The sequence below is a fragment of the Crocodylus siamensis genome, chromosome 1 (assembly GCF_052110815.1).
Source record: "Crocodylus siamensis isolate JL-2025a chromosome 1, ASM5211081v1, whole genome shotgun sequence".
Classification (NCBI taxonomy): Eukaryota; Metazoa; Chordata; order Crocodylia; family Crocodylidae; genus Crocodylus; species Crocodylus siamensis.
The window spans coordinates 296807459-297907439 of NC_143395.1; the positions used below are offsets into that span (position 1 = coordinate 296807459).

Consider the following 1099981-nt stretch of genomic DNA (forward strand, 5'->3'; position numbering starts at 1 on the left):
TGCTGATGTTACTGTCTTTTACAAATGCAGAGAAAAAGCAATATGCTGATGTGGTAGAGGCAGCAACTGAACATTTTGGGGGGCAAAATAAATGTAATTTATGAATGAGCTAGAGTCAATCTCTGTAAACAGTAGCCTTTAGAACCTGTGACCAGCTTTATCACATCTTTGCATACATTGGCTGAATCTTGCCAATATGGGGAGATCAATGAAGAAGTAATTAGGGACCACTTAGTTGTGGGTCTTCACAGTGAAGAGCTGTCACCCAGACTACAGTTGGACTCTGATTTCACACTCTAAAAGGCTGTCACACATGTCTGCCATTCAGAATTAGTTAAGCAGCAACAAAGGGAAACCCAAAGTGATTCCAAGCCCTATCAGGCATCATCTAATATGGATGCAATGCACATTGTCAAGAAACTACTACCAAAATAATTAGAATTGACATGCATAATGAAGAAAGCGAGTGGTCCCACTGGCACCTATAGCAACAACCAGGTGGGAAAGGGGGCCAATGCTGTAGGTGTGGTAAAATCCTTGGGCAAGGTTTAAGTTAGTGTCTTGTTAAGGAAATCTATGTCGACATGTAAAAAGAAAGGTCGCTATGTTTTAGTTTGTTGTGTACCACAGGAGTCCATAAAATCACAGAACAGGACTCAGAGGTTTGTACTGTGTTACTGGAAGAATTTACAGAGTTTTCATTAGACCAAGAAGTCTGGATGGCAGAAATGGAGCTCAATGGAAATTCAGTTCCATTTAAAACTGACAGGAGCAGCAGTTTCAGGTATACCTGATACTTACTACAGCCAACATGAGAGATGGGATTCTCCTTCCCTCATTATAGGGATCAGGTGACACTACCCTCAAAATATGGGGTTCCTTCAAAAATGACACTGAAGCAGAGAAAATTATGCAAAAATGATACTGAAGCAAAGAACTATAGACTAGGAAGTGCATGTGATCTGTAATCATATGATACCTTTGTTTGGCTTACTGTGTTATACAGACACTACAGCTTGTCTGATGACTGGATAAAATAGCAGATCAGGAATCCTTAGAGAAGGACTCCAGAACCAAATACACAACCATCTTTGCAGGTCTTGGAAAAATGTCAGGAGAATATAAAATATGTCTAAAGCTGATGCAGTTCCATATACATTAACTACATCAAGACCAGTACCTTTGTTGCTAATGGACAAAGTGAAAAGAAGAACTAGCATGAGTGAAAGAAATGGGAGTAATCACTAAGACTGAAGAACATATTTCTTGATATTCTGGGATGGTGGTTGTACCAAAACCAGTGGTAAGATTAGGATATGTGTTGATCTCACACCACTGAAGAAATACATGTGCTGAGAGAGACATTCATCTTCCAGTAGAATAGACCTTGACTCAACTTGCAAGAGTCAAGGCTTTCACAAAATTGGATGCTAAGGCAGGATTCTAGCAGATTTCCTTAGTTGTTGAATCATTCAAGCTAACACATTTCATTACTCCATTTGGACAGTACCAGTTTAAATGGTTACCTTTCTGTAGCTCATCAGCTCCTGAATTCTTTCAACTTCAGATGTCATGGATACTGGATAGCATAGAAGGTGTTCTTTGTCATGCTGATGACATTTTGGTTTATGGGACCACTAGGCACAACATGATACAAGATTGGATGCAGCACTCAGAAAATTCCAAGACGCTGGAGTTACACTTAATTAAAAGGGCACTTCTGTTACTCCTCAAGTCATGTTTACGGGACATTGGATTACACAAGGAATCCAACCAGATCCAGCAAAAGTTGCAGCTATTAAGGGGTTATCAGAACCCAAGGATGTCCCAGAATTATGCAGATTTTTAGAAACAGCCACATTCCTGGAAAAGAGTTACAGACAGATGATACTCTTTCTAGGCCACCAGTACACACAGCACTGTCTCTGGAAGAACTGTGCTAAGAGTGAGATGTTGCAGTTTATGTGGACCTTATTGAGGAGGGGAAACCCATATCTGTTTCATTACAGATGAGGATCCAGGAAGCTCAAGAAGCTGATCCTTTCTGTCAAAATATAAAGAAGTACTGTTTAGAATGATGGTCTCAAATAAGATTCAATGGCTGTGAGCTGGCAAGGTACCAAAAATGAAACTCAGTTTCCATGTTGTCAGGGATCTATGCATGGCAGATGTTGGAAGCCGACTTACTGACATGGAAGCGTTCTGTTTACCTCATTATTATCAACTATTACTCCTGTTACCTGGAGGTGGAACAGTTACAGAACACCACAACTGAGAGACTTATAAGCAGGGATTCTGGTTTTTTCTGATCAAAAAAATCCCCAATTTTCAGATTTAAAAAAGTAACCCAAAATCCACAGTTTTTATAGTTTCATAGTTGATAGGTCAGAAGGGACCTGAGCAGATCGTGAAGTCTGACCCCCTGCCATGGCAGGAAAGAGTACTGGGGTCAAATGATTTCGGCTAGGTGATTACCTAGCCTCCTTTTGAAGACCCCCAGGATAGGAGCAAGCACCACTTCCCTTGGAAGTTGGTTCCAGATCCTAGCCGCCCTGATAGTGAAGTAGTGCCTCCTGATGTCTAGCCTGAACCAACTCTCAGTCAACTTGTGGTCTTTATTCCTAGTCACTCCTGGCAGTGCTTGGGGGAACAGGGTCTCTCCTGTTCCCTGCTGGTCCCCCTTGGTAAGTTTATAGATGACCACCAGATCCCCCCAATCAGCCTTCTCTTGTGGACGCTGAACAGGTTCAGGTCTCGTAGCCTCTCCTCATAGGGCCTGCCCTGCTGCCCCCTGATCATGCGGGTGGCCCTCCTCTGGACCCTCTCCATGCTGTCGACATCCCTCTTGAAGTGCGGCGCCCAGAACTGGACGCAGTACTCTAGCTGCGGCCTGACCAGTGCCGCATAGAGGGGGAGGATCACCTCCTTGGACCTCGTAACGGGCAGGACATAGGTTCCAACAGCAGAGGCAGATTATGCCTTCCACTGGTGGAATGTGGAGGAGCAGCAGCCTTACTTATGGTGGGAACTCTTGACATAGACCAGTCCATGGCTGAGTTGCTGCTGCCTTCACCTGTGAAACACTGAGATATATATATATATATAGTGATCATGGAAAACTGAATTTTGGGTTACTTTATATCTATATCTACTGAAGTGTTTCATATATATTAGTGGTGTTCCATTTTAATCATGGAAAAATGAGTATTTTGGGTTATTTTTTTAAATCTGAAAATTGGGGATTATTTTTTATCAGAGAAAACTAGTATCCCAGGTTATAATGGTGTTGAAGAGTATATAGGCGTGCCATAGCATACATTCAGTTTTAAGAATAGATAATCGTCCACAATTTTTTGGAGCTGCATTTAAGCAGTTTGTAGCCCAATATGACTTTCCACATTTGAGCGGGCAAGTTTACCCACCACTCTTCACCACACTGGAATTACAAGGACCTCTACCTCATCTTCTCTCCCTCTCGCTTGCCACATCTTTGATATCAAGTTATTCTTCGGAAGTATGGATGGTCTTTTGGGTGATGATCATACAGATGAGGTTGGTCTTCCACAGGGCTACACCACCTCTACACCCTGCCCTTTTCCACTCAGGTGATGAGTTATCTTTTCCTGCTGGCACTGGGCACAAGTTGCTGGTTCTCAGGTCTTCTCTAGCTTGGATCGGCTGTGGGCTTCACAAGAGGTTGATGGCCATATTCTCTACGTGGGCCTCTTCTGCTCAGGTGCTTAAGCTCAGCTTGCAGTATTCTTCTTTCTCTCCGGGCTCAGAGGATCCCTGGGAGATGGTTTGTCTTCCTGCCAGTCCCAAGGGTTGACACTCAGACACCTCACTGAGTCTCAGGTGTTGACTTGCTGATTTAATTTGAACTCAGGTGTGCAGGGGATCTGCCTTTCCCCTGCAATGTTTCCCTAGTTTGGGATTATGGATTTACACAACAAAAGAAAAACTTCTGAACCTGTTCTGGGCTCCAGTTCTACTATTGGCAGCTGCCATAAGCCTGTGGGCTCTTTGATTCAGTTCCTCCAGCAAATCACTCCTTTGCATGGGGTAGTCTAGGACCTTCTGAGTTTCACTGCCTCTGGTATGTCCTCCTGCCCTTTCTCCTGAAAGCTTAACACTTTTTCTCTGGGGTACTCTTCCTCTGGTTCCCTAGCTGATAGGTACACCTGTAAACCCCACCTGCTGTCTGGCTTCACTTACCTGGTCCGTTGGTAGCATTGGCTTCTTACTTAGGGCTGCAGTCTCCCTGGCATCCCATGAGGGTTCAGCTGGATGGATTCTGGCTGTGTCAGAGTCCTTCTTCCCATCTGACTGCAGCGTCTCCTCCTTTCCTTCACACCAAACGCTGAGCCTCTCTTGGCATTGTCTCTTTAAGCTGCCTAGGCTTCCCCAGGACCAATCAGTATGGGCTCTTGGGTCACCTGCTCCTGGGGCCAGGTATGTGGCCCCTGTTCCTTTCCCCAGAGCTCCTTTCAGCATGCTGGGGAAGTGCCACCTGCTTGGGACCCTGCTGGGTAAGTCTGTCTCCCCAGCTTCCCCAGCTGCGTGGTCTGTCTGCCCCCTGCTGGGCGAGTTCCACACCACCCAGCATCCTCCTTTAGCAGGCTGGCTGGCTGGGCTTTCCCGCACCTGGCCAGGTGAGTTTTGGGTGTGGGGCTTGCAGCTGGCAGGCCAGGATGACACTGCTTATTTGTGTTCCTCTGGGTGCATTTTTCCCCGGCATAGCTCCTCCTGTGGGGGACTAATGGGGCCACTTCCCAGCCCCAGCTACACTCCCTTCCCCTAGATTGACTACTGGTATGGCTTTTCTGTTGCTTTTATTGATCTTTTTCTGTTAAACAAGTTCCTCTCCCTGAGTCCCCTCTGCTGTTCTTGATTCTGGACCCTTATGACTTCGGGAGAAGAAGTCATCAGTCACATTCTTCATCTCCAGAAGGTGCTCTACTGTGATACAAAACGGTTGGAGGGCCAACGCCCACCACATTATTCAGTTGTTATCTGCCTTTGTGGCCTGTAGCCATTTGAGCGGAGTGTGGTCTGTAACCAAAGTAAATTTCTGTCCCAGTAAATAATATCTGAAAAGCCCCATGTTTCACTTTATGGTGAGGCACTCCCTCTTGATTATGGAGTATCTATTTTTTGCAGATCAGGGTTTTTGGCTGACATAAGCAATAGGCTGTTCTTCTCCCGCCACTCGTTGGGTGAGTACTGTCTCTAACACGATGCCCAAGGCATCTGTCTGTAAGAAAAAGGGTTCTTTAAAATTGGGAATGAAGAGTACAGAGTGTTGGCATAGGGCTTCCTTCACCCATTCAAACACCTGTTCAACAGCTGGGGTCCATTGGAGGGGACTTTTATTACCTTCTTTCATCAATTTGGTAAGGGGGGCTGTCATATCTGAGACACCTGGCACAAATTTCCTGTAACAGTTAGCTAGTCCCAAGAATGCCCATAGCTGTTTCTTGTTGCTCAGCCTTTGGTAACTTCAAATAGCTTCTACTTTATCAGCTGAGGGCCTTATCCAGTCTTGCCCCACTTTGAAGCATAGGTACTTTGCTTCCTGCTACCCAATGGAACACATTTTGGAGTGGGCTGTTAAGCCTGCGGCTTGGAGCTCTCCTAAGGTTGCCTTCAGGTGATGCAAGTGTTGGTCCCACTGCTCTAAAAAAACTATGATGTTGTCAATGTATGCAGCCACATATGCCTGGTGTGGGGCTAGGATTTGATCCATAAGCTTCTGGAATCAGGCTGCTGCCCCATGTAGCCCAAATAGCATGTGGGTAAATTGAAACAGCCCTCATGGAGTGCCAAATGCTGTTTTCACATTATTTTCCCTCACCGTGGGGATCTGCCAATACCCCTTTGTGAGATTGAGGGTTGATATAAAGTGAGATTGCCCTATCCTCTCCAGCATTTCTTCAATCTGGGGCATGGAGAAGGCATCAAAGGTGGACACTGTGTTAAGCTTTCTAAAGTTGATGTACAACCTAATACTGGTTTCAGTACAATGATCATGGGGCTTCTCCATGGGCTACAGGACTCTTTACTGATGCCCCTCCCCAGCATTTGTTCTAACTTTGCCTAGATGGGTTCATACAAGTGCCAGGTTAAGTGTCTCCAGTGTTTCTGGACCACACAACCAGGGAGTGTCACAATCTTATGTTCTATCTCCTGTGCTGTCCCTGGTTCCTCTGTGAATACATCCCTGAACTCCAGATCAGCCGTTGGACGTGGGCCCATTGTGGCCCTGAGAGTTTCTGTCCTATACTCATGTTCTGGTCCCCTCCTTTTGATGGCCTTTGATTCCCTTTGGGACCTAACTCCAAGTCTTCCAGGAATGGATTCATGAGCCACCCTTGTGATGCAACCCACTTCTTTAGAGGGTTAACATGGTAAATTTGCAGCTGGTTCTTTCTTCCTGGCTGTGCAACCTCATAATTCACTGGGCCTATCTTCCTGGTCATATTGAATGGCCCCTGCCATTGGGAGAGCAATTTACTCTCACTACTGGGGAGTAATACCAGTATCCAGTCTCTTACTTGGAATTCTCTCTCGTTTGCTTGTCATACCACCCTTTTTGGCGGGCCTGGCTTTCGCTCAACTGTCCCTTAGCAATCTGTTGTACCTGTTCTAACCATCCCCTCAGTTCCCTCATGTACTGTAGAATCTGGGTGTGGGCCTGTCCATCCCCTCACCAGGCTTCATACATAATATCCAAGAAGCCCTGTGGCCGGTGGCCATACATCAATTCCAAGGGAGAGCAACAGGTCAACACCTGGGGGGGGGCTTCCCTGATGGCAAATAGCAGGGGTTGAATGAGTAAATACCATTTCCTGGGGTCTCTCTGTATGCAAGCATCAGTCATTCCCTTTAGGGTTCCATTAAAATGTTTGACAAACCATCTGTCTGGGGGTGGTAGACAGAAGTGAGGAGATGTCTTATTTGTAATGTCTCATAGACTCTTTTCAAGACTCCATGCATGAAATTCATGTCCTGGTTGGTCTAAATGTCTCAGGGTATGCCCATTCTAGATATCCACTTTATTAACTCTTTGGCCACCTTTGGAGCTGTGGTTGATCTCATGGGAATGGTTTTGGGGTACCAGGGGGAGTAATCTACAAAGACCAAAATATATTGGTACCTGTGGAACTTTTTGGAAATGGACCCACAATGTCCAAGGTTACCCACTTCAAAGGGGTCTCAATTGGGGGCATGGAAATTAATGGGGCTCACAGGGGGAGAATATCAGAACCCTTCTGGCATTCGGGACAGCTCATGCAGAACTGTTCAACTTGCTTGTGGAATCTGGGCCAATATACTCACTGCATTAGTTGGGTGACTGTCTTATCCCTCTCCAGGTCCCTGCCCATAGGGAGGGAATGGGTCAGCTGTAACAGCTCCTGTTGATACTCCTGGGGAACCAAAACCTGGATCACTTCCCCACTCTTTATCCAGCCCCAGTCAACTCGATATAGGATCCCCAATATACCGTTCAACACCATTAGTTTGTGGATGGAGTCCAGCTGAGTTGCTAATGAGTCACCAACTCCATACAATTCTACCAACTACAATAGGTGACTTAGTTCCAAAACTTGTTGATGCATGGGAATTTCCTGAGAAAGACACACTAATAAAGGACTGTCAGAGATGGAATTATAATGTCACACATGCCTCAAGTGGTTTAGCAGGAAGTTTAAATTTTTTGCCATAGCTGGAAGCCTGGATTCCAGATGTAGGAGTACAAAGCACTGTCCAAACTAGAGCAGATACCCGTCATTCATATTGGTTGGAGCTGCCTAGAGGTCTTCTCCATAGGAATTGAGAGCATCTCCATCATATTCCACTTGTTTACTGCACAAGGGTTAAGACATGCATCCATATAGACAAGATTTGTGAATCTATCCTCTTTAAATGAAATGGCTTGTTGATATTTCTGTTTTAATTACTCTCTTTTTGTAGGAAAGTGAGTGGTAAAGACTCACAAGAGAGTGATGTTCTTGTACCCTCTCCTTTCAAGATGATTTTGCAATTCTGTGGAAATCTTTCAAGTTTCTCCTGAGAAAGGGGGATGTAGTAGTAAGGGTTAACTCCATTCCTGAGGGCTGACATGATGACATCAACATGAAGTTGTCAGCCATCTTTGCAGGTGTGTTAGTTATTGCAATAAAGTCCTTTTGAGAGCAAAATGTCTCCCTGCCTCTTACAGAGCCGTGAGCCAGCACATTGATCTCCACCCAGTGTGATGACTTACAGAGTGCATCTACACGTGCATTTTACTGCTCAACAGTAAAGCATCACAGTCTACACGTGTGCTGGTATTAGGGCACATTAAATTAATTAACTCCTTTAGAAGATAGTACTGTTGAGGACAGTACTATGTTACAGTGGAGTAATTAAGTGTGATGAAACACACATGTAAACAGTGACAGGCTGGCTGGGGCACAATGGTGATAAAGTGCGGAGGCTGCCTGCTGCCTAGCCACACAGCTCTGCAGGTTCTGCACCCTCATGCCCCAGCCAGAACCTCCACCGCTGGCCGCTGCCACCTGGAGCCCAGGGTTGACCCCTGAAGTCTGCTGCCAGCTCAGGACTGCTCCATCCTGGTTCAAACTGCTACTGTCCTGGGTGCACGTGTAGACACTGTACCTGGGAAGAGCTGACTCTGACTCAAATGTCTCCAGAGGTTATTGCATCTCATTAAGTGAACGTGTAAATGCACCCACAGCATAAAGTTTAATAACAGTAATACCTTGACTCGTACAACGTTTTTTATCTAGGCATCTGCACAAACAACATTCTCTTACATTGCAGAACAACAACATGAAGTAAATACCGGTAAATCTTGTAGCACATTTACATGTAAATAAGCCAGTGCAAAACAAGTGACTTGCACAGGTATTTCAGTGAGTCAACAACAGGGCCAGAAGAGAATTTCAGTCTATTTAACAGTCTTCTCTGCGCTGCTAGACCTCACAGTACAGGAGCCGTGAAGGATTTGCTGGTAATGTCTTTAAATCAAGACCAGGTATCTTTCCAGAAGATAAACTTTAGTTTTGGGTTCCTCAATATTTTCAAGTTGGCAAATGTTTATTCAAAATAAAAACATTTGCAGTTGGTTATATGAATTTAAAAGGTAAACAATAATAATCCTATATAATTTATGTGCATGTCAGTTTTCAGAGGCTGACATATTTAGGTTATGTGTGGAGTGGAGGAGCAAGATTTCTGTGTTTTAGACTGTGATATTTTCCAGTACCAGACAACCTCTTTCAGTTGTCTTTCCTGACCTCCCCTAACACAGGACTTCCAGCCTGCTGATTGAGAGGCACAGTGCTAGCGTCACACAAGTTATTGGGATTGATGTATGGGTAAATGGGTGAAATGTTATTGGCTGTATTATGCAGGAGGTCAAACTAGGTAATGTAATGGTACCATGTGTACTTAAAATCTATGAAACTGAGAATATAAATATTATGGGCTACAAGTGAGGCAGCATTGGATCTAGCTCCCTGTGTTATAATGGGAGTTTGAAACTGGATAGTGTTTGTGAAAGTAGGGGGTCTATAAGTTAAGCACAGTTCAGGTCTATGGATGAAAACGTGGTCCCATTGAAGTCAACAGGAGGTTTAGCACTGACATCAAAGGAACCAGGCTCATTTCACCATCATCTGAAAATCTAGTATTTATTGGGATGTCTCACGTATACCTGACTATGGCAATATTCAATTCGGGAGCTACTGAAGCAGGAGCATTTCTTTCAGTGATGCTGCTAAAGAGTCTGACTCTGCCCATAAAACTCCCAGAGACTGCTTTCTCCTGAAGTAGGTGTGGAGAGCAGTCTGCCATCTTGAGAAGGGAGACATCCTCAGAACTATTGAAGGAAGCACAGTCACTAGCAGCTGGATTTCTCTGAAAGGGGACTGCAGCATCTTTTATATATATATGTATGTGTATGTGTATATATATATACACACACACACACACACATATATGTATATATATGTATATATATATATACACATACACACATGTGTGTGTATATGTGTGTGTGTGTGTGTGTGTGTATACACACACAAATATATACACATATACATATACATATATGTAAAAACTGTGCTTTACTGTGCCTGGCTTCTTATAAGCAGGGACCTGGGGTAGAGTGTCTTACATTTGCAAGCTTGTCTGTATTTATCCTACCTACTTAGTTGGTCCAATAAAAGATATCCCTGCCTCTCACATTTCCTTGAAACTTGAGCTCCTGAGTCACATGCTTACAACAGACAATGAGATGCCATTTAAATAAGTTTGCCAAAAAGTAAAAGAAAGGAACTCAGTGGTACTATTTGTAAAAGCATATGGTTTTTAAGTCATGTGCACATGATTTTAAGTCATTCTTTAGGGTCTGACCCATGATTGTTAAACATGTGGAGTGAATTCCTGCAGTGACTCGTCAGCACAGTGTGTGAGCCAAAGAAGCTAGAAAGGGGTGAACTCATAAAAAGTCTCTGTACCTGCCTGTGGTTGTGCATCAGAAAAGCCTACTATGATTCACGAATGAACTCTAACATTTGGGAGAAGATCTATGGGATGGAACGCAAGCTGAGGAAAAGCTGGGAGAATTAGGTATGTTAAGTTTGGAGGAAAGAAGATTAAAGTGGGGGGAGGGGCATGATTGCAGTTTTCAAATATTTGAAAGGCTGACATAAAGAAGGAGAGAACAACTACCCTCCCTCACCATGGAGGATGGGACATGAAGCAACAGGACTAAACAGCAGCATAGCAGATTTTAGATTAACTCTCAGCAAAAAACTTCCTACCATTCTGAACAAGAGCAATGGGAAAAGCTGCCCAGGGAAGTTGTGGAATCTCATTCATTGGAGATTTTCAAGAAGAGGATGGATAAGAATTCATCCATAATGGATTAAGGGTAGTACACCAGTCAAAATGAGTGCATGCTGGGTATAATGCTATCATATCAAAATGGTAGCTGCTTATACCTATTTTGAAAGGACATAAGTGATTATATGTGGTTCAAGATGGTGAAAAATCAGGGCTAAAGTGTGCGGAGATTAATACTACAAGTTTTAGTACATATCTGGTGGGATCCGATTTTTACTTTTTTCATAGTAAGTGATGTTCTGCCATTATATTTGTACATTAACTCATATATGTCTTTGAGCACGCATTGTGCACTCAGAAGAAAAGGTGATCCTACTTGATTCTTCTTTTTCCATGCCACAGCACTTCCCTAGGTGGTGGAAATTCTCTCCAGTATTAGCAGGAACAATTAATACATGTACAGAAACACACACACACACTATTATTATTACTATTTTATGAGTTTCAGCTGTGGCTTCACAACATCCCCATGCAGAGAGATGCATTTCTCAGCTTAGTCATTTGGTACAAAACTTATATTATAAGTGACACAAGCCATTTATAGATTGAAAAAAATTACAATATACTTGCTATAGAAGCTGGGGTGGAATGCACCTAGGGGCTGGTCCAAGCTGTCCACATGTACCTCTCCAACTGGCCAATTCAAAATGTACCTATGACTTCCCTCAGGGATATGATCAACCCAGAACTCTTTCCTTGAAACCAAGGAGTTTTAAGGGGACATGTCAAACTGGATGGATGTAGCATAGGGGTATCAAACTCACCCTGGGCCCCAGGCCATACCTGGACTACAGGGGCTCCTCCTGGACTGGCTCTATGGAGCCACATTTGGTTGGCAGTGTGGGCTGAGGGCCAGGCAGCAGCAAAGGTCCCGGAGCATGTGGTTGCATGGAGCAATATTTGGGCAGTGTAGAGGCAAGGGCATGCAGTCGTACAGAGCTCTGCCCAGATAACAGCATGGAGGGAGAACTGTATGGTTGCATGGATCTGCATTTGGGGAGCAGCACAGAGTTGGAGTCAGGGGTATGCAGGGTCACAGACATGGACAGTAGCCCCCCAGCACCACACCACCGCCTGAACGCAGCTCCATGAAACTCTGCATGCTCAGCTCTGTGGTACTGCCCAGACAGAGCTCCATGCTTCTGCATGACCCCTGCTCTGCTCTGCACTACCTGAAACCCAGGGAATCCCCAACTGGCAACAGCATGGCACACTGGGTAAGGTGGATTAAGATTACTTGGGGTCCTGTCCCCCCCCCCCCCCCGGTGCCCTGCACTGCAGCTGTGGGCTCCATCCCCAACCAGCGTGGCAGGATGGTCCTGCGCTGCCCCTGCGCTGCCCTTCTGGCCAGGGCCTCCCCACCCTGTGCCCTGCTGGGCAGCTGTGGGAGCAGGGAGCCAGCACAAGAAAAAAAAGCAGCAGCAATTCCAAGTGACACCTGGCAGACAAAGGGGTGAACTACAAACAAGTCACAGCACCACCTGCTGGAGAAAAAGGCTCATTACACGTCTTTGAGCACCTTTGTGTTTTGCACACAATGAATCCATGGACGTGACACTTTAATTTGCAGTGTGCCAAACTAAATTACAACCAAGGAGTTTTAGCTTAATGCACCAGAAGGACTTCTAAAGCATCTGGAAAACCTGCTTGTGAAAATAGTCATGACATTGCGGCACAAGAAAGGGCAAAAAAACTTGACATGTACAAATGCCTTGTACCACCACATACCTTTGGCCCTGCACTGCCATATGCCCCTGGTGCTGCCAACAGCCTGATTTTTGAGCAGCCACCCAAATGCAGCTATTAGCTGGAACAAATTGCAAGCACTTCAGAAGACAAAGTTAGAATTCAGAATCATCTTGGAAATTGGAGACATGGTCTGATGCTAAAGGGATGCTATTCATTATGTGCAACAGTAGGAATAATAAACCACACAAGTACAAGATGGGGGATGCCTGAGCAGGCAGCATGCATGGCATCTGTTCATCAGCAAGTGATGGAGAGTGGACAGCAATTCCACAGAAAAGGATGTGGAGATAACAGTGGGCCATAGACTGAATGTGAATTAATCAGACCATTCTGCTACCAAAAAAGCAACCACCATACCGGGGTATAAACAGGGATACAATTTGTAAGACACATGAGGCTGAAGCAATCCTTCCATTCTTTTCCATACTAAGTCCATATTGAGTACCAACCTCAGGAAAGATGTGGACTAAGTGGGAGAGTCCAGAGGGAGCAACAGAAGTGATCCTGGGGTCTGCAAAGCATGACCTATAAGGAAAGAATCAGACTAGAGAAGACAAAGCTCATGAATGCCAGATTCATGGGCCAGGGCCTGAGAAAGGAAGGAAAAGGGAACATGACATTGTGATTACAGTGTACAAGTTGGGGAGGGGAATCCTGGGCTCTGGGTCCTGCTCCCAAGATGGTTTCTGCATTTTACATTAGACAATCATTAAATACAATGCATAGACATCCTGGGGAACAAGGATTAGAACAGGGGTGGGCAATTATTTCAGCTGGTGGGCCACTGAATGAGTTTTGGTGACCTTTTCCGGGCCTCATACACAGTGCACACAGCTGCATGGTGGGGCTGTTTCTGATGCAGCTGCAGCCACCAAAGTCCTGCTTGACCCCTGCCCTGCCTCCCGACATTCCTCCTCCTGCCTCTGCTGTTCTGCTCCAGGCAGCAGGTAGTGCAAGGAAGGGCAGCAACTGTGGGGACATGCCCAGTCAGGTGGGGTGGAGGGGAACTGCATCTGGCTGGCTCCAGCTCCAGCTCCCAGCTACCTTCCATCCATTTGGCCGCCTGCAAGTGGTGCTCATCATGCTGGGTGGGTGAAGTGGGTGGAAGGCAGCTGGGAGCTGAAGCCCTGAAAACTGGGGCAGCTTCCCCCCCAACTGGCTGGGCTTGTGCAAAGTACATGTCCCCATGGCCGCTGATGCTTTCCTACTCTACCTTCTGCTTGGAGCAGCACATCAGGGGAAGGACAAGGAGTCAGTGGATGCAGAGGTAGCTAAGTGGTACCCAAGCAGCTGCAGCCTCACTGTGAGCAACCTCACTGGGAACCTGTGCGTAGTGGCCAGGACTGGAGCCATGGTGGGCATGGGCAGGAGCACAACATGGGCTGCCCCAGGCAGGCCTTGGCTCCATGCAGAGCTAGGGTGCCCACCCATGGGCCAGATCCAAGCAACTGGCAAGCTGGATCCAGCCCATAGGTCATGTTTTGCCCACCCCTGGACTAGAACCTCCAGCTATGACTCCTAGAGGATTGCTATAAATATTAGACCAGTCATGCCTCTCTTTTTTCTCCGACTCTCTGGTTTCAATGAGTCTTCTTTTCATTCTTATATGGAAAAGACCTTCATTTCATAATAGTCCTACAGCACTGTGGCTAGGGTACTCCATTGGGAGATGTAGGTTGGAATGCCTTCAGACCAAGGCAGAACTAAACTGGAGTCTTTTACTTTGCTGGGTGAATGCTCTATCCAGCAGCCCATTACATAAAGCCCTTACTTGCAAAAGCTCCACCACCTTTCTCCTGTGCTTGTCCCTTGCTCTAAAAAAACCCCAGTGAACTTTGCTCACTCCTTTGAATAAGAGGTTGTAGTTATTAGCCATCAAGAGAGAATTCCAGGTTGTGGATTTCAAGTGGTTGTTTTGTTAGCACTTCAGTCATCCCAGAGAGGGGCAGGACACTGGATACACCCTAGTCCTCAGGCTTTCATGTGGGCTAATTTAGGTAGCTCCCTGCTCAGTGTGTTACCTGTTTTGAATCTTATTTTGAAGCACATAATTCTCCCCAGGCATTATACAGGAGCCTAGGCACCTAAAATTAGACTCTGGATTTCATACAATGGGAGGGGTGGGCGTAAGCAAGTAAAAATTACTCACTGTTGCACCAAACCCTTATGTGACTAATTGCTTTGTTGAACCAAATCTTTAATCTACTCAGTGATTCAGTTTCTCAGCTACAAAAGAGGCATAATACTTCTGTGCCTCAGAATGAAATGTTAATTATTGTAGGTGCTTAGAAACTATTGTTCTGGGTCGTGCAAGTATTTGGACAGATGAAGTCTAGTACAGCTCCCTCTAGTCCTGTGGTTTTCAACCTTTTTTCATTTAGGTATCCACCTAAAAAATGTTGAACTGAGGTGCAGACCCCTTTGTATTGTAAGTGGGGTATTCCCATACCTTTGATTGATCATAGTCATCTTTTGCAGACCCCTTAGACATAGTCTGTGGACTCCCAGGGGTCCATGGAGCACAGGTTGAAAACCACAGCTTTGATCTGAATAACTTGTTGCTGGTTCTTGTGTTAGCATAAATATTATATGTCATGTTTTACTTAAAGATGAAGTTCCTGGAGACAAGTGACAATCTGAACTTTTTTTTTCCAAGCAGGGTTTTATATTGCAGAAAAAATCTTGAAAGGATTTCAGTTCATCTTAAAATTAAGAACTTTCTCACTGTGAGGGTGGTTAAACATTGGAATAAGCTACTGGGAGAAGTTGCAGAAACTTCATCCATGGAATTTTTCAAAAGCTGGTTAGACAGGTTTGACTGGGATGGTTTACTAAGGGATGATCCTGTCTAGAGCAGAAGGCTAAACTAGATGAACTCACAAGGTCCCTTTCAGCCATACTTTCCTACGATCATGCCTCAACATAGAAGATATAGCTGTAACAATCAATATGGCTCAGGACTGAAAAATCCACAGTTCTTAAATCACCTTCTGCTTTAAATGAGAGATGCAAACTGACAATAGAATTAAAGGTCATATTATTATTTTGTAAAGACTGGCCATGTCTACACGAGATGCTGACTGCGAAGTTGCTGTTGCACAGTCATTTAGGACTTGTGTATGCAAGTCCTAAATGACTGCACAGTAACTGGCATTACTGTGCAGCAGTGTCCCTGAACGGTTTTTTGGTGATGCTGGCTGCACAGTAGCTCATTACTACTGTGCAGTCAGCAACTTGTGGACATGGCCAGTGCCAATATTTTGGAAACTACATATAAAAAATAGGTTTTTTTCTAGGGTAGGACACTAATGGGAACAATTAATAAGGATAGAAGGCATTTATTTTACTTGTATGTTTTACAAGAACCTTCCATTCATGCACATATAGCTCTAGAAAAAGTACAATTTTATTGCAAATGGAATAAATCATCATTATATAGATGACCTAAACCATTTCCAAGCAACTGTGAAACTTCAATAGCTGGCAATGATTTAGGATAGAGAGTCTTAACAGAAAATCTTGGCAATGATGCCACTTATTAGAGTGCATTTTGTGTGTGACACCTCAAAGCAAGAACTTTAGTGCCTGCCCCCATTTCGGGCAGCCAGAATTTAACATCCCTGAATACATATATCTTGGAAATAAGAACCAGGCAATATAAAAGAAAGCTTCTATTCTCGCTTACTCTATTTGGGTCACTCTTGGTTGCTTTAACCTTATTAGCTTAATATTGGTACTAGTTTCAGTAAAATGTCTGAGGGTAACACTAATGACTTTTAAAACTTATTCCCCAGTTAAAACTGGGCTAGGTTCCCATCTGAATGAGCATTTCATTGGCTCCCATGAGAACAAAAAAGAGAATCTTACAGAAGCAGGTAGGACCTGCCATGATAGGAGAACAGCTCTGGAGAGATATTTGGCTGCTTAAATATTTCTTTAGTCCAAGACCTATGAAGTCCTTAGTTCCCAAATCTAATTTTTTCTGCTATTCAAGTAAGGACTTCAACAATACAGATGGGAAGTGATAGTGCCTCTCTACTTGGCACTAGTTAGGCCTTATCTGGAATACTGTGTGCAGTTCTGGGCTCCACTTTTTAAAAAGGATGTGGAGAAGTTAGAGAGGCAACAAAGATGATCATGGTCTTGGAAGGCAAGTCATGAGGCAAGACTGAAGGAGCTACACATGTTCTGTTTGTGGAAAAGGCACTTAAGAGGGGATGTGATAGAAGTCTTCAAATACTTGAAGTGCTAAAGAAAAGAAAAGGAAAAGCATCTTTTCTCTGCTGCTGCAGAGAAGAAGACCCAGACCAATGGCTTGAAGTTACAGCAAAATAAACTTAGATTGGTATCTGGAAAAAACTTCTTCACTGTGAAAATAGTGAGGCAGTGGAGTAGACTGCCTAGGGAAGCTGTGGACTCTCAATCACTGGAGGTGTTCAAAAAGCAGTTGGACAGCCACTGTTCAGGGATGATCTAGGTGTAACTGTGCCTATGTTCTACCATGGGTATCTCCCATGCTTCTGGGCTTTGCTGGCTGTTTCTATCCCCTCTCGCCCTTTTTTCTGTTACATGTGCCAAGGTGTTTAACTCTCCCCAGAAGCACTGGTTGTTGGCTATAGCTAAAGCTGGGATTTTTAACTGGGATGTGTCAACTCTTCTGCTAGGAGCAAAGCTAGAGGTTCCTGGCTAGAGGGCCTTGCCTCTCTGCTCAGGGTCAAACTGATTCCCATATTTAGGGTTGGAAAGGAATTTTACCCCATGGTCATATTGGTATGGATTGTGGGGGGTTTTGCCTTCCAGCGTAGCAGGGTGGCATGGCCCTCTACCTAGGACCTCGAGCATATATTGACTACATTTTACAAAAGCAGGACATTGACTGACGTGGTTTTCCTGCTTTACCCGGGGGCACATTAGGGTGTTAAATCTATGTTGTGTCAAGGTTGAAGGTAGTCTTATGTAGAGTCTGGGATGGTTTGGATAGGAAGAATCATGCCTCAGGCAGGAGACTGGACTAGGCTCGTGGCTGCATTTTGCCCACCCATGGACTAGGTGATCTCTGGAGGTTTCTTCCAGCTGCGCTTCTCTATGACTCTATGGGACACTGACACACAGGAGAAAAAGCAGACACATTTGGCAGAGCTCTGTTGATCTAGATGGGAACAGATATAACATTTGAAGTGCTTCTCCCACCTTAGAAGTCCTTCAATGAACTGATGTACATGCCCTTTGAAGTGCTCCAAAAGTTACAGAAGTACTTCAAAATGGACCCTGACTGAGACAAATATTATTTAGACGTGCTTTAAAATGAAGTGCTTCAGGTCACGTGCTTGCTCAACAACAGTGGCACTCAACCTTTTTGGCACCCATGCCATAAATTAGCCCTGTACCCTCCCCAGGTGCCACTCTGATTCCCTGCATGATCTGTGCTCTTTCTGCTCCCTGCCCAATTTGCTGCTCTCCTGCCTGCCTCTTTCTCAATCTACCATGTACCACACAAGCTGCCCATACCACTTTCTGGAATGTGACATGGAACATGACCTGGGTCCTCCAGCATCCCACAATGCTCCTTCTCCTATTATTGTGCCTCTATTTTCTCCAGTGCCTTCTTGCCAGAACGAGGCGGCCTTGTATTCCCTCACTAGAAAGAGTATTCCCATACCCAATCCCTGTGTATCTATGTCCAGTCTCCCAACTCTGGCACATGAGGGCTGGGGCCTCTGGTTTCCCCAAGTCTGGCAGGCAGGGGGTGGTGTTCAGGACAGCAGAAGTGGATTGGATAGAAGAGTGCTCATTGACATCAGCTTTGCTTCCCTTTTTCTCCCCCCTCCCTTTAATGGGGAGAGTGGAGCCACAGTCTACTGCATTTCCTGCTCCTGGCAGTGGAGCAGCAGAGATGAAAGTTGTGCACCCTGGCTGAAGAGCTCAGTTTAGCATTTGCAATGCTCATTAACAGTTCACCAGTCTACTCAAAACAATGAGAGCTTAGAATATTGAGCTAGTGTTGTTGCATCCATGTGAAACTTTTTCTGAAATACTTGTTTCTTGTATTTATTTCAACAAAACCAGACTCAGGAACCAGACTTATTATTGCACACGTGCTCTGTGCACTGAGGATTTAGATTTTAACTTCCGGTAAATCTGTTTTTAACATTATTCATTCTAGCTGTAATATTATTATCTAGCACTTCCACAGGTCTGAAGTAGTTCTATCCACTGGGAAATAAACCCCAATTCTTACTAAAGCTAATAAAATGTGGTGGCCTTGCTTTACAAAAATCTAAAAACTTCAGATGTGTGACTTAATGACAGATCACTGAACAGACGCATAATGAGGGTGAACTAGTTTCAGAAGGAACAACATTCATCATTAGAATTTAAGTACTTTATTTCAATGTACATGAATTAAAATAACTTAGTTTTACAGAAAAGGAGAAATATATTGCTGGGCTGGCCCAGTGGGAAAATGCTCTCCGCTGTAAAGCAGTGAGATTGATGAGAGTTCCAGTCCTCAGTTTGCTTGTTGGACCAACAGGACTGGAAGTACTGAAGAGGCTCATTTCCCCAGGAGGACTTTAATTTCTCACAAAAATGAATAGTGAAATAAAACCACTCCTGAGTTGGACAGATACTGAGCTCAATGCTGAGCCTCAGAGAGGGTACAGATCCCTAGTAACTGAAGAGGAACAGTGCAATCAAGCGTACTGCATTGGAGTCTCAAATTAAAACCAAAAACATCATCTCTCCCAATATTTTTGTCTGGCAACGTCTCTTGTACAAACTTGTACAATACAAATTCACACATCCAAGACCACAGAATTATATTATATAATCCTGCAAAGAAGGCAGTTTTTGATAGGCTTGTTGCCACGTGCACTACCTGCTGTACCAGCTTTAACATGCAGCATACATAGTTGGTAAAAAGGCATTTCTTCTGATAACATCTATCAATTTTGACATAGGTTAAGACTGTTTTACAGCTCATAGTGCAATGCATTTAATTAGTCATTGTCACACTATGGCACTATAAGCTAAGATAAGCAATGATTTAAGATGTACTATGACTGTAGTAGTTACTTGTAGCTCTTGCCACTAAGTCTCTTACTGAAAAACGATCAATGGTATAAATACTAAGACGTAGCTTATGGAAATGTTTTGAAATAACTATTAAAACTTATAGTTAAATAGATTTTATAATAATTTCTCAGATGATATCTAGTTCAAAGGGCTCAGATTCACAACCTATAAATGACCTCCAGAAGAGGGGGAAAATATTGAAAATTTCTTCTGATGCAATTCCATTGTATAAAACAGTATAGAAAAATGAGCATTAGGTGAAAATGTAATGAAAACAATAGCCTTTATAAAAACATTCCTAGAAATGTACCAGGCTTAACAAAAAGATGATTTACAAAGATTGTTAGGCTTGGTTTCTAGTCATCATCAGAATCTGAGTCATATTTCTTCCCTCTGATGGTTTTTTTATCCAGTTTTGTGAAGCTGGTTCCAAATTTCTTTTGGGTCTGAAAAGGTGGATCCATCAAGTTTCCACTAGAAGAAAAAAATAAAAAAATTCTATTAAAAGCAAAAATATTTATTAGTAGACACTTACATAATGCTGGAGAAACAACAAGTCAGAGAAACCAGTTAAAAAAACAAAACAAAACAAAAAAACCCAACTATCTGGAATCAGCAGTGGCTGAAAAAATAGGCCCTCAATACCCTATTAGCTACAAAGAAGTTGTCATAAAAAAATTAGAACAGATCCAGATTGTACCAGCTTGCCTATGCAAGCCCCGCTAGAAATGCCTTTTTTCAAGGAATGGTCAAGAGAGCAGGGCAGACTTCAAAGTAGAGTAGAGCTTCCACATAGGCAGCTGTGGCCTCTGCTGGATTGTTTGGGATATGCAGGATTTATGGCTAATTTTGAAAATGTAGGTTCCTTTCCCTTCATTCTTCTTGTGGAGTTTACCATGAGAATCAAAAGTCAGCTCATTTAATATTTAGTAAATTCCATATACTGAAGCACTGTATCCACTGAATAAATACACCCATAAATTACTGTCTAGCATATCTGGTTCTTCCTCATTTGCTGGATCCTCTAGGTAGATTTGCTTTGCTCTTTCTGTGTTTGCCTGCTACAGATGTGGAAAAGATGAAAAGGGCATTTCTCCCCAAAAGGTTAATGGACATGCCAAGAGGAAAAATGAGTCTCATAAAAGGATCTAAAGAAAATCAGTGCCTCAGATTTGAAGTGCCTTAACTCAATTGCCAATATACTTCAAGGGTGGGGGAGGTGGGAGGCTTATGTCATGGGCAACCTCTAGGTGTAGCACTCAGCAGACTGGGAAAGGGACAGGTACAACAGTGGCAAGCAGGGCAGGAAACACAAAACAAAGCAGCAAAGTTGGTCAGGGAGCACAGGGAGGAAGCAGAAAGCAGAGCAGTAGACCAGGCAGGGAGTACAGGGCCGAGGCAGAGGAAAGCCAAGCAGCAGACTGAGCAGGGGAAGGGGATTGAAGGAGGGTGCAAAACTAATCCGAGCCATGCCTGCCAAAAATACCTGGCTCCTAGTGTACTATAGTCACCGCCTGAACTGCCCCTCTGCTTCGCTTCACTTCGACAGGATTCTTCCGCCACAGACGACCCCGCTCCACCCAAAGAGGACCCCTGCGATTGGACTTTATTGACTGAGACGCTTCCTCCAAGCCACTTCCTCCACCATTGCGGACCATTGTAACGGGTTTGTGTGTGTATCTATCTCCTTTCTCTCTCAGCATTGCGAACCCCCTCCCTCCCCTTCCCACATCCCCCCACCCCTGGGCTTAGTTGGCTAACATTGTATTGCCTGTAACCTAGTTACATTCCCCTCCTCTTCCCCCATCCCTCTATTGTTAGTCCCTCGCTCGGGCGCTTCGTATTTCCATATCAGCTTTGTTATCTTTTTTCTGGATTCCCAATCCTAAACATCTACTAATAAAAGTCAATCTGTTCTTCGCAATCTAGAAGAGATTTTCTTCTCTAAACATCCATAATTTGAAGATTAAATATGTCAAGTTGGATGCAGATAAATTTAAATACAGGAAACTGGTAGGTGGGACACGTGCCCCCCCAAGATTGGCCCCCAACTTGGCACTGCTCAAGACAGGGAAGTTTTTTGGCCGCATGAGCCCGCAGCATGTTGCAGGTGGGGGATGGGACTAAGCTGCAGCACAGAAGTATGGGAGTGAATATGGGGCTGTTCGCACACCCCTGGGCCTGCCCACAAATTGTGCCCCCCCAGACTCAGGAGGCACAAGTCATCCTTGAGTTTAAGGAAACAATTCTCCATGCTTTAATAATTTGGCTGTTTAAACAAGTCAAGACCATTAAAAATAAAAGAGCTACGCTAATGTGATGCAATGGTTGATGTTTTATCCACATAACCACCTCAACTCGGTCCTGGAGACCCAAGTATCTTCTTTTGATGATCACAAGACAACAATGTGACAATTCTCTGCAGATGCATCAAGCCAGGTGCACTCCCCTCACCTTGCTTCAATAAGGCTGTATTAAACCAAATTATGATTAGACTGCATCTTTCTACAACTTTGGGTTAACCTGCATTGTTCTGTATTAAACCATACAGTGTGTGAACAAATAATCAAGTTAACCGTAATACTGTCTAAAGATTTATGCACCCAACACATCTGGACAATCTTCTCCCCTTCAGTTACAGGAGAGGGAGACAAGTCAATATTCAAAAAACAAGGGCCTTCAGCTTCGACTTAGCAGCCACTGAGAGGAGCTGACTGTCCTAAGTTTTGTTTTAGCTACTCTACAGGTAATAAGACCCACATATGTACATTTTCAGTATGTTGCCAAGAGTTATTTTCCTTGATTTGTTTTTCTTGCCAAACTTTACAGCCATAATGAGATTACTAGATCACTTGATTCTTGCATAGATTTGACATCAATGTAAATTGAACTCTTATATACATTCATATTTTACCCTTTAACCCATCCTGCATTAAATTAAAAAAAAAAAAAATGTAGATTACCTGTAACTGATTATGCCTGAACACCCTAGTCTCCATTCTAAGGTCTCTGTGGTGAAGTCATCTGTATTACCAAGATCAGTAAAGCCAACAATAAAATCTTGTGTTTTTCCATCTTTTACTAGTGCTAGAGTGGGAATTACTTTGATGCTCAGTCTCTCGCACAGGAATGGAGATTTTTCGGCATTTAATTTTATGAATTTTGTCTCGATGTGTTTTTTTGCCAGTATTGCCAGATGTTTGTCTACTATTTTGCACCTGTAAAAAAACCAACAAAAAACTCAAAGCAATTCAAATATTGATGAGTTAATTCTCTCAGTACCAAATGTTAAAATAATATCTTAAGAATCAACATTACAGAACTAACATACTACTTTTAGAGAAAAAATATCAAAGCATAGTTTAAATAAGGGGTGCTTAATCTCTGGTTATTTGCAGGCCAAATGCAGCTTGTGGAGCCATTCCATCTCCCCACTGGGCAGGAAATTTGGCAGCAGGGGAGCAGTGGCCATTAATACTGCCATCCTTGCCCCACCAAATTCCCAAACCCAATCCCTGTGCAGTTGAAGCTGGGCCATGCCCCCTTCCCCCTCCTTGCCAGGCCAGTTTCAGAGTGAGACACACCCTTTCCACCCTATGAGGCCAAGGGATGCCCCCTTCCCCCTCACAGGACTGGATCACACCACCTTCCCCATGGGCCAAGGAAGGGCCCTCCTTCCACAGGGCCTACTTGGGGCCAGGCTGTACACCTTCCCCACCGTGGGTCAAGCCATGCTCCCTTTTCCAGGTGTCCAAGCAGTGGCCCTTTTTCCCCAACAGAGCTGGGCTGTGGTGGGGGCTACACCCCATTCTCGTCTGTGCGGCTCAATGGTATTGGCCCCAGTGCTGGATCAGGACTACCAGTGTGATCCTGCCTATGGACAGATGGGGCACTACCCATCAGGCCCACTAGGGAACAAGCTTAAGCACAACTGGTTTAAATATATCAGTTTAGTGTACTCAGCCACTGATGGCTAGAAAGTTATATTTAGTTTGCTATTGGAAACTGGCTGCAGATAAAGTAGATACTGCATTAGAACAATGGTTCAAGGAATGGCAAGGGTTCATTGGTTTCTAAAAGCCTGTCTGTGACAAAGTTTCCTTCAAGGCTCACTGTAACCAGAGCAGCATAAACACAGAGATAATGGAACCTGCCACATTAGCTAGGTCACAGTGACCAGCTACAGAGCCCTTGGGATTTCTAGTTTTGGTGGACGGACCAAATTAGGCAGCTAGGGCATGGCCAAATTAAGATGTGTCCATGTGATGGGTTTGGGAAACAAAGGAATATGCTAACAGAACAGAATGTGGACAGCATGACAACCACAGGGAGACCAATCAAGGATGCCTAGGAATAAAGAGTCATCAGAGCAAGAAAAGAACATAAAAAGAGAAATTTCAGAGCAGCAAAATCTTCCCCAAGGGTGAACCTGAAGCCTCCAGGGACAGAGAGCACACCACCAGCTGTCTCACCCACCCCACTAAGAGGGGTGGGCCTCAGCCCTCAACCTCCAGGCTGCTGACATGACATTCAAGAACCACAGGGTGAAGCTCATGTACTGGTCAGCTGTACCTTCCCTCTGAGAGCCCTAAAACTAATAGATATAGAATAAGGGGGGTTATTTTTTTTGCCTTGCCTGCATTATTCTTATCTGCTATCACTGTGTATCAATAAAATTTGCCTGTTATTGAATGGAGAAGTCGTGGTTGATTTGAGAGTCTGGGCCCACCTGAAACAAGGTATCTGGTTCATAATTCCAGTGCCAACAATTGGTGACTCCACCAGGACAAAGACCCTGTGACTCTGGGACTGGGACCAAAGTCCAGTGCCAACAATTGACCTCTAGGACTCAAGGACAGTAACCCGACTGATCAGGGAATTTGTTGGTACAAAGTGAGCCTCTTGAGGGGTCAACCATGACTTGTGGTAAGGTGAGGCTGTGGGACTATGGGTGGAGACCTGTGTGTGAGGTGAAACCATATGGTAGTTCCAGCTAGGGTTGTAAGCTAAGTAACCATGTCCAAGTCAGAGTTTTTTGTGCGGGAGATTGGTTTGCTGCACTGCCAACCAGGGGATGGTTGCTTGTCTGGGTCAGGTAGAGTAGTATACAGAAGTACAGATATGTTAGAGGCAGGAGCAGAAACTCTGAGGAAGACAGGGCTGCAACCTGATCTTGGAGAGTGCCTGAAGTCCATGGTTTGGATCAGGGTATGAAGTCGGCTTGGGTTAAGTACGGTATCCTCTTATTGCGGGTACAATAGGAAGCCAGGAGCAGAGAAAATTAACTTCACTGCTGGAGGACTGTGTGAATGAGCAGAGTACTTGGGACTGAGGCATTTGTAAGCATGGATGTGTTTGTGACAGGAGAAGAGCCTAAAGGAGAGGGCTGCTTTGCAGGGATTGTTAATGGCATGTAAGACATTGTTTACTGAACTAGCACAGATGCAGCAGAAAGCTCCAGACTGTCAGAAGAGTGTTATGCATTTGCTTTGGAGACTGTAGAACTGGAAGTTACTGGTATGGGTTATGGCAAGCCAGAATGTTAGCCAGGCAATACAGCATCAGGGAGCTCAGACACAGTTAAAAGGAAGAGCAGGAAGGATCCAGCCCCCACCCCTTAGATCAGGAATGGGGGATGTGAAATCTTGTGATGCTGTGTATCCTTGTGAATAGAAAGTGTCACTAAAATTGGATTTTTAGAGGTGGTTAATCATCCTAGTATGCTAGGAGGGGACATAGGGAAGATAAGTAATGTTATTGGATACCTGTGCATTCTTTTGGTTGCTTTGGTTCACTGTGCCAACGTGCACTTTGTGCATTGGATGATGGGGGTGAGGGATGTCTTTGTTCTCCCCCTCTCCAAGAATAGTGTGCATATTCTATGAAGGAAACTGTTAAAAGATTAAGGCAGGAAGGTGTTTACCACAGCCCAGAGTGCAGCTGTGTAAATAAAAAGTGTTTTTTTCTGAAAAGTTGACCTGTGGTTTTGAAGTTCTTTTTAGGCCTGGAAGGTTTCCTGAAAGATTGTATATGGTTTGTTGATGGATCTAGTTATTATGAGAAGGAGACCCTGAGAACAGGATTTGCTGGATAAATGTAAAACCAGGTTATAGAGCCAGTAGCTCTGCTGTCAGATACAAGTCAGACCTTTGCTGGATTAGTTTGCTGAGAAAGCAAGGCCAGATGAGCACAGATTGTGAAGCCTACAGTCCAGGAAGGATATGGTTAAAGCAGGTGTCAGAGTTATAAAAGGGTCTGTCAAGGGAAAGAAAGGCTGGAAGTTAAAGGGAAACCAAAAGGGTGAATGTTAAGACCCAGAAGAGAGTGTGGGGACTTCAGAGAACTGCTGGAGAAAGACCTGAGAGGTCTGACAGCCAAGTGGGGCAGAGTATAAGTGGGGCAGAGAGCCCAGAGGTCTGCAGCCCAGGTGAGACAAGTGTTAGCAAGGCCAGGTGTCCAGGTCTCACTGGCCCAAGAGCGGGGCCAGGACCCAGAGAGGGGTCAAAGTCCAAGGGACAAGACTGGAGACTGAAGGGGTCCAGGAGCCTGTAGTCCAAAGAGGTCTGGGAAAGCCCCGAGAGACCAAGACGTCTGGCATTGCAGAGGCAGTACCAGGGCCCTAGAGAGGTCAAAAGATTGAAAGAGACCACTGCTGAGACTGCCAGAGCTGGGGAAACATAGGATCTCAGGTGGCCTGAGGTGGGGCCAGGATCTTGGAATGTAGAGCCTTGTGTGGCCACAGCTCAAGTAAAAGGGCCAGGGAGCCCAGAAATGAGCTACTGTGCCCATGAGGGGTGAAGATGACCAGGGCAGGAGAGCCTAGAGATTGGTTCTGGGTAGGACCTGGAAACTGCACCCTCTTGAGACGGGTTGATGGGGTGAAGCTACTTGTGGTGAAGTAGTCTCTACAAAATGCCACATGTTGCCACCCAAGGGACAGGCGAGTATAGGGTGCTGTGCCTGAAAACCCTAGTTTCCACTGCCTTGTGGGTCACGCTTTGAAGGGAGAAGGCTAGGAAGAGCATACAGATACAGACACAGACAGCTGGGGCCTGTACTGCATCCACAAGCATCAAAAGTAGAAGATAAAATGATATACCATACTAAGGTAAAGATGGAGGTCTAGCTTTAGATGGCAAGGGCCAGGGCCCATTGTAAACAAAGCCAGCTGTGTCAAAAGTGATTCCATGCCTCTCAGTTAAAAAAATGAAAAGGTACCTGAACTAACCTAAAGGGGATTGAGCCCCTCTCTTTTTTTAGTCTTTGTGTTTTGGACCACCTCTGAAGCATCAAGAATCAGATGAGGTACTGATTGAGTGGAAAACTACCTGGAATGCTGAGTAAAAGTTATTTCTTAAAACCTAAGTTATCTGTTTCAAGGCTCTCCAGACATGTGCCTGCAGCATGGTACCATTCCAGAACACACCCCATCACAGTACAGCATGTAGGTGAAATGCTTTCACTTCCCACTCCTTCCCAACAATTTCATCATGGATTCTCAGGGGTCATGCTTGTAAAGGCATGGGCTTACTAATAAAGTTTACAAAGAAACATGCACTCCAACGCAGATTTCCTAAAAGGTTCCTGTTTCCTGTAGGCTTATCTCTGCCAGCCCCTCTGCCTGGGAGCTAGGAAGAGTTTCTATGAAGCATAGCTCATCCAGCCCTATGGCTAACTGACTTTTTGCCATTTACCAAGCAGGCTGAGGAAAATCTCTCAGAAAGCAAGGTTTGAAAGACCAGGGAATTTTGGTACCACCAAGCAGCAATTCCCTGGGGTTCCTGCTTGGGAGTTCCACTTCTCTCTCTCTCACATGTTTCTGTCTTCTCCCTTCCCCAAAAGGCCCAATTCAGTTGTGCAATCTGTTTGTCACAGGACTCTGCTCATTTTCTCTGCCTGGGGAGGTAAGGGATTGGACCCACCACCCCTTGAAAAAGCTAGTCACCTTGTGATAGTACCTTAATCTTGTGGTTGAGATACATGGAACAGAATACACCTTCCTGCAAACTGCTGGCTGCCAGAACTACGTAGTGAGCGTTTTCACTTGATATGCTTGTTTTCCAAATGCTTCAGTGGAATTTTGCTACAATACTTTAGGAGGAGCAGAATCAAGCTGAAGTCTTTTAAAAGGTAGCCTAGTCAGATGTGTACAGTGACTAACAAATCAACATCAACTTTCCACATACTACTTCTGCTACCAAATTCCTCCCCCCACCCCTGGCCAGATAACCATCCTATAGGGAGGTCAAAAGCCACTGATTCAAAAGCAATATTATATACATTCATTTACATAAGCCCTTTTCTTGGCTGCTCAACATTAAAAGAAATGTCTGAATGAGTATATTTTTGCAAATGCCTGTATAGTACAAAACATAGTCTGAGTCAACTTGAAATTGTTCAAATTCAGGTCAAATTATGTAAATAGCTTCAGATGAATAAGGAAAAAAAAATCAACACTGAAAAGAAACATTTTGAAAAATTAAAATCCTAGATTTGCAAGGGGATTTAGGCATAATTTATGAAGTCAGCAAGATGGAGGTTGAGCCCCCCCGACCATGTATAACACTACAGCCCACTGGTAAGGACACTCCCTTGGAATGCAAGAGACTCGGGTACAAATCCACACTTTGATTCAAAGCAGGAATTTGAACCATGGTGTCCATTACCCAAAAGAACAGCCTACCCACTGGATTACTGTGTATGCTGGTGTCAGTCTCTTTCATTCTCTCTCTCGCTGAGGCTGCTTCTTTTAAATACTAAGTACTCATAGTACCAGACACAATGGCTCTACATAGCCTAGTGAACCCTCATCCGAGAACAGGAAAACCTAGGTTTAGTCTTTGTTTCAATGTGAATAGCCTTAAGAATTGACACTGAGGGACATACCTCCTTCCAAAAACAGACTACAGGTCTAATACTTTGGGATATTCTCCAGGTGGGTGGGAGATAATGATTCAAATGCTTGCTCTAAATCGGACACAGGGAACATAAACCCAGATCTCCCACATCCCAAAAAACTTCCTAGTGGCAGATTCCAGATATAAAGAAAAATTCTCTCTTAAACTAGGTTTTGTGAATGGCGCCCAAGTACCCATGTAAACTTAGCCTTTTGCTTTTACATAAAAATGATTTCCCTGCCCCCCATTTTGTTTAAAACTCTGAAAAATACAAGTTCCAGATAGATCTGAAATGATTTTTTTCGCTTAAAGAACAACTTCTCTCAAAACTAAGTCTTGATGATACCATGAAGCAAAATGCTCCCCTTCAAATTCTTAGCCTATTTGAGATGAATTTACTAAATTAGACAACATGCCAAGATGCTGTTATGCATAGAGCATTTAGCATATGTACTTAGCTTTATGAGTTGGGTGACTAATTACAGGTCCCACTGAAACTATCAGAAAACAAAACCTGGAAAACTAGGGAACTTTGGTACTCCCAGATCCTGCAGTTTTTGAAACAGTGTATACTTATGGCTGCAAAACCTTTTCAACAGAAGTTATTTATAGTACCTGAAAGTTGTATCTCTATAGAAATGACAAACCACATTGTTACTCTCTTTGACTTCTTGGAAAAAGTCTCTCTCACTTGGAATCTCTCTGTATTCTCCATGTCCCTTTGAAAGCCATTCCTAATGATAAAAAAAGCAAAAAGTTAGTATTAAGTTTCTTGATACTTTATTTTGTGATTATTACTTTTAGAAAATCTGATACAACATAGAAAACAAACAAACGAGCATAGTTTATGTTAAGATATGATTATCCTCCAAAAGCTTAAACAGTTTTAAAATGGGAAGCAAAGAAAAGTTCACTAGGGGAAAAAGCCCTAGAGAGGTGATTATAGTTAGAGTGAGATGTTTCTTTTTCTACTTTGTTTAGTGGAAGAAAACCACTGATGCACACACATCACTGCAGTCTCCAATTTTTTATGGCCAGTAAACGAGGAAGAGATCTTGCTTTAGTGGGAGCTGCAATCCTTGTATAGAACTCTTTAGAATTTCATGCCTCCGCTTCCCTTAATAAAGAGATTAAACCCCTCCATTCAGCAGGAGGCATAAAACCAAAGGCAAAAAGTTTTCATGGTCAGTTTGGGAATCTCAAGGCTGTAATACAGGCTTCTGTCTTCAGAAATTCTCTGCACCTTGGAAAGGTTCCCCTCAAAGGATTACACCTAGAACCACAACAATTTACAGGGAAGCAGCACAGGTTGAAATGTATTCGCTTCAGCTTTAAGAATCATTGACAGTATATTTGTAGGATTTTTTTTAATCTGTAATATGCATTCGCAGTAAGAAAGCTGCCAGAATTAGCTTTACAGTTCACAGAATCACAGAAAAGTAGGGCTGGAAAGGACCTCAGGGTCATTTAGATCATATTGGCCAGCACCTAACCGATTGCCGACATGCAGCCTGGCAGCTTGCAGAGGAGTGTCCAGCCGGTAAGTCTGTGGGGTGGGGAAAATGGGGCGGTTAGGGGTACTGGGCAGATTGGGGTCCCCCACAATGAGGGAGGGAGTGGGGCAGGGGCAGGTGCACCCAGCTGGGGCGGGGCAGCTCTTGCTGCTGCACACATCCTAGGGGAGGTTTGGGGGGGACATGTGTCCCCCTGATCTGTGCGTGGGGCAAGGGCGGGCTATCTGCTGCAGGCTGGGGCCGGGGGCTGTGCCAGCCTCTTCCCAGCAGTGGGGGCTAGGCCAGGGCTATTCTTAGGGAGGGGAGCAATGCGGTCCTGGGAGGAGGGCTACAGGGTGGGCTACAGCCACCCCATAATTCACCATAGCCCCCCTTTCCAGCACTGTCACCTGCCCCAAGCACAGCTGCCTTTGGTTCCATCCCCTGTTCCACCCTGGCTGGGTAGCTCCTACCTCTGCCCCTGCTCCAGCCCCTCTCCCTCACCGTGGGGGTGTTGATCTGCCACTCCCATGTCCCTTCCCCTCACACACTTACTGGCCAGATGTTGCTTTCCAAGCTGCCTGGCTGTACACCTAGTTGTGTGCATGCTGTGGCTGTGCGCGCGCGCGCACCCACACACAACATTTATTGGCAACATAGATCACATCAGTTTTCCTTTTATTGGTGCCAATATGATATGGTGCCCCTACTATAGTCAAACTTGTACATAGTCAAACTTGTTGCACAACAAGGCATAACACCCTAACCGATCACAAGTAGAAGGACTACAGCAGCCAGTATCCTACTGCTGCAAGGGTTGTTAAAATATGTTAAGAGATCTTGGGGAAAAGGGCCACACCACTTGCTACAAAGGCAGGCAACCTGCTGCACCCCACCCCCCACACAGTACATACCAATCTGAGCATGGGATAAAATTCCTTGTTGACCCCAAACATGGCTACTGGTTTAACCCTGAGCAGAGGGGCAAGACCCTCTAACCAGGAACCTCTGGGTTTTAATCCCAGTAAAAGCACTGGCACACTCCAGTAAAAATCCCTAGCCTTGGCTGCAGCCAACACCCAATGCTTTTGAGGAAGACAAAAAACACCCCCTAACACATGCAGTAAAGGAGGGGGAAAAAATACTTCCTGGCCCCATGCAGCAACCAGCAAAACTCAAAAGAACTGGAAATATTTGTAGTATACTATCAACATAGTTATGCCTAGATCATCCTTGATCAATGCTTATTCAACCTCTTTTTGAGCACCTTCAACCATAGATTCCAAAACTTCCTTAGGGCAGAAGAGCCACTGAATCCAGCCTGCAGGGCTTTGCCTGTGCTTGCCCATACTGGAGCCAAAAAGTGATGTGCACCTGTACTTACACCACTGCCACTTCTCCCTGTCCTTTCAGCTCCAGTCCAAAACAGGCCAGATGGTTTGGGCAGTATATCAGCAGCAGAGGGTTTTCCCTGTGCCTATGCCAGGGCCAAGCAGCTGGGAGCTATGCCAGGACTAAGTACCTGTAAACTGCATCTGTTTTTTTACTGCTTCTTACTCCTCCCTCCCCCTGCACCCCAGTTGCAGTGCAGTGCAGCTTCCAGCTGCTGGGGAACTGGGCAGCTTCCATCTGTGGTCATGCTATAGCAGAGGGAGGGATAAACTGTGGCAGCATAGACACAATTTGCAGATACTTGGTGCTGGCACAGTTCCCCACTGGCCAGAAGCTATGCTTGTGCTGGAGCTGGGAAACAGGGCCCTGTGGGAAGTGGCAGGGACACAGGCATAGCTCCCAGCTACCTGGCTCCAGTGTGGGCATGTAGAAAACACCCTACCACTAATGTAATTCTGAAGACACCTGGCCCATATTGGGCCAGAGCCAAACTGTTCCTGATATCAAACCTAAACCTACTTTGCTGCAACTTTAAGCCATTGGTCTGCCTCCTGTTCTCTGCAGCAACACAGAAAAGGTGTTCTCCCTCTTCTTTATAGATTTCAGAAGAGATTGCTATCATCTCCTCTTAAGCACCTTTTCTGCAAGCTGAACATGCCTAGTTCCTTCAACCTCTCCTCATATGACTTGTTTTCCAAGCCCTTCTATCATTTGTGTCATCTGCCTTTGGACCCTAACTTCTCCATAACCTTTTTAAAATGAAAAAGTTCAAAGCTACACACAATACTCTAGATGACACCTAACCAGTCCTGAATAAAGAGGCACTATCACATCCTGTGTCTTGTACCTAATGCTCCTATTAATTCAGTCCCAAACTGCCTTTTGTACAGCTGTGTCATGCTTCACACATATATAGTTGCCTATGGCAATAATGTTAATTACATGAATAAAATGAGCTAAAGGTTACAAGCAACACTGCTTTTCCAAAATGAAATTTCAGTTGTTGAATTTTCAAAATTAATGTATTTCTTGCACCATTATAGTATTTTAATTCAGGAACTGTACAGGAAGACTCTTGAATTTTCTGGATGTTATTCATGCTTGAAGCATCTCATGCATTAAATTATTTTGACTTTCTAATAAAGATAGAGTAAGAAATAGCAATAAATAAATACATACATACATCAATACATTTAATTACATTCTCCTGAAAAGAGTCAGACAGACATATCACATTAAAGTCTATCATTATAAAACATGTGTTCAATTTCTACCTAAAATCAGATCCTATTAGAATTCTATTGCCTTCAGCATCTCAGTCAAACAATGACAAACATTCTTGTGCTTTCATATCTTAAAACCTGATACTAGCCTCTACAATCCTCCACAACTGGAATGCCCTCTTCCTACCTGATACCAGTAGCTATATTTCCTCAACACATTTTTAAGATGTGGCTACACCAATGACATTCCTATTCACTGCACAGATCTACTCCATGTAAGGGCTCCCAAGGCTCCTCTAGAAAATGTTTTTGCAAAAAGCCTTGCAAGAAGCATCAAGATCAGTGGACTGAAAGCAGTGAGGTAAGACCCTTTCCTGCAAAAGAAATGAACAGTCACATACAGCCCCAAATCTATTAGGTTATGAGAAGCCTTTCTGAAGTAGGACAGATCATCCCCTCTAAAGAGCTGAAAGGGACCATGCACATTCCTCCTGTGGAACAGGCTGGAGCACAGAGGTCTAGGGATGGCAGATGGCCTCCTACAATGCTTTGAAATCTTTACAGTTTGATGGGGTTCTGCAGACATATTTTGTATTCGTGGCTCATGTTTTCAGTCAATACTACTTAGTGAATAGTCCCAGTACCAGACTTTTTTCCTATCCTTATCTCATTCCAAAATATTCCTAAACACACCTGTATAATTTACAGAGAAACACAGTATTCTGAGTCAAGAGCAAACATTCATTTTGGTCAGATACCAACAGGGCAAATTTACAGCTCCTCAAGATTTTTAAAACTAGCAGCATCACTACAACAAGATCAGAAAAGATTACTGCTACACATGAGGTCAGAATTTAACAACGCTGGAGAAAAATATTACTTGTTTCTGCTGCTGGGCTTTCTTCAGAGCTTCAAGTCTCCTTTCTTTAAGACGTTCCAAATCTTCTTCATCTATTTGGTCCAATTTCTGGATCTCAGCATCCAGCTCTTCTTCCACTATCTTGGTAGTCTGAAGCATTTGATTCTCCAGAACTTTTTGAAACATTTCAACAGAAGGGTTGGTATCCATTTTTCAGAATAAACAATAAACTTCTTACAGCTATGAAAACACAAGTCATGAAATTAGAGTTAAATAACACATAATAATATACAAATAATTAGGGGTGCACCGATAGAGATTTTTGGGGCTGATACTTAAGAAGGAATATTGGTCAATACCGATTCAATTTCCGATACACCAACTGGAGGCAGCTAAGTCCAGTGTGGTGGAAGGGGAGTGGGGAAGGGGGAAGGAAGGGGCATGGGGACGCAAATCAACACCCCCCCCGCAGTGAGGGAGGGACCAGGGGCAGGCACTGCCTGGGGGAAGGCCTGGAGCTGCAGCTCACAGGGAGGGAGGTGGTTTCTGCTGCTGCTTGCATGTGCCCCTTGGGTCTGCATGGGTCAGGGCAGGCTGCAGCTAGGGGTGTGAAGGGCTCTTCTTGGCAGGGGCTGGATTTGTAATGGGTGCCAGTGGTGCTGGGAGGATGCTGCATCCACCCCAAATTTCACCACTGCTCTACTCCCAGCACTGCCAGCCTCCCAGCACAGCCACAGCTCAATGCCCTGCATCCACCCATGTGCTGGGAAGAGCCGGGCTTACACCAGGTGGCTGGTGGTGGCAGCGCTGGGAGCAGAGCAGCAGTGAAATCTGGGGTGGATGCAGCATCTTCCCAATGTTGCAGCGCCCACTCCAAGCCCAGCCCTGCAAAGCCCAGGCTGTAGCCTGCCCCACACCCATCCAGGGGGCACATGTACCCCCTGTGCCCTTCGGGAGTACAAACAGCAGCAGGTTCTCCCCTCCCCCACCCTCCTCCTCAGGCAGTGTCTGTCCCTGCCCCCTCCCTCACCGCAGAGGTGGGGTTGATTTGCCACCCGCCATGCCCCTTCCCTCCCTCCTCCCCTTCCATCACACTGAACTTACCAGCTGGAGGCAGCTCTCCACGCTGCCGGGCTGTGCTCCTCGCTGCCTGCGCTGCACTGTGGCCGCACACAGCACGGGCATTTATCGGCCAAATTCTCAGCTCCATCAGGCCAATATCTGATATAGCCAGTTTTCTTTATAGGGGTACTGATCTGACATTGGACCAATGTATCGGTGCACCTCGACAAATAATACTACCAAATAATAAGCCATTTGTTAAAATTTTTTTATCAGGCCCATTGCTTGGTACCCTACGCTCTACAGGACAGCAGTTCTGAACCATTTTAGACTCCAAACACCCTTTGTCAGACTCAAGACCTCCCCTCAGAAAGTGCCATGTCTTCATTTTAATTTTCTTTACTCAAAAAACAAGTTACCAGAGCAAGTGTTTTGCTGCAAAGAACTTGAAAAGACCACAGTAGGTCAGGATGTTTTTAACACCGTGAATACCCATAAGAAATCTCTGGGTTTGTCTTGTGAGTCATGTTTGCAAACCTAGCGTACTAAGAAGATCTCAAAACACCACAAGATGCCATGGCTCCCTGGTTGAGAATCACTGCTTTAGAGAAACAAACCAAAAATAATAGCCTTTACTATCGGATTAGGAACTTGTATGCAAAAAGTGATATCTTTCAGGATGATCTGCAACTCTGTAAACATGAGCGCTGCAAACAGGGGCAACAAAGAGTCCAGTCACAGCCGATTCTCTCACTCCCTGGCTCAGCTGTCAAAACAAGACATCTAGCTTAGTGGAGAAGGAACAGCTCCTTTGCAGGAGCTGTCAATGTGGAACAGGCTCTGTGTTTTCTTGGAAAGTCTCATCCAGCCTTCATGAAAGTAAAAAAAACCCAAAGTTTTCCAGCTTGAACCAGAAAAAGGAAGGAGAAGGAGCTCACTGCTCTGAGGAGACAGCAAGGCGCAATGTTTTTATCACAGGCAGGCAAGGCTCTTCAGGTAGATGTGAGGAGCTCACATCTAGCCAAGTAACCTTGCCTGCCTGTAATAAAAAAACTGTACCTCACCATCTCCAAAAGACCTTTCCTGCCAATGCTCTTAGACCAACATGGCTACAACCAACACCCCTTTTTGTTTTTATTCTGGGGCGACAGGCCCATGACAGGAACGAAGCCAAGCTCCAGGTGTGCACACCAGAGCCCCCATTTACATCCCTGCCAGCTCTGCCAGTGTGGTCTGTAGCTTCAGAAACACAGCCGGCCCTGGGCGCACCCATGCAGCACAGGCCTACGAATTAAAGGTGGCAGCTCAGGGTTGAAAGCTAAAGTCCAAGGAAGACAGGGCCTCCGCACATCTCCAAACCAGGGGTGTCAAAGCCAGCCGGGCACCTGCTCCCCGGGCTGGATGCGACCCACGCGAGGCGCGGCCTCATGGGGCGCATGCGTAGGGCTGGAGGCGGCTGGGGGAGGGGCACACCTGCCTCTCCCGACCTGGGCAGCGCGAGCGCGCTACTGCGCATGCAAAGCGAGACCGTTACACCCCCGCAGCCCGACCGCCCACCCGCAACACGGCGGCCACGCGCAGCCTGACGCCACAGGTGCCCCAAGAAGGAAAGGGAGCGGAGGCAGCGCCAGCACCCTTACGGCCTTTGCTCCCCGTGCCGCTCACCCTGTCCGCGTGTTGCCCCGAGCGTCCCACACCGGCCCCAATCCCGGCTCCGCACCTGCGTAGCTGAAGCGAGTAACAACACAGGGAGAGGGGTGGGGCTAGGTCCCAGTATCGGCCGCTCTCATTGGCTGTCGCGTGTAGTTACGTGATTTGCGCATGCGCCTCACGGCAAGGCCCCCCAGACAGCCGGGCAGCGCTACCCCCCCGCCCCGGTTGTCAGCTGAGACCGTCGTGACGTCACTGAGCCCTGACATGCATTGCACCTCCTCCCGCCTACATTTCCCAAGACCCTTTGCTCCCCCCTGACCCCTCGGCTTTTGGCGTGAGCTGCGGGCCGCCCGGTATGCCGGCATGCACTGCGGCCCGGGCTCTAGAGCGAGCGGTTTAGCAGTCCCGTGGTGGCAGATGCACGTTAATTATCCTGTTTGCACGATGATTTCAGCCCTTGCCCTATGTATAGTCAATAACAGGAAACGTGTTCAAAATGCACGGGGAGGTACGGGGTAGCTGTGTTGGTCTGAGACAAAAAGAAAAGCAAAAATCTAGAACTCTCGGTTCAGAAGTGCTACCTTTTCTTAGACCAACTGACTAATTGCAAAAAAAATATATCTTTTTCCTGGAAGCTTTCAGGCTCACGCGCCCATCATCAGGCTCAGGGAAAGTTCAAGATGGTAAAACATCCGCATATGTAGGAATTAAACTTCATTTTTGCACAAAGGAAGCAGAAGCTGGAAATCTGTCCCTCTGGCTCCATGAGAGTGTCTTTGTGAGGTTGCTCTTTGTCGTGCAGATTGAATGGGATTTTTTCCCTGGTGGTGTCAGATGGTGGGTGGGGAGGTATCAGAAAAAACCCTTGTTCAGCAATGAAGTTTATTGTCCAAAGTCGGCTAAAATTCGGCATCTTCCATGTTTCAGGGATGAATTTATCTCCAAGAAAATGGGATGGGACTGGGCCGGACTCCCTTTTTCCTGCGTAACGAGGTTGGGGCTGGGCCATGCCCTTTCTCCGTGCATGGCTGGATGGGAGCCAAGGTGCTCCCCACCCCACTGCATTTGGCCAGATGGGGCCCCATCGCACCTACCCCAGGCGATGGATCCGGACTACAGACTGGGTCCAGACCACAGAGGGTCTGGGCACTGCCCATCCAGCTTGCCAGGGGAAAGGTTGAGCGCCACTGTCTTGGAACACAGAAACTGCCATTTACTGGGTCCCACCATAGCTCCATCTTGTCCAGTCCCAGCTTGGTGAGAAGACGTGTGAAGATGTCTGGCTGTGGAATTGGTGGCAAGAGGCTGGGGTAAGGAGCTGCTAAGTGGCACCACAAAGTGCTGCGTGACAACATCCAGGGCATCACCAAACCTTGGATCCATCACCTGGCCTGCTGAGGTGGCATGAAGCACGTCTCAGGGCATACCTATGGGGGAATCTTGAAGGGTGCTGGAGGTTTTCATAGATTTCATAGACATTAGGGCTGGAAGGGACCTTGAAGATCATCAAGTCCAGCTCCCTGCCGCAGGGGCAGGAAGTTTTCTTGGAGAACATCATCTGTGATGCTGACACCTACACTGAGTAGACCAAGAGGAAGACCGTGACTGCCATGGACATAGTGTACATCCCGAAGCACTGGGGCTGCACCATGTATGGAGTTGGCTGCTAAGCCTCTTAGAAGAAAGCTAGAATTGCTGCTCAGCCCAAAGGCCGGTGTCACATAGTGGCAGAGTAGATGCTGAAAGGGGGAGTTGGGCGTGCCCAGGGTTTTTTCCATGGTTCCTCTCCCACTTGCAGCCTTCAGCATTTAAGGCGGGGTGGGCAAAATGGTGGATCTGGCTGGTTGCTGGACTCCATTTCCCAGCAGCTCCTGCCCACATGCTGTGGCCAGTTTCCATGGAGACCCTAGGAGCCCTGATAGTGTGGGGCTAGGGTTTCCACAATATGGCTGGCAGGGTGTACAGCTGGGCAGGGAGCCGCTCTGGGGCCAGGGCTGGGATCTCGCAGTGGTCCCAGCATGGTGCAACGGGGTTTGCGGGCAGCAGATTGCAGCTCAGCCCCAGCTCTGGACCACGTTATCACTGCCACAAGATCCTGGCCTGTGAGCAGCTTCCTGTGCCCCTGCCGCCGACACTGCCGCCTGCAGGCGGTTGCTATACCCCTGCCCCAGCCTCTGGGGGCACGCTGTGTTCATGGGGCAGGGGTTGCTGGGAAATGGAGTCTGCTGCAGGGCTGATCTGGCCCATAGGCCAGCCTTTGCCTGCCTCTGATTTAGGGTCTGGCAAGTTCTGATTCAGAGATTGTATCCTTAACTGTCATGCCCAATACCTCCTGATGCCCCTTTCTCTCCAAGAATTTTCCCAATTTCTTTTTCTTTTATTTTGTCTCAGGCCAAATTAGCCAAAGCCAAATCAGATCTGAATTCTGTTGACCGAGCAGAGCTTAATCATTCCAGTCCATGTGGTGCTACCAGTGACAAGTATCCTCCCCACCAGACTTCAGCCTGGGGCTTCAGGTATGCCCAAATCCGTGGCAGGCATCCTATGTGCAAGCCCCAAACCCAGAGGCCTTGGGGTTCAGATGCCCCCTAGCCTCACTTGCCCCTAGCCAAAAGGCTGTCAGAGCAAGCTAGAGGGAGAGCCTGCAAGCAATCCCCCATCACCATAAATTGTGTAGCCAGAGGGAGACTAGATGATGGTACGCCCTCAAATTGCCCAGTCTCTTTGACCTCAAGCAGCCGGTGTCTGGTACTGAAATACAGAACTATTTTTTCTGGTGGTGTTATGCAGCCAGCTTAAAAGTAATGGAAAGTCTGTCCCTGTCATCCAGGACTCTACTGTTTTCTAGTTTGCTGTCATAAAAAATGACTTATCTTCACCCTACTGCTGTATGTGTTTATGTGTGTGTGGGGGGGTGTGTGCATGTCCCTGTGTGTGTCTGTGTGGCATGCACCTACTGGTGTGGGGGAAGGGAGCATCCTCTTTTTCGAACCTGGACATACGGTACCCCTATGGCCAGCAGACAGAGAGGAAGAGAGCTTTTCCCCTATGGCTAACATGCTGAACCTTCCTGGGGCAGCTGGGCCAAGAACATTTTCCAGGTGGCTTTGGTGTTTTTCCTGCTTTTCTCCCCCGCGCTAAATGGAGCCCGTGTAGAGTCGGGCTCATGTCCTATTTTGTTAAGTATGCACGACACCAGCGCACACCCACTCTGGTCCGCGGCACCGTCGGGGCGGCCTTGCTGCTGTTCCCCCGCCGGCCGCAAGGGGCGCGGGAGGCTGCAGGGAATAGCCGAGGAGGTGTCCCTCCTGCGCCCGGGCCTCGCGCACTCGGCTAGCCGGGTCACGGGGTGACGGCGCCTGCGCAGTGGAGGCGTCGCACCATATGCGCTGGGCTGCGTGCGGATGTGGCCGGCCGGAGCCTGCTGAGGCGGACGCAGAGGGACGATCCCACAGCGCCCGCAGCCGCCGCCATGGGCAAGAAGCAGAAGGGCAAGAGCGAAGACAGGTAGCGCGAGGGGCAGCTGTATTCGCGGTGACGTCACCCTCTCGCGCACGGGGGATCCGCGGGGCAGAACCCGAAGCTGTGACGTAGCGTTCCGCGGGGAGGGGGTCTCAGCGTTCTGCCCCGGGGGGGCGGGGGCGGAGTTCTGTGCTGCAGGAGCGGGGCTCGGGCGGGGTCCTGGAGGCGGGCGAGGGGTGAGCGCCCAGCACGGGCATTTCCCGGGGGGGGGCTTGCGTGGAAGCAGGCTGAGAGCCGCTGGCCTGACACCTCTGCCTTGGATGCTGGAGAACAGAGCTGAGGAAACCCTGAGGGCTCATTGCAAAGTGTGTATTGCAATGAGGGAGGTGGGGAGGGTCCTTCTCTGAGTAAGGGGTGGGACTAGATGCCCACACTCCTCCGTTTCTGTGATTCAGTGTGGCTGTATGTGCTGGGAGAGAGCTTGAGGGCCTCAGGGAGGGGGAAGGGGTATGGGTAAATGATCAAATCCTTAAGGATGCGTTTACTGCAATCCCTCCATGTGAGGGGGTTCTCTGCCATACTACATGCAGCTGGGTCTTGAGATGACTGAAGAGTCCAATCACTGAGGCACTGACCTGTCTTCAGAAGTTGCAGGGCTTCCCGCAGGGGGGAGTAGGACATATGCCGAGATTCCTGTCTGGTTCCTTCTTCCCTTCCTTTTTCCTGTGTGTGGAGAGGTAGTCAGCTATGTTCAGCTGGAGTTGGGTACATGTCAGGGCCCAGTTGCACCTGACAGGCTGGTTCAGGGATGAATAAGCATTAGAACCTGATGAAGTAAGCAGCTGCTTATGCGAGCTTATGCCAGCATTTCTCAACCCGTGGGCCATGACCCAAAAGTGGGTTGTAAGAATATATGAAAGGATCTCAAATAAACTTTAAAATGCATTCTCCTTTAAAGGAGAGAGACCTGGGAAACCCTGGCTTTTCCCTTGCAGGCTGGCAGAGTTCCAGGCTGCCAGAGGCTGCTTGTGCCCTCCCTCCTGCCCCACACACTGACGGCTTGGGGGTGGGAGGCAGCAGGTCAGAAGTGAGGGGCACTGCATTGGGGCTGGCCACTGATGTTTACAGATGGGTCCTGGAACACAAAAAGTTGAGAACCACTGGCTTATGCATTGCTGAATTAGTCTATGTGATGCAACTCTGCCCTGCCAGACTTCCATCATTAAAATACTGATCTGAAGGTCATATCAACTTCCTCAGCATGTTGTTGTCTTTGAGGTACGTCTGTCAGCCTCATTTTGACCAAGCAGTGAACTTCATGAAAACTGTTAAATCTACCAGGAAGATCACTGAATGAGCCATTTGGCAAGAGCAGACATACTGGTTGAAATCCTTATAGTGCCTAATACTCCTTTAATCATACTCTCTGCAGTTAGTGCTGAAAGAAGCTGAACAAGTCGAAGGGACTCGAGTAAATACGCAAGTTCAGTCTGTTTTGTTTTGTGATGTCATTGACTGGACTGAAAATGTTTTGTTGTCCAAATGGATATCATGAATATTCTTCATGTTCAGGACCTCGTACTTTGGACATATCACTTGTTTCTGACTGAAAATGCCCATAGCTTGGTAATTATTTGAAAAAGCAACTTTTCTAGTGTGTTCTTATTCCCTTTTTATTTCTAGGCCTTTATTTCTGAATAGGTATATGCTGTAACCCAGACATGATGGAAAATGCTGAAGTTCTAAATTGTTCAGTCCTTGTTTTCCCAGCTGCTATGTAAGCTAATTTCCCCTTCTGGTGTAGCCCATCTCAGTTTGCTTGTAGTGCAGGTTTGCCAAGTTGACATAAAGATTTCTATTTTTCATATGTTGCTTCAGAGATTCTGTTGCTGTCTGCTTGACCTGCCTATTTTGCACCTTGCTAGGCAAGCTGGATATGGTGCTTAAAGGAAAAGGAGTGTGATGGGGTTTGAGGGAGAATTGCAGAGTGGGTGGGATGCACGCTGTTGTGGAAGTACTGCCTCCAGTATGTTAAACTGCACCACTGTCATGCCTTTCAAGCTCTGAAACCTTGGGTTTGACTGGTGTGGTGTGTGTGTGGGGAGAAAATATGCAATAGGTTTTCCTTGCTTTGTATCCCTGCTCCCCTTCTCCTTTTGCAGAGGACAGCTAGGTGTGGGTCTTGAGTAGTTGCAGGAGAGTTAATGAGAGCAAGAAAGGATGCATGTCTGAAAAGAGGGCCAAGTGAAAAGACTGGATCTGGATATGTTTGGAGGGGGCAGGAGAGAGGATGGGCAGTGATGTAGAGAATGAAGGCCTTGCAGAACAACTGTATACTTTAGGTGTGCACCGATAAGGATTTTTGGGTCATTTGTTAACCAGCCATATCAGCTGATACGGATCTGATTTCTGACATGCAGCCCGGAGGCTTGGAGAGCAGTGTCTGGCTGGTAAGTCATTTGGGGGGGAAGGGGTGTGTGAAGGGGGACTATTGGGGGGTAGATCAAGGCCTCCGTGGTGAGGGAGAGAGTGGGGCTGGGGCACGAGCAGGTGCTGCCCAGCTCAGGTGTAGCATGGTATGGAGCTGTGGGCAGCTCATCCAAGGGCTGCAGGGGGGTGGGGAGGAGGGCAGCTCCTGTCTCTGTGAACACGTTTGGGGAGGCATGTGCCCCTGGATCTGTGTGCAGGTTGAGCACGGGCTGCAGGCTCAGGCCAGGGGCTATGCCAACCTCTTCCCATCAGGGGGGCTGTACTTGGGGTGGGTGGCAGCGGTGCTGGGAGGGAAGGTTACAGGGGAAGGTTAACAGCCACCACAAAATTCACCATAGCCACCCTGTAACCCTCTCCCAGTGCTCCCACTTGCCCCAAGCACAGCCCTGGCCCAGCCCCCCACACTAAGAGGCTGGTGCAGCCCCCAGCCCGGCGCTTGCAGTGGGTAGGTAGCCTGCTCTCTCCATGCACAGATCTGGAGGGCACATGCCCCCCCATACCTCCCCCAGGGTCCACGCAGAAGTGGGAGCTGCTCCCCTGTGTGCCCCCCTGCCACAGTCTGCCTGCGGCTCCATCACAAGCCCCGCCTTGCCACAGCTGGGCAGAACCTGCCCCAGCCCCACTCCCTCCCTTACCATGGGGGGGCCTTTGATCTGCCCCTCCCTACCACACCCTTTTCCCTCACAAACTTACTGGGCAGATGCTGCTCTCCAGGCCGCTGGGCTGTATTCCTGGCTGTGTGCATGCCGCAGCTGCATGCACACACGGTGTATATCTGCAACGTTATCAGCCACATCAGCCAAAAAAAGCTGATTGCTGATAATATCAATTTTCCTTTTATTGGTGCTGATACAATATGGATCAATGTATTGGTGTACCTGTAGTATCCTTGCTGTCTGGATTTGCCTGTTCATTCCCTTTAGATCAGCTTCTGTATCTGTAAGAGTCTTTGGGTCACTAGAGAGAGAGGAGGCTTCCAGGAGTGAAGTCAGCAGCTTCAGATCCCCTTGACAGGTACTGGCCCTGAGATATTGGTCCCAAGATGGTGACCAGGGGATGCGGCTCCTGTCAAGGGGGAGGGCTACCGATGTGGCCCTTGACAGCCTGCTAAAACTGGGTAAGCAGCCCTCTGCCTGAAATAATTGCCTGCCCCTAACCTACAAGTATTCTAACCACCATCAGGTTCTTGACCCTGACACTGTTGTTCTTTCACAGGTTGTCTCTCTTGTCTGTAACACTCTTCTCATAGGCTCTCCTCTCCTGACATTGCTGTTTGGTGGCATCTTTCATATCCTGCAGTAACTGAGGGGCACAGATTGCAATGAGGAGGCACATGGCAAAACTGTGGGGCTTGAAAAAGGGCTGAAGACTTCTGTCCAGCACCTGCATGCTCTGTGACGTGTTGGAATGCAGATATTCTTTATTCTGTTGCTTCTCTTTCTAGCCTTGTAACTCAAACACTTGTGCCTTTTATGTTCATTTCCTTCCACCATAACCCTGTTGAATATGTCATGGTGGGTGTGTGTTCATGAGCAGAGGAGCATGCTGTGAAGTAGGTTTAATGGGAGGAATGTGAGTATGTCAGTAGGCAGAAAACACAAGTCCCTCTAGAGAGGGACAGCTGGGGAGGAGGAAGAATGACAGCATTGGAGCTGCACAAGAAACTATAGGAAAGAGAGTACAGTGCAACCCCTTGTTTTTAATAGTTCCAAGTGCAGAAATTTACTTTTTTCTCATTATAATGATGCAGCCAAATGACTAATCCTATTATGGTGAAACCTCTTTTCAGTGAACTTTGAAACTACTTGTCCAGTGAAGTTTTTCTTTGTGTGTGTGTGTTTTTTTTTTTTTTTTTTTTTTACAATGAAGTTGTACCATAATAACAAAACAGCATGCTATTAGTGTTGAGATAAATCCACTTCTACTGTATAACTGCCTAATTCTCTATATTAGTCATGTAAAAGCTTAACTCTGACTATTATTCCATGGAATAATAATTTGTTATAGATGTTTTCAGTCGAAATGTGTCTGTAAAGAGCAGTGATCCCCAACTAGTGTCTTGTGGTGCCCTGCAGTGCCTTGAGATCCTATCAGGGGTGTCATGCAATGTCAGCACTGTTAGGTATGCAAATGTGATATATGAAAGAAACCCAGAAATGTCAATTGGGCATTTATAGAGGTAAAAACATTCTGATCTGTTGTGGTTAGGGGTGCACCAATAAAGATTTTTTTGGGCTGATACTGGGCCAATTATTGACCAGCCATATTGGCTGATACCGAACCGAATGGCAATATGCAGCCCAGCAGCATGGAGAGCAGTGTCTGGCTAGTAAGTCTGTTGGGGGTCGAATATTGGGGTAGCTGTAGCTGCCCCCTCCCAGTGCTGCCACCGCTTGCCATGGCCTGAGCACAGTTGCTGGGCAGAGGCTGGAGCAGCCCCAGTCGCAAGCACGCAGCAGGCAGCCAGCTTTCATCCTATGCAGAGATTCGGGTGTAGGGGGAGGCAGAAGCCCCCCATGCCTCTGCTGGGGGTGTGTGCAGTGCCAGGAATGCCCCCACACCCCTCTGGACAAGCCACAAACTCTGTTTTTGTACCCTGACCCACCCCATGTGGGCAGCGGCTGTCCCAGCCTCAGTCCTTCCTTCACAGTGGGGGCCTCAGTCTGCCCCTCCCCCCCCCCCCCCCCCCCCCCCCCCGGACTTACTGGCTGGACACTGCTCTCCAAGCTGCTGAGCTGCATTCCTAGCTGCGTGTGTGCTGCGGCTGCTTGCATGCATGCGGCATTTAGTGACAACGTTATTGACGACATCAGCCAAAAAAAGCCAGTTGGTGGTGATGTAAATTTTTGCCAATTAATGTCGATTTTTGTTTTATCAGTTCTGGTATGATATGTACTGATATATCGGTGCACCTTTAGTTGTGGTCCTTCTGAGTTGAATCGAAAATGGTTGAGCTACTGGAACAGAGAATGTATTTATCCACATGGGTCAGGATTTTGAATAATGTGGAAAAACTGCGTGTGCTGTGGGCAAGGGAATTTGTGAAGGTGAACAGTAAATGTATTCAAGTGGCATATCGGTCTTAACTTTCTCAGATTTTAATGGTTGTGTTCTACGAGTTGTTTGCTTGCATAGTTAATTCATTAACTGACTTCCTCTTAAAATAACTAGAAATTGAAGGGTCTCTTATTTTCCCTGCGCTGGAGTACTGCAGAAGCCAGGGAGTTCTGATATAGAATTGAATTCCACCTGGCTGTGGCATAGAGGGTTTTGGCTATGGAACACACCTTGAAGGAGCTTTGCACTTCCTATAGGAGTTTCTTGAACAGAAATTTTTGTCTGTGGAGAGGAGTGGTTGTGAGAGAACAGATTTCCAAGCACTGTGCTTTGAATTTCGAACTCATTCTGTACCCATAGCATACTACTGTATACCTACTACCCCATACCATTTCTAAGTATACTGATATAGACCTTTACACTGCTCTGACGCTGAGCAGTATAATGTTGTGGAACTGTTTCTTGGCTAAATTCTAATCCCCTCTTTGTGTCGTTAGCCTGTGCTTTTTTTCTTAATGCTTAATCTTTAGTTGCATGTGTACTTACTCTTTAGATGCTCTTTGGCATTACCTAGGTATAATGGTGATCATTGGTATGGGGTGGTTTTGAAGGCGTAAATGCCAACAGCAAGACTGCATCTCAATTAAGACTTGTGCTGTGCTACTTGTATTATACCTTGCTTGTTTTTCTCAACCTTAAATTGCTAGTGTCATCTATTAATTTTTGTCCTGAAGCACTCTTCCTCTTGTGGGTGGTGTTTTGTTGTTGGGTTGTGTTTTTTTTGGGGGGGGGGTTAGGTTTTTTTGAGCCAAATAATTTTTTCAGTACAGCACAGGAAACTCTTGTGAATCCAATAATAAATAGAAGCCTACTATCACCTGTAGATTTTACTGCATGACTTCCTTCTAAGTATTTAGAAGAATATTTCTATTTTTGTGCTGCCATATAATGTACAGTAACTGCCCCAGTGTACTTCCTAATGTACTACTGCCTTGCACAGAGCTTCCTAGAACTGGAGTAGAGAGAAGCTGATGGCCCCTGGAAGTCCCATGGGTATGTTGCTTTACAAATCTAACGTGAGGCCTGCTGGGACAAAATACAAGTCAATGGCTCCATTAATAAACTTTTACGCTTGAGGGTTTTTGACATGTGTTGATGTAAACTTGTCAGTCTTTACTATGAATGAAAAATTATCTTTGTTAGATGATTTGGTGGGTCCATTGGGACAAGTCATGGTGCCATCTGCAGATTAGAAATTTGTTGGTCTTCTATCACGGATCCTTAAATATAGGCACTATATGGCTATTATGCAACCACAAAAGAAAATCAATTTCCAACTTAAAACTTGGCTGGCCTTGTGCACTGCTTAAATCAACTTTATAATGGTTTAGTTACTTTTTGCCCAAGTTGTAAAAACCAATATGTGGGAAGTCACAGGAAATGAAAACATTCTTTCTGTAGTGTTCAGGATATCTCTTTAAATACTGTCAATCAAACTGAAAAGGTTTGCGACAGATTACTTCCTTAATGTTAAGGTAGGCATTTTCAACATATAGTCAGACAACTCTGTCCATTGTAATTGTACTATCATTGGTTACCTTTTCTGTGGCTTCCTCTCACCACTCCCCCTGCTAGTTTCTTTAGGGAACTTACAAGCTCTCTTATAATTTTTACTGCCCAGATATTTACGCTTGCATTGCTTTTAAAGGGAAGAGATACCGGGATGGTCAAAGTCTTCCCATGTATGTGGCATTTATGTGTAATGATTGCATCGCTGTGAAATTTCATATTTCTGAAAGCTGTTTTAAAACTATAAAAATCACTGCTCGGTGTACTTCTACTTCAGGTGATGCTTGCGAAGGGCCTGAGGATACAGTCTATACTGTGCAGTGCAGCACTGCATTGAGGCATGCCAACCTCCAAACCAGAAGCAGTGTCATTGCATTAGAGGCGCGGTGCACATGTGCTGGTTTTCTCTTGTGTGTCCCTAACGCATTTGTTCTGCTTCTGATTCAGGAGCTGCAACATTCAAGGTAGATACTATGTGTTTGAGTCTTGTGCTTTATGGGCCTATCCTGACTTTCTTTCTAGTTGTCTGTGTGTAATCTTCCAGTGCTGCTGTTTATGGTTAGAACCTCTTGGAGCAAATATTAGTTTTAATTGGTATTTGCATATTCCTGCTACTTGGGTCATTTAGTGAAATGCTTGTTTGCTTACCAAATATAGAGTCTAGGCCACTGCTTCCCAAACTCTTCTTCAGCATGGCCCCTCACTCCCGACCTGCACCCACCCTGGCCCTGCTGGTGCCACTCACCTCCCACTTCCCCCAGGTGCCCCAGAGCCAGGGCACCCTGCCCCCAACCCCCCTGCAGTGTTTAAGCTCTGGCTGCTGCTGCTGGAGTGGAGTGTGGAGCCTAGTTCCTGCTGTCCCCTCCCCTGTGGGTAACACGGCTATAGCATAGCAGAGCCTGTGGAGGGGCGGTGGAGGATGCAGGCTGCTTGCTGCGGGCTTGGGGCTCCCTGCTCTGTTTCCCCCCACCAACTGAGGGCTCCACACCCCAGGAGGTGGGACCTGGTGCAGGACAGAGCACCGCATCACCAAGCTGAGGCTCCACCTGCCCGCCTGGCAGCAGCAGGGGCACAACTACATGCTGCCACACCTCACCTTGGCCATGACAGTGCTGTGCTTCCTCCTGCACTGGGTCCCATCTGCTGGGCTGCAGAGGTGGCTCCTGCCTGGAGCTGGTCCAGCTACATTGCAGCCCCGCACCCCGCTGTGGGCACAGAAATCTTGGAGGGCATGCAACCCTGACTGCTGATGTTGTGACCCCATTTGGGGTCACGACCCATAATTTGGGAACTGTGCCCCAGGCCCTGCACAGGCTGGTATGCAGCAGGCCCTGCTCACCTCTAGGGACACCTCTGGCCACATGTGACCCTGGGGACTTTAAGAATTTTTCTGAACATCTGGTAAATAAGACTTTTATTATCCCTTGTCTGTTTAGTATGTTTTCTCTGATCAAAATAAATACTCTTGCATTGAAGGGGGGAAGGGTGCCTTATACCACTTCAGTTGTTAGGTATTTGACTTCAAAATTCTACAGAACAAAATTTGCTCTTTAAATCCTAACAAGAACTACTTTTTGTTCCAATATGTTTTTGTTTTCTTCTTGTTTGAGATCCTACCCTTCTAGCCCAGGGGTGGGCAAAATGCGGCCTGGGGGCTGGATCTAGCTTGCGGGGCCGCTAAATTTTAGAAAATGAATATTAATCTGCCCTGGGCTGCCTATCATGCGGCCCTCGATAGCTTGCCAAAACTCAGTAAGCTGCCCTCTGCCCCAAATAACTGCCAGCCCCAGTTCTAGCTCCTCAGCTCATTCATGATCTTTTTGGGGAAAACATTTTTATGTCAAAATAAGAAGGAAAATGTCTGTCAGGTCACCTATGTGTGCAGATAAGGAAGGTAACACTCCAGTTCATGGGAGCTCCTTAGAATAGTGAAAATAACTCTTCCCCACCATTCCCTTTATTCTGTAGCTGAAGATATCTCCACAGCCTGTCTGAGGAGCAGGAGACTTTGATCAAGGATAGTGTTTTTTAAATGTCTCATGGTTTTCTAGAGCCAGTGGGTAAGCTTCCTTTAGTCCGATATACTTACATTTTAATAAGGAAAGTTAAGTGTCATTAAACTGATCACTTAGTTATTTTCTTGAAGAGAAACAGAAATATTGTTTAACTTAAAACACCTAAAAGTAATTTTAGGTGTATACATGTCTTGTTTTTATTTTATCGTTTTGGTAGTCTCTTTCTATTTCAAATACTTTTTTATGCTGTTTGGGCTTAAGACCCCCACAGTCAAATGATAAAACTTGCCTGCGGGAAAGACTGGTGGAATCACCTAGACTCGAAATGAAATCAGATGAACAAAACAAAACTTCCCCTTTTCCTAGTTTCCCTTTTTTACTTTCAATGCCCAACAACAGGTAACTAATTGAAGTGATTTTCTTAATACCATTTTTAAAACCATTCAGGCAGTACCTGTGTCACTCAAATGATGAAGTGGTGTTATTGCAGTTGCTTCCTCAAAATGAATTTCATGCACATTCGTTTTAGGAATGAATGTATACCATCCTGCTGCAGTGTGATGCAATTTTCTTGTTCTGTTGCTTTGTGTATGCCTCCTGGTTTAAAAAACTGGAAGGCTTCTTAAAATTTGTTGTCTTCCACTTACTGAGTTGACCAGTTAAAAGAACAGCCCCCCCCGCTTTTTTATTTAAGTGAGAAAGTCTTTAGAGTAAGAGCTCTACATTTGATTTTGTCATAGATAGCTTGTTATTTGAAACAGCTTTAAATCCAGACCTGCTTCAGTAGTTGTGCTGGGTTTTCTTTTTGTCTTTTTCTCTCCTGCTTTTGGTGAGTGGCTGTTTGTAGAAAATGCTTGTCATTTTTATTCACATACATGGATCTTAGTTAACCTTTGTTTTAGTTTTACTAGATGATAGTTTCTTGTTGACTCTGGGATTTAAAACGGACTTCAGGTCAAATGCTCCTGTTACTTTTGGTTCTGTTGCATGATGAATTTAATAGAATTCAGCTGCTGTAATAGAGAAGAATCTGGCTGTTCCTTAATATATAGGCAGCCCTTGGATTTGGGACACAATTGGTTCCTGAAAACTGCATCTTAAGTCAAAATGTTTTAACTCAGAACCAATTTTCTCATAAGAAACAACGTTATAAATGGGGGATTGGTTCCTGAACCAAGGCCTGATACCTTATTTTCACCAAAAATACCCCTGAATTTTGTACCCGATCAATTAAGATGAGTAACATAGCTACATTAATGTATTTATATTGTAAATAGCAATCACATTGATTTGGAAGGACTTCTTTGAGGTGACTTTGCTGGACTTTTTAAAGGGCTCTTGGTTGGATTTTTTGAAGGGTTGTTGGCTGGAGTCTTCTCAGGAGTCTTGCCTGCAGGTTTTTCTGGAGTCTTGTCTGCTTTCTTAAAGAAAGTGTCCAAGGAAGCTTGGACAGATGTTCTCCAGGGAGATGAGTGATGCAACAAACTTGTTCGCTGACATGGCATTGCATCGGATCAAGCATTGTAAGTTGAAACTGGGGTTGTAAAGTTGAAACAGGGTGTCAATTTATAAACGTTGTAAGTGTGAAACGTTGTAAGTCGAGGACTGCCTGTACAACTGATAGATCCCATGGCTCCACTCCCTTACCTTAATTCATATATAGTTTAATTGCCTTTTCTCTTCCTGCTTAACTTACTGTTAACTATCCAAGAGAATAATTTTGTTCATAATGTCCATCCATGTAAACCTAGCTTCAGCCTCTGAGTTTAGGGTATATGGTAACATTGGTAAAAAGGTGTGGTTGTTAAAGATATGAAATACGACTCCACAAACTACTGGTTCTAGTTGTGTATAGCTTTGGAAAAGAACTCAAGAAAAACTTTCTTTCCAGCAATGGTCTAGTTCATATATTTATCTCTTCTTAAAGGGGCAGTGGTGAAATGACTCCACGTATCATGTTGGCACATAAGGCTATCATGGGCTGAGTGGTTAGGCTGAAGGAGGGTGGTGGGCAAGGAAGGGAAGTTTGAACAGCTGAAGGTCAGTGAACAAGGGAAAAATCTACCAAAATGATATTCCTGTAGCAAAAGTATGGTCTCATATTTAAAATGGGGGACCAGGAGTCAGGTGTCTAATGTACTTCCTTGGTGCTTGTTATAGACTTGCCATGTAATGTTGGGCAGGTTGCTTACATTTCTGTGCAATAGGTTCCCGTTTATTAAATGCAGATTTTACCGCTTGCCATACCTACAACGTGAGTTTTGAGATGTAATGCCACAAAAATCCTTGCATTTAATGCAATTTATGTATGCTGAATAGTTGCTGGTACTTACATTTTGGTAGAATTTAAAAAGGGGAACATAGGTAACAGCATTCTTTTAACTTCTGGTTGGAGATCATATTTCACGCTCACTTCAAATTTCAACCATGATTTTGATGATGATAATGTAGGCTGGGAGAACTTTTTTTTTTGCTTTTACCTTTATTGCCTCTGAAGTATCAAGGCTTGAAAACTTCTTGTATTGAGGCTTGAAAACTTTTCTCGCCCTGGCAGGGATTTACCTTATCCAACACTGCAAAATTCTAGTCCTCTAGTTACGAAAACAAAACACACAACCCGCGGAGCAGAGAGAGGGGACACACTTTCTAGCCTTTGCAGAGAGACAGCATTCCAAGCATCAGCGAAGTGTAAAATTGCTCCTTTTGTCTGCAGGCAAATGCCAGGGAAATTTGGGAAAGGCTGACATCCACATTAGTGCACAAAAAATAAAACAGATTACATATAAATGATAAAACATCACTTCTTTGTCATATAACATGTAAATTGTGATTAACTCTGAGCCCATTAATAGCTTTAAATGGAATGTCAAAGTTTGAATTGTTGCAAAAGGTTGCATCAGAAAAGGAATTTGCCCCTAAACAAAACTTGCTTCATGTGGCTTAGAAAATGCACACACAAGTCAAATGATCTGTTTTGAATCTGTTTTCATTGGCTCCAAGTATAGAGAACTGAGTTGATGCTAGTAATCAAGTTTTAAATAACTTGTCCTTTGTCTCTCCTAAAAGGAGAGTTCTATTTTTTTTGTATGTCTAAGCAGTGGAATAGACTGCCTGAAAAAAGCCTGCTTATCCCTAGGAGGGATTTTCCACATTTCTGACTCAATAGCTTGCAACTGCTTGGAATCCTGTAAGTAGGAGACCTTCGAGATTAGTTCATCAACAGCTGGTTGAGGAGAGGTAGGTATTATTTCTTTGCTTACTCAATTCATTAGCTCTACTTGAAATGCTTCCCAGATAAGGACTAATACTGTGGTTCCTTTTCTGAACCTTTCTCGTAGCTTAGTTTGAGTGGGTCCTAGAAAAAGCTTTTTGTTAAGGTAGTGAAATGCTGAAAAAAGGCTATATAGGGAAGTTATGAAAGCTTCCTTACCTCAGGTTTTCAAGGGCAGGTTAGACCAACAATTATCACACTGATATGGAGATCCTGTCCCAATGCAGGAGACTAGACTAGAAGATGTCTTGTGGTCCTTTGCAGCCCCACATTGTTGTGGTTTGACTAAAAACACAAACCCTTCTATAATACAAACCTTTTAATGCTTTGACATCTGTTAGACTAGAACCTACAACTTTGAAATTTTACATTAATGGGAAGGGCTGCAGTTTTGGATAGGGACTTCAGAACATGGTGTTGAAAAGCACCCCAAGGAGACCGCTCCTGCTCCTGCTCCTGCTCCTGCATCAGGACTACTAATTTTAATCCAGTCAAATTTTTCCAAGCCTCCAGCGACTCCAAGCATTCAAGGAAAGGAAGAATCAGTAGGGTTCTCACCAGTGCCTCTGAACCAGTAGTAACACTGGGGAATATTTTGGGGTGTAATTCCCTGTTGTAAGCAGGTCTCATCGGAGTCCTGCTATCTTGGGGTCTATCTCTGTATTTACTAGAAGGAACGTCTAAATTTTTTTTTGTTCATTTTACCTTAATTTCCCAGCAAGTTGTCTGTGTCTGTGTGTGAAATATTAAAGGTGAATGATCTGGTAAAGAACTATTAATTCTTATTTTGGGGGGCTATTGTTTATTTAACAATATTTGTTGGAGCTTAAATTTTTGCACAGATACTTAGTAGACTAACTAACTTCCAGCTGTTATCATGAATGAATTGCAATAAGCAGGCAGATGCAACATTTCAGAGTATGCAATTCTGAAGCAGTTTTGACTTGGTTGCTTGTGGACGTGATGTATTGGAGAGAAAGCTAAGGGCTGGTAGCAAATCCTGCTGCTATTTCCAGATTATCTGATTGCTAGATGTGATGCAAGTAGCACGTTAGACATGAACATGCAGTGTTTTAAGTTGCAAGAAACAAACTGAAAAGCTGTTTCAGACTGAAACTAATGTCATGGTGTGAGGTGTCAAGGAAGTGTAGTCCCCCTTTAAGGTTCTGAGGTAATTGAATATGGAATATTTTATTTTTTTCCTATTGGATACTAGACTTGGAAGCATCGTCCTTAAATTTATCAATAGAAGTGAAGCATGCATAGTTTATATATTCTCAGCGGTATTGAGGTGAGACAGCTAAACTTGTTTAGGTAAAGGAAAAGCATTTAACACTCAAAAATAGAGGAATTATTTTAAGTGATTGAGAGTAAAACTCAAGGTAATAGAATTGAATTGTGAGCAGGGATCCTGGTTTTTCTGGAAAAAAAAAATCCCTAACTTTTGGTCTAAAAAACCCAACTCAAAACCCACATTTTTCCATGATTAAAATGAAACACCATCTCTATCTGTCTCTATATAGAGATGGCGTTTCATTTTAATCTCTCTATATAGAGGTATTGAGAGAGTGTTTCATTTTAATCATGGAAAAATGTGGGTTTTGAGTTGTTGGGGGTTTTTTACACTGAAAACTGGGACATTTTTTTAATTGGAGAAAACCAGGATCCCTGATTATGAGGAAATATTAGGTCTTGTGTGGAGAAGCTTTATGAGAATATAATTATATTACTTCCAGTCTGACAAATTCTAAGTGAAGGGGGAAATGTACAAATTAAGAAAAGGCTATTATTTAATAAGTAAAGACAAGTAACATCTCCAACTTTCCTATTCTTTCTCTGGGGTGCTAGGTTTAACAGTTGCAAACTGTAATAATACTAATGTCTGTTATGATGCATAATGATCCTGCTTATGATGGAATGGCATTGCTTAGTAGTGTTGAGCCCCAATTATATACAGTCAGGAAGACTTCAGTTTGTGGATCCAGATTCCAATAAATGGGACCTGTGCTATTGAATTAGAAGCCTGTATTTTTTTGGTTGTTAAATTGTTGCAAGGTGGCAAATGATACCAGATTTAAGCTTCAGTTCTGATGATCGGGGAAATTGTTTAACATCCGCATCTGACTTTCACCACTCATTTGGTGAGATTGATCTTGGATTTTATCAATTTGTTAGTTTATGTTCAGAAAGCTATACTCGAATTTTGTGTGGCTTCCCATCATTTTGGCTGTCACTAACAGTGCCTTCCTTTTTTTTGTTTCAGTGCCAAAGATGATATTGACATTGATGCTCTTGCTGCTGAAATAGAGGGTGCAGGTGCTGCAAAGGAGCAGGAACCTCATAAATCTAAAGGCAAAAAGAAAAAAGAAAAAAAGAAAGCAGAGTTTGAGTAAATATATATATATGTATTTTTTCTCTTGCATCATGTTGTTCTGTTATAAATAAACAAGTAATGACTTAAATTATGTAATTTTTTTCATATTTTTAGTGAAGATGATATCCGGAAGGAGTTAGAAGAACTGTCAATAGAAACACAAGGAGGCAAAGTTGACAAAGAACCTTCTACGGTAAAGGTGAAAGTGGAGGGGTGGCTGAGTGTTTAAATAGGATTTTTGGGAAGGAAACGGTTTTTGAGTAGTGGGATTTTGCTTATGAATTACTACAGCATGAAAACTATAGCAAAGTGCCTGAAGTGGGACTTACTGGTTAGTATTTAAAGAAAAATGCATTTAGTCACACTTTTTTTGCATTACATGAAAAGAAAGGCTTAGCTTTTATGCATGTGCAGAAATGCCTTATCAAAAATATTGTTGAAGAAATGTCTTTTTATTGTGAGCTGTCTTATTGTAAGCACACTTTTGCAGCATTTTAAACTCTACCTTTGGTAAGAGACCCTAGTTAGGATCTCTAAAGCTTAGGGTTGAAAATATTTCAATCTTCTGAATGAAAAATAAAACCTAGTTTAACTGTTTGCTTACCAGGCCGAGAATGACAATGAAGAAGTCAGCCTCTCAAAACAAGACAAAAAAAAGAGAGGGAAGGGTAAAAAAGCCAGCTTTGACAATGACTTCGACAGTGAAGATATGGAGGATAAAGATACGAAATCTAAAAAGACTCAGAAAACAAAAACAGAAGCACTGTCTTGCAGTGATGATGATGATTTTGAATCTTTGCTTAAGAAGGGCAAAGGAAAAATGCAAAAATCAAGTAAAAAGCAGGACCTTTCAGAAGAAGATGAAGCTAGTGATAAGAAAAGTAAAGAGCATGCGCAGGCAGCATCCACCGGTGAGAGTGGTGACGAATCAGATGAGTTCTCCCGAACTAAAAAGGGACAAAAGAAAAATCAGAAGCCAAAGCCCAGTCCTGCTGCTGAAAGTGGCGATGAGGAAGAAGAGCCTACATTCAGAGTAAAAACAATGGCTCAGAAGAAGGCAGAAAAAAAAGAGCGTGAAAAGAAAAAACGTGAGGAGGAAAAGGCCAAACAGAGAAAACAGAAGGAGAAGGAAGAAACAGAAGGTGGTAAAGAACAGACAAAACAAAAGGAAGTTCCAAAGAAAGGTGAAGAGGTTTCTTCTGACACTATGACAGCTCCTGCCACAGGGGAGGCTCCTACGACAGCAGAAGGTTGGTAACTTTAAAAGAGAAGATTAGAGCAATAGTTTTCAAACTTCCTGAAATCATGAAAGCCTTTCACACCAGCCCAGGGTTCTGCAGAACGCGGTTTGAAAACAACTAGATTAGAGTAGAAATGTGTGGTGTGGTGTTAAACTGACATAATTTCCTCAAAAAACTATCAGTTCAAACTGTTTGCAAGCAAGTCAGTAATAGAGGTTCTTGATAGCTGTATATCTTTCTTTTTTCAATATGTGGCTCACTGTGTTTGCTGTTTCCTGGCTTGTGGTTTGTCTAGGTGTATGGAGAAGAAATGCCAGATGGTAAATTCCCATTGCACTTGTTTATAGTTCTATAGTCCAAAGATCATTTTTTCACTTGATTGTTATTTTTAGTCATCTGTTAATGGACGCTCTAGATTTTGCCATTGTGATTGCGGATGTATTTCTTTTTTTTGTTAGGTGTATAAATAAGCATTTGTCAGAAATGCTACTCATGTTGGGGATTACACAGGTTTATAGATTTTCACTTTTAAAATTGTCTTTCTGGCATTGCTGAGTTATCTGACTTCTTTTTTCCTCATGTAGCAGATGACAATGAGGGGGACAAAAAGAAAAAAGACAAGAAGAAAAAGAAGGTTGAGAAAGAAGAGAAAGAGAAGAAAAAAGGTCCCAGTAAAGCTACAGTGAAAGCAATGCAAGAAGCCTTGGCTAAGATGAAAGAGGAGGAGGAAAGGGCAAAAAGAGAAGAGGAAGAGCGTTTAAGACGACTTGAGGAGCTAGAAGCTAAACGCAAAGAGGAGGTACTGCATGTTTCTGTATCATAAGGTTGGGCTGAGGCAGAGGATCCTGCTGCAGGGGTGTGCCCCTGCACAGTCAGATTGTGGGATTAGGCCTTAATATGCATCCAGCAAAAAATCTGAAGAAGGTAGTGGGAGTCCTCCTTTTGGCTGGTTTAATAAGAGGTAAACAGGTACAGAGATTTTTTTTTTCCCCCCTCTCCTCAGTATATTGGTTCTTTCTTTTTTTTTTCTAGGAACGATTGGAACAAGAAAGGAAAGAAAGGAAGAAACAAAAAGAGAAAGAGAGGAAAGAACGTTTGAAAAAGGAGGGAAAGCTTTTAACAAAAGCCCAGCGTGAGGCTAGAGCCAGAGCAGAGGCTACTCTTAAACTACTCCAAGCTCAGGGTAAGTAGTCTTGCTAAACATCAGAGTGTTTACTACTTGAAGCAAATTCTGCAGATTTTTTTTTTTTTATCCAGAGGCAACATTGGTTCAAGCAGGGGAGGAAACCCAGACATGAAACCACTCTATTTTTGTTGTTGAGGGAGGCAATATTCTCATTCATATTGTATTAAGAAGAGATGTCTAATATCTTCAAATGTGTTTACATTTATTTAATGTAAAAATAAAGTTGCAAAGGAGAACTTAGTGCTAAGTTACACTTCCTGCCTTTATAGTTTCATTGTTTCATAGTTGTTAGGGGCTGGAGGGGACCTTACAGATCATCAAGTCCAGCCCTGCTGTATGTGGGCAGGAAAGGCTACTGGGTTCAGATGATTCCAGCAAGATGATCTTGGTCTACATGTCAGTCATGACCAAAGGTAAACTCATAAGAAAGTGAGCTTTCCATGGGCATCCCAAACCTAAGGCCAGAAAAATAGATGACCTGTGCAGCTTACCTTGGAATTTCAGCATTTTGGGTCCATAGGCAGTAAGAGAGGGAGTGAATTCTAGAGGAAAGGGCTCTTTAAATTTAGAGAGTTAGCTTTGAATCTTTTATTGACCATGACTACATAGAAAAAAGAGAGCCCTAAATCTCCTCAAACTAGATTTGTTGACAGATCAATTGAAAGTGCACTCCAGAATAAAGGATCTTTAGCTACAGGCCCTGATCCAGATACAGGTTGTTGGGACCAAAGGTAAACTTGGGTCAGAAAAAAATAGTCTGTGCTTAAGCACTCAGATTTTAAAGTGGAAGGGGGCCTCCTTTCCCAGAAATTAAGATTCAGTTCAGGTACATACATGCTGATGATTTAAACTAGGCCACTCACTTGGGTCCTTAATGGACATTTAGCCTAACTTTGTGCAGGTTTGGAAAACTTATTCTTGGTGTAACCAGGCCTTTGTTACAGCCACCGTGGTTACTAATCAACTAGGTTAGTTCTGTTTGCAGTCCTTGAGGAGTTGTGCTTTCTGTTTTGCAGGTGTTGAAGTGCCATCCAAAGATTCGGTGCCAAAGAAGAGGCCAATTTATGAAGATAAGAAGAAAAAGAAACAACAGCAGCAACAGGAAAGCAAAGAAGGTGAGGGTGTCTTCTGCAAGTGTCATGTGTGAAAGTTAGGAGAGCATTTCATGAAGTAGGTAGTCAGCTTAGCACTTCCTTTTTATTATTTTTGTTACTTTTATTATTATTCTTGCCCAGTGACTCTTATTATAGCTTTGCTATCTTTGTATCTTGTTCACCTAAGCATCTTGGTGGTTTGTAAAGATACATTACACAGCAAAACAAGGCTTGCTTGCTTATGCATCATGGAGGCTGCTTCAGAGTTTTTGATGTAATTAAAAGAACTGAGTTCTAACTTGATAGAGCAGTGGTCAGCAACCTATGGCCATGGTCCATTTTGGCTCATGAAGAGACTGGATCCAGCCTGTGGCAGCTCATGTTGAAATCTGCAACATGTTTCAGCCACAGCAGCAGCAGAGAAAGCATCTCTGGGGTCCTTGCAACTATTGCGTTCAACTATTGTGTTCAGCAACTATTGCAACTATTCTCTCTCCTGTAGCAGAGGAGCTGTTTGCAGGGTCTTAGCCCTTATTTCTTTCTGCTTATTTCCCTTGCAGCATCTGCTGATAGTCAGGGATGCAGGGCTGCAACCTGTAGTAGGGAGCGTGGTCATAAATAGCACCAGTGGCAGAAAGGTTGCCGACCCCTGTGCTAGAGAGTTGTGAATAGAACTTTTAACTGATTAAATACTGACAATTAGGAAGCTAGGATGCTGTGGTTCAGTTCTCCTGTCCTCCTAGTGTTTAAGACCCAAGAAATTAAGATTTCTAAAGTGAAAAAGGAGATGTTTTTTTGAAAGAAGCACAAAATAGTGGAATGCTCTTATCAGTGACTCTATAAAGATCATTAGGGTGCAGCCTCAGGGGAAGAAGTTAGTATTTACCGGTAGCAAGGAAAAGATCTTCCCTTGAGGCTGCATCTTGCAAGACGTGCGTGTGGTGATTGGGTCCAAAATTGTGGACTTAGTGGGAGAATCTGTTCTTTGGACTTAGCCATCAACTACTCTGCATCCTGCTCTGAGAAGTATTTTCCCAAAATCAGTTGAAGTTGAGAATCTTGTTTTAACAGAAGTAACTGGCAGGAACTTTCATTTTCTGTAAAAATCCAGGAAGGGTGCTGATATTCTGAAAAAACTGGACCCTGTCGTGGCAGCTAGATAGAAATATCTAATGGATTCAACATGGTTGGGTGGTGACACTTCTGCCTTACAGCTCTATTATGCTGCTATTGTTTCACTGTTTTCAAAATAACAGTTATCAACTAAAACTTAAAATTGTTTATTTTATATGGCTGTTAAAAAAAAAAAAAAAAAAATCCTGTAGCTTAGTATTTTAAATCACAATGACAGGTAAGTGAGTCTGTACTTTGTGTGAGAGAGGTAGTGGTTTGATAGTTGGCAGTTGCTTTTTTTAGTTTAAATTATGTTAGTGCCTTTGATAGGGGAAGAAAAAAAATCTGGCAATTTTTGTGCTGCTCTATCTTATGCATTTCTGATGGATAAGAGCAAATGAGGGGCCCTATTTTTATTTTAAGCGATTCTGATTTCATTATTTTTAGAAAGAAGTGGTTTTGGAAAAAATGACTCTTTGTTTTAATTTAATGTGGAATTCTTGTAGTTTCTTCTGATGATGGTTAAATATGATCCTAGCTCAGCATGGTTTTTAAAGAGTTATGACAATGTATTTTCTTTTTTTGGTTTCTTGTCATCTCAGAAACTGTGGAGGTGACTTCTCCACCTGAAGAAGTTGCAGAACCAGACATACCAGTACAAGAAGAGACACCACCTCCTGAAGAACCAGGTTAGTAGTAATATCAATAATAAACCAAAGGAAAATCCCATACTTCATAATCATTTTAAAATATTGCACTAGATGTATCAGAAACTTCTTACCTCCACCATGAATGCTGAGAGTGTGTTTTTGATCCGTTTGTTGAGGAGAATTAGGTGGGCCTCATTCTGGAGCTGGCTGCTGATTACCAGACCAGGAGCCATAGGGCTGATGAGCGTATAGGACTGGAGGAGAGATTGTATCCTGAGTCACCATGTTCATTCCTCATCTCTTGCAGGAGACTGACATGTTATCCTGTTCATAGACTTACTAAGCACTGCCTTAAAGCAACTTGTGTTCTGTCCCAGATACTCCTGGTAGAAAGCTATTCCAGAAACTTTCCACAAGCCACTCTTCTTGGTGGTTGTTAGAATCTGATGCTGTGGTTAATGCCCCTAACCTCACATTAATTCGGTATTGATTTAGAAAGAACTTGTTTTAACAAGTGATGAGAGGTGTCTGTCTGTTTGTAACTCAGCATTATATAATAATATATGGATTAGTTTGGGAAACTAAACTGGTTGGGGTGAGAGTGTCTGGGCTTATTCCTTTGGTGCATGGGTGTTGGAAAGCTTTAAGCTGGGGTTTTTCTAATGGGTATTGGTTTTAAAAAAATGAAGTTTAACTGATCCTTTCTCTGCTGTTTACAATGGTCTGAGGAAACTGCATAATATTCGGAGTCTTGCAAAATGTCACTGTTGTCCTTGTAGATCTATCTAAGGATAGTAGATAATTTCTGTTATGGTTTTAATTAAAACTGCAAAACCTGAACAACTCCTTTTTATGCAAGATATTTACTATTAATTTTATTATTTCTCAGAAAGGAGGTTGTTTTAGTCTATGCATTTGTTTGGACCCAAGACTAGAGTTGACAGAGTTTCAGCTCTGAGGGAGCTCAGACAAGCATTTTTTTTTCTGTCCTAGACCTAGAATATATACCAAATGATTTTAAGCTGGAAAAAAAAGTCAGTTGTCACTTTCTCATGTGTGTATGTATATATATCTGAAAACTATCAGTTGTCTTAACCTGAGATTTCTTTCCTTTTTTATACAGTGTGGACTTTGTATTACTTACTCATGTGTGACATTTTTTCAGTTTTAGAAGAAGAAGAGGAAGTAGAAGACACAGGTTTGGATGACTGGGAAGCCATGGTCAGTGATGAAGACAGAGAAAAAGGTGGGTTTGTTTGTTTTTTAGACTGAATGAAGGTCTGATAATTTTGCATCAGGAACAGCTAAAAGATGCATTTAATGCAAGCTAACTTCTTATGGCTCTATGAGATTCAACTATCTTTAGAAAACTATATTTTTTGAGATACAAAGAGGGTAAAAAATTAAGTCTGGCACGTGGGTATAAGTGTGGGGGTAAAACAATTACAGAAATTGTTGAAAATTGTTTTTTTCATAAAGGGGTGCATGTGCATGCATTTGCCTCCTGTGTTTGGCATTTTGGAGTGGAGAGAGTAAGTCGTTATAAGAAAAACATCTCAACTGTTTACTCCTTAACAGAAGTCTGCTGCTGGCTATCTAGGTTCCACTATTTAGCAACAGGGTTTTTTTTAATTCAAGTTGCCAGCAACTAAAACCATTTTTAAACAAGTTTTCAAGTACACTTTACTCTTCACCGTGCAGGATATTAGTTTCTCACAAGGACAGATGCCTGGAGAACTTTGAACAGAGTTTTTTGTCAGTAGTGAATCTCCTCTGCAGATTTTACATTTTGTGTTCACCATCCCCCTTATCCACAAGTTCTGTATGGGAAAAGGACTCTGCCTCCAGGGGAAGGGACTTGAAACATACTCTTATAGCCTGAGGGCAATGGACATTGATTCACTTGAAAGTGTTTCAAAAGCTGGGGGAGGTACTGCTCTGCGGTATGCAGTAGCAGCTCTTAAACTCTGCTACCTGCACAGAATCTGTAGCAATGCATGCAAGCTAAACTGTCCTGACTTTTACCTTGGAAGAAGCACTGATAAAATTGGAGTGATTTTTTTTTTTTTTGCTATGTTTGTCAGTACCAGCTCATGAACACATAAGGGTTAGTGTAACAGTCCAGAACAGCAGTAGCTCCCCCCTTCACTTTTGAAAGTGATCCAAGTGAAGGTTTGCCCTTAGATGTCAAACACCAGTGTTCCTGGAATGCATTTGCTTCACTTGGCAGGTTTTAAACTCTCAACTTACAAGTTTATTTCAGTTCTTACTGCTGTTGACCTATTCTTTTCATTTGGGTAACCAGAGTTAGTCTGTGCAGCATTCTTAACATTGTAATCCCATCTTAATCATTGTTTATGGTTTGTTTTGGAGGATATGAACTTGGTAAGGTGCTTTTTACTTTAGATTTTTATTTCTTCACTTGCCAGAAAGCAAACCTGTCCACATAGAAGTCAAGGAATCTAATGATTTGCAAGAGGAGGATGAGGAGGAGGAGGAAGAGGAAGATGATGAGGAGGAGGAAGACAGTGAAGAATCTGAAGAGGGAGAAAGCGAGGGAAGTGATGATGAAGATGAAAAGACTTCAGATGAAAGAGAAACAGAGTCTCGAGCTATTGGGAAACAAGCTGCAGAGAAGAAGCGGGGTAAAGAAATAAGCTCTGATTCTGAATGTGATTCTGATGATGATCGATCGAAGGAAGAGAGGGCCTATGACAACGCTAAACGGAGAATTGAGGTACCCAGATACAGTTTTGTCATGAAAACCTCATTGTGTTGTGAAGAATGTGGTGGGTTTTGGTCAGTGGAAAAGCATCTCAAGTACACTTGTCTAAAAAAAGTATACCTCTTGTCACTGCCAATAGTGCACCTTTCATGGTTATCTTCGGTGAGCTTATTTGTGCTCTACAGATGTTACTTACCTAAAGGTTTTTCAGTGTTATGTTAGACAGAAGCTGTTCAGAAAAAAAGACCTAAATCCATAGGGCAAGGCTTGGATGATTTGAGTGCAGTGAGAATAGTTTCCTTCTACACTTTGCTTGAAGACAAATGATGGAAGGTAGGGCTGGAAGGAACATCAGGGGGGTCCCTGCTCAGATGCACTCCCTTGCTGAAGGCAGGATCCATCCCTATCAAACGTTCCAGACAAGTGTTCGTCTAACCTGCTGTTTTAAAACTTCCAAGCATAGAGATTCTTCATCATCGTTAGGTAGTTTGTTCCAATATTTAACCACCCACATAGTTAGAAAGGTCTTCCAAATACCCAAATTTGAATTTTCTTTGTTGCAATCTATAAGCCCCGCTCCTTTTCTTGGCCTCTATGGCCATAGGGAAGAGTCTCATCTTTTTCGTATCTGCTCTTCAGGTATTAGCAGACTAATCGAATCCCCCCTCTTCTTCTCCCTTTTACCCCCTCCAAATCTTCTCTTTTTCCAGACTCAGTAATTCCAGTTTTTCCAGCATTTCTAATAAGTCATGTTTCCTAGATCTGACTTTTTTTTTTATGCATTTCCCTGAGCTCTAATTGACATCTTTCTGGAAGTGTGGTTCCCCCAAACTAGAGGAATAGAAGTGTGTGTTGTATTGCCACTGCCTGCTTCATTTTCCATTGTAAATAGTTTTAAGGATTTCAATGAAGCTTTTTTTAGTCGTTCCTCCCCCTCCCCCCCCAAATCTGGCAGTTACCTATATTTTGTATTTAATTTCTTCTTCCTCCTCCATTTTATTTTAAATATTATAACTTGACCTTGTTGTTGGGATCAGTAGTTCCTCTACCAGTTTAAAGCCTGGAATGTATGCAAATAAGCAGTAAATTGTGGTCTCTGGCTTGAGGTGCTTCTTCACTAAGCAGATGTTTAGTGGGCAGATGTAATAACTTATCTTACTTGTAATTCTTACATAAAATTGTTATTTTTAAAACTGAGGTGGAAATGGTACAAAGCAGAAGTTGGCAAACTGCAGGCCAGATCTGGCCCATGGAGCCATTTGATCTGGCTGATGGAAATGAGACATCTGTGGTATTTGGCAGCAGGGGACTTTAGCAGTGGTTGCTTTCCCTATGCTGTCGTGGGGCAAAGTGACAGTAGCAGTGGCTGCGTCCTAGCACCTGCCTGTCTCTGACCCAGATTGGATAAGTCTGGCCTGCATCCTTTAAAAGGGTACTGACTGCTGTAGACCTATTAAGAAGCCAGCTAATTGAGATGGTGTGAATAGCTAATTGGAGTTGGGTATGCAAAGTGCAACCCTCCGATTTGGATTTTTGTATGCTTACAAAGGATTTATTGTTTTGCAAATCCATTAGTTCTTAGGACTTGAAATATCCTTGAGACAACTTAGCTCAACAATTTATTAAGCCCACTTGGAGAAGGTGTGAATGTTTTGTATCTTACAATTAGAAAAATGTTGCATTAAAAAAATAAATAAAAAGTGGGTTTGTAATAAGGGCTGTATGTTTCTTTCTCAAACTATAGAAAAAGATTGCAGAAACCTTGCCAGCTTGTCCTTATAAAGATGCTGAAAATGTTAACTAACTCTCCCCCTTTTTTTGTAATGTTTTCTGTAGCTTTGAACTTACCATATTTTATTCTTGTACTAGAAACGACGTGCTGAAAACAGCAAAAACGTAAACACTGAAAAGCTAAGAGCACCTGTTATCTGTGTACTTGGACATGTAGACACAGGAAAGACCAAAATTTTAGATAAGGTAAGATGAAGAACATGATGATCCTTGCACATCTTTATTTTCAGATATTTGGTAATGGTTGATTTGTGAGTGTATATGGATGAAACAATTATATCGCTTTAAAAGGGTTGAAGTAGACTTGCAACGTTAGCTGAGTCTGTAGTAACCATTTTGTCTGCTCTAGCCTGCAGTAAATGGAAGCTAAACTGCAATAATTTACTGCTTGTTTCATTCTGGGTAAATTTATTGTGAGTTAGCTTTACTTTCTGCAGGGTAGGAGTGGATGAACAGACAACAGTGACACATGATCAGGTGACATGCCATCTAGAAGAGGTAAGTCACTACAACCCCTTTTAAAAGTGATATAATTATTTCGTCTGTCCACAGGCTGTGAAAAATACAACCTGTCTGCTGCTGCTTATAGTCTTATAATGTTTAAACTTTTGCCATGCAGAATGAGTTAGTTGAAGTAATTTATATTTTTTAAAAGATGGCTTAAGCAACCTTCTGTATGTACATTTTATATTTTTTGTTCTTCATGTACATTCAACACTTCTGTTTTTGTTTTCTATAGCTTCGTCATACTCATGTACAGGACAGTGAAGCAGGTGGTATCACTCAGCAGATAGGGGCAACTAATGTTCCCCTTGAAGCCATTAATGAGCAAACAAAGATGGTGAAAAATGTAAGTAATAGCACTTCAAAGATTGTAAATTGCTTTTTAACCTGTAGGATCCCAGTTTGGTTACTTATTAGACAAAAGCAGAAAAGTGTCTTCAGTTACCTGGGTTGAATTTAAGTGGATTTTTGTTTTTAAATAAAACCCCCCCAAAGATTCTCATATTTCTGAATTGGATAAACAACGTTACACCATGATTTTCTTCTAGTGTCTCTTCAGAAAATCCTGTAACTGCCACCTGCCCCATTCTAGAAAGTACATTTTGTAAATGCAAACATCAGTTTGTTTTCATTTGTCAATTTTGTGCATTGACATTTGGTTAGAAATTGGGACTGCTTTAAACCTGAAGTAGCCTCTAAGTGTATTTAATAAAATAATTAAAGAACTATAAAATGACCCTATAGCTTTTGCCTAAATTATTTTCCTAATGGGATATAAGTGGTTAGTGCTTATAAATCCATAACAACAGAAAACCATTACTTGTAGTTTGAAAGCTGGTGTAGGATATAGTATCTAAAACTGGTTTTGGAGGTGTTGACAGTGAAAGTTACTTTCTAGTTCTCTCTGGGCACGTCCACAAGAGATGTTTATTGTGGAGTAGACTAATTAGCTGCACAGTAAACGTTGTATGTCTACATGTGCGGCCTTATTAAGTCACAGTAAATTAACTCCGCAGCAGGATAGTGCTTATAAATACAAGTACTACCCTCCTGTGCAGTTATTTACTGTGCAGCAGTGCATGTGTAGATGCTGACCTAGGTACAAATTGTGCCCGGTATTCCCAGCCTGCAGGGGGCCACACTCTGGCCTGTTGCTGAACCGTGTGGAGCTGCAGAAGCCTCATGGCCCTGCCAGCTCCTCCAACACAGCCACCCACTGCCTGGGTGTGACTTCCCTGGGTCCCTACCTACTTGGGAGTTGCCCTCTGGACCTTGGGCCATGCTGCCATTGCCAGCCAGAGCCTGGGCCTGGCATCCAGGCAGCTGTGGCCGGAGCCTGGAGCTTCTTCTGGCTGCTACAGGGAGGCAGAGCAGGACAGGAGCAGCCCTGGCCTAAATTGCTACTCCCCTTTTCATTTTGCTGCTCTCCCAGGCTCATGTATAGATGCTATTCCTGGGAGTAGCATACTAAAGAGCAAATTGCTCTGCAGTTTATTCATGTGCATTAATTGCACGTGTATACATGCGGTTTATTAATTAAGAATTCTGGTGTCATTTAACTGCTCAACCACCCTATTTGTTTTTTTTCTGATATAAAAAGCACTTCTCCAGTACATGTAGTCAGTATGGAGAGCAGCTGTGAGCTGTTACTGAAATCTCAAACAGCAAATTAAAACAGTTCTAATAATTTAGTATAATTAGTATAATACATGTCCCTTGACAGTTTAATTAAACTACTGGGACTTAATTTCTTGGGTGCAGGTAGTACAAGATAGTTGTGATGACAAGAAAAATTATTAAACTGATGGCTAATATGTGAAAATGTTAGTTTGACAGAGATACCGTAAGGATTCCTGGAATGCTGATAATTGATACTCCTGGACATGAGTCTTTCAGGTAACCTTCCCATTATAACAAAGAAATTTTCTTCATAACTGATCATATGACTATCAGTGTTTTATGTAAGTTCCTAGCCGAGTAAGAGGCTTTAGAGAAAATCTGCTTACTCTAGTACCTGTTACCATTAACAAAAAAAAAATAAAGAGGTGCACTGATGCATCGGTCCAATATCAGATCGGCACCAATATAAAGAAAATTGACTGTGTCGGAAATTGGCCTGATGTGGCCAATTAATTTGGTTTGTATATGCCTGTGCATGTGCACAGTCGCAGTGCAGTGCTGCACGCAGGCAGTGAGGAGCACAGCCTGGTAACTTGGAGAACTGCATTCAGCTTGTAAGTCTGGTGTGGTAGAAGCGGTGGGGAAAGGGTGTGGGAGGTAGATCAAGGACTCCCATGGTGAGGGAGGGAGTGGGGCTGAGGCAGGTGCCATCCAGCTGGGGCAGGGCAGGGCATAGGATGGAGCTGTGGCTCATCTAGGAAGCACGGGGATGGGGGGGTGTCCCTGGATCTGCGTGGAGCAGGGTGGGCTGCTGCTCGGGCTGGGGCTGTGCCAGGCTCTTCCTGGTGTGTGTGTGGGGGAGAGTGGGGGTTGGGTCAGGGCTGTGCTCGGGCTGGGCAGAGGCAGCAGCACTGAGAGGATGGTTTGGGGGGGCTACGGTGAAATTTGTGGCAGCTGCAGCCCCTCTCCCAGTGCTGCCACCCGCCCGGAACGTGGCCAAGCTCAGCCCCCACCAGGAAGAGTGTGGCGCAGCCCTAGCTACAGCCCATCCTGCTCTGCCCCACCTTGCACAGAGCCAGGGGCACATGCCCCCCCATGCACTTCTGGGGTGCATGCAGTGGTGGGAGCCGCCCCCATCCCTGCACCCCCCCCATATGAGCAACAGCTGTGTCGCGTGCCCCGCCCTGCCCCAGCTGGGCAGCGCCTGCTCCAGCCCCACTCCCTCCCTTGCAGCAGGAGCACTTATCTGCTGCCCCATGCCCATTCCTTTCCCCCCTCCCCTTCCACCACAACAGACTTACAGCTGTGTCCAGCTGGTGTTGAAAACTGGATCTGTATTGGCTGATATGCCCCCTTAAAAATTGGCTATCAATATCAGCCCCCAAAATCTCTATTGGTGCACACCTTAAAAAACAAAAAACAAATCAAAAATCATTTTGATACTTGTTAAGAGAATATGTGAGTGGATTTGTATGTTCTTCTGTTTTGTATATCTGGTAGACTCCTGATAGATTATGCATCTTTCCTGTATTTGGGTCAAGTTGAGTCACAAACATCTTAAAGAATGGTGTAAAAGTAATTGTTGTCTTTTAATAGTGAGTCTAGAAGGCTTAGATGAGAGAGAGCATCGTAGATCTGAGATATATTTTAAGTGCTATGGTAAAAAGTCTCTCTCTTACCATAGTTTCTCCATAGTTGGTGACCTGAATTGTAGCTTCCTAGGGTATGTGTACACAAACCTCATTACAAAGTAATATGCCCTGGATTTTACTCTATAGTGATGCAACCAGTTTTTCCAAGCTAGTTACTTGTAATAGGCAGTGTTACAGTATTTGGTTACTACCAGGCCAGAAAACTTTAAGCAAACAATGTTCTGTTTCAATTTTATCTTGGGTATGGACTTGGATCGGTCTTCATCAGGGTAATTTTACTTGGAACAGAATGACTCATTCTGCTGTGAGACATGATATACAGTCTGCTCTGTTTTTACGTCGGAGTAAACTTGTCCTCTTTACACTCTTAGAAAACCCAGAGTAGTCTGAAAGCTGTATGTAGTGAAAACAAACTTCCTTAGAAGGGTTCAGATTTGGTCTTTTAATGGCATGCTGTAAGCCATTACTGTTCAGTTTAATGCTTTTAAAATGTACATATTGACAAAGGCCTGTAATGAATCCCTAAACCAAAAATGAATTGAGTGGCTTAATGTGCCAGTTATAGGATGTCCAGTTATAGAACCCAAATTAATTTTAACTCAACGTTTTTATGGTACGCTTCCATTGCTAACAGGCTCTTTGTCTTCATAACCATACTTCCTCCTGCTCTAAAAGATAAAGAAAACACTAGACTCCACACATATTTCAGTAAAACACCCAACTTGGCTTACAGGCTCAGCCACAATAGTTCAGCATTGACATTGACATGTGCTTTTGTTATGCACCCATCATGCTAAAGGGTTGCTAAAGCTTAATCAACCCACAGTGAACATGGGATATGCCTCACACCATTCAACTTAACTAAAATATAACTTTATTAGCACATTGAGTGTATTAATAGTTTCTACATAAGGAGAGAGAAAAGCACTTAGTTCAATGGTCTCACCCAATCCCAGATATTACTCCACTTCACAGAAAAGGTGGGCAGTCAGTTCCTGAAAATAGAGGGTGGTAACTTCTGCTGGTAATAGCTGTTTTTCAGTCCAGATGTTGTTGGACAACAAAATACACCCAACTTCCTTGTTGCCCCTCTCTTATTCTTTTTCTTTATCTTTACTCTTCTGACTCTTCATTTCCAGGTATCATTGACTGGTTTCCCTGTGATAATCATACTGTTCATGTTTTTATCCTGGCAACATATTAATTTGTTTCAACAAACCTATCACATGTACACATCTTAATTTGGTCTTTTACCAGTGTCATAATTTGGGTGTCCCCCAGACTCCTAATTTGGTCTGTCCATCAAAACTAAAAATTCCAGGGGTTCTGCAGTTGGGCACTGTCCAGTTGGTCCCCTCTTATCACCTTTTATTAACATATCCAATCATTTCATCCCTCTGATTCAGTCGGTTAGTGTCAGGTTCAATTAATTTGAGCTGGTAAGAGGCCTACATTATACATGCCTATGTTAATCATGTTAAAACATAAGCTGCCTTTCTTGCATTGATAAGAAAGAAAAAAAGCAATGTGAGAGCAAACTCAAGGCTATGTCTGACCACGTGAATATCAAAAGCAGAAACAGAAGAAGTTAAAAAAATAAAAAGAAAGTTCAAACAATACTGTAATTCATCACTCAAGCTGGTGCAACTAAAGCTAAATGTGACAAGCTACCCTAACACTTTGCTGTCATCTCAGTAACCTAAAGACCAAGTTAGAAGATGCAAGTGTAAGTCATGTAATATAGTATATAGTTCTGAAGGTTTGATCGCAGCACTGTATCTCCTGCTGCTCTCTGTCTATAAGTTCTTTCTCAAAGCCATTCTTTTGTTAATTAAATACAATATGTTTTGAAAGTGATCCTTTACTGATGTTATGGGATTGGTATGCTGCTCACCAAAGCTGCCTAGTCCTGAGGAAGGGTAACCTTTTTAATAATCAAGAAATTGCCATTTTCCTCTCTTTTGTTGTTGAGCATACTTGAATTGACCCTAATATAAAAGATGTATCTCTGCATTGAGTGCCACATGAATGAGAGAGTCTCTCTTGTTGCTACAGCAATCTAAGAAATCGAGGAAGCTCACTTTGTGATATTGCTATTCTTGTGGTTGACATCATGCATGGTTTGGAGCCTCAGACAATTGAATCTATAAACTTGCTGAAATCGAAGAAGTGCCCCTTTATCGTAGCTCTCAACAAGGTAAGGAGACCTCTCAAAAATGTGTACAGAATACTGAATGTCAAATACTTAGTATGAGAGCCAAGAGTGGTCTTTTTTGTGATGTCTTTTTATTGGACCAACTTGTGTAGTTGGGTATTTAACCAACTTTTGAGCATAAAGCGCTCTTTAGGCCTGTGCCTCTTTCTTTCACAAAGCCTAAGGAAAGCTGGTTCAACATCTCTTCCCAAATATACAGTTGGTCCAGCAAAACATCAGAAAAACTCTGCCTCTTACATTTCCTGGACCATCATGGCGAGAACACTGTGACCGTACTAAATGCTTACCATGCTGTTTTGTTTGTAAATGTGAATTCTGTTTGTAAATGTAATCATCAGCCAGAGCAGTCATCCTCCTCTCAGAAGTGAAGCAGTGTTTTTTTTTTTTTTTTTTTTTAGTTCCTTTTCTGTTTAACTTTTTTTTAATAAACTAAACTAAGAAAAACTACATGGCTTTCATGGTCCTTGCAGAGCAGTTTAAGTACTCCATAATGATCTTGGTGTTCTTCATTCCATGCTAATGTAATGAATGGGCACACTAATGAAACCTGTTCTTTATGGTCAGTCTGCAGTTGTTCAGATGAACTTGTTGGGTACTACTTTGTTCCCTTAAATTAGGAGTACAAATTTGCTTCATCCTTAGAAGATCCACTTCAGTTAAAACTTGAGTCTCATTTTGTAAGATGGAAATATCATAATTGTGGATTGTTTAGTGAACACAAGTACATTTCTAAGGACTCTTTCTAGGTACTGTTGTATTGGTTGACAGTAGTGTAGAGAAGTTTATGTACTAGCTTTTGTCTCTGGTTGATTACCTGGTAAGTGTTTTCAGGAAAGGTGACAGGCATTTTGGTTTCTCATGAAAGAGAACCCCCCTCTCCTGCACACAGATGCACAGTACAAGTTGCAGTGAAGTATTTTCGTAGACAGAAAAACTAAGGTAGTAAAGAAACATGTTAAACATGTTGCATACATCTTGAAATGGCTTTTATAAACTGTATTAAGGAACCTATTTTTAGATAACTTTATCAGATTTTACATGACAGACTTGTAGCCTTATTTTGTAAAACAGATATTGGTGTGTAAGGTGCAAAAATTGCACTGCATACTCAAATTACAGTGATAGAGCTGAAAACCATTGCAAGCTTACTGAAAGTCACTTGTCATCTGCATATGATCGTCTAGATATTGCAAGATCTGATGCAATATGCAAGTGTTTAAAAATAGTAAGGATGAGTTACGGTGAAAAAATCATGTGTTTAACTGAGTTACTGAGATGCACACACCCATAATTAAGTCATAATTCAGCTTGTGAGCACTAGGGAAGGAAGTGTGTTAAGTTGGGTTTTGAATTAAATGAGAGTAGAGCCTTGGGCTAAAATGAACCTGTTTAAAAACTTGTAGTAGGGAGGTTTTTTGTAAAATTTATATACAGTGTTTGTGTTTTGAATGCACTTCCTCTATCAACAATTTTCAAGTTGCATCAGGTGCTATTGGTGTGATTTTTTTGCTGTGCTGCACAAAAAGCACCCCAAATTTGCCAATAACTTCTAGAATGCCTTAATAAGCACAGTTAAATCTCCTTTTAATTAAGCACATGCACTTAGAGCATTTGTTATAATGAAAGTGGGAAAGTGTATTCCAAAAGAAAGTAAGTGGGAACCTTAAAGGCCTTAAAGGCTCTTCCTATTTGCATGGGGATATTGATTTGATTACTTGGTGTTACATCAAATTTGCCTTTCAAGTACAAAAACTTTGTGCAGATAAACAAAAAGACTTGATTTTTTTTTCTGTTTTTTTTTAAAGCAAACTAATAGTAGTATTGTTCCTACACAGTATTCTCCAGCATTGTTTGCTTTATAGGTTGGAATCCTGGTTAGGTCTGTTTTGAAGATTTCTATTGTTTTTCACTGGCAAGTTACCATTAAAATGAATTATGTGATGCTTAATACTGAGGAATACCTGAGGTATTTCTTACAATTTTTGACAAATTTTGCCTCTTGCGTAAATAATGTGTGGCTCCTGTAGGTATAACCTCAAGAAAACACGTCTTTCCACTGAGATGGCATAACTGCTAATACTGTATTTTCAAGATTGATAGGTTATATGACTGGAAAAAAAGCCCTGATACTGATGTAGCAGTCACTTTGAAAAAGCAGAAAAAGAACACACGAGATGAATTTGAAGAACGTGCCAAAGCAATCATAGTGGAATTTGCAAAACAGGTAGGCCTTTGTTCTTTTAACAAGTAAAAAGCTGGATTCGCAAAGCAGGGAAGAGAGTCCTCATATTACGGAGAAATGTCTGTTGTATGCCTTCTGACACTTACCCAGTGTTAACTTTTTATTTAAAGTACCTATGCTTTCTACATTCACTTCCTTACTTTGATTAGAGACAGCTTTTTCTCTCCCTCTCCGCCCCCAGTTTCAACCCTGAGGTACTTTGATGCGTAGAGGTGGCTAATAGTTGCAGAGTCCATGGGGTTAAGAAAAAAAACCCAGATGTTTTTTACACCTGTTCTCTCCCTCATTCAAATTCCCTGAGAGATTCTTCTGTCTCTCTCCTCTCTTTCTCTCATGTCAGTGTGATAAATACTATCAGGTTATCTCCTGAAGACTCACTGGTGCTCTTAAAAGATACCTGTAAGTTAAAATGTAGAAATTTACTTTTATAGCATTTTCCTTGTACCTTGAAGCCTTTGTCACTCTCTCTTGTATGCTTTATGGCCTAAAAGTTGAAGCTGCATGTTTAAAATGTTAATAAAATGTGGGTTTTTTTTATACCGATTTTTTTTTTAAAGGGAAAATCTGATGGACAAGAGCTGACTGGGACCAAATGGCTCCATTACTTTTGCTCTGATCATGTTTTCTTCCTTGTTCTAGGGCTTGAATGCTGCCTTGTTTTATGAGAATAAGGATCCCCGCACTTTTGTTTCTCTGGTACCTACCTCTGCTCACACTGGAGATGGCATGGGCAGTCTGATAGTTCTTCTTGTTGAATTGACACAAACTATGCTAACCAAGCGACTGGCGCAATGTGAAGAGCTGAGGGCTCAGGTTATGGAGGTAATTCAGAACCATGCTCCAAATACTCGTCTAGCACTTTTTTTTTCGACCGGGGTGGTGAATTTCACTTTTTTTTTTCTCTCTCTCATTGTGTAGGTTAAAGCACTTCCAGGTATGGGTACTACCATAGATGTAATTTTGATTAATGGACGTCTGAAGGAAGGAGATACCATTATTGTCCCTGGAGTGGAAGGTCCTATAGTAACTCAGATTAGAGGTCTTCTGCTACCTCCCCCTATGAAAGAACTGCGAGTTAAGGTAGGAGAGCAGAATGTCACGGTGACCTTCAGTGAATTAAAAGGGGGAGGAGACAGACAGAAGTTGCAGGTTACAGTGCACCTGTGCTCAGTTTCTCTCAACTGTGATGGTGGTTCAAGGATTACTACACTGATGAGTATTAAAACATCCTTGCCAGTTATCAGGGTTCAAGCCTGCTGTGTTGACAATTCATTTTATTTCCTGGATGAGAACTTTGGGTGGGTGGAAGGGGATGGGATTTGGGTTAACATGAAACAAACACTGTAGAAAGTCTGAGTCATTCACTTGTAGGCAGACATTACTGAAGCAAAGACTTCTTTGTGATAATTGGTGCCAGATATCCTGAAGAGAGGTTCAAGAAACCCCAGAAGTTTGCAACCTGCTTCTTGCTTTGCACAGGGTTGGAAGTTAAGCTATTCTAACCTTATTATGGTTGTCTAGCAAGCCATTAATCTTGAATCTTGTCTTCTGGGTCCTAGAGAAAAATAAAGAGTTGTTTGGGTGGGGGGGGGTTTGTGATCATGCTTAAAATAGAGAGGGTGAGATTCTGCCCTGGGATTCTCTTGGGCTATAGAAGAAACATACTAACAAACAAAACAGTAGCCAAATGAAATCTTAACTGAGGTGGGTTTTTTTTTCTCTTCAGAACCAGTATGAAAAACACAAAGAGGTGGTTGCAGCCCAGGGGGTAAAGATCCTTGGGAAGGACTTGGAGAAAACGTTGGCTGGTTTGCCATTGCTTGTGGCTTACAAAGAGGATGAAATCCCTGTTCTCAAAGTAAGTTGCTGCTGCACTTGCATGACTTCAGTCAGGTCTGTCATTGGAGGTCAGGTAATACTGGCAACAGTGACTAATCTTGAACTCAGTGGAGTGCTTTTACTTCCTTGCTCTATTGAAGTGTTGAGAGTTTGGCACAAGTGGTCCAATAGAGATTCTTCTGGCTGTCCTGGGGGAGGGAGCCCCTCCTCATGACAATGATCATTGATGTGAGGTGTAGTGACAGAGCTTGGGGCTTTTCAGCTCTCAAAGTGGGCAAGTAGTTTTGGATCCTGCACTGACACATGCAGTGGAAGTTCATGCACAGAGAAAGTCTGTGGTTTGGGAAGCTCTAGTACAGGGATGGCGAACGTCTGGCCTGCGGGCTAGATGCAGTCGGCCAGGGACTCCATTTCCAAGCCACCCCTGCCCACGTGGCTTGTGCCAGTCTCCGTGGAGGCCCTGGCCTCAGTCACTCTGGCAGAGCAGGACAGGGGGCTGCTCTGAAGACAGGGCAGAGCCGTGATCTGTAGCCTGCACGCTCTGGGCAGGGGATTGTGGTTCTGCCCCTGCTGCAAGGAGCTGGGGCAGAGCCACTATCCCCTGGTTGTGTGCACCTACCTGGAGCATGTAGGCTACAGATCGTGGCTCTGCCCTGGCTCCAGAGCAAGCTGTCCCCCTCTTATCCTCCCCCCACAAGATAGCCCCCTGCGCTGCTCTGCTGTGTGCGCTGCCAGCGTGGCTGAGGCTGGGGTCTCCATGGAGACCAGAACAAGCCATGTGGGCAGGGGCAGCTTGGAAACAGAGTCCCAGGCTGACCGCATCCCTGGGGATTCCCCATCCCTGCTCTAGTAGCATGATAAGATTGCTAACATGTGCTTTTCTTTTTAAAGGATGAATTAATACATGAACTGAAGCAAACATTAAATGCTATCAAGTTAGAAGAGAAAGGAGTTTATGTCCAGGCCTCTACTTTGGGTTCTTTGGAAGCATTACTTGAATTTCTTAAAACGTCAGAAGTGCCAGTAAGTACTTCGTGTCCCATTTGACATTATTATTCTGTTTTGTCATGACTGCATAAGCTAACTGAAGAGAACAGGATTAGTCATTGATTGCTTTTTCCTCAACAGTATGCTGGAATTAATATAGGTCCTGTCCACAAAAAGGATGTAATGAAGGCATCAGTTATGTTGGAGCATGACCCCCAGTAAGTAATTGTTGTTCACATGGCAAGACAATGTATTGAAGCTACTAAAAAGGTTCCTTCCTTCCCAGCTGATTTACAGTCTACCACACAATATATTTCTCATGACTTCATTTTTTTTTTTAACTTGCAGATATGCTGTAATTCTGGCATTCGATGTGAGGATTGAACGGGATGCTCAAGAAATGGCTGATAGCTTAGGAGTTAGAATTTTTAGTGCAGAAATAATTTATCACTTATTTGATGCCTTTACAAAATACAGGCAAGACTACAAAAAACAGAAACAGGAAGAATTCAAGTAAGTGAGCACTGTCCTCTTGGATTCTTCTAAATTGATGTAGCATCTTCTTTACTGTTTTATTGCCTTATGAAATGAAAATCATGCAGTCAAATGCATGCTTTTGTTTCTGTGATGGAGCTGTAGGGTATGTGCTTTTTATTGGGGTCTTTGCAAAATGTTAGTCCTTTCAAGCTTTAGATTTAATAGGACTTGAGTTTCAAAATAATATTTAAAAAATTGATCTGATTATAATAGAATACGGATCCAGGTCTGCCCTGAGTCTGTGGGCTGCTTTCTGCTTTAAGCAACTAAAGTAAATTGTAACTACTTCTTGGAGGGCCAGCAGAGGGTGTTACTTGGGTTCTGTTCTTACACGTTTGCAGAAATTAAATTCGAATTCACAGGATTGATTTATGATTTGGCTATGCAAATATGGCACCATCAAAAGATTGCCAGAAAAGAACTGGGGCCAGCATTTAACCAGCAGAAGCCATAGTATTAGTGTTTTGTAAGCAAGAAAGAATACAGCTTGACTCTCAGCTCCCAAATTGAGTTTGCTAGTTGAAAAGATGGCTGCTTGATTTTCAAATAAAAATCGTTCTCACCAGTTAGGCAAAGGATCCTTGTAATGTTACTTGAGTTCTTTTTAAGGGTAGAATATCCCTGTAAGTACTTTACTTGTGTTTGGTCTTCATGTCATGCAAACTTTTTTCATTTGTAACCTGCTTTGAATAGTAACTCTGCTATTTTGGAGTACCTGGTATTGTGGTTAAGTCAGCCCAGAAAGGATCCGTGTTCCAGCAGTGTCTTATTCAGTGAATACTCTTCCAAAGTGATAAAGGTTTCTCAAGTTTGTGGGTATGTGCACATGCTAAATGTTTCAGCATATATTTCTAAATGGCTTTTCCTTGTCGTCTTAGGCATATAGCAGTATTTCCTTGTAAGATGAAAATACTCCCTCAGTTTATTTTCAATTCCCGTGACCCAATAGTGATGGGCGTACTTGTGGAAGCTGGCCAAGTGAAACAGGGGACTCCCATGTGCGTCCCTAGCAAAAATGTGAGTAATAGTTCATTTTTCTACATGAGTTTTGGTCTCATGAAGGAGGTGAGACTGTATACTGTGCCAGCTAAACCCAGTGTTTAAGCCTGCACTTTCAACAGCACAGAATCTCTGTGGGAGACTGAGGAGCTGCTCAACAGGGCTTCTTCCCTGATGATCTACCATCCTTGACGTACAGTTTGGGCAATGTGCTGGGTTTGTAACAGAGATGTGGGCTAAATGATGGATTTAGACAGCTTGCGTTATTAAGTTTCCTAATCCAACCTATTGCTTTCACAGTGCCTGCAGTGCGACACCAAGTTGTAAAGATTAAAAAATGAGTCCTTGGAAGCAAGTGGAAATAAACTCTCCTTGTTTTAAAATGTACCTTACTGTTTGAGCTCACTAAAGCAGCTGCTGTAAACAATAAAGAAGCCAACAGGCTGCATGAAATTTAATTTTATCATAACTTCTGTTGCATTGCAGTTTGTGGAAATTGGAATAGTTACAAGTATAGAAATAAATCATAAACCTGTGGATGTTGCAAAAAAAGGCCAAGAAGTCTGCGTTAAAATAGAACCTATTCCTGGTGAATCACCTAAAATGTATGGACGACACTTTGAAGCAACAGATATCCTTGTTAGTAAGGTAAGAAGCCCTAGAGACAAGCACCCTTTGTAAAAAGGCTGGTGGCCTCCTAGTAACATGGTTTCAAGTGCAACATGAAAGCCTGAAGAATTGTGTACTGGATAATAACTTTCAGCATCATTCCCTTATTCTAGTGATGACTCTTTTCTGTAGCCTAGTTTCTCACTAGCACAAAACTCTTGCGGGAACACTACTAAGAGCACCAGCTTTCATCACCAGTGGATTGAAATGCTACAGTCAGATATGTTGTGCATCATTCTTGTGTGTGACAGGGAAAATAGCAAATATGTTAAGAACGAAGGACTGTATCTCAGGTCACCCTCTTCCTTTAACATGGTGTATCGCTTGTTTGCCTTTGTCTGCTTAGCACTTGAAACAGAACTGAAATGTATCTAGATTTTGCAGTCCTGCAGCACCTAGTGCATTAGTGTGCGTCTGCTTTAGGATGTCTGGATAACAGTTAGGGTTGCCAACTCTGAATCTGTTCCAGGAGGTTTCATCATATGATGTAATGACATTAATTACGGTGCGTAGACTTCACATCAGGAAGGCAAATGCACATTACTATTACATTTTAAAAACCCACTGGACTACTGTATAAATCAGTCAGCATTTAATATTTACTTTAATGAATGCCCTATCATTTATCTCCTGGGTAACTCTCAGCAGTCTCCTGGAGACTTGTATCTAATTACCGGAGACTCGAGGGCAATACTGGAGGATTGGCAACTTTAATAATAGCTGATCTTTGCTTCTCTAAATCATAGGCACCTGGGCCAGGGAGCTTGTTGTGAGCTAAATCCCTTCCTAATGCGTGCAACCACAACAGTATAGATTCTTTCAAATTTTAAAAGTGATTTACAACAGGGTTGTGTTCTTGCTACCAAAGAGTAGAAATCTAATTAGTTTTAGGATGGAGCTTGGTAAATTTATTGTGGGGCTTGTAAGTTTGACTCTAGAGAGCTGGATCAACATGATCTTTCTGTCTTAACTTCTGTGCTGCACACTACAAAGTTGATCTGTAGCCGGAGGAGTTTTAGTATTGACAAAATAATGGAAGAGAAGGGAAACCAGATAGTTAAAGTAACTGTCTAGACAGGGCAGGCCAACAGCAAAACTGGAATGAGAACCCTGGTTTCCCAACATGCCTTATTCACTAGCCCATGTGGTAGGTAGAACAATGTCATTAGTACACGTTTCTAACATCTCTTTTGTTGTGTGTTGTAGATCAGTCGTCAGTCCATTGATGCTCTGAAGGACTGGTTTAGAGATGAAATGCAGAAATCTGATTGGCAGCTTATTGTAGAGCTGAAGAAAGTATTTGAAATCATCTAGAAAATTTTTAAACAATGGGCAGGCTGGAATAAAGTCACTATTCCTATTGTGAAAATCACCAACAGTCAAAGTATTGAAGATGCTGTTGGACTTATGTTTTGGGAGGAAAATAAGTTGATAAATGTTTTCCATGAGAAACCAAGAAACTTACACTGGTTTGACAGTGGTCAATTTACATGTTCCCACAGTTCCAATGTGCCTGTTCACCTTCCCTTATACTGGCTGCTGTTTTAAAGTTTGCCCTTCTTCCTCCCATGTTCTCCCCCCAAATAAAAATTTTTATTACAGAACTAAAACTCTTTCACTTTTATACTGATGAAACCAGTACTGCAGTATTGATTAACCACGCTTCTGCAGACTTTGATTCTTGGATGTTTTTGATGTAAGAAATACTTCTTTATTTATGCATACCTCTTCCTTTTTTTCCCCTCTCTCTCCCCTCAGCATTCTCTTATGCGTTGTGCCTATAGACATTTTTTAAAATAGAAAATTAGGTAATTAGATTTCTGTATTTGCTTTGTGTGAAACAATGTAAAGCATTAGCTGGCCACCTTTTATTGCTTGTACAGTTCATGAAAAATCAACTTTAACCTGTAATCATTACAATGCAGAGCCACAAATAAAGGAAATAGACACTCGCCCACTTGTTACAATTTTGCTTCAATGAATTAGGCATCACTTTTTATGGTCTGTTTATATAACACAAAAGTGCCACTGAAGCTTGTGTCTGCAGCACTGTCAGGTAAGGAGATAGAACTTGCACAGTTCCCTCATTAGATGGAAGCTACCATCCTCTTCTGTGCAACTTTACCCTTTGTTTCACCTCCCCCCTGCCCAGGAAAATCAGCAGTTTTAATACTTTGATGTTTAAAGCTTGAAAGTCTGTAGCTGGGTTTTAAGCAAGCTAGAATAACTTGCTGCTATTCAGAATTGTGATTGGGCACAGCAAGCATGCCATGTCCTTGATGGACAGACAAAGTTAGGGGACTTGATCTCCAGCCAGTGAGCCAAAACTTAACAGCTGACTTATCAGTGCAAAAGGCTGTGCTAATTGGAAACAATACATATGTGATTTTTTTTGTTTTGTTTCCTGTTGCTGTTAATTCCGTATTCTACCAGTCTGAGATCTGGCCTAGATAAACTTTTCCCCCCTTAGTTTGCTGTTGTGGAGTTCACGCTTTTTTCCCCTGTTTTCTTTTTCCCCCTGATTCGCCAGTGTTTCATCACAGGACTAGTGTAAGATGGAGGGATGATGTGACTGTAATTTTTAAATAACATTTTTCAAACAAGAAAATCCTATATTCCAGTTAAAGATGCACTTTTTTGGAAGAGGCCTCGTGTGACAGTGTTACCTTGAATTTGACTTTGACAAAGGTCAAAAAAAAATCTTGTGGCTATAGTATAGTTCAGTGTAACTTTTAATATTTGTATTACATTTTCTTCTGCTTGTGGAAGGATTCTGTTTGATATTTTAAAGCTTGAAGACTGTTCCAAAGTAGCACCACACTTCATTTTTCTTTAATGTCCACCTGTCATATTTTTAAAGCATCACACACACTCCTATAATTTAGGTATGGTCCATAAAACATTATTTTTGGCCTATTCTGACAAGGCAGTTAGCTTACTGTTCTGGGGTGAGCTGTTCTAAAACTGATGTGTTGGTTAAGCATACATCATGAAAAGCACCCTTGAGATTTCAAACTCCCTTTTGCAAAGGGCCACCACCTTCATTGTATTGGGACTGGTCACAAATTTAAAGCTGTTCATACCCTTAAATCCAGTAGTTCTCTCTCAGATAATAGTAGATCAAAGTATTAAAGGTCAAAGTAGAATGATCATTAGCCTCCTGCAGCAGCTTAGCTTTTCCTTCATCCCTTTTGATCAAGCAAAATGATTTGCTTCAAAAGTCAAATAGCCATACAGTAAAGGGGAACAGGTTGGGAAATTCATTTTCCAGGCTGTTTGCCTAGCTCTATGGAGAACCTGAAGACAGCTTCTATTTGTGGGTAATTTTTCTTTTCAAATAATGATAAAACACTTATTTTGAAGTCCACAGCTTGATCCAAAAATAGAACTTGTTAAAAAAGTGTCGAAGTTTGCCAAGTATTGCAGCTTTCAGCTATTTTTACTGTTGTGGTGCATGGAAAGAGACCAGCCATGGTCAATTATGACTGTAGAACTAAAGCCTGCAGCAAACAGATGCTATATAACATTTTGCTATTTGATTTGTTGTATGTTCTACATGACTTATTTCAAAAGTATCAGGTTAGATCTAGCTAAATTTTTACCTGGAATCTAATAAGCTTGCTTGCCAGTCTTAAACATATCCTGGCTGTTAGCGAGCAAGTGTCCTTATCCCATAAGAGTAAGATCCACAGCAGTGCTGATCTTAAACTAGACTAGTACACTGCTTGCCATGGCTAGGAGTACTGCATTTATTTCATGTAACAACAGCTTACATCCACTGTGGTAGCAAATCCTTTAAGATTTCTTATAGGTTAGCACTAGTTAGCCTCCTATGTGAATGACTGGAAGCGATTCTAAGGCTGAGCTAAGCTAGTGTATTTTCTACGCTGCTATATCAGTACAGGTTTTGGCTTGGACTCAGTGATCACTTCAGCTGTGGCAACTTAAGTAGATGAGAGACTTTGTCCTGGAATACAGTAATTTTGAGAAGAATTTTCCTAGACACACATACAAGAAAAATAAGTAGTTGGGAGATTGTCTGGCCTCTTGTAATCTTTAACACAAGTAAGAGTAGCAACTTTTCCATTAAAACCTCAATACTATATGCTTCTTATAGCATAGTTATATTTAAGGTTGAAAGCAACTTTTACAGAGAGAAAATTATTATTGCAGAAGTGGCAGCAACCAGCATCTACTTTTAATCCGCAGAAGTGGAGGGTGCTGGCAAAAAAATTCAAACCAGAACTATGACAAGTTAACACCACCAATACCCAGGAATGCAGGGGACTCTGTCACTAGATATCTTTAAGACTGGATGATGCTTTAGCTCTAACAGAAGGTATGGAACTGAGGCAGAATGGCTTGGCCCTAAAATCTAAGGGTTCAGGGAACTAGGGCCTGTATATGTGGACAACTGTTGGTTATAAAGAATAAAAGACAGACAGATTATGCCTAAATTGGATAGAGGGAGGACAAGAAAGAGCAGCATTAGCGCTTATTCAAACTAAGGAAAGGTTAAGAGCACACAGGCCCAACACAGTAGGAACCAAACATAATCTGAGGATCCTGTAATGGGGAGCTCTATTAGGGCTGCAATAGCTTAAATGCTGTAGAGCTGCATAAAAAGACTTAAAGCTGTAGCTTTAACAAAGGGTGAGCTATGTTCCAACTGAAGCATTCACAAAATGAAAATCAGTACAAAACTATACATACAGTTCTTTATTAAACAACTGTAAACACTTCACTGTAAAAATCCATAAAACTTTATAAACAAACATTTTGTAAATAGAGTCTATACTACAATAAAAGAATTTTAACACAATTATTTACATGCAATACTGACAAATTTGGCACTTTTTTAAAAGAAATGTACAAAAACACTTTTTCTGTTTAAAAAGAAATTTAAAATTATAAAAACTTAGGGCATTAACTATCATGCACTTTGCAAATACCTCACAAGCACTTATGGCACAGCTAGCAGAGAGCACCAGGCTCTCACCAAGCTCTTTACTACAAGTTCAGATAACTTTTAATGTGCTTCCATAAGTTTGTTGTAAAACCACCTGAACGTTGTCGAGAATGAAGTCAAATGCCATATTCCAAACTGATTCCACAGATGACTGCATTAACCTGTGGTGGGGGGAAAAGTAGTCATGTTTAGAGAGGATGCTTTAGGACAGAAGTTACTCACCAGGAAGGAGCTGGAGTTTTTAGATGCATTTACTGTCCACATACACTTCCTCACTGTGGACGTGTTTATGCCTGAGCCTTTGATCAAAGACTTTCCCTTAGCAGTACCTAGAGTACCCTGGCCCCTGCCTACCTCTTGCTCTTCAGTCTTCTCAACCCAGTCTCGTGTTTTATTTGACTAGAGGAGGGCAAGGATGTGAATGTGTATGTGGGCAAGCTGGAGAAGTCCACTTCTCTTTCTCTTTCAAATAAATATCACATACACATTCTCAATATGGATGCCACCAATGCAGTGCCTGGATATCTGGAGAGAGAGAGTCTTTGACTCCAGTGGGCAAACGGCCACTGGAGGACTGCCCCACCAAATTCAGCACCTGCCCAGTGTACTGGCTCCCCTCCTCCCGTTTCTCTCCATCCAACCTAGTTTGACTCTCACAGGAAGTACACACACCAAGATTTTGATATGTTCAGATGTAAGCTTTTTTGGTTGCTCTAGTAACACCAGATCTATGTGATCAGCATATAGTTGTGGTGAATATACTCCACCACCTCCAAGCTGGAATTCCCCTTTTTCATTTCCTTCCTTATTCATTCTCATTGGTATACTTAGCATTGCACTGTTATTAAATTGCCATGATTTAGTTAACCTTGCTCAGCAACAGTGCCAGTTGGTTTTCCTTCTTTATCCCAACCTTACCCTATCTTCCACCTGCTAGAGATGGCTTGTCTCTACCCCTGTCTACTGCTTGATTAGCTTACTTCCTATAATTTCTTGTCTACAGTGGATCCAACTCTTAATTGCCAAAACCTTGGAGGCTTCTGTGGACACAGTGCTTGGAAAGAGCATGCATCAGTGGCTGCTTTGTAGTTACCATTTATCCAGCATTATGTAGGGAAGTGGCTTCAGTTCTGGTGGCAAAAAAACCCATGCCAGTTGGAAGTAACTTCAAGGGTCTTCTATTCCTGCCCCATAATGGATGCAGGATGCACTATTCCTAAACCATCCCAGATAAATGCTTATCCATCCATTTCTTGAAAACCTCCAATGAAGGAGATTCCACAACTTTATTGGGCTGCCTGTTCTATGATATGAAACTATAATCAGAAGATAGTTATGCCCTGGCAACTTTCTTTTCTGGGCAATCAATAAATCACTGCACCTTTAAGTATCAGCTACAGAGATTTTTTTTTTTTTTTAAACAGGGATTGCTCCTCACCCTAGGCTAAGGGTCTGAGTGCAGTAAACCCTAAACGTGGGAGAAACAGGACTTTGGGAAGGACAGTGGGAAGCTGTCTTATTGACTCGGGTGAAATTAAGAGACTGCTCAGGCAGAAGCTCTGGGCAAGCCCTCAAAGTACATCTAGGTAGGTATCTAGGTAGAAGACTGTAAGGAGAATCTACCATTAGAGTTTGGTTCCCATCTCCATTTCTTACTGATACAATCCCTGGAAGAAAGTGTCAGATCAAACCATTTCTATGAAAGATGAAGTGCAGTGCAGTGCAGAGGGGCTGACACGGTGGCCCAAAAAGGAATGCAAGGTTCAAGCTCAGACGCTAATGCAAAACAGTCCTTCTCCCAATGTTGCTAGGCCTGAAGGAATCTGAGGACAGCTGCGTGAGAGCATGGGCTAAGAATGGATTGAGACAAATGCCAAATGCACCTTAAATTGAAGTCAAAGTCTGACCAGCAAGCTCGAGCTCCAGCAGATACTATACTTAATCCAAATGTGTGTGCCATTTATCACCCTGTCTGGATGTTGGATGGGTCTTGCACTCTTAAGTGCCACTTAAACTGCTCTCTCAGTCTTGAGTCAACAGATCCAGGATGAACAGCAAAGCCCAGGGTCCCTCAGAAACTTTACCATGGTACCAGGCATTTCAACAGAAGAGGCCAAAAGAATCACATTTGTTTGGGATGGCTTTAAGACCATTTGAATTTTGTTAGCTTCCATCAATACTGATGCAGAAAAAACAGAACGTGTGTAAGAGTAGCACCCAAGGAAGCCAAGTACTTCATAGTTACTCTCCATGCACTTATCAGCAAGTACACTAAAGGACAGAATACACCTGACAATTGTAGCTAGCTTATTAATTTGCAGTATCACCTTGAATGGCACATGTGCTGGGATCAGAGATCAGATCTAATCATACCACTGAATGTGTTCTAGGGGCTTAAGTTACAGCAGTTCATCATGAGCTTCACAGGCAGGACCAGCATGTACTGCTGCTACCCACTGATTAGAATCCCCTCCTATTCCAACCCTGCCTTGGCATTCTCCTTGTGCTTGGATCTGAAATGGCATCCTTGTAAGACAACTTGTAAATGTGATGCTCAGCTCTTTCACTGTGGAAAGCAAGTCACAGGCAATCTGGTACCATGAGAGCCCCTCTATGATGCTTTGGTTCTTTTACCCAATATAAAAAACCAGAAGGACAAGAAATTAATTTTGTTTTTTTTCTTTAAATAGGTAGTATCTATGCCAGTTTCGTTGTAAAACATAAAATGGTCATCCACTCTAACTTAATTGTATTATTAAACCTCTTATTTCAACCACCTAATGAAAAACATGATTTATTCAGTTATGCCTGTGCATTCAACACTTCTGTAAGTACCCATTTAATGATTTTACCCTGTGAAGTGGGTAATATACCAATTTACAGCAAAAGCCACAAGTACAACTTGGGCCTTCTGATTCTCAGGGAAAGTAACAATGAAGGAACCATTTTGATTATTATTTATCGTATTTACTTGAATCTAAGATGAACACCTCAATAATTAGGTTCTACACAGGCAAAGTTTACACATTGTTTATAATTTTTCATGTACAGAATCTAACTATTGGAGGGTTGCCATTAATTCATCCCCCCCACTGCTGCATGGGGACAGGCAGCAGGCAGATCAAGCAGCTTGTCACTTCCTTGTGCCTGCCCACCCACCCCCAGCTTCAAGCCCTGCTCCCTGGCCCCCTTCCCATTGCTCCATGCCAGCAGGCTCTGTCCCCGTTCTAGCCTGGGGCATGGAGCATGTCCCCAAGCCAGCCCCACAGCAACTATGAGGACTGTGCTGCTGCATCTACAGGCCTGGGCTGGGGTTATAGTCTGTGGCATGGAGCAAGGGTTGGGGAGGGGAGAGGAATAGAGTGGCAGGCAGGGGGCAGAGGCTACAAGACAGTGGAGGCAGGGGAAGAGATGGCAAGGTGCAGAGGCAGGTGAGGTGGGGGGAGGGGCAGGCAGGAGCTGTTATAGCTATTTCCACTTGCTCCACTTTGCAAAAAATAGGAACCATTCTTTTGAACTGTTCAATTTAATTTTTCTTCAGAAATCTTGCATTCATAAATGCAAGGCCTGCTAAATTTATAACCTTGCATCGTACAATTCCAGCACAATTAATGTTATACATATTGGTAAATAAGCTACCTTTTCATGTATTTTATGACCAAATCTAACTGTTCCAAATCCTTTTCCTCTATCAAATCAGTACAGTACTTCACAACTTGAAGAATGTCTTCCTCCATGGGATCTGAAAGAACAAACATATGGGGATTTTTATTCCAGTATATTTGGAATCAAAGAAATTCTGAGGTGGTTAATACTCCTGGGCAGGCTCTTGCAGCTTTTATATTCCCACATGAGCTAAAGTCAATGGAATCGTTGTTTATAAATCGACCTATACGATTCTGAGGGATCTGGGGAGCAGATTTCCTGTATTTTTCATGCACAGCTACTATTAAACACATATAAAAAGAACAGGGATTTAAAATGGATTAGGTGTTTTACAGTTACTTAGAAGTGTCATACAATGACAGAAACCATAAAGAACATGGCTCAGATATTAAGGCAATACATTGTTTTGATTTACATAAAATACAATCTAACTTCCTATGCAAACAATGATTTGTGCTTTTCTTATTTTACAAAGAATTCTAGAATACTTTAAGAAATCTTGCTATTCACCTTTGTGTAACAAGAATATATAAAACAAAAAAAGAGCTTTACTTCTAGTGTCTTTATCCCTGGTATGGGCAATATGTTAGAGTAAGAACAGTTACAACAACTAAGGTTTCATCCTGGCTTGAACCAGGGACTCGAAAGAGGTGGAAAAGAAAATGGATAGTTTTTGGAAATGTTACCTAGAGAGGCAACAAGGGGTTGGCAAAACCATATAAAAAAAAAATACAAAGAATCCAATTCCTTCAAACTGGGAGAAGGTAAGAGACCAAGATGACTGGAAAATGCTGAAAGAAAGTAGTGGCAGCAAGGCAAGTATGTAACATTCAGGAGAATGTTGTGATGTATACAGAATCCCCACAATTATAACATACAAAAACAAAATGTATGAAGTACGATTCACCTGAAATAGTTGTGATCCACTCTTTGAGCAAGGTCTTTACATCATTGAATTCAACAGCCCCAGCTAGATTGGGTGCCTGTGACCTAAATGAGACAGATGTTTTTGTCTTTAAATCTGATGGGCCTGGATTATCTAAAGTTGATGGAACAGGTTCCACCTGTTCAAAAAAATAAATCACAAATTGTATTTAGTTAAAAAGCAACAAAAACTGAATACTGATTGATTTTATGCAATTTTCAGCAAATGCTCTTTTAATTTCTGTAAAAAGTTTTCTAGTGGAACAATTACCTGAGGTTTACCAGTGACTGTACCTTCCTGTTTTAAGAAACCATCCATTAGCTTTTGTGGGCTTCCAGAAGTGGCTGCTGTGTTTTTTGCAGGGCTACCCAGGAGTTTGTTTTTCAAAGGGCTCTGAATCTTTTTCATAGGACTGACTGCATTTTTTTTCCTAGTTTTTTTCTTAGTTTTTACTGTCGCTTGCTTCAATTGTAGTAAAGAATTCTTTGATGCTGGCAGGGAAGAAAACGAATAAATCGGTGGTTATTAAATTTAGTATTTTTCTATGAATGGGTGAGAACCATGTCACTTTTGTAAAATGTACAAACCTATCATTAAAAGCACCTTAGGCTTAATCATGAAAAACATTTTAAATGCAACTTTTTGGAAGTGATTCATAGAAAGTTCAGGTACACAGATGTCACCCAACTATATGATCACAAGAATACGAGGCACTGGGGGGAAAAAAACCAGCCAGACTGTCCTGCCCTCTGCATTCATGGACAAAGAGGAGGATCCAAAACGATATCCACTCTGGCCCTCTGTGCACCACAGCCACAAGGCATCTGGTAAAAACATTACAATGGTACTAACAGGAAGTGAACTGGAGACACAAAGGTACCATCAACACTTTGATAATATCATGGAATTTTGTAAGGTAAAGTACGCTCAGATGATCTTAGGAAGTGGGTCGCATCCCACATTCCAAAAACAAATATCCAACAGTCTCTGCCTATCCAACCCAAGGGAAAATTCCTCACTGATCCCAAATTTGATGATCACTTGACCCTAAGCACACAAACAAAATGCACCAACTATCACTTGAGTAGTTTCTCAATGCTATTCAGAACGCCACTGCATCTCAGCCTAACTTCCATTTCCAGCCAAGGCCAACATCCAAGCTTAAAGGGAAGTGAAAAACAAGCAAACAAATAATCCAACCAACCAAAAAGAAGTCAAATACATTCAATGGGGGGAAAAATTTAGTGGCCACTGTGGGCCACCTGCAGAAGCCCTGAAGTCTGCAATTAACAGGACCCCTCTTATATGTAAGGTGGCTTTAATATCAAATATTCCAAAGTAACCTAAGCTCAGTGATCACCATCTCATCACCTGTACTAAGGCAAAGTATTTCACCATTGTAAAGTAGCATACAAACCTAGGAAACTGTATACTGATCCTATCACATCATCAGAATTTGACAACCTTTTGCATCCTCAAGCCAGAGCCTGCAAATCTGGCCCCCTGCCATGGCCACCAATCTCCACCTCCAACCCTGGAGAGCTCAAGTCACCTGCACTTACCCTCGTTGCAGATACCTGGCCCCTCTGTAGCGAGGGTAAGTGCAGGCATGAGAAAGCAGCAGAGAAGGGTGTAAAGGAGGGTGCTGCAGGCACGACGAGTGACATAAATATTTGGTGGCAACACACCAAAGAACTGAAAATTATCCCTGATGTGACACTTCATCAGCAGATATCAAAGGCTCTTTAAAAGGTGGTCAGTATCATTATCCCCATTTTAACTAAATGGAAACAGAGAAGTGAACCGACTTCCCAAGATCACCCTGCAGACTAGGAACAGATGACAGAAGAGAATCAATGCAAAGTCTTTTAATCCCAGTCCCATGCTCTATCCGCTAGGAGATGCTAATCCGAACACTCTTATGACGTAAAGATAAATACTGTTTACATACAAGACTCTGCAGAAATGTAAACTTTACTCAGACAAATCTCAAGGAACTAAACTGATAATGCACTTGACAAAGCTGTTTTTTACAAAACAATATCAGTGCAGAAATCTACAGGCTAGTGCAAACAAATGTTGAAATCCAGGCAAAGATACTGTGGAACAGTGTTAGCTTAAGAGTCACTTTAGCAATGGAGGATTGTCTCTCTCCTGCTCTCCTTCAGCAAGGTTCTAAGTTACTTTTTCCAGCCCCCTTAGGCTACTGCCAAATGTGAAAGCAGTTGTGCAACTGAGATCTGGAAATTTATGCCCTGATATTCTAGATGCGTCTGGCAGGCCATGCAATTCTGGGAACACTGCGTTAATCCCTCAGAATCCAATCGCATGACTGCCATCTGTCAGTGTGGGGAGGGAGCCCTGCATTAGGAGCCTAGGGTATGTAGAAGCTTCCCACTCCCCAGGTCCTATTTCCATAGGCACTCAGGAACTTAAAGGATGCATGCAGCTGGGTGTCCTAACTGCCCACCTGTCTTTTTTTAAAAGGTCCAGAGCATCATAAACCTGACACTGGAAAGCCTTTCCCTGATAACAGGCTTGTAGCACCCCCAACTTCTAAGTGGGCATGCAGCTGGGAACCCTGGCTGAACACTCACCTAATTTTTCAAGTTCTCTGGGCACAGTAAGCCTGACAGTGGGGAGAGACTCCCTAAATGCTAGGCTCAGGATGCCCCCCATGGTGCAGTTGGGGATGAGGCTGCTCCCTCATCCCTGACTGCACATGTCCAGAGCGTGCAGCTTAGGATGGGAGAAGCTCCCCACCCCCAGCTGTGCACAAGTTTAAGGAGGTGAATCTCAGGCCTGAGATCTGGGGCTGCCTCTGGGGATAGAGCAAGGGGCGGGTGGAATCTGGACACTGAGCCGTAGCTTGCTCTTGAGAACTGGGTAGGGAGTGGGTTTGTCCCAGACCCCAGGGCTGCCCGGTACCAAATCCATTTGCTCAGCTGAGTGTTGCAATCTGACACCAGACAGCCTCCTGGCTTAGTCCCAGAGCTGTCCCCAGCATTAGCTGAGTTGGCAGGATGGAGTGTTGCAAACCCTGGAGCTGCTGCATGCCCTGTGATGGCAGGACCCACCACCTTGAAGAGTCTTGCCCTACAGTCCACATAGCAAAACCTGCTAGGTCTCAGTAAGCCCACAATCAGGGCATTAGGCCTTGGGCATCCTCCAGCTTGGTTCCACAACAGGGACTGCCCACATTCTGCTGCTAGTCAGCTGATTGTCAGCACTGGGGTGACTGCCACATGTTCAATTTATGGCACCATAAAAAACAGCCACAAAAGATGCTCCACATATTCTGTGGAATATCTTGGGGCTGATTTTCCATGTTATGACCTATTAAAATTCAATGAATGTGCAGCATGCTGCTATTTATAGTGAGTGACACTATAATCATGTCATAAATGTATGTGTACCAGGGGCCTCTGAAAAACGAGTCAAATTTTTCCAACACACGGACTTTCAGCTTAGGCAATACAATCCTAAAAGGAAATAATTTGAACAAAAAGGCAAAGCTGGAGTCCAGTAGCACAGTTGGACATCTCAGATCTTAGGCAAATATGAACACTCCCATCCATACGTATAGAGAAACACTTAAATCCCCCTTGTAAAGTCAGAGCATCAGATACTCCAATGTAGATGAGCTACAATTAGTTACACTAAGAAAAAAAAAGGGTACTTTTCCAAGTCATCTTTATACTGATCTAATCTTTGGACCAAAATATGTAGCAGTGTTCTCACACTGCAGTGGCCTCCTAGAAGTATGAAAGTTATATTTTCTAGCTTTTTTAGGACTGTATCAAATCTTATCACAGTCCAAGACAAGTTTATTCTATAATTGTAATATACTCACCAAAGATGCCAGGTGGCTGCTGATAAATCATGTTTTCTGACTGCTTTTGCCTTTGATCATATGCATCTTTGAGTTCTGCCTGCAACTCAGAAGGCAGTGCAGCAAAAACCTCAGGATCCACCTGAAAAATGACAAAGCTTTTTCTGAAATTATTTCACTGGTGAGCAACATTATTTGATTACTTTTTATGATTTTTTTCTTAACTGAGAAAGATATATGCATTCTGTATTAAACATGAATTTTGAGATTAAAATACTATATGCTTTCTCTTTGTATTGCTGTATATTCCTTTGTCCACAAGTGAAAACCATATTTTTCCTTTAAATATGTATTATTTAGATTTTAAAACTAATTTTACAATTAAGTTTACTACTACAATATGACATAAAATTAAAAAAATAAAGTCAATATTAAAAAAGACATTCCAAAAAAACCCTTTTAAATAAATGCTAATTACATTTTCAACACAAACACTTGGGGTGTTAAGGACAAACTGTATCTTAAGACAGCTCTGCACTTATCCAGAAAGCAGCACCTAAGGCATTTTCTTTCCACCCTCAAAGACCAGGCACTGGCATCAGGTTCTTCCTGATCCTTGCTGCCTATAAATCACTTAGGCTGCTGTGCTCCCCAAATGAAACAACTTGTAAACAGTCCTGCACTTCCCTGAGTGCAGGGGCTTGCCAGGTATATTGTGCTGGAAGGGAGGTGGGAGAGTTCTTTTCTTCTCTCGTGTATAGAAGCATACCCAAATACCAAAACTGGCCTCCTACTACTGCACGAAAGACTTGGCTTCCAGACAAATCTTTCCTTCTACCTGCTCATCCTCAACTTGGACAAAGCACAAATTCACACACTGTGGCTACTTGCAGATGTGAACCCCCCTGCCAAAAACAAAAAAACCAACCTCCCCCCAAAAACTGCTTTCCCAGAAGCTGCAGCACATTAGTTCAACCCAGCTTTGCAGTATCTGTATAGATCAGGTATTTCAGCAGGGCTTTTTCGCACTTTTATCTAACAGCTGATTCAATCAGCTGTTAGATAAAAGCACCAAAAAAGCCCCACTAAAGCACCCAATCTATGCTGCAGAACTGGGTCAAACTAACATGTGTGTTTTGTTTTCTTCCCCTATGTCTGCAAGCAGCCTATGTGGTTAGTGTTAGACAGGAACACTATACGTTAGACTATTAAGATAAAGTTTTTTGCTAGTCAGCTGCACAAAACGTTTCTATTTCCCTGCTTCTAGTGGCTAAATGTTAATATATCAATCTTCTGCTCTTTTATGTTTCCACTACAGGTGTGGACAAGCTATTTATGCTCAAAATGAAATATCCATTTTCCTCCATTAAAAAAAAAAAAAACCACTCAGAAGGCAAGTGTTAACCACTAATGAATATGCACTTTTCAAACTCTGCCTCTAATTGCAAAGGTCAAATTTTTATGCATTTGGCACAGTATTTTTTTCAGTTTTGAAAACTCCACTTGCACAGCAAAAAAAAATCCAACAATAAAAAACAATTTCAACACAGGTTGCACAGTAAATAAAGTAGGTGTTAGAAGGAGCTCAGCATTTCATTGGCTATAGCCAAATATTTCCAATAAGGAACTGTCTTTTTAAAATTTGTCTTTGAATGTGCTCACAGTAGTTTTATTAAAAATATTTCAAAATTATGGAAGCTCTCAAGATAAAGTCTACCTTGATGTAAACAAAATAGAAATATAGATTCATTTTCCACTTAAATTTTCACCCAAAGCCCCAAATTACTTTACTAGTTCTATTAACCCAATGTGCTTTTGAGAAAAGTACAGATGTAGACAGATGCACAGAGAGGTATTAGTGGCAATGTATTAATGGAAGAAAAGCTAGAGTACACCCGATTCTTGGATCTGCTACTTCAAACTACTTGACTATGCCCATTTGCTTATTTTTACTTGTTAGAAGCAAATCTTGTGGTCTGTGGATACTAAGGACTACTGGCTCAGTAAATACAATAATACAATAGTTAGCCTGAGTATAGTGCCCTCAATACTGGAAGAATTAAATGGAAGAATTAATTTCCTGTTGCAGCTAATGAATTTTTAACTAATGTCTGGGTAACATCCACCCCCAACATACATGGGTACCTACACACAAGTGTGGAGGCTGCTCTGACAGGCTGGAATTCCAGTGCATTGAAGCATACTCAATTAATCAAGTCTGCTGGAGCATGGCAATTGCTGTGCTCCAGCAGCCACCTATATCTCATGTATCAGTGTCCCCACACTTAAAAATGGTTGTGGGGGCGCTTTATCTAAAGCTTGATGCATGAGCTTTAGTTCAAGTGCCCCGCCACTATTTTTAAGAGTGAGGATGCTGATACATGAGATGCGGCAGCTGATACACGAGATGCCAGCTCTTGGAGTCGCGCTAATTAAAGCGCCCCCCACCCCACGAGCACGTGTAAAAGTGCTCAATGATCCTTTTCCTCTGCATCAACACATCAGTTCCAGATCCTGGGACAAGGGGACAAATTAATAACCTTTGGGATAGCTTCCATCCTCTACCTTAAGGCATCGTGCTGAAAAGCACTTTTGTGTTCCCATACCAGGTACAAACAAGTAGTCTGAAAGAGATGATGACTTTGGAAAACTCCACATGCACAGAAACTGTTGCTGTGGTTCCCTTCCCTGTGCCAAATGCCTCAAGACTTTGCAGAGTTCTGGGGTATGCAAACGGTTGCCCTGCTTTTCTTCTCCCCAGGGACACAACATAACCTGACAGTTACAGCTACAGTTGTCAAAGAATCTATGTCCCTGTGTCACTAAAATACTGGCCTACAATAAAGTGAACCCTCCTGTAAAAAGCTAAGTTGATTTTTAGGCTGTTTTACACTGCTGGTAGTACAACACAAAAGAAAAAAAATATTTGTGTAATTGAAAATGAAGTATAAAGTCTCTGCAAACACACTAAAGAGTAGCAAAATAAAAAAGAAAGCTTTTCAAACCATGGAGTCAGAGACACTGGAAAAGATAAATCTTTACGTGTATTACTGTACTTTGGAACGACTACAAATCCAAAGACATAATACTGAACTAGTGAATTATGATGGTTTTGAATGAACAACAGATTGTAGTAATTTTGCCTGAGAAAAGGTGTCAACTACTTATTACTATGGGTGAGAAGGTTCATGCATATTGACTCCATACTGAAAGCCAGTTATATTAAAGTATACTCTACCTGAGAAAACGCAGGCAGGGCAATCACATTAATTCCCACATCATTGTCTGGTTCTTGGAGTTCTGGTATTTGTAGGAGAACTGCTCCAATTGGCTGGGGCAGAAGTCCAGTGTTGCACCCATTTATTGGCTCTTTCTTGTTATCACCATATATCTCTCCTTGTTGAATGGTGTATATTTGCTCTACTTGCTCTCGAAGATCAGGAGGCAGTGCCTCCAAGACAGACTTATCTAGCTACAAAAGAAAAATGTAAAAAGGTCACTAGATTTTCTGAGAAACATGTAAAGAGACAGTATTCATGTTGGGAACTGAAGTCTGAATAAAGAAATTCATACAAAATGTGGCATACTACTTTGCCTATACTAACTTACTTAGGAATCTAGAAATACTGTATGCTGTAAAAGCTAGAAGGAAGAAGAAAAAAAATACTTATACAGTTTACTTAATATTTAAATCTTGTTTTTTCCACGAGTTAAATATTTAGCATTGCAATTATAAAAATCTGTATTATTTAATTTCCCTCATAACAATCTGGTGATCATAAAAACAATGCTAATAAAATTTGGTCAGTGCATCAGACTATACCCCAAACCTACTCAGCCAAAAGAAGCATCAGGTTCAGGTGCTTCATTAAGGCATGTTAGGTAAAAGTGTTAATGAGCGCTAGGCAGCAGGTTCACAGGTGTTAATTACAGGATCACTGCTTGTTTAGATAATTGCTTGTTTAAGCAGCCTAGTTGCTTTGCTCTTATTGTTACAAGTTCCCGTATTCTTGGATAGTAGGAAGGTAGGAAGAGGGAGATCTTTCACTCTGTCAAAGCACAGAAAAATCTGAGGAGCGGATCACTATATTTGTTCACTACTAGGAAGATAAGGCCCTATACACAAACAAGAGTCCTGCTTTACTTCAGCATGATTGGAAAAAAATAGGGGTGAACAACAAGGTGGAAGACTAATACTAATGGAAATAAGGATTTTTAGGTACATCACTTGGAAGATGGCAAGATGGAACAGCATTTACAGATAAGAGGCAGACAAAGTGAAATGAAAAGTACCAAGTTCTTCAGAAAGAAAAAGTAATCCAATACTGCAGGGCTCTGCATCTCACAAAGCTGCAAGTGATGCTCTTCACATCAGAATAAAAATAGCTTTCACTTGGCAACTTAACTTTTCCTAATAGAGTCTCTCAATAACAAATTAGGGTGTTCTGCTCTACAATTGTGACTCTGAATGCCTATCCAGAAACCTACTATTAGATGTACGGTAGATGGTTTGGAATGAAAGGTTGCTCCTTCATCATGCAATAACAGATACAGTATTAGTGGAAATGCTGTTTTTGTATCAATGTTTTAATAATTATATCAGATCTAACTACTAGAATTCCCCCCCACTGGCAGAAACTATCATAGATTCATAGATGCTAGGGTTGGAAGGGACCTCAAAAGATCGAGTCCGACTCCCTGCCTAGGCAGGAAAGAGTGCTGGGGTCAGATGAGACTAAGTCCTTATTTAAGCTAACACAAAATATTTTCCCAATAATATCATAAGGGAAAGACCCTAGAAGCTTTAAAAGGATATGTCTATCCTGCAAATAAAAGCATAATTGTAGTCAGGTAATCATCTCCATCTAGCTTTAACCAACCACAGCTACTGTTAGCCCAGATATTGTTTCCCATGAGAGCCAGACAGAATCTGGTATGGGTATATCTATCTACACTATACAATCCTTCTTCATAAAAATATGTATTAGCTTAGACAGTCATACTTAGTAGCTCACTGACTACTGGGTTCACTGTGCATATCCTGACCTTTTGCGTTTAGTTATTAAGGCTAGAAAAGCATGCAGAATCAACTTCCACTTCATTTTCTCACTGCCCATGGCTTTGGATACGTCTATATTGCAACTAAAGGTATGATTAAAGCATGGAAAAATGTACACTCTCTGCTATCTGAATGAACTAAGTAAGCTGCATACTTGTGCGGCGATTAATCCTTGTTTAGCACTAGTCAGATGTCTGAGTCAACAGCTTGGGATTGATTATAAAGACAATAAGGAAAAGGTACAGAGAATATTTTAAAGTTCTATTTTTATGAAAAAACATAAATGGTAATTCACAAAAATGTTCCTACAGTTGTTCATTAGTAATTGTGTTATTTTCCATATAGCCTATCAACTGAAGCTCTATGTAAGAAATTGAAATATTTTGTTTGACAAGTGTGGCAATTATTGTGTTAACACAAAAACACGTCTTAAAACTGAGTTTTTCAGAGCTGATTTATTATTTTAAAAACTGTTTACATTCCTTTAAAGAGCTTCAGCATCCCTGGCATTAAGTAATATATTCAATGCTCTGATATCATCTCTTAAACATTATAAAAGGGGGAAAAATACTGAACAAATGATAGTTGCCTTTTGCTCCAGTATATTCTTTCCTTGTAAAATCTGTTTACCTTTTCTTCACCTTATAATATGATGAAGTTGAAGTTTTGTTTAAATTATCAGATTGCTATCATATGTTAAAAATCCAGGAAAACTTCACTCAACATACGTAGCAATATCACACTCCATGTGTATTATAACTCTAGATCTCTTCTCATGTAACACATATTACATGTAACATTTCTTGCTAAGAACTGTACACCTATGCACCAAAGTTGTAAACCTGGTGGCTCCGGGGCTCCCAACTAATGGCTGCTCTCCACATTGCTTCAGCTGCAGAAGCAGCTGGGATCTCCAGAAGTTGGATGGCCTTGCCATACACTCATTATAAAGATACATCAGATGTTTTGTACTTCACATTTTACCTGGGAAGGTGATGGAACCTCAATACTTAAATTAAGCCTTGACTTTACACTGATAGGAGAGTGTAAACCATTCCACTTGACTGCAGAGTCAGCCTTGCTAATAATGGGATTGAGACCAGATGTCACATGGCTAGTACGAGATGGCAGAAAAGTGCAAGTTCTTGATGCAGAGGATATTTCAAGATCCATAGCAGCTACAAATACTATAAAATATAGAAAAAAATGTAGAAAAATTATCCTGAGTCTAGAAACTCTTTTGCTTTCATACAGTAATGAATTTTAATAACATTTTGCTTTTCTTTCTATTGCAAAACATTTAGTCATTTATATTGCATATAGAGTCTGAGACAAATTTTCTATTCTTAATCATAATACTACTTTATTTTTTTTTCAAGATTTTGTAAAAGATACCAACAATCCTAGAAAGATCCTTACAGTTATTTTTTCCAGGTGAGATGCAGCAGCAAAATATACACTTAAATTATGTCTAAAAAAACCTAGTACTGAATTTCTACTAAAAAATGCTCAGACATGCAGAGTAAGAGAAGTCCAAATCAAGTTGAGAGGAATCCAAAGCTACTGCAAATATAAAATAAGCCTGACAAGATTATCTTACTGACCTTCTTTATGTTCTTCTTCTGAACATTTCTTAGCTTTCTGAACATGGAAAAGATCAAGAACTGAATGCGATCCACCAGGTAAGTGTCCAGATCGTACTGATGAGTTGGAGGAAACAGCTGAAGTGGTTTTATTGATGGGAACTAATTGCTGCACCTGAATTCCAACCTAAAAACAATGAAGATGATTGAGATTTCCAAGTAATTTCTTTAATTCTGATGTAATTTTTTTGTGTTTCTTCATCATTCCTCTTTCCCCAGAAACAAAACCTACTATGGGAGGAAAAAGAATACTTCTAAAAGAAATGATGAAATACATATAAACAAGTACTAAAAATAAGATCATCCCCCACCACAGTTCAAAAAATAATACTTTTTTAAAAGAGCTAGATTCTATTCCACCTAACAGGCACTCTAATCAGATGTATGCACTGAATGAGACTTCATTCCACCCAATTCAAGTCCCTGAGAGTCCACCAATTCACCTACTTTTGTAACACACTGTCATCTTTGTAAATGTTCTATTTCATTTTGTATAACTGCCGCATGGCATTTTTCACATTTATGTAACTTTGTAGTCTTATCTTTTGAGTCAACCCAAGCCAAAATGTTTGTTTAGTAATAGCTATAACCAAAATCCTCTTGGGCGTGCTTTGCGTGCACAAATTTTTTATTTTCCCACGCGTGCATGCGTACTTTCTTTCCTATCCTGTAAGTTTCACTTTTGCAGAAACACAACCTATATAAAAATCTGCCTAGCAACACTCATGTAAAAGAAACTATCCTATCCCTGCACGCTTAGCTTATATCATAGTTAGTGTCATAGAGGTGGTCCAACCAACATCAATAAAGAGGTGAAGAAGCAGGAAACGGCAGAGACCACAACTGGATAAACCCCAGGCTTGATCACCCTGTTGCCGGTCCTCAGCTTCCCGTCTGGGCGTATCCCAGCGAAAACCTGTCAAAGGCCTCGAAAACCCGACAACGAACATCAGCCTCTCAGCGTAGCTTAGACCGCATACCCACTTTGACTATACCTCCGCGTTTATACTTTATCTGCAACTTCACTCCAGCCGGTCTACCCTCTTATTCGTAAGAGGGTGAGGCCAGGTGAGTTGAATAAACCCTTTTACTATAAACTTTGAAAGCGTATAGCATTTCGCCTACTTGCGCCAGTAAGGCGAACCTCGAGGGCGGTCGACGAGCCACCTCTTATCCCGCCCCACAAGCCGCGGACTCGTACTCTCGCTCACTCCGTAAAGTCCGCGGCTCACCAAGCGGTGTCAGAGTCTCTAATCCGGCATTTCGCAACAATCTTAATTAACACTGAGTCATAAAAAAGCAGTTAAAGAGGAGCAGAACCCATTCCACCTTTTACACTAGATTTTCCATGGACTTGAGGGAAGAACAGAACTGCAGTTAAAGCACCCAAATCTACTTAACATGCTTAACAGGTGGAATAGAATTGGCTTAAAATGCAAGCCAAAAGGTTTATATCAACAATGTATATCATGCATCAGTTTTAATAAATTATATAAACCGCTTGTGCTCAAACAAATAGATAGTAACAATGAGGGACAGGAATCCTAATCAAGTAACCTAAGAGCTGTAAGATGCATCTCATAAGAACTGCTTTTTCTCAGCTCATTAATCTACATCATTTTAATTGCTTCAGTATCTGAATATCAGATAAATAAATGCAACTTGCACGGACTTACACAAGTCAATTTTTCTAGCTGTATCCACTTCCTGCCCTAAGAAACATCCCTTGACTTTTAATTTTGTTTAATACAGCAAAGCAAGAATAACTTATATAAGGGTTACAAGTGAGAATATTTTTCATTACGATTCTTTAGTATTTTACTGCATTTAACCCTTTATATCTTTTCCTTGGTTATTTGAACTGCTGTTGCCTTTACAAAATTCCAAAGGAAAAAAAAAATCAAGATCTTTATCTGTAGTTATCCAATTACATTCAGGGGAAAAGCAGCTTTTCCTAAAATTGCATCTGAGACAGTTGGATCAAACTGATGTATAAGTGGAACAAGACTGTATTATTAAAAATTATTTTGGCCAGTTAATGAGATACCTGGGTACTATATGCAGGGTGATTTATAACTTTCTTTAAATCTTGAAAAAGAAACCTCTAGGGGAATCTGAATTAGGGTTTGAAATGAAGGGAAATCTAATGGGTGAATTTTCTATCATGCAAAAGTTTATTAGAAATACACCACCAACAACTCAGTCTTTGCAACCCAATAAAGTTGCAGAGCCTATCCTAATGTAAAGTGGGAAAACATAATACAAAAACTTTGAAATCTCAGTTTTAACTTACCCCTCGCATATCTGATATGTTCAGTTTCATTGTGTGAAACATGTTGAGAGTTTCTTTCCCAATTACTTTTGCACTGTCTGTTGCATGGTCAAGAGTGACAGTCCTGCAAGTAATTTAGCATAATTTTTTAAAAACAAAGGATGCATTACAAACTATTAAAGAAAAGGAAACAACACTTTGTTAATCCTAGAAAGGATCCAAGCATGATATAAACTATTTAATAACATAAAGGAAAATAACATTTTAATCTATGAAACTAGAACAATAGTGGTTAATATTTAAGTAACTTAGGACTGAACATGCCCTTGCTAAAGTCAGTTTTTATGAGAGAGATTATTAACAATAAAGAACAATTCTGACTTCTAGATTAAGTCCATATAGGAGGACAAACAATCACAAATACTAGCATTAATTAGCTGTAAGAGTAACTACAAACATTAGATTAAATTACCCTTATTTTTATGAAGTAGCCACAGGTATACAAGCTGCATTTTTTTCAGTGGTGATTTTTCCATTTTCTTTAAATATGAAGAATGGACTGAGGGTATCAAGCTCTTTTCCCATTCCTCTTTTCAGAAACATCCACTACTTTCTGTATGTGACAACTTCCTAACTTTGAGGTGTATCACTCTACTTTTTCTCCCCTTTCCTCTTGGTGTGCTTTTCATGTATTGGTTTTCATGCTTCACTGTTCTTCCTTCCTATTTTGGACACCTTTGGTTCTATTCTTTGTTCCTCCCATACTCTGTATTTTTATCTTGGATGAATTCACATTCATATAGATGACCAGAGGACTATATTAAGAAACCTAGTCTATACGAAGTAGGCTAGGTCTGAGAACATCATTTTCCCTATTACATTGTGTAGTTAGCCATGTTAATCTGAAGTCAGGTAGAAAGCAGGGTAGAAGTGCACTTAATAGACTAAGCAAAGTAGGGATAATGTATCAAGGCAGCAAGGTATATATCTATATATACTTTGATTAAATGTCTCTGTCTCTCTCTCTCTATATATATGTATGTAGTGATAGAGACACACACACACATTAATCAAAGTATATATATAGCACAAGCTTTCACGAGCATCTGATGAAGTACAGATGTATCTGATTAGGTAAAAGTCAACCCTACAAAATGCTGAGAACCTTTAAAAAGGCCTTTTAAGATATCATAATGTTCAATTAATTGCACAATTAAATCACAACAACTGATTGGCAACTGGAAGTTGTTTGTTCTGTGCAAAGTTACCTGGCAATGTTGTCACAGATACCATGGCCTCCATATTTTGCAGGTTCTACAGGGGCTCCAGCTTTTCTGACCATGATTTTAAGAGTTAATCGTTTACCCTTCATACCAGCAGCTTCAAGTCTACGTTGGATTTCTTCTGAAAGACTCAGGAGAAAAGCTTCTGCTTCTTTAGGCTAAAAGGAAGCAAATTGTTTTCACTTTATAATTTATTTCTCGTATCACAGTAACAGACATCTAAAAAGGTCATTATTTAAAACATGGAATGTACTTGAAACTAAATTACGTGTAGTTTAACATGTAGCCAAGTGTATTCTATACAGATTTAAAAAATAAGTGATAGTTTGGCCAGTTGTCTACAACAAGCAAATTCATGGGTAAGAATACCTCTTTTTTAGCTTAAAAAAGTCTCAACAGTATGACCACAACAATGAAATGGACCTCCTGAATGGAGTCCAGTACCCTATTTGCAGGCAACCATATCATACTTTACTTTCCTAACTTTATTAAACTCCACCTACAGAACAGTTGATTTTTCTGCATCTTCTATTTCCACTGGAAAATTAGTTGACTACTTCACAGCCTTGACAATAAAACATCTTCTAATTTTTAGCCTAAATGTATTGTTCACCCATCTATGACCATTTGTTATTGTGCCAATATTAATCTTAAACTTGCAGAGCTCTCCTTTCCCAGTGTTTTCCTTGATGCATTTACAGAGAGCAATCATATCCTCTCTTAGCTTTTATTATACTACACTAAAATAGTCAAACTATTTTAATTTCCTCTTGCAAAATCAGTTTTCCACTGTCCTGATCATCCAAGTATCTCTTCTCCATTATATCTTCTAGTCTGAACTTGTAATTCTTGAACATACATTAAAACAACTGAACACAGCATTCTAGGCTTACCCAGTGCCTTGAATTCATTTTAGGATTTTTCTTTTTTTACTGGTGCTTCATATTGATGACTAACAGGATATAGACTAGTGGATCTCAACCTTGCTAATCTCAAGATACCTCTCTATCAACTGTTACCATTAGCAACTGTTTGATATATGAGAAAGAGGAGGGGCCCTTGCACCTGTCAGCCCAATAACCTAGTGCAATGGTTCTCAAACTTCTTAGACTCAAAACATGCATCAGAAAATGCCAGCTCTTAGTTTTCACTTATTTTTTGACTATAGAAAAATAATAAAGCAATTCTTCTGTAGCAAAGAGATCAGGTAGACAACAGGTCAGAGGGTTAATAATAGATTCCTATTTGAAATCTCTGGGTTTATTTTGTAGATCACGTTTGTACACCTCAAAGTGCTAATATTGTTTGGCAACCCTGAAAGGATGTCAAGGCACTGTGGTTGAGAACCACCGAAATAGACAGATTAACCCCCCTAACACAGAACAAAACAAAACAAAACAAAAACAAGGCCCCGGCAGATGTTATGTAAACTGTAACACACCAAACTTGGAACTTATCATGCAATAAAAAGGTAACCCAACCACAAAGATATTCCATATTTAAAAAAGCACTTAATGTGGGCTGTCTTTGTAGATGGTCTGTATCGCACATTAATTTGAACATGTGACATATATCAGCTTTCACAAATTAAGTTGACTAGCACGTGACAAGTGTTGCTGGCAGCATGGACAAGGGAAGAGGTAAGCAACTAAAAGTAGTGGAAGAAAAGGTTAGGGATTTCTTAGAGAAACTGGGCATTTTCAAGTTGGCAAGCCTAGACAGGATGTACCCTAGAGTACTGAAATAATCCTTACTGTTTAACAAAAAGTATTAGAAACCACACAGTATCTTAAAAAGAAAAACTAGTTAAATGTCTGTCAAGAGGGACAGTCCTGCGATAGTACTGCGTAACCAACCTGGTGAATCATTCCTGGAACAGAGACTGATGGACTGTCAAATTTTCATCTGGCTGCAACATGCAGTGATATTTAACACAAAGATAAAGTGAGAATACTCAGAGTACTCATGGGGAAAGAAGGGGACATTTTGCAGTGGGTGATAGCCCTGTAAAAAAATATTTTTAGATTTACCTGAGTAAATCTTATACCATAGTTTATTTCTGCTGAAACAGATTTTCTTTCCTTTTCTGTTCGAACAGGTCTATCATCCAAGCCACGACAGAATCTGTAGAGCATTTGTCCTGTTTTTGGACCAAATTCTTTCTGGAGTTTTGCCATTGAAACATACTGTAGATCTCCACAAGTTTTAATTCCCAAAGATGCCAACTTTGATTCCATTGTTCTACCAACTCCTAACAAAAAAAAAGTAATTTTGAATTTATGTGGACTTAACAGAACAAAGTGTTTATTTTTAAAGCACTATTTTTTTTTTTAAAAAGTGCTAAACTGCCTAGAATCTAATTAATTTTCTAAGGAAAAATTAATCACAAAGACAAAATCATATGTCAACCCAGGAACTTTTGCATCTTGGCATTTTGCTTAATCAATACTACATGCTTAATTTAGGGTGCTACCCTACAGTTAACTGCTGTGTGTGTCCCTATTCAGGGTGAAGTATCAAGACTAGCTTGCAGGATAATGCTTCTGTGCAGTGACCATCTTCTCCTTCTGCACTTTGCTTAGTGCTAATAGTTTACTCAGTATTAAAGAAAGCTGGTACCACATTTTAAGTCCCCAACAGTTTTGATACCTTAAACAAGGTGAAAATATAACATACAGAGTATGCTCACAGCTGTATACACGACTCAACCAATTCACTATAGCTGTTCAGAATGGTCGAAACTTATTTCACCAAGCAGTGCTAGCTCAAAGATAAGTGATTCTGGTATTTTAATAGCCTTACTAAGAATTTTAAGTATCCACCTCCACTGCATCAAATGAAGAAAGTTATATTATGACATACTTTTTTTAAATAGCAATTTTCATTAATTAGAATGAATTTGTATTTTTATTACCACTTAACTTCAGAAGATTTTAACTTTTAGAGTATCTCTTTCACAATTTTAACAGTACACCAATATGGAAACACACCCCTAAACCACCTCTTAGTAACAAGTTAATGATACCAAAAACTCTAAAGGACTTCTACGTTAAATCACATTTCATTATATACAATATTTTGGAAAACGTACAAAAATGAGGTGATGATGGGTAGACAAAAAAAGTTAGATGAGCTGAAAAATGTATTACATAAATCTTCCTCAAACTTCAGAAACTTAAGAGTGAAGCCAGAACTGTAGTACTACATTAAGTGGCAATTTATGTTTACCGGTATACATTTCAATACATTTTGATAATTTATATTAATTTGAAGTAGTTTATATTAGAACAGCCAGCATGAATCCTCAATTTGCTGCTCATCAACAGGGAGAACTGTTTGAGAATATGAAGGTAGAAGGTAACTTGGGTAGCACAGAATAATAAGAGTTCAAGGTCGTAAGGAAAGGAAGGAGAGCAGCAAAATAAAAGACACTAGACCTTAGAAAAGCAGACTTTAACAAGCTCAGGGAGCTGGTGGGCAGGATCCCCTGGGAGGCAAGTCTGAGGGAAAAAGGAGTCAGGTGTACTTTAAACAGTCCATAGTAAGGGTGTAGAAGCAAGTTACCTTGATGGAAAAAAGAACAGGAAGTGCAGCAGGAGGGTGGCCTGGTTAAGCAGCAAATTGAAACTCAAAAAAGAATCCAACAAAAAGGGTAGAGAACTGTATTACCATGGAAGAGTATACAAGTATATCGTATACTTGTAGGGAAGGGAGAAAATCAGGAAGGCCAAGGCATGATCTGAGATGCAACTACTAAGAACATAAAAAGGATTTGATAAGTATGTCAGAAGTAAAATGAAGAAAAGGAAAGTACAGCTCCCTTACTAAATGCAGAACACAATCTAGTTATTGGTGATGCATACAGAAGGCTGAAGTATTTAATACCTTTTTTACTTCAGCTTTCACAAATTAAGTTGACTAGCACGTGACAAGTGTTGTTGGCAGCATGGACAAAGGAAGAGGTAAGCAACTAAAAGTAGTGGAAGAAAAGGTTAGGGATTACTTAGAGAAACTGGACATTTTCAAGTTGGCAAGCCTAGACAGGATATACCCTAGAGTACTGAAATTATTTTAGAGTCACTGGGTCATGGAGAACTCATGAAGAATGGGTGAGGTCCTGGAATACTGGAAAAGGGCAAATGTAATATCCACCTTTAAGAAAAGGGAGAAAGAAGATGTAAGGAATTGCAGACCAGTCAGTCTGACCTTGATACTCGGAAAGATGCTGAGGTCATCAAGTAATCTATTTCTAGGCACCTTGAGCAAAATAAAAAGTGACCAGAAACAGCCAGCATGGATTCATCAAGAGCAAGATTGATCACCTGGATTAACTTTTACAGAAAGGTGACAGGTTTTGTAGATGGTTGGAAAACGGGTGGAACAGCAAGTTTTAGTAAGATTTTGACATCATCTCCTATGGCATTCTCACTACTAACCTAAAGAAATACAGACTAGACAAAAGTACCATAAGGTGGACACCCAACTCATCGAATCATTGTGCTCAATAAGACACCAAGTCTAGTTGGGTTCCTGCAGGTTCTATCCCGAGTCCCTTCAACTTTATTCTACAATTTTATATGCGTGTGTATGCACATGCACACACAAACACAAAATGTTATTATAATATCCTCCTCTTTCTTCCTTATATAAAACAACTGTATATTAGCTCCGTAACAGTCCTAAAACATCAGCACATACAGTCTGAGCAAGGTTGGCAGCTGTATTTTATAAATAATTTCAGGGGCTTGTCACTGTCATATATATGTGCATATGTACCAGCAGCATATACAAGGGCAATTATATAGTTACATGATAGAAATCACTTCAGTTTACAAATGTACAATGCAGTTGTCACAGTTCAGCTAGTTTTTCTTAGTCCCCCCGCCCCCCCGAGTGAGAAAGTTCATATGTATTCCCTTGTCATTTAATGTTCCAGTAAACTTAACTAAAAAACCTTTAGTAAAAAAATAATTCCCTAAAAAAAATGTACCAAATTTACCTGGTGCATCCCCAATGGCTAGATGCTTTATATAGATGTCCAACTGTAGTTTTCTTGCCACACTATTCTTTATTCACTGTTCTACTCTATTCTTTAATACCACAATTTTGCAGCAGCTCTTTTACTTTCCACCCCCATGACTACTACTACTTTTACCCTTTTGCATTTTTATCCACTCTCCATTTTTCTCTCACTGGCTGTTTCCTAACAAATAATAATCACCTATTTATCCCAGTTTCCTGTTGTTCAAATTTACTAGTCATCCCTTTGCCTGTTTTCCCCAATTAAAAAACCCCTCAACCTTGACACCAGTCATACTTCGAACAGCAACCTTTCTTTAGCAAGTCTAACTAACCAAACACTGCTAAGTGACAACTATCTGCAACTGTTTTATGCAGTGCATTCTTAACAATAACTTCTCTGTAATAAGCCAGCATACACTCTGCTTAAAAAGTTACATGCTAAACCACACAAGCGGCCTAAAATGCTAAACTGAGTTTGTCTCTGCATCCTTCAAATATGTAGCTGGCTAAATTTTTAGTAAAAAGGATGCTGCTTGTAAAGATAAAGCGTAAGAGGATACCAGCAGGAGCATTCCAGATAACAGAAGTATGGACACATAACTCCAAAGCTTATCTTTCTTTTACAGCTCAGAGAACTATGAATAATGGACAACTGCATTAATATCAAATTTTGGGAATGTAATTTGACCCACCATTGAAACAATGAGCACCAATCTGTACATATATCAATGCTTATCTGAAAAATCCCAAAGAAGAATAAATCTATCATTAAATGTACCTGGAAGACTGGTGACTAGTTGACCTCTGATAAAATCATCTACTTCTTCTGGTTTTAAGTAGTATTGTCCATCTGGTTTTGCTTTACGAGTTGCCATTCTGGCCAGCAGAATATTAGAACCTGTGAAAGAAAACAAATAATTAAGGGATAGCTGTGGTGATTTTCACTATCATAAGTAGCATTTTGCAATTCAGAAGATAAGGATGAAGCAAGCATTGACAAATGTAAACAAATTCTAATCTCATTCCCTGTTTTGTTCATTGCTTCTTCACTCCCTGTTTCTGATGTGTGAACTGGCAGGGTTTGGGGTGAGAGTTAGGCCTTTTCTAAAAATAACCTCTGCTCACCACACTTAAAAAACAAAACAAAACCCAACCCTGGTTTCCCTAGGAGTATATCAGTCTTCAATATTATTCTACATGCACAGAGAAGTAGATTAATTTCAAATAGCAGAAATTATTTTAAAAATGTAAAAATCATAATCATAAATATCATTAAAAATCATAACATCTCAGTATTATGTCATTCAAAAAACAAAAAGAGATGATGTACTTTATGCAAAGGAGGCTAAATTGTCAATTTTATTAAAAATGAAGTATTTGATTTAAATTATACTTGAGCCTTCTTATATGCCAAGAAGAAATTCCAGTAATTTAATCATAAAACCAGAATCCAGACACTAGGCACATATTCAGTATTCCCCCCCACTTTTTTCCTGCTTTTCTGCTTCATGCCTAGCTAAGCCGGGGCAGGAAAAATGTGGCCCGCCAAATGATTTTACCTAGCCCGCTGCTGCTTCTCTGAGAACTATATCCATGCCTCTCACCCTTCTCTCTTCCCCATGCCAGCCAGCTGCTGCAGCAGCAGCAGCAGCCACTCCCCTCCCTGGGCCACCTGCCCAGTCCCACCCTCTATGCCCCAGTGTAAGCTCCAAGGCAGCAGGTACTGAGCTCCTGGCCAGGCTCCTACCCAGAGAGGCTGGGTATGTGTTGCTCCAACCCTGTGCTTGTTAAGTTGAAGCTCAGATAAGGTTCTCCCTACTGGCAGGAGAGTGGGGTGCAGGGGGAAGAGGCCCAGAAGCTGCAGGTTATCCAGGCTTTGCTGGGCCGGGGCCTAAAAGGAGTAATGGCACTGGTCCTGCGTTATGTTCCCAGGTGCTGACCCAGCTTGCAACAGCTCACGTAAGTTCCTGAAATGGCCTTCTGGCCCAAATAATTTCCCACACCTGAGCTAACCTATAACTCCAAAATGATGTCCTGACACCATTACCACCAGAACTCCTTGCTTTAGAATAAAACAAAATTATGAAAGGTCTGATAAATCACATCATCTACAGTATAATGTGCCCATCTTTATCCCCCAGGGAAATACTATTTCATATTTCTGGACAACAACGGTGGCAATACACCATTTCATGGGCACTAATACAACTGAAACATTCTATTTATGAAACAAAACAAGGGTTCCCATGTTCAATATTTCTTCTGACTGATGGCTCATATTCTCCCTGACAATGCAGTCATTCCCATCCTTCTAGCTGAGGGGTTGGCAACCCCTGGCACACGTGCCAGCATGCCATGGCCAGCCCTGGCTCTAGGTAGCTGCTGCCAGTGATGGAACCCAGGCTGCTCCCAGCAGGGCTTCCAGTGTCCCAGCTGCCTGCTGGGAGCAGCCCAGGGTCCTGGCTGGTAGCAGCTACCCAGAGTTGGGCCAAGCTGGCTGCAGCCGGGAGGCTGCAAACAGCTGCACCGGACTCCGGAGCCCCGAAATCAGCTGTACTGGCACATGCACAAGCGCCTTGGAGCAGGCAGTGAGGGAGGGGGTTGAGGCAATGCAACCCTGGTCTCTCCCCTGCTTCCGGCACAGAGCTGGTAACTGGGCTCCAGAGCCTGGCACAGCTGTTTGTAGTCAGCCGGAGCTTTGAGTAGCTGCAGCAAGCAGCTGCACTGGGCTCCAGAGCTCCAGCATCAGCTCTGGGCTGGCGGCGACTGCACGCACACCTCAGGGCAGACAGCAGGGCAATGCAGCTGCAGCTGCCCAGAGCCCAGGCTGGCTACAAACAGCTGCGCTGGGCTCCAGAGCCCAGTCACCAGATGTGCTGGGAGCAGGGGAGAGACTGGGGTTGTATTGCCTCAGGCTCCTCCCCCACTGCCCACTCCAAGGCACATGTGCCACTACAGAGCTGATGCCAGGGCTCTGGAGCCCAGTGCAGCTGTTTGCAGCCTCCCAGCTGCAGTTGGCCCCAGCTCTGGGTAGCTGCTGCCAGCCGGGAGCTTGGGCTGCTCCCGGCAGGCAGCTGGGATGCTGCAAGCCCTGCTGGGAGCAACCTGGGCTCCAGCAGCTGCCCAGAGCCAGGGTTGCTGCTGACAGCCACAGAGCCCGGGCTGGGGGGCAGCAGGGCAAGGGACACAAGCAGGACATCCTGCCATGTACCCCCTGCCGTCATGTTGTTTTTCTGGCATGCTGGCATTCCGGCACCTTCAAGGTAGGCATTCTGGCGTTTTTCGGCACTCCAACCAAAAAATGCTGCCTACCCTGCTCTAGCTTACGTAACTATATGGCCAACCTTGCGAGTCAGTGACTTTTTTAATGCACCATCTGTTATAGCTTCCCAATAAAGTACTCAGTACTTCTCAGAATCATGACCAAGGTCTTGTCAATACATTTTTAATTGGTTTAGTTTGGCCAGTGGAAAGCCCTGAATTTAAACTATACCTATTTTACTGCCTGAAGTTGAACCAAAAAAGGCATGTAAGAAACAAGAGCGTCTAATCACGATAGTTTGCAGTGGTTTAACTATATCAGTTTATTCACATCTGAGGTTATTTTAGTACATGTAAACAAGGCTTAAATCCTCAGGAAAGGGCATACAAGGAAGTTACTGTGAGGTCAATGCTGTGTAGTAAATCCTCAATACCCTGGGCTCTCTACTGCCTCCTTACAGCAGCTTACCACTCAATGGAAGAGAGGAAAGAATAAGCCCACATGCAACTGCCATCAAGAAGCTGCTATACTCTAAACCCACAATACCCACTTACGTTTGGTAATTTGTTCATGCACTCTTACCCTTACTCAAAGTCACACAAAAATGTCTGGCAAAGCAAGGAACTGTATCCCAGGTTTCTCCCCTCATATATATGTTAGTGCCCTTACCATGGGACCACTTTTCTTCTTTTCTAATTATTTCATTCTGCTTCCTTATAACAAACCAGTGTGAATTTTACAAAGCCACTAATCACAAAATTTGTAAGTTTTCACTTGGAGTACCTGAATGTATTTATTTTTAGAACAAATATTTGATAGGAAGAATTTTGGTTTTCTATAAGTAATATAAAAACAAATCTGTATAAATAGCTACCCAAATATGAAAAGATATTTTTAAAGAAAGCATAAGCATTTTAAATAAGGTTATAAACAGTTCAAATGTCTCAAGGCAAAGTGTGACACGAACAGGAATCTGGGGAGTTATAGTTAAGTTAATAACAGTAATGTATCCCCTAAGAGATAACAAAAGAGGACTACCTCCAAAGACTTAGAACAATGGATTTCAACCTGAATCACAAGTGGATTTTAAGTGTCAGAGTATTTATTCCCAGATTACTCATTACTACAAAGCAATTATGAACAAAGAGAAAAGAGAGAAGGAAAAGTGCTAGGAGAGAGAAAAAGGAAGTGCCAAGATCTTTTTAAAGATATGAAACTATATACTATACCTCCCTTTCAAACATATAGCCTTTGCTTCTTGTCAATAACTATGTGATAGAAACTGCATGAACACTACCCTTTTTCATTTTTCAACTTACTCAAAGTGATATAGTAATACAATATAAAATGAATAAAAATATCCTAGAAATGAAATAATACCACATATTCTATAATACAGGAAAAGGTGGGAGCAAAACCCACAGGTAGGTTGCTTAAAGCTTTCCATTATGAAGGATTCTTGAAACTTTTAATATTAATGCAGTCCAATGGTAATAGTTCACTTATATCATAAAAGCTTATGTTGTAGCGGTCTTATATAGTTCTGATATACTCAAGGATGGCAAGTGACATTTGTAAGCAAATATCAAATGAAGTACTAACCCATCCCAACAGAGGCAGCACATTTAGTCTGGGCTTTGATTTCGGTGCGGATAGTATTTGCAAGTTCATCGGGAGTCAATCTGGTCTCTGTAAGGATTTCAGTGATATCTACTAGTGCTTCATCACAACTGACTGCTTCGATGTTATGAGTATAGCTATCAACACAAAGTAAAGGAGGTGAAACAGCAGCAACAGCTCACCATCTGTTAAAACAAATACGTAGCAAGTAAAGTCTTCCCTTTGTGGTAGCATCTCCCTGATTATTTATTCTCAACCTCACATAAGGTATATGTTTAAAAGTAATATGCCAAGTCACAGTAATGCTACCTTTTAGAACTAGCTTCAATACAGATCATGGTTTTTGAAGAATAGTTGGAGAAGAAAATTTAAATATATTTTCACTGAAAGAGAACTGCCCAGATTTTTGAAGTGCAGATTAATATAAAAAAATAAATTTTAATGGAAATTAGTCCAAAAATTCAGTTCTTGAAATGTTTTATTTAAACAATATTAGTATCTTGGAAGGGAAGCACCTTCTATACTTATTAACTAAAGCCAGATTCTTCTCCAATTGAAGTCAGTGAAAACTCTGACACTGACTTCTACAGGACTCATGTCAATTGTTTTGTAGGATTTGGCTTTAAGATATCGAGCCATGCAGCTCAGAATACAGTGACTGTCTTAGGTTATTTGGTCAACATAAAAAGTTGTACAGAAGATCTAAGATGGGAATGATTTTGAAGGGTAAAAAGGGGAAAACAGGCTTATGAAGATGAAAATACTGAATCAAATATAGACATCCAGGAAAATGGCAAATGTAAACATGCCTGATGATCTCTATGAAAATAATTATCTGAACAATCAATTTACTTTACCTTGCTAGCATTTCATACAATGTCCGTGCAACTTCTTTGTATGCATTAAAATCGTATGGAACTGCTTGAAGATTTGGACACAGCTTTTTTGCCTGGCCAAAAAACATTCCATTCTTTATACCAGCTTGTCTAAAAGCAAATTAAAAAAATAAAAATTCAATGAATTACATAGAACTTGCTTCTGCACAGATCCAAAATATAACATACTTGCAAGATAAATCATTAGAACTTTTCCATTCTGTGATCAGGTAAGCATTAATGTACATGAGTTAATTCCATCTGGTTACAGTTTAATTTATGAGAAAGTGACCTGCAAATATAATTGTAAGACTGTGCAAGTCAAACATGCATTTGGATGATAATATAGTTGATGTATACATTTTATACTCTGAATACCCAAGTAAGAGATGCAATTATTAGGAAGTCTTGAAAGTTCCCGGACAACACACATTATGTCCTGAACATTTACTACCGTTTAAACCAGTCTTTTAAAACCAAAAAAACAACTCATCTCCCGTTTCAAATGACAGCAAAACACATACCATATGCCTAACTATACAGTTTTGCTTGAGCACAAAGAAATGTTTATACTAGTATAATATAATGCAGATTATATTATTATAATGGCACAACTTCATAAAAATACATAGCAGAATATAAAATAAATTTAAGATGCAAAAGCAAAACTTAATGGAAAAAAAGGTTTTCTGAACAAGTTTTGAAGTAAGTAGTTAACTCAGGGATGTTATCTGCAGTAGAAATCATTATTCGTGCCTTTAAGACTTTATTTAAAACAAGCTACTGTTAGCACTTAGCTGTCCCTTTTAAATGTATTCAGGGGATCTAGTCCATACATTATGCAAGGATGTACTATTAGAGTTAGTGACTACGAGGATTAAAGGCCTTAAATTTTGCTTCACTGGATCCAGAATTTCCAGCAATACCAAGCACTTGTTTGGTATTCAGAGAAAAAAAAATTAACCTTATAAAAATCAACCACAGCACTGTAGAGCACTTAGAATTTTCTTTAGTGCTCTTGGTCCAACTGAAGTATTGATTAATTTGTTAATATTAAAAAAAAAACCACTCAAAAACCTAAAAGTAACCATTTCCCCCATTTTAGGTCAGCACTTAATGTTTAAGTTCTGAAACAGATTTATATTTTAGTAAATCAAATAGAGATTGATGAGAAAGGTAAGTAGATATTACATTACACTCATTCCCACCTACCTGGCTTCATAACTACAAGATGCAATTTCAGCCATTGACAAACCAGAGAGATCTGAGTCAGCTCCATTCATCTGTGCAGAATCTTGATGGCCCCAGGTTGAGTCCAGTTTATCAGGAACTCTATTTTCTGCTTGAAAAATAATAGTTTATATTGTTTCTATATTATTGTCTTAATGTTTTGAAAGAAGCATATGAACAAAATAAGCATAATAAATTATAATATGCTTTTACCATAGTTTCTAAACTAATGAGTAGGCTCTTCACAATAATTTGCATCCTTGTGATTATGTCAACCAAAAACAAGCAAGAAACACACTCACCCATACATGAACACACCATTAAGGGGTAAGATTTAGGGAGGATCTAAGGAGTGAATTATTGCACTATTGAGAAATAATCATACTTTTTCCACAATATTACCAATCATCCTTCAGAATTCTGTCAAATCATACTCTCGATGAGACAGATTTCAACTAGCTATCAAGGTGGTAAAAATGATTCAGAATCCTCAAGTGTTTTAGTTTTAAAGCTACAACCATGTCATATAAACAAAATTTTACTAATATTTCCGTCCTTCAAAAATACTACTACAGGAATATAGAGTTTCAACTTAAAACAGCCATTCTAAAATGTAACTTATTTTTAACCTCACATTTACAACTCTAATTTCTAGTAATTACTTAATTTAGACAACTAAAAGAAGGGTTTAAGCATCAGATAAAAGACCAAGAACACTTTCAAGTTTAGGATAAGTTAAAAAATAAGCTTACTAGAGATTAACATCCACAGCTAGCAACTTCACTAACACTTAATTGACAAAAGTTTCAATTACCAACCTCCAATGACTCCCCTATTACGGTTTGAAAGAACTTTTTTATAGTATATCACCACAAATTTATGCTGGGCCAAAATGAAACAACTACAAATATTCTAATCTCAAACTACTAGCAAAAGGATCATACAGCTCTTTAGTTAATTGTTTAAAACTCCTTTGAACAAACTAATGTGAAGCGATTTAAAGCATCATTGAAGCCAATTGAGTACCAGACACTTGTACAGAAAAGCTTGATACAGCATACTTGCATCAAGTAAAAACATTCTCTCCCCTACTCTGTTTGGGTTCTATCTGACATCACTATGAAATCCTTACATCTTTATATATACCCATGGGTTCTCAAATGTGTATCAGCCAGAAAAATTGGCTGGATGCAACCACCCCAATCAAGTAGTGAACTATCAAGAAAAGTTAGTTTAAAGGAAGGGTAAAACATACAAGTTAGGTTTAGTTTTCAGTATTGCAGTCTATTTTATACAATACAATAATGTAATAAAAATAAGTAATACTTCCATCTTGCCACACAACCTAGTAATGCTACATACTACCAACAAACTGAGAATTTGCATGTGAAAGAAAAGTATGGCGGTATGAGCATACAAAAGTAGTTATCAGGCCAAAGAATGTGTGTTGTAATGAGTAAGCAGGGGTAGAACCTGGCTTATGTGAACAGCTGTCCTTCTATGAAGCTTCTGCTAATTCATTTATCTTTTTATTTCCTAAGTATTAATACTGAGCATGTAAATATTGAGTCTGATTTGCTCAACAAGTTACCTAAGATACCTGAAGCTGCAAACCAGAGCAAAAATAAAATAAAATAAAAGCCCCAAATAAAGGTCAGAATGACAAGAATTGTGCCTTCCTGTGCCCTGGCCTGATATGCTGTTTTCATCTTGTCTATCTTCACTGGACTTGCCGACCTTTTCCACAGCGCAGCAGAGCAGATCCCCCCATGAGCTGATGAAGTCACTTCATGTGAAATTCAGGGCAATGCAGAAGAATACATTGTCCTCAATGGAAGGCAAGGTAGAGAACCTCTCATCAAAAGCTGGGAAACTAGACAGGCACATGGTGAATGTGGAGCAACGGATGGAGAAATCAGAGGCCAGGACCCAAGTCTGTGAAAAAGAAATCGCTGAGAATAAATCTGTGACTAATGATGGTTAAAAAACTGCTGCTCAAAGAATGAAAAAAATGGGAAATATTGGGGTTGAGGGACAAAAAAAGAATAAAAATCATCCACATCTTGGACATCGTTGTAGGGACAGAGACCCCAACCTAGGAATTTTGTGCATATACTAATCCATTAACTTGTGAATATGAATGTTAAAGAAGATACCTATGCAGAGAGGTAATTTCTACCACTCAGGAAGTGCATCTCCAATTTGGAGATACAGGTTGAGAATGATAGCAAAATTTAAAAATAAGTTATACAGTTTTGGATGAATCCAAAAAAAGAAAAAGGAAGCATTACATAAAAGATCCAAGATTCTATTGTTTCTAGTACTGAATTTGTTTAGCAATGTAGACTAAAACGCAGGAACCAGTATCACTGAAGAAGCAATATGCAAAAAAGAAAGTAGTTGAAGCAGTAGAATTCAGTATCTGGCAAAACTAGGTGATTCACAGGTATTTTTTTTCTCTAAATTTGGAACATTATTTCCAATGAAAGTAAGTCCCGGAAAAGTCAAGATCAGAAAACAGCTCAGAAAGCATGAAGCAACAATTCAAACAAATGAAGTGTTCAATGCTGGAGCAGGGGTATAAAAAATGTGGGGAGGTTAAAAGAACAGTGGGACCACAACTTTCTCATTTACACAAAAATGTGTGTAATGCAGTCAGGGATATGCAACAGCACACTATTTGGCTTTTTGTGCTTGTAAAACAGACATTTGTTTCATGTCGGTCTATGTGCCTGCTGAACCATATGTATGTGTGGCCCATAACAGTTTATGCTGTGAAGTGCTCCATGTATGTTTTTTAAGATTTGCAATGTTAGAATTGCCTAAACAAATTCCAATACCACCTTTTCATTTAGTAGTATAAAGTCATGGCCAACCATGTCTTTTTCTACCTGAAAAAGATGACAACCTATGTTTTTATGAGAAGCCAAGCAGAAAATAGTCGTCTCTCTTGATATTTGTTGATAAGTGTCATACATCAAGCCAAAATTAATAAGAGACTTAAAAATGTAATGAACCTTTAACTAGAGAGAGAGAGATGCTCAAGAGAGAATTAGGAAAATAAATCCTTTTGCCAAAACTATAGGTTGTACATTCAGATTGCGTATCAAGAAAGAAAGAGCTGCCTGCCTATAGACCAGCCAGTGAGGATGGATGCAAAGTTAAAGGACTGAGCATGTGGACTTTCAGAAAAATCTGTCACAATAGGGAGCACTGAGTTTGTAACACAGTGAACCTAATGCACAAATTCAACAATCTCTCTTGTTATTTTCAGTACTCTGAGAATACAATGGGTCTCTCACAGAATATGTTCTTCTCAGCAACACTACCTGGATTTTATCTAACCAGCTGACTCTCCAAAATATCTCTAAATTGTAATGTCGTAACAGCCTAAAAAATATTAGTGACTATTTGAAACTGCTCTATTAAATAGTGTTCACACACTATAGTACAAAAAACCTGAATTCCACATAAACAGTATCTGCCATTATATATTAGTCTTAGACACAGCACTATGAATGAAGTAGAACTTAAGTTTTGAATGTCCTGAAAGGACTGAAAGATTCCCAAAAAAGCAGGAAAGACAATAGATTCCGTAACTTTTACATTCTTCCCCCAGACTGCTAGACTACAGCAAAAGGACACAGGCATCTATTACTGTAGAGCTCTATTTTACACACTCTACATAGTTTATTAGGCTCTTACTGTTAACACCCCAGTAACAATGCAACTGTGGAAGAACTATTCTACCTCATACTCAAGAAAACTGCTGTGGTATAAACTAAAAGCAGAACTACTTTTTCCTCCTGTTACAAGTTAATAAATATGAAATAAGTTGCCCATATCAAGCAAGTTACTTTTTCACACTAAACACTTTTCAGGCAGTGTAACACAATTTTAATGACCGTTTTATAGTCATTCTTTTTGTTTACTCAAATATACTGCTATTTCAGAAAATAAAATCTTTCTGCTGTACTGCAGGAACATAAGAAATTCTCTATAAACAATAACAGATCCCCTGCTTCTGGGCAGACAAATCTCAATACTGAGGGGACAGAACTTGCTAAAGTCCTCAGGAAATTTCCAGCAATCAAAATTGTAAGGTAACTCACATTACCTACACAGACATATTGCTCAATTTATTTTTTTAAACCAATGACTCTCTCATTGGTAGCCTACTACTGTTTCTATACTTCTTTTAGACATGAGTAATTTTAGCAGCATTTACTTGTCATATTTTGTGCTGGTTCTTGGGTAATATATAGCTACTCAGGTGCATGATAGCACAAAAGGTCTTTATTTTATTTTTCAAACAAGAAATACACATTCATTGTAGCAATACACTTCATAATTTCATCTCCAATAAAGAGGTAGACAACACTGTTTAAAAAAATACACCCTACACCCACAACAACCCACAACAAAAAGTAACAGAATGATGGCTAACTATTGTAGGAGCAATTTACTCTATATATTACACTAACTGACAGAAACCATTGTCAAAAAATGGCCTTTCACCAGGAAGGAATATCAACTACCTTTTTGGTGGTAGTACTGCAGTTTTAAGAAATCAGATTTGTTATTTGTACCTGTTTTGCCATTCAGTATCTTGTTCTGGTAATATTGCCATTCCAGCTGTGGGTTTGCACCAGGACGCAGTGATGCCCTTCCTGCACCTCTGTTACTTGTAACAGCCACTGGTTTTCCTGTGGAAAAGTATTTAAACTAATTGAGAAATCGACAAGTGTTCAATTTTATTAAATTAGAGCACACCAAGGCAAACAGTGCTAAAGACTCAGTGTTTAATATTTTACATTCCTTTTAGGTTTATGCAATCTTCCACCATTAACGAAAAAGCAGCCAAGAAAGTGACATGCAAGAGTAACATTTTAATTTAATTTGTTAAATAACTGTAATCAAAAAGGAAAAACAAAATGCTGAGGAAACTGTTAAAAAAAATAAATGATCAGCTACAGTTGCTTAAATACATACAAGTTTGACAGCTTAACTAAAATTCTGATATTCCACCAATTTAAACCATTGCTCCTCATATATTTTATGGAAGTTGAGCATGTCTATTATTTAAGTACACTAAACAAGTGTAAGGCAATGAGAAACACACATAGGCAGAGCTGCATTAATTTTATTAATTTGATGTAATTTAGGATTTGATGCTGCAACAGTGCAAGTGAATGCTGAGACCAGACTAAACCTTTGATCAGTGTAATCACCTCTGACACTTTCCATTCTTGCTGTTAGACTGATTTTTAAAATGCTTCAGAATAAATAGTTCAGACACTTCCATTAACAAACACAGAGGACAGGCAGTTTTGAAAATGTTAAAAATCCAGTTTCTTTGGAAGACTCTCCATGCTTTGGAACAGATTAGAAATGTTGCATAGGACAAGCCACAGACATTCAAAAAGCCCAAGGTGGAATTGGTCAAAGTTACATAGTTTTCTGAAAGCAGCGCAATTTAGATTCATAGCAAACAGAACACACATTTTCCCTTTGGGTGGGGGCGCAAATCTTACCAGGTTCTGCCATTTTTAAACCAGTCTGTGTACACTGAATGTCTGTTCCATTAGAGGTATAGACTGGTTTTCTCTGCTGAGCTTCTGTTCTGTTACAGGTATAGATGGGTTTCTCATTATGTATACTGTTAAAGTGTAATGTCTGTACCTGGCTTAAGTGTTTGTGACGTACTAATTTATCCTTAAGAAAACAGACATAAAGACTTGAAAGCCTCAAAACTCACTACGTGCACTGCAAAACTTGCTGAATATCTATACCAAGCATACCAAGTAGCTCCACTGACCCTTTAACATGTCATCACAAGTACAGAGCTCTCTACATGCCACATGCACAGAGCACATTCCCCAATCTCACAGCATATCTTATGTTGTAAGCACAGATCAAGAGCTCACACAGTCCATGAGCACAGTATCACAATATATTTGACTGAAAGGAAGATGCACTGGACTAGAAAGTTGACGGTCTTTACAGTGAAGGGCAAGGATACGAGGCCTTGCTTTTAGGAGACATTCCCCCCCCTTTACAAATGGGTAAAAGAAACATAACTTTTGCTGCAGCCAAAAATAGACTGTACACTCTATGACAGTTCCAAGAGTAATATAACCACACTGTTTTTCCAGAGCAACTCAGCCCAAGCTATACAAGCTGTGGTGTCTGCAACCAATTAAATCACTCCTCACCTGCACAAAGATTAAACAATTCCCAAAATGCTTGTGTTTTCCAGCAAATGTTTATATAAGATACTGATAACTGTCTACTGTACCAGAATTAAGGTTGCTGATGAATACTAATAAAGGGCTAGTCACTACCAATGCTTCTAAGCTGTGCTTAGGTAAAGCCAAGACCTCACTTGGTTGTTTTGGAGTGAGCGAGACTATGCAGTCTTCAGCTTCTCACTTTACCAGGCTGCTGAGACTGGAGAGACACCATTTGATTCTATATTCTTACACTGGACTTAAACACTGGAAGTGAGATAGCAAGGAAAACTTGACTGCAGGACACTGAGAAATAAGAACTGGCGATATGAGAGTAATGCTCCTAACAGGCTAAGTTACTAGAAGCAGACACTTACAAAATTTTACTTGTTAGCTAGCATATTTTCATGTTTTGAACATGCGACTGGTGACATTAAAAGAAGAAAAAAGAAAAACAAAGTATACTGACCTTTGAGATCTGGCCTATTTCGGATACCCACGGATACAAAGAAGCAATCCATATCCACGTGCATTATACAGCTCTGTGGCTTGGCTGAATTCAAGACAGACACATTACCTAGTATGAAGACATATTAATAGAAAACTTGATCCCTAAAATTTACATATTTTACAGCATTCATATGAGTCAAAGACTGATAGTAAAATGTTTCCAACTCCAAAACAAGGAAAGCAACAAAAAGAAGTTCCTGTTACTACCTCTACCAAAAGTTCATTATTAGAATTGTTTGAAGGGAGAAGTGAAGAAGTGCAATACACTACAGAATATCAAATGCAATATAGAAGCACTGGAAACAACAGCCTGGTAAGTTTAAAGACAAAGTGACACATCTACTAAAGTGAAGTATTACACCTCTTATTACCCATTTTGTTTCCCAAATTAATATTTATTACCTTGGTATGATAAGTGTTTTCAGTACATAACAACATAAATTAACAACTACCATACTCAAATGCAGACTACCTCTATGATTTATAAATGTGTTATAAGTTTCCAGTTATAGAAACTAATTATTGGAGGTCTGCCTTGAATTTGTCCCCCTCCCACTGCTACAGCACAGAAAACAAGTTGGGGGGGGAGGGGGGGTTAGGTAGCACCCTTGCCCTTTGCCCTCCTCCCCTGCCCCCAGTTTCTTTATCCTGCCCTCATTACTATCAGACCCTGCTCTCCCTAAGCATATGGAAGTGAGAAGCAAATTTGAAAACAGTGACCTAGAAATAAACATACCTGTAATAACCTGCATTTGAGAAATTACTAGTTACCCATAGACTTAGTTCATCCAGAACTGCTGCAGTTTACCTCTTTTGAAACTGCTGCAAGTTTTAGCTTGGGTACTCCATAAACACACTTTTAAGCAGCACTTTTGTACGTACTTGTATATAGTACAAACTATGCATAACATTATAGTTTCACAGTTGGTAGGGTCAGAAGGGACCTAAGCAGGTCATCTAGTCCAACTCCCTGCCATGGGCAGGAAAGGATGCTGGGGCCAAGCCTCCTTTTGAAGACCCCAAGGTTAGGGGCAAGCACCACTTCCCTTGGAATTCAGTTCCATCTCCTAGCTGCCCTGACTGTAAAGTAGTGCCTCCTGATATCTACCCTGAATCTACTCTCAGTCAACTTATGGCCATTGTTCCTTGTTACCCCCAGTAGTGCTCGGGGAAACAGGGACTCTCCCAATGCCTGCTGGTCCCCCTTGGCAAGTTTATAGGCGGCCACCAGATCCCCTCTCAGCCTTATTTTGTGGAGGCTGAACAGGTTCAGGTATCTTAGCCTCTCCTCGTAGGGCCTGCCCTGCTGCCCCCTAATGATGTAAGTGGCCCTCCTCTGGACCCTCTCAATGCTGTCCACATCCCTCCTGAAGTGCGGTGCCCAGAACTGGACGTGGTACTCCAACTGTGGCCTGACTAATGTCACATACAGGAGGAGGATCACCTCCTTGGACCTGCTCGTGACGCATCTATGGATGCATGACAAAGTGCAGTTAGCTTTCCTGACTGCGTCCCCACATTGGCAGCCCATGTTCATCTTGGAATCAATAGTGATTCCAAGATCTTTCTCTGCCTCTGTGCTGACCAGAAGGGAGCTCCCCAGCCTGTAGTATGCTGCTGGTTCTTCCTCCCCAGATGCAATACCTTGCACTTGTTCGTACTGAAACCCATCCTATTCTCATCCACCCACCTTTGTAACCTGTCGAGATCTAGTTGTAGCCTGTCCCTCTCTTCTAGTGTGCTCACTTCTCCCCACATCTTAGTGTCATTAGTCCAAACCCAAAAGGCTCATGATTTTCCATATAGTTCACTGGGCTAGGCTCCACCAGTCAAAAGCATTTCAAGCCATGGTGACCTCATAGATCAGCACTATTCAGTACGTGGGTACTTCAGATGTGTGTACTCCCTCCCCTCCAACAACAACAACAAAAACACAGAACAATGTGATAATTAGCCACCCTGCTCATGACTGGAAACAGGTGTTCTTGTCACAAGTCCTGGGATCCTCCAAAAATGTATATACAGATGTGGTACAGGGCAACTTGGTCTGGCTCCACTTCAAGGAGTACAGGGCCACAACTACTCATATGCAACAGGCTGAGAGATAGATTCTGGGTAAGCTGTTTGGGGCCCCATTCAATGACATCTACCAGACATTTAAGGCCAGTCAAAAATCAGGACTCAGAAATGGGAAAGAAAGGCACAGCTCACTTGTGGGAGTGAAGAGGAAGCAAAAATGTATTCAATGTAGTAGCTCACCCTGACTTAAAAAGACTTGGCACTGAAGCGGACTGAGTGCAATGACCACTACCATAAACCTTATTCAGATGGGTTACACTAGCCTATTCTTGTGATAGGTTGCTATTAGTATGTTTGCCCCATAAAGTCTATGTGTTTCATAGACATGTTCAGTGTTGGCTGCATTTAAATCAACTTGATAGTTGGTTTCCATTACTGAGCGCATACTGCTTTTGGCAGCAGTTAAATGATATTTTTGTGAGGTTTCCTTGCATGTGAATGCCAGACAAGAGGCGTCACCCACTCCTTCCCACCCCCCTCAAGTTGACTAGGGGGAAAACCCCCATCTTATACTCAAGTAAATACAGTAGGTCTTAATATTCACTATGTTACAATTCAAACTATGTTGGAGTACTCTCTGGGTTTTGTGCACAAATCAGAAAATACAATTTTTTTTAACATCACTTTCAATTTTTTTCCTCAGTTCACACCACACACGTCAAGTGATTTGAAAACCTCTGGTCAGTTAGCATTTTATGGTCAATGACATTGCTATATTTTATGAAGCATCTACCACAGACAAGCAAAACAGCTTTAAAATGTAATATACAAGATGCAGTTTACCTATGCTTGAGGCAAAGATAAGCTGCACTAGATCAAGTTGTGATTTTTGATAAATATTACCAGAAGTTTGAACCAATATTATTTGCTGGTCACAACTGTAACTGGGGCAAATCACGTGTGTACAATGCCTAGAATTCCATAGCGAAAAAGTATGTCACATAAATGACTAAAACGCTTCATTTTTAATGCCCTATTTCAAGACAGTCAGTCATTCATTACCTGCAGTCTTTTTAAAGAAAATTATGTTTACCCTACTTGTACAAAAAAGGGATATATAAAAGGACACTGGCAACTTAAAGAAGCAAGACTCTCTAGGAATAGAAGGCAGACTCACAAAAAGTCAAACAGGTTGAATAGTGCTTAAGCTTCTAAGACAGGGCTGTCCAACTGGCAGCCTGCAGGACCTGGAAGTAGCTTCTCCAGCAGCTGTGCAGCAGGGAATAAACTGGGGCATCTACACACTAGTGACACAGCACATGTGCAAGGAGCAAGGGTGAAGAGTGGAGGCTGTCCCCACAGTGTGCAGACTATGCAAAGTGCAACCCCCAGCCACATCGAAGTTGGAGACCCCTGTTGCAGGAGATATTGTCAAGGACATAAAATATATAATTCACTACTATACTTAAATATTAAAATCCCACTCATTACACAAATATTTACACAAGTACTTTCAGTTTGGCAGTGCAATACTTCCAGAAACAATTACCGTTTAGTGCCAAGACATGGAGAATTATTGTACAAGACTCCTTCTAATGTGAAGAGATCCAAAAGTATTCTAGCTAACAGACTCATTTTGACCTTAGTACATTTCCATATACTGTGGAAAATTTTCACTTGGAACTAATACAGAGCAGTAAGACACTTTGTATTTGGCCCTTTAAAATCTCAAAAAAAAATCTTGCATGTACACAACTCAAAATCATTTTTCCCCTCAAAATTGCTTGGCGGTATCTAAAAAAATTAAAATTCTGCAGAAATAAATCTGTGTTGAAATGAGTGTCATATTAAGGGGCATTTAATTTTAATAATAAAAGCTGCAAAAAGCAGGTATTTGACTCCTCATAACCATGCTGCTATCCCATATTGCCTGGGAGCCTTCTTAACAATGAAAGCTTTGTGTTTAAGATTGATCAGATGCTTAATGTGAAAACAAGGGAACCCAGTTAAATAAACCATTTTAAACAAGTATCTACCTGTATCAGTTTTAAGTGTAGACCTGCCTGTTTTCAATTTTTTTAACTTTTCACTTCCTGGAAAGACACCATTGTTTTTTCTCTGCAGGTTGTTGACAAACTCTGTCAATTCACTCTTCCATGTGGATATGTGATGCAGTCTTGAACGAGAGTAAAAGTCAGAAATAAAATTGCAGTCTGAAGGTTTGGACACTGGTGATGAAGCTGCCTTGCTAGGAGTAGGTACTGAAGAAGTGCTTTTTGTGCTTGAAGGCCCCTGAACAGTGGAGTGGTGAGCACCATTTAATTTAGTATTACTGTGCAAAGATGAAGATGAGAATGAATTACTCATAGTCCTATGTGGATTCCATAAAAGATCTGTGTTTTTGTTGCTTTGCTGCAACTGCTGCATAGTGCAGTCTCTAAAGTCAGTGATGCCTTTTTCAGTCTTCCCCTCCTCCTGCAGGGGGCCTGGAGAGAACCTGCTTGCAACACTGTTGCCAGAGGGCACCAAGCAATCCTGTGTCTTTAAGGCACTGGTAGAATTGAGGGTGTGTCCGTTAAAAATGGCAGTGCTGTCTCTGTGATGCTGAACTCCATTGTGTGTCCTAACAGGAAAGACCTGTTCCAATTCCACAATTCCCAAATCCTTACTGTCTTCCTCCTCCTCTTCATTCCAGCTATCAATTCCATTGCCTTTGATGTCATTTTCAGTCTCACACTGTTTTATTAAATGGTTTCTAAAACAAGCAAGAAAATAGTATTTAATAATTTTACCTAAACAAAGATTTGAAGTCATTAGCAAGTCATTATAAATATCAATCTATACAGAAAACAAAAATTAAGCATTTTTAGTAGTCAGATGCAAACTTCTGATAGTTCTTTTAGGATAGGAGAAGTCAACCTTTTCTGAGGCACGCTACAAATCAGCCCCATATTCTGCCCAAGTGCCGTTTCAGGCGCCTTCCCTTGCCTGATCTGCTGCTCTTTGTTCTGCTTCCTACCCTATTTGCAGTGGTGTTGCCTGTCCCCCACCTGATCTGCCACATTTCCACATACACTGCCCATACCGCAAGTTGGTCATCCTTGTTTTAGCAGATGAAGATAATATCATCCAGTGGTTTGAACGATGATTTCAGAATGTCCTACTGATCTCCATTATCTCTACTCAACTTTCTACAGATTTGTTACAGAATAAATGTGGGTGGGAATTTAATCAAAAAATGACCTTTTTCAAACTCTTATTATAAAGGGAACTTCCCTAGATTTCCAATAAGATTCCCAACCTGACCCCCAATAGCACAGGCATTAAAATAATTCTGACTTTTTTTAATATAACAATTCCTTGATCTTCTTTTATTACTAAGTGTCAAAACTACTGGAAGGAAAAAACTTCATTTTTATTTTTAATTACATTTTCAGCCTGAAAAACAGAGATCTTAAAAAACTCTTACCAAAAAATATTTCTACTTTTTGCAAAAGGTCTTAGTATGGCATGTTGAATTTAAACTCCAAGGAAGCATGTCCCAGGTGGTTACATCAAATATATCCATGAATTTATTTTCACTGGTGTATATGAACAACAGAATCTACACCATAGTGATGTTTAAAAGAATGAGTATTGTAACACAAGCACATTAGCAATTTACTTTTACCTGGATATTGTGAAAACAAAAAACTACTACCTCAAGTAGTTTACACTAGATCCATATCAACAACACAAATGGCATTAACATTAAACATTAAGAGCTAAGTGGATTCTCAGTTTACAGGAAAATCTACCTACTCCCAAAGAAAGCAATTTAAACAAATGCACAAAAAATGGTTGGTTATAAATTACCTAGCTAACGTGCAAATAAAACCAACAAACCAATTAACTTTGATAACAGTTCACCTAAGATTACTGTAATTATAAACTATATAAAACAGAACAACAATATTTTGGAACAGCTATGAGATTATAAAGGTTTCTCCCACTGGTACCAATTTGAAGTCATCACATAGAGTAAGTTTTTAAATGGATACTGGTTATATTAGAAAGACTTATTTATGAAAGTCTAATTAATCTTCTCATCCCCATTACCACCAATACAATATACTGATCCAAGGTAGAGTTAAATAATCCCCTACAGTTGAACATAAGAGTAAAAGAAACGGTTAGCATGAGCATTCTGTAGGAATATTTGTTTTTTCTACCAGGTACAAACACAATCCTATGTGTAGACACTCCCTCGAGGGAAACAAATCATCTGGGTACACAGAGATGATCCTTTCAAATCAGACCAGTAGCTGAGCTCTTCCAAATAATCTCTCTCTGATCACAGCCAATTCCAGATGCTTCTGAGAAGGATGCAATAGGTACCCACCCCCCACCCCCACATGGAAGAGCATACCCAGAGGATGAAGTTGTTTCCAAACTCTCCTATCAATAATAGATGGAGTCTTCCAGCATTAGGGCTTATTGCCTTTTAATTATTATTAACTTGCATCCTTTCTTGAAACTTGGTAATTTCATAGCCCTAACCTAACATCCATATGCTGATTATGCATTGCAGCATTTTAATCTTAATTTTTAAAACTGGAGCAAGTGTTTCTTCATTTGTACAACAACTACCACAACAAATCTCTGTCAATATTTGCTATTTTTAAAACAAAATACCTAATTCAGTATCCATGATCAGATTCTCTTAAATCAAGTCCCACACCCAATTGCTTCCATACAGTACATGTTACACCTACTACGTCCTCTGGCACAGTTAAAAGCCTGGCCCAGGAGCTAAGCCACTTGATGGGCTATCCAGAGGGACATGGCCTCAATAACCAACTCTGATTTTAGACAAACTGTTTCCCACCTGTAAAATGTGAACACTTACCCTCCCTGGTTAAGTGCTTTGGGATAAACAGAAATGTTGTACACATAACAACGTAAGTGAATAATGTACATTACCAGATAGGAAATACTTACACCCTGTTGTTGAGCTCTTTAGCTATATTGCTAGGACCTGGCATGGCATCTTCAGGTTTGCATATGGTATTAAAGTTGAGACCTTTCTGAACACTTGACTGCTTGGTATAAAGCTGATATGGAACATGGGAGAGGAGACGTCCAGCTTTTATGCTAAACAGCAAAAAAAAACAAACAAAAACAAACAAATATTTTACTACTCAAAGTCTTCAGAAAAGCTACTTCTGAGATGAACAGTGTTTCATTTATAATAGGTTGCTGATACTTCTGTAATTATAGCTGGCTGTCTTGCTATACATGCTTCTAATTCTCCTTAGTTTTAGCACAACTGAAATATTTGGACAGTGAAATCTGAACCTACAAAGAATCAATGTATCGCACCTGAATGAGGAAATACATATTTTTTTAATGTAAGCAGTTTGATAAAATAAAAAATAAACTCAGGACAATAATAAATTGATAAATATGCTTCGTACTTTCTGAATTGTCAACAAGTCAACAATTACTATAAAAAGGAGTCCTGAAAGTGTGCACACAGGATGTGAATGCTTAAGTGTACCTGAACCACGATTAAACACACTTTTCACAGCTACAATACAGAAAGAAAGCAAAAAAGTTGCAATAAAAATCTGCTTAACTGCTTTAACTGCAACACACGAGCAGTTTTTTATATGCATACATAACTTCTAGTTCAGAAACTAAAATAGGCACCAGGAGGAGTTAATACATTGTAACTTATAGATGTGATACACACAAATTCAGTTAAAAATGTTGGACCTTAAACACGGCATAGTCACAACATAACAGATTATTAAAATCCCAGTTCAATTAAAAATGGTTTGTTTATATTAACTGGATTTAAATAAGCATCTCAAAATAAATAGGTATAAATATGCTGATAACATACAACACAGCTCAAAAAATATGGAAAAATATCATTTCTTTGAAGACTAGTATGGAAACAAATTAAAAAAAAACCTTTCAGACTCATATCCAGTTATAAAACCCCCAATTATGTCTGGATAGGGTAGGATGTTATTTTAAATCCCGATGACTAGAGCTATAGAACTACCTTAATGAGAGATGCTTACACATGATAGTTAGCTGTGTAAAACCTGTTAGCTTTCTCCAGTGCAAACTCTACATGAAATGGCAGTAATTTGATAACAGTTTTCAAGATCCTCCACAAATTCTACAAATGTAATACTCTGATGATAGATCCATTTAAATCAAAACACCTTACAGATGCCTTCCAGACAAAAATCAGGTAAAAACTAAGAAAAAAAAAGAGTTTCATTAGGATCTGGTTCACCTTGAAGAATATCCTCAACTTCTCCAATCCTAAGGACCCAATTATCCCCCACTATGAGGAAACCCAGTGGAGAGACTAAAAAGAGAAAAAAACTATCCAAACATTCTTATGTAGATTTGCCCCAACCCATTTAGTATGATGTCTGCTGTTCCTTGTCTCCACCCACCCTGCAGCTAAAACTGTACTTTCAGGCATTTGACAATCAGCAGTTTTCCTCAGGCAACTCAAGTCCTGTAGCATATCATCCAGAAAAGATATAGCAACAACATTTTCATCTTTCCTTCTGCATTTATGTTATTGATGGTGATGTGCTCCTGCCCAACCACAACCCTTTACCCTAAATGCATACAGATACCATACTGAACTCTAAAGTAGGTGTGGCTGTTGTTTTAGCAGCCAAGTCTGTTTTATAGTGAAACAAAGAATATTTATGTATAGTTTGGGGCACGGAATTAAATTCAAAGTTTTTAAAGAGGACATTTATAGTAGCGCAAGCGTGATGTTGGAGATATGATGGTCCAGAAATTATGCGAGGCAAGGTTTTCTTGGTATGACAGCCTTTACTGGACCAACTATGTAGCTGGGATAAAGTTAAAAAAGCTCTCAAATGTAAAAGATAACACTTTGTCTATACTATGCTTTTTTCTTAAGAACCGTTTTGTTTCTTCTACAGCTCAAACTTCTACTCTATAGAGGGAGGTGACAACAGAACAAAAGCCCCTATTGGCTGTCACACTGCAATTAAGGAAGCTAAGCAAGTAATTTAAACCAAACTTTTCACAGCTCATCTCTATGTTCCTCCTTTAATTAGAGGAAGATCATGTTACCCAATTATTTAAAATTAACTAGTTAGCATTTATTTAGAGAACTAGTAAGGCTTCTTGTGGGAATGCTATAATTACAACAGTTATAACAGGAAAGTTCTGACAACAACTCAATTAAACATTGAAATATTCATATACTCTAAATGACATTTCTTTATGAAGATTACAAATTACCCTAGAAAATTAAAATAACACAAGTAAAACTGTAAGCCTCTCAAGTATGGAAAGTAGTGATGCAGCAATAGGACATTTAGTCCTAAAATAATTTTCTCCTTATCACTATATAACCCACAATAGATAATGTCTATAAATTATTCTACCAGTTTCAGATTCAAACTTAATTGAGAACTTGTTTATACTGAGATTTCAGCCATTGGAGTAGTTGCATCGGTCAAAACCTTATGAATAAATTATATATTTCTACAATAGTTCATGCTAGTTTCAAACTATGTTCAGGTACAACTTCTTAAACTCCAAATGTAGACAGGACCTCAATGGCCACCTGGAGCAATGAACTTGGTTATATGCTTCATAAAACATATTTCATGTTATTATTTCTAAATTAACTTTGCACAATGTCATCAAAATCATATCAGCTTAGGGACGATGTCAACCTTTCCTTCAGTACTGTAGAGGAGAGAAGGGCAGTAGAAGAAGTAAAGACATTTCATTCACTTACAACAACAAACCCTCTGGGTCAAGAAGTGAACAGCATTAAGTGAGAATCCAAAACAGAGTTCTCTTCAACTTTTAGTTTCCCTTTGCTCTTATTAACAAACTTGAATAAAAAAATGCAATCAATTTTCAACATTATAACCAACTCTGATGCCATGATTCTTTTTATTGCCAGGGGGAAACAAAAAAAATCTCTTCACATTTAAAACATTTTAAACCTCCACCTTATACTACTTCTGATGATACATCTTCCAAACAAAAATTGTTTGTAAAATAAATTTGCACTATTCACCAAGTTCCACATCTTTGTGCCACAAACAACAAATTTCCTTTAAATACTGGTATATTTTCATGGATTCTGCTCATGTGCATTATTTTATGTTTTAAACTTTAAATTGTATCTGCTATGATGCCTTTCTTTATTCGCTGTAGCCCAGGTACCTTGTACTTGGACTGTTTCATATCTCCAAAGATTTTACTAATCTAAACAATTAAGTTATCAACCTTCAACTTGCTATCGACTTTCTTATCCAATTAAGAGCCTGATCTTCCAACAAACTGCATCCTCGATTCCCACTAGAATGCCTGGTTGCCTCAAAGGATCAAATCTTAATACACTATGTAACAGTTCTGGTCCAGTACCAATACCTATTTTCAAACTACTATTAGCTATTCTTTACTATAAAGACCATCTGTTCAAGTTCACCATTTTATAATGCTTAAATCATGACAAAACAGTTTCTTTACCACATGATTATTTTCCTTAACAGTTGAGGAGTCTTCTGAAAAGTCAAGTAAATTATGCTGTCAGCATTAGCATTTGCCATATGATTCTTCAAAGAAATGATATTTTTCCAACATATTCAATCTCCTCCAAAAGATGTATTGGTTTGACTGTACATCATATTTTATTTATACAAATATTTTACTCAGTGCTTAATTACAAATCAGAAGCCAAGTTTCTCCATGGAAATGAGGTGCATCACACCAGAACGACTATTGGAACTTCTTGACAATTTAAAAAAAAAAGTGTAGCATAATGGCAAGTATCTAGTCTTCAGAAATAGGTTGTTTCTTTGGTGGAGATGAAGAGATCCAATGTCCTCAGAATGCTGAGATTAAGTCTGGCTACAGATTAGTCTGGCCTGGCTCAGGCCTGTGGAGACCTCGATCCAAATGGCTACTGGTGGCCAACTGATTCTAAAGGCAGAAATCCAGAAGAACCCAGTATGCCCACTCTGGCATTCAGTGAATAAGGCACCTGTCCTACGTAAAAATGGTTTCTAATCATATAATTAGACTACATCGTAATGAATATGCTCAGAGAAAGGAATTAAGATTGCATTGCAAACTTGCTCTTAATATTTGCTAATTCTGAATTCTTAAAAGAACATCATTAAGTTTTCAGCTCAATTTGGATCCCCAGGGTTTAAAAACAAAACAAATTCCAACACAATGACATCAACAGGGCTGATAAGCATAACTGGAACCCTGAAATGCATTGCACAGATTTCTCCCAAGCTAGCTAAGACACTGCACATGGGATCTTATACAGGGAAATGTTAGACATCTTGCCTATAAATTAAATTAGAGTATCTTCAGCTTTCAACCACTGGTTCTTGTTAGTGTTTCTGCTAGATTAAAGAACCTGGGATTTTCTGCTTAGAAAACTACTTGCACAACTAAAAAACAGAAGCTCTTCACAACTCTTGCCAAAGACATTTTCTCCCATCTTCTAGTCATTTTTTGTGATTCTTTTCTGTATCCTCTCTACATTTTTCAATATCCTCCCCGAAGAGAGGACACTAAAACTGAAGAAGTTGATGAGACATCCCCTACATTTATCCAATGGACACAAAATATGCTGCTAATCAACTGCCTTCTATCACCCTGTCTTGAGTCCACAGTTTCAGTGAGGTAAAAAACACCCCAAATAAGATGATCACACTAGAGAACCTCTTGTACAGTCCAACTGGCTGCCTTTACTGTTTTTACAATGTACACAGAGTTGGAGCTTTTATCTTAACATCTATGAAAAGGTGGAAATGGGAAATGGAAACCATTCTACCACTATCCAAGGCACTGCCAACCCCTCCTTTTCACCCAAAAGGAGGAATCTCAGGAATACAGAGGATGGTTAGTTTGTTTTTTTTAATTTCCAAAGAAGTGTGTCTCTCATTTTCTGTAGATCCTATGCAGGGAGGACTCCCTCCACCTATGAACCTCAACAAGGTTTAATTGTTTTTTCAGTGTTACAACAAACCAAACCAGGCTTGTAGCCCAGTGAGACCAAAATAGATTGACCAGACAGCAGTTGGTTAAAAAAAAACTTCATAGGGTGGCAGGATAAGGAAGAGCGAGCTCCCCTCACCCATAAAAACCGGCAAAAGGGCTACAAAGCAGAAGGAACTGGTTTTCCACTCTCATTCCCATGGCCCTACTGCTTACAGATCCCAGAGAGTGCATCCAAGGGAGTAAAGATTTCCTTCATTGCTCTGTTTCCTGCAACAAAGTTCCACACAAAAGGGAGCAATAAAAGCATTCTTCACTGTCTAGAAATGCCTACACAGAGCCTGGAAATCAAATGTATCAACACCCCAGCAACTGGGAGATCCCTCTTGACAGCAAACTTCCTTCACATCTGATTGAGTCAGGGATGGAAAGAAAAGATTTATTTGCCCCCTGAAGATCCACTGCCTGGGGAAGTATAAGGAAGTGTTTCTGGGAAGGAAGACTGGATTTCTGTACTCCCATGAGGACCCCCTTATGAGGCTTGAAAGGCAAGAGGATATGGTAGTTAATGGGAGTTAAGCAAAGCTGCATCATTGTTCCAACCTTCTTCTCAATACTCCTTACTGCAATGCTACATCTGACCATGAACAAGCTTCCAGCAGGAATGGAGCTAAACTATGAAATGTATGGTAAGCTGTTTAATCTCAGCTGACTCAGAGCCAAAACCAAGATCACCCTGACCTCAATCATTGAGCTCTGGTATACTGATGATATTGTAGTCTGTGCTCACTTAGCAGTAGACCTTCAGGCAATTGTTGATGCTTTTACCAAGTCATACAAGAAAATGTGACTGACACTTAACATTCATAAGACTAAGGTCCTCCATCAACAAGCTCTTAATGAGCAGTCTCCAGCTCTGGTAATTCAGATTCAAGGTGAGAATCTGGAGAATGCTAAGTATTTCCCATACCTCAGAAACCATTTCTTACCCAGGACTGCTTCCCCCCACAGAAGGAGGAAGAGTCTGCTGCAAGGATTTCAGTACTTTGGACCCTTATGACAAGAGACAGAAAAGCAGAAGCAGCAGAAACAGCATGTCATGGTCTGAATCAAGAATCCAGGGTCACCCACTCCGCATGGAAACATGTGCCCAAGTTAGAGCAGAGTCTGTCAATCCCAGATTGGCCTCATCATCTTTGGAACCATTGATAAGACAATCATGGAAGACAATCATCCTCAACTGCAAGGGAACGCAGGATGTTGACATGTATGCTCCAATCAAGCAGAATGCTTTCACAACTGACGCTTTCCCTTGCTGAACAACAGATCTCTTCCAATCCTTAAAGGAGAGCAACATTCCTATAGATTTCAGGTCTGCAGAAAGGGAAGACCAACTGTGAGCATAGTACCTGAAGTGGCACAGAAGCAAAAGAAGCAAGTGCCAGACTGGATCAGACCAATGATTCTCAAGCAAGGATGGTGCCAGATCTTTTGAAGGTTCTTCTGAGGTGTGAGAAGATAAGTAAGGTGTAAGGGATAAGCAGGTAAGCACAGGCTCAGGCTTGTCCTTCCCTGACTGTCCAACCCCACTGCTTGACCCCTCTGCATATGGGAGGTAAGCACTGTAACACATAAATTATTTTTTTTCAATTGGGCACCACCCAGTTCACAAGAGTTGTGGAAAGGTGTCTCAAATCCAAAAAGACTGAGAACTACTGAACTAATTTACTACTGACCTCTATGCTTAATACCAGATACTTAAAGGAAGCTGTCAAAAACCCAGTAGCGGACAATCACAGAATAACTTACCAACTGGGTGAGTTTCTTCTTTACACCCAATAGTTACTGGCTAGCACTAAAGCAGAAAGGTTTAAAACCCTCGTCAGAAATACAGTATTCTACTTAACTACGATTGTCTCAAGAGACCCGAGACTCAAAGCCCTAAATTCCTGCTATGTCTGAGATATCTTGTGTGGTTTTTGGGCATGTAACCTTACAGAACTGAAATAGCATTATCTCCATTTTACAGACATGTATCTATTCCACAAGGTAACTTCAACATAAACATATGTAAAACTATACACTTGTTGCATCTGCAACACAAAGTAGTTTTTCTAGTAAGTTTCTCTGAAACCCACCGAGTGCCAGGTTAACAGTCTGTCTAAATTTACCTTTCGATGATCCATTCTGGTCGAACCACTTTTTCCCCTTTCAGTTCTTTTATTTTGGCATTTGGAAGATTGGTGGCAATGATGTGCGTTGTTTTGGATCTGGAATAGTACACATGATACTGGCCTCCGTGCAACATCATTAGCCTCCTTAATTCATCAGCTGAAGGATCTGTGAGATTAATCAAAAATAACTATATGCAATGTATTTCTGCATTTGTATGTTAAGTTCACTAACAACTGATGTTTAGAAATCCAACATCACAAATGAAAAAATGCAGAACCATTTTATTTTCAAAATCTATTAACTTAGGATAGCCAAATAATTTTTTCAAAACATGTCAACAAAACCACAGAAAATGTAGGCAAATTGTTATTTATGGAAGTGATTACTTTGAAATGTTTTTTTCCCCAATATTTTTGAATCTATGAAGGGATCATTTCACAAACGGGACTGCTCATTTAAAAGCACTGAGACACAACATGCCACAAGGTTAATTTTCTACACATCTTTTGTTTAGCGTATAGAAAATGACAAGCAAAATGCTGTGCACGGCCTTGGCTGAAAACGGTTTTAACTGCAGGAAGTAAGAGAAATTACTTGCCTATAAACTCTGAGGGAGAGGAAGGGAAGTAGAACAGAAGACTGCGGGAGACTGGGTATTCCTAACACCTGAGACATGTACAGCCATTCAAGTTAGTACAAGACAGAAGAGATTGTTGTCATTGAAAGGGAGAATTCTCTTGCAAAAGAACCAAATGCAACACTGCCCACAGCAATCATCATGCATTTCCCCTCACAATACACCAAGCTCCACCCTTGGGTGCATCTGCCTCCTACCCTGTGTTTCTGTCTGTGGCGATTCAGAAGAGTACATAGACTGAGGAGTATCCAGGGCTCTGGGAGGGTTCTCACCACTGGAGAAATGCGCCCCCACTCCATTCACCCCTCTAGGTCACCCTGTAGGAATGCACAGGATGGGAGACAGACGTACGCAGGGATGCAGACCTCCTAGACCCCAAGGGGAATGCTATCCTCTGCCATCCCACAAGTCAGTTGATTGGAAGATAGGGAAGTGGGGGAGCAATCTCTTATGGCAGGAACCTTTCTGATTTGATAGCTGATAGATATCAATTTAATACATCTGTTATTCTAAGTAGACAAAATAATTAACCCCGACATGATTAATATATCTAGTTTTGAGCTTTGTTAATTAAACTAGCTGAATTAAGTGCAAATATATTATCTCAGTGTGAATATTCTGGTAACTCAAGCTGTAAGAATAAACTGCAAAAATTTCTGTGGGGGAAAACTCCACTTGTATTCTGTGACCCAAGAATATAAAATTTCAATCAAAATGGTTATGCATCACTTGTGACTCATTGGAAAGATGACTTTGCATAGAAACTTACTTGAACTTCAAGCATAAATCTCAAAGCAACTTCACTCATACCACTATGGATTCTTATTCAGCTATACGGCTCATTTCCAAAAAACCCTGCTTACATCACTTAATATACATAGGCATTAAGTGTAAATAGTACATCAACTCTGCCATTTAAGAACAGAAAAACCCACCTGTAAAGCCATTGACATAGATGGCAACTCCACTAAAGATACTAGTTGAAGTTCCATCCTTTTGCTGTTGAATAACTGCATCTGAACAGAACTGGTCCTCTAGTTTCTTGACCTTTGCAGACATGTACCCTCCCTGTGATTGAAATAAATAGTTAAATATAAAATTGTTGATTTTGACTTTTTATGCCCAAGTTAATTTTTAAAACAGTAGAGTCATTTTCATATTTTCTTAAAAAATAGTGAGTATACATTTGGTATTCCTTCCTGAAATCTGTTTGGAGCCCTTGCAAAATTCACACACAGCTTTTTCCAATCATGATTAAAGCCTCCCATTTTTAACTCCTGCCAATAAAACATTAATACTGTCTCTTTTATATTCTTATTGTTCAAATGACTAATGCTGGTACAGCCAAATTAATAAAGTGAAACAAAGTGAATACCTACAATAATTGTGGGTCTATGTGTTCCAATGGCAAGGCAGACTCAACCCAATGACCTCCATGTATTCTCTTTTCCTACATACAGTTAAATAGTCCTATGGTACAGACTTGTATAATGAAGGTTCCTTAGGCCTTGTTTACATGGGAAGGAGAACTTTTGCCAGAAGATACTCTAATGTTAGATGGCAGCCTTGTTAGAGAAGACATCAAAGATTCAGCTCAACTTGAGTTTGTCAGCTTTGTTGGCAAGGCACAAAATATATTCTGGAAAGCAACAGCTATCAAAGAGACTGCAGGAGCCAGCAGAAGCCATCTTTTTCTTGGAGAAAGAAGGAGGGTATGCTACTGGCAGAGAAAGGCAATCGCAGAACAGCCATGCATGTGCACAGGCTCAGTTTCAGGTCTGCTGGTGAAACTACATAGGATAAACAAGGCCTTAGTTATAGGAACACAGGAAAGTAGACCTGGGAGGGACCTCAGAAGGTCACCTAGTTCTACCCCCTGCTCAAAGCAACATCATCCTGGATGACATCATTACAGGCAACTGGCTGTCCAACCTGCTCTTGAAAATTTCCAGGGATAGAAAGTCCACAGCTACTCTGGGTGGCCTGTTGCAATGCTTGACTACCTTAATAGTCAGAAAGCTCCTCCCAATCGCCAACCTAAATTTCCTCCCCTGCAGCTTGAGGCCACTGCTCCCAGTCATGTCCTCTATAGCCACAGACAAAAGCCTATTTCTATCCTCTCTATAAACTGCTCTTCAGGTATTTGAAGACTGTTATCAAATCCCCCCATAATCTTCTCTTCTCTAGACTATAAAACCAAAGTTCTTTAATCCTGTGCTCATAAGTCTAGCTTCCCAGGTCCTTAATAATTTTTAACCCTCTATATTGGTCTCTTTACAAACTGTCCATATCCTGCTGAAACATGGGACCCAAAACAGTACTCCAGGTGAGGCCTCACCAGTGCTGAACAAAGCAGAAGAACTGCTTTCTTTGATTTGTAAGTGACTCTTCTGTTCATATAACCCAGCATGCTATTGTTTTTGGGTTTGTTTGGGTTTTTTTGTAACAGGAGCACAATGTTGGCTCATATTCAGCTTACGGCCTACTGTAACCCCCAGGATCCTTCTCTGCAGCACTGCAGCCTACCTAATCATTCCCCAGTCTGTATTCATGCATGCAGTTATTGTGTCCCAAGTGCAGGACTCTGCACTTGTCCTTGTTGAATCTCATCTGATTGTGTAACCATTTTCTCAGTTTATCCTGGTCATTCTGGATTCCAAACTTGCTCCCACAGAGTCTGCAACTTCATCCAACTTGTTGTCATCCACAAATTTCTTTAGCATGCACTCATTCCTATCATCAATGATTAATTAAATGACTATGCCCATATCTAAAGAATTTATAAGTAAAATAATCTTAAAAAACACTCAAAAAGACCTAGAAAATCTTGCCAAGGTCAAAAATTCTACTTCTTGTTCTGAGGCAATGAGAGATATCAACCTCTAAAACTGTCAATGGTATAGGTCTAGATATTGCCCCTCCTAGGTGTCAGGAAGAAAGGGAGTGCAACAGACCAAACATTAATTCCTTTAGCACAGGCTTGATTCTGCAGGCTGGATCTGAATCACATGGCTTCTTGCAAGCTGGATGACCCACCTATGTCAGTGGAGCACAAGCTTGTCAGTGCAGCTCTGGACTCAGAGAGTGAACACCAACACTACCTTTTTCCCTGGCACTAATTTCAGTTATAAACAGAAACCAAAACCCAGAAATTTGTTGATGGGCAAGCGACAGCAATGTAAACCCCTGAGTTCTAACATTAAATGAACCCAGCAGCTCTGGCAGTCAAGCTAACAAGCCCCCGTAAGCCTCAGTTTAACCCCTAGTGAGGAGCTAGTGGGATAGTCCTGATTTCACTAGATTGTTTTGGGCTGATTTTAAACAGCGGATGTTTGAGGTTGCAGAAGACTTTAGACTTACAACGGGACTCAGGAAATGCAGATTAATAACGAAGCGCAATTACTTGGGTAACTTTGCAAGCACTTTTGAAAAATCGATTGTTCTTTAAATAAATTTTAGCCTGTGCCTCTCATAAGTTGAGAAGAATTATTAATTCATATAGTATACCCTCGCACTTACTATCCAACATTTCAACTAGGGATGTAAGTATCATTTTTAAAAATTATCCGTTTAACCTCCTCTAATTATATCAGTTAAATGATTAACTGCTAACACAGCAGCTCTAACACGGGGAAGAGAGGAGGTAGTGGCAAGCTCCCTTCCCCTCCCCCAGCACCTACAAACGAGCAGCCAATTTGTTAATTGAGGAGTTATTACCCCCCTCCCCCCACCTTTTCCTCTTTAACCTCATAGGCTATGGTACTAGTCCGCCTCACTCCTACTCCTTGCGTCTCCCTCCCTCTCTCCCGCTGCCCTGCCACACCACTTTCCTTTCCCGCTGGACAGCATCCTGTACCAAACATTAAATGATTTAAACATTTAACTTTTCACACCCCTAATTTCAATCTCCCCTTTTTTCCTTAAACTAATACATGCATATATCCTTTTTCCTGAAAATCTTGTGGTTTAAACATACCCATGTCCCCCAGCCATCATGATCGCCAGCTCGTTTCCTCCATCCACCCCGCCTCATACTGAAGGCTCTGCAAGAAGAAAAAGAAAAAATGTTTGATTGATGCGTTTTTAGTAAGATGACCAGAACCACTTCAATGATATTACACAGATAGAGTTTTGGCAATTTGCAAAAAAACAAAAAGAAGCAAAAAATTCCAACTTCAAAATGAAGTAAAATGTCAAACAACCACTTCATTAGTTGAGCTACTTCTTTCTGGAAATGAGTCCTCAGGGCCCCTACTACAGACTGCTCTAAATACGGTATTTACTACAAAAATAGCTTAATACTTTTCAGTATCTGTAATTATTTACTAGATTTTTATTAGTAATACACGGCTTAAACATGACAGCCACAACCATTGCATAATATTGTTAATAATCTGTATACTGCAGGATACAGGTTCATGTTTCCTGGCATCAGAACCTGGATTTGTTTCTAATCTTAAAGAGATCCTAATACTTGTCGGGACATTGTGATGTGTGCACTGCAGTACTTAAAAACAAATACACAATACAAAGACATAATTTTCTATTCAGTGGAGTCTCCTGTTTAAAATTATTTCATTTGTCTTGCCCCTAGGTTTGCTTAGAAAAAACAAATTACAAAACGGGTCAAACTATCTTTCTGAGAGCAGTCCCTTCCTGGATTCTGGGCTGCACATACCCCAATAACATGACCTAATGGTGAGAAAGGCATGGTATGAACAAGAGGGAATTGCTTAAGCAGGCCTGTTGGTCACTGCATTCAAGTGATGTATATTTGTTAAAACAGGATCAATTTTGATCTTGAAATATCGATTAATGGTCCACTAAATGGCTGTAAGGTATTATAAGAGTCAAGGCCCCTATACTCAGATGGTAAAGGCCGGGCCCTGCGTATACACAAGCCTCGGAAGATGAAATACCATAACAGGCACCCTACCTTTTATGTGCCAACATGAAATCTTTTATTCCTTTTGTCTCCACCTCCATGAAAATTCCCCACAGCTTTGGTTCACAGCTGAAGATAATATTTTTTCATCTTACTCTGCTTTTCATGAGAAAAGCCTCTATAAACTTCCCTCCCTTGGCTACCTGTGATGCTACCTAGATGACATAGCAGACTTCCACCATTCCATTTGTCAGGAAACTGTGTATGCCAGTCTGAATGAACACAGTCCTCTTCAGTAAATAAACTCCACAAGCCTCAGCTACTGGACTGTTTTCCAGCTTGTGTAGTTTGCTACCTAAATTTCCTCCACCCTGGATCCCCGATCGCAAACTTAAGTCCAGCCCTTATCCCTCATCCCCCAGTTGCTTCTGCCTGAACTCCTGCAAGTACACAAGGAAGGTACACTGCACTCCAAACTTGCTACTGTGGGAATAGCGGAAAAGCAAGGGACAGCCAACGTTACAGGGGAAGAGACTAAAACTGTCTGGCATCTGCCTCCATCAAAACAGTCATCTCGGGCATGTCAAAATACGCAGCCATAGAACTGTAGAGTCCACAAGTGTCTGGTTAGGATGAAAGGAATAGATCATACTTTGGAGATACCGTGTCAGGCTCTCTGTACCAACTTAAACACACTTTATATTTTAAATGTCTTTGCAACCATAAAAGGAAAGTTTTGCAAATGAGGTGCCTGGCTTTGAAGATCAAAGCTATGACAAAATACATAACTATGGAATCATACAATACACTGAATTCTGGCATGACAACAAAACTGGTAATTTTTTGTACTGACCATGAGTACTACAGGAGTCCAATGCAAAGCAAAAATATAAAGAGGTGATTGAAAATACTCATGATATAGACCAGGGCTGTAAAAGATCTAGCCCCCAGTGCTAGCCCCGAGTCTCAAGTTGACTTACATGCTAGACATGATGGGTGCTGGACGAGCCCAGGACACACCTGCTCTGGGACCTGCCTTGCACCTGGATGGGGCCAACCCCGGAAACCCTCTTTCCCTCCTGCCCCCTCCCCCCCAGTGCCGCCTGCTCCAGAACATGCACTATCCTGGACTGGCCAGAGTTGGTTCTGGCAGGGGGAGGGAGGTGCTCACGAGTCCTTCTCATGCTGGATCCAGCACTCACTTTGGTCAGTCTGGGACCTGCTCTGCATGTGGTGCCACTCTGGACTGACTGGAGCAGCTGCTGACTGCAGCTCATTTCCTGATCAGCCACAGTGGGCCCTAGATCTGAAATGCAGCAGAGGGAAAAGGAGAGGAGGGAAAGATCTGTGGACCTGACCCATGCCACAGTATCAGCCCCATTGCCATTCATCCAGCCCTTGGACCAGTCCCATGCAACACATTGCCATTCATCCAGCCCTTGGACCAGTCCCATGTGACCCATCTGAACTGTGGGGGTTTGACATTCCTGGCTTAGAGGAAAATATTTTCGTTGCAAGAGTGAAATGGCTATACTAAGGGACCTAGAGAACTAAGGAAGTCTTCAACTACCTGAACAAATCCTACTACAAACTCTGTACAGTGTTCCACAGGAGTCCTACATAGTATATCTGTCAGATCCCCAGCTCACTCTCAGGACTATAAGAGAGAAGGCTAGGATGGGCTGAGTGGTATCAGGCAAAATAAGAGAGACCTATTATTTAAAGAGGAGGCTGACCAGAAGGCTATACAAAAGTGGCACAAAGAAAAATGAACTGGCATGAAGAAACACAGCAATAAGATTAGTTTTGCCAGTCAGAAGATGGCGGACTGGTTTAGTTGATTTTTCATCCAAGCCAGAAAATTTCAATAGTATTGTTAAAACTTTGGAATTTACTGGGAATAATATGATTTGGTGCTCACACCAGAAGCTTTCTTAACCAGAAAGGTCTATTCTTCCTCACAGTGTCTTACAGCCTAGGACAGCAATTCTCAAACTAGGGGCTGCAACACAAATGGGGTTAACCCTGTGGATATTTAACCGTACAAATTAAATTAAAAGTGGGATCACAAGCTTGGAAAGAGTGGTAACCCACTGACTGAACACCTTTCAGAACCCTTATCAATTAAAGTTTCACATGACTTGTGAGGATAAATATTCATCCATTTTATTGGAAAGATAAACACAGCTCATATGATTTCTCTTTCAGAGAGCAACAGAACTAGAACTCCAGGTCCCCAACATAGTGGTTCTCAACCTTTTTAGACTCAAGGTAACTGTCATTAGACTCAAGGCTCCCCTCAGAAAATACCAGATTTTAGTTTTCATTCATTTTTGAAGTACTGAAAAATAATAGCACAATTCTTCTATTGCAGAGACCTCAGAAAGACCACAAGTGATCCGAACGCTTTTAATACTCTCATTACTATTTGAATAATTTCTTGTGAATCACGTGTGCACACCCAACACTGATAACTAGCATGGCATCCTGTAGCACCTGTGAAAGGATCTCAAGGCACCTGAGAATGCCATAGCACCCTGCTTGAGAATTGTTTAACAGGTCCAAGCCTCATCCACCTTTCCCCAGGACCTTTCTAAAATGTGCCAAATTAGGTACTTCTGTAACTGATACTACCATACTTTGGCTTTCTAGTGGCTAGACCACATACAGACCTGTAAGACACTGCTACTGTTTTGATGACATTTATTTTTTTAGCTAGCAGTACAAGCTCATTTTTTATAGCAGAGGCCATAAGTCCACAAACTGACAAGTTACATTCAGCCATGCAATTCACAAACTCCTGAAAACACATGCTTCCCAAACCAGAACTAAATCCAAGACATTAGAAATGCCTCACAGATACTTATCTAGTCCAGTAATAAAGTAGATGCTCCATCTCCCTGTACAGTTCACAGAAGATAACACTATACGTGACAACTCTCACCTCCAAAGCAGAAGAGCTATGTACTATGGATTCAAATCCTGCTGACAATAAAGGCCATGTAATAAATGCTGGAGTTTATGTTGTAAAACAAAGTATACAGAAGCAAACCTGGATGCTGCGTTAATATTTGTTTTAGCATTGCACAGAGTGTGTGCATTTTGGTTAACAAAAGCCATATCTTCATGAACAGAAGGGGATGACACTCAACTGTAGAGCTTATGACAGAGTAATATATGGAAAAACATGACTGCTGTCCTGAGCGGATGATACCATCTAAAGACAACAGAACTTGATTTAATTAATCTCTTTTGAATGGAAGCCTCATTCCTAAAGATGTAACACCGGCTTTTACTAAAATTTGGATGCCTCAGGGTGTTCCTACAATGAGCTAGAGGCTTGCACTTAAGTAACCAGTTTGAATCCAGACCAGCTAATTGAAAGTAAAAGATATTTTGTGATCTGCTTTAATTTGCAGATTTCTATTCCAGCTCCTACATAAAACCAACTATGATGCCTTGCACTATGCTGCAAATTACTGAGGTAAATACAGAGGTAAGGATTAGCTCCTACGGGTTTTCACATAGTCCAGTGGTGCCCAACTTTTTGAGCCCCCAAGCCATATGAGCAATGCCAGCTTGGTCCATGGGCCAGATCTAGTTTGTGAGCCCAATCCCTCCGCATGGGGTTTGGAAATTTGACAGCAGGTGAGGAGCAGGAGTGTTAATTGCCACTGCTCCCTCACCACCAAATTTCTGGACCAGCGGGCTGGGTGACATGGCCAAAAACGAGTCAGCAACATATGGATGTGTTTAGCAAAAGAAATAATAATAATAATAATAATAATAATAATAATAATAAATAAGACTAGTAATATCATGGAAAAAACCCAGGGGTTTTATTTAGTCCCCCATTTTTTTATTTTTATAATTTGAGAAATGTTAGTGTTGATAACACTGCTTTCATTGTTTTATGAAAAAACAAACTGTAATTTGATTACCTGATACTACTGTGAAGTAGCTTGATTAGATTTTACAAGGGAAATGATCTCTAACATGGTCAGTCATTTATAACTGCAAGCAGTTGTTGATAAAAGGCTATCTAGACCATTTTAATTTGCAAGTCAATCCTTGACTATGATATTTTAAACACTTTTGTGTAAAAATATCACAAAATTACTTTGTAAACACTCTTTAGGTGGTTTTTAGCAGTACAATCCACCCTGGTGCATGTCCATCCTCTTTTCTTTTTGTGAAAAAAAAGTTCAACAGCCTGAATCAGCTATAGACACGTAACAGTAACACCACCATAAGTGACAAGGAAGTAAGCTAAGAAATACAAGCACTTTAGATGTAAAGCACTTGGCAAAATTAAGGAAGAGCTGAATATCCACGACTTTGTGCAATAAACATGAAATGTTATGTAACATGCATAAAGCATGAGAGAATCCAAGTCCTTCAGAATTAATTCCCTATATCCAGATGGCTATCCTACTGTTCACATGAAATGCATCGGAGCAAAATACCAAAACAAAAAAACCTCTCCCATTCCCACCCCAAAAACATTAATACGCGGCTTCAAATGAACGTAAATGGATCACTGTATAACAGGGGTAGGCAACGTTTTTTTGGCTGGAGTGCCAAAAAACCCACAATGCCTACCTTGGAAGGTGCCGGAGTGCTGGCATGCCAGAAAAACAAAATGAAGGCAAGGGGGTACACGGCAGGATGCCTTGCTCATGCCCCCTGCCCCACACCCAAAGCTCCTGCCCCTCAGCTGTGCTTGTACCCCTGCTGCCCCTGCCTCCCAGGCCTGCTTCCCCTTGCCTCCCAGCCCAGGCTCCATGGCTATCAGCAGTTACCCAGAACCTGGACAAGCTGCAGCCAGGAGGCTGCAAACAGCTGCTACCTCCCCAGCCCCCTCCCACACCCAGCCTCTGGGGAAGCAGCAGATACTTTGGGCTCCATGGAGGCAGCAGATACCAGCGATGCTCCCTGCTGTGCCGCCCTCACACATGCTGCACTCCAGGCTCTCCTGCCCTCCCCTGGGCCCTCTCGAGTACAGCATGTGCACCCCAGAGTGGCAGCGCACAGGAGGACCACACAGGGAAGCTGCCTGCTGCTGCAAGCTCCACACTACCCAGGTCACACTTCCCCTGTGTGCATGGGAGCACCATCGGCAGTACACAGGGTTGACCACCTTGCTGCTGCCCCCACCTGAAGGGTAAGTGTGGCCAGGGCAGCAGGGAGCTTGGAGTGACAGACAGCTCTCTGCACCCCCACTGTGCCCTGCCACACCAGATTTCACACGTTGCTCTGCAGAGGCGGCGTCCAGGGCAGCACAGTGGGGAGCATTGCCAGTATCTGCTGTCTCCCCGGAGCCCGGGGCTTGATCTGGGGATGGGAGGCAGCAGCTGTTTGTAGCCTCCTGGCTGCAGCTGATAGCCGTGGAGTCCAGGTTGCTTGCAGCAGGCCTTCTATCCTCCCAGCCAGCTGCTGGGAGCAGCTCAGGCTCCATGGCTATCAGCAGCTACTACGAACCTGGGCCAGCTGCAGCTGGGAGGCTGCAAACAACTGCTGCTTCCCCGCCCCAGCCCTGGCTGTCTCCCAGCCCTGGGATCCGGGAAGATAGCAGGTGCCAGTACTGTGCCCATTGGGGCTGGGACCCACTTGCAGCAAGGGGCTGGGGCTATGGGGCCCACAGGCAACAGGGCTGGAACCTGGCCGTGGGCAGAATGGGGCTGCAGCTGGAGCTGGGGCCAGGGCCTGCTGGCAGCTCGGGGCTGGGGGTGCAGTTGGGCTGTTGCTAGCACCAGGATGGGGCTGGCGGCAGCTCTGGGCTGAGGCCAAGCAGGGCCAGAACCTGTTACAGTGATGGTGCTGGCTGGTGCTATGCCTGAGGAGGGCTGGGCCCCTCTGGTAGTGGCTGGGGCCTTCAGCAGCACTGGGATGGGGCTGGGTCCCACACAGGTCCATAGACCTGGCCCCATCCTGATGCTGCCAATGGCCCCGACCTGGCAGTGCCACTGTGCTGGGGCCCGTGGTGGTGGCAAGGGCTGCGGCCAGGCCTGCCGGCAGCTGGCACCACCGCTGCAGCTGGGACCTGGGCCCAGCAGGCCCCAGCTGGCTGCTGGGCTCTTCCCAGCGCTGCAGACAGCCGCAGCACTGGGCTGGGGCGAGAGGTGGAGGTGCTGGGCAGGGTCTGGTTTGGCGGCAACACATGGCTGGGGCTGGGCCCGCTAGCAGCGCCAGGATGGGGTCCCAGCCTCATCCTGGTGGTGCCAACTGCCCCAGCCCAGCAGTGGCAGTGGAGGTGTCGGCCAGGGCCGGGCCCACTGGTGGCATGCGGCCGGAGCCATCAGCAGTGTCAAGATGGGCTCGGGCCCCAACCTTATCCCAGCACTGCAGACGGCCCCAGCTCAGCAGTGGACCTGCCCACCAGCAGGACCAGGGTGGGGCTCCGGCCCTGGCCTCATCCTGGCGCTGCTGATCACCCCAGCCCAGCAGTGGCAGTGGCAGCACCGGTATGGGGTGGCGGTGGTGGTGCCAGCCAGGGCCGGGCCCGCGAAGCCCACTGGCAGCACCAGGCTGGGGCCAGGGCCTGCACAGTTCCATGGGTCTGGGTCCTGGCCTCATCCCAGTGCTGCTGATGGCCCTGGCCTGGTGGCAGGGCTGGTGCTGGCCAGGCCCACCAGCAGCACATGGCCAGGGCCATCTGTAGCGCTGGGATGGGTCCAGGGCCCCCGCAGGTCCGCGGCCTCAGCCCCATCTCAATGCTGCCGATGGCCTAGGGCCTGCCCTGCTGGCGGCACGTGGCCAGCAGCGCAAGGTTGGGGCTGGGGTCAGGGGCTCTTACCTGGCTGGGGTTGGCGGTGTTCCAGGGCTGGAGTTCAGCAGTGGAAGGGGTCAGCAGCAGCACAAGGCTGTTCCGAGGCAGGCATGTGCTGCTCAATCTGGGTATGTCTCTTCCTGTCCCTCGGGGCGGGAAGCAGCCTGCATGTCAATAAAAACCATGCTGCGTGCACAGGTTGCCGAACCCTGCTGTATAAGAGCCATCATCACCAAAAACAGTTTAAATCTCAGAAATTGAAACTCCTAGCAATATGAAGTCTACCATGGCCTTTATCAAAAGTATGTTACCTTCAAGGAATAAACACTTTATTTGCAAGAAACTGCAAAGTCTTACAATGTCCCAAATGAATACTGAGAACTACATTCATGACTTCATTTGCAGATGGATCCACAGAGAGGTCTACTGATGAACAAGTATCTGCATATATCAAAGTTGTTACTTTTACACTATGCACTTGCAACTCGAAACAGCTGATCATGACATAATTCCTAAAGATGCTTAATTAGCGTGAGCATAAATACAGAAGAGCTCAAGTTGACCTAAAGTTATCTGCTGCAGCACTAAATGAAGGCTACTCAAATCTTATAAAAACCATATTTAGACAAGATATTTATTTTGTTGTTGTGTGGGACATCTGAAGTACCAGCAGGCCAGACTCATTCTGAGACTAAATGCCTCCCTATCCTCTAGGTATGCCCAGTGATCACTGAAATTAGCTTACAAGTTTGTCACAACTGTAGATATTTAAAACACTTAATTTTCTTCTGTTCCAACAGCATTTCTGTATTCTTTGGTTTTTCTTCCTTCTTTTTGAGTTGAGTATCCCAAGTAGCTTGTCCCAGAAATTTCATTTACTACTTTCAGTTCAATTAATGCAGAGGTGAATTTAAAGTGTGTTAGCTTTTTTGAGGCTAGAATATGTAGATAGTTGTTTTGGGTTTTTTTGCTACAACACTACAGCAAACTTCAGGCTGTAATTCATTTAATTATTCCCCTGAGTATTTATATTCTTTTGGGACTCTGCCAGGACTACTCTCTCTATGCCCAACTTTGAGGTACCTGGTCAAAAGCAGAATTCACAAACCTGAGTGATGTACCTAAGTTAGTAACAGAGCAAGTGGGAAAGACTAGGGTCTAGGACTGGGATTCACAACTGCCACATTTTGAGCAGAACGATGCCTAAAACCATCCAATGAGAAATGCTGAAGCAAGGGATTTATCAAGTTCTCTCTCTCTCCCCTAAACCTAGACAACAGATAGGTTGCAGATAATGGGATTTGCATTGTGAAAACCCCTCTTGATTAGATATTTAGGTATCAAAGTCGTCTCTTTACATATAGGTAGTTAATTGTCTTTGCAAAGAGAGGAGTAGGAGGTGGTAGAATCAGCCATGATACACAGCCTCTATCCATTGTCCTAATGGTTATTACCCTGACCAGAAAATAGGAAACCTGGAATCTATGCTCTTGTCAAACACCTACACCTCTAATCACCAGACTAAAGGCTAGGCTGGGATGGGAGAAGGTGCCCAAGAATCCTAGGCTGTTAGGCATGGGGAAGAGGGGGAGGGTTAGATTACAGTCCTGGACTTGGGTAATTTAATATATTTTTCTTGGATCTAACTCTTCCAAAAACATTAGATCTCTAAGCTTACTTTGAAGTTTTAAGTTACCCCTCCAATTTTATAGCATCATCATCTTCTCCTAATAAGTGGAAATTATTTCTAGCCATCTTCACTTCTAGATCTGAATAAAGTGATGTGCAGAGGGGCAAAGTCCCCTGAGACTATATTGTGAGTCGTCTCTGTTTTGGATAACTTTACCCTAAGTTCTTTGGAGAAAGCAGGTTCCTAAAATATTACGGCTTTTAAATGAGACTTGGCCTGGAATGGGTTTAAGGTGTCATCTTTGAAAAGTATGTTTAAAACATGATCCAAAGCACAGCTTGGAATCTTTGTCTGTGCAGACAGCTTAACATAGAAAGGTCCGATATCATAAATGGCCATCCCACAGTTACAACACACAACTTGTAGCTGTCTTAGATGCCATTTTTGAATGCTGCTTCCAACTACGTACATTATTTCTTCTTATTCCTTCAAAATCATCACTTTCCTCAACATGTCCATATTTTTAAACAACTCCCGATTTGCCTTCTAAAGGCAAACAGTTCCTAGCAGACAAAAATTTATATTCCTAGTCAGTCTTTTAAAAATACATAGAAAAAGGGAGAAAAAACATTAAGCTAGTATGATTAAATCCTTTCCCCCTTCCTGTATGAAAGAAAAAGGGGCTCAGGAGTCTTCCTTGAAGCTGTACTTGGCAACCTTTTTCATGAGAAGGGGCCTGACAAACTTGTAGTGCTCAACAAGAGACCTAAACACCTTAAAAGGCTATAACCAAATATGCTTCTTCAAGGCAAAATTCATTCCTCATAGCCACCCAAGGAGGGAAAGTTGTGCAAGCATGTAAATCAATTTTAGAATCCATCTTATCCACCCTGAATAAGAATTTATGTACTCCCTAGACAAGCTCCCTTACCCAACCACACCACTAATACATGCTACAATAAAACTATATAAAAGAAGGAAAAAATAGGACAATTTGTAGGAAAAGAGAGAAAGGAGATTTGTTAGGGGGGCACTGATAAAGATTTTCTTGACTGATATCTATGGCTGATTATTAACCAGCCATATTGGCTGATACCAATTCAATAGCTGATTTACAGGAATGCAGCTGTGAGAAGGGATGGAGGAGGGATGTGAGGGGGCAAACTGAGGCCACCATGGTGAGGGAGGGAGCAGGGTAGGGGTGCCCAGTCAGGACAGCGTATGCAACCCTGGGAGCAGGATGGAGCTGTAGGTGGTTTGCCCAGGGGGCATGCGCCCCCACCAGATTAATGTGCGCAGCAAGGGCAGACTGCTGCAGACTTGGGACCAGGGGCTGCACTGGCCTCCTCCTGGCAGGGAAGGCTGGGCCGGTCTGTGCTCGGGTTCAGCAGGCAGTGGCTGTGCTGGGAGGTGTGACTATAGCCCACCCAGTAGCCACCCCTCCCAGCACCGCTGCTGCCTGCCTCAAGCACAGCCCCCCTGCTGGGAGGAAGCCAACACAGCCTACGGCCCCAAACCTGCAGCGGACAACTTGCTGCGCGCACACACGTGGCATTTATTGGTGACATTACTGATTACACTGGCCAAAAAAAGGCCGATTGCCAATAATGTTACTATCCCTTTTATCGGTGCCGATCTGATATGCCACTGATACACTGGTGCACCTCTAAGACTTATACATTGCTTTTTCTCTGAGATATAAAGAAAAGGTTTGAGGGTCACTGTGGACAGGCAGAACTGTTTATCTTTGCAATCCTACATTGAGCAGAGGTGGCAATTTTCACAAGCATGCTTTCCCTCTAAAGAGCAATCACTCATCAATTTTCACATAAACAAGAGTGGTTCTACCATATCCATTTGCATTAAATATTTGTTCATCTCTACCTGGACAAATTGCTGACCCGAGTCCCTCTCAAAAGCATGAAGCCACCTAGATGGCACATGGAGTCTTAGCTTGCATGGAGGTCCATGGATGAACAATTACAATAAAACTAAAAAAAATCTCACTTAACTCTTCCCAGGAGACTGCAAATATCAAGGTGAACAAGATATACCCAACAGTAGATTCTAGTCTGATTCTGTGTTCATATGGCACTGCTTTCAAGTTTTGGCATTCAACACAGTCTGCCTGTGTCTGTACAAGCATTCTGTCAATGTGCCTGATGCAGTACTTTTCCCTGAGTCATTATTTGCTGCCTTCCCAAGATTTGCTGTAATTTCTTTTCCTCTGTAAATCATGGAGCTGAAATGGCAGTGGCTGAATTCAGGCAACCAAGACACAGGACTACCTTGCAATATCTTCACACCTTCAGCTGTAACTGACCAAATTATCAGTTAATGGGAGCACTGGCGGAAGTGAAACGTGCGCACACACACACACACACACACAAAAGTGTGGTTAACTCTCCTTTACTATGTCAAAACTTTCTTTGTGAAAGCAGTCTGCTTTTGCGCAGACAGCCTCAGGATTGTGGCCTCTCAAGTACCAAATTAGACACTTAAAGATTCCAGCTGGCAAGTGAATTCCACAAACTCACCACATTTTAGCTTTATCAGAAGTACATACTGATTTAGTGACCCTCAACATGACTGCAGCCTGTTTCAGCCACCGTTACCTTAAAGAACACAGACATTTCATCAGTAAAAGATTTCAAACTAATACACCAAGCTTCTGGTACCCCTCAGATAGCTCTAAGAGCCACAATTTACAACTCCAAAGCAGTGATGCTCAATAAGCTGTCAAAACACAAGCCCATGAAGAATGGATATTTTTTCCTCACCTATGATTTTCCATTTCTTTTTCCTGAAGGCACCCAAAGAGGAAGACTTGATCTTTCTCCTCTACAATGACACACTATCCTGTATTTGAGGGGTCTATGCCATGCCTGTCACCCTGCATCACTATTGTAAGTTGTTTGCATCCTTCCTGATGACAGTAGTATTTTCACATATATTGCTTGTTTTTCAGAATGAAGCAGATAGTTATGAAGTAGAAGAGCAATGTAAAACTTGTCTCAAAAGAAAAGTACCACATGTGTATTACATTTATGCAGTCCCCCTGCCCCTCAAAACCATTTTTTTCTCTCTCTACCAAGTTTAAAAGTTACCCCATCACCTTCAAGGCCCTGAACAATTCCAGTGCTCTTCTTTTTCCCGTTCTCCCTTCGCTCTTCCAGTATTTCTTCTTTTTCTGCTCCCAGATGAATGTCCAAAAGTACTGCAGGAGCAATCTGAATTATATTCCCTTAATGACGAATTTCCAGCATTGGGAGTTTTAGTTCCACCTCAATATACATACTAAATAGCCCAAACTACTGGTATAGGCATGAGTTCTCAGAAAACACACCCCTCTGTATTTTGTTTTTTTAGCTGCAAATACCCAACACAAGAAAAAACTGATTAAAAGAAAAATAATTCTCCTTAGCAGACAAGTAATACTTAACAAAGACTAATGGTAACGGGTATGGCAGGATCAAATACTTCTTTGTTTCCAAGGCTACATGCATCTTTTTTTTTTTTTTTTTTTTTTTTTTTTTAAGAGCATGTCCTAAGCATGGCCTGTGGGCAGTTTGGCTGCCAACTGCAAGGAAGTTTTCATACTTGTTTAATGAACTAATTCTTTGTCCTCTACTTGCTGGAACAGGTAGTAGCAAGATAAACACTGGTGAGATACTGTACCAGGCAGGTAAGAGAGCCTGTAAATTAGCCTGAAAGTGTACCAAGCTTTCACTGATCAGCACCCTACCCAGAAAGAAGGGTCCATACTACTTCTGATTAGTTAAGATCAGGTAAGAAAGAGCGACTTACTGAACAACCCCTGGAAGACAACTGTCCTATACATGTGAAACAAAACAATTTACTACTAAGGTTCAAGCTTATTTTGGTGACTAACTTTCACAGCTCAAAGACAGACATAGGCAAATTAGTCAAGAACCTTCAATTATTCACACGCCAGGAACAAGACAGGAATCTGCAATGAGTCTCCCAACACCGTCCTCTCAACGACCTCCAGTTTGCTAAAGGTGGAATTATTCCCCAGCCAGGTAAGAGATTCACACCAGAGAAAGAAAGGAAGAGGGAAGACTGAAAACACAACGGGCCACATAACACAGCGCTGGGGACACGACGGCCAAGCGAGAACTCTGCAGAGATTTTGGAGGTGCCTGTTAACTACCTTCTGGACCCTTACCAGCCCCGTCGCGGAAACAGGGCTGCCTCTACTGCCATTGGAGTAGGGCCCCTGGTCTCCAAGTACCTGGCAAGAGAGTCCAACTGGGACCACCAACACCAGGGTGCCCATTCCTGCTAAATAAGCTGGGGCTCATGGCTCCCCACAGCAAACCACTTTCAGGCAAGCTCTCAAAAAATCGGGGGGGGGGGGAGATAAAAAAACAACTTGCCCCTCCAGAGTCTCCTACTACCTACCTGTGCCTCGGGCAGCCCAGGAGGCTGAAACCAAGGGGGGGGTCCAGCAGCAAGGGGGGGGCTGACAAATCCCCCAAACACCCCCCAATCCCAGGGTAACAAACCCCCGTGCGGGCTCTGGCTCTCCCAGCCCAGCCCAGGCCAGGCCATTGGCCGGGGCAGCTGCGGGAGGGGAGTCAGGAAGTGCGTCTACCTCCAAGGGGAGGGAGGCGGGGCGGGCCGCAGCCGCGCGGGGGGGGGCCCTTACATAACCCCGCGCGGCCCCACCCCAACAGCGCGGGGCGGCCCCGGGGGCAGGGGGCGGGGGTCGAGGCCCTAGCAGCGCCCCGCGCGTCAGTGGCGGTAGTTAGGGCTCGGGCCGCGAGACGGCGCCTCACCTTCCGCCGCGTCCCCCACGCTCATTCCCGGCCGCCGCCGCCTGCGCGCCCGGCCCGGGCCGTGCGGGAGCCTCACATCGCGCTGCGCGCGCTCGCCCGCCTCGCAGCCGCCGCCGCCCCTCCCCCACTCGGCGCCCCTGGCCCCACCCCCCGCCCTTCCTGCGACCGCGTCACGGGAGCGTCTGGCGCCGCCAACCGCCGCGCGGGCCTCGCACCGCCCCTCCCCCCCCCCGGGCGCCCCCTAGCGGCGCGCGTGCGGCTGCGTCACAACCGCCGCCGGGGGGGCGCTCCGGGCACGTGACGTCTGGAAGGGGAGGGGGGGGCCAAGTCCCCTGGCGGCAGGGGCGGGGGCACTGCACCAAGTACGAGACGGCGGCGGCGGCTCCTCCGCACGCTGCAGGGGCCGCGGCTCCCCCGCCTCCTCAGTGCGGCGACAGGAAAACAAACCGCCAGACCCACGTGCCCCCTGCCTGCTATTCGTATCCCGCACGTCTCTGACAGACCAGCCGGGGCGGGGCGTGCGAGCCCCCTCTCCCTCCTGCTCCGGCCGGGTGCGGGGCCCTGGACGCGGTGGGGTCCGCTGCAGAGACACCCCCCACCCTGATCCTGCGGGCGGCGGGGGCGCCTCGTCTTGCTGTACTAAAGCGCCAGACGCACCTTTGCTGCCTCAGGAGGGCGTGTCATGTCCATGGTTGGTCCGTAAAGAAGCCTTCAGGCTGAGGCGGGAACTTCGGTGTCCCTATGCCTGGTCTTCCGGGGTGAGGGGGAGGGCAGGGGCGACAGGCGCCTTTACAGACTGACTGACTACGAGAGATCAAGCCGAGTTATTTTCTTATTCATGTTTGGTTCTGTATTCTCGATGTACCTTTATATCTAGTGTTTTGCTTTTTCAGCTTTTACCGACTTTCACTGATAAATTACCTGATTTTTCTTATTCAAGTTACTTGGTTTTTACTGATTTACACCCGTTTTTCACCCACCCACGCACCCCGTGTCTCCTGGGACCTGTGCAGCAGTGGGAGCCACCTTCCTCCCCCCATGAACTACAGCAGTCCTGGCAGGGTGGACACAGGGGGGGCTGGGGGGCTCCATCTCCAGCCCGGTGGTGTGGCCAAAGATGGTCCTGCTCCAGGCCCCCTCCCCAGGGTACAGAGGGACAGCCAAGGCTGGCAGCCAGTGCTGGGGGAGGTGGCAGGTTCCCCTCCTCCCCACAGACTTTCCCACTCAGACCTCCCCCCGCAACTTTTTATTTTACCCGATTTGAACCAAATTTTTCTTCTTTTTATCCCAATTTCAACCCAGTTTTTATGTTTGGAAGATAAACCCCAACAAATTCCTGGAATTTTTTTTTTTAAATAAAAACTGAAAATGCAGAATGCTGTTTATATCTTAGTTAGTCTATCCAGGTTCATCTTGACCTTGCTTTCTGATCCCCTGAGGTAGTTCCCCCTATTAGGCTGAAGTCAGTCAGAAGGTAGGGTAAAGATCCCCCTGTATACACTAAGGGGAGTAGGGTATGTATATGTATATGTGTGTATAGCTTATTTATTTTCTTATTTATGTGTTTATCCTACCTACCTACCTAGCTACATACCTAATTTAGTCTAGAAAGATGCATCTTGACCTTGCAGGGTCAGGATGCACCTGTATAGACTAATTAAATAAGGTGTGTGCATGTGTGTCACACACAAGTTATTACTTTTCTTATTTATCCTATATATATGTTTATCCTATCCATATGTTTATCCTATCCACCTACCCACCTACCTTATTCAGTTAGTCTACTAAGATGCATCTCAACCTTGTCTTCTGATGCCCTGATGTAATTCTCCCTGTCTTATTTAGTCTATAATGATGCATCTTGCCTTCTGAGGCCCTGACGTACTTCCCCATTAGTCTGCAGTCAGTCAGAAGGCAGGGTCCAGATGCACCTGTGCAGACTAACTAAATAAGATATCTCTGATAAAGGTAATAAGTATATTATTTTGTTAATCTACAAAGGTGCATCTGGACCCTGCCTTCGGACACCCTGAGGTAGTTCCTCTTGCTAGTCTGAAGTCAGTCTGAAACCAGGGTTCAGATGCGCTTATACTTACTTAGTCTACAAAGGTGCATCGAGACCCTGCCTCCTACCATGATTGCACAGATTTGTGATGTACGAAGAGCACGTGTAGGTATCCAATACAGTTGATGCCATGTGATTTACCCTGGCTCTTATGGAGCAGTGAGGGCAGGGCAGTGCCAGTGGGCACTGAGCAAGTAGGGCCCTCAGGGAGCAGATAGGTCACGCTTGCTATGGAGAATTTGTGCAGTTTTTCCACAGGGTAATGTTAAGAAAAAGAAGGGAGATGTACTCTGAGTAAAGCCAATGCATGAGGCACTGAGTCAGCTTCTGTTGAAGACCATGTGCTATGTAATAAACCTATTCTGTGTCTGCAAAGCTGGGGCCTCATGACTGCAACTGGATCCTTGGGATCTCAGGGAATCTCCAAGACAAAGTACCAACTTACCCAAGTGTCCTAAGGTTTGCCTCTTTTTATCCTGTTGCAGGAATGGGATTGTAATTCTGTCTCTCATTCCATATTATACAAGGGTGGGGGGAATATATAACGAGAAATGACAGGAGGTTATATAGAGGTTCCTGCTTTCTAATGCTGTCAGAAAAGGTGGATGGAAAATGGTCTTATCCTAATGGTTCTCAGCCAAAGCGTGGGGGTTACCCTGGGATGGTATATTTTTTTGGAGGGTGCAACAGGAAGTGTGAGGTGATAAGCAGATAAAAGCAGGCTCCTTCCCTGTCTGCTCCTCACTCCCACTGCCCTGTTTCTCTGCAAGGAGCTGAAGCACTGTAATCAGTAGATTTGTTTTTGAATTGAGGTGCCGCTTCATAAAAGTTATGCAGGAGTGTCTTAAAGTGTAAGGAGGGGAGCCTTGAGTCTAAAAGGGTTGGGAAGTCCATTATCCTGTGAAAAGTTTCATGATTTCAAAAGATGTTGCTATTCTGGATCCAGGTGAAGCTAAATTCTTCACAAAAATAGGAACTTTCAAAATTTCCCCCCCATAAACTAATAACTCACTAATTCTGCTGGTAACCTGTGATGACAAAGACCAAAAGTTCATTTCCAGTCCCGCTGATTCAGTGGTATTGGCTAAATGTGACTAGGGTTGAGGAAGCACACAATCTTCTGAACTCAAAGTAGCATCTAGTTCACATTCACAGAAGCAGGAGGGTGGTGAGTATACAAACATTTCTGCTTTTCCAAGAAAAAAAAAAAGCACCCATTTGGATTACAATGAGATATGTCAAAAATTCTCATTCAGAATGGGAACAAGAGCTTTTCTGAGGAATTTGCCATGGACTAGAAATAGTAATCAGCTTTAACTACAGAGCTAGTGGATACAGAGGGAAAGATATCTGCCTGATTCTGACCAGGTTTCCATCCTGGACCTGAAAAAACTCTCCACAAGGTTTCATTGGAACCAATACATTGCTGCAAAAAGTGTGTTGTTTATAAATTGCACTTTCTGACTAAAAAAAAAAGTTATGTTGAAAATATGTTTATGCCCTACCCATCAATCTGAAGCAGTCTAACTTGAAAGGTTGTGTGCAGGGGCAGATCCAGGGTTTACCAAAGGTGGCACTCTGCTTCTCAATGTAGGAGGATGGGTGAGGCATGGTGAGGCCTTCGGGCTGGCAGGGGGCACCAGGGAGCCAGGCAAGAAATAAGTCCATTAAAAGAGTGGAGGCAGGGAGGGGAACCTGCCTGCTGCCACTGTCCCTGGCTGACTCAGGGTGGCAGTGGAGGGAGAGCCAGAGTTGCACCTGCCCCACTGCAGGCAGGGGCTGTGGGAAGCAGTTGTGCAGGGAACTTGGCTTACATGGGGACAGGAGCAGGAGCACACATTCCTCTTTCCAGTGCTTGCTCCCTGCCCACCCATTCCCCTGCAGCAGATGTTTGTGATACCATACCTACATCAGCTGGGAATGCCAGGAAAAGGTGGGGGAGGGAAGGGGGTTCCTTCTTCCAGTGTCTGCTCCCAGCCAGTGGGGACAGCTGTGGGGAGGGGATGGCAGGGAGCAGGTGAGGGCAATGGTTACATAAAAATATTTTTTAGGGAGAAAATTAGCCATTGTAACCAGTTTTCCCTCTCCATCTGTTTTGTTAGACTCTGGTGTCCCAGCAGACTCCCTGCCAACTCTTTTGAACTTCTGAGGTCTGCCATGCCAATGGAGTTGGCAGAAGCAGAAATCCACGCCTGTACACATGAATAATCCCTTTACATTCAATGAGTGATTATTTGTAAGGTCAAGGCCTTGTCCAAAACCCATAGACATCAACAAATTAACTCCCACTGATTTCATAGGGTTTCCAGTTGAGACCTTAGAACAGGGGTGGGAAAAATACAGCCTGCAGGCTCTATCCAGCCTGCCAATTGATCCTATCCAGCCCGCTGGCCTCCATCGGAGCCTAAGGAGGGAGGGCTGCACCCTGCACCACTCCACTCTGCCACAGCCAGGGCTGGGCTAGGCTGTGTAGCGCTGCATGTAGACTGATTTGCCCCCCTCCCATCTATCCAGCCCCCCCCCAACTTTCCTGTTGGTGATATGGCTGTGCAGTCCTGTTACCACAGCTGCCAGAAGCTGGGCCCACATAGGAGGGAGTGTGATGCAGCACATCACATGAGCTGCTGCTGCCATGGCACCAATAATTTATGCTGGCATGGGGGTCAGCTTTGGACTGGAACACCTGCCCCCAACTTTCCCAGCACAGCATGGTGGCAGCAGCTCATTGTAGCAGGCAGGCGAGCAAAACAGCTATTCAGTACACTGCATTGCACCATGTCCCATGTGGGCGTGGCTGCTGGCGGCCATGGTACCAGGACTGCTCATCACCAACAGGAAGCCAGGTGGAGGTGGGAATGAATGTGTGGGAAGGGGGAGTAGAAGAGTCCGTGAGTTGTGTCGCCCAGCCTGGCCACAGCTCTGGCAGAGCAGAGTGGCATGGGGCACAGCCCTCCCTCAGGCTCTCGGCAGCTGCTGGCAGGCTGGATGGGATCACTGGCCCTCCTCCTCAGCCCTCAACACCTTACCAAAACTCCTCAAGCCCAAATAATTGCCCATCCTTGTCTTAGAAGGTATGGTTCTGTGGACAGTGACTGTTTCCATATGTTTTCAGAATGTGACTATGATCCTGTTCATGGCCTTTGGTTGCTATATACAATATACACTATGCTTTCTGGGACAAACTCAGCTTTGAGTCACAGTAAGTAGGTAGGGTGAAATGTCACTGGATTGAGTTAAACTTAGCTGAACTGGCATGGTAAAGATTCCCCAGCATGGAAGAGTGCTGAGATAATAAACGACTACTACAGAAGTTCCCATGCCACCCTCCTTATCAAACCTTGTAGGAACTTGACCCAGTAGTGATTCCTAATGATGGCTTCTCTAGGCTGTCACCCACATAGCACAAAGGTAGAATAGCTGTTGGCTATGTAGGACTATGTCCCCAGTGAAGGATCTGACCTCGGGCATACTTCTAGACAGCTTCAGTGTATTCAATCTTCAGGGCTATTCATAGATTAAAGATGTATGCCCAGGTTAAGGATGCATGGATACTTTTTATGGCTGCCCACTACACTGTGAGAGGGGAGGGGAGCGGGAAAACAACACCTTTGGCTGCTCAATTGTTTGCTTTCTTTATGGGATGTAGAAGCCCCAGAGTAAGTGTTGTGGGTTGATTAGCTCCAGTAAGCCTAAAGCCTAGCAAAAAATGGCTCCTCTATCCTACCCAGTAACTTGGGGAAGTCTGAGCTGGGGGGCGGGGGATAAATGGCAAAACCTAAGAATCAACAAGTAGTTACAGCTCTCTGCTTCTCAGCTCCTGCTGGCAATCTGAATCTTGGTCTTATTTGTGCCAGCTGTTAACAGTTCTCTGTAGTCCATAAGTCAATCAAATGCAGCATGCTTGAGGAATTCCCCCTTCTTGTCCTCCTACTTCTCTCCACTCTTGACATTCCCCCTACTTTGGGAGCCAGTAGGAGGAAAGTGCAAGAGTTAGCTGTGCTGGCTTTATGCCAGCTAGGGAGCGTCTCACACCAGTCAGATCCCTATAACATGGGACTTGGAGGCATTTTTCACTCATGCAGCACAGAGGAGATAGAGCAAGACAAAGAACCTGCCCCTTAATGACATTGCTTGTGGCCCCTTTCTTAATATGCTCAGCCTCGTGGTTCAAAGGTGCACAACACTAATATAGTTGAAGTCACACACTTAGTGTATATCTATAAATAGGTATATATGTAAACAGTGTGACACCATCATATATGCACACCTCCTGTACAATAATTCTAAGTTCATGCAGCTGCAGGAATTCTTCCTGATTTCTTAAAGGAAACCCTTCATCATGGGGCCCGTTTAGCTCTAAAGTTGCATTTACTGAATCTAATTCCTATTCAGTCCTCAGGGGAGAAGATCATTGCACAGATGCTTATATCCCGCACTGCAACAACTCAGAACCCATGTATCTTGCTGGCAGCCCTGCAGATAAAGAACATGACTACAGCACAAACTAATCTGTAGCTGAATCCTCTTCACAGCAGCAGCATCCAATGAGGAGATGAACACGTTGCAAAGGGAGCCCTCACTGCACTAACTTGAAATCAATCTGGTCACATTTCTTATACAGACGGTGCTGCATTGCAGACATAGCCCATATTGTCTGCATACAATGATTCCAGACTTCTTATCCGCTGCCGTTGTGTGCTTGCTTCAATGCTATCATTCATTTTAGGACATTTGCAGTTCCTCCTCACAGCTCACTCCTGTGGCTCCGCTTTGAAATGGCTGTACTAGGGGATTAAAGTGTAAAGACAATCTGTGTTTAACAAGATGTAACTGCCTAAGAAAAATAAAGGATCACAAGGTTCTCCACAAAATTATATTGACTTTTACTGACATCTAGTGGGGGAAGAGCAAGACTGCAGGGATAGCCCACGTTAATGAATTCCTTCAAGTCTAGTGCTGTAAAAACAGTTTTTATTTATAGGAGTAAATCTCGAATAGAGGAGCTCTAGCCAAAGTTGATCTACTGCATCTGCATCTTTTGAAATTCCCTGAACATATTGCAGGGCTATTTTAAACAGTGCTAGTAGCTATACTGTGCTGTCCCATAGATATAGAACAATTAACATTACAGTGAATTAAGAAGTATAGAAGGCCCTAGGGGGTATGTGTGGGTGGGCGGGGATGGAGTACCACCACACACCATCCCACACTGCCATGCAGGCGCTGCCTGCCCAGCTGGACACGCAGGGTGGGGAAGACTGCACGCAGTGGCTGCTGCCGCTTAGCATTCAGCCACGTACCCAACCCCCACAACCCATGTCCAGCTGTGTACCAACCCTCCCCCACTCCTGCTTTGCATCCAGCTGCTGAGGGTACGTTGATCCAAAAAGGTTGAAAACCCCTGGTATATAGCAATGAAAAGAATCTGAGTAATTAATATATGAATACAGCCTATTAAAGCAAAGCCTTAAATATCAGCACATGAAAGCGACAGGATTATTGCTGAGGTTTTTCTTGACCTCAAACTACTGCTTAGGGACAAATAATTTAACCTGTTATTGAAAAGTCTGATTTGCAGTACTTAGTTATACCAGGAATTTACATTGTAGTTTCTATCCCACATGCATATTTCTCACAATGACAATTATTTTTCTCAAGTACCCCAACAATGAAGGTTCTAGAAGTGCTGAGAGACTTATTGTTTATTGGCCCTACTTAGGAAACTTCCTTCTGGTCTTAACAGTGAGATGTTAATGGTTGCTGAGTTTTCGGTTTTAGCTGTGTTGGTCTAAGGACACAGGCAAGCAAGGTTCTTTGGTTAGAAGTGATATCTTTTATTAGACCGAGTAGTTGGAAAAAAGTTCTTGGCAAGCTTTTGGGCGCAGTCATCCTTCGTCAGGTATAGGGACTCTCTGCTGGTCTGAGACTCCAAGGGATGTCTGATGAAGGGTGACTGTGCCCGAAAGCTTGCTACGAACTTTTTTCCAACTACTTGGTCTAATAAAAGACATCACATCTAACCAAAGAACCTTGCCTGAGATGTTAACAAGAATTCCTCTCCTTGGTTTTACTAACTGGCAAGATAAATGCCCCACTAAGGTGCTCAACATTCATTTTTGTATATGCATACTAATATACACTAATCAACTCTAGAACCAGGTTGCTCAGGTTAGCTAAAACCAACGTAAAAAAAAGCAGTTAAAGATAGGTGTAAGGGACTGGATTGCAGTCAGCTTGGTCTAACGGTTAGCCCACTGAGGGAAGACAGGGGCCAGGGGCTCAGTCTGGGTTTGGGAGCTGAGTTACCACATCTGGAGGGAAATCCAAGGGCAGAGTCCCAAAAAAGGCCAGGCCAGCAGCTAGGAATCAGAGCTTGTCAGCTAGACACTCAAGGCAGTTGTGGCTGCCTAGGCCATTAACCTATCCTGGGCTGTCTGGTGTGGGTCTCTAACAACAGGACAAGATGAGGAGAGGAGACAAAGTCGGAAAGGAAAAAGATCTGTTTAGAACAGGATGTCAAAAGAAGCAGCCTGTGAGCCAAATCAGCCTGTAGTGCCCTATGATCTGGCCTCTGATGTTGCCTGCAGCTCTTGGACTGGCCCCACATGTTGCATGCAGCATGCACTGGGCTGTGCTACATGCAGTCCACAGAGTTGATGTGGTGCATGCTGTCTGGAGCATGCAGGGCTGGACTGGGGCTGGGCCTGGTATGCAGGGCCCAGGCCAGGGCGCAGCACACAGGTCTGGGATGTGTATTGCATGTGGTGCCCACGTTAGACTACCCTATGTGCTGGAACTAGGACTGGTCTATATTGGGCCCACAGACAGCCCTGGGTGCTGCATGCAGAGTGTGGTGCCGGGGAGTCAGCATGAACATTGCACGCAGCACAGTGCATGGAGCAGTATGTGTACTACCTCCTTGGTATGGGGCTGGTCCATGGGACAGCTGGCCTGCAGACTGCCCCTCATCCAGAAAGCCCATAGACCTTTAATTGGGATATAATTACAATTTATTAAGAATCAAGTACTTGCTAGTGGAGCATCAACTCCATTTTAGTAGCCCGTGTAACAGGCACACTTACTAAATTATTCAAATATATTAATTAAACTTTAAAGCCATTTCCTTGGATCTGTACTTTCACCCTGTAGAATGGAGTTTAGCCTGCGCTGAAATTATGTCCCTGACTCCAGTAACTCCGTTTCTTCTTCATCAGGCTCCTTCAGGAAGCCTGAGTGAGCTTGGACCCCTGTTGGAGATTTACCCTCTTAGGAGCCCTGTAGCTAGCAGATATTGGTAGCAACACAGGACAGTTCAAAACAGCAAATTGGAATGCAGCATTTAGGGATACTGTAAAACAGAAAAGGAAAGCACAGATTTATGTCTCTCATTAACGTACCAGCTTTTCCTTACTTCATTTCTTGACCTGTGAACTGCCCACTTGTAGCAAGTCTTTGTTGTTCACTGTAAGGGAGAAGAGAAGGCGGCGGGCCCCAAGGAACCCCACCTAGACGCCCCCGAGAATACCCCACGCGCCCAGGCTCAAAGAGCATGGTGGGAACTTACCCTTTGCAGGGACACAGCAGGAGGGAGCATCGGAGAAGCCCGGAGCAGGATAAAAGGGGCACTGGAGCCGGCCCAGGAGGGGGCGGATCCGGAAGGAGCAGGCAGAGGAGTCGACACTGGCGGGAGCACTCTCCGGCGGATCCGAGCCGCTTGGAGGCGCGGCCGGACTTTCTGGGGTAAGCGGGGCCCCCCAGCGGGGCTCGGGACCGAGGGCATCGGGCCCAACAAAGCCGAAGAAGGCTAAAGGCCGCGGGGAGTGGCCAGGACCCTGTACGGGCCGGAGACGTAGGGGACGGCAATGGGGCGGACGCCAGGACACAGGAGTTGCCGGTATACGTGTTTGTTTTTTTTACTTTCCCCTCGGGTGATACGGGTGGAGCAGCCCGTTCCAGAGTAAAAAGGGGGAATTCCCCACCCTTCGGCAGACGGGGGAGCACCGGGGTCGGTGGTTGAGAATTGAAGCCGGCGGCACACCCCAGGTGCCCTCGGCCGTGGTTTTTTTTGTTGGCTGCACCTTATTTTCCTTTTTGCTATCCTGGAACATCATAAACGAATGACCGATCCGGTTGGACGGTTGCACCCGGTGGATCGGGCGAGGGTGTAGGGGTGGAGGAGCCCTCATCAACCTGGGACCCCAGAGTGAAGGAGTCTCATTTCTGGACTGTATGTGCCGGACCAACTGAATCTATCTGAATCATCATCAAAGTCGTGGTAGGTGAGACAGGCGCATATGAACATCCACCCAGCGGTAAGTCACTCCTTTAACCTCCAGTGGGTGGTCTTGAGACGGGGAGGTGGTACATACTACGGCTAAAGATTCATTCCTCTACATCCACCTGTTCAAAATTTACTCACACAGGGTACCGATACATGTGCTCCGATGCCTTCTGATTAGAACGCATTGGCGCAGACTCAGTTCCTTGAGTCCGCTTCTAATCAGAATGCTCCAATGTGCTGCAGTGTTTCATGTATTCAATGTCCCGCGTTTCAAAATGGCAGCGGGGGTGCTTTAACTAAAGCTTATTGAACTTGTCGAGCGGTTTGCTGTGCCAGGAATGGCCGGGGGGGGGGGGGCAGGGTGTGTGTGGGGGTGAGGGAATGGAGTCTCTTTGCCATGCAGACCTGGCCTGGCACCCACCAAGACCTATACCCACAAGTTTGGGGGGGGGGTGTTGTTCAGCCAAACAGAGGGTCCATTCTCGCCTTCTCTTCCCCCACCCCCAGCTGCTGTTGTGGGGGTGGGGCAAAGGAGAGGGGCCTGCTCGACTGGGCTCATCTAGACTTGACATTCTCCAGCAGCTTCCTGGGAGGTATGTGAGAGTGGCCCCAGCCTACTGGCTTCAGCCACAACAGGCAGACTCTAAGCCCTTTGCGCCCCCCACCTCAAACAGCACACATGTATTGGGTCCAGACCTAATTTAGAGCACTTTGAGTAAATCATTATACTTAGACTGCTTCTGCCTCGGGCTGTTTGAATGTTTGTACTTAGCCTCTATTTTCAGTTTCAGATCAGGGGACAGGTTGTGATCAGACAAACAATTTCCTCATCCCAAAGTTTCCCCTGGTCATCAGCTGTTAAAATGTAATGGTCCAGTTTTTCATATTCCAGTGTATCCCCAAGGTAGCTCTAGTCACACACTGACAGCTCTTTATAGTACATTCATATCAATTCCAACATGTCTACGTGCCCTGTGCCCAGGCAAGTCATTGATTTCTTTTCAGAGATGGAAATAAATAATTCCTTCATCTGCAATAGGTAACAAAGCAAAAGCAAAGGGGAGGAGGAGAAACTGAGACAGGTTTTCATCAGAGTAATTTCATCAAAGCAAGACAGAAATTTCCACATTCTCTATGCAGCAGTTGAGGGAAATTGGGATCAATGAGCTAGCAGGAGCAAAGAGCATGTCCCTGAGCTTATCAGATGGCCCTTCAACCATCATAAACAGGATGAAGTGCAGCCATGCATTATTCAGTTTTGTAATTCATCAACCCTTATTGTTATTGTTATTATTTAGATTTATATTCTGCCCTATCCAGACAGGCTCAGAGCAGTGTATAATAAATGGCAAACACCCTACAGATAAGAATCAACAGAATGTGTACTTTACTAATATTTTATTTATTCTCTCTCAGACATTGGCTGAATGGGTCACAGCTAGAGGAAATTTTCTCACCTGGGCTAGGGAAAGAAGTTACCTGTAAACCTGTTTAAGTGATCAGAAACTGGTTTAAACCTGTAACAGAATAGAAATTCAGTGCAGTTTCAAAGTGACTGAAACTCGTTTAAGATAAACCGGTTGAATGTAGTTATCAGACTAAACTGATTTAGATCAAATCAGTTTATGAATCTTCTGTCCCAGACCCCTTCCAAGTTAAATCAGAGTCCCCCAACATGCTTTTCAGCCCTGGGCTGGGCTGGGCTGTCTGTTCCGGAGAGCAGGGCTGGCTCCACCCGTCTGCTCCCTAGCTGGAGCAGTAAGGGCTGGCTCAGTGGCCTCACTGGCTGGCTCACTGCCCCCCACCTCATGGCAAACTCCTGCTAGGGCCTGAGGCCAGGGAGGGGGGTTAAAAGTCCCTTCCTCCAAGTACAGAGCTGCCCTGCCCTGCTTACTTAGTGCTGGCTGTGACTGTGGACTACAAATCCCAGAGGCACCTGGAAGCAGGAAGAAGAAATGATGAGCAACCCTGCAGAGTCCTGCTTATGTGATTCTGGACTCCAAATCCCAGAGACCTCGGGGTCAGTCTAGATGTAAGAACCTGTTCCGGCTCCTTGAGTGAGGATGGTTATTCATCTGTCACCAGAATGTTTGAGTGCTTCATTCAGTTGCATCAAACCCTCATGGACTTTATTTTCTTTTGTCACTGCCTCACCATCCTCTGGATCCCACTTTCCAGAAGGGGATCAGAAATCTGGTGACAGCATTTGCCGGAGTTCACTAAGCCTAAATATCCTCTTCTTTTCACATATAGAGGGTAAGGTGTAATTGAGACCTCACACTAAGCATAATATCTCAAGTTTTTCTATAGAAAAGCAGCAATAGGTATGATTTATCTGCCAATTAATGTTCAGTTAGCTGAACAACGGTGTGGCCACTGCATGCAACCAAGCAAGTAACAAGAACTTTAGATCAGCCTACAACTTTCAAGTGACCCCATCAGGGGACATCACTGGGATAAAATTTATGCAGGGGAAGTTATATTGCAAGAGGTCAAGTGCATAGTGTGGCATGTTTTCACATGCGAAGGTGCGTTGTGGGGCTTCCAGGAAGCAGAATGGGGAGAAACTCTGCTGAGGTTGTTTCAGAATGGTACAGTAATGAATGACATTACAGGACACTACCAGAGTCTACAGAGGCATTAGGCCTAGTGGTTAGAGCCAAGAGTGTTTCCCGTGTCTGTAACCAGGGAGCGAGCCAAAGTCAGACCCCTTCCAGTCGCCTGTGGCCAAAGGGGTTACCAGAAGCAAATGTCTGGAAGTGGGCTGAAATCAGACCAGGTTTCTGAAGTTCAGGGACTGGGTATACAGGCAGGAATGCAGGTGCAGGCACTACGGAAGTCATGTGGACAAAAGCTACTCACAGACTGAAGCCAGTTTGCTGCGCAGTATGGGCCAGGTATTACAAGAGCTCCTTAAAAGCAGCCCTAGAAGCAATCAGCAGGCTGAGACTCAGCTGGGCCTGCCTCAGGAGGTGAGGGTAGAGTATTTCTGAACTTGTTGCCTGGCTGCAATGCAGAGGCCTTACAGATACCACCCCAAGCCATGCAGTTGGGACCAGAATCAGTCAGCGTCTCTTGTGTGTCACACCATTATTATGTGGAGTCAGACACGGGTATGTCAGATCAAAACCTGGCTCTGTCTCACTTGTAAACAACACAGGTTTCCTATGTTCTGCTTTTTACAGGGAAATGGGGCAAAGGAAAAAAGCTAATTTCTTTTATGCAAATATTAGGAATACATGTTGTAGGATTGCTAATTTAAGGAAACACTATGATATAATTGAAGCGAGAGGGGCTTAGTTAATCTAAGATAACAACTGGGGGCACAGTTCTGGATACTTCACTCACTCCCCTACAATGGCTCAGCCATTATAAAAAGCCTGTAAAGTTGATTTAAGTGCCCAATGGAGGCATGGAAATTGAAGACATCGTCTTACCTTTGTAGCCCTTCGCAGTCCATGGCACAGAGCTGTCCTGTGGGGTAGAAGAAGGCACTCAGTGCTCCGGATGTTTTGAGGTTCAGAGCTCCCATTAAGTTAGAGTAGCCTCTTGAATTGCTCTGACTTCCTATGAGGATGAATTGGTTTCCAGACTAGCTCAAATTCCCAGGGGGATAGAAGTACAGGAATATAATATTTACAGCAAGAGTAAGCAGCAGTTAGGGGAGAGTAAGTGGTAATACAGGAACAGAGGATCAGCAGACAGAAATGGCATGAATATTATAACAGATACAACACACACTACTGGGAAATGAAAAGGAAAGAAGTTACAGGGATGTGTAGAGATACAAGACATAGATGTTGTATCTCTGGACTAGGTGAGACGGTAGATCAATATTTATATTTTTCACATATGTAGGCAAAAAGACCTATGCAGTAGTCAGCATGCATTCAAACTTCTTCTGTACAATAGCAATGGGATAGTGACACAAAGCAAACATACTTGTAAAGGGAATATAGGGCTGCTTTCTTATCTGATACTATAAACTGGAGGCTATTTCGCCATTTGAGGGAGAAGCAAAGTAAGAATATCTGTCTGTTGGCCATAGGAAGCTTGAAATTTCAGAGGTTCAGATCATGTTTTAAATGCTTGTTCAAAGCAGACTTTTACCTGTTGACGATTCTGCAAGGACAATGCAGGATGCTTATTAGATATATTAAATAGATATGATGAAAGATCACAGTTTACACAGGACTGCATGGCTAAATTAAATCATCATAGCCAGGGTGCTGGTCTTCATTTTTTATCTCTGTGTTCAAGCTGCTCAGAATTATGTTGTGTCCAGAGCATCCATCTTTCAGTGAAGATGTGGATCTATGAGGAGGTCTAAAGGAAGGTACTTTCTTTGTACTTCGTTTCATCTGTACATCTAGTGAAGCCCTCTAACTTAACAGAATATTTAATAGAACAGGACATGTAAGACTCAGAAATGATCTTCTGTATATGCCTTTCTCTCCTAGAGGGTAGGGAACTTGAAGCAGTGCAGTTTGGACCCATGATTCAGAAGTGGCTTCCGATTTTGGGTGCTCAAATTACATCAGCTTTTCAAGTGCTGAGCACCTAGCACTTTAACTGATATTAATGGGGTCAGTGAATACTCAGCATCTCTGAAAACGAAGCCTGAGGTATCTGAATTTGTACAATCAAATATAGCTGTGCCTGTGTTCAGATATATTTGAAGCCGATGGCCTTGATATTAAGTCTGAAGAGAGCAAGACGGACTCGTTTTGGCTCTGGATTCTCCTGTTGCAATAGGATCCTGCTGGCTATACTTAACACAATATATGGTTGTATGTTCCTTTTTTTCCTCTTTTAGATGGGATCTGTACAAGCTTTAAGAAGTTAGTCAAATACAATGCTGACCAAATGTCTGAGCTGTAGTAAGAGCTAACCCAGTATCCCAGGCCACGCTTAAGTGAATGTTATAATAAATCTTGGTGTAGCACAAGATGCAAACCACAGAGCTTATATTCTTCCCTGATTTGTCCCTTGTGTGGACATGTTAAAATGTAGCTGTCAAGCCCTACCATTTTGAACTTATAGGCCGTGTCCAGATGAGCTTGGTTGTGCAGTATGTGGTTCTACAGACTGGCACTGCAGACTTGTCACATACCGCACATTCAGGTGTTCTCCACATTGCAAGGGAGCAGCGCAGGGGGTTTTTTTTGACCCCTGGGTAGCCAAGGATCAAAAAAACCTACAGGGAAAAAAAAAGGCAGAATGGCATACATGGTGGCAGCATGCACTGCTCAAAGCTGGAGCCTGGCGGGCTGGAGCCACCCTCCACCACTGGCCAGGCTCTATGTGGATGGATTGCCGCTGCTGCAGCCTAGGAGGCCCAGGGCTGATGGGGCCAGCCTAGTGCTGGCCCGAGCCTCCCCTACCCCATCTAGGGCAACTTGCTGCATTCCAGAGCATGAATGGAACAGGCATTCCCCAGGGACAACTAGTGGCAGCACAAGGTACACTGATGCTAGTTGTCCCCAGGAAACCAAACATCTAAGTGCATCTGGATGCAGTAATAGAGTCTTTGTGCTTGTTTTGCACATAAATGAATATACAATATGCAAGGCAGTAGAGAAGTTTTTAGTATTTTTCTTATAGGAATGTATTCCAGTATGATTCTAATCACAGGCTGATATTGTCTGATATTTATGTTAGTGGTGGAAGATTAAAGTCAGATAGTCCAAGAGATTATTTGTTATGGATCACCCTACACAATGCTTTTCAGAGGTAGCACACTATGTTAGATATGCTGTTGCTAGGCAAAGAGTAAGAAGCAGCATAGAATGTGGTGCATACTGCAGTGAAGTAAAAGGTATGAACATACATCCCTTTACTAGCTCTAATCATACAAGTGTTCAGCTTGTACTGCTTTTTCATGTGCTGCTTATCTAGGGTGACCATAATAATTTGAGGAAAATCTGGGATCAAGTAAGAATATCTGGTCAGGGTGTGCACATGCGCACACACACACACATGCACACACACGCACGCGCACACACACACGCCCCTGACTTCATGGCTTCCAGGAGTGGGGCCAGGCAGGACAGCTTGACTCTCACACACATGTACACACAGCTCTAACCCCATGGCTCCCCGTGCCTACCCCACCCCAACCCAACTGCACAAGCAACTCTGCTCATAGCCCACTGGGGACTGGACTAGGGAGCAGCCTGTTGGCTGGGATCCCTGGAGAAAATTGAAGCAGAAGTCCGGGATTGGCGTGAACCTGCTTGCACAGGCCTGATTCCTGATTTAAGAGTTGCACATACAAGTGGGTTACTTTCAGTCCAGGACTTTCGCTTCAATTTGTCCAGTGGCTGGGACACTGAGACTGCCTCTGAAATTTGGGACTCTCCTGGTCAATGCAGGACATATGGTCACCCTACGGTTATCCCACAACTGAACACCCACAGATCTGACATTTCCATTGTCTGAGTTTATCCATGCAGAGGGGCTTTTTTTACCATTTGGGCTACAAAGATCTAAAGACAATGTTTACTTATAAAGCCAAGGTTTTTTTTAATGGCTTCATAGAAAACAGGAAATAATTGCAAGTTTTGTACTCCCTTAATTAGGTCTACTAGCTATCCCAAATGCTGTAGGAGAGAGACAGAGTAGACTATTCCAAAGGATAGAGTTTAGCATGTAGAGTTGATCAGTCTTGAGAAAGATGTACATGTTGCCCTCCCATTATAGCACAGCAGCTAGAAGCTCCAACAGGCTATCCACAATCCCTGGGATCCCTTGTTTAAGTCACTACCCTGCACCATCCCCCCCAGCTTAAAAACCATGATTTATCTCAAAGAGCATGAAACATGTATAAGCTGAATCTTTTCTACGGCTACTGAAAATAAACAGGGAAAGATTCAAATTCAGTGAGACCCACATTACGTGGTGTGAGAGAATCCTGTGGATTCCTATGTCTCAGACCCTGCCCTCAAAGGTATGTCAGCTGAGCTGCTCGTGTGAAATCTGTGCTGTTTGGCTGGTAATGCTGGATGCATAGAAAGTGATAAGGAACAATGCAAGCAGATTCAAAAGGGATTTGGATCATTTAGTTGATGAGCCAGCAGATGGCAAATGCTGCTCAGTGTAGAAAATGAAAAGTAATTAATTTTGGAACAAAGAGCAAATGTAGGGAATGTGTGCTACACACCGCATGTTCTGAGCAGAGAAAGAATTGGGGAGGTTATCATGGAAATCATAGAAACAATCACATCAGTCCACAGCTGCAATAAAAAAAGACAAACAAGATACTAGAGTGATGGACTAGTGAGTTATAATGCAGTGCAAAATTGGTAGTACTAGTCCTCTGAAAGACAATTTTTAGGCCCCTCTTGGCCCCCTCTTGGGGGGAGCGTGGAGGGGGGCACCATCTTTAGAAGGTTACATTTGGAGAAAGTATATTTGGAGAAGGGCAAGTAAAGTGGTTTCAGTTCTGATGAAATGTTAAGTGGGTTCTTCTTAGGGGTAAAAAAAAAAAAAAGAGAGAGACACACAAAGGTTTTCAGGTGATGGTAATCCTCAGGACCATCAACAGACATTGTCGGTTAACAGGAAAGGAGCGTTGCATATTGAACACAAGTAGGCTAATTCACAAACAGGGCAGGTAACATATGACTTGATGGGGTTATGTAAGGGATCAATATAGCCCAGAGAAAATAGAGCCAGAGACAATAGTGAAAGCAAACTTACACATGAAGTTGAATGATTTCAGCAGCAGGAGGACAATGAAAGGAATACGGAAAAATAGCAGTGGTTTGGGGAAAAAGAAGACACTTGTATTTCAGCTTCAGCAGGTTTTTGTTGTTGTTTGTGCTGGCTCTTAGTTGACCTAATTCTCTCTAAAGAGCCCTTGGCTTATGGGGTACAAAGGACAAAGCTTGGTCAGAGGGGAAGAAAACCAGAGGAAATTAAGTGGATACCCTTCAACCTTAAAAAGCTGGTTGAGGGTTGTGTCCTCCTTGAGTAGAGCAGCTACTGTCTCAGCTAAGTTAGAACAGAGAAGAAGGTTGATCACAAGGGGAGCACAAAGAGGCAGGCTACTGAGCTGCTGCTAATGAAAAAATCGCAGGAGAACAATGGGGATCCACTTGAGACTGGAGCCAGGAGGAGCAAGATGTATGAAGTGAGGAAAAACTATGGCAATTGGCCACCAGGAAGTGCTGTGCAATGGGGACAGAGAGCCTGGCTGGTAGCAGGGAGGGCTTTGGGAAAATACCCATCACCTGTCTTCAGGATTCAGGCAGGCGTAGAGGCAAGAGAAGTGTTTAGAGCAGTGATTCCCAAAGAGTGTGCTGTGGTACCCTAGTGTGTCGTGAGAGCAACGGAAGTGTGCCAAGAGATCCCCGTGCAAGGATGTAAATGATCTCCTATCTTGTCCTGCACCCTGCACCTGCCCAAGCTAATCCAGCAGCACCAGCTCTAGGGACCGCCACAACTGTTGCTGCCTTCTCCTGCCCTTCTCCATCCCACAGGCAGCCCCTGTGCTGGCTCCCTCCATGCTCCCAGAAGCACAGAAAGAGCCATCCTTTGCAGCTAGGCTCATCCCTTCCACTCATCCCATACTCCTGGGGCCAGCAGGACAGGCAGCAGAGGTGGTCACCAACATGTGAGACCCTGTAGGAACAGCCTCAGCAGTGGGGACTGCCTTTGCCCCAGGGGTGCAGGCCAGGGGGCAGGAGGGGGCAGACAGGGGAAGAGGAGGGCACACCAGCTATTTCAGTGATTCTCAACTATTTTAGCCCCAAGGCCCACCTCTGTATCATTTCTGAATATAGCTCTATCTCAGTCATTTTCAACTGGAGTTCAATTGGAATTCAGAAAAGTTATGGGGTTATTTTTTTGACTATACAACTCTGCACCAATTTCCTCTGGCAGGGGAATGGAATGTGTTTTATGTTATATACATAGCTCTGTGTGTGTGTATGTGTGTGTGCATGTATGCTTGCACATGTAACCTTTTCAGGTGTAAGAGTGAATCCACCATATGAGTAAAGAGTGTGTTGCCATCTGTAATCCAGAAAAAAGCGTGCTCAAAGCATCAAAAGTTTGGGAAACACTAATTTAGAGAAAGCTGCAGTCTCTCTTGCCCTTATTGGTGGGAGATCACCTCCCAAAGCTGAGCTGAGTGCACACTAGCAAGCTTTAGTGCTGCTGATCACCACCAGTGCAGCTCCAGGAGTTGTAGCTACCCTGGGTAAATGAAGAAACATGGGGATAAAAATGTCATGCAATATTATAGTACAGCTTCTGTCACTGATTGTGTAGGCAAGAAAATAAAATTGCCATACTAAATCAATCTGGTCCAGTATCCTGACTTCAGTGGAGATCAGCCGCTTCAGAGGAAGGTGCCAGAAAACCATGGTGGCTAGAGTAGGCTAATTCTCTTCAATTATTATCTAATCCTAATTCTTAATAGGTAGATATTGTTTTAAGATCTGCCACATGAGGCCTTATCTTTCTTCTAAAACACTCTTTAGCACTGACTGTTATCAATGTATATTCTTGTTGTCCATCATGTAACTAATCAGCTGCTTTCTGCAACCTGTGTAGTTCTTGGCTTTGGTGTCTTCGCGTGGCAATGAGTTCCAAGTTCTTCTTTACAGGTTGTGTGAAAAAGCATTTCCTTTCTTTGGTTTTGCATCTTCTGTCTTTTAATTACACTGAATGCCCCTTGTTCTTGAGTTATGTGGCAGGGAGAACAAGAGTGATCAACAGCCTTGTCTAGAGTATAGCATTCATTACTTGATATACTTTTATCATGTTGCTGCCTTTTCTGCCTCCTAAAATGAGGCAACCCCATTTTTTTAGTCTCTCTCCACAGCGATATTCCCATTCATTGGTCTCTCTTGTAAACCTTTTCTACACTTCCTCTGGGTGCACAGGATTGTTTTTGAGTTGGGGTGACCAGTTCTATATACAGCATTTCGGATGAGGCCAGACCATTGATCATTTAATGTTCTCTGTATTATTCACAATCTCATTAATTACTCAGCCAAACATCTTGTTAGCTTTTTTGACTGCAGCTACATTCTGAGCAGATGTCTTCATTGATCTGTTGACAGTGATGTTCAGGCTGTCAGTGCTGAGCTCATCATCTCATACCTTAATTACTGCAGCATCCGCTTCCCTGTCATCCCTGATGCCCACATTGCCTCACTCTTTTGCTACAGATCTTGCTACTAAGGAAGATGTCAATTATTATATCATCCCCTCCCTGAATCCCTCTGCTGTCTTTTTCTTCTGTACTACGTCAAGTACAATGGAGAGCCTGCACTACAGCCACTTGGCACACACCTCACCCTCCACTCTCCAGTGTTTAGCACCTCCTGCTCTCCTGCCCACAGCACCAAAAATGCTAGTTAAGCTTCTGCATGTACCTGCCACTCACCCTGGCTGGTGATACAGGAATGTAACATGAACAGAACCAATTTCTGGTCAGGATGTGCAAAAACAGTACAAATATATGTTGCAAAAATTATGTGAATAGGGGCCTCCCAGTTTGCAAAGCCTCCTTATTAATGTCCTCATGCAGATTATTCCTTTTAGAAAGACAGATATCCCAGGTGGGATTTGAGGATGGGCTACATAACTGGCACAGGGGCAGGGAACCCAGAAGTATGTGTACTGTGGCTCCAGCAAGTTTTCTCGTCCACAAGCCCTTTCTGTGTCATTATTGAGATTAGGTTTTGAGACTGCAGAAAATGTCTGCTGGCTATAAAGTTTCAAGTGAGTAATATTGTCATCTGGCAATAACCCCCCCCCCCAAACCCTTACCTTATTCTTGATGAATGTCCCTTTATGGAAGTAGAACAGGGAGAGTTAAAAAAATTGCCTGTGAATCTGAATGTTCATGTCATTGTTCATACCTTTAACATTACTGGATTTTGTACTGCAGTCTCCTTAAAGCTAAGTTGCTGAATTAAGGAGCACGGTAAAGTCAAGCCTGTCTAGGCCAGTGGTTGTCAACCTTTTTTCATTTGTGGACCTCCCTGGAAATTTCAAATGGAGGTGTGGACCCCTTTGAATTGTATTCACATACTTTTGATTGATCATAGTTATCTTTTACGGACCCCTTAGACATAGTCTGCGGACCCCTAGGGGTCTGTGGACCGCAGGTTGAAAATCATGGATCTATACCATGGCAGCAGGACACTGAAGTAGTCTGGTGGCACTGCACTGGGGCCCTCCCTCTGTGGCTGCTCTCAAGTCCAGCCCTCAACAGCAGATACAGTGGAATTAATCCCTTGGAGCAGCCTCAGCAGCAATACTGCTGGATTTGAAGCATGTCAGTGGGAGCAGATGGACAGGGTCTGGAATGGGGATTTGAAGCATGTCAGTGGGAGCAGATGGACAGGGTCTGGAATGGGGCTGGTGTACTAAACTAACTGGAAATAGGCTCACCACAGAAAAGGATTAGGAACTGCTGGACTAGCAGGTAGGCAGAGGCATAATGTGAGAAGAAAGCACCTGAGCAGCCCTCTCCCACCGTTCCCCCATGGGGCAGCATGCTGCAGTAGCAGCAAGCAGTGACACAGGCAATGTATCATGGCAGCAGAGGAGCTCACTGCTGCTGGGGGAACTTTCACCCATTATTTTGTTGCTGAAGCCCAGGTCAGGATGGCAAAAAATTGCTGATTTCAGAAGCAAAAAATGCAGTCAATTGTCCCCTAAGTAGCTGCAAATTGCACTGCTGCTCCACAAAACTGTGATTCCCAGAACACTTTGCACTGCATAACTCACATTGCTTACACCATTGCAATGTGCAGCTGGGAAGTGCAAGCCTAGTGTGGAATGGGAGGGTGAATCACCCTTCACTCAGCCTTCTAGCACCCTCCCCTTAGACAGCACTCAAGCCTTGTGCCCCATTTGCCTAGCCCACGGTACGCTACCACAGCTTGATCTCATAAATTACTTGGAATTAAAGTACCTAATGCCACACCTGTGATCGCCCTGAAAGAGAGAGAGAGCGAGAAGGAAGGAAAGAGAAACCCTCTGCTTAGATGCCACTTACCCTCAGACTAGAAACATCCCTGTTTGAATTTTCCAAGATAGCTACAGTTCTCCTTCGCATGGCCAGAAATGTTTTAATCTGCATGACTTGGCATCTGTCTTCTGCCCAAGGCCATTCAGGATCCAGGAACTAGCAACTTCTCTGCTTGGCCCAAGTCATTCACATTCAATGTTCATTGGCTAAAAGTAAAGAAACAATCTGGGAAATAGAGCCTGGAAATCAGGACTCCCATGTGCCAGTTGAACATCTTAATCACTAAACTACAGCACCTTGTTGTACTGGCTTTTTCAGGCCCTATGGATCTTGCATTATACAGTGGCACCTCCACTGTGGGACTCATGTCCAAATTCCGTTTGATTCAGAAATTCTGTATTGGATCTGAGAAAACATCCCTAGTGAAAATATCATTGATGCTGGGAAGGTCCTGTGAAAAGTTTCAGTGTCAATGGATCAGCATGTTCTGATGCCAGAAAGCAAGTGTATATTTGAAATAAAAAGCCTAACCAGCTCTTCTACTACTGTTATGCCATAACATTTATGTTCCTTTGTGTGCAGACTGTAAAATATAAAAAGGACATATTGATGAGTCACATAAGTGTAATATATAAAACATGTTGCTCATATGGCATGCATATGGTACATAAGAGCTTCTGTCTTCTAACAGATCCCTTACCTAGCAATTGCCTCTATGTACAGCCCCATGAGTAAGCTACCACTACCCTGATTTTCTTGCTTCTGGGACTAGCTCCTCCCTTCTATTTTTTTTGCTAGTTCTCTCTACCTTTCCTCATCATATATTTTTCCTGCTTGAACATTTTCTTACAAGAGGCTTCTAGCTGGCATGCAGCGTAATCTTCTCAGAAGCAAGCAACCTCAACCTCCGCGTAGCTACTTACCAGCCAGAAATGCACAAGTGGCAGCTACCACTTCCAAAATGGTCCCATTAAGTAGCAGCATCTGCTTGGTTCTCTTGAATTTGAAGGGCCAGGCATGCTGGGAACACATTTTCTATAAAGGGGTCATTTTACAATAGAAAAAGACAGCCAGGATCTGAGAAAACCCTGCACATTACTAGTGAAAAGGTTATGGTAATCTCCAGCTCCTGACTTCTGTAGGAGCCCCTTATGTCTTCAAAGCTAGGGATGATAGCTTTCTCCTCCTTACCAGCAAACTTTAAGTGGGGGTGGGGTTCATTAGTAGTAGCCCACGTTCTTCTAAATCTAAATGAAAGACAATTTTATAAGAACTTTAACTTAGTTATTTGTTTTCCCTCCTCTTTGCTCTAAAACAAAGCAAGAGTCAGTTCCCTTTATGTCTTTTCCTTAGGGAAATCACTTAAATTCACTCTCAAGTGCCTTGCTAGAGTGGCCCACTTGAAAATGCCTTTGTTGATGCTGGAATTTCACATGATTTTGTTAGAAATGGAATATTGTTAGAAATGCGCAGCTTGCATCTTGCACCTGATAAGAAAGAAATACTGCCCAAGGCTCCTTTCTCCCCCTCACCCGCCTTAGCCTTTCTCATGCTGATTGCAGAAGCTGGAATTCAATTGACTGTGGCCTTGGGGTATGAACTTTTGGCAAACTTGTAGTTTCTGGGCGTGCTTAATAAGCTGATGCATATTTACCTCTCCGCCCTGCATACTTAAGTAGCTAATTATACTATACATGCGATGTATGTAATGATGTAACTACATGTATGCTTGTATGAAACGGAAGTAGCTGTAAGAGTTCCGGTGTCTGCACACGTGCTCAGGAGAGAGAAGATAAATTCCGCTTGCAAACACAATTAGTTGGTCAGAAGCTGATTTGGGCATCAATGCCCCACTCTGACCTTGTTTGCAAACAAATCCATCCTTTTGTACCGGCTGATGTTTGTGTGTCTGTGATTTTTGCGGGCCTCCAAAGAAACGAACTGCTTTTGTGCAACAATCTGGCGAGCCAGCCAGGAGTTCTTTGGATCACCTCGGAACCCAGTGACAAGATCGTCTCTGCCGCCATGGGGAGTGCGCACTGAGCCGTCTTTTTGGGCTCGCCCAGGGGGCTTGAGACGTGAGTCGGGGTATCCGGGAGATTAAAGGCTGCCTGTGCAAAATTTTTGGTTTCTGAGGACGCCAGACACACATTCCGGCATTCTGATCGAGATCTCTAGGATACCTGAGTGAGTATATGAATTCCCTTGCCCAATTTGGTTTCTGGATCCGGGGGCAAAGATTTGTTCGATTTGGTTTTGTACCGGGGGATTTTTGGCCCAGTATTTGGTGTGCGTAATACATACTTTTGCAAATGGTCTGTGACTAGGATCTTTTGGTATTTGGTGTGCGTTGGGCGCACTTTTGTGGGCATTAATATGGGTGTGGGTAGCTCCCGTGTAGAAAACTCAGGTACTCCTTTGGGTTGTGTTTTACGGAACTTTAGCAAATTTGCAAAGCAGGCAGATTATGGGGTGAAGATGAAAAAAGGATGATTTAATTAAGTTTTGTCAACTCAAGTGGCCAACATTCGGGGTCCACTGGACCCTGAAAGGATCCTTTGTAGTAAAAGAAGTGATAGCTATCCATGAAATAGTTATGCAGAATGGACATTGGAATCAATTTCCTTATATAAATTGTTGGTTGGGAGTGGTTCAAAATCAGCCACCTTGGATTAAGAAATGCTTAGTAAAGTCTCATGTGATGGTTGTTAAAGGAAAGACTCAAGGAGGACCGCCTGTACTCCCTGAGTCTGATGGGGGGGGAGGGATCCTGAATTAGCCGAGTACCAGGCTCATTCTCCTGTCACCCTAACAAGTAGCGAGGATGAATCAGACACCTCCTCAGGATCCAGTCCCTCTGCACCACCGCTCCCTCCTTCAGGGAAACCACCACCGGCATACCAAAGCATACCTAATGATTCAGAGCATGTGTCTCAGCCAAGTGCCCCATCTGAATCAGGGAATAAGGGCTATTGTTGCGCAAGACTGTAGAATCACGGCCGGTGCTCAATTGCCCGATGCGAGAGGTTATCGGAGAGGGGGGCAATGCAATTTTGTCTACACCCCATTTAGTACTTCAGATTTATTTAACTGGAAGAATCAGAGCCCCTCTTTTCGTGAAGACCCTGAAAAGATGAGGGACTTGTTTTGATCCATTGGGCAAACCCATCGACCCACTTGGGCTGATGTCCAGATGATGCTCCAAACCCTCCTGACCCCGGAGGAGAGGAGATTAGTGTTGGGGACAGCAGAGCGCATTGCAGCAGCCAGGGTAGAAGCGGAGGGAGCTGCTGGTCGTACCTTGCGTGATACCGGCCCTGTTGAGGAATCAAGATGGGATAATCATACCACAGAAGGAAGAGAGCTGAGTGCACGGTATCTGGGGATTATAGTGGAAGCAATGGGGAAGGCAGTGCCTCGGGTTACTAATCTGTCTAAATTGTATGAAGTGAGACAGGGAAGAGAAGAGGATCCCTCAGCTTTCCTCGGGAGGCTGTACGAGGCGTTCCGCAGGTTTTCGGACCTAGATCCAGAAGCCCCAGATAATCAACGCATGGTAAATCTTATGTTTATTGGTCAATCCGCTGCTGATATTCGTAAGAAGCTACAGAAAACTGAGGGAGGTGCTGGGGAACCAATTTCAGAGCTGGTGGAAATTGCATATAAGGTATATGGAAATTGTGAGCAGGCACAGGAGCGCAAGGAGGATAAAAAGGCTCAGCGACAGATGGCAGCGCTGGCAGCTGCTATAACTGGAGGTAACCCTGGAAAGGCTGGGATACAGAAAGGGAAAGGAGAAAGAGTGGGAGCAGACGTTTGTGCTTACTGCAGGGAGAAAGGACACTGGAAGAGGGAATGCCCAAAGTTGAAGGAGCAGAGAGAGGGGGAACCAAGAGGTCACCTCATGCGGGCAGAGGAAAAGGGTGAGGACACAGAATGAAGGGGACGGGGATCTAAGACCACTACCCTTCGGGTTGGAGCCCGAGAAGATCCCATGGTAACCATTAGGGTTGGTGGCAAAAACTTTGAAGCCTTGGTGGATACTGGGGCTACATTTTCAATGATTCCAGAAAACCCCCCTGTGCAAGAGCTAGTGAGCAGCATGTTTTTGTGGAAGGGATTGAGGGAATGCAATCCCGACTCCCTGTTTGTAAGCCACTCCTCACCAAAGTGGGAGACCATTTGCTTGAGCACTCCTTTGTATATTCTCCAAGTTGCCCGGTTGCATTACTTGGGCGGGACCTGCTCACAAAACTGCAAGCTGAGATATTTTTCAGAGACGACCAGATGGTGGTCCAGTTACCTGTCAAGCAGAGCTCGAACTATCAGATGGCTCTCCGGGAGGGCCGACGCCCTGTAGTAAGTTCTGAAGATCACATGACTGGAGTAGACCCTTCGGTATGGGCTGATGGAACCCCTGCGCGAGCTAAGTCGGTCTCCTCGGTAAGGATCATACTCAAGGATGGGGAGGGGCCCGTTTGGGTAAAGCAGTATCCACTCAGCCGAGCGGCCAGAGTTGGACTCAAGCCGTTAATAGAGAAATACAAGAAGTACAGATGGCTAGTGGAAGGGTCCTCACCATATAATACCCCCATTCTTGGAGTGCCGAAGGCAGATGGGGTCTCATACAGACTGGTCCAAGACCTGCGAGCAGTAAATAAGAAGGTCTTTTCAGACCACTCTGTAGTCCCGAACCCACACACGATTTTGACACAAGTACCGGGGGAAGCTGAAATATTTTCAGTGCTAGATTTGAAAGATGCTTTCTTCTCCATTCCCCTTCACCGAGAGAGTCAAAAATTGTTTGCTTTTAAATGGGAGGACCCAGATACTTTCCATAAAGCCCAGCTCATGTGGACAGTTCTCCCACAAGGATTCATAGCAGCCCCCCATATGTTCGGACTTGCCCTTCAGAAGGACTTGGAGGAGTGGAAGGGATCACACCCCGCAGTGACTCTCCTCCAGTATGTGGATGACCTGCTAGTTGCAAGCCCAAATTTGCAACTCTGCGAGGAAGCCACCAGATCACTGTTAAACACTCTAGGGGAAAAAGGATATAAGATCTCTAGAGAGAAAGCCCAAATATGTCAGCCTCAAGTTACATTTTTGGGATATAAGCTCTCAAAAGGAGTCAGAGCCCTGAGTGCGGATCGCATACAGGCAATCCAAGGTCTAACCTCACCTAAGTCACCCAAGGAGCTGCGGGCATTCCTAGGGCTAACTGGGTTCTGTCGACTATGGATACCAGATTATGGTGGAAAGGCTAGACCACTGTATGACTCCCTAACTAAGGAGAGTCTCACTGAATGGAAATGGACTAAAGAAATGCAGCATGCCTTTGATTTGCTTAAGGCAGCATTAACCCAGCCCCTGCCCTGGCCATCCCTAATAATAAAAAGCCATATCGACTGTATGTTCATGAGAATCGAGGGGTTGCATCAGGGTGCTGACGCAGCCATCAGGCCCAACTTGGAGACCCGTGGGATATTACTCAAAGGTTCTAGATCCAGTTGCGCTCGGGTGGCCAGCCTGTCTTCGGGCTGTGGCAGCCACAGCAGTGGTTGTCGAAGAAGCCCAGAAGATAGTCATGGGTGCAGACATGGAAGTACACACCCCACATGGAGTTCCCCAGATTCTAGGGACTGAGGGAGGAAAGTTTCTCAACCCTTCCAGACAATCACGGTATGAGATATTTTTGCTCTCTAATCCAGGACTTACTTTCAAACATACTACAGCCTTGAACCCTGCAACCTTGCTGTCGGAACCAGGGAGACCAACGCATGACTGCCTTGAGGTCCTGAATCAAACCACACAGGTGCGACCTGATCTTGCTGAGGACCCAATTGAAAACCCAGATGCTGAATACTTCGTAGACGGTTCCAGCTCTGTCATCGATGGAAAAAGACGAACAGGATGTGCAGTGGTAACCTTGGATAAGGAAATCATTCCCCGGTATTCTCTGCCCAAATCCATCGAGTCGGATCAAGAACAACACTTTGTGGGAAAAGTAGTTCAAGAGGTTGCACAAGCCCTCAAGATCACTTGGAAACTACACACATCATGGAGACCACAGAGTTCAGGATAAGTGGAGTGCATGAATAGGACCTTAAAGACTCTACTCACCAAGATCTGTATTGAAGCACACCTTAAGTGGCCTCAAGCATTGCCGCTAGCTCTTACTTGCATTCGAAACACTCCCCGACGGGGCATTAAATTAATCCCATATGAAATTATGTTTGGCAAGCCTCCTCGAGTCTTACCCCCTGGGATGCGAGAAAATGTAACTTTTGAATTAGGTAATAGCGAGCTTCACATGTACGTTATTGCTTTGCAGTCTGTCTTGTCTTCTCTTCACAGATATGCAGCCTCCTTTCAACGTCTGCCTTTAGACGTCTCGGTACATGACTTCCGCCCAGGAGATTGGGTCTTGGTGCAGCGATGGAAAAAGGAACCTTTGACTGAGAGGTGGAGTGGCCCTTTCCAGGTACTTCTAACAACCCACACCGCTGTAAAGATTGCTGGCCATGACCGTTGGATACACCATACCCGTGTGAAACGACATCCACGAGTGTCAGAGGACATCAGCTCCCAGGACAAGCTCACTCCGGAAGCTGAGCCGTCCTCAGAACAAGAAGTCAGCAGGTGGAGCTGTGAACCTACTGGTGATCTCCAAGTGCGCCTGAGACGGCTTAATCAGAGTCCAGAAAATCAAATAAGGAAGTAACAAAGAAAAAGTTTAGGCTGTATTTGATCTCAAGAGAGGGAAGATATGGCGGGAGTCTTAATATGCCTCGTTGTTATCTATGTAGTAAAAGAGGCAGGATTGAGCAGCCCTAGCCGCCACCCAAATCCCCGTTTCCCCCAATTGCTTCCCCAGAAGCAAATTTGTATGTTGACATGATGGAAAGAATTGCAGGTATCTTCCATCTAACCAACTGCTGGGCCTGTGGGGGACTCCAAGAGGCCGGAGGCCAGTGGCCTTGGAGGGCTTTTCCTTTGGCCCCAAAGTGGCTAGTGAGTAGTAAGGCGGCTGTTAAGAGTACTAGTCAAGAATGGGATGAGAACCGCAGCTGGGATCTTTCTCAAGTGACATTAGGAGTGTATTGCATCAGTAAGTTTGACACAGGGTGGCTCCCAAAAGTGGAAGGAGGATGAATGGCCCCCTCAAAGGATTATTGAGTATTATGGACCGGCTACATGGGCTAATGATGGGAGCTGGGGATACCGGACACCAATATACATGTTAAATAGAATTATCAGGTTGCAGGCAGTCTTAGAAATAATTACTAACCAAACTGCCACTGCTCTCGAGTTACTGGCCAGACAGAGTTCTCAGATGAGAGAAGCCATATACCAAAATCGAATGGCCTTAGACTATTTACTCGCAGAGGATGGCGGAGTCTGTGGAAAGTTCAACCTTTCTAATTGTTGCCTCCAAATAGATGATAATGGGAAAGCAGTCTTAGAGATTGCCAAAGAGATTAGGAAAATAGCTCATGTACCAATACAAACGTGGAAAAACACATGGGATGAAGACTGGTGGTCTAATCTGTTTGGAGGAGCTTGGTGGAAAAAAGTAGGGCTTGTATTTCTGTGTGCTCTGACTGGATTGATTTTTATTCCTTGCCTTACTCCCTGTTTCATAAGATTGATAACCACCACAGTTGAAGGAATGCAAGTTGCAACAGTTCCCCTCAAAGGGCAGACTGTAGCAAAAGTCATGGTACTCAGAAGAATTCCTCGTAATTATCTTAATCTGTCTAAATAAAAATGGGGAGCAGAAAGCATCTTGAGGGGGGAATATTGTTAGAAATGGAATATTGTTAGAAATGCGCAGCTTGCATCTTGCACCTGATAAGAAAGAAATACTGCCCAAGGCTCCTTTCTCCCCCTCACCTGCCTTAGCCTTTCTCATGCTGATTGCAGAAGCTGGAATTCAATTGACTGTGGCCTTGGGGTATGAACTTTTGGCAAACTGTTGTAGTTTCTGGGCGTGCTTAATAAGCTGATGCATATTTATCTCTCCGCCCTGCATACTTAAGTAGCTAATTATACTATACATGCGATGTATGTAATGATGTAACTACATGTATGCTTGTATGAAACGGAAGTAGCTGTAAGAGTTCCGGTGTCTGCACACGTGCTCAGGAGAGAGAAGATAAATTCCGCTTGCAAACACAATTAGTTGGTCAGAAGCTGATTTGGGCATCAATGCCCCACTCTGACCTTGTTTGCAAACAAATCCATCCTTTTGTACCGGCTGATGTTTGTGTGTCTGTGATTTTTGCGGGCCTCCAAAGAAACGAACCGCTTTTGTGCAACAATTTAATTCCCAAATGAAATATGGGGAAGCATGTAAGGATTTGCCAGTCACATGAATGTTATAATGGTGACCAACCCCTCCCCAAATAAACATGAGGAGACAATTTTTCACTGAGAAAATGCTTAAGAAAGAGACAAATTACACAAAACAGAGACAGATGTTGATTTAATGGTTTATTGTCACATTAAAAAAGTAATCTTACTGATGAATTAATATTTGCTTTTTCATATAAAAGTGCTTATTCTTACAAATCCTTAAGGCTCATTCTGTTACATTACAGTAGGATTTTTCACCATCCCAGAAACTGTGCTACATGAGTTTTGTATGAACTGTAGAAACAGCAAAATCTCCAAACAGTAGAACAACTGGTCTATAATTTCATCACCTTTTTACATATGGTCTCATTTAACTGTGTAACAGAGTCTAAAGTAAAAGCAAACAAAGAATAATCTTTTTGTTTAACTTGAAATGGGGCTGATGCACTTTAAGTTTAATATTTTGCTCAACTGAAAGGAACAAAGACAATTGTTTTTCAAAGTTTTGCCCTTTTACAGCAAGGAAAAAGAAAGACAGAGAATACTAAAGATACAATATTTACTGTTTCTTACAAAGCAAAAAAAACAAGTGGCTATCAAGTACAAACACTGTCATTAACAGATGTTTAATATTTTTCAGGTCCCTACATTGTATGTCACTTAGTCAGAACTCTTATTGAAACCAATGTGAGTTTTGCCTGAGGAAGAGATGAGAACAGGGATCTCAAGAGGATCGTTTTAGATTAAATGGTTTATTATTTTTGTCTCAAAGAAAAAGAATGGAGTAGGTGAAAGTTACTAAAGCTCTTGTTCGCATTAATTGTGATTTCTAGCATATACTATAATACACAGATAAGATTATAAGATTTTTATTTTTAGTCATAATCAGAGATATATCATTTGGATGGACAGTGAATTTACTATTCCTACTTAAATTTAAAATACCTACTTAGTGTAAATACTGAATATTTTTTTTCCTTTACTGGGTCAAAATGCAGTAACAAATAGTCAAAAAATTAACCTAATGTCAGAGAAAAATAATTTCAAGTATTCTAGAATGAGGGAAAATGCCAAATGATCTAATAAATAAAGCACTTTAAGCTAGTAATGGATGCTACAATAATATATATACATATTTTACAACATAAATTACTGTACAGAATATTCCCATTTATTAAATTGCTCAAGTGTGTAAACAATATTGCCTGTTATATAGGGACATGTAGAAGAATTCTGCTTATGTTTTGAAAGTACTAAAATATGCTAAGTCCAGAATGCTCACTTAAAAGGTGAGCCGCTATTGCTTTGGCTGTCTGGGTGATGGCTCCAGTACTAAAATAGAACATACTCAGAGAGAAACATAAAACAATGTTTAATCATCTACGAACAGAGCTAAATTGATATTGATTTTTATACTATTACAGTTTACAGGAATCTGCTGACAGTTGTTGGCATAAATGATATGTGGAGTTTAAGCTCTGCATCTGGTTAGAAAGATAATCCCAGTCAGAAAACAGGAGATTGCTCAGCCAAGTCAGACAACTGCTAGTAAAAATTTATTGTATGGTAGACTTTAGTCAACATAATAATCAGACAGGAGAACGATTTCTAGGATTATTAGTGCTACTGATTGTGTAGGAATTCAGCATACAGTCAGTCTATCTAAAACTTCCTATTACTGTTGTCACTCAAGTATACTGTCCCCTGCCACCCTTTTGTTTGTCTCATCCACCTGCTATGTCTTCTTTTTTCAGACTGTAAGCTCCTTGGAGCAGGGACCATGATCCACCTTTTGTTCACATATGGTGTCTAGCACAATAGAATCCTAACTTGTATGAGGCTTGTAGGCACTACTGTGATACAGATATTAATAATAATAGAAGAAAATGAAGGAAGTTGATGTAAATGAAGTTTGTATATTTATAACAGCCGTATTTTGCTACAGTGGTTATAAGATGGCCTATTGTAGCCAATATGTAATAATGAGATTTCATTAAAAAGAGATGAATTTCCAATCTATTAAAATCTGAAGGTTATTTTCTAGCCTTGAGCTTTAGACAAAACTTCTACTGACTTGGAGTTTTGCAGGTGAGCCAAGGGCAATACATGGCCTGTTATTTATTTCTAGGCTGATGAACATGGATGAATTTGAAATTTTGTCTGTTCGTTGGTCGGAGTTTGCATCACAGAATGAGCCAACAACATACCTCTAAACTTACAGAAAAAAGATGCAACATACCTCTCAATTATATGGTACCAGCATTTACAAAATATAGCCCTGTGATAAAAATAGTCAAGCTTGTTTTTTCATGGTCCATAGAAAAGTTTCTTCTCCGCTTTAGGGAGAGGCAATTGTATGTTTAGATATTGCATGAAGAGCTAGTATATTCAAATATTTGCTACACTGTAAGACATATTTCCTTAATACCAGTTATTTTAGTGGAATGAAGATGCTTTCAACTTGGTGTAACCACTGACCTGATTGGTTTGTTGACCATGGGAACTGAGCTGGTCAGGACTAATGCAAGTCTAATACATGGGAAAGTGCTCTTGAGTGCATCAGGCATAAATGTATTTATCTTTATGCACTTTATCCTAATAATTCTTTTATCTGAGCCTTATTCTGCCACAGTAAGTTTCCTGGGATTTTTGTTGATTTCACTGGGTGTTCCACAGTCACAGAAGTACAGAATCGGTTACTTAGCATTGAAAGTGTGACTTTGGTCCCTCTAAAAAAATAAATCCCTGTACAGACATGATACCAGGAACTCCCAGTCATCTTTGTGCATGTTCATAGTATAGCAGTGCCCATCATTCCAAATCCGTGGCACAATGTGAATCAATACATGTGAGTAGGCCCTGGTAAGAGAGAGACTGCAGCTTAATATGTAATGGCACAGCTTCCAATTTTAAGGGTTTTCAGTCTCTTCCACAGTTCTGCATGCAAACTCCCTTCTAATTGCTCTTCTGCAATCCCGTATGTCACTGGGGAATGGCAGACAATCATGACTTCTGTATGTGGTAAGCAAAACTCTCCTTTCCCATTCAGGAAAGGGAAGACTTTTTTTGGTAGGGAGGAGGTGCTATTAGTTTCACAAGGGGGGTTAGAAAGGCAAACAAACCTGAGAGAATATAAGTAGCTGGTCCCTGGGAAGTACCTTCTTTTCCCTTATCCTCCTGTCTACCCCTGCAACCCAGTGATGGGGAACTGGGATAGTGAAGAAAATCTCTATAGTGGTTTTCAACATTTTTTTTTATTTGTGGACCACTAAAAAAAATTCAAATGGAGATGTGGATCCCTTTGGAAATTTTGAATGGAGGTGCAGACCCCTTTGAATTGTAAGTGTTGGTATTCACATACTTTTGATTGATCATAGTCATCTTTCGCAGACCTCTTAGACATAGTCTGTGGATACTCAGGGGTCTGTGGACCACAGGTTGAAAACCATTTCTCTAGAGCTAGGATGAGCTGGGAGATCTCATATACGCCCAGGGGAGAGGGGAAGAAAAAAGGTAGGACTCAATGGTTGAAAAAGTAACTGATGTATTTTACACAGATTTAATTTATGGATTTATGTATGTGTTTTCTGGGAGGAGGTGGAAGTCCCTGTGTCATCAGGCATTTCTTTATGCAAATTGAAGTTATATTTGTCACAAGATAGAAAAAGGCTTTCAATCTAGATAATGGGGGAAGAAAGCCCATATTAAAACAAATATTTCCAAAAATAGAGAAAAGATTGTACTAAAAAATTACAAGACAGCTTACATTGCATTTACACAAAGTAATCTCTCTTCTACATGAAGGGTTTTCTTTCAAATGGCTCCTGGTGTACAGAGACCACAGTCTTAAGTTCTGAGTAATACTGGCTGCATCTACATGCTCATTAATGCACTGTAATTACCGTGAATTAAGTTTAGTATCTGTAAGTACAGGTACCACCTAAATGTGAGGTAATTGGTGCTACTGCTCATTAGCCACAGCACATGCTTTTTTGGTGATGCTAATTCTACTTTGCATTAGTGCATTAGCACAGGTTTTGCCCCTGTGCTAGTGCGAGGTAGAATTAGTCTACTAAGCTTGAAGCGTCTTGTGTAGACATGCCCACTGACTTCTTCGCTGACTCAATTAGTATGCATTCCTCAAAAAAAGGCCTTTAGAGGCAAATTGTCAACACAGAGCCTGAGGCTATAACCATGTAATTTCTATTAATGTTAATGGGAGTTGAGAGTCTAACTCACTGAGCATTATGCAGAAAATGTAACCCCCAGTTCACTTACCCTGCTAATTAATTATAGCTGAATCATGAATGGAGGAAAATATTTTATTAGGATAATTATGTAATTTTTCTTGAGCTACATGAAGTGATTAGTCTTTTCTGTGAGGCACCTTTCTAAAAATATGTGTCAACTCATGAATCTGGATTTGGGAAAACAAATTATTTGGGCACTGATGACTCTGTTGATTGAAAATAAACTTAAAATAACATGTGAAAAAGTATTTCTTTCACAGAAATCAAAATGTCTCAGAGATTAAAATCCATCTGAGCTCTTTTTTATTGGTTAAGTTCAGGTTGGTTAATCATTTCCCCCCCAGTGTACATTTTTGTGACTCTTGGTATTTTCTGGTTTTAGTTAGGATCAAAGTATAAATATTTCAGGAAAGGCTATGCGTATGATATTTCTGAGCCAAATGAAAGTAAGTAATACTAATAATACTTAATCTTTTTATGGGGTGGTGGGAGGAGAATGTGAGACCTGCTTATCATGGTTATCTTATTTTGAGAGGTGCAGTGGGATTTAAATAATGCAGAGGTCCCAGCAGTGGCCCTCTACCCAAAGCTCAAGTTCATCAATACTGCTGAGCATTTTACAATAATCTTAAGAACTCCTATTGTACCTTTCATCCAAGGAGTGCAGTGTGTTTTACTGTTGATTCAGGGCTGTCCAATTGGCAGCATGCATGCTCCATTCAGCCTCAAGGGGTTAACTTGCTCTCCCAGCCATTCAGAATTTGGACAGCCTGTGGTTAATTCCCATAAAGCCCTATGAGATGGATCAGTATTGTTATCCACATTTTATTCAGTTTCCAACACAGGCCCAGACTGACTTTTAAGCCCATGCTCACCCCTACCCTGTGTTCATGTATTGAAGGAGACTGTGCCCTCAGACAAACGAAATGTCAACTTCTGGGCACTCTCTGCTTCCCCATGATCCCACAGGGACCCTTATAGGGGTGGCAAGGGGTGGCGGGGGCGGGGGAGGAGTTGCAAAGCTTGTGGGACTTGAACTCCACAGAACTGGAAGAAGGAAACTGGCTTTGTTTTACCTGCTGACTTTGTGGGAGAAAGCAATGCAAGCGAGTGAAACGTATACTTACTTTCTCTGCTTTCCCCTCTGGAACCCAGATGGAAATGTGGGCACATTCAAGGGCAAGGACGATCAGATAGGTCCAGGTGGCAGTGGGGAGGCAAAGGAAGAATTTCTGGCAAGATCTGAGATTCTCAACTGAACCCTGACTTCTTCCTGATAGAGTACGGGCTATGGGTGCCTTCTTGAGAGCATATTAAGTTGAAACTGAGTGTTTCCCATCTCAGGATGGTCTTCGTCTTAGGTGGGTGAAGGGGAACATAAGCTCCCAAATGACTTCCTAGTTGATCTTGAACAGAGCTTACAAAATGGTAATTAATAAACAGTGGCGAGGGAATCTTGGCCCTGTTGAAAGCACTAGGAGTTTGTCATAAATTTCAATAGGCCAGAATCTCATGCTGAAAAATACTGAGAGAGACACTGTTCTCACTAGTTTTTCTGACAGCTTTCTCAACTGAAATATTTGTATAACTGGACTACTTTCAAATAAACATACAGATGCTTTCCTGAATGAATTCATGAGCCTTATCAATTGTTATAAAGCTCGCCAGGCTTTGGTATATAACCAGTAAATCAAATAATGTAATAATTATGGATATAGTTTCATAGTTTGTAGGGTCGGACGGGACCTGAGCAGATCATCTAGTCCGACCCCCTGCCATGGCAGGAAAGAGTACTGGGGTCAAATGACCCCAGCAAGATGTTCATCTAACCTCCTCTTAAAAACCCCCAGGGTAGGAGCCTGCACCACTTCTCTTGGAAGTTGGTTCCAGACCCTAGCCGCCCTGACTGTGAAGTAGCATCTCCTGATATCTAACCTAAATCTACCCTCTGCCAGCTTGTGACCGTTATTCCTGGTCACTCCTGGCAGGTGCTCAGGGGAACAGTGACTTCCCCAATGTCTGCTGATCCCCCCTGACTAGTTTATAACAGGCCACAAGATCCCCCACACTCAGCCTTCTCTTTTGGAGGCTGAACAGATTCAGGTCCCACAGCCTGTCCTCATAGGGCCTGCCCTGCTGCCCCTTGATCATACGAGTGGCCCTCCTCTGGACCCTCTCCATGCTGTCGACATCCCTCTTGAAGTGTGGCGCCCAGAATTGGACACAATACTCCAGCTGCGGCCTGACCAGTGCCGCATAGAGGGGAAGGATCACCTCCTTGGACCTGCTCGAGATGCATCTGTGGATGCATGCCAAGGTGCGGTTGGCCTTCCTGACTGCCTCTCCACACTGCCGGCCCATGTTCATCTTGGAGTCAATGATGACCCCCAGATCCCTTTCCGCCTCAGTGCTGACAAGAGGGGAGTTCCCCAACCTGTAGGTATGGTGCAGGTTGTTCCTCCCCAGGTGCATCACCTTGCACTTGTCTGTGTTGAAACCCATCCTATTCTCATCCGCCCACCCTTGTAATCTGTCGAGGTCTGATTGTAGCCTGTTGCATCCTTCCAATGTACCCACGTCCCCCCACATCTTAGTGTCATCAGCAAATTTGAACAGGGTGCTTTTTACCCCCTCATCCAAATCGCTGATGAAGATGTTGAACAGTGCGGGCCCGAGGACCGAGCCCTGCGGAACCCCACTGCCCACGTCCTTCCAGGTTGAGAAGGACCCATCCACTACCACCCTCTGGGTGCGGCCCTCCAGCCAATTGGCAACCCATTTGACTGTGTGGGTGTCTACACCACAGCCCCCCAGTTTCTGAATGAGAACAGGGTGAGAGACAGTGTCAAAAGCCTTCCAGAAGTCCAGGTCTAAGATTATATCCACTGCTACCCCTGCAACTAACGATCTGGTGATCTGATCGTAAAAGGCCACCAGGTTGGTCTGACAGGACCTTCCACTGATGAACCCATGGAACATATAATGGTGCTCTGACCTGGAACATATTTACAAGATAAAAAAACCCCAGAAAGCACTCTCTGTCCAAATAAAGAATGAGTTCAAGTATGTGGTGTAAGTGCAAGGTTATCAAAATGAGAGGCAGTTTAGATGCATGCCAGCCAACTTCTATCATTATCTTAACAAATTCATATTCTTTCCAGGCATTGTTTTTATTTCTACAGTGCCAACAATGTGCCAGGAGACTTTATTTTTTAGTCTGAGTACTCTCCAGTGGACTGGGGAGAGGGTGTGTTCCAATCATTCTAAAAAAGAAACATTTCTTTTTGACGTATTAAACATTAAGCGGATTATGTAAAAGCAGAGTACTGTAGATGGAAATGTAGTTAATGGAGCTTAGACCAGGAACCACAAACCCTCACAAAATTTTGAAGAGTAAAAAACCATATTGCTTTCACGTTTTCTTTTTAAAATCTTGTAAAAAGATTAAAGAGTTCAGTCATTATTATTTACATAAAATTCAACCTATTTGCTTAAAACCATGAATCATTTAGTGGCACATCTGCAGTGGCAGACACAGATAATCCAAGTCAGTTTGCAAATTGCAATTGCATTTGGACTAAGTCATCAGTAGCACATATTGTACATGTGTTAAGGCTCGTGACTGTTTAAGTCTCTTGGGTAGATAAACTAAGCACAGATTAGCCAGGACTAACTGTATGTCCTCTTTTAGAAAAAAAAAAATCCTGGCATTTTGAGGATGCAGATTTAGATCAGTAGCCATGAAAACCAATGGAAATTTGCATTACAAAAGGTAAACTACTGCACAGTACCAAAGGCGCATTGCTTGTAAATTAATGGCTGTACACATTAGTTTGCTAACAATTACTACACGTGAGAGGTGATATGACCATTCAATGACATGTCCCCAATGATCAGTGGTAGGCACTAATAATAACCGTCATGCTGACTGAACATTTATTCTGATTTTAGATATACAGTATATACAGATGTGTGTGTATGTACACTTAGGGTTTGATCCTGCCCAGTATAGGTGGAGAGTGCTGCAAGTATAGTACAAAGGCAGCAGGAAATCTGCTTCTGCATTTATGAGAACGCAGCTATCCTGGGTGCCAAGTTACTTCTAGTTGCCAAAGGGAAGCTCAAAAGAGGAGCAAATAACAAGCACCTGTTTTGCATGCAAAGGAATATATAGAAACATTAAAAATTAGGTTCCCTTGGACATGCCCATCGTCTACTAAACTTTGCCTCCTTCAAAATCGCTTAATATTTTCAGTAAAGATATGGGCATAAACGGGGCTGAGGATTTATTGCTGTACAGCATGGAGGACTATTTTCATATTTCAGTTGTGCTTGATCCTATGTATACCTCCTTCCTGCTATGTGTATCCTTCCTACTATGTGTATCTGCACTCCCTGCTGCTATAGAAGGATGTACAGGATCAAGGCCTAAGAGTGTCTGAATGTCTCATGGACTGACTGTTGTGATTATCCCATAAAGCAGGGGTTCCCAAACTGTGGTACACATACCCCTGGGGATACACAAGACATCTCAGGGGGGGGGCTCCAGGAGAAATTGTGTTACGGCGGATTTAATTTTCATTATAATAATAATCGGCATTTAAGGGGCTGAAACATAAAACATGTTGGTAGGGGTATGTGGGCAGTTGGTAAATCTGGAAAGGTACATAATAAGAACAAGTTTGGGAACCTCGGCCATAGAGCATTTCAGGGTATTCTGAGTGCATAAGATATCTGACTGCTGTGCTCAGCTTTGGCACATATTTTATGTGAGGGTATTCCAATTGATTTCCCTGCCCACCCACATTTTTCACCAGGTAGCCTGTCTATCAGACTTAGAAGTTTCTGAGGGAGGTTTTTGAACCAAAACTCTTCCTTCAAGTATAATCCTGCCTTTGAGCTGGAGTTGGAAGAATTGACCTCTTTATTTAAATATGCATTTGGACTGTTCAGTAGAGGAGAAGGGAACCTTAATGATCTATGGTTTCTAAGCAAGGAGTCAAAACAAACTTGGTGAGATGTTGCTCCCCAAAAACGGACAGTCTCTAAACAAAATAGCAAAAGATGGGCAGCTGCAACTCTAACCCTGTCTGACCCTGGAACTCTAACATTAATGGGACTAGGATAATAATAGGACATTGATCCTAACATTCATAGGACTAGAATAGGATATATACATAAATGGATCAGGTCCTGAGGTCCCACAGCCTTTTCAGGATCAGCACCCAAAAGAATGAAATAAAGTGTCTTTTGTTGCCACACCCTACTCAGTGGTGGCCATTAAAAAACAGCTACCACGTAACATAAGACAGTTTATACAGAAGGAACAATAATCTCTGCAAAATGACCAGCTAGAAGAAGTGCTCTAGACCAGTGGTGGGCAGATCTGGCTGCTGCCTGGACTCCATTTCCCAGCAGCCCTTGCCCATGTTGCTGCAGCCAGTTTCCATGGAGACCCCAAGAGCATCAAGGCAGTGACAGCATGGGTCAGGGTTTCCATGGAGACCAGACCCAGCAGCGCTGACAGGGCACATGGCTGGGTGGGGAACTGCTTCTGGGATGGGGCTAGGATTTTGAGGTGGTGATAGGGTGGTCCAGTGCCAGGGCAAAGCCATGATTCACTGCCTGTACATCCCACTGGGGCAGAACCACAATTCGCTGCACGCATACATATATGCAGGGCTGTGTAGGCAGCAGATTGCAGCTCTGCCCTAGCTCCAGACCACACTGTCACCACCACAAGATCCTGGACCCAGAGCAGCTCCCTGCCCAGCCTCCTGCCCCGCCAGCGCTGCTGGGGCTAGTTTCCATGGAAACCCTGGCCCCCAGCTGTCGCTGCTGCTCTTGGGGTCTCCATGGAAACCAGCCTCTGCAACATGGGCCAGGGCTGCTGGGAAATGAAGTCTGCTGCAGTCCACATCCGGCCTGCAGGCCAGGCATTGCCTGCCCCTGCCCTAGACAATCAGTTGGATTTCCTGGCTGGTTTAAACAGGTGAACCTCCACTGACTTTAGGGGAGCATTACCTTTTCATAGTGATTATGGTGTAAACATTAGTGCAGTGCACTGATTAGATGTTCTACAGAACTGATACCAGCAAGGTACCTAAAAACAATACACCATTTCCATGGAATCTGATTATTTTAGCTGGAATAAGTGGAGCAGCGTATGAGAAAGGACAAAAATTTACAAGAGCTGCTTAGTAGTCAGGAAACACATTAAACCAAAAGGACATTAACTCTTCCTCCTAAAAACTTATTGTACATATTAGATCCATACACATTCTAAAAGTTCATCATGATTAGAAAAAAAAACTGTCCCCAATCCTAATAAAATAAATGATGCACATTTCCATACACGAACCTAAAATGCCAAGTGCATGATGAAACTAAAATCTGTGTAAGGCAAGACGTATACGTTGCTTCTATGTTCTACCAACATAAAATAGCAAACACAAGAGCTTATTGAAAGACAAATATCAGAGCCATCATCAAAGAAAGCAGAAGTAAATCTAACAGGCATTTCACTTATCTGATTTGACGGACAATTCTCCCTGCTCTCCTAGCAGTGCCAAAATAGCTCACAGTATTAAGATAACTTAAACTGCTGCCTCGTTTAATAAATCCTGGCAGTCGTTACAACCAGGGATCAGGTAGTAATCAGATCAAGTAGCATTTCCAAACTATTGGTATTTCCTTTGCAACATGCAACAACCAGACTAAAGACTGGCAGATATTGTGTTACCACAAATTGTGTTTAATGAGAAAAAGTACCAGATCATTTGATATAATGGTTTCTAACATAATTTATTAGAATAAGAAAAAAGGAGCAGTGGGCCTATATATTAGAAAGAGGCTGTTTTTCTTTTCTTAACCAGTAGCTATTGACAGTGTTGCTTTTGGGAGAGGGGTGGACCTGCTTAACACTAATATCAGTATAAAATAAACCAGAACGTGACAACAAAGAGGTCTATTTGGTGGCTCTTAAATAAACATTCCAACTAAGTCAACGCAGCCACATGTAGCAGTAGGGGCTGTGCAACTGGTTGCAAAATAGCCAATACAATTTCATTTTGGAGAAAAACAAAGAAAGGAAACTAGCACGTGGTAGCAGATGAATGAAAATGAAATTAAGCAACACCCCCCCCCCAAACACTGAACTGGAAACACAATAGATATTAATTGGCCCTGACCTCAACTGACCCAAATTAAATTGCAGTTATTGCAGGATTAATTCCCTTAGCACAAAAGACATAGCTTGTCAACAGAAGCTGAAAACACCCCATAAATCAAAAAACATTAAAGCCTAGATGAGGATTATGTATAAAGAGTGAGGGGATTATGATAGGAATCCATTCTTAGTCTAGTGAGTAGCAAAGTCTGGTTTCCAGATAAAAGAGAATTGCCTGTGATGGCTTGATACAGCTGAGAAGAAACTGTGCAAGCAGGCTAGTTTAGGATGAAAAAGATATGAAAACTGGAGGCAGTACAGTGATGCCTTCCTACACAGAGCAAACAAATATTACTGGTATATGCACATGTGTAATAAAAACATGTTCTTTTCTAAATGAGTTGCAGTTTGTCATATTTTTGTTTTAACTACTTGCTTTCAATACCAGTACACAGCTTTCCAGAATCCCTTCTAGTTCCTTGCTGTCAACATATATATTTTTCATGTATGTTGGTTGTTTGCTTGATAATGTTTAAAGAGCCTCAGCAAGAGACAATACACTTTAAAAATAGGGAAATAGAGAAACGCATGCACAAAAAGCTATGTTTCCCTCTCCATATTGTTAATAGTTTATGCAGTTTATCAATCCAGCCCAGTTGGGTAATAACAAGTGAATGTGCATCCCAACTGCCAGTCAACCTCCTCTTGGCCCTGATTCAAAAAAGCACTCCAGTTCAGGATCCCACTTACATATCTGCTTAAGTTTTATTGAAGTCAATTGGATTTATGCACATGCTTCAAGTTAAGCACATACTTAAGTGCCTTCCTGAATACAGGCCATTGCGCTTATTGTACTTGTTCCAATTAACCCATAAGATTTTGGTTTCCAAACACAAGAATAGAAACAGTGTGTTTATGCACTAAATGCAAGTGTGATCAGATTTCTCTCTAGTATGAAGATGCTTGATGACTATTATGGAACAATGCAGGGACACAGCTGTATATAATATATACACACACATACATGTCTACACTCTGAAAAGTATTGTTCAGTGTTGAAGAAATAGTCACCTTTGTTTGGATCAATGCTGTGGTAGATTATTTCTGTAGCACAGTGTCCAGAATAACTGAACTGTCCATGGGAGAGTACACAGTCCCTTTGAATGGCACACAGTCATTATGACAAGTGAGCACTATTCCGCACCCAGTGAAGTCCTTGTTGAGTATACTGAACTAAATGCTCCATACTGCTGTGCAAGGTGACAGGTCCCATCAATGCATCCAAGTCATTAAAAAAATCTATGGAAAAATATTAAACACAGGGATCAGGAAGTTGCATTTGCTTTTTATCACCATGTGATATTTTTTTTCAGTACTTACAACACATGGAACAGTTTATGAAAATGAAAATCTAGTCCTGAGATCCTGTGAGTTCTCCATATCCATTTTCATTTTAAAAACAGAACAGCTAATTCTTTGTTTCTGCCTTCCACTAAAGTCAATTTATCCTATGTACAAAGGGATTATTTGCTATGTGTTTCCTCATAAACAGACATTAGTTTTAGCTGAAAATGATCCTATCTGAAAAATGAAGAAGAGTTAAGTGAAGCAGGGCAGGCCAAGTCCTCAAGTGTTTACTCAGGCAAGTTCTTATTTAACTCATGGGACTGAGAGCTTCTTGTTCCCCTTTAATTCTGGAAGGGGGTTCCTCCATTTGGCATATTCCACCTAACTCTCATCCCAAACAAGCTCCTTTAAACCTCCCTCAAGCAGCTCCATGAAGCTGGAGAAAGTGAGGAATGGAAACTTCCTTGAGTCCAAGATAGTCTCCTTAAAACTTGTGGAACACATGAGAGCATGTACATCTCATCCTGCAGCTATATTATTAATTTATGCAATTGTCTCTGCCATGCTGAGGGTGGATTTTGCATGAACTAGCATTGGAAAAGCTCCTGGAATCAGACTCTTGCCATGGCTATGATGAGCAGAGGCTAGCTGGGGTAGGCAAGGCCATGTGACAGCAAGCAGTATTCCTACTGTTTGCTTAAGCCAAAGGGGGTGGATCTACACACATGCTTTGCTGCAGGGTTGACTAACTAGCTCCACAGTAAAGCATCACAGTCTACATGTGCACCAGTATTAAGGTGCAGTAAATAAATTAACTCTGCAATAAGACAGTACTGCAATTAAGTGTGATGGAAAGTGTAGATGGTGACAGAGGCTAGCTGGGGTACAATGCTGCTAAAGTGTGGGGGCTGCCCATTGCCTGGCCCCACCGTTTTGCAGGTTCTGAGCCCTTGTGCCCCAGCCAGCTCCTCTACTTGGAGCCTGGGGCAGCTCCACCCTGGTTCAAACTGCTGGTGTCCTGGGCACGTGTGTAGACGCTGCACCCAGGAGCAGCTGACTGGCTCAAACAGCTCTGGAGTTTATTGCATAACATTAATTGAACATGTAGATCCATCCAGAGAGGAAGCAAAGCTACATTTTTCCCCAACCAATTTTAAACCCATTTAAAGCCCATATATTTGTCCTGTATGTTTGCCCTGTTGCCACATAAATACACCAAGGGCCAAATCCTATTTCATTTTACGCACCTAAATGGCAGTCATCTAGTAGTGTAAGCGATGCACTAGGCACTTATGTGCAGCTTGAGATTCTATTCCATGTACAGTGTGGATATAGGCATCCACACACCCACAGAGCATGCTTAGTAGGGCTGCGTTCTGACTGGACAGGTTTGTGGATTGCTGTATGCTTATACTGGTAAGCATATAAGTCTTGAAACAGTAGCTGGGCAAAACCCAATGATAAGAAGGTATTAGATGAAGGAGGGCCCTCTCATATTTTAACTCAATAACCTAGTGGTTTGGGAATACACAGGAAGTGGGAGACCCAGGTCTCCTCCTCACCCAGGAGAGCTCTGAATCCACATTTTATGCTTTCTGTCATTATGAAAAAACCACAAGTTGGCATTATCTAGTCCTCCCCTTGAAAATAGGGGAGGACTAAGTAATCTACAGCCAAGAGAGGAAAATGCATGAAGCCAAGGTGAAATAGCAAAGAGGGTAGATGCTGTTATGGGATGGGGCCTTGGATCCTAGCCCTTGCTCTCAACAGGGCAGAAACTTCTTTTTTTTTATCTATGCATTTTATTCAATAAATATTAAGTACAGTGAAGCGAGTTCAAGAGGAGGGTTACAGAGGCGCTTGGATAATGCCTAACATGGGGCCTGGTGGTTTGCACACTGTGTGTAAAGTCAGAGATACAAGTTCAGGTGTCCTCTAGAAGAAGGAGGCCTAGAACCTGGATCTTCTATTATATTACCTTAAACATGGGGCATGGGAGGCCACCCTCCTCCTCCCCCATTTGTTTCTGGCAAGTATGTGGGTAGCTGTGCAGCATGATTCCCAGGCTGTGTGCAAGTGCCAAAAATGACACGTACGCAGCTGGGTAGCTGCCATTTTGGGATGTAAAGTGAAATAGGATTTAGCCCCAGCTCTAACTCTCCATGTAAGATATAAAGAATACAATAGGACTAAAACCACAGGTATTTACTCAAGGTCAGGGTGCTCTGAAAGTGATATTCCCACATGTTCACAGATAAGTTCTGTGTTCAAGACATGCACAAATATAAGGTTATGTAGGAGTTAGCCTAAAAAGGGAATACTAGCAAAGTAGTCCAGGGGTGCTCAACCTCTGGCCCACAGACCAGATCTGGCCTGCAAAGCTGTGCTATCCAGCCTGCAGGACTCCCCATGGGTCCAGAAATTTGGTGGCAGGGAAGCAGTGGAACAAATTGCCACTCACCTGTTGCCAAATTTCCAAACCCACTGGGAGCCCCACAGTCCAGATGACAGAGACCCTGAGCACTAGATCACTGGTCTGGGGCAAGGTTGGTGTACAGGGGCACTCTGAGATCTGGTATATGAGATCAGGCTGGTGTGCAGGGTCACAACCATGAACAGACCCATGCATGGGATCCAGCCTGTGGACCATCCCCATGCCAATTGTCCAATCCATGGGTCAGAAGGTTAAGCATCACTGATGCAGTCTATAAGTTTTCTCTTGTAACAGTAGAATGTGAGAACAAGGAGAACCATTCCTATAGTTCTGCAATGAGACACCACAATCCTTTTTAGGAGGAAGAGAATTTGCTCAGAAGATCATCAGTTTAATTCCTGTTGGTCTGACTGCCATATGTCTAGGGCGTCTCGGGAACACAGGGAGACTTGAGCAGCCAGTGACAAAATAGTGAGAGGGTGCTGCTTCAGAGTGGGAAGGCAGATAAACAGCTTTTTGCTACATTTTGAGACAGACCATGAATAAGATGAAAAAATAGAACTCTACAGCCTTTCTATCTGGAAAGAATCACTGTCAAAATAGGTCAACAATTTGTCTTACTAAAGCCAGATTCTGCTTGTACTCTGCTCAGGTAAATGTACTTTAAACATAGGTTGGTATGTTGGATTACGTACCTCTGTTTTCCTTGGCCAGATTGTCAGCCATCTCCCAGTAGTCATAACTGTGCAGGATACTGTTGGTGATGCTGACATGATTGGCAGCCATCTGATGAATACGCTGGGGAATGCTGATGATGGAGGAAGGGGAAGGGGCACCAGTGCTCCCCTGGGATCCTACAGAGCTGACTGGAGAAGGACTTGGGGACATGGGGGATGGAGTTCCTGTGCTCCTGCAACAAAGTATTAAAATGCATACCTGCACGTGAGGATGACATAGATAAACACATACAAACTATTACAATATGCTACATAGGAGCAAATGCTATTTCTCACTGTTATTCAGATATAGTTTCTGGGTGAAAATTGAACTTACTTTCCACTGGCACCCCAAGGGGATGGGGCCTGTGCAGCTTTTGATGAGTTCTGTGGAGGAAAAATAATGACAATATAAAACTGAAAGGAACAACAACAAACAGCATAGAAAGTTGGGCAGAAAAGGCTGAGGTGATGTGTGTGGACAGTGTATTTGGGTCTTTTGATTCTATAAAGCCATTTGGACTAATTCAGAAGTGGTGCAGGCAGTGATAAGATAAATCCCCTTAAGTTCTGCTGGAGTTCTGAAAGAAAGGACTTGTGACTTGGCCAACTACACCTGGCCAATTGTGCATTGAAGAAATAATTCCTTCCTTCCTGACTTCTGCAGGCAGCAAGCTGAAGTACTGAGAAAGAAGACTGGACCATAATCATTATCTTATTGCAGAGTGAAAGTTTTTTTAAGCATGTTGAGAACTAGGCAGCTTCCTGTTCTCCTCAGGGCCCAAGAAAGATGTGGAGATAATCTGGAGATTTCAGAGATTCAAGGTCTGTAGGGGACACTGTGAACATCTAGCCAGCCTCTCTTTTTCTAGTAGTGGTCCTAAGAATACTGTGAAAGATAATTTTTCTACTTCTACTAAGTTTCCCATGCCTATACTTATAAGCAACAAGATGGATCTTTCTCTGTTTTCATTTTCCACCCCAAATTTGGGAAGGTCTAGTTTTAATTCTGTTAGGGAATGAAACAAAACCATGAAACCCTTAAAATATACAATACTTATATTCTGGCCAGCTCCTATTTCAGAGCTATTTACATCTATCTTTCTGAAATGTAAGGGAGCTAATGATACGTAACTTATTGATCTAGGAGCTGGAAAAAAGTGGAAAAGGTGAAAGTTAAAGTACAGTGATGGGTTTTTACAATTGAAATTTAAATAATCTCTGTCATACTTGAATTATACACCTTTTTCAAGCTCCTTGGAACAAAAATCACAGCAGCATAGTCTCAGGCATCAGAAAGGTGGGGGTAAGTAGCCCATTGCTATTGATTCATCTGTAGGCTTTGTTCTACTTTCCTGAACTGAACTGAATTTAATTTCTTATGGTATCAAAAATCTCTAACCCCCTTGAGTATTTAACATTTTAAAATTCTTCAGTGTATTAATTGTTTTTGAAGATCAAAACAAAATGTTAAACAAGAACTTGAAATAATCGTATTTCTTTTTAAAAAGAAAAATGCATCTATCCCTGAAATTGTCTTTGACAAGTTTTAAACTCTTTCCACAGTTGATAGTATATATGGAAGTTCTTTAATGTAGTCAGTATTTTATATCACTTGGTTTTGAAAGACTTTCCATACAAATATATGAAACAAATGTAGAACTGGCTATTTTCCACTGCAGAAGATGGCAAATGGATTTTTTTAAACTTTAACTTCAAAAGCAAGAATACTTTCTAATGTGAATCTACAGTATCATTATATCAGCAGGAGCCCTGCAAAATAAAAAAGCTTTCTTGTATGAAGTTAATGTGACTACTGCAAAATGTAAGCACCATTTTTCCACTGTGTAGAATTTTTTTTATACTACTTAGAGACATTTTACTTGGCTGAGAGATGGAACATCCAATTTTTGTGCAGGCGTTCTTTGAATTGGTAGGGAAAAGTATTACAATATTTACTTATTTTTCACAGCTAACATAAAGAAATTAGGTAGAGAAGCAAAACAAGTTTAGTTGTGTGTACATAATTCAGTTTTTAGATGCAACTATGGTGATAATATAGGATGTATTAGATTTTTTGTCTATTTTATGATTTAGTCATGAAAACTTAATCTTATATTTGGAACTTATCATCAACAAGATATCTGAATTTGGGAAGAAAGCCTCTTAAATAAAGATAAAAAGAACATGACCACATGACTACTCAGAATTTCCAAAGTGAATATATGCTCAGAGTTCTTTGACTTTGAAATCAAACTGAATGCTGGAAACAATTCAACTCTATTTATTTTTCGTTCATGTATTATTATTATTTTTTTTAAAGAAATACAGGTCATCTTTATGTTTATAGGCCCAAAATTTGACTGACTTTGGTATAGGTCCCATCTGGAAATTTCTGTTTTCCAGATATTTTCTAATCAAATATTTCCAGTTCAGGGCAAACAAATTTGAAATATTGCATGATGTTCTGTTATATTCAAAATAAGCAGCAAGTGCAGTCTTCTGAGAGCACAGAGAATGGAGAGGAGCCAGAGGGGAAAACAAAACAGGAAGCAGAGCCAGGCAGTGTTGTAAGGTGGACAGTGGGTGCATCAACAGAAGACACTACGTTGCTATAGTGATGACCTATAGCAATGTAGCATCAGTGGACATGAACCACGATGCTCAGTAGCATATTGCTACTGCGCAGTAGGGTCAGAAACAACTAGTGCCACTGGGACTGTGCAGTAATGGTGGTTACTGTGCGGTCATTTAGTACCTTAGTACTGAAGTAAGTATTAACTGACTGTGCAGTAACAATTGTGCAGCCAGGTGCACATGTATACATATCCAGAGGGTCCTAACAGGCTTATACGCAAATCTCAGAGCTGGCTGCCAATACCTTTGTGGTGGGTGTATTCTGAGATTTTCTGCCTGCTCAGGGCCTCAGTGGGAAACCCTACAGCTTGTTCCATAGACTGCTTTAGACTGAAATCCTCAAGCCATGTGAAATCAAGACCAAGGTACAATTTTCAAATAGATTCTTACCATGAATGCCATAAAATCTATTCTGAGCAGAACTAACAGCACTGTAAAAAGACACTGGGAGATCAACAAAAAAAGGAGAATGGGCTGGATTTATCTGTTTCATGGCACAGCAAGTTGGTCTTCCCTCATTACATTGTAAGGTGTGTATACTAGATACCTGTGCCATTGTGAATATAAAGCACGTAAATTACCTGCTTCCACTTAAGCTCTTAAGTGACTAGGTTACACTTTAGAAAAGATGCAGTATCTCATTTTAGCTATCTTAAAACATGTCATAAAACAAGAAAGTACCTTGAAATATTCAATAAGTGCTTTTGAATACTTTACAGCATGGTCTCTTTTGAGTCGGAACATTCTCCAGTACAGAAGGGCCAAGCAGCGGAAACTAGAGTAGAAAGAGAAAACCCAATGTAAAAGGCATCTGGAATAATTGAACTGAAAAAAAAAAATCAATGGAAAGGTGAACTGTGATTCTGGTGCTGATTATTATGATTATGCTTGATTTTACACATAATTGTCCACATCTTTCTAAGGATCCTGAAAACTCTACAGATTATGTTTGTCTACACATTGCCAAACTTGTAGTAAATTCACTGCACAGAACTGTCTGCAGGATCAAACATTAAGCTTCACTCCTGCAATGAGTTCTGTGCAGTTGGCTGAGAGGGTCTGCCAATGAGATTCCCACTGCAGGCTGAGACCAAAGGGTTTCAGTTTTTTGACATAAGCATGAAGGTGGCCTTTGTGGTTCTGTATCCTGGAGCTACAAGGCTATAAGGTCAGTCTGTGGAAGAAATTAGAGTAACATTGGGTCTGCTTCATGTCAGATGTCCACGCTCCTGCTGGACTTTTTCAGCAGTTGGAGATTGTTAGGGAACAGTGGTGTCCTACATCTGCCCACATTTCCCTGTGTGCCTTTACTGGGAGCAACATAGGTGGTACGGAAGCCTCTCAAGGGACACCAGACTCCCTGATGATTCTTCTGCACAGGAGGTATCTTCAGAAGACAGAATAAGTAGCCTGAACAGAGGGGAGGATCTAGCTTACTGTCTCTAATTTTTCTGTGATATGCCATGCACTTTTATAATGCTGTACACATGAAAAACCGTAACACTAATCGACATGACTTAAACATAACAACAACACAATACCTGATCACAAGCACTCCAAGATTACAAAATCTTTTATTTTCTATTTTGGATTTCTATGTAGTCCACCTATGTTTATTTTTTCCTTAAAGGATATTTAGTTCAAAACTAAGAATTAGTCTTTGCTATGATATTTTTGAACTGAAGTACGAGATCACTCAACTGTGGTTGTATCTACATGAGACACTGGCTGCGCTGTTGTTACTGCACAGTCATTTAGTACTTGCATACCCAAGTACTAAATGAGTGGGCAGTAACTGGCAGTAGTGTCCCCACCCAACTTCGTGGTGACGTAAACTGTACAGTAGTTCGTTACTCCTGCGCGGTACCGCCATATCATGGTTCATGCCCCATGACACTGCTGTGCAGTAGTAATGAACTACTGCTCAGGAGTAACAAGCAAGTGTCTTAGGTAGACATGGCCTGTATGTAACAAATAAAAAACCTGCAGCACTTTATCTGCTTGGTCACAGAAACTAAGATGTTCAAGGATTACTAATGATTCTGGGTGCCCAGGGAGACAAGTAGAAAAGGGCTTGAATTTTGCCAGTGCTGAGTTCTCACCCTCTGAAAATTTCACTCCTTTTAAATGTCTTGCGGAGCCAATTTGGGCAACCAAAAAAAATCAAATCAAGGCCTTCAAAATTACCAACTACTTTAAAAACTCAAGCAGAGTTATTATAACTCACTTTCACTCTGTTTTCCTTCTGAAATCAGCAACCTTCATAAGCTGAAATTTACCCCTTTTACCACTAGAGGGAAGTCTTTCCCTAGGAGATCAGAATGAAATTCAATAGTTCTGTGGCATTATGCCCAGTTTGCACTGGATATAGTGGGAGGATACAATAGACTTAGAGTCATCATAATTCTCACTCTGTCACCTTCACAGGTACAGTACATATGCAAACGATGCCAGCTAATCTGCTATGTGGCAGACGGTGAGTTAGGGGTTGCTATTCACTGCTGAAGGAATACTCATCTCCTTTCCCTCACTCTGACCTTTTCTGTTCAAGCAGATGCAGTGACTTTATAAATTTGGATCAAATTCCACACACTAAAACACTGTGTCAGTTCTGGAAACACTTTATAAAATAAATAGGGTCATTTTTTAACCATTTGTACCTGTTTTTACATTTACACATTCTTGAAACAATTATTGTTAATCTACCAATGCACCCAGCTGCATGCCAGAACAGTGACAAAGGAGAGAGAGATATTTTAAAACTTATTTAAAACATGTATTTAACGATACTTTTTTCTTTTTATATAGAATGATTAATTAAGAGTTTTTATTTACAGATTCTAAAACCACATTTAGTTTGTATTTTAACAGATGGCTACTAGATGTTAAAAATACACCAGCTGATTGTAAAAAACCATTTACTGAGAATCAATAACCATGTAATTGGTACTTCATGTATTAGCTGTATAGCTGTTAACATTTAAGTTTAATGTTACTAACATTATTTTATTAATGTTCAGCCTTATAAAGTCTAAATTAAATGAATATATCTGGAAATTTTAAATCAGAGACTTAATCCAAATTGGTTAATTATCAACACAATAACCCCTCATTTAATACAAGTATAATTTATGATGACTGAACCTAACATGTAAGACAAAAGAAATTATTGAGATACTGCTACAATTAAAGTAATTCAGTCATAAAATGAAAGACCTGCCTGCAGGCACTTAAAAATTAGTTACATTGAAACACAACTCACCTGTTATAGCCAATAAATATAAATAGTTTATTTACACAAACAGAATGCAGACCAGGCACAGTAATTTAAGTTGAAAAGAGATGACATGGGAGCAGGAAGTATTCTCTCGGGGTCAATAGATGACATAAAAACCCCTATCAGACTGCATTCAGTATCTGATTTTCAAGGACTGACTCACTGCATAAAAGAAGGCTTTTGAGGAAATATTGATCTACCAACCATAATGCTGCGAGCTGTTTGTCCTCCGGAGTGGCGTTAGGGCCTGAGTGGGTTTTTAGTCTCACAGCATACCTTTAAGAAAGGGGAAAAGCCAATGTGAGTTAACAGGAGACCACTTTCTATTATTTAGTGTGCTCCTTATGGAGCTATGCTGATTCATACCATTTGGAGATCTGCCCTATTACATTTACTTTCTTAGTTATCATGAATTGATAAGTTTCTGCTTTTCATCTTGTGCTTCAGAGCTATTCTATTAGCTCTGTTTTCTTGCTCTTTTCAAGCAGCAGTAACTCCTTTAGATGTCTTTCTGCTCCCTACCTCTCCCTATGGTGTCATCTTAAAATCTTTTCTCCTGCTGGGGAGAACCCCAACTGCAGGGAGTCCATTCAAAAAGGTTTCCACTGTACTTGAGGGCAAAAGACAGCATGGCACAGAACTAGTGCTCTAGTACTGTCCTCATATGGCATATTTTTGAGTTTGTCTACCCAGGTTTGCTCCTTCAAGCACAGCAGAAGGGAGAATGTGGCTCAGACTATTTTGGTCCTACAACATTACATTCAAATTCTATAAATATTAAAAGCCTACAGTAGTAGCACTGCTGTTGCAATAATGTGTGTGCTATCTAGTCACAAATCAGTTCCTGGAAATATCAACTTTCAGTTGAATACTTGAGCAGTGAATAACATCAGCATAGCATATAATACTTCTGGGCTTGCTTCCAGAAGAATACCTGTTTCCTGTAATTAGTTGATTGCATTTCATCTTTATCTTGGTTTTCAAACTCTTACTTTGACATCAGTACAAATATTTTTGTGTGAATATTTTCTTTCTCCAGACATTCATGACTAACCAGATCCATTTTTGGACCACAGCTAGCAAACAGATAAATAATTCACTTAACAACTACACAATGCTCACTGTTTGCATATATGGACATCCAAGCAAAATTCAGTTCCAGAATTACAGCCATAAAAAGCACTGTGGCTAGGGAAAGAAGTTACACATAACTGGGATAAATGATCAGAAACTGGTTAAAATCTGTAACACGACACAAGTTCAGTGCACATAAACTACTTTCAAAATGGCTAAAACTGGTTTAAGATCAACCTGAATGAATATAACATCAGACTTAACTGATCTAGGTTAAATTTGCTTATTGAATCTCTGTCCTAGATCCCCTCCACATTCAAGTTAACTCACAGTCCCCCAGCATCCCAGGATGCTTTGCAACACCCTTGCAAACCACTCCCCAACAAGGAGGGCCGGCTAGTTTTGGCCCAAATTGTCTGTTCCATCTGTGCAGGGAGATGTGCTCTAGTGCCCCCCTAGTTCTGGGCTGAGCCACTGCAGGCATGTGGCTGCATTTCCAGAATCAAAGTGAATGTCTGTCACCTGCTTATTGGTTTAATATACGCAGTTTAGACTAACCTGTGAAGACGGAATCTGTTCAGCCTCAGGCTCTGCACATTAGACTAATCTAATGGGCAGTAAGGTGTCACCATCTACATGTGAACAGCAATTAGATACAGGTACTAGAAAATGGCACATTAAAGTAATGTGCTGAAGTGCATGTGTAGATGATGACTGGGAGCAAATTGCTCCTGGTTGGCCTAGACATGTCCTGATCTCCATGGGTCTGGGAAAGCTACAACAGACATTAACAGGCCATTAACAGGCTCTGCACCCTGCTGCAGGCAGGGGGAGCTCCAGGCCCCCACAGGTGCCAGCCCCTACCTGCTCGTGGGGCAGCCCTGATCTGCACAGGGAGGGGGAGCTGTCCCAGTTTGGAGGGGCAGCTTCCTGCCAGCCATGGATATTTCAGGTAGTGCACACTATTTCCTCATGTGCCACCCCACTTTTTTGTCATGGGATTTTTAATACTGGATTCTCCTGGTGTCAAAAAACCCCACTGCATTGCAAATTAGCAGCATAGAAAATGCCTGCATGTGTGGTGCATGCAGTTTGCAGCACCGCAGACAGATCTGCAATTCCAGAAACTGCACGTGCATGCTTGTCTGGATGCACCCAGTGAGGCCTAGGTAAGAACTGATCACCAAATGGTTGAAACTCCATAATTACATTAACAATTGCTTGAATCACTTAGGCTGCTCTAAATGATGAACTGGCTTTGTAAATATTCTTCTCTCTAATATCGGCCCATGTATAAAGGCATTCTTGTGTGTTCATTTGTCAGTGTGGAAGAAACCTACTTATACTCAGTGGAGAAAATACCCAACCCCCATTCTTACCTGATAAGTTCAACTGTTTCTGAGTACATTGTATAAGGGGATTTAGATTCCATGGGGCCTTGTTCCATAGCATTTCCACATTCAATAAATGACAATGCTGCTTCAGCATAATTAAGTGCCTTTCCAAATTTTTCCACCTTGTAAACAAAATAAGGACACAGAAATACTGAAGTCACCACACTATGGTTACAAATGTAGGGATCTTAGAACAAACTATTCATATGAAATGGACTGTCAAAATCCAGAAGACTTACAAATATTGAAAAGAGGAAGGAACATTGTAAGAGAGAAAATCCTGAAGTCAAAGAAATTTATGAATAAAGTTGAACAAAATAAGCATGGATAATTTAGGTATAGAAGCCGCAGAAGAATCAGAGCCAAAACAGAAAAAGAAAAAAATATTACAATCCAGTAAGCATATGACTTGCCATGCTCATTTGAATATATCTTTCAATGCAAAACAAAGCAAGATAAGGATTAGCTTGTAACTAAGACAAATCAACAGCAAATATTGAAAACTTTTTGGGCTCTAGCTATAGGGTTAAAGGAAAATAAACAGGGGATGCATCTAAACAAGATGCTTTACTACTCATTAGGCTGATCTAATGCACAGTAAAGTGTCTACACATGTGCAGCAATTACTGTGCAGTAGATTAGTCTAATGCACTATTTTCTAGTACCTGTAGATACAGCTAGAAAGTTCAGGTGCATTAATTGCATATGTAGCTGCACCCAAGGAGCCTAAGATCTAGAAAAAGATAGAGATGGACCTTTAGGTGAGATTACACGTTACAATTAGACCACATTAAAACTTGAATGATAACCCATTAAGGCTTGTTAACAAGTGCTAAGTGCCCTCTAGGTGTCTTAAAATTGTGTCACCTAGGGTGAGGATTATCTTTCAATTGTGCTACATAGCTCGAGTTAAATTAACTTCTGGGTGTTCACCTGGGATAAAAACACTACTTTACAGTCCTCCAGTATCCCAGAAGGTACTGCTTTCAGGTGGACTAGCTATCATCCACAACTCTATGGTCCTGGATCAACAGCTAGGCAAAAGGTTGATGGGGATAGGGTGAATAGGGAGGGAGGGAACAGGGTGAAGGGGGACTGAGGGGGGTATGGGAAAGGGGGGGCAGGACTGGAGGCAGGAGAGACAGGGGGTAGGGGGATGGGGGAGCAGGTGGATGGAGAGTTGCTGAGCTTCTGCCCCCTCTGTCCTCCAAATTTCCCCCCACTTTTCCCCTCCGTTCCACTTGCTTCCTCTGCTGCCTGCCACTCTGATCTGGCTGAGAGTGGCAGAGGTACTGCTGGAAGGGTTCCTTCTCTCTGCCTCTTCCTGGGGCTCCTGCAGACCATGCTGACCCTGTGCACCCAGATCCAGCCCTGCTAGGCTTTGCAACTGAAGGGGAGGTAGGGAGAGGGGGAAGGGGGAGGCAAGGAGCTACCATGCAGCTGTGGGGCCTGGTGGGGGCTGTATCTGGATGCATGAAGGTGGAGTGGGCTGCAGAGAGCTTAGAAGAAGGCATGGAGGGAAACCCCCTTCCCTTGCCACCGCTGCTGACTGGGGTGGCAAGGTAGTAATCCAGGGATGGATGGGTTGATTGGGAGGTGTGTGTATGTTGGTGGGGGGGGTGTTGATTTGGGCATGGAGGGGAGGATCTGGGGGCTGATGGAGGGCAATGGGACTATTTAGAGGGGTGGAAGAGGCAATTCAAGTGGTGCATGGGGCCTTTTTCCCCTTTCTTCCTGGCCTATACTGTGGCTCAAATGCTGCTGAGTAGAACAGGCATGGAGCAGACTTACAGTCCCTAGCCACACACCTTTGTTCACTGCCCTCTACCAGTAGGTTTGAGCAGTGCACACTAGAGAGGGTTTTAGCCCTCAACAGGTGATTTATCACTAGCACTAGCTAACCTTAACACAGACTAATATCCCTTAGAATTAGCACCTGCTAACTCTAATATATAATCCCACTCTTTTTTCCAATCCAACCTGGACTAACACTAAAATACTGACATTTTAAAAATTACAGTTCATTTTGGTTCCTTTTCTCATTCAGCTTTTGTATATTATCGTGTTTCTGTCAAGGACCAGAAGGAATTGTATGAAAAGACTGTCCTTGTATGAAATTTCCTGCCTTTTCTAGATTAAAGAATATTAGATATGATGGGATTAGCTGTCAGATAAACTTCCAAACTTTGGATACACCCTTACTCAGCCTGCCTAACTCTATGAAGTATTCTAGAACCTAAATATAAACATGGATACTATGTAAAAAGAACTCAGTGGGTGTATCTACATGTGCTATTAGTGCAAAGAAATAAGCTCTGGCACAGTTCAAGCTGGTGGCAGCTGCTCTTGGGTGCAGCGTTTACATGTGCACCTGGAACTACAGCACTTTGCACCAGGATGGAGCAGCTTGGGGCTGGCAGAGAGCCCAGGGGGTCTGCCTCAGGCTCTGAGTGGTGGTATCAGGTGGCAGAGGGGTTGGCTAGGACACAAGGGTGCTACAGTACAGGGCTAGCTGGCAGACAGACCCTGTACTTTAGCACCCTTGTGGCCCATCTACATGTGCATTTTGGCAGAGTAAATTACTCCACCGTAGGATAGTACCGTCCTTGTCAAGACAGCAGAGTTAATTAATTTACTGTACCCTAATACTGGTGCATGTGTAGACTGTGATGCTTTATTGTGGAACTAACTAGTCAACTCTGCAGTAAAGCACACGTGTAGATGCACCCAGTGAGTATCACTCTAAAACCCTTAGATAGATAATAAGCATTTATTTTCAAGATTTTTAAAAGAATAATGAGTATTGGATGGGATACAAGCAAATCGGGTATAGAAACATTACATAATATCAAATAGTAATCAGTGAGGTGTCTAGTATAAGAAAAATATACAGAATTAAAAAGATCTACGAAAGAAGATGAGCATCAAGGAAATAAAAGGTGCTTCTACAGTATAGAATAGAGTATAGAAGCAGGAGGCAAAAAAAAAAAAAGAGACATAAGAAAAATATAATTCAGTAATGGTTGCTTCTCATTCATGTTTCAGTGTTAATCCAACAAAAATAATGATTACTTCAGAGCTAAGAAAAACAAAAGCCATGGTAAAAACATACTAAATTAGGATATAGACATTTAATTTAGGAAACCTCTCTGAAAATCTGAGCCTTTGAATCCTGAATATTTCCGAATTCTTGCCAGAGGGAAGTAATCACAGAATCTACGGGGAGTATAATTCTCTAAGGGAGTATAATTTCCTAAGTAAGAACAATGTGTCATCCCCAGTCTGCTCTCATACTAGTGTGAAATCAGTGCTAAGATCAGTAGTAGCTTTAACAGTTTTATACCTAAAATAGTGATCTCATCTGAAATCCTCCTCACTGACTCTTTCTCTTAGTCACTCTTCAATCTCCTGCCCTCACTACTCACTGGCGAAGGTCACTTTTGACTTGAGCTACCAAAAGGTTCACCTCTGTTCTCATTTCCCCCCTCTACTACTTCTCCCCTCTTTGCTACCTTCAGCACAGTTAATCCCTTCCTCTTTGGCTTTCTCTCTTTTCTTGACTTACTTGATTGTGCTCTCCAGGTTTTTTCCCCTTTTATTGATTTCTCCTTCAACCTCCCATTTCCTATCCCATTTTTATTGTTAGGGGTTTCTGTCTTCAATCCTTTGTTATTTTTTTGGTCTGTACATTGTCTTTCTGCTCCCACAACTTCAGCTACTGCCTCAATGTGTATGACTCTTCAATATATATGAATCCCTCTGTCTTGACCCCTTTTCTCTTTAAACAGAACCCAGGCAATATGGAGAGGCATAAAACTCATAAGGGTCCTAGAATTACCTGGTAGACTTTTTTCCCCCACTAAATAAAGGTGAAGTAGTATTTTTTTCCTAAGGGATAAGGATTTAAATGATAAGTCTGGAATGGGGCACTGGCTTCAACATATTTTAGGTACAATGGCTCTCAGTAACGTAATACCTGAACAGTTTGTAACTTTAAAAATAGATTTATCTTCCTAGCATCCCTGTGACAGTTGGGTATCCTATTACCCTTACTTCATACATGAAGAACTGAAGTAGTGGAAGAGACCAGGGTTCAAATCCTACTATACTTTCATGGGCCTAAGTCTGTGGTGGAATATGATTGCCAAGGTGTGTGCCTACCTGCCCCAAAGAAAGTGGAATCTTCTTATCTTAGCCCAATAGCCTAGTGATTACATTGCCCAGAGAGCGGGGGATGTGTATTCTAGGCTCCCAAATAGGGTATCTTCTCCTCCCCACCATGTCACAGGCTAGGTATGGCACAGAGCACTCTCTAGTCCTCCTCATGAAATTTGGCAGCAAAGCGGGGAAGAAATGTGGATCTGAGAGGAGGAAAGCAAGCCAGAAGGGGCTCCTGTACACATGCAGCGAGCCTGTTCCAATGCACTTTAATTCCAGCATGGAAATTAATGTGCTCCAGCAGCCTCCAGCATCATGTGTATCAGCATTCCCATGCTGAAAAATGGTGGTGGGGTGCTTTAAAGCTTGTTCGTCAAGCTTTAGTCCAAAGCGCCCCGCCACTATTTTTCAGTGCTGGGACACTGATACATGTGAAGCTCTTGAGTGCTTTAATTAGTGTGGCTCTTGGAGCTGCACTAATTAAAGTACCCCCCTCCCCCATTGGCTCCAGGAGCACATGTATAAATGCCCTCCGGGTAACTGAGAGGGGGAAGAGTCCTGGGTGCTGACTGGGGGGTGGGTGCTGAAATGGAGGTAGGCAGGTGCTGGACCCATGGCAGGAGAATGGAGGCTGCAGTTGTGCAGAGCTAAAGCAGGAGTGTGGCAGGGGTAGTTGCTGCAGGAGAGGTGACCAGCCTATTTTACTGCTCATTAAAGTGCCATGTAAAAAACTGTGCGGTTATGCTAATGTGCAGTAAAACATGCATTAAGCATTGCTTAAAAACCATGTGCATTCATTACTGTGCCTTAAGGCAGCCTAATGTGCATTTCTTTAGTACTTCACATTGGAGGTACTAAATTTAATGTGCATTAGAAAAAGCACCTGAATGCATGTGTAGATGCACCCAGTTTAGTTGTGTGCACTGAGTTACAAAAACCAGTGGTTTCAAGCCACTATTCTGCTCCTTTGAAGCCAAGACAGTACAGGGCAAAATGCCTCTGGTGGTCTAAGTTAGGGCATGTATACATGGCACAAAGCAATGCTGTGTAGAGCTACCCAAGCTAGCCAGCTCAACTATAAAGCTGTGTTAGCACAGTGCTCTGCCTAGGCTCAGATGCTGAGCTATTCATCTAGTACTGTGATGAGTCTACGTCCCCTCAGAGTCAGTCAAACACCGGAACTATCTGGCCACTTTCCTGATGCCAGCAAAATTGAAAAAAAAACCCAAAAAACAGTTTGAATGGGAAATTGCAGAAAAAAATCATTCATGGACTGGATTATGTTAACCATGGCTTAGACAGGGACTACAAATTCTTATCCCATTACCTGGATTAGTTTTTGTGATTCTTTGTTCCTATGGGTTCTTTTTTTGTTTGCCCCTGCACTTCCTCTCTCTCTTCCTTCCCACTTTTCATGTATTTGTATCATTAACTCCACTTTATACACTGCTCTCTGCTTGCCTTTTCATAGCTTCTAATGAAGTGAGTCTGAATTCACAAAGTCCTATGCTCTCTATATATCTTATTTAGTCAGTCTATAACAGGGGTGGGCAAAATACAGCCTGTGGGTCAGATCTGGACTACAAAGGCATTTTTTCCAGCCTCTGGCAGGGCCACTGGCCCCACCCAGCCCAGGTGTGGGTGGCAGCCCATGCTATGGCACGTAAAGCTGTTCCCCCGAGCACCGCCAGGAGTGACCAGGAATAACGGTCACAAGCTGGCGGAGGGTAGATTTAGGCTGGATATCAGGAGGCGCTACTTCACGGTCAGGGTGGCTAGGGTCTGGAACCAACTTCCAAGAGAAGTGGTGCAGGCTCCTACCCTGGGGGTGTTTAAGAGGAGGTTAGATGAACATCTTGCTGGGGTCATTTGACCCCAGCATTCTTTCCTGCCATGGCGGGGGGTCAGACTAGATGATCTGCTCAGGTCTCTTCTGACCCTAGAAACTATGAAACTATGAAAGCTGGTCCCACTGCACCTTGGCACCCACCAGGGCTGGGGTGGCACAGCAGCCAGAGTCCATTTCCTGGCAGCACCCACAGCAGTGGCTCCTTCTGGCTGCTGCTGCTGCCCAGGCACCCTGGCCTGTCCACTCTGCACCTACTGTCAGGCGTGCCAGATGGAGCAGGTATAAGGGTTCTCTATGTTGACTGGGCAGGACCAGCACGGGCAGGATGTGCTCTGCTGGATGTTGCCATGGGCGGGCGAGGAGTGGTGTCTGGGAGCAGGACAGGTGGGTAAGGGTAGCAGCGTGCATGGAGACTGGAATCAATGACAGTGCAGGGTCAGGGCCTGAGGCAGAGCTGCCATTCACCCCCCACATGTCCCTGAGATTGGTGCTGGTTCTGTGGGTAGGGGCATGTGGGGAGCAGACTGAGGGAGAGCATGAGAGCCACTTAGGGAGTTTTGGTGAACTGTTGTGGTGGGGCTGCTGACTTGGCGGAGTAGGGAGTGATGACCCGGCCTGCAACAGCTCACTCAAACTCCCTAAGTGGCCCTGCCACCAAAATACGCCCTTGGTCTATAAGATGCAAATTTACCCTGCCTTCACTCTCCTGACCCCAGGTCTGCTGTTCACAAAACAAATCCTGCTTGCTGACTCCTGCTGAGACATACCAGGGACATTAAGAGAGTAGGTAGCTAGAGGACTAGAGAGTGCTCTGGGCCCATGGTGGCCAAACTGCAGCTCACTGGCATGGTACTTGTGGCTCTTGCCCTGCTTTCTGAAGCTCCACCCACTTCTCCTGTGATTTCTGGCTCAGGTGCTGGGGCAGCAGACACGCTGTTTACCTGAGGTGCACTCTGCGCAGGGAAAGCCAGAGTAGTTCGATGCTGCGGTGGTGGTGGGGGGTGGTCACTCAGCACCCCCCCCAACTCTCTCACTGGGTTGCTCAGCACCCTGCCCTTCCCCCTGCTGTCTGGCTCTTGAACTTCAGTGGAGGATTGGATGTGGCTCCCAGGGTGAGAAACTCTGGCCACCCCTGCTCTGGGCAATGCCTAGCCTGTGACCTGCTATTTAGAGCACTTTGCTGTGGAGCAGGAGAGGCAGATGCCAGCCCCGCCCCACCACTGGAGAGTGGGGGCAAGGGACCCTAGGCTAGAGGGCTAAAAGGAGCAGCCTCAAGCACTCCCAAATGCTGCCCTCTCAAGACACACAGCTGGAGCAGGGCCTGTGAAATGGACTCGGAGCCACTCCAACCTGTCTCCTCTATCACTCTCTGGTAGTCCTGAGTGGGAATGACTAGGCAAGGATTACCATATATTCACCCAAACTGCATGCCCCCATATATAATTCAAACCTTGTTTTTGAAAAGCAGCCTGAAGATCAAATATCTTCCTTAGTAGTAATTAAGCCTTCTACTAGATGGGGTCTGTGGACTGATATGGCGTGCTGTATCTGGGGACATGCACCAGGTTTAGGGCCACATGCTGAGTGGGACCCAGCGTGCTGGGTCCAGGACTGCATGCCATGTCATGTCACAGACAACCCTGCATGCCAGCCAGACCTTGTGCATGAAACCATGTCATCTGACCAGGAGGCTCCCCACAGCTATGCAAATTTGTCAGTGGGGGAATGGTGGCAGTGTGGTTCCCAGAGCCATAGCAATAAACAATGCCACTGCTTTTCTGCCACCAAATTTCCAGATGCGTGGGTGCCAGAGGCACTAACAGACAGCCCAACCAGGATTAATTGCCCAGTTGGCTAAGCCTGCCAGTCTCCAACTGGCATCCCCACCCCACGGGCTCATGCAACCAGCTGGCCACTGTTAGGGCCTCCTGCTTGGCTGCGGGGGAGAGTAACCTCCCCATTTACCATATATATCAAAATGCAAGACAACTTCAAAGTTAAGGTTACTCCTCAGTAGTTAGATTCTATATATGGAAACTTTATAAATTTGTTACAATATTTCATGTACAAAATCTAATTATTGCAGGTCATCTTAAATTTACCCTCCCCCACCATTTCTACAACAAGGAAAAGCAGCAGCAAGGGACAGGCAGTGGGAGAGACAGGTAGCTGGGGGGCAAGCAGACCCCTTGCCTCCCCCCACCGCACTTGTCCTCCACGCAGTCTGTACCCATGGTATCTCACTCTGTCACCTTCTTCTGCTACCTGCCCCTGCATCCTGTATGCTGGTGCCCCCCAACACCTGTCCTCCCCATGGTCTCTCTGTCCCTATTACCTGCATCCCCTGTCTGCCCTCTGCAGTCCCTGCCTCTCAGCGACTCCCTGCAGCCTCTTCCCCACTGCAGCTTCTGCCTCCCTGCCTCCCCACTGTCACCCCCCACAGTCTCTTCCACCCACCAGCCTCTCTGCCCCTTTCCTACCTTGCTACTTCCATGGAGCACATGGACGCTCTGGCCCCTGCCTGGCCCTGCAGCAGTATCTGAGGGCTGGAGCTGCCACTACTACTGCTGCATGTCTTGGCGGGGTTAAAGCTTCTGTGTGCCCTGGGAGAGAATGAAGCTGAAGCCATGCCAGACAGTAAGTGGTTGGGGGGGGGAGGGAGAGGGGGGAGGACAGAGGCTAAGGCGGGCAGGCAGGAAGGTGGCAAGTGGCTGCTGCAACTCTGACTCTGGCCCGAAGCCCAAGTCTGGGCTCTGACCTGGGTCCGGGGCCACTCGGAACTGCAGCAGCAGCCTGCCCCTTCCTCTGCCTTGCACCTGAACCCAAGATGAGGGACTTTCCCCTATGCTGAATGGAGGGAAAAAACCACCCTTGCCTTGGATTTGAGTAAAGACATTAATTCCATGTGCAGCAGCTGGCTGTAGGCCAGCCAATAGCACTTCCTGAGGTTCTACTATGGTAAGCTTCTACACTCTTGGTTTTCTGACATCTGACCATGTTTGGCCCTGTTTCTGGAGTCTGGTTATTTGGATATTCCCCTTGGTTTAAGTAACTCTGATTTGGCCTGTAACTTGGACTCTGTCCCTAGAATTCCTTCTTGGTTTGGTAATGTGGTCTCTGACTTAAAACCCTGTCTCAGCCTGTAACTTGGACTATTGTGTTAGGTGAAGATCTGCAGCAGCACTGTGATCTTTGTCCCATGAATTTCTATTCTTTGTCTAACTCTCTATTTTGTCTCTGAGGAACCCCTATGAGAAGTGGGGAGGAAGACTATTTGTCTTCCAAATAGTCTCCATTTCCCCTTTGTCAACAGAATCTTCTGCTGGTTTTTTAGAGCAGCCAAAGTCTGGGTCAAAAATTTGTTTAATGTCCTGGTATATTGTGCGAAAGTGGCTACCTTGGGGTTATGCAAAGGTCTGATAAGGTAAATAACTACTTGTGTGTTACTATTTAGTTTGGAAAGTACATGTAAAAGAAACAGGCATAACTGGCACTGGAGTGATGGGGCTTTATCCAAAGCCCTTTGGAATTAGTGCCTTTATCCAAAGCCCTTTGGAATTCCTATGGCCTTTGTGAGCTTGAGAGTGGCCACCTAGCAGAGTTTTGTGGTATGAGGCCAGAGGCTAGCCAGTTAATTGTAGAGACAGCAAACCCCTCCCCCCCAAACACAGAACATTTTGGAAAGCTCACTGAGTCCCTATTGCTATAGTTACTAATTAAAGCAAAGGAATAAATGGAAATTTTCATTTATCCAAGCCTCTATCTCAGTAAGCCATTATTTGTTAAGTTATAGTTTATTGGGCTATGAACACTTGATTATATAAACATTTCTTAATTTAACAAGCCCAGCCATCCCTATAATAGCTTTTATAATTACCCCAGCTATACTGCATTGATGAAGAGGTTGTATTACAAATATAATTTGGAACAATGTATCTAGAAGGAAAATGTTCTCACCATTGCATCTGCTTTATGTTTCTTCCGTTTAGCTTCTTGCATAAAGTAATCTGCATTGCGTGGCCTACAAGGGGAGAATAAGAATATGCATTATTATAATTTGTGAAGTGTTAAGTATTTCCAAGTTATTTGTCCCTTATTTCAAATCTGATTTGCAAACATTTTTGTGAAGAAAATGTACTTAACATGAAACTGTGCATTTTGCTCTCCCAGATTACTGCATGTGAAGACAATAGCATTTATAACTGGTCTTTTTCTTTACAAGTTAGTGATTCAAAGCAAAACAATATGCTAATAAAATTTGTTTTTATGGATTATATAGACTTCTTCCCAAATTAGTAGAGGGCTGAGCTGGAAAGCAGAAATAAACATTAAACAGGACAGGCAATCCCATTTCTTGATCTTTCTTCTATACTCACCCCCTCCTCTACTCTTTTCCTCACCCGCTTACCATCCTCTAGCTCAGGGCTGTCCACTTTGGTATGGCCAGGGGCTGCAGGTGGTGCCAGTGTGTGGCGCCTGGGCTGCACATTTCATGGACCATATGGTGTGGGAACAGCCCATATCTAGCACCCCCACCACAACCTTGGGCCCTCCTGAGCTCTTCACCATCCAGCAGTGAGAGAGGCTGCCACCAGAGCCCACAGGCCACCAGTTGGACAGCCCTGCTTTAGCTCTCTCATCTCACAACACATGCTTTAGTTTTCTACCGTCTTAAACAATTTATCCTTTACCTTACCTTACTTATCTTCCCCATCTCCCTTTTTCCTTCCAGTTCTAAATGTACTGAGCACACGATTGCAACTGCAGTCTGGAACTTGTTTCTTCCAATTTCACCCTAGACTTCCTTCAGTTTCACTCTGTCCCCTGCCTTCTTCTGAATCTGCTTTTTGCCAAATTCTCTGGTGACTCCTTCTTAGCCAAATCTTCAAACCAGCACTCTGATTCCTGTTAGCCTTCTTTCACATGGTTAACCAGGCACTTATTAAAATCTTGTTCTTCCTCGGTTTTCATGACTCCACTCTCTTCTGGGCCTCCAACTTGCTTGCTAATTGGTCTGTTGGTGTGTCCTTTAGTAGATATCCCTTTGCACCCCTTCAGTATCACAGAAGGCATCACAAGCCTTGTCCTTGGATCCATCCTCTTCCCCATTTACACCTTATCTAGGTATAATCTCACTTAAAAACACTCTTTCAGTTACTGTTTCCTGACGACTCACAGATATTTTGTTACAGATTGGTCTCCTTCTATCCAAACTAAAATTTCAGTTAACCTGTCTGACACCTTTTTTCAGAGATGATAAATCATGAGCTTAACCTAAGCATGGCTAAAACAGATCTTCCTCCATAAACCCTTCCTGTTGCCTCCTTTCTTGATCCCTGTGGATAATATAACTGTCACTCACCCTTGTAATCTGGGTCTTTTTCAATTTAGGCTTCTCCCTAGACCCTCACATCAAGCCTATGTTTAAATCTTGAAGATTATTTGTGCATAAATATCCAAGATGCAGCCTTTCCCTGTACCCAGCTAAAACTCTTGTCCAGATTCACATCATGTCTCCATCCCTGTGCACTTCTTATACTGTTCTTGAAGTCTCGCACCGATTCTGAATGCTGTTGCAAAGATCAATCTCCAAGCCTGTTGCTTGGACCAGGTAGTGACCTCAGCTCTGCATCATTCCACTTCACCCACAGCTTTATCACATCAAACATAAGATGCTTGTCTACCCTCCCCACTCTTTCACAGCCTACCTATCAGCTCTCAGGTAATATTTCAGAATTGATTCTCACTTGTAGTTGGTACATAATATCAGTTTCCATCACTTACTTATTGCTTTATTCCATGTTGTCCTACACAAATATCCACAAAGGTGTATCACTTCCATCTTCAGCTCCCTGCTTAAAACACCCTTGCTGTGATTCTGACTCCACTTTAAGCCTGGGACACTCACTCCCATTTCTTTTTTCTTTTATTATTTGCTCCCTAGGATCTGCTGCATTCTGTCCATCAGGATGACAATAGTGGGGAAAAGTAGTAATTAATGCAAAGGTGGAGGGGATCTGAATTCAGAACCCAGGCTCTCTCTGCACTAGCAAGATGCAAGCTCCCATGGCTGGGAGCCCCCTCAGCTGATGGGGTTCTCAGTTGCAGGGCTGCCACACCCCCCACTTCGGCTGGGAGATAGCAGCAGCTCCGGTCTCTCCCACAGCTGAGAGACCTGTCAGCTGGGAGCTCCTAGGCTCAGGGGTGCACATAGATCCTTTCAGGTGGGAGCTCCAATCAGTTGACAGGGTTCCCAGCCATGGAGGCCCCCGGACACGCATTCAATTAATGGTGCTTAGGAAGCAGCTACAAAGTTACACAAGAGCTAACTGCCTGTCAAGAATGATGGAGTTCAGGGAGTGTTTACATGGCCCCCTCTGGCCCTCCGCTCACCCTCTGGGGACTAGCCATGTGAAGACTCTCTCTGCTGCTGCCTCTTCCAGCCTTCAGCACAGGGGCTCCCTCCTCTTCCTGTCCCCCTGTCTTCCTCCCTGCTGCCTCCCTTTCCCTGCTGGCTGTTGTCAGGCCCCCTTCCTGCTCCCCTCCCTCCTTCCCTGCCATCCAGCCCTGACAACAGCCACCACTGTAACTCCACCTTTTGCCTCTCCCTGGCCTGCTCCCCTCCCTCCCTCCCTGCCTGCTGCCTTCCCCTCCCTGGTAGATGTTCTCAGTGTCACTGGGGATGGGCAGCGGAGGGGTGCCACCACTGTGACCCCCCCCCCCCCCCCCGCTTTGCCCTCAGGCAGGGAGGCATGGAGAAGCCTCAGTGTTCTGGCGTCTGGGACGTCTTCACTGCCACCACAAAATTCCCTAGCAGCAGCTTAAACTTCAGCCCATGAAGCCTGGACTTCGCAGCCAATCGCCACCCACCCACTTGGTGCTGCATGCGCAGTTGGCCAAAAGCATTATGGACAGACAGACATACAGACAGACAGATTAAGCCCTTTGTTATATTAGAATATTTTGTGGAATAACTTTGTAGCCTACTCCTTTTCTTATCATGCCATCAATTGCTTGAATGTGTGGCCAGGTTGTTACACCCCCATGGTGCTAAAGGATCATTAAAGCATAATTAGCCTGTGTAAATGTGGAATACATCATACACAGACAAATTAACTTCACCAAAATCTAACTTTATTAACACATTAAATGTATGAATATTTTCTACATAGAGAGAAAAACACTTAGTTCAATGGTCTCACCCAACCACAGATGTTAACTCTACTTCACAGAACAGGTGGCCAATCATTTCCTGAAAGTAGAGGGTGGTCATTTGTGGGTAATGGCTGCTTTTCATTCCAGATGTTGCTGGATGATGACACATATCCAACTTCCTTGTTCCCCCTTCTATGCTTTTTCTTTAACTTCATTTCTCTGATTAGTCATTCCAGGTACCATTGATTGGTTTCCCTCTGATCATCATACTGTTCATGGTTTTTATCTTGTCAGCATATTCCTTTGTTCTAACAAACTCATCACATGCACATAACTTAATTTGTCTTTTACCAGTGTAGGAGTCTGGGGCATGCCCAAATTACGAATTTGGTCTGTCCATCAAAACCGGAAATACCAAGGGCTCTGCAATTGGACATTGTCCAGTTGGTCCCTTCTTATCACTTTTCATTAACAGATCCAATCATGTCATCCCTCTGTTTAAGTTGGTTAGTGCCAAGTTCAGTTAATTTGAGCTAGTAATAAGTCCTACGTTATACACACCCATGTTGATAATGTTAGAAGAACATAAATTGCTTCTCATATTGATAAGAAAAGAAAGGAACAATGTGATAGTGAGCTCCAGGCAAGCTCAAAATGCAGAAGAAATGTTCAAATAATAATAAGGCTATACAAAACCTTAAGCAATGGTTAAATAATGCTGCATATAAAAGAAAAGTTCAAATAATACTATCATTCATCACTTGAGCAGGTGCAACTAAAGCTAGAAGTGACAAGCTACCCTAACAATGTGACCACTTAGGTATTACATGTAGATGGGGCCTCAGTTTTTTTAGGGCGTGACTTTATGGTCTTAATAGTGTTCTTTTAACATTGTTTTTGTATGAAATATTTCTCTCTATACATGTGTAAAGTCAATCCAAAGTTTTCCTTTTTAAAATCTGTCTACAATGTCTAACTGATAACAAAATATCACATCCTTTATAAAACCTGAGTAACTAAAAGCAAAGAACTGAACAGCTAAGGACATCCTAAATCAATGGTGGGCATTTCTTCACATGCATGCGACAAGTAAAGGCCCATCCCCTCCCTGAGTGTCACTTTGATCCTAACCCCCCAGAACATTACCTGATAGAGTTTTGTGCTTTGGAGCACCATGATTTTGGTGGTGGCTGCAGGGCTGGGGAGGGGTTAACTTGGCTCTTGGTGGTGACACCTGATACCTACTCTTGTCCTGCCCCTGCTCCACTCTACAGGGCTAGAAGCTCAGCCCCCTCCCCCTCCATTCCAATGCCTCCCTTTACTGTGGGCCTAGGGGCTTGTGTGACCCACACAGCAATGGCCATCAGCCTTAAATGCTGCCCCTGCAGGCATTTAATGCTTGTGATTAACTTTACTGTCACAATGACATCCCCAGTGGGTTGATTACTGTGTTTCTCTCTATCAACCTATTCAACCCACCTTCCCCTCTCTCAGTAGTATCCTCTCTGCCTATTCTTTGTATTTAAATTCCCTTCTATTTTAAACTCTTTCTTTCTATGAGTTCATTCATAGCTTTTGATGAAGTAAGCTGTTGTCTATGAAAGCTTATGCCTCTGAACCAGTTAGTCTCTAGTGCACTTACATACATGTGGGGAGCCTGATCACTCGATTAATTGAGTCTACTGGAGCACATAAATTGATGCACTTTGGTAGCCTCGTGCATCACGTGTATTAGTGGCACAGTGTGCCACCACTCTGAGAAAACAGCGGCATTTGATGTGCTTTAGTTCAAAGTGCACTGCTGCCATTTTCTCAGCATGGAGGTACACTGTGCCACTGATACACATGTTCCCGATGTGGTGCCGGGCACTATTAATTATTATGGCTTGCCAATTAAAAGTGTTCAGTGCCTTGTCAGGAACGTGTGTAAAAATGCCCTAAGGCAGTATTTCTAAAACTTTTTAGACTCAAGGCACTCTTGAATTAGATTCAACCCATCCCTTAGAAAAAGCCAGCTCTTAGCCTTCACTCATTTCTTGACCACAGAAAAATAATAGAGCTATTGTTCTGTTACAAAGATTTCAGAAAGACTACAACAGGTTAGAATAGTTTTGATGCTATGGATTTGTACTTGGGTTTATCTTGTGAATCATGTGTGGGTATTCACATCCTAACAGTGCTAATATTGCATGGTATCCTGCAGCATCCTTAAAGGGATCTCAAGGCACCCTGGGGTGCTATGGCATCCTGATTAGGAATCACTGCCCAGCCTTTTTTATTGAAATCAAAGGGGCCACTTGTAATAGCAAAGTTAAGCATATGCATCTCTGCAGGATCAGGGCCATAGCAAGCAAATAGCAACAATTCTCTTAAAACAGCTGTTATCTTAAAATGACATATAGTTTAGTAGGAAAGCATACAGCATTATTTAATTGTGATTAAATTATGCAAACATATTTCATATGTGCTCATCAGTATATGGTACTAATGTGACTTTGTGAAACAATAAAAGTTTTAAATTGAACAGGTCTGAGCCTGTGCTTAATTCAGTCTTTATATAATTCGGCATCGAGCTCACACATGGGGCACACTTTCCTGGATTAAAATTGGCAGCAAAGTTCAGACTTACACCCAAAAAGGTACATACAAATACATATACATACAAATACCTTTCTGTGTGTGTGTGTATGTAAGACTTATGCAGTAGTACACAACCTTTTTGGCCCCACAAGCTGGATGAGTGGTGCTGAGTCAGTTCATAGGGCCAGAGCTGGTTCATTGACCCAATCCCATCATGCACAGGGCTGGAGCTGGGCCCAAGCCTGCTGTGTGGAGTTGGGGAATATTGTGGTGGGAGAGTGGTAGCAATATTAATTGCCACCACTTCCCTCATCGCCAGATTTCTGGACCTGGGGGAAGCTGTGCAGGCCAAATCTGATAATGATAAAGTATCATTTTCCATGGCGCACACTTGCTGCTCTTGTGGCACACTAGCATGCCATGACACAACCTTTTTGAAACACTTCCCTAAGCTTTGCAAATATATTACACATTTGCATGTTGTGTGAGAATCGACAGGTGAAACTTTTAATGTTCCATACAATTATTGTTTTGTTTTTAATATGCAGAACAATAACAATATCCTTCGTGTTAAAGATCCATAGACCTTTAACGTGCAGAAATGGGTAACAGTGTCAAAACCTCAGTACATCTTACAAACTGTGGAGAAGCTAATGGACAACTTAATTATCCAGCAACCTTTACTTATTATGCCAGCTTCAGATAATGTGTGTCATAGCCTGTGACATTCTAAAAAGAGTATTTAAATGTTTTTCATTACTATCAATTCTTGGAGTGTAATGATTTGGAACCCTTGTGTCACAAACCCCACTATGGTGGGGTCCTTGCATGGTTTTGTGGATTTGTTTGACTAATATGGAATGTGTAGTATGTATAGGTAATGTCCAGCTATTTAGCCTTATTGTCCTTATGTTTATATGCCTAGCCAAAACTGTTTTAGTGGGGTAATGATTGACTGAAGTGTTTCTTGCCTATCCACTCTTGGAAGAGGTAATTGTGGAGAATTAACATATGACATGCTCCCTTGCAAACATGCTCTGAGGCACAGGAACCAGGCTCTTCAAGACAATGATGAATTTGTATTCTAGAAGAAGAAGGCTATAAGAAGAAGGTCTAGCTGTTTAAATAATTAAGGAAAGAGAGACAGTATATTGGTTTAGTATTCTCCTGGTCTTAATTAGATCAGGAAAAACTCTTAGTCTGGTAATCATGCACCTTTGTGGTGGGGGGTGGAACTCACTCACTCACACTCTCTCTTCTTATTCTACTCAAGAATCCATAGGAAGAGGTATGTAAATGGACAGATAAGAAAGTGAACTTATGCTCTGTCTTGAGTGCAGAGAAGATCTTCAGTTTTTCTGTGGCATAGGGAAACACTGGCATCCTTTAGGGAGGGTGCTGAATTGAGATGTAGGCTAAGAACAGGTTGCTGCTCTGATTTTTTTTTTTTTTTTTTTTTTTTCCTTTGGCTCATTTAATCTTTTAACTCTGTCTGTATTTCAACATATGGCTACTGATTTCTTTTGTTTGTTCTTGGTTGTTTTTATAATAAATCTTTTTGTTATCTTTTTTATCATCAGTGACACCTGTGATTCCAGATCATTTGACCACACAGAAGTGGGGAGTCATCTTTTTGGAGTACATGGCCAGATGACGCTGTGATTTATTTTTAACTGGCAAAAACCCCTCCGTTAAAAGCTGGGAAGACCTGGGTGAGACAGGTAAGGCCAAGGAGCTGGCCCCTGGCAGATGTGAGCTGGTTCTCTGGTCAAGCACCAGACAACAGAAGGGTTTGGAGCTGAAGGGCACCACTGAAGGTATGACAGAATCCAGGGAGGATGTCTCAGAGGTGCATCTGGGGTTACAAGTTACACTGTGCAATCCCTAAAATGTATTTACCTGAACTGTCTCTGGAACTTGCCTCCCCAGTGAAGTCTGTGGTAATTGCAGGCTATACTATCTGTAGTAATCTCGGGCAATTTGTTTTTCTATGCTGAATAAACTTTGGTTTTTATTTAAGCTGTATTTGAGTTGCTGATCTGATGTTGTGAGGCATCATGAGGAAAAATATATAATCTTCTCTTCTTTGAGAACTGTGAAACAGGCCAGAATCCAAACCCATCTTGATCTAAGGTACATGCCTCTCCTCTCCCAGAAGATGCTGCTAATGTTTTAGCTATGATCACACTACACCACAGAAAACCTGAAAGGCTACTTCTGCAGGGTTGCTGTATTAGGCAGAAGATATTACGTAGCCTGTTGACACGGGGGAAGGAACTGAGTGATAGGTGGCATTTGAATCTCTTTGTGGTACTGAAATGGTTTTTACCCACAAATGATAAATTGAAATACCACTGGAAACTTAATTTACATCCTCCTTGTTTTCAGACCAATGGCCATTTAAGCATGTGCTCCGGAAGTGGGGGGGGGGGAGCACTTTAGAGTGGCTCCAAGAGCTGCTCTAATGAAAGCGTCCAGAGTGTCTTGTATATCAGCATTCCTGCACTTAAAAATGGTGGCAGGGTTGCTTTAATTAAAGTTCATTTGATGAGTTTTAGTTAAACTGCCCCTGCTGCCATTTTTAAGCATGGGGATGCCGATACCCAAGATGCTGGAGCCTGTAGGAGTGAAGTAATTACCACACTGCAACAGACTCAATTAATCGAGCCTGCTCAAATGTGCTGTAATTACAGTGTGTTGGAGCAGCCTCACTGCTTGTGCATAGGCACCCAATGATTTTAGTGGTATTACTCCAGATTTATAAGCAACTTGGCCCTGTTTTTTTTGGTTTTTTATGTGAGTTAAATTAATGTGTATGATTAACTTTCTGACATCTATTTACAATCAAAGTTGTATAGTAGTCTTTTTTTGTTTTGTTTTTGAATATCTCAATATGGATATCAATAGGGATAAAGGTTTCATCAACAAAACAGATGAATCATAATACAGCCCTCATGTCTCTAAAAGGCAGTAAAAGACTCTAAATCATCAGAGCCAATTCAGACATCAGGGTGAAATTTCATTGGGATGAGCTGAGATCATGGACCATTATATGAAACCAGCTCTTCTTGATGAGAATTTACTCAACTACACTGATTGGGAAACACAGTCAAGTACAGCTGGAACCAGTTCAACACATTCTCAGTCACATCTAGCTAATCACCTAGGCAGTGCAATAGAATCCAGCCATTTACAAAATAAAAAACCCATGGGTAGATCTAATAACCCAAACAAGGACAGGCTTCCTTTTTCCAATGTGGTATGCAGATCATTCATGATTGTGACAAGGGCAGTCTCAGTACCAGATCTGTAGCTTAATCTTGGATGAAATCTATCAAACAATCCACTTCTGTCCAGGCATTCTTTCACTTGTTTTACCATCACTTTCTCTAAGAACTTGTCAAAAGCCAGTGGGAAATACAGCATTTCTGTTGCTTGTTATGTAGCCCAGGATCACAGCATGAGGTGGTATGGCTGCAGGCATTATAATTATTCTCTTTTTAGTAGCAGCCTTTAAGAATTTCCAGGCTGCTGGGTTCCTAAGGATGGTGGTGTTATTATCCAAGTGAAATGCTTGCGTCTGGGGTTTGTGTCTATGTATATGTTTGTCTGTTGCCATACTATATATTTTTATGTTGTAATATTATGCCATTACCATCTTTATCGCTTGCCACCTTTTAAATTTCATTTACTGTAATTTAGCTGATAATTGTTACAATGTTACAATCTTATTCCATCAAAAATGAATCGTGCACAGCAAATCAATAAAAACATTATTTCAAAAATAATCTATCAACATCTAAAGAAACGGCACCTTCTTGGAAGCCATGACTTCCCTCATTAAAGTTCAGGGTAGCTTAGATTCCAAATACAATTTTAATTATAACTGCATTCATACACACATTTTTTATCTAATTTTATACTTCATGTAGTAAAACTATAGTGTTTTCTGTTTCATTTACATAACCTTTCATTTTTACATTATTTCTCACTGCGGTATGCTGTTTTATGGGGCTACATTAAAAAAAACTAATAAAAGTCCAATTAAACATCATAAATGCAGCCAAATGCATATTTTAACACCCTTCAGAGATGGCATTACCAAAGTATTATAAAAAACAAACTAGTATATCCATAATGCACAACGATTGCATGCAATAAAAGCTGCTTAAATCCCAATGCTAAATAAAGGGCCAGATTCACCCAAAGGGCTGTGTACTGTAGCAACCCAGGCATCTCAGAGCTAGGGATAGACATTACACATAAACCAGTTTAAATGATCAAAAACTGGTTTAAACCTGTAACAGAACAGATGTTCAGTGCACATAAACCAGTTTGAAAATGGCTGAAACCAGTGTGAGATAAACCTGATTGAGTGTAGTATCAGATTGAATTGATTTGGCTCAAAACAGTTTATGCAATATTTGTCCCAGACCCCTTGCTGGTTTAAGTTAAATCAGCATCCTGGCATGCTCTCGGGGCTTGGCAGGGTTCTCTGCTTTGTAGCAGAGCTGGCCCCTCCCCTTTTCTCCCTGGCTGGAGCTCAGCACAGACTTGCAGGCACAGCAGGGTCTGCTGGCTTCCTTTTGCCCCCCTCTCTTCTTACCCTCACCACTCACTACTTAAGCAGAGATCCCTTCCTCCTCTCTGCCACAGCAGGGACTTTAGCCAGCATGTGGTATGCTAGCTAATGCCAAGAGGTGTCTGTGTGTGTGCTCTCTCCAATTTCATTGGACTGGGGACAGAACAGTGACCACTTCAGGATTTTGGAGCTAATCGACAGGTCAGTAGGTAAGCTGTTTAAGAAGTTTGAAGTAATGTGGAGAGAGGCTATTGTTTTCCTAACTGGCTGACAAAGACTGTTATCAGCCCCCTGGCTGGCTTGCTCACTTGTCAGTTTGCTGCAGACAGTATGACGAAGCAGGAAGGGGGATTAAAAAGCTCTGCATCATCAACAGATACATGCACTTCACACCCACCTTGCCTCAGAGTGCTAGCCTGGGCTGGGGGCTGGCAGCACTCCTGCCACTTGAGCAGCTTCTGGAGAAAAAGCCTGGGACCATGCAGGCAGACATTCCTAATGAGAGAGTCTTGTTGGTGCCTGGCCATGCCCCCTCAGCTCAGCACTGTGGAAAGGAAGGGAGCTGGCTTCTAGCCTGATCCAGTGTAGGCATGTGCTTGAATTTCCTCAATCGAGAGAGAATGTCTGTCCAGTTTCAAACCAGTTCAGCCTAGTCAGGTTAGACTAACCTAGAAAGATTTGAATCAATTCAGGCTCAGGCTTTTTGAATGTCTGTCTCTAGCCCAAAGGGTTAGTGAGAATATTCACTCTTAAGGAAGAAAGCAACTTTAAATCAATCTGATGAGGGCCAGATTTAGCTTGACATCCTTGTAAGACTGCACCAGTAGGCCCTGACTCCTGTGCACAGTTTGTCTTGGTGTACATTCATTTTGAAAAAACTTCGTGAGAAACAGATTAGAGTAAGAAGACTAATGAAGTTCAACAGCTTAGCACACACATGAGGGGGACCACAGTCTGTGAACAGCTGATGAAAGAGCACCATACTTGCAACCCTTTCAAATGATGGAAGGGGAAATTACTGTTACCAGAATGATGCAAATTAGAGAGCTATGAAATCTTTCTATGTATTTGTAACATTTGATCACGGCCAGCACAGTGGAAGAGAACATGTACTTGGTCACTCGGATAACATTTTGATAGGTGAGGTAAAAATATAAGACAGGAGATATGAATAGTTCAGATGCCTAAGGGAAGTTATAGTTGTTATTTAGTATGCAATTAATAAAGTAAGAATTTTGGTTTCCACTGTGGCAAAAATAGGAGAGAAAAAAAACCCTATGACATTAGTGATAGAAAATATTAGATACTGACCCTTAGAGAGGGTCAAAATCCAGAACAAATTTCTGAGCATGTCCAGAAGCTTAAAGATATTTGAGTAAAAACAATGGTGGATTCAAAACTGTACTGAACAAGGATACTTGAGCTCTTGTGTTACGAGCAGAGAGGGAAATCATTAAATTCTTTGCAACTGAGTTGCAAATTGATTCCTTTTGTTTGGTAGTAAACTGCAGATGGTTTAACACCTGCACAATATGGTTTGGGATCTTTTTTGTTGTTGTTGTTGTTGAAAGCTTGAATACAAAGGAAAGTAATACATAAGGTCTCATCAGCAATGGAATTAGAAATAATAATTTTGACTGTACCAGTTCAAAAATTGGATCTTAATTGTCATTTATATACCTCTATATCACTCTGGCAGTATAAAGGAACCTGAGAATTATAGCAACCTCCACAGAACATGGAGGGAAAGCTAACTTTGCAGGAAAAAGTTTGGGTGAGGCACAGAGAAGTCAGTCTGTGCGCACATAGCTAGAGTGCTAGCTAGAGTTCAACATTTCTGTAAATAGTTCTCTTAATATATAGCTAGCTTAGTTCTCTAAGTACAGAGCCTTTTCATATTGTTACCTAATATGCAGCATGTTAACCCATAGTGGCAACAATTAGTAAAGTAAGACCCAGAGCAAAGAAGGGAATTTGGGTAACAGGTGAAACAGCAGCATTCTTGGGGAAAAAAAAACCCCAAACAGGCAGCACTGGGGGGATTCAGACCACTGAGAATGCCAGAAAAAACAACTTTGCACAAGTATGAATCCACCAGAAGTAAGAATAGAATCTATAGGGAGAACTGACCATGGGGGAAGGAAGTTGAGAAATCAATGGTATAGGGTTTTAAAAAAAATATTTCATTGGAGAAAAAGATAAGAGCTGAGTGAAGTCCTACTACAAGTAATAATTTCCAAGCAGACAGAATAGGATTATAGACAAAGATTATTTTTTAATCTAAAACCAAGAAGTAGCAGAATGAATTGATGTTTATATTACAATGCTGAAATCCCTGTGCAAGATTGAAGATATTAACGATTTTCTAACTAGAGACAGAATCATTTGGAGACACATGATTTCAGTTTACCTGGGAATTGGCTGAGAGATGGATATAACAGGGGAGAAGAGCCATCATACAGCAAGGACAACTGAACAGTCCATGGAATGGCCCCATATAATACCATATTTACCTGCATAGCATACATACCTTTTCCCCCAAAAATCTGCCTGCCAAAATTGGGGTGCGTGTCTTAAGTGAGGAAGTAAGCTGGTTTTTATTTGCTGGAATAAAGTATACATAAAGAATGCTCTAATGGCTACTAAAGTGGCTGACACTTATCTCCAGCCTAACAAGCCTGCAGAAGGGGCAGTTTTGTGTTAACCCTCTCACAGCTGCAGTAGCTACTGACTGGATACTGTAGCTTATGCCTGAAGGAGCAACTGAGCCGGCTCGTAGCAAGTGAGCTGCTGAATTTAGTCTGTTGTATCTTGATGAGGCTTGTTATTTACAGTAGGGGTGTCAAATTCACCCCAGAGCCTGGGACAGATCTGGAGGATCCTCCTACACCAGATTAGTAGCTGTGGTGGGTCTGGGCATGGTGGTGGTAATCAGGCAACAGCACAGGTCCAGGGGTAAGGGTGCAGGCAGTGCTGGATTATGACATGCTGAGGCCCTAAACTGTGTCCGGTTTACAAGGCCCCATACGATAAAAATAACCCATGAAATCCACAAAAATGGATTTTAATGAAATTTTAAGATGAATTATTTTTATTTCTGCACAAATTTATGAACTCAATATGAATAATAACTGTGGAGCCATATATATGTATATTTTTGTCATATTAGATTAAAAATGTCCAGGTTTTTTTTCTAATTTAGTAGCCCCTCATATTGGGAGGCCCTAAACTGTAGCTTAAGTAGTTTAAGACTAAATCTGGCACTGGATTCAGGCTGGACAGCAGTGGAGCAAGCAAGGGCTGTATCTGAACAGCTTTCACTCCCCTCCCTCCCTCCCCTTCCCCCCTGCCACTGATGAACATGTCTACTGGGGCCCCAAATTCTGTGGCAGGTCATGCCCTACTTAGTCCCATCCCCCAACTTCTGGTAGCTCTCATTCCATTGGTCTACTTGAGAAGTCAACAGTGGACCAGATCTGACCAACAATGAGACTGGACCTGGCCTGCAAAGGTTTGATCCAGTCTGCGTTTTATTAACAGTGAGCTGATCCCCAGCCATCTGATCTAGCCCATGTTCTGCATTTTATTATCAAGTGCCAAACCCCTCTGGCCACTCCAGCTGTCCCTGCTTTGCGCAAAGGGCTGGTTTCCCCCTCAGTGTGCCCTCTGATCACCAATGCTGGTGAATTAAGCACTCCAAATTTTCACTTGTCATGTTTTTTAGAGCATGTTTTCCAGCTGAGGCTACATTAGGGTGGTGAGAGAACGGACCTCTGCAAGGAGCAGGGGCAGCTGGAGCAGCTAGAGGGGAACAGTGGCCTTAGTGCTGGCTGGGACAAGCTGTGTGGCCTGTGTTAGTAAAAGGTTGCTGACCCCTAGTTTACAGAATCATACTCCTTAACATTCAGACCTAATGATCCTAGTGTTTTTGGATGCCTAGGACCAATAGGAGATGTGAAAGGTCTTCTTTTTCTCCTCCTCCTCTAGACAAATGGTTGGGTTCTCTCTTTGGAAATGGAGGTTTGAATCCCCTCAGGATGAAGAGGACCCTGGTCCACTTTCTGTGTGATTTCCACTTCTAGGGTGACTGCTCTATTTCCCAAAGGCTATCACCACCACTGTCACCTGTGCTCATGTCAAAGAAAGGTGTGAACCAAGTGCCCATCCAGGAAAAGATAACTTTGGTGCCTCAGGCTAAAGCAGGGGTGTGAAACATACAACCTGTGGGCTGGATCCAGTCTGTGGAGGTGCTTCATCCAACCCTCCAGGCTACTGGAAATGGTGGTGGTGGTGGTAGGGGGACCATGACCTGCTGCAGAATCCAGATCCTAGGCACCAGTGAACATGGCCATGGGTGGCAGAAGGGTGAGCAAGAGTTCTGCCAACACAGCCTCGCTTGTCCTGCAGCTTCTGGTCCCACCACTACTTGCCTTCTACTGCCATCCCCATTGCAGCCACTGCCTTCTTCACTGGTCCCCCTGCTGTTATCTCCTTCCCCAAGTGGGATCTGACCCACAAAGGAGCTCTGTGACCTGGATCTGGTCTAGAGCATGGGTGACCTTGACTAATTTTTTATGCTATGAATTCCAGTCTCACACAGACACTGAACTCAGGACAAATTCCTGAAGTCTGGGGGAGTAATGGGAGTTGTGATGTGCTCCTTTCTTCATCATCCCCTACTGGCTGGCTTACTGTGTTGAATGCTGTGAATCCTGATCTTAGGTGCCAAGTTCTCCCTATTTATAGTACAACAAATGTAGGTGTCTAACTTGGGTTTGTGAGTTTGACTCCTAGAGGTGAAAACAGGCCTGGGAATGCTCAGTATTACTAAGTCCCATTGTGGCCCTAAGTGGATGGAACCTCCAGTAAGTCTAAGTAAAATGCACATGTCCCTTGATGTCACTTGATGTCACTTACACGCCTGGAGTATCGGCTGTCTTGAACTTGCAGTAAACAATGGAAAGACAGGGAAACTGAGATTTTCCCTGCCATTTGATGCTGTCAGATAAATTTATTTTCACACTTCAATTTATGTTCATGTGGTATGAACAGTAGACACTCTGCTTAAAAAAATTGCTTTTTATTGACTTGCTTGTGTTCCAATTCATCATTAGACACAGCTGTTTTCAACAGTCTCTAGAATACAAATTAGGCAAATGTTAAAAAATACTGATTGGTTGAAACAAATTTGAATGGTCATTTTGAATGACATATATCAGTTTTAGTCTCTTCAAACTAGGCTTTTGGATTGAAATAGAGACTTCAATCCAGTGCTGGGTTCCTGTAATTCAGGGATTCATGGATTAATGGATGAAATTCCCTACAGGCATCATTTTAGGCAAAATGCTGCCATGAGGATTACTACATATTATGGTACCATAAGAATTTGAAAGATCGGGGCTATCATCTTTAATTTGTTCCTTCTGACGTGTGAGTCAAATGTGGTGACATTTCATATTTGCAGTTAGTCTAATGCAGTGTATCTCAATAACCTCTCTACACACCCATTTGGGACTCAAGATCCATTAATACAAGTCTCCTAGAGACTCCCAGATATAGGTTTCAGACTATGTTTGTAGTACTAGAAAGTCTGTTCCCTATACCTGGTACAACAGAAACAACTTCTGATTTTAAAAACAAAATTAAGATACATTCGATTTCTGTCTTATCTAATTCAGTTTGTAGATGACTTTTTTGTTATGGTCTGCAAATTGCTTAGAGACATACTCATAGATGGCAGTACACAGGAACAGTTTTTATTACATCTCTCTCTGAAGAGGTGAAGCGGTTTTACTGCAGATGTCTGCCAGAAGAAGTCACATGCATTGCTAATGGGGAAAGCAAGTAATAAAAGCCTCTTAGCTGATACAGATAGTTAAAAAAGCAGTTTTCCTATGACAGGATTCTGAAAAAAAACACCACTCCCTGTCTCTTATCAGCAGGTTGAGGAGGCATCAGACTGAGGTACAATAGTTCTATTGTAACTGTTTCTGATTATATTTTTCTTTGAATCCATACTGATGAGCTTCTCCTACATTTTGAGTGTTATCAGGTACACTGATGCCTTTTTTGCTTCGTGTACTCATTTTAAAAATTCAGCCAAAAACCCCCTGGAATAGTTGCAGGTAAATTATAGATGATAAAGTCTCTTAGAGATATGAAGAGTTTGCTGGTGCTGCTAAACAGTTTTAAATGTGTACATTGGCAACTGCTGAATAAAATACATTAGAATTGAAAAACTACAAAATGAGAGGGAGGGGGAGAGAGAAAGAGAGAGGGTGTATACATACACACTGAAGGAGTCCTCTACAAAAGGTGCAGAAAAGAATGGTTACAAGGATTCAACTTAACATAGAATTACAGAAAATAGGGATAGAAAAGGACATCAAGAGGTCGTTTAATTAATCCCCTTTACCTCAAGAATTAAGTGTACCTCAACAGATGTTTCTCTAAGCTGTACGTAAAACCCCCCACTGATGGATATTCCATAATCTCCAGTGCTTCATCATCCTTACAGTTAGAAAGTTTTCCCTGAGGTCTAACCTAAATTACCCTTGCTGCATTTTAAGCCCATTGCTTCTTTTTGTCCCATCACCAGTGGACACAGAGAATAATTTATTACCCTTCACTTCAATTCCTTGGGTCCTCCTTTTTCAAGATACCCATTATGTTTGCCCTTTCTCAGTCATCTAGAACCCTGCCCCCATCCTCCCTGAGTTACCAAAAATAAATCCTAGATGTATGCTAAGTACTTTAGGTTGAATTTCCTCAGGTCCAGAGTCTCTGAAAACAGCTGATTTATATAAGTGGTCTCTAACTTGTTCTTTCCCTATTCTCACCTCCTACTAGTGCCTGATTCTAATGGGCCAAATCAATCTGGTGTATGCCTCTGCTTAGGTGCTGCAATACCTGAAATTTCTAGCTCCAGAAGGGTGTTACAAATCAACAGGACAAGGTGCCTAAGCAATAGGAAATGCTTGGCACATGGATGTATCTGCACTCTCATTCCTTCTTAGGGTACGTGCAGTAGTTTGCTGCATTCACGCTATGATCATGTGGCTTGCTTTAAGCTGTGTGATCATGGACTGGGAGTGGCTTGTGCACACATTTACTGGTGCTGGGAGCCATGCCAGGAACCCAGTCTAAGTAACTTGGGTTAGGTAGAGGGGCAGGCAAGATCGAGGAAGGGCTAGGAGGTCCACAAGGGAGTTTGAGAGGTTTGGGGCAACGGGGTTGGTGGAATTGGGAGGACTGGCAAGTCTGGGGGTTGGTGCATCTGTGGAGGTGGGGTTGTCCATCCAGGAATGCAGTGGTTGAGGGGTTAAAAATAGCTCAACCAGGATAGGGAGGTGGGAGTAGACAGAGTGCAGACCTGGGGCTGGTGCGAGCAGCTGGGCTTTGTCAATCCCAGGGCTGTGCTCTGAATGAATGCAGATGTTCAGCAGATTGGGCTAACCTGTGCCCAGTCTAACTTAGTTCACTTCCTCAGGTGGCTATTTTTTGCCTGATTTAACCTCCCCAAGTATGTGCACAGACTGGCACTTAGATGGACCTAGTTAGAGCTACCTAAGTGTAATGTCTGCACATACTCTCAGAGGTTAGATGTTTGACCGATAGGCTTGGAATCCAGACTATAATGATGGGAGGCAGTCTGGAGGGAAAATGCTTCTGTCTTCTTTCGGGAACCAGACCACCCAGACTGGAGGCACCTACATAACTGAAGGCAGCACTGAGTTCAGTAAATGTGTGGCACCTGTCGCTCACTCGTGAAAGAGGTCTTTGGTGCCCACTTCCTGCACGCAAAACTAGTTGTTTAATTTCTCACTCTGGAAGTGGGAGACCTGAATTCTGGGCCTCCTCCTCCTGAAGGGATTCAATCCCACTTCTTCCACTTTCCAAGACAGCCCCCCAGAAGAGCCTGCTTTTTGTTTAAGCTGGTTCATGGGGCAGTCACGTGTAAAAGATTAATGGGTCCAGGAGGAAAACATGGCTCTGTAGCTTGGTGGTTACAGCATTCCCCTTGACATGGGGAAATCTCAGTTTTAGTTGCTGCTGCCAGGATTGTTTAGGCAATTCATATTACATAATCATTGGTTAAAATACAGAAATACCCTTGGCAGCAAGAGACACAACCCGCAACATCCCCTCCCCACCCCTGCCCTTCCTTGCTTTCTTCAGACTGGAACCGTTCTTTCTGAATTCTGTGAATGGGGATGGAGGGGGCAGGGGCAGGATGGGGAAAAGATAAGTGCAGGGCTGGCCTTACAGGTGGGTGACGTGCACAATCACGCAGGGTGGTGTGGTCAGGGGGGTGACACACACACACACACACACACACACACACACACACACCCCGCCTGTGCTCACAATAGTGCTCTTGCCCTGCCCTGCCCTGGACAATTCCCACCCCAGGCAGGAGGAAAGGTGTCCAGCCCAGCCTGCCCCTGGTCACCAGCCGCTGCCCAGGAGGAGTCAGGCCAGGCACGTGTGGGTAGGTTAGTGCCTGCTCTAGTCTGTCCACCTTGCTCCTGCGCAGCAGCAGTGGTGCTGCTTGCCTGCAAAAATGCAAGTCTTTCAATGCAGCCCAGCAGCTTCTCCCCAGAGCTTTATTTCTGAAATTTTCACTAATACTGCTATATACTTCAACTCAAAGAAAGGGTGCCAAAATACAAGTTCATCTAGGGTGCCATTTTCCTTAAGACTAGACCTGGATGAGTGATATGGATAAATAAAATCAAGCATTTTTTTTTTTGCCTCATAATATCAAGGCCAGAATGCTCCTTATTTGTCATCTCTGTGAATATACACAGCAGGGGATAGTGGTAAAAAAAAAGAAAACACAATATCTGGGCATAAATATATTTCAGTTTTAATAAATCCCGCATACTTAGACTTGATGGTATATATTCTGAGTCTAGTGGGTACCCAAATAAGTTTAGGTTCAAATTATTAACAGGTACTAACAACAACAGAATTATACGGTCAGTCTAATTCAATATGTAACGTGCTAAAAATATGTTTTCGTATGAAGACATTGACCACATCTGAGCTCCTGTTAGGCATGATTTATTTTTATCTCTCAAAACACGAGCACTTATATTGCCTTTTTAGAAAACATCTTTACTTACATATCATCGAAGACAAGCTTTGTTCTTCTGCAGTCCCTCGGTGCATTGGATAAAGGTGACCATGGCTCTGTTTGGAACTGTGGCTTATTGCAGAGAACATTTTCTGAATTGATATGAATTGCTTTCTAGGCAACAAAGAATACAGAAGGCATTGAGAAACTGGCCACTGACTTAAAAAAAGCAGCTAATAAATGATGGAAGCTTCTTTGCATTGTGCTGTAAATTGCAGTTAGTTTGCTCTCTATTTCATCAGGGAATATGTACCACTATTTTGCGACTGATAGACACAAATTAACAGATCTTGCTCACAGCTCTCTATAAAAGCCCCTGGAGTTTCAAGGTGATATGCAGGAAAAACAGAACTGCATCATTAGTTCCTAACTGAAGCTCTATAACACAATTGGGGTACATGCAGACATTTGGGGAGGTTAGGGGAAAGTTAGATCAAGTTAAAAATGGCCATTCAATCTAAGGTAAGTTTGAATGGGGTGGCTTGTGGGAGGCTTGTGGGGATTACGGAGGCAAATGGGGTCCATCGGGGCAGGGTTGGTGGGATTGGGGGGGGCTTGCAGGATCCATGCAGAAGTTGGAGGGTTGGTAGAGTCTGCAGGAGTGCTGGAGGGATTGGGGAGGCATATGGGGTCTGAAGGGAGGGGTTGGGGGGATGATAGGTATTAGCAGAGTTGGCGGGGTTGCTGGGGTCTAGGAGTGTTTGTTGGGATCAGTGGTGGGAGCTGGAGGGGTCTGTGGGAGGGCATGGGGACATTTTGTGGTGCAGGGGGGTTGGTAGGATTGGTGAGGCTCTCCAATCCCACCAAACCCCTCTGGACTCTGCCAGTTCCTCAGTGCTGCAGAACCGCCCCTGATCCCGCAAACCACTCCTCGGGCTAGTTTTACTGGCATTCACCTGTCCCACGAACCTGATGGAAGCAAGTTGGGGTGGGGGAAGGGCGCACAGATTGTAGGGATTGGTATCTCTGTGGAGGATGGTTTGCAGAATTGGGAGGGGGGCCTGGTGGTTCTGCTGGTGGGGAGTTGGTGGGGTAGAGGGTGCTATCTTCTCCTTACCAGGACCAGGGGCTATTTTTAGCTCCCTCATCTCTAGATGAAAAACACCCTCCCCAGAAAACCAACTCCCCTGATCTTAGCCACCCCTCCCCCCAACCTGACTCACTTCCTTAGCTCCTGGCACCAGCAAATGCCGGTAAAACAGGCACTGGGGGTGGCCTGTGAGATGGTGGTTTTTCTGGGCTCTTGGTTTGGGGGCTAAAAATAGCCCATCTGGGGTTTGGGGGAGAGCCAGGAGGTTAAAAATAACCTGGTAACAGGGGGCAGGTAGGGAAAGTGCAGCTCTAGGGCTGGGGCCAGCGGTTGGCCTTTCCCAGCCCTGGTGCTGCACTGGGAACTGTATAGAAGTTCAATTAGATCCTTCGGCCGCAGAACGGGGTGGGCCACCTGGGCCACAGCCTGACCAACTTTTAGCATGTTAATTTATATAACCCACAAATACACAATTGTCATTCTGGTTAAAACTGTATAGCTATTTTTTTAACTGCATAGCTAGCTAAATTAATGTGTTAAAAGTTGGTTGGGCCATGGCCCAGGTGGCCCACCCCATTCCAGGGCCAATGGTTAGATCAGTCTCACCAGACCCGATTTAAGTTAGATTGTGTCAGCCATTTTTAGACCTATCTAAACTTCCCGAACTCTTGTACAGTTTGTACTTAGACTGACCTGGATCTAAGTGTAATGTCCATGCCTGGGTGGCCTAAGTTAGCTAGAGTAACTGTTTTTAATGCAATTGAACCTCCCCCATATCTCCCTGAATGTCTGTACCTAGCCTTTCTGTAATTATTAAATAACAAGTCAGATATGATATGTTAGGTCACCTCTCCATGCTTTGGTGCTTTGTTGTATCTTTCCACTAATTTAGCCTGTTATTCTTGGTACTAGTAGTATCAACCTCCCTCCCCCAAATTCCTTTTGTTTCAGATAAAAGAAGGAAATGAAATGAAGGAGTGAACAGGAAGCTCCATCACTTGCTGCCATGCATTCTCTGATCAAAATCCAAATGATCACTTGGCTATGCCAATTAGGCACCAGATGGACAGATCTGATAAAGCAAAGCCAACTCCCAACGTTTATAATTTGTGAGCTGTCAGATTGTATATGCCCTATCCAGAACAGTTTAGCAGGTTCAAGTTTTCAGATGAATAACCAGATACATACAAATATTATTACAAGGATTTTTAAATGTTGACCAAATTGTACATTGCCTCCTATGCAGAAAAAGATAAATGCATTTGCTAAGGATCATAAAGGAAATGCTTTTTACTTTTAATTCCCAACATGCTGGCCTTAAAGGAATTTAAATTGTTTTCCAGATACCCAGTAAAGAACCCTCTCATTATTTTGAATGGGCTTGTAAACCTTTACACTTGGATTTTAGAAATGAAAATCTTAAAAAAAAATTAGGTTTAATCCATTAAAAAAACCTAGTTACTACAATATGTTGAATGTCTTTTATGGCCTATTTTTCAAGTACTTAATTTTATTTCAGTTTATTAATCATCTGTGAAACACTAGGAACACTTAGCTGCTTTATTTAGAAGGTATTTTAGAAAAACCTCTAGAAGTTAAATTCAAAATAATAACTATTCCCCGCCCCTTTTCCACCTTCTAAAATTCTGCCTTTTCTAAAAGGACTAGTTGTTCCCTGAGCAGAAGTAACTCAAAGAGGCCTCCACATGAGCAAAAACAGTTAAGATTAAAGTTCAGTTTCCTAAAAAATGACGTAAGACTTAGACTATGGAAGCCTGTAATATATAAAAGATAAATAATAATGTTACATTAAACAGTCATTAGATAAAATCTGTATACAGCTATAAACTTCTAGGCTAGAGAGTCATGCCAATTTGTGTTCTTGCTCTGTCTTGTTGAATGAATCTTCAAGTACACCACGTAAAATCAACTAGCTTCAACAGGAGTGTGAGAGATTTCCCTTGGGCTCCTCATCCTATAATAGCCTACATCCTGGTGGGCAGGGCATGCCTTGGGGAAGTAAGAAATATAGATTTGAATTCCCTCACCAAGAAGAAGCAAATGGGCTTCTTACATCTTCAGTGCTGCAGACAGCAGCTACTAGATAAAAGAGAGCAGTAGCAGCTCCTCCTTCAGCTGTTTTTTGAAGGAAAAGCCAGCTCCATTTTATGTGGAGTCTGATCCATTAAGTGTGAACTAAGTATGCTCTGAGTATGCCTACTAGGGCTGTGTGAATCTTTGGTCCCTGATTTGATTCAGTGGAGATTCAGCCCACTTCGGTGGCCAAATCTCTGAATCTGAATTGAATCAGGAGACCCTTTAATCTCTCTGAATTGAATCCGAGCCCTCTGAATCAATTCGGAGAGAGTCGGAAAAATTCAGAGATTTGGACATAGACACAGCTTTAAATGTTTTTTCTACATACCTCAAGGTACCAGGTGGCTTGTGAACACTGAGATGCTGGGGCAGATGGAGCATCCCACAGGAGCACAGGGGGCTCTCCAGTGTGCTCGGGAGCAGATCTGGAAGTGGAACAGAAGCACTTCCAGGCCCACTGGAAAGCATGTGGGCTCTCGCCCCGTGCCCCCCTGGCTTGGCTACTGGTGCCTCTTGGGTCTGACCCAGAGTGCCCCATGGCCAATCGCCAAGCTGGGAGGGCATGGAGGGCATGGGGAAGCCCCCTGCGTGCTCCCCAGCAGACCCAGAGGTAGACCGGAAGCCATGTCTGGTACCTTAAGGAAATGGAAATTACAGCAATGGAGTGTCACAAAGATTCCTTTGAAAAGGGTAAATGTTTTATGTATTACCAATTTTATGAACTAGGTGTTGAGCTAGTCAGCACTGGCAAAGACAGAGGTGTTTCTGGATAGAGTTTCAGGCACCTGAAGAACTTTGATATAAAACATTTAGGCACTTCTATGATTAGGTAAAAGTTTGAATTGGCATATTTTGAGTAAAACAATTTTGGACTTAATTGCCTAAATCCCATCAATGTTTTACAATAGGTGCCTTAGTCCTTTTATAGAGACAGGGCAAAAACCCTTACAGTTTTCCTATTCTTTACTTTCTAACAACTATTTTTGAGTGCTTGCCTTCTCCACAGATTTTTTTTTTCTGTTTCAAATAATTTACAACCCTGTTATATCTTTCTATATCCCAGATGGAAAACTGTCAATCAATATACCTTAATTTCTTTATTCTGTTTCTTTCCATGATAGGCTGCAGAAATAGCAAGGGCTGCTGTATATGCAGTAATATAAAGAGAAGAAAATACAGCTAGGTTTATATTGTGTGCAACAGCATAAACTTACATTGGAGTCTCCAGGATGTTGCTGTGACTGGATTTCACCCTTATGTTTTTTGCTGGAGGAGACGGAAGGTAACAGACTGCTGCCAAGACTGCTGCCATTAGGTCTACTGGAAGAAGTTAAATCATCGCTGGAGTATTTGTGTTTTGATGCATCCGAGAGGGGTGAGATGGGTGACCGAAGCATTTTCTCATTTTTATTTATTGGTATTGCCAAGCTAGAAATGGAAATTACAGCAATGGAGTGTCACAAAGATTCCTTTGAAAAGGGTAAATGTTTTATGTATTACCAATTTTATGAATTTAAAACCTGTTGGTAAGATCAAGTCTACTGGTATCTGGAAACAAGTTTACAGTATTAGGATCAAAAGTTAATTTGCAAATTTGGGTTATGTTTCTCCTCTTTTCCTCTAGGATAAATTATCATTCCAGAAAATAAAAAGTCTATGTAGTACCTGAAAAATATAGAGAGATAAATGGGTTGTTCCTGTCTCTTAAGAGAGAGTTGAAAAAGAAGATTAGCCTTTAAAGTGTAAGTTTAGGCTACTGAACTCTATTTCACAGTTACAGGTGACAATTTATAGGCCATGGTAATAAAACCATGTATAAACTAAGACAGGGAATGTGCTAGAAAATGACTGGGACATTTCTGTGTGTAAAGATCAGGCTTTGGCAGTGCAGTTTACACTAATTTGGTGCAGGCTCCGAGGACAAAGAAATATAGGCTATTGTAACAAAGAAAAGTATGCAAATGATGGAAAGAAAGAAGTGTGTACTGATACTTTCTTCAAAGAAGAAGGTTACACTACAGAAATAATGTGTGACTTTCCATTCATTTTAGAGAAGCCACAACTAAGAAAGCTGAGCAGACAGCAACAGTGGCAATATGCTCAAAAAAGTTTACTAATACTAATCAGTTTGAAGAACATATTTAACTGAAAATGTTAATGTAATGCACACAGTACAGTATAGGAATTTTTTGAGCGACAAGCCACATTGAGCCTAGAATTGCAATTAGTAGTGGGCAAAGTATTTTTTACCCAATATCTTTCCTTGCCATAGTCCCCTATTTCAGCCTTTTACCACTTTATTGGGACAATTCTCATTTCTTTGCAGAAATACTGTAAGACACTAGACACTTAATGTAACTGCAGAAGTGACCATGGTAGAAAATATACCATTATTAATATTTCACCATATCACTTTAGAGAACCGGGCTAATTAAATGTGCTCTTACTACATGTGTGTTCATTTATCCTGCAAGGCTTTAAAAACTCGAGGTTGGAGATGCTACAGATCATAATTTAGAACCTTTTAGACCTTCATTGGTTCTATAATGTAGTATTTTTAAAGTGTGGCTTAAGTAATTTTGTTTTAATGAGCAACACTTTTGCTGAAAGTGAGAATCAGGGTATGTAAATGGACAGTCACAGTCTTCTTGTAAGAAAAATAAAGTATTTAAATGTTAATTTGGTATGTGTAGGAATCTCTAGCTGATGTAATTTTTCTTCCGCTTTTCAAATAGGAACCTTGTCCTATGTGGCAAAAAGCTGGGTTCATACATCATTAGTCTAAGGAAGAAAAGACTGAAAGGGGATTTCATACCATCTGTCAAGTACCTGAAGGGTGGTTCACCCAAAGAGGACGGAGCTAGAGTGTTCTCAGTGGTGGCAGATGACAGAACAAGGAGCAACAGTCTCAAGTTGCAGCAAGGGAAGTTTAGGCTAGATACTAGGAAAACATTTCTGACTAGAAGGGCAGTAAAACACTGGAACAGGTTACCCAAATTGGTTGGGGAACCCCATCCTTGGAGACCTGGCTAGACAAAACCTCGGCTGGGATGATCTAGTTGGGAATGGTCTTGCTTTGAGCAAGGGGTTGGACTAGATCAGAGGTTCCTAACCCCTTGGCCACAGCCTGGTATCAGGCCGTGAAGGGTTGGTTGCTGGTCTGCAGGAGGATTGGCTGCTGGACCGGAAGTCTGGAAGTGACGCCATACTGTGGAGTGGCAGTCAACCCTTTTTAATACTAAGTATACTTTATATTAAGTATAAAAAAAGGTTGGCTGCTCCTCTGCAGTATGCGGTCACTCCTAGACTGCAGTTTGCCGGTCCTCATTTTGCCAGTCTATGGTCACTTCTGGTCTGTGGACCTTTTTGTGGCCTCTTCCGGTCCACAGTTTGCCAGTTCATGATCTAAAAAGTTTGGGAACCCCTGGGTTAGATGACCTGGTAAGGTTGCGTCCAACCTTAATTTTCTATGATTCCCGGGGACTAAGGCTAACATAACCAGAGGGTACCGCAGCCTCTTTAGCACTGCAACTACTTTAAGAAGGATTACCAAGTGGCTAGATGTTAGGGTGCAACTGGAGAGACTTAGGTTTCATTTCTCACTGTGCTACAGACCTTACACGTGACCTTAGGCAAACTGCTTAGGGTATATCCACACTGCAGACTTCAGCACTGGAGACACCCAAAGTACAAAAAACAGTCTAGCTGCAGCAACACGGGGTAATTTGTCCATGCTGCTGAGGCCAGACTTTTCTTAATGCCCAAGCTAGCACATTTAGAGGCAGTTTGGGTATCACTATACTAAGCAGTAGTCTCCAGGATTCACATATCCTTGGTCAGTCTGTGCCATAATTTCCCTCCTGTAAATTGGAGATATTAGCCCTTCTCTACCTCACATTAGGGGCTCATGTTAAAGACACGAAGTGCTATGGTAATGGGAGTCATATAATACCAGAGGACTGGAGGGTAATATAAAGGTGAGGGACCACGGGAGAACTAGAGGGAAGAAAGGAAATTTCATGAACTTATGTGTTGCCTTTTCACTATGAAATTGCTAATCTGAATGCATTTGATGGGGCATGTCCCCAAGAGCACACGTGTGGTCCGTGGCACTGCAAATAACACGCGCCACACATGCAGGCATTTTCTGCATTGCTAATTTGTAGCATGGTGGGTATTTTTGACAGTAGGAGATCCTGGTGTAAAAAAATAACTATGCCAGAAAAAGCAGGGCAGTGCATGTGGCTGCAGCATGCGGCGACCGGAAACTGGATCTGAGTGCTCCTCTGCACACCCGGATCACTGCTGCTGGAGCCTGGGAGGCCCCCAGGACCTCAGGTGCTGGTTTCTGCCTCCCTTACCTCACCCAGGGCAACTTGCCGTGCACCAGAGTGCACGTGCAGGGGCATTTCGCAGGGACAACTAGCTGTGGTACAAATACATGCTGCTGCTAATTGTCCCTGGGGAACACACGTTCCCACTCAAAGGGGTGTGCCCAGTGTGTTTTTATTTCTTGGAACTGTGAAATAAACCCTACAGCATAACTAGCTCAATCACTTCCATGCATGTCCGATCATGATAATCACTTGCTCCTTGAGAATGAACGTGCTGTGAAACATGACGTTTTGGTAACAGGAATGGTATGCCTACATCCAGTGAACCACAATAAAATATCCTATTACATGTATGATTTTCACTTTGTGTCACATATGTAACTTATATGAAAAAAACAAGTTGAATGCAGATTCTTCAACATACAAAAGATATTTGAGTTTCTTTCTCATGTTTTTTCCAGTATGATGATTTTTTCAGCTCCCATAGTGCTGAATAAAGACTTATTTATAAATGAATTCAATAAAAGTTAATGATTATTTTGAATTAGAAGTTATATAAATTACAAAGCACTTCAGTGTAGTGCACCCACACTATAAAACACAATAGAAAAAGATTTGTTAGGTTTATCAATGAGCCACATATATTATGCTTTGTGCAACTGAACTGTAAGATACATGACTAAAATTGGTTGCTGGAAACTGCTCAGGATTGATATGACAGATTGTAGTATCGCTGCTTGTCCAAATCTATGCAAAGAAATAGGTGGATATTTTCATCATTCATATTGCGTCTTGAGTCTTTTGGAAATTTAGCTATTTTTATCACCATATGGAGTTGTGTGTTTTGAGCAGTTATACAAAATACACCACTTGTAATCTTTAAAGTATCCTGTCCAGAATATACTTGGGAGTGGGGTTCTCTGGGCATCAACTCAAATACTTTCTTTACCTTTTCCTTTGTTCATATAGATTATTACATTTAAATTCAGATATAAACAAGTTTTAAATTTGAATCTCATGACACTGAAATGGAGAAAAAGAGGTCAAAGGATTGTAGTCTATTTGAACAAATGCCCAGAACATAATACCTAAGAATATAGTAATGTCTCAGCTGATAATGCCATTGTTGCTGTAATTATTCCCTCCAGAATCTTAGCACTTGAACTCACAGCTTTTTGTGTAATAGAACAAAAATATGTCAGGAGCCGTTACCTTGTTCATTAAACCAAAAGGAGAACAAACACATTCAGATAATTTTACACATAACATGATAATTAAAAAAGTCTGTCCCATTAAATGCCAAATTATACACTGCATTAAGATTCAATTAGTTGTAGAGACTGAGTTTTAAATGATAAGGAGAATGCATACCTATTTTCATTTATGTTGCAATGATTTGCTGTTGAAATACTTTGGGCAGAGGCAATTAATCGTGAAGAACACTCTCGCTCTAAATGAGGCTTCTTGCTCTCCCTGTGCTCCTCTTCATTTTCACACTGAATGAAGAGAAAAACGATCATCTATTGCATTTGATAGATGGCACTAGATCTGTCTACACAACCACAGGATGCTGGGTATTACAGAAAATGAAAGTCTGTATTTGGGTGTACCCTATTTTACTGTACTTATTTATTCTACAAACTATACACCTTACAGACTTCTAACAAGATAGCTAGCTGTGCTAGTATGAAGTCAGACAGAAGAAGCCTTGCTCGTGAAAGCCTATGCACCTCAGGTTCAGTTATTCTACATATGCATTTCTACCCTGTCTTCTGCTTTAACAAGATCATCCCAAAAGACTTAAAATCGAAAGAGACAACATTCAAAAGCATAGGGAAGAGAATACAATTTAAAAAAATGTTTTGGGCATTTTATGCCTCCTTTTTGCTTATTTCTTCTACATTTTTCTTTTACTCCTTCTTAAATCTCACACCTGTTCACTATATTTTTCCCGTCTCTCCCTCATTGTTCCCTGAATCCTTTGTTTCCCACTGTTCCTCTTTGTGTCCATCCTAAATTCCCCAAGCTTTAATCTCTTTCTTTGTGTTCCCACAACCCCCTTCAAGCTCTTACTGGTTTCCTGACTTGCCTGTCTCTTCAGTGTGCCATGTATGCTTTATGTCTCTAGTTTATCCATAATTTGGAAGACACTGTATTGCCCATAATAGCAAAGTTTGTTTCTTCTTTTGCCTTTGTATCATTTCATCATTTTATATGTATTTGTATTATGTAAATGAAATCTATTTATACAGTGCACCTTAAGAATTTACAAGGCTGACACTGATCTGTAATGAGCAAAGTCCTGGTTCCTTGGGTATGTAGCCTCACACCACATTTTTTGTCACTCCTTGAGCATTCCTGGTTTCTCACCCATCACTGTGAACTGTACAATTGCTACATTGCATACTAAGTCCTGGCCAATGTACTCAGACAAATTCCTTTGAAATTATGGCAGCGTTGGAGTGATGTTGCAGCCATGGTGATTTGGGAATATGTGAGAGAGAAGGAATTATTTGGGTGATATCTTTTACTGGACAAACTGCATATAATTTTGAAATTATGAACACTGGGAGGAGCTCTCTGTCTTGACCATACTGTGTTTAGAAAAAGCCCTGGGCAGTATATGCATAGGCAGAACTAGGTGGGGAGCAAGTAGAGCAGCAGTTTTGAGCATTGACTTAGAGGGGGTTTCAGTATGGTCCTCTTCCCTAGAAGTTTTTGCCAGGCAAGCACAGCCCCAAGCTCAGTTGTTTATCTGAGGGCCTGTGGGGTGGAAGGAAACACCCATCATCCAGGAGGCTTAGCCATAGAAGGCACATCCCTGTGTCCTGTAGGGGTGTGGGGAGCAGCAGGAGTTGGGACAGCCAGGGCAGGTAACATTGTTGCCCAAGTGAAGAGAGCTGAGGCAGGTAAGACTCCTCTCCCTCCCCTACTTTTCCTCGTGCCCCACTGCCAAATGTTCAGCACATTTCCCCCCTCCGTCTCCTGCCCCAGGCACTTGATATGCCTCTGCTCCAGGGTTCAGATTGACATTGACATAAAGGCACAGTGAAGCTGCTTTAACTGATGCCCCTCTGCAGCAAAAGGAATATACATGGGGCCTAGTTGGGGGCAGAAAGGCAAAAGGAAGAGCAGTTATTCTGCAAGTTGGAGGTGACTAGAGAACTGCCATGCTGTCACCCCACCCCAACTGGACAGCAGTAGTGCATGTAGAGCAAGCCTGGGGCTAAATTATGACCTCAGTTATTTAGGTACAATGCCCTCGGTTAGAGGTTGCACTAGTGTAACAGAGGGAAGCTGTAGATGCCAAATGGATCATGAACTCACAAGCTCCCATAAAAGAAGTTTCTCAGTGAAGTCACAGGGATATCTGGGCTGGGAGGGCTTTATTTGCATCTCGAGAGGGACATAGTGGCTCGCTCTCCTGCCTTTCTTCCATATAAAGAGCTAATGAAACATGAAATTGACTTTGACTAGACGACACCCACTCCACTTTAAGACAGAAGCATCACCTCCAGATGCTTAAATTCTGGGAGCTAAAAATAGCAAAGGTGCCATTTTTATGAGGCAGGAAACAGACAGAGTGCCAACAGAAAATGCTGTCATATGAGGCCCTGACTCTAGGGTAATACTGCTTTAGACTATTCCCCCCGCTAGTGCTTGAATGATTGTTTGGGTCAAAAACACACACACAGTTGAGGAGTGAGTGGTCATGAAAGATCACTTCAGAATTTCAATTCAAATGGGATATTACTATTAAATGCAGGATACATATATAAAGTGCATTGTTTGGCTAATCGATATATCAGAGACAAGGCAGAAAAACACAATAAACACAATTTCCCCCTGAAGATCCTACGTAATCTGAAAAAGCCCAGAAAGCCTACCTTGCGTTTCCTTCTAGATTTTGGTAAAACCTTTTCCGCTGGTGGGTCAATACTATTATTCTGGTGAATGCTGGCTACTTCTTTTGCTCCAGTGCTCATTGCCAGTGGCTCCTCCGGTGAACGCTCTGGAATCCTGGACAAAAGAGTCAAATCAATTTTGACCCACAGTGATTTTACCTCATCACTGTCTTTCAGAGGAGACAGGAGCTCATTCCTACCAAAAGGAACCAGGGTGTAAAATTGTTCCTCCAGCTCCTTTGCTATTTCATTACTACTCCTGGCATTAATGGAGCCAAAGGCACTGCAGCTGCTGTTGGTTTTGTTGGAGTTACTGCTCCCAGAGTCCTTCAACCTCTGGTCATTTCCAGCTGAAGCAGAGGCCGCAGTCTGAGGTTTAGGGAGAGAATATTCCTCTTGTTCGGATTCTGAATCTGAATCGGAGGAAGAGGAGGATGATGAAGACTCTGTCTCGATAAATTCCCTGGATTTAGGTGCTGTTTTGCTTGGCCCCCGGGTACGTCTCTTTTCGCATGTGGTGACAGAGCGGGGCTCTTTCCTGTGCCCAGTTCTGTTGCTGCAGGGCCTGGCTTTAGGTTGCTCACAGATGTTATTTTCTAAAAAGCCTTGGCTCAGGGTGAGATCCTCAGATGTATGGCAGTTCAAAGCATCTCCACCAGAGGTCCTCTCTGTCCTTCTTGGCTGTTTTTTACAGATTGGCTTTCTCTGAGGACCGCTGTCTCCAGAAGCAGCAGCAACAGCAGCGGGAGGTGATTTCTGCTTCCCTCCTTTATTGCCTGGTGCTTTATTAGCAGTTCTAGGCCTCAGCTCCTCTTTGCTGGCATTCTTAATTTCTGTGTCTCTGAGGTCTGTTTGGCAAATATCTGGTAATTTCTCACACTCCTGTCCTTCCTCCTTTATCCTGCTGTAATACTGATTACTCTCCAGTCCATGGTTATCATTTTGGCTAAGAATAGGCGTTTTGTGAGGATTAACTTTATTTAGCCATTTATCCAGTTGCCACTTGTTTGATGATGGTTGTTCAGGCTGAAAGCAAATCAAACAAAACAGTATTTAATAAAATTCCAGCTGCAAGGCATGACTTCACTGTGTGTCTTTATATTCTTGGTGCGCCTGGGCTCTCTACATGGTCAGAGTGCAAATAACTAAATTACAGGGATTGTATTTAAAAAAAAAATCTGGCTCTGCTATTCTTATCACACAACTAAAGGCTTTAGCTCCCAAATTAACCATTACTTGGTACTTTGGGATGCAAATGCAGCACCTCCAGCACACAGATGGAATCCAGGGGGAAAAAAGAGAAATGATGCAGAAGTCAAAGAGGTAGTTAAAGAGATATAGTACATTCTGTTGGCACGGCACATTTAAGTTTACTGTATTTATTGGGGTACCCAGTCATGAAGCTGAATCATAGTCCCCTGTTATTTATAGGAGCATTGATTTTAGGAATAGATATGAATCACGAATGTAGAGGCTGGGGGACACTGGGTGTGATGATATTTTCAGTTTGAATGAGGTTGGGAAGGAGGACAGCTACAGTGATTCATAATTCCTAAAGATGATTCATGCAGTGCTACTGGCACCAGCTTTACTGGGAAATGCTTCCAAGTTTCCAAATGAAAGAAAACATAATGCTGATAGAAAGACAGAAAGAAGAAAAGGGTAAAATTCAGGCTACAGATTGAACGAAAGGGCTGGGGGTGGAAAGGTGGGAAAGAGATAGGTATTCTGTGCCTTGTAATACTGCATGAAAAATAAAAATGTTTATAGTGAATACAAGGGAAGCTTAATTGAATTATTGAGTTAACCTTATTGGTACTATTGGTATACAGACACAAGATCACGCAAACATTTTGTGTGGGGAGATACTGTCAGTTACTCATTTAACACACATTGAATATCAGTTAGCTTTTTTCCCCCGTGTTCCTGTCACAACATGATCAAGTTTTAAGAGAGCATCTAAAATATAATGGTGTTTGGACAGTGAAGAAGTGAGATAATTATGATTTCAAATGCAGCTATGGCTAAGACAATGCAATTTCACAATAATGTGCAAGTGCTTTCTAGTGCTTCTTGCAATCACTAATTTGAATGAAATGAAACGAGTGGGTGTGGGACAAGATGCTAGGGCATGATGGAGCAAAATAATACCTTCAATTATATCCCTGAAGTCCCACTGGAGCTGAGGTTGGGTGTTGCCTCATTTATAAACCATGCTTTGGACTAGAGCTGGAAAAGGCCAAATTCTGACTCCACTGCAGTCAATGGTCACAATTCAAAAAGACCACAATGGGACCCAAATTTGACTCTATGTCCTATTACACTTTACATGAGTAATTTTTGTGCATGTTATGAACCCGACATGATACAATCTTCAACTAAGTGCTGCTCTCCATTTTGCTCAGGAAGAATGTGGCCTAAGGTGTTCTCTTAGTGAATCAGCCACTACCTCCTGAGTATATACTCAGTAGCCTCAAGTGCATGTTTTCAGAAACACCTCCTAGCTTCACAACGGACATCACAAATCCTCATATCATATTTCAAACTATGTGTCTTCTCTGACCTGTAAAATATGAAAACATGTGACCAACTTCCATCCTGAGTTCTGCACAACCAAATCCATTGAATACTGGCTCCATGTTTTCCAAATTATGATTACTGTATTTACTTGAATGCAAGATGAGGTGTCTTCCTCCATACAGAACAGGGGAAAAAAACCCTTGTCTTTTATTCACATGTAAGGAAATCTCATCAAATACGTCTGTCATTAAGCTGCTGCCAAATGCAGCATGTGCCCAGTCATGGAAACCAACTATGAAGTTGTTTTAAATGCAGCCGATGAGCATGACTATAAAACACATGACCCATATAGGGCAAACATGCTGTTGGGAACCCTTTTTATTTTTCTGTGTGGCCCTTAAAAACAACAGGCAGTTGCTCTCCCAGGAGAAAACTGGTATTAAGTCTGGAGGTACTGCAATACCAAGCTGGTACTGAGAGGGCCAGAACCAGCCCTGATACCCTCCTCTTGGTGCCAAAAATTCTTGATCTTAGCCAAAAGATGGAAGATGCTGATGGGAACCTACCACAAAGATACAGTCTATCTGTATAAAATATATCATAGTGCACATTGAGCACAGTCCCCCTCAGTGCTGACTTTTTTGCAAGTCATGGTAAGCCACCACACAGCATACATGTCAACTTCCTTTTCAATCCCACAGTTAAGCTGCATCTTTCTTTCCAATTTCCAGTGATTCCTGTTTCTTCACCAGCCTTAAATGTCTGGCAAACATTACCAAATTGGGTCCCAAACAGTTTGCCCATAATCCTTCTGTTGGTCCCCCTCTCACTCTGTCACTTATGATTAGTGTGGCTCTGCCCTCCATGAGATGGAGCTGTATAAAGCTGCCCTGTGTCTCATCTGCGTACACATTTTTGGAGTATCCCAGGACTTGTGACAAGAACACCCAGGTTCAATCATAAGTGGGGGAACACGGATCCTTTGTTAGGGGGCGGTATTTGTAGTTTATACACACATAGTCAGCAGTACCGAGCTGTGGGGTCACCATGACTTGACATGCTATTGACTCTGCTGGGGTCCAATCCAGTGTACTATATGGTAAATCATGAGCCTTTTGCCTTTGGACTAATAGTATGCATAGTTTGTACTATATATAAATAGGGACAAAAGTTATACTTAAAAGTCTGTTTATGGAGTAGTTTCATGGTTTCATAGTCAGTAGGGTCGGAAGGGACCTGAGCAGATCATCAAGTCTGACCCCCTGCCATGGCAGGAAAAAGTACTGGAGTCAAACAACCCGGGCAAGGTGTTCATCTAGCCTCCTCTTAAAGACCCCCAGGGTAGGAGCCAGCACCACGCCTCTTGGAAGTTGGTTCCAGATCCTAGCCGCCCTGACAGTGAAGTAGCGCCTCCTGATGTCTAGTCTGAATCTACCACCTGCCAGCTTGTGACCGTTATTTCTAGTCACTTCTGGTAGTGCTTGGGGGAACAGGGACTCGCCCAATGCCTGCTGGTCCTCTCTGACTAGTTTGTAAATGGCCACTAGATCCCCCCCTCAGCCTTCTTTTGTGGAGGCTGAACAGGTTCAGGTCCTGTAGCCTCTCCTCATAGGGCCTGCCCTGCTTCCCCCTAATCATACGAGTGGCCCTCCTCTGGACCCTCTCCATGTTGTCCACATCCCTCCTGAAGTGTGGCGCCCAGAACTGGACGCAGTACTCCAACTGCAGCCTGATCAGTGTTGCATAGAGGAGGAGGATCACCTCCTTGGACCTGCTCGAGATGCATTTGTGGATGCATGACAAGGTATGGTTGTCCTTCCTGACTGCATCCCCACACTGCCGGCCCATGTTCATCTTGGCATCAATGATGACTCCAAGATTCTTTTCTGGAGTTCCCCAGGCTGTAGGTATGCTGCTGGTTCGTCCTCCCCAGGTGCAGTACCTTGCGCTTGTCAGTGTTGAAACCCATTTAGTAGTTGTACTAAAACTTGCAGCAGTTTCAAAAATGTACTGTGCCTCAATTCTGGATGAACTAAGGGTGCATCTACACAAGATGCTGCAGTGCTGTAGCAACACACTATGGCACTGTAGCGTCCATTGGCAAAAACTGTGATGCTACTGGTACGTCACTGTAGCAATGCGCTCCTTCATTGTAGTGTGTTGCTACAGTGACATAGCGGCCAAAAATAACCATGCACAGCCAGCAAAGTGCAGTATGGACTGTTACTGTGCCATCTTTTAGTACTTCCAAAAGGAAGTACTAAATGATGGTGCAGTAACAAAGGTGCCGTATGGTCATGTGTAGATATGCCCTAAGTCTATGGATACTATATGCAAATTACTATGGGCATGTTTATTTCAAGGTTAGTGTTTTCAAATTTGCCCCTCACTTCCATGTGCTCAGGGAGAGCAGGGTCTGACAGGAAGGGAGTGCAGGGGAGAAAAGTTGAGGCAGGGTGGGAGGCAAGAGGACTACCTGACTCCTCAGATTTATTTTCCCTTCTGTAGCAGTGGGTAGGGGACAAATTCAAGGTCAACTCCCAATAATTAGATTCTATGCCTGGAAAATCATAACGTATTTATAAATTTTCTATATATAGAATCTAATGATTGGGGAATCACCTTATATTCAGGGTCATCTTATATTCAAGTAAATATAGTATCAGTTTTTAATATAGTTACTAAGCATGGGAATAGACCTATTACGTGACAACTGCCATGTCCACTCATAGCATCTGATGAAGTAAGCTGTTGCTTACAAAAGCTTATGCATTTTGGATTTAGTCTATAAAGTGCAACTCTACCCTGCTTTTAGTGTTCCTTTGCCTTCTTAAGGATATGAGATACAGCTGGGAACACGGTTCTTCTATGCACAAGTTCTATGCTGTCCCCGGATCATGTGAGTGGCTCTCCTTTGGACCCTCTCAATGCTGTCCACATCCCTCCTGAAGTGCGGCGCCCAGAACTGGATGCAGTTCTCCAGCTGCAGCCTGACCAGCGTCGCATAGACGGGGAGGATCACCTCCTTGGCCCTGCTTGTGACACTTGGAGTTGGAAACATTACACTGGTTGCTTATCTTCATAACTGGAAACCCTTTGTTCAATTTATTTAATAGAAAAGATTTGCAGTTCAAAAATCATTTGCAGGAACAACATTGTTTTGTGATGAGGTATGATCTTGATTACCAAGAGAGAAGAGTAAAATTGATATAAAATGTCAAAGTTTCCATCAATTCATTATGCTTGTCTCATTTGCAGGAATCTTCACTTACTGATGTGTGGAAAAGAACCTGCTCCATTCCTAATCCACCAGACCATAATTACCAGTCAGCAAGTCATATGGCACCCAAATTTCAACAATTAGTTTGCTCAATGACAGACAGTCCAGGAGGTGTATAGGAAGGCTACTGTAACATGCTCTGAAATGGGCATCAGTCAACCCCTTTACCCACACCTTTATTCAAGAGCTCATAAGAGAACAGGATAACAGGCTCAACATCTTTCTGATGAGCACAAATCTGGCAATCAACAAAACCAGCACCACTAACAATCCAGGGCACGTGAACTTCCCTGTAGCACCAAAATCTGCTACTTCCTGTTCTAACATAGCTGTTTCCTCCATTTGCCCAAGACATGCAGATTCCAGAATGAAGTAATAGAAAACTTAAAAAAGAGGTGAAGCAACAATCCTGTTTCTCTTCAACCTCAAATTCAGAAGATGCCCCATCCCCAAAATAAAACCTTTTAATATATGCATATGCTATTTGACCTGCTGCTGAGCATTAAAGCTGGAATTTCCAGGTTCATTGTTTGTAGAAATATTAATGTATATACACAGTGAAAAAGACACAACAGCATCTGATATCTCCTTTTACAGAAAAACCATAGGTTCCATACAGACAATTTTTGAACTTCCACACTAGGTTGTATGCTGGACTTGTAAGAGCAGCAGAAAGTGGGGACATCACACATGTCCTCCTTGCCTGGATCAACTATCGCCTCTTTCAGACAAATGTTAGTCCTCCCACATTCTCCCCACTTAGAAAATGAACTATCAAAACTACGGCAGCCACCAAACCTCCGAATCCTTTACAATTTTAGCACACCCTACTAGGGCAAACTCAGCTTCACAGCTATAATACCAAGGGGCCAACGAGCTGATAGAACAGTACATGTATAATCAAGTGATACCTTGCTCAGATAAAGACAGTCCTACGTATTTTGAGAAGATGAGTGAAAAACACTTTGGAGGAGCCAGTTTCTCCAAGTTCATATGATCATTCTAGTCCTCACCAATATCTTTCCTATCCAAAGTCATGAACTCCCCAGCCTGACTCAGGTTACTTAGCTCCTTTTCCCCCAGAATGCTCTTTTCCTGATTAAAGGGAATTTACCAGTCTCAGTCTGTTAGCACAGATTTGAGCCTAGATGCTCTTTGACTTTGATTGGCATTGGGTACTCAGGCCCTCTTTCCTTTCCACAGCAATTCTTTCTTCCCCTCTTCTTCCCTAGCAGGAACCTCCTTTTTTCCCATTTGCTCTCCTCCCACCCCAGTTTCTTCCTTCCATTTGGATTCCTCTTCTGGCTCCTTTTAATGGTAGCAATGTTGAGACTCCATATGGAAGGGAAAGATGGAAGGACAAAAGTAGATGTCTGCAGTGGGGAACAGAAGATGGAAAGAAGAAAGACTGAAGGAAAACGAGAAACACAGAATGGAAGAAAGAAGGAAAAGGAACAACAAGGAGAAGGGAAGAAACAAGAGCAGACCAAGAACCTTGAAAGAGAATAAAGAAAGAAGAGGACCAGAGGGAGAGATTTAGGATCAGGGAGGAATGAAAAGAAAGTGAAGTGTAAGTAAAAAATACTGAAAGTTAGAAAGGGGAGGAAAGAAAATGGTCAAGTAAAGAAGGAACAACAAAAACTGTGGGTGATGTACTGCAGTATGTTCTGGTGATTTTTGTATTTGCCTGATGGAAAATTTGGTGTCAAAATATTAATTAAAATATGTGCTAGCTGTTTTATTTTAATAGCAAGGGAATGTGAATCTTCAGGATGAGAAGAGCTTTTGAGACATAGCTGTCAATGAAGGGAGGTCCGTTGTCCTGTCCTATGTCAGGAAGGAGAATAATCTGTCTGTATTTCATGTGTTTACAATCTCGATTCTTGAATATTTTTGCATATATTAATATGTGTTATGTTACTATGGAGTATACAAGAGCATTTGGAGCCTTACATTTAAGAAGTGCATTTGCTGGTATGTCACTAAAACTCAAAATACAATATGGGCAAATTAATTTTAATAGAGTTAAGGCCTGCCTATCCAGGGAGATAGCCCACAATAATTATTCTGCACTAGCTCTCTGCGTGGCACTGATTTTGTGCCAGCAGTGGTCTCATTTATACCACTTCAAGCCAGTGTAGAAAGTATGCTTAGTGAAGAGTAAGCATGTTCACATTGGGAGTTAATGTGAATACCTATTGTATTTTACATTTGTACCCAAACTTATTGTGCAATAGCTTCCCTGCATTGACCAGCTGTTAGGGTCACTGTAGTGCAGGAGGCTCAGATAAGGGCTTTTGCACCATGCAAGTCAGCAGTAAAAAGAGATGTCAGCATTTGTTTGGAGTCTAGAGCATACCTTCTTCCTTGCAATGCATTTCACTCCTCTAGAATCCTACAACAATAACACATTGGTTATTTCTTTCTCTGTTGTGCAAATCTTTTCCCATAACTTTTTCTTTCAAAATTTAATATGTTAAAAATGCAGGAAACGGCACCTGGTATTTCACAGTGCACCACGGGAGCCTCCTTGGACTTTCCCCCATTACTTTTTTTTTTGTCTCCCCACAGCTTCTTTTGTTTGCTTGACTAGCTAAGGGCCAGGCTGGGTGCAATATCTTGGCTGTCACCCTGAATCAGAAAGATCAGAAGTCCTTACCTCTGGGCTGGAGTAATGAGAGGGCTTGCTGCCGTCACTCTCACTAGAACTGCTTTCACTCTCTGAATCAGACTCTGAACTGCTCTCGGATTCACTGGAGCTGCTGCTGCTTGACCCCTTGCTGGAGAGTCCTGAGGTTCTGCTACTGGGCTGTTGCACGCCAGTGCTGCCAGCCCCAAACACAACCCACCAAGGGGGAGGGGGGAAAAAAACAAAACAACAACATAAAACAAACAAAAACATGCTATTTTTAGGCAGCATAAATCACAGCTGTCTAAATGTTTGCAACCTAGGCTTTGCGGTTACAAAAGTGGTCAGATGGGTTGAAAATTACATTCTTTTAATTGCAGAGGGGGGTGATCAGGTGGGGGGGAGGGGGAATCAGATTTCAATGTTAATACCATGCTAACATTAATACATCACCCCTAGCATTTCTTTGCTTTATGAGAGAGGATCAGGTTTTCATTTCAGGTTACTTTTGCATATTTAAGAGAAATTGTAGGATATATTTCCAAGTCAGACAGTAGAAATGTTGGAAATCTTTTGGAAAACCTGAGCTACAGAAAACTTTGGAACAGAGAAAACTTTGAAAAGACTGGAATGCAGAAAACAGCCTCATAATATCTACTGTATAGTAATTACTATCATAAAGAGAAAGCAGGGGGGTTGTAAATTGGGATATGGTTCATAATATTGGCCATTTCCAACAAAATAAAGTAAAATAAAAAAGGTACAATAACTTCTGGTGGCCCTTTTTATGCGTATTGTATTGGCAAAGTAAATATGATTTAGTTAGCTATATGTGCCGTATTCACATTGAAATCTGCAAGAACTAAGGCTCCTGTCCTGAAAACACTTAAGCATGTACTTACCATTATTCACATGGAGCAGTCCTATGTAAGTCAATAGGACTTCTCACCTTAAAAGCTGAGCATGTGCTTAAGTGTTTTCTGTATCAGGCCTTTACAGAAACAGAAAAACATAATGTTTCCATTCCATAAGTAACTAACTGACTGCAAATATTAAGACATCCCACAGTCATAAACGTTTGAGTTTTAAATGACCTATTATCTATTCTGTTTCCCAGGTTTTGGAATATTGTTGTTTATAGTACATTACATTTTTAGTGATTTATCCAGTCTGTTTTAAATAACTCAAATCAATGGGACTTTCACCTCTACCCATGGGAAACTACTCTGTAATCTAACAGACTACATTGCCAGATTTCCCCCAAAATTTGGACTAAATTTGTCCTTTCTTAATTTATTATCCTTATTTATTATTTCATCCCATTACTCATTATCATTACCCTACATTATTCCCCCTTGCCTTCAAATATTTGAAGCTTGCTATTCAGTCCCCTTGGCAGTAATTTCTCAGCCATGCTATACATGTTTAGCTCTTCTGATCTTCCCTCGTAAGTCAATACCTCCAGGCTATGGATCATTTTTATGGCTCTTTTCTGAACTTTTTCCAATTTGTCTATAACTTTCTGATAATGGGATGCTCAAAAGTGAAGGCAGTTCTACAGATGTGTTTTCACTAGAGCCATACAATGAAGGACTATTATATTCCTGGTCCTATAGCTTCTGCATATGAATACCAACATTACACTGATGTTTTGGCTCTAACGTCATATTGTAAACTTACATATAGTTTGGTGTCTGAATGCTTAGTGGTCCCTTTCAGCATTAGTGCTTCCTGATGCCTCCAGTGAATATCTACCTTTTGTATTATTTCCCCTCAGATATATTTTCACACTGAGTCACATTTTGTTACTTGCTGCCCATGTTTCCAGGTCTGTTTGATTTATTTCTCTTCCCTCAGAGGTGTCTGCAGCAACTCCTAATTTAGTATCAAATGCAAGCTTAATTAAATGGCATTCTCTTCCTTTTCCACATCATTAATGAAAATGTTCCATAAATCCAAACCAAACTCTGGTTCTAATAATTTTCTCTCAACTCAATTCCCTAATATTTATTGTCATTTGTATCTGATATTCTTCAATTCATTTTTGATCCTTATCTAGGCTAATTTGAATTAATTTTGAGAGATATTTTGTAAGAAACAAAATCAAATAATTAATTAGAAATCAGACATATTACAGCTAGTGCTTTGTCTTCATCTCCCGAATTATGTAATTTATTCCAGAAAGCAAGTATCTGACCGAAGACTTCTGGAGATAAGAAATATATAGATGAGAATTTTTCCTGAGTTGAGATCCAGTTGGTGTACAATAGAGGCCAGGCTGTCCAAGAGCCAGTTACAATTCCCCAATTCCCCGATTCCCTTTTCCACCCAGCTCCTGGCCCACCTCCCCATTTCCAGGGGACTGTTCTAATTCATACAGGCTGTTCAAAGGTTTCCCAAGGGACCATCTGCCTGAAACAGAATTGCCCAGCACCAGTCTAGCTCTTCTGCCTTCTACTTCTAGCAAATCTCCTTCATGCATTTAGCATGTTGTCTCCAGGGCTAGGGACAGAAATTACACATAAACCAGTATAAGTGATTGGAAACCAGTTCAAATCTATAACACAACAAAAGTTCATTGTACATAAGCCCCTTTCAAATTGGCCAAAATGGGTTTAAGATAAACCGGGATGGATGTAGTATCAGACTTATGGGTGCCTGTATATGTACAGGGACGCTGCTGTGATACACTGTAGTTACAGCGTGTAAGAACAGACTCAATTTATCAAGTCTGCTGCACACTCCAGCAGCCTCTGTGTCTCGTGTATTCAGCGTCCCCACTTTTCAAAATGGTGGCGGGGGCATTTTAACTAAAGCTCTTCAAATGAGCTTAGTTAAAGTGCCCCCACCACCATTTTAAGTATGAGATGCTGAATACATGAGATGCTGTGGGCACTTTAATTAGAGTGGCTCTTGGAGCCACTCTTATTAAAGCACTCCCCACACCCCTAGAACATGTGTAAAGACGTCCTCATTGATTGAGGTTAAATCAGTTTATTAAATTTCTGTCCCAGATCCTGTCCAGATTCAAGTTAACTCACAGTCCCCAGTATCCCAGGATGCTTTGCACCTCTCCTACAAACCCTCCCTCGCCAGGTTGGCAGCTAGCCTTGGCCCAAGCTGTCTACTCCCACCTACCAGGGATGCATGCTCTAGCGCCCCCCTGGCTTCTGGCCTGGACCACTGTAGGCATGTGGTTGAATTTCTAGAATCAAAAGTGAATGTTGGGTCACTTGCTTTTTGGTTCAATTTACACAGCTTAGGCTAACCTGTGACAATTGAATCAATTCAGCCTTGGGTGTTTACTTAGCCTCGGATACCAACAGCAGGCAAAGGAGCTGTTTGTGGCCTTTGAGTGCTCCCTGATACAATGGTGGGGTTTTTTTTTTTGAATTTAGGCTGTTGGTGTTCCCTAAGGCTGAAAGGTTCCAGACTTCACAGACCCTTGGAGTACTGATTAAAAAAGAAAATAAAGTGAAGTGAATGAAGGGGAAGCAGCTGGAATCTATTTATATTTGCCAAAAAATTCCAGTCAGGGATCCACTTGTGACCGTCAGAGGCAAAAAATGCATGCTTGTAAAGGTCCACGCTCGCATCAGGTAGCCCAGCATTATGGAGATCAGTTAGGAGAGTACATACATGTTCCTTTTTCTGAGATACAAATTTTGTTATAATTTACAAGTTTTAAGTGTACCCAGATATGGTAAGTGCCTTTAAAAGCTTACTGTTATTTGTGAAATATCCTGGCTTAATTCCTTAAATCAGTAAATATCTGATTTTTATGTACCCATTGTACAACAGTGATAAGAGATATGCAGATGTTTGTAACAGTAAATGATATAACTAGAAGAGGACTGCTGAAGTTTGCTCACTACCTGTGGATAATTTGGTATTGAGTACTTGCCATTGCTGAAAGATCAAAAGAAACCCCAGATTGGAGTTTCTTGCTTTGTTTACATATATTAATGAATTGTAGTTAGAATCATAGAACTGGAAGGGACCTGTATGATCATCAAGTCCAGTCCCCTGCCCTGGGCAGGAAGCATTGGGCTCAGATGAGCTCAGCAAGGTGCCTGTTCAGCCTTGTCTTGAACACCTCCAAGGAGGGCGACTGCACCACCTTTGCTGGGAGTGTGTTCCAGATTCTGGTGACCCTTACAGAGAAGCTTTTCCTTATATCCAACTTGAATTTATTCTCTATTACTTTGTGACCATTGGACCTTGTCCTTCCTTGAGATGCCCTCCTGAATAGTTGCTCTTCTAGTTATTGATGCTCCCCCATGACGTACTTGTAGGCAGCTATCAAGTCACCTTCTCTTCGTCAAGCTGAACAGGACCAGTGCCCGGAGTCTCTTCTCATTGGGCCTACCCTCCACACCCTTAATCAAATGGGCGGCCCTTCTTTGTACCCTCTCAAGCTTATCCATACCCTTCTTGAAGTGCGGTGCCCAGAATTGGGCACAGTACTCCAGTTGAGGCTTCACCATCATTGAACAGAGAGGGAGAAGTACCTCCCTGGATCTGTTGGCCACATAGCGGCTGATGCATGCCAGAGTTTTATTGGCCCTTTTGGCAGCCTCGTCACACTGCTGGGTCATATTCATCTTCCAGTTGATCATGACCACCAGGTCTCGTTCAGATGCCGTGCCATCCAGTAGGCCACCACCCATTGTATAGTTGTGGTTAGGGTTCTTCCTACCCAGGTGAAGGACCTGGCAATTCTCCCTGTTAAACCTCATCTGATTTCATTCTGCCCATAAGTTCATTCTGTAGAAGTCCACCTGGATCTTTGTCCTATCCTCTGGTGTGCCTGTGTTTTCCCACAGCTTGGTATCATCTGAGAACTTAATCACTGTGCTTTCTACCCCTTCATCCAAATTATTAATGAATATATTGAATACCACGGGTCCAAGCAAATCCTTGAGGGACCACACTGGAAGTGGCCCTCCAGGATAAGGCCATCCCAATGATCACCACTCTTTAAGAGCGGCCTCTGAGCTAGTTGTCTACCCACCTCACTGTAGACTGGTTCAGCCCCGTACTCTCCAGTTTGTTAGAGATAATCCCATGGGAGACAGAGTCAAATGCTTTGATGAGGTCTAAGTAGATGACGTCAACCTCGTGTCCCTTGTCCAGATGGTTAGTGACCTGGTCGTAGAAGGACACAAGGTTCATCAGGTACAATCTGCCCTCAAAAAAGCCATGCTGGTTGCTGTTTAGTATCCTATCCATTACCAGCTTGTAGTTGATGGCCTCCTTAACCAACTTTTCAAAGATTTTACGCGGGACCACGGTCAGACTGACTGGCCTCATCCCTCTTCCCTTCTTAAAGATGGGCACCACATTGGCCCTCTTCCAGTCATCTGGACCGCTCCTGAGTTCCACAGCTCTTCAGATAGCTTGGCTAGTGGCACTGCTATTAACAAATATTGCTCCCTAACAAATGAAAGAACAGAGACTAAATAAATCTTCAGTATGAAATTTTATTTTTTGAAACTGAAAAGACCAGTGCCTTTTCTGACCCTAGATTAGGAATCAGTTTTGAGAGTGTTCTGCTCTACTGGATTCTCAGTCTTCTCAGAGTATTTTAGTCAGTGTCTGTTGTCAAGCAAACGTCTTCAACATCACAGAACATCTGCACATTTATGTCCTTTCCCTGGTGACTATGGTTTTAATTTTCAACCTATCATTTTTGTTTGGCGTTGACTAAAGCTTTCAAAATTTCTAGACAGGCTAAGGGATAAAAGCTGTAATATTTCTTTCTTGTTATGACATGAAATGCTTTTTTTCTAGGCTGCTGAATAGAAATTGTTACTACAGCCAAAGATATAAAATATAACTGTTGGATTCTTCACAAACATCTGGAAATCTATGTTTGTAGCTATAATGATAGCCAAACTACTGAAAAAATGAACTGCACAAATATTTTCCTATTTTATAGTGATACTGTGGAAGTCTTCCAATTTCTTCCCTCCTACCCCCCTGACTATATCCACTATTATGAATAAATCATGTTTCTGAAAAGTGCTTACTGCATTATGATGGATTAGTATGAAAACACTTTTGTATTTCTTTTTACTTTCCATTTAAAAAAATATAAACCATGGAACTGAATCAGTGACTTGTTTTGAACTGTCGTTTCATAGGCATGTAAGCAAGAACCTGCAGTCAAAATAAAATATGAACATGCATTTTAATCATTGTGGCACATAACATTTACACATGCTAGTGTATCTTACTGTGGCGTTATGCCTTAGAATGAATTATTATAGCTTGGAAATAATATTTTTTATTTCAAGCGATTAAATGAAAATACGAGTAGCAACAATCCTATCCTTTCAAGCCCTCGGATAAGAATGTCCATTCTGTCTGACCTTAGAGTAAGAGAGCACGAGCCTACCTTTATAGAGATGCCAGAAGCTCAGTGAAGCATTTACATGGTAAAATTAAAATCTTAACCTAGACTTCACCAAATACACAGCTACTGAAAATAATTACACAACTCTCACTGTTATTGAGAGTCATGCTGTTGCATTCAGGTAGTTGAACATAGACTTTATTATAATAATCCAAACTCAGTGCTACAAAGGTGTGCATTATGTATAAAGTCTCAGAGTGCGAAAGACAGAACTGCAGTCTGGCAACATTCCTAAACCAATTAAAAGGGGAAAAAAATCCTTGGCTACTGCTGATGCTTGGGAGCTTGCTTTTTCCTTGCCTTAAATTTCAGTAGCCATTTTATTTCCACTTTGTCTAGATACAAATTATTATCTAGTGTGTAAGGTAGTGGTGAATCAGGCCCTGAGTAAGGCCCATGCCAAAGCAAAATATTGGACTGATCCTTTAAAATATATTCCCAACAAAGCTAAGAAGTCTAGGAAAATGCTTACTTTTCATACTATCTGTCCCAAGCAATCAGCATAATTATTGCTTTGCCAGAACCTTATCCAGATATTTGTTTTTAAAGACCACAGTAACTCTGTCCCTTAGACACTGTTTGGTATATTTGTTTCTGTGTCTGGAGACTGGAAAATACATGGCAGTCTATATATCTACATAGAAGTGATAATCTAAATTATTTTTGTTCTAAATCTGACCCTCAGGTACCATATACAAAGCAGCATGAAAAACATCATAGCCAGAACAGAACCATGGGAAACTCCACAAGTGTTCCAACACTAGTTAAAGTGATGAGTACTGGAGAATGGATCTATGAAATAAACAGAATATGTACATAAAAAGTGACTATAGCAGAAATCTCTTTTCCCAAGGCAACTTACTGAGACTAATCAGTGAGGTCTGACCAGACATAGCTTAATACAGGCTATCATAATATTGTAATAAAACTGTCAAAGCCAAACTCTTCTCCAGTTGGTTCAACAGGGTCTGATAATCCAATATGTCACTGAAGAATGCAGATAGATCTTAAAACACCAACATGGACAGGACTTCTCTATCCATTACGGTTAGCACAATATTAATGACTCTGACTAGGACAGACTGCAATTTAGCTTACAGTTCATTACCTCCAATATGTGCCACCACATTTTCCAGGATCCTGGCCAAACATGGCAGGTAAGAAATCAGCCTAGAGTTTCACTGTAGATTGGGGTGAGCAAAAGCTTATTCCGTGTTCAACATAGCCACAACCTTTCAACCTATGGCAGGAGATGTAGTCAGTAAATGAGAGATAATTTGTTGCAATAAAAGAGGGAAGTTGAGAACACCAAGAAGAAAGAAAGATAAGGAATGTCTGGGGTAAGAGGATCTTAGCTTACATATGCATTCAGGACTCTCTGTAGGAAAGGACAATGTAACAAACAGTGAGAAAGCATGAACAATGATGCGGTTGATGATCAGGTCAGCAGTAAGTGGTAAATGCATCAGAAGGAAAAGAAGCTGCTCTCCCCTGGAGAAGGGAGTCGGAATGCTTCTGTTATTCAAAAGACCCAGAAAATCTGTTGCTGGCCTTGAACAAGTTTAAACACTGAGGGAAATATGCCAAACAAGATGGTTAGTAAAGAAACAGTACTCTGAAATGGAAGGCCAAATCTAGTGCAAATTGACACTGTTAAACTACACAGAACTACAGTGGTTGGGGTTCTGGCCCAGACTACATAATAAAACTTTAAATTCAATGATAAAAATATATCCCAGACTTTAGAAGAAGAACCTGACTGTCAAAGTCATCTCCTCCTCCTTCTCCTTTAAAAAAAATCCAGATACATGCATGTGTAGTACTATCTTTCACTGTCATTAAAATCAGTGTAACCAACTGGGAAGGCTCTCACTACACATGCTTTATTCTTTCCTTGAGAGGCGTATATTCCATATGGTAGTTCCTCAGAGTAGAGATCAAGAGTTTTGTGCCAAAATCTGTATCGTTATCACTACTGTCTGGCACCAAAGGAAGTGAGTCATTCATATACACAGTAAGGAAATCCTTCCATACTGATAATTAGCAATGAATCAAAGAAGCAGCAATGAAAGGCCATTCCTACTAGAATCTATGCAAGTACCTTTCAAATGCCCTTTCAGGAACTCTAGTTTCAGTGTCTGTCTATTTAAAGTATGCTTATGCGTATGGTATACCTTGGCACTTAAAGAGATAGCCACTCTACTACTGTAATATTATTTTTGAAGCATTTTTTGAGGGACATCGATACATATTATTATAATGACAGACTATCAGCATGCCAGATGAAAACTTTTATTTAGTGTTTGCAGGACTTAGATAAAAAAGAGATATTCAGTAAATGGAAGTGATATCATGAACACTGGAACACCCTGCCATCTGCCACATATCTGCAAGTTTTAAAATATAAAGAATGCTTTTGTGGTTAAAACACAGAAATGAGAATCAGGAAACCTCTATTCTATTTTCAGGTTTGCCACAGGCTAACCTGAATGACCCTGAGCTAGCTGATAGATTTCTCTTTGTCTCTGCTTCCTCATATGCAAAATGAGAGTAATATTACTTACTTGTCTTGCAGTGTACTACAATATTTAATTAAATATTACATGAAAACACTTCAATATCCTCAACTAGAAAGTGGTGTAGAAATAGGAAGCACTATTGTGTCATAACAGACAAATTATGAGTGCACCGACTTGTTATACTAATTTAAACAACTGATTGTATAGACTTATATAATTATTTTTATGACTTCTTAAAATACATTATTTCTTATAAAAATATTGTTCAGTAAAGAAAAAGTGTCTAGCATTGTCACACCCTTTTATTAGGATTGAACACATACTCATGCACACTTACACACACATACGCATATAAAAAATGGACTGGATCAGGTCCTTTTCTTGAGACAGAACTGTTTCCACAAGTCTATTAATATCTTTGGGAAACAGCAAAATGTTTTCATACTTTATTCACATAATGGATGAGCAATGAAAGGGGAGACATAATGAGTGAGAGTCCTGGAGGTTGTTTGGCTTGTCACAATAAATAATGCTTCTGTGAAAGTATTGCATTAGCTGAGCGGTGCCACCTTTGCACAGTGCAGCTAATAAAGTACAGCTGCCAAGAACAGAGTTCACAAACTCCACCTATATTTTAACACTGTCCTTGGGAGTTGCTTAAATAGTTTGTGCTGACAAGACTACAAGTATTAGCTAATAATGCAAACCTAAGGTAAATCAGTGCTCCTTAGAGAGTAAGGTCTGCACATAATTAGCAGAATAATATGCCACCAACATAAAAATAAATGGAAAATAATATTACTGTATTATTAAAAAATCCTATCAAATCACAACAAAGATACACAGCGTCATTCAGTCTAATATTTTAAGAGTTCCCATTTCTAGTTTGACTGCAACTGGAGGCAGCCATGCAAGATCACAGGTCCACTTTAGAGGGACATTGTCAGAATTAGAAAATACCATAAAAACTGTCTAAAATAGCAGTGTTATTGGAAGCTCCTCATCCCTCCATGAGTGGTAACTAATAATCATACCAGTAGTGTGAACAGTCCTATCAGGAGGAATATATGCTTCAGTATTTGAAAGGAAAGGGTGCTAAAAACCCAGGGCTGCATTTAACTTTGGGATGAAGTGATTAGTCAGCAGGCTGACAGCTGTGCTAGGAGCCTGGTGCCAGATTCCAGCGTATGCTTTCCACGCCTGCCAAGTGTTTACTTGTCGCGCCAGATAAATGGAACATCAGCAGTGTTTTATTTGACCTGCTCACAAGAAAAATAAAGCAACTCTGACTTCCTTGGTGTGTTTGTCATTGACCTTGCATCAGCTGAATATGAGTGGTGAGATTTCCTAGTCCAGGCAAGTTAACTCTTCACAGAATGGCTTTTCAAAAGTCTTTTCTCTTCATGGGTAATAAGAAGTTGCCTAAAAGTTGTAAATACTGTAACATGAAAAGAAAGAGCTACAGACAGTGCCAACATTTCTCATATACTCTTTGGAACAAGCTTTTAGATTAATGGCCTAACAATTTACAATAGGCACTGATTCTGTGTAAAGATGCTCTGGGAACACCGGTCATCCTGCCTTCATCAGACAAAAACCTAGGAACCATTTCCAAGGAACAAGTTTTTGGAGGTCAAAAAATGAATGGGTCACGTGAAAGACGTTTCAGAGAAGAGTCGACCAATATAAGAGCATCACAGTCGCTTGTGCCCCTTGTGTTTGGTGTATTGATGGCTTTTGTGAACTCCCCTTCCTCTGCTCCTTAGAGGTTGTCTCTTTTCTCTTTCCCCTCATTAGTTTGCTCTTCTACACAGTTACAATCTTGTACTCTTCCATGTGACATAGGGTTTTTCCTTACTAGCAAGCAGATAAGAAGGGATGACCTGGCTGAGATCAGACTTTCTGCTCATCATTTGTGTGGCCTCCTTACAATGGGCTCAGAATGGAGCAGACACTTTTCTTAGTAGCCCATCATCCATGAATGATATTTTAATGTCATTCCTACCTCTGCTTTACGCTGTCATTTTTATTTAAGTCAGTACAGCTTCAAGCTGCTTGGCAGAGCTAGAACACTGTTTGACTGGAGAAAGAAATGATTGAAGTAACTGCTTACAATGCTCATTGTGTTTTATCATGTGGCAAAAGCTAAAGGGCAAAGAAAGTGTGGCAGGTGAGTTTATTAACTTTTTGTACCAGCCGTGTTATACCAGACTTGGTGTTATACCAGACCTGGCGCACAGACTGAAGCTGTGCCAGATCCAGACTGCACACTGACTCCACACACTGGGTCTGGGGCTCTGTGCTAGGTCTGGCCACAAACCAGTCCCACATACCAGGTATGGGGCCATGTACTGACCTCATGTACTTGAATTCAGGGCCATGAGCCAGGCTGGACCCCATGCACTGGGCCAGGGCCACACACCAAGTCCATGTGCCAATGTTAGGGGACAAGGTTGTGGGCAGTCTGGCATGGGAATTGGGTCTCTGAGGGAGGAATGAGGATCTGAGAGCTAATTACAGATCCAGAAGCAGGAGCTAGAGGAGTGTCTAAAATACAAGCTGGGTCAGACTCCAGAAGGTCAGAAGCCAAGAGGAAACCCACAGGTCCAAGTCCAAACGCAGCCAAGCCGGGGATCAAGAGCCAAAACACAGGACTCGGAACTACAACCAAACAGAATTCCTTTTCCCTCTTTTGCTTTACTCTGCCAGCATTTTGTTTCAGAAAATTTATTAATAAACCCAACCCCACAGCTGCCAATCTACAATAATGAATTTTCTATCATTTCATAGCACAGTGCGTTATGCTGAGGCTCCCTACAGCATTACAGCCTCTTGCTTAAGTCAACAGAAGTATATAAATGGCTGTCTGGCAAGACTGTCTTCATATTCTGAACATCCAAATACTGATGAACTTGTGCAGATAAAATTACTAACTACTGTAATAGCTGTCCAAATGGGTGTAATACATTTAAATGTGTGACAAACTCTTCCAGGTTTTACTGACTCTTAGTGTTGTTGCTGCCAGTTTTAGTTTTACTTTTTGACTTGAGCCATGTTCTATTGTCTCCCAAAGGTCTTTTTTTGGCCTATCTGCTCTAGTTCTATACATTGCCTTGAAGGAGCTTATTGTAAGTTGATTTGCTCTGTATAAAGAGATTCTAACTTATCCTCCTTATGTACATCACTTTCTAGGCAGGACACCATTTGCATGGTTTGTTAGGCTGCCCTTGATCAAAAGTGCATCCTTGGACATGTTATAGAGAAATCATAAATGTCTAGAACAATACAGAGTTGTCTGGCATGACTCAGGGCATTAGGAAGGCTGGGAAAGTCCAGAAAGGCTGTGGACAGTAGGCTAATCCAGTTGGTATGAAATTATTTGAGGCCCTTAGAATGTTCTTGTATTCTCTCAATTTGAGTAAGTCCAATGTATTTTTCTCTGTGTGAAAAGTAATAGAGCACCTTCTTACAAAAGAGCTGTATGTTATATTTGATTTGTACCTTATATCCCAAAGAACTCAGGAAACAATAAAAGAATGCATACTATTAACTGAAATGACCTTCAAAGAGTGTTTGCGTGGGGGGCATACTGCTTAGGACCTTAGGACATGAATATTTGGATGTGGCTGTTCCTCCTAAGGCCTACGTTTAGGCACCCTTATTTTGTTTTAGTAGCTCATCACTTTACAACTTCAGTGAAAATTGCTGGGGAGTGAAGATATAGTCCGTCTCAGTGACAGTGATAGTTTTGTAATGTCTGGATGCTGGAAATAAAATTTTAGACTAGATGGTAACACTCAACTACAGCTTCTTCAATCCCAGTATTTAAAGCTAGCTTAATTATAAATGTAGCATGAAAAATAATGTGATAATAGTTAATACTGAATCAGTGTCATGAATATTAGTACATTAAATCTATATTAGGACAATGATACAGATTGTGCTTCATATTTCAATGGAAAAGAGATAAAAGTTTGAATGTGAACTGCATCCCTTTCTGGATGGCATCCATGGAAAACAAACTGGAAGGTTTGTTTAATGCACATACAGAGCACGACTGGAGACAGAAAAAAAACTTCAAAGTGATGCATATGAAGTTATTTGCTTTATTAATCCAGAGCATAGTACCCATGTGCCTGGATTCAGTGGCTCCCCAGCTGCACCTTCACACAGTGTGTTATCAATCCTCTATTTCTAAGAAATGTGCTACTCAATAGGAGGAAAATAACACCAGAATTGCATGACATTTTAACAAAATAATCAGTCTTAAACCAGTTCTGTTTGGATGTAGTTATTTTTACAGGATTTGAATTGTGCCTGTACTAGATATATCTTTGCATAAGTCAGTTTGTATCATATCTATTTTGCTGTTTCTTAAGTGCCATGTATTTTAAAAAATGTTTTACAGTACAAAGATATCATTAAGTAACTCACATGTGCCTTAATCTATTCTTCAACCTTACCTTCGTTCTTCCTGCCTTTCCCTGGGAAGGAGGGAATTGTGCATGTGATGGGTATCAGTGGGGGAAGTCCACCATAGCTGCTCCTCCATCATGGTTTCTCCAACCACCTGCCAGCCTCTTTGCTACCTAATTTGACCCTTTGACTTTTTGGAACTCTCATCATAATTTCTTGAAGATCTTCCTCTTGGCTTCTGCTTCACTGATAACTTGCATGCTGTAGGATGCATCGTGTAATGTGGCATATATCCCCATAGCATGAATTTAAATTTAGCAGCAGGATCCAGCAGGGAAGCTATTAAAGGTGTTGAAGCCCACATCTGTTGCTGCTAGGATGGAAGGGAGTGTGATGCCCAACTGTGAGGACATATGTAAATTTTCTTTAAAACTGCAGCAGGTAACCAGGTTACTGCAAGAGGCGTTAGAAGTTTCTATACAAAAGCTCTACAATGAAAATGAAAGACAGAGGGAGACAAAGGGACTTTAAGAAAAACAGTATTTTCTTAATCTGACAAAATCCTTTGTTTAGTGTTATAAGAAAGCTTTGCTGAAACTCTTTATTACTGTTACTCAATAATTAACCCCCTGCTGAGCTTAAAAAGCCTGGAGAAAAGGTGTTGAGCTTTGCCATAAAAGCAGATGATAGAGGAAGAAGCTAAATAACTTTTTGTTGGCAACTAGCTTAAATTCCTCAACCAGCCCCAGCACTACATTTTATTAAATACTCTTCAATACAAGTAACTAAAATTAGCTATGTGCATAGGAAAACATTGGCTCTGCAGGAAATAAAATATGTGATTTTTCTATTTTCAGTGTTAAGACTTAGCTGGGTCTCCCCTTTTCCTGATATTAAGGGAAATAGTGTAATAATGAATGGCTCTGAATATTATAAAAATCCTTCCAATGGGTGGAAATTTGGGCCCCTGTCTCAACACTGAGAAGACTAAAGTGCTATATCAGCCTGCTCCTCACCATGAATGTGATCCTCCCCCTTAAATTACCATTGAGGGAAAGACCCTGGAGGTAGTAAAGCACTTCCCTTACCTCAGTAGCCACCTCTCACAGAAAGCAAATGTTGATGAGATCTAGCACAGGAGCAAACACTTCCTTTAGGAAATTGCTTTGGCATATTTTTATTGATTAAATGCCAGAAAGACGCCAAGATCTACAATACAGTCATCACCTACGGTCTTTTCTACGGATGTGAAATATGGGACCTAATTTTGCCATCACAAGAGCCTGGAGAGTTATCACCAACAATGTCTCCAGAAAATTATCCGCACCAAATAGGAAGATGGCTTCACAAATACCAGCATCCTTGCTTAAGCCAAAGTTACTAGCATTGAGTCAGTGATACTCAAGTACCTACTTCACTGAGATCTCACAAAAGCCATAGGAAAGGCTACAGGGACACACTGAAGGTGATGAGAAAAAGTACTGGAGCAAGCAAAAATAAAGTTAGGCCATAATAAGGAGCATAAGTAAAGGCCAAAAACCAAAGAGACCTTGAGATAAGCTTATTAAGAGACAGCTGGAGAAAACGCGTTTAGTTTAGTAAGACTCCAGGGAGAATTTTTGTCAGACTTCCAAGAGTGTATTAAGGAGGGCAGGATGATCTGTGTCTTTTTCTCATAAGTATATAACAGAGCCTGTGCCCTGCCTCTGTTTAGAATTAGTCGCCCTTGCTTCTTCTCCCATGGCCATGAAAAATAAAGCGCTTCTGTTAGCCAAGCAGTGATCCTATCGTGATTTCAACATCATCTTGGGGGCTCAGTCTGGGATGTGTCCTTACACAGACTGCCCTGGGTAGGACCCTTGTCTCAGCTCCTCAGCTCTGTCGCTCCGAGAAGGCTCTCCTCGACCCAGTTCTTCGGCTCTGTGGCTTCAACACTCCGGACCCTGATCTGTCATCTGCCTCCTTGGCTCTGAAGGAACAGTCCCTGGCCAGGGTGAGTACCTGTCTGTTTCGGTGTCTGTAAGTCCTAGGCGTGGCAATGGGTAGCGGGACCTCTAAGATCCCGCAGCGGGATTCCGCCCGGTTCACGCATTTAAAATAGGGGCCCCGGTCAACTCAATACTTAGCAAAATGGAATCAGTATACCAATGATGACCCTAAGTTTCGCTGGCCCTTAGATGGGTCCTGGGATCATCGAATTCTCAAACACCTCCAGGGAAATTTGGAAAGCAAGCACCCTGCTCAAATGGAAGCCTGGTACCTATGGGAAGACGAGTCCGAAAAGTGCCATAAGCACTCCCTTACGGCTTCCTATAAGGAGAATGAGGAAAAATTTAAGAAACAGATTGATCACCTTCAGACTCCCCGATCAGATTCACTCTTTGGAATCACTGCAATGCTACCACCGACATGGACACAAAGGGAGCCACTGTAAGAAAGATTACTACTTGCAGGGGTGGAAACCTTGCTCTGGCACAGTATCCTCTCTGAGAGTACCCTGTGCCGGGGGGGGAGAGGGGGGCAGCAATCCATGGTAGTCCATGTCCCCTTCTCACCCTCAGAAATCATCTCCTGGTCAACTACTTTCCCTAAGCTCCGTGAAGACCCTACCGGGTTTGCTCAAAAGCTTAAAACCCTTTTTAAGGTCTATAAGCCAACTTATGGTGACATTCAGATGCTCCTCCGTGGTCGTCTCTCCGGAGACCAAAGGGATACCCTCCTCAAAGAGGCCCTTTGGCCTGCTCAGGACCCCGGCAATGTTGGTCTGTGGGACCTCTATAAACAGGTCCTAGATGCTGTCTCTAAGTTTTCCCCACAAAAGACTGGTCCAAAATTTCTATGTGTAAACAGAAGCTAGAAGAACACCCTGCCGATTACTATTCTCGCCTGATCCAAGCCTTTAAGGCACATTCTGGCAATGAAGACCCAGAAGCTAACCTTTCTGCCGTGATCATCAAGATCTTTGTTTTAGGGCTGTTACCAAAGATTTCTGAGCCCCTGCAGACTGCTGTATTTAGATGGGGAGCTAAACCTATCACCGAAATTCTGACTGCCGCCACTCATTTCTATACTGAAGCTCAGCAGCAAAAATCAAAGGCTCAGGAAAAATTGATGGCTCTGCAGATCAGAGACCTTCAAGGTGGCACCAGACCACGGCGCTCTACCAGACCGTCTTGCTCAGCCTGGCCACCCGGTCCCTTTGACATTCCTAATGATGTCTGTTGCTACTGCAAGCAGAAAGGCTACTGGAAGAATGAGTGCCCAAATAGACCCCAGGGGCCCCCGCTCTCAGCTAACAGCCCTCCATTTCAGCCAGGCGCCTGCTGAGCTCCACCGCCCGGACCAGCTCCTCTCTAGTCCTTCAAAGGTGAAGATCAGTATTAGGACAGCAGAGAAAACCCAGAGACTCTAGCCCCTTTGCTTTCTACCCTTTCTGATGCTACAACACCTGTTACTGTGGTAAAACAGACTGTTCCCTTTCTTGTTGATACCGGTGCTTCTTTGTCTATGATTAGCTCTGATTTTGTTTCTAAGGTTCCCGTTTCTGATAAAGTAATCACCACTGTAGGTACTGAGGATCAACCTATTGACTACCCTGTTACGCAACCGCTCTCGTTTACCTTAGGTCTCTTACTGAGCAACATGCCTTTTTGTTAAGTCCTTGTGCTTCTGTAAACCTGTTGGGGTGAGACCTCCTTTGCAAGTTATGAGCAACTGTTCATTGTTCTCTGGATGGGGTTTTCCTCTCGTTACCCCAGACCCAGATTCCTGCCTTGATGATGACACTAATGGAACAGGAACGTGAGCCCAGTTATTCCTTGTTGCAACAGGAACTATTGGCTCATGTTCCTGAGTCCTTTTGGTCCTACTCTACAACCGATGTGGGGCTTCTTAAGAGTGCCATCCTAGTTTCTATCAACGTTAAACCAGGAGTGTCTCCCCCATCGGTCCTGCAATACCCATTGTTGGCTGCTGCCTCTCAAGGCATTGCACTTGTTATACAAGGGCTCCTAGAGTAAGGAGTTCTTGTACCTACTTGCACCAGTTGTAATACCCCAATCCTGCCAGTCTGCAAACCAGGGAAATTCACCCCTGAAGGATTACCTGTTTATTAGTTTGTTCAAGATTTGGGTGTTATTAACAATTTTGTGGTTCCCTTGACAGCTGTGGTGCCCAACCCTGCCACTGTTCTCTCTCAGATACCTGCTTCTGCCTCTTGGTTTTCTGTAGTGGATCTCTATAATGTTTTTTTTTTTCTATACCAGTTCACCCTGATTTTCAGTATCTTTTTGCTTTTACTTATCAGGGCCAGCAGTATACCTTCACCCGTCTGCCTCAAGGATTCCGTGACTCCCCCACCATATACAGCCAACTTCCCAAGTCTGACCTTGATACAGTCCAGCTGCCTCATGATTCTGTGCTTTTTCAGTATGTAGGTGATTTGCTCCTCTGCTCTGATACACTCCCTCATTGCTAAGCTGATTCTGTTGCCCTTTTAGAACAACTTGCACTGTGGGGCCACAAAGCTTCCCGCTTTAAGCTCCAATTCTGTCAGGCTTCCATTACCTACCTAGGCTATACTATTTCTCACAGTACTCATCACCTGTCTCCTGATTGCCTTTCTGCTACCCTTTCTCTGCCTCACCGACAGACTAAATGCCAGCTCCATGGTTTCCTAGGTGCTGTGAACTACTGCCGACAGTGGATTCCCAATTACTCTGGACTTTCCAAACCTCTTACCCTTCTCACCTGTGACTCTTTCCCTGACTCACTACCCTGGGATGAAAGCCATGAATCTGCTTTCTGCCAGCTCAAGCAAGCCTGCCACACCAAGGCCCCTGCCCCGCCGGATCTTAGCAACAGGTTCGCACCTCTTGCAGCCCCAGCAGAGCCCACACAGTTGCCAGCTCCCACAGGCAACCCAGGCTCGACTGCAGCTACTGGCCCCGCTCTCCCCAGGACAAAGCGTAAGGTGTTTGTTGTGGGAGACTCCATCCTGCAGGGCACTGAGGGGGCAATCTGCCGCCCCAACCCCTTAGCCCGGGAAGTCTGCTGCTTCCCGGGGGCCTGCATCCGAGACATTGCGGAAAGGATCCCGCAGCTCCTCCGGCCCACAGACCACTACCGCATGCTCCTTATTCACGTGGGCACCAATGACACGGCTCGGAGCACCCCCAGCCAGGTCATGAGGCGCTACAGGGAGTTGGGAGCGGGGCTTAGGGGTCTGGGAGCTCAGGTGGTGTTTTCCTCGATCCTCCCAGTCTCGGGCTATCGGCTGAGGAGGGAGAGGAGGATCCACGTGGTGAACCAAAGACTGCGGCGCTGGTGTTATCGGGAAGGCTTTGGCTTCCATGACCACAGCCCGCTCTTTGGCGAGAGAGGCAGTGAGCTGCTGGGAAGAGATGGCCTCCACCTCTCTCCCCTGGGGAGGAGGCTCTTCTCAGCCAGGCTGGCTGACCTGCTCCACCGGGCTTTAAACTAAGCCCGCTGGGGGATGGGGGGACTACTGCCCCTGCTGGCTCGTTGAACGGCCCTTGCAAAGCCAGTGGGCCAAGGCACTTAAGGGGGCACTTAAGGGAGCCCACCCCTGACCCAGCCCTGGCACAATCTGTGGGCAAGGCAAGAGCCCCCAAGGGCACACTTGCCTGCCTGTACACTAATGCCAGGAGCCTGGGCAACAAGCAGGACGAGCTCATCCTCCTGCTCAGTGCAAAGAAATATGATGTCATTGGCATAACGGAGACCTGGTGGGACTCCACCCATGACTGGACCACGGGTATAGAGGGCTATACCCTATACAGGAGGGACCGTATCGACAAAAGGGGCAGGGGTGTAGCTCTCTATGTGAAGGAAAGCTACATGTCCCTGCAAGCTGATGTTGGTGACCGGCATGGACAGCTAGAGACCCTCTGGGTAAAATTCGTGGGGAATTCGGCACAGGGGACACAACGGTGGGAGTCTATTACAGACCTCCCACTCAAAGTCCCGAGCTTGACCAGGAGTTCGCCCGGGAACTGACCGAGGCCGCTTGCTCCAGGACCTTGGTTGTCATGGGTGACTTCAATTACCTGGACATCTCGTGGGAAGATAACTCAGCTAAATCTGAGCGGGCACAAAGCTTTCTCTCGTGCGTGGATGACCTCTACCTGACTCAAGAAGTCTATGGGCCAACAAGAGGCAAAGCGCTGCTCGACCTGGTACTGGCTACGGGGGACGACCTAATTGGCGACCTAGTGATTGATGGGAAGTTGGGTGACAGCGACCACGAGCTGATCACCTTCACCATCCGCTGTAAAGCTGGCAAGTCAGTCAGCAACACAGAAGTCCTTGACTTAAGAAAAGCCAACTTTGACAAGCTCAAGAGGCTCGTCGGTCAGGCCCTCAGGGACCATGACCCCAGGGAGATGGGAGTTCAAGAAGAGTGGTTGCTTCTCAAGGAAGCGATCCTCAGTGCACAAGCTAAATCTATTCCAACACAGAGGAAAGGCAGCAAGAAGGCACAGCAGCCCCCCTGGCTCTCCAGAGACCTAGCAGACCTACTGTGGCTAAAAAAGAAAGCCTACAAAGGATGGAGGACGGGATTCACCTCCAAGGAGGATTACTCCGCGCTGCTCCGGTCCTGCAGGGAGCAAACCAGGAAAGCCAAGGCTGCAACTGAACTCCAACTAGCTTCAGGCATCAAGGACAACAAAAAGTCCTTTTTCAGATCTGTGGGGAGCCGGAGGAAAAGCAAGGGCAATGTTGGACCCCTGCTGAACCAGATGGGGCAACTGACAACTGACGCCCAGGAAAAAGCCAACCTATTAAATAGGTACTTTGCGTCAGTCTTTCATCAGTCCCACGGGATGCCCATGCCTGCTATGGGACAGGGAAATCTGGGTGAGGGGGATCCCCTACCCTCCGTCAATGCTGACCTCGTGAAGGAACACCTTGAGAAGCTGGATACCTTCAAGTCAGCTGGCCCTGACAACCTGCACCCCAGGGTACTCAAGGAACTGGCAAGCGTCATAGCCCAGCCCCTGGCACGGATCTTTGAAAACTCCTGGCACTCTGGTGTAGTGCCCGAAGACTGGAAGAAGGCCAATGTGGTGCCGATCTTCAAGAAAGGGAGGAGAGTGGATCCCGCTAACTACAGGCCCATTAGCCTGACTTCTATCCTGGGGAAGATCCTAGAAAAGTTTATTAAGGAGGCCATCCTTGAGGGACTGGCCCAGGCTAACATTCTAAGGGACAGCCAGCACGGGTTTGTTGCGGGTAGGTCTTGTTTGACCAATCTCATTTCCTTCTATGACCAGGTGACCTATCACCTGGACAAGGGAGAAGAGGTTGATGTCATATATCTTGACTTCAAAAAAGCTTTTGATCTGGTATCCCATGATCACCTCTTGGCCAAACTGGTCAGTTGTGGCCTTGGCTCCACCACTATCCGCTGGCTGGGAAATTGGCTTCGTGGTCGGACCCAGAGGGTTGTGATTGACGGCAGTCACTCATTGTGGTGCCCTGTGACCAGTGGGGTCCCTCAAGGCTCTGTCCTGGGACCCATACTGTTCAACATCTTCATTAACAATGGGGACATTGGAGTCAGGAGTGGACTGGCCAAGTTCGCCGATGACATCAAACTTTGGGGCAAAGCATCCATGCCAGAAGATAGGCGCGTGATCCAGGCTGACCTGGACAAGCTCAGCAAATGGGCAGATGAGAACCTCATGGTGTTTAACACCGAATAATGCAAGGTTCTCCACTTTGGGAGGAAAAACCTGCAGTACCCTTATAGGCTCGGCAGTGCTACGTTGGTTAGCACTACAGAAGAAAAAGACTTGGGGGTCATCATTGACCAAAAGATGAACATGAGCCTCCAATGCGATGCTGCGGCTAGTAAAGCGACCAAAATGCTGGCGTGCATCCATAGATACTTCTCGAGCAAATCCCGGGACGTCATTCTCCCCTTGTACTCGGCCTTGGTGAGGCCGCAGCTGGACTACTGCGTCCAGTTTTGGGCTCCACAATTCAAAAAGGATGTGGAGAAGCTTGAGAGAGTCCAGAGGAGAGCCACGCGCATGATCAGAGGTCAGGAAAACAGATCTTACGATGACAGGCTGAGAGCCATGGGACTCTTTAGCCTGGAAAAGCGTAGGCTCAGGGGTGATCTGATGGCCACCTATAAGTTTATCAGGGGTGACCACCAGGATCTGGGGGAACATCTGTTCACCAAAGCGCCCCATGGGATGACAAGGTCGAACGGTCACAAACTCCTGCAAGACCGTTTCAGGCTGGACATAAGGAAGAATTTCTTTACTGTCCAAGCCCCCAACGTCTGGAACAGTCTGCCAGCGGAGGTGGTTCAAGGAGCTACATTGAACACCTTCAAGAGTAAATTGGATGCTTATCTTGCTGGGATCCTATGACTCCAGCTGACTTCCTGCCCTTTGGGCAGGGGGCTGGACTCGATGATCTCCCGAGGTCCCTTCTAGTCCTAATGTCTATGTCTATGAAATCTATGCTCTCGGTTTGCCTGACTGTTCTAAGCCGTTTACTCTTTTCTGTCATGAACACCAAGGCACTGCTTTTGGTGTTTTAACCCAGCCTTTTGGGCCTTCCCCACACCGTCCCATTGCTTATTATAGTGCATCCCTTGATCCAGTTGCTTCTGGATTTCCCCCTTGCCTCCACGCTGTTGCTGCTGCTGCCTTGCTGGTTTCCAAAACTGATAACATTGTTCTTGGGCACCCCCTTACTGTTGCTGTCCCTTATGCTGTCCTCGCCCTTCTTCAATGCAGCAGGACTCAGCACCTGTCCCCCGGCTGCTTAACCCGCTATGAGGTGGTCCTCCTGGCGGCGGACCATGTGACCCTTGTTTGCTGTGACCCCCTCAATCCTGCCTCTCTTTTACCTTCACCCCTGATGGTCAACCCCATGACTGTACCCAGCTTGTGGGTTTTGTTTCTCTTCCCTGTCCTGATCTTTCTGATACCCCTCTGACTAACCCTGACCTCATTCTTTACGTTGATGGCTTCTGTTTTCGAGATAGTCATGGTGTTCTCCAAGCTGGTTATGCTGTCTGTTCTGAAAACTTTGTTGTTGAATCTGCTCCTTTTTCTGTTTCTTGTGCTCAGGCTGCTGAACTCATTGCTGTGACTTGTGCCTGCCACCTTGCTGCTGAACAGTCTGCTCTATACAGACTCTCACTATGCCTTTGGTGTCTGCCACTCTTTCGGGCAGATCTGGAAGCAGCGAGGCTTCCTTACTCCTGCTGGAACTCCCATTTCTCACCATCACCTTATTACTGCTCTCCTGGATGCTATTCTTCTTCCCCCCGCCCTTGCTGTCCTATGGTGCAAAGCGCACTCTGTTGCTGACGATCGTGTGTCTCTGGGAAATGACAGGGCAGATGCCGCAGCTAAGACCGCTGCCTTGTCAGAACTCTCGGCTCTGGTCCTTCCAGCCGCTCTCTACCTCTCTTCCCCTGTCTCCCCTGACCTCCCCTCCCTCCAGGATGCTGCCCCGGATGCCGAAAAAGACGCCTGGATTTCTGCGGGCTGCTCTCTCCACTCTGATTCCTTGTGGCGATACCCGTCTGGTCGTCTTGTAGCCCCCCAGGCCCTGTTGTCCCTCTTAACCCAAATGGCCCACTCAGTGGCCCACTCGGCCAAAGGGGGGACGATGGCCGAGGTAGATCGTCATTGGTATGCCCTGGGTTTTTTTGCTGTGGCAGCACATTTTTATTGCCAGTGCCCACAGTGTTGACGACACAACCTTGGCCGACCACCCTGCCAGCCCCGCACATTCCACAGACCTTTGGGGCATTATCCCTTCTCCCACCTCCAGATGGACTTTACTGAGCTGCCCAGGTCAGGACCCTGGAAATATATGCTAGTCATTGTTTGCCTTTTCAGTGGCAGGCCTGAGGCATATCCTTGCCGACAAGCTGATGCTCTCACTGTGCCCCGCTTCAATCTACCCCTTTCCCTGGATTCAGACTGAGGCCCTCATTTCATCGGCCAGGTAATCCAACATGGTTGCAAGGCCCTTTCCATCTGATTCCAACTCCACACCCCAAATCATCCTCAGAGTGGAGGTAAAGTGGAACGGAAAAACTTTGATATTAGCTTTGCCTGGCAAAGACTTGTGAACATACTGGTCTAAAGTGGCCAGAATCCATTCCCTTGGTTCTTTTCCAAATCTGAAATTCTGTTCAAAGGTCTTCAGGTCTGGCCCCTTTTGAGATTGTTATGGGTCGACCCATGAGGGGGATTGCCAGCCCTCCACCCCAACACCTGACTCATCTCCATGATTCCCTTTTAACCTACTGCCAAGGCCCTCAAGGTTATCTTGTTGCAGGTTAAAGCCACAGCACAGCATCAGTCTCTAGGTGGTGACTCAGTTGTCTATCCGGTCCAATCGGGAGATTGGATCTTGCTTAAGGTCTGCCAGAGGAAGGATTGCCTGCAGCCTCGGTAGAAGGGGCCTTTCCAGGTCCTACTAACCACCCCAACTGCCGTAAAGGTTGCCGAGGTTTCTGCTTGGATCCATACCTCCCACTGAAAAAAGGTATCTGCCCTGATGGGGTGGAAGGTTTCTCTCACCGGCGATACCTCCTTGAAGATCCAGAGGGTTCCTATGAGTGAAGATCAGACAATGAAATCTCGAAGAGATCCTGTGAGTGAAGATTTGATAACGAAGTCTTAAAAAAATCCTACCTGGCTAGCCAGGCTTCATCTGAAGCTATGAACTTTAGTTCTGTGTACTAATATACTTTAGTAATATTAGTGTGACTAGCACTAATCCATGGGAAAATTGCAGACAATTACGTAGATTTAGAAACTCCCCAGGGAGTGACGCTGTTTTGTATTCTTGTGATCAGTGTTTTGTTATTAGTAGTGTGCTAGAGGCTGAAGTTTTAGTCGAAGAAAGTTCCTCAGAGTTCCAAGAGATAGCTGCATTGGGATAGCGCTTGGGCAGGCCCTAAGATGTTGTCCCTTCTTTTGCTTTGCCTCTTACCAGGGGTTCCAGTTGGGGCATGAGAAGAGAACAGCATTGTATTCCTGGGACAGAGTATTGCTCATGCAGGAAATCTTACAAATTGCTGGGTATGCATACACAGGCCCACGCATCTGACCAAGGGAATCCCAATGCTTGGGGTGCTGATCCCCCTTGAAGTTTGAGGAACTGACTCCCATCAGCTTTGTCAGGTTTTCCCCCCCGGTCTAGCAGAAACCAACTGTCAATACCTATGTGGTGGAAAGCAGCTCGAGACAGTTGGAAATTGTCCTCAGGGCTGGAAGCGGCCCTCTGTTATAAGTTTAATAGGACAGGAAGGACGGAGGAGGCTGGCTACTCTGTTGAGCATTACCCCAGATGCAAGGTGACCTTCACCTGGCCATGGAATGAGAAAAGGGGAAAAGTGTCAGGAAAGGTTCAGTCCCATTTTTGCAATGGGGTGCCCATCGCTATCTTTACACCTTCAGATAGGAACTACAGTGTGATGTCTAGTTTAGTGCTCGATGGCTTTGATTTTTATGTGATGCTAGGTCCTATTTCCTGTAACCAATCAATATCTCCTCACAGAATGGTGGTGAGCTAACGCGCCCCTTCTTATACCCTACAGGTCAATCGAAAATGTCAGGAGGGAAACATGCCCTGTAGGGATCTTCGTACTGCAGCAGCTCCTGGTTTGTACTGGCTATGTGGGGATGATGCCCATAAGACTCTACCATGGAATTGGGTTGGCACGTGTACCTTGGGCACAGTCATCCTGACGTTTGCCTTGTACTCTAGCCTCTTTTGGCATGAAGTGTCTAACTTCTCGCCTGGCTTACCCAGACATCAGCATGCGGTTGAGAACCCTCTGGTTCTCCGACACACGGGGTTTCACCAATTTACTAGGGCATTCTTCCCTTGGCTAGGAGTATCTGAATTAGAAAAAGCCATATTAAATATTTTGAGAGTCATGGAGAACTTTTTCAATGCTAGTGCCGATGCTTTAGGAGCTCTCAATGATGAGATTACCCAGGTGGGGCAAGTAGCTTTTGAGAATCATATGGCCCTGGACTATCTCCTAGCCGCCCAAGGAGGGGTATGTGCGGTTGTGAACCACATGTGCTGCACTTGGATAGATCAGCACCAACAAGTGCAGGGGGATCTCCGCACCATAAGAAAGCAGTTGCAAGTGATTCATGCTGTTGCCAAAGAAATTCTTTGATTGGTGGGGTTGGCTGCCAAATATAGGGGGATGGGTTAAATCCCTATTGAAGTGGTGCATTATAAGTGTATTATGCCTTTTTGCTCTTTTTATTATTATCCAAATGATTTTGTGCTGTTCACGTCTTTGCTTAGCAAAAACCACCCAAAGTGTTTCTAGGTTGTCTGCAACTGAGTTGCAGATGATGGTGCTCAGAGAAGTGGCCTATGAGTGTGAGCATCAGGAAGAGGTCAAAGATCTTATGAATATAGAGATGTAAGCACAAGTGCTTACAAGGGGGGAATGATGAGGAAAAGTACTGGAGCAACGAAAAATAAAGTTAAGCCATAAAAAGGAGCATAAGTAAAGGCCCAAAACCAAAGAGACCTTGAGATAAGTTTATTGAGAGACAGCTGGAGAAAACGCGTTTAGTCTAGCAAGACTACAGGGTGAATTTTTGTCAGACTTCCAAGAGTGTATTAAGGGGGGCAGGCTGATCTGTGTCTTTCTTTCACAAGTATATAACAGAGCCTTCGCCCTGCCTCTGTTGAGAATTAGTCGCCCTTGCTTCTTCTCCCATGGCCATGAAAAATAAAGCGCTTCTGTTAGCCAAGCAGTGATCCTGTTGTGATTTCCACATCAAAGGTATACCTCAAGAAAATGGATACTGCCATTAAGAGCTGGCAGGAACTGACAGCTGCCTGACTGTAGCGGTGCTGCAACCTCAGCCAAATGGCAGTCTACTTTGAGGTAAAGCATTTTGCTCTTGAAGCAGAGAAGAGAGAGTAGAGAAAGCAAAAAGAGAAATCCTGGCCTATAGCCTACTCTCCCCTGTGGAAAGATCTGCAACTTCTGTGGATGGTTCTGTGGCTCAAGGATTGGACTTTTAAAGCATCTCAAGACCTGTCAATGAGTCATGGCAGAGATCATCCCAGAACAGAGGGATGGCCAATGATGAGTTGGGAAGTTACCTTTCCAAAAGCAAACCAAGAGTAAATAGATACAGGATGGTCAGCTGGAGTCTTCAGACACCCTGAACCACTGCTGTATGGACTTTCCTGTTTTATCATTAATCTCATTTGGGTGTTGATGCTCTAAAACTTAATGGTACTTGAAAGATAAACAATTAAGTAGTCAATGTTTATTTTTAGCAGTGAATTGGAGTGAAAAGTGAGCAAGGGCAGCTGTTGCAAGCATGGAATTGCTGACAAGAGAACAATGAAAAAAGAAATGAAGAAAAGAAGAGAAACAAAGAAAGGAGGAAAGTAGAGTAAGGGGCACCAAGAGGAGTGGTCCTAAATGATCTACTATCACTGCATTTAGTGTCACTCAAGTACTAAATGTTAAGTATGAAAATGATCATGACCTAAAGGACATGTATGCTTTTGAGTATGATATAAACCTCCTATTGACAACGAGTAACCCACAGTGAGCTATGTATAGCCCTAGCTATTTAACTCAAAATGAAATCTAGCACTCTGTAGCAAATAAGCTTGGGCATATCTTTATAAGCTGATGTTCTACCTTTGGACTGGAGTACAAATACATCCAGATTTACATTGCAATCCAGAGGTATGACAGCAGCTCATGTAGACACATCTGAGTTAGCTCCAGTACTGATTACAATATCCCACAGCATCAGAGAGCTCAGCATGGGCTGCAAACCCTACCCAACAAGCTTGGTAATTATTCAGAGCATGATCTGGCTCTAAGTCTCATGCTGCTGAAGCTAAACTGCAATTGCTGGTTTAAAGCTGGTTTGCATACACTTAGATAAAATGCAGTCACACCTTGACTCCAGTGTAAACCTAACCTTTGAAATCCTTAATCTATCTAAAGATTTACATTCCCTACCCACTGGGTGTGTCTACACAAAACATGTTAACGTACATTAGCTTAAGTTAATGAGCATTATGGGCATTCATCTACACATGAGCGCCCTTAATACGCATTAACTTAGGCTAATCACACCTAAATTTGATACCTGTAATTAGTTAATGCACATTAACTCATGTGTAGATGTGACCTGGGACCAGATCCCTGCAGCCCTGCAATGGGTCCCTATCACCATCAGGGGGAGCTCCAGGGCTCCCCCTTGGTGCTAGCCCAGGGACTGGCAGGGAGTACCAGGCCAGGAGGCAGCTGTCTCCTGGCCCTGGGGGTCTGCCTGCTGCTGGGCTGGGGACAATGTCTAGTTCCCTGCTAGCTGCCCCATCAGTGGATCAGGGCAGGGGGTTGGGACCTGCCCAACCCCTGCAGCTCTTTCCAAGCCCTCTGCCTCAATCACCTGATCAGGGCAAGGGGCTGGGACCCACACCTGACCAGGACTGGCCAGGCCTGGGCTGCACTGGGAGGTCTGCTGGCTGGGGACTGCCTCAAACAGGACAATTACCAGTCATCTCCAGGCTGCACATGCCTTCCCACAGAGCCTAGGGCATGGAGCTCCCACTGAGCTCTGCTGTACAGGGCTCAGGCTGGGAGCCCCTTATCTCCCAGCAGTGGTCCCATGATTGCAGAGCTGCTGCTGGGAGATAAGGCTCTCTTAGCCTAAGGCCTGTGACTGTGGAGCTCAGGTTGGGAGATAAGGGTATCCCAGTCCACCACTCTCCAATTGTGATCGCAAAGTGCACTCCCCAATTGTGATCTTGGAACAGGGGCTTGGAACTCCCTGCTACCGGGGCAGGGAGACTTAGTCCTCATCCAGGCTCCTGTGGCAGAGCCTGCCCCAGCAGCAGGCAACTCCTGGGGGCAGGGAGCTAGCTCCTGCCCCTGGTGGACAGTTGACTGGGAGCATATTATTTTGCTCCTGGTCAGGTGTCTACATGAGCGCTATGACACCATTGCTAGTCCCAAGGAAATTTGCTACTTGCATTTGCAGGTAGCAAATTTACTTGAGATTAGGGAGGTTTACTGCAAAGTAAGCATGTGCATGTGAAGATGCACATGCTTACTTTGCAGTAAGATATGCTTCTGCAGAGTTAAGTATCTCATGTAAATACATGCAGCGACAACAAATAGTGAAAATTCTTTTTCTTCAGAAAATTTCTATATGTTTTTCTCACTTTGGTCAGAATGCTGAAATGTCTGTAACAGGCCATCAGAAAATACTTTTTATTTTGCTATTTTATAGTTTCATCTCACTCCTACCAAAAACCTTCATTGTTTGGAAACTGTTCTGCACTTTTTCACCCAAAGATTTTCTCAAGTGTAGGTGTCTTACAGCACTGTTGCCTAGAGCAGCTGATAACAATTGTGTTGCACTGAGAACTGCAAAATCATTCCTTCCTGACATCAGTTTTGGAAGACCATCATGAAATAACGGACTAATGCATCCATTTTATCTTTACTTCTCATAAATTAGATTTTAAACCTAGCAATTGCTGTTTAATTATGAGGTGAACAGCCTTTCTGTAGGAACATATATTTCTCATTGCTGCTTGCCTGTGGCACATTGTGATGTTGAATGTCATGTACTGTAATATTTAGAGGTGCACTGATACATTGGTCTAATATTGGATCAGCACTGATATAAAGAAAATTGTCTGTATCAGAATTTTTTTTTGCCTGATGTGGCTGATAGTGTGGCTGATAAATGCTGTATGTATGCACACAGCCACAGCACAGCACATAAGCAGCAAGGAACACAGCCCAGCAGCTTGGAGAGCTGTGGTAAGATGCTAAGTCTTTTGTGGTGGAAGGGGAAGGGGAAAGGAAGGGGCATAGTGGAGCAGCAGATTGAGGCCCCTGCGGTGAGGAAGGCTGTGGGGTTGGGGCACGGTGGAGGGTGGAGCCGTGAGTGGCTCATTCGGGAAGCATGGTGGGGGGCAGCGTCCACCATTGCATGCACCCCAAGAGAGCACAGGGGGCATGTGCCCCCCAGACCTGCATGGGGCAGGGCAGGCTGCCTCTGTGGGCTGGGGCTGTGCTGGGCTCTTCTCAGCAGGGGCTGGGTTTGGCTGCACTTGGGGTGGGGCGGGTGGTGGAGGGGCTACAGTGAATTTTGGGGTGGCTGTAGCCCTCCCTGTAACTTCCAGCCCAGTGCCATTGCTGCCTGTCCCAAGCGCAGTCTAGCCCAACCTGCACTGGGAAGAGTCCAATGTAGCCCTGGCTCCAGCCTGCAGTGGCAGCCTCCCCCACCCCTCCATGCAGATCTGGGGGCACATGCCTCCCATGCCCTTCCAGGATGCACTTAGCAGTGGGAGCCATCCCCCACCCCCGTGCCTCCCAGATGAGCTGCGGCTCCATTGCACACCCTGCCATAGCTGGGCAGTGCCTGCTCCTGCCTCAGCCCAACCCCAGTCTCACTGCAGGGACCTCAGTCTGCTCCCCCACTCCCCTTCCCTTCCTCCTTGCCTTCCACCAAAACAGACTTATGAGCTGAACACTGCTCTTCAAGCTGCTGGGCTGCATACTGGAAATCAATTCAGTATCAGCCAATACGCCTCCTTAAAAACTGGCTATTGGTATTAGCCCCAAAAATCTCTATTGGTGCACACCTAGTAATATTGTAATGTGAACTGCAATGCCCAGAGGCCTCCAGAGGATAGGAGGAAGCAGTTGTAGTGTGAACTATAATTCCCAGAAGCCCCCAGAGGACTGGAGCAATGAACTGCAATATGCACACAACTCCCAAAAGGTGGCAGGGGGCAGTAGGAAGCAGAAGGAGCAGCATCAGGGTGTAGGTTGTGTGGCACTGAGGGAGATGCATGGCCAGAGTTAGGATGAGTGGCAGAGCTAGGACTGTGAGCTCCAGCAGTGGGTCTCAGATGTGGAGTTTAGTAGCAATTAAGCATTTTATGAACCAGAGACTAGTTTGGAGTCCTCTGAAGTTGTGGCAGTGTTTAAGGTCTGCAAATGTATATATCCCGGTGTTATTGTTTTCTCGTGGTTACTTGTTCATGGGTGATTTCACCACAGTGCCCCTTTTTGCTTCCTGTTACCCAGATGCTAAATGTATGTAATCAGGACTCACAGTAGAGATATCTTTTATTAGACCAAAAAGATTTTTGCAAAAAAAAAAAATTCTATTGCAAGCTTTTGGGCAAGAAATGTTTTTGCAAAAATCTTGTTTGTCTAATAAAAGATATCATCTCTACTACAAGTCCTGATTGCCTTTTTCTCTAGAACACAGCTACAACCTGGAAACCTGTACTTTAATGTTCATGTTTATTTACCTGTGTCTTCCCCACTCTCCTTAGCCCCCTGGCTTGTGACCCTAATCCTCAGCATCCCTATATAAAAGTGGGAACTCCTCTTGCTGGCTTCGTTTGCCAGTTCCTGGGGTTGCAGGGTTTGGTATCTAATCATGCCATGGATTGACTGTTTGGCCAAGTGCCCTCATGTGGCTGGGAGCCCTATCAACTGAGGGGTTCCCTGCTTTGGGGGGAGGGGGGCACCATCCACTACCAGACCCATAATTGACAAAGCTAACAGTGGTGACAGTGTTGTCAGCTGCGGGGCTTGCAGTAGGGAGAATGCTGGCCCCTGCAAGCCACACTAGCTCCAGGGCTCGCAGCAGGGGCAGCATCATCTGTTGTGGGGCTCGCAGAGGGGGAAGTGGGGAGAAAGCCACTGCTGCAGCAAGTCTCATGCTTCCAGCAGTGGCAACGTTCCCTGCACTGCCCCTGCTGCGATTCCCAGCAGGAGGCATAATTATGTGGACTGTATGTTAGATCACATTGCACCTTTATCTGCACATATAGAGTGGGGTTTGGAAGACCAGAATCGTAAAATGGATAGGTAGCTGTAATAATTGAAATAATTTTGAATTTAAGTGACAATTTCAGCAACTGCCTTTGTATTTTGATAGTCTTTAGGTAACCTATCTCATCCTTATGAATTATTTAATATAATGTAATAATGTTACTACAGATGGAGGACTTAAAAGACAGGTTCACTAAACATATAATCTCAGAAATTAGATAACAGTTTGACACAGATTTGTTAATAATAACTGACACAGGGCATTGATCACCAACACCTATAAAAGTAGCAATAATAAAAAAAGAATGCAAAAGTTTTCCCCCTTCGCCTCCCAGATTTTTCCTTCCTTCAGTCCTGTAAGAGAGGCACAGGAAACAGAGTAGGAATTCCCATCACTGGTGGTGAACAGAAGGTTTCACATTAATAAAATAGATGATTTCCTTAGTCTGAGCACCTCAAAGGGGCATAAATTTCAAATAACATCAAAGCAAAAGAAAAGTTTTAAAGCAGCCTTCCAAAGAGGCTGCTGGGGTTTCCTTGGTTGATTTCCATTTTTAAAGAGTCACAGTAATTTGTTACTTTCTTTCCCAAAACAATTCCATATGTCTTTGGATTATTTAAGATTGTTTAGTTTTTTGTTGTCATGGATTTTACAGAAACAATATCGCAATTATTTAAAGTGGGGAAATGGAGTTAGACAGACAGCGTCTGAAGTTATAGATTGCCTGGATGATCTCATAGACCAAAACTTTGCAAACTTATCCTGTGTTCTCCAGGGTTAGATAACAAAATTCCAGATAAAATGACAAGCAGGTGACCTAAGTATAAGTAAGTATAGATCTGATATTATAGAAATGTGGCTGCTTGCTTATTACTTGAGAGAAAGAACTGATTTTTATGAAACAAAACACACAATGAGCAAAAAACAACTGTGAGCTACCTAGGCCCAAATTTGAGTTGAGCCTGAGTAAACATTAACTGGGTGGAATTCAGTCTGATAAAAGTATCAAAGTAGTGTATGTTTAAAAGATTAAAAGTTATTCACAAATTAGTTTTCTAATTTAGGGCATGGCAATTGCTTTTGTGAGAGATGGCACAGGTGAAATATGTGCCAATTGAGGCACAATTGAGACACAAGTTTTTTAAAAAAATGGTTTCTGCTGAGCATTGGCTTTTATCCATTACTGAAGCTAGCATTAGTGTTTCTAGAATGGCTCTCAGACACACACTGTTTTTCTTATTTATGGAAGAACACCTCTACCAAGTTAACCTGGTAGACTTTGAAAGGCAGTGGTACTTTCCACACTGATCTAAAACCTGAAGAGTGACCATTGTAAGAGTACTGTGCTGAGCTGATTGCATCCAGAATACTTGGCTCCACTTCGACCCAAAGCCACAAAGGTGATCCCTCAAGTGGTTTACATGAAAAATGATCCCCATAAAAGTTGACTATGTAAGAGTTCTCTCTTTAGCCAACATTAAGACTGGAAATGTGATGCAAAGGACTTGGATCATCGACCGTGCTAGTCCTGTAACCAGCCAAGAGATCTCACCTGTGCCACAAGCTCAGTTCACTGCCTGGTTCAAGTAACCAGTGACTACATTAAATAAAGATGCTAAGAAACAAAGCAGAAGCTTCCACCTTTTTTTTCTTTTTCATTTTAGGGTAGGATGCCTCCTTATTTGATGTGTGTGTGTTCACAGAGAAACAGTTCTACGAAAAGTTTCTTAACAATAAACACAAAACACCCAAGTCTGTCATGTATAGTTAGTTATAAAAGGATATTATTTTCTTTTGCTTAATAATCTTAGTAACATAACATTATGTGAATACCTTATAAATAAATTAAGAAGGAATTACCACCAATGGTGGGTGATTCTCATTAGCAAGGTCCAAGAGCAGAATGGACATTCATGTCATTTACTGGTGGGGTGGTTGCAAAATGTTGGCTGGAACACTCCAACCAAGCTTGAAAGAGGAACTGGTTCTCCTTAAACTTTCCTCACATAAGAGTTAACACAAAGTAATTGCTCTTGTGTCAACCTTATAATTTGATTGGATCAGCTGATGTATTAATTTGTTGATTTGATGTTTTGTACAAATTGATGTATTGACTTACTCCTGATTGTGATTTTGTTTTGTGACTTTAGTTTGATGATTGTATTGTTCCATCTTTAATTAGCTCTCCTGAAACAACAGTAGCGAGAGGTTTGCTTGTATTCTATTTGCTTGACTAGTTGTTAAATATATTTAATAAAACACACTTTGAATGGGTTTATTCCACCTAATTTGCAAGACAGCCCATGTAACCCTGAAGACAACAGTAAGTTAAATAGAACACATGTAAGCCATGTGGCTGTGCTTCCAAATAAATACTTATAGCCTAACAGGATGGTAGAAAATTTAAAGCAAAGCTATTAAAATATTGTCTTGGTAAATGATTAAACTAAAACTCTCAAGGTTAATATAGTGCCTTTTAAAAGCTCCTTACCAAATGCAAAGCAAACCTTAGGCAATCATTGCCTAACTAAACAAAAAATGTTTACATCTCAACTTTGGAAACATATGCTGTTAATTTTAGATTTGCAGTTGCCATGTGAGCTGAGTATAACTTTTAAAACAAAACACAGAAAATGACACGTTTCTCATCATAGGTGTGAAGAGTGCATTTGATGTAATGGCTTAGGTATCTACACAAGCTAAGCTTTGGCACAGTCAAACTGCAGCCTATTATTGTATAATAAAATACATTTGTTGAGGTAAAATATATTTGTTGAGGTATGCCATAGGCTTGGATAAAAATTCTGGACTCAATGGATATTGCTAAGGCTTTCACACATTAAAGGAGTTACAGCTTCTCTTTCAAATTTGACTTTTCCCATTGCCTCTTTCTGTGTTGATTGTATAAACTGCATTCTCCACCATTACTACTGCAGTTCCAGAGCTCTTGGTGTAACCAAGAAAAGTGGCTGGAAAGTCTATTCAATGATGTATTTGACTGTGCAAGCTGATGCCCCACTGCCAGACTATACACTGTGGTACACAATGCCACAACAGAACTCAGCTGTTAGGTAGACAAGGAGTGCAAGATTCATTTGGAGGTTTCAGAAACCCTTTTCCCTTCAGGATCTCTTTCCCCGCACTGCACAATGGCAACATGTAGGGGGTGCATGCGCACCCCCTGAGGGTGCCGGTGTATGCCCTGACTGGCTGCACTCCCTGGTTAGGTGACAGGCAGAGGGGGCAGGTGGGAATGCTGGTGGCCCTCTTGCAAGTGCCAGCCAGAAAGTAGGAGTGCTGGATGTAGGCCGTGGCCGCTTCTGGAATCACCACAGCCACTTCCAGGAGAGTCATGGCTGCTTTCAGAAGCAGTGTGGCTGCTCACCGGTTGGTGAGTTTTGCAGCAGGGGGACTCCCCCCGCAGTGACTGGGGGGGGGGGCATGTGCCCCCCTGACTAAGGTGCCACTAGTTGCCCATGGTTTCCAGTGTGAGCAGACCTCTACACTGCTAAATGGAGCATTGTGATGGGAATGGCTTTGAAGCTGAAGTGACAAATTACTGCTATATGGATGTATCCAGATTTGCTGCTTCTCCACAAAACAGTGTGATACCACTATAAGGCCACAGGGTAACTTCTGTTTTGGTATTCTATTCTCTAAGACATGAGAGACCTATGTATATGAAGCAGGATCTCGGAGTTCAAACTTTCAGTTTGGTCTTGAAAACAGAAATTTGCATTAACTACTGGAATTACCAGGATAAGTCTTCCATTGTCTCAGCAGGCACTGAACTGGAGTTTAATTAGGAACTAGGGGTGCCTATACATGAGCAGGGAGGTTGCTCTGATTGCACTGTGATTCCAGAGAATCAGAGCAGACTTGATTAATCAAGTTAGGAACTTAGGAACTAGGGTGCTCGATTAATTGAGTCTGCTGGAGCATGGCAATTACTGTGCTCCAGCAGCCTCCTGCATCTTGTGTATCAGCATCCCTGCCATAGGCAACTTGTAGAGGAGACATGGGGGGGCACATGTTCCCCCTGAGATTGGCCACCAGCCATGCCACCGCTAACTTCTGTAGGTGGTTGCCACTTGCCACAACACCACCAATGCTGCCGCCCACAAATTGTGCACCCCCCCAGTCTTGGGAGGCACCAGTCATGCATGATGTGTGCACCTGGCAGCTGGGGGGGGGGGCGTGGTGGTGGCAGGAGTGTGGCGATGGGAGCACAGCGGCAGTAAGAGGGAGTTTCTGCAGACACCACTGGTGGTGTTGGTGGTGGGGGGGAGGGCAGCAAGTGTTGACTGCCCACAGGCACCACCAACAATGTTGGTGATGCCTTTTTGTACTGCGTGCACCGCCATGACCAGGGGGTGCACGTGCACCCGCATGCACCTCCTATGCATTGCCCTTGGCACCAGTCATTCATGATCCCCACACTTCAAAATGGCAGCAGAGGCACTTTATCTAAAGCTTGTTTGAGGAACTTTAGATAAAGTGCCCCCACTGCCAATTTGAAGCACCAGGACGCTGATAAACAAGACACTAAGGGCACTTTAATTAGAGTGGCTCTTAGAGCCACTCTAATTAAAGCACCCCCTCCCCCATTCCCAGAGCACCTGTATAAATGTCCTAAAAGCCCATGTTTTATATAGTGATGCAAATTGACCTGTTGCCAGCACCTTAAAAACTCATTATGTACCTTCATCGAAGAGTACAAGGGTTCCAGGGAAGTCACACTTAGAGCATGGTAGGGAGTGGTAGACAGCAGTGTTGTGAAAACATGCCCTGCCCACTTGCTCTTGCTCTGAATCTCCCAGATGCTGAAAAAAATGCTGCACCCATCAATTTCAAAAAAGCATTTAGGTTTTCTAACCTCTTTAACTATTCTTTTAACCTCTTTAACTATTCTTTAAGGTTTCAAAACTGACTTCACCACCTCCCCCACCTTCTAATTTAAATGAAGGACCTGCATCAGACTTCCTTTCTACAGCAGGGATGCTAGGGGCAATCCTGGGGACAATGCGACAAGTCTACTTCTTCTGAGACTGATGCTATACCATAGCTCTATTTTCTCTTAGAACCCTACATGATGACCCCAATGACACTTCTGTACACTGCATGTCCTTCTGTTCAAATGAGGAAATTGCACAACTAAAGTTTGAAATTGGCAAAGTGAGTTTTCTCATCACTGATCTAAGCACACTGGGGACTACAAAATTGTTTGTTCACTGAGCATTATTTTAATATCACTGTGAGCTAATTTTTAGAACAGGAAAAATCCTATACCATTACAGAAATGAATTCAATTGACTTAGAAACTGGAAATTGACAAGAAAATATAGCAACTTGAAAGAAAAAAAAAATTACAGCATCCTGATGCCTGATGGTTTTGTCTGGTGCAATGGTGTTTAACTAGATCTCTGTGAGACTTTAAACAGCCAAATCTCTAGGGCAAAGTTTGAAAAGTCCATTTGTCTCATAATTTTAGAAAAAGGCTGCTAATTCTTCCAGGTTTATTTCTGTTTGTTCTTTTGGAAGCAATTTTAGCCTGGCCAGAGTTCGCTCCTCCCTGCCAAGTGCCCCTTTATTGCAGGAAAATAATCCCAGTGTCTATTTTCTGAAGTGTAACACTGAAGATACAAATATTTATGAACTCTCTTTAATGCCACATTTTCTCTGTTCAGTATCATAGCAACTTAGTTTTGGGAAAAGGACCGTAACTTCAAGGAAGTTGCTTCAGGAAATAACTGTGAGAGGAGTACTGTGTCCAGTTTTGGGCCCTCTACTAAAGAAAGGATGTGCACAAATTGGAGAGAGTTCAGCGAAGGGCAACAAAAATGGTTAGGTGGCTGAGGCACATGACCAAGCTTCCCTCTAAGGTGCGCACATGTGCAACTCTGCACAACTAAAAGTGTGGCCACGAACAGCCTTTTCAAGGCCATGCACCAGAAGAGGCTGGTGTGGGCTCTGCCGGCTCTGGGGAAGTGCTCCACTCCCCTGCATCAGGGCTGGGGAGTGGAGCACCTCCCTGGAGCCGGCAGAGCCCATGCCAGCCCCCGGCCCCAGCCTCCATCCCTGCCTTGCCTCACCTCTGGAAGGAGCCACTGCCTGCCCCGAGTGAGGCTCTGCTGGCTTCAGGACACTGCTCCGCTCCCCTGCATCGCCTTGGGGAGTGAGAAGACACACGGCATCGGGGCTGGGGAGTGGAGCAGTGTCCCAGAGTTGGCGGAGCCTCACTGGGGCAGGCAGCAGCTCCTCCCTGAGGTGAGGCAAGGCTGGGACGGAGGCTGGGCCAGGGGGCTGGTGCGGGGATGGAGGCTGGGGTAGGGGGGCTGGTGTGGGCTCCGCTGGCTCTGGGGAAGTGCTCCATTCCCTGGCCCTGATGGGGGGGAGAAGAGCACTTCCCTGGAGCCATGGAGCCTGCGCCAGGCTCCAGCTCCAGCCCCAGGCCCTGGCCCCAGCCTCCAGCCACTGGCTCCAGCCCCTGGCCCCTGGTTCCAGCCCCTGGCTCCCGGCTTCTGGCTCCAGCCTCCGGCCCCTGCCCCCAGCATCCATCCCCAGCCCACAGCTCCAGCCTCCAGCCCCTGGCCCCAGCCTCCAGCCCCCAGCATCCATCCCCAGCCCACAGCTCCAGCCTCCGGCCCCTGGCCCCAGCCCCCAGCCTCTGGCCCCCAGCCCTCTCCAGTAAGTGTCCCATGCTGGACTGAGGCGGTGCGCTCATAGATCAAGGGGGTGCGCTCACGGACCACTGCTCCTTAGAGGGAACATTGCACAAAACTTATGAGGACAGGCTGAGGGAACTAGGCTTATGTACTCTGAAGAAGAGAAGACAGAGAGGGGATTTAACAGGAGCCTTCAACTATCTGAAAGGAGATTCCAAGAGGATGGAGCTAGACTGTTTTCAGTGGTGGCACAGGACAGAACAAAGAACAGTTTCTCAACAGGTCTCAAGTTGCAGCAAGGGAAATTTAGTTTAGACATAAGAAAAAACTCTCTCACAAGTAGAGTAGTAAAGCACTGGAACAGATTACCCAGACAGGTTGTGGACCCTGTATCCTTGGAGGTTTTTAAGACCTGGGTAGAGAAAGCATTGTCTGGGATGATATAGTTGGGGCCATTCCTGCTTTGAGAAAGGGGTTGGGTGAGATGACCTCGTGAGGTCCCTTCTCTAATTTTCTATGATTCTATGATTTTGTGATTATCAGGACAGAAGAGTAGTAGTCAGGAGCTGAATGGAAAAGATCCATGCGGTCGGTACATGCATTAATTTGCCTAATTAAATGCATGATTGTTTGCCCCGTGCACATCTTCATGGTCCAAAGTCTTCAGGGTGGGTGGTGGTCTTGGTTAACCTACCTCTGTTGACCTGGATTAATTTCTGCACAATTTAATGGAAAATGAATGGAGACTTCTCCACACAGCAAAATGCACCCTATCCAGCACAACTAGCTATGCAAACATTGTGCAATATGCAAAAGGAGAAGTTTATCAGTGCAGGCTAAGAGGCAGTGGCAGGGTTAAGTGGAGATGCTGGTTTGCACTAGGGCTGGATCCAATGTTATGTGTCATTCAATTGGACAGGTGCCAAAATTCACACAAAATCTGTAAATGAAGGGAGGAGGTGGGAGGGAAAGATGTCAGTTCATTCTTTGCAGGGCACACTGACCTTTCAGCAGCAGGTGGTAAGCTGACTAGGCTGTAAAACAGTTTAACTGTATACACTGAGCCAAGATAACTTGCCCCCACTGCCCTTACTGGAGTGCCACATCTGGGCAATTGGTAGCACTTGTTATAGTTGGATCATGTCAGGAAGGAAGGCTCCAGAAGGACAGCTGGAATCAGAATGGATGTTGAGATACAGCAAGATGACATTTTAAGAAAGCACAAAAAAAATAGAAAAGAAAAAGAAACAGCAATGGATGGTCAAGAAACCAAATACCTCAGGAGGAAAAGATGAATACGGGGGAAGAAAAGGGAAAATAATAGGGTTGGAGAGCCAAAAATACAGAAGGCTGGACTGAGGCTAGCTTTGGTAACGGATCTGTTTCTGGTTCTCCCTCCATCATTCTCAAACAGACTGAATGAAAGTAGAAGGAAGGAGGGAAAGGAGGGAAAGGCCCCATGCAGCCCCATGATGGTCATGCTGGCTCCATGGAGGGCCAACATGACCATCAGCCTTTTCACTGCTGGAAATAGCCACCTTCTGAACTGCAAAAACAATGAAGAACTTACAACGTATATTAGACAAACTGAAACCAGGGCCAGGTCACAGACTTAGAAAAGCAGATTAAAGCATCTTTAAAAAGTAATTACAAAGAGTGTGATTTACTTGGCAGGTCCCAATGACTTTTCTGGAATTATCTTGACCTATTGGGTAAATCAGAACTAAGAGATTTTTTTTTAAACATTTTTTTTTTTTTACTTGACAGCCTGTTTGCCCATTTGGCATGGTTATGCTCGACTCTGCCAATAAATAATAAAACAGGAGTGCAATTTGTGAATTATTTGCTGTTGTGTTTCCACAGAGAGAAGCCTGTTCTCCTCTGTGTGTGCATGAGGGAGGGAGGAGGGTGGGCGAAAGAGAGAGAGAGAGAGATTTTCATAATCATTAACAGAAGTTATGTTCAGTCATGAAGAATAGAACAGACTTTTAGAACGGTTACAGAATTTTAGTACAAAAAAACTGTCATATGAAAAGTAAATTTCATTATATATAATACCTATACGTAATTTTTTTAATTATATATTTTTAGAAATGCCAAAATACAGAGAAACATATGAAAGATTGTGCATATTTGATTTAAACCATACATGGAGAATAAGAAAAAAGGTCTAATTTAAACTAATAAGTTCTATGCATTTCTTTCTATTAGTACCTTTTAAAAGTACAGTTTTCAATCTATAAAAAAAAAATCTTGACCTAATAAATCTTTACCCAAAGTTTCAAACCAGACCTAATTTTTACAGCTGAACTGGAAACATAAGAAGCCAAAGTCTGTAATAAGCTCTGGTACACCTTCACCGAAGCACAGGGAACTGTAAGAAATAAATAAAGATATGTAGAAAGTGACCACTCTGTTTTTGGGAGGAAATTTTGAAATGTTGGTTCATTCCAATTTGGGACAAAAAACTCCAAGTAATTAAAAGACATTTCACATAAACAAGCGTGCAAAATATTGTCCAGATTAGTGGTTACCTAACCGGGTTTGGATTCTTCCTTATCTGGGTGCTGGAGCTTATAAATGGGGCTGCACAGCCTTACAGACATTCAGTTGCAGAAATAGGTCTTGCAATCCAGAAATGGGGTCACAAGCCTGAAAGTGGTGTTAAGAGCAGAAAGAATTTGGGAACCACTGGTTGGAAGGAAATTACTGTAAGACACATGCACAACCATAATCAAAGGGTAGTTATTAATGACTCACCCTCAGACAAGAAGGATATATAAACTTAGCATCTGTCTTTGGTCCACTACTATTTAATATTTTTATTAATGTCTTAGGAGATGGAATAGAGTATGTTATTAAATTTGCAGACTTTGTGGGAATTTTGAAGGACAGGATTTGAATTTAAAATGATCTTGGCAAATTGGAGAAAAGGTCTGAAATTAACACAACGCAATTTAATAAGGAGAAGTGTCAAGTACTATATTTACACAGGAATATTACACCATACAAAATGAGAAACAACTAGCTAGGGAGCAGTCCTATACAGAAGGATCTGAGGTTACAGCTGGATCACAAACTGAACATGTGTCAACAATGCTGTATTGTTAAACACCCCCCCATTGTAACAGGATACATGAACAAGAGCCCTCTATGTACCATGTCAAATAATCCTTCCACTGTACACAGCACTGGAAAGACCTCAGCTGGAGTCTTGTATTCAGTTTTGGGTACTACACTTCAAGAAAGCTGTGGACCAGTTGGAGAAAGTCCTGAGGAGTGCCACAAAAATGATCACAGACAAAGGCACAAACAGAATAATTACGTTTGTTTAATCTAGAGAAGAAAACAATAAGGGCAAAGAAGAGACATGGGAATAGTCTTTAAAAGTAAAAAGCTGCTGTCAAGAAGACAGCAACGAATTGTTTCCCCTGCTCACTGAGGATAAGACAAGAAGTAAAGACTTGGAGAAGGTTTCCTTGGGAGGTTGTGGGATCTTCATAACTGGTGGTTCGTTAGGTGTAAGTTAGAAAAGCATCTCTTTGGAATTATGTAGCTAGAGTCAATCCTGCTTTGAAACAGGGAGATAGACTAGATGAGAGCTTGATGTGATTTCCATTTTTATTTCCTATGTTTATTTAATTTTGAGTATCATGCCTGAGTCTTCTACATGGGGAGTGGAGAAACAGGAAAATCACTTTGTTCCTGGACAGCAGCATCTAGCATACCTACGTTTAGAACCAAAATAAGCATAGTGATGAGCCTGATCTTATCTCAGAAAGTTCTGGGCTGGGGCCTTGCCCAGCAACTCTATCTTAGCCAGAGATTTTCTAGTGGTAACCATAACCTTGATGAAATCTTGTGTGTTTTCTTCCTGGTTGTCAAAAGAAAAGTTTCCTGTGACTTCTTGGGGTTCACACGAGATAACAGGATCTTGTTGGATTGCAGCTGGGCTCCCCAAATAATAGTGGTTCTGGAACATGTGAGGCATTCATTATCCAGTCGGACAGGAAAGTTTTCCAGGCACATGATGTTTTTTGAGATTTCAAAAATTTACCCGTGCTTTTCTGGGATGGATCCAAGACTGCGCAAAGGTATTATGTGAAAAATGATAGTTAAAGCAGGACTCTAAGGCATCTTGGTGATTTTCTTGGTGAGATAGGTAACCCAGACTTTGCTATTCTCCCACATCCCAGGAAACTACCAGGATACTAGGTAATTTGGGATGGATCTCTCCCATTTGGTGGAAAGCGGGTATGAATCAGGGTTTCCCAGATTCCAGGGGATGGGAGAAGGTTTAGTACATGAGGTGATACAGCTGTTCTTCAGAAACCTTTCTGGATGAATTTGTAGGATAGGACTCCCAGCAAGAAAAATACATTTCTATTTGAAGTCTATACAGAGAGACTTGCTCTGTTTAAAAATGTTCACAAAATCTGTGCAGACTTTGCATCACAGAGGTATCAGCCGTATACCTGACGAAGTATTTCTAGTTATTATTAATGATCCAGGGGAAGGAGGCTTAGTCTCAGAGGCAAAGTTTTGTTATTTTTTGCCCTGTAGTAATGCCCATGGGGATCAGGAGTGTAGGAGTGGGCTAGCATTTTACAAAAGGCTGTTCAAACACCTGAGGCTTCCGCCTCAGTAGCAGAGTCAATGAAGTTCTCCTTTAAATTAGAGAAAAGAGGGGATTGGGGATGGAGGGAAAATGAAGGGTTTTCTGTAGCCTACAGCAAAGCCTTTTTTTTTTTTTTTTTCTGTTTTTTTGCACCGGTCCTGGAAGCACTGCAATACCAGGTCAATGCATGGAGTGGATGGAGCACGCTCCGTTGCACAGACACACACTTACCTGGCAGGGGAAGCAGCGTGACCACGTAGGCGAGCTCCCCAGGGTAATTGTCTCTGATATGTCCTCCATAGGAGGTCTATATTGAACAGATTCTTTTTGATATTGGTTGGTGGACCTGGAGCCTACAGCAAAGCCACAAGGAAAAGAGGATGAGGACTCTGATCTTGGAGAAATGGGGATGTCTTTAAGGCCAAGTTCCCACTTGATGAGCAAAGGCCATCAGAATAGGGCGAGGTAATACAGATGTAGTAGGTCTGCACCTGATTCATTCATGCAATAAACTCAGGGGCCGGGCCATTTCTTTCCTTGCACCTCTTGTTGCCTGCAAAGAAACTGGACACAGTTCTGCTCTGACTGTGCATCTTCCTCTTCTTCCCTCAATGAATCAAGATAGGAGCCAAGAAGAAACAGCAGGCTGAGTTACAGACTGTGGTTTGCTTTTGTGTGGAGCAGCAAATAAGCTGTAGGTACAAGGAAGTCTTTGTCTGCCTTTAGTTTAGGCACAGACTTCTTGTGATAGCAGCTTCTGCTTGGGTGCCATTTGCTCCATCAGCCATGCAGAGGCTCCCACAGCAGGCAGAACAAAACCAAGAATACTAGAGAAAAGGTTGTTGGCAAAACTGAAGTAGAGAGGTTCAGGAATCAATTGGCAAACCAGAAGTTTGGAGAAAACTACTGAGCTGTCAGGAAAAAACTGGAGGAGAGTGGGTGTGTGTAGTCAGCAGAAAACCCTGCTCTGCCTGGCTGATGTTTTAAGTGATTAATGTTTAGAGGGAAGATCACCCACCCAAAGCAGTCCTACAGAGAGCTAATCTACATAGGGAAAATTTGTTCTGCGTGCGCCATACCTGTTCTGTGGATCTTTTCCACTATCACTACAGTATTTTCACAAGGCTGACATTTTCAAACCTGCATGATTGGATTTAGGTATCTGAATGCAGATTTAGGCACCACTGACTTCCTGTGAGTGTTCAGGGTATGTATGTAGGCACCCAAATTTGAAAATTCATTTAAAAATTCAAGAATGAGTATAATCAAGGTGGGTAGCTCATGTGAATTGCTCCAGCCTGTGGAGTGCTCCTGATTTCAGTTCAGTTATACTGCACAAACTTAAAGTCCGCTCTCCAGACTGCCAGAGAATCAGTAAGAAAATATATCTATAAAATTTCACTTTCACAGTAGTGCTAAAAATAGCACAACATATAATTTGTGATGCATTCCTTCTCTATCCTCTTAGGTCTGTTGAAGTCAACTCAAACAGCCTAATGTTATCAACCAACTATCCTCCTTCTCCCTCCTCAAAAGTACAACGTCAGCTACAGCAGCTATTATAAAGGTTAAAATCCCATTTTTTATGTGTTTGCTGCAACTGGTGTCCTTGGTTAATGGGAGTATAATATTCAACATTCAGTGAAATAAAATGACAAATGTTTGGACAGATACAGAAAATATACAAACACCATTTTTTTAAATTTGTAAACTGGTTATCTGCAGACAACCATTTATTCCTTGCAGATGGGAATCATATTCAGAGCATCAACTCAACAATAATTTAAGTAAATGTCCCTTTGACCCAAGCTGATGCAAGATGGGCAGATAGGTTACTGCAGAATATGCCTCACAAGATCATAAAAATGTGGCAGTTTCCCAGTTGCAAGCTGATTTTTCAAAGACGATTACATGCACAATTTAACTGCACAACCATTTATGTCTTCCAAGTTCCATACTGGTAATGTTTGTTTTCCTCTCATTTTTTGCTGCTTCTCCTTTTTCAGATGCACACATTTAAAAATAAATCTCACACTCCTTATCCTATATGATTTATTCCCATGAAATTAAATTACATTTTTATAAGCCTGTGTTACTGCAAATGATATTTGAAGATTCACTGAAAAATTAATTTCTGATCTGGTGCTAAGAAGCATCCTTGCTAGCACTGTACTGACTCTGTCTTTCAAAAACAGATGGAAGCAGGCCAAGGGTATGATTAACTTCTTAGTCCCTGCAATTTCATATTGCTCTACTTGCCCTAGATTTCAGGATTGACCTCCCGCTTCACTGAAAAATGCACTGTTGCTCAGCTTGATAAATCACACGAAGACTTTTTTTGATCACAGTTATCTACTATTTACTACATACCTGGTGAGGTTAATCAAACACTGAGGCACTTCATATGCTACACACACATACACTCTTCTTCCCCATAGCACTTTGCATATTCTTTACACTGCCAGGGAGCAATGGGGCCTCTCTTCTTTTTCATATATGGAAGAGGAAACCCCTGCACCCACACAAATACACACAAATTATGTCATTATCTACACATGAATGCATTGCAAACTATGGTGAAAATGAACCAGCAAATATAAGATATTAAGTGTTACATCTCTCTCTCTCAACAGATTGATATTTTAAGAAAGTATTTTTTCATTTTTAAACTATAGCTTTCATACTCCCTTACCCCCTAGAGCATGTGAGGCTGGCTGTTGGGTATTGGTAGATGTCTGGCTATAGTAAGAAACATAAACCTAAGCTACAGTTAATATGAAACTGCTAATACTTTCTGAGAGATCACTTCTCTGCCTTTCCCCAAACCAGTCTTTATCTCAACACTAAGGAAATGCTAGTGCTCAGAAAAAAAACTGATTATGCAGGGCTCAAAATAGTTAAAATTCTCTGGACCACCTCTCTTTCATTAACCTATGTAGCTTTGCCCAGACACCTCAGCTTTGATTTACAGTCCCCTCCTCAAGGAGTCTTATCTTGGGATGTTACTAAACAAAGAAAGGCAAAGGACAAAATATGGAAATCATATGAAAATCTGAAGTGAAAAGAGACCACCTAGGAATCAAACACCTACACATTTAGTTCTTGAGCAAAATTAAATGAATTTGAATCCCAGGGTTCTAGAAATCCCCATTTTTGCTATTTGATCCTAAACTTTCAGGTAAGGCCTTAGAGTGTTTTAAATCCTTATTTTTTTTAATGCTCCATAGTGACAGCTGAGGCAGGTCATACCAAACCAAGAAAAATGTGCATAGTTTCTCTTATTCAATGTTCTATAACTAGATAGGGAAACATATCATAGGTAGACAATTACTATCCCAACGTAGGTTGGCAGTTGGCCTCAGCTGCCCTGTAGGCCCTGTGAAGTGCACAGGACACCCGTGATTCTGCACAATTGGCAAGGCTAGCACATGTTTCATTAATGAAAGGTTCTGGCTTTTCCTTGAAGACAATGTCCTAAAAATGTAATTAATGTACAAATACTGCTAGAGCTGTAAGTTTGCCACTACAACTTGATTTGAATGCACATGTTAATCATCGTCCTCCAGGCAGCCTCTATGTCCTGTAACACATATAACCATGGTTCCTTTGATTTCTGAGTGTATCCAGATCAAACTGCAGCTGTGGGGGAACAGAGGCTTCCCCAGACTGAGGCTGATTACACCAGAGCTCTCAGGCTGGGAACTTGCTGGCTGGCATCCAGCAGAGTCACTACTCTGTCCATGTCACTCATTGCAACCTCTGCAGTGAGAGAGGCACTATAGTTCAATAGAAGAGGACCTAGTCCAGCACAACTTCAGCATATGCATGACTCGAAGCACATGAGTAGTCACATTGGCTGCAGTGGGACCTTTTATATGCTTTGAGTTAATTGGCTTGCTGGATTGCAGCTGAAGTAGGGGCTTTGGGAACAAGGAACTCTTGGCCCTGTTTACCCAACAGTGCTAAAGCTGACTCTGACAGTTGCCTTTCCTACCCTGGAGGTCTTCAAAAGGAGGCTGGATAATCACCTTGCCAGGGTTGTTTGACCTCAGTACTCTTTCCTGCCGTGGCAGGGGGTTGGACTTGATGATCTGCTCACGTCCCTTCCGACCCTACTAACTATGAAACTATGAAATGCTCTATCTAATGTCTACCTTGGATGGCCCCCCATGAATGTAGAACCTCACAGTCTTTTAATAATGAATTTAGTTATGTCCTCACTAGACAGGCAAAACAAATCATCTACTCCTCTTGGTAGCCTATCACAAGGGAGAATGGCCATATGACAGAGTATGAGCTGAGTGCCAAGGAGAAGTGCTCTAAAATCCTACACTCAGACTGAAGCTCTCCTTACTTACGTGCAGCATTAAGCTATCCAGGGGTCCACCTGCTCACTATGTCCCATTATTCCCTGCATGTGTTCAGAGTGCACTGAGGGAGAATCTACCTCTCTCTCCTGTGAGTCTTGAGTGGATATGGTATGAACTCAGCAATAAATTCAGTAAACCAGCTTGGGCTGGTCACACTCTAGATTTCAGTCCACTGTCTTCATTCCCTTTGGTGATAAGTATCCCCAGAACAGAGAATTAAACTTGTGTCCCCAAAGTCCTTTCACTAGCATCCTAGCCACTGGCCATCCTTTCTCTTCTGTAATAAAAGATGAAATTCACTAGAGTTAAGACTCAGAAATTGTTACACCCACTGAGCTGACTCCAGGGCAAAACAAATGAAGAGAGTTTAAGTGCTTAATTAGATCCCAAATGCAACTCTTCTTTTAGATAGGAAAGTAGCACTTACATGGCTAAGATTACGTAAATTTAAGTTCATGCAGCTCTTCTGTCCCACCTTGGTGGCCAGTGTGCAAAAAAACAGAGAAGGAGGATGTTGGGTAGGAGTGAGGGGTCTAGAAGCTGGGTCTTCCACTTCCTAAGCAAGTGTCCTAACTGCTAGGTCAGTGATCTTAACTTAGGGGCCCTGGCATCCTGGGGAGCCCTGAAATCTACTCAAGGGTGCCACAATGTTAGCACTATTAGGTATGTAAACATGTTCCACAAAATAAACCCAGAGATTTCAAATAGGAGTCCAGTGGTAAAACATTTGGACCTGTTGTGGTTATTCTGGCTAGAGACAGACATTCAAAAAACCTGAGCCCGAATTGATTCAATCTTTGCAGGTTGTCTAACCTGTGTAGGTTGAGCTGATTTGCAAGTGAACAAACTTTCCCTTTCAATTCCGGAAATGCAGGCACATGCCTGCAGTGGCTCAGGCTAGAAGCCGGGGTGGGGGGAGGAGGAGGTGTGTGGTTAGAGTAAGCCCTCCCTTCTCTTCCTTAGCAGCCACAAGGCTGGAGGGAAACTGACTTGGGGTGTGTGGCCAGGCCCTCAAAGGCTGCTGAGTTTGATTATGGAGGGATTTAAACTCTCACCCTGGCCTGCAGGGACCCCAGCCAGGCTGTACCCAGAGAAGGAGGGGGAAGCAGCCCTTGCTAGGCTTGTTCCTGGCCAGAGTTGGCCAGCATGGATTCCAACAAATCTGTGAATTCTGCTAAGTAACTTGTCACAATGACATGAAAAAGTAAGGTTAATAGGGATTTATTATACTACCTCTCACAATATTAGAACTAGGGAATATAGTGAATTTATTAGCATATCTAGAACAAAGAGAAGTTGTTTTTCACACTGTGTGTAATTAACCTGAGGAACTCATTGTGAGTATAGTAGCTAGTACCAGCGCCAGCAGTGTGCCCACACTGGGAGCTGTCACATGGGGTAGGAGGGGGGAGTAAGGGAGGGGCAAATCAAATGGATGTAATGTTACATAGTATCACACATGACTTGCACCAGGCACCAAAATGCCTGGCTATGGCACTGCTGATTGCCACAAGTTGTTGTGAAGGCTAATAATTCAACCAGTTTCAAAAGGAGACTGGACAACTTCATGGAAGATTTGTTGATCAATGGGTATTAAGCATGATACAAGCTCAAAATTAGGACATCCTAGGCCTCTGAATGCTGGAAGCCCAAAGGTGGGAAGTTCTAGGAGAAAGATCAGTGGATGGCCCTCCTTAAATACTCTTTCCATTCGCATCTACTCTGCCACTGTGAGAGACTAGATGGACCTGTAGGTTGACCCAGTGTGGTATTTTTAATGTTCCTAAGTAAATTGACTAGGCAGGTGGATACATGACTTACACGAGCTGATCACCTTCACCATCCGCCGTAAAGCTGGCAAGTCAGTCAGCAACACAGAAGTCCTTGACTTCAGAAAAGCCGACTTTGACAAGCTCAAGAGGCTAGTCGGTCAGGCCCTCAGGGACCATGACCCCAGGGAGATGGGAGTTCAAGAAGAGTCGTTGCTTCTCAAGGAAGCGATCCTCAATGCACAAGCTAAATCTATCCCAACACGGAGGAAAGGCAGCAAGAAGGCACAGCAGCCCCCCTGGCTCTCCAGGGACCTAGCGGACCTCCTGTGGCTAAAAAGGAAAGCCTACAAAGGATGGAGGATGGGATTCACCTCCAAGGAGGATTACTCCACGCTGGTCCGGTCCTGCAGGGACCAAACCAGGAAAGCCAAGGCTGCAACTGAACTCCAACTAGCTTCAGGCATCAAGGACAACAAAAAGTCCTTTTTCAGATATTTGGGAGCTGGAGAAAAAGCAAGGGCAATGTTGGACCCCTGCTAAACCAGATGGGGCAACTGACAACTGACGCCCAGGAAAAAGCCAACCTATTAAATAGGTACTTTGCGTCAGTCTTTCATCAGTCCCACGGGATGCCCATGCCTGCTATGGGACAGGGAAATCTGGGTGAGGGGGATCCCCTACCCTCCATAAATGCTGACCTCGTGAAGGAACACCTTGAGAAGCTGGATACCTTCAAGTCAGCTGGCCCTGACAACCTGCACCCCAGGGTACTCAAGGAGCTGGCGAGCGTCATAGCCCAGCCCCTGGCATGGATCTTTGAAAACTCCTGGCGCTCTGGTGTACTGCCTGAAGACTGGGAAAAGGCCAATGTGGTGCCGATCTTCAAAAAAGGGAGGAGAGTGGATCCGGCTAACTACAGGCCCATTAGCCTGACTTCTATCCTGGAGAAGATCCTAGAAAAGTTTATTAAGGAGGCCATCCTTGAGGGACTGGCTCAGGCTAACATTCTAAGGGATAGCCAGCACGGGTTTGTTGCGGGTAGGTCTTGTTTGACCAATCTCATTTCCTTCTATGACCAGGTGACCTATCACCTGGACAAGGGAGAAGAGGTTGATGTCATATATCTTGACTTCAAAAAAGCTTTTGATCTGGTATCCCATGATCACCTCTTGGCCAAACTGCCCAGTTGTGGCCTTGGCTCCACCACGATCCGCTGGCTGGGAAATTGGCTCTGTGGTCGGACCCAGAAGATTGTGATTGATGGTAGTCAGTCATTGTGGTGCCCTGTGACCAGTGGGGTCCCTCAAGGCTCTGTCCTGGGACCCATACTGTTCAACATCTTCATTAACGATGTGGACATTGGAGTCAGGAGTGGACTGGCCGAGTTCGCCGATGACACCAAACTTTGGGGCAAAGCATCCACGCCAGAGGACAGGCGGGTGATCCAGGGTGACCTGGACAAGCTCAGCAAATGGGCAGACGAGAACCTCATGGTGTTTAACACTGAAAAATGCAAGGTTCTCCACCTTGGGAGGAAAAACCTCCAGCACCCTTATAGGCTTGGCAGTGCTACGTTGGTTAGCACTACAGAAGAAAGAGACTTGGGGGTCATCACTGACCACAAGATGAACATGAGCCTGCAATGCAATGCTGCAGCTAGTAAAGCGACCAAAACGCTGGCTTGCATCCATAGATGCTTCTCGAGCAAATCCCGGGACGTCATTCTCCCCTTGTACTCGGCCTTGGTGAGGCCGCAGCTGGACTACTGCGTCCAGTTTTGGGCTCCACAATTCAAAAAGGATGTGGAGAAGCTTGAGAGAGTCCAGAGGAGAGCCACACGCATGATCAGAGGTCATGAAAAAAGATCTTACGATGACAGGCTGAGAGCCATGGGACTCTTTAGCCTGGAAAAGTGCAGGCTCAGGGGTGATCTGATGGCCACCTATAAGTTTATCAGGGGTGACCACCAGGATCTGGGGGAACATTTGTTCACCAGAGCGCCCCAAGGGATGACGAGGTCGAACGGTCACAAACTCCTGCAAGACCGTTTCAGGCTGGACATAAGGAAGAATTTCTTTACTGTCCGAGCCCCCAAGGTCTGGAACAGTCTGCCAGCGGAGGTGGTTCAAGCACCTACACTGAACACCTTCAAGAGTAAATTGGATGCTTATCTTGCTGGGATCCTATGACCCCAGCTGTCTTCCTGCCCTTTGGGCAGGGGGCTGGACTCGATGATCTCCCGAGGTCCCTTCCAGCCCTAATGTCTAATGTCTATGAAATACACACCAGTGTATAGTTACTCCTCACTTTACCCTGGAGAAGAGTGACTTGCACCAGCATAGGGCTGTATGTCACGTGTCCACTCCATGTTTACACTAGGGTAAAGGCAGATTACCACAGCATAAATGTGTTGTTTGCCCACACCCTCCATTCCAAGAAAAAAAATGGTCATCCACCACTTCAATGTAAGCTGAAACTAATTTTGTTATGTGAAGTAACTGCTGTACAATCTCCCTCACGAGGGGGGATTTTCACTTTGAAAGGAACAAATGAGTAATCTGGGTACCACATCTGTGCATAATTGTGAACATCTGCAATTTACAGCTGGACATTCTTCAGTGTTAAGCTACCCACAGAACAAATGCTTCTGGCTGGCAGTATGGACTGCAAAAGCTTAAAGAAAACTGTTTTTTTTATACTTTAGTAACTTTGGTCCTAGATCAGGTCCCACTGCAGTCAACAGCAGAACACCTGCTGGGTCAGTGGGAGCAGGTCTCAGTGCTGGCTTAGCCAGTCTCCATGCTCTCTAGTAACAACAGAATGCTCTAGATATTCCAAATATAGAAATTTTCCCTGACACACAAGGTATTTATACAGCGTGTGAGAATTATATAGTTAAGTTACATGTACAAGTACAAAATTAATTTCAACTTCTCTTCCCTTCTCTATGAAATAAGACCTTGCACACAGATCTTACCTCACAGATTATTCAGTATCTGCATAAAACCACAATGCACTGTATAAGTACTTGGGAATTTTCAACTTATCTGAATAAACTTGGAGAGAGAATGAAAAGGTTAAAGGGAGCATCACGTTCCCCGGACAGCAAATTCAAATGTTCAGCACACGTGGAAAGAAACTTACCTTCTGGAGGCACACACTACAGTTATTTCAATCATGCTTCTGGGTCACTAATCTTTGTGTTTGCACATAAATCTCCTAAACAATATTGTGGCACTCTACACACAAGATTTAGAGCAATCCATTTAAGGCATCTATGGGTTTAAATTTTAAAATAATCTGGTGTTTTGGGTCCTCCATGTATTTTGTTAAATTATTTCAAAATAAAAATGCAAAGAACTGAACTGAAATTTAAGAAATCTTGGGGAACATTTTTCACACAAACGAGACAACTTTGTGAGATTTCTACTTAGAACTGCAGCCTCTTTGGGGAAAGAATTGCCTCTTTGTTCAGTGTTTGGCCACTTTGGGGGTCTGTGGGTCTGAGTCCGGAACTGGGGCTACTTGAGCACTGCTGCAACATGAATAAAAAGTAATAGGAATAATATCATACTCATCCGGTGATTGCTTTATACATTTATCCTAAAGATTAAGACAGACACTAATATTAGAGTGAAAACTATTGGCCCCTTACCTACCCTCTTTATTCCCTAGCAGAGCCAGGACAGCTAAAGACAAAGAAGAAACTACAAAGTTGCACTCACTGAATTTCTGGCCCATCATCCTGTGTTTTAGCATCTGTGGAGCCTCCAGTTCTCAGCTGAAGACTGGGGGCACGCACAGCTATTTGCCTGGTATAAATTCATGTTGCTCACTTTAAGTTGTGTGAACATAGACTGGGAGCAGTGTGTGCAGCTGTTTGCCAGTGCTGGGAGCTGTGCAGGATACCCGGTGCCTTGGGATGAGATTGGGAGGGGCTGGCAGGTTTTCTGGGGAAGGGGGCTTGGTAGGTTTCCTGGTGGGGTTGTGTGTCAGGGAGTGGGGGAGGTCAGGGAGCTAAAAATAGCCTGATCAGGATTGGGAGGTAGAAAGAGCATAACCCCGGGACTGGGGCAACTCGATGGGCTTTCTCAGACCTAGGGCTGCACTCCAAATACTTACAGGCATTCAATAGAATGGGCTAACTCATCCCAATTTAAGTTCATTCACCATATTCAGTGAAATAAATTAGGTTGTGCCCACCAATTTTTGCCCAGTTTGACTTCTCTGAATGCCTGCACAGATGCGCATTTAGCTTGACCTAGCCCTAGTCAGGTTGATCTAAATGTAATGGCTGCACATACCCTACAAAATGTGCACACTACCAAGGTTTTGGTTTCTTCCTCATTCTGTACAATGGAAACCACAGTATCAGTGCTCAGTCATCATTCATAAACCTGAGTTAATTCTTAGGAAATTCTGTGAATTTTCGGCCAGCTGAATTGAGGAGGAAAGCTTGGTGTTCACTCTTTCATTGCAGCATGGTAGGTTAGGAGCCATTTTTCCAGTACTACTATGTACTTTGAGACTGCTTGTATTCCACTTTCCCTCTAATAGCAGTGGGAAGTGCAATGCAGGGTTACATATTCAGCATTAGCTGCCATGGGTAATTCACCAGGAATTTTCAAAGTTTAGCAGGAGATGATGTTGAGTAAAAGCTTCTTCTGGCACTTCCTACTCCTGCATGGTCACACCTCCACAGTCCCAAAGGGCATACATATATTTAGGGATATGAGTATAATATTGGTTAAGCTCTTTTTTGCTTGTTTTTGGGCCAGTCTTGATGAATATGCGTGTACCTTTCATCTCCTCCATACCCAAAAGGAGAGGAGATGACTTAGCTCCCATCTTGCATGCTATACTCAGCTTGTTAAGGTGAAGTTTTCTACTTCTTTTTCTTTTTCAAAGCTGAACAAAACAGTGTTTGTAAACTGGCGGGATAATTTTGGTGGTCTCAGTCTCAGACCATAGAGAAATGTTATTCATCCATGCACAACATATAATTCAGCCTAAGTGACAGGCTCTGCTCTGGAGAACTCCTGGACTGAGCTGGCTTACAGAGTCAATTATTCCCAGGGAGGCGGGGGGCGGGTGGGCTAGACAGAGTAGAGGTGGCTGCCAACAAGGCATGGGGAAATTTACTTTGTGTCAGCCTGCATGACACAGTACCTCATTTGTGGATAAATGTAAATCTGCTAGTTCTTTTTCACAGGCAGTAAAATGTACAATCTTCCCCTATTCCCAAAACAGGAAAAAAAAAATCAGGACTGTCTTTGGGAGCTACCTTATATTTCAATCAAGTCTCTTTCATAAAAGTCATTTAAGGTAAATATCTATAATGACCTACAGCCCAACTATAATATTTACTATGGCCCAAATGTTGAATTCCTTACTGCAAGATTCCCACTGAAGTCAATGTGAGTTATGCCTGAGAAAGAACTGACTAAAAACTGAGTAAGGATTTCAGGATTTGTCCCTTTATCAGTCTAAAGTGACACTGCTGTCCAAAAAAGTTAAAATAAATAAAACTCCTCCCATGCTCAAAACCTTCAAAGCTAAAAGGTGAAAAAAACATTATTTTTGTCCATAAAGCATCTAGAGAATCCCATCTTATCAAAAGAAGGGCAATTCCCAATGAAAGAATTTGGAAAAAGGCAGAAGAGAACATCTCGAAATAAATGAGGCACTTATTGCTGAAAAATGAGCATAGATATATCTCAGCAAATGCTAAAGCTCAGAATTTACTGCATTTTTCATGCCTTCTCCAGTAAGTTTCTTATCTCACATTTGGTATCACAACAAGGGATTCTGCATACTCTGTATGAAATACAACAAGCCTGTGATTTTTGCAGTAATAAACTCCATACATGCATGACAAATCCAAGCATGCAAAATGTTTAACATCCCAGTTCACAGATACTTTGGGGACAAAATCCGATTATGAGTTATATGCCACAATAAATAGGGCTCAACGTTTCATAAAGCAATTTATAGTTCATAAAAATGACAAAATGTACCTGTCAGATAGAACGCGGAGAGTAGATCTCTGTGCTGCCTGCTGGAAGAAAGGGCAGAGATGTTTATTTTATATTCTGACTCTAAAATTACGAGCACAATCAACACTTAAAAAAATGTGTAACACACATTTTTGTCAAGTGTCCAAATTCTAAAGTCCTAGCAAAGTAGCAGAAAGTCTATAGTAAAATGGACATTTCAGACTAGCAAATGTAAGACTACTTCATTAAGTATGCCATAAACCAGCAGAATGTCAAAGCAGTGCACAGTATTTGAGGTCTGAATTACTCTATTTAGATGATTTTCTGCAGGTTTCTGAAAAGCCAGTGAGGTTTGATTCTCTTCCTCCCCCCTGCCACTCCCACCCACACTCCTTTACCATTAGTCTCCTCCCATTCTTCCACAGAAACAAACATCACATATTTGGTTCCTTTTGAGATTGGAGCCTGTAGCTGTAATGGTAAATTTAGTGAAGACTGCCAGACCTGCTGCAGGCTTCTCATGAGCCATGTTCATCTGCTAGCAACTTTTGACTACACTGTACAGGACTGACCCGTGCTGTTTACTTCTCAGTTCTTGTACAGTACAACTCTTAGGATGGGGTGTAAAAGCGTGGTCCTTGTTATTGTGTTAACTGGCAGTTCTAGGAATAGAAATCATAGTCTCTCAAGCCTAACTCTGAGTTGGACTGCCACTTTATTATTATTATTATTATTATTATTATTATTACACTTTCCCCTCCTTGAATCATTTCAAGTGGTGTGATTCATGACTTGGGTGCATTAACTAACTGCTAGCTCTATTGTGTTCTCATAATCTACTTTAAAGCCTTGAATATAATATCATTGTATATGTTCAGGTTGTGCCCTCTCCATTAGGCACAAAAGGAGCAAGTGGTTAAGCCATGGTTGGAGTCAAGGGCAAGAGAAGTTGGAATTTTGCCTTTGCAATTGCCAGATGAATGTGTTTTGAAGTACTTTGCAGATTGATCTGTGGCTTCTGAGGCTGCCTGGGGGTAGAATACTGCAGAGCAGTATGTGCAATATTAGGTGGGAAGGAAGTGACCTTTTGAGGTCATCAACAACTTCTACAGCCTATAAAAAAAAAATGACTAGGCAGGCTGGAAAGGGAAATCCAATGTTTTCCCTGGTCACGGAACAGTGGTTGCAACAGGTAGCCTTGATATGCAGTGTGTAAAAAGTGACACAAATGGAGTGAATCCTTACAGTTCTGGCAGGCAGACACAGATCTGGTTTTCCTTTAGGAGGAAGGAGGTCCTGGTCTGGCTTTATAAACTCAGTTTCTGCTCACGAGGATCAACAACCTGGAATGGGTTGTTGTAATAAATAAATATAAAGGTAAAGGGGAAGTCCAGCTATTTACACTTCTTCAGTATACAAAACCAACTGTTATATTATCATTTACTTGAAAGCCATTTCCCTGTTTCTACTTCATTAAGGAGTATGAAAAATCTTGAATCTCTGGAAACGACTCGCTGACCCTGATTATCATCAATCTGGTACCATGGGGTATTGTTTGGATGGGTGAAAAGAGAATGAAGGAAGGTTGAAGATTTTCCTCCCATGGAAACTAGGGTTTACCACAGGAACAAAGAAATGATTTACAGTATGAACAAAGAGAGGAATTATCCTGAGACTGTCATTATAAATAATAAAGAATGGGTATCTGCTTGCGATTCTCAGCTAGTTCATTCACCCGTCTAGAAGAAATAATAGTCCTCATCTTCCTATATGTTTGTACAACTCCTGGAGTAATGGGCTCTCAGTCCTGACTGCATGTAACTTAACAGAGGTTTACTGGGTTCTACCAGCATAGGAATCATAATGTATCATTAAGGAAAGAACTAGGAGTCAGATTGCTAAAGGTTGAAAAAGAAACTTATGAAGCATTATATTCAGCTGCCATGCAAGCACAACAGTTCTCATAACAGCTAAGATGCTATTTTACTACCTCTTAAAACAGCAATTTTAAACATTTCAAGATTCAGACCACCCCTTGTTAAACTAAAAACACCTCTTGGGAAATGCCAGCTCTTGGCCTTCACTCATTTCTTGATTATGGAAAAATAATCAAGCAATTCTTCTGTTGCAAAGAACTCAGGAAGACCACAACAGGTCAAATGTGTTTGGCACTATGGATTCTTATTTTAAATCTCTGGGTTTATCTTATGAATTACATATAAGTGTTTGCTAATACTGCATTCTAGTATTGAGTGCTAATATTGCACTGCACTCTGTGGCATCTTTAAAAGAATCTTGCAGCACCCCAAGTAACATGGCACCCTGGTTGAGAATCACTGCCCCTAAAACTTGGTACTAGTTAAGTGACAACTTATGAGGAAATATTCTCGGGGCCCTACTGTTTGCCCTTTTACACTATTTAAGGGTTGCCCCTAAAGGACTCATCTGCTGACTCTCCAGCATCTGTTTGGTGGTGGGAGATCTGAGATACAGTAGTACAAACTAGCTATGCATGCTTTGGGATTTTTGCATTGTGATAGACAAATACTTTGGTCAAAAGGCTTTACTAGGAAACCTTTCCTTATCTAGGCATTGAAATGGTGTTTTTCCTGGAGCACCATGCATCGCATGGCCTGCTGTCAGTAGCTTTGGAAGCCAATAGAGCTCCATGTATTACATCCTAATTTCCATGACCAGCATGGTATTCTCTGTCTTCTTCAAGACACAAGAATACTGTGAGAAGGAGGGGAAGATTTACATTACTGGGTCTCTCTGGCTAAATGAACACGCCTGTGGCACAGGCTTGCAGCTCTGTGTACAAGGAACACAATCTGGTATTTTCCCTGGTTTGCTGATGGAGATGCTCCAACACTATGGGGCTGCTTCTCCACACTGTCTGAAAGCTATTTGGAGTCTAGGCCCCTTTTCTGAGATGCAGCCCTGGACATTTCAGTCAATCCGCTCTGAAAGAACCACTAAGATGGTTTGCTTTGATAGAGAAGCAGCCTCTCTTTATTCCAGTGTATTCAAATTCTTCTTTATAGGCTGTAAAGGCCAGGAGGACTGCTATGATCATTTAATCGAATTCCTTGTAAACAAAGACCACTGATTTTGTTCCAGAAGCTGGATGGAAATACATTTTTCAGAAAGATCTTGTCTTCTTTTAAAAGCTCCATGTGCTTCTAAGAAAAGGGAGAAGAACAATCTTCTTTTCCTTCCAGCTTTGACAAAAGTTGAGCTCAGCAGGGAGATGACTTAATGAAGACTGGATGACCAATGTGTCTCTATAGTTTATCCATACCTGTTTCATAGAATCATAGAAGTAGGGTCAGAAGGGACCTTGTAGATCTTCAAGCTCGACCCCCTGCCAGGGCAGGAGAAAAACTGGGCTCAAATGACTACAGCCAGGTAGGCATCAAGCCTCTTTTTAAAGACTCCCCAGGGTAGGAGCCAGCACCACTTCCCTTGGAAGTTGGTTCCAGCTCCTAGCCGCCCTAACTGTGAAGTAGTTCTTATGGATGTCTAATCTAAACCTACTCTCCAACAATTTGTGGCCGTTATTCCTTGTTATGCTAGCAGGCGCTAGGGGAAACAAGGTCTCCCCCAAACCCTTCTGGTTCCCCCTAGTGAGTTTATACATGGTCACCAGGTCCCCCCTCAGCCTTCTCTTGTGAAGGCTGAATAGGTTCAGGTCCTGCAGTCTCACATTGTAGGGTCTGCCCTGCTGTCCCCAGATCATGCGGGTGGCCCTCCTCTGGATCCTCTTGATGTTGTCCACATCCCTCCTGAAGTGGGGCGCACAGAACTGGACACAGTACTCCAGCTGCGGCCTGACCAGTGCCGCATAGAGGGGGAGGATCACCTCCTTGGCCCTCCTTGAGATGCACTTGTGGATGCATGACAAGGTCCGGTTAGCTCTGCCAACCGTAACCTCTCATTGTCGGCCCATGTTCATTTTGGAGTCAATAGTGACTCTGAGATCCCTTTCTGCCTCCGTGCTCTCATCTTATAAGTGTGCTGCTGGTTACTACTGCCCAAGTGCAGCACCCAGCACTTGTCAGTATTGAACCGCATCCTGTTTTTGTTAGCCCACCCCTGTAACCTTTTCAGCTCTTGCTGCAGTCTTTCCCTCCCTACTAGCGTGCTCACCTCACCCCAAATTTTGGTATCATCAGCGAATTTAAACAGGTTGCTTTTCACCCCGTTGTCCAAATACCTGATAAAGAGATTGAACAGCATGGGCCCGAGGACCGAGCCCTGGGGGACTCTGCTGCCCACTTCTCCCCAGGTCGAATATGACCTGTCCACCACCACCCTCTGAGTATGACCTTTCAGCCAATATGCAATCCATCTGACTGTGTAGGCATCAATGCCACAGTCACCTAGTTTTTTAATGAGGATGGGGTAGGAGATGGTGTCAAAGGCCTTGCTGAAGTCCAGAAAGACTACATCCACGGCGACACCTGCATCCAATGCTTTTGTGACCTAATCATAAAAGGCAATCGGGTTGGTCTGATATGACCTTCCCCTAATGAAACTGTGCTGGTTGCCCTTGAGCATCAACCCTGAAGCCAGCCCATCGCAGATGTCCTCCTTGATGATCTTTTCAAAGAGTTTCCCTAGGATTGAGGTAAGAGTGACGGGCCTATAGTTGCCTGGGTCCTCCCTCCTTCCTTTTTTAAAGATGGGGACCACGTTGGCTATCTTCCAATCATCTGGCACCTGGCCAGAGCACCACAAGGGCTCGTAAAGCCATGCCAAAGGCCCTGCAATAACCCCTTCTAGCTCCCTCAACACCCTGGGGTGGAAAGCATCTGGACCCGTTGATTTGAACATGTCCAGCCCCTCCAGAAGCTCTCTAACCCGGTCCTCTCCAAGCTTGTATTCTCTGTCTATCCCTGTCATATCTGATTACTCCTCAGTCTCTACTACGTGAGCTCACCTATATCCAAGTCTCTTGACATAGCCCATAGAGGTTAGTGCATCTGCCTGTTGTCACCCTTGGAAAGGTGATCCAAGCTGAATGCAAATGTAAGAGAGAAGCAACACTGGAGAGAAGCCTTTCTGGCCTACACATCTTACACTCTTGTCTGAGCCTTCTCAATCATTCTGAGGCCATCATGCTTCTCTTTATATCCCCTCTCAGACTGAGAGACAAACATACACTGTTGACTGATAGAGAAATGTCAGCTCACAGAAAGCTTTCTAGATACAAGTGAACAAGTACAGCCCAGGTTGATGGGGCACCTCCCATAAGAAATAAATGCTTTCAATGACCACTTGAAAATACTTCTGAATGAGATTATTCAACATTTCAATTTGTTTTCCATCCAAAGTCCCTTAATAAACTTCTCTGCTTACCCGGATCAGGCTGATGTGATGTAGAGAAAATTGTTCATAGAAAAGTCATTCATTGCTTGGCTGATGAGACTATAGGAACTGTTCTCTGTGATTTCATCATACTTCTAATATGCCAGCATTATGTTTGTAACAGTATGAGCAAAAGGGTAATATTTAGTTCCATTGATTGCCTGCTTCACTCTTTTTAATAGCTTAATTTTGGTTGTGCTATTCAATTTGCATTTTATTTTACATCATTAACAACTTTACTGTGGACAACTTATCATCCATCAACAAAGAAGATGAGAATGTTAAATGTTCTTCATTATTCCTAGGAATACCGGTTTGTTCTGGTTAAAAGAATAACAACTGATGGCACTGACAGAGTTTAAACCTCTTCAAAATGTATCACTGTAAACTAATTTGGGTGGTGGTTTTGGGCTTATTATCAACAATTAATTAAACACATATTGTATACTTTTACTCAGAGTGGGTGCATCTACACATGTAATTAATGTGATGCAATAAACTCTGAAGCTGTCTGAGCTGGAGTAAACTTCTCCTAGGCATAGTGTGTACATGTGCATCTGAGCCAGGGCAGAACAGGCCCAGGCTGGCAGGGGGAATGGGGTATTAGTCCAGAGCTCTGGGTGGTGGTGCCAGGTGGCAGGAGGCAGGAGTCTAGCCCCTGGCTCGCTCGGCTGACTGGGCACAGTTTGCAGCCGTGGTCACCATCCACACGTTCATTTGTTCATAGGTAAGTACTCTACCATAAGATAGTACTGCCCTTGACAGTACTACCTTTTGGCAGAGTTTATTTGTTTACTGCTACCCTAGTACCGGTACATGTGACGCTTTACTGAGGAGCGAATTAGTCTACTCCACAATAAAGGGCATCTGTAGATACACCCACTGGGCACATCTACATGTGCAGTTAGTGTGACTGAATAAACTCTGGCACAGTTTGCACTGGAGTTTATTGCTCCCAGGTGCCACATTTACATGTGCGCCCAGTACTGCAACATATTGAGCAGGGGCAAACCAGCCCCATCTGGTAGAGGGTCCCAGGGGTCAGCCAGCCAGCTGGGGACTGCTCTGATCTGGCTCAGTGTGCTGCAGAGGGGCTGGGTGGGGCAGAGGGTGCTGTAGTGCAGGGCTAGCCAGTAGGCAGCCCCCACATTGTAGCACCCTTATGCCCAAGCTAGCCCCATCACCATCTACACGTGCATTGTGGCGGAGTAAATAACTCTGTTGTAGGATAGTACTCATGTCTGGTAGTACTATACTATGGCAGAGTTAATTAGTTTATTCTGACTTAACGGTAACACATGTATAGACAGTGACATTTTACAATTAGTCAGCTCTGCAGTAAACATCTCATGTAGACATGCCAGAGAGTATAATCTTACTTCTTTAGTGGTCAGACAATTGAACTATTCATGGAGTAAGATACCCCACATGAATAGGGGTTCTGAATCCGGCCTTCTGAATTTTACCTTTACCACTTGGTAAGAAATAGCAAAGAAAAATATTTGCTTAGGTGACTTGTAGTGAAGCTTGAAAAACTAGTCACAGTAAATTAGATGAATTACTCAGTTTCACTACCTCAGGAGTTGTAAATTACTAGGTACCAGCCTGGTCAGACTTCCTTGCCCCCCACTTGAGTAGGTTATGGATATATTTAGGGCAAAGTTTCATCGATCTGCCCTTAGTTCATTAATCATTCATGAAAGATTCTAACTGAACCCCAAGACTCTGAGACAAAACAAAATTTCTGCAGGCAGTAATCATTTTCAGGTTCTCATTCTCTAGAGATTGCATCTTCTTTCACCATCTTTTATTGCAATGAGCCTCTTCTTGGGAACATAATCAGGAGATATTCAGGTTTCAGCATGTGTTAAATGAGCTACCAAAATTACTTGAAGTGTCACAAGTTACAATCTGTTGTTGAAGGGAAATCAAAGAGGAAATTAAATGCCTTCATCTAATTGGGACTGAGCAGCGAGCTAGTTCATTATAATTGGGATAAAGCAGCAAGCAGAACGAGCTGAATGGAGCTGTTGAGATAGAGATCCTGGAGGGTTAGAGTGACTCCTAGAAATCTTTTTTTTTTAATCTAGCGGGAACAGAGCTACATCACGAACTGCTGAGTTTGCAATAGTTGCGGGAAATAAGCAAATCAGAGATACTGAAATATGCTCTGCTGGGCTGGGAAGAGCATCCTTGCAGCAATGAGGATTTGTGCATGCGCTTACATGAAGAGCACGCACTTTGGATGCATCTACATGAGATGCTAACTGCGCAGTAGCTGATAATATTGCACAGTAGCGTGTCACAGCACCAACAGTGCTAATACATTACTGTGCAGTATTATTAGGTTACTGCGCAATAGTGTCACTAACAATGCATGTGCTAGAGCTGCTGCACAGTAACCCCTGTTACTGTGCATTTATTTAGTACTTGCTTACACAAATACTACAATAAATGCTCAGTAACCACTGCGCAGCAATGTCTTGTGTAGATACACACTTTGGCAAGTAAAAGTCTATTGTTCTGGTGTTAATTTTTTGTTCTCCTGAGGATTAGCTTCTGATCTTTGGCACAGTGAATTCAATGTACTATGCCAAATGAGTCTTTCTGTGGACCAGTACAACTCCATAGACTTCCACTGGGTTGTACAGTTGTAAGTGAGAAAAAAATTTGGCCCCTTCCCTCCCAAAGTTTGTTCAGTTCACAGGTGTTTATGGAACTCAGCATAATTCATTCCACTCTGTTTGTCTTCTTAGCTTGGTAGGTGCCACTTCAGCCTCATAATTATTTGTGCTGAAGAATGTATTTTTGTTCTGTCATTTCTTGTTGACACGTAACAAGAACTACAGGCTATAGATGAGGCTTTGGTTATTTAAAACACAATTTTCAGGCACTCTGATGATTTTTACTTAGGTTAAAACTTGCTAGTAACTTTTAGACACATTGGGCTCTTGTACACATGACAGGGGTTTAGTCCCCTAAATTGAAATGGTGGATTTTTAATTGTGATGATTAAAAACTCACCATTTCAATTTAGGGACTTCCATCACTGTTACAGTGAGGGGCCTGATCCTTTTTATTTTTTTTCCTCGTGAAGCCTGCCCACCGCTCCCATGGCTGGGAGGCAAGCTGCCCCTGAGCTGCAGGGGGTCCCAGTTCCTCCCTCTGTAGTGGTGGTGCCTCCCAGGGCTGCCTGGGTGGGCTGCCAGGCAGCACCTGGCCAGATCCAAGTCTTCTCTGAATCTGCCTGGGGAGCAGCGTCGCATACACTGTTCCCACTGCCTTCCTGCCATCTGGGACTGCCTGGGAATGGGCTGGCTTGCCCCTGGAGAAGTGCTGGGAATGAGCAGGAGGGTGGCTGCATTTGCTGGTGGCCAGAGAAGGCAGCAGGGATGGTGCACAGTATGCTGGAAGCCCAGGCAGGCTCAGGGAAGCTCAGGCTTGGTAGGCTTCTAGTGCACTGTGCACCATCCCTGCCGCCTTCTTCGGCCACCAGCGTTCCCAGCTGCCCTCCTGCTGGCTCTCCACAATGCCCCAGGGCAAGCCAGCCTGTTCCTGGACAGTCCCAGGCAGCAGGAAGGCGGCAGAGACAGAGCACGTGGTGCTGGAAGCCCCAGCAGGCTTGGGGAAGAGTTGAATCCAGTGGGTGCTGCCTCCAAGCTGGAGCAGGCTCTGGCCCACTAGCAGCCAGCCTGGGTGATCCTGGGGGGTGCTGCTGCTGCAGAGGGAAGGACCTGGGCCCCGCACAGTTCAGAGGGTGCTTGGCCTGCCAGCAGCTTTCTCTCTAGCTGTGGGACATGCAGGCAGGCTCCGTGAAAAAAAAGGAAAAGGATTGGGCCCCTCACCACTTCTGCCTTCAGCCCACCTTTCCTGTGGCTGGGGGCGTGGTGCGGTGAGCTGTCAGATTAAAGGCTGTAATGTTACAAATAGCTAAGTTGCAAACTAAACTACATGGGGATGTGGTTTAGTTTGCAACATAATAAACTCATTTAAATTGCAGATAACTCGTGTATGTGTAGAGTATGATGTGATTAAACTGCAAAAATGGGCAATTTTCAGCTAGGCCATTGGTAGCTAGGCCTTGGTTGACAAAAGTTGTCATATTTGGTATTATTTAAATGTACAGTAATTTAGGAGGCATACCAGATAAAATGTTTTTACATAAGGTTTATCTGTCAGACTTTGGATCAGCTCCAAATGGCTTTTGTAGGCATCTAAACAAGATTTAGGTAGGATTTAGTCATGAAAAGATACCTTGATATCTTTTTAAGGTACTTTGATTCACCCCATTCAAACAGCCACAAAACTGTTTAGTTGCCTTAAGTCTTTAGATTTCTCCATTTTGTCCTGAAAAATTTGTTAGATGCCTAGATTTAGGTTTCTGATCCATCTTGGAAGCAATATAGTTCAATCACTTAGGCACCTAGTGCCAACCTAAGCCAACTGTGATGTAGATCAAATTTGGGAGGTGACTCTACTCCATGTAAGTCCCTTGAAGGTTTTCACAGGGTGCATAACTCACTGCAATGTTACTGAGTTCTGTTAAACCTCAGCATCCTCAGGTATGTTCGCTTAAGAACATAACTAGTGCTCATCATGTCAACCTTTTGTTCAGCAGCTTACTTAAGGATTCAAACTAACGTTTGCTAGGAGACTGCCCTGACAACCAGGTTATCATGCTCCTCCTGTTGAAGCTGGGCACCGGGCAGTCAAGAATGCAAGGTTCATGAGGTTAGAAGGGGAGCAAGCAAGAGGAAGCCAGGCTCTGTTAGCCCAATGGTTTTGACATTCTCATGGGTTTTGGTCCCTGTTTCTGGAACTATTTAGAGTATTTTACATTACATTGTTACCTGTCAGCTCCATGTTCTGGGGGAACCCTGACACAGGACACAGACTGTCTGACTCACAAAGAATCGCCCCCACACCTAAACAGAAACTGATTAAGATGCAGTGAGAGACTCACCTAAAACCCTCCAGATAAGGGTGACAAAAGTGAAATAACTGCCCTAGGTCTCATTTGCATCTGAGATGAGAACAGATGACCATTCATTTACATGAGAGATGGAGAACAGAAAACCTGAAGAAGAGACTGCAGTGAATTCTGGGATCAGCGAAGCAGGGGAGCACTGCATGATGGGGAAGCTGTGCTCCAAATGCTAATCAACCCCCACACCCAGCTCAGCATTTATCGGACCAGTTCTAATCTGGATTTACAAAGGACTTTTCCTTCCCCCCCCCCCCCCCCCAGCAAAAGTAAGTTTATTGGGCATCTCGGGCCGTACATTTCCTGGTCCCACTATGGGAGGCTGATGTACACTTAATTGGCTAAAACTTGGTTGCCAGGTTAGGGAATGCTGAGGCAATAGACCGAGTCAGAGGGGGTATGGGCAACATTTGAACAATGGTACAGGGTTCATCACAGCATCCAGCCCATTGGAGCCCTGTCCACAAGTGTTGTCATACTTTTCCCGAGACGACTGGTGGAAGTCCTCTCCGCAACAGGTTATGAACACTCCAAGAATTGCCTTAGGTCTGTTAAAAGACTATAGTAAGATCTGGAAAAGTCATGCTAAGCTGAGGCTTGTTCACAGCAAGTAAAAATCCAAAAAACCTGATCCTGCAATCTATTGTTTCTGAAGACACCAAGAGAGATCCCATCAAGTATATCTGCTATCAAGCTGGCTCCAAGTAGATGTTTCCTGAGTATCAATCAAGTTCCTGAGATGTTCCACCCAGATAACCCCTTGTCAATAGAAAAGACAATTTGATTTACAATATTGAGAATGCTTGAAAGAAACTGAACTGGGGGTATAAAAATCTGTAAAAGAAGCAGCCGTGTGTGCTGACACCACTAGCTTTCTTCTGGAGAGGCTGCAGGAGGAAGATCATCTCCCTTCAAGGATCATGCTGAGAACTTTGACCTGTCAGCTTTGCAACCCGAGTGCCTTGGACTGGTGAGATCCCAGCTCTCTCTCTCTTTTCTCTTCTCTCTCTCTAAGCATAGATTTCTGAACTCGAACTGTATTAGTTAAGCTTGAGCTAAGTTTCCCCAAATACTTAGTGAAACCAGGGTATACTGTGACTGTTTGTGTTTGTTTTTCTTTTGCATGTCTATCACTACAAGTGTCAATATATATTTCATCTACTTAGCAATAAACAACTTTTATAGTCAAACTGGTGGTAACTGGGTATATTTTGCCTTCTTTACTTCTCTTTCCCCACTTGCTCTGTAGCAATGCCCCTCTTACCTAAGCTAAAGATCCCTGTGAAGCCCAGAAATACTGTGGGGTCTGCTCATCAAGAGACTAAAAGATTGGGACGTGCTGAGTTCGAAACACATAAGGGGAGCCGCTTGTACAGGCTGATTGACCCAGTTTGGTTCAGACGTGCCCTAATGAACTGAATGCTGGCCCATGAGGGTGTCATCTGGACACCCAGCCGGATTCGGAGGTCTTCTGTTTAACTGTGTGCTTGTGTCTGACTGTGGTTATTGTTGCTCTGATGAACTGATTCTTGGCATATGAGGGTGTCAGCCTGTCCATGCTGATCAACCCGGCCAGATCAGGCGTGTCACGTTAATCTCTGTGTGTGTGTGTGTGTGTGTATGACTGATTTGGGGACTGGAGGAACCCAGCCCCACTGAACTGAGTCCTGCAAGATAGCTCCATTGGGGGGTGAGGGCTTGCAGAAGGGAGAGATACAGCTCCATATAGAAACACCAGTAACACAAGCAGCACATTGATAGAATGGCCAAGACCCTAGCCCTAATAAATGAGCACACCCCAAACTAGCGGGCAAATCTGGTAACAACATAGTCACTGGTTAAAAAACAGGGACTAAAACCCAAAATTACCCTCTGTAGGGTGTTGTAATCATTTTGCACTTGCTATGTGTTATAACCTTTTGTAATAGGTGGCCATGTTCGCATACGCCAGCTAGAGGCTTGCATAGTGTTTATGTAACAGGTGCTAAGTGAATAAGAGACTCTAGGGCTGCATTATAGAAGAAACATGCGGTTGGGGTTTTCCACACGGGGTTTCTCAAGAGAAAGTCCAGGGTCTGTCAGTAATGTGACAGTCACTGCTCCGAGCCAATGAAGAAGTGCCACACGCGATTAGACTGCCCTGCATCACTGAGGGTATAAAAGACATTGCACTATGAACTTTGGGGTCTTTGCGCGCCCGACAGAACATACTCACGGATCGGTTCGAACTCGGAACGACCTTCGGCCCGGCCAGCCGGAGGGGAGGACGCCAGACTTGCCTGATCCCAGTGACCTATCCTGGAAACACCTCGCCAGTATACGACAGCAGTCTCACGTGTCACTAGGGCGCGTGAGACATGGTGAGCATGTGCTCACTGGTGGACACAGCACCATTGATTCTGTTTTGTTTAACGTTTCATCAATAAAGTTGAGCCTGACCACCTATAACATCACAAAGCGTGATCTGCTGTAAGCCTGACTATTGAAAGATCCTATAACATAGGGAAGTACCCTCATCACTTGGCTAAAGAACCAGAATCATCCTATGTAGTAGTAAATACACGGTACTACCACCAGCAGAAGCTACAATGCTTAAGTGGATGTGCCTCTGAGAATTATGTTTTATCTGGGCTTTTACTTTTCTTGTGATGCTGGTTTTTAGGTGGTGGAATAGCTTTTGTTTTATTTCCATGTTTCCTCCATTTTTTTGGATCAGAAACACAATTTTGCTAATAGATTCATGGCTATTAAGAACAGAACAGGCTATTTTGAAGATTTAGTCTGATCTCCTGCGTAACACAGTCCATGAGACTTTCCTGAAATAATTTTTGCTTCAGATCCAGTATCTGTGGTTGATGTAGAACAGATTTTTTAGAAAAAAAAATCAATCAAAATTAAAAAATCTCCTGTGATGGAGAATCCACACCGAGTTATTCCAGGGTTAATCATTCTCACAGTTAAAAAACCCCCTGCAGTTTGTTGTCAGTTTCTGCAAATTTCACCTTTTTCTTTTAGAGTGAATAGCCCTCTAGTATCAAAAATGTTGTTCTCAGTGTACATCAGTGTTACACTGATACACATGATGCTGGAGTCTGCTGGAGTGTGGTGTTCTCAATATATTATTGTAGTTCTTTTCCTTGTTTTTAATGGTTTTGTCCAAGAATTAAATTGTATCTTGTGAGCTTTTAAAATTCTTTGTCAGCTCCACTGACTATTTCTTCTTTAAATTTGTAATATGCCTGTGACAGTGGTTCTACTGGTTGGTTCAAGGCTTTCCTTTCTGAGAGTTATTCCGCTTTTCAATTTTTTTTCTTGGTCACTTGAGTCAGGTGTTCCAAGAAATTATAAAACTCTTTCCTAATTCTGTGATTTGAGATTTTCAGCTCCTTGATATTTATTTTCCACCTTGATTTTATCATTATTTCCACAATTTACTGTATTTATTCACATACCGCATGCACCCTTTCCCCAAAAATCAGCCCTCCAAAATTGGGGTGTGTATCTTAAGTGTGAATGCCAATTTTCTTTACTGGAATAGAAACAGAGAGGAATAGAAGCATGGTGACACTGTGCTTTAATGGCTACCAAAATGGCAGCTGCTTGTCTCTGGCCCAGCAAGCAGCAGGGGCAGACTCCAGTGTTAATCCTCTCATAGTCACTAAGGAATTGGCAGTAGATTTTTACTGAGCAGCCAAAGCTGTTACCAATTCCTTAGTGACTGTGAGAGGGTTAACACTGTAGGTTGAGCCTGAAACAGCCAATGGCCTGGCTGTGGGAGAGTGAGTATGCAGTCAGCCAAGACTCTGGACAAATCTTTTTTTTATATATTCTGCCTTCCAGAAGCAAGGTGTATATCTTATTTGGAGGTCAGTACGATATAAAAATACAGTAGGACTCCTTTTCTGGTTCATTGTTTATTAGTCTTTGTTCAACCTGAGCGGGTAAAGAGTACAGCACCAGGAACTGAATGACCTGAGTGGCAGCCTTGGTTTTGTCATTGGTTTGTTATGTAGCTTAGAACAAATCCTCTCCGTCTCAGTTTTCCTGTCAGCTCCATGGGGATATAACACTGACCTACTTTTTCCTTAGAGCCTCTCATGGGTATTATCAGAATTAGTTAAATTTGTAAAGTGTTAGCCATTCAGTGACAATGACAAACTTGTAGATACTGAGATTTCTGTTTTGCTTCTAGAAAGTGACACAAAGGTAGATGGCACAGAATGAGCCACTTGCCGTTATTTCTATAGGGATGCCAGCACTTTAGCTGTGTGTGAAGAAAAAACGTGGGCTCCTAAAACTTTCCTCACTCCCAGTCAACTTCTGCTCTGCCTCTTGCTTCCTGCAAGCTACTGTGGTACCTTTTGAGGGAGGGCTTAATACCTGGATGGAAAACAATGGCTTACACTAAGTATGGGTACCAGGTAGAATACAGAAGCATACATGTGTGATGGCGTTAACTCATGCTTATGGTCATGATCCTGGGCTTCCTCTGTACCAGTAAGTTGAAATCAGACGATTGTCAGAGCAGCTGGGGGACTGCAACAGAGTCTGGAACGGATCCCAGTGTGGTTCCCCCTCTTTCTTTCTCCACCCCCAGGCTTACTGTTCTAGATCTTGGTGTAGTTCCAGACATAGCTGGACAGACCTGCTTGGTGTGGGGTTTAAAGTCCCCACTGGGGGAAACCAAAGGCTTCCCCCTGTCAGAAGCATCAGTTCTCCATGCTGGGTAGCCAGGCCAGTGCTGCTTGGCACAAGATTTAGAGTTCCCAGAAGTTTCTGCTCCTCTGCACTGACCTGTCCATCTAGTACTGCTTGGTAAGGGGTTTAAAGCCTTGATGGGGGAAGCCAAAGGCTCTCTTTTCACCCTAACACCCCACTGGGAGTCTCTGCTTTGCAGCGCTAGGCAACCCAACCACTGATGTCTAGTGTAGGGTTTAAAGTCCCTGATTGGAAGAGTGAAAGGCCTTTCTCACCCCCTGCTCAGCCTCCTGCTGGATCTAGAGATAGCTGATTCTTGGCCAGGTTAAATTTAAGGCATCATACAAATGAGCCACAGAAATATGCTACATTATATGTGGAACATTTTTGTGACTCATTCCTCCCTTTATGGGATTTTAAATCAGATAACACCCTTACCTATGCTGTTGATTGTGGCATAAATGTAACATGTAAAGGGGGCCTATGAGGCTTATACATTCTTAAGGAGAGGATGGAATCATGACAGACCTGTTTATGGACACCATGTACAGGGGTTCATAGTTAAAAATAACAGGTATGAACGTGAGAGAAAACAAGATGACATGGACCTCTGGGTTGGGAGCTATCTTGTACAGGGCTTTCATTTATATTTGATATGGAAGGCAAGGAAAATCAAGCAGAAGGATTAAGAGACTGATTTAAAACTTTTTTAAGTCACCTAAATGACTTCCTGGGATTTTGGATCAGACCTTTATTGAAGTGCTGTATGGTAGATACATAACTGCTCAATGAGTAGTCATCAATAGCTTCATATCTAATTAGGAGATTTTGAATGGATTTTCCCAGAGGTCTGTCCTGGGTCCATTACTGTTTAAAATGTTCATAATGTGTTGGAGGTTAGGACTGAGTTCAAAATGAACAAGTTTATAGATGACATCTATTTGTGTAGAGTTGAAGGTACTCTGGAGGTCAGGATTAGGAATCAGAATGCACTAAGTACAACTAGTCAAAGAGCCTGAGGCGGAGTTGATTCAGTCTTTGTAGTTTAGTCTAAAATGCAGAGATTAAACTGAGAAACAGCTGGACAGACATTTACTTTTGATTTAGAAAATGCAGCTGCAGTGACTAAGGCCAGAAGCCGGGGGGAGCTACAGCATGGCTTTCTGGCATGTAGCTAGCATGGACTGTGTGTTCACTTCCTCTTCCTGCTGTCCCCCAGGCCCATGGGATTTGCAGTTTAGACTTACAGCAGTAGGATTCTGCAGGGTTCTCATCACTTCCTCTTCCTGCTTCCAGGTGCCTCTGGGATTTGTAGGCCATAGTCGCACCCAGCAGTAAGTTTTTAGCAGGGCAGGGCAGCTCTGTACTTGGGGGAAGGGAAATTTAACCTCTCTCTCTGGCCCCAGATGCCAGCTCCCCACTCAACACTTCTCTGCTGCAGCAGAAAGCCCAGCCCAGCTCAGGGCTGGAATGCATACTGGGATCCTGGGGGACTGTGATTTAACTTGAACCAGGAAGAGGCCTGGAAAGAAGATTCATAAACCAGTTTCACCAAAATCAGTCAAGTCTGATATTACATTCAGCTAGGTTTACTTTCAACCAGTTTCAGCCATTTTGAAACTGGCTTATGTGTACTGAACTTCTATTCTATTCCAGGTTTAAACCAGTTTCTGATCACTTAAACTCATTTATGTGTAACTTCTGCCCCTAGCCCTGGAGGAATGAGACAAAATGGATTTCAGTAAGCATACGTGCAAAATCCTGCGTGAAGGGTGGAACAAGCATATACATAAATACAGACTGGGGAGTGGCTGGTTAGGATGTAGTACTGTCAAAAAAGGACCTGGGGCTTATAGTGGACTACAAGCTGAATACAAGTCAATAGTGTCCTCTTGCTGTGAAAGAAGCCAATAGCTCACCAAGTTTTCTTAACAAGGGTGTTGCTTGCAAGTTAAATGAAGTGATTCTCTCATTACATTCAGCACTGGTAAAGCCTCAGCTGGAGTACTGTGTCCAGTGTTGGGCACTGCATTTCAAGAAAGACATGGACAAATTGGAAAGAGTCCAGTGGACAGGAACAAAAATGATTAGAGGTCCAGGAAACATAATTTAAAAATTTTGGAAGAACTGAGATTGTTTAGTTTGCAGAAGAAAAGACTGAGGGAGGATTTGATAACAGTCTTCAAATACTCTTATAAAGAGGATGGTGATAGATAATTCTCTGTGGCTCCAAGAGAAAGGACAAGAAATAATAGTCTTAAATTGCAGCAAGGGAAATTTAAGTGGGATATTAAGAAAACTTCCAATGTTGTTGTTAAGCATCAGAAAAAATTACCAAAAGAGGTTGTGAAATCTCCATCCTTGGAAGTTTTAGGAGCAGGTTACACAAATTCTTGATTGGAATGGTTTAAACAGGGATGAACCTACCTTGAGCAGAGGGTTGTACTAGATCAGTGGTTTTCAACTTTTTCTTATTTGCAGACCCCTAAAAATTTTCAAATGGAAGTACAAACACCTAAAAAAATTTCAAATGGAGATGTGGACCATTTTGGAAATGGAATGCCTTTTCTAGGATCTGAAACTTTATTTTCAGTCATCTATTGCAGACTTCTTAGACATAGTCAGTGCACCCCTAGGGGTCTGCAGACCACAGACTGAAAACCACTAGAGTAAATCACCTGTTGAGGTGCTTTCCAGCCCTATGGTCATTTATGTAGCAGTCATGAAAGATGATTCTAGTGAAACAGTTTTGACTCTCAGAGAAAGCAAGGCCAGATTTCAAGAAGTCAGAAAGAAGGAGGATCACAATAGACAAGATGAGAAATTATAGGGATAGACAAGAACTGCAGCAGTGACAAAGGATAGATTCCGGAGATTTTATATAGTGCAACTTTATTCAGCAACAACATCAACATGGGGAGCAGTGGCATAACCAGAGTGGGGAGACCAGGATAGCCACCCCAGGAATGGATATGGGGAAAGAATGAGGTGGAAAAAAATATCTGCCACTGCAGCCACATGACTGCACCAGCAGCAGTAGTGACAACTAGAAATTACTGCTCTCTCTGTGTGGCAGCTGCCCCAGATGCCCAGCCAAATCATTATGCCACTGATGGTGAAAGATGAAAGATGGGCTTGTATTTATGTGTATTTACTCTCTAATTTTAAGTGTTAGCTACTACAGAATGGCCCAAATTAAAACCCCCTATGGGAATCCCTCCAAACTTTGGGTAACTCTATGATTCAACCCACTCTCTAATGTACACTGTCACTGTCAGTCATTGTAGCAGCATTCACATTTACAGCTTGATCTGACTTCCAGTACATGACATATATTGAGTCTGATTTTGTAAGATAGGCAGGGATGTGAGCCAAGTTTGGCAGGACCAGATTGAGTTCTTACTTTGTTTTATCTGTCAGCTTTAGTGAAGAAAACTTGGTTTGCTTTGTCATGCCTTGCTAAAGTGTAAAATGTAGATATCACACAGCTAGCCAGTAGTGATAAACCATGGCATTGTTAAAAATTGGCTCACATCATCTACTTAATCTTGCTTCAGATTTTATGCCAAAAGGATTATTCTTTTAATATACAGATAATAATGGACATAATTTTGTTAAATATAAAGTTTTTCCCCAATCAAGGAATAATCCTCAAATCATTTTTTTAAGTCTCATTTTGGTGACTTTGCTCTTCTCAGCCATATAGTGTCCATCATGATCAGAAACAAATTATTGCAAGTTTGTCCTGACCATCTTTGAGACTCAGGCTGGTTTGGAATAATGTTGCTTGCTTTGTATTATTTTTCTAGATCTGAGTGTTCTCATTTTTCTACTCATTATCATTTTGGAGAAAGCATCAAACACAATACCAGTGAAGGGAGGATAATGGTAAAAAAAGACCTACTGTGAATAAATTCTCTGAACATGACATCTGCAAATGCAATTAGCATACTATTGAACAAGTTACTGGCTAAAAATAGTTCTGATGATTAACAGATTGTTTCATGGCCCTATTGAAGTTTACGTAGTGTATCTACTTTCTCCATATGCATCTAGTTATCCTCCATGTTTGGCTGATGCTAGACTTCATAAAGCCACATGACAGGGGAAAAAGAGTTTATAGTCAATTCGCTCTCAGTTTGCAACTCATTGGGTGCTTTCAGACGAGTGTGCACGTGCCTCTTGCCCCACCTCAAACCTGCTTGCCAGGGCAGGTTTTTGTACTGCTGGGGCCAGGACAGGGCAGCTTTTTATACTGCTGGGGACAGCACAGGTCCTGGCCCCAGGCTCTAGCTCCCCCTGGCTGCAGATCCGGGAGGAGCCAGACAGGCTTATTTTGCCCCAGGTGGCACAATTTAGATGTTAGATGTTAGGGGCGGAAGGGACCTCTATAGATCATCGAGTCTGACCCCCTGCATAGGCAGGAAAGAGTGCCGGGTTCAGATGACCCCAGCCAGATGCCCATCCAATTTCCTCTTGAAGACCCCCAGGGTAGGGGACAGCACCATCTCCCTTGGGAGCCCATTCCAGATTTTGGCCACCCTAGCTGTGAAGAAGTTCCTCGTAATTATCCAAAGTGCATGTCTGAGCATGTGCGCTGAGGCAAAAAGCCTCGGCTCAAATTTGCACCGCTTCTATTTGAGCTGCTGCAAGCACATGTGCTTGCATGTGTGGATGCTCTCATTGGATGTATCTACATGTGTCCCTATGGTGCAGTTGTTACTGTGCCATACTGGCGGTGGATGTTTATTATTAGCCACTATGTCACTATAGCTGCAGCATCAGAGACTGCGTGCCATCAGGGACTGCGAGCAGGAGATAGACTCCTACTGCCAGGCTCTTCTCCCCCAGGAGCCGCAGGGTAGAGCACCGTCTCCCTCCAGGACTAAGGAGGACTCTGGGACCTCCTGCTCTGCCCAGTCAGGGGCATGGACCAAGGTGGTCAAGGGCCCTAAGGCCCGCCGCACCAAGGCCCCTCCCTCGCCGGAGCTTAGCAACAGGTTTGCACCTCTTGCAGCCCCAGCAGAGCCTGCTCAGTTGCCAGCTCCTGCAGGCAACCCAGGCTCAACCGCAGCTACTGCCCCCACTCTCCCCAAGACAAAACAAAAGGTGTTTGTTGTGGGAGACTCCATCCTGTGGGGCACTGAGGGGGCAATCTGCCACCCCGACCCCTTAGCCCGGGAAGTCTGCTGCTTCCCGGGGGCCTGCAGCTGAGACATTGCGGAGAGGATCCCACAGCTCCTCCGGCCCACAGACCACTACCCTATGCTCCTTATTCACGTGGGCACCAATGACATGGCTTGGAGCACCCCCAGCCAGGTCATGAGGTGCTACAGGGAATTGGGAGTGGGGCTTAGGGGTCTGGGAGCTCAGGTGGTGTATTTGTTGATCCTCCCAGTCTCGGGCTATGGGCTGAGGAGGGAGAGGAGGATCCACGCAGTGAACCAAAGACTGTGGAGCTGGTGTCATCGGGAAGGCTTTGGCTTCCATGACCACAGCCCGCTCTTTGGCGAGAGAAGCAGTGAGCTGCTGGGAAGAGATGGCCTCCACCTCTCTCCCCTGGGGAGGAGGCTCTTTTCAGCCAGGCTGGCTGACCTGCTCCACCGGGCTTTAAACTAAGCCCACTGGGGGATGGGGGGACTACTGCCACTGCTGGCCCGCTGAGCAACCCTTGCAAAGCCAGCAGACCAAGGCACTTAAGGGAGCCCACCCCTGCCCCAGCCCTGGCACAATCTGTGAGCAAGGCAAGAGCCTGCAAGGGCACACTTGCCTGCTTGTACACTAATCCCAGGAGCCTGGGCAACAAGCAGGACGAGCTCATCCTCCTGCTCAGTGCAAAAAATTATGACGTCATTGGGATAACGGAAACCTGGTGGGACTCCACCCATGACTGGACCACGGGTATAGAGGGCTATACCCTGTACAGGAGGGATCATGTTGACAAAAGGGGCGGGGGTGTAGCTCTCTATGTGAAGGAAAGCTACATGTCCCTGCAAGCTGATGTTGGCGACTGGCATGGACAGCTAGAGACCCTCTGGGTAAAAATTTGTGGGGAATACGGCACAGGGGACACAACAGTGGGAGTCTACTACAGACCTCCCACTCAAAGTCCTGAGCTTGACCAGGAGTTCGCCCAGGAACTGACTGAGGCCGCTTGCTCCAGGACCTTGGTTGTCATGGGTGACTTCAATTACCTGGACATCTCGTGGGAAGATCACTCAGCAAAATCCGAGCGGTCGCAAAGCTTTCTCTCGTGCGTGGATGACCTCTACCTGACTCAAGAAGTCTATGGGCCAACGAGAGGCAAAGCGCTGCTCGACCTGGTACTGGCTACGGGGGACAACCTAATCGGCAACCTAGTGATTGATGGGAAGCTGGGTGACAGCGACCACGAGCTGATCACGTTCACCATCTGCCGTAAAGCTGGAAAATCAATCAGCAGCACAGAAGTCCTTGACTTCAGAAAAGCCAACTTTGACAAGCTCAAGAGGCTTGTCAGTCAGGCCCTCAGGGACCATGACCCCAGGGAGATGGGAGTTCAAGAAGAGTGGTTGCTTCTCAAGGAAGTGATCCTCAATGCACAAGCCAAATCTATTCCAATACGGAGGAAAGGCAGCAAGAAGGCACAGCAGCCCCCCTGGCTCTCCAGGGACCTAGCGGACCTCCTGTGGCTAAAAAGGAAAGCCTACAAAGGATGGAGGACGGGATTCACCTCCAAGGAGGATTATTCTGTGCTGGTCCGGTTCTGCAGGGAGCAAACCAGGAAAGCCAAGGCTGCAACTGAACTCCAACTAGCTTCAGGCATCAAGGACAACAAAAAGTCCTTTTTCAGATATGTGGGGAGCCGGAGGAAAAGCAAGGGCAATGTTGGACCCCTGCTAAACCAGATGGGGCAACTGACAACTGACGCCCAGGAAAAAGCCAACCTATTAAATAGGTACTTTGCGTCAGTCTTTCATCAGTCCCACGGGACGCCCATGCCTGCTATGGGACAGGGAGATCCGGGTGAGGGGGATCCCCTACCCTCCATAAATGCTGACCTTGTGAAGGAACACCTTGAGAAGCTGGATACCTTCAAGTCAGCCGGCCCTGACAATCTGCACCCCAGGGTACTCAAGGAGCTGGCGAGCGTCATAGCCCAGCCCCTGGCACGGATCTTTGAAAACTCCTGGCGCTCTGGTGTAGTGCCCGAAGACTGGAAGAAGGCCAATGTGGTGCCGATCTTCAAGAAAGGGAGGAGAGTGGATCCGGCTAACTACAGGCCCATTAGCCTGACTTCTATCCTGGGGAAGATCTTAGAAAAGTTTATTAAGGAGGCCATCCTTGAGGGACTGGCCCAGGCTAACATTCTAAGGGACAGCCAGCACGGGTTTGTGGCGGGTAGGTCTTGTTTGACCAATCTCATTTCCTTCTATGACCAGGTGACCTATCACCTGGACGAGGGAGATGAGATTGATGTCATATATCTTGACTTCAAAAAAGCTTTTGATCTGGTATCCCATGATCACCTCTTGGCCAAACTGCCCAGTTGTGGCCTTGGCTCCACCACGATCCGCTGGCTGGGAAATTGGCTCCGTGGTCAGACCCAGAGGGTTGTAATCGATGGCAGTCACTCATCGTGGTGCCCTGTGACCAGTGGGGTCCCTCAAGGCTCTGTCCTGGGACCCATCCTGTTCAACATCTTCATTAATGATGTGGGCATTGGAGTCAGGAGTGGACTGGCCAAGTTCGCCGATGACACCAAACTTTGGGGCAAAGCATCCACGCCAGAAGATAGGTGGGTGATCCAGGCTGACCTGGACAAGCTCAGCAAATGGGCAGACGAGAACCTCATGGTGTTTAACACCGAAAAATGCAAGGTTCTCCACCTTGGGAGGAAAAACCTGCAGCATCCTTATAGGCTCGGCAGTGCTACGTTGGATAGCACTACAGAAGAAAGAGACTTGGGGGTCATCATTGACCACAAGATGAACATGAGCCTGCAATGCGATGCTGCGGCTAATAAAGCGACCAAAATGCTGGCGTGCATCCATAGATGCTTCTTGAGCAAATCCCGGGACGTCATTCTCCCCTTGTACTTGGCCTTGGTGAGGCCGCAGCTGGAGTACTGTGTCCAGTTTTGGGCTCCACAATTCAAAAAGGATGTGGAGAAGCTTGAGAGAGTCCAGAGGAGAGCCACGCGCATGATCAGAGGACAGGAAAACAGATCTTACGATGATAGGCTGAGAGACACGGGACTCTTTAGCCTGGAAAAGCGTAGGCTCAGGGGTGATCTGATGCCCACCTATAAGTTTACCGGGGTGACCATCAGGATCTGGGGGAACGTTTGTTCACCAGAGCACCCCAAGGGATGAGTAGGTCAAACGGTCACAAACTCCTGCAAGACTGCTTCAGGCTGGACATAAGGAAGAATTTCTTTACTGTCCGAGCCCCCAAGGTCTGGAACAGTCTGCCAGCGGAGGTGGTTCAAGCACCTACACTGAACACCTTCAAGAGTAAATTGGATGCTTATCTTGCTGGGATCCTATGACCCCAGCTGACTTCCTGCCCTTTGGGCGGAGGGCTGGACTCGATGATCTCTCGAGGTCCCTTCCAGCCCTGATGTCTATGAAATCATGTTTTGTAGCATCTCATGGAGATGTACTCAATACAAAGTAAGTAATTATTTGAAATATCTTGGGATTTTTACATTCAAGTGTAGAAACTGTTTATTTAGACATGTTTAGGTTTGTCAAAATGTACCTAGAGAAGTTTATATGCATGACCTTTCTTTTCGTTATAAATGTAACCTTTTTATTGATTGTGGATGCATGTCCAGAAATACAAAATTTCACTGTATAACCATGTAGGTGAATCTTTAAGTATATTCATTTCTTTTTTTTTGTTTATGGTTGCAGTAAAATATATTCACTAAACACAACATTAGGAGTTCTCCAAACAAATGACATCCTGTTGCTGAATACATAGTTGCATTGATCATAATTGATCAACAGGAGTAATATACTGTTGTTTCATTCACAAGGAAGGAAATAGAGCTGACAGGAGTACTGTGTAACAGGCTTCTAAATTTCTGTGCTACAGAGAACCCTGACAGAAGCTTATTCAGTCTGAATGCTTGGCTTTTATCAGCTATAATACAATTTTTAGATTTAAAGACACTTATATTTGTACTAGCCAATGGGTATGCCTACACTGCAGACTGCAGTTTAACTGCAGTCCATGTAAACATACTTGTGCTAACATTAAGCTGGCTATCACATGTATGATAACTGTATAAAAGGTCTGGGACAGGTTTTGCAATCTGTGCTGAGCTGCCTCAGCTATGCTGTTGTTAGTACTGAAACCTGCTAGTTATTGTGATGAGGTGGATTATCTCTTTATGGGTACAGACATTCAAAAAGTCAGAGGTGGAATTGATCTGAGTGACTCGATTTTCTGTAAGCGGCATATTTTAGATCAGTTGCAAGCAGAACACACATTTACCCTTTGGTGGGGGGTATAAGGGGGAAGGGAAACTTAAGGTGCCTATACATGTGCAGCAAGGCTGCTCTGATGTACTATAATTACAGTGCATGGGAGCATGGTAATTATGGTGCTCCAGCAGACTCCAGCATCATGTGTATTACCGTCTTTGTGGTGAAAAATGGCAGCAGGGGCACTTTAACTAAAGCTCATTCAATGAGCTTTAGTTAAAGCACCCCTGCTGTCATTTTTCAGTATGGGGATGCCAATACATGTGATGCTCTGGGTGCACCAAAAGCTGCTGTAATTAAAGCATCCCCCCACTCCCAGAGCATGTTTATAAACACCCTTACACTGGGTTCTGTCATTTTTAAACCAGTCTATGTGTGCAGAACTTCTGTTCTGTTATGCGTATAGACCAGTTTCTGATCACTTATACTGGTAAAAGTCTAATGTCTATACCTGGCCTCTGGGATTCTTTTGAATCTACAACTCACACAGGCCAGGCATACACCATTTGCCCTTTCCTACCCCAGGATTGGGCTGAATGCTTGGCTTTTATCAGCTATAATACAATAGCTGCACAATCAAGAAAAGGAAACAAAGTAAGGAAGAGTATGGTCTGGAGTTTGGTGGGCTGATTGAGTAGCAATTCCTCTCTTGGGTCTAAGTGAGTAGGCCAGGCTTCAGACACTGTTTTTCTGATCTGGGGCCCTGTGATAAGGGCCGTAGGCCTTTTTATTTTGAGGCTGCTTCTTTCTTAAAGGCTTCTTGAAGGGAATATATTCTTTTATTTATTTTGGTTCTCCCTTGGCTTGTGCCATTGACAGTAACAGTAAAGAGAGATCCTACAGAAACTGTCGATTCCTATAGCTTCCTAAAGAGGGCAGCTACATGTAAAACCACTTTTACTATTTCCTTTTGTGTAGTGTACTTCAGTAAAATGAATACAGTAAACAATGCTTGAGGTAATCATTCACTGATTTTTCCTATGCACCATACCTATGGCCATTCAACCTTTCTACTTACCTTCTCCTGCTATGGGCTATCCATTTGATTATTAATAAAAGTACTAAAACTCAGTTCGTTTCTTTGAAGATAGAGCAGGATTTTGAGTTTGGAGTTGCGTCCTTCAGAGTGGGTCTGATTGCTTCTTCAACTTCTGTTTATACAATTTTACAAAATTTTGGCAGGAATCAAGAGAACATACCAGGGTGTTGGCTTTTATGAATCCCCTAGGATGCAAAAGTCAAGCTGACTGGATGAACTTTGGTTACATATTCCAGACAGGCACAATGACTCTATTTATTCAGGCTTGGCAGCCTGAATGCAGATTGACTCTGTGGGTAATAAATTTTCACAGCCACAAAACTTCAGCAGCAACCAACCTGATCCTGAGGAAGAAAATGCATACAAGGAAGCAGACTTTGGTTGCAAAAGACGTTAGATTATTATTCCATATATGTGTACCAGTCAGTTAATTTATTTGGCTATTGACTGACATGAATGGCATAAATGATTTCAGACTTTTTCCCTCTTAAAGGAACTGCTTCCTATTACAAAATTTTCATATTGTAAAAGGACAAGAAGAAAAGAAAAGAAAAGAAAAAAAGAATTTTCTCATTACAGTTGGCAATTTCCTTTTAATATTACACCCAAGACTGGTTTAAGTTATCCTGTGACCTCTACAATGAAGAGCATAGAATTATAATAGCAAGGTTTTGCGTGCAATTCCATACTTCAGGAAACTGAAAGGCAATGACTACCGCAATTCAGTATTCTGAACAATCTTAAGTATAATTTTGACACCTTCATGCTACGCTACAAAGCTTCAGACATTTTCTGAGTGAGATGATGACAAAATGATTACTCCATGCTTTATAAAACAAAATGAATTAGCTCCTTAACTTGCAGATTTATGTTAACTACCTATCTACCTGTTAATTGTGTGCTCTTCAACTATTGATTGGGGATTTAAATGTATATGTTCTTCAGTTTGTTTGGAGTAAAATATGCCAACAGGAAATTTTCCTCTACATATTAGAGTCTATGATCATTGCCTGTAAAATTACAATGATCAGTTTAAATGGATAAACTATACTCATTAAAGGGGAAAGGTACATTTAAGTCATTAAAATTAAGAGACTGGCTAATAAGTGTAGATAATGTAATTACTGTAGGCTCACACACACTCTGCTCAAACCTGTTTTCCTTTGCTTCTCTCAAGTCAGAGAATCTTGCCTGCTGTTACTCCTAAAATACGGTACAGATTCGGTAATGCCTTGCACACGTCCTCTATTGAAGCTGTTATGTATCCATTTCTCATCTTGATTTCTTTACTACTATCATTTACATCCTCCTCACCTGGATGAAAATACATATTTCTGTCTTCAGACCTTATCAGAGACAATCGCATTGTCCCAAGCTGAAGCCTAATTCATCAGATCCTACCCTTGATTAAGACTCAGCTCTTCTCTCTAAACTAAGGGTACACTACAACACTTAAAATCAGACTTGTCTTTTGCTAAAATATTTATATCATACTCCCTGATCTCTGTAATACCCTTGTGCTCTGTTATTGTCCCCCCAGACATTATTTTCCCTCTTAGAGCATGTGTATCCTGAAAGTTTACTGTATCAGACAGTGCTATATAGAGAGGCAGAGCCAAAAAGATTTTTTCAGTGCCTTATGAGCATGGCAAAACTGTTTCTGGTAAAGGGGTAGTGTGTATGGAGCAGTGCAATATGTTTGAGTATGCTGTTGCCTGGCATAGTAAGTTGGAAGTGTAGACAAGACATGCCCCTACTTTACCTTGCCTAGTTCATCTATAGGATGTCCATTAAACTGTCTAGACATACAAGAAAAGTAATGAAATCTGAAGGGTTTCATGGTGAAATACATTAAACAAAAGAAATTGTATAAATATGTTAAATAATTTAATCCATGTGCTGAATCTTTTTACCATCTAAGAGCTTCATTTAAAACTGGTGAAATGTTAGCATATCTAATATTAAAGGGTTTTAACTGGTTTATAGTTTGGAAGATGTTTTAAAATAATAGACATTACAGCTGAAGAATCTGAAGACAACAAGATCAACATTTTCATGCTGGAGTGCCTTGAGTCGCACATTTAACTTCATGCCTCATCAGATACAAACTAATCAAATCAGTCCCTGATTCGGGCTGAATCCGAATCCTAATCAAATATGGTCTGTTTTGCACACCCCTAGTAATTACCACGCTCCAGCAGACTCCAGCGTCATGTGTATCAGCATCCCTGCACTGAAAAATGGCGGCGGGGGATGCTTGAACTGAAGCTCATTCAATGAGCTTTAGTTAAAGCACCCCCACCACCATTTTTCAGTGCAGGGATGCTGATACACATGATGCTGGAGTCTGCTGGAGCGTGGTAATTACCACACTCCAGCAGACTCAATTAATTTAGTGAGCTTTAGTTAAAGCACCCCTGCCACCATTTTTCAGTACAAGGATGCAGATACATGTGACACTCCGGGTGCTTTAGTTAGGGTGCTTCTCGGAGCCACTCTAAAACACCCCTTCCCCCGCAGCACGTCTAGAAACACCCTTAGTGCATATAGAGTCGGGGTGGGGGGTGCTGTGCTTGGTTTCTGGGGGGTCTAAAGAGGAGTTTTAGGCTTTCAGATTTACCTCCAGCTGCCTAAATTTATATCTGCAAGTTTAAAGAATCTGAATCTTTACAACAGAATTCTTTTTTTTGTTTAATGGACTGATCCAAAAATATTTCTGGGATGCATCAAGTAAATAAATCAGGAGCAGTGTAGAACATTTCCAACAAGTACAGTAGTTAGCACAAATAATCTGGCATGAAGCAAGCACATCTGTTATTATGTTTAGAGTACTTTCAATTATTTTGATAACCTCTACACATACTTAAAAAAATACCGGCAAAGTATTACTTTTAAAGAAATCTATCTTAGTGTTAACCATTCTACAAAGGGGACATCTGTACCACCTCTACAGTAAACCTAAGATCACCTATGAGAAACAAGCCACAGCCACTTGCTTTTGTTCTGTACATGCTACATGCTGAAAAAGGACATTTGGTTCCTGTCAGATGGGTCCAGCACTGCTCTCCGGAGCTCTCAACGTACAGAGATCTTGAGTATAACTTTGGGCATGCTCCACAAAATGCTGCATGGCGTTTTTTTAGTATGTGGCACATGCAGAATAGGAGTGAGTGGGTGGGACTTGTCTCCTGGCAGCAACCCTATGATTACCATACGGAGTGTATAGGCATATAAGTTGCAGCTTAATGCAGTAGCTCTTACCTGATCATTCTCTTCTTCATCACTACTTAACTTGAGGTCATCTTCTAGCATTCTGGAGAACAAAAAAAAGAAGAAATGTATTACCATTTATCAAAATAATTTAGATATGACATTTCATACTTTCTACAAAGGCAAAGTTTAATAATGTGCTTTTTGTATAAAAAATTAAAATATAGTAATTTATCTCAGTTACTGCACATAAATGACATCCTTCTTATGGTTATTCTTAGCTAGCAAATCCCCATGAGCTTGTTAATTCTTTTCTGAATATAAATACCTGAGGGAAACAAATGTTTGCTACCAGTAGCCATAGATTTTATAGAAAATGATTGCTTTGTGCATCGTCAAGTAACAAATTTTTAAACAGCATAAAAGAAACATTCTATTGATGCTGACAAATAGGCACTCCCAAATAAAGGAAAAGATTGCTCCATAAGGCGTAAAACTTACAAAATGCAAGTAAATATGTATCCTAGCAGGATTGTGCTATCAAATATGATTCACTTTGTTTCCTAAATGCCATGGTTGCAGTGTTAAAAGTTTGAAGCAACAATGACTTATTGACTGAAATAATTAAAACCAAAATGTATTGTTGTAATACTCAGAAGTATTTACAGTTCTCATTTGCAAATTGAAAACAATGCACTTTTTCTAATAGGAATCTCCTTTTCTAGCACCTGCACTCTAAGTTATTTAATTTTGTTTGCAAAAAAGGGGGGCTTGTTTTTACCTCTTAGTACTTTATTGCAGCCTACCATTAAGATAACTAACAATTAACAGAGTTTAGAAGGTGTGAAGGCTTCCCTCAGTTTTTGAAAGGTCTCCAATAAAGGGATCCTACTCCTAAAATGCCTTTCTAATAACAGTGCTTTGAAAAGTAGCTAATTTTTCTTGTATTCTGTAAAAAGAGAATCTGTAATTTAGTCCTGACTACAGGAGAAAGCTTGGTGAACAATTTAAATGCATTCTGTGAGGTGGGTGGTCCCCAGAGAGTAAATATATCAAGGAGACGCATGTAATCATTTCAAAATACCTCCTTGTATTTGTGCCTAGATCTCAGAAGGAGGTGGCTGAAAAACTTAATATGTAAACTGGTAACAGGATGAGTATCACAAATTCACAAATTCAGAGAGAAGGCAAAAGAACATGATGCCCTACTGGTGAGCATAGAATCACAGCTATTGGCTTCAACAGCAATCACCACCACTGCTGCAGAATAGCTTATTGTGGCAGACGTAGTTTGGTTAATCAATGCCCTTTATGGGCTCGTCCACACATGCAGATAAGCTTGCAGCAGCTCAAAAAGAAGCACGCAAATTTGAGCTGGGGCTTTTTGCCTCAGTGCATGGGCCCAGACATACACTTTGGTGAAAGCTTCCTGCACTCTCTATCTACTGCAGCAGTCTGGCAGTGGGGGCTGCTGCCTGGCTGTGACCTGCTGCCACCTGCAACAGCATGTGGCCCCAAGGCTGCATGCCTGCCAGACACGGATGGGGACTGCATGGCCATTAGAGGCATCTGCACTTCTGGGCCAGCTGCCAGTGGGCTATGGCTGCAGAGCTGGCCTTTGTGTGGCACTACTGCTGTGTGCGCCACCACCCAGCCATCTGGGCAGCTATCGCCCGGAAGATGTTCTCAGTGTGGTGGCCTGCTTTGGACTGTCAAAGCATGTCTTCCTGGCCCCAGGAGGTCAGCCACTTCCAGCTCGGTCCCAGTTGCCAGCTCTGAGCAGGCTCCTCTGATTGGGTCCTGTCACTTGCCTCCCTAGCAGGAATTCTGGTGTTCCCTATGTAAACACTGCAAAATCCCTGATAAAAAAAATCCTGAAGTCACTCTTTAAAATACTCCAAAATCCATCTTCTTCTACAAGTAAAACAAAAGACCACTAGATATATCTATGCAGAGAGAGAGAGAGAGAGAGAGAGATAGAGAGAGAGAGATCAAATCAGTTGGGCAATGTTTTATTGATATATTTATAATTTTAAAGCAGTTTGGAAGCCTACCAGTGCCTCTATCATCATAATAAAATAAATTCTAACTATCTATACAGTTTGGCATTGACTTTTGACTTCTTTGTTGTAGAAAAATCAGAGATGCCCTTACCTGCTTCCCTCACCAGGATATGCAGCACTGAGTAGCACTGAGTGACCTGCCTCTGCCCTTGCCCCTCACTCTCAACCTACAGCCTGCCCCCCACCTCAGTTCCCTCATTCCTGACTCACAGGGCCAGGTATGTGGGTGAGGGGTTTATGGGGGTGACTTGGGAGTGTGGGGTTTGTAGGTGGATTGTGGGGGGTGGGCTGTGGGTGTGGGGGAATGTACCCGGGGCGCTGCTTAGGAGGAATGGGTCCCCTGCCTCCCGCAGGGTGCAGCCCCCACCCTGCATAGCGCATGGACTGCCCCCCCACAGGGCCACAGCCCCACAAGGGGTGCTACAGCCCCTCAACAGAAGTCCACAGATGCTCAACAGGGGCCAAAGTCCCCCAACAGGGACCACATGCATCCCTGCACTTAATGGCAGTAGCAGCAGTGGTCAGGGCTGCTGGGGCCTCATGGCAGAGTGCCTCTGTATGGCACGGGGGCCAGCAGGCATTGGCCCCAGATGCCTGGCACTTGTGCTGTCACTGCTGCATCGTGTGGGTGCATCCTGCCTTTGCAGGGTGTCACGTGGTGCTGTGGGCTGTCTGGCAGCTTGGGGCTGCTCAGGCTAAGACTCTGAGTGACAGCTGGAGCAGTCCTGAGCTGCCAGACAGCATGTGGTGCCACACAGCACCCTGCCAAGCCAGGCTGCACCCACACAATGCAGCAGCAGCAGCATAGGTACCAGGCAGCCTGGGTCAATCCCTGCTCCCTCCTGCTGCCCTGCGCTGCATGGGGTGACTCTGCCATGAGGTCCGAGTGGCCACCTGACAGCTGCTGCTGCAGCTGGTGAGTGTGGGGACACTGGAGCTGGGCAGGGAAGTGATCAGGGCCTGGGACTGGGTGAGGGAGGGTGATGGGGGGGCTGGAGCAGTGAGTGGGGGTTGGGTGGGAGGGTGATTGGGGGGGCTGGAGAACCGACTGGGGGCTGGGTGAGCGGGCGATCGGGGGGGCTAGGGGAGTGAATGGGGACTGGGCAGGTCCCCTCACCCCTCCTCCAACCCCCCCCCCCCACTTACCTGGCTCAGAGCCCAGGTCCAGGTCCCTGCAGCCTGCATGCTGCTTGCCCTGCACAGACAGGCAGCATGCTTCAACACCAGGGCAAAGGCCAGCCATAGAGATGCTCTAGGTGGCTACCAGAGCAGCTCTGTAGAGGACCTGAGCTTCCAGTTGCCTCAGGGCACAGTGCCCTGCCCTGCTTTTTTCACTTAGGTTTTATTTTGGTACCTGGATATTCAGGTACCAAATTTTGCCCCAATGCTGTAAATATGCAGCACTGCAAGAGGCATGTGTGCATTTGTCTGGACACACCCAATGAGGTCAGGAAGCTGATGGTACTCACCTTTAGTAGAAACTTGGACGATAAAGGAGAAAATTTTCCTAGCTCACAGTCTAATTAACCCTGCTGCTTTCCCCCCTGGACTCACTGCTTCTTATTCTAGGAGTCTTTATTTAAAGGCAACATGCCAGATTCAGCAAAATCTGGATGCAGGCTCAGTACCCTGAATAATAAGGGCTATGTAAGAGCCTGGATGAGAAAAAGAGACACAAGTGGCTGCCCTTAGATCAGCAGGTACACTAAACATGCCTCAGACACCAGGATTTGCCTGTGAATATTCCTTGTGCAGAAACACGCCTTAGTAAACCCTAAAAAGAAATTATGACAACCCAAATATGGAAACTATTATAGTGATTTCCCAAGGAGAGGAAACAGGGATCATAAGTACTTTAGCCAAAAATGTTGTACTTCAAAACTGCCAGGCTCAAGAGATCAAGAATCATGAATCAGAGACCTAACACTCCTGACATGGGCCCCAAAAAACATACTTAACCCCGCCCCACCACTAAAATGTAGATTTCAAGCTGCCTGGGATTTCTGAACTGTCTCAAGCCATCTCCTAGGAGTGTGTGGGAGTGACAGTAAACATTGACCACCTTCCCAAATTAAGTCAAAAAGATAATTTTGGCCTTTTCGCCATGCAAATCAACTGACCCCATTGATGCATCTGCCCCTGCTCAGCAATTGATTTTGCCTTCTAAATTCAGAATCAGTGATGCTCCTGTAGTTCCTTATATAGCTCTGTGTGTACCTCAATTCTGACCACTCCCATACTCCAAATCTACTCCTTGTCCAACCTGTTTCCTATCAGCTCTTCACCTCTGCCCTGACTCAGACCATCAGTCCTTCCTCCCTGCTCCCTTGACTGATGTTGCCAGACCCACAACTGTTTCTCCTGGGATTCTTCACTTCACTCACCCAGCTCAGGTGGAACCACTGCAGCAGGGATCCCTTCTCCATCTCCCTCTTTCCCTTCTCAGTCTGCTTACAGAGGGAATGGGGGAGGGTCAGCATGTCCCTTTCAGGAGAGAAGGGTGGAGGAAGGATAGCTGTCTTAACTGGTAGCCCCTTTCTGCTCCTTCCATCTACTTGCCCTTCTGTAAGAACTGAACTGGGTTGCTGATGGGAGTTATCCAGCCCATGGAACCACTCCATGCAGCCCCAGGGTTCTCCATAGGTCCAGAAATTTGGTAGTGGGGGAGCAGTGGCAGCTTAATTGCACCCAGAAACACAGCAATTAACACTGCCACTTGTCCTCCACTGCCAAATGTATGGACCTGTGGGGAGCCCCAGAGGCTGGATTACTCTGAATCATTATATTCCTTGATAATATTTAATATCATCCTTTAGAAGAAAATATCTGTTCACTGAAATCAAGATAATAAAGATAATACATTAAAATATTGTATGATGATGTTATGTAGCCCACTGTGATGCATTTTTAAACACTTAGCAAGAATTATACTTATTCTTTGGGCAAGTTTACTAACTAAACAGCCATTAATCATAGAATCATAGAATCAATGAGTCGGAAGGGACCTGGACAGATCATCTAGTCCGACCCCCTGCCATGGGCAGGAAGGAGCATTGGGGGTGGACGGTGTCATAAGACCCCAGCCAGGTGCCTATCCAGTCTCCTCTTGAAGATTTCCAGGGAAGGTGAGAGCACCACCTCTCTGGGGAGCCTATTCCAGGCTCTGGCCACCCTTGTAGTGAAGTAGTTCTTCCTAAAATCTAACCTAAACCTATCCTCCCTCAGCCTGTGGCCATTGTTCCTGGTGACTCCAAGGGGGGCCCTGGTGAACAGACTTTCCCCGAGTCCCTCCTGCTGCCCCCTGATAAGGTTGTAGGCAGCCACAAGATCCTCCCTCAGTCTCCTCTTGTGGAGAGTGAAGAGATTCAGGTCCTTCAGCCTCTCCTCATAGGGCTGGCCATGGAGGCCCCCAGCCGTACAAGTGGCTTCCTCTGGACCCTCTCCAGGTTCTCCACGTCCTTCTTGAAGTGCGGCGCCCAGAACTGGACACACTACTCCAGCTGCAGCCTGACCAGCGCCGCATAGCGGGGGAGCAAGACCTCTCTGGATCTGTTAGTGATGCCTCTGTTGATGCATGACAGGGTGCAGTTGGCTCTGCCTATTGCTTAGTCGCATTGGCGACTCATATTCATCCTGGAGTCAGTCCTGACTCCAAGATCCCTCTCTGCCTATGTGCTGCTGAGAGGGTCAGCCCTAACCTATAACCATAATGCTGGTTCCCTCTCCCCAGGTGCAGCACTCTGCACTTGTCCTTGTTGAACCGCATCCTGTTCAGGTCCGCCCACTTCTCTAACCTATCAAGGTCTGCCTGGATGTGGTCCTTGCCTGCTAGTGTATTCACTTTACCCCACAGCTTCGTGTCATCAGTAAACTTGAACAGGATGCTCTCCATACCCTCGTCCAGGTCGCTAATGAAGATGTTGAATAGCACTGGCCCAAGGACCGAGCCCTGGGGGGACTCCACTGTCCATACCCTCCCAGGTCGACGTCGACCTGTCCACCACCACCCTCTGGGTGCGCCCCTGGAGCCAGTTTGCCACCCCTGTGACTGTGCATTCATCAATGCCGCAGCCCCTCAGCTTGCCCACCAGAATTGGGTGGGATACTGTGTCGAAGGCCTCCTGGAAGTCCAAGAAGATGACATCGACTTCTTCCTTCCCATCTAAGCTCTTTGTTACCTGGTCATAGAAGGAGACCAGGTTAGTCAGGCAGGACTGGCCTGGCACAAACCTCACTTCCCCTGCAAGGCTCTCACAAATGTGGCCCTTGATAATTTTTTCAAAGACCTTCCCCAGGATAGAAGTGAGGCTGACTGGCCTGTAGTTGCCAGGCTCTTCCTTCCTCCCCTTCTTGAAAATAGGGACCACACTGGCCCTTTTCCAGTCCTCCAGGAATTATTAACTATTAATTTAATTGATTCATTTAAATTAACTATTCATTTAATTGATTTTTATGTTCTTGATTTTTGTAAATGATGTCATTGATAAGTATGTTCAATTCATCTGGCAATTAAACTCTTTTCCTAAATAAAACATTTTTTTTAAGTTTGTACTTGAACCTTATACTATAAACAGTTACCTGTGTTTAATAACACTGTTTTTTAAGCTGCTGATTTTAAAGGTCAAAACCCATGTGTGTGCTACTATTTGTATGCATGACTCTTTATAGTTGACAGTTTTTACAAGAGTATGTGTAAAGTTAAGATAGATGAGATATACTGATATGTTGGAGTAATGTATATCTAGGCTTGGCAGAATTCGATTTATATTTTTAATAAGCTTGATGGATAATATTGATGTTTATTTTTAAGCATATATTTTGATTTTTATCGATTCAAATTTTCAGGATTGTGCTGCTTAACCTCCTGCCATGACAAACGTAAGTACTGTAGGACTCCTGCCAGCTGACTGGCAGAGCTGATATCAGTCCCACTTCACTCTCCTGTAGCTCCCTTGTCCACTTCATCACACTTTTGTCCTTTGCTCCCTGGGGTTTCTAGGAGTTGCAGTCCAAACCACAGTCAGCATGGTTCTGTACGACTGCTGCCCCGTCATCACATACTCCATCAGTCATCATTTTTCTTATGTCCCCTTTCTATAAATTTTGATTATTAACGATGGGAATATTTTTTCATTGGCCTGTGAGTGTGAAGTGACATTGTGGTTTATGAGCATTTACTGATTAAAAAAAAAGAATCCTACCAAGCTTATGTATATCTGTTTAACAGAACATAAAACATAACATTGCCCTATCAAGACTGCTTTACTTGTATGTTTTTTTCTCTTTCACCACTCCTTGTTGGATCCATCTGTTGAGGATGTTAGCTTGTCAGATCAGACACCTTGTCTGCCTACACATTTGTACAGCTCTTTATCATAAGGAGAAAAAGTAGAATCAGCTATTACAGGGGTGCTCAAACCTCAGCCTGTGGGCCAAATCTGGCCCTGGGTGCTGTATCATCCAGCTCATAGGACTCCATATAGGTCTGCAGGGAGCACTGTGAGCTGTGTCTCTGTGTGCTAGATTGGCATGCAGGGCAGTGCAGGGCCCGAATCCAGTGTGTGGGGCTGGGTGGGAGCAGTGTTGGGTCTTGGAGCCTGATCCTAGTGTGTGGGATTGAGCAGGGGTGGTGTGGGACTTTGGAGCCCAATCCTGGTGAATGGGGCTAGGTAGGGGTGGTCCTGGGCCTCAGAGACCAATCCTAACATGCAGGACAAGGCCAGGCAGGAGCAGTGCATGACAGCAGCGCAAGGCCTGATCCAGCCTGCAAACTGGGCCTGTACCATCCATTTGGCTTGCAGGGACAAAATCCTCAGCACCACTAAGGAGCTCAAGGTTTTGAGGTGCTAAAGAAATATCTCACAGGCAGTACATCAACAACACAGGAGAGACAGAAGCACCCAGAACACCAACATCATTAACTTTTCACAGAGCCCTCTACCCCATTCTGAAATACCTGTACTCTCCAAAGGACTGAAATGCTGCTGAGAAAAAGAACCCGACAAGATACTAATACATGAAAAATTTGACAAATTCTTCTGTACGCTCTGCCTGAAAGAATATTTCCCCAATCAGGACAGAACCACCCGATATCCCTCTTGACACAACTGAGAAAACAAATGATAATAAAATGTAGGACTGGACACTTCCCAGTAGATGTAATCACTCATTGGACTACTACACTGACTGCTTCAGGAAGAAAGTTAACAGTGAAATACTTAACAAAAACCAAGACAATCTCTCCCTTAAAGAGAAAAGTGATATAGTCCCTAATCCAACAGCAAAATAACAATCAAACCAGCAAACAAACGTGGAGCTATAGTAATTTTCAGCTGTCAAGACTACATTAATGAGGCCAATAGACAACTCTCTGACTCCAACTATTATAAAGATCTTGAGGAGGATCCCACACCAATATTCACTTTGAACCTGGAAAATATCAAATCATACCCCCGCCAACTTCAGGAACAAACTACTTCCACTAATCCCTGACTCTTCAGGCATTTATACCCATATTTTTTGGTCCCAGAACACACTGAAGATTTGCTGCTTCAGAGTAGACTCAATTAATTGAATCTGCTCTGCAAGGGAGCTGATGGGCACTGCGGTGCAATGTGTGCAGTTGTATAAGTGGCAAAATGTGCATCAGCGTGCAGCAAATGGTGGCAATGTGCTTTTGAATTAAATCACCTTTTGTGTTTTAGTTCAAAAGTGTGCCGCTGCCATTTTCTCAGCATTTATGTGCATTTTGCTGCTTATACAACTGCAAGTGTTGCAGCGCCGGGTGCTTTTCAAAGCACCCGGTGCTGCAGAGCTTGTATATGTAAAAATACCCTTCTACTCCAGGAACTTTCTATATGCTCCCAAAGATTCACAAACAAGGTAACTTGGGCAGATCCATCATATCCAACTGTGGTACGTGCAGTGAACTACTATCAGGATCCATAGAAAACTTTCTGAAACTACTTGTCACTCAGAGAGTAAGTTTTCTATAGGGCATCACAGACTTCCTCAACAGTATTCAGAACATCAGCCACTTCCCTGAGAAGGCCATACTTGCAACTATGGATGTTACCAGCCTGTACATTAACATCCCACACCCTCCTCTTCTTGTCGTTTCCTTGTCGTAAACTAGATTGTGCACAGATAATGGCTCTTTGCATTGCTGCAGTGAGGTCCTCCTTCCTACAGGTCTCACCAAGGAGTCTGCAAATGAGCATGTGCTCCATAGTCTGCACTTCACTGCACTCGCACACATTTGCGTTATTAAAGTAGCCTCAGTTGATCATGTTTGTTTCTGATTTTCTGCTATGCATGCTCAGGTGATTCAGGCATGGCCATGTTGGTCAAACTAAATACACCTCTTTTGGAAGGTCCTTGTGGGGTTCCAAGTCTATCTCAGAGCACTAGATTGCACATAATCTTTCCTTCTATAACCTCAGTCATGTCCTGTCAGCCGTTGTGTCCAACAGCACAACAGTGATCACAGAACTCTTTTGTGTTTTAGGCCATTTAATTAACATCCTACACCATGAAGGCAAAATTGCATGCCTGAAAACTTACAAGAACATGGTGTGCACTCAGATTTGCAACATGTTGCACAAATCATTCACTTCACCCTCACCCACAGTAACTTCACTTTCAACAATCAGCACTTCCTCCAAACCATGGGCACACCTACAGGCACAAAGATGGTCCATCAATACGCTAATCTCTTTATGGGTCATCTAGAGGAGGAAGTTCAAGAGAACTGCACTATCCTATTACCTTTGCTACACAGCTATTTTCATCACCTGGACTGAGCATCTGGACTTATTTATTGACTTTCACCACATGTTTAACAACTATTACCCCCGATCAAACTTTCTCTGAAATACTGCTTCACCAACATCACTTTCTAGACACCACAATTTATAACTAGAATGGCACTCTACAAACCACTATACACAAAAAACCAATAGACCACCACACATATCCAGAAGACTAGCAATCATCCCAAGCACACCAAAAAATGAGTAATTTAGTTAGCCACTCAAATACCACTACCTCTGCTCAGAAGAGAACACTCATAATGCCTTCTGCCCAGCCTAAAATCTACTGAGGAAAATGATATATACCTTCTTTGAAAGTGCCAGCCAAATACCCCATAGCAACTTGCTACAATATGAAAAGATACCTCTTTTCCCATGACTGCACATCCCTGGTAGAACCTACTACCGCACCTCACATTGGAACTGATTAGAAGCATCAGCAAACAACTACAACCCATACTTGACAGAGCTCAAACCTTCAGCGATATATTTCCAGCCCCTCCACTTCTGCCTTTCATATAATCCCCAAACCTTGCCCAGCTCTTCATCAGAAGTAGACTCCCCACTGCTCCATAAACACCAGCTGGAACACAGTCTTAGCTTAACAATAGATACTTAACCTGTCAACACATTTCCCCTGCCGCCAGAATCAGCACCCTCCACAACAAACCCAAGAAAATCTACAGATCTATGGATGGACACATGCTTTTCCCAAAATGTGATCAATCTAAGCCAATGCACCAAGTGCCCTCTTGGTAACCGTGTGAGTGAAATTATATGGCAATGACGCACCAGACTGAAGTTTCAAAGAAAAAATATAAAGGACACATATGTCAATAGAAGCACATTTTTCACAGAACAGCCACTCCCTTTCTGACATCACTATCCTCATGCTCAAGGGAAATCTACCAAATAGCTTCAAAAGATGAATTTGGGAACAAAAATTCATAAGCTGGCTGGCCACTAGGAAACAAGGACTTAACACTAATATTAATTTTATGGCATACTATAATCAACCTGATTACTGAAACCCTTCCTACACACAACAGATAATGATCTTCCTCCTTTTTGTTACATCTTGGTCTCTCAGTAATCAAGCATATTTTCTTCTATTGTTTGTTTACTGCCCCTAAGAATTACTCTTCCTCCTCCCAACCTGACAGAACTATTCTTTTTGTTCCTAAGTGTCAATTGTTGCTGTGCTTGCTTCCCTCCTCAGATCTACTAAAGTAAGCCTCACATTCAAAAGCTTGTCTAACTTTAGTTGTCTAACTGTATTCCAGTCAATGAGCTGATCCAGTAAAAGATATCACCCAAAATATCTTTGTCTCTCGTACAGCTCTTGGCACATTTTGGTTGCTACTACAATATAAACAAACAGATGATCAAGTAATGCCAATGATAGGAAGGAGCAACACAGCAAATAATTCTGTCCTTTTCTTTCTGGAAGGGAATCTAGTAACAACAATCCATGCATTGGTCACCTCCAGACTTGATTGCTTTAACTTATCACACGAAGAGTTGAACCTATGGGGGTGTTCTTGTAAAGAATACTTAATGAGCAGAAAAAGCTACCATCAGTACATATCTTCTGTGCTTCAGTTGCACCATTGGCTTGCAGCCTACTTTCATTGTCAGGTCAAAGCCTAAATCCTGATATTCAAAGCCAGGATTAGATCAGGATCTAGTATATCGCCAGCTATTAGCAATTTTAGAGAGCTGTCTTCTTTTGGGGATTTGCAGTTTTCAAACCATAGGATGAAGTGCACTAGAGCCAGAGAAAAAGCATCCATGTTTGAGGTAAGCAGTGTTGAGAGGGGATCAGATCAATCCAGAGTTTGAATATCTTTAGGGCAGTGGTTCTCAACCTTTTTAGACTCAAGGCACCCTGATAGATGAGGCACCATCCACTGCCAGCTCTTAGTTTTCACTTGTATTTTGACTACAGAAAAATAATAGAGAAATTCTTGTGTTGAAAAGAACTCAGAGGGCACATCCAGGCGAGCACGGACTTGCCTGTTGCCCTGCCTCAAACCCCTTTGAGACGGGGCAACAGGCACATGTGGGAATGAAAAAATGTTCCCCATGCTGCAAACTTGCAGCATGGGGAGAAAATTAGACCCCTGGATATCCAAGGGTCTAAAAAAACCGCTCCACAATAGAGCGGAGCAAGGCATGGTTCAACACCATGTCCAGAGCCAGTCCTCCAAAACAGACACTTTGGTTTTGGCCAGAGTGTCTCTTTTGTGTTTCTGCTGCTCCCGGCCCCCAGTGCTGTCCAAGGTAAGTTGGGGGGAGGGGGTTCATGGGTATTGGGGGGGTGAGGGGTGGCAGAGGGATGTGAAGGGAGGTTTGGAGAGAGGTGGGGGGGATGTCCCTGGGGCTGCAGGGAGGGGTGCAGGGTGAGGACCTGGCCCAGCCCCATGTGGCTCACTAGTCTGGCTTTGCACTGGAGTGGGTCGCATGGCTCTGAGAGGCACACACAGGAGATGCACCTCCTAGAGCCCTGTGACCCGCTCCGGTGCAAGGCCTGACTAGCGAGCCACATGGGGCTGGGCCAGATCCTCACACCCCTGCAGGTACAGGGGGCAGAGGCAGGAGCCAGCCCTGGGGCCCAGCCCATGCTGACAGGAGCCGGTGCAGCATGTGGTTTGTGCGTGCCACGCCAGTTCCTGCTGTGGCCCAGCCCTTCTGATAGCTGCAGGACCTGGCCCAGCGCACGGAGCTGAGCTGGGTCCTGCTGGCCCTGGGGCTGCTCATGCTGCCTGGCAGCCAGGCAGCACGAGCAGCCCCAAGGCTGGCAGGACTCAGCCTGGCTCTGTGCAGTCTTCATGCGCTGGGCCAGGGAACATGAGCCACCTGGGGACCACGCAGCTTGTGTTGCCTGGCCTTAAGCCACCTGCCCAGCACGCAGGGACTGTGCGGAGCTGAGCTGTGTCCTGCTGGCTCCAGGTGGCTTGTGTTCCCCGGCCCGGCCCAGCGCGGGAGACCACGTGGAGCTGAGCCGGGTCCTGCTGGCCTTGGGGCTGCTCATGCTGCCTGGCTGTCAGGCGGCACAAGCAGCCCCACGGCCAGCAGGACCTGGCTCGGCTCCGTGTGGTCACCACATGCTGGCCCAGGTCCTGCAGCTATTGGAAGTGCCTGGCTGCAATAGGACCCAGAGCAGCACGCAGGAACCGCATGCCACGCCGGCTCCTGTCAGCATGGGCTGGCCCCCAGGGCTGGCTCCTGCCTCTTCCCCCTATACTTGCAGGGGGGTGAGGACCTGGCCCAGCCCCATGTGGCTCACTGGTCAGGCCTTGCACCGGAGTGGGTCACAGGGCTCCGGGAGGCGCATCTCCTGTGCGTGCCTCCCAGAGCCGTGCAACCCACTCCAGTGCAAAGCCAGACTAGTGAGCCTCAGGGATATGGGCCCAGCCCAGCTGGGCTGCAGAGGGGTCCCAGGATCCGGCTGGGCCTGGCACATGGTCCCCGCATGCTGTACTGGATCCTGTCACCATGGGCCCAGCCCAGCTGGGCTGCAGAGGGGTCCCAGGATCTGGCTGGGCCTGGCACATGGTCCCCGCATGCTGCACTGGATCCTGTCACCATGGGCCCAGCCCAGCTGGGCTGCAGAGGGGGCCCATGACATGGGTGGGCCTGGCACACAGTCCCTGCATGCTGCACCAGGTCCTGCTGCCACAAGACCAGCCCGGTTGGGTGGCAAGAGCAACCCCAGGGCCGGCAAAACCAGGCTGGGCTTGGCACATGGCCCCCACTGCTGCTGCTGTTAAAGGTTAGTTATGGGCCCTGGGCAGGGGGGCTGGGGCTCTGTGGGAGATAGAGGCTATGGCCCTCCAAAGGGGAGCTGGGACCCTACCTGGGGGGGGGGGGGGCTGGGACCCTGGGCAGGGGGGCTGGGACCCTATGGGGGATAGGGACTGTGACCCTCCAGGGGGGAGCTGGGACTCTAGGTGGGGGGGGCCTCCAGGGTGCCTGGGACCCTGTGGGGGATAGGGGCTTTGGCTCTCCAGGGAGGAGCTGTGGGGGCCAGGGGAACCACTCTTCCTGAGCAGCCCCCACACAAGGTCCCCCACACCCACAGTGCCCCCAGCAATTGCCCTACTCCTACCCACAGACCAACCCACATCCCTCCACATCCACTCACCGCCTTCTCCCACACCCCTTCCCACCACCTTCCTGCAAACACCACATCCCCCAATTATACACCCATCATATGTGAAGAAAACCAAAAGCACAGATCAACATATAGGTATTTAGAATTTTTTTTTCATGATGATAGAGACACTGGTAGGCTTCCAAATTGCTTTAACATAATAAATATACCAATAAAGCATTACCCAAGTTATCACTGTCTCTCTCGCTCTCTAGATATATGCGTGTGTGTGTATAGAGTGTTTTTTTTGTTTTAAATGTGGAAGAACATGGATTTAGGGGTATTTAAAAAAATGGATTTGGGATGCTGCTGAAGCAGTACAGCTGGCACAAGGGGTAGTGTCCCCAGGTATCAATTGGCTGGGCCCCAGAAGCTCCAGAGAGTGAGTAGCCCCAAGCTGCTTGCCAAGGCAGCTTTTTGGAGGAGATGGGGCCAGCTTTTTATACTGCTGGGGAGAGCACAGGTGCTGGCCCCGGGCTCTAGCTCCCCCTGGCTGCAGATCCGGGAAGAGCCAGGCAGGGTTATTTTGCTCCAAGTGGCACAATTTGCTCCACACCAAAGTGCATGTCTGAGCATATGCGCTGAGGCAAAAAACCCCATCTCAAATTTGTACCGCTTCTATTTGAGTTGCTGCAAGCACACATGCTTGCTTGTTTGGATGCGTCCAGAAAGACCACAACAGGTCAGAAATGTTTCTGACATTGTGGATTCCTTTTTTCAAATATCTGGGTTTATCTTGTGAATTATGTTTGCATACCTAACAGTGCTAACACTATGTGGCACCTTTCTAAAGATCTTGAGGCAGGCGCCCCCTGGTACAATAGTACCCTGGTTGAGAATCACTGGTTTAAAACTTTCTTCATGACTCAATGCTTCTATCATAGCAGGCACAATGATGCAAAAATAACTTCCTCAGAAAATCTTTAAAAAATGGAGGAGAGGGGACAAGAAAAATACTTGAAGTCCACAAGGGACTTCAGATACGCCTCATTTATCTGAAAAGTGCTTGTGTTGATCTAAGAATGAATGTGTTTCAGTATATTTTTAGCTAGCAAAACACTCAGAATCATACTAAATGGCCACCAAGGGCTGATGCCTGGGTTGTCTACCCATGGTTACACTAATAGACTTAGGCCTCATCTACAGGTTACACTAGTTAGTCACATCTTAAGTTGTGACCCAGCCACACGTTCAATCAGCTAAGGCCGTGATAAAACAAAAAATATGACACAAATTTATTCCACAAAAAATGTGGAATAACTTGATGGCTCTTTCTTATCACACCATTCTTATTACACATCTTATATTTCTGACCACACCATTAATTGAATGTGTGGCCATGTGGCTGGAAGCTCTGTCAACTGACAGGTCTCCCAGTTGTAGTGGCGTACCATAAGTTGCTGTGGTTTCTAGTCTGTAACTGACAGCATTTCCAGCTGTAGCAGCATTTCATGTTTTGCCATTGGTGAGAGCCCCATCTGCTGTGGAACTTGCAGCTGCTGCAGTGCATGGGATGCTCCCACAGCAGCAAGAACCATCACCTGACAGGTCTCCTAGCCAGGGGAGCTTGGATCTCACGCTGGATCCCACAATCATACCTCCTGCACTTGTGGCGTGGCAGGAGGCACAATTGTGTGGATTCCTATCATACCTTTACCTGAATATCTAGAGGGGCCATTCCACTTACACAAAAGTTACCCATTTCCTCCAGGCAATTCATCCTATTTTCCCTCTAAGCTGACTAGGTTACCCATTCCCTAAGATCTATCCCTACTGTACTCCTTCTTGGTCAGGGTGGAGTTAATGAGCTGCTCTTGGTCAAGAAGAACTGGCATTGTAGGATAAGAGGTCTCTGCAGGTAACCCTAGAAACTGCCAAGAATAATAAGAAAATTTAGGTTGAGGATTACAGCTTTGCTGTTGTTCTTTGAGTAAAACATAAAGCCTCCATATCCTGTCACTTACACCAGTTTATACTGGCATACTTCCATACTCCTAATACAGACTGGTGTACATGACAAAATAATGAAGCCCAGTGTTTTAATTCTTGTATTCACTTCTGATACATGCCCTATTTTTCACTTTACAAACTAAAAGGTGTGAAAGCCCCTTTTCATGAAGAATTATCTTAAGGCATTAAGCATGATCTGGTTATGGTCAATCTGTTCAATATGAATTCTTATCTAGGTTGAGGGAACCGCTCAACAAAAGTTGGTTTTACACTGAAAAAATCTCAAAGCACTATTGGTGAAATGAAAATTCCTTATTCATCAAAACACTTCAATTTACAGAAATACTGTAGTTTGGGGATCATGCAGCAATACAGTAATACAGTTTGGGGATCATGCAACAATACAGTTTTCAAACCAGAGATAGCAATATTTCCCTGTCACCCTCCCTCCATTTACATGGCTGATGCACAGATTGCTGGACAGGCTAGATGGTTACAGTCCTATTTAGACACAGGCTAACATATGGTGTGGCAAGGTTATGTGATGACTGATGCAAGTTTCTGCCATCAGAGTGATATTTTACTCTGTCTCCTTGTGGGTTTGGTAGCAAGTATATTTCTGGCTCAGTGAGTAATCTAGAAGGATATATATCCTTCAGGAGTCAAAAATCTCGAGAAGTGCAGATACTTAATGCAACTCCCCAATACTGACACAATGCAAATCTTTCCCCTCCTCCTGAGCTGTGCAAATTTCTTAAGGTAGTGCAAAACATTCAGAAATATTGGGGTCATTTGGCTTTTTGACTGAATAAACTGCTTTTGGTTTAGTTCAGGGGAAAAAAGAATAGAATTAAAAAAATATCTCCCAAGAATGATCAAAAGTTTACTTCTGATGAAGTAGCCCAAAACACTATATATATTATTTTCCTTCAGGGGATGTCAATGATAGCAACTAAGTTTTGAGACTAAAAAGTGAAATTATTGCTAGATCACATTTAAGTCATTAATGCTATGGCTTCAGCAGAAAAGCATGAGAATAATTTGCATCACCTATTGCACAAATATGTCATGTTTTTAAATAGTTTATTAAACAGTGAATTTTAATTTTGTAATCCACTGCATTGATGTAACCTTTTGAAATTACCACTCTTGTTCACCAGTGAAAATGACATGAACATGTAATATGAGAAAGTGTACATAGTTTTATCTTAATACAAGATAATGTCTCATCAAGGGCATGGATCAAGGTCTAAACACTTGCATTAAAGAAATTCCTCATGGACGTTCTCTTTCATTATTTTTGCTTATTGTGTACAGATCTGCTATAATGGATGGAACTCTCCCCCCTGCAAAAAACCGCCAACCCTTTGGTTTTAAATGAACAGCAAAACAGGAACTCAGAAAAAATAATGGCGTGTGTATGTGTGTAGATATTGACTGTTGATTTGCATTTACTCAATTAAGTTTGGCAGAATTATTTTAATCTGTCACCCATAACATCAAAACTTTCATCATAACATCAAGACTCTAATACAGGAGCAGATAATCACAGTTTCAACTGATGGAGGTAAAACTTTCCTGGAAGCACAATAATTTATAAGGCCTTGGCTCTATTACCAGAAATGTATGAAATCTGGACATGACTAAGTAACACTTACATTAGAAGACTTTACTTATGCAAACAGTCCTGCTGGTGGTAATGGGATTATTTTCATGAGTTAAGAGAGTATTCATGTAAGTTAGGTTCCAGGAGTGGGATATTAATATTATGAGTGCAACTTCAGTCCCTGCGTATCTTTTTGGAGGTTGTACCAGGGGACTGAGTTCAGATCTTGCTATGCTCGCCCTTTGAGATGAACCTGGCTGGGAAACACAACCACTGAGAGTGTTGAGAAGGTACTGCTCCAGTGCTGAAAGGGTTAAATTGCACCCGCTACTGGCAGGCACAGCTGGGGCCAGCTCCCAGAAGACTGTGGGAGTTCCGGTCTTCCTCAAAGAGGGAAGGAGCCTAACATACGCAACCCTGGAAAGGGGAAAGTGAGGGAAGACCAGCACCTCGCGTTTTGTACAGAAGTGTGAACAAGATGTGGGACAGAGAAAAAGGACGCTGGCTGAAGAAGCAAAGCTGGGAGGGAGCCTGATAGGGAGGAAACCCCTTTTTGGTAGGGACAGAGGGGAATCTGGGTCTTTCCTGAAGGGGAGCTAGTATCAGTTCTCAAATTGATTGCAGAGAAAAAAACCCCAAAAAAACAAAAGGAAGAAAATCAAGAAAGAGAATTGTTTAATTAGACCATGAACTGTGTGATGCAGGTTGTTAATTAATTGAAAACTGATCAAGAAAGATAATTGATTAATTAGGGTATGAGCTATGTTATATGTGGTTTTGTAATTAATTAAAGAAAAATGATCAAAGAAGGTAAATTGATTAGAGTACAGATTGTACGAGGTGCTGCAATTACCTGAAGACTGGTCAGGGGAGATAATCTAGTGACCAGAGCATGGACTATGTGTAGCATTAACATTCATTCAGGACTAATTGAATAAGAAAAGTGTTTAATGAGGGAGTTCTATTGAATTGAGAAGGATCCAAATTAACTTGGAGAAATGTTTGTGAGATACTGTCCCTAGGGCAGACTCAAGTTGGGTAATGGAGCCAGGTGACAATTAATTTAAATTAATTCAATCCAGAGTCTAACTGGCTCACATCTAACAAATTGCCTGACCAGAGAAAAAGCCAAAGGGTCACGCAAGGAGGAGAATATGGGAGAAACTCTGGAGTTAAACCTGTGGCCTAAACCATTATGGAGTGTGTTGAACCAGGATGTAGGGGAGGAGGAGCCCTCAAAATATACCTCAAGAACTTGTGTAGTATGACCCACTAACTAGACATCAGCCTCCCCTTTGTTTATTCCAATATCATCTCACAGTGGCGAAACAGAACAGTGGAGATATAATAAAAGGGTCGATTAATGGCTAATGGGTGACTGATGTTACAGAGGTTTATTTAAAATTACATTAAAGCAGAAATACACCTGGTAAAAAATTCGAAGATTTCATGAGAAACAGATGGACATGTTTCTTTCCTTTTAGAATAAGGAAACAAATGTTATTATTATTACCTTGGTTACCTCCATATAACAGATGGCCAGTTATATCTAATACTTACCTAAAGCCAAATCAGGTGTTTTGAGTAGTTTGCTTTAGTAATGCTAAGGCCCCTCTACACATGCAGGTAAAGGCGCGATGGGATCTAATGTGCAGTCCATTCAATTGTGCCTCCTCCCGTACCATATGTGTGTGGCAGGAAGTATGATTGTGGGATCATGCATTAGATCCTATCAAGCCTTACAGCCAGTGCGAAGCTTGATCCAGGGCTCCCCCTACATCAGCACGAAGCAAACTCCTGTGGCTGGGAGGCCCCACATCTTCAGGGGCACCCAATGAACCCCCAGGGCTGGGGGAGACAGTTGCCATTATCTTCCAGCTCTGTGAGTAAATGAAACCCCTGGGGCTGGGAGATTGCAGTAGTTGTGTCTCCCAGCCCAAGGGGCTCCATGCTCTTCCAGAACTGGGAGACAGTAGCCATACCCCACTGCTGCTGGGACCCAGCTGGGTCCTGGCACCAGGAGGCACCTGTGGGAATCCAGTGTCCACAGCTGCTAGATTTCAGGTCCCAGGACAGGGGTGGGCAATTATTTTGGGTGGAGGGCTGCTTACTGAGTTTTGGCAAGCCATCAAGGGCTGCATGACAGGCAGCCAGGGACAGATAAATATTCATTTTCTAAAATGCTAGGGGCCCTGCGGGCCAGATAGAATGGCTTGGCAGGCGACATCTGGCCCCTGGGCTGCATTTTGCCCACCCATCCCAGAACCTGCGGTGTGCTGCTGGGATCCAGAGTTAGCAGCTTCTGGGGTGAAAGTCCCCTCAGTTGTGGGACTCCCCAACCCAGCTGGGCATGGTGCACCCCTGTGGCTGGGAGTCATGTTGGCTGACAGGGCTCTCAGCTGTAGGGGAGACCTTGCTACATGTGCAAATTAAAGCTGGATAGCAACCAGCTATAAAGTTGGTACACATTTTCGGGGTCTAAATTTATAGTTGGTTGGAGCTTTTTATGGCACGAGAGCTACTTTGCTCATGGAGCTAGCCTCAGGATAACTGCTCAATTAACCAGGTAATTGTGCAATACCTGTAATGTGTAGAGGAGGATGGACGAATAAATAGCGTATATAACTGTGGTTTTTACGTAATTGGAGTCTGATTGCTGCAATTATTTTCACTTTAGCGTTGTAACTCATTTAAAATCTTTACATTACAAAACATTTATTTATATATTCTTCTCCCATATTATTTGTTTTAAAGTAAGAATAAATCCAGGAGATTTGAATAAAAGAATTGTAAACAGCTAGATCAATAAAACATTTTGAAAATATATTTTTTAATGAGGCCTGGTGCTTGAATATGATATTTAGCAGCACAGGAAAAATAAATTTTGCTTCAATTCCATTATGGGCATGCATATAAGAAAATGGGAATATATGGCTTACCATCACAGCTAATTAAAATAGAACAGCTAAGCCAGTAAAATAGCTGCTCTAAAGGAAAGTTTTTCTGCCATTTGCTTAAATTCTTCTGAGGTGCCCTGTGTTCAAACTCTTTTGAACTGGATAAATGCACTGCTAAATTCCCATCATACTGTCAGTATAATGAGAAATGCAAAGGAGTCCTTGCATAATAGGCATTTTCTTACTTCAGTAGAAACTGATATAAAGCTTCCACTGTAGGGAACAAGATGTTGAGAGCCAGCCTAATGATTGACTGTGGATACCAAAACCCCAAATCAAAAACCTATAGATCCCTTTTCTCCAAAAGAAAGAGAAGGGACAAAACATTACCTTTATGTTGTATTCCATCTTCCTGTGACTTGGGCCAAAAGTAGGTAACCAAAAAAGTGGCCTGATTTTTAAAAGGGCTGAGCACCTGCTTTGCTGACTGAATTCAGTATCTTTGCTTGCAATAGACGGTGCTATTATATACAGAATGCAGGTGCTTCCTTGAACACCATTAAAATTACTTCATTCTGTCTGTATTGTTACTACTAAGCTATGTGGTCTTAAATATGTAGACACAGAAAAATCAAACTACAGTGTAAAAAAGAAAATACAAATATAACAAAGTCATGTGCAGAAACATCTCAGTGCGTTCCAGGAAGGCAAGGAAGCCTACTTAATTTCCAAGCAACACACAGCTCTTCCATCACAACAGGATTTGAGAAGGACCCAGAGTAACTCTTTAAAAGATGAAATACTTTCTTCACAAAAATTGGGAAATGAAATAACATAAATCCATCTCTAGATCAGAGAAGGAACATAAAAATACCTGTGTGGTGACAGACAAGGAGAAATGAAGAGCTGTTTAACTGAAGCTCATTCCTAAGCACCAACCTAAATATTCCCATCACTCAGCAAACCTACCAGAGTTTTGGGACTAATCACTCTCAAGGTGACAGGAGGAAACAGGCTTGGGGAGGAAGATCTTAGAATGAGCTGCTCATAATTTGCCAATCCATTTCAGGACTCCCTACCCCCACTCATTCCATTCGTGCTGCAGATGATTAGTCGTTGTTTTACTAAATTTATTTTCCTGACTTTCTGACAACTGTCTGCTTCTGCCAGCTACAAAATACTGCTTCATTTTTAAACATGAAAAGAAACTGTGTCAGCTGTCATTATCTAAAACCTGGGATGCTTAAGTTACCGAGTCTCTAACAATTTCTATTGTAAATTACTGGTACCCATTGATATCACATTTTGGGATTGTTAGTCATTTTTATTCTGGCCCCTTCTTCCTATTTACCTTTCTGAGAATCATCTGTTTCCAAACTTTTAATTACCTTCAGACTGCCACTAGATATTAACTCTACATGAGGGGTGGCCAAACTTTCTAACCTTGCTGGCCACAAACCAAGATTCTGACACAGCAAAGAACTGATCCTCAGGAGCTAAGTTTAAATTGCCTGGGAGCCACTCCTACTCTATACAATGGTGCAAGACAAAATTGCAGTCAGGCATCTTCAGATATCTGTACAACACTGAGCATCCATTTAGCAGTGTATGGGCATAAAAGAGCAGCTAAGAGCATTTACTTCTCTTTCATACTGGTTGTGTAGAGCAAGTCAGCATCCAAAGATTCATGGACTTAATAGCAATGCCTCCACTGTGGGTATGGTATGTCCCAGCCTGAACCTGCCTAAGCATGCTCTACCCACCAGCTCATACAGACTAACCTGGAAATATACTAGTGAGGCTTCTCCAGGTTTGTCCCTGGCTGTTGAAAGCAACTGAATAGGAGTGCCCTGAAGGAGCCCTAATAACATAGTTGCTGGTATATTAGTGGGAATGGAAGGGCAGGGTGTGCTTGAGAACATCCCAGCCGCAGAACATGCCATGCCATACAGACATATCCATAGAGGTGAAAAAGGATCATTAGATCATCTAGCTCAGGGGTTTTCAACCTTTTTAAATAAATGTACCCCTGGTGGCTGGATGTGAAGCGGGGGCCAGGACGAGGCATGGTGTCATCTGAGCGGCGGTGCAGGATGGTGAATGGTGGTGGCAGTTGCTGCCGCGTGCAAGGTTCCTCCCTCCCTGCCACATCTGACCAGTTGGCTGGCACCTGTGCAGCCCACAGAGGAGAGACATTGCTCTCAACCTCCCCCAGCCCTGCTCCTGGGAGGTGGTGGTGCAGGGTGGTGGGTGGCACTGCTCCATCCCTGCCTGCATGTACCCCCTAGGGCCTTCCCAAGTACCCCAGGGGTACATGTACCCCCGGCTGACAACCCCATATCTAGTTGACCACCTGTATATCACATCCTCTTCATGTCCATCTAGTTATCCTGATATTGAGCCCAATAACTTGGTTTTGACACCAGTTTTACTGGGCATAACTTTTATTTTGCTAAAGTACAGTTTAAAGAGAGGTATCTAGTTTTGATATCAAGATATTTAATAGATTTCATAAATTTCTTAGATTTTAGGGCTGGAAGAGACCTTGTAAGTTCATCGGGTCCAGACCCCTGCTCAAGGGACAGGAAGTCAGCTAGGGCCAGCAAGATAAGTGTCCAAATGTTTCTTAAAAGTGTCCAGAGTAGGTGCTTGCACCACGTCTGTGGGGAGTCTGTTCCAGATCTTGGGGGCTCGAACAGTAAAGAAATTTTTCCTTATGTCCAGCCTAAAATGGTCTTCCAGGAATTTGTGACCGTTGGACCTTGTCATCTCTTGGGGTGCTCTGGTGAACAAACGTTCCCCCAGATCCTGATTCACACCCCTTATATACTCAGAGGATGCCACAAGTCACCCCTGAACCTGCACTTCTCCATTAATGTTATGAACTGACATTTGGGGAGGTAGGAGAAGATTAGATTGAGTTGTAGCAGGCTCACCTTTCAGAGTTTGGGTTGAGTCCTAGGCTTGAGATCTACTGTTTTGATTGGTGGAGCCCATCCACCAGTCAGGAGGCAGCAGGAGAAATAAAGTCATGCCCCTTTCCTGAGGGGAGGGAGAGAAGAGCTCCCCCGGACCTAATTGAAGACTGCAATACTCAGGTCTGGAAGACTTCAGGGGCAGAGCCCTACAGTGTATAAAAGGAGCTGTGTGCCCAGCACAAAGGGCAGATGCAGCGAGGGACTCAAGAAGAGCAGAGCCAAGAAAAGCTGTGGAGCAATCTTTCAGCAGGCAATAGGCCCAAGGCTCCTGCAACTGCCACTGGAGCAGCAGCCTTGGGAGCAGTGAGACTGCTTGCATTGTTGATGATGCACAGGAATGGTGCACAGAGACCTGGCCCTGGGAGCAGTGTGAGACTGCTCAGACCCATCATGGTGCACAGTTTGGTGGATGGAGCCCAGGCTTTGGGAGCCGCAAGCAGCAGCTTGAGCCTGCAACCCTGGCTGGGCCTTGGGGCCCTCAGTGAGGCAGCTCAGGCCTCATCTCCCAACAAGCAGCCAGGTCCCATGGTGCACAGGGCGGCGCATAGGCCCGAGCCTTGGGAGCCAGGGAGCAGCGGAGGCTGCTTGGGTTAGCCATCTGGTGTGAGGATGGCTGGGCAGAGCCTGAAGGGTCCGGCCTGTGCTAAGAGAGCCCTCAGTGCTGAGCCAGGGTACAGGGAAATGGTAGTGCTGCAGCGTGAGGCCCAGCACCCAGGAGCCAGCAGCAGTGGTGCAGCACCTGAGAGGAACTCAGATCAGGGCACAGGGTGGGGAGGAGCCCAGCAGTGCATGAGAGGCCTGGAGAGGTGCTTCAGCAGAGGAGACCCCATTTTGAGCTGTGCCCTGACCACCACCACCTGAGGGAGTGTTAGTCATTGGGCCCCTTGGGTCCCACAGGGGAAAGACATCTGGGCCAGGCAAACCCAGAGAAGGGGCTGGGTGAGCAGCCCTGCCCCCCGCCTAGTCAAGGCCCTAAGGGGAGGGGCCCCTGGTGTTCCCTGGACACCCCCAAGGGACCCTATTGGAAGGAGGACTATCTCTTGCCATGGGTCAGGGACTATATTAAGGAAATTTTGCAATTGAAATGTTGTATTGTGATGTTGTGAATAGTGTTATTTAGGGTTTGGCCTTGGTTACTGGTTAATGTTCACTGTAAATATATGCATATGATATTTAGTTTTATGTTTATGTATATTATAACTCAATAAATTGTATATAGTTAAGAACTTTGGGCTTGGGCTAAATCTATACAGGAAAGAGGGATCTCCTCAAAATTCTTGCATCCCTCTCACAGGACCCCCCTCCTGCCTACCCATCCCATCCTATTGACAATAGGGCACACCTTTGGGTGAACCCGGGTTACAGAGTTAAAAATAGCCACCTGATATAAGGTAAGTTGGGATTATGGGGCTAGTGTAGGAGGGTTGGGGGAGAATCAGGGGGTCTGCAGGAGGATTGGGGGCAGGTAGGTCTATGGGGGATCAGGAGGACAACCAAATATGCGGAGGGTATTGGGAGGCTTGGGGGGGGGTAAATAGGGTCTGTAGAGGGACTGGGGGAGGAGGTGGGGTCTGTGGGAGGGAATGGAGGGAGCTAGTGGGGCCTGAAGGGGGATCAGGGGGGTTGGTGGGATACGGGAGGATTTGGAGGATCATGGGGGGTCCATGGCGGGGATTGGGGGAATGGGGGGAGCTCTCTCTTCCAGCTCCTGGGAATCAGGGCTATTTTTTGCCTCCTACCTCCTTCTGCCCTCTCCCCCTTCCCACAGACAAACAACTCCTCCTGGACAACCAATCCCATGTCGCTCCTGTCCCTTCTCCCATCCTGACTTACTTCCTTGGATGCTGCCAGCAGTGAACACTGTTGTTAAAACTGGCGCTGAGGGTGGTTTGAGGAATGGGGGGTTTGCTGGGCTTGGTGGGAGCTGGCTGGTTTGTCGGGGCAGGGGTTGTCCATCTAGGGATAGGGGGTAGAGCCAGGGGGGAGCGGGGCTAAAAAGAACCTGGTGCCACTGCGGCAGGTAGGGGCTGGGGCCAGTGGCTGGGCTTTCCCAACCCTGGGACTGTGCTGGGAATTGTACAGAAGTTCAGTTAGATCAGTCTTGCATGACCAGATCTAAGTTAGACTTCCTCAGAGATACAGTTAACTTAGATCAAGTTGGCCATTTTTGACTGATCTGCCTGTCCTGATCTTCTGTGTGGTTTGCACTTAGATCCACCTAACTAGGGATCTAAGGGCAAGGTCTGCACATGGGTAAACTAAGTTGAATCACACGGTGATCTAACCTCCCTACAACCTCCCCTAATGTCTGTATGCACCCCAAGAGAGGTGAGGAATCTACCACTTCTTTTGGTCATACTTCAGTGGTGTATCACTCTCTGATAAAAATCATGCCTTCCAATTTGAATTTTTCTGGCTTGAGTTCCTGAGTTATGCCTTTCTCTGGTAGATTAAAAATTTCTTAAGCACTTGCATTATCAACTTAAGACGCTATTTACACTCTGGGTGTATCCATACATGCATTAGATGCAGGAGCAGTTTACTTGTAAGTAAACTACTCACAAGTAAATGCAACCGGGCAATTGTCTACATATGCAGGGAAGTGGCAGTAGATTTGCTGCTAATGGAAGCAAACTGCTCCCACTTCCTGGGACCCTGCAAAGGGCCCTTCTTCCACCAGAGGGAGCTCTAGGCTCCCCCTGGTGCTAGCTCAGGGGCTGGCAGGGAGCACCGGGCCAGGAGACATCTGTCTCCTAGCTGGGGCTCAGACATTGCTCCCTGCCCCAGGGGGCTTTTTGTTGCTGGGGTAGAGACAATGTCCCCTGACCACAGCAGCAGGGAGCTCCTGGCTCTGGCTCCCCGATGGGAGGCAGGGAACTAGGAAGGAGCTGCAGGGGTGGGGCCCCACCAGCGGATGAGGGCAGGGGGCTGGGACCTGCCCCACTCCTGCAGCTGTTCCCAAGCCCCAAGCCTTAATCACCTGATCAGGGCATGGGGCTGAGACCTGCCCCTGGCCAGGACAGTTCCCAGTACCCACCCCATGATTGTTAGGTGGGCCTGCCTAGCTCTGTGATCATGGAGCTATGCAGGAAACAGGCTCCCCACCCTTGCCAGCAGGGAGCTCCCAGTGCCAGCTCTGTGGTCATGGAGCTGGTGCTGGGAGATAAGGATCTCCCAGGCCCCTGCTCCCCAATCATGAATGCAAAGTGGGGGTTGGGAGATAAGGATCTACAAGCTCCCACTCCCTGAAATGTTCCTTAGTGTGTGAGACCTGTGGCCAACTAGCTGGGTTTGCAGCTCCCTGCTGCCAAGGCAGGGGGACATAGTCTTTGCCCAGGCTCCAGTGAAAGAGCCTGCCCCAACAGCAGGCAGCCCCCAGGGGCAGGGAGCAATCTTCCGCCCCCTGCTGGCTGGCTGACTTGCTCCCAGTCAGACATCTACGTGAACGCTACTGCACAGCAACTAACCACAAGTAATAACCACAAGTAAATCTGCTACTTGCATTTGTAGGTTCATTACTCATGATTACTGAAGTTTACTGTGCAGTAAGCATGTGCACATGTAGTAAACTATGCTACTGTGTAATAAAGTGTCTCATGTAGATGCACCCCCTATATTGAAAACATCCCCCAATTTTTTTGTGTGAAGAACTGAAAATATTGAGCTACTGAAGTTTATTACTTTAAAGAATTTTCTCCAGCACTTGAATCAATTTTATGGCTATTTTCTGCGCCATCTTTTAACATCCCTTTTAAAACACGGACAATAGCACTCCATGTGGTATTCCTATACTTATTTTGCCATAGTAACACACACAAAAAAAGTCACTTCACTACTTTTGTGCTTATAAATGACAGGATGACATTATCCTTTTTCTGCCACAGCATCACACTGCTAGTTTGCATCCAGGTGTTTGTTCACTACAAGCGCTAAGTTCTATTCAGCGTCACAGGTTTCCAGGATAAGATCCCCATTTTGTACGAACAGCTTGATATCATTGGCCTACATCTAAAACTATGTTTTTTGTTTTAATTATGGAATCATTTTACTAAGCAAACTGATTACCTTGCATGACTACCCTACATTCATCATTACTTAGTATTTTGCCAATTTTTCTACCACCCACAAATTTTATCAGAAGTGACCTTATATTTACTTTCAGATTAATAGTGGATATGCTGAATAGCACTGACTCACACTGATTTCTGTGGAACCCCATTACAAACACCCCCATTTCATGAAGATTCGTTATAGACAACTATTTTTGTAATCTGTTAGCCAGCTCTTAATAAATTCAGCCTATGCTTTATTGATATAATATAGTGCTAACATTCTAAGTCAAACATCTTACAGAATCCAAACATTTATATCTTTGCAATTACCTTTACCAATCAAATTTGGGGTGTGTACACAAGTTGCTTTTTTGCCATTTAATGTGCTTTATTGCAGTGATTTAACAGAAGTGCATGGCTTTACAGCACTTTAAAAATGGGTACAGTGCTTTAAATTAAACCCTGTTAAATTAAGTAGTAAATTTGAAGCATTGTATTTTACACCACTTTAGCAACCTACAGTGGTTTAAATAACTATTTTCTGCTGGTCAAATTTCTGACCAGTGGAGAAGCCCTGGGAAGCTGTGGAGCACCCCCTACCTCCTAGCCTGGAAAATGCAGGGAGGCTCAGAGCCCCCACCCCTCAAAACACTGCATTTCTGGCATGTTTAAGAGTGCTGTAACTTTACAGTGCTATAAAAAGTGCTCTAAATTACAGCGCTGTAAAATGTGTATGGAGCAGTTCTGTACACACCCTTGGGGTATCCTCAAAGAATGAAATAAGGTTTGCCTGATTTGACCTACTTTCTATAAAACCATGATGGCTGACATTAATTAAATCCCTATTCTTTAATTATTTATTAATTGAATACTATATAAGCCTTCCACTATTTTGTCAAGAATAGATGTCAGGCTAATTGGTCTAAAATTACAAAAGTCATCCTGCTCAACCTTTTTGAAAATTGGCATAACTTTATCACTCTTCTAGTCATCTGCATTCAAAGATTTATTAAAAATTAACATCAGTGTGATAGAGATGCCCTAAAGCAGCTCTCTAATGGCTATTTAAGTCAGGCATACTGATTTTAAAATGCTTATCCATTGTTTAAATTGTTTAACATCCTGTTTAGTTACTAATGCACTGGAAAGTACATCATCCTTCTTCCAAATACAGGACAGAAATATTGTTGAACATATCTACTTTTTTGCAAGATTAGTAACAATTTTACTGTGTCCATATTGTTATTGTCTTGGGCTCTGTTACAAGAATGTCTTTTAGTCCTAATGTACTTTAAAAACTTGTTCTTAGAATTCTTAGCCTGGAAAACATAGATTTGTATATGATGCTTTTAGATTCCCTCATCCATTTCTATGCTTCATAATTTCTAATTTATATTCGTTGCTAATTCCCCTTCTTGATTTGTTATACATTGTTATTTTATTTCTAATTGCTACCTTCACTTTGCCACTGGACTAGGATAGTTTTTAGTCAAAGTTGTCCTCTTTCTAGGTTATACACTTGTTTTATGGCCAACTTTAAATTATTTTTAAATTTGAATTTTCCTTCACATTTTTCTGCCTACATTTTTCTTCCCAGTCAATATTGTTTATAATTTTCTTCACCTTTTGAAAATTAGTCCTTTTGAAGCACCAACAGTGACCAATGGTTATATGCTCTTAAACGTCCAATAGCCCCACTTTTTCACCTGCTAAAATATATGGTCACTGTTGTCTCAGTGAAGATGACAACATTCATCATCAGACAACCAGTACATTATATCTACCAATATATTAAAGTAAATTTTGTGTATGCAAATAAAAAGATTGTCCTCAAACTTTTTAGACTCAAGGCTTGTTAAACTCAGCGTGCCCCTTGGAAAATGCCAGCTTTCAGTTTTCACTCATCTCTTGACTATGGAAAACTAATACAGCAATTCTTCTGTTGCAAAGAACTCAAAAAGACCACAACAGATCAGAGTGTTTTGACACTATGTATTCCTATTTTAAATCTCCGGGTTTATGTTGTGAATCATGTGTAGGTGTTTGCATGCTAATATTGAGTGTTAACATTGTGCAGCACCCTGCATCACCCTTAAAAGAATTCTGCAGCAACCCAATTAAACTGATTTGAGAATCACCCAATTAAACTGTATTTGCAGTGCAGGTGGCAGTTTTTCATTTGGTATAACAATCCACATAGTTTAAGTGCAACACATGGCCCCACAGAGTCCTTGGCACTGTGACTTAGCATTTCCATGGACACACTTGCCATTAGGGTGAAAGACCTTAGCTTTCTTCTGCCATCATTCATTCATTTGCCTCTGCTGAAACTGTCAAAAACATGCCAGCTAGTATCACCTATGGTAGTAGTTTCTAAGCTGTGGATTCTTCTCCTCTAGGAAATGCCTTAAGATGAGTACAAAGTAGGAGGAGAAAGGTGGTTTCTTGGGATATGGACATATGAACAAGTTACTACAATATAAAAAGAGAAGAGAGGTCACAGTATGTCAGCTGCTCCCTGACAACTGCTCCCAGTGTGTATGCACTTACCCAGAAGTAACTGCAAGATGAAGCATAGTAGTTCACCTCTGAACAAAACCCAGACAAGAGTGCTCACTGCGTTCAATGAAAGAGGGCTAAGCTATCATGGGTTAGCTTTCATTTAATAGGGGATAAGAGCATGCATACACATGGTTACCACAGAGGCACAACGTGTTACAAAGTCTTGCCATCTTTTACCTCACAGTAACTTCTTCATATAATCATGTCCTTAGAGACCACTTCTCTCCTCCTATTCTGTGTCATTTATGATCAGAAGAAACACATGAGCCGGAGGCCCAGTGACAGAAAGGGAAGCAGAGACCTAGCAGGGTGATCTGTATTAGCACCATTGATCTTGGGAAATTATGGCTTATTTCCTCTGACTGAGGGCAACTGTTGGGTTCTTTTCACATGTTTTTACAAGACTGCCTAGAGTCACCTGAGCAAGCAGAGAGCACCCTTTTATTTAAGAAGAATAAAAATCTAGGTGAATAAAGGTTCTTTCAGGTTTCTAAATATGTATGAATGTGGTTTCCATGTTTGTGGCCATGTTGATGGCCAAAAGCCATGTTGATACAGCTTCTCTCCCAAACTAGGACTGTTGCTCAGCCGGTAAAATGTGTTTGAGGCCCACTTACGGGGCCTGTCTTTGGTCACGGTCTCATGTTTATACAGTACACACGACTGTGTCCTAGGTTAGCACAGTTAATTTTATTCAGTTTCAAGTCTTTTCAACATGGCATATCAACCTGCTTTCTACTCAGAGGAAAGACTTGCATTGTGTCAGTACTGGGGGATTGCATTAAGATTTTTAATTGCTGAAGGAAATATCCTTCTAGATTACTCACTGAGCCAGAAATGCACTCTCTACCAAACCCACAAGAAGACAGAGTAAAATATGCCTCTGAACCAACTCTGATTCCAGAAAATTGCATCAGACATCACATAGCCTTGCCACACTGTATGTTAGCCTGTGTCTAAACAGTGTTGAAACCATTTAGCCTGTCCAGCAATCCATGGCAGTCACTATGCATCAGTCACGTAAATGGAGGGAGGACGACAAGGAAATATTGCTACCTCTGGTTTGAAAACTGGTTACTATATTGTTACGTGATCCCCAAACTACAGCATTTCCATAAACTGAAGTTTTTTTTCTGAATAGGCAACTTATATTTCACCAATACTGCTTTGAGATTTTTTCAGTGTATAACCAGCTCTTGCTCTTACTGAATGGTTCCCTTAACCTAGATAAGCATTCATATTGATAACAGATTGAACATAATCAGATTGTGTTTAATACTTTAAGATAATGCTTCATGATAATGGGCTTTTACACTTTTTAGTTTGCAAAGGTTTCTGTGTACCTTAAATTACTGGTCCAAACTAATTTTTCCCACCATACAGTCTTTTGTCTGTCTTATTCTGAGGTCACATAAGCCAACTGTGCTCATCTTTTACCAGCTTGTTGCCCTTATCATAAGTGGCAAAATTCCCACAGAGTTCAATGGGAGCAAAACCAAGTAATAATTTTACAAATGATTATTTTTTCTATAAAAATGGCCTTTTCCTAAAAGAAAATACTTGGAAAACTGGTTTATAAAAGCTTGCATTTTTATCAGAAAAAAGCAATAAACAGAAAACCTTTGATCTTTCAGGTTAATTTTTTTTTCCTTTTTACTCTTTTCTTCTTTTGTATTCCATTTTCAAAACAGCATTTAAAAAAAGATGACTAGAAGATAAAAGAGCTGGATGGGAGAAAAGAAGCAATACAATTCCAAGAAGTTTCAGGAAAAATCTCAGAGAAGATTCCAAAATGAACCCTTTTCAAAATAAAAAATGTTTGACATTAAAAAAATAATGTTTTTTTCCCCCTGATTCTTGGCTTGCTATTGGCTTGTACGTAGGGAAAAACTGATCATATTAATTAATTAATGGCAATCAGGTTTCATTAAATGAATAAATATTTGTGCACTTTTGCAAATTTCACTTTAATTCAGAGTCTTTTAATATGGAATTGCTGAAGCTAATCATCTATCCTTCACCTGTATATATGCAACTATCAACATCCAAGAAAATAGCTTTTGCCAACTGTTTCCATGCTTATATCTGACATATCACACTTTTCTTTTACACTTGGAAGAGGGAGTGACTGTGGATATGTCCACATTTGTATTTGATGCAGTACCAGTTTACTCATGAGTAAATTACTCACAAGTAAATGGTGCTGGGCACACGTCTACATGTGTAGGAAAGCAGAAGCAGATTTCCTGCCAATCTGCTCCTGCTTCCTAGGGCCCTGTAATGGGCCCCTGCCACCACCAGAAGGGAGCTCTAGCAGCTACTGGCTACCGGCAGCTGCAGCCTGGCTGCAGCTGGCAGCAGCCTTCTTCAAAAGCCATCCCTGCTCATTACTCCCTAGCCAGCCACTTTCCTGGCCAGGAGCAGTATGCACAGGGCAAGGGCAGCATGCAGCAGTGCTCTTCTTGCTGCCTGTGCCTCCCCATTGTATGGCTGCTCCAGCCTCTGCCCCTGCTGACCTCTGTACTGCCCCAGCTGTGGGGGTCAGAGCTGCCGCAGACTGGGTGGGGCAGGTGGCAGCACTGGGACTTAGAGGAGGGGATATAGCCACCCCAAATCCCCTTGTGCCAGCTCTCCTTGCCCCACAGCATGGCCCTGCTCCCCCCCACATTGGGAAGAGGCTCGTGCTCCAGGACACTGTGACAGGGGCTACTGCCCCCATCCTGGTTGCTTCCCCCTTGCCGATTCAGTGGCAGGGCTGGGGCACAACCAGAGCCCAGTCAGAAGGGCCCCTTAGGTGCAAGGGCAGAGAGGGGGGTTATTCCCCCCTCCCTCCGGCGTCTGGCTGAGGGGGCAGGAGGGGACTCATCCTGGGGCTCACACTGTGCAGGGAGTGAGCAGCAGTGGTGGTCAGGACACACAGACCTTGCTGTAGTATCCTGGGGGCAAAGGTGGGATTACACTTCCCTGCCCCCTGGACTAAAGGGCCCTGCCAGCTGGGCTCTGGCCATGCCTTGGCCCTACCGCTGAAGTGGAGAGGGGGGAGTGACCATGGTGGGGGCAGCAGCCCCTGTCACGGTGTCTCAGAGCACAAGCCTCTTCTCTGTGATGGGGGGGGGCACTGTGGGGTGGGGAAAGATGTTGTGTACTGTGTGGGGTGAGAGTGGCAGTGCTGGGAGGGCTTGGGGGGCTATGGCCCCCTCTGAGCCCTGGTGCCACAGCTTGCCCTGCACAGTCTGCAGCAGCTCTGATCTGACTCCTACTCTTGGACCTCTTGCTGGGAAGAGGCTTGCACTCCCCAGACAGCATGATAAGTGGTGCTGCCATCATCAAGAGCCCTGCCCCTTTGCCACTCCAGCAGCAGGGTGGAGGCATGTCTAGAGGCCAGCCAGCATGGCCCCGTAAGTGGGAGGGGGCAGTGTGGGGGGTTATTACTCCCTTCCTCCATTGTCTGGCAAAGGGTGCAGAAAGGGGTTTATTTCACTGCTTGCCCCAGACAGGAAGTGAGCAGTAGCAGCAGTGGCAGTTGGGGCAGGCAGGCCCTGGCTGTGATACCCTGGGAGCAGAGGAGGTGGAGGAGGGAATAACTCCCTCCCTGCCCTCTCTGCCTCAGAGGGCCCTGCTGGCTGGCATCTGGCTGTGCCCTGGCTGTGCCACTGCAACAGTGAGGGGGGAGTGCTGGACAGACCCTATCTTGGGTCCAAGGGACAGGGAGGGGGGATTTCAACCCCTTCCTTGGCCAATTCACTCCAGGCTACTGCCGGGGCTATGTGCCCCCTCCCCCCCGCCTCCTTCTGCACAGCTTCCCCGTAGCCAAGGGCATGCTCTAGCACCTGCTGGCTCTTGGTCTGAGTGGCTGCAGGCATATGTCTACATTTCCTCAGTCTGGCTGGAATGTCTGTGCACTTGCAAATTGGTTCAACCTAGGCAGGTTTGACTAACCTGCCAAGAGTGAACCAATTCAGGCTTCAGCTTTTTTTATGTCTGTACCTAGCCAAGGTGTTAATGGTTTTCTGTGCCATTTCCTGGAAAACTATTACATTTTTAATTTCCATCTTTAATAATCAGAGTTTCATTTCATTTTAGTATAGTTAAAAATGGGATTAAACATAGACTGCAGCAGTCTACCTTTTCATGGCAAAGTAAAAGAATTTTTGTCTGAAATAATAACTGCACTGTTCATCTGGGAGGCCTCCAGTAAAAATTCAACAGGTATTTATCACTCCTTTATGTAAACAGTATTCTGGACAATGCAAGTGATTGTACCTTCTATCAGTACTGTCAGTGAGGAGACCCTGTAGTAGCTGGAGAAGCTCCACAGAGCACACATTGAACTGATGTGTTTATTTGACTAGATGGAGAGAAAAATATTTAAAAAAAACAATTGGCTACTCTTGAAGTGAATATGTCATTTCACTTAACATTATGGTTTATGAGGACATATCATAAAAAATGGCCTGCTATACAATGCAGCAGAATTCTTACAATGTCTGGCTGCTTTATTCTTAATTCATAGAGAATAATGGAACTAGCAAAGACTTCATTCTAAGACCACGACTAAATTCCTGAAAGAATTCAAGGGGCTTTATTCACAGCAATGAATATTTATCCCTTTTTTACCTTTCACTCACAGGCATGGCTACACGTACCCAGAAAGGACAATAGAGCAGCACTCGTATAAGAATAGTCTAATAAAAAGGCTTATTGCAAAAATCAATTTTATATAACCCATTCCAGTTCCTAATTGTCATTACCATCCTTTATTGCTGAAATATATGGTGCCAAAACTTGGTGTAAAACACAATTCTGTACATGGCTTGAGAAAAAAGAGCATGGGATTGAAAACATTTCTAGGTTGATGTACCACCATTAACAAGTGATAGCTGGACTGTAAAGGGTGTATCAAGCATCCCAAAGTCTCGATGCTTATATAAAATGTGTCAGAATTTCCAAACCTCAAACTCCTATGGGTACCACCTGAAATCTGTCACATTAGCATCTTTGTTAGCAAGGTTTCCTATGTATTTTATTCTCAGACAGGATGAAAACTGGGTAAATACAGGTTTTCCTTGCCTGAAAGTTCAAAGCACAAAGAAAACCAAAACTTTAACCAAAATATCATGAAGAGACTGTTTCAGAGTATGGAGGCACCACCTGGCCCCAGTACACCAGGCTGTACTTTCCCCATCCTTGCATCAGTGCGTGGGATATGTATCATGGTATCATAGTAGCTAGGGTCAGAAGGGACCTAAACAGATTATCAAGTCCGACCCCCTGTCTTGGGCAGGAATGGATGCTGGGGTCATATGACCCCAGTCAGGTGTCTATCCAGCCTCCTCTTAAAGACACCGAAGGTAGGAGCAAGCACCACTTCCCTTGGAAGTTGGTTCCAGGTCCTAACTACCCTAAAGTAATGCCTCCTGATGTCTAGCCTGAACCTGCTCTCTATCAACTTGTGGCCATTATTCCTAGTTAACCTGGGTGGTGCCTGAGGAAACAGAGCATCTCCTATTCCTTGCTGATCCCCCCTGGTGAATTTGTAGATGGTCACCAGATCCCTCCTCAAACTTCTCTTGTGAAGGCTGAATAGGTTCAGGACCTCTAGTCTCTCCTCGTATGGCCTGCCCTGCTGCCCCTGATCATGTCAGTGGCCCTCCTCTGGACCCTCTCAATGCTAGCCACATCTCTTTTGAAGTGCGGCATCCAAAACTGGATTCAGTACTCCAACTGCGACCTGAACAATGCTGCATAGAGGGGAAGGATCACCTCCCTGGACCTGCTTGTGATGCATCTGTGGATGCATGACAAGGTACAGTTAGCCTTACTAATAGCTTCCTCACATTGGCAACTCATGTTCAACCTAGAGTCGACAATAACTCAAAGATCCCTTTCCACCTCTGTGCTGATGAGAATGGTGTTCCCCAGCCTATAGGTGTGTTGCTGGTTCCTTTTTCCCTAGATGCAGTACCCTGCACTTGTCTATGTTGAATTTCATCCTATTCTCATCTGCCCATCTCTGTAACCTGTCCAGATCTAGCTGGATTCTGTTCCTCCCTTCTGGTGTGCCCACCTTACCCCACATCTTGGTGTCATCAGTCAACTTGGACAAGGTGCTTTCGACCCACTCATCCAAGTCGTTGATAAAGATGTTGAAGAGTACAGGCCCGAGGACTGAGCCCTGGGGAACCCCACTGCCCACATCCCTCCAGGTTGAAAATGACCCATCCATCACCACACTCTGTGTGCAACCGTCCAGCCAATTAGCCACCCAGCTGACTGTGTAGGCATCAATGCCACAGTCACCTGGCTTTTTTTTATGAGAATGGGGTGAGAGACAGCGTCAAAGGCCTTCTTAAGGCCTTTGTCAAAGGAAGACAACATCCACCCCCACGCCTTTGTTCAAGGACTTTGTGACCTCATCATAAAAGGAAATAAGGTTAGTCTGACAGGATCTTCCCTTAACGAACCCATGTTAGTTCCCCCTGAGCATGATCTTCCCTGCTGGTCCCTCGCAGATGTGCTCCTTGATAATTTTCTCAAAGATCTTCCCCAGGACTGAGGTAAGACTGACAAGCCTATAGTTACCTGGGTCCTCCTTTCTGCCTTTCTTGTAAACTGGGACCACATTGGCCTTTTTCCAGTCATCTGGCACCTGACCAGAGCTCCATGAGCACTTGTATAGCTGTGCCAGGGGCCCTGCAATGACCCCTGCCAGTTCCCTCAGCACTCTTGAATGAAGAGCATCTGAGCCTGCTGATTTGAACACATCCAGCCCCTCCAGAAGTTCCTTAACTACGTCATTCCTAACCTTGGGCCTGGTGGTGCCTCCCCTGAATCCTTTCATACTCCCAGCGGGGGAGATGTCCCAGTCCCTGCTCAGAAAAATGGAGGCAAAAAATTTGTTAAAGAGGTCTGCTTTTTCATTTGCAGCAATCACCAGATTGCCAAGCGCGTCCTGCAGGGGCCCTATGTTACCTGGTGCCTTCTTCTTGCTCCCTATGTATTTGAAAAAGGACTTTTTGTTATCCTTAATCCTAGTCACCAGCCCCAGTTCCACCTCAGCCTTGGCCTTCCTAACAGTTGCCCTACAGCCTCGAGCAACAAAGGTGTGATCTTCTTTGGTAATAGCCCCTTGCTTCCATTGGATGTACGCCTTCTTTTTAGCCCTCAGGCATTCCTAAATGCCCTTACTAAGCCATGGGGGCTTTTAGCACTCTTACCTGCCTTGGTATGCATTGGGACTGACTCCCTTTGGGCTCAGAGAATTGTCTTCTTGAGGACTGACCACCCATCTTGGACTCCCATCTCCCAGAAATTTTGGGATCCCAATGCCTCTTGTACTCGTCTTCTTAACTCATTGAAGTCAGCCCTCCTCAAGTCAAGGACTTCTGCCTTACTTCTAGCCCTTGACACCCTGTGCTGAATTCCAGCAGGTGATGATCACTATTGCCCAAGTGGCCAAGAACCCGGAATTCCCTCATGAGGCCATCGCCTGTGGCAAGGACCAGGTCCAGCAGGGCATTTCCCCTGGTGGGACACTGCACCTCCTGAGTTAGGTGGAGGTCCTGTATCTCAGCTAGGAATCTATGTGAGTGGTCAGACCTAGCTGACTGCTCTTTCCAGCAGATGTCTGGATAGTTCAGGTCACCCATAACTACCACATCTCTTGCCTTGACAGCCTCTGTGAGCTGTCCTAAATATTCCCGGTCCAACTCTTCCCCCTGGCTGGGCAGTCTGTAATAGACACCCACCGTTATGTCCCTTTCCCCATGACCCCCTTATAGTCTTACCCAGAGCACCTCAGTCAGCCCCTCTTCTGACCCCACCTTGCTCATCGAGCATAACATAAGGAATATTTGCAAGTCTGACAGAGCAGCTAAAAAGGAGAGGATGCCTCTGGGAAGGCAAAGTTCTTTCCCCTATATACTCTGGGCCCAGTTTGGAACCATTTTGCTAGCTTTACATACAATAGCTTGTTTTTTACACAAATACCAGTGATTAATGTCATTTAATTACTGTATAATTTCTGTTGAGCCACTTCCACAAACATATGCAGTCCAAGGGAGGAGTAACAATTTGGGTGGGCTCCTAGGTCTTCATTCTGCAAGCTGCTTGTTATGGGTGGTGTATATTTAATATATAGCTTATAGTTTAATGACATAGATGGAGCACTTGAGACGTTAATGTTTACATCTCTCTATATATGTAAAGGGACCAAAAAGACCATTTAACGGAAGTATCCAGAATCATTCAGAAGCAGGGGGTTGGAAGTTACTGAGCAGATGGTTGTTTTTTCATGAGCTGGAGAATAATCCTCCACTATGGGTGAAGAATCATAAATATTCATAATATGAACTAATCAGAGCTAAGGTAGAGAGAATAAAACAGGAATATGATACAATCCAGGTGGGCTTAATGGATAATCCTGATTAAGGAGCACACCCGATTGTGTCAAGTTCCAATGCTTAGGATGATCTTGCTGATCCTTTGCATCCAGTAGTCTAGACCTGGAGGATCAAGCCCCTAATACATGAAATATTGTGCCATATTTTTAAAGCTTCACCTAAAAAATTAAATATTTTTTCCTGCATTCTTACACAGAAGAAAAAATCAGGCTTTAACTCCAGAGTTTATAGTAGAGGCTCATTGACTCAATATTGTTTTATTTAAATTATTTTAACAGATTATACTGAATTTATACCTTAGCTTTTGCTGTATTAAATTCAAATTTCATTTTAAGCTGGTTTATTTTTTAAAAGGAAACATTAATTATAATTTAAATAATCAAAAACTTGATTTAGATAAAACAATCCTATTGGGTTTTGATTAAAAACCCATTGATTTTTATCCGCCCTGGATGGAGACAGTTCATTCTTTCGGCCTACAGCTTCAGCAGAGTGCATGTTGGCACTGAGGTATGCCTCTGTGGGGCAGCTTGAGGACTTTAGGACTTACTTTTCTAAGGTCAGATTGTGGGTGGCTATTATTAAGGCTTTCCTTGTCTAGAGTGGACCAAGCTTATAGACAGAATCTTTGCAAAGGTTACACACTAATAAACATATGAGAACATTTCAATTTGGTGCTATTATTTTTTTTCCTTTTTCTCCTTTTGGTTTGATTTACAGCTTCTCTACCTAAAATGAGAGAACGGGGATATGGTGGTCTCTTAGCCTGTTTTCTTTGGGGATATATTGTTTTCCTATCCATGCTTCAAAGACAAAAAATCAGGTTTATTTGTTGAAAACAATATTTTTGTTCCAGGTATCATTACAGACTCTATGAGAGAAAAGCCAGAGCTACATTTACACTCTCCAACCCAGGTGTTTATACAGTAAGACAGCAAACATTTATCCTTCTCTTGCTCTTCCCTCATATTCATACAGAATGACCATCAAAAAAATTGAACAAATAGTGGCATTGAAAGTTCCTGATTTTGACTATAGCACCAACAAAGAATATGGGAAACAGATTTTTTTTCCTGATTTACACAAATCCTTTTTGTTATGGGAGGAGATCAAGGTACTGAAGATGGAAAAAATTTCCACAGCAGGTGAGATCAGAAAGAGTTCTCATCTTCTCTTTGAGATGACCATAGCATTTAGGATGGAATACGAGCTGCTCAAAAAATGCCAATAATTATTGGGGGCAGTGGGAAGGGCTGCACAAATCTGAATTAAAGCATCACAAAAATGTGTTTTTGCTAATGCGCATTAAAATAAGGTAACGTGCCTTTTTCTGGCACCTCACAATGGAGGTACTAAATTTAATGTGCATTACCACAAGCATATTAATGAATGTGTAGATGTGCCCAGTAAGGCAAAAGTACTTAAATTCTGTTGGAGCGCTGACTATGCAATTGCTTTCACATAGCAAGGCCTTTTGTGTTTGGCAAAATGACATCAACTGTAAGCAAGAGAAATTGATTCTCCAACAAGTCAAGGCAGAGGTCCAAAGGAGAACCCATAATATGAAGAACAAATGGTAGGAAGACAAGGCTAAGGTGGTTCAACATCTTGCTTACATCCACAATATGCGTGGTTTTGTCAGTGCTACCAAAGCCACGTACAGTCTGAGCACTCACAGACCAAGCCCCTTGAGATCTAACAATGGACCAACCCCTTGAGATCAAAGACAGGGGAGTCATCAATGCTCATTGGCAGGAATATTTTGAAGACCTCAGTGCACAAGCTAAATCTATTCCAACACAGAGGAAAGGCAGCAAGAAGGCACAGCAGCCCCCCTGGCTCTCCAGAGACCTAGTGGACCTACTGTGGCTAAAAAGGAAAGCCTACAAAGGATGGAGGACGGGATTCACCTCCAAGGAGGATTACTCCGCGCTGGTCCGGTCCTGCCGGGACCAAACCAGGAAAGCCAAGGCTGCAACTGAACTCCAACTAGCTTCAGGCATCAAGGACAACAAAAAGTCCTTTTTCAGATATGTGGGGAGCCGGAGGAAGAGCAAGGGCAATGTTGGACCCCTGCTGAACCAGATGGGGCAACTGACAACTGACGCCCAGGAAAAAGCCAACCTATTAAATAGGTACTTTGCGTCAGTCTTTCATCAGTCCCATGGGACGCCCATGCCTGCTATGGGACAGGGAGATCCGGGTGATGGGGATCCCCTACCCTCCATAAATGCTGACCTCGTGAAGGAACACCTTGAGAAGCTGGATACCTTCAAGTCAGCCGGCCCTGACAATCTGCACCCCAGGGTACTCAAGAAGCTGGTGAGCGTCATAGCCCAGCCCCTGGCACAGATCTTTGAAAACTCCTGGTGCTCTGGTGTAGTGCCAGAAGACTGGAAGAAGGCCAATGTGGTGCCGATCTTCAAGAAAGGGAGGAGAGTGGATCCCGCTAACTACAGGCCCATTAGCCTGACTTCTATCCTGGGGAAGATCTTAGAAAAGTTTATTAAGGAGGCCATCCTTGAGGGACTGGCCCAGGCTAACATTCTAAGGGATAGCCAGCACGGGTTTGTTGTGGGTAGGTCTTGTTTGACCAATCTCATTTCCTTCTATGACCAGGTGACCTATCACCTGGACAAGGGAGAAGAGATTGAGGTCATATATCTTGACTTCGAAAAAGCTTTTGATCTGGTATCCCATGATCACCTCTTGGCCAAACTGCCCAGTTGTGGCCTTGGCTCCACCACGATCCGCTGGCTGGGAAATTGGCTTCGTGGTCAGACCCAAAGGGTTGTGATTGATGGCAGTCACTCATCGTGGTGCCCTGTGACCAGTGGGGTCCCTCAAGGCTCTGTCCTGGGACCCATGTTGTTCAACATCTTCATTAACGATGTGGACATTGGAGTCAGGAGTGGACTGGCCAAGTTCGCCGATGACACCAAACTTTGGGGCAAAGCATCCATGCCAGAAGATAGGCGCGTGATCCAGGCTGACCTGGACAAGCTCAGCAAATGAGCAGACGAGAACCTCATGGTGTTTAACACTGAAAAATGCAAGGTTCTCCACCTTGGGAGGAAAAACCTGCAGCATCCTTATAGGCTCAGCAGTGTTACATTGGTTAGCACTACAGAAGAAAAAGACTTGGGGGTCATCATTGACCACAAGATGAACATGAGTCTCCAATGCGATGCTGCAGCTAGTAAAGCGACCAAAATGCTGGCGGGCATCCATAGATGCTTCTCGAGCAAATCCCGGGACGTCATTCTCCCCTTGTACTCGGCCTTGGTGAGGCCGCAGCTGGACTACTGCGTCCAGTTTTGGGCTCCACAATTCAAAAAGGATGTGGAGAAGCTTGAGAGAGTCCAGAGGAGAGCCACGCACATGATCAGAGGTCATGAAAACAGATCTTACGATGACAGGCTGAGAGCCATGGGACTCTTTAGCCTGGAAAAGCGCAGGCTCAGGGGTGATCTGATGGCCACCTATAAGTTTATCAGGGGTGACCACCAGGATCTGGGGGAATGTCTGTTCACCAGAGCGCCCCAATGGATGACGAGGTCGAACGGTCACAAACTCCTGCAAGACCGTTTCAGGCTGGACATAAGGAAGAATTTCTTTACTGTCCAAGCCCCCAAGGTCTGGAACAGTCTGCCAGTGGAGGTGGTTCAAGCACCTACATTGAACACCTTCAAGAGTAAATTGGATGCTTATCTTGCTGGGATCCTATGACCCCAGCTGACTTCCTGCCCTTTGGGCAGGGGGCTGGACTCGATGATCTCCCGAGGTCCCTTCCAGCCCTAATGTCTATGAAATCTATGAAACCTCAATTGATACTCTGCTATTGATAGGAGTGTTCTCAACTTCTTCCCACAACACCCAGTCAGAGATGATCTGAGAATCTCTCCAACCCTTGATGAGGTGAGGAAAGCCATCAAGCAGATGAAGCACAACAAGGCATATGGAGTGGATGGAATACTCACTGAAATATTCAAACAGGGACGAGAGGAGTTTACATCACAGCTTCACGCCCTCATCTTAAGGATCTGGAATGAGAAGGAAATCCCAGACAAGTGCAGGGATGCCACAATTGTGACGATCATCAAGACAGGAGACAAGTCCAACTGTGGAAGCTATAGAGGAATTGCCTTGCTGTCCACCACAGGAAAGATCATTGTGAGAATCCTCCTGAACCATTTCCTTCCACTTGCTGAAGAGCTCCCCCTGGAATCTCAGTGTGGGTTTAGGGCATCAAGAGGCACAACTGCAGAGGCACAGGAGGCACAATTTGCCAGCTGCAGGAGAAATGCCAGGAACAACATAATCCTCTCTATATGCCCTTCTTTGACCTCATGAATGCTTTCAACTCTGTCAGCTTAGAAGTGTTGTGAAGGATCCTTCTGAAGTATGGATACTTACTGAAATTTGTCACCATTCTCTTCGTGCTCCGTGATGGTATGCGAGCAGTGGTTCTCAGTAGTGGATCTATCACAGATCCCTTTGAGGTTAAAATGGGAGTTAAGCAAGGCTGTATTATTGTTTCAACACTCTTCTTGATATTCCTTGCTGTGATGCTACATCCAACCATCAACAAGCTTCCAGCAAGAGTGGAGTTAAACTACCAAATGGATGGTAAACTGTTTAATTTCAGCCAATGCCAAGCCAAAAACAAGACCACCCTGACCTCAGCCCTTAAGCTCCAGTATGCTGATGATACTGTAGTAAGTGTGTGCTGTCTTGGAAAGAGACCTTCAGGTAATCATCAACATCTTTAGTGAGGCATACAAGAAAATGGGACTGATGCTTAACATTCAGAAGAAAAACGTCCTCCACCAGCAAGTTCCTAATGAACAGTTCCCAGCTATGATAATCCAGATCCACAGTGAGACTTTAGAGAACACTGAGTATTTCCTGTACCTCAGAAGCCATCCAGTGGGAAGACAGACGGACCAACATTAGCATCCTCCTGCAGGTGATTATCATTTGACATTAACTTTGTCGATCTGACTATGTCGTCCACATATCCAATTCCAGACTCCTGAAGCAAGTTTTATTCTCTGAGCTCAATCAAGGTGTATGATCAAGAGAAGGGCAGGTAAAGTGTTTCAGGAACATCCTCAAGGCCAAATTAAAAAATGTAGCATAAATGTCAACTCATGGGAGACTGTCACCTAAGACCACCCCAAATGGAGGAAGAATCTGCTGCAGGAATCTCAGTACTTTGAAAGCTCACGAAAACAACAGGAGATGGAAAAGTAGAAGCGGCAGAAACAGCACATCACAGACAAAATCAAGAATCCAGTGCTACCCACCCCACATGGAAACACATGTCCACGCTACAGTAGAGTCTGGCAATCTTGGATAGGCCTCATCAGCCAGCTTCAGATACATAGATAAGACAATCATGGAAAACAATCATACTTGATTGAGAGGGATTGCTGAAGAAGCTCCCACTATTGCAAACCCTACTGCAGCTCACTGTACAGGTGCAATTTTTAGTTTATTGACAGTATGGTTCAAGTGGGTGAGTTGAATTGGCACTGGTTCTCAAAACTTGTCAGCACCAGTGAAGTCTGATGGCACATCTGATTACATCTTGTCATTTTCATGGTTACATCTCCATTACTACATGATTATTTGACAGAACAAATTTGCCACGGATCAAAATGGGACATTACACATTCCTCAGTAAAAATTTCTTTCAAACATATCAGCAGAAATAGATTACTGATAATTATTGCTTCTTGATCTTGGAAGGTTTTTATTCCTATATTTAAAAGGTACACATAGAATGTAAAGATGTACTACATTGGATTACAATATCTATCTGGAAAAAAAGTCCCAAGCCTATTTTACTTTAAAATATTTTTTGGTAAAAATCAGGAAGTCACCTCTCAAAGACTAAGTTGTGTTATATTTTCTTTTTTAACATCCCATTTTAAATATACACAAGGGAACAACTTTCATAACTCACTTGACATCTAGGAGCTTATAAATTATAGGTCCTTCTTTCACATGTGAAAATCAATTGGATTGTATGTTACAGTGCTACACACTGTCACAAATTTTTCCTCTCTCATCATTCACGCTGTGTCAGCATTTCTATTATAAACCTTTGTTTTCCAGATTTTTTTTCTTTTTAATACCACTCTTAAATTTTCCTCAGGACATCAGTTTGGCATCTTGGCAGTACCACACTGGCTGTCTGTGAGAAAATGTCATATTTCAGGGCCATTACATGACTCAAAAACCTTATTTCATGATAATTATGTCACTTGTGAGAAATAAGACTTTTTATATTATAATAGTACAGAACAAAATGAACTTAATTGAGTTGTATTTTGATCGACAACTGTATTCTACCACCTAACTATTACGTGTCTTAAACAGTATTTGAAAAAAATGTTGGTATAAATAAATCCAGTGTATAGATAGATCCAATTAAAATCCTATAAAGTGTCATTAGAGCTGGGCATCATTGTTCAAGCAAATACTTTACTTAACCAAAAATATATAGTTTTGGGGTTGAGCAAGACACAGTAAATTCATACTGAATTCAGTGAATAATATAGGCAAAAAGAGACAGGGAAAACATTTAAAATTATGTATTTTTAATGCTGACATTTCTGAAATGATACACTGTAATATTCTGTTTTTGAAAAAATGCATTTTGAATTTTTCCTGCATTTAATAAAATTAAGAAAGAGTAAAAAAAACCAAAACAAAACCCTGAAAATAAAGCAAAATGTTTTGTTTTGCAGCAAACAAAATGTTTTAGTTACCCCAAAATGAATGCCTTTCTTTTTTTGTTTTGTGAAGAAAATGGAACATTTTTCATTTCGGGTTGACTGAAAATGACTTTAGACGATTTTTTGGTTTAGTCAGAGACATAAAATATCAGTTATCCAACCTATACAGTTCTAAAAGTAGGACCACATATATCAATTTTAACTCTGACAGAAAAGTGCTTGGAATTAGCCTTGGTGAGAATTTGAAGTATATCCACAAACTAGCTGTGGTTGCTCTGATTTTTTTTTCCTGCTCACGTACTGTTAGTTGGGGCATTTTACAAAATACATATTTCTTTCTTTCATTAGACTGTCCATAACAACACGTTATTTTATTTATTTTGTTAAACTACTACACTAAGTGTATGTATAAAGTACTTGGGGTTCATTGGATAATACATGATATGAGGCAGCTGGGGCTCTGGGCAGCTGCAGTACACAGCTGGGAAGCTGCAAACAGCTGGACCAGGCCCTGGAGTCCCAGTACCTGCTCTGTGGTGGCATGTGCACCTCTGGGTGGATGGGGGGGGGCTGGGGAAGGTTCCTGAATTACCAGCTCTCCCGCCATGCTAGTCCTCCATCCCTCTAACTCCTGGGAAGCTGGTGGGAAAGCGGGATGCGGCTGGGTGGAGGGAGGCGAGTAGCAGCTGTCTGCTGCAATGCCCAGTCCATCGCAGGTGCCTCAGAGGGCCTGGCCCCTTGCCTGGGAACACTCCGCATCAGGGAGCTCTGGAGGCAGTGGGCACTGAGGGGCTCATGCCCCATGAGGAGTGGACACTGAAAGGGGTGCCACTGCTGTGGTGGCATCACCTTGCCGAGTTGGGAACCCCCTGGGAAGGTACCTCCAGCCTCCCAGGATGCCCTGGCAGTTGCTGAGGTGCTGCCATGGGTGCCACAAGTCTCCCCACAACCCTATTAAATTGATGGCATGACAGGGAGCTAGTGTCTCTTTCTCTTCCCTTCCTTAGGGCTGTTTGCAGCACAGGAGCCACAAGACTGCAAGGGGTCACACCAAGGTCTGAGGAGCCCCAGTGTGGCCCATTGCTGGCAGCAGCTGCACGCCCACCTTGAGGAAGGGGCTGGGGCTGTACTGTCACGATAAGGATTGGGCTCTTTGCAGCTCCACCACTGCTCACCCTTGGCACGCCAACATCCTCCAAGTCCAGGTTGTGGAGTTTTTTTGGCACTTCACCCAAAAACGTTGCTGACCCCTGGGATAGAGACTCTTGTTTCTTCTGTTCTTCCCATTTATGTATTTGTTTGAGGATTGTTTTTCAAATTAGATGCATTTGATTAGTTGCTTACGAAAACTTATACCTCTCTGAATTAGTTTATAAGGTACCACTTTGCTTTGCCTTCTGCCTGACTTCAGACTAATGTGGCTAACTAGCTACCTTTCTTTAGAGGGCATTGTTATTGAGTCTTACGGATCAAAACGTGATCTCTTAAACTAATATGCTGGGTTAGGTTCATTTATAGCACCACTCCATTAAAACCAGTGGAGTTACATCCCCAGTTAATATGGCCTACCACATTATCTTTAGACATATGCTTTATTGCCAAGACAAAAGATTTCATGGCTTTTTTGCCATTAAAATATTTTTAATGCCCTCAGGATGGTAGATGCATCTTATGAGAATACTGAAATAAAATGCTAAAATGTGGGAGCTTGATAATAAAGACTTTAAAAACTTACGTGACGGGCTGGCTGGCTGTGACTTAGCCCAGGGGTTTTGAAGGGGGAAAAGATGATTGGAGGACTTGGGATTCCCTTTCCACACCAATCAACCCCCAGAGACTTACCCCCCGTGTCCCCTGATTGGCCCGTTGGGTCACCTGGAGGGGGATAAAAGGGGCAGCGTGGGCTGACTCAAGGGAGATCAACAAGGGACAACAAGGAAGAAGCTTCACAGAGCTGAGCTGGCGGGGTAGGAGCAGTGCTCCAGAAGAGCCTGAAAGAGCAGGACCTGCAGGCAGCAGTGGGACCCTCAGCAGTGCGGTGTGTGGCTGGCAGGAGAGCCCCCCCTGGGCTCCAGGATCCCCTGGGAGAGGCTGCAGCCAGCAGGAGAGGATCCCCAGCTCCAGCAAGGATCTGTGCAGTGACCTGAGGGGTTCCCAGCTCTGCTTCCAGCTCCTCCAATCAGAGGCCATGCAGCTCGACGTGAGGCTAGGGCTCCAAGAAGGCCAAGATGCCTAGCAGGCTGGAGCAGTGCTACCAGCAGTGGTTGTGTGGTAGCATTTCTACCTGCCATGTGGGTTCAACTCCCAGCTGGGGTGAGTAAGCTAACAAGAAGCAGATCTTTTTGCAGTGTAAAAGGGGCCATTGTGTCTTTCTCCCCCTCCAGGTACCAAGGCCCTATGTTTCCTTGACATTTTGCATCTTGTGCCTTTTTATATTTCACCAACCTGTATTGTTTGTTCTGCTGTTTGTGTTTTATATTTTGTTAACCTTGTTTTTGTCAATGATTGTAAATGTCTAAACTTTGTTGAATCCTGCCCCCTTGGGGCACTGTAGTGTCCACTATGCCCTCTGATTTATGCCTGTTATGTTCCCAGTATTAAAAGGTATACGGTTAAGTCCCCATTGGTGGTCTGGCTCTGCTCTATAGAGGAGGAGAGTCCCTACACCTCCCACAGTGCTTGTGCACCTGCTTTGATTCCTTCAATTGGAGAGGGGGTACCTCTTGGAGTACTGCCCAGGTTACACTTATAAATAACTCTTCAGAAGCTATATAAACTTTAACATATCCCCAACAGAGTCCTTATTGGACAAAAGAAATCATTCTACATTTTTCAATGTACCATTATCCTCGAGTAACAGCAGCTAATGTTCCTACTATGTGAAGCATAAACAAAGAGCTCACAAAATATTTTCATTAACTTCTTATGCGCTTGCAGTGTACAGTCAATTTAAAATAATACTGTATAGCAATCAGGATTGAATGAAAGGGCCATAAGGATTTGCTTATTAATGTTCCATTCCTTGCTCACAAATACAGAAGATCTTATTCTCATCTTGCACCATAGGGATTTACACTCATTACTACCAAAACTATTAACCGGTAAATAATGGTACATGTCCTATCAAGATAATAATAATTAACTTATCAAAATTCTATGCACTTTTATGTCATCTTTCACCTAAAGGTCTCAAATTGTTTTAATAGACCTTACTTAAACATCACAATCCCCTGTGGGGCAGGAAATATTAATATCCCCATTCTACAACTGAAACAACAGTGGCAGAGAGAATCCCTTATTTTCCCATGATCTCACATCATGCTCACAAGCATAACTGCAAAATGAACCCAGAACTCTTGACTCAAGACTTGACTGTATTCCTCCAGATCAGGGATTCTCAATCAGGGTGTTGTGGTAGCCTGGGGTGCCCTGAGATCCTTCCAGCAGTACCTGTGCGTGTCATACAATGTTAGCACTGTTGGGTGTGCAAACAAGATTCACAAATAAACCCAGAGTTTCAAACAGGAATCCATAGTGTCAAAAACAATCTGACCTGTTTTTTGAGTTCTTTGCAACAGAACAACTGCTCTGTTAGTTTTCTGTGGTCAAAAATAGAGTGCAAACTCAAAGCTGACATTTTCCATCAGGCGCTTTGAGTCTGTTGAGGGGTGCCCTGCATCTAAAAATATTGAAAATCATGGCTGAAGATGAACATTGTAAACCCATGTTATGTTACACAGATTTTAGTCTGTGCTTGGAGCACCATGTAAAAAAACATTAAAAGAAAAAAATGAAAAATAGTTTGAAGAGAAAAGACACTGTGAAACATTCTGCTTTTTTGTACTGTTACATCACAGTGCAGTAGAATTACTAGAGTGAAGTTTGTCATTTATATGAATTTATAATTTATTGATGGTCACATCAGCCTCAAACACATCATACAGATTTTTAGAGTAAGAGGGAAGTCACGTATCTGTGTAATGTAAAAATATGTACTGGATCATATGAGTTTTATAGAAATATTAAAAAAAACACTGTAATGGTCTTAGCGTATTTAAAGAAAAAATGTTTTCTTTTAAACTACATCTGAAAGATCATTAAACCACAATGTGGGTTTGCTTGTTTGGACTTCAGGTTTAAATTAACTTTACCGTGCATAAGTGTAAACTCACAATGTTCTTTACTCTGCATGTATGAACTAGGCGGCTGCCTGAAGCCTGGACAGAAAGGGGGCCTGAAAATGGTAATTTTTTTAGTATTATTATCATTATCTCTGGCAAAGGGGGGCCCGATAGTAAAAGTTCACCCGGGGCTACCAGGAGTCTAGGTACAGTATTGAATGCATGCAAACTTCTGATGTTCTTTGTGTGTGAAACACCCTGCAGACCATGACTGCAACTTCATGACAACACTTCATGAGTTCTAATGAGATCTGGAATGATATACTTAACAAGAATTAAGCTAACAGGAGTCCTTAAAACATTTGTCTTCTGTAGCAAGAATTCTCTGAAGTAACTTAATCACTTATCAGAGCAACAGGTCCTGACGGTTGACTTCTACTTACCTATTTTTATATTACTTTTAAAAAAAATAATAAATATTAACATGTGTTGCCAGTACTTATATAAATGTGCCTTCTGTACCATTTCCACTCTACAAAACAATGCACAGAGCTTCCCCCTGCCTTCTGAAATAATGCTTGAGACTGTATACCACACAGTCTGGAGACACTGCAGAGAGAACTCAGGAAAAGGTGCCAGTCAAACATGACTTCAAGCTACTGTTGAGCTATTTGGATCTGACTAGACTACTCTAGGGGTTGAAATGGCTTTGGTATAAATCAGAGCCGCCCTAGGGGCTTTCAGCAACTTCCCCAGGGCTACATATGGCTTGCACAGAGACTTTTGCTTCCAATTCTTGATAAGCCCACTGCTTATCAAGCGGGTAAAGCAGCTATATACTGCAGTTGTACCAGGGAAATTGTCTCCAGGCCCCTTGCAGCAGAGTTTAACTTAGTAGTATAACTAGGGGTGGGAGAGAACAGCACAAGTCCTGGGCACTGATTAAGAGGTGGCCCCTGGAATCAAAGCAGCTGTGCTATTAGACCAGCAGCTACATCTCGGAAGAATGACTAGGAATTGGGTACTACCATCAAGGAAGCTCTCAGGTCCTGGCAGATAAGCACTGTACAGGAAAGAAGTGGGGGGTTAAAACAGGGCAGTATGTCCATGGTGTCCCACCCCCACTGAATTAGAAGTTTTATTTCTTCACTCAGCAAGGCATTCATTGGCACCTTTGGGGGGCAGATGAATGGTTTAACTCTGGCTGGAGGATACCTTCCCCAAGAGCTGCCCTGGACTCAGCCTAGTATCATTCCCCTCTTTGAAGAGCTGGAGACCCACAGCTGTTGTGACCCTAGAGCCCCCTGCATTTACCCTCTGGGTCCTGAACACCAGCAGGAGCCTTAGGTATGTCCCAGGGAGCTCCTGACAGCTGTGCTCAGAGCAACAAAGGAGTTTGCTACACCTTTGTTTTCACTCCATGGATGCTGCTACTATCATGGCTAGAAGCTGGAGGGAGAAATAGTACTTGTTCTCAAAGCAATTTTCCCCAACCATTATTTCAATATAAATGAGCAAGCATGATTGCTCTCCAAAGCCTATTAGGAAAAAGCATAATGCTGATGTAACAGAAAAGGAAGAGCTTTTCAGGGACCACTCCCAATTTCCAAAATGTAAGGGAACAGAATTTGCACAGATCCAGCACAGTGTTTAAGCATGTACTTAAGACTGATCATATAAGTGTAACAGACTGCCAATGTGGGCTCACCAGATTGGCTTGAGATACTTACCCTGGGCTACAAACAGTGCTGGTGAACTCTGAGCAACCCCAAGGGTGGAGCAGGGGAGCCCTGCCCTGTGGAAAAGGAGAAGCCAGTCAAAAGAAGAGGTTTTCAATTCCCTTATTCGCATGGAAGGGGGATGGCCGGAGTTGGGGGTCCACCACCCTGAGCCGTGGTTGGCAGGTTTGCAAGCCAGGGAGGAATTGCCGGAGGGGATAAAAGCAGCAGCTGAACTAGCGTGTGAGGGCTGTTGACAGTGACTCCGGGGAATGATGTAGGAGGCCTAAGAAGAGCTGCGGTGAGCTGACCCAGCAGAGGGAGCAGGGAGACCCCTCCAAAGAGCCTTGAAGGTCCTGGGAGAAGAAGGCAGCGGCAGGCGGCCATGCCTCCAGCCCTGCAGCGGAAAGGGAGCAGCGGCCAGGGCTTGGGGCAGAGAGCTGGTGCCCCAAGGCCCCATCGCAGTGTGCTGGATATGCCAGGCGTCCCGGAGGCTAGGGGTGGCAGTCGGTCCCCCACTCCACTGCGGAGAAGAAGCAGTGGCTAGGACTGCAGGTGCCAGCCTTATCTGGAGCAGGGAGCTGGTCCGGTAAGATGAGGAAACCTCTCACCTTCCCTGGGGAAGTGGGACAGCAGTAGGCAAGGCACTGGGAGCATGAGCGCCAGGAGAAGGGTGGTTGTCATCGGCAGCTGACTGTCATCAGATGAAGTCCCTGAGCTTTGTGCTTGGGTCATGCTGATTGCTGCAGGAGCCTACTTTGTTGCTTGCCTTTTGGTTGCCACTGAGGATCACCCTTCAGCTTCTTTGAGGGGTTGCGGTTTGATACAGTTTGATTGCTGCAGACCAGAAGAGCTTAACCTGTTGCACTCTGTCGCTTATTGGGAAGCCTGTTGGAGCTGCAGGAAGTGACCACCTTGCTTCCTTGTGGTAGCATCTCAGCAGTGGCTGAAAGCTGCCAGTTACCCTACCTGTGGTTCTTGAGTCAGGGGTTGACTAATGCATTCTGGTTTGCCTTGTGATTCTGGTTATGCCACTTAAGTTCACTTGGAAATAACCTTTCCTATTATTCTTGTTTTGTAAATAAAGTGTAAATTGTTAAATCAGTTAAGTGTTAGACCTTCTTGGGACCATGAGCTGCTCTCTGGGGAGCAGGGGCTGGCTGGAAAGTAAATCAGTGCTGGACAGAAGCCCTGCCCCACTCTCACCACACCATCCCCGATATTGGGCAGGGGTGGCAACTATTGGACTGCCACCTGTGTTACATTGTGTACCTGTAGATCACTCTGAATACTGATCTTGCAGATCAACAGCAAAAGTTATACTCTTCTTTAGTCTGATCTATTCACCAATGGTTGTATCCAATTTTTAGCAAGGAAGGTTTGTAAAGCTTTTCAAGCAACAAGAGTATGCGTTGGGAGCATACTGAATTATATATTTTTTAAATTTTGTATATTTTGTGCCCCCCCCGGGTGTTATGTAGAGGTACTGCGCACTTTCAATTCTCACTGAAACTAATGGGCACTGAGTATTTTTGACATCTAAAGAATCAGGTGAGCAGAGAGGAATGGCAAGTACCCTGTCTAACTTTTAAAATGAATGCATATAGTTAAGCACACTGAACTGTTTCCCTTCTTTCCCTCTAAGTATGCTACTAGAATAGTACCAGATCATGCTCAAAAACAGTCCATCAGTTCTGGATAATGATATACAAAAGAATCCAGAATTAGAATGATAACCTTTTATCTTAGCCTGAGTTTCCTTGGAATAATCAAGGCAGTGCTGATTTACTCCTCATGGGGCCTTCATATCACTACTAGGCTTGAAATGTCACTTTAGTACTAAAGCTCAGGGTACGGTTAAAAAGGAAACTCCAAAAACTTCTGTCTATACTATAGCTTCCATTTTGCTGTTACAGACAAGTTAGGCTGGTTAAGAATTAGGGCTCCTATCTATTCTCCTGTTAGGCAAGGCCTTTCTTGCTGACATGCAATAATAATGTGTCTCTAGGTTATGAAGTGAGAGTGCCATGTCTACTCAAAAGAGAAGTGATGTTAGGAAAAAAGGAAATGAGTTTCCTAAATTACAGTGTTCCCATGGATAATAAAAATATCCCAATTTAGAACAGTTAATGCTAAAAACGAGTTTTCAGAGGCATATTAAAAACTTCAGGGTTTAAACTCTTAACAATCATGGGTTAGGGTGTCCTCCTCAAAGCAGCAGTCTACTTCACCTCTTGGCATAAGGCCTATTGAACTTTCCTCTGACAGTGCTGGTGGCTACTGTCCAATACAAAATAATGGACGATCTGGTCCCTAGGCCTGGTCCATTATAGCAATTCCTACATTCTGATGAGTTTCTTGTCTACACTGCATCTCCACTATTGCTGTGATCGGTAGAACTACACTAGTAAAGAATTATGAGTCCTAACTTTCCTGATGTAGTTTTATCTAAAGTCTTCCATAGAACCCACCTTTAACTTGATTTGGCTCAGAGGTATGCAACAGTAACATTATGGTCTTTGGATTATATAAGATGCTTGGATGGGGGGTTTGGCTTTGCAGGTCCCACCCAGCTACACGCAATACCCAAGCCGGGGTACTTGGGGGCAGGGCATGAGGCAAAGGGGCTCCATTTCCACCCCCCAACAACTTGGCCTCAGCTCTGGCCATTCAGTAGCAGGGAGCTCCCTCCCTTTTTCCTCCCTGACCCTTCCTTGCTGACAGCTCTGGAGCTGAGGGGAGTGGAGCAGGGATGGGGAGAGAGGTGGTTCCTTGGAGGCTGCTGGAACAGCCCTGCCTGTTGGCCAGGGCCACAACCCAAAAGGAGAAATGCCTGTTGGGTCGGGGTTGGTGGGGAGGAGGAGGCACTAACTCATGGCATTTTATCTAACATGCCATGAGTTACTGTGAGCCCCTAATGTCTGTCTGTCCCCAAAATGTTCTAAAAGCATAAATTCTGCCTAAACTAAAGGTGAGGGGGGAATTTTCAATCTGAATTATTTTTGGCAAAATATTGTTGTATTCATGAGGCATCTCCAAGCACACTTTATGCAATGTTGTCAGTGTGAATTTGGCTAAAAAATGGCAGGAACGAGGGAGTGGTATCTACCTTTTGCATAATCACCTGGCAATTAGAATATATGATTTGAAGTGCCTAGAGGGATTTAAACCCACATCACTTAGGTGAATGCCCTAACCATAGGCTTCAAGAATAGGCTGGGTATAGGGACACCCTCCACCTTTTCTGTTTAAAAAAATCTGGCCACTGAGCAGTCAAGAATGAAAGAGTCTGACTGTTACCCAGAGGAGTGAGCAAGGCACTCCTCTGGGAGGGGGAAGTCTTGGTTTACTTCTGTTTTTGTACATTAAACATTAAATTGACAAAAGACAGAAATAACCATGGCGATATGGGCCACAGCTCATATCTCCCCATGCACCAACCATTAGGATCCAGAGTCAGGCTTTTCTCTCTCCCTGAGACATCTAAGGTGCAGCCAGTTACATGCCTAAGCTCCAGAGAAGGCCAGGGGTTCAGACACACTGCTGTGCTTACTAAGAAACAAACTGCATACACACGAGTGAGCATGTGCCTGTTGTGGCATCTGAAAACAGTTTGAGATGCCACAGGAGGCATGCTAGGAATGAAAAAATCTTCCCCATGCTGCATATTTACCACGGTGAAAAAAAGCAGTGCATGCCCTGAAGCAATTGGAGGCTGGGTCCTCCAGAGAGGTACGCTAGCACCCAGCCAGAGTGTCTCTATGCCTGACATGTGCCTCTGCTGCTCCAACACACTGCCTCAGTGTGCTGGAGCAAATAGAAGTGGGGTAAGCCTGGCAGCCGTGGCACAGACTCAGGCTCTGTCCCAGGTAAGGAGGGGGTGGGGGGACTGTGGTGGGGTGGGGACTGTGGGGTGGGAGGGACTGTGTGGGAGGGGTGGGTTCCCCAGCTGCCAAACTGCATGGTGCACAGCCCCCCGCAACAGGAACAGCCAGCAGCAGGCCGTCAGGGCACTCATGGCCTGCTGCTGGCAGAGACCCCCAGCGGCATGTGGCCTGAGACCCGGGGGCTCCATGTGTCATATGACATATGTTTCAACAGTTCAAAATGGGCCACCACAATGAGCACATCTTTTGGGCTATAGCTGCACAGACTACAGAGCAGAAGCACCAGAAGGCATTACAGCAGTGCCACATGAAGGCCAACTATGCAGCCATGGCCCACTGGCAGCTGGCCCAGAGGTGCAGGAGGCTTTGCTACAGTGCCCATACCACACTACAGGTGGCCATGTGGTCCCCATCCAGGTCAGGCAGGTGTGTAGCCATAGGGCCGCAAGTCCAAGTGGGTGGAAGCTGTCATAGATGGCAGCAGGTCACAGTCAAACAGCAGCCCCCCACTGCCAGATTGCTGCAGTGGGTAGAGGGTGCAGGGGCCACTCCAGGTTAGGGCTGCTTCAGCAGTTCAGCTGGCACAAGGGGTAGTGTCCCCAGATACCAACTGGCTGGGCCTCAGAAGATCCTGTCTATTTGTAACATTCAAAATACTGTGGGCTCTAAGGCCCTCCTGGCTAACGAGTAGTCCCTATTATATGTGGGCTAATGGGTGAATGTTACAACAAAATACTTGGGACAACTAATGAAAAAAACAGGATAGGAGTGTCATGTGGGTCAAAGGGTCAAAACATGAAAATAAGTGTGCTGGGGGAGGGTGGGGAGCACTGAGCAGAATCCCTTGGGCCCCACCCACTGGTCCTCAAAGGCATCCAAGGAGCCAGTGGATACTGCCCACTGGTGCTTTGCCCAGAAACATGCACGGACATGTGAGAGGAAAGTGGCCCCACAGTCTCCAGGCACCTTCCCGGCCAGAGCCTCCTTCCTGGTCAAGTACAGGGCCTACTTGGTCAGGAGGAGGTTGACCAGAAGGTCCCGGGACTTGGTGGGGCCATGGATGGGGTGACCAAAAACAAAAAGGTAGGGGGTAAAATTTGACCAGAACCTCAAGAGGAGTTTCCGGAGGTAGAAGTGGAGGGGCTGCAGCCTGGTGCACTTGAAGGTCATGTCCACCAGAATCTCCCTCTGCCTGCAGAAGGGGCAGGAGACTGGAGTGTCTGTGAAGCTCGCCACATACATGCCCGTGGCAACAGCTCCATGGAGAAGCCACCAGCTAAGGCACCCAGTGGCTTGTGGGATGGGGGGTGCCCCAGCCATAGTCTTACTGAGCAGGTCCCACCACTTGGTGTCTGGGTGGGACGTGAGGGCAGCATTATGAACATTGGAGTGCATGAGCGTGTAGAGGTGGCAGCAATGGATGGTGGAAAAGTGGACCAGTCTGATGTCCTTCAGCGAGCTCAGGTGGTAGATCTCAGAAGCTCCTGAGGGAAAGCAGCCCTGAGCTACTTGCCAGGGCAGCTTTTGATACTGCTGGGGCCAGCACAGGTGCATGTTCAGGATTTCCAGCACAAACTTGTGCCACTGCTATTTGAGCTGCTGCAAGCGCACGTGCCTGTATGTGTGGATGCACCCACTGTGTTTCTCACTGGTTAACTCTGGGCCTACTTCTTCTCCCCATTCTCTGCATAGCATGTCTAATTCTAACTCCAGCAAAAGCTTTGTTATCCAGCACCTATAGGGAATGGGGGGTGTCAGATAACAAAATATGCTGGTTAACTGAGAGGCCCGAACAGGCGTTTTTGCCTGTTTGGGCCTCTACTTCTCCCACCGCATCTGGGGCATCACCACCCCTCCTGCTGCATCGCTTTCCCTCCCACTGCATCGTCTACCCTCCCGCAGGCCCCAAGGGACAGGGAGGTGGGCCCCATGCAGACTATGTCCCGGGCATGGGGGCTTGGCAGCGCAGGCTGCTTTGCCCTGGGCTGTAGGGACTCAGCGAAACCAGAAGTGCTAGTTGTCCCTGGGGAACACCTGTGCCATGTGCGCTCTGGTGCATAGCAAATTACCCCTGGTGAGGTAAGAGAGGCTGGGACCAGCACTGGGCTACCCCCAGCAGCCTTACTTGGGGTCTTGCGGCCTCCTAGGGCTGTGCAGAGCCTGGCTGGCAGCCACAGAGTGGCTCCAGGCAGCCCAGCTCCACTTTTGAACAGTGTATGCTGTCCATGCATGGGCTGCTCTGCTTTTTTTTGTCTGTGGGTTTTTTTGACCCCTCCAGGTGTTGGAAAAACCCTCCATACTTGCAGCACAGAGAACAACTGAATGTGTGGTATGTGGCAATGCAGACGTGTCTGCAGTTCCACATACTGCACAGCCATGCAGCCACAAGTACTATCCAAGAGTGAAGTAAATTATAGAGCTCAAATGAACTTGCAGACAGCAATGCCTCAATTAGTTTACTTTGGCTGAAATTGAGCCGGATTATATTCAGTTGCATTAATTGCACCTGTAGACATGCTTTCTTTGGAGGTGCCTAATTCTCTCCATCAATTAGATAGGCCTTAGGTGTAGGAACTGTTAGCCCAAACCCCACAGTAGAAACACTTCAGAGTTGGCCTCAACACCTGATGAGGTACAAACTATAATGCATTTGTGTGCTACTATTGCATGCCAGAAGTAATTTCTTATACCTTATTACCACATTATAATGGCCTCTTAACAGCTAGACTAATCAAGAATTAATGAGGCACTAAAACATTTTAAGGAACAATGAAGGATTAAAAAAATTCCCTGGTATGTTTCATTTAAAAAGCAATTCATTTAACAGTCATAGCTCTCACTCACAGTCATGTAAAAAGTCTTGGTACTTAAAAAAAAAAATCAGTTGCAATGTTTTATTCATTTATCAGTTATTTACTTAAGTGGGTCCCTCGCAGTAACTGAAAAACGGAGAGAATTCCAAATGGACTGAAACTATGAATACACGTCTGTCTGGCCTGGGGCCCACATTCCACTCCTTCATGTCAATCCACTTATAAACTCCCCTACTTAGAAGTTTAAAGCAAATTCATTTAAAGGTGAACTGCAAAACTAAAACAGAAGGGCAGTAAACCTAGATTAACATGATTATAAAATGAAGTTTTTGTTCCTTTTGAAACACCGTTGTTATTATTATATTCTTTCGCCAGGGCAGTCTCCCCTTTAATCAAAATAAAAAGTGATGAGGAGCCTGCCTGATTCTACACAATGTCAATCTTGGTGGTTGATTTATCTGAAAAAGGCAAGCACTTTCCAGTAACGAAATAGGTGGAAAATAAAAAGTAGAAATGACTCAGAATAACAGCATTTCATATAAAGGTTATGTTATGATTTTGTTGAACTGCAACTATGAAATAAAAGCTAAATTAAGCCCCCAAATATGTGCGAAATGTTTTTACCACTAGGCAATAGGGGAAAGTCAGTATAAAGAATGAATTTTAGCTTTTAACAGTTTCTCTGGCAAAATCATGGGGCAATGTTTTGGTTTTCTCAGGAAATTCGGAATGTGTCACTCTGTGATAGATATTACTACAATTATTAGGTCATAAACAGTCATTGAAATTAAATCAATTCCTAATGTAATGGAAAAACAAAAAGCACACTAATTTCTCATCCCTTTTTTATGAAATTATAGAGAAGACATACATGTTAAACTAATGCACCAACAAAAAGGCCAGTTGATTAAATAGGCTTACTTATCAATCATGCTAAAAATCTATATTAAAACCAGAAGGCAAGAACATCCATATCTGAGGCCAAAACTTTGTACTCATTTTGCCTTGCAATTAAAATTATGTGGCCAAACTAAGATGTAGAGGTACAGAGTTTAGGCACTTTATAAATCATTTGAAAGGCAGCTATTTACCCTGATAATTTGAAATCTAAACTAAAGTGACACGAGGAAGAAATACAAATGATGATTTGGAGGGTTAGTGGATTTGGAGAGAGGCTTAGAGGATTTGGAGGATGAAGTATGGCAGATAAAGGAGGGTAGAAGGAGTCAAGAAGAAATGACCTGTTAGAAACTGGATGGCGTCCAGAGTCCAAGCTGAGGTTTTTGGCGAGTTCAGTAACATCAGAAGGATGTATAGGTTGGTGCAGTTGCAAAGGAACTCTAAGGAGCTTGGGCTTCAAACTACTTCCACAGCTCTTCCCACTGGTGCTAAGCCATGCTGCAGAAGTGCACACATGTTTTCTGCAGCATTATATCACATGTCAAGCTACATTCCCATTTCTGTGGGCTTAAGTCCTTGTGTTTTTATTTGATTTTGTGCACAGCTATGTTCTACCTGGTCTCCTGACTACAGTTTGGTGGCCAGAATAGGGGAATAGGCTCCAGCAGCTTCCCAGACTATCAGGCATTAGGTAACTCAGCTGTGAGCCCACAATTGAGACATTACTTGCACCCTGCACATTCATTCTGTTCTCTGCTGGACACCAAAAACTTCAGTCTGAACTAATCTCTATCTGGTGAGTCTTTAAAATGATTGCAATGCATACTGACAATTCTCTTCAAAACAAACCCAGATTTCTGTGAGACTGGAGTGACTGACACATGCACACACAGAAACAAGACAATGTTTTCATTTTTCTCGGAGTATAAAAACGTGATGGCAAGAGCAGAAAGTATTTACTTTTCATCCAGGCACCAAAGATTTCAGGCTATCAAGGGTATTGGAAGCTCTGTTCATTTTATGTTGAATTCAAAGTTTATGTAACTACACTGAAGTCGAACCTAATTGACTAAGTCAATTAAAATAAATAAAAATAATTTTACAATGGAGGTATCCCTGGTATTTATATTCTTTACATAGTATCTGGGTATGCAGGTTGATAATTAGTTCTTTCAGCAGATGTGGTCATAGTGAATTATATACGGGTTGAAATTATCACTAGTCATTTGCAACTCTCAGCCAGTTACACGTGCAGAACTCTCACTATCAGCATAAAAATTATTTGTATATATTACATATAATTAAAACACCTTTGGATCCTATTTACCCATCGAGTCACCTGTAAATGTTTCTTCTTGGTCATTCTATTGGCTTCTTGAGTTATGGAGCTGAAATATCTCCTGATTCTTATATATATTCCCCCATGGTAGAGACAACACAATCCTACTTTTGGCCCTATGAAGCTCCTTATGATAGCACACTCCTTAGGGGTGAGGTCACTGATACTGTCTCAAAGCAGAAGCTGGGAATTGTGCTATAAGAATGGCTCAGGGGAAGGTTTAACTCTCTAAAAGTCTATCTCAGCTCCTATTACAAGGAAACGTCTTTGGAGTGGAGGAAAGGACATCCATTTCTAGACAATGATGTTGATGACAATCAGTTTCCTGGCCTTCAAGATGAACTGAGACCATTTCCTCATTTACTGTGACCACATGTTGGGTTATTCCACTGTGGGAAGTAAAGGTTGCTGGGATGAATACCTTGAACTCTGTAGACAGACAGGGCCAAGAGGGAAAAAGCAAAACTTGTTTTTACCAAAATAAAATGGTGATCCTTCAGTTATGATTAGACAGCCTCTGGCTGAAAGCATTATGCTTAGTTACAATGATTTTTAGGGTCAAATTCTTAACATGTGATACAGTAGAATGAACCAAGTTTATTAAAAAACTACAGAAACCTTTCTTCTGTGAGACTCTGCAGAATCTTAAATCATATAATTAATTACAGGTATTATAAAGATTTTTTCTGACAAGACTAAATGCACCGTAGAATTTATACTTATGCAGAAAATGTATATGATTTCTATGACTAGCCATGTTATTGAGCTTATTCCTAAATCCTTAAAGAACTCAGCCTTTAAATGATAACTCTGGACTGGACTGTTTAAGAGCTATTTATGAAGATGAGTATAGTTTTACTGCCTATGGTAATCTGATGTTCCATTACTTTAAATATAGTAAAAAGACCTGTGATCTCTTTTTCCTTGCAATTTTGGGCCTCTATCTGAGTTATGTCTTATGCCTACATTGACATGTCTATTCTCTCTGGGATATACCCCACCAGGACTGCTCTGCAAACTGTGTTCTCTATAAGTTGCATAATGATTGGCTATGCAATAAAGCATGCCCATATCTTCTTTTATTGGGAAATCTGTGGCAGCACTTGAGCTGATCCTGAACCTACTGTGAGAAAGAAAACTCATGATCAGTAATCAGAATTTTCATTTATAATTTCACTGAATCCTGACATAACAAAATCAATTGAAAATAAATGGGTTAAAAATCAGTTTTGTTTTAATGTTAGACATGGTTCTTTGACATCACATCTCAAGGTATATGTTTGAAGAAATGTTCAAAGTGTGTGCTCATTTCCCTCTAGAGCTGACTACAAACAATACCATGAGAAATGGAATCTGTTGGAATGGCTCCTGACAAAAGACATAGTAAAGCTAATAATAAACCTAGTGTCTAGAGAAGTCATTTGTAATTGCACTATTTTGTCAACAAACAAACAAACAAAAAGTCTGTGTAACCATTGAGTTGTATTTTTTATAGAATGAGTTTGCCCTTGTCTTGGTCATTAATTGATTTTAGAAGTCTGCAAGCACAATCCTTTTAAATCTCATGGACATCCTTCATGATCCTAGCCTTTGGCCTGAGCCATCTATAGCTCTGATAGCTTCACTGTGTCACCTTCATGACTCTTCAAGTCTATCATCAGTTCCAAACTTCCAGCACATATATTCCTGCATCTCTTTTGGGAGATGTAGGTACTACTGCATATTAAATAAAGAATAGCATGCTTAATGCCACGGTACCTGGAAAAGTAATAGCTTTACTCTTAAAATATGGAAGATATAATGATAAAATTGAAATATCCTTACCCTGAAGGCAGTCTCCAGTTGTAGCTCAGCAAATCAAAGAGCAGTAAACTTGCTTGTAATAACATCCTACCAAATCCAAAGAGTTATTTTTCCCACAGTTAAAAAACAGTTTCATACTCTACTGCATGTCACATCCAAGTCCAGAAATTATGGCAAAAGAACTTCAGTAATTTGTCTAGCTAGATATGACAAATTTGTCTTGAAACTGCAAGCCAGCTACTTTTAAGTTTTAAAAAAAATTATTTAACTATTCATTGCTGAACAGCTGGTCTTTCAACAATGGTAAATAAATCTCCATTTCAGGTTTCAATATCTTACTGTGTTTCAGCGTACAGCAAGTGAAAAATCATCCACCAAGATTTAAAAGTCTTCTTTTAAGATGGTCACTTTGTGGGTAAGAAAGTAGTTTATTTAGATTTTCTTAACTTGGTCTTCATGATGTTAAAATAATTTAAGATCAAAGATAGAGAGCATCTGATTCAAAACCCTGTTATTTTTTAAATAAAAAAATAAAAAAACCCAACTATGTACCAAAAAAGTGGAAAACTAAGGATCCCCAAATTCCAGAATCTTTCCATTCCTGGCTGAGCTTTAGTGTTCAAATGTTAATAGGATGCCTGCAATAAAAAAAGGGGGAAAAAAAAAGAAAAAAATTGGCCTGTATTCAGGCTAAAGAGTCTGTGAAACAGACTTTTTCCATAGTATGACCTCAGTCTTAGGATTTCTCCCTTGAAAAAAGTCAGTTATTTTACTTGGCAGGTAGCCAGAGTTCTGTATCTCTCTCTCATTCTCTCTTTCTTTTTCCCACTCTTCTACATGCACCTCATCTTTCTAGGAGCCCTTGTTTTAGCACAGATTCAAATTAAAATCTTTCTTAACCTATAGTAATTGGTGTGGGGAAGAAAGTGTCAGCTTGTAATCATCAGCCTGAAGTACTGAAAAATTATCTTTATATTAGTTTCTCTAGTAGTAATGTTATTTAGGTTCATTTTATTTTTTTGCTTTAAACTTATTGAACAAAACAGCAGCATACAGTATATCACCAGTGACAGGGTACAAACTGTATATCAACCAGAACTGCACTGTACAGGAGAGGGTTTCAGGTTTCAGCCGGCATTCACCCAGAGTACAGCCTTTCCAAAACTGGTTGCCCAGGCAACAAGGAATCTCAACCAAGCAACAAAAAACATGTAAGAGTCTCAGCTTCAATTTATCATTTTCTTAAAAAAAAAAAAAAAAGATTGTGCAATGTAGATCATGTATAGATTTCTGAAAGCACGTCAGATAACACTTAGCTTTTTGTAGGTATTCACCTCTCCAGATTTTCCTGATATCTTTCCATTAATTGCCATGATACTTAGAACCAACACGATATTACCAGTAATTAATTAGCCTTTTGCAAATGAAAAAGCCCAAGGAAAACAGTGGATAAAAGATAAATACGCAGCTGGGCTGACATTGATGTGAACTGCCTCATGTAATACTGTATTTTAACTATTTAGATTGGTCAGTTTTATTGCAAAAGACATAAATGAACACAAGGTTTACCCAAACCTGTCAAACTTTTTCTCATGGCCTTTGTCTAAAGTTATAAATAATGCTCAGCATTGGGGAAGCTTTTTGTACAGGACAAAGGATGCTGAAAAGCTTTGTTTAGAAGTTGTGGCTTCTCTTAAAATTTAATTACTCCCCCCTGCAGCTCTGTGTCAAGGTTGGCTTCAAAACAGGGGCAGCTTCCACTGATTTTAATTACATTCCTTTGTAGCGTGCATGGTAAAGGTGAATGGTAAAGGAGCAGTTCCTGGACATGGCGGGTGAGTGATCACGGTCATTTTATATACAAACCTATGCATTAGGTCCAATGATAAACAAGGCATTTGAAGCTGCTGATAAATTGTCTGTACTTGGAAAAACATGAGGGGTTGCAGGGCAAGAGGCTGGCAGGGGGATGGTCCAAAGAATTAAGAAAGCCTAATGTGATCCTACCCTTTCTGAATCAAACGCAAAGCTTCCCTTGTGTGCACTGGTGCTTCTATTCTCAATTCATATTTCTCAACTCTGGCCATTGTGAGATAAAATATATATTTTTTTCTGATTCATATACATGGGAAGCTGAATTCTGCCCCTTATCTAATAACACTTACAGCTGAGCACAGATTTGGTCCTCAGATCTTTGCTTCTAAAAATGCAGGTAGAAGACACCCTATTTATTTTCATAGACATATTTCCTATCTGAAGGTGATTTTTATTTTCCTTTGATTAGAATTTTTTTAACTGTGAGGTTCGAGGGGTAGACTGGAAAAAAATTCTCACCAGAAGACAAAATTAAGACCAAGAAACTGTATTACTTCAACTCTGTCCTTGTCGCATGCATACACATGCTCTGTTACATGTTCAACTTCTGCCGCATACAGCTGTCATGTATTTATAACACTTATAAGATAAAAAATAATCAGAAATCATTTTATTGCTCTTTTTAATTTTACCTACGCCTGTAAGACAGATTCAGCCTTGACCTGAGCAAGACAAACTTCTTCGAAGACAGTGGATTTATAGAACTCAAAGAAAATGGCTTTGCTGGTATCAACTTACAGTAGCTCTTTGTAGAATATCAGTATTGCAAAGTACACCACAAATCCCAAAAACTGTGCTAAAAAGAGGCCCAAGCCCTGCCAGGCACTGTATACGTAAGTATTGTAGCAAGTAGTAGTTTTGATACAGCCCACAAGCTAAGTTAGCATGGTATTCTCAGTAGGAAGTTACTGTGGGCATGTAATTTTAAAATTAAAGGCTCTGTGTGTGTATTGAAGGTAATTCTTTAGTGAGCGGGGGAGGAAGAGGTTAGAGATGGAATTTTGTGTGAGAATGTGAAAGCTGAGGAATATATTTTTCAAAATCTGATCTGTCCTTGCTGGACTGGATGAACAGCCTAACTGAAATAAAATCTGGCACTATTCAAGGTTAGCTTTTCAAGTCAGGGTTGAAGTAAACAGGTGGAACAGTGCAGTGAAGCCAGCATTTTTCTTCTGCCAGCTACTTGGTTCATGAATAAATACCACACTCTAGCCTCCACAATTTTCAAGACCTCCATCAGGCTGAGAAACACTAGCTTCATTCATTATAAAAAAGTACATTTTTTTCTGTAGGGTCTCTGAGAAATACTTCTCTCAGGAATATCACAGGGATGTATTAAAAGTAATCAGCGATACAACACAATGGTATTTGGAAAAGAAACACATTCCCAGGAACAACAACGTGGCCATTTTAATACAAGTGGAATTTCATATAAATCACCTCTCTTCCTTCAAATTTAAACTCTTGGGATTGACTTAACTGAGACAAGGATTTCACTCTTGATCTTGCCCTTTAGGCAGTTTTGCTAGCCGCCTTCCAATTCATTCTTCAAAACTCATCTTGCTCATATTGTCAAGCAGGGGGTTCGTAACATATTTCACTTGATGGTTTCCTCTTCTTCTGCCTGCATGCATTGTGACACACAGTTTGTAACCTTCTCTGGTTCAGTGAGACAAAAGTGGAATCCTACTAATGGAAGTTTCAAGGTTACTAGCTTGTATTCCTCAACTGAGACATAAACATATGCATAGAAAAAGTATGGCTTGCTATGTAAATGTAATAATAATATATTGCACTTGTTAAGCACCTTTCAACTAAGGATCTCCAAGTATTTTATAAGCATTAATTTACCTCCATGCAATATTTCAACAGTAATTCCCATTTTGCATATAGGGAAAATGAGGTATAGAGAAGTGAAATTATTTGCTCATTCTCCTCCTTGCCACTTACGTCTTAATCATGGGAATAGCCTTCCTTCCTCCCTGCAAAGATCTTTTCTATCAGACAATACATCCAAAAAATAATTTGTACAACATATTATATATCAAAGTGTGTCCTAGACTCATCCAGTATATTTATTACCCGAGTCTTGTTTTAACCCATACTACCCGTTCATTTCTTATATTGTTTCTGATTATTAATACCTAGCAGTTCCAGAAACCATACATTTTTTTCAAATCTTTGTAAAAATATTAATGAGCTGATCATCAATACAGTTTATTTATTATTTTAAACACAGTAAAACTGCAGTGGAAATTAACTAATGTGCACAAAGCCATGCAGCAATGTAGTGGTGGAGACACGGTTGCAACTTCCAACACTGTGCACAATCCCCTAGAAATGGTTGTGGGAGGCATAATAAATCTGGAATACTGAGCTATCTAACTGTGTGTTAAGTAAATGCACTGAGCTGTGGAGCTGTACACACAACAACATTGAATTAATTACATTCAGGGTAGGTAAAACTTTAATGGCCTGAATTAGAAATTAATCCAAACCAAAAACAGGTCCTAAAGAATATCACGGGGTACTTCCAAACTCATGTTCTGGGACCTTTGTATATTTATGTATATCTGAATTATTTAATATATTTTTTAGAATATGTGGGGTCTCATAGCTTTCAGCTGTTCTCTTCAGAATTTCTACATTTTGAACCTACAGAAGTCATAAAAAACACTGTATTTTAGTTTTTGGTAGATAAAAGTGAGTATTTTTAGCTACAAACTGCTAACATTGAAACAAAAATCAGACAAAAGCTGGGAATACAGTATTTGTACATTTTAAAAAATTGAGGAAAAACAGGCACTTTCTGTGAAAATATTCATTCAATTGAAAACTTTTTCTCCCATTCTAATCAATCAAACAATAGAAGACTTTGTTGGAATATTTTCAACCCGCTCTGAAATAGTTTCTGTGCCTTGCAAATGTTTCTAAGAGTTTCAAGAGGATTAAGGGAAAATTTTGGTCAAGTGATCCACAAACTGAACCCCTCCTAAAATGCCCTCCAAAAACCAGTTTATCAAAGTTCTCCCTGTTGTTTACACTATCAGCTTTTAATATCAGTCCTTTAGAACCATTTTCTATAATTTTCCTGCAGGCTGATTCTTATAAAATTTGATAGAAGTTTGTCATAAAAACTGATGTCAAAATAGAGTCTTACATTGACTTTCTCCTGAGTCAGGGTAAGACACATACCATGCCATTTGTATCATATTTACTTAATGTTCCTCCTTTATCAATCTAAGTAAGCTCTTGTGAAATGAATCCCACCCCCTTATAATAAGTTCCTTAAGTGACAAATATTGTTACACCCAAAGTGAAGACATACAGAAACATATCCAGAGAACTAATGCATGCAGAAATAAGGTAGGCTTATTATAGTATTCTATTTATTAATGAAAAAAAATCCTCCAGGTGTCTATTGCTCTTGAAGTTTCTTGATCTTGTCTTTGGTCAGATGTTCACAAGAAACCCAACCTAGTCATGTTAGTGTTTTTAAAGTCCTAAAATTTGCTGGATAGGAAGGGCTGATCTCTTGAGGGAGACTTCTTGTAAGCATTCAGCTCAAGAGGGACTCTCTGCCTGATTCAGGAGGACAATAAACCTATCCCTTTGAAGCTCTGTAAATTATGTCTGGATGGTAGCAGTAGATCTAGACAAAAGGACAATATAGTTGGTTTGCATGCGTGGCTTGTAACGTGCTGAAAATGACATATTTTTATGAAAAAAAACAACAACTTGTTTCTCCAGTCTTTCTTTCTGTCATTTTCTTATCAACACCGATATGACTTGTTCTGGGTGCTCTGCTTTGTTCTGTCTTTTTAAAACAAGTGTCCCTTAAGGCTCTCGGCAGTTTTTTTCCACCTAGTCTCAGAAATTCCACTTGGATTGATACCAGCAGACCCCTTTAATGTACCTACTGTGCTCTTTTGAAATGTTTCACACTACCAATATTTTTTTCAAACAGTGCCTAGCAATCTTTATCTCAAGGACTCTGTACATGTTTTTCCCAAAGATTCATTCTCCCTTGTACTCCTATAACTAAACACTTTGTAAAAGCCATCAAATCAGATTCCTCATCCTTCCTGCAGTTTTCTCTCAACCTGGGGGTGCCAGTACACATGCAGGCAGGCTGCTGCAACTCATTATAATTACAGTGTGTTGGAGCAGACTCAGTTAATTGAGTCTTCTGGAGTGTGCTAATTAGCATGCTCCAGCAGCCTTCCTGTATCAGAGTCCCTGTACTTCAAAATGGTAGCAGGGGCATTTTAAGTTCATTTGATGAGCTTTAATTAAAGCACCCCAATGCCATTTTGAAATGCGGGAATGCTGATACATGAGACACTGTGGGCACCTCACTTAGAGCAGCTCTCAGAGCTGCTCTAATTAAAGCGACTCCTCCCCCACCCCTCAGAGCATGTGTAAAAATGCTTTGAGTTCTGATGCGATGGCTGGTTTCCTTTACAAAATTCCCCTACCAGTTGCACAATGACTTGGATGACATTGTGTGACTAATTAAAGACAAATTAATCTGAAGGTAATAAAACAGATTGGTGCCCTCCCAAGTACATGTGTGTCTGCATCTATACCAAGGGATAATGGTGCCTCCGTGTATTCTTCTCCGTGCATTTTTTAATAGCAGAGGCAAGCTGGTACATGTCAAGTTTTAAAAAATGTCACTGTTCAGAAGTACCATACATATTCGATTAGAAGACAAGGTTTTTCCCCCCATTTAATATGAGGCAAAAGGTCCTTGCCTTACAATTAAGGATGAGACATTGGGCGGGGGGGGGACAGAGGCAGGTAGTAAGTTGCTGTGGTTCCAGTCCCAGTTGCTGAGGCTCCAGACCTGGGGTTGGGACTGGAGCGGGAGCTGAAACCACAGCTGGAGCCACACCTACCACTTGCTCCCCTGCCTCTGTATGCATTGCCACACCTTCCCTACAGCCCCCAGTATTGCCCCCTATGCTGCTTTTCCCTCTATCTCCCCCTCTGCCACAGTCATTTTTTACCTTTGCTCCATGCTGGCAGGCTCTATCCCTGCTGCAGGCCAGGGCATGGAGCATGGCTCCAGCCTGGCCCCATAGCAGTGGCATGGAGCTGGCACTGCTGTTCCTGTCCAGCCCCATAGCAGCAGTGCTGGCTCCCCACCACTACTGCTATGGGGCCAGGCTGAAACAGCAGCGCCAGTGGTGTGCTGCTGCTACAGGGTGGGCTGAAGCCATGCTTCATGCTCCAGGCTGCAGCAGGCACAGAGCCTGCCAGTGCAGAGTAAAGTAAGTGGGGGAGAGTTGAGGGGCAGGCAGGGAGGGGGGAGTCTTCAGGGGGATATGGGATGAAGGGAGGCAGGAACCTGAGGCTGCAGGTGGCAGAAGAAGCATGGAGAGGGGAGGAGGGAGGAACAAGGGAAGAAGGAATTGGGGCAGCCTGAGGCTGTGTTGGTGGTGGGAAGCAGGCACAATGGGGGGTAGTTGGGGGAGCAGACAGCAAGCTGTCTACTTTTCTCACTGCATGCCCCACTGCTTCCACACTGCCTGCCCCCTATCTCCTGCCCCCAATGCCCCTCCCACTACTTGCCCCATTGCTTGTTGCCAGCCCTACCACATACCCCCCACTGTCTTCCCCACTGTCTGTCCCCCACTGAATACCCCATTACTGCTCCCCTGCAGTAGTGGTGGAGGGGACTTGGGGATGATCCTCCAATAGTTAGATTCCATGTACAGAAAATTGTAATAAATTTAGAAATTTTATGTCTGTATAATTTAATTACTTGGGGTTGTTTAACATTCAGGGCCGTCTTGTATTTGAGTACATACAGTATCTAAGATCTGGTGATACAAGCTGACACTGGACGATTGGTTTAGTATTGGTCTAAATCAGGAGAACTTCCCTGATAGCCAACAAGTAATACTGATGCAAAATCAATGCAGCAAGATAAAATCAAACACTCTGTACCTCTGTGCTCACTGATTTTATATTTATTTCGCTGAAAGACTTTAGCATTCCATTTTCTATTAGAAAATTTGAACTTACTATATCATTTGATGGTTTTGCTTTCCCTTCTGCCATCTCTTCTATCCTTCCCTGTTATTTTGGTTTACAGTTGGTGTGCATTTGGTAGTGCTTTCTCTGTCTTTCACTGTTTTTCTTTTCATAGAATCACAGAAATTAAGGCTGGAAGGGACCTTGAAAGATCATTGAATTCAATGCCCCTGCTCTGGGCAGGAATACTGCTGAGATCAAATGATCCCAGCAAGGTGTCTGCCCTGTCTCCTCTTCAAGACTTCCAGGGGTAGGGACTGTACCACCTCCTTGGGGAGTCTATTCCAGATTCTGGTCAAACCTTACCATAAAGAAGTTCTTCCTTACATCCAACCTGAAGCCATCCTCTAACAGTTTATGGCCATTGCTCCTTGTCCTCCCCTGGGCACCCTAGTGAACAGTTTTTCTCTCAGCTCCCAATATTCATCCCTTACATACTTACAGGTGGCCACCAAGTCCCACCCCCAGTCTTCTCTTTCCTAGGCTGAACAGTCCCAGATCACTTAGTTTTTCCTCATAAGGTTTGTCCTCCAGGCCCTTAATCACTCTTGTGGCCCTTCTCTGGACCCTTTCAAGATTCTCCATGTGTTTTTTGAAGTGCGGCGTCCAGAACTGGACACTGTGCTCCAGCTGGGGTCTCACCAGCACCAAGAACAGAGGAAGTATCACTTTCTTAGATCTGCTTGCAACGCATCTATTCATACATTGTTAGGGGCTGGAAGGGACCTTGCAGATCATTGGGTCCAGCCCCCCTGCTTTAGGCAGGAAGACAACTGGGGTTATGTGACCCCAGTGAGGTGACTGTTTGTTTTCTCTTGAAAACCTCCACCTCTGGATGGAGTTTATTCCAGTCTGGACACCCTGACTGTGAAGGAGTTTTTCCTGGTGTTAAGCGTGAAGTAGCCTTCCAGGAGTTTGTATCCATTGGTCCTGGTCCTCCCCCAGGGTGCCCTAGTGAACAGTTGTTCACCAAGCTCCTGGTGCACTCCTCTGATATAGCAATAAGCCACTATCAAGTCCCTCAGCCTTTCCTCGTATGGCTTGCCTTGCAAGTCCCTGATCATACGGATGGCTCTTTTATGGACCCTCTCAAGTTCTTCCATTTCCTTATTGAAGTGCAGCACCCAGAACTGAACGCAGTACTCCAACGGCAGTCTCACCAGTGCTGAGTACAGTATCACTTCCTTAGTTTTACACGAGATGCATCAGTTGATACATGCCAGTGTGTTATTTGCCCTGGTGGCCACTGCATTGCACTGACAGGTCATATTCATGCAATAGTCAGTCATTACCCCTAGGTCCCTTTCGGCAATGGTGTAAGTCAAGCTGTTACTACCGAGCCTGTATGTATGTTGAGGGTTGTTTGCCCCTAGATGGAGCGCCTTACACTTGGAAGTGTTAACCTTCATCAAGTTCCAGTCTACCCAACTCTCAAGCCTGTCCAGGTCCACCTGTATCTGCGATCTATCTTCTGGCATGACCACACTGCACCATAACTTGGCCCGTTAGCTTTTCATTCCCCCATCCAAATCATGGATAAAGATGTTGAAAAGCACCAGTCCATTCACGGATCACTGAGGGACACCACTGGCCACTTCATGCCAGGATGATGCAGATCCATTAATGAGAATGCTCTGAGTCCTACCCTGTAGCCAGTTTCCCACCCACTGAACCATTGAGTAGCTAAGCTCACAATCTTTCAGTTTTCCCACAAAGATATCGTGGGATATTAGATAAAAAGCCTTCTGGAAGTCTAGGTGTATAACGTCTACCTCGTCTCCCATGTCCAGGTGGTGAGAGACCTGACTGCAGAAGGAGATGAGATTGGTAAGACAAGACCGATGCACGACAAAGCCATGCTGGCTGTTGTTCAGAATCTTACCTTCTGCAAGTGTATCGCACATAGATTCTTTAATGAACTCTTCCAGGATTTTCCCTGGGATAGAGGTTAGGTTGACTGGCCTATAGTTGCCTGGGTCCTCCATCTTCTTCTTCTTGAAGATGGGCACAATGTTAGCCCTCTTCCAATCCTCAGGGATTTCTCCTGTGTGCCACGAATTCTGAAAGAGCTTTGCCAGGGGTTCTGCAGGGACCTCAGCCAGCTCCTTCAGCACTCTCACATTAAGTCATTCCGGTCCTGCTGACTTAAAAATGTCTAGCTTTTCTAGTTGGTATTGCACTCACTCAGCATCCACAGTGGGGAGGCTGTCAGTCCTGGCACATCCCCTATAAGCCTTATCTTGCTTGACTTTCCCTTTCATCCAGTGAAATACTGAAGCAAAGCGGGCATTCAGGAGTTCAGTTTTTTCCTGAATGTTGGTTACCAGGTGTCCCGAGGTGTTAAGCAGGGGTCCCACACTTCCATTTGTTTTCCTTCTACTGCATACACATCTAAAGAAGGACTTCTTATTGTCCTTGACTCCTGTAGCTAACCTAAACTCTGTTGCTGCCTTGGCTTTCCTGATCATCTCCCTACAGCTATTGCATCAGCTAGTGCATCCCAGTATGCTATTAGCTCTGTTGACTACAGCTTTGCACTCTGGCGGTTCATGTTCACTCTGTGATCAACCATAACTCCGAGATCCCTTTCAGCCATCATGCTGGCCGGGGCATCTCCTCATAACCCACATTCACGTCGCTTGTTACTTCTTCCCAGATGAAGCACTCTGCATTTATTTTTATCGAATTGCAGAGAACTGCATTCTCTTCCTTTTTCTGTACATCACTCCACCTTGTTTCTCTTTCTTCTTCTTTTTTGACATTATGTCTGCTCCCCCAAGTTCTTCCTTCTTCATCTCTTCTTTCATACCAACCATCTCCCTATATACAGTGGTGTCCATTTCTTAACAATTACCAGTCTCTTCTAAATATAAACATCAGAACCTGGTGTGTGATAAATGTTGGCCAATGGTAACAATTTAAAGGTGACCACTGCAAATAGTTAGTAGTGCCATAGTTCATAGAGTGTGTAGTCTTCCAATAGGATTCACACAAGCTGCTCATTAAATAAGGTATATTCATTGTAAATACAGGGTTCACACAGTGGTCCCATGAACTAAGTAAAGCCCAGTGATGACATCATGTCACTAAAGTCATAAACAAATGAAGGATTTCTCCATGCAAACAATTTTGAGAATTTTTCTGATATTTTTTAAAGAAGAAAAGAACCTTTCTTCTTTTCCCTCTGGAATAAACTACTGCCTGATACCAAGATCATCTTATAGGATAGTGACTTGCTTATGTTTTGCGTATTACTAAATATCAGCAAAAATAAATGTGTTCATTTCTCCTTAATACCTCCAGATGGCATTAAAACTCTTCTCCTTTAGGTCTTTATTGCAATATAATTTTTAAAAATGTAATTATTGGAAGCATTCTGTACCAAAGTATACTACCAACCACTCCCAATAGTCATATTATCAGAAAGCGTAAGGATGCTAGTACTTAATTTAATATGTTTGGCTAAATATGCTAACATACTGTAATTACATTCTACAGAACAATCTGGAGGACATGACATTTCCTAGACCTAGATCATGTCAAATCTTTTCTTAGGTTTATATTCAGACGATTTTAAATGCCTTTCAATAGAAAAAACAAAAATATTCAAGAATAAATTACCCTTTTTTTTACCTTCTTCTGTGACTATTTTTTGCTGCGTAACAAATTATAGCATCTTGCAAGGTTTGTATAGTATAGCACTAAGAATCTAAATCATGGGGAACAGAGGACATAAATTGCAAACAAGATGCACTCTTAACTTTACATGCCTGCAGTCCTATAAGAACTTTTCCCTTCTAATGGGATAAAAAGAGTGAAAGATTTTGTGGAAACTCAAGCCTCTCCTGATTCATATGAGTTACTTATTTGTATTTTTGTTTTGTTTTGGGCAGAAGTTGGTTTATTCTGATAGTTTATTTTGATGATGGTAAAACAGTTCAGTCCTTCATATGTTGAGGAACAAAAAAAGGTAAAACCCTCCACTGTTGCATTCAAGTGCAGGTGAACTGATATATTACAAGTGCCCATTTCTCTCTTTCTCTGATTCTTTTGTTAATTTAAAAACATCAACAAAATCATGAGAGACTAGAGATAGCTGTAATTGGATTTCAAGTAATTCAGAGATGAAGCTGCAGACTGCAGTCTTTTAAAATTACATCAGTACATCAAAGGCATATGTGACATGATATCTTTTAGCAAGTGTGACAAACTCCTGAAGCATTAAGGTAATGTTGAACCTCTGGCTCTAAAGGCCACCCTCCCGCACACCACAAAATCATTTAATATTCATTCAGCTCGATACACAGCCATCTCACTTATTAAGATCTCTCAGGTTAAAGATGCAAATGTTTTATGAACAATTAATGAATCATGACTAAAAAGCATTTTTAAGAATAACATCAGTGAAAGAGCTTCAACTTAATGAAAGCAAACAAAAACTATTTTGCATGACAAAGCAGATAAAAGCATAGTAGTCATCTCTGATTAGAAACAAAAACTGACTTACGATGTATGAGATGCACTATTTTCTGGACTCTTTGGCTCAACATCACTTTTCCCTTGAAAAAGAAGAAAATGGGTGAATAAGGAAATCTTTTTGATTTGACATTCCATCTCATTTTCATGCTTATATTTAACACTTTCTGAATATGCAGAAGAATGCTTCCTAAGTAATCATGTGTCAAGTAGCTAGGGCATTACAGAAACAATTGCAAACATTGAATCAACCACAACATGACTTTTCATGGCTCTTATTTTTGCTTAGGAAATTTCAGCCCAATCAGGTCCTCAGTAAGAAGGCAGAAAATGCAGTAGGAGTGGCTGCTTAGAGGACAGAACACTTTGGACTGTGAAATGGGATGTGGAAGTCCACAAAGGAATCAAATACGTTTAACTGCTATGTTAGATGTCTAAGTCTGTTATTTGGATTTTCAAAATCCCCACACATTTTCTGCTGATTGCCTGAACGTGGTTTCCCTTGGCACCTAAGCACTTGTCTACACCACGTCAGAGGTAGACTCTGGGGAGAACAGGACTGAACTCACCCAAGTCTGATGATGCACACTACAGCGGAAACTTCACAGTGAAGCTGCTCTGGTCTTGTCCTGTTATCAACAGGCCAAGGGTCCCAAAGCAGCTGAGATGCTAAGTACCTCAATCCAGGCAGTATTCATAAACCAAATATTCCTCAATTCATTTTCCTGCAGAAGCCTATGTGTTAGGAGGTTTCAGAAAATGGCTTCTGGATCAACCAGGAGGAAAAGGGGTCAGAGCAAATAATGTTGCAACCAGGGTTTTAGGATATTTATCTTGGGGGCACAGTAGAACAGCTTCATGGAAGAGACTGAGATAGACCTACATCAGAATGCCATACATTCACCTATGCTTCAATAGTTAGAGCACTCTGCTGGGAAATGGATGATACAGATTCAGATCTCTGTCCCAAATCAAGCAGAATGGAGATTCAAGCCTTAGTCTCCCACATCCCAGATGAAGGCTGTAACCACTAGGCAATAAATTTCTGGCGTTTTGGTGGTAGAGGACTCCAGGTTGTTGGGGGGGTTTTTTTGTCACCTAGAGCTGATGTAGCTTAGACACCTAACTCCAGGAGGGGATTGGGGCAGGATGCTTAGTGCACCTGCACTTTTAAGAGGAGAAGCTGCCTGAGAGGCAGCTTCCAGGTGGTGTGGAGGGGAAGGGAGTGGGAGAGAGCAGAGCCTGAGCCAAATAACCCCAAAGCCTGAATGGGTCAGGCAGTATAGCCCTGAGAGCCATGAGGAGATGGGCTCCAGTTAGCAGGACTCCTGAATGACCCAGGAATTTGGGAAGCTACTCCGCAGGCCTGGGAGCAAGGGAACATTATTCAGGCAGATAGAGAAGGGTTTTTTGGCAGTCAAATGGCCTTTATTTGATGCTGGTACTCTTTTTTGAGATGCAAGCCTTGAGCCCCACTGGAGACAGGCTCAAGATCTACTCAGTGAGCCAGTAGCTCAGAGGGGAGCAGTGAGTTAGGTTAGATGGTCCACCAATCCAGGGAGTGGCCAAGCATGGGACTAGGAGGCCCAGGAGTCAGGGAGTGGCCGAGCGTGGAACCAAGGGGCAGGGGAGTCAGGGAGTGGCCAAGCATGGAGCCAGAGGGCCATGGAACCCAGGGAGGCACTAAGCATGGGACCAGGGGGTCCAGGAGCCCAGAGAGAGAGGGCTGAGTGACTCAGAGGGTCTGAGAATCCAGGGAGGGGCTAAGTGTGGAAGGAACATCAGGAATGATAACACCTGTGAGGCTTGGGGCATGGTGTAGGGGCAGATGGAGCCATACAATTGGCCCTTATGGCAACAGTTGCCTAGGAGGGGTACAGACAGGCCAAGCGGCCCCATTTATCCTGGGTACTGAGTAGAGACTAGTGGGGTCTGGGAGGGGCCAGTTGATGATTCAGAGGAATAAAGCTCAATCTAAAGCCCAGGGGCAGCCTCCCTGCCCTAATCTTTATTAAAAACATTGCATGGCAGGCGAGTCATCAAAGGGGGCTATCTTAGAACTGGAGCCTGCCAGGAACCATTCGACCCTAGGTGGTGTCACGGCCATCCCTAGGTTCAGGTCCTGCTACAAGAATTTTAGATGTTTAAATCCCTGAGAAAGGTGAGCGGGCCCTAAACCTTGCCCCTCATAAGTAATTCCTACTGGCTAATTTAACAGGCAGTCGGCACAGTGTGTTGGCCTTTATGGATCCCATTCTTAGGAGCCTAACTCTCCCTGTGGCTTGTACAGGAAGTGCAAGCAGCTATCTCGGGGCTATGGATTCCCCTAAGTACTAGGTTATGTAAAAACAAAATGCTCTAACTGAGACCCTGCTTCGGTTCTAACCCTTAGTTACCGTGAGTCTGAAGCAAAGATCAAACTGGAAAGCATCCCACTCTCTACCACCAAAAACCAAACCAAAACAACCACATCTCCTCCTCAAATAACCCAAGCTGGGTCCATCATCTTTGTAGTAAACAATTTTGTCTTCTGAATAACCTGCAGGAGACAAGTCTTAGTATTAGACTCGCCCCAGCTCAAAGGGGATTGTGCATAGAACATGGCCATATTTTCCTACCCAGAATTCAAAGCTGGGGCATTGCAGATCTTAGTATTCTTTTGCTGGTTTTCCTCTTGGGAGATAGGGTGAGGTGGGGAAAAGGCAGAGAGGAGCATGGAGTAAGTACATGTGTGGCTACTTGTTCCTGTCCTTCAGGAACTGCCCTGACACATTGCCAAGTCCACCTCCTCCCAGGGTGATGGTCACACAGGCTGCCACTTATGAAGAAGGCAGTGCCATGAGGTAGCCATTAAGGTGGAATAATACTGGTTTGAACACCTTCAGTGAGCTGATATATTTTTATTGGTATTGCATAGGGATGTGAAAGGTTAAATGTTTAAATGACAATGCATATTTATATGCTGGTTAATGTTTAGCATGGGGTGTGATCTGGCAGGGAAGGGAAGTGGTGCAGTGCCTCAGGAACAGAAAGGTGGCAGGGCAGGCAGGAGTGGGGGAGAGCAAGAAGGAGAAGAGAATGGGAGGGGAGAGCAGGGGTAGTACCCATAGCCTATGAAGAGACTGGTAATTGTTAAGAAATGGACACCACTGTATATAGGGAGATGGTTGGTATGAAAAAGAGTAAAAGGACTGTCTTAATAAATCATCATTTAAGCAATCAGCTGGTCATTCATAGATGCTGAGAAGCCTGCTGGAGGGAGACAGCAAGCTACTTAACGTCTAAACCCATGCCCAACCCATATTGCCTGCTCCTTCCGTCCCAGCACACTAATGGCTGCAGTGGGCTAGGAAAGCCTCTCACCTGCTGCTGCCACCCGTGACTTCATGTGGGCCGTGTTGTCTGAGAGGGCTTGGCAGTGCCTCCTCTCCTCTTCCCCATCAAAGGCCCTGGGCAGGAGCTCCCTGCAGCAGCTATGTCCAAGTGGGTCCATGTGTGGCCCCTGACTCTCCTTGCTGCTGCAGGCTGGGACTAGATATGTGTTATTGGTTAACTGTTTAACTGATATAATTAGAGGAGGTTAAGTAGATAATTTTTTTAACAATATTTACATCCCTAATATTGCACGTTCTTGCAATACCAGTAAAAATATACCATTCACAACTGGAGTAAAAAATATTGTCCATAATTGGAGTGCAAAATAATAAACAACTGGCCAGCTACTTGTTCATAATTAGGCACTGAAATGCTGCTTACATGTAGCTTGTGATAGTTTAAGATTAGGAGACATAGGGTGCAGACGGAAGTGACATTTTTTGCATGATTTGGCCCCTGAAAGTGTTCTACAGCTGTGATGTAACACATGTGTATGGCTGCAGAGTGCTTTTAAAATGGGCAATCTCATGAAAAATGAATCCTTGTCAAACCAGATATTAGATTAAAGCACTCTGATTTAGAGTGCCTTAGAGTTGAACTTCTGTTCCCTTGAGGGTTCATTTTTCATGCAGGGGTGGGGGCTGTCAGCAGGGAGAAAGGAAGAAGGGAGCAGCATGGAGCTGCTGGCCAGGCTTGATGGGGAAGGGAGGAGGTGGTACAGGAGCTGGGGCCTACCTCACTTTGCAGGCCCCAGCTTCAGCTCCCCAGCTGGGGAATTGTGCAGAGCAGGGTCGGATCCATGAGGCAAGGGGGCTCCATACCACCCTGTTCTCCCCTTCCCCTTCCCCCAGCCCACCCAACCCAACCCCTCACCCCCCAGCTCCAGTTGGGTTTCTTGAGAGCGGCTTGAGCCTGGCCTGAGCTGGGCCTGAATGTCTGTAGGCACCCAGGGAGGCTTAATGCGACTATCTTACTGATAGGATATATTTTCTTTCATTACATTTTAATGAGTTTTTCAAACCAAAATCCCTTTATGTTCTCTCTCTCTTTTTTTTTTTTTTGGTCCAGTTGTTTGATTGCCTGACTCACAGGCTGCTGGACACCAAGGACAATTTCTAAATAATTTCAGTGGCCTTTGGATCAGACCCCAAGACATTATATAGGCTTTAGCATTACATGTTACTTTACTATTACTAGGGATCCTGGTTTTCTCTGATTAAAAAAAAAATTCCCAATTTTTGGTTAAAAAAGTAACACCAAATCCACATTTTTTGTGATTAAAATGAAACACCACTTACTAGTCTGGAGGTGGAGGAGGACTTCATGGAAATGTTGCTTACCCTTCTGAGATCAGACTAGCAAAACTTGGCGTAGCAAAATGAGGGCAGAGGGATGATTATGACTGCTGCCCATAAAAAAACAGCAGGGAAGTAAATCATGAGAAATCCTAGCAACTAGATGCATTAGATTCTGGAATAATCTTCCATTCCAAGTTGTCTGGGTAAAAAACTCTTCTGGTTTTATGAAGAAGCTCAATCAGTTTATTAAAGGGTTTATATAACCTGGCTACCTGCAATAGCGGGGGATTTGACGTGATGACCCAGTTTTTTGCTTCTATGTTGTTTTTTTTAGCAACAATCTGCCTTGAAATTTTGGGTAACCCTGTGCCGATATTTCAGAACAAATACTATTTCATAGTTTCATAGTTAGTAGGGTTGGAAGGGACCTGAGCAGATCATCAAGTCCGACCCCCTACCATGGCAGGAAAGAGTACTGGGCTCTAACGACCCGGGCAAGGTGTACATCTAGCCTCCTCTTAAACACCCCCAGGGTAGGAGGCTGCACCGCTTCTCTTGGAAGTTGGTTCTAGATCCTAGCCGCCCTGACCATGAAGTAGCGCCTCCTGATACCTAGCCTAAATCTACCCTCTGCCAGCTTGTGACCATTATTCCTGGTTATTCCTGGTAGTGCTCGGGGGAACAGGGACTTCCCCAATGCCTGCTGGTCCCCTCTGACTAGTTTGTAACAGGCCACTAGATCCCCCTTCAGCCTTCTCTTGTGGAGGCTGAACAGGTTCAGGTCCCGTAGCCTCTCCTTATAGGGCCTGCCCTGCTGTCCCCTGATCATGCAAGTGGCCCTCCTCTGGACCCTCTCCATGTTGTCCACATCCCTCCTGAAGTGTGGCACCCAGAACTGGATGCAGTACTCCAGCTGTAGCCTGACCAGCGCCGCATAGAGGGGGAGTATCGCCTCCTTGGACCTGCCTGAGATGCATCTATGGATGCATGACAAGGTGCAGCTGGCCTTTCTGACTGCATCCCCACACTGCCAGCCCATGTTCATCTTGGCATCAATGATGACTCCAAGATCCTTTTCTGCCTCTGCACTGACGAGAAGGGAGTTCCCCAGCCTGTAGGTATGCTGCTGGTTCTTTCTCCCTAGGTGCATCACCTTGCACTTGTCAGTGTTGAATCCCATCCTATTCTCGTCCGCCCACCCCTGTAACCTGTCTAGGTCTGATTGTAGCCTATTCCTTTCTTCTAGTGTGCCCCCATCCCCCCACATCTTAGTGTCATCAGCAGATTTGAACAGGGTGCTTTTTGCCCCCTTGTCCAAGTCACTGATGAAGATGTTGAACAGTGCGGGCCCGAGGACTGAGCCCTGGGGGACCCCACTGCCCACATCCCTCCAGGTCGAAAATGACCCATCCACCACCACTCTCTGGGTGCGGCCCTCCAGCCAACTAGCAACCCATTTGGCTGTGTAGGTGTCAGAAGAAGCAGCCAGCCATAACTACTTGTTTTTATTAAAGAGTTTTTTCATTTGTACCCAATACTTTTCCTGGTAAAATAGCAGTAGTCCAGTGACTGCTGATTCATTTCTATGCAAATATGATGGAGTGAGGGAGGGGTCTTGAGTGGCTTGGAAACAGGGTCCATACTAACTGGAAAAATCAGTTTTTCTTTTGATCTACTCTTAGTAGCGTTTCTTGTTGTGGCAACAAGTGAAAAGAACAGATTCTCTAGTTGTGATTGAATTTAGCCAAACATGATATTAATTAGTTACTCTGCATACAGACTAGAGAATTAGGTCCTTAATGCTTTATTGACTCTATAGATTCTACAGCCATAGACGTTTGAGAAAAAAGTAGACTAAAGATGCATAAAAATCAAAGATATGGATTATGGATTCAGTTTGGGGAAATACAGTAAAAGGATGTTACTTCTCTGAACTGCCTGACCTTTCTCAAAACACTTTTATCCAGACTGAGATTCTATTCCAATTTTTCCAACAACACATACACACAGGTCTTGGCCTGTTATTTGTTACAGGTATTACTGTGGGGTCAGATCACTGGACAACCTGTTAAGCCTCTCCAGCTTCAGAAAATTATGAAACACTTTCCTTTTTAACCTCAGTTCATGGCTCCTGTTTTGGAGTTGGCCAAAACAGGCTTCTTTTGCAGACCTACTGTTGGTCTTGTGTCTTCCTACCCTCCTTGACTGATCTGGAGAGAGAGAGAGAGAGAGAGAGAGAGAGAGAGAGAGAGAGAGAGAGAGAGTGAGAGAGAGAGAGTGTGTGTGTGTTGGTTTCTGCTGCTTTCCACTGAACTACCCTTTAAATATTCTAAGTGTGCAGGGCTTGGATACAAAGGACTGTGCAAGACCCAATTCAAATCCACATTTTCCATGGGGATTAGAGATTATCGCATTGTGTCCTGAATAGTCCTGAATAGAGAAGTGAAATTTTAGGCTTCTATCTCCCAGGAGATCTCCATTTTGGATAATCTTGTAGGTGAAGCAGAATCCAAATTCAGCTCAGCCATATATTTTCTGTTAAAATTTGGGCAAATCTCTGACATTGCTTAGGTTTCTTTTCCTTCTTGATATAATAGGAATTATATTTATTTCATAATTGCAATGAAACTGAATGGGTTAGGTTTCATAAAGTGCTCTGAGATTCTAGTGGAGAAGGTGCTGCTGGGCCCATGCTGTCACCACCATGCAGTCCTGGTCCCAGCCTCATCTGCCTGTCTTGCTCCAAGATGCCATTCCCCACCTGCCTGCGGCCCCATCTCATCTGTCCAGCCAAGTGTGCTCTGCCCTCAGGGGTCCCAGCTGGTCTCCATGGAGACCCTGCCTGCCCGCTCTGTGTGGTGTCCCCAGTGGTGGATGCAGGGCAGAGGGCTGGGGTGCCTGAGCAGTGGGGTTGAGTCTGGCAGCAGCAGCAGAGACTGGCAGTGGGAGTTGGAAGGAGCTGCCACTGCAGGGGCTGCCGGGAAGCAAGTCCAGCAGTCACACTGTCCCTGCCCCACTATGTGCTCCAGGTGGCAGGACTGGTCTCAAACACCACATCCCAGGATGCCCCCTGTATCTGGGCTGGAGGGACTGAAGGACCCACTGTGGGCCAGTTAAAAAGCCTTGGTGGGCTAGATGTGGCCTGTGGGCTATATTTTGCCCACCCCTGGGATAAAGTCAAGGCTCAGAGCCACTCCCAAATTAAACTTGGGAGGTTATCAGCTAACTAGAACTCCAAAAAATTATAGAGGGGTCAAGCCATGTAATCGTCATTCTGACACTTCCCATAGCAGAAGCCATTTGTTAGCGTTTCCCCAAGGCTTAGGGCAAGTTTTCAGGTGTAATGCAAGTTGTGGGCAAAGGTTTGGCAGTATGCATATCTTATTCTTTCCAAGCTTGCTGCAGATCTCTGCATGAATCCTCTTTTTCTTTTTTTTACTATTAAAATTATGTAGGGACCTAGAAATATTTAAAATTAAACAAAGGGAAAGGATGACCAAAGTTAGGCAAACATTATGGCCTTCTGATGTCATCACAAACCACTCAAGCTTGGGTCTTATGTTTATTATGCTCAGTATTCCTTGAGTGTTTGCATAGCTTTATTTATTACGGCTCTTTAGTGTTATCTTCTGTCATTACTGTATTCATTATTTTCTGACAGAACCTCATCCCCTTTGCCTTTTTATTACTTCCTTAGTGCTGATGCTCATAGCAATATCAAACCAATGGTGGCAATTAAGTAGCACCACTGCTTGCTTCTTCACAACATTGCCTTCTACATGCTGACCTTTCCTTAGCAAAGTGCTGTACAGTATTAATAGCCTGAAGTTTCCCAGCATTTTCCCTCTGGATATCTTTTCCCCTTGCTCAGTAGGTGACCAGTCAGTTTCAAAGCCAAGTCGACTGGTTCAGAGTGTTTTTCATCTTCAAACACAGCTTTGTAATCTGCAAACAGTGTTCCATGCTAGCTGACAGGTCATGAATCTAACAAAATAGCTCCTCTGGTTAGCAAGATTTTATGTTATGGACAAGACAGGGTCATGTATTTTTAATATGCGAACAACATTAATACTAATCAGGGTAGTCAGAGAGGTGAATTAATCCTTTGTTTTGCAGAACAATTACATCTTTATTTTCAGTACAGCTGCTAAGTGTTTTACCTGCTACAAAATGAAATTAAAGTATTGTAGTTTTTCATGATGCTCTGTGCATTTTCATATGAAGAAAAACCAAAAAATGGGCCTAGCAAACTTTACGTACATCACCATTGCCACAATGCCATTCTAAGGAAGGTCCAAATTCATTGATCCTTTGAAGAGGTGCTATTGATTTGTTTCACAAAATTAATCTACAGTTTATCTATATGGCTGTATACATTCATAGTGCCACTGCATCTAAATAAAATCATCATCATCATTATTGTAATCCTTGTAATAATAATAATAATAGTAATGCTACCTCTTGGGAACTTTACACAATTTGGAGGCTGAAGTTGTGCTTGTGTCTTTGTGTGTCCTTTGGGCATTCTGTTAGCTTTCTATTATTTTAGAAAAGCAAACATTTTCCCTTTGACACTTCTTTCACACTGAGTAGAACTGGACATGATGAAACAAATTAATCCTGTTCTTTCCAGCCCAAAGGACATGATACTTCCTATATTATTCCAGAATCCAGTTATCTCCACTTGTGGATACCCCAGTGCCTTGACTCCTGTACTAGGACAATTTATTTCATATTTCCAATGTTTTTGTAATTTTCCCCCCTCTGCTTTACTGTCCCCAAGAATTTAAAAGTCAACGCATTCACCAAATCCAGCTGTAAAAAAAGGGCACTTCTTACTTGTATTGCTGGGTCCTGTTGATCCCTGTTGTGACTCCTATAATCAGGAAAAAAGCATACCATGTGTTATTATTTATAATGTTTAGATACAACATTCATTGAATATGTTACATTACTGCTACTAACCAGTTTTGTTAATTACTCATTCACTTTATTTACAGCTGCAAGAATAAAATCAAATACTCCCTTGAAAATAAATTTACATTAGGCCTTCATATTCCTCTCACAGCCAAGATAGTTTAATAGAACAGTTTTTTCTATCTTCACTATCAATCTCCAGATTATTATTAACTTATTACTCTACTAGAACTGCAGGGGCTATTACTGCCTACCAGGCTAGGGGAGAACACAGACAGGAAAATGAATTATTATTGGGATCTATTATAATATTCTGGGAGCTGATCTTTCGTCTCTGTTCTGAGGATCACAAAAATTGTGTTGACAACAGATCAAGAAATTGGTATCTGAAGGAGAGTGAAAGTTCAGTCTCCATTGCTGAGCCTGGTTCTCCCAAACCAAGTCAGCCTCTTAATCATATCAGCAATATTAATTAATATGCTATAATACACTACATCAACTTTTTTCATACACAGATAGTCATATACCATACTTACTGAATTTACACTCATAAAAATGTAAAGTTAATCTACCAATAAAAAAGCAATAACAATATGCCTTTTTTATCTGTATTTTATATTTCAAAAATTAAGAGCAAGAATACTAGAAAAGCAAACAAATATAAGTACACATTCCCTTCTGTGTGAACAAAATACAAGCCCCTATAGATTTTGAAATACCATTGGGTGAACCTAAAACCAACCAAAGCTTCAAATATGGCTTAGTAGCGTATCCTTGTCTTGTATATCTCAAACAAGACTTTGGTGGACCAGCAGGTATGTATTTAACAGTGAAGTTTTATAATTATGCTTTATTAGAAATATATTAAATGTTTTTATAGAAAATTTTGAACATCAAAAAAACCCCACTGTCAAATGTCTCTCTCCAATCTGAAGTCTTCCAAGTAAATTTGTATAAATCTGCTTTTTAAAAATAGTTCAATACAATTATGAGTAATTCTTAAACTTATACACAAAAAGTGTCTGAATGCAGTAACATCATCTTGGTAAAACTGATACATTCTTGTATATCATTGACTTGTTCTTAGCTGCCTCTTACAATATCTAAATGTGGACTCATGGAGTAAATAAAGATTGCAACTTTGGAGGAATAGGTATATAGAGCAATTCATACAGCCACTTCCAGGCAGAAGTAAAATTTAGGGCTAGAGGCTTAGTGTTAAGCGTTGAATTGAAGGAAGGGCTCAAGGTAGGAGAGTCTCTTTTTTATTGTTATTTCCTGCCAAAAAATGTCATTAGGCTGTCATAGGTTGTAAACACTGATTAATTATTTAAGTGAAAAAGCAGCTGAGAAGTCTGTAGTTTTCCTGAAAAGCAAAAGCATTAGGAAAACAGGACATTCAAAGTGTATATTCCTCTGCAATGAATAAAGAGAAAACAAGTATAGAAATCCACTCAGCCATCCTTAACTCTTTCTTGTCCCCGGCCCCGAGAGATTCTTCCTGCTCACCAACTACTACAGCAGGTTGGTAGGCAGCCCCCAAGGACTGGCTTTGTCGTGGTTCAGCTGCCTTCTGTCCCTGGCACTCCAACATTTTACAAGTCGAGGTTGTGGGTGTTTTTGGCACCCTGACCAAAAACATTGCTGACGCCTGCACAACAGGTTTGAATAGAGATTTTATTATAGCAATTTTAAACCTGCTAAGAGCTTGATCATCAGGGATCCTGGTTTTCCCTGATTAAAAAACTCATAAATTCTCTGATAAAAAAATTGCAAATTCTCTGATAAAACCCTCCCCCAGGGACTCAGCAGCCCAGCAGGTGTGACTTGGTGTGGCAGGACACAGCAGGGCCTCACAGGGATCTCCTTGCTGCTGTGAGCTCCACGCTGACCTGGCAACCCATCCCCTGCATGTGCGGGAGCAGTGGGGGGCAGTGGACCAGGGTTGTGCCCCTCACTGCTCCTGCACAGGCAGGGGATCCCTCACCAGGGCAGCATGGATCTCACAGCAGCAAGGAGATCCCTGTGCATCCATGCTGTTCTCTGCAGTGCCGGGTTGCACCTGCTCAGTTGGGGAGGCCCTGGGGGAGGGCAGCAGGGCACACGCCCAAGCCCACAGCGGGCAGCCCATGCCTGCCTCTGTCCCATGCACAGGTTTGAGGGAAATAGGCCCTCCAGACCCCCCGGGAGTGAGCACAGTAATGGGGTGCCAGCCTGCCCCCCAGCACCCCTTGGGGGACCCACGGTTCTGTCCTGCTCCCTTCTGGAGCCCTGTGGCTGCACATGGCAGCCCCATGTCCCATACAGCATCTGGCTGGGCAGCAGCCCCAGACTCAGCCCTGCTCAGCTCCCTCCCTATGGGGGCCTCAATCCCACCCTCTCACTTATCTGTAAGAGTTGCTCTCCAGGCTGCCTGGCCATGTGTATATATATGTGCCTATGGTGCCCCCTGCCTGACAGCCCTCCTCCTGCTCCCCCCCAGCCCCTTGCAGGCTAGAACTCTGCCCGCCTGCAGAGAGCTCTTTGCAAAACTGCAAAATCCATGGGTTTCTCCATTAAAATGAGAAATCCACATTTTCCTCTGGTAAAGGGGGAAAATCTGTGTTTTTCTCCATTTTTCCATAAGAAACAGAAAACCTGGATCCCTGATGATCATGTTTCATTCAATTCAGTATGACTTTTTACATTAACTAGAATGAAAGCATGATCATGGTCTAAAGGCTCAATCCCAAGCCACTTCTCAACATCTTTGACTTACAGTGATGTTTAGAGCATTGACTTGGGGTTACTTGGAATTTGCACACGACATAGACTTTACATTGGAAGTCAGGGGTCACTGGACTTCCTCAGCTCTGGTTTGAGATCTATTTATTTGTAGTATGCACCTGTTATTCACTGCTAAGCAATGTACCTGAAATGTACCTAATTTTTAATCTGGTTCTAAGAAGTTTAGAGCTCTGGACATAGTACCTAAAATCAACCCAGTCCCACAATATGATATCCATTTTTTTTAACATTGGAAACGGTCTACTTTTGAGGAACTGTTCTGTCATTTAACAACCACTTCTGAGGCTTCCATTACAAAGTTGGAGAAAAAAGGGCATCTGTGCCTTTTAGAGAGATAGCACAGACTAGACCCTACCCCCTGACCCCACCCCACTCTAGGATATATAAGTCTACTTCCATGCTGAGCCAGGGAATTGCCTTTGGGGCAGCCCACATTGCAGTTGAAGACTGATGATAGTGGTCTTAAGCTGAGACATAGCCTAAGAGAGGAGCTGTGGCTTGGGGAAGGAGTGGAAGAAAGGAAGCCGGTGGCAAGTGACATAATCTGGAGAGAGGCTTAAAAGAACATGGTCAAGTACTGGGGCAAAAGGTGCTGAGCAGTGTGAGGCACCTCCTGAATAGGACTGCTGAGGGCAGTGGCACTATGGAATGACTACTATAGAAAGCAACACTTGAGAGCTTATGGTAGCCCAGCAGCATGAGAGGACTGTTGGCATGATGGACTGGCAGCCCCCACATGGACTATCAGGTGGTGTATGATGAAGTTGCACATGGACTATCAGGTACTAGACAGTAGGGCTGTGCAAAGCTTTGGTCCCTAATTCTATTTGGCAGAGATTTGGCCTGATTCAGTGGCCGAATCACCAAAACCAAATTGAATCAGAAGACTCTTTAATCTCTCCAAATTGAATCGGAACCCTCTGAATCGATTTGGAAAGATTCAGCAATTTGAACATAGAGATCACTTTAAATGTTTTTTCTACATACCTCATGGTACAAGGTGGCTCATGAATGCTGTGATGGTGGGGTAGATGGAGCATCCCATAGAAGCGTGGGGGGCTCCCAATGTGCTTGGCAGCAGACCCGGAAGTGGACCAAAAACACTTCTGGTCCACTTGCGGGTCTGTCAGAGACTGTGCTGGGGGGGGCCCCCTGTACCCCTCTGGCTCAGCAACTGGTGCCTCCTGGGTCTGGGGGGCACCCAGAGTCCCCTCGTGACCAAGCACTGGACATGGGGAGGGGCCCCTAGCATGCTTCCTGGTGGACCCAGAAATGGACTGGAACTATTGCCACTGAGCATGTGCCCCCCCCTCCCCGTGCTCCTGTGGAACACTCCATGCACCCCAGCATTGCAGCATTCACGAGCCACACCTGGTACCTTGAGGTATGTAGAAAAAACATTTAAAGCTGCATCTATGTCCAAATTGCTGATTCTCTGAATCAGCATTGAATCTTCAGATTCGGATTTGGCCAAATCAAGGATAGTGATCCAAATCAACAAACTGAATCACTGTCCCTGATTCAGGCTGAATCTGGATCGAATAAGGCCTGTTTTGCACACCCCTAGGAGACAGTGCCCTATGCATGAGCTATTTGAGATGCTTTATTAGTGGGCTGGGCTATTAGCTTGCTGAGTCTGGAACCCCGGGGAGAGGCCCAGCAGCCTAGCAGGCTTGGAAGCCTAGGGAGAGTTGCAGGTCACAGGCTAAGTGTCATGGGCAGGAGCCCAGAGAGAAAAGACTACTTTGGGGGATGAGAGAAGAACCTAGAGTGACCCAATGATGTGAGATAGTGAGACAACTGAGTAGATGCCTTCTGACATGGACTGCGCGTCTATAGCAGGTATATCATTAAAATTGTAGCAGGTGGGATACAAGGCTTCCAAAGCTGTTGGGAAGGCAGGCAGGTTCTGGTGACCCTTAGGGCACATTGAGTCTCAGCATCCTACCGCTCATGCTGTCACAGAGCGATAAAAATGCATGTCTTTTTCTCCTGACTAAATATAATCCTAAGAAGGCAGGAGTAGCGTGCTGTATTGATGAAAGGGCATGCACACTTCAATTTGAATGCTACTCCAGTACACAATCAGTCTGCCAAAAGAAAAGAGTAGTCTAGATAGATAATTCTCACTTTTCAGAGTAACTGCTGTAATATATCATTAGAGGATAGACTTCTCTTTTGTTTTTTCACAACTGTGTGTGCTGACAGAATTTTTTGTCTGAAATTTTCCTTAAGGTTTTTTAAAAGGTTTTAAGAATTGCTCAATGACAGAAGTCCCTGTAGGTCTTGTCTAACTAACCCCAGCAAGCTGTGCAAGGAGGGAATCCAGTCCTGCCTATGATCATCTCTTTTGTTCCTTATCACTATCCAAGTTGGAACCTCCAGTCGCACCCCGTCCTGTGCCATAAGGTATGAAAAAGGGCAACCAAGATAATCAGGGGTATGAAGCAGATGTCATACCAGGACAGGCTGAAAAGGCTAGGACTGTTCAAGTATGGAAAGGAAAAGGTGGCAGGGGGAATACAGCAGAGGTCAATCAAAGCATGAAGGGTATGGACAAAGTTTATGGGGAACTGTTACTCACTCAGTCCCAGAATACTAGAACCAATGGATACCCACTGAAATTAGCAGGAGACAGGTTTAAAACTAACAAGGTAAAGTACTTTTTATGCAGCATGTAGTTAGCTTGTGGAACTCATTACCACAACAGATTGTAGAGGCAGATTGTATAGCCAGGTCAGGGACTAGGCAAATTCATGGAAAATAGATTCATTAACAGCTATTAAACAGAACAGTCAAGGGTGTATCCTCTGGCACCTCTAAACCAATAATGGTAGATGCCACGAAGGGTATGACATGGGATAGATCACTCTAGATATACCCTGTCTACATGCTCTCTCTCTAAAGCATCCATTCCTGCCAGTGTCAGAGACAGGCTACTTGGATGGCTAAATGGGTAGCTAGTTTGGCACTATATTCTTATGTTCCTCCTAGTATGGCTCTCCACAATACTTTAAAATTGTTGCAGTTAAGGAATAGCTCATTCCCCTGTTATATACTCACACTGCAATTGGAATGCGGTGTTCTACTTTCTTTCATTGGCAGGGTACATACTCAAATTTGACATCAATGAAATAAATGAGGTGTAACTGAACAAAATGATTCCTCCTCTTCCTGAAGACATTTTTACTTTAAAAAAAACAAACCCTTTAAATAAAAGGGTCTTGATTCTTTACTCTGTTACTCCAATCTTTCAATGATAAAAGTGAAGTGTAATGGAATAAAGAATCCAAGGATTGTATTAACTCCAAACTGTGCACCTTCCTAGGCACTTTTAAAAAAAATCTTTAAAATAATTCTATGAGGAAAGCTGAGTTTCTCAGTCCTGTTATTCTTTTTTAAATTTACTCATTCCAGATTTTTAAAAGCAAGAGAAAAAAGTATTAATTAATCCCCAAACAGATAAAACAGATTAAATAAACTTGTGAAAGGACAGTAGATTTTCAAGAGTAGAGAAAGTAGGACCAAGATGCCAGGGTGATGGGTTACCTCATAAAATACAGAACCAGAAACCAAGAACCTGATTTGCTTCGCCAGGGCACATCTACAAGACATGCTAAGTAGCTGTAGCAGCAAGCTACAATGACATAGCTCATCTCTACGATGACATAGTGTCAGCGGGTCCTAACCATGACGCTGCCACTACTGCACAGTAGCAACAAGCACTAACCATGATGGACACTAACCATGACACCGCTGCTACTGCACAGTAGCAACAAGTTAAACGTTTGGGTTTGGAAATGACCTATGTGCTCCTGGGCCTGTGCACTAGTACCTGCCAGTACTGCACAGTCTCAGCAGCACACGGATTGTTTCTGAACCTACAGTGCAGTAGCTTGTTGCTACTGTGCAGTAGTGGTGGCATCACAGTTAGTGCTCACTGATGCTACCTTGCTGTAGTGATGAGCTACATCACTGCAGCTTGTCACTACGGCAATGTAGAGTCTTGTGTAGACGTGCCCTTGAGAAACAAATCAGGTTGTCAATTTCTGGTTCTGTATTTAACTTGCTCATTTAGCAAGTACTAAATGACTGCACAGTATCTGCCAGCACTGTGCAGTCCCAGCAGCACATGGGTTGTTTTTGACCCTACAGTGCAGTAGCTTGTTGCTACTGTGCAGTAGCAGTGGCATCACAGTTAGTGCCTGCCAATACTGTGTCACCACAGCAATGAGCTACATCGCTGTAGTGCGTTACTATGGTAACACACTGTCTCATGTAGATGCGCCCTTGAGAAGTAAATCGGGTTTTCATTTAGTACTTCACCAAGTACTAGGTAACTATGCAGTACCAACTGCACAGTGTGGTGCTCATGTAGACACACCCAAGATGTATGAAATCATTATGAAATTTAAAGAACAATGAAGGTACCAGAATTAACAGCATCCTTGTCTCACACAATAGATTAAAGAATGAATGCCTGAACATGAAAGCTTATTCTTACAGGTGTCAAGCATGCTCTTATTTACCAGTTTAAATTATTCATTTAAAGTTTATTTATTAAGATGTTTGTAATAAAACTACAATCAAACAAGTTCTAATTGTTTTTGCATACTAATGTATCACACAGGAAGAAGAAAAGCATATGTGGGGTGTCACTTTTCATACTGATTCAATTATCTGTGAACGTTGAAAAATGAAGAAGAAAAGGATAGGCCCCTTCCTAGTAAATCTGAGAGAATACATTAATTCCACAAAGAAGGAAAATTCAAAATTACGGACAAAATGTAACTTTATGCTCTTCATTATGTAAAAGGATGTTCTCTAGTCTGCTTTCTTAATGTTCTCTCTTTCTGGTACAGGGGGAAATGATGAATAGCCTGTTACTGCATTTCCTTTTATTATGAATTTTACTCAGACCCTTAACATTAATGCACATTTAATTTTTATGCCATGTATGCAGTATATATAAAATTGTATTTAAAACCTGGTTATTTAGCTTTAATTTCTAGACTGATTTCAAATTGAGCCTGGCTGCTATTGTGAGTCTCTGAAACTTTAATAGCCTAATTAATAAATTGCAAGTCTCAAGCTGTCAGACCACTAATTATTTGAGATACAGGTTAAAAGTAGTTCACTATGTGTGAGAATTAATGATGTTGATATTCAATTTTAATGGAAAGAATGAGCAAAAATTCTTTGTATCTTCCTAACAAGACAGGAGTCCTCTGAGCTCCTAAGAATGAAGATGATCAATGTACTCTTCTCCCTCCATATCTCACCCCTGGGTCTCAGTGATGCTTTCTCTAGTTGAAGGATGCTTTATGTGCTGCTGCTTTCTTTGGAGTCCATCGCTATAGCTTACTGACCTGGGTGAGAAAGTTGTTAAAAAAACTGACCTAAGCTAGTTTAATGTCCATTTGTGCATTACTGTGCTTTTCCTTATGTGCATTAAAGTTAGTACCTTCAATGTAAGCATGCCTGGAGACGTGCTACGGGGCTGCTCTGATGCGCTGTAATTACAGCACGTGGTAATAACTGCACTCCAGCCAGCCTCCACATCTTGTGTATTAGTGTCCCTATACTTCAAAATGGCAGCGGGAGTGTTTGAACTAAAGCTCATCAAACAAGCTTTAGCTTAAGTGACCTTGCCACCATTTTGAAGTGCCGGGAAACTAATGAAAGAGATACTGTGGCGCTTTAATTAGAACAGCTCTTAGAGCTCAACCCTGCCCCCCACCCCCGAAGCACATGTAAAAGTGCTCAGAGGTACTAACTTTATGCTCATTAGGCTGCCCTAATGTGCAGTACCACAAATGAATGCTTTTAAGGTGACCTGTAATACACAGTAGCTTATTTTACTGTGCATTGGTGTAATAGCATGTTTTTTATGTGATGCTTTAATACACAGTAAATAGATTACTGCACATTAAAGAGCACTTGTAGATATGCCCACAAAGAACAAATGGGGTTTTTCTCAGCTCCTATATACTGCTTGGAAGTAAGGGGTAGGGCTTATAGCCTGAATTTAAATTCTTTGCTGGACCCTTCACTACCTTTCTATTATCAGACACAAGTATATGTTATAGGGAATCTATAATTGTCTGGGATGGTCTACAGGTTCATCAAAACAAGTTGAAGATGGCCACAGTGCTCATCATGAGGAAAGCCCCTCGAGTTGTGTAGGTCATTCCAAGTGAATGCCAGTAAAATTTTGTTATCACACTCACCATTACACTGGGATTGTTAAGAAATGGCTTTTTTTAGAGGCTGTATAGTTGGGAGAGCTGCTAGACAGGCTTTTGGGCAGTAGGTGCCCATTGTCTGATATTATGTAACATGAACATACCATATATATTTTAAAACTCTAGTTTAGGAATATTTTGAAACACTTTTAAACAGTTCTTGAAATCAAGGTTTCATCTCTAAATCTGCAAAGCAGGTGCCTTAGTCAGCATTTAGCTCTGCAAGCTCAGAGTGAGCCATAACAATGCTTTAATATGATTTACAACTCATGGTAGAGGTTATACCTTTTATTAGATTAATTATGTTTTTGCAAAAAAATAGTTTATTTGCAAGGTGTTGTACAATCATAGAAAATTAGGGATGGAAGGAACCTCAGGAGGTCATCTAATCCAACACCCTGCTCAAAGCAGGAACATCCCTAAGTAGATCATCCCAGTCAAAGCTTTGTCTAGCTGGGTTTTGAAAACCTCCAAGGATGGAGCTTCTATCACCTCTCTGGGTAATCAGTTCCAGTGTTTTACTACCCTCCTAGTGAGAAAATTCTTCTTAATATCTAACCTAAACTTTCCTTGCTGCAACTTGAGACCCTTGTTCCTTGTTCTGTCATCTGCCACCACTGAGAACAGTCTAGCTCCATCCTCTTTTGAACCCCCATTCAGGTAGTTGAAGGCTGCTATTAAATCCCTTCTCAGTTGTCTCTTCTCTAGACTACATAAGCCCAGTTCTTTCTCTCAGCCTTTCCTCTTAAGTCATGTCCCCCCCACCCCTGAACCATTTCTGTTGCCTTCTACTGGACTCTCTCCAATTTTTCCACATCCTTTCTATAGTAGAGTGCCCAAAACTGAACACTGTACTACAGATGTGGCCTCTCCAGTGCTGTTGCCACTACACCTGGAGGCACACCCAACAGCACTCAACAGCAGGAGGTGGCTAGAGATCAGCTCAAGGGGGAAGTGCTGGAGCTGGAGAGGCATCTGTCCACCAACCCAGATAACATGTTGCTCTGTGGAGAGTATCAGGAAAGGCAGGAATTGCTCCCAGCTCTGGATGACTGCCACCCCCATAGTGTATTCTTCCACTCGCACATCCAGCTGCTCCAGGAAATGGACTTCAGCTCCACTTCTTCTATGCCCTTGAAAAGAGGAGGGGTTCCAAGAATGTATAGCTGTCATAGAGAAGTACGGCTGGAAGGGACCTCCAGAGGTCATCTAGTCCAACCCCATACCTGAGGCAGGATCATCCCTATACAACCATAATCTAAACTCTATGTAAGGCTACCCTTAAACCTGAAACAACATAGACTTAATACCCTAACCTGCCACAGGTAAATCAGGGGAACCCTGGCAGTAACTGTCCTGCTTCTATAAAATGTTGTCAATATATGCTCAAGAGGACCTGAGTAGAGGGCCACACCCCCACTATAGAGGAAGGCAAAAATACCCACAGTCCATACCAATCTGACCATGAGGTAAATTTTCTTCCTGCCCCAAATACGGTGATTGGCCTGACCCTAAGTGGAAAGGCAAGACCATCTAGCCAGGAACCTCCAGATTTGCTCCTAGCAGGAGAATTAGCACACCCCAGTTGAAGTCCCCAGCCTTATCTGTAGCTAACAACCAATGCCTCTGTGGAGATTACAAAACACCCTGACTCATATAGCAGAAAAAAGTACATCACTTGCCTCCTGGCAGAGGACAGCACCCCCTCATAGATCCCAGTGAACTGCAAGAAAGGGTGAAGGTTTCCCATGCAATGCTTTTCTTGTTGGATCCGACTGATGCTGGTGCCTGCCAGGTCATGCCAGGGTGCACGGAGCTCCCCTAGTCATGCAGGAGGGTTGTCCTGACCCTGCTGCCCAAGAAGGGGGGACCCCTGTGACCTGAAGAACCTGTACCTAGTCTCGCTCCTCTGCACAGACTATCATAGCAAAAGCCATCTCACTGTGCCTAAGGTCCATGCAGGTAGACCTGATTCAGCCTGACCAGACATACATACAGGGTTCCAGGGAGTTCCATCTTTGACAACCTGTACCTGGTGTGGGACTTCATCAGGCTTGCTCACAGAGACTATCATTTGCCCTTTTGCCCCTCGAGTAGGAAAAGGCACTTGACCAGTTGTATCATAGGTACCTCACAGGCACACTGGGAGCATTTGGCTTTGGTCTCCACATCATGAAGTTTCTCCAGATCCTGTGCACCTCTGCAGAGTGCATGGTCAAACTCAAGTGGACAGCGACAGAGTCCACCCCATTTGGGTGTGGAGTGCATCAAGGTTGTCTGCTGTCAGACCAGCTCTCTGCCATCACCCTCAAGCTGTTCCTTTGCCTGCTGCACAAGAAGTTGGTGAGACTGGTGCTTGAGGAGCTGACCATGAGTATGGTCTTATCAGTGTACACTGAATATGTGCTCCTTGCCATCAGGACCTGGATAATTCGGCACAGGTGGAAGCCTGCCAATCCATCTACTCAGCCACCTCCTCTGCCTTGGTCAACTGGGTCAAGATATCTGGTCTGACACTGGGTGATGGGTGGCAGGTGGGTTCACTCCCATCTGTGCCCCAACACACCCAATGGAATGTCAGCTTGCTGCTCTATCTGGGGGTTTACTTGTCCCCCAGTCACCCTGCCAGAGAACTAGAACCAACTAGAGATCAGAGTGTCTGGGTAGATTCAAGCATGGATGAGTCTGATGCAGTGCCTCTCATTCATGGGAGGGTGCTGATTGATTATCAACCAGCTGGTCCTGTTCATGCTCTGGCACTGTTTCAACACCCTGACCATTCTCCTAGAGCTCCTGGCCAGTGTCCAGAGATGGGCATTGGGGTTCTTCTGATCAGGATGGCACTGGGTCTTTGCAGGTGTCTTGAGCTTCTGCTTGAGTGAGGGCAGGCAAGGCCTGGTCTGCCTCTGAAGCCAAGTCGATACCTTCCACCTTCAGGCCCTGCAGAGGTTCATGTATGGTGCTGGTAGCCAGGTGGCGTGATGCCTGATCAGTCACACCTTCCTCCACCACCTCCAGGGGTTCTGACATGACCGGCAGCTGTTCTACCTGTGAGGTCTCCCTAGGTGGGACTCGGAGGACCTGCTGGATTTCGACTAGGACATCAAGGCCTGGAGGCTGGTCTCTACCTCCAGATTCAGAGATGGTTGCCCAGGGCACCAACCTCCTCACCAAGCGCCTGCTGAAAAACCCACAGCTCATGATGCCAGCAATGGAGGTGCCCTGGGTGCACTGGAGGATGATTCTGGCCAATCTCACTCATATCAGGGACCTCCTGGAATGTGTCAAGTAAGGGTGGGCAGATTTCTCTCTGTTGGCCCAGGGCATGGAGCTGCCAAGGCTATGTGCTCCCTACTGCTTACTCTACGAAGTAAAGGCTGCCCTTACCTATAATGACCAGGTCATGTGACCAGAGCACAAGCATGTAGATTTGGCAGCAATGGGCTGTATGGAGGCAGACTGGCTTGCTATCCCTCAGCCATCTGGAGCTAGTCACAGAGCTGCTGTTTCAGTAGGACAGGGGTGAGAGTCTCCAGGGAACAAATCCATATTCCATCCTGATCCCAAGAGCCACCTGGGACCTCAGCTAGTGGCTCCTTCACAGAGCTGTTGCCATGGGCATTTATCTGGTACTCTTTATGGACACTTCTGACACCTGCCTCTTTGCCAACAGAGGTAGATCCCAGCACAGACCTACCCTCAGTGCACTAGGTTGCAGCTCCTTTTCTGTCTCCTCCAGAATGTCCTGCTGAGGTTCTGGCTACACTGCTCAATGGAGAGCATATAACTTTTTTGTTATGCACTCCTCCTCTATGGCCCCGCCAAGTCCCAGGTCTTCCTGGCCAACCTTCTCCTTGCTCTGGCCAGGCTGGCTATCTACAAGACTGGGAAAAAGGCTGTGGCTGGGAGGAACCCAGGCAAGTGTGGACTGTTTTCCTGTCACTCTTCTGCTCATGATTCTGGGCACAGTTTCACTGCTTAAGGATCCCTTGACTTCAGGAGGCAGTGGGTGCTAGTCAATGTGTTCTGCTCGATGTTCCCTTCTGGATTCCTTGTTATTAACCTGTGACCTCACTCCCATTCCTGTTTTCTCTTTATTTTTCCCCCAGAACTAGTTGATGTGTCTCTGGTGTCCTTTATTAATGGAGGCTTATAGTATTTCATGATGGGCCTTTATCCATAATCTTTATGAACATCAAATAGGCCTGGGTCATACAGTGGCACAGTGAATGCTGAAAGGGAGAGCGAACTGGGTTCGACTAGGATTTATTTTTTCCACTGTTCCTCTCTCACTTGCAGCCTCCAGCATTTAAGGTCGAGGCAGTTCTGATTCGGAGGCTGTGCCCCTAACTCCCATACTCCAATATCACCAAGAATTTATCCAATCCCTTTTTGAATGTGGCTTAACTGTCAGCTTCCACAACACTTGGTGGCAATGAGTTCTATACTTCAATTACATGCTGTGGAAAGAGAACTTCCTTTTGCTAGTTTTAAACTTACTACCTGCTAGTTTCCTTTTGTGACCACTAGCTCTTGTATTGTGAGAGACAGTAAATAATACATCCCTATTTACTTTCTCTTTGCCATTTAGCATTTTGTAAACCCTTATCATGTCACCCCACCCCAGAGTCTATTTTCTAAACTGAATAGGCCTAGACTCTTTAGACTCTGTCCTCAGATAGAAGCCTTTTTATACCACTAAGCATCCTTTTTGCCCTTCTCTGTACCTTCTCTGGTGCTTCTATATTCTTTTTGAGGTGCAGAGACTAGCACTAGGCATAGTATTCAAGGTGTGGACACATCATGGATTTATAAAGGGGCATAATGATATTTTCCACTTTGTTTACAATTTCCTTCTTAATAACACCTAACATTTTGTTTGCCTTTTTGACAGCTGCTGGGCACTGAGCTGATATTTTCAGTGAACTGTCCACAACGACTCCTAGATCTCTTTCCTATGTTGTAACAGGTTATGTACAGCTTCCTGTGTGGTAACAGCTAACTAACTATTCCTACCTAACATAGTGTAGGTATGGTTTGGGTTATTCTGGCCCATGTTCATCACTTTACATTTATCTACATTGAATTTCATCTGCCATTTAGTTGCCCATTTGCTCAACTGTGCCGGATCCTTCTGTATGTCCTCACAGTCCACCTTAGTCTTTACCATTTTTAATAATTTTGTGTCACTTGCAAATTTGGCCATCTCCCTACTCAACCCCTTTTCCAGATCATTTATCCAGATCATTTATGAATATTTTAAACAGCACTGGTTCCAACACAGATCCCTGGGGGACTGTTCTGCTTACTTCTTTCCACCCTGAAAACTGACTATTTATACTTACTCTTTGCATTCTATTTTCAAACCAATTTCTAATCCACGAGTGGATGTTCTCTGTAATTCTGTGACTAGCACTAGCTAGCTTCAATAAGAACCTCTGATGGAAGACCTTATCAAAAGCTTCTTGGAAGTCCAAATATATTGTGTCAACTGGATCACCCTGAACCACCTGCTTACTGACACCTCAAACAACTCTAGTAGCTTAGTGAAGCATAGTTTTCCTTCAATAAAGCCATGTTGATTGTTCCCCAGGAAGCCATGTTTATCCATATGCTCAGCAATTCTTTTTTTAAATTATTGTTTCTACCAATTTTCCAGGAACAGAAATTAGGCTTATTGGCCTGTAGTTCCCTGCATTCCCTCTAGAGCCTTTTCTAAATATGGGAGTCACACTGGCAACCCTCTAGTCCTACTGAGGCTGCTTTTAGCAATAGATTGCATACTGTAGTTAGGAGTTCTGATCTGAGCTCCTTCAGGACCCTAGGGTGAATGCTACTATTTAATTTATCACTTTCCTCTTCAACCTCATCTACTGAAATCTCAATTTGGGTCACTAACTTGTCCCTAGAGAAGAGTGGATCTGGTGATGGAGTTTCCCTAACAACTTCCACAGTCATGACAGATGCAAAATACATTTAATTTCTAGGCAATAGCCCTATCCTCCGTCAGTGTCCCTTTTACACCCTGATCATCCAAAGACCCAACTGACCCCCTGGCAGGTTTTTGGCTTCTAATGTATTTAAAGATTTTTTTAATGTTATGTTTTGTGTCTCTAGCAAGTTCTTCAAACTCTTAGCTTGTCTTATTAAAGTTTTAGATTTGATCTGCCAGAGTTTAAGCTCTTTTTTATTTTCCTCACTAGGATGTCTTCCACTTTTTGAAAAATGTTTTTTTTTTTCTGCTTACTGCCTCTGCAACTCTGCCATTAAGCACAGTTAAATTAAATTAAATTAAGTCATAGTTTTCTACATCTAAAATCTGTTGCAATTTAAAGTCCAGCATGATGGAGTGATGTTGTAGCCATGATGGTTCAAGAATTATGCAAGATGCAAGGATGTCTTAGGATGATATCTTTTATTGGACCAATTGCACATTAACTACATATCTATCCCAACTATGCAATCAGCCCAATGAAAGAGATCACCCTAAGAAATCTTTGCATCTTGTAGTATCACTATAGAATACCAATTTCTAGTCACACAGGGCTGTGTGACAGTGCAATTATGATATTATATGCACAAATATCAGGTACAGATACAGGCAAGCTTAGAATTACCTCCTTTGGGGAGGAATTACCATCTGGGTGAGAGAGGAGGAAACATTTCTTTGGCAGGTTATTTTAAAGCAAATGGTAGCTCCATGAAGCTTCTCAAGGCTTTGAAATATTAGGATAAGTCTCAGTGAGACAAAATACATGGCAGTGGGTACATAAAAAGATCAATGCTGTATAATAAAATAATCATTCACATGGCACTGTAATGATATATATTGCAATTAATTACAGATCCAGCCCAGCAGCTTCAGCTTGGACCCAGACCTTGTGGCATCATCTCTGGCTCTGACAACGGGCACCTGGCAGCAGTGATGGTGGCAGAGGTTCCAGTATGGAGTGGTGGTGGGGCTGGCAGCCAAGGAGGTAGAGCAGCATTTCCAACCAGTGTGCTGAGGTGTCTGGCTGGCTGTGCACCAGCCCCGCCCCCCTCACTCTGCGTCTGGTGTGCTGCGGTGCTTTTTTATTTAGGTAAGTGTGCCATGGGGCGAAAAAGGTTGGGAAATGCTGAGGTAGAGCCACGATAGTCACAACAGGGATGACCAGGGATGGATTAGCTCTTGCTTGCTTTCCTGCCACTGATCACCATGTCCACAGCGGCCTTAGATCCCTAGATTCTGCTGCAGGCCACTCCATCCCAGTCACTTCCCCAACTTCTGGTGGCCTGCCAGCAGCCTGGCAGACTGGATAGTGTAGCTCTATGGCCCAGATCCAGCATGAGGGCCATATGCTTGACATCCCTGACCTACATATATTGTATATATATGCACCAGCCATCTCTATAAGTATACATACTGATGATTCCATATACACCTTTGAAGGTGAGGTGGTGATATTTATGTCATAAACTGCAGAGCCGTGCATTGTGTTAATTTTGTCTTGCACCTCTGATCACCTCACCTGATGGCAGATCACTGATCCATCTCCCACTGGATCAACTTCTTAAACTTCTTATCAGCTTTGAGCAGCTGCTTTTTTTTTTTTTAAATCAACCTATCAGAAAGATATTTCCTTCAGATTCTTCTGCAGTATGGCAATTGGCTTTTATTCACAGCCCTGATAGTTAAAAAATCACAACATTATTATTCACGGAAGAGCTATTTTACTTTTGATAAATCATTAAAGGTTTAAAAGTTATAAATGTATTTCCCTCTGAAGCCTATATAGTGGACATAGGCTGACTAAGGTTTTAGGCACAGAAGGTTACAAACAATAGTACTACTAAATCTTTAAAAACTTGCTTCTTCAGTGATCCTTCATGGTTAAGGACGATCACTCTTCCGGGTCAAGTAAAAGGTTGTTGTGACAGGTTTGGGCCCCAGGGGCAGCTGTGACACCCTCTGGTAACTGTGTGGCTCCTGCCTGGTCTCTAATGTAGCCCTCCCTTGATTGCTTACCCACCACGCCTTGTTCTTATTGAAGATTAGGTAAGGGAGGCTGCCCACAGGCTTTAGAGTGAGCCTTAATCTGTGCAAGTTGCCACCAAGTCCCTCTGGATGCCAATAGTCTCAATTCAACTTTCAAACTCAATAGACCTTCGCAGCCTGTCTGTGCCCCTGCAGAGCACCTGTAACCTTAAGGGCTCATTGTGTAACTCCATTGTCTCCTATACCATGCCCTATGCCTTGCAGGTGTTATTTTACAGTTATTTACCTTGTAGGGGTCTTGGCCTTATTGGCCTCCTCCCCTTATGCTCTTGCTGTGCCTTTAGCTCAGGCTGATGGTATTGGATCTGGCTTCTAGGCTCCAGCCTCCCTAACTGTTGGTCCCTGACCCTATCAGTCTCTGTCAGTGGTCCCTCTTGGACCTCTAGTTCTTCTTGGGGCCTGACCCTGCTTCAGAGCCAATTGAGATCTCCAGTCTCTCTGGCTCTGACAGGGGTCCCTCCTGGACCACTGTGGTCCCTCCTGGATCACCAATTTAGCCCCTCCTGGGCTCTGGCCCCACCCTCAGGCCAGTTGACAACTCTGGGTTCCCTGGCCTGACCTGATCCACTTGGGCTCAGTTTCCAGCTGGATCCCTCTTGGACCTTTGGCCCCTTCTGGCCCCTGGCCCTGCTCGTGAACCAATTGAGATCTCCAGGCTCCCTGGCTCTGGCAGTCTCTGGTTGTGATCTCTTCTTGACCTTTGGCCCCTCCTGGGCCCTAGCTCTGCCCTCAAGCCAGTTGAGACCTCCCTCACCCCCACCTTCCTGCATAAACAAGCCTCTTTCTGTCCCTGGTAACTTCCTCTTTTCCCAGGCCTGCAGAGTTACTTACCCAGATCTACTGCCAGCTCGGGAGCCCTGCTGCCAGGAGCCCCTACTTTCATGGCTCTCAGGGCTGGCCTGCCTGACTGGCTTAGACTCTGGGCTTATCTGACTCAAGCCTGGCCCCCTTCTGGTCAGGTGTGTCTCTAATCAGCCTCCATCACCACCTGCAAGCTGCCTCTCAGGTGGTGGGACAGGCACACCAGCCACCCTGTTACAATTGTAAGTGAGTCCATTAATGGCGAAGAAGGCCAATGCTAGAACTGCAGACTCTCTGGCAAATGTCACAGGTGGTGGTTAAAGGGAGAGTTGGATTATGGATTTCTCAGTCTTGTTTCCTTTTCTTCCATCTCCACCATTATTTCTGCCCCCAGGGTGAGATGGTTTTCATCAAAGTAGGATGTACCTTCTCTCACAAGAAATCACCATGTAGCCCTGTCCCGAGCTAGTCTAACTCAATTTGTGGGGTCAATGGCACCCTTCTTAATGTTCACTTTGAGGGTGTCCTTGAAGCATTTCTTCTGGCCACTGCATGCTCTTTGTCCTTGTCCTGGGAGTATAGTACTAATTTTGGAAAACATGCCTCAGGCATGCACGTAAAGTCTACTGTAACTGATGTTGAATAATTGACACTTCCACAGTGGTGGTGTTAGCATCGGTGAGGACACTGGCATTTATGCAATGATCCTCCCACTTTATCCCAAGGATCTTCTGGAAGTAGTCCTGGTGAAGGTGTTCCAGGCTTTTCAGATGATCCCTGTAGGTCACCCAAGCTTTGCAGCTGTAGAGTTGGGATTACCACAGTCTTAAATAGTAAGAACCTTGTTTGAGTCCTAATGTCATGATTGTTGAATGCACAATGATTCAATCTTCCAAAGGCAGAGCTGGCACATTGGATCCTATCCTGGATCTCCTCATCAATGTTGGTCTTCTTTGAGAGATGGTTGCTGAGGTATGCAAGGTGTTCAACATTCTCCAGCTTCTGTCTGTCACTGAGGATCTTTGCCAGGGGAGTTGACTGGCCCAGAGCAGGCTGGTGAAGCACCTTTGCTTTTATGATGTTAACGGTCAGTTCCAGGCACTGGTATGCTCGACAGAAGCAGTTAAGGGCTGTTTGTAGGTTCCCCTCCATATGTACAACAACATCACAATCATTGGTGTACTGAAGTTCAACAATCAAGTCCAAGGTAACTTTGGTTTTGGTGCAAGGTGGGAGAGATTGAAAGGATTCCTATCTATTTTGTACTCAATGCCAATGCCATGTGGCAGGTGGTCATGGATGAGCATCTTGATGACTGCAAGAAAGATGGAAAACAACATTGGTATGATCATGCAGCCCTCCATGACATTAGTCCGTATGGCAAGAGGCTCTGCAGTGGAATCACTGCATAGGATGAAGGCAGTCATCTGGTCCTGAAGGAGCCATAGGATGGAGATAAATTTCCCTGGGCAGCCAAAGTTTAATAAAATCTTCCATAAAGCCTCACAGTTAAGAGCTGAAGGCTTTGGTCAAATTGATAAAGGCTGTATTGGACTCATCCCCACAAGTGGGAATGTGCGTTTCCCCAGGGACAAATAGTAGCACTGGCATGTTGCCTCAGGTGGGGTAAGGGAGGCAGCCTTACCTGGGATCCTGGGATCCTCCAGGAGCTGCAGCTGTAGCTGGTGAGAGTCTGGTTTTGGGTAGTGCACTGCCTCAATGTGTGCCACCCTGTTTTTTTTTAGATGCAGGTATTTTTGACCATAGGATTTCCTGGGGTCAAAAAAACGCTCTCGCACTGGAAATTAGCAGTGTGGAGAACGCCTGCATGTGCAGTGTGTGCAGTATGTGGTGCCACAGATAGGTCTGCAGCACCACATACCACACATCCACACTTGTCTGGACACACACATCCAGTTCCTGGTGTTGTTACTGGTATTTTTCCTGGATCTAATAAGCCACAAAAATCATGTCCATGTTGCCTCTTGGTGGTCTGAAGCTGCGCTGAAACTTGGGAAGGATTTCTGTGGCAAGAGGAAGCAGTCAGTTCAGCAGAATTCAAGTGAGGTTCTTCCCAGTGACGGAGAGGAGAGTGATACCTTGATAGTATTCACAGACAGACTTATCTCCCTTTTCAACAATAGTGGCAATATTGGCATTCCTTAGGTCATCTGGAATTTCCTCAGTGTTTCAGATTATGAGAAGCAGTGTATTGAACTTGTTGGTTATAGTTTCCCCACCAGCTTTGAAGACCTCAGCTGTCATGCCATCAGGGCCAGATGCTTTGTTGTTCTTCCTTTATCTTATCACATGGTTGACTTCTTCAGAGGTTGGTAGACTGGCAAGTTCTTCCCTTACTGGATGCTGTGTGGTAGATTCAATGGTTTCATCAATTCACCATTGATTCTTGGCTCAGGAGCTTTAGGTAGCGCCCAATCCAGTGGTTTTTGATGGATTTGTTTTTAAGGAGTGTACTGCCATCTTCACTTCTAAGTGGGGTAAGTCTGCAAGAGCTTGGTCTGTACATAGTCTTGACTGCAATGAAGAAGCTCCACGTTATGATTACCAACAAATTGTTGGATTTCTTTTGACTTCTCTTCTAACCATTTGTTTTTGAATTCTTGAACCTTCTGGGCTTCGGCTTTAAGCTGTTGAAAAATTCCCTGACTGGAAGCTCCCTGCTTCTAACTGGACATAGGATAGTCTTGCCAGTCATAGAAAGCTTTTCTCTTCCAATTGAGAAGGGCTTTGATCTCAACACTGTTTTTGTCAAACCAGTCCTGATGGCATCAGGTGATAAAGCCAGTTGATTCTGGACAAGCCTCATGGATGATCTCCTTTAGAGCTTGCCAATCTTCCTCAACACAAGTGTTATCTTTTTCAATCCTAAGATTGGTGAGTTTTTTGCTGAGATGTGTTTAGAGGGCTTTGCAGTGTCTAAGGGTTTGAAGGCATTTGATACTGCACTGTCTTTGCACTGATTTGGGTTGCTTTTGATATTTCAGTGCAATCCTAATGGACATGATTGATCTCACTAAGCTATGATTGGTCCAGCAGTCACTGGCTCCTCTCATAACATGCATGGTATGAATGTCTTTTAGATCACATGCTCTTACAATGACATAGTTGAGGAGATGCCATCGTTTTCAGCTGGGGTGTTGCCATGTTGTTTTGTACCTGTCATGTTGTTTGAACATAGTGTTAGTAAGGACAAAGTCATGCTCTGCATATTTACTGACTAAGAGGATGCTGTTGGAATGGGCCTTGCCCATTCCTTCCTTCCATATGGTGCTCTTCCACATATTAAAGTCCTGGCAAACTCTTGCATTGAAATCTCCAAGGAGAATGATTTTATCCTCTTTTGCGATGATAGTCAGGATTTCATCAAGGTCAGCATAAAACTATTCTTTTTGTTCTTTCTCAGCATTGATATGCACCGATGACGGTAGCAAACAAATTGTTGGTCAGTTGGAGATGGAGAGTCATGAGGTGCTTGTTAATGCCAACAGGGAATTTGCTCATTCAGCTGACAATCTGGTTCTTAATGGTGAAACTAATGCTGTGTATTCATCTATCGTTTGCAGGTTGCCTTTCCAGAAGAATGTGTAGTCACCCCACTCCTCCCTCAGATGGCCTTCAGCTGCACGTCTGGGCTCGCTGAGAACAGCGATATCGATGTTGTTGACGAGAGTTCTTGGGCAACAATAGCTCTTCCATGTTCAGGTCTGTTGCTGCTTGGGTCATCTAGTAAGGCTTATACATTCCAGGATGCAAAGGACATTTTTGTGTTTCGACCACAGTTTGAGTGATCCCCCTGGAAGCTGCTATCTGGTTGGGTAAGATAAGGTGGGATAGCCTATGTTTGAAGCACTTTTTCTAGCCCTCTCCCAATGCAGAGTAAGCAGAGGGGATCCTAAAAAGGACTGCTCAGTCATGATCACAGCTGCCAAATCACCCTCTGTCCCATTCCAAGGGTGAAATGACCAACACAAGACCACAGCCTGCTTGTGGTTCTGTGACTTTAATACCCCTCTAAAATAATTCTGGAATAGGCTTGTAGCACTTAAACTACACGTGATGCTGAAAGGTAAAACACGGTATTTATATGGGATGACTTACATTATTCATTAGTCACTCACCATTTACAAATAATGCATCTTTCTGAAACTCATGCCAATAACCTTTACAACACCCCAGTACATGTCCTCTGTCCAGAAATGTTTATGCTTGGATGTGTAGTTAGAAGTAATAGAAGGTCCCATGGAGAATCAGAATTCAGAATTATATTGAGTTGGAGAAATGTGTTTATAGATTATAAAGAGTTGCTTATAGATTATAAATACTTACTTACCTTGTTTGGGAATGAAAACTTGCTCTGTTCCACTTTTCCAGGTGTGTGAATAGCTGAGAGTGGTGGTGGCCAAGAATGGGTCATCTCCTAGAAAAAAAGTGAATGGTTAACTATTTTTAAAAAGACAACATAAGAAGAGGAAACCATAATAACAATATTTTAGTGGTAGAGCTATCCAAGTAGTAGAATATATTGCTATCTGTGGGTAATTTCCGATAGATTCTAGTATATGCCTGGGTTAGACGGTGGATGAGTTGCATTATTTTCATTACAAACTTTCAGGAGCATTTTTCTTAACAGTTTCAATCTTAGGATGGCCAAAGTTTCTCGAGTGCAAGAAGTTTGTTTGTTTCGATGGTTCATACCCAACCTTTAATCATGCACTGTATTCTGAGAGTGACAGAAAAAATAATGGTGGATAAGAATACAGAAAAGTTGTTATTTTTTGTATGTTAAGGAATAGATATTTAATTTCAGGACCCAGTAGTTTGGCATATCATATGGACTAGTCTGGAAATAAATTTCACCATCAGAGCTTGAATATAGATCAGCAACTGCAATTACCATTTTCCCCATGAGGAATGTGCTCAGAGCCTCCAGCTGCTCCAGTGCTTTGCAAGACACAGCCCATGATTATGCCCTAAATAAGGATTTCTCCACTCAACTTCTCTTCTTTCTTCTACATTTATTGAATGAGTTATTTCTTCTTCAGCAAGATGTGCTTACCTTTTTCTGACTTCATATAGTATCTTGTCTCTACCTCCATGATTAGCAATACCTTTGTGATTAAGAAAAGTAAAAAATGCCATTTACTAGATCAGATAGTAGGTCCACTAATCCAGTATCCTGTCTCACACAGTAGCAGTGTGTGAATGCTGACAGGAAGGTTCAAGTCCAAGTCTGCTGGGCTGCAGGCACATGATACATTTATTCCAGAGTAATGCAATGCTAGTCAATTTAATTCAAGGACAACCATTTGTTCGGTGCAGTCAAGCTATTACTGGCTTCACCAACTCTTACACACTCTTGTCTTACACACACGTGTGCCCCTTACCTGACCCGGAGCGGAGGCAAAAGCAGCAGAGGCGAACAGAACAGCAGTGGGGGCAGCAGCAGCTGATCCCCCTAAGGTAAGTGGGGCAGAGGGGCCAACGCAGCTGAGCCAGATCCGGAGGGGAAGCCCCCCGGATCCCTCTTAGCTGAGAGGGCTTTAAACTAGGCTCGTCGGGGGAAGGGGAAGGGGAAGATGAGGGCGGAGGAAACATCAAACTGCCAGACCAAACAGCACCCACAACTACAGCCCAGCCCAGACCAACGAGCAAAGCAAACAAACAGGTAAGAGAGAGGGGCCAGGGTAACGCTGGGACTAGGGGGTCAGTACACACACCCACAGGAGGTCTCAAATGCCTCTACACAAACGCTCGTAGTATCGGCAACAAGCAGGAGGAACTCACCCTCCTGCTGGCTGACACCAGCCCGGACATAGTGGGGATTACGGAAACGTGGTGGGACGAAACGCATGATTGGGTGGTCAATGTCAAGGGCTATAGGCTGTACAGGAGGGACAGGACAGGAAAGAGAGGTGGGGGCGTGGCGCTCTATATTAAGGAGGAATACACATCCTCGTTAATTAGCAAGGAGTCAGGGGAGGGGCACTCTGAAGTGCTTTGGGTTAGAGTACAAGGCAGTCGAGGGGAAAGGGACTTAACGGTGGGAGTCTACTACAGACCTCCCAACCAGGGAGAAGAGCTTGACCAGGAATTCTTGGGTCAGCTCACAGAGATAGTGAAGGCTAAGGAAGTGGTAGTCATGGGGGACCTGAACTTCCCGGACATCTGCTGGGAAGAACAGTCAGTCAGGTCTGAACGCTCACGTAGGTTCTTGGCCAGAGTGCAGAACCTCCATCTAACCCAGGAGGTGCACAGCCCCACCAGGGGAGACGCCTTGTTGGACCTAGTGCTGGCCACGGGTGATGACCTGGTGAGGGGGCTGCGGGTGCTCGACCACCTGGGCGACAGCGATCATCGCCTGCTGGAATTCACCATCCAGCGCAAGGTGGCAAAGGCATGCAGTAAGGCAGCAGCCCTAGATTTTAGGAGGGCAGACTTCAACAAGCTAAGGAGGATAGTTGGAGGAGCGCTGAGGTCCCAGAGGGGAGGGGAGCCAGGTGTCCAAGGAGAGTGGTCGCTCCTTAAGGAGATGATCCTCCAAGCCCAAAGGAAGGTAATCCCAACAAGGATCAAAGGGAGCAGGAGAGCACACAAGCCTCCGTGGCTCACCAAAAGCACCCGGGAATGTCTTCTTGCTAAAAAGGAGGCTTACACACAATGGAAAGAAGGGGTCATCACGAGGGAGGGCTATTCTGTAGTTGCTCGGGGATGTAGGGGAGCAGTTAGGAAGGCCAAGGCAGAGATGGAACTGGGGCTAGCTTCCCAGATTAAGGACAATAAGAAGTCCTTTTTTAAATACGTAGGGGGTAAAAAAAAGGTCCCAGGTAATGTGGGGCCCTTGCAGGACGCCATGGGAAACTTGGTCGTCACACCAGATGGGAAAGCTAACATGTTTAAAGATTTCTTTGCCTCCGTCTTCCTAAGTAGGGACCAGAACAGCCACCTCCCTGCTGGGCCCCCCTCAGGCCCCGGGGGAGGCACACCTGGGCCACGGGTTAGCAAGGATTTAGTTACGGAGCTTCTGGAGGGGTTGGACATATTCACGTCAGCCGGCCTGGATCATCTCCACCCTAGAGTTCTAAAGGAACTGGCCGAGGTCATTGCAAGTCCCCTGGCACAACTTTACGAGCACTTGTGGTGCTCTGGTGAGGTACCGGAGGACTGGAAGAGGGCCATTGTGGTCCCCATCTTCAAAAAAGGCAGGAAGGAGGACCCAGGAAACTATAGGCCAGTTAGTCTTACCTCAATCCTAGGCAAGCTGTTTGAGAAAATTATGCTGGCACACATCCAGGAGGGGCCAGCAGGAGACTGCATGCTTAGGGGCAACCAACATGGGTTCATCAGTGGCAGGTCCTGTCAGACCAACCTGGTGGCCTTTTACGATCAGATCACCAGATCATTAGATGCAGGGGTAGCAGTGGATATAATCTTCCTGGACTTCCAGAAGGCTTTTGACACCATCTCTCACCCCGTTTTCATTAAGAACTGGGGGGCTGTGGTGTAGACACCCACACAGTCAAATGGGTCGCCAACTGGCTGGAGGGCCGCACCCAGAGGGTGGTAGTGGATGGGTCCTTCTCAACCTGGAAGGATGTGGGCAGTGGGATTCCGCAGGGCTCGGTCCTCGGGCCAGCACTGTTCAACATCTTCATCAGTGATTTGGATGAGGGGGTAAAAAGCACCCTGTTCAAATTTGCTGATGACACTAAGAAGTGGTGGGACATGGGCACACTGGAAGGATGCAACAGGCTACAATCAGACCTAGACAGGTTACAAGGGTGGGCGGACGAGAATAGGATGGGTTTCAACACAGACAAGTGCAAGGTGATGCACCTCGGGAGGAACAACCGGCACCATACCTACAGGTTGGGGAACTCCCCTCTTATCAGCACGGAGGCGGAAAAGGATCTGGGGGTCATCATTGACTCCAAGATGAACATGGGCCAGCAGTGTGGAGAGGCAGTAAGGAAGGCCAGCTGCACCTTGGCATGCATCCACAGATGCATCTCGAGCAGGTCCAAAGAGGTGATCCTCCCCCTCTATGCGGCACTGGTCAGGCTACAGCTGGAGTATTGCGTCCAGTTCTGGGCGCCACACTTCAAGATGGATGTCGACAGCATGGAGAGGGTCCAGAGGAGGGCCACTCGTATGATCAGGGGACAACAGGGCAGGCCCTATGAGGACAGGCTGCGGGACCTGAACCTGTTCAGCCTCCAAAAGAGAAGGCTGAGGGGGATCTTGTGGCCTGTTATAAACTAGTCAGGGGGGATCAGCAGGCATTGGGGGAGTCACTGTTCCCCCCGAGCACCACCAGGAGTGACCAGGAATAATGGTCACAAGCTGGCAGAGAGTAGATTTAGGCTAGATATCAGGAGGTGCTACTTCACAGTCAGGGCGGCTAGGGTCTGGAACCAGCTTCCAAGAGAAGTGGTGCAGGCTCCTACCCTGGGGGTCTTTAAGAGGAGGTTAGATGCACATCTTGCTGGGGTCGTTTGACCTCAGTACTCTTTCCTGCCATGGCAGGGGGTCGGACTAGATGATCTGCTCAGGTCGCTTCCGACCCTAGAAACTATGAAACTCCTAGGGGTGTGGTGCTGTAATAATGACTACTACAAACAGCTACCTCAGGTGACATGGTCAAACAGCTGTCTGCAGCTGTAGTGTAACTGAGTAGGGGCAACCAAAGCAGGAGCCCCAGGTACCACTTTTGGGGGAGGGTGCATAAATAGTTGCTGCTACAACTGACAGCTGGTCACACCACCACTACCACCACCATTACGATGCCTAATGCTGCCTTGTGGAGAGCTGGTGCCCAGCACATGGAGCTGCCCTGTTATGCCTCTGGTCCTGGATGCTGGTATAATTTTACTCCAGAGTAAAATCTGAGGTCAATTACCACAAAATAAATATGCTGAGTAAGGCTGGGGGTTTTTTGGCTAAGTTTTTACCAGATCTAAACTAGGACAGAAGCTTTTTCTGCTTCTCTGATTTCTTTCAAACATAGGGCTGCTGGTAGGGACTCCAGGTCATCTAGTTCAACCCCATGCATAAATGCAGGGTGTATTGTTCTTAAACCTGTCAAATGCTTTTCTAGTCTCTTGAACATTTTTTTTTGTGAAGGAGACTTCACAACTTCCCTGGGCAGTTTCTTTCATTGCTCTACTATTGTGACATTAAGGAAGTTTTAAATGATGTACAGACATTCATAGTTTCATAGTTTCTAGGGTCAGAAGCGACCTGAGCAGATCATCTAGTCCGACCCCCTGCCATGGCAGGAAAGAGTACTGGGGTCAAACGACCCCAGCAAGGTGTTCATCCAACCTCCTCTTAAACCCCCCCGGGGTAGGAGCCAGCACCACTTCTCTTGGAAGTTGGTTCCAGATCCTAGCCACCCTGACCGTGAAGTAGAGCCTCCTGATATCGAGCCGAAACTTGCCCTCTGCCAGCCTGTGACCGTTATTCCTGGTCACTCCTGGCGGTGCTTGGGGGGAACAGTGACTTCCCCAGTGCCTGCTGATCCCCCCTGACTAGTTTGTAACAGGCCACTAGATCCCCCCTCAGCCTCCTCTTTTGGAGGCTGAACAGGTTCAGGTCCCGTAGCCTCTCCTCATAGGGCCTGCCCTGCTGTCCCCTGATCATGCGGGCGGCCCTCCTCTGGACCCTCTCCATGCTGCCCACATCCCTCTAGAAGTGCAGAACTGGACGCAGTACTCCAACAGTGGCCTGACCAGTGCCGCATAGAGGGGGAGGATCACTTCTTTGGACCTGCTCGAGATGCATCTGTGGATGCATGACAAGGTGTGGTTGGCCTTCCTGACTGCCTCTCCACACTGCCGGCCCATGATGACCCCCAGATCCTTTTCCGCCTCCGTGCTGACAAGAGGGGAGTTCCCCAACCTGTAGGTATGGTGCCGGTTGTTTCTCCCCAGGTGCATCACCTTGCACTTGTCTGTGTTGAAACCCATCCTATTCTCATCCGCCCACCCTTGTAACCCATCTAGCTCTGATTTTAGCCTGTTGCTTCCTTCTAGTGTGCCCACATCCCCCTACATCTTAGTGTCATCAGCAAATTTAAACAGGGTGCTTTTTACCCCCTCGTCCAAATCACTGATGAAGATGTTAAACATTGAGGGCCCGAGGACCCAGCCCTGTGGAACCCCACTGCCCACGTCCTTCCAGGTTGAGAAGGACCCATCCACTACCACCCTCTGGGTGCAGCCCTCCAGCCAGTTGGCGACCCAATTGACTGCGTGGGTGTCGATACCACAGACCCCCAGTTTCTCAATGAGAACGGGGTGAGAGACAGTGTCAAAAACCTTCTGGAAGTCCAGGAAAACTATGTCCACTGCTACCCCTGCATCTAATGATCTGGTAATCTGATGGTAGAAGGCCACCAGGTTGGTCTGACAGGACCTGCCACTGATGAACCCATGTTGGTTGCCCCTAAGCATGCAGTCCCCCGCTGGCCCCTCCTGGATGTATGCCAGCATAATTTTCTCAAACAGCTTGCCTAGGATCGAGGTAAGACTAACTGGCCTATAGTTTCCTGGGTCCTCCTTCCTCCGTTTTTTGAAGATGGGAACCACGTTGGCCCTCTTCCAGTCCTCTGGCACCAAACCAGAGCACCACAAGTGGTGTTTCTCCTGGGAAAGTTGCTGCTCTCCCAGGAGAAACCATGAGTGTATAGCTGCTCCAGGAGAAAAATAACCTGGGAACATAATTGCTCCCAGGAGAGAATTCCCCCTTCCCCACCCACCTTCCCTGAAGAGAGTGTGATTCTCAGGCTAGACTCTACTACTTCAGCCAAGCAGGGAGCAGAACACCCCTGCCCCCTTCACAATCCCACATTGTGTTGCATGGAGACACAGGGCTTTGTTGCACATTAATTTTAGGTGGCGTTAGGTGCTCTTAATCTTTGAATTGTTCACATATTGAGAGGTGTTAATTAGTTTCCAGTACCCTATCGGTGTCTTATAGTTATACCAATCCAGGGCAGGTTTATCCAGCTTGTGTTCCATAAATGTGTAACTACTCCCCAGGGATAAGGAACCCAAGTTTCAGTCTTCCAGCATCCCAGAATGCAGTGTTCCCTTCCCCCAACCTCTTGTTCTGTGTGGACAGACTTTTCACCCCCTGAACTCTACTGCCCAGGGGGTGGTACTGGCACAAGCCAGCTCCCCCTCTGGCCCCTGGGGGTGTGACCTAGCCTGGCAGTTTGCAGTGGCACAGAGCGGTCCAAGAGGGAGGCCTAGTGTGGGTGAAGGGTGGAACAAGGTAAGGGGCCAGATCAGAGTCTCTGTGAGCTGCAGTTTCCCTCCCAGGGCAGGTGTGGTGCCCCTGTGATCTGGGGCTACCCAATCCCAGTCCCAATCCCAATCCTAGTCTCAATCCCGATCCCAATAGCAGTTTATTAAAATGTGAGACTTTCATTAATTTTCTTTTTATTTCTTTTAAAATTATTTTTCTTTTAAATCTTTTTCTTTTATCCTTTAGTGGTTTTAACATCTGACTTCCTTCACTTCACCAGTCAGCTCATGGCCATTATTCCCACCTGTTGCCTCTCCACCCATTTCACTAACTCAGTCCCCATCATTAAAATTCTCCCTCTGTCAGCCTCATGCTCACCTACCTACCCATGAAACCATCTCTCCAATCCACTCCCACCTAGAGCAGGAATAGAAGGCTGTCCTGGCTAGCCAGCCCTCTAGTGGCAACTCACAGCTGTAGCTCCTAGTCAGATCGGTGCTTGCAGCCCCCTAGTGGTAAATCATGGGGGACTGTTAAGGAAGATTTTTACCCTGAATGTGTAATTGCTCTAAACTCAAGCTAACATTAACACTGATCAACATTTGAGAAGCTTAAAGTGTAATGTGGGTGACATCTGAGCTGTCTTAGTGAACCAATCAGGCCACCCTTTGGCAGTGCTGCCATCTGTTGCCAGGCAGACTGAGGGAAATTGCAGCACATGTTAAAATGTTTGCATAAAGGACCTCTGTATGCACAGTGTCCACACTGCAAGCACTTTACTCTTCAGGGTCTCAGAAATCAAATGTCTGTTCAGGTGTCTCCACATAAGTTTTTCTTCAAGGAGAACAAACCCAGGAGAATTCTCCCAGGTCATCTGAATATGTTTGATCTAAATCTGTTTTGCTACAGTTTAAACTTATTTCTTCATGTTTGTTCTTTTCCCATAGATAGATGGCTTGTGTAGAAAGGGTTAATCTTGCTGCCCATTGTCAGCAGTTTTAGATTGATATTTGCTTAAATGCATGATGCACCAAAGGCATGATGTTTGATGCACTCTCTGTTAATAAAATTAATGTAAAAAAATCATGTTGCATGCAACAACCATGAAGGGTCAATCAGCAGGTCTCAGGAGTTGCTTGGTAAGCAGTGCTCTGCCTCATTACCACTGACTGCCACTATGAGAGTTTGTTCTGAAAATGCTATGCTGCTGCCTTGCATTTCATTAATAGAGTGTGCTGCTGTCACTCAGGTGTACGCTAGAGAGTTGATTTGGTTTGCATCCAGTCCTTGAGTAACAGTGCCGTTATATTGCTATAAATGGCCTCTTTTAAAACACACTTGAAAATGTCAGTTTTATCTGAAAAAGAAGAAGTGAGTATTAGCAGCTTGCTTATTCTTCATCAGTAGCTCTGGAATGGAGCAATGGCCACTCTATGGCTAGCCCTAACATTTTTTACTGAACTCAATGTCTCAAGAGTGTCCTGCCAATGAGGTAATCTGGCTGGCTGACTCTTTCAAGGTGGTATCAGTTATAAATGTGTTCCTGATAAAAAAAATTATTTTCTAGTAAAAATGCATTCTTTATTTTGTTTGAGGTTAAAAACATTAAATGATTTATTATGCCATTGTAATCTCTGTGCATGCTCTAATCAAAGCATTATCTGGTTTGCTGTTTCAGTATCAGGATTTCTGTGCTTTTCAGTTCACTCAGGCAGACTGTTCATCTTATGCTTCTCTTATCAGATAAATGCCACCAACAGCAGTACACAGCAATTTTTATTATATAGCAGGCCCTTTAGAACACAGACAACCAATCACTGTCCAGTTTGCTGTAGAGAAGGAAAAGTCTTATTGCTATGATTATACACACAAGAAGTATAATGGTGCAGCTAGATGTCCTGAGTAGGAGAGGTGCATGGGACATTGGTGCCTCCTAGGTACCAGAAGCTGCAGCATGGCTAGCCAGCACTGGCATCAGCTATAATTTTTGTGCCCTGGTTTCTTACTCCATGACTCTCACACACAATCATTTTCAAAAGCTCAGTGCATTACTTGTTAGAAAATGCAGTATTCTCACAGTAATGCTTTATTACTATCATATATTAAAAGAAAGGGGATTTGTGGTATGGTTCAAACACTGAGAGTAAGATCCAAACACTGAGAACTTTGTCAGTCTAGGCTTAATAGGGACCTTTCCATCACGTAATTAGGTTATTTACATTTGAAGAGTTGTGTGTTTTCTGCACCAAAACTGAAGGCATGTGTTCCCTTCTGTGACTGAAGTTCAATAAGATTTAGTCTACAAAGAAACCAAGGGATCGTCTGTTCAGATCATAAGTATACATAGAATCTAACTACATGGGGTTATGCTTTATTTTAGTCTTTGCTTATGTGGAAGCAGGCATGCAGACGGGAAACATTGCTGGTTTAGCCCTAAAGATACTTCATTTCTGGAAGAGGCCTCTTAGTCGTATGATTTCCATTCATCTAAGATCCAGTCCTCCTGAGTTATAAACACGCTGACATCACATTGTCCTCTTTACAGAAGCATCTTCTAAGAAGTTTGCTACATGCTGTACAGAAACCAATCTATTACAATAGGATATGTCTGTCCTCCCACCTTGCCTGCCTAGATCTGGCACTAATACCCCTGCCCATAGAAAGAACCAGTGTACTGATTAAAAGCAAATATGACCTTTTTTGACAGATCAATTTTTTTCATTTTTCCCCCCAGGCTTATTTCTCATCTACACTTAGATGAAAAATGGCCTTAATGGATTTTTTTTCCTGTTAGCTTCCAGTCCTCCCTTTGTACTTTGAATGGGGTATGATAAAGTTATCTACATAATTTTAATCAGACATAACTCTTTCTGAACCAACAATTTAGAGTACTGATATTTAACAGGAATAATTATCCCCTTTACCCATCTAAGTTTGTGTTTACTATAACATTTTAAATTCCAATTATATAGTATATTTTATCTTTACCATTTGAATGTCAAATTATAGAAAATTAAAAAAAATAAAATTCATAACATTTTGTCATTATAAAATAAATCCTCCATGTTACATGGTTCATGCTACAGAATAATAACATTTTAGATGCCAGTGGCTCAAAAATGGCTCCATGAGTTAAAATAGTATATGGAAATAAATACTTAAGAATACTTTTAAAGCGTTGCAAGGCCCATGACATACAGATGAATCTGAAATATGTGTCAGTTCTGCCAATTTGTGTTACTTGAACATGTATCTCCTGATATTCAGTGGTTTTCTTCAGACAGCTCCTGGGGACACAGGATTGTCTCAGAATGGCATTTTAAGAGTGGTAGGTAGTTCTAGCCCTCGTGTTATGGAGAACTGCTTGAAAACGTAAAATCTAAAGGGCAAAATATTGAAAGGAAATACAAAGAACTGAACATTTTATATGTTTGATAATAAATTCCTCCATTTTAAGCAACGATCAGGGAAGGAGAGAGAGAGACTTAGCTCATCATATTTGTGTGCTTGGGCTGGACCTGGCAGTATGGATACACATAGCATGAATGTTGAAAACAACATTTACTGTTCACATTTACTGTTTTGGACTATTAATAATACGTAACTAAGGTGTCATGTTTTTTGAAGTGCTGTTAGTATACTTTCAAAATAAAATGTAAGATTAATCTTTTTTGTAACTCAAACAAAAACATTCAAATTATAATGTACCAGATTACTAGATAACAATCTAATATCTAGGCCAGGAGTGGTCAGCCTCCGGCTCACAGGCCAGATCTGGACTGTGGGCCAGGAAATTTTGTGATTGGACAGTGGTGGTAATTAACACTGCCACTGTTCCACTGCCACCAAATTTCCAAGCCTCATGAGGCTGCCTTGAGCCCTGGCCGGGCCAGCATCATGTGTTAGATCAGGCCAATGAACTGGATCCAGCCTGCAGACAGACCTGGCACTTCTCCTTCATGACTTGCTGAAAAGATCAACCACTAATCTAGCCAATACAAAAGGGTTTTTTTTTGCCAGCATAGTAGATGTGCTTTAAAAGCATGTATTAGAAAAAAATAAATGAAGAGTAAATGTGGTTATGGAAACTGAAAATTCAAAATTTATAGATTAGAATTACTTCAGATCATGGGACTATTAAAAATACATTAAACAAGTAGTGCTCAACTTTTACCATGGGCCAGATGAGTGGGGCAGGGCCAGTGTGTGGGCTGGATTAAGCTCTGTACACCAGAATTGGACCATGGGGCCCAGCACCATCTCCTCCCAGGCTGCAGGCACCCACCAATTAATATACCCTGCCCAGCAGGGACAGAGCAAAAGGGCAGGAAAGTCCTACATGGGCTCTGGGCAGCTGCTGCAGGGAGTGCTGGTGGTGGGAGGGGCTGCTTCCCTGGTGCTGAGAAGCAGCTTGTTCCTCACCTGCTGCCACTGCTCAGCCTAGACGGGTGAACGTGGGGCATGAGGGATTAGGGCTGCTTGCGGTCACCCCCACCTGTGCCATGGGGCTGGGGCTGGCGGGGCTGGGAGTGAGTGGGCACATGGCAGCCAGATGAGAGCTGGAGCTTCTGCTGCCAGTAGTTATATGTGGGCAGCGGGACAGCCCTGGGAGGGAGGCAGCTGGCTGTGTGTGCCCCGTCCCACTCCCACTGCCATGGCTGCACCTGGTAAGTTGCTTCATGTGTAGTGGGCCCCACACCAGGCCAGGCAGGACTGTCCACCCCTACCCGTGGTTGGGAGCAGGGGGATGTGGGCAGGGAAATGCCCGGGGTGGAGGACAGGTAGGTGGATCTGCTGCTTGCTCCTAAGAAAGGCAGCAGAGCCCCTTTTTCCCAGGCAGCCCCAGCAGGATCCCCCTGGGCCACTGCCTGTGCAGTCCCCTCCCCTGCAGGGTCCCCTGGTGCCCCAACCCCATCCAATCCTCGCAACATGCCCCACCCCCACTAAAAATTAAATTTAAACATGTAAATTAAATTGAAATCTGTAAATTATACAACTTGCAGGTCCACAGTATTAAAAGGTTGGGAATCCCTGCTATAGACCCCTGCCAGCCTGCACCACATGCTCCTACCACCCCACTCTGGGCCCTGCATGCCCTGCGCTCCCGCACTCCCGTTCACTTCCAATCCCCCCCACCACTTTCACCACTTTCTTGCCCACCCACTGACTGCTTTGCACCATGTGGTTCCCATACCCACAATACCAGACCCCCCCCCACAATCTCACAAACCTTCATACCCACCCACCCACAACTCCCCACAAACCCCACACCCCCTGGCACTCATGCACACCCCACACAATATACAAGTAAGATTGCATTTTGATCTTTTATGCAATCACTTCTACATATCCAGTACAAACACACAAAAATCAGACCAAAAATATATATTTTAAATTAAATTCAAATATATTATTATGTTTGACTTTTAGTATATAATTTGTTTCTTTTCCCCCTAAGATGGCACACCCTCTTCCCCAAAGGAGTACTACCAGGGCAATGGAAAGGACTTCTAGTGGCAATAGTCAGAGGTTAAGGGGGTGGGACTTCCAGCCCCAAGATGGTGACTGGGGCGGGGCACCTGTCAAAGGGCAGGGTTACCCATGTGGTCCCGGACAGCTTGCCAAAACTCGGTAAGCAGCCCTCCGCCCAAAATAATTGCCCGCCCCTGGGTTAGGGGATAAGACTTCAGGTCCCAAGATGGTCACCAAGGGGCAGAGCACCTGTTAAGAGGTGGAGCTACTGTTACGGCCCTCAACAGCTCACCAAGACTCATTAAGCAGCCCTCCAGCTGAAATAATTGCTCACCCTGGGACTAGATGACCTCCAGCAGTCCCTTCCAACCCTACTAGTCTAAGGTCTACCAGGTTTTTGACACAGGACAATACTTTTCCTGTTACTTCACGGCTATTTATGCTTTTTTTTTTTTGCAGTAGCTTATTGAATGGCTTTTGGAAGTCTAAATAAGTTGAGTCACTGAGTTCTTCTTTACCCACTGCTTTAAGAATATTCAAAGAACTAGCCAATTGCCCATCAAGAATGATGGAAGGGATGGGCAGGGATGGAGCACCATGACCCGCCGGCCAGCAGTACCACCATTCTGCCTCCAGCCCCGTGCACACCCCCAGCCCTCACATCTGACCTCATGTGCCCTCCCACCCCTGCATCCGACCCCATATGCCCCCCCACACCCTCTACTCCCTGTCTGGCCTTGTGCCCCCCCCCGCACCCTGCCACTCATGGTCTGGGTCCATGTGCCCCCCACATCTGGCCCTCTATGCCCCCACACTGCCTGCCACTCCCAGCCTGGTTCTGTGTGCCGCCCCACTCCCCCGCCACTCCTGGTCGGGCTCCCTCACCCCCTCTGTCCATAATGCTCCAGGGTCTTGCAGCCAATTGGCACAGGCCCTCTTGGCAGTGTGTGCACAGTCGGGCTGGAGTGTTACAGACAGACAGACAGATTAAACCCTTTATTATATTAGAATTCGAGGAGATTAGCAAGACACAATTTTCCTTTGAAAAAAAAGTGTGCTGATTAGCTCATAGATCACTCTCTTTCCATGACACAATTACACAATACAGTATGTGAAACAGGCCCTATTTGATTTGGATTTGGATTCAGCCTGAATCGGGGACAGTAATTTGATTAGTTGATTCAGACCGCTGTCCCTGATTCAATTCAGTGGAATCTGAATCTATGGATTCAATGCTGATTCAGAGAATCAGCAATTCGGCCATGGACACAGCTTTAAATATTTTTTTTATCCATCTTGAGGTACTAGGCACAGCTCCGTGAATGCTGTGATGGTGGGGCAGATGGAGCATCCCATGGGGGCAACCCACCCTGTCCCCGCATGCTTGGCAGTGAACCTGGAAGTGGATCAGAAGTATATCTGGTCCACTTTCAGGTTCTCTAGGGAGCACATTGGGCCCTGCCCCTCCCCACTCAGTGATCAGCTGCAGGGAGACCCCGGGTGCTCCCAGACCCAGGAGGCACCAGTCACCAAGCCGGGAGAGACCGTGGAGGGACCTCCCAATGGTCCATTTCCAGTTTTGCTGCCAAGCACACTGGGGAGCCCCCCACACTTTTTGGGACACTTCATGTGCCCCAGCATTGCAGCATTCACAAGCTGACTGCTATCTTGAGGTATGTAGAAAAAACACATAAAGCTGTGTCTATATCTGAATCACCAAATCTTTCTGAATCAATTTGGAGGGCTCTGATTTGATTTGGAGAGATTAATGGGTCTCCTGATTTGATCTGAATTTGGAGATTAGGCCACTGAATTGGGCCGAATCTCTGCCGAATCGAATCAGGGACTGAAGCTTCACACAGCCCATCTCTCCTATACATACCACTTAATATCTCTGTGGTATCTACAAGAAAGTATAAAAAAGTAATATTACAAAAGCATTTAATTTTTAGCTGCCTTGTAATATCATGAATCAGTTAAAACAGAATGAGAAGCCATTATTTTATATGATCAGCATACTCTGTATGAATCCACTGGCATAGTTCAGTTCTAATACAGTATATCAGCCTGACCTTATAAAAAAAATTTTTATATAAAAAGCCATCCTTAGTCACTATAGCTGGACTGCTTTAATTAATTTAGTCAGTGATGCTAAACTGACACCAGTTGAGAATCTGTCAATGATTTTAATGCTTTGTCTAGTGTTGTTTCAAATATCCATTGCAATAAAGCCAAAAACAGGTCTTTTGAGATATTATTCCAAAGCCTAAACATAGTTCACCATCAGAAAGCTTCCCTAGTGTTGGAATTACATTTTTTACCTCTTAATTTTATTCCAATTATTACCATTATTAACCCAACAATGCCAGACACAACTAGATGTTCACTGTTAAATATCACTGCAGACTGTGCTCCCATTTCTATAGGTGTCACTTAGCCGAACTAAACATATGTAGTACCTTTGCTTCCTTTACATGGGTAATTTCTTCTTGTTCCCTGATTATGTTAATGATTCATCTGTGGGTACCTTCTACTTTGTCATAATCCTTCTAGTCCTGTGTTGTCCAAAACTAAACATACTATTTTGGTGTGATTGCAGCAAAACTATAAAGAATTTTATTTTATATTATACTAAGAGGGCAGCAGTATGTCACTGAGTGTCCTCCATTCCCATTGAAGTCAGTATGTTTGGAGGGCATTTGGTACCTTCCAGAATAGATCCCAAAGAGAAGAACTGTTATATCCCTGTTCTATGATGTGATGCCTTATAAAGGTCCAAAACTACAGTCGCCTTTTTTTCCTGAAGCCATATTGTAATAGCAATCTGATATCTAATTGTCTGCCTACTGTATAGTATTACCATTTCCTAGATTTCTCTCTTTCCTTCACTATGTATATTTGGAATTATTTTTTCAAGGATGGGTTACCTTGCATTTTTTCCAAGATGAATCTAATTTTATTATTTCAGCTTGTTGTGACAGCACCAGCCTCAGAGGGTGGCTGGAGCATCCCATGGTAGCCATACTAATCCTTCCACACTGACTCTCACCTGGTCTCACCAGAGTACCCTCCAGGCCTGCCTGTTAAGCTTTGCTGGGACATTAATATAAGTTATGGAGGTTACCTTCAAAGACCAGGTTGAGGTCTTAGGTGCCTCCTTCCACCTTGCTTATCATAGGGTGCCCTTAGTCATTCTGAAACTTCTCTTTGCACTGAGCATGGTGTCTCTCCATCCCCTTGGCTTTAGCTGAAAGTATCCTTAAATCCAAATGTATATCCAAAATTTTAGGTTCCAGGTGAACAAAATAGGTATCAGGCCCTCTTTAATTTTTATACTACCTTTACCCATGCTGAATAGTGTACCACACTGTGACCTACTCCACTGAAATCAATGGAGTTGTCACTGAGTCTGGCACCAGCAAATGTGGTGACAGAATCTTGCCCTAATCTCTGATGTATCTCTTGAATATTTCACCTTTCTCTGCTCCCATGCTCATTTTTACTATTCAGTCATAAACAGTTTACCGTGTGTAGAAGAGGTTTTCTCAGACACCTGTAGGGACCTAATTTGCCTTTAGTTTGTGTCCTCTGCTGTTTAGTTTGAAACCTATTTGAACAGCACACTCTAGAACCATCTTTTATCCCCCTTCCTTCTAGAACTATGAATGTTATCTCAGGCATATTTTTTCATTGTAATATTCTGTAAATTAGCTTCTCCCAAACTCCCCCTTTCTTCCTAACCCAAAGACCTTGATTTCCTACTGCCTTTTGTAAATTCAGTTTCTTCAATAAATCTTATGAATACAATCCCAATATAATATTCAAAGCACAACAGCCACAGTGAAAATCATAGGATAGGGTGTGTTTTGTTTTAAGATGTTATTATAATGCTTATAATGATTTAAGATAATGATAATACAAATAATTATTTAGTTCCATATTGTCACACTTCTCATAGTGTTCTCAGTCTTTCTGATCCCCTTTCATGAGGTGAGTTGAAGCTGCAAGGAACAGAAAGGTATCTGTATAAGGGGAGAAAGGGAGGAAGGGATTAGGCCCTTGGAAAAGGGAGAAGGTCAGAGCTTTTGCAGACACAGCATTAAAGAATGTGTTCAGCATTAAATCTCCAGATGTTTGGTATCAGCGTTGTCCCACAGAATGAAACCGTTCCAAATCGTGAATGTTTGTAACACAATCTGTGGATCAATTCATTGTCTAGCAAATTACAAATACTGATATATTAAAATTCAATTTTGGATGAGGTTTTGTTGTCTTGTTGGAACTGTACAGAAAAGAGCCCATGCTACTTAGCTCAGACTTAAAATCTATAATTGCTAAATATATCAGGATGCTATGACAGTGTATTTATAAAACTGGTTAATTTAAGTTGTTTCACTGTAAAACTATATTACCTTAACCCAGGCAGGCTTCCACATTTTATGTCTTTATGGCATAAAACAGGGATCAGGTAATTGCTTTAAAATCTTTTATTTTTCATTTACCAAAAAAAGGAAAGAATCTTTCATTTAATTCTTCCATTGAATCTCTGCATCTATTTAGGAAATTATGGGCTTAAATGAATGCACTGGGCCATGTGATGTGATAACTGTCTGAGAACTAGCCTTGTCCAGGCAAGCTGAGATGATGTGGTTAATCAAGGTACAATCTTTATTAGTGCATTAACCTCCTGCACCCAAGGACTGTGGATTCTAATTCTTGAATTGCCATGCAAGACTGATGCAGCTCGTTTCCTGGTCTCAGTTGGCAGCAAGCTAGCAGAAGTGGATAATGAAGATGAATGGCTGCCCCTTGGGAGTAGCGGGGGGAGGGTGGAGGGAGAGATGTAGGAGAGGAGAAGACCTAGGATACTTCAAGGTCCAGATCTCTGCATGATTTCAAATAATAATGAAAAAAATGCACATAGTAGGCATTTTTAGAGACCCTAACAAGTGTGCTATTTTTATACTTTGCTAACAAAGAGGCTGCAGTAGATTCAGATTACCTTGGATGAATTTCAAGAAATTAAAAACAGAGGGGATAAAAATAAAGAACAAGATACAGGTCAGACTCTTCACCTGGTATTGACAGATAACAGCATTTCTACAGACAGAGGAGTGATGAAAAAGCCTAAAATTTCAAACTGGGTAACATTTACAAAGGAGAATGTTTCAGAGTGGCAGAAAGAAAAAACTGAGTGATACAGACATTAATATAAGTTATGGACACTAAACAATTTTTTACATCAGTGTTTTCATCTGTAATAGATTATGGCATGTTGTAAACATTTGTTTGTTTGGTTGATTCGCAAAAATTCTGCTAAGTGTAATAATGAAATCAAAGTGTAACCCATTGCGGAGAAAAAACAAATGTGTTTGAAACCAGACAATTCTTAATGATTAATTTTGTGGAAAGCTGAGACTCAAAGGAAGCATTCTGATGCATACATTAAGGCTAAGTACAGATATTCAAAAAACCCAGGCCTGAATTGATTCAATCTTTGCAGGTTAGAATAAGCTATGTAGATTGAACTGGCAAGCGAATGACCAGACATTCACCTGTGATTCCAGAAATGCAGCCGCATGCCGGCTGCGGCTCGAGCTAGAACCTGGGGGCGCTACAGTGAGCCCTCCCTCCCCTTCCACAGTGGCTCAGGGAAGCTGAGCTGAGGGAGGGGGCATGGCCAAGCCCTGGCAGGCTTGAGTATGATTGGGGGAGGGGTTTAAACCCCCACCTTGGCCTGCAGGGACCCCAGCCAGGGTGTGCCTGGAGGCAGAGGGGGGAACTAGCCCTTGCCTGGATTTCTGGCAGGGGGCAAGGAGCATGGCCAGATCCCAGCCCCTGGCTAGACAATGGCTCAGCATGGCTTCCTAAGGCAAAGGGGGCAGGGAGGGGGTTTATTCCTTCCTCCCTTCCCTCTTCCCCTGGCAACTGGAGTCTGCCTGGCTGGGGGCAAACAGCAGAGGTGGCAGCCAGAGCTGACAGACCCTGGCTGCGGTCTCCTTGTGGGAAAGAGTATAGCAGGAGCGGGGTGGGGGTGGAATAAACTCCCTCCCTGCTCCATTCACCTCAGGGAGCCATGCCAGGTGGGCATCTGGCCATGACCTCTCCCCCCTGGAGCGGCAAGGTGGGTAACCCTGACAGGGGCTGCTGTGCCTGGCCAGGCAGACACCATCCGAGTTCCTGAGGGGAGAGGGGAGGGAGAGGGGAATAAACCTCCTCCCTGCCCCTTTTATCTCGGGGGCCATGCTGGGTCAATCTGTGGCCACAGCCTCACCCATGCTGTGGCTAGACAACAAAGGGAAAGGGTAGCTCTTCTCTCTGTAGCAGACACTACAGAGCGAAAAAGCATGGTGGGATGCTGGGGGACTCTGTTTTAACTTAAACCAGGAAGGGGTCTGGGACAGGAGTTCCATAAACCAGTTTGACCTCAATCAGTTAAGTCTGATACTACATTCAACTAGGTTTATCTTAAACCAGTTTCGGCCATTTTGAAACTGGTTTATGTGCACTGAACGTTTGTTCTGTTGCAGGTTTAAACCAGTTTGTGATCACTTTAACTAGTTTATGTGTAACTTCTGTCCCTAGCCTAATAGACCCATGTCCATTTTTTAGCAAAAACACTAAATGAAAGATCATCAGATTAACTTCATTTGCTCCTTATCCCACTTATTCTTTTACTTCCCCACTTGAATCCTACTTGAAACCCAGCTGAAGAGGTAAGAAACATTGTCGACATTACTTATAGTAGCTCTTGGGGTTTGGGGGAGGGAATACCTCTGGATTTATTCATAGACAGAAGGAGAAAATATTATTTGCGGGGCGAGGGACTGAGCGCATGTGTCAGCACAAGAACTACAACTCCCATCACGTTCCGCATAGAGTGATGCATGCATGGTTAGCCTCTTCTTCCACAACAGTGAGGTGTTGGCCTGACTGCACACCAGGTAGTGTCATGGTCCTGCTGTTGTTGCCAGCTGCTGTGAAATTAGTTTGGGGCAGGGAGCTAAGCCCCCCAGGCCCTGGCCATCTGCCGCCTATGGGTTTGTTGAAGACCCACTGGTGGAATATCAATTGATTATCTCAATACACTGACTCTGTGTATGTTCGTGTACTTGTGGCTTCTCAACCACAATGGAGTGAAAAAATATAACCAAACAAGCCCTTTTGCTCTAGCTGGTATACTCTGGGAAGGTACTAGGAGGACTAAAACAAAATATCTGGCTATGTTATTTACTTAGCTATATCATTTATTTATCACAACAATGAACTCCTTAGGGAAGCAAAAGGACAGTAGTGATAAGACAGAGAACTGATCTGGGGGAGAGATGAAATGTTAAATTATGGAATGAAGGTTTGTATTAATGTGCTTTTTACTAGTGAAGTTTGGATGCCCCTCCCCTGAAGTGGTGCTTTACCACTCTGCACATGAGCATCTATTTAGAGCTTTGTGAGTTTGCATATGAAAATCTTTCCTGTAGTTCCCTGTAACAGGGAACCAGAGGGTTCCCATTACTTTATGAGAAGGCAGCAGGATAAGTTGGCAATGTGGGGCTGCACCAGCAGGAGCACCAGGTGGCCTCTGATTAAAAATGGGGAAATGCCTGTGCATGGCTGAGGAGCCACATGACAGAAAGAAGACAGGATTATAGTTATGAGGCACAGAAGCCAAGGTCCTGAGCCAGAGCGGGCAGTCAGACCCTGCATGCTGCAGGGAAAGGAGCTCCCTGGGTAAGCTGACAGCAGGAGAGAGGCTCATAGACACCCAAGTTACCTGTGAGAGTAAACCTAACACAGGCAAGTACAGCTTGGAGTAAGGTATTGAGCCAGAGTGGGGAAGGACTTTGTAGAAGCAGTCTGCTGATATTTCTATTATGCTGATACATATGTTTGTTTAGCACTGGAGGACCAGGTTATGCTTAGGGGAAGGTGAGGAATCACTTTGTAGGGCAGTCGGCATTAGGCAGTCTGGTCTAGGGTCAGGGTCAAGAGGACTGAAGGCTAGAGAGGCAAGCAGTCCAGCCTGGGGTCAGGAACCAGAGGGCTGGGGGTAGAGACAGTGAGGGCAGTCCAGCCTGGGGTAAGGGATCCTGAGAGCTGAGGGCTGGCCCAGCGAGAGACAGGGCCCAGGGGCCCAGAGCAAGAGACAAGGGATGGGGCTCAGAAGCTGAGGTCCAGGAAAATGGACCTGGGGCTAGGGAGCCCAGCTAGAGGAAAAGAGCTGAAGCCAGGAAGGTGGAAACCCTAAGAAAAGTTTAAGGTTTGAAGGGCCGAGGGCAGATTTGGGGCCAAAGGCCCCCTACCTCTAAACAGTGACTGACATCTGTAAGACAGGGGCATGGGGGTGGCTGGAGGTCATGATTATTGTATATAAGGTGCAACTGGGGTTGTCTTAAAGGGGAAGCCCACCTCACAGAGTTTGGGGCAGAGAAGCCAGGAGGATTGCACATCCAGGAAAGGCACCTAGGAAGAAGATACCCTAGCTTTTGGAGGCAGCCTCTCCAGTTAAAAGACCTAAAGATCAAGTCGCGGCAGGTGAGAGAGAGGTGATAAAGGGAAACTAGGGAGTGTGGGCAGGCTGGTCTGACCACCAGGTGGTGTCAGATGCTGGATGGACAGCCAGAATCTGTCAGATTCCCCATTTCTGGCATGGTGCACAAGAAAATGACAGGAAATTCTTTGCACCCTTTTTGCTTTGTGCCCCTGGGAAACAGCAGGGCATAATCTATCCTATAGGTAGTAGGTACCCATGCCTTTATTTTAGAATTGATTCCTATCTATACATTATGGCTTTCAGATCCATTGCATGCAACCATTTTTACTGGTCTTTACACTATATGTCTCAGGGTTAAAATCAAGTTATCACCAAAATCCTTTCAGCTGAAGTATCTGTGAAGACTACTGAACATTATATGAAGAAAAAGAACTTCTTTTTCCTGCTGTTCCAGTAAACATTTTGATCACTGGAGAGTATGAAAAAAAGAGGGAGGAAAATAAATGTTCAAAAGGAAAAAGGCCAGAATTAAAGAGTTAGAATTTAATGTGGTCTGAAAAGTGTGTCTGTGAAAACAGCTGTGCAGGTTTTTATATCCATTGTTTCTCAATGTCTGCAAAATAAAACTGTTCAATTTACACTGACAGCCTGGGATCTCAAATCTGGGATCTAAAAGTCAAACTGGGTTCTTTCCTTCTCATACATCTTCATGAGCACTCAAAGATTCTGTAGACAAAAATAACTTGTAAATTACACCTGGACAATCTCACTGTTTCCAAATTAACTCCTCAGCGGCAAGTGGTGGAACTCAATGTTACGCATATCCTTGCTTAATGTGTAACTGATTGCAATGGCAATTAATACACATTGCTACTTATAATTGTAAGAGGGAAGTCTGGCCTTTTAAGGGAGACAGACAGCTTTGGGGTAATTAGCTGGATGTTAAAAGCCCAAGTGGAGAACAAAAGCAAGGAGCTTGAGTTGGGAAGGAGCAGTTTGTGTCCAGGAGGCAGCCTGAAGCTTGCTATAAAGAAGGGGCCAGAGCTACAGGGCCTCTATTGCTGCTTGAAGAAAGGATAAGGTTTTGCTTTATTTATTTAACTTGTTTGTTTGGGCAAGGACTATTGTTTATATTAAGAGCACGGCTGAGGGAGTCCGAGGGAAGCAAAACCAGCCTGCTTAATGCTTTGTCAGTTTGGGAGTATTTGCTTATGTACAGCTTACAGATTCGAGCTGAGGTTATGAATTTGGCATATCATTGAATGCCCCCATATATGTGGAGTCAGCTATCTGCTGTTGGGGCTATGTCATATTCCCCAGACTAGTGACAATGGCGGGATGTTAAACCTAGATCAGTGGTTTTTCAACCTTTTTTTGTTTGCAGATCCCTAAATAATTTTGAATGGAAGTGTGGACCCCTTTGGAAATTTCGAATGGATGTACAGACCCCTTCAAATTTTAAGTGTGGGTATTCACGTACTTTTGATTGATCATAATCAACTTTCGCAGATCCCTTAGACATAGTCTGCAGACCTCTGGGGTCTGCGGATCACAGGTTGAAAATGACTGACCTAGATGGTTCCCAATCTAGTGGGAACACATTAGAACAGTGGTGTGGCTTTGAAAAGCAGCCCATTTAAGCTTTCTGTCTGAGGATTGGGGAAGTGGAATTTTCCAGACCTAAAAGATCAAGTTGTCTTGATCTTTGCCTAGATCTGGATGTTTCTGATCTTACTTTGCCTAGATCTGGACATTTCTCATCAGTGCTAAAGTAACGGCCACTGGAATTTGAACAAAATGTGTCTGTTTTCTTCAGCTATTGCATGTTCCTGAAGGACTGGAACACACTTGGACATACTGCGCGCATCCAGACAAGCAAAGCATGCACGTGCCTCTTGCAGCATCTCAAAGCAGTTTGAGATGCTGCAAGAGGCACACTGGGAACAAAAAATGTTCCCTGTGCTGCGTATTTGCACCATGGGCTCTAAATTTATAAAAAAACCCCAAAAAACAAAAAAACCCTGCGGGAAAAAAGTGGGGCAAGGCACGCTTCTGTAGCATGCCCTAAAGCAACTGGAGACAGGGCTCCTCCAAAAAGATGCTTTCTCAGCTGGCCAGAGCATCTCTATGGCTTCCCCTTGCCCTGGTGCTTCTGCATGCTGCCTAAGCACGTGGGGCAAACTGGACTGGTGCAGAATGCAGCAGGACCTGGACCTAGGCTCTGTCCCAGGTAAGTAGGGACTGGGAGTGGGGGGGGGGGGGACTGGAGCAGGGGGCTGTGAAAGTGTGGGGGACTGTGCGTGGGGGGTGCTGCTAAGGAGGTCAGGAGGGGTGCACAGCCCCCACGCAGCAGCAGCAGCAGCAGCGATGGCCATCAGGGTGCTCAAGGCCCTCCTAGAAGAGCCCCCTCAATGCGGTGGTACAATGCGGTGCAGCACAACATGGCCCCAGCTGCCTGGCACCTGGTGCCACATGCACCACATCGCATGGGTCTGGCCCAGGGCTGTGTGCCCTTAGGCAGGAACGGGCCACTCTGGCTGTCACCCAGGGGCCTGGCAAAGCAGGGGAGGGGGTGCTGCACCCTGCAGAGCATAGGGGACCCACCACTCCTGAGCAGCCCCCCACATAGCCTCCTCCACACCAACAGTCCCCTCACACCCACAAAATCCCCTACAATCTGCCCATAAATGCCACATCCCCAAACCACCCTCACAAACCCCTCACCCACATGCACAAGCCCCATATCCCTCCAAACCTCATTCCCACAAACCCTACATCCACCCCCAACCCCCCCCCCAACTCCTCCGCACCCCTCTGCCCCAAACCTCACACCCTGCGTGGCCAGCTAGCAACATGGGATGGTGGCAGCTGTGGCTGCAGGGGCAACTGCCAGTGCTGGGAAATGTGGCCCCAGCTTGGTGGGACTCCTGGTCCCAGGAACCACTTGGGGGTGTGTGATGGGCTGGGGGCAGGGGTGCAGGTGGCAGTAGGGGTGTATCAGAGAGAGATGGGGGTCAGGGGCTGGGGAGTGCTCAGGATAGGAGAGGCCTCCAGAGCCAGGTTTAGAGTCCCCCTATCGCCCCTAGAGCAGCCTGTGCATGGGGGAGGCCACCCTGGGAGGAAAGGGCCCTGCTCAGTCCCTTATCCCAAGTTAAGGACTTCCCTGAGTGGGGCAGGGAGCAGAACTTATTGCGGATGAGAATAGGATGGGGTTCAACACTGATAAGTGCAAGGTGTTGCACATGGGGAGGAAGAACCGGCACCACACTTACAGGTTGGGGAACTCCCCTCTTGCCAGCACGGAGACGGAAAAGGATCTTGGAGTCGTCATTGACTCCACGATGAACATGGGCCGGCAGTGTGGGGAGGCAGTCAAGAAGGCCAATCGTACCCTGTCATGCATCCACAGATGCATCTCGAGCAGGTCCAGGGAGGTGATCCTCCCCCTCTATGCGGCACTGGTCAGGCCGCAGCTGGAGTACTGCGTCCAGTTCTGGGCGCCACACTTCAAGAGGACATGGACAATATGGAAAGAGTTCAGAGGAGGGCCACTCGTATGATCAGGGGTCAGCAGGGCAGGCCTTATGAGGAGAGGCTACGGGACCTGAACCTGTTTAGCCTCCACAAGAGAAGGTTAAGGGGGGACCTTGTGGCCTGCTACAAACTGGTCAGGGGGGATCAGCAGGTATTGGGAGAGTCCCTGTTCCCCTGTGCGCTGCCAGGAGTGACCAGGAATAACGGTCACAAACTGGCGGAGGGTAAGTTTAGATTAGATATTAGGAGGCGCTACTTCACAGTCAGGGCGGCTAGGGCCTGGAACCAGCTTCCAGGGGAAGTGGTGCAGGCTCCTAGCCTGGGGATTTTTAAAAGGAAGTTAGATGAGCACCTTGCCGGGGTCATCTGACCCCGGTGCTCTTTCCTGCTAAGGCAGGGGGTCGGACTAGATGATCTACCTAGGTCCCTTCCGACTCTAGCTACTATGAAACTATGAAACAGCAAGGGCTGGCACTGCTTAGAGCCACAAAGCAACAGGTAGGAGAGCTGCAGCTGGACTCATGTCCAGAGCTGAGGCTGGGAGGGAGCTAGTGGTGCAGGCCAGGGCTGTGGGTCAGGAATGAGGGGACTGTGGTGGAAGGGCTTTGGGTTGAGAGTGAGAGGCAAGGGCAAGGGCAGGGGCAGGGTACTGGCATATCAGTGCTTCTCATCACCACACATTCTGGTGTACAAAGTGGGTAGGGGCAGCTCTGATTTTTCTATGGCAAAAAAACCCAAAAGTAAATGCCAAAGTGTATAAATATTTAGAATTCATTTTATTATGATGATAGAGGCACTGGTAGACTTCCAAATTCCTTTAAACTTGTAAATATATCAATAAAACATTACCTACCTGATCTCCCTTTATATAGTGGCATTTCATTTTAATAGCAAAATAACACTATTTGGGGTATTTCATTACGAGACTTTGGGTTTCTTATAAAAGATTTTGCAGTGCTTAAACAGGGAACACTAGGATCTCTGCTGGTGAGACAAGTGGCGAGACCTGGGCAGAGGAGCCTGTCCAGGGCCAGCACTGGGGACCCAGCTGTAGGGCAGATGAGGCGACTGACCTCTTGGCCCTTTGTGGCCAAGAGGACACACTTTGACAGTTCAAAGTGGGCCACCGCAAGGAGCACATCTTCTGGGCAATAGCTGTCCAGATGGCAGAGCAAAGGCACCAGAAGACATGACAGTAGTGCCACATGAAACTGTGTAGCCACGGCCCACTGGCAGCTGGCCCAGAGGAGCAGGAGGCTCTGCTGCAGTGCCCATACCACAGCCTAGGCAGCCATGCAGTTCCCATCTGAGTTTGGCAGACTTACAGCCATGGGGTCACAGGTCCAAGGGGGTGGACGCTGTCGTAGGTGGCAGTAGGTCGCAGCCAGGCAGCAGCCCCCACTGCCAGACTGCTGCAGGGGCCACTCCAAGTTAGGGGTGCTTTAGCAGTCCAGCTGGCACAAGGGGTAATGTCCCCAGATGCCAACTGGCTGGGCTTCAGAAGATCCTGAGAGTGAGTAGCCCTGAGCTGTTCACCAAGGCAAGCTTTTATACTGCTGGGGCCAACACAGGTGCATTCTTTTATAGGCACTTTTAAAAGGAGAAACATTTTGAAGACAACTGAGTTAAATTTTTCCATAGTTCTCAAATGATTTTATCTTGCTGGGATCCTATGATCCCTGCTGACTTCCTGCCCCTGGGGCAGGGGGCTGGACTTGATGATCTTCCAAGGTCCCTTCCAGGCCTAATGTCTGTGACATCTATGAAATCCATGATTTCCAAACTTTGTAGGTATTTACAGCTGTGTTTTCTCCTGACCTTGCGAACAAACACAATGCTGTTTTTATTGCTAAATTTACATAATGCAGCCAAATGCCAGGTCATACTACCAAACACAAAGAATGCAGACCACACCAAGCTGAAAAAAGGGTCATAGCTTAGAAAGATGTGACTCTGAAAAGGAGTTAGGAGCCACAGTGGGTGCTTGGACTCTGGCAATAAGAATTAGTGCAAGACTTGGAGATGCCAGGAGAAGAAATGGAATCTGGAATATTTGATTTTTTTACCTCTGGCTAAAGCACTGGTGAGACTGTTCCTTGAAGACTGTCCAGTTTTAGTGGCTCTATTTTACAATTCATGTTGAATAATTAGAGAAAATGTAAAGAGGAGCCACAAAAATTATTTGAGGGCATTATCATGAGAGGCTTAGAGAACAGTTTGTCTACCTTCCCAAAAGATTGGAAGGTGAGTTGATAATGAGGTAAGTCATTTCATGGGAAGATCACTAAATTACTACAGAGCTATTTAATGAGAATATTCTTAACAAGAAGCAATGGGTGAAAATGAAAATCAAACAAATTCAAGTAGAAACAAAGCACAAGGGATACTGTATTTCTTAGAGCATGACACACTTCTAAAACAATTTCTTTTTTTAAATGGCCTGTGTCTTAAATTCAACTAAAACCATAAAAAGCTCTTCTATATACCATAAATGAGTATTTATTTGTTATTTTATTTTTCCCCCTAATTTGAGAGTAAAAAAGATTGGGTGTATTTTAAATTGAAGGGTTCTTTTATTCAAAGGTATATGGTAAGGGTGAGAGCCATTAACCCTTATAACAAAGTACTGTGAGAAGTGATAGTTTCTCTATCTTTTGAGTTCCTTGGATCAAGATGGAATGGTTTTTCAGATGACGTGATTTTAGGCAACTAGAAGTAACTGGGCTTTATATAGTGGTAAGTGATTGAAATTCTTTTGGCCAGTATCCAAAAAAGGTCAGACTAGATGATCTTCTGCCCATAGAACATGCATAAAGATCTATGAATGAACAGTTTCCTCCCACTAACTAAAACTAAGCTTCACAGTCTCTTTATTTCACTCTTCCTTTTTAACAAAGCCCACTAAGAGCCTTCATTTTTCACAGCCTTCTATACTAAATGAGGATCTTGATGTTTAGTACCAAAGCAATGAGCAAGGGAATGAAATTACCTATTTGCTTTAATCAAGACAAAAGCAAAAAAGTTATGGTTTTCTCCTGTCTTGTCTGTTGTAGTCACTTATTGCCTTCTATACTCTGACTGTAAGCTCCTCAGGGCAGATCTGACTTATGTATTTGCACTGCAGCCAACACACAGGCGTGTTGGACTGTGACAGGGGCTCTAATTTCTACAATACAAATAATAAAAATAAGTAGTTTTGGGAGAGGGCTCAGGACTGACCTTTCTAAACTATGTGACAAAGCCACTTAGTTTTGTATCAGGCCCTTTTTGCCTCTTAGGATATGCCTGTACCACCTCAGTGATGAACCCATGACTTGCACTGAGAAATGGGCCCATTCTGCACACCCCACTCCAAAAAATCTGACACTTTTTTGTGAGTATATGCAAGTGCGGTCCCAGAATCTTGGGCGTGCTCCTGAGTGCAGTGCTTTGCATGTGCATGAGGGGGACACTGCTGTAACACTGACCCCAAGGCCTTTTTCTCAGCATATGGTGTGGGGAGCTGGACCAAATGGGCAGGGCTTATTTTGCAATGGTGGTGCTGCAGAGAAGACATACTCTCACTACCCTGGTTCTTGCTTTCTTTGGTCTTTCTTTCATATACTCCCTCCCTACCAAATACTGGATGGGAAACAGACGGCATTTCAACAGACCAGCTGCTGTTAGTGTAAGTTTGGTGAAAAAACAAAATTAAAACAGCCAGATCAATCAGTCACTTAGCCAGCCAGAGGGAACAGATGCTTTGTGGGTCAGCTGCAGTAGTGGGGTATATAAAGCTAGAGAAAAAAACAGTGGTTATGCAGATATATTCCAGAGCTATGGCCAGACTTTCTACCCTTTGCCTCCTGTGTAGCCTCTTACACCACCAAGTCCAAGGGGAACATCTCCTTTCTCCCACTTTTAGTCTGTTGTGTAAGCTCTGTGGGAATTCTAGTATTTTAGCATACTAGGGTTATGACTTGGTAAATCCTCCAGGAGCTACTGTAACACAAGTAATCCCAAATAATAGCACTGTAACCTTTTACACTCGTCTTGCTCAACTTGAAGTGGAAAAGCTTTAAAGAATCCTGTCCAGTGAGTATCCCCAGTGGATTTACTTGTAGTAAAAAAACCAAACCAAAACAAAAAAGCCCAGTTCCCCTACAATAACCCAATGGCAAAGAGTCATATGAAGAAATAAAATATGGATGCATGATGAAACCACCACAAACTAACATATTGCTTTGTTTCACTGAAATAAAATTTGAACAAGGTAAATGGAATTGGTAGATATATATTTGAACAAAATTGGCACACAAGCATTTGGGAATTTTTTGAGGGAACAAAGGGATCTTCTGGGACTAATGTCTGAATTGCTTTTGCCAAAAACATATTTAAAAAACAAATGATATGGGGGAAACTTTCAAAAGTGCTGAAGAATTTATGACCCAAGTCCCATTGACCTTCAGTGGAATTATACCCTTAAAAGCTCAGGCAGTCTTTGAAAGTTGTACTCCCAGGGATCACAAACAATTTATAATACAAATGTGATGCAACTGGACAAAAGATGTTGTTGTACTGCATAGAAGTAAATCTAAAGACCTTGAAACTACAAAGATGTAAGTCCTGGTGATATGTTTGAAGCTTTTTTTGACAGACTGAAAGACTCTGTTATTAGGACTTTTGGCACCATTTTTCAATGGTTGGGTAAGTGAGGGATACACTGGGACTGTATTCTGGTTATGACTACTGTCATCAGTTTCTTAGGGTTCTGGCCAAAATGTGTAGATATAAGCAGACTACTTTTAATTGCCATACACATGACTTGCTGTTCTTAAGGCACAACTCTTGTGTGGGTGGCCGTTAAAGGAAAAGTACAAGGGCCACTCTACCTTTCAGACCTGGCCCGTTATCAGCCCTTATACTTAAGAAGCATAAGGCTAATGTTGCAATTGGTGGCATTTGAAAGAAGACCCTGAACTTCACCCTAACTGGGGAGCAACAGGGAACAGATGCTCCTTTATCTTCAAGGGTGCCAGAGGCCAAGCTTCTTTTGCTGTTTGTAAAATATCATGCTTGCCAGAAGCATAGCTCCTTCGTGAGCTCCAGCTGCAGAGGCATGATGACATATCACTCTCAACATGGGTCTAACTCCTTCTCAGCCCATTCTCAAGGTCATGCTCCAGGAACCAGAACGAGCAGAATCAACACTGCCCTACTATTTTGTGTGGCCCATGAGATACTGCTGAAGGAAGAAGAGAGCTGTTTATTTCTTGTTTGTCCTTCTGGGGTTGTTTTTTTTTGTGTTGCTGCACTGGGGCTGCATGCAATCTTGTATTTTCTTTAAAACATGATTTTAGATGATAATTCTATCTAGCCCCAAGTATGGTCACAAAACAGTTAAGCAGTCCTTCTGTAACCATGCAGTTCTTACCTACTGTTTATATTAAGAGGGTTCTTGAAAGCTATGGTTGTTTCAAGCTTTGTGTTAAGATCTGAAACAATCATATTTAGCGATTACAGTGTACATTGCCTTGCACCTGCAGTTTTCAAGGTATTTTACAAACTTGAATTCAGCATCCCAGTGTCCTTATCTCAGTACATATCGTACCACTCCTATGCAGTAGAACGCTTAACCTAGAATTAAGATTGAAAGACTCCTCAACCAAAAATCCCTCAAGAGAACTTTATAAGTTTTCTCAAAACCACAAATGTTAGAAAGCCTAGAATTTCCAAATGAAAGTTTCACTTCGGAGCACACATTCTAAGAACAAATACTAACAAATCATAGGAAAGTAGGACCAAAAGGGACCTCACATGGTCATTTAGTTCATGTCCCTGTTTAAGGCAGAATAATCCCTGACTAAACCTGCCCTTGAATATTTACAGGGATGAAGATTCTACCGTTCTAGGTAGCTTGTTCCAATGGTTGACCACCATTAGCCCCTACTTGTAAACTATGTCATGTAAAGGGCTTGCACAGTTTACTAGTCTATGAAATTATAAGGAAACAAATTATCTTGGGCTATTCCTGGGATAATGCAACTATGTACTGTCCCTTAAGTAGGGTTTGTTGCATTTCCACAATTCAGCCCCCAGTGGCTTATTCACATTCTTCATCAACTTGAATGGGAACCTTAATCATTCATCACATGGGTTCATTACATTAATGAACACAGAAAGAGAAGTGTCTTTACCTTAGTATTTGTTCATACAAGAAAGGTTGCATCAGTTTAATCAAAGATAAAATTTTAAATTGATTTAGTAAACCTGGGACAAGGAGTCATACAGTCACTTTCGGTTCAATTTAAATTGGACTTATTTGCGTTTAGTTTAAATTGGCTAGGATTTAATTTAATCTGAATAAAAGTAAAGGCATTTTGAATGGAAATGACAGTCCACACAGGACTTGAACCATTTAACAAAATTGGTTTAAAAACTGGTTTAATTTAAATTGGTATAACTTTTGCATTTAGATGAGGCCTTAGTCAATCTGTATGACAATAAATTCTCAGACTTTCTTGTTATTCTAAGACAAATGCTACAGGAACTATCGGTACAAAGGGCTCTTAGTTTTACAGCTGAAGTGATATGAAAAGCAGTGCAAATAGAAGTTTTTTCGAACTCCCTAAAATACTCCTAATATCATTTGCCATCAAATGGGTAAGTGACTATGGCATTCTTGCATACTGGCCTCTAGCTTCCTTTCTATTCCATCCAGGAAGAGCACAGACCAACTGCAGATGCTTCTTCAGCTTGATGAAGGGTGTTTGTACCTGAAAGCTTACAAAGAAGAATTTTTCCAACTATTTTTAGTTGGTTTAATAAAAGATATCAGATTTACCCAAAGAAACTTGCCTACCAGCATAGGCAACAGAAGTGGGGGCTAATGGGGCTTAGATCCACCAAACACGGGGCAGCAGTAGGGCTGCAGCAGGGGTGGGGAAGAGCGTGCAGGCAGCTGTGAGGGAGGGAGTGAGGCTGGGGCAGGCATTGCACAGCTGGGGTGGGGCATGGGACTGAGCCTCGAGCAGCTCATCCAGGGGGCACAGCTCCTGCTGCTATGTGCACCCCAGGAAGCATGGAGGGGTGAGTGCCCTTGGTTCTGTGCAGGGCAGGACAGGCTGGCACTGTGGGTTGGGACTGGGGCAGTGCCAGGGCTGTGTTTGGGGTTGGAGGTGGCAGCAATGATAGAGGGCTATGGGAGGAGAGCCTGCAGCTGCCCCAAAATTCACTGTAGCCCCTCCAGTCCCCACTCCCAACACTGCTGCTGCCTGCAGTGCAGCTCAACCCCACTGCCAGGAAAAGCCTGGTGCAGTCCCAGCCCCAGCCTGCAATGGCAGCCTGCCCTGCCCCATGCAGATCCAGGGCTGCACACAACCCATGCCTCCTGGGGTACATGGAGTGGCAGGAGCCGCCATCCCCTCCCCATGCCCCCTGGACAAGCCACAGCTCAGACCCACACCTTGCCTTGCCCCGGCTGTGCAGGGCCTGCCCCAGCCCCAGCATCACCCCCTCCCCTCTCCCCCACCATTTCCCCTCTCCACACCCCTTCCCCCACACACTTATGTGCTGGAGGGGGCGCAGGCTCTGTGCCCTCCCCCCAATTTTCTTCTCCTTCCACCTATACCTGCCAGGCTACAACATAACACTGAAAGCATATTTAATGTTGCAGATGCCTGCATACTTTTGACTTTTAAAATGAGAATGATTTACCTATTTATTTCTTAGTTCTTAACTATGCAACCTTAATAATGCATATATAGTAGGGGTGTGTGAAATGGGCCATATTCGATTCAGATTTGGTTCGACAGTGTTTGGGGACAGTGTTTCAATTCATGGATTAGGATCACTGTCCTGATTCGATTCGGCTGAATCCAAATCTGAAGATTCAATGCTGATTCATAGAATCATGGGGGCCCCCTCCGTGTGCTCGGCAGTGAACTGGAAAGTGGACCAAAAGTACTTCTGGTCCACTTCTGGGTCTGCTGTCGAGCATGCAGGGGGGCTCCCCACATCCCCCTGGCTCAGCGATCAGCTGTGGGGGGACCCCAGGTGCCCCCCCAGACCCAGGAGGCAGCAGTCACTGAGCCAGAGGGGCGCAGGCCCCCCCACCCCCACGTGCTCCCCGGTGAACCCAAAAGTGGACTGGAAGTGCTTCTGGTTCACTTCTGGGTCTGCTGCTGAGTGCACTGCGGACCACCTGCTCCTGTGGGGACTGCCTCACACTCCATCTGCCCCACCATCTCAGCATTCACAAGCCACCTGGTACCTTGAGGTATGTAGAAAAAACATTTAAAGCTGCATCCTGTGTCCAAGTTGTCAAATCTTTCCGAATCTCTCCAAATTGATTCAGAGGTTTCTGATTTGACTCAGAGAGATTAAAGGGTCTCCTGATTCGATTCAGATTTGGAGATCTGGCCACCAAATCAGGCCGAATCGCCACCAAATCAAATCAGCGACTGAAGCTTTGCACAGCCCTCATATGTAGCCCAGCACTGTTTTCTCTTCCCTTGTGGAGATTTGATTTCTTTAAAATGGTGCAAAAAAATTTGGCAAAAGTGGAATTATGTCTACTATTGCAACTTTTGAATTATGCTACCCATTATTGTTTATATCAGGGAACAAAGGCAATCAGCCTTAACTTTGTGTTCTTAAAACACTTAACAGTTTTGTGACAGCAGATTTTAATTTATTTTGCTGTCTATTGAAAAGACAGCACTGAACATCAAACTGCATTATGTAGCTAGCTGATTATCTAGAGGAAATTAAGTTCTCTATCAAAGGCCCATACAATTTCTATTTACCAATTAATTCCCACTTCAGCCTTAAATGTTTCTTCTACACAAGGGTGAATTTTACCCCGCTGATTAGTGGTAATCCCTTAAATCACATCTTTTTTAAAAATTCTGAACAATTTTGGTGTTCTACCAGAACAAATCTCTGGCTATATATCATTCCATACAAGGTTTTATCTATGCACTATACTATTGCTTAGATCCTAAAATAAGCTTATATTATAAGTAAAAAAAGTATGAATCAGACACATGTTAGGTGAGGACATTTACTAAATATTTCATTGGCAAAGTAGCAAGATAGTTACAAACATTTCATGTTGTTTTATGAGAAAACAGGATCCAAATTTTGCCAGGATGCTTAGAATTATCTGCACAGATAATGCAAGTGCTAACAACCTATATATGTTGAAAGAATGAACAATTCCTACTTTTAGGTAACCCAATTAATGAAAATGCTGCCTTCAAAATATAGAGTAGAAACAACGTTAGTGATAAAAATTCTGTCCAACATCTATGCAGGTTTGTCACTGAAAAACAAAGTGGACTCCCAATAATTTTGAATGGCAATTCTGCCAATGGAAACCAATTTATAATAGATACATAGGAGATAGTGGAAACTGAGCCCGTAGTTTTAAGCTGCATAGCGTTATAAAGTGAAATAATAAAAGATAAAAACTGTATGTTCAAATTAATCCTTTAATGCCAACAAGCAGTAAAGCTTTTAGTAGAGTCTGGCTGGTTTTATTGATAGGTTCATTGTGCCAGGCTGTTGGATCCTTATCCATTTTAGCCCCAGTGGCTAAGTTCACACATGCCCATCAGTTTCTGATGCTTAGTCTCATTAGTACTGCTATTTATATTGATATACCCAATAATGCTTCTAATACTATCTTAGCTAAGTGTTATTTATTGTATCTATATATACAACAATATTAACACAGTCAAGCATCAGCATCAGTACTTGAGGGCACCATTAAATTCAGCCAGTGTTCACTGAGAGATTTAATGATGAATTTAATAGTATTAAATGGGAAAAAATGCCCTTGGCCTTTACATTCTCATTTAAAAACATATAAAAAAGTAGTAATTCAGGCAGTTATACTTCTTTCAAAGATCTTCCTTTAAATCACACTCAGCAATATGAGATCAGCTGTAACCTGGCTGCCACTGTATCCTGACCAAAGCCAGCAGCTCCTGGCATTTCTGAATTAAGAAACTGACAGTAAATTCAGCTCCAGTTCCTATATCAGGTGTAGATGAATTTTGTGCTAAAACAATGGGGACAGAAACTGACTGAGAATTAACAGCATAGCTAGTTACCAGTGACTTGTATTATTTCATTAGCAGCAAAGATTTAACAATGCATGGAGTTGCAAAATAACTGAACACTTCTTCCTATGCGTTATTCTCGTATAAAATTTACATCTTCTTGTGGGTAGTGAGGTGCTTTCAGAACCTTCCTAATCTCTCACCTACATCTCCTCTCCCTTTATTTTCAAAGCCCCTGTCAAAGAAAGATGAATCCAGATACCTCTGGAGTCCATAAGGCATACTCTAACATCTGAGAATGGATTTGTCCAAGAAAAGCATAGGATTATCCATTTTATTTCTCTCTCCAGCCTCCTTTGGCATGGGCAGGTCACAGCAGCGACATTTCCATAGGCCATAAGGCAGGGCAGGAGGAGTTAAATACTTGGAGGCCCTAAGTTCTGTGAAGGGCAGCAGAGTGCATCAAAACATTTGGGCTCTGCTTAAGAACATCCTGAGATATGGAGAGAATCAGTACAAACTGCAGTAGTAGATAAAAGCACATTTGGTACAACCAAACCCCAAACAATACATGCATAGGGAATGCTGTACTTGATTAAGTTCAATCATCAGTAAATTGTAAAGGTGCATGGCACCATATATGACTGATCATAAGGAAAGTATGTAGAATGATACAACCCAAACTGGTTTCAATAGAAGTAAAGGCTAATTATAAAGATCATTAACCAGCAAGTAGTAATATGCAACGATGTATGCCTGATGTAAGCACTTCTAATGTATAAAAAAAGTAGATTTGGATTTGTGTTTAACTCTGCACTATCCCTGCTCTTGGCCAGTCTGATCATCTGGCTGATAATATAAATAAAGGCTACACTAAGTTTGCACTCACTGAATACCTGCCACATGATAAATGCTCCTTGAGGAGAACAATTTCTGAGGATTCCCCCTATCATCTCTTAAACACACCAGAGAGGTAAAGGTCTCAAAAGCAGCTGCAGAGGGGCCCCAGGAGCATCTTTACTTTCATATTTCTGGGTCTGGATCTTGTCAGTAGCAGCAGGTGATCAAGGCATGGTTGGGGCAATGATGGCCAATGACTCATTGCCTGTAGACCTGGTCTTCAAGCACAAGAAATTCCAGACTGAATCTGACAACTGCACTCAAATCTCTGTGCTGTGCCAATGTTCAGTCAATCCCTCTAAATGCAAGTATGATGTACAGAATCAGAAAAGAAGAGCTAAAAGGGACTTCAGGTCATCTAGTCCAACCCCTTGCTTGAGGCAGGATAATCCCTATCTAAATTATCCCATACAAGTGCTTGTTTAATCTGTTCTTAAAACTATACCATCAACCCTCTCACACAAGTACAAGGTATAAGGCTCAAAACCACCAAGAACACTCCAAACTGCCACAGGAAAAGGGCTGTCAGGATCTTGACACTGCACATGTTGTTAAAATGCACTCGATAGATTCACGGAAGAGGGTTATGCTCCTGGCTACAGAGGAAGGTAAAAATCTCCACAGTCTGAATGTGGAATAAAATTCCTTCCTGATTGCAAATGTGATAATCGGTCTGAACCTGGACAGATGGTCAAGATCCTCTGGCCAGGAAACTCCAGGTTTGACACACCCCAGTCAAAAATCAGCAGGCTTGGCTATATCTAACACCAAAAGCTTCTAAGGTGGAAAAAGACCCTAACCACTCTAGAAACAGGCGGAGACAAAATTCCTTCCTAGCCCCATCTAGCAACCAGCAAAGCCCCTGCCAAAATGGGGGAAAAACAACTCCAAACACCCTCCATCCTGTTGTGTAATCTATGACTCCATCAACTACACCCTCCAACTGTAAAGCCAGGACTCTCCTTTCTGTGTCCCCTGCACGTCACTAAGAAGGTGGTAGAAAATTATAGAAGGGTGAGGACAGAGTGATATTTAGCCTGATATATGTGGTCTGTATCAGACTGAGTCATCTCTTCAATTCTTCTTAAACCCTGAACTGAAGTGGGCCCTAACTGTAGGATTTGAATGGCATCTTGGTACAGAGCTATATTTATCCCACCGTTAATAAACAACTGTTCAAGCTTCAATTTTTTTATGTATTTTCAGTCCCATAAAAAGCAAACATTGCTGGTAGTAATTCAAATATTTGTATTAGTAATACAAACATTGACAATTAAAAGATAACTGTAAAATGAACATCTTTGGATTTCAAAGAAAAAAAAAAGTCTAACAAACCATTCCAACCTTAAAAAGAATGGCTCTTGAGTTGAAATTCAAGACAATCACCTTGCTGGGGTCATTTGACCCCAGTACTCTTTCCTGCCATGGCAGGGGGTCGGACTTGATGATCTGCTCAGGTCCCTTCCGACCATACCTACTATGAAATGATGAAATTATGTTTCCATACATGGGGGTGATAAAGCTAAAAAGTTAGATCCTTGGTAACAGCAAATCACACAAAAAAGTAAATGAAAAGTGATTGCTCATCAGAAAACATACACATTTCCTTCTGACACTACCTAGCTTGTGATAAATTCTACTAATAAACCAACTACTCAGGCCTTTAGAGAACTTGCTTGATAAAATATTGCAAGATAATACATCTTCTTTAAAGAAAGAGATAGGGCAATAACAGAGGAAGTCTCATTCCTTCTGGTTGCTATGCACCAAGTATTAGTAAAAATTATATTTTCCATTAATATGCTCCAGAGTGCTTTCCAAACAAAGCGTAAAATACTGCTGAGATTCACTCAATTTTGTGGTGGGAGTAGGAAGTAGTCAAATAAGGTTTGCAACATCATAGATCACCTAATAGTGGAGCTGAAAGGAATTTTTGGCTAGGGACAAAATTCTGGCTTTTATGAGAAGTGCCCTGAGATCTTTGATGTCATCTCAGATCATGGGGCTGTGGTGGTTTATAGACTAATCTAACAGTCCCATACTCTTAAAGCATCAAACACTTGGTTTATCTACCTCAGATGGATGAGCCAGTTCAATTAACCGGGGCACCACTGCCATTAAATCACCCTCCCACTTATGTACTTAATGTCAGGCTATTTAAACAGGGACAAACCTAAGCCTTGAGCCTGCAATCAGATTCACTAGCAAAGACTCATGCAATCTTACAAAGACCCATTATCTTCATTGAGACAAAGCCTAGGCTGGACTGAAGTGTCAGATAGGGGTGCTCAACCCCAAGCCTGAGGGCCAGATCCAGCCCATAGAGTTGTATCATCCAGACTGCAGAACTTCCCAGGTTTCCAAAAATATGCAGTGGGGAACGAAGGCAGGGTTGATTGCTTCTTCACTGCTGCCAAATTTCCAGACCTCCAGCGGGAGCCCTGTGGATGGGCAGCATGGCCCTATGCAATCAATTGGACTGGTGGGGATGAGGCAGTGCAGGGCCAGATCTGGGCAGTGCCGGACCATGGGATCTGGCCCATGGACTGGCTTTGCACCACTCATCCAGCCTGTGATCCCAGTGGTGCTTAGCCTCAAAGTGTATTTATTGTGCTACTGTGTATTATACAGACTAAGAAAGAATACTAAAGTGGAAGCTTTACCAAGAAAGTACCAAAAATTTACTGCAGGACTGGCTTTTGCTGCCATTGGAGCCAGTGAATGTTTTCCATTATCTCAAGAGTGGCTTGTGAGCAGGGACTGCATGGTCATGTCTACACAGCTAACTTAACTTGCCCAGTAGCAGTGCCCTCAGACATCCTGTGGGGCTCTGCGCTGGCTGCCTCCCAAACTGGAAGCAGTGTGGTCATATCCATGCAACACATTGGGTAGATTGATTATGGCAGCTGAGCAATGGGGCCAATGAAGTTAATTAGCCCAAACACAGCACCACATAGATGTGGCTACACTGCTTTCAGCTTCAGAGGCAGCCCACGTGGAGCAGGTTGGTGTTCTTGAGGGAAAATTACCATGCAGACATGGCCTAAATTTCCCAATACCAAACCACTAATAGGAATCTATGAAATCAGACTGTAATTCTTTGAGGCCTTTGGGTGAGAAAGAATAATTCAAGTCTTTTGTGCCAGTAAGTGTTGGATGAACTGTAATTCAGTTTGCTAAATTCCATCTTTGGCTTGTACAAGGCTCCCATGGAAGTCAGTGGGAGCCAGCTACTCAGGCAGGAATAGAGAGATTCAGAAAATACATGATCTCCCCTTCTCTCTCTTCAATACAACACTATATATATATTTCAAAGACTGAAATGGCTGCTATGGATCCTGTTCTATTGGTTAAATAATACTTATGCAGGTTTCTGTGCATCTATTATGTATCAATTACTGCATAATTGCATAATTACTATAATTAGATTAAACTACATAATTAGGGTATGCAATTATGTAATTGGGGGTGGGGGAAATGGTTTCTTTCCTTACAGTAATTGGGATTCTTTGAGAAGTGTTGTCCATACCATTTCTGCAATCTATATGTATGTGCTCTGCACGTGATATTGAACGTTTTCTGAACACCAGTATCTGCTGTGGCCTCACATGCACTTGACCTCCTTGCATGATAACCACTGATAAGAACATAAAGGGTGGGCAAGCCCGATTGCCACTCAGTTAAGGAATTGCCAATAAGATTCCCAAGAGTACAGAACTAAAAATAGCAGGGAAGGAGGGCATGAAATGGATCTGCCTGGAAACACTCTTCAGCATTTTGAAGAACTACTGTTACAATAGAGTAAGGAATAGTTTTTCTTCTCTGATTGTCTTAAAAAATTGTGCTCTAGGGTACTAAAAGGAAGATATCTCAAATATGGGAGATATAGGGATGTGGGAAGAGGAGTCCTATTTAATGAGTGACTGGAGATTATTATTTTTTCCAACATTGGCACCTGGTCTACAACTTTTAACCAAGGAACGAAATGTATGAGCAAAACACCAGGCAGCCTTGCATATTTCACATACTGGTTTATTACTCAAGCAGGTGGAGTGAAAAGGGTTTTAATGAGACTTCTAAGCAGGGATCCTGGTTTTCTCTGATTTAAAAAAATCCCCAATTTTCAGATTAAAAAAATAACCCCAAATCCACATTTTTCCATGATCAAAATGAAACTCCACTATACATACATACATACGTATTAATGGTGTTTCATTTTAGTCATGGAAAAATGTGGATTTGGGATTACTTTTTTAATCCAAAAATTGGTTGTTGTTTTTTTTAAATCAGAGAAAACCAGGATCTCTGTTTCTAAGAAATATGATAGCAGGTCTTAATGCAATCTAAAACTAATATAGATACCATACTGGTAAAAATAAGCTGCTCTTTAACACTCTGCAAAGGTGATGAACAAGCTTGGAGAGGGGAGGAGCTTTCAATGCATTCATTCTTGCTGTATAAAAAGGTAATATCCTCACTGCATATAATGTGAGAAATTTTGCTTAAATGTGGGTGGAATGAAGCTTTGGGAAGAAAACAGATTAGTGGATAGATAAATTCAGTTCACTCTCACTTCCATTTTCACTTCTCCAGACCTGAAGAAAGGCACTTGTTCCCTGAAAGCTTGTCTAACAGCTCTCCCAATTATACAGTCACTCCAATACAAGGTATCACCAACAAAACCCTTTTTCATGGAAATGTGAATCAAGCTTAGGAAGGAAGTAGGGTATAAGTCTAAAGGTGACCTCAACCTTATGAAATATGGTGTATGGAAGACCAGCCACAAGGGCCTGCATTTCTCCCATTCTCCTAGAAGCAGTAATAGCTAGAAGAAAGGAAGTTTTCATTGATACATGGTAATGAAAAGAAGTTGCCATTTGTTTGCCAAAAAGCAAAGAGCAAAAAGATGATTATGTTCCAAACCAGGTGTAAGATGGATAATGAAAACAGACAGATGAGGGAGCATAAGGCAAGAACAAGACAACACTATGCAGCATGTTAGGCTATAATCTCATCACATCAGAAGCCTAACTAGTTGGCAACCTTTTTTATAGACATTATAGCAAAAGAGAATTTTAGAGAGGGACTTGAAGGAGAACAACAAAGTGGATTTGTGGATGTATATGGGGAGCTCCTCCCAAGCACGAGGGATAGTAGGGGAAAAAGTGGGGGATAAAGGTATCATGGGCCTATCACAGATAGGAGCCAACCTCTTGACACCAAATGAGAGGAGATGGGTAGGGCCTTAAAAGTATTGCTTATTTGATGGGGTAGAGAAGGAATGGGCAAAGTGTCAGATTAGGAAATTAATTCTTCCAATAGCATTTTTAATAGCTATGAGTAGGGCAAGATTATATTTGTCAAGACCATGGTTCAAAGTACATGTTGGCTCTTGGTGTAGGGGAGGGAGGGGGTCTGTGGCAGTGGGAGCTGGAAAGAACCACTACTACCTGAGCTGCTTAGAAAGGCATGGGGTGGGCTGGGGGCTCTCGACTCTTATACGGGGGCTCTCTTCTCTTATGGGGGGGCTGTTAGGGAGCTTTCATCTCTTATGGGGGGGCTGAGCCCCCCCATATTTTGAACCCTGGTCAAGACCAAAAAAACAGGATGTGGCAATAATTAAGACATGAGGCAATGAGACAAATAATGGGAGACTGCTGCTAACTCCAATACACACCTTGACTGAGCTGACAGAGGAAAGCTGGAGGTTGAGGAAATACTTCAGGAAAGTCAGAAATGAGCTTGATAGCAGAGGAAACTGCTACAGAACATCTAGACGGAAAGTTTCTCGCATTTCGCTTTGTAAATCAATCTGGTAAAGGGTATTTGACTTGACAACAAAATGCTCTGGTTCTCATCTGGGCAGCTCTTTTCCAAGGAAGTTATGCAGCCAATATCTAGGCTCTCAGGCATAGTGATGCTGAGCCCATGTGTAGAATTCAGCTCCAGTCCTGGCAGATTAGGGGCCTTATTATACCTTATACTGTGAGCTGCATTAATACTGATCATTTGAGCTAGCTTGAGTTTGGAGCAGTCACACATTCAGGCCAGCAGAGTCCTGGACAACTGAAAGGTAAGAATTCCTTCCCCTCCCCTCCGCCATTCTGCACTCCCTGCCCTGTTCCTCAGGGTTCCCCAGGGCTTCCCTGATTCCTCCCCTCCCCTAGGGCTCCCCCCCACCCCATGGAGTTCCTCCCTTTCCACCCAAGGGCTCCCCTCAAGTACTTGTGGTTGCCTGTAGTGTCTGTCCCATGGGAGTAGGCAGGAAAGGTTTAACCTTCCTGCCCAACCCATGCCATTGTCACCAGGATGCTGCTCTTGTCCAGGCTGTGCCCAACCCAGAGTGCATCAGTAGTGGTGGCAGTGGCAAGGCAGGTGGGTTAACACTTCCCTGCCTGCTCCACCAGGACATACAGTGTGGGCATCCCCAAGTAAGCAGGACAGTGGTTGGGGGGCAGTCAGCAGGGGCCTGGGGTGTTGGGGAGAGCAAGAGATGGCAGTGGGCCAGATCTAGGCCAGCAGGGGAGAGAGAGCAGGTGGGGTGTTTACGCTAATGTGTAGCTTAGAATGACTACACATTAGTGTAACATGATCTGGGTAACACAGATTAGAGATAAACCTAGGCTGCAGTGGTATAACTTTAAGCTGCCTAAAGTGTGCTTAAAACTTTTTGCAGGTGTTAAGGACAACTCAGGAGTTAAGAGCTCTAGGAGCTGTCTAAAATTAAGTAGTACAGGCCTTTAGGAAAACTGGAAGAATAAAAAGCACACACATTATCATCATGAACACATGAAACACCCTATTTCAGTTTTTTGAGAATCCTGGGTACCAGTAGCAGGCAAAGAACAGCCCCAATACCAGCAAATGGGGAACCCTATCTGTGCAGAAACCATTCTAAGCATTGTAAAATAAAATATGCAGGTGGGGGGAAGGCTGGGGGACATTACGAAAAAGACAAAGATCCATAGTTGGTCTGGTCAGTGCCTCACTACTTGTATCAATACTTTCCTTTATCAGATGGTTCAGGAAAAAGAAAGCGAGGAGGAGGCAGGAGGTCAATACCCATTGAATGTATGTTGCTTTGAGGTTCCCATGGTCAATTTTTGGATAAACAGCATGGCTGAGATTTTCCCCTAAAATAAAGCCCTTAAATAAAGCTCTGTTGCTGTTTCTTCTGTGATGTGTACATATAGCACCCCACAATCTCATTTCCTTTAATTCTGGAGAGCCTCATAGGTACTGCTGTTAAATTAGTTCCTATAAAGAAGAAGTCTCCTATAGTTATCTGTATCTCCAAGGGCATCTTGTATGCCTGAAGCCATGGATAATGCCTCATAGCAATGGCTGATGGCTGATGCCTCACTCTTTGTTTCTGTACCAGAGGTATTGAAACCAGCCTGTGGCAAAGTTCTTGCTGAAAGCTGTTCTTCTGATAGCAGGGCTTTTGACTAATCCTCATGTTTTTGACAGCTTGTTGAATAAATGTGAATATTTATCCTAGTGAAAGAAACCATGTATGAGGGGACAAGGAGGGGGTGCTCAATAGTTAGCTACTCTCATCAAGAGGCAGAAGAAGAGTCCTTGGAACTAAAGAGAGTCAACTTCTTTAAATCTTTCTTACTAGCAATTCCTTTTTGTTCAGACCTTTCTTGAGCTACTTCTACAACTAAGAAACCTACGCTCAGATGTTGATTATGATGAGATATTCAAATCCACTTGACAGAACCAGCTACTTGCTTATTTGCACAGATGGCTGAGGAAAAACTAAGAGTAAGGTCAAGTTTTTGGGTCTGAGAATATGCTCGTTTGTTATTATCATTGCTATCCTGCCCAATATTTACTCTACCTAGCAATAATAAATTTCCCAAGATGACTGCAGGAGGCTCTACAGTTCATAGATTCATAGACTGTTAGGGGTTAGAAGAGACCTTGAAGGTCATTCGGTCCAGCCCCTCCACCCTAGGTAGGAAGATAACGGGTCAAGTGATGAGGTGACTGTTTAGTCTCCTCTTGAAAATGACCAGGGTAGGTGACTGCACAACCTCTGGACACTTATTCCACCGTCTGGACACCCTGTGAAGGAGGGTTTTTTGGTATTAAGCCTGAAGCAGCCATCCAGGAGTTTGTATTCATTGGTTCTGGTCTTCCCTGGGGGTGCCCTAGTGAACAGTTGTTCACCAAGCTCCTGGTGCACGCCTCTGATATAATGATAAGCTACTATCAAGTCCCCTCTCAACCTTCTCTGCTTTAGGCTAAAGAGGCCCAGGTCCCTCAGCCTTTCTTTGTATGGCTTGCCTTGAAAGTCCCTGATCATACGGGTGGCTCTTTTCTGGACTCTCTCAAGTTTTTGCATGTCCATGCCCCGCTGCATATTCATGCAATGGTCAATTATTACCCCTAAGTCCCTTTTGGCCGTGGTGCAAGTCAAGCTGTCACCACCGAGCCTGTATGTATGTTGAGGGTTATCTGCCCCCAGATGGAGCACCTTACATTTGGAAGTGTTAAATTTCATCTAGTTCTGGTCTACCTACTCTTCAGCCTGTCCAGGTCCACCTGTATCTGCGACCTATCTTCTACCATGATCACACTGCCCCATAACTTGGCCAGTTAGCTTTTCACTCCCCCATCCAAATCATGGATAAAGATGTTGAAAGCACCAGTCCATGCACGGACCCCTGAGGGACACCACTGGCTGCTTCATGTCAGGACAACACAGATCCATTCATGAGAACTTTCTCGGTCCTACCCTGTAGCCAGTTTCCCACCCACTGAACCATTGAGCAGCTGAGCCCACAATCTTTCAGTTTTCCCACAAGGATATTGTGGGGTATTAGATAAAAAGCCTTTTGGAAGTCTAGGTGTATAACGTCTACCTCATCTCCCATGTCCAGGTGGTGAGAGACCTGACTGTAGAAGGAGATGAGATTGGTAAGACAAGACCGATGCACGACAAAGCCATGCTGGCTGTTGTTCAGAATCTTACCTTCTGCAAGTGTATCGCACATAGATTCTTTAATGAACTTTTCCAGGATTTTCCCTGGGATAGAGGTTAGGCTGACTGGCCTATAGTTGCCTGGGTCCTCCATCTTCTCCTTCTTGAAGATGGGCACAATGTTGACCTTCTTCCAATCCTCAGGGATATCCACTGTGCACTATGAATACTGAATGAGCTTTGCCAGGGGTTCTGCAGGGACCTCAGCCAGCTCCTTCAGCACTCTCACATTAAGTCATTCCGGTCCTGCTGACTTAAAAATGTCTAGCTTTTCTAGTTGGTATTGTACTCGCTCAGCATCCACAGTGGGGAGGCTGTCATTCCTGGCCTACCCCCTATGAGCCTTATCTCGTTTGTCTTTCCCCTTTTTCCGGTGAATTACTGAAGCAAAGTGGGCATTCAGAAGTTCAGTTTTTTCCTGAATGTTGGTTACCAGCTGTCTCGTGGTGATAAGCTGGGGTCCTACACTTCCATTTGTTTTCCTTCTACTGCCTAAAAACCTAAAGAAGGACTTCTTATTGTCTTTTATTCTTATGGCTAACCTAAACTCAGTCTTTCCTGATCATTTCCCTACAAGTGCTAATGTATAGTTCTCCTTGAGGACCGTCCCTAGCTTCCTCGTTCTTTTAATAGGTCTTAGAAGACCTTGAATATGTCCTAAGAGGATGAATATGGAGGATTGACCAGCTCCTCGGTTGGCATAGAGGAAATCTTTATAGTTCAATGGGCTGGACCCAGTGCAGGAGGGAGAGAATGCCACATTGCCATGGATGCCAAGCTGAGGCACTCCCTGCTCAACTGGCTGCAGTGGGGGCACAACTCCACACCGCCACCACACCTCATGTTGGTGGTCATGGTGGTGTGGCACTTCCTCCCACAATAGGTCCCACCCACTGAGCCACAGAGGCGGCTCCTGCTCAGAGCTGGTCCAGCCCAGCTGCAGCCCCACACCCTGCTGTGGGTGCAGAAATTTCAGGGGGCCACGTTTATTATGACCACATCCAGTGATGCTGGGACCCCATTTGGGGGCGCAACCCACAGTTTGGGAACTGCTAGTATAGGCTGTCTAGAAAGGTCTTCCACTGTGCTCTGGAGTAAAAAGAAGAAAAAAGGAGTAGATCTTTTCCATGGATGTAGAAGTCCTACCTGACTACTAGGTGATCTTTGTAAAGAGATCAGTGGTGGTGAAGTGGAAGCAGAGAAGCTAGTAGCTTGGAGATCTCATCTGTTAAGTTAGTCAATAGAAGAGATGTGGACACTGGATCTGTAGACAGACTGGTATGGTACCCTGAAAGGCTTCATTACAGATTCCATGTCCCAATCTGGAATAGGATGTTTAACTCAGGTGAATGAAACCTGAGGAGATGATTTAAATCTTTTACACAGGATTGGGGGAAGGTGACTTGTGCCTGGAGTAATGATCAGAAGTTACTGAGGCAGCAGAGTAATGGGGTTGTGGAGATGATGTGGAAGTTGGAAGCTGAACCACAGCTAAATTGGGGTAAGACAGACTTGTGGTAGAGGGCAGATGAGGAAGGCTGCATGGGCCAATGGAACCATATAAGCCTTCCCACCCTATTTTTAAGAGTCCTTTTTGAACATAAGTGATATACATAGCAGTGCTCTGTCACTGAGTACAGTTGTTTGCTTCACAGGCAAATAAAACAGCAGGAATGACCATATCATACAAGTGTGTGAGGTCACACAACGGACAATTCTGGAATCCTGGCAATTTGGATTCTGCCATAATGAGAATGTACATAGACCCTCTAGATACTCTTAAAGTTATCACTAAAATAGGTAATACGCAAAGGTAGCTAATAAACTAATTTATTGACATGCAGCAGAGACCAAAAAGCCAATCAAATATTGGACATCATTTAGAAGTGAATTGAAAACAAAACAGAAAGAAACATCATACCACTATACAAATTCATAGTGTGCCCACATCCTGAATACTATGTGCTATTTTGCTCTCTGGATCTCAAAAAGGATACAACAGAATTAGAAAAGGTACAGAAAAGGGTAACCAAGATAATCAGGGGTATGGAGCAGCTGCCATACCATGACAAGCTAAATAGACTATGACTCTTCAGTTTGGAAAGAAAAAGGTGGAGGGGAATATGTCAGAGGTTTACAAAATCAAAAAGGGTATGCTCATCAAGTACCAGAATACTAGAATTAGGGGGTACCCATTGAAATTAGTGGAGACAGGTTGAACACTAACAAGAGAAGGTACATTTTTATGCAGCACATAGTTATGAAATTCATTGCCACAGGAGGTGGTGAAGGCAGATAGCACAGTCAAGTTCAAAAAGGGACTAGACAAATTCATGGATGATAGATCCATTAATAGTTATTAAACAGAGCAGTCAAGGGTAGATCCTTTGGCACTTCTAAACCACTGATGGTAGATGTCAGGGAAGGTGCGATAAGACAGATCCCTCTCAATCAGTCATTCTCAACCGTTTTAGACTCAGGCACATCTTACATCCCACAAAAAATGTCAGCTCTTAGTTTTCACTCATTTTTAACTACAGAAGAATAGAGCAATTCTTCTGTTGAACAGAACACAGACAGACAACAACAGGTCAGAATACTTTTAATACTATGGATTCCTATTTGAAATCTCTAGGTTTTACTTGTGAATCATATTTGCACACTTGACAGTGCTAAAATTGCATGGCACCCTGCAGCACCACATGATCTCATGGCACCACAGAGTGCTGCTGCACTGTGGCTGAGAATCACTGCTCTACATACACCCTGGTCACATGGTCTCTCTCTAAAGCTTTCCAGTCCGATTGGTGGCCTGTGGGGGGGAGAGGGGCACATGCAGCCTGCAGGGGGTTAAGTTGTAGCCTCTGAGCTCCTGCCTGGCTCCTGTTCCCCCCAGGGCTCCAGTTGCAACAGCAGCTGGACTCTTTGGACTCTCTCTCCCTCCTCCGGCTTCTATTTTCTGTGCCATCCCAGGTGCAGTGCAATGCAGTGTGGCACAGTACAGGGAGCTGAGGGTGAAGCCAGGGCCACACAGGCACAGTGTTGCAGGAAGGGCACCCGTGGCCTCAACTGGCATGGCCTGTGCAGCTTACTGCCCTGACCACTTATAAGTTGGACAGCCCTATTTAAACCATCCACTTCTGCTATTGTCAGAGACAGAATACTGGGCTAGATGGACCATTGGTTTGATCCACTATAGCATGTCTTATATTCTTAAACTAAGCTGTATGGTTAAGGGACGTTACATGTATTCTGCCACATATTAGGTTTGGAGTGTTCTGCCTGACCATTCTGGGTGGTAAAAAGAAACTGAATACTGGTTGACACTGCTCTGCATATTGCACCCTATGCTATGCTGGTCATGCGAACATGTGAGTGCAGGCAGAGCCACAACCTATACACTGGCTTTCAAAAAAATCTGAAAATACCCATGCCGGGAGCATAAACACTTAGAGTAGAATCTGTCTGGACAGTCACTTAAAGAAGAGCTTGTTAGTAACACTTTAAAAAAATTGTGATTACTACCAGGGGAAAGGTTCATGTTCAGGCAGCAAGCAATTATTAAATTAAACCTTTTGACCTTTACAAATTCACTTATTTTTAGATGATAAAGCTAATTACTACAGATTATAAATTGATTGCTTGTAACATTTTCTTTTAAACCATTGCAATGCTTCAGAGCATGAGAAAGTCTTATAATTTGTTTTTTTTTTATTTCTTTTATTGCTTAAAACAGCTCTCTGGATTCCTTTTGAATGTTTCCCTCTTTTCCTTGTTTCCAAAAATATACTCTTAAAAATTATTTAACATATTCCATCTTCTAGTCCATGTGTACAACTCCTGTTGATGCAATCTCACAGATTTATTGGAAGTTGGGTGTGCATCTTGAACCCTTTAAACAAGTTCAGCTCTCTATAGTACATCGTTTCATTCACAGCAGTTTAATTAAAAGATATTATAATAGTGCTTACACCAAAATTAACAGTAGCAGTACTAATTACTGCTTCACTGAATCTGGTTAATAAATAAAAATATGATAAAGAATAAGGATTAGCATAACAAACAGAGAGGTATCTGGCTACGTCAGTCTGAATTCAGGAAGAAGGCAGGATAGATTTTCACCTTATACACTAACTAAATCAGACATGCTTCCTGCAATTCCTTCTCAGCATCTGATGCTGCTCATAATAAACATGCTTTGCTGTATCTGAAGGATTCAGGGAGTTCCTTGTTTCCTGCATACGGCAATTCCTAACCTTGGCCAAGCTCTCTCTCTCTCAGTCCATGTGACCTTATACTATATGAGTCCACAGAGTAGCACATGTAGCCTAGTAAAGAGTACAAAGAGCCTACTCAAAGAGGCTATCCAGGAGCTGTACTGAAGGTATTCAATGCTTGCAGTATAGAAAATGTTATCTTCTTGTTATTTTTAAGGTAGTTATAAATTACACTATTTTTTCCTTCGAAAGTGTGCTTTTTAAAATGAATTTGCATTCATGAAAGGGAAATAAAAAAAGTAATACATTGCAGTCAGCATGGTCTCCAAAATCCCTAAAAATGCCCCCCAGATATTAAAACAATACAATAGGGGTTTACAGCTACAGGGAACTGAAACAGAAAACTGAAGATTTTTTGAACAGAAGAAAGAAACACGTTAAGGGTATTTTACGTCTTTCCAGAGCACCCTAGTTAAGCACCGTTTTTTCCCCACTTTAAACCAGCTATCATGGTCCATATCTTAAATATAACACCATTCAAATTACCTTTCTGATTTTGAATCCCAAGTGAACAGAAATGCTCAGCTCCCTAATGAAACCAAATGGTGATAAATAGGGAAACTAAAGATTTGCACTAATGCATATGTTCTAGGTTTCAAATCCAAATTCAGTTAATAACAACCTGTTATGTTTCTTCAGAACTAAATGGAAGAAACTTTAATCAATAGATATCTAAGGAAAAAGCACAAGATCAATAGCAACGCTAATTTAGCAGAATTAAGGAGCAACATGAAGATTTTTAACGAGAAAGCAGACACCTTTACAATAACTGCATGATGATATGTTGCCTAGCAACAAGATATAAAAATGATCTACAACGCCAGTAACTTCTTTCACATATGAAAACAGCACCCTACCAAGACAGCTTCATAATGTACTCTTACAAACTAAAAATCCATAGAGACCATTAAAGTCTCCATCTTCTCTAATATACTCTGTTAAACAATCATGTGTTTTTGTTAATGCAGTAAAAGACTGAATTTATTTAATGATTTACCCAATGATACATCAGCAGCAGCAATAGGAATTTTTCTATTTTAAGCTTCCTGAATCCATCCCAAGATAGTACAGTTCTGTTGAGAATAAATATAATGAACCAGAGAAATGGAATGCCCAGGGCAGGAGGAAAAAAACCCACAAAAAGATTTTTTAATCGGGGAAGTTAAAAACAGCTCGCATGTTTGACTACAATTTTTAATATTTATGCAATAACATTTACTACTTTTATATTTCTTCCTATAATTTGTCAGCAAATTTACGTACAGTTGTCAGGGTGTCATAAGCTCCCCAGTGACCGGGAGGTGGATAAGAGGGGTATGACAACTATAAAGATGGTGGGAGGTTAGCGATGAGGACCACCAGGAGTACCAAGGTAAGGAAATCACAAGTGCAGCTCTGGGGAGTCAGTTCTGTTGCAACTGGGAAGCTCACAACCAGACAGGTGGAAGTAAATGAGATGAGAGATGGTGCAACTGCTAGGTGTTGGTATGGCCATCTGTAGCCAGGGTGTGGGGCAGGAGCAGCTGCCAATTAGAGCTAGGGTAGAGAGAGAAAGCAAGCAAATTTTTTGCCAGCCCAATTACAAAAGAAGAGCTGCAGCCAAAAAATAAGCACTGGAGCCAAGAGGCAGTGCAGGCAAGGGGCCAAGAAACCATACACCTCATTTCTAGGACAATTCTGGCAGTAACAGTCAAAGCTAAAGTCTAGCTTCCTGAGATACAGAATAAAGCAGCCCACAGAAGGAGATGATGTTTTCTGGGATAAGTGGCTCTGATAAGAATACCTGTCAAGAGCCAGAGGGCATGGCAGATATCCAACTAAGTCTTTCTCTCTCTCTCCCTCTCTCTGAGATATCCATACTACTTGAATACTGGAGTAGTGGAAAGAATGGCCCATGATAGGAAGGCACAACACTAAAATAAGAGCTTAAGCATGTGTTGTACCTGTCTGTAGTGTCCTCAGGTCCACTTAAAATTAACTGGGATCAGATTTATGGTGAGTTTTAGTACAGACCAATCTAAGCTGTAGAGATATTGTATGTGTGTGTATATATATACACATATATATGCAAGAAAAACTGTGTCTAGTTATGAGGGGATTTAGCCCACATTATTATATTAATTTATAATTTTAATAATAAATTATACCTTTTTAATTGAAAGCTGAAATCTAATCTGGTCTCTGCTACTGACTGGCTTTAATTCCTTGAATAAATCATTTAACTACTGCATACTTCAGTTTGCCAATCCATAAAATGTGTGCAAGTGTATTTCAATAACTCACTATTACATCTTCCCCTAGGATCACTGTAAGGCCTCATTAATGAATATGAACATACTATGGAAAACGTAAAGGGCTGCCATTACTACACTCATGCAAATGACCCCTGCACTGAATTGTAAAAGTGTGAAATAATTTCTAAAGGAAATGCTCCAAATGGGTATCTGAGTAGGATCTTTGAGTGGGACTAAGATCCTGATGACAGATGAGCAATACTATAAGGCACTAAGTATTTTGCTAGTGGTATGCCCTGCTAGGCTTCTGCACTGGATGGTGTATAGCTAAAAGAGGGAGAGAACTGAGAGAGAGGGTGGCACTGGGAACACCCAGTGAAGGAGGTGAAGCACTAAGAGAAGTTAAAAAGTCACATTCATCATGTGCTAGGTTGTGATAAGCAGGAGTCCATTCAATAATCAGGATGAGATCAAACAGAAACAAGTGCAATTGTATTTAATCTGCGGAAAGGATAAGCTTCTGAACTTCAGAAGCCATTTGTGTTATACAGTATATCAGGATATTATTCTAACTGGTTACATGGATTATAGGTAACTGGAAAGATGGAGGCATTGGCGTGATATAGAAATAGTACATAAATATGTAAATGCATAAAGGGAAGTCAAGTGTGACTCCCTTTCCTAATTGCCTAACATGATTCCCACTAGATGCATAAATTACAGCTCTTATTAACAGCACTATGAATAATAATCAGTTTACTTTCTGGCTTGTATCTAAATATACTTTCTATATGATTTCATCTTTTATTCAGCTGTTTAAAAGCAGAACATCTAATTACAGTTCCTATTAGTCTACATTAATTTTTTTTTTGCCATAGAGCATGTGTGATGACTGATTTTCTAAAAACAGACAGAATTCTTTAGCATATGGAAAAATCATGTTATTATTAATTCATTCCCACATGACTCTACATTTCAATTCCCTTAATTATTTAGTCATTGCTGATTATGTCTTTTCACAATTCATTATCCCATTTCCTGCAACGTGGGCATTTTATTCATTAAGTGTCAAAATGAAGGGCTTGACCTGCAGAAAGATAATCAGGAAATAAGTGGCATATATAAAAGGTTTGGGTTTCCCTCAAGTGCTCACTTCTTTCAGTAGCTTTGCTATGCTCTTAGTGAGTGACAACAGAAGCTAAACACTATTTATCATTTTAAAAATATACAGAAGAACCAATCTGCAGGAGCTGAAAACTCAGCTCTCTCTTTTCCAAATGTACTTACTTTTGCCAGCTTCTAATTGTTACTACTGTAATGTGATAATGATGGCACAGTTATATCACTTTTATAGCAGCATAATACAGAAAATGATGGTTTCTGGAAATATCAAGGAGAACATCAAGTAACACATGTATTATGGAGAGACAAATCATTCTCCCATAATTAAAGTCAAAACCCATTTTATAAACTTGACTTTGACACTTATCACTCAACTTCATGGACAGTAAATTAGCAGAAAGCAACTGGACACAGCAGGGATAAGAGACAATTGGAAGGAGGTACAGCAGAGAAGTGGTAGGTAAATTCAGAGGATGACAACTTACTACAGCTATAAATTACTCTCATATACTCAAACGGCAAAGGTCCATACCGAGGATCTAAAGATTCCAACCCTACCAGCATAGGAGGTGCAAGACAATTTTCTTATTTGTATGCTAAGTTTGACATTTGTACAAAATACAGTAGATAACTAAGTGGCAAGGATGTAGGATCATTCCAGAAGATCCTAAGAGTGCCTGCATTTCAAAGAAAGTTTTTTATATTTGATTAACTCTTCATCTTGAGGCAAACTTAACTTGTCTCGCTCCCATCTTTTTATATGTTCAGACTTGCATAGAGGGGTGCTACACAAAGGTGTAACATGCTCAAAGTTGAGCATGTAGCAGCAGAGGATGATGATTCCAAGGTAGAATTTGACTAAAACTTTTCAGTTGTAGGAGGCGATGATGAGAGAAAGGAGCAGCTTAAATTTATGACAAGAAGGTTATATACTGTAATAAGGGTGCAAATATAATTTACCTTTGCTTGCTCTTAGATTTTGGTGCTGCATGGTATTTTTTTCATTAGACATCATAATTTGAGGGTCTAGCATGATATTTCTATTTTTTTGTCCTAGCAACTCTGAACTCTACCGGAGACCCAGGAGGGAATCTACATGGTGCCATATAACTGAATTTGTGTTTAAAGTTTGCTTTTGGTAAAAAAAAAAAAATGTAACTGTCTGCATGAAAACTGCAGAGAATTATGGAAAGAATTATGGAAAAAGAAAAAAAAGAGTATTGTGCTTATTGTACTTAAGGCAACTGAATGCTGCCCAGGAGAACTAGACTGTTTTCCCTGCTTTTGCTATCAAGTTCCCATATGAAGCCGGGCTTAACTCAAACTTCTCACAGGTAGCCCCTAATGAGGTGTTCTTTATTTTCCTGTATGTTCACATTTGGAGACCTTAGTTGCCAATTTGAGAAAATACTGAACACTCACAGTTACAATTTAAGTTACTGTGAGCTTTGCTCAGAGTGTAATGTCTGAGAATGGGACCAATGGATTTGCAAACTGGAGAGCTAATCTGTGCTGACACTTTAGACCTTAATCTTACTGTCTCAGTTCCCTAGCTATAAACCAGGAATAATACTGATTCATCTTGTATTATCAAAATATTTGTACTGATGTTTCTGAAGCACTCGGGTATTATAATGGCAAGCATCACAGTAGAGCCGATGAAAAAATTAATCATTCTGTCTGCAGAGTGGAACTTGAATATGCATTGTCTGGAACTTGGATGGTAAAAAGTCTGAGCCCGTGTAGTGAACGTGAGGATGAAACAATGGTACTCATAAACTGAAATGAGCGCCCATGTGAAGTGGTGCTTAGTTTATGAGCATCATTGTTTTATCATCATCATGGAAAAATAGTGTGGGATCAAGAACTGGATTAAAAAAGGGCTCGAGCTGCACTTCAGACAAAATTTGGGTGCCCAAGTCTAAGTGAGTAAAAGTTTGCACAAAACCATGCCAACCCCATAAGAAGAGGCTGTGCACACCTACATTTTCTGGGAAAAACATCTTTTTGGGTGTATACAATCCAACTACTGTGTATGCCTGGAGATGCTGCCATTACTGGGCAGCAGGATTGGCCTGCCTATCCTGCAGTACCTGTAGCCAAGGGGGCCCTGAAGCCATGAACACTCAAAATCAGTGCTGTATTAAGGGGGGGGGAGGAGGGGCAGGTGGTTGCCACCAGTCCACGTTGTTGCTGCTGCCACCAGCTTCACATCCAGCTGCTCACCACCGCACCAGCCAGTGCTGCCCCCCCACCAATGCTGCTGCTGGCTTCTTCCTGTCAGGGGGCCCCAAAAAATTGTGGGCCAGACCTGCTGGGCAGCAATGGTGCAGAAGAGAGGAGAGGATAGCATAAAGCAGGGGTGAGCAAAATACAGCCCATAGCCCAGATCTGGCCTGCCAGGCCATTCTATCTGGGCTGCAGGGCCCCTAAAAATTAAAAAAAATAATATTTATCCACTCCTGGATGCCTGTTGAAGATTTATCTGCTCCTGGCTACCTATTGGAACCAGGAGAAGCCGGCAGGACTCAGCAGCCAGGCCTGCCTGGCCCTGCTCCCCCAACCTTGTCCCCACCTCACCTGGAAGCCTCTGCCTAGCAGGGCCTTCTGGCCTGGGACCCTGGGGCTGTTCCTGCTTCCCTGCACTGGAGGGAAGTTCAAGTAAGAGTGGGCAAGGGGTGGGGAAAGCACGGGAACATCATGGATTGCCCAGTCCTCAGGGCTGGGCTGGGCTGGATCCTACTGAGTCCCATGGTCCAGCCATATGGCCAGAAGCCACGTGGTGCCAGAGCAGCTGGCGGGTGGGCAGTGAAGTGGTGACAGTGGCTGAAGGCAGGGGGCAGTGGCAGTGAGTGGGCATGCGGAGTGCAGTGAGAGCTGGGCGTGAGCACAGGGCCCAGTGACAATGCGCTCAGGTGCACGAGGGTGCACATGCACCCCCTGGCACCCCTGACAGCGCCAGTGCACTCCCTGACAAGCTACACTTGCTGCTTAGGTGATGGGGGGGGGCAAGTAGGAGTGCCAATGCCCCCCCTACAACTGCCAGCCAGGGAGCTCAGAAGTGTCTGCACCAGCCCACCAGCCCTTCCAGCCACTTCTGGAAGTGATTATTGGCCGCCTCATGATTGACCATGGGGGGATCACTCCTGTCGGTAAGATTAGCCATGGTGGGACCCCCCAGTCAGCAAGACTGGCTGTGGGGAGACTCCCCCCAGTTGCTGAATGGTCATTGGGGCGGCACATGCCCCCCTGACTAAAGTGGCACCAGTCACCCATGGAGGGGCCCATGCCAGTGTCCCAGGACCAGCGCTGGTGGGGGCCCAGGGCAGGGTGGTGGGGTGCAGGTCCCAGGCTGGCAGGGGATCTGGAGCTGGGCTGGCTTCCCCTTCTCCCTGCTGGCACAGTCCAGCTTGGCTCCATAGATTCCTGCTGGCCTGGGCCCCATGCTCCTGCCATCCCACTCTGGGCCCTGCCAGCACTGGCCCTGAGACACCAATGTGGGCCCCACTCTCCCGCCCAGCTGTCACTGAGCTCCATGCACTTGCTCCCTGCCACTGCCGCCCACCTACGGCCACTTTCACCGCTTCCCTACCTGCCTGCCAACTGCTCTGGCACCACATGGCTCCCAGCTGTATGGCTGGACCACAGGATCATGGGGCCTGCTCTAGTACCCTGGGGCCAGGAGTGGGAGGGTATGTATGTGTGTGTGCGTGTGTCCATGCAATGAGGGAGGGAGGGACAGAGTGTGTGTGTGTGTGTTCATAGGGCAAGTCCTATATGCACACTCCACCATATACATGCACTCTAACCCCCCCTTCACACTGCCATATATGCAGAACTCCACACCCCCTCACAAATCCCACCCACCCTCTCTACCACAAACCCCATACCCACCCATGCCCCACATATATACATGTACACACCCACATGCTCCCTTACCCCACACCTATCCATTCCAACCCCCAACATACCCACATCCTCCCCCATACCTCACATACCCTCAGCCCTCCAAAAGCCTATATGCACCCCCATGCCTCTCACCCCTCCCGGAAATATACAAGAGTAAGATTTCATTTTAAGCTATTGTGCAATCACCTCTATGTACAGTATACAAACACATGTAAATCAGAGTAAAAATATTTTTTTAAATCAAATTAATGTACGTTGTAGATGTTTGATTTTTAGAATATAATTTGGTATTTTTCTGGTTCTGAGACAGCAAAACCCATTGCTGAAAGGAGTTCTTCTGGGAGCAAAACTCAGGGGTTAGGGGGTGGGACTTCTGGTCCCAAGATGGCAACCAGGGGGCGGGGCACCTGTCAAAGGACAGGGATACCCATGTGGCCCTTTATAGCTTGCCAAAACTCAGTAATAAATACTCCGCCTGAAATAATTGCCCACACCTGATGTAGAGCCCAGGCCCAGCATACAGTCCAAGTCTCAGGAGCTGTACCACTGGGGTGGAGGAATTATTTTCTGTCACTCCTCTAGCTCCTGATTCTACTCAGTAGTGCAAATACTGCATCTGTTTATATATTTAAATGTTGAAAGTTGACATGTTCTGGAAGTGCACTTGAGCTGCTGCTTTGGGCAGCGTGGAGCTCAAGTCCAGTGTGTAGATAACAGTAGACTGCACTGGGGACTGGTAAAGGAGGAGTCAAGAAGGGAGAGAAGACTCTTAAAGAGTGACCTTACCAGAGACCTTAGGTCTACTGTTCCTCTCTTGTCTAAGCCACTCCCAGTGGCCCAGAATTTTAACAAAGACCACCTGCCAGCTTGAGCTGTAAGCAATTACATTTTTATCTTTAGAAAATGGTGTTTCAGTGGGACGGCATCTTCTGGTACAAGCTTCATAATGTGGTCCCCATATCACAACCACCAAACCAGGCCTACCAAAGGCTGCTGAAACTTGAGAATGACTTCCTATTCCTTGATATTGTAAGAAGCTGAATTTTCCACCTAGCCAGAAAGGGAATAAGGAGGAAGCAAGGGACAGGCATATTATGCTTGTGCACCCCAAACTTCCCTCCTGTCAATGCTGGCTGAATTCTGCCTCACCCAAAAATAACGATAATACATGAGGGACAATAATATAAACATGCATTTACTCAGCATTTCTTCTTATCAGGGTAGTTTCAAAAGTTTAAATAATAAAAAATATTCCATTAAATTGAATATCCACTCATAACTACATTAGAATATTGTGAAGCTATGGTTCAGTATTGTAATATTTGTAACATATATATTGCATGTTACTTATGGGGCTGCCATCAGTGAAAAAAAACATTTGAAAAGGGCTTAATAGATACTGCATTAATATACAGTTGTTTCCTAAATAGCCTTCATAGCTAGACAAATATTTTGCCTAATGCAATTTCATTTTCTGCCAGCTGCATGTGATTTGCTTTTGATCTGGCATACACTTTGTTATACATTATTAAACAGCCAATCAGCTTGCCCCTGGAGTTAGCACTGTGCCCCCTGCTTATTTTTTAACAAATTTCCTTTTTCTTTCCTTTTGTACCAAAGTGATTAATCATTTCAGCTAACGGCATGCTGTTAATGATCTGAGTCAGTGACTTCAGACCATCTTAATCTCCTGTTAGGCAGGCTTTAATATGATAGGAATTTACTTACAAGCTTTTATTTATATCACAGTAGGTTCCCAATTTCATGTAGCAACAAGAACAAAACCTCCAAAACTACTTTATTTCTGCTTTTAATGTTTTTGATGGACTTCTATGAGAAGGGGGGCAAACCTAACTAAGAAATATAAACTAAAAGGCAGAATGATAAATGCTTATTTTTCAGAGCAGTCTGGGTTTGTGTCCAGTTGTCTGGAGAGAACCTGTTGCCTTCCAATTTCCCTTTGTATTTAGTTTTTTCTTTTCCTCGTCTGGGTTATTTTGTATCCTCTGGTTGTCTGCAGCAGTGCTTTCAGATGACTGCCTTATTAAAGTACAGTCCTCTGGGGCTCTGGAGTCCTTATTTGCAGCATCCTTATTTGCAGCTTGGTTGGCAGAGAAGGAGCTTTGATTTTTCTTTTAATATTACAAATATTTCCAGCTAACTTTAAGATCCACTTTCAAATGGGTGACCTCTTTTCTGTGTTATCATAGCAGTCTTAATAAAAGACTCTTTTATTAAGCCAAGTGCCTTGGCATTATTTCTTTTTTTATTATTGTGCTGTAGTTTTATGTAATATTAAGGGATTTATTTGAGGGATGAAAAAAAACACCAAATGGATTTAGTTATCAAAACTTTATGATATCTTAACCAGCTGCAGGAAGAGTCTGAAAGGCTATTTTAAGAGTTTTCTGAAAAGGCAAGATCCATACAGTTTAACAGAGTTCATGAAATGGTCAGTGTCAAATACTGCATGTCTTGATTTTGTTCAATAAATACTGAGTGGGCACAGGGACAGGGTGGCTACAAAGCTTGATATAAAATTAACAGAAATACATCTATGAGATGAGAATCTGTTTGATCTTTCCCAGGCAAGCTGTGAGATGGGGCAAGTAGCAAGGGCCTGCACCCTGCATAGCTTATGTCAGACTGGAGTGAACTGTACTCTCTGCCCTCAGTGAAGCTGTTGCCCTAGATGAATATGTGCAGAGGGAGGGTAGCAACCCTCCATTCACCCTTCTTCCCATGCTGCCCATTGGAGTTCACTGGCTGCACAGGAGGTGGTATGCTGCACCCCACAATGTGGCCAATATATGTACTTTTGCCTATAATATCCTATGGCTTATCTGCCATGATCTTGATTATCTGCAATAATATTGAGGATGATGCTTTCCTTCTGTCTCTCTACACACTGCCCTTTCACCATGTTTGTCTGTGGCAGACAAAAGTAACTGCTGGTGCTTGTGTCATGATGATGGCCATCATGGTTAACACACTGGGAATGGCAGAAGGGACCTCCTGAGTGAAAAGCATTCATCTCTACAGAGGCAGGCAAGGTTCTTTGGGTAGATGTGATATAGATTGCATAGACATTAGGGGCTGGAAGGAACCTCATGAGATCATTGAGTCCAGCCCCACCACCATAGGCAGGAAGTCAGCTAGGATCAGATGATCCCAGCAAAAAAAATATCTAGATGTTCTTTGAAAGAGTCCAGAGTAGGTGCTTGTACCACCTCTGGGGGGAGTCTGTTCCAGACCCTGGACACACGTACCATAAAGAACTTTTTTCTTATGTCTAGTCTAAATTGGCCTTCCTGGAGTTTATGGCCATTAGACCTTGTTATCCCATGGGAAGCTCTGGTGAACAGCTGTTCTCCCAGGTCCTGATGTACCCTTCTTATATAATTGTAGGCTGCTACCAAGTCCCTCTGGAGCCTTCTTTTTTCCAAATTGAAGAGTCCCAGATCCCTCAGCCTCTCCTCATACGGCCTGCCCTCCAGGCCTTGGATCATATGAGTGGCTCTCCGTTGGACTCTCTCAAGCTAGGGCAGTTGGTGACAGAGAAGAGAAGCAAATCTGAGCCCTTCACTGAGTTCTTTGCATCTGTATTCCTAGACACAGACCAAGACACATCTCTCAGTTGGATCACAGATAGATACAGGAGGGACACCAGCCCACCAACTGTTAGTGCAGACTTACTGAAGGGGCACTTGGAGGGGCTGGATGTGTTCAAATCAGTGGGCCCAGATGAACTTCATCCAAGGGTACTGAAAAAATTGGCCAGTGTCATAGCACAGCCTCTGGCACGGCTGTTCGAGCACTCATGATGCTCTGGTCAGGTCTCAGAGGACTGGAAACGACCCAATATGGTCCCTATTTTCAAGAAGGGGAGGAGGGAGGAACCAGGAAACTATAGGCCAGTTAGTCTCAGCTCTATCCTTGGGAAAACGCTGGAAAAAATCATTAAGGATCACATTTGTGGAGGCCAGCAGGGGACATAATGCCAGAAGGAAATCAGCACAAATTCACTGCAGGTAGATTCTGCCTGACTAACTTTGTTTCTTTTTATGACCAGGTCACAAAATGCTTAGACACAGGAGCTGAGGTAGATGTCATCTACCTAGACTTTAAGAAGGCCTTCTATATGGTATCTCATTCTGTTCTTGTAAATAAACAGACAGGCTCTAATGTAGATGATTACACAGTCAGGTGGGTGGCAAATTGGCTTAGTCGCACCGAGAGAGTGGTGGTGGATGGGTTGATATTGACCTGGAAATATGTAGGTAATGGAGTCCCACAAGGCTCTGTCCTTGGACCGGTGCTATTCAATGTCTTCATTAGTGACTTGGATGAGGGTGTGGAGAGCACCCTGTCCAAGTTCGCAAATGATACCAAGTTATGGGGAAAAGTTAACACACCATAGGCGAGGGAACAGATCCAGGTGGATCTGGCCAGGTTTGAGAAATGGGCAGAACAAATAGGATGCAGTTCAACAAAGACAAGTGCAAAGTGCTACACCTGGGCAAAAAGAACCATCAACACACTTAGAGGCGGAGGGATGACCTTCTCAGAAGCACAGCAGTGGAAAGGGATCTTGGAGACATAGTTGACTACAAGATGAACATGAGTCGTCAGTGTGATGAAATGATCAACAAGGCTAACTGCACTTTATCATGCATTAGCAGATGCATGACAAACAGGTCCAGGGAGGTGATGCTTCCCCTCTGTGTGGCACTGGTCAGGCTGCAGTTGGAGTACTGTGTCCAGTTTTGGGTGCCATGCTTCAGGAGGGATGTGGAGACTCTTGAGAGGGTTCAGAGGAGGGCCACTTGTATGGTTAGAGGCCTGCAGGCAAGGCCCTATGAGGAGAGACTGAGGGACCTAGAGCTCTTCAGCCTTCTCAGGAGAAGGCTGAGAGGTGATCTTGTGGCTGCCTATATATTCATCGGGGAGGGCAGCAGGAAATAGGAGATGCTGTATTTACTAGGGCACCCCCAGAATAACTAGGAACAATGACCACAAATTGATGGGGAGCAGGTTTAGGTTGGACATTAGGAAGAACTTCTTCACAGTAAAGGTTGTCAGAATCTGGAATGGGTTTCCAAGGGAAGTGGTGCTCTCCCCTACCTTGGGCATCTTTAAGAGGAGACTGGACAAGAACCTAGCTGGGGTTGTTTGATCCCAGCACTCTTTCCTGTCCAGGGCTGGGGATCGGACTTGATGACCTACTGAGGTCCCTTCCGAACCTAATATCTATGAATCTGTAAGCTTTTCCACATCCCTCCTGAAGTGGGGGGCCCAAAACTGGAAGCAGTACTCCAGCTGCAGCCTCACCAAGGCCAAGTAAAGCGAGAGGATGACACCCCTGGTTTTACTTGAGATGCATTGGTAGATGCACACCAGAGTTTGGTTTGCTTTGTCAGCTACCGCATTGCATTGGTGACTCACATTCATGTTGTGGTCAATCAGGACCCCCAAGTCTCTTTCAGTTGTGGTGCTAGTGAGCATAGCACTGCTGAGCTTTTAAGTATGTTGAGGATTCTTCCTACTGAGGGGCAGCACCTTACACTTCTCTACACTTCTCATAAGGGCTATTCAGTTTTGGTCATGAGAGAGCATGTGAAAGTCGGCCTGTATCCTCAGCCTGTCCTGTGGTGTGACCACCCTTCCCCAAACTTTGGTATCATCCACAAACTTTGCCAGCTCGCATCTGACTCCCAACTGCAGATCGTTAATGAATCTGCTAAAAAGTACCAGCCCAAGTACTGAGCCCTGAGGGATTCCACTGTTTACCTTGTGCAGTGTTAATTTGCTCCCATCAACTAGTAGTCTTTGGGTCTGACCCTGTAGCCAGTTACCTAGTCATCAGTCTGTAAGATGATCTAGGCCACAGTTCCCCAGCTTAGCCATGAGGACATCATGGGGAACTAGGACAAAGGCTTTCCTGAAATCCAGATATATGACATCCATGTCATCTCCCTTATCCAAGGCTCATGTCACCTGGTCATAGAAGAAGATGAGGTTGGTCAAGCAAGACCTGCTAGTCACAAAGCCATGCTGGCTGGCATTCAGGTGCTTGCCTTCCATTAGCCTGGTGTTGATGGATCCCTTGACAATTTTCTCCAGGATTTTACCAGAGCTGGACATCAGACTAATTGGTCTATAATTCCTACTTGGGTCATTCCTCCTTCCTTTCTTGAAGATAGAGACCACGTTGGCTCTTTTCCAGTCTTCCGGGACCTTGCCTATGCACCACAAATTTTCAAATATCTTTGCCAGTGGGGGTGCAATGATGTCTGCTAGCTCCTTTAAGACTCTCGGGTACATTCCATCTGAGCCCGTCGACTCAGGGGCAACACAGATGCACATGCACCCCCTCAGCATGGCAGTGTATCCCTTACAAAAAGGTGCCTTTGGGTGTTCACCACTTGCCACCCCACCCCACCCCTGCCGCCGACACTGCTGGTTGTGCCTGCAGGCAGTCAGACATCCCCGCTGGCTGCCGCTGATGCTGCATGTGTTGTCTGCACATGGTCAGCAACCCCTAGTTGGCGTTTGCCACCCCCCGCACAGCTGACAGTGCCGGCAGTGTCTGCAGGAGCTCCCGCTTATTGCTGCCATGCTCCTGCTGCTGCCACTGCCATGCTCCCCGCAGCTGCTGGGACAATGCATCATTCATGTGTGGACTTCTCAATGTCCAGTTCCTCAAGGTGTTCCCTCACCTCATCCACATCAATTTTGGGCTACGCCACCCACCCCCAGGATGGTTTGTGTCCTTTCTGACAGTATGATCCCCTTGGGAGGATGAAAAAACAATGAGAAAAAGTCATTTAGGAGATTGGCCTTTTCTTGGGTGTTGGATCTCAGCTGCCCCATTTGATCTTGCAGGGGCCCAATGCTATCTCTGTTCTTTTTTTGACTTTCCACATATCTGAGAAAGGAGTTTTTGTTGTCCTTCTTCAGGCATAGGAAGTCTCTGAAGATGGTGACTACACCCAAAAGCTTGCTAAGAACTTTTTTCCAACTATCCAGTTGGTCTACTAAAAGATATCACATCTACCCAAAGAACCTTGCCTGCCTGGCTAGGGACAGACATTACACATAAACCAGTTTAAGTGATCAGAAACTGTTTTAAACCTATAACAGAACAGATATTCAGTAAACATACACCAGTTTTAAAATGGCTGAAACTGGTTTGAGATAAACCTGGTTGAATGTAATATCAGACTTAATTGATTTGGGTCAAACCGGTTTATGCAATGTCTGTCCCAGACCCCTGTGTTCTTAGACCAACACAGCTACAACCAAAAACTCATCTCTACAGATTAATTCAAGGAGCTAGATTCTCAAGTTGAAGTGTGTAACACAGTCACAACCTCTGTGAACTGGAGAGAGAGATGTGTAACAGAACTTGCTCCCCACTCTTATCCCATCTTCCTCTCTGTCCCTTCTTCTTTCTCGCTCTTTCTTTCAACATAAAAGTACAAGATCACTGACAGATGTTCAATTAAAGGTGTGATAGGATCTGATCCATGATTCCCATCATTGTACCTCCTGCCACACCATACATGCATGACAGGAGGCGTGACTGTGGGTTCAGGGATAAATGCCAATTGCATCTTATTGCTGGTGTAGGGGGAGCCCAGGCCTATGATCCTGAGTTCTCCCTGCACCAGTAAGTAGCAAAGCTCACAAGTAGCAAAGCCCAGTGCACCCCTGCCTCCCTTCTAGTGCCTCCCTTTTGTGACCGCTCAGAGTTTATATGCCACCAACAGCAGCTGCCCATGCCACTTGTGCCATGTGTGCTATGGGCCAGCCACCCTTGCTTTACATCAGTGGCTTGCAAATATGCCTTACCAGTCCTGACTTATGTCTCTCTACTGCTTTCTATGATCAGCATGGATTGTCTGTTCTCACATGATAAGAATACAGGAGTCAGACATAGTCTCATGCTGCTTTTATTTGTGCCCACTCTTCTAGTCTGAATGCTTTCCCTGTACTTACTCCCCATGAACAAATCACAAATCAGCTCCTTATTTTATCTCAATAATGACCATTCAAGTGAATATCCCAAAACATTAAAAATACCCACACCTGCTCATCACTTTACACTCACCGCATACAAAACAGCACTGGCAACATGTAGGGAGTGCACCTGCACCCCACCCAGCGTGGTGGTGCACCTCCTGGAAAAAGACGCTGCTGACACTGCCGGCAGTGCCAGCAGGCAGTCCACGATTGCCGCTGGCTGCCACCGCCACAGTCGGCAGTGTCTGCGGGTGGTCACCAACTGTCGGTCGGCACTAGCCACCCTCTCCCCTGACGGCACTTCTGCTGCCTTCGGGAGCTCCTGCTTACCGCCACCACACTCCCGCTGCCTACAGTGTTGCCACCACCTGTGGGAGCTCGCCATGCCCTCCCAACCTCTGGGGGCATATGACATTCATGAAAAACAGGGATTATTAAACATTGCTGTTAATAATACTTTTCAGTAAATCAGTATATTTCAATTCTGAACACGATAAACACACTTTTCCCTCTCACTCTTATATATGTAATAGAGCTATCTAGATATGCAATAAATGCTAGAAGAATAGCTTTAGGCATTGCAAATAAATAGCTGTGGTAACACTAAGTTGTGGTGCCTTGGTTCTGTGATCAGCAACAAGATAATCAGTAAAATTATCCTGCAAATTCAGTGTCTTGACTCTTTCCACTCATGAATTGTATTCATTACATATCAAAATGGGGAGCTCTGCCTCCAGAAAGAGAATTAGGATGTAAATGGCAGATAGAAAAGGCATGAACTCTCTTTTAATATGCTTTGGTAGTTATGACATTAAATAGAATGAGAAATACTGAATAATTTACAATCATCATTCCAAACTATGCCAACCTACAATTCTATAAACAAATGCCTTATGCCCTTCCTAAGCCCCTTAAAACCTTAATTATACTGGAGGGTAAGGAATTTAAATGTTATAATGGTCCTGGAATGTGGTGGGTTATGTAGAACCACAGCTTCCAATTCAAGTCAGACAATGCTGTAAGTGCCGAGACATGAAAGCCCAATGTCCCATCCACCTTTAGCAGTGTGTGTGTGTGTATGTCTATCTATCTATCTATCTATAAAATTACCCTAAATGTGATTAAAGAAAACTCTTCGTATTGCGAATTTCTAGGAAGGTTTACATAGAAATTCATCAAGGAGTCTATCTACGATAAGCTTGCAGAAGGTAAGATTCTGAATGACAGCCAGCATGGCTTTGTCACAGGCAGGTCTTGCCTTACAAACCACATCTCCTTCTATGACCAGGTAACTTGCCATCTGGACACAAGAGAGCAGGTTGACATTGTATACCTAGACTTCAAAAGGCCTTTGATCTAGTATCGCATGATGTCCTCATGAGAAATTTGGAGGATTGTAGGCTTAACTCCAAGACAGTCAGGTGGGTGAGAAACTGGCTGCAGGACCCAGAGAGTTGTCGTGAAAGGATCTGTGTCATCTTGGCGAGAAGTGGGCAGTGGTGTCCCACAGGGGTCAGTGTTTGGTCCAGTACTTTTCAACATCTTTATTAATGATTTGGATGTGGGTGTGAAGAGCTCACTGACCAAGTTCGCAGATGACACCAAGTTATGAGGAAGCATGTGGTCCTGCTTGAAGATAGGCTACAGATAGGCTACAGGAGGACCTAGACAGGCTAGCAAGTTGGGCGGATTGGAATCTGATGAAATTCAACGTTGAGAAATGTAAAGTGCTCCACCTCAGGACAAGCAACCCCCAGCACACCTACAGGCTTGGCAACACCAAACTGACACCATGAATGAATAGAAGACTGAGCAGGGACCTGGTAGCTGCTTACTGCTACACTAGGGAAGTACATCAAGGGCTTGGTGAGCTACTGTTCACCAGGGCACTCAGGGAGAAAGCTAGGAGTAATGGTTATAAACTCCTGGAAGACTGATTCAGGCTCAACTTGAGGAAAAAAGACAGTATGAATATGAGCTGGCAGTGCAATGCTATAGCCAGTAGGGCAACTAATACTCTGGCATGCATCAATTGATGCATCTCCAGAAAAAGCAAGGAGGTGATTCTTCCATTCTACTCAGCACTGGTGAGACCGCAGCTGGAGTAGTGCATCCAGTTCTGGGCATCAGACTTTAACAAAAACATGGACAACCTCAAGAGAGTCCAAAGAAGAACCACCCATAGGATCATGGCAAGCCATATGAGGAAAGGCTGAGGCATCTGGGAATCTTCAGCCTGAAGAAAAGATGGCTGAGAGGGGACCTGGTAGCAGCTTACTGCTAAACTAGGGGAGTACATCAAGGGTTTGGTGAGCAACTGTTCACCAGGGCCCCCAGGAAGAAAGCTAGGAGTAATGGTCACAAACTCTTGAAAGACTGATTCAGGCTCAACATTAGAAAAAACTTCACAGTCAGGGTGTCCAGACTGGAATAAGCTGTTTCCAGAAGTGATTCAATCACCTTCCCTGGAAATCTTCAAGAGGAAACTAGACAGTCACCTTGCTGGGGTCACCTGACCTCCAGTTATTTTTCCTGCTTAATGTAGGGGGCTGGACCCGATGATCCTCCAAGGTCCCTTCCGGCCTTACAGTCTATGAATCTATGACTCTGAATAGTCTCCTCGCGACCAACAGGTCTGTTTGTAGACCACTGCATGAGTCTCTTTACTTCTGTGCAATTTTTGCTAAGAACTTGTGTCCTGTCATCATAAAATTACTTTGGTAAGAAGGAGGTGGTTACCTTTGTTCTCTCTAGCACTTAATAAACATGATAAAAGCAATGGATAATTTAGTAGGACTGTCCCTATGTCAGGATCTGTTTAGAAAAGGCCCTGCATTGGAGGCACAGAGGTGAACTGACTGAGCTGTGCATATGGGGGTGGCACAGAATGGCTACAAGCAGAATGACATACTGATAGCACCAGCTGCATTATTTATTATCATCAGTACACTGTTGATCCCACCTTAGGAATTGACTTCACATTTTTTCCCAGTCTTTAGGGACAAAATCTAGGTTGGGTGTCCCGTGTAAGTTATGGAATTTTAATTTTGAAAGTGCTTTTATTTTGAAATATGTTAGCTGGTTATTAAAACATGTTTACAAACTTTTTTAAAACAAAAATCCCATATACATGTCCAGTTTTGAACTGAGCTGGCTTATAAGGTTTGTTTTTTTTTAAATGAAACTTTCCAAAACACTTATGCAAGGTGTGGAATGAAACATGCAAAATTTTAATGATAGCTTTTGGAGAGAATTTGGGGAATAAGCATCCTGAGCCAGTACCAGATGTAGAGGTTGCATAGTGCCTGCCTTTCTACACTGTTTAACTGCTAGCCAACTTTCAGGACCTTTTTTGCCCAAAAGCAGAGGAGGGTTCTTCTCAAGTTGGATTTACAACCCAGTGTAGATGTGAGCATGTACTCTAAAGCATAGGCAGCTAGCAGAGCCATGTATTAATTGGAAACACTCAAAGCAAAGTTTGCAGAGGCCCCATGAAACATTTTCCTGGTTGGGATAAGCAGTGGGACACAAAGGATTTCATAGATTTCATAGATTTCATAGACATTAGGGCTGGAAGGGACCTCGGGAGATCATCGAGTCCAGCCCCCTGCCCAAAGGGCAGGAAGTCAGCTGGGGTCATAGGATCCCAGCAAGATAAGCATCCAATTTACTCCTGAAGGTATTCAATGTAGGTGCTTGAACCACCTCGGCTGGCAGACTGTTCCAGACCTCGGGGGCTCGGACAGTAAAGAAGTTCTTCCTTATGTCCAGCCTGAAACGGTCTTGCAGGAGTTTGTGACCGTTCGACCTCGTCATCCCTTGGGGCGCTCTGGTGAACAAACGTTCTCCCAGATCCTGGTGGTCACCCCTGATAAACTCATAGGTGGCCATCAGATCACCCCTGAGCCTACGCTTTTCCAGGCTAAAGGAGATGATGCAGATCCAGAGTATCTGAGAACTGCTCCCTACCCAGCCATCAGTTCTGGTAAATGGTAAAAGAGCTGAACTGTAAAAGAGAATATCTAATTTAGAAAAACTAAGGCTCATTGAAATTAAAAGGAAAAAGGAAAGAAAGAAAAGGAAAGAAATCTATGGAAAGTCTGAATGACAAGAGCTGCAAATCTACATGTACCATATTCTAAATACCCCCATGATAACAGCTATAGAACATCTTTTACAGAAGGTATTGTATGATGATTTCGGGAACTGGCTTTTGTACAACTTTTAAATTGCCATTTGGTTTTTTAACTGCCTGTGGCCTCGTGCCTTATATAACTGTTTTTTCTTGTGCGTACTTAATGTACTAAGTGATGCCATCAGGTCTATTGGTGAGTAGGCCATCCATTAAAGACTACTGACACTAGCTTATTTTAATGCACATTAGCAAAAAAGGATGGTTTTTTTTTTAATGCTTTAATGTCCATTAAAATAGGCTAATGCGCATTGAAGTGCACATGTAGACAGACCCTGTTTTCTCCTGTGTGTTTCCAGGAGGTGAGGCTTGGGAAGTAGAAAATTCCCAAAACAGGGAAACACCACACATTAATGCCAGGTCTCAAAAAATACATAGTACCTGAAAGATGTGCAGACTGTCCTAGGGTCAAAGGACAAAGTACGCATGGGCAGGAGAGAGGAAGAGAGGGGCATGCTTTTGTAGCATAATGGGAGTAGCTGAGCTAGAAGGAAAACTGCTGCAAAGGCCTGAGAAAGACTCAAAAATTCAGAGCAGGAGCCATGGACAGGGGGGTGGAACATGAATTCTTTAATGGACTCTAGCTTAGTCCAAAGATGCTCAGGAATGGTGAGGAATCCTATGAGGAGAAATGCATACCCATGTTTTATTTGTGTCTAGATCTTCGATTTCTCATGCTAGCTAAAGTAAAATGACTTAATTTCTGAACTCTTACAAAACATGTGCCTGTTTTCTTCCATTATTACATACTAAAAACAGACTGCTGGGTTGGGTCTTGGTGGGGGGAGGGGGAACCTGGGCTGGGTCTGAGCGGAAGATGGGTTCCCTCCCCTCCCTATCCCAGCTTCTTAATAGCTGCAGCCAGGAGGTGCAGCACAGGGCTGCCTGGCTCAGCTTTTCACTGTGCTGGGAACTGCAATGGGGCAGAGAGGAATGGAGCTTCTGTGTTTCCTGGATTCCTCCACAAGTTTTTGTGTGAGCTGGGCTGGGTCCATACAGCAGGGAGGCTCCATTTCTACCCCCGCCCCCCTGGCCACAGTTCCCATTGGTGCAAAAGGTGGTGCAGCCAGGAGCTTCAAACCCAGCTTTCCCCAAGACTTCAGCAAGTAAGCTGGGGTGGGGCCCTTGCAGTAGAGGGATCCATTCTCCCCCACCTCTCTCCCCCCAGCTTCTGGCAGGGTGCAGGGCTGGAAAGAGGGACTGCTCCAGCAGTAGCCTCCTGGGACTGCTCTGGCAGTTCTGAGCTCCCCCACCCTTATCGAACAGCGAATGTCTGTTTGGTTTGCTTTCACTCTAATTTATAGCACTTTAGGTAAAACATGATAGAGCGCTTCTGCCAGGGACTTTTCTTCAGTGCTGGTGTCATCAGGAAGGCTTTGGCTTCCATGTCTACAGCCCGCTCTTTGGCGAGAGAGGCAGCGAGCTGCTGGGAAGAGATGGCTTCCACCTCTCTCCCCTGGGGAGGAGGCTCTTCTCAGCCAGACTGGCTGGCCTGCTCCACCAGGCTTTAAATTAAACCCATTGGGGGACGGGGGGACTACTGCCACTGCTGGCCTGCTGAGCAACCCTTGCAAAGCCAGCAGGCCAAGGCACTTAAGGGAACCCACCCCTGGTACAATCTGTGGGCAAGGCAAGAGCCCCCAAGGGGACACTTGTCTGCCTGTACACAAATGCCAGGAGCTTGGAGAATAGGGAGGAGGAACTCATCCTCCCACTTAAGACAAGTAATTAAGACATCATAGGGGTAACAGAGACCTGGTGGTACTCCACCCATGACTGAACCATGGGTATAGATGGCTATACCTTGTACAGGAGAGATCGAGTAGATAAAAGGGGCAGGAGTGTAGCTCTCTATGTTAAGGAAAGCTACGTGTCCCTGCAAGCTGATGTTGGCGACCAGGGTGGATGACTGGAGACCCTCTGGGTTAAAATCTGTCGGGAACATGGCACAGGGGACACAATGGTGGGAGTCTACTACAGACCTCCCACCCAGAGTCAAGAGCTTGACCAGGAATTCACCCGGGAACTGGTTGAGGCCGCATGCTCTAGGACCATGGTTGTCATGGGTGACTTCAACTACCCAGACATCTCGTGGGAGGATCACTCAGCAAAATATGAGCAGTCACAAAGCTTTCTATCATGCGTGGATGACCTTTACCTGACTCAAGAAGTCTACAGGCCAACGTGAGGTAAAGCACTGCTAGACCTGGTGCTGGCTACTGAGAATGACCTAATCAGTGACCTATTGATCGATGGGAAGCTGGGTGACAGTGACCACAAGCTGATCACCTTCATCATCCGCCATAAAGCTAGCAAGTCAGTCAGCAACACTGAAGTCCTTGACTTCAGGAAAGCTGACTTTGATAAGCTCAGGAGGCTTGTCAGTCAGGCCCTAAGGGGGAGGGGAGTTCAGGAAGCATGGTTGCTCCTCAAAAGGGAGCGATCCTCATTGCATAAGCTAATTCTATTCCATCTTGGAGGAAAGACAGCAAGAGGTCACAGCAGCCCCCCTGGCTCTCCAAGGGATCTAGTAGACCTCCTGCGGCTAAAAGGAAAGGCCTACAAAGGATGGAGGATGGGATTCACCTCCAAGGAGGAATATTCTGCAGTGGTCCAGTCCTGCAGGGAGCAAACCAGGAAAGCCAAGGCTGCAACTGAACTCCAACTAGCTTCGAGTATCAAGGACAATAAACATTCCTTTTTCAGATATATGGGGAGCCAGAGGAAGAGCAAGGGCAACATTGGACCCCTGCTAAACCAAATGGGACAACTGACAACTGACACCCAGGAAAAAGCCAACCTATTGAATGGGTACTTTGCATTGATTTTTCATCAGTCCCATGGGATGCCCATGCCCACTATGGGACAGGGAGGTCCAGGTGAGGGAGATCCCCTGTCCTCCATCAATGCTGACCTCATGAAGGAACACCTTGAGAGGCTGAATACCTTCAAGTCAGCTGGCCCTGACAATCTACACCGCAGGGTACTCAAGGAGCTGGATAACATTACAGCCCAGCCTCTGGCACGGATCTTTGAGAACTCCTGGTGCTCTGGTGTAGTGCCTGAAGACTGGAAGAAGGCCAATGTGGTGCCTATCTTCAAGTAAGGGAGACCTCTATCAGCCTGACCTCTATCCTGGGGAAGGTCTTAGTTTATTAAAGATGCCTTAATGGACTGGCTGACGCCAACTTCCTGAAGGATAGCCAGCACAGGTTTGTTGAGGGTAGGTCTTGCTTGGAAGAAAGAGACTTGGGGTTCATCATTGACCACAAGATAAACATGAGCCTTCAATGTGATGCTGCAGCTAACAAAGCGACCAAAATGCTGGCTTGCATCCATAGATGCTTCTCAAGCAAATCCTGAGATGTCATTCTCTCCTTGTACTCGGCTTTGGTGAGGCCGCAGCTGGAGTACTGCGTCCAGTTTTGGGCCCCACAATTCAAAAAGGATGCGGAGGAGCTTGAGAGAGTTCAGAGAAGAGCCACACACATCATCAGAGGTCAGGAAAACAGACCTTATGATGGCAGGCTGAGAGCTATGGGGCTCTTTAGCCTGGAAAAGCGCAGGCTCAGGGGTGATCTGATGGCCACCTATAAGTTTATCAGGGGTGACCACCAGGATCTGGGGGAACATTTTTTCACCAGAGCGCCCCAAGGGATGACAAGGTCAAATGGTTGTAAACTACTGTAAGATCATTTCAGGCTGGATATAAGGAAGAATTTCTTTACTGTCTGGAACAGCCTGCCATCGGAGGTGGTTCAAGCACCTGCATTGAACACCTTCAAGAGTAAATTGCATGTTTATCTTGCTGGGATCCTATGACCCTAGCTGACTTCCTGCCCTTTGAGTGGGGGGCTGGACTCAATGATCTTCCAAGGTCCCTTCCAGCCCTAATGTCTATGAATGTCTATGAAAGTCTATGAAAGAATGTCTGTACTTAGCCTCAATGTTTAAGTTACATTGCCCAGGAAGTCTACAATACTTGTAAAAACAAAACTGGGCTCATACACTCTCCCCCCCCTTATGACTTTACTAAGCCTTGTTTTTTTATATTACAGAGATGGTGTGCCTACAGTTGAAATACAGTTCACATGCAAGTAAACTACTCGCAGGTAAACACTCCCAGGAAGGCATGTACAAGTGCAGAATCTCAAGAGCAATAATTATGGCAATAATCTGCTCCTGCTCCCACTGGCCCTGCACTGGTCCCCTAAAGCAGCCAGGGGGAGCTCTAGGCTCCTGCTGGGTACTAGCCCAGGAGATGGCATAGAGCATCCTGTCCCAGAGGGGTTGGCTCCTGGCTCCTGTAATCAGCTCCCCAGTCGGGGGTGGAAGACTTGGAAAGAGCTACAGGGGAGAAGCAGGTCCCAGCCCCCTGCCCCAATCTGCCAGTGTGACAGCTAACAGCAAGCCCCCAGCAGAGCTGGTGCTGGGAGAGAAGAAGCTCCCTGCCCACACCCTGTGATTGTGGAGTCGGGGCTAGGAGCTACCTGCTGCCAGGGCAGGGGGACATTGTCCCTGTGCCTTGGTAGCAGGCAGCTCCTGGTGGTAGGGAGCAATCTACACATATTCTACTGCACATTTATTAACCCCAAGTAAATGTGCTACTAGCACTTGCAGGTAGCACATTTACTCGGGATTAGAGCCAATTACGGTGCATTAAGCATCTTCTCATGTAGATGCAGAAGCTTACTGTGCAGTAATTGGCTCCACTGTTCAGTAAAGCATCTCATGCAGGTGCACTCAGAGAGAATTAGCAGCTATATTTAGCAGTCTATCCTGATGCATATATGCCTGATTCACATTAACTATAAAGGGCACTTCTACACGTGTCCCTCCAGCACCATTATTACTGCTTCCTTTTGGAAGTACTAAATGACAGTGCAGTAACAACCCATGCATGTCACCATAGCATGTCACTATGGTGATGTATCTGCAGCATCATGGGTTTTGACCATAGATGCTACGTCACCGTAGCGTGTTGCTATGGCACTGTAGTATCACATGTAGATTTGCCCAATGAGAATTATACTGATGTTCTACAGAGAAAACAGATCTCACAAGACTCTGTTTTTTCTAAAAGAATCTAAGGAAAATTACTCTCTTTTCCATCTTAAACTAGTTCAGGTTTTCATTAATATGAACTAAGTTTCTAAGTCATGGCATTTATAGTGAAAGCACATTTCACTGACAGAATAAAACCATGCTGATATATAAAGAAACTGTTTATTTAATTTAATAGGCATAATTTCTTCTTTTGGGACTCAGTTCAGTAACTATTGTTGAAGTCAATGAAGGTTGGACTGAGGATGACAATTTTTTAAATCTGACTTTTTCGTTTACTCTGGACTAGGTAGAATTCTCAGGAATATAATGAACCATTACATATACACACATGCAATGCTATTAACATTAATCATAAATTGAATTTGCTTGATATTTGATCAGTATTCATGAGAAAATTACTCAATAATATTTATGAAAAAAGTCTGTGGAGAACTGCATGGCTAGCACAAAACTTTTTACTGAAAGAAGCCCACTCTTTCTCCCACCAAGTTATTATAGCTATTCTGACTAGCCTTTTTTCCTCCACAAGGATAAAATACACATTTTAAAATAATATTACAGGCAGTCCTCGACTTACAATGTTTCAAGTTACAATGTTTTGCACTTAAAACATTTATAAATTGACACCCTGTTTCAGCTTTATGACGTCAGTTTTGACTTGCAACGCTTGATCTGATGTGAAGCCACCCCAGCGAACAAGTTCGCTGTGTTGCTTATCTCCCTGGAGAACATCTGTCCAAACTTCCTTGGACACTTCCTTTAAGAAAGCAGACAAGACTCCAGCAAAACTTGCAGCCAGGACTCCTGAGAAGACTCCAGCCAAGAACCCTTCAAAAAGTCCAACCAAAAGCCTTTCAAAATGTCCAGCAAAGTCTCCTCAAAGAAGTCCTTCCAAATCAATATGATTGCTATTTATGATATAAATACATTCATATAGCTATATTATTCATCTATAATTGATAAAGTATAAAATTCTGGGGTATTTTTGGTGAAAATAGGGTATCAGGCCTTGGTTCAGGAACCAAACCCCCATTTATAACATTGTTTCTTATGAGAAAATTGGTTCTGAGTTACAATATTTCGACTTAAGATGCGGTTTTCAGGAAACAATTGTGTCATACATCTGAGGACTCCTTGTACAGTGTTTTCAGTTGAAGTTGGCATGTCAGCCCTTTTCTTTTTGACTTGCTTCATTTGTAGTCAGTATTTATGTAAAAATGTTTTGGGGTTTTTTTGCCTTTTTTACCAAATAAGCTAATTTTGATGGCAAAAACCCATCTTGAGAAACCAGCATTGATTTATCATTATTTTTGTCCAGAGCTGGGACAGATTTCCTCACTCAGCAAAGATTGGGACTGGTTCTGATCTTGACATGGCTGGGAGGCAGCTGCCCAAGAGCAAGGACAGCACCCTCCATTTCACGGAGATTGGGACCAGTCCCTGTGCCCCCTGCTAGCCTGGGGCTAGCACCAAGGGAAACCTGGCGCCCCCCTGGCTGCTGCAGGGGGAAAAAGCAGGGTAAGAGCAACCCTAGACTGAACTGCTCCCAATGGGCATATGTTCAGATGTGTGCCCGGGGACACTTTAAAGAGCCTGAATTTTCAGGCACATTAACTGCATGTGTAGACATTCCCTATAAGTAGCACAAACCAGGACACGTGACAAAGAAAATGTGAATGCAAAGCATCACAGGGTAGCACAGTATAGAGCATACTAGTTACCTTGCTCTGTGGAAACAGTCTCTGAAATTCCAGGTTTATCCAATGAAGAGATGGAACCAGCTTCTGAAAATACTTTAAAAGTTTACATTTACTTAAAAATATATATTTATGGAAATAAATGTAATTTACAGAAGGCAGTTCATTGTCACCAAAGGCTTCATCAGAGAATCCTGTCATCTCAAGTCCAAGCTTATCCCCTATACCTCTACTGTGGTCTCAGTTCTTTAGGGAGTAAATTCAGTGGTGGAGATACAAAGTGGACTTCATTTTGTAAAGCTGACAGCTAAAGGCACAAAGCCATGAGCTTAAGGCAGCAGTGCATTTGATCTCATATACCCTGACTATTTTTCTTTTTTTATTAGGAGTGAGGAACAAGAATCTTTGCTGGTTTCAATATCCCTAGTTTTACTTTTTCATATATTTAATGGAGCTATATCAGCATGCACAGAATGAGGATAGCCAGGAATCATTTCTCTTTCTTGAAAAAGGAAGCTGGCCTGGAAATTCATTCTGGATTCCCCCTTGCTTTGTCAACCAGGGCTAAGATGCACAGTTCCCCCAAAGCAGCAATTTAAATAAACAATCAAGTAGTAGTCCAGGATTTTACCAGCTTCTTCATGCTGTCCTGCCTTTTTCTTATGCGAATTTGTCATGTACTGGCTGGTCATGCTCCACAAGGACCTTTGACTTTTGTGAGCTTGTGATAGAATTAGACCAGCTTCACTGGTAATAAGCCTCCCTTGGCAGATGAGAGGATCCTCTAGAAAATCCTAGATTTAAAATAGCTTGAGGACCAAAGTTGTTCTCAAACTCAGACCTCCCTCATGGCCATTCACAGCACTATCATCTGTGATTATTGACACAAACGAACAATTACTGCCTTGAGATGTCCATGTCCTCACTCAAACTTATACACCTTTATTTCTTGCTCTGCATAACCCCAACTGAATATTACCATGTACCCTCAGAAAAACCCAATCTGTTTGGAAATAATAATTTCAACAAAATAATAGCAAGTGTGGACGAGTCCCTTTGCATATGGCTCGACCAGTGCTGTGCACCCTTAAAGGGGTACACTACCTCCTCGGGGCACTTGTCTGTCATGACTTGATGGTAATAATTGGAGAATTTTCTCCCCGTGAAGGAAAAACTGGCTCCGCCATCAGGGCTGTGTCCAATAATCCAAAATAATCAGTTATGGCCTGTAACAAAGCCTCACAGTCCTTACAGGGGGCTACTCTAACCCCAGTACCCCCACCACAGTCCTTTGGGTTTAAGTACAGGCTCCTGCTGTTAAGACGTCACAACTAGAAGTGGCTCTCAGTACTTTCCTGGATGACTCCCAGGAAGCTTCTGCAGGCGATTAGAAACAAAAATGCAAAAATATGGGCAGGAGTATTCCTCACCCAGCCTCCGCTGCTCTCTGGTACAGTGTTTTCCCTCTCACTACTGTTCGTGTCCTTTTGGGCTTTCTGTCCTGCACTCCCAGCCTATCAATGCTGGTTTCTGGTTGCCAGCTATAGGTCATCTGTCCTGTATTGAGGGGAGACAGCTGGGCTGAGTCAACGTCAAGGGACTCCTGCCCTGAGGTTATAAACAGTAGGGGTGTGTGAAATGGGCCGTATTTTATTTAGATCTGGATTCGGCCCAAACTGGGGACATTGATTCAACTAATTGATTCAGATCACTGTCCTTGATTAGATTCAGCCAAATTCAAATCTGAAGATTCAAGGCTGATTCAGAGAATCAGCGACTCGGCCATGGACGCAGCTTTAAATGTTTTTTCTACGTACCTTGAGGTACCAGGCATGGCTCTTGAATGCTATGACACTCAGGTGGATGGAATGTCCCACAGAAGCGTGGCCTACCCCCCTGCTTTTAAAATGCTTTTAAATTAATATTAAAAAGCTGAATTTAAATGCCCAGTTTTCACTGATGTAGGTTATAAGACAAAACTCTTTGAAGGACTACTTGTACAGGCACCTGATCTCGAGTCTCACTGGTATTAGAGAGAACGAAAATCCTTTGGCACTCACTACTCTGGCCTTGGTTTCTAGCGTTCCTCAAAAGAAACGCTGTCCTCCTTGATCCCATATCCCTTCAAAACACAGCCTTTGTACCTCCCTGAGCTCCTTTGTTTAACAGTAACCTTAATTTAAATAAACAAACAAGGGAATGCTTATGAAACATTTTTGTCAACTGAGAGACAAAGTTGCTAAAGAATTTTTCCTTTCAGCAACAACAACAGCCCTCTCACCCCCAAATCCAAAACATTAAAATTTCAGGATATTACCATTAATATCCAGACCAATCCCAATTCACAAATACTACCATCCAAGTACCATTTAAGCCCAAACATTTAGAGACTCCTTGACACTATAACAAAAGCCGCCACCTCTAAATATACGAGGGTGTGTGGTACGATGCTTAAATTAATGGAGATATAGAACCTGACTGTGATAACCATTGTGTTATTACAGTTTTATGCAGGTGCAACAGCAAAATAAACATTTACCCCAAATCCCACCAGTCATTACAAAATATACAATAAAACATGAACTCTAAAAGCAAATAAAAGCAAATAAAAATCAGCCAAAATTATGACTCCTGTTGAAAAGCCTGTGTTTTTATGTACAAGTGTAGGGAACTCTGAAGAACATAGATAGAGCATGGTCAAGGGCATAGGAAAGGATGGAGCAAAGGATGTTTGTAGAGAATTAAATCTGAATTTCCTTGCTTACAATTCTGTGTATATTTTAGAAAGCTTTGCACTTTATCCAGGGACACCTGACATGTTTCCAGCCTTTACACTGCTGCAAGAAAGGAGCAGGCATATGATGTACATCCCCATACCAGTGTAACTTACTTGAACTGGGTGGAGAATTACCCAGGAGAAATCAAAGGGAAAACTACATTGGTGTAAGTTACATCAGGGTTGATGTCATTTGTTCACAGTTCAAGGCAAACAGGGTAATATCTGCTTGCTTGCCAGTAGGTAGCTAGAAACTATAATAGTGCTACTGCATGCAGCTACCCCATGATAGCTGAATGTCTGTCAACTCCAGACCTTGAAGTAGACCATATAGTGTCTTCAACAGTATAGTGCACTAAACTGATGACATTTACACCAGTATTTATATGTCATACATCTTGGTCCTTACAATGTAGCACAAGCTTGCAAATATTCATTTGCTATAATTACAATGTGCTAAAAAGACTTTTCTTTGCTAGTGCGTCATTACAAATGTAATGCAATTTGAATGCAGTTTTTGTCTTGAACGTTCTCTATGTCCTTTTCAAAAGTTTTTGTGGCCTCAATGTGTGTGACAACTCTGTACAGATGGTTACAGTCACTAAATTAGTGAATGAACTAAGTTTAGGCCCAGGACTCCTGCAGATTTTAGAAAGTTGAAGAATATAGGAATCCTGCAGCATTTTATAACTCCTGCAGGATTCCTATTTTCAGCAGGAATCCCTACATTAGGGTCATTTGGGAAATTTAATAACCTCCCCCTGCCACTCCCACTTCCCAAATAAATCTTTAAAATAGTGCATCTTAAATTGTTTTGGGGCTTCAGGTACACACTTCCTAAGTGCTTAGCATAATGATTTGGGAATTTATGAACTTGATGGAGTTTGTCAGAAGTTTGGATAAAATACATTTAATAATGCCAGACTGGAATCAACAACACAATTCTACTTCACATGTGTACATTTGAAAATTCTGGAAATCATGGCATTTAGTATTCTTGGGGGCATGTCCACATGTTGCCCTACACTGCTGTAGTGACACTACATTGCTGTACAGTGCAGTACGGCGATGTATCGATCTAGGGTAGGGACAGACATTATACATAAACCAGTATAAGTGATTGGAAACTGGTTTAAACCTGTAACAGAGCAGAAGTTCAGTGCATATAAACCAGTTTTGAAATAGCTGAAACTGGTTTAAGGTAAACCTGGATGGATGCAGTATGAGATTTAACAGATTAAGGTTAAACCAGTCTATTGACCTTCTGTGCCAGATCCCCTCCTGACTTAAGTTACTTCGCAATCTGCCAGCATCCCAGGCTGCTTTATGCCTGCCCCACCAGCCCCCTCTCACAGGGTGGGTGGGCTAATCTCTACTCCACTGTCTGCTCCAGCAGAGCCTGGCAGGCCCTGCCCCCAGGCTGTCAAAGAGCTGACAAGCAAAGCCCCTGCTCCCCAGCCCAGCCAGTGAGGGGACATGGGGGGGTGGCGAGGGGAGGAACAGAGCCATTGCCTCCCATGCTGGACCCAGCCTCTCTCTAGAGGCGGGCTGTGGCCAAGGCGGGCACTCCCCCTGTCCCCCCACATCCTTGCCCTCCCTTGTGGCTGCCATGGTGACCAGTTCTGGAAACCTAGGGCTGGGCACAGGGGAGGGTCTGCGATGACTGTAGGGAGTTGGGGTCATGTGCCTGGCAACCAGTCAGGGATAGCCCTGCTTGGCTGTGTTCAGCTGCCAGGCTGGGAGGTGTGTGAGAGTGCCCCCTTCCCTGCACCTGGCCTGGCCAGTGCAGGCATTTGCCTGCTCCACGCCTCCTCCCCCACTACAAGGGCAAACATGCGTTACGTTTGCTCATAATCCAATCTTCCCAGTTTAGAGAAACCCACAAAGATTGGATCAAGTCTGCCTTGGGCTTTTTGGCTGTCTGTACTTAGCCCTAGATTGCAGTTGGACTGGTGTAATTCCCTTGGGTTAAGGAGTGGTCTGACTAAGTGGGCCCCTAATTAGCTCTGCAGTAAATGCTTATAGCTACATGTGCACCCCTATTAGGGAACACAAAACTAATAAACTCCAGAGCAGGCTAGCACTTGGATCTGCCAACAGTATTTACAAATATTAGCCTGCTCTGGAGTTTTTTTGTGCAGAGTAGCACATGTGTAGAAGCTGCTCAGCTGGCTGGGGCACAGGGGTGCTTCAGTGCAGGGGCTGCCTACCAGTCGGGGCTGCTCCAACTGGGCTAAATGTGCCGCACATGAATAAATAGTAGATGTGCCCAGTGGGCAGTGCTGATAAGGTTTACATGGCTGAGATTCAGAGTAAACTGTAAGTGTAGGAGACCTAGGAAGGGGGAGGGCAGGGGAACACCCAAGATCCTACTGCTTTATGGAGCTTTGGGTGGTAGTGGCCTCTGTGGGGCAGCTCAGAAGGCTGGAGAGGGTGAAAAGTACTCCCCAGTACACCTGTGGCAATTGATCTGCCTGCATTCTATGGGGAAAGTGTAATTACAGCACCTGTTATAACCTGTAGGAAATACACAAAAAGTTTTGGTGAAACCGCATGTTGTTACCCCCACCTTACTCCTCTCCATTTTGAATCCTAAGCGAAGGAATTTATGAGCAGATTTTGAGTAACACAAGAGACTCATTTTTCCACAGATGTGCTACATAAATTCTTCTTTAAAGTACACTTAGCTATGAACCTTTTTGGTACTAATTCTCCAGAGATATGGGAAATAAAGAAAAAAGAGAGAGAAGAGCAGTCTTTCCCATTTTAAGAATGCACCTCCAAACCCATGGTTATCCAGCGTACATATTTTTGTTCCTGCATGATATGTTTCTCCTTGTAGAAGTGACCATGTCTTCCTCTGGCTAATCAGATAGTTTACACTCCATGACTTTATTATAATACAAACGAAAGACTAAAATCTTCAACTGTTCTGTTTAATTTTCCTACATAAAAATACATTAAAGTGACTGAAATAACCATTGCCTAATGCATGCTGACTGTAAAAAAATATTCACAATTTATGCTATCTGCTACATAATGTGTAACAAAGCAACAGGAATGGAGGTTACAGAATTATTTAATACACATTTCAGTCTCTCAGAAGCTTGCTTTATAAATGTTAGCTAAGTAAAAGCTTTGCCAATAAAGTCACAAGCAATCCATCATAATCAATCTTATTTAATTTAATAAATTATTGGAGAAAAGATTATCTTAAAAAATAGCTCCTTCACTGCTCTGTAGTGTTTTAAAACAAACAGTTATAGCACTGTTATTCATAAACAGTTCCAAGACAGTGTGTCTAGGATGACCAAGAAATAGAAACAAACTAAAATAAAAGCTTTTTTACAGAGGCCTACCATACCATTGGGTCTAAACTCTATTGGCCTTTTATTTGGTATTATATCAGCTTTCTAAGCATTGTAAACTGCTGGGTCATGACTTTTAAAAAAGGAACCAAACCGAGGGCCAAACTGAGGTACTGTGGGTCAGGATACAAAGGATTTGTGGAGAAAGGGACTTAGTAGTGGGGGTCTACTACAGACCACCACACCAGGAAGATGAGCTAGACCTGGAATTCTCCAGACAGCTCTCGGAGGCCATACGGTTGAGAGATATGGTTGTCACGGGTGACCTAAACTACCCTGATACCTGCTTGGAGGAACAGTCAGCCAAATCTAACCGCTCATGTAGGTTCTTAACCTGCATACAGGACATCCACCTAACACAGGAGGTATATGATCCCACTAAGGGAAATGCCTTGCTGGACTTGGTGTTAACTACAGGGGATGACCTGGTGGGGAATCTACAGGTACACAGTAACCCAGGGGATAGTGACCATCGATGGATTGAATTCACTATCCGGTGAAGGGTGGGTAAGCTAACCAGCAGGGCTGAAGTGCTAGACTTCAGAAAGGTTAACTTCAGTGTGCTCAGGAGATTAGTTAGTGAGGTGTTAAAGCTCAAGAGCATTGGCAAAGTGGAGGTCCAGGAAGGGTGGCTGTTCCTCAAGGGAGCGATCCTGTGGGCACAGAAGGAGACAATCCTATTGTGCATAAAAGGGGGAAAGGGGCCAAGAAGCCCTCTTGGCTGAACAGAGAAGTCCAGGAAAGCTTAAGGGCAAAGAAAGAGGTATACAGGCTGTGGAAACAGGTGGTAGCTACCAAGGAGAAGTATACCTCCTTGGCTCGCACTTGCAGGGAATCTATTAGGAAGGTCAAAGCAGGATTAGAATTTAGGTTGGCAGCAAAAATTAAGGACTACAAAAAGTCCTTCTTCAGGTACATTGGGAGCAAAAGGAAGGTGCAGAGTAGCATAGAACCCCTACAGGACAAACTAGGGCAATTGGTGACAGAGACGGGGGACAAATCTGAGCTCTTCAATGGGTTCTTTGCATCTGTATTCCTAGATACAGACCAAGGCAAATCTCCCAATTGGATCATAGATACACACAGGAGGGACACCAGCCCACCAACTGTTAGTGCAGACTTAGTAAAGGGACACTTGGAGGTGCTGGATGTGTTCAAATCAGTGGGCCTGGATGAACTTCATCCAAGGATGCTGAAGGAACTGGCCAGTGTCAAGGAGAGCCACTGGTATGGCTGTTCAAGCACTCATGGTGCTCCAGTCAGGTCCCAGAGGACTGGAAAAGGGCCAATGTGGTCCCTATTTTCAAGAAGAGGAGGAAGGAGAACCAGGAAACTATAGGCCAGTTAGTCTCAGCTCTATCCTTGGGAAAACGCTGGAAAAAATCATTGAGGATCACATTTGTGGAGGCCAGCAAGGGAAATAATGCCAGAAGGGAATCAGCACAAATTCACTGCAGGTAGATTCTGCCTGACTAACTTTGTTTCTTTTTATGACCAGGTCACAAAATGCTTAGACACAGGAGCTGAGGTAGATGTCATCTACCTAGACTTTAAGAAGGCCTTCTATATGGTATCTCATTCTGTTCTTGTAAATAAACAGACAGGCTCTAATGTAGATGATTACACAGTCAGGTGGGTGGCAAATTGGCTTAGTCGCACCGAAAACAGTGGTGGTGGATGGGTTGATATTGACCTGGAAAGATGTGGGTAGTGGAGTCCCACAAGGCTCTGTCCTTGGACCGGTGCTATTCAATGTCTTCATTAGTGACTTGGATGAGGGTGTGGAGAGCACCCTGTCCAAGTTTGTAAATGATACCAAGTTATGGGGCAAAGTGAACACACCAGAGGGTAAGGAACAGCTCCAGGCAGATATGGACAGGTTGGAAAAATGGGCAGAACAAAATAGGATGTAGTTTAACAAAGATAGGTGCAAAGTGCTACACCTGGGCAAAAAGAACCACCAACACACTTAGAGGCTGGGGGATGTGTGGGGAGTCGGAGGAAAAGCAAGGGCAACCTTGGACCCCTGCTAAACCAGATGAGACAACTGACATCCGATGCCCAGGAAAAACCCAACTTACTAAATGGGTACTTTGCATCAGTCTTTCACAATTCCCATGGGATGCCTGTGCCCATCAAGGGGCAGGGAGGCCTGGGTGAGCGAGATTCCTTGCCCTCCATCAATGCTGACCTTGAGAGGCTGGACACATTCAAGTCAGCCGGCCCTGACAATCTACACCCCTGGATACTCAAGGAGCTGGCTAGCATCACAGCTCAGCCCCTGGCATGGATCTTCAAGAACTCCTGGTGCTCTGGTGAAGTGCCCAAATATTGGAAGAAGGCCAATGTGGTGCCTATCTTCAAGTAAGGGAGGAAAGTTCATCCAACAAACTACAGGCCCATCAGTCTGACCGCTATCCTGGGGAAAGTCTTAGAAAAGATTATCAAGGAGGCCATTCTTAACGGACCGGCTGATGGCAACTTCCTGAGGGATAGTCAGCACGGGTTTGTTGAGGGTAGGTCTTGCTTGACCAATCTTATTTCCTTTTATGACCAAGTGATCTATCACCTGGACAAGGAAGAAGAGATTGATGTCATATATCTTGACTTTAAAAAAGCCTTCAATCTGGTATTCCAGTATCACCTCTTGGCAAAACTGGCCAACTGCAGCCTCAGGTCCACCATGATCTGCTGGCTGGGGAACTGGCTCCATGGCTGGACCCAGAGGGTGGTAATTGATCTAAGTCAATTATCATGGTGCCCTGTGACCAGTGGGGTCCCCCAAGGCTCTGTCCTTGGACCTATATTGATCAACATCTTCATTAATGATATAGACATTGGGGTCAGAAGTGGACTGGCCTAGTTCAGCGATGATACCAAATTTTGGGGTAAAGCATCCACCTGAGGACAGGCGGGTGATTCAGGCTGACCTTGGCAGGCTCAGGAAATGGGCGGATGAGAATCTGATGGTGTTTAACACCAAAAAATGCAAGGTTCTCCCCCTTGTGAAGAAAAACCTTCAGCATGCTTATAGGCTTGGCAGTGCTATGCTGGCTAGCACTATGGGTGAAAGGGACTTGGGGGGTCATGATTGACCACTAGATGAACATGAGCCTTCAATGTGATGCTGTGGCTAGTAAAGTGAGCAAAATGTTGGCTTGAATCCATAGATGCTTCTCAAGCAAATCCTGAAACATCATTCTCCCATTGTACTCAGCCTTGGTGAGGCCGCAGCTGAAGTACTATGTCCAGTTTTGGGCTCCACAATTCAAAAAGGACATGGAGAAGCTTGAGAGGGTGCAGAGGAGAGCCACGCACATGATCAGAGGTCAGGAAAACAGACCTTATGGCAACAGGCTGAGAGCTATGGGACTCTTCAGCCTGGAAAAGCACGGCTCAGGGGTGATCTGATGGTCACCTATAAGTTTATTAGGGGTGTTCACGAGGATCTGGGGGAATGTTCATTCCCCAGAGCCCCCCAAGGAATGACAAGTTCAAATGGTTATAAATTTCTACAAGGCCATTTCAGGCTTGACATAAGGAAGAACTTCTTTACTGTCCAAGCCCCCAAGGCTTAGAATAGCCTGCCATCAGAGGTGGTTTAAGCACCTACTTTGAACGCCTTCAAGAGAAATTTAGACGTTTATCTTGCTGGGATCCTATGACTCTAGCTGACTTCCTGCCCTTTGGGGCAGGGGGCTAGACTCAATGATTTTCTGAGGTCCCTTCCAGCCCTAATGTCTATGAAATCTATGGATGACCTTCTCAGCATCACAGCAGTGGAAAGGGATCTTAGAGACATAGTTGACTACAAGATGAACAGGAGTTGTCAGTGTGACAAAGTGATCAACAAGGCTAACTGCACTTTATCATGCATTAGCAGATGCGTGACGAACAGGTCCAGGGAGGTGATGCTTCCCCTCTATGTGGCACTGGTCAGGCTGTAGCTGGAGTACTGTGTCCAGTTTTTGGTGCTGCACTTCAAGAGGGATGAGAAGAATCTTGAGAGGGTTCAGAGGAGGGCCGCTCGTATGGTCAGAGGCCTGCAGGCAAGGCCCTACAAAGAGAGACTGAGGGACCTAGATCTCTTCAGCCTTCGCAACAGAAGGCTAAGAGGTGATCTTATGGCTGCCTATAAATTAATCAGGAGAGGGCAGCAGGGAATAGGAGACGCTCTATTTACTAGGGCACCCCCTAGAGTAACTAGGAACAATGGCCACAAATTGATGGAGAGCAGACTTAGGTTGGACATTAGGAAAAACTTCTTCACAGTAAGGGTTGCCAGAATCCGGAATGGGCTTCCAAGGGAGGTGGTGCTCTTCCCTACCTTGGGGGTCTTCAAGAGGAGACTGGATAAGCATCTAGCTAGGGTCTTCTGACCCCAGCGCTCTTTCCTGCCCAGGGCAGGAATCAGACTCGATGACCTACTGAGGTCTTTTCCGACCCTAACATCTATGAATCTATGAACCCTTAAATATGAGTAAAATATATGCAAGAATGATATAGTATTTATAAGGAACTTTCTTTGGTAAGAATAGTATATAAATGTAATAAGTAAATATATAAATAAAACAAGCAGCCAATAGTAAAGCTGATTCAAGCCTAGATCTGTTCAGAATGTGAATTAATAACTTTGTGAAAAAAACCTATACATTATTGTGAAAAAAGTGATAATAATGGAATAACTTTCTAAGTTTTGAATATTGTCATTATATAATGGAAATAATGACATTACGTAATGGATTATAATTAAACCCAGGTGGAAAATGACCTTCTATGACCTCCCCTCAAAATTAAGCTTTTTGACAGTCATGATTAATGGTACAACGTTCTGTGCATGGTTTGTAAACCTAAAACATAGTTGTATGTTTCAGGTTATAATTCTGAACAATTATCTGCTTCCAGATGCAAAAAGTCGAGATATATTTGTGTGCAGCAACAGCGAATTTCAGTAGCTCAAGAGGCTGTTTATACAGGTTCTCTATTAATGTTATATAGCTAAATAATTTATCTGCTCCTTCTCTAAAAAGACACTTTAAAAAGTAAATATGCACAGCAGCAGCATTACTGGTATTGATGCTGTTTCTATTCTTCTGTAAAAAGAAAAAAATTCTTTCAAGAGGTCCTACCTGTAAAATTTCTTCAATGCAGTTGTTATCTCCTGTTCCACTGTCCTGTAAAGAAAGGGAGAAGAACCATTTTTAAAGAGGAAATAAAAAAATAGCAGGTTTGAGGAGATATTGTCAAATTAGATGCATTCAAGACTCATTCACTTTTTTTTTCTAAGACAAGGCCAAGTACTTTAGCATGAAAAAGGGTTTTTTTTGTATTAAACCTCTAAGTTAGTTTGTATACATGCTGAAGGAAAATACAATAGTGTAATGTTTAAATGACAGTGACCACAGCATATTTTTATTAATATATATGACATAAAAATGTGTATGATTCTGCTTAAGTTACATTGGGAGCAGTTAATTCTACCCTGAATATACATTACATACATACATTTAGATACAATATATACATCTATGTACATTAAACTCTTTATGTAGGTTAAACTCCTGTTTATCATTAAGACTGAAGAATTGTACCCATACAGACTGAAGGATTCAGCCCATTTTAACCAAGGACATTATAAAATGCTATTGAATCTTCCTGAAAAGCTAGTGTTTAAACTGGAGCTGTATAGAATGAGTAAATACGAGTTCTAAAAGGATGATGTTGCAAACCTTACTCACAACTATGAACAGTTGCTGATACAGGTCCCAGCCCAGCCCAGCCCATGCTTAATTCCCACTAAAACTAGAATGTGTGCCAAAGAGCGTGAAGTGTAGTAGAGCGTCACTCTGCACTGATCAGACCTCTTCTTTCTCTCCTTCCCAACTGGCCCTCTTCTCTCTACAACCTCTGCAGTCCACCTTAGGCAGAGTCAACAGTGCTGGTAGGTAGAAGGGTAAGAATAGGATGTGGTGCTGCTGCCTGGAGGCTTACATAAGCTGAAGGGCTCTTTTACACAGGGGAAATTCTCCAGGGATCACTTTTTCATCCGGTTAAAATTCATTCCACACTGCATATTCCTCAAAGGGAACATTTTCTGCATATGCCGTACAAAGTGAAGTTAGCAGATGTGGGAACATGGCCCTGACTCTTCAGTTCAAATAGTGGAAGAAAAATGATTTTGTATTTACTTTTTTTGATTCTTGCTGTTTTTATTTGTATTGTTACTGTTAATAACTACTTTTGAAATAAACTAGACACTTTGGGCATTTGTAGATGAGCTCCAGGAGGCAGGGGAGATAGGCTCTTTAATTAGCACAGTTCTGATGGCCATGCTAATTAAAAGCACCTGGAGCATCATATGTATCAGCATCTGCATGCTGAAAAATGGTAGTGGGGCACTTTGAATTAAAGCTCATTGAACCAGCTTTAGTTTAAAGCACCCCACCACCATTTTTTAGTGTGGGGACACTGCTACACGATGAATTAAGTCTGCTCTGATGCATTGTAATTACAGCATGTTGGAGCAGCTTCCCTGCATGTGTATAGGAGCCCTTTGGCACAAATTTAAAAAAATAGTTGGCTCAATTTTCAGGCAACCAATTTGAGATATGTCATAGGAGTATAAAGTCTTCACAAAAGTGCTGGGAACCTGCTGTCTCAAAATCAGACTCCTTTAAATGGTCTCAATATGGGCATCTGAAACAGAAATGACTGGTAAGTGTTGATAATGGCTAAGTACAGACTGTCGATAAGCACAAAGCTGGATTGATTCAGTCTTTGCATCGATTGAACTGATAAGCAAGTGAACGGACATTCACTTTTGATTCCAGAAATGCAGCCACATGCCTGCAGTGGCCCAAGCCAGAAGCCCGCAGGTTCTAGAGCACACCTCCGTGCTGGCCCAGCTTGGGCTATGGCTACAAGGGGAGGTCTGTGGGGGAGATGCAAAGCACCTGGGATGCTGGGGGACTTTGAGTTAACTTGAATCTGGAGGGGATCTAGGACAGAAATTCAATAAACCAATTTAGCCTAAATGAGTAAAACTGATACTACAGCTACACAGGTTTATCTTAAACCAGTTTTGGCCATTTTGAAAGCAGTTTATGTGCACTAAACTTCTGTTGTCTTACAGATTTGAACCAGTTTCTGAACACTTATACCAGTTTCTGTGTAAATTCTGTCCCTAGCCTAAGGGATGGGATTTCAGGAAAAAACCTTGTTCCTAAGTATTGCCTTTGGCTGCTTCTGGGCACCTGCCCTCTCAGCATCAGAAGACTGAAGCTTTTTAGAGGTGCCTTACTGACTCCTTCATTGATTTTATATGGGATTTAGGCAACTATCCCTGCTTCCTTATATAACCCAGGTGGCACTCAATGATGTATTCCCCTCTCCAAATGAAGGGAATGTTAGCAGGGCAGGTGCACTGAGGGGTGAAACTGCCTGTGGCACACAGTTTCCCTCCTTTCCCTATAGAACAAGGCCAGGACATGTTAAGGCTTAACTACGTACACATTTAATAAGATATAAAAATTATAGGTTAATATATTTACCCATAAGATATAGCAGCTAAAAGAGCTTATATACAGGTCAATGCAAATACTATATACAAGTGAGGAATCAAAAGGGGATCAAAGCAAGTCTCATTAGAAGTCATGCAAATCTTATACTCTAATGGAATGCCATTTTACAAAGCATGAGGTGCAGGGTTCACAAAATATGAGGTGCAGGGCCCAGGGGGGAATAATGAAGGAAAAAACCCAATAAGATATATTAAAACAATAGCAACGCCCTAGGAGAAAGAGTGTCCCTAGATGAAAGGAGGACAGTGGGGAGCCCCAGATACCCCAGCTGCCCCTTTAATCAACTTAAACACCCCAATTGCCCATCATGGGGGTAAAGACCCCCCCACCCATTGGAATCCCCTTCTTAGGCAACTCACAACTCCTTCAAGGTCCCAGTGAGTCTGTCCTCATCTTTCAGGGTGAGGCGTCTCTTCCCTTAGCAGGGGGCCCTCAGCTGTTTTGGGGCTCTCTCGGCCTCTGGCCTGTTTAGGGCCCTGTGCACTGCTCCATACACTATTGGCCCTGCCTTGTGCCAGGGGTTACAGACCCAAGCTACCTCATGCAGCACCATGGTCTTGGTCCACTCCCAGACCCTCCAAGGCTGTGCACCCCAAGCTGCTGTGTGCAGCTCCATGGCCTTGATCCACTCCTGGACCCTCTGTGCACCAGCTGTGCACCGCTCACCCTTCCTAGTGCAGGGGGTTGGAGACCCGAGCTGCCTGGTGCAGCTCCCAGTGTCTCAGTCCCTCCCGGACCCTCCGTGCACCAGCTGTGCAGAGACACCATGCCTCCTCATGGTGGGGCTCATGAATGTGGCTGCTTGCCGCTCCCATCTGATGATCTGTCTTTGGGCTCTTCTGGGGCTACTGCTCCACCCCACTGGCCAGCTCTGCCAGCTCTTCTTCTACCTTCTTCTTCATCCCTTGATGAAGCTGCCCATGTGCCGGGCACGCTGCCTTTTTTATTTCCTCTGGAGGCTCTGTCCCTGGATTGCAAATGGACCAATCAGAGAAAGGGGGAGTTAGTCCCCTCTCAGACCCGGCTCTTTGCCTTGCTCCTGGATAGGGGTGGGACAAGCCTCTCCCCTGCCATCATCTGATTGGTGGGAACACCCCACGAATTGCTCAGAGCCCTTCCAACCCAGCAAGCCAGGCTGCTGCCAGCAAGCCCATCACACTTAAATTGACCTGCTAGGGCAAGATGCTTGGTTTTAGGTAAGTAGAAGTACCCTAATGGCATGTCTACACCATAAATGAACAGTACTAGGAACCCCACAGTGACACATGGAATGCTGGCTCCACACATTACACCCCAAAGCAGATGTAATGTAGCTGATGTATTGAAGTGTTGGCATACACCAGAAGATTTGCCCAGTGCCACACTAATGTGGCTATGGTATATCTCTTTCACAGGATAGCACTAATGGTGTGGGCGTATTTCAGCTTTACAAAGCAACACACCCTAACACAATCCTTTGACAGTACAGGAATGCCCTACAAGGTCAATGTGGATTTTGCTATCATCCTCAACTAATCCTGTCAACAAACCTCTCTGAATCCAACTTCTGTATATTAATAGCATTGTTCTCTCAGGCCCTGCTGAATGCAGAGACATGATCCACAGTCCTTTTCTTCCTGCAGTGGAAGGAAAATCTGAATTCATATCTTTTAGAAGTCTGAGAGTAGCTGAGTCAGAATTAAGGCAGCAACACATAAGGAAAAGAGCAATTTATGGACACCTATACATGTGCTGGACATCTTGCTAATTAACATGCTTCAGCAGCCTCCATGTCACATGTATTCCACGCCCTGCACTTCAAAATGGCAGTGAGGGCACTTTAACTAATGCATGTTGAATGCTTTAACTAAGGCACTTTGAAGTGCGGGATGCTGAATACATGTGACCTTGCAGGCACTTTAATTAGAGTGGCTCTGGCAGCTACTGTAATTAAAGCACCCCCCCCCTTCATCCCACAGCACGTGTAAAGATGCCCTATGTTTCCTAAATTTAAGTGGCTGTTATTTCATGCCAAGTTGCAGTTCTTGTTAGTACTCCTGGAATTTTTTTTCTGAATATGGTCCTTGATTGTTAAATGAACTGACATTACTTTTTTGTGCAATACAGTTTCACTTTTAATGTCAATGGGAGTCACACTGTTGGTTTCAGTAGGAAAGGATGTGGGTGCAACAGAAAAGCACCTTTTCAAGAATTATTCAAATTTTACAAATCATTGTGAAAAAGGAATTGCAGCTATTTGTAAGCAGCTTCATTCTGGATTCATCATTGTAACAGATGAGTCTTGAAGTGCAACACACTGTTTTTGCTGCTATTAGAGCAGCAATACAACCAAAATGCTTGTCACTGCTAATAAAGTTAGCTAATAAGAAAGAAACATGCAACGAAAAATCACAAAATTCCAGTAACTCTCTTCTCTTCTCTTCTCAGTTGACTCTTATCTTTCTCCTTTCTCTGGATTTTTCCCCCCTAAGGCCTGGTAATGATATTGATGTGATGACTAAGCATTTAACAGTTGAACACATAAAGCCCTCCTAGCATACCACATGCCTGTTTGAAAAACAGTGAATCTGCTGCCCCACCAAAAACTTACTATTCATGTCTGCTCTCACTTTACACAAGAAGGTATAAGATGTCCTATCATTTTACATAATATATTATGCTGATTAACTTGCAGCAATATGATCCTCCCAGATGCTGCATTATTTGTCAAGATCAAAACACTGAGGGTGAATAGACTACTTTTTATAACACTATTAAGAAATAATCTATTTTGTGTTACAAAATTAGATCTCTCTCCTAGAAGTGCAGTCTAGTACCTCTGAAAATATTCACCAGTAACAAATTATTCCTATCTATTGCACGGGAACTAGGCTAAGTTCCAGTTCCCCATTAAACCTCAGGAAGAAAGGCAAGAGAGAAAGAGAGAGACAGAGAGAGAGACAGAGAGAGAGACAGAGAGAGAACCTTTCCTCTCTGCACTTCTATCTTGACCCAAGCCATTGCAAAAACTTCCAGTAGGTGAAAGTGAAGCAGAAACACACAACCACGGCAAACAGAAAGAAAAATGGAAATATAATTTTAAGAAATATTTTATGTCCTCTTTCTCATCATCTTTTGAACACTGATACCCCTATTTATTTTTCTCCCAAGTCCTGGCCTGCTAGGTAAGTACTATGCAGCACTGCAGATATCAGTGTATCTAGAAATTTACGGTGCATTTCTTTTCATGTTAGAAAATGGCACTGAAAGCCATGGTGTCTGAGCTCAGCAAGCTGAATTTAACCATGCAAACATATTTAATGAAAATGTCATGTGATGGTAAATTTCGCTTACAATCTGAATTAAAAAAGCATCTATTACTTCCACATGCAGCAAATACACTGTTCCAGTCTTTTGCCTTTTTATATGACTAGGTCTGTGCACTCTAAACATTATTATCCTAACTGCATTATTTCACTATTTACTATATAACACTATGCTTGTGTATCATCTAAATGATGTACTTATTTCTGTGTCTTAATAATACACATATTGCGACAGATTTATACAACATACATTTTAATTACTCTGTGGGTTTTTCCTTAGGTCTTGTGGCTGTTATTTCATACTGAGTTGCTGAGCTGTTATGCTATTTATACTGATTTTGTTAAACCAGGATCATTTACCTATCAGGGCATTTTGAAGTCTGTCATAATAGACTTGCCTCACTGCATGTCCAATGAACCCTCAAAAATGTTAGAAACTCAACTTTACTTGTCAGAGGAAGTGGGCATGATTCCTTTACTTCTCTGATGTTTTGCCCATTACCTTCATTTTTCAGTCAGTGCATCATCACCAGTCACCAAACATTTGTACACACATGCACACACAGTGTCTGGCAGGAAGATGTGAGGCTCTGCAGCTGAGGATAACAGCAGTTATTGCTGAAGAAATAGCCGGGAGCATCGTATCATTGATAACACAAGGAGCTAATTACCATGCAAAGCACAGAGAGCTGTAAGAAACAAGGCTGAACACAGGCTATATCAAACTCTTGGGAAATGGGATGTCATTTCAAAACTACATCTGTACACATTTTATTTTATATCGCTACTTTATTTTTCTTCTTTTCCAACAGCTTTCACATGGTGATACATAAATGAACCTCTGTGAAAGTAATTGCCTGTTTATGAGGCTTTTCCCCTCCTTTTGCATCTTTACATTTAAAAAAGACAGAAGGAAACTCCAGTACAATCCAGTTTCATCTTAGAGATTTTTATAGCAAAAGCTTTCCTTATTACTCTTATTATTTGTGTTGCATTAAGCGGTCTTACTAACTCACCAAAAGTTATTGCATGTTGTCTTCAGAGAAAGTTAAGAGTTATTAATATCTCCTAAATGCTCAGATACATGTAGCAGTAGACTTCCTCTGCCTCTTTCTGCTCAGCCGGGGTCTGTCTTGCTGTACTGACATTAGAAAGCTGGTCATCAGCAACCAGCTGTGTGTCAGCTGATGCTATATCAAGGTTCCTTTTCAACCTAGATTCCTGACTGCAAGGATTCAAGAATGTCTTGACACCCACTTGATATATAACCGCCTCTCTACTCTCCCCTCCACAGCCCACAAACACTTTAACACATATAGGCTGGCATGGTAGGAACAGGTTACATTTTCGTGCAATTTAAAATTATCCTGTCACAATACATACCTGCAGAGCATATTAAGTTTCAGGTGGTAACTGTTAAGAGCCTACAACCTACACTACATTTTTTTCCTAGAAAAAATGTGTATGCAAGCACATCAAAAAATTGTTTCTATACCTTTCAAGGCCATGCAAGAAGGGATATATGGGTAATGCTGTTTCTATAAGGAAACTTGCAGACTTCTGAAAAAAATAAATTCTGTAAGACATCTTGACAGAAAATACTGTATCATGAGACCTGTGGTGCCTTAATAAGCACTGAATTTTGGCAGTAGAAAAAAGGAGGTGATATTTATCCCCCTCTTGCCCCCAGCAGCAGTGAACCTCTGGCTGCTACTACTCCAAACATATGCTGCTGCTCTGCCCTCCCTATTGTCAGAACCAAAGTAGGGAACGTGCAAGAGGATGGATAATGAGAGGGTGAGGTACCCTCCTAGCTCCATTCTGGCATCCCCTCTTAAGCAGCACTTGGAGTTTGTGCCCTGCTTGCCCACCTATCTTTACAGTACTGTTGGTCAGGTTCAAATTTTCTATGGTGGCTACCTACCTCATATGGAGAACAAGATTAGGTAGGGGAGAAAAGGTATCCGCAATATAATTTTTTCTTCCCCCAAGGCATTTCTTTGAAGAGTTTTAATGCCTAGAAAGTTTGGAGCAAAAAGTTCAAATTTGGTGGTTCTAGGTGCAGAGAGGGACTTTTGATTAGCTGAGGAAAATACATACAGATTTGACAATCATTGGATTCTAAAAAAAAATGTATTTGAAGATGCTCGATTGTGTTTATTAGAAACCGGCTGCCTGCAGCTTGCATTGCAGTGCACACCTTCCATGCTGACTACAGCCTGCAGTATGGGATGGTTTAAATAGGCAGAGAATTAGAATTTGGATAATGCAGTGGCAGGGGCAGCAATTGACTTAAAATAAGTTGGTCAAAAATCAGGAATTTATTTTTTTCAGAAAATGCCTAAATTTTGACTTTTTTCATTCCATACCAGAGATGGGACTTGACTCAGGGGACTCCTTCCAGTTTTATGCTCCTATGACAACAAAAAATATAGATATTTTCTACAAATATTAAATTTTGTTTCCTTAGATTCGATAAAATTGAAACTGTCTGTTCCAATTTCAGCCTTGTACATCTTTATATTATTATTTAATGCTAAAACAAAAAGGGTTTTATTCCCCACAATAAAACATCTAAATATTTCATTCCAAGAAAGTGGAATAAAATCCTTAAGGAAATGTGTTTTTACTTTAAAGAAGAAAATAAATTAAGTACTGTCAAAATCAATAAGTATCCATGCTAATTTTCAGTTTCAACAAAATTGTATTTTTCAAAGGAAAAGTATTCTATGCTTTCCAAATCTCCAATAGGCACAGTATTAAAAGCCAGTGGATAGCTCCCCACCCTTTTCCTTCTCTCGCAGTGGGGAGTAAAAGTTCCTTTTTGACAGGAGCACGGAGAGCTACCCGTACTATTGCAACCTACATTAACTGCTGGGAAGGAAGGTGTCCTGGTTCCAGGAAGGCGGCATAAATTATAGTCTTATCCATTCCACTGGCCAATGTTAATATTTTGTTCACCAGGATATCAGTTGCATGGGAAGATTTACTTCTGACACTTCTTAATTTCTGGGTTCTGGACACTGACACGTTAATATTCTGTATAAGTAATCTAGGATACAGTTAGTCATAATCTGTAAATATTGAGCAGAATCCTATTCTACTTTATATGTCCAAATGGCACTAAAGCATAGTTTGTGATCCTAGCCCATGTGAAGTGTGAACACATAAGAAGTCAAACAGCTACTGAGCATGTACAGTATGTGGACAGAAGGAGAGAAGCAGTCCTTCTATGTTTTAGCCAAGTGCCCTATTGAAGAGGGTATCTGCCCATGTTCTTGGGCCTCCCTCCCTCAGAGAGGGTTTGAGTGTACATCTCTTCAGCACTGCTGTAACCAGTAACCACCAAGCAACAGGTCAAGCATTATCTAGTCCCCTTACTAGCCCTCCTCTTGATGTTTCATAGATTTCACAGACATTAGGGCTGGAAGGGACCTCGGAAGATCGAGTCCAGTCCACTGCCTAAAGGGCGGGAAGTCAGCTGGGGTCATAGGATCCCAGCAAGATAAGCATCTAATTTGCTCTTGAAGGTGTTCAATGCAGGTGCTTGAACCACCTCGGCTGGCAGACTGTTCCAGACCTTGGGGGCTCGGACAGTAAAGAAATTCTTCCTTATGTCCAGCCTGAAACGGTCTTGCAGTAGTTTATGACTGTTTGACCTTGTCATCCCTTGGGGTGCTCTGGTGAACAAACGTTCCCCCAGATCCTGGTGGTCACCCCGATAAACTTATAGGTGGCCATCAGGTCACCCCTGAGCCTGCGCTTTTCCAGGCTAAAGAGCCCCATGGCTCTCAGCCTGTCATCGTAAGGTCTGTTTTCCTGACCTCTGATCATGCGCGTGGCTCTTCTCTGGACTCTCTCAAGCTTCTCCACATCCTTTTTGAATTGTGGAGCCCAAAACTGGACGCAGTACTCCAGCTGCGGCTTCACCAAGGCCGAGTACAAGGGGAGAATGACGTCCCGGGATTTGCTTGAGAAGCATCTATGGATGCAAGCCAGCATTCTGGTCACTTTAGTAGCTGCAGCATCGCATTGCAGGCTCATGTTCATCTGGTGGTCATTGATGACCCCCAAGTCTCTTTCTTCGGTAGTGCTAGCCAGCGTAGCACTGCCAAGCCTATAAAGATGCTGCAGGTTTTTCTTCCCAAGGTGGAGAACCTTGCATTTTTCAGTGTTAAACACCATCAGGTTCTCGTCTGCCCATTTGCTGAGCTTGTCCAGGTCAGCCTGGATCACCTGCCTATCTTCTGGTGTGGATGCTTTGCCCCAAAGTTTGGTGTCATCGGCGAACTTGGCCAGTCCGCTTCTGACTCCAATGTCCACATCATTAATGAAGATGTTGAACAATATGGGTCCAAGGACAGAGCCTTGGGGGACCCCACTGGTCACAGGACACCATGATGGTTGAATTCCATCAATTACTACCCTCTGGATCTGACCATGGAGCCAAATCAAAGACTTTTTTGAAATCAAGATATATGACATCAATCGCTTCTCCTTTGTCCAGGTGATAGGTCACCTGGTCCTGGAAGGAAATGAGAGTGTTAAGCTTCTGCATCTTGCTTTTAGTAGTTATTAGATAAAATGGACAGAGAGTAACAAGGAAATTTCTGCCTCGTTCAGAACAAAAGTCCAGGCTAGAACGCAGGATCCTCTGTTTTCCAGAGCAACCACCATTTTCTTGTTCTTTTCTTCCTAGAACCATATATCACCCTTTCTTAACTGCCCAAGGGGCCACTGCCCAAGGGGCCACTTTTAAGAGGGACTGCCTAGTATTATCTAACCTGGAACCTGGATACTATACCACTGTGTTGGGAAGTTGAAGAGATGTAGGTTTAAGTCTCCTCTGGGTTAAGAGACCTAGAACCTGGACCTCTTAAGAAAGCACCCTAACCATTTGCCTGTTTGGATAAAACATGAGAGGTCCTTCCTCCCATTGGTCATGGGTGTTTGCCTGGCCACAATTTCCTGACTTATTCTCACCCTGAGTACATACATATGGAGCTTTATCCTGGTACACACATATGGGGCTATATACCTGCCCAGGCAGAGCACTGCCTATAGTACATAATCAGTAGCTGTCTGACTGCTTATATGTCTAAACTACATGTGGAACAGTATCACAAAATGTGCATAAGTGCCAAAAATGGCACTTCCATGCCTGTGTAATTGCCATATGAGTGTATAAAGTGAAATAGGTTTCTGACCATAGTGATTCATTCTTTTGCTTTTAATTATTATGTTTTGGTGCTATGACTTACTTGAATAGTACAAGTAATTCTGATTTTTTTTTTAAGAAAAGCATTTAAATCTAACAACAAGGAGCAGGGGATGGAAGGCAACATTTTACTCAAGCTCTATGACAGAAAGTGTACTAATTAAAGGCAAAGTTTTTAACAACATATAATTTATAGTGACTGTTAATAAACTAAATAATTTAATTAATATGTTCATTATCTTTCTGAAATGGTTTGTTTCATTTATTGCAGGGATTATTTTCCATACCATGGGACCTTGTTACAATGTTTTTGCCTGGGAAGAAAGAAAAGAAAAGATTTACAAAGATATGAATTTGAGAAAGAAGGTTGTAAGAACTGAAAAAGTAAGCATTACTGTGGGGAAAAGCTCTGGATATATAAATCCTGGTTCATATTGTATTTGGAGTGCCACAATAACCCAGATGTTGTGCTAGGAATCAAGACATGTTCAGGTACAGAAGACAGTGAATCAAAATATGTGCACAGATACAACACAGAGAAGCACAAATTGATCAAATACATCTGCAGTGCAACCTTCTTCAAACAAGTTAATTGGGCAAGAGCCTGTCTTGCTCATTAGAGCTGATCATGGTTAAAAGCAGAGCAGTAAGTCTTCTGTGAGCTTCATCATGGTAATAGAAGCAGCTTTTGGTGGTAGAAAAATGTAGCAGAGCTTGGAAAGCCATAAACTATGGTGGATCCCAAACCTCTTCACAACATGGCTTACCAGTTAGTAGTGAGATTGTCTCATGGCCATGACCGATGACCTCATGGGTAGATCTCCCCTCTCTTGATCAAATAAAATGCCGGTACGAAACCCTAGTGGTTGTTTTAATGGAAATAAATATTCAGAAAGCATTTTATATTTGCAATAGTCTGATTTCACTATATTTCAAAGTTATTTAACAGGTGCAAACAAAGAGAAAGACTCAGCACCAGGGCTAGGGACAGAAATTACACATAAACTTGTTCAAGTGATCAGATACTGGTTGAAACCTGTAACAGAACAAAAGTTCAAAACTCTTAGTCCCCCAGCATCCCAGGATGCTTTGGAGCCCTGGGCTGGGCTGTGCTGTCTGCTCCAGTGGAGCAGGGTTGGCCCCGCCCCTCTCTTCCCTAGCCAAAGCACTGTCACTGCTCCAGCTGGCTGAGAAGGGGGTAGGGGTGGGGTTGGGGGTGGGAGTAGGAAATCCTGCTCAGGATTGCAGCCCCTGCCAGGCTTTTTCCTTCTCCGCTTGCCACTTGAGCAGCAGGGGCATTGCCAGATACCGGCTCTGGGCCAGCCCCCTTAGACAAAGTGGGGGAGGAAGGAGGGTTTAATCCCCCTTCCCTCTCATCACTTTACCTCAGGGGGCTGGTTTGGGGCCAGTGTCTGGCCACACCTCTGCCCCAACCCCAGCTGCTTGAGCAGAGAGGTGTGAGGGAGAGGAAGGCTAGTAGGGGCTGCTGCTATGCCCCTGCCAGGCACACCCTGGCTGCAGTCCCGTGCCAGTGGAAGAGGGGAGGAGGGTTAACACCCCCTTCCTTCCCCCCCTTCACCTCAGAGGGACATGCCTAAGCTGGTGTCTGGCCACACCGCACCCCCCACCACTCAACTGGCAAGTGGGGAGGGGGGGAAGCCTGGCAGGGGCTGTTGTGCCCTTTTCAGGTAGACCCTGGCTGGTGTCGCACTCTTGGCCTCAGGGTGCTGTCCCCCGGCTGGCATCTGGCCACGCCCCTCTCCCCCGATGCTTGAGGGACAAGCGGGGAAAAGTCTGTCAGGGGCTGCTTCTCCCCTTTCCCTCCAGGCATACCCTGGCTGGGGTCTGTACAGGTCAGGGTGGGGGTTTAAACCCCACCCAATTATACTCAGCAGTCTGCTGAGGCCTGGCCATGTCCTCCTCTCAGTTTGAGCAGGGAGGGGGGAAAAGCTTGGAGGCCTTCTCTCCCAGCTTCCCTCCAGCCTTCCTGCCACTGCCGAAGGGAAGCAAGGGCTTGCTCTAATGCCCCCCAGCTTCTAGCCTGAGCCACTTCAGGCATGTGGCTGCATTTCTGGAATCAAAAGTGAATGTCTGTTCATTTGCTTCTCAGTTTAATCTATACAATTTAGACTAACCTGCGAAGATTGAATCGATTCAGGCTCAGGCTTTTTGAATGTCTGTACTTAGCCCATGTGACCCAATAATTCTCCAGTAGGGCCTAAAGGAGTCCTTGGACCACAGTTAAGGAACCCATATCACAGAAAATTAGGAAAATAATATTTTCTGTAAACTACATCTTAAGAAAATGCACAGGCTGCACAGAAACTGATTTTGAAAACCCAGTTTTGTTTGGGTGATCCATACAATTTTTGCATCTGATATAGCAAAATTTCTGTGGTGCATGAAAATGTTTCCTGTTTAAGCACTCTGGATGAAATTCTGTGCTAGACTGCACAGACTCAGGGATCAAGGAAAGTGGAGTTGTTGAAACTAAGCAACCTTTGTGTGCTTCCAAGTCCTGGACTACTCTGGGGCTGGAGTGAATAGTGGCTGCTGGCATAATTTAGCACCACTACCCACAATCTCTACAAAATTACATGTTAGCTAGCTCTCAGCACACCTACTCCTGCTCCAGACCAGCTTCTAATGTTCCCTCTACACCTTGCCTTGTGCAGGGGTCCTCAGATAAGAACCTTACACCTACTGTGAATGCTAGGGAATGTTAGAGTGTTTTTACACCACTCTGACCCTTTATCCAGCATTATGAGGGCAAGGGCAGAGGGCAAATTTAATTTTGGATGCATCTATTCTGCTATGAAGATACCCATAATGCCCTTTTCCATATCAGAGTGTTGCTGCACAAACAGAATAATGGAAACCACAAGAACAGCAAGGCTATGTAACCAGTTCTATCTTTCCATATAACTTAAACTAAGAAAGTGAGGACACCAATGGGAAAAGAGATTTTGTCAAGTATGTTAACAGATTAGGGCAGGTGTTTCAAAATTGCCAATAAAAATGTTAAGTTAAAAAGGGAAAAAATCCCTTCAAATCTCCCTCCTACCTCCAACTACCCCCAAGGGAATGATCCATTATCTGAACTACTTCTGTAACATTTCATTTTGGAAAAGATGCTTGGGAACTTCAGCTAAGCTGCACAGGCAGACTCACTGAACAGTTTTACAGGCTTTAAGATTTTATCCATAAAAAATACCCACTGCAGCCAAGCAACAATAAAAGGGAGCTGTAATGATCTAGAACTGCATTGTTCTATTAATAAAATATAAGGTTTTATCATTATTGGGAAAGATTGATTGTATCAGATCAATACTATATCATAGTATATTAATGTTTTCTTTTCACTAATGAAACAATGGATGATGATATGATTAAATGTTATCGCCACATATAAGGAAATATAATAGGTTGGTTGAAATTAAAATTGCTATTTGTAGTATCAAATGCTTGATCAGATGCCTGATCCTGGCAGGTGCTGAGTAACTGCCCTCAGCTCTTGCTGAAGTCAACAGGAGTTGATGGCATTCAACACACCCCCAGGGCACTCAAAAACTTGCCCAATTGTGTTTATCATTTCTTCTCTTCTAAAAATGTTGTCATTCCAAATGAGTCACTTGGGGTTCTTTGTAAACATCTTCTGCATCATACATTTTATACTCCATATATTAATGCATGCTCTGTGTGTGTATTAAATTTATTAGGGGTGCACTGATAGAGATTTTGGGAGATCGATACAAATAGCCAATTTTTAAGGAGGCAAATTGGCCGATACTGATTGGATTTCTAATACACAGCTGGGCATATAGGTGACATGTAGGGGAGCCACCAGGGGGCATGTGCCACCCTGAGACTGGTTGTTGCCAAAGCCGCCGCCAGCTTCTATAGGTGGTTGCTGCCTCCCCCCTTGCTGCTGACGTGGCCGCTGGTGGCTGTGGGTGGTCCCCACTCACCATTCGGTGCCAGCATGGATGGCAGCTGTGGCCGGTCTGTGCTTGTCACCCACTGCTTACCATGCTCTATCCACTGCCAACACTGCCACAGCTCTTGCGGGTGGTCCCCACTTGCCCTACCCTTGCCACTGTCATCACCACGGCCACCTGCGGGTGGTCCCCACTTGCCAGTGCCATGCCTCCACTGCTGACACTGCCACCAATACCTGTGGGTGGTCACCATGCCCTCTCAGTTTCCAGAGGCACGTGTCGTTCATAGCTGGGCAGCTTGAAGAGCTGCATCCAGTTGGTAAGTCTGTTGTGGTGGATGGGGAGGAGGGAAGTTAAGGGTGGGGGGGCGCAAACCAAGGCCCCTATGGTGAGGGAGGAGTGGGGCAGGGGCTGGGGCTGGGGCAGGCGCTGCCCAGCCCGGGTGGGGCAGGGCATGGGACTGAACCATGGCTCATTTGGGGGGAATGGGGAGGGGAGGCAGTTCTTACCACTGTGCATACTGAAGGAGGGCATGGGGGATGGCATAGCTTCATGCCACTTTTCCCACTTGCTTGGTTCATGCCTAGGGCTCTTATGACTTTTCTTCCCTTCATTGTAGTGCTGCAAGCGCCGAGCTCTTCCCAGCTAGGTCTGGGCCGGGCTGCGCTTGGAGCAAGCAGTGGTGGTGCTGGGAGGGGGTAAAGGGGGTGGGGGCTGCAGCTACCTCAAAATTAGTCATAGCCCTCCCTCCCAGTGCTGCTGCCACCCATCCTGAATGCAGCCCCGACTACAGACCCTCCGGTGCTGGAAGTGCAGCCCTTAGCACAGCTCTGCAGCCCCAAGTGCAACTCCCATGCCCTGGGAAGACCCTGGTGCAACCCCAGCCCCAGTCTGCAGTGGCAGCCCACATCGCCCCCCCAGTGTAGATCCAGGGGCACGTGCCCCCCCCATGCCCTCCTGAAGCGCATGTAGTGGCGGAAGCTGCCCCCCCCCTGCACTCCCCAGACGAGCCCCGGATCAGTCCCGTACCCCACCTCGCCCCAGCTAGGTAGGGCCTGCCCCAGCTATACTCCCTTGGCACTGCCGCAGCCTTCAACTTCCCTCCCATGCCCCTTCCTCTCTCCTTCCATCACAACAGACATACTAGCTGCAGGCAGCTCTCCAAGCTGCCAGGGTGTGCTCCTCACTGCCTACGTGCTGTGCTGTGGCTGAACATGCACGGGTGTTTATTGGCCAAATTATCAGCCACATCAAGCCATTTTCCAATACACTCAATTTGCTTTATACCAGTCTGATATTGGACCGATGTATCTGTATGTCTCTAAAATTTATTAATCATTTGACATAAATCTATTTATTGGAAGATTTGATAGTGGAAACTGGTCTTTTCTCTTCATGGTAGGTAAAGCTTCGTAAGCAAGAGTGCAGGCTTCTCCACACAACTCACAAAGGACCTCAGCAATAACCTAGCAGAAGGACTGACTTTGGAAGTGATGGACACCATGCCCACTCTATTACATCAACTGTCAACATTGTTAATTAACATTAATTGGAACATATGAAACTTTTGAAAGTTTATAATGAATCCAATTTATCAAATAACAGATTTAACATTTAAAGATACATCCAGTCCCCTAAAGTATACAAAAAGAGATATTTATAATTTATCAGCAGTGCTCCTTTAACCCAAGTCAATGCCTAGGGATCTACTCAATTTGTGATTTCACAGAAATCACAAAATTGAGCATTGTCTGTGAAATTGGGCAATGTTCATGAGATTTAGAGAAAAAAAACTTACTAAAAATAAGAGGAGGTGGAAAGAAAATGTTGGATCCACAGTGGCCACCAGTCCTCATAGCCACTGCAACCCAGTGACACAACCCACCACTGATTGGTTGAGAGGGCTGTTGTCGGGCAGCCTGAATCCCCTTCCTCAGTCAGTGACAAAGGATGCAGCCACATGATGGACAGCCCTCCCAAGCAATCAGTGGCAAGGGGTGGGCAACCTTGGCCAGTCAGAGGTGTGGAGGGGCCCCACCACAATAAGCCCACAAAAATGGAGGCTGGCCTTGATTTGGGTAGATCCCTATCAATGTCCACAGAAGTCTTGTGTTTGTCTTTTCTTATCAGTCTCTAACAGTTCTTTTATATTTCCATTGCTGTTAAGCTTTTGTGCTTCTTCAGCTCTACAGAATAATTCACCTCCTCTTTTTCCTAGGACGCTGCATAATATATATCTTGCCATCTTCCAATCTTCTCTGCTTTTAACTATTAAATTTATTCCAAATTTGCTCTTAAGTGTTAGCACATAGAATGTATACATTCCTTCAGTATTCAAAAAAGTTTTTCAAATGTTCTGGTTTGGAGACAGAAGATTACTTACTTAGCAAATTCTAAAAATGTCCACCAAATTGGCAAGGATATTTGCCATTGGCAAAGATACTGTTGTCAATTATATCTTTATTGGACTAACTACATAGTTGGGAAAGATATTAGACAAGCTTTTGGGGACAAGGTACCCCTCTTTAGGACCTGAGGCAGGGCATTTTGTGCCTGAAAACTTGTCTTACATCTCTCTCAACTATGTAGTTGGTCTAGTAAAGATACCACAAAAAGTCCTTGTCTCTCTTATATTGCCTGGACCATCATGATTACACCAACACTCCAACCCTACTACAAATTAAATGTAGTATTTTTTGTGAAGTGGAAAAAAGAATTAGGATTTGGACACAGCTGACCAAATTTATGTTTGTCTAGGAAGAATATACAATGCTTCTAAAACAGCAACATTTAGAAGAAAGATTATTATGGAATTATGAATCCTGTCATAATCCTTTTACTATGAATATACCTCCAACTATCACAACATCCAATAAATTACCAGTAAATTGGTTATTTTGCTAAGAGATCTTTTTATAAAAAATTAATTAACAATAAATCAATAAAAACTATTCAATGTGAAAATGAATTACATCCCTGTTTACATTATTTAACTCCAAACATTTCTGTTTTGTGTGCTTGTAATTAGCAAGCTATAAAAGATGCCATAAATAGGAGCATAATGAGATAAACTGTTTATAAATGATAATTGGCATTCATTCCCACTGGGATCAGGTTATGTGATCACAGATGACAACAAATAAAGGGTTAAACCTATTACTGCTGAGTGGCTTTAAATACAGACATTTGTGGAAACTCCTCCTAGAATACAAATACCCCTGTTCAAAAAGGACCCCAAAGTAATTCTCCTCTGAAATGCTAATGCCTTTAAGGCACTGGATGCCTTTCTTTAAAACCTCCACAAATTAATTTACTAATGACTAAATAGGAAGCCAAGTATTCTTTCTTAGGACAAGAAAAAGGTTATAAAGGGAGTCAGAAATGAAAACCAAGAGGAAGACCAAGAAAACATAGATCCCTTACAGAATGGAGAATACAGTCTACCATATTTCACAGTGTATAGGTTGGGTTTTGAAGACCAGTTTTTGTGTCTTAAAAATAAAACTTGACTTATACCCTGTGCGCAGCTCACGTGGGATGTGGCTGCACGAGTATAAAGCCCCACCCCCGTCCCTGTCCCCTGCAAGTGGAACCAAGTCTGGTGCTGCTTGCAGGGGATGGGGACAGGGACAGGGACAGGGACCAGGATGGGGACACAGACGGGGATGAGAATGGGGATGGGGCTGGATTCGGTGCTCATCTGGCATGGCCCCATCCCCTGAGAGTGGCACTGCTGGTGCCACTTTATAGGGGATGAGGCCACACCAGTTGAGCTCTGAGCCCAGCTGAGCCCAGGCCCATCCCCATCCCCATCCCTGTCTCCACCCCCTGACAGTGGTGCTGCTGCATATTTCATGGTGTATGTAGGTCTACACAATTTATAGATTAACATCCAGCTTTCCAATCTGAAATGTAAGGATATTCATAGGCATGGTGTATAAGTGAGGGCTGGGCTTGGTGCTCGGCTGGCACAGCCCCATCACCTGTGAGCAGTACTGGCAGCTGCCGGCAGAACCCACCAGCTGAGTGCTGAGCCCATTCCTGTCCCCATCCCCTGTGAGTGGTGCCAAGCCCAGCACTGCTCACAGGGGATGGGGACAGAGATGGGCATGGGGATGGGGACGGGCTTAGCATTTGGCTGTTGCGGCCCCATCTCCTGTGAATGGCATGCCAGCTGAATGCTGAACATATCCCCATCCCTTGCCAGTGGCACCGGACTCAGCATTTGCAGTGCTGTTTGCAGTGCCCCACGGGGGACAGGGTTGGAGCTGGGCTTGGCTGGGCTTGGTACTAGGTTGGCACAGTTTGAACCCCTGCAAGCAGCAATGGCAGCACTGCTCACAGGGGATGGGGCTGTGCAAGTTGAGTGCTGAGCCCTGCCCTGTCCCCTGCTGGGCTTGGCATTGCATACTGGGGATGGGGACTGGGATGGGCTTGGTACTCAGCTGGTGCAGCCTCATCCCCAGCAAGCCAGTAGCACCACTCTCAGGTGATGGGGCTGCACCAGCCAAGCGCTGAGCCAGCCCCCCACTTATATACCATGCCTATGAAACATTTCAGATTGGAAAGCCGAGCATCAACCTATACACCGTGTTGACCTTACATCATGAAACACAGTAGTTATGGATGATTCAGAGAAAGCTAAAGTACATAATGACTTTTTTACTGCAGTGATCATGAACAATGCTAGCTATTGGATGACAAGTGCAGATAGGGAAGGAGACAAAGGCTAGGGACAGAAGTTACATGTAAATGGGATAAGTGCTCAGAAACTGGTTTAAATCCACAATGGAACAGAAGTTCAATGCACATAAACCAGTTTCAGAATGGCCAAATCCAGTTTAAGAGACACCTGAATGGATGTAGCATCAGAATTAACTGATCTAAGTTAAATCAGTCTATGGAAATTCTGTCCTGACTCAAGTTATTTCCCAATCCCCCCAGCATCCCAGGATGTATTGGGCCCCCTTGCTAACTCCCCTCGTAGGGCAGGCAGGCTACCCTTGGCTGTGCTGTCTGCTCTGGCTCAGTCAGGGCTGGCCCTGCCCCACTGTTGCTAGTGCTGAGGCAGCAATGCCTCTGCTTCCCAGTCTGGTTCTCTTTGTACCCATCAGCCCTGCAGGGTTCCCCAGGGTTCTCTCCTGGGTCCAGTAACCTTTTTAACAGGTCCATTAATGATTTGGATATTGGGATTAATTGCACATTTAGTAAATTTGCCGATGACGCCAAGTTGGGTGGAGCTGCAGATACTCTGTAGGGTAGAGTTAGGATCCAGAATGACCTGGAAAAACTGGAGAACTGGCCCAAAATCAATCAGATGTAATTCAACAAGAACAAGAGAAAAGTCCTGTACTTGAGACACAATGACCTCATGCATGAATACAGGCTGGGGAATGACTGGCTAGGCTGTAGTACTGCAGAGAAGGACCAGTAGACCATACACTGAGTGTGAGTTAACAGTGTGCTCTTGTTGCAAAAAAAGCCAACAGCATACTGGGTTGTAGTAACAGGAGTATAACTGGCAAATCTAAGGAAGTGATTCTGCAACTCTATTCAGCAGTGATGAGCCCTCACTGGTGTATTGTGTCCAGTTTGGGGACTAAAACCTGGAGGTTCCTGGTTAGAGACTCTTGCTCATGGCAGACCAATTGCCATATTTGGGGCCAAGAAGAAATTTTACTCTATAGTCAGATTGGTGCCAGCCAGTGGACCACCACCCATCATGTAGTTATGGTGATGGTTCTTCCTACCCAGATGAAGAACCCTGCACTTCTCCCTGTTAAACATCATCTGATTCCATTCTTCCCATAAAACCAGTCTGCCAAGGTCATCCTGGATCCTTACCCTGTCCTCTGATGTGTCTGTGTTTCCCCACAGCTTGGTGTCATCCACAAACTTGATCACTGAGCTTCCCACTCCTTCATCCAAGTCATTAATAAATATGTTAAAGAGCACGGGTCCAAGCACTGATTCCTGGGGGGCACCACTGGAAATGGCCCTCCAGAATGATGCCATCCCATCATTCTCTGAGGCCAGATAGGAGCCATTTCCTTCATCTGATCCCCAAAAGTTGATATACATTTTACTTTCTTTTCTTTACCAATTTCAGATGAAGATCTTACTGCAGTACTTTTTTGCTCTGTACCCTAAGCAATACATGTGATTCAGAGAAAGAGTAAGATCATTTGGACTGAGATTCTGTGAGGTTATGAACAGACTTTGCATTTGTTCCCGAAGAATCCATTTTCTTCTTCAGGATATTGCAATATTCCAGTTGTTCAGATGTCCATTTCTGTTATCATGGGAGAGACATTAAAAAGGTTTTCAGGATACTATCTGCTAACCGGTTGTTCTAGGACACTGCAAAGTGCATCTGAATGGAAGTCCCAGGATTGTATAATTGAATAAATGGCAGAAACGTGAGACTGTATTCAGCTTCTCACTAAACCCCAATTGGAAGGCTGCTGGACATACACACCAATCCCACAACTTTTCTGTTCCAGGAGAAACACAAACACAACTGGTCCAGGGACAATACAACATCTGTTCATACCCAAAAAGAGATAAATGGAATTTTAAGAAGTGATCCACAACATGCAACAGAAAAATGAAATCATTACATCCTGACATTTTGGGAAGAATTTTTGTCTTTCTTTGAGGATCACTGAATGTTCATTCAGTTATTTGACTTTCATTGCCAAAAGGTCAAAACTATCAAAATGCATACTAGTTCTGGTGGCTATGTCATGGACACCTACAACTCTCCAAATAAGAGTATTTTTTGCCATCAAACAATGACAGCTTTGTCACTACAGAACCTAAAAGCTCAACATCCTTTTACCAATCTCTTGATGTGTTCAGACTCTTATTTCAAGAGAATGACAGAGTTAATAAAATAAAGATACCACACCTGATAAAAGACTCTTCTTTTTGTTCTCTTTTCTCCTCTGTGCTATGGTGGTCCACAGCTGGGGCAGTGCATAGGGCCTGGGGCTTGGGGTCCAAGAGTGGGTCAGGAATGTCTGGCCACAGGGCCTGGCTGGGGAGTGGAATGGAGCTGTGGGCAGCTCATCCAGGGCTTGGGGGAGCTGGCTGCCTGCCTTTGTGAACACTCCCAGGAGGAACATGGGGGGAACGCACCCACCAGATTGGTGCACAGGGTAGGGGCAGATGCAGGCTACCCACTGCAGGCTCAGGGTTCCCCGCCCTGCTGCCTTCCTTCTGGGGCCTCTGCAGCCAAACAGGTGGGACCCAGTGCAGCAGGGCAGAGTCAGGTGGGGAGGCTTGGTGCCACTGCTGGGAGCCTTGCACCGCCATGGGGAGGTGTCCCCCGCCTGCCCAGCAGCAGAGGGGTGGTGGCTCTGAACTGTGCCCCCTGCTGCTGCCTGGTGGGCAGGGATCACTTCACCCTGGCAGCACCAAACCTCCATGCTCCGCCCCACTCAACCCTCCTGCACTGGGTTTTGCCCACTGGCCTGTGGAGGCCTTGGGTGGGAAAGCAGCAAGGTGGGGAGCCCTGAACGTGCAGCCAGCTCTTATCTGGCCCCCACCATGGGCTCCGCTGCAGCCATGGTTCCCATGGGGGAGGGGGAGCTGGGATCCAGATTCCACTCTGCTCACACTTTCTACAGGCAGTAGCTGGGGCAGTGTTGGGGGGACAAGATGCTGCAGACCTGGGTCCCTGGCCCCATAGCTCTGGCATCTGGGTCCCCTCTGGCAGGGCCAGGGGGCTGTGGATCTAGAGTGAGGGGGCATCAGCAGAGCCTAGTGAGCTGTGGGTGGGGAGTGAGGGGTGTTGGGAGGACCAGGGGGCTGTGAGTGGGGAGAGAGGGGCAATGTCATGGGCAGGGCACTGGCATATCAGGGCTGCTCAGCACCACAAAGCAGGGGGAAGGAGGAGAGGGAAGCCAGAGGTGGACCCATGTCCTAGTGAGCAAAGGGGGCAGTGGGGCTTTGATTTTCCATAAGAAGCCTAAAATGAAATGCCAAAATGTATAGGTATTTAGAATTAATTTTAAAGGTGCACTGATACAATGGTCCATATCATACTGGCAATGATAAAAGGAAAATTGACATAAAAGGCTACCAGCTTTTTTTGGCTGATGTAGCTGATAATGTTGTTGATAAATGCCACGTGCATGCCCACAGCTGCACCATGCATGCAGCCAGGAATGCAGCCTAGCAGCCTGGACAGCATCATCTGTCCAATAAGTCTGTTGGGGGAAGGGGCATGGGGGAGGGAAGGGACATGGGGAGGGCAGATTGAGGCTGCTGCAGTGAGGGAAGAAGTGGGGGTGGGGCTGGGGTAGGGGCAATCGCTGCCCAGCCAGGACAGGGTGAGGCAGGGCCCTGGACAGAGCTAGGGGCTTGTCTGGACGGCATGGGGAGGCAGGGAACGGGATGGCTCCCGCTACTGCACACATACCTGGGAGGCATGAGGGGCACATGACCCCTGGATCTGTCTGCAGGGCAAAGATGCATTGCCACTGTGAGCTCATGCTCAAGGGCTGTGCCAGACTCTTCCTGGTGCGCTCAGGCCAGGTGGGACAGAGTGAGGTGTGTGGTGGCAGCGTTGGGAGGGGGACTATGGTGGTGACTGTAGCTCTCCCATAGCCTGGCTCCCAGCACTGCCCTTCCCACCCCACCTGGCCCAAGTGCAGCCACCAGGAAGAGCCTGGAGCAGCCCCTGAGTGTGAGCACACAGTGGCAGCCCACCCTCGCTCTGTGCACAGATCCCCGGGGTGTGCACAGAAGTGGGAGCTGTCCCCCTTTCCCCCCCCATGCCCCCTGGATGAGCCACTGGCTCAGTCCCCTGTCCCAACCTGCTCTGGCTGAGCAGTGCCTGCCCCTGGCCCAGCCCCAGTACCACTCTCTCCCTCACTGTGGGGGCCTCAATCTCTTGACATGTTCAGGCCTTCTGCTGCCTATACTTACCAACCTAATGCCAGGCTGCATATTGGCTATTGGATCAGTATCAGCTAATATGGCTGGTCCATAATTGACCATCAGTATCAGCCCAAAAAATCTTTATCAGTGCACCTGTAATTTATTTTATTATAGTGATTGAGGAAGTGGTAGGTTACCAAATTGCTTTAACATTGTAAATATCAATAAAACATTGTTTTCAACTGATACCTATATATAGTGTCATTTCATTTTAATCACCGAAAAACATGGATTTGGGGTTTTTTAATATGAGAATTAATAATATTTTATAAGGGAATTTGCTATTTTTAAACAGAGAAAACCAGGATCCCTGGTCATAAGGACCTTAGCACTAAGGGGTGAATTGGACAGGTGTATGCTGTCATGTGTAGTGCCCTTCACTAGTTTCATAGATTCTAGGGTTGGAAGGATGAACAGATGAACAGATCATCAAGTCTGACCCCCTGCCCTGGGCAGGAATGAGTGCTGGGATCATAATACCCCAGCCAGATATCTATCCAACCTCTTGAAGACCTGCAAGGTAGGGGAGAGCACCAACTCCCTTGGGAGCCCATTGCAGAGCCTGGGCACCTATGCATATGATGGAGCTCATGTGTGCTAATTAGCATGAATTGGAGCAAACTTGACTAATCAAGTCTGCTGGAGTGTGCTAATTAGCGCACCAGGAGCCTTCAAGTCATGTGTATACAGCGTCCTCGTGTTGCAAAATGGCGGTGGGGCATTTTAACTGAAGCTCATCAAATGAGTTTCAGTAAAAGTGCCCCCACCACCATTTTGAAGCGTGGGATGCTGAATACACATGATGCTGCATGCACTTTAATTAGAGCAGCTCTGAGAGCAACTCTAATGGAAGTGCCCCCATTCCACCTCTAAACACCCAACATTGCGAGCATATCTGCAGTAGAAGTTGGAAAGAAGGGATTTATCAGGAGAGGACAAGGAAGGGGAAAAAGAGGCAACAGAGATTCTCAGGAGCTGTGTATGGGCACCCCAGACACATACCATAAATTACTACTTTACATTTGAGGCTACAGTGGTCTCTAAAGCAGCCCCAAACTGCAGGTGTGGGGGCCTGCAAGGTACATCTTGGTGCCATCTATTCTGGCCTGCACCTCTCCATGCTGCAACTGTGCTTTGGACCATCCATTCCAGATCATCTACCTTGTAGGTTTGTTCTCTTGCCTGCACATCTTCAGTTTATGTTATTTCTATGTTTACTTCTATTTTTTCCAGTTCATTTGCCTTGAATGCTGATGGCACTTTATGCACAGTCAGTTTCAGCATTCCCATTATACAGCATTTTAGCCAGTTTCTCCTACTCCGTTTTTGTATAGGACAAAGCAAAGGGGAAGGCAGGGTGGGGGGAGTGCAGGTGAAACATCTGAAACCACTTTTAACGATTAAACTGACAGTGACCCCTTAATGTGAAAAACTAAAAAGAAAAATAAATCAAATTGTAATAGAACAATTTCACCAACACTTTACTTATTACAAGCCTTGACTGTCCCTTCTGTGCCATAAGGATTTGAGCATCTGGGGTAATATATATATAGCTAGCTAGCTAGATAGATAGATATGCCCCTGTCCTTTAGCACAGGGGTTTTTAACCTTTTTGGATCAGTGTACCTCTGGTGGCCAGACACAGAGTGCGGGTAGTGAGGGGGGAGGTGCATGGTTGGATGCAGAGTGGCAGCAGCCACCACGTGTGAGCTTCCCCCACCCCCCGCATCTGGCCAGGCAGGCGGCACCTGTGCAGCAGTGTGGGATGATGCATGGTGGAGCTCTGTCCCTGCCCGTCCACCTGCGTGTACCCCCTGGGGCCTTCTCAAGTAGTCTTGGGGGTACACGTACTCCTGGTTGACAACCCCTGCTTTAGAGGATAGAAATGCAGACCTTCTCATTGTACTCACCTAGGCTTCACTCTAGTTGGAAGCACAATAACAGGACAAAGCCCTAATGTTGATAAAGCTAACTGAATTTTTCATTTAGCTCAAAAACTATAGGCCTGCAGTCTTTTTAAGCAGATGATCCTGATATCCATTCCTACTAGAATAACTAGGATGTTCTATGTAGCCAAAGAATATTTGCAGGATGGCCAGAAAATAAATGGATACAGTAGGAAGAGGGAATGGCAAAAGAAAAGGAAATCTATTGGCTGAGAAATCTCCATTTCAGCTTCTTTGTGTTTTCATCAAATGTATTAATGTTGATCTTTCCAGCCTGTTGAGTACTTTATACTTGTTACTGTTTTTTTTTTTTATTGTTTCTCTGCTGCTTTTCACTATTCCCCCCTTAGTTTAATTGTAGTTAATTTATTCCAGGTCTATTACACCGCATCTCTTTGATCTTGCAATGGATATCAACAAAGAACCTATTTGTTCTCAACACATTAAACCCTTGTGTGTAGCTATTAAAAATTCTGTTATGTGATTCTGATATGACCCTAGAGTCCAAAAGGACCCTCAACACCAAAAGAAGGAGGACGAAAAAGCTTCTCAAAATGTCAAGATATAATGGTTTTATTTTTCTTTCTCACTTTCAAACATAGTTTCATACAGGTTTTCTTAACTGGAGTAACTGGTTTGCAACCATAAAATTTCAGGCCTTTGAATTTATATTACAGAAAGTAAAATACTTTCAAAAGAACTTTTAAAAGAGTAAATATTTTATTTAAATTGTGTAGATCAAAGCTTCCTCTGAAATAAGCCTATCATAATTTACTGAGAGGTTTTAACAGGTACAGTAGCTGTATAAGAAAGCAGGAATAAAACAGATGGTTTTGATCAATACCTTAACCTATAAGAATAAGAAACTATCCAAAACCTATAGATTATATTAAAGTTTCATCATTCATTTTATAAACCAGATATGTCCAGAAGTCCAACTGCTTTGGTAATTACTTTTAGTTTTGCTGTACAGCTACTCATGGGAGCCAGCTTGAGGCAGAAAACAGGTGCAATATTTATTGATCTCACAGCCACCTATGGCGTTGTATGGCATCAAGACCTCATATATAAACTTCACTCTATGATACCTGACCACAAGCTATGCACTTTCATCATGAACATGATCTCCAGCAGATCAATCAAACTCACTACCAACCAAGGAAAGAAAACTCTGACGTATGAACTATAAAGAATGGAGTCCCCCAAGGGTCAGTTTTAGCGCCAATATTTTTCAGTGTACATACTTCAGACTTCCCACATACAACATCTAAGCAATACATGTAGGTTAACAATGTCACCACAGTAGCCCAAAGAATAGACATGACAGAACTGGAAAAGATACTGAGTACTGACATGGTATTCAATACTGACTATCTCTGCAAACTGCACTTGAAGTTGAGCATCAGTAAATCAGTATATTTAGCCGTCCACCTAGACAATCCTTGAGCCACATGCACGCTGAATATCAGAGTAGGCAACCACATCCTTCTCCATAAGCATATCCCAATCTATCTAGGAGTCACATTAAACCATTCCCTTACCTATAAACATCACATTCAGAAGATCAACAGTAAAGTCTCTGCACTGGTAGCTGCCTTAAGAAGTTTAGCCAGCACAACATGGGGTGCCATCTTCAAAGAGCTCAGAACTACCACTCCTGCAATGGTGTATGCCCCAGCAGAATATTGTGCTCCTGCATGGTACACAAGTTGTCACACTAAAAGTGTGACACTGTACTAAACAGTACACAGAGATACATAACAGGCTGCACAACTTAAACATGCACAGATGTATTCCCTGTACTCTCAGACATTAGATCAAGCGATACAGGAAGACTGACCCTAAAATCATTACTGACAATAGAGGCAAGAGATGACAAAAACCACCTGCTCCATTAAGTGTTAACTGAAAACCTGAACAGATGGAGGTTTAAGTGGCTTAAAGTTGTAAACTGTTTGTATATGAAGCCAACAAGCTCCTAGAAGAAATTGGGAATGCTGAACCAAACCTATGGGCAGCAACGTACTGGGCCACCACTGGGAAAGGTCACACCTATTCCTACTACATTTTATACCAACACGAAATGAATCCCCCATTGGGCACGACCTTGACAGAGAAGCATGAGTCAAGCTAAACATACTCAGATCTGGATATGGATGCTTCAAAACAATACTTCAGAAGATGACAGTCCCCTTTGTGACTGTGGTGTCAAATAAACAGCACAGTACTTAATTGAAAGCTGAAGTTTTTACAAATGCCCAGATGAGGTAGATGGAATGTGCACATTGAGTGATAATACCAGACAGTGGCTCACGATTTGGAAGTTGATATCTGACACCATATGAAAGAAGAAGAATGAGAAGAAGAACCAGCTATTATGATTTATAAAATGTGCATGTGATTGAAACCCATGGTATTTAAAATAAAATTAATGTTGATTTTCTTAAACTGGAATTCTGGAATAATAACTAGTATAAATGATTACAGTGTACAAAACACAAAAATCACTTGGTTTCTTTTTTGTATATAATGTTAGAAACAGATAAACATGCATTGTGTTGCAGCTATCTCCATAAAATATATTTGTTATGGGCTTGAGATGATCCAGAACTGTTTGTTTTGGATGAAAAAGGATGCATTGAATTTATGATAATTGTCACACTTCATTTATAGAAACGGAATAATTTATAATCATCAGATGATTATGTTTATTCTGGACTTTTTGGTTTCCAGAAAATGCGCATTATAAGTATTAAAATCTTGTATATATTTATGTATTTGTTGATTTATTATGTTTTCTTATTCTACTGCACATTAACTATTTGGTAGAAGGGTTGGGGGTTTGTATATTATCGCTCTCTTCAGATGAGGAGCAAACTCAGCTTTGGCTAGTCCATAATTCTACTTCCACATTAATATTACTATGCAGGGATATAACATCATAATACAAGAGAATGGTTATAACAGCATTTTATGAAACAGCTATACTAGAAAAAGCTCATTCCTGTCAAAAGGAGGCAAGAGTCTATTCATAGTTGGAAGTCTTCCTTCAGCTTGCTGGCTCAGTTTCCATTTCCCTATTCATACTTTTGATAGCATTTGCAAAATGCTTTGTTTGCTCATGTGTTTTTTAGTTTTTGCCAGATTAGAAATTTTTGGGGACAAACAGAAAATCAATAACACAAAAGTCTCTGCACTATTTTCAGCACCAAACATTCAGTTGTACATTTAGACAGGGAAAGAAACTTTCTAGCCAAACCCAGTTCTTTTTGGTGGTCCTATTTCCTATTTCTTTTTGCGTTCTTATTTCTGCTGGAGTGTTGCTGTTATCAACAGATAACAAAGTAGGTTACTGCCTATGAAAGCTCATGCCTCCCTCAATGAGTTAATCTCTAAGGGCCCATCCACATATGCAAGCAGCTCAAATAGAAGTGGTGCAAATTTGAGCCAGGGCTTTTTGCCTTGGTGCATGTGCTTGGACATGCACTTTGTTGGGGAGCAAATTATGCCACTTGGGGCAAAATAACCCTGCCTGGCTCCTCCCGGATCTGCAGCCAGGGGGAGCTAGAGGCCAGAGCCAGTACCTGTGCTGTCCCCAGCAATATAAAAAACCACCTTGGCAAGTACCTCAGGGCTATTTGCTCTCAGGAGCTTCTGGGGCCCAGCCAATTGGTACCTGAGGACACTAGCCTTGTGCCAGCTGAACTGCTTAAGCAGCCCTGAGAGTTCCCTGCACCCTTTACTCACTGCAGCAGTCTGGCAGTGGGGGATGCTACCTGGCTGTGACTTGCTGCGCACCTGCCAGACCCAGATGGGGACTGCACAGTCAGCAGAAGCATCTGCCCCTCTGGGCCAGCTGCCAGTGGGCTGTGGCTGCCGATTTGGCCTCTATATGGCACTACTGTCACGTGTGCCCCCTGCCTGGCCATCTGGGCAGCTATCGCCCGGAAGATGTTCCAGGTGTGGTGGCTTACTTTGAACTGTCAAAGCATGTCCTTCTGGCCCCATTTGGCCAGGAGGTCAGCCACAGCCAGCTAGGTTCAAGGTGTCAGCTCTGAGCAGGCAGGGTCCTGCCACTGGCCTCCTTAACAGGAATTCTGGTATTTCCTATTGGAAAACTGAAAAATCCCTGATAAAAAAAATCCCGAAGTCACTCTGTAAAATACCCCAAAATCCATGTTCCTCCATAAGTAAAACAAAACACCACTATAAAGAGACAAAGACAGAGACAGAGACAGCGATCAGTTGGACAATGTTTTATTGATATATCTATAGTGTTAAAGCAAGTCTTTTATCATAATAATAAAGTGAACTTTAAATACATTTCATGAATTCATGAATACATAAATATATATTCTGCTGTCCTCCCACAGGGGATATGGCCCCCACACAGGGGTTATGCCCCCCCAACAGGGGATTCAGCCCCCACACAAGGGCTATGGCCCCCCAACAGGGGTTACAGCCCTCCAACAGAGGTTATGGCCTCCCAACACAGGGATCCCCACACAGGGGTTACAGCCCCCCAAGAGGGGGTGTGGCTTCCACATAGGGGCTATGGCCCTCCAAGAGGGTGAAAATGCCCCCACGGGGGCTACCATCACCCCCTGCAAGGCCCACATCCCAGCCCCCTGATTGCTGCCCCACCTGGCCCCATCCCCCACTCCCTCAAACCCCCCAATGGTGGCCCTGCCTGAACCCACCCCCCACTTGCACCCCCAGTTCCCCATGGCTACCCCAACTTTATAGGGAAAAAAGCAACAACAACAACAAAAAAACCCTCTACTTACCCCAGGAGCAGGGGCCATAGGGCCTCCAGGGCCTCCTGGCAGAGCCATCCCAGGCAGCACAGGGCAGCAGGGGGCAGGATGGCCTGGGCTGGGACTGCTGTGGCTGTACCTCTGCCCCGCAGTGTGCAGGTGGGACCACAGTGACACAGACGACAGCCAGATTGCTGGTAAGTGCTGGGGCTTGTTTTTTTGTTCTTTAAAAACTATGGGGATGCTGGCATGGGGGGGCAGGGATTGGGGGCTTTCAGAGGCAGGTGGGGGGTGGGACCCATCAGGGAAGTGACTGGGGGGGGTTGGGAGGGAAGGCAGGGGAGGAGCTGGGAAGGGAAGTGATCGGGGCCTGGAGGGGGCAGGCAGGAGGAGGGGCTGGGCAGGGAAGTGATCAGGGCCTGGGTGGGGTCAGGCAGGGCAGGGGTCAGGGAGGCTGGGGGAGTGGGCAGGCCCAGCGCCCCCATGGTCCCCTCCCCCCTCCTCCAGCCTCCCCAACCCCTTACTTATGGCACTGGAGCACTGGTGCTGTGCTGTCTGGCAGGCTGTGCATTTCAGCACCAGGGCGAGGGTCCAAACACAGAGATGCCCTGGCAGCCAGAATGTCTTTGTGGAGGAGCCAGCCTCTGGTTACCTTGGGTCCCACTTTTTTAAACTCCATTTTTTTTTACCTCTGGGTATTCAGGGGTCTAATTTTCTCCCCACACTGCAAACTTGCAGCATGGGTGTTGGTGTCACTGGGCATAGCCCTAGGTAACTCAGAGGGATGGAAGACCACGAGTGTCGATGAAGCCCCTCTGCTCTAGGCCCAGGTGAGCCAGGGCCTCCCGCTCTGAACCTTTGTAACCCTTTCTTTGAACTTTTGTAACCTCCTGTACTACTGGAAAACAGGATGAGTAGCAAGCAAACTGAAACTCCCTAAAAACTGTTATCTGTGGAATGCAAGGGCACCGCTCAGAGAGAGAAGGGAGGAGGGAAAAGGTGGGGGTGGGAGCCAGCTAGTGGAAAAATACTGCAGAAAATGACCAGGGTATAAATATACACTGTTGCAGGGGCAGGGGTGCAGGATTTGAGACCATACAGTCTCCCTGCGCCTTTTACTTGAGCTCAAAAAAACTCTGTCTACTTCTCCCCCCAGTGTGTTTATTTGGCGCGACGCACACTGGGCAACGGACCCAATTGTTGCCTCCCTCGGGCACCTTGTGCCGGCAACAGTTTTTGGCGCCCAATGTGGGGCTCGAGGCTAACATTTCGCCTTGCCCGGATCCCTCCTGGGGTCGACGACTTGCGGCAACAACCGACGTCCAGCGCGCACCGGTGGTTTCATTGGGGGCCTCGGCGGAGACGTGGTTTGATCAACCCTGGAGGGCACAACGGTGCAACGCACTCAAATAGTGGAGAAGCGATCGTGGGTGACGGTGTGGAACCGGTCCCTCAGACAAGGTAGAATAAGCTCAGCAGTCTGAGCATTGCCCGTTAAGACATGGGGACGCCCAGTGTCTCCCTGGAATAATGGGGCAGGGACAGAGTACGGCTGGCAGGGCACAGTGTACACCCTTAGAATGCATTCTGACTAATTGGAAACTGTTTAAGTCAGATCTAATGACTAAAAATAATCTTAAAAGGTTCTGTACAGTGGAATGGCCTCAATATCAACTGGAGGATCAGGAAAGGTAGCCTCCGGAAGGGTCAATTAACTATAATACAATCCTCCAATTACTCCTGTTTTGTCAGCAGACGGGTAAGTGGAATGAACATTTGTATGCGCAATTGTTTATGGCTTTATGAAATAAGACAGATATTTTGCAGAAGTGTAATTTGACTCCGACAGGATCGGTAGTTGTCAATGTTGAGTCTCAGCATTCCCCCCCAACCACTGTAATGCCAGAGTCGGTGTCCCCTTCGGCTTTAACACCTCCACCATATAAAGATCAGATGCCCCCGGTTCCAGAGATTCCTCCCTCAGTGGGATTTTATCCTTTACTTACTGAAACTGGGGCAGATAGGCGTGCAGCCCACACCATGCAAGTATACACCCATGTACCTTTTAATCTGGTGGACCTGGCGGCTTTTAAGGCACAGGCTGGAGAATTTTCAACTAACCCGAGTAAGTTTATCTCTGTCTTTGAGGGATGTTTAGCTAGTCACAAGCCTGATTGGGACGATTGTAATATCCTTATGCGAACCTTATTATCTGAAGTAGAGCGGAATCAAGTTATTTCCAAAGCAAGGGAGGAAGCACAGCGGAGGCATGAAAGGGATCCCATCAATGTTCCTGGTCCAGCAAATGTGCTTCCCCTAGAAGACGCTAGATGGGACCCTAACAACCCTGTGGATCATACCCGTCTTACCTCTTACAAAGAACTGCTTATGCATGGGCTCAGGCACTCAGCTCTCTGACATAATAATTGGGCAAAGCCATACGAAATAGTACAGGAGCCAAAGGAAAGTCCAGTTGTGCTCCTACAGCGCATCCGGGACGCCATTCAGCAAAATACCAATGCAGACCCTGATGACCAGGTGATGGAGGTGATTATAAAAGGTATTTTTACCAGCCGCGCAGCCCCTGATATAAGCGGAAATTACAAAAAAAGGAAGACTTAATGGGTATGTCTGTAGCACAAATCCTGGAGACTGTAAACAGGGCGTATACCCTCAGAAAGGAAGAAGAGGAAAAGAGACAAGTTAGAATGCTAGTAGCAGCAGTACAGGCTGGAGTCAGAGAAAGGCCACAAGAAGGTGGGAGAGGCAGAGGTATAAGGGGTCGTGGGCGCGGGCGCCCTGGCCCACAAGAAAGACGCCTGGGATGGAACCAGTGTGCCTTATGCCAGCAAGAGGGACACTGGAAGAATGAATGCCCAGAGAAAGGGAGAGACTGTACTCCTGTAATGGTAGCGGAAGGACAGGAGTACAGGTGTCAGGGGAAATGGACCACCCCACCCCCGGAACCCCGAGTAAAAATGCGGGTGGGGAATTCAGAAATTGATTTTTTGGTAGACTCCAGGGCAGCACGGACCGCTGTAAATCAACTTCTTCAACTTCCCGTAGCAGACTCTCTCACCATGGTAAGTGCCATGGGAAAAAAAGACTCAGTGCCCAGTGTATGCTCCTGCAGAATGTGCTCTGGAAGACCAGGCTCTTTCTCACAAATTGTTCTACCTTCCAGATTGCCCAACACCCCTGCTAGGACGAGACCTGCTTTGTCGATTAGGTGCATCACTGCATTTTACCTAGGATGAAATAACGCTCACATTGCCCGCTGAAAATGCATGGATAATGACCCTCGCGATTGAACCCTTGGCTATGAATGCCCCCCCGGAGTGGAACCAATGGGAAGACCAGGTATACCCTTTGGTGTGGGCAAGAGGGGCCCCCGGAAAGGCTACACATCAAACCCCCATTAATATCCAACTACTGCTGGCAAAAGGTCTGGTAAGAATCAAGCAGTACCCAATCAAAAAGGAAGCCAGAGAGGGACTGCAGGAGACTATAGACCGTTTCCTAAAGTACGGCATACTGCGAGAGTGTCAGTCAGCCGGGAACACTCCTATCTTGCCTGTACTAAAGCCTGATGGCACATATCGACTGGTGCAGGACCTAAGGGCGATTAACGAACGGGTTAAAACTATTCATCCCCTCGTCCCAAACCTGTATACCATGCTGGCCTCCATAGGGGGGCAGTATACTCATTTCTCAGTTCTTGATTTGAAAGACGCTTTCTTTACGATTCCAGTTGACACTCCCCTCTCAGGAGATATTCTCTTTTGAATGGGAGGACAGAAAAGGGTTAAGAAACAACTTTGTTGGACAGTATTAGCCCAGGGATTTAAGAACTCTCCCACCCTTTTCGGCCAGTCCTTAGCTAAAGACTTGGAGGAGTGGAATAATGAGCGTGAAGTCCTCTTGTTACAATATGTGGATGATTTATTAGTTGCTGCTGTAGATTTAATCTCTTGCCTTAACGCCACGGTAAGCCTCCTGAACTTTATTGGACTTCGAGGATATCGGGTGGCTCGAAATAAATCTCAAATTGCTCTCCCCGAAGTACGATACCTGGGATTTCACATAAGACAGGGGAGTGCCAGCTTTCAAGTAAACGAAAGGAGGCTATATGTCAGGTTCCCACCCCAAGCAACCGTAAGTGGCTCAGGGCGTTTCTCGGCATGGCAGGTTTTTGCAGAATATGGATCCCTGAATTTGGACTATGGGCAAAACCACTATATGACTGTGTAAAAGGGGCAGACCATGACCCCTTTTATTGGACTCCAGAAGCCGAGAAGGCATTTAAAATACTAAAAAGGAAACTAATGGAAGCCCCTGTCCTGGGCTTACTGGACCTTTCTAAACCTTTCCAATTGTATGTGCATGAATGAAAAGGGATGGCTCTGGGAGTGCTTACTCAATTGTTGGGGGTGTGGAAACGTCCCGTTGCTTATTTCTCCAAACAGCTTGATCCAGTTGCCAAGGGATGGCCAGCATGTTTACGAGCAGTTGCGGCAACTGCCCTAGTACTTGAGGAAGCTGAAAAGTTAACGCTGGGAGGAGTCGTGCAGGTGTATACCCCTCATATGGTCCAGGCTCTGCTAAATGCGAAGGAGGGTCTCTGACTCACCCAGGCTCAGGTGGCTCGGTACCAAGCTAAGCTGTTGGAGAACCCTAAAGTGACTCTGCAGCCCTGCCCCTCCCTCAACCTGGCTACTCTCTTACCTGAAACGGAAGAACAAGAGCATGACTGTTTAGACATCATAGATGCACAGTACTCCAGCCGTCCAGACCTACAGGATCAGCCACTTCTGAATGCTGATTGTGAGTGGTACACTGATGGCAGTAGCATTGTTGTAGAAGGGCAAAGGAGGGCAGGTTATGCTGTTGTGACCCTCTATGATGTTGTTGAGGCCAAGGGTTTGCCCGCCGGAACATCTGCTCAACTTGCTGAACTGGTGGCCCTGACCCGGGCGCTAGAACTGTCAAAAGGGAAACGGGTCAACATCTATACCGACTCTAGGTATGCTTTTGGAGTACTGCATGCCCATGCTGGCCTATGGAAACAAAGGGGACTGCTGACAGCCCAAGGCTCCCCAGTGAAGTATGGACCCCAAATTCTCCGACTCCTGAAAGCTGTTCAACTTCCCTCAGCAGTGGCAGTAATGCACTGTAAGGTGCATCAGAAAGAGGATCAAGACGTAGCCAGGGGTAACGCCCGGGCGGACAGAGAAGCTAAAAATGCTGCCACCCTGAGGACGCCGAGACCTGCTGACACCCATATGCATGCCCTTATTCCATCAGTTGGGGAGCTCCCGGATCCCCAGTACTCGTATGAAGAAAAAGAACTAGCCGATAAGCTTGGCCTCCAAGAAAAGGAGGGATGGCTCTGCTCCACTGACGGGAAGATCCTCCTACCAAAGAGCCTGACCCGGCTGGTGCTGCAACGGCTACATCAAACTACTCACGCCGGAAGAGAAGCTCTTACAGAGTTAATGAACAAATATTTTCTAACCTCTGGACTTCGACCTCTGGCCTCCCAGATACAGGCCAGCTGTTTGATTTGTCAAAAGAATAACCCTTGACCCAGTCTCTCAGTACTTCCAGCCACTTTGGAACCTACCCCAGGCCCAGGACTAGTTTGGCATATAGATTTTACTGAGTTCCCCCGAACTCAAGGATTCAAGTATCTCCTCGTTATAGTAGATCAATTCAGCGGATGGCCTGAAGCCTTTCCGTGTCGCAATTGTACAGGCAAAACTGTAGCTCTAAAATTCGTCGGGAGATTATTCCCCGCTTCGGACTTCCCCAGTGGATGGAATCTGACAATGGAACACATTTCACTTCAAAGATCATCCAAAACATCTCAGATGCCTTACAGATCCCCTGGAAACTCCATACTCCATGGCAACCACAGGCTAGTGGTGTAGTAGAACGTACAAATCAGACCCTCAAGCGTCATCTATCAAAGATCTGCCAGGAGGCCTCTCTGCGATGGCCCAATGCTTTGCCCCTTGCTCTGCTTCGCATCCGTGCCCTGCCCAAGGGAAGATTAGGGCTTAGCCCCTTTGAGATTATGTTTGGAAGGGCATGGCCTATGAACGGGACGCCGGTTCTAGCAAGGGAGTGGGAAATAGGATGTAATATTTTGTCATGGTATATGTGCTCTCTGTCTGCTGTTCTTTCTTCTCTCCATAGGTACACTAAAGACTTGCAGCCTCTTCCGCTGGATGCTCCAGTCCACTCGTTACAGCTGGGAGATTCCGTGCTCGTTCATACCTGGAAGGATGAGCCCCTCCAAGAGAAGTGGAAAGGACCTCACACTGTCCTACTAGTTTCCCACACAGCGGCAAAAGTCAACGGACACAAGAACTGGATTCATCACTCTCGTCTAAAACCGGTGCCTACTCCACCCGCGGAACAGTGGACCGTCCAGCCCACCAACGACCTTGGACTAAAGTTGCTGTTTAAAAGGGAAAAAGTTTAAAATTAACAGTATGAATTCCAGTTTAAGTTTCAAAACTACTGTAACATTTTTGTTTTTTACTGTAGACTTTCTTTTCCTGTTACCTTTTACTACATTCTCCTTACATGCAGGGTGGGGAGGGGACCCAGCAAACCTTGTTACAAACACCTACGAAGCACTGAAGGTTACTTTTGCCCATGAGTTTAACCTATCTAACTGTTGGATATGTTCCCAAATCCCTTATCACGCTGCAGGGCTCCCGTGGCGAGTCATTCCTAGTAACTGGTCAGATATTTGTCAAGAAGAGATAGCCTTAAATTACACCCAATTCAATGGTTCCAATTTTTCTCCTTATTCTCCTGCTTATAATGTCACTGGCAATCCTGGTTGGCCTCATCTAGCCGATAATTGTACAAAAGAAGCCCCTTTTAGTCTTTCAAACTCTATTTGGAATAGTTCCCATACCCCACCACCTATCCGGTTACGTTCAGTTCCACCTGGACTATTATGTATTGCCCAAAACCGGACGGCCAATCATATGTGGTATGCTGGAAATAGCTCTTGTCAATATTATTTAACTACCATGCAAAATGTGTCTATTCCACTTTATAATAACTCTGGGCATGATACTGGAGAAGGATTTTTCTTCTTGTACAAAAACCAATCAGAAGATATGCAAAAAGGAGGCAATGGGATGGCAGGAAATGGGGAAACTTTTTGGATTTGTGGTACCTTGGCCTACAAATGGCTACCTGATGGCTGGTATGGAAGTTGCTACATAAGGTTTCTTGCCCCTCCCCTTCGAGTTCTAACACACCTCCCACCTGGCCGCCCAAGATGACTAAGATCCCTCTATGCAACTCCGCCACCTATTAGTGAAGGAGACAGATTTGGCATGATCCTTCTCCCGTTGTATGGAGCGGGCCAGTTAGCCAAGCTGTATGGTCAACTTTCCGCGTTTCTTACAAAATTTGCTAATGACACCTTAGCTATTGAAAAGAGCCTTAATTCTGAGATTTACCAACTTCGGTTGTTATCCCTTCAGAATAGACAAGCGCTAGATTATGTCTTAGCTTCTCAAGGTGGAGTATGTGCCTTAATCGGTAACGAATGTTGTACATACATTCCTGAAAATTCCCAAGATATTAACAAACACATTTTGTCAGCCGAACAGGCTTTTGAGCAGTGGAAAAGTCAGGAATGTGAACCCACTGTTTTCGATTCTCTCTGGAGCTGGTTGCCCGACCTCGGAGGCCTAGGAACAGGCATCCTTCACCTCCTGGTCACCGGTGTTGTGTTGTGTTTAATTACCCTCCTCTTATTTGCGTGTTGTAATGCCCTCCTGTGCAAAGTCTGTGTATCCCCCTCCCCAAGCGATTCACTATACCCCTGCATTGAAGATCCCAGTTCCCAAACATTTGATCACCTTTTATCTTCAGAATATGAGAAAACTCAGCCAAAACTTTGCTGAGTATTCTCAAAGGGGGGAGTTGTTGGTGTCACTGGGCATAACCCTAGGTAACTCAGAGGGATGGAAGACCACGAGTGTCGATGAAGCCCCTCTGCTCTAGGCCCAGGTAAGCCAGGTCCCCCCCCTCCTGAACCTTTGTAACCCTTTCTTTGAACTTTTGTAACCTCCTGTACTACTGGAAAACAGGATGAGTAGCAAGCAAGCTGAAACTCCCTAAAAACTATTATCTGTGGAATGCAAGGGCACCGCTCAGAGAGAGAAGGGAGGAGGGAAAGGGTGGGGGTGGGAGCCAGCTAGTGGAAAAATACTGCAGAAAATGACCAGGGTATAAATATACACTGTTGCAGGGGCACAGGATTTGAGACCATAGAGTCTCCCTGTGCCTTTTACTTGAGCTCAAATAAACTCTATCTACTTCTCCCCCCAGTGTGTTTATTTGGCGGGCAACGAACCCAATTGTTGCCTCCCTCGGGCACCTTGTGCCGGCAACATGGGGAACGTTTTTTCATTCCCGCACGTGCCTCTTGCCGCCTCGAAGGAGTTTGAGACAGGGCAAGACGCATGTGTGAGCTCATTTGGATGTGCCCTAAGGTGCCAGTCTGATCTATGTTATGCCTGATTAGTAAAAGTAATGCTCAACACTGGGCATTATACCATTACTGTTTACTTCCAAAATGAAAACCAGAAAATTTCAACGAACCCAAATTGGGACTGATACTACCATTTTATCCTCACCATTTGCAGTTTTAAGGAAAATTTCAGTATGATATACAAATAGACTCAACACTGCCATCTCGGCCAACAGGCAATGAGCTAGCTCTCCAGGTTTAAACACTCAGAAGGTGGGACATAGTAGACTAGAGGGTGCAAATTGGCAGCTTCAAGGCTGCTACCACTTTAAACATCTGGAAGAGCTAAAACAGCTTTGTAGGCCTGTAATCAAGTAATACCTGGGCTGTGTACAACAACTTAGGGGATGTAGAGTTTAATGTCGAGCAATAGTTTTTAGTTTGTGTATAATTATAGTAGAATCTATAGACATATTTTGTAGAACTCTAATATCCATGTACAAAACTAAACCCACAAATTAGGCAGGTAGATGTTAAGTGGCATAAAATGCTCTCAAGATAATTTGCATCTATAAAACTTTATCAATACAATTTTTGCAGTTGCAGGAAGACAAAGAAAAATGGAGGTTGAATTGAGGGTCTAATTTGGAAATCAAGGCTTTACTTAAAATCAGGATCCTACATTCTAAATTATCAGCACCAAAGATAGTATACGAAAAACTGAAGTTAGAGCAGGTAGCAGAACTACACTTGGGAAAATATGTTTTTCTATACCCTGATAGCAGTTTTATTGTCATTCTGGTTCCTCATACAGAGTTAGGAATGACTTTAGAAAGAGAAATGAAAGTGAGATCTACATCATATCATATTGAACGATACAAAGCTGTATGTCATTGGGTTTTACATGCTCCCAGAAAAAGCTACAGAGCTGCTGAAGCATTTCCTCAGAACAGCAAATGAAATCACTGACTTATTTCATACTTGCAGTCTGATTTCCCTACTGCTGAGAGTAGAAGTATATGTGGGCAGTGGGGAGGAAAAGGGATATGCATTAAATGATGGCTTATGCATTAGAAAATTATAATCCTTTAAAGTTTGTGTGTCACGAAACTAGTGGGTGCTCAAAAATAAATACTGAGCATCTAAATTATGTAATGAAACATAATTTACCAAAATATGTTCACAATTGTCTAGAATTTGCTTGTATCTTTATAAACTCTGTGGATCTCTTTCACTTTCCTGAGTATAGGCATTCAAGCAGAAAATCCAGTAAAAGATTAGGGGCTGGTTAGAGAAAGGATGGAACCAAAATTCTAAAATATGTGGTTCTATAGTTCAGCATCATTTTGGAAGAAAAGGTGAGGGGAATGAGGCAGAAAGTTTGCAAACACCATATGTTTCTGATGGGCAACATAAATGTTGTAAATTCTTCTTCTTTATAGTTCTTATTGATAGCCATCTTCTGTTGTGTCCAGGTCAGCAGCACTTAGTTCACATTTACTTTACTGAGGTGGTAAAGGTTACACAGCTCTTTCTACCCTTTCTATTTCCAAGAGAAATGAATCCAAACTGAGCTAATTTGTGTACAGCTGCAAGCAATATAAACATGGCTGGTTAGAATTCTTTATATAGTATAAGCCTTTGTACTCCATACTTCATGGAAGTTAATAAGTAGGTGTCAAACTCTGAATTAAAATTCCCAGAAGAGGACACAGCACAAAGGACAATAAAAATGATTTTTAAATAATCATAGGGATAAATAGCATCCACTTCTGACAAATGTAAGGGCTGGCATAAAATGTTATTAGGCTACAGAGATTTTCTTTTGTTCAGGAAGTATGTTATATTCTCCAGCAGTGTCATTCATCATCCTAATGAGCCCTCAAAATGTAAATTAAATAGCAAAGACTGATTCATTCAAAAAACATCTTTGTGCTGGGTGTTAAACCATTTTTCTGCTTTTATCCTTATGTTGGTTCGTTCTTTCATTACAAAATAACCCCTCAGCCCTTGTACACTTTAATGGCCAGGTTCAAACAATGCATGTTTTCAGTAAACAGGGTTTACTCTTTGGTGTTTTTGGTATGGTATTAAAAAAAAACTCATTTAGGAACACTGTGCCCCTTAAATTATATTTGATCCAGGAAATCTCAGAAACCTGTGCATGCATGAGATTTTTGTTTTATTCAGAATCACTTAGTCCAGGGAAACCCTCAGTGGGAAGGATTTGTAGAAATTTTGAGCAGTTCTAATTTACTGAACTGAATGTATTAACGACTAAGCAAACACCATCTCCACTGTTAATGGTAAAAAAAAATAAGGTCATGAGCTGAATTAGTTCAGATTTCTTGTTATCAGTTGATGAGACCATTACACATTCTTACTGGGATTGCAGAAATCAGGTTTTGTACTTGACCTGAATTTATGCATGTGCACACATGCAACAACAAGATCGAGTAGAAACAGAGCTCCTCTGGAGTCAATCCAGAAAAAAATATAACGAAAGGAAAACAACAGCAAAACATTTCTCATTTTAGCATGGATGGTCTTCACTCGCCTTATTCTTGCTCTCTTTCTCTGTTCCTCCATTGATTCTGTAAATCATCCTCAGGCTTATTTTTTCAAGTGTACGGAAAATGAAAATACAAATATTAATCAGAATAGTGAAATTTGCTTGATGACAAGAAATGTTGTCATTAAACTGCATGGAGAAAATTTGAAAGCTACAACCTTCTGAAAAAATTACCATAAACTGTAAACTTGGTGACATTACATTTCTATGGGGTCAAAATGTTGGAGAAATACACTAGAGGTTAGGATGAAACCATCCAGCTATGAAAGAGGTACTGTATTTTTCGGACTATAAGACGCACCCCTCCTGGAGCCTCAGTCTCCGTGGCAGCGAGTCCCTCCTTCGGACTCCTGCCCCGTCTGTTCCGGCCGGCCATTTTTATTGCCGGCTCCCGGCCACCGGCACGGGCGCCGGCTTCCGGTCTAAATAAGCGGCGGATGTCCCACTCGGGCTCCGCCGCCTCCGCGGGCAAGCTCCGCCCTGTCTCCCTGGGACACACACTTCGGACCATAAGACGCACCCTCGTTTTCCCCCCACTTTTGGGGGGGGAAAAGTGCGTCTTATGGTCCGAAAAATACGGTAAGTATGCGTGCAGTATTTCATTACTTAGGATCCCCAAAATTCCGCAGGACCAACACAGAGACAAATGATTGATTCATTGGTGTAACTGAGTTTGAAGAATCTGAAGACAGGTTCAAGTGTTACACCTTTTGCTAGACAATCTTTTGATGACAAGTGACCCTTTGGATGGTTTACTAACTACCCTTACTTCAATAATTTATTACAATTCAGTGAAAACTCTGCACAGCACATTGTTGGAGTTTGAGAATATCTGTATAATTAGATTATACTCCACTAAGCAGCAAGTTTTAAAAAAGCCAGTATTATTGTATGAAATATTATCACTTAAGAAAATTAGGCATCATGAACACTAGCTAAAGGAACTTAATAAACCATCTATCATTTATATTTGAGTGCTGGCTCAGGAATTAGATTGCTATTCACAACTACAATGATGAATAACAACAAATGTATCCAGCATGGTGCTTTTAGATAGGAAGATATTGAAGTTCCTTACAAAAGCTAAAATTCTTGCTGTAGAAAAGACTGCTGAAGATTAACATATATTTTGAAGATACCTTGCTTCATTTTAGAAAAAAAATCTCTACAGATTAACACACATTAAGCAACAGACCATCTGAACCTTCTCTACATTTTATATACTATTCTCTTAGTTAAATCTAGTCTGACTATACCTATATTTGCATATCCTCCTTTACATGCACATTTAAAGCCAAAAAAATAGGTACCATTACAGCAATTTTAGAGATGAAAAAATAAAACACAATGTTAATGTTCTTCAAAGTCTCTGAGCATTAGGCAAGTTATCACAAGTCAGCTACTCAAAAATGAAGTGCATACAGGGCACTTATAGACATGCTCTGGGAGGCAGGGATGCTTTAATTATTGCTGCTCTGAAAGCCGTGCCAATAAAGCACCCAGAATGTCAAATGTATCAGTGTCTCCTCACTGAAAAATGGCTGCGGGATGCTTTGAAATAAAGCTAATTGAAGGAGCTTTAGTTTAAAGCACCCCACTGCCATTCTTCAGCGCAGGGATGTTCATATACATGATGCTGGAGTCTGCTGGAGCACAGTAATTACACGATTAATCGAGTTTTCTCCGATGCACTGTAATTACAGCATGTCGGAGCAGCCTCACTGCATGTCTACAGGCAGCCCAAAACTTCAGCAATGAGATAAAATCTTCAGTGACTGATGCATAATGAACACTCAACTAGGGGTGTTCTAGATCTTCAGGATCTAGCTAGGGGTAGCCAATTTAGGGGTTTAAGTTCAACCCTTTTGTCTTTCAAAGGAACAAGTCTACAACCTATTAAAGCAGAGAATCAGTTAACAGAGCAAATGCATGACCTGGATAACTAACACCATAGTTACTTAAATGATTACTCTGACTGACCAAAACTCCTTTGATGGCCAGTCTGTCCTCAGGTGATTGGAGATCATGGAGTGCTTTCCCTATAGCTTCCTCTCCTCCTCAGAAGTTCAAATAAATCTGAATCCTCCCTTCCTCCTGTCTGTATTTTCAATTTATAACCCTCTTAAAAACATGCAAACCTGACTTCAGCTGTAGCTATGTCTTACCACAGAAACACCTATTCTTACAAAACAAAATAAGATGAACTACAGATATTAAATTATACAGATTAAATTATATTATAACTACAGATATTACATTATATATATATCCCGGCATTAGTTAGCCTAAGACTGTGGCCTACACTAGAGATCAGTCCAGGTAGGAAGGGGACTTCATCCTTTTAGGATTCACCTCAGTGATCATCATGGTGATGATGAGAGTCAAAAGGTTTCTTATACAACCTTAACTCTTCCTCTTTGTGCATCTACATTACAGTACATTCTTTAATAGCATGATTACATGTTATTTTCTCCATAGATTTACTGGCTGTTCATTGCATAAGATAGACAGTACTCATTTAATGAACCTTCTTCCTTTTCCTTTTATTCCTATCTGCCAATTCAGCAGTGATGACAAGGCTAATTGATGTTTGGCACTAATTAGTTTTCTATGGCCTACTATGTGCCAAGTGGTCAACCACATCTCCTTAGCTTAGGGATGACAAACATACATCCTGTGAACTGGGGCAGACCGTAGAAGTAGGTCATCTAACTTGTGGGGCGTCTTGTGGACTGAATCACCACTTCTGTGGCCAGATTCAGCCCACAGGGCTTGTCACCACAACTCTCTGTGCCATTCTGAAATATGGTTATTCTCTAAAAGCCTGAACTTCTGTGAAAAGATACTAATACATGAATGTAAGATGAAGTCTTACGCAGACTACCTGAAAGAATATTTCCATAACCAGGAAAGAATGACTTCTGAACATCTTCCCACCACAATGGGTAAGATTAACAGCAAAAAAAATCTGACTGGACGCCTCTCAGACCAAAAATATACATTGGACTACTACAGGGCTGTACAACTGGTGACCTATCCAGTCTGAGAGGGGTTAAGGTGTAGTCTCTTGGCTCCTATCCAGCTGCTGCTCCCCCAATTACTCTGGCTGCAACAGCAGCCAGTCTCCAGGCTCTCCATCCCTCCTCTGGCTTTGCTGCCTGCTCTCAGCACAAGGCTGGGCAGTGAAGCACAACATGGATGGGAGTGCTGAGGGTAAGCCTACAGCCACACAGGTGCATAGTGCAATGGTGGGCTCAGTGCAGCGGAGGGGAATGCATTGCAGTGATGGGGTGGTGCGGGTGCACAGTGCAGCAATGAGGTGGTGTGGAGGAACAGCATAGCAATGAGGAGTAAGTGTCTGCATGACATGTGGCCCAAGGAGCTTGTGGTTCATCCTGGAGTGGCCTGCATGCTGTCTCTTGTGGGGTGGCCCAAGGGGCATTTGGAACAGTCACTTAGAACAGTGGTCACCAAACAGTCAATATCAGTCTGTCAGAGGCTCCACTATCGGGAGTGGCAGGACGCAGGTGGCTGGGCTGAGCCACACCGCCTACTGCCTGGGCCAGGCCGAGTGAGTGGGATCAGAACCTGGGCAGCTTGTCTGGGAGGCGAGGAGCTGGGGGCTGGGGCTGGGGCTGGGGCTGGGGCAGGGGTGTGGCGGGGCCGGGGCAGGGCAGGGGCAGTAGATCCTTCATTGCCTTTTACTTACAAAAAGTGATCTTCACCATAAAAAGGTTGGAGACCACTGACCTAGAAGTTGAACTACTACACTGACTGTTTTAGGATGAAAACTAAGAGTGAACTTCTTAACAAAAGCCAAGACCACCACAACCGCTCTTCTTTAGAGGGAAAAGCCATATAGCCCCTAAGACTGTTTTGTTGTTCAACAACAAAATAGTAATCAAACCAGTGGACAAAGGAGGAGCTATATACATCCTCAACAGTCAAGACTACATCAGTGAGGCCAACAGATTACTCTCTAACACAAACTACTACAAAGAACTTGGGAAGAACCTGACACCAGTATTCACTCTTGAACTGAAAAACACTGTTTCATAGTTAGTAGTTTCATAGATTCATAGATTCATAGATGCTAGGGTCGGAAGGCACTTCAATAGATCATCGAGTCCGACCCCCTGCATAAGCAGGAAAGAGTGCTGGGCCTACATTACCCCAGCTAGATACACATCTAGCCTTCGCTTGAAGACCCCCAGGGTAGGAGAGAGCACCACCTCCCTTGGGAGCCCGTTCCAGACCTTGGCCACTCGAACTGTGAAGAAGTTCCTCCTAATATCCAATCTAAATCTGCTCTCTTCTAGCTTGTGGCCATTATTTCTTGTAACCCCCGGGGGGGCCTTGGTGAATAAATACTCACCAATTCCCTTCTGTGCCCCCCTGATGAACTTATAGGCAGCCACCAGGTCGCCTCTCAACCTTCTCTTGCGGAGGCTGAAAAGGTCCAGTTTCTCTAGTCTCTCCTCGTAGGGCTTGGCCTGCAGGCCCTTAACCATACAAGTGGCCCTTCTCCAGATTATCCGCATCCTTCGTGAAGTGCGGCGCCCAGAATTGCACGCAGTACTCCAGCTGCGGTCTGACCAGCGCCCGATAGAGGGGAAGTATCACCTCCTTGGACCTATTTGTCATGCATCTGCTGATGCACGATAAAGTGCCATTGGCTTTTCTGATGGTTTCGTCACACTGCCGACTCATGTTCATCTTGGAGTCCACTAGGACTCCAAGATCCCTTTCCACTTCCGTGCCACCCAGCAGGTCATTTCCTAGGCTGTAGGTGTGCTGGACATTTTTCCTCCCTAGATGCAGCACTTTGCATTTCTCCTTGTTGAACTGCATTCTGTTGTTTTCTGCCCACTTGTCTAACCTGTCCAGGTCTGCTTGCAGCTGCTCCCTGCCCTCCAGCGTGTCCACTTCGCCCCATAGCTTAGTGTCATCTGCAAACTTGGACAGAGTACATTTCACTCCCTCATCCAAGTCGCTGATGAAGACATTAAAGAGTATCGGTCCAAGGACCGAGCCCTGCGGGACCCCACTGCCCACACCCCTCCAGGTCGAAACCGACCCATCCACCATGACTCTCTGGGTGCGACCCTCCAGCCAATTCTCCACCCACCGGACTGTGCAGTCATCCAAGTCACAGCCCCTTAACTTGTTCACTAGTATGGGGTGGGATACCGTATCAAAGGCCTTCCTGAAGTCCAAGTATACGACATCCACCCCTCCTCCTGCGTCGAGGCGTTTTGTAACCTGGTCATAAAAAGAGACTAGATTGGTCAGGCACGATCTGCCTGCCACGAACCCATGCTGGTTTCCCCTCAGCATAACTTGCCCTGCCGGGCTCTCACAAATGTGAGCCTTGTGAGTAGGCTTGTTAGTAGGGTCGGAAGGGACCTGAGCAGATCACGAAGTCCGACCCCCTGTTAACTCTTCATGAAAAGTGCTACAGGGGTGTAGGTTGTAGCTGTCTTGGTCTAAGGACATATGCAGACAAGGTTCTTTGGGTGAATTGGATATCTTTCATTAGACCAACTTAAATAGCTGGAAAACAATTTTTAAGCAAGCTTTTGGATTCAAAAACCCTTTGTTAGGCTGAGGAAGCTTCAGCAGTTGGTGTGTGCTCTTCCTGGACGGAATGAAAAGTAAAGAAGCCAGGCTGTGCTGGTATGCATACAAGACAGGCAGTCACTGAAAATGTAGATTGAGGAGTCAATGGGTGAGAAGGGCGATGAATAGTGGAGAAGTACCTGGGGAGTCAGCTGTCAGGCAGGTTATACTGTGTCACAGATCCAATGTCTACATTTAGTCCATGATTTTTAGTATCCTGGAGGTTGATGAAGTGGAGTTCATAGGCTCGTCTCTGGGAAGTGTTTTGTAAGTTTCCTTTGAGGATCAGGACTGAGAGATTGGAGAGAGAGTGGTTTTCTTGTGAGAAATGTGCCCCCACAGGTAACTGGGTATTCCTGTCTTTGATAGATTTCCGGTGTGCGTTCATTCTGGTGCACAGTTGTTGTTTTGTCTCTCCTATGCATTTTCCATCAGGGCATTTGGTGCACTGGATGAGATATATTACATTTCTGGAGGTGCAGCTGTAAGAACCGGGAATGCTGATGGCTCTGTTGTGGGGTGTAGTAATTGTGGGGGTGGTGGAGATGTGTTGGCAGGTTTGCATTTCTTGTCGTGGCATGGTCTGGATCCATTTGGTGTGTTCTGGGTCTGAGGAAGTTTGGTTCTGGTGATGAGGTTAGCGAGGTTCGGTGCCACCCATCCTAGCCTTCAAACAAACACCGACTGAAAACCTGAAGTCCCTTACTGATTTCTACCACAGGTTTAACTACCATAGTCAGATCAAATTCTCCCTGGAATACTCTTACAAGAACATCCACTTGCTAGATATCATGATCTACAATGGCACCTGACAAAACACTATATACAAAAAAAGCAATGGACTCATCATTCTTACGTCCACAAAATCAGCATTCATTTTACACATGGTAAAAAAGCTGACATCTCTAGTCAGGCCCTCAGAGACTACCATTTATGTTTTGAGAAGAATACTCCTTACACCCATGTCACCAACCTAAAAAAATGCCTACACCCAGCAACGATATGCCACCAGAGAAATAGACTTTATCTTTCAAAAGTCACCCAAATGCCTATTGAAGTAATTTAGTACAATACAAATAGTAAGTCCCACTAACCACACACCCCTGCTAGTCACCTACCATTTGCACTTGAACTAATAAGAATGATCATCAAACAATTACACCCTATACTCAAAAAGAATCATACCTTGAGAGAAATATCCCTACCCTCCTGCTCCTGGGTTTCAAACAACTCTTTAACCTCACCCAATTCATCACCAGAAGCAAACTCTCCACTGATAAACCGATACCAGTGGCACACAATGTTGCCTTAACAATAAAGGCAAAATCTAACAGTTCATCTCTACTGCAACCATAATCAATACCCCCCACAAAGAAACCATCAAAATGCAGGAATCCTGCACATGTATATCCCACAATATGGCATATCTTATACAAATGTACTGACAGAAACTATGGGTGAAACTAGACAAAAACTATGCTCCAGAATGAAAAAACACAGGAGAGAGATAAGTAAGGACAGAGACACCCAAACATAGGAAGGAGAACACTCTTCACAGCTCTGACCTTCCAATTCTTGTATTCAAGGGTAATCTACAGAACACCTTCAGAATGTGGGAACAAAACTAATCTTACTGGACACTAAAAACAGAAATTAAACATAGACATTAACTTTATGGCTTATTGTTGTTTCCTACTTAGCTCATGCTGTGTCTGCTTCTTTCCAATACCTGAGGTTGGGTACCTTGTGCCTGAAAGCTTGTGTAAGATCCCCTTGTTACCTGTCAGCTCCATGTTTTTGGGGAACCCTGACACAGAACACAGACTGTCTGACTCACAAGGAATCACCCCACCTAAACAGAAACTGATTCAGATGCAGTGCGAGACACACCTAAAACCCTCCAGATAAGGGTGACAAAAGTGAAATAACTGCCCTAGGTCTCATTTGCATCTGAGATGAGAACAGATGACCATTCATTTACATGAGAGATGGAGAACAGAAAACCTGAAGCAGAGACTGCAGTGAATTCTGGGATCAGCGAAGCAGGGGAGCACTGCATGATGGGGAAGCTGTGCTCCAAATGCTAATCAACCCCCACACCCAGCTCAGCATTTATCAGACCAGTTCTAATTGGATTTACAAAGGACTTTTCCTTCCCCCTCCCCACACACACACCTCTCAGCAAAAGTAAGTTATTGGGCATCTCGGGCCGTACATTCCCCGGTCCCACTATGGGAGGCCTATGTAAACTTAATTGGCTAAAACTTGGTTGCCGGGTTAGGGAATGCTGAGGCAATAACCGAGTCAGAGGGGGTATGGGCAACATTTGAACAATGGTACAGGGTTCATCACAGCATCCAGCCCATTGGAGCCCTGTCCACAAGTGTTGTCATACTTTTCCCGAGACGACTGGTGGAAGTTCTCTCCGCAACAGGTTATGAACACTCCAAGAATTGCCTTAGGTCTGTTAAAAGACTATAGTAAGATCTGGAAAAGTCATGCTAAGCTGAGGCTTGTTCACAGCAAGTAAAAATCCAAAAAACCTGATCCTGCAATCTATTGTTTCTGAAGACACCAAGAGAGATCCCATCAAGTATATCTGCTATCAAGCTGGCTCCAAGTAGATGTTTCCTGAGTATCAATCAAGTTCCTGAGATGTTCCACCCAGATAACCCCTTGTCAATAGAAAAGACAATTTGATTTACAATATTGAGAATGCTTGAAAGAAACTGAACTGGGGGTATAAAAATCTGTAAAAGAAGCAGCCGTGTGTGCTGACACCACTAGCTTTCTTCTGGAGAGGCTGCAGGAGGAAGATCATCTCCCTTCAAGGATCATGCTGAGAACTTTGACCTGTCAGTTTTGCAACCCGAGTGCCTTGGACTGGTGAGATCCCAGCTCTCTCTCTCTTTTCTCTTCTCTCTCTCTAAGCATAGATTTCTGAACTTGAACTGTATTAGTTAAGCTTGAGCTAAGTTTCCCCAAATACTTAGTGAAACCAGGGTATACTGTGACTGTTTGTGTTTGTTTTTCCTTTGCATGTCTATCACTACAAGTGTCAATATATATTTCATCTATTTAGCAATAAATAACTTCTATAGTCAAACTGGTGGTAACTGGGTATATTTTGCCTTCTTTACTTCTCTTTCCCCACTTGCTCTGTAGCAACGCCCCTCTTACCTAAGCTAAAGATCCCTGTGAAGCCCAGAAATACTGTGGGGTCTGCTCATCAAGAGACTAAAAGATTGGGACGTGCTGAGTTCGAAACACATACGGGAATCAGCTTGTACAGGCTGATTGATCCAGTTTGGTTCAGATGTGCCCTAATGAACTCAATGCTGGCCCATGAGGGTGTCATCTGAACACCCAGCCGGATTCGGAGGTCTTCTGTTTAACTGTGTGCTTGTGTCTGACTGTGGTTATTGTTGCTCTGATGAACTGATTCTTGGCATATGAGGGTGTCAGCCTGTCCATGCTGATCAACCCGGCCAGGTCAGGCGTGTCACGTTAATCTGTGTGTGTTTGTGTGTATGACTGATTTGGGGACTGGAGGAACCCAGCCCCACTGAACTGAGTCCTGCAAAATAGCTCCATTGGGGGGTGAGGGCTTGCAGAAGGGAGAGATACAGCTCCATATAGAAACACCAGTAACACAAGCAGCACATTGATAGAATGGCCAAGACCCTAGCCCTAATACATGAGCATACCCCAAAGTAGCGGGCAAATCTGGTAACACCCTCCTAACTATAAAGTGGCTTCCAAGTACATAGCTGGTCACCCAAAAGCTCCTTGTCTCTAAGATTATGAAAGACAATCTTCTATTCAGCATTTTCTTAACATACTAAGTGGAATGATTTATTTCAAGCAATAGTACATTCTCCTTATAGATTATACACACACACACACACACACACACACACACACACTCAAGTCTTTTAGCATCTGATGCCTTTCATGAAAACTGAACACGTTAGTCAGAATACCCTAATCACTCTGTCTTTGAAGATAAAGTCAGCTTTCTTGCTTATTCCCACTTAGCATTGACTGGAATCCTTTTCTTCAAACACAAAGGTGGTAGGAGTATCATCATCATGCAAAGACACTGTTATTAAATCTATTTTCAATACAAGGTTGACCTGAGGTATGTTTCAGAAATCTTTCTCTTTTGTCTTCTCTAATCCATCAGGATTCTTTCAGCTAAAACTACAGCATTTATACATCAAAACAGCATTTTTTTTAAGTAAAGCTGTCACTTTTAAAGAATGCATCTTTTCAGGAAAATGTTAAAGATGCTATACTTGGGTGTCCTTCTGCCCAAGAGGCCAATGAAGCCTGAACAATGAAGCAAACAAGACAGTTAATCAATAGCAGTCACAGCACTATTTTTTATCTTCCAACATCTTCATTTTCAACTGAGTACACATCATTCCAATAGGAAAACAGGAGAGTCAATCTCCATCAGATTCAAAAACTGGATTAAAGAATTAATTTGACTGTCATAAAGATGATGATACAACCACATTGCCCTTAAACCTTTTAAGAACTTGTTCTAAATTAAAAAGAAAATGCTAGAATAGCTAGGTTGCCTTGAATTGGAAGCAGTGGCATACCGATTCTATTTCTGCCATTTTAAGAACATTTATCCTACTATAGCAATTTTGTTAAGCACTGCACTGCAGCCTATGCAACTTTTCAAGCCTTAACTGTAAAGCAATTAAAAAATACCTGTGTTACTAAAAAACGGAAGGTTCACATCCTTCTTAAAGTGTGGGGTCCAAAACTGGACACACTAGAGGTAAAGTCAGTAAAAAAGGATGTTCACATTCCTGGAGATCTTAATATTTATCCTAGCTTCATTACATAACCCTATTTTATAGGAATCACTGGTTTTAACAGAATCTGGGGGGAAAACTCATCTCTTTTCTGAAAAGTCCTTGTTATAAATATAAATCCTTGATCTAATAATGATGGAGCTGTTTATAACTAGATCTTTTCCCTGGGATACATAAGCTGTCAAAACCAGCTATTGCTTACCGTAATGCACAATCCATATAAAGTGAACCATGAACGCTGAGGAATAACTTTATTATTAGGTAAGGTACATAGATAATTTAGTTAAGCAGAAGACTAGAGAGTTCAGTTTAGGTTTGTAAGGAATTTGGTGGGGATTTTGGGTGGCTTTATTTCAAAAGGTTAACCTGTATTTGATTTTCAGCGCATTTCTAACTAGATGTATGACTTTAAATATACAAGTTGTGAGGGGAAGCAAGGGGGGCATGAGGAAAGCCAGGATGGATAGGAGCAGGTGACACATGCTGTTGGTTCAGGGAAAAGCTGACCTAGAAGAAGGACCAACAGCCAAGCTTTTGGAGCACATGCCCCTTCTGGATTGGGGGGACCAATATTGGTTCTGGCATTTTAGGCCTGGGAAAAGGGCAGGGGGAAGAGGAGTGGCTGCAGATGACAGTGACTGGAACCAGAAGTAGCTGGAGCTGGCAATCTCCTGCAGAAGGCAGTGGAGAGAGGACTTAGGACCCCAGAGCAGAAGGGGTCACAAGAGCCCTAACTGGGCCTGGGACACAGCCTGCTGGGGAGCGCACCGGCTCAAAAGAGCCAGTGAGCTATAAGGGAGAAAGCAAAAGGAAGCAAGCAACTGCCACCTTGGGGCCATGAGTCTTAAAGGGGCCCTGCCTTCTTTGAAGCTGGTTTTCTTTTTTGCATTTTTGTTTCTTAGTTGATTTCCTTCACATTTTTTCTTTTTCTGGACTGTGTTGGAAAAGTAAAGGAAAAACTGGCATGCCTCTGTTGATTTGCATGATAAGGAAGGGTTATGAACTGAGAGACTAACACCGGAAGAAAACTGATATGAGTTTGTGTCAGTACTAGACTCGTTATTTTTTTTCCTTATGGGAATTAATTGCCAAACCTGATCAGCACATGTGGAAGGGTGAACTGATTTGAGTTTACCTTCTTCTGAGACTTAGAATGGACTGATTTAAATTGAAGGATTCATACCCTGGTGGAAAATTTGATTTATATTTGCCTTTGTTTTTACTCTGACTGAATGGATTCAAATTGACAGGTATTACAGAGGGACAGACCCAAGCCATTGGCTACTCAGGCTTGACTGAATTGTAGACAGAGGGTGGCTGGTTTAAGGTACGGATAAGAAGTGGATAACAGACCACTTACCTCTATAAAATCAAGATGCAGACAATCTACATCTGATGGGATGTGGTAAGGATGGGGTGTAAGGAGAGGAGGAACCCCACAAAGAAGACCTACCTAGGTGAGCAGAGCATGTTATTACCTGGCCTGCATTCACCTCTCAGTAAATATCAAGAAACACCAAGTGTGGCAGGTCTGAGGTTGGCATCACAGGCTGGGTATTAGGACCTTCCTGCTTTCCCCACAGCTCACCCCAACAAGGCTTCACACCATTGTGGACCACAGCCATATAGCATTCCCACTCAACACAAGTTTATAGGAAAAATATGGAATCATTTATCATTCTTTCTAGAAGAGGAAGACCTCAATCTCTGGGGAAAAAGGTTGTTCATATCTGCAAAGCAAAACTCCATGACGTTTCAGGCATTTTGAAACTCAACTGTAATACTTTGTGTTTCAGCCTGACCTTCCCCTGCAATAAATGTAAGGGTGTTCCTCAAGCTCTGCTTCAGAAACTTTACATAATTGCTGAAGAACATCTTAAGGTGGTGTCTGTTGGAATGCTGTGCACTGCTGTTAACTTGATGCCCAGTTATTCAAGCCATTCTCCACCTAGCAAACTTGCCCCTATGCTTTGGCAATGAGGCTAAGGACTCATCACTCTTTTTTGTAGTGGATGTTGATGTAAAACTCTTCCTTCAAGTATTTCTGTATTGTGTTTGACACATCTTGTTTGCTTGGAAGAATAGGAGCATGTTTTCAAGGCCAGAGCAATTCATGTCTCTTTTGAAACTAAGGCAAACTCAGATCCTGAACTGACATTCAGACTACCTTGAAGCATTTACTGTAGCTCTTCTACCTCCTCTTCTTTTTCCTCTTCCTCTTCTTCCTCTACTTCCTATTTCTTTTCTTCCTGTTCCTATTCCTCCTCTTCTTCCTCCTTCTCCTCCTCCTCCTCTTGTTTAGAGACAGTGCTCCCACCCTGTTGACAAATCCAGTAACATAGACATCTCGGAGCATTCCACAAGCTAAAATTCCATTTGGATTAGCAACAGTACTGTGGCAGCCATAGAAGGCGGGAGAAGGGGGGGGGCAGTGGAGTGCATGTGCACATGTACATAAGCCCCCCCACCGGCCTGAAAGTCTGCAGGGGGAGGGGAAAGGGCCATGGGGGGAGGGAGGAGGAAGCGGGGCTAGGGCTGGGACCGGGCAGATGTTGGGAGGACAGCCAAGCTAGAATCAGGGCCAGGGAGCACTGCACCCATGTGGCCACCCCTGCCTTGTGCCCAGGGCTGTTGCCTGGTGCTGGCACCCCCTGCACCAATGAATCCACTGCCCCCCAGCCCCGCACCAGCCCCAGCTGCCTCCCCGCAGTGGGCCTGGCCCCGCACCACCTGGGGGGGCCCAGAGCCAGAGGCTGGAGCAGGGCCAGCCTCAGCTGCACTGCACAGCCAGAAGGGGCAGAGACCCCAGGACCCCATGTCCACCCCACCCCAAGTCAGGGCAGGGTGTGGGATGAAGCTGCGGAGCATGGGGAAGGGGTTTGTGGCTCTCACCACTGTACGTATACCAGGAGGCATGGAGGATGTCTGCCTCCGGATCTGTGTGGAGCAGGATGGGCTGCCTCTGTGGGCTGGGCCAGGGGTGGGGACGGGGGGGGCAGGCTGTGCTGGGGTGGGCGGAAGTGGCACTGGGAGGGAGGCTGGGGGGAGCTACAATAAATTTTGGGGTGGCTGCATCCCCCTATAACCTCCTCCCAGCACTGCTGCTGCAGCCTAGGGTCCAGCTGAGTTGCATGTAGTGGCACCCCATCCTGCCCCACACAGATCTGGGGGCACATGCCTCCATGCCTCTCAGGGTACAGATAGCAGCAGAAGATATACCCCCCTGGATGAGCCACTCATGTCTCAGTCCTGTGCCCCACTGGGTGTGCAACGCCTGCCCCTCCCCTAGCCCCAGGCCCAGCCCCACTCTCCCCCCACCTCTGTTGCACTGTAACCTATGTGCTTATAATGATGGCATTCACCATCACAGAAACAGCAAGTGTTGCATGTGTGGCTCCCACCACAGCTTCAGCAGCTTTCTTGGGATTAATTTATATTATTAATAAATTTATTTTCTTGTGTGCTGGGGGTAACTTCTTTGGAGAATTTCCTTTGGATTGCACTTAGTAAGCATGAGTTGATAAAATTTTTTCTGGAAAATGCTTGGATTTCACTTGGGTGGAGAGATTCACCCTCATGAGCAAGTGCTTCTTTTTGCACAATGGCAAATGTTAAGTTTTGCTTCACAAGGAGTCCGCGTTGTATGGCTTCATCTCAAACTTCACACGAGTTCATTCCTCATTAAAGACCCAACGTTTGTACCAAAATTCTAACTCTCAGACCAATGATGCAACTCAGCTAGTTAGCAACTGATCATGCTTGTTGAAATGGAACCAGTTAATTGTTTCAGATGGAGTGGGTTCAAAGAGATTTTTTTAACTAATGTGAGGATTTCTTTATATGACTTGTCAGAGGGTTTGGCCAGGGACATAAGATTCATAAATTCATAGATGTTTGGGTCAGAAGGACCTCAGTAGATCATCGAGTCTGACCCCATGCCCTGGGCAGAAAAGAACACTAGGGTTAGATTACCCCATCCAGGTGCATGTCTTGTCTCCTCTTAAAGACCCCCAAGGTAGGGGAGAGCAGCAGCTCCCTTGGAAGCCCACTCCAGATTCTGGCAACCCTTACAGTAAAGAAAACATGAGTCAGTGAAAAATATCAAAAGCTGGTGAGCCAACACCAGTCAGTAGCACCGCAGCATGGTTCTGGTTAGCTTTAGTAATCTGACTGACTTCCAGTTAGGAGATGAGCCAATTGGCATAGGAGTCCTGAGACAAAGGTGTGGCCAAATCAACCCCTTCAGTGTGACCCAAAGTCATCACTGGGACAGCAGCAACTGTGAACACCCAGTGGAAAGGAACTTCCTGATCTAACCTCCTTGAGTACCAGGAATCCCCTCTTCTTTGTAGCACTTGGAACTTACAGCTCAGGAGAAAGCACTGAAAACATCTTGTTCGTTAGGTTGCTATCCTTGTTCGTAGTTTAGTTTATTGCAAGGCTTTGCTTGTCCCAGTGAGATCAGACAGGGAGTAAAAGGGTTAACAAACAAAAGGTTTAACTGAATGTTAAAAAAATTGAAGGTAGTAACAGGAGATAAACACCAGACAGGATACCATGTTATAATCAGGAATGCACAGCATGTATATACAAAACTCAGCAGGGGTTGGTCCAAAGTGGGTGTGCAGTAACACAGTCACCTCCTTCCCCCCACCGTTTGGCTTTGCTACATGTGAGTTCTTGGCACACCTTCTGTCTGGAGCCCCTGCTTTCATGTGGTTCTGGAGACCAGGGACTGAGCACTGCTGCCACCACTTTCATAGATTTTTCTTGGATTTCATAGATTTTTCATAGACATTAGGGCTGGAAGGGGCCTTGGAAGATCATCAAGTCCAGCCCCCCGCCCAAAGGCCAGGAAGTCAGCTGGGGTCATAGGATCCCAGCAAGATAAGCATCCAATTTACTCTTGAAGGTGTTCAATGGAGGTGCTTGAACCACCTCCGATGGCAGGCTGTTCTAGACCTTGGGGGCTTGGACAGTAAAGAAATTCTTCCTTATGTCCAGCCTGAAACGGTCTCGCAGTAGTTTATGACTGTTTGACCTCGTCATCCCTTGTGGTGCTCTGGTGAACAAATGCTCCCCCAGATACTGGTGGTCACCCCGATAAACTTATAGGTGGCCATCAGATCACCCCTGAGCCTATGCTTTTCCAGGCTAAAGAGCCCCGTGGCTCTCAGCCTGTTGTCATAAGGTCCATTTTCTTGACCTCTGATCATGAGTGTGGCTCTTCTCTGGACTCTCTCAAGCTTCTCCACATCCTTTTTGAATTGTGGAGCCTATAACTGGACATAGTACTCCAGCTGCGGCCTCACCAAGGCTGAGTACAAGCGGAGAATGACGTCCTGGGAGTTGCTTGAGAAGCATCTATGGATGCAAGCCAGCGTTTTGGTTGCTTTACTAGCTGCAGCATCTTATTGCAGGCTTATGTTCATTTTATGGTCAATGATGACCCGCAAGTCTCTTTCTTCCATAGTGCTAGCCAGCGTAGCACTGCCAAGCCTATAAGGATGCTGCAGGTTTTTCTTCCCAAGGTGGAGAAAGTTGCATTTTTCAGTGTTAAACACCATCAGGTTCTCACCCGCCCATTTGCTGAGCCTGTTAAGGTCAGCCTGGCTCGCCCGCCTGTCTTCTGGTGTGGATACTTTGCCCCAAAGTTTGGTGTCATCGGCGAACTTGGCCAGTCTGCTTCTGACTCCAATATCCACATCATTAATGAAGATGTTGAACAATATGGGTCCAAGAATAGAGCCTTGGGGGACCCCACTGGTCACAGGACACCATGAAGAGTGACTTCCCTCAATTACTACCCTCTGGGTCCGACCACAGAGCCAATTTTCCAGCTAGTGCATCGTGGTGAACCCAAGGCCACAATTGGCCAGTTTTGCCAAAAGGTGATCATGGGATACCAGATCGAAGGCTTTTCTGAAGTCAAGATATATGACATCAATCTCTTCTCCCTTGTCCAGGTGATAGGTCACCTGGTTGTAGAAGGAAATGAGATTGGTCAAGCAAGACCTACCCGCAACAAACCTGCTCTGGCTATCCCTTAGGATGCTGGCATCGGCCAGTCCATTAAGGATGGCCTCTATAATAAACTTTTCTAAGATCTTCCCCGGGATAGAAGTCAGGCTGATGGGCCTATAGTTAGCTGGATCCACTCTCCTCCCTTTCTTGAAGATAGGCCTTCTCCCAGTCTTCAGGTACTACACCAGAGCGCCAGGAGTTTTCAAAGATGTGTGCCAGAGGCTAGGCTATGATGCTTGCCAGCTCCTTGAGTACTCTGGGGTGTAGATTGTCAGGGCCGGCTGACTTGAAAGAATCCAGCTTCTCAAGATGTTCCTTCACGAGGTCAGCATTAATGGAGGGCAGGGGATCTCCCTCACACGGACCTCCCTGTCCCATAGCAGGCATGGGTGTCCCATGGGACTGATGAAAGACCGATGCAAAATACCCATTTAATAGGTTGGCTTTTTCCCAGGTGTCAGTTGCGAATTGCCCCATCAGGTTCCACGGGGGTCCAATGTTGCCCTTGCTTTTCCTCTGGCTCCCCACATATCTGAAAAAGGACTTTTTATTGTCCTTGATGCTTGAAGCTAGTTGGAGTTCAGTTGCAGCCTTGGCTTTACTGGTTTGCTCCCTGCAGGACCGGACCAGTGCAGAATAATCCTCCTTCGAGGTGAATCCCATCTTCCATCCCTGCCCCTTTCTTTCCCCTGCTGCTGAATTCACTGAGGAGGGTGGGGGAGATTAACAGCACTGGCATTTAGCCCCTGGCTCCAGAACTACATGAAAACAGAAGATCTGACCAGACCCTGTCCCTGATTGGTTGGTGCACTCAACCAGTCTTCCTCCCTGGCACTGTGACTCTTAATAGCCTTTTTAATAAAAATCTTTCTAGTAATATAACCCTGGTTGGGTAAAACACTTAGGCTAGGGACAGAAGTTAAACATAAACCCATTTAAATGATCAGAAACTGGTTTAAATCTGTAACATTATAGAAATTCAGTGCATATAAACCAGTATCAAAATGGCTGGGATCTGAGGTCGGGGGGCGGGGAGCCGGGGGGAGTTAAACTTCCCTTTCCCCAAGTACAGAGCTACCCTGCTAAACTTACTCCTCACTGCAACTGTGGACTACAAATCCCAGAGGCACCTGGAAGTAGGAAGAGGAAGTGATGAACAACTCTGGAGAGTCCTGCTGTTATTATTGTGGACTGAAAATCCCAGAGACCCTGACGGTAGCAGAAAGAAGCAGCAAACACACAGCCCATGCTGGCTATGTGCCAGAGAGCTGTGTTCTAGCACTCTTTGGCTTCTGGCTTGAGCCATTGCAGGCATGTAGATGCATTTCCTGACTCAAAAGTTAATGTCTATTCATTTGCTTATTGGTTCAATCTTTGCAGTTTAGACTAATCTGAAAAGCCTGAATCAGTTCAGCCTCAGGCTATCTGACTGTCTATTCTTAGCCCATTGCAGATGATGAATTTTAACTAGAAGTAGTCTCATTGAAGTGAATGGAACTACTGCCTTCAAAGTTATATCTATCCTTAAGTGGTACCTGGATCAAGCCCTGTCTTTGCAACTTTCCTGCTTCACACAGCTATTTTAATGTAATTTAGAAAGGCATCATACAATGAAAAGACTCTGGTTTATGTAGACATGTGCACCTAAGGAGGCTCTTTCCTCTGAAGCGCAGGCATAACTGAGCCCTTGAGTGCCCTGCACACGGGGCAGTGTGACTGGGCAGCTGTGGGCACTGCAGTGGCAATACCTGAAGCACAGTTGCTGTTCTTTTGTGCAGCTCCTCCCAGGGTCAGTGCCCAGGATGATGCCTCAGTCACCCCCTCCTTCCACATACTTTGTTATACTAGTGCTTTGGAGCAAATTAATCATGAGAGGGTTCACCTTTTATTCATCTTAGGAAATTAGGAAATTAAATATTAATCATTAGCAAGGGGGTGCAGTTGAGTGCAATGGAATGAAAGGCCAGAGGAATTCCAGTTCCTTGCAATGGATGGGCTTGCTGAACATATTAGCACTAGGGCAGAGGAATACAGCAGCAAGCAGTTTTCCCACAGAATAATGTTCAAAGCAAAAGGCCTAATGTACTTTCAGCTCCCACAAGCACCAACTGATGGACAGGCCTTTTGTTAGTCCTCAGCACAGGGCTATATTTTGCTCCAGAGCATAAATCTGTTCAATGCCTGTTATCTTTTACTCTCACTAGGGGTCTTGAAAAGTACTAACCTTCCTCCAAGAAATGATATAGTCCATCATCAGTTTTTGCTGTCAGGCTATGGCTCTTTTGCAAGAAAACCACAACCAGAAATCAAGGGAACCTCTAGTCATTTTGAGGGCTGAATGAAGTGACAACGAAAGACAATGAGGCTCTTTTCAGCTGTTGGTGTAACAGGAATGAGCTTTACAGGAATGAGCCAGCAGCTTGACAACCAAATTTGAGCATCTCTGGATGGTTATTTTATTGTACATGATTGAAGAAGTGAAGAACCTAAGGCAAAGAAACTGCATATTACCTCAATGACTTTAAAAGTCACATGTTTGTCACTAACCATAAGTCCTCTTCTCACTGAACAGACTGAGTAACAAAGGAGGTGTTTTCTGGACTTCTACAAGGGCTGTTAGTGGGCAGTGGAAGGAGGGAACACTCCATAAGCAACAAAGCAGTGCCAGAGTTGTTTTTGCAGACTCAGTGCCTTACTTTCACAAGGAAGCAAACCAGCCTCTTCCCAGTAGCAGGGCCCCTTGCCGGCACAGTACAGTGAAGCAACTAAGACAAAAGCATAGAACACTGGGTCCAAACTTCTTACATGAACCTGTCAAATCAAACCCTCACCCTGCAGAAAACAGCCCCAGCTTTGCTGTGTTTAGAGCCTCTGTATACTGCAGATTAGAGAAGCAATATTTTTCCAATATATCTGCATAATTCTCATTAAACAGCAATAAGATATACAGCTATGCATCAGAAGAATACAATGTCTCTTAATATTTCCACTTTTGTTTCAGATCATTTTTATCTTTTCCAGTCATACCAAACCAGTACTGATCAAAGACATTTTAGTTTCTATTTCCAGGGGTTATCAAGAATATTAGTCCAGTTGCAAACACAGAGACAGTATGAAACAGAACACACAACAATGTATCATTTAAAAACAGACATGCAATGCTGAAAAGATCCTTGTCAGTGACAGGGTTAGATGTGGGGGGTTTTCTTTTACTCTTTAGAGGGTTGAAACAGCAAGATTTTCTTTTGAAACAAAGGTCACTTACTTAGCCACAGATAAATAAAAATTCACAAGCATCCCCAGCAAAATCAATACAGGTACTAAAAAATCTAAGTTGAAAATAAATTTTTGTTCCCCATGCACATAGCTCAGGAATGTCAGTATTTACTGGAACCACTGTAATATCAGGTATTTCAGGAGGGTATTGATTTTGCCACTGAAGTGTGACTAAAGGGATAAATAAACTACTCTTGGGGTCAATCGATCCATTTATCTTCACAGTTATTTTATAAAAAGTCAAAGCAGCATAAACTTTGATAAATAAATGTTATCAAAAAAGAAATACTGTTGATACAGAGATTTTGGGGACCGTGGAAAAACAGCTAGTCTACCACACCAAAGAGTTACAAAATCAGGATTACATTTATAGCGCTTTGGTATGGAGTAAAAAAAAAGGTCACCAATGATGTACAGCAGAGTTCAATGCTATGAATTCCTACCCAGAAGACTAAGGAAAGGTGTTACATAATGTAAAAGTACTCACAGGACGTTCACATGATGAGAAGAGAAGGAAAAAATTACCTTTGCAAGTGAAAAATGCGCAAGTGCATTCTGTATTTTTCAAAATAAAACATTTGGAAACAGCTGAGGTTTTTAAGTTGATAAGATAAGTGATGAGAACGCTTTGAAGTCACTTTTGATAGCTTTAACTATAATCAGATAATAACCACTTGAAAAATTCACAATGATCTTATGAAGATTATTGTGCAAAAGCTATTCAGAACCTGTTATAATGCAATTATGACATGATATTAAGGTGGCAAAAGAACTTTAATGGAAGCATGTTGTTAGTATAACAAAACACATGGGAGTTCTGCCACTTTAAGTGAGAAATTATACATCTCTATATAAATATACAGAGGCACTCTGCAATCTCAAGATAAAACAAAATTACATTGGTGAAAGTATATGGCAAAAGTATATGCCACAATGTCAAGAATAAATGTCATCAAACAGATATACCATATATTCACAGAAATGGGACTGCTGGAGGTCCAAGTACAAGGGATACTTCTGCATCCAGCACATTTTTCATAGATACCAGGTTAAAAAAATTATGAGAAATAAAAGATTATAGTTAAACAATTAAACTTTCAGCGCTTAAAAATGGTTGCACTGGGCTGAACAACCTTGCATCATGCATGTTAATTAGTAGGACAGGCACTTGTAAAACTTCATCCCATAACTGGACAAGATGAGGTAGCAGGCTCCCATAATCCCTGCTATTTATTAAGAAGGCAGTATTAGAAGGCCAGAATTTAAAGTAGGCAGCTGAGGTAGGGATAGCCACAGAAGAGTAAGCAGCCAGGGGAAGCCATAAGATAGGAGCTATACTGCTGCAACATAGATACTTGGGAGCCAGCTGCAAGAAAGTAGGGCAGAGCTCCAGACAATAGGAAGGCAAAGTACAGCAGATGAGGGCAGGATGCTCATTAAGCTGAGGGAAACACATGCAGCTGGTCAGTGGACCATCTGACCAGAAAAAATGGAGCTCAAGGAGACCAACACAGCCTGAAGCCAGAGCAGGCAGTCTGGCCTTGCCTGCTGCAGGGAGAAGAACTCCAAGGCTAGGGACAAACATTACACATAAACCAGTTTAAGTGATCAGAAGCTGGTTTAAACCTGTAACAGGACAGACATTCAGTGCACATAAACCAGTTTCAAAATGGCCCAAACTGGGTTGAGATAAACTTGGTTGAATGTAGTATCAGACTTAACTGATTGAGCTCAAACCAGTTTGTGCAATGTCTGTCCCAGACCCCACCCCTCTGCTCTCTAGCCTGAGTAAGGGCAGGACATGGTGAGACACTGGCTAGCATGGACCCGTTATGGCAAAGTGGGCAGGGAAGGGGTTAATTCTTCCCTCCTCCTCCTCCTCTTCCTCCAGCGCAGCCTGGGAGCAGAGGGGAAAGGACTGTGGCAGTGGCCCGTGGGACTGGCAGACGCTAGCTGCAGGGCAGAAGGGATGGAGACAGGAATAAACCTTTCTCCCTACTGCCTTCACCATAACAGAGCCATGGAGCCATGTTGGGGCTCTGTTCCATGCTGGGGGGGGGGAGAACTTTCCCCCCTCTTCCTCCTCTCCCCAGGGTGGGGGGCAGAGGGGGCTTTGTGCATCACTGGAGGGGGACTCCTGCTCCCCCCACCCCTTGCCACTGTGGGGTGGGGAGAGGGGTTCTGTGTGGCTGCCCCACCCTAGAGGGGGACTCTTTCTCCCACTCCTCCCCCCCTGTGCAGGACAAGAAGTGGGGCTCTGTTCAGTGCTAGGAGGGACTTTTCCCACCCCTCCTACTTCCACCACCTCCTGCCACCACAGGGTGGGGAGTGGGTGCTCTGTGTGGTGCTGCCAAGCCCAAACTGGCTGGGGTGCAGGGAGTGGCTGTAACTGAGATGAAGCTGCTGGGGGTGGCCCTGCCTCCACAGCCCAAGCCAGCCTTGCTCAGCCCTGGCTGAGGCAGCTGTGCTGGGCCACAGGTGTGGAGCCACCCCCAGCATCTGTGACTCAGTGACAGGGTTGCTGAGCCCTGTCAGCAGCGCAGTGCAGCCTGGCCTGGCCTGGCACTCACAGCCAGTGGCTGGCCATGCACGGGCCAGCTGGGCTAGTTCAGCGGCTCCACAAGGCTCATGAGTTTGCAGCCCAGCCCAGCATGCACCTCTATGTGGCTGCCTCAGCTGGGGCTGAGCAAGGCTGGCCCAGGCCATGGGAGCAGGAGTGGGCCACCTCCGGCAGCTGTGGCTCAGTGATGGGGATGCTGAGTCCTGTCAGCAGCATAACCCAGCCTGGCCTGGTGCTCATAGCTGGCCATGCAGTGGGCTAGCTGGGTTGGCTCAGAGGCACCGTGGGGACTCGTGGGTCTGCAGCCAGGCACCGCAGTAGGTGGCTGCTGGGCTCTGGGCCTGCCAGCACCTCTGAGCTGCCAGCTGCGCATGCCATGCTGGGCCAGGCAGTGCTGCCCACTGCACCCCATCAGGAGCAGGGGGTGGCAGGAGGAGGAGGAGGAGGAGGGGGAAGAGTCCCCCTCCAAGCACTGAAAAGATCCCCCCCCTTCCCACCCTGCAGGGGGTGGAGAGGAGCAAGGGAAAGAGTCACCCTGTAGGGCTGGGCAGCCCTGCAGAGCCCCCCTCCCCACCCCATGGTGGCAGGGGATGATGAGGAAGAGCCCCCAAAGCACTGAACACAGCCCCCCCTCTCCACCCTGTGGCAGTGGGGGAGAGGGAGGACAGGGAAGACTTCCCCTCTGGGGCTGGGCAGCCCTATGGGCTGGGATTGTTCCTGTACTCTCCCCCCACCCTCTGAACCCTGCAGGCCAAGGTTTGGGTTTAAACCCCTCCTCAGTCTTACTCAGGCATGCCCAGGCCTGGTCATACCCCTCCCTCCCCCACCAGCTCAGCTTCTTTGTGAAAGGGAAGGGCTACTCTAGTGCCCCCAGGCTTCTGGCCTGAGCCACTGCAGGCATGTGTCTGTATTTCCAGAATGGAAAGGAAATGTCTATTGACTTGCAAGGTTAGACTAACCTACAAAGATTGAATCAATTTAGGGTTGGGCTTTTTGAATGTCTGTCCCTAGCCCAAGGGGAGGTGGTTGCAGGAGACAAACTGGCAGGGACCCAGCTACCTGATAGAGCTTCAAGGAAAAAGCTGAGGGAGGAAGTATAGCTGAGAGTGGTGTGGCACTCACCCAGAGTAGGGGGAACTTTAATTTGGAAGCAATTTGCTTGTATTTGTGTTACAGTTAAGTTTGATTTGGATGTGGCTATGGGGTGGTATGGAGGCTACAGGGGTGCCTGAGAGGCACCCATTAGAGCCTTGCCTGGGTCAGGGATTCCAGGGTGCTAGAACTGAGAGCAAGGCAATGCCAGGGGCCTGGAGCACATGAGTGTGATACAGGGCTGAGGCCCATGAGACAAGATCTGGGACAGTGGGCCTGGGCAGAAGGGTGCACCCAGAGTGGAAGGGCCAAGGTTGGGAATGCTGAAATCCAAAAGTTTGAGGTCTGAGGGGTCAAGGGCTGCACTGGGGCAAAGGAGCTTCCTCTGAGTACCACCCTGAAAGGCATAGATGTGGCTATAGGGGAGGATTACAGCACAAAATGTGACTAGTGCTCAGAGACACTGATAGGACCAAAATTTAGTGCCTGAGGGTGAAACTGGTGCCAGTCAGGTACCTGAAGAACCATACAGCTGAGGGACTGAGGCTCACTCTGGGACCCTGGGGCAGCCTCCCCAGTAGGCCTGTGTGAAACAGCTAGTATTCGCTTTGGATACAGCTAATTTGGGGGACAGTGATTTGATTCAGCTGCTGCTGAATCTCTGAATCAGCCAGGCCCATCCCCTGCCTGCTCTCCCAGCTGGGCAATGGCTGCCCTGCCTGCCCCACCTCCCAGCACTTGGGAAAAAAAAGCCCCGACTCAGTGGGTGCTGCCAGGTGGGGGAGGGGGTGCAATCCCCGCTGCCCTCCACTGCATGGGGGGCGGCTCTGCATGAGCCCCCCAACTGCTCCCCCCACTCCCCCAGCCCCCCATGGCTGCCCTGCCTGCTACAGCTCCGGCCCTTTAAGAAAAAACACCCAAGAAAAACCCCACACTCACCATTCCTACTGGTGAGGGGTGGTCCCCACTGTCCCTCACTGCCCTGCACCACGTGGGGGGCTCTGCATGAGCCCCCTGAAGCCCTGAGGCCACAGCAGGAAATGGCAAATCCAGGGGCTTTTCTTGGGTTTTTTTTTTCCTTAAAGGGCCGGAGCTGGGGCAGGTGGGGCAGCCATGGAGAGGCTGGGGAATGAGGGGTTTGGGGGGCTCACGCAGAGCCCCCCATGCAGCGTGGGGCAGCAGAGATTGACCCCTCCACCCAGCAGCACCCAGTGAGTCAGGGCTTTTTTTAAAGGGCTGGGAGCTGGGGTGAGTGGAGCAGCCATGGGGGGCTGGGAGAGTGGGGGGGGGGTCAGGGGCCTGGGGTCCCCCCATGATCTCTTCTCCTCTCCCCCAGTCCCCCCTGCCCCATCCTCTACTTTCCAGCTCTGAGTCCAGCTGCAGCTCCCTGCTCCAGCCACTGGGGACTGTCTGAATCATCAAAGCTCTGAATCTTTTCTGAAGATCTGGAGAGCTTTGAATTGGTCCCCTGATTCAATTCAGATTCAGAGATTCAGCCACCGAATCAAGCCGAATCTCCTCCAAATTGAATCACCACCCAAAGCTTCACACAGCCCTACTTCCCAGGTGTTACAAGATCTATCAAGGTGTGACAAGTGAGGTAAAAAGGAAAAGGTACCCCCAAGGAGCCAGAGCGAGGCAAGAGTTGCATCATGGCTCCCCTCAGAGCCAGACCTTGCTCCAGTGAGGTAAACTCACTCCCTAGGAAGCCAGAGAAGCATTGCAGAAGAGACCACAAACTTCTTACACTGCTGGGATGGCTCTTCACATCACATGTGTTCAGAACAAGCAAGTGTTTTGTTTAACACTTTAACAATATATTTAAAATGTGGGAGACGGAAATGCCACAGATACCCTAACAGAGTGAGAAGTAGGACTGTTACTTGTTTGAAGTGCTGCAGCTACAACAGAGTAACAGAAATACATGAAAAGAGAGGATATAGGATTGACCTCAGAGCAGCTATATGAACAGGCATTACAGGTCTTTGCTCACTGTTGCCAACGAAAACTGGCACCGGGGAAAAGGGGATGAGTGGTGGCAGCATTTAAGCCTTCCATTCCAGAGCCATGCCAATGCAGTGTCTTTGGTGGCTGCATTTACAAGCCACTGCCCCACTGACAGAGGTGGGTCATCTTGCCTTCAGTATTGTCATTAGGTCTGCAGAAGCAAATGACTTTAGAACCCCAGGTTTAGATTATATCAGGGAGAATCTTCACATACTAAGTAGTGGTACTTTATGTAAGAAAAACATCAAACAGCATAGAAATATTGTGTGCACAGCACATGTGTGTTTTACTGTCTGTCCTGCCAGGAAGAACTGCCAAATGGTGATCTATTAGACTACGCAAATCATAATTTTTCTGACAGCAGCTGAAAACAAACAGCATAACTATGAGATATCCTGTGTTTCAGCAGGGACATTTATGCATGATATACAAATAAAGTTTTCATGTATATGTATAATATAATGAATATATGAATGTATGTATGTATATATACAAACATACATCTCCTATGTCCGTTTCTTCTTTTCTCTGATTTTTTTCTCCCTATTAGGTATGATCCACATTTCATATAGCTTGAGAAACTGGCACTGGACACCTGCCTTCTTTTTTTGCTCTTCATAGGCATGGGTGACTGGTGCCTCCTGAGACTGGGGGACACAGTTTGTGGGCGGCAGCATCAGTGTCAGTGGGGTGGTAAGTGGTGACCGCCTGCAGAAGCCAGCGGTGGTGGTGGGGGAAAATGGGGGTGGTAAGCGGTGACCACCTGCAGAAGCTGGTGGCAGTAGAAGTGGCAGGGAGGGTGGCAAGTGGTGACTGCCCACAGAAGCTGGTGGCAGCCAATCTTGGGGGGAAGGGGAGAAGAGGAGAGGCTGCACGTGCCCCCCCACCAGTCGCCTATGTTCATAGGGTTGCTAAGGATTATAGTCTGCCAGAGAAAAATAGGAATCCCTGTACAGCTCCAAAAGGAAGAACCAAACACCCTCCCCTACCCCAAATGAACCCAAAAACCCAATAACAGCTACAGAAGATATGATTTCACTGCTGTGCTTTGATACAAATCTGGTTTAGTACCAGAGTATACAATGAATCTATCTGCAGCAGAATGTGAACTCCTTGGAGAAGACCACATTTCCCTATTTGACTTAATGCTACATTTAAGATGTAATGCTTTATCTACTACAGCATTAAGTATTCAATACAATACTCGATAAACAGAAACATTAAGTGGCAATAACTGTGGTTGCTAACCTAGATAAATGTTGAGCTATGGTTATTCCAGATATGGACTGGTCCTCCCTAAAAGTTTCAACTTGCAAATACTTCTGTAGATGTATAATGTTGTTGACAGGCCATAGCGGTCTCAATATGCTGCCTTCATGCACAACGCCCAATTATTACATTGATTTTTTTTGTCTGCCATATCATATAGCACACTCAAGTCACTTAGTGGCTTCTTTTGGCAGTATTGCTTTATACATCCCCAATGGAATGAATCATTTTAATTATTCTACCTTTAGCACATGTGCATTTATGTTTCCAACTTGTATCATGTGTTATTTTCTGCTCATGGATGTAATCTCTTTCAGTACTTTCATTTTATTTCTCAGTCTTCACTAGTATTTACATCTCCTCACAATTTATAAACATGAACAAATTTTATTAATGTCCCTTTATGCTCTTTTCCTACAGCTCGATCTGCACCTGTTGAGGACTGTGGGCGTGTTGTCATTGACTGTAGAAGGTGCAAGATTCAGTAGGTGCAAGATTTTCCTTGATCACTGAGAAAGATAGTCTTAACACTAATAGCCCCACTCATGTTCTTGTGGAACTTCAGACATCTTCACTCCACTTTTACCTGCAGCTTTGATGTAGGATTTTGAAAGGGGTTGTAGATAAGCGGTTTTAAAGAAAATAAGTGGTTTGAGCAGAAAAATGGAGGACAGGTGGTTCAAAAGAATCAGAAATTCATGTATAAGGTAGGTAAGGCTGAAGGGCTACAGTTAAGCAGGAGAACCCTGCAGCAGAGATGAGGAAGAGAAACAGCAGAATGAAATGAGTGCACTGACAACTCATTTTAGAATTCTCACACCAAGCAGAAATTATGATAAGTTACAAATGCATTACTGACAAAATTCAGATACAACAGGAAGAGGACTGGGTTCTATGTACTATTTGTCATATCGATTTTATTTTTTCCTGTCACAATCATTTTACAACTCTATTGAACTCATTCTTAATTTCAGATTTGCAACATCAAGTGCTGTATGAGTTTTAGCACCCCTGTGCCAACAGCAAAACAAGGTTTTCTTGTTTTCCTTACAGTTTTTAAACAAACAAATATCGGTACCAATCTGATATCAGGGCACTTCTAGTACTTAGCAAGGAACCAGAATTCCAGCACAAAACAGTAGTGCCTATCTATCTCACTTAAGCAGCACAAAACCCATGGTAAGATGTTGAGTCCTTTAAGCAGGCTGAACTGAACTTCAGTCTACTAGAGTCAGTCTCCAGAACTATGATTTATCTGGCTCTGGCTTCTTTGCAATAGTTAATACTGGTTCTCATAGTTGTTAACACTGACATTAAAGCTGCTTAACTTGACCAGGAACTGGAGATGTCTTCCTCACTCCCATTCACACAGGGGAACTATTTCCCTTTAAATGGATCATGATATCAGCAGAAATTTTAGATAAAACCAAACTGTTATTGATTCAGTTTCCTGGAAGGAAAAAGCACAGTAAAGCAGAAGCAGATATTATTCCCATGAATGAAATCTTCTGTTTGAAATGTGAATATTTAGGATTCTGATTACTTTGTAAGTTTAAGGACTTTTAAACAGCAGTGAAATTCAGCATTATGACTTCAAGGATTACTATGTCTCGTATGTGACCGTTTGTATAGCACAAGGAAATAGATAGCTGACCAGAGTTTTTACTCATACATTAAAAAAAATCCAGTCAACCAGAAACCTAAAATGGGACAGTGATTTTGACACACATGATTCTTCTGAGTCAAATGACCCCATTGTGTAGAAAATTATATTCATAACTAATGGTTCAATAGCCTGGATCAGTAGGGAGAAAAGGGGGTGGAAGTTGCAGGAAGCAGTTTCTCTTCCTTCCCCATTAATCTTTAAAGGGTATTATAGTATAACTAACTCCACTGCAGGATGTTTATGCACGTATTCTGATATCTGTCTAGCACTATGGTTGGTGTTCCATATGCTCAGCAAGCACTAGAGACAATCCAAGCACTAGGCTCTTTTAACTCTAGCCTCTGATGGACAGTCATTGGGGGTACCCCTCTCTTGATGGTAATTGTTTACTAGCCTGCAACAACCAACTAATAACAGTCTGGTCTTTATACTAGGAACCATAGGTGCTTATACATGAGCAGGAAGACTGCTTTGATGCACTGGAATTCCAGCGCAGCAATTACCGTGCTCGAGCAGCCTCCTGTGTCTCATGAATCACTGTCCCTGTGCTTCAAAATGGTGATGGGGTGCTTTATCTAAAACTCATTTGACAAGCTTCTGATAAAGCACCCCCACCGCCATTTTGAAGTGTAGGGACACTGATACACAAAACACTCTAGGCTCTTTAATTAGGGCTGCTCTCCTCCTGCACTCCCACAGCACATGTATAAATGCCCCATGTCTTTAATAGGTTTATTTTCAAAGGCATAAAGTAGGGGAGGGGGCAACAGAAACCTATGTTCTGTCATGTGAATACAGTTGTAACTGGTTACTGAATAAGGAGGCTTCCTGTCTAGTGAGCAACTTGGAGCAACTGCAATTCCTGAACATGACATGGAATCATGAGCAAACAGGAAGCAAAAGAAATAACCTGAGTGAAAGAATTAAGCGGCTAAAGGCACTTGCAGAGTTTCAGCCCTGTGGAAGTCAACAGAAAAGATTCAAACAGCACTTCATTCTATACCTGCAAGCAAAAAGTGCAATTGGAAAGGAAGACAATCAGGTCATCCTATTTTTGACAAACCCAGATGCTGACATACATGATAAGCCAGATTCTATTTAATCAGTTAGGAGCAGCTAAATGCAATCTACTCAACTCCTTCCTTGAGTTCCTGAAAAAACCTCAACAAGCCTACTTTCGTAAAATAATATCTTTGCCTTAAGACTAAAACACAAAAATGTGAAGCAGAGGAGAAGGACCCACCAACACCTAGTGTTAGTGGCTTTTTGAGGACTCCGCTTTTCAGGGGCTTTACTGCAGAGTAGTATCACACTTAGGCTGTAACCAGACGTCTCATTTGAGGTTGCCCTAATTGTCCAGGGTTTTAACTCAGATGAAAAGCAGAAGCAGCACAACCTTTTACACATCTAGGCCTTCCAACCTGCTTTGGGACAAAAGGCTCTCTTCAGGGAGAAATGAAACCATCTGTTAGTAGCCTCAAATAGGTAAGTCTATTTCGGCACCTAATACATGGAATAAGATCTGATATAATGTGTTTAAAAGGCAGAGAAAGCTAACTATGAAACTGTATACACACTCACACAGAAAGGGAGAGAGAGAAAATACTGCACTCCACAAAAACATGGTTTGTCACCTGTAGATACCTTATTTAATAGAAAACTGTGAATTAGAAAGTTAGAAAGAATGTTAGTAAATGATGCCAGAAGAATTGAGGATATGCAAAAGTATAGAGATAGATACACCTCAACTAGAAAATAATTTTAATTTGGGATTTTGAGAGCTGCCCTTATTTCATGGAAAATTATATGGTGCAAACTTATGATGTAGATGAATGGTTATAAACAGTAGTGATGTTATATGAGGTTGCCCCTGAGTTTTATGAGGTTGTTATTCCAGATGAATGTATAGTGAGGAAAAATAGGATGAACTTCCATATGGAGTCCTGACTGTGCTGTTTTCTGTGAAAAAAAATCTGCTAGGCAACCTCCATAATAGGTGAAGACAATCAAGTTCCAGTACACAACACTACGAGTACAAATGCATTTACCAACTTCTGACAACTGCAGTAGGCTACCAAAAACACCCAAGTAACATGACCATCCAATTAAATTGTGCAAATGGGACAATGTAGAAACCCTATCAATTGCTATTCCGGCTTGTAAGGTGCCAGATAATGCAGCTTTTACTGTACTCAGGGGACACATCTACACATACATTTAATCAGGCTTAAAGTTACTCTGGTGTAAACTACTTTGGAGAAAGTGCTTTCAGACAGGTGTCTACACATGCAGGAATTAGGGAGCAGATTTGCTGCTCTTTGCACCAAGTTTCCCACAGCCCTGCAATGGAGCCCTGGTGCCACCAGGGGGAGCTCTAGGCTCTACCTGGGTGCTAGCCTAGGGGCTGGCAGGGAGTACTGGGCTAGGAGACAGTTGCTTATTGCTGGGGAGCTCCCTGCTGCTGGGGTGGGGACAACGTCCCCCTGCCTCAGAAGCAGGGAGCTCCTGACCTTGGCTCCTTGGTCAGGGGCAGGGGACTTGGAAAGAACTGCAGGGGAGGGACAGGTCCCAGCCCCCTGCCCCAATCCACCAGTGGGCAGATAGCAACTAGCTCACTGCTGGCTGCTCCACTGGCAGATCGGGGCCAGGGGCCAGGATTTACCCCACCCCTGCATATCTTCCCAAGCCCCGTGCCTCAATCACCTGATCGGGGCAAGGACAGTTTCCAGTCCCTGCCCTGCGCATCGGGTGGAGGCTAAGCAGCTTGTTGCCTGCTCAGCTCTGTGAGTGTAGAGATGGGGGAGGGGGGAACAGGCTTGGGGGGCTTGTTCCCTGCCCAGCTTTGTGAGTGTGGAGCTGACCGGGAGCAAGCTCCCAACCTGCTCCCCCCACCAGCTCCACACTTGCAGAGCTGGGCAGGGAACAAGATCCCTTGACCCTGTCAGCAGGGAGCTTGCAGCGCCATCTCCATGGCCATAGGGCCAGTACTGGGAGACCATTATCTCCCTGTGTTGGAGCCAGGGCTAGGGAATAAGGGTCTCCCAGCACCAGCCCTGTGGTCATGGAGCCAGTGCTGGGAGATTAAGGGCCTCCCAGCCCCCTAGTCCCCAATCATGATGGCAGAACAGGGGCTGGGAGCTCCTTATCTCCCAGCCCCTGCTCCCTGATCATGAACTTGGAGCAGGGGGCTTGAAGCTCCCTGCTGCCAGGGCAGGCAGACATAGTCTCTACCTGGGCTCCTATTCAGAGCCCACCCCAGCAGCAAGCAGCTTCTGGGGCCAGGAGCTTTGTCCCACCCCCTGGTGGACAGCTGACCGGGGGCCGATTTTGCTCCCATCAGGTTACATGACCGCTACTGCACCATTACTAATTTTGAGTAAGTTTGCTACTTGCATTTGCAGGTAGCAAATTTACTCAGGATTAGGGAGGTTTGCTGCATAGTAAGCATGTGCATATGTAGACACACATATTTACTTTGCAGTAAACTATGATAATGTGCAGTTAATTGTCTCGTGTAGTTGTGCCCAGGGTGGTGGTACAGGTTGCCTTTAAACCACCATAAAGGCACTTAAAATGGAAGCATTCATCCATTAAAAAGGTGTTAACCCACACTAAGTACCTGCTAAACATTTTAAAGTTATGCCAATTCAAGAGAGGGTTATCTTTGATCCGTTTTACCCAGTCATTCCAGGGTATTGTTAGTCTGTTCTGGGAAATAAAAGGCTCTATTTTCATTACTTTAGCATCCCAGGATGCACCATTCCCAGCCCTTCCCATTCCTTTGCTTCCCACACTTTCGACCCTCCTGAACTCTACTGCCAAGGAAGGCTGCACTTGCCCCAAACCAACACCCCCACCCCACCCCCTAGGAAGAAGAAAATGTATGCAGTGAGCCACTGGGTCTCAGCTCTGTCCCAGTGTGGCATGCATGCGGTAAGCCTACTGGATCTCAGCTCTGCCTTGGTGTGAATGCTAACACAATCCCCCCCACCCTGCCCTTCCCCCAACACAATCCCAGTTCAGGGCAACATGCAAAATTTTGGTCATTTTTAAAAAAAAAAATTTCACTTTTTATTTTATTTCTCCACTCTGCCCATTCAATTCAAACAGGCGCTTTAAAAAAAAAAAAAAAAAAAAAAAGACTTTTCCCCTCCCATTCTGTGAGTGTGGAGCTGATGGGGGAACAAGCTCATTCCTCCTGGCTGTGGAGTGAGGGAAGCAACAGTTCTGCCCTCACAGGGAAGTCACAGCATGCCAAGCTATATGCCATCCTCCCATCTCTTCTCTCATCCCAGAGGAAGGATAGAGTCCTAGCTCTTGTCCATGCCCCTGATCACCTAGTGTTAAGTCAGTTGTGCAGGTCTGAGATGGCATTAAGACTTTACCTGTCACTGTTCTGAAACTGTTCTACCTTTATAGCAGCATAACATTTCACATATTTAAAATATTTTAATGGTAACCTATAACAGCACCCTTAGATTCAGGGCTTACAGGATTACCCTCACTGCACACATTGGGCTATTTCCAGACTGTCAAATGAGTCCACTATATGTGGTTTAGGCTTTGCTGATATTTCAGGGAAGATCTGCCAGTGCAAGGTGCCTCAAAGGTTAATTGAACATTCTGAGCAAATTTAGTGAGCAGGCTGGTTAAAAAAAATACTGTGTGCTTTTACTGTTGATGATTTGCATTATGTTAACCATGCTACACAATAACCACATTACTGGCTGGGGTTAGCTCTATTAGGCACAAATGACCAAACACCAAACCAAATACTGTTATGTATAAGTTTACAAATACTAAGTGTTCATCACATTGAAAAGCAACTGAACTGTCCTGTGAGTGGAATTACATTTAAAAAGTTGAAGGGGTTGGGGCAAACGCAACACATTTTGAAGGAACAAATTACTCAATGGGCATGTCTACACCAGACATTTACTGTGCAGTTGCCTAATTAACTGTGCAGTAAACGTCTCAGTATCTACTCATGCGCCCCATTAGGGCACACAGAACTACAGTACACATGCACACAATGCCTATCTGTGATATCTTAATGCTTCTTTCCATTGCAGCTTCAGTATTTTCCCCTCAATCAGTGGGCTTGAATCAGTTAAAGGGATTATGAAGTATTAAACTGAAATAGATCTATTCAATCCAATTAAAGTCCAGGGATGCTGTAGAATTGCTGATATAAAACTGGACACTTTACATTTTGAATCTGGTCTAGTGTCATATTTGAATGCCTTCATTGTAGCCATGTAAACTATGTAAATTCTTGCACCCTAATGGTCTGAAAGATACTGTACAAGGTAAAGAGTATGAAAGGTTTCATATTAACACATGGCTATTTTTACCATAACTGTATTGTGCATGGGCAAATTTATCTAACCTGACTCCCCAACTAAAAATACTCAAACTGCCCAAATCTGGAATATAATATTAGCTCAAGGCCGATTATATTAACTTGATAAAAGCTGTACCTCTGACAAATAAAATCCTTGATCTTTGGCCTCAAAGTTAAATCAGCTGAGTATTACCCCAAAACAATATAAAAACAGGAAATTCTGAAGACTCAAGTAGTATTTACTATGCTAATGCAGGATTATAGGTCAGAGCTATTTTAGTTTAATAAACAATGCCACAAATAATACTGAAGAACTTCTAATGGCAATTGACCAGTAGAGTGCACAGTATCCTTACTGCATTTTCAATAGAAGTATGTGAGCTTCCACTCATAATTTACAGAGTAATGTTATTAATGGGAGCCATATAAAAGGCTTACGGTTTAGAATGGTCATATAATTTATAATGATGAAATAAAAGCATGTGCACAGTTAAATAAGTATTGGTTACACTGCATTGGTTCCAAATGTTTTGTACACCAACTTGGATTGGTTTATTCTTTTCCTTTTTGCTTTATCAGATTTCCTCTCTCTTCTGGATGTTACAGTGTTTCCTCTTTATGTCTCTTCAATCCCTGGGCTCCCTTGCTCCCTTACTCTTTCCTCCATTCTTTCTTTGCCATCCTTCTTTCACTTTTCAGACTCTAAGATGCAGTCTTTCAGGTTGCTGTCATTTTTATCCCCTAATCTTTATTTAGTGTCAAAATTGCTGACTCAGAAGTTGTCTGGAAATTTTGATTTAGCTTTTCCATATATTATAGAGCAAACTAAAGAACTGGGTATCACTGTAGTTGAAATGCCAAAAGGATGGTATTTATGTCTACAGAAGCTATGATTCCCTAATTCAGATAATGTTATACTGTACATCTATAATATGGTTTATCTTCAATAATGACAGTTAGAGAGAATGGATGGTTACGTAGCCCCGAATAATAATAGCTATTTTAAAAGATTATACTAATCTCTTATCTTCCCATTCGTTATTTCCTTGTCCTGTCTGTTAGCGTAATATAATATTCATGTATTTTGAGAATGAAGGCCTCTGTTCCGGTGTGCAATTTGCTGTAGATAGCTTATTCCCATAACTGATGTCCAAAATATGAAATAGCACAAAAATGTTCATGTACCTTCTACTGCCCCCCACCAAGTAGGCCATGTCCACATAACTGTGGACATTCATTTCCCTGGGGACAAGAAGCAGTAGTACACCTTGTGCCACTGCTAGTTGTTCTCAGGGAATGCCTGTGCTACATGCCCTCTGGTATGTGGCAGATTACTGGGGTGGGGTAGAGGAGGCTGGGGCCAGCCCCAGAAGCTTAATGGCCTCCCAGGGCTGCGGCAGTGGCAATCCTGCCACTCAGAGCCTGGCCAGCAGCTGAAGTGTGGCTCTGGCCAGCCAGGCTCCGGTTTTGGGCAGTGCACGTTGTACCCATGTGCTCAGATCTGCTTTTTTTTTTTCCATGGGTTTTTTTGACCCCAGGATTTCCCCCATCCCAGAATAAGTTATTCCCCCATCCCAGAATAAGTTTTAGTCTGGTGTTTAGGATTCTGCTAGGAGATGGAAGATGTGGGTTTGAACTACCTCAAGTAGGGGAGAACATGGACAGAGGTCTCCCACATCCTAGGGAAATGTTCTAACTACTTAGCTAAAGGATAAGTGGACCTATTTCCTCAAGTTCTGCTCTCTGAGAAAGGACAAGGAAAAATGCCAACTTGGGAGAGTCTCCAGACATATGATTCCCAGTCAGCATGGAGATGCCTCCCTACATTCAGAAGTAGAGGTATAAGTCCAGGTAAGGGAAAGCACCATAACGCAAAGCCTTATACTTGGATAGCCTATTGGCTAGCTTGGGCAGCTCAGCATGTTGATATCTAATCCTCCCTCTGCACTGTAATATCTGGAGGCAAACAGATAACTTCAGGAAGTCACAATCCTTTACAAAACAAAATTTATTAGAAATGTAAAGTTTTCTTTACTGCAAGACATAGGTAAGGCTATATTCTTATTTTTATAGAAGAGTAAACTTTGATTACTGCAAGTGATTAGTCTGTAAAAATTTAAACTTACCATTTATTAATTTAACAATCCAGCATTATTGAGGGCTCAGGGCAAAAAGCATGGTGATCTGTGAAAAAGTTTTTGCCCGTAAAAGCACAGATCAATATTTCTACATTTAGCTGAAGTTTTATGTACGATGCCAAATACAGTTCATAAATGTCACTTCATAATTTGCATTAGTACAAATTATTAGCAAAGAGTCACACTCTTGGCATGCTTACACCAAAACACAGTCATTAGTTGTTTCACCATGTCCTCTGATTTATAGCTGCACTATATGCTACCATTAAGACACAATAAATAATTTTCCTGCCCTAGCAATTCATAGTTTTTTTTCAAGCATCTTCCAAACAAGCAAAGGTATATACCAGATTATTATGCCTGCGTGAAGCTTTGGTCCCTGATTCAATTTGGCAGAGATTCGGCCTGATTTGGTGGCCGAATCTCTGAATCCAAATCGAATCAGAGGACACCTTAATCTCTCCAAATCGAATCGGAACCCTGTGAATCAATTTGGAAAGATTCAGTGATTCAGACATAAACACAGATTGAAATGTTTTTTCTACATACCTCAAGGTACCAGGTGGCTCACGAATGCTGCAAAGCTGGGGCACATGGAGTGTTCCACAGAAGTGCAGGGGGCTCCCCAGTGCGCTTGGCAGCAGACCCAGAAGTCCCCATGTCCCCCGGCTCAGCGACTGGTGCCTCCTGGGTCTGGAGGGGCATCCAGGGCCCCCCTGCAGTCGATTGCTGAGTAGGGGGAAGGCCCACATGCTCCCCAGTGGACCTGGCAGAAGACCAGAAGTACTTCCAGTCCACTTCCAGGTTCAACGCCAATCACACATAACCACCCCCCACCCAGCGCTCCTGTGGGATGCTCCATCTGCCCCAGCATTGCAGCATTCATGAGCCATGCCTAGTACCTTGAGATATGTAGAAAACACATTTAAAGCTGTTTCTATGTCTGAATCACTGATTCTCTAAATCAGCATTGAATCTTCAGATTCAGAATGCCAGAATCAGATCAGGGACAGTGATCTGAATCAATGAATTGAATTACTGTCCCCGATTTGGGCTGAATCTGAATCGAATAGGGCCCGTTTCACACACCCCTATAGATTATTGCCTGACTAACCTGGTCTCTTTCTATGACCAGGTAACAAAGAGCTTAGAAGTGAAGGAGGAAGTCGATGTCATCTTCTTGGACTTCCAGAAGGCCTTCAACACAGTGTCCCACCCAATTCTGGTAGGCAAGCTGAGGGACTGCGGCATTGACGAATGCACAGTCACATGGGTGGCAAACTGGCTCCAGGGGTGCACCCAGAGGGTGGTGCTGGACGGGCCGATGTTGAGCTGGGAGGGTGTGGGCAGTGGAGTCCCCCAGGGCATGGTCCTTGGGCCGGTGCTGTTCAATATCTTCATTAGCGACCTGGACAAGGGTGTGGAGTGCACCTGTTCAAGTTTGCTGATGACAACAAGCTGTGGGGTAAAGTGAATACACCGGCAGGCAGGGACCACATCCAGGCAGACCTGGATAGGTTAGAGAAGTGGGCAGATCTGAACAGGATGCGGTTCAACAAGGACAAGTGAAGGGTGCTGCACCTGGGGAGAGGGAACCAGCATTATGGTTATAGGTTAGGGCTGACCCTCTCAGCAGCACAGAGGCAGAGAGGGATCTTGGAGTCATGATTGACTCCAGGATGAATATGAGTCACCAATGCGACGAAGCAATAGGCAGAGCCAACCACACCCTGTCATGCATCAACAGGGGCATCACTAACAGGTCCAGAGGGGTCTTGCTCCCCCTCTATGTGGCACTGGTCAGGCTGCAGCTGGAGTACTGTGTCCAGCTGGAGTTCTGGGTGCTGCACTTCAAGAAGGACATGGAGAACCTGGAGAGGGTCCAGAGGAGGGCCACTCGTATGGTCAAGGACCTCCATGGCCAGCCCTATGAGGAGAGGCTGAGGGACCTGAATCTCTTCAGTCTCCACAAGAGGAGACTGAGCGGGGGGGATCTTGTGGTTGCCTACAACCTTATCAGGGGCCACCAGCTGGGACTCGGGGAAAATCTGTTCACCAGGTCCCCCCTTGGAGTCACCCGGAACAATGGCCACAAGCTGAGGGAGGATAGGTTTAGGTTAGATATGAGGAAGAACTACTTCACTGTAAGGGTGGCCAGAGCCTGGAATAGGCTTTCCAGAGAGGTGGTGATCTCACCTTCCCTGGAAATAGTTTCATAGATTCATAGTTTCATAGTTTTTAGGGTCAAAAGGGACCTGAGCAGATCATCTAGTCCGACCCCGTGCCATGGCAGGAAAGAGTACTGGGGTCAAACGACCCTGGCAAGGTGTTCATCTAACCTCCTTTTAAAAACCCCCAGGGTAGGAGCCTGCACCACTTCTCTTGGAAGTTGTTTCCAGATCCTAGCCACCCTGATCATGAAGTAGCACCTTCTGATATCTAACCTAAACCTACCCTCTGCCAGCTTGTGACCTTTATTCCTGGTCACTCCTGGCGGTGCTCGGGGGAAACAGTGACTCCCCCAATGCCTGCTGATCCCCCCGATTAGTTCATAACAGGCCACAAGATCCCCCCTCAGCCTTCTCTTTTGGAGGCTGAACAGGTTCAGGTCCCGCAGCCTTTCCTCATAGGGCCTGTCTTGCTGTCCCCTGATCACGCGAGTGGCCCTCCTCTGGACCCTTTCCATACTGTCCACATCCCTCTTGAAGTGTGGTGCCCAGAACTGGATGCAGTACTCCAACTGCGGCCTGACCAGTGCCGCATAGAGGGGGAGTATCACCTCTTTGGACCTGCTCGAGATACATCTGTGGATGCATGACAACGTGCGGCTGGCCTTCCTAACTGCCTCCCCATGCTGCCAGCCCATGTTCATTTTGGAGTCAATTATGACTCCAAGATCCTTTTCCACCTCTGTGCTGACAGGAGGGGAGTTCCCTAACCTGTATGTATGGTGCCGGTTGTTCCTCCCCAGGTGCATCACCTTGCACTTGTTTGTGTTGAATCCCATCCTATTCTCATCCACCCACCCTTGTAACCCATCTAGCTCTGATTTTAGCCTGTTGCTTCCTTCTAGTGTGCCCACGTCCCCCCACATCTTAGTGTCATCAGGAAATTTGAACAGCGTGCTTTTTACCCCCTCGTCCAAGTCACTGATGAAGATATTAAACACTGCGGGCCCAAGGACCGAGCCCTGCGGAACCCCACTGCCCACGTCCTTCCAGGTTGAGAAGGACCCATCCACTACCACCCTCTGGGTGCGGCCCTCCAGCCAGTTGGCAACCCATTTGACTGTGTGGGTGTCTACACCACAGCCCCCCAGTTTCTTAATGAGAACAGGGTGAGAGACAGTGTCAAAAGCCTTCAAGAGGAGACTGGATAGGCACCTGGCTGGGGTCTTATGACCCCTCCCACCCCCAGTGCTCCTTCCTGCCCATGGCAGGGGGTCAGACTAGATGATCTGTCTAGGTCCCTTCCAACTCATTGATTCTATGATTCTATATTTTTAACCACATAAGGACAAAACTGAGTATAGCAACATTTAACAAAATAAGTATTCTAGCAGAATGCTTTATTAAAAAAATTAGACCTTCTAGAAATCTAAGATTGTGATAAATGTGAAACTATTCAATCTAACAGAATAATTAACTAACCCCTCCCCCACACACATACATTTTATAGAACTATACAAATATAGGGGCTAAGTACACATAGGCAAGATACCTGAGGCTGAATCCATTCAACCTTTGCAGGTTAGTTAAAACTGAATAGGCTGAGCCAACTAGCAAGTGAACAGACATTCACTTTCAATACCAGAAATGCAGCCACATGCCTGCAGTGGCTCAATTTAGAAGCCAGGGGTGGGCAGGGGTTTGGGGAGGAGCACTAGAGCATGCCTCCCTACTCGGCTGGAGCAGACAGTTTGGGCCAAGGCTAGCCCATCCACCCTCTGATGGCAGGGTTGTGGGGGGAGGTGCAAAGCATCCTGGGATGCTGGGGGACTGTGAGTTAATTTGAGTCTGGAGGGGATCTAGGACAAATTCAATAAATGGATTTAATGTAAATCAGTTAAGTCTGATACTACATTCATCCAGGTTTATCTTAAACTAGTTTTGCCCATTTTGAAAGCAGTTTATATGCACTGAACTTCTGTTGTGTTATAAATTTGAAACAGTTTCTGATCACTTATACCAGTTTATACGTAATTTCTGTCCCTAGCCAAAACTAACAAGCTTTTTACTATACAAACTATTTATATAGTTGTCAGTATAGTATTTTTTTAACACTCATCACTCATAGTATTTTTAAAAACATTATTTTGAATGATATTACAAGGTGTGGAAGTTTTATTCCAACTAAATTCTCCAAATGTTCTAATTAAGTTTCCTAACTAGGCTCATATAGATGGCTCTCACTCCACTGTCTATCTATAAAACATAGTACACTAACATACGGTACTTATGTATAGGAAATGCCCCGTGTTGTCTATATTAAGATTTGAATTCTGAACATGCTTAAAAACTTTAGTTTGACCCCTAAATCTGAGTGGAATTATTTGTGGAAGTTGTGTCCTCAGTTCATGATTGCTCATTTTGTAAACTTTGGGCACTTATACATATACTCTGATTAGAATGCATCAGAGCAGGGTCAATTAGCAGAGTCTGCTAGAGTGTTCTAATCAGAATACTCCAATATATTCGGTGTCCCCGCATTTCAAAATGGTGGCAGGGTCACTTTAGTTAGAGCACTCCTGCCACCATTTTGAAATGAGGGACACTGAAAACACAAGATGCTGCAGGCATTTTAATTAGAGTGGCTCTGAGAGTGGCTCTAATTAACATGCCCTCCCCACTCCCACTCCAGAGCACATGTAAAATACTCTTTGGTTCAAGAGCATTATTCATATAGCATTAAGAACCAAAGTGTGGCATCTAGTCAGGGTCTGAGATGGGTGTTGTACAGAATGCAATCCCTTCCTGAACATTTAGGACCACAAAAGGCAATAGGGGATGGTTCAGGTTCCCCCCTATGCGGCACATGGTCCTTGCCCACAAGCTTGGACATCGTAATCATAATGGTATTGGCACAAGATGCAAACTGTAAGGTATGCCCTTTTTTATGCTTTCTATTCAGCCTGCCCATTATAAGGACCTCTTGCAAACTCTTTAACTTGCTGTTAAAGAGACAGAAAATGTGTAGGGAAAACATCTAAAAGACATTTATTATGACAAATAATGTGCAAGAGGTCATAAATGCACTTTTATGGAAACCCACAGATAGGAGGGAAGTTAGCAGTTACTTCTTGGAATACCACATTTCCCATCATTTAGTGCCCATAATGTAACATTCTCCTCATAATTCTCCCAATATTGTTATTTTTCTTCAAGGGGATTAACAACCTTTCTTGTTATTCACTGCCTAGACTTCTCAGGAACTTATATTCCAACATCAGATACTATATTACCCAATAATAAGAATAAATGACAAACAACATAGTTTTCCACTTGACAAGGGTGCATTATCCCACTGCACAAAAAGCACAAAGAAATTTCTGTTTTGTATTTATTGCTTGAGCTATTACATAAAAATATTACAGAAATAAAAACTCTGAAAAACTAGTATGGTGTGGTATTGCTCCAGTCATAATGTGCTAGTACACAATCAATTCTTATAAAAGCTTTTCTCTTTCAGTGTAGTTTAGTTGTCCAAAGGGAATAAATAATTTACTGCTTCTTCAACCCAGCACTTCCCTCCTATTATTTAAAAAAATTTATTCTACTTTGCATTTACCACATAAAATGCCTTTTATTTATATTTTGACTGTTTTTTCTTTCCTACTTTAAACATGAAAAGAATGCTATGTGGCAGGTGACCTCATCCTGCTGATGCAGTAGGCTGAAGATATCAGTTGCATGCTTTATGTTCCCTGACTTCAAAGCTAGCATATGCCATTCAGTTAAATCTTGATATAGACTGTCTAGTGCAATTTTAACAATTCCTTGGAGTCTCAGAACAGCAGAAACTCCCTATGCCTGAAGAAGGGTGATTGCATCCAAAAGCCTGCCAAGAACTTTTTTCCAACTACTCAGTTGGTCTAATAAAATACATCATGTCTACCTAAAGAACCTTGCCTGCCATTTTAATAATTCCACATTTAAAAATAAAACTTTATGTAACTTGAGAGAAAGGAATTTATTCTTATTAAATCAGATACCTGACAAACAAATGTCTGTCTTTATTTCTTTCTGATTCTCTATGCAGATGCTCTGCACAGAGAAGCTATACCACTGCCTGCCTATTTATTAATGTTTGATGTATTTCTCACAGTTACTATTTTCACTTTTAATAATTATTTTAAGCCCTAATAATATGTATAGATACCTAGTAATACCTAGTATCCTGTCACAGTAGCTTGAAAACTCACCAGTGCCTTTATAACTTTAATATCTATCTGTCAATGATAGTGACAGTCATCATTATATGATCTGCATATGTCTTAGAGTTCATGAAAGTAAGCTGCACTACTCAAACCAGTCTTTAGTTAGTACTCAATTTTGATTAAAAGAAAAATGTATTAGCTCTTCAGCCTGAACCAGGACAGTGGAAATATCTAACTCTCCACTGAGTTATTCATTTATGCTAGCCATGCTCTTCAATATAAAATATTTAATTAGGCAAACATAACCTGTGTTGGAATTCCCTAAGAATACAGCATCATGGTTGACAGCTGACAAATGACAATGTGCTATGTTGCTTGTACCCACACTAGAGGGCAGGTTCAACTTTCCAGGGAATACTTAATTATCTGTCAAGTGTGAAAAAGCAAGAAAAACTTGATTCCATTAGCCTTGGCAATTGGGACACTCATCTGGTAGGTGGGATGCTTGGGTTCTGAACCCTGTGCCAGTGAATATTTAAACAGCTAGCCATTCAGAAAACTATCAACAGGAGCCCCTGAGAACCTTCCCACCCTGTAATATTCTATAAACTGATTATTATAATATCTCTGGGGTAGATATGGGTTTTGGTGTGATCTGAAGTTGGGCTTGTGCATCCTGTTTGAGCACCCAATAGTGGACTAATGGATAAGAGGGATACTTCTTCCTTCTGTTATAACACTCTAGCCTTTCATTTTCTTTATTAAAAGTTCCCCATAGTGAATCATTTTAGTTCGTGTTGAGTAGAATGTTTTGTCTGACCTGAAAGAAACATTTTAATTTTTCATTTGGTTGAGCAAATTGAGAAAGATTTTTCTTGAAGATTCATTTTACCTAATTTTTAAAGAAAACTTTCATTCTGTTTGACAAAGAAATTAGTCATTTGCACCTGAGACTTTTTCCTCTCCCATTGCAGTACTGTTGCTATTACTATTAGTAAAGGTATTTGACCTGAGTTTTAAACTGGAGGGGTTGACAGGGCATTTCCCCCCCAGCTTTGCCCTCAGGAAGGGAGGTGTGGGGGAAGCCCCACTGCTCAGGTGGCCGGAGTGTGTTTGCCACCACCACAAACTTCCCCGGCAGTGGCACAAACTTGGGCCCATGCAGCCACTCACTGCCTACCCTCTTGGTGGCACATGCACAGTTGGCCAAAAGAATTACAGACACACAGACAACATACAGACAGACTAGTACATTTTGATTAAGATTTCTAGTAAATATATAAATTTAATATTTGCAAAGTGTTTTATGTATATGATTATCATATACATAAAACACTTTGCAAATATTAACTTCATATATTTTCTAGAAATCACCAGGTTACACACAGATGAAGCAAAAATCTGCCAGGTGCAGGGAACTGCATATAGCACAGATCAGGCAGAATGAGCATTACAACTTCCAGTGACAGAAGCTGCTTGTTGTCCTATATGAGGGATCTATTTCCAAACTGTCAACAAAAGAACTCTGTATTCATTAAGGCAATAGGGGGAAAACAAGACAACACAAACTGTGGGTTTTGTTTAACCTTGTTCCTCAGGGACATAGACCTCCTCACAGCCTCCATCTCTATCAGATCAAGCACTAAGTGGCTCAAAGCAAGATGGCTCTCTTAGGGAAAAATGGAATATTTACACAAAGTGACTGTTAATATGCTGTCTGTATTAATGCTGGTTAAAACACAACTTGAGACACTCATAGGGTGCACCTTGGCAATTTAGAGAAGCAGGCTGACAATACTGAAAAATTATATGGAAAATAGAAATAAAAAAAGATGTAGGGTCAAGAATACTACTACTATTTAACTGCATGTAGTTAAATAGGGGTCACAGCTGAGAGGGAAGCTGAACTTTTGCAAAATTGCCTTCTTTCAAAGACTAGTTGTTTCCTAAGCATTTACTGTGTGTGAAGATCCAGGCCAATTTGATTCTGCTTTACTAATACTGAGAAGTCACTCTGCCTGACTTGTGTGAGAAATCCTTTGTGCATTTTGTAGGATGCTACAGCATCCCAGTGAGGATGTTTACTTAGAATAATGCACACATGGTATTGTAGATTCAGAAATGGCTATGGATGTCTTGCTTAGCTCCTCCTGCTCAACTTTGAGAAGACCAGACTGTTGTGAAAGCCCTGACAGCAAAATTGTGAAACCTCTACTATCAATTAAAGTTCTTTTGTAGAGTTCATAAGATCACATTGCTCACAGATTTGCTAAAACCCTTTGACCAGCCTTCAGGCTTCCTTTCTTCCTTCTCAAGCCACATATTGAATTGAAATAAGATGTTCCAGCTACAGTGTTTAACATTAGAAAGTACAATATTGCTTAATGCTGTTTTACTTAAAATTTAGTTTCAGGAGAGGATGACTACATTTTATAAATTATAGAACAATGCTCCTAGACAAGGTCCCTAAGTGAGTCACAATCTATAAATAATGCTGTTGAAAAAAAATATATATATATTTGTTGTAGCCACATAAACAAGCTAAAAAAGGAGTAGAAGCCCATATGTATAAGAATATCATTTGTCTGAACATATGTAAGATTTTTCTCTTGAATTCAGTTCAGTTATCTAAGATCTAAGTGAAAAGGAAGAATTGGTTTCATCTGGATATTATTATTATCTTTTGAACTCTGAGGGTGCGTCCAGATGAGTGTTCATGGGCACATATGCGGATGTTCGATATGCTGATAATTTGCAGCAAGGCAGGGTTTTTTGACACCATAAGATGCTGGTGTCAAAAAACCCATGCCTAAAACCAGAGCCTGGCCAGCCAGAGCCAAGCTCCAGCTGCTAGCCAGGCTCTCTGCACCAGATCACCACTGAAGCCCCAAGAGACCCCCCAGACCCCAGGTAAGGCTGCTGGGGCCAGGCCAGGTACTAATACCCATCTCCCCTATCCCACCTGGGGCAACCTGCTAGAGCATGCGTGATTGGGTGTTCCCTGGGGACAAGTAGCAGTGGCACAACTATGTGCTGCTGCTGTTTGTATTCGGGGAAATGCACAAGTATGCTCATCTGGACTCGCCCTGAGTGTGTGCTCATGCTGAACATAAATGAGACAGTCATGCCTCATGAAACTTTCAATTTAAACAAACAATGCTATACAGAAGTATAAGTAAAGTATGATATTGTAGTTTTGTTTCCCTGTCATGTTGGGATTATTCATGATGAAAGACTTTATAAATTAAAGGTACTGTTACTGAACATTGGATTCTCTTGGATCTGATCCATCTTTGATGGAAGAAAAGTTTTATATTTATCCTTTAAAATAAAAACAAAATATACACAAATACTGTATGCACTGCAATAAACTTTTAGTCTGTCATGTGCTCACTTCTAATTTTATTGGGTCTTTTTTATTGTTATGGATCCTGTAATAAAGAGATAATATTGGAAGCTTTACACTTTCCATTTGCTTACTCTGCTTTAACATTAATTGGTAATAACAGCATGTTCACAAAGTGCAAAAGGCATATCATGTGCCAGTTTACTCATTTACACAAGATGAACATAGATAACTGCGTACCAGAAAAAAAAAAGAAAAGAAATTGTCCTCATTAAATAAATTAATTCAGTGCCCAAAAACTTGCTAAGAGAATTCTATCTTGGAAGACTACCACCTAACTGTCGATAGGTCAAAGGGGTGGTGTTCATAACTTAGGCTTAGAGGCCAAGTTGAAGATCAGGCTGTGACAAAAATCTCTGAAGAAAGTGCCAAAATCTTCCTCATATGTCACTAATAAATAACAAAATGTTGGCAGAGTTACAAAAAGCTTATGTGGAGCTGTCCAACTTCCAAGTGGCTGAGAGGTGCAGGACACCAGCCACACACAATGCAGGCTGCACACCCACATGCCACATGGACCGCTTGTCACAGCACATGACACCTTCCAACACTGTGGACACACTTCTACCTCTGCACCACAGGAGTGTGTGTCCCTCCCACTGTACCATGCCAGTACCCCCCCCGCATTGCATGCTGTACCACATAGCTCCCTTCTATTGTGCCATGCAGTGGGGTCCCTCCTGTACCATGCCAGCATCCCGTGCTGTGCTTTGCCACACAGTGCAGGGTCAGGCAGTGAAAACTAGAGAAGGGGAGGGGAGCCAGGACACTCTGGCACCAACAGCTATCTGGAAGTGTGGATGGGGGAAGGCAGCGCTCAGACTGGGAGCCTTGGGGACCATATATTATCTCCTTGGGAGCCACATGCAGCCCACAGGCCACCAGTTGGAGCTAATTGATCATTAGCCTTTGCAAAATGTCATTCTTGTTAATGGGCCCAGATATCAATGAACACTTTTCAACCCAAAAGGGAGGTATATATGAATCTTGCCACCTCCACAGCACTGTGGCTGCTATAGCAGGATCTGTCTGGATCAGGTTTTTTCCCTTACATATCTATATCTAGGCAACTTATGAGAATAATTTGGATATAGCCCTGAGGCCTTTTTTTTTTGCACTATTCTGGAATTGTAAAGTGGACAAAAAAAGACCTTGTGAATTAACCCTCTCCACAAAGGCTCTTGCCTTCATTACACACCTCCCTTTTGGCTTGAAAAGAGCTCATGGGCATCTTGGCAGCATTACAACAGGAAGTAAATATTGCAAGACCTATTTATCACATTACTGTAATATCATGAAGACTGTATTGGGATAGGTTTACATCTTGGTATAATGCTGACAGAGGGACTATGCACCAGGCCTGCTCCTATTCCCTGAAATACAAAGCATGCAACAGATATATCTGGATTACTTAGTTTACCAGGGTCTATAAAGGGCCATTGCAAAGTACTGAGGTCCTCTAATTTAATACTTTATGAGTCAGAAAATCCTCGATTAACTCCTAAGATACAGGGGGGCATGTCTACACATGCACACCTGTACAGCGCAATAAATATGGCAACTTACACTACGTGGGCTTGAGCATAAATGTAATACCTGCATCATTCAGGTATCAAATTTATGCCCGATTAGTTACTGCGCAGTAACGCATGTGTAGTTGTCTCATTGAGCAATAACACTGTGTGTATGGACTGACTTGGGACTAACTTTACTCCTAAGTCAGTCCACACACAGCGTTAATGCACTTTAATGCCTGCACGTGTAGACACCGGCCTATTCCCGCTTACTACGCAGTAATTTACTGCACAGTAAATTTAAACCAGTGTAAACGCATATGTAGATATGCTCAGAAAGCATTGTCTTTCTTCCCTTCTTCCTTGCATAGAAATAGAGTAACTAAGAATCAGGTTCATTGTTATTTAGTGCCATGACAGTCTCATTTGGAACAAAAATAATAGTGCTCCCTGGTCTGCCAAACCTCAGTTTGGTGAAACTTCTGAACAATAAATCCAAACACTGTAAAACTAAATTGAACACTTGAATAAACTTAGATTATGAAACCACATTTTCTGTTTTCAGTTCTGCTATCATAATGTAACTTAGCAATGTACGCCATTATGTACATTTTGATTAAGATTCAATATCTGATATAATATCTTAAAATATTCAACCTTGGAATGTGCATTCAGAATACATAACAAAATGGAGAACTGTTATAATTGACTATTACTATAAAATCATGGAAACTGCACTGGGATAGGTTTATATCTTGCCACAAGGTAAGTGACAAAAAAAACCTAGCAAGGTAAGTGACAAACATTTTAATGGAAAGTAGGACAAACGTGTGACTTAATGAAAACAAACTCTGAAGTTATGCATAGAAATTACTGCAAGTGGAGGACTTTTCAATATGGAGCACTTATAACCTGCAACCATATCTAAACCACAAAACTAAAAGTATAAGTAAAAGCAGAAATACATATATTACCATCATGCAACAATCATTGCTACTGATACTCAGCTTTTCTTGCTGACATTCTGAGACAATTTATACATGCTCTAGACACAAGAACTTATACTCAGAAACAACATTGCATGAGTCACACTTACATCTTGCTTTCACAGAATAATCCACAACCTTTGACTGCAATTTGTAAATGGGATTGGGCCAGGTTAACACCACGATTTCCAAGGAAACCCAAATGCAACAGCAAATCAGACCAGGGCTTCAAACAAGTGCTTCTTCCTCCTGAGTCAGAACATCCCATGGTGACAGCTCAATGTCAGGGTTGGAACTTTTTGGCATGGGAAATGTCTTCTTCCAAATGAGCAATGAAACCAGAAGTCTGTGGTCATATAGGAGGCTATCTTTACTTTTGTGAAGATTACAGGTAAAATCCTGACTCCACTGAAGTTTATGACAAAACTCCCACTGACTTCAACTGGGGCAAGCATTTATCCAAAGCACTAATATTATTATCCCATACTAACAATGGAATTAAATGGGGATAATTCTGCTGCCTAAACCAAACCACAGGTGCTCCCATTTAACCAAGGAGTGGAGATGAGCCATGCAGCTTGCTTAATTTTTCTTGTCAGCTATAATTCATGATAGTAACTTCCCTTATAATAGTCTTAAATTATATAGTTTCATAGTTAGTAGGGTCGGAAGGGACCTGAGCAGATCATCAAGTCTGACTCCCTGCCATGGCAGGAAAGAGTACTGGGGTCAAACGACCCTGGCAAGGTGATTGTCAAGCCTTGTCTTAAGGACCCCCAGGGTAGGAGCCAGTACCACTTCTCTTGGAAGTTGGTTCCAGATCATAGCCGCCCTGACCGTGAAGTAGCGCCTCCTGATGTCTAATCTGAATTTACTCTCTGCCAGCTTGTGATCATTATTTCTAGTCACTCCTGGTAGTGCTCGGGGGAAACAGTGACTCCCCCAATGCCTGTTGGTCCCCTCTGACTAGTTTGTAACAAGCCACTAGATCCCCCCTCAGCCTTCTCTTCTGGAGGCTGAACAAGTTCAGGTCCTGTAGTCTTTCCTTGTAGGCCCTGCCCTGCTACCCCCTGATCATGTGAGTAGCGCTCCTCTGGACCCTCTCCATGTTGTCCACATCCCTCTTGAAGTGCAGCGCCCAGAACTGGACACAGTACTCCAGCTGTGGCCTGACCAGTGCCGCATAGAAGGGGAGTATCACCTCCTTGGATCTGTCTGAGATGCATCTGTGGCTGCATGACAGGGTACAGTTGGCCTTCCTGACTGCATCCCATATTCATCTTGGCATCAATGATGACTCCAAGATCCTTTTCTGCCTCTGCACTGATGAGAAGGGAGTTCCCCAGCCTGTAGGTATGCTGCTGGTTCTTCCTCCCCAGGTGCATCACCTTGCACTTGTCAGTGTTGAATCCCATCCTATTCTCGTCCGCCCACCCCTGTAACCTGTCTAGGTCTGATTGTAGCCTATTCCTTCCTTCTAGTGTGCCCACATCCCCCCACATCTTAGTGTCATCAGCAAATTTGAACAGGGTGCTTTTTACCCCCTCGTCCAAGTCACTGATGAAGATGTTAAACAGTGTGGGCCCGAGGACCGAGCCCTGCGGAACCCCACTGCCCACACCCCTCCAGGTCGAAAATGACCCGTCCACTACCACTCTTTGGGTGCGGCCCTCCAGCCGGTTGGCGGCCCATTTGACTGTGTAGGTGTCGACACCACAGTCCCCCAGTTTTTTTTGTTTGTTTGTTTGTTTTTTATATACAGTACTTGTAAGTTATTAAACATCAGCCACTTTCCACTCTTTAAATGCTGACAAGCCTGCATTTTGCTGATGGACAGAGTGGTTGCAACACAGGTTTATATATAAAAAATAAACAAAAACATTAAAATATTTGGTTAAGACTGGAAGTGTGTTTCCTTGGAGACTAGCTATTACCACTACACAAAAAAAAATTGCTTTTTTATTAAAATTTTAGACTTTTTTTAAAGGCCCAAATGTAAGTGTGTCTAGAAATGCATAATTAAGGGCTTTAGCTAGTTCATAACTCACTATCACCCAGGAAACCGTATGTGCCCTGGTACCTGCCATCTGAACACCAGTGCTGTAAATAAACAATATACCTTACAGGACTGCTCTGATCAGTTCTGGTCACTTTACACCCCCACAAAAATACAGTAATAATAGAAGGGGTTCAGAGATAAATGATTTCTAAAATGACAAGAGGCAGGGATAGATTTCTAGATGGAGAAAGATTGAAAAGACAGAGATGGCTTAGTTTAGAAAAGACATATTAAAGAATGATATTGAGAGAAGGGAAATAGGAGCACCTTCCTTGCAAGCCCAAAGTACAAGAACAAAGGAACAGTTGAAAGGCAACCAATTTAAAGCTGAGGAAAGGAAATGCAGTAGATGCCCGTTACTAGCGACATGACAGTGCCCTACTGCAGTGTCCTAAATTACTGTTGCTGGGAGTGGCATCTGAAACACTCCCAGGAGAAATATTATAGTGAGACAATTGTTGTTCTTATCAGGTGTTGCTGCAAATGAGATTTGGCTGTGCCTTTACAGACAGAAGTTAGTAATTGAGGCCAAAAGCCAAATACAACTAAGGAAAGGATAGACTTTTATATGGATAATATGAACATACACACATATTCTTTAGGATATAATTTTCTTAATGAGAGATCTAAAATCTCATGTTTCAGTGAAGAAAACAACTATATGTTCATTTAAATCAGCTGAGGATATCTCCACTTAAGGAAAGAGATAGTTTATCCCATAGTAATTGTATTAAAGCTTAACACTGTGTTTATTTCAGGCCCAATCATAGTTCTGAAATGGGACATGTGAAAAGAACTGGTCATATTTAATCTTGCAATTCCATAAAACCATCTGTTTACGTTCACTTTACAGAGACTTCTAAATGACTGGCTTTATCCTACTGCATAATAACTTCAAGAAAACTTGGTAAAGAACAGAAAAATACTCTTATAGAAATCAATTTAATTCTCCTTCCATTTCTTACAACCTCATACGCCGCTCATGACTTATAACTTCCCTTTTTTTCTTCCAAAGAAATTAAAATTTACCCACCACTCATTCAGGATATGGATAGAGTCCTTTGGAAATGTTTATTTATTTTTTCATACTTGTTATGATTTTTAAAAAACATTATCATTATTATTATTTAGTTTTTGCTACCTTTTTTATAAAATAGGAGATTTGAGAAAATCTAAAATTGTGGAGTTTTTATTGTATTTATTTTTAGACATCAGAGGTCATAGGCATGAGGCATGTCAACACACTGGTGCATAGAAAGCAGCACACACCTAATTAAAGCGACATACTCGAATCAATTAAACCTTGAAAGAGAACCTGGCAACAAGGTGATGAAAGGATATTACCCTGCCCCTCATTAAGTGCTAAAAAGAAATCACTTCAAATTTAATTTTCACCACATTCTGTCATATATTTCCTCTCCTTTCTGATCATTATCTATTATAACACTGAAGCTTACATTATTTACTAGAAAATAAAGCAATCCTGTACAAAAGCTTTCAAAATACTGTGCTGTGCCTTCTTATAGTAAACTGCATCCTTTGCTGTTCTTTAGCTCTCACATTCAGCAAGTGCAACCTTAGCTGAGAACAAATTACATTGCAGATTTGTAAATCGTGAAAGAAATGTCTGCACACAGCTGAAAGAAGGCAGTAACAAAGATACAAAGAAATACACTTCACCGGTTTGAATGTGTAGGGCAACACTACACAATCAGTCCCATAAACCTGACATAAATTAAAACAGCTATTTAAAAAAAAATCCTAAACTGAACAATGGAAGGAAAAGAGAAAGCCTACATTCTCGGAACTCAAATAACTGTCTTCAGGCTCTGGGTTTCATAAAAAGCATATTTTACTTGCTTGCACAACCCCATCAGGATATAAAAGCAACCTTTTGACCACCTCCTTTGCCCTTTCTGAAGCAAGGGACTTAAAGGTTGATTTTACATCCTTCATGAATTTTGAAAGGTAAATAAAAAAAACCCCATACCTTTTTATAAAGAGCAGAGTGAAAGTAAGTATGTGAATAACCACCTTCCTCAGCAGTATCGCCTTAAATCAGCCCCCACTCACCCTTATGTGATTCAATTTACTACAATAGAGTAGTAAATTTTACATAAATATAACTCAGGTCCTCCCTGTTGCTGAGATTTTAATATGGAACTGATCCAAGAATCCTGAAAGTCCCTGTAACATACACAGCAGCACCCATAATTCCCTCAAAGGATGTTTGAAAATGAGAGAAAAGTGTGCCTAAACCATAAACACTGCCCTTCTAGTTCTGGATTTATGACACAGACAGCTTACAGAATCTGGATATAGGTCTGCCATTTAACCAAACCAGAGGAAAATTGGCTAATTCAGGGACTGAAAACTGACATATATTTCCATCTGATATCTGGCATAGTAAGATATTTATCCAAGTTATGAGTCAGGAAAATTGACAGGAGTTCCCACTGCTGTTCAGTCAGCCAACAGGAAATACACACTCTATTGGCACAGTGAGCTCATTCTTTCACAACAGGCACTGCCATATCGCTCTAGGGCAGGACAGAGAGGCTCCCCTTCTCTCTCACTTCCCTTGGGTTCAATGGTGAGAGAGGGAGAAGCCTTCCTTTATTTCCACCACAGGCCTTGTTCCAATTAGCATATAACAAACACATCTAGTAGATCATTCCTCCCTTCATTTCAGGGTTGGGAAAGGGAAGAGGAAGATGGTTTCATTCCACAGCAACTAGATATATCTTCCTTTGACCCTAATGCAGCAAGGGTACCTCACTTCCTTGTTCTCAAATATGGAGGTGATTCCCAGTTCTGAGATGTTTCTGATCTCATGAGACACCTGCAAAAGGAAATGCAACCCCATGGCAAGTGACATGTAATCCACTGATGTTCACAAGACTGTACACTGTGAATAATCCTGTTGGAACTAATTACAGGATATAAAGCTAAACACATGCATAAATCTTTGCATGAACAGTCATAAATATCTTCCCTGAAACTACTGCATACGACATGCTGGTCACAATTCTATTCCTAATTGCACTATGGCAGGGCATATAAAATGTGTAAAAAAATTTAGAAGAGATACCCAAGTGTCATTAGGCAGGACTGGTTTTCCAAGCCATAACAAAGTACAAAAAGGTTGACCTAAACTCATTTACAGATGATCAAGAACAATCTGCAACATTAAAAGTTGAAAAGCTTTGATTTATACTTGTAGCTGCTATGCAGATATATTGCAATACAAAACTAGCCTAAGGGCTTTTGTGTTTCTTAAAGCATTAGCCATTAATAGGCTAAGCTTACCACTGGGAGCCAGGGCACAAGCCCAAAAACACAGGCTCAAATGTATTTATTTTCTAATCTATGGTTTTCTAATACAGTGTATCATTTCTATGAGGCTTTAATGAGAGCCAAGAGATATACATTAAAAAAAAGTTTCTATTTCTAACTGAGCCCAGTGCAGATCAGAGAATGATTTAGAAGTGTTCCTCTGCTTTTATTTTCATTTGGCTACAGATACCAGAAATTTAGAGTTAGATTTAGAATTCAAAGAATAGCATTCACAGCTTTTTTTTAAATCCTAAACTTTAAAATCAGCTATTCTGTTCTATAGTCTCCATCACGTTAGTTATTCTAAGGACTGCTGAGTATGCCTCTGTCTCCCCTAAGCTGTTTTACTGAAATAAAAATATTGTACCTCCTAAATATGAAAACAATTTTATATGTGGAGCCAGATTATATTTTTGGAAGAGTTTAAACCTGAAGAATGGTGGGTAAGAAACTTGTTTAAATGAATTCTGGGTGTGTCTACATGAGATACTTTACTGCACAGTAGACTAATCTAGACTAAAGCATCGGTGTCTAACTGTGCAGTAGTGCATGGGTAGATGCTGACTGGGAGCAAATTTGCTCTCACAGTCAGCCCCAACACTAGCGGGGCACAGGAGATACAGAACTCCCTAGATCCTGGTGCTGCTCAGCTTCTGGCTTCCCCCAGAATCTGGGAGTCAAGTAGCACCGAGATGGGGTAGCTCTCCTTGCCCCCGTCTCAGCACTGCTAAGCTTCTGGCTCCCCACAGCACTTCCCCACATAGCCAAGAGCTGGGATTTCTCCAGGCTGCAACTACCAGATCTGCCACACCACAATCGCTGCTGCTGTTGACCTGTCTGGTCCTACCACCAGCCCCACCAGAGCTGCTGCCAAATATGCTGCTACTGCCACAACCATCCTGTGCTCAGTGCCAGATCTGGGTGACAAGGAATCCTGCTGTTGCAATCCAACCTGGGGCACAGAGTGAGTTTACTATGCCTGCTCTAGGTGTTCCATAGGCAACTGTAGGTGTTCTATAGGCCATAGGCACTCTATAGGCAACTAACAAACATGATAGTCCTTGGACTACAGAGTCTGCAAGCCACATGTCAGATGGTCATACAACCAGTAGAAAAAGCAGGCAGACAAGGTGAGGAGTAGACTGGAAGGATCACATTACAATAAAATAAACAACGTTGAGCATGAGAAGCAGAAGTGATGACTGATCATTAGGATAGTCCAAGTGACTCGGAGGGTATTTTAAATGAAAAACAAGGACTTTTTTTACCCTCTCTGATTTTTAAACCCTGCTATACTAGACCAGGTTCAGTGCTGCAAAACAATTCAAACTTTTTCTCAGCAGATTAAGATTTCATTGATCCAGTTCCATTATTATTAATTTGACTTAAATATTCTAAATTTAGCAATACATGCAGTTGTTGTTGATGATGAAGAAGAACATAATGATAAAAATATAGGAGACCAAACAATGGCTTGTGCAATCAGTTTAGTACAACCTAAAAATTCAGCTTGACATGATCAATGCTCTGTATATACTTATAAAAGATTTCAAAATTCATTTTGATTTCAAGTCTGCTTTGTGTTATCTTAGCTGTCTTTCTACTTTCCTCTTGGATTAAAATTCCCAGCAAAATGACCTGGTGTTTCTCTGTTCAAAAGGAAGGAACCCTGGACAACAAGCTGATTATCACTCAGAAGAATGAGTCTGGCCACATGGGTTGATAACTAAAAAATGGAGATTGCATGTGCAAGAAAGGAAGGATCCTGAATATGTGAAAAGCGGCACTAACCAATTCCTAAAATGCATTCAAAAGTGTATGAGGCAACTGAGAATGTGGTACAGGCACATTTCTGTGGGTTTATCAAAACCTCTACACGTGCTGTGCTATCTAAAGTAAAGAGAATTGTGTTAGAAAATTTTGCAAAGCCCATATCTGCTGGGTTCAAATAAGTCTCTCTGAATATACAAACTGTAACTAGAGATCCCCAAAGTCACTGAATACATGGGAAAGGAAGAATTTAAGCTACTAAGACGTGTAGGAGAGCCAGCACTGGTCTCAGGGTCTAAGCAGCTGGACTGCAGAAAAGGCTGACAGGATGATGACAGACTCCCGAAGGTGACTCAAGCAGAAGTTGAGTCCAAAGCACAGCAGCCTGGTGAGTGGCCAGAAGGGGGGGCTTGAATAGGGCTTTGATAGGTTGGCATAAAGTGGTACTTTATTCAACTCAAGTGGCAAGTTCCCTGTATTAAATAATTCTAAAGTTAAGGAGGAAAACAAGATAAACAAAGCAAGGCCTGAAAAGGAGTTGGCTGTGGCTTCAGAATTTGAATACTTCACAGGTTTATTATTTCCTGGAGGTGCAGACAGAAAGAGCTTGGCACATGTGACTGGAGCAAGTATTCCTGGCATAAAAGGGCACTATGAAAGGACAGCCTGTTTAAATTTCCATTTATCAAAGGAATTTTAAAACCAACAATCATTTTGATAAAGATCTGATTTTTTTTCCTCACTATTTTCTAGGTGCACAGGAATTGCTTTACTGGATCCAGCTAGTAGCTAGTTCAACATTTTGTCCCAGGACATGACAAGAACAAGATGGTTGGTGGTGATGATGTGCAATGAACTCAGGTTTTCAGAAGCTAGAGAGGTGGGAGATGTACTGCATGGTCAGTAGAACTGAATACAGTAGAAATAACTCAGATAATTATGAATTAACATGCCATAGGGGAAGTTTTCCCCAATCGTGTCAGTAAGTAGATGGCTTATATCTTGCAATACAAGATAATACAATTGTGGATATTCTCATAATTCATGTATAGTACAGCTACAAGAGCAAGTTACTAGCAAGGTATGTTAGATAACTTCTACTGAGTTAACTAGTTTGTGGCATCTACCCACTGTACACACTGACCTTGTTAAAAGTCTAAGGTGGCTTGCTTTTCAGAGAAAGTGGCATGAGCTACCTTGTACATGCTATGGGGTAAGTGTGCACATAGTAGTCATTGTGGATTAGCTGATGTATGATAAATTCACATTCTAGTTTCCTTATGGTACCTTGTTTGTACAGTTATTCTCTAAATGACCTATCCTAACTTTCACTGAAACCACGGAGTCAGTGATATTTTGTGGCAATGAGTTCCATGAGCTAATTATGATCAAGTATGAAGAACTTCCTGCCATCAGCTTCAAATTAATGGGAAAAGCAACCCAAATATTAAATCAAGTGAAGTATGCTAATTGCTGGTTCAGGCAGAAGTATTAACCTTCCTCCCAATTACAATCTATTCATTTGTCATATTAGTAACACAAGACATTCAGCAACCATATGAAAAAAAATAAAGGAGAGAGGGGCACACTTAGTTCACATCCCATTTGAGACTATTTGAGATGAGTCTATTTGTAGTTATGGAGGCACCACTACTATGATATAGTTCAATTTGATCTGATTGTAAAACCTGAAGAGAATAAAAATGAATAAACTGAGTTTACAAAAATCAAATGAGTTTTTCTGTCTCCAGTGGAAAAGACAGACACTGGCTCTTCCTTCTCTTTACACAGATTTATTATGTTCAATAATTGTCTATTATTATTACTGTACATTGTAATCTATTTCTAATGAATCCCTCTTGGTTATAGTGAATCAAGCCCAGCATAATAAATTTTAATCTGTTAGTCATTATCTTTCTTAACATTTTACAGTCTACATTTATAAGTGAGAGTGGAAAATACTTTGTACAGTTGTTGGTATTTCCACAATTTTAAGTACTATTATAATTGCTACTTTCCTTAAATTTGCCATTGCTTTCTTAGATGAGTGCCTAACATATTGGAAACACATATTTCCATAATCTTTTCATAATTCTGCTGAAAATCATCTGTTATAAAACTTCTGCTAATTTTTATTTAGGTTTTTGATGTTTTTACATACACCATCTGTAAATCATGTTCTTAGGCCACAAAATTTGCAAACTCATGCTCATGGATGGGCCCCACTGAAATCAACAGGGTCGCATATAGGCACATCTGGGTCTTAGTTTGTAATTTCTCTTTTGAAAGAGATACAGATTTCTTCAAATGAGACACTATATTTCCCTCAAAGGATCAGACCATTTTCTATCTATTACTTGGAATAAGATCTTTTGAATGGTCTATGTATTTCCTTGTTTGTTGCATCATTTATACCATTCCTTGACTTGTTGATATCAGCCAGGGAGATGTCAGGTCCTGTAACCTCTTTATTCTGTTGTTGACAATTTCAGTTAATATCAGTTAACCAGCTCTGTGTTAAGACACTGAGGCACACACTACTATTTAAATACATACAACTATGCTACTTTAATGTAATTCCCATGACTGACAAGACAAGGGAGTCAGTAACTAACCTCTGACCTGGTATTATGAAATGCTTAAAATAACTTTCTGATTCTAGTATCAAGAATAAAATACCCCCAATGAACTGCATGCTCCATACCATGCAATATGTATAGAGCTCCCATAAGCAAGTCGTCTTCTGTTAAATGGGACCCATAATTCCTTCTTCTTCTGTAATTCTTACACCTTTGCCATAATTCTGTGAAGTTTGCCAACATTTCTATTGACCGAGTAACACTTTCCCCCTGGAAGTTCCATTGGCCCATTAGTTATGGCACCCACCTGGGAAGTAGGAGACCCAAATTAATATCTCTACTTGACTTGGACTATAGCTTCGAACACAATTCTTCATCCCTAGTACCCTTTCCACTTGGATATTGTAGGGAGATATGTGAGTCATGTCCCTCTTTATTTATTTAAACACAGGGCCACAAAGTTCATTCTAGTGCAGAACAGGAAGATTTTTCAAATCTTGAAAACATTTGCGGGACTAGAAAAATCACTTTCCATCCAGGATAGCAACTCTGCGTTAACTGCCTGAATGCATGCTTGTGGTACAGGCCAGGCAGCTTATCCCAGTTTAATTGAAGGGTAAGGTGCCTTACATTCACTATCAGGTAAGAGTATGCACATATACAGTTAACCATGAAATAATAAAGGCACTGCATAATTATAACCTAGTTTATTCCAGTAATTTGTTCATGAGCATAGGCAGATCTAGGATTTTCAAAAAATATAGATCAGGCACTTCAGCAGGGCTTTTTGAGACTTATCTAATAACCGATTAGATAAAAGCACCAAAAAAAGCCCCACTAAAGCAACAGATCTATACAGACAGTGGGCAAACAGGGTCCAACCAACATGCCTCTTCTGGGCATGCACTGTGCTCGGAGCATGGGCCAACTAAGTTTAAACTGCCAATTTTTATTTTTTTTCATATCTGTAAGCAACCTAGATGCTTTACTAGTATGTCAGGGGGCTAGCACTATATTATTCAGTTTAAGATCAACACAAAAACAAAATTAACTATTGGAATATGTACTAATCTCCTAGATCATATATAAAGTTAAAAAAACAACAAATCAAGGAAAAATAAGCAAAATAGTCAAAAGATATTAAATCATTAGCTCTGTACTAATTCAGATTCATAAAACAAAATCTAGTTTTCATGAGTATCTTGAAAATGCCTTTAATACTTCACTGTCAGTCATTTCTACATTTGAGTTAATTTTACAACACCTCAGTAAAGTTTTTTTAGCTAAAGTGAAAAACCGTCTGCAGAGCTGTGAAATAGTAGAGAGACAGAGAACCAGGAATGGCTAACAGATCAAAATTCCAGAAAAAAGGATAGTTTAAAAATGGGGAACATCAAGGCCATTAAAAAGGATAGAGGGTCCTTAACACATGGAGTGGAAAGAAATTAGTAAGGAATGGGGATGTGATGATGAGCCATGACATCAACTGACTCTCTCAGCACTTCCTGAAAAGAAATGCAACTGCCTCTTCTAGGCAGTTGATTTTAAAATTTGAGTAGAGCAGAAATTAAAGAGAGGTACAACTGCACCATGGGACTCCCCCCTTCCAGACTGACCCCTGTTTGTGTGTCTATACCTTCAGTTTTTAGTGTGTATTATGAATATATTCTCTTTGGATGCATCTATATGAGACATTTACTGTGGATTTGTCTAATCAGCTCCACAGGAAATGTCGCAGTGCCTATATGTGCAGCCCAATTAGGCCACAGGAAACTAATAAACTCTGCAGCAAGTAAATACAAGTTCTCTCCTACTGTGGAATATTTTTGTGCACAGCAGCACACATGTAGACACCGACCTGGCTGGCTGGGTCATGAGGGCTTCATTACAGGGGCTGCCTACCAGCTAACCCCACACCAGAGTACCCTTGTGCTCCAGCTAACCCCTCTGTAGCTTGTTGAGCAGGGTCAGAGCAGTCACCTGCCAACCAGGGCTGCTCCAACTCAGCTTAACGTGTTGCTGTCCCAGGCCCATATGTAAATGCTGTGCCTGGGAGCAATCAACTCCGGTTTGATATGTCCTGGAGTTTATTGCTGGGCATTAATATGCACGTGTAGATGCACCCTTGGATTTCCACTTTTGCCCCCTTTGGGAATCCATCCTTTTAACCCTGTTTCACCATACTCTTTTCTTAGAACTATGATTTTCTGTGGCAGTTTAGCAACATTTGTAACCCATCAATAGTTATTTTGTATTTACATTTTAAAATTTTCCAATACAGAGATTGTTTTTAAAGTTTCAGCAGCTCCATCCAGGACAATATGCAGAGCAGCTTTTATTTAGGTAGTTCTGAAATGTTCCTTAATATGTGAAGAATGTTTAACATGTTTATTATTACTACAATTTATATTTTCATCATGTTCAATAAACAGATGATTAATTATATTGAAAATGTAATTGCATACTTCAGCCAAACCAGTGCTTCCCAACTGATTCAGCCTGATGCACCAGTTTACCAAATAAAGACTTTGGTTATACAAACCCATGCCATTTACTTGTGAACATTTAAATGGCAATGGATCATAGATTGCTGGAATAAGAGATTGGCATGAGTTGCGCACTGGTGCCCAGCACAGAAGCTTATTATTCAGGCAAGAAGGAAGGAAACCAAAATATCAATTGCAAAAGCTTTATGTGCTAGCACTGGTACACACACATACTTAAAATGGGAACTAGATGATTAAGTCTCATTTACACCCTTACCGGTCTGGTGCATCTGGGTGATTCTGCTGTTGTCTTTAGGTGGACTTTTTTATTTGCAATGAATCACTACTAGTTGAAAATGGAAATTACAAGAAATTAAAATTGTTTGTCCAGAAAGTTGCATGCAATAATAGTTTTTACACTGTAGACTCATGTATTTGAAATATTAGATCTTAATGAGAAACAGAATAAAATTTGTACTATGGTTACTTACATACAGTAAGCCTTCTGATCTAGGCTGGGTCTCTTATCTGCACTGTGTAACATTCACTGCCTTGGGGCCACAAGCTTAAATGAGACCTTTTGATATGACCATAATATAAATGTTTATATAAAAGTTTAGCACTAACAACATTCACAGCTACTGCTGCTACTGCTACTGTTGCAACTGCTGAGAAACTGAGACAAAAGAAGATGGGAGTGCACTGCAGTGATTTTCTATGACTGTTTAGGTCATTCTGGAACATTCAGGGACTGGTGTCATTAGTTCAGAGTTTGGCAGGAAACAATATTCAATTACAATATGGAAGACACTACAACTGCAATTTTTCAATTTGTTAAGAAAAAGGAAGAAAATTCAGGAAGTGAATATGCTAAAATTCTGCTATGAATTCCTCAGGGCTAGGTACAGATATTTAAGAAGCCCAAGGCAGATTCAAACTAACTTATGTGGGATACTCTAAGTGGACATGGTTAGTTTAGGAGTAAACAGAACACAATTCTGCCATTTCATGGGGGGCTGAGGGGCCACAAAGGCTGCCTGCACTGGCTGTGGCCAGAATCTTGGGGATGCTCCTGCATGCCTCCCAGAATGCCAAAGACTGTCCAGGGCAGCCAAGTGCAACCAAGTGGGGGGCATTGCTGCTTGGCTGCAAGGCATGTGCCCCCAACCCTCTGCCATTACCATGGACTCTTCCTTGCACCCAGCCCTAGGCTTCCAGAAGAGCCACAGAGCAGGTCAGCATGGCATGCCTCTCCCCCCCCCTCCCTGCTGCCACTGGCCAGGCTGCCAGGCATGCCATGGTGACCCACTCTGGGGCTCTCCTGGAAGCCTAGTGCTGGGTGTGGGGGAGGACCATGGTGACAGCAGTGGGTTGGGGGGCGGTCTGCCTAGCAGCCAATCAAAGTGGCTAAAATTCTCCATACAAGGAAGGATTGGACTGCTCAGAGCTTGACACCAGTAGCAGCCAAAGGGCCCTGTCCTTCTTTCTACAGAGCATCCCTGTCCCTGCTGCTTGGTGCAAGCTTCCCAGGTGTGGCAGGACACGACCTAGGGGTGCCGTGAACTCCCCTAGCGCCCCCTGGCTACTCTGTCTAGCTGATGTCAATGCACCCTCACCGATCTCGCCCGCCACGTCTTTGATGTTTTAAATGTTTAGGGGAGGCTGCCTTTTCTATCTGCTTTGACATGGTGCCTTGATGTAAGTTAGCTGTCCAGTTGCCCTGGTGCACTCTAGCCTTAGGGGCTACCCGTAAATCCTACCGTCGCCTGCACTCGTGTCACCCGCACTGGGGACTGCTCAATATGCTCGCCCTCTCCTGGGGCCTCTCAACGCACTTGCCCGCCCTCTCCTGGGGCTTCTCCCGCACAGACTGTGCCCCACTGGGGCCTGTCTCCGCGTGATGCCCGCAGTCAGGGCTCAGGTGGCCATAGCCGTGCCTGGCCCCCGGATCCCTTTTCGGATCCTACGCCCGACTTGGGCTTCCCAGAATCGGGGCTCAGGCGGCCTCAGCCTCACCTGGCCCCCAGACCCCTTTCCTGCGTCTTACACCCCCCCGGGGCTTCTCCCAATTGGGGATCAGGTGGCTGCAGCCGTACCTGGCCCCAGACCCCCTTCTCCAGGTCTTGCGCCCCACTGGGCCTTTCGCCTGCACCCGCTCTGGGCTTCTCCCAATACTCACCCACACTGGGGCCAGGGTCGGGACACCCCAAAACACGGCACCCTGTCTGGTGCCAGGAACCCCCCACGCTACTGGGGAGCTCCCCTGAGGCCTCCTCCACCCCTACAGCCTCACCCAGTCCTCCAGTGTAATATCACAAACCAAAACAGAAAACTCCCACTCCTGGGTTACAACCTAAACTTCAAGCCAACCTGGCTATCCCTCGCGTATCCTTCTCAGGGTTTCCTCCACCCAGTATTGTCAAGCAGACACTCTCCAGCCATCAGGCCTCTCCGCTACGTTCTGCTCTGCTTGCTCCAACAGAGCTCCCTCTTCCCTGGCTGCCAGAAGGGGAACTGACCTCTGGCCTCAGCCTTCTCTGTTTATATAGGCCAGGCCCTGCCCCTTCTGGTCAGCTGACCAGACTGGTTGCCTTGGCAACCCCCACCTGTGCTGCCCTGGTGAGTGGCAGCTGAGCCCACATTACTATTATCCAGTAGCAGGCACCCTAGTGCCCTGCTATACCAGGTTGTGCTGGGCATGGCCTGCTGACTGCTACTGGTGCTGAGCTCCAAGGGGGCCTGATCCTTCCTTCTACGAACTGCTCCTGTCCCTGCTTCCCAGCACGAGCCTCCCTTCCCCACCCCTGCCTCCTCCTGCATCTGTGTTGGCAGCCCAGAGAAGCTGAGTACCTGGCGAGTGCTAGCACATCTCCCTATGAGGGGAGAATGGGGGGAGGAAGAGAGGAAGTTGCAAAGGCACCTGGGATGTTGAGGGACAGCAACCTAGCATGAATCAAAAAGGGATCTGGCAGAGAAGTTCGATAGACTGGTCTAACCTAAACTGATTAAATTAGAAGAATCTGAGATGATAGACCTTATCGATCCAGGTCTAGCTTAGCTCAGGACCCACCATATTTAAACTAGTCTATGTATCCCAAATGTCTGTTCTGTTACAGATGTAGACTGGTTTTCATTCACTTATACCTGTTTGTTTGTAATATCTGTACCTGGCCCTGGACTGTGTCATTCTTTATAAGTTCAAAAAGTGCCAAACACAGACACCACTGGCACAAAGATTAAATCAAAATAAATACATGAATACAAATAAATAAAAAAGTTTAAATAATGAATAAAATAATCATTTCTATACTTATATTTTACCTTTGGAAACTTCCAGGGACAAATGCACCAAGATGGAGAAAGTGAGAGCAACAGCAGCAGCACTCTGTGACAGTCACCAAAACTTTCAATGTAAAGTCTATCCAGAAATTTTCCTCAAATCTTTCCAAGAGTTGGGGATCAGCACACAAAAAGTTGCCACAACACAAGTCAGAGTGCGAACTTAAATGCACACACTTAACTCATGGTAAAGATGACACAGTTTATTCCACTTTAATTGAGAGGAAATTACCTTGAATTTACTTTTTGTTTAATTTGTGTACCTTCAGTTTCTTTCTATTCAGCCATGTGTCAAAATGGCCCCCAAAATGGCATAATTTAGGGCACCTTTAACATTGCTTTTAGTCACCATGTCTGAAGTGATCCTAGTGGGACAGCTCTTCAGGCAAAGGTTGACAGTACAGCATTGTGTGCTAGGTCTACCCTGGCCCAGCCTTCCCATGCCCCAACCTGAAAGAGAGGGGGCAGTTCCATTGAAGGAGTGGCATATGCCCTACTACAATGATTTTTGCCACTTGGAGTATTCTCTTTTGCCAAGAAAACTCATGGTATCCACTTTTTGGGTGTTTTGTACTGCATAGAATAGCAATATAGCATAAAAGTCTGGAATATAAGATAAAGATTTGGCTTTCAATAGCCCACTGAAGGAAGAAACAGATAGGTAAGAGTCCGTTACCTAGTAATCAGCAGGCTGGTACATTTCATGAAAGGCTAAGTATGTTACAGGGATTGGTAAAGGAAGGTAAAACCAAGGTAAAGACCATGGAAGAATCTGAGAAGATTGACTGAGATACAAAAGAAGATAGTGGAGGTAAAGAGAGATTTCTGAGGTGAAGATACACTCTCAAAAGGAGAAGGTGGAAACACTATATGTAAAGAAGAAAGACAAGATGGTAAGAGAGGACATTGAACAGAAAAGGGTAGAGACTATATGAGAGACAAAAATGTTTCAAAGGGAGAGAAAGAGGTAGAAAGAGACCCTTGCAAAGGCAGAAAAAAACCCAGAGAAAAGAAAAGGGAAGGAAATAGGACAGACCAAGAGAGAAACAGAAAGGGAAAAGAAAAGTAAAAACTAATCACAAGGAAACAAGCAGTGAAATGGACATGAGGAGGGCAGAAAAGGCAACAAAGAAGATAGGACGAACAAGGGGGGCAAACACATGTGTGTTGATAGTTTTACTGCAAACCTGAGGTGAAAAGCCACCAAAACTATCATTATGTAATTTATCTGACCTCATCTATTAGGAGATATTCAGCAAGTGGCTGTGCAGGGCAAGCTTAAGAGACTTGTCTGTTTTTGGGAAAAGTTCATGAACAACATGCTAATATGCATGGAAAACAGGACAGTACAAGCATATATACACTCTGCCAACGAGAGTCTAATATATATATCTCTCTATACAAAAAACACATACTAAGAGGTAGATTACAGACACACACATGCAAAAGTGGTACAGATGTGTTCCCACACATGCGTATATACAACTCCGGTATTTAGAAATGCTTGGATTGGCTCCAAGGTAATAGAACAAAATGAGGCTAATAAAATATAATTAAACATTAATTACTGTAACTATCAAAAATAATTGACTTGTACAAAGCACAGCACTCCTATTAAAACGGGACCAAAGGGTAATAAAATACATATAGTGTTCTGTAATGCAGACATAATAATTGCTACAAAGCAATTAAATTTATAGGCAACTGTTAAAATTCTTTTGTGACTATTTAAAAGTACAAGCACAAGACAGATTTGGTCCAAAATTGTCTTCTACAAAGCAATCCTGAGCATTAATAAGCAGCAAACATTACCATTTAAAAATCAAACCAAAGGTGTGTTGCTGCTTGACATACATTTAGAATGAAACTGGATGGGATTGTCATTAGTAAATGCTGCTGTATATGTCACAATGAGTCATTTTTTTCTGGCAGGTTTTCTTCCAAGAACCTTTTGTGCATAAGGTAGCATATAAAAGAATTAGAAGCCAGCTCTCCAGCTGGTGTAACCCAGCACTGCTTCACAGGACTGATTCTGATATTCTACTGCTGAGGTATCTGTCCCCATTTTTAATCTTAAGTCAAATTAAATGATAAAATATACATAGTACATTTGTGTGTAGCTATAGGACCCTCATGGTGCAAAGGAAAGAATCTGGGGAACAAACCATGAGTAGCAAACTGAAGCCAAAAATGGTATGGGAGCTAAAAACCAAGAAAAGGGCAGATATGTCACTCTGCCTGGTAAGAGCTTGTTTCCCTTGCTCACCCTTGTAGCTGTCCCTTGAGTAGCTACAAAGATTCTATTCACATCTGAGCAGGATGTTAGAGACAATGCTAAGGAAGAGGAGGTAATTGGGAGGTAGAGACAATGATAAGTGGTACAAGAGTGACAACAAGTGACAACTAATTGTTGCAGAAAATGTTCCTGGAGTGCTTCTTTTACATATTGACAAAATGCATTGTGTACACCATTTGTCTTCTTGCTTGTTCTTCAGTCATTCTTTGTATATTCTAGTTTTCTTCTTATATTCTATTTACTTTGAGAATTTTATTCTGTTGTATATAGGAAATTAAGGCCTCATAGAATTCATTTGGAAAAAAATGGAAACAAATGGCAGAGAAAGTTCTACCTTTTGATTCTGCTCCTAAGAAGGGAAAGAAGCTTGTAAAAAATGTGTAAGCACACATCTATGCATATATACACATACTTTTTTTGAATGTGTCATACATTTGCCTAGGTGGTTCAGCCCTGAAGTACCTTGGCCCCAACTGAGAAAAAACTCAAGCTCTTACATGGAATTAATAAAATAACTATATGCAAAAGAAGAGGCAAAGAAGAAGAAAAAGCAGCTTTACCTAAATAAATTTGTTTTTAATTCATGCATGCCCAGGAGAGTATAGCATGCATGAATTAAAACAGCAAGCGTTGTAAATCTGTCCTTGTTTTTATGGGATAACAATTTTGAGATGATGTTCCCCTTTGAGGAATCTGTGCTGTGTACTATCGCAGGTCTGCAGAACAGTCTTAAAACTATTTTTGGCAGATGTGATGGTGCACTGCAAGTTGACAGTGTTGTATTATGGCATGATGTACCACTGGAATGTAACATCATGATGTGTTGCGATTGTTCTACAAGACAAACTGTTAAATGTAACAAGAAACAGTCAGCTGAAATGGTGAAGCAATGACACCAGCATCTGTAATCAAAGTATATAAACATTATGACTCAGGATCCATTTACTATGTATCTTCTGACCAGCACTATATACACCAACCAGCTCTGCTTTTAGAACATTCACTGACTCAAGAAAAAATGTTTAAGTGTTTCAGCAGAGTGACTGGCAGAAGAGGCTAAGAGGGTTATGTTTTTGCCTCCCCTCTGTTGGCCTCAGGGGTAAGTATAAAGGAACCCTGTTTACATTAGAATAACGAGTTGAAAGAACATCTTTTTATTTGAGATGTTTGTTTGCCAGGAGCTTTTCAGATGTATTCTATGCATTCTAGTCAGGCAATAGGTTGAATTATTAGGTGAGCTTGAGGGCTAAAAGCTGGAGGCTGAATCAATTCAATCTTTGCAGGTTAGTCTAAACTGTGTAGATTGAACCAATAAGCAAGTGAACAGACATTCACTTTTGATTCTGAAAATGTAGCCAGGTGCCTGCAATAGCCCAGGGCAGAAGTCAGGGTGTGTGTGTGTGGGGGGGGGGGGAAGGCAGGGATGGGAAGTAGAGCACGTTTCCCTGCTCAGCGGAAGTTGACAACTTGGGCCCAGGCCACCCTGCCCACCTTGTGAGGGGCAGTTTGTGGAAGAGGTGCAAAACATCCTGGGATGCGGGGGGACTGTGAGTTAACTTGAATCAGGAGGGGATATAGGACAGAAGCTCAATTGGCCAGTTAAGTCTGATACTACAGCCTTCCAGGTTTATCTTAAACTGTTTTTGGTCATTTTGAAAGTCGTTTATGTGCCCTGAACTTCTGTTGTGTTACTTATTTGAACCAATCACATATACCAGTTTATGTGTAATATCTGTCTCTAGCCTAAATGTCTCTCTTACATAAGTAATTAATCAGCTAATTACACAGCAATTAAAAGTTAACCAGTTTTGATATGCTGTTAATCATACTACTAGAGTTTTACTTTTTTAAGAAAAGTTTAAATGAGAAGAATTTTAAAAAGAAGTTGATTTTGCCACTAGTACTGTAAAAAAAGAAAAAAAAGGGAGAAAGACTCCCCCCCAGAGTCTGCCTATGGCTCTGTCAGTGATGCTCACACATTAAGCAAGATCTCTGCAGCAATGCATGTTGATTGACAGTCTACTTGCTCAGGTCTTTCACCTTCAAAAAGAAGTGTTGTTAAGATAAATGCCACAATATTTGCAGATCTTATCTCTTTTTGGAAACATGCACTTTCTAACACTAGTGTGAATATCATCTAGTGTGCTCAATTTGAGGTCTCTACACCATTAAAACAGCTGCAATCGGTTATGCTTTACTTTTTAGGGAACTTAGAACTCAGTCCTTGAAGATGCTGAGCACCTTGGCCCAGATTCAGAAAAGCTCTTAAGCATGTGGTTTATTTTAAGCATATGACTAGTCACATTGAAATTAATGGAATTTGAAATTATGCTTAAAATTAAGCATATGGTTTTGGTGTTCTGCTGAATTGGGGCCATGATCACCTGGAAAGAATGAGGGCTCACAGCACATGAAAGCTCTCTGACTGACATCCCTAAAAGTGGAACAAGCTGGTTTGCAACACTGTAAGCTTCCACACAGCAGTAAGCCTCAACCTTTGCCTGGAAAGATGTTCTGTAGTGGTCAGGGAAATTCCAGGCTGTATATTAAGGCAATTCAGCAATTCAAGAAATGTGTCTGTTGTCCCTGTAGTGCTAACTGGAACTGTTTGGAAAATAGATTAGCAGAGTTCTGCAGAAAATTTAGATTTGTTGTGTCAAATTCCCAAACCGATAACTTTTAGTCAAAAACCTTCAAAACCTTTCATTTTTATTTTTTTTTTTTTTTTGGTTTTCCAGCAAGAAGCAAAAATCTTTGAAAAAAACCTGAAACACCAATGTTCGTTCTTTTGGCAAAACCTTAATTTCCCATCAATAAAAAGCCTGAAAGAAAATTTTCAGCTAGTTTTATTGCCTATGGAGCTAGATTTATAAAAGGTAGAGAATTCCAGTCTGTGGTGATAATCTTCAATTTCTTTTCAGTACAAAATAGCATCTTTTCAAATGAAATTATGGGTTTTTAATGCTTAATTACATTTTAAGATAAAAACAGAATGTTACTAATATCAATTATATTAAAAACCCTGGGTTAAAAGAGCATGAAGTTTACAAATCTAACATTTAAAAGATAGGAATGCCTGAATTAAGATTGCCTGTTAGGTGAGTGGGGAAAGTAAATAAAGTCAGCCTAGAGTAGAAACACAGAATGGATAATGTCAGATCATTTGATCTGAGTTTGGCAATTATAAGAAACTGAAAATAAAGTCCTATAATGTAACTGTCAGATAAGCTTGACTAGTGATAGTGCTTGATATGGTTTTCATTCCAGGACATACCAAAACCTTAGAGCAAAAAAATATTGTCATCAAAACCCTGCATTCAGTTATATAATATTATGAAAGTAAATGTATTACAGTCCCCATTAAGTCAATGAATGAATCTCAGATTATGAAAGTTCTCTTTCCTTTTTTGAATGTTTAATTACTATATAATTTGTTCTTTTTATTATATATAGCCACCAACAACTAAAAGGACAGCATTTCACTGGTTTTAGTTATGCATAAAATTAGATTTAAACATGGACAATTAAACAGTTTGTTATGTTGCAGAATTAGAAGAAACAGCGCATTATGATTAGCAAAAAGAAGATTCTTCTTAGAAAGCAAGACAATTCTTTTGTTAGTCACAATGCCTGAAAAGTAGGACCCTATGAAAGATGGTTTGAAGTTTGGAGGATCAAATGGGTCATGTAAGGTTAAGAGTAACTTTCATATAATGCAAGATGTGAGCAGCAATGGAAAATGCTGTCTAGCTGCCAAGATTTATTGAAGATAAAGACAGCATGTTAAATCATTTTCAGGGGAAGTCCATCTCAGGATCTGGGAAGTTCTTGCTGTGTCTAATGTGTTTTCTACATCAGATGTAGAAGAGATGAGTCAATTTTTGCAAAAGAGAGCAGTTTATACAGTATAGAGAAAGGCAAGCAGCAGGGCACTAAGATAGCCCTGTCAAAACCAGAATTTTCCTGCTAATACAAATCCCATCTGGCAGCCCTAGCATGTATGCCCTCTCATCCTGTCACAACAAACAGAGGAGGCAACTCAAAGACTCACACGCCTGGCTATAGGCAATTCTGTAATTAGCTTTACGGAAAAATCCAACCATCAGAAATCTTCTGTCTTTTTAGGAAGGGCTGTTATGCTTTTCATAAAAAATTGTGATACGAGTTTCATTTTCAACTGTGTAAAACCATCAAAAAGCTGTAAGGAAACTTCAGAGAGCTAGGAGGAATGTTGTAAAAATGTAAATAGAGAATGAATGAAACAATAAAGGAAAAGAGTTCGGGCTTATTTTTTTGGAGGGAATGTGGGGGGAACATCTGTTTTCCTTTCTTCAGCATGAAGTCAATAAACATATAATGAATCCATTTGTTTGAATAACTTCTCTCTCTTTAAAAGACCTCTTTGACTCATGAATCATATTAGCACTATATTAACTGTTATCTGGTCTATGCTTATTTAACATAATTGCATCAACAAAAAGGTGTATTTTTCATGAGTCAACAACTACAAAAAGCCCTGCAGTATAGACAAGCCTGCACATCTGTCTTAATCTTGCCGAATTTAAACCTGCTTAACCCAGGTTCCTGTGTTCCAAATGCACACAATTACATAGGTAGTTCATCTTTAATTGAATTCCACGATTAAAAAGAAAATTATTTCATCAGAGATAATTTACGTGATATTTCTGCTTCAGTAAAACAGGAGCTAAGACTACTTCATGTTAAATTGTTCCAGTATGGTAAAAGTAATGTCAAGAAATAATAAAAAATACCCTCATCACATTCATTTCATGGATAAAACATGAAGTGAGCTGCAGCAGAGATAAGCGCCCTGGAGGCTGTTTGGTTTGTCACAACATTCACATAGTAATCCCTGACAGTCCTCAGTTAAGAGGGCTTTTTTTCCCTTCTTTTTGCTAATGCAAAGCAAAGCTATGGTGATAGCTGCTTAGTAATACATCAGAATTTAACAGTTTAAACATGAAGGCAATAATTTATAGAACACTAAATCTGAAAGGCATAACAGACATGCAAAGTTAATTTGATATACAGCATAATCAGGGGCAGAAATATTTCACCTTTCTTTCCAACACCAATGTGAACTCAGAAAATCAAATTCTGTTTCATTTTACACCTAAACAGGCTCCATTAACTTAGGGGAAAGTTGGGGAGGGAGGTACTGCATGGGCATGGCATACCTGCTGGAAGAATCTGGCCTAAGGCTTTGCATTTCCATCTCCTTAGAAAAAGACTTGCTAAACTCCTTCATCTTTATGCAGAGTTCCCATGATGCTAAGAAGCATGCAAGCAGAACAAGATAAGTAAGCCTTCCTCCACCTTTTTTTTTTTTTACTAATAGTCAATAAACTCTTGCCATGAAACAATGATAAAATGAAAGAAAAGTGGTAAAATGTTATCCTCAAGAATTGATTCTTTAGGAAGTATTCAAGAGCACATACTTCTGTGCAGCATACCACAAAAAGTAAAGGTGAAATGTTTAATGATGATGAAAGCCTCTTAAAATACCTCAGTCAATGGGAAGAGAGGGGCAGCCCTCTATTTTCACATGGGGAACTACCAAGAGAAAAGGTTTTCTCTACCATGTGTTATGAAAAGCAGGAAAAGCCATTTTAAAGATATATCAGAAAGATCAAAATACACAAAGAGTATCATGTCATATTCTGTTAGCACAAAAGATGTTGCATCTTCAAAAGATTTCACTGGTGTTAGAAATGGAGTATTGTTAGAAATGCACAGCTTGCATCTTGTGCCTGATAAGATAAGAAAGAAACACTGCCAAGGACTTTTCTCCTTGCCCAGCCTTGCCACAGTTTTTCTTAAATCGCAGACTCTCCCCCAGCTTCTCCCTACCCTTTCTCATGCAAATTACAGAAGCTGGAATTCAACTGACTGTGTCCTTGAAAGGGGGGGCGGGGTTTAAACTCTTAGTGACCTATAATAGTCTCTGAGCATGCTCAATTAGCTGATGCATATTTACCTCTCCGCCCTGCATACTTAAGTAGTTAATTATAATGTACATGCAATGGATGTAGTGATGTAACCACATGTATGTTTGTATGAAACAGAAATGAGCTGTAAGAGTTCCTGTTTCTGCACACGTGCCCAGGAGGAAAAAGATAAATACAGCCTGCAAAAAATTCCTTGGTGGATTCAGAGTAATCTGAGTTTTTGACTCTGCTCTGACCCTATTTGCAAATATACCTTTTGTGCCATCTAATGTATGTGTGTCTGTGATTTTAGTGGCCTCCAAGAAACAAACCGCAATTTTTTGCATCACTGGAATGAAAAAGACCCAGCAATCTGTCTGAGCATAACCAGTTCAGTCAAACTTTCAGACAGTCATCTCCTGTTAGCCTTTTTAATGATAATCTTCCAAATCTTGTAGCAAGTAGTCATAATACCTGTATCTTTTCATCAGCAGATTGCAAAGCACTTCATAAAGGAGGTAAGCAACATCATCATCACTTTACAAATAGGAATATGACCTATAGATGAAATTACTTGCCCAAGGTTATCCAGATAGGCCAGTGACCAGGCCAGGAACAGAATCAGTAGTTCTGAGTGCCAGGACAATGCTCTATTTATTGCTCTATTTATTGGGTCACGGTAATTTTAACTGAACTGTCTCTCGGTTCTTCGAACATGAGTTCCATACATACTTGGATGCAATTAGCCTCTCTGACAAGTCCTTTTCTGTTGACTCGTAGAATTATCACATTAAATTTAAGAACCTTCCAAGGTAAATAATTCTTCCCTCGCTAATACACATATACCAGCCCCAAATAAAATAGTTAATAGTCACAAACCTGGAGAAATGTGTAATATATATCAAAAATGTATTTTTGAATTCAAATAGTTCTGAGATATTACATACATATTGCTGTTTCGGACTCATTCTTCAATTCAGGGGTAATTGATATTTCATCTCTTATTCCACATAAAGCAAGGGAAACATTAAGGCATTTTGTATGTGGAAGGACTGGACACAGGAGAATGCATAGTCAAACACATCTGCTAAGGGAAAAAAGAAACCTTGCAGATTATTTGCCAAGAATTATACTCCCTTTCTGAACACAGGCCATCTCTCATGTGGTGAAGGTATAGGATGAAGAGGGGTAGGGTACCTGGGCATGTGATGTGGTGAGAGGAACATGCAGCCCTCAGGGCCTATGGATCCCACTGGTGTAGTCCCTGCTAGTGTGGCCCAATGAGGCAAAGTCCCTGGACACATAGGGCATTTATACACATACATTTGTCTGCTCCAACATGCTGGAGATCCGACAAGTTGAAGCAGACTCAATTAATCAACATAAAAAGACTAAACGATTAATTAAGTCTGCTCCACACACAACCTGATGCCCCTGACACTATGTCACATGCATTTGTATAAATAGCAAAATGCACATCTGGGCTGAGAAAATGGTGGCAGTGCACTTTTGAACTAACACCTCCAATGTGTTTTAGTTAGAAGTATGCTGCTGCCATTTTCTCAGCACCGACACGCATTTTGCTGTTTATACAAATGCCAGGTGCTTTTAGAAGTGCCCAGTGCTGTGGTGCAAACATGTGTACAAATGCCCTTAGAAGCAGGACAGTCCTGGTTTAGGTTGTTATCTTTTAATTAAAACAGCATTTTGTTACCAGATTTGAAAGTATACTCATGCCTTTAGTTTAAACTCGATTCTTCTTTTGGTTTTTTAATAATTAATCTTTTTGCAGAAAACTATTACCCGAAGTATGGGTCTTCAGTGGCACATACAGCTTCTGCAGATATTATTTTAATTAGGCTGCTTGGTTCCATTTCATTTTTAAATGGCTGTGACATGGACCTTGTGTTGTGATGTGCTGAACGGGAGGGGATGTCTGCAGAGGATTCTTCCCCTTCTAGAAGCAGTGCATTAATGAGACATTTTCTTAATAAGAGCCTTGCATCAAGTCCTGTAATCAGAACACAAGAGACACCCAACCCAGCAGAAATATTCATTAATTCTAGAAGCCGCCATTTCTGATCTGCATTTAAATATTACTCCTGAAGAAATTTAACTTCAGTTGTGATTTGGGGTGAAAAAGAATGTTTATGTATTACAGTAATAGATTCAGTTAGTGAAACTTATATTGCTGTATAAAAGTTGTTTCATATCTAAACGACTAGATTTAAAAAAAAACACCCCAGACCTCAAGCACAGCAGAAGGAAGAAGCAATTTTGAACATCGCTTTAAAATTGCTACTTGATTAATCTTCACTTTGCCATATCCTAGATGGCAGAATTAATTGGGGCCTGACTTTATACAATAGATTGAAAATTGTCTGAATTTAACACCTGTGAACTCATCATTATGTGTTCCCAAGCAAAGCGGTATCTGCGGTATTCAACAATTTTGACACAGCAGCACCGTATAATCACAGGATCTCTATCCAAACTGTCTGGGAAGAAAGACCTGAAAACATTAATTAAAACAAAACCAGGACATCCGTCTACACTCACTGCATGACTTCTTAGAAAATAAATCCTCCGTAGAAAAGGAGAGATTGAAACTACAAATCATTAATCACATTTTTTACTTTTATATTCATTAGCTAAGGGGGTCAGCAACCCATGGGCTGCATGCCAGATATGACCCATGGAGCTACTGGGGGTACTCTGGCAGCTTTCAGCAGTGGTGGACATTGGCTGTGGGTTCTCTTCATGTCCTGCTGTGTGGACAGGTGGCAGCGAGGTTATAGGGCCTGCCTGCCTCTGACCCTGGGGTTGGTCATTTCAGGCCACAGTGTGTGTGTGTGTGTATGTGTGTGTGTGTGTGTTAGGGTGGCCATCACAGAGGACATTCCAGTTTTCTGCTACTCTGTCTTATGTCTTTATTGATATGGAACCCAATGCCTTTATGCCCTCTATTTTTCCCTTCAAGAGAAAAACAGGGGACATAAAGGTGTTGGGTTTTGTATCAATAGAGGACACAGGACAACTGGACTGTCCTCTATGATGGCCACCCTAGTGTGTGTACACATGTGCACACATCCTAGCACATAAGAAGATACAATGAGCATATGTCATTTGCAAGGTACCCCTATGAACCCCGTTCATTTTTCCTGTGTCATAAATGGGAGAAAAACTGAACATCACAATGGGTACATCTACACATGAGCTTTACTGTGCATTAGACTAATCTACTGCACAGTAAAGGTCACCATCTACACATATGCAGCAATTTCTGTGGAATAGATTAGTCTAATGTGCCATTTTCTAGTACCTGTAGATACATGTACATTAATTGCATGTGTAGACACGTCCAGTGAGCGCCCCATTTTACGCAAAGTAATTACTGTTGCAAAATAGTTTCTATTATAAATTTCCATTTTTGAAAGCAAGTATCTCAAAAAAACATTAACCTTAAAGGTAGAAAGGTTTCATGTTCCACCTCTGCCTAACAGTAAATTTTCTTAAATATTTGAGCTAAGTCACTTTAGACATTTCTAAGTTATTCAAGAATGGGAGAAAAAACTATTTTCCTCAATATAACTACATTTTTTTGAGAAGGGCTATAACAAAGTCAGCTGCATTTTGAAATAGGTTGTTCACTTTCAAGAATACTGTTTTGACTTGGGGAAAAAAAAGCGGGCACATCTACACAAGATGTTTACCGTGCAGTAGACTAATTAGCTGCACAGTAAACATCATGCATCTACATGTGTGCCCCTATTAGGCTGGTATAAACTAATTAACTCTGCAGCAGGATAGTACCAAATAGAAGCACTATCCTGCTCTGGTGTTTTTGGTTGGAGTTTCTTACTCTTCAGCAGAGCATGTATAGGTATTGCCCAGTTGGCTGGGCATGAGGGTGCTTTAGTGCAGGGGATGCCTGCTGCTTTGCCCCCAGCTGAAGCACCCTTGTGCTCCTCTGCAGCATGTTGAGCTGAGGGGAGGAGCCCCAGGCTGACAAGCTGATGCCCCAAACCTCCTGCCAGCCCACTGCTACTCCAATCCAGCTCAATATGCTGCACTCCTGGCCACATGCTTAGATGAGATACCCAGGAGCAATAAGCTCCAGAGTTTACTCATGAACCTTAACAGCATATGTAGATGCACCTAGCATTACCCTTTTAAAGCTGAATCCTGGGTAGGCCTAGCAGAAGATTTCCTTCAGTGTGTACCTCCATGTTCCATCCATACATAGGCATCTAGTAAAGTTGGAGCTACTTTATTTACTACACAGAAATTATGTAAAATGATCTTATGAGCTCTACAAGCAAAAGCAAGTCAAATGACTGCAGAGTAAGGATTCATATTCTTTGAAGCAAACACTGTATGGCAGTCTCTCTGTAATGACTAAGATTCATTTAAACACTCTGATTGTGAAATATTGTAGTGTAAGTCAGCCATTGACCGTGTATCCTTACAGAATAAAACAACTACGAAAATTACTTAGAATCCAAACTCTTCTTCCCCCAAAAGATTAATATGTTCATAAAAATAATGGGCCTGATTCTTATTAAGATTCAGGCCCCTGTACACCATCATGTCTACGGAAAGGCTCTTTAAGTTCAACATAATTACGTTTTCATTTACTATCATATTTCATAAATTTTACAGATTTCGTAGACATTAGGGCTGGAAGGGACTTTGGAAGATCATCGAGTCCAGCCCCCTGCCCAAAGGTCAAGAAGTCAGCTGGGGTCATAGGATCCCAGCAAGATAAGCATCCATATTGGTCTTGAAGTGTTCAATGTAGGTGCTTGAACTACCTCCGATGGCAGGCTGTTCCAGACCTTGGGGGCTCGGATGGTAAAGAAATTCTTCCTTATGTCCAGCCTGAAATGGTCTTGTAGTAGTTTATGACCGTTTGACCTTGTCATTCCTTGGGGCACTCTGGTGAACAAACGTTCCCCCAGATACTGGTGGTCACCCCTGGTAAACTTATAGATGGCCATCAGATCACCCCTGAGCCTGCGCTTTTCCAGGCTAAAGAGCCCTATGGCTCTCAGTCTGTCATCATATGGTCTGTTTTCCTGACCTCTGATCATACACGTGGCTCTCCTCTGGACTCTCTCAAGCTTCTCCACATTCTTTTTGAATTGTGGAGCCCAAAACTGGACGCAGTACTCCAGCTGCGGCCTCACCAAGGCCGAGTACAAGGTGAGAATGATGTCCCGGGATTTGCTTGAGAAGCATCTATGGATGCAAGCCAGCGTTTTGGTCGCTTTATTACTGCAGCATTGCATTGCAGGCTCGTGTTCATTTTGTGGTCAATGATGACCCCCAAGTCTCTTTCTTCGGTAGTGCTAGCCAGCGTAGCACTGCCGAGCCTATAAGGATGCTGCAGGTTTTTCCTCCTAAGGTGGAGAACCTTGCATTTTTCAGTGTTAAACACCATCAGGTTCTCGTCTGCCCATTTGTTGAGCCTATCCAAGTCAGCCTGGATCACCCTCCTGTCTTCTGGTTTGGATGCTTTGCCCCAAAGTTTGGCGTCATTGGCAAACTTGGCCAGTCTGCTTCTGACTCCAATATCCACATCATTAATGAAGATGTTGAACAATATGGGTCCAAAGATAGAGCCTTGGGGGACCCCACTGGTCACAGGACACCATGATGAGTGACTTCCCTCAATTACTACCCTCTGGGTCCAACCACGGAGCCAATTTCCCAGCCAGTGGATCGTGGTGAACCCAAGGCCACAATTGGCCAGTCTCAGCAAGAGGTGATCATGGGATACCAGATTAAAGGCTTTTTTGAAGTCAAGATATATGACATCAATCTCTTCTCCCTTGTCCAGGTGATAGGTCACCTGGTTGTAGCAGGAGATGAGTTTGGTCAAGGAAGACCTACCTGCAACGAATGCATGCTGGCTATCTATTAGGATGTTGGTATTGGCCAGTCCATTAAGGAGGGCCTCTTTAATAAACTTTTCTAAGATCTTCCCTGGGATAGAAGTCAGGCTGATGGGCCTATAGTTGGCTGGATCCACTTTTCTCCCTTTCTTGAGGATGAGCACTGCATTGGCCTTCTTCCAGTCCTTGGGCACTACACCAGAGCTCCAGGAGTTTTCAAAGATCTGTGCCAGAGGCTGGGCTATGATGCTCACCAGCTCCTTGAGTACCCTGGGGTGTAGATTGTCAGGGCCGGCTGACTTGAAGGTATCCAGCCTCTGAAGGTGTTCCTTCATGAGGTCAGCATTAATGGAGGGCAGGAGATCTCCCTCACCTGGACCGCCCTGTCCTGTGGTGGGCATGGGTGTCCCATGGGATTGATGAAAGACTGACGCAAAGTACCCATTTAATAGGTTGGCTTTTTCTTGGGCATCAGTTATCAGTTGCCCCATCTGGTTCAGCAGAGGTCCAATGTTGCCCTTGCTTTTCCTTCGGCTCCCCACATATCTGAAAAAGGACTTTTTATTGACATTGATACTCAAAGCTAGTTGGAGTTCAGTTGCATCCTTGGCTTTCCTGGTTTGCTCCCTGCAGGACTGGACCAGTGCAGAAAATTCCTCCTTGGAGGTGAATCCCATCCTCCATCCTTTGTAGGCATTTCTTTTTAGCCTCACGAGGTCTGCTAGATCCCTGAAGAGCCAGGGTGGCTGCTGTGCCCTCTTGCTGCCTTTCCTCCGAGATGGAATAGACTTAGCTTGTGCGTTGAGGATCACTTCCTTGAGGAGCAACCACTCTTCTTGAACTCCCCCCTCCCTGGGGTCGTGGTCTCTTAGGGCCTGACTGACAAAACTCCTGAGCTTGTCAAAGTCAGCTTTCCTGAAGTCAAGGACTTCCGTATTGCTGACTGACTTGCCAGCTTACGGCAGATGGTGAAGATGATCAGCTCATGGTCACTGTCACCCAGCTTCCCATTGATCACTAGGTCGCCGATTAGGTCATCCCCAGTAGCCAGTACCAGGTCGAGCAGCACTTTACCTCTCCATTATCCCTATGACATCATAATTATTTGCATTAAGCAGGAGGATAAGCCTCTCCTGCTTATTTCCCAAGCTCCTGGCATTTGTGTACAGGCAGGCGAGTGTCCCCTTAGGGGCTCTTACCTTGCCTACTGATTGTACCAGGGCTGGGGCAGGGGTGGGCTCCTCTAAGTGCCTTGGCCTGCTGGCTTTGCAAGGGTTGCTCAGCGGGCCAGCAGTGCCAGTAGTCACCCTGTCCCCCAGTGGGCTTAGTTTAAAGCCCGGTGGAGCAGGTCAGCCAGTTTGGGTGAGAAGAGCCTCCTCCCAGGGGGAGAGAAGTGGAGGCCATCTCTTCCCAGCAGCTCACTGCCTCTTTCTCCAAAGAGCAGGCTGTGGTCATGGAAGCCAAAGCCTTCTCAATGACACCAGCACCACAGTCTTTGGTTCACTATGTGGATCCTCCTCTCCTGCCTCAGCCCATAGCCCAAGACTGGGAGGATCAACAAGAACACCACCTGTGCTCCCAGAGCCTTTAGTCCTGCTCCCAAATCCCTGTAGCCCCTCATGATCTGGCTGGGAGCACTTCGAGCCATGTCATTGGTGCCCACATGAATAAGGAGCATGGGATAGTGGTCTGTGGGCTGGAGGAGCTTAGGGATCCTCTCCACAATGTCCCAGATGTGGGGCCCCAGGAAGCAGCAGACTTCCCGGGCTAAGGGGTCAGGGCGACAGGTTACCCCTTCAGTCCCCCTCAGGATGAAATCTCCCACAACAAACACCTTACGTTTTGTCTTGGGGGAGAGCAGGGGCAGTAGCTGCAGTTGAGCCCGTGTTGCCTGCGGGAGCTGGCAACTCAGCAGGCTCTGCTGGAGCAACAAGAGGTGCGTACCTGTTGCTAAGCTCTGGCGGGGCAGAGGCCTTGGTGCGGTGAGCCTTAGGGCTCTTGACTACCTTGCCATGCCCCTGACTGGACAGAGTGGGAGGTCCTGGAGTCCTCCTTTGTCCTGGAGGGAGACTGTAGTCTACCCTCTGGCTCCCAGGGGAGAAGGGCCTGGCAGTAGGAATCTATCTCTTGCTCACAGCCCCTGATGGCACGCAGTCTCTGGACTGTGGCCTGGAGCTCCTCCAGCTGGTGTGCCAGAGACCCCAAAAGGGAGCAGACCCCACAAGGGGAGGTGGCCATGCTCCCAGGCCCCAGATCCTGAAAAAGGGAAAGGCAGCAGAGAACCAGAGGCTCTGTCTGTGTGGATCCCAGAACCATGGGCTCCGTCTGGGTGGCCGTCTCTGAGGTGCCCGGGGGGGGTGCTGCAGAGCGTGAGGAGACCCTTGGGGTGTGGCGCGTGCCCATTCGTGTCATGCCTCTGATAGGCTGGCTATGGCTGGGACTGTCTACCCTGTGGGGCTCGCAGGCAGGGCCTCGGGTCCTCCACACCCCTGCCCAAGCAAACCCTGTGCTCATGCACTGGCAGACAAGCACACCTGTTTGTGCAGCCTGTTCAGGCAGCTCTGGTTGCATGACTCCCTGGGGGGCTGGGCGAAGTAGGGGCCTGGGTGGGGCAAGACCGAGCCCAGATCCACTCAGCCGCCTCCTCCCACTCACTAAGGGGTTAACCCCCTTCCACCACAGGTCCTGCTTACCTCTGGCTGTGCTGGGGGTCGGCAGGGGACTCCACAGCTGCTGGGGGTCAGCAGGGGGCTTTGGGGGAGCAGGGGCGCAGCAGGCTTTCACCCGCATGTCTCTTGCTGCTCTGGAGCCTAACACATGTTACATTTACACTGAGTATGACAGGGTGGGCAAAATGCGGCCTGTGTGCCGGATGTGGTCCACCAGGCCATTCTATCCAGCCCATAGAGCCTTTAAAAATTTAGAAAATTAATATTTATCTGCCCCTGGCTGCCTGTCATGTGGCCCTCGATGGCTTACCAAAACTCAGCAAGCAGCCCTCCACCCGAAATAATTGCCCACCCCTGGATTATGAGGTCCTTCATAAAGGGGCTTTAGCGTTAAAGAGAATCATGGAATGATATTATATACAGATCTTGGTAATTCCAAAATTTCCTGTTTTTTTCCTTTCAATTTTTCATGTTTATGAGTTACATTTAATACTTATTTATTAAAGAGAGAAATAGGCTAAACTCTTTAAAATGAGAGATGAAGTTACACTTTGAAGTTCAAGTATAAACAGCTACTTGAGTTTCTTTTAAGTACTGAGCACCTAATTGCTCCTTGACTCTTCCTGGCTTGATGTCTGAGCATTATCTTTTTTTATTAAAGAAAAGAAGGTCACAAGCACCACCAAGAATGCTATAGCCTGTATTCAGCCACATTTCAGACTCAGTATTTACATAAGACTCAGTATTTACATAAGAATAATAAGAACTGTCATCTACTATGTCAGACCATAGGTCCATCTTGCCCAGTATCCTGTGTCACACAGTGGTAGAGAGTGAATGCTGAAAGGGAGAGCAAGATAGGTATGACCAGGGTTTCCTCCCCTCCCCTGGAAGTTCTGATTCAAAGGCTGTATCCTGAGCTTCCATGCACAACAGCTACTGAGGCACCTTTCATCCAAGAATTTGCCCAAACCCATTTTCATCCAAGAATTTGCCCAATCCCTGACTAAACTGTCAGCTTCCACAACATCTTGTGGCAACAAGTTCTACACTTTAATTATATGCTATGGGGAAAAACTTCCTTTTAGTTTAAATTTACTGTCTTCTAGTTTCATGTTATGACCCCTAGGTTCTTGTATTGTGAGAGATAGTAAATAACAAATCCCTATTTACTTTCTCGTCACCATTTAGTATTTTGTAAACCTTTATCATGTCCCCCCCAGTGTCTCTTTTCTAAAATAAATAGGCCTAACCTCTTCAGTCTCTCCTCATACGGAAGCCCCTTGCCCTTCTCTGTACCTTCTCTAGTGCTTCGATATCCTTTTTGAGGTATGGGGACCAGTACTGAATACAGTATTCAAGATGTGGATGCCCTATGGATTTATAAATGGGCATAATTTTTGTTTGGTTTAAAATTCCCTTCTTAATAATCCCTAACATTTTCTTTGCTTCTTTGATGGCTGATGAGCACTGAGCTGATGTTTTTAGTGAACTGTCTCCAATGACTCCTAGATCTTCTTGCTGTGTGGTAACAGGCAACATGACTCCATCATAGAGTAGGTATAGTTTGGGTTATTTTTGCCCAGATGCATCACTTTACACTTATCTACATTAAATTTCATGCACCATTTAGTTCCTCATTCACTTAATTGTGCCAGATCCTTCTGCAGGCCCTTATAGTCTGCCTTGGTCTTTACTACTTCAAATAATTTTGTCATCTGCAAATCTGACCACCTGCCAGCTCATCCACTTTTCCAGATCATTTATGAATATGTTAAACAGCACTGGTCCCAACACAGATCTATGGGGGACTGTTTCCTGACTTCCACCCTGAAAACTGATCATTTATACTCTTGCCTTTCTATCTTTAAACCAAATTTTAATCCACGAGTGATCATTCCCTGTAATTCTGTGGCTACCTAACTTTGCTAAAAGCCTCTGGTGGGAAGCCTGGTCAAAGATTTTTTTTAAGTCCAAATATACTATGTCAACTGGATCACCCCAATTCACCTGCTTATAACACCCTCAGAGAACTCTAGTAGCTTGGTGAGGCATGATTTATCTTTGACAAATCCATGTTGATTCCTCCCCAGCAAGTCATATTAATCCATGTGATGAACAATTCCTTTTTTTTAACTGTTTACACTAGTTTTTCAGGAACAGCAGTTAGGCTTACTGGCTTGTAGTTCCCATCTGGCCCCTTTTTTGAATATACATACTACAAAGTCTGGCAATTTCCAATCTGAGCTCCTTCAGGACCCTAGGGTGAATACCATTAGGTCCTGATCATTTGCTACTGCTTAGTTTATTGGTTTCTTCTACAACCTCATCTATTGAAACCACAATCTGGGTCAGCTCCACTGACTTGTACCTAGAAAGAAATAGATCTGGTGCAGGAAACTCCTTAACATCTTCCACAGTGAAGACAGATGCAAAGAATGTATTTAATAGCCCTGTCAACCTTCAGTGCCCCTTTTACACCCTGATCATCCAAAGGCCCAACTGACTCCCTGGTAGGTCTTCAGTTTCCAGTGTATTTAATGAAATTTTTATTACCTTTTTTGTGTCACTAGCAAGTTTCTTCTCAAAATTGTCCTTAGCTTGCATTATTACAGTTTTAGCTTTGATTTGCCAGAGTTTATGCTCTTTTTATTTTCCTCATTAGGATTTGATTTCCATCCACTATTTGAAAGAACTCTTTTTTCTGCTTATTGCCTCTGCAGCTCTGCCATTAAACCATGTTGGATTTCTTTTGGTCTGCTTCCCATTTTTTTTATTTGCAGTATGCATTTGCTCTGTGCCTCTAATATTGTGTTCTTAAGCAGTTCCCATGCTGTTTGCATGCTCTTCATCTCCTTAGGGGCCCCTTTTAACTTCTGTCTAACTAGCTTCTTCATTTTGGTTTAGTCTCCCTTTTTAAAGTTAAAGACTACCGTGGAAGATTTTCTTTTCTCCCCTTCTATATGGAGGTCAACCCAACTACATTGTGGTCACTACTGCATAGTGGCTCAGTAAGGGCCTTGTTACATGGTAATTAGGGGCAGCTCCTGGAACTCTTAACACCTGAACTATCCGCACATTAACAACTGAAAATAGTTTTAAACACTTACTTTATGGGCTCAAGGATATTCCAGGGCAGGATTATTGATAATCTGTGTTACCAAGATTGTGTTATAGTAAGGAGTAGCAATTCTAGACTACACTTAGTGTAAACATGCCTCTCCCACTTCCCCACTGGCCCGGATTGGGCCCCCTGTCTCTCACCCTCCCCAGCACCCCGATTGCTGCTCACTGCCACCCTCCCCCCTGGCCTCCACCCTGCTTACTTGTGGCTACTCACAATGTCTATCCCAGGCATCAGGATGTGACTGTGGCTACTGTTTTCTGGGCCAGAAACACAAGCCAGGCAGGCAACCAGGCAGGCAAACATTCTTTTCCTGTTCCCCTGGTATAGATAATGCAGGCAGCCACAAGTAAGTAATGCCCAGGGGTGCGGTGGGGCCAGGAGGGAACCCCGAGGGGCAGGGGTATGGGGAAGCTCAAAATGGGAGGCAGGGAAGATGTTTAACTTTCAATCCTATGGGCCCCTGCTGGCCTGAAGTGCAACTGCTCCAAACTCAAGCTAGCATGAACACCAATCAACATTTGTGTGGCTCACAACGTAATATGTAACAAGGCCCCAACACTTACCCTTCACACCAAATCCTGTACACTACTTAGGACTAGGTCAAGAATGGCCTTTCCTCTTATAGGTTCCAGGACTAACTGCTCCAGGAAGCAGTCTTTTATAACATCAAGAAATTTAGTCTCTGCAGCCTGACCTGATGTTAGATGGACCCAGTCAATCTGTGGATAGTTTAAGTCACCCATTATTACTGTATTTTCTGCTGTTGCAGCCTCTCTCATCTCCCTTAACATTTCTAGCTCTCTGCTCCTGTCCTGGTCTGGGGGTCAATAGTATATCCAAAAACATACTTTTTCCCATTGAAATGAAGAGTTTCTACCCATAGAGATTCTATGATACCTCTCTTATCAGTTTAAAAAATTACCATTTTTGACTGGATGTAGTCTTTGATGTACAGTGCCACTCTCACACCAATATACCCGATTCTATCATCCTGTACTATATAATTTGTATGCTGGTATTAGATCATTTCATTGATGTTCCTCATTCCACAATATTTTAGTGATACCTGTTATGTCAATATCATTATTTCCTGCTAAGAATTCAGGTTCCCCCACCTTTCATCTTAGACTTCTAGCAATAGTATAAAAGCATGTATACTTTTTATTGTTGCCTGGTTGGCTTCTTCTGTGTGACTTTTTAATAGTTTCATAGTTGGTAGAGTAGAAGGGAGCTGAGCAGATCATCAAGTCTAACCCCTTGCCGTGGGCAGGAAAGAATGCTGAGGTCAAATGACCCCGGCTATGTGTCTATCTAGCCTCCTTTTGAAGACCCCCAGGGTAGGAGTGAGCACCACTTCCCTTGGAAGTTGGTTCCAGATCCTAGCCACTCTGACTGTGAAGCAGCGCCTCCTGATGTCTAGCCTGAATCTACTCTCAGTCAACTTATGGCTGTTATTCTTTGTTACTCCTGGTAGTACTTGGAGGAACAGGGACTTCCCCATTGCCTGCTGGTCCCCCTTGGTCAGTTTATAGACGGCCACCAGATCCCCTCTCAACCTCCTCTTGTGGAGGCTGAACAGGTTCAGGTCCTGTAGCCTCTCCTCGTAGGGCCTGGCCTGCTGCCCCCTGATCATGCAAGTGGCCCTCCTCTGGACCCCCTCAATGCTGTCCACATCCCTTCTGAAGTGTGGTGCCCAGAACTGGATACAGTACTCCAGCTGCAGCCTGACCAATATTTCATAGAGGGGGAGGATCACCTCCTTGGACCTGCTTGTGATGCATCTATGGATGCAGAACAAGGTGAGGTTAGCCTTCCTGACTGCATCCTCACATTGTTGGACCATGTTCATCTTGAAGTCAATAATGACTCCAAGATCCTTTTCTGTCTCTGTGTTGATGAGAAGGGCCTGTAGGTATGCTGCCTGTAGGGATGCCCCTGGCTCTTCCTCCCCAGGTGCAATACCTTGCACTTGTCTGTATTGAAACCCATTAAAGGCAGTAATCATTTAATCCATTAAAAGCATTTACTTGTGCTTTAATTCTCCCTATTTCTTATTCCTGATTTTTATGGTTACATTCCTACAGAGTGTGTCAGTCTGAACTTTGTGCTCTTCTACACCTGTCAGCTTTCCCCCCATTTTTAGTTTAAAAACTGTTCTACCACCTTTTTAATATTACATGCCAGCAGTTTGGTACCGTTTTGGCTCAGGTGCAGACCATCTGTCCTGTACAGGCTCCCTCTGTTCCAAAAGGCCCTCAAATTCCTAATAAACCTAAAGCCTTCCTCCCTGCACCCTTGTTTCAGCCACACATTATGCGCATTTACACAAGACACTATGGTGCCATAGCAACTAGCTACAGCGACATAGCTCACTGCTATGGTGACATATTGTTGGCAGCCATGAACCATGACACCAACAATATTGCACAGTAGCAACTAGCTACTGCACAGTAGCATTGGAAACAACCTGTGTGGCACTGAGTACTAAATGAATGAACAGGAACAACTGCGCAGTCTAGTTCACATGTAAACACACCCATTGAGACTCTGGAGCTCTGCCTGTCTAGCTGGCTCTGTACATGGCACTGGAAACACTTCAGAGAATGCTACCATGGAGGCCCTAGACTTCAACCTCTTATCTAGCAGCCTAAATTTAGTTTACAGGACCTCTCTGCTACCCTTAACCACATTATTGTTACCCACATGGACCATGATCACCTGCTCTTCCCCAGCTCTCTCTAGCAGACCAGCTACACATCTTGTGTGGACTGCTACCTCAGCACCCAACAGGCAAGTCACCATGCGGTCCCCTTAGATGTCATAACCCAGCTATCTATGTGCCTAATAATCGAATTGTCTACTACCACCAAGTGGGCAAGTCTACATGAGCAAATGCATATGAGTTTTCCATCACCCTGGGCAAGCATCTACACATGTGCCCATTTGGGCACAGATTTGCTTCTCCTGGCAGCAGTCTGCTCCTGCCCCTTCTATCCCTGTATTAGCCCTCTGTAGCAGCCAAGGGGAGCTCTAGGCTCCCCCTGGGTGCTAGCCTAGGGGCTGGCAGGGAGCATGGGCTGGGAGATTTCTCCCTGTCCGATGGAGCTGCTCCCTGCTGAGGTGCGCTCTGGTGGTAAAGCCCAACTGGGAACAGTGTCCTTCTGCTCTGACACGAGATAGCTCCTGGCCCCAACTCCCTGGAGGCAGGGGTCTTGGAAAGAGCTTCAGGGGAAGGGCAGGTCCCAGCCCCTTGCCATGATCTGCTGGTGGGGCAGCTAGCACTGAGCCTCCAGCTGGATGGGTGAGTCTCTGGGACAGGGGCCTGGCACCTGCCCCTCCCCCACAGCTGTTTCCAAGCCCTATGCCTCGATCACCTGATCAGGGCATGGGGCTGGGAAAAAGCTGAGGGGCTGGGACCTGCCCCTGACTGGGACTGTTCCCATCCAACCCTGGGGTGTATGGGGAAGTCGGCACGTGCAGCACGGAACTGGCTGGGGACTGCCTGAAATGCAGCATGAGCAGGGCAGTTGCAGAATGGGAGCTGGGAACTCCCTGCTGCTGGGGCAGGAAGACATTGTCCACACCCAGGGTCTGGTGGCGGAGCCCGCCCCAGCAGCACTCAGCTCCCATGGGCAGGGAGAAATCTCCTGCTCCCTGCTGCCCAGCTGATGGGGAGAAAATTTGCTGGCTTACTGTGCAGTAATTACTCAGCAGTTAATTTGTTATTTGCATTTGCAGGTAGCAAATTAACTGCTGAATAGAGCAAATTACTGTTCAATAAGGGTCTGCATGTGCAAATGGTGATGCTTACTATGCAGTAATTTGCTCTACTGCACAGTAAAGCATCTCGTGTAGACACACCCAGTGACTCCTGCCCTGTGGGGTTCACTCCCTTGGAAGAGTATCCTTCGTTTAAGATGACACTGTAACATCAGCTGAAGGGTAGGTCCCATCTAAGAGATAGTTTCCCTCCTTCTCAGTTTGATGCCTTCTATCACCAAGGCTCTCATCCTCCTCAGCAGCCTGGGAGCTGCTATAGTGAAGGTGGGACAGCGCTACAATATCCCTGAAAGTCTCTGCTTCATTTAGCTGCTCCAGTTCTGCCACCCTAGCTCTGAGAGAATGTACTTGTACCTGAGAAATATGGTTTTTTTCAGTTCAATTGGAATTGTTGGGGAGTTGGGATATGAATATTAGGCAGGTAGCTAAACAGAAGTTTAGGAACCTAATTTCAGTCCTCTACCTTTGTACATGGACTTTAAATATTTATATTGTGCAACTGTATTCGTTACCTCTGTGCAAATTTGAGGCAACTGTTTGTACCTTGCATGGCCAAGAGAAAGCCTTCCTTTCAGCCCTAACATAAGTGAAATTCAAGTCTCATAAATAAGGAAATGTTGATTAACCCTCCTCCAGTTTTTGCTGTTTCTGCAAGAACCAATCCCCTTCTGCTTTCTTTTAGGACCCTACTGGACCTTTGCCTCATCCTAGAGCTGGGAACGGCTGAGGATATTCTGTGTAACTCCTGAGCTGGAGGACAGATCTAGAAGACAGTAATATTTGAGGTACTCATCTGAACTGCTGGTTGCTGCTTACTGCTGATTGAGAACATGTTATGTGGGAAATTTTCATTGTGCTTCATCCACCCCTGCTACATTATTAAGTGCCCAGATCAGGGATGGGAGCTTGTGTAACCAAGATGCTACAGGCTGAGTAAGAGTTGATCCTTAAAGAAGTCCCAAGGGGTGTATCTACACATGCGCCTGACTGCACAGTTGTTTCTGCACAGTCATTTAGTATTGCTAAAACAAGTACTAAATGACTGCTCAGTAACCGCCAGTACTGCACAGTCCCAGCACCACATGGATCATGTCCAACACTACTGTGCAGAAAGTAACGAGCTACTGCACAGTAGTGGTGGTGTCACGGTTCATGCCCACTGATGCTACATCACCATAGTGATGAGCTACGTCTCTGTACCCATCACTATGGCAATGTGGCACCTTGTGTAGATACACCCAAAAACACTGGTGACTGAAATATAAGCTATTTTTTAATGGACATTTAAATAATTTGTTTGTTTTAAATTTGTTTAATTTCTAAAGCATACTGGTGGGTAATCCGGTGCATGGAATTTTCTAGTGCAGTTTGTGACCCTCTTGTCTTTAATAAGAAGTTACATATAAGTTCTCAGAAGTGATGTGCCATCTTGATCTGAGAGGGAGGTCGCTCAAATCAAGATGAAGAATTGTTCACTGGGACTTGTTCTATAGACTTTATCTCCATATTAGAGAAAAAGGCAATTATAGTCTACTCCATTTAATGCAAATTAGATGCAGTCCTCAGGCTCCTGGCAAGTTGCCAATATGCTCCCTTGGGGCAAAGTTGGGGCCCTCAGTATTATCATGGTTAGTTGAAAAAAATACAACTAAATCCTATGCGTATTGCAAAGCTGTATCTGTAAATGCGCCAGAATACTTTCAAACTTTGTGGTTAATTATTCAGTATTTACCGTAAAATTTCCTTTAGTAAAAAGGGATGCATTAAATAAAGGAATGTTGAGTCTAATTTATATATAGTGGTAAATTCAAATACAGAGACTCTTACCAGAATAAAAAAATACAGCTGAGAAATATCCAAGTAAGAGTTTAACAATGATACCAAATTAAATTCTGTAAGATATCCTAGATTTCTGATGGGAATACTTCACAAATGAAAAACACTTTTCAATTTAAATTAAATTAAATTTCCAATTAAGTCACAGAGAGCTGTACTCCAGCAGGAAAACCTACTAAAAATCACATATTTCCTAGTCATGAATTAAACATTTAGTGTAGCTCAATCTACAGTGACCCATGATGTGAAGGACAATAAATATCCTCTACCTTTTAATCCTTTTTTTTAAACCATCACTGTTTATAGTGAAATGCTGTCATACACTGCCAGTAGCAGTATATAGCTTATATGCACTAATTAAAAAAAACAGGTGAAATTCACATAGTTCTTTAAAGTGACTGAATCACCAAATGATCTTACATGAGCTTAATGACACCTTCAGCTGACAACTGGGAAAAAGTATTTCAGGGCAACCTGGGAGGGAAGGGAAGGGGAAAAAAGCAAAGCAAAGCAAAGCATTTTTCTTTTCCCCTCCTCTATCCCCTAGCAAAGCACATCAAAAAAAGAAATATTCCATTTGGGTCAACTGAAATAGAATGGTTCATTGTATTTGAGGTATTTTAATACTTTTCCTTATCTCATTTTTATTTAAATATATCTAATTTAAAAACAAAAATGAAATTTCAAAATGAAAGGTAAAAATGTTCATTTAAAAACACTGAAACAAATGACTTTGACTTTCCTGAAACTATTTTTGTTGCAAAACTAATTGCCATCTAGTTCTGGTTGCCCCCCAAAAAGCTTACCTTAGGGTTAATTTACCTTTCACGGAAAAAAAAATCACCCAGCTCAACTTTTGAGAGAGCTGATTGAAGTCAATCAGTGTTTTACCACTGAATTCACTGGGGTGGGATTTTAGATCATGCCCTGACCTGAATATTGAAGATAACCTTCATTGCTATAAATAAGTCAATAAAAATCCCACAATTAAATACATCTGAATTTTGGCTGGATTAGAGCTCTGTAGGTTAGGCACTTCTCTGTGCCTTGCACGTATTTCAAACATGGTTCTGGAAGTTATGTAGCTCTGAGGTCAGACATCCCATTCAGGAGAGCAATCATGATGATATCCAGGGATCCAAGTTTTCCATTTCCTGCAGGAAAAATGCAGATTTTCTCCTTTAAAGGAGAAACACCTGGAAAACTGCAGGTTTCCTCTTGCACGCTGGCAGAGTTCTGGCCTGCAAGAGGCTGCTTGGGACTGGGAAAAGAGGGAGGAAGGCAATCAGAGGCAGGTGCACCGTGTGCATGTAGCCAGCAATACAGCCAGGCAGCACGGTGGAGAGCAGCTTGCAAAGTGAGAACAGCTTTCCCAAGCCTCCGAAGTGAGGAAGGGAATGGGGCAGGGTTGGCAGTTGGTAGCTGGGGCTGGGAACTGGGGATGCTGCCCAGCTGGGGTGGCATGTGGTGCCTGGGGCTGGTGCCAGAGCATGTAGAATTGAACACCTGCAGGGCCCAGCCAGGGAGCAGGATGGAGCCATGGATGGCTTGTCCTGGGAGCAGGGGCTCGCAGGGGGGTTTGGGCCCATAGGCAGTGCATCAAATGAAGAATGGGGTTCACATGCCCCCTCAGAGTTCTGCATCCACAGCAGGGTATGGGGCTGCAGCCTGGCTAGACTGGCACTGTGCAGAAGCCACCTCTGCAGCCCTGCAGGTGGGACTTGGCATGGGATAGCAAAGCAGGGGTAGGGAGGCCTGGTGCTGCTACCGCTGCTGCCACCACCACCACCACTGGAAGTGCAACACCACCATGGCTGCCCAGGGGAGGCACCTGCTACCTGCCTGGCATCTGCAGGGAGGTACATCTCTACGCTGCTGCTGCTGCAGCAACCCACCTTGGCAACCATGGCAGTGAGCTGGTGTGGGGCTCCTGGCAGTGGCAACACAGAGTCCCCCCCGCACCCAACTGCTGCCATGTGGACAGGGGGTGCATCACCTTGGTGGCCATGGCAGCACGGCACTTCCTCCCATATCAGGTCCTGCCTGCTGGACTGTGGAGGTGGTTCCTGCTCAGTACCAGTCCTGCCAGGATGTGGCCCTGTGCCCCACTGTGGGTGCAGAAATCTGGGGGGGGGGGCACGCACCCCACCATACCCTCCCAATGCACCAGCTATGGTGTTACCTATGCCTGCATGCCCCCTTCCTCACACCCCACTTCCCCACACACTGGGAGCTGGGGCCTGGGAGCAGTGGATCAGGAGTGAGGGGCACCAGCAGGACTGTGGGGGTGGAAGATAGCACTGGCAGGGCCAGGGGGCTGTGAGACTGTGGGTTGGGAGTGAGTGACAACGGCATGGATAGGGGCAGGGCACCGGCATATCAGGGCTGCTCAGTGCCACAAAGCAGCAGGAAAGACAGCTGCAGCTGGACCCACATCCTGATGAATGAAGGGGGCAGAAGGAGCTCTGATTTTTCTATGATAAAAAATGGAAATCAAATGCCAAATACATAGGTATTTAGAATTGATTTTATTATAATGGTTGAGGCACAGGTACACTTTCAAATTGCTTTAAAATTGTAACTATATCAATAAAACATTCTATTCAAATGATACATACGTATGTATGTGTGTGTGTGTATTACACACACACACAAATATGCACAATAGATATATAATGATTTATATAGATAGAGATACATATAGATAGAGATATCTATCTATCTATCTCTTTCTCTTTCATTGTAATTGTGGAAAAACATGTTTTTAATCCGAGACTTTTGGATTTTTATCAGATACTTTTTATTTTTAAATAGGGAAAACCAGGATCCCTGATGATATCTAGAGATAAAAAATAAAATCAACCCTTGCATCTGGGAGTGTAGTGCTTACAAGAAGACAACAAATCTAGTAAGAATGTCTTCTGGACTTCCTATATGTCATAGGAACATAGGAAGGTGGAGCTATGCAATCTAAAGAGAAGAGTACTATATACCCTAATCCATCTCCTTTCAGATCATAAGGGGTACTCTTTCCAATGGCTGTTATGGCAGGGAGTATAAGATCATTCTTTTAAATGGTGAGCTTTCTCTCCTCCTTGATTGATAGGTACAAAACTCCCAGCTAGACTTGTCTATAATATATATCTATACTACTTGATTATGGTGTCAAGCAACACCCTACTGAAATATACCACACTCACTATGTAAATAAGATGGTTATAGTATTTCTAGTTCAGTGTGAGCACAGAAAGTCTCAGTTCAATACTACTCAGTACCATAACTGAGCAGTATAGATATGATATAAAAGTCTTCTTTAGCTAACTTGGAAGGACACATCCTCCCTATTTTCACATTATGGGCTAAGTACAGACAGTCAAAAAGCCCAAGTCTGAAGCGATTCAGTTTTTGCAGGTTAGTCTAGCTGCAGCAGTTAAACTGAGAAACTGGACCTACATTTACTTTTGATTCAAGGAATGCAGTCACATGCCTGCAGTGGCTCAGGCCACAAGCAAGGGGGCACAGCTCCCTGGCATGTGGCCATCATGAGCTGTGTGTTCACTTCCTCTTCCTGCTGCCCCTGAAGTCTCTGAAATTTGAAGTCCAGAATTACAGAAGCAGGACTGCAGGGTTGCTCATCACTTCCTCTTCCTGCTTCCATATTCCTCTGGGATTTGTAGTCCACAGTCATAGCCAGCAGTAAGTTTAGCATGGTAGATCTATACTTGGGGGAAGAGCAGTTTAACTGGGGAAAGGGGGGTTTAACCCTCCTCCCCTGACCCCAGACACCAGCTGGGGTTTGCCTGGGGGGGCAGTCCCTGCCTTCCCCTCTCAATTCTTCTCTGCTGGAGCAGATAGCACAGCCCAGCTCAGCCCAGGGCTGGAAAGCATGCTGGGATGCTGGAGGATTGTGATTTAACTTGAACCAGGAAGGGGTCTGGGACACAAGTTTCATAAATCAATTTGACACAAATCAGTTAAGTCTGATACTACATTCAACCAGATTCATCTTAAATCAGTTTCAGCCATTTTGAAACTGGGTTATATGCAGTGAACTTCTGTTCTGTTACAGGTTTAAAGATGTACATGCACTGGTTTATGTGTGACTTCTGTCCCTAGCCACAATGCCTAAATAGATTGAAATAAATGGAACTATGTTCATTTGCAAAAGGCAACTGATGTGGATACAGTTGGAGACTTAAATTGTTCCTACATGGAACATATGTGAAAATTTATTGCCTAACCCAGAAATAAAACCCTTTTCATCTGATGCAGAAAAGGCACAAAAAGCTAGAATAGGCAGTGACAGCATTCTTCTAAAGATGGCTTTTAAAAATATTTTGTCCTTTTAGGCTGCTTACAGACATTAAAAATAAATAAAACACACTTTACTGGAAGAAGCAGTACGCTACTTCGATCTGGCTCCACAGCGTCTGTATAGATCAGGTGCTTCAGTGGGGCTTTTTGGCCCTTTTATGTAATAGCTGACTCAGTCAGCTATTACATAAAAGGGCCAAAAAGCCCCACTGAAGTGCCCAATCTATACACACGTTGGGCCAGCCAGGTCCAACTAACATGATGACTCCTCTGGACAAATGCTGGGCTCAGTGTGGGAGTGTGCAGATTTTAAAGTAAAGCACCATTTTGTTTTACTTGTTAATCTATATAAGCAGCCTTAATACCTAAAAATGTACAGCATAATTACAGTGTGATTTTACAATTAATACCCTGTGCACATCCCCTATTAGAGTATCCTGTATAACAAATTCTGAAATCCCAAATCATAATTCACTGTACCCGATTTGCATTTTACCATGTCAGCAAATTCGGTGACATGATACAACAGAATAACATTTCTGCTTTTTTATAACAACAGACCATGATAACACCGGGGTAAAATTACAGCCTCTTGTTAATGATCTTTTTAACAGAAATCAAAGGAATAACATGCGTACTATAGCTATATATATGTATGCAAATGTATAATAATCACTTAAGTATGCTTAGGACTGTACGGTATCTTATAACAAGATCCTTCTATTCCAGAAATCTTACAAAGTAGAAACTAGCCTAGAAGCACATGATACTTTAGTAAATCCAAAACAAAAGAAAATGACCGGTTCTAATGCAACTTAAGCCTATATATATATAGACATAGACATATATATATATATATATATATATATATATATATATATATATATATGAGTGTGGTCAGTATTTTTATTGCAATTGCTTGGTCATCCTAACAGGGTGGTTACAATATCTTGAAATGTTATAGCCCCATTGACATAAATTGAAGCTCTGCTTTGTAGCCCTGGTGAAGACTGCCTCCACTCGACCCGCCTGGAAATGGGTGGACCTGATCATTCAGGCTGGAGAGTTCAAGGCAGATAGATGTGATGCTGGCCACTTCATTCCCATGTGTGCCACGGGCTCTAGAAATTAGCATGCCTTACTTTCTTTAGGCTATTCAACTTATAGTTTCATAGTTTCTAGGGTTGGAAGAGACCTGAGTAGATCATCTAGTCCAACCCCCTGCCATGGCAGGAAAGAGTACTGGGGTCAAACGACCCCAGCAAGGTGATTGTCAAGCCGTGTCTTAAGGACCCCCAGGGTAGGAGCCAGCACCACTTCGCTTGGAAGTTGGTTCCAGATCCTAGCCACCCTGACAGTGAAATAGCACCTCCTGATGTCTAATCTGAATTTACCCTCTGCCGGCTTGTGACCGTTATTTCTAGTCACTTCTGGTAGTGCTCGGGGGAACAGGGACTCCCCCAATGCCTGCTGGTCCCCTCTGACCAGTTTGTAACAGGCCACTAGATCACCCCTCAGCCTTCTCTTGTGGAGGCTGAACAGGTTCAGGTCCCATAGTCTCTCCTCGTAGGGTCTGCCCTGTTGCCCCCTGATCATGCAAGTGGCCCTCCTCTGGATCCTCTCCATGTTGACCACATCCCTCTTGAAGTGTGGCACCAAGAATTGGACGCAGTACTCCAGCTGTGGCCTAACCAGTGCCGCATAGAGGGGGAGCTTATACAGACCTTTAACTTTTTTTGGAAAGATTTCTTAATTCTCTTTCACCACTTTTTCTTATTCACGTTTATGCTAAATAAAAATTCAAGAATGTTTATCCATTTAAAACATTTTACAATAACAGCTGGGTTTTCTGGCTGCTAGGAAGAATTAACTTTCTGAAGAACAGAATGCAAAGTAAGACTAAAAGGAAGCCTAAAACATTTTGGTAATAATAAGTTATGTTTTCTAGTAACTCAGTTCTCAGCTAGGGACAGACATTACACATAAACTGGGTTAAGTGATCAGAAACTGGGTTAAACCTGTAACAGAACAGATGTTCAGTGCACATAAACCAGTTTGAAAATGGCTGAAACTGGTTTTAGATAAACCTGGTTGAATGTAGTATCAGATTTAACTGATTTCAGTCAAACCAGTTTATTCAATGTCTGTCCCAGATCCCTTGCTGGTTTAAGTTAAACCAGACTTCCCCAGCCTCCCTGCATGTTCTCTGGGCTGGGCGGAGTTCTTTGCTCCAGAGCAAAGCTGGCCCCTCCCTTCTGCTCCCTGACTGGAGCTTGGCAGAAACTACAACCATGTACCTGGATTTCCCCTGCTCTCCCCCTCCCCTTCCCATTCCCTGCTCAAGCAGGGATTCCCCCCTCCCCTCTGCCTTACACAGACACCTCTCAGCATTAGGTAGCAAACCACATGCTGGCTAAGATCCATGCTGTGGCAGACAAAAGCAGAATCAACAGGTAGCTGGTAATGTCCCTCTGTTTTTTCCTTAATGGGGTGATAAGCACTGAGTTATCTATTCCCTGCTGGGCTGGTCAGATGTGGGAGGTGGGAACCTCTCCCTAATCAGAACATCCTGCCAGGGCCTGGCCATGTCCCCCTCCGCCCAGCACTGTAGAAGGGAAGGGAAGGCTACTCTAGCACTTCCTGGCCTCTAGCCTGAGCACATGCAGGCATGTGTCTGCATTTCTGGGGTGTCTGTACAGTTACAAACTGATTCAGCCTAGCCAGATTAGACTAACATTAGGAGTCCCTGTTTCCCCAACACATGACTGGGCGGTGAATATCAAGGCTATAGGCTGTACAGGAGGGACAGGACAGGGAGGAAAGGCGGGGGGTGTGGCGCTCTACATTAAGGAGGAATACACATCCTCACCAGGTAGCACAGAGTCAGAGAAGGGGCACATGGAAGTGCTCTGGGTTAGAATACAAGGCAGTTGAGGGGAAAGAGACTTAATGGTGGGGGTCTACTACAGACCATCCAACCAAGGGGAAGAGCTAGACCAGGAATTCTTAAGTCAGCTCATGGAGGTAGTTAGGTCAAAGGACAAGGTCATCATGGGTGACCTGAACTTTCCAGACACCTGCTGGGAAGAGCAGTCAGCCAGGTCTGACCGTTCATGTAGGTTCCTAGCCCAAATCCAGGACCTCCATCTAACCCAGGAGGTGCACAGCCCCACCAGGGAAGATGCCTTGTTTGATCTAGTGCTGGCCACGGGTGACAACCTGGTGAGGGGGCTGCGGGTGCTCGACCACCTGGGTGACAGTGATCATCGCCTGCTGGAATTCACTATCCAGTGCAAGGTGGCGAAGGCCTGCAGCAAGGCAGCAGCCCTAGATTTCAGGAGGGTGGACTTCAATGAGCTAAGGAGAATAGTCAGGGAAGCACTGAGGTCCCGGAGGGGAGGGGAGCCAGGTGTCCAAGAAGACTGGTTGCTTCTTAAGGAGACGATCCTCCAAGCCCAAAGCGAGGTAATCCCAACACGGATCAAAGGGAGCAGGAGAGCACAAAACCCCCATGGCACACCAAAAGCATCCGAGAATGTCTTCTAGCTAAAAGGGAGGCATACACCCAATGGAAGGGAGGAGCTATCACCAGATAGGATTATACTACTGTTGCTCGGAGATCCAGAGGGGCAGTCAGGAAGGCCAAGGCAGGGATGGAACTGGGACTAGCTTCCCAGATCAAGGACAACAAGAAGTCCTTTTTTAAATACACAGGGGCCAAAAAGAAGGTACTGGGTAACGTGGGGCCCCTCCAAGACATGCTAGGAAATTTGGTTGTCATACCAGATGACAAAGCTAACCTATTTAATGACTTCTTTGCCTCCATTTTCCTGAGCAGGGACCAGATCAGCCCCCACCCCCAGGCCCCAGGGGAGGCACACCTAGGTCAAGGCTCAGTGAGGATCTAGTCCAGGAACTTCTGGAGGGACTGGATGCATTTAAATCAGCTGGTCCAGACAATCTCCACCCCAGAGTGCTGAGGGAATTAGCTGAGGTCATTGCAGGACCCCTGACATGGCTTTACGAGCACTCGTGGTGCTCTGGTGTGGTGCCAGAGGACTGGAAGAGGGCCAATGCGGTTCCCATCTTCAAAAAAGGGAGGAAGGAGGACCCAGAGAACTATGGGCCAGTTAGTCTTACTTTGATCCTGGGTAAGCTTTTTGAGAGAATTATTCTGGCACATGTCCATGAGGGGCCAGCATGGGAGATTATGCTTAGGGCAACCAACATGGGTTCATTAGAGGTAGGTCCTGTCAGACCAACCTCGTGGCCTTCTATGACCAGGTCACCAAATCCTTAGATGCAGGGGTAGCAGTGGACGTAGTCTTCCTGGACTTTTGGAAGGCCTTCGACACTGTCTCTCACCCCGTTCTCATTAAGAAACTGGGGGACTGTAACGTCAACACCTACACAGTCAATTGGGTCATCAGCTGGCTGGAGGGCTGCACCCAGAGAGTGGTGGTGTATGGGTCATTTTTGACCTGGAGGGATATGGGCAGTGGGGTTCTACAGGGCTCAGTCCTCGGTCCCACACCATTCAACATCTTCATCAGTGACTTGGATGAGGGGGTAAAAAGCACCCTGTTCAAATTTGCTGATGACACTACAATGTGGGGGGACGTGGGCACGTTAGAAGGAAGGAATAGGCTACAATCAGACCTAGACAGGTTACAGGGGTGGGCGGACGAGAATAGGATTGGATTCAACACTGACAAGTGCAAGGTGATGTACCTGGGGAGGAAGAACCAGCAGCACACCTACAGGCTGGGGAACTCCCTTCTCATCAGTGCAGAGGTAGAAAGGGATCTTGGAGTCATCATTGATGCCAAGATGAATATGGGCAGGCAGTGTGGGGATGCAGTTAGGAAGGCCAACCGTACCTTGTCATGCATCCACAGATGCATCTCAAGCAGGTCCAGGGAGGTGATCCTCCCCCTCTGTGTGGCACTGGTCAGGCCGCAGCTGGAGTACTGCATCCAGTTCTGGGCGCTGCACTTCAAGAGGGATGTGGTCAACATGGAGAGGGTCCAGAGGAGGGCCACTCACATGACTGGGGGCAGCAGGGTAGGCCCTACGAGGAAAGGCTACAGGACCTGAACCTGTTCAGCCTCCATAAGAGAAGACTGAGGGGGGGATCTAGTGGTCTGTTACAAACTAGTCAGAGGGGACCAGCAGACATTGGGGGAGTCCCTGTTTCCCCAAGCACTACCAGGAGTGACTAGAAATAACAGTCATAAGCTGGCAGAGGGTAAATTCAGATTAGACATCAGGAGGTACTTTTTCCTGCCATGGTACGGGGTTAGACTTGATGACCTGCTCAAATCCCTTCCGACTCTACTAACTATGAAACTATAACTTGCAAAGATTGAATCAATTCAGGCTCATGCTTTTTGAATGTCTGTCCCTAGCCCTCATGTTCAATTCAGTTTACAGTCAATATTTCATTAGGATGCAGAAGACTCATGCTAGTTACTCTGCTGTGTTGAGCACAATGGCACTTTATCAGAAGTAAGTTGTTATGAAAATGAGAAAACCATTATTTTCAAAGAAGAAGTTTTCTTTTACTAGCTTTTCATAATATGTCAGACTTTCTCTCTCCTAATTACCAATGTACCAAGAAAATACAATGTTAAACCAACCATAGTTTTATTAACACTTAGGAACTTCAGAACTCTACTAACCCTGTATATGGGGAAAAATGAGGAAGAAAAAAGTTTGAATAAACTTAAAAACTTTTATCAATCTATTGTATTGGATTTATACTGTCTGTCCAGATCTGTGATGTCAGACCTTTCTTCTTCTTCAGTATGACATGGTTTACATGAACTGCTCCTTAAGATGCTTGCTGGAGCACTTAACAGCCTACTCATTTGTTTGGTAGTTTTATAGGCCTCTTGTGCTGGAGCAGAGGTACAACAGCTTGCAGTGCAGGAAGAGGAAAGATAAAACTACCCTGCTGCGCAGATTTAGTCAATTTGCACTGGCTCTTGCACAGAAAACAAATTGCAACCACTCACAAAAAGTTCTCTCTCTCTGCTGGCAGACCTGACAAATGCAGACTAAAATGAGTAAATCAGGCAACTTCACATCAGGAGGAAAAAAATGGCTACTACTCTGACAGCTGCTATCATAATTAAGAACAGATTTCATCACTAAACTCGTGCTGGTTGTGTCTGCAACAAAAACAAATACACAGATGTGGCACATTTACATACTGAAAAATGTGTACCATGTAACTGAAACAAATTTGCATATTCTATTCTTAAATATTCACTTTTTAATATGAAACAATGTGGATAGTTAACATGCTAATCCTCAGTTTTTGCTTATCAAAATCATTCAGTCAGGACATAAAATATAGCACAATATCAATGCATAATATGATCTCATTACAATCGTGCAATCCAGTGACAAAATTTACTATTATGTCTTATAAATGCGATTTTCCAATCACTTTCCGAACTGTAATGTAGTGCTACTGTATGTAAATGACCTGTTTTTAAAAAAAGAAAAAGCATGATAGAGGCTTCTTGTAATCATAATATTCACTAAATATATTGTTTCTTCATTTTTTCCACACTTTTTAAAAGGTCACATGGCACAATCTAATAAAAGGAAAGTCATGCGACTCTAAAGCAAAAAAGGTAACTATCAAATCCTTGGAAAGTAAAATGAGTTTACTAATATGAACTCATTTACTAATAATAAGACAGAGCTACCCCTTATAAGTGGTGTGTGTGAATAATGTGTTTTACCCAATATTTTGGTGTTTGATGTCAGTACTTTAGTTTTTATTTTGCTCATTCCAAAGGCTTTAACTAAAGGGATAAATCTTATTTGATAGCTAAATAAGCTATTTTTTTTAACAGGAAATCTCCCAAAAATATTCTTGGGTTTTCTGTTTTCTTCTTTGGAAACCTGGGCTTACGGGTTTGAATGTAAAGCACAAAATTTATTGAAGACTTCAGTTAGATCAACTTAACAGGAGAATCTATAGTGTATGTTAAACTTGTTAGCTGGACCATGATATATTTCCTAGTGAATATTCTTTAAATATGTGTCTACCTCTAAAATTAATTGGCTTATTTTAGATAGTGTACTAAACCAGGCGATTGCAGTAGAGTACATTTTTTTAAACAGATACAGATGAAAGAATCCTAAATGTGGCCTCCTTTGTGCATACAAAATCACTTACTTGGGCATTTTTTGAGAATTAGAATCTGTGCATACAGTTAATATAATTTAACATCCACCTGCTACAAAATGGGGATAGAATTTTAATGCATAAGATCTATTGGGGTCATAAAGGATGGATTTAGAAAATGATATGCATTTAAAAATTGTTAAAGGGAATGGATTATTTTTCCATAACCACAATATAGAACTATAAATAATGTATAGTTACCATCATGCACAGGTGCTAGTGCTTAAGCTTAGAGAATCTTTGTACACAACTGCACTTACAACAGGAGTTTACTGTATGAAAACAAGTCTCAAACCGAATAACACAATAAGTTCAGTAAAGTAAAACTCAGTGAGTTACAGTGCAAACAGTTGAGGCTGCTGCATCATTGGTAGTATTAATGAAGTATAACCCGTGGCAATTAATAAATGCCAAGATTTTAATGTACTTGAGGCAAGGATTTTTTGTGATATCTTTTATTGAACCAAGCCTATGGTTGTGAAAGCTCTTGGAGGAGCTTTTGGACAAATAACCTGAAAAAGGGGCCTGTCCAATTGGTCTTCCAAATATCTGGTGGTCTTATAAAAGAGATCATGAAAAAAGTCTTGCCTTTTGTACATTTCCTGGACCTTGATGGCTGGAAAGACACTCCAGTCCCACAATGAGATTTTAATGGGAAACAGCGTGCAAACATTTGTACTGGGTGAATATAAACTTACACGTTAATTCCAAATTCTCTGTAGTAACAAGAAGAAACAACAGCTAAAAAATATGAAAGGTGCAACCTAAACATATAGCCTACAGCACAAGGCAAGCTGGTCAGGAGTGGGTGTATATGTAGAGCGACCATCCATCCCAGTTTGGCTGGGACAGTCCTGGATTTCATAGGTCAATCCCGGCCAGTTAGTAAAAATTGAAATAAAAGTTGCAGAATCGCTACTCTACCCACACATATCTGGCCTAGCTCCTTCTGAGTAGCAGCTGGAGGCAGGGGGTGGGTTGGGCTGGAGTCGAGTCCACCCACCTTGATCTCACACAGCAGCAGCATTGCTGGCCCGCCTGCCTGGCACACAATCCATGCCGCTCCACCTCCCCACTGGACTGCACCCCATTGCCTTGCCTGCCTGCCTCTGCCCAAAGCAATGCTGCTAACTTGGAGAGAGAAGGGAATGGGAATTTCCAGTGTCCTGGATTTTCTTAAAAATATGGACTGCATATGTATATATAATGGGGTACATTTTGTTTCTACTCTGCAGCTTGTTCCCCTTGTTAAGGTAAGTTGCCACGTGTGGCTACACAGCTGCATCTGTAACCTTCATCCAACACTTCAACCCTACTGTGTTACTAGTCTCACATCTTGCATGGCAGCTGACCTTTTTTTCACTCTATTCTCTAGAACTTTAAAGACTAATCCTGCTTTGCATCATCTTAAATAGAAATTCTGCTATTTAGCAAATAATAAAATGAGACTCTACTTGCCTAAAAAAAATTTCTTTTTCTCTACCTCACTGTTATTTATAAGACAGTCGTACCAAGAGACCTTAGCACAATACTGAATGTACAGACACATATAAGCAATAATCCCTCATTACAAGAGTTTCCAATCTAAACAGAAACAGAATACGTAGAAGAGAAAATGGAGAGTCAGAGCAGTGAAGTGGCATGTCCAGTGTCACATGGAAACAGTGCCAAATAGAGAAGTCAAGCCCTACCAAGCCTGACCACAACTCCAATCCAATGAAGTACACTGATTCTCCACTTTCACTTTGATTTCACCCTTTATCTAGCTCAGGGGTGGCCAACCTGTGGCACCCATGCCACAAGTGGCACAAATAGCTTCTGGGTGTGGCATATGGCAGATTAGGGACAGAACAAGTGTCACAGCAACAGATAGGGCAGAAAGCAGGGCAGAAAGCAGAGCAAGAGAGGAAGCAGAAGGTACTGGGCAGGAAGCAGAAAATAGAGCAGAAGATCAGGCAGGGAGAATAGGGCAGGGAACAGAAAGAGCAACAGACTAGGGAGAGGAAGGGGATCAGAGTGGCACCTGAACCGGATGGAGGGCTAATTTGTGGCACACCTGCCAAAAAGTTGTCCCGTTGCCATCTGGCTCATCTGCTCTAGTGAATAAAATGAAAGGTGACACTATAATGCACAATGAGGTTTTCTGAATTTTAGAGTGAAAAGGTGTCAAATGTCTTAAAATATCTAGCTCTACAGATCTGTGCATGATTTCCTCATTAACTCTTTTGCAAGAAACCAATCTTAACAGATTTTTTTCATAAATACCTGGATATAGAAAATGACATGGGTATAAGAACTATTAGTTAAAGGCAATTGCTTTTCATTGCATAATTACAATGTAGAACTGTAAATAATTCATAGTTCCAAGGTCAAAAAGATGGAGGTTAAACATATTTAAAGGGTCTGCCATACATATCAATTTGTGTTTTCACTTATCCCTTGGTTGTACTTATGTGCATTTTCCAAACACCAAAAGTTTACTATAGGTCCACTGCTATGTTTATTTGCATTCTACAATGGTTATACAATTTTTGCTCTTGTGTGTTCTGTAGGTGTTGTACCTTCACTTCAGTAGGGAAGTTTCCAGAGATTCCCAAGGTGGGGCCAGGTCATTGCTTTTCTTGCCATGACAAAACCATTCCCCAGGCTCCTCAGCCACAGAGTAAATATTAGGTAGCCCCCTGGAGTGACTTTTTAATTTTTTTTAGATAGCAAGCACAGGCAATATGTAATCACCAAGTGTACCTTTCCTTCCAATTTAAAGTTATTAATTTCTTAGCAACCAATAAAGTAAGCTTTACAAAGCTATCTCCCCATAGCACTTAAGTAGAGCATTTTCAGCTCCATTATGCAGAGCAAACAGGACTGGGGCAAACTGGCAGGTTAGTTTTAATAATATCAGAAATCCAATACTTATTGAGTTCAGAATGAGCGTTCTCTGGTGTATCTTGCATTAATGGCAGTGAGGAGTGGTTTCACTGTTGAAGGACACAAGCTTTGAGGCAAGATATATACAGTACAAGCTACAATAGCAAATTAAAGCATGTCACCCTACACTTGAAAGTATACAATGGCTACAGCCATTGAAGTCAATGAGAGTTTAGATAAAATATAGTTTTAGTCAAGTTATATAATAATAGAAACTTTCTTTCCTTTAGATATCAGCATACCTAGCCTAAATAGAATTACTAAGCTTGTCTTCCTTTATGCTGAGAAGGGAAAATCCTTAGAAGCAGTATGGCTTAGTCAATACTGGGAGGTTTAACACACTGCACAACTTCATCTGAAACATGTATATTAGGAGTCAGTTGATTGGGCCATATGTAGTTTTCAATCCCCAGATACAGCTGCTACTGCTGTTATATATGAAATATGGAAGCTATTAGCATATTGCATTGTAATAGCATAGAATAATTATCCGTAGTTCGGTACATCGAACTGTACTGACAATGGAAGTCAATGTCAATAGTAGTGTGCCATTTATATATAAAAGTGCAATATATGGCCCATTCTGCATAATTTTTTACCAGACTGGCTAAAATAAAACTTGCATCCAAACCTCCACTGATATGATGGCACTTCAAAAATACTGTAGTCATTAAATGAATGTGGTATATTACTTTATTAAATCAAAAAGTAAAATATTTTCAGAGCATGTGGACATTGCAACATGTGAACTCTGTGTTCCTAGACTAATAAAAGTGGATCAAATACAGAGACGAACATTCACCTTCTGTGAAACTATGCCTGTATAGACACACAGAAGAACTGGCCCATGGACTATCTGAACAAAACATATAAGAATTAAATGTATCTATATATTACTTGTCTCAACTATCACAGAATAGCGGACAGTGAATCCATTTACATAAACTAATCTCCCTGTACAGTAAGCCAGAGGCTCCTGTTACTTTAAGAGGAAAGTGCCCCAGGCCACCCCTGCCAGTGGCGACACGTATGGGGTGCATGTGCTTCCCCTGAAAGCACTGGTGAACCCCTTGATGGCTGTGCTCACATCTTAGGTGATGGGCAGGGGGGGCAAGCAGGAGCACCAGTGCCTCCCCGTGAGCAACGGCCAGGGAGCAGGGCCACCAGGTGAAGCGGCTGCACTCCCAGGTGGTGCACAAGCACTGGCTGGGGAGCAGAGCCACCAGCAGAAGCGGCCAGAGCTGCAGCCACTTCTGGAAATCCCATAGCCACTTTTTAGTGAGTGAGATAGGCTGTGGAGGACCCTCCCCCTGGTCAGTCCAATTGGCCACAGGGGAAACCCCCTTCCCCCAGTCAGTACGATCGGTCATGGGGGAACTCCACCTTCCCCCAGGTGCTGGGGGGGCATATGCCCCCCTGACTTGAGGCACCAGTCACCCATGACTCTTGCTGTATAGGCAGGCAGTTGAGCTAAAGCTAGCTGCACTGCACTGCACTAAGCTTGATGTGTGGGGTAGATTTCCAGGCAGCCTGAGAAAAAAGGCTGCAAGCAGCTGGGTTAAGCTGCAGCAGGGAGGGACACAAGGGGAGGGGCCCTGTGCTTGACTAGGGAGCCACCTAACTGGAAGGGGCAGTTCTCCAGAGCATTGTTCAGGCAAACCCAATCCCTAGGGAGGCAGCCTAACTCTGTGTATTGCAAGGAGCAGAGCTCCTGGGAGGAAGGGGTTGTAGGAGACAGCATGGCAGGCACCCAAACCACCCAAGATAGCTGAGAGGTTAGAGCTCAAATGGAAGGAAGGCTTACAGGATGCCACTGATCCAGAGTTGGGGAGACCTTTTGTTCAGAAGTGGTTGCTTGTTGCAGGTACGTTTAACACTGGAGGATTGGGTTGTGAATATGGGTGAGGTTGGAGGCCACAGCGGGGTAGGCACTGTGGTGGGGCATTGTAACAGGCAGCCCAGGCTGGGGTCAGAGACTCAAAGGGCTGAGGGCTGATACAGCAAGAGCAGCCCAGCCTCGGATTAGGGACCCAGAGGGCTGGCTCAGAGCATGAGACAGGGCCAGGTGTCCAAAGCATACAAGTATGAAACAGGGCAAGGGCATAGGAACCAAAGTCTATGGCAGTGGACCTGGACTGAGGGGCACAGCCAGAATAAAAGGGCCAAGGCTGGGAAAGCTGTTGACCCAGACAAAGGTCCAAAGACTGACAGTCAAAAGCTGCTTTGTGGCTAAGGAGCCCCCTCCATTGAACAGGGAGTAACATCTATGAGGTGTAGGCATGGCTGCAGAGGAAGACAAAGGTGACAAATATGCCCAGGGGACAAGACTAGGGTCAACTGCATCTGGGTATGAGAGGTACCGCTGGCTAGAGTGAGCTATGGCTCAGTCTGGGACCTGAGAACCTTCACACCATAATAATTTCGTCAAGGCATGGGAGGCAAGGAAAAAAGAGGGTACCCTGAGGAGCCAGAGTGGGTGCAGGAGTCACACGGCCACCAGGGTGTGTCACGGCTGCCCCGAAATATGGTCCTGATATGCTTCCCTGGGACAATTTCACAACTCCATATGGTGGGGAACATTGAGAAGAATTCTTGGATTATGCAGCAAGTTTTTTTCCTATTTCCACATGAGCAGCATAAGAAGCCACACACCATCTGCACCAGTCACTTGGTTGATTTTTGTACAAGGATAATAGTTAATGAACTTCCATTATTCCACAACAGAAGGCCTGAAAGCATTCATACCTCTTTTAATGAAGGCTGAACAGCTAGGATCATGAACCCAAATTTGATTTATGTTAATGCCACACCCAGTTTAACGCCTCTCTAAACTGTCAGGATGGGAAAAAGAGGCCTTGACAAAGAAACAGGCCCCACAGCAATACTAGATAAGGGTAGAAATTCATAGTTAATTAATTTTCATCTAGTAAGTTTTAACCATGTGCATCCCAACAAGTATAGCACACAGTTCTAATTTTTAGGGCTGTGCAAAGCTTTGGTCCCTGGTTCGATTTGGAAGAGATTCGGCCCAATTTGGTGGCTGAATCTCTGAATCTGAATCAAATCAGGGGACTCTTTAATCTCTCTGAATTGAATCAGAACCCTCCAAATTGATTCAGAGAGATTTGGAAAGATTTGGCGATTTAGACATAGATACAGCTTTAAATTTTTTTCTACATACCTCATGTACCAGGCAGCTCATGAATGCTGAGATCCTGGGGCAGATGGAGCATCCCACAGGAGCGTGGGGCAGTTCTCAGCATGCTCGGCAGCAGATCCAGAAGTAGACCAGAAGCACTTCCAGGTCTGCTGGGGTGTGCACTGCCCCCCGCCCCCCTCCCCCCCCACGACCACCACTTTGGCTCGGTGACCGGTGCCTCCTAGGTCTGGGGGGGCACCCAACTATATTTAGGCCTTGAAAATTGAGCCAATTTACAAGTTTGGGTCTTTCTCTCATTTTGATAAGCTATAACAGAAAACTTTTCTGATAGCTATTGTTCAGTGTATACATTAGCTTCAAAGGAAATGCACATTTCTTTGTAAACCTACATATGAAATACAGGTTCCCAGAGCTGGTTGCACAATCATTTATCACCATCCTGAATACTCCAACAACAGAGTGGTCTTCATTCCAAGTACCTTGTTAGCAGAGTAGCTTAGAGATATCCACAGGAACATATGTTATTGTCACTTGTGAGAACTAGGTGACAGTGGGATCCAGTAATGGTATCCTACCAAAAAAACTCAAACAAACCCAAAGGATTTACTATCCTTTTCCTGTGCCTACTCCTGTTACTTCTGAAAAAAAACAAATATGAAAAAAAATTAAACAATTTACCATCATCCTCAAGCTTTGAGTGAATTAGTGCTGACTGCACAGAGTTTATTAGCTAACTTTAGTGAGAGGCAGTAGAATGAAGAGTACCCTTGAGAGAAAAACCATAAAATAAACTTTGTATTACAAAGAGCCAAGACTGCAGATCTGTCCAAAGGAAAAATCTCTCATACAGAAGTGGCCAGATGCTTTTGCATTATGCAATTAACACATTCACACATAGTGAAATATCTCCCAATATTTATGTCCTAAGAAAATATTTAAAGAAGTGCTCTAATGACAGTGTCATCCACAGCATGCCCCATGAAGTTTCTGGCTCTAGTGACAAGACCTACAAATGTTTTAGAATGAATGGCAAATCTGAGATATAAGAGGAGAAGAAAAACACTGAACAATCACTTTTGGCTTTACATAGTTCTGGACGGATGGATGGAATTATCAACATCTCTTCTACTGGATATGGCTTTATCAGCCATGCTATTCAATGAGGACCAAGGGAGGCCAGCTTCTGAACAATCATAGCAGGCACAGAAACAATATATATATTATATATCTTTGCTGTGTTGAGGAAGTTACATCTCAGTTTTCCTTTCCTGAAGCATGCTTGAATTGTTTATTACTCATGTGGCTAATACGATTATCCGAAAAGCATCCTCATTGAATTTTTGCAACCTGTACAAACACTGGGTAAGGTATATTAATTGTAGACTTTTTTTTTTTTAACACTGATTTGGGAAGTAAGCACCCACCATCAACAATTTTGTACTGTCAAGTTATTACAGCTTCACCAAAATAGTTAAAAGTGGTCAAATTAATCTACTCTATTCAGTTGCCAGAATATCTGCAGCAGGACATCATTGTGCAGTACTTACAACTTGGCTGTCAAACAAGATTCTATTAGTGTCCTACTCTTTTTCTGGGGCAATGTCTTTTTAATTCCCTATAAAATCCTACATAAACTTGAAAGCCCATATAGAGAGATCAGAGACCGCAGCGAGCTCACTTTTGTCCATGAAAAAGGAGACTCCTAGGGCCTGTCCATACATGTGGGCACATGTACTTGCAGCAGCTCAAATAGAAGCGGCGCAAATCAGAACTGAAGCTTTTTGCCTCAGTGCATGTGCCTGGACATGTACTTTGGTGTGGTAAAAGTTGTGCCACTTGGCTCCTCCCGGATCCTGCCTGGCTCCTCACAGATCTGTAGCCAGGGGGAGCTAAAACCTGGGGCCAGCACCTATGCTGTCCCCAGCGGTGTAAAAAGCTGACCTGTCCTGGCCCAGCAATACAAAAAGCTGCCCTGGCAAGTAGCTCAGGGCTTCTCTCTCTCAGGAGCTTCTGGGGCCCAGCCAACTGGTACCTGGGGACACTGCCCCTTCTGCCAGCTGAACTGCTGGAGCAGCCCTGAGAGTTCCCTGCACCCTCTACCCACTGCAGCAGTCTGGCAGTGGGGGATGCTGCCTGGCTGCGACCTGCTGTGCACCTTTCAGACTCAGATGGGGACTGCACAGCCAGTAGAGGCATCTGCCCCCTCTGGGCCAGCTGCCACTGGGCTGTGGCTACACAGTTGGCCTTTGTGCAGCACTACTGCCATGTGTGCCCCTACCTGGCCATTTGGGCAGCTATCGCCCAGAAGGCGATATGTTCCCACTGCGATGGCCTGCCTTGAACTGTCAAAGCATGTCCTCTTGGTCCCACCTAGCCAGAAGGTCAGCCACCTCCAGCTGGGTCCAAGGCGCCAGCTCTGACCAGGCTCCTCTGCCTGGGACCTGCCACTTGCCTCCCTAGCAAGAATTCTGGTGTTCCCTATTTGAAATCTGAAAAATCCCTGATAAAAAAATCCCAAAGTTACTCTGTAAAATACTCCGAAATCCATGTTCCTCCACAATTAAAACAAAAGACCACTATATAGAGAGAGAAAGTCAGAGAGAGAGACAGAGAGACTGAGACAGTGATCAGTTGGGCAATGTTTTATTGATATATCTACAGTGTTAAAGCAATTTGGAAGCCTACCAGTGTCTTTATCATTATAATAAAATGAATTCTAAATACCTATATTTTTTTCTGCTTGCCTTTGGCTTTCTTACCATAGAGCAGTTAGAGCTCCCCCTGGCTCCTTTACTAACCAGGATGTGGGGACAGAGGCCCCTGAAGCCACAGCTCCTGCCAGCAGGTCTCATCCTGTCTGGCAGCTGGGCATGCAGGGTGTGTGAAGGGGGGGATGTAGGGTTTGCAGAAGCGGGGTGGGAAAAGGGGTGGAGGAATGCAGGTGGCTATGGAGGGATGTGGAGGGGCATGGTGTGTGTGGGTAGGTATGGGTGGATCATGGAGGGACTATGAAGGGGGAGCTGCTCAGGACTCCCTGGCCCCCACAGGATACAGCCCTCCCTCATAGCTCATGGACTGCCCCCCCCACATTGGTCACATGACCCCCCCAGGAGCTACCACCCCCCCTGCAGGGCCCATGTGCCCCACCCCACTTGCTCCCCCAGACCCCCGGATTGCTGCCCCGCCTGGCCCCATTCCCCACCGGCTCCTGCAGCTTCCCCTGATGGCTACTCCACCCAGCCCCAGCCTCCTGGCACTTAAAAAAATAAAAAAGCCCTGTAGTCACTGGCAGCAGCAGCTGCTGTCAGGGTCACTGGGACCTCGTGACAGAGTCCTCCCACACAGTACGGCTGGGGGCAGCAGGGCGCCATGCAGCTCTATGCCCTGTCAGACAGCTGGGGCTGCTGCAGCTGTCATCAGGGGCCCAGCACTACTCAGCCTGAGTGGCCCCAGCTGCCCGACAGTGTGCAGAACCACGCAGCACCCTGCCAACCCTGGCCACACCTGCATGATGGGGCAGTGGCAGTGTGAGTGCCAGGCGGCTGGGGCTGGTCCCTGCTGCCCCCTGCTGCCCTGTCCTTTGAGGGGGAGCTCTGCTATGAGGCCCCAGTGACCCTGATGGCAGCTGCTACTGCTGGTGGGTGCAGGGATTTTTTAATTGCTGGGATGCTGGGACCAGGCAGGGCAGTGATTGGAGTTCTGTGGGTGCAAGTGGGGGATGGAGGATGGTGAGGCAGCAACTGGGGGGAGCTTGGGGAGCGGGAAGGGGCTGGGGCTGATGAGGGTCCCCCCCTCACCCCCTACTTACCAGTACAGAGCCTGGGTCCAGCTCACTGTGGCTGGCATGCTGCCTGCTCTGCATGGGCAGGCAGCGTGCTTCAGCACTGCAGCAAAAGCCAGCCACAGGGATACTTTGGCTGGCTATCAGAGTGTCTCAGTGGAGGACCTACTTTTTTTGCCCGAGGTATTTTTTAATCCCTGGATATTCAGGGGTCTAATTTTGCCCCCGCGCTGCAAATCTGCAGCACGAGGAATTTTTTTTGCTGCTGCATGTGCCTCTTGCAGTATCTCAGTGCTTCTCAGCTTCTCAGTGCTTTTTCCAAAAGGGTTTTGAGATGCTGCTAGAGGCACATGCGTGCTCATCTGGACATGCCCCTAGAGTATAAATGCAGCTGGACCTCTCTTAGCCTTGTTCATTTGAGATATAAGCTTCAGCTTTCCCTCTGCTTTCTCCCTCTATCACAGCAACCTCTACTCTTTGCTTCATATTTTCTGCCAGGGGACAGCTTTTGCTCCTAGTTCTCTTCCTTCTGAGTGTGACAAGGTGGAAGGAAAGGAGAGATCCCTCAAAACTGTGTGAATATCCAGACAGTCATAAAAACAAAGTTAAAGAAATCTGGATACAGAAAAACTGTCATTATAGCAGAGAAGCTGATGCTTGGTTAAACCAAACCTTTTCCTTTACATCGGTGCCGACTCAACTTTTATACAACAAGATATAGCATGGATGAGGCCAGAAAACAGTATTGCTATATATCTGTTACATGTAGTGGCAGAGAAACATATAGCATATGGTAAATGTGTAATACACCGCAATGTATAATACATGCAATGATACACGGTGATCAAATAGACAGACCACTGAATTGGGAGTCCAAAGTCTAGCTCTGCCACTGACCTACCATGCGACTTTGGGCAAGTCAATTCATCTTTCAAGGCTTTTGTTTACCCTCTCATCTTTGTGTCACCATCTACTCAAGCTTTTCAGTGCTTTTGCCAAGGTTCATCTCTTGCTATAGGCTTGTGAAGCACCTGGAAGAACAGGTCCTGATCTCAGCTTTCTGTTCATTCACACCTTCATTGGTTCATCATAGGAGGCTTCAGCTCATGACATTATAAAATATAACACTTTAACAAATAATAAATATGGTTTAAAAATATGGGAAAATATTTAAGGGAATTAAGAAGAATAAATTTGCTTTGTGTCTCCATGACTTTTTTTAGCCTAGTTTTCCTTAATCCTTTTAAGTTAAACAAACTTCCATGATGCATCTCAAAAACATACAGCCATTAACATATTTAATTTTTAATCACAGCATATCATGATTTCATCAACAATTTTGTATGCCTACTAGTTGTTACTTAATCTGTGAAATACAGTTCAGAAAAAAGACCATGTTATAAAACCTGTTGGTATAAAGATAAGCACTTTATTTAATATCCAATTAAATGTGGTCACCGGAGAAATCACAGCTTATGAAACTTTATCAGAAAAAGATTAATCTATTTCAGGCTTAACCCAAAATGTCATAAAAGAACTCATGAATTTAGATAGGAATCCACTTATTATCCAAAGACATTTTCATACTGAGTAAGAACAGCCTAAATTGCTGACTATATTTATATTTGGTTCAATCAAATTTCTATACTCTGTAGCTGTCATTGATTTTGGGACAATTATCAAATAAAAATGATGAACAAACTAAAGGAACATTATGGAGTCTTTTTCAATTCCACAGTAATCATTAGAAAATGCACAGCCTGCTCATTGATAATGGTTTAACAGCTTACAGGGTGACTTCATCAAATTTAAAAGTAAGTCACACCCAGAAGGCAGAAAGATTTTTTTAATAGCATTACAATTTACCATTTTAAAGTTAATTGTATTGTGCTTTTGTTTCAAATTGCACAAGCTACATTAAAGTTACTATGTCCATATTATGTCCCCATAACCATGATTTTTAAAACTGAAAAGCTTGGAGAAATACTTGGATTTGTTTCTTTTTTTTAAATTAACTGACATTTCTTGCACATCTAAAAACAACCCCCTTTCAGCTTATCAAATGGATTTCTCAACTATCATAAGGAAAGCTGTTTCATTTGTATACTGTTTGATGTCTGATTGACTTAAATACATACCTCTTCAAATTATTAAATGATTATTATTATATCTTTTTACATTAATTATGATGTGTATACCAAAGGACACGAGGACAATGTTTTGGTATAGAAGCCTTTCAGTTCTAGGTTACCAGGTCAAACCCAGGCAAGGGATGTAATGGCTGAAAATCATTATTATCCAATGATTTTTAATGGTCTATTTAAAAGAAGTTCAGCTGTCCAGTCAGTATTCATTTAGTACGAAAATAACTAAGTATATTCAAGGCATAAAAAGTGTCATGTTAAAAGTCTACATTAGTATAATTCATACAAATTAGAGATTTTTTTCTGAACTGCACTTTCCCCTCAATATTCTGAATTCTTAATATTGTGCTTTGTAAAACATGGCTGTTTAGCAAAGTTTGATATAGATATCTATTTAGAATTTAGCACAAGCATGCAAATTGGAAGCAGTTATATGGATATTATCCTATCTGTTACTTAATTACAAGCCCAGAGTTGAAAACCGATGTGTTAGATCTTCACACAAGATGGTGTGCAAGTCAGTTTGTTAGTCAGTGACATATGCTTTGAATGCACAAGCTCATGTGATGGAACAAAAGCAAACAAACAAACAAAAAAACAGCTGTACTTTGAAAGTTGTAGAGTAACAAGTGATAGTATAAAATCTGATCAAACATATTTCTGAAACCATCAGCCAGAACAGTTAGGGTTACCATATTTCCAGTTCCAAAAAAAGAGGACACCTGTCATGTGCATGGGAGGGTGGAAAGTGGTATATTATTGTGAGGAGCAGTGATGTGATGGTGCCCTGGCCTTGCCCATTCCATTGCCCCTCACCCCCAAGCCAAAGCCTTCCAGCCTGGCTGCGGCCCCTCACTCCTAACCCAGGGACCCCCAGCCCTGCTAGTGTCCCTCACTCCCAGCCTTCAGTACCCTGCCCCACTAGGCCATGCTGGTGCCCCTCACTCCTGACCACAGCCCCCTGCCCTACACTCTGCACCCAAGTCTCCAGCCCCTCACTTCTAAGCCACAGCCCCCTGCTCCTTCCATCTCCAGGCTGCCCACCCCTGCAAACTTTTTCACACAGTGGGTTGCTGCCTACAACCCAACCCTCTCCACAAGGTGCGGTCCCACACCCCATATTGATTAGATGTTGCTGCAAGAGGAATAAATAGAAAAAGGGAGGTGCTAGGATTGTAGGAGTGCCTTCTGTGCTTACGCAGAAAAACTAAACTGAAAGTTAGTAGATGCTAGGACCCTGGGGACATCTTCTTTTCCCCCAGGCAGCCAGGCATTTCCTGGCTGCAGCCCAGGTTCCTGGACTGCTTCTCCTAGTGCTGGTAGGCACCCACTCCCCTCGCATAGCTGAGCTGAGCAAAATCACGGACATTTGATTAGATTTAAAAAACCTGCCTGGATGGAGGATCAAAAATGCAGATGTGTCCAGGAAAACCCAGACATATGGTAACCCAGTGATATGAAACTAAAATTTAAGGGGTCAATCTTCAATCATAAGCCAAAGACATACTGGGCTAGGCAATGAATGAACAAAAGACCATTCATTTGGGAGGGGTCCCTTGGCCCATGGTTCTCAGACATAACACTAAGACTTAAAAATCTATGAGCATCCACCCCAGACACCTCACACCCACAGCCACATATTCCTCATGAAAAAAAAAAAATCACATAATATGAAAAAACAGGAAACAAGGATGTCACCAGCACCTTGCCACTGTGATAGAATTTGCTCAGATTCTAGCAGGGGGATTATGCCTCATGTTACAAATGAAGCAAAGACATCTGGAAGAAGAAATTCTTTCCCTACCCCAAATCTGGTGATCAGTTTTATCCTGATTGCATGAATAGAACCCTCCAACTATTCAAATCTAAGAGATTTGCACATACCAGTAAGAATGGTAGTGCAACAAAACCCCTCTTACTCTAGTCAATAAGTGTTTCAGAGAAAGACAAAGAGAAAAAAAGCACAAATAAAATTTTTATCGCAGAAAAATATTCTTTCTGTCCCCCAACACTAAACCACAGGCCTAAACCAGGGAAATTATCAAACACCAGCACAAACACTGAGTCTTCCTATGAAGACACCAAATACTTGAATCCGCATATCACATATCACAGATTTGATTATTGCTACAAGAGCACTCCGACTCTTATTAGAAAGAACTTTCAAACTATCACAGTAGTTAAACACGGGAAGAAATTACTGGGAGGGACTCTCAACCCTGGTATGTTTTTAAGATCAGGTTAGACAAACACTTGGATGCAATGGCATCACAGTGTATACCTGTATGTAGTGATTAATTTGGGGAACATGGTTGATTTTGGCTAAAAAGGAAAGCCTACAAAGGATGGAGGACAGGATTCACCTCCAAGGAGGATTACTCCACGCTGGTCCGGTCCTGCAGGGACCAAACCAGGAAAGCCAAGGCTGCAACTCCATCTAACCCAGGAGGTGCACAGCCCCACCAGGGGAGACGCCTTGTTGGACCTGGTGCGGGCCACGGGTGATGACCTGGTGAGGGGGCTGCGGGTGATGGGCCACCTGGGAGACAGTGATCATCGCTTGCTGGAATTCACCATCCAGCGTAAGGTGGCAAAGGGCTGCAGCAAGGCAACAGCCCTAGACTTTAGGAGGGCTGACTTCAACAAGCTAAGGAGGATCGTTGGGGAAGCGCTGAGGACCCAGAGGGGAAGGGAATCAGATGTCGAAGGTGAGTGGTTGCTCCTTAAGGAGACGATCCTCCATGCCCAAAGGGAGGTAATCCCAACAAGGGTCAAAGGGAGCAGGAGGGCACATAAACCCCCATGGCTCACTAGGAGCATCTGGGAATGTCTCCTTGCTAAAAGGGAGGCATACACCCAATGGAGGGATGGGGTCATCACCAAGAAGGGCTATGTTACAGTCGCCCGAGGATGTAGGGGGGCAGTCAGGAGGGCCAAGGCAGAGATGGAGATAGGACTAGCTTCCCGGATTAAGGACAATAAGAAGTCCTTCTTCAAATACATAGGGGGTAAAAAGAGGGTCCCGGGTAATGTGGGGCCCCTGCAGGACACGATGGGCAACTTAGTCATCACGCCAGATGACAAAGCTAACATATTTAACGATTTCTTTGCCTCTGTCTTCCTAAGTAGGGACCAGTTCAGCCACCTCCCTGCTGGGCCCCCCTCGGGCCCCGGGAGAGACACGCCTGGGCCAGGGGTTAGCGAGGAGTTAGTTAGGGTACTTCTGGAGAGGCTGGACGTGTTCAAGTCCGCTGGTCCGGACGATCTTCACCCTAGGGTTCTACAGGAACTGGCCGAGGTCATTGCGGGACCCCTGGCGCGGCTCTATGAGCACTCGTGGTGCTCTGGTGAGGTGCCGGAGGCCTGGAAGAGGGCCAATGTGGTCCCTATCTTCAAAAAGGGACAAAAAGAGGACCCGGGAAATTACAGGCCAGTTAGTCTTACCTCAATCCTGGGTAAGCTCTTCGAAAAAATTATCCTGGCACACATCCAGGAGGGCCTTGCGGGGGAATGCATGCTCAGGGGCAACCAACATGGGTTCATCAGTGGCAGGTCTTGTCAGACCAACCTGGTGGCCTTTTACGATCAGGTCACCAAATCATTAGACGCAGGGGTTGCTGTGGATGTAGTCTTTCTGGACTTCCGGAAGGCTTTCGACACTGTCTCTCATCCTGTCCTCATCAAAAAGCTGGGAGACTGTGGTGTCGATGCCCACACAGTCAAATGGGTCGCCAACTGGTTGGAGGGCCGCACCCAGAGGGTGGTAGTGGATGGGTTCTTCTCGACCTGGAAGGACGTGGGCAGTGGGGTTCCGCAGAGCTCGGTCCTCGGGCCCGCGCTGTTCAACATCTTCATCAGTGACTTCTATGAGGGGGTAGAAAGCACCCTGTTCAAGTTTGCTGATGACACTAAGATGTGGGGGGATGTGGGTGCACTAGAAGGGTGCAATAGGCTACAAGATGACCTTGACAGGTTGCAACGGTGGGCGGATGAGAATAGGATGGGGTTTAACACTGATAAGTGCAAGGTGTTGCACATGGGGAGGAAGAACCGGCACCACACTTACAGGTTGGAGAACTCCCCTCTTGCCAGCACGGAGACGGAAAAGGATCTTGGAGTTGTCATTGACTCCACGATGAACATGGGCCGGCAGTGTGGGGAGGCAGTCAAGAAGGCCAACCGTACCCTGTCATGCATCCACAGATGCATCTCGAGCAGGTCCAGGGAGGTGATCCTCCCCCTCTATGCGGCACTGGTCAGGCCGCAGCTGGAGTACTGCGTCCAGTTCTGGGCGCCACACTTCAAGAGGGACGTGGACGATATGGAAAGAGTTCAGAGGAGGGCCACTCGTATGATCAGGGGTCAGCAGGGCAGGCCTTATGAGGAGAGGCTACGGGACCTGAACCTGTTTAGCCTCCACAAGAGAAGGTTAAGGGGGGACCTTGTGGCCTGCTACAAACTGGTCAGGGGGGATCAGCAGGTATTGGGGGAGTCCCTGTTCCCCTGTGCGCTGCCAGGAGTGACCAGGAATAACAGTCACAAGCTGGCGGAGGGTAAGTTTAGATTAGATATTAGGAGGCGCTACTTCACAGTCAGGGCGGCTAGGGCCTGGAACTGGCTTCCAGGGGAAGTGGTGCAGGCTCCTAGCCTGGGGATTTTTAAAAGGAAGTTAGATGAGCACCTTGCCGGGGTCATCTGACCCCGGTGCTCTTTCCTGCCAGGGCAGGGGGTCGGACTAGATGATCTGCCTAGGTCCCTTCTGACTCTAGCTACTATGAAACTATGAAACTATGAAACTGAACTCCAACTAGCTTCAAGCATCAAGGACAACAAAAAGTCCTTTTTCAGATAAGTGGGGAACCGGAGGAAAAGCAAGGGCAATGTTGGACCCCTGCTAAACCAGATGGGGCAACTGACAACTGATGTCCAGGAAAAAGCCAACCTATTAAATAGGTACTTTGCGTCAGTCTTTCATCAGTCACACGGGATGCCCATGCCTGCTATGGGACAGGGAAATCTGGGTGAGGGGGATCCCCTACCCTCCATCAATGCTGACCTTGTGAAGGAACACCTTGAGAAGCTGGATACCTTCAAGTCAGCCGGCCCTGACAACCTGCACCCCAGGGTACTCAAGGAGCTGGCGAGCGTCATAGCCCAGCCCCTGGCACGGATCTTTGAAAACTCCTGGCGCTCTGGTGTAGTGCCCGAAGACTGGAAGAAGGCCAATGTGGTACCGATCTTCAAGAAAGGGGGAGAGTGGATCCGGCTAACTACAGGCCCATTAGCCTGACTTCTATCCTGGGGAAGATCTTAGAAAAGTTTATTAAGGAGGCCATCCTTGAGGGACTGGCCCAGGCTAACATTCTAAGGGACAGCCAGCACGGGTTTGTTGCGGGTAGGTCTTGTTTGACAAATCTCATTTCCTTCTATGACCAGGTGACCTATCACCTGAACAAGGGAGAAGAGATTGATGTCATATATCTTGACTTCAAAAAAGCTTTTGATCTGGTATCCCATGATCATCTCTTGGCCAAACTGGCCAGTTGTGACCTTGGCTCCACCACGATCTGCTGGCTGGGAAATTGGCTTCGTGGTCGGACCCAGAGGGTTGTGATTGATGGCAGTCACTCATCATGGTGCCCTGTGACCAGTGGGGTCCCTCAAGGCTCTTTCCTGGGACCCATATTGTTCAACATCTTCATTAACTATGTGGACATTGGAGTCAGGAGTGGACTGGCCAAGTTCGCCGATGACACCAAACTTTGGGGCAAAGCACCCACGCCAGAAGATAGGCGGGTGATCCAGGCTGACCTGGACAAGCTCAGCAAATGGGCAGATGAGAACCTCATGGTGTTTAACACCGATAAATGCAAGGTTCTCCACCTTGGGAGGAAAAACCTGCAGCACCCTTATAGGCTCGGCAGTGCTACGTTGGTTAGCACTACAGAAGAAAGAGACTTGGGGGTCATCATTGACCACAAGATGAACATGAGCCTGCAATGCGATGCTGCGGCTAGTAAAACGACCAAAATGCTGGCGTGCATCCATAGATGCTTCTCGAGCAAATCCCGGGACGTCATTCTCCCCTTGTACTCGGCCTTGGTGAGGCCGCAGCTGGAGTACTGTGTCCAGTTTTGGGCTCCACAATTCAAAAAGGATGTGGAGAAGCTTGAGAGAGTCCAGAGGAGAGCCACGCGCATGATCAGAGGTCAGGAAAACAGATCTGACGATGACAGGCTGAGAGCCATGGGACTCTTTAGCCTGGAAAAGCGTAGGCTCAGGGGTGATCTGATGGCCACCTATAAGTTTATCGGGGTGACCACCAGGATCTGGGGGAACGTCTGTTCACCAGAGCGCCCCAAGGGATGACGAGGTCAAACGGTCACAAACTCCTGCAAGACCGTTTCAGGCTGGACATAAGGAAGAATTTCTTTACTGTTCGAGCCCCCAAGGTCTGGAACAGTCTGCCAGTGGAGGTGGTTCAAGCACCTACATTGAACATCTTCAAGACTAAATTGGATGCTTATCTTGCTGGGATCCTATGACCCCAGCTGACTTCCTGCCCTTTGGGCAGGGGGTTGGACTCGATGATCTCCCGAGGTCCCTTCCAGCCCTAATATCTATGAAATCTATGATTTATACATATGCTGTTATTCCCCATATTGAGTTTAGTACCATCATATTTGGTCTCTCTTAAAACCTAATGATAAGCTATGTTTGTTTTTATGTTTGTATGAAACATAGTATTTCCTCTGAATATATCTTTGTATTTTTGCAATCTGATTTAATTAAGAAATGATCAGAGGGTTTATAGCTAGCTCAGGTGAAAAGTATGCTCCTCACTGGACAATAGCTATTTGCATTTTAAGAAGTCTTGGGTCTGCATACGTATTAAAAACAGATGTCAAGTTTATCTCTGGTCTGATTGCCCAGGGCTTTGACTTGAATGAAAACAGGTGCAAGACAATGGTTTAAACATGCAGCTCGCATAGCAGTTCACTTGAATTACCCACAGTTCTCCCAGGGATAAAGTGTTATCTCAGGTACTTTAGAGATACTTAACATGGGATGGTACATCTGTAGGATCCTGGGATAAAAGGCTTTGTCCCAAGAGAAATCTGAAGTCACCTTTTAGCCAGCCAGGGAGGAAACAAAGTTCTTAAGTATGTAGGAGAAAGGGAAGTGTCAGAGTGATGTTGTAGCCACAGTGGTCCAATAAATTATGGAAGAGGCTATTGGATGATTTTTTTTTTATTAGACCAACTGTGTAGTAGAGTTAGACAAGTTCTTGAATGGAAGGCATTCTTCATTAGGTCTGACCAGAAGAGTTAGGCACAGTATGGTGGATTTTCCATTGTACACAGTGGATTCCAATATATTCTATGTTATGGTAGTGTAGCGTATGGTAGACAACATCACTCTTATCAAAGAGTACATCTAAAAATGTCAGACAGCTATCTGTCTTGGGGAAGGAAGAAGGCAGGGTAGATACATACCTGTGTGGACTAACTAAATCAGATGTATAGCATAAGCTTTCCTAAGAAGAGGGATAATGCAATCACATGAAGTCAGGAAGAAGGCAAGGAAGATTCACACCTTTATAGACTAAATCAGAAATGTAGAGCATAAGTTTTCATCTATCAAGATAAATACACACCTAGAGATATAGAATGAGAAATGAGAGATGGCGAAACAATGATAACAGAAACCTTTCAGGGAAAAGAGATGTCTAGGAACTCTGGTGGGAAGGGGAAGATACAGATCCTAGCCAGGAAGGCTGGTGATCTATCTGGAACAACTGGCAGGATTGCTAGGTGTTGGGAACACAGACAGAGTGATCTAGGAAGCTGTTTCAAGAAACAGCAGTGGTTTTCAGTCTGTGGTCAGCAGACTACATCTAAAGGGTCCACAAAAAATGACTATGATCAATCAAAAGTATGTGAATGCCCATGCTTACCATTCAAGGGGTCCACACCTCCATTAAAAATTCTGTAGGGGTCTGCAAATCAAAAAAAAACGGAAAGCCACTGAGATAGAGGATAGCTGTAAGATATTTTGTGTTGCATATTTGTCTCCAAAATCAAGTTTTGCTTTTTCTATATGTTCTTTTTATTCTATGTGATAAACCTCATTATTGTTTCATAGCTTATGAATTATCCTGTGATAAGGGTGATTTCAGGGCAACTGGCAACCACGGGCATTCCATTCTCATGAGAACAGCAGACCTCACTCTGTATGCTGGTGAAACTGAGATTTGCTACAGGTGAAGAGTCACCGTATGACCAAAACCCAGTCAGAGTCCTGAAGACAATCAGCAGAACAGTTGAGGAGAAGGCTGGGAGCTCTGGGATCACCCCCAAGGGTTGTCACAGGTGGTGTAGATAAGATGATCCCTCCTCAACCAATGGGTTGGACTGGAAGACTTCCTGAGGTCCTTTCCAGCCCTATTTTCCTATGATTCTGTGAATAGAAGTGGGCCTCCATCCTCCAGATATACACTAGTACATAGCTTTCCCATCTCTGGGATGGAGGAAGGAGAAAGATTCTTAGAGGGGTTGGGGAGAGAGAATTCAGTTGCAGTCTCTAGTCACATTAGGTGCAAGGTGACCTTGGCAAACTGGCCAGTCTGGCCTGTAGTATCAATGAATCGGAAGGGACCTAGACAGATCATCTAGTCCGACCCCCTGCCATGGGCAGGAAGGAGCACTGGGGGTAGGAGGGGTCATAAGACCCCAGCCAGGTGCCTATCCAGTCTCCTCTTGAAGATTTCCAGGGAAGGTGAGAGTACCACCTCTCTGGGAAGCCTGTTCCAGGCTCTGGCCACTCTTACAGTGAAGTAGTTCTTCCTAATATCTAACTTAAACCTATCCTCCCTCAGCTTGTGGCTATTGTTTCTGGTGACTCCAAGGGGGGCCCTGGTGAACAGACTTTCCCCGAGTCCCTGCTGCTGGCCCCTGATAAGGTTGAAGGCAGCCACAAGATCCCCCCTCAGTCTCCTCTTGCAGAGACTGAAGAGATTCAGGTCCCTCAGCCTCTCCTCATAGGGCTGGCCACAGAGGCCCCCAACCATACGAGTGGCCCTCCTCTGGACCCTCTCCAGGTTCTCCACATCCCTCTTGAAGTGTGGCGCCCAGAACTGGATGCAGTACTCCAGCTGCGGCCTGACCAGTGCCACATAGAGGGGGAGCAAGACCTCTCTGGACCTGTTAGTGATGCCCCTGTTGATGCATGACAGGGTGTGGTTGGCTCTGTCTATCACTTCGTCATACTGGTGACTCATATTCATCCTGGAGTCAATCATGACTCCAAGATCCCTCTCTGCCTCTGTGCTGCTGAGAGGGTCAGCCCTAACCTATAACCATAATGCTGGTTCCCTCTCCCCAGGTGCAGCACTCTTCACTTGTCTGTGTTGAACCGCATCCTGTTCAGATCCGCCCACTTCTCTAACCTATCCAGGTCTGCCTGGATGCGATCCCTGCCTGCTGGTGTATTCACTTTACCCCACAGCTTGGTGTCATCAGCAAACTTGAACAGGGTCCTCTCCACAACCTTGTCCAGGTCGCTAATGAAGATGTTGAATAGCACCAGCCCTAGGACCGAGCCCTGGGGGACTCTGTGCCCACACCCTCCCAGGTTGACATCAACCCATCCACCACCACCACCCTCTGGGTGTGCCCCTGGAGCCAGTTTGCCACCCATGTGACTGTGCATTCATCAATGCCACAGTCCCTCAGCTTGCCCACCAGAATTGGGTAGGACACTGTGTTGAAGGCCTTCTGGAAGTCCAAGAAGATGACATTGACTTCCTCCTTCCTATCTAAGCTCTTTGTTACCTGGTCATAGAAAGAGACTAGGTTAGTCAGGCAGGATTGGCCTGGCACAAACCCATGCTGGTTACCCCTCAACATCGCTTCCCCTGCAGGGCTCTCACAAATGTGGCCCTTGATAATTTTTTTAAAGACCTTTCCCAGGATAGAAGTGAGGCTGACTGGCCTGTAGTTGCCATGCTCTTCCTTCCTCCCCTTCATGAAAATAGGGACCACATCGGCCCTTTTCCAGTCCTCAGGGACTTGGCCCAAGCACCAGGAGTCCTCAAACAGCCGTGCCAATGGCTCTGCAATGACACCAGCCAATTCCTTCAGCACCCACGGATGAAGGTCAATATAGGCAATTGTCAATCCACTGGATCAGCTGCATGCATAAGAGGTCTAGTCAGGTGCCTGACAAATCCACTTACGGCTGCCAAGCCCAATTCAAGAGCGACACACCTTTTTACAAGTTTCCCAGGTCCATGTGAAGTCTGAATAGGAATCCAGGTTTACAGCACATCTCTTTCTTCCTTTCCTTACATCCTCTGGATCAAAGCTGTTTCATGTAGAGTTGCACCCAGTGCCAGATGTTCCCTCCAGATCAGACTGAATTCTGTGCATTCCTCCAAGTTTTCTACACTGATGTTGAATGACTTCCTATACATTTTTGCATGCATTGTGGTACTGCCATAGAGGACAACCCTGCTTTCTAGACCCATCTCAAATTTCATTGTACAAAATATTTGTGAGGATATGGTCTCCTCCATTTCTCCTCACATGGCTGAGCCATTGCAACCTCCTCTAAGTGCATCAGTCCTACACACTCCAATGCCTATGTTTGGCATTTTGTCTTCCCACTATATTTTCAGGATCTTGCAAAGGCATTTCATGTGGAAGCTGTTCAGTCTCCTGATGTGTCTAACTTGTGTAGCCCACACTTCTGAACCATAAAGTAGGGATGACAGCACACAAAAGTCTCATAGATTGCACGTTCACCTTAGTTGATAGCTTGCTGTTATTCCGTGCACATTTCTGTAATAGCCCAAAATTCTTAGCTGGTTTTCCAATTCTGTTGGTTAGTTCAGTCTGAAGGTCAAGATTCCTGCTGAGTGTAGAATCCAAGTAGCAAAATCTGTTGATGATGGAAGAGACTTACCCTCCAGACTTTCCTATAGCATGTATTTTTCCTAGATCCTATGCCTTCTTTGTACCTGTTCTAATTTAAAATTATTCTTTTTAAATATCGGTGACAGAAACTGCCCATGTTTGTCAGGAGTCTGTTTGCTTCCTGCCCAGATGAGCCTCATCTGGCCCTTATTGCCTGGATGGGACTGGCTGCCAGCTGCTGGCTGCCTGAGTGCCCTCAGCTGGGCCCTGTTAGCAAGTACTTGGCATGACTGCTGCATATAAGCAGCTACCCTGCAGGTTTGCATCAAGCCAGGCTCCCCTCTGTGTAGCCCCAGTGCTCCTGGCTTTGTGATTCCATGGCTCTTTGGTTTTCTCTGTCTTGCTCCCACCTGAACATTTTTGCAATATGTATTCCATCTTGTTCTGCCAGCTTCCTTTGCCTTGACCCTTCATCTCTGAACCCCGGGTTTGTGACTGCTGTAGCACTGTCCCCAAGCTCCCTTGGTTGAACCCATAACAACAATATTCTACATGGGATCTTAAAAACTCTTTGTACAGTGCCACTGATACAAGGGTGACCATATTTCCTTAGTTTCAAAAGGGGACATTTTGCTATCTGACACACCCAACTACCTCTGAACTCCAGGCTCTGGGACAATGGGGAGAGGGAGCATCGGAGATTGGGGGGAAGGTAATGAATGGTGTGTGTAAAAGAGTTTGGTTTAAATACCAGTCCCAGGTATCCTACTAAAAATGGGACAAAAGCTTTGATTTGACCAAACTAATGGGATACCTAAGACAGGCATTTAAAACGTTATTATCCTGGTGAAAATGGGAAGTATGGTCACCCTAACAATAGGACTCCCAGTCACTACTGAAAATATCCTGTGCATAAAATACCCTAGAATTGCATTAAACCCTTTTCAACATAATTGTAGTTCTTAGTCATCCTAAAATTGGCCAGTTCAGCAAATATCCTTTTCTTCCATCACTCCTGTTCTAGGAACCCCATCTTACAGAGAAAGTTCTTGGAATTATTCCAGGACAGAGACTTCTTTCTGCCCCATATCACAGAGCCACTCTTCAGAAAGAACCACAATCCAGTGGAATGATAGTAGCTTCTTATGGTCCTGCTCACTGCAGGTGAGAATAGCTGAGCACCAGCAGATCTACTGATCCTGCCCATGCCTCACTTGCTTCATGGTCTTCTGTGGGGAGCCTGAATGGAGTAGGGCTGTGCACTGAGCAACCAGTGCACAGCCCTACCAGGAACCAGTGCTGTGCAGAGCAGAACTAATGAAGTGTCATTCACAAACAGATCTCTGTGGTGACAACTTAGTCAGCTAGATTTGGTCTCCAAAAGATCTGTAGCAGATACTTGCAGCTGACCTTCCTAACTGTCATCTTTTCATCCCACGTTCCTTATATAGTAGCCATTAGTATACCTGAGAAATCCCCTTTCAGTATGTTTTATAGTCTCTTCTGTATGTATTGAGATAATTTACCAAACTATGTGCAGAGAATCCTCATAATTTTTTATGTACAATTATCATGAAATCACTAAAATGAATTTATTCACTCAGAGGCAATAAGGAAGCTGGTTCAGAACAGGAAGCCAGAAACCTTAAGCAAAAGAAACAAAAGATGATTGAGCATCTAAGAATGGCCAGGAAACTCCTTTAATGCTCTAAAGACTAACTTTGATATCCAAGTTGACAGGTTAACATAGTATAGCATTTCAGTGGATACCTGAATTCAACAGCCATCTTCAGCCACTGATCTTCATTCTGTTACTATGTTTCTTTATTCTGTGTTAAGTTTCTTCAACATAACAAAGATAGGAGGAAGAATCACAATTATTACATTTTTGCTTGACTGAATGGAGATACAATAACTAGTACCTTGGCTGAATGGAGAAACAATAATGAGACATGATTTTTTTTAAAGAAAGGTATCTGGATATTATCATCGCTTCTCAAACAGCTATAAAGTAAAATAACCAGAATAAAAAATTCATATATTGAAGAAAGAGAACGTACGATCAAACATGCTACACTCTCTTGCATACCTATGGAAACATTAGCAAAATGTAGTCAGTCTGCCCAACAGTTAAGGACAGGACAAAGAGCAAGAAAAAGAACTGTGTGCTCATTTGAGAAGTCTCATGTGAGATTATATTTAAGAAAGGATCCAAACATATTTGTTGCATAAATGTTAAAACTTTATCTGGCTCAGATTATCCACACCTATAATTTATGCCCATTTTAGTACGCACCATAAATGTGTATTTTGGATTACTGATAATGGGAATTGTTTATTCTCTCCTTCTGTAACAGTGGATGTTGCTACATTTTTCACTCCATAGAAAAGAGGACTATTGTCATAGTCAGACAGTTTATATAAGCCTGAACCTGAGTCATTCAAATCTTTGCATATTTAATCTACAACAGTAGTTTCTAGATTGATATAAGAGGATGTCATTATATGATATATGTACAGGACTATATAAAACAGCCAACAGATAGGATAATTGTCAGCACATTCTGTCTCTGGTCATACATAGTTGCTCCACCAGACAGACCCTGTCTCTGTCGCTACCTGTCTTCAGTACGTAATTGCATTAAAATTTCACCCACCTGTGTTTCAGGACAACCTGCATATCTAACTTGACAAATTTATATACCAAAAAATAATCTTCCTAATTAGATGACATTGCAGCTACTTAAACTGAACAAATAATCCCCTAAATGTACTAAAAACCCCCATCTTTCTACATCTTCTTTCAAAACAGATACAATTTTAAATCCCACCATTTCTTGAGCATGTGCTTGGTCAAACAGACAAGTAAAAAAAAGATGATATATTCTTTTTACTGCACAAGCCTCTGTTACAGTCATTTGCAGAAAATACAGAAGGCTATGAAGAATGTCACTTCTTTGTTCTTGTGTTTGTTTGGTAGTGAGAGAGGTAAGCATGTCTATCCTGAGCCTATCCTGCAAGCTGGTTTCAAGTCATGGAAGGAAAAGGGAACCATATTCCAGTACATGAAATTGTTACATATTGAACACAATTAAGAAATTTGGAACTGCATGAATATGTAATGTACACATTTCTTTACAGATGCATTTTTCTCCAGACAGGCTGGTGCCTGCTTTAATTTGGAAGCTATCCATTTTCATACAAAGTTAACCAAGAGTGGCAGGAAATCAGACGCCTACATTATTTATCTTTTCTGAACTTTTTTTTAAAACCTCTTAATTGCTTTCCTAGGAAGCTATTTTGTGGTACCATAGGAACAGATCTTCCATATAATGAAAGGCTAAGAAAATTACAACTTCGAGATGTGCAAGGTGAATAAAGTGTTTGTGTTGCATGCACATATTTGGGTGATATGTGTTTTCATTTATAGTAATTGAAAGTGTGACAACAGGATCTAAATGAAGTGCCTCTGACCCTGCCAAATGCATTATCAATGATTATTGGAGTTCTGACCTTTTTAACCCAATCTATTAAACAGTGCACATAGGTCATTTCTTTGGCTGAAGTTAACAGTGGACTGTATAGCCCTTTGTATTTTCCTTTGGTTCTTTCACTCCTCAATCATAAATGATCTTAAGTGCCCTGTATGTTCAGTAACTGTATTTTCATGTCACTGTAATGAATTAAAGGCTGGGGAAAGAAACTACAGCTCTGAACAGGGAACCCTTTTCATTGACAATTAAAAAAACCAAAACTTGAACTGTCTTTACATTTTGATCTTGCACAGACTATGCTGCATATGACTATGCAGTAAAGAGTGTGAATTGATAGAGATTTTCATTATAATTACTGAGTCAATGGAAACTGATCCAGCACAAGAACACTCTTGTATCAGACAACTTACTTTGACCTAGTATCAGGTATAAAGGGAAGTACATATCTAAGGGCTTGTCCGCCAAGATGTACATAACTCCAACCCACATCCTCAGATGCACCCTTCTGCCACCCACATCCTACAATAAATTATGGTTCCTGCAGCACAGCCTGTGAGGATGAGCAAGATCCAGAACCCAGTGCTAAATTCTCAAACAGTCAAATACTTTTGCAACACTTCAAAACAATGAAACAATGAATGCTAACCGAGCCAAAGAAAAAAGGAAAAAAAGAAAACATTTGAAAATACAAGTAGCATGTGAGATACATGCTAAAAAGCTTGACTAAATTGCTTTATTTTTGGCAGTAAGGGTTTTTGTTACATCCAGCTATCATTATATTAACCATTACAAATGGATTATAAAAGCTAGGAATTTTTTAAATTAAAAAATTCCTAGAAATGGAGGAACTTAATGTCTTTGTCAATAACGTTATTAACATAATATATCTTATATTATGCAGAACTAAAGAAGCACTCCATGACAACAACTGAATTACATTTATGTACTTGGCGTTACCTCTATAGCTAATTCATAAACTAAAAGGAGCCAGTTGATTTGGGGAACAAAGGGTGAAAAGCACTTATTCCTCAAAATGAACAGAATTCTAACACACATTAAGCTTTCTTTTTCAGTCTAACTTTTCCAGCTGATATCCCTAGGGAAGATCAATTTTATTGAAGGGTGGAGTTGAGCAAGAGAGGCCCTTGTTGAAATGTCCAAAATACATATCCTTCATTAACTACAAAAACAAGCTTGGGAAAAACTGGCAAAAGGACAGGTGCTTAAGTTAAGAAATTCCCTTGGCAGTTGTAACTTGTGCCCAGTTACATGAGATATTTCTACAGCAATTATACAAGTCAAGATTAATGAGGAACAACAAGTAATTCACCATAGTAACAAAAGTGTAGTACAAACCATATGGAAAGTAACATACTCAGAAAGTTTAAAATCAAAGCAACATAATTCTTGCTTTCAAGGCTTTTAAGCATGTTTACGCAATATTTCTTACTGTGGAAAAAGTTTTTGTCCTTTAATGCTAAACTAAAATTAAGTTGTTTTGTTGGGATTAAAATAGTAAAAACTAGAGGGTGCAAAAAAAAACAACCCAACAACACACAAAACCAAACCAAAAACCAAGTAAAAACTTATTAAAAAAAGCCTCAGTCCTGCAAAAGCTGACAGACATGAATAATTTTATGCACTAGTTCCACTGAGGTCAATGAAGCTGCTCATATGTATAAAGTTACTGTGTGTTGCACTGTCAGCAATCCAAAAGGAAGAATTTTGTTAAAAAGCCCTAAGCTTTCTAAAGTATACAATTATTGCCCCGGTTTAGCACCTTCAGTACTTACGATACTTTCAGACTCTTAATATTGCTCTTGTATTCTACACATTTTCTCCTCTGGAAAACTAATGTACTGCATTCTCCTAACTCAAACGTGAAGAGAGCAAACCCATTTGATGTTAAATAAACTTGTTAGTAGTTTGGTACTTTGAACAATTTTTGTTTATTTGTTGCTGGTTAATTCTTGTAGAATGAACAAATCAGACCATCTGAGTGAAACAACAGACCCCTTTGTCTCATTGCTATTATGCAGGATCCCTTCCAATTTCATGGCTGAAATACAGTGTTTCCAAAGAAAGCATTAGCATTGACCATGTTGATGTTCCTCATTTACTATATACAGAAGTTTCTATTGTTAACTGAGATCCAGCCAAACATTTTACACATGGACTTCTGATACTGTTTGCTATATATTGCCTGCATTAATGCTCTCCTTAAAAGAATGTGCATCTGAACAAATAACTGATCCTGGTTCCAGTTTTTACGGTCTCAGGTTAACCATTGTTGTTTAGTTCATACCAAGGTATTTGAATAATATTGATTGAAAAAAAAAAGGGGGTAAAAATGCCATCAACACCAAAAATGCAACACTGGAGACTGCTGGCTAACACATACTTATAGGACAAAGAATTGCTTAAATAGTGCCAATATAGTAAGTTCCTTACACAGGCAAATTTCCATTGATTTCTATCATAGTTTGCCTGAGTGAGGACTGAGCAGAAATAGAGCTCACTATTTACTTTGCTGTGCATCACTTTTTTGCAGAAGTAAATGTAAGCCCTGGATATGGGAACAAAAAAAATCTATGTTCATGTATTTGGCAAACCAAAAATTATGCTTTATATTATGAGATAAGTTAGCATTTCTTATTCTTGAATATCATCTGTGTAGCTTCTTCCTTCGCCCTAGTTAACAAAGTGGAACAACCAGAGGTCAACAGATATTTGAAATGTATGTGTCTCCAGCATAACAAATAAAAACAGCTAACCAGCATACTATCTAAAGTGTAATATTTTAAAAACAACTCAAACACAAAAGGGTTACTTGCCATCTTAACTTGGATGTTGCTATTTCTCACAAAACAAAATGACATAAATGAGAAACACCTGCTTTCTTGCCTTTCCCCTCTATATTATCATGTCACATTTCCCTGCATTTTTGCTCACTACATTGGGTCTTTTACCTACCATAACATAATTTTAAGTGGTTCAAATGTGAAATAGCAGCACTTGAAGTGACAAGCTATCATTTATGCAGAGCAATATGATAATTTTGGAAGGACCAGGAGGCCGGGTATGGATTCTGATTAACACTGATGAACCTGGTTCTTAACAACTGAAATCCCAAATGAGTAACTGATACCTTTATGCATGGAGTCTATTCAACTTATTCTCATTAAAACAATTTTTTTTTAAATTATAAACTTCACTGTGTCAAGATATTGAAGGTTTTCTAAAACTGATTAAAAATATTAAATGAGGTATTGAACTACATTAAAAATCAACCTTATTCACATATTGAAAAGTAATGGTCTATAATTCATATTCAAGTGCTTTTATTTCCTGTGAATAATAACTGTACTGCAGCCAACTTTGTGCCCTATTCCTCTGAAAAACCTCCAGAGATGAACTGAAGAGAAGTCTGTACCATAATAAAAGACACACATTTCACATAACACTGCTGCTTACTTTTCTGTTTAATACATTTGGTCCTAACTTTATTTGACTACTTTATCACTTGCTTATTTTTCCAGCTGATGGTTTCTTGAACTGGTGAACATAAAAGAAACAGCATAGTTGTTATACATAGTTATGCTTGCAAACAACAATGCTGCCAAATAGTTGTTCAAAAAGAATCTGATGTCAAGAAAGAGAAGACAGACTTACAAATCATTTGATTAAGAAGAAGAAGTAAGTAGGTCTGTCAAATGATTTTAAAAATTTGATTGCGATTAGTTGTGTGATTAAAAAACAGTTGCAATTAATCATGATTTTAATCACAGCTAAAAACTCAAAATTATGTGCAGAAAAACTCCAATTATGCAGAATGATGCAAGTATTTTGTATAGTTGGGGAGTGTGGTGCATGTGTGTGTGGGGAGGAATTTGTAAAGGTGTGAGGGGCTGTGGGGGTGTGGGGGGGGGGTTGGAGCCTGGAGTGGGGTGGGGTCCTGCACATACTGGAAGGATGCGGAATACTGTGAGTTAGGAACAAGGGGCAACAGCAGGGCTGGGGGAGGCTCTGACTTGGGAGTGAGGGGCAGACACACACATACAGCACTCAGTAGATAAGTCTGTGGAGGGAAGAGGTGGGGGAACAGATTGAGGTCCTCATGGTGAAAGAGGGTAGGGGCAGGGAGCCACTGGGGGGGGGCAGAGGTGGGCTGCTCGCTGCAGGCTAGGGCTCTGTGCCCTGTTGCTGTTGCCCCAGAAGCCACACACTATCTGCGCATCCCCTGCTTGCCTGATCATCAGAGGCACAGCATGGCATCACGCAGCTCCCAGGGTAATGGCAGCAAGGCACAGAGCCCCAGCACACAGCCCACCTCTACCCCACCTACAAATCCAGGGGCCATGTGACCCCTAGGAATGCATGCAGTGGTGGGGAGCTACACCCCTGGATGAGCCATCCATCACTCCGTCCCATTACCTGCCCAGGCCCCAGGACCCCATTCACTCCAGACCCTGCCCCACTCCCTCCTTCACTGTGGGGGCCTTGATCTGCCCCCCCACCGCCTCTTCTCCCCACATTCCCCTTCCCTCCACAGACTTACCTGCAGGGTGCTGCTCTACATGCCACTGGGCTGCATTCCTGGCTGCGTATAGGCTGTGGCTGCTCTTATGTCTGTGTGCGTCCTCTCTTCCCCCCCACTGCAACCACCTGGAGCCCATGCCTGGCCTGTTCTACAGTTCCTCCCCACTGCCACCGCTGCCTCCCACTCGGCAGCCTGGAAGTGGTGGTAATGCAGCGGAGCAGAGCCCAGGTGCAGGCTCCAAAACTACATGCAAGATTAACATGTTAAAAAAATTAACACAAGAACCAATTAACGCATTATTAGCGCACATTAACTGTAATTAATTGACAGCCTTAGAAATAAGTCACATTATGTTTGTTTTATGTTAGGTTTGTGTTTATTTAGTTTTCATCATTCCTAGAGGTGCACCGATACATCAGTCAGATACCAGATCAGCACCAATTATAAAGAAAATTGTCTATATCAGAAATCAGCCTGATATGGCTGATAATTTGGTCGATAAATGGCCTTTACATGCATGCAGCTCCAGCACAGCATGTAGGCAGTGAGGAGTGCAGCTTGGCAGCTTGGAGAGCTGCGTGCAGCTGGTAAGTCCGGTGTGGTGGGAGGGAAGGGAAGGGGTGTGGCAGGGCAGATCAAGGTCCCTGTAGTGAAGGAGGAGTGGGGCTGGGGCTGGGGCTGTGGCAAGTGCTGGCCAGCTGGGGTGGGGCAGGCATGGAACAAAGCTGCAGCTTATCCAGAGAGCGAGGGAGGTGGAGGGTGGCTCCCACCACTGTGCACCACTCACCCAGGAGCTGCTCATATGGCTGCTTGTCCAGCATGCATCCAGTGGCTCCCACCACTCATCCGGAAGGACATGGGGGGGAACACATGTGCCCCCGGATCTGCACAGGGCAGGGAGGGCTAGGACTACGTCAAGCTCTTCTCGGAAGGGCAGGGCTGGGCTCAGGGTGAGCAGTGGCAGCGCTAGGACAGGAGGGTTGGGGGGACTGCAGCCACCACAAAATTTGCGTAGACCCTCTACCCTGCCCATCCCAACACCGCTGCTGCACACCCCAAGCCCACCCCCACCCTGCCGGGAAGAGCTTGGCACAGCCCCGGCCTCAGTTCACCCCACCCCACCCTGCCCCATGCAGATCCAGGGGCATATGGTCCCCCCTACATGCCCTCCCAGATGAGCGGCAGGAGCCACCAGATGAGTGGGCAAGTGTCGGATTGTTACCTGTCAGCTCCATGTTTTTGAGGAACCCTGACACAGGACACAGACTGTCTGACTCACAAGGAATCACCCCCCCCAAACAGAAGCTTATTAAGATGCAGTGCGAGACACACCTAAAACCCTCCAGATAAGGGTGACAAAAGTGAAATAACTGCCCTAGATCTCATTTGCATCTGAGATGGGAACAGATGACCATTCATTTACATGAGAGATGGAGAACAGAAAACCTGAAGCAGAGACTGCAGTGAATTCTGGGATCAGCGAAGCAGGGGAGCACTGCATGATGGGGAAGCTGTGCTCCAAATGCTAGTCAACCCCCACTCCCAGCTCAGCATCTATCAGACCAGTTCTAATCTGGATTTACAAAGGACTTTTCCTTCCCCGCCCCCCCCCCCCCCCCACACACACACCTCTAAGCAAAAGTAAGTTTATTAGGCATCTCGGGCTGTACATTCCCTGGTCCCACTGTGGGAGGCTGATGTACACTTAATTGGTTACAACTCGGTTGCCGGGTTAGGGAATGCTGAGGCAATAGACGGAGTCAGAGGGGGTATGGGCAACATTTGAACAATGGTACAGGGTTCATCACAGCGTCCAGCCCGTTGGAGCCCTGTCCACAAGTGTTGTCATACTTTTCCAGAGACGACTGGTGGAAGTCCTCTCCACAACAGGTTATGAACACTCCAAGAATTGCCTTAAGTCTGTTAAAAGACTATAATAAGATCTGGAAAAGTCATGCTAAGCTGAGGCTTGTTCACAGCAAGTAAAAATCCAAAAAACCTGATGCTGCAATCTATTGTTTCTGAAGACACCAAGAGAGTTCCCATCAAGTATATCTGCTATCAAGCTGGCTCCAAGTAGATGTTTCCTGAGTATCAATCAAGTTCCTGAGATGTTCCACCCAGATAACCCCTTGTCAATAGAAAAGACAATTTGATTTACAATATTGAGAATGCTTGAAAGAAACTGAACTGGGGGTATAAAAATCTGTAAAAGAAGCAGCAGTGTGTGTGCTGACACCACTCGCTTTCTTCTGGAGAGGCTGCAGGAGGAAGATCATCTCCCTTCAAGGATCGTGCTGAGAACTTTGACCTGTCAGTTTTGCAACCCGAGTGCCTTGGACTGGTGAGATCCCAGCTCTCTCTCTCTTTTCTCTTCTCTCTCTCTCAGCATAGATTTCTGAACTCGAACTGTATTAGTTAAGCTTGACCTAAGTTTCCCCAAATACTTAGTGAAACCAGAGTATACTGTGACTGTTTGTGTTTGTTTTTCTTTTGCATGTCTATCACTACTAGTGTCAATATATATTTCATCTACTTAGCAATAAATAACTTCTATAGTCAAACTGGTGGTAACTGGGTATATTTTGCCTTCTTTACTTCTCTTTCCCCACTTGCTCTGTAGCAACGCCCCTCTTACCTAAGCTAAAGATCCCTGTGAAGCCCAGAAATACTGTGGGGTCTGCTCATCAAGAGACTAAAAGATTGGGACGTGCTGAGTTCGAAACACATAAGGGGATCAGCTTGTACAGGCTGATTGATCCAGTTTGGTTCAGACGTGCCCTAATGAACTGAATGCTGGCCCATGAGGGTGTCATCTGGACACCCAGCCGGATTCGGAGGTCTTCTGTTTAACTGTGTGCTTGTGTCTGACTGTGGTTATTGTTGCTCTGATGAACTGATTCTTGGCATATGAGGGTGTCAGCCTGTCCATGCTGATCAACCCGGCCAGGTCAGGCGTGTCACGTTAATCTGTGTGTGTGTGTGTGTGTGTGTGTGTGTGTGTGTGTGTGTATGACTGATTTGGGGACTGGAGGAACCCACCCCCACTGAACTGAGTCCTGCAAGATAGCTCCTTTGGAGGGTGAGGGCTTGCAGAAGGGAGAGATACAGCTCCATATAGAAACACCAGTAACACAAGCAGCACATTGACAGAGTTACCAAGACTTTAGCCCTAATAAATGAGCACACCCCAAAGTAGCGGGCAAATCTGGTAACACGATGAGTCACTGAACAAGCTGCTCCTGGATGAGCAGTGTGCAGTGGCAGGAGCTGCCCCCTCCTCCCCACACCCCCTGGATGAGTCATGGCTCCATCCCTCAGCCACCCTGCCCCAGCTGGGCAGCACTTGCCCCAGCCCCAGCCCCAGCCCCATTCCTTCCTCACTGCAGGGACCTTGATCTGCCCCCTCTTGCCCCTTTCCTTTTCCTCCCCCTCCCCCTCCCCTTTCACCACACCAAACTTACCAACTGCATGCAGCTCTTCAAGCTGCCAGGCTGGTATCAGAAATCAGATTGGTATTAGCCAATATGCCTCCTTAAAAATCAGCTATTGGTATCGGCTCCAAAAATCTCTATCAGCGCACCCCTAATCATTAGCCTCCAATATCTTCACCTCTTGGGATAAACTGCCCAAATCCAACTTCTTTGTGGCCACACAAGGATCAAAATAAACCCTAAAGTGCCCATGTCATAATGCCCATATCATAATACTAGCCTCTCTTTTTTACTTAAAGGAGAACCCAATCTTACCTTTGTGGATAAATAATCATTGTTTTTCTATTACTCTCGCTACCTGGACACACTAAGCTTATATTCTCCTCCAGTTTCCTATTCCCCCACCTACACATGTTAATTTGAGTCCTATTTTCCCCTTCATTGTCCTTCAGTCTCCTACCTTTTATGTTATCTCTCTCTGCTATGCCATTTTCCTTCAGGTCCCCTCAATTTCTTTCTGCATCCCACCTTTCCCTGTACACCATCCCACACTTTGCCTAAGCTAGTCTGAAAAGTGTCAGGTTGTAACACTTTTGGTGATGCATTCTCCACTACATGTTTTAAGAGTCTAATGTAGGCACAGTAATGTATTTTTAAAAAGCTACATGGATAAAATAAAGGCCATGGAAAGAGAACTCAGACTTACTCAACCCAGAAATTGAGCCAATATGCAGCACATGTGCCAAAAGTAGAACAGGCAGCTTCTATATCTGGCATGCAATAGATCAAGGAGGAGATCAAGAAGGTGATACATCAGCAGGGTGAGCAGAAAACAGAAAGCAGAGCAGCAGATTGGGCAGACTACAGGGCAGGAAGCAAAAAGCAGAGCAATAGATTGGGCAGGGGAAGGGGATCAGAGTGGCACTTCGGGAGGTGTAATTTGTGGTATGCCTGCCAAAAAAGTGGCGCCCCACTGACTTAGCCAGTTCAATTTATGTTGAAAACATGCTGCCTTATCTACACTAAACTCTGAAAACTTGTTGGGTAATATGGAGTTGCTAAGATGTTCAACAATACACTTTTCATTCAGGCCTAGACAAAGCCTCCAGCGACCTTCTGCACTAAATATTTTCCCCATGCTACATGGTTCTTTGCACCAAGTCCCTCTGCCTCTTTTCTGTTTTCCATATTTCCCTGCATGCTTTCTATCTCCCTCTTGCTCTTCTACATTCCTCCATCTTCTCACAGTTCCCTTACCATTTCCTAACAAGTTTCCCATCCTGACTTCCCTCAAAGCCTTATTTCTGGCACTTCCAGTCTTTAGGGTTCTGCACTGACCTCCCAAAGGGGTCACCTAAAACAACCTGACTTCAGCCCTTTGTACCCACTGGAAACTATGGGATCCTCGTTATTCTCTGCAAAGGAGATATGATGGTTATGTTGCTGAGAGAGCATCCTCTGACTTCAGTGTCCTATTGACAATGATGAGAGAGAGTGGTAGGTATCTGAGTGGTTGACCCTTTCCAGGAGCTCTGGAAAACTTGGCTTACAAGCATTTAAAAAAAAAAACCAATCACTTTTCAAGGACAAGTCACTTCATTTTTGCTTGGAACTGGTGCTACATTCACTTAGAGAAAATAACTGTGGTTGGAGAGCCTGAAGGGACTAGATGAAACCATACAATTGTTTTCACAGAGATTTGGTTCCCTAAACAATTGACAGGCCAGTCAACTGTCAAATCAGAAAAATCATATCCCCAGCCAAACACAGAATAGCTCAGACCTATAAATGGTGTAAATTAGCATAGGCCTAATGAAATCAAGAGACCTACATCAATTCCCACCCCAGATATGATCCTCTATGAGAAACATGGAATAGAAGGCTCCAAAACTTAAAGTATAATAGTCTGCTAAAAAAACTCCAGCAAAATCACAAAAATGTCCCCATCAGAATATTCTGTGGCTAACGACTGCTTTGAATAATTTCCTGCACAAAAAAAGAGGCATCTTTAAAGATATGCAGCAGATACCAGAAATGTTGCCTGGAAGCTTTTTTTTTTTTTTTTTTTTTTTACTGAAACATGCATGTTTTTAGCTTTTTTGGTTTTCTATTAGATGGTGCTTCTTGAGGAAAATACATTGCATATTTTTCTCTTAATCTCTTTAGAAATCACTTTGCAATGGAAACAATCATTATAAAAGCCATTGATGTGAAAAGCTAGTCCCATTATTAGACTCTTGTCTCTGTGATGTAACAGATATTGATTATACAAGTTATTTACATCCTGAAGCTGTTCTGACATCATTGAAAAGAACAGAACTACTCTGGACCATTAGCAGCCTTTCTGACCAAAGGGAGAACAACAACCAAATATGGCAAGACTATAAGTAATATTGCATACTCTTGAACACATAAAATAAATGTTGTATCCCACTAGATTTCATCCAGCTGCAAGACTTGGATATCAAGAAAGAATTCTGCTGATCAACATATTTAATGTATGCTAACAGAATGTTTGCTACTGTAAGATAACTGCAGCCCTGAAGAGTTTTATCTCCAATATATTTTTTTATCTAAAATACAAAACTACTATTTTCAGCATATTGTATCTCAATGTAAAGATTGAAAAAAACCCCCTAAAAAACTTTTAAACAAAAAAAAGTACTGCTTAAAAAGATGTAATTTGCAAAAATTAGCCACCAGCTTATTATGAAAGAGCTAAAAAGCACTTACCTCTTCTTGCTTGGGAATGCTAAATTTTGCAATCTTAGACTTGGTTCTAGTTGAGTCAGGTTTATTAGAAGGAACTCCCTTATATGATGTACAGTGCTTGTTAGTTTCTGCAGATAATTTTAGCTTTGGGGACTCATCAGGAGCCTGATCTTGTCCATCCATTGGCCTTACATAAGCTGTTGGTTTCTGCTGCACTATAGTGGGCTTTGAAGCAAGTGAAGGAGGAAAGTTTTGAACGCAATGCCCAGTGGTATGTTTTGTTGGTCTTTCTTGAACATGAGGTCCAACTTCTGCATTGCAACTTATTTTTGACTGCTGTTGCACTCTGCTGACACTGTCTCCAAGCGTGGACCTTAAAGTACCTGGCTGTGTAGCATTGGAGGCAGAGGATGTTGGACTTGATGCATAGTGTTTTAGCTTTTCTAGACTGGATTTTTGGTTAGTCATTTTGAAGTCACTGTTGTGTGACTCAAGTAATCTGTGTCCATGCTTGCTTGTCCTCTGCTGGCCATCAGAAGTATTTTGCCCAACTTTTTGCCAACCCATTGTGGTGCTCTTGTTCTGTCCACATAAAGCTGCTGGTATGGAGGATGAAGTGCTGATGGAAGGCTGGGACTGTGGTCTTGAGTCTGCAATGAAATGTTCATCTGCTTTAGCTACAGATGCCTGTGGGATCCCTGGTTTTGGAACCCCAACAAGGTGGCTCTGGTTGGATCGATCAGTCAGTAAATCTTTCATTTCATCATAGTTGCCTAATGTATTCTGGATGCGATTTGAGAGCTCATCCCCCTTGTTAGTCTGCAAAACAAAAACATGAAATATTCTGTAACAATTACATCAAGATAAAGCAATACACGCTACAGCAGAAATCCTTACTGAAGCAGCACTGTCTCATTCAGCAACACAGTTGAGGGATGAAATCGAAAATCTGTATTGTCTCCAAAGACACTTGTCAACATCTTAAATCTACCCTGAACTGGAAAAGCTATAAAGGGTCTTAGAGTAGATAAAAAAGAAATCTATCACTGGTACTGCACTACAGTTAAAATATATTACCTGGAAACTAGAAAATGTATTATTGCAACTACACGGAATGGTTTGGATTAAATCTGACCATGATACTCTTCCTATGTAGCCCACTGTAAACTTCTCTTTCAAGGAAGGCTGAAGGAAAATACACCATTCTTAATGTCCTCCTGTACATTATCCATACACAACTGCACTCTGCAGCATGGGAAGGCCATGCATAGCTAGACTAAGGACTGAATTCATCAGTCTAAGTCTACTGCATTCTCTCAGTTGCCTCTGGTATTAACAAGACATCTAAAGACAGTGAGCTAATAATACAAGGAAAAAATTACTTGCCTTTATTCTGAAACTCTGAAAATATCATTTGATATAATTCTCACCCCTGGCTCTCAGTTCTTGGCAAAAAAGGGGGGCAAAAAAAGCAAAGTAGAACTTCCAAGTTCTCAAAATATTAGGTCCCTAATGGGAGTAAAATTGAGATAAAACAGAAGTTTCCCTTCCTTCCCTCTGACTCTAGCCACTGCATTTAAATTTAGCTATTTATGCCCCAACTAAGGAGTCAAAATCCACCCCCCCCCAAAAAAAAAGAATTCAGTAAAATGATTGAAAATTATTGTGTCAAAAAGTTAATGGTAAACAAGTGTATACACTTTAACATTACCTCAACAGAAAACTATTCCAAAATCCCTCAGAGAAGCAGGTGAGTGAAGGAAAACCCCATCTGACTGATATCTTTAGAGCAACAGCATTCTAAGTCAGTAATTTTCTCCTTTCTATTCACAACACATGAAATCTTGATAGCAAAACTCCCATTGATTTCCAGCAAGAGGCATACTTGCACCAGGAGGCCGAAAAGCCACAGAGCATCGTCTGAGCCAGTCCCAGCAAGCCAGCTGTGGTGGCCCTTGAGGACGGCCATCCTGCCTGACCCATTAGAAACTTTGCCAGGCAGATGGCACCCCGCTCGGCTGCCCAGTAGAGGTAAGAGCACATGTAGGTGGTCTCCAAGAGACTCCTGCCCAGCACCCACAGCAGTGGTTTGAGGCCAAAAAAGAGTGGCTGCGTGTGGAGACAGTCGAGGAAAGAGGTTCTCCTTAACACCCCTGGGGCAGAAGGGGCAGGCTGTCGAGGCAGCTGGGTCAAAGTGGGATGCAAACATACTAGTGGCTAGGATGCTGTGCAGCAACCGCCACTGCAGGTCGCCAGTCTTCCTAGCAGTTGGTGGCTTATACAATGTGTTCCAAGCTGGATGGGCCGGCAGGGAATATCGCAGCCCCAGGTGCCATTGCCACGGTGTACTGGGGTGGCCCGCCAGCACCTGGGCATGGTGGACATGAACTACCCAGGCATATAGGCTTCTACGCAACAGAAAAGCAAAGGGGCAACCTGTCTCACTGTCAGGAGGCACAGGAAGCATTAGTAGGGTGCCAGACCCACCGGCCAGCTCTCTGGCCATGGCCAGGGTGACTGGCAGCATGGGAAACACCTCACTCGGGGCATCTGTGGCATGGGGGACCTGGTGTGCCTGGAGATGGTCATCCAGGGTGGTTGCTGCCCCCCAGATGGGAGGACAGCCTGGATGTCATGCAGCAGATGGCCCATGCTGCAGATGGAGAGCTTGCCTAGCTGGGTGGTCAGGGTGAGAACCAGGCCAACCAAGTAGGGTCAAGGAAATCCCTCATCCAGGTGTGTGTCCTCTGGCTGAGCTCAGCTGTGAGGCTGGCAGAGGCCTGGCTCAGCACGGGGTGCCTCAGGGCTGGCTTGTGCACCAGGGGCTCCCTCAACAGCTGTGGGAACTGCAGGTGCCAGGCCTCGAGCTGGAGGCAGAAGGTGGCCTGCCAGGCTCATACTATGCCACAGTAGAAAGCTGGAAGCACCGCTTAGTTCAGGAGCATGAGGTCCAGCATGAAGAGCTCCTGGTCGAAGCTGAGGGCCCCCACCCTCTGCAGGAACCAGCATACCAGCTGTTGCCAGGGTAAGCGCTCCTCACCGTAGAGGAGTCACTGAAGGGCTTGCAGGCAGAAGGTGGTCACCTTGCTTGTGAGGTTGACCAGGCTCTGGCCCCCCTCAGCAACAGGGGGTAAAGGGCAGCTCATGGCAACCAGGGGCACCCATCCCAGAAAAAATCTACCAGGAAGGACTGGAGCCTCACAAGTAGGTCCTGTGGTGGGTCGAGTATGGCACACCAGTGCCACAGCGTCACTGCCACCAGGTTGTTTGCAATGAGGACATCCACTGTAGGAAAGGCTGTGTAGCCACCAGTGCCAGCACTGTAGGTGGGCCTCCACCCCTTCCTCAAGGCCATCCCAATTGCTGCCATGAAGGTCAGTGGCCTTAGGAACACACCCAGGACCTTGAGGCCCTCGCAGCACCAGCTGAGGCCCCCTGTCAAATCCAGGGGGGTCGTGCTGATCTACGCACCAAGCAGCAGAGTATCACTCTTGGCCCAGCTAGTATCAGCCAAGGAGGCGCATTCATAGGCTCACTGACAGTCTGTCAGAGTCCACACATCTTCCTGGGTGTTAAGGAAGATGGTCAGATCATCTGCATACAGTGACAGCTGGAGCAGAGGGCCAATGGCCAATGGCAAGGCCACACCATTCAGGTGGTGCTGCAGCACGTGCAGCAGGCATAGAGCATGCCTGACAGGGGGCAGCCCTGATGGATGCCCCTGTGCACGGGGAATGGGGTGCAGAGCATGCCATTCACCTTGAGCAGGTTGCAGGTATCTTGGTACAAGACCTTGAGGGCCCTGGCGAAGAGGGGTCTGAAGCCAAAGGCCTCCAGGGTCTGGAAGAGGTACACATGGCCCACCTGATTGAAGGCCTTCTCCTGATTCAGAGAGATGAGGCCGATGTCTAGGCTGAAGACTTCACCATATGTAAGTAGGTCACGCAGCAGAAACATGTTATCGTGAATAGTCTTTCCCGGCATGCAGTAGCTCTGCTCAGGCGCAGTGATGAAGGCTGTGATGGTGCAGAGGCGGTTCACCAGTGCTTTGGTCAGAATCTTGTAGTCTGTGCACAGCAGGAAGACCGTCTGCCAATTCTTTATGCACCCAAGGTCTCCCTTCTTGGGCAGCAGCATGAGCACCACTCGGTGGCAAGACTCTCCTGGAAAATGCTCAGGAGGCAGGGGCCAAGGAGAGGCCAGGAGGTCTTATACAATTCAGCAGGTAACCCGTTGAGGCCTGGGGTTTTGCTGGAGGCGAGGCCAGCTGCAGCGGCTGCCAGCTCTTCCAAAGACAATTCCCACTCAAGCTCACTGGCCTCCAGGGCACAGAGATATGGCAGGCCCTTATGGAGTTCCCGCATGCCTCGGGGCAGCACAACTCAGCCGCAAACAGGTCACTATAGAAAGCGATGGTGTGCTCATGTACTTCACTCAGGTCCATGATTACCTGGCCCTCAGGGGTCTTAAGGTGATCTAAGACTTTGCTTGCTGCCCGCCGCCACTCCAGGTTGAAGAAGAAGCGAGTTGAGGCATTGGTTTCTGCCAGCTCTTGACAGTGAGCATGGATCCCCGCTCCATGGGCCACACTTTCCAACAAGTCACGCAGGCATTTTCTGCGGAACTGGAGGCTCTTGTGCAGGACTGCATCACTGCCGGCAGCCAGCAGGGCGGCCTTGAGCTCTGCCACATCTTCCTCCAGCTCTTTGATACTGCAGTGCAGTTCATTTGTAGCCATCTGGGTGTACTGCTGGCAAAAAGCCCAAATCTGTACTTTGCCCATGTCCCACCACAGCTTTCAGAAGGAGTAGCTCAGTCTCACAGCCTCCCACCCCATCAAAAGTGGGCTAAGCAGTCCCAGAAGTAGGAGTCTTGAAGCAGGCTGATGCTGAAGCACCAATAGGGTGCCCATGTGCAGGATCTCCCTGGCAGGCTCAGTTCACAGCAGGCCAGGCCATGATCTGACAGGCCTGAAGCAACGATGCAGCCACTGCACAGGAGTGGCAGATGGTGCCTGGTGACAAAGGCGGCGAAGGGGGGCCATAGTGAGACCACTGGCACTCATTCTGGCCCAGGTATACTAGCGTGTGTCAGGATGCAGGGCTCACCAGACGTCAATGAGGCCTGCAGTTTTCAAGTCAGACTGCAGCTTGCAGGCTAAAGTGAGGTGAGGTGAGGCGAGGCTCAGGCTCCATGTGGTCAAGTGAGGCATCAATTGTGCAGTTAAAATCACCACCTATGAGGAGCAGGTCATCACCCTCACTAGCATCACACAGGAGGGCAGCCAAGGTCTCAAAGAAAGCAACCCTCTTCTGGCCATCAGTGGGTGCATAAACGTTGAGGAGTAGCAGGTGTTGTGCTAGGGTGATGTGGACAGTCAGCAGGCAGTTGGGGATGACTTCCAGCGCCACCGCTGTATTATGCTGTAGTTGTGGCGAGAGAAGAGTCGCAACCCCAGCACTAAGGTTGGTGCCATGGCTCAGGAACAAGTGGCATGCCAAGCCATCCAGCTGAGCCCATTGGAATGTGTCTCCTGAAGCAAGGCAAGAGTCAGCTACTGTCCCAGCCTACCTCCCAGGGCCAATCACCTCAGACAAGGCCATGGTAGAAGGCAACTGGGAGGAGGCCTGAACCCCATCATCCAACAGAGGCTTGGCATCACAGTCACTGGCCACCCTAGCCACCTTAGCCAGGGTGATCGGGGAAAGAAGGGGGAAAGTGGAGGCATCAGCCCCTCCACCTGCTGGGGATGCTGCATCTCTGCAGGTGGAATGGGCAGGGGAGTAGTCCCAGTGCCTCCGCTGGATGGTGCTGTCATGCCAGAGACCCCAACCCCCTTGGATAGAACAGGGGTGAAAGGAGGCTGGGAAGAGCTCCTGGCCTCACTGGGTGGGGCCTGCATCCCAGAAGCCGGTGCGCCATCCATCGGCACTGCTGCAGTCGCCAATGACCTGGCCGCTTTCCCCTGCAGGCACTGGGCTGCTAGGTGGGAAGAGCTACCATACTGGAAACACATGATCTCAACCCAAGGAAAAATAAATCACAAACCTCCACCTGTCAAGCATGAGGTTCAAGGAGTGAGGCAGAGACCAAGGGCCCTCCCTGAGGAGCATGAAAACTGGCCTTCAAAAAGACAGGACATGGGTCCTTGCCTCCAATCATCAGTCAGGAAAAGGGACTTGTAGGAACCCCATAGCGCTCAAGTCCCTTGGCCAGCTCCTGGTCAGACACATGCAGGGGCACATTGGAAATCACTACCCTCACTGCCTAGGCATCTAGAGGCGAGACAAGATAGTGTATGCCCCTGATGTCCAGGTCCTCCACACATACCCTGGGTGGAAGTGCTCAGGTAAATCACTGGGACTGCATTTACACGACCTATGTAACACGTTACACTGTCCCAGGAGACCAGCTAGAGCACCTATGCAGACCTCGAACCCAACATAGGGAGGGGTGTGAACACTCAAGCCATGGTTAAGGGAGAGGTCTTGAGAGGCATCCTCATGCCAGCCAATGGGTATAGGAAAGGACATTCCTGCTAGGAGAGGGTTAATTTCAAAAGCTAAAGCTAAGGGAATGAAAAAAAGTTGTGTATATTAACTACAGGGATAAGTGTCTGGGAATGTGGCCATAAAAAACTGAAAGGGAGAGGGAAACGTGTGCTCGACGGGGCGGGGGAAAGGGATGGAGTGGAAAAAATCAGGGGGGAGGCTTATGTGAGTTAGGAATAACACAAAACAGAAAAAAAAGAAAAAAGGGTGGGGATTAAGGGGATCCCTCGAAAGACAACATGTAGAAAAAGATACTCCCTGCAACAAGCAAGCAAGCAAGCAAAAGAAATAGTAAAAAAAGGCTGTTAAATAGCAACTCACAGACAACGAAACTGGAAGTAGAAGGGGAGGGGACAGAGAGCAGAGAAAAAGAAGAAAAAACACTGTGAAAATGCAAGAAAAAAATCAGAAAGGGAGATAAACAAAAGGAACAGACCTTTAGACAGGTGGGAGTAAGGAAAGAAAAGAGATAGGAAGCTAGGGAGTCTTACTCTCAGGATCGCCCCACACAGCTCCAAGAAAGCCTGGTCTGAAGCATCCGAAGTGGAAGGAAGGAAGAAAGGATGATTTTCTAATATTTGGTACTGCTCCAGTTAAAACTTTCTGAAGTAGGCACTGGGGCATCAACAAGGAAGGACAAGGTGGGATGGAACAAATGGTGAGGCTCATCACAATAAAAATTTGCTACCACTTTCAAAAGCAGTTTTAACTGAGTTTGAAACATGACCTTGTGAAACTTGGAAAAGATGGATCAGTCACTAGAGCCTAAAACTCTCTCTCTACAAGCAGAAATTATTGTTCCAAGGACAATGATCTTCTATGTAAAGAAATATGAAACATGAATTCACAGTTATTGAGTAGCTTAAAAGGAGTTTTCATTAGCTTTGCCAGAATCATATTAATAACCCCTTTGATAAAGAGGGGTTTGTCAATGACATTTTTAAAAAGAAGAAATCCCTACATAAATCTGAAGGTAAGGGATGGCAGAAACAACAGGCTGGATGTTATTTGACAGAGTTAGGATTTAAATTCAACTCAGAGGTAATAAAGGGGTCCACATATGAGCCCCCTACATTCACCGGTTATATGGGTAGGCAAAATACAGCCTGTGGGCCAGAGACTTTGTCCAATCTGCAGTGGGTCCCTTGGTCTCATCGTTCCTAGTGCCATCTGGTCAGTGGTGTATTCTGCTGTCCTCAGGCACACAGAGGAGCTGGGATGGCTCCATGGCTGGACTGCATTTCTAGGCAACCCAGGATGGGGCAGCTCCTCCTGATTATTGCCGTCACTGACCCCAGCCCCATGGTACTGGCGGGGACCCATGCGCACAGCCCAGCCTGGGCCTGCTCCAGACCCTCCCCAACTGGAGTAGACTAGTTCTCAACCAACCAGGACTTATGCACACAGCCCTGACCCCAGCCAGCCCCGCACTCACTCCGGACCTCCTACCCATGATGAGCACCAGCAGCTGAGGTGGTAGCTGGGCAGAAGCTGCTGGGCATAGGGGGAAAAGTGGCCACTTCACCCTTATTGCTGCTGGACCCTTCTTGCTGCAGCTGCCTGCAGCCCACACCTGAACTGATCTGTGGCTCCTCTCTCCCACAACCAGCAGGGCAGTGGTGGCAGTGGAGAGTTGCTGCAGAGCAGCCTAAAGTAAATCTGGACAAGGTGTGGGGCAAACTGGGGCTGGGGCTGTGCAGTCACCTGCTGCTGGGCACTGTGGTTGGGAGGGTGGCTGATCAGCCTGCAATAGTTCCCCAGAACTGTTTGTGTGGCAAATGGGCCCAAATAATTGCCCACCCCTGCCATAAACTATAGATCTGTCACCTTTCCAGGCAGAAGCAAGTTGTCCAGGAGGAAGTTCTTTGGCTGGTATGAAAGAAGTTCTCCAGCTCCAAGTCATGCTCTGAGGCCAGATTCCCAGCATCATGGAATTATAGGGGTGCACTGATAAAGATTTTTGTAGCTGATACCAATGGCCAATTATTAACAAGCCATATCGGCTGATAGTGATCCAATAGCTGATTTACAGGAATGCAGCCTGGCAGCTTGGAGAGCATCCTCCTCCTGGTAAGTCTGTGTGGGGAAAAAGGGCATGGGGAGGGAAGGGGCATGGGGGTGGGGATCAAGGGCCCCAGGGTGAAGGAGGGAATGGGGCAGGGGCAGGTCCTGCCCAGCCAAGGTGGTGAATGCAAACCTGGGATGGGACATTGGGTGGAGCTGCAGGAGGCTTGTCCAGGGGGCACTGGGGAATGAAGAGCAACGGCAGCTCTCCACCACTGTATGCAGCCTTGGGGGAGGCATGGGAGGCATGTGACCCCCGAGATTTGTGCACAGGGTGAGGGTGGGCCACCCACTGCAGGCCTGGGGCCAGGGCCAGTGCCAGCCTCTGCCAGGGCAGGGGTAGGGCAGGCTCAGCTGTAGCACATCATAGTGTCCCAAGCAGGGGTGGTGCTAGATGCGGAGATTGGGGGTCTATGGCCAATCCCAAAATTTTCCATTGCCCCTCCTATGCTACCCCTTGCAGAGCTGCCACCACTGCCCAACCCAAACTGTGAACCCACCCACCCTGCCCCAACCGACCCCAAGACCAATCCCAGTCTACTGGGAAGAGGCTAGTGTAGCCCCTGGCCATGAGCCTGCAGCAGGCAGGCCACCCTTGGTCTGTGCACAAATCCAGGGGGCACATGGCCCCCCATGCCTCCCCAGGGGGCTACACAGAGGCGGGAAGCTTCCCCCTCATCCCCCCAGCACCTCCCAGAGGAGCCACCTATGGCTCCGTCCTGGATCCCACCCCAGCTGGGCATGCCTGCCCCTGCCCCACTCCCTCCCTCACCATAGGAGCCTCGATCTTCTCCCCTGCTCCTTCCCCCCATGTCCCTCCCCCCACAACAGACTTACCTGCTGGACACTGCTCTCCAAGCTGCCAGGCTGTGCTCCTGACTATGTGTATGCTGCAGCTGTGCATTTGCACGTGGCATTTATCAGTCACATTATTGACCAAAAAAGGCAAATTGCCAATAATGTTAATTTTCCTGTTATTGATACCAATCCAGTATGCGACTGATATAGATTCATAGATTCATAGATTCATAGATGCTAGGGTCGGAAGGGACCTCAATAGATCATCGAGTCCGACCCCCTGCATAAGCAGGAAAGAGTGCTGGGCCTACATTACCCCAGCTAGATACACATCCAACCTTCTCTTGAATACCCCCAGGGTACGGGAGAGCACCACCTCCCTTGGGAGCCCGTTCCAGAGCTTGGCCACTCGAACTGTGAAGAAGTTCCTCCTAATATCTAATCTAAATCTGCTCTCCTCCAGCTTGTGGCCATTATTTCTTGTAACCCCCGGGGGCGCCTTGGTGAATAAATACTCACCAATTCCCTTCTGTGCCCCCCTGACGAACTTATAGGCAGCCACCAGGTCGCCTCTCAACCTTCTCTTGCGGAGGCTGAAAAGGTCCAGTTTCTCTAATCTCTCCTCATAGGGCTTGGCCTGCAGGCCCTTAACCATACGAGTGGCCCTTCTCTGGACCCTCTCCAGGTTATCCGCATCTTTCTTGAAGTGCGGCGCCCAGAATTGCACGCAGTACTCCAGCTGCGGTCTGACCAGCGCCCGATAGAGGGGAAGTATCACCTCCTTGGACTTATTTGTCATGGATCTGCTGATGCACGATAAAGTGCCATTGGCTTTTCTGATGATTTCATCACACTGCCGACTCATGTTCATCTTGGAGTCTACTAGGACTCCAAGATCCCTTTCCACTTCCGTGCCACCCAGCAGGTCATTTCCTAGGCTGTAGGTGTGCTGGACATTTTTCCTCCCTAGATGCAGCACTTTGCATTTCTCCTTGTTGAACTGCATTCTGTTGTTTTCTGCCCACTTGTCTAACCTGTCCAGGTCTGCTTGCAGCTGTTCCCTGCCCTCCGGCGTGTCCACTTCGCCCCATAGCTTAGTGTCATCTGCAAACTTGGACAGAGTACATTTCACCCCCTCGTCCAAGTCGCTGATGAAGACATTAAAGAGTATCGGTCCAAGCACCGAGCCCTGCGGGACCCCACTGCCCACACTCTTCCAGGTCGAAACCGACCCATCCACCACGACTCTCTGGGTGCGACCCTCCAGCCAATTCTCCACCCACCGGACTGTGCAGTCATCCAAGTCACAGCCCCTTAACTTGTTCACCAGTATGGGGTGGGATATCGTGTCAAAGGCCTTCCTGAAGTCCAAGTATACGACATCCACCCCTCCTCCTGCATCGAGGCGTTTTGTGACCTGGTCATAAAAAGAGACTAGATTGGTCAGGCACGATCTACCTGCCACGAACCCATGCTGGTTTCCCCTCAGCATAATTTGTCCTGCCGGGCTCTCACAAATGTGAGCCTTGATGATTTTCTCAAAGATTTTGCCAAGGATGGAGGTGAGACTGACTGGCCTATAGTTACCCGGGTCCTCCTTCCTCCCCTTCTTGAAAATGGGAACCACATTGGCCCTTTTCCAGTCCTCCGGGACTTGACCCGTGCGCCACGAGCGTTCAAATATTCCCGCCAGTGGCTCTGCAATGATGTCGGCCAGTGCCTTCAGTGCCCTCGGATGGAGCTCATCCGGGCCTGCCGACTTAAAGGCATCCAGTTCCTCCAAGTGACCCTGCACCACCTCAGGGTCCACGCATGGAAGTCTGGTGCCTTGCTGCTGCCTCCCTACACTCCCAGTGAGAGACTTGTCATGCCTCTCACTTAGGAACACTGAGGCGAAGAACTCGTTGAGGAGTTCAGCCTTGTCCCCTCTGTCCGTCACCAATTGTTTCTGCCCATTTAGCAGGGGTCCTATTCCTCCCTGGGCCTTCCTTTTACTCCCTATATATCTAAAAAACAATTTCTTATTGTCTTTTACTTGGGTTGCCATCCTCAGCTCCATGGTAGCTTTGGCCTGTCTAACTGCCTCCCTACAAGCACGAGCAGAAGAGGTATATTCCTCTTTGGTGATCTCTCCCTGTTTCCACTTTTTATGTGCTCCCCTTTTGGCCCTTAGTCTGCCCAGGATTTCTCTGGTCAGCCAGGGAAGCCTCCTGGCCCCTTTCCCTCTTTTACCTCGCACGGGGATCGTCTCGCTTTGTGCGAGAAGGATAGCTTCCTTAAGGCACAGCCACCCTTCTTGGGCTCCCATCGTTTCAAAACTACTACTCTGCAGTGCATCCTTCACTAATCGCCTGAGTTTGCTGAAATCAGCTTTCCTAAAGTCCAGCACGTTCACCCTACTGGTTACCTTACCTACTCGACGCCTTATGTTGAATTGTACTTTTAGGTGATCACTGTCCCCCAGATGGCTACCGATCTGTAGGTCCCCTACTATGTCATCCCCCGTTGCCAATACCAGATCCAGTAAGGCATTCCCCCTAGTGGGACCATGTACCTCCTGCGTCAGGTGGAGGTCCTGTACACAGGTTAGAAACCTGCGTGAGCGGTGGGACTTTGCTGTCTGTGTCTCCCAGCAGATGTCCGGGTAGTTTAGGTCCCCCATGACCACCGCCTCTTTAGCTTTTATGGTCTCTGAGAGTTGCCTCAGGAGCCTCTATGGAATTAGGTTTATTTGGCCAGGATGGGTGTGTCCCCATGAGTGGGAACATGTGTTCCCTAGGGACAACTACCAGTGGCACATATTTCAAAAAACTTGTAGGACCCACATGCTGCTGCTCATTGACTCTGGGGAATGCCCCACATGAGCCCTTTGCTGTTGCACCAGACATGCCTGATGAGGCTCACAGGATCACCAAAATTCTCACTCAAGTAAACATTTACAATGTCTTGGCTAGCAGAGGTACTAAGAGAAAGGTATAGAGAAAGCTCCTTACCTACCAGATCTTTTCTGTTTCTCCAGGGATTATTTAACTAATGTAGTATTTGGTCCTGAGCTAGTAAAGGAATTTACTTCTGGTGTCCCTCACTGGTGAAAATCTATCCACTGCTCCTTGCAGTAAACATTTGTGACTGATCTATCATAGACTGATTTAGTCTGCCTGTGTTTATTGCCTACTTCTCTGCTAGAAACATAGTGATGATCATTGGTGACACGTAGCGGGTGCCTGCAGGTGCACATGCACCCGAGATTGACCGTGCACCCCCTGGAAGCACCACCCATGAAACTGGAAGTGCACTTCCAGTTTCACCACTGGTGGTTCTGGGCTTGGCGATCGGCCACTGGAGGACCCCCCCCCCCCCCCCGCCCTGGTCAGAAATCTGGTGCCCCCCCAGACTTGGGAGGCACCAGGCATCCATGGTGATGATGGATATCTAAGTAGGATAAAGCCACAAACACAGGTCTTTTCCAAACACAAGAGAAGCAGCTTAGTACCTTAGTGCTTAAAGTAATAATGTTATTATTTTAATGTACAAATAACTTCCTAAACACGGGCCAACTTTTGCAATTCCAGTCCTTACATCTTATGTGACTATCTTCATCTTTCTGTGTGAACATTTACATGCCAAAGTTCTTCCTGGGAAGACCAAACTTTCCCAACTTTTTGAATATCCCTCTACAGACTCCCTATTGATTTTTTACACACTGAAGTTTGGATCATAAGCAATTAGATGTCCATGTCTAGCTGTAGCTTGCCTTTGGACTGCCAGTGAGACAAAGTCATCAGGATGTTGGCTCTTCTATAAACTCATTGTTAAAGTCTATACATCTCATGTATTTATTGGGACCTGAGAGTCCACTAAAAGCATCTTGTATGAAGATATGCCTCAGGAAATGCAGTCTTTAGATCTTACAGTCATAGTGTGGTCCAAGCCATTGGTTGCTAGCTTTTGTTTATCCTTTGTCAGACTAGTGATTGTCAGGATGGGAAGATTTTGAGTTCAGCTGCATCACAGAGTGCTCCCAAGTATTCTATTAGCAACTGCAATTTGGAATAATTTACAGTTTACAAGAACCTCTCATGATACAGACAGATCTTAAATGTTGCTGTCCATATATAACTGATCTTCAAACAAGTAAACACACAGTTCCAATTCTGGGCAAGTAGGTAAAGCATTTTATGGAAGAAAAAAGCTGTATCTATCAGATGATAGGCTTCTACTCTTCACATATGCCTTTTGCTTGTACAACAGAAGAGACTAGAGTAGAAACTTCCTTCTGAGAGTTCAGCATATGTGACTAAAAGCCTGGTAAACAACAAGCATTGCAAACATGACATTCAGAGTCCCTAATGGCCCTTTGGATGGTCCCTAAGATGATTGGTCTTCCCTCCAGCTATGGTTTTCATGACCTCAAGCCTAAGGCAGGCTTGCCAACCTAAACAATTACTTTTTACCGACAATATGGAAACCATTTACTGATAACCAACTTTTACATTGACATATGTTTTGCATAATGTAAATTTAACCCTTCTTCCAGGTTAGGGGTTGGGCTCAAACCATAGTAAAAAATGCATTTGTCAGTAAAAAAAAATGCAGATCATCAGTAAACTGGGTGGGGTGGGGCTGGCAATTCTTCTCGACTGCAGCAATGGTTTTATAACCTCCTGCCCCCACTACAGAGAGCCCCTACTCATCCCCACAACCTGATACCCCCATCTTCACTCAGCACCAACACAAGCACATGACTTCAGTGGGAAAGGAGATATGGAGACTCCTGTGAGCCACAAAGCCCTGAAAGCCCACTTGGACACCAGGTGGTGCAGCTGTGCTCTGTCTGTACTTCAACACTGTGATAAGCTACGTAGGGTTGACTGAAGCGCTGGTTGTTTTGTGTTTTTTACAGATGTCTCAATTTTTTATGGCTTTTAGAGACAAGTGCGTTTAGTCTGTTTATTAATGAAGTGTCTATAAATTTATGGACAGCTGGCAACCCTGGCCTGAGAGCAAGAGACAGATAGAGGTATCTTTAGGGAGAATTTTTTCCCCCTCAACTGCCTTCCTGACAAAACAAGCTGGTCTAAAACAGAGTAGAAGGCCTTTAGCCCATTAATATCTCATCAGCTGCACATAAACATTAATGGTAAACATCTTTAGAGTTGTTAGCCTAATGTTTTCCCACAGTGATAATGTATGTAGCATTGGAATTCTCTAGCTTTCTGAATCCCAGATACTTTCATAAGTCTCTACTCCTTGGCTCCCTCCCACAAGTAGCTAGATTTGTCTAGTGATGGATAGTGGGAAGTAGCCTGAAGAATAAGCATCTCAGAAGTCATAAACAGGGACTGCATGTAGGTCCGTGGTATGACAACTATATGGCAGAAGGATCTCGTGTCTCAGACAAAGCTTAGCTTCTGAGAAAGCTGGTTCCTGAGGCATGAATACTAACACCATCACAAAATCATTTAAACTGTTCTGAGAGCTGCAACATATCTGACACAGAACAGCACATGCTGCCTGGAAGCTGACATAGAAGACTTTGTGTTAACCTCATAGGGTGCATCCACGTGAGTCTGCATGTGCATCTTGCAGCTGCAAGAACATGTGTGGGAACAAAAAAAAAAATGTTCCCTGCACTGCAAATTTCTAGCGCAGGGGCAAAATTAGACCCCTGGATATCCAGGGGACAAAAAAGGCTTAGGGGGAAAAAAGTGGGGCAGGGCATGATCCTGGACCATGCCCCGAGGCAACTGGAGGCTTGGTCCTCCACAGAGATGTTTTGGTAGCCAGCCAGAGCGTCTCTATGGCTGGTCCTCAGCCTGGTGCTGAAGCATGCTGCCTGTCTGTGCAGGGCAGGCAGCGTGCTAGCTGCAGAAAGCTGGACCTGGGCTCTTGCCAGTAGAGGGGCTGGAGGAGGGGCAAGAGGACCATGGGGGGACCCCCACTGACCCCACCCACTCCCCCAGCCCCCCGGATCACTGCCTTGCCTGGGCCCATCCCCTGCCCACTCCTCCAGCCCCCCGATTGCTGCCCTGCCTGGCTCCATCCCCCACCTGCCCCCCCAATCATTGCTCCACCTGCACCCACCAGCAGTCACAGCTGCTGTCAGGCTCACTGGGGCCACGTGGCAGAGCCCCCTAGGCAGCACAGGGCCCAGGTGACAGCCACAGCAGCCACAGCTGCCTGACAGCAAGCAGAGCCGTGTGGTGCTCTGCCAACCCTGGCTGCACCCCTGCAAAGGGGCAGTGTGGGTGCCAGGTGGCTGGGGCCAGGCCCCACTGCCTCATGCCACACAGGGGGCTCTGCCATGAGGCCCCAGTGACCCGGACGGCAACTGCTACTGCCAGTGAGTGTGGGGCACTTTTTTTTTTTTTTTGAGACTGGTGGGGCCAGGTGGGGAGGTATAAAGGGCATGATTGGGGAACCCTCTGTTGCCCCCTATTGCATGGGACAGCTCTGCCAGGAGGCTCCAGAGCCCCCACAGCCCCTGCTACTGCCAATGAGTGCGAGGCTTTTTAATTTATTTTTATTTTTTTAAGTGCCAGGAGGCTGGGGTAGGGAGGCAGCTAACAGAGGGACTCAGGGTGCCAGCAGGGGATGAGGCCAGGTGGGGCAGCCATTGGGAGGCCTGAGGGAGTGGGCAAGGGATGGGGCAGGCATCAGGGAGCTGGGAGATGCAAGCCGGGGGTGGGGCTAGGTGGGGCAGCAATCTGGGGGAGCAAGCAGTGGTGGGGCATGTGGGCCCTGCAGGGGGTGGCAGCCCCTGCGGGGACCATGTGGCTCCTGTTGCGAGGGCAGCGGCCCAGCAAGACATATAGTCATTTAGAATTCATTTTATTATGATGATACAAGTAGGCTTCCAAATTGCTTTAACACTGTAGATATATAAGTAAAACATTGCCCAACTGATTGTTGTCTCAGTCTCTCTGTTTCTGTCTCTCTCTCTCTCACTCTCTCTCTATATATAGTGGTCTTTCTTTTAATTGTGGAGGAACATGGATTTCAGGGTATTTTAGAGAGTGACTTCGGGATTTTTTTTATCAGGGATTTTTCAGTTTTCAAATAGGGAACACCAGAATTCTTGCTAGGGAGGCAAGTGGCAGGACCCAGACAGAGGAGTGTGCTCAGAGCTGGCACCTTGGACCCAGCTGGAGGTGGCTGACCTCCTGGCCAGCTGGGGCTAGGAGGACATGCTTTGACAGATCAAAGTAGGGCCCCACATTGCGAACATCTTCCGGGGAATAGCTGCCCAGATGGCCAGGCAGGAGGCACACACAGCAATACTGCCACACAAAGGACAACTCAGCAGCCACAGCCCACTAGCAGCTGCCCCACTGCAGTGCCTTGAGGAAGACTTGAAGATGTCTCTCCTATTTTTTAAGTGGCTAAGATAATATCCGCAGCAAATCTAAAATCTGCACAGCTGGTGGGCAACTTCAAGGCAGACAAAGTTGTGGATACATTGTTGCATTGCTACCAGCACTGTTCTGCCATGATTTGAGACCACCACTCTTTCTTCCCCTTTTAGGAAACAGACATTTTGGAAAGAGTACAAACAGTGAAGAATTAAAAGCTGCCGTTCAGCCCTGACTTACTGAAACACTGAAGTGGCAAGGCAACTAATGAAATAGCAAAAATTAGGCAACAAAGAACCCTAGCCATCCAGAATAAATATACAAGAAATGAGGTAAAGCTCCCAACAAGAAAGAAATTGAAATAACTCAGGCCTGCCTGGAAAGGCAGGGACCTAGTAGATATCCTACAATCTTTCAAGATAAAACTGGAGGAGTCACTGGAGAGGTGCAGCTCCTTCACTGACCTTGCTCAGAAGGAAAAACTGCCTGTAGTTATGATGGTCAAGTATTCCCATTGTTGAGGAGAGGCTAGTCCTCTATGATGCTACCATTGCCTAACCAGAATAGTACATGAGTTTGAGGAAGAAAAGGCTCTTTTTGCTTCTGCTAGGGAGCTGAGGCCACAGAAATAAAATCCTGGTGGAGTACATCTTTAGGAACATTTTGTGGTATCAAAGCCAATAAAAATAAGCCATATCTATCCTCAGTCTAAACAATAAACAACTAAGTCAAGAGCATGACATTTAATGGGCTGCATGACTTAATTCTAACAGTTATTTTTCCTAAGCATTTCAGTATACCCCATCACCTTCACTTCTTTAGACTTAATGCAACTTCTAACAAAGATATTACTAGTTTATTTAATTTTAGTATAATACTGAATGTTATAAGAAACCAACATAAAAGTATCTACTTCTCAATGAATCACAAACATTAAGTACAGGTTTTGTGAGGCCAACCCTTATGGGAGTCTACGGAAGCCCAGCCAGGATCTTCTACAATCTGTTTTTTAATACGCAATAAATAAATAAATAAATAACAGACAACTGGGAAACATCTACCTTGTATGGTTCACTGAAGAGGGAGTAACTTGTGTTAAACGTGCCATCTTCCTGCTGTGTTTCCTGATTTCTCCTTTCCCATTCTTTCCTCCGCAGCACATTTCTGTCTGGTTCATAGACACTGCATCAAAAGAAAGAGTAAGATTTTTTTAAATTAAAGGGCAATATATTAACTAATCTTAATCTAAGTGAAGAACTGGTTCACAGACAGATGGCAAAGATAACAAGAACATGAATCAGATTAATGCCAGTTCAATCAGGCATTGAAATCTCAGGTCTTTGGGAATGCCAGTGCTTTCTTCACAATGAGAACAGATAATTAAATTCTTAAGAAAGGAGGGGGAAAAATCATAGAGCAGGATCTAATCTGTACTGAAATTCTCTGCCTGAAATGTGACAGAGGAAATATCTAAGCAACTTTGACAGAAATCTGAAAGTACTCTTAAAACATATGGTAATTACACCTATGGGTAAATAGAAATTATGAATGTATTTCCATTGATGACATATCCTCCATGTGTTATATGAAAATGCTCCTTTTTACATGAACGTTTCTGTAGTGATTCTTTCATTAACCAGCCCTCTGAAGAGCAGTTAAAACTTCATGCTGCAGTAGTTTCTCAGTTATGCTCCTTCCAATCTCTGTTAATCAGCCAAGTCATGAAACTACTAGTGAATCAATTTCTCCTTCTGATTTGACACCGTCACAACTTCAAAGTCGAAGTAAATTAATATTGGTGAGATTTGAGAAGGGACATCTGAAGAGTGAAAGATAACATTGCATTGTACAACTGTGTTCTTTTTTGGAAATAAATAGCATCGGGCTTCACCATGGCAAGACCAAAATCAAACATTTTTTTTTTCTACGAAGTTATTTTAAAGAATGATGCCTAAGACTTGGGGAACCTTATATTCATATTGCCTCAGAACAATATATATAGATTTGCATATTTCAGTGTCATGAGTTTTATTTGCATCACAAATTAAACCTAAAAGCCCAAGCAGATTTGCAAACTGTTTAAAAATAATTTGAGAAAATGGATGTTGTCATATTTTGCTTAACCAGTTAATGCTTTTCTTTCTTGTGCTGTAGTTTTGTAAAACAGAAAATATGTTAGCATCATGTAAGTGTACTGGACAGTAATAAAATGTCTTTCTAACTAGCTGTCCAGTTAGGCAAAATACACTCTAAATCAGCTGTCCAAGTGACTTTACTTAATATGCCTCAAGCAAGACTATTAAAATGCCTAAGGCTATTTAATTTTAATTTAAGATTTGGGTGCACTGAAAACATCCAGGATATCTAGACACTTATTATTTTAAAATAATTTCTTAGAAGAGATGGAAGGATGCTCAAATCCAATGTCTGTTTGTGGACCCATGTAATATGAGATAAATGTTACAGCCTCATTCCTAATGGACAGGTGTTCAACAGTTTCCCAGCTGACATCTTTGATACATTTGGATAGGGGACAGATATGGACACCAGAACATTGAGATTTAACAGTGCTCTGATTTAAAGAAATAACCTCTGTAAAATGAAATTAACTCATAGTAGCGTCAAGAAAGTGTGAAAAGCAGCTACCTAAGATATACCTTCTTTTTTTGCATAAAGTACTTTTTATCAATTTTTCATTTTTCATAAGTGATAGATATACTTAAAACCAATCCATGTTTTTTGGAATATACTAAAGGGATAATCTTGGAATAGAACTATGGGCACCAACAGAAAAGAGTTGATCACAACGTGACTATTTCAGTGGGGCTTGCCTCGTACAGAAGATTATGGGTGAAATTATAAAATAAGTATTGCACCCATGATAGATATACAACTGCTCTCGTCAATTATGTTACACTCTCTGTAATACCCTAGTAAGGTAAGCATTTTTATAATACGTCTACTAAAGTTAGTTCTTTGTTAATCAGATAGAAGTTGCTACATGTGTTAACTCAGAATGGTAGGGACCTCATTATATTTCCTTTGCAAGCTACTTTTTTTCCCAGTTTAAAACCCCAAACCTCTTTGAGAAGCTTTCTAGTTGGCATCTACTCTGTTACCAGTTGTTCCTATAGGTGTCTCCTTCTGAATTAGTTATAATTTTGGTCCCTACCCAGTTTCTGAAAAGCAAACAAGTATTCTCTTTGCCACTCAGACATGTTTTTTTAAATCACCAATATGATTCATTTCTGAAATGGAACACAACACTCTCTTCTCTCTCTTATTTGATGGAAAAATGAATCTAAACACAGGACTTCCAGATCCTTGACGCCCATCCTAAATTGGGTATTGACTGGCATTCATTACTTGCAACAATTTAGAATGATTATGGCAACAACAAAAGAGTGTTGCTATGCCTAACACACCATTTATAAACAGTAACTTAGTAAGAGCTGCAAGCTGAGTGTTGTGTTCCTTTGTTAATAGCAGATGGCAAAATCTCCAGCGTTCATAAGATTGCTTCTTATTTGCATGAACGTTAAAGGAATCACATTTCCTTGAGTGTATGTCACAAAATGTATTTATTTTGGTTCAAAGAGAATGCTGCCAACTGACACACTTTTATTTATTGCAAACACTTTAGTTAATGGAAATTGAGTCTTTTTAATAGTTCCTTTTGTCATTTTGTAATTTGAAAGCAACCCAAAATGTGCATATACTTTCGTAGGTGTTTATACTGTATTCATATCCCAGGAGTCTGAACTGTATGGCACAGATTTGCACATATCACGAGAATGCTCCCATAAAGGTTCTCAACAATATATTGACGTAGCTTTCAAAGCAAGAGTCAAAATGTTCAGGTAATTAGGCAAGACTGGACAACCAAATTGCAGACTGCTGCAGATCTTCTCATATCAATTAATTCCATCTTATAGAATAAGATCAAACTCTGAAAGAGTGCCTTTAAATATTTCACAGACCATGCATGATTATTTTAAAAAATGCAATACCATTATAAATTCATTCTTAGAAGATATCAGTCAAAGTGTGAGTAACCAGGCCCAATTGTTTGAATGAATTAATGTTATATTTAAATAACGGTTAGTATTATTGGCTGCACACGCACATCTCAGTCAACATGGGCGACTGGTGCTGCCTTAGTCAGGGGGGCACATGCCCCCCTCCTCCACAACCAGTCCCACTGATGGGGGAGGGTCCACCGTGGCTGATCCCGGCCAACTGGGGTAGGGGGTGAGCTTCCCCTTCGGCCAATCCCATGACAGCCAATTGCTGTGGCCAATCACTGCAGCTGCTTCCAGGAGTGGCTGTAGCGATTGACCAGCACTTGCTGGGGGCGGGGGCATTGGTGCTCCCACCTGCCCATCACCTAAGTGGCGAGCGCGGCTGGTCAGGAGGTGCACTGGCACTCTCAGGGGGTGTGCATGCACCCCCTATGCATCGCCACTAAGTGGACTTAAAATAAGGCAACTTAACTAAGTCAACATAAATAAGTAGGTCCATCAGAGAGCAATAGAAATGGTTCTGGGCTGGGGTACATGACTTCTGAGGAGATGCTGGGGGAACTGGGCTTATTTAGTATGCAGAAGAAAAGAATGAGGGGGATATAACAGTATTTAACTACCTGAGGGGTGATTCCAAAGAGGATGCAGCTGGACTGTTCTCAGTGGTGGCACATGACAGAACAAGAAGCAATGGTCTCAGGTTGCAGCAAGGGACGTTTACGTTGGATATTAGGAAAAACTCTATCACTAGGAAGGTGCTGAAGCACTGGAATGGGTTACCTAGAGAGGTGGTAGAATCTCCATCCTTCAAGGTTTTTAAGGCCTAGCTCAAGAAAGCTCTGGCTGAAACAATCTAGTTGGAGATGGTCCTTTGAGCAGGGGGTTGGGACTCGATGCCCTCCTGAGGTCTCTTCCAACTTTAAATTTCTATGATTCTGTGATGTCCTTGAGTTGGGCTTTCAGAATAAAGGCTAGCAAACTTATCTGGGTAATCAAACTCTATGAAAAAACAGGAACTGAGATCTGATTTAGAGGCTGTTCTGGTCACTGTTTCTCCTAGGCTGCACTACAGTACTAAGAATAAAATGACCTGATAATTAAAAATTTAAAGGATTTATGGTCAGATTATGCAATGCCCTGCTGGGGTCCCATGTGGGCAGGGGAGAGGGTTGAAACTCAATCCTTCCCCTCCACCTCAGCATCCCAATCTCCGATGGTGTCTGGCCACAACCCACGACCCCCTCTGCTCGAGCATCAAGTGGGGACAAGCCTGTCAGGGATTGTTCAGTCCCTTCCAAGCAGACCAAGTTGGAGTACTGTGTGGGCGGGGCTGGGAGTTTAAATCCTCCTGCCTCCCCTCCACCTCAATGTGCCTACCCAGGCTGGGATGTGGCCATGCCTTCCACCTCCTCCACTGAAGCAGAAAGTGGTGAAAAGCCTGTCAGGGGCTGTTCTGCCCCTCCCAAACAGACTATGGTTGGGGTCCCGTGTGAGTCAGGGATGGGCTTTAAACCCCGCTCCCCACCTTTCGCCTCTGCATGCCAACCAGGCCTGGCTTGTGGCCACACACCCACCTCTGCTTGAGTGGGGAGCTGAGGAAAAGCCTGTCAGGGGCTACTCTGCCAAGCCAGGGGGATGCGGGGGTGGGGGGCCCTGCATGCCCCTGGCAGACCCAGAAATGGACCAGAAGTGCTTCTGGTCCACTTCTGGGTCTGCTGGCGCGCTGCGGAGACCCACACACTTCTGTGGGACACTCCATGTGCCCCAGCATCACAGCACTCACAAGCTGCGCTGGTACCTAGAGGTAGGTAGAAAAAGCATTTAAAGCTGCATCTACGTCCAAATTGCTGAATCTTTCTGAAACTCTCTGAATCTATTCAGAGGTTTCTAATTTGATTCAGAGAGATTAAAGGATCCTCTGATTTGATTCAGATTCGGAGATTCAGCCACCAAATCGGGCCAAATCTCCGCCGAATCGAATCAGGAACCAAAGCTTTGCATAGTCTTACGTTATATGTACCCTATGTTGAATCATAGAAAGATTGGCCCTCCAGAAACTTTTTAAGGCAACAGAGTATTTTTAGAAACCATTTTAATGCTGACAATTTAATTATAATACAACAGACTATTTTGCTTGCTGAATTGCCAAGTAGCACAACAGTGCTACCATTACACATTTGTTTTGCTTTCCATTTCATTGATTATGCCCATGTTCTTTGTTGGCCAATTTATTGATAACACTTCCATTTTCAGCTAAATAAAAATGATGTCTATTTCAAAACCTGACTGCTAATGGATTATGGTGAGCTCTTAGAGATGACAGCTTTACATTTCTGAGGGTTAAATGCTTTCCCTAATTAAATTTAAACCATTGGTTCAATTAGAAGGAAGAGTCAGCCTTTGATGAATAAGTGACATAATCAATTAAATGCAATGCTGGACTACAAGTAACATTTTAAGACTTTTAATCTAGTTTAAAACAGCAGAAGTTAATTTGAGGATTTTTACAGTATTTTCCCCATTTACAAACAGAGATGCCATGGGGGGAAAGCAATTACACTGATTTACTGTTTTCTCTTTGATTGAACATAAAGATGTAGAAGGGGCTCAAAAAAGCAGTAACTTAACAAACTGTGCTCCTATCCACAGACAGATAAAGTACTTACTTTGCTATTTCAAAGAGTTTACCTCCAGGCAGCAGCACAGAGCAAACATCAATCAATGACATGTGTCTAAGATGAGATTGATGTTTACTCTCACAGCTTTTCATCTTACATCCAATAAATTACTTTTCCTTCACCAAAATGCCTGGTTAAATTTCATTTTTCACTTTGCAGTATCAGTTTTAAAACTTTAGCTCCAAGCAATTTTAAAACCAGGATTCATTGATGCTTCAGCTTTTATAGCCTGTTTATGATTTGTATTAACCATGAAACACTACCATGCAAACATGAATATGATCATGCAAAGCCTTGTGGTACAGGGTATTCAGCGGCAGATGTCAATTTAAAAGTGCAGGATTGCTTTAATTACATTCCTGAAAATTCTAAGATTGGAACTAGGAGCCATATTTTTAGAAGCACCTAAATTGCATCCACAAAATTAATGCACATATGCCATATGTGTAAAACCTGCATTTGAGTGCACAAGACAGGCTCTTTGAGTGTGCATACAGGGTAACAGTACAATCAAGTAGCTATTTCTGTAGTCAATTGCAGTTTTATGCATAGAGAGAACCAAAATTAATAAATGGTGAATTTTGTTCAGTCAAAGGATTTTTGCTCAACTACACTGACTAATTTTGAAAGTCTGGATTTAGCAGTGGCCAAGTTAGTCCAACAACCCTCCAAATATTGGCACAGTTAAAAGACCTCAGTAAACTGGACATTTGCTCATTTAAGGGCACCACTTATGGACCTGACAGTGGTAAAGCAAGCCATATTTGCTTTGCCAATATAGCTTCAAATTATTTCTAACAAGATGCATTCAACCATTAATTCCAAAGCGTTTTATTACAAGAAGAATAACCTCATCACATTATAGAGCCTGCCAAAGCTATGTTAAATATGTATAAACACAAATACACAAATTCAGCAATTTACATGGGATGGGCAACCCTACATAGTTATTATAGCATTGGTCACATTTAGCCATTAAGTGTTCTGATGTAGGTGTTTGGATGTTTAAAATCCTAGAATTAATAAAACAAAGGGAGTTCTAGCAGTAACTTAAACCAAATTGCTAAATATAAAGATGTAAAGTTGACAGGAAATCTGGAGCATTGCCCTGACAATATGCTGTTGAAATACTTATGGCTGGAAAATTTACCATTTATAACTTATATCAACAGTGAATTTGGCCTGGTGTGTTTTCAATCAAACATCACATTAAAAAAATTAACAATACATAGTTGTTTTGAGTAACATTATAATCTGATTAGCAATTGGAAAATTTTATATTTTGGTCCTATATCCTTTCTTCCCTATGAAATAAAATAATTAAAGGAAGAAAATAAAGACATAAAATGAACTAGGAAGCATAGTTGGGTTGAACATATTAGTTTTATAGTCTGGGCTTTTTATTTTCCCCATAAGAAAAATGTTATTGAAGATCAGGAAGAAATGAGAAGTTCTTTTCTAGCCAACTTCACAAGTGCTAACATGTATGAATTATTCAGTTTAAATTAATAGGAGGCCTGTTACAGCTGTGATGGTCCAAGAAATGTGAGAATATTCTCTCAGTTTACACAGCTAATCCTTGTATGCATCTACACAAGATGTTATATCGCTGTAGCAATGAGCTATGACAATATAGCTCATCACTACAGTGATGTAGCATCAGGGTCATGTGTAGACATGCCCACTGGTTAAAAAAGGAAGTAACCATGGCAGAAGAATGACTAAAAAAAGTCTTCAGAGGTGTGCTCCATTTCCTGCTCAAGAGGATTTCTATTTTCTAATCAATGACTTCCTAACGTAAGATGCACACACGGTCCTGGGACCAGGGACCATCAGCCAGGTCACCCCCCTCCCAGGAGACTGACTTCAGCAGGAGCATGTAACGTCTTGCTTGCTTGCTTGCTATCTGATCCATATGACTCACTTGCTGCAGCTTCATGGCCCTACTCCATCAGAAGGTGTGAAGGGTGCCTCCATGTAATCTATGCTATAGCCTGATGGTTAGGATACTTCCAAGGAGGTGGAAGATGTGGGTTCATTTTTCCTCAGGATGAGGACCAGAAACTGAGTCTTCCTACTTCCTGAGCAAGTTCTTCTACTACTGGACTATTTCACAGAAGGTGGGCAACACCCATGACATCTTTGAGATGAATTTAATGCTAGATGCAAAATTGTTCCAAGTCTACAGAAGAAAGGTACCTATCCTCAGTCAGGTGACTTACAGTGCCACTATCATCTTCAATGTTTTTGGCTAGGAAAAGATGTTCAAAAACCCTGAGCCTGAATTGATTCAATCTAACCTGCAAAATCTGAACCGACTTGGAGGTGGATAGACATTCCCTTTTTGTTCCAGAAATGAATGAAGCTGGGAGGAGGGAGCTGCTAGAGAAGGCCTCCCTTCCTCTCCACAATACTGAGCTGAGGGAGGGGCATAGCCAAGCCCTGGCAGGATGCTCTGATTAGCTTAGCAGGGAATTGACAACAGTGTTTATTACCCCATTAAGAAAACAATAGAGGGGCATTACCTGTTGATTCTGCCTTTGTCACAGCAAGGACTGGAGCCAGCTTGTGGTCTGCTAGCTAATACACAAACACCTCTCAGCATGGCAGAGGGGAGGGGGGAATTCCTGCTTAGCAGGGAGTGGTGAGGGAGAGGCAGGGGGAGAAGCCTGCAAGTCTCTGCTAGAGCAGCAACCAGGGAGCAGAGGGGAGGAGCCAGCTCTGCTTTGGAGAAGATCCCCTCCCAGCCCAGAAAGCATGCCAGAATGCTGGGGGTGTCTAGTGTAACTTAAACCAGCAAGGGGTCTAGGATAGACATTTCTCATAGTGTGGGGTCCCCGGGGATGGCCCTAGGGCTCCGTGACTGCCAATCTTGCCCAACTGGCACCCTTTTCCTTTCCTGCCACGTCTTGCTGTAATTATAATAAATAGGGAGACTGTCCTCAAGTTTACATTTGGACACAGTCCTGATGGACCTTGCTTAACCCAGTGGTTTCTTGGACCCCTTTTGGGTCCTGCTCAAAATGGATGTCTCATGAGATACCCTCAGCCTTATGGGCTAGATGTGTGGCTCCAAAACTGCCCCTTTACCACACCCCAAGCCTTGCAAGTGACATTCAAATGTTGTCCCTCTGAGGCCTTAGTCTAGCTCAGCCTCCTGTCATCGCTGGGCTCTCCACAGCCCTGTCATCTGTGTATCCCCTGGCACTGGGCTCTGTTCTCATTGCTATGCCCCCTAGTGCTGGGGTCTGCTCACCCCCTTTGTCACCATGTCTCCTGGCGCTGAGGTCTCCACACTGTAATGGGCCCCAATGAGGCCTCCTCCTTCCCCAGTAGCCTCAGTCTGGTCCACTGGTTTATAAACAACAACCAAAATATGAGCCCCTGGGCTATAACATAATACAACCAGTTCAGGGTGCACCATGTCCCTTTAAAAGAGTTAAACTTCCACCCAGACCTTAAGTGCCTTGTTGCCCAGGGTACTTGGTGAGCTCCTGGAGCTCCACTAGGCCTATAGGCAGCGTATCAGGCAGCCACCAGCGTCTCTGGGCAATTCTTCCCTGGAGGCTCCTTCCCCTGACTGCTGCCAGAGAACTAACCCCTGTTAGCCTCAGACCTGGGGTTTATGTGCGCCCAGAGCCCTGCCTTCTTCCGGTCAGCTGACCAAATGCAGGCTAATTCCCTTGTTAGCCTGCTGCCATAGTAACCTACACCTGTGGGGATTTCTACCTGGCTCCTAGGGCCCTCTCCCTAGGCAGTTTCTTGCTCTTAAAGGAACAGGCACTTTAGTGCCCTATGACAACATTCCATAAACCAATTTGAACCAAACCAGTTAAGACTGATACTACATTCAACAAGGTTTATCTCAAACTGGTTTATGTTCACTGGACATCTGTTCTGTTACAGGTTTAAACCAGTTTCTGATAGCTTAAACAGGTTTATGTGTAATCTCCATCCCTAGTCTTTGAGACAAGTCCGATACTATTAACTCTAGGTTTGTTCCACCACGCCTAACAGAGGGTGGCTGTTCAGGAGCAGAGGTGGAGTTTAGGTGCTTCTGTGCACATTCTGAATTGCAACAAGGTTTACACTAGGGGTGCACAGATAAAGATTTTTTGGGTCAGTACCGATGGCTGATTATTAACAAGTCATATCAGCCAATACCAATCCAACTGGCAATATGCAGCCCAACAGCTTGGAGAGCAGGGTTGGGTAGTAAGTCTTTTTGGGGGGGAAGAGGCATGGGGGAGCAAAGGGTTGGGGGGGGGCGAGCGAGGCCCCTGCGGTGAGTGGAGCTGGGCCTGGGACAGGCACTCTAAGCCAGGGTGGAAGACAGGACAGAGCTGCAAGAGGCTTATCTGGGGGCCGTGGGGAGGTAGTTGGCAGATCCTGCCTCTATGTGCATGCCTAGGGGAGCCTTGGGGAGAGTGTGCCCCCTGGATTAGTGTATAGGGTGAAGGTAGGCTGCCACTGTGGGCTGGGGCTCTTCCCAGTGAGGAGGCTGGGCCAGGGCTGTGCTTAGGCTGGGCAGCAGCAGCACTGGGGTAGGGGGGCTATAGGGTGAGCTGTGGCCACCCCAGAATTTGCCGTAACCACCCTGTAGTCTCCACTCCCAGCACTGCCACCACCCAACCCCAGCATAGCTCTTGCCCAACCCCCCTGCCAAGAAGACCCTGGTGCCATCCCCAGCCCCAGCCTACAGTAGCAGCCCCTTTAAAAGGGCCCAATCTCGTGAAAATCTTCAGATGAAGATGCTCCAAAATGGAGCACCTTCATCAACTTCTGTCTGCACCGCCCCTGAGCCCCAGCACTGGTTTCAGAATCGGAGGGGGGAAAGGGAGCAGAGAGAGCTCAGTCTAGGAGTGTTGGAGGGTGGAGCAGGTGTATTGGAGCCCCTCTCCCCACAAGATGGAGGGAGCTCCAATCCAAACACCCCACCTAAAGAACCCCCAGAGTGAGCTCCCTCCACTCCCTTTACCCCCTCCCATTCTGAAAACAATGCCAAGGCTCAAAGTGGGGAGAGGACCCAAACCCTGCAGGCTCACAGCTGCTCTAAACAGCAGCTGAATTCCCCAATCCTCCCAAATGCAACACCAAACTTCTGTTGGGTCTGGGAGATCATTGTAACTCATGGCACTTCCTGTAAAGTGGCATGAATTACAACAGAGAGCTGCTCTTCTGTCTGCACCTCTTTGTCCTTTCTGAATGACTTCTGAGCATGGATAGCAGCCCTAGTGTAGATGTTGAGGGAAACTAGCAGTTCAAAATGAAGGTACGTAGTGATTTTAGGCACTGACTATTTGGCTATTTAGCTTATGAACAATTTGAATTGTTCTTTAGAATTCCAGTGGCTAAATTGCACTTAAATCATATTTGGGTATGTTAAGAACCTATTTGCATATATGTAATGTCCCTGAAATGCACAAATTTGTAAAAACGTGTGGTTATCTCTAGACATTTAATTCTAGAATAAAATTCATAAAAATATCAAAATACAACACTCATTACCATAAAGCACAGGAGGCATAATTGCACTTTTATGTAATATTGTACTTTCAAGGAAAGACAAAGTACAGTATTCCATTATGAATGTCAGTTGTTAGCAACCATCAATTCTATGACTCATGAAAATGTCTACACATGTTTTATTAACAAAGAAACATTTCCAATTTACTGTTACTATAATGGATAATGACTGAAGGTTCATCAAGGTTAATCAAGAAAATGATGTAAATTTTATCATGTTATGTTTCACTTAGCTTAAAAGGAATCTTGTGTAACAATTTTTCTGTGCATGTTAAATCAGTATTTATTTTATTACGGAAAACATAAAATGGTTACAATGAGAAACAAACAATGAACATATGACACTGCAAGTCATTACATTTTATATTTGCATAGAAACCCACTTCTTCCTCAGCCACTCAATGGACATTCGTGGAGTTTGGTTTTGTATACATACTACCTTACCTTAGATTTATTTCTCATAGCTACATAGCTAGATAAAATTACAGATGTACCATCATGGCTCAGAGTTAAGTTTAAGCTGAATTGTGTATGTATATGGAATAACATACAGCCATATACACAATGAACATGAATGAAGAGAAATTTAAAACAAATAAAAAACTGCAATCAAGCTACTATAAACCCTGTCCCTGGTCTATTTAAATAATACATAAGTTCAGTAAAGTTCAGTGTTAAAGAAAAAGATTTTTTGTCATACAAAAAACATGAAATAGTAAAGAAAGCATGACGGGTTCTTTCTAACGATAGCCTTTTTGTTTGTATTAGGAATTGGCAAGATCATTTTTAGTTTAGTACAAGTGAAATGAGAATCAGATCTATACATAAATTGTTACTTATGGATAGGGAGGAATGAATCGAAAAAGTGAAAGGTGGAAAGCCTAAAGGTGGAAGTCTACATGGGTGATCATCACCATGAAATAATAAGAGTTCAAGATTCTGAAGGAAGAAAGGAGAACAAACGAAGGACGGTGGGATTTCACAAAACAAGATTTTTACAAACTCAGCAAAACAGTGGTCAGGATTCCACAAGAGAGAAGTTTAAGGCAAAACAAAATCCAGGACACCCAACTGTACCTTAGGAACAATATTCAGCAGTGACGTAGCAAGCCAAGTTGGTGCTTGGGGCAAACCACGTAGGAGAGTGGGGAGTAAGGTAGCATGCAAAATCTGTGAGGCAGGGGTAGGGGGAAGGCAAGTTTTGAGACTGGAAGTGTGGATAGGGAACACAGGTGCAAGGATGAGGGTGGGAGGCAAGGCTTCTGAGAGTGGGGGCATGATTTCTGATAGGGTGGAGGTGTGTACGGGCATAGCAGTGCTGCCTGGATAGAGCCCATGGCGGTGAGAAGGCAATTCTTCCACCCCTCCTAACTTAGCACCTGGGGCAGGTGCCCCATTCACCCACCCCTACATATGCTTCTGATATTAGTGATGCAAAAGTAGGCTATCCTGGTGCAAAGAAAGGAGAGAAAGCACCACCATAGATCAGTTCTGCTAATCAGTGAACAGACTAGATTCTTTGGGTAAATCTGATATCTTTTATTAGACCAACTCAAATGGTTGAAAAAAATTCTTCTTAGCAAGCTTTCGGGCACAAACACCCTTTGTCAGGCTGAGGAAGTGTCTGCAGATGGTCTGTACTCTTCCTGGATGAAGTAGTAAAGCAGCCAGAGGCCAGTACATGCGCAAGAAAGCCAGCCAGTTAAAATGTAAATTGGGGTGGTCAGTAGGTGAGAGACAGGTGGTGGGGAAAGGGGAATGAAAATAGCTGTAGTCAAAGGATGAGAGACAGGAAGGTGGGGGGAAGGGAATGAGAAGGCAGCTCAGCTGCTTGGAAGAGCCCAATGCAGCTTTTCGCAGGTTTCCTGCTGCCCAGGTGAGCAGTCCAGGCTCCATGGCCAGAGGCAGGGGCTTGCCCAGGCCCAGGCTGGTGGCAGGCAGCTGCACTGGTCTCCACAGAACTCCATCCTGGCTCCTTGCGAGCAGTGGGTGTACATGTACCTTGAGGCCAACAGCAGAAAAGGGGCCGAGGGCAGCACAGCCCCAGCCCCTTCCCCACCATCAGCCACAAAGCACATGCGCACCCACTGCCAGCAAGGAGCTGGGTGGGGGTCTGTGGAACACAGTATACCACTTGCTTGGGGATAGGCCACAACCAGAGTTTAAATTAAGCACCATGGGGGAGGTAGATCCTGGGTTGCCCTTTACTTACAAAAAGTGATCTTCACCATAAAAAGGTTGGAGACCACTGGCCTAGAGCAGGGGTTTTCAACCTTTTTTAGTCTAAGTACCCGCAGCAGCTAGATGCCAAGCAGGGGGTGGGGGTGTCGCATGGCTGGACACTATGGGGGGGAGCACACGGTCAGATGCTAAGAGGATGGAATGGCACGTGGGCAGGCAGGGAAAGAGCACTGCCACCTCCCATGAGCAGGGCCACGGCAGGGCGGGGAAGCTTATCAGGCTGGTGTGTGGTAACGGTGGCCACCACATGCAAGCTCCCCTGCCCTGCAGAGGGGTGCCACTGCCCTTACCCCACCCCGGCTCTGATCCTGGTAGGCAGCAGTACTCTGTCTCCACCCACCCGTGCATACTCCCTAGGACCAGTCCAAGTACCCCCAGTTGACAACCCCTGTCTCAGAGTATGCATGGAATTGGGTGAGGTATTTACAGAGCCATTGACTATTATCTGTGAGGAATCAGGGAGGTCAGGTGAAGTTCCAGAGGACTGGGAAAGGGCAACTATTGTGCCCATCTTTAAAAAAAATTGAGGAGGATCCAAGGAATTGCAGAGCAGTCAGTGTAATAGTGATACACAAAAAGATACTGGCGCATGTCATGAAGCAATCCATCAAGCGAACTGAGGAGATCTGGAATAGCCAACATGGACTGATTAAGAGCCAGTTGTGCTTAGCCAAACTATTTTTCTGCTTTGACAAGGTGACAGGTTTTGTAGATGGTGGAAAGCAGTGGATGTAGTATACCATATACCATTTTGTGCCGTCTCCCATGACATTCTCATAAGGCAGGGGTGTCAAACATATGGCCTACGGACCAGACCCAGGCCATGGAGCCGTATGATTGGACCCCAGACTGGGGTCTCAGACTGATCCTGTGTGCAGCATACGCCTGCTCCAGCCCCACATGCTCCATGCAGCACATAGGCTGGGCCCAGTAGCATGGGTGCTGCAAGCAGCACAGGGAGGTTGGTTGTTGTGCACACTGCATGCAGCACCCATGCTGGACTGGCTCTACACACTGGTTCTGGGGCCAGTTGTAGACCAGGTTGTGCCAGAGCCAATGTGTAGGACTGGTCCGGCAGGACACTATTTGTGGCACACACCCTGTGCTGGCTGCCTGTACTGTATGCAGTGCATGTGGCCAGTCCAGCCCCGTGTGCCTCATGCAGCTTGTGGCAGCCCCGGGGCTCACTGTGCACGGAGCACAGAGGGAGCTGGCATGAGATGCAATCCAAATTCAAGCAGCTGGTTTATGGAGAAAAGGTGCATATTGTATGTGAGAGAATGTGTTACACAACCCCTCTGTCTGTTTTAATTAATAAGGATATTACATCCCTGGGAGGTGGAAAGTTGAGCTATCAGAGTAATCAGTTCATCCCATTGAAGATGTTGCAGTCTATATGTTATTGTAATAGAGCTTGTTCAAAAACTGCCTAGAGCAGGTGTAAGAAATGTTTTCGGTTGTAGTGCCAAAAAACCTGCAATGTCTACCTTGTAAGGTGCCAGAGTGCTGGCATGGCAGAAAAACAAAACCAGGGTATATGGCAGGACACTGCATATTAATCTAGTTAATCATCAGAAATGTTGCCTTTTTTTTTTTTTTTTTTTTTTTTTACAGTAAGTACTAAGTTTTCTAAAAATTCTAAACCTGGTGACAATAAATACAAAGGTAGTATATGAAGTTTTATGCCTTCTAACTGTAAAACTTCCTGAAGTTCATGCAAACCAAAGGCAGAGCAAACAATGTAAACAGGCAAACAAAAGTAGAAAGTTAGAAAGAACTGATTATTTGAAGTGTGTCTAAATCTGGGTAAGTATTTAAGCATTTCCAAGAAGGCAATCAGAGAGCAGAAAAACATGCACAAAAAAGTGAGCAATCTGAAATGTTCAACTCTAGGGATGTGAAGTACAGAGATCAAAATAAACTGAATACAAACTGTTTTAAGACATAAAAACTGAAAAATATAAACCGGTTTAAGAGAAAGTGAAAAACTGAATAAGAAATTATTTAAGAGAACAAAAGAAACTGAATAATATGAACTGGTCAGAGAGAGCAAAAACTGAATATGAAATAATTTAACAAAGCAAAATAAACTGAATAATATGCAACATTAAATTCTCCTGTGCTTTGCAAGCTGAATCAGCACCACCACACCAACAGGCTACTGAGCTATCTGTTCCCCAGAACCACATGCTTCCCCCATAATATGCAGAGGAGGCAGACAGTATCCCTGCCTGTGCTCTCCTCACCCCACCCCCAGTGCCTACCATGGTGCTGGGAGCTGTGGCTCCTCCAAAGAGCCCAGAACAGCAACTTAAAAACATTTTTTTTAACATTTTCCTTAGCACACCTCCTGGTGTGCCGAAGAAAAATGTCTCCACGCGCCACTAATTGGCACATGTGTCAGGGCTTGCCTATCCTGGGCTAAGGTCATATTTTTTCAAGTTGACTGTTACAAGTTTCCTGCTGCACTCCTCTACAAAGTTCATGAAACTGTAAATCCATTTCCACTTCAAATCTTTATGGTATTTCTCCTGAGTTTCATTTTGCTCCCATTTCTTTTGCCCAATCAGGCATGGCAAAGCCTGTTTCTAGTCACCAAACTGAAATGAAAGTAATGATACAAGAAGACTCACTAAAATTCTTCCCATGCTAGAAGATATCCAAAGATGCCTTAATTATATTCTTGGATATTTTTCTGGCATCCTCTTACAGAATCATAGAAAAGTAGGGCTGAAAGAAGCCTCCACAGGCCATCTAGTCCAACATCCTGCTTGAAGCAGGATACCTACCTGAACTATCCTATATAAATTTATTGCCTAACCTATCAGACAAAGTATACAGTCAAACCTGACCCAATCACAAGACATAACAACCTAACTTGCCACAGGTAGAGCAGGGGAACCAAGGTGGTCAATGTCCTGTGCATAGGCAACTGCTGCCTCCCGAGTCTGAGGGGTCACCAGATCACTGATGGGGGTGTGGGGTCCCCCAGCAGCCAATAGCCAACCAGGAAGAAGGGGAGAGGTCGCCAAGCCTGGCACTTCCAGTTTCACAGCTGGAGATTTCAGGGGATGCATGGTCAATCTCAGGGGGTCCGCGTGCACCCAGGTGCGCTCCCTACACATCGCCGATAGTCCTGAGACTGCAAGAATTGTTAAATTATGCTTGAGAGATTCAAGGAAAAGGGCCACACCCTCTGCTACAGAGGAATGTAAACTCTACCCCCAAGTCTGTACCACTGTCACCATGGGAAAAACTTCTTCCTGATCCCAAATGTGGCAGTCAGTCTGACTCAGATCAGAGGGGTAAAACACTCTAACCAGGCACCTCCAGGTTTTAGTCCCAGCAAGAGCAATGGCCCTGGCACACCGCAATCAAATCCGCTGCCTTGGCTGCAGCTAAACACACTATGCTTCTGAGGAAGGCAAAAAAAATCTCCTGACATGTAGCAACAGGAGGGAGAAAAAAATCCCTTCCCAGCCCTATGTGGCAACCAGCAAAGCCCACAAGCGTGGGAAATACCCATAATATAGCACAGGCATAGCTACTCCTAGATTAACCCTGACCAAAGTTATGGTCTTCTTGAACCTCTCCAATGATGGTGACTCCACAACTTCCCTAGGCCATCTATTCCACTGCCTCACTGTTCTAACAAGAGTGAAAAAGTTTTTCCTGATAGTCAGTCTTAACCTACTGGAGCAGAAAGTATTTCCAATACCCGCAAAACAAAAACAAAACAAAAAGAAAAGAAAGGGTAATTATGGATGAAGAAGCTTCACCAAGACTTTCCAATACAGAGAGGCCAATAAAATGATGGTAATCAGGACCTCTTCTGCAATTTAAAAAACAAATTTACTGGACAGGGATTCCATCCATCTCCTTTCTGCTACTTTGTGCTCTGTACGTCAGTTTATTAAAGATCGGATATCCATAGTCTTCTGGGGGTTTTGTGGCTCAAAAGGCTGCAAATGGATACAGTTTTGATGACTCCCTAGGGTATCTATAACCTTTGTAAACTGCCATGACTGCTTGTCATGCAGTTTATTGACACATACTGTGTACTCCCAGAGCTGCTGAATAGTGGGTGAAGAGTTTTATGAATGTTTTTGAATGAGAGTAAACATTTTTAAGACCTAAATTAATCTGGTTTGGGATCTGCTTGTACATACTTTACTTGTTCCAGATTTTGCAGTCTTAAGGTCTGAATTTAAAAGTGATAACTATCAAGTCACCAGAGGAGGCTATCAGATGCACACAAAATTTTATTGGAGCAACTTTTGAAACAAGCAAGAACATGTGTTAACACACTGAAACACAGAATGGCTCTGGTGGTAAGGAATTTGTGCCTCGTTTGTATCTGCCTCATTTACTGTTAAAGCATCTAAAAAAGCTTGTGTGCAGAGAGAGGAGTAGACAAAGAATAAGAGAAGGGACTAGGAAAAAAACATGAAAGATAATGAAAACGGAAAAAAGCCACACTCTGGATGCTGGCCAGGCTCCGCATGCCCTTATTGCTGGTGCTAGAGCCCCAGGAGGCCCCCAGGACCTCAGGTAAAGCTGCTGGGGCCAGCCCAGGTGCTGGACCCAGCCTCCCCTACTCCACCTGGGGCAACTTACCACACGCAAGAGCCCGCATGCACGGGCATTCCCTGGGGACAAGCAGCAGCGGCATAACTACTGGCTGCTGCTATTTGTCCCCAGGGAAACACGCACGTATCCTCATCTGGATGTGCCCCTTGAGTACTAGCAGGATCTTGAAAAAACATCAGAAAAGGCTGTTTTACTACCTCTTTTCCTACAGGTCAGAGGAATAGAAGAGTGGGGGTAATCTGAGAGGTAGGAAGGGTAATATAGTTGTGCTGAAATTAACAGAGTACAGGGAATCAGAGCACTATTAGTAAATTGTTTTTTGGTTGAAGTCCAAGTGCAACAAGACAGAATCCACATGCGGATGCTTGGGATCCCCCAATGCAAAACAAACAGAAGCTGTTATTAGCCAAAGAACATTCTGTTAATGACATATACTTTTAAATAGTAAACTGTTACTACAAATATCCTTCCTGAAAACTTCCCCAGATAGCCATGCTGACATGGCTTCTGAGCACTAGAGGAAATAGCATAGAATTACTCATTTTTATTGCTGGTGAGGCAGAATAATCCTGTAAAGCCAATCCAGTTAGGTTTTAATAGCTCTGGAAAATTGAAGAAATGTGTCTTAACTAAAGTATTATTTTAAGTTTGAGACTTTCTTGGGAATCTTTCAATCATAACAACAACATTTCATTTTGATCTGAACCAAACCATTCTATTAACTAAGTGACAAAGTTGTGTGCCTGTGTTTTTAAGCAACTGTCAAGAGCATTTTGCTGTTCCCAACAGGGGAATAAAGAGTACCTAACCTGATACATAGTGGGGAGAAGGAATGTGGAGAGACAGTTTTAATGGGATTCCAGAAGGGAAATCTGACATTTGTTTCCTAACTTTTTTTGGATTTTAGATAAAAATGCAGTCACATAACTGATGGCACTTATGCACATTTTTTCTTTAAAAAGCATATAATTTTGTTCCTTTCTGAAGTATCAAAGCAATAAAAAGAAAGCTTTCACAAAATACTCCATTAATGAATCTACTCATTTGAAATGTGTAAATCCAAAACAAGGGTGTAGGCTGTAGCCATGTTGGTCTAAGGACATGGGCAGACAAGGTTCTTTGGGTGAATCTGATATCTTTTATTAGACCAACTTAAATAGTTGGAAAACAATTATTAAGCAAGCTTTTGGGTTCAAAAACCCTTTGCCAGGCTAAGGAAGTTTCAGCAGTTTGTGTGTGCTCTTCCCGGTTGGAATGAAAAGTAAGGAAGCCAGAGGCTTGGCTGGTCTGCATACAAGACAGGTAGTCAGGGAAAATGTAGACTGAGGAGTCAATGGGTGAGAGACTGGGGGGTGGAGAGAGAAGAGGGATGAATAGTGAAAAGATACCTGGGGAGTCGGATGTCAGGCAGGTTATAATGTGTCATAAATCCAATGTCTATATTTAGTCCATGATTTTTAGTATCTAAGAGGTTGATGAAGTGGAGTTCATAGGCTCGTCTCTGGGAAGTGTTTTGTAAGTTTCCTTTGAGGATCAGGACTGAGAGATTGGAGAGAGAGTGGTTTTCTTGTGAGAAATGTGCCCCCACAGGTAACTGGGTATTCCTATCTTTGATAGATTTCCGGTGTGCGTTCATTCTGGTGCACAGTTGTTGTTTTGTCTCTCCTATGCATTTTCTATCAGGGCATTTGGTGCAATGGATGAGATATATTACATTTCTGGAGGTGCAGCTGTAAGAACCAGGAATGCTGATGGCTCTGTTGTGGGGTGTAGTAATTGTGGGGGTGGTAGAGATGTGTTGGCAGGTTTTGCATTTCTTGTCATGGCATGGTCTGGATCCATTTGGTGTGTTCTGGGCCTAAGGAAGTTTGCTTCTGGTGATGAGATTAGCAAGGTTCAGTGCTTGTTTGAAGACTAGGGTGGGTGGCTCTGGGAAGATCTCTTTAAGAATAGGGTCTCTTTCTAGTACGGGTTGCAATTGTTTGAGGATTTTCCGTACTGGTTCAAGGGAGGGGTGATATATTATAACCAGCAGTGTGCGATTTGTGGGGGGGTTTCTTCTGTACAGCAGCAGTTCTTCATATGGTATCTGGGTGCCTCTTTCAAACATGTGATCTATTTCTCTGGAGGAGTGTCCTAGTTGAGTGAAAGCCTTTAAGATTGGTGAGGTGGCAATCCCAGGTGTTCTCTTCAGTGCAAATTCGGTGGTATCTGAGGGCTTGGCTACATAATCACAGCTTTTTTGGTGTGTTTAGGGTGATTGCTGGTTCTGTGCAGATATGTATGTTGTTGAATTTCTGATGGAATTTACCAAATCACCATCCCTCCATCCAACTTTCTCTAGAATACTCCAGCACCAACATCTCCTTTTTAGATACGATGATCAGTATCCAGAGGAGACCCTGAGCAGATCAAAAGTGACTACAGGACCCTGTGTGCAAGGGTAGAGGGGACAGGTGCTCAGGTGGTGTTTTCTTTGATTCTTCTTGTCAAGGAAAAGGGCAGAAGCAAGTGTATCCTGCAGATCAAGACATGGTGTCACCAGCAGGGCTTTGGCTTCTTTGACCATGAGATATTGTTCCAAGAAGAAGGATTTCTGGGATTCACCCAGCAATCCACCTGACAAAGGAAAGAGCATCTTCACAGACAGGGTCACTAACCTAGTGATGAGGGCTTTTAACTATGTTTGCCGGGGGTAGAAACTAAAGCCTTGAGGTAACTGAGGAAGTGGGTGACCTGGAGGGAGCAACAGGAGAAATGTTCTCATACTTTCTGAAAAATCAGGGCAATCAACTAGTTACTTAAGGTGCCTGTACACAGATGCACAAAGCTTGGGAAACGAGCAGAAATAATTGGAAGTCCTTGCATAGTCACTGTGATGTGATTAGAATAACAGACACTTGGAATAGCTCACATGACTGATGCACTGTCATGGATGGGTATAAATTGTTCAGGAAGGATAGACAGGAGAGAAGAGGAGTTGCACTTTATGTAAAAGAGCTGTATGATTGCTCAGAGCTCCAGTATGAAACTGGAGATAGGCCTGTTGAAAGTCTCTGGGTTGGGTCACAGGGAAGAGCAACAAGGGTGATGTCATGGTAGGGGTCCACTATAGACCACCGGACCAGGAAGAAGTGGTGGATACAGCTTTCTTCAAACAGCTAATGGAGGTTTCCTGATCACAAGCCCTGGTTCTCCTGGGGGACTTCAATCATCATCACCCTGACATCTGCTGGGAGGGCAATACAGCAGTGTGCAGGCAATCCAGGAAGTTTCTGGAGGGTTGGGGACAACTTCCTAGTGCAAGTCCTGGAACAACCAACACAGGGTGTTGCTCTTCTTGACCTGCTGCTCACAAACAGTGAAGAATTGGTGGGGAATGTAGTAGCGGATGGCGACTTGGGCAGCAGGGACCACAAGATGACTGAGTTCAGGATCCTGAGGAAAAGAAGGATGGAGAGCAGAAAAGGACAGACCCTGGACTTCAGAAAAGCAGACTTTGACTCAGTCAGGAAACTTGTGGGCAGGAACCCCTGGGAAGCCAGTCTGAAAGGGAAAGGAGTCCCAGAGAGCTAGCTGTACTTTAAAGAAGCCTCACTGAGCGTGCAAGAATAAAAGCACCCCAAATGGCAGAAGACCTGCTTGGCTTAGCAAGGAACTCTTCAGTAAACTAAAATCACAAAAAGGAAGCTTATAAGAAGTGGAAACTTGGACAAACAATTAGGGAGGGGTATCAAAGCATTGCTCTGGCATGCAGGGATGAAGTCAGGAAGGCCAAAGGCCAGCTGGAGTTTCAGCTAGCAAGGGATGTGTATGGTAACAAGAAAGGTTTCTCCAAGTATGTCAGTACCAAGATAAGAATCAGGGAAAGTGTGGGTCCCTTACTGACTGGGGGAGGCAACCTTGTGACAGACGGTTCAGAAAAGGCTGAAGTGCCCAATGGTTTTTTTTTACCTCAGTCTTCATAGGCATGGTCAGCTCCCAAGCTACTGCATCTGGCAGTACAGTTTGGGGAGATGGGGAGCAGCTGACAGTGGTGAAAGAACAAGTTAGGGACTATTTAGAAATGCTGGACATTATAAAAGTCCATGGGACCGGATGGGATGCACCTGAGGTGGCTAATGAGATTGTAGAGCAGCTGGCCATCATCTTCAAAAACTTATGGCGATCAGGGAGGTCCCAAATGATTGGAAAAGGGCAAAACATAGTGCCCATATTTAAGAAAGGGAAAAAGGAGGATCCAGGGAACTACAGACCAGTCAGCTTCACCTCAGTCCCTGGAAAAATCATCCTTTCCAACCCTAATTTTCTATGATTCTAGTGTAAAGGGACATTGAAGGTTGCTTACTGACCAGAAGGTATACTACAGCAAGGTTCATCTCTTGACAGACGCTGTACTAAGGCAAAGGAAATTTATCCTAATGGGGACTCTGTACTCAGGGCAAAATGAAGCTGTCCCAGACAGGGACATCTTGATAGAGGTAAAGAATGGAAAAGCCCCAGCCAGGGGTTTTAAATCAGAGAGGGACAGTTAGGGAGAGCCTACAAAAATCCCAGCCTCAGGACTGGCTGGAAGGGTATCTTTAAAAATAGGGAGGTTTTTTCCTGCCCAGAGACAGGGAGAGAAGGAGAGAAGGGTACACAGTGCAGGGAGAAGGCTGTGACTTGCTCCCCCAGAGCCCACTGGAGCTGTGGTGACCTGTTGACAGGTCAGAGGTGCACTCAGTGACCCAGGACTTGAGCCGGGGCTTTGGAGGGAGCGGGCTGATCCCCTCAGGCAGCTGTCTGAGGAGTATGTGAGTTTGCTTGTGGGAAGCAAGCCCTCCAGTTACTGTGTGCAATTTTAAAGGAGGGGTGCAGAGCTGCAGAAGCCCAGCCCAGTGCATCCCCATTGCTCTGACAAAGGGATGCAAGACTCAGGGAACTAGCCCCAGTTCATCAGTGTGTGTGTGACCTGAAGGGAGGGCATGGGCTGCAAGAGCCCAACCCAGTGAATCCATGTGTTCATCCGTGGGAGAAGTGTATCTGCTTTAGCCTGCAGCCCGAGCTGCATGGCCCACTGTACATCATGTGTTGCAGAGACTCAGATGTGGGAGCAGCTGCCAGCAACGCAGCGACACCTGGGCTGACATGGGAGGACCCCAGCCATGAAGAACCTGCCACAATGCAGTGGGAGGAGCTGGGGATTGTGTGTAAATTCATTGGGCATAAAGGTCATTAGTAGCGTTTATAAATAAGAATCCAATAGCTCATATTGTAAATATTAAACAGTTTATTTATTAGTGTTTCAACATACAATTACTGTTTATGCTTCTCCTTTAACCTATATCACACCTGAGAGGTTATCAATTTGTGAACCCCATCAGTACCCAAGTGACTATCTCCATACCACCAGTGCTGCTTTTATGTACTGTATATAGGGTTATTTCGAGAGCAACTTGTAATTTGAATTCACTTATAGCTATATCTTGTTCTGTATATAATTAAATTGTACATAATTAAGTATTTGTAAATAATTATATCAGTGGTTGCAAAGGGTTTGTAAGTGTAAAAGCTCTGTTTCAGCTCCTAGATGAGCCAAGCAAGGCTTAAGCTACTGGGTACCCCAAGATTCCAACACCGGGATGTAGTCTGCAGATAGCACCATGTGCCAGGTTTATGTTATGATCCACACATGAATTTAATTGCATTTAATTGCTCCCTGCCAGTACTATCTTATGGCAATGTTAATTAGTGTACTGAAGCCTAATACCATTGAACATGTAGACAGTGACGCTCTACTCTGCATCTAATTAGTCTACTCCTCAGTTAAGCGCATGTATAGACACAGCCTAGAACATTTAGACACCAGCCATTAGGCATTAATTTAGATATTATTACATAGTGTATCCTATGTAGCCTTAACTGCCACTAGGACTCATGAGGAAAGGCTGTCTCTCAGATAACCAGGGTCAAAGCAGCCTTCCTTTATAAATGAAGGCCAACAGGTTGAGTGGCATCAAGCACCAAGTTTCAATTCATGGAAGAACAGATATAATGGATGTGCTCTGAAGTTGCCTACTGGGGTATTCCATCTCAGCTATGGCTTCTTCATTGCCTGTAGTCTTGTGACCAACATATCCTAAGCCAATCCTAAAATCTCAAGTGTTTCCATATACTCAGGATCCTCCTGCCATTCCCTTATCACCACCTCTGTCTTTCTGCTAAGCCTCAACCAAGTCTTATTCTCAGGTAGGCACTAAGAAAGCATGGATGCTGCAAATCCATCAGAGGTTGATGCTACTGAGACATACTGGCTGTGTCTACAGGAGATGCTACTGCGCAGTAGCTCACTGCTACTGCACAGTAGCACTGGGGGGGGGCACTAATTGTGATAAGACACTACTGAGCAGGGGTAATGAGCTACTGCACAGTAGTGTCAGGAAAAAAAAAAACAAAGTGTGTGAGGATGCTACTGCACAGTAACACTGGTTACCATGGGTGACTGGTGCCTCCCAAGTCTGGGGAGGCACCCTCAGGCACCACCAGTGGCATTGGCAGTGGGGGTGGAGCTGGTGAGCACCCGCAGCCATCACTGGTGATGTCAGTGGTGGGAGCAGAGTTGGCAAGCACCTGCAGGCATTGCTGGTGGCCTCCCTGTGAAGGTGGGCACATACCCCTCCCCCTCAGTGTCCCCTCCATGCTGGTTACCCTGCAGTCATTCAGTACTTAGTTATGCAAGTGCTAAATGACTGCACAGTAACAACTGCTTAGTCTGCCACTCATGTAGACAATGCTACTGAGGATGATACCCTACTTTAAAGTGCTCTCACCTATATCTTGACCAGGTAGGGAGCAAAATAGAGCCTTGCAGAAACCCACAAAAATGATTGTTAGGGACAGAAGAGCATCAAACTACATTCTAGGATTCTCTTAAATGAAACTACTAGCACTGTCTAACCCAGCTAAGAAGCATGGTCAAACTAATAAAAGGTTTGTGGTTGTGGTTTTCAGGATTACAGACTCTGACAGACCTAAGAGAATCAGGCTGGATCAGCTAATCATAGACTATAGCTAAGAGAAGATGGATAACTCATGACAGAGCTGTTGTTCCTTCAACATATCCAGATCTCAACTCGAACTGAAGAGGATCAAGGAAATTTGAAAACATTAAATAGCCAGGTGCAGATCAGATTTGCACCCTGGGCCAGGTTTATTTTCCCAAGTTGGTGAACATTCTTGTGCCCCCCCCTACTGCAGCTGCTGCTCCCAGTTAGTGTCGCATCTGATTGCCACTGATTGTTATAAGTGGCAGCAATGTGCAGCACAAAATTCAGCAGTGACTGAAGCAGCATGTGCAGTAGGAGGGTGCAAGAGGGTCCTTATACCTGACTGCTGCTGTCACTGCCCTGGCACAGATTCGCCAAGATAGAGGCCTCCCTTTGGGTGCCCCCTCTAAATTACTGTCCAGTGCAGATGTTCTACTTACCCTTTCCTGGGTTAAGCTATTGCCCAAGTGTCCTAACCACAACCTTTTAAAAACTCTTCACTACAAAGGGAAATGTAGAAAGAAGTTAAAAATAGATAAAGCAAGCAATGGCAAACAATAAGTTCTTGAACAAGCTGCTAACCACCGCTATTTGAGGAAAGCTGCCACCTTACTCTTCCCTCAGGTACATTACTTATGTCTTTTTTGGTTCTCTAAACTCTTCTATATGTGTTTCAACAAACCTCAAGCAGATAATTTACAGAGGATGCCTTCAGTACCATTGGAACCTTAGTAAAACTAGATGGAACTTCACAAAAACGGATACTCAGTAGATAGCACAGATCTATTCACAAGAAAGTGCCCAACAGAGTTATCAACTTTGAAATAGGATGTCACCATTTCTCAAAGTGAAAGATTTGGTTATCTTGGTGTGGATAAAGCAGAGATTAACCACACTGCCAATCACAGTAAAGGAGTATAAAGAAATAGCATAATGGGGATAAAAATCGGGAAAGCTGATGCACAAAATGAGTTATCACTGGTGTGAAAGCTACAAGGCAACAGGACAAGGTTCTATCAGCACACTGGAAGTAAGAGAAAAAAAAACAAAACACAAAAAACAAAGGAAAGTGCAGGGAAGGAGAACAAATAATGGATGACAGAAGACTGAAGTACTCCAGGAAGAACCAGGTCATTATAGATTAGATAGCCTAGCTTTGAAACCTGGAAAAACAGTACAGTAAATTATTAAACAAATCAATTTATAAACACTTACAGGTTAAGATGATAAAAACTACCAACATGGATTTTTAAAGAAGAAATTATTCCAAACCAATCTAATTTCCTTCTTGGAAAATGTAAGTAGCCTAGTGGATAAAGTGTAGATTTAATGCAGTTTGTAACTGTCCAGACATCCCACCCGGGACTGAGGATGGGCTCGTAGTATGGGCAACAAGCAGGAGGAACTCACCCTCCGGCTGGCTGACACCAGCCCGGACATAGTGAGGATTACGGAAACGTGGTGGGACGAAATGCATGATTGGGCGGTCAATGTCAAGGGCTATAGGCTGTACAGGAGAGACAGGATAGGAAAGAGGGGTGGGGGCGTGGCGCTCTATATTAAGGAGGAATACACATCCTTGTTAATTAGCAAGGAGCCAGGGGAGGGGCACTCTGAAGTGTTTTGGGTTAGAGTACAAGGCAGTCGAGGGGAAAGGGACTTAATGGTGGGAGTCTACTACAGACCTCCCAACCAGGGAGAAGAGCTTGACCAGGAATTCTTAGGTCAGCTCACAGAGGTAGTGAAGGCTAACGATGTGGTTGTCCGGGAAATTCAGGTCCCCCATGACATCTGTTGGGGAGAGCAGTCAGCCAGGTCTGAACGCTCACGTAGGTTCTTGGCCAGAGTGCAGGACCTCCATCTAACCCAGGAGGTGCACAGCCCCACCAGGGGGGATGCCTTGTTGGACCTAGTGCTGGCCACGGGTGATGACCTGGTGAGGGGGCTGCGGGTGCTTAACCACCTGGACAACAGCGATCATCGCCTGCTGGAATTCACCATCCAGCGCAAGGTGGCAAAGGCATGCAGTAAGGCAGTGGCCCTAGATTTTAGGAGGGCAGACTTCAACAAGCTAAGGAGGATAGTTGGAGAAGCACTGAGGTCCCGGGGGGAGGGGAGCCAGGTGTCCAAGGAGAGTGGTCGCTCCTTAAGGAGACGATCCTCCAAGCCCAAAGGAAGGTAATCCCAACGAGGACCAAAGGAAGCAGGAGAGCACACAAGCCTCCATGGCTCACCAAAAACATCCGGGAATGTCTCCTTGCTAAAAAGGAGGCTTACACTCAGTGGAAAGAAGGGGTCATCACCAGGGAGGGCTATTCTGTAGTTGCTCGAGGATGTAGGGGGGCAGTTAGGAAGGCCAAAGCAGAGATGGAACTGGGGCTAGCTTCCCAGATTAAGGACAATAAGAAGTCCTTTTTTAAATACGTAGGGGGTAAAAAAAAGGTCCCAGGTAATGTGGGGCCCTTGCAGGACGCCATGGGAAACTTGGTCGTCACACCAGATGGGAAAGCTAACATGTTTAAAGATTTCTTTGCCTCCATCTTCCTAAGTAGGGACCAGAACAGCCACCTCCCTGCTGGGCCCCCCTCGGGCCCCGGAGGAGGCACACCTGGGCCACGGGTTAGCGAGGATTTAGTCAGGGAGCTTCTGGAGGGGTTGGACATATTTAAGTCAGCCGGCCCGGATGATCTCCACCCTAGAGTTCTAAAGGAACTGGCCGAGGTCATTGCAAGTCCCCTGGCACAATTTTATGAGCACTTGTGGTGCTCTGGTGAGGTACCGGAGGACTGGAAGAGGACTAACGTGGTCCCCATCTTCAAAAAAGGCAGGAAGGAGGACCCGGGAAACTATAGGCCGGTTAGTCTCACCTCGATCCTAGGCAAGCTGTTCGAGAAAATTATGCTGGGACACATCCAGGAGGGGCCAGCAGGGGACTGCATGCTTAGGGGCAACCAACATGGGTTCATCAGTGGAAGGTCCTGTCAGACTAACCTGGTGGCCTTTTACGATCAGATCACCAGATCATTAGACGCAGGGGTAGCAGTGGATATAATCTTCCTGGACTTCCGGAAGGCTTTTGACACTGTCTCTCACCCTGTTCTCATTAAGAAACTGGGGGGCTGTGGTGTAGACACCCACACAGTCAAATGGGTTGCCAACTGGCTGGAGGGCCGCACCCAGAGGGTGGTAGTAGATGGGTCCTTCTCAACCTGGAAGGACATGGGCAGTGGGGTTCCGCAGGGCTCGGTCCTCGGGCCCACGCTGTTCAACATCTTCATCAGTGATTTGGATGAGGGGGTAAAAAGCACCCTGTTCAAATTTGCTGATGACACTAAGATGTGGGGGGACATGGGTACATTGGAAGGATGCAACAGGCTACAAATCAGACCTTGACAGGTTACAAGGGTGGGCGGACGAGAATAGGATGGGTTTCAACACAGACAAGTGCAAGGTAATGCACCTCAGGAGAAACAACCGGCACCATACCTACAGGTTGGGGAACTCCCCTCTTGTCAGCACGGAGGCGGAAAGGGATCTGGGGGTCATCATTGACTCCAAGATGAACATGGGCCGGCAGTGTGGAGAGGCAGTAAGGAAGGCCAACAGCACCTTGGTCTGCATCCACAGATGCATCTCGAGCAGGTCCAAGGAGGTGATCCTCCCCCTCTATGCAGCACTGGTCAGGCCGCAGCTGGAGTATTGCGTCCAATTCTGGGCGCCGCACTTCAAGAGGGATGTCGACAGCATGGAGAGGATCCAGAGGAGGGCCACTCGTATGATCAGGGGACAACAAGGCAGGCCCTATGAGGACAGGCTGCGGGACCTGAACCTGTTCAGCCTCCACAAGAGAAGGCTGAGGGGGGATCTTGTGGCCTGTTATAAACTAGTCAGGGCGGGGATCAGCAGGCATTGGGGAAGTCACTGGTTGCCCGAGCACCGCCAGGAGTGACCAGGAATAACGGTCACAAGCTGGCAGAGGGTAGGTTTAGGTTAGATATCAGGAGGCGCTACTTCACAGTCAGGGCGGCTAGGGTCTGGAACCAGCTTCCAAGAGAAGTGGTGCAGGCTCCTACCCTGGGGGTCTTTAAGAGGAGGTTAGATGAACATCTTGCTGGGGTCATTTGACCCCAGTACTCTTTCCTGCCATGGCAGGGGGTCGGACTAGATGATCTGCTCAGGTCCCTTCCGACCCTACAAACTATGAAGCTATGAAATGCTAGCACATGCCTGCAGTGGCTCAAGCTAGAAGCCAAGGGTCACTAGAGGAGCCCTCCCTTCCCTTCCACACTGCTGAGTTGGGGGGTGAGGGGGCACTCTTACTATAGAATGGTCCCCCCCACACCCCAGAGCAGCCTGGCAGGGAAGAGGGGTTATAAACACTATTATCTAACTCATTGTTTATCAGCCCATTAAGAAAACAACAGCCTCTCTCCATTAGTTCAAGCTCTTCTTAAACAGCTTTTCCAAGGAAGGAACAGAGGGACATTACCAGCTACCTGCTGATAAGCTCCAAAAATCCCTAAGCCAACACAGTCCTGTCTGCCTTTGTCTCCCTCACACAGCATGAACCACAGTCAGCATGTGGTATGCTACCTATTTTGAAAGGTATCTGTATAAGGCAGGGGGGAGGGAGATCCCTGCTTGAGCAGGGGGTGGTGAACAGGAGGGAGGGAGCAGAAGGAAGCCAGGCAGATCCCAATGTACGTGCAGTCTCTGCTGGAGCTGCAGCCAGGGAGCAGAGGGGAGGGGCCAGCTCAGGTTGCTGGAGCAGAGAGCCCCACCCAGCCCAGAGAGCATGCCAGGATGCTGTGGGAGTCTGATTTAAATGAAACCTGGAAGGGGCCTGGGATAGCCATTGCATAAACCAGTTTGACACAGATCAGTTAAGTCTGATACTACATTCAACCAGGTTTATCTCACACTGGTTTCAGCCATTTTCAAACTGGTTTATGTGCACTGAACATCTGTTCTGTTACAGGTTTAAGCCAGTTTCTGATCACTTAAACTGGTTTGTGTGTAATGTCTGTCCCTAGCCAAACAAACTAAGAAACCATGATCAGAATGAAACAGACAAAGTAGAAGTAGAATTAATGGGTAAAAGAAACTCAAAAAATGCTATCAAACCAGTAGGATGTTTTCCACAAGTGAGTTCCACGGAGGTCTGTCTTCAGTGTGGCTGTAATAAATATTTTCACTAATGATTTGAATAACAGAATACAGCGCACACTATTCTTATAATATCTGCATAAGACACTGGGAAGAGTTGCAAACACTTTGGAAGCCAGAGGTTAAAATTGAAAATATTCTTAATATATTAGAGAATGGTCTGAAATCAGCAAGATGAAATTCAGTGAAATGCAAAGTTTGACACTTAAGAAACATAATGCTATTAAACCTTCAGAAAGACATGCCACCAAATTGTAGTTTCTTTTTTCTTTAGAAAATTCTGAAACCTAACCCTCTATCACAATTAAATAATGAAATATGCCTTCTAACCTAACCAGAACAAAGGCACGTGGTCATCAAGGAAGGGAGTATGTCATGAACATTGCTTCCTCAGTCATAAATTACCCACAAATTAAGGCTAGATTTTCAAGTGTTATACATTAGCACAACTCCATTCAGGTCAGTGGAGCTATGCTAATTTATACCAGATGGGAGTCAGACCCCAAAATTCTAATTGTGCCCAAGTGTTTGTATAAACCCAAACACAAGGTCTGGAAGAGGACCATGCTATTCAGAGTTAAGTCAAGAATTACCTTGTTATCATGAACTTTATCATCATCCAGGACAGGGGTGGGCAAAAACCAACTCACAGGCTGGATCTGGCCTGTGGAGGGATTTTATCTGACCTGTGCCAGGTCCCTCAGTCCCACCCAGCCCAGATTCAGAGGGCAGCCTGGGCTGGGATGTCCGATGGCACTACACATGCTCACCAAGAGAGTGGAGGCAGCTGCTGGCTTCTGAGTCAGAACCCCAGCACCAAGGCAGCTGCTTCTGCCCACATGCCCCAGCAATCGGAGGGAGCACTGGTGCTGGAGATGGACTTCACACTGGGAACCTCAGGACAGGAGCCCAGGAATGACCAGCTGCATTCATGGAGCTGCTGCATCCAACAGTGCCTCCAGTGTGGCACCTCCAACACAGCCCCCATTGTGCGGCTCACACCTTGTACTTGCCACCCTACGTGTCCCACAGAGGCCTGCCTGGTTCACACTCTGCCTCTATGCAGCCCAGGCCCCCTGCTGCTCCCGACCTTGGTAGCAGCTCCACCACCTCTCAAGCACTTACCCACTGACAAGCTCCTGCTTCCACTCAGCCCTTTGTTGCCATCCCCAGCTCCTTCCAGCTACACCCAGCGCTGCAAGTGCTCAGCCCTCTCCCAGCACCATTCAGACTAGGCTAATGTTCAGCTCTGCACAGCGCTGGGAGTCAGGGTGTCTGCAGAAACAGCCAAGCTCTCACTGGGACTGCAGAGCCAGTAGGAGCCCCTTGCATTCCACTGGCTCTAGGGCCCTACAGCCCCTGATTCCCAGTTCTATCAGCCATGAAGCTGCCGCTTACTGTTTGAGTTCTGCGGGATGCTGTCACTTAGCCAAGGATCCCGGCCCCAACCACCCACCTATCCTGCTCTCAGATGTTACTCCCCACCCATCCAAGGTCCCATGCTGGCCAAGCAAAGAGTAGAGCCAGGATGGGCTGCCCACACGCCCCTGCAACAGGTGCCAGTTCAACGGGTAAGGATGTGTGGGGAGTGATACCCATCACAGGGGCATGTAGGCAGCCCATTTTGGCTCTGCTTCATGCTTGGCTGGCATGGAGCTGTGGATGGGAGGGAAGCAACATGTAGGTGTGGGACATGCGGGTGGAGCCGAGATCCCTCCTAAGTGGCAGCAGGCTGTGGAACCCAAACAGTAAGCAGTGACCAAGACCCGTGAGGAGAGAGTGCATGGCCAGGCTGACAGGATTGGCCTCTTAGGGTGAGCTGTTGTGGGGTGGTGCGGTGGGGTGCTGACTCAGCCTGTGACAGCTCCCCATAACTCCCTATGTTACCCACAGGCCCAAATAATCCCCTACCCCTGATCCAGGACAATACAGCTAGATAATCTGAGCATCATCCTAGCCAAGAAGGCAGTCACCTCAGGCTACAGTTCTGAAGTGGAAGTGCACTGTAATCTGTATGCTATCTATATTAACAATTTACACCAGCTCAGGACTTGCATAATAGGTGAACTCGCTTATTTAATCCAGTTTTCAGAGTATAGTCCTAATGTTAACAAACAAAAGTTAGCTTAGCAAGCTGCAGAACCTCTTCAAGGTATACAAACCAGAGAGTTTTTCCACTTCTGCCTTCTTGTGGGTTAGGACTGTGTTCAATCAAGATACCATAGAAAGGGAAAAAGTGTTGTAGAACTAGTGTGCGTACACATACACACACACAGAGCAATACATTGCAAACAATGCAGCAAAGGTATGTCAAAACATATTTTAAAAATTAAACAGAGTATCACATCAGATATTATTACATAAATATACATATATGAACAAACAACAAAACAACATCGATCACCTCCCCCATCTTTTCTAATACTACAGTCAGAAAAGGTCTGCCTGCTAATTATAAATTATCTGGCCTTCTCTCTTAGATTCTGATATTCTGATGTGACATCCTCTGTAATACAAACAAAATGATATCCTTTGTTGCAAATAAAATTAGGACACTTTTTCTAGGCTTTTTTTTAAAAGGGGTTTTTGCTACTCCCGTCCTTGGTTTTCTGTCTTCTATTAGCTGCCATCATAAGAAGTAGGCACTTTTGGAAATATTTATTTGTAGAGACAAACATCAATGCAAAGCACTTAGTAGTGCAGTATGTTCTTTGAGGAAGCACTCAGGGGAATCAAAATATTTTATTGCAAGGAGGATATTATTAGCTTTGTACCTGCATTACTCCACACTTAAACTACCCTCAATATCTTATTTCTAAGAATACACAACTTAGAACAGTTACTGTGCTGATCTTGTTAAATTCTTATTATTAAACATTATAAAAAGAATGCCTTTGTTTAAACAGTTTTATTTTCCTTTCTGTATGAATGTGCTTGTTGTCTTTGCTTTCCCTTTGTTAGTGCCTGTATATAGCATATTCAGGGAGAAAGGAAAATAAAAAAGGGCCACATTTGCTCTGCTTACAGTTTAAACAAAAATTAAAAAGGCATGAAAAATATCATAAGCTATAAATAAAGTCATCTAGCATTTGTATAGCACTAATTTGTCAGGGGTTGAACAAATGTTAATTATACAGCATTTAAAAATCAGACTTGTTAATGTCATTTTTAATTTAGAATGTTACACTGTAAATGTTTTCCATTGTGTTAACTTACACCTGTTATTACAGTCTCCATTATTAGGTTTATACTGGAACAGCTACTTTGTGCCACTGAAATTTGCTTAAAATGGCAGAAACAATTACTAATTAGAAGGGCATGTTTACTTTAATTATATTTATTTTCTAGTCTAGTTTTATATGTAGCATACTATGAAAGTGTATGATTCAATTAGCCAGACCCATTTATCTTAGGCAATTCCTCAAATGAGCATTGCTTTAAAAGGACAGGAGATTCTTTCAGTGCTACTTTGCTTCATAAATTCCTGAGGTGACACTAATAAATACATATACCAACTGAGTACCATTCTGTTTGTAACCTTAAAGCTTTACCCATTTTTGCTAATGCTCCTGTAGTAATTACAAATGACCAGAATTACCTTTTCTTTAAGTTATGACCAGATTGATTCAAAATCTTTGATTAAACAATGAGATTGACAATCATGTTTATCATGCCTAACTCAAAATCAATACATGATAAGCACTCAACTCATTTATATATCAGCATTATTTGAAACTAATACAGATTTTTATTTACTGACATCCAGAGTTAGCTTTATATTTTACACAGTTTGTAACTTAAAAAATGAAGGACAATTTAAAATTATTGTGAATTTCTCATTATTGTGAATTTAAGTAATTCCTAGTAAATGTTTTCTCAATGTAGAATACTTTTCCAGTTAAAGATAGTGTTTATCAAATCCCAAGTATTGCAAAGAACCAGACCAAATGACTTTCATGCAACCAATGAATGTGACATTTCAAGCTTAAATTAAAAGTAAAAGTGACAATTAAAAAGTAAAACTGGTTACATTTTTAATTGGATATTTACTACTCCTAATCTGTGTAAGTGGTATCAGAAACCACTATCTAGTGTTGCTTTCAAGTAACCTGATGTATTATTTATAACAAATTAGAGTGCTTCATTTAAAAAATAAAGTAAAAGTCTTACCAACCCAGTGGGGACCCCCATGAATTCAGCTTTGCAAGGCTATTTGCCTTGCTATCATGCAGCCACCAAGTTCAATGCTTTATATTTACACCACCATGCTGTTACAACATATGCATTGCACTATTTAAATAGGGCAGTCAATGATGACAGATTGTCCATGGTGGCTGCCTGGTTGTAATTTCACTAACTTGGATTAGCATTAAGACGCATGCTTTTCATAGCAAGGCTTACAAGAGGTGGAACAAAAAAACCCCAGATCTCTGTAAATCTGCAATGATACACATCAGGATTAAAATTATGTGAACTGAGATCAATTTCTATTCATCAGTAAGCCACACTTATGATTGCCTGGTTCAAATTTTAGAACCTTTTCCAGAAAAGAAATTCAATTTGAGAATGTTAAAGGACATGAAAAAACATATAGGATTAAAGTTCGCCTTAAGAAAACGTTAAGTTAACAAGGAATAATCTGAAAAGCCAAACTTTGAAAAAGGATTTATTCAGTAGTTTGTATGGCTAAATAATGAATCATGTTTCATTAAGCCACTGAAGCACATACTAGAAAACTGTGTAGGAAGACTGATATAATTCAAATGAGGTTGTTATTAACAAAAGTCAACCGTTTTAAATAGTTAATATACAAAGCTTTCTGAGCTAAGGTAATTACATTTTATACTAGGAATAGAGAAATATAGCTGTAATTTAGGGTTTGTCAACACAGGGAATCTCATAAAAGTTAAAGCAAATCAAGCGTAGGCAAGTAGACAGACACTGTGTGTACATTACAATGTGTTGAACCACCATGTCAATGCTTTTGTTCACATGGCCCTAGATCAGTCTAGATACCCATCTACAGAAAAAGGATTAAACTTCAGGTGGCCCTCAATCAGTCTAGATACTCAAAGAAGTGAGCTAAGGCCACTTTACTTCAGACTGAGCACTTCAATGTGGAGGTTTAACACACTTTAGTATACACACTTTGGCTACTTACAAATACATTCCATTCCTACTCGGAGAATCACCTCTTTCCTGATAGATACTACAAGCATACAAGCATGCATTCAATTCCTGCCTGGGGAAACATGCCTCCTTTTGGTCTGGTCCTGGAGGGGAAGGGAGCAGACACCACTGTTCCCCATTTCTTCCCCAGAACAGAGAATGCCAGCTGGATGGATGAGCAGAGACTGCAAAGCCCAGGTGCTGAGCTGTGGGAGGCTGTCCAAGACCATTCCCTGACCCTGTCATCTTGCCCTTGCTACCTCTCTGGGCAGTGGGAGCAGAAAGTGGGCTTGGGGAGGCTTTTCCCAATCCAGCTACTTGCCCCATGGGCTTTAAATGCTGCATGCCACCCAACTTGGCAGTACATATGAACTTAAAGCTTCACAGGGCTGGGAAAGCTCTCCCTGGGGCAGTGGGGCATGCCCCCTCACTCCCCCAACAAGGATCTACCTAATCTGGAGAACAGGTTATGGGCTTTGTCCCACTACTCCACTCTAGTCCTGGACTGGTGTATGAGAAGGGGATAGAGTGGTGGGGAAGACTCCTCACCTGCTTCCCAGAATGGGAGGACTGGAGCAGCCACAGCTTCCTATGCTGCCCCCAGACTGGGATGACCCTGGTTGGAGGAAAGCACAAGGAGCATGGAAGAGGGGGCAGTTCATGTGACAGCTGAAAATTAGGTCTGTGTGATAAAGGTGCTTGCTGAAGGCTCTATGAAGATTAGACCAAGTGTTTTTCTGTCATTTGTTCAGACATTAAGATATATGTTGTTCCTTAGAGCCTAATTAAAGTCCAAGATGTAGTAAGGCCTTGTATGTAGTATGAGGTCTAATAAGTTTAGCAAAGCCTTAGAGAAGTAGTGATGGTAGGCCCTGTGGCATAGTTAAAATTAACCTTATCAGAAGAATGCAAGGCTTGTACTGCTATTGGTCAGTCTAAGGACAGTTGAAGTAAAAAGAATCTGAATGGCTGTAAGTTATCAAGCATAGCTCAGAAGTTATAAATTGGCTGGCACATCCAGGAATCATTTAGAAGGATGATACAACTCTGTGAAAGGAACTACTAATTAGCTGTTGACCTGGACCAGTGGGCCTGTGGATCTCGAGGAGCCCAAGGACTGAATACCAGGGTCCAAGGGCTGTACCTCTTGGACAGTGCTGATTGGGGACACCTAGCTTTGTGGAAAGAAAAACTTGTACATCAGGCATCAAAGGGGACTGCTGATAAAGTTGCTGACGTGAAATATTATTGTCTGTCATTATCTGTCTTAGTATATTACGCATAGTTGTGTTTTTGTTAAGTCAATAAACCTGTCTACCCCCAACCACACTCTCAATCCCAAACCCTCTGCAGGCGGCTGAGACAGTTCAATATTGAATACCCATATTTCTCCCTCTCTTGGAAATCTTTCATAACCTTCTGAGAACTTTCCACTGCTAGAAATGAATGGTTGGTCATGGCCTTTGTCTTTACATCTCAAGTTTCATCTCAGCTTTCCTGAGAATTGCTGTGAAAAGAAGCCCTGAAAGAAAGCCTCAAAGTTAACTAATAGTAAAAGTTGTTTTCTTCTGAGTGGCAACTACCATGTCCCCTTCTTATCATCAGCACTTCCACTTACATTTACACTTTAAAAAATTAAGTTCACTACCAAATTCTGATAGCTAAGTGCCCTTAGTAATGAAATGAAAAATAACTAATCAAGTCTGAGTCATAATTCATCAAGAAAAGCTAGAATTTGAAATGAATATAATTAGACAAAGTTTCTAAACAGTGCCTCTGTAAATGCCAATAATTAAAATAAAGAAATCGGTGTTTTGTAACAGAATACAGTCCATGCACAAGCAACTTCTGGCCTTTTCCCAACAACCCCTAAAACCTGACTGAAAGTAATAACTTTTCCATAAGGAAAAAAATTCTGAGATGCAATAAGCTATCAAAGCCAGGTAAATTTCTACAAAAATATCAGCTATTGCAGCAAGTTGCTATGGCTAGGGACCAACATTGCACATAAATCAATTTAAGTGATCAAAAACTGGTTTAAATCTGTAACAGAACAAAAGTTCAGTGGACATAAACCAGTTCCAAAATGGCAGAAACTGGTTTACAATAAACCTGGTATCAGACTTAACTGATTTGGGTCAAAACATTTTATACAATGTCTGCCCCAGACCCCTTCCTGGTTTAAGTTAAAGCAGACTCCCCCAGCATCCCAGCATGCTCTCAAGGCTGGGCTCTCTGCTCCAGACAGCAGAGATGGCCCCACCCCACTGCTTCCTTGCCAGAGCTCTGGCAGAGACTGCAGGTACAGCAGGGTCTGCCTGGCTTCCCCCTGCCCTACCGCACCCCCTTGCTGCTTTAGTAGGGTTCCCCCACTCCCTACCTCCTGTCTCCCACAGCATTGACCCCAGCCCCATGGACCCTAGGCATGTGGTGTGCTAAGAGGCATTTGTGTGTGTGCATCTCCAATTTCACTGGGACAGCTAGACAGAACAGTATCCATTTAGGGCTTTTTGGGGCTAATCAACAGGTCAGCTGGTAACGACCCTTCCTTGGAAAAAGCTGTTTAAGAAGAGCTTTAACCAATGGAGAGAGGTTACTGTTTTGCTGATGGGGTGATAAACACTGTTATCATCCCCCTGCTGGCTTGCTTGCCTGTCAGTTTGCTTCAGGCAGTATAAAGAAGTAGGGAGGGATATTGCATGCATTGCACACCCCACCCCTTGCCTCAGTGCTAGCCTGGGGCTGGGATCTGGCAACACTCCCACCCCTTGAACACCCAGCGGGGAAAAGCCTTGGATGGTGCAGGCAGACCTCTCTAATCAGAGTGTCCGGCAAGGGTTTGGCCAGGAAGGGAGGGCTGCTCTAGCAACCTCTGGCTTCTAGCCCGAGCCGCTGCAGGCATGTGCCTGAATTTTCTCAGTCCAGAGAGAATGTCTGTGCAATTAGAACCAGTTTAGCCTAACTAGGTTAGACTAACCTGTAAAGGTTGAATCAATTCAGGCTCAGGCTTTTTGAATGTCTATCGCTAGCCTATGGGACCACTGTAATTAGATTACTTATAATTCTACCCCTAGGCAATATGCATGATCAGTTAAAGCTGAGATCAGTTGCATTATCTGAAAAGGAAACTTTAAATGCAATCAATACTTGTAATATTACTTAGCCTCATGTGTTGGGATATGTAAATGCAGAGCAGATATGTGGCTTTTCCAGAGCTGTTCCTCAGAGGGGGCAAATTGGGGCACCCACTCACTTTGGGGGGCCCTCGAGAGCTGGACAGAGCAGCAGTGGCGTGGAGCTGGGTGAAGTGGTGGCTCCACGTCCAGCCACTCACTACCCCTACCACCACCAATGGCGGTGGCAACTTCTTCAGGTCCAGGGCCGTGGGACCAGAGTGAGGGTGGTGTCCCGCATGGGCTGATTTACCCTGGGCCCCGCACCCCGCTCGGGTCAGCTCTAGGCTTTTCAAATGGGATCTATAGCTTTTAAAATTCAAGGTTACAAAAAAAAAAATTGCATGCCTTTTTCAGAAATGCATTCTTTTAGCAGCAAGCATACCTAATTACCATGGTCCAGTTCTGCTTCAGCATAGTTAAATATGGATTCCCCTGTCCCAAACAAGATTATTTTGCACAGAAGAGGTTAAAGACAATGAGCTTCTATCTACATATTTGTTCAGGCCTAACGTCTCTTGCTTCACTATAACTTAGTCTTGTTGAACAGAAACTACAGTCAGTGAAGCCAAGCAGTTTCTTGAGCATCTGTGGTGACATTCTTTAAGAAAGTCAGAAAGCAAAAATGAGAGAGTGACTCTATCTCAAATCCAACAGTGCCTTTAAATGCAGGATAAACCTTCAAGCCAATGATTCTCAACCAGGGTGACACAGCATCCTGGGGTGCAGCAAGATCCTTTTAATAGTGCCGTATAATATTAGCACTGTGAGGTGTTCAAATACATACATGAGATTCACAAGATTAACCTAGAGTTTTCAAAAAGGAATCCATACTGTCAAAAACATTCTGAGCTGTTGTGGTCTTCCTGAATTCTTTGCAAATAAAAGAATTGCCCTGTTACTTTTCCATAGTCAAAAAAAGGAGTGAAAGCCAAGAGCAGGCAATTTCCAAGGGGTGCCTTGAGTCTAACAAAGGGTACCTTCAGGGCTGGATTAATGCACAGACAAACTAGGAACATGCCTATAGCCCATGAGCTGCAGGGGGCCTGGCCCTTTCATCCACAGTGGTGGTGCAAATGGCCCATCTGCCTCCCTTCCCTTCCCCTTCCCACCACCAGCCTCCCCACCACAACAGCTACTTCCTAGCAGCAGCTCTGAGCCCTGCTCCCCTCAGGCAGCAGAGCTGGGCTGAGGAATGGGGTCTTGACTGGCCCAGGGCCCCTGATTTTGTTTGCGTAGGGCCTACTAAAGGGTTAATCCAGCCCTGGGTACTTTGAGTCTGCTTTAAGGAAATTACCTTTTTAAACATGCAGTCATGTGCTTTGTTGAATAAGGATTAATTTACATTATCCTTTCTTTACTCCTATCCTTGAAAAAGACAATGATGCTACTGAATTTTCAAGATCAAGAAATGAAAGTTCTGAAATCACTGGAAAATGTGAGTCTTCCATCTAGAAATCTACCATGCCAGTGAGCCAGGGAATGTACTACATTGTCCCAACCATCCTTTTTAATTATCCCACTAAACAGTTGGACGCAGGGTTTTAAAGGGGGGTGGGTGGCAGGAGCAGCAGCCAGCACTGCAATGGGCTGCATCCCTTTGCTCCCAGCCTTCCCCATCCACCATGCCAGCAGACCATTATGCAAAAGCAGCCCCTCACTGCAGCCCCAGCTGGAGCAGGACAGAAGCAACTCTGGGGCTCCCCAACCCCTCGTGGGCCCAGGACAACATCTCTTTCTTGTACCCAAAGGTGTAAATAGAGAGGGGAGAGGAGGTATCACTGAGAAAGGAGGGAAGGGGATGGAGTGTTGAGAGCTGGAAGTAGTGGGGGAAGGTTCTCACCTGCTTTGGGGATTTAAAAGTCTCCAGCTGCTGCACCTGTGGTATGGTCCAGACTCTGCAGGGGACGCAGAGTCACTGGACTAGCCTGTGAAAAACAGGGAACAACTGTGTCACTGCACCCTCCCTGAATCTGTCCTAGTTCCAGTACAAAATAGTAATGTTGTCAACCAGCTTCCAAGCCAATCAGCTGTAAATTTGGGGGAAAATACTATTTCATCAATTTATGTATTTGATTTTCTTTTCAAGCTATCTAAAGTATACTCTACAGCCTAGGAGGGCAGCTTCATACAAATACATTTTGCTGTTGTGTGGAAGACCTGAATCAGCAATGACCTCAACATGAAAGTGTGTCTCTGTGAGTGGGAGGAATGTGTGCAACTATTAGATAAACAAAGCCCTTCAGGACTATCTTATGTCACACTTGATGCACTTCCCACTGATCCAATTAAGCTGAAAAAAAGAGCGCCTTACTAACTATTGTTAAATAGAGATATAAATCAAAATGAAGAATAACTTTGCATAGTTTCAAGGCATATTAACTCTATGTGCTTTGTACTATAGATTATATATTGTGCATAGATCACAATTGCATATACACACACACACTCACACTATCTCAACTAATCTCCATAAAGCCACACACACACAACTCACAATTATGCATGGTCTAGAAGAATCTGGATATTTGGGACTGATAGCAAGGACCACAGATGTATGTGTTGGCTTAGAACTCAGTGACAGTTAAATTAGGGATCTCATTCATGACCTAAACCCTAATGAGAATGGAAACATACGAAGGATCTTAGCAGCTCCATCAACTGATTTAGGTATAGCTCCACTTATCTCATTCCTATGCTGTTTATTTCTTTATTTTTTTTATTTTAGAGGGGTTGAGACAGTATAGAAAGGTCTTGAGACAGTATAGAAAGGTCATTAGCCATATTAGTTTGAAGTCAGGCAGAAGACAACTTAGAGTTATAAGAATTTGTAATCAACAGCTTACTATCTCAAAGCATCTGCTGAAGTATGTGCATGCACGTGTGTGTCCATGTCCATGTGAGCAGGAAAGACAGACATTGGTGCATCTACTTATGCAATTAGCACATAGCAATAAACTCCAGCACAGCTTGTACCAAAGTTTATTTCTCCCAGGTGCAGCGTTTACATGTCCACCCAAGACCACAGCAACCTGACCTAGGGCAGAGCAGCTAGTGGCAGCACTGTAGCACCCTTTTGCTCCAGTCAGCCCCGGTCACTGTCTACGTGTGTATTTCAGCTTCTGTAACCACTCTACTGTAGGACAGTACTTGTCCCAAACTACTATCCTACAGCAGAGTTAATTTACTGCCCCCTAATACAGATGCACATGTAGACAATGAAGCTTTACTGGGGAGATAATTAGTCAGCTCCACAGTAAAGTGCACATGTAGATGCATTCATTGAGAGCTAGTTGGAATGAATGGAGCTCATGGCTGACTACACACAGTGAGCTATAAAAGGCTGATGAAAATGGAAATATAAGAAGGGAACGTTTGAAATATTTCTACTATAAAAGCTAGTAAACAACTTCAGTTGGCATAACTAAGGTGGAGTGGCTGGGGCAAGTACACTGAGCACGCACTGGGGGTGGCAGGCAGAGAAAAAAAAGTGGGACTCTGAATGCACAGCACAGCAGCAGCCAAAAGATATCACATGTGTGACAACTGCCCCAGGCACCTGGCCACAACATTACACTTCTAAATGCCTTCGTAAACAAAATTATGCAGAAAATTCAATTGTTTTCTGAAGAGTTGCTGTGTCAAATCTGAAATGCAAATCTCAACAGAAGCAGCTTCATCTGACACCAGACAACACATGCGCTCATAATCCAGTCGAGTAAGGGATGTGTTATTCTTGGTTCATTCATAAAAATTATATAAAATGCTTATGTACTCAGATGCTGCAATAAAAAATGGTTGCATTCATAAAATAAAATTCATGCAAGCATCTCTTTTACCATCAAATCCCAACTATCATGGCAGATAAGACAAGCAACATGTTCTCAAATGATTAATAATGCAATAATTCTTCAGAATCAAAGAGAGGCCAAGCAAAAATAACAAGCAGAAGGACAAGACATCTCACAAAAGTTATCAAGAGAGTCGGTTTTGGATCTAAAGGCAACACCAACCCTGCCAAATGCTTCACATGTCTGCCAAGAAACCAGATGCCATCGCTGGAAGGATATTATCCAGAGTTTTACATCTGTCTTATGAGTGCCTTTGAAAAAGGACAAAGTGCATGCTGGCATGAACTTTACTCCTTAATCTTCACACTTACTCCAAATATTTATTTAAATATTAAACCACAACAAAAAAATAAAATTGAAATGGGCAACTAAAAGTAAACTACTAAAACAAGAACCTGAGAGAAGGCTGGAGGTGTAGCAATAATGCAGAGCAACGTGAGGATAGTCCCAACATCTGTGGCTGGACTATAGAAAATAAATCTGGTCATGGGGGGCTTGCACTGCTGTCTGGTAAAATCCTTACCTCTAGTCAAAGCTTGAGACAGTACTGTTGCCTGCATCCAGCCCCCTTTAACAAGGGAGAAAGTGACCTTGATATCTTGTCTTTTAGGGTTTGTTAAAAAAAGTGGAAAGATAATCTCTTTTGGGTATGAGTCATATATGTACCTCCCCTCCTGCCCCCACCCTTTAAAAACAAACAAACAAGCAAACTCATTATGTATCCTGCCATTACTTGTCAGAGTCATTTGAATACCTCAGCATTGCCTGGCATCTGTCAAACCACTCCTATAAAATATTATTGGCTAACAAGTCAAAATAGCCTTTACACATATATTGAGTAAAGAGCAGGCAGTTACTCTGATTTCTTCCATAGAATATAGCCCAACTATAGAGATTTTAATACAACTACAGATTGAACAATACAAAATGAGATATGCCAGCTTCTTAAAACATTAGCTTGATAAGTAGTATCATGCACAAAAATTCAGATCTGACCCTGCTAATTAGCAGGGGACAAAATCCTATAGAAACTAGTAGAAATTCCACACAAAAAGATCTTGCAAGATTAGCCCCACAGTAGTAAAGTGTTGACGTGTCACTTTATTAAGCACATCTGCTCTTTTCTCCCTGTTGTAATTCCTATAGATTCATGATTAGATTTTTTAATATACCAATCAGCCCAAAAGGGGAATGAGATAATCCCCAAGAAAGGAAAATCCCTTTTTCAGCTGGTTAAGTCACGTTTATAATGTTCACACACCACTGCATTTAACATAAAGCTCCTCAATTAGTTCATAGACAAGTTAACCTTCTACCTCCCAGCAAATATAATTCATGCACATTTTATACAACACAGCATTCTGGTAGCTATTATCCATCATTTACAAGTGTTATTTGTCTATAAAAATGACACTAAAAAGTTGAAAAATGATTCTGCTCTGCCTGCTTCTGGATGTGTTTTAACAAATGGTACCAATGCAAAAGGGTCTAAGTCATGTAAGAAGCAATTAGTCAAAGAAGCCATAAATATTTTTTAAAAAGAGTATAAATGATTGCTCTCTAGATAGTAAAAGCTCTAAAGGCTGCTATATAATAAAAGACTAATCCTACAAATATACACTTGAGTAACTTTACTTCTGTGGGTGATCCCATTAAGATCAAATGGGACTACTCAAGTAAGTAAAATTACTCACAAGGGTAAGTATTTACCCTCAAACAGGACTTAATATAAAATAGTAGTCTTCGTTATGTATTGCTAATAAAGTTAATCAAATTCAGTGTTTCTTATTCATGCATGCATTTAAATAGAAATTTGAACATGACATGCATATTTATGGAACAACAATTGAAAGATCATTATCTGTAAGGAAGAAAATCCAGTGAAGAAAAGGATACATTAAATGTGTCTGTTGTCTTGTTACAATATAAACTGTTTTGCTTAAAACGTAAGTATTTATTTGAATTACTTCAATTAATCCAAATAATATTTTTCCAAAGCTGACAACTGTGTTTAATCTTCAGGATTTCTGATTGAGTTATAAGCCCAGATACTTAGCTGATCTAAATTAATGTGGTTCAGCTTAGGTCAATGAAGATACCTTGATTTACAAAAGTTAAAATTTGGTTCATAGCTCTTGAGGTATTCCAACCAGATGGATTTTTACATTTCTAGAGAAATATGGTATAATGGAAACTACCATCAGGCAACTACTAACCTAGAAAAGTGGGAAATAAAATTCCATGTTATATTGTTCTTGGCTAACAAACAACTTCACTATATTCTACTTTTGAGATTTTGAAATTATACCTAGAAATTTTTTTTTAAGTTAAGAAAGTTACGGAATGGAATACAGGTGAAATTTACAACACTGCCAATCAAAGAGAGATAAAAGATGCAAGTCATTAAATAAATTTAAAAGAGAACCCATTAAAAACACACGCCACTCACTTGTATGCCTCCACTGCAGTTTCTCTCCATTTATTGTACGTTAAATGCAGTACCACATTATAATTAGGTATTTCAAGAATGGATAATGCATTTGCTGAAGAAGAAAATAAAGCCTTTATGATGCTGGATTCAGAACTCCTAAGGTAGCAAAATACATACCAGAAATAAGAAAATAGGATGAAGGATATGCTTCATCTATGAAAAAGCCTCTTCCAGCTTTAGGGGGGAAAAAGACCAACCTTCTTTTATAAACTGATTGTTCAGTAATCTTAACATAGGTCTTAAGAAAATGCCATCTTTAAACTTATTTTCACATTCTAAGGTATATTTTATTAACTCATTTTTATTGTACAGTTTAAATATTCTAACTGGTACATAGTAGGCTTAAAGCTACTAGATATCTATTATATGTTAATGTATTTGTAATGGTCTATAATATTATGGTACTGGCAGTCCTGCTAAGGTCTCATTTATTTCTTCATTTATAATGACTGCATGATGACTAGGGCATAAGAACATGGAGGTTAATACTTCTGCAAGAATAAAAATCCCTCTGTCCATCTTGTTGAAACCACTTAGAAGAAGGGCCTTATAAATAGCTCCTGGCTGAGGCACTCAGGTTAGCTGTGCTCTTCCCACTGAGTCACCAACTCCTTTATGCAACTAATCAAATTTATGCTGGCACCAGCCTGCTGTACTCTCAGTTTCTCTGTGTCTGTTCTCCCTACAGAAACACACATCTGCTGTTGGAACACTTTCTGATGCATGGATTTCCATGTGCTCCCAAACCACCAATTCCCTCCCTGCAACCTCCATCTAAGAGATGAACCCCTCAAGCATGTTTTCCACATGAAGCCCCTGCCCAACCCACCTCTGAAGATTCTTCTTTCTGAGATAAATCTGATCTTTAGTTATATACCCACATGACACCTGCCTTATTTAGATATTCAGATCTAAACACACTAAGTGGAAAACAAAGAAAGAAAATGTGAAGGAGGCAGCGTGACATCTGATTTGGAGGAAGGGAGGGGTCACAGTACATGGGAGATGAGCTTTGGAACACCAGCTGACACTCAAGACAACCCTTCCCCATCAAAGAGCAGGGACACTTCTGCTCCCTCTTAAAATGTACTTGCCACATTGGGTTCAGAGGGTAGAGGGGGCTTAAACATTTCACCCACATGGATTAATTGATCTCAGAGCTTGCACTGTCTACAATAAGTGTTTGTTCCAAAGATTCACCCATGGAAGCCTAAGTACCCAATTCAGACAATGATGATATTTGTTTTTAATTCACTTGATACATTTTTCTGGAAGTGTTTTTTCATTAAGCTAAAACTGGCCTTGTATTGGTGCCAAGATGAGCAAGATCCTGTGCTAGCTGCTACATAATTAAAGATAAAGGAGAAACTTAAATTTGCACACCTGATTTTTCAGGAATTATTTGAATTATGTTTTTGTGAATTCCCACAACTTACTCATTTGGAACTTGATCCTGCTTCCATTCATATCAATGGAGAAATTTGTCACTGATGTGAATCCATGGGACCTCTCAATATCATACTATGCCCCTTGGGACCTCCTATCATAATATTTTGCCCCTTAGTTCCTATATACCCACCAGATGGTAGAGGGCTGGGGTTAAGGCACCCCAACCTGCCTTTCACTGGGGAGGTGATCAGTCCTGGCATTTAGCTAGGGCTGCCACACCACTGGCAGTCCTTCCAGGCCTCCCTGCCCCAGCAGAGTGCAGTTTCAGGTCATGTCTAGGACAAGGAGCCTCCAAGCTATCCTCCTAGCTTCTGCCCTTACCTCCAGGATGTTCCTGAGCCATAGCTCAGCCAGCTGATGTTTCTCGCTTCACCACTGGTAGCAAACAGCTGCCTCACCCTATATAAACTGGATCTCAAAATGGCCACCCTAATCAGACACCTGCCAGATGTCTGCCTCCATCCCTTAAAATGGCAAGCACCCAAAGGTGTTCTGCCACACTAAATTACAAAGCATGTGAGATTAAAATTATATGATTTCTTATTCTTGCTGGAGAAGGGCTAGGTAGCTATACTTCTGCAAACAAAACAGATACACACACTAACACAGAAGTGGGCAATTATTTTGGGAAGAGGGCCGCTTACTGAGTTTTGGCAAGCCATCAAGGGCCAAATGGCAGGCAGCCCAGGGCAGATTAATATTAATTTTCTAAATTTTTTAGGGGCACCACAGGCCAGATAGAATGGCCTGGCGGGCTGCATCCAGCCCCCAGGCAGCATTTTGCCCACCCCTGCACTAACAGATAGTAGCCACAACACGCACATACAATTTCTGTTTAGGCAAAACAGATTTTTAAATACTTCTTTCTCCTCCCACCACACTTTGGCATTAGACAAATTCCTACTAAGCAATAAAACAACACTTTTATTTTGAATTATGTAAATGGGCTTCAAAGCTATGCAAATACCATGAAGGAAAAAAATGATGGCCAATTTCCAAATTCCATACTTTTTAAATTCATTCCCATGCAGGAGGTTTAATAAAATCGTATGTTATAACACTAATGAAATACTAATATACATATGCAAAAAACCGGAGAACTTTCTACTATTATGTAAATATATCTCTGTCTTTATCTTCAAGGAAGTACAAAGGCCATATGGAGATTCATAAACCCCTCTTCTTCTTTTAGGGTATTTCACTGAATTCAGTGTGAAATCATCATGTACCTCCAGAAATATCTTTACGGAGTCTAAAAAAATAATTTCAAATATTTAGTAATTAAATCCTCACATTATTCCTTAATTATGTATAATTAAAAATAATGTGGAAGGAAGGTTATTTGAATGATTTTTATGAGAAAGGGGAAGAAAACTCTCCTAGATTTCAGTATTCTGCATTACAGGCTATTAGACCATTTCTATTTGGGTGGTTTTACACAATAAATTTTAAAGAGTGGTTACTTAAGTACATCTAAAGGTTAAACCTCAAGCAGCTAATCTGTATGTAAGAACAAGTAACTGTCAAATACTTAACCTTTTACAGATTAAAACTGTCTGCCTAACAGATGTGAAATCATCATTGTTGTAATTGTTATAAGTAGGTATCTGAGCATTTTGTAAAGATATATCATTTTTTTTGAGCAGCAATTTTATGCCCCAGGTCACTTGCATGTTCATGGCTGTGATAAAACTATTGCCTTTCATGAAAAGTTATATTCCAAGACTTTATAACTGCTGTATAGGTTTTCAGCACCAAAGTTATTGGTTGTAACGGGCAGTTTTAAATTATTATAAAATGAACCTGTAGTGTGACTGAAAATGTTTTATTGTTCAATTGCTATAAATGGTTACAGAGACTTTTCAGAGTACCATGGCCAGTATATGAGAGTGAGAATTATTTTACTTATAAGCTGCAAATGCAACCATAAAATAATATCTTTCATAGACATTTTATAGAAATATACTCACTTTTTAAAGTATAACTGAAATGTTACTATTTTACTTTGGCAGTTAAAAGTGTTAAGGCTACAAGACATGACTGTGTCTGCAACAAAGAAATAATGGAAAATAGTACTTCTTATTATATTTTACTTGCTCTAACAAACTAATTTAAAGCACTTTGGCTACATGAGTATGTCCAGAGTCTTACAAGTAGACCAGGCATTTGCCCAGTGAATCACAATAAAGTGTGTATATGACTTTATCAAGTAGACAGTTTAATTTATAAATACTATATATTCAAAACAAAATAGAATGGTTTACATGTACAGATTACAAGGTATGAGGTAACAGGAATGAAGAAAATACAGTAAATGCTTTGGCCTTTGTAAAAGTGCTTAAATTGCTTTTGGAATCTGACTACTACCATATCTTTCATTTCCTGTCCTTTTTTACTGTTTATATCAGACATTCCAGTGAGGGTTCAGTCCCAGTTGTGCTCGATGCCATACAAAGGCAAATCTAGACGTGGGTACTGACTTCTCCAGCAAACCATCTATTCTGTCTTCCTGTCCAAAAGAGCCTCATTCGTTTTGACAAGAATTTCCATCTGGGTATTATTTTCAGATTGTGTGCCAGATATTCAACCCACATCTACCTCACAGCTTTTGTTTCTGGCAAATAGTAGGTATTTTGAGTCTAGCCTAGTTCCACACATAACATAAATATAATGAGTTTTGTAATTTTTCTACTTAAATAATCAACACATTTTTAAGAAGAAAATAGAACACTGAAAACTGTCAGTATAAAGTATTTCAGTACTCCAAATATATGGCTGAAAGCTGAAATTTTAGATTTTAGCTACAAGATAAAATTCCAATAACACAAGGACATATTCTAGCCCAATGAAAAATACTCTGCAAAATATCCGTAGCACCTGAACTACACTATGAAAGGAGATGTACAAGTCTGTGCATCACTATCATCAGTGAGAGAGAAAGGGTCATTTTCAGGACACAGTGAGGCAATATGCACTGATCCACAATCTACACTGATGCAGTTTCTATAACTAGTTTATTCCTAGCTGAACTTGAGCAGAGAATGCCAGCTGTGCCATACTGTAAAGTGGATTGTCATGTGTATTTATTCATACCCTATCCATTAAGTCACCCTTGGGAATGAAGGCTGGTTAGAACCCTCTGAAAGATGCTTTTATAGAGAAAGGAAAAATAGGAGTGAAATGATTCTAAATCACCTGAAAAAGAGGGTATTATTAATACATAGAGAGAGATCTAGAATATACATTATTTGACAGTATATTTTATCCCGTTAATTATAGGGTTAAATATTATGGAACTTGGAAACTCCCTACAGAGGATAAAGTACTGAGTCACACCATTTAATGCTAGAAATGCCCCCCTTCTTGTGCAGAAATTTCTTTTGCCCTTTTCAACCCTTTAAAATGTGATCCTGAGTGACAACACTAGTAAAGGAGTAATATCTCTCTCTCTCTCTCTCTCTCATGTCATATTAACCCCAAGTCTTCATTGATATAACACTCCTGTAGCTATTAGCTCTGTTCCTTTCCTACCTCCAGCTCATATGGAACTGTGTCTAATTAATTTACAATTCTTAAGTACAAAGGAAGCTATCAGCAAAACTATATTAAAATCAAATTGCCAATAAGGTCATTTTAAATCATAATTTTCTGGAATGTTTTCACTAAATAACCATCTTAGCTTCACAGTTGACTGTTTTTCAAAGTTTAGCCTTACAGCTATGTGAAAGTCAAATATTTCATACATTACAGTATATCCACCTTCATAGAAAAATGATAGATCCACTTTAATACAGTGAAATGTAATTTACAGCCAAGTCAATAAGACACTAACTTCTTATCCTCAAACAAGGGCCAAGTTATACATCATAAGTTAGAAGTTAAAAATGAAAAGAATGATTCTTGTTGCCCATAATTCAAAGGCTGGCATCAAAAACTGTCTGTTCATGGAAATTCTATTGTTTATGTTTAGTTAGAAAACCACACAGTTGTCTAAGCAGTTCAGGCATAGCATTTTCTGTTATACAGTTCAGAGCAACGTTTTCAGAAAGAGTTGAAGGACATGATTTTGTCACCTCATTCATTAACTGAATAGTACCTTATAGGGCTGTGCAAAATTTTGCCGAGTATTTAATTTTGAAGCTGTTTCGAGCTCAAAACAGTGAAATCAAAATGAAACAAAAAGCTTTGAAATGAAATGAGGGCACTCAAAACATTTCAAGTTTTGAAGCAACCAAGCAGCGTGAGGCAGGCAAAGCCAGGGCTGTGCTCTGCCTCCCACTACCGGGCTGAGCACCCAGCGCCAGTCCCAGGCAGCGGTGGCAGCCTCCTGTTATCCAGCGCAGATCTGGGGGCCCACACCTCCAGGAGGAGTCCGGCACAGCCTCGCAGCCCTCCCCTGGGTGTGGGCCCGCAGATCTGTGCGCCAGATGACAGGAGACTGCCGCTGCCGGCAAGTGTCATGAGTCTTGCTTTTTGCAGTTTGAGGTCCAGTTTCTGAGAAACCTCTGCACCTATATCCTTGAAACATGGCAGGCTTCATGCCCTCAGAAGCAGCTATCATCCCTGCAATTTTCATCTGAATCAGGTATGAAATGAGAAAGTTTTAGGCATTTTCATGATTCCCCATTAAAGCCTATGGGCAAAACAGCAAAACAATTTCAATGAAGTGAAATGGGACAGTGATTCAAAATGAAACAAAATGACAAAATGAAGCACTTCCCCTTTGAAACAGTGAAATGGATGTCGAAACAAAACAATGGTGTTTTGTACAGCCCTACCTTACTCAACATATAATCAGATTCCATGGATGGGATATACAAAGGACACATGCTACAAGCCAGATTCTCCAGTTTGCCAAGGCGAAACAGGAGAAGCTGTTGATTTTGACTAGTTTGCTTTATGATTGCATTCTTAATTCTCACAGAAAGTATCTAAAGCTTGGAATCAGCATTACAGTTAGGTATATTTTAAATACAAATACAAATAACAGCAACATTCAGAAAACAGGTCAGCCATCTAGTGCCCCAGTTCACATCTCCAAGTTACATTTGCACAAATATACAAGTACACGTTTTAGATACCTATTTTTAAAATATGATCTCTGGACTACTGAAAAATATTACTTAATCTATTTTGCAGAAAATAGTGAGAATAGGATGGTCCTTGTATATATGAGTAAACACAGGCATACTTTTACCCTGAGCAATGCAGGTCCTTCTTCCCCAAGGACATACCTAACAGGTGCAATCTAGAGCTTAATTTGTCATTCAGACACCATGGCAATACACCCTCAAAATATAATTTAACTTTTACATTATATATCCTACTAGTAGACATGCTTTCCTCAAGAAAGTAAAAGGCAACAGAAATGTGCTCATCTCTTCTGAAATAGTGTTTAACAACCTTCCCTAGAAAGCAGCAGCTGGCTATTACTATAATATAATTAATCACATGAAGAGAATAAGTAGTACTATTTCCACATTAATCTTAATAAATATATTGACATAAAGATTTAATCCTCCTTCTAATGGTCATCTGAATGTTTTCTTACTTGTACTCTTCTGCTTCTTTTAGTTGTTTTTAGTCTCTGGTTCTCGTTACATAGAGCATTACAACTGTACAGATATGCAGTTGATACCATGTTATATCTTTATTACTCTTAATGTAGATAAAGAGCAAGATAAGTATCATCTTTTGAGCTGTATGGCTAGCTGAAGTTTCAGCATAAACTCGCCCCAGTTAGTTGGCCAAAATAACACTGGCCTTCTACAAAAAACTCAGAGGCATTTCTAATACAGCAACAATTAGAAATAAATAGAATGAAAATTATTTTTAGTGGTTCAACCTATACATACAATAAACCCTTAGTAGCAAATTTAGCTTCCTATATGAGCATATCTTTAGCTTTTTACGGATTATTGCTAGCTAGGTTTTTGCTTGTTTGCTCTCTATACATAACATGATTATGATCCTTGGATAGTTCCTTAATTGCCATTTATTACCTTTCCTGAAATGGTTCTTTTCTTGTCAGCTCTTCCCTCTGTTTCAACAGCCACTGTTTTCAAATTACAGAGTTTAGATGGGCTACTGGACCTTGTGGTATAAAGTTTCTTGTGACTGACAGTCTGTTGATATTCCCATTACTCTCAGAAGGCACAGACCCCTAGACCCATTTGGGTCATTCCTTCTGCTTCTACAAATGCAAGGGAAAGGATGCAAATGAATACAGCAGGTTCTGAGATCAAATGTGTTCTAGAACATCCACTGTTGTCTTCTCCACCTTTGAAATAAAACATGCCAATACTAAACTTTTACTTAAAAGCAAATAGATCCACATCCTTTTGCTGCTTCCTCTACCTCCTGCCAAGATGAGCATGTCTCATAATTGTTGTATGACTTTGCTTCGCAAATATACAGTTCTATTCAAAGAGCTTCTAACATCATCCATTGGTTTCTCTCTTACCCATTTGATAAAAATACTGATAGTGACAACTTTATGTTGGTGAGACCGTACATCATAAATTAAGAAGTGTCACAAGGACTCTAACCCAGTAGGTTGACATTATATGCGCTGAAATCTATATTAGGGCATTTCCCATATCGAGCATTGTCCCTTTTGACTGATCACATAGAAATAAAACTCTGTGTGTGAGCTTATTAGATACAAAGAATCAGATTCTGTTCCACCTGTTAGGTGCATAAATGTAATTCTATTCTGGTCCGCCAGAAACAATTAATGCAAAGTGTGGTGGATTCTCTTCCTCATGCTTTTTGTGACAGCCTTAAGAGCAAAAAGATGGTGTTTAAGAGAATAGGGGATTTTCAGGGACTTGAACAGATTGGAATAGAATCGCACTTAGGCACCTTAGTCAGCTTACACACCTAAATAGGGGAACAGAATCCAGCCCAAAATGTCCCACAGAGCTGCTTCAGTATATGGCAATATCGCTGTGACCTTCCCAGCTTCCTTTCCAATTTCTGCTTCTGTTTTGAGGTATTGCAACTTCAAAAATCTCTTTTGCAAAACAGACGTTCTCCCTCCTTTGAAATCTATAGGGAATTCTAAGTGTGTAATTGATCAATGTAGTATTCATTAGGTTTTTCCATTCACCACAACCCCTCTACATAACTGAAAAGTCTGACAACCTGCTGTGTCAGATTGAAGAAAGTTTATTTGATAAGAATGTCCAGCAGAAGAAGACAAACACACATTACCTTTCACTTGCATATTGCTATTGCAAAAGCAAATATCTTGGTAATATTACTCAGAATGGCAGATCAACTGAAAGGCCATGTCTTGAATTGGTACTGAGAATCATGATACAAAAATCCTAGATATCTCTGTATCATGATCAGCTCTAACTTAAGAACTTCCTCTTGTACTGATGGCAACATGGGACACAAAGAGACATGTAAGTCCCTACTATAAATCATGGCATTTCACATAAAGTGCCATTAGTTAGAGCAACACCCCCAACCCAAAACATTTGCCCGTTGGGTCAGGAAGGGGAAGGGGGGAAAAATAATCAAACTCCACTTTGGAGCCAATCCAGAGAAGAAGCTTACTTGCAGCCTCTCTCCCCTACTCCTGCCCTCCCAGCTGTCAGCAGGAACGCAGGGAGAGAAAGGAGGGGGAGGGAGCTGTGGGCTACGGTTTACCTGACCTGAGCTGGAGGTAGTGGGGCCTTGCTCCAATCCACTCACCACCACCCTCACCTCAAGTAGGGCAAACCCCAGTGTGAAGCTACCTCTCCCTCCCTTTCTACAAACACTACCAGGGACAGGGTTGGGCTGCATGTCAGCCCAACCTTGATCCTGCTGACAGACTGACCCTAGGGAACACCCATTCCCTAAGGTGCAACACTTCAGAGTGCCTTCATCTGATCCTTTATTAGATGAAGGTTAATTTGTCACACGACTGGCCACTTTTAAAGCGCTCTCAAGCCATGCATGTATGGCACAGCTTGACTGTAGAGCACTTTCAGGGGGCCAACTGTATAACAAATGTCACTTCTGTCAGTGTCTCTTTACTCTGAATCCATTTCTTTTTGCACACAAGGTGCAGTGATTTATAATCCAATACAGTTCAAACTACATTTGCATTCATCCCATAAGAGGATGGTAAAGGAAGGCTGATTTCCCAAAGAAAATGAAAAGGGAAATGTGGTAGGGTAAAACTAGACATCAGAGTTATCTTTGGGTCTGTCTCCAGACCTGACTCCATGAAAACAGACACAGGATGTTTAGACATGAAGCTTCAATGACAATTAACTCAAATTAGCCCCAGTTGTAGTAGGAAGCCTTATCTTGGTACTTCACAGGTACTTAAAGTAGAACAATACCTTCCTAGGATCCCAAAATAAAAGACTTTGTTTGCGGAGAAATCTGGCATCTGTTTTTAAGAGTGGTTTTGGAGTGGTGTGGTAGCTATGATGGTCTAGGAAATATGTGAGAGGCAAGGATTTTTTGAGGTGATATATTTTGTAGCAGGCTCACCTTTCAGAGCTTGGGTTGAGTCCCAGGCTTGAGATCCTGCTGTTTTGATTGGTGGAGCCCATCCACCAATCAGGAGGCAGCAGGAGAAATAAAGTCATGCCCCTTCCCTGAGGGGAGGGGAAGAACAGCTTCCCTGGACCTGATTGAACACTGTTAACTGTCACGTCCAGAAGACTTCGGGGCAGAGCCCTGGAGCGTATAAGAGGAGCTGCATGCCCAGCACGAGGAGCAGATGCAGCGAGGGACTCGATGAACAGAGCCAAGAAGCACTGGGGAGCTCTCCCCGCAGCGGGCAATAGGCCCAAGGCTCCTGAAGCTACCACTGGAGGAGCACCCTTGGGAGTGGTGTGAGACTGGGTTGTTGATGGTGCACAGAGATGGTGCACAGAGACCCAGCCCTGGGAGCAGTGTGAGACTGCTCAGAAGACCCATCATGGTGCATGGTTCGGTGCACGGAGCCCAGGCTTTGGGAGCCACAAGGAGCAGCTTGAGCCTGCAACCCCAGCAGGGCCAGCGGGCCACACAGTGCGCGGGGTAGTGCACAGGGCAAAGGCTTTGGGGCTGCAATGAGGTGGCTCAGGCCCCATCTCCCAGCAAGCGGCCAGGTCCCACAGTGTGCAGGGCAGCGCATGGCCCCAAGCCTTGGGAGCCAGGGAGCAGTGGAGGCTGTTTGGGTTAACCACCTGGTGTAAGGACAGCCAGCCGGAGCCTTAAGGGCCTGGTCTGTGCTAAGAGAGCCCTCAGTGCTGAGCCAGGGCACGACGAAATAGTAGTGCTGCAGTATGAGGCCCAGCACCGAGGAGCCAGCAGCAGTGGTGCAGCAGCTAAGAAGAGCTTAGCACTCGGTGCTCAGAGCAGAACACAGGGTGGGGAGGAGCCCAGCAATGCAGGAGAGGCCTAGAAAGGTGCTCCAGCAAAGGAGACCCCATCGAGCTGCACCTTGACCACTGTCATCTGAGGGAGTGTAACTCATTGGGCACTTGGGTCCCGCTGGGGAAAGACATTTGGGGCAAACCCAGAAAAGGGGCTGGGTGAGCAGCCCTGCCCCCTGCCTAGTCAAGGCCCTAAGAGGAGGGGCCCCTGGTGCTTCTTGGACACCCCCAAGGGACCCCATTGGAAGGAGGACTATCTCTTGCCATGGGTCAGGGACTATATTAAGGAATAGATGTTATTAAGATTGTTCATGTTTGCACCTTATATTTTGTAATTGAAATGTTGTATTGTGATGTTGTAAATAGTGTTATTTAGGGTTTGACCTTCATTACTGGTTAGTGTTCACTGTGTCAATATATGTATATGATATTTAGTTTTATGTTTATTATAACTTAATACATTGTATATAGTTAAGAACTTTGGGCTTGGGCTAACTCTATAGAGGAAAGAAGGATCTCCTTGAAATTCTGGCATCCCTTTCACAGCACCCCCTCCTGCCTGCCCATCCCATTCAACTGAGAATCGGGCATACCCTTGAGTGTACCCAGGTTACACTTTTTTTTTATTGGAAAAATTGCATCATCAGGGGAGATTTTAGACAGTTTTGGGTGCTAGGTATGCTTACTCAGGTCTTTTTCATACCTGAGGACGGGTACCTTGTGCCAGAAAAATTATCAAATCTTTTCTAAAATCTCTCTCAACTATGCAGCTGGTCTAATAAAAGAAACCATCCAAAAATATTTGCCTTTCACTAGAAAAGTATTTTCTTTTTTTAATCTCATTTTCTTTCAAATGAGACCTGTTTCAAGATTCTCTCAAAGACATCTGCTGAGGAGCAGAAAGGAAACCTCTTGCAGTCTAGAATCTGAACATTATCACTTTCCTTAAAAGTTCCCAGTCACTATAATGGTGTAGTCAAGCTACAAACCAATTTCCTAGAGAAGAAAGCAAAAAGGAACTCTTGCTTTGTACTTGTTAGACTTCTCTTAGTATAACTTTGATTTCATAGATTTCATAGACATTAGGGCTGGAAGGGACCTCGGGAGATCATCGAGTCCAGCCCCCTGCCCAAAGGGCAGGAAGTCAGCTGGGGTCATAGGATCCCAGCAAGATAAGCATCCAATTTATTCTTGAAGGTGTTCAATGCAGGTGCTTGAACCACCTCCGCTGGCAGACTGTTCCAGACCTTGGGGGCTCGGACAGTAAAGAAATTCTTCCTTATGTCCAGCCTGAAACGGTCTTGCAGGAGTTTGTGACCGTTCGACCTAGTCATCCCTTGGGGCGCTCTGGTGAACAAACGTTCCCCCAGATCCTGGTGGTCACCCCTGATAAACTTATAGGTGGCCATCAGATCACCCCTGAGCCTACGCTTTTCCAGGCTAAAGAGTCCCATGGCTCTCAGCCTGTCATCGTAAGATCTGTTTTCCTGACCTCTGATCATGCACGTGGCTCTCCTCTGGACTCTCTCAAGCTTCTCCACATCCTTTTTGAATTGTGGAGCCCAAAACTGGATGCAGTACTCCAGCTGCAGCCCCACCAGGGCCGAGTACAAGGGGAGAATGACGTCTCGGGATTTGCTCGAGAAGCATCTATGGATGCACGCCAGCATTTTGGTCGCTTTACTAGCCGCAGCATCGCATTGCAGGCTCATGTTCATCTTGTGGTCAATGATGACCCCCAAGTATCTTTCTTCTGTAGTGCTATCCAACGTAGCACTGCCGAGCCTATAAGGATGCTGCAGGTTTTTCCTCCCAAGGTAGAGAACCTTGCATTTTTCGGTGTTAAACACCATCAGGTTCTCGTCCGCCCATTTGCTGAGCATGTCCAGGTCAGCCTGGATCACCCACCTATCTTCTGGCGTGGATGCTTTGCCCCAAAGTTTGGTGTCGTCAGTGAACTTGGCCTTCTATTTTGTAATAGAGAACTGCAGTGATGAGGAAGAACATCAACCCCTTCCTTCCTGTACAGTATTTTGTCCGTTTAAAAGTTATTTTTAACTAAAAAATATACTGACCTAAGACTCAAGATCTTTTATGTCATGCAACATAAAAAGATTTACAGGCTTGCATATTGAGCAACCTTGGAAATTTCACTTGGATATTAGATAGGGGTGTGCAGATTCAGCCTGAATCAGGGACAGTGATTTGATTCGTTGATTCGGATCAGTGTCCCCAATTCAATTTGGCCGAACCCAAATCTGAAGATTCAATGCCAATTCAGAGAATCAGCAATTTGGACATAGACACAGCTTTGAAAGTTTTTTCTACATACCTCGAGGTACCAGAGCAGCTTGTGAATGCTGCAATGCTGGGACACATGGAGTATCACACAGGAGTGTGGGAGGGGCCTTCCACATGCTCAGCAGTGAACCTGGAAGTTGACCGGAAGTACTTCTGGTCCACTTCTAGGTCCACCAGGGAGCACACTGGGGGGCCCCCCAGCACCCCACCCAGCTCAGTGACTGGCCATCGGGGGACCCCAGGTGCCCCCCCCCAGACCCAGAAGGCACCAGTCACCGAGCCGGGAGGGGCATGGTGGGGGGGCTCCTGCATGCTCCCCAGTGGACACAGAAGTGGACTGGAAGTGCTTCTGGTCCACTTCTAGACCTGTTTCTGGTGCGCTGGGGAGCCCCTCACACTTCTGTGGGACACTCCATGTGCCCCAGCATTGCAGTACTCACTAGCCACGCTGGTACCTAGAGGTATATGAAAAAACATTTAAAGCTGTATCTATGTCCAAATTGCTGGATCTTTCCAAATCTCTCTGAATTGATTCGGAGGATTCTGAGTCAGTTCAGAGAGATTATAGGGTCCTCTGATTTGATTTGGATTCAGAGATTCGGCCACCGAATTGGGCCAAATCTCCGGTGAATTGAATCAGGGACCAAAACTTTGCGCAGCCCTAATATTAGAAAAAGCCTTCTAAGTATGAGGGTGGTTAAGCACTGGAAAAGATTACTGAGAGAAGTTGTGAACTCTCCACCACTACAAGTATTCAGACAAACATTTTAGGTTAGACAGACACTTACCTATGATCATTTAGAGGAGGATGATCCTGTCTTGAGCAAGGTGCTGGACCAGATAACCTCCTGTAGTCCATTTCAGTCCTATTTTCCTATGAAGAATTGATTTTTTTTTTAAAGTTAGGCATCCTAACTTGGATGAAGGGGGAGGGGTGCCACATCAACCTCCAGAATCCTAACTTTCCCTGTTCCTACTGCCCCTCCCACCTCCGGGGAGACTGTCTGTGTCTTGAGTCAGCAATCCCCTTCCTCTAACAGCTGAAGGGCCAGGAAAGCCCAGTCAGTCTCCAGGCCCAGGGGCTGTGCAGCTGTCAGCCCTGAGCTGGCAAGGGAAAGTGGCCCACCAGCACTAGACTCCCAGTGACCAGATCTCACTCCCACAGCCCTCTCTCCACAGACACCACCCCACAGTTTCTGGATCTCCCTCATCCACCGCCACCACTAGGACACTTCCTACCCCTGCCACTTCCCACCCCAGAGCTCTCAGTCTGTCCTCCCCACTTCCCACACTGACACTAGTGGGCTTGTCCCCAACATAGCCCCCACTAGGCAAGAGCTCCTTGACCCACCTTCCCCAACTCAGACACTGACCCTCCTGACCATACCCCCACCATTCCCAATCCCTACTCCCATGCCCCATCCATGACCCCCACCTGAAAGACCAGTCCCTGCCTGTGGCAGGGAGGGTAATAGGACAGTAGATAAGCTCTATTCCCAGCAGGAGCCATGCTATTTCGGGGCAGGGCCACCTTGTCCTGCAGCCCCATGTGTAGGGCTATAGGCATTAGCTTAGAAGTGCCATTGGAGATAGACTCTAGGGCTGTACGAAACAGCACCATTCTGTTTCAACTTGCATTTTGAGGTTTTGACAGAACAGTGTTTTGTTTCGAATTCTGTTTTGATTTGAAACCGCTGTTCCATTTTGTTTCATCGACAAACAATAGCCCATAGGCTATAATGAGGAAGCTCAAAACAGCCTCTCTCATCTGGCAGGCAGATCGGGGTCCACAACCATGGGTGGGATGTGGGGGCTGTGCCAATCCTCCCGGGGTTGTGAGCCCCCGATCTGCCTACCAGATGAGGGAGGGAAGCCAGGTTCTGCTGCCTGGGATGGGCGAGCCAGGGAAGGGAACTGAGCCCAATCACTCAGTTCCCCTCCCCAGTGCTGCAATCGATTGGGCTGGGGAAGGCAATGAAGCCCAATCACTCAGTTTCCCTCCCCAGCACTATGTTTGGGCTGGAGAAGGCAACTCAGCTGAGCTGAGCTGAGTTCCCCTCCCCAGCACTATGATGGGGCTGGGGAAGGGAACTGAGCCCAGCTGAGCTGAGTTTCCCTCCCCAGTGCTACAATTGAACTGGGGAGGGGAACTCAGCTCAGCTGGGTTGAGTTGCTTTCCCCAGCCCAATTGTGGCACTGGAGAGAGGAACTTAGCTCAGCTGGGCTGAGTTGCCTTCCACAGCCCAATCATAGGGCCGGGGAGGGGAACTGAGTGATTGGGCTCAGTTCCCTTCCCCTGCATGCGATCAGCTTCCTGCAGCCCAGCCACAGGAGGCAGGAAGAGCCAAGGCTGTACTCCATGCCTAGCTGAGCCACATGGGGCTACGGAGCCACTGGGAATGCAGCCCTGATTCTTCCCTGTCTCCCACCACCTGGCTGCTTCAAAACTGAAACCATTTTGAAATGTTTTGACTAGCCTCATTTTGTTTCAAGGCTGTTTCGAAGCCCTTCGTTTCATTTTAATTTTGCTATTTTGCACTCAAAATGAGTCAAAACAGGGTTGAAATGAAACAGCTGGTGAAATTTCACATGGCACTATTAGACTCCCACCTGCCATGTGGCACTTCAGAGCACTCAGAGCCTAGCACTTGCTGCACCATGTGCAGGGCTCTGCATACTGGTTCTGAAAATGCCATACAGGATGGAGGGAGCACTTACGCGCACAAGTCTCATCAAAGCCTGCACCTGCAGCCCCACTGAGGCTGCAGATACAGGGCTCAGAAAAGCCATTTGGTGTGACACTTCAGAGCCTATGGGCAGGGCTGTGGGTGCTGGCTTCAAGTGCTGCATGAGGGGTGCATCAGCCCCACACAGCACTTCAGTGCCCTATGCCTGCTGTGGAGATGCACATGCCACTTGAAATACCACAGGGATGGGGGGAAGCTGGGACTCTGGCTGCAATGGGGAGCCTTTCCCCACATGCTGCTGAGGCTCTGGTTGCAGCCAGAGCCCAGGGCTCTCAAATGTCATGAGCGGGAGAACTCCTCCCCCTGCAGCACTTCAAAGATCACTGCTTGCAGACACAGTCAAAGTCCTACCCTCTGCCCACCTCAGCTAGAGCTCTAGCTTCAGAAACAGCAGATCCACTCTGGGTCTGCTGCCTAACAGCCTGACATCTGTGAAAGGGGGCGGAAGTGTTTTGTGAAGGTGCACCAGCCAATCAGCCCTGATTTGTGGCCTGGGCCTTGGTCACCTGTTTCCAGACAAACAGGGGAGCCTGAAAAACATGCAAGGATGCATGCTCTAGGTCCTCCTGGTAGGGTGCTTTCAGTATGACAGGCTCACTGCAGCGCAGGCAGAAACCCCTTTGAATGCTTACCCAGCTTTCATCTTGCTGGGTTTTTGGTTGTAGCCATATTGGTCTAAGAACTTTTTTCCAGCTACTCAGCTGGTCTAATAAAAGATATCACATCTACCCAAAGAACCTTGCCTGCCTATGCCCAGCTTTCAACCAGTTGAGTTTTAAATGACCTAAACTAAATTCCTAAACTTCAGCTGATTAATTTGAATGCTTGCATACACTCCAACTTTAAGAACTGCTAATACAGGATGCTTTTAGGTGGGATACCTTCTTAACTTCTGCTGTCCATATAAATAATTAAACATTCACTGTATAAGGGACTAGAAAGCTGTTTTCTGGTCTCCTCATTAAGCGACTTTATCACCAGAGTGGGAAGTCATTCTTCTTCTCGGTCTCAATAAGTCTTTACAAGTTGAATGGCTCTCAAAGAAGGGATCAAGAACACTCCATACTAGAATAACTGACAGCCTGGTTTCAGATCCCTGCCCTGAGCCAGGCAAAGACTGCATTTGAATCTGAAAAAACTTCAGAGAATATTTTTAAAAAATGCCTAAGTAGCAAAGAGGATGTCTTCACTGTATTCCCCAGGAATTCATTCAAATTACTCCTCTTGAGTCACCCTACCTTGAGTGAAAGTGGACATGCTACAAAACAATTCTCAAGTCATACTAAAATGTATGTAGCACTCAGACTCTTTTCAATACTCTCCATGGCTCCCAGCACTGTAGTAAACTGAGATAAATCTATGATTTTTTTCACAGTGTGTCTGTGAAAGAATCTGTGATCACTCAATGACTCTGGTCAGGGCTGACCTCACATTCTCCTCTCAACTATTCTAAAAAGAAACCTTTGCACTAGGAAAACTCAAAGCTAAATACAGGAATGTTCAGACCTACAATATTTTTATTAGATAAACTCCAGTTTACAATGGTTGACTGCATGCAATTAACCCCAGAATTAAGTTTTTTGGGATAGATGATATGCTTTTTTCATATACATTCTATAGCAGCTGACACAATGGAGACCAATTAATGTAAACCTGTCCCATCCCAAATTCTGTTGCAAAGACCATTTTTCTAGCCAGCTGCTTTGACCACGTCACCCCTCTATTTCTCTGTATTGGCCAGCACCATACGTAGACTCCTGGTGGCCCTGGGCAAATGTTGAGTATTGGGCCACCCTTTGGCACAGATAATGATGATAATAATTTTTAAAAAACATTTTCAGGCCCCCTTTCTGTTTCAGCCCTGGGCTGCTGCCTGGTTCACCCATGCCTGTGTCCGTCCCTGGTACTGGCTCCAACCTCTTGCTTGCTAAGGTACTTGTTTGTACTTTCAAGGTCTTTGGTGGCTTATCTTCTACCCCACTTATCATCTCTCAATAACTATGAGATTAGTTCCCACCTCTGATTGGCCCATGACACTAACCTCCATCATCTACTTGTTACATTTTCAAGCAAGTAGGTTCAAGCCTTGTCCTATACTGTTCTTCATGCTTGCAGGACAGGGGGAGCTCTATGTAAATATCCACAAAGCCACTTCATTGTTATTCTTGAAATTCCACTTTAAAGCTCTTCTTCATTAGGATGTAGACGTAAAAACCTGACAACAGTCAGTGAGTCAGTGTCCTAAGCCTACTGGGCAACACTTTTCCTTGTACCCACCCTTCTCTCTATATCCATCAATTGTTTCTTGTGTTGTATATAGACTGCAGAGTCTTTGGAGGGGAGATGATATTCCTGTTCTGTTTCTGTACTGTGTCTAGCTCACTAGGCTCATGGCTCTGTTATTAGAACTCCTTGGTGCCACTATAACAAGAACAAGGCTAGCAGATCCAGAAACACAACTGCTATGCTAATGCTATGCATCTAGGCTAGTTAACAGACATTCAGCAAGCTCAAGGCAGAATCAATCCAAGTTATATGGTTTTCTGGAAGCGGCATAGTTTAGATTGGCAGTGAACAGAACACACATTTACCCTTTGGTGGAGGGGAGATGGGGTTGGGGGGAACCTTAGACCTGGTTCCACCAAATTTTAAACCAGTCTGTGTGTGTCAAACTTCTGTTCTGTTACAGGTATAGACCAATTTTGTGCATTGAACTTCTGATCTGTTATGAATATAGACTGGATTCCGATTACTTATACCAGTAAAAGTATAATGTCTGTAGTCTGTACCTGGCCTTAAAGATTCAAGCACTACAGACTTTAAGTGAAATCCTGTCTCCAGCAAAATTACTTCCTGAGATCTGTCTTTATGTCAGCATGGTTTATATATACATTATTTTTCAGATTTAATTGCAACTCATTTTCCCATTTGGCTATTTTTCTCCTTTCTTCAAACTCACATGACTATTTTTATTCCTTTTTTTTGCCCAACAGTCACATTGCTGTATATTGCCGAACTTACTTTTCTAGTTACTTTGACAAACTAGACATCTTGCATCCATTACACATCTTGTTCAATTTATGCCTCTGGATAAAAAGAATTTAAAAGCCTTAAGGCTACAGATGGCTTCCTGCTGAGAGGCTAAGTCCAGCTCAGAGTTTTCAGGACTTCAGTGAAATCATTTTTGGAGTCACCTTTCTCTCAGGCTTTTCCTTCAACCCATTTTCTCTCCCCCTCAAATTTCAATATTTCCCATCACTTTATAGTACTGACTAAGCCTATATACTCTGCTCTCTCCCTCTCCTTATGATTGGTATGAAAAGCAGACCTTACTTTCTATCTCTCCCCCCATAATGTGGTCTGGAGGAAGGTCAAGGCCTGGCAGTTATACCAATATAGAGCACACTCTCCTGAAGACAAAGTACAGTTAAGAAAGTAAAAATCAATACACTGACAAAAAAGAGCCCACTGACCCATAATAAATTCAGAACTGTCCTGAAAACTTGGGGACCTCTAAAAAATGGTGATGGCCTCAGCATCTGGCAAGCTGTTCATTTCTAATTGGTACCTAAAGATATTTCATTCTGCTTAATGGCTATTGGAGAGATTGATCACCATATTCTTGGTGCCTATCCAAAAATGGTACATAAAATCTTTTCATCTTGCTAAAGCAGCAAAACATGTCTAACCATCAGTTATGTTAAGGTGGTTGTTATTAATTTGAATATTGCATAGAGAGGAAAGAACAGAAGTACCATATTATGAGATATGTTAAGACTACCAAAGAATTGAAGTGAAGCTGTTGTGCTATGAATCACTGTTTTATTGTTTAGCAGTCAACTTTTGATGTAACTCATGTAATAAAGAATGGGCTAATTCCTCTAACCTAGTCTTTATTCCAGCAAAATTCCCTCCCCCTCTTATTCCCTCACTGACTTCAAATTTCAGTACTGCAAGAGTAAGGTCTTGACCTACTTGTTTTTAAATGTCCTTCTGAGTGGTAAAATGCTTTTTTGTATCTTCAATCAAAGAGTTTCTTTAAGAGAATTTTGAAAAGAAAACTTAAAGAGTTTTTGATTTAATATCAGTACCATTTGCTCTTTTTCCAAACTGTTGTGTAAAAAGTTCTTGTGTACTTTCTCTCTTGTTAACATTTTTTAAATAATTTGTACCTCAGTGCACAGTTTTGGTCATCTCTCCCCCTACTCAACACATTTTCATTTCCTTTGTCATAAACTTTTTCCAATGAAGTGTACTACCTATTGATTTATTACCAAAACAAAGGATTTATCACTGAAAATATTTCTTTAAAAAAAAAGGAATTGTACTCCAAAAAGTGGGAAGCATGGTACATGATATTACACCATCAGGCATATGAACAATATCAGATGAACAAACTATAAACTCTATATTTCTGTATGTATCATGGGTAGAAAAAAAAGCTTAATCTATATACTGAATCAAACAAGTAATTTTAAGAAATTCCTAAGACCAAGGGCTCAAAACTTAGAAAATGTACTTATGCATAATGTTTTGTATTTTGATCAGGATTGTTCAGGCCTCAGACTAACCCATAATTCTTTCCTGATAAAAAAGCATGCACTTCCATCTGGAATTTGATACAATAAATCTGAATACTTTGAGAAGGCATACAAAACATTGGTTGGCCATAATTTTTTTGTTTTTAAATAAAATAAATTATGAAACAGCTTCTATAGTCTAAATCAGCAGTGCTCAACCTGTGGCCCACAGGCTGAATCTGGACTGTGCGGCCATGTCATCTGGCCCATAGGGCTCCACACAGGTCTGGAAACATAACACTACAACTGCTTCCCCACCGCTAATTATTCCCAGAGCCACAGCATTAATGCTGCCATTCCCCTCTCCTGCCTCCCCCACCAAATTTCTTCACCCATGGGGAGCTCTGAAACCAGGATAACATGGACCCATGTGCTGGGTCTGTACAGGGTTGGTGTACATGGCTTATTCAGAGTGTGGGACCACTTCATGGACAGATGCAATGTGCAGGGCAGGTCAGGGCCAATACTCAGTGCCAGATCGCCCCCACAGATCAACCTGGGCTAGGGACAGACATTCAAAAAGACCAAGCCTGAATTGATTCAATCTTTGCAGGTTACTCTAACCTGCAGAGTTTCAACCAATTTGCAAGTGGATAGACACTCTCTTTACATTCCAGAAATGCAGGCAGGTGCCTGCAGTGGCTCAGGCCAGAACCCCGGGGGTGCTACAGCAGCCCTCCCTTACCTTGCACAGGGAAGCTGAGCTGAAGCAGGGGGTGTACCCAGGCCCCGGCAAGCCTGAATATGACTGAGGAGGGGTTTAAACCCCCACCTTAGCCTGCAGGGTTCAGAGAGTGAGGGAAGACGGAGCATGACCAGACGCCTGTGGTGAGGGAGAAGGAGGAAGGGAAGAGCTCTGCCCACCGCAGCAGCTCCCTAACAGCCAGGAGCAGTCAGGTCCGCTGCCTCTCTTCCCCCCACCCCCATCTCCCGCTCACCCCACTCCCTGCTGCAAGGTAGGGATGGGGGGCTCTGTGTGGTGCTGGAGGGGGACTTTTCCTCCTCCTCTTCCCCCACCTCACTGCAGGGTGGGGAGGGGGCTTTGTGAGGTGCTGCCCAGCCTGGGTGTGGGGAGCAGCTGGCACTGAGCTGAAGCTGCTGGGGGGTGGCTCTGCCCCCACAGCCCAGGTCAGCCCCACTCAGCCCCAACTGAGGCAGCTGCATGGCTGGGCTGGCCTGCAAAGGCAGGGCCCTCCTCAGCAGCTGCAGCTCAGTGACAGGGAAGCTAGGCCCTGTCAGTGAGAGCAGATGGTCCACCACACACAGGCGGTGGCTGGCTGGGCAGTGGGTTACCCAGGCCACCTCAGAGGCGCTGGCGGGCCTGGAGCGTGGCAGCCACCAACCAGAGGCACTCACTGTGGACACATGGACCAGGCTGCTCTCCCTGACAGGCCTCAGGCTCCCCGTTACTGAGCTGCAGCCACTGGGAAGGGCCCCACCCCGACGGGCTGACCCAGCCATTTGGCTGCCTCTGTCAGGGATGAGTTGGGCTGGCCTGAGCCACAGGGGCAGGGCCCTCCCCAGCAGCTTCAGCTTGGTTACAACCCCTCCCCATGCCCATGCTGGGCCAGGCTGGGCAGTGCCACACAGAGCCCCCCTCCCCACCCGATGGTGGGGGGAGGAGGAGAAAAAGTCCCTCTCCAGCACTGCACAGAGCCCCCGCTTCCTGCCCTGCAGCAGAGGAATGGCAGTGGCAGGGGGGCAGACAGAATGGGGTGCTCTGCCCTGGCTGTGGTCCCCTAGTGGGAGGGGGGAATTAGCCCCCTCCCCACCCTGCAACCTTAGCCTTAATAAGGCCACGCCAGAATGGCTGCAGTCCCTGTGAGTTGGACAGGGAAGGGGGGGGGGGAATAAACCCCCTTGTGGGCACCCTGACAGAGGCTGCTGCCCCTCCCCATCCTCTTGCTGCTCCAGTGATGGAAATGTGGCCAGATGCCATCCTAGAATGGCCCCATCAAGGCAGGGAGGGAGTTAATTCTTCCCTCTGTCCCTTCTGCCCCCGGGCACTGCAGCCAGGGTCTGCCAGCCCCAGCCACCACCTCCACCACTCACCCGCAGACAGGCAGACTTTGGCTGCAGTTGCAGGGGAGGGGAAAGAGGGAAGAATTAACCTTCTCCCTGCCCACTTTGCCTTTAAGGGGACAATGCCAGGACATGTCTGGCCACATCCCTGCCCCTAGAGAGCAGAGGGTTGGAGCCAGTCCTGCTCTCTGGACCAGAGAGCACAGCCCAGACCAGGGCTACTGAGCATGCTGGGAGGCTGGAGGACTCTGGTTTAACTGAAACCAGAAAGGAGTCTGGGACAGAAGTTCCATAAACCAATCTGACACAAATCAGTTAAGTCTGATACTACATTCAACCAGGTTTATCTTAAACCAGCTTTGGCCATTTTGAAACTGGTATATGTGCACTAAACATATGCTCTGATACAGGTTTAAACCAGTTTCTGATCACTTAAACTAGTTTATGTGTAACTTCTGTCCCTAGCCCTGGTGCTGACCCCACAATGGATCAGACCAGCCCCACATCACTCATTTGGCCTGCCAGACAAAAAGATTATGCACTACTGGTCTAAATGACTTATTCGTCTTTTCAGTGATAATGAACGTAAATGCTTTCATAGCACATTAAAAGAAAGATACAGGCAAAAAAGTAGAATGGCTGTAAGGAAGGAAGTCATGCAGAAGTATCTATGATTGGTATTTCAAGAAAGTAAATAATTAATAGCTCCAAGGAAGCATATTAGAGATTCTTCTTTCTATTACGCAGTTACCATAAGCACTAAACTCATGCCTTAAATCTCAACTATTATATTATATAGAATATTCCATAGGTTTTATCTTTAAAAATGATCACTGTATTTAACTGAAAATAACACTCTATTTTCACCACATTGTAGAAGCAGAAACAGCTTCTCAGTCATTTAGGCAAAATAACTGAGCAATGGGAGTTAGAAAAAGCTTCCAAAGCATCAAAAGATCTACAGTCAAGGCCATTAAAGAACAGCTAATCTGTTCTAGTTCTAATTCACTTCTAATGGGTTTCCTTAAATGTACTTTACATCAGCTGTAATTAGTTCAAAATATTGCAACTTATATCCTTGTAAGAACTCGGAAATGTGATTGCATTTTCACCTATCAAGTTTATATTTTATGCTAGCTTGATATCAGATTTAAATTCCGTTAAGCTGGGAACTCATCATTTAGAAACAACTGAAAAAGAAACAGACATGTGTGCTATCAGTCACAAGAAGACTATAAGCTAGCAATGCGATGCAGCCATGAAAAAGGCAAATGCCATCCTAGGATATAGAAGGGGAGGTACTTTCAGTAGAAGTGGAGAAATATTAACACCATTGTACAGAGTCCTGGTTCAGCCTCATCTGAAATACTGTTTACAGTACTGATCACCCATCCTCAAGAAAGAGGAATAAAAACTGGAAAGTGTACAGAGACTGGCTTTTCCATCCCTGGGTCATCCAAATAGCTTGTCAAACAAAGGAAGACTGAGAGCATATCTATACCATATCCCTGGCATATCCAGTGCGGGGATGATCTCAAATAGTCCCTACCAAGTCACTCTAGGTCACACTCCCAGTATGCTCAGTCAGGGAGTCATCTCTGCAGCAGCCTCACCATATGTCTGGGTGTGGCTCATGTGAACAGAAGCAGGTAAGTGGACTGTACTTGAGAGCATGAGCTACAGACCATATTAGGGATGCTATGCAGACATGTTCTATAAGCATACATTTATCTTACCTAGGAAAACAAAGTCTGAGAAGGGATATAATTGTCCTCTCTGTATATAACTCAGGCTATAGACAGACATCACCAAATGTATTGGCTGTGATGGAATGCATGTCAGCACAGCTGATCTGCTTCATTGAACAAAACAGACATTGCCTGTTGTCCCAGTCCTGCAGGATAACACTCAGGGCATACTTCTGCAAACAGGGAAGCCCCAGGACTGCCCTATTTGCACAGCCCCCGAAGTCAGAGCCTTGGGATGTACCTCTGTAAGTGGGGAAGCCCAGGGTCCCCTACTTGCAGAGACATGCCTGGGGATTCTGATGCACAGTACACCTCTGTAAACACAGAAGCCCAGGCAGGCAGTCCTAGGGCCTCAGGGGCTCAATCCTGCATGCCCCAGAAATTTGCTGCAGGGGTTGGTTGCATTCTCCCACCTGAACAAAAACAAATATTCGCCACAAAATAACGGTACAAATCAATACCATCTTTTGTCACGGCCTCAAATTTGGGCATATATGGCATCACAAAGGGCACATCTATTTGCTTTCACTTTGTGCCATCATAAACATTTTTATGGTGGCACAATGGCAACATGTTTGTGGCCTTAAAATAAGTATGAAGGGAGAAAAAAATACTGTTTAAGCCAAAGGCCATTGCTGAACAAGAACAAATGAACATGAAATGGCTATGGGCAAATTTAGGCTGGAAATCAGAAAAAAGTTTCTAAATTTCAGAACAGTTTGGATCACAAACTGTCTTCTAATTACTTTTAAGATAGCACTTGATCAGTTCATGAAAGGGATTTTATCATTTGGTTTTCCACAATAGCAGGAGACTGGATTCAATGATTCTTCAAGGTTCCTTTCAATACAATATTCTTACATTTCTTATTGTTACCCTGTTGGCTGTTTCAATATAAACTTGAATTAAAGAAGAAAGTAGCAAGCACTGATTTTTGTATAGTGAACACAGTACCAGGAAAACTGACTTACATGAAAGCAACCAAGGGCAGATGAGCTTAAACATTTAAACTTCTTGTCTGAATTTTCCAACACATATTTTCCTTTGACAGGCTTACATGCTTTAGAATATATGTTTTTCAAAATCTCAAAGCATGTGTATAATATTTAAATTTTTAGAAAACAATTGTGAAATGGACAGTTAGCTGAATTGACTCAGTATCAGCTAAACAACTTGAACTCTTCAGCTCCTTAAGAGACACATAAAACAAAAAGCCCTTCACCTGTCCCTATCTCACCGCCATAGGCAAAAGCCCTTGTAAATAGATGAGCCCTTCAGCATGGCCTGAAGGTTATGCTTCATTCACAGTGTGGCAGGGCACTAGGTGTGCCTGCCACTTTAAGGCCCTGGAGCTGGCAGCCTCCAGATGCCTAATGAGGGCAGCCTTTTTAGGCTCAGGGCTGCCTATATAAACAAGGCAGTTTGGCTGCCTGGAGGAAGGTTACTGAGTTGCATCTGGAGGTAAGGGAGGAGCTGTAGGGGATGGTAGGAGGTTCCTGGTCCTGGGTATAACCAGAAACTGAACCCTGCTGGGAGTGGGTGGCCTGGTGGGGCTCCCAGTGGTGTGGGAGCCCCCAGGAAATGCCAGGCCAGTGATTACCCTGGTGAAAGGCAGGCTGGGGTGCCTTAACCCCTAGCCCTCACCTTTGGGTGGGTTGTGTACACCAGAGGTAGTTGTGGGGGTGCAAGCCCTGAGAAGGAGAGTTGGAGGCCACGTGTGGCCAAGGCTGCCTGAGCCCTGTGGGGGTTCAAGACCCTGAGGAAGAGAGTTGGGGCCAGGCATGACTATGGCCACCTGAGCCATAGTGGAGGGAAGCCCTGAGACCCTGAGTAAAGGGGGCATTATGAGCAGTGTGGAGCCCCCAGTGTGTGGGGGGGGAGGGGCAGCATGTGGAGCCCAGTGAAAGGAGAGTGGGGGCTCAGCCAGAGAGAGACACCTGAGTCCTGACCCCAGTAAGTCCTCCAATGTGGGGAGGCAGAGTTTGGGTCAAATGTAACACCAGTAGTAGTACCACAACCTGCTGCCTAGTGGGGGAGCAAGAGTCCCTTGTGAGACCCTGAGGCACTAGTCATGGTGTGAGGTACCCCAGCTCCCCACGTCTGTAAAGGAGGACCCAGAGAGGGGGACCCTGGGAAAAGAGTACAGGTCATACAGCAAGGCCTGCCAGAGCTTCCCCTGACTGGCCCAGGTGGGGGCCAGGACCAGGAGGGTCAGAAGGGCAAGGAGGCCCACTGAGAGGGATGTCCAAGAGCCAGGGGCCTAGGGTCCCGACTGGCCTGGAGGTGGGCTGGGTCTAGTATGAGCCGAAGGTCCCAGTGAGAGGACCACACCCGAAGGGGAACTGGTGGCAGGGAGATATGTAACCCAGTATGATGGTGGCAGTGTCTATCTGAAGGGAGGAACTCAGGTGGGGGTTCTACAACAAGATTCTGGGCCCCATTGTGGGGGACTGGTGCATTTGAAAACATCATGATGTCATCAGCAAGACTTGGGCTGTGGTGTAGGGGAGGAATGGAGCTGCAGACAGAGCCCCTTAGCAGCAGGGCAGTAAATGGGCAGCCTCCTGCCTAATTACATCTATTAATTAACCAGTTAAGACCAAGGCGTGGTGGGAGAGAAGGTGGGCGGTTTGCCCAAGAACAGGTGGGCGGGCCACGTGGAGATCCGCCCCAGTAGGCCCCCTATTACACGCAGAACAAGCAAGGTGAGTTTCAGAATTGAATACACATCACTGAAAATAATATGCCTGGAGTCCCAACCCATTTAGAACTTAGACTTCTGTGGCACTAAAGCCAATAATACTTTTAACTCACGGAACAAAGCACATGAAGGCATCTCTGTGACCACTCAGGCACAGCTCATAGAGTTTTATAGATGTCAAAATGCTTGCCCTGATTGTATCCAAAAATGAGCCAAAAGCTAACGTAGACTACATACTCTGTGTCATATGCACAAGAAACACCATGAAGTAAGTGGACAGCCAAATCTTGCTCTAGAGAAATTCTTGAACAGTCTTTACAGAATGCCACAAATGGAGCACATTGTAACATTAGCCAAGTCAAGGTGGAAAGAGCTACTTAAGGCCCCTGTATCAGAGGAAAGGCTTCTCTCTCTCTAAATATAAATGAAAAAACAACAACAAACCACACACATTTGGCTATGTTACTATTTTATCATCTAAAAGCAGATGGTGGCCTAACAAGACAGTCTGTGGATTGTTTCACAGGAAGGAAACCACCTTTTCTCAAAGAGACATGTATTAACATCATTGTCTCCTCCACATATTTTTCCTGCCAACAAGCATTGCTTATCTTTTCTAGATGATGCTTCTACCACCCCCCAGTTTTAGTTTAAAAAAAGAGCAAAAAAAATTTCACTAACATCGTATGCAAGACATAGCTGAGTATCAGCAGCATGTTGATGGCGCTGCAGTCAAAAATGCCTCACTACCCCCTCACCAGCAACTTCATATATTTACTGACTATGCAGTACCTCGCACAAGTGTCAGACAGAAAAAGTCAGGGTCTCTCAGACAAAGGAAAATGGAGCCATTCAAACTAGATCACTCTCTGCTGGCTCTAAAGCCATGATGGCTAAACTCTGTGGTCAACAGTTTGAAAGGTAACTGACAGGTCTAGAAGAATAAGCATTGTCTCAATCCAACACCAGGAAGTAGGCATTGTCTGATGAAACCTGAGCATAGCAGCTTAGTTTAAACCCATGTAAGAAGGATCCAAGAAATACACCAGATCTATGTAAAGCAAAATTATTTTACCAAAACTTTCTCAACAACTTCTCCCAAGAACGAAAGGATACAAAAAGGATGTGAACGGGAAAGATTTATCGTTATTGAGATGGCTTTGTGATTTGAGGATTAACAAATGCATACTTAAGAGATGATGGCACTCGGTATTTTCTATCCATTTGTAGTGTTCCTAGTCCCCAATTATAAATAATATTTTATATAGTCTTGTTATCTAAATTATTCATCTTGGCGATGCATTGCCTATCGTGTCTCATGTGCACCAATCTCTCACAGGTATATTAAATATGACATGAGTGATATGAACCAAATTAGGAGGTCACAGAATAAAGTGATCCAAACAAACTCAATGAAAAAGTTGCACTAGCACTAGCGAACCAGGCAGTCTGAGCTGTATCTAATCTCATTTACTAATTTAATGGTCAACAATTAGTGACAGTTCCATTGACCAGGATGCTAAGGAACAGCATTGAGAACCATTAGATTTCCACAAAATATCAAGTGGTTTTCTCAGATCCAGCCCACTTGTTTTTAATTTATACTTTTACAGTTGAGAGGTAATCACTTGCCCTGAGCACTGTTATTTTTAAAAATGAAAAAAAGCGTTCTCTCTTGTCCCTTATGCTGCAGTTGAAATCCTTCCTGAGTTCTGAGACCACCTACTGCTACCTTGGAACTAATTTATTTTTTAAAAGCCAGAAAACATAAAAAGGATCTCTTGGGATAAGTTTAAATTGCATTCCTACTGTCCTAGTCCCCCAGAAACGCACACATTTGAATGTCCAGCCCTTTGGGAACCTGTGTGTAGCTTACAATTTTCCTAAAAGAAAAAAATATAATCAATATTATTTTCAAGCATGTACTACCTTTTCATGTAAGTTAACTAGAAAGTTGACTTTTGAAGGGGTAAGCACAAAATTTAATAGATGAATGTATCCTGTACTTTCTTTTTTAAAACATTTATAGATAAACATGGATTTTCCAATTAAGAAAAATATGTCAATTGCTAACCTAGAAATGTCATTTTTTTCCCTCTCTGGAGACCTTCTTGTGCACCAGTAAACTTAATTGGTATTTTGCTACTGATTTCAACAGACAGAGCAGTGGATTTGTTGCCTTCTTAGTAATAACACAAAAACAAAGGTCAGACTCCTATTTCATTTTACAAGGCCAAATGGCAGTTACTCAGATGCATAACTGCCACTTTTGCCATTTACACACAGTTTGTGATCCTACTCCACATCCAGTGTGGACATGTAAGCATTCCTGTGGCTACTGAACATGTACACGAGGCTGTGCTCCGGCCAGGCAGGTATGTGGCTTTGTAAATGCATACCTACGTAAAACTCCCAAAATCCTGGCCTGGGGCAAAAACCAGAAGGAGGAGGAGAGCCCTTCCATCTTTTAGCCAAAATAGCTTAGTGGTTGTTAGGGCAGTCACCCACTAACCACAGCACGTGGAATAGAATTGCAAATTGTCTGACAGTGCCAGAAATGTCAGTTATATGGCTGGATAGCTGCCATTTGAATGCATAAAGTGAAATAGGACTCTGCCCAGACTGCTCTGTATGGTCTTGAGTGATCATTTTCTGTGGAAACTTTAATGGAAAAGCTGTTTACAACAAAACAAAAATGTCCATAAAAAGTATTTTCTTTCAGCAGAAATTTTCAACTTTTTATGTTAAACAGAACTCTTAACAATGAGGAAGTGTTCACTCCACCAAACCAAAGAATTTCTATTTGATCCCTGGGGTGCCCCTGGGAGTTGTAACTGTTTTGCTGCATGGTAGAGGTAAAAAAAGGAGGGTCTGTACCTTGGGTGGAAGCAGTGGCAAGGCTAGTGGCAGTGGCTGCAGCAGCCAGGCTGGCTGCTGCTCTTGCACCCCCTCTTAGCCCCCAGGACTAGAGTCCATAGAGTTCACCAACCCATAGTACACTACTGCTGCATGCTCCCATTCTTTGGCATGAGCCACCAAAAGAACTGCAGAGCTTATGAGGTGCCATGGCCAGGAACTACTATAATGCACCACAGTAGCTCAGCAAAAGGAGAAATTAGTGCATCTTGGGAGATACTGTCCACCTGGGAAAGCCAACCCACTAAGAAGAAAAATATATGAGGTACTTGGACTAAAACTCCCATGAGACACCACATCTGCACTTCTGAATATAAGTTTTTTGTTCAAAACTAGAAGTTCTCAGCTGAACATTTTCACCTTTCAATTTTTCACAAAGCCAAAAAATTCCAACTCGAGAAAAGCATACTATATACAAGGGTGTTTCCAAAACTAATGGTAATGGTGAAATAAAACCATTTTGTATATAATGATAGTTTACTGGACCACATTACTTCTCTACATAGTTGTACACAATGGGAGTGTTCAACAATGCCATAATCAACATTCCCTGCTGCTGTGTAATTTATGCAGACATAAAGAATGAGAAACTATTTTGCCATTTATTTTTGAAACACCTATAGTTAACTAGCTCTCAAAATAAAAGTTTTCTCTGTTTCACACACTGAAAGTTTTGTGTGGATGTACCTCAAACAGTTCACTTGGGTAAAACTGCATCTATGAACTTGCATTTATGGGAGTTTCCAAAATCAGACACTAGAAACCAGGTTATCTTCATTTCTATCACTATTATTTTAGTAACCATACTGCTAATGAAGTTACAATGAGCTGCCTATTTATCTCTGAGTACATGCATATGCGGTGAATGATTCTTGTGATTCTCTTTATCCATATTTTGCAGTACATTAAAAGTGATCAGAGATGGAATTTACTGTTCAGAAAAATGAGGCAACAAAAATGTTCTGTAATATGAATTTTGCTGAATATGAAATACTTTGTAACTAAACATTCTCCTTCAAGTGAGAGTCTTACGGAGTGGATATTAAGTCATGTCTTACATATAGTGGATAAGTAGTAAACTACAATAGTGTTGGCTTCTTTTCTGCATTTCCTTCCTTCATGGCCCATTCCTCTCTTCTACTATTTTTCACTAATCTGATACCCCACATAGACTAATAATTTATAGTGAGCTTGCCAAGTGTGCCTTTCACTGTCCCTCCCCTAAATCCTTTCCTGACCACCTAGTGAGCTTTCTGTTAGGTACCCCTAAACTTCTCACAGGAAAGGTATCCACAGCCACATAAGTCCAAGTTGGACAGTGAGCAAAAAAGCCTGAAGAATTGTTATCATTATGCAATAAACCCCTGGGCTTAAATCATGAAATTGTCCACAGTGGTGAAAACATACTGCACCACTTTCTCCAAGTATCATTTATCAAGCTAAAAAACAAAGTAGGCATGGAAAATGCAATATTTATTCCTTTAAAAATGGAGTTGACCAAGATCCCCGCAAACCCAAGATAATGGGCCAAATCTTCAAGTGGTATAAATTGGCAGAGCTGCACTAAACAGAGTGGAGCTATCCTCATTTAAGCTAGCTGACAAACAGGCACATTACATCCTGCAAATGAGGATGCACATGACCTCATAGATGTATTTTAAGACATATTTTATGGTTTGTGTTTGTTAAGCATTTTCAGTATCAGAAGCTCTTTTTCCTTATTATTTTTTATTATGCTTAGTACATACAATGTTTTTGGTGCTATTTTTAAAAATGTGCACATCGAACAACAACAAGCTTACAATCTTCTAAAAGACATACATTCAGAAGAAAAAACACACTGCAAAACACAGAGAAAGGTACAGGTTACAGTTATTATTCTTGTTATTGTTCGCTTACAACTTATAATCAATGAAGAAGGAATAAATTTGTATATGGGATTTCAAGATGGAGAGGGTGCTAGCTTTATAAGCTAGGACTGAGAACTGAGCAGAATAGAAATGGAAATAGACAAAGATGGAACTGGAAGAAGGAAAAAAAACAAGACAAGTATGTCTTGCTGGTGGAAATGGAAATAATAAAAAAAGAAAGACAATGTCTAAGACACAGAACGGATCTGAATTGTGTATGGCATTGACAGCTACTGTGAGATGTTTGTTTTATTTTAGGTAGGTGTTAAGTGCTAGTGTTGTTAATGTATCTGTTTACCTATACAGGCAGACTATGGTACCAGTCCTATCCAGGGAATAGTTTCTATGGGTGGAATGACCACAGAGAGAACTTCAGTTCAAAGCAAATATCTTACTATTTTGTATTAACTGGGGTACTATTTGTAGTTAACTTTCTAAAGTCTTCTCAGTCTAAAACATTAAAAGGATCCGATTTGCACAAATATAACATTTAGTGACTAAAACCTGGACAGCCTGGGATCAGGATGTTACAAAAGGTTCATTTATAAAACTGCTGGATGTCTACCCACTTTTTGTTAAGAGCAACTTCCAAACAAAACTCTCATTGACTTCAAATGGAACAGGAACAGACCCAAAGATAGCAAATGAGCTAGTAATTCAATACATGGTCTGTATAACACACTGAGCCACCTTACACTGTGGCATTTGATATTGATCTGAACTTGGAAAGTATACAACTATACATTTTTTACAATGCTACTCAACCACTGCAGAATTGAGGATAATCCAAAGCATCCGAAAGAATCAAGTCCAGCACCATGCAAACTGATTATGCACTTTGCTGCTTTCAGCTAAACACCATATTAACAAATGGTGGACTAACAAATGCATCATGCTTGAACAGGCATACACATGATCTCTTTGCATGATACAACAGAGTAAGTAAATGCATTAGCAATCCTGATAATTTTGTTTAATGAATGCAACATATTCACATTTTGTAAATATTTAGATCCAGATTCAACTTCACTATGTGAGTAATCCCTGTAGTAAATGACCTTCAAAAAGACACTTTATGTATTTAAAGTAAAGAAAGTTAGATATATGCTTAAGTACCCTGATTTGTTACTATAACACCAGGCCTGGCACTTCAACTTAAATTATTTAAACTGATATTCTGCTACCTTGCACCTTGTGAAAAATGTTTATTCCAATGCAAAGTCCATGTAAACCATGACCAAATTGGAATAGCTACATTTTCAGGCTGTGAAGGAACACATAAGCTGAAAGACAGTAGAGAATCTGTCCCCTTGAGTTTGTAGAAATAAAGCTATATATTAAATAAAAGTGAACTAAGATAGAAAGAGAACGCATGACATAGGGTTGTGATATAAAGCTGTTACTGCTAGATATTTCAGGGAACTCCATCAGTATTCCCCAGTAGAAGCGTCTTCCTAATATTTCCCAACAAAAATGTCATGAGTAAGTACTTTTATGCCACAGATGTGATTATTTGATCATTTTTGAGTCTTACTTAGCTTTCCCATTTGAAGTATATTAGTTACTCTTTAAAAAAAGATACAATTGGCATCATGGCATGGATGCAACCTGGTAGGAGCTGCAATTTAGTATATAATGAGCTTGTGTAACAGTCTGTAGTTTCCAATTCACTTCACTAGTGAAATATTCTCTTATGATGGCTTCTGGCCTATGATATGGTATAAATATTATATTACATTTTGCAAGCTACAGCATGAATAAAGTAAAAATGCATTCTGTATCATCTGGAGAGTACATTCATTAAAATCAATACATTCAATACAATAGTTACACAACCTTCAGTAAGAACTGATTATCAGGCTACAGTTCATTTGGACATCCTTTTTTATATCATTTTCAGGTTCCAAGAGCATGTTAAATTGGAGTGGGGGAAAGAGAGAGCGAGAGCACAAGCGAGTACATGTGGACTTAATTTAGTGGAGAGAGCGAAACAGCCTGCATGCACACGTGCACTTGAGGGCAGCAAGTTAATATTTACTTATTTCTTTTTTAAGCAAAACAGTCATTGAATGCTACAAAAGGTAGCTTTTCTGTCATTAGTTAAATGTAAAAATTGTCATTCAAAAAAATAAAAAACAAAAATTATTCTTTCTGCATGAAAAATTAAGTCTGTTAAGTATTGCCCTGTGCCTTGAAAGTACTTTCTATATAAGGGGTACAATATTTTCATCTTTTGTTGTTCCTTTAAAAGGGTACTGTCGAGGCTTTGGGGCCTCAAATAGATCTACCAATTTAAAATGATACAACCTTAAGTACCACCAGCATTTTTTTCAGTTCAACCTTACGTACCACCGGAACATTTTTGTTATATAAAGTAATTATAATAAATCTGTTAATGCATACCACTGGCGGTACCTGTAATACAGATTGGGAACCGCCACTGTAAATTTCTATGTAGATTTCTAATTCACAGGAAAGGAGGAGGCAACACAGAAGAACATCCACATGATAACAACATACACGCACCTGTGTGCGTGCACACCACACACACACACACTCTTTCTCTCTCTCTCTCTCTCTCTCTGAGTTCCTAAACAAGCCCAGGCCCGTTTGCCTGTCATTGCTGGCTTACCCAGTGGAGTAATTGTCATTTAAATAATGTTCATTCAATAACTTTCCAGTATATGATATCAGTTACTGCTGTTGTGACTCTTAAATTGATTACTCTGAAATATTTGTTAAAAGAGCTGCTTTCTGTGATAAACTTCCAGCACACAAGCTAAGACTCACCATGCCAAGGCCATTCAGAGACATACTTCTCCACTTTCTTTTGAAAAAATGTAAACATAAAATGATAATGCTTAGGAAACTGCTGTTCTAGTATTGAATTCTGACTATCATATGTGAGAATTTGTGTTAGAAGGCTCAGCTTTCAATTCTGTTTTGAATCCAATGCTGCCAAAGAGTTCAGAAAAGCTAATTTGAGTAAGGAATGCATGCCCATTACTGCCCAAATGTTTACAACACTTCATTTGAAGCCATTCTGGTATATTTCATAAATACATATTCAAACTATTTTTTAAAATCTTATTACACAAATGGACAAGCATTTTTAAATAGTGTTCTTTGTTGGGGAAATTAAAAATGTATTTTTGCATTAATATATCTTCATTGCTTCTACCACATGACTTTCTGAGTAGCTCCAAAATATGTTAAAAAGGCTATGAAAGTAGATCAATAATGCACATTGTTCTAGCAGGGTTTCCAACATTACATTCATACCTTTAGCAATGCTTTAACTATTAAATAAAGTAGCCAGCCTACCAGATGGGCTAACATCTCCACATTTGCCCTAAAAAGCAAGGTTTTCTGAACCTGACCAGAAAGGCACAACTGTGAAGAACAGATCAACAATATATATTTCCCCCTCTTGTTAAACAGAAAATTGTGTGGATTTCAATTTCAAAAGATTTAGCTGGGGCTGCAGACTTGAAATGAGGGTGGTCATGGTTTGGATCTAAATGAAACATTAGGAGTCTTAGAGAAGTAGGGCTGGAAGGGACTTCCAGAGGTCATCTAGTCCAGCATTTCTCAACCCATGGGTCGTGATCCATAAGTGGGTTGCAAGAATACATGAAAGGGTCACAAACAAACTTTAAAATTGGATTCTCCTTTAAAGAAGAAAAACATAGGAAACCATGGCTTTTCCCTTACAGGCTGGGGCCTGGGAGTGGGAGCAGTGGGGCAGGAGTGAGTGAGGGACAATGGGTCAGGACTGGCCATTGATGTTTCCAAATGGGTTCTGGTACAAAAAAGGTTGAGAACCACTGATCTAGTCCAACCTGAGGCAGGATCAGCCCTATCCAAACCATCCCATATTATTGATAATCTAAATTCTACAGAAAACTACAGTCAGCCCTGACACAACACAGACCTACCACCCTTACCTGCCCCAGATGAAGCAGGGGGGCTACAATATCTATCACTGACAGGCCGGCACTACAGTCGCTCCTGCCATGAGCAGCAGTGCTGTGATTAAAAAACAAAACAAAACCAAAAAACTTTTCTGAGGCAGTAACGCATTGTCTGAAATGCACTTCCCATAGAAAAGGCAGCTGAACTGGGATATTCTCCACGCCTGCCTTTAGAGGAGCTAAGGAGAAGCAGGGCAGGCTGTTCATCGTCATCACCATCATCAGTAGCAGGGCTTTGGTAGGAGGAAGCTCGCTAAGGCACTAGCTCCTCCAGGCTGTTTTGTTCCACCTGCCGCGGCTCGGATAACCGGCAGCCCTTGAAGGCTGAGGGACAGCGGAGGAGGGAGGGATCGGGGCCACAAACGCCGAGGACCCCGACTGCAGGCAAAAGAGAAGAGAGAAAGCCCCTGGCGCTGAGCAGGGCTCTGGGGCACGGAGCGCAAGTTGCAGCAGAGCGAGGCGGCGGGATGGGGGGTGGGCGATGGGACCGGCCGGCCAGAAGGATCCCGCTCTGGAATGCAGCGCTCCAGGTTGCAGCGCTCTAGAACGCAGCACCCGGGACCGCGGCCCCAGTGACACCCCCGCTGCGAGGCCCCTGGGGGAGAGGTGGGTCGCAGCATCCCGGGGCGGCCCCTGCTTCGCGGCGCTGCGGGGAGACTCCCCCCCACCCGGCCCAGCCCAGCCCCAGCCGCCCGTGACATTTCTAGAAGCCGCGTCCCTGCCCATCCAGCCCGGGCGGCGCGGCCACGCGGGGCAGCGGCTGCAGCGCGGAGGTCAAGGGCAGGCGCGGAGGGGGAAGGAACGGGGCGGCCGCGGCGCTCCCCGCGAGAGGCGCGGCGCTCACCACAGCGAGTCCAGGTCCCAGTCCTGCAGCAGCGCCAAGTCGAAGCTGTCCATGGTGTCAGCGCCGCCGAGTCGCCGCCGCCGCCGCCGCCGCCGGGCGCCCGAGCTGCATCCCGGCCGCGCCGAGCCGAGCCGAGCCGCGGGGGACAGAGGCGGGAGCCCGCCCTCTCCGCGCTCGCAGCCGGCAGCTGCACCCGCCGCCGCGCTCGCTCCTTCCTCCCTGCGAGCTGCGTGTGTGACTCACTCCGCTCCGCCGCACACCCCCACGGCGGCTCCTGGCCCTGCCTCTGCCTCAGCCCCAGCCCCAGCCCCAGCCAGGCCAAATTTCAGCCCCGGCTGCCTGCCGCCGCCGCCTCAGCCCCTTTTGTTTTCTTCTAAGACGGATCCTGCCCCCGGCAAGCAGCCCGCCGCATCCAGCCGGCTCCCACTTGCTCCCCACCAGCTTGGAAGAGGGCTGGGCAACCCGCCCCCCCACCTTCACCCCAGCCACCACCACCACCACCTCAGGCTGGCAAATGGAGAGGGGAAGAGCAGGAGCCACCTGGCCACATGGGCTGCAAGTAGGGTGGCCGTCATAGAGGACAGTCGGGTTGTCCTCTATTGATACGAAACCCAATGCCTTTATGCCCTCTGTTTTTCTCTTGAAGAGAAAAATACAGGACATAAAGGCATTGGGTTTTGTATCAGTAGAGGACGGAGTAGCAGAAAACCAGAATGACTTCTATGATGGCCCTGACTGTGAGCTCATGCTGAGGTACCCCCTGCACCCAACTGCCTGCCTGCCACAGCCCCTCAGAGCTGTATGTTCTCGGTGCCTCTGAACACGGATCCTGCCTGGGGAACCTTGCAGAGAATGGGAGAATGGGGCCTGGAAGGGGCCTCAGGAGGTTGTCCAGTCCAGCCCCCCAAAGCAGCATGTCCCCAACTAAATCATCCCAGCCAGGGCTTTGTCTTCCCTTCAGCTTTAAAAACCTCCAAGGATGGAGCTTCCACCACCTCTCTGAGTAACCTGTTGCAGTGCTTTACTGCCCTCCTGGTGAGAGAGTTTTTTCCTGCTATCTAACCTACACTTCCCTCATGTGCAGACTCAGCCCTGATAACAGCCCCTCCATATCCTATGCTGGGACCTGGGAACTAGGAAACCAGCTGTTTTCTTTTTTCAAAGCAATTTGGCCTTGTTTATCTTGCTCCAAAAGTTGGTCTTAGGTCACGTTCGGCCTTCCAAATCAGAGGCTAGCAGAAACGTGGAGTCACGGAGGCCGCCTCTACAACTGGATTTCAGCCACTGGTAACCAGCCACCAGCACAAACTGTGATATATCTGATATAAACCACAGTCTGGCATCAACACACTTTCCTTCTGCTTAGACTGGACTAAAATGTGCTGTCTCTATGGACCTTGTTGATGGCCGGCCACTGGTGGCTGAAAAGAAAACCCTAAGTGTACAAGCCCTTTAAACCCAGTGAAAGAGATTGTTGTTACGCCAGCAAACATTAGTGTTTACTACGCAATAAATGAATGACTTTATCTGAATAGGTTCCTCAAATAATCCGTCTGTAATAGTGGGTTACTCACAGGATGCTGGCTTTTCTGAATTCTAGCTATGAATTCACATACATGCACAGAGGCTAAAGCACATCCACAAGTTTATAAAAAATATTTGTTCCATATAGACAAGCTGCCACAGAGATGCCATGTGATCATCAATGGGAGAGATGGTCTGCATGATGGGGAATGAGTCATGAGACAATTTCTGGTGAGTTGTGGTCACGGACTCCTAGAGTTGGAAGGGTCTTTAAAGGCCAACCACCTCCACAAATGCAGGATTCAGCCTCCCTAAACCACCTCCTCCAGCTTCTTGAAAACTTCCAATGAAGGAGATTTTCAATGGGTGGCATACAGTTGTTCAGACTGTAATCAGATAGTTTATACTCTTCCTCTCTTCCTTTGAGAGTCACTGGTCCTGGGTGGACCTCCATGTCTACCAAGGACATACCTGCACTACAGTCAAAAGTGAAATTCAATCCCATATAAACACAACCAAGCTACTTTTTAACTAATGAGCTTGCATACTGTTAACATATAGTATCAGCAGCATGGATTTGTTTCCAAAATAATTACCCAGGCTCCCAGGTGGGTTTTGCAGCTTGCACTGGGCTCTCCGGAACTAGGGCTTACAATGTAATCAGTACTTGAGGTAGCTAGCTTGTGTAGATATACATAATTTCAAGCCTCACCTTTGCCTGCTGCACAGACTTACCCATGGCAAACAGTCAGAAACACTGGGGATTGTAGCTTTTATCATTTTGAAAACTGTGGACCTGCTCAACTATGCTTTGATCGCTTGATGCAGCAGGAACCATGCAAACTGAAGCTAACCCATGCTGCCCACTAAAGGAGAAGATAAAAATTCTCCCCAACATTAGGGGACAATTCATTTTGTTAATCATGGCTGACTTGATACTAGCCCACTATCCTCACTCTCCTCTCACAGCAAGGACCCACTGAAGCAAGAAAGAAGTGTTCTAGGATGGAGAGACTTGGAACTTAAACTAACCAGAAAAAGTTGGACTAGCCTCGCAAGCTGTCTAATTTGGAGACCAACTCAGCTCCACAGTTGCTCCTGCACAGAGACACATAAGCTCGTCATCGTGGCACTCCTCCCTTCCATCTGTGCTGAAGCATGCGTTTGGCACACCTGACAACCAAGTCCCATACATGAATAAAGTTAAAAACACCATTGTAATTTCACTGGTCTCTACAAGGCTCTGTGCAACAGAATGTCTTTCATGTTCATATTTCCTCTCTTCAGCCACTGCCTGAGTCATGTTGCTTTTAATTTTAATTTAGGCTTTACAGCCCAAAGCTCAGCCTGGTATTTTGCTGTCTAATTAATGCCTTGTGTTATCATTTACACCTTGTTTTTAAATGGGTGAGTCAGGTGGGTTAAAAACACTGCTGATAAGAAAGCAAGACATTAGAGAATTAAGTTACCCTTGGCTATGAACAGAAAATGTTTTCGTGTAGGGCAAAATGCAAGTGTTCAGACATCCTGGCTGCTTGTCACAGGACAAATTCCCAAAAAGGTTTGTGGGATAAGAGGTATTAATACTTTGTCCCCTGCTATCCCAACAGACATCTGAGCCAAATCAGGGGAGCAAGACAGCTTTAAATCAGTTGCAGAACTATTCCCATGCATTTCTATGACAGGCTATGTATGTTTTGATGCTAGCAAACAATAATAAATATGTCAGCAGTATGCAAATTCATGAGAACTTGAAAGCAAAATTGTGTAGATGATTTTCATCATCCAAGCAGAGAGCAATGCAAAAAGTAAACAGGAAGGACAAACAGAACAAAGTGAATAAAATGTCCAATAACGGCCCAAGATATTAGCAAGGTAAGAAATTTGTTTTTGTTTTTAAAGTGTATTATTTTAACTCATGCTACTTTTTATATTTATTCCATGTATGTTATTCTCCTGTGTTCCATTGTTTCCCAGTATTATGGCTTCTCACAGCAGGAGTATTTCCACTAATGTCAACTACTGTGTTTAGATGATAAAGTCAAAGGTTCTCCTGAACTTAATAACCCATTTAGCTAGCATGGGTAAGGTACACCAGTTTCTGTAGCCAGTAGCACACAATGGAACAGCAAACAAGGGAATGATGTGGCTAGCAGCACATCCAGCTGCCATAGAGTCTCTAGCCTGCATAACCAAGTACCCATTCATAGCAGGGAAGTAGTCTGTGTCATAAGTCCAGAGTAGAGCTTGGATTCCCACCTGGTGCTAAAGCAGGACCCCTTAACTACTCTGCCACCATGCCCCCAACTGGCAAATACTACCTCTTCTTTACTCAGGTCCCAGCAGTATTTTTCAAAGTCCTTGTGTGTCAAATTCAGACTCTTCATCCTTACTTCCACAGTGTCCTTTCTGTTCCTCAGCATCCCTGCTTCTCTTTGTGCTCTGCGATCAAGGTCATGGTAGCACTGCTTTCCTTTTAGAACATGCAAATCTGTACTTTCTCTCTGGCTAGTGTCTATGACATTCAAACCCTTACTGCAACATCAGTCTACTCTCATGCCCCCTTTCCTAAATGTGTTCCCTATATATGATCATTTTAATATATGATAAACTATCCCAGATTATGTTGCATGGCTTTTCAGCTAAGATAAATGCATAAAGAATCTCTTGAACACTAGCTGTTGCAACCTTCATCCTTCCCATAATCGACTATCTCTTTCGTAATCCCTTGCTCTGTTATGTCTAAACAGGATTTTAAACTCCTCTGGGGAAAGACATCTGACTTTTTTTTTTCAACAGCATAACCTTATGTAAATAAAAATGTGCTTGCTTCTCTCCATTGTTGAATATCTATGTGAATCATAGTCACTACTTTCAGTCCTCATTGTGCCCTTTTTTCAATTAACAACTATTCACTGACTGCAAAGAAGTCCAATCAGACACAGGGTTTTTTTGAAGAGTAGACAGTATAAGAAAGTATATAATTCAAATATTTTACATAAAGAATTCATGTTACAAAAAAGCTGAACACTACATTGAAACTTGACATCTCTAACTTTTCAGAATCTCAGTCTTTAATGTGACATAGCAGCAGTCTAAGGGAGAATAAAGAGAATTTTAACGCAAAATAAAATAAGGGACAGGTGAGAAATATTATATTCTTATTTAATATCCTATTTAAAAATATCTCCATTGTACCTTTTTAACATAAAACTTTGAAACATTTACATAGGCAGAAGTGACAGTCATAACATAAGACCTTAGCACTGCAGTTCCAAAGAACAAAAAGAAAGAGGAGCCCTGAAGGCACTGAAAGTTGTATAAACAAGAAGTGTTTGTACTTGGTATAGCATAAGCGTGCATGAATTGGAACAATAGGTTTTAAAAGGCTCAGAGCCTGATTCTTCCCTCCACTACAAAAGTTTTGTTATACCAGCATAAGACTTGTAAGAGTAAGTAGACAATTCAGTCTTCCAGTAAAAATAAGGATACACTGAGGACCCACTACATGAAAGCAAATATTACAAACAGCTTTGTGTTTACAATTCAGATAGATACAATGACACTCTACACCAACTCAGGTAAACCTATCTATTTTCATGGCAGGTATGTAGAACAGTACAGTAAATGACACTGGTTACAGAGTACGTGGCCATCTAATAGGGAGCTACCTTGCCCAAGAGGACAATATCAGGTGCATCATGCCTGATGTTTAGGGTTGCAGCATATTCTTAGCCAACTCCATGAACTTGTATGAATGTGACAGTTCCAGCAATTTGGTTCGGATGTGTGCAGTGGAATGGGATCTACACATTTCATCTGAACACTTCTAGTACATAATCCCTTGAAAAGGGAGAAAAAGCTTTAATATTTGTCTTGATTTTTGTGCTGGGTACCTGCTACTCCAGTGGTTTTCAACCATTTTTTAGACTTGAGGGACCCCTCAAATTCAAAGCACTCCTCCAAAACTTTTGTGAATGGCATTGCACCCAACTGCAAAAACTAGTTTATAGTTTACAGTGCTTACGCAGGGGTTGCACAGTAGGGGTGGGGGATAATGCATGCAGGGACAGGTCTGAGCCTGGCTTATTTGCTTATCTCCTCACAACTCATGGCACCCTTCAAAGGATCTGTCAGTACCGCGGTTGAGAATCACTGCCTTACTCACACAGTTCTTCTAGGTGAGTTCAGAGATAACAGACAGATGCGTAAGTGCTCCTTAACAGGAGTAAGTGCTGCAGAAACAGACCCTCAGATCTTTAGGATGTATTTAACTTGTACAAGGGACTCTGAAGTAACAATTTGAATATATTATAAAAAGCAAATTTATATATGAATTTAAATATGATGCTTCACTTTAATTCGGTATATGCAAACTTGAGTTCAAAGGAGTTTTAGGTATTGTTAATCACTTCCATAGATTTATAGAGTTTGAGGCCAGAGGGGACCATTAGATTATGTAGTCAGACTGCCTATATATCACAGCCCATTACATTTCACCCAGTTTCCCCTGGGTAACTGAGTCCAATTTACATTGGCAGAAGCAAGATTCATAAGACACTTGTGCATTCCCAAGAACAAAAAGGAATGGAAGTCTTGAAGAAGTGGAAGGTGTAGAATCAAAAATTTTTCTACACATGGAATAGGTTAAGTCTATAGATGCCAGTACGGTGTTTTAAGATTCTGGATTGACTTTCACACATCTGTTTTGTTGCATTGGTAAAAGGATAATGTAATAGAGTGGAAAAATGTGTCTTTTTTATTCCCAATAACTCTGGTTATTGAACCCAATAACTTCATTTGAAATAGTCATGTGGTCTGTTATTTAGTTCTATTAACAAGTATAATCCATAAATAAATATATTTGCTTACCAACAACTTTCATCCCACATATATTTATTTTTAAACTGACAATGTTGCTTTAAATAATGGCCATGTTCCATCACAATGGCAGCTGTTATTTCAGTGCTGACTAAAAATAATGCCTGTATACAGATCCATATTTGTTTGAGTGTACTTTGATATTTTTTAGGATGAAAGGTGCTGGGTATGGATCTATCTTATAACCTTAACTCTGCCCCTCTGGGTATTCTACATTCTTATGCCATCTTTTATTACATTATTAAGTGCTTTAGTTCCCACAGGACTCTTTATTTACTACAGACAATATAGGGTGGGTTGTGAATGAATTCTCTCATGCAAACAGCAGCACAGCATAGTCCAATTGTGTACTGTAGCTCATAAAATTTGACAGGATCACAGTAGAACACAGTATGGCTGCAGATGCTGTTAAAGTTATGTTAACACAAAATATTTCATTTTACTCTCCATCTTTCCATTCAGTATCCATAATAGTAGTGGTTAAAAAAAGATTTTTTAAAAGGAAGAGAATATATAGATTTAATTTTCAATGATTAAGCTTGGGGAGGAATCTGAATTATTAGTAACAATGGCTAAAGTGGAGAACCACAGAGGATTTTGTAGTTAATGAAAATATTTATTATTTTAATATGTTGCATGGCTGGAGGTCTAAGTCAAGACTCTGGCTACAGGCTACATATTGCTCTTGATTCACATGTTGGAACTGCCATTAAGTTAAATAGATGCTGTGCACATTGATGAAGGACAGTATAAGGCCTAACTATTGATGACAACATATATCATGTCAACTGTAGAATAATTGATCAATGCTTAATATGAGCCACGGATGAAGAAATTATGCCAATTTTTTCTTTAACGTTTTTTTCAAATGGAAATTAAGAAATTTATACAAATTATGAAAGTAGTCTGGGACCAAAAGAGTCAATTTTTAATTAAAAAACTGAAAAGAAGTGCATTTAATGGTCATTTGAGATTAAAAGTAAAGAGAGGTCAAGTTTTTAAACCTAAAAGAAAAGAAGGGGATATAACATTATGACTGAGCTTTCCCTGTGGTTTGAGCTGAAGAAAGACTCTTTGCTGCATTACAGTTGTCCCAGAAGCAAGGAACAATGCAGCCTCTAGTGAATTGGTCTGAGTGTGGTATGAGCAGGTAGATATTCTCAGAGAGAGGAAATTGGATGAAGACTTTTAAGTGAACCTACTGGGATGACTAATCCAGAGTTCAGACAGTCTACCCCAGGGCAAAAGGAATGGGAAGAAGAGGCAGTGTACAATCATATCACTCTGTCATATACATAGACTGAGCTCCTGAAGCAGATGACAGTTTATAATCTCATAAACACCATTTGCATTATGAAAATGGCCAGTTGCTGACAATGGTTGTCAGTAGCAGGTCACCCCTGGTGTCGAGCAAGTCATGTTTTCTGTAAAGGTGCTGAAAAGAGTTTTGCCTTTACATAATAACAGACAAACAATTTTCATCGCCAGTCAGAAGGGGACCAGAAGAGGTACTTCTGACAACCACTGTCAACAATGCATCATTTTCCTATGGCATATAGATTCTAGGAGAATGTTCTTAAATGAATCTTTTATCTTTTTGTACAGAAAAGATTTCCAAATTCATGAACAATGTCAGATTTAGTAAGGTAATTACTACATATTCCTCTTTAGCTCGTGCTTCCTGTGCTGGATGTTTTCTGCCTGGTAAACAGCCTTAATAAATGCTATAATTATAATTCTCTTTGACTGAATCATTTTTAAAGTTGTATCCTCTCAGAACATCTCTTAGAGTAATGGCTCCCTGAAGAAAATCTGTGCGTTACAGAGGTAGCTGTCTGACCACATTAGCTGAGTAGACAGAACAGTGCTGGAAACAAAGACCCTGGTGCACAGTAAAATCCATGTTTCATTCCAAGACAACCTGGGAAGCCACAGTTACAGCACTGCAAATGTAGGTCCTACTACGTGGGTAAGCCTTGTAATGAGTCAGAATTCTGACATCTGGGAAAGATTATGATGGCATATGTATCAACATATATATGTTTTAGGATAATTACATTTGCAAACCAAAACAACACGTGGAGGCAGGTGGTCCCTGTTGAACTACTTACAAACCTTCAGTAAGCTCTCTGGGATTCTTCAGGCTCCACTGTGGCTATCAGGATCTCAGGGACTATTGTGAGGCACACTATGATGACAGATGCACTACAAGCATAGAATACACAGGTGGCCCCTTTGCAACCTTTTGCATTCTGGAGGCAGTCCATTCTTAAGTGCAAAAAAAGCCATTATTTCCATCTATCTTGCAGACTGTCAGATCAGCCTCTGTGAGTTGCTACTGCTGTGATTTGTAGTATCACAGGCCATCTTAAATACATATCATTCCACCTAATCTTCTCCATACTTCAGATACATATGCATTGTTTTGAAGGTACATATTCTACATCTAGGTTTATACTCCCTCCTTTTCTCACTCATTTAGCAAGCACTTGTTAGATTCAAGGAAAACTTCCAGCACTCCACTGGAGTACCTTTAATGAGTACTAAGTTCACTCAACACAACCCTAACTGCCTCAGACTTCTTACTGAGCCCAGAATGTCAGCTTTAACACACTCTAAATGTTGTTGGTCTGTGTCACAATGAGTCATCTGAAAATTTCAGGGAGTTTTTCAGAGGTCTGTCAAGAAGGGGCCTCTAAAATAAGGTGAGAAATAAGGTAGAGAATGACAAAGGGAAAAAAATAAGTCCTATCATCTGCTCTGGGTAAGTATTTGATATCTTCATACACAACCACGTGTTTGAAGATACTCTCAATAGACTTTAAGTTCTCTTAGGAGAAATGCACTCAATGTTCAAAGATGGACAAGATTCTCCATCACCTTCTGTTATGTGTAGTCCATGATCTGCATGTAAAGTGAAAGTAAACAGTTATCTCACAAAACACATTGTCACAGCTGGGAGCCAAAGCTTACTTTAATTTAAACAGGGATTAGACAGTATATGGATAACAAGAATATACCATTATAATATTTTTTAAAAAAACAGAGGTTTTGGAAGGATCTTTTTCAAGGACCCTCATGCTTCAGTATATATAAGACAATCTTTAGCTGCTGAAGGAGAGAGTTTTTCATGAGAACAAGTTACTCCATAACTGCCTACCTGAAGGAGTTCTTATATCTTCCTCTGAAGAACAGTGTTCAGTAGACAAACAGCAAACAACCCTCACCTAGGGCCTTCATTAATATGCTAAAGGAGACTCCTTTCAGGAGAATGTTTTGTTTCACAACAGAGAGGCAAGACCCTTTGAAAGACAGCAACGTGTTAAACATAACATTTCTGGATTCTTTAATGAATTTTTATGCACAAAGCCTGCACACTCCTTAGACAGATTCAAAGAATCCTTTTGAACAGGTGAAATACACTTGAAATTTATGAGTATGTATTCATGCAAATTGGAAAAGGAAATTAAACGTATCTGGAAAAAAGTGTGTGTGGGGGGGAAATCAATCTACTTACACATGAGAGAATTTAGAAAGTCAACTGTACCTTTGAATGATGTCTGGAATAAAGAACAAGGTATTGCTAACAAAGACTTACTATGTGAGTTTACAAGACAGTACATGGCTTTAGAGTGTACAAATACAGTAGTTTTGGAAAACTTAATAAGCACAAACCTTTCTGGGAGGTACTGAAGCTTTAGCTGACTGTCTTTGGACTCAAAAGGAAAGACACACAGAAAGAAGAAATTCACAATCTCGGCCTACATTCTTTACAACTAATGTGACAGCCAAGTTAGCTATACCTTTCATGGTGTTTCTGTTTAATTGTGATTCTGCTTAATATTGGTGGTTCTGTACTAAATACACTTCATCTTAGTTAAAGTAACTGGATTTATAACCAGAAAAAATGGAAGGCTGGAAAAGGAATGTAGATTTTTGGGGGTAATACCTTTGTTATCATCATCCAGCTTAAGGAAAGCAATAAACTTGAGTGATAAAATGTCTTCCTTAATTGGCACTAATAAATCCAGCTGTGGTTCATACCCAGCTACAGGCCTCCACCCACCTCTTAAGGGTAGTATGAGGGATTTCATGCTGCCAAGAACTTCAGTATCTAGTCTCAATTAGCAGACTGAGAGCACTGAGTGTTTTAGAGACAAGGTAGCAAGTAATGCCAAGACTGAGTAGATATCTCATCAAGAAGCACAGAATGCCACCAAAATGTACAGTGAGTAGGCCAGCAAACAACAACTTCTGTGTGTAGGTAATTGCTAGAGATATGAAAATAATTAATTATGAAGCCTCAAGTAACAGAAGACTTCTCACACACTCCCTTCTAAACTTGATGGTTCAAATCCCATTCTCATTAAAAAACTAGGGGACTGTGGCGTCGACACCTACACAGTCAAATGGGTTGCTAGTTGGCTGGAGGGCCATACCCAGAGAGTGGTAGTGGATGGGTCATTTTTGACCTGGAAGGATGTGAGCAGTGGGGTTCCACAGGGCTCAATCCTCGGGCCCGCACTGTTCAACATCTTCATCAGTGACTTGGATGAGGGGGTAAAAAGCACCCTGTTCAAATTCGCAGATGACACTAAAATGTGGGGGGATGCGGGCACGACAGAAGGGAGGAATAGGCTGCAATCAGACCTAGACAGGTTACAGGGGTGGGCAGATGAGAACAGGATGGGATTCAACACTGACAAGTGCAAGGTGATGCACCTGGGGAGGAACAACCAGCATACCTACAGGCTGGGGAACTCCTCTTGTCAGTGCAGAGGCGGAAAAGGATCTTGGAGTCATTACTGATGCCAAAATGAACATGGGCCGACAGTGTGAAGACACAGTCAGGAAGGCCAACCGCACCTTGTCATATATCCACAGATGCATCTCAGGCAGGTCCAAGGAGGTGATCCTACCCTTCTATGTGACACTGGTCAGGCTGCAGCTGGAGTACTGTGTCCAGTCCTGGGCGCCACACTTCAGGAGGGATGTGGACAACATAGAGAGGGTCCAGAGGAGGGCCACCCACATGATCAGGGGTCAGCAGGGCAGGCCCGACAAGGAGAGGTTAAGAGACCTGAACCTGTTCAGCCTCCACAAGAGAAGGCTGAGGGGGGACCTAGTGGCCATTTACAAACTGGTCAGGAGGGACCAGCAAGCACTGGGGGAGTCCCTGTTCCCCCAAGCACTGCTAGGAATGACAAGAAATAACGGTCACAAGCTGGCAGAGGCTAGATATCAGGAGACGCTACTTCACTGTCAGGGCAGCTAGGATCTGGAACCAACTTGCAAGAGAAATGGTGCTGGCTCCTACCCTGGGGGGTTTTAAAAGGAGGCTGGATGAATACCTTGCTGGGGTCATTAGACCCCAGTACTCTTTGCTGCCATGGCAGGCAGTTGGACTTGATGATCTGCTTAGGTCCCTTCCGACCCTACCAACTATGAAACTATGAAATCCAGCTCAGAGTCAGACACTACATTTGAAAAGCACATCCATGAGCTACATTATACAAGTTGGCAATCTCCACTAAATTCCTAGTGACCCAGTATTTGCAGCCTGGTTTCTAACATTTGGATCCCTTGGTGGCAGTTTTCATATAGAGGCCAAGAACTGAATGGTCCTAGAAGTTATGTTGCTATGCTGTGCCATACCTGTTCCAAGGGTAACAGAGGACTCCAGTTTATAATACTGACAATGCAATACCTTTAATGAGCACTAAGTTCACTTAACAAAATCCTAACTTCCTCAGACTTCTTATTTGGCCCAGAATGTCAGCTTTAATATTGAATGTTCTAAATTTTGTTGGCCTGTGTCACAAACTTAACACTTTATAAATCCTGCACTTCTTTTTACTCCCTCTGTCTATATATTCCTTAGTCTATTTACTCTTTTATTAAGAGCTACCACTTGGTTAGGACTTGTTCAAGTATAAGCTCAACAGGATGCATTTTCCTTTATACTGTAATAACTCTATATTGTTGCCTAGAGGGTGACAGAAAGTAAAGTAAGATTCATAAATATATAACTATCTGAGCCAAGTAGATAGAATTATGGTAAGCATTAACCAAAACATATTTTTCTGCACTATGGGGTGAAATCAGAATATCTTAATGTTTTCTTTCCTCGTTCACATAATTCTGCAAAAGCATAGCCAGAGAAATAAGGGTTTACTAGTTTACATTTACTAGTTATTTACTGTATCCAGATTTTCAGAGGCTTTATACAAAAAATTACTTTATTCCATTATATATCATTTTGCATTTTACCTATGCATCATTCCCTAGAGACCATTTGGTTTAAGATTCTTTTCAAAGTCACAAACAACTTGAATATTTAAACTAATTTAAATTGCAATTCAGGATATTTCTAGGAAACTTGCTTCTAGTTTATCCATTCAATCAGTACATCTCAGATAAAACAAAAATACAGTCATTAATATTACACAATACTTCTTATTCTATATCTACACTAAACTCCTTTTTTTAAAGGTAGTAAATACATCTTTGCCCTATTGGTTTATGGAGAAGGTTATGGTCTGATTCTAGAACAGTTTCATTTGTTAAAGCATTAGATGGGCAGTTTAGACTTGCTAACTTCGTTTCAGGGAAGAGTGAAAAAGTAGTCCACAATCTCTTAAATAGGGAGCATAGCCATAAATCTCTTGTTGACATAGTTCAACAACAGTGCAGCTGGTCACCCTGGCTGTCACCAGTAGCTGGCTGTCAGTGCTGGAATACCCATTATGTGAAAGAGCCAAGGGAAAGACAGTAGGTTGAAGAATAACAGGGCTATATTTCCAGCCTTCAAGAAGGCTCAGCAAACCCCACAACCTTATTTATCCCCCAAAACATAGGTCTGAAATCCAGGAAAGCTATGCTTGGTGTAGCAACTACATTAAATCCATTCACATTAACAAGAAGCTTCTGAATAGCAACTTACAATACTACAGAAGAGATAACCACATGCAGCAGCTGTCTCCAGTAAAGAGGAAGCAATATAATAGCAGTAGCAGGGGATTATACCACATGAAAAGTTGTAAAAGTGATATTTGTTAACAGTCACTAGTGAAAAAAAATCCCTGCACAGGAGACGCTGTGGAGAAATAAAGAAAGAAATAATACAGTATAATGTCTGGGTTGAATCATATTTCAATATTTAGTTTTAACAACCTTTAAAGAACACATAATCACAAAAAACTATGGAAACTCCATATCATGTATGTTAAATGGGTAGAATGTGGTTGAAATTGCTAGACTTGTCTTTTTTTTAAGGTACAGACTTGAGAATTCTAACATTTCCTTCGTTCTGGTTGCATGGTAATCATTTAATATTTTTATTTCTTTATTTACTTTACTTCTTAAAAAGGCAAGAGGTGGAGATGTGTTGACAGACTGGAAAAGGGAAGGCATTGTTAATTAAAACTATTCTAAGTTTAAGATTAAAATAGTGCTCCTGCATATAAATTTGCTTCAATGAGCTCAGCCCATTATAATATTAAATGACTGAATATATTTAAAAAATCTAACAGACATGCTGGTTGAAGAGTTGATGGCACTGTTGGTTTATGCACCCTTGGACAGCTCAGTTTCTATTTCTCACATGTGCTATGAGATATAAACTCATTTTCCTTAGCTTAGAAGCCAACAGTCATTTGTCCATATCTGGCATCAACAGGGAAAAGGTGTGTTCTCTGCAAACAGGGTCTGATCCAGAGTCTATTAACTTCAATGGAAATATTCCTACTGATTTGTATAAGAGTTGGATCAGGCCTAGAAAGAAATGGAGTATGAAAATATTGGAAGCACTGGGATTTTGTGTACTGTTCACTGGCAGAGCTGTGTTGGAAATCATACAAAATGCCATAAAGCCTGCTGTTCGTTCTATCTAGCTAGTGCCAGCATTACTCAGTGAGCTCTTAAATACATCTAGATAGATCTGAAAATTTGCAGAAGAGAAAAAGAGAAACACTGTAAGAGAGATATGAGATCTGAATGATTTGTTGCTACTCATCTATAATCAAAATTAACTGTATATTCCTAACTATTCAAAATAAACTGTAAAATTTGAGCACCATGGTAGATCCTACTTTCTGAAGGCCATATGCTTCCATCTGATATATGATATGGGGAAAAGAAGTCTGTAGTAATCTACTGCAGAAAGTTAAATTCTCTGATTGCTATACAAATGCCTAAGCATGCTCTCATTGGCTTGTAGACATATTTTATTACAATAGCAACCCAGTGTATCATATCAGGAATAAAAGCATAGGACAACATCATGCCAGACCAGTACAGAAACGTATGTGTATGGAGAGGGGGAAACCAAAAATAGTAGCTATCAGGGAGACAATTTTATCTTACCAAAACTCTAAGCCAAAATGTGCCTCCACACAGCAGTTAAGGTCTGCTTGATAGAAGCCATATAGGTAAGACATTTTGATAATGACCATACAGTAGTAAAGAACTTATGATCCACCTGGGCATTCTCCCCTGTTTTCTTTCTACCTCTGATTCATTTCCTTGTTGGAATGCGGATGGTGGGTTAGTATACCAACAAGGTTTGCTAACCAACAGCACTTTCATACTGGATGAAATTCGCAGCTATGTCTGGGTATCTGCTCCTTTACATGACAGAGACCTGTTGCTGAACATGCTTTGGTAAGAGCTACTCAAATCTTGAGAAATCATTTGCTAGACTAGATCTCTAATTTAACCATGATTGTCATGTTGGCAAAGGGGAGAGAGCTGGTCTTTTAAAGAGCAAGGATACAGCTTTATAGAGTCATACCAATGTCAACCCAGTTGCAAACAAAAAATAGAAACCCAGCCTAGCAGTTAAAGATCTGGTGTAATATTCTCCTGCTAGATAACTGTCCTAAAATACAGGAGAGCTATATTCTTCATCACCAGCTGTAGTTTTGGAGTGGGCTTCAAGGAAGCCTTGGGTAAAATGAAACATTCCAAACTATAAGACAAGATATGTAGAGACAGATAACTGGAAAGATCCAGTTCTGAGAGAGATGTTAGCAATGTTTTGTACAAGATGTTTATGAAATATGGTGCTGTTAGTATGACATAAGATTTCCAAACAAGGACAGAACCAACAACCCACCAAAGTAACATGCTGGCTCTCTCTAGAACAGAATAAAGTGTTCATTTAGGCAACCAGGGATGATTCTTACCACACACACACAGGTATGCATCTGGAATAACTCTATTGAATTCATTGTGTTGTACTAATGTAATACTGTGCATATGAGATTGGAATTGCATCCTCAGGTACCAGGAGGAGGAAATTAACAAGAGATAGAAAGCCAGGGCAAGAAATGACATTTTCTCAGTCCTTCCCTTTACATCCAAGGATCACCTCCATCTTCTCTGATTTGAAACAGCTCACTTCCATCTACATCCCTGTTTTACCCAGAGATGACAGATTGTCCAGGTCTCATGAAAAAGAGATATCAAACTACACTATCATTCTACATAATGATGGCATCAAAGCTTTTCTTAATATATTTGTGACATGTACTGAATGAAAGATGTAGAAAAAAGGCTACATACATGAGTGTGTAGGGAGATGTTCAGAACAATCTTCTACAATCTCTTAGAAAGGAAAGGACAAAACCATTTGCCCAAGGCAGGGTCACAAACCCTTCTGGGCAAATGTGTAAAAGGCTGGTGACATAACTAAAAGAAGCAGCCGGCACCCTTGACCTTTATCTGCCACTTAAAAAAAGGTAATCAACCAAATAGCTCTGTACTATCTCCACTGAGACAAACTGAAGGGGAACAAAGAAATAGAGGGACTGCAGATAACACCACAAGCCTCCCTCAAAATTGAAAATGAGACGTGGGCAGTAACTGATGCGATTTCCAGCATTAAGGGTGGGTATCTTGAACACAGGCCAGAAAACCAAGCTTTTGAGAAAAGCAGGCACCCTTCTCCTCTAAAAGGGATGTGTATATAATGCAAGAGATACTTAGCCTGAATACTAGACTAGGCTCGCTACCTTGTAGATCACATCCCAGCACCGCTGAAGGACATCTTGAATTAAGGAAATATCACTTTTGTTCCTGCTAGACATGATGCTCCTGCACAATTTGGTCAGTCTGGTCCAAGCCTGCTGAGGAGCAGAACAGGTATCCAGAGGACGTTTCCCAGCCCAGCAGGTAAATAAGGCTTTACAGTTCCAAAGGTCCATCTTTGTGGGCTAGAGAACAGAATATGGATGGGAAGACGGATCTTCAGGAAGAGAACAAGATTTGTCCCAAGTGCATTTCTGTTTTTCTCCCAAGCATCCTACAGCTCTTTTATTATGCTGAATTTAGCATCCTGAAAAGATGCCTCATGTCATGACCAAATTATTATATTGACACAGAAATAATAGACGCTAGATTTACACTATAAACTGCAATGAGTGAGGTGCTGTATTTTCTGGAAGTATTGTGGTTGAATTTACATTTCAGTGGAGCTTATTAGGTTGTGATTTTAGGATGTGGACATGGAAAGAAGGGGAGGTCCAAGAATCAGGGCATACAGAACAACTGTTCTAAAGTCAGATTCTAAACACCAATAGCTTACTGAAATATTGCAGTCTTAGACATTTATTAAACTCTAGCATAGATAGCAACACAGTAAAAAAATCACTTGAGTAAACAACTGCAGAGATGATGATAGAATGGCAAAGGAGTAAATTTTCAAATTCAGTAGGATTAGCAACATTACACTTCCCTTCCTAAATAAAGGTCACTATGGTAAGTGCTTTCTAAAATACCCATATCCTTGATAAAGAACCACATTAGTAATAAGATAAGGAAGGCAGATGACACTCACACAGAAAGTTCCATACAATACAACATTTATAGATGTATTTCCACCATACTATTTTATAGTATGTCTCAGTACTGTATGTATGTAAGCAAGGGAAATGCATCAATCCACTTCTACTACCTATGATAAGCTCAGCCTGCCTGAGGAATTCAGACACTAAGGAAGTTCATGTCTTGAAACAAGCTGATTTAATGTAAGGTCTCAGTAGGGCATATTTCTTGCCCTTGAATATGCTTAAATTGTTTTTATTTTCATAGATTTCATAGATTTCATAGACATCAGGGCTGGAAGGGCCCTCAAGAGATCATCGAGTCCAGCCCCCTGCCCAAGTTACATTTCTTTGTAACTGAAAATGTTTATAAGAAGACACTTCCTTGGAAGAGTGAGCTTGGAATTAAAGAGCTCATTTACTATGAACCTGCTGTACATTGCTGAGGTCATTATGAAACATGTGCTGTTACTAATGCTATCAAGTGGCACTTCATCCACAATGCTGTTCAATACCAGTCTAAACTACTAGTATCATAGAAGCAAAGAAGGAACTGAAGAAAGAGAACCAACTTAGGAACATATGTTTTGCCAGCTTGGATTAACTGTTTTGTCCAGGGAAAAGGTTATTTTCTCTAGAAGTGATACATAGGGGTGCTTATGAGTAGGGCCAAAATCAAACAAGAAAAATAAGATTATTGTGGCAGAGCATGTATTGGTTTCCATTAAACTAGTCTTCTTTTTTTTTTCTATACGGCATCTATCCCATCATGTAGTGCTGTCCTGAAGACAAGAGAAGTCTGGGGGCAATGGGAAAAGGAAACCCGTCCCATCTCCTTTAGCATGAAAACCATCAAATGCAAAACTGGTAACAATTTAATTTTCACTATGAAGAATCCATTTGCTTTTTTTCATGTGGTTATTCATTGTTCCCTGCTTTACAAGCCAACCCTTAAAATTATGCCACAAAATATTTTTCTGGCTATCTGACTGTCATCCTATTTAACACATTCTGTGGTTTGCTAGTTGATGAAAGCTTAAGCAGAATTTAATTGGCAACATATTGTCAGTTGAATTAAGGGCCATATGATACAGATTTAAACCTTGGTAATTTTTGCATAAAGAACAATCTGTCAACAGATCGCAGCAGGAAAAACAACCATAAATCAAATTGTCAGGTTTATTAGTAACTGCGGAAGTTTTGTCATCTAGTTTCACTACAGTAACTCTTTAGTACCTGTTAGAAGCCAGTTTTACTAGATGTTAGTAGTTTTGTATGTGTGCGATTTTAAATCTTACATATACATGCGTATTGACAGGTACACAGATATATGTGGCTGTGGTAGCAGAGAAATGGACCTGGTGACCAGGAGGTCCCTTCCTGTCTTACATTTCTATATAAATCATATCACACACAGTATTTATAAGTTCAGGGGCAAAAACCTTTTATTAAGTGAAAGCAGGGCTGGATTCTAAAAAGATGATTAGATTTGTGCATCTCCTGTCATCACACGTTTCCTGGGACAAACATTTTCTTTAAAGAGTCACTTGAAAAGTCTCCAATAGAAATTATACATTTCTTTCTTTTTTAAAAACCTGTAGGTTTTTGAGCATTTTGCTGAACTCTGACTGTGTTAGCTATCACAGAGGGCATGTATTCTTTTGCATTGCTTTCTAAATAATCAACCTGTTTTAATGCAATAAACATGCAGTGTTAGCTTTATAATGATGACAAATACTACAGACTACCAAAAAAAGCAATGCCCCGTCGCCAAGATACACTGTCCACCCAGTTCAGGATGTCTCTAAAATGTGTAGAGGGGCCACCCCTTTTGACAGGAGCTGCTCAGGAGGGTTAGGAATGGGACCCATAAATCAACTGTCGCGGTCCGTATGTTTTTGTGTGTACACCTCCTAACCCAGCAGTGAACCTTACAAAGTACACACACCAAGATTATTTATACTTCTGGCAGAAATAATCTGCACTTGAAAGCTAAGCATTGGTTGCCGCTGGCCAGAATACAGGCACACATTATGCTGCTTTTGTAACATGTATATGAACCCATTTTGGAGTTAATTGTACATTAGCACAGAATTGCCCCCTCTTATAGTGCAACTGACTTTTGTTTGCAGTTTTCCTACAGCTACTAAAATGAAAGCTGTAATCTAAGGAACATTTTCAGCAGATTCTCCATTTTGGGCTGTGTATAATGAAATTCATTTTTCTTAATGGTCAAGTATATGCAAATTGAGAAGAGAGATGAAGGCTGCAGGAATGGATATGCAGTGGACATTATTATGAAAGAGATGGGCCATCAAAAAAAGAACCCTATGAATATTGTATTTAAAATGATGCCTTATAAATTGCTGTTACCCTTGGGTGACAGTAACTAACAGCACAGGCCCATCATTCATGATAAAAATTGTGGGATAATCTGCACCACTATACATGAACATGATATAAGGTGCTGTATTTGCTACAGCAACATAATGTTCATATGCAGTAACAAATATAGTACACAGAGACATGCACATAATTAAAGTGAGGCTTGCTGGCATGCTAGTAGCATTTGCCAAAGAGTAAGTTGCACACAAGTGGATTTGCATACAAATGAGATACTGACAGAACAATAATGGGACTTTGATAAGACCACATACTCATGTTATTAAGTCACTTCAGTAGCAAAGAAACATTTAGTTGGCATTAAAATGAATTTAAAAGTTGATTTTTACCACAAAAAATTGAAAACACTTAAGTGAAAATACAATACCAACATCGAAATATTGAGAATATTATCAAAAACAAAAATCTCCTTGTTTCAGAGATAGATGATGCACTTTTGACTTAAACTTATACTTCTTAATGGATACAAAATTGATTTACCATTATGCACTATTGCCAGGCCATCTCTACATCACTTGCGTACCTAGTAAGAACAAGAATGAATTTGACATGGCCTGTAAAAGAATTAGGGTCCCATAAAAAAAAGCATTTAGGTATGGACTTAATTTTTAAGTACATGCTTAAGGCCCAATAAAGGCAATGAAAGTTCAAGTGCTTTCATGAATCAGTGCCATAAAATCTTCCTAAATTACATGGTACCTGAAGACCTCTTAATTTTGGATATAATCCAATTCTTCTTGCAACTGATAGGGGTTTTTCCATTGACTACAATAGGATCTGGGAACAATTTCAACCAAGATGTATTGACGTATTTTGCTAATAAGTTAGACACCGGATTTGTATAGGATGGTTTGGATCCTGTTTCAGACAGCAGGTTGGACTAGAAAATCTCCAGATGTTCCATCCAGCCCTGCTTATGTATGATTCTATGATTTTATGATCTCTTTTCTCTATAGAAAAACTTCCTAAAGATGACATTCTGATAATCTCAAGTTCTGCACATCATATAATAGAAGTAAACATATTCAACATTGTTGAGAAACTTTATGGTTGCAAATAACTGAAGTGGAAATTACTAAGTTTTAAGATGAAACAGTTTTAAGAAAAAAACACAACATTAAAAAAAATCATAAACCAGTGGTAGCATAGCTGATGACCTCTCCATTGAGGAAAAAGGTTTTATCCAAAAATTAATTAAAATATGGTATTTCCATACTAAATCTGTATGTTAGGGTTCTGGTTTTGCCCCACTTACAGGTATTTGACAAGAATTTATAAATCACGCTGAATTTACAAATTTTCTGTCACGCAGTCTAAAACATCAACAATTTGAATCATGTTCCCTAATTCCTTTTTTGTAGTATGTAATTATTTGGTATTATTTTCATTATGAAATAACAAAAATAGACAATGTTTTAAAGATGACAAATATGACACAACGTTATAACAAACACTACTGCTTTTGGAAAATGTGTAACAATGTGATCTGTAAAAGGTGTAATTTAAGAATAGAAGAGAAAGAACTAATAGTTGTGAAATATGTAACTGAATCAACTTAAGATTCTACATTATCACAAAGGGGATGTGTGTGTGTGTGCTTGCGCATGCATCTATGTGCCCACACACACATAGTTGTCATCAGTGCCTACAGATGAATGCTGTGTAGTCTATGGTTTTATGACACTGAGCATAGAGCCAGTTCAAACCCTGGGGTTGAACTTTTTTCCACGTTCAAAGTAGGTAAGCTTAATAAACTTAAAGGAACCCTGCTAACTAATTAAAAAACATGCTCCTTTCCTGTTAGCTAGTAGGCCCTCATGTCTGGAAAGAAATCCATTAAAAGAAACCTTCCCACATTTGTTTGGGTCCATTTTTAGCTTCCCTCTCTGCTTTCTGTCTGTTCACACTCCTGTCTGTTACCTCATCAGCTTCAGATTTTAAACCCTATTATTTGTAAATATTTCCTTGCAGCTCATGGGACAGGAAGTGTACAAGAGCTCCTCCCCAAGCAGTGCATAACGTGATGTAACTGACAATTGGCAGAACAATGAAAATGGTTATGCACCAACTGCTGTCAAATCCACAAAATAAACAGGCTGAAAAAAATGAATTGCCTTTGTTTTCTTTCCATGCTAATAATCACAGGGGCTATTTGTAACAATAGTAAGTACAACACTGTACATGATTTCCAAGTTGGAGTTCCTTTAAGAAAACTGATTAATTCAATTTTCCAGATGTCAGACAGGTGTATAGTTACGTATACGGTGGAATTCAATTTTGGTGATTAACACTCAGTCTGATTATTTGGCTATAAGAGTCAGATTCTTATTTCCAAAACCTAGCATTCATTTTTCTGACACATTTGCCTCACTTATAACTATCAGCTGGTTTCTAGTTTTAGGGCCCAGGCTAGAAGGAAATTAAGTGTTAACAAGAGGCAATCTACTATGCATGTGGTGTTTGCATTGCATTCATCATCACGGTAGAAAAGGACTGTAGGGAATGAAGAGGAAATAGTTATTATGCCAACATGGAAAAAAATGAAAAAATGCCAATCAATTCTACATTGTGCTGTTGGGAAACAGCCGAAAGAAGATGCTTGTTGCAACTCACTGTTTCACTTACATATCCTAAATTTTCACTACAGAAATTACTATACCACAGAAAAGAGTTTAATTTTAGTACTGGAAGTAATTGGCTATGTATGGTGTTATATCTGATTTAAAACATTTCAAATGCCATTTTTCTTTTTTCACAAAATAACCCCACAAATCTTCCAGTAAAAAAATTATAATGAAAATGTTTCTATTCTGATCCCACATCACTCACTCATGCCATTGAGGTCAATAGAGCTAAGTGAAGAAGTAAGTACAACTCAGTGAGAGAATTTTGTAGAAAAAGTCAGATTTTAGAATTTTAGAAATAGTAACAGATATTTTTCTTTCAAACAGAAGGCTGACCATATAAATTCTAATTGTTAAACTCCACTGTATTGTGTTCTTGCATAAGGTTAAAGAACTTAAGACAAATTCATGTTTAAATGTCCTTGGAAGAAGAAACTCTTATGGAGTCTTTAATTAAAAATAATGAGATTTCTATTCTATTAACTAATGGTTTGGGTGTTTTGATATTCTTTTCCTTTGTAATACTTTAGCTCTAAAAAATACTTTGTTTTAAGAAGGCTTTTGGCTATTAGATATTACTGTCATTTCTCCTTGAGGGAGCAGAATTTCAGATACTGAACATAAGGCCTGCTGAAAAATCATGGTAAGTACCTAGGAAATACAACCCAGAAGCCAGACTGAGAATGAGGAAAATGCATAATTCTGCTCTGGGTGAGAGATGAAAGCCTGAGACTAGAGATGATTTGTACCCCAAATAATGAGGATTCAGAGGGATAAGAGGTACAGTTAAGTCTGCTAATATGGCTAAGGACATGTTGGGGGACAGAGGAGGAGGAACGTGTTGCATACAAAACTGTATAAAATTATCTGAGTACTTTTAAGTTACTCAGATAACATGGAGATGAGTATAGTGTTCAAACTTAGGTCTGGAAAATCAATTGGATTCTTCACAGGTTTCAAACTGCACGTGCTCAAGTGTTTTGCTGAGACAATTCCTGAAAGTTCACTTACCAGTTGGCAAACAAAAGCAATTTTAAATTGGTAAATATTTTCAGTGAAGCCAGCCAGTTAGGAGTACAGCAGTATGCGGAACCATTTAGTTATAATTTTTAAGCAAAATGGCTAAGGCAACATTATCTAACTAGAGGAGGTAGAATCTACATGATGAAGAGTTACAGTAAAATTATATGAACAAGGGGAAAAAAGATGCCGTAGGCTCTGTGAGGTTCTTTAATAGCCAAAATTTGGTGGGATTAAAAAAAAAGTCAAAGCCAATCGGAATACTCACACTGACTTCAACTGCAGCATAATTTTGTGACGTATGAAGTGGGCCTGGATGCCTAGTGGCAGTGGGGGGGAGGGAGGGAGTGGCCCTGGGGCCTGGGCCCAACATGGCGGGGAGGGGGGAAGGGGAGGAGCGTGCCTATGCCCAATGCGGTTGAGGGAGGGAAAGGGGAAGAGTGGGCCCAGGCCCAACACAATGTGGGGGTGGGGGGAGCAGGGCCAAAGCCCAAGTGGCAGGGACAGAGGGAGAGAACAGGGGGAACAGGCCTAGACAAGGTGGGGACCGGACACAGGGCTCCGTCCCTGCCCAAACCTCCCCATCATTCTTGATGGGGAATTTGCTAGTTTCCTTCCATAATTTGCTAATTATCTTACAGAAACTATCATTTAAAAGTAATTCTGGTTAAAAAGTGAAACAGTAGAGTCATTAATAGTCTCTGATCCTTACAAGTGCAAAAAAAATCTATTTATGAGTGAGATACAGGCACTCAGTAGTGCTTCTCACACTATTATATAGGATGGACAGATTAAAGAAAGAGAATGCTGTAAACTTTGTGAGGGAGAGGATACATAACTTGGACAACAGCAGAGATCTGTTTTGTGGGAGAATACCCTGACTAAGAGAGCAAGTTCAGATCCAAGTCTAAGGGCGCTTTTACATGTGCTCTGGGGGTGGCAGGGCAGCGTTTTAATTAAAGTGACTCTAATTAAAGTGCCAGTGTCTTGTGTATCAGTGTCCCCATGCTTAAAAATGGTGGTAGGGGCACTTCAATCGAAGCTCATTCAATGAGAAGGATTATTTCAAAAACAGGAAAAAATGCAGGTTACAGAATATGTACCATCATAAAACAGACACATCAATCTTATCAAAAATATGTGTCTAAATCAAACGATTTAAAGTCAATGGTTTGGACATTTAAAATTATATAATATCTTCTTCTTTTCCAGGATGGAAATTGCCATCTCACGCCTGTTTCTGCAACAGATCACACATTCACTTAAATACTATATTGTTCAAACATGCTGAAGGGCTGACCTGACCCTTTGTTCTTCTTAGGAAGTGTTTTCAGGATTATTTCTGTACCTTGAATCTGGGTCTTAATCACTTCTCTCCCTTCATTCTAAAAGTTTATTAAAACTGACAAAGCTTCAGGGGTTATTTTACTCATCACAGCTAAGAAAACCCCCTAACAATATGTAAATTTTAATATTTGCTTACTCCACTGATTCATAGTTGAGTATAACAAGATTTCCCTTCAGGATAGCAGAAAACATATTTGGGGATGCTGTATAGATAAAACATGTGGCATAGTCTGGGCAAGTGGCATATAGGCTTGTGCCTGCTTCTTCAGATTATTCACTCCATTTTTTAGGCAAAGTCTGATACTATAGCTTCAGTCAAAATTCTCATCTCCATCAAGGACACCAGTATTCCTTGTTACAACCCTATTTATTGATTTAATGATTAAGAACCTTCTTTTAATTTCCAGCCTATGGCTATGTCTATACATGCAGAGCAGACTTATTACCTATGGAATAAAATGTCACCATCTACATGTGCGATGGTATTAGGCAGTAAATGAATTAACACCACTGGGGTAATTTACTGTGACTAAACACACATGTAGATGCTGACTGTGGGCACAAATTGCACCTAGCCAGTCCAGCCAGCTGGGAGCCAGACTCCTGCCTAGCTACATGGCTCCGCACTTTCAGCACCTTTCTGCCCCAGCCAGCCCCTTCACTGCCCAGTGCTGCCACCTAGAGCCCAGAGCTGACGTCCTGTACCTGCTGCCAGCCTGGGCCTGTTCCACCCTGGCTCAAAAAGCTGCTGTCCCCGGCACATATGTAGATGCTGCACCCAGGAGTAATATACTCTGGCTCAAACTGCTCCAGAATGTATTGCTTCTCATTAATTGCGTGTGTAGATGCACCCTATATGCATCAATGGGTAACACTGTCCTTTATCTTACACAGCACTTCTCCCTCTCTGGTGTTTAGCATCCCCTCTCTGACTGTATTTATACACAGCAGTCAATCCCCCACTAGAATTGTTTATCTCAAATGATAAGCTCCTCATTCCCTTGATCGTCCTAAGAGGTCTTCCCTAAATCTGTTCAGTTTGAATTTATCTTTCTTGACTACTGGTGACCCAAATTGTACACAGTATTCCAGATGAGGCCTTACAGGCCCTTGTACAATGGCATTAATACTTCCTTATCTCTGTTGGAAATACCAGTCCTGCTGCAAATGTGATCTTAGCCTGCCTTTTTCATGGCTGCATCACATCGGTAGCTCTACTTATCCCTCTCATCAAGTACTGCATTAAGGTCTCTTTCCTCTTCAGTTGTTTCAGTCCCTAATTGGATTTGGTACATCTTTTTACTAACTGTATCACCCTCATGACTAACATTCTCATCAGTATTAAGCTGGGTTTTTGGCTGTAGCTGTATTGGTCTAAGGACATAAGCAGGCAAGGTTCATTGAGTAGATGTGATATCTTTTATTAGACCAACTGAGTAGTTAGAAAAAGGTTCTTTGCAAGCTTTCAGGTACAACCATCATTCCAAGCTTGCAAAGAACCTTTTTTCCAACTACTCAGTTGGTCTAATAAAAGAGATCACGTTTACCCAAAGAATCTCACCTGTCTTCAGTATTAATGCTTTCTTTCTCTTTCCTGTTCATCCGTCCACTCAATCTGCATTTACATATTGTCATGTCCTTTCCTGTGTACTAAAACCAGGCATAGAGATTATACAAATCTCTCCAAACCTTAACCTCTCATTTATTATCAGCCTTGATCCAGATATCTCACCAGGTAATTTGATAGATCCCATCATTTGAGAAGACTGCCCCATCCCAGTGGACAAACATCCCCAAACCTTCCTTACTGCATCAGTCTTTGTGCCATCTGTTGATTTTCATTATTTTCTCATGCTTTCACTCTCTTTCTATAGGACAGGAAGGCTTCTACTGAACAGAACGTTTTCCGGCACTTTCCCCAGCCTGGTGTTTTCCTCATTGACCCGTTCCAATAGATCTGAAGGAGATTGGTAATATCTGCTCTGCTCCCCTCAGAGAGCACATCATTTTGGATCTACTCTGGTGATGTCAATCAATTATTCTAAACAAGGAGTCCCCAGGAGTCCCTCTTCCTGGTGTCATTATATATCTCTGGTTGCCTCTCTTCCCTTCTGCAGATCAAGCTCCTTGTTCTCTCTCATCTCTGTAGTGTCCTGGTTCCTTCTTAGGCTCTGGTCTCCTGGCTATCTCCCATTGTGTCCTCCTCTCCTTCCGGGACTGATTGCTCTTCTCTTCATTGCTACCCTATCTTTTGGTTTTTTCCTCACTCTCCAGTGCAGCTAATCTGTCTTCTCTTGTCTATTTCATCACATACAGATATGATGTCATCTGAACACCAGCATTATTTCTACCTGCATCTCAGGGTCATGCATCAGTTCTCTTCCGTGAACTCTATCATACAACACAGCTTCTGTCACATACCCAGTCAGAGAATGTATGTCCCACGGATTCTGTATCTAGCCATTCTTACCTCTGCCATACGTCAGCCTATTTCACACCTGTGTTAGTCACCACCATCTTCTCTTCCTTGCCGTTGCATTTAAAAAATGTGGTTTATTATTTTACTTGCTGTCCCTTTGCCCTCTTGTGGTCAAATTACAAACTTAAATATTACTATAAGTCAATGTTTGGCTATGCTGTGAATTGGCAGTGTTACATCTGGTATGGAGGATATACTTTCTTTTTAAAAACAGGTTTTCTTAAAATATTTCTGTAAGATAAGCAGCAGATCCTCCAAATACTTGCTACCTAGTTGTAGAAATAAATTTAACCAGGCTCCTAACCTGACTAAGAAGAGAGACAGAGACCAGAGGTGCTGATACTGCATATTTCAGAAAAAATGTTCTAAGCTAAGAAAATCCTTCATCCCTTGTTTTTGTCTTGATATATTACCCTGTGTGCGGATGTTAGTTTGTTTTTTTTCTCTCTGAGAACCAGAAACTGATAACCGTTCCTATAAGCACAATGTTTCCCTTTTCTTTAAGTAAACTGCCTGTGTGTCTGTTTGTGTCAGACCAGTGATTTACTCCTATTTGTTTCTCCAAGGTCATATTTTTTCTCTTTCTGTCTTAAGTATAAATATGCCTGTAAACTTATACAGTTCGAGAAATCCTTTGAAACAGACAAGTGGGTGATTCCCCTTGCTGTATGGAATCCTCCCTGTGATCACAGTATAGCCCTAAATAAAGAAAGGCTGGCTCTGTCAGTTCTGATTCAACCACAACACAAAGTTTGATTTCTTCCACATAGTGCACTGCAGAGGTTTAATAAACAGGTAGGGTTTGTACCCTGGGCAAACTCTCTGAGAGAGTTTTGGGGGGAGGCCATGAGGGCAGGGAGGTTCCACTTCCTGGAGAGGACGAGGTTCCAAGGGGAAAGGAAGGAGTGCAGGGAGTTTTACCTGCATCCGGGGCATGGTCTGCCAACCCTGGCTGTTGCTCCTACAGAGGCAGTGCAGTATTTGTGCACCCAGCTATTGCTGCAAGAGCAACGCTATGGGGCTACTTCTGCTGGTAGACTCTGCGGGGGTGCAGATAATTCTACATTGGCTAAGCTGGTACCCCATTTTCACACTGCAGTTTACACTACTGGTGCAGTGCCTTCTACCACAAACAGTTATGCCTGCAGCTGGTAAAAAGCAGACAAGTTACTTAAATGATTGTAGACAATGGGGAAAAAACCAAGATTTCTTGTAAGAAAAGCACATAATAGATAGATAGATAGATAGATCTATCTATAGACAGACAGACAGATAGACATATCTCATGTCTATATGCTTATCTAGATGGATAGATAGATAGACACCATGTATGTGTATAGTATATATGTATAGTAAATGCATAATCATACACACACACAATACATACTCAATTTTAAAAAAAATTAAAGGAATTGTTACAGTATAAAACTCTAAATGTTATGATTGTCTATGTCTGTAAAGCACATACTTTAGGTAAAGCATATGGTACACAAGGAAAAATTATTTAGTTACTGGTACTGCTATAGAGTTCTCACTGCATAAAATTTTAACTTTTAGAAGATTTTAGGTCAGTTATTGCTGGTTGAAATCTGGCATATGCCAAACTAATTTTGTTCAGACTGATAAAGGAATGGCTTTTCTGTTGTTGATTGTTAACGATGCAATTTTTTTATACAGCTTAAATACTTGTTTCTTCTTTTCATGTCTGATTCATAATGGTTGTTCTTGAGCAACCCAAAATATTATGCAACATAATGTTCTGTGCTGCAGTGTAATGAAACACAATCATTGCTACAGGTATTTATCATATTTGCCTTAATACAAAACAATATAAAATAAATACTAGAAAGAACAATGTTTTTATAATCTTAGAGAGTCATACTGTATTTTGAGTTCTTGCACATTTGGGATGTGACAATTATTCTCTTCGTAGTCACTTGTTTCATGAATAGTGAAATTTTCAAGCACTTGTATTTAACAAGTGCTCAGGGAAAAAGTTCAATAGTAATAAATAAACAAGTGGCTCTAAACCAGACCCTTTCATACTGACACATTTATCTGACCATTTAGGAATGCCAGTGTTTGTCATTTGGGCAAGCATTATCCAAAAGCAGTCCATAATAGTGGTCACCTATAAAAACTTGCCAGTTCCTTTAAAACATTGCTTCCATCACCAAATCCAGTGGCAAAACTTCACTGATTGCAGGGGGATCAGTTTTCTAAAAGCTTGTTCTTCAGTAACATTTCCTCGGTATTTATAATATTCCCTTAAAATAGGGGATACATAGGAAACACCTCCATATCTCGCTTCTTAAAAGCTAAATGATCAGTGGCAATTGCTTCCAGTTATCTTTGGAAAGGATCTTCAATATTATTTTTTTTTCAGGACAGATAGCAATAAATGAAGAAATTGAGCCTGATCTTGAACATTCCTACTGTACATGAAATTATCTGCACAAAAGCTAAGACCACAGTTGGCAAAACTAGCCTCCCATGGTAGTATCCAGCTATAGAAGAAGTGCTTTGATGAATCTCATACAAGGATAAACTATATGCATAAATGCTATCTGGTCACAGGTTGAGATAGATTATGTTTTCAGGACCAACACAGATAATTTTAAGAAAAATGTTAAATAAAACTATAAACAAAACAGCAACAGCAGAAGGATAAGAAGAAAAGTGTTGCAGCCAGAACTGCAGATAATGAAACAGTAGCTGCATTAAAAAGATTCAGTGTTCCTGATTCTTTTTTAAATTAAAAGGTCTCCTTCATTCAAATACAATAGAGTGACGTTTAGCTTGCGAAATCTACAGCTTACAGTAAGAGTAGACTGGTGGCTTGGTTGCTATATTCAGCAGAAGCTCATGTATGTGAGGTAACAAGGATTGGAATTAAACTCATGTCACAGCCAAATTCCTACCCAGTAGTGTAACTAGGACAATGTGACTGGGACAGCAGTCCTGGGCACCAACTTGGAGGAGGAGCAGAATAATAGCAGCTGCTGCAGCAGTCACACAATCACACCAGCAGCACCCAGAAGTTGTTGCCACCTCCATGTGTCCCACTGCCCTGTGCACCCAGCTGCCTTGTTATGCCTCTGTTCCCATTGGTAAACCAGAGGTAACTTGAAATTTTGTTATACCGGGCAACACAGGAGTGGGGTGGTTAGGAATCAAATCCCTACCTCCCCAGGCAGGAGCTGTGGTGGTTTTGGTGGTGGTACAGGTTGCTGCCATCTCAGCTGAAGTTTCTTGAATGGGGGCTGCTGCAATGCAGGCTCCCTGAGGACTGCTGATCTGGAGACCCCGGTGAATCAGTACCCAGAGTTGGTGCCTCACTCACCCCTCTCCCTCCTTCCCTCAACCAAGGTATGCTACTTCAGTAAACCATCAGAAATAACCTGACATATGTACAATCAACTCATTTTTATGAAATTTTCATTGAATCTTATATCTCATTATGTACAGCAACTGCTGTCATAGAAAACCAACAAGCCTAGAGCATCAGATATTCTCTGGTGGATCTTTCAGACCCAAACCTGCTTAGCTTGTAAGATGAGACAAGATCAAGGCTACGTAGACAAGGAAGGCCATCTGTTTTCAATGATCCAGCTGCTATCCCTTCAAATTCAACTCACTGTGGACTCCCATAATTTATTAATCCCAGGATAAACCTGTAAATCTGCAATATTATTATTTGACTCCTTCATTCTGTTAGCTGGAGCATTTTTATCAACTGCTGTGCAGGTAACAGTCAAAAAGTTAAGGAGATTTGTACACCTTTATAATTAATATCTACTTCCTTTTAAGTTACCAAGGCTCCAATTCAGGTTGGTACTTAAACACATGCTGGGTTTTCTGCATGCCAGCAGTGCCACCAAGGAACTTATGCTGTTCTACTTCTTACCAAATTTAGTGCCCAGTGTTTAAAGTACAGCCCTTTTGTTTGCATGTTTCTGAGCTGACCCCTACATTGATTTCTTCCAACATGGCAAGGGCAAGAGGACTACATATTACCGATGCCATGTTTACCTTTTTAAAATAAAACAAGTCTGGAGTTTTATGAAACGAAGGATGTGAGAGATTAAAAAGTAAAAACTAATTTCTTAATCAGAAAACCTAAAATTGGCTAAATCATGAGTTGCAATTTTTGTTTGTTTGTGGTTGGGTTTTTTTAGTTCCTTTCCATTTGGAAAATGATCACATTTAGTCCTAGGATAAATTTCAACCTGAAAATACAGGTGTTACAACTTTGGCTCTGCAATCCGTTAACTAAAGCCTCTTTAAACAAGATAATATACCTTCAAATTTCATTCTCTCTCTCTACACACTCACACACTATGCATATACGAAGGTATTTTATATATATTGTTACCTCATGTCTGATTCTATACAATTTGGGTCACCCATATTCAAGAAAGAAGAATTAAAACTGAACAGGTTTAGGGAAGACCTCTTAGGATGATCAGGGGAATGAGGAGTTTACATACAAGATTCAAAGATTCATAGATTGTACAGGGCTGGAAGGGACCTCGCAAATCATCAGGTCCAGCCCCCCCCACGCTAGGCAGGAAGCCCGGCAAGGTGACTGTCCAGTCTCCTCTTGAAAACCTCCAGGGTAGGTGACTGCACCACACCTGGAGGGAGTTTATTCCACAGTTTGGACACCCTGACTGTGAAGGAGTTTCTCTTGGTATTAAGCCTGAAGCGGCCTTTGTATCCATTGGTCCTGGTCTTCCCCAGGGTGCCCTAGTGAACAGTTGTTCACCAAGCTCCTGATGCAGACCTCTGATATAGCGGTTAGCCACTACCAAGTTCCCTCTCAACTTTTGCTTCTTTAGGCTAAAGAGGCCCAGATCCCTCACCCTTTCCTTGCCTTGCAAGTCCCTGATCATACGGGTGGCTCTTTTCTGGGCCCTTTTATGGGGTTGTTGGGGTGGGTGGGAAAAAGGCGCCAAAGTTGCATCCCCCCTGCACTGTCCCTCTACGGGGCCTGGAGGGGCTGTTGCCACGCTCCTTGACGGCCCTGCACAGACTGGCCAGGGGGAAATGAAACACCTCTAGTTGTTTAGCCTAGCAAAATTAAGTTTAACAAAGGATTTAAATGCTGTGTACAGTTAGGGAGAGGGGACACTAAACACTAGAGAGAGAAGCGCTATGTAAGCTAAAGCTGTAGGATGGAAGTGTGTGTGTGTGTGTGTGTGTGTGTGTGTGTGTGTGTGTGTGTGTGTGTGTGTGTGTGTGTACCTGAGAAACTATGAAGGAATATTTCATCCAGGTAAATTATGTTTCATAAAAAAAAAATCTCCCGCACAGAATGATAGAACTCTGTCGGTATATGATAAATGAAAAAACGCTGTACCATAATGACTCCATAGGAAAAAAAAGAGTGGGTTAGTCAGCCTTTAAGACATGGTATTCCAGACTCTTTAAGCAAACATCTTAGAGAGAGAGAAAAAAGGATTGTACAGAAAATGCAGTTACTTCTCACCCTGGACAGGGTTTGTTTTTTTTAAATTTCTTCAGCACATATGTTTTATTCTCTATTTACATCCATCAAAATATGGAGCAAACCATCTCATGCTACCATAACCTATTACTTCAGCCTTTTTAGCTCTCTATCTCTCCTTTCTGCATTTTAACTTTATTAGGCTTTGTGACATGATGACTATCATTCAGGCTGAAGAAAGCTGGACATGAATCCTTGTAGAGCCCTTAAACACTACTGGATCATTGCTAAGTGATGAAAAGTGCATCATCCATCCAGGGAAAGAGCAAACCAATTCTGTATTGTTTACCTCCTGACAGCAAAGTGTGGCTGTATGCTAGGAGCATCATACTCATCCCGTGGCCTAGCCTGGATATGGATCATGGGATTCCTCATGTGCCAGATCCACAGGGCAAACAGTGCCTGTTTTGCGTCCAGTGATGGCAGCAGTGGCAGAGGTAGTGGTAGTGTCATTGGAGCCAGTGGCAGGGCCAGCAGTGAGCCACGCAGCTGCTTGTCACTGCAGAAGTAGTGCAAGTGGCAGTGCTAGCAAGACTTTGGAGCAAATGGCCTCAGGTCAAGTGGGGCTGTGTCAGCACAGGCCTTGTTTACCCTCCTGCCACCAATGGGCATGTCCAAGGGGCCCTGGGGCCCCAGAGCCTGGGGGAGGCCCCTACCCTTGCTATCCCCACCCCTAAATTCCCTAGCCCACTGGGAACCTATTGGGGGGCAGACAAAGCAGCTCTGCAACTTGGATCCTGTGTGTGGGTCATATGTTTGATACCCCTGCTGTACACAATATTGCCAGCCTCCAAGGAAGCTACAATCAAAAGACAGGCCTCAATAAAGGTTTTTAAAATATTACATTTGAGACTCTGGTTTTTGAGCCTTTGGAGTTCACAAGGTTTTTTTTCCCTGCAACAATGAAAGGCAAAATCTTACTTTTTAAAACATAAATGAAAAAATAATGCAATCACATGACTCCAGGAGCTGGAATTTTGAGACAAACTCCATCTATTGAGAAAATCACTGTAAAAATGTATTTGTGATACTGATTATGAATATATTCTACTTCACATTAAAGTCATTTCACTGGATGTTAAATTAGGCCTATTACTATATCTCCAGGATAAATTTAAAATATCCATTTTAGAATTGCCACATAGTATATAAATAATTCCTGTGAAATAGCAGACCACTTTTGTGTTTTATTTCTATGATCAAATGTGCTAACAGGCTTTTGAATAAGATCCATCAGCCTCAAGTACCTTTCCATTATGGCAAAAGTGATTATAAATTATTTTCTCTTTATTCAGCTTTTCTATATGGATAAATGATTTCAAAGATTTTATATTTAGGATTATCAAATTTGGATTAATTTGGTTAATAATAATCAAATCCAAAAGTCATTTAAGATAAATCCTGATTCTTGAAGTCAAAGTTTAATTCTAAGGCAACCTAAAACTAGCCGTTATTGAAGAGCAAATGGACATGGGTCTATTGTAGCATTGTACCAGTAGAAGGTCATTAAACCTGCCTATATTAGTCATAGTGTCATATTGCTGTCATGGGGTAAAATGTTCTAAGAATAATATAAAGGACTTTCATTTCTTATGGTTTAGCTAGGGATGATCCTGTCTCAGGGTAGGGGTTGGACTAGATGACCTCTGGATGTCCCTTCTAGCCCTACTTCTCTATGATTTTATAGGAGTTGGGATAATAGTTCATGCACTCAACCACCAGTATAATTTTTGAAAGCGGATGGGTCAGAGGTTTGCATCTTACTTTGAAACAACTGACTTGAAGTATCATGTAGACGGACACTATTTAAGCTGCTCAGACTGACTTCATGGATACCCCTTTGCTATTTCCTTACTTGGCAGTGCTTGACTCTGCATTTTTCACACTCTTGCAATGTCATCTTCTTTGTAATAGGCTCCTTATGTATTTTTTTAAAGTAACCTGCCAAAGACAGATGTCATCCTCTGGAATCACATTGACTCTAACAAGGATCATCCTTTGGGTTCGAAGCAAGATTTTTAAATCTGCAGCTCAGGCCTCTGTCACTTGAGCTAAAGGAATAACTGGTAGTTGTACTAGACGTTTTGCTCTGTTACCTTCCCCAACAACTATCTGCAAAAGTGTTGGAGATTGTTGGAATCAAACATGGTGGCTCTACCCTTATTGTCATGGCTGCAGACAGCACTTGGAAACCCAGATTTCACACCTTCATTCTGAAAGTGGCTAAAGTAGATGACAGTTGAATCTGATCAAAGAAGAGATTCTTGCCCCACTACATCTCCTCAGTGTTGCTCCAGGGCTTGTAAAGGGGAAATTTCTCTAGCGCAAAAGTAACATAGGGATGGCATGTGCCTGGGTGTCATACCAGGAACGGAAAGGGGCACTCCTGAAGAGGAGCAGGCAAAAGCTATCAATTTTGGACTGTTGTCAAGCCCAGAGCTGCTCTGACCCATTCTGGATAAAGCGGGATATGAATCTAAATAATCATGATAATAATAATTGGCTGGAATCAGCTGCCATAAGTTAAAGTACAGGAAGCAAGGGGGTCTTTTACCGGACCAACTGTATAATTTAGAGAAATGTTAGATAAGCTTTTGGGCACAATGTGCCCTTCCTCAGGCCTTAAGACATTCTAACCCCAATACAGCATGGATAAATTAACATGCCTCCTAGGGCTGCTTTCTTTCAAGCTTCAAACTGTACTGGCTCCCTGAGCATCCCAGAATCTGGAAGATGCAGGGTGCCAGTGCCAGATCTGCTCCCTATCTCAGGCTGTGCCTCCCCAGAGATGAGTCCTATTCCCAGTTCTGCAGGAACCGTGCTTGTACAACCTCTCAGTTCTCTTTTGTAGAATGAGGGGGAAGATAATTGTCTACTTCCTTGTCCATAAAGTGGTGTGAGGTCTACAAAATGAGCAAAACAGTTAACCCAGTTCAGGGAGAACCTGAAGCTGGACCAATCCCTATCAACACAAAAATATGGGGAGGGCTGGTCACACTGCAATGAGGAAGCAACAAGGCAGTCAGTGCTACTCCAGACATCACATGGCTGACCCAGGTATAGGGCTGCCTGGTGACACCTCTAACAAATCCTCTAATAAACACTGCTGAACTTGTGCAGAGGGCAATTTTCAGACTTATAACTTCATGAAATATGTATGGACAAGGACACCACCTTGATCCCAGGATCACCACCTTCCAATTTTCAAGTTTCTGCTCTTAACTTCAAAGGTGCTCAAATAATTTCCAATAGGTGGTGGAATGTTTACTTTTTTAATAACTCATTTACATTTGGTTTAAAACAGGCATCAACGCTACCTATTTTTTACCTAGTCTGGTTTGCAAAAATTGCTGAATTGTTTCTACTGAAACTTAAATAAGGAAAGGGGAAAAAAAATCAGCCTGAGGCAAGGACAAATAGCCAGCACATAAAATTTCAGTCTTAACATTTGAAGTTCGGCAAATTTATAAGCAACTGAAAATAGGGGATTATAATAGATGTTGCTAGGCAATTGTGAGCCTAAACATCACTACCACTGGACTGTGTAAAAGGCAGTCCAGTTTCATCTTTTATAAATGGATTGGATTTTCAGCTGGTGTAACTTGGTATTCATTTCTAGTACCAAATGACCCTGAACTTGAAACAAAACAATGTATAACCAAGCAATCTTGCTCAGTTACTAGTTAACAAGATACTCTAGAACTTTTATTCATTTTACTTTTCCATGATTACTTTTTGCCTGATAACTGAAAATATAGTATATTACAATTGACAAGAATTAACTTACATTTTGGTTAACATAGGCAGTTTCCTTCGTATTCCACCCTGATAAAGGTATTTTTTACTTTGATATTGCTTAAAGCAGTCATAGTCTTTCTTCTTCATAAATGATAAAGCATTGCTAATTCTGGGTTTTATACTAGTACAATGTGGAGCAAGATTTTATCTTAATAACATCTCTATTAAGATAAAGAACCAGCTACATGACAAGAAAGAGAACAATTCAGTTTATCTATAATTCTCCACCACATCAAAAAACATAACATGTGAGAATGATATGCTAAAAACTTTCTACTATATTATGCAGTTTGGAAACATAGTTATCCCATACCAATAGGTGTTAGTGAAAGCACTTCCTAAGGTTAATCTAGATGATGTTTCACAGCCAAAAATGATACTTTAATTACAGTGTAATAGGATACAGATCTTATTTCTGCTGGTCTCATAAGACCCTTTTGTGAGCAAGATGCTGTATGTTTAAGAGCAGTTGCTGGTACAACAATTTAAATAAACACACAAACTCTATCCCTTACAGCTATTTTGTAACACCTAAACTGTTGTTAGTTTTAAATGCAAGTGGCAATGAAATAGAAGGTACTGAACAAGAATTCTATTTCCAGAAAAAATTAATAATAATTTTGGTGAAGGAACAGACAGCATGAACAACTCTTCTCTTCAATGAGAGGATCAGCCATTCCTTTTATATGGCCTATGCAGTAAGCAAGATCCCGTGTAACCTCTGATTACTAAGCCAAAGAAAAAATAATGTAAAGTGAGCCATAGATCTATACATGCAAGCTATTATTCCACACACTCACATACAGATATGTTATATTTAAGAAAATCTCTCTCTCAGAAGATTCAGGCCATTTAGGTAAATAGAGGTACAGACTATATAGACTGTATGTACAGAATCAACTTCATATTTATTTTCATTTTAAGTAATTAATTTATCTCTGTAGCACTGACTTAACTATAAATTATCTGCTAGCACAAAAGCAGCTTGGGAGCAATTACAACCCCCCCAAAATATGCTTTAAAAAAATCAATGTATAACATGCAAATCCTATTTTTACACTAACTCAGTTGAATTCTTAATGCTAGACAAGAAGAAAATCATAGCTTAACATAAACCAGTAGATGTAATAAATAATGAACAGCACTAACAGCTTAACATCATAAGGAAACAGATGGAAAACTTCCCTCCAGAGATCCTTGCATCTAGTATTAGAGAATGAGTTTCTGGACGTGCACAGGGTGAACAGTTCAAGTCTGAATTACAATGAGGTTCGTAACACTTTTTATTATAAATGTAAGAATTTCATGTCTTCCTTTTAGAAAGTGCTGCTATTATAGCATTCATCTGTTTCACTGAAGACATGAAAAGCAAAATGCAAAGTCTCAAGCTGCTAAAGCACGCATAGCACAATCAAATAAAGATCTCATTCTGGGAGTACCTTCACTGGTTTTACAACATAGAGAAGGGCTGCAATGCCATCATCTGTCCAGGAAAAGAATCAGAATAAGATTTGGCAGCTAACTCCTTACTAGGAATGTTCCTCTACATAACTAAAAAACATTATTGAGACAATGACTATAATACCTTATTCATAGGACCAAGATTAATATATGTTATAATTATAAAACATGTCCAATCAGCTTCTTTAATTACATTTCTCTTATGACATTTATAAGTATGGCTATATAATCAAAGTTCTTTCTAATTTGTCAGTAGAAGAAATGAAGGCAATGAAGGTTGATAACAGGCAAGTTATCAACGCCTTTTCAATTTGAAAAAGCAAACCAAAAAACAAACAAGCCTCTTCCTCAACAGTCTTTTCCCTTAGAAGACTGGCTCACATTTACATTTTGCAACCATTTTATCTGTTTGCATTTGTTTTGTATGCTATGCAAAAACTCCTACATATTCACACAAATTTCATAAGAGTAGCAGTTCTAACAATAGTAAGACGTTGATCCAGCAATTAGGCCTACATGGAAGAACACTGGAGACTACAGAAAGCTCCTGTCACTTTGAATGAAGTCTGCATGTGAGAGCTACCTACATGTGGATCTGCTTGCATTATCAAAGCCACAATTTGCCTCTCTCACACCTATCCTAAAAGTACATTGAAGGATTTTACAAATATCTACCTATAGCTAGAATACCTAGTACCCATCAGTGAGCATCCAGTTGCTACTTGTGTAACTAAGTTTCATAAGGCATTATCTTCAAACGTTAATAAGCCAAGTCTGAGATTATCTCTCTAAAAATGTAAGTATTGTTTCATCATGTATAAAATAGCAGAAATAAGCACAGACGTGTCTTGTTCAAGATCTTACAGCTAAATTTTGGCAGAACATAATCTAGCTGGCTGACTTGCAATACTGTCCATCAACTATCTTATCAGACAACCTTGCTTCTACTACAAGAAGAGAGAAGACAGCAAAGCTTTGTATTATTGCTTTAAATATGCAAAAATGGCCCAATGATATTTTGAGTTTGAACCCTAAAACTTATTATGAGAAGGACTCTTAGGCTACTGTGGTACCTTCAATTTAAAAGGTGAAGAGTAGAAACCAATCTTCTCACAACAAGCTTTTGAGTGACAATGAACACTTGTTATACTACATACAACACTAACCAATAATTTCCTGTTACTGTTCTAATAAACTACTTCCTTCTAAATTCAAGAGTTTATTAAATAAATTGAAGAGGTCCAGTTTGGGAATGCCTGAGGCACTGAAAAGTTATTTCATTAATTGGAACACTTAATGATTTTATACACTATCATTTGATAATGAATCCTACTGCTGTACTGAGAAACAATTTAAACATATTAAATTGATTTAAATTCTTACTTCCAACTTGTAATTACAGTGTATTAAAATCTAAGAACTGGCAAGTTTATAAGAAGCAAGTGACTTAAAACAGTGGAAAAAAAACATGTTTACATTCAAAAAGTGGGGAAAAGGGCATGATAGGAATTCTCTCTCCCTCTCTCATAAACACACACACACTCACACTGTGCCCCACCCAAATATTTAGAGATGTGAAGTTACAATAACCCACAGTCAGGTCACAGTGTCTAGTTATTTTTCATTTTACTTGCCATGAAAATTGGTCAGATGCTCTCCCAGGATTATCTGAAGAAAGAGCCTAAACCTTAGCCTATTAAAGACAATGGGATTGCAACTAAATAACTAAATCTCATGAGGACCTTCCAAGATCAAGCTCTTGCCTAGTGAAAGACTTGCTGGTTTATTTGAACTTTCTTAGGGTTCAGTCCTGACTGATATGTGGGGAGCACCTTTTCCAGGATACACTATAACGCACATAGACAGGACTAAATTAGGAGCTTTATAGTCATTATCAGAGCTTGTACAGTCACAAAATGCTAGGGTTGGAAGGCACCTCAAGGGACATCTAGTTCAGGCCCCTGAATAGATGTATGATTTGCTTTCCCTACACTAACCCAAAAAGATGCCTGTCTTATCTTTTATTGGGCCAACTGTACAGTTGGGAGAGACGCTAGACAAGCTTTCAAAAAGCACAACGTGCCCTTCTTTAGGTTTGGCTATGAAGGGCACTTTTCCAGACCTGAAGAAAAGCACTTTGTGCCTGCAAGCTTGCCTAACATCTCTCTCAACTATACAGTTGGTCCAATAAAGGATAACACCCTGAACCTTGCTTCTCTCATATTTCCTGGGCTGTTACGGCTACCACAATGCTCTGGCCCCAGTTTTCCTTGAAAGCCTCCATCAAAGAAGATTCCATAATTTCCCTAGGCAGCTTGTTCCATTGTCCTACAGTTCTTACGGTCTGGAAGCTAAGAAACTAAGTTAGTGATTGTAGTCTATTATTGATTTATTAAGTAGTCTTTTGGGGCATAAATGAGTAACTTGAACTCATAAAATGTAACTACAGTCTTAAAGGGATGCTTACACAGTGAGACAAAAAGAAACAATGTGTAGAATGACTTTCTCCCTTTCTTTATAGGTTAGGTTAGGAGTAGCATGTCAGCTTAAGAAGGAAAAAACAGAGACGACATCGGGGAGGCCATTTTTGCTTTCCTCTACAGGCCAGCAAACCAGATTTTTCACAACCTTTTCTTTAATTACTACTATGGTCAAACATGTAGCTTAGCTCCATTTATAAATGTGGATCCCTGAGAGCCATGTCACATGTTATACTTACTCCATGTTAATTGCACTTTAACATCCATGTGGTCAAGCAGTAAAACGTATTAAGTGCCATTGTATGGTAGCAAAGTTATAACTTGTTGCAGGAGGAGTATCTCAAGATCAGATTAAGTAATACATTCTCAGCTATCAGCAGACAGCTCTACAAAGATAATACATGTTCGAGATTTCAACTGATGGTCAGTCTCAGCCCCCGTCCAAAATCTTGAATTGGTTCCAGTGTGATGCTGGGGCTGGGACCGACAATCAGTTGATTGTCAGTCCCAGTCCCCACACCATACTACAGTCTTGAACTAGATCTACTATGGGGCTGGGATTGCCATCCAGCCCTAGCACCACACCAGAGATGGTTCAAGACTGCTAGGTGCAGAGAGCCAGCTTGCCTTGCAAAACCAAGCAGCAGGAGTGTCACCATCTCCCAGGCATCTCCCTCCACCTGGTACCAGCAGCAGAGACCTGACTGGACCCAGCCTGCCAGGGGTGGGTGCTCCTGCGCTGGATGGTGGCGGTCACACAGCAGGGCAGGGTATGGGCTCCAGGGATAGTGTTACCTGTCCTCACGAGTGGACACACAAGCTGTGGCACCCACTGCTGAGGTCATTGTTGGGGGAGTGAGATGAGGGCACTGCCAGCTCCAGCCCTGTCCTGAGTGGGCTGAGACGATAGTAAGCATTACTGTGCGACTGCTCAGAACATGTTCTAACTTTTAATATGGCATGATAATGCTTGCTATGATCTAAATAAAACAGGTGCTAAATGTCCCGTGTGACAGGACCCTGAGTTTTCTGGAAGGAGCAGGGAATAGTAATGTAAAGAAATTTCCATACAAACCCTAATTAATGGGGAAGGTGATTATCCCTTTAGGAGACAGGTTTTGCAAGGAACCCGCAATATAGAGCGCTGTTTTTCCCTTTTTGTGAAGTTTCCTTTTGTACTTTCTCCTTTCCTTGGGAAATGATACAGTGACCTGGAGCTGCTGATTTATTCTACTGCAAAATTAAAGCCCTTTAAAAGTGGAAGGTTTTTGTCTGTGACTGGTAAAAATCCTTGAAGGTTAGGGAAGAAAATGCCAATAGAAGGTTTCCGGGGAAACAAGAAAACCTTTAAACACTGAACTAAACTATTGGATAGGATGGGGAAAGAAATATTTTTAAGGCAAATTGTGTATAGTAAATGTTGATAAAATGGGGTCTAAACATCTAATTGTGTGGGGAGATGTACTGCATGTGTTACAAAGAAATCAGGTGTGGTGGGGAGTAGTAAATATCTAACTTTATATTAGGTATTAGTGGAAAATAAGAATTGAGGCAGGGCAGAAAGCTTAAGATTGTGTGGTTTCTCTTTTGTTAACTCCACAAAGCCTGATTCTCCATGACTTTGCATAAAGAGACCATAGTTTCATAGTTTCATAGTAGCTAGAGTCGGAAGGGACCTAGGTAGATCATCTAGTCCGACCCCCTGCCTCGGCAGGAAAGAGCACCGGGGTCAGATGACCCCGGCAAGGTGCTCATCTAACTTCCTTTTAAAAATCCCCAGGCTAGGAGCCTGCACCACTTCCCCTGGAAAAAAAAGAAAGTGAAGAAGCTGAGAGAGAGAAAGGTGCCAAAACATTAGATGGTAGCTCATAGAATAAACAGGGCCTAGATTTTCCTTAAAAGAGAAAACAAATCCAAGGCAGAAATTGTAAAACTCAGATTCTCTCTTACAATTATTGGCCCATGGGCCATATGCAGCCCCTGAGACATTAAACTGTAGCCCCTGTGCTTCGAATCCAGGCACTGCTTCCTTCCCCACTATCCATCTTATATAAGACCTTTACAATATTTTCAGTAACCTTCATCCTATGCCATATGCAGTCTCTGTTAACAAATTTAAAGAAGGAGGGTGAGTCCCTGGAGTCTCTAGGCTCCCCCTCCCTCTCCCTGCTTCTGCTGCCTGACCTTCCCCCAGGGGTACAGAGCAGCCCAGAGCTGATGGAGTCTGTGACTGGAGAACATAGTGGCTGCCTACACAATAGGGTACAGTATAGTGGGGGATCCATACAGCATAGCATGAGGCCTGTGGGGCATTCAATTCAGCCTGAGGGTTGTACAGCCTGCTGGCCTGTGGGCACTTAACAGTTGGACAGCCTTGTATGAGCATAAAGTTAGGAAACAGAACAGCTACGTGTTGTGCAGTGTCAATTATTCACCCTCGTTGCTCATCTAAATATTACTTCCGATAAGTGCTAAACAATTTCCAGTTGGTCTAATAAAAGGTATTATTTTGGAACCAAGAGTTCTAGATTTTTGTAAGACAATTTCAGGCACACACACTCACACCGATACCCGGTATTGGTAATGGAGGTGAGTGTTACACTGAGAACTTGAACTGTCACATTCCCTCCCTTCTTGCTCCTTCATTTAAAATCACAACCTGCAAGTTACATTTCCATAATCTTCCATCTCATTTCTTTAAAGACTGACAAATCAAATATAATAGAAAGCAACTCATTCAGTACTGGTTATTTCAGCTTCAAGATATACCAAACGATGGGCAAGCAGTGGCCTACATAGTGCTTAATATAGACTGGTAGATGTTTATCCTAGAAAAATATCCTGACCCACTTCCAGAGTATAACAATAATACAGGCATTTGTTGAGTATGTGCTTTGTATGTTCTTATGCTTCTGCTGGCTTTGTAGAGAGGTTATTAGGCCAGGATTCAAATTGGTTCCAATTGTCATGACTCAGGCCTTGTTCTGCTTAAAACTTTGCCCACCTGGCCTAGAAGCATGGTTCTAATTGACCTGGTTAAGCATCTGGGATACCAAAAGTGTCAACTGGAGACACCTTGGCTACTTGGACAGCCTTGGATTTGCATTGAGTCCCTTTCTACTGTGGAAGAAATCAAACTTCGCATTGTGGTTGAATTAGAACTGACAGAGCCAGCTTTTCTTTATTTAGAGCTATACTGTGATCACAGGGAGGATTTCATACAGCAAGGGGAATCACTTACTTGTCTGTTTCAAAGGCATCCTCCTCCTCCCTAAGTTTTCAAGCGTTTTTATATTTAAGACAGATAAAGAGGAAAAAAACCAAAACCTTGAAGAAACTAAAACAAGTTTACCTAACTGGACATCTGTGCACAGAGTAATAAGACATGCAGGATTTTTTTATCTCAAAACATATAACTGAAATAAACAGTATCAGCACTTCTGGTCTCTGTCTGTTTTTTGAGTCAGGGAGGCCAGAAGCTTGACTAAATTCACTTCTACACTACAAAACCAGCCCATGTTGGTATACTAGGAGTGCCTATGTGAGACCAAGGTCAGGGGCCCCTGAGACCCAGCTATGCTCCAGTTAGCATGTATGGATGATGATTTCAGGGCATGAGACAAAGGAAAAGGAAGAACTGCAACCAGATAAAGCCTGGCAAGTATTTCCTGGTGATATTCAGTGGGACTGTGGAGAGGGCAGATGATACTCACTAGCCCCTCCACTCGCACACCTTCCCTGGCCTGCCTGCATTCTGCATCTTTTCCCCAAACTCCTGGATGGGTTCTGGTAGAATATGGCATGGTGGACAATTCCTTCGTAGGTGGTGAGCTGGAGATCTGTAGTCAAGAAGCCAAGATCTAGCCCAGTAAGTTTGTATTTTTTCACTGCACTAAATTTATTTTACAAAAGATTTGTTTCTGATCACAGCTTCCTCTGGTGCAGCCTAACCTAGTGGTGTTTCCTCCTCACTAGTCTCAAGGGGTGCATCTACGCATGCAATTAATGCATATGAATAAACTCCAGAGATTATTGCTTTGCTTTTGGATAGATGTAAGCAATGTAAAGACCGTTTTACTTTTTTGGCAGACAGAATGTGCTCCTCCCACTATACAGGGTGAAGACTATTTATGTCACCTTTGCCCAGTTGCATTTTCTTTTAAAATGGATTTAATAGTTGTGGAAATTGCTGAATGGAGGGCCTTTCTATTTAACTGGTAAACCACTACCAGTATTACTGTATTTGCCCAAATCCAAGGCAACTCTGAATTTAAACAACCCCCCACTACCCTCCAGCTCCAACTCCAGCATAGCTTGAGCCTGGGCATACAGCAAAGGGTTACTCCAGCCCCAGCCCCAGCCCCAGCCCCAGCCCCAGCCCAAACTGATAGCACCTGCTGCAGCAGCAGCAGTTTCAGCCAGGCCCCAGAGCTAGAGCCCAGGCCCGGGCAAAAGTTTCTGCCGCAGCGCCCACTGCTACTGCACCAGGCTTGGACCAGAGCAACCGCATGCTCTGTGTCCTGGACTGGAGTAGGACTGTATCCCTGCTGGAGCTGGAGGGCAAGTGGTGGCAGCAGCGGGGGGATGGGGGGTGGCAAAGGCAGTGGCAGTGGGGAAGACAGAAGTGAGGGGCAACTGGAGGGAAGAGGCTGTGGGGGTGGGCAGCAGCTGTGGCTCCAGCCCTGACCCCAGGTCTGGGTCAAAGTTAGAGCCACAGCAGCTGCCTCCCCACTGAACTCGAATCCAAGACAAGGGGCTTCCCCCTGTCATATCAAATGAGGAAAAAAACCTTGCTGAGGATTTCAGTAAATATGTTTCCAAATTAACCTAACACTGACCACTGCTAAAGATGAAAAGATAGCTTACTCTCCAGACACTGTTGATTTCCCTCCTGTGTCAGAAATCATGGTGCAAATTATGGCTATATTTTTGCTGCATGTACATTGGCTTAGTAGGAGGTAGAATGAAATCATTAATTCATTTCATGCAGGCAGCCTGTAAGGGCATGATAAGGGAAAAGTTTTAAGTCACAGAATACCCAGATTAATATCAAAGCAATAAGTTACACATTTGGGGGGGGGGGAGGGGGGTGGTTGAGGGGTTTTGTATTCTCTAGTCACTTGGCCCTGTCAGTCACGCATTTCCAAATGCACGTCTGTATGGCATAGTTTGGAGAATACTGAAAATATTTTAAAGGTCTCGTATAAATCACTGGTACCTTCTCACCTGTAGCACTGTTCATTTCCACTCTCTCCATCATCAGAAGGAGATAGCAGAAGCAGAGTGGATGATGGGGAAGACTAGAAGCACAGGGAACAATCCATGTGAAGAGATTGAAAACATTGGACCTGGTTGTTTGCCTCAGGAAAGCAGCATAAGAAATGAAAGAGAGTGTGACAAAGTATAAAAGCTAAATGAAAGGTATAGAGGAACTAAACCTGGCACACTCCTATAGGGCCTCAGAACATGGTGATGACACAGCTGAGGTGTCTTGCTGCAGCGCTAGAGGTGTAAGTTCAAATTTTAGACTCCTACCCTACTCACCTTAGCAGTAAATGGGTACCAGGTTAGTCAGGCTGAGTCATCAAAGGCAGCTGGAAATGATGCTAGCCACATTGCCATAGGTGTGCTGTTGGCCCAGGGAGAGAGGGGGCAGGAGGAGTTCCCCATATGGCCCCAAAAATGCCTTTCCCTCATGAACTGGGCTCACATTTAAAATGTGTTTCTGTGTCTGCATGCCCTGCCAACCTGGTGCCATTTGAGTTCAGGGAACTGAGTACCAGGGACATGGGAATAAGGATAACAATTAGGATTTGTGCAATTCCTGATCAGAAGCACTGATCACAGCTAAAACCTCCAGAGTTAGAATAGCAAAACTTTGAGCATGGGAGAAACCTGTTATGCTTCAGGAGATAAGCCAGCCTCCAAATACAAAATCTAGGAGGAAACCTTCTCTGTGGGCAGATTATTTTCCATCATTCCCCTAATACAGGGTTTTGTGAATCTTCCTCTGAAGAAGCAGAAACCGGGCATTGGACAGGATAACCACCTCTTCCCAGATGGTTCCTGCTTCCTACTGAAAGCGGCAGCTATTCCTGGAATGGGAGAGACCAGGATTATTTGAATAAATGTCACTGTTACTGTCAGGATCTCATTCCAGAATAAAGAATATATATTACACCCACACACATACCCATCTTGCCACCAGACCCAGCGTCCCTGCTACCTCTGCCCATCAAAGCACCTAGTTCTTGTGAAAGTGGGAGGGGGCTGTTAAGAGCCTACTCCAGAAGTTCCTCCTTGCTAACCCTGGCTATGTGGGCATGGGAGTGTGTCAAGGACTCTGTGGTCAGGTGGGCCAGGGAAGCACACTGAAGAACAGTGCCCTTTGAGGTTTAGCCAAGGAAGTTGTCAGAGGTGACCACTTGTACATTACCTAGTAGTGTTGACACCTTCCTGCCCAAAAAAGGGAGTCACAGCAAGCAGCAGACCAAGGCTCACAGCCAGAGGTCCAGAGCTCCCATTTTCAATTCCCACATATGCTCAGCATCTTCTGCACCCCAAGCCTATTTTGTCACAACTAACTCTGTCAGTCCCCCACAGAACACAAGCTCTTCTTCTCTTCATGGCCTTCTTAATGCCTCTGCTTTCAAGTCACACATTTGTCATTACATACTACAGTACTCCCACAACAGCCCATGCTCACTACATTGATAAGTGCTACATTGGTTTATTAACCCCAGCCTTGCCATGGAGCCTCACACACCCATATGATGTCCCAACAGTCTGCATTCAAATGAGCTGAGCTGATGTAGCTGACCAATGTGCATGAGGGGGAAAAAAAAAATCACATATTCTGTAGGCAAAGAGTTTCCTGTTGAGCATGCAGCTAAAGTTGCTCATGTGCACTACTTATCCCACTGTGTCTATAGAATACATTATACACAAGAAATTTGCTCTCAGTGGCCTCTTTCAGATAGCAGCAATGAGTAAGATAAAACCTGCCACTTTATGTCAAGTCACACTCATTGAGTGCAGATTTAGTAATAGTAATACTTAGCTTTTATGTAGCACTTTGCATTTTCCAGTCACTGCACAGAGATTAATTAATCAGTGAGACATATGGAGAAGCCAGGCTTAATGCACTGTTTGAAAAAAGGACAAACACTAGGGCTGCAGCAAAGGCTGCCACCTGAGCCTCAAATGCACAGGTGTATTTCTCTGGTTGAATTTTTTCCAGGTACAAATGCCAACACAGGGCCCATAACCCACCAAGCCCTAAGCAGGAGCTCACTGGTGTGCTGCCCTCAGACTGGTCCTCCATACCTTGTCACACAGTAGAGTTGTTGATGAATACATGGTGATCAGAGCAAAAAAATCAAACTCTTAGAAACTAAGAGCAAGTTGAGGGGAATTTTTTTTACACACACACGTATCATTTTATGCCAATATTTTGGAGAAGGCTGAAAGGAAATTAATATTTAGCATTGCTGTGCTTTCCTGGGTGCTACCGGGTACTTTGATTTCCTTACTGTGACAGTCAACACATCTGCATGTAGCACAAGGTCATTTTCAGTCCTTCATTTTCCCAGAGAAATTCTGTTCAGAAGCAACTGCTCTTTGACAGGGCAAACAGGAACCTAGGTATAAAGTGCTAAAGATGTGATATGAGGATGTAAAGAGCAGCTTTTCCTTCCTTGTGTGCTTGCACCCACTAGCAACTCAGCCCTTAAAAGGACCTAAACACATTTAATTTGTGACCTAAAGCCTCTGTTCCAAGGCGGAATTTTCTAACCCCATTGTAGGTTCTTTGCATGGTAACTCTATGTTGTTATATAGATGTTGTTCATTGCTGCTGAGGTTTACTCCTTGCCTACCATCATAAATAAGGATGTGTTGCTAGTAGGGCTGTGCAAAGCTTCGGGTGCTGATTCAATTTGGTGGAGATTTGGCCCGATTCGGTAGCCGAATCTCCAAATCTGAACTGAATCAGGAGGCCAGTTAAAAGGTCCAAATCGATTTGAAGCTCTCCAAATCAATTCAGAAAAGTTTTGGAGAGCTTCAGTGATTTCGGCAGTCCCTGCTTGCTGCAGCAGGGAGCTGGACTTGGACTCCATGGTGGTAAGTAGGGGGCGGGGGAAGGGAGGCTGGAGAAGGGGAGAGGGACCATGGGGGATTGCTGCCAAGCTCCATCTCCAGCCCCCCTGAGCACCCCCCAACCTCTGTCTGCTGTCCCAGCACCCCCATGGCTGCCCCGCCCAGCCCAGCTCCTGGGTCTTTAAAAAAAAAAAGCTTCCACTCACCAGCTGCTGCTAGGCAGGGGGCGATCTCTGCTGCCCCCCACTGCCCCACGCCATGTTGGTGGCTCCACCACGAGCCCTCTGATTGCCCCACACACACCTGGCAGCAGCCGGTGAGTGGGGGCTTGTTTTTTTTTATTTTTAAAGAGCCAGGAGCTGGGTGAGAGGATGGGGCAGCCATTGAGAGTGGGCAGGGATGGGGTCAATTCAAAGATTTGGCCGATTCGGTGGTGGCTGAATCTCTGAATCAGATTTACCTGAATAGATTCGGGACAGTGATTCGAATTGCTGAATCAAATCACTGTCCCCCGAATCGGACGAATCTGAATCCAAAGTGAATGCTAGCTGCTTTGCACAGGCCTAGTTGCTAGGAGTGGTTTGAGAAGTGGCACAATAAAGCTAACCCTTTTTGTTGCAACTCTTGTGTCTTGATCTCTGTAGACCATGGAGCACCATGTCACTTGCCTTCTGTTGAAGGTGATACACCTAGAGATGTCTCAAGGTAGATGCATATGGCTCTTACAGATCTTTTTTCATATCTGAGATATTTCAGCCAGAAGAGGCAAGATGTTTTACACAGCCATTTTTATCCCAAGTCCATTTTCAAGAGATCAGGCTCGGGGGGGATGGGGGAGGGAAGAAAGAAAGAAAAGGAAAAGGGAGGAAAAGTCAGGGGGGAAAAGAGAGAGAAAATACCTAGATTCTATGGCACCTTCTCAAATGGAATTAAAATAATTGTCATCTTATTCCCTGTTTCAGACATGATCTCCCTTCTGTTGTTTTGATTTCTGTGCCTCCCTCCTCTCCCCCTGCCCCCGCCCTTTCAGGATTCCATTCATAACATTTTAAAATCCCCCAACCAATCTAACAGAGCCTCTTTTAGTATTTTTTAAATGTTTCTGTTCTGTAGGGAGAAAAATGATGTTTTCCTACCTGAGACAGTAATTGTAATTTGAAAGAAGGAGCCTACTGTACAGCCATGATCTCAGATTACAGAATCCAACTAAATGTGGCCACCCTGCTGCTGTTACAGCTATTGTTGGAGTCATTCAGAAATACTGCTTGAATGAGGGGCAGGCCTGACTAAGTGGAAGAAGAGAGAAACTCACTTATCCAGGACATGTCAGACAAGGGATCATGTTGTTCACTGAATTGGCTGTTGACAACAAAAAGAAATCACTGAAGGAGGATGCAGCTTCTTCCCACTCCCCCATGGATTTTCTAATAGCCTGCACAGGAGGAGCATTTCTTAATTTTGTGAATGTGTAAATATTTATCTGAAACCATTTGTCAAGTCTGCAGTAGTTTGTGCAACCACTCTTATCCTAGACTGTGTACTGCTCTACAGTAGGAGCCAGCACAGCTCACTTGAAGACACTCAATTCTAAATCTTAGTCCATCATAAGCAAAACACCCAAATAAATCTCAGCAACTCAGTTTTAGGTTTAGGAGCTTTCTTTTCTTGTCATTTACCATTTTCAGAAAATGTAACAAATCATTAACGCATGCATATAGAGGCGTGATTAGGGGTTGGACTGCTAAAGTTCAGTCTGTCATACGTGTGTAATATGAAGAACTTAATGTTCCTGCAGCAGTGTTGTTAAACCAAAGCATTCAAAAATTACAAACCAGGCCTCCAAAACCATAAATTTAGCCAAAGAAGCATGAGATTTTTAAGTATAATAAACTTTAGCCCTTTTTATTTGCTTCTTGCTTGATAAACCTTCCCAGTGTACTTTGTTCAGGATTTCAAGTTTTTTTACCACAACAATGACCCACTATATTTTTAAATTAAAGGTGCAATTCTCAAAAAACAAAACAAAACAGAGGCTTTAAGGAAAATCCCCACTATAAAAAGATGTCACTAGAGTTGGCATTGCTGTCACAAGACATTGACAGTTACATATCTTGGCACAATGCATATATACATTTGGAACTGTAGCATCAGATTAATAAAGGATCTCTTCCCTTTAATTATAGAGGTGATGGTAATGTCCACATTCTTACAGGTTCTGATCACTGCAAGGTCTCTTCTGAGGATTTCTCAGGTATTTAACTTCTATTAAAACCAGTGAAATTGCATTGAAACAAGTGCAAATTAGGCATTTTACACTTGTAAGCAACTGGGTCCTTGTGACCTATGCAAACCTAATAGCTCTGGCTCAGGGACCTTGCAATTGACTTAACCCAGATACGTCTGATTTTTTCCTTTTCTCAAACTTTTGCAAATAGTAGGAAGACAGGAGAATGAAAGGTAAGTTGGTGTCACAATAAGGCTAGGGACAGGTATTACACATAATCCAGTATAAGTGATCAGAAAATGGCTCAAATCTGTAACACAACAGAAGTTCACTGCACATAAACCACTTTCAAAATTACTGAAATCAGTTTAAGGTAAACGTGGATGGATGTGGTATCAGACTTAAGTGATTTAGGTTTAATCAGCTTATTGAACTTCTGTCCCAGAATCCCCTCCAGATTTAAGATAACTCACAATCCCCCAGCATCCCAGGATGCTTTGCACCTCCCTGCAAGCCCTCCCCTCATAGGGTTGGTGAGTTAGCCTTGGCCCAAACTGCCTGCTCCAGCCAAGCAGGGATGTACTGTAATACCCGTTCCCCCCACTTCTGGCCTGAGCTACTGCAGGCATGTGGCTGAATTTCTGGAATCAAAAGTGAATGTCTGTTCACTTGCGTATCGGTTCAATCTATGCAGTTTAAACTGAACTGCAAATATTGAATCAATTTAGCCTGGGAGTTCTTGACTGTCTATACTTAGCCTAAAGATACAAATATAAATGCTCAAAGAACAGGGAATGAAAGAAGTAGTTTTAATAATGTTAAATCACCCATGTTGCACATCTAGTATACTTTTATAGCATATCTATATAATATTTTAGATTACACATTTAAGAAGAAATGCATTAATAAAAAATCCAACATGGAAATTAACTCATTAAAATGATATAAGTGAGAATGCTTACATTTATATTATCTGACCTCTGAACACTGAAGACTCTAGTGCAAGGCCCCACTCTACCATTTAGAGGCTTCACTGACTTTAAGGGAAAACACACATTGGCTAAAGAAGCTGGCTTCATCTGGGCTCCATGCAGCCTTATGTACAACTGTGGAAGACTTATGCAGTTGGGCTAGGTACAGAAATTACACATAAATAGGTATAAATTATCAAAAACTGATCTAAACCTGTAACAGAACAGAAGTTCAGTGTACATAGACCAGTTTCAAAATGGTGGAACCTGATTTAAGATAGACCTGGATGGATGTAGTGTTGGATTTAATTAGTTTAGGTTAGACTGGTCCATTGAACTTCTCTTCCAAATCCCTGCTTGACTTAAGTTAGGTCACAAATCCCTGCTTGACTTAAGTTAGGTCTTGCCTCCTAGGATGCTTTGCAGCCCCCTTCTAACGCACCCCTCACAGGTGGGCAGGCTAGCCTCTGCTAGTGCTCCCCTGCTCTTGGGGAGCCAGGCCAGCCCCACCCCACCCCATACCACAGGGCTGAGGCAGCAAAGGCTCTGGGAGTGAAGCCTTTGCTCCACTCCCTGCATCCAGCCTGCATCCTGTCTGCACCTGTCAGCTCAGCAAGGCAGTGCAGAGGAGGTAGGGGAAAGGACCTCCCTGTCCTGGCCCCAGGTCCCCCTCGAGCTGGGAACTGCTCAGCTGGTGGGGGGGAAGAGGGGGAGGCTGGAACTAGGGCAAGAGGCTCCATTTCCCTTCCCCCCCACAAGTCAGAAACACCAACACACAGTGGGCAGGGCTGGGCAACCCAGCCTGGCCAGGCAAGGGGGGAAACCCCCACGGCACACGACTCCCCGCAACTGGGCAGATCCTATCTGGGGGGAGTCCAGCTGTGGGATGGAGGGTTCTGTTCCCCGCTTTTCCCCTTCCACTGTTGCAGGGCTGGGGAGAGACTCTGGGCTGGCTCCCCTGCCTGCAGCTGACAGCAGGGATTTGAGGGCATGTGCCAGGCAGCCAACCAGAGATGGCTCCTGCTCAACTGGGATTGGCTGCCGTTGGCAATGGCCAGTAGACTGGAAGGTGTGTGGGAGTGCCCTTCTGGCCACAGCTAGTTCAGGCATCTGCCCGCCTTCCCAAAATGACGATTGAATGTGAGTTCTGCTCACTAACAGTTCAATTTATGCAGCTTAGAGAAACCTGCAAAGATTGAATAGATTCTGCTTCGGGCTTTTTGACTGTCTGTACTTGGCTTTACTTAACATCATGAAGCCCATGGTGTTATTCACCTGTGTCAGTCTTCACCAGAATCAGTGCCTAACCACTATCTTCCCAGAGGAAGTAATGAAACTTGCTACTCCCGAAGGCCTCGATCTCAAAACCCAATGAAGGCCATTGGAGTTAAATCAGTCGTCGAAACCACAAGGTAAACACCCTAGAAGAGAGACTTCTGCCTTGAATCCTTCAGTTCATAATAATTTTAAGTGTTTCTTTTAAGTAGGGAAACTAATTTTATACCAAAATGTAATTTAGGTTAGTGCTGATGGAGTCCTCTTAGTGTTATAGTCTCGTACCTTTTCCTTTTTGTTAAATAGACTCTTTTCATCAATAATGTAATATTAAGCAGTTGTCATTGGTTTTATAGCAGCTGATTTCTCTCCTTTTTAAGCTTAATTTCAGGAACAAAGGTCATTGATTTTCCCGAGGTTGTTATTAGCATCAATGTTGTTGGGGGCTAAGGAGATGGCATTTCCCAGAATGCATAGATATAAATCAAAAACCCCAAGACTGTTTTCAAAGTTGATTATCTTGTGAATGGAATTTCCTAAAAAGCAAACTGGGAGTCACCCTTGGAAAATTCAAATGTCATTAAGTTGTGAGTGGCAGGAACAAATATTTATTCCCCCATTTTTAAGGAACTTCTCACATGACTGTCAGATAAATTTTGCAAGGTCCTTATCATCACACTTCATAGTAGGGGGACTGGAGAGAGCAGTGTAAGCACTGCAGATATTTTCTTTATTACAGCTGCAGCCACTCCCCAGGGACATTATTAATGTCCGTGGTTCTTGTAAAGGGATGGCATACACTGGAATCTGATTGCTATTCAGATCCACAGCCTCACTCAGGCTGTCTGTGAACCAACACATTAGCAGGTACATAAAGGGCTCTTGCTGTGGGCTGAACAAGTTCCTAGGGCCTCCATCATGAAAAGATAATGACAGCATGATTGTCAGAATTTTGTGGAGATTGTGCTAAGCCAGAACAAAGCACAACCCAAAGCAGGGGAGGTGTTTTCCTGCATAATTTATTATTTATCACTACTCAGCAAACTGCTTTGTTTTTGCATGTGGTATTCTTCCATTCTTTATGGCTGACATAGGGGTGTAATTTGGAAAGTAATGATTTGAAACAAAATATATGCCTTTTAAGAATTCAGGGGTAAATCTTGTTCTCTGCGCTAAGCCCGAACTGGATCTGGGGTGGCTTTGGGAGAGCCAGAAGGAAAAAAAGGAATGCTGTTCAGAGTGCCATTCCTGGCTGCAGTCTCAGTGTTTGTAGGATGAGAAATTATATCTTAGGAATCAGCCACTGATGGTATTTGAATATCAGAAGAGGCACCTGCGCTGCATGACTCAAAGCAGTCTCTGGACAGTATTACATTACAGCAAGAATTCTGCAAGGATAGGAGCACTGGCAATAGGAATCAACATCAGTAAATAGGTCCACCTTGAGTGAAAATGGTTCATAGTCATGAAATAAGAAAACCCTTGATTCTCAGAATTGATGAGCACCTGTGATTCCAACTGAAGCCAGTAGAAGCCGCAGATAATGATTAAAATCAGCCCAAATTAGAATCAGACCCCAAATTATAGCCCTCTCCCAATAGAAAGTGGGTGCAGAAAGCAGAGAGCATTTTCATAAAGGGACCATCTGGCCACACAAACTGAAGAGCAGAAAATATTTATACTGTCTGATCTGGTCTGATACAGCCATGAACAGACGCATCATAGACCAAATTAGTTGCCAGCAAAAGAAGAAAATGATGTTTAGAGGTGAAATCTAGATGAAGAAACCCAGTCAAGACAGGAAAATCAGGGCCCACACAGGAAGATCAATAGAAGCCAGCTGGGTAGAAAGCATGAGAAGAATGCAAAATACCACATGCCTACAGCAGACTTCAACCTCCCTTGCCACCCACCCACCTCCTAAATAAGCAAAAACATCAGAGTCAGCCACTGCTCTCTTACAGTACCAGCTGTCCAAAAATAGTCTGTTCTACAGAGTCCTGGCAGCAGAAAAGTAGCACAGGCTGTATGGAAACAAGGTAGCTAATGGAGGCACAAAACACAGGAGTGTTTGAACACTTGTCTCTCTCTAGATGCTACACATCAGTCCCCTCCATGCAATTTAGGATCCAGAACACCTATTCCCAGTTCAGAGGGCAGGTGCCTGACTGACCCTTGGTGTCCTGACCTGTGCATGAGTTGTGCTGTGGGCGCACCTGTATCTGGGACCCTCACTTACCAATGTGCAGGACTTCTGCCCTCTACCCATTCGTACTTCCTAAACTAAAACACAGTGCCTTAGGCCTTAAGGCAGCAACAGCCAAACTTCCCAAAGCACGTTTCTGCCTGGGGCACCTTACAAATTGCTTCTTGCATATGCTAGAATTTAATGCAACCTTAATGTCCAACTTATTTTTTTCCCCCATCTAAAATGGAACTTGAAACTGTAGCTCATGGAATGGGTTCTGCTATCAGCTTCATTTCTTTCGTCACCTTAGCACGATCTGTCTGGGAAAGGATTTAGACAAAACACAATAGCAACTGCAGAAGAGACAGTGGTGGTTGAAGATGACGGCCCAAGATTTCTATCTTAGCAGCATACAGCATTTTTAAATGGACATGAAAACGTGCAAGTATTTTCCCTCTTCCTGCTACAAATATTAAACTATATTTTTTCTCAACTATTAAGGAACAGATTTAGTAAAAATTCTCTGCGAGTTCTGTGAAACAAACTTGCACAAGACCTGAAAAATCAATTTTTCATGCCTTGTGGCAAACACACATTCTACAAGAGATTTGATTGCATCTAGATGTTCCTAAAAAGGGGCTACAAGTATTTGATTGTGCATGTTTTTTTCTCTGCATCCTAATCATAAAATCACCTTACAAATTGCCCTTAATGTTTTTGTGGCTCTTCATCCCTTCTGGCAAGAATCATGGCTGCAGAGAGCAACTCTGTATTTGAGGGTAAGAGGACTTGCAGAATTCCTACTGTTGCCAGTCATGGATTACTCACGTTTCCAAATAGCAGTAAACATTAAACAGATTCATGTCCTGTATGATCTTAATAATAACTGCAAACTCACTGAGCCCTCCTGGAAAGCAGATTTGTTCAGAGAACAATGCACGTCCATAGAAAAGGTTTTTTGTTGTTAAGCATCTCAGTACAATAATTTGACTGTGTGCAGTGTGTTTGGGTCATACAGAAAATTGGTACTTGCCATGATGCTGTCTGCTTCCCAGTGAGAGATGCTGCTGTGATAATTAGTGTTTTATGGGCAAATGGGCAATACATTCTTTTTTAAACTGGTCCACTTCACTAACAAGGATTTAAGTGGTTTCCTTTTGATAGCCATGTAAATAAATAAAAAAAATGCTAATGGAACGTAGTGGCAATTGACATGTTTCTGTGTCTTTCCCCAGCAGCCAAGAAACTAAATCTGCATATACAAATCCGTAATAGTTAGGGACCTTTATGTGTTTCTGCAGAAGCAATTTGGGCTAAATACACACAAGGATACATATTTCTCATCTCTATCATTTTTTTTTCCTCCTAGGCATGTTTCATAGCTTACCCATTTGGGTTTTTTTACACAGGTATTTGGAGAGGATGTTGGATGAATTAGGGTTGTGATGCTTCTGTCGTTGGGAGCTTTGTAAATGGAAGCTTTGCCACTGAGTTCAAGGCCTTACAAGGTACTCGCTATAGTCCTAAAAACCCTTTGTATATAAACCTGGTAGAGGAAAAATCCAGACTAGTTTCCTAGACTTGAGCCTAGGAGGATGACTTAAAGAAGGCGATTCAATGTCTAGGTAGCCACATAGCAGGAGCAGGCAAAATACAGCCTGTGGACTGGATTCAGTCCACCAGGCACTTTCATCCAGCCTGCAGCGCCCACCAATGAATTATGCCCTGCCCAGCCCTTCCACCCACGAGGGTGCGAGTGAGGTGCTCATGTGTACACCCAGTGCCAACATAGCCTATTGAGCCTTGCTCCCACCCTCTTAAGCAGAAGGGCCCAGCCCCGCCAAGCTTCTAAGCAGGGCTACTGCTGCAGCTAGTGCCATTGCTGTAGGTTTCCCTGGCATCCCGCTGGCTCTGGGAAGCAGGTAGAGGAGCGGCGGGGATGGGGGTGGAGCTGCATCTGGACAGGAGCATGGAGCTTGGGGCTGGGGCTGGCAACAGTGCAGAGCTCGGGTGGGCACGGTGTGGGTGTGAGGGAGGGTGGGGGAGTGTGGGGATATAACATGCAGCCCCAGCAGGTAGTGTCAGGAGCAGAAGCAGGAGCAGCAGCAGCAGGCAGGGATGCTCCGGGCCCTTGTGCTTGGCACTGGTCCCAGGTTTTAGCCAGTGCTGCGCATCACAGAGAGGAGTGCAGCCATCTCTATCACTGGCACTCCCTGCATTCACGTGACTCAGAAAGGAAGGAAGAAAGACCCACATCCTGGAGCTGGCTGCCTTCCACGCCCCAGCTGGCTCTAGTGCATGGGGCTGCCTTCCCAAGTCATACTGCAGGGAATGCCACTGATAGAGACAACCTAGTGCGTGGCTCTGCTCCTTGCCGCAATGTGCAGCGCTGGCTGGATCTAGGCACCAGCACCCTGAGTGCCCCTGCCTACCACTGTGCCATGGAGTGGGAGGGGAGGGTCCACACAGCCCTCCCACCCTCTGTCAACCCACAAATGCCACATACCCACACCCTGCCCCCACAACCCAACTCCCAACATACCCTATGCCCCCCACATACAGCTACACCCCTTCACAACCCACCCACACACACCCCACACAACATAAAAGACTAAGAATTTATTTTTGAGTTATTATGCAATCACCTCTATATACAGTACACCAACACAAATCATTAAAAAATATTTTTGTTATACCATTAAAATATGTTATCGCAGATGTTTGTCTTTTAGTGTATGATTTGGTTTTTGATCTACATTTTTTAATGTAAAACACACAAACAGTCCAAGGTCCTCTCATCTCCAGTGTGGGTTCCCCATCTACTAGGCTACTTCCCCCCTGCCCATTGCTTTAAAGTGAAATTGACTCTGACTGCTGTGATTTGTGCAGGATTCAGTGTTGTTAAAGTGGTCAGACTGTGCCTTCCCGATCAGGCGCTTTGGGGACGTGGGTAGAGTTAGGTGCCAATCGTCATCATATCTGGATTGCAATGAAACCTGGCACCTCACTGCTCTGTAAATGCATGGAAGCCTAGGTTTGGGTGTCTAAGGCTCTTTACAGTCTAAAATGTAAGTACCAAATGAATTTAGGTGACTAAGGAGTTGTGTGTCCCCTGGACCAGGGACTATCTGTTTAGATCACACTTTGTGATTAAAGGATCTAAATTCTGCCCATATGCGTTTCAGCACTGCATTTACCAATCTGAATCAGGCCTCCTGTTCCTTAACTTTCTTACTACTCAGATCACTGAGAGAAGACAGAAACAGTAGCTAATCAGCAGTCTCTATTCAACAGAGCTGAATTAAGTAAAAGCAGCAAGAGGTAGAAATGAGAAATAAGACTGGGAACGAAAACAAGCCAGATACCTTATGTTACAGATCTGCGACATTTCTCTTTCTCTGTCTGTCACCCCCTTCACACCTCCTGTTCTGGCTTCCATACCAGTTTATATCGTCACCAGAACTGCTTGAGGAACTGGAAAGCTTATTGGGGAAACTTTGGAGTCTGTTAAAATCAATGGCGAGACTCATCATTAATTATGCTGGAGCAGGATTTTACCCAGAACAGAGCTTTTATTTACATCCTAGAATTTGAATGTGTGTAATATTCAAACTGCAAAAATACTTTTATACGCTTAGAAAAGGAAAATAAGAAAAGGGAAGTTATTTACTAATAGGTCACATAACAGTTTACATCTGCTACTGTAGTTCCAGGGAATTAGAGCAGATGTTGTTGAAATAGTCTGTCATCTTTTATTTTGAAAGATATTCTTTCAGTGTATGTAATCTGGTGCATCAATTAAAATATGCTCAAGAGTAAATTTCTTCTTCAGTGTTATAAACTTACTGTGACAGGGAGACTGAGTCATGCTTGTCTGATTCACTTCAGATTTCTACGTTACTTTAGTCAGACTTAATTCCCTGCAGACATAAAGAAGACCATCTCTTCGGTCATGCCAGTCTGAAGGGCATGATATGACATTCAAAAGCTGGAAGATAGAGTGGGATGTCCTTCCTCTTAGTTTTTCATAATCCCATGTTTTCCCCAGCGACAGAGGGCTGTTTCACTTCCAAATTAAAATATTAGAAGCTTCATTTCATTGCTCCCTTTTAGTACTTCAGGCCTTTATTGAACAGGCCCTTTGACTAGAGAGGGGTACATCTGGCAATCCAACAAAGAGAGTCTGTGTTTCCTGCCCAGGGTTGGCAATCTACGGCCCAGGAACAAGATCTGGCCCTCACAGACTTTAGATATTCCAGGAAGGAGTAACCAGGCCTGGGGTGGGATGGGGGGGATCAGGCAGAACACATGCACTGAGCTGCACTGCCCGCTCCGTGTCAACCCCTCCTCAATCCTCCCTGCTGCTTTCTTGTGTCTGTATTTACCTTCACGGCAGAAGGCCTAGGTCTCTGCAGCAAGAGTAAGCTCAAGCGTCTTGAGCTCTCCAGGTGGCAAAGATGTGTGGCCTGCAGCAAAGGCTGGGGGGTGGGCAGACAGGTTACAAGCTCCAACCCACAGTGACTAACACCCATGTTAGATTATATTCCCATTATTAGGTTCCTAAATAATTTAGAGGATGTAGGCCTCAATGGCTTTACCTGCCTACATTGCAATCTCTCTCTCCCAGATCAAGTTCTTTAAATATTTTGGCTAAATTCCTCTCTGTTGCTAAAAGGCACTGCTTTAATCGTAACTGCCATATGCACACAATGATGTGGGAAGTGGGAGAGACATGTTGATCTGGGATATAAACGATTGTGGCACATATGCATCAAAACATGATAATCTGACTATGTTCATGAGAATTTACCCACTACTCAGCAAGACTAACTTTTAAGTACAGCGGTACTCTACTTTTATACATAATACATAAATGCATCATTTGTTTAACTACATAGCACATTAGTCTCAGTTTGCTGCCAGTAGCTTACATTGTAACAAATTCCGGTTTTGTCTATATAGGTTAAAAACAAATTGCTTACACGCACATCATCTTTCAGCCCCATATTCTGCTTGGAAACTTAATTGTACTCCAGCTACGTATTAACGTCTATATATTAATTGTACTCCATTTAACTCCACCACAAACAATAAAGGGAAAGCAGCTGTCAAAGGCTTGCTATTAGAAGCCTGGAAAATAAGGGGAGATATCAACCATGAGACTGACTACCTCCCATTTCCCATCACTTTCTGGCCTTCTAATAGGAGCCCTGGAACTATTAAAAGTCTTGAAAATTACTGGATCTAGTCAGTTTCAGGCCTACTAACTTTTGAACAGCAAGGGTATGGTGTACTTGATGTGCCTTGCTTGCATAAAGTTTGGATAAGTGAGTGCTATGTGTAAATGTATGGCCTTTTTGATTCCAAGGTTTGGTGCTTTTAACAGGGAACACAGCACATGGGAAAAGAAAGATAAAGATATTTTTATCTCTAATGAAGTTGGTAATATTGTGATAAGACAGATCCATTCTCGGTTTTTCTTAGCCACTCCAGCTGGAGTCCTAATTGCAGTCCTTCAGATGAATTGATTATGATCCATGGTATAAACTGTGGTATAGTTACAGGTGTTATTTGAAGATAGATTTGAATGGGGTCAGATTGTGTCTTTAACTCAGGGCATGACAGAAGCTCAGAAAAGCAAAAATTTGGATCTCTTTTTTCATACTTCATATGCAACCTTGGTTAGAATGAAAGTACTGCGGACCCTTATCCAAAATGACTAGCTGGTAGTTGAGGTCTTGCTCAGCTTTTTATGTAAGAGGATAAACTGCTGGTTGTACCAGATCTGGTTTGTTGCAATCCCATTTATTTACAACATATATAATATATACTACACCCACACATATAATACACGTGTATATATAATATATACACATATGTATATATACACATACACACAACCCCTCCAAGTTCTGTAGAAACAAATGCCAGGAGGCAGTGTCTTTGCTCTCAATTTCCAAATCTGCCTTTCCAGTCAAGATAATGCCCTGAAGTACATTCTTTTGGCTTCCTCCCACAGCACCACTCACACCTTTCTTCTGTCAGCTTGCTTTTGGGTTCCTTTTTATATGTACTCACAAACAGCAGCTGCAAACCAATCAATGTTCCAGTCCCCTCATTTGTAATCATTCTCCCAGGGGAACCTATTGGTATACATGACCCAGCTCCTAGCCAGGCCTCAAATGTAGCCTACTGCTTTGGGCAGTGACTTCTATTGATTGTCCCTATTGAACAAAGGGAAATTTAATTGGTCCTTCGTTTAGCCTGAATGTAAAGTGGCTAGCATGCTGATCAGCTTTAGTGATATTGTGTTATCCTCAGATCCAAATACACTTGCTAGAAACTGTCAGAAACTTTCAGCATTAGAGAGGACTGGGTGTGATGGTCTGTTTTTTGGTTAAATCAAACTAGTTAAATAAATTCAGATATTATGTCATTCTCTAGTGAGAGCAGGGGTTCCCAACGTTTTGCCCTTAAAAGGCCATTTCAAAGAAGCACTCCTGGGTGGTGAGCCATACCTGGGTCCATGGATCAGACTTTGGGAGCCCTTGGTTTAACTGTTCAAAAAAAGTAATACATGCATTTTGCCTGTGGTTCATGCTTTAGGAACCCCTGGTATAAAGCTTCTGATGAAATACAGTGTTACCTACAAAGGCTCATGCTTCTCTGAACCAGTAAGTCTCTAAGGGTGAAGTTACACATTAACACTTATACCATTCTAAGGACACTTAAAACACAAGCATCCATGTTACAGCTTGTTAACAAGCACTAAGGTGCCTTCTAAGTGTCTTAAATGATGCTGGTTCAGGCAAGGATCTTTGAAAACTCCTGGCACTCTGGTGTAGTGCCCGAAGACTGGAAGAAGGCCAATGTAGTACCGATCTTCAAGAAAGGGAGGAGAGTGGATCCGGCTAACTACAGACCCATTAGCCTGACTTCTATCCTGGGGAAGATCCTAGAAAAGTTTATTAAGGAGGCCATCCTTGAGGGACTGGCCCAGGCTAACATTCTAAGGGATAGCCAGCACGGGTTTGTTGCGGGTAGGTCTTGTTTGACCAATCTCATTTCTTTCTATGACCAGGTGACCTATCACCTGGAAAAGGGAGAAGAGATTGATGCCATATATCTTGACTTCAAAAAAGCTTTTGATCTGGTATCCCATGATCACCTCTTGGCCAAACTGGTCAGTTGTGGCCTTGGCTCCACCATGATCCGCTGGCTGGGAAATTGGCTCCGTGGTCAGACCCAGAGGGTTGTGATTGATGGCAGTCGCTCATTGTGGTGCCCTGTGACCAGTGGGGTCCCTCAAGGCTCTGTCCTCGGACCCATACTGTTCAACACCTTCATTAATGATGTGGACATTGGAGTCAGGAGTGGACTGGCCAAGTTCGCCAATGACACCAAACTTTGGGGCAAAGCATCCACACCAGAAGATAGGCGGGTGATCCAGGCTGACCTGGACAAGCTCAGCAAATGGGCAGACGAGAACCTCATGGTGTTTAACACTGAAAAATGCAAGGTTCTCCACCTTGGGAGGAAAAACCTGCAGCTTCCTTATAGGCTCGGCAGTGCTACGTTGGTTAGCACTACAGAAGAAAGAGACTTGGGGTTCATCATTGACCACAAGATGAACATGAGCCTGCAATGCGATGCTGCGGCTAGTAAAGCGACCAAAACGCTGGCTTGCATCCATAGATGCTTCTCGAGAAAATCCCGGGACGTCATTCTCCCCTTGTACTCGGCCTTGGTGAGGCCGCAGCTGGAGTACTGCGTCCAGTTTTGGGCTCCACAATTCAAAAAGGATGTGGAGAAGCTTGAGAGAGTCCAGAGGAGAGCCACGCGCATGATCAGAGGTCAGGAAAACAGATCTTACGATGACAGGCTGAGAGCCATGGGACTCTTTAGCCTGGAAAAGCGTAGGCTCAGGGTGATCTGATGGCCACCTATAAGTTTATCAGGGGTGACCACCAGGATCTGGGGGAACGTTTGTTCACCAGAGCGCCCCAAGGGATGACTAGGTCGAACGGTCACAAACTCCTGCAAGACCGTTTCAGGCTGGACATAAGGAAGAATTTCTTTACTGTCCGAGCCCCCAAGGTCTGGAACAGTCTGCCAGCGGAGGTGGTTCAAGCACCTACATTGAACCCCTTCAAGAGTAAATTGGATGCTTATCTTGCTGGGATCCTATGACCCCAGCTGACTTCCTGCCCTTTGGGCAGGGGGCTGGACTCGATGATCTCCTGAGGTCCCTTCCAGCCCTAATGTCTATGAAATCTATGAAAGGATTAACTCTGAGCTGTGCTACCCAGCTCAAGTTATCTTAACATCTGTCTGCCCCACTGAGATAAAACAACCAGTTTTCAGTTCTCCAGCATCTCAGGATGCCACTTTCTCATCTGCCCTCCCCCTGCCCTCCCCCACTCCTGCTCCATGGACAAACTTTCCACCCACCCCTCTCAAACCACTGCCCAGCTTCTCCAAGGACCCCAAGAGACTTGAGCCTAGCCACACCCCAGCTGGGGGCCAGGCATACATGCCCTCTTCAGAAGGCTAAGCCTTTTGACCCACATTCTAGCATGAAGCTGGGGGATATAGCTTCCCTCCCCAGCTGGCCATGCTCCCATCTGGAGGGTAGGAGGGGAAGAAAAGTCCGGCATGCAGTCCTAGAGATGAGTTCAGCTGCTGGCCCCACACCAGCTAGCTCCAAGGACTCCAGGAGACTTGAACTTGGTCCCCCAGGCTGAGGGGCCAAGCCCTCAGAGAGCTAAGGCTTTCACTGGAAAGTGGCGAGAAAATTCAATTACACACAGTTACTATGCTTAGCTGAACTTTTCCCATGCTGCCTGGCTGAGTTTCCCCCACATCCCAGCAGCTCTCCTGAAGCCAGAAGGCTTGGGAGTGGGGGCAGGGCATGCCACTCCTTTCCAAGTGCCCGCATCCCCATCTGGGGGTCGAGGGGACTGAGGGAAAGGCCTGCCCAGAACAGGGCCACAGAGCCAGCTGAGCAAGGTGGGATCATGGTGTCCAGGAAAGCATGAATGATGTGTGCCCCTGGAGGCTGGTGGGGGCACAGCAACTGCCTGCAGGCAGCGGTTGCAGTGAGATCCTGCAGGCAGCTGTGGCAGTGTCGGCGGGGGTAGAGGAAAAAGATGACGAGCGTCAACCAGCAGTCACTGACCACCCACAGACGCCACACCAGCAGCGGTGATGGTGGCCAGCAGTGATCAGCGAGAGCCCGCAGATACCCCCAGCAGTGTTGGTGGCGAGGGGCAGGGGGTTGCAAGCGGCAACTGCCTGCAGGCACCGCCAGCAGCATCAGTGGCGCTTCTTTCAAAGCTTGTTGCAGGAGGCTGATTTGGAGCCAGCTGCCTAACCTTGGTTTGGCTTGGCACTCACGAGCCCTTTCCCACACCCTGCCCAGGATGGGAATGTGCAGCCTCCTGCACCACAGCACCTCCCCTGGCTTGCATGACCCTCCCCAACAGTGCTCCCTAGAAAGGGCAGTGCTGGGGGCTTTTGGAGCAGGCTGGGGAAGGGCCAGCCAGCTGGGCTCTGCCAGAAGGCTCCCCAGGCTCATTTCCCTATTTCTAGTAAAAAGACAGGATGAGGAGGAGATGAAGTTCTGTCACCTGTTGCCACTATTACAGCACGAGAGAGTATTTATTTCTTTTATTTCACTTCAAATAAAAATGCTATAAATAACCTTTACATAAACATGATTTACATAACCTTGAAGGATTTTAAGGAGGCCTGTGGAGGGAAGCCACACCCCCATATGCTTCTTGGCCTCCCAGCTCCATGCCACTCCATGCTGCAACCTCCCTCTTTCCCACCCATCCCCACCTGGAACAGGGACAGTTAGAGTTGTGCAGGGAAAAAACTGTATTAACCCCTAACGTGTGACTGCAAACAGTGCATTCTAAACTGAACACACCTCAACACCCCACAGCTTTAGTATAGTCTAAGTAACTTAGCCCTAATCGGCTACCCGACCTTCGCCCAAGTGAGAGCACGTGAAAGAAAACTGATTCAGCTTGCCTTTGAGATGCGGTATGTTAAGTAAGAGAGAGAGGCATACCTGGTCAAGAATGTGCCCAGGACACTTCTTTTTCTCCCTTCCCTCTCTAACTTTGGCTCCAGAGGCTTCAGCATGCAGGAGCAGCAGCAAGCCACATGCAGTCGGAGGGGAGAGCTCTCTGGAAACCAAAGGGTGCCTATACGCATGCAGCAAGGCTGCTCTGACGTGCTGTAATTACAACGCATTGGAGCAGACTTGAATAATCACACTGCAATTGCTGCGCTTCAGCAGACTCCAGCATCACGTGTATCAACATTCCTGCTCTGAAAAATGGCGATGAGCTTTAGTTAAAGCGCCCACCACCATTTTTCAGTGTGGGGATGCTGATACTCATGACACTTCAGGCACTTTAATTACAGTGGCTCTTGGAGCTGCTTTAATTAGGACACCCCTCCCCCATTCCCAGAGCACATGTATAAATGCCCATAGTTCTCTATAGAGGCACTGGATTTTACTACTGCTGGAGGGAGAATTCACCAAATTTTTTGCTGCAGACTCCCATGTCAAGCATGAAAAAATCCTGTTGGTATTGGCAGCAAAAACAAGAGATACAAAATGTAAAAAATAAATCTTGTAACCCAATGCCACCTGCATCCCATGATCTCATTAATGCTTCACATGACAGCCAAACCTTCGCTACAGCAAATAAACAATGTAATTAGGGAGCTTATGTGAGACAATAAATAGCATCATATTAAGCAAAGACATGACCTTTGTCATCATTGGTCCTACCAAGAAGTGCAAGGATCACTACTGCTTCTACTATGCATCTGTTTAAAGACAGTACGGTAATTAGAAACATTGAGTTACATGCCACCCGGGATTGCAAGGAAGAATGAGAAAGCCTTCTTCCTTGCTGTACCTGTGTCTTTCAATAGCTAATACTTACTGTTGTTGTATTCTCTAGGTGTAGCCATTTGCAGCTAGATGTGAAGGCAATTCTGTTTGATATAGTCAAGCGCTGTGTGGGGTAAGGACCAAGTTGCAAGGAAATTTCTAACGATATATTCTCTCCTCTCTTGGCTATACATCTGATGTCTTCAAAGATGATTCCTCTGTACCACCCAGCAGACAAACCCACTAACTCTCACTGCTTTATTCCTCAATAGTTTCTTTAAAGACAACTGCAACCTGCAGGTTTCTGAAGCAAACCTCCTACCAGGCTCCCTGCCTAATTGCCTGAACCATCATCATTAAATGTAACCTCACCACTGATCACTGCTGGCTATGTTGTTCTTTTTCTAATGACATTGTGATTGTACTGCATAACTCGTGTACATTGCCTTGGCAGGTGTATCTGAGTATATTCTGCGCCCTTAACTTCTCTTCCCCCTTTCTTTTACAAAAACTACATTTAAAAGCAAGCGCACAAAATACACGCTAAAGATTTCCTGTCTTGGCTCTCCCTAAAACCAATAAGTATTTGCAACAAGCCTATCACCAGCAAATCTAGACAACGAGCCCTGAGGAAGATTTCAAGATCCTTTTGAAAGGACTACTCACAAAGGTGAAAGGTGACTAGCAAAGCTTTTTTGAAGATCAATTGCTTTACTTGTTTGAAGCTCATGGTCCAGAAAGAATGAACTGAAGTGGAAGCGAACCTATTAAGATAACTTTTAAAAATACATTTTAATAGTAGCTCTGGCTCATTTCCCTATTTCTACTGAAAAGATGGGATGAGGAAAGGATGAAGCTCCACCACCTATTGTCACTGCTACAAGCGTCAATACCATTGGCCCTAGAGTCTCATAAGCCAGGAGACCAAGAGCAGACAAGGTCAGGAGTTAGAAGTATGAGTCCAAATTGGAGCCACAAGCTAGGGTGTCAGGAGCCAGCAGTCAGGAAGCAGGGATCCGGGCTAGACTCAGGAGCAAGAAATTCATGAACAGGAACAAGGCACTAGCCAGTTCACCACTGATTCTTGGCACTTACCAACTCAGAGCATATGGAAGAAGCAAAAGCTCACAGACAGGGTAGAAGCAGATGTCAAACTGATGCAGATCAGCTGTAGTAGGACATGTGCCATCGCAGCTGGTCCCATGCTGTTGGATGATACACGTCACCCCTTGTCCCACACTGGGCCTTCTGCTAGGGGTAGAAGGGGCCATGTGTTCCCCTTGCCCAGAGGTTCCATAGGTCCTTCCCTGCCCTGTGTTGGGCCCTGCACTCGCCTGTGCCTCATTCAGTGTCCATGTGGAAGCACAGGGCACCAGGGATTTCCCAGTTCCTGCACCACCTCATATCAGGACCTACCCTGAACCATGCCTACACCCGAAGCATGGTTCCATGGGGATCCCAGTGTGGAGGTTCAAGATCCGGGGAATTCCTGGGGTCCCATGCCAGGATTTGCACCAAGTCTAACACCAGCTCAGAAATATGAATCAGTGCAGATCCTGGCATGGAGGCATGGGGCCCCAGGAACTGCCTAGCTCCCATGCCATCCCATACCTCTTTGACAGGACCCCTCTGACCCATGCTTTACACAGAGGCTCAGATCAGCGTGGACTCTGGCATAGGGTGGCACAAAGTGGTGTGGGAGCCAGGTAATCCCTGGTGCCCCATACCTCCATGCCGAGGCCTGTGCTGACCCATGCCTCCATGTGAAGCACGGGTCAGCACAAGTCCCAGCATGGGGAGGGGCATGGGAACTGAGGTATCCCTGGTACTCCATGGCTGCCTGCTGGGACCCACATTGACCCATGCTTCACATGGAGGCATCAGTCAGTGTGGACTACAGAGTGGAGGCACAGGGCACAGGGCACTGGGGATTACCCAGCTCCCACGCTGATCCATGCCTCCCCATAAGGTATGGGCGAGTTCAGGTCCCAGCATGGAACCCTGGGGTCACACAGGTCCCAGGTGCCATGCTTCCATGCTGGGACCCCAGTGGGTTTTCCCTGCTTGTAGAAATGCAACCTTGGAGATCTCAAGGTGGATCTCTGTACACAGGGATCCCTGACTCACTGTTTACAAAGATGTGCCCCAGGCATCTCTGTAAGTGTGGAAAGCCAGACAGGTGTTCTGGGGGCTTAAAGGGCACAATCCTACCCATGATACAAAGGATTGGGTCCCTCAAGCCCCTGGAGCACCTGCTGGTGGTGACAGGAGAAGCATGGGCTTTATGGAGCTGCCTGCACTCTGCCAATAGATGTCAGATGAAGTAAAGTGGCACAATAGATCAGTATATTTTGTTGCACCACTTATTTAGCATGATAAAGGATAGGGACATCCATGTACTTGACATTTGTACCACTATAAAATGTGTTATAGTGACCCAAATACAATTCCAGGTGACGTCTGTTTCTACCCTAAGAGAAGTTTAGTTTAGTTCAATAGTGAATGTGTCCATGTAGTTTATGTGGTTTACAAAGTTATGCAAGTCATCAAAAGCCAACATGTGCATTCAAAAGACAAACTTCAAGGAGGAATAAAACCTTTCTGTGTTTAATGGTAGTGGAGGACAGCTGTCAGGAAATGGAAAAAAGTCTTAGCAGTTTAATCGCATTGTTCAACACCTGGTTGTTAGATACACGCACATAGTGTCGCTGATTTTAGTGAGACCATTCGTTGGGAGTCATGAGAATGGTATCTGCAACTCTTCTGAACACTTTTATTGACTTTATTTATGCCAAGTGAGGATCTGGCCCAGTGCCTCCCCTCTTTCACAATGAGGATCACATTCAAGGAGCAGCCCACTTTTTCCATGAAGAGGGCCAATTTCTACCTTTTAACAAGAGCTATGAGCATTTATCACACTAGGGCTATATTCCACCCTGGAGCTATAGCAGAGCTTTCTTTAGCAGCATCAGAAGGGTTATACATGCCCTCTCAAAGTTCTCCACATACAGACCTTTGCTTTGTTATATAATTGCTGTAATAGCACAAAGTACACTCAGAACTACACAGCTGAATTGAAACGGGGTGGGATGAATGTTACATTAACAAGAATTTCTTATATTTCTTTAGACTTTGTCTGCATGGGGAAATTGAGCAGAACAGCTACTGCAGAATAAGGTGCCCCAGGACAGATATTCTAGAATAGCTCAGCACATGGACATTTTCTTTTAGACGAAAAACCATTTTACTCCGGAAGGATAATTGCACTTTCCAAGTAAAATGCTTTTTATTCTTAAGAATGCCAGCAAGGGGAGCTATTTCAGAATAGCTGCTGTGGAATTGCTTACTCTGCAATACCTTGTTTTAGTCGATTTCTCTGTGTTGAGAAGCCCTTCTACTGGTCCTACTATTAGTACTAGTGATTGGAAATGCACTTGAACAAACTTGTTTGCAAATTACTTTACCTTTAAGTTAAAGGTGTAGTAGTAGATTTAGTCGGGCTTCTGACCTGCTTGACTAGAAAAACAGACAGAGACCAGAAGTGCTGATACTGCTTATTACAGTTACATGTTCTGAGATAAGGAATCCTGCATGCCTTATTACCCTGTGCACAGATGTTTCATTTAAGTAAACTGCCTGCATGTCTGTATGTAATTTACTATCGTTTTCGTTTCTCCAAGGCCGTACTTTTTTCTCTTTCTCTGTCTTAAGTATAAATATGCCTGTAAACTTATAGAGGAGGAGGATTCCTTTGAAACAGACAAGTGGGTGATTCCCCTTGCTGTATGGAATCCTCCCTGTGATCACAGTATAGCCCTAAATAAAGAAAAGCTGGCTCTGTCAGTTCTGATTCAACCACAATGCGAAGTTTGATTTCTTCCACAAAGGGTATGGGGGAACAAGGAGCAGGGAATGAATGACTTTGCCTAAACTCTTTCTATGAGCACCAAAGGAAAGCAAACTATTTCTTTCTTGCAGTATGTATATGGCAAGCAGGTGACAGGAGATAGTAGTTTATACTCAACTCAGCTACAGGATTTCCATGAACACAGCAGTTATGTTGTCATTTGGGCAAAAAGCCGTAGTATTGCCTTAGCTGATCTGCCTTTCTCCTGAAATAACATCCTTCTGCCCTATACATCCTGCATTCACAATTGTTGAATGGTGGCCACCAATCTTCACAAAAAAACAACAGCTACTTTTAAGCAGATCATTTTAAGCAGACAAAGACTGTAATCCATATCAGTAGTGTTAATACCTTAGGAAGATTGTCCTACCTCTGTGTTTTAAATGATTATTCAAGGGACACAGAAAGTCCTCTGTACGATATTCTTGTGATTGATTTCCCCCACCCACTTCCCTCCTTCAAAGGGTGGGAAGAAATTGCTCTTTAAAGCCCTCATACATTAGGGAAATGTGGAGTTTACAGCAGAACATGTCTTAAATGGACAGAGGGGGCAGCCCTTCCCGGAACCTTATATTTAAAAATAACCTTTTTCCTTCCCTTATGTAGCTCCATGCTAGTGTTATATTAAATATTAGGGCTGTGCAAAGCTTTGGGTGGATTTGGAGATTCGGCCCAATTCAGAGGCCAAATCTCTGAATCCAGATTGAATCAGGAGACCAATAAAAAGGTTCAAATCAATTCAAATCTCTCCAAATTGATTCAGAAAAGATTTGGAGAACTTTGGAAATTTGGGCAGTCCCCACTCACTGCTGCAGGAAGCTGGACCCGGACTCTTTGCTGGTAAGTAGGGGGTGGGAAGGGGCTGGAGGCCTGGGATCCCCACCAGGTGTCATCCCCTGCCTGCTCCCCCAGCCCCCCTGAGTGCCCCCCCAACCCTCATCTACTCTCCCAGCCCCCCCCCCCGATGGCTGCCCCACCTGGCCCCAGCTCACGGTTCTTTAGAAAAGCCCCCACTCACTGCCTGCTGCAGCGGCCATCAGGGCTTCTGGGGAGCACGGGGCAGCAGGGATCGTCCCCCAACCTGGCAGGAGCCAGTGAGTTTGGGCCTTTTTTTAAAAAAAGAACCGAGAGCTGGGGTGGGCAGGGGTGGGGGGGGGGGTTCAAGGCAGAGCCCTCCATGCAGCATGGGGCAGTAGGGATCATGTTCCCCCCCTGGCCTGGCAGCAGCTGGTGAGTGGGGGGACTTTTTTTTTTTTTTTTTAAGAGCTGGGGCCAGGTGGGACAGCCATTGACAGGGCTGGGAGAGCAGATGGGGGATGGGGCCTGTCTGATTCAGAGATCTGGCCGATTTTGGCACTGGCCAAATTGATTCAGGACAGTGATTAGAATCACCTAATCAAATCACTGTCCCCTGAATTAGCCAAATCCAAATCTGAAGTGAATACTAGCTGCTTTGTACAGGCGTATTGAATATAACCTCTGCCAGGGGATCTTGGTTCAGCTCTTGCAGGAAGAGGGACTTGATATTCTAACAGGCTTTTTTCATTTATGATTATAATCCTATATATTGCTATAATCTTACCCATACTGATCCTTGCATTTTGCATGCCACACAATGTCTTCCCTATCACAGGCAAAATGTGACATGTTTATCAGGCTGGTACCTCCTACCAGACTTGAGACTAGAGATGCCTCAGGTTGCTCATTCATTTCTATTTTCTCTGCAGTAACCTAAAGAACTATCAGCTGAACCTCAGGCCTGCCCTTGTAAATCCTTCTAATTAAAATGTCTTCACTTGCAAAAGTCATTCTTTGGAGAGGAAAAGAGACAACAGCCTTGGCACCTTTTATATGTAGGCTTCTTTTAGTGAATTAGTAATGAAAGAACACGACATCCATCAGGTCATCTTATAGATCCGATATAGTAGAAATAACGTGGGAAGCAATTCATTAAGAATGACCTTAGTTTCTACTTCATCAACCCTGTGAAGGAAGGAAAACATGCTTCTTTATCAGTTTTCAAAGTGTGGGTATAGGATACATTTATCCATTGCTAATGCTTACAGTGACCTCTTGTGGGAGTTTTTAAAATGCTTTAGAATAATCTGAATTCTTTTGGTGTTCTTTTCCATCTGAAGCATTTCCAAAATGCCCACTACTATCCTTTAGGCTAAGTACAGACAGTCAAAAAGCCTAAGACTGAATCAATTCAATCTTTGCAGGTTACCCTAAGGTGCATAGATTGAACCAATGAACAAGTGAATAGACATTCACTTTTGATTCTGCAAATGCAGCCACGTACCTGCAGTGGGTGCAGTGATTGCAACCACATACCTTTGGACCAGAAGTCTGAGGGTGCTAGAGCATGCCTCCCTTCTCAGCTGGAGCAGACAGCTTGAGCCAAAACTAGTCTGCCCACCCTGGGGAGGAGGGTTGCAGTGGAGGTGCAAAGTATCCTGGGATGCTGGGCAACTGCGAGTTAACTTGCATCTGGGACAGAAGTTCAATAAATCAGTTTAAGCTAAATCAGTTTGATATTACATCCATCCACATTTACCTGAAATTGATTTGGGCAGTTTATATGCACTGAACTTCTGTTGTGTTAGATTTGTACCAGTTTTTGATCACTTATACCAGATTATGTGTAATTTCTGTTCTTAGCCTAAGAGAACCAGAAAGTTTAGAGGTTAAGTAGTCAACTCGTCCTCTGACTGGGGTTTGGAATGGGAATGGGTAGCCCCAGCTCATGGGAACACTGCTCCTGCCACCCTGGGAGGGAAGCCCCTGCTCACAGGAACCTTGACCTGGCCCCGCTACCTTGCTCCATGCTCCATCCTCCCCATTTTGATCAACAGGTATGTCTTTTTTAATGAAAAAAGGCATTGCAAAAGATAACAGAAAGGAAGTATATTGGAAGATATTAAAAGGTTAATATTGGAAATTTCTATGCACCCAGAAGTAATTTTGAACCTGCTGCCTTTTTATACAAATAAAGAATTTACACCTGTTGCAAAGATAGGTATCTCCATGTTCCTTGGTTCTGCTTACATGATCCTTTTCTCTCATCCCTTCCAACCCTTCTTCATTTCTTACAGTCAGCAGGACTTTCCCCAACATTTTTGCATTTACAGTTGGAGAATCCTAGATACTCTGAAGCACAAATATAAAACAGTCTTGCTGATCTAAAGAGTGAAAGTATGCCTTGTGAAAAAAGGAGGACATGGGTGACTGGTGCCTCCTGAGTCTGAGGAGGCACCAGATCACTGACGGTGCTGGAGGGGTCCCCCAGTGCCCAATCACTGAGCCAGTGGCAAAATTCAAGTGCACTTCCACCAGTGCTTCCAGTTTTGCGGCTGGCACTTCCAGGGGGTGTACAGCCGATCTCAGGGGGTGCATGTGCACCTGCTATGTGTTGCCAATGGAGGAGGATATAGAAATAAGCAGAAGGGTAGGAAAATTTTCACCTTTCAACAAGCAAGCAAACACTTAATTTGCCTATTCTCCTTCTGTTGGTTGTTTTTGTTTTTTCATTGGGACTGACCTAAGACTGCTTTCTTTGAAGGTTGTGGTCAGCTTCTACAGCTTAGCAGCAGAGGGGGAAAAGGACTCATTTTTAAAATCCCACTATTAAATGAAAATGTTCATATAACAACTTGACATCATTTCCTAGTAAGTCAGTAATAATTGTAGCTGAGATAATAAAGTCCTAGGTTTTTCACTGCCAGAATCTGTTCAAACCAGGAAGAAGTTATTAATTCAGACACAGACATTAATAACCCTCTGACCACCATTATAACAGCTACAGTTTTTTTCAAACTCATGTTTTTACCACCACCAAGTGATGGTATTTTGGGGTTGGTTTTGGTATACAATTAGAGTATTAAAAAAAGATGGTCTTAGGAAATAAATTTGGGTTGACTGACTATGGAGGAGGCATGGAAGTCCAAGGTACTGGAAGAAACAGAATTCTGCATTCTGAGCAAGAAGAAATCTTTATTTTAAGTAAGAAGGAGCTCCAGACTTGATTGAATAAATACCCAATTCAAGAGAGACATTAGGAAATATAAGGACAAAGGGAGAATTGACAAAATCAAGCTGAATTAGACTTTGCAACGGCTAGAAAAAACAAATATCAAATATACAAAAAAAATCAAAATATCAAACATAAAAAATATCAAATATCACGAAATACTATATGAAGAGGGCAAGGAGTGGAGTTGTGATGCCAGTATATACTGAGGATAGGAATGAAATTAAGGATTATTTTAGGCAAGGCCCCAGAACTAAATTAACTCGTTATGTTCTATTTTCAATGAGGAAGATGAATAGGTTAAATATGGAGGTAGAGGATGGATAACTAATGAGAACCAGGAGATGAAAATGGACAAAACAAAAACTGAGATGTGAGCATAATTCAAAGAACTTAATGTAGTGTGTGGCCCTTGCTAAACTTTAATTACATTTTAGGTAGCTAAGGGAGCTCTTAACCCCTGAATTGTCCACACATGAAGACATGTAAACTAGTGTTAAGCACCCTTAAAATTACATCACTCCAGATCAGGTTTATCTCTGATCTGTGTTACCCAGCTCATGCTCCATAATGTGTGGCCACTCCCCAAAGATTAGCCACCCAAATTTCAGTCCCCCAGCATCCCAGATTGCAGTGTCCCATCCTCCCACTCTCCTGTTGTATGTGGATAGACTCTCCACCCCCTAAACTCTACTGCCTCTACAGAACCAATTCCCCCTCCCACACCTGAGCGTGTAACCTAAGCAGGCACCTTGCAGGGGCACAGCTTGGTCTGGGGGGGAATGGGGGGAAGGGCAGCAAAGTAGGGAGCAAGATAGTGATGCCAGGTTGGGGTCTCTGTGAGCTAGGGCTTCGTTCTTGGGGCAGGGGCAGTGTCCCCATGAGCTGGGCCTACCTAATCATTTATTAAAACATAAGACTTTCTTTAATTTACTTACTCTTTATTTCTTTTTAAATTTGGGGTGTTTTTTTCCTTCTTTTTATTTTATCCTCTATTGGCTTCAGTGGCTGAATTCCTTCATTTCACCATCCAACCCCCAGGGACCATTCCTACCCATTCCCTCTCCACCTCCCATTTCATTACACAGTCTCCATCATTAAACTTTCCCCCTTCCAGCCTCATGCTCATGCCCTACCAACCCATCTCTTTAACCCACTGGCACTTAGCCAGGACAGGTTTCTGTCTGGGGTCTAACAGACCTCTAGTGGCAATGAACAGCTGTAGCTCCTAGTCAGGCCCCTGCTCACCAGCTCTCTACTGGCAAGTCACAGCTGTGCAGGTCAGGGACAGTCATAAGGATTTAGCCTGGATGTGATTGCTCTAAATTTGAGCTAGCACTAATATTGTTCAACATGTGAGAAGCTTTAAGTGCAATGTATAACAAAGCCTTTTGTGGGGGTGGGGAGAGGTGGGGAAAACCAGCTACTGCATCCCAGAATTCTTTGAAGAATGGCACTGGAAATTTTAAGTTCAATATGACATATTTTTAAAAAATCTATCAAACTGGAGGTGGTCCAATAGGACTGAAGAATAGCAAATTAGTTAAGAGGGGAGAGAAGTAGTCATCTGGGCCACTAAGAGGCCTGTAAGTCTTACCTCAATAGTACCGAAGGCCTTAGAAACAAGTTTGAAGGAAAGACTATTTACAGACAATGGGATAAACATACCATGGACACAATGGTAAATCATGTCAGACTAACCGGATAGCTTTCTAGCCAACTTTCTTGACATAGGAAATTGACTTCACTAGAGCATTTGATACATAGCAATAGGGCCCACCCATACATTCCCCGTGCAGCCCATTGGCTCTTCCCATCTAGCACCTGTAAATCTACCCAACCTTCACACATGGCCGCAAATTGAAAGGGCACCAGAAGAAGCTTGGTATCAGGGACTAGTCCCTAATGTGAGGCTCCCTACACCAGCAGTCACACAACTAGGATCTGAGAAATGTTATCACTGATCACAATGGAGCATCGTGCCATGGGCATGCAGAATTGCAGCCACGCAATTGTTGAAATTAGGAATTGGATCCCATTGCATCATTAAGATAACATCTGTCAGTAACCACAATGACTTTGATAACGTGAAAATAGACTCAACAATCCACAAGGTTCCTCATAGTCATATGTACCTTTTCACAGTAAATAGTTACCTATAAATACTTAATTGTAAACTCTAAGCAGAGAAATTTTAAAACAAGAGCTACCAACAAAGATTGAACTTGTCCCAGGAGAAACCATTTTCTCCTGGGACAAAGTACAATCATTCAGATGTCCATGTCTAGGCATTGTCCTGGGACAAACCCTAAAGAGGTTCATGGGATAGAAAGCACTAAATTTGTCCTGGGACACCGTGAAGTCCTTCTGAACTATTGTCCAAGGATTATATCACTGAATCATTGGTAGAAAAGTGGCAGTGCATTGGGTCCCTCACTGAACCCTGTTTGGGAAGGTGATGTGCATACATACCAATCCTGGGACTTTTCTGGTCTGGGAAAAAAACCCAGGCGCAACTTGTTTTGTGAAAAATACAAGTTCTGTTCCAAGCTTAGAAGTACTTGAAATGCTTGTCTGATTTGCTATTGAAACTGCCTTGTGATTACTGACCTTTGACATCAGTATTTTGACATCATGATTAAATATTATATCATAAGACAAGACTATTTTGCCATGTTCTCTGACATGAAACATAAAAAGTAATTCCCTTAAAGTTGAAACACGAGTAATTTGGTCTACAAATTCTCAGCTCAGACTTCATTACAGATCCCCCTAGTCCAACAGAACTCAAAAATAAGCATTGCCCATGTGATCCCACATTTCTTCTTACTGTTAGATGGTCTCTTCAAGTGCTCCTGCAGGGATACCATGAACAAACCTGATGAATCATTCTACAGTCATCTCACAGCTGCTGTATGTGAGCATGTGTAATTCAGAACTGAACTATTATACAAAGAGTAAGTTAATTATTTTTGTGTCAGAAGTGGGCCTCTATCATGGTTCATAATTGTGCTTCATTTGTATCTGTTATACACCTGTTTCATGTTAACGGAAGTAACAATTATGCATTTTAAGTAGATTTGACAAATGTAACCTTATTTCCTAGATGTTATAGATTTCATAGATGTTAGGGCTGGAAGGGACCTCGGAAGATCATTGAGTCCAGCCCCCCGCCCAAAGGGCAGGAAGTCACCTGGGGTCATAGGATCCCAGCAAGATAAGCATCCAATTTACTCTTGAAGGTGTTCAATGTAGATGCTTGAACCACCTCCAATGGCAGGCTGTTCCAGACCTTGTGGACTTGGACAGTAAAGAAATTCTTCCTTATGTCCAGCCTGAAACGGTCTCGCAGTAGTTTATGACTGTTTGACCTCGTCATCCCTTGGGGTGCTCTGGTGAACAAACGTTCCCCCAAATCCTGGTGGTCACCCCTGATAAACTTATAGGTGGCCATCAGTTCACCCCTGAGCCTGTGCTTTTCCAGGATAAAGAGTCCCATGGCTCTCAGCCTGTCATCATAAGGTCTGTTTTCCTGACCTCTGGTCATCCGCGTGGCTCTTCTCTGGACTCTCTCAAGCTTCTCCACATCCTTTTTGAATTGTGGAGCCCAAAACTGGACACAGTACTCCAGCTGCAGCCTCACCAAGGCCGAGTACAAGGGGAGAATGACGTCCCGGGATTTGCTTGAGAAGCATCTATGGATGCAAGCCAGCGTTTTGGTCGCTTTACTAATGGCAGCATCGCATTGCAGGCTCATGTTCATCTTGGGGGTCATCACTGACCACAAGTCTCTTTCTTCTGTAGTGCTAGCCAGCGTAGCACTGCTGAGCCTATAAGGATGCTGCAGGTTTTTCTTCCCAAGGTGGAGAACCTTGCATTTTTCAGTGTTAAACACCATGAGGTTCTCGTCCGCCCATTTGCTGAGCTTGTCCAGGTCAGCCTGGATCACCCTCCTGTCTTCAGGTGTGGATGCTTTGCCCCAAAGTTTGGTGTCATTGGCAAACTTGGCCAGTCCACTGCTGACTCCAATGTCCACATCATTAATGAAGATGTTGAACAATATGGGTCCAAGGACAGAGCCTTGAGGGTCCCCACTGGTCACAGGACAGCATGATGAGTGACTGCCATCAACTGCAACCCTCTGGGTCCGACCGCGGAGCCAGTTTCCCAGCCAGTGGATCGTGGTGGACCCAAGGCCACAATTGGCCAGTTTTGCCAAGAGGTGATCATGGGATACCAGATCGAAGGCTTTTTTGAAGTCAAGATATATGACATCAATCTCAATCTCATCTCCCTTGTCCAGGTGATAGGTCACCTGGTCATAGAAGGAAATGAGATTGGTCAAGCAAGACCTACCCACAACAAACCCATGCTGGCTATTCCTTAGGATGTTGGCGTCGGCCAGTCCATTAAGGATGGCCTCTTTAATAAACTTTTCTAAGAGCTTCCCCAGGATAGAAGTCAGGCTAATGGGCCTATAGTTAGCCAGATCCACTTTCCTCCCTTTCTTGAAGATAGGCACCACATTGGCCTTCTTCCAGTCTTCGGGCACTACACCAAAGCGCCAGGAGTTTTTGAAGATCCATGCCAGGGGCTGGGCTATGATGCTCGCCAGCTCCTTGAGTACCCTGGGGCGTAGATTGTTAGGGCCGGCTGTCTTGAAGGTATCCAGCTTCTCAAGATGTTCCTCTATGAGGTCAGCATTTATGAAGGGCAGGGGATCTCCTTTACCTGGACCTCCCTGTCCCGTAGCGGGCATGGGCGTCCCATGGGACTGATGAAAGACCAACGCAAAGTACCCATTTAATAGGTTGGCTTTTTCCTAGGTGTCAGTTGTCAGTTGCCCCATCTGGTTCAGCAGGGGTCCAGTGTTGCCCTTGCTCTTCCTCCAGCTCCCCACATATCTGAAAAAGGACTTTTGTTGTCCTTGATGCTCAAAGCTAGTTGGAGTTCAGTTGCAGCCTTGGCTTTCCTGGTTTGCTCCCTGCAGGACCGGACCAGTGTAGAATATTCCTCCTTGGAGGTGAATCCCGTCCTCCATCCTTTGTAGGCTTTTCTTTTTAGCCTTAGGAGGTCTGCTAGGTCCCTGGAGAGCCAGGGGGGCTGCTGTGCCTTCTTGCTGCCTTTCCTTCAAAATGGAATAGACATAGCTTGTGCATTGAGGATCGCTCCCTTGAGGAGCAACCACTCTTCTTGAACTCCCCTCTCCCTGGGGTCATGGTCCCTTAGGGCCTGACTGACAAGCCTCCTGAGCTTGTCAAAGTTGGCTTTTCTGAAGTTAAGGACTTCCGTGTTGCTGACTGACTTGCTAGCTTTATGGCGGATGGTGAAGGTGATCAGCTCATGGTCACTGTCACCCAGCTTCCCATCGATCACTAGGTCACCGATTAGGTCATCCCCTGTAGCCAGTACCAGGTCTAGCAGCGCTTTGCCTCTTGTTGGCCCATAGACTTCTTGAGTCAGGTAGAGGTCATCCACGCATGAGAGGAAGCTTTGCGACCACTCAGATTTTGCTGAGTGATCCTTCCACAAGATGTCCGGGTAATTGAAGTCACCCATGACAACCATGGTCCTGGAGCATGGGGCCTCAGCCAGCTCCCAGGCGAACTTCTGGTCAACCTCAGGACTTTGGGTGGGAGGTCTGTAGTAGACTCCCACCATTGTGTCTCCTGTGCCACGTTCCCTATGAATTTTAACCCAGAGGGTCTCTGCCTGTCCACCCTGGTCACCAACATCAGCTTGCAGGGACATGTAGCTTTCCTTGACATTGAGAGCTACACCCCCGCCCCTTTTGTCAACGCAATCCCTCCTGTACAGGGTATAGCCCTCTATACCCGTGGTCCAGTCATGGGTGGAGTCCCACCAGGTCTCCGTTATCCCAATGACATCATAATTCTTTGCACTGAGCAGGAGGACGAGCTCCTCCTGCTTGTTCCCCAAGCTCCTGGCATTAGTGTACAGGCAGGCAAGTGTCCCCTTGGGGGCTCTTGCCTTGCCCACAGATTGTACCAGGGCTGGGGCAAGGGTGGGCTCCCTTAAGTGCCTTGGTCTGCTGGCTTTGCAAGGGTTGCTCAGCGGGCCAGCAGTGGCAGTAGTCCCCCCATCCCCTAGCACCCCCTCCTGCGCAAACTCCACACTAACTCACGTGCTGGCAGACCGTGCACCTGTTTGCACAGCCTGTTCGCGTGGCTCCCTGGGGGGCTGGGCAAAGTAGGGGCCTGGCCGGGGGCTTGACCCGGCCCGGCTCCACGCAGCTGCCTCCTCCCAGTCAGAGAGGGGTTAACCCCTTCCCACCACGAGCCCCGCTTGCCTCCGGCTGTGCTGGGGGTCAGCAGGGGGCTCTGTGGCTGCAGGGGGTGTCTGAAGTGTCTGGGGGGGGCTTCAGGGGAGTGGGGGCGCAGCGGGCTTTCACCCATGCGTCTCTCACTGCTCTGGAGCCTAACTAATTTCTGTTTTTTGAAACAGCTCTTATTTCTGTAATGGATCAATCTTAAGTGCATGCTGAATAGAAGGCAAGATAGAGCTGCACCTTACAGACTAAAGGAATCAGAGATGCAAAAGCTGCTTGACTTCAAACTAACAGCTAACTACCACCCTCTGCTCATACGTTGAAAAATATAGTCAAACAATTAAACATAGGATTGTACTACAGACTTGAGCTATTCATTGTTTTGTGTCATATAGTTGGTTAAAGTCATGTAATATTTTTAGTGGCCCTGCATTGTATTTTTTTTAAATTATTAAATAGAAGGTTATGAAGTGAAAAGCACCAAATGTCTTTTTTCATCTACAAATATAGATTGCCTATATTTGCACAAAAGACAGCCTATTTCACGAATATCCATGAACAGCAAATAAAAAGGAGTTCACATTTGATTGAACTGAACAGTCATTTAAAACGTAAGCTAGCGTTCATAATTCAACCACCTGAAGACATATAATACTTGTGGGTATCATCAGACTCAAGCAGTTTTAAGTCATAGCACTCTACTGCTCTTTAAACTATTTTATAGGCTTATTATGATTAATAGCACCACAAAATAAAGCAAAGTGATACCATCCTTCTTTATTAGAAGGAAAGAGACAACTAATGCAATATATTAAGCCACTGACACTGATCATACCATGTGGCTTTTCCCAGGACTTCATGAATTGAATTGACTGGTAATGGGTTTTTCATTTCTTAATTACTTTACTGTGAAAAAGGCACGTGTGCATAAATACATATGCAGTAACAGTAAACAGGCGATAAAAAGGAACATCATAATTAACCAAAACATACTTGCATTTGTTTTTGTACATGTTGTACTGAACATTGTGAAATTGGGGTGCACAGTACTGACAGCATCATACTGCACCAGGAGGACATATTATATTACCCTTTCACATGAATAATGATCACTCTTTGCTTTGTTCCTTTCCCTTTTGTAGCAATTGCCTTTTAATACTCATTATATAATTACAACATTTATGGGGGTTATAAGCTATCCCTTGCAAGTTTGAGAGCAGCAATGAAGCATCAAGTTGTCCTTCAATGCCTCTTTTTACAACAATGGCTTTAAGTGTTGCCACGTTTTGCCATCCTCATGTCACCAACCTCTACAATCACTGCTGGCTTCTCATGGCCTTCAAATTTTTAATTATATTTTTTAAAAAGGGACACATGAAACAATTTATGTTTCCAGGATGCTAGGAATGTAGGAATGGAAGAGGTCCCATGGACCATCAAGTCTAGCCCTTTGTGTTGACAGGCACAAAGAGGCCTAAAAAAAGTCATCCACTGCAATACTTTCTACACCATTAGTAGGGCTGTGTGAAGCTTCAGGTGCCAATTCAATTTGGAGGAGATTTGGCCCAATTTGGCACCTGAATCACCAAATCTCTGAATCTGAATCAAATCTGGAAACCAATAAAAAGGTCCAAATCAATTTGGAAAAGATTTGGAGAGCTTTGGAGATTCAGGCAGTCCACACACACCACCACAGGGAGCTAGACCTGGACTCCGTGCCAGTAAGTAGGCGGCAGGGGGAGGACTGGAAGAGGGGGTAGAGGACCGGGGGAGACCCCTGCCAGGCCCCATCCCCTGCGTGCTCCTCCAGCCCCCGAGTGCCCCCTGTCCCCTGCCCACTGTCCCAGACCCTCCCCCTTCACCACGGCTGCCCCGCCCACCCCAGCTCCTGTTTTTTTTTACAAAGAAAAGCTCCCACTCACTGGCTCTGGCCAGGTGAGGGGGGCATCCCTGCTGCCCCACACTGCATGGGGGGCTCTGTCATGAGCCCCCATCCCTTGCCTCCTGTACCAGTCCTGTCAACAGCTGCCCTGCCCAGCTCTTCAAAAAAGCTGCCGCACACACCGGCTGCTGCAGCAGCCTGAAGGCTTCTAGGGGCTCATGGCAGAGCCCCCCACACACTGTGGGGCAGCAGGGATCATGCTGCCCAGCTGGCAGCAGCCGGTGAGTGCAGGGCTTTTTTTTTCTTAAAGAACTGAGACACTGGGGCTAGGAGAGTGGGTGGGAGATGGGAGCTCGTGGCAGAGCCCTCCACACAGCATGGGGCAGTGGTGATGGCCCCCCCCCCCCCCCCCCCCCGTGCCTGGGAGCTGCTGGTGAATGCCAGACTTTTTTTTTAAAGAACCAGAAGGCTGGGGCCAGGCGGGGCAGCCATTGACTGCTGGAAGAGCGGGCAGGGGATGCGGCCTGTTTGATTCGGAGATTTGGCTGATTTGGTGGCGGCTGAATATCCGAATCAGATTCAGCTGAATCAATTTGGGACAGTTATTGGAATCATCAGACTGAATCACTGTCCCCCAAATTGGCCAAATCCAAATCCAAGGTGAATATTAGCCACTCCACACACGCCTAACCATTAGCATAAAGCATGTTTTGAAAACAAAAAACAAAAAAAACCCCAAACTCACCCTGCAATGCACTACAGATAAAAAGCAGGGGAAATGAGGCCCCACCAGTGCCCTAGGTAGAGATGTTGATAAATGTATACATAAAAATGCATGCATGCATATCTATATCTATATCTGCATGCTCAGTGGGCTGAGCAAGAATGTAGGCTCTGGCTCACACTGTGAAAGAAGGTAAATTTTCCCTCCTCCCTAGTCCTTGTCCATCTGACCTGCAGGAAAAAATTCTTCCTGACCCCACATCTGAGGATTGGTTTAACCTTGAGAGGAAAGACCAGGTCTCTGAGAGGTTTCTATGTGCTACAAGGAACATGATGGCATCTCCTGTGAAAAGGTACTATCTTCACTGCAACAAATGAAGATCTAGCTATCCAGTTCTAGGAGTGCTCTTAGAAGGGCCCGCTGAAGTGATTCCTCTTGGAGAAAGGAGAAAGTGAGCTTGGGGAAAATACCGCTTTCTGAAACCCAAGCTTAGGCCAAGAACTATTTTTTAAAACTTTGTTAACTGTTAATCTACATCAGAGGCAAACTTCTCTCTGAAAAACCGTTCCAGGCCTAGGCCACCTTGCAATTTTTGTGCTATCCTGGCCTACCAGCCAGCACTGGCCCCTACACAACATCAATGTTTCACTGCATCAGCAAAAGGATACAAGAAACTGTCTGAGCACAGGAAAAAGAGCAAGGCAAGATAACTAGGAATCTATCCTAACTATCCAGTTGTGGCTGTACTGCCCGATTACAGTGCCACAGAGCCACATTGAGCCTTGCTCTGCCTCAAACTGATAGCACAGCTGCCTCAGTGCAGAGCTGTGAGTACAGGCTCTGCTGCTCAGGAGAGCTAAGCAGCGTGTGGAGGGCAACCAGTGTAGTGCAGACAACAGCACGCAGAGCAAGGGCAGTGTTTCTCAATAGGTTGTTTCCAGGTGCCGTAACGGAGCAGCATAGGCCCTCTGCTCTTAAGGTCCAAAAGAAAAGCAGAATTGAGTAACTGGCAAGCAAGGGCCACATGCTGTCACTGAGGACAGCCAATACTCAAGGCACAGCCTATAGCAAATTTTACTTTCTTCTGATGGCTGACCAGCACTTCTAATGCTTTGGCCTCCTTGATGATGCGCCTCCATTCTCATCCATCATGAACCATCTCCTCCCAATCCTCTCCTAAAGTTCTTAATGTACGTCTCATGTCCATCAACCATTGGCCAGGCCTACGTCGAGAACATCCTCCTTCAACATTTTTCACAGTTTTACCATTCTGTGAAATTCCCTCACAGTTCCATAATTTTGCTGTCCCTTATATTAAAGTAAGCTTAGAATAATTCCACAGAAGCCAACAGGCATGTTACAGACTTGCACTGACCTGAAGTGGGTATTTAACAAGAGGCTGCTGAGGGACTAGAGGAAAGAAAAAAGATAAAGTAATCAAACCAAGGGGGACAGCGAGTAGAAAAAGAGCCCATCCAGTAGAAGGGTATTGGATGTGAAATTATTTCCCCAGCACCTACAAAGAGATGGGAAACAGTCAAACCAGCTAGGGGACAACATTTTAGTTGCATGAAGAAAGGCCAGGAGAACCCAACTATCATAGCTGGATTTCAAACACATCCCTTTGGAAAGCTTTTAAAAAGAAGGAAAATCTTCGAAAAAATAATGCATGAGCAACTTACAGGGTATTTTATGGACTTACAGGGAACAGCAGGAAGGGAAATTGCATTAGTGAGGCAGGTTGGAAAACTGTATTGGTTACAAACCCTGTAGAAATTGCATTCAGCTACTGCTTCAAAACTGCAATCCTGCCTTAGCTAATGAGAAGGAGAGCAGAGGCAAACTGAGCTCAAAGGCTCATCTTCAGTGAAGCACCATTAGCTGTGCCACCATGTTAAGACACAGACGATCACTCTCCAGGGACATCTCTAAATGCCCCTGGTTGCTGCAACCCAGCTTGGGGCATGTCTGCAAGCATAGGAAGCCTCTTCTTGCAGGCCCCCTTCTCCCCCACCCATGTTGGGGAGGAAGAGAATCTCCTCTAGAGGATTTCACCCCTCCCCCCCAATGCACCTACAAGTGCAACTCCACATTTGCAGAAATCCCTTGCAGGGGATATCATGCCCTCTCAGTATTCAGGGGGCCAATCCCTCTGCAAGGTCAGACTGAGCGAGGGAGAATAGGGTTTTCCCCCACACAGCCAGGAAAGCAGTATTTTCCCCATTCAGCTAACTCCAGAGCACAGTCTGGCTGAGTGGGAAAGCACCGCAGAGGTAACAGATGTCCAAGGCAATAAAGCGGCAGTCTATTACTACCTTTTGTTGCACTACTGGTTTCATGTGGTGTAACAAAGTGTAAGGACATCTATTTGCTCAGCATTTGTGCCATCAAAAAAATGTTAAGGTGATGTTTGTTTCCACCCAGAGATGGAGCCCTGTAAGGTTATGGCCACATGGCACAAAGCAGCACCATGTGGAAATACTGGAGTTAGCTCTGGAATAGAAATTGAAGCTTAAGTGTGGTGTGGGCCACCAGTTTTCCCCCATGATCAGAAGTAGAGCTAATCAGCTGTAGTGCTGAATGATGTGTGCAGTTACTGAGGTATGTCTGCACCACTCTGCTAGGTGCTGTGTGGACTCTGGTACCTGTACTAGGATATTTAGAGTGAGGTTGGGGTCTCCATGGTTGTCCTGCATTGTGCCATGAAGATATTATACATAAATCCCTCTTTCTGACTTGCTTTAAGCTTCCTACAAAAGTGCAGAGCACTAGGTGGCCTCCTCCACACCTGGCAAGTCTGTTAAGAGTCCACTGTCACTACTAACATCACCTCCAGTGCTTAGAAACCAGCAGCCAGAGCCATTTTGGCTGTTTGCAGATGTCAAAACAAACAAACAAACACACACAGCTGTCTAAAGCTGATTCAATCAGCTATTAGATAAAGCATTTAAAAAGCCCCACTAAAGCGCTGGACCTATACAGACATTGGGCAAGCCAGGTTCAACTAATGTGCTATCTCTTCTGGGCATGCGCTGGGCTGGGTGCAGGAGCATGCTGCATTTGAAGTAAAACACCGTTTGGGGTTTTTGGGGGTTTTCTTTTTTTATGTTTGCAAGCAGCCTTAATGTACTGTATAGATCTGCTCAGAGCAGGCTAAGATGTCATGGCACTAAAGCACGGGTGGACAGGCCACAAAATGGATTTTATCTTTACCGCTAATAATTTTCCCCACGGGATACCTGCACACTAGCTATCCTGCTTTAAACTGAAGATAAAGCTTTGCAGTTTTGTTGGATGATGAACTAGGTGAGATCAACCCACGCAGTAGAAAAACATTGACCTGGCTCTTCTATGTCTTGGCTTCCCTAAGATTTTGTCACAAGATAAATTACCAGGGGTCAGCTCTCACTGTAAGCAACACTTCAAACAACGCAGGGACAGTGTCACTGTTGCTAACAGCAACACCCATGCCCGCAATGTTCAGAGCTCTGCAGACAAAAAGGGAGTGGTGGTTTTTAACTAATGTCTCAAACTTGCCATGCTTTGACTATATCTATATTACAGCCCTCACAGTGACTGCTGTAGAATATAGAAATATCAAATATCAATAAGAAGTAGCCAGTTCCTGTACCACCAGCAATCTACCTGCAGCACTGAGGAGCTCAGTGGACACCAATTCATCCAGCTTCTTGGGAACACAGTGTAGTTTAAAGCTGGCTTGGGTATCCGTGCATTACACACTGCAGTTTAAAGCAGATCCTGTTTCCAAAAAAGAAAATGAGGCGACATCAAGCATTAATAGTGAGGGGTACTGCCAGCTAGACCATAGATAAGTAGGGCCGGACAGGTAGACCATAGATAAGTAGGGCCTCTGGAGGATATAGTCCAATCCACTGCTCAGTGTAGGAGCAACTCTATCTAAACTATCCTAGTCAAGTCCTTCTCTAACCTGCTCTTAAAAACATCAAGAGATTGAGGGTCCATATCTCTAGGTATCCTGTTCCAATTGTAACAAAGTTCTTGCTAATGCCCAATCTAAATTTCTCTTTCTGCAATTTAAGACCATTGCTCCTCTGTCCTCCCAGGCCATGAAGAACAGTATATTGCAGGGGGTGTGGGTATGTGTATATGTGGGGTGTGGGGGAGGGTGTAGGCATATGTGCGGATGTGGGTGGGTGGATGGGTATGGGGAGTTTGTGGGGGGCTGTGGGGTGTGTGGAGGGGAAGGATGGCTGGGGGCATGTGTGGTTGCATGTGTGCACGTAGCAGTAAGCAGGGCTCCCCCTAGAGGCTTGTAGGTGTGGGTGTGTGGGAGGGGTGTGATTGTGTGGGGGAGCATGTGGTTGTGCAGTTTGTGGGGGAGGTTTGAGGGTATGGTGGGGTGAGCATTGGAGCTCCCTGTGTGCACCCCCCTGAGCTGGTCAGCACCCATCTCCACCCCGCAACACATCCCCACCCTCGCCAACATTGCACAACCCCAGTGCCCTGTGCTGGCCAGCCATGGTGTGTCTTGCTGCCCCCTGGGCATGCAACAGGGCTGGGGAAGCTCCTTCCAGCTGCCACCGCCACTGGCCCCAGCCCCGTGGTACTGGTGGGGACCTGTGTGCATAGCCCCAACCTGGCGCATCCCACATCTACTTTGAACTTGCCCATCCAGGCTCAGCAGTGGCAGCAGCCATGGCTGCTGGGCAGAAACTGTTGCTCGGTGGGGGTGGAAATGGCCCCCCACCCTCATCCCTGCTGGACAGTTCTTGATGCAGCCACCAAGAGCCTACAGCCCGCCAAGCTGCCCTGCTGGGCAGCCCAGATGTGGCAGTGAGGATGGCGGAGCCACTGGGTAGCCTGGTGTGGTATAAGCTCTGGACAGCTGCACCAAGAACTACCCAGCAGTTGCAGGGAGGAGGTGGCGGGCACTTTTCCTCTGTGCCAAGCAAGTTTCTGCCTGGCACCACCACTGCTACCACTGCTCAGTTTGGATGGGCGAGTCCAGAGCAGGTGTGGGGCACGCTGGGTCAGGGCTGCACACACAAGTCTCCACCAGTACCGTGGGGACTGGGGGTACCAGCAGCTGGAAGGAGCCACCACTGCCTGGGCTGCCTAGAAAGGCAGTTCTGCCATGGAGCTGCCCCAGCCCTGCTGTGTGCCCAGGGGACGGCAGGACACCCCATGGCCAAGCAGCACCGGGCCAGGCAGAACCAAGGGAGCTGCTGCGGGCTGGACAAAGCCCTTCCACAGGCCAGATCTGACGTCCAGGCCATATTTTGCCCACCCCTGGTCTATTACCATCTTTTGTATAACCACCATTCCAGTATTGTAAAACTGTTATCAAAATCTACCACTGGGACTAGCTTCCTGGACTTCCAGAAGGCTTTTGACACTGTCTCTCACCCTGTTCTTATTAAGAAACTGGGGGGCTGTGGTGTAGACACCCACACAGTCAAATGGGTCACCAACTGGCTGGAGGGCTGCACCCAGAGGGTGGTAGTGGATGGGTCCTTCTCAACCTGGAAGGACGTGGGCAGTGGGGTTCCGCAGGGCTCGGTCCTCGGGCCCGCACTGTTCAACATCTTCATCAGCGATTTGGACGAGGGGGTAAAAAGCACCCAGTTCAAATTTGCTGATGACACCAGGATGTGGGGGGACGTGGGCACACTGGAAGGATGCAACAGGCTACAATCAGACCTCGATAGGTTACAAGGGTGGGCGGACAAGAATAGGATGGGTTTCAACACAGACAAGTGCAAGGTGATGCACCTCAGGAGGAACAACCGGCACCATACCTACAGGTTGGGGAACTCCCCTCTTATCAGCACGGAGGCGGAAAGGGATCTGGGGGCCATCATTGACTCCAAGATGAACACGGGCCGGCAGTGTGCAGAGGCAGTCAGGAAGGCCAACCGCACCTTGGCATGCATCCACAGATGCATCTCGAGCAGGTCCAAGGAGGTGATCCTCCCCCTCTATGCGGCACTGGTCAGGCCGCAGCTGGAGTACTGCGTCCAATTCTGGGCACCGCACTTCAAGAGGCATGGAGAGGGTCCAGAGGAGGGCCACTCGTATGATCAGGGGACAACAGGGCAGGCCCTATGAGGAGAGGCTACGGGACCTGAACCTGTTCAGCCTCCAAAAGAGAAGGCTGAGGGGGGATCTTGTGGCCTGTTATGAACTAGTCAGGGAGGATCAGCAGGCATTGGGGAAGTCACTGGTTCCCCGAGCACCGCCAGGAGTGTCCAGGAATAACAGTCACAAGCTGGCAGAGGGTAGATTTAGGTTAGCTATCAGGAGGTGCTACTTCACAGTCAGGGCGGCTGGGGTCTGGAATCAGCTTCCAAGAGAAGTGGTGCAGGCTCCTACCCTGGGGGTGTTTAAGAGGAGGTTAGATGAACATCTTGCTGGGGTCATTTGACCCCAGTATTCTTTCCTGCCATGGCAGGGGGTCAGACTAGATGATCTGCTCAGGTCCCTTCCAACCCTAGAAATTATGAAACTATGAAACCAGCTGAATAATGCACAGAATCCGGACTACGTTAGTTAAATAGATATTAACAGTTTAACTTGTATTTCTATTTGGCTTGGAAGTTTTAGTGGGAAGGGAGTAGATAGGGTCTACTCTACCTGGGTCTTAAAAACCTTCAAGGATGGAGATTCCAGCACCTCTCCGGATAACCGATTCCAGTGCTTTACTACCCTCCTCATGAGAAAGTTTTTCCTAGTATCTAATCTAAACTTACCTTGCTGCAACCTGAGACCATTGCTCCTTGTTTTGTCATCTGCCACCACTGAGAACAGTCTCACTCCATCCTCTTATGAGCCCCTCCCCCCTTTCAGGTAGTTGAAGGCTGCTTTTTAGACCTCTCAGTATTCTTGTCTCTAAACTAAATGAACCCAGATCCCTCAGCCTCTCCTCAGAAGTCTTGTGCCCCACCCCCCTCACCATTTTTCTTGCCCTCTACTGGATTCTCTCCAATTTATCTACATCCTTGCTGTAGTGGGAGGCCCAAAACTGGACACAGCACTCCAGATGTGGCCTCACCGGTGCCAAATAGAAGGGAAGAATTACTTCCTTTGATCTGCTGGCAATGCTCCTCCTAATGTAGCCCAGTATGCTGTAAGCCTTCTTGGCAACAAGGAAACACTGTTGGCTTATATTCAGCCCATTGTCCACTGTAACCCTCAGGACCTTTTCTGCAGAGCTGCTGCCTAGCTAGTTTGACCTCAGCCTATACAGATACATGGAACCGTTCCGTCCTAAGTGCAGGACTTTGCACTTCATGTTGAACCTCTTGAGATTTCTCTTGGTTCAATACTGCAATTTGTCTAGGTCTCTCAAAATCCTAGCCTTACCCTCTAGCATATCTACTGGACCTCCAGGCCATGTTTGGCCAACTTGGTGTCATCTGATAACATGTTGTGGGTGCACTCCATCCCATCTTTTAGATTGTTGAATAAAATGTTTAATAAAACCAGCACCCATACCAACCCCTGGGACACTCCACTGGGTACCAGCTGCCAACTAGACATTGAGCCATTGATTACTACCCTTGGAGTCCAATGATCCAGCCAGTTTTCTATCCACCTTACAGTCCATTCATTCAGCCTGTACTTCCTTAGCTTACTTTGAAGAACATTGTGTGAGACCATATCAAAAGCCTTGCTAAAGTCAAGGTGTATTATGTCCACTGCTCTCCCCACATCCACAGAGCCAGTCATCTCATCATACAAGACAATCAGGTTTGTTGGGTATGACTTGCCCTTAGTGAATCCAGATTAACTGTTCCTAATCATCTTCTCCTTCAAGTGCTTAGAAATGGATTCGCTGAGGATACTCCATGATTTTTCCAGCGACTGAGATGAGGTTGACTGGTCTGTAGTTCCTTGCATCCTCCTCCTTTCTTTTTTTAAAGATGGGCACTATATTTGCCTTTTTCCAATCATCTGGGACTTCCCCCAATTGCTACAAGTTTGTAAAGATAACAGACAGTTGCTCTGCAATCACATCAGCCAACTCCATCAGCATCTTTGGGTGCATCAAGCCCTGTGGACTTGTACAAGTCCAGCATTTCTAAATAGTCCCTAACCTGTTTGTTCACCACTGTCAGCTGCTCACCATCTCCCCAACATGTGCTGCCAGGTGCAGTAGTCTGGGAGCTGACCTTCCCTGTAAAGGCCGAGGTAAAAAAGGGATTGCATACTTCAGCCTTTTCCAAATCATTTGCTACTAGGTTGTCTGCCCCATTTAGTAAGGGACCCACACTTTCCCTGACTTTCCTCTTGTTGCTGACATACTTGTAGAAACCCTTCTTGTTACCCATCATGTACCTTGCTAACTGCAACTCCAATGACCCTGAATGCCTAAGCAATATTCTTATACTCCTCCCTAGATGTCTGTCCAAGTTTCCACTTGTCAGCTTCCCTTTTGTGTTTTAGCTCACTGAAGAATTCCCTGCTAAACCAAGCTGGTCTTCTGCCATACTTGCTAACCTTCCTACACATTAGGATGAGTCATTCCTGTGTCCTTAGTAAGGCTTCTTTATGATACAACCAACTTTTTTGGACTGCTTTTCTGAAGTCCAGGGTCCTTATTTGCTGCTCTGCTTCTTTCCTTTCCTTAGGATCTTGAACTCTTATCTTGTGGTCACTGCTGCTCAGGTTGCCATCCACTTTTGCATTGCCACATTTTTACCCATTTCATCTTTGTGATCTGATGGCCTATAGCAGACCCGCACCATAACATTACCATTCTTGCTCTCCCCTCTGACCCCAACCTGGTGATCTTCAACATGCTTGTCTCCAGTTCCACACTGGAGCTCTGAGTAATCATACAACTCTTTTAAGTAAAGCAAAACTCTCAGTTAGAGGTTAGGGTGACCACCTGTCCCTAATTGGGTGGGACAGTCCCAAAATAGGAACATCAAGTCCTAGACCCAGGCTGTATGACTCTGGGACGGCATTTGTCCTGGATTCCCAGCATTGTGCAGGGATCTGGGTTTTCTGTTCACCACGGGAGAAAAGCAGGACACGGTGTTTTCCCCTTGTAGACTGGAAGAATTCCAGCCTGCAAGGGGCTACACGGAGTGGGATGCAGGGGCACCACATGCCATGGCCAGGAATACAGTCCCAGGCAATGGTAGAAAGCAGCTCCCCCAGCTGCCTTCGGGTAAATCTATGGGGGGAGGCAGATTGAGGACCCCATGGTGAGGGAGGGAGTGGGGCCAGGACTGGGCCTGGAGGCACTGCCCAGCAAGGGTGGTGCATGGGGCCCAGGACTGGGATGGAGAGTGGAGGTGGGGAGCAGGACAGAGCCACAGCCAGCTTATCCAGGCTAGAGTATCACCTCCCCATCGCTGTGTGCACTCCTGGAGAAGGATGAATGGGGGGAGCACATGCCTCCCAAATTTGTGTGTGGGGCAGTTGCAAGCCGCCCACTGTGGCCTTGGGGCTCCCCACCTTGCTGCCCCCACTTGGGAGCCCTGTACTTGCTGCACTGCCATGGTGAGACATCCCCTGCCCACCTGGCAGCAGCAGGGGTAGCAGCATGGAGTGGAAGGAGGAGCACCATCTTAGGGCCCCCAGGCAAAAATAAAAGTTGGCACCTATGCCCCTGCCTGTCCTTCCTGAACAGTTTATACCCATCCATGACAGTACTCCAGTTATACAAGTTATCCCACCAAGTCTCAATCACATAATAATCCCTGTGACTGCGTGGACTTCCAATTTTTCCTGTTCGTTTCCCAAACTCCATGCATTAGTGTACAAACACCTGAGGTAACTAGCTAATTATGCTCTCAGAAAGGACTCCCCTGTTGCCCCTCCTGCTTGTGCTTCCTCCAGGTCGTCTGCTTCCCCACTTACCTCAGAGCTTTGGTCTCCATCCTCCAGGTAACCAAGTTTAAAGCCGTCCTTACTAGGTTAGTGAGCCTGTCTGTGAAGAAGCTCTTCCCCGCTGTGTCTGGTGGATCCCATCTCTTCCTAGCAATCCTTCTTCTTGGAACAATATCCTGTGGTCAAAGAAGCCAAAACCTTCCTGGCAACACAATCTGCACAGCCATGCATTGATCTGCAGAATGCATCCACTCCTGCCCAGGCCCTTCCTCTTGGCCCGAAGATGGAGAACAGCACCTGAGCCCCTGTCCCCTTCGCTCTTGCACCCAGAGCTCTGTAGTCACTTTTGATCTGCTCAGGGTCCCCTGTGGCAGTATCATTGGTGCCCACATGGATGAGCAGCATGGGGTAGTAGTCAGAGGGCTACAGAGAACACGCTTTTCTGTTTTCCACCAGCATTGAAGTGCCTGGATATGGGGCTGGCTGGTGCTGCAGTTCTCAGTCTAGTTCTACAGGACTGGCATTAGACCATAAAGCATTAAGATGTCTAGTGAGAGGGAGAAAAGAGTGCATAAAAAATACAAGCTTTAGGCTAGAACTGTAGCTGGAACATGGGTTTTCTCTGATTTAAAAAAAATCCCCTATTTTCCATTTTAAAAAGTAACCCCAAATCCACGTTTCTGTGATTTAAATGAAACACCACTATAGATACATTTACAGTCATGTTTCATTTAAATAATGGAAACATGTGGCTGTAATAAGTAATCAAGGGAGAGAGATCTTTGTTAGGACAGAGGTGGCCTCGTTATATCCTAAATACCACCAAAACTTATAGGAACAAAAGTATTTTAAACACAGCTGAAAGCCTTTGTTTTTTGTTTTGATTTGGTTGTTTTGGGGTTTTTTTTTACATTTCCATGTATGCATCAAGCATGAGGTATTATTTTGGAAATTCTCAGGAGCAACTGAGATCCAAGTACAAGGTTTGGCTCCAGATTTGACTTATTGCAATGTTTTCTCAAAAAAACAAAACTCCATCCAATGCTTTAGTTAAGAGCTGAAGGTGAGGTGAAGGGAGGGGAGTATAATGTTACTTGTGCACAACAGTCTTGGTATTCCTATTATGTGTGTACAGCCACATGATAATTTACATTTTGTCAGAGGGGCTAGCAGACCAACATAACCAACACAAAGGACTACCATCAAGAATGCAAATACAGTGACTGATGGTAATATCACCACATGTAGAAGTCAGCAAAACCTGGTTCTGTGTTTTCAGCTGAGGTCTGAATTCCTAAAGTGCTTCTGAATGAATCTGGGAGATTCATACCATAGACAAGGCAGTATTCAGAACCAATGTTCCCTCTGAGGTGTAGCGATCCATGAGTACGCTGCTTCGGTCCATTCTTGAATTGGTCCCACCTCCCCCTTTCGGCGTGCACCGCTTCAGTGTGCCCCACCGTATAACAACAAAAGATGATTATTTCTTTAACTTAAAGAAATAAACTTAAAACCAATAATTACACTTGGATTCAACCGTAAGGCCAATAACTGGAAGTCATCCCCTGGAAGAGCCCAGGCCCCTTCCACCACGCACCAGACAGCCAAGTGAGGGCATGTGGGTGGCCCCTGATCTTTGTGTGTGGCAAGGGCGGGTGGGTCTGCTGTTGAATCTTGCAGTGCCCACCCTGGATATCCAGAGGCAAGCGAAGACAACCTGGTTGTCTTCCATCTTCCACCTCATTCCCATCATCTTGAACTCAGAAGCAATGGGAAGATGAATGAGCTGTCTTGTTAAACTTCCAAGTTTCTGCCCCCTGGGCAAAATGTTTACCTTGGTGCCCAGCTCTCCCTGAAATCCTAGAGGAAGGGCAGGCCTCAAGCATGTACTTGGGAAATTCTGGTCACTTATGTTGCCATCTTTGTAGGCTTGCCACAGAAACCTTGTCTTAAATTTGCACACTGCACCTCTGTCCTCTGCTCCACTCCTACTGTGACCCCCATCTCCACGCATCTTGACTCTTTGAGGGCCTCCTTAAAGCCCCACTGTAAAGTCCAGTGCTCCTCAGTCACATAAACTGTCCAACCATGCAGTCTCCCATGCTCAACTGCCCCACCCCAACAGTCTCTGCATGTACTTCTACACTCCGTTGCTGCAGCCTTTAAAAGCGGCGTGGTGCCATGTGCATCCCACCGCCAAGCGGACCATGCAGCAAGAAGGCACATGGCATCAGAGTTTGAGGTGAAGCTCGCTCGAAGGGGCTGGGGAGCAGAGCAGTTCCCTGGAGCTGGCAGAGCCCGCATGGTGCCCAGCTCTGCGCCAGCCCCCGCTCTCGCCTCGGGGAGGAGCTGCTGCCTGCCCCGCACCACTCTCCCTGCCCGCAGGGATGCTGGCGTGGTAAGGAGTGGTGCTGAGCACAGTGGCCCCCTGGACAGATGAGGTAACTTACCACTAAGTGTCCTGCGCCGGCCCCAGTACCTCCGCCCCAAGCCACACTCTGGGGCCAGCGCCCAAAGCTTCCAGGAAGCCGCAGCTCAGCTCTTCTCCAGGCAGCTACATGGCATTAAGTTAGTTGTGGAAAGACTTGTTATTGTGCATGGCCATGTAAGTACGCAGCTTAGAGGGAATCTTGTTCAGAGGCATTAAGTATGCGCGCGCGCGTATGCACACCGCCCCCCTCTCACTCCCCATACAGCAGATATCGTCTTCTATGGATGGGCAACTGGCTTAGAGGCCACTTCCAGAGAGTGGTGATAGATGTGATGGCCTCAACCTGGAGGGCTGTCTCCAGTGGTGTCCCCCAGGGTTCGATGCTTGGACCTGTTATTCAATATATTCATTAATGACTTGGATGAGGGGGTGGAGAGCTCAAGGATTAAGTTTGTGAACAATACCAAGCTGTGGGGAAATGCAGCCACTCCAGAGGATAAAGATCCAAGATGACCTTGACAGACTGGATTTATGAGCAGAACGAAATCAGATGAGGTTTAACAGGGAGAATTGCCAGGTCCTTCACCTGGGTAGGAAAAACCCTCACCACAACTATATAATGGGTGGTGGTCCACTGGCTGGCACAGCATCTGAATGAGACCTGTGGGTCACGATCAACTGGAAGATAAATCTGAGCCAACAGTGCAACAAGGCTGCCAAAAGGGCAAATAAAACTCTGGCATGCATCAGCCGATGTGTTGCCAATAGATCTAGGGAGGTACTCCTACCTTTCTGTTCATCATTGGTGAGGCCTCAGCTGGAGTACTGTGCCTAGTTCTGGGCACTGCACTTCAAGAAGGATGTGGGTAAGATTGAGAGGGTACAAAGAAAGGCCACCCATTAAGGGCATGTAGGGCAGGCCTTATGAGGAGAGACTCCAGGAACTGGGCCTGTTCAGTCTGAGTAAGAGAAGGCTGAGGGGTGACTTGATAGCTCCCTACAAGTACGTTGGGGGGAGCATCAAGAACTAGGAGAGCAACTCTTCAGGAAGGCACCTCAAGGGAAGATGAGGACCAATGGGCATAAAATAAAGAGGATAAATTCAGGCTGGACGTAAGAAAAAACTTTTTCTCTGTAAGGGTCACCAGAATCTGGAACGTGCTCCCAGCAGAAGTGGTGCAGACACCCTCCTTGGAGGTGCTCAAGATGAGGCTGGACAGGTACCTTGTTGAGTTCATCTGAGCCCAGTAACTTCCTGCCCACAGCAGAGACTGGACTTGATGCTCTTACAGGTCCCTTCTGATTTTTTGACTCTATGATCTGAGATGGCTGGAAAATTCACTCGTTTCTTGTTAAACATTTTAAATAAAAATTGGATCCTGGTTCCCTTTTCTCTCTCCATCCCTTTCTGAAGCCAGGAATGATTGAAGAAAAAAGAAAGGGGGGTGAGAGAGAGAAAAAAAGAGAAAAATATTTTAAAAATCCATTGAAAACAAGATTTTGCATTAAACAAATTTTGTGTGCGGTAATATTTGTTTCCATACCAACACCATTTTTCCTTTGTATGTTTTCTAACAGAATATTTTGAGCTGCTCCAGTTACAACAAACTTTCTGTCTAGGCTTTATATCACTCTCATTACAATGGTGTGTGTGAGGTACTTACAAAAAAATCAAGTCACTAAAGACATTTCTAACATTACTTCTCTCTGCCCTCTGTCAAACCTCCCCCTCTCCCCTTCTTCTCCTCCCCCCTGATACTTTAGTAATGCCTGCTGCAGTGGCATGGATTTTAAAGTCAAGAAAAGTATTGGCAAGGGCCTGCAGCTGGCAGTAGCAAAGATTTTGAGGCCTTAGGACAGGGAGCTGAAGGGAGCTGCAGGTAGATATGGGTACAAATCCAAGCTGAAACAAGGCATGCTGAATTGGAGTGGGGCAAGAGCATCTCAGCCAACTCCACATCCAGTTCTCTTTGGATAAAATAGTATGCAATATTTATATACCACTACAGTGACTAAGAGTACAATGACTACTGTCAGTCAGTTTTCAGTCCATGTAAATGCATTTCTTAACTCCTCAGGCTGAAAGCTGCCACCTTTCCAGGTTGAACAAAAGCCTTGTAAATCAGGGATCTGGTCTGACTAGTATCTAGTCTGCATTATCTCATCTCCAGTCTGTAGGTCGGTCAGGTGTCTTTCCACCACCAATTCTACTGTTATTCATCTGGTTATATCTGACCTTAGTTTAAAGCTGTCTACCTTGTAAGTTCAAATGTAAGAGCCTGGATATTAATTTGTAGAGGAGATGCCTTGTCTCTGACCACTTTCTGTACGTTTGTCAATACAGCATGTAAATACTGCAGCCCTTTTACCTCCATAGTCCCAATACATTGTGTGACAAAACAAATTAAAGCAATACAGATTTTCCAACTTCCATTTTAAAAACTGCAGCAATGCCCGCCCCTAAAAAACTACTATGTTCTATGAAACTTCAAAGGGAATGAGAAGTCTTGAATGGACCCCCTGTGCACATGTCTGTGTGTTCCTGTTCCTCTCCTGCAAGCAGGGGGCCTCCTAGGAGTTTTTATTTGCACTAGCTGTTTCTTCGGTGCTGACTAAGCGATTGCACGTCAGACGTGAGCAGGGAGCTTGTGTTCCAGGAACCACTCCAACCTTATACGTGATTGCAAGCAGACAGACTCCCAACGCAGGGACAAATGACTCAAGCGAGAGCTAAGAAATGTTTAACTCTTTGGTGCCAGGAGCTAGGATTTTCCACCACTAAGCACTTTTACAGAACTGCAGTGCCAGACACAGTAACTGAAAGAAACAGCTGAGTCTAAACAAGACAGGTTTTAAACATTTAAGCTATTGAGGCAATAGACTTGAACTAAAATATATGTTTTTTTGAATAACCAGAAGGACATCCACTTTATCCATGCCGTGGGGTACATGCTTTACATTTTCTATAGCAGCACTTTTATTACTTGCAAAATATCTAAATAACCCATGTAGGCTGACATTAAAAAAAGAAATGTAACCCCGATATTTAAGGGTAATTCCTGGCAGGGTTAATAATTTTAAAAAATTGCTGCTTTAAAACAAGAAAGTCAATGCGTTCCCAGAACAGAACATGATAGAAATATACAAGAGGCCAGAAATTCAGATCCCAGACCCCTAGCAATCCAATCCAGCAGCAGCAGCCAGAACATGAGGGTATTTATATGGATGCCAAGAACATCCAGAGTTACGACAGTAAAAGTTCTCTCTCATGCACATACACCCTATACTAGAAGTCTGCAATGGTAAGAAACAAACATTCAAATACCCACCAACCTCCAACTAAAGAAATTAGGAAGAATCTTCCCAGTTTCCTTTAATTTCCCATTTGAGGGTGTTTTGTGTTTTCCTTTGAAGCATTTAGGACTTGCCACCATAACAAATGGAACCGCAGACTAAAAGGAGCACAAGGGGCACATGATGAAGTTGCCTAAATCTAGCAAGGGCTAAGGTTCACTGCACATCAGCCACATTACCATAACTGGCTGGCCATATGCTCTTCCCCTACGGTATCTGAACTAACCCACAGTAGCATTCCCCGCTCTCACTGAGCTGCCATGAGTTAGCTTTCAAAGCATTCCCTGGGCAGTTACCAACAAGCAGCTGACACGCAGCAGCTTCCCTCCCTCATTTACCTGACCTCCCATGCCCATGCTCTCTCAGTTTGAGTCAGACTACATATTTTTAAGTCTGGGCTTTATCATTATACTTAAAACATTTTTAAAAACAGACAAACAAATGGTAACAGAACAAAGGCAGCACTAGCATGCCATTTTTCCTATTGCATTTAACTGGCTCTTCTTTGCAAAATTCAACCTCAGTTCAGACTGCAGAGACATGTCTGCAACTGAGCGAGACAAAGCCAGTTTACTACTCATGCCAGTACCGCAAAACTTTGATCTACAGAAGGTAGGTTAATGGTAAGTATTGAAAAACCTTAGAATTCAGCTGAAAAGCTATGCATCTGCACCAGACCTCCCTCTCCACATACACACACCAGCAGTTAATAATAAATAGTACCTCTACCTCTGGGAGCAGACCCTGGTTCTATAGAAAACCCTTGAGAAAGACGAATTTGTGTAAGGTTCCCTGGCCTGGGACCTTGTTCCCCTCACTTCATTCTAGAGCAGGGGACAACAACCCCTGGCACGAATGGGCCCCGTGGGCCAGCTGCAGCTGGGAGGCTGCAAACAGCTGCTCTGGGCTCCAGCATGTCGGCACTCCAGCACCTTCCAAGGTAGACATCGTTTTTTGGGCACTCTGGCTGAAAAACGTTGCCTACCCTGGTCTAGAGTGTTTCCCCTTCACTGGACTGAATACAAAACTCCCAGGACTCAAAAGCCATCACCATGCCTAGCATAGGTCTCTCCTCCAGGTCTCAGGCACACTAATTCCATTAGAAAGAAAATGCAGCTATTTAAATGTCATCTATTCTTGTTCTAATTAAGTGACATGTCCAGTCTAAATTTAGTTGATCAGCCTCAAATCGCATGCATTTGACAACAAGCTCCAAAGCATTCTGAGAAACCAACAATAATTCTTATTTAGATTATATGATCCAAGGTGTCTTATCCAAAGATGAGAAAGATTAGGTCCAATAATAAAAATACATACACACCCCCTAGCTGTTAGCACAGTGAACCAAAACACATTTTGCAAAGTTGCTAGCATTAAGAACTGACAATTATTCAGAGTAAATCTACTCAAATTTAGTCTTCTTGAGAGTAGGTAGCAATTTCCTCAAATTATTCTAGTTTCTGCTCTCATTTTAGTTGATACGGAAAAACTGCCAGTGATTACACAGCATATTACAAACAAAATTTTGAGATTTGTTGGATAATAATTTCTTAGTACGATGACATTATGTCTGCTCCTAATTTGATGAAAGTAATTCAAGCAGCAGGCTAAATTATTTTTTTTAGTCCCTAAAAGCATTTTCAATTCTCTCTTTGAGTGAGTCATCATCAAAAGCCCTTTCTGGACTACACCAAGGCTGACAGTATAAAGTAATTACAAGGACCAAAAACAAATATGCCACAGTGCAATTTGTTGGCTAAGTACCATTAGTTTTTCCCCGTTCTCAAATTAACTGTCCAGTGAAAGGTGCAGTCATAGGTTCATCTCTAGCTCATTTAATTGCCAGTGTGCTAGAAAATTAGAGAAGTTCCCCTCTAGTCCAACACTGGTGAGGTCACATGTGCAGTACTGTGCCCAGTTTTTCACCCCTCCACCCCCCCAACCCAGAATGGATGTGGACAAATTGGAGAAAGTCCATTGGACAACAGTGAAAATGGTTCGGGGGCTTGGGCACATGACTTCTGAGGAGAGGCTGAGGGAATAGGGCTTATTTAATCTGAAGAGAAGACTGAGGAGGTGGGGTAGGGGGTGGTTAATAGCGGCCTTCAAGTACCTGAAGGTGGTTCCAAAAAAGGATGGAGCTAGGCTGATCAGTGGTGGCAGATGACAGAACAAGGAGCAACAGTCTCAAGTTGCAGCAAGGGACGTTTAGGTTAGCTATTAGGAAAAACTCTCACGAGAAGAGTAGTAAAGCACTGGAACAGGCTCCTCAAGAGACGTTGTAGAATCTCCATCCTTCAAGGTTTTTAGGACCTGGCTAGATAAAGCCTTGGTTGGGAAGTTATATTTGGGCCTGGTGCTGCTTTGAGCAGGGGGTTAAGCTAGATGACCGTCTGAGGTCCCTTCCAACTCTAATTTTGTATGATCCTAGGTTTGGGGAAACGGGTTATCTAGCGTGTCCAAGCAGTGCGCTACATTGTCATTTTCGCTATGAAAGTAAGTATGTGGACAAACTCTTTACATTTGCTTAACGAGTGTCTCTACCACTAAAACTCAGCTACTCAAGCTTTCACAGAAAAACTATAAAGGAGAACACAAGCATGATTGAAGTCTGTCCAATATAAAAATATGCAAGTCAATAATTTTAGCAAACATCTTTATAGTATTGGCCCACCTCTACTTGCTAACAACACCCCTCATGTGAAATATAGTTAGAGACACTTGGGAATACTGAAGAATCTACCTACGCTTTTATTTTTAAATACACATGTAGATATTTTTTAATTGCTTGAGAGCCAGTCTAAACACAAAATGAAACTTAAAGATGCTACATGAGGTGCATCTGCTGATTTTCTCATCAGTCATTAGAAGAGGCAGAGGTGGCTGCAAGATCTCAACTATACTAAGCTTAAACGGCATTTTTTTTGGTCCCTTCCCTGTGGAAAAATGAATAAGCCATTTCAGCTTTAGGGAAGGGAACAACATATTGCAAAACCCTCACAAACCAATTAGCTTACCTTATTAGTTTGGGGCATTTTTACACATGCAAGTGCCACAGCGCCAGGCACTTTGAAAAGTGCTTGACACTGCGACGCTTGCAGTTGTATAAGCAGCAAAATGCATGCCAGTGCTGAGAAAATGACAGTGGCGCACTTTTGAACTAACACATAGAAGGTGCTTCAGTTCAAAGGTGCACAGCTGCCATTTTCTGCATGCTGACGTGCATTTCGTCACTTATACAACTGCATGCAATGCAATGCAGTACACGTCAGCTCGTGTCCAAAGCAGACTTGATTAATCAAGTCTGCTCTGAAGCAGCGGATTTTCAGCACATTACGAGACCAAAAAGTATATGTATAAATGCCCTTTGAACCAAAGGCCCTATACTTGTTACCTCTGGTTTCATAAATTTTATGGAGCCCTCATCCTTATCCCTGATCCATTACACACAACTTTTGTATTTGTTACTCATCTCTGATCTTGGCCTTCCATCTGCACTCTTTACTATACTTTTTACCGAATCCTACCAGCTATCATCTATAGAGTGATGGTTGCCTTCTTCCTGTCTGTTATTTCAAAAGTATTCCAATGACCCCATTATCTCATTCAAAATGCACTCTCTTCTCTCAGGAACTTATTATTTGTACAACCCTATATTGCATTCAATACCCTGCCATCTGATATATCATATGAAAAGTCACATCCCCTTCCCTCCCAACATCACAACTCTGTGCTTCCTTTTAAAGGGCCTGGCTTTATTAAAATGGTGGTTGGGGGATTTCCACATCTGTGAACTCTCATGGGTGTTATTCATTCCACCAGCACTCTTTAGTTTTGGACTCTAGATTTCCTGGGTCACTGATTGGAGTAGGGGAGGCAATTCAGCTGTCCACATATTTCTGTGAACATAATTCCATGGTTATTACCAATACAGTGCAAAAAACAATAAGTGGCAATGTTTAGGCAGGCATATTCTGCCGAGAATGACACATTTAGCAAGTATTCCAGATTAAGTATTGCCCCAGTAAAAATCTGAACAACAAGCAATTAGTTTCTAATGGATTGTTCTGGCTCTTAGTTATAAGCTTAGCCCTCTTTAAGCACTTAATAGAACTTTTTCTCAATTCTCAACCATTGACCTCTGGTGTACACACTCATTTCTGATACAAGTGTGACAGCTGAAAATTATATCTGTGTGATAAAGGTGCTTGCTGAAGGCTTTATGAAGATTAGACCAAGTATTTTTGTGTCATTTGTTCAAATATTAAGCTATATGTTGTTGCTAAGAGCCTAATTAAAGTTTAAGATCTAGTAAGGCCTTATATAAAGTAAGGCCTAGTAAATTTAGCAAAGCCTTGAAGTAGTAAGGCACTGTGGAGTAGTTAAAATTAACCTTGTCAAAGGAATGCCAAGCTTGTACTGCTATTGGTCAGTCTAAGGACAGTTGAAGCAAAAAGAATCTGAGTGGCTGTAACTTATCAGCACAGCTCAGAAATTATAAATGAGCTGGCACATCCGGAAATCATTCAGAAGGAAGATACAACTCTATGAAAGGGACTAATTAGCTATTGACCTGGATCAGTGGGCCCGTGGATCTCAAGGAGCCCAAGGACTGAATACCGGGGTCCTTCCTGGTACCCCTCGGATAGCACTGATCGGGGATGCCTGACTTCACTGTGGTTTGCGGAAAGAGAAACTTGTCATACATCAGGCATCAGAGGGAACTGCCAATAAGTTGCTGACGTGAATTATTATTGTCTGTCATGGTCTGTCTTAGTATACTACGTGTAGTTGTGTTTTTAAGTCAATAAACCTTTCTCACCTTTCTACCCCCGACCACACTCTCAAACAATCCCGAACCCTCCGATGGTGGCTGGGACATAAATTGGCATTGTGAACAGGATTGAGAGGCTCTGGTCTGGAGAGAAAGGTCAGAATGGAGGGAGTTGCGTGGGCCCCGTTGATGGCTTTGCTTAAGGAAGTGACAGGGATGGAGAATCCCAGGTGGGATAAAGCTAGGTTGAGACCTGCCTGGAGTGACCCAGGAACTGTACCTGATCATTGGGCTAGGTTTGCTACTGCTGCCCAGGTTAAGCCCAAGAAGGGGTGCCTGTTGTGGCTGCTGGCCACATGCCTGCAGTTAGGGGCCGAAGAGAATGCCCAGCTCTGGGAAAAAGTCACCTGGCTGAGTAAGGAGTTAGAAGACGTGAAATATTACAACAGCGTGGCATGCAAGGCATTGCAAGCTGCTCAGAGCTGCTTGGAGACTTTAGAATAGATGAAAGGAAAAATTATTATCGCACATGTGGCTGCTTCCCTCCAGCAGAGGTTGCAGTTAGCACAGGCTATGGAGCCATCTTTAAGGGGAGAAACTGGAAGTTGAGCTCTGGGAAGATCAAGGGGAGGAGACTGATGGAGAGGAGGAGCTTGATGATGAGCCTGAACCACCACTGTATGTCCCTGCCCAGAGGAAGGAACCTAGCCAGGTCTTCCCCGTGGTAGTAACCCATTCAGGGGCTGCAAGGGTGGAATCCCCATGCAGAAATTAGAGATATACAGGAACAGCGTAAGTCCAAGCCAGGAGAGCCAGTGATAGACTGGCTAGTTCGAATGTATTGTGAAGGGGCATCCACAATTTCAGTGAGTAGGGCCAAAGCCATTCAAATCAATTTGTGCTCTGAGCTCCAGTTAAATCAGTTTGTAGGAGGTGATGAAAATGTTACTTTGTTTTCTGCTGCTCTCCAAGCAACTGCAGCCAGTTATGGTAATATGGAAAAAGAGCTTAACTCTGCCCCTCAGGCATGGGCCAATCAATTTAGAGGAGGCTGTCCACTGCTTGTATCAGTTAGCACTAACTGAAATCATTCGTGCAGCAGTTTGGACTCGCACGCCAGATACAGAAGTCGTGACAGCATCATTGTAGAGGAGGTTTTGCTGATGAGCACCAACAGAGTGCACCTCAGCCCTGTTGGCCTTGTAGCCAGAGGCAGTGAATCACCCGGTAAGAAATGCAATCTGGCAATTAGTGCAGCTTTTACCCATTTTACAGAAGCCAGGGCTGGTTAAGCCGACAAAAACTGCCAAGGCCATGGCAGTGGCCTCAGCAGAAGACAAACCCTCTGACCCCCTCAAATTGTTGGAAAAGGCTGGGGAAGGCCAGCCCAAGACTCTGCGAGCAAAAATGTGGAAAGACTTGTTAGCTGCCGGTTTCAATAAGGTGCTAATTGATGGATTGCCCACCAATGTTTTGCGAGGGCTATGGGCTAACCACTGCAGTGAAAAAGCAAGCCCAAAAGTGAAGCCATCTGCACCACCAGCAGGGTCACCAGAGGGATTCTCTGCCCTGAAGGCAGAACTGTTGACATTTTCCCATGCACATATGGGGCCACCAGTCTTTCCTCACCCCCCCACAATTATGTGGCCTAGGGAGCCTGGCCAGCCCAAACCCCAATGAAAAGGGCCACAATAGGGATAATAGCGGGCCAGGGACCAGTATCTAAAGTTAATATTGGCCCCTTAATTCAGATACCTGTACAGATTCAATTACGTAAAAGTGAAAAGTTAATTGATATGCTATTAGACACGGGTGCCGAGATTTGCATTTTAGATTCTGCAGATTGGAAGGGGGAGAAGGGAACCCCTTATCAAGTAATTGGAGTTGGAGGCACCAGACGACCAGGACATCTGGTCCAAGCAAACTTCGCGTTACCTAATGGCTCTAAGGTGACAGCGTCAGCAGTAATACTTAAAGGGGGACCAAGCTTACTGGGACTTAATGTACTAAAAGGACAGTGGTTTGCCCTTGAGCAAGAAAATTGGCAGTTTGTGTGCACAGTGCCTCACCAAGAACCAGAAGAAACAGCTATAACAGCTGTAACTCAATGTAGTATGATCCCACTAACCCTGCTTCCCATGAAAGGAGTACACAGACCCCAGTACTGAACTCCCCCCGAGGCCACACAACCTATCCAGTTTATTATAAGCCAGCAGTTAGAAGACGAGACTATTATTCAAACCCACTCTCTGTATAACAATCCAGTGTGGCCAGTGCGCAAGCCAAATGGAGGGAGGCGACTATTGACTTTTGAGCTTTGAATGCTAATACTGACCCCTTGACGGCTGCCGTCCCGTCACTACCAGCCTTAACAGAAAGCATCCGGTGTTATGGGCCTGTGTAGATGGGATCCACTGCTATCAAGGACATGTTTTTTGCTATTCCCATCCATGAGAGTCACTGGCCAGTATTTGCTTTCATGTGGACAGGGCAGTAGTATACTTATACTGTGTTGCCCCAGGGCTGGATACACAGCCCCACCTTGGCTCACCGGGTTTTAGCTACAATAGTTCATAAGGTCCAAGAAAAGCACCCCAACGTACGCATGTGGCAGTATATACATGGTGTCATGGTGGGCAGTCAAAACAGAGAGGCTGCCACCAAGGCCTTTGAATCATTAAAAGAGAGAGTGCATACCTTCAGATTCATGCTGTCTGAACGGAAAATCCAAGTAGGGCCCCAGTGTGAATTTCTAGGAATAGAATGGCAGAGTGGGGGGCCCACAATACCAACTGAAGGGCTGGGAAGTATAGTAGAGACCCCAATTCCAACTAATGTGAAAGAACTGCAAGCCCAATTGGGAGCACTCAATTTTTGGCATATGCATGTTCCTGAGTTTAGTGTATTAGCTCGTCCCTTGTATAACCTATGTAAGAAGAGAACTAAATGGGAATGGGGTCCTGAGCATAAATATGCCTTAAGAGTCCTTAAAGAAGCAGTAACTGTTCATACCTTCCTAGCAGCGCGATGTCCTGAAGGAGAGTTTTGGCTCCATATAGGTGTCTTGGAAAGAGGACCACACTGGAGACTGTGGCAGAAGTCCTCAGAAGCGGAAGGAAAACCCCTTGGATTCTGGAACCGAGGCTGGAGAGGGTTAGAAGCAAGGTATACTCTCTTAGAACAGATGTTGTGTGCAGCAACAGCAGCCCTGGAAGCCACAGAAGCACTGAGAGGAGAATTACCCACAGTTATCAATACTACCATACCTATTCTTGGAATGGCTCTGTCAGACTGCCAGCTACCACCTGGGAGGAAAGCCCAAGACACCATGGTCCAAAGGTGGATTTACTACATCTTAAGCCAGGTCCAATGAGTATTCCCAAAGGGATGCTCTGCATTAGTTGAAAGAGTCACAGAAAGCACAATTAATGTTTATCCTGATCAAACAAGCTGCAGTGAACCTTCACCCATCAAAGAAGCACCTCCTTTCTCATCTGAAATGGAGACCTCAGCCGATGTTGAAGTCTGGTTTACAGATGGGTCTGCTTGAGGTCGTGCCTGGAAGAGCAGCCGCCTTGAGGATTCAAGGTGGCAAGCAAGTAGTATTACAAGGCCTCGGAAAAAGCACGCAGTATACCGAGCTCAAAGCAGTGCTCAGCATGGCTGTGTGGGAGTTAGTAGAAGGTCCACGTCCTGTAAAGCCCATTTATATTTATAGAGATTCCTGGATGGTGGTAGAAGGATGTATTAAATGGCTACCTCTATGGAACAAAGAAAACTTTAAAAGATGAGGACAAGACATTTATTTGGAGCCACAAGGAACGGGAGACCTTATGGAAGTTAGCCCAAGATGAGCTTCCTCTACACATCCTGGATGTAGGGGGGCAGTCAGGAGGGCCAAGGCAGAGTTGGAGATAGGACTAGCTTCCCGGATTAAGGACAATAAGAAGTCCTTCTTCAAATACATAGGGGGTAAAAAGAGGGTCCCGGGTAATGTGGGGCCCCTGCAGGACACGATGGGCAACTTAGTCATCACGCCAGATGACAAAGCTAACATATTTAACGATTTCTTTGCCTCTGTCTTCCTAAGTAGGGACCAGTTCAGCCACCTCCCTGCTGGGCCCCCCTCGGGCCCCGAGAGAGACACGCCTGGGCCAAGGGTTAGCGAGGAGTTAGTTAGGGTACTTCTGGAGAGGCTGGACGTGTTCAAGTCCGCTGGTCCGGACGATCTTCACCCTAGGGTTCTACAGGAACTGGCTGAGGTCATTGCGGGACCCCTGGCACGGCTCTATGAGCACTCGTGGTGCTCTGGCGAGGTGCCGGAGGACTGGAAGAGGGCCAATGTGGTCCCTATCTTCAAAAAGGGAAAAAAAGAGGACCCGGGAAATTACAGGCCAGTTAGTCTGACCTCAATCCCGGGTAAGCTCTTTGAAAAAATTATCCTGGCACACATCCAGGAGGGCCTTGCGGGGGAATGCATGCTCAGGGGCAACCAACATGGGTTTATCAGTGGCAGGTCTTGTCAGACCAACCTGGTGGCCTTTTACGATCAGGTCACCAAATCATTAGACGCAGGGGTTGCTGTGGATGTAGTCTTTTTGGACTTCCGGAAGGCTTTCGACACTGTCTCTCACCCTGTCCTCATCAAAAAGCTGGGAGACTGTGGTGTCGATGCCCACACGGTCAAATGGGTCGCCAACTGGTTGGAGGGCCGCACCCAGAGGGTGGTAGTGGATGGGTTCTTCTCGACCTGGAAGGATGTGGGCAGTGGGGTTCCGCAGGGCTCGGTCCTCGGGCCTGCACTGTTCAACATCTTCATCAGTGACTTGGATGAGGGGGTAGAAAGCACCCTGTTCAAGTTTGCTGATGACACTAAGATGTGGGGGGATGTGGGTGCACTAGAAGGGTGCAATAGGCTACAAGCTGACCTTGACAGGTTGCAACGGTGGGCGGATGAGAATAGGATGGGGTTTAACACTGATAAGTGCAAGGTGTTGCACATGGGGAGGAAGAACCGGCACCACACTTACAGGTTGGGGAACTCCCCTCTTGCCAGCACGGAGACGGACAAGGATCTTGGAGTCGTCATTGACTCCACGATGAACATGGGCCGGCAGTGTGGGGAGGCAGTCAAGAAGGCCAATCGTACCCTGTCATGCATCCACAGATGCATCTCGAGCAGGTCCAGGGAGGTGATCCTCCCCCTCTATGCGGCACTGGTCAGGCCGCAGCTGGAGTACTGCGTCCAGTTCTGGGCGCCACACTTCAAGAGGGACGTGGACAATATGGAAAGAGTTCAGAGGAGGGCCACTCGTATGATCAGGGGTCAGCAGGGCAGGCCTTATGAGGAGAGGCTACGGGACCTGAACCTGTTTAGCCTCCACAAGAGAAGGTTAAGGGGGGACCTTGTGGCCTGCTACAAACTGGTCAGGGGGGATCAGCAGGTATTGGGGGAGTCCCTGTTCCCCCGTGCGCTGCCAGGAGTGACCAGGAATAACGGTCACAAACTGGCGGAGGGTAAGTTTAGATTAGATATTAGGAGGCGCTACTTCACAGTCAGGGTGGCTAGGGCCTGGAACCAGCTTCCAGGGGAAGTGGTGCAGGCTCCTAGCCTGGGGATTTTTAAAAGGAAGTTAGATGAGCACCTTGCCGGGGTCATCTGACCCCGGTGCTCTTTCCTGCTAAGGCAGGGGGTCGGACTAGATGATCTACCTAGGTCCCTTCCGACTCTAGCTACTATGAAACTATGAAACTATGAAACTATCCAACACGTGAGTGCAGCACATGGGAATAAGGCAGGAGAACACCCGGAGGCAAAGTGGAACAGGCGAGTTGATCAGCTAACAGAGAAGAGGGTGCTGAAAACTTGTATGTTGAAAAAGAAAAGAGTCCATCATTACCCAATTCCTCCTCCCACTGTACACCCGGAGAACGAGCTGCAGAACGGCTACATTGACAACATGGGCACCCCGGGCATGATGAAACCGGCCGCTTGGCCATGTCTTGGGGCAGTCATGTAACTAAAAAAAAGAAACACAAGGAATAGTTGATGCATGCATCACCTGCCGCGAGGTCAAAATGCAACTAAAACCCTGCCCGACTGTTCCATTGTCATTACATGAGGGAAAGGTAGCACGGCAGGTATGGCAATGTGATTTCATAGGCCCCCTCCCTTGGATTTCCAGGAAGCGATAGTACGTGTTTGTAGCTGTAGAAGTTGCCACAGGAATAACGTTTGCCTGTGCCTCAGCGAGAGCTAGAACCCAAGACACTTGTGCAGCACTGGAAACTTTGCTAGCTGTGTATCCATCACCTATAGAACTACAGAGCGATAATGGCCCCCACTTCCGCAATCATCTTGTGTATGACTGGATCACAAAACAGCATGTCATGGACATATCACATCCCATACCATCCACAGTCTAATGGATTGGTAGAGTGAGCCAATGGCATCCTCAAATGTAATTTGCGGTTGGCCATTGGCCTGGCTCTTAAGGACTGGGACTTGCACCTGGATTGAGCTATCAATTGGGCCAATAACCAACCCCGTCTGGGAGGTAGCCCTATGCAACAGGCCTTTGGATTAGGGCCATGAACCGGCAGTAGGGTGGGGTGGTGACCCAGGAAAGCTCCAAGCAGGAGATTAAGGATGCTTCACTACCACCCAAAGAGATAAATGGGAGGGGACACTATTAGCAAAAGGTATGCATAATACATGGTATTTAAGTCAGATTCATCTAATGGGAGCCAAGTTCCTTGTTGTCTTGTTCCTACAGATTGGATCTGTCTACAAATGCAGTCATAACCATTCCTAATTGAGCCTGCCACTGAAGACAAGTCCTGCTTTGTCACTGGTCTGAACTGACTGGCACCATGAAGTGGTGGACTGCTATAACTGTACACTTTTTATTAATGCCTTATTGTGTTTTCTGGGTAGGGCATGTCTACTATCCTTCTTATTACCTAGATATTAATGAACTTGCTCCTGAAGACCTGAAGGAGTGGCCTAACCCTGAAGAGCATCCCCCGGAAATGTGCTCAGATGAGCTTCACGTGGTCCAGCCACAGTATCCATACTGGAAGAAACCCACCACCCCGGAGCAAGTGAAGTCCTGGTCTCTGAACAGAAGAAACAAGATAGTGGACTGGGAAGGTGGTAACTATCAGTGCACCCGTGGCATCAGTTATTATCTTGGGTACATTCCCGACCTGAAGATGAGTAGTCATTCCTTAAGGGGGGCTGTCAGGAAAGCTAAGGCGGACATAGAGCTAGGACTAGCATCCAAAATCAAAGATAATAAAAAGTCCTTTTTCAAATATATAGGGAGGATGAAGAAAGCACCAGGAAATGTGGGGCCCCTGCAAGATTCTCTGGGCAATCTGGTGGTTCTGCCAGAGGAGAAACAGACCTCTTTAACCAATTCTTCACCTCCGTTTTTTTGGGCAGGAACTGGGACTTCCCCACCGTGATGCAAGACGGACTCGAGGGGAATGCTCCAGACCTCAGGTTGGTTTATACCATTGGGGTTCCTAAAGCAAATTAGTGCTATGATTCTGACAGGGCAGTGCCATTTCATCAACCTGGTACAGCATCAGTCCCATGAGCGACAGTGGGAACTTTCTGGGAAGTGAAGCATAGTTACAGGCTCCCAAGGAGGGAAGGATAAATGTGATCTGTGAGAGAATGGGCTATCTCTGGCTGTTCCCCCACGGGAGGCCCCGACACCTTCCGTGGGTTAGAGAGCTTCTGGAGGGGCTGGACGTGTTCAAATCAGCGGTTCCAGATGCTCTCAGGGTCCCAGGGTGTTGAGGGAGCTAGCAGGGGTTATTGCAGGGCCCTTGGCATGGCTTTACGAACGCTCGCAGTGCTTAGGCCAGGTGCCAGATGATTAGAAGATAGCCAACGTGGTCCCCATCTTTAAAAAAGGGAGGAGGGAGGACCAGGGCAACTATAGGCCCGTCAGTCTTATCTCAATCCTAAGGAAACTCTTTGAGAAGATCATCATGGAGCACATCTGCGATGGGCTGGCTTCAGGGATGATGCTCAAGGGCAACCACCATGGTTTCATTAGGGGCAGGTCATGTCAGACCAACCCGATTGCCTTTTATGATCAGGTCACAACAGCATTGGATGCAGGTGTTGCCGTGGGTGTAGTCTTTCTGGACTTCAGCAAGGCCTTTGACACTATCTCCCACCCCATCTTCACTAAAAAACTAGGCGACTGGCATTGATGCCTACACAGTCAGATGGACTGCGGATTGGCTGAAGGGTCGCACTCAGAGAGCGGAGGTGGATGGGTCATATTCGACCTGGGGAGAAGTGGGCAGCAGAGTCCCCCAGGGATCAGTCCTTGGGCCCGCACCGTTCAATCTCTTTATCAGGGATTTGGACGATGGGGTGAAAAGCAACCTGTTTAAATTCGCTGATGATACCAAAATTTGGGGTGAGGTGGGCACGCTAGTAGGGAGGGAAAGACTGCAACAAGACCTGGATAGGTTGCAGGGGTGGGCTAACAAAAACAGGATGCGTTTCAATACTGACAAGTACAGAGTGCTGCACTTGGGCAATAGTAACCAGCAGCACACTTATAAGATGGGAACTCCCTTCTTAAGAGCACAGAAGCAGAAAGGGATCTTGGAGTCATTGCTGACTCCAAGATGAACATGGGCCAACACTGCGAGGTCGCGGCTGGCAGGGCTAACTGCACCTTGTCGTGCATCCACAGGTGCATCTCAAGCAGGGCCAAGGAGGTGATCCTCTCCCTCTGTGACACTGGTCAGGCCACAGCTGGGTACTGTGTCCAGTTCTGTGTGCCCCACTTCAGGAGGGATGTGGACAACATTGAGAGGGTCCAGAGGAGGGCCACCTACATGATCCAGGGACAACAGGGCAGACCCTACAATGAGAGACTGTGGGACTTGAACCTGTTCAGCCTTCACAAGAGAAGGCTGAGGGGGGGCCTGGTGACCATCTATAAACTCACTAGGGGGGACCAGAAGGGTTTGGCAGAGACCTTGTTTCCCCTAGCGCCCCCTGGCATAACAAGGAATAACAGCCACAAGTTGTTGGAGAGTAGGTTTAGATTAGACATCCGTGAGAACCACTTCACCGTTGATCTGGGACCAACTTCCAAGGGAAGTGGTGCTGGCTTCTACCCTGGGGGTATTTAAGAGCAGGCTTGATGCCTACCTGGCTGAAATCATTTGAGCCCAGTTTTTTCTCCCACCCAGGCAGGGGGTCGGACTTGAAGAACTACAAGGTCCCTTCCGACCCTACTTCTATATGATTCTATGGCTAACTGTGGGAGGGGAAGCAATTGTTGTAGCTCTGCTCGTTTGGGAGTTCGTTGTTACATACTTCCTGAGGAAAACCCCATTGAGCTCAATGCCCCCCGAGTCTGTGCCACCGATTGTGCATTCTGCATCCGTTCAGCCTCTTGAGCCACTGCATTTATGGGAGAATCTGCCCCCTCCCATTCTTATGGCTGACAACACTTTCCAGCGATGGTGTGAAGCCCACCAGGTGGGACAGCACGTTACAGGTTGAAGCAAAGTTGTTACATGGCTTGTGAATCATACTTACACAGAGGCATGGTGGAATGGTACCCACTTTAATACAACTAGAAGGAGGCTGTATCCGCAAGTCTCCATGACTTATCCCCATCCTTTTATACCATTGGGGTTCCTAAAGCAATTTAGTGCTATGATTCTGACAGGGCAGTGCCATTTCATCAACCTGGTACAGCATCATTCCCATGAGCAACAGTGGGAACTTTCTGGGAAGTGAAGCATAGTTACAGGCTCCCAAGGAGGGAAGGATAAATATGATCTGTGAGAGAATGGGGTATTTATTATCTCTGGCTGTTCCCTCACGGAAGGCCCCGACACCCTCCGTGTATAACTCCACACCCTGGTGGAGGTCACAGGTTAAAATCCCAACCCTCCTAAACGCTTCATTGTTCACTGCCTGGGTATTGTTCAGACCAGAACAATGGTATGTCCGAGCTACTTTTCCAAACTGTTTGGCAGGAGCCCACGTAGCTGAAAGGTTACTTAAGTGGGAATGGCCAATCATTTTCTATTCCACAAATACAGTTAGGTCCCACAGTCGAAGAGATGCTCCAGGTTATCTTTGGGACAGACTTAACTCAGTTATGAAGTCTGGAACTTAGATAAATTCCAGAAAAACACTGAAGGAGTAGCCAATCTGACAGGCAGTAAGGGATGCTCACTAGGGGAGGCATGCTCAAAGGAAAAACTTTAGAGCACACTGACAAATTGCTAACTGATGAAGGATTAGAGATGGCCCATCTTGCCCAGGCCATGATGGACACTGTTTTTAAAGCAGACAAAAATCAAACTTGGAGTTTGATTCAGTTATCATTAAACATGCATTTTTCCCAGGTAATAAACAGTGTTAAAAATGGAGAATCAGCCCCGTCTTAGAGCATCATGGAATGCCTTTAATATTTAAAGAAAGACACCCCTATCAAAGTACCTAGATTACTACTTGGGAAGGCTGTGATAAAGGAAAGTGTTCATTCCTAGTGCAGGGGGTAAAAGATGGACACTGGACCACTGCTTATTTGCTAAGCACAGGGCTAGAAGGAAGATGCCTTTCGAATCTGCATCACCCCATATGGGAAATAGTAACCCCTGATGGCCCTCAGTATGTGGCACAATCCCCCTTAGTTCAAATCGGTAACACCTTGATTGGATTAGAGACCCTATGGAGAGGCTGGCCCGTCAGCCCACCTAACATGACCTACATATACAAGTTACCTAATGTGTCATATGTAACAATAGGGCAGGTAGTTTGTTGTATGAAAATGGTACAACCTGGACTTTGTGCAATTCGTGTTGCTTAGGAGCTCAGAGTGGAGCCAGTGCTCTGCGGCAATTAAGTAACCATACTATTGCCCTAAAACGGCCAGAAATTTCCTCTGAGACTATACCTCTCAACTTTACGATATCCACTTCATGGGTATCAGATGTAGACATGCCACGGTTGGAAAACTGGAATGAAGTAAAACATAAGCTGCAAAGCCTTGAGGCAAAGGCTCAAGGCACTCAGTTGACTCACCCACCCTCTCGAGCAAGGAGAATCATCAGTTTGGCTGTCAACATGCCTGAGCCATGCAAATGGTATGATGTGATCTGCACTATTTGCGTGTCACCAGATGTCACCTCAACTATGTGGCTAACCATCTTAAGCATCATAGTATTCTGCATTGCCCTAGTGGCAACAGCTAAATGGTGCTGTAATCCTTGTTGTCATAAATCTGTTCGTACTATGCAAGCTAAATTTAAAGATCCCTCCCCATTCCCTAATGTAGCTTTAGCATCTCAACTGTAGCTATCATAGTGCTTCAGCAAGCAAGGTGTGGAGTGTGACAGCTGAAAATTATGCCCACGTGATAAAGGTGCTTGCTGAGGGCTCTATGAAGATTAGACCAAGTGTTTGTGTGTCACTTGTTCAAATATTAAGCTACATGTTGTTGCTAAGAGCCTAATTAAAGTTTAAGATCTAGTAAGGCCTTATATAAAGTAAGGCCTAGCAAATTTAGCAAAGCCTTGAAGTAGTAAGGCCCTGTGGCATAGTTAAAAGTAACCTTATCAAAGGAATGCAAGGCTTGTACTGCTATTGATCACTCTAAGGACAGCTGAAGTAAAAAGAATCTAAGTGGCTGTAACTTATCAGCACAGCTCAGAAATTATAAATGGGCTGGAACATCCAGAAATCATTCAGAAGGAAGATACAACTCTGTGAAAGGGACTAATTAGCTGCTGACCTGGATCAGTGGGCCCGTGGATCGAGGAGCCCAAGGACTGAATACCAGGGTCCTTCCCAGTACTTCTCAGACCGCGCTGATGGGGGACACCTGACTTCGCTGAAGTTTGTGGAAAGAGAAACTTGGAATACATCAGGCAGAGAGAACTGCCGATAAGTTGCCGACGCGAATTGTTATTGTCTCATTATCTGTCTTAACAAAAACACAACTATGCATAGTATACTAAATCAATAAACCTCTCCTACCTTTCTACCCCCTGACCACATTCTCAATCAATCCCAAACCCTTCACTGGTGGCTGGGACAACAAGATCCAGAGATACTATAGTATAACATGCTGTGGAGTGTCTTCATGTACAATACCTTGTGCAAGGTAACTAAGGAGAGCACTATGTTGCATCCTTCTTTGCTAGCAAGATGCAACTGGAAAAAGAACTGGGATACTCAAAACATTAGGGAGATTTCACATAACCTGAGACAAAAAGAATGGAACAAGAGATAAAAACACCTTTTGGAAAATTTCTGATTTAACCTCCCTTTAGACATACTATGGGCTCTGAAGCAGCACAAGAATGTATAAAAAACGTCCCTCTAACTGCTCATCTGCAAAATCACCAGGACTCTTTTAGAGAGTTCTTGCTTTGTAATGTAGAATTTGCTGAACCAAAATATAAATATAGCAAACTATATTTTAAAAATATTTTAGGGGTGGACAACTCCTGTGATTTCTTAACTGTAAACATAACAAACACTATTAGAAACTGATCCCAATTGTACATAGAGTTAAAACCCAAACCAAAAGCATCCACCCATGCTGAAACTTCAACATTAACTCCCCATTTCAGATAGGCTGGTTTTTTACTTAAAAAATAAAACATTGTAAATTTGATCTGTTTATTCCAAATTCACATAAATTAAATACATTTCCCATGAATATTGCAAATATACATGAAATGAACATTAACATTTTTAAGTTTGGCTCTACTTATGCAATGAGAAGTGCCAAATGTGGTTAGAACATTTGTCCTGTATTTATTTGATACAAAAATGCAGAGATTAATAATTTATATTTATACATATGTACACACCCCGTTTCATAATGAGCTTTAAAACAGTAAAAAATGATTTCAAGTTTTCCATGTCAAACATACTTGTTTAAATCTGGTCACAAGCGCCAGATGAAATTTAATACAATCATTTTACGACTGCAAAATTAAGGCGCTACCAAAATACCAGTTGCACTAGTGTAAAAGGTATTGAGAATAGAATTATGCACCTTTCTGAAGAGAGAACAGCTTTATATTTACCAGTTTAAACGTGGACTGAAGTATGCAAAAAGGAGCAGTAAAAAACTGAACGGATTATCAAACACATTAAAAGTACAAAGTAACCTTGATGAATACAAAAATCAACATGTTCAAATACAGTAGATAAAAAGCCCTCAATGGCAAACAAGTTATGTGGTTTTTGAAAGACAAAAAGTTCAAGTTTTTTCATAGCTTGAAGAAAGAGTCTTACAGGTTGACCTGCAAAAGGGGAAAACGGGTTTGTGCATTTTTGCTTCTTTATGATGCATAAAGTGGCCCAACATTCTGCAAACAAGAGACTTCCCTTCCTCTGGCCTGCAGCGTTGGGAAACAAACGAGAGAAATCTAGTGGATTAAGAGAACAGAGAACTCCCTTTCTTTTCCTGCCATTTAGCTCAGAGCTTCTACACTGTACCACGGTGAAAGGACTACATAAAATGTAAGACAGCTGCAATACAATGTTTGCCACTAGTCAAAAGACAAGATAACCAGTTCTTTCACATAGGTACTATTTTCCTCCTGACTCTACAGGAGCTAGACTTCGTAGCAATGGAACAGGTACATTAACCTTGGAGACTCTGCACATACCAAGAATGGTGCTTTCTTTTTAGATTGACTGTGATGCAGCATTTAAAGTTTTGGAAAAACACCAAGTTTGGGTTGCTCAGTATGGTATTTTAACCCAGAAGTTATTTCACAAGCTGTAGTATTTATTCAAAATGTTGGCACCAAGATGTATAAAAAGTTTTAAAACTTTGACCAAAAAGTCCTCTATTGCTCAGCTTTGATTCTGGTGATCTCATGTCACTAATCAGAGGCATCTGGAGACAGCCATGTCATTCCTAACATAAAAGGTATTTTTTGTTGTTGTTAATTTTGTATCTTTACACATCATAAAACAGCAATAAAGGACAAACACCCTTTTGTATTGTACAGTTGCTCTAGGAAGTACCTCAATAGTAGATATTTAAAACAGTTCTTGCAAATAACAAAGAAATTCACATGGCCTTAAGTAATTAAGGCCAAGGAGACACAAAATAGCACCTTTGTTTTTAAAAAAAAAGATTTAATCCGGTGTGTAAAGTTAAATGCATATTTAACTATGCAGGACTAGGATTGTATAATACTACCGATGTCCCTTTGCAGCCAAAAACATTAAATGCTTAAGTATACAAGACCTAAAGGGGGAAAGGTGAGAGGAATGCTAATGAAACAAGTAAGATGAAGCATGGTTAACAATGGCAAGAGTGGGAAATAATAGAAAAGGGTTAAAATGGTCCATTTTTTTTTTTTTTGACTGAAAACTAGCTTACCAAACTCTGAATGTTAACTATCAAAAGTATTGGTACGCTAAAATAAAAAATGGGTTAATTGGAAACAGCTACGTAAAGTTGGAGTTACTGATTTGTGGCATTTCCCCCCCCATTCAAAAAAGCTTTCTACAGCTATTTCTTTATAGCCCTGATGTTTTCCCACACTCTCAGGACTCTGGAGGAAACTCATACAGCTTTTACTATTAGTACTCCAGTAATGGTAGCAGAACTTGCAGAAAGGCTATTGTAGAGACTACTACATCATTGGTTGCACTTCACAATTCAATAATATTGTTACAAATCATTTAGCTAGAAAAGGCGTGTGTTCAAGGTACAGGCAATTACAGTACATTCAGGGTACGTTACAGAAACCATTTGTGGTACTGTTTGCTAAAAGGAAAAAAAATAACTAGTTTTGTTTCCCAGACCACACAGGTTGTAATTATAATACCCGAGAAAGCAGTAAGTGTCATTTAGTTACTGCATTTGTTTTATACAGTTTTCTTGTACGACTCCTGTGCAAAATGTTTTATACATCTTCATTGACATAAAACAAGCAAACTAAAAGAAAAAAGTTAGGCACTTTAAACATGTAGGTAAACAACAGTTTACATCTTGCCAGACTTTTGCACATGAACATGTCTTAAAATGAGTCTATGTTCACAGCACACTGAGATTGAGGCCAGCTTTTCTCTATTAGTAAAAACAATTCTACTTGTAGGAAGATACACCAATTGACTCAGTAACACTGTTGGTTATTTAAAATAAAGTTTGACAAACCAGCAATGTGTCTAATAGCTACCAATGTAAGATAGTAACAAAAATGTAATAAAACAAACAAAATAAAGACAAACAAAGATAACACCTGAATTAAGTTTGCATTGAGACTTGCTTTTTAGAGTTCGGTTTGTGCCTCCTTTCATGTTGTTGCCATGGACCAAGATTCTAACCACATACAGCAATTGGTAGATAAACCATAATACTAACTTTTGGTTTAAAGACTTCTTACAAGTTTTGTTCCAATGTAACACACACTAGGTTGGCACATCTTTTGCAGATGTAGAAGAAAATGGAATCTTCCCCAGTGTTTATCCTAGCCAGGTTTAAGTTGCAGAACACACATCAGCTAAGCACTACAGTATGTTTTCCCAATATTTGGAGTGAAATTGCTATGTCACAGCAGCCTTTACTAGCATCATGTCTTAGGAAGTTTGCATTTAGTGACAAGACCAACCAGGATTACTTTGATTTTTTTTTTTTTTTAACGAAAATCAAAGCACACTTCTTCAGACATTTTGATATACTCATTCTATTGCAACATGCGAATCACAACACAAGGGATTACTTAAGGCTATCAAATACAATACTATTCAGTACCTATTCTTCTTTCAGACAAATATTCTCTATAGCCTTGACTATCAAAGTTACTGTTTCATATACCAATATTTCTTGAACAAGTATAATATGAGTGCACAGTCAGTCTACTGTCAGCCATGTTCTTCGTGCATTCTTCCACAGGAAATTTTTGTTTCCCTTCTGTTGAATACCTCTAAAGAAAATTCTACTAAGTCTGTCCTTAGCTTATATTCATTGTCCAGAGTTCTTTTTCCTGGTAAGCACAAGTCCAAACTGCACGTGGAACACTGGCAAGCAGGCCATAGCATGTGGTGCTCTGGTACTTTGAACTTCATCTCTCACAGTCTAAAAACATCAGCTGTTCCACCACTTCAAAGCAGTTAGCCATACTACCAGCTACACTGCAATTGTATTACAACTTCATAGAGGCTCAGATTTCATCAGAACAGGCACAATGTGCTTCTTAACTGGACAGAGTGCAAAGTTTGGGAAATACCCTGATTAGTGAACCTGTTATTAATGGATGTCAGATGCAGGTTTGTTCATTTCTGCACGATGCTTTTTTTTTTTTAAAATCGTCTTCCAACATATTGTCGGTGCCCGTTCATACATAAGGCCATGTCATCTGGATCTTTTGTGAGTTACAAATATTAATACACGTCTGATGGCAATAAGACGTTCTTTAAGTGTAGTCATGGCAAGTATAGCTAGCTGAGCCTTGTTTTCTAATGGCAGCACTGCCAAGAGCCACCAATGCCAGGCTGGACCACTGGGATTACTCTGAAAACAAAAACAAGAATGTGTTTCCTTATTAGAAGATAGTAGTAGTATAGTACAGCTACCTACCGTTTTCTAGTAGTAGGCTCATCACAAGGCATTCAAGCTACAGTTACTATATTTACTTACATATTACAATCTACTTTTCTCCCAAAAAATAATCTTCCAGAATTGGGGGTATGTATCTTAAGTGGTGAAGCTGATTGCCTGCTCAGAATATAAGCATGGAGATGCTATAAAATGGCTGCTGCTTTTTCTTTTCTTCCCTCCAGTAGCTGGTTGGAGGCAGGTCTGGAGTCCAGAAGGGGCAAATCCAGGGGATGTGCAGTAGTACCCCGCTTTGATCCAAAGTTTAAAACCAAGTGCCTGACAGCAACAGTGACTATTTCTATTCAGGCAGCACTGAGGGAGTCAATTGTCTTACTGGATCATTATAATCTGCCCGATTCCTGCCGATCACTCTTCATGTACCAGCATTAACACCATCTCTCCTTTTTAGTGGTCTTGATATTCCACTAATCAAACTATCCTTTCATTGGCAATTTTGCTGTCTTTTAGGCCTGTTCTCTCTCCTCTCACTTCACAACCAGGCAGGCTTTTTTGGCTCTTTTCAAATTACAGCTGTAGCTAGTTTTGGCTTTTAGCTGAGCAGCAAAGAACTGCTGACAATTTCATGGTGGAATGGTTAAAACTGTAGGTTTTTATCCGAGCAGGAAAGGGAAGGTAAGCGAGTTAAAGATTAGGCTCTAGTTCCTGCTATGTAGAGCCATAATTCTGGCAGCATCTTTTTCTTCATTCTGCCTTTCCAAAAAACAAGGTACATGTGGTATGCAAGAATGTATGGCAATACCCTGCTCTGTGGGGGCTGTTTCTTGATCTCTACAGATTGTAAGCATGCTTCCCCCTTGTCTAACCAAGTCAGAGCAATCTCTTCAGAGACCAAGCTATTTGGAGTAGAGATGGCAATGTTTTTCTGAGTTTTATGTTAGTGAGACAGGTTCAGGTAATCTGAAGAAGGTTAACGTGTCTGAAAGTAAAACAGAACTTCCTTCAGAGGGTGGTCTATTGGAGACCCTTAGATCTACCATGGTAGTGCAAAAGTAGGAAATATACCTGTGGCTCTGGTTCTTTCCCTGGCATTGACCCAAAATGACTGAGAATTTGCGCCTTCATGTCATCCTTAAGAGAAGTAAACCAGGCAACAGCTTGATCATAAACTGAATTATGGAGACAGACAAGTTCTTCATATTCTGGTCCTTCCACCTAACCAACACAAAGGAGAAAGCAAACAGTTAGGTTTACCTGACAATATAGGGCTTTTATATATGGAAGCACTGCAGCACTAAGTGATTTGAAAAGTGCTTGGTGCTGTGACGCATGCAGTTGTATAAGCAGCAAAATGCGTGTCAGCACGAAGAAAATAGTGGCAACATGCTTTCGAACCAACACACCTCAGAGGTGCTTTAGTTCAAAACCGTACCGCTGCCATTTTCTGCGCACTGACGTGCATTTCACCCCTTATACAACTGCACACAGCACAGCACAATGCGCATCAGCTCGTGTGTGGAGCAGACTCAATTAATCAAGTCTGCTCCGAAGCAGTGGGTCACCAGCGCATCACAGGACAGGAAGGTATGTGCATAAATGCCCATAAATACCTGCCAGGTAGCAGAGTTAAGCTCAATGCTACTTAACAAGAGTTACTACTGCACGAATGCCTGCAGGTAGCATACTAGTGCTTAAATCTAATGCATCCTGAACTCGTGTTTTTGTCCCTCCTATAAATTTATGTTGCTCCACAGCTACAACCCTCAGAGAAAGTACTGAATCACTAATGCCAGTTCCTCTGTGTTGACACAGAAGGAAGAATCTGCTTATACAGGAATATCACATCAACCAACTTATTCTATCCCTATATGGGCTCAGATCCTAATGCAGAGCAGAACATTGGAGCATCATGATATTATGCAACAGCACAGCAGGCTCTACAAACACCACAACTGAATAACACTTGCTTGGGCTTTCCCACTTGTAGAGGCATGCCAAGTCAGATTCTGCAAATGGGGAAAACACCACGTCCTGCTTGCAGAGGTGTTCTTAGAAAATCTGACTTGGAGCAAGTCTCCAAAAAGGGAAACTCTGAGGTTCCCACTTTGAGGTGCACCTGTGGACTCTGCAAGCAGGGGAACCTGGGAATCCCCCATTTACAGAGCTGCCACACCAAGTTTATCCCACAGGGCAGGTCCCCCCAGAGTACCATGGGCCTGATCTTGCAGGACAGCAGGCAATGTCTGTTCATGCAATGCAGCAGATAAACTGTGCCAGAAAAGCTTGGCACAGCTGATCAGTTTAAACTGGTGACATCTGTCTGTAGTCTAAGAATCAGGAACAGTAGTAACACTGGCATTTGGCATGGGGGTGTGTGAAAAAGTATTACAACCACATAAATATTGTCTCCAATGTACAGATATGGAAGAGAAAAAGGATAACCCAAATCCAAGAGAAAATACTTATTCAATCTACAGGGTTAGCATTTTACCCTATTTAGTCTGTATACTACATATACAACATGGTTTCTGCCAACATATACAAACAATGCTCCGATATCCTCAGTGGAGATTCAACTCCATCTAGTAGTAACTCTGGATATATTGTGAACTAACCCTGAACATACTTTTATCCCCATCTTTCTTTTTTGTGTTTGCTGGCAGCTGCATCACACAATTAAAAGAGGTATCCAACAAATTAATAGGATTACAATAAACTGTGAAAATCTGCTTGAGAACTATATCACCTGCATAGACTTTTTGAGCCATCAACCTGCCTGAGCCCTAGTGAGCTCCTTAAGAAGATTTTACTAGCACTCATTCAAGATGACCCAAATATTCATGTTTTGGCTGTAAATATCATTATACATACCTCAGGGAATGAGTTCATCCTATATTTAGAGAGTTTAATTGGTATTTTTTTTTTACATTTTCTGTACTTAAAGAAGTCTTCTTAGCCACTAAGCACGCACAACCATACATAGGAGAAGTTATTACTACTTTTAACCAGTTTTCCCATAGACCAATAAAGGTTACTGACTTCTGTAAGGGTTAAAAATACATAGTGTACCCAAGGAAAGACTGGTTTCATGCTTATAAAAATAGATATATGTAGTCATACAAGGGTCCAGTGTTATTTTTAAAGTACTACTTTGACCTGATCCACACATTGTCAGGATAAGTTATGACCTTCCATGTATCAGAGGCTTAAGACAGTCCTGTTAGATTTATGACAGAAGTAAGACTGGCAGAGAGGTGTAAGGGACACATGGGCAAAATAAAGAAACAAGTGTTTATTGCCACATTTGAGCAGAATAAAAACAAAAAAACAAAAAACTTACTACTTTGAAACACAACAAGGAAAGAACATTTAAGTGAACTCAGTGAAATATAAGTGCGAATAATTTTGTACAACAGATCACCTTTTTATCTTCAAGATATTCAATGTTTGCAGTGTTATACCCATCTCGCTGGCCATGGCTCAAGACCCTAAACCGACGAACACCAACAGTATCAACAACTGAACGCCCATCAGGAAAAAATTTTACATCCCTGATCTCTAACATGCAGCCATAATCTGCAAACCTGAAATGACAAAAGGGCACAAGAGTGGAAGTCATAACAAAAGGGGTTTTAAACAAATTAAGACAAAAACTGGGTCTGATTCACCATTATTAATTTAATTTTACACCACTGTGTTTAAAATGCAACAGTTACAATTTTGCTTTTGCTCATACATTCTTCTTGATCTAGGGGAACAACTTTTTCAAGTTAGCAGTATTTGGGGGAGAGGGCAGGAGGAGGGAGAGAACAGCAGGGCTTTAAATAAAGGGAACAGGCTTTGTGCCAAGTTTTAATTGCTGGTGGCAAGTTAAACAGGTTTGTGCGACTATCTTAGCTTTTTTTTTTTTTTTTTTTTTTTTAAAGTTGCTCAGGAAGAGAAAAATGCCACAAATCCTTCAGTAGGTTAAGAAACATATGTAGAAATTGTATAAATGTGGGTCTGAAAAAGACCTCATAAGATCATCTAGTTCTGTGTCAGCACATGAAACGGCCCACAGGTTGGATTTAGCCCACAGGGCTCCAATCCAGTCCCCAGAGGTCTGGTGCAGAGCCTGCTGCTCTACTATGTTTCTTCTTACCCTTCCTGCAGAGGACATGGGGACCAGCAGCAGAGGTTCACTCTGGAAGATGGAGATTTACAGCCCACAGCAGGGGTGGGGCAGGGTTGGTTGAAAGGGGCGGCCTACACCAGGAAAAGGTTGCTAATCCCTGATCTAGTCCATCCACTTTCGTCTGAGGCAGGATAAGACACCAGGCTTCCCTAAGTAACCTGTCCAGCATTTAGCTATCCCTACAGGTAGAAAGTTTTTTTCTTAACATACAGCTCAAATCTTATCAGCTACAAATTGCGCAGATTACTTTTTGTTCTGTACCAGCTGACATGAAGAACAACTGAACGTAGTCCTTTTTATAAACAACGTTGCACATATTAAAAGACTTACACCTCCTCAGCCTACCAAGAAAAAGAAAACCCGATTTCTATAGTCTTCCTTCATTGGGCACATTTTTCCAAATTTCTTAATCTTGCCACTTTTCTGCAGACCAACTCATCTAGACTGTTTGTAGTATGGACATAAAACCCCAACTGAGGCCTCATCTGGACTGAGCAGAGACGAATAGTTACTTTCTGGTGTCTTGCATCTAACACTCTTGTTAATACAACCCACAACAATGTGTTCTTTTTCCAATAGTATCTATTTTTTAAAACTCTGTTTATAGTTCATTATGACCCATGCCTTCCTCCCTACCCCTCTTGATAATTCTTTTCTAATGTATTAATACCTATCTAGGTTATTCTCCATTTGGTATCTGTAAACTGGATTTCTGCTTCGAGTTTAGTACCTTGAGCCTGTTTTTATTGAGCTTCATCTGGCTGATTCTGGACAATCCCAATAATTTATCAAAATAATTTCAAACTCTAATCTTGTCCTCCAAATACCTGTGACCCCTCCCAACTTGCTATCATCTTCAGGTTTTATAAGTTTACTCAGTAGTGTATCATTAGTCATTAATCAAAACACAGACTACAAAGCAGCTCAGGACAGAACCCTGCTTAACTGTCCTTCCAGTTTACTAGCAGTTCACTGAAAAACTACATTCAGCTACTACCAACTAACTCTGCATCCACCTTATGGTACAATTATCTAAACCTTATTTATCTAATTTGTTTGAAAAGACCATGTGTGACACCATCCAAAGCTTTAAAATGTAGATGCATCACATGACCTGCTTTTTGCTTTTCCCTTAATCTAGTAGGCAGTTACCCTATGAAACTACTCCAAGTTCTTTGACATGAATGTATCTTAACAAGACCACAGTGATCACTACTAAAGGCTGGGTACTAACTGGCTAAACAGCAGCTCTGCAGAAGAGGACCTGGGGGTTACAATGGACAATAAACTGAATAAGTCAGCAGTGTGCCCTTGTTGCCAAGAAGGGTAACGGTATACTGGGCTGCATTGGTAGGAGCATTGCCAGAAGATCAAGGGAAGTAATTATTCTGCTCTATTCTGCACTGCTGAGGGCACATCTGGAGTGCCGTGTCTGGTTTTGGGTCCCCCACTACAAAAAGGATATAGGCAAGTTGGAGACAGTCCAGTGGAGAGCAATGAAAATGGTTAGGGTGGCTGGGGCACATGACTTCTGAGCAGAGGCAGAGGGAACTGGGTTCATTTAGTCTGCAGAAGAAAAGACTGCGAGGGGACTTGATAGCAGTTTTTAACTACCTGAAGGGAGGCTCCAAAGAGGATGGAGCTAGACTGTTCTCAGTGGTGACAGATGACAGAACAAGGAGCAATGGTCTCAAGTTGCAGCAAGGGACGTTTACGTTGGATATTAGGAAAAACTCTCTCACTAGGAGGGTGCTGAAGCACTGGAATGGGCTACCTAGAGAGGTGGTGGACTTTCAATCCTTAGAGGTTTTTAAGGTGACAAAGCCCTGGCTGGAATGACCTAGGTGGGGATGGTCCTGCTTTGAGCAGGGGGTTGGACTAGTTGAGTTCCTGACATCCCTCCTAACCCTAGGTTTCTATTGTTGTTTATAAGCAGACAGAAAACATGGAAATACATTAGTTCTATTACCTTTTCAGGTAGCAACATTAAGTTAACTGGTCTATTATTTTGTGTCATATACTTCTTAAAAAGTTAATTATGCCATCTTGCTCTCCTGTCTCCCCACCATGTGATGGGACCAACTGCCATTAGAACAATAACTGACACATGCAAGCACAAAACTGAAAGATCAGAATTCAAAACCCCAGGCTCCAAGGCTTAGACTTAAGAAAACAAATGGCACAACAGAGGCAGAAGACAAGGAAAACAAGTCTTTCAGAGTGTATATTACATAAATCCTTCAGGCAAAACAGTATGGTACTCAGATAAAGAATGCAAGACTTGAGAAAAGACAGTATACTTTACTTGTTCACTGCATGTGCAACAATGATGGTTCTCCTTCTTAGGATGAATGGCAGTTTTAATAACTTAAAGGACATAGCACATTATCAGTGAACATTTTTGAACTAACAGCCATGCCCTACCAGCACAGGGCATGGTCTGCTTTGTGTTATGTTGTAAGATAAAAATATTGCTAAATGATATACATATGAAATATCATAGAAGTAGGGTTGGAAGGGACCTTGTAGTTCTTCAAGTCCAACCCCCTGCCTGGGCAAGAGAAAAAACTGGGCTCAAATGACTCCAGCCAGGTAGGTGTCAAGCCTCTTCTTAAAGACCCCCAGGGCAGAAGCCAGCACCACTTCCCTTGGAAGTTGGTTCCAGATCCTGGTCACCCTGACTGTGAAGTAGTTCTTACAGATGTCTAAACTAAACCTACTCTCCAACAACCTGTGGCCATTATTCCTTGTTATGCCAGCGGGCGGTAGGGGAAACAAGGTCTCTCCCAAACCCTTCTGTTCCCCCCTAGCGAGTTTATAGACGGTCACCAGGCCCCCTCCTCAGCCTTCTCTTGTGAAGACTGAACAGGTTCAGGTCCTGCAGTCTCTCACTGTAGGGTCTGCCCTGTTGTCCCCAGATCATGCGGGTGGCCCTCCTCTGGACCCTCTCAATGTTGTCCACATCCCTCCTGAAGTGGGGCACACAGAACTGGACACAGTACCCAGCTGTGGCCTGACCAGTGTCACAGAGGGAGAGGATCACCTCCCTGGCTCTACTTGAGATGCACCTGTGGATGCACGACAAGGTGCAGTTAGCCCTGCCAACCGTGACCTCTCATTGTCGGCCCATGTTCATCTTGGAGTCAATAATGACTCCAAGATCCCTTTCTGCCTCTGTGCTCTCAAGAAGGGAGTTTTCCATCTTATAAGTGTGCTGCTGGTTACGACTGCCCAAGTGCAACACCCTGCACTTGTTAGTATTGAAACGCATCCTGTTTTTGCTAGCCCACCCCTGCAACCTATCCAGGTCTTGCTGCAGTCTTTCCCTCCCTACTAGCATGCCCACCTCACCCCAAATTTTGGTATCATCAGCAAATTTAAACAGGTTGTTTTTCACCCCATCGTCCAAATCCCTGATAAAGAAATTGAACAGCGTGGGCCGCCAAAGGCTGAGCCCTGGGAGACTCTGCTGCACACTTCTCCCCAGGTCGAATATGACCCATCCACCTCCGCTCTCTGAGTGCGACCCTTCAGCCAATCCGCAATCCATCTGACTGTGTAGGCATCAATGCCACAGTCACCTAGTTTTTTAATGAGGATGGGGTGGGAGACAGTGTCAAAGGCCTTGCTGAAGTCCAGAAAGACTACATCCACGGCGACACGTGCGTCCAATTCTTTTGTGACCTGATCGTAAAAGGCAATCAGGTTGGTCTGACATGACCTGCCCCTAATGAAGCCGTGCTGGTAGCCCTTGAGCATCATCCCTGAAGCCGGCCTATCGCAGATGTGCTCCATGATCTTCTCAAAGATTTTCCCTAGTATTGAGGTAAGACTGATGGGCCTATAGTTGCCCTGGTCCTCCCTCCTCCCTTTTTTAAAGATGGGGACCATGCTGGCTATGTCAAATCTTACAGTTGTGTACAGACTAAATGAAAATGTCTCCTTTTGTGGTGTCTTGGTATCTTATATTTAAGTTAACAGACTACTATATCAACTCTTACATGGAAAACTTTAATTTGTGTTCTCCATTTTCAGTCTTGCTGATCTTGTAATTTCCATTACTCCATTATTGTAAGTGGCAATTTCCTCTTGGCCCCACATTTCAGCTTTTATCTAGACATTTCTCTTAGCACGAAGCATGCTGCATATCCTGCCACCTCAACTAGCTTAATAATAGTTTAGGTAAAGAAAATGGTGAAAAGAAAAAATTAAGACCTTAGTGACCCAATTCACCTATTTTATTAATGTCGTTCTTCATCTTTACTCCATATTGAAAACTACAGACTTCCTTCCACAACTGTGCACTGTCCTGATCACATCTGCTATCAGGGAGAAATTCTTAAAAGGTGAGATTTGACATGTTTCTGCTACAAATTAGATGGGGAAAAAAACTTGCCTGCATATCTGTTCTTCACTCTGGGTTAAAAACTGGTCAATGCTTTCCTGCCATTTTACTTTCACTAGAATTTAGCTGTTCTGTTTTCTTTAGCTACTTAATCTAGGATTGCCTGTTACATGTGAAAATACATGTAGGAAGACCTTATTGGCAGGTTTTGGCTTCATGTGTAACACTGCTTTAAAGTGTATAACTTGAAGCCGCCTCATAACAGTAGGCCACCAACTTCCTCTGCTTTGTTATCAGAAGCCAGAGAAGGAAGAGATCTAAGCACTGCACTGATATAAGCATCATGCAGCAAACCAAGGCCATTGATAGGCATTCATCTCTAGCTGGCACTATGGTTCCTGCTCCATGTACAAAAATTCATTCTCCCATGCTGGGAACACCTTCTAGGAGCCCTTTGAGGTTTCCCACAACAGAAAAATGGCCCCCACTCCAGAAGGTAGGTGCTTAGGGGACAAGCGCCTTCCTGGAACCTCAGGAGGGCTCCAGTCCAGGTGGAGTGCTACCCCCATCCATCAGTTGATTAGAGGGTTTCAGCCACCTAAAAATGTGCACCCCTCTTGGGTGACCAGGGGGGTACAGAGTGGGAGGCAGAAACAGCACAAAAAGATGGGTCTAGTTGCAGGAAATAACCCGCGCCTGTGCACAAACTAGTTTCCAGTCTGGACGTGGATGAGAGGCTAGTTCCAGTCTGGGGGAAATGTCACCTGCTGCCATACCCCCCAACTCTCTATAGACCCAGGGTGACTTGAGCATGTTCAGAGACTGGAGTACATTGGATCCATGGCAGGGTCCCCACAGGGCTCCCTGACAGTTATCAGGGAGCAGTGCTCCCCCTCCATCCCCACTAGAGAGCAGAGGGCTGTAGGATACCGTGTGTCCTCAACTTCTAAAAGAAGCATACAGCAGCCATTCAAGTTAGTGCAGGATGGGAAAGGGAGAACTTTCCACCAGACTCATCCTTACAGGCTGGGTGAATGGCACCAGACCCATAGACTAGCCTCACATTATGGTCCTGGAGCAACAGCTGCTGGGTTGCACAGCACAGGTGCAGAGCTCTGGAGCGGCAGCTGCATTCAGCATGGGTCTGGAGCAGTGCACAGCTTCTCTGAGGATGGGCTGCTCACAATGGCCACTCCAAGATATGAGTTACAAAAAGATACCCCATGCAGCAAGTGAGGCCATCCAGCATGCCAAACATGGTGCCTATGGGTCACTGAGACCCACAGGTGGCACCAGAGGCTGTGTCTGACACCTCTGCTCTAGCTCCTTCCATGACATGTGCTTCAGATACCTTGAGTATGAAAATTATGCGTTAACTACATGAATTTCCTGGTCTCACCAGCAGCTTCTTCTCTTCATCAAAATCTCAAATCCCATGAAACATTTCTGGGATCTTTGCTGTGACTAAAACTCAATTAAGAGGGGAAGTTTAAAGCATGTCAGAGGTCTCTGGGCATTAAAAAAGAAAAAAAAAAAAAAGCAGCCATCAGAACAAGATTCTTCTTTCATTTGTTTCCTATGCATTAAAAAATTATTCCCCTTTATTAACTCAGTCTCAAGGTATATTGATTTACAGGTCTAATTAAAATGATTTAAGTCAGCAAGCAAGGAAACTCAGTTTCGTAAATGGTAGGGTCAAAAGGGACCTAAGCAGATCATCAAGTCTGACCCTCTGCCATGGGCAGGACAGGTAGGTAGCTGTCTAGCCTCCTTTTGAAGAACCCCAAGGTAGGGGTGAGCACCACTTCTCTTGGAAGTTGGTTCCAGCTCCTAGCTGCCCTGACAGCGAAGTAGTGCTTCTTGATATCTAGGATGAACCTACTCTCAGTCAACTTACGGCCATTGTTCCTCGTTACTCCCAGTAGTGCTCAGGGGAAACAGGGACTCTCCCATTGCCTGCTGGTCCCCCTTGGCAAGCTTATAGGTGGCCACCAGATCCCCTCTCAGCCTTCTTTTGTGGAGGCTGAACAGGTTCAGGTCTTGTAGCCTCTCCTCATAGGGCCTACCCTGCTCCCTGATCATGCGAGTGGCCCTCCTCTGGCCCCTCTCCATGTTGTCCACATCCCTCCTGAAGTGCGGCACCCAAAACTGGACGCAGTGCTCCAAGTGCGATCTGACCAATGTCGCATAGAGGGGGAGGACCACCTCCTTGGACCTGCTCATGACACATCTACGGATGCATGGCAAGGTGCGCGGTTAGCCTTCCTGACTGCATCCCTATATTGGTGACCCATGTTCATCTTGGAATCAATAGTGATTCCAAGATCCTTTTCTGCCTCTGTGCTGACAAAAACGGAGTTCCCCAGCCTGTAGGTATGGTGCTGGTTCTTCCTCCCCAGGTGCAGTACCTTGCACTTGTCAGTATTGAAACCCATCCTATTCTCATCCTCTCACCTCTGTAACCTGTCGAGATCTAGTTGTAGCCCGTCCCTCTCTTCTAGCATGCTCACTTATCCCCACATCTTAGTGTCATCTGTGAACTTAAACAAGGTGCTTTTCATGCCGTCATCCAAGTTGCTGATGAAGACATTGAACAGTGCAGGCCTGAAGACTGAGCTCTGGGGAACCCCACTGTCCAGGTCCACTCCAGGTCAAAAATGACCTGTCCACCACCACTCTGAGTGCAGCCCTCCAGCCAAATTGCGACCCATCTGACTGTAGGCGTCAACACCAGTTGCCTAATTTTTTAACAAGGATGAGGTGAGAGACAGTGTCGAAGACCTTCCTAAATCCAGAAAGACTATGTCTACCGCAACACCTGTGCCCAAGGCTTTTGTGACCTAGTCATAGAAGGCAACCAGGTTGGTCTGACAGGACCTGCCTCTAATGAACCCATGTTGATTGCCCCTAAACATAATCTCCCCTGCTGGTCCCTTGCTGATGTGCACCTGGATAATCTTCTCAAAGAGCTTCCCCAGGACCAAGATAGGACTAACAGGCCTATAATTTCCTGGGTCCTCTTCCCTCCCTTTTTTGAAAATGGGGACATTGGCCCTTTTCCAGTCTTCCAACACCTCGCCAGAGCACCATGAGCACTCATAAAACTGTGCCGGGGTCCTCTGCCAATTCCCTCAGCACTCTGGGGTGGAGATCATCAGGACCTGCTGATTTGAACACATCTAGTCCCTCCAGAAGTTCCCTGACTAGGTCCTCACTGCCCCTGGGCCTGCCTGCACCTCCCCTGGGTCCATCTGGAATCCAGGAGGAATGCCCTGGTCCCTGCTCAGAAAAATAGAAACAAAGAATCTGTTAAAGAGATTAGCTTTGTCGTCTGGTGCTACCACCAGATTACCAAGCATGTCCTGAAGAGGCCCCACATTACTTGGTACCTTCTTTTTACCCGCTATGTAGTTCAAAAAGGACTCCTTGTTATCTTTGATCTGGGTCGCTAGTCCCAGTTCCATCTCTGCTTTAGCATTCCTAACAGCCCCCCTAGAATCTTGAGCAATAGAGGTATAATCCTCCTTGGTGATGGCCCCTCCCTTCCATGGGGTGTACACCTCCTTTTTGGCTTTGAGATGTTCCTGGATGCTTTTGGTGAGCCGTGGGGACTTTTGAGCACTTGTGCCCCCTTTGATCCACATAGGGATTGGAGGATCGTCTCCTTAAGGAACGACCACTCTTCTTGGACTCCCAACTCCCCTCCCCTCTGGGACCTCAGTGCCTCCCTGACTAGTCTCCTTACCTCATTGAAATCCACCCTCCTGAAGTCCAGGGCTGCTGCATTGCTGCAGGCCTTTGACACCCTGCACTGGATGGTAAATTCCAGTAGGCTATGTTTGCCATCACCCATGTGGTTGAGCACCCGCAGCCCCTTCACCAGGTTGCTGCCTGTGGCCAGGACCAGGTCCAACAAGGCATTTCCCCTGGTGGAATTGTGCACCTCTTGGGTTAGATGGAGGTCCTGTAAGTCAGCTAGGAACCTATGCGAGCGGTCAGCCCTGGCTAACTGCTCTTCCCAGAAGATGTTAGGGTAGTTTAGGTCACCTATGGTGACTCAATTTATATAAATTTTAATCTTGTTTTACACTAGTGCAAATCTTGTGATTTTTCTGAAGGAAGGTTGACACACACTACCAAGTAAACATTAAGATATCTGATTTACAAACATAACTTCTTTTTTTTTTTTTACAAACTAAAGTTGGCACTTTTGTTAACCATGAGGATACACTATACACACTTCCTGTTTGGAGGGGGCTTTGCAGACCAGGCTTCCAGTTCTATTCAGAGAAATTAATGGGTCTCCTGATTCGGAGATTTGGCTGCTGAATCTCCTCCGACTCGAATCAGCAACTGAAGCTTTACACAGCCCTAATAAACAGTCCTTATTTACTATTTTTTAAATGATTATTTGTATGGCAAACTTTTTATATGGAATTAAAATTATGAAGTCACCACAGAATTTTAAAATTGTTTTTGCTAAACTCTGTAAAATATTTTTAAATTTAGATATAAAAGGAAGTAGTACCATCTTTACTTAGTGTTTCAACAATTGTCCTTCTAGATTTTAGAACTAGTTAATTTTAGCTTCTCTCACTTAATTCTATTCAATCTGAAAATAAAGACAAACAAATCACTACAGGTTCGAAGACAGCTGAGAAACCAATAAAAAGTTTTCAAAAAGCTGGAAATAGCAAGTACTTTTGTACCTCGGGATAAGTAGCAAACAAAATACATTAAAGACGACAAGGAGAACTTACTCCACAATAGCGGACGCTGATGCTACTGATGGTTACTTCATGCGTACCTGCCCTAACCCCCACAGCAAGCTAAAGTAAACCAAGACAACTAAATGAAAGAGGGTTAGGCTGCTCCAGTTTAAAGTTTCAGTTCCAGGGTGGGGTGGGAGACTAAAAGCAGGCACAAAGAGCTACTGTGCACCAGGCACTCCAGACTGAAGTCCCTATCCTTTCTGCCTTGTTGTGAATGGCTTATCTGTCTGGACCCACAGACTGAAAGAGGCAAAACATACTGCTTTGTTAAACTTCCAATCAGTTTCTCAACTAAAACAAAGATAAAGAAAAATTCTCTAACTACTGAAAAGACTACGTCTGATAAAACCTGATTTATCCACTTCACAAATTCTAGTTATAGATACTTAGCCAGAGGTTTATCCCAGTTACATGATTTAGCTTTCTATAGCAGCCAGTAGTGCTCAAATGTTATTTAAGTTCTCTGGATTATACTTACGACTTAGATTAACAATTTCAAAAAAATTCAGTGCACAAGTTCAGACAGACACTCAAGCACAAAAATGCCCACTAGGGAAGCCTAGCTCCAAGCATCAAAGCAGCAACATAGCCTTTTGACAAGACACAAAGAGTCTCAACTGATACAACTGAGCTTAGTAGGGAACTTCTCTTCAGTGTACTAACACATAAAAAGTGGAAACTTGGGAAAAACAACTAGGGAGGAATATAAAGAAGTTCTGCTTGGACATGCAGGGATGAAATCAGAAAAGCCTAAGGGCCACTGAAACTGCAGCTAGCAATAGCAAGGGACATGAAATGTAGCAAGAAGGATTTCTACAAGTATGTCAGCAACAAGAGGAAGATCAGGGAAAATGCGAGTCCCTTACTGAATGGGGAATGTAACCTCATGACAGATGATGAGGCTGAAGTACTCAATGCCTTTTTCACCTTAGTCTTCACAGGCAAGGTCAGCTCCCAGACTACTGCACCTGGTAGCACAGTTTGGGGAGAAGGCGAGCAGCCAACGGTGGCAAAAGAATAAGTTAGGGACTATTTAGAAAAGCTGGACACATACAGGTACAAGGGCATGGACATGGACATGGACATGAAGCACCCAAGGGTGCTGAGGGATTTAGCTGCAATTGCAGAGCCACTGGCCATTATCTTTAAAAACTTGTGGTAATTGGAAACGGTCATAGATGACTGGAAAAGGGCAAATATAGTGTCCATCTTTAAGAAAGGGAAGAAGGAGGATCCAGAGAACTACAGACCAGTCAGCCTCACCTCAGTTCCTGGAAAGAGCATAGAGCAGGTCCTCAAAGAATCCATTTCCAAGCACATGGAGGAGGAGATAAGGAAAAAATCAGCATGAATTCAGCAAGGGCAAGTCATGCCTGACAAACCTGCTTGCCTTCTATGACGAGATGACTGCATCTGTGGATGCAGGAACAGCAGTAGACATGATATATCTTGACTTTAGCAAGGACATATGGGTTGGATGAATGGAGTGTAAGGTGGATGGAAAACTGGATGGACTGTTGGGCTCAAAGGCTAGTAAACCAAAACCAAGTAATCAAGTTTAAGTAAATTAATAGCAAACTTAATACTGAAATACAAATGGTCTTTGATAATAAGACAATATGACTAATGCAAATGCAACCAAATAAATAATAACAATCTTACATATTTGGGAAAAAAAAGATTAATCTTAAATTTACTAAGTTTTGAAGTCTTAAAAGCTTCTAACAAGTGGCCAAACTGCTAGGGAAAATAATTTTTAAATCTAAGAAAGAAGTCAACTCATTTGCAGATGGGTCATTTAACAAGAACTGTAGTTCAAAGCCGAAGAGCAAAGATTACAGTGAACCTCAACTTCTGTATTGAATTACCTGACCCAACTCCAAAAGCTCATTAATAGAGACCTACACAAAATGCACGATGTCATGGAAATTATGTAATTTGGCAGTTCCCTGTGAAATAGCTGATTTCCCATGAAAAAGCGCAGGGAATTGGCTATGTCCAAAAAGCCAGCAAAGAGCTGGCAAAAAGCTGTCTCCTAGAATGGCAGGGGAGGGGGAAAGAAAATGAAAGAAAAAAACCAAAAAAAACAAAACCAAAGTCTCCTGAAGAGGGGCAGAAGGCAGGAAAAGTTCCTTTCTCTGTCTCCAGAAGGGGGGGAGGGGCAGGGAAAAGCCTGCCAAAAAATCCTCTTCTAAGTGGGCTGGGGAAAGAGAAGACTAGTCCTTCAGGTAGTTGAAAGCTGCTATTAAATCCCATCTCCATCTTCTCTTCTCCAGACCAAATAAAGCCAGCTCAGCCTTTCCTAAGTCATGTGCCCCAGCTCCCAAACCATTTTTGTTGCCCTACGTTGGACTCTCTCCAATTTGACCATATCCTTTCTGTAATGGGGGGGGCCCCCAAAAGTGAAAACAGTACTCTAGATGTGACCTCACCAGTGCTGAATAGAGGGGAATAATCACTTCCCTTGATGTACTAGCAACACTCCTACCAATGCAGTTGGCCGTTAGCCTTCTCGGCAACAATGACACACAGATGGCTCATATTCAACCCATTCAACCCTAAGTGCAGGACTTTGCACTTGTCCTTCCTGGACCTCAGGAGATTTCTTTTGGCCCAATCCTCCAATGCGTCTAGGTCCCTCTGAATCCTCGCCTTACCCTCCAGTGTATTTACTACTCCCCCCAGCATGGTGCCATCTGCAAATTTGCTGAGGGTGCACTCTATGCCATCTTCCAGGTCACTGATGAAGACACTGAAGAGCACCAGCCCCAGGACCGACCCCTGGGGCACTCCACTTGATTATGGCTGCCAACTAAGACATTGAGGCATTGATTACTACCCCTCTAACCTCAATGCTCCAGCCAGTTTTCTATCCACCTTACAGTCCATTCATCCAGCCTGTATTTCCTTAGCTTGCCTGCAAGAATGTTGTGGAAGACCATACAAAAAACCTTGCTAAAATTAGGAAAGGTAAGAAGTGTGGGGAAAATGGTCTACATGTTTAAGGGTACATCAGGGAATCCACTTACTCAATTTACTTCATCCCTCCAAAGCAGTTAAGTACTCCACCATGAGATTTTACTATACGTGTTCACAGCTTCACTACATAATTAAAGGTAAACACAACTTCTGTGGCTTCTTTAGGGTTCTTCCACTCCTAGAAATGGGGGGTGTCTGTATATACCGGGCAAGAAGTTCACTTCAGTTCTAGATTCTCTCTGGGCATTTGGTTAACCATAAGTCTGACCCTAACCACAAGGCTTAGAATTTGGGAAGAAATGTTATAGGCCAGACAAAAGAGTAACCTCACCCTGAATTTGTCAGTAAAAACGGGGAACATTACTGGATGAAAAGGCTGTCGTCATATTAATGAACTCAAATCTTACATGCATAACAATGGTGTTATAAAGTAAGCATTTGATCTCTTGGGTCTTTGGGTTTGTTTTTTTCCCCCCCATTATAATTTACTAAAGTTTACACGTTTAATATTTCAAAACACATCTGCATTTAAACAGTATTTCCGGAAACCTAGAATAAAAGGCTGAATGTCTAATTAGCTAGAGCATCAGCCACCTTAATGTTTGAACCAGGAAGTTATGCATGTTTGTAAATTATCAAAAACATCACGAAATACAAATGTTTCGGATATGAGAGCTGAAATAATCAAATCAAATGTAGTTCTTCACTGGCTCTGGAAAGCATTCCAAGAGGGATGTCCTCTGCTCACTTCCTTACCCTTTTAGTTCATCAGCCAAGCACATGCCAAACTGTTTGGTACCAGTTTCCATGCATCTTCTTATCATTAGCCGATAACGTGGCTCAAAGACATGAAGTGGACACGGGATGGTAGGAAAGGCCATAGTACACACAAAGATTGGAACATCTTTATTCAAACTGCAAAATACAATGTATAAGAAAACCCTGTCAGTCTCCTTTCAGGTAATGCCTTCAGTAAGCACAAGTCTAAGTCAAGACTTCATCTGAGAGGTTCTCTCAGACTCACAAGCTGTAAAACACAATCTGGCAGTGGCCAGCACCAATATTCTGCCACATTTACAAAATGCTAAAACTTCTAGGACTTTCCCTATTATTCATGTACTCTGGGCACAATTTTTTTTTTCTTAAAACAGAATAAAGACAAGACATGGAAAACATTCTCTCAAGTGTGTGCACAGGCAAATGTTTATAATTTGTACAGAAGTAACAGATGTACATCTTTTAGCTGAGAGTTTCCCTAGAATATAATACAATATACCAAGGGTGTCTAACATACAATATTAAGGCTACAGAGATTGGTAATCCAGCTCACTTTCTTCCCCAGGGGCCCACTCTTAAGGTTTGCGCCTGTTCAGCCTCACACAGGGATGTGCTGGCACGGCACCTACTGCAGCTTCTGCCTGATTTAGCATTTACATTGCCAGTGGCCATGGAAAATCAGAATACTCCAGGGCAGAGGCAAACAACAGGAAATACACTAGGGGCCCCGAATACAAATAAACCTGATGGCTGCTTGTCATGTCAACACCTCCTTCTGCAATGATGGCTCTGGCCACGGTGGCAGGGCTTCTTGCCCAGCTGCCTAAGTCCCCACAACAGCTGGATCTTTGACAGCCCAAGCAGCACTTGCAGTAAGAACAGGTGTGGCTTGCAGGCATGGTCAAGGCAAGAAATATGGCCAACAACTAATTTGAACTAGACATCCCTGGTATATGATATATCTATACACATACCACTTTGAAATGTAAGGTCTACTTCAGGTTTTTGGTTTGGTAACCATCAATCCCTCCAGATCATGGTGTATACATGAGAGGTCACCAAGTCCTTTGACGCACATGCCTAGGGAGGAGCAGAGGCTACCCAGACCGTCCATCCCCCGTTTAGGCCATTGAGACAGAATCCAAAGGCCAGACTGAGTCCAGCTGTTTGGTGCCTCCATAGGTGTAGTTGTATAAGCATCCAGGAATTGAACCTAGGTTTTCTGTGTGGCAGACAAGCATTCTACCACTGAACCATGGGCTGACTCCAGGGAGGATTTTTAGGATTACAGTTAATAAGACAGGAACGAAAGGAAACTAAGAAGTTAGTTTCACAAAACTACAGAAGCTTAACATATATTTCAAATTACTCTTCAACTTTTCCTGTAACCCTTTTTATTTGGTTGTACAGCAACTAAAGACTGCCACTGATAGAACATCCAATCTTACTACTTATAGTGACTCTCCAAAGCACATAAACTTACCACTTACTTATTTTTCTTCCACTTCCAAATCTGTACTGTCCTTGCTTTGGAAAATAGCTTAAATTACTGTTGCATATATCTTCCATTCAATCCTAGCCTCTCCCCCCTGCTTCAAATAAGTCAGCAAGAGATTCAGTGAACTCACCTCACCTACTTTCACAAAAATGGAAGCCTTTTGCAGTGTAAAGATTAGGAAGCATTGTAAAAATAACATTTTATAGTAGAAAAATTGTAAGAATAAAACTACCTACTTTGATAATTCCTTCATTTCTTCTTCATAAATTTTCTTCCTTTCAGACAATTCCTCAGGCAGGTAACGAACTATAAGTTCTTCTGTAAGGACAGTCTTTTTATAAGTTCTGCTTGCCAAAAACTACAAAGGAGAATTAAACTAAGCGTGGCAATTAAAAAAAAATCAGTTACATCTATTCCCCATTCCAAATGTCAGCCTAACAGAATAGCTCAGCTCTCATACTAAGCCTTTTTTTCCTGTTCCTTTAAACATTTAAAGACTCATTTTGAAATATACCATTCCTTTTACTGCTCATTAATCTTGTTACTGCTCATTAATCTTGAAACAATATATTTATTATGGGCTGTAAAACATGCAAGAAAAAGTGAGTGCTGTCTATTTGGTGCAAAGGATCCAAGGAGATATGAAGTGATTGCGACCTGAGAAGTCTAGCTATTAGATTTCCCTGCAGCAGAGCATATATTCTCTACCAAAAATGGTGAAAGTTGCAGAGAATGCCCTATTTGCTACCTTTGTGCCAAAACAGATACTTGCAATTATGGCACTACAGAGTCACCATCTTTGATTAGCACTGCTCAGCCAAAGAAATGAAAACATCTTATTTCAAAAGACAGGATATAGTAAAAGCATATCCCATCCTCGTGAATCATTTTAAGTGCATAATAGTGAAAATATTCAATGTGCATGTCAACAATGAGGCACAGCATGACAATACTATACTCCCCTTTACAATGTTCTGTTGTATGTAAAGAAAACATTTTGGGTAATAATAGGGCTTCCATAAACCACTGCTTTAAACATTTTAATGCAAGAGAGTACACTTACTTCTGATAGCTTTTCTTTGCAAAGTGGACAATAAGGGTTATGATCAAGGCAACGCTCAAGGCATTTGAGACAGAATGTATGTCCACAAGGAGTGGTAACAGGCTCATAGAATAACCTGAACAAGGTCGATGGCAAGACACAAAAATGTGTAAATTATTCCAATAAACAAGCAATCTAGATATTAAAAGAAGACAAAAATAAGTTACTAAACTTGACATAAGACTGACACAGAAGGGAAAATGACATTTCTATTCACTACTCAATTACTATAAAATAAGCTTTGATTTCTAAAATAAATCCATTACATCAACACATTAGAAAAACAAATTCAACCACTCTAATCTGCAAAGTTGAGATGCTAAATTCAGCCAAAAAGTACATGAAACAAAAATGTGTTGGGCTCGTTTCAAATCGAGCAATCTTTGCCTACCCTATCAACAGAATCAGATATATGCAGTCATACCTCATACAGAGGGAACATTCAAAGTCAGATGCTTCCACAAGGATTGCTGGTACACCACTTGATGCAGTGGCAATGGAGCTTTCAGGTAAAACAGGGTCATCTAAAGTTTTAAAAAAATTATATATGATAAAACATTCCAGTAAATAGCATTCTGAAACCAGAGTAGTGATTCCATACTGATTTTTCATTAGTAACTCTTTACATCTCCTCTCTACTACCCTCTTATTTCTCCCAAAAGCCTGCTTTCCATCTGGACTTTTAAATGACACTTTTTTTCCTGTTTTGTAAGGTTAGTTTTAGAAAACTACAGATTTGTTTTTCATCTTTTCCATGTGCCCATAGTCAGGCCATTAGGCATAAATCCAGAGGTTGAACTGCTTACATACATATGAACCTTTGGGAACTTTTGTTTCAGCACTGTTTGTAGATTTCTTAATGGGAGTGCATAACTTTCAAGCATGAAAAAGAGTTTATAAACCTCTTGCATGGCCTGCTGTTTTAGTAAATCGTTAAATACATTTCCAAGCTTTAAGAATATTAAACTCTTCAGGCATGACCTAAAGCATGCAATTCTAGCTAAGATGGTCAGGCTAAGAGTTTAAGGAATCCTGGCAACAGGTCAGCTGGACCCACAGATCATACTTAAGTCACCCTAACTAGTCTGTGGATACGGGAGACAATTCTTGAGAAAAGCATAAATGCCTAAAAACAGATTGGACAATGCCCTGACTCCCACTTTTTAGCTTTTCTAAGCTCCAGCTCCTTACCCTCTTCTGGAAAAACCAAACAGGTGAAAAGCTAAATATTTGTTAAAACAAAAAAGGAACTTTTGTTACAGGATAATTTGCCATGAGTCTTCTGCAACCTATACTTGATATAAACCAGAGTGGGTAGTATCACTGTTTTGTGGCCTATAAATTAACTGTAGTCACAGAAAAACCCTCATCTCTACCCTATATTTTGAGTGCTAGGTCTCTAAACAATAGCAAGAGCTTAAATTTGCTGCTCAGCAAGAAGTTACATGGGGTCAAGGTCTCATGTGAAAAAAATTAATGGTTAAGTGTGAAATGTGATCTCTGGGGTTGAAAGCAGAGGAGGATCAGATTTCCCCCCTCTGTTTACTGCCTGGGCTTGCAGTTCACAATCTACTGTAAAAGAGTTCTCTCTCTAACAGGAGAGAGAACTCTGCAGAGCAGAGTGGCAAGGTAGGGAAATCGAGCTATTGGTTGAACATTTCTGGAAGACACTGGCATTTACTGTGTTAATTCTGAGGCAGACGTCATATTTACCAGGTGTGAAAGGAAAGAAAAGGTATTATGGGATTTCAGGGGCTCCCATTAACTAGTTATTACAATAAAAGACAGTGCTACAAAACAGTTATTATAATACAAGACAGTACAATACTGCCTTCAGCATTTTTTCACAACACCACATTCTTTAGAAGTCTTTGTTTTTGAAAATCATACCAAGTGCTTGCATAGCTATCAAAATGCCAGAAAGGGTGGGACTGTTCTCTTTAAATAGGATCTTTGTTTTCTTGGGAAAATAGTTTTGTATGACTGTTTTTGGATGTATGATTAGTTTCCTTGTTTATTTCATAAAGACAGATACTAAAGGTTAGTTGTACCTCAGAGGCAAAATAAATGTACCATTGTCACCTGCAGTACAACTAATAAGCCACTGGTGGTATAAACATTAAAAGCGTTCTATTGGAGATGAGAAATAAAAGTTCACTGAATTAATCAATATTGGTCTTTAAGAACGTTCAAACTATTAATAATGTTTAAACAATGAAAGGCTTTAATAGCTCCATTTGTTGGGGGGAAAAAACAAGAACAACAAACTATCTAAAGTTCTTCTGTAGATTTCCTTACTGACGCAAGTATTTTAAGTCCGTGAATATGTACTGTATCACCAAAGAGTATTTAATCTACAACAAGTAAAAAGAACTAGTATTTTATGATAGAAGTGCTGAAGAACCCCCATTAAACTACAAGACAGACCTTTTTTAGGAATCTTGTTAGGAACATCCAAACTTTGCAAATCCTTCAAATCACTGGACAGTTTTCTTTTTAAATTATCCCCAGGTAAACTGGAGAGAATTGCTCCCAAGGACTTCTTATTGTCTTCACAATACAGATCCAGGGCAGGATGTGAGGCAGACGAATCAGTGTTTCGAAGGAAGTCAGACTCCTGGGATGGTGTTTTTAACCTGAATACAGTATCCTAAACCAAAATACAAGCCAAAGTCAGGCAAAAGCTTCTCTTACTACTACTCTGCATTATTTTTTCCAATGATCATTTCCATACTAAAGGAAAGATGGCAATGCTGTCGTAGCAACCAATCTAGGCAAAACCTGCGTGCTCAAAAGGTTGAAAAGTTATAGGATTATTCATTTCATCCTAGTTCTTGTTCTTTTCCAACAGAACCCACCCCACCTCTTATCTCATGCACTCTCACAGTGCATGGACTACAACACAAAAACACCGGATTTACATTGCAAGAGATGTTATCCTTTTTCTATATTCCCCATTTTATTGGTCCCTCTCAGAGAAGGAGCAAATCTAAATGGAATTCATATTTCACCCTCCACCCCCCGCCCTCCCGGTTCATCTTCATGTCATCTCAGAGAGTTAGAAAGGAAAGGTAAATTTGCAATTACTATGTTTCTATGTCATGCCAATATTTAAGTACATGCAATGACCATTCACATCAGGTAAATCAGACAAATGTTACACATTTTCACACATTAATTTGGGATTTATGTCGAATATTTTATTCTTTACCTTTGAACACCCAGCATTAGAGCCATCCTCAACAGTAGATCGTGCGTTTATGCTGCTTAAAAATACAGGTTTCAACCTTGTATTGGATGGCCGATTGCAAAAAGGTGCTGTGAGGCTATCATGCACATTTTCAAAGGCTGGGAAGAACATCTCACACATTATCTAATCAATTAAAAGAAAAAGAATTTAAAGATAAGCCTATTTCAATAACTCTGTGTTGCTTAGTTAAGGGCACTGAATTCATTTATCTTCTACAGGCGAATAACCTAGCACCCATCTACCATTCTCCTATAAGCAAACTCCCTACATACCAGTTTTCTTTGCTCCTTTATTTCACAGGAATTTCTTTCCCTCACCTCCCCAGCATGCCAAAGGGTCTGTAGGTCTCCAATGCCTTCCTGGGCAGAGTTTGTTTCCTCATTCCTCATCTTCACTCCATGACCCTTTATCCCTCGCAATCATTCTACTATTCCCACATTCAGCAGCAGCTCTGTTTTTCCAAACCTCAAGCAGGTTACTTCCTCTTTAAAAATTAAGTCCACCTCCCTTCCTTCCCCTTCACCAAAAATTTCAGTCCCTTTGTCACCCTCCTATCAGCTGCCTATTTTCATATCACCCTGTCCCATCACTTACCCTCCCTCCAACATCCTCTTCCCTATTCCTAAAACCCTCATTGTAAAGATCTTCCTGCCTGAGGCCAAACTACACTGGCCACAGGTTCCCAAATAAGTAAAGCTGCTGCTTCACATGTGCAGAGTACTGGAAGAAAGGATTCTTTTGCCTGCAGTACAAGCCTCAGTACATATTGCTGCCTCCCTAAAAATTTCTTCTGCAGCTTGGCTTTTGGTGCTGGGCAGATGATAAGAAATTAGATCTTGTACCCACAGAGGACCAACATATTTCTTGAATTTGAGGATATAGAGCAATGTAGTTTCTTCTGTGACTCAGCACTGCACAATGTGGTACAGGGAAGTTTTAGCTGATAGTTTACTAAATAAATGCTTAGTAGGAATGTGGAAGTTTTCTTTGTGAAAAGAACCTTCCTTAACAGTGGGGTACAAGGGAGACAAAAAGGTACATTTTTTTCATATGCAGACTACAAAGCAACTATACCTTTTGAGCTTCTTTCTTCATTGAGCTCCATTCAGGATTTAAGGCAACACAATAAAGGAACTCCTTCAATGCTTCCTCAGTCCTCCCCAATCCATAAAGAGCTTTTGCTTTCACATAATGACCCTGTTCATGCGAAGAATTTGTCCTAAGTTTCATATTTTTCAAAGAAGCAAATTGCAACAAGAAACCAATGAACAATGTTATGATTTCCTGAAAGCTCATCTCATTTGGCAGGTAAAGAGAAGCCAGAATTGTAGATGAAGGTTTTGTGTAAAGTTTCCCTTATCTACTCAATCTGCACTGCCTGTTGTCAGAAAACAGACAAACACTACCTGTTCCAAAGCTACCTGTTTAACTTTCACAATTTCTCTTCCCTTATTCTACTAGTGTCTTTCTTCTTTGTTTCACCAACCCCAAAAAAGTTCTTTAAACAAATAGAAACAGAGCATCTTTCAGGTTCTCTTGATTTTCCTCTTGCTTTCATTCCCTCAAAAAACATTATTCAGCTAATACAAGAGGGCTGGGGGCATCAGACTCTTTGCCCATCAACACTACTCCACTTTTTGGACACAGGATAAGTTTAGAGAATGGGGTATCCTAGATTTCCCATGGGGCCCAAGTAACAAGAGACTGAATTATTTCACATACCAAACACGATTTTAGCAGCAGTGAAACTGCATGGAAAAAGTAGTGGGGTGGGGTAGATTGAAGGAGCAGAAGATTCCAGATATAGGATATTCTCACTTCAGCTGGGAGTCTTGCCAGGACAGAGTTGGTTTGTCACTTATTTTGGTTGGCTGAATGAGAGACCAGCATATCATAATTTTAGGAAAATTAATCTATGCTTACCTGAAATTTCCTTTCTTCAGGTACTAATGTCCATGGGTCTGTTATAACAACTACTTCAATCAGCTTGCAGTTTGGGGGCAGAACCCGGTCACTGGCAGCTAGGGGCTATTCCATCTTCTGAAAAGTTCCCATCAGCTAAGAATTTCCCACAGCCAGAACAATTCAAATCTCCTTTCATAAACTGCAGATTGTTTTCCCGTAGAGCATAGTTAACACAATCTCCTATGGCAAAGCATACTGAATTCTAACCTGATAATGCAAATCCTCAGATAGCAATTTTCACCAGTGTTCATCATCAACACTAGATTTGTAACCTTATTACGTAAAGATAGGAGGCTTTAAAATGAGTGTAGAATGATTGTATTCATCTTCATACTAAGGTGTACAGATGTTACCATGGAATTTCCACAGCTGGACACCTTTAAGGAGAGGAGCAGGATACTTCTTTAAATGTGGACATCTAAATTACAGCATATTGTATATAATACATTGTATATAATAGTACTTAATGGAAGACTGAGTAAACAAGGCTCCTTGAGATCCTTTCAAGGGTAATGCCGGTTGTCACACAATGTCAGCATTATTAAGTGTGCAAACATGCATCACAAAACAAAAACAGAGATTTAAAATAGAAATTCAGCATTAAAACATTTTGACCTATCATAGTTTTCCTGCGTTTTCTGCAATAAAAAAAATTGCTTTATTATTATTTTCCATAGTCCAAAAATGAGTAAAAACTAAGAGCTGGTATTTCCAAAGGGGTGCCTTGAACCCAAAGAGGTTGAGTACCACTATACTAAGGCGTGGAGAAGACCTCTGCCATAAGAAAGAAAAAAGGACATTGGCTAAGACTAGATCACCCAATTCCATGTCTTGGGTTTTCTAAAAAGCCATCTAGTAAAACTCAACGCTATCTGGATATCACTAGAAAATTTCCTATGTGCAAATAGTCATCTAGACTGGAGTGTGTAGATACTGGAAAGAGTACTCTAAGGCTAAGATGTAGAACTATTCAGGTAGGAGTTCAATCTAGGTAGTAAAGCAAGAAGCAGAATAAGGCTCTAAAATGTTGTCCTTATTAAGGCACCAATATTTTGGGAAAGCTATTAATATTGTGATTTTCAAGAGAGACCCCAAACATGCCAAGAAAAATATACTAACATGACTGCACCTTTTTTATGCACACATTCATACACCCATAACAAAACTGTTCCAGAAAACTCAACACTGTTTATTTTACTAGTTTGATGTGGTAGTCAAGATTATAGACATTGCAACCAAGGAGAAATAGTTTGTTAGCTTCTTTTCTGGGGTCCAGAAAAGACACTTTATTCAGGTATTTATTTTAAACCCTTCTAGTCCTGGCTGGAGGACTAGTTTTGCGAGATGGTTCATCAGAAGGTCTAATATTAGACAAATATCAGGCCTGACAGCCATATCCTCTCCAGGTAGGTATGAATAGCATCTCTGCTGCTCTCAGCCTGGAACTGTCCTGGGGAACAATGTGCATAAGATAGGAAAACCCAACAAAGATTTTGCCAAAATTTGGAGAACAGGTTGTGGCACACAGTCTCACACACAAATGCTGCAAGTATTATTTAGTATTTCCTATGCACTGTTCAACAAATGAGATTTCTGGATATAGGCATTGATCTGGCAAATCCAACTCCTGTCATGCAAGTCCAGGTTCCTCTCTCTCTTGGTGGTCACTGAACATAAAGGGAGGAACCTTTTCCATAATTCAGGACATGAGCATCTCTCTCTAAGAGGTGTTTTTTTTTGTATCATAAAAATCCTTTCCAGATAAGCTGACTCTGCCAACCAGAAAAAAATCTCTTTTCCACAGGAGGATTGCTCAGGCACTTAAGTAAATCATTACGTTATAGCTGGTGAATGCTGTACTTTTGCATGTTTCCTGAAAGATAGATACCTTTAGAAAAAAGAATTCTATGGTGACCACACACGGGAGCAGAAAATATACAACTCTGCCACCGGATCACAGAGATTTCTGTCATTAAAGACAGTGAGATACAAATGGCATACCTAGGATCACTTTATAACCATCTTATGAACTCTGCAGCGATGAAATACACACGATATAGCAGCCGGCTCCAAAAATAATTGGATTTTTAGTTAGTAACACTATGGAAAACAAGTGGTGTGAAGCTTCATTTTCTGTTAACATTCTTCCAAGATGAGACTACAGGAAACAGTATGATCTATTTCCCTAGCACTAGCATCTGCTTGTCCACAATCCAAGATGCTCTAGGACTCAGGTCACTCTATTTATTTAAAACTTTCTCTTTGTACAAAACTGTGACAAGAAAAAAAATCCAAGAAAAAGAAATGAATTTCTTACTTCCGTGGATGTTGTTCTCATGATTTGAAGAGAGATCCTGGAAGGATATGCAAAATTAAGTGGTAGTGACTAAAATTTAGTCTACTAAAGAAACGACTATCCATCTTCAAAATTCAAGAGTTTTTTGAGGATAGCTAAATGGGAATGTCCTGAAAGCAAGACTCAACTAGGAACTTCTCTCTCAGGCTACAAACAGGACAGGGAGTAGACTGCAATGATCCACTGTACTGTGAATTAATTCTCCTGCCCTCTCTATATGTGACCTTTCCATGGGCTGCCAAACTTGAAATGTCAAAAAGCTTTCCCTGAAGTTACTGCACAACTCCTTAGGTTTTCCCACTCTGGGCAATGTCCAGTGACCTCACTTGATCAAATGTGTAAGGACTTACAAAGCAAGAGAAACTGCCATCAACTGGGGGATTTAACTTTAGGCAGAGCTGGCTAGGCACTCAGAAAGAAGCTGAGGCAACACAGGGAGCTACTACCCCAGCACATATTCACTTATTGCTTTCAAAGAGGTGTTGTACTACTTCTACTGTACTTTAGGCTGCTTCAGGTTGCCATGATATATATCAGTGGAGCACAACCTTTTAGAGTGGCAGACTAGGTGCCTGCAACCTGACTGCACTGCAGACTATCACTCCCCTCTGGCAGGGGATAGTGGGAAGGGAAGTAGGGACATTAAAAAAATATCTGTTTAACCTTCTCTAAGTATATCATTTAAATGGTTAACCAATAACACAGCAGCTCAGATAAAGCTGCTGCTAGGAGCTGCTCCAGGGGCCCTTTGACAGGGGTGGAGGAGGTGGTGACAAGCCCAGCCAGACAACACAGGCCATGTGAAACCCTGCACTGGGAGAGAGTGAGCAGGTACCTGTGAACCAGCAGCTAATTGCTTAATTGATAAATCATTAGGCCACCCACTCTTTTCATCTTTAACCTCATATGGATACTATGGGTTACTGCTAGTCAACTGCTGTGGGTACTACAGTTTACTACTTAATCACTATGGGTACTAGTCTCCCTCACCACTCACTCCTCCTTGTCCTGTCACCTACCAGTTCCTGCTGGGACACTGCGTGGGCTTCCCTTCCCCCCTGCCCTTCCAGACTGTGCCCTGCCCCTCACTAAACAAAACCAATAAGCTAGATAAGCTAACCGGGTATCCCATCATTGCGATTATCAGTTAAACACTTTTTACATCCCTACAGGGAAGTGGCTATGTTAGGGGGAAGAGAGGGAGAGAAGAAGAGAGTTTACTTCTGGCTGCAGAGGGGGGTCAGTGGCACAGTGCAGGACAGGGAAAGGGACATGTAGTGCCAAGTCCCTTGCCACTGTTCCCTTTTGTAGCAGGCCAGATCCAGTCCTTTGGATGCTGATCTGGTCTTAGGTTGAGCACCACTCATCTATACTCCTTTCTAAAGAATCTTATTTCCACGGAAGTAAAACGTAGCTATACGATACATCTAGGAACTAGATAACTGCAACATTAATCATTAAACGACACTGATAATATACAGATTTAAAATGAAGTTTCGAATTCTCAGAAGCTCTGCAGCAGGGAAGGCTGGCTGAAATACTGTAGGAGTCAGAGGAAACTTCCACAAGTAGGATATCCCCCGATATCAGTAGCTGAACAAGCCTGGTTCTGCCCCTAGAACTACTACTTTTTTTTTTTTTTTTTTTTAAAAACAGAACCATAGATATTAGCACAAAAGAAGGCCAATAACAATAAACACCACAGATATTTTTATGCATTAGTACAGATATAGGATTCATCCATGCTTCTTTTAGGCATAATTGAAGCTTTTATTAGAAGTTTCTACCCCTGAGGGTTATCAAAATCTCCTTCCATAAGCTAGTTTGCAAAGCTCTGGCCTTACCACATGGAAAAACCCTGAAGTTTGATAAGAAGCATTACTTTTGTTCTATGCAGCATGCAAGGGTTGTACCTTTGGCCAGAGAGGTTTGTTTTGGCAGACTACATCTGCATCATGGAGAGCTTGCTGGTAGTTTTGCATTGATGTATACAGTTCTGATCGCTGGGCTATTAACGAACATTTGCAGGGAGCTGGAAAATAAAGATGATATTAAGAATTCCAGTGTATGGATAGAAATAATTTAACAATTTAAACCCAAATAGGTCAAAAATCTTTGAAACAACAAAATCTGATGCATGTCCTTACCTGTTTAAATAAATAAATAAATAAATAAATAAATAAATGCATAGTGTTGATGTGGCCGACTTATTTTAAAAGTTCTGAACATTTTTTGAGATTATGAATACATAGCAAATGACATCCACCTGCTACACTTCTATATTTTGATTACAAGTTTTATTTTGTTCAAGTGGTTTCATCTGAAGTGGACATCCTACTTACAGTAAGTGTGGGGAAAAGAAAATCTAAATAAGCAACATTGTGGGATTTAAATGTCAAGATGAAAGCAGCAAGTAATCTGATGTCCAATTCACAGCCTAAATGTCATAATTCACTATGAAAGCACACAGGGAAGACACCCCAAGCTTTATGCTCATTTGCCAATTTATGCTTGCTATCCTATGTACTTCCCCATGACCAGTATATACTCTGTGATGAACAGTCTTTTAGCCAGTTGGCCTCCAAAGCCTTGTGTATTTCTATGACTACTTTTACAAACCCTTGAAATACGCTATTATAAATATTTTCAATACCATAATCAGCCTGGGCTCTGCTGCTGCTTAGTGAAACCAACATTCCCATGTTTTACCAAACAGTGGAGTTTCTGGATTCAGACAGCCAGCTCTAGAGCAACATGCAAGGACACCCCAGCCCTTCACAGAGCCCCCATTATAGCCAAAACTCTCAGGATTGTCAGTTTCCCATCAGTAAGACCAGCAGCACTGCACAGCTTCGGAAGATAACCAGAACTGATTCCCCAGAGGTCTGCTGGCATCCTGCTTACACGTGAAGGAACAGCATTAACTTGTTCAAGAGCAAGTGCATTGTGCTTGCTCAATTCATTACTGATTTAAGTTTAATTCCATTCTTATCTCTTTGTGTTCATTATTTTCAAAACACATCTTACTCCGATAAAACTAGCCCTCAAAAGTTGCTTTCTACATGGACTGACTCAGGTATCTAAACCAAAACTCTAGAACTGTACATGGGTTAGGACAGATATAGTATAGGAATACCATCTCAAAATCTCTCAGTGTCCTAGCAGGGATAACTAAACAAACCAGGTAAGGCTCTAATTGGATCCAATTTGTACATTTTGCAGATAGAGGTCTGCCATTTGTATGTGTCATGTAGAGTTAGAATTTTCAATGACTGCCAATAATTGCTACAGTGTTTTGGGTTTTTTTTTTTAATATTACACATTACCCAAGCCCTGGATTACACAGGAGCTCTGGGTTTCCATAATCCCCTAGTAGTTTTTTTTTTTTTGTCTGCCACTTTTTGATGACGCTGCTTAAATCATTCAAACCATATTCCCAACGCACGAGTGCAACTGAAACAATATCAGTAACTCACAAGGTCAAATCTCTTAGGCACTGGATATTTAAATTCCTCACAAGTCAAAGAGACTATTGAGTTAATTTAAAGAAAACGCTATTAGCGGTGACCTAAATTAATTTACTGTTACATACTGAGTTCTGAGCAAAATCCTATATGAAATTCAAAGCTTTCCATGGATTTAATATTTTCACATGTATTTTATTAACTCTCCACATAATGCTAAAAGCCCAGCTACAGCTGGTTAAACTGACAGACCTAATTCCATTGCTTGCCACTAAAGCTGAATGTAGAAAAGGTTAAAAAAATTAATAATAAATTACAAAAGATGATGGATTTTTACAAAAAGATGCTTATTAAGACTTGCTAAAAGCAGCAAGTAGGAAGTGAGCTGGTTACAGGACTACAACTTTTGATTACGTGCCAGAGATGCTGAAATTTAGTTACTGTTGTCTGGACCACAAGAAACTGTTTTTATTGCTGTATTGAGTATCACAAGACCACTTTCAGCCTACATATAAAAAAGAAAAAGTTAAAGGGCTTTTTTTGCACTCCTATACCCATCTCAAGCTTAAAATGACATGTAGAAGAGTATGAATAGGCTTCACACCTTGCTATATGAGTTCCAAGGTAGGAAATTGGCTCCAGAAGGTAAACTTTAAGCAGAATATTGCGGGAATTGAGCTCAGTTCTTCCACTGTTATTTATCATAGCAGCATTTTTTTGCCATAACCAATTTTACATCACAATTGCATTTTCCCTCTCTCTCTTGTGTCTGCTCCATTTTTTTCCTCCTGGCAGAAAGCTAAAAAGAACTTTTAACTCATGTGCTTCTACCATAAAATATGTTGAGGGGGAGAAGGACAGCCATCTGCAGTAAAGATCTGAGGAATCAAAGAAGTTTCATTTTTGCTTGCTGAAGTTCTGAAGTATGCCATATAAATATATCAACCGATCCTTCCCCCTCCTCCAAACTCCACATCCAACAGCTAAATTTGCATTTAGAAGCTCCTCCTTTCAAACAAGAAGTTTTTAATTATGCATATTAAGTAAGTTATGTTTAAGCTTTTTGTCGGGCTGATCTACACAGTGAGCATTTATACACATACCTTTTCATCCCGCAATAAGCTGGAGAACCGCCACTTCAGAGCAGACTCGATTAATCGAGTCTGTTCCACATGCGAGTGGATGCGCACCATGCTGCATTGCATGCAGTTGTATAAGTGGTGAAATGCGCATCAGTGTGCAGAAAATGGTAGTGGTGAGCTTTTGAACTATAGCACCTTCTATGCATTTTAGTCCAAAAGTGCGTCACTGCCATTTTCTCAGCAGCATTTTACCATTTATACAACTGCAAGCAATGCAGCGCTGACCGCTTTTCAAAGTGGCCGGCGCTGCAGCACTTACATGTGTAAAAACGCCCAGTTTTATGTTGCTTGTATTGTCTTGGCTCCTACGAACCTTAGTCAGGGAGCAGAAATTAATTGTACTAGGCTGTATACAAATGTAGTTCCCACTCTAAAAAATTTACAGTTGAATGAAATACAAAATAGCAAGTACCAAAATTCTCCTTCTCTCCCACACTGTTTTTGGAAGGCCCTCCATTCCAACAACCTTTCTGCTCAGATATAGATCAAACTCCCGGTAAATATCACATCCTCATCTAGTAACATGATTCCTGTTTTATTACTTTGTCTGTATGATGAAAAAGAGAGATGTTTAGTGTACCCATATTTCAATAGCTCTAAAACACTTTCTGGTTTCCATTTGCAATAATAGCCTTACTTGGTTTTGTGCAAACCAGAAAATATTTTTTAAAATTGGCTCTAGCAGAAGTTTGGCTTGATTGTGGGGTATAAAATGTTCCCAACTCCATGTGAATTATCAAAAGAATGTTTAATTTAACATATTGTGCTTTAGGAACTGCAAAAATAAGAACAAAAGGTGCTTGTCATCAAATGACACATACTCAAATTTGTGAGATTCTTCACAGAAACATTTTATGATTATGAGGGGTTTTAATCAAATGACACATCTTAGTAGCGTGTGCTACAAATGTGTGATTGCTTCTTCAGACAGGGTTTGGGCTAAAAAGAAAGTCCACACTTGCCTTTAGAAAGTGTCATATAAGATTTGCTTAAAACTTGTCTCTCATACCTGCTCTTGTATAGTTCTTGCATGCATACAGAGAAAATAATGATGTGAATTAAGGCTACCTGGGGACCGTCATAAAGCATAATAATATTACATATTTTCTGTACTAAAAACACCAAAGATGTTTCAAGTACTTTAGAGGAGGAGCTCATCTCTTCTATCTGTAAACAGCTCCAGTTTACAATGCTTATTTACAGGGGGATTGAGGCAAATGAAACACAACTTATTTGGAGTCCTCCTGAAGTTCGGGACTATGCTGGATTGCCGGAACCTGACTTCAGTGAAACACGTTTACCCAGAGGAGTAGATAGAAGTGTTGTATTTACTCAAATATAAAACAAACCTGATTACTAGACAACCTCCCTACTAATTAGATTTTTTATGTGGAAAGTTTATAAATTTTAGGGGTGCACCAACATATTGGTTGGCTGTTGGATAGGCACTGATAAAATGAGAAATGATGTTATCTGCTATCAGCCTTTTTAGGTCATTGTAACTGATAATTATGGCCCAGGCCCACAGCACCCTGGTGAGCATAGCCCAGTCCCCGTGCCCCACCACTGGACCAAACCCGTGCTGGGAAGTGGTCACAGGGAACTGCACTTAACAACCAAGCGACCACTACCAGATCCTGCCGCTGCTGTTTCTGCCAATGCCATGGTAATGTCACATGCATGGCAGGGACCTGGGCACTGGGGCTGCCACTGAGACACTGGGCTGCGCACAGGTATGGTAAAGTGCCATGCAAGGGACATTCCACTCCCTGGGCACCAGGCACCTTTGCAAAAGCAGATTCTTCCCAGCAGCCACAGGAGCTCAGCTGTGTAGAGCCTGCCAGCACTGAGGCTCCAAACATGCGCAGCACCACTGTCTGCATGAGGGTCTGCCACCCATCCGAGACAGCAGCATGGACTGCATGAGGAGTGGGACTGCAGGTAGGAGCCATGGGTGAAGGGGCAACGTGTGGAAATAAGGTGGTCACCACCTTCTTCCTAGAGGGCAACAGGAGGCACATGCATTACAAATGCAAAAACAACAACAAAAGGTTCATGTAGTAGTTTAAAATGCCTTGCACTATTATTAAATATTGGTTATTGGATCAGTATCGGCCGATATGGTTGGTGAATCACTGGCTATCAGTATCAGCCAAGAAAATCTTCATCAGTGCATCCCTAATAACATTTGTTATAATGTCAAGGTATGCGGGCAGGGGCTGCTGGGAAATGGAGTCCAGCTGCCAGACAGATCCACCATTTTTCCTACCCCTGCTGTAGAGCATAAAGCGATGTGTGCACAGCTTTTCTGCTGCCCCCCTCCATGCCCCCACTCAGCACTGCAAGCTCCCCACTCTTCAGGGCCTCGGTTTTTGAATGTCTGTACATGTGGCTCTGGGTAAGTTCCTCTACCATGAGAACAAACCTGGAAGAATTCTCCCAGATGGTTTGAGTGTGTATAGTCAACCTCAGAAATGAGCTGATCTTTTCGCAATTAGTTGCAGGGAAGGTAAAACTTTAAGAACAATAACTTTACAAAAATAAAGCTAGAATATAAAAGCAAGAGAGATTTCTAATGGTAAAATTCAACAAATTCTCTCTCTAAATTACCACAATGGACCTGTAGTACTGAATTAAAGCCCCCCCACCCCCGAGTGCTACCTAAAAGGATTGAGTAGAATACAAATATCAGGGAAAGTGTGACTAGAAAGAACTAAAAAACCCACTTCCTTTTGAAGAATCCTAGAATCAGAGAAATAGGGCTAGAAGGGACCTCCAAAGAACATCTAGTCCAAGCCCCTGCCTTTTTTAAAGACTTTCTTTATCAGATTGTAGCAGCTTTGAAACTTGAATGTTTGATCTCCACTAGTTTTAACCATACTTAATTCCTAAAAGTATACTGGTAGAGGCTGTTAAAAATCATTCTTCTACACAAAGTGATATATATTGTTGATAGATCCATCAAACCTTGTAAATGATGCATAAATGTCTCTCCTCAGACGTATTTAATATATAGTGCCTAGTGACCTTAACTGATGTCACATCATATCATACAAAGCATTTTACAAACTCCTGTGCCTGGTAGTATAAAAGAAGGACTTAAACTTGTGGAAACTGTCACTCTACACATCTCACTTAAGAGCAAACAGTTTTTATATGTAGCAAAAAATCTTACTTTTTTTCACATCTATCAATATTCTAATTCACAAGTTTGTAGTAAATACAAGTAAACTTAAGTTTTGACCAGTAGGTTCTTTAATGTGAACTTTTTAAAGCCTTCTCATTGTATACTAGCATTTACTTCATTGGTATGTAAAGAAATGTCTTCAAAGCTCATGTTAGATTTTATGAGGGTAGAACTGCAAACTGAACATGGGAAGTACTATTGATCAGGTGTTATTTCATTATGTCAGAAGCAATTTCAAATAGGCATGGAAGTTGTTTATTTACACATCAATATCAGTTTCTTCTGGGCAACCTTTAGCATCTTTTATACAGTCCCTTTTGGTTAATTATCTCAGTTGTAATTACCAATGCTTAGTGGCAGTAACAGTGCAGCTGCATGTGATGCACAGAGGCTTCTAGCAGAGCAACTGTTCACTGATCCTCAGAAATACTCTGGGAATCCAAATCAGACTGATTAGAGATTTCTGTATTCCTCAAGTTGCAAGTGTGTAAGCTCACATTGTTTTTTCTGCAGAGCTCCATAAACGGCTCTTACAAACGTGCACGTGGTTTCTCTCTTCAAATAGCTCAAACTAGAGGAAAGCAGAAAATTGTACCAGTTTTGAGAATATTTTGAGGGGGACTATAATGAAAGCTAGAAATCAATGAGCCTTTGTTCTAGAACAGCTGAAATGTATGTGGGAGTTTTAGGATGTTAAAGGAGGAAAAGAATGAGTCTATCTATTAAGCACCTAGGTAAGTATGATTACGGCAGAGAGATATTGTGCAACAATTTGCAGCTTATTATAGAAACAGAGTAACGTAAGTATGGGTATGTACGTGTTTTTATAAATTCAGCTATTGGAGTTGCATGTTCATAGGGATTAAAAAAAGTACACTGTGACCAAAAGTGCTCTTCTGACATTCAATACTTCAATAAAAATAATTCTTTGTGGTTGAAACAACAGCAATTGCATCACTGGGCCACTAGTGAATCACCTTCTTAATGTTCACCGTTATTACAGATTAACATGGACAAAGGCCATAGACAAGGCTTGTATCAAAGCAGGTGTTAAATGCCTTGGCAAAAGATGACAGTGAGACGCAATGAAGAGTTATTAAGTTTAATCAGTAGAGGTTATAAGTCTAGGGCAACCTACTATATCTGTGTCAAAAGGCAAAAGGCAAGGCTACAAGCCAGATTGTTTTACTTGGGGGGGGGGGGGGGGGGAGGGAATCAGGAAAATAATTTAGTTTTGCTGAAACGTCTTGACATGACCTTGTTAAGCAAACAGCTTAGGTTAGTCAGTCCAACCTGAGTACTACACATGACATGCATCCGTTAAATACAAATACAGTAAAAGCTGTGTTAATTGGCATTCCCCATGAATGCTGGATAATCAAATATGCCAGTTATCTGAGAGGCATCTTTTTGTTTGCCGCCGCCCCTCCCGCCATGTCCAGCACACCAGGGCTTTCATTCCCTCGCATCAGTGTGCTGGGGAACAGGGAGAGGGGCCCTGCACAGGCTGCTTTGCCCTGGACTATGGAAAAGTCAATGAAGTGGGACTCAGCAAAACTGGAAATGCCACTTCCAGTTTCGCTTCTGCCAACCAGCTTTTTGGCTGATTTACAGGAATTGGCATGCCGGTTAATGGAGCATTCCAGATAGTAAAGTGCCGGATAACACAGCTTTTACTATATACCAATTAAAAATATATATATATATATGATCAACTAAGATTCTACATAACATGGAAAATAAAAATGTTAGATTAAGTTTATGTATGTGTGATACATGGTTAAATGTACAAACAGTGGTTCCCAACCTTTTAGATACGTGGCACCCCAGCAAAAAAGCCAGCTCTTAGTTCTCTCTTTTTGGGGGGAAAGGGAGATGCTATTATTGGAAAGATAACATAGAAATTTTTCTTACAAAAGCCTCAGGAAGACCACAACAGGTCAGCAAGTATTTATAACTCTATGGATTCCTATTTAAAGTCTCTGGGCTTATCTTGTAAATCATACTTGCACACCTAACAGTACTAACATTGTGAGTCAGCCTGTGGCATCCCTGAAAGAATCCCAAGGCAGCCAAGGCTGTGCTACCCTGGTTGAGAAACACTGATATCAAAGATGATAATTGGCAACTGCAGGCAGAGCAAAGGAGAAAAACACCATAACAGCCCAGAATTTTCATGGCTACATGGGTCTGGTGATGAAGGAAACAGCCTGCTTATGATCCAAGAATGGCTAACTGATCACTAGCCAACATGGGTGACTGGTGCTACCTTAGGCAGCAAGCAGGCAGTGACCGGGGGGGGGGAGTTGCCGATTTTGCTGGCAGAGGGAGGTGTCCACCCACAGCCAATTGTGAGACAGCCAATCACTGCAGCCGCTTCTGGGAACACCACAGTACTCCACTTACCCAGCTAGTGCTTGCGGGGGCAGCACCAGTACTCCTGCCTGCCCCCCCAACCATCACCTAAGCAGCGAGTGTGGCCAGTCAGGGGTGCACTGGCGCTCTCAGGGGGTGCACGTGCATCCCCATGCATGCCCTAAGCATCGCCACTGCTAGCCAATTCTCTCCATTTGCCATGTACAGCCATGTTTTGTATAGGAATGCATCAATAAAGATTTCTTTGGCCAATGGTGAAGGCCAATAATTAAACAGCCATTTCAGTCAATATCGACCAGATAGCTGATTTACAGGAATGCAGCATGGCAGCTTGGAGAGCAGCACCCTGCCAGTAAGTCTGTGGAGGGCAAGGGACATTGGAGGAGGGGGCAGATCAAGTCCCCTCCCCCATGGTGAGGGAGGGAGTGGTGCATGTTCTCCTCAGCCAGGGCAGTGAATGAGACACCCTGGATTTTCCTGTTAATGTTAATTTTCCTGTTATCGGTCCCAATCTGATATGCAACCAATATATCAGTGCACCTTTACTTTTGTATAAGCCTCCTTTTTGTCTTCCTTGACTCCTGACAAAACTTTCTGTGGGAGCCCTTTTTTTATCAAGTGTAGCAAGCAGAGGACATCGCTTTTCAGGCCAACACACCTTTTAAATTTTAGCAGCATCAGGAAACAAAGAGCCTAGTTTTCCATGATTTTGCTCCAAGAGCCTCTTGGGGTTCAGAGGAATGTTTACTGAAAATTCACACCTTACTCAAAAGGGAGATAAGCTGGCTTTTACAAAAGGTAGCCTTTGTTCCATTTCAGGGGATCACACAAGTCATTCATATGCCATTTGTTATTGTCACCCATGTCCGATTCCATATTATGGAAAACCAAGTAACATTTTGGACTTGTCTACAACAAAGCTTTTGTGGTGAACAGGACTGAGTATGTTCCACTCACTCAGGTCTGCTGACATTCCACTCAATAGTTCATCCATGAGGCTGCCCAGTGGCTGCTCAAGCCCTCAGTCTTTTCCAGGCTTGACAGCAGCTACTTATTCAAATATCAGTCAGTTGAATTATGCAGCAATACCAGAGAAGGTTTTGCAAGTCACCTTTGAGAGCAGAAAATTATATGCAAAACTCAATTTACATTCTCCTGATTCCACATGGCAGTGCACATTGAAAAATTAAAAGCCCAGGGAAAGCAAATTGTTAAAAGAAATGTCCACATCCCACAGGCAGCCTTAGACATGAAACATACCAACTATAACAAACAGCCACATTTCAATATCTGGTATAGATAGTATTTGGCTAAAAGGATACACCAGACAATCTACAAGACATGTAACAAAGGGGGTCACCTTGGTGCTGTCTCTATCACACGCTAGTATGAAAAGAGTGTCTTTTCATTAACGTTGGCCTCAGTACTTGCACACTGAGACGCACTGATTACTCTGAATTTTAATTTTTGGAGATTTTACCCCCTTTTCAAACATGGTATTCTTTTAAAAATCTTCAGGGTATATTATAAAAAGTCTTCAGTAGCAGTGGCTTCTAGTCACATCCTGAATGTACCCCATACAAGCAACATGAGATCAGCACAACTAAATGTTCAAATATTTAACAAATTGATGTTCTGAACTCTGACTGGACAGCATCTAACACACATGCTACCACGGATAAGCGGAGATCTCATTAACTATGAGTTTATTTCGCACAAGAATTTTACAAGGTACGCAACTTATAGGGAAGTCAAGAGGAACTTTAAGAGCAATACAGTACATACTCAGTAAGTAATTGTAGCTGTCCAGGGCAGCAGGGAGGAAAATACGCTTTACCACAAAATTAATGCAGTCTTGTTACATTTCAAATGTAACAGTTCTTTGATGCTAAAAGGCAAGATACTGTGAACTATCAAAACAATAACCTTATTAAGAAAGACCCAGAGAAACTTAACAACTGAAGTAATTAGCAGGAATCTGGATTTTCCATTTCCCACAGAAAAAGAGAAAAAGCTGCAGATTTCCCTTTTCACAGAGAAAAACATGGATTTTTCATTTTAACAGACCCACATCCTGGTGTAGTGGGGAGCTGCTGCTGGGAGCGAGTGAATGGGGAGGGTAGGCAGAGAGTGAGGGGCACTGGCTTGAAAGTGAGGGGCAACCACATATCAGGGCTGCTCAGAACCACAAAACAGTGGGGGGCAGGGGAGGGACAACCACAGCTGGACCTGCATCCTGGTAAGGAGGGCAGCAGCTCAGAGTTTCCATGATGAAAATGCCAAAATCAAATGCCAAAATATACAGGTATTTAGAATTTATTATAGTGATTGAGGCATTTTAAGCGGAGAATTTGCCATTTTTATCAGAGAATTTGGATTTTTTTTTAATCAGAAAAAACCAGGATCCCTGGTATTAGCCCCCAATGCCTTAAAATCTCTCCTTCCTTGTGACAGAAGTCAATCTGTTCTAGATTCCAGGCAGCTCCACACTAATATTAAAACTAGTTTCATGATGTGGAATTGACAGAGTTTTTCCACTTAGTGGCTCTGGAATGAGACAATATTTGGTAAAAGTATCTTTACAAGGAATAACATTGCCTAGATCAGTGGTCACCAACCAGTCGCTCTCAATCCACCAGTAGGCCTTGGAGCCTCTTGTGGTAGATCTCGGAGCCACTGGAGTCGATCCAAGGCTGAGATGAGGGGGCTGAGTGCCCATCTGCATGCACACACATGCCCCAGCCCAGCAGGTCAGTCTATGGGGGGTGGGAAGGGATGGGGACTAGATTGAGACCCCTGTGGCAACGGACAGTGCTGCAGAGGCAGAAGCAGGGTCAAGTTAAGTGGGGCCCCAACTGGGTGGGACTTCCCTACTGGGGAGGCATGCCCCCAAATAAATTTTTCTCCTTCTGCCTCAATCTACCCCCCCTTCCCTCCCCACAGACTTACCTACTGGGGGGGGGGGCCGGACGGGGGGGGGGGGCAGTTGTGAACAGTAGATCTTGGGTTGCTTTTAAATGCCAGAAGGTGATCTCCTACTTAAAAAGGTTGGAGACCACTGGTCTAGATCTACACTGGAAGCAAATGTTTTGTAATCTTAACCAAAGTTCCACAAAAGCTGAACAAAGCAAAACTAACCTGATACACTCACTATTAATCTGAAGTTGTCTTACTGCACAATAAAAATACTATGCAGTAAGCCTTCCCTGAGAACCTATCTTAATACCTGTTGGCAGCAAATCTGCTCCCAGCAGGAGCAGCTAAGTACAGGGATGCTCCTACTCTGCTCTGGCCATATGCAACAGCCAGGGGGAGTTAGCCTGAGGCCTGGCAGGGAGCACAGGGGCCAGACCCCATGTGTAAGGGCCAGGAGAGCTCTGCCATCTGCAGCAGCAGCTGTTTCCTGGTCCCATGCACATTGGAAAGAGTCCTAATATGCACAGGGCTGGGACAACTGCCACTCCAGAGCTCTCCTGGCCCCATGCACATGGTGATGAGGCCGGTGCCCAGTGGGGCTTCCCTGGGCAGCTAGGGACTGCACGGGACAGCTCCCAGCCAGCCCCCAGCTGCACAGGACAAGAGAACTCCCCAGTTCCAGCACTGCTCAGTTCCCAGCTCCTCTAGGGAGCTGGGAGCTAAACAGCGCCAGGACTAAGAGGGTCCTCCGTGCCCTGTAGCCCCCTGGTGTTGGGACTGACTGGGAGCAAATTTGCTCCCTGTCAGTGCCTACACATACGCTACTGTGAAGTATCTACCACACAGTTACTTTCCTACCTGTATTTAGTAGTAAACTAATTTACTGTGTGGTAAGCATATGCCTGTGTAGACAGTGACATTTTAGTCCTTAGTAGATTAATCTATTGCACAGCAAAGTGTCTTGTGTAGACATGCCTCCTAATCAAGTAATACTGTTACCTGCTACACCCAGTAACCGACATGCAGGAGCTTATCTTCAAAATATGCACTGCTATTTTATTATTGGAAGATAGTTTCCTAAATTCTTAAAGCACCTACTTCAAAAGTAATTAAGCTATACAGAAATAATTGCATTAACCCTCAATCTACTCTTTCCATAGAACATTTTTATCTCAGACTCTGGATGACATGGGAAGGGTTTAAGATGCGATAACAATTTAAGGAACATCATATAGACTAAGACAAGCATTTGTACATTCCAGTTTGCACTTCATTTAAGATAAAGCCCCCTCTACTTAATGTGTTACATCAGGGTAGTGCAAGTGGCACAGGCAGCCTTTGTATGGCATGCAAAAGACCAGGTTGAAAACAGAGCAGAAGACTGGGCAGGGAGTACAGGGCAAGAAGCAGAAAGCACAACAGCCGATCAGCTGGGAAAGGGGATTGAAACAGCACTTGGGAAGGTGTGTGGCTAATCAGGCATGCTTACCAAAAAGGCTGAACCCCACTGTTTACACAATAAAGGCACAAACATAAATTTGCCACACAAGTGAAAACTGAGGTCCAGTGTCCTGTCTGACAGCAGCAAGTACCAATCACTTCAGAGAAAAATATAAATAATCTCTATGATTATGACACCCTACACATAATGGAAGTTTCTTCCCAGTTCTTTTTAGTCAGTGGCTGTTTTGTATATTAAAGCATGCAAATGGTCTCATTTGTCATGGACAATTTAATTACTTTCAGAATGCTACTGCTTGGCCTTGATGAAAATTTGCAACCAAATTCCACAGGTTGCAATTTGGGTTAAAAATCCTGCCTCTCCGTGTTGTAAATTTTTTTAAAAGTAAATAATTAAGAACTGGTTTTCTGATTAGGTAATGTTTACTGTCTGCATCAATAAGACAGTGAAGTAAAAAAAAAGACAAAGGTGAAGGAATTTATGACAGTAACAAACAATTACCAAACTAAAATTTGAAAAATATTTAATGATATAGTGAGGAACAACATAAGGTTTGGCAAAAGAAATAATCAGCTGGGAGCAAATGCTTCACTTCAGCTTGCATGGCATAGAGCTATTGGTAACAAATTACTACAAGCTTCAGACAGTTACAATTATGAAGAAACTACTATTAAAAGGCATATGACACTGCTGCAGAGATCAATAACTCATGGAGTGTTTACAAGAACTGAAAGGATAAGAATGTTTAGAGCTGAAGTTACACAAAACTCCCATTTAGAAGTGCTGCAAAAATAGGAGATAGAAGTAATTTGGAGTAAGAGCCAAAAGGTAGCTAAAACGAGAAATGTATAAGATTTAGTCTGCTTGGGGACTTAGAAACACCTCAAGCCTTGGAAGGAAAACCAAAAAAAAGAGCAATAGATTTCAATCCAAAACATATGATAGGCAAAACATGGTTTCCAGTCCACAAAGTTCCATTACAGCTTTATTCCTGGCTGCTGAGACACAGATATTTTGTAGAGATCTGTCTTAAAAAGTTCTGAACTGCAAACTGAAAAAAGGCTGAACCAGCTTAATACACTTCAAGTAATTTGTTCTCATGCCTGCTTTTTGGGTTTTTTTTTTTAAATGGGGAAGGCATTCAAATGCCTTTAGCTATGTTTACATACACAACACCCTGATCCAACACTGCTCCGCCAACAGAAGGTAGTCAAAAGACTAAGGAAGCTGACAAGCAAGGTTACATGGTCTTGCTGCTTGAAGTTGCATATTTTAACATCTGAGAATTACTGGAGAACCAAATTACTCTGCACCTTTTATTCCTGGGCCCAACTGGTGGCCCAAAGGCCACACGGGATTCCCAGCAAGTTAACATGGGGCTCCTCAGTTCCCACACACAGCTGGTATTTCCCCTACAGGAAATTGCTGCAGCAGCAATCACTGAGGACTCCAGGTGCCCCTCCCTCCTCTGCCTTCTGGTTTTTGCCCCTGCCCTAGAGGCTGGGGTGAAGCAAGTCAGGGCAACACCGTATGGTGCTGGTAGAGCCCACAGCTGAGGCACCGAGTAGAGCCACAACACAGTACAGCAAGGGAAGGAAGGGTCCCCACTCAGCATGGTGAAGCAGCACAGCAAGGACATTCACAGACAGCAGTGTAGCAGTTGTCACAGGATGCTCAAATGGCACAGTGGGGCATGGCACAGTACAGTAGGAGCCCAAAGCCCACACTGGTGCAGCCTATGGGGTGTGCAGTCCCTACTAGTGCAGCTGCCAGCTGCTGATACGCTGGACAGCTCTGTTGTAGTTCATTCTGACAGTTCACTTAAAGCAGGGGTTATCAACATTTTTTTAAGGAGTGCACCCCTTCTGGTGGGTACTGCTCCTGGACTGTACCCCCTGGATGAGTTGGGGGGTCCCCCAGCAGTCAGTCGATGGGGGGTGGGGGGGGTGCTGGCACCACATCACATGGTGGTGGCAGGTGCACAACAGCAGGCAGTGGCAGGCGTGTGGCGGCACGCTTCCCAAGAACCCTTGCTTCTCCGTGCCATCACCTCATATTCCCTGGGGCTTTCCCAAGTACCCCCAGGGTTCTATGTACTCCCGGTTGACAACCCCTGATTTAAAGCAATAATAAGTCAGATTAGCAAAAAGCAAAGTTAAACTGAAGATCACCTCATAAAGCAGCTTGAACTCTGAGAAACCAAGATCAGAGATCATATAACAATTATAATGCTGCTACCACTACAGCAACTGGAATTTAGATTTGCTGCTATGAAACTTGAAAACTGCAGGATATTACAGCATATGATTCTAGAATTTCAGGAGCTAGAAGAATACATGCAACTATTTTTAGATAGTTGAGAAAGTCCATAACAACTATAAGGAATCCTGTGATACTTGCTTATACTAGTGAATTCTGCTTTTGAAAATGGTTACCTTCATGTGCAGCAGCACCCCTATGGAACTGTATTAAAAGTAGCACCTAGAAACTATACAGGCAACCCCCGCTTAACACAGTTTCAGTTAGCGCTATTTTGCCAGAGCTCTCATTTAGAATTAATACCCGATTCCGCTGAGCGCTCAGCCAGTTTCGCTAAAGCACTCAACAGAACTGGAGTTTTGGCAGGCAGGAGGGCAGGGAGAAGTGACGGCGATGGCAGTGAGTGGAAGGTGAGCGAGTGGCAGTGAGTGGGCGGGCAGCCATGAGGACCCAGGGTGGGACGGCACAAGCATGGGCCCAGGCTGGCACATGGTGCTGGAGTGGGCGGGGGGGTGGAGACAAGCGACTGCAAAAGAGGGCAGGAGCATGGGGCCCAGGCTGGGGCCACTGGAAGCCTGCACCAGAGCAGGTTGACAGTAGCACTGGTACCCAGGCTGGAATGGAGGGGGGAGGGCAGGGAGAAGCAGCAGCAACAGAAGCAAGTAGCGCGGGACCTGCACTAGTGCCCAGAGTGGGGCAGCAGTAGCACGGGGTCCACATCAGTGTCTGGCGGCAGGAGCCGGTGCCCAGAATGGAGTGGCAGTAGTGCCAGTGCCGGAGCTGGCAAGTGGGGCTGGAAAGGCTGGCGGGCAGGCATGAGGGGTGGGGAGAGGTGGCAGCAGTGAGAAGCAGTGTGGGGGGGGCCAGGAATGATCATGGGACCCATGCCAGTGCCCAGGGCCAGGAGCAGCAGGGGCCCAGAGCAGGGTGGCAGGAGCACACCCAGGCTAGTATGTGGGGCTGGAGCGCCAGCAGGCGGGCAGGGGAGTGGGGAGACATGGCAGTAACCACTTCATTTCCACACAGAAATGAGTGTAGGTAGAGATTGTCTCGCTTAACACTGTTCTGCTTAATGCTCAGTTTTTATGGAACCAATTAGGAGTGCTAAGCGGGGGTTGCCTGTACTCTCAATAGAGCCCACTGTGCTAGCAAACATAGAAACCTTATTTTATATTTCAATGCATCCCATCCACCCCTTCCCTCACCAAGTAAAGAAGTGTATACTGTATTTAATGCCTCCTGTATCTATCCATACAGAACAGTCAGCTGCTTTCTACTGCCATCTTTGAATTGCGCACTCTATTCAAAAGCAGCAGTTAGGACTAATTATTTAAGAACAGGAAAGCATGCATCTTGACAATATAAGATTTATGATTTCATTCGCAGAAGCTAGTTTCTTCCAACAATGGGAATCTTGGGTCCATAACTAAAACAATCCCAAGTTAATGGGCACAAATTTAAAAATTCACCTCTAAGAGTCATCTATATAAAGCTTATTATTTGTCCTGCCCCACCCTACATATTAAGATGCCTGTACTGCCCTACTCTATTTTAGGAGATTAATTTAGCTAAGCTTTATCATGGTTTTAGGACAAGACTACTAAGGCAGAAATGACAGCTTGTCACACTGAACAATGAACTGGGGAAGCAAAGGAACAAACAGCTCCTCTAGCCACAACAGAGCTGAAAGAAGTTGTATTCTGGGATAGGAGTATGGTTTTTCTAACCCTAATCTATGTCCTGTTACAGAAAAAGAAGCTAAATGAAGGGTGTCATCTCCTGGCTTCATGCATTGCCTGCAACTATGGAAAGAAATTAAACAAGGAAGCACTTCCATGGCCAATTTTCCCTGTTGACATGGGCTGCCAACATGCTGCATTCCTTCCAAATGTAAGACACCCTTGAATTTGAAACACCCCGACTTTTTAACTCTCAATTTAAGGGGGAAAAAGTAGTTCAGAGCGCCTAGGGTAGGGCTGCAGCCGGAGCCACCAGGGTGCAGCTGGGACCCACCTACCCTGGGAGCAATTCCTCTGGACCCTCCCACCCCAGGCAGCAGCTCCAGCCCTCTCCCCCAGCCCCCGCACAGTCACCACCCCCCTCTATGCATGCAGCTGCTGCCACTACTCCTTCCCCCACCACTCCCCCTCTCCTGCGTCTAGCCAGAAGCCTGTGCCTCACATAACCGGCACTTTTAGCTTACCAGCACACCCCAGCCACTCCCCACTTGTGCCAGTTAACAGGGATATTACTGTACCCAGTAAAATTGAGTGAACTGAAAAAAAAAAACAGGTGTAAATCAATAAGAATGGGTGTAAAACAGTAAAAACCAAATATTAAAAAAATCAGGGAATTTATCGTCGAAAAACTGGTAAAAACTGAAAAAGCAGAACACTATTCATATCATAGAAACTACATATACAGGGTGCTTATAAAGTCCTTATGCAAATTAAACTTTAATAAGTTTGGATGTACATGATGGAAGCAAACAGTAAATGGTGATTGAAAGCATAATTAGTTCAGTTTCAACAAAATACAGCTCAAATACAATACAGCCCTCTTACTAAGCAAGAAGCAATACAATCTTATAGGGATCGCAGAGACCTCATGGGACTCCACCTATGACTGGACTACAGGCAAAGGAGGATACACTATGTACAGGAGGGACTATATTGGGAAGAAAGGCGGAGGAGTTGCTCTCTATCTAAAGAAACATTACACCTCCCTTGAAGCCATGATTGGAGGGAAAGAATGGCCACTTGAGACCCTCTGGGTCAAGATACAGGGAGAGCATGGAGAAGGGGACTTGACTGTAGGAGTCTATTACAGACCTCCTAACCAAGAGGAACAGCTTGATCAAGAATTCTCTAGAGAACTGGCAGGGCCTGCATGGTCATCATGGGTGACTTCAATTACCCAGATATCTCATGGGATGAGCACTCAGCTAGATCCGATTGCTCCAAAAGCTTCCTTTCTTGCGTCGCAAAACCCCCAGTTTTTCTTTTTTATTTATTTTAAAATGCATTCCCTTCCCTTCCCCAACCATTTCTGACTTTTTCTGTCCCATTCTATTCCCTATAGATAAGTATAAGTAGGCTAAGATGTAGGATAAGCTTTAACATTTTATTTTAGGTAGGAAGTTTAATTTTTCTCTCCCCTCTTCACAAATAAGCACCCTGCTATTTTGATACAGCTATCCACTGTTTTATAAGTGATAATTATTAAGTTTGTATTGATTTTTTTTATATTGTGTGATTACTCTTTTAGGTCTATATATGTAAGTTAGAAACTTGACATGACTTATGCTATCTTGTAATGTCAAGCCTCTGTCTTATCCCCATACCAGGTTGTGTAACCTATGACTCATACTACCCCTCCTATGTAACTTGGTTCCTGAATGAATGGGGATGAATGAGGGTGCTTGAGAAACAATGGCAATAGGTCTAAAAATAGCTCCCTCTGAATGACCAAACCATCAACACCAATACCTGGACCAACAACCCAGCCCTTGGAACCACCCTTAGCATTCAAGAAACAGAAGATAAGGCAACCCACTATTGTGCCAAACTGCTCAGAACACTTGGAACCCTCAGGAACAGGATTGACACTGCCTGGACAGACCCTCCCCATTGGAGATCTGAAGTAGTCTGCCCCATAAAAAGGGGTAATGAAGACTGACTCCTTGGGATGCCCTCTTCATCTGGACCAGCACCATGTCACACCACGTATCCACGCAGAGGCCCTGCCAGCGACCCCGCTCTGGACAATACCTACTGGACAAGGACCCTCTTCCAGCCTGCATAGGTAGCTTTCACCTCCTACCCCCTCTTCAACCAAGGACTCGGATTCTGTTTTTCTTCCCCACCTGGACTCCAACCCTTCCACTGAGTCTCTTTCTCCTGCTGTGTGTGCGTGTGCGTACACCAATAACTTCATGGGGCTGTGTAGCGTGTTGTCTGTTCAATAAACCTGTTATTTTGAAACCTGTTATTTTTGTCTGTTTCCTCTTTGCCACTACTTATCTGCTCCCCCAATCTCTAAGCTGTCAGCCTGTTTCCAGCCCCAACCTCCCAGGTTTCTGCCTCTCTCTCTCTCTCTCTTTCCTGGCTGTCTCCTCATTGCCACCACTTACCTGCCCTCCTCCCCACAATATCTCAGCTGTCTGCCTCAGTTTCCAGCCCCAATCTACCTTAAGTAACCCCAAGTCTCAGTTCCTCAGCCAGCTTCCATCTAGTCCACCAGTTTTAATCTCAGTATACACACACACACACACACACAGGTAGGTTCCTAACTTGGATGGTACGGTATGCATGTGTGTGCTTGGGGTACCTGGGCAAAATATACATACACACGTCATTGTGTGCATGATATACGAATTAGTGATCTGTGTATATGTACTGAGTGTGCAGGAATGGACAATTGTTTTTTGTCTAACTTTTGGGGTGTATAGTGTATGCGCTTGGATTAGTGAGAGGTATGTATGTGCCTAGGCTAGTGTATGTGGATGTGTATGTGCCCAAGTTGGGAGAGAGACTGTACGTGTGTACACCTACTTGATTTGTGTTTGTATATGTGCAATTGCATCACACCCTCCTAACAGCGCAATATTGAGATCCTGAGAGTTGACCTGACCCCACATAGATCTCCTTGAGACAAGTGTAACAATCTGACCCAGGAAGTCTGAGCCAACCAGAGGCAAGGTGCTCCTAGACTGGTATCCCTTGGCCAGAACCAACTTAGTGAGCAACCTGCAGATTGCAGGGAAACTGGGTGACAGTGACCATTAGATTATCTACCAGTAGGGTAGAAATCGCAGACTTTAGGAAAGCTGATGTCCACAAACTCAGCTTCTCCAGGTCCCTCCAGTTCCATGCTCCTATTATGGTGCTTTTTGATTTATTTAGTTTAGCCCCTGTTGCTTGTCCATACGCTCATACATGCTTTAGCACCCTTCCCATCAGAAGGATAACTACTCCATTTATATCATCCACATATAGTATGCATTTTAACTCCTCCCGGTATCTTTACTCCACTTATGATCTTGTATTTTCTTATTCTATGTTCTAACAGTTCCATGCTATGCACAAATAGTAGTGGTGATGGGGCACTTTTGCCTCACCCCATATGGATTTTAAAGGGCCTGCTTAGGTGTCCATTAATTTGGACTTTATTTGCCGCTTCTCTAGACAATAACTTTATGCAACATATAAATTTCTCTGGGAACTCCATTTTTCCTGGCACCTTCAATGTATGATCACAATCTACACTGTCATATGCTTTTTTCTAAATCTAGGTTTGCTATAACCGCATTTGTTTTCCTCTTTTGGATGTGGGACAGTATATCTGATCATTCTGATCACTTTAGACACCCTTCTACCTGGTACCGCACATACTTGATGTCTTCACAAGGTTTTTCCTCATCTTCAAAGCCAGTGTCTTAGCCATTAACTTACAGTTCATATTAAGGAGTACAGTTAGTCTTGAGTTTTTCCAGGAGTTTCTTCTCCCTTTTCTTGAAGGGTAAGATCACCATGCCTCTTGTAAAATCCTTCCCTGCTTCTGTTTTCACCATTACCTCAAACACTTCTTGCTATATCACTGCCTACTCATGCCCAAAACGTCTCATAAAATTCCATAGAAAGTTCCTGCTCCTGGTGATTTCCTTCTTTTAAAAGGTTTTTAAACACTCCTGCACTTCCTTCAAGCTTATCTTTCTTCCAACTTCTTTGCTTCCTCCTCCTCTTTCTCCTCAATCTCTTCAAAGAAATTCCTCTTCCCGTTTCCTTCTTCTGGCATAGTTCTTTGTTAAATCTTCTCACTGCCTCCAGCATACTCCTGCTTTTCCACTTAGGCACCACCTTCTTCAAGCTTTCCTTTTGCTGCCTTCACTCTAGCCAAAATGCATCGTGTTTGTGCTAAGAACATCTCTCTCATCTTTCTTTTAAACCAGGTGTGAAGGAGTGAGAGCAAACAGAAGCCCTGAGGTGTCTTACATGCTGGGCAGGTGTAAGTCAGGAGAAGAAAAGCAGCTTGCAGCAACAGAGAGAGAGTGAAAACAAACAACATGTACAGCATGGAGGGCTGGCAGGGCTGCAGCTGGAGACCGGAAGGGAAGAGAAACACCCACCACACTTCCAGAGCAGCATCTTGCTCAGGACTGGAGGAGGGAGGCTGCCCAGAGGTATTTCCAACCCCACAGAGGGGCAGATCTGGGGCCAGTTACCTGCAGACCACAGGGAGACAGGAGCAGACCCTAAGCAGGAGGCAGGCAGAAGCCTGCACATAGACAGCTGTTGATAATCTCTTGAGCAGCTCATCAGCTGAGGATCCAGGAAGAGAGAACACACATGGCTTTTGATAACCTCCAGTGTGGAGTGTCAGCTGAGGATCCGGAAGAGAGGCCTGAGGAAAACTGCTGTTCTGAGTAGAGCCTTGCTGCACATGGAAGAGATCCCACTGGGACTGTGAATGTTCACAAGGGAGCCAGGCAGAACAGCGGCTGGACTAATTAATTTGTTTATCATTGCGATTCAGATTTTGAGAACCTGACCCCAGGTGAAAGGGGACATAGACTGAACCTGGAAAGGAGACAGAGCAATCGGGGTTTTTCTTGGTTTTTCCTTTTCTTTGATATTTTGAGCACAGGCCAAGACCAGCCCTGGAAGGGGTGCAACTAATCAAAACCAAAGGTCACCCTGGTGGTAGAGGGCCAAACAACAGAATAACAGGCAGTACTGCAACCTAGCTGAAGAAGAACTTTGAGTACCATCTGGAGAGGCTGGGCTGGGGTAAAGGGGAGGGTTGAAGTCCCACAGAAGAAAACAAGGATCGAGACCAGGCAGGATCACCACGATCAGTGACTCCTGGGAATACAATTTCATCAAAGTCATGGCAGGCAAGAAACACAAGACCAACTTCCTGGCAAGCCAGGTGATCCGAAGCCGAGGTCCGCCCTGTCGCCGCCTGTAGGAAGAGGAACTCAGGGCAGTAGCAGCAAGCCCTACAACACCTACGGCTGTACCACTAGGCGTCTTACTCATCTCGTTTCTTCCAGCTCTTTTCGTACCCGTCTTCCTTCAGCAGCCTCCTTTAGCGGCTTCTGTATCTTTCTTTGAAGCTCTCTCAGTTCTTTTGTTCCTTTCCCCGCATGTCTTCAGCATTCCTTCCTAAAGAATTCTCCCATTCCTCTTCTTCACCATCATCCACCATTCTCTGGTACTCCCAAAATATTTTTGCAGTGTTTGCCACCTCTGATAATGTCTCATGCACACTTGACATCTCCATCTTGCAACAGCCACACATTTCACTTCCACAGTCCCTTCCCTCTCATGGGGCTCTTACCAAGACTCATTTTCATCTTCAGCATCCAATGATCACTAAAAGCTACATATATGGTTTCTTTCTTCCTTATCCCTATTTCTTTTGGTACAAGCACAAAGTTTATACTTGATTGTTTCTTTCTGCTACGGTCTGTTCTAGTGAAAAATTCTCTCCCCTGCCCATGCATCTCTTAGCAATTCTTCTTTTATATTTGTTAACAGTCTAGAGGAGCTTCCCAAAAAGCTCCATTTCCTCCTTCCCATTCTGTCACCCACTTCAATTATACAATTCAAATCTCCTGCTATTATGCGGGGTCTTTGTCTGACCACATAAACTGCTAACTTTCTAAGCAGTGCATTCCCGCCCTCCCTCTCCACTGAAAAATTCAGTGAAAAATTCTAATTCTGTTTCCCTAACTGATAACATCATTCATTGCAATCTACCACGGACTTCTACCTGCTTTGCTCTCAGCTCTGGGTTCTTAAATAATATGGCTACTCCTGCTGCTTTGTTCTTATTTGTCCCTGTCCATCACAACAGTCCCCATCTCCACCTTTTCAAAGTGTTTATAATCTCTCTTCGCTGATATACCACACTCTTGTAGGCAGATTATGTCTGCCTTTATTTGGTTCAACCTGTTCCCATCCTTCCTTTGTTAAGATACTCTTGATGTTAAGCAAAACTATGGTCAATGACATATATTCTTGCCTTAAAATGAGTGTGCTTGTCCCTCTAAGGTTAATCTGTGCTTGCTTTGAGCCGAGTGCGCCTGTCCCTTTAAGGTTTGTCTGTGCTACTGCTCTAGTAGTCGACTCCTCTCCTTCCCTTACTCACATTCCTGTAGCCTTTGCAAGCTTTTGGATGGCTTTCACATTTACAAAGGCTTAAAAGTTTTCACCTCCTAGCAGTTTCTTACCTTCCGGTCTCCACTTTGAGCTGGAGCCCGAAGGTATAAGTAACTGCTCTTTGTCTCTTCCTCCAGCTCACCTCCCTCATCATCAGGCTTCTTCTTCTTGGTCTTCAGCCTCTGGTTTTCTTTCTTTTTCAGGCCTGACTCTATGGTTCTAGACCTTGCTCCATCTCCACTTCTGTCGTCTGCAGGATGATTTCTTTCTTCCCACCTCCACGTCTGAGTTGTTCGCTGCTCCGTCTTCCTTTCTGTTCCATCTCCTAAATCACAGAAATTTTGTCCCCCATCCTTCTGTTTCACCCTCTTGTGGGGTTTCTTCCACCATGTCTACCTCAGAGTCCAACCCCTCATCTCCTCTGCTCTCCTCCTCTGGGTTTTGCTGTTCCTCAAGGGGACTAACTATACTTGCCAAAGGCTTTGGGGCACCTATAATGCAAGTGTTCCTCTCCCTTTCAAACAGTACATTTTAGGGACTCCTGGCACTCTGCTGCTCTATGCCCCATTCCATCACATCTATAGCTCACTGTGAGGGACAGTTCATGGACAAGTACTCCACCTTTCTGTATGTTATGGTTAGCCAGTGCCATTGCATACTTTCTGACCTCTTCTTCACTTCCACAGCTAAGCTGCACCTTTCTTTCCATTTCCAATTAGTCCTATTCCTTCATCAGCCTTAAATACCTGGCAAACTTCATGAAATGGAGCTCCAAACATAAGCATATGATTAGTGTGGCTCCAACCCCTATGAGGTAAAGCTGAACCAGGTTGCCCTGTGCCTCATCTACATACAAGTTTTTGGAGTATCCTAAGACCCAGTTCCAGTTATGAGTGGGAGCTAATTAGCATGGATCCTGGGGGGAGGGAGGGGGGAAAGGAAGCACATATCTGTAATGTGTACACACACACACACACACACACACACACACACACACAATGAGCAGTGCTGAGCTCTGGGGTCACTATGACTTGGAATGCTATTAACTCTGGTAGGGTCTAGCCTAATGAACTACATGGTAAACCTTTGGCTTTGGACTAATATCACGCATAGTTAGGGGGTCTTACCCAACTCAAGGAGGCCGCCAGCTGATTTCACAGCCAGATCAGGAGGCCAGTTGCCAATTTTGTGGGCTGATTGTGGTAAGCCTCCCCACCCCCCATGACTCTGATTGGTTGAAGGACGCCAGTAGTAGTATCCTTCCCCACAGAATGTCATGGGGCTCAAAGCCATGGCTTAATTGCTTAATAATGTTTCAGAGGATTAAGCCCATGGAAGCCATTATCTGACACATTAAGTGCTTAGATTGCTTAATAAACTCTAAACTGAAATGTCTTATGAAATTAATGCTATGTCAAATTGCAACTAATACCGCCACTATACACTTTATTAAATGACATTGTAAAAAGGAGTTTATTCAATGCTAACCTTGAAACAGCTGTTAAACGCTTGCATGCTGTATCCAGTAGCAGTAGCTGCATATATTCTCCATCTTTGTGGGGTGAACTTACATTGAGATGGCCCCTATCTTGAGGGTCGGTGGCTTCATCAGCTACAATGGAGAAAGATTCATATTCTGCTGATGTGTACTTTGTGGACTGTACATGTGAAGCAATCATTGCAGAGAGACAGTCTTGGTGAAGCTTGCTGGCACACAGAGAACCTCCACATTTGGCATGTTTTGGTTCAGATAGCCCCTTAACTTAGGGCAATCAAGTTTCTCCAGCAGGATGTTCACCACCACAAAAGCCTCCACAAGGGAAAATGCCACCTCTCGTCTTGCCATGATGCTTTTCATGGTCCTTTCGAAGAGCAAAGACAGGATCGCTTGTTTCTTGCCCTGGCCTTCAGCCTCCACAACAGCGTTCTGCTTCAAGTGCACCTCAGACTCTAAGTGTCGATCTATATTGGTTTTCCACAACACATCCAGAGTCACATTGCAGGTGCTACAGAACAGTCTGCATCTATCTGCATGCAAGGTCCCTGCAGGATACTGCCTTACATGGTCCAGAGCTAAAATGTATTTGGCTCTCTTGGAGGAGTTCTTCTTTGTGGGCATGCTCAATCCTCCTCAAGCTGCAGCCTGCTATACAAACATGCCTGTGGCTGCTTTAAACATCAATGCCAAAACCCTCTTGCTCTCCTGACTGACTCCTACACTAAGCCTGCATCATAGGCTCTACCTCTGATTTGCTTCCTCTTTCTCCCCCACTTTGGTTTCAAGACTGCAGGTCTTCCCACCCTTTTCTCTGCTTGAAGGTAAGGGGTTTGGGGAAGGAGGGGTTGGCAGTGAGCCTGCCCGATTTTCCACAGTGAGCCCGTGGCTGGTAGCCAGCACCCACCCCTGCCCCTGTTAGCAAAATCGAGTTAGTTGCCCATACACCGAAGGACAACTCGGTCTTGCGTCGTGGGCACTAGCCGTGATAATATAAGTCAAGAGACATAAGAGTGCCAGTAGTAAATTTATTACTTCTGCAGAAGGGTAGTCTCCCATCTTAAGGACCGAGAGCTACCCCAAGGGTTTTTTAACTTCCAAATGACTTATATGTTCCTCTATATATGGTTAGTTGTGCGCGCAATAAGGTTACTCATTGTTATATAACATGGTTTTCTGTTAGTTATAATTATCCCTCGCGATTGACGTCATCCTGAGGGTGCCTTCCTCTTTCCAATTGAATCAGCCTAGGCCCCAGAATAGATTTCTTCTGTATCAGCGCTTATGTTTCCTTACTTAAAATTATGCTCAGTATTACACATATAGCTGAACTTATGAACTACTTGTACTTAAACTTATGATCTACTCAATAAGCAAGCTAACCCACCTTTTATATCACCCATACACAGATCTGGGCAGCATGTGCCCCTTGCCACCCCCTGGAAGTGTGCACAGTGGCAGGGAGCCAGCGCCACCCCCCCGAACGAGTCACCTACAGCTCCGTCCTGCTTCCCACTAGAGCGCTGCAGCTACATTATGGCCCCAGGCCCCAAATACTGCCCTGGCTGGGCAGCAGCCCCAGCTCCAGGCCCAGCCCCAGGCTTGTCCAATTCCCTCCCTCCCTATGGGGGCCCCAATCCCCCATGACCCCCCCAGCCAGACTTACCTGCAGGAGCTGTTCTGCAGGCTGCCCAGCAACCCTGTGCATGTGTAAGCATACACATGCACATGGTGCACTCTGCCAGCTTGCAGAAAGCTCTTTGCAAAAGTGGAAAATCTGCGTGTTTCTCCGTTAAAATGAAACATTTGCATTTTTCTTGGTTAAAAGGGAAAATCTGCAGTTTTTAATATTTTTTCATAGAAAACAGAAAATCTGGATCCCTGATGGATATTATATGCAAACTGCTACAGCCATGTTTAATTTTAAGGTTATTGTTTTCAGATCTGCTCCTCATTTCTGTGTGCTCAAGGAGGCAGAAGGGTCTACCAGGGCATAAAGCTGGGGGGAAGCAGAGAACAAAGGGGCTACCTGTCTCCTTAGATTTATTTTCCTTTCGGTAGCCATGGGAGGGGCACAAATTCAAGGCAAACCTCCAACAATTAGTTATATTTTTCCAGGTATAGAATCTAAGTTATGAAATTTTCCATATATAGAATCTAATTATTGGGGGGGGGTCATCTTATAATCAAGACCATCTTCTATTTGAGTAAATATGGTAGTTTACAGGCTAAACAAAACCACCCAATTAAAAAACAAAACAAAACAAATCCTATCCCATAAAAACCAAAGGCCGCACTCAAATCCTTCATGTAGGTACCCAAGTCACGAGAGCAATATCTATCAACCGCATTCCAGCAGTGAGAAACCCACCTCTACATTTGAAAGGTTTTAGTTGTTACTTCAGTTTGGACCCATATATTTATTCTTCTCCATTGTTCAGATTTATTTTTAGACCAATAAGAGTCCATTTCCTTTTCAGCTGTCTAAACAATTTCTCACAATTTAAGAAGGCTCAGTTGGTTAACTAGTCATTTTTCAAGTTAAGGGGGCAATAAAACACCTTCCTAGAATAAAGCCTTGGAGCAAGGAAGGCAATCTTACTCAAGATTGGTCACTGGTGCATTACCAGAGCAGTACTACTGCCCTTTAACTTTAATTTTGCTGTAAAAGTGGTATTTCTCTCACATACAGTCATTTCGGTTGGCTAATGCAATGGGAAATTTTCATTTGCACTTTTACCACTTATCTATTGCCATCAGATTGTTAAGGTGCAACTGAGGGACTAAGAAGTTCTTTTGGGGTTTCCTTCTCCACCACTATATTCTCTCTTCATTTTGCCCACTACCAAGAAGGCAGGAAACTATCCTGTTGCAAGTAAGCGAACATAAACTGCACACAAGAATCTAAAAACAATCCTGTTCTGAGACCAAGACTGCCCAGAGCAGAGAAGAAATTTGCAAGAAACCCACAGTTCTGGTTTAAGTCAAGATCTTTCAGAAAAACTTTGCATATACAGCAAAAGTTTTGTTATCTGGCACCCATGGGGAATGTGGGGGTCCTGGATAACCAAAGATGCCAGTTACCCAAGAGGCCCAAACAGGCATCTTTGCCTGTTCAGGCTGCTGCCTCTCCCGCCACAGTGTGCAGCCGCCCCTCCCACTGCATCAATGTGCCAGGGGACAGGAAGTGGGGCCCCACACAGGCTTCTTTGCCCCAGGCCCTGGGAGCTTGGCAAAACTGGAAGTGCCACAACAGGCACTTCCAGTTTCAATTTTACCTTACAAGCTGGCATGTCGGTTAATAGAGAATGCTGGTTTGTAAGGTGCCAGATAACACAGCTTCTACTGTATGGTTGTACAAAGCACTGTATACTCATAATGGAATGGCATACATGCTATACTCAATTGGCAGAATACAGATGCTTCATGCATCAAAACACTGATTCATGTTTAATATTCTCCATGGCACAAAAAACACTAGGACCTTTATGCTGTATATACCTGTCACTTTCATCCCAAGTTAATCAATATGTTGGTAATTTGTAGTGGTTGATTCCTGTTGAAAGTACAACAGTCTTTGGGAAAATGTTCTCAGCCACCCACAAACACGTTATGCCTTTGCAATTATCTTAAAGGAAAGCTTAAGTGCTAGTGTATATATTTTAACAAAAGACCGCCCCCCATACACAAAAAAAGCATTTTCTAGAAATTCTGCATGAATCATCAACTGCAGGCTGTTAATCCAATGCACCTTCTGAGGGAGTACAAAAACAGTGGGAGTGAAAATAACTAACCTCCTCCTCCTTTTCCCAATAGTAACTCTCAAATCTTCATATTGTTACTGATCACTAAAGAGACTTCTACACATATGGAATGGCAAACAGCCCTAATTTACACTGGAATAATATTTTGTGTTTTTAACTACGGTTAATGCAGTAAGATATATATTTTTTTAAACAGTGTTTTACTTTTGTTCTTCATTTCATTTTTAGCTCCCACTTTTTTCCGCTGTATGTAGACTGGACAAACTTGCTTCAGAACTCCATTCCCATGCCAACTGGGGCTTTTCCTCCACTTCCACATGCTTTTGCACTACCAGATTTCCTTCTCTATTGAGTACTTTTCCATGACAAGTAGCTCCCACCATTTTCCCACTTCACCTGAAAGAGTGGCTCTCATGAGGACACAGCTTTTCCTGTCGTTATTTTTACAAATCTGCTAAGAAAGTACTCAGGGCCCTTTATCCTGCCAGGGCTCCTCCACACATCACAGGGTGGTATGCAGACCACAGCAACAACTGTGGACGTAAGCTACTGAAACCACTGCACAGGGCCACAGTTCATTCTTCATTTGAAGAAATTTGTTACAGTACCTACACTGTTACTTGGCACTGTACTTCTAGAAGTACAAGCCTGGTACTGTATCTAGATCAAGCATATTCTAAGAAACTCCTTTCTTCAGAGGTAATTACTAATACTTAAAAGCTACAAAGGGTTGTTGGTTGTAGCCGTGCTGGTCTAAGGACACAAGCAGGCAAAGTTCCTTGGGTAGATGTGATATTGTTTATTAGACCAACTAAACAGTTGGGGGAAAGTTCTGTGCCAAAAAGCTTGCAAAAACACCCTTTTGTGCCCGAAAGCTTGCAAAGAACTTTTTCCCCACCTATTTATCTGGTCTAATAAGAGATATCACATCTACCCAAGGAACTTTGCTTGTCTAAGCTACAAAGGTTCACAGTAAATGTAAACAAGTGAGTTTTTGTTTCGTTTGAAATTACATCATCTTATATCAAAATATGAGGTCATAATTCAAACCTTTTAGTGCTTATCTATATAATGAAACTTATTTTAGCGTAAGAGTGCCCCGAAGTTTGTTTTAACCTTGGTTATAGCAGTAAAAAATATATGCATTTAAGGTAAATTAAACAGGACGCTCTTCAATAGAGACTGTTCACAAATCTTTGCAGACTTCCATTAGCAAAAGATTAGCATGGGACATTTCTTATGTCTGATATACTATTCCACAACCAAACCCAAAGAATAGTTCCCTTGTATTTGCAAGCCAATAAACTACAGTACAAGAATTAACGATGAGAATGAGGAGTGCAGACAAGAACCAAAACCAGCAATACCATTCACTTGCAAAAACATAAAATTAACATTTGTATCGGTGAAAACAGATGTACTGGTAAGTTTAAATGTTTAAGGGGTGTCCCCACACCCTCCTCCCTCCCACCTGCCAATGTAGAAGTCAGCCAGTAACAAAATCAACTTAGAAATCAGCAGCATATAAATACAGAAACTGGAGGGCTATACTTCTGAACAAAAACTGCTGTTCTTTTTCCTTTTATTCTAACAGTGCCATGCCTGTCCCTAAAACGCCTGCAAGAGGAGGACAATATTTTAATGGAAAGGTGCATCTGTAAAGCCACAAGATGGCCTGGCAACCTGGGACCAGATTTACCAAAACATGCTCAATTTGTTTATTAAAACAAACTAAGTTTTAGATCTGATTCCTGCCCTGCTAACCACTTTGTAAAGCCTGGCAAAGCAGAATGCTCTTGCCAGTCCTTGCCATGGCTGCCCCTGGCACATAAAGTAAAGACACATGCCGCTGCCTGACACTAGCCAGAAGTTGTTGGATGCTCAAGAAACTTGCATCCCATCCATTAGATGCATGTAGGCTTGGAACCATCCAAACTCCCCCAAACTTGTTAGACACTAAGCAGCTTCCATGTCCCTGGCACATAACACAACAAAACCACATCCCACTGCCTGATCCTGGCCAATAAATGGTACTGGATGCTTAGACACTTGCATCTTATTCAACCCATATAGCCTTGAGACCATCCAACCGCCCTTAAAACTTGCATTAGACACCTAAGGCACCTCTACATGTGCTCCAGGGAGAAGCGCTTTAACTAGAGAGACTTTGAGAGATACTCTAATTAAAGCCCCCCGCAGCATTGCATGTATTCAGCACCCTGTGCTTCAAAATGGCAGCAGGGCACTTGAACCTTTAAAGCACCCTGGCCATCATTTTGAAGCACAGGGACACTGAATATACAAGGTGTAAGTAGTGCCCTCCATTGAATCAGGGTCCATCACATGCAGCAGTGCCCCAGCAGCTCCCAGGGGCCAGTATCTCCACAGAGCCCAGAGGGCTGCCAAGGGGCTCCCAGCCACGCCAGGGAGGATAAGGAGGCACCAACCCACCTGCCTCCACCACACCTGCAGGATTTGGGTCTGGGGTGTTATTACAGAGAGCAACCAGCGCGGAGGAGAAGCGCTAGCCCATGGGCGCCACTCACCCTCCTCCAGTGCCTGGTTGTACTTGTCCAGCGCGGCCGCTAGCTCCTGCCGCTCGCGCAGCTCGTCGCCCTCGTCGCGCAGGCGGCGTGTGCGGCTCTCCCGCGCCAGGCAGCGCTCCAGCAGGTTGCCCAGCACCACGTTGACGCGGGGGGCGGCGGCGGCAGCTGGGGGGGGCGGGTCGGCGGCGCGGCGGGGCCGGGGGCAGCGGCCGCACTGGGCGGGGGAGGCGCAGCGGCGGCAGCGTGTGTGGCCGCAGGGCAGCGTGACGGGCTCCCGGAGCAGGCGGGCGCACAGCGGGCAGCCGAGAGGCTCGGGTGGCGCGCAGCACGCCGGCTCGGGGCCCGGCCCGTCGGCCGCCGGCGTGGGCGGGGCGCGGCGCAGCGCCCGCGCCAGCCCCTCGGCCAGCTCGCGCAGCTCCTCGGGCCGCAGGCGGGCCAGGCGGCCGGCCGCGCCGTAGGCCTCCAGCGCCTCGGCCCAGCGCCCGGCCCGGGCCAGCGCCTCGGCGCGCCCCAGCCACCGGCCCCGCTCGTCCCCGGCCGGCGCCTCCTCCATGGCCGGGCCCCGCCGCCCCTACTCCATGCCGCCCGCGGGCAGGAGGGCGGGCAGGCGGGGCCGCTCCGCGCCTGCCTCTGCCGAGCGCCCTGCTCTGGCCGGGCTGGCTGCCTGGCGAGTGGGGGGGGGGCCCGCGGCGCCCCGCCCCGCTCTCTGACGTCAGCCGCGACGGTTGGCCGGCCCTCCCAGCTGCCGTTGGGGGGCGGGGGCCGTTGGGGCTGCACGTGCGCGCGGCTTCCAACGCCCTTCGGCGTGACCGGGGTGAGGGCGCTGTTCTAGCTGCCTCTTCTTGCCAGTCTCCGTAGCCCTCACCTGCCGGGGGAAGCGCTGGAGGACACCGAGGCAGCCCCCACACAGAGCCCTGCCTCCACGCTTCCTTCCCAGCTCTGGCCTGTGCTGGGGCAGGGGAAACGCTATGTATCTGGATCCAGGAAGTCAGTTTTCCTGAAGCTGGCTCCGGGATATTGTTCCACTGGCGTGGCTTAGTACCCGCCGAGGTGGTGGCGCTTAAAGCCCATTTTATGGGAATAGGGGGTTCTCTTTAGCTTGCTCCTGCAGTCTCGTGGCTGAGGGCAGGCGAAACTCGGGGGCATCCGACCTCCCAAGCATGCTGTTCCTTCCGGGGTGTTCAGTAAGGTTGAGCAGCCTGGCTGAGAATAACTACTCTAGGTCAAAAGTGAAGGAATAGTATCTTTTTACAATTTTCTGTGATGTCCTTTGATAAGGACTAGTCAAAAGATTTTTGGGAGACTGAGGACATTGGGTCAGATACAGACTTCACATTTAAGCCCTTCCTTAGAGTCTTCCTCTGGTTCCTGGGATTCTGAATTGTGGCTGCTGCATTTCTGTTGATTACCCCCTGACAGATCCCTTTTACTAGGACCCTCCTGGCAATGCTCACTGCCCATCTGAAAAGGGACAGGCACAATATCCTATTTTACAGCACTGGATTTCTCTAGTTGCTCTGAGAGGGTCATTCACTGCATACATGGTATCTACCTTGAAACAAGGTTTTAGGTGCATATTCAGCTAAACACTTTGTCACATAAAGACATGAAAAAGGAAAGTATAGATTAGGGTGATGGTAATGAACAATACCAATCACTGAATTTGCTGCTGTTCCTTCTGCCTTTTGTGGTGACTAACGGGAATGTCGGACACTTCTCATCCTTATTTTGCAGGTACTCTCCAGGAGAGCCTTTCACTAGGTCAAGCTTCTGAAGTCTTTTTAATTAGTAACACAATCAACAGTCTCCTAATTTGTTCCTCTGGCATGTAACCTATTTTTTCCTAAAATATCTATTTGACAGAGAGCAGAATCCTCTTTCTCCAATTTAAACTGACCTCATGATACCTTCATTTTCTCCACACTCAAGTTTGTTGTTTGTTGCCACTAGGCAACAACCTACACCCCTGACTAATATCTAAGCACTTCTCTCTCTCTTCTCCCTCCCCGCCCCAGCCCCACTTTTGTTACTTTTTTTGCCTCTTGTGTTCTAGGGTAGAAAAATCTTACCAGCAAACTGCTCTTGTATGCTTAGCAATAGCAGATCCTCTTTCTTTGCATTGCCCTTAGGCTCTTTTCTTCCCAGATCCTGTTTTCCATTTGTCACAAATGACTTTAACATGGTGCCCTTAAACAATCTCAATAAGAATTCACTGAGCCTGGAAGCACACATTAAAGGGGAATAGATAAACCCTGTACAATGACTGTCCTTTGAACTCTTTCCCCTTCTTTACTATCTTCTAAGTAAAACAGTTTGAAGAAAAACTATACCAGAGATGAAAGATAACAGTCTGTGTAGAGGAACATGATGGAATGAAAGGATGACAGAAAAAGGAAAAGGGAAAGAGAACTGCCATTATCAAAGGACCTAACCTGGAAACCAAGAATAAATCTGGAAGTGATGTAAACAAGAGAAAACAGAGATAGAGGGAAAAAACCTGAATTTAATATATCAATAGAACACATATTTGAAAGAGAGCAAGAATACAGGGAAGCAAGAGGTTTATTAATTGTTTGACAGTGACCTTTCCTTTGGTCTATTTCCCCCAAAGAAATAGACAGCAAGAGCGATCCGTGGTTAAAGCTCCAAGACAAATTTTAATAAGCTACTTGTTATTTAGTCTCTAAATACAAGCTGTCTACAACTGTGAAATTAACTTTTAATTTATTGTACAATGTGGCTATTTCACAGAGCTAAGATATAAGCTACTGGGAGAGGAGGGGGTGAGGGCCTGATTTTGTACTCATGGACTGCTTAGCAAGACTTCCATTGACTTAATGGCTTATAGAAGTCTTATTCTACCAAAATTATCTGTCACAATATCTGCACTTACTTGTTTCATGCCTATGCATCATGTTACCTTTTTATCTCCATGATCCCATGCTATATTTTTCACATAGGACCTCATCTGCCTCATTCAATGAGCAAGAGGGAAGGTGCTGTCTAAATGAGCAGCTACTACATGTTTTCTTTTCTTCTCCTTGATCAGTGTATACCTGTAGCCTCATGCACTCTATTCAAACCCTCCTTTCAAGATGGATTTATTAACTTCCTCATGGGGTTTTCTATAAAAGTTGAGAGCTTGATACTTAAAATTATGTTCTCAATGCTATTATGAAATACAGGGGTATTCTTATCCTGATTATAGAATGGAAGCTGAGACACAGTGGTCATGTCTACACATGCTTTAATGTGCTGTGGTTAATGCTCATTAAGTTCAGCATCTGTAATAACGGGTACTAACTAAATGTGCAGTAATGAGCGCTACTGCGCAGTAGCACCAGCACATGCCTTTTTAGTGACTAATTCTACTCATTTAGAGACTATTTCTATTGTGCAATAGCACAGCTTTTGCTGTGACATGCTAAAGTGCTGTAGAATTAGTCTACTGCGCATTTACCGTCTCATGTAGATGCACTCAGAAAGATTAGATCAAAAGATTAGATCTAATTTTGGCTGCCCACACTGAGTTACCTTTTTCAAATATATAGGGAGGATGAAGAAAGCACCGGGAAATGTGGGGCCCCTGCAAGATCCTCTGGGCAATCTGGTGGTTGCGCCAGAGGAGAAAGCAGACCTCTTTAACCAGTTCTTCACCTCCGTTTTCTTGTGCAGGGACCAAGACTTCCCCACCGTGATGCAAAACGGACTCGAGGGGAACACCTCCAGACCTCAGGTTGGGGAGGACAGGGTTAGAGAGCTTCTGGAGGGGCTGGACGTGTTCAAATCAGCAGGTCCAGAAGTTCTCCACCCCGGGGTGTTGGGGGAGCTAACGGGTTATTGCAGGGCCCTTGGCATGGCTTTATGAGCACTCTTGGTGCTCAGGCCAGGTGGCAGATGATTGGAAGATAGCTAACGTGGTCCCCATCTTTAAAAAAGGGAGGAAGGAGGACCCGGGCAACTATAGGCCCGTCAGTCTTACCTCAATCATAGGGAAACTCTTTGAGAAGATCATCAAGGAGCACATCTGCAATGGGCTGGCCTCAGGGATGATGGTCAAGGGCAACCAGCACGGTTTCATTAGGGGCAGGTCATGTCAGACCAACCCGATTGCCTTTTATGATCAGGTCACAACAGCATTGGATGCAGGTGTCGCCGTGGATGTAGTCTTTCTGGACTTCAGCAAGGCCTTTGACACCGTCTCCCACCCCATCCTCATTAAAAAATTGGGTGACAGTGGCATTGATGCCTACACAGATAGATTGCAGATTGGCTGAAGGGTCGTACTCAGAGGGTGGTGGTGGACAGGTCATATTCAACCTGGGAAGAAGTGGGCAGCAGAGTCCCCCAGTGCTCGGTCCTTGGGCCCGCGCTGTTCAATTTCTTTATCAGCGATTTGGACGATGGGGTGAAAAGCAACCTGTTTAAATTCACTGATGATACCAAAATTTGGGGTGAGGTGAGCATGCTGGTAGGGAGGGAAAGACTGCAGCAAGACCTGGGTGGGCTAACAAAAACTGGATGTGTTTCAATACCGACAAGTGCAGGGTGCTGCACTCAGGCAGTAGTAACCAGGAGCACTTATAAGATGGGAAACTCCCTTCTTGAGAGCACGGAGGCAGAAAGGGATCTTGGAGTCATTATTGATCCAAGATGAACATGAGCTTACAATGCGAGATCACGGTTGGCAGGGCTAACCGGACCTTGTCGTGCATCCACAGGTGCATCTCAAGGAGGGCCAAGGAGATGATCCTCCCCCTCTAAGTGACGCTGGTCAGGCCACAGCTGGGTACTGTGTCCAGTTCTGTGTGCCCCACTTCAGGAGGGATGTGGACAACATTGAGAGGGTCCAGAGGAGGGCCACCCGCATGATCCGGGGACAGCAGGGCAGACCCTACAGTGAGAAACTGCAGGACCTGAACCTGTTCAGCCTTCACAAGAGAAGGCTGAGGGGAAACCTGGTGACCATCTATAAACTCACTGGGCAGGGAACAGAAGGGTTTGGCAGAGACCTTGTTTCCCCTAGCGCCCGCTGGCATAACAAGGAATAACGGCCACAGGTTGTTGGAGAGTAGGTTTAGATTAGACATGCGTAAGAACTACTTCACAGGGTGGCTAGGATCTGGAACCAATTTCCAAGGGAAGTGGTGCTGGCTCCTACCCTGGGGGTACTTAAGAGCAGGCTTGATGCCTACCTAGCTGGAGTCATTTGTGCCCAGTTTTTTCTTCTGCCCAGGGAGGGGGTCAGACTTGAAGATCTACAAGGTCCCTTCCAACCCTACTTCTATGATTCTATGACCTAGGACCTAATTTTTCATCACTTTTGCATCACTTGAATATCATGTGTTCAAAGAACAACACTCTAACTGACTCCAGTATAGCTGCGAGTGCTTGGCACTTCTACAAATCAGACTCCAACGTCTCAAGTAGGGGTGCACTGATATTCATTGAAGCATATTTTCAACCTTACTCTGTCTTAACAAAGGTTGTTTTTTGTTCAGCAAGTAGAGATGAATATAGTAGTTTGGCTACTGACAACTGTGGAAGTTATGTTCAAAAGTCTCTTGTTCCTCTCTCACAACATCCTAATATGGGGGGCATGTCATTCCTAGCCTGATAGTATGAGTCAGAGAGAAGAAACTTAGAAGGGAGTACCTCATCCTAAATGAGGTACTCCAAAGCTTGAGTTTTAGATTGGGAGGCTGTTAGCAATACCAATGGAGAGAGCTAATGTGTTCTGAAAAACTATTATTAACACCTTTTGACACAAGGGATACCCTTGGATATATTACCTTTCTCTGCCTGCAACAGACTGTTAACCAAGGGGCAATCTGTCAGAGAACGTTCTTTCCAGGTAAGGGCATGGAGCCAGTGTCTTTTCCAGTCAAGGAGTTCCACAGAAGAATTATATCAGCCTTAGGGAATGTGGGATTGGGAGCCCTGCAGCTGCCCAAGCCCATGCATTGGGAGTTGTAAAGACAAACATTTTATTTAAATGAGGATTCTCACTCAATGAGCAGCTCTGCAACTTCCTTGCATGGAGTTGGGGAACTTTTCAACCCCTTGTTCAAGGGTCTTTCATCTTCTGAATAGGGCTGTTCCTTCAAAAAAAACAGCTCCTCTAGCTTTCTAAGATTTTTCTGGGCAAGAAGAACACAGATAATTTCTGTTGTACCCCAGGATATGAATCATCCATTTTGTTAACCAGTTCTGTATTACACCTTCTTGCCCATACCTTCTGCATGCACAGGGGCAGCAACATGCAACAGGACAGTTCTCTTGTAAACAGCATTGATCATAAGTACCACCTGGGGCATGAATACTGCATGCCCCCAGAGGGTGGGGTGGGGCATGGCAACTGCCCGCAGGTGGCATTCAGTGGCAGCGGTGAGCAAGGAGCTCCCTCAGGGAGCCACAGCAGTGGCAGTGTTGGTGGTGGGAAGGGAGGGTGACGAGTGGTCAGTGACCACCTGCAGACGCAGCCAGCAACAGTGGCAGCAACCAGTAGTGATTGGGGACTGCCCACAGGTGCCGCCAGCGGTGTCAGCTACAAGGTGGGGAGGTGGCAAGCAGTGACCTCCTAAAGGTGCCACCAGCAGTATCAGCAGTGCTTTTCATAGGGGGTGCGCTGCCAATCTCAGGGAGTGCACATGCGCCTGTGTGTACCCCCTAAGCATCACCAGTGACCTGAGGATACATGTGGGGACTTTTTAGTCAAAGGTCAAATAGGCAGTCTTCTCAAAGAAATCAATGGCTCTTGTGTAAACACTCTGCTGAACTGCAGCCTGAAAAATGAATAAAGGTATGTTGACACAGCAGAGACATATCTTAGCTACAGAGCTAGTAACTAGGCAGCTTGGGTACCAGTGATCTAATCACAACAGTGTGAAACTCAGCATAGGTTGGAAAACCTATCCTAAAATCTAGATCTTTACTTAGGTGTTTAGCCCAGGCTGAATTTTGGGCTACTCTATCTATGCCATCCATAAACAATGCATGCCCCATGCAGCTGGGGCAACATGGCAGCAGTAGGAGCGCAGCGACTGTAAGCGGGGGAGCTCCTGCAGATGCCGCTGGCACTGTCGGCAGCAGTGGAGTGGCAAGCGCCAACCAGAGGTTCGTGACCACCCACAGACGCTGCTAGTGGTGTCAGTGGTGTGGTGGCAAGCAGCGTTCACCCACAGTTAGCAGCACCTTTTGTAGGGGGTGCACCACCACACTCAGGGGGTGCACGTGCACCCACATGCACCCCCTACACATCGCCCTCGATGCCGCCAGTGATACTCCAACCAGCTAGTTTAAACAAGCTGTAGTTACAGATCAGTCTGGTCATATTCTTAGATATAGGGGACATCTAGTGGTGTTCAGTGGTAATTCTTGGTATTGGTGGAATATGAACCTGGAAACTGAGAATGTGGCAAAATTGGTTTACCTAGTACTGTAAATAGCTTTCTGCAACCTCAGTTTAATTGCTCACCTCCAATGTAAGTAGTTTTCAGCAATAAAATGGAAAGCACACCACATTTGTGTGGAACATAGGAGTTTCAAACTGAAATAAGGGACATTTGTAAGTGATGATTATGATGTAAGCCTAATGAACAGGGAAAATAGTTCAGTAATTTAGACAGTGTCCCATTAACCCTGCAAATCTGCACATGTTGCTGTAATTTTTTTCAGTAATTTTCACTCTTCCTTCTGCTTCTTTTTCACATAAGGTCATAAGATCTCTGTGCCTTTGTGCAGCTGCATGAAGAGGGGAAGTATGCCTGAAACCAGGCAAAGAAATACATTTATATAGGGGTTCCCTGGAGTATGGGGGAAATGCAAACATGATTGTATCATAAATTAAAATGTACAGTCACAACCTAATAGGAAGAGCAAAAAGGCATCAGACCAAGATGCCCCAACACCAAGATAAATTTATCCAAATACCACATTAAAATGAAGAAGCAGATCTTGGAGAACGACTTTTGATCCAGATCTTGCTGCTGCCTATGCTCTGAAGTAAACTTGCTGAGCATTGCCCCACAGCTGACTGGAAACTCAGGCTCATGTAACAGGTGCAAATGAGTCTTGGCCCAACTGGTATACCCACATGCATTCCCTTATAGCCAGCGTGAATGTCATTAGTCAGACTAATGAGCCCAGTGCTTCTCTGAGTGTTTTCTTCAAGCTTCTTCAGAAAGCAAATATCTTCTCAGGTGCTCTGATTCTAATCACTTATTCTCAACTTTCATATTGAATATTCCCCTCTTACTTTCCAGTCCTGAACCTTACAGCCCTTCATTAAGACAGGCTGGTTTAAAGCACACTGTATTTATGTCACAACCAGGTGGTAGGCAATCCATCTCAGTGGTTAGGGCAATGCAGAAGTCAGGAGGTAGCCAAGTCAGAGCCAGGATACAGAACAAGTTGGTAGGCAAAGGCAGTCCTCAGATGCCAAGTCAGCTCTGCAACAGTACAAACAAGGGGACAGGCGCACAATAAGCAGTATATCAGTCTGGTGGCAGCAAGAACTCTATTGTTCAGACAGCTTCCCACTTCCTGTGCAGGCCTTATATAGGCCAAGGGGGAGCAATCTCCATCTAGGAATCCCAGCCAATCAGGTTCCAGAAGCTGGAGGCCTTTGCCCAGAAGGGGATCCTTTATTACTGTTCCATCCTTAACTACAAACTGTGGCCTGGGGGGAGGGTTGTGCTAGTACTTGTTTCTGAGACCCCCAGATATGATGTTTGAGGCTGGATCCTACAAATTTGGATCAGAACCATTAGTAAAAAAAAAAAAAAGACCAGAATAAATAAGTGGGATGTCTAAAAGCATCAGAAGAGTGTCTGTACCCTCCCACTCATTTACTGCAGCTCAGCATAATACAACTGCATAATATAAAATAACCATATGTTGCAGATGGTTTGCTTGTAGGAGAGACTTGTCTTTGTCACTTATGTTGCTAACAGATGTAATCCTTTAATGCCACTCAGTAGCTGACAAAAGTTCAGGGAATTCCATTTGTTGCACATGCAGTATGTGGGAAGTACCTTATTTACTCATATACCACACATATCTTGTTGGCGGCAGGGGCATAGCAGCAGCAAGCAAGGACTGCCCCCAGCTGGCCCCAGTGACACTGATGGCAAGAGCGGGCTGAGCGGAGACTGCCTGCAGGCGGCCACAGTGACATTGGCAGCAAGGGTAGGCTGAGCAGGGACTGCCCACATGTGGCTGCAGTGACTTCGGCAGCAAGGGCGGGCTGAGCATGGACTGCCCACAGGTGACTGTGGTGGTGTCAGTGGCGAGCGGCAACCAACTACAGATGTCAATGGCAGCATCAGAAGTGGCCAATCTTGGGGGGGGGGGGCATGTACCCCCTATGTCCCCACTACACATCGCCTATGCTTACAAATATGCACACACACACACACAAACACATATATACACACACATACACACAACAATAAAATCACTTTACCTGAGAGAACAAGTTTCCAGGGTGAACTCACCCTGGTCAGCAGCCTCGGACAGCTCCAGGGGGGGCCATTTTGGAAAGGGGGAAATGGTTTCCCAGAGATCATGTGACACGGGCAGCTGAAGGAGCTGTCTTGGGAAAGGGAGAGCAATTGGAGAAGCCCGGGAAAATTCTCAGCTGGGGATTGGCTGAGAGGGCTGATATATAAAGAGAAGTTGGTCTCTCGGGAGGGAAAAAGGAACGGATGCTGTAGGCAGGAGGCTGAGAGAGAGTTTTGATATGACGTCCCATCCCCAGAGCTGCTGGAGCATGAGGAAAACATTGGGTATGCAGTGGGATGGAGGGTTAGGAAGTCCAGCTACAGCGCTTCGCTTGCTCTTTTCCCCCTGGGAGCCCTGCCCAGCTGCTTGAAAGACCAGAAGGCCTTTCTGGTGACCCTCCCAGCAAGGAGGACTCCTCTCCAAGTGGAGCTCACTGTGAGCTCTGGGTGAGAAGCAGAACTAGGGGATGTGAGCCCCACCTCACACACACACACATAGGACAGGGCCTCTGTGAGAGAGAATTAAAACCTGAGGGAGGAGGTGGATTTTGACCTCCTGGTAAGTGGGGGTGTGCAGGTGTTGGCAGGGGAGGCTGTCAGTCTCCAGCTTAGCCCCTGCTCCCTGTGTTAGGGGATGAGGGTCTGGGTCTGGGTCTGGGCAGGGTAAGCTATCTTAAAGGAATTTCGGCGAGGGAGCATCTGCCTGCAGCACAGCAACCCCTGGGAGACCCTCACAGCAAGGACCCACCAAGGCTTCCTACACGAGGGCCACAGAAACAGCTCCATCTTCCTGGGCACCCAGTCCAGACCTGTGTACACACATCATCCAAGGTCATCATTGTGTACAATGTTATTAACTGAGGGTGTGAATACATTTCTGACAGTTTATCAATTGTGAACCAAGTAGTTTCCTTTTCCTTAACCTTTGTAAATAAAGTGTAAATAGTTGTAAATTGTGTGACATCTAATTAAAGGTCCAGGGACACTAAAATTTATGAGGCAGGGAATACCATTTTCTGTATATTTGCAAATCTTAGCGAAATCGAGCTCCAACAGAACTGTTAACATTTCTATTGAAGCTCCATTTTGCTAAGATTTGCAAATTGATATACACACACACATTTCTACTGGAGCTCCATTTTTGCTAAGATTTGCAAATATACAGAAAATCATATTCCCTGCCTCATAAATTCTATAATCTACAGAAAAGACAAGCAGCTCAGGATATGGGAAGAGGGAGACCGGATTTTTAAAAAAAAGCAATCACATATGGGTAAAAATGATGCCATGGGGGCAATGGCAACAAGTTGTTGCCTGCCTAGCTATAATCAGATCACAAAGATCCATGTTATCTTCAGAAAAGGTGAGTAATGGGGGGTAAAACGAGCTGACCATGTGATCAGGCAAAAGGTCATCTAGGTAGGGTTGAGGAAAAACATGAAAGATTTTAAAGATAAGGATAAGACGTTTCTGCTGAGATCATGCAAGGTTATTTGAGTATATGTGATATCTTTTATTAGACCAACTGAGTATCTGGAAAAAAGTTCTTGGCAAGCTTTTGGGTGCCCTTTTTTAGGCACAGGGAGTCTCAAAACTTGCTGTTTTGAGACTCCAAGGAATGAGAGAAGCTAAAAGCGTGGCAGGATGTCAGTGAGAATGTACATAGGTAGAAATTAGAAAGAAAAGGTAAAGCAGAGAGGGGAGGGGGAAGAAAGCAGCGGGGGGAAAGGCTAAAGGAAGACATTACAGTGACAGAATGCAAAGTAGAAAAGAGGCTGTCAGCGAAAAAGGATATAGTTGGAGATCAGGAAAACAGGAATGAGAAGAGCTCAAAGTGTGAGAGGATGTGATCACCACCTCACAAATCTCAAAAGGGCCTTCAGCCAACAAGGACACTCCTCTAGAGAGATAGATCACATTTTTGATAGAGCCACTGGAAACCACGTGAAGATTTGCTGCAGTACAAAAAGAAAATCCCCACAAATCTCACACTATTAGTTATGGTATATCACACTTCCCTGGAACCTACACAGTTGTAACTCAGAAAGCTTTGCAAAAAATTGTTCTGAGTTACAGCTGGGAGCTGCACTTCTGCCTGTACCTTCTAAGGCAAAGTCTGTGGGTGGCACATTCAATGATTCTGGAGATGAAGAGAAAAATCAACAGTTAAAAGAATAGGAGTATGGGGGGTTAGTAGGACAGAGAGACAAGTTTGAGGAGGAAAGTTTGATGTTTTGTAACAGGAGAGGAGGAAGAAGAGCACATCATGGAGAAAAGGAGCCTGGTGGTAGAAAGTCACGTCAGTTTTTCATTTTCCTGAAAGAAACTGGCAAGATTCTATGGGGGAAAGGATTTTTATGAGAGTAAAAAAAAATGTTGTGAAGGCAGCTGGTATAGATAAGTACCACTGCAAAACTAGGAAGATGGCAAAGCTAAAGGAGGAGGGTGTGAAGTTTTGTTCTGTTTCAAATCTAGCTCTATGGCCATTGCACAATAGTTCATAAACAAAAGCACAGTCACTTCAGGGAAGCAACAGTTAAACACAACGGATTACACATGCTTAAATTAGCTCACATGCAGTGGAGATTATTTTTTATCCTGCTGTATTCAAGTGTTTTCAGCTAGATTAATTTATTGTTATCCTTCCAAGAATTGTAAATTCCAAGCCTGGTTCTACTCTTAATTTAATCAATGGAAAAAAATCAACAGGAGCAGGTTCATTTTCTTGCATGACATACTTACAAGTTTGTTGTGTTGCTTGTCTTATGCCTACTACAAAGTTTAGGTGTCAGTTACTTTAGAGAAAATTAAGTTACATTTTCAGGATGCATTTACTATTCACTGGCTGGAAGTAGGAAAGTGGTAAAGTGCTAAATGAATGTGCAAAATTAATTTCCCTTTTGCTGCAGATGACTGATTTGGACAAAGGTAAAAAGAAGAAAGAAACAAATAGAAGCTTAAAAAATATTGCTGCAGTTAAGATTCACAATATTCAAGTACAAAATATACAGTGAAGTTTTGACATGAGAAATAAGCTTTTGAAAAAGTAAGAGGAGAAAAGCCAAAACAAAATAGGGAATTTGTTGGCCTTTTGGACAATTAATTAAATGAAAAATGATATTACTATAAGCCAACACCTTTTCTTAACTCCTCCCAAATACATTCCATGCAGCACATATTACCCAGCCAGTTTCCTGGTTTTATTAGGCCAGTACTTAACAAAAATTCACTACAAAATTCACTTCACACTACAGCTGTCTCCTCCAGTAGTTCCTTCCTAGCTTCAGGTTGCTTGCATTATATCCATCACAAAGTCACTTTAGAGAGCGGTTTTTACCTTCCTTATATTCACATGGGGCAGGGAGAAAAGGTGAGGTAGTGGTGGATGTCCAGGAAGTCAACAGATTCCACTTAACATTCTCCAGCAGCAAAAATACCTGCTAACAAGGCAACCATTAAACACAGATATTACTAACTTTTACAGTTTCATTAATGAACCATTATTTTTAATATGTGCTAGGCCTCAGTGCTCTGCAAATTGCCAATTTAAATGTAAAATTCAACTTAATTGCTAACAAAGCTGGATCTCAGTGATCCTTTCTATTGCAGTGTAAGGAAAACAGAGTTGATGAGTCTTGGGAAATCTAATCTCTGTGCCATTCTTCCACAGGATTAAAATAAAAACAAACAAACAGTAATATCATTAAGCATGACTATACATAGGTGACTAACTGGCAGGTGCCAGCTGCTATTAAACTTCTGAAAAAATAAATACACTGTCCTGACCCTATGAAAGTATTTCAGTTTTGAAAAGCCACAACAAAATCATGAAGCATTTCATAATACCCAATAGCATTACTCTGGATTAGGGGTGTCAAACATGACTAATGGCTCAGATTTGACCTGCAGAGCTTCTCTTGCTAGCCTAGCAGATGACCAGAAGTCAGCAGAAGTTGGGCCCTTTGCCCCACTGCTCACTGGCACCAAGCCTTGTACTCCTGCCACCCCCAACCCCACCAGGCAGTGTGCTTTGGCTGCTGCTAGACCCTGTACCACCCCCAACCCCATTGCTGCCAGACCCTGCACTGCCCCTGTTTCTACCACCACTGGATCCTGTACTGCGCCTGCTAGACCCTCTGTCACTGCCAAATCCCACACAGACACTGCTATCACCATGCTGGCCACTGTACAGCCCTCATACCCTGGGAGGGATCCAACCCACAAAGAGCCTCATGGTCTGTACAAAATGGGTTTGGTTAGGGACAGACATTCAAAAAGCCTGAGCCTGAATTGACTGAATCTTTTCAGATTAGTCTAACCTGCCTCGGTTGAACTGGTTTGCAATCACACAGACACTCCTTCTGGACTGAAGAAATGCAGGCATATGCCTGCAGTGGCTCAAGCTAGAATCCAGGGGGCACTGGACTAGCCCCTCCCTTCCCTTCCATAGTGCTGAGCTGAGGGGGGTCATGGCCAGGCCCCAGCAGGATGCTCTGATTAGGATGGGGTTCCTCCTCTCCCCCCTGCCCTTGCTGCTCCTGAACAGCAAGGGAGCCAGCAGGGAGTTACACAGAATTTAGTTACACAGCAGGGAGTTACACAGAGAGTAACACAGCATTTAGCACCCCACCAAGAAAACAAAAGCCTCTCTCATTAGTTCAAGCTCTTCTTAATCAATGTTTTTCCAAGGAAGGACCCGAGGGACATTACCAGCTACCTGTTGATTAGCTCCAAAAAGCCCTTAGTGGACACTGTCTTGTCTGCCTTACATAGGCACCTCTCAGCATTAGCCTGCATACCACATGCTGGCTATGGTCCCTGCTATGGAAGAGTGGAGCAGGGAATCCCTGGTGGTGGAGTGGGCTGGGGTGGAGCACGGGGAAGCCAGACAGATGTGCCGGCAGTCTCTGCTGGAACTCCAGCCAGGGAGCAGAGGGGTGGGGCAGCCTGTTTTCTGGAGCAGACAGCCCTGCCCAGGGCTGCAAAGCATCTGGGATGCTGGAGGACTCTGGTTTAAGTTAAACCAAGAAGGGGTCTGGGACAGATACTGCATAAACTGGTTTGACCCAAATCAGTTAAGTCTGATACTGGTTTATAATCACACAGACACAGTCATAGTTTCATAGTTTCTAGGGTCGAAAGGAACCTGAGTAGATTATCTAGTCTGACCCCCTGCCATGGCAGGAAAGATTACTGGGGTCAAACGACCCCAGCAAGGTGTTCATCTAACATCCTCTTAAAGACCCCCAGGGTAGGAGCCAGCACTACTTCTCTTGGAAGTTGGTTCCAGATCCTAGCCGCCCTGACCGTGAAGTAGCGCCTCCTGATATCTAGCCTAAATCTACCCTCTGCCAGCTTGTGACCATTATTCCTGGTCACTCCTGGCAGTGCTCGGGGGAACAGGGACTCCCCCAGTGTCTGCTGATCCCCCCTGACTAGTTTGTAACAGACCACTAGATCCCCTCTCAGCCTTCTCTTCTGGAGGATGAACAGGTTCAGGTCCCGTAACCTCTTCTCGTAGGGCTTGCCCTGCTGCCTCTGATCATGTGAGTGGCCTTCCTCTGGACCCTATGTTGTCCACATCCCTCTTGAAGTGCGGCACCCAGAACTAGATGCAGTACTCCAACTGCGGCCTGACCAGTGCCACATAGAGGGAGAGAATCACCTCCTTGGACCTGCTTGAGATGCATCTGTGGATGCATGACAAGGTACGGTTGGCCTTCCTGACTGCATCCCCATACTGCTGGCCCATGTTCATCTTGGCATCAATGATGACTCCAAGATCCTTTTCTGCCTCTGTACTGATGAGAAGGGAGTTCCCCAGCCTGTAGGTATGGTGCCGGTTGTTCCTCCCCAGGTGCATCACTTTGCACTTGTCGGTGTTGAATCCCATCCTATTCTCATCCATCCACCCTTGTAACCTGTCTAGGGCCAATTTGCAGCCTATTCCTGCCTTCTAGTGTGCTCACGTCCCCCCACATTGTAGTGTCATCAGCAAATTTGAACAGGGTGCTTTTTACCCCCTCGTCCAAGTCACTGATGAAGATATTGAACAGTGTGGGCCCGAGGACCGAGCCCTGTGGAACCCCACTGCCCACATCCCTCCAGGCTGAAAATGTTCCATCTACCACCACTCTCTGGGTGCAGCTCTCCAGCCAGTTGGCAACCCAATTGACTGTGTGGGTGTCGACACCACAGTCCCCCAGTTTCTTAATGAGAACGGGATGAGAGACAGTGTCGAAGGCCTTCCAAAAGTCCAGAAAGACTATGTCCACTGCTACCCTGCATCTAAGGATTTGGTGATCTGATCATAGAAGGCCACCAGGTTGGTCTGACAGGACCTGCCACTAATGAACCTGTGTTGGTTGCCCCTAAGCATGAAATCCTGTGCTGGCCCCTTGTGGATGTGTGCCAGAATAATTTTCTCAAACAGCTTGCCTGGGATCAAAGTAAGACTAACTGTCCTATAGTTTCCCAGGTCCTCCTTCTTCCCCTTTTTGAAGATGGGACCCACGTTGGCCCTCTTCCAGTCCTCTGGCACCACACCAGAGCACCACGAGTGCTCGTAAAGCCGTGCCAGGGGTCCTGCAATGACCTCAGCCAATTCCCTTAGTACTCTAGGGTGGAGATCGTCCGGACCAGCTGACTTGAATACATCCAGTCCCTCCAGAAGCTCCCTAACTAGTTCCTCACTAACGCTTGGCCTAGGTGAGCCTCCCCTGGGGCCTGAGGGGGGCCCAGCGGGGGGGGAGGGTGACTGTTCCAGTCCCTGCTTAGGAAGATGGAGGCAAATAAATTGTTAAACATGTTGGCTTTGTCAACCAGGTTTATCTCAAACCAGTTTCAGCCATTTTCATACTGGTTTATGTGCACTAAACGTCTGTTCTGTTACAGGTTTAAACAAGTTTCTGATCATTTAAATCAATTTATGTGTAATGTCTGTCCCTAGCCTCTGACATCCCTGCTGTAGTCCAATTCAGCATGCCACCAGACCAATTGTGAACATTGTTCAGTGCATGTGAACATTGTCCTTTTCCCTTTTGAATGGCCTTATTCTTCTACATAATTAGGTTATCCATTCAACAGCAGTTCCCTCGTTCTGAAGCTACTTCTGATTTCTTCTTACTCCTACTTCATAGTTGCCCTCCATTCCTTAAATGACTGCTTTCATTTACATGGAGTTAAACACAAACTATGCTGGGAGAAAGGGGTTGTTACTTAGCTTAGCCTGTGTCTGCTTCTTTCTCAGATCTGCAGAGGATTCTTTGTGACCAGAAGCTTAATAAACTTCTTGCCCAGCTATATAGTTGGTCCAATAAAAGAGATCACAAAAAAACCCCTTGCCTCTGAAGGGAGTAAGTCAAGGCAATAAGCTCAGGTTTTTCATGGTAAAAATAACTGACCATTGGAACACCTTACCAAGGTGTGGCAGACTTATTTATAAAACATATTTGATGCTTTTCTTAAAGCCATGCTCTAGTTCAAACACCAATTATATCAAGGAAGTACTAGGGCCTGATTTATGCAGGAGACAGGACAGGATAGAGCTCTATTCTAGCATTACACTTTGTGATCCAGAATAATTTTCTTCCTGTAGAATTTACTTATCTGGTTTAGATGCTCAGAAAAGTCACGGGAACAAGATTTAGCTCTTAACTGGTGGATCTGTTTTTACAATATTCTGACAGGCATTGTCAGAGCAGGGCTTGAAGGTATCTTAATTTCAAACTCAAACGTAATCTTTCTTGAAAATGATGAAGAGTTTCTCTGTTGCAGAGACTCTGAGACAATTCCTTTGGGACACATAATCTAATATTATAAAAGGCTTAATCTATCTGTCTGTCTGTCCTTAACACACCTGGCCCCAACCAAAGGTGGGGGGCCAGATACAGCTCTGTCCTCACCTGCCCCCCCATCATTCTTGATGGGCAATTTGCTAGTCAAAGAATAATAACAGAGTATAATACTAGTTATTTCCATGTACATTTTCCATGTACTTTTACCTCATTTAATAACAAATTATTCACAAATGACTGGTCCATGTTTCTACCATGCTCTGAATACTGATATTTAGGTGCTAAGTATTATTATAACAAGTACAGTATTTGAACTGTTCAAAACACTGATTGTACAGTTCCAAAAATAATGACAGGTACACATACAAAAAGGGACAAAGAATTTCCGCCCCCATCCCTGAGTATAGCAGTAGAGTTAAAGTTACCACCAGTGACAAATTACTGATCAAGTGCCCCGAAGCGTTAATTGCTCAGTTGTTGAAGTTGAACCTTGCTTCAGCAAGGATGTAAAATCAGACAGAGGGCCAGCAGATTTCCAGTGCCAAATTCTTCTCCCATTGTGCAGAAGTTAACATCTACTGTATTGTAGGTAGGGAGAACTGGGTCCTCAGAATGTCAAGCTTTCCTGAAAAAAATATGCAAACTAGAAACTAAACAGCAGTTTACACTGATACGTGTTTGATGGAGTTAACCATCCTCCTACATTTCATATGTCATTTCTCTTCTTAGGCCTCAGTCCTGCAATGAATAATCCAGTATACTGCTGATGGTGCACTGAGCCCTGTTAAACTGTGTTCTCAGTTCAAAAATTAGATCAGGGTTTTACAACCAGGGGTACAAGTACCCCGGGAGTATTTGTGAAGGCCTCAGGAGGTACTTGGCAGTGGGTACTGCTGCTGCCACCACTATTTCCGCTGCTGCCACACCACTGGCATGCTTGCCAATCAGCTGCGGGGGGATCTTCCCCCTCCCTCTGCTTATTGACCAGCTGCTGGGGGACTCCTTCCTTCTCGACTGGCCACCAGGGGTACACTGACCCAAAAAAGTTGAAAACCCCTGTATTAGATTATAAGTACTTCAAAACTAGGACTCGACCTTCCAGTGTGTTTACACAGCCTCTGCCACAATGGGAGTCTGTGGATTGCCTTTCTGCACTGTCACAGTAATAGTAGTAGTTTCCACACAGCTTCCTTGTCCACAGCTTTTTTGCAATGTGAACTCACTTGTTATTGAGCCCATGTTAGGGGAGCAGAATGCAAAGAAACATTAGGGGCATGCAGACTTCAAAGTTCATTCCTTTACCTGATTGGTAGTCTTTAACACATTTGTTAAGTCAGCATGTTCAAAGGTTATGGGGTCCCGACCTTCAAAGAGATCTGTTTGCACAGATGCTTACTTTTTCATGGCTGTCCTGCTATTGGCAAACAGGCTGTTTAGTATTAGCTGTGGAACTGTCTAGCAGGAGTTAATGCTGTTAATTCAATAACTTGGCCTCATCAGCTGTGACAGTGTCTCTGAATTTGTATGTCAGTATCTCATTTTATTTTATAGTGCATGTTTGCATTCTGTGATGGAACATGGGGAATGACTGATAACTGGAATTTCAGCCTTTCTCTGCCTTTAGCACATTGCCACCCAGAGACACCATCAGCTAATGCCTTGGAGAAAAAAGCTGTCACTGAGAATGAGCTGGCAAGTCCAGGGAATTTCCTGGCATTGTGCATTTGCTGCTTATGTTTTCTGCAGTGTCACACCAAAAATACACACTGCAGACTGAAAGCACTGCAAGTGAGAGAGAAATCATATTTTTAGGCTAAGGTAAACCTTAAAAAAAAGCATAAAATTATCAAGGTATATACTTTACTGAGATAGTGTTATGTTTGTGAAAGAAAAGACAAAAGGCCAAATTCAGAAAGTAGGTATAAGTTATGCCTTAATTCTAGGTGAGTGTAAAGAATTATACAGTGGTATAACTCGCCTGTCACAGGTCTTGAAGAAGATATGAATTAAAGGAGAGAGGAAGTATTAATCCTGTGTAAGGTGCCTAGTATTTGATAATTGTAGTCATATAAAAAATAACCTCTTTCTAATGTAAAAACACCAGTGGGTGGAACTGAATTATTTTGCTGTACTCACAATGATGACAGGCATGTTGCACACATAAAGAGACCCATCCCTGCTTAACAGACCTTACATTCTGAAAGGGCAAAAGATGGTTGGAGGACTTGGGATTCCCTTTCCGCACCAATGTGGTAATGATTTGGCCCAGGGGTTTTGAAGGGGTAAAAGATGATTGGAGGACTTGGGATTCCCTTTCCTCACCAATCAGACCCCAGAGACTCACCTCCCTGTGTCCCAATTGGCCCCTTGGGTCACCTGGAGGGGGATAAAAGGGGCAGCGTGGGCTGACTCAGGGGAGACCAGTGAGGGACAACAAGGAAGGGATTTCACAGAGCTGGTAAGAACTGAGCCAGCAGGGCAGGAGCAGTACCCAGGAAGAGCTTGAAAGAGCAGGACCAGCAGGCAGCAGTGGGACCCTCAGCAGCGTGGCATGCAGCCAGCAGGAGAGGTCCCCACTGGGCTTGAGAATCCCCCAGGAGAGGCTGTAGCCAGCAGGAGAGGATCCCCAGCTCCAGGAAGGATCTGAGCAGTGACCTGAGAGGTTCCTAGCTCTGCTTCCAGCTCCTTCAATCAGAGGCCAGGCAGCTTGATGTGAGGCCAGGGCTCTGGAAAGGTCAAGGCCCCTAGTAGGCTGAAGTAGTGCTACCAATGGTGGCTGTGTGGTGGTGTTCCTGCCTACCATATGGCAGATCTCAGTTCAAGTCCTAGCAGAGGTGACTTAGGGTGACCTAACAAGAAGCAAATCTCCTTGCAGTGGAAAGGGGCCACTGTGTCTTTCTCCCCCCTCCAGGTACCAAGGCCCTATGTTTCCTTGGCACTTGACATTTTGCACCTTGTGCCTTTTTATGTATCACCAACCCATATTGTTTGTTCTGCTGTTTGTGTTTTATATTCTGTTAACCCTGTTTTTGTCAATGATTGTAAGTGTCTAACCTTTGTTGAATCCTGTCGCCTTGGGGCATTGTAGTGTCCACTATGCCCTCTGATTTATGCCTGTTATGTTCCCAGTATTAAAAGGTATATGGTTAAGTCCCCATTGGTGGTCTGGCTCTGCTCTATAGGGGAGGAGAGTCCCTACACCTCCCACAGCACCTGTGCACCTGCTTTGATCCCTTCAATTGGAGAGGGGGTACTTCTTGGAGTACCACCTAGGTTACATTAGTTTCATGTGCCCTAATAGGGATGCACGTGTAGATGCTGAGATGTTTACTGTATAGTTAATTAGGCAATTGCACAGTAAACGTCTTGTGTAGATGCACCTGGAAGGGTATAAGAAAAGATGAGAGAACAGTTACAGGAAAAAAATCATGCCCTTCACCTCTACCAGTCCAGGACCACATCTCCACATATAACTCACTTCCTCCATGCCTCATCACCATGGGTGACTGATGCCTCTCAAGTCTAGGGGTGCATCAGATCGCTGACAGGGCCAATCACCGAGCCAGTGGTGAAACCAGAAGTGCACTTTTGTGGCTGGTGCTTCCAGGGGTTGCATGGGTAATTACCCACTACACATCGCTAATACTCATCACCATCCTTGCTAAAGCCTCCTATCTCTCCAAAGCTCTGTCCTGGTCAGACTATCATAGCCCCAACAACCTGCCTTTGGGTACTCACTTGTGTTCCCACACAGTCCCCCTCATACTGCCCATACACCCCCTGACCTCAGTCTTTGCCCCTGTGGTGCAACCTGCCTCCTGACTGAAAAAAATCTTGGCTAGGGAAGATTGGAAAATTTCAGTGAAAATATATTCAGAGGCCAAAATAAAAGGTGATTTTTTTTTCTCAACATTTTGCCTGCAAACAGGGAGATAGACTGACAGAACCAGGGAATGGAAACAGCTGGTGAAGCTGAGCATTCCACTAGCCAGCCTTAAGAAAACTCAATGGGCAATCCAGACGTGCGTGGATGTTTGGTTCCCTGGGGGCAAGTAATGGTGGTACACCTTGTGCTGCCACTACTTGTGCCCTGGGAACACCCATGCCAATTGGGCTTTGGCACACGGCAAGTTACCCTGGGTGGGATAGGGGAGGCTGGGGCCAGCACTGAGCTGGCCCCAGCATCCTTTCCTGGTGTCATGGGGACCTCCCAGGCTGCAGCCATGGCAGTTCTACTGCACGGAGCCTGGTTGGCAGTAGAGTTCGGCTCCGGGTGGCCCAGCTCTGTTTTTCAGCAGCACACGCTGGCCAAGTGTGCATTGCTCTGTTTTTTTTCTGTTGGGTTTTTATGTTTTTGTTTTGACCTCATGATATTCAAGGGGCAAAAAAAACTGGGAATAAAAGCCCTACGCAAAAAAACCTGTGGAAAAAAAAGCTCGGCACAGCGCCCTTGTAGCACGGAGAATACTGGAGGATGGTAGTCACAGCTCTGCTCTGATTCTGAAGGCAATTGTGGGAACTAAATTCATTATAAATATCCAAAACAGAGGAGGCTCCTATAGTTGTGCAGTGAGGCTGCTCCAATGAGCTGTAAATCCAGTGCAGAAATTACCGTGGTCTAACAGCGTCTAGCACAGGGGTGGGCAAAATGTAGCTGACAGGCCAGATGCAGCCTGCCAGGCCATTCTATCTGGCCTGCAAGGCCCCTAAAAAGTTTAGAAAATTAATATTTATCTGCCTCTGGCTACCTGTCATGCAGCCCTCAATGGCTTGCCAAAACTCAGTAAGTGGCCCTCCATCCGAAATAATTGCCTGCCCCTGCTCTAGCATCACATGTATCAGTGTCCCTGTGTTGAAAAATGGCAGTGGAGCACTTTAAACTAAAACTTGTTCAATGAGCTTTAGTTCAAAACATCCTGCCGCCATCTTTCAGTGCAGGGGGATTGATACACAGGATGCTCAGGAGCTTTTAATTACTGTGGCTCACTAATTAAAGTACCCCCCAACCCTGCATCCCAGAACACATCTCTAAATGCCCAGTGTTTTTATTGCAAATCTCAGTACAGCATCAACTGTGGAGTCATTACTAACCCTTCGTTTGACATGTATTACACATGCACAATTGTTACCATAAATACATTATCCACCCACATAATATAGGCTTATTGTGACATACCCAATCTTTATGAGTTTGGGAAGCATAACAAATACTCTATCCCAAATAAAATGACTTCCATATTGTAACTAATATTTTCTATTAAGCCGCACTGTATAGTTACCTACTTTCAGAGGAGGAGAGGTTGTATGTAACTTTGCAGATATGATATGCATCTGACTTGATAGGATTGAATCCTTATTATTTAACAAAGAAGTATTTAAATTGCTTGTAAAAAGACTTGGATTAATGCAACATATGATACAAAAACAGAAAGGGGGCTAATGTTATGTTCTGTACAATTTATAGCATACTTCAGTTATCTGTTTATCATTTTTTAAAATTTGAGTGGGAATAGAAGCACAAAACAGATTAGTCTTGGAGTGCACATGCATCTATAATGAAATGAAAGAATGAGCATTTGTGGGCTGCCTGTGCCTCAGATTGATTCTGTTCATGTTCCAGCCACTAGGGAGCATCAGTGTGACTTCTGTGAAATAAGTTATTGAGTGTGTATTTATATATTATAAAATTACTACTACGCGCACACACCTACTTTAAAGGAATGTTAAGACTGCCAAGTCAATTGCCAAAAGTCAGGAATGCCAAAAATTAAGGATGCCTGTGGAACCTTAACTCCTCCCCCAGTGCATATGCATTGTGCACTCAGTAGGAGCACAGAATACTACCAAGCTATTGAGCTACTCAATATTTTGGTCTTTTTATTCTCCAGTAGCTAGAGCCACATCTTGTTTACTACATACCATTCAAACTCTTCTCTGAAGGCAGAATAATTATTTTCAACTGTGTCCATCACTATAGAATGATAGGTACTTATAGTTCTATAGTGCTTCACAAACAGTGGACATATCTACACATGCAATTAATGCAAAGCAATAAACTCTGGAGTTTGTTGCTCCTAGGTGCATCATTTGAACATGCACCCAGGACTGCAGCACACTGAGCTGGGTTGAAACATCCCTGGTTGGCAGGTGGCTCTGAGGGGCAGCCTACCAGCCTGGTTCTGCTCCCCCTCTAGCTCAACATGCTGCTGAAGGGCAGGCTGGGGTACGGGGGTGCTGTAGTGCAGGGCTAGCCAGCATGCAGCCCCCGCACTAAAGCACCCTTGTGAACCAGCAAGCCATGTCAGCACCTATATGTGCGCTGCTGGCGGGTAAAAAATTCTGCAGCAGGGTAGTACTTGTAAAGTAGTATTTACAAGTACCAACCTGGTGCAGAGTTAATTAGTTTACTTCAGCCTAATAGCCCTGCACATGTAGACACCAAGACATTTACTAATTTGTCAACTCCACAGTAAATATCTCATGTAGACACATTCAGTAACTTATATTCACAACACCCCTATGCAATGTTATTGTCTCCTCCTTCCCATATTACAGACTGGAGAACAGACTGGGCAGTTAGAGATCAAGGTAAAAAAATATTTACCCAATCTGGGTACCAAATTTGAAGCATCTTTCTGAATATTTAGTGTTATGTAGCACATTCTGCATTCAGACTACAGCATCCATTAAATTCAGTTGCAACTGTGAGTCCTCAGCACTTCTGCAAGTCAGGTGCCAGGGTCTCAAATTGAGAAGCCAAAAACCAAGAAACACACAACTGATGACCACTCTGAAAAACATGGCTTAAATGACTTTGCCAGTACTACATAGGAATTCTTCATCCATCTTCATGTGCCTTGACTGTAACGCTGTCTTGCAATGCTCACCTCATTTATGACCTACTTTCCAACATGTGCAATAAATGAGGAAGGGGGCCTACCTTATAGCTCTATAGTGGTCTAAGAGGTACAACACTTGTCAAACTGTTAAGCCCTATCCCTTGACAGCCCCTCCGCCCCCTCACCTCCTGCCCCTAATCCCTGACCTTTGCCATGGGAAGTCCTGCCCCTGGTCTCTGGAAGAACTCCTTTTGAGGGGGTTTGCCTTCTTAGAGCTTCTGCTCTGTCACATGGTCTGTGACATCAGAATTGGTTTTGTTCATGTCTGAAAGAGAAGAGTTGAAGACAAGCCTGAAGATGACATTTCCTTGCCTGCATGGACTGTGGTCTTTATAGCTTCCAGACTGCTGTAAATATTGTATTCCATTGCCTGATTAATAAACCTTGTTTTACTGTGGTTTAAATTTGTTGCTAATCCTCTGAATCCACCATATGTGTGAGGATTAGAGGGTCACTACAGTTACCATCCATGTCTACACAGGAGGCTTTGTTAAAAGACATTTATTACACTCCTAAAGTAGGGAGTTTTGCTAGGGTGAGCTCACTTTTCAAACTGACCAAAAAGTAGAATAAGATCCTGAACAGAAGCCAGGTAACAACCTGGGTTTCAGATCAGGATGCTTCTACCCTACAACATGCTAGCAAGTGAAAAAGAAGGCACTTTAAAAGAAACAAGACTATTGTTTCAAATGTGGATGCACAATGGCAGGCAGATGTGGTGGATATAAAGCGGTGCTCCAAACACAACCATGACTTTCACCTCACTATTTATAACAAAATTGTGGATATTATGCTGCTTTAACAGTTTGCTTAAAGACTTATTTAAAAATTCTTTCCCCCAATTAGTCTGTAATTTTTGAGGTACATGACCCCCTGTGAATTAAAAATTCTTTTCCCCAATTAGTCTGTAATTTTTGAGGTACATGACCCCCTGTGAAATGGTTTTAAAGACCAGGGATATTTCACCTGCTGATTTGTCTTGTAGGCCCATGGCCCAGACATGCTTTAATAATATGTCTATCACTATTAATACGTACTTAAACTCATGATTGTGTTTGGAACTTCTGGGGCCCTTGGGGTGGGCCATGCACCATGAGGGCAGGCCATGGGAGGGCCAGTGTTTCCCAGTCAAGGGGTGGACCTTCTGGGTGCTTGTACACATGACAGGAGGTTAGTCCTTAGGGTTGCATTCTATGACCCCTAAATTGAAATGGTGGGTTTTTAATTGACACCCACTGTTTCAATTTAGGGGTTTCTGTCACTGTTAATGAGGGGCCTGATCCTCTTTTTTTTTTTTTTTGATGGAGGCTGCCCAAGGCCAGAGCACAAACTGCTGGCAGTCTGAATGGCCCCGGTCCTTCCTTTCATGGCAGCAACATCCCCCTGGAACTACCCAGGTGGGCTGCTAGTGGGCCAGGTGCTGCCCCAGCTCAGAGGCAGCACCTGGACTGATCCAGCTCTTCCCTTACCCCAAGCTGGAGAAGCACCTGGACTACTAGCAGCCCACCTGGGTGGCCCCAGAGGGTGCCACCACTGCAGTTCAGGGGCTGCTCAGCCTGCCTACAGCTCGCCCCTTGGCTATGGGAGAGGCAGACGGGCTCTGCCGGAAAAAAAAAGGCAGAAGTGGCAAGGAGCCCGGCTTTTTTTTCCTGTGGAGCCTGCCCACCTGTACTGCAGCCAGGAGACAAGCTGACTAAGAGCTGTAATGCATTGCTGCAAACTAAACTACATAAGGTTTACAACAATGCAAACTCATTTAACCCCCCCCCGAAACTCCTGCATGTATACAGTGTGACATCATTAAGCCATACAAAGTAACATTTTCATCATATGTACAAGCACCCTCTGATGTCACGGTCCATCTGATGGGGGACAGGGGATTCTGAGATGAATGTGGTAGCTAACCTGGTGGTGGGGGTTTGGGGATTGGGGTTGGATGGGTAGGCCTTCTGATGTCATGGACCGTGACAGGGCTTCCTGTTCCAATATGGCAACCCCTTCCCTAAACAAGTACTTCTAGGGCAAGATACAGAACTTCTGGTGGCAAAGGTCAGGGGGTAGGGGTGCGATTTCTGTTTCCAAGATGGCAGCCAAGATGGTGGCTGAAGTGGGGCACCTGTGAAGGGGTTGGGATTAACAGTGTGATGAGGTATACTCCTTATACTCTCTACCTAAAATAAAAATCTGCCTTTTCTGTTTAAGACACTCAGAAAAGAAGAAGTCTACTGAAATTTTTAGCATATGTGACAATGGAAACTGAGGGCAGTTTATAGGCTTTGCATCCTCAGATTCTTAATGTATCAAAATTTTAGATACAAGCAGGGCATCTGGTCACTGCAGAATTTGACCCCAGAAAAATCTTGATTCTACTACTCTCCCTGGTTCATTCATTGTCAGGAAGCACAGTGAATACAGGTTATATTTATTTTGCCTGGGCTTCGAGCTCAGGCAGAGTCAATGAAGCATAGACCACATAAGTACTTTAACAGTCTTTTCTCTTCAGTTACAGCAGACTGTGAATTAAGCAGTAGGACATTCCTTGTTCCAATCTCCCCCTCCTCTTGCCCCCCAGCCAGGCACAGTCAACTAAAGGAAGAGACTAAAGAATGATTTTTACCATACAGTCGCAGAATTCCAGCTTCCTGTGGAGGAAACCGGGATGGCTCACCTCAGAATTTATGGCCTTGGCAACATAGAACACGTGTTTTCAACATTCTCCTACTTATTAGCAAAGAGTGAGAAGGCTCTACTCTACTGCTGCTGGGGGGAAGAATTTACCCCCCACCCCCAAGTGTGTATATAAAAGGCACAGACAGAAGTGCAGCTCCTAGGTCTAACTCATGGAGCTTCACAGAAAGCGCCATGAGTTAGACTGATCCTCCCAGTGCAACAGATGTTAGCTGTTGGGTCAGGAGGGTGGGAAATCAAACTCCAATTTTAAGCCCATCCAGGGAGAGAAGCTGCATATTTGCAACCTCTTCTACCTGCTCCATCCCTTTCTCCCAGCTCTCATGCTGACAACAGGATTGGAGAGGGAGAAGGCAAGAGAGGAAGGTCTGTTCTGGATTTTCCCCAGCCATGCTGGAGTGGGGGGTGAGTGGATTGCAGCCCCCCTCACCTTGGGGAGCCATACCCTCCAGTGCCAGCTGGGCAACCCCCAGAATGAGTTTTCTCTCCCTTCCATTCTGAAAACAGAGCTGGGAGCAGTGTTGGGCTGTCAACCAAACCCTGTTCCTATCAAGCACAAACAGAAGTTACTGAGGTCACTCCACTTTGAAGCACCTTCATTTGATTTTTGCAGGATCAGACCCTTTTAAAGTGATCTGCAGCTGTGCACTTATGTTTGGTCATGGCTGTAGAGCACATTCAGGGGCCAGCACAGGTGAAAATTGTCACTTCTGTCCGCACCTAAAGTTTTGATGGGAAAAGGGCAATAGAGCCCTTTGCTGTCATCTTGTCAGGATGTGGGATTCTAGGGTTTTCTTTCTGGCAAGGCAAGAAAGGGTTAGCTGGACCCAGAACCATCAATGTTGTGTATCACTCTTTATCCAAGGAGCTGTGGCATGGGGGCTGAATACAGGTAGCTATACTCAGGGAGTGAATAAGGAAAAGAGCAGATAGTCATGAATAAAACACGTTGTTATTTTCATGACCTAAGTGCACAGTAAGATAAAAAGTGCTCCAGTGAAATAATGCAAGTTAGGGAAATTTGTTACACAGAGCCAGTAACTAAATTTTAAAGCTTTAAGATACCTAATTAACATATTGTTCATTGTCTTCAGTGTTAAATGGTCATGTTGACCACAAAACATATACACCTATTATCACTGAAAAATTAAAATAATGCATCAAAATGAGCTGGATCTGGAATTCAGAGTAACTTTCACCAAAGAACAGCTGTAAGATTTCTCTGCCTGAACACTGCATATGTCCTGTAGGATGGTTCTTATAAGTTTCACTGTGTTTTCAATAATCTCCAATGATAATGGAACCATCTGTATTTTATTTCTGCTCCAACTTTTTAAGAACTTTACATTTATTATAAACACATTTCAAATGTCTTTAATACATCATCTCTTCTGTGTAGACTCATTTATAGGGGTCAGTCTTCAGTGAAGCTTATTTAAGATAAGTCCCTCCATTAACCACTGGTCAGGCCACAGCTGGAGTATTGCGTCCAGTTCTGGGCGCCACACTTCAAGAGGGATGTGGACAGCATGGAGAGGGTCCAGAGGAGGGCACTCGTATGATCAGGGGACAACAGGGCAGGTCCTATGAGGAGAGGCTACGGGACCTGAACCTGTTCAGCCTCCACAAGAGACGGCTGAGGGGGGATCTTGTGGCCTGTTATAAACTAGTCAAAGGGGACCAGCAGGCATTGGGGGAGTCACTGTTTCCCCGAGCACCGCTAGGAGTAACCAGGAATAACGGTCACAAGCTGGTAGAGGGTAGATTTAGGCTAGATATCAGGAGGCGCTACTTCACGGTCAGGGCGGCTAGGGTCTGGAACCAACTTCCAAGAGAAGTGGTGTAGGCTCCTACCCTGGGGGTCTTTAAGAGGAGGCTAGATGTACACCTTGCTGGGGTCGTTTGACCCCAGTACTCTTTCCTGCCATGGCGGGGGGTTGGACTAGATGATCTACTCAGGTCTCTTCTGACCCTAGAAACTATGAAACCAGTATTTCTTTTTTCTGAAGGATGTTACTAATCTGTTTGATAGGAGCAGTTCCTATCAATGGAAAGTAATACTTGTTTTTTTTTTTCTATTTAAAACAAGAGGAGTTAGGATTATAATCAGAATAATATGTGTGTTTGATTTGGGCAAGTGCAGTTGTCTAGGGTGGTGATGCTTTTTTGGTGAAGTTCTGCTCTGCAGATTATTTTGTGGGGGGTTTAAATGATTTGTGCCTCAGTAACACTGTAATTAATATGCTCAAATTTGAATTCTAGATTTGAGTGCAAATCCTGTGGCTTCTACTCAGGCACAGTGCCCTACTTCAATGTACATAAAACCATAGAAAACAGGGCTGAAGGGGACTTCCTAACAGAAGTTTGTCCAACCTGTTCATAAAAACCTCCACAACCTGCCCAGGTAGCCTTCACCAGTGCTTGACTATCCTTCTAGTCTCCCCACCCCACTGGAAAAAAAAAAGTTTAACCAAACTCTCCCTTGCTGTAATTGAAGCCCATGACTTCATGTTCTGTCCCCCAGTAGATACGGAGAACAATTTACAACATTCTGCTTTGCAGCATACTTTAATGTATTGGAAGACTGTTGTCCTGTACCCCCTCAGTCTTCTGCTAGCTAAATCTGCATCTTTTACTTGTGTAGCTGACTATTCCCTACCCAAGTGTAGGACGCTGCACTTGTCCTAATTGAACTACATCTTGTTTATTTCAGACAATATTTCTCATTTGTCAAGCTCATTTTGAATGCCAACCCTATCTTCCAACGTGCTGACCATATAATAGCTGGTTGAAGTAGGCTATTAGCTATTTAGGTTTTCCCTGAGATTGTTGCTTGTCCTTTTTTTTTTTTTTTAAATAAACCCTGTTATAGTATAAGGTTGCTTGTGAGTGGGGAAGTTTGTTCACACTAATCTGCCCAGTTAGCATTTATTTTCCCAGATTCCTGGGTGGAGCCTCAAGCCAAGATGGAAAACTTATGTGAGATCCTAAATGGAACTTGCCCCTTGTTATAGATGTCCAGTGCCTGGCAGAAGGGGTACATATAGATGGAGCCCTCAGTTCAAGTCTTGGTCCAAATCAGGAAGACTGAAGATGTAGAGATAGGTTACCACCTCCCACCTGAGTGCCCTAATTAGTACGCCTGTGTGAATAGGGAACTATTTGATTCAGATTCAGATTTGGCTGATTCAGATGCCAAACATTCAATCTGGAGATCCAAATAGTTTTTCTGATTCAATTCAGCCAAATCGCTTCAGAAGATTCAGAGCCAGTTTGGACATAGAGTATAATGGGGAATCAATGCAATGTCTATAACTTTGTTGTCTTTTAGATGATTCAGATGAAACTTGCAGGAATGTTAGCTTCTGCTGAGAGTATAATGTGTGCCACAAAGTCTGCCAGCTGTCAAGGAGATAGGTGAAGGGGCTTCTGGGTTCTGGGGCCCTGCATCTCTAGCTGCTAACAGGCAAAACTCATGTCATGGGTGTTTGTGTTGAATTAAAAAAAATCGTGGTTCGTTTCTCGGGAGGTGGAAAAAACTTTCAGCTTCAGACACACTTTATTAGCAATACAAAAGGTATATATTTGCAAATAGGGTCAGAGGGAGAAGACAAAAGATCAAATCCCTCTGCCCCCGAGCATAGTCATTAGCAGGCTTTTATCCCCTCTCTCCTGACCACGTGTGCAGAAGGAGGAATTTTTACAACTCATTTCCGGTTCATACAAACATATATGTAAACATGTCGCTTCATACGTCCCATGTGCATTATAATTAACTACTTAAGTATGCGGGGCGGGTAGGCTTAATATGCATTAGGTTATCACGCGTGCGTGGATGGGACTCAAGATTACTCAAGGTTCAACCTGAAGGCAAAAATGGCATTTGCTCTTATCTTAGCCTTAGGAATGTGGGGTCATAAAAGAAAGTGTGATTTAGTGTGACAAAGAGATAGTAAATTTGCAGGACAGAGAGGGAGTGATGCCTTAGTACAAAGGGCCTTTTGGTGGCTTTTCCCTTCAATTTCCACCCCCCCCCCTTCCCTCTCCCATTAAGGAGACAAGGATGGGTAGCAGCTGTGTTTTTTTTTTTTTTTTTCTAAATCTGCTATTGATAATGCATTTTTAATAATATTTCTAACATTTGTGCAACTGTGTCTGTCTAGTGGCACGAGGTGGGGGGGAGAAACTACTCAAGGCCTGGCTGCTAGGCCCTGCTGTGGCCATGAAGCCTTCCAGCTGTTAAGGAGATAAGTGCAGGGGTGTTCTGGGGTCCTGCACCCCTAGCTGCTGACAGGCAAAACTCATGACATGGGTGCTTGTACAACTGACTGTCTGTCTTCAGGCAGAAGCAGTTCCCGGCTCTGCATCAATTCTTTTCTCTCCTTAGTCTGTGGTTTTGTAGGTATTAATCCTTGCTCATTAACTTGTTATCTAGTAGCTAGCTACTGTGTATTGAGCTGGTCACTGAGTGAATCATGATTGGTTGGTAACACAGCAACTTAGCAGCCAGGCCTGCAGTAGTTCCCCCTCCTCTGTGTCCCAAGACAGACACAGTCCCACAAGCACCCATGTCATGCGTTTTGCCTGTCAGCAGCTAGAGGTGCAGGGCCCTAGAACCCCTGCACCTATCTCCTTGACAGCTGGCAGACTTCATGGCTGCAGCAGGGGCTGGCAGGCCTGCAGCTTTCACCCTGCTGCGCCTTAACACACACAGTGACACCCATGTCATGAGTTTTCCTTGTCTGCAACTTGAGGTGCAGTTTCCCTGAAACCCCTGCACCTATCTCCTTGAAACGTGGAAGGCTTTGTGGCCTCAGCAAGAACTACCATCCCTGCAGTTTTCACCCTGATGTGGCTTAACACACACACACGTGACATGAGTTTTGCTTTCAAGAATTTGGGGTGCAGTCTCCCAGAAACCCCTGCACCTATCACCTTGAAACTTGGTACACATCATGCTCTTAGCAGGGGCTACCACCCTGCAAGTTTCATCTGAATCAGCCAAAAGACAACAAAGTTATAGATATTTCATTGATTCCTCATTATACTCTATGGCCAAATCTCCAAATCTTTTCTGAATTGATTCGGAAGCTCTGAATTGATTCGGAAAGCCTAAAGCTTCTAGCAATTTGATTTGGATTTGTAGATTTGGCCTCCGAAACATCCAAATCATCTCCAAATCCGAATCATGATCCAAAGTTTTGCACAGCCCTATTAATTAGGTAGAACGGAAAGAGGGTAATTCCCTTTTTCATACAAAAGCGCTGAGTTGGTTTACCTCCAGAAGAGGATTCATGCATGAGGATCCTAACCAGAGATCAAGCCAGGCTGAGATGCTTAACTACTGTTGAGAAGTAGGGCCTAACTAGGCCCCTCTTTTCAGCATTTCCCACTGGTAATTAAAGCAGCTCAGCTCATCTACTTTTGTGAATCTCTTTCTTAGGTACCTGATTCAAGATCAGCAGTTTGATGCCTGAGACCTTTTGGTGCCTCTAGCCCTTTAAGCCTGTGAATCTGAGTGAAGATGACATCCTCTTCTAGATTATTTTAAATGGAGCAATAAAGAAAAAAAAAATAGAACAAACCTGAAGGACCTACTTGTGTTTAGCAGGAAGATTCATTTCACCTCTGTGGTATTTGCTATGTGAAGAGCGTGACCAGAAGCAGGTGACTTTATGGCAAAACATGGGTGCTGGAGAACAGAACATGGCTGCCAGGCCACCATAATTGCCAAAGACATTTCAGGGGTTCCCCCCATACAGAGCAAATGGTTCCAAAAGCAAAGCCTAATAGGATAGAAAGTCCAAGGCAGATTCTTTCTTGATCAGCACCATCAGCAACCTGCGCATACGCTCTCATTCTGGCAAAAGATCCCCTACCGTAATGCTTGCTGAGTTTTTTAACAGACAAGACAGATTCTTGTAGCTAGTTTTTTGAAAGTGGTGCTTAGGGTACAGGCAAATTAACACAGTGCAGTGAGCACATTTACTGCACAGTAACCAGTAACTTAGCCCTGTTTCCTAGAGGGCCAAGCTGTTCTGCTTTAGTTTTCATTGACTGTGGGCTTGGCATCTGGTGCCTCCTGGGTCGGGGGGCACCCAGCATTGCAGCATTCAGAAGCCACGCTGGTACCTTGAGGTATGTAGAAAAAACATTTAAAGCTGTGTCTACGTCTGAATCGTTGATTTTCCGAATCAGCATCGAATCTTCAGATTTGGGTTCAACCGAATCAAATCAGGGACAGTGATCCAAATCAACAAATCGAATTACTGTCCCCGATTCAGGCCGAGTCCAAATCCGAATCGAATACGGCCCATTTCGCACAGCCTTAATATGGACAGTTCCTGAACATCAGGTGCTCTCTGGGTAAGCTTCTGCCTCTTTTTAATTTGTTCTGATTTGTCCACACCATCAGACACATGTACAGCCAATTTAAACCCCTTCTTTCAGCTTAAATGACTCTACTGTCTCCATTGTGTTTGCTCTCTGTAACTACCCTCTCAGTAGCACATCTACACATCCATTAATATGCAGTGGTTACTGCACATTTAATTTAGTACCTATAATAACAGTACCTGTTATTACAGGTACTAAACTAAATGTACAACTGGCACTACTATGCAGTAGCACCGATGCACAGATTTTAGGTGAAACTAATGCACATTAGCATGGTTTTTGCCTGCCACACTAATTGTGCAGTAGAATTAGTCTACTGTGCATGTGGCATCTCATGTAAATGCACCCAATCTTCCTTTTCCTAGGCTAATCCAATCTCACTACACTGCAGTGACAGTATTTCCGAGCAAGTCTCACCCATCCACTCCCACACCCATATACTGGACGCCACTGATCATTGGCATGGCTACTCCAGATTTGTCTCCCTACAGCAGCTCTTGAAACCTCAATTGCCAGTGTGGTTGGGAACAGCTGCTGGGGTGACCCTGGAGCAGCTTCACAAGCATATTTCCAGGTTTGGAGCATATCAGTGGGAGCAGATAGGCAAGGCCTGGTCAGGGCATTTTGCCACCTCAGCAGGTGCAGCTCCACATCCACATTTACTGTGCAGTAACCAAAAATTACTGCGCAGTATGGGCACGTGTCTACTCGTGCATTCCTATACTGCACAGTATATATGGCGACTTATGTTGGCTTGGGTATAAATTTGAAACCTCCATCATACAGGTATCAAATTTATGCTCGCTTAGATACTGTGCAGTAAAGCCTGCTTAAATCACCATTATTGCCTAGCTCCACTTCCAAAATAATGAACTGAAATCGCTTTTATAGTATATACTGTAAAGCCATATATTTCTATTACACTGTTGCTCCTTTTGTTTTCACTTGATAAGAGTGTGAAGCAGCAAGTTATAGGCAGAAAATTATGACTCAGCTACTCTTACTGGATTCAGAAGTAACTAGAAAATTGCAAAGGAAGAAAATAATCTTGGTGCAGTCTCTACCTATGTCAGTATTTTTATTTGTGTACATTATACAAATGTACTACACTTCATGGGCGACAGAAAGACAAGGCACTATCTTCTAATAGGATATCAATAACGCCTGTAGCTTGCCATGATTGTATAGTGATTAGTACTCTGTGTTGTGGCCACAGCAACCTTGGTTCAAATCCAAGTCATGGAATTACTTTGCAAGTGGTAGCATAGCAGGGGGTTCTGCCTTTTTCCTCAAACAAAACTAAGGAAATTATTCTCCCACTCTACTCAGCATTAGTGAGGTTGCAGCTGGAGCACTGCATTCAGTTCTGGACACCGCACTTCAAGAAGGATGTGGAGAAGCTTGAGAAAGTCCAGAGAAGAGCCAGTCATATAATTAGAGGCCTGAAAAGCAAGAAAAGAGATCCTAAGAGAAAACTTCAGAGGGGTTTGGTGGTAGCTTACAAATACACCAGGGGAGAGCATCAAGGGCTAGGCAAACAACTATTCACCAAAGCTCCCCAGGGAAAAACCAGGAGCAATGGTCATGAATTCCTAGAAGAAGGTTTCAGACTGGATATAAGGAAAAACTTCATGGTTTGTGTGACGAGACTCTGGAATAGACTCTCAGCAAGGGTGGTACAGGCACCTAACCTGGAGATCATCAAAAGGAGACTGGACACTGGGGTTAGTTAACCTCAGTGGTCTTTCCTGCTCAGAGCAGGGGGCTGGACCCAATGATCTCACGAGGTCCCTTCCAGCCCTAAACTTCTTAAAAGTTTTATCTTAAAAGTTCCATGGGGCAGAACAAAGCTGATGAATGCATTTTGTTTGAAAGTTTATCTAAGCCGGGGTGGGCAAAATGCGGCCCATAAGCCGGATGCAGTCCACCAGGCCATTCTATCCAGCCCATGGGGCCCCTAAAAAATTTAGAAAATTAATATTTATCTGCCCCTGACTGCCTGTCATGCAGCCCTCAACGGCTTGCCAAAACTCAGTAAGTGGCCCTTCACCCAAATAGTTGTCCACCCCTGCCAATCCTAACCATGCAGTTGGTGCAATAAAAGATACCCACAAAAATGTTTGGATCCAGATAAATATTTTATAGTGTGTCAGCCTTCAGGTCTATTTTGTTAGGAATTGTTATAAAAATTGTCTAAAGCTGTAATAACAGTACTGGACAGAAGGACAAAAAGGAAATCCTGTATTGTTCTGATCATAATATGAATCTGCATAAAAGTCAACCTCACATTTTCAGGTTCAGTTGTAGGAAAACCAGCTTTTTACCCGGAGTGTAAGTCAATAACAAAGATAAAGTCTTTGAAATGTTTACTGTCCTTACTTAATCTCACAGGAGAATCCAATAAACAAGAAAAGACTCAAAACAGCAGCCTCTGTACCAAAGTAAGACCCTTATTAAATGGCCAGGTTTGAATTGCAGTTCTAGATTCAAACTGTGTGAGAGGTCAAAATAACCCTGGTTTTAAGCTACAAATTAGCCCTGGTTTTAACCTATAAAATTTAAATTTTCCTATTTTGAGGGATTTGGGGAAAGGAGAACCTGGATGGTGGTATTTTACACCATTGTTACATGTAGGTGTCAACTCAGATTTGATCTCTCAAGTGTGAAGAAAGGACAGCCCGCTAATTTGTATTTTAGAAGAATTAAATGTGTTGTTTTTAAAGACATTTAAATACAATAAATTACCATTAATGGAGCCACAGACATATTTTAACTTTATTTTCAGGATACCTAGCATTTTCAAAATAATAAGATACTGTAAAAATGGGTTTCAAAAACTTTTAAAGTTTAAACATCCGCCCTTTTGAACTGTATCCAACCGTACATGGCTTGCTTCTAGCTTACCTTGTAGGTGGTTTGCTGGGTCTGTGGCTCAAGCAGTAAACCTTAGATTGCCCCATGACTGGGAACCAAAGGATTTCCAGCCCCTCACTCCCTCCAGTAAAGCCAAACATCTGGAAGCCTCCCCTTGGCATGGGGCTCTTGGGGGGTTCTGAGCTCCCACTGCAAATTAATGCCTATCTCCCATCCTAATGGAGCAGACCAGAGAGATCCCCAGGGAACTGCAGAGGTGGTGGCCATTTGAATCAACCCAGCCTTTCTTGCCCTTACTGTCATTTCAGGAGCTTCACATTGCTCCAATTGTAGGTCTACCCTGCCAACAGGTTGTGTGTGATTTTAATAATTCTTTTTTAGGGAAGAAGAGCTAAACTTAGAATAACCCAGTAATTATTCAGTAGGGAAGATTCATAAAACTAAAGGCTGGAAGAAATATCTAAAAGCAGTAACTTTAGCATTGTCAAGACTGCAACACCATAGTAAATAATTTGTAATCCAGAACAATTCTTTTTCTGCATTCAGTGCTCTGAACATTGAAGTGATCATGCTATAAAAGCAAAAAAAATCTAACCAAACACAGCCCCGCCACATGAAAAATGACTATGTAGTCATTTCCCAACTCTTTGGAGGGGACGAGAGGTATGTTTACTACCGCGTGCTATCTAATAGTGCCAGGGTGGGCGAAAGAAGTGAGAAACAAATTAAAACTACAGATTAGATATACACATGGCTCTACAGGAAGGAATGGTAAAGCACGTTAAGTCTTTAACTTGCAGTTGTCTTGAATGAAATATGAGTTTTAAGGCAATTATCAGTTGCTTTCTTCAACATTGCCTTACTAGAAGACATTAATTGGCTAGAATTTTTGTCAGCATCCTCGCTTGTTTTGACTTCAGGCAAATACAATTTTTTTTTTCCACTCTTACTGCCTTTGCCAAGAGCGAGGGGAAATGATGATTGAGTGCACCTCAGTGTTGAGCAGCAGCATGTTTGTCAGCTGCTGGAGGTACTTTGCGTTGTATCAGCCTGCTGCCATCAGCTGCTTAGCTAGACGCCTATGGCTGCTGGTCTTCTGTGGCCACTTCTGTTACAAAGCAATAATACATTCAGAGCTGTACATCTGTTCTGGTGGCAATGGGCCCATGGCACCTCAGGCAATTGCAACAGATGACTAAGGGAAAGCAACACACTAAAGTTACATTAAAGAGACCCAGATGAAGTTGTATGCAAGGCAGAACCAGAGCCAGTGGAAAGCTTCTGAATGAGATGAACTAGCTTCTGCATGAGAGTGGAGAGGCTTACACAGCGCTCTGTGAAGTGCCACTGTAAACTTAACCGCTAATTCAGAAGGGTAAGTCTATCACCATTCTGGCAGCAAAGATACAATGGCAAACAACATTTGCTGGAAGGAAATTTTCCATTAGAACTTCTTTGTTTTTTTCCATCTTGTCAGTCATAAGCCATAAGAAAAAAATCAAGGTGACCTATCCTATGAGGACAGTGTATGAGGAAGTTATTCAAGTGCTTTAGGCCCCTGGCACAGGTTACACTTAAGACATGATTAACCAGTTAATCATGTCGTTACCCAGCCACACACTAATGCAGTTAATAGTATGATAAAATGAGGAATAAACCACAGTTATTACACAAAAACATGTAGTAACTGTGTTGCTGGTTCCTATCATGCCATTAATTGAACATGTGGCCAGGCAGCCCTTGGGGGAGTAGAGAAGGGGTGGCCCCCATAGCTGGGGGCCCCTCAGCTGATCCGGGCTCTCAGTCTCCATGCATTCTCAAGGCTGGGATCAATCAACCGTTGGGGCTCCCAGCTACAGGGGTGCACCATGTGCTCCCAGAACTAGGAGTCTCGATCAGCTGATGGTGCATCCCTGCAGCTGAGAGCCCAGATCAGCTGATGGGACTTCCAGTTGCAGCTTGCTAGTCAGCACAGGAGGAACCTGGGATCATGATTACATAGTCTTTCCTTCCATATAATTTTCCACGTACAGATTGCAATTATTGGGGGATCATCTTAAATTTGCTACCCCTTACTGCTGCAGCAGGGAAAGTAGCAGCAGTGGGGAAAGTTGGGGCAGTAGCAGAATAAGCAGGCTGTCCCCTGCCCCTGGACTCCCCTGTGAGTCTGCCCCCCTGCTGCCTGTAACCCAAGTGTCTGCCTCTAGTGCCTGCTTTGGCCACTTGCTTTCCCCTCTTCCTCCCTGCATCTTACCATGTGAAGCAGCTCTGATTCTGGCTCCAGCTCTGGCCCAGATCATAGAGCGCACAGTGGCTCTGGCTCACTTGCCCCAGAACAGCTCTCCTGCCACTGCACGATGTCCCCGCCATGCCCCACCCCACTCCATGTCATCTTACCCTGGGTTGGGACCAGTTGGAGCAGCACCTGCCTCAGTTGGTACTCAAATCCTAGAGTTTCTCCCCCTCCCATTTGAATGGGGAAAAAAACCCTTCATGTTGGATTTGAGTACGTGTGGCATTTCAATACATTTCTAAAGATGCTGAACTAGGAGTTACAACTTGTCCCTTGGATTCTGCATGCATCCTCTACAACTTTCTTCTGTTTTTGCTAATTAACTACAGAAATTATAACAACCAGCATGTTAATATACAAGAAATGCTCCAACTGGCCTCCTTTGTGCTTGAAAGGAGGAAGGATTTCTATCAGGGAAAAAGTACAAGATAAAGAATTGTCAATGTACAAGTCACTGACTATAAAAGCATGGCTCCTTTCCTGCTAATGCCCTTTATTTCCCTGCATTTGAGGTCTGACACCTTCTAGTCACCTTCCTTTTTGTTTTTTTAGAGACATTGGTCCACAATTCTTTTAATTCTCTCCTCTACCTTTGATGAGCGATATGACCTGCCCTTTCATACTCAATCCCCTATATGTAAGAGTTCTTTAATTGTGATAGACTCTTTTCTTCTACATCCTCACTTTGCTTCTCTTCATTCTCCCCTTGGTAGTTTACAATTTGGTATGTTCTTCGGCTGGCCTACAACTGTATCATATTTCTAGAAGTACTCTGTAAGCATTAGTTTATCAATAATCAAAAGACCCTATGCATAGTATTATGAAATGGGAAAAAAATGAGACAGAGAAAGCTGGTGATAAAACAGTAACATTACTTAAGTCTCTTCACCTTCCATCCGACTGACTTCAAGTACTCAATACATTAATGAATCAGTAAAAAGAATAAAAACACAGACACTTTAATATTCTGTGTGATCAGTATCTTTAGCTGGAGACACAGAAATTGTACTTATTTATTAAGACTAAGCTTTAAGGCCTTAATATTCTATACATTATTCAAACTGTTACAGTTTTGTTCAGCAGAGGTAATCAATCAGCTCATTAGTTCTGAAATGCATTTAGCAATACACTTTGCTAAAACATCATATAAATAGTAATTGAGCTATTAATATCCTTTAATTATCAGTGAAGAACTAACAAATCTAGGACATAATAACTGCTGCTTTTTTCCAAAAAACACAAGGGCCCTTCAAGCTTTGTCGCCCTGAACTGTTCTCTTGTTAACAATGGACAGTAAATGATTCTTCTGTACATTATGCACCCTGTCAAGATGCTTCAGCTACTACAGGGTTTTCTTTTTTGTGGACAGCAGCACATGTCAATTTTGGCACGGATATTCTTTTTTTTCCTAAGTTTATAAATACAAGATGCTTCCTTGGTTTCACCACAGGCAGCTATCAAAAATACAAAAGGGGCTAGACATAAGAAGTCTCACTCCACACTGACCATCATTATACGTTTCTGGATATCAGTATAATACCAATATTCAAAATCCATCCTTTAGATCTGCAGTGTCTCAAGTGCAGCTCAAGAACCAAAACATGATCATTGAATCTTCAAATGTCGCTTTGGCTTTCTTCTCCCATTAACTGCAAGAGTTAAGCTGATCAACTGCAGGTTTTCATTGCTGGTGAATATAAAGATTTCTCTTAATCAAACAGGAACAATACACAGGCAGGTAAATGTTATGGTTATGTTCATTTAGTCTCAACTTTAAAACTAAGTGCAATTCTTGAATACATGGCAAGTTGCTCAGTTACCTAAAAGTGACACAAAGTTTGGACACTTGTTTTAGAAAACTGCAGCCAACAATTACCTGGAAGCATCAAGAGCAAATCCTCCCTCTTTAGGGCTGGGGAAGAGCATTTTGAGAAGGAGATTTCCCTTTCATCTGAAGCACCAGATACTGATCACTGCTGAAAGGCAGGGTACTGGAATGGGATGGAGCATTAGTCCAATTTATTATGGCAACTCTTACATGCTTTCTTCTTATCACAACTTTATTAAATAAGCTTAGCAGCTCATACAGTTAGAAAATAAACCAAGTTAAAATGCACAGTATTTAAAGAGCAGGTCTTGGCTTTTATATTGCTCTTGCAAATACATCTAGCTTTATTTTAACTTACTTCCCCAGCAGTCCTATATTTCTTCTTGGAAACTATGCTCCATTTGTATCTGAAGTTTTTGGACATCTCACAAACTTGGATGTCAACAACTAAAACAAAAGTATAACAACTATGAGGCGTGATAAACCAGTATAAGGATAGGTAACACTATGGACACAAAAATAAAGACAAAAGACCTCTGAAATCAGCCCTTCCTGGATAGAACTAAAAATTCTGTTAAGTTGGAATAATTTTTCAGTGTGGCAAAAACACAAAACCAAAAATGAGATTAGATCAGCACAACCTTTACAATAGTCACATAATAGAATCTGGACATCTTTTGTTTGTCTTTAGCACATTTATTATTGGTCCTATACTGGCCTCTAGTTTTCATAGCTTGTGGGAGACTCCACAATTCTGTCTGGTAAATAGTAAGTATCAACACTACACAAATTTCATAAGGTGAGCCTAAAGTTAACCTCCAGTGAACTGCCTTCTTTACAACATTTTTCAGTTGCATTCTATTTTATTTTCTTTTACAACCTACTGGTCCCTCCTCTTTCTCCCTGAAGAAAGAAGGGTTAGGTGGCATTTTATATCTTAGACGACATAGATTCATTCTAAACAGACTGCAATGTTGTATGCTGAAAATATGGTCAGTAAATAACAAGTAGGAATCCTAATTGTCCACAAATATTCCACCAAAAATGGAGCAAAGTCAAAAAGATAGAAAATAATGGTCAGTTTCAGGTCAGCCAGTGTGGCAGCTGATGTGCATATGCCATAGTCTAATTTAATAGATACTTCTTCCCAGCTTAATCTAGGTGTCGGTTTAGCAAGAAATCTGGCTCTCGATATCCAAATAGTTTAAAGTCTCCTTCAAAACGGGCATATAGGCGTTTTATATCTCGCTTGCTAATTCCTGAGAAATAGCGCTCTACTTTTGTTTTGTTGTATTTTGTTATGCCTGGTGGAATTGTGGGATAAGATACCAGATGGTCTATTCCTGCTGCTTTCAAGATATATGGAGCATCATCCTCTAGAGTTTCATGATGTCCAATCACAGTGTACGATATTTCACATGGAGCACAAAGTTCCACATACGTTACCCAATGAATGATGTGATCCCCAAACTGAATATCTAGCCATCGGTGATTAGGATCACCCAAATAACGCACAAAGTCCTCAAACTGCAGCCCCCTGGTCTCTGTGCGATTCTTCCTATATTTCCGGATAATACCAGGAGCAATTTCATGCCTGTACCAGGGTTCAAATCGAGGATTGTGGACAAACTTGTCCTTAAATGCAGAAATAAGTCTCTCAAATGGATCTCTTACAATAAAAAACTTGAAGTATAAATTCAATCTAAAGGAAAAAAGGAATAACACGGATTAAAAAGATGGAAGAAGTGAACAAGTTACTGAAGAGCTATAAAACTTAGATGAAACATGATGACTTCTGTAACAACATGGTTCTTAAGACGCACTTTTCATTACTTGCAGTTATTACAATGAGCAAGGCTTAAAATGTTTTACTTACTTTAATGAGCACAAAGAATTGAAACATGTAAAAACAAGGAAGGTTTAGTTTTGTTTCTATAATTTAAGGATTAACTGAATCTTCCTCACTGACAAAAGAGGGCTGAATCCCATGAACAGTGAACAGCTCTGAACTTCTAAATGCAGGTGCAAATAAGAACAAAAATACAGAAAGTGATCCACAACGGCTGGGACAAGCACAGTGGAACATACAGAAGAGCTGAGCTCTCACTGCCAGCTGGCCAGACAAATTACTGCTATATAAAATACAATTTTTACTTTTTATTTAAAATTTTGAAATACATTTCTTCATCATAGCTTAGAAAAACAACTTTCATACCTGACAGGACATGATGATACTCAGAACTATAACTTTTTCGCAGTTAGTTTTGACATCAGTAAAGATTTAGTTTTTAATTTACTGTAAACAAAGAGAGGCAAAATGCATGCAAGTGGAGACAGTATTTCCCCCTACATGGGTAACCTCTCAATCCAATACCCACTGAAGTCAATGAAAGGACTCTCATCAACTTTACTGCACAATGGATCAGGCCTTCAATTGCCTAAACTAACACAGTAGGATTAGACAGGAGCACAAACCAGATGCACACCATCCTCTGCTCCCCTACTAAAATCTTTTGTCAGTTTGGTACAAGACTGCTAACCAAATCTTAGCTTTGGGTCTTGAGCCAATCTCTGTGATTGTCTGAAAGGCAACAACCCAAACTTTGCAGGAATTCACCTTCAGAACACTCACCTCCAAGTGAATAGTCAGGTATTAAGCAGGGTTGCTCACTGGAGACAGAACAGTTGAATCTCCAACCTTAGGGATGTAATAGTAGTTTCTAAGGGAGATTTTACAAGGACCAAGTATGAGGAGAGGATTCTTCCAGAGCCCTAATTCAAAGTCCACTGTAAACACTGGGATTTATTCCAACAATTTTAATGGACTTTGGACCAGCTCCCAGATTTGGGGTCACCTCTCTCTTAAGGAGCTATCCTTACCTAAAACCTGCTCTTCAAAGTGGCTTGTAAAAGCTATGGCCTTGGATATAACAACAAACTTTTTAAGCCATCCACATAAAAATATCTTCCCAAGTGTCCACAAACATTTTGCTTCTTGCTCTCTTCCTTCCCCAGCCCTGATTTTTGTGGTATCAACATGAGTAAAGGTGGTAGAATCTTACGTACCCTTAGATGGTAAGCTCTTCTGGGCAATTTGTCTACTGCTTGTCAAAAATAACCTGAAGATGTGTGGTCTTAAGTAATAAACAGATATCCTAAATCAGTGGTCCCCAACCAGTTGATCATGATTGACCAGTCAACTAGGGAGGCTCTTTTGGTCGATCCTGGGCTGGGGGGTTGGGGCTGGACATGCGCATGAGCACATACCCCTCCCCCAGCCCAGCTGGTCAGTCTATGGGGGAGGAAAGGAGTGGGGGCCAGAGAAAGGTCAGTGAGGGGCTGACGGTGTGACCCAGCCAGGAGCAGAGGAAGGCGAGTGGGACCCCAGCCCAGCCAGGTGGTGGGAGGATTGGAGCCCAGGTGCTCATCCATGAGGGGGGGGGGCCTCCCACTGCTAGATGCACCCCAGCAGAGGCCCTGGAAGCATGTGCCCCTCCCCCCATCTCCACATGGGGCAGAGGTGCACCTCAAGCCCTGCTAGGGCTGGCTACATGCAGGTGTGGCTCAGCCCAATGGCAAGACACATATGGCAAACAGCCACTCCTGGACCAGCTGCAGTGCAGCTCGGGGTGCAAAGTCCAGCCTGCAATAGCAGCCACCTCCACACAAAGATGGGGAGGCACATACCCCCCCGAGATGTGGGGCAGTGCAGTTGGCTGCAGCAGTGGTGAGTGAGGGTATGGGACAAACCCTGCACAGACAGGGTGGGAGCAGGATGGAGGTGCAAGCAGCTAATCCAGTGGGGGCATTTGCCCCCGGATGTGCACACAGGGGAGGGTAAGCTGCAGCTGCGAGCTGGGGCTGGGCTCTTCCTGGCAAGGGTGTGGGGCCATGCTATGCTATGCTATGCTCAGGCCAGGCAGCAACAGTGCTGGGAGCGGAGCTATGGGGCAGGGGAGGGGCTGCAGACACCCAAAAATTTGTTGTAGCCCTCCAACCCTCTCCCAGCACTGTCACCACCTGCCCTGAGCGCATGACCAAACACCCTCATCGGAAAGAACTCAGTGCAAACTTCTCATCCCCCTGAGGGGGGAGGAGAGGGGACAAGTAGGCTGCCGCTGTGGGCTAGGACACCATGCTATGCTCTTCCCGGCGGGGCCCGGGCCCGGCTGCGCTCAGTATGAGCAGCGGCAGCAGTCCTGGGAAGGGGTTGGGGGGGGCTATGGTGAATTTTTATGTGCCTGCAGCCCCTCCTCCCCCCATAGCCCCACTCCCAGCTCTGCCTCCGCTGCCCAGTCTGAGTTCAGTGTGGCCAAACACCCTCGCTGGGAAGAGCCCAGCACCGCCCCAGCCCCAATACACCCTGCCCTGCCCTGCATGCAGATATGGGGGCATACCCCCCCATGCCCTCCTGGGTTGCATGCGCTCCCCAGACGAGCTGCTCGCAGCTCTGTCCTGCACCCTACCCCGGCTGTGCACGGCCTGCCCCGCCCCACTCCCTTACTCACTACCATGGTGGGGGGGACAGACTGAGGCCCCAGCAGTGAAGGAGAGGGCAGAGCACAGGCAGGAGCAGGGACCGGGAAGAGTGGGGAACAAACAGAGGTCTGGGGGGGGGGGGCCACATACCCCTGGGCCTCCACTTGTCCCACCAACGTGCCCAGCCAGGGCCCCACCCTGCCCAGCCCCTGCTCCTGCCTGTGCCCTGCTCCCTCCCTCACTGCTGGGGCCCCAATCTGTCCCGCCCCTCCACAGCCCTTTCTCCTCCCCCAGACTTACCTGCTGGGGGAGGCGTGCCCCCCAAATAATTTTTTCTCCCTCTGCCTGGATCTGCCTCCCCCTTCCCCTTCTTTCCCCTCCCCAATGAGTGACACACGGGTGGGGTAGAGGGAGGCAGCGCACAGTAGATCTTGGGTTGCTTTTTAATTCAAAAAGTGATCTCCTACACCAAAAGACTGGAGACCACCATTATAAATAGATCTATATGGAATTACCCTTTTGAATTACACACTGGAATTACCCTTTGGAAATGGGCATGGGATGGTAACATCAGAATTCACATAGCCAATGCAAGTACACTGATGAACAAAGGGTATAAGAGAAGTAAAAGCCTCCTTGGTTCAAGGTCTGAATTTGAAGTGTGCAGTTTCATTATGTCCCCTTCTGGTTTGGAAATTCACCAACTTTTCTAAGAAATCACCTCTCACCTTTTCTGTATTTCAGAGTCACTGAAAGAAGATAAGCGTGGTAGGCCATTCTTCTCGTGGTCATGCACAATGTTCTCTGGAATCTCTTCTATGGAAGAAAATGCTCCTAGATAAAATCAGACAGATAGAATAAGTTACAGGAAAGGAAAGGAAAGGAAAGGAAAGGAAAGGAAAGGAAAGGAACAAAAGAACATGTCTTTCAGTGGTGGATTTTCGCCCTCTCTGTGTTGCTTGTATCTATGGTTACTGGATTTACAGTAGTTAAAGAACAGGAGATTCTGACCACAATGCTAACAGCTGTTAACACTTAACAGAATACTTCTTTCAGAGATTCGTTATGCGATGACTACAACTGTAGCCAAATCAGTTCAAGCCTTTCAGTAATGTGTGGTGAACAGGTTGTTTCTGTAATAAAAACCAAGCCCTCCTCCCCCTTTGCACAACTCTCCAGGAAATGCAATTGGAAAGGCTTTGAAGATTAGCTCTGAGGAACAGAAAAAGGGTTATTTTTTCCTCTCATTTTTTGTTGGAAACAAAACCAAATGCTGTAAACTTCTAGTTGAACTGCAAGAACATTAAACACTTCGCTGTCAGTATCTTAGCTGTCTCCTCTCCCTCCTGCCCCATTTTAAGAACACCTATACACTAAAATGAAAATTAAAACAAATTCATATCATTCAACATCCACAGATTTTAATAATACAATCATAAGGAAGCATCGCCAGGACTTTATCAGCAACTAAGTTCTCCCCCATGTGGTTACATACTCTGCTCTGCAAAGTGATATATTCATACAGAGCACTAGGGAAATCAAAAGGAACTCTGTCTGTTGATAAGGCTATGAGTAACTAAAAATGGTACAGGTGCCTGGCATCATTGCCCTCATTGCCTTTACTTACATAGTAAGTTTGCCCAACAGTAGTAATAGGTTACAATGCTGGAACAAGTACAGAATCATCAAACCAAGCAGTTCTATGTGCTTCTCCTACCCTAGTGCTTCCACCCTCCACTGGAGCTACTAAGGATGAGAAACGGTTCAGTAAAAAGCTTAGTTTAGAAGATGACACAGTAATTCACAGAACCTAGATCCTACTTATTTTGGGCTTGTACTATATTACATTTTTTGATGGTTTACTTGTGTGAATTTAGAGCTTGCAAAAGATGCAAGACTAGTCAGCCATAAAAAAAATGAAACCTCTCTACCCATTCCCAGCTGGATCCCTATATATGAGCTGGAGAATAAAACTCCATTATGGATAAAGAATCATAAATATCCACAATTTGAGAGCTGAGCTCACCAGTGTCAAACTAAGTGCTGGTATTTGCTACCAGGCACTCATCTATTGGGAACCAGAGCAAGATTGCACATATCTTACCATTGGCCACAGCACTCAAATAATAACTTCAAGTTATCCAACTGTCATGAGTTCATATGAGTAACCTGGAGGCAAAAGTTTCCAATTCCCAGTCCTGTCATTCATGCCTAAACAAAAGCTTTCCAATAAATGTATCTAATCCCTCCAGTGCTGTTACAAATTGCTTAGGGAAAGAATAACACTCCTCCACCACCAGCAACCCAGAGCTGCTCTTTGCATGCCCTTCATTTTCACTAAGTACTCTCCGAGTAGTGAAGAGGATTCCTTTGGTAAGCCACTTTTTATATGGTCTTCTAGCTGCACAATAGAGCATCTGCCACGGCAGTTGTGTCAGCTTCATTCTTAGCCTGTGTGCATCACTGACTTCCATCTTCCTTTCAAAATAACTTTGGAGACAAAGAGATACCAAAAATCTCAGAGAAAAATCTTAGCATATGTTATAAATTCCTTCTATTTAATAGCTAGTATTTTCCCCAAGCTGTGGCTTTCACAATCATTTAGACATCTATCTATACTCTCTGTGGGGTTCCAGCTTTCAACCCCTTATGTTAAGATGGAAATTACATCCAAATTAATGTTCTGGTACTGGTCATTAAGGTGTAAATTGTCAATGACAACCTTACTTACAGTTTGGCAAATGCAACTACCACACTGCCAATTTGTGATTTCTCCTAGACAGCCCTACTGTCTGGGTACTGCCAGTGTAAGTAACTGAGACTATCTCATATATACCTTTGCTTTCCAAGTTAATTCTTGAGTTGCAAGTTGCAGGATATTCTTTATGCTATCCCCAAATTATTATACCCATTTACTATTTAATGATGGCATTTGCAAAATCTCTTGTGTATATTAAACCATCTTGTGGTTTAATTCATGCTCATGTTGTGTCCCTTTGAACTTTTTCTTCATAAGGATGTCAATGGCAATGTTACAAAGGTGACGCCAGAGAATGCACCTTCCTTTGATACTTGTGTTCAAGTTGAAGTGTTCAATCACGTTTGCATGTGTTACACCTTCGCATAAAGCCAAAAGGATGCAAATAATTTTTTCTCACATACCAGAAGACTTCACACATGTAGAAAGCTATTTTGTATAGAGAAAGAGTGAACACCTGTGCTATTAAAATAATTTAATGAAGCTGTGTTATTTTAATAAAAATCACAATGCAATCTTGTTAGACTTGTTTTAAATCATTTTACCATATATTTTCACTAATCAGGCTATAATCCCCAACTTCCTGATTGATCTCTGATAACTCATGCCATGATTCATTAATAATATACACTTAAAATCTCAGTTTTATAGACCTGCGCAGCTGCCACATTTAAAATGGAGAACTGCAGTCAAAATAACAATTTCAGCCTCATGCCCTGGAAATTTATAGCATTATTGAAAAAATAAATATTTATGACCAGAAACCTGAAGTTATGAGCGTTCCTTTTATTGTTAGGTTAATCAGTTTCATAGTTGATAGGGTCGGAAGGGACCTGAGCAGATCATCAAGTCCAACCCCCTGCCATGGCAGGAAAGGATGCTGGGGTCAAATGACTCTGGCTAGGTGATTATCTAGCCTCTTTAAAGACCTCCAAGGTAGGAGCGAGCACCACCTCCCTTGGTTAGGATCTAGTAGGTTCCAGATCCTAGTCGCCCTGACTGTGAAGTACTGCTTCCTAATGTCTAGCCTGAACCTACTTTCAGTCAACTTGTGGCCGTTATTCCTAGTGCTCGGGGGAACAGGGACTCTCCCATTCTAGAGAGTTTAAAAATGCCTTGGCTTAGGGAACTATAGCACTTTGTAAACAGCATCTTAAACAAGTGTATCAGGAAGTGCCCTGACACCAAACCTGCTACATTTATAAAAGTCATTCCTCAAATTGACTCAAATTGCTTTGGAGTCAAAACAACAATATTCTTTTTAGCAGAAAGACATTTTTAAAGAGGACATTCAAAAAGGACTGAAAGGAACTGCAAAAAATGAACGACTGGAATGAAGTAACAGTTAGTAGGAGTATGCAAAGAAATTGATTTCAATGCTTTCCCATTTGTGTTCCCATTTTCCCATAGTTTTGTCCTTCCCCCTGAGCAAAAAAGCCCATTAAGAATAGAACAGGTACCATTTAACACAATTAAGACTTTTTTCCATTGAGTGTTGCCCACTTTTGGAGTCTGACAGAACAAGATCTTGTGCTTGTCACACACAAATATTCGGTCCAAGATGAACTTGGAAACTGTAGTATGAGAGAGATTTCTCAGCGCTGCATCTCTGCAAACATTCCGGAGAAGCTCAAGTCTTTCCATATGGATAAGAGGTTGGTGCATCAGATTTCCAGAACGCACTTTTCCAGTTGGCTTATTATTGAAAAAAAGAAAAGAAAAGCAAGTGTTTTGCGTTTATATCAAAATGTAAAGAACAAGAAATCAGTCTAGCTGTGTCAATTTCCTTCCCCCGTGCCCTCAGCACACTCCCCCGCGAAGTATTATTGGCTATTTACTGAAGTGATGCCACATCAGCCCATCTCTTAGTAGCAGGGGTGGATCTAGGAGGTGGTGAAGTGGTGCACTTGCACCCCTCACCTTTGATTCCTGCCCCACCCAAAATTTAAAACCAGCTGCCTATTTTTTTTCTATTCAGGCAGTGCTGAGAGAGTCAATTGATTTCACAGTTCATTGTAATCTCCCTAATTCCTGTTAGTCTCTCTCCATTCCACATCTGTTAATGATCCTCTATCTTTTTTTAAGTCTCAATATTTCACTAATCAAACTATCCTTTCTTCTGCAATTTTGCTCTGTTAGCCATTCCCAGTAATGTCTCTCTTCTATTTCACAGCCCTGCAGACTGTTTTAACTCTAGCTAAAAACCTTACCTCAAGTGTGAGAATATTAACTCAGGTGTAGAAATGACTGCAAGTGAAGTACTGGAGGTACTGTCAAGGTGCTCAAGAAGGCTCAATTTTGTTTTATGAAGCTGAATAAGAGACATACATTTAACTAAAATGACTAGAGGGCTAGTGAGATCTCTTTTGACTACTTTTTGCCTATTTCATTGTGGTTTCTTTGAACTGTATGTGTAATCTAGTAAATTAGTGCACATCCCAATAATTATATTTGTTTTTTGCTTTTTATCTTAAACTCAGTAATATAGTGCTAGCCCCTTAGCATATTAATAAAGCATCAAGTTTCTCTATAACTGGAGAAAAATGTTAATGAGAAAAAAAGTTTCATGTTATATGGGATGATGTGCAACACAAGCTCCACCGCCTTTTTCAAAATCCTAGATTCATCAATGCTGAGCAGTGTTGCTACTGGTGCTGGTGTGCTTTTTCCAATGACCATCTAGAACTGCAAGTCTTCCTCTACTGCACTTTTTGGCTTGCTGTAACAGGGTTTGGTCTTATCTGATCTGTAGTTCGGAACAAACCACACTTTTCTGAGAGCCTGAAGAATATATTTACTGAACTGCCAGTGGCAATTTTCAGGCTACAGGACAGGAGAAATTCAGCAGAAACTAAATATTGATGGGGAGGGAAAAGGAGATTCTACCCTTTGGTTGGCAAGAGACCATTCTGTCTAGGTGTAGTCTAATATGATGTCTTCCACCAATGCTTCCAATTCTTCCAGCTGCAGCAAATTGAAAATTGCAAAATTTTGAACCTGTTTCACTGGTACACTTAGAACACTGTGAGCAAAAGTCCTTGCACATGGCTACTATTTGGGAAAGCAGAGGCCTGCACTAGAAGTATTCAGAGTAAGGAAGGATGATCCTAAAAGAAAGAAATCTTTCAGTCAAAAAAAGAGAAGAAGAAAAAAGTGGAAGCGGGGGGACTAAGATTTTACTGTTCCTTTACAAAGACATAAGGGTAAACCTCTCAAAATTCTTTCTGGTGGAAATGATTATTGATTACACAGTTCTTTGTTTTACTTAAGGTACTGGCTTTCCAAAAAATAGGTAAAAAGCATTCTTATTCTGTTAAAGAGAGATACTGGAATGCTTAGGAAAATAGCTTTAAAAAAAAAAATCAGGCTCACAGATTAAGACCTTGAAATAAGCAGTTTGGGTTTAAAAGTTCAGCAGACAAAGTTGTCTTACCAACCTTGCAGGTCAATCAAGCTTATGGCCTTTTTGCCATAAGCAAAAGGCTCTAAGGCTAAAGCATTATGGCTCAGAAAAACAGTTATCAGAAACACAGACTTAAGGCCAAGCATGTGCTGTGAGATCTAAACTTAAATTATTATTTGATCCTCTGAAGAAGGGCATCTCTGACATATACTCTAAATCTCACATGAAGTAGATGGGGTTTTAGTGACAAATCTACAGTCTGTTGGAGGGGTATGACTAAAGGCCGGCAGGAAGTCTGAAAAGTCCTCTTCTAATCCCTTCTCCAAAGATTCTTAAGTTGTCCTTCTGCACTTTTATTTTGTTACTCCACTTCCAATCTTTCTTCTGTGAGCATCCTCTCCCCAGGCTGCTGGTCCATTACATACCTCCCTCCTTCACCTCAAGCTCCATGATTTCCCCTTGTTCTCATTTTTAAATTCCTCCAACTTTCTGTTCTCAAGCCAGGCCCTGGCAGCACTGTCATGACTCTCTTTATTTCAAAAAGGAAGGGAAGAGTTCTTTACTTATAAAAAGAGGCTTTCTTGATATCCTCAATATTGGTTGGGGAAGGGAATTCCCCTTTTCTTATCAATAATCCTCCCTACTAATCAATCTGCAAGATCTCTCTCATTGAGGGAAAAGACCAGATATTTCATTAAAGGGAGGGGACAAAAAATACATGGCCACTCATTTTCCCCCATTTTAAGCTAACCTTTTCAAAGCCAGTCACCCCTCTGGATATTACTATTTAAAACAATAATTTATATGTTTGGGGTGCAATCAATTAATCTTTGGTCCCAGACATTGGAGTTCAACTAGATGAGTCAAATGAACTGATTAGGAAGGGTGGGTTTGCAAAGTGTGAATTTTCCCAAACTCATTTTCAATGGAATACTGCTTTCCCATTATCCTTTGCCTTTCTACTACAAAAACAGTATAAAGTTGGAAAGTTCTAGGGACTCCACTGAACTCATCTTTTTTGAATATTTCAGGAAATCCAAACATGTGAGAGAGATTCTACTTTTGCCCCAGACCTAACTTACCGATCTGGGGATTTTAACAGCAGGCCAAAGTCCAATTAACACAATTTAGTTACAGTGTTGGCTATGTCTTGGCTACTGACACCTCTGGAGTCCCCTCTTCTCTCCCCTGAAACTGTTAGAACATAATGAGGGAGACCCACTTTGGGTCTAAACACCTCATCACCCTTTCCCAGATATACAAGAGCAGAGTTTATGAATACTCACTATGCAGTCAAAATGTTTCCATCCTTAAACCAAGGTACAAAAAACCAAAGCTTTCTTGATTTGAGCATTTTGGTAATTATTTCAATTTCAATTTGTATAGGCAAAAAAGTAAAGCCTAATCTGATTTATTTGGGACAGTGGGAAAAAAAATGTATTCCTTCACTCTAAAACTAACCTCAAATTCTATTTCCATTGAAGACACGAGTTTAACCTATACATTTATCAAATCTGACAGGCATGTTTTGTCCATTTTGCCACCACTCGGAATTGTTCACTACAAAATTCAACCTGTACTAAACGTTATTGCAATTATTTTCTACTTAAGTAAAATCTTGAACATAGAGACAGTACAATTAGGAAAAGGATGGAAAATGAAGGCAGCAATGTGGGAAAAAGCAAAGAGAAAAAATCAAAGTGGAGAGACTTAGCAAGAAGACTAAGAAAGAAACCAGAGGTGGAAAGATATATCATTTGATTACAAAAGCCAAATTTTGCCCTCAGGATCTGGACAATGACTGCAAAACGACTGCAACAGGACAGCTCAGGATTAGGATATGTATGACAGCAGAATCTAGAGCTCTATGCAAAAGACAGAGCAACTACTTCGGCCAGTCTATCTTTAAAAAGGAGAGGTGATGCTACGTTTCCATTTAGATAGGAACATATTTTTAAGCTGAATCAACATTAGAAAATAAGGTTACCTTAGTGGGAGTGGTGGGGCAGGGCAGTTTATAACCATAAATTACAAGCATAAACCATGAAAACTTAGGAACTCTAGGAATTCTACTTATCTAAATAAAAGGGCAATTAAGCATGTCCTGTGCCACAACTGCTTGTGCCTTCAAGTAAGGGACTCTTTCATTAAAGCTGAATTTTCCCTATTTTTTCCAAACATCTCAATAGCATGTACCTGGAATTCTTCACGCAAACGCTTCTCCTCTGGTCCTTGTACCTTCTCCATTTTTGTCAAAGCTGTCAGCATTAATGGTTCTTGCTTGGCACCATATTCTAGAGAAGAATGAGAGATAAGAGCTACAGGAAAAGACAATTACTTCTGCATTACAGTCAATCATTGGTATCACTTCTTGCATCAGACACAACTGAGCACTCACTCCAAAAAGTACTTGAAACAAACACAGCCAAATCTCTCTCATATTTTGGAGAACATATGCTTCCAGGATATTGGTGGTCATGGGTCAAGTTCACCCCTGGTGTAACTTCAGCAACATTCCATCACAGATGAATATGACCCTATATTTTCACGGGCTTTCATTTCCAAAGTGTATATGGAAGTATTAATCTTTCATATGGCATAAATCTAAATGCAATACAAAAGATTCACACAGTCATTTCAAATGTGCTTGAGTCAGTAATGTAATGTATGACATTTAAATTGTGTCCAGTTGACAAATGACCATAAAAAAAAATCTGCTGTTGAGCCTATTGGTTAAGTAAACTCAAAAAAATGTGGCCAAATAAAAAATTAATTTATCAGGTTGTGCTCATTTTTGTGTACCGGTTTTCTTACTATAAATTCACAGACTCAACATAGCCAAAGCATAATTGATGAAGGCATTTTTGTCTGCTGAACAGCTTCCCCTAGCACATACTGCCACTACCTAAGGATGTAAGATCAATTTCTCATTTGTCACTAGGCTCATAAGAAAAGAGATTTAGTTGGTATTCCCCTTTTTGAACTAATTTAATGCAGCTGAAAATCTGTGACCAAATTAAGGGTGTAAAATAGGATGCACCCCACATATAGTATTTCTATAGCCCAGATTCTAGGACAACACTGACTGCTAGCTTTACCTTATATATTTATGGAGAATACAAAGGACGTCATTCTCCCCTTGTACTCGGTCTTGGTGAGGCCGCAGCTGGAGTACTGTGTCCAGTTTTGGGCACCACGATTCAAAAAGGATGTGGAGAAGCTTGAGAGAGTCCAGAGAAGAGCCACACGCATGATCAGAGGTCAGGAAAACAGACGACAAGCTGAGAGCTATGGGGCTCTTTAGCCTGGAAAGGCGCAGGCTCAGGGGTGATCTGATGGCCATCTATAAGTTTATCAGGGGTGACCACCAGGATCTGGGGGAACGTTTGTTCACCAGAGCGCCCCAAGGGATGATGAGGTCAAACAGTTATAAACTACTGCAAGGCCATTTCAGGCTGGACATAAGGAAGAATTTGTTTACTGTCTGAGTCCCCAAGGTCTGGAATAGCCTGCCATTGGAGGTGGTTCAAGCACCTACATTGAACACCTTCAAGAGCAAATTGGATGCTTATCTTGCTGGGATCCTATGACCCCAGCTGACTTCCTCCCCTTTGGGCAGGGGGCTGGACTCGATGATCTTCCAAGATCCCTTCCAGCCCTAACATTTATGAAATCTGTGAATCTAACCCAGCTTCCCCTGGCACAACACAACCACACAACACAAGATATAATACCCTAATGTACCACAGGTAAAGCAGGGGGACTATGACAGCTAGCATACTGCTGCTGTAAATTTGTTAATATATGCTCAAGAGATCCCAGGAAGTGGGCCCACACCCCACCACCCCCTCCTGCCCCCAACTACAGAGGAAGGCAAAACTGCCACAGTCCTTACCAATCTGGCCATGGAGTAGAACTCCTTCCTGATTCCAAATATAGTAATCAGTCTGACCCCGAACAGAAGCAAGACCCTCTAGCCAAGAACTTTGAGTTTAATTCCCAGACGGAACACTGGCACACCCCAGTTTAAATCCCCAGCCTTAGCTGCAATCAACACTAGACGTGTGCGAAACGGGACATATTCGATTTGGATTTGGATTCAGCCCAAATCAGGGACAGTGATTTGATTTGTTGATTCAGATCACTTTTCCGATTTGATTTCCCCAATCCGAATCTGAAGATTCGATGCCGATTTGGAGAATTAGAGATTCAGCCACAGACAAAGCTTTAAATGTTTTTTGTACATACCTCAAGGTACTAGGCGCAGCTTGTGATTGCTGAGATGCTGGGGCAGATGGAGCATCCCAGAGGAGCATGGGCCCTGCCCCCCGTCCCCGCATGCTCAATGGTGAATCCAGAAGTGGACCGGACGTACATGGCAATCAGCCATGGGGAGACCCCGGGTGCCTTCCCCAGACCCAGGAGGCACCAGTCACCAAGCTGGGGAGGTGCAGGGGAGGTCCCCCTGCATGCTCCCTGACGGACCCAGAAGTGGACCAGAAGTGCTTCTAGTCCACTTCTGGGTCTGCTTCCGAGCGTGCTGGGGACCCCCCACAATCCTGTGGGATGCTCCATCCCCCCCACCATCTCAGCATTCACGAGCCACCTGGTACCTTGAGGTATATAGAAAAAATATTTAAAGCTGTGTCTATGGCCAAATCACTGAATCTTTCCAAATCTCTCTGAAACCATTCAGAGGGTTCCAATTCGATTCAGGGAGATTAAAGCTTCTCCTGATTCAATTCAAATTCAGAGACTTGGCCACCAAATCGGGCCAAATATCTGTTGAATCAATTCAGCAACTGAAAGTGGCTGAAAGGGATCTTGGAGTCATCGTCAACTCCAGGATGGACATGAACCACCAATACGAGGAAGCAGTCAGTAAGGCTAACCGTACTTTGTCGTGCATCTACAGATGCATCACAAGCAAGTCTAGGGAGGTGATCCTTCCCCTCTATGTGGTGCTGGTCAGGCTACAGTTGGAATACTACGTCCAATTCTGGGCGCCGCACTTCAAGAAGGACGTGGGTAACCTTGACAGGGTCTAGAGGAGGGCCACTCGCGTGGTTGGGGGCAGCAGGCCAGGCCCTATGAAGATGGACTAAAGGGCCTGAATCTATTCAGCCTCCACAAGAAAAGGCTGAGAGGGGATCTGGTGGCCATCTGTAAACTCACCAGGGAGGACCAGCGGAAAATAGGTGAGGCTCTGTTTCCCCCAGGCACTACCTGGGATAACAAGGAATAACGGCCACAAATTGATTGAGAGTAGTTTCAGGCTTGATATCAGGAGCATTACTTTATGGTTAGGGCTGCCAAGCTCTGGAATGGGCTCCCAAGGGAGGTGATGCTCTCCCCTACCTTGGGGGTCTTCAAGAGGAGGTTGGATAGATATCTGACTGGGCTATTATGATCCCAGAACTCGTTCCTGCCCAGGGCAGGGGGTCAGACTTGATGATCTGTTCAGGTCCTTTCGGACCCTAGAAACTATGAAGCTTCACACAGCCCTAGTCAACATCTAGTTCCTCTGAGGAAGGCTTAAAAAAACCCCTGACACATGAAGGAGCATGGGGGTTGGGGAAGAGACTGGAATTCCCTCCCAGCCCCATTTGGCAACCAGCAAAGCCCAGAGGCATGGAAAATACCCATAGAATTTATGCACAGATACCCCTACATAATTCCCAACCAGTGGCCTTTCAACCTCTTCTTGAATACCTCCAATAATAGAGTCCACAACTTCCCTAGGCAATCTATTCCTCTGCCTCACTGTTCTTGCAGGGAAGAGGGTTTTCCTGATATCCAATCTAAGCCTACTTTTCTGCATCTTCAAGCCACTGGTCCACATCCTCCTCTCTACAGCAAGAAAGAAAAGGTGCTTTCCATCTTCTTTACGGCAGGCCTTCAAGTATTTGAAGACTGTTATCATATCCCCTCTTCAGCACCTTTTCTGCAAACGGAACATGCCTAGCTCCTTCAGCCTCTCCTTGTTTGACTTGTTTTCCAAGTTCTTCATCATCTTTGTCACCTGCCTCTGGACCCTCTCTAACTTCTCTGTGGCCTTTTTCAAATGTGGAGCCCAAAACTGCACACAATAAACGAAGCCTAACTAGTGCCCAGTAGAGAGGCACCATCACCTCCCATATGTTGTACTTAATGCTTTTAGTGATGCATACCAAAACTGCATTTTTATTTTGTGAAGTTGCATCATACTGCAGACTCATATTGAGTCTGTGATCTCCCAGATCCTTCTCCATAGTGCTGCCATCCAGCCACGTGTCACATATTTCGTATCTGTATTTTTGATTATTCTTTCCAAGATGTAGCATCTTGCATTTGTGGGCATTGAACTTCACCCTGGCAGCTTCAGCCCAGATTTCCAATATGTCCAACATGAAAGCAAATCTTGTTCCCTCCTCCCATTCACACTGGCATACTAGATCCAACCTGGAATGGAGTACTGTACCACAGTATTCATGCATGAGAAACACGTGCTTGAGAAGCCTTCATAGGAAATCTGAATCCCCTCTGTATTATGGCACACACATCCACATGCAGCTTGCCCAAACACAATGTGCTCACATGTATAAGGGGTAAAGTTTGGAGACGTTTGGAGGCCAAAGGTAAAAATAACCATGGTGAGGAGCAGAAAAAAAATAAACTATGCAGTTTCATCAGACTGCTACCTCATCCCTCTTGCACAGAAAGGTTGGGTTTCCGAAGTCCAGAGGATGCTATTGGAGCCAGTGTTTTGACAAATAAAGGCAAGAATTGCTTCTCTACTCTAGCCCCATGAATCAGTCTGCAACATATCATGTAGCACAGCCTGAATGAAGAAGAACAATACTGGCTTAGGCAATTTAGAAGAAAAAAAATAGAGGTAAAAAAAATGCCACTTTCAGTCAAATGTGAAAAGCAGAACTCCAATTCAAAAGACAGTTGACAGTTTTATTCCAGACCTAGTTGCTAAATAAAAATAGATGCAAATAACTGGAATCTTCATTAGCTGAGTAAGATTACTTTTGAGAATAACTGCTTCTGTATGTGTGTACTTATATGCATGCACATACGTGAATCTGTATCTTCCTTATGAAACAAAACAAAGAACAAATATGTAAAAACAAGGAAGTGAAAGGAAAGGAAGAAATTTATTGTTGAGGATATAGACAGATAGAACAAAAAAGTCAAAGTAAAAAAGACACCGTGAATCACATTTCACTGGAAACAAAAGTGGAACCCTGGGAATCATTTCCATATTACAGCCCTAATTCTACAACTAGCATCCTGGACAAGGACTGTTGAACCAAAGAATCTGAGCAAGCAAAGCAGTCTACCCAAACCAAATTGCAGTCATCCCAGGACTAAGGCCCAGTTTCCAAAACATCGATAAAAATACCAACCCAGAGAGCTGGCAGCCACAGAGAAATAAAAGGACCTAAAAAGCAATAATTTTAAAGCAACAGAGACAAAACAAATCTGGTTTGTTAAAAAGGATTAATTTAAAATATTATGAATATTCTTTACCTTTACTCCCTCCCACTAAAGAGCTGACATCTTTTCACTTTAGAGAATCAGATAACATTACTCACATGTGGTAAGGCATTATACCATTTTTCTATAAGTATCAAATAATAAAAAATTAGAGTATATCAATATTGCTTTCCTTCTTCTTCCCAAGCCATTCTTTTGTAGGCATGTTCTCTTTGCAGCAGCCTTTTCCTAACTCTTACTGTTCCGGCTTGTCCTCACACAACAGTATTATCTCCAGTATCAGCTACTCAATAAAATAAGCAAAGGTCTGATTCTGCAAAGACTTAGAGCACATGCTCAACATGTCTAGTCCAACCGAAATCAATAGCACTATTTACTTTGTGTACAGTTAACTGTGTGCTTAAGTGTTTGCAGGATTGGAGCCTAGGGAATTGCACCATTCTCTGCTCCAGTAACAATTCAAGGAAGGGAGGAATCAGTATTGAATGGCAAAGGAAAAAAGGGGAAAAAACTGTTGGTGTCCAAACAAACAAACAAACAAAAATAGTGCAGAGGGTATTCCAAATAAAAGACTGAAACAAATAAATAATAAATGGCATACAAATTCTTTTCATGTTCCCTGCTGGAAATGAACACTCGTTGGAAGAAACTGCTGGGAAGTAAGAACTGGCATAGTATAAAGGATTCAAACATTTACCTACTTAAACCAAGATCAGCTCATTTGCAGAAGCCGTAACAGAGCTCTTAAAAAGTCTTAAGTTAAGAGATTTACTTTTCCAACAAACAATCTGTAAGCCTTGTTTCATAAGACTGCAGAAACCACTAGGTTTGTCACACTGAAGTGTGGCATTTGTCCATTGACGTGTCACTCATTGAACTGTATTGATGATTTTGCTCCTCAAAAGTATATTTACGTTTCTAAGAAGATACAGAAATACAGATGTTTTCTGACAAGGCAAACACACTCCGAAACAATATTTGCATATCATGTCCTTGCCTTCATCATATACTCCCTGCTGGTCTGCTTCATAACAGCAACTCACAAGTACACAGAGAGAACGTGGCACACTGGGTGGTGTTATCAAGTGGCTTTAAACTCCTTATCAATCTAATACTATCTGGGCTACTTAGGCTAAGCAAAAGTTTATCAGCTGTTTGTCATTCACACAGCCAAAGATAAATCTGAAAGTAAGCAGAACAGCAAAGAAAGTAAGGTTAAGTGCACTACAAATCCAATTTTGTTATGGTCTTTTCTAAAAATTAGAATGGAAGGGCAAGTATTTAAATGGCACAAAAAAATCCACGTGAAATTCAGAAGCAGTAAAACAGCTCATGTAACTCTACTGAACTCATAAAAACCACATCATAATACTGAATAGAATTGATTTGAGAACCTGGATATCGCAAAGCAGAATTGCAAAATGAGATCCCATCTGTTCCCAAGTTTAGGAGTCTGGTAGCAGCGTTAGTTTTTTACATTTTTATTGATGAGAATGCAAACTGCGTAAGTGTTAGCATTGTTGCACACTGGTAATACACAGAACATACCACTCCATTCTCAAATCTTCCTACATAAAAATGCTAAACATTGTACTGGGATCCCTGATGAGCACAACAATTACACTGCCACTTTTGGACACAACGTTAAGCAATGTTCTGTGTTACATAAATTTAATTAAACTTGAACTTACCATCTGGGTCTTTAAAAGTTAATGTGATGAACTTGCTAGCAACCATGAACATGAATATCACCCAAAAGCATGCAGCTAACAGCAACCACTGGTGGTGCATGTTGTCAGATAGGAGCCATATAAGATCTCAGCAGCTTCCTGCTTTAAAAACAAAACAAAACATTACATAGTGTGGTCAGATGGAACGCTTAGATTGTTCTACATGCACTTTAACCTCCAGGCATCTAGATGTATATGACACTTAAGAATGTTTTAAATTACTTGGAACATTTCAAAAGCACACAAGGAAAGTACTATTCTGAACTGTTCCTCTGTGAACTGATTCACTGTTATGTGCAGACACAAAGCATTGTGCGCCTAGTGTCCAGTCAGTCCTCCAGGCATCCCAAACTTCACTGTTCCTCACAAGCCCTTGCAGGGCAATGAGTTGCTCTAGGATGCAGTAAGGACTCTACTGCCCAAACATCTATTGCCTACACCAGCATTTCTCAACCCGTGGGTCGCAATATATGAAAGGTTCACAAACAAATTTTAAAAAAGGAAAAATGTTGGAAACTGTGGATTTTTCCTCACAGGCTGGCAGAGTTCCAGCCTGCCAGGGCCTGCTTGGGACCCCCTATTACCCCTCCCCACCCATGGGGGGGGAGGGCTGGGGCCTAGGGGTTGGAAGCAGCAGGTTGGGACTGGCCACTGACGTTTACAAATGGGTTCTAGTACAAAAAAAGATGGAGAACCACCGGCCTACAAGACCAGAGTCTGCAGGAGTGATGTGACAGCAGAAGGCGTTTATATCACTTTCACTTCCCTGCTTCATTTCCCTGAACAGCAGGGTCCCAGGCTCATGCAGGGGATGGGGAAGGGGGTTAGCCAGATACTGGAGTTATTGCATGGCCTCCTGCTTGTGGTTCCTGGGAGCTGGGTGCCTCCCTCACACACCAGCCAGCCTCAACTGCACTGCTTTTCAAGCCCTGCCCCAGAAAGCCCACTTCATTGATTTTACCTCCCTCCCAGGGACTCTAGTTTACAGGTTCCAGGCTCATATGGGCCCAGGGGTAGAAACATAGGGGTAGCCAGGTGCTGGGGAAGGGGTAATGCTATGCTTCTGATTGAAAAAACATGCAGCTCTTGGAGGGCCCCTGGAGCACAAGCCCTCTAGAAACCACAAGCAGGGGCCACACAGCTCTTTCAGCATGCAGCTACCCTTCCATTACCACCCCATCCCAAATGAGTCTAGGACCCACCTGAGTGGGGCCCATTTCCTGTGTTGGGATCCAGGCTGCTGCCCCCTCCCCACCCAGAACTTTTTTTAATACTTTGGATTATTTGAATTTGTTAGGTTTATCACATGAATCGTATGTGTACACCCAACAGTGCTAACATTGCATGGCATCCTGTAGCACCCCTAAAGGATCTCAAAGCTCATCACAGTGTTGTGGCACCCTAGTTGAGAATCACAAGTTTTGATGGGCAAGGATTTTTTGCGATAACTTTTATTGAACCAACTGTAGAGTTGAGAGATCTGTTGGACAAACTTTCAGGCATCCAGTGCCCTTCCTCAAGCCCCATGGTTTTGATGCAATTTTACTACTAATAAATAGCAGCAAGAGATTATAACACTATTTATACTATAATATAAGCAAGGGGGTGTACCCAGCTTAGGGCTGCTAGTCTGCTAAGTCCGGGGTGGGCAATTATTTTGGCTAGAGGGACACTTAATGAGTTTTGGTGAGCTGTCGAGGGCTGTACACAAGATCTTTTAGAAGGTATGATTTTAACAAAACATATACAAAAAAAATCATATTTTAAAAATCAACCATTTACTGTAACATATTTTAATTTAATTAAAAAAAAGTTTGTCCTGATTCATGTTTTTTTGACTAGTGTATATAACAGGGAATGCATAATAGCTAAAAATAAAGCCTTACTCTTGTATATTGTAGGGGTGGTGGGGTGCATCTGGAGGAGGGGTTAGAGGAGTGTGGGTGCACAGGTGCTAGGTCCCAAGAGCTGGCTGGAAGTGGGTGAGGGAGGGGAGGGGCAGGGGGCATGTACAGTAGCCCCCACCCAGCCCACAGCTGCCCCTGCAGCGCTTTGCATGGGGTCAAGCTCTACCCGTTCCCACATGGGGCTGTTGCTGTTGCTGCTGTAGCTGCCTGGGTAGTGCTCAGCTCAGCCCCAGGCAGAGCACTCTGGGCCAGATTCCAAACAACTAGTGGATGTCCACCTGCAGGCCAGATCCAATCAGTTGGTGGGCCAGATCCAGCCCATGGGTGGTGTTTTGCCTACCCCTGTGCTAAATGCTGTATAGATACAGAGCCGTCCCTGGGTGGGGGGCAAATTGAGGCGATTGCCCTGGGCTCCGTGGAACCAAGCAGAGTGCCCCCCCCCCACCTGCATCCGTTGCCAGCTTCCTTGTGTCCAGGGGTGGGGCCCCACACAGGCCAATTTGCCCTGGGCTCTGCACAGGTCGTCTCTGTATAGATGTATATTAAAAGATCATCTCTACCTCAAAAACTTGAGGATTTTAGATTTCTATCCAGCAACTGGATACGCAGAGCTGTACCTCTGATCTTACACAGAGCCTCAAAGTCAGCAGTGCTCCACAAGACTGCAGGGAAAGATCAGATTGCAGGATCAGGAGCTTAATTTTAAAGAAAACCATGAGTGAACAAAACAGACAGGAACAAGGAGAAGAGATGCCAGTATAGCAGTAAAATAAACATGCATAACAAACATATCTACCTCTTTGTAGATATGTTAGACTAGGAAAAGATGTACCAAGGTGGAATTTGTTAGAAGAAAGATGCCCTGTTTCTTATACACCTATTCAAACGTACTTTACTCTAAATCATGAATGGTATAGGAAAAATGAAGAGAAAACTGCTACTCACATCTCATAATACAAAACTAGAGCACTAACAATGAAATCAAGGGGCAGGTATAAAGCAAAGAAGAGGATGTGCATTTTTACACAACACGTGATTAACTTGTGGAACTCCCTGCCATGGGAAGTTGTGGAAACCAATAAACTAAGCAGACCTTCAAAGAGGGTTTAGACAAATTTAAGGGGAATGGGTCTATCAGGGGTTATTAAATATAATCATGAACATAACTGTAGCATCAGGACATCCCTAAACCTGTGAGTGGAAACAGATGTTGCCTTCTGTTCCCTTTGTGCCATAATAAACATTTTTACAGTGGCAAAAAGCGAAAGTAAATAGATGTCTATACCCTTTGTCATACTACAAATACCCAGAAGGCAGTGGTTGTGACAAAAGGCAGTAATAATTTGTGCTGCTTCACGGTGGTAGATGTTTATTTGTTCTATGCGAGGGGAGTGCAAGCAGCCTGGAGCTGCCCATAGCCTTCAGCCATCCAGCATCTGCCCAACCTTCCCCATTTCTAGCGATGCCCCCAGGATCTGTGAGGTGCATCTTTGGAAGCAGGGTTCTGTAAGATCAACAGGTAGGAAAATGGGTCTCTGTTTCACCCAATGAAGGGAATCAGTTGTGCCAAGACACAACCTGGCACAGATGATCCAATTCGTCTGGTGACATCTATTTCTAGCCACAGATCACTGGTAACCAAGAGCATATGACAGGGGATAGATCACTTTTGACATGCCCTGTTTCTTACACACCTTTTCAAAAATACACCTATTTCTCAAGACCCAGAATACAGACCTAAACAAACCATGGTATGGACATCCCTATGTGCTTTCATTTAGTGAAGTAGCTGTAGCTTCGGCAATGTTTTTTTGGTTACAGGTGAAATGGAATATCTTTAAAAATACAAACCGAAATGGTCCAGAACTCCAGGTTTAAAATGTTAAATACTGATATGTGTTTTTAAAATGTATGCCTACATAGGGTGGGATTTTCAAACATACTCAGAAGCCTAACTCCAGCTGGTAAAGGACCAACTGGATTTCCAGGAGAGCAGTTAAGCTAATCCTGGAAATAAAACTTAAATTTACATGACTTAAAAAAAAATCCTACACTATTTCTACTTGCTTGTCAGGTTCTGAAGACCCTCCTCACACTTGATGTTTCTCTTACAAAAAACAGAGCAGAAGCTGCATTCCTAACCTTGCTTTCTTTTATGTATTAGCTCAATTGCTGCTGGAGAAACACAACATACCCAAGGGCCTGGACTCAAGTCCTAGAAGTTCACCTTTACATGAACTCTTTCCCTTGAATGCAAATAATGCAACTTTGATGATGCTTACCAAAAGGCAACCCAAAACAAAATATTTCAAACATTAACATCAGAATTTACTTGCCCCTGAAGGGTGATGTGAAGCTATCTTTACCTCTGAAAGAAATCTATACACTCTGGTAAGTCCAAATTCAGCCATTCAATAATCAAGTGCAACTCCCCTTCACTTCAGTTGGACTCATATCTGCTTATCCCAACAACAAACTCCTGCGTGTAGCTGACTAAATGACCTGCTGAAGAGCTCACGTTAGTCAGTAACAGAGCTGGAGAGAAATCAGGAAGTATGGGTTGGATGAATGGACTGTAAGGTCAATAGAAAACTGGCTCTATCATCAAGCTCAGAGGGTAGTAGTCAATGAATCAATATCTAGTTGGCAGCCAGTATCAAGTGGAGTGCCCCAGAGGGTCAGTCCTGAAGCCAGTTTTGTTCAATGTTTTCATACATTGTTTTGACTGAAGTTTTGCACAGCCCTACCTTTAGCTAGGCTGGGGAACAACCAGTCAGTTTTTAGTTTCTCACTGCATCATTTTAGTTTGATGCTGAAAGTGACTATTTTCTTCATTATTTCACTTCAAAATACCTTTTTCCTTAAATGCTGTCTGTAAGAGTTGTGAGAAAGAAAAGTATGTCAACTATTCTTTGGAGTAAGCAGACTCAGCTAAAGATTGAACTCCTCTACACTCCAGAGAAAATTCCTGTTATTTTTCATTTTCTACTGCAATTCATATATTCTGGTTAACAACTAGGCACTCAAATTATAAATGATGGTCTTTATTATCAAAAATGGAGTCCAGAAAGAACAAGGACCATGCCCTGATTTCTACAGGAAGTTCCTACTGATCTCTTTCCAGCCTCAAACCAGCAATAGTCAAAAAAACATCAAATTGACAGATGGTATCCTAGCACGACACTCTTATAAATTCTATCCCAAGACTCCTGCAAGAGGTGCTCAAGACCCAGAGGCACTCTTTTTCTTTTTGTCTTGGCTTTGCTCCATAAAGCCAAGATTTCTACCCTATTTTTCAAACACTACAGCACTTTGACAAGGACTTGTGTTTATCTGTCTCTTAGTAATCAAAAACAGATTCAAAGAGATCTTGCACAAGCCAGGAAGACTTTCTAGTACCCATACTTCTTGAGCTAGAACTATTCCTAAAGAAGAGTGGCAGAATGAGCCCTTCAGTATTCATAGCATCCCTCTAAGGAAGGCAAGTTTTATTATTGTGATGAATGCACAGCACTTGGTAAGGATTATTGATCTGTAGCCCAAAATGTAATTTATGTATTGGATTTTCTAAGAGGGTGCGTTAAACTATCAAAAGGGAGATGGTTCCAACCGACATGGTCTGCATGGCAATAGCAGAGGTCTACACAGAAAACCACAGCAAGAACCTGGACAAAGCAGAAGAAACCACCCCCCACACGATTTCAACCCAAGATAAGTAACAGCAACAAAGTCCTATCACAAAAGGGGCCACAATTCAGGTAGCTCTATAACTGTGCCATGTGTATACATGCAGAAATAGTAAGCATCTGTTTTTTCAAGAGATATAATGTTTTATTTATCCTTATGCAAATACAAATCAAGCTGTGACAGCACATTCAGCATGGTGAGCACTGAAGTTTGCTCTCAGTTAGCCAAACAAAACCACTCCTGTAATTAGCCTGCTCATTAGCTCTCACAAGAAGCAAAGTTGCTCAAACTTGTAAAGAAAACCAATGAAAAGTAATTACAATATTTTTAAATGATACCCTATAAAAATTAAGATCAAGTAAAAGTCTAACCATATTGTCCTTCTCTCTACATCTTTCTCTGAGGAATTTTTCTATTGTCTTCCATGTCACAGTCTACTGAAGAAACTCAGATATTTCACCTCTCCTTTTCATCTCTCTTGCATTCCTCAACTTACTCTCCTATTCATTCATCAGCCTCCTCCGTCCCTGTCCTTGTGTTTTTGTTTCCACAGCATCTTTATTTATCGAAAGCTTTTCTAATCTTTTGCATTTAGTTTTAATCCCCCCCACCCCTTCCCTGTCATTTATAAAGCCTCTTCTTACACTGTTGTATGCTGGCACTGTTCAGTCTGTTCCTGGTCTCCTCCTCCTCATTCGGATCCCACCCCATTTTTCTTACGAAAAGCTTCCTCACCACCTCTTTGCTTGCTTTTCTTTTCCTGTGCTCATTCCTTATCTGCCCCAACATTGCATAGCACCATAAAGCCAGCCAGACGTATTCAGTGTGTAAGTGGCCACATTTTGTTGGTCTTCAAAAATTTGCAGGCCAAAAATGAGAAGCCAGACAAAGTGAAGGCCTGCTGAGATCACCTCCTAGAGAAAATGAAAGGACTTGAGGGAAAGGTAGCTGTTTTTCTACAGGGAGCAATTAAATGACCTAGTGCCAGGCACTGAAGGGCCACAAAACCCAGCACGTGCCCCCAACCCCTGTAACCCATTTGGCTTGAATGAAGCCCCACAGACTTTACGGCTGTGCTGTTCCCCTACAAACCACAGGCCTGAGGGGCCACAGCAAGCAACCCCCACCCGCCATTTGACAGCAAAATAAAAAAGCTGCTGTGTGCCAGAGGCTACAAAATCATCCCTGGGTAGACCTATACATGTAGGGAAGGAGTTTCATGCCAGTGCTTTATTCTGCCACTCCCTAAATTTGGGCTCATGGCGCACTCCCATCAAGAGCAAGAAAGGTCTCCAGGCTCCGTGGGTCCCCCTCAACCTTCTCTGTAAAGGGAGGGCCCCCAGTCTGTTTCCCTAACAAAGCGCTGTCACGCCAGGCTGGTCTCTGGCAGCGGGGTGGACTCCGCTTTTCTCAACCTGCTGGTCGCGCCCCAAAAGCAGGTGGCAGGAAGACAGCCGAGGGCCAGGAACAAGGGATTCTCTTTACAGGGGAGAAGTGCGGGGGGCTGCCACTTGCCCCCTGCAGGCGGGCGCAGCTCCAGCCCGCTTGGGCGCCCCCGGGGGCAGAGGGCTAGAAGCGAGGGGCACGGCGGCGAGGTTGCCCGTAGATGGTTACAAATGGGTCCCGGGGCAGAAACGGCCGGACTCGAGCCGCCCCGCTTCTCTCTGCCGGCGTCTGTATCGTGCCAGGGCTCCCCTGCTGGGCTGGAGGGGCACAGTCCCCTGCCCCGCGGCAGCGACCCCGGGCCTGCTGCCTGCGCTACGCTGCGCCGGGCGGGAGGGGTGGAGTGGGGCGGGCCCTTTCCCGCCGGCCCGGCCCGGGCCCCTCGCGCGGCACTCACCGGCTCTGCGGCCCCGGGACCGAGCAGGCGGCGGCGGCGGCTATGCCGGGGCCTGCCTTAGCAGCCGGGCCGGGATCGCTGCTGCTGCCGTTGCTGCTTCATGCCCCCCGCCTGCAGCAGCGGCGGCGGCAGCTCCTCCCCGCTCCGCTTCGCTTCGCTCTGCTCCATGGCCGCCTCCGTGCCCTCCCGCGGGGCCCCGGCGGCGCGGAAGCGAGGGCCGGCTCCGCCCGCTCGCAGCGCCCGCCTCCGCGCGGCTGCGACTCTGTGGGGGGGCTGCGCCGGCCTCGGGGCTGTACAGCTGCCCGGACCTCGCACACCCGCTGCGTGCCCCCGCCTCTTCTAAGGCACGCTTCCAAACACCAATGGCCAGCCCTGACCCACTGCGCCCGCCCCCATTGTGTGGGGCTGCTCTGCCTGTCCTTGATCCGACACCCCACGCCTTCATGTCCTCATGATGGCCCCCCTACCCGAGGCAAAAGTGGGTCTCAAGCACACTTTAAAAATGGCTTCTCCCTCACAGGAGGGGAACCGGGGCTCTCTTCCCCTGCGCGCCAGGAGCTGCCCCACACATCTACCCCCTGCCCGACACTGGGGGTGGGAGCGAGGGGGCGCTGCATCAGGACGGCCCGTGGAGCTTTAGAAATGGGTCCTGGTACAAAAAAGGTTGAGAGAAAAATAGAGGACGTGAAGGCACCCGGCTTTGTATTGACAGAGGACAACCGGACTGTCCTCTACAATGGCGACCCTAGTCGTGACCCAGGGGTTGAGAAACACTGATGGAGTCCGGTGGTTCTCAACCTTTTTCCCTACAGGGACCTATCTCCAAGGACCCATGGCCTGTCCCAACCCACACCCTCCAGACCCTGCTGGTGCCCAAGTCCCTGTCCCCTGGCCCCAGGATCACACCTGACCTGTGGCCCCCTGTCCTCCCCAGCCCTGCTGGACCCCCAATCTAGTCTGGCAGTTCTCAACCTTTTTCCTACAGGGACCCATTTGCAAGGATCCATGGCCCCTCCCAACTCACACCCCCATGGCTCTGCCTGTGAGCGACCCCTACTTCCATGACCCCCCCAGACCTTGCTGGTGTCCCTCACACCGGACCCACAGCACCTGCCCCCCCCCCCAGCTCTGTCGGAAAGGCCCCCAGCTTCCCCCATCCCACTCGGGCCAAAGTACAGTAACTGCAGTGGCTCTGGATCATGCTGGCAGCAGTGGAGCAAATCTGGCCCTGGCAGGGGCTGGAGGAAGAAGGAGGAGAGGCCTGTAGCCAGGCAGCCTGGTCATAGCCCCTTGGACCCCTCAAGCAGCATCTCCCAGCCACCTTGTCCCCATGAGCATGGACATCTGCCCCAGTGCCACCAGCCTGGCTATACAGCTCTCCCCTGCTCCCTTCTCCTGCTGGAAGAAACAGGCACCTTCCCTTCACCCCTCTGCCCAGCCAAAGCCTCCATGCTTTCCTCAGCCTTGCTCGCAACCCTCTGAAATATTCTTGCGACCCACTTTTGGGTCACAAATGAGAAACGCTGATCTAGTCCAACCCCCTGCCTCAGGCAGGATCAGCCCTGCCCAAACCATCCTATACAACTTTCATCTAAACCAATGGTTTTCAGTCTGTGACCCATGGACTCTGCAGACTATGTCAAAGGGGTCCACAAAGGATGAGCACGATCAATCAAAAGTATGCATATACCCACACTTATCATTTAAAGCGGTCCACGCCTCCATTTAGAATTTCCAAAGCAGTCCACAAATGAGAAAAAAGGTTGAAAACCACTGATCTAAACTCGACAGGAGACCACCCTCAATCCTCAGACAACACAGACCTAACACCCTCGTTTAATCTTTTCTTGGGATCTCCCCTCCCTTGCAAAATCAGCTGGAAAAGCAAGAGGCAGCTGTATGATAGAGACTCACTCCCCTCCAAGCTGCATTACACGTCTTGTGAAAAGGCCCTGAGTTATTATCAGATGTGGGTTTCCCAGGCTTTTGGGCTTTGTTGGTTGCTCCCCTCCCCCTATTTCTGTGCCATGGCTTGGAGTGTTTTGAAGCCTCCCTCAAAGGCATTGAGTGTTCATCTGTGAATCCTGTTAGGTAGTGGGATGCACGATCTCTGCTCAGGTCCTGTTGGGTAGTGAGACGCACAAGTGCTCAGGTCTGGGAATGCTCATTAACAAAACCTAGGGGCCTGTACAGCAGCAATAGCTTCTAGGTACAAAGAATCCCTTGGGACCAAATGCTGGCTGCAGCCAAAGCTGGGGACTTGGACTGGGCTGTGCCAGTGCTCTTGCTGGGACCCAAGCTGGAGACTCCTGGCTAGAAGGTCTTGCCTCTCTGCTTAGGGTCAGACCAATCGCCACAGTTGGGGTAAGGAAGGAATTTTACCTCATGGTCAGATTGGTACGAGCTGTGCGGGGCTGGGGGTCTGGTTGCCTTCCTCTGTAGCAGGGGCATGGCCCGCTATCTGGGATCTCTTGAGCATATATTGACAACCTTTTATAGAAGCAGGACATTGGCTGCCGCAGTTCCCCTGCTTTACCTGTGGAGGGTTAGGGTGTTAGGTCTGTCTTGTGTCAGGGTTGACAGTTATCTTATGTACAATTTAAATTATGGTTTGTATGGGATGGTTTGAATAGGGCTGATCGTGCCTCAGGCAGGGATTTGGACTTGGGTGGTCTCTGGAAGTCCCTTCCATCCCTACTTTTCTATGATTCTATGAATAACGATGTTTTAAACTACAATTCAAGGTCTTGGACCTTGGCAATACTGGGAAGAGAGGGAACCAGTGGCTCCCAAAGTCCACAAAACCCTCGCAAGTAGTTCCTGGAGAACCAAAGTGAGTGGGACTGTGAGTGCGCCTTTTTTTAAGATGGGTCACGGAACTTGCAACACAGTTCCTCTTAATTTATAATCTGAGTTATGTAATCGAAACTCTTCATATATTTTGATATAGTTTGGTCTTGTAAAATAGAGAAGGATAAGATGCTTACAGTCTAGAAAGAAATGACCCTCATTGAAGCAATTTCAGTTTATCGAAAATATGCTTCTATCAGCGATGTAATTAGGACTGGGCAACTGTGGCAGGCACTCTGGGTGTTGCAAAAAATTGCACTGGCAGCATGGCGACAGGGGGACATCATCACTGCTTTGTGTGTTGCGGCTGCCCTGGGGTTCCCACCTGTGTTACACCTCTGGCTTTCATAGAGTCCTATTCAAGACAATGAAGCTCTGTGAAGTACTCATTGCAGCATGACAGGTTAGAAGTAAGAGTGGAGGAAGAGACAGAAATATTTATATGGTGCCCAGTATTGGAACACACAGTACAAAAAACCACTGCAAGTATTCATTCAAGGAACATGAAATAATAGTGCTCATATTATTGTTAGAGGCTAGAACCACAGCATTAAATTGGACAAATATAATTGTATTGATCTGCAGTATCTAGTCTCTGGCCCTTAAAGCTGACCTGCACAGGCAGATTCTGTCCTTCATGGAGCCCTACTGAAGTCAGTTGGGCTCAGTGAGAAGACAGATTCTGCTTACAGGGATCACCTTGTACTAAAGGCTTTTTTCCCACAATATGGCTGCATGTCTGTAAAGGTTATTGTCAGTCATTCTGGGGACAAGCTGGCTACGCTGTGTGCTGTCACTGGCCACTTACTGGTGGAGGAGCAGCAACACAAATTGGAAGGGTGGCATTTATAAATGACTGAGTCGGGCCTATTTTGATCTGGGTCAAACCCTGGGAAAATCCTGCACACCTCAAATGATGCATTTATTTACCACTTTAGGGCCCCAGTTACTTGTTCAAGACAAATGCATCTCAGAAAGGATAGGAGTTGTAGGGGGAGGCCTTTGAGCTACCCAAGGCATTTGGATATCCCTTACACAGTAAAAATCAATGGGAATTTAGGTGTCTAGATCTCTTAGATATATTTGAACTTCTCAGTCAAAAGTTATTCAGGTGGAGGCCAGTCCAAAAGAATGCAGAAATCTGTGAGTGTTACTTGTACAACACAGGGGTAGATGTGTAAATTACAGGCCCAAGTCATTTATTCCTGCTATACCCTTTCCAATCTCTCATTACACAGATTAAGACAACTGAGAAAGTCTGAATTCCAGACCCATTCTGACACAGTCACAAACATATAATACATGTTGTTTCTCATTCAATGCCCCAGATAGCCGTATTTAGCATACTAAATTAAATGCTTTCTACATCTATAGCTGGCCAAGAAGCTATACCACACCTTGTTAGATGAAGATTTAGCCACTATAATCCATGCCTTTCCAGGCTTGGTTATTGTAATGCACTATATTGGAAGCTGATCAAAAAGGACATATGGAAGCTGTAGTTAGTACAATGCTGTAGCCATCTTACTAAACAGATCAGGCCACTGAATGTACATTATACTCTCTCAAGCCTCATATGCTGCATTGATTATAGTTGCCTAAGAATCTATTTCAAGGCCCTGGCTTCGCCTAGGTAGCAGTGTGGCTCTGTGAATAATATACAGCATGGAAGGAAACCCAAGTTCTGTTTCTGGTTGTAGCATTTATTTTGCAGTGATCTGGGGCAAATCAGTCCACCTATTCGTGTGTCTGTTTCCTCAACTGTAAAATGGGGGTGATATTTGTAAGGTACTTTAGATATCTACAAATAATAAGTGCCCTATATTAGTGAGATACTATCTACAAAGCCTTGCATGGGTTCCAACTCAACTACCTTGGAAGTTAATTCTCTCTCAAGGCCCAATAATGGCAACTGCGGTCAAGCTTTTGTTGACAGTCAAGGGCTGAAGACAGCTTTACTGCTAAGCATCTTATGTACATGGAACTAGCTTCTGCCAGATAAGAGGCTAAGTCCAAGTATTTTCACCTTTCATATATGTACACATTTCTAGAGGAAGACAAAGCAACCTAGTCTTTAGGCATAGTTAGGAGGATTTTTTTGTCTCTAGCTAGGCATAAAAGGGTGTGAGGAAGTTGTAGGCAGGCAGATCCAAAGTTGGATTAGAAAACTGTTGGTCCTACCCAACATGAAGCTCAAGTACAATTTTCATAATGTGTAGGCAAGCTAAAAAGGCAAAGTAAGTCTTTTTGAGGCAAATTATTTGTTCCCAGAATCCTTTACAGCAGCAGAGCTATTGTAGGCCTTTGTGTGATTGTAAATTCAGGCCCTTCTGCACTTGTCTGAGAGGTTCTAGAGCAACTGAAGGCCAGGTCTTATGAGGTCATTATAGGACATAGGCTACTCTTGGTTCAGTCCGATAAAAGAAGCTGGTATGACAAACTAGCAGGCCAGGAAGATCACTGCCACACTTGGTATGATACTGAGACTCTTGAACATATACATATCAGTGGTGGTCTCTTTTGACTATGCTTAATATAATTTTATTCTAAGGTTATACCTACACTGATAGTTGATTTAATTCTTAAATGCCTCTACACTAACCATCTACACCGGGGTGCTCAGTCTCTGGCCCACAGGCCAAATGAGGCCCATGGAGCCATGGCATCTGACATGCTGAACTCCCCAGGGGTCGGGAAATTTGGAGATGGGGGAGCCATGGCCATTAATACTGCCACTCTCCACAGCTGCCAAATTAAAAACATAAGAATTGCCATTTACTGGATCAGACCATAGATCCATCTTGCCTAGTATCCTGTGTTGCCGTAGCAGAAAGTAGATGCTGAAAGAGAGAGCAAACGGGATGTGACCAGGGTATATTTTTTTCCATTTCCTTTCTACCTGCACAGCCAGATCAGGGTCAGGCTCGGTCCCCTTCACTCCATACAGCTGAATCAGGGCTGGGCCATGCCTCTTCTCCCCATGAGGCTGAATGGGGCCAGGCTCCCTTCCCCCTGCACAGCTGAACTGGGGGCTGGGCCATGCCCCTGTCCCCCCCATACAGCTAAACTGGGGCTGAGCCACACTCCCTTCCTCCTCATGGCTGAATAAGGGCTGGGCTACTCCCTGCCCCTATCTGTTTGGCCGGATGGGGCCCTGCCATGCCTGCCCCAGGTACTTCTCTCTCTCTTTCATATGAAATTTTAGGATTGCAACATTCAGAGATTAATATATAAATTTGATAACCATTCAACTGCTTCAGGGGTAGCTGCATGGATTGATTTTAGATCACCATTAAATGATCTAATTGGGTAACCATTCACAATGTGTTGCACTATCTGAAAAATTGCACCGCAATCACAACCTGAATTCTCTTGGATTTTCCATTTATGGACTTCACATTTGCCATGAAGTGTCCGGATATGATTCAGGGAGGACCAAATCTTTCTTGGTAGGTCAAATCCTGACTGAGGTATTGCAGGATCACTGTCAATATATTTCTATGGCAGGCTGGTATTTGCCCAGGCTTCCCTCCCTTGTTCTTCAATGTTGTTGTTATCATCATAGAGTTTCTTGGCATATTTCCAGAAGGGTTTTCTAGATTTGAGCCTAGAAAGAAGGTCTTTGGTGTTGTAATCGTGATCAGGAGGCCTTTTACAGGCATTCAATCATTGAGTTGATGACACTGGTTGTGCTTTAGCATGTAACAGGGAAGACCACAAGAAGGTTGTCATCTTCTGCCCCCACACAGGTACCAGATGGAGGTCACCAACTGGATCCTGCCTAAGGATGGACAATGACCAGGCAATGTTGATCCAGCCCACTGGGGGAAAAGATTAAGCACCACTGATCTACATCGTGTACCCCTTTGTTTGGCCCACCAACATCAGTCCAGCCTTTTCTGGAAAGCTCTGCTTAACTTTTGAGTATGACGCCAACTCCAGATCTGCTCATCTTTCAGCCCACCTCTGCCATGTGATCAGAACTCATCCAAGTGCTGCAAGTCATTACCACAGGATGCATGCCAACAGACAGCCCACAATATGTTACACCTGGCTTCCAGATCCTGGTTCACCTTCTTCCTCCCCGCCCCTTCCTGTCTCTATTGCCAAGTAACCTGCAGATAATCTTCTATAACGGCTCTGAAACAGAGCCTGTGATATGCCCCTGTGCTCTCAATTTTCTCACCATAGCACTTTGTAGACAGCTTTCATGCAGCTAAAAGAAATGCTATAGACAGGGAAGCTGGCTGGTTGAGGGTGACATCAAGGTTGCCTCTAAATACCAGTGCAGGTGTACCCTCAGTTCTGAAAAGGAACTGAGGTTCCCTTTTGAAGTTCCTGTATGTGCATATGATATCATATAATATGAATACCCACACTTTAAAACAGTTGGAAGACAGTGACTGTCTCTCATAGTTGGTGGCTTAAGGCTAGATTCACCTGAGGGACTTAGGTAGCACTGCCACTCATGAAACTTTCACTCAGTTGATGCCAAAACTTGGCACAAAGGGACTCTTTGAATCTACAAATTATTGCTGATTTACCGGCTTCTAGGTTTTGTTAATGAGCATTCCCAAACCTGAATACTCACGTCTTTCACCATTACCAAACAGAATTCACAAAGACAGTCCCGTACCTATTTCATAAGTGGGACCCAATCCAGTAGGTGTGCTCTGAGCATGTCTATAGATTGGCAGGAAGTGCTGCCACAGTCTTCTCCTATACAAATATGCAATGCTTAGGGCATTCAGTTTGTGAATATATAATCACAAAGCTAAAAGTTTCAAAATAGGAGAACATGAGATTGCTTCACCCCTGGCCAGCTACTGTAGTCTGTGGGTTATTGCAGTCTCCTAGGAAGTGGGAATCTGTTATTTCAAATTGCCGCTGCAACACTCCAGCCCTGCTCAAGTAGAGGAGGCGTTTGGAAATAGTTCAAATGAACCCACCTGGATGAGTTCATTTGGACATAGTTCCTGGAATACAGGAAGCCTGTCTTAATCACTGTTAGTTAAAGAGGGAACCATTTTCTCTCCTGCCAATTTAAAAAAAAAAAAAGTAAACCTACTTGGACACCAAACTCTGAGTGAGGGTTCATGGCTGTGAATTTTGAGCTGAGATGAGCAACTTCCTTCAGCCTAGAGGTAAGCACATAAGTCTCTAAGAAACAGGGCATGGACTACAATAGGGTGGCCAACCTGCAACATTCATGCCACAAGTGGCACAGACAGCTTCTGTATGTGGCACGTGGCAGACTGGGGAGGTGACAAGCAGGAAGGGCAGGAAGGAGAAAGCAGAGCAGCATATCAGAAAGGAGCGCAAAGTTGGGAAGAGAAAGTAGAGTGGCTGATCAAGCAGGGGAAGATCAGAGTAGCACTCAGGAAAGGTGCAGGGCTTATTTGTGGCATACCTGCCGAAAAAGTTAGCCCATTGAGCTACAACACTCTCCTTGGCATTTTCTATTCCTCAGTATTCAGGTTTTTGTAAATCCCATTGTTCAAACAATTTTAGAGATCCTAAAATGTTTGATTTGTGTTTAGATTTTAATAGCCCCCTAAAACATATGCTCTATAGTACCTAAATCCCCCTTGTAAATCTATGTTTTGTTTTTCTACCACTTCTAGGTGGAACCAAAAAGTCATTAAAATTATTTTTCAAGATAGAATTTTCTTAGGAGTTTACATTTAAAGGGATTGTTCCAAGTGTTTTCCCTAATGTGAATTTTCGTCATGCTTATATGCATATGCTAGCATTCATATTCCCTAAAATAAAGGAAAAATGGAAACATCTCATAATAAAAAACAAGAAGAGAAGGAAATACAGTACAATGGTGTGATTTTTTTAAAAAGTATGTACTGTTAAGGCTCAGATGTCAGAATCAGGACTGTTATCTTACAGGAGCAAGAGAAAGGCTTCTAGCCTGCCTTCCAATCAAGCAGAAACTTCCCCACTGCTTCTCTTCTACTGACTACTAAATACGAAGCGCAGTGGCTCAGCTTCAGCGAAGAGAGGGCTGTAGAGGTGACTGAATAATGCCTGAACTGTGGTGCTGTGGTTAGTTCACCACATTGGGAGGTCAAAGAGCTTTAAGATTGAAACCCCAGAATCTAGGAGCATTTTTTCATGTGCTGTGGGGTGGGGGTGGGGAGTGTTTTAATTAGAGTGGCTCCCATGCAATGGCTCTGCAATGTCTCATGTATTCAGCTTTTGACGAGTTTTAGTTAAAGCGCCCTTGCCACCATTTTGAAACGCAGAGACACTGAATTCTTGAGACGCTGCAGCATGCTGGAGCGTTCTGACTAGAACACTCCAGCAGACTCATATTAATCAGAACGTGTCAGAACATGTGTATAGGTGCCCTGGGTTTCCCACTTCTTGGACAAGTGCCTTAAACATTCAGTGATTAGTTCTAAATCATGGAAGGGCAGAGGGAGGAGCTGCTGTCTCCTTCTGTGGACTTTTTTCTGAGGGGACAGGCAGAGAGTTACACTCAAGTACATGCATAGGTAGCCATGTCTGGCCATATGCTCAGTAGCTCTGTGGGCACTTACGCAGCCTCACTGCATGGGTAATAGAATTGCAAACAGTAAGAGCCCAAAATACCACTCACGCAGCTTGAAAACTGCCATTTCGGTGAGCAAAAAGAAGTACTATTCTGCCCAAGGTCTTCCAGTTTCTCATTGACTTTTATGGTAGGATCTCTAGCTTGCTCCACCTTCTGGACTCTCCCAAGGGGTGTTTGAAACAGGTCATAGATCCTAGTAATCCTGTGAGTACTAAACTCACTGCGGAGGGCAGATTTGTCCTATGGTCATTCTGGAGTGAGTCTCCTTAAACAGGCAGTTTTTACAATATCTGTTATTACCGTCATGAGCAACATTAGCTGTACAAACCATGATTACAGTTGGATAGATGGGAGAATTTTAATAAAGCTTCCACAGCTTACTTTCCAGGTGGTGGCTAGAGGGTACTTGCTACCACCAACGTCTGTTGTAAGTCTTTGACATATTCACCAGTCTAACTAACAGTCTAACATGGTCAATGCCATACAACCACACTCCTCAGCTTTTCTTAAAATAAATTTGGATGGCTCAAGGCCACTGACACACCATCCATTCATCAGACAAGCAATTAAGCAACTCATCACTATGGTTCAACTGTGTGAAACATCATGACTTGCTCATAGTAATTTTCCAGCTAGAACAGCTTTACAACTTATTGCTATAAATTCAATGTAAGCAAATGTTACAAATTATACTAAGTCTGTGTTCTCATACAGACTCTCTCTCACAAGTGTCTGGGAGTTATAAAATATTAATTTCTAAAGAAAAAAATCAAACAATTAAATGGTAGTTGTCATTACAATCAGTATTTGCTTAATAGTTATATCCAAGATATTAGTTTCCCCTAATATTTTAGGGAAAGTTCTGTAGCATTCATTAGCATCACATTTTTAATGACAGCCACTCTAATGCTTTAATCATGTGTTGAGACAAAGTAATAGCTGAGACAAAAATCCAGCTCTTTGAGAAGTAGATTTTTGTCAGTATTTCTAAGAGAAAACATTTAAAATATAGATTTTAAAAGATTCCGTTTTCAAGAGGAACTTGAAGTTAATTTAAAACATGCACCATTGTAATAAATAAAGCAATTACTGAATTTCTGAAGGTAGCTCATAAAATAAATGGCACAATTGGTTCCTAAAGAGAACCTAGGCACTACCATGCAAGATAGTTCTTCTCATCACTGTAGGGTCCCATCCAAAAATGCAGACACTCCTGGCACAGGGATGGGGGAGTTCCCTCCCCTGCAGCATATACTGAATTGAAAAGGTACCTGGTGAAAGCTGTGGGGAATAGGGGAGCTCCCTCATCCCAAGTGGCTCATGCTGGGCACCTTTTTAAAGGGACACAAGCCAGTGGACTGGGGGAAGCTTGCCCAGTCCCAGCTGCACACTAGAAGTGTACAAAATGGGCCCTGTTCAATTTGGATTTGGATTCAGCCTGAATCAGGGACAGTGATTTGGTGCGTTGATTCGGATCACTGTCTCTGATTCGATTTGGCCAAATCCGAATCTGAAAATTCGATGCTGATTCAAAGACTCAGTGATTCTGACATAGATACAGCTTTAAATGTTTTTTCTACATACCTTGAGGTACCAAGTGCGGCTCATGAATGCTGCAACGCTGGGTTGGATGGAGTATTCCACAGGAGTGCAGGGGGCCCCCCCACATGCTCAGCAGCAAACCCAGAAGTGGACCGGAAATAGTTCGTGTCCACTTCCAGGTCTGCTGGGGGAGCTCCTCCCACACACACCACTGGCTCAGCAATCAGTTGTGGGGGAACCCCAGGTGCTCCTCCAGACCCAGGAGGCACCAGTTGCCAAGCCAGGGTGGTGTGGGGGACTCTCTCCAGCAGACCCGGAAGTAGACTGGAAGTGCTTCTGATCCACTTCCGGGTCTGCTGCCAAGCATGCTGGGGAGCCCCTCACAGTTCTCTGGGATGCGCCATCCACCTCACCATCGCAGCATTCACAAACCACCTGCTACCTATAGGTATGTAGAAAAAACATTTAAAGCTGTGTCCACGTCCGAATCGCCGGATCTTTCCGAATCTCTCCAAGTCAATTCAGAGAGATTAAAGGGTCCTCTGATTCTATTCAGATTCACAGATTCAGCCACCAAATCAGATTGAGTCTCCGCCAAATTGCATTAGGGACTGAAGGTTCGTACAGCCCTACTGCACACCCATTTAAAGAGGGCTGTATTCAGGGACAAAGCAGTCGCCAGCTGGATTTGGGTCCCTAAACTGCCCAGCCTGAATCTGCCAATCAAGTAGGGAGTGACTTTGTCCTGGACATTGGGGCTGCCCTGTGCTGGAACCCAACGTTCTAGAAGGGGAGGGAGCAGCAAATCAATGCTCCCGACCTATTCTGTAGACCAGAGAGCAATGAGTGGCTGTTCCTCCTCTACCCTATTGGATTGGAGAAAGCACCTCTTCTCTAGACCAGCATGTCCTAATCTTGGGAAGGCCTGGAAGGAGGCAGCAGCAGCTCAGCTCCATGATCAGAAGTAGCTGAGCTGCAGGGAAGTGCCCCACCCTTCCCAAGACTAAAGTCCTCCTGGTCAGGGGAAGGCACAGAGTTATCAAGCAGATAAGCATTCATTCTAGGGAGAGAAATTCTCACAAGGGAGATCTTCCAGGTGTCAACCTGGAAGAACTTTCTCTTAGATGGTGCATGTTTCCTCCAGTAGAAACTGAATGAATGCCTGTATGCTGGCAGTTTCTACCAGGAGAATGGCAGTTCTCCCTCGCTTTATACGGTACATGCATTCCTGGAAAACGGCGCATAACTTGAATTCACATAAAAGGAACCCAGTTTATAAGGTAACAAATAGGGATATGTTCCCATGGCAGTGAGGGAGGGAGTGGGTCTGGGGTTGGGGCTAGGGGAGGGGCACGGTGCAGCTCAGTGGCTGCAGGTATGTGGCGATGGTCGCTTTTGGGGCTGCAGCAGGGAGCAAAGCAGAGGGAACTGTCATTGGGTGCAGGATGCAGGATGGGGGGGGCACAGCTCTTGCTGCCACGCTAACCCCAGGAGGGCTGCAGGGCTGTACCGGGCTCTTCCCAGGGAGTGTGTGCCCCCGGATCTATGCTTGGGGAAGGGCAGGCTGCCACTGTGGACGGGGGCTTGCAGCAGTACCAGGCTCTTCTCAGCAGGAGGGTTGGGCCACACTGCACTTGCAGTGGGTGGAGGCAGAGCTGCACTGGGAGGCAGGGTACAGCCACCCCAAAATTCACTGTAGCTCCCAATCCCCCCTCCCAGCACTGCTGCCCACCTCCAGCACAGCATGACTCAGCCCACTGCCAGGAATAGCCTAGCGCTGTCACCAGCCCCAGCCTGCAATAGCAGCCTGCCCTTGTCCCGCATGCAGTTCTGGGGGCATACCCCCCGCAAGAAGAGCCCCACACAACCCCTTAGCCTGTAGCCCTCCTGGGGTGCACACAGCAGCAAGGGTAGCACTTCCCTATCCCAGACCCCACACCCACCGACAGTTCCCTCCCATTTTCTCCCAGCTGCAGCCCTGCAAGCAGCCAATGCTACCTGCCTGCAGCTGCTGGACTGTGCTGCGCCCCTTCCCATCCCTTCTCCTACAGACTTACCTCACATACAACAAATTTTGTGTATAAAAAGGGTCATCATGTAGCAAAAACCCAAGTTTTTCTTTTTTTTAATTTAAAAATACATTCTCTCCCCTTCCCCTAACCATTTCTGACTTTCTCTCTGCCCCCTCTATTCCTTATAAGTGATAACAAGTAATACTAGGTAACCTAAGCTAAGTTCTTGTATATTATTATTGTAATAAGTCCTTTTTATATTGGAAATAGTGTTCTGTTATGTTTGTATTGATTTTTACTGTTTTATATTGCATTATGTATTCCTATCATTTTTGCACTGATTTTTATTGTTTTATATTGAATTTATATAATTTAGGCCTATGTCTGTAAAGTAATGTCAAGTAGTGTCAAGCCTCCATCTTGTGCCCCCTGATGTTGTAACCTATGACTCATACCTACGCCTCCTATGTAAATTGGTTCCTGAATTAATGGGGATGAATGCAGGTGCTTGAGAGACAATGGCAGTAGGTCTAAAAATAGCTCCCTCTGAATGACCAAACAGTCAACTTGACCCAACCATCACCCTGCATTGACCCTCCCTGGCTCAAGATTTGGAAGACAAAGACTGCTGCAGAAATCAGTCAACCCACCATTACAGACATCTGAAACTGCATGTCCTTACCTAGGAGTGCACATGATCAGTATACCCTGAGCTGACTCTTTCCTGGGCACACTCCTGAAACTAGGGTCATAAGAGGTCTGCCCCCATAAAAAGGGGAAATGAAGACAGACCCAGGGGGATGCCCTCTCCATCTGGACCAGCACCATGCCACACCACCTGTCTACCCAGAGGCCCGGCCACCAACACCTCTCTGGATAATACCTTGCTAGAGAAAACCCAGACTGGCCATCAAGGATCAACTCACAGCTCAGGATAGGTAGCTATCACCCATCTTCCTTCCCCAAGCAAAGGACCTGGACTCTGTTTCTCTTCCCTATCTGGACTCCAACCCTTCCACTGAGTCTCTTTCTCCTGCTACCATTGTGAGTGCCTCTGTGTGTGTGTGTGTGTGTATGTGTGTGTGTGTGTGTGTAGGAACCAATAACTTCATGGGGCTGTGTAATGTGTTGTCTGTTTAATAAACCTGTTATTTTGAAACCCCGAGTTGGGTTTTTGTCTGTTTCCTGACTGTTTCCTCCTTGCCACCACTTACATGCCCCTTGATTTCCCAGATTTCTGCCTCAGTTTCTAGCCCTGATCGCCCAGCTTTGTGCCTCATAGTTTCATAGTTGGTAGGGTCAGAAGGGTAGATCATCAAGTCTGACCCCCTGCCGTGGGCAGGAAAGAATGCTGGGGTCAAACGACCCTGGCTAGATGATTATCTAGCCTTCTTTTCAATACCCTCAGGGTAGGAGCAAGCACCACTTCCCTTGGAAGTTGGTTCCAGATCCTAGGTGCCCTGACTGTGATGTAGTGCCTCCTGATAGCTAGCCTGAATCTATTCTCAGTCAACTTATGGCCATTATTCCTCATTATTCCTGGTAGCACTCGGGGGAACAGGGACTCTCCCATAGCCTTCTGGTCCCCCTTGGCCAGTTTGTAGATGGCCACCAGATCCCCTCTCAGCCTTCTCTTCTGGAGGCTGAACAGGTTCAGGTCCCATAGCCTCTGCTCATAAGGCCTGCCTTGCTGCCCCCGATCATGCGAGTGGCCCTCCTCTGGACCCTCTCAATGCTGTCCACATCCCTCCTGAAGAGCAGCGCCCAGAACTGGACACAGTATTCCAGCTGCGGCCTAACCAGTGCCGCATAGAGAGGGAGGATCACCTCCTTGGACCTGCTTGAGATGCATCTGTGGATGTATGACAAGGTGCAGTTAGCCTTCCTGACTGCGTTCCCACATTGGTGGCCCATGTTCATCTTGGAATCATTAATGACACCAAGATCCTTTTCTGCCTCTGTGCTGACTAAAAGAGAGTTCCCCAGCCTGTAGGTATGCTGCTGGTTCTTCTTCCCCAGGTACAATACCTTGCACTTGTCAATATTGAAACCCATCCTGTTCTCATCCGCCCACGCCTGTAACCTGTCTAGATCTAGTTGCAGCCTGTCCCTCTCCTCCAGCATGCCCACTTCTCCCTACATCTTAGTGTCGTCCATGAATTTGAACAAGGTGCTTTTCACCCCCTTATCCAAGTCGCTGATGAAGATGTTGAACAGTGTGGGCCCGAGGACCGAACCCTGGGGGACCCCACTGCCCACATCCTTCCAGGTCGAAAAAGACCCATCCACCACCACTCTCTGGGTGCGGCCCTCCAGCCAATTTGTGACCCATCTGACTGTGCAGGCATCGATGCCACACTCACCTAATTTTTTCATGAGAATGGGGTGAGAGACAGTGTCGAAGACCTTCCTAAAGTCCAGAAAGACTATGTCCATAGTGATACCTGCATCCAAGGATTTTGTGACCTGGTTGTAGAAGGCCTCCAGGTTGGTCTGATAGGACCTGCCTCAAATTAACCCATGTAGGTTGCCCCTAAGCATGATCTCCCCTGCTAGTCCTTTGCAGTTGTGTTCCTGGGTAATTTTCTCAAAGAGCTTCCCCAGGACCAAGGTAAGACTAATGGGCCTGTAGTTTCCTGTGTCCTCCTTACTCCTTTTTTTGAAAATGGGGACCACATTGGTCCTTTTCCAGTCCTCCGGCATCTCGCCAGAGCACCATGAGTGCTCGTAAAGCTGTGCCAGGGATCCCGCAATGACCTCTGCTAATTCCCTCAGCACTCTGGGGTGGAGACCATCAGGACCTGCTAATTTGAACACATCTAGTCCCACCAGAAGTTCCCTGACTAGGTCCTCACTGACCCTGGGCCTGGCAGCACCTCCCCTGGGTCCATCAGGGATCCCAGTAGGGTGGATGACCTGGTCCCTGCTCAAAAAGATGGATGCAAAGAAATTGTTAAAGAGGTTAGCTTTGTCATCTGGTGTGACCACCAGATTTCCTAGCGTATCCTGCAGAGGCCCTGCGTTACCCAGTACCTTCTTTTTACCCCCTATGTATTTAAAAAAGGACTTCTTGTTATCCTTGATCTGGGTAGCTAGTCCCAGTCCCATCTTCGCCTTAGCCTTCCTAACAGCCCCCCTACAGTTTGATCAATGGAGGTATAATCCTCCTTGGTGATGGCCCCTCCCTTCCATGGGGTGTACACCTCCTTTTTAGCTTTCAGATGTTCCTGGATGCTTTTGGTGAGCCATGGGGGTTTTTGAGCACTCTTGCCCCCTTTGATCCATGTTGTGATTGTTCCCCTTTGGGCTTGAAGGATCATCTCCTTAAGGAACGGGCACTCTTCCTGGACTCCCAACTCTCCTCCCCTCCAGGACCTCAGTGCCTCCCCAACTAGTCTCCTTACCTCACCTTCCAGCCTTACCTTCCAGCCCTGATCTCCCAGCTTTCTGCCTCAGTTTCCATCCCCAAGCTCCCAGCTTTCTGCCTCAGTTTCCAGTCCCAAACTCCCAGCTTTCTGCCTCTCTCTCTTTCCTGGCTGTCTTCTCCTTGCCACTAGGCTTTTCCCCTTGCACCAGTGACCTCGAGTAATCCTGGGACCACTTGACCTTAAGTAACCCCAGCTCCCCTCCAGTCTCCTGGTTCTAATCCTGGCCTCAGCAACTTTTACTCCTGACACTTTCACTCTCTCATTTTAACCCCCATCCATCTCCCTCCTTCCCCTCCTTCTGAAGACCTTTGACCCTTGATTCCCCCTCCCATAGTCACCAAGCACCCTAGGTATCCCAAATACCCTAAGCACACACATACACCCCACATCACCCAAGTTAGGAACTCACCTGCATGTATGTGTAGGTGGGTGGTATATGCATAAACTGGTATATATATCCTTTGGGTAGATATGTCCCGTTGGCTCTCCACGGAACTAGCGGACCTCCTATGTCTAAAAAGAAAGATCTACAAAGGGTAGAGGACTGGATCCATCTCCAAGGAGGAATAATCTGCACTGGTCCAAACCTGCAGGCAGCAAACCCAGAAAGCCAAGGTTGCGACGGGACTCCAACTAGCTACAAGTATCAAGGACAATAAAAAGGACAATAAAAAATTGGACTGGAGGAAAAGCAAGGGCAACATAGGACCCCTACTAAATCAGACAGGACAACTGACAACTGATGCCCAGTAAAAAGCCAACTTGCTAAATGGGTACTTTGTGTCAGTCTTTCACCAGTCCCACGGGATGCCCTTGCCCATAACGGGACAGAGAGGCCTGGGTGAGGGAGATTCCTTACCCTCTATCAATGCTGACCTTGTGAAGGAACACCTTGAGAGGCTGGATACTTTCAAGTCAGCTGGCCCTTACAGTTTACACCCCAGGGTACTCAAGGAGCTGGCTAGCATCATAGCTCAGCCCCTGGCATGGATCTTTGAGAACTCCTGGTGCTCTGGTGAAGTGCACAAAGATTGAAAGAAAGACAATGTGGTGCCTATCTTCAAGAAAGGGAGGAAAGTGGATCCAGCAAATTACAGGCCCATCAGCCTGACTGCTATCCCAGGGAAGGTCTTAGAAAAGATTATCAAAGAGGCCATTTTCAACAGACTGGCCAATGGCAACATCCTGAGGGATAGCCAGCACGGATTTGTTGCAGATAAGTTTTGCTTGACCAATCTTATTTCCTTTTATGACCAGGTGACCTATCACCTGGACAAGGGGGAAGAGATTGATGCCCTATATCTTGACTTTAAAAAAGCCTTTGATCTAGTATCCCACGATCACGTCTTAGCAAAACTGGCTAACTGCAGCCTCGGCCTCACCACGATCTGCTGGCTGGGGAATTGGCTCCATGGTAGGACCCAGAGGGTGGTGGTTGATAGAAGTCAATCGTCATGGTGCACTGTGACCGGTGGGGTCTCTCAAGGCTCTGTCCTTGGGCCAACACTATTCAACATCTTCATTAATGATGTGGACATTGGTATCAGAAATGGACTGGCCAAGTTCACTGACAACACCAAACTCTGGGGTAAAGCATCCACACCTGTGGACAGGAGGGTGATCCAGGCTGACCAGGCTGACAGGCTCAGGAAATGGGCAGATGAGAACCCAATGGTGTTTAACATGAAAAAATGCAAGGTTCTCCACCTTGGGAAGAAAAATCTGCATTATCCTTATAGGCTCGGCAGTGCTATGCTGGCTAGCACTACAGGCAAAAGGGACTTGGGGGTCATGATTGACCACAAGATGAACATGAGCCTTCAATGTGATGCTGCAGCTAGTAAAATGAGCAAAACGCTAGCTAGCATCCATAGATGCTTCTCAAGCAAATACCAGGACGTCATTCTCCCCTTGTACTCGGCCTTGGTAAGGTCACAGCTGAAGTACTGCATCCAGTTATGGGCTCCACAATTCAAAAAGGATGTGGAGAAGCTTGAGAGAGTGCAGAGGAAAGCCACGCGCATGATCAAAGGTCAGGAAAACAGACATTATGACAAGAGGCTGAGAGCCATGGGGCGCTTTAGCCTGGAAAGGTGCAGGCTCAGGGGTGATCTGGCCACTTATAAGTTTATCAGGGGTGCTCACCAAGCTCTGGGGGAATGTCTGTTCACCAGAGCATCCCAAGGGATGACAAATTTGAACAGTCACAAACTTCTTCATGACCGTTTCAGGCTGGACATAAGGAAGAACTTCTTTACTGTCCGTTTCAGGCTGGACATAAGGAAGAACTTCTTTACTGTCCTAGCCCTCAAGGTTTGGAATAGACTGCTGCTGGAGGTAGTTCAAGCATCTACTCTGAAGGCCTTCAAGAGACATTTGGATGTTTATCTTGCTGGGATCCTATGATCCTTGCTGACTTCCTGCCCCTGGGGCAGGATGCTGGACTCAATCTTCTGAGGTCCCTTCCGGCCCTAATGTCTATGAAATATATATATATAGCTATATAGATAGATATAATTGTGTGCATGATATTTGAATGAGTGATCCATGTATGTGTATTGGATGTGTATATGCCTAATGGGGTAGTGTATGCATCTAGTGTGTGTGCATGCACCTAGTGTGTGCGGACACCAAACTGATTTTTGTGTGTGTATGTGCAATTGTACCGCTGTCCTGTCTAACAGCGTGATATTGAGATCCTGAGAGTTGGCCTGGCTCCGCAGGACAACAATCACATGAGAGCGAATTTGTATATACAGAACCCGCATAAAGCAAGGGAAACCTATAATGCCTCTATGTGGCCTAAATTAAGGCCACAAGGGAGGCGCTTCCATCCACATCAGTTCCAGAGCTTGGAATCTACTCATGAAAGCAGATGCCTACAAGTATCCTTTGAAAAAAACTGAACAAGGCTTGTTCTTTACATACACGTACCTAAAGGGTAGGAAGTGGCAGACATGGTTGGACCCTGTATGTTTGGAAATGATTTTGCAAATCTTCTGTCATTTGCTTTTGAAGCTTGATTATGTATCATGAAGCTTTACTATATTTTTTATTGGCTTATTTAATGTGTCAGCACATCCTTATAAGAAAATTGGACATTAATTTCATAGCCCTTTTCACCAGGATGGACAAATTTACGGCTACAGGGAACATTCATAAGGAATCACAAAGAGCTTGGATGCAGAGGTGGGCTACCTTTCCAAACCTCATCAATCAGTCAACCAAATACTATAAATAAATAGTAATAGGTGTGATTTCCTTAATATTGCTAAGTAGTCATTTATTCTTGGTGGTTATTAATTCCTGAGGGTCAATAGAAAATATTTTTGTATGCCACTGCTTTCAAATAACTACATTTAAATTTGGTGTAGATTCCTATACAAATAACATTCTCTTATATTTATTTTTATATTATAACTATTAAGGATCCTCCCCGCTCCAACTATCTCACTACTAGTCTTTGTTTATATTCTTATTAACAGATCATATGCAAAATAAGTATGCAGCCACTATTTCACCTACTCTTGATTAAGAAACTCAAAGTCAAAATAATAAATTACCCCAAGCCACCTGGAGGCCATCTGTTCTCACATGATTCTTCTGGGTCCTTGAATAAGTTGTTTAATATGTAATTGCCAACTGTTCCCTTTCCTGAAAGTGGCATCCTACCTCATGCTACACCAAAAAATGTTCTAGTCCTTGCCCAGTGACTTGCTGATGGCCCGGAATTAGAAAATTGGCCAACCAAGCCAGACCCTTATCAGTCTTTTTCCTCAGTTGTTACTTTTATTGGAGATGGTCAATACTTTTCCTTTTCACATGTTCCAGCATGTTTTCTGAACCTATTCAAAGGATGGGAATATACTCTAATTAAATTCAACATACCTGATTCAAAAATGCCCTATAATTTATTTTAGTTTTAGAATACAGCAAATTACATTTCCCTTTGCTAAATTTAAAGACATAGAATGATTTTCATAGTCATGGTTTTTGGAGAATGACATGTCACATTTTGTTTTTGAGGATTTATGAAAATGAAATGTTTGGCTTTCTAAGAAAATTCCTTGGAAATGTCTGCTTTCTGACAACCAGTGGAAGGCACCAAAAGGATAAGAGAGAGACAGTTGCTTCACTGTAAACTGTGTTTATCACTTCCTCATCTGTTTATACTGACTCTAGGATCATAGGAAAATAGTGTTGGAAGGGACCCTGGAGCTGGTCCAACCACCTGCTCAAGGCAGGATCAACCGTATCTAAATCTTTCCGGACAAGGATTTGATTAAGCTGCTCTTGAAAACTTTCAATGATAGAGATCCCATAACATCTTAAAGCAATTCGTTGCAATGTTTAACCACCTCAGTGTGAGAAGGTTGTTCCTAATGTAACACCCCCGCACCAGGTTGTATATTTTGTTTTTCCTGGGTATGTTTTGATATGGGCAAGATGGCCCCTACTGTTCTGCACATGGCAAGCTGGGGTGTGTATCTAGGGAGAATATGTAAAACCCTCTGGCCTCAATGGCCAGGGGAAGCAGAGGCTGCTTCAGGCAGATTGGTGGGGAGAAAGACTAAAATGTGCTCCCCGCCCCACTCCCAAGTTGGACAAGGCTTGGGCGATGTTACACCAAGTATATAATAACTATTCACTAGGAGTGTGTGAAGTGGGCCCTATTCAATTCGGATTTGGATTTGAGCCCGAATCAGGAACAGCGATTCAATTAGTTGATTCAGATCACTGTCCCTGATTCAATTTGGCTGAAGACATAGTTTTAAATGTTTTTTCTACATACCTTGAGGTACCAGGTGCAGCTCGTGAATGCTGAGATGCTGGGGCAGATGGAGGGTTCCACAGGAGTGCGGGGGGGCCCTCCACGTGCTCAGTGGTACTTCCGGTCCACTTCTGGGTCTGCTAAAGAGTGCACTGGGAACCTCCCACTCCGCGCCCCCCCTGGCTTGGCAATCGGCCGCAGGGGGACCCCAGGTTCTCCCCCAGACCCAGGAGGCACCAGTCACTGAGCTGGTGGGGGTGGGGGGCGCACACTCCCCAGCAGACCCGGAAGTGGATCAGAAGTGCTTCTGGTCCACTTCCAGGTCTGCTGCTGAGCGTGCTGGGGAGCCTCCCATACTCCTGTGGGACGCTCCTTGTGCCCCACCACCACAGCACCCACAAGCTGCCTGGTACCTTAAGGTATATAGAAAAAACATTTAAAGCTGTGTCTGTGACTGAATCACCAGATCTTTCCAAATCTCTCTAAGTCAATTTGGAGGGTTCCAATTTGATTTGGAGAAATTAAAGTGTCCTCTGATTCAGTCTGGATTCAGAGATTTGGCCACTGAATAGGGCCAAATCTGTGCCGAATCGAATCAGGGACCGAAGCTTCACACAACCCTACTATTCACTAAGGTTTTTTTTCTTTCTCCTGGGGCTCTTATTCATCTGCCTGCTGAGAGCTGCACAGCTACACTGGGAGCTAGAAAACCTGCTCCCTTTGAAAGAGGGTCTCCCCTGCTCTTCACCATAGAGGCAAGCAAACACATTTGAAGGGAAAGACTCAGGTAGAGGGAGAGAAAATCTGTTTTGGAATTTGACTTCTATTTCCTCCCTCTTTCTTTTCTTCTTTTTTTTTCCCCTTAAGTGGGATTGACACCATGGGGGTGTTAATCACTGAAGCAAACTGCCCAGGAATAGGTCCTGGCAGTTACTGGCTACAGAGGCCTGGTCCCCTCTGCATAGGCGATGTGTAGGAGGGACAGGGGGGAGGGGCAGGTGCCCCCCCCGAGATTGGCTCTTGCTGGCCAGGGAGTGGGGGCACCAAGAGAAGTGCTGGAAGCACTTCCAGTTTTGCCACCAGCAATTCCAGTTTTACCACCGGTGCTTCCAGTGTTGGCAACTGGCTGCTGGGGAACCACCCCTAGTCAGCGATCGGCTGCTGGTGCCCCCTCAGACTCAGGAGGCACCAGTTCCCCATGCCCCTCTGTTTTGTAATTGTATCATCTCAGCATGGGTTATAGCTGAGTCCGGGTGTCCAGGCTGCAGCCATAGGCCTGGACTTTTTTTTCTGCTGTTTCTACAGCTCTGGTGTTTCAGCCTAGCTGCATGGTTGAACCCCAGCTATACGTTCAGTGCAGTATAGACCTGGCCTCATTGCAGTATAGGCCTCAGTGCAGTATAGGCCTGGCCAAATTTTCCAGCCCAGTTCTGGCCCAGTGAGGTAGGTTTGACCTCTCCTTTGAAGTTTTCTTTTTGCAGTTTCTGCCCAGAAGAGGTGGGATTGGGACTAGGAATTTAGGGGGCTGGCATGCTGTCTGTAGCCACGGTTAACCCCTCAAGGCTACCACATGGAAGTGGGAATCACCGTACAGCATTGTAGGGAGAAACAAGGGGCCCCTTGCCACACAGAAGGACCCACGCTCTCTAGCAGCTTCCCAATGGCCCAGCGAATGCAAGGAGCAGCTCAGAGGACTCTTCAGTGAAACCCCCTCTCCAGCCCATTCCTGAAGGGTAGGTATAAGGGTGTAAGCCCCTGGAACTGTCTTTTGGGTGAGCCCCAAATTCGAGACTGCCTAGGCATGGGTAAAGTCTCCCCAAAAGGGTACAATCTCTGAACTATGCCTTGAAGTTGGTAGTGTTTTAAATTGTTTATAGTAATTTCTCTGTTTTCTTTGCCTTTGTTTCTGTGATAAATTTATCCTCTGTGTTTTCACTGCTTGCAAGGAGGGTGGTTTTGTTTATGCAGGACACCATAATAGTTTATTTAGTGTTTCCCAGGTGGTCTGGGTCAGGGCTCGAGCCAAGGTAAAGTATATTTAGACCCCAAATTTGAGCACAGCCCTTGTTGCTGCTGACTGGTGCCCAGCAGAAGAGTTACACTAATATCCAACCTAAATCTCCCTTGTTCCAATTTGCTTGTCCTATTCCCTGTGGACACAGAAAGATTGATCACCATTTCATTTATAACAACACTTACTGTATTTGAAGTTTTCTCTTTTCCTGACTAAATCCCAGTTTTTCCAACCTTTCTTCATATGTTATGTTTTCTAGATCTCTGATCAGTCTTTGTTGCTCTTCGCTGGACTGTCTCCAGTTTTTCCACTTCTCTCTTGAAGTGTTGTATCCAGCCTGGACACAATATTTCACAAGGCCTCACTAGAATTGAATAGAGCAAAATAATCACTGTCTGGAACAAACTTATGAATATATCTCAGTATGTTCATATTTTTCCCAAACAATCTTGCCCCGTTTCAACTTTTGATCCCTTCCTGCAGTATCAAAGCCTAGCCAGTGATTTCCCAAATTTTTATTTTTGCATTTGATTGTTCTGCCCTGAGTGCAGTACTTTGCATTTATTTTTATTATATTTCATCTGATTTATTTCAGACCATTTTTCCAATATATCCAGATTATTTTGCATCCGACTGTTGTAATCTAAAATTTCTGCTACTACATTCAGTTTGGTATTATCCACAAATTTATCAAGTCTACAGTCAGTTCCATTCTCCAAAATAATTCATGAAGTTACTAAATAGGAGAAGTCCCAGGACAACCCCTGGGAGAGCCCTACTTGATATCTCCTCATGTTTCACCTTGACATTGAGCCATTGATGACTGCTCTTCAAGCACAATTATCCAACTAGTTAAGCGCCCCATGTCACAATAGTTTCATTTAGATCAAATGTGACTGGTGGACTTTTGCAAATAGAAATTGATATACTGGATCAGACCTATCAGTGCTTTGTTGCCTTTACTAAGATTCTCTTGGCTATGCATGTCTTACTAGAATATTCTGTGTAATGCAGTTTCTTTAATTTATGCTAGTTCTCACAAATGGTTTTCTCTGCTTGACTTAGGAGACATCCCTAGTTATAGAGTCTGCATGCATGCAGTTCATTAGACTAGTCTGTAATCTTTTTTTTTTAAGATGGGAAGTGTGCCAGAAGCCTTTTGAACATTATTACAGTGAATGCAACCAGCAAGTTCATCTCTCTGCTATTCATGTGCCCTGTTGTTAGCCTCTGTGAGCATTCATATGACTAACATTTTTTTTTTGCCAAAAAAGTTTATGAACAGAAATGGGATCATAGATTCCAAATTAATTCACTTGGGACAGAAAATCTATGTAATACCCTGGCATTTTCCAAAGGATGACTTGAGTCTGTCCAAGGGTGCCTTGAGTCTAAAAAGATTGAGAACCTTTGTCCTAACAGTAATATAGTACATTTCATAAAGACATTCTGTATGTGGCAAGGCTGGTCAGGAAGTTTAAATTTGCAGATTTAAGTTCTGTGGAAAGCACCAGATTTCATCAGACACTTGAACATCCTGAGGTGGACAGAATAGGTTATAATGGGTAAGGAAAGTCTGTAGGATGGTACAAAGACACCTGGTACAATAGATACGAGCAGTTCAAAGGAACGTTATGATGAAATGAGTTCATTAACCAGCAAACCGTAAAGCGTGTGGCACTAAACATGATTGATCAAGTCTGGGCAATGATACAGGCTTGATGTAAGTGCTTCTAATATATAAAAAGAGTACAGTAGAAATGGACTTTGGATTTATGTTTAACCTGCATTAGCTCTGCTGTCAAACAGTCTGATCACCTGGCTAATAATATGATTCAAGGCTATGCTAAGTTTATACTCACTGAATAGCTGCTGCATGCTTATTTAAACCTCATTGAACAAGTACCTAACAGGTCCTTGGAGGCAGCAGTGGATTTGACAAATGAAACACAATCATCTTTTCCTGCAGCCAGACAGTAGGCAACGGAAGGCATCAGCATGCCAACTCCCTGAAAAGCAAGGTGTGTCTTTTTGTTGCTTGACTTTGACTCCTCTGGCCAATGGGATACTGACAGAATGGAAGGAGCTCTGTTCATTCCGCTTCTAATAGAAGATTGGAGTTGTCCTGATGAGCAACCTCAATGGCAAAATTACTAGCCAGTTCTTGGAGCTCAGGTGGGCACTCAGAGAACCCTGGAGACAAAATTTGGCTCTGGGTGGAGACCATAAGACAGATTTTCACAGACAAAAATAACATTTATGCATCTGACTTGTTGACACATCTGCCTATATAGACCCCAAATCCAAACACTCCTAGGCATAATAAAGCCATTTTTATCTTGCTTCCTGAACTTCAGTCCCATCATTAGAATCCAAAAGTTGCCAGTTCCATTAAACTTACCCTATTACTATTTTCAGGTTGATAAACCATTTGGAAAGTTATGAATGCAATACAACTTCCTATTAGATAGCCCGATTTAATGGAATGAAAAATATCCAAGCCAATGACTGTCTGGAAGATAACAGCAGGACCCCTTATTTAAAATTAGCTGGTCAAGTACCTGTTGTCAAGGCCTCAGTGTTCTTATGAGTCAGAAAGAAAACTACAGGAATTCATAAAAACAAATTCATTTTGCTAGTAAATTCACTTTCACTGCTACTGCAATCCTTTATAAATACTTCTCTGTCTGAAGTACTAATAGAGAGGAAATTCCTTTCACATCAAATAAACCAAATGATATTATAAATAAATACAGTGATTTTCCATGATACAAATAAGTTGCAAGGGACAGAATTTTAAATATTTATATTCAAATGGCTTTCACTTGAATTGCATTTCCCACATGAATAAGTGTCACTGAGCATAAGTCAGGGAAAAAGAATCTGGCTTTATATGAATGCTACTTTTAGGGGTACAGTCTCATTTTAGCACCCAATGCCACAGATATTACTCTTAAGGTACTCAGGTGTGTGACCCTCTCCCCTTGTCTGTGTGTGCTACTTCATAAATTGATTGTTTCCTCTATGTTCTCTCATTTTTAAGTCTGGGAGACAATGAGAAGTACCAACAAACATGGATTCAAACAGATGGTGAGGTATTGGAACAGATTAATATAGGTTAGTGTGTTCCCCTCTTCTCCTGGCTGCACTGCAGGAGAGTGTGGCTAGAGAAATGAATGGGAGAATGAAATATGAAAGTGTAGACCAGTGGTTCTCAATTTTGGGGGGCTCTAGACACCCCTCATTGGACTAGAGGCACTTTTCACTGGATTTCAGATACCCCTCCACAACTTCTGTGAATTGAGTGACATGCAGTTTCAAAAATGAATTTATATATTACAGTGCTTACCTCCTTGCAGAAAGGCCAGGCAGTGGGGATGGGGATTAGCCAGTCAGGATTGGCCTGCAATTATCTGCATATCTATTCACACATCAATAATCTCCTCATGCCACTGGGACCCTGCAAAGGATCTGGTGACACTTGTGTGACACAGAACCCTGGTTCAGGATCACTGATGTACACTATAGTAGGTCCTAAGCTGCTTAATGGCAGTATGATGTAGTATTTGCATGCGTTTGCTTGATGAACATTTGGGTAAGAAAAGAAGAGGCAAAAGAAATGAGCAGGTAAGGGAATTTCAAAGGTGAAAGGAATTACAGAAAGCTTGAGAAAGACATAGGCTAAATGTCACTTAAAGCATATTCAGTGTTTTTATTCTAGTCAGATCTGATTTTTAGACAAGATATAGCTTAACTAGGGAATAAAAATAGACATATGAATATTAATTAGAGTAGAACCTATTAGGAATATATTTATATTTTTCAGCCTTATTTAGTAAGTTTTTTATATTTAGCCACACACAAATTAACCAACCTCAGTGAGGAAGGACTGCTTCTTCCTCACCAGGGACAAGTCCCATCCAAACTCCTACCTGCTAACTCAAATTGGTCAAACACCCTAGATGAAACCTGAGTTCATTTAAATCAACCAAAAAACTCCCTTTGCCTTCAATAAAGCCAGGATTACACCCTGCATGTTCAGCTACATGCATGCTAATAGTAATAAGAGCACTCAGGCTTGTGGTATTTTTAAGAAAATATGAATGAAATGTAGTTAAAATATAAAAAACTGGGATGCCTGAGAGCTGGTTCTTCACTGTCCCTGCATTCTGTGCCATTATTTACATCTGTGTCAAAGGAGTATAATTCTACCGTTTTCATCTGGTAGGAATTTAACATCTGTTTTGCATTTACTCTTCAATTGTAAAGAATTCATAAGATGAAAGCAATAGAGAATGGGGACATAGGCTCATTCTTGATAGTTAGCTCTTTACAATTATGAACTCTTTGGAGAAGATATCATTTTCCTATGCCTGGGCAGTCCCCTTTGAAATCTTTACATGGCCTTCATTGACCTGATTAAGCCCTTTAATTCAATCAACAAAGGGGTATTATGGAAGATCCTGATGAAATTTGGATGCCCACCAAAAATTTGTTACCACTATCACACTTCTTCACAATGATGTGAAGCAATTGTTCTAAGCAAAGACTTGGAAATGAACTCTTTCACTGTTAAAACTGAACTTAAGGAAGGATGTATGATTGTACCACCGGTCTTTCCATCTATATTGCAGCTATTCTGCATTTCATTGCTGATAGACTTTCACCTGGGGTCAGCATCCAATATTGCATGGACAGGAATCTCTCTAACATCAACTGGTTATGGTCCAAATTCAAGTTAACCAACACCTCCATTACTGATTTTCAGTACACTGTTGATTGTGTTGTGTATGCCCACTCAGTTGAAGAGCTTCAGGTCACTTTTAACTATTTCTGTGAAGCGTATGAAAAGCTTGGACTCAGTGTCAACTTCACAAAAACAAAAATACTTTACCAACCCACTTCAAATCACCAGCTTCTCCTTCACATATTACAATTAGAGGTTAGAATGGGCTGCTAGTGGGCTGGGTGGTGCCCCAGGTTGGAGGCAGCACCCAGCCCAATCCAACTCTTTCCCAACCCCAAGTGGCTGGGGCAGCACTCAGCCTGCTGGCAGATGGACAGCCCCAGGGGGTGCTACTATTGTGCACGGAAGGACTGGGGCTCCCCAGAGCTCAGGGGCTTAACCCACCAATAGCTCAACCCCTGGCCATGGGCAGGCTTCAATAAAAAAAAGGAGGATTGGGCCCCTCGCTGTAATGTGACAGAAAAATTGAAATGGTGGGTTTCAATTAAAAACCCACCATTTCTATTTAGAGGTCATAGAATGCAACCTTGGGGATTAAGCTCCTGTCACATGTACACATGCTCATAGAAAAAACTAGTTGCTCTGTGATATGCACTGCAATAAGCAACCAAGGGACAGAACTCCAGGCATTCAGGGAGTAAAGGCTGCAAGCAGTTTGGTTTCACTGCAATAAAGAACAGGTTGGCTATCAAGCAAAGAGAAAACCCCTGTGTGTGGCTAGGAAAACATATGACCAGGAGGGGTGGTGCTCTGGGGGCACATAAGACCAGCACTTGAAGCAAAGCAGGCAGTCTATGCTTGCAGGTTGAGTATCTGTGGGCGGAGCTGGCTGCTAGAATGAAAGGAAGAGGTACCCTGTGGGCTGGTGAAATACTCTAGATCTATAGAATAGGAGTCTGTCAACTGTTAAGAGACCCAACAGTTTAGAACTGAGTTGCAAGTGGATGGTTTATGCTTTGTGTTATAGCTTTTTCCTTTGGAGTCTGGGTTCTAACTGGAGGACTAGGTTGTGACTATGGGGCAGGCTTGGAGGCCATGCTGTAGGATGGCAGGGGGTTTTCTGCATGTTGAGACCTATTGTCAAAAGGAATGTGAAGACCTAAGGCCTAGGAACTGAGATCTAAGGGAATGGATTTGAGCTGAGGGTCTGAGTCAGAGGAAAAAAGGACCAAAGCCAGGAAGGATAAAGTCCTGACAAGGGTTTTGAAGCCTGGGGGGTAAATTGTTGATTTGGGTACAGAGGGCTCACTCTGAGTTGTCACTGAAGCATAGGTGTGTCCCAAAGGGCCAGCAGACACACTTAGGGTCTGTAAGACCTCTGAGAGCTGCTGTAATTAAAGCACCTGAAGCATCACATGTATCAGTATCTCCGTGCTGAAAAATGGCAGCAGGGGCATTTTAACTAAAGCTCGTTGAATGAGCTTTAGTTAAAGCACCCCCACTGCCATTTTTCAGCACAGGGACACTGATACACATGATGCTGGAGTCTGCTGGAGCATGGTAATTACCACGCTCCAGCAGACTCAATTAATTGAGTCTGCTTTTACAAGGTGTAATTACAGTGCAGCAGAACAGTGGATCACTCACTGCACATGTATAGGCGCCCAAAGGTGTGGCAAGCAAGAGACAGGAGGGGAGGGAGGCCAGACTTGCACCAAGTGAGTGTGACCACCAGAAAGCATCGGATGCTGAGATGGAGACTCCAGAACCTACTGCACATGGGAACCATTCTGGTAATACAGGAGGAAGAGTGGCTTCAAGGCTCTGAGCACTGACATGTGGAAGTATGGTGGCATAATCATTTGAACGTATTCCTGCACTCATTTGCCCATGAATCCCAGCCTAATTTGAGGTGGCACATGCTGCACTTGTGGGGGATGTGGCATTGTCCTTTGATGAATTCCCTGCAGCTCCTTTTCCTACAGCCCAAGCAGAGCTATGACCTGACCATAGGGGAACCTTCTACAGTCTCTACACTGCTGGGTGGTCAAATGTCACATAAAATTAAATGAAATCAAAGCCTCAAGTTGCTTCACACAATTTCATTATACTTTCACTCTAATTATAGTGAACTTTCAGCCCATAACAATCCATTGCCACTGTGCTAATTTTCTTTAGAGTGCAGCAATTAACCTGCAAGGTCTAAATTGCTACATTCCAGAGGGAAATACCACTTTTCTCTTCCTTCAGTTGAACAGACAACACAAATTACCTTCACCCAAGACAATGCATACCTTGAAAACCTGGATGCCCTGTCTGGCTGCTCGTGAATGTGGGAATACTTACACTTGCACTGTTGGAATCCTGCATGTTTACATCATAGCTAACAATGTATGTGTTACTATGCTTCATTAGAGGCTGCTAGGGATGTGATACTCTTCAGGAGTTGCAGTTTGAATATAAAAGCTCTTTCCTGGGACCAAAACTTGGAATATCCCAAATGCTAGCTTGGGAGAAAACAAGTGTTTTTCTAATTAATCATATATTGCTAATATTCTTTCACTACCTGATAAGTTGTGAATATACAGGGAAATGCATGAAACAAAATGATATTTTACCTGAAAGCTTTAACAGTGATTTTTTTTCCAGTAGTAGAACAACAGCCAGGGAGACAAAAGACATTAAGGGTGCAATTAGATCATCCCAGCCAAGGCTTTGTCTAGCCAGGTCTTAAAAACCCCTAAGGATGGAAATTCCACAGCCTCTCTGCATAACCTGTTCCAGTGTTTTACTACCCTCCTTATGAGAGAGTTTTTCCTAATATCTAATTGTAACCTCCCATGATGTTCACAAGAGCCCTTTTTCCCTTTCTGGCCATTCGGGTGCAGCTGTCTCCTTTGGAGTCAACAGCTTGCCATCCAGCCAGGTACCTCGAAGGGTCCCCAGGGATTCTCGTCTACCATGTCTTGTTAGTGATTATTGTTGGAAGCATGTTTGTAAATCCTGCTTCTCCTGGTTCCTTCCTTCGGCTCTCTTGCCTGGTCTCCCGTTTTAGGGTTCCACCTCCTCTACACCCTTCCTTACACCAAGCAGAGATGTTGCTCCTTGGCTACAGCTGAGACAAGGTCTACTCACCACAGTAAGGGCTTTAGCCCTTATATAGTCACAGTCCAGTTCAGACGGCATATCGTTCTGGTTCAGGCCTCATGTTAGCCTTGTTTGGCTTCCTATTCGCCCCTGGATGCCTTACTCCCAGGCGCTTTCCTTTTCTCCCAATGTCTACCCACAGCCTCAGACTGTTTTCTTCTTTCTCTCTTCCCAGGCTCACCACTGTCACAGTCTACACCGGCTACATATGGGATCCATGGTCTCGTCAGAGGTAAGAGTCCAGGCTCCACCAAGCCAACTTTGTCAAAGCATCCCCCCTCCTGGGGTTGCCACCACTCACCCCGGTCAGGGCAGTCATACACTTCTGGCCGCTCTGAGCCTTCCAGAAGGCTCACTTCCAGTTCTCCTCAAATGCTGGCTGGTGGGGTTTTTATTCCTGTCTTCAAGACCTAGCCAGAAAACAGGCATCAGCACACAGCCATGAAACATTCCCAAGCTGGTCTGACTGAATGTGCCAGCTCTCCTGTGGCCTGCTGTGGCTGCTTCTGCTTTTCTCCCTCCAGTCTTGACGTGCCTGGTTTTCCCACAGTGGCCTCTTTACCTCCATGCCTTTGATCTTTGGCGATGTCCTGCCAGCTCCACGTTTCTCTGTTCCCAGCTGAAAGATAAGTCCTGGTTCGTGGTGGCATCCCTGCCACACTAATCCAAACTTCCCTTGCTGCAACTTGAAACCATTGCTTCTTCTTCTGTCATCTGCCACCACCTCTTTGGAACCACCCTTGAGGTAGTTGAAGGCTGCTGTTAAATCCCCCCTCAGTCTTTCCTTTTCCAGACTAAATAAGCCCAGTTCCCTCAGCCTCTCCTCAGAAGTCATGTCCCCCAGCCCCCTCACCATTTTTCTTGCCTTCTGCTGGATTCTCTCCGATTTATCTACATCCTTTCTGTAGCAGGGGGCCCAAAACTGGACACAGTATTCCAGATGTGCCCTCACCAGTGCCAAATAGAGGGGAATAATCACTCCCCTTGATCTGCTGGCAACACTTCTACCAATGCAACCCAGTATGTCGTTAGCCTCCTATGGAACAAAAGCACACTGTTAGCTCATTCAGCTTACTGTCCACTGTAACACCCGGGTCCTTTTCTGCAGAGCTGCTGCCCAGCCAGTCAGCACCCCGCCTGTACTGATGCGTGGAATTGTTCCATCCTAAGTGCAGGACTTTGCATTTGTCCTTATTGAATCTCATGAGATTTCTGGTTCAATCCTCCAATTTGTCTATGTCTTTGAATCCTAACCCTACCCTCCAGTATGTCTACTACTCCCCCAAGCTTGGTGTCATCTGCAAACTTGCTGAGGGTACTATGTCATCTTCTTGGTCATTGGTTAAGATATTGAGCAAAACCAGCCCCAGGACTAATCCCTGAGGCACTTCACTTGATATTGGCTGCCAACTAGATATTGAGCCATTGATGATCAAGCCAGTTTTCTATCCATCCAGTTTTCTATCCATCTTACAGTCTATTCATCCAACCCGTCCCTCCTTAGCTTGCCTGCAAGAATGTTGTGGGAGACCGTATCAAAAGCCTTACTAAAATCAAAGTATACCACATCCACTGGTCTCTCTGCATCCACAGAGCCAGTCATCTCATCATAGAAGGCAATCAGGTTGGTTAGGCATAACTTGCCCTTCATGAATCCATGCTTACTGTTCCTAATCACCTTCTTCTCCTCTAAGTGCTTAGAAATGAATTCCTTGAGGATCGGCTCCATGACTCTTCCAGAGAACGAGGTAAGGCTGACTGGTCTGTAGTTTCCTGGATCTTCCTTCTTCCCTTCCTTATTTATGGGCACTATATTTCCTGGGGCCTCTGAGGCCCCTATCATCTGGGGCCTCTCCCAATCACTGAGTTTTCACAGATGATAGCCAGTGGCTCTTCAATTACATTGGCCAATTCCCTCATCACCTGTGCTGCCCCATTGAACCTTTGCCCCATGGAGTCAATCCTGATGCAGTCCAGTCCCGCTCCTGGTACTGTCTGCAGGAAGGGAAGAGAATGAGCTGTAGGCTGGGTTTGCTTGGCCTGAGTTGGACTTGGGGCTTGGAGCCCCCTGCCTTGTGGCCCCAACTCCCACCCTCCAGCTCAGGCCAGGCAAACCCCAGCCTGCAGCTCACTCCCCCTCCCTTCTTGCAGACAGCACTGGAGCTGGGGGGGTGGGATTAGGGGAGAGGGGCTGCAGGCAGACTTGTCAGCTTGGCCGACTCCAAAGTGGAGCTCAATTTTCTTGCCTCCCCCTCCATTAAAGGGACCTCTGTTGGGTTAGGTGAACTGCTGTAACTCACCTAAATGTACCCCCAGCTTAGTCAAAGCTGTTATGTGTGGGCACTTTGCCATTTCTTTTCTGTCTTGTTGTAATGACTGTAAGTCATTTGAGACTGAATCCATCATATGTCTGTACATGATGACTACCCCTATTGTGCAGTAGTGACTACCCCATTGTTTAAGTATCAGTAAAATAAATTGCAGTGTCCTGCACAAAGCAGCCCCAAATCTGTAGCTTTTCAAAAGAGATCTTGCTGTAATATATCCATGGCTAGTCTTGCTTTCATGGCTTTCTAATCCAAGTGACTATTCTATTTTTCCCATTCCTTAGATGACACTCTGGTAGCTAGTTCTTACTGCAAAGTTCCCTGTGTTTTTCAAGTCACAGTCTGAAATTGCTGTCACTAAAGGCTGATCAGAAAAGGGAAGCCTGTTTCATGAAAAAAATTGAAATAGGGAATTTGTTTTCTGCAGAATATTTCATAACATTTTTCATTTTGAAGGGAGAAGTTTCAAAACACACTTTTTCTGAACTTCTTTTCTAGTGCTTTTTAAAATTGTGTTTTGATGGGAAAACATTACTTTCTTTAATTTCAGTAAAAGTATGTGTGTAGTTTGTGATGTGTGCATGCAGAAGAGAAAGCATAGGATTTTTTCCAATTATAAAATAAACATTTATTAGAAAAATTCTTAAATGTAAAGGGGACGAGGGGGGAGGGAATGACCAGAATGAAAGCTGTCCTGAAAATAAATATTATGGCTAAAATGTCATATTTCATCTAAAAAAACACTAACAACAATGTAACTGATAGGACTTGCTCATTTTATTTGTAATTACCTTTTTAAATGAGCTGAAAGTCTAACAAAAAGAAAAATGGCTATTTAGTCTCTCCATACATAAATGTTTGCCTAGTATTAATGCAGAGAAAGGGGGGAAGTGCTGTTTCAATTTTAGCTATTTTTATAATAGTTGAAATGCCATGTGTGGAGGGACGTGGACAAGAAGTCATCCAGAAGGAACTCCAAATGCATTCCCTCCAGCAGCATACCAGACCCTTTCTGCAAGACCTAGGAATTAGACAGAAATGTCAAAAATCACAACTGGTGTTGTGCTATGTCTTCTCAGTAGATGTAGCTAAATGCTGCCTGGTGCAGAATGGCCCTGTTCATCTCAGGACAAAACTCCCATGGCAAGCAGTACTTGGTGACCTTCAACACTGGCCCAAAATTTTGGACTGTCCTGGAAAACATTGAGACAGTTGGTCATTGTATTTCTTTCTGTCTCTGTTTCCATTAATCTTCCTCACTCTTAATACTCAAATATATAAATATATTTGACTTCCTTTTCTCTCTCTCCTTGTTTCAGACTTGCTTTCTGTTTTCTGTGGAGAGGTATGCACAATTCCTTCTTTTACTCTAAGGATGTGTCTGTCTTTCTCCTCATGGTTTTCTCCTCATGCTGGAACAAATTCAACCCTGACAGAATCCCAAGATATCTCTCCTCCATTTACTTTCCCCAAAAGGAAATGCATTTTCTCTGCCTCCCTAGTCTATCCTATTCACTTCTGGCTCCACCCTTTGTGTGGAACATTGACCATGTACAGACAAAAACTGGCAAAAAGTCCTAAATAAAGGAGACTTCTCTCACCTGTAGGACCTGCCTGCAGTGGAAAAACACACTGTGACAGAATATGAACACTTTATAACTAGCTACATGTCAAACACAATCTAACCCTCAGCAAAACAGGGACTCTCTTATTTAACTTCATTTCAATGCAGAGAAGACACATGTAGGACTCAGTAGGCCTGACTCTCCTCTGCTTTACCTCTGTTTTTAGTAAACGACATTTTTCCAATCTGCATGTAGCACTGATGTAATATGCTACCAAATCAGGGGGATGGCTTTTCACACTTGCTTTCCCTAAATATAGAAGACTGCACAAGGTGCAAGACAGTAGAGAACTAGACACAGGAGTCCAGATTTATTTGGAAATCCCAGTGTACCTACACTCTGCAGATCATTGGTGCTGCGTAGGGGGTACACGCAAGTGCATGTGCACCCGCTGAGATTGGCAGTACACCCCTTGTGAAAAGTGCCGCCGGCACCTACGGGTGGTCAGCACCCACCACCACCCACTCCCCACTGACAACACTGTTGCGGCCACCTGCAGGAGCTACCCGCTCAGCCCGCCCCCCCGCCCTGCCCCGCCCTGCCACCTACAGGTAGTTGCCGTGTCCGCCCAGCCCCTGGGGCACGCATCGTTCATGCTGCAGATTCTACCCATGTCTTGGTCTTACACTGCAGGGCACATTAATAAAAAGGAAGCAACTTTCACCATTGCATCTATCTCAGCCAAATTTTCTCCTTATTGTTCAGTTAGTCACTTGTGACAGGGCGGGGCCTAGGGGTGCTGTGAACTCCCCTAATGCCCCCTACCATGCCAAGTTGGTGTCAACCCACCCTCGCCATCTCACCCACCACGTCTTTGATGTTATTATTGTTAAAAGGAGGCTGCCTTCTCATCTTCTTTGACACGGTGCCCTGATGTATCCCGGTCTGTGCTCTGTCTTAGGTGACCCGGTGCACTCCAGCCTTAGGGGCTACGCGTGGCTCCTACCACCCCTGTACCATGCCCCAAGCCTCGCAGTTGTACTGGATGTTGTACGGCCAACCCCTTGCCGTGCCCTCACGGGTGCCCCCTTGCTTGACTTGCTATTGCCCACGCCCTCGCGGACGCTCTCTGGGCTTGTCTCACTTGCCTGCGACCTTGCGGTTGCTGCTCACACTGGGGCCCTGCCTCGCGATCCTGCCTGCACCGGGGCCCTGCCTCGCGATCCTGCCCGCACCAGGCTGGGGTCAATACACCCCTAAACGCTGCACCCTCTCTGGTGCCAGGGTCTCCACGCTACCATGGAGCCCCCATGAGGCCTCCTTCAACTCCTAATAGCCTCACCTGGTCCTCCGGCTAAACAGTAAACACAAAGCACAAAGCCCCTGGGCTATAACATAAAACTAAACCATCCGGTTGAACAACATTTGATCCCTACCGGGAAAAATACTCTAGCCCATAGCAGCGAACCAGTGGATACTCATGCAGTCAAACCTTGCCCCTCTCCCCGCACTGATCGAGCTCCCCCCTTCTTGGCTGCGAGAGGGGAACTGCCACCCTGGCCTCCTGTCTGGGTTTAAGAAGGGCTAAGCCCTGCCCCTTCCTGTCAGCAGGTTTCGCTGGTTGCCCCAGCAACCAGCATCTGTGCTGCCCTAGTGTCTGGCAGCTGCGCCTCTCCCTTCTCCCCACTAGGGTTCTCTCTTGAGCTGTTTCTGTTCCCAGGCGCAGGGCACCTAAGTGCTCTGCAACATCACCACAGTCTGTTCTTAATCAGAAATTTTGGATGTTGAAATGCTGCTCTGGCTAGGTGTATACCAACCCATTGACAAAGAATTCTTTTGTGGCTCATCACCTCAACAGAATTGCATGCATGAGTAGCTGTGGGCAAGGAAATTATTAACTCAGTTTGCAGGCCCTCTTTTTCTCATAACGCATGAAGCTCAGGACTTCCAGGTAGGAATTTCATTTGTAGGGTAAAAGTAGAGCTCATTAAATTGGCTTGATGCTGATACATCTATTGGCAATGTTGTATTCTCAGTTAACACCTATTAAATGAAACGTACAGAAGGAAAAAAACAATTCTGGTTTAAGGGAAAAGACTATGTTAATTTACCATGTGTTATTTTTATCTATTTTAAAATATACATAGTCTCCCTTCTCTCACTATAATTACCATTTTGAGTGTTAAATGTGGTTATACTGAAGTTTTTAAAAACTGATGCTTCATTTTATTGAGCTGATTAAGTATATCCCTAACCTTGAGCACATGAGTAACCTTACTACATGGAATGGACTATTCAAGTGCCTAAAATTAAGTAGTGCTCAAGTATTTTGCTGAATTAGGGCCCTACATATCTGGCAGAATAAGGAGGCCTGAGGTTAGCACAAGTATAATTCTAGTCTGAAGGGAAAGAAGTATAAATAGCATGTCTTGTTTGCTGAGCAGGAAAACCTGAAAAGAATTAGACCTCCTAGTTTGGGAAATGTCTCTACAACTGAATTCAGTGAATACATGATTCAAACCAGAACTCTCATGAATTGATAAAAGTACACCATTAATGGTATACTAGGTATGCATAATGGTTTTATACTTTTTTAAATTAATTCAGTAATGAATTGAACATTGAATCCAGAACATACTTTTTATAAAATTCTTGTTCCTGTAGATGAGTTTGGTTCAAAACCTTCAATAAAGATGACAAGAATGGTAGCTGAACAATGGTTTACGATGGTAAAATGGTAAAGGAAGGAGAGAATAAATATAACTTACACTATGCCCAATTTCTTTACATTACTGGGCCTGGTTCTTTACCGTGTCACTCCCTTTTCATGCTGGTGTGACTTCACTCCAATGACCCGAATGACGTTACACCATTAAAAAACTATAATAAACCCTGGGATTCTTCTCACTAGTAAATCCAACCTCATCCTGCTGCCAAGAAATCGCCTCTTATCTGAATGAAATGGTTTAACAAATATAGTTTAGTCTTTCGGGCCCCAAACAATGGTGGACTGAGAAGACTCGACATAGCTGATTCATACTGGTACATACTGAAAGAGAAGCCTGTACATAATCTGAAGGGGTTTCTCATCAAAAGAAGTCAGTGTTATCTGTGACCTTGACTCGTTTTCCCTCTCTTCTGATCAAAGCCTGTGAGGAATACTGCTATCAGAAACCCCTTAATTTTAATCATACAATATCTGATCTCTGCTGATATCCCAAACTCTTTTAAACCAAGCTAATTATGGCACTATGACATGGGCAACTGGTGCCTCCCAAGTCTGGGGGGGCACCAGATCACCAATGGTGGGGGAGTCCCCCAGCGGCTGATCACCGACTGGGGAGGAAGGGAGGGTGGCTCCCCCAGTGGCCAATCGCCGAGCTAGTGGTGAAACTGGAAGTGCACTTCCGCCAGCACTTCCGGTTTCATGGCTGGCGCTTCCAAGGAGTGCACAGCTGATCTCAGCAGGTGCCCGTGCACCTGCGTGCACCCCCTACACATTGCCAATGCATTATGATAACTATGGTGCAGCAAAAATGGAGGGCACATTAACAAAAAGGAAACAACTTTCACTTTTGCATCTGTCTCAAACAAATTTTCTCCTTATTTTTTATTTAATCTTAAGACAATGAATAGAGAGGTGAATCAACTATGCTGAGGCTTCTCAGTCCACCATTCATAGATTCATAGATTGCTGGGGGCTGGAAGGGACCTCACAGATCATCGGGTCCAGCCCCTCCCCCCCACCATCCTCCACTCTAGGCAGGAAGATAACTGAAGTTAGGTCACCACTGGTTTGGGGGGGGGGAGGAAGGGGAGTTGGTGATTTGCTTTGCACCCTCAAGTGCAATGTATTTTTGGTTTGTCTGTTTAAACTGACAGAATCACACTAATCTCTTTTTTCCCCTTCTTCTAAAAGAAGGCAGATGCTGCTCCTTTCTGTCTGTTCTAACATGTGGAGTCCCACAAGGAAAATCCTGTCATCATATTTGTTTAGTGTCTATGTACAACCATTGAGGGACACAAGGAGACAACATGGTCTGCAATGCCAGTAGCATCTCAGTGATATGCAGCTCTTCTGTGCATTCTGCATAGACAGTGTGGCCTTCCAATTATCTTGATTCATGGTGGAGCCTATTAAAGAACAGATGGCTCAGATGGGCCGGGAAGATTGGGAAAGGGAAATTCTTTGAGGAGCAGGCTTCCTCTTCAATCAAGCATATCTTCTCTCTGGCTAGCTTTTTATTCAATTACCTAACATGGCAGGTTACACTCTTCTACCACATCATGGATAATTCAGGCCACCTGTCAGCTTAAGGTAACCCAAGAAAAAGTATTAGCAACAGCAGGCTCAAACATTCTCTCAATGGTGATCAGGAAACATTTATCTTTGTCATCTTCAGACATCACTGTAAAGCATCCCTATGCCCCAAAAGCTAAAATAGAATAAACCTGTCAGGACACTCACAGGTAGAACCTACATATTGGATCAGAGGAGGATAAAAAATTGCCTGTTCCATTTGAACAGATCAAGTCTTTTCTATAACTTGGGGAAATGCCATCATATACATACTTCAGAAATGCTAGACAAGGGGTTCTTATTTCAACCAAAGCTTTCTGTGCTAAACTTGCCACAGGAGACTGATGTGAATGTTACTCTCCTTCCAAATGAACAGGGTAGATCTAATCCTCCAGGCTGTCACGATCAAAAATATTTTTCCAAACATGAGTAAGTCCTAGTGTAAAACAGACTTTTCTATTTTTAAACCTCCCTGACTCTCTCAGATGCTTCTTTTTTTTTCAAGTTTCTTTTCTTTTCTTTTCTTTTCACTTAGGATGTCTCATCCAATAGCCCCGTCATGGACAAGCTAGGATCCTGAAATGGTTTCCAGAAACGAATCTCTAGTGACTTAATTAATTCCTACAGAGCAGTGACTAACCTGAAGTATTTTATACGTGGCAATTCCACATACTCATTTCCATGCTCTTAAAAGACTATAGCAGCAAAGGGTGCCTATACATGTGACAGGGTGGGAGGGAGGACATTTCAGAACAGTTCCCAGAGGGCAGCTCTAATTAAAATGCCACAGCAGCATATGTATTAAGCCCCTGTGTGTTCAAAAATGGCTGCGGGACACTTGAACTAAAGCCCATATGTGAGCTTTAGTTAAAGCACCCCAGTGGACATCTTTAACCCCTCAGGAGCTTATACATGTGACACTGCAGCAGTGAATGCTGTAATTAGAATGTGGAGCAGACTTAATTAATTGCGTCCAATTAGAATGTGTGGGAACACATGAATAGGCACCCAGAGTCCAAGGACTGACAAAGGAGGGGGTGACTTTATTTTATTCCCAAACTGGCTGGGAGAAGCTGATACTCTGGAGGGTTGCCCATCCGTTGAGGTGATAGAATCACAGAAAGGTAGGGTTGAATGGGACCTCAGGGGGACATCTAGTGAATCCCCTGGCTCAAACCAGGGCCATCCTCAACAGTCTGATCCCAGCCCAGGCTTAAAGACCTCCAGGGATGGAGATTCCACCACCTCTCTAGGCAGCCTATTCCAATGCTTACTACCCTCTTGGTAGTAAAGCACTGTAGTAAAGAGTTTTTCCTCATCTCCTACCTAAACTTCCCCTACTGCAACTTGACACCATTGCTCCTTGTTCTCTCATCTGCCACCGCTATGAATAGTCTAGCTCCATCTTCTTTGGAACCCCCTTCAGGTATTTGAAAGCTACTCTCAAATCCCCCCTCAGGCTTATCTTCTCCAGACTAAATGGGCACGTCTACACATGCATTAACACACTTCAGTTAATGTGCATTAAATCTAGTATCTCTGGGGATTTTTACACATGCATATGCTGCAGTCAGGCGCTTTGAAAAGTGCTAGGCACTGCCATGCATATAGTTGTATAAGCACTGAAATGGGCACCAGTGCACAGAAAATGGCAGTGGTCCACTTTTGAGCTAAAACACATCAAAGGTGTTTCAGTTCCAAAGCTCACTGCTGCCATTTTCTCCAAAGTGATGTGCATTTCACCACTTATACAACTGCAAGTGATGGAGTGTGGTGCATGTCAGCTTGTGTGCAACACACATCCCCAGTGTGTCGCAGTGAGAAAAAGTATGTGT

General features: G+C 43.8%; 7 protein-coding genes and 2 pseudogenes across 22 annotated transcripts; 3 read left to right on the top strand and 6 right to left on the bottom strand.

Annotated features, from left to right (window-relative positions):
* Positions 1-19030: 19030 nt before the first annotated feature.
* Positions 19031-36512, bottom strand: TXNDC9 (thioredoxin domain containing 9). Of its 2 annotated transcripts, none has more exons than XM_090065300.1 (5): positions 36384-36512; positions 33623-33841; positions 29250-29368; positions 22701-22955; positions 19031-20211 (listed from the first exon to the last, which is right to left on the bottom strand). In XM_090065300.1, exons 2-5 carry the CDS (start codon positions 33809-33811, stop codon positions 20094-20096), a joined length of 681 nt encoding a protein of 226 aa, XP_089921426.1. In that variant the 5' UTR covers positions 33812-33841; positions 36384-36512; the 3' UTR covers positions 19031-20093. The 2 variants fall into 2 exon arrangements, with proteins under 2 accessions (XP_089921426.1, XP_089921417.1); XM_090065291.1 differs by having other exon boundaries at positions 36329-36443.
* A 1079-nt stretch (positions 36513-37591) lies between these two features.
* LOC149874657 (histone H4-like) lies at positions 37592-37986 on the top strand (annotated as a pseudogene).
* Positions 37987-39664: 1678 nt separating this feature from the next.
* Positions 39665-79570, top strand: EIF5B (eukaryotic translation initiation factor 5B). Of its 3 annotated transcripts, none has more exons than XM_090020410.1 (24): positions 39665-39823; positions 54444-54569; positions 54669-54753; positions 55162-55804; positions 56380-56594; positions 56828-56978; positions 57998-58096; positions 59791-59877; positions 61004-61084; positions 62268-62575; positions 64433-64540; positions 65094-65204; positions 66687-66754; positions 70186-70327; positions 72438-72569; positions 73227-73409; positions 73506-73667; positions 74314-74445; positions 75318-75449; positions 75555-75631; positions 75762-75926; positions 76829-76967; positions 77436-77597; positions 78825-79570. In XM_090020410.1, the coding sequence occupies exons 1-24, from the start codon at positions 39789-39791 to the stop codon at positions 78930-78932; spliced, it is 3651 nt and encodes a 1216-aa protein (XP_089876536.1). In that variant the 5' UTR covers positions 39665-39788; the 3' UTR covers positions 78933-79570. The 3 variants fall into 3 exon arrangements, with proteins under 3 accessions (XP_089876536.1, XP_089876544.1, XP_089876548.1); XM_090020418.1 differs by having other exon boundaries at positions 56383-56594; XM_090020422.1 differs by having other exon boundaries at positions 54669-54747.
* On the bottom strand, positions 79176-153083 carry REV1 (REV1 DNA directed polymerase). Of its 6 annotated transcripts, none has more exons than XM_090020369.1 (24): positions 152957-153067; positions 146552-146688; positions 138847-138913; positions 135806-135938; positions 134230-134398; positions 127016-127168; positions 124072-124790; positions 119976-120083; positions 117866-117982; positions 113259-113388; positions 112029-112157; positions 111154-111308; positions 107068-107187; positions 103298-103518; positions 101253-101425; positions 100006-100108; positions 97674-97839; positions 97054-97256; positions 94249-94482; positions 91032-91152; positions 87449-87669; positions 87161-87317; positions 86227-86329; positions 79176-82748 (listed from the first exon to the last, which is right to left on the bottom strand). In XM_090020369.1, the coding sequence occupies exons 3-24, from the start codon at positions 138901-138903 to the stop codon at positions 82637-82639; spliced, it is 3804 nt and encodes a 1267-aa protein (XP_089876495.1). In that variant the 5' UTR covers positions 138904-138913; positions 146552-146688; positions 152957-153067; the 3' UTR covers positions 79176-82636. The 6 variants fall into 6 exon arrangements, with proteins under 6 accessions (XP_089876495.1, XP_089921467.1, XP_089876521.1 ...); XM_090065341.1 differs by having other exon boundaries at positions 146552-146736; positions 152957-153047; XM_090020395.1 differs by lacking the exon at positions 146552-146688 and having other exon boundaries at positions 119976-120059; positions 152957-153083.
* Positions 153084-183778: 30695 nt separating this feature from the next.
* AFF3 (ALF transcription elongation factor 3) lies at positions 183779-812424 on the bottom strand. Its single transcript, XM_090020433.1, has 21 exons — positions 811555-812424; positions 730121-730241; positions 712316-713113; positions 532798-532842; positions 446650-446736; positions 424350-424386; positions 414869-414920; positions 340692-340743; positions 311888-311928; positions 257241-257406; positions 248764-249807; positions 246248-246372; positions 241757-241970; positions 237405-237529; positions 217917-217980; positions 207938-208074; positions 205689-205760; positions 202889-202982; positions 199908-199957; positions 199550-199764; positions 183779-196372 (listed from the first exon to the last, which is right to left on the bottom strand). The coding sequence occupies exons 1-21, from the start codon at positions 811605-811607 to the stop codon at positions 196251-196253; spliced, it is 3714 nt and encodes a 1237-aa protein (XP_089876559.1). The 5' UTR covers positions 811608-812424; the 3' UTR covers positions 183779-196250.
* On the top strand, positions 282157-282762 carry LOC149874661 (syncytin-2-like; the record flags this gene model as incomplete). The annotated part of the gene is made up of 1 exon (XM_090031333.1): positions 282157-282762. A coding segment is annotated over one exon (606 nt), but the record flags the coding sequence as incomplete, so codon positions are not given.
* Positions 749604-752088, bottom strand: LOC149874662 (uncharacterized; annotated as a pseudogene).
* A 115036-nt stretch (positions 812425-927460) lies between the features above and the next one.
* Positions 927461-992064, bottom strand: LONRF2 (LON peptidase N-terminal domain and ring finger 2). Of its 2 annotated transcripts, XM_090020445.1 has the most exons (12): positions 991373-992064; positions 960510-960628; positions 955350-955472; positions 954237-954398; positions 953453-953675; positions 951450-951549; positions 950987-951101; positions 950160-950281; positions 948405-948563; positions 934800-934962; positions 932444-932593; positions 927461-931333 (listed from the first exon to the last, which is right to left on the bottom strand). In XM_090020445.1, exons 1-12 carry the CDS (start codon positions 991923-991925, stop codon positions 931175-931177), a joined length of 2148 nt encoding a protein of 715 aa, XP_089876571.1. In that variant the 5' UTR covers positions 991926-992064; the 3' UTR covers positions 927461-931174. The 2 variants fall into 2 exon arrangements, with proteins under 2 accessions (XP_089876571.1, XP_089876577.1); XM_090020451.1 differs by lacking the exon at positions 955350-955472.
* Positions 992065-1030775: 38711 nt separating this feature from the next.
* Positions 1030776-1059259, bottom strand: CHST10 (carbohydrate sulfotransferase 10). Of its 7 annotated transcripts, none has more exons than XR_016438327.1 (8): positions 1058939-1059259; positions 1051466-1051603; positions 1044486-1044583; positions 1040347-1040581; positions 1036857-1036962; positions 1033096-1033351; positions 1031698-1031812; positions 1030776-1031508 (listed from the first exon to the last, which is right to left on the bottom strand). XR_016438327.1 is itself a non-coding variant. In XM_090020489.1 (7 exons), the coding sequence occupies exons 2-7, from the start codon at positions 1051563-1051565 to the stop codon at positions 1031792-1031794; spliced, it is 816 nt and encodes a 271-aa protein (XP_089876615.1). In that variant the 5' UTR covers positions 1051566-1051603; positions 1058939-1059259; the 3' UTR covers positions 1030777-1031791. The 7 variants fall into 7 exon arrangements, 3 of the variants coding, with proteins under 3 accessions (XP_089876615.1, XP_089876599.1, XP_089876589.1); XR_016438326.1 differs by having other exon boundaries at positions 1030777-1031508; positions 1032008-1033351; positions 1058939-1059257; XM_090020489.1 differs by having other exon boundaries at positions 1030777-1031812.
* Between the last annotated feature and the right edge of the window lie 40722 nt (positions 1059260-1099981).

Excerpts from the sequence above, each read along its gene's own strand:
- LONRF2 (XM_090020445.1), bottom strand. The coding sequence starts at position 991,925 with ATGGAGGAGGCGCCGGCCGGGGACGAGCGGGGCCGGTGGCTGGGGCGC. Across the intron at positions 955,473-960,509 it reads ACAAACCTCTCTGGCCAAAG|GGTCATTATGTGAAAGCAAA; the intron begins GTACAACCCTTG and ends TCGCATGAACAG. Across the intron at positions 954,399-955,349 it reads TGAAGAAAGAAGCTCAAAAG|ATAATGTGTGAGATGTTCTT; the intron begins GTATAGTTGCTT and ends TTAATTGATTAG.
- CHST10 (XM_090020473.1), bottom strand. The coding sequence starts at position 1,051,565 with ATGCACCACCAGTGGTTGCTGTTAGCTGCATGCTTTTGGGTGATATTC. Across the intron at positions 1,036,963-1,040,346 it reads AGTCTTAATTGTGTTAAATG|GAGCATTTTCTTCCATAGAA; the intron begins GTACCTGTTCTA and ends GATTTTATCTAG. Across the intron at positions 1,033,352-1,036,856 it reads GACTCTGAAATACAGAAAAG|ATTGAATTTATACTTCAAGT; the intron begins GTGAGAGGTGAT and ends TTTTTCCTTTAG.
- REV1 (XM_090065332.1), bottom strand. The coding sequence starts at position 138,903 with ATGAGGCGGGGTGGATGGAGGAAACGAGCTGGCGATCATGATGGCTGG. Across the intron at positions 107,188-111,153 it reads TGCTGCCTCTGTTGGGATGG|GTTCTAATATTCTGCTGGCC; the intron begins GTTAGTACTTCA and ends TTTCTTTCACAG. Across the intron at positions 100,109-101,252 it reads ATCTGTGACAACATTGCCAG|GACTGTCACTCTTGACCATG; the intron begins GTAACTTTGCAC and ends AATTACTTGCAG.
- EIF5B (XM_090020410.1), top strand. The coding sequence starts at position 39,789 with ATGGGCAAGAAGCAGAAGGGCAAGAGCGAAGACAG. Across the intron at positions 73,410-73,505 it reads TGAGGGCTCAGGTTATGGAG|GTTAAAGCACTTCCAGGTAT; the intron begins GTAATTCAGAAC and ends CTCATTGTGTAG. Across the intron at positions 76,968-77,435 it reads TGTGCGTCCCTAGCAAAAAT|TTTGTGGAAATTGGAATAGT; the intron begins GTGAGTAATAGT and ends GTTGCATTGCAG.
- AFF3 (XM_090020433.1), bottom strand. The coding sequence starts at position 811,607 with ATGGACAGCTTCGACTTGGCGCTGCTGCAGGACTGGGACCTGGACTCG. Across the intron at positions 713,114-730,120 it reads TCTTCAGTGAACCATACAAG|ACTAACAAGGGGGATGAGCT; the intron begins GTAGATGTTTCC and ends TTTGTTTTGCAG. Across the intron at positions 199,765-199,907 it reads CCTTGGGGTGCCAGTGGAAA|GAGCACAGGAACTCCATCCC; the intron begins GTAAGTTCAATT and ends ACTTTGTTGCAG.
- TXNDC9 (XM_090065300.1), bottom strand. The coding sequence starts at position 33,811 with ATGGATACCAACCCTTCTGTTGAAATGTTTCAAAAAGTTCTGGAGAAT. Across the intron at positions 29,369-33,622 it reads AAGCCCAGCAGCAGAAACAA|GAATGGCTTTCAAAGGGACA; the intron begins GTAATATTTTTC and ends TTTTATCATTAG. Across the intron at positions 20,212-22,700 it reads TCAGGCATAATCAGTTACAG|TGGAAACTTGATGGATCCAC; the intron begins GTAATCTACATT and ends TTTTTCTTCTAG.